The sequence below is a fragment of the Ambystoma mexicanum genome, chromosome 3p (genome assembly GCF_040938575.1).
Source record: "Ambystoma mexicanum isolate Mex_15411 chromosome 3p, UKY_AmexF1_1, whole genome shotgun sequence".
Classification (NCBI taxonomy): domain Eukaryota; kingdom Metazoa; phylum Chordata; class Amphibia; order Caudata; family Ambystomatidae; genus Ambystoma; species Ambystoma mexicanum.
Window position 1 is genome coordinate 1,074,892,309 of NC_090925.1, and position 878,653 is coordinate 1,075,770,961.

The window sequence follows — 878,653 nt, forward strand, 5'->3', positions numbered from 1 at the left end:
AAGCCTCCTCACAGATTCTGTATGGAAAAAATAGCAACTTGTCGTCTATCTGTAAACACAAAGGCGAAAACATGATCGATAGCCAGACCTAATGTAGTTCTGAACAATCACATATCTGAGGTACTAGAGTGACAAAATAAGGTGAGGGCAAATATGTATCACATTTGTCCCTGTGTGATAACATCCCATAACTTACATTCCCGTTGCACGCACGAGCACTTGTTAACCCAAAACTTACCTATTTGGAAACATCGAATGTTTAATAGCCTCTTTTTAAGTCTTAGCCATGTCCCAATGGGACTCGTCCCATGAGATAACACCAACCACGAGAGTTAATTAAATCGTGACCGTAGAAATGCCCAATCCTAAAAAAGGAAATTAAAACCATGACAGGAAACAATCGGCACGCGAAAGCAAAACTACACATTGCTCAATTTGTTAGCCTAAAAGTAAACCCCGTAGTTTCAGCAGACTCCCTAAATGTTGGGGCTGCCATGAATCTATAAGTAGATAATAACTGGCCCAGTCCCGTATTCACACCGAGTGCTGGACAATATTCATAAATGATCTCACAATACAAACAGGAAAAATAAAAGCAGGAAAAACAAAGGTCTCCCGTGCTTCTTTTATGTCCACAGATTTCGTAAAACAGGGGGGAAGCATGGATGGTACATATAGCAACCCCGCCCGAACCTAAAATAACTACGCGGCGAGAAAGAAATACGGACAGGAGCCAAGACAGCGTACCTCCTTACCTACATAGTTCTCCAAGCAGCAGCGTAAATGGCCGTGGGAAACAAGACTGCCGGCATATCCAAAAGTCAGTCTCCGAAGGACTCGTAGATAAAAATACTCACATAATCACGTGACTAGCACGTGATTAACACGTGATTAACACGTAACGTGAATTAGCTTAATGAGACACGCCCCTCGGACTGCGAGCCAGCACAGACGGCCCGTCAGTCAGCTGAACCCTTACAATGTCAGCTGTAAAAGAGAAACGAACCAAGATAATTAACGGCAGGGATTGCTAAAATAGAACACCCGAATATTTGAGCACAATAGGCATCATTGTGCACCAAATACTAACACATGTAAACTCATGCGACAGTAAAAGCGGGTACACCATTACCCATTCCTACAAGTGCTAAAAGTGCTGGAAAGTTGGAATGAACACTAGATCCCACGATCCGTTCACATAAGAGTGGAAGATACAGATCTCAACCCACAATGAGGAGATTCGAAAAAACCGAGGCAATGATCACAGTGAAACTCAATCATAAAAAGAATGAAAGGTTAGAAATTCCAATCAATCGCCGCATTTAAGCCAACCATATGGCTTTTGCTCAAAAAAATAAGTTTGGTCTCCTCCCTCGATAAAGTGTGTTTGTCTGCAGCACTATTATTAGTAATCATAATCTTTTTTAGTACTGTCCATCTCAGATCTTCCCAGTTGTGATTCCGCATTATAAAGTGCCCTACCATAGGAGCTGTTAAATTCCTGAGTCTAATACAGCTTTTATGTTCGCTGATATGATTTTTAATTTTTCGTTCAGTTTTACCGATATAAATCTCATGGCAAGGGCACCAAATGGCATATATGACAAAGCTCGAGTTACAATTTGTGAATGCTCTTTGTTCCCACGGTCTAGAGAGTCCTATATCCACCTCAGTAGTGCGTTTAGTAAGGGGACAGCAAACACACTTGCCACAAGGAGTATGTCCCCTTACTTTCGCTAACCCCCACTGTTGAGTAATGGTGGTTTGTTTGTCAAACTTATTACTGATGTCATTCCTGCACACCATCTCTTTAATATTGCGTCCCCTTTTAAAGGCGCACCGTGGGGTCACCACAGGTATTTTGGCGTGTGCTAAAAGATGCCAATGTTTTTTGACAATCTTAACCACATGATTAGAAAGGTGGTTAAAGGTACTGTTAAAGGTACTCACAAAGACCAGTGGATCAGACTCGGATGAACTGACTTTCGGTCTATATTCAAGTAAAGCTTCCCGGTGATTATTGGAGGCTCTCTTCAAAGACCTCGTCACAATTTTGTAAGGATATCCCCGCTGAACCAGATTATGACTCAAATCAAAGGCTTCCGACTCAAACCTCTTTCTCACTGCTGTTCCTTTTGAGTCGTAAAAGCTGCCCGAAAGGTAAATTGTCCCTTAAGGATTTGGGATGAAAGCTGTCATATCTGAGAAGGGAATTCCTATCCGTAATTTTGTGAAAGGGTTTCAGTCCCAACAAATTACTAGAGGGATTAGAATAGATAGTTGGATCTAAAAAATCTATCTGCTCCCTATTAAAGTTCATAGTGAACTTCAAAAAGGGATTGATCCCGTTTAGCCACTGAAAAAAGGATTGTAACGTGGTTTCATCACCATGCCAGATTAACAGTACATCATCTATGTACCTTCGCCATAGCGAGATACATTCTTTGAAGATATTATGTTCACTATAAACACTCATGTGTTCCACAAAGTCCACATAAAGATTAGCTAAGGAAGGTGCCACGGCCGAACCCATGGCTGTGCCTATACATAGGTTCTATGATTTCTAGTCTAAAACCTAGTATTCAACATTATCATGCAGTGAAGAATTGGGATGAAACCTACCCGCTTGCTAAGCATTTTGCAGATCATCATCAAAGCAATCCAGACTGTTCATCTTTGCTGGGTTTGGATCATGTTCCCGAATATTCCCGCAAAGGGAACCTGACCCTAAAACTACGTCAACTTGAATCCAGATTAATAATTATTTTTCACACCATGTAGCTTAAGGGTCGTAGCGTGGATTTTTCTTTAATTGTTTTTATTTAATGTGTTCAGCTCACAAGGAATGTTTCACATAAAACATATTTATATGTTAATAAATACAATTTTAGTACATATATATCGAACTTTAATTACAATATCCAATAACTCATCTTGTAATAGGAACACCCAATCTCTACAATTCCAGGAACAGTGCATAAGATATATTATCAATCAGACTAATAGTATACACAATCATGATATAATAACATCAGTTTTCCCTGCTAAGGTCAATATCTTTACTACCGTAACCCATATTCGATATAGGGCCACATGCAACAACGTCAAACCAGAATTCAAACAGAAGAGCCAATATACCTAACTCTTGATGTCCTTATAAACTATGACGTGGATAATGAATAACATGTTATTCTTGGATAATTTGCTGATCATATTGTTGACCAGGTTGCATGTCTTCTTGGGGCTACTAGGTGCGTTTTGATGTTTTCATATTTTTGATGTATTTTTAGAGTGTGTTGATGATCTTTGTGATCCATACTGCTCAATGAGAGGTTGCCCACTGGGGCTGCATTTTCTTTCCCACCCATATGGGCCAGAAAATCTGTATCCATATTGTTAATATTGCACAGGGCTGCATCATTCATTCCAGCTTCAGTTTATATGGATTGGCTGGAACATCATTATTTGTAGCATTTGCATTGATGTGTGTCATATTGCCCATTGGGGCTGTAGTGGGCACTTAGGTTGTCATGCTTGTTTGTGTCTTCCTTCAAATATGGTATCTGTTGATGTTGAACCCTAGAGACTTGGCACAGGTGGCCAGTAGGGTTGTGATGCCCTCAAGGTTCATTGCAGAGCACAAGGTCTGGATGTCGGGGTGTTCTGTGGTATTGGTCAGCAATAGAATTTCAGTCTTGCAGGGGTTGAGCTTCAAGTTAGCACTACACATACAGGACTGTATCAGTCTGAGGCAGTCCTTGAGGGCTGTGAATGTCTTACATGGATGATATCTTGAGGAAGATCTGCAGGTCATCTGTGTATTGGTGGATGTTGTTTGGAACAAGGCGGGTGCAGAGTGGTTCCATGTATAGATTGTAGGTCACAGAGGCAGTGTAGAGTGGGTGAGGAGGGGAGTGAGTGGAGAGAGGGGCCGGAGAGTAGCGATGGAGAGAGAGAAATAGTAGTAGATGGAGGGACAGAGAAGAGTAGTGAGGGAGAGAAAGCAGAGTTGGAGGAAGAGTAGGGAGCCGAGTTGGAGAAAGGGAAAGGCATGAGGATTATCAGGGGCAAGGAACACAAGCATGAAGAGAATAATTGAGTGAGATATGGGTGATTGGAAGGCACCATTTATCAATAATATCCCTATTGTGGGATTTCTGGTTAGGATGCACCTAGATTGATCACAGAGGGAGGGAGCGAGAGGTCATGCAGTTGCCTTTAGCTCCCCAGGCTTAAACAGCTAGAACTACAAATGATAGGTATTACCTATCTCTAGTAAACACCTTGGGAATTAGGGACACATTGGCTAGGGAGGTCAAAACCCATGGAAGACGAGCGAGAGAGCGGGATGGCCCTTAGTGAGACCCTATTCAAGAGCCGAAATAAAGCCTTTGAACTATCTTTGAGAGTTATGTTGTTGTCATCTCTCAAACACAAATGTTAAGAAGGAACTTTACAAAATACATTTCAGAACATAGAAAAGATTATTTTTTTTAAATAAAAAGTAAAATTCTAAGATCAAAAATACCAATTGTTTTAGAGCCAGGATGTAGATGATAAAATTCAGCAAAGCCTCTGGACGCATATGCTCTCTTCCCGGTAGTTAAGTCCAAATCTGCCCCACACTAAATCTGCTTACCAGGTACCCGGGAATCTTTATAACCACACAACCAATTTGGTCTACTGTTCAGGGTGTAAACAGGCTGATTTAACTTTATAACAGCAAATCTGTGCCTGCAGTGTCATTGTGTTACTTAATCTCCTCCCGTGCCACCTACTTGGGCTGAAAACTAAATAATGTTTTACCTTTCTGCATGAGCTCTATGAAAACAGTATTTTGTTGACATGAGACTGGGCTTATTGAGGACAGTATCTGTTGGTATTTTGAGCATGCTTTGTTTCATCATTCTTAAATTTGCTGAAGGGTGATAAGGGGGCATATTTTTTGAGTCCAACCGATTACTTCGTTGCAGGCTTAGAGCTTGCAGATTTCTACCCGGAAAGTTAAGGGGGAATGATGGTGATTTGTTGTTTCCTTGCCTTCTACTGGATCCTAAATCTATCTGGGGCACTTGTCATCCACGAGGTGCGATTGCTCCAGGAGCATTAGTGAAGGCGAGCATTCCAGAAAGGAAATCTTAAAAGCTTGACGTGAAACTGAAGACTCAGAAAATGACATCACCCGTATCTTTGGTATCTGAGAGGACCTTGGACTCCCCCACTTCAGATAAGCCCACACCTGTGCGGCATCTATGTTTACTTAAGTTCCCTTTCTTGCACTGTTTGCACTACTGTCATTGAGGTTGTTCCCTCCCTTTTTGTTTTCCAACTACATTCACCTTTCACATTCTATTCTGGACGGCAAGATACCCTGCCACGGTGCTCAGAAGCCTTCACATTAATAATCCAGAGTTGCAATGTGAGACAAATGTAGAGGTAATTCAGGGTTACAAAGCCACCTTGATTTAACTGAATGGTTGGTGCCAATCTTGAGTTCATCACACAGCCAAACACTACATGTTATTAACTACCTTTTGATCTTTGTAACTGCCTCGTACAGGTCCATACTTTTTACAACACATTTCTTTCTACAGTCCTGATCCATGACCCGCCCCCCCCTTAATGGATCTACAGGCATCCTTGTAATCACAAAACATCCATTGTCCCTTTTACATCATCCCTTCCCTATACCTGTGACAATTGCAACCCTGTTCCATCCTCTTATTTTTTTTACCTTCTCTGCAAGCCTAGGTGCTTGTGAGACCACTAGCTTTATGATTTGGCAGAGTATAAAAGCCCTATAACGCAACATCTTATCTGATTTTATTAGTGATTCTTTTAATTTGGATGTACATTGGAGTCATTTAAATATTCAAAGATCTCCCCACTTCCCCACTGTTACAAGTGATCTATTTCTCCATAACATTATGTCAACTAGTGCCATATCTCAGCACACCATTTGGCCTCTTAGTGCTGCTAAGAATTGCTAAATATCATTTAAAAAAATGCGGTCTACTAGCAGTGCCATATTTTGTGTCTCTTTCAGTCTGACTTTATACCTGGTTGATGCACTTATTATTCTGCTTGATATGCAAATTAATCTAAACTTTTTTTTAACATGTTTTTAATGTTTTTCAGTTTACTCAGTGATAACAAAACTGTGTACCAACACCACTTTCCCCTGTCTCCCCCTCCCTCTCACCCGCCCCGAAGGGATTTATCTTTATAATCTAAACAACTTTAAGGTACACATTTAAAATGACTCCTCAAACGGGAAGGTTTGTGGCAAGCAACCTGCAAAATAGCCGCTTGATCCCTTCCCTCCCTCAGAGCAAATTAAAAATGATTGTGGACCCTCTTTCATTAGAAAAAAAACATTTAATAAACTATAGGATGAAAATAAACAATAAAAACACTTTTCTGTGAAGATCATGATCGGCACGTAAGGGCTTCCCTCATATGCTGGAGCTCCCATCATGAATCTGAAAAAAAGTTGACACTTTGCAGTATTAGTGCAGGATCATGATTGAGGGGTAAGTAGGATCATACCCTCCTTCCCCACCTCTAAATCTCATGCAGAGGCTGCGTGTTCACTACCGACGATGAAGCGAGATGTTGGGCGTGATGCGCTACGCAGGACTGGTGCTCTGCCTTCTTTATTGGGCCTGCTCAAGTGTGAGGATATCTAACGCTGATATTAATTGATGCAACCTACATTGAAAGGGTTTAATGTTATTAGCATGCTGCAAGGATTTGAATGGATCCCATTTTACAACCAGTTGTTTTAGAGCGCTTCTTGCCTACATGCACTTCTTCTGAATTCCTTTTTCCTCATTCTGAACATCTCATTATTTCTAACTCTGGGGAATAAGCTAGCAAACTGACTACAACAAATGACTTGCCCTCTGATAAATATTGGCATGGATATTATATGACATTTATAACGTTCCTATACACAAATGTTTCAAGGCGCGACGAGGCAAGGGAGGGGAACAGAGGGAGGACAGACAACGATCCTACTAAGCCAGGTGTCATTCGGATCATGCAAGTGTATGGGAAGGGTAAGTGCAGGGACAGGGGACAGTGCAGTACATGTGATAAAAGAATAACTAAGTCGAGGTACGGCCAGCAGGTGGCAAGTGTAAGGGTAAGTGCAGACATCAGTGTAAGTGCTGGTAGTGGGACTGTAGGGATGCAGAAAAGAGTCCCCAAGAGTGCTAGGGCAGCAGTGTTGGTGTGTGACTCGAGGGGGAGGGGACCTGGGCATGGGATCATAGGATGGCCAGGTAACCAGTCCAGTTTAAGTTTCAGCCAGGAAGTCCACAGCGGGGAACAGGAGAAAAAGCAGAAGCAATGAGAAAGGTTTTGAGGTGTTTCCGGAACCGTAGATGGTTCTCCTCAAGTTTCAGGAGGCTGTTCCAGAGGGAGGCCCCAGCCGATGAGATCTACCACCAACTCGTTGCTTGGAGAAGCGACTGACCTTGAGGGAGTTGAAGATGCATAAGCAAAGAGATGAAACCTTATTGTTACTTAATCAATATCCACTCATCTATCTCCAAACTTGTTATGCGTTCTATATGTATGCAAGAGGACGCTTTAAAAAAAATGTAGTGCAAAATGTTCTGTGGATGGTTGGAAGAAGCAGAAGAATGTATATCCTCGGTTTAAGACAGAATAGAAGGTTTTGAAAATATGCAACAGAAAATCTTACAATTGGAAATGAACATTACTGAGTTGAAGACCGGACTAGAAGCGATAAGGTTTGTTTTTATGGAAAAACAGAAAAGCTAAAAACCATGACGTTGTCAAATTCCCAGAAAATGGGATACCTAAAACTTTAGGTATTACTTTTTCTCCTCCATTAGAGTGGCAGAGAGCTCATAGTGAGGCCACAATGATTTACTTCAAACAACTCATAGCTGAGGCAATTGATAGTGTTCTCTACATCACGAGCAAGCTTGCCAAGTCCTGTCTGGAGACAAATGACAATCTTCAATTATATTTGCTGGTCAAAAAGTCTAATTTCTGCAGATTATTTCAAAGCAACCCAGAAAACCTTTTTTTTTTTTTTAAAGATATGAGAACAACTCTTAACTGGTTACAACCCCTTAGATTCATACTAAATTTCTAACTATTCTACTCACAATGATTTGCAGTCATCCCAAATAATAAGTGCATACGAATAAACCTGGAAAGCTCAACCCATTTTGAAACAGTTCTTATGTACCTGCATCAAATAATATGTTGGAATCTCCAGACACATCCACATCCCCAATCAAAATTGCTGACTCGTACTACTGTCAATGAGCAAGGGAGAATTATTAATTTATTTATATTAGCAATTAATACATAATTCTACATTTTTGTATACCGTCCAAATGTACTTCAATACTTAACTACTGCTCTATTGGTCCTTTTGTATTTAATTAATATTCCTTCTTTCAAGATCAATGGTGAATGGAGTTGTAGTGACCACTCTTTGTTCCTCCTGGCTGTCCAAAGATATGTGAGAGCACTTTTTATTTTATGACTCCTGGTTCTTCTCCTGTTCTGTATGTGCCACAACTTTTTCTCAAGCTGTTCTTTTTTCTTTTCATATTCACTCTTGCCTATACAGTCTCTAGACTTCAATATCCATGATGCATCTAGTATTACTCTCCCTTACGGCCCTCCTTGTGTGGTTCCCTTATTTGTACCAAACTTGTTAAATTTGGAGCTATTGTTTGAGCAGTTAACTTTATATTGATCTGCTTACAGTGGTTGGTACATTAATTATAAATTGCCTATATCGAGCACTACTATTTTTATCACATGTATTCATATTTCTTTACATATTCCTGAAGATATGAATATTAAAATTGTTACATGGAATATTAAAGGTTTCAACCATCCAGTCAAGCATCATAACATTGTACTCTTTGGTCTAGATTCAAAATGGGCACTGCCTTTCTACAAGAAACGCATCCAAACTTAGAAACTGAGAACCTGAAACTTTAAAGTCGTGGGTAGTTTACTTTTCAACTGAACTTCCAACTGATCAGAGAAGAGGGAGACATGGGTAGTCATTGGATTATCATTGAATATCTTAATAATATATCTGTCACCATTGTGAGTTTTTATGGTGAATTTGCTTCTCAACTTGTTTTTGGAGTAACTTCAAACAAACACTAATTGGCAAAAAGTGTGCTTATTGTTTGTGACAATTATAACCAGCTATGTGACTTTGTACTCCATCTTAAATAGAGTGCTACATTTATCAACTCTAAATCTTGCTAAAGCTTTTTAAAAGTATTTAAATGTATTATAAACATGGTGTTTCTGTCATCCTGCTCTAAATCAATACTTTCTTCCACATTTATCTTTCATAAGGGATGGCTGTATTTGTGTTAATGCTCTACTAATATCCGATTTAGAATCCACTGAGATTGGAACTATATCAAACCATACTCCAATGTGCTCAACATTTGAATGGGAACCATCTATTGGCAAACAAATATGATGGATATTTAAATCCTTTTTGCTGAAAGACCCAACATGTTTGCCAAAAGGCAACAACTTTATTTCAGAACACTTTAACATTAATCTTTCTAAGGACACATCAATTCATAATATGTTGATGCTTTTAAAGCTTCATTTAGAGGCTTTGTTATTCAACATGTTGCTTACAGTAAAAAACAAATGGATACATTTTTGAATTACTTAATACTATCAAATCTCTTGAAACATAGTTTCATAGTAAGGACTCTGATGTCAAGAGATCATAGCTAAGCATATTGGATTTAACTACATTTGTACAAACAAAGCTTGGAGCTCCCTACGTTGGATTAAACCTATGTGTTACGGTCGATCAAATCAAGCCTCCTTCCTGAATTACAAGAAAGAAAAATCTACGATTGCCTCCATAACTGATTCAATAGGCAAGACAATTATTAACATGCCTGTGATTATTAAAGCCTTTTCTGTTTCTATTCCAAACTGTACCTCTCTGACTCAGGGATAAGTGATTGGGTACTCCCTAATTTTTTGTTGACGGGTGGTCAAATCTGTTTTAAGGGAGAGTATCAAGGAAATTGGAGTTTGTTACAGATTGACTACCCCTCTCTAGAAGTCCTGTATGTAACACAGGGTAGGGTAAGATGCAGCTACTTTCTTGATAAGTAGGATTGTCACCTCAGTGGGGGGCAGTTATTTAAACTGGACTCATTTATTGCAAAACAAAAATCTATTTAATAATTTTTCATAAATCTTAAAAGAGCACATTACGATTGATCTTGTGATCATCAATCATACCTTTCATACAACAACAAAAACTTCTACAATAACGGGGTTAATCAACTTGAATATTCTTTGAGCATAACAATTATTGATTTTATGCATATATGACATAGGAAAAAATACATTAAGTTTTCCTTTTTCGGTCGACATATGTTTCGGCCCTTAGCGATGTAACAACTTTGTCTGTGGTGGTCACTAATATAAGTATTGGGCCATCTTCAGGACATTGATTATTTCTGGAAGGTCAATTTTGTTCCCCATTGATGTAGATTATTTGATCTGTGTTCCATAAGCTGTAAATTAGGACGTCTGAACATAGGCTACTGGGCATTATTAATACCTATTCCCAAATCTGAGAAGGATCCTGCATTAATTAAAAATTATCAACCTATTTCTGTGATTAATTTAAACTGAACAATGTTTGCAAACCTTTTAGAGAATATATTGTAACATGTTATGTCCATAATAACTCTCGAAGGTCACTCTAGGTTGTTTAAGGGTCGATATGCCACTTCTAATGAAAGTAATCAATGTTTTATATCCCTCCCAAAAATCAAGGATACCCACTGTCCCCAATATTATTTATTTTGGCCTTAAACCCTTTTCTTCAAAATATCAGATTGAATGAAAAGCTATCAGCTATTCATATTGGGAAAACATTAATTAACTCATGGCATATGCTGACGACAGTTTAGTTTAACCCATAATTTTTCCTCTCAAATTATATTGCTTCCATACATTATTTGGTATTACTATCTGGATATAAACTAAGTTATGATGCAATGGACATTCTTGCACTAACCAATGCTTGTTCACTTACAATTATTCTGTTCTATGTGGTGTCCCAAATCTATTAAATATTTAGATATTTCCATATCAATAGACCTAGATACCACCATTGCATTAAATACGTTGTCAGTTCTCGAGAAGGTAAAATACATGATAGCTAGATGGTCCCCTTTGTACCTTTCCTGGTAGGGATGCCTATACTCCAGTAAGGTGACCCTAGCTCCTATTGTTCTGTACACCATTTCAATGAGCCCAGATTCTTTCCTAGGCATCACCAACAGATTTATATTGTTTGATCTGAGATATTTTAGAGTAGGTTTCCAAGCAATGGTTTCTGAAAGATATTGAGGATTAAGTCCATTCAGGCATTTAAAAGTAATTATGAACCGGCAAAATTCTATTCTTGCCTCTATGGGAAGCCATTGGAGCTTTTGTCTTGCCTTTGATATGGCATCAATTTTTTTTTTAATCCTATCACTTACCTAACTGCACTATTTTGGATCATTTGAAGTCTAGCAAAGTCACCCTTAGAAATCACCTGTAGGAGACTGCTGCAAAAATCTATCTTAGAGCCAACAATGGCCCTAGAAACTCTCACAGCATTTGGTTGCGAGAAAGGGGCACCTCTGTGCTAGCAACCGAATGCAATAGGCTTTGGATGATGCAAGCGAAGTTAACTTGTGCTTGAATGCCTACATTTTGGACAAGATAGACTTCTAAAGTTTTCACTTTCTATTTTGTTCCGATTTTACAGCAAGCTATCTACAAATACACATATTCTGATCCCAGTTTTTTACTTGAGACTTGGTACCCACTACCATGATTTCCATCTTTTTCACTATTGAGAGCCAGCCCGCTTTCTAGCATCCACTCCTGAATTCATCCATATGCATCATTAATAATTTCAGTATCTTCTTCATGGGTTCTTGATAGGGGGATGACACATTGTGTGTCATCTGCATAGTTGGTAAAACGTATAGCCCCATCTTGAAGTAGCTGGAATAGTGGGACCGTGAAGATGTTGTACAAGGATGGCGAGAGACATGCCCCCTGAAGGGTATCATATTACACTCGGGCTGGACTAGCTTCTGCTGTAACACTGCAAACCCTAATTAATCTATTCTCTGGGAAAGAGTGTATCCATGCTGCTGCATTATCACTGACTTTAGCCACAAAATTAAGTCTTTTGATAAGAAGTTTGTGTCCCACCAGATAAAATGCAGCAGACATGTCCAACAACACGAGCAGCGCTGTTTGACTTTTATCCATGTACTGCATTATGCTAGACTTGAGATGTAATAAGGCAGTCTGGGTCCCGTATCCTGGTCTAAAGACTGATTGCCATTCATTCAATATGTTCAAATTGATCAAGTGGTTAAGAATCTGTTCATATGCCACTCTGTCCAATATTTTAAGAAGAAACAGTGTTTTTGCAATTAGTCTGTAATTGGTCGGTACATCAGGATCCAATCCAGGTTTTTTGAGCAGCTGCATAATCTAGGCCCCCTTCAATTCCTCTGGTAAACAATTTTCCAAAAATGAAACATTAACCAATTTAGTGAGAACACCTATCCGTGAGGATGAACATGCGTTCACAGTAATGGCCAGGCATATATCCCCATTATCATTAGTAGGTTTATGCTTACTGATGAGTCTTCCAGTTCATCTTCCTAGATGGGACTGATGCTGAAACAGTCATCATACTCTATTAGCTCCTTTTCCCAAGTCTCCAGTATGCTCTTTTCTAGATTAACTACCAGCTTTCTCTTCTCAATTATCTTCCTACTCAAGCACTTCGCTCCTCCAAGTATGGCTCCTTAGAATTCTTGGGACACGGATTTTCCAGTTCCCTAAGAATCTTTGAGTGCTTTCGGATCATGCTGAGCCTCAGCTATCCGTGCTTCGTAGATTAATGTTTTGCCTTTGTAATTGCTAATTTATAGTTTTTGGCCGCAGTACTAAACGCCTCTTTAGCTACACCTGTTTCGGTATTCTTCCAGATATAAAAATGATTCCTTTTATGTGCTTTAAGCTTTTGTAATTCTGTTGCGAATCGGACCTTATTTTTTGTATCAGGCACCTGTCTAGTCTTCAAAGGTGCAATACTGTTGATTGCTTTTGATCGTCTCTTGATCAGATGTATTTAAATTAACATGATTATTGGACCATGCAGCGATCCATGCCTCCATGGTCTCAGGTTGCAATCCTCAGACATTTCTGGATGTAGTCGAGTTATTTTGTATTATCCATTTTTTTTAAACTTCTTAACTAAGTGTTCGGACCAGGGACATAAGGAAACCTTGGGTTTAGCAGTGTCAGTGTTGTACATGACTACCCAATTATTGGCCTTTATATGTGTGGCTTCAGTAATTAATTGGGTGTAACCCAGACTAGTAAATATGTCCTCCAGTTCTTTGGCTGTCTGGTCAGTGCTATTTTCTAGCCATAAGTTAAAATCACCTAACACAAAAAACGTAGTTGTTAATTTCAACAATGGAAGCAAAGTTATTCCCAACTGAGTAATAAAAGTCTGACATTGAAGTGGGCAGGCGATAAACTAGAGCCAAGTTAACTGTTATGGTTGCCTCTGTCTGTATCCTAATGAACAGTGTTTCAAAGCCCAATGGTCCTGCAATATCTATTTCCCAAACCTCTTTACTTGCTCTATGAATAATCGCCACGCCTCCCCAATATGATTTTCTCTGTCCCTCCTGTAAACAAGGCATGGTATCAAACAGTGAAGACAGACGCAAGAAATCACTGTTTAAGGAAGTTTATTGAACTTCAATGGGTTGTTTGAACGCCTATCTAACTCTAAATGTAAAGATGGGAGCAAGCTACGACCATCAAATAATAATAGCACAGTCCTAGTTTAGTCTCTGTCAAAATAAAAAGGGCCTATACAAAAAACCTGTTTGCCAATCCTTACCTCTATAACAAATGGTGTGGGAGAATGTTGTATGCAAAAGAAAAGTGATCAAGAAATAATATATCAGGATAACTGAATACTTGGCTTCTCAGTAGCTGGCCAGAGCCACAAAGTGGATATTTCTTTGTGTGCACCACGGTCATGGTTCGGTAGTGGATGCCATATTTGGTCTTTTGTGCTAAGAGGTCTGCGGCTAAGACATGCTTGTACACCAATACAACCCAAATGTGAGCTGCTTGAAATTGCTGTACCTTTGCCTGACATGTGCTAGATTCCCAACCCCAAAGAACTCCCATCAAATGTATTTGAATAGTTTGCTGGGTGATAAATCTGCATTCTGGCATGAATGGTACTAAAAGATAGCCATTCGAATTAATCTCGGACTAGTATTTAATGTCAAAACATGTATTGTGCCTTTACTTATTCTCATGCATCAGAGCAGGCATCTTACTAAACCACAATTAAATGGAGATGTACCTTGGGGAGAACATATGCTGGGTCACATGTGTCTGTCTGCCCGGGTGCTCCTTAATTTCTTACTAGATGTGTAGGCTAATGAGTTGGATACTAGGTGCCTGCTTTGTGCTAAGCTTAAGGGGGGACTGGCGGGGGAGTTTTTTTTTTGGTTAAGTTGCCAACACTGTAACCCAGGATCCTGCCGGTTAATCTCGACTTCAACATGTGACCTGCATTATTTAATAATGGACAAATAACTCTACCTCCTATTACTTCAATTTTAAATAATAGGTCAAAAATAAGCCCTACCGTGTGCAGTCGGCAATTGTCCCAGTTTCATGTTCCTTTTTCTTCTCCCCCCTCATTCTGTAATCTTGTCTCAATTGGCCAGGCTACAGCAGAACAACCCCTTGGCGAACATCAGAAATAAGTGCAGGAAACACTGGACCTAGCTGGATGGTCTCAAGAATGACCACCCTTAAGCAAGATGGAATTGTTCATTCTTGGTTACTTTGATTGTGCACTGTTTTTACTAACAGTATGGCCTAAAACATTTGACTACTTTATCAAATGAAACCTTTTGAGCCCTAATATCACAGCCTCACTGTGTTTGTTAGAATGCAACAGTGACATTTCCTTATTTCCAATCCTAATCTGATGCAATTTCTTTCTTAGCTGTGTCTCCAGGATGCCCAAGTTGTGATTCAAAAGGCCCAGCTGGGATACAATTATGAGCCTTTTAGTCTTTTCCCATGGATTGTGCATGAGGCATATGTTTTATCTTTGAATATCTGGAGGGTTTACTGCACCTTGAAGTGAAGGATTTATCTCCATCATGAAGCTCCAGCATGATGATGATGATGGAGGTAAATCTGCCACTTCAAGGCCAAATGACGGTGGAATTGTTGCTTGAGGTAATTCCACCAACATTTCCATTGAGTCCTATTGATTCCAGAAAGGGTGATTAACACTGTCCTTCCACCACTTGCAATCCTGTGGTACACCTGCAGGACCAAGTGGCACTAACACTTATCGGGTTTGGGGGATTCGACAGATTTAAGCCGCATTGGCGCCAAACTCGAAATGGTTAGAAGGACAATGGTTTAGAAGGACAATGAAATCCTGAATGAGCCTCAAGACTGTGTATTTAGATGAGCCATGTTCAACTCTACCAGATGTTCCTATTCTCCTGTCCTCTGTCCTCTAACTTTTTCCAGACAATATTGGAGCGTTGAAATTGTGGAAAAGCGGTGTTGGGTAAGATTTTCGTTTTGCAAGTTTCTTTCCATTTGCGTCAATCGAACCCCAGGTATTTGCTATGGCTTGAAACCTGTGCTGACTTTTAGAGGTAAGTAAAGCCTTTTTGCTTCACTTCCCTTGCTCGACTCATTGAAGGGTGTTGTTCAGTCCATAAGGTTGCCAGTGCAGGTGGACTCTGTGCCCTTTCATAGTTGTCCCATTTGTTAAATGTAGCATACATAGCCTTAAAGAGAAATGCTTCAGGAGTCATTTGTATCCCTTTTTCTTTTTGTATAGTAAAATTTTTTGTACCATTAACGTGTTCCTAGGATAGGCTGGTGGCAGTGAACTGAATTATGCTTTTTTTGGGGGGGGGGGGCGTGCTATCGTGAGTATCTTATACTGACAATGGCTGTGCAATGAGGCTCAAGCCCTGCTCTCACAGGTTAGGAGACGCCAGGAAGACCTGCTTGATATCCCGGGCAAAGTGAAGGTGTGTGACCTGGACATAGATGGGGGTTCGATTGTCTAGTCCTAGTCAACATTCCATCCAGGAGATGACTGTTGCTGGGCTGATGTGAGGTTTGAGACTGTCCAAGATTGGACATCCTTTACCTGTTTGAAGAGTGCAGGACCTTGCCATTGGTGGGCTGGGGCAGCCCCCCAGCCTGCATTTGGGATCAGAGGAAGAGTTCTGGAGCTGTTCCACAGATTAACCACTGGAGACAATACCCTAAATAGAAACCTGCACTGAAGACCTCAGAGACTGATGCTGGGGACAGCTACCATTGTCAGATCCAAGTCCAATTGAAGCTCTGTTTCGCTTGCTATGAACCTTGTCAGTAGTTGGACAAGTGTGACCAACCAGTCCTGACTCCTGCCAGTGGTGTAGCACAACCTCTGGGGTGCAGGCTGTGATGCTGGAAATGCATTGGAGGGACAGAGCCTCCAAGTCCTTGTCCTGTAGTCCTTTTATCATGTGTGTTGTGTTATTTTCTGCACAGGAGTCCACGTGGAACTCCTGGCAGTGCAGCTCTTCCTCTTTTTGGTTGTGGTGAACAAACCCCTGGGATACCCTCATGGCACCCATGGGTGGGGGTCCAACCCTGTACCCCCTAGTGTATGTTTCTGGGCACATGTGTGTGGCCCACAGAGCAGGGTATGGGCTTGTGGCAGCTCCATGCTGAATTTTACAGGTACTCTGAGTATCCTCCATTTTGGGATACCCAGGCCCTGCCATGGGTATCAGTTGATTCCTGATAGGAGACAAGATGGCCCCTGTGGCCTCTTGATTCCTATTGCCTGTTACCTTGTTTTCCCAAAGACCTGGGAAGCCCTGACTCTGTACCTTCCCTTGACTGGCTGTTCCATACATGGTATTGTGGGGGAAGTCCAGGCCAGATTGGCTGGAGCCTTCTCAATGACTGTATGTTGCGGGTATGCCTTTGGGGTCGGACCTGGGTGAATGGAGTGTGTGACCAATGCATATTTAATGGAGAAGAATGGCCTGAATGCACTGTGAGCCTGATTGCCTGCCTGCCTGCTGAATGCCCTTCTGAATGATTGGCTGCCTGGGCCTGGCCCAGCAGTGTGAATGAAAGCCAGAACAGTATATCTGGGGACCTCTCGCTGGAATTGTTCAGAAGCTGAAGTCGAAACTTGATGCTTAACCTTGAAGCCCAGCTGGAAGAAGAAGGCATTGCTGCTGCTTTCCTTCGACGTAATCCGATAGCGGTCGTGTCTCAAGAACTGATCCAAGAGAGGACCTGGCTAGGAGACGTCTTCCCAAGCAACGAGGGAACATTGTGCACCAGCTAACATTCACCAAGGCTCCCTGGAAGTCAGTCATCGAAATGCTGCCAAAACCAGAGATGGGGACCACCGAGGAATCTGAAGTGAAGTGCCAGGACGTCAAAGTCATCGACGAACGCCACTGTCGACCCAGGTTCAGAGGACCGCTGTAACCTCATCGACTGGAACCGCAACTCTCCATTGCCTAGGACTCTTTGAAATCAAGGACTCCCTTGCTCATCACTGTCGGCCGCTTTGTCCTGTCCGAGAAAGTCCAGGTCACTGTTGAACTGAGGAGAATCCGCCGGTGTCTTTCCCGCCACCCGAAGTCCAGAAAGACGCTGACAGAGATCTGAAAGACAGCCATGGGTCCTGATCATGGACGCTGACGACCCAACGCCCTTGCTGGGCCTACGTTCTTCATTCAGTACTCTTTGTGGCAATGAACTCATCATCGAGGCGCATTGCATGCCTCATCTTCGCAAGACGTCCACCACCAATCATCGATGAGCACCGTAAGGACCGAAGCTGCCGTTTTGATGACGCTGTTCACTTTTTCTTCATGGAATTGTGACGATCCGTGGCTCATGCCTTAAAGGGAGTTCACTCAAGAAGGATCCGTCGACGACCCGATGTTGATCTCTGCTAAACCAGGTGTATTGGTGTAGTAGAACCTTTTTAGAAGGAACCAAGACTATATTAAACAATAAATGGACTGGGCTTGTTAATACACTTTATTTACAGGTTACCCAGATGGGGACGGATCCTCACATGAGAACTGTCTAGTGGTAGGGACCCAGTATTCTGCCAGTTGTTTAACCCACCTTGTCTTCCCTCTTGTCTTCCCTCTTGTCTATTGTTGATTCACTTTACTATTTGATTTGTATGCCATTGCCCCTGTCAGCAGTTGGTCCTTTTTAATGGAATCAAGAGTTAACTGTGGTAACACAAAGATATTGTGCATATTTACCATCTTAGTATAGCCTGAGCACAAAATGTGTTATTGTGTGTGTATATATTCTGAACCTCATTTATATAAAAAAGTTTGTTATCACTAAGATAGTGTGTGGACATTCCTTTGTGCGGGCTTTTTTTATTTTATTTTTTTTAAATTTATTTTATATTTTTTTATTTGTTTATGACTTGCAAGTCTTTACAAAATTATTGAAACAAGTACAGTTATTAAATCAAAATTTTGCACCAGTACATAAGTCATACAAGAAAAAAAGAAAAAACACAGTAGCTGATTCCTTTTACTTAATAATTGATGTTACTACATTTACCACAATTAGTGATGGATTATCTTCCTTAACTAACATTAAGGCCCTGTAGTCTTCTAAAAAATGTAGTTTTTAGCACAGATCACTGCTGCTGTTAATGCGGCATTGCAGCCCAGGACTATCCTATCCCAGAAAACGTCTGAGACGATATTTTCTTTAATGTGCACAAAACACTTACAGGCCGATTCATGGAATAATTAGAGCGGCGCAAGTGGCCAAAAACGTGCGAATCGCAGTGGAATAGCGAAAATCGCAGTGGAATAGCGAAAATCGCACGAAAAGCAGCGCACATCGATTCATGGAAGGCCGTGCGCGAGAAAACCATCGGACGTGCGATAAGAAAGTGCGCGGCGCACGTTGGCGCACAGGCCATCTAACGGCATGCGCCAGGTCACAGCGAAAATCGCACAGTCCACAGCGAAAATCGCACATAGCGCGGCGCACGCAACAAAAGTAGGCGGAACACGGGGCGTAACACTCGGAATGGGGAACAACTTGCCAAAATGTGGGCGTCACGGGGGAAGCACAGGGTAAAAGTGCGCAGAACGCCCACACGCTCGCCTACAACACGTATTCATGGAATAGAATAGGTCAAAAAAGCGCACGCTCAAATTAGCGCACAGGCACAAACACGACCGCCACAAGGAAGCAGGCGGTAGCGTCTCAGCGGCTGTAAGAAATGTGCGCCAAAAGGTGCGCCAACAAATGGCACCCATATACTGCCATGATGAATGACCTATACTGTGGCCCTCCAGGACAAATGAGGTGCAAAGGGGTACCCACAAATACGGACACGCTGACAAAAAATACGTGTGCGTGGGAAGTCTCACACGCGATTTGGCCGGGTACGTGGATTTCAGGGGTGCGCGGGAAGGTCCACACGCGATTCCATCAGGGTAGGTGTATTTCAGGGGTGCGCGGGAAGTTCCACACGCGATTACAGCAGGGTACGTGTATTTCAGGGGTGCGCGGGAAGTTCCACACGCGAATAGCCTGGGCGCGTGTATTTCAGGGGTGCGCGGGAAGTTCCACACGCGATTCCAGCAGGGTACGTGTATTTCAGGGGTGCGCGGGAAGTTCCACACGCGAATAGCCTGGGCGCGTGTATTTCAGGGGTGCGCGGGAAGTTCCACACGCGATTACAGCAGGGTACGTGTATTTCAGGGGTGCGCGGGAATTTCCACACGCGAATAGCCTGGCCGCGTGTATTTCAGGGGTGCGCGGGAAGTTCCACACGCGATTACAGCAGGGTACGTGTATTTCAGGGGTGCGCGGGAATTTCCACACGCGAATAGCCTGGCCGCGTGTATTTCAGGGGTGCGCGGGAAGTCCCACACGCGATTACAGCAGGGTACGTGTATTTCAGGGGTGCGCGGGAAGTTCCACACGCGAATAGCCTGGCCGCGTGTATTTCAGGGGTGCGCGGGAAGTTCCACACGCGAATAGCCTGGGCGTGTGTATTTCAGGGGTGCGTGGGAATTTCCACACGTGAATAGGCTGGGCGCGTGTATTTCAGGGGTGCGCGGGAAGTCCCACACGCGATTACAGCAGGGTACGTGTATTTCAGGGGTGCGCGGGAAGTTCCACACGCGAATAGCCTGGCCGCGTGTATTTCAGGGGTGCGCGGGAAGTTCCACACGCGAATAGCCTGGGCGCGTGTATTTCAGGGGTGCGCGGGAATTTCCACACGCGAATAGGCTGGACGCGTGTATTACAGGGGTGCGCGGGAAGTCCCACACGCGATTACAGCAGGGTACGTGTATTTCAGGGGTGCGCGGGAATTTCCACACGCGAATAGCCTGGCCGCGTGTATTTCAGGGGTGCGCGGGAATTATCACACGCGATTTGGCTTGGTACGTGTATTACAGGGGTGCGTGCGAAGTTACACACGCGATTAGGCTGGGTGGGTCCTGTCACCCTCGACAGCCCCTGCAGGCAGCCCACAAAACAGGGGACTACCCTGCACACCTGCTCATGTCTCCCACCACCCCCCCAGTCACCAGGGGTACCCTCCACCAGGCCCCCACTCATGTCTCCCACCACCCCCACCCCCCACCATCCAGGGGCACCCTCCACCAGGCCCCACCCATGTCTCCCACCACCCCCACCCCCCAGCAGTGCAGGGGCAGCCTCCACCAGGCCCCCACTCATGTCACCCACCACCCCCACCCCCCCAGTCACCAGGGGCACCCTCCACCAGGCCCCCACTCATGTCACCCACCACCCCCACCCCCCCAGTCACCAGGGGCACCCTCCACCAGGCCCCCACTCATGTCCCCTATCACCCCCACCCCCCCGCCACCAGGGGCACCCTCCACCAGGCCCCCACTCATGTCACCCACCACCCCCACCCCCCAGCAGTGCAGGGGCAGCCTCCACCAGGCCCCCACCCATGTCTCCCACCACCCCCACCCTCCCGCCACCAGGGGCAGCCTCCACCAGGCCCTCACCCATGCCTCCCACCACCCCCACCCCCCGCCACCAGGGGCAGCCTCCACCAGGCCCCCACTCATGTCACCCACCACCCCCACCCTCCCAGTCACCAGGGGCACCCTCCACCAGGCCCCCACTCATGTCACCCACCACCCCCACCCCCCCAGTCACCAGGGGCACCCTCCACCAGGCCCCCACTCATGTCACCCACCACCCCCACCCCCCCCCAGTCACCAGGGGCACCCTCCACCAGGCCCCCACTCATGTCCCCTATCACCCCCACCCCCCCGCCACCAGGGGCACCCTCCACCAGGCCCCCACTCATGTCACCCACCACCCCCACCCCCCAGCAGTGCAGGGGCAGCCTCCACCAGGCCCCCACCCATGTCTCCCACCACCCCCACCCTCCCGCCACCAGGGGCAGCCTCCACCAGGCCCCCACCCATGCCTCCCACCACCCCCACCCTCCCGCCACCAGGGGCAGCCTCCACCAGGCCCCCACCCATGTCTCCCACCACCCCCACCCTCCCGCCACCAGGGGCACCCTCCACCAGGCCCCCACTCATGTCACCCACCACCCCCACCCCCCAGTCACCAGGGACACCCTCCACCAGGCCCCCACTCATGTCCCCTATCACCCCCACCCCCCCGCCACCAGGGGCACCCTCCACCAGGCCCCCACCCATGCCTCCCACCACCCCACCCCCCACCATCCAGGGGCACCCTCCACCAGGCCCCCACTCATGTCACCCACCACCCCCACCCCCCCAGTCACCAGGGGCACCCTCCACCAGGCCCCCACTCATGTCACCCACCACCCCCACCCCCCACCATCCAGGGGCACCCTCCACCAGGCCCCCACCCATGTCTCCCACCACCCCCACCCTCCCACCACCAGGGGCACCCTCCACCAGGCCCCCACTCATGTCTCCCACCACCCCCACCCCCCACCATCCAGGGGCACCCTCCACCAGGCCCCCACCCATGTCTCCCACCACCCCCACCCCCCAGCAGTGCAGGGGCAGCCTCCACCAGGCCCCCACCCATGCCTCCCACCACCCCCACCCCCCAGCAGTGCAGGGGCAGCCTCCACCAGGCCCCCACCCATGTCTCCCACCACCCCCACCCTCCCGCCACCAGGGGCACCCTCCACCAGGCCCCCACTCATGTCTCCCACCACCCCCACCCCCCACCATCCAGGGGCACCCTCCACCAGGCCCCCACCCATGTCTCCCACCACCCCCACCCCCCAGCAGTGCAGGGGCAGCCTCCACCAGGCCCCCACCCATGCCTCCCACCACCCCCACCCCCCAGCAGTGCAGGGGCAGCCTCCACCAGGCCCCCACTCATGTCACCCACCACCCCCACCCTCCGGCCACCAGGGGCAGCCTCCACCAGGCCCCCACCCATGCCTCCCACCACCCCCGCCACCAGTGGCACCCTCCACCAGGCCCCCACTCATGTCACCCACCACCCCCACCCCCCAGTCATCAGGGACACCCTCCACCAGGCCCCCACTCATGTCACCCACCACCCCCACCCCCCCAGTCACCAGGGCACCCTCCACCAAGCCCCCACTCATGTCTCCCACCACCCCCACCATCCAGGGGCACCCTCCACCAGGCCCCCACCCATGTCTCCCACCACCCCCACCCCCCAGCAGTGCAGGGGCAGCCTCCACCAGGCCCCCACTCATGTCACCCACCACCCCCACCCCCCCCAGTCACCAGGGGCACCCTCCACCAGGCCCCCACTCATGTCACCCACCACCCCCACCCCCCCCAGTCACCAGGGGCACCCTCCACCAGGCCCCCACTCATGTCCCCTATCACCCCCACCCCCCCGCCACCAGGGGCACCCTCCACCAGGCCCCCACTCATGTCACCCACCACCCCCACCCCCCAGCAGTGCAGGGGCAGCCTCCACCAGGCCCCCACCCATGTCTCCCACCACCCCCACCCTCCCGCCACCAGGGGCAGCCTCCACCAGGCCCCCACCCATGCCTCCCACCACCCCCACCCCCCAGCAGTGCAGGGGCAGCCTCCACCAGGCCCACACCCATGCCTCCCACCACCCCCACCCCCCAGCAGTGCAGGGGCAGCCTCCACCAGGCCCCCACCCATGTCTCCCACCACCCCCACCCTCCCGCCACCAGGGGCACCCTCCACCAGGCCCCCACTCATGTCTCCCACCACCCCCACCCCCCACCATCCAGGGGCACCCTCCACCAGGCCCCCACCCATGCCTCCCACCACCCCCACCCCCCAGCAGTGCAGGGGCAGCCTCCACCAGGCCCCCACTCATGTCACCCACCACCCCCACCCCCCAGCAGTGCAGGGGCAGCCTCCACCAGGCCCCCACCCATGTCTCCCACCACCCCCACCCTCCCGCCACCAGGGGCAGCCTCCACCAGGCCCCCACCCATGCCTCCCACCACCCCCACCCCCCCGCCACCAGGGGCAGCCTCCACCAGGCCCCCACTCATGTCACCCACCGCCCCCACCCCCCCAGTCACCAGGGGCACCCTCCACCAGGCCCCCACTCATGTCACCCACAACCCCCACCCCCCCAGTCACCAGGGGCACCCTCCACCAGGCCCCCACTCATGTCACCCACCACCCCCACCCCCCCAGTCACCAGGGGCACCCTCCACCAGGCCCCCACTCATGTCCCCTATCACCCCCACCCCCCCGCCACCAGGGGCACCCTCCACCAGGCCCCCACTCATGTCACCCACCACCCCCACCCCCCAGCAGTGCAGGGGCAGCCTCCACCAGGCCCCCACCCATGTCTCCCACCACCCCCACCCTCCCGCCACCAGGGGCAGCCTCCACCAGGCCCCCACCCATGCCTCCCACCACCCCCACCCCCCGCCACCAGGGGCACCCTCCACCAGGCCCCCACTCATGTCACCCACCACCCCCACCCCCCAGTCACCAGGGACACCCTCCACCAGGCCCCCACTCATGTCCCCTATCACCCCCACCCCCCCCGCCACCAGGGGCACCCTCCACCAGGCCCCCACCCATGCCTCCCACCACCCCCACCCCCCACCATCCAGGGGCACCCTCCACCAGGCCCCCACTCATGTCACCCACCACCCCCACCCCCCCAGTCACCAGGGGCACCCTCCACCAGGCCCCCACTCATGTCACCCACCACCCCCACCCCCCACCATCCAGGGGCACCCTCCACCAGGCCCCCACCCATGTCTCCCACCACCCCCACCCTCCCGCCACCAGGGGCACTCTCCACCAGGCCCCCACTCATGTCTCCCACCACCCCCACCCCCCACCATCCAGGGGCACCCTCCACCAGGCCCCCACCCATGTCTCCCACCACCCCCACCCCCCAGCAGTGCAGGGGCAGCCTCCACCAGGCCCCCACCCATGCCTCCCACCACCCCCACCCCCCAGCAGTGCAGGGGCAGCCTCCACCAGGCCCCCACCCATGTCTCCCACCACCCCCACCCTCCCGCCACCAGGGGCACCCTCCACCAGGCCCCCACTCATGTCTCCCACCACCCCCCACCCCCCATCATCCAGGGGCACCCTCCACCAGGCCCCCACCCATGCCTCCCACCACCCCCACCCCCCAGCAGTGCAGGGGCAGCCTCCACCAGGCCCCCACTCATGTCACCCACCACCCCCACCCCCCAGCAGTGCAGGGGCAGCCTCCACCAGGCCCCCACCCATGTCTCCCACCACCCCCACCCTCCCGCCACCAGGGGCAGCCTCCACCAGGCCCCCACCCATGCCTCCCACCACCCCCACCCCCCTGCCACCAGGGGCAGCCTCCACCAGGCCCCCACTCATGTCACCCACCACCCCCACCCCCCCAGTCACCAGGGGCACCCTCCACCAGGCCCCCACTCATGTCACCCACCACCCCCACCCCCCCAGTCACCAGGGGCACCCTCCACCAGGCCCCCACTCATGTCACCCACCACCCCCACCCCCCCCCAGTCACCAGGGGCACCCTCCACCAGGCCCCCACTCATGTCCCCTATCACCCCCGCCCCCCCGCCACCAGGGGCACCCTCCACCAGGCCCCCAATCATGTCACCCACCACCCCCCAGCAGTGCAGGGGCACCCTCCACCAGGCCCCCACTCATGTCCCCTATCACCCCCACCCCCCCAGTCACCAGGGGCACCCTCCACCAGGCCCCCACTCATGTCTCCCACCACCCCCACCCCCCAGCACTGTGGGGAACCTGCCAGCAGGCCCCCACACATGTCCCCCTGGCCCCAGGTCCTGACGATACACAATCATGGCAGTAATGGCCAGCATACCCAGCACAAACACCCAGGCAAGGATTGCATCCACCCACATAGTGAATGCAATCACATGACACAACCCCAATGCCAAGTATGCAAAAGAACACATGTCCGTCACACACACATACACAATGGGTGCAAGTGAATGTCAAAACCCATATCATGACATGTAACAAACCAATGAGAAAATAACACAAGTGTAAGAAAATATAAAAAATGTATTAAATACCAAAAATAAGTGAACTTTTCAAACATACAACGATGTGGCTAAGTAAATAAATGGTCCATATCCGAGAACAAAAGTGATAAACAAAAAAACAAAGGAATAAAAAATAAAAATGAATTTGTCCAAAGCAATATCATGTCATAGGAAATTAATGAAAAACCATTACGTCATGGTGAAAACAATAAGAAATTAAAAAAATGTATCTCCCAAAAAAACAAACTATATACAGGAATGTTCCAGGGTCCATGAGCCCAACACCAAAAATGAAACCTACCACTAACTAATGAAAAATATATGTACAAAAAAGTGGCCATTGTCCGAGCGGTCCAAAATAATAAAAATCAATAAAGGAAACCTAGCACTAACTAACTAAATAACTATATACAAAGGCAGCGGGCAAGTCCTGCGGCTCACTTGGTGATGTTGCTGGCCAGGGCATCATCGAACTCCATGTCGATGTCCTGGAGGCGGGACTCTGTCCTGGCCCCGAGGTCTCGCAGGGACAACCCCATGTCCACCTCAAACTCCCTGCGAGCTTCCTCGAGGCACTCAGCCCGCCTCAATGCCCGACGTATGGAGAACTCCGCCCTGACCATGGCGAGCCGCTCCTCTTCCGCCCGCTGCCGCTCCGCACCTATCCGCTGGCCACACTCCTCCCACACGGAACACACCACCATCCCAGGGTTGCCCTGCCCTCCGGCCGATGCCTGCCCCTCTGATCTTGATGGCCCCGAGCCATGATGCCTCCCACGTCGAGCCCGCTGCTGCCTCCGACGCCACTGCCTCTGCCAGCACGACGGCATCCAGGCTGATGGAAACCACCGACGCCGTCGTGCACGTGCCCTGCCCGATGATGCCGTCACATCTTCCATCTGCTGGGGTCCACTTGCTGTGTTGTCCACCCCTGCTGGTCCGCCGACTCCCAACTGTGGCAGGGATGGGATCCCCACCGAGCTGGCTGCATTGGTCGGGGCAGGTCCACAGGGGGCCCTGGTGGCATCTGGACCGGAAGACGGCAAGGAGAACGACCGGTGGATAGCCTGCACAGAGGAGGAGAGGGCCGTCAGATTGGCCAACACATGCAGGAAACCCCCGAACATGGCCGATCCCAATTGGGCCACGTCGGCACGGTGCACTTCGTGATGGCGTGCGTGCTCCTTCCGGGAAGCACGCACGTCATCACGAATCACAGCCGTGCGCATCGCGACCCCAATCAGGACCTTCTCCACGCGGCCAGGGGTTACCACGTCCGCAGGTGGAGGGGAGTCGGGTGACATGGACATCCCCTCTACCTGCGGACGGGCCTGGGACGGGGCATCCCTGCTGGTGCATGGTGGTGCACTCACAGGGTCAGGGACAGTGACATGCACAGGCCCCTCCACGGTGACCTGTGCTGCCTCCTGCCCCTGGCCCTGGACTGCACCACTTGCACCAGCAGGGATGCTCCCACCAGGCCCCATGTGTGCACCAGTGTCGGCCTCCTCCTCCTCCTCTGTGCAAACCACCAACCTGGATGGCTCCTCACCGTCTCCCGCCGTAGCAGGCCCCTGTGGGGGCTCACCCACCCCTTCCGCTGCAGCCGTGGGGGCATCCCCGCCGCCTTGCTCCACAGCGCCGTCTCCGCCCTCTTCTTCACTAGCCGCTGCGTAGAGGGAGACAAAGGACACAAGCATCAGGCTACTGTACAATGGTCCCCTAGACAGGAAGCAATAGCAGATGAGCACCACTGTCAAAGTACACTTCCATCATGTCCCTCCACAACACATGGGTCAGTCCAGGCAAAACACACACAGTAACAGGCATGGTGCATGCAATGGACATTTCCATGCATGTCCAATGGACTCTTGAAACATTCAATGATATGTAACTCACATGCATCATGGCTCATGCATATCACATGCACACACTTCACCTCAGTCACATCCATCTGGCCCCAAACACACCGAACACAGGCGAAACAAGGGTAAGTTGGGTGCGTCACTGAATCTGTGCATTGTCACACACATGTGTCATCCATCCATGGCATGCACAAGTCACAGACACGCAGGTCAGGCACACAGACATGGCTACCATATATGTACCTGGCATCAGCACCCATCCTTCACCCCCATCCATGTCCAGGTACAGAGACTGGCATGCTCTCATGTCCAAAATCTGTATAGGGCTCCCCATGCCGCATTTCAACACATGCAACAACCATGTGGGTCACACATCACTGGTCGCACATCCATTACCATGATGTCCCTGCACACATACATGCATACATGGCCCATGGCACACATACAGGCAAGTATCATAGAACCAGCACACCGCAACATGCCCTGTCTCACACAGTAATGCTTGGACACATACCGCTCAACTCCAGACGGGCCTCCCTCTCAAGGACCTGGGCGTGGAGCGCTGGGCGTACGCGTTCCAGGACCCTCTTCTGGATGGAACTCATGCGGCCCCGGCCCCCCTCCACGAGGCGCCGGGCCTTCACAAGGGTCCTGGACCTCAAGTCCTCCCAGCGCTTCTTGATCTTCTGGACGTTGCGGGTTGCCACCCCCTCCGCGTTGATGGCAACCACACAGTCGGCCCAGATCCTCTCCCGTCCTTCCTTGCTGGCGCGGGACGATCCAAAGAGGGCATCATACTGCCCCAGGACATGCTCCACCAGGACACCAACTTCGGTGGCAGTGAAGCTGGTGCCCCTCTGCCCCTCTGGCCTGGGGTTGCCACTGGTGCCAGATGTGGAAGTGCCCGACATGGCAACCCCAGAGGCAGGTGTGGGTGGGCAACTGGGTCCTGGGGCTGGGCTGTGGAGCGATGTAATCCCAGTTGGGAGTCTTCAGTTCGAGCAGGGGTGGACACAGCAACTGGACCCCTGCAGATGGCTGATGTGCAGGCACCAAATGGCAGGGCACGGTGGCAGCAGGCAGGCAGGCAGGCAGGCAGGCAGGCAGGCAGCAGCAGATAGCACGTGGGAGGCTGCTCGGGGCACTGGGGGGCAGTAACTCGGCCTTCTGGGCAGGAGCGTGGTGTTCCGTGTGTTTTCGGGTGGCCAGCTTGATACGGAGTGATTTGGCACGTGAAAATCCTGCACGTCAGCGTGAAATCCGAGGAAAGGCCCTTAGCGCGTAAGCGCGTCAGCACGCATACGCGATTCTATTGGACCAGAGTCCCTCAGCGCGTAAGCGCGTCTGACGTGAACCGCACGGGCGTTCCCCACTCAGCACGTGATGACGGAACACACGTGGAAATACTGCACGTCAGAGTGTCATCGCGTGATTGGCCTATGTACGTGTATTTCATTGCGTGTAATTGGACAAAAGTGTGCGTACACGCGATTGGCCTATGTACGTGTATTTCATCGCGTGTAATTGGACAAAAGTGTGCGTACACGCGATTGGCCTATGTACGTGTATTTCAGGGGTGCGCGGGCACTTACACACGCAAGTACGTCAGCGCACCTGTATGCCTGCTGCGTGGGAATTTCCACACGCTATTGGACTGGGAACTAGATTCCAGGGGTGCGCGGGTCACACGCTCGCCTAGAACACGCGCAAAGCATTAATTTGCGCACTTTTCAAATAACAAGCCAGATGCCAGGATGAACATACCGTTCCTAGCAGCAGTGGCAGTGGGCTACCAAAGGAGGAGGAGGAGGAGGAGGAGGAGAGTCGGGGCCAGAATATTCACACCCAGAACCAGCCTTTTCGGGATGCCTGATGACCAGGTGTATGGAAGGTACAGGTTTCCACCACACATAATACTGGACCTGGTGAGTGAGTGGGAGGATGACCTCACATCACCCACCCTGTGCTCTCAAGCACTCAGCCCCCTGGAGAAGGTCCTCAATGTACTGCACTTCTTAGCCACTGGATCATTTCAGCGGACAAGTGCCATAGTGGGTGGGGTGTCACAGGCCACCCAGTCACGCTGCCTACACCAGGTCTTGGACATCATCACTGCACGCCCATCAGTCCGCAGGCACATATACCTGCCCAGAACACCTGCTGAAAGGCATGCTGCCGCCCTGGATTTTTACGGAGTGGCACGATTCCCCAAAGTGCTAGGTGCCATCGACTGCACCCATGTGGCTCTACGTCCCCCCAGGGCATCTGAGCACATCTATAGGAACCGCAAGCACTGGCATTCCATCAACGTGCAGGTAGTATGTAATGCCAAGGGAATCATCACCTCAGTATATGCCAACTATCCCGGGTCCACCCACGACAGCTTCATTTACCGAATGTCCACCCTATGCGGGACATAGATGCTGGGCGGCATGGCGATACATGGCTTCTCGGTGAGTATGCATGCCACTGCACATGCATGCATGTTGGATACTGAGCAAGGTCACAACCCCACCAATGATACCAATCACCACCTCCACAGGGGACAGTGCCTACCCTCTCAGCCCCCACATGATGACGCCAATTCGGAACCCCACCACGCCACCCGAGGTAAGATATAACACAGCCCACATTACAACCCGGGGCATAGTGGAGCGCACATTCGGAGTGCTAAAGTCACGCTTTCGCTCCCTTGACCGTTCTGGCGGGCAGCTGTTATACGCTCCCCCAGTAGTGTGCAGGATCATAGTGGCAGCATGTGTCCTGCACAACGTTGCAACACGCCGGGGCCTGCCCGTGGACATGGTGGTGGCCCCACATCCCCAACCACATGCACAGCCGCTGCGCATGGGAGGGGAAAGGGCACGAGGGGAGGCAGCCCGTACACAGCTAGTGGCTAATTACTTCACATAGTATTCACTCCCCCGTGGAGTGCACACTGGCCTGGCACATTCCATCTGACAATCAATGATGACTCAACCTGACACTGATCCTGAATGTCTGGAGATTCAACCGTGAAAAGCATATCAGCCTGAGATTGTTCACCTGGAAGTGTTACAATGTGTGCATCCCTACCCACACACAACACCAATGCAGTTTTGTGAAGGAACACATTCAAGCAGCCAAAATTAATACCCACTTGCTAAATGCAACAAGAGGACAGTGCCATGTCACCCAACCCATCCCCAGCACCGCCACACAACACACCGTGCCATGTCATGCTATGTGCAGGTAAACAAAGTAATCCCCACAACGTGACAAGTGTTGCGATGTACAGTGTCCCCAATTGAAACTTCCTACACCTGGAATGCTCACTGTAATGCAGGACAAACAACATACTTGAGCACGTACTACCATAAACATGACTTCAGTAATGTAATAAATCAGTTGTCTCACCACCTGGATATGCCTGCACTCCCACCACTTCCAACTGAACAGTGTTGGTGCCATGTAGAGTTGTAGGTGCACTGCTGCCAACAAGGACCCCATCTCCAGACTAGAGGGCCTTGTGTAGACATGAGGAAGGGACCTGCAAATTGGGAGCCAGACACAGATGATGAGTTACACATCAATGCAACATGCAGTGTACAACACAACAGCAATATGCACTAGGAATGTATACACAGTATTGACTAGACTACCCACACATGTAGTGGGAGTCCAATGTCACCATGTACTTCAATGTCACTTGGGCACACCCTTTGCAAGCCCATGGAAACGGGAAGCAGGAGGGGTGTGTGTGACTCAAACCCAGGCATCTGAACCTAATACATGACAAGCCTGCATGTGCCCAGCCACAATGCAGCGTATGCCCACAGGAACCACGGAAGCCAACAATTTGTCCCAAAAAAAATGGGAAAAATATAAAAATAAAAAGAAAAAGAAAATCAAAAATGGCCATTAAAGGGCCCGGGGGGGTTGGGGAGGCCACCCAGGAGGTCCGAGGTCAGGGTGCACACCAGAAACCACCTGTGTGGATCCTGGGAAAAGAAAAACACCTCCATGGGCTCATGGCCCACACGGCTACCCTTTTGTGGGAGTATCACTGCTGTCGCTATTATCACCCTGTGCAGCTGCATCCGGAGGTGGTTGCACTATGGGAGGCAGCCCACGCAAGGCCCTACTCTGTTCCTCCATGGCTGCAAGCATGCGGGTGTGGTAGGTCTCGTTCTGGAGGATGAGGGTGCGGAGGTCCCCATGCAACAACTCACGGGATGCCCGGACCTCCGCCCTCGTTGCTTGCATCTCAGCTGAGAGCGTACGGGTGAGACGCTCCAGCTGCTGTTCTGTCCTTTGGTGTGTTGAAGCCTCTAGCTCAACAAGAGTCGTCCTGAGTTGATGTAGCTCCTGCCTCAGGGCTTCCCTGTGGCCCTGGGACTCTATGGAGATGGCCTCCTGCAGAGTCGCCAGTGCCGCCCGCCTGTCCCTGTTGGACGCCAACATGTCCTCCCTGTGTGACTGGCAGATGGAGTCGGTTGCCTGCTCTAGTCGCTCCATCAGCCTTTCAGGGGGGACAATGGAAGTGGCCACCCTATCCATGGCCTGAGCCATCATCTCGGATGATGCTGCCTGTTGGGTAGCCATACCGTAAATGGATTGCTCCCATACGGTATTGCCAGGTGGCGTACGGCCACCACGTCGGCGGGCACCACACCTGTCTGGGGCAAGGCGGACTGCGCCTTGCTGTGCCGGCACTGCCTGAGGCTGCAGGACTGCATTCCCCCTCTGATCTGCTGGCCCAGGAACAGGATCAGATGTCGCGGAGTGTGACCCTGCATCCGTAACCACCAAAGGCCTAGCTGCCAACACTGACATCCCCATTGAGGGTTCTGACCCTGGTGCAGGTGGGTGGGACAGAACAGATTCCCTCCCTGGAACACTCACCTGCGACGGCACGTAGGTCTCATCATCCGAGTCAACAGCTGAGTACAGCTCGGGGGAGGTGCAGCCAGAGACACCCCTTGAGAGCACGACCTGCAGCACTTGTGGGTTTTCACCCACCAGCACACCACGTCCCTCACTGGTGGTTGGTCGGCCCTCGGACCCCTCCTGGCTCTGCACCATCTCCACAACCCCAGCAGTATCAGGTGCGTCTTCCCCTGCAATGACATAATGACAAAGAAATGGAAACCCGCATTAGCACCATGGCACACAATGAGGGCTGTGAAACAAGAGAACCAGTACTTGATTGACACATGTCCCACATGACTAAGACCCTCCCATGCATGCACCCTCACTGCGTATGAAGGGCAGGCAAATGGCACACACTCATTACACAAAGATGGAAGATGAACACATTTCATGCATGCTGCCTGGCAGTGGCATCACACATTGCCCTGTGGTTGCCAGGTGACACACACATGCCATCACACAGATGGCATGTGCCATTGCTATTGAGTGTAGATGGAGAGGAGGGCAGCACTTATTCATTCTGTCCAGTTCCCACATGCAATAGCTTTTCTAATTCTGACAGGTCTGCTTTGTCACCTGGAGCTGCCAGTCCTATATGGTCCAATTGCACAGGGACATGTGTGAACATATGATATCCAGGTAACAAAGTAACTCCACTTTACCATGGCCATGCCATACATGTGACTAGAGGACTGAGGAATGCCTAGTATAAGTGGTGGAATGCATACAATCTGTCTGATTGAACATAGGAAAATAATCAACAATGTAGTGGCAAGGTGACACTTCAAGGCCAACTTGGGTGCTGTTGGGCTAGATGTCTACTGTTGGCAGAAGGGATACTGCAATGGCGAAATGCAGCTGCGCAGGATGTGTTGCATGAAGCACATGGCTGACCCATTCGACTCAGGCGCACACACTCTCACCTGGCACACAAACAGATGCCCTCACACACACACCATGCACATGGATGACACACACATGCATGTGCACTCACCGGACAATGCCTCGTAATCAGGCAGATCTCCCACGCCTTGGATCTGTTCCTCCGTGACGTAGGTCCCAGCGACTGACTCATGTGGAGTGAGTTCCATGTCTTCTACTGGAGACCCACCTCCAGTCACTAGAGTTGCGGCATGACTTGAGGCCAGCTTCTTCTTTGCCCTGCGCTTTAGGTCATTCCAGCGCTTGTAGCAATCATTGGCTGTGCGCCTCACGATTCCAAGGGCACTTACGATGTCCGCAATGGTCTGCCAGTGTGCCTGGCGTTGTGCAGGTGTGGTCTTGGATCCTGCAACAATGACCATCTCGTTATCATGTCCGGACACATACTCGACAAGTGCATTCAGTTCCACATCCGTGAAGTTGGGCTTCCTCGACGGACCGGACTGTGTAGCCGTGTCGGGGGCATCAGCCTGTGCCGGACGAGCACTCTTCCTCTTCCGCTTGGAAGGTGGTGGTGATCCTGAGTGTCCTGCGCCGCTCTGGACACTAGGGGCAGGAGCCCTGGTGGGCTCTGTATCAGGTGTGTGGGATTGCACACTCAGCATGGGAGTTGGTGCAGGCATTGGCTCAAGTGTAATGGTGTCATGGGGAATGTCAGCAGAATGGACTAGGACGGACACTGTCCTGGCTGGGTGTGTGAGAGCTGGGGTGGATGGAGCTGCAGCTGCCCCTGCAGCCTCTCCGCCCTGCCTACTTGGGGCAGCAGATGACCTTGCTGCCCCAGATCCACGTGGCATGATGGCATCAACGTGCACCAGCGCACGTGTCGTAGCCCTGCTGACCTGGAAGTCAGCCATGGAGTCAGCCAGGTCTGGTGCCACAATGGGCTGGTCCAACAAGGGCTGAGCATGGATGGTGTCAGCCACTTCAGCCTCAACGGGAGGGGGTGAGGGGGAGGGCGGGGGGGGGGATGATGGGTGCCCTTGACTGGTCCTCCACACATGGGGGGACAGGCTCACCCTGCAAGTTACGACCACGTCCCCTACCGGATCCACCACGGCCACCACTTGTGGCTCTTCCACCTTTGCCACCCTTACGGAATCCTCGCCTCCCAGCCATGGCACTGATATTAATGTGCGTATGGGAGTGGCCGTAGACAATTGTCCTGGGCAATTGGGGGTCAAAGGGGTTGGGTACCAGATGGTAATTGTACCCTAGTGCTCTATCACGGCTGATTGTAACCCCTGGGGAAAGATGACGGGTCACGCAACGCACAGGAGGCCCAAAAAAGGGAGATGACGTGCACGCAACCCCTCCTAGACCACGTGTGCAGAAAGAAAAACCTGCACTACGCTGTGGCACCCAGTAACACAAGAATAAACGTATGCGTGTCACACGCAGCCTAGAATGACCTCTGAAGGGGTAGGCTACACACGGGGCAAGCACAGAAGTTGGATACGTGCGTGACTCACCGTCTGCCAGGTAAAAGAGCGTGAAAAATGAGCGCGTTTGGCTGGCAATACCCCCGCCAAAAGAAGATGTGTACGCTGTCTGAGAAGACAGGACAACAGTAGAAGGAACACTGTTTGAGGGAACAGGCCCAGGTAAACCAGTACAAGAGGAAAAAAGAGAAAAAGCTGTCAGAGGTAGCAGGGAGTACAAACTGGAAACGCCGTGAAGTAAATCGCGTGTGAAACGACAAGAAGTACAGAATTCACCCACTCGCTCTCCACGAAAAGCACGTACAAGGAAATGGTGTTCTACATGTACCTTATATACAGGCCCACACGCTTTGTCACTTCTGCGTGTAGATCCATTTTCACCAATCACACGCTTTGACACTGGGACGTGTCACGCAACAATTTCCTGCATGTGCAGGTGACTATAGGCGCGCATATGCTGTTGACGGGTTTACGCGCTAAGGGCCTTTCCTCGATTCACACGCTGACGTGTGGGATTTCACTCCCTATCAGGCTGTCCACGTGTTCACACACGAGAGACCACGCTCCTGGCCAGGAGGCCAAATTACTGCCCCCCAGAGCCCTGAGCACGCTCCCACCTGCCATCTGCTGCTGCCTGACTGCCTGCTGGCCACGTGCCCCACAGTGCTGGTGGGTGGGGGTGTTGGGAGACATGGGTGGGGGCCTGGTGGAGGCTGCCCCTGGTGGCGGGGGGGGTGGGGGTGGGGGTGGTGGGAGACATGGGTGGGGGCCTGGTGGAGGCTGCCCCTGGTGGCGGGGGGGTGGGGGTGGTGGGAGGCATGGGTGGGGGCCTGGTGGAGGCTGCCCCTGGTGGCGGGAGGGTGGGGTGGTGGGAGACATGGGTGGGGGCCTGGTGGAGGCTGCCCCTGGTGGCGGGGGGGTGGGGGTGATAGGGGACATGAGTGGGGGCCTGGTGGAGGCTGCCCCTGGTGGCGGGAGGGTGGGGGTGGTGGGAGACATGGGTGGGGGCCTGGTGGAGGCTGCCCATGGTGGCGGGGGGGTGGGGGTGGTGGGAGACATGGGTGGGGGCCTGGTGGAGGGTGCCCCTGGTGGCGGGAGGGTGGGGGTGGTGGGAGACATGGGTGGGGGCCTGGTGGAGGCTGCCCCTGGTGGCAGGGGGGTGGGGGTGATAGGGGACATGAGTGGGGGCCTGGTGGAGGCTGCCCCTGGTGGCGGGAGGGTGGGGGTGGTGGGAGACATGGGTGGGGGCCTGGTGGAGGCTGCCCCTGGTGGCGGGGGGGGTGGGGGTGGTGGTAGACATGGGTGGGGGCCTGGTGGAGGCTGCCCCTGCACTGCTGGGGGTTGGGGGTGGTGGGAGGCATGGGTGGGGGCCTGGTGGAGGCTGCCCCTGCACTGCTGGGGGTTGGGGGTGGTGGGAGACATGGATGGGGGCCTGGTGGAGGCTGCCCCTGCACTGCTGGGGGGTGGGGGTGATAGGGGACATGAGTGGGGGCCTGGTGGAGGCTGCCCCTGGTGGCGGGAGACATGGGTGGGGGCCTGGTGGAGGCTGCCCCTGGTGGCGGGGGGGGTGGGGGTGGTGGGAGACATGGGTGGGGGCCTGGTGGAGGGTGCCCCTGGTGGCGGGAGGGTGGGGGTGGTGGGAGACATGGGTGGGGGCCTGGTGGAGGCTGCCCCTGGTGGCGGGGGGGTGGGGGTGATAGGGGACATGAGTGGGGGCCTGGTGGAGGCTGCCCCTGGTGGCGGGAGGGTGGGGGTGGTGGGAGACATGGGTGGGGGCCTGGTGGAGGCTGCCCCTGGTGGCGGGGGGGGTGGGGGTGGTGGGAGACATGGGTGGGGGCCTGGTGGAGGCTGCCCCTGCACTGCAGGGGGTTGGGGGTGGTGGGAGGCATGGGTGGGGGCCTGGTGGAGGCTGCCCCTGCACTGCTGGGGGCTGGGGTGGTGGGAGGCATGGGTGGGGGACTGGTGGAGGCTGCCCCTGCACTGCTGGGGGTTGGGGGTGGTGGGAGGCATGGGTGGGGGCCTGGTGGAGGCTGCCCCTGGTGGCGGGGGGGTGGGGGTGGTGGGAGACATGGGTGGGGGCCTGGTGGAGGCTGCCCCTGCACTGCTGGGGGGTGGGGGTGCAGGGGGACATGAGCAGGTGTGCAGGGTAGTCCCCTGTTTTGTAGGCTGTCTGCAGGGGCCGTGGAGGGTGTACAGGGAACACCTGTGAGGACCCACCCAGCCTAATCGCGTGTGACTTCCCACGCACCCCTGTAATACACGTACCCAGCCAAATCGCGTGTGATGATTCCCACGCACCCCTGTAATACACGTACCCAGCCAAATTGCGTGTGATAATTCCTGCGCACCCCTGTAATACACGTACCTGGCCAAATCGCATCCCTGTAATACACGTACACAGCCAAATGGCATGTGATAATTCCCGCGTACCCCTGTGATACACGTGCCCTGGCTAATCGCGTGTAAAACTTCCCGCCTACCCCTGTAATACACGTACCCTGGCCAATCGCGTGTTACACTTCCCGCGTACCCCTGTAATACACGTACCCTGGCTAATCGCATGTAAAAGTTCCTGCATACCCCTGTAATACACGTACCCTGGCCAATCGCGTGTTAAACTTCCCGCGTACCCCTGTAATACACGTACCCTGGCTAATCGCGTGTATAACTTCCCGCCTACCCCTGTAATACACGTACCCTGGCCAATCGCGTGTTACACTTCCCGCGTACCCCTGTAATACACGTACCCTGGCTAATCGCGTGTATAACTTCACGCGTACCCCTGATATGGACGTTACCCGCTTTGCGTTCCTTGTTTGGCAGCCCTGTAAACTGGTCCAGGGTTAGCGCAGCCCTTTGCGATGATTTTGCGATTTTGATGGCTTTTCCTTGCGCGAGGGCGTTCTTGGGGGCGTTACTGGCGCTGCTGCAGGGTCGCTGCGATACGGCTGGTTTGGGAGCCTAAAATCCATGAATACGCTGTGCGCGGAAATCGGTTTTAGCGCACGTGCCTGGCGCAGACAATCGCACGCGGACACTCTGCGCCAGCCACTTGCGACACTTTTCTGCGAAATTCTATGAATTACCCTGTTAATGTGTGCTGGGCCTGGGCTCCATGTCCCTTCACAGTCCATAAGCAGTTGTCTGAGCGTTTGCTTTTCTGAGTTAGTGCAAATTTTGCATAGTTGCTTTGCTCGGTCTCCCTGCTTACGCCTTGCCAGTACTTCCCCATAGTGGACCAGATTTAATCTGATTCTTAGGAAGTTATTGCATAGTGAACTGCCTGGGGACTTCATAAAATATTTTGAAAGGCAACCTAATTTCTTCTCGCCCCGTAAAAAGGGGTTTACCGGTGAGCTAATTTGCAGTTTTTCTATAGTTCTTACCCAATCCATAAATTCTAGTTTTTTTTTTTACTTTTAATGGATTGGAAATAAGTGTGTCTAGATCGAGGTCGACACTAGAGAGGAGCTCTCACCTTGTTTTCCAAACATGCCCGCATTGAGCGCAGGGGCGCGTTGATAACTAGTTGCTTCACTGGCACAAAAGAATTGGTGAGTTCCAGAACAATATTGACTCAGAAAAGTTTGTAGTTCGTAAGAGTTCACATGTCTGACTTTCACTCTTGTCCGATTCCTTGCAGTTTGCAGCTTGACTCCAGCGAAGAGTTCCTCGTGGTAGCTGACGAAGTTCAGGTAAGGATTTGGCTTATCCTACACAGTTCAATAAAATAAGTCCAGAATGTAACCTGTTGCTTACTCCCTTATTCAGGTGTGGAGAGAAAATATGAAGTTCGGGGAATAATGCCTCCGGCGGTAAAATTAGGTAAGTCTATTGTGGTGAGAAGAGTTTCCCTTGTTTGTCCCTTTGTCTCACCTTGTTGTCCTTTTGTTCCCCTTAGGGGCCGGGGTACGGCGAGGATGCAATGGAGACTGCGCCGACCCGTGAAGAGGAATAGTACCCCTGGCGGTAATCTGGTAAGTCTATGGGGGTAGTTACTATTGCCTCTGTTTATTCCCTTGGCTCATCTTTGCTGTTCTTGTGTTCCCCTTAGGTGCCATAGTGCGGCAGGAACGTGCAGAAGGATGCAGTGGATCGTGCGGATGCTGCGAAGGCCAGTGAGTTCAGCGCGGCGCTGCAGCAGGCGAGGCGGCGCGCGTAAAATGCTTCTTTCTTCCAGCTGGAAGGCGCGGTGGATCTGGAATTCAGGTAAGGATCTAAGGTTTTGCTCTTATTCTAACCTCTTCTCCTTCTGTTCCTCCCTTTTTCTAGGAGCTGCAGACTCGAGGCGGGCGTGGTATGAAGACTGGATGCAGGCTTGCAGACACGGTGAGCGTTATGCTGCTGGATGCAGAATAACGCTAAGCGTGTGCTGCTCTTCGGGAGTGGTTTAAATAGCCGCCAAAGTAGTCCCAGGTAAGTATTCCTCCCCAGCCCCACCCGAGTAAAAAAATAGTCCCTAGGTAAAATAGTCCCTTCCAAGCCTCATTTGGCTTGGAGCTCTGCAGCATGATCTGCATCAGGTAAGCTTGCAGCATGGTCTGCATCAGGTAAGTTCTACTCTATGAGCCTGGCGCCTATGGCGCCAGGACTGACTCTCCATATGAGCCTGGCGCCCTAGGCGCCAGGACCGCACCCAACAGCCTCTAGTAGGGGTTTTTGGGCTTGCTCAAAATAACTTGATGCCTGCTTCCGGGGTTGCTGGACCTGGTCTGGTTCCCCGAGGGTAGGCATCATGACAGTGACTTCTGATGTTGCTATAGAGAGGCCTCTTGACCAACAATAATCTCCCGATATAGGGAGATTAGTTTCCAGCTTGCCATGCAACCCAGAGTTTTTAAGCCAAACTCTTATCTGAGACCTAGTACTCTCTCCATAGTCGAACTTGAAATATATCCCAATTGGTAGACCAAAGTCGAGGTTTATCTCCAAACCATAAAGAATTACTGGTACTATTTTTGCCAAGTAGTATCTAACTAATGGTGAGATAGAAAATTTGCAGAGCTTCTGGTTTAATTTCAGCATTTGCGCTGCACACAGCACCACTTTTGCTGTAACTTCGGCTTCGGCTTTGTAGAGGGCTGGTGAGGCATGGATGATGTATCCCAGGTATTTAACCACCTCCACTTTTTGTATCTTTTGTCCATCTAATTCCCAATTTGATTTTTTTTTGTGGATGCTTAAAAACCATAATATTTGACTTGGCAGGCTTTATAGAGAAAGTATTGGTTTCTGTGTAGTTACTCAATGTAGTTATCAGGTGCTGCAGCCCAATTGGCGTCCTGTCCAGCAGCACTATGTCATCTGCATAGGCCAGCCAAAATATCTTTTTCCCATTCCACACAGGGCTGGGCAATGCAGATGGCCGCAGGGAAATACCCATATCTGCCAGGAAGAGATTGAAAAAGAGTGGGGCTCCTAGGCACCCTTCTCTGACCCACCTTTGTACCTCGATGGCTTCTGACAGGTACCCTAACTCGTCCAAGCGGTCTCTAAGATTGGTCTCTCTATGCAGCTCCACCAGCATTGCCAGAATTGTTTCTGGCAGCCCCAACTGTCTGTTTATTCCAAAGTAGGACCCTGTCCACTTGGTAGAAGGCTTTTTATAGATCAACCCACGCACCAAATAGGGGCAATGATCTAGCCTCTTCTGCCTGTGCACTTACCAGGTTTAATATAAGGCCATTTAAAGCTGTCGACATGCCTTTCCGAAAACCTGTTTGGAAGCAAGGCCATGAAGATCTTCCTTTCTATGTCGAGTAGGGCTTTTGGTCTATAATTAGCCACTGTTTGATGCTCACCACATTTGAAGAATGGGATAACCAGTGCAGTTTTCCCGGATGCTGGAAATAGACGCCTCTCAAGGATCTCACTAAACAGTCTGAATAAAAGTTGTGACCACAACACTGGTTCTGTTTTGAGTATTTGATATGTCAGGCAATTGGGGCCTGCTGCTCTTGAAGCAGAGGATTTGATGATTACCTCCTCTATATCCCTCTTCCCTAAACCTCAATTGCCAAGGTGCATGTGGCTTTACTGCAAATTTGGAATCACTGGTATTTCTGAAAACCTCTGTTAGGTGATCTACCCACCCCTTCTCGGAAACCAGGTTAAACAGGGAATTACCAGTTCCACCCTCACAATTATTAAGTTCCCAAAAGATTTTTGTGTTCCCTTCTTTGAGTACTTGTTCTCAGTCGTTCTGTAGTCGTGGGGCTTTCTGAAGAAGTGACCAGGATCTATAATTGGTCTTTTCTCTACCAATTTCTGCTTTCTAGGCCTCTAATGAATGACCTGCCAGCTTAATTTTCGGCACGGTTCTTCTATGTTCTCTTTTTCTTTTCTGTGTTTCTTCGTCAAAACCGTGGGCATGTTTTTGCTTAACCGGATTTACTGGCTCATTGGGAACAGATGTAGCCCAGGGGAATTTGATGAATGTTTGTGGGTGGCATTTTGTTTTCCAAATACTTCTTAATCTTTTTCAGCTGTGAGTTTAGATTTTCACCCTCATGCCTATATATTACAAGTCTGAGTGTCCCTTTTTTTTTTTTTCTCCAGGCAACAGCGGTTTATTTGTGCTTTGGGAGGAGCTGAAGAGGTCAGGAAGGTGAAGCTCTAATCTACTATGGTCACTCCCTCCATCATGCGTCACTAGCAATGTCGAGGGCAGTGTATACAAATACTGAGAAACAAAGATGTAGTCCAAGGTTGAGGAAGAATCTCCTATATGCCATGTTGTGGAGCCGCCCCATTCTCTTCTGAGCTGCCGATCATCATCTTGAGCTCCCAGTGTTTCATAAAGTCCACCCACAGTCTCTCATTTATTTATTTGCTTATGGTGGAATTTTTTTTCTCCATCTTTTGCTTGCAGACAGTCTGCATTTAGGTCACCAGCCAAGATTATGTTACTATTTGCTTGGCCTAGTTTTATTGTTTCTAATAAAGAGCTCAAGAGCTCCCAAAATACATGCAGTTTTGAGCAGGTGGGGTTCCAATATATGTTGATTATCCCCCATACTCTGACCCTGCTATCCTGGATCAGATGGGCTCTACATGCTTGGATACCAAAGGCATTTGCAAAGATAGGGACTATGTTTTTGAAGGTATAGTTTTTTAAGGCTATCGAGAGGCCTCCAGAAGGTCTCCATTTTGGTTTTTGTAGTGCTGGTAAACAAGTTATAGTAAAACCCTCTATATTTTAGGGTGTTCAGCAACCATGTTTCCTGCAATAGAATTATATCTCCTAAATCAAATAAATAGTCCTGCATGCCTCTTGCCTTAATTGTACTGGAGCCCTGCATGTTCCAACTGACAATATTTAAATCTTTCCTTCTAAAGCTGCTGGGTACCTACACCCAGTTTCTGCAGGACCTGGGATAGGATCTCTGGCAAAAGGGATAATGCATTTCCCTGCAAATTCTGCTACGCTTTTCATTGTCTGAGCTCTTCTTTTCCAAGGACATTGACCGCTCTTTCCTTTATTGGACTTTTTATCGTAGATTCTGCAATCTTCTGGGTCCCCTTAGGACTCGCTAATTGAGATTTCCAAACCATAGATCTCCAATTCCCCTGCTTCATTCAGGATAGCATTTCTTGCGCTAGATGACGTAAATGCTACTTCCGCTAAGTAGGGGTCTTGTGCTAAGGGGGATGTTACACTTTCAATATCCTCTGATCAAAACAGATCAATTTTTGACTTACTTAATTATTCCCAAGATCACTGAACGGCTTAATGACTTGTGGTGTTTCACCTTTTTGCAGCGTCTAAGCCATGCCGTTGGGATAGCATAGTCCTTGGAGTTTTCTGGAGTGTTTAGCTTGCTTTCTTGAGCTTCTACATGAAGCACTGACCAGTGTTTTCCATGATTGCATTGAAAAGTAAGTGCCACAGATTTCCCATTCCCATTGTACATAAAATCAGCTATTAAAGATTTTGTCTGGGAAGGATCTTGAGCTACAGCAGCTGGTAAAGGTGTTTGTGCTGCCGGGCATTCCACTGAATTTTTTCTTTTGGCTGGTAAGAAAATTGGAGCCAGCTTAAGGTTTTTTTGAGTTTGGGCTGATAATAGCTCACTGGAAGATGCAGTCTCTTGCTTCGGGAGGGAGCTTTTCTGTCGAAAGATAGGTGCCCATTTGACCTTTTTCACTAGATTGACTTTTTGGAGATCACAGGATCAAAGGAGCAAACATTCTACAACAGTCTCCCGAGTTTTCATTGATACCGCTTTGCAACTCACTGGTGCTAATAGTTTCTGGCGCTTTATTTAAAGACTGGCCTCTTGATTTGCACCCTCTCACACGCCTCCAATTCAACAATGAGAGTTATTGTGCAGTATGTCTCCTCGGTCTTTCCTTCAGCGCCTTAAGAACACCGGTCGACTCTGGCGTGCTCACCGTAAATGGTGCTGATCCGCTACCCTGTAATGGAGTATCCGATGATGGCAACTGGGTGCTCATGTGCCCCTTTTTTTCCAGAGCCAAACAGCAGAGAGTCCAAAAGTGCACTTCCCTTTACTCTGCGGCTGGGCTTCACGCCGTAAGGGCTCGGTGCACTGCTTATCACTGCCTGGTTTCCAGGGGACGTGGCTTCCACCTCTGATGGCCTTAAAGGAAAAGGCACCAGTTCCAAGTTCAAAGATAATGGGCTCAAACTCTCGAACTCACAATGCGTGTTATAGTCCTAACACGTGGTAAAGATGAGCAAAGCAGGCTCCAACTGTTTCTAGACCAGAGCCACAGCAGCAAAACAGCACAGGAGTCCAAAAGTGCACCGCCCTTTACTCCGCGGCCAAGCTTCACTGTACTTGTGAACCAGCCCGCATCACCTCCTGAGAGCTTAAGCCTTGATTGCTTGCCCAACATAACCATATAGAGAATTTTGGCTGGGTTGCTCTGTGCTTCTACTCTGCCATACAGAGGGCAGGAGTATAGATAACCCCCTCCAGTCTTTACACAGGCACCCTACCACCCTGGGTCCTTTTTTCAGGGAGGGGATGGGGTCAAGACTGCAGAAAGAAATGATGAGGCACTCCGTCACTGCCATCTCACGTCGCAAAGGAAATTATTTATTTTGCAGCCTGAAATGGAGGTGCTCTGGAGCACCACCATTACGAAGTGTAATGGAAATAATGATTTCCTTTGTGTCCTGAGATGTGTGCACCCCGGTTCCACTGCACAGGTTAGGAATCGTGAAGCTCTCCCTGCTTGTGGGCTTCCTAGTTCTTGTCTGCGCAGTGGACCATGGAGAAGGAGGCCTGCTGGAGAGGAGTCCTTCGGAAGCCAGGCGACTGGAAAAGGGTAAGAAAGAAACTTAATTGTGAGTGTATTCACGCAAGGTTGTTGCATGTTTATGAAGTATGCCTATAGGTATGCTTGCGTTCATGCAAGTGTGTGTATTATGTATGCAATGTGTGTTTGTTTGAATGAGTGAATGTATGATGGGTGGCTGGGTGCACGTGTAAATGAGCGAGTGTATGGTGTGTGCAAATGAGGGGAATCAATGTTTTGTGAATGTGGGTGCTTTCGTGGTGGGCAAAGGAGCAGATTTTGCTGTGTGGGGGAAATGGGGTAGAGGGTAGGGGATGGGGAGGTGCGGGGATTCACTAGTACTGCATTAATGGGTATCCATGATAAAGCTAGCATTATTTATGTTATTACATGGCTAGACTGGCATTATGGTGCAGCCGGTCTAACAATTTCCTACTATAGCATGACATTTTTTACTGGGCATATATGATGTGCCAATCATGATAAGTGTTCTTATGTGTCTAAACTGGCCTACATTGGAGCCTGATTGGACATCTTTTCTTATTATGGCCCGGTATATTTAATGGCAAAGCCAACAGGAGTATTTTTTATATGCAAGCACTGGCATATATTGGGAGAGCCAGCTTGGGCATGTTTTCTTATAGTACCATTATTGGCATTATGCGCAAAGCAAACATGAGCATGTTCTTATATGGGAATACTGGCATAAATTGGTGCAGCCAGCATGGAAATGTATGAGCAGAGCCAGCGTCAATGTTTTTTTTTGTAATGGCATAGGTTGTTGGGAAAGGCATAACAATGCATTGGGAAATTATGCTGTGCACTGTTGGTACCTTGCAGCTACTGGATTGTTGCATGTGTAATCTAACAAACCCTATTGCAAACTATTTGGCTTTTTACCTATTTTTTAAAAAACCTGTGTGTCGTATAATACACTATTTTAACACATTATGTAAAAAAGATTCTCAGGAGGACACCTCTTTGCATTAGTTTGGGCTTCCTCGCTAGGCTCAGTCGCACTTGCGTACTTGTGGCAAATATATAAACCCCTCTAATTTACAAAATTCACCAGCCCCCACTGATCACAGGTACATGTGGGTGCTAGGGCCCAGGCACCGCCCCCTTATTTCTAATTTACATGGTTACTGATTCAACTGCACGGTTTCTTGATTGGCTACATCGTTTTCTTAGTATCATTGTTTTGAACTGTTATCACTGTTTTAATCTGTAAAGTGTGTGTGATCACACATTGAGATCATCAACTGTGTACATTTAAGTCTGTTATAGTGCTATTTGGGTCTCGGGAGGATAGCTCGGGGGCAACATGCTCGCCTTGGAAGCAAGATGACACAGAGCACCACAGGTTCGATGCCCGGTCCGCGCTTAGAAACCTCTGGGTATTAAGTGCCTTATAAATAACCTATCATATGATATACTTCAGTCAATTTAACCTGCTTAGAGTTAAAGGTCTAATACTTTAGTAAATGTTGCACTTCTATGCTGCCTTTTTTAATTTAATTTCTCTGTGTGTGGCTAACAGTACTATTACACCACGTCTTACATCCAGGTCTGCCTCACTGCTAAGAGTACATCACCTTGATAGAGTTTTGCTCGACCTAGGTACTCATTTCCATGTTTATAACCAGGGTTGCCTCTCGGAACCCTCCCACTGGAGTGGTTCTGAAAATCCATCTGAACAAATGCAAGAATGTGCTTCAAACCCCCCTTTTTTTTTAAGAACTTCCTTATAAAACAATAATTACTGTTGCACACCTACTGGGTATCGGTTGGAGAATTCAGACCAGTGTGTTACATTGTTCAAATGCCTGTCCCGCATGTTCTCAGTCACATGTCAATATTTGGTCAGGTGGACACACTATAAACCATGTGCTCCCTGAGAACCTAGGGAGAAGCTATCTATTGGTCCCGTCTAGCAAGCACCCAATTGGGTTCTAAGAGAGGCCATCCATTTCAGATCATAGCAGCTGCTTTGGGTTCCCAACCAAAAGTGTAATGGATTCAGAAGACAGCACATAGAATCTCTCAAACTGCTTTTAGGCATCTCAGGCTTCCCTCTTTCACAATGTGGAGGTCCAACCCCAAACCTGTCAAAACTGCACCTGTTGTGATTACAGCTCCAGGATGCCAGGGCACTGCACAATAGTGAGTTTTTATGTATCAGCTTCTCTAGGAAATGTCTTCACTGTATGCCGTCTTCCAACTCCCCTAATCCACACAAGGCCATTCAGAACTTGAGGAATGTGCGGTACAATTATAGTAACTACATGAGCCTTGTGCTGGCCAGTGAAGCTGACCCCGTCCCTGCGTAGCATGCCTAGGGAATTTCCTTCATCTGATCTTGACATTGCTGAACTTAACCACTCCTGAAAATATACAATACGGACATTTAAATATTTCTCCAAACATGTAATTCTGATGAGAGTCAGGAGACCCTACTCTTGACGAGGATGTGCTTTTCATTGAATTGAAAAAGATTCTGCACCTTTGGTTTTACGACAGTTCACAACCCCTTGACCGGTAAGAAAAGAGATGAAATAATATTCACTGTATTTGACTCAATGACCCCTTTAGCATGACTGAGAGAAACCGTGCAGCTATTTAAGGTATTTGCCAATGTCATCTTGTTGTTCAAGGTTCTGGTGGTCCATAATTTTGCAGAATGCCATACAGACTATTCTGTCTGATCTATAAGCCGGGTCTAACATAATGATCAATGATGTCCGATTAAGTTAATGGAAAACTTGTTTCGGCTATTGAATTAATGTAAGTTTAAAAAAAGGGTGCTGGAAGGTAATGTCACTGAGGGGGGAGGGAGAAGAAGGCACATTACAGACTAGGGTTGGGCTCGCCACAGACCTCAGAGGGGGAAGGAGTAGACAACCAGAGAATGCTGCGAGTGAACTCCAAAAACAAATGAATGGGAGGAAGCGACGTGGGGACCCCATGGAGGTGGGTGCCAGAGAACTATATGCTAGCCTCATCCAAAGAGCCTATTTGTTTGAGCAGGGGGGGGGGCGAGAGGGGTTTGTAATCGGGGAGGGTGGTTGGGGTGATTACATTTCTCAGAAAAAGTAAAAATTCCCACATGGTGCAAAATATAACAAGTGAATGTCTCGCTGCAACTTGATGTATGTTAACTATGCTGATTTACTAATAAAAACAATTTGAAAAAAAAGGGTGTTGGATGACTAACAGATGTTGAGGTCACTAGAGAACTGTTCAAAGCCATGGCACCTTATATGGAAGCCAGAAAGGGCAATAACCAGTTTCTAAAGTCCCCATTTTAAGGTGGATTGCACGTTATATTGAGATCTGTTACGAAAACACAAATTGCTGATCTCGAGAAGATCCAAGGGGCTCTAGATGAGGAACAAGAAGGCAGCTGCAGCCCTTTAGAGAAACGGCCCTTTCAGGAAAATCTGCAGAGTATTCTTGAGGCATCCAGAAGTGCATCCTTTCAGTGGTCCTCTCATTGCTTGGACAGCATTCTACAGTATATAGATCCTAGGAGGATACCATGCAGCACAAGGAAAGTACTTCCCTGTAACACTGGTCTTAATAGATGCCTTCCTCACCCACATTACACATCATTTGAACTGCGTTCGCAAGTGAAGGCTGGTCCCAACATTTTTTATAGACCCACAGACCTAGCCCTGCAATTAATCGAATCAGTGTTTCTGGCAGCTCTACGTCCTATAAGTGATTCAACACTACATATGAAAAACTTTGCATGCTCTAACACCCATGGTTTGTGTCCTACCAGCTATTCCAACAGTGGCTTGAAGACCTTCTTAATTTAAGGCTTTTCGGACTGGCATGGTCAATATCTTTAAGTGAACAACTCCTTGCTAACTCCACAGTCCATTGCTCCTTGACTAGACAGTGACGGACATGACGAGGATCACTACTGTACTCTTCTGGGTTCATGCAACTTTCAACTGGTCATTGGCCATGTTGGCACCAGTACACGGGTCTGGCCTCCTGGTGCCTGTGTTCTTGATGCCTTCTCCACTGACCTTCTATCATTATACTTGCTAGTACCAAATCACTTGTCATCTTGTTGTAAATTTGGGATCCCTGCTGACAAGGATACCTTTTGTTACCACAATTTGGCTCCATCTTTGCTGAGGAGTTGGAAGATGTGCCATTTGGCTCAGAACATAGAGGTGACCTCAGGGCCTTTGGCCTCTTTGATTTCCCTGTGGATCAGGGCTTGATTGACTTATCTCAAAGCCTTCATGTGACTGGAGGGCTTGTTGCCTCTCTAGGTTCTGAAATCAGGATTTTTGCCTTAGCGTGGAGGTGGAGTCTTGTCCTTCTGTAGTTCAGTCACCAGAGCAGTGGTCGAATGGGATTACTGCTGTGAAAGGTTGAGCAGAAAGTTAATGCTCTCGCCGTTATTTCTGAGGTGGATGATTCCCAAAATAGGCTCCTACCACTTAGTGAAGCTCTTACAGAGGCAATTGCCAGTGTGGCAGAAATACCCACAATCTATGCATGTAGTGCCTGAATAAATTGTAAGAAACAGCCTGTCCCATGGGACCCTTTTTTCCTGTCCGTCCATCTGACATAAAGTGGTCATTCAGGGCTCTACTGAGGCCATGTGCCCCAAGGTGGTGGGCCAACCCTGTAGGTAATGGCCTGCTACCCAAGTTAAGGGGGGAAACCCACACCCAACCGAGGGTGGCGGGCCATTACCTACAGGGTGGCCCTCCACCGCGGGGCAGATCACCATTAGCACCGGTGCAATCATGGGTGCTAATGTTTCTTATTTCTTTGTATAAATAAGAAAGAAATGTACCTTTCCAGTGTGGTCCCGACCAGATCACTCAGTGCTGGCATCAGGGTTGCAATGGAAATAGAAGGCAGGGCTGTGCTCGGAGCCCCTCTTCCATTTCCATGGCTTTCACCAGGAAACCGAGATGACGGTTTAGCCTGGGAGAAGGAGCCCCTTTGAGGTAAGGAGAGGGGTTGGGGGAGGGCTATTCAGGGGCAGCATTTGAGGGTAGGAGGCGGGGGTGGGAAAGAGCAGCGCCAGGTGGAAGGTGGGCACAGATAGCACTTGGAGTGCTCAGAAACCGGGCTTGCATTGGTAGATACAGCCCGGGTTGGGAGAAACCTGTTAGGCTCCTGTACCCGTCTAGGGTGCTAATGAGTGAACCATCCCTACATCCTTTCTTGCAATACCATCTGACAGAGTCAAACAAAATGGAATGCTTTGGATGGAAATTGCTTCTAGGAGCAAGGCCTATAGATGCATGCATCTTGTACTTTATATGCATATTCCCGTTTCTTTTAGGATGTGACTGTGGGGGCCTATTTCTGACAACAAGGAAACTGGCAAGCAGGTTCCTAGCACAGGCCTTTCTGCAGCTGACTGTGTCGGAAAATTCACCACATGGTAGTGCGGAACCATTTGTGGGTGGGAATCTCTGGGTTCTCCCAGAATGCACAGCCAAAATGCTACTCTGCCTTTTATGATGGCAGACTTTTTGAAGAAGGGAGGATGACTTCCCACCAATTTCAAGACCACTGGCAGGATTGCTAAATCATTAGGTTGTCTGCTCACTTTTCCTCCTTTGCTTCACAATCCAGGGGAATGTAGTCCCATTATTTCCTGAGGTCTAATTTGTTTGACAAGACCTGCAGGCGGAGCATGTTTTTGGCTTGTTGGGATGAAATGTCCAACGTCCCAAACCGGAGAGAAAATACAAACGAAGGACCCCCATAAAACATGAGGCTGAAACCACACTGAAGGCCAGAGGCTCAGACAACATACATAACGCACAAGCCTTAGGCGAAGTTGACAAGGGAATAAATTCATTTCCAAGACCCTGCCTAGACATAAGATAGAGACAATAGCTATCAAAGAAAACTCACATGGATTATTCCACACAGTACACATCCAGTTTCAGCTCACATTAGAGAGACACCTACACCCACCCAACCCCCCCCCAACAACAGCCCCCCCCCATCCTCCCCACACACAGGCAGTATATAAGGTTGCACTGCGATTGGTCAAAACAAAGAGACAAAGCTCATCCCCAGGCTCTGGACGAGGAGCAGTTACTTAATTAGGTGTTACCATTTTTCATGTGCTCTTTTCAAAGTTGTAAGAGATTCACAGGGGATGGTCTAGGAGCAGAAGGTAAGCATAGTTCACAGGCCTGGAGTAAATGAAACATGTAACAAGTAATATGTCTTTTCAGTGCTTTAGAAACAAACAAGAGGAAGATCACGGCTGCAGAGAATAAGAAAGGGAGCAGAAGGGTGCATGAGGCAAGTTGATGAGGGAGAAGACACATACTGGCCCTGTCGGAGAACATCCACCTAGGAGTGGAAGTACAGATAGAGAACAACGTGAGCAACTCAACCAAGGAAGAGACGGGTACTCGGTACCAAGAGAAGCCAAGATTTCCTTGTACATAATAGAGAATATATTAAATATTACATATTGAATCCAGACAACCCCGGAATTCTAGGTTTCAGTAATGGGGCCATTCACCTTCATGCATAAATACACTATTTAGACGTGTGCATGGTCCCAGAGCAAGAGGCCAAGAAGCACGCCCCATGAGGTCATGCTTGCACATCATGAGAAAGGAAGGAGAAGGGTAACATGACATGTTTCCAACAAGAGGTTGCAATACTAGCTGTCACTTGAGCAGCCACAATGGTGTAACGGTAAATTGGTCCCATGAGAAAGGATGTTTTTTTTTTTTTGCAACCCTATGTACACTCCACATTAAAACTGGCTAATTATGATGGGAGCGACCCACCCCAGACCGTTCGAAGATGTGAAACATTTTAAACTGAAACCTGTCCAATCAAAACTGTGAAACTAGATGACCCCACCTTGAGATTATTACCATGTGGCAGTCATTAGAATGGTCACGAGGGATAGGATAGGCCAATTGGGATAGGTATTGTATAGAATCACCTATAGCACAGCCACGACTCTCTAATCAGCTAATGTGAATTTACATGCATCTTAAAACACTGTGTAAGAATCAACTTCACTTCTCACTATATAAACCTCCATTTAATGATGTAATGTTGAATGATTCGTGAATTGTTCCCAGCTGCAGTTGCATGTAATAAACCTTTGGTTTTCGTGCTTCCGTGCACTTTACTGGCTCATTGGATTATTTTTCAATACTGATATCTGGGCCATACCCTAGATTTTCTCATGAGGAAAAGAGGCAGGTGAAAACAGTCTGGCTGCTTCTTTGCCCACCACTGCTTCCGCAGCAAAAGTGCTTTGAATTTCCCCTCTTCCAATTTTTCCACTGTGTTGAGCAGGAAGGAACCATCTTTTCCTGTATGAATGAGAGAAGAAAACTTAAGGATACTTCAGATCATCTCCTGTTTTTACTACCTCCTGTTCCTGCCTGAAGAAGCCCCACCAAGAACCTTCCCTGTTTACATATTCCATCTCTTGGCCCCCACATGGGGGATGTATTCATCCAACTTCTGTGGATCCTTCAGAAGTGGGCAAGATTGGTACTTGAGGTACTTTGCAGGGTCTTGCTCAGCAGAAATGTGCCCTTACAAATTGACTAGGGAACCCAGTCCACCGCTTGTTGACCAGGATTCCATGGAACCTGGCAGGAACAGTGATTCCATGTATGTTTTGAAGCTGTGTCAGTTGCTGGCACCTTATTCTCTGTGATTTGGGGATCTTTTATACTGAGCTTTCTTATAAATAAAGACCCTACAAGGAACTCCCCTTTTATTTCTGCTGGAGGTGTTTTTGGAGTATATATGTATTGTCCGCTATAATTAATGCAACTGCCTGTATGCCTTGTATGATGGTAACCCTGTAACTCACTGACCTCTAAGTTGAAAGCCTTCTTGTACCCTTTCCTGTACCTTGCGCCCTGATACCCCCGGGTCTGGCATGCACAATAACTAAATAAACAAAAACCAACAAAAAAAAACACATACTGGCGTTATGGTGCAGCATAGGTGCTTGCCAAGACCCCCAGTGTCTGTTACCTACTGCTTATTGCCTCCTATTAATGCTAACTGCTGATTGATACTGAAGAGTAGCTTAGCAAGAACATTTCTTTACTTCTGCATCTAAAGGCAATTGTTCAGCTCCACATTGATTACTTAATGGTCCGCCACTACTGCCGACGATATACACCAGCGCCCCACACGTTACAACTTTTTTATTTAAAACAATTTTTATTAATTTTATTTCAACAAACACACACCAAACTTGCAGTGCATATAATAACATTCTGAATTTGCAACACTCCATCCGTGTCCACTGCTTCTTCCAATTCCCCCCCCCCCCCATTCGAGCCTACTCTCCTTCATATTCTATTTTTTCGTCTTGCAGTAGGGATTCCTCTCCTGTGGTCTCTGCTGGGTCCCAATCACTCGACCGGTCTTGCGTGGGCCCAAATAGCGTGGCTATCAGATGTTTCCAGGCTATCGAGGTTTCAGCCTTCTCTTCCCCTCCAGAATTACTGGCTTCCTGCCATACTGTGGTTTCAGCTTCTGCCCATTTCTGTAGGTCTTTCCGCAATACTTCTATCCTCGTTCTATGGCATGTCTTCCATCCCATAGCAATTCTACGCTTTGCAAGTATGTATGCCAAGTCTTTTAGTTTACTTACATGCTTGAGTTTACGTGGTTTGGGAAACCCCCCTATCGGGCATGCCCACGCTGTGTCCACCACTATCTTAATCCCTTTTTCTTCCAGCCTATGTGCTACTTCTCCCCAGAATCTCTCAATTACTGGACATGTCCAAAACATGTGCACCCTTCCGGCGTTTTCTTCGTCATTTTTGGGGCATGATTGTGTCCTGTATTTTTAAATGTGGCTATCCTCTGGGGTGTCATATAAGCCCTGAGCGTTATATATATTTGTCTCTGTTGCAACCTCGCATTCCTTGACCCTTTTTTATGGTACCCTTGGGCTCGCTCCCACATACCATCACTCATTGGGGCACCCACTTCCTCTTCCCAGTCCTGTCTCAGTTGTACCACTTCTTTCCCACCTTGGACGTCATCAGCTCATATATTCTAGATATCTCGTGTCCTCCTTCTGCTATGTCATATATTGTATCTATGGTGGCGTCCGGTTGATCTTCTAGTACTATTTCGGACCATGTCTCTTTGATTCGACGCACCACCCTATGGTATGTAATATATTGTCCTGTGTGTAACCCTGTTTCTTCCTCCAATATCTCAGTATTTTATCCTCCCCTCTTGCTATATGTCTCCCATTGTTGCTATCCCTACCGGTTCCCAGTGCTTTCTGATCATCATCCTTAGTTGCTTTTCTTTTCCTGCCAGTGAGAAGAATGGGGCACAGTCCAGTCGAAACAGCCTGGATTCCGAGGTTGGTTTTTCTGAGAGCCGTTTTGCTACATATTGTAGTTGGCTTGCTATATAGTAAATTTTGTAGTTTGGCAATTTTATATCCCCTCTCTTGTGTGAGTTTTGTAGCTTCCAAAGGGCAACTCTGTTCCTCTTCCCATGCCAAAAGAATTCCCTGCATATGGCATGTATCCTAGTGAAGAATCGCCTTGGTATCAAGTATGGGATGTTCCCAAAATGATGCAGTAGTCTTGGCAGGACCACCATTTTTAGCATTGCCCCTCGTCCCATCATCGCCAAGGGGAGCTTTACCCAGAACTTCGTACTATTTTCAATGTTCTTGATCGCTTTCTCAGTGTTGTGTTGGTGCTCTGCTTCCACCGTATGGTAGATGTCTATCCCAAGATATCGGAACGTATTGACCTCCCATGGTATCTGTAAAACAGGTAATTGATCTAACAGGATCTCTTTGTATCTGCCCAGTGGAAATATACAGGATTTTTTAGGATTCACTGCTATGCCAGACAGCCCTGCAAACCGCTCCATCACTTCCAGAACATATTGGCGGTTTTCTTCAGGGTAACAGATACAACAGCATATCGTTGCATATAATGAGAACAGGTGATGCCTATTATGTCATACTGCTGCCTCAGGTATATCGCCAGGGATTCTAGGGCTAAGATATACAGCATAGGGGACCACGGGCATCCCTGCCTAGTGCCTCTGCTGAGTTGCCACCTCTCTGATATTACTGCTCCCGTTTTAACCCTGGCCAGCGGTGCACTGTGTAATAGTTTGACCCATTTGAGATACCCAGGTCCTATTCCATAATTGGTCAGGGCCGCAATCAGCCAGGGCCATTTGACGGAGTCCAAGGCCTTTATTGCGTCTAGTGATATAATTGCCATTTTGCCCGCGTCCCCATTTGCGTGTTCAATATCTTGGTGGAGTCGTCTAAGGTTGTTGGATATATTCCTATTCGGGACATAACCGGTCTGGTTGGGGTGTATTCATTTATTAATGATCCTCCTCATTCTATTTGCCAGGACCGCTGTTAGCATCTTGCTGTCCTGATTCAGCATTGACAGTGGTCTATATGAGCCGCAATCATTGTCAGGCTTATTCGGTTTAGGGAGCGGTATGATAATTGCCTCTCTTAGGGACTCTGGTAGCCTTCCCACTTAGTATGCCTCATTTAACATCACCAAGAGTGGGGGGAGCACCTAATTTCTGTACATTTTTATAAAATTCGCAAGGGAGTCCATCGGCCCCCAGAGTCTTGCTGGTGGGTAGTTGCACCACTACCTCTTCTAGTTCCTCCAGAGTGATCGGAGCATCCAGCTCCTCTCGCTCCTCTCGCTCCTCAGCGCTAATTTGCGGCAACCCAATGTCTTCCAGGGTTTCTCTTATTTTCCTACTATCGCTTCCCTCTTCATCTCCGTACAGGAGTCGGTAATAGTCTACAAATTCCTGATTAACGCCTTCTTGGGTGTCCACTATGCGCCCATCTTCCTTCGTTATTATTCTGATTGTGGGTCTAGGGGCCTTGCTTTTAAATAACCATGCCAGGGCCCTCCCTGGTTTATCCCCTCCTGCGTGCTGTTTCTCGATGTACTTTTTATAGTTAAGATTACACAACCTCTCCCAGTGCCCAGCACATTTCTCTTGCAGCCTGAGTATTGCTTTATCTTCCTTGGTATTACCTCCCCCTCTTAGCGCTGCTTCTAATTCTTCTTCTCATCTTGTAATGCAGCCAATATCCCACCTTGTAGTCCCTTGGACTTAGCTATGGCTATCCCCCTCACTACCACGTTAGCTTCCCAGAGCATACCCGCCGTCTCAACACTGCCAGTATTGATCTCAAAATAGCTTATGATTTCCTCTCTCAAATCCTCCATAAAGATTGTATCTTTCAACGCCTCTGCTCTGAGGCGCCACATTGGTATCCTTGCTCCCGGGGGTAAATATTACCATACAGATTTGCACAGGAGCTCGGTGAGTAGGCAGGCCCCTTCAGGAGTGCCTGTTTTTGAAATTTATTTGAGGCCCCGAGGCCTTTCTGTGCCCCCCTGCAGCCCACTTCCACCCGCTCCCTTTTCCTGTTTTCTCCTTCCCTTCCGCTTCCCGACCCACCCAGGCCCGCTCTCATTGGTCCTTTGGACCGAAGCCACAGAAGCCCAGCAACGCGCTACCTCACCTGCTCCATTTGCACAGGAGCTCGGTGAGTAGGGAGGCCCCTTCAGGAGTGCTTGATTTTGAATTTATTTGAGGCCCCGAGGCCTTTCTGTGCCCCCCTGCAGCCCGCTTCCACCCACTCCCTCTTCCTGTTTTCTCCTTGCCTCCCGACCCGCCCAGGCCCACTCTCATTGGTCCACCCACACTTCATCACTGGTCCTCCCAGGGCAGCCCTCTGCCTGGCAGCCCCCTGCGGCTAAGGGCCCCAAGACCCAGGGCGGCTCCAACAGATGCGGCTCCAGGTGGTGTCAGCAGGTGTCTGCAGGGGAAGCCAGTGGCCAGCCGTCAACCAGCAACTACAAGGACCAGTAAGGTAGGGTGGCTTGGGTTGGGGAGAGGTACAGCTCTACCCTAGATACCTGACCACTAGGCTAAACCAATATTTGCCAAGGTGATCACCCCCCGTTGGACCAAACTGCACTGATAGCAGGGCCTCTGTGCCCAAATTGCATTGTGTGATCACCAACCTGCATTGATTGCATTGTCTGATCCCCAAACTGCATTGATAGGCCTCTCTGCCACTATGCAGGTATCTCAAACTTAGCGGGGCCTCTGTGCCCAAATTGCATTGTCTAATCTCCAAACTGCATTGATTGCATTGTCTGATCCCCAAACTGCATTGATGGGCCTCTCTCCCACTATACAGCGGTCTCAAACTTAGCAGGGCCTCTGTGCCCTAATTGCATTGTCTGATCTCCAACCTGCATACATTGCATTGTCTGATCTCCAACCTGCATAGATTGCATTGTCTGATCTCCAAACTGCATTGATTACATTGTGTGATCCCAAATTGCATTGATAGCAAGGCCTATGTGCCCAAATAACATTATCTGATCTACAACCTGCACTGATAGGCTGTCATGATCTCTGCTTCCAAGAGATCAGGACTTGCCCGACTCCCTTGGAAGCAGACCCATAACCCCGGTTCCGAGTGCCAGCCAGTCCCAATTGGGACCTTTTGGACCCTGTCCTGGCGCAAGTGGCACCAGGCTCATAAAGATGCCCAGTCCCAGCGCTGGAAGCGCCGGGCTCATAATGCTTGGGTGGACTTACCTGCAGCAGACCATGATGCTTACTTACCTGCCAGTTGAGCCCCTGATCCTCTTCTGTTTGGGACTACTTTTCCTGTTGGGTGGGGCAGGAGCCACTCCCTAGGTTCAGAACACTGGAACTCTTCTGGAAAGCAGGAACTCTTTTCTTACCTAGGCGAGGCTGTGGAAGGAGACACCTAAGCACTACAGGAGGCTATTTAAACCACACCCGATGGATGAATCTTGCTTTGCGTTATTCTGCTTTCTCTGCAGCAGAACGCTCATCGTGTCTTCTGCTTCTGATCCTGGGCCTAAGGGAACAAAGGCTTACCATCCTGGAATCCAGTCTTCAGCAGCACCTGTAAAGACAAAGAAAGAACAGGTTAGCACTACGGTCTTCAGTGGCAAGCGCATCTCTTACCTGGTCCATCGGCTGTCACCAACGCCTCGCGCTGCATTCCGGCATCTGAAAGACAAAGGTTTACCTACTCTTCGCATGCTCCGGAGGTCTTCGCACTGCATTCCGGCATCTGAAAGACAAAAGCTTACCAGCTCTTCGCACCCTTCCGGAGGCCTTCGGCGCTGCATCCCGCATCTGAAAGACAAAAGAAGGTGCGTTTAAAGACATTGGGCAACTTTATTACTCACGTGCCATTACTCCTTCCCACGCCGAATCCAGTGGGTATTCCAGCACCCTTCAGCTTCTCTAAAGCTCCGAACTTGTACCTGCAAGATAAAAGGGACAGTTAGTGCGCATCGTGAAGCAGGCTCCAAGCGCTTACTTACGTGCTTCCAGGCGCTTCTATTCCTCACGTGGGTTCGATCCTCAACTCTCATCAGCCCGCCATCCGCCATCGCCGGAACCCTGCAAAACAAGAGATATCATTACAAAAGACTTTTAAGACATTTGAAGTGCCCAGAACTTACCGTTCGTGCAGTTAACGACGGACAGCAGTCCTCTGAGGTCAAGAGGCCTGCACCCTTATCCAGTGAAGAAACTGGTTACGGCACCCTGCCCCGAGGCAGATGGAGAGCTCGGCGTTCACTTACCTAAGGTGAGGGCGTTAACCTTTGGGGTTCTACAGGAGAAGAGAAAGGGAAGAGGAGAGAGGCACCCAATAACCCCAGTTCATTAATCCCATATTTTCTATCTGCAGACATCTTACTCTTCGAGTCAGACATACAGTGCACAGAGGTCCAGCCCAAAGAGCCAACCGTGTGTTACACATCACCTTTGAAGATACGGCATTCACCCAGTCAAGACCGGCGCCTCTGCGGGAATCAGGTGAGCGTTACATAGGCCTCTCTCCCACTATACAGGTGTCTCAAATCAAGATCTCCCGCAAACTGAGGGGGGCCTCTCTGACTAGGGCCTCTCGCACCACAAGGCAAAAGTCCAAGCTGCGCCCGTCTAAGCCACCCTCCAACAAGCAGACACCCTACTCAACCCATACAGCCTGCTCACCACAATGTACCGCACTCAGGGAGACGGACAGTAAAGAGAGCCACTGATAACAGCCAACTTAATAACCCTTACCACCCCCCTTTTGCCACCTAGGACAGCAACTGAACGAGTCCCCAACTCCAGCCGGAATACCACCTACAGACAGAGCCCAAACTAGTAGCGGACACCCCCTCACCCGCCACTATACCACAAGACCTCAAGACAACCAGACCAAAGCAGGATCAACCAGACGTCACCAAACAAAGGCTAAACCACTCTCATTTTCACAATTCCGCGCAAACGACCCATCCCAAGAAAAAGACGAAGAGATGAAAGAACAAACACTCCAGAACAGCAACTTAGAACAACAACCATAGAATGGAACCCCACAGACAAGAACACAAACCGAAGCAACTCTGAGAGAAGAGAAAAATCCCTCTACCTAATTCCATACCTCGCAGACAACTGGCCACCAGGGCAACCCAATCCAACTCTAGAAGCAACAACATCAAACAACCTAACACAAACAAGGAGAAGAAGGATGACCAACACAAACAACAAACAGACGACCGACACAATAACCCCCTACATCACCAAAGCAAGAGGAACGTCCAATCAACAACCACAACTCCCGGAAGACGAACCCGATGAAAACACAAAGAACCCAAGACAAAACCTAGAAGAACTCTTCGAAGACGCTGACACCCCGAATCCCACAGCCCAAAAAGTGAACGACCAGGAAGGAAACCTCCACCGAGCAGAAGAAGACTGCGACAAAGCCCAAACCAAACAACACCTCCAAACTTCATTGCAATCTAATAAACGCAAGATCCATGTCAAAACACTCAACGGAGATCTTCGACCTACTCGACGACAACGGCATTGACATCCTGTTCATCACAGAAACATGGCTGAACGACAACTAAAAAATCACACTGCAAAGCTGCCTTCCGACTGACTTCAAATGCCTACAAATAAACAGAAAAAACAAAAAAGGAGGATGCATCGCCATAGCATTCAAAGAACACCTGAAAATAAAAACTGACAATCCACTCAACATCCTCAACTGCGAAACCATGATCATACACCTAACAGTGAGCCTGAAAACCATCATCAAATTCATCCTGGTATACAGACCGCCAACATATGATGCAACATTCATTGATAACTTCATAGAAGCCATCACCAATTTAGCCATCAATCACGAACACCTATTTATCCTGGGGGACTTCAACATCTGGTTTGAAGACAGCCACGCCAACTCCCAAAACTCACTAATTGAACAACTCAGCACCATGAAACTAAAACAACTAGTCAAAGGAGCAACGCACTCGGCAGGACACACCCTTGACGCAATTTTCACCAAAGAAAAACTCATCACCACAGCACCTCCTATACAAATACAGTGGAGCGACCATCTCATCATCTCATTCATGATCACTCTGCCTACCCAAGCCTACATTCAACATCTGAAACTCACAACCACCACAAAAAGAAACTGGAAACACGTCAAAGAAAGCAACCTATTCGAACAACTGGAATTAACGAAACCCTCAACTACAGAACTGGAACTAGCGGACCTAGACGGGAAAGCAGAGATTCTGCACAAATGGATTGCAGATACAATAGACAAGATCACTCCGGAAAAACTGTTCACCCCATCAAAAAAAAGAGCAATGGCAAAATGGTTCACCCCACTATTAAGCAACATGAAAAAGGAAAACAAAAAGACGAAATTGGAATGGAGGAAACAATACAACCCAGGAAAAATGCACTGTACCAGAAACAAATCCGCACATAAAAAAAGGAAATTCAAAAGGCAAAGAGAAGACATTATGATGACAGAATCAACAATGCCACCAACACTCAAAAAGAAATGTTTAGCATCATTGAAGAAATGAGAAACCCACCGGACTGCGATAACAACCCTCTCAGAAAAACGATGCAATGACCTGGCAGACCACTTCAAAAAATAAATCAATGACATCCGACAAACCATACAAAAGCGACCAACTGACCACAACATACAACCCAATGAACCTAACACAGAACCACAGCACAAACTCCAAAGCTTTCCTGAAATATCATCAGAGGCATTCGCAATGCTGGTAAAACGAAGCAAGAAAGCGGGATCACCGATGGACCCATGTCCCCCAGACCTCTACAAATCAATCCACGCACAAGGATCACCAGCAGAACACTATAGAAACCTTCTAAATCTATCACTATCAACAGGGACTGTACCGAAGATCTTCAAAGCAGCATACATCAAGCCACTCCTGAAAAACACAAACGGTGACGTAGATGACCTCTCCAACTACAGGCCGATCTCTAACATCCCGTACCCAGCAAAACTTCTAGAAACCTACGTATATAAACTAACCCAAGAACACATAGAAAAACACCATCTGCTGGACCAAGCTCAAATCGGTTTCAGACCAGCGAGAGGAACAGAAACAGCACTACTATCCCTCTGGGACGACCTAAAAAAGTATGTAGACTCTAACACTACCTCAGCCCTTATTCTGCTCGACCTCTCGGCAGCGTTTCACAGTTAGCCACGACACCCTGACAAAAAGATTAGAAGACATAGGCATAACAGACAGAGCACTACGCTGGACCAAATCATTCCCAGCAGACAGAACAGAAACCGTATGGATAAAACCTTTCAAATCCACTCCACAAGTTAATGACTGTGAAGTGCCACAAGGATCCTCACTATCTCCACTATATTTCAACATCTATCAGACTCCGGTCATCAGAATCTTCAAAAAATACAACATTACATTTTAGATCTACACAGATGACACTCTGATGGATCATCTACAAAATCAAAGACACCGATGCCGACCAGTCAACCCTAACTGACTGCCTAAAAGAAGTCTTCAGCTGGATGGATGCCAACAACCTGAAAATCAACCCAGGAAAGACAGAAATCATGATCATATCCAAAGATCAAGAGAACAAAACTACCATCCCATGGCCTACAGAAATGGGAAACGTACCAACACCATCGAAGGTAGTAAAAAATCTAATGGACAACACACTAACCCTGGAACCACAAATAAATGCAACAGTGAAGAAATGCTTTTTCCTCCTCCACACGGCAAGAAGAATTCTACCTTTCCTCTCCTTCACGCACAAAACACTCACTATCGTCGCCCTAATCATGTCAAAAATCGACTATGCAAACAGCCTCTACCTTGGAATACCAGAATACCTCATGAAGAAACTGCAACAGATCCAAAATGCAGCAGCAAGACTACTCCTCAAACTATCCAGAAGAGACCACATCACTCCAGCCATAAAACACTACATTGTCTCCCAGTAAAACATCGCATCACCTCCAAAACAATGTGCATAACGCACAGGGCAATCAGCGGATAGGGAGCAGAATTCCTACAAAAAAAAATAAGTCTACAAACCGAGACCCGTCCGATCATGCAACGAAATTCGCCTGGAACTCAAACCATACCTTAAGAAAAAACTTGGAGGCACCTCCTTTTACCACTTAGCCGCAAAAACCTGGAACAACATCCAAAAAGAAATAAGAAACACTGAAGATCACCTAAAATTCAGGAAATCACAAAAAACCTGGCTCTTCAACACCACAGATTATCTGCGAAAAAAAGGATGACTAAACCGGAAAGGACAAGGAGATTCCCGACCCAAGAGGGCACACATGGCACCTGGACGGATGACACCTAATAGACTGGAACACAGGCGACACCCACAGAAACCGAGCCAACTAACACAGACAATCTGACCAACAGTTTCACCCGCCCCTTAGTTACCACCAGGCACCACAGTGGTGTGGAATTGTCGAGATATTACCAATCGCTACACGACCTGAGAGGTTGACATTGGCAGGTGCACTGGCCACAGGAGTATGAAGGGAGGATAAGGGGAGCTATGAGAGAGCATGTTAGAGGTGGGGACCAGAGAAGTAAGGAACCTCATATGCCAGTCGGACCGAGATCAGGACAGAGCCGCATCAGGGGAGACTACACAAGCCGAGCGCTCCAACTCAGGATAGAGGCACAAACTAACCAACCCTACTAACTTTTCCCTCTCTGCATACACCTCTCAAACTCCAAACCAAACACAACCAAAACCTACAGCATAACAAACCGCACAAACTTCACTACATTGCAACAACAAAACACACATAGTCTTGAACAACAGTACACGACGACTCCCGGCTGCAAACACCCCAGGCCCAGCCAACGGACCCAACGGCCTGAGGCTGCCAAAAGCACATCACTGCTCCCTTGCACTTTTCCTGCTTCCTCCCACTAACTCAACCTCCCCTCCTCTTTCAGAGCTGCCAGAGCGCCAGGGGACCACTCTGGTGGTGATAGTGCGCGGTACAAATGTCCTTTAACATTAACATACCAGTACCAGTGGTGAGTGGTCTGATAAGACCCTCACTTTATATTCTGTCTGCGCTATTTCTGCCATTAGCTCTTGCGTGGCAAACATGTAGTCCAACCTGTTGTGTTAATTTTGTGGGGCCGAATAATGCGAATATTGTCTGTCCCGCAGATGTCGCACCCTCCATACATTCTCATACCCGTAATCCGTTAACAGTGACTGCAACGCTCTGGCGGCTGGGGTGGGACTATCTATTTTACCATCTGATCTATCTATTTTCGGGTTTAGTGCACAGTTGAAGTCTCCTCCCCAGATCACCGCCCCCCCCCCTAATCACATGCTAAGTTTGTTGTATAGGGTCCTAAAGTATGCCGCTGTGTCCTGATTCGGGGCATATGTGTTTATAATGCTTATTTTCTTGTTTTCCACCAGCCCTCTTATTATAACCATCCTTCCGTCTGCTTCAACTGTAGATTGCAGTAGCTGGAATGGGACATGCAGCGCTACCCAGGTAATCACCCCTCTAGCATAGGCCGAATATGTTGCGCCTACTACGGTCCCCCTCCACTTCTTCCGGATCACCTCCAACCTTTCCTGTGTGAGGTGAGTCTCCTGTATCAGGGCTATGTCTATTTTCTGTCTACACAGATACATCTTAACTTATTCCTCTTTAGATAGCCATTGAGCCCTCTAACATTCCAAGTAATTACCTTAAGGTCCCCCATAATGTATTAGGATCCCGCTCCTCCCTTCGCAAGTGCAATCCCTATCTAAGTTTCCTCCCCATTTCATGTCGGCTCGTTCCCCAACATAAACTTCCCCTGACTATAAACACATCAACTTCACCAACTTCCCTCCCTCCCTCTTCCCATCCCAACCCCAACACACCTCCCAACGTTTCATCTACCCTGCCCACTCCTCTTCCCCGCTCCCCCTGCCCCGCTGTCCCAACTTGCACTTCAACCCCCTCTTATCTCTACCCCTACCCACCTGTTGCCCAGCTCCATCCCTGGATCTCAGGCACCCCTGCATCTAGCCCTTTTCCAGCAATGGCCGTACTCGCGGCTCAGCAGGGAGATATCGCCCTAGTGGCGGTCCTGCTACTCTAATTCCCGGGGGTAGTCTGTCTCCATCTTGTGACTCCTATTTTGCTCATCAAACTAAGCGCGCTTAACGCTGCCCATTTTGCTTTTCACAATTTATATTTCAGTCCAACATGTTCAAGTGTCGCCTGTCCCAATTTCCCATTACTATCTTTTCGAGCCGTGCCATTGTTATCAGTTCTGCAGTCTCTGCCCCCGGCTCTCCCCTCCCACCTTTTATCATGCATGGCTTTTTATTCACTTATCGTGTTCCTCTCGGCCTTGTTCCTCATCTCGTTCTGGGCAGCCATGTGCGTCCAACCATTTCACCACATCCTCCGGGGTGTCAAAAAAGTGCGCTTTGCCTTTTGTGTAAAATTTTGAGCTTTACGGGATACAAGAGCATGTATTTGAATCCGGCTGTGCGCAGTCTCCTCTTGATCGCCACATAGCTATAGCGCTGTCTTTGCATCAGCATGGTGTAAGCAGGGTATGCAGTGATGGTCGCAGATGCCATATTATCGTCTCTCCTTTCGGAAAGAATTCCAAGATCTTCTCTCTGTCCCTGTAGTTCAGGATCTTTAATATAATTGCTCGAGGGGGGGCTTCGGGTTGCGGTTTCCTCATCAGGGCACTGTGTGCACGTTTGATCGCAAACCCTTGGGAGAGCTTGCTAGCTCCTATTTCCTGTATAATCATGGTATCCACATAGTCTGTGGGGTCTTGGCCTTCCTCCCCCTCCGGCAGGCCGACCACACGTATGTTATTGCGTCTCGCTCTTCCCTCGGCCTTCTCCGCTCGGTTCTCCAGGTTGGCTACCTGTTGTTTCAGTATGTGCACTTCCTTAGCATTGTTTGTGCTGGTATTCGTGTTGGTTTACACCGCGCTCTCTAGGCCACTCATTCTTTCCGCAAGTGCTCTCACATCTTGTCTCAGCAGGTTGACCTCTATCCCCACTGCATCTATTTTGGTTTCCAGTGCGGTTCTCAGGTCTGCCATCGCTATTCCCCACAAGGTTTTCAATTCCGTAATGGCTGTTAAGATCAAGTGGTCCTCTCTCGGCAAAGCCGCGTCTGTGGGTGAGGCAGGCATACCTTGTGCTGGGGTGGTGGGAGGCTGCTGCGACTTAGCAAAGATGTCCATTATGGGCTGCTTGCCCTTGGTTTTACCTCCCTTCACAGACATTGTTCCACCCTGTCTTTACTCCAGGATCCGCACCTATGGTGTGCAGGTCTTTTGCCTCCCTGCAGCTTTTTCTCCGTGGCTGCAAGCCTACTATAGTGCTGCCCGTCTTGCGCTTGCTTGCGTACTATTCCAGTCCGCCTTGCTGGGGATTTGCAGCTCTCACTTCCTGTATGCCTTGTGCAGGCTGGCCAATGCCAGTATTATCTTGGGACACTATTCTCTGGATCACTCCTTCCTTATTCCTAAGGGCAGATATCTGCCTTCATTCGATTGTTGTGGTTATCAGTGCACCTTAGTGATCACTTTTTGTGCAATCCGTTGGTTCTGGTACTCTGCTGGCCTTGTACCCGACCAGGTGTGCCTCTCTGTGCTTTGCAGCCATGACCGGGGTATGGACCTACATATCGCACCCTTCCATGTGGTGTTTTCTACAATGAGGCACTCTGCTTATGATCTGCTAGTATTGCATCTTCGATAGCCATCCCTTATGCTGTCTGACTCACTCTCTGGGCGTCTCCGCTTCATGCACCGGGGTTTGCCCCTTCCTATGTCCATGCGCAACCGTTTCCTCGCTGTTTCACCATCTGCTACTCGCACCCATGTTTTCCATTGAGGTCCATGTGTTGGGTGTGCAGCTTTTATAGGAGGTTGCCAGCCGTTTGCCAGCTGGTTCACTGCTGTCTTTGCTTAACTTATTTCCCTCTGTACGTTGTGAAGTGCTAGCCTGGCACTCAGCGTATCCCCATATAGCGTTAGATCAGGTAGCGGGTGCGCACACTGTCATTTTACAGTCCATCCGAGTGCCGCCGTCTCCTTAGAGTGTGTGACACACTTGCGTTCACACACTGCCGGTCGTGTGTATCTGCGACCTTTGTGGTGCCTCCCCAGTGTCCCGCTGCTTATTTTTGCAGGAGGCCTCCTGTTGCGCCTTGGTTTATTATAGGCTGTGCGCTCCTCCTCCCCCATTGCAGGGGGGAAAAAGGGGGCCCGGGCGCTGCGACACCGGCGTCTCTGCTCCCCCCGGGGTGCGCATCACAGACCGCCGCACCCCTAGGGGGGGCACCGCAACCTCCCTCCCGCACGTGCTCCGGCACCCGATCCTCTGCTCCTCCGCTCTTCCTGCACACACACTGGGTGTGTTGTCTGGCAGCACGCGGTTCCTTCCACGGGGCCGCTGGCTTCACCGGTCACTGCGCCTTGCTCATCTCCTTCAGGTCTACCCTCACAGCCTGGGGCTCCTTTGTCTCAGGGATGCCGCCATCTTGATTTCAGCCCTGCAACGCTCTCCACTCACTTTTGGTGTCCATAACTTCTGGCTCGCGCTGACAATCTTCCCAGTTCTCTGCTCATTGCATACCGCTTACTTTCCTATTGTTGTAATCTTCATTTCTCCCTTATTTTCGTGGTCTAAAGGCATGCGCCTATGCGGATCAGGGAAAGGATCCAGTAGCACACACAAAGTGCAGCCTATTCCATGGCTGCCATGAAACGCCCCCCCCCCCACACGTTACACCTTACTCTCTGCTAATCCCCAGTTTCCTCAAGGGCTTGTCTCTGGTCCCCAGGGCTGCCTTTGCCAGCTTTTCCAGCCTGCTCTTTGCTGTCCTGGAGAGGAGACTAGGGGGTTGAGCTGCATGCAGGTGTTCACCCTGGATTCCTCTTAGCGCAGCTATTACTGAGCAATTCTCCAGCAATTCAAATATTACTGGCTCCATTAGTTGTTGACCAGCGATGTAGAAGTAATGAGATTTGGTCAATGAGCTGGCTATTACCTTGTAGTGGTAACAATTTTTCTATTCTGATGTGCATAGTGGTTCCTCCTTTTCATTAATCACCATTCTATGCTAGACATGGAACAGATGTTGATCAGGCTGCCATGGATCTTGTCTCCTGCCTCTGTCTCCTGCTTTAGTGTCATTGGCTGCCTTGTGCGGTTCCTGTCTGCACTGTGGTTATCTGGTTCGGTTTGTCTTGTGATTGGTTGGTTGTGGGGCTGGCAATGTACACCAAGGCTGTTGCTCCCTTGATAAACGGGTCCAGTAGGTTTTGAGTTGGGCCATTAATTTGTGTCTGTTTCCTGATAGACTGTAGCGGTTGGTTGGTCTTTGGTGATGAAAGGCATTTTTACGTTGCATCCCTCAAAGAAGAACCCTGTTTCTGAGTTGGCTATGGAGGTGTTTCTGGGTTCTGTTTCTTGTCTTCATGTTGTTGCTTAACTGTCTGGTTCATCCTAGTACGACTTGAGAAGTGTCCAGGGCATGTAAGTAGGTGAAGTACATGAGGCATACGTGGTTTTGTGTTTGGCTTGTAGACTTTCTCTGCAGAGGCATGTGGGGCACTGTTGCTGGATGTTGTGTTGGACACTATTTAGTGGATGGTTGGATGTTGTGGTATGAGCGGCCGACCTGTTTGTTTTTTTGTTTGTTTATATTGCGCACCAGACCCCGGGGTATTCGGGAGCGAAGGCAAAAGAGGGATGTTCAGTTTAGGCTACAGGTTACATATTAACATGGTGGTACAGCTACGGTTACAATGCTGTGGGTATGTATTGCTGATATATACAGTAAGTTTACAAGAATGCAGGTAATATTGTAGAATCACAGAAGTATATACGGTAAGTTTATGATAATACAGGTATGACATAAATAAGGCAGAGCAGGTATACAAAATATACATAAGATCCTGGATGTCAGAGGAGTGAGGTTTAGACATCATGATCTTTTAGCAGTTGAATCAGGTTGGATCTGAATTGCCGGTAGGGGAGATCTTCCCTTAGAGCAGGGGGAAGGGAGTTCCAATATTGTGCTGCTTTAACAGCGATGCTACTCCCGCCAGATTTAGTGAGTTTGAATCTGGGTATTAACAAAAGGTTAGAGTTAGCTTTTCTTAGGGGGCGAGAGGCTGTTTGTCTGGTGAATCTGTCTATAAGGTATTGTGGGGCTGTGTGGTTAAGGCAATTGAGTGTGAGGGAAGCTGTTTTGAGGAGGGTTTTGTCATTTGTGGAGATCCAGTTGGTAGATCTCCTGAGGTCTGATATATGGGCGTTTTTTGGGAAGTTTAGGGTGGCTCTCAGGGCATTATTTTGAAGTGTCTGTATTTTGGCGGTGATGTGTTTGTTACTGCCTATGTAGAGGGCATTGCAGTAATCTAGTTTCGATAGGATTAGTGCCTTTGCTAGAATGACGCAGTTATTTGGTAAGAGGAAAGGCTTGGCCTCTCTAATTAACTTGCAGGTCTAGGAGGTAGCTGAGGCCATGGCATTCACTTGTTTACCAAAGGTAAGCGTGGAATCTATGTAGAATCCGAGGGTTTTAACTGCTTTGGCCACATTGATGATGTTGTCAATTATGAAGGCGTCGTAGTTGGGACCTAGTTTTTTTATGTTAGATGGAGTGCCTAGAATGAGGAGTTCAGTTTAGTCATCATTCAGGCATAGACCATGGGAGGCCATCCATGCCTGGATGATGAGGTAGACTCTGTTCACAAAGGCCAAATCCTTGTCGTAATCTCCCGCCAACGGGATGAGGATCTGTGTATCATCTGCATAGTTAGTGTAGGTGATACCTAGACCGTCTAGATCGTCGAAAAGGGGCTTTGTGAAGATATTGTAAAGGGTGGGAGATGTACATGATCCTTGGGGTACGCCGCATGAGATGGGTGCGGGGTCTGCAGCTGCTAGAGGGGAGAAAACTTGCATTGTCCTGTTATCTAAATAGGACTGGATCCATGCGAGAAGCAGGCTGCCGTGACCAGATGGTTGCAGAGAATTGCATGGTCTACCAGGTCAAATGCGGCAGAGAGGCAGAGGAGTAGTAAGAGTGAGGTTGTGCCTTTATCTCTTAGAGTGTCTGTTTGTGCCTTGAGGTCTAGGAGTGTTGTCTCAGTACCATGCTGTGGTCTGAAGCCGGACTCCTATGAGGTGGTTTAGTTCTAGGTGGTGCTGAATTTGTAGGTAAGCTACTTTGTCCAGGATTTTCAATAGGAAAGGCACAGTGGTTATGGGACGGTAATTGGTTGGGATGGAGGGGCCAAAGTTTGCTTTTTGAGGAGGGGGAGGACCCAAGACTGTTTCAGGTTACTAGGTATGGTCCCTGATGTGAAAGAGGCATTTATGAGTTTGGTGATGAAGGATGAAAGTTCACGGGCAGCGTCTTTTATGATTTGGGCTGGACATGGGTCACCCTGGCATTTGGAGGGTTTGAGAGTGAGGATGACTTTCTCGACTTCTTTAGTGGAGACTTTACGAAAGTGAAAGGGGGGGTGTCGGGTGTGGGTAGGGGAGGAGTGGATTTCACAGGTGGTAATGAGTGAGTGGTAGCTTTTGGGGGGTGCCTATGTTGACAGTATTTGAGGGGGTTATGGAGGCTTTTTTGTTGTGGATCTTCGCCTGAAGCATCGTTATCTGTTAAATCCTTTCTGACCTGGCTGTCTGTCCCATTTTGAAAAGTGTGGTTTTACTGATCATGTGTACTCAAGTGAGCTGGTGGGAATTTCTGTCAGTGTTAGAGTTGAATCTGTCTGCCTTGAATTTGTTATTGTGGCGATAAACTATATCAAAGAGGCTATGTTCTTGTGCACAATAGTTGTGTTACAGAGGTCTTCTCGAAAGAGATTCGTCAACTGAAGGGGTTTTGCCATCATATCCTGCATCAAGAGCAATCCCAGTCATTTATAAAGTGAGGCACATTCCTCTGAGTTTATGTGCAGATGTTCTCAGAGGCTGAACGCCTCAAGGAAGAGAGTGTACTAAAGTCGTTGACATTGCAGAATAGGTTTTCCCTATTGTGATTGCCTATAAAGTAAACACCACGATTAAGTTGTTTGTTGACTTTTAGGGTCTTAAACAGGTGATGGAGGGGCAATTCTCCGTGCCCAACACTGGAGGTTCTGTGTATTCGGGGTAGGCCAAAGTATTTTCCATAAGTGACTTAACATCGGCTTATAATCAGGTGAAATAACACCCTGTGCCCGTCGATCTTTTGAGTTTCGTAACACCATTTGGACTATTCCGATATAGGCAGATTTTGTTTGGACTTGTCTCTGCTACAGATGTGTTTCAAAAAGCAGTGTTCCACCTGTTTGTGAAGAAGTGGGTCATCACTTGTTACAAATAGGAACATCTTGTTTTTTGGTACGAGTGTGACACTGTATATTGAGTGGTTGGGACATGTAACTTGAAAGGTGCAAAGTTGACCCTTAGGTTTGAGGAACTGAGATTCAGCAGGATCTGTAGAGTTCTTGGATCCTGTTTTTGGTGGGGAAGGACTTCAGCCCAAAGTTCTCCTACGGGCTAACTCAGAGCTAAAGCATCCTGAATCCCTCCAGAGATATCTGCATTTCGCTTACTACAGTACTGTTCAGGGTTCCTAAAATGCTTTTCTGACAAAACACAACACATGAGGCTTTTACTAAAAAAAGGCCGGTTCGTTCGCCTGTGTTGATGAGTTTATGAAGATTAACATGACATTTTACATTCTATCATTTTGGCAGGATTCACCAATGAGCATCAGAACATTGGAAGTGGGTGGACATGCAAAATATCAAGATTTTGCTTCTGGAGGTTTAAGGACCCTGAGCTGAGGTACTCCATCATGAAAAAAGAAGTCTTTGGTTGCTACCTGGCCACATAAAAGTTTACGATGTACTTGTGGGAAAGGCATTTCACCCTAAGGACAGCTCACATAGCCCTCTCAGGGGTGCGTGAGGGTAGGTGGCTTGACGGGATATGTTGTAGAATTGCAAGATGGGTGACACATATGCAGGGGATCAACATGAATTCAGTTTGTTGTTGGAAGAGAAATTTAGTGATGGACAACCTCTCCAGAAATACATTGACAAAAGCTATCAAATCCCTAAAGTGGGTTGTGAGGAAGCGCAGATATTTTCTGTTACCAGGTGCAAAAGCAGGACATTTGGAAAGAGGTGATGAGATTTACGTCCAACTAGTTGAGTGTGCATGAATGGGGTGGACATCACTGAGGGTGCAAATTATGAGTTTGAAGGAATCTTGATGGGCGTGTGACAAGCTTGGAGTAGAAGGTAACATGGTTTTTCCACAGGAGAGAGCACTTCAGCCCAAGGGTGTCCATGACAGTCTTGTGTAACTGGTTCATGTAGGTGATCTTGACATGTAGAAAACTAAGGGACTCTTGCCTCTGGATTATTTGTGGTCAGGTTTGGACTCTGGAACAAATAGTCAAACATTGAGTGGCTTATCAGAAAAGTGATTGTGTGTTGAAGTTGATGTGGGACCCTAGCTGTCCAGAAGTCCCTGTTAAGAAGTAGCATTTGACTTGGTGGGACCTGTCGATGTGCCTGGTGTAGATAGTAGGTATGTGTGTTGTGCTTGATTGACATGCTCTCCAGTTGGCTGAAATAGGAGGAACCAATGAGATCACGATTTATAACGCGCCTATACACAAGTGTTTCAAGGCGCGATGAGGCAAGGGAGGGGGAACAGATGGAAGACGGACAACGATCCTACTATGCCAGGTGTCCTTCAGATTGCGCAAGTGCATGGGAAGGGAAAGGAGGAAAGTGCGTAGGGGGTGGGGGAAGGGACAGTGCAGTACATGGGATAATAATATAAATAAAGTAAAGTATGACCAGCAGGTGGCAAGTGCAAGGGTAAGTGCAGACATCAGGTGTCAAGTGCTGGTAGTGGGACTGTAGGGATACAGAAAACAGTCCCCAAGTACGGGGGTTGCCAGGAAGGCAGTGCAGGAGTGTGACTGGTGGGGAGAGGGCCTGAGCCTGAGATCAGAGGGTGGCCAGGTAACCAGTGCAGTTTCAGTATCAGCCAGGAAGTCAGCAGAAGAGAGGAGGAGAGAAAGCAGAAGCAAAGAGAAAGGTTCCGGAAGCACCTCAAAACCTGAGATGATTCGCCTCAAGTTTCAGGGTTGCAGGGAGGCTGTTCCAGAGGGAGGCCCCAGCCGAAGAAAAAGATCTACCACCAACTCGTTGCTTGGAGAAGCATCTGACCCTGAGGGAGATGGAGGCGGATGAGCGAAGAGCTCGAGAAGGAAGATATTTAGGAAGAGGGACTTGAAGGTATTGAGGCCCCAGGTCCCCCAATCATCAATTTGTTTTTTTGATTCTTGGGGAGGGGTGATTTGAAGCCAAAGCTGTCCGTTCAAAAAGATCACTGACCATGGCATACTGCTAGTATCAACAAAAATGGAGACTTCTCCAGTTAAGAATTTAATCAAACGTGCCAAGAGTGCTCTTTATCATCACAAGTCCAACAGACTGGATTGAGGTTCTATAGTACCTCAATGAATGGTGTGAGGTTTGCACTTAATTCAGGTTATTTGACATAGAATGGAGACTTATCGGCCCACTCATCGCTGATCGGATGCCATTTGAGGTACTGAGAAGGAAACCAAACACTGTGTTTGCTGTTGTTGGTTTACTCGTGCACACTTATGTGAGTGTGGAGGGAGAGAGTTGGTCAATGTCGGACAGTCATTGTAATGAGATATTTTCCTATAAGAAGAAGGTGATTCAAAGTGAAGATCTGGATAAGGTAAACTTGCCTTGCTGTGTGCAAAGGGGGCAAACACAATGCATTTAACAAAGTTGTGAATTCTTTTCCAAATTCCATCAAGCTGGAAGATGGATGAGTATGGAAAAGGTCACGTTGTTGAAGCTTATAAAGGTCTTGTTTTTTACGTTTTTTGTGGGGTAAGGGAGATGATGTGTTGGGCCTTGCTCCTCCACCCTGTTCCTTTGCTACCAGGCTCGGAACTGAAACAGCAGCTTGGTGACATCTGTCAGACTGGGGTCACCAGCCTTGCATGTAACTTGCAACTGTCTGGGATTCAATTTGCATTTTGAAGATGTGGCCCTTTTCTGGCCTCTGACTGGGGACCCTACTTGTCTGTAATGTGGGTGTCCTTTCATACTACGCTCTCGTATGAAGAGGGACTGACACAGAACCTGCCATTGCTACTGGAGGGCACAACATACTATTGGTCCCTGGGAAGCGTGGCAGCCCCATGCCCATTTTGCACCAGAAGCTACTCAACTAGCTCTTCTGGATGCACAAGTTTGAGATGGTAAGAATGGCACAAAGTCATCAAGCCCTTTAGCTCCAGGATGAGTTGTTGTTAATTTATCTTCGCGTCAATGCGCTGATGAACTGCAGATATTGGAAGTGTTTCCGGTTCGTGGTAGGTCATGCTCATTTTTCACTTACGGCACTATGTTTTTGGTTGACTACCTCCTGCGGGGGTAAGATTAATGCATTCCTGTACCTTGATGATTGCATCGTAATAGTGAGTTCAGGGTATCAAGAACTTTGGGATTCAATTGCGCCCACCCTCTTCAATCTCTGGGTTTCTCTTTGAATCTCAAGATGTCTTATTTAATACCTGCTGTCGGAATGCAGAGTGGATCAACACAAGATAAATGCAGAAGTGAAAGACAAATACATGTTCTTTAATTAGAGTATTACACTGTGGAACAAGTTTAGTTGCACACTTCCCAGTCCCCTTTCCTCCCTCTGTCCTTACCGAAGGGCAGGGCAATTTAGGGAAAAATATAACTTGGCAAATGTCTATTCATGTTTAGGATCTGATAACAAAAAGACCTCACTGTTTAATGCTACTGGCTGTCTTCTCTGTCTTCCTCCTCTATCACTTACACCACACTCTTGCCGCTCCTGGTTTAAATACTGACATGGCCACTCACGTCGACCACACTGGTCTTACTGTATGAAAGTATGGGTTGTAATTGCAATTGGAGGCTGATTGGTTGATATGTTTAGGTATAGGGCTCGATGTAACCACCATGCCCCTGAACCCTCAGCCTAGGTTTTGCTGCCATCTTGGATCTACATTCATTCCCAGTCTGCAGTGACATTGATTCTTTGAAGTAGGTTTGCATCGGGCAGCATTCCACAGTGAACTAGCGTGCAGGTTGCTTAATGTTCATTGACCCGCCCCTGCACCACAGAGCAGGAAGCAGGCGGTTTGATGTGCATCACTTGAATTTCTTACTCTAGCGTTCCTGTCCAATACTTTGTACTGCACCCTCATCTCTTGGTTACGCTGGTACTGCTCATCTATATTTAGCCTCCTCTGCCATCATATCTTACAAGAGGTGTGTTCCCTGTGACAATACCCTGCAGCACACGCTGAGGGCAATGGGCCTATAGAGCCTCAAGTGAATGGGTCTGTTTACTTCGGGTTGGGGTTCTGCAGAAGTGGTTTGGGTTATGTGGTGTCTCAATGTGACAAGTGCAGGGGCAGGCTGGGGGTGGTGGGGTGGGGTGTGGCATGGCAAGGGGTGGGCAAAGGGATCCACCTTACACTGATCCTGGTTCCAACATTGTGCATCAGGTGGTGGTACCCAGAACCCTTAGCCTTGCAGGGCAAGGGTCTTCATGACACTTCCACGAAGCTCGACTTTATTAGGAAGGCTTACATACAGAGGTTAACATGGGTCTCCTGCTGCAAGAAAGGATTCAACAAACAGTACCACAATTCTAACGGCACAAGGAAATCCCAGCTGGGATTGATCTCTGGCTTCTAGGTCTCATACCTTGTAAGTCTTCACTGCCACAGAGGCCAGTCTTGGGATGAGATCTCTCCAGTGGTCTCTGAGGAGTCGGTGATCTCCATCAATCTGTCTTTCATCATCACAAGTCACCTTGATAATGGATGCACCCTTTCTGGGCTGGGTATGCCCCAATCAGTTGTCCCTGTGAGCAGTTTTTGCGTCAGGTAGTGACCAACTTCCTCACATCAATCTGCTCGAATTGAAAGTGGTAAGACTGGGAGGATGGCCTTTTGCTGCTGCTTGGAAACAAGACCTAGTCCTGATGGAACATTTGTGTGTGAACACAAGTATGAACTAAAATGGTGTTTACTCACTAATACTATATTGGAGTGGTCCTCTCTCATACAAGGAGCCACAGGGAAGCTGACATCCATAGTGAATCCTTATCCTAGGATAGGTATTGCTCATACAACAGCAGTCTTAAAATGGTGGCCGCTCCTTTGCATGCAAAATCATGACGGGGACACCATGCCAGAGGAGCCCAGCTACAGCACCATAGGTGAGACCTGTAATGTAATATATGTATATCATAAATTCAATGAAAAAACTTTGTTAAAAGGACGGTTACAAGTAAAACAAAAAAAAACAGAAATTGGCCAGTTATGGTAAGCTAAGCAAGCATAACTTGTGCCACCACTGTGCACTGCTAAGACTAACACCCAGGACATCAAAGATGACATCACATATCTGGGCCACTTGTTTTTGTTCACTGACATATATAGGCTAGGTGATTTTGTTCACTCACAATCTGAATATTAAAATTGAAAAAGGTGCTATATATCTCGACGTTAACCTTGTCATATATTCTTTAAGTACTTTCCTTAGGGTTTGGTCGCAGCTCATGGTGCACATACATGGGGAAATGAGTAGGCCTCAAACACACAATTCATTTGTATACATAAAGCTAAACTTTAATGTCATTAACATTTTCTGATGATGCTGCTTCTTTCTTCCTTACTTTATTTTCCCTGTAAGTGCCTCTGAGTTGTATGCATTGTGGTCTTCATATGTATTCTTTGTACCAGCACAAGTGTTGTAAGTCTTGAATTGTTAGCTAGTTATTACATGTTTAACATTACTCAAAACTCTGATATGGTAGCATTCATTATTGTACTAGCCAAAATTACAAAATTATAAATAGTCTACTACTATGGTGCATGCTGCAGTCATTGCCTATGTTTATATATGATTAGGTTTCTGTATTAACAAAAACACTCCAATACAATGATTTTAGATGAGTACTTTCTTTAATATATTAAGTAGTTCATGATAGGTCTACTGATCACCCCTGACATCCTGTTACCAACAATATAAACACAACTCCTAGTAGGGACTTTTCATCAACATTTATTTCACATGTGATGTCATCAGTGATGTCATTGAGGACATTTGTGATGTCATCTTCGATGTCCTGGGTGTTAGTCTTAGCAGTGCACGGTGGTGGCGCGAGTTATGGTTGCTTAGCTTACCATAACTGGGGAATTTCTGGGGTTTTATGGTTTTACTCTTAACCATAACGTCCTTTTAACAATGTTTTTTTCATTGAATTTCATAGGTTTTTATTAGTGCAACTTAACCATAGCGTCCCTTTTGTCAGTGAAGTTCATGGGTTTTTACCAGTGCATGCTATTTTCCTACAACTTACTAATATCATACGTACCCAATATAGCAATATTTGTGTCCAGTTTACAAAGTGTCACCTTAAAACTCTGTCATTTCCCACCTTCTAAAATCATTTTTAACACGTCTACACACTTTTTACAATTATTTCAATAGGTTTTGCATCCGTAGATGTCTACGAACATCTGACTTCATTGCAGACCTTCCAGACAGTGCTACATGACCATACGCTGGTGCGCGGCATGATGACGTGTCCGAGAATCCGTCCGCACTTCACAATAAGATCTGTGCTCCATGGACAGTTCGGAACTGCATTTTCCACTGATCTAGGAACTTTGAACTTCAAAATTTCCCTTGCACAGCTCCAACACCTATTCCTACTGATTATTCATTGACCCTACCTTATAAATAACACACACGCAACATTTACCCATTTCCACCTACCCCTCCATATTCGTGTTTGGTGCCTCTTCACTCATTTCCCTCCACACCTTTCGTTCCTTTCCTGCAGAAAAAAATAAATAAATACATCCAAAAACAACAAAAGAAATGTTCCTTAACAAACCACCTTTCACAGTTAAAAAACAGAAATTAAAAAAAATATAGACTCCATCTACTTTATATTTCTCAGTAAAGTACATAGACTCAATAAGAGTTTCCAACATTTCCATTTGCATTTTGTGTTATGCTAATGGGAATATTATGGCGTTCATCCTCCGTTCCAGGCACTGGAACAGTGGATACCGGCCCGGCAGCCCAAATTATCAGCCCAAGCGAAGCAAGGGTGGATAACGAGGTCTCTGGACCATTATCCCCCATTCCAGCCCCTGTAATAGGGGATGAAGGCCATTAGCACCCTAGGTTCGCAAATAGGTAACCCGTGGTGCTAAAAAAAAGGGATTTTTCTTCCTACACGCGAAAGAAAATCCTATTCCAAGATGGCCACTATCTAAAAGGAAGGTGGGGTTCCATACAAGGCCCCTCTTCGCTTTCCATGGCAACCTGCAGAAGGCGTAAAGAGAACCTTATGACCATAATACCACAAGCACATTTTTCTTCCCTTTCAAACCTATCCCAATTTCAAATAACTTTACCACAAAGCCAGTCCCAGGTGGACATGGCCACTTTAACCTCATGTTTTGTCCCTCTTGGTCATGGCCAGTAGCCAGATTGTCTGGATCATGACCCCGACAATTTGGCCACTGCCCATGGCCACAGGCTACACCTCAGTCACCAAAGGTATATCACTATTTTGTGTACCTACATTATGACACTCGTCAAAAAATAAAACACGGGCATATTTGCAAAACCATGCTTTCAGGTCCTTGCCAATGCTCCTTACACAAGTTTGCTGGAAATCACCCATGTTTTAGTTTTTCAAAAGTGTCAAATGTATGCACATCCAATCGTCATATAACCTAGCCCCCACTTGACAAAATTTATTCAGACTTTACGAAAACATTTATATCTAGATCTATAACCTTTTTGCAAACCTTTGTGTAGATTTGTCAAATGGCACCACATTTATAAGCCTTTACAATATTTTGGGACCCCCTTCTAATTTTGCCCCCTCTTGACAAAATCCCACCAAACTTTGCAAAATTATTTATATCTAAATCTATTATCAGTTTGCCAAATTAAGTGTAGATTCATCAAATTGCAGCTCATTTATAAGCCTTTACATTATGATGGGACGCCCCCTCTAATTTTGCCCCCTCTTGACAGAATCCCACCAAACTGTGCGAACTCATTCGGAATCCTGTCAGAAATATAATTACAAATTTCCATGCAATTTCATTAAGTGGAGCCAAAGTTATAAGCCATCCAAGAACTGCTTTTCACCAACCCTATAATGCTGAGGTGTCGCAAACTTCTCAGGACTGTTCGCGAACATCCAAACTGTTTGCAGACTTTTGCAGCAAAAAACACCTGTTTTTTTTGCTTCTTGCAGCCATATCCCATCCCATCCTCATCACCCCTTACCTCCCCAGAGATTATTTGATAAGTTTGACAAGTGCAATGTTGTGTTTTTTAATGTGTTTTTACTGTGATGTCCGCAGACACCGGCCGCTGTCCGCGAATACAAGATGGCAGGCATTTCCAAAAATCTGACACGCTTCACTCTTTTCAGCATCCAGTTAGCAGGCGCATCCGATGTCCGTGGACACCACTTTGCCCTCTAAGCCAATCGGAGTCATGTCTGCGGACCGAACAGGGAAGTGTGTCAGGGGAGCGAACATAGATATCACTAATTTTTTTAGACCTACTTTTTGGTCATTTAAAAAAAAAAATACTGGATGGATTTCCACCAAATTTGGTGAAAATCCGTCCAGCGGTTTGTCTGTAGGCGTGAGCAAAGTTTTTTTTCTCCATTCAGTTTATGGGAAAAAAGAGATTTTGGGACCCCCCCTATAACTTACTCCCCCCTTGAACAAACCTCACCTAACTTTGCAAAGAAATTCAGAGTGGGCCATATACTTTTTCTGCAGGGTTTGGTGAGGATTCGTCCACATGGAGCGAAGTTATAAGCCACCCAAAAAGTGCTCTTCCTATGGGTTTAGCAAATTAACCATAACTACATGGCCGCTACCGCAGGCCATGTAATATCAATAACACATTATATACATAATACGAGGAGCTAAGCTAATCTGCGTCTTCCAATTTGTGACTCAGCATAAAACAAGACCAAATAAAGGTTAGAAATCATCTTCCACGTAAACCAAAGAAGAAATCAGAATGAGGTGCAGTTAATACATATCTAATGACATTGACAAATGAAATTCATAGTCCCCAAAAGACATTTCCTATTATTGAACTGCACATAATTCTATTTGTAGACAAGAAGACCACATTAAGCTCCTACCAATATAATACATGAGACAAAGGAAACAATCTAGAAATAGCAAAGTGCTTATGAAACCCTTTATTACTTGGCGTTGCACTCACTTTTTAAGTAAAGTTAAAAGCCTAATTGAACCTTGCTTTATCATTTTTACATTGTGTTTACAAGACAGAAAAATGTATAATGAAAAGATTCTAAACACAATGATCGAGTTATTCAAGGAGTAATTTCAGATAAAAGAAACATTACATCAACATCGGGGACGTCTTGGCAAAGCCCAAAGGGCCGAACACGTGTTGCTCGTTTCCTGAGAGCCTAACACATATCAATGTACATATGTCTGCAAAACAAGATAAAAATCACGGTTGCTACCTCACAGGTGTCCATACAAGGAAGGCATATAGTGGACGGTGTAGTATTCTCCAGACAGATAACCCTAAATGCCTAAAAGGAAGTTAGCAAACTACGAACTCATAAAATTCAGCTGTATCTGTTGTAAATAGGGACAACTAAATAATTAAAGCAGGATTGGCTATTGAAGAATTAACCTGAAGGTTCAGTGTATCAATTCAACAGCAAATCAAGAGTGACAGCGACACGAAGAAAAAGAGAGGGGTAATTATATGAGGAATATATTGAAAACTCAGAAAAATACATTAAAGACACCATAAATACATTTTAAATGCACTCTTACTTTGGCTGCGTGTGTTAAACTCCAGCTGGAGCAGCATAGGCCATAAACTCATGGGCTCCGAGTATGAGAACAGTTTATAAACTGTGATTCAGGAAGGACTGAAGCAACTGTAACACTAATCACTTAGTTTCCCTTGTACGTGTTCTTAGCCATCCTCATTTACCTGGTAATTTGTGCAACATGACTGACACCATGACACCTTGCACTGCAATAAGAAGCTAAGTGTTCCTTGCACGGGACGCAAGTGCAGCACAAAATGGCGGTGCATGCTGCAGGACTTGAAAAGGTGCATCTAAGTTTCTGACACCCCCCACGACACACTGAAAGGAGGCCGGTCCTGCATGACTGGAATCAGCGCCACTCTCACTGAAAGGGACATCGCCACTGGGACACTGATCGGTGCTCCCGCGTTCAAGTCTTGCAGTTACTACACTCTTAACATCAAACGGGCTCCTTCATTGCTCTTCTGCAAGGTGTGACTCTCACTGTAGTACTGAGAAAGGCGAACCGGCCATGACACTACAACTGAAATACTGCAGGAGTGAGACAAGGGCAGGATACCACCACTGAAATGGGACTCCCAATTCTGGATGCAACAAGAACACATCATGGCTGTGTTACAACCACCACCCCTTCTCTCCCCCCATTGACACTCACTTCAGGGCTGGGACTGGGGAAGCGGTGTAGGAAGAAAAATCTTTTTTTTTTTTAGCACCCCGGGTTCCCGATTTGGGAACCAAGGGTGCTAATGGCCTTCATCCCCTATTACAGGGGTTGGAATGGGGGGGATAATGGTCCAGAGACCTCCTTATCCACCCTTGCTTCGCTTGGGCTGATAACTTGGGCTGCCGGGCTGTTAAGCTGGGTATCTCGTGAGTGAAGCGTACCTGAAGACTTGGAAGAAGATCTTGACGTGGCAGCCAGACTGACGATGAGTGTATGACGCGAGGAACCGGCCTCTCCGCCACCCAAGGTTTAAACAGGGTGGAAGATGGACCGACTCCCAACGCCACGGGACGCACTCTCCTGATTTGCGTGGCGTCAGGACAGTGCAAGCACTGACAGGAGAGGCAGATGTAGTAAGTCCAAAGACTGCGAAGTCCGAAGTTGGTGGTAGAGTCGAACTTCCGCAAACACTGGAGGAACAGGGATCGCAGGCAGATGGTAGATCCGACTGAAAGCAGCTGGGAGACTCAATGCTTCAAAGGAAACAGGCGATGACTCAGGCAGAGTGTGGGAACCTGACCCCCAGAACAGGACTGGGAACCCAACCCAGGAACTGAACTGGAAAACCAACCCAGGAACAGGACTGGAAAGCCAACCCAAGAACAGGACTGGAAGACAAACCCAAGAACAGGACTGGAAAGGACTGAGAAGGGGAACCCAGGGAAAACTAAACAGAACCCCAGGGAGAACTCAGAAGCCCAACAGGATCCCCAAGACCCCAAAGGGAGAAGGACCAGAAAAGCTGCAGGGGCAGGAACCCAGGGAAGGATACAGGCTGAAGCTGGAGACTGAGCAGAGCCAGAACAGGTAAGTAGCGTAACGAGCGTAACCTCGATCAGGGCAAACCGCGTTGAGACGCGACTTGCTCCTGATCGAGGCTCGCTTTATAGGATGGCCGGCACCCAAGAGAGGCTTGAAACGCAAGCCGCCTCGTTACTGGGTGCCGGCACATCCAAAGCGAGGCTCGGAACGCGAGCCCTTGCTGAGGAGAGAGCCCAATCAACTGCGCATGCGCGGAATCGAGACCGTGGTCTCCCGCACATGCGCAGAGGACTCCCGACGGGAACCCCAGAAGCTCTCCCCATGGCGGATCCCCGCAAGCGGAAGCGCGGGTAGATCCGCCAAGAGGGAGGAGAGCGAGTCGGAGCAGAGGACTCCGGTCTCCAGGTAAGTGGCGTGACACTATGACCCCTCCCAGGAAGACCTGGGGCCCCAGGCTTCCAAGGGAACTTCTCGTAAAAAGCACGCACTAGACGAGGTGCGTGTACGTGCTGTTGCGGTTCCCAAGTGCGGTCACAAGCTGAGTATTCCTTCCAATCCACTAGAAAGTGCAGTACCCCTCTACGATAGCGGGCATCACAAATCTCCTGAACCTCAAATTCGGGGACACCCTGAACTAAAACTGGGGCCGGACGAAGGGGGGAACGACCAAAGGTGTCATTGACGTGAGGTTTCAGAAGGGAAACATGGAAGACTGGGTGAATATGCCAAGAACGTGGGAGCTCAAGGTGAAAAGCTACGGAGGACAGGCGCTTGGTTATTCTAAACGGGCCGAAATAACGTGGAGCCAGCTTAACCGGCAAATTGGTAAGTGGCAAATTCCTAGATGATAACCAGACCTTATCCCCCACCTGGAGATCTGGTTCCACACATCGCCTTCTGTCAGCCTGAACCTTCATACGACTCCTTGTATACGCCAAAGTCTTACGTGCCACTTCATGTTGTCTCTGAATGGAAGACACCAGGTCATCAGCAGACAGAACCGTACTAGTGGGTACAGGATGGAAGGGCATCAGTGTCGGATGCTGGCCAGAAGAACAGTAGAACGGACTGATTCCAGTAGAGGAATGGATGGAATTATTGTATGAAACTTCGGCAAAATCCAGACACGCCTTCCAGTTGGACTGAGTAGCGTTGGCAAAGCAGCGAAGATACCCCTCTAGGGTCTGATTGGTCCGTTCGGTTAGGCCATTGGTCTGCGGATGATAACCAGAGCTCATGGCCCTGTGAATGCCAAGATGGCCAGACACCCTACTCCAGAAAGACGACACAAACTGCGATCCCCGATCAGAAATAATCTTTTCTGGAAGGCCATGTAAGCGGTATACTTCATGCAGGAAGGCTGATGCCATCTGAGAAGCTGTGGGTATCTTGCTAAAGGGAATGAAATGAGCGTATTTAGTAAAGCAGTCAATTACCACCATTATGCAGGTACATCCGTCGGAGGGAGGTAGGTCTACAATAAAGTCTGTGGCTATGGTGTGCCACGGGTACGGTGACAATTCCGTAGGAAGAAGCAGTCCTAGAGGCTTTCTTGATGGAACTGGCCCAACCCGGCCACCAGAATTGTCGGGACACTAGTTCTTGCGTAGCTTTAATTCCTCGATGTCCCCCAATCAAAGAGTCATGAAAACCATGTAGTATGCCATCACGGATTGGCCCTACCGGAATGTACAACCTCTTCTGGAAAAACAGCAAACCGTCTCGTTCTGACACCAATGATTGCTGCAGTAGGTTCGCTCATTCTGGATCCGCTTGGGTAGCATCAAAAATGGCTTGCAGGTGAGGAGACAATGCCAGCAAGAAATGGTGTGGAGAAATCAATGGGGAACTCCCACCAACCTCTCTCTCCACCCTCTCCAGAGAACGAGATAACGCATCTGCCTTCAGATTGGCGGTACCAGGGATGTAAGTAACATGGAACTGAAACGGAGAAAAAAAGAAAGCCCATCTAGCCTGGCGAGGCGTACGGCACTGTAAGGAACGTAAATACTGCAAGTTCCGGTGATCTGTACGGACCTCTACAGAAAAGCGTGCCCCAAGCAGGAGATGTCTCCATTCTTCAAAAGCCATCTTTATGGCAAGCAATTCCCGCTCAATAACCGCATAGTTCCTTTTGCTGGAATTCAATTTTCGTGAATAATAGGCTACTGGATGTTCAACAGAGGTCTTAGGATCACACTGCAGAAGGACCGCTCCAATGGCGAAATCGGAAGCGTCTGCCTCCACAATATAGGGCAATTCGTCCTGGGGGTGACGCAGAATAGGGGCGGTGGTGAAAGCCGTCTTTAAGGTGGCAAAGGCCTGTGAAGCTAGAGAATCCCACTTGAAAACAGTCTTGTTGCTGGTCAACCTTGTGAGTGGCGCTGTGGTTTGGGAAAAATGAGGAATAAAGCGCCTATAAAAATTGGCAAAACCCCAGAAGCGCTGCAGAGACTTGACATCATGTGGCTGCTTCCAATCTAGGACGGCCTCGACCTTCTTGGGATCCATCTCAATACCGGTATGATTGATCACATATCCCAGGAATTCGATGCTGTGTTGATGAAAAGAACATTTCTCCGCCTTGGCGAACAGCTGGTTAGAGGATAAACGGAGAAGGACTTCACGAAGGTGTCTCACATGTTCCTCAAGAGATCTTGAAAAAATCAAAATATCGTCTAAGTAGATCCAAACCGAAATTCCTATTAAATCACTGAAGATTTTATCCATGAATCTCTGGAAGACAGCTGGAGCATTACTTAGACCGAAAGGCATCACCCTGTGCTCAAAGTGTCCCAAGGGGGTCTTAAATGCGGTTTTCCATTCGTCTCCATCTTTAATGCGAACCAAATGGTAAGCCCCTCGTAAGTCAAGCTTAGTGAAGATCCGAGCTGTGTGGAGGGTTTCCAGGATGTTACGAATCAAGGGTAAGGGATAGCGGTCCTTAATAGTTATATCGTTCAATTGACGATAGTCTATTCAGGGTCGTAAAGTGCCTTCCTTTTTCTTTACGAAAAATAATGGAAAGCCCGCAGGTGACTTTGAAGGGGCAATATATCCCTTACTTAAACATTCCGATAAGTAGTCTTGTAGCACTTGCCTCTCTTCCTGGGTTAACGCATACAGCCGTCCATGAGGAATTTCAACGTCTGGCAACAAATCAATTGAACAATCAAAAGAGCGATGTGGGGGCAATGGTATATTTCCTGGTTCTGAGAACACATGACCAAAATCGGCATATTCCTGAGGAACATGAGATATGAAACAAAGTCTTGGACTTCTGCCAATTGAATCCAAAGGTGTAGAAGAAACAAGAGTCTGGGTTGCCAGGTTGCAGTTCAGGGAACAGAAGGTGGAAGAGAAAGACAAGGTACAGGTTCTCCAGTTAATCACCGGATTGTGGCATTGCAACCATGGTAATCCCAAAACCAACTTGTAGATGGGTGACTTGATCACGTCCAAGGCCAGAGTCTCTAAGTGATCATCAATCTTCAGTACCAGTCCCACAGTATGAAGACGGACGGGTCCAGAGGACAGAGGTGAACCATCGATGACTTCAACCGGTAGGGCTGCCTGTTTGGAGAGCAGGGGTATACTGTTGCTGTTGGCAAATGATTTGTCGATGTAATTACCAGAAGCTCCGCTATCCAGCAGTCCGTGAACTTCCACAGTCTTATCAGGCAAAGATATCCCGATCTTCAGGGTCAATAAAACAGCTGGTTGCATGGGGTGAGAAGAAAAACAAGATGCGGAAAGGCCTGAGAGAGAGGCTGGACCTGTTGCTGCCCTTCCATTACGCAACAGGTCTCCTAGTTTTCCGCCTTCTTCTTCTGGGGTCGTAGAGGGCATGAACCCAGATAATGCCCAGCCGCTCTACAATAGAGACATAAGCGCAAGGTTCTTCTTCTTCTCCTTTCTTCTTCAGATAGAGGTCCTCTGATGGCCCCTAATTGCATAGGTTCAGAACCAGACTCTGGAGAACCAAAAGATCTGACTGGTAAGTTAGGCATCTTGGAATGAAACTTCTCGGACCGACGTCTCTCTGCCCTTCGCTCCGTAAGTCTCTGGTCTATCCGGAGCACTTGTTCAATTAGACGTTGGAGGGTCTTGGGCTCGGGAATATGGAGTAACTCGTCCTTGTATTCATCTCTCAACCCTCGACGAAACAAGGTACTTTGTGTTACTTCTGGCCATTGGGAGTCGGTCACCAGTTGACGGAAGCGGCTTATGTAAGTTATTATGTCAGCACTTCCTTGTCTCATGTCCATCAACTGGTTCTGGGCTACGGAAGCCAGGTTTGGTGATTGAAACACCTCCAAGAAAGCCTTTTCAAAGGCCATGAAGTCATTCAAAATTGGACTATTGGTGGCCACCAATGGAGTGGCCCAAGCAAGAGCGTTTCCAGATAGATTCCCCAGGATATATCCAATCTTGGCCTTGTCGCTGGTAAAATGAGATGGTCTGAAGAGAAAATGGACTCGGCAATGATTGCAGAATTCTGCTGCACGTCGGGGGTCTCCATCGAACTTGATCGGAGTAGTATGTGCCAGTGAACTCTCTCCTTGCGATGCACTCATAGCCCCCTGCGATACCATTTGACGTAAAGTCTGATTTTCCTGACGTAAAGCCGTCATCTCAGCACGAAGAGCTTGAACTTCTTCTCTGATGTCTTGACCGTCTTCCATCTCCAAATCCGAAGGTAGGCGTCTCAATCTGTTAAGCTGGGTATCTCGTGAGTGAAGCGTACCTGAAGACTTGGAAGAAGATCTTGACGTGGCAGCCAGACTGACGATGAGCGTATAACGCGAGGAACCGGCCTCTCCGCCACCCAAGGTTTAAACAGGGTGGAAGATGGACCGACTCCCAACGCCACGGGACGCACTCTCCTGATTTGCGTGGCGTCAGGACAGTGCAAGCACTGACAGGAGAGGCAGATGTAGTAAGTCCAAAGACTGCGAAGTCCGAAGTTGGTGGTAGAGTCGAACTTCCGCAAACACTGGAGGAACAGGGATCGCAGGCAGATGGTAGATCCGACTGAAAGCAGCTGGGAGACTCAATGCTTCAAAGGAAACAGGCGATGACTCGGGCAGAGTGTGGGAACCTGACCCCCAGAACAGGACTGGGAACCCAACCCAGGAACTGAACTGGAAAACCAAACCAGGAACAGGACTGGGAAACCAACCCAGGAACAGGACTGGAAAGCCAACCCAAGAACAGGACTGGAAGACAAACCCAAGAACAGGACTGGAAAGGACTGAGAAGGGGAACCCAGGGAAAACTAAACAGAACCCCAGGGAGAACTCAGAAGCCCAACAGGATCCCCAAGACCCCAAAGGGAGAAGGACCAGAAAAGCTGCAGGGGCAGGAACCCAGGGAAGGATACAGGCTGAAGCTGGAGACTGAGCAGAGCCAGAACAGGTAAGTAGCGTAACGAGCGTAACATCGATCAGGGCAAACCGTGTTGAGACGCGACTTGCTCCTGATCGAGGCTCGCTTTATAGGATGGCCGGCACCCAAGAGAGGCTTGAAACGCAAGCCGCCTCGTTACTGGGTGCCGGCACATCCAAAGCGAGGCTCGGAACGCGAGCCCTTGCTGAGGAGAGAGCCCAATCAACTGCGCATGCGCGGAATCGAGACCGTTGTCTCCCGCGCATGCGCAGAGGACTCCCGACGGGAACCCCAGAAGCTCTCCCCATGGCGGATCCCCGCAAGCGGAAGCACGGGTAGATCCGCCAAGAGGGAGGAGAGCGAGTCGGAGCAGAGGACCCCGGTCTCCAGGTAAGTGGCGTGACACGGGCTGGTATCCACTGTTCCTAATAATTGTGCCATGCAGAGGATTGGTAAATCACTTCTTGCCGGAAATATGGCACTGCAGGCAAGATTTCATCAACTATACCTCACAGAGCATAGGCCACCACCACTGGAACACAGAAGTGGCCCTTGCTGGAGGATGGCTACAAATGCATCTCACGCTGGACGCAACACCAAATGCAATAACAATACCGGGCTCCAATTGCAGGGCTGAAACCCAAGGATAGGACACCACAACTAAAATCTAGAAATATGGGGTTCATTTCAGGACTGAAACAAGGGGCCTAATTCACAGAAGTGTTTCATAATGGCAAAACCCCACTGGAAAACGTTCTGTGAATCAGGGCCAATGTGTCTCACACAGGACACAGCCACTGCAATGCTGAAAGATGCCGCTCGCTGTAAGACTGAATTAAGGGCACCTCTAGCAGGGGAAGATTCTGCCACTGCAATACTGAAATGTGGTTCTCACTGCAGTCTGGTGACGTGTGGAGCTCACGCACGACAGAGTATCGTACTGACTGAAAAGGGACGCAGAATGCCTGCCTGAGGAGAGGTTCTCCACATTCAGGACACCTCACCACCAACCCAAAGATAAAATGTGACCCTCGCTGCACGACTGAGACAAACACATCATCAATGAAATAATAAAAGGTGTTCAGCCACCCCCTCACTTGAATATCGGAACAAATTCACCTCATGCAGGACACTTGTAGGGCAATCTTGAAGCGCTATTGCTCTAATACTCTACCAACATGGCCACCATGGAATAGGAAGGCAAGCAGAGGTGGACTAGGAACAGAAAGAGGCCCTGAAAATAATTTTCCAAGTGGTCCCAAATTACAATTTTTCAACAAGCACAACCCCTTTCCTATGAGAACATTTGGAAATAAAATAGGCTATCACACAAAAGAGGCCCAGGGTGCAGAGGTCTACTAGGAAATCCCCAGAGTTCCCTGTAGGCCAGTCCACCCCTGAAGGCAAGGCTCTGTATGGAGCCCCTCTTCCATTTCTGTGGCGGCTAGAGCGGGGACCGGAGCAGCTGCAGCGGCGGTATTTACTGCATCGGCGAACTGTTAAGTGGGTTTGGGGGGGGGGGTTTAAAATAACAAAACGGGTCAGGTCGGGGGAAGATGGCGGGCTGGGGAGCCGGACATCAGGCGGCATAGAATGCAGGCATTCACTGAAGTGTCAGCCCACGTTCCTAGCCACCTGATTGGCTGGCTCCCGCACCTAGGGTTCTAATTAAAGATGATTCACACTGTAGTGTATCTCACACAGAATACAAACACCCGACTTCTGAAATGCTGGATTTACACGGGAAAGATCACTGCCACTGCGATGCAGAGGTGATCCACACTGTTGTGGGAGGAGAGCCCAGAAAAACGTACATCACTAGTGCAATACCGAAAGATGCAGTCACTGTATGTCTGTAATAAAAACATCTTGTGAAAGACAGCACTGCAGCCGCCACCCATCGCTGGAAGACCGGAAGGCGATGCTCCCTGCACTGCAGATACAAGTGCTCCTCACACAGAATAGGCTACCACCGCTGCAATGACATGTGCAACTAACGGGAGAATTTAAAACACCCACACCTTACAAATTGGCATGGCACCACAATATGGACCTATCACCCTCGTTAAAGGGTGGAAACGAGGCTCCGTTGCCACCATCCATTGCAATACCGAAAAAATACACTCGACGCAAGGCTGAGCCTCACACAGAACATAATACCATCACTGCAATACTGAAAGGTGATCCCCCATAGCAAGAGTGGACACACTGCCCCTCACAAATGAGACAACACTACAGCGAAAATAGTGAAATGAGAACATCTCTGCAAGCATGGGATATGGGCACCTCTCATCACACATGCATCGTGACGCTGATAATCGGCCGTCCCTAACTAGGTTGGACTTTATTTCTTGTGATATTTTGTGTGCTGCTCGCAAACTGGTCGCCACCTGTAGACGGAGAGGCGGAAGTAGTAGAATACATGTGAAGATGGGAGTATAGGACACATCATTTCTCATGTAGCCATATGTCATGTGGGTGTGACAGAAACGTGATTTGTATAACAGTATGGCTGTGTGAGTCTTTCGTCTGTGTCAGCCCTGGGCTGCTAGAAGAGCGGGTGTGTCGACGGCTTTCTCCCTATCCTACTTGGAAACATCATTTAAATCTGCATTCTTCACTGTGTCCTCAGCATACCCTTGTGCTTTTATTTCCGTTGACAGGGTATATTACACAGTGATTCATTGAGTTGGGCATAAGGGGGGGATTTTGGGTGCTGCACAGGTCCCCCTTCCTGGAGGTTTATAAGGGGCACGGAAGGTTTGGGAGCAAGCTATGGTTGGTGGTTTTACAAGCGTCCAATTGCTGCTCCCAATCCTTCCCTGTCGTGCTGGGCCTGGTTGGGGGTCGGGTTGGGCTGCTGGGGCGAGGTTATAGGCAGCTGGGGGTCTACTATGGGCGTGCCGTAAAATATTTATTGTTGGGTGGATTTGTAGATGTGTAAATACATTTCCACCAGTTTATTAAATTGTGGGTGGGCTGGGTTGCCGCTGGGAGCTGTGTCTCCACCTGGCTTCGTGTACCAGGCTGTTGGTGGTGGACCAGGCTGGGTGCCAGGACCTCTGCTCGGGCCTTTGTCCAGGTGGGGCAGCCTTTCATCCTGTTCATGGGCGCGAGGGTAGGGGGCCAGCGTGTGGCGAGCGGAGTGCCTCGACAAAGCGGGTGGGTGACTGGGAGCATGTGCTGTTTTGGAACAGAGGGGAGGTCTTAAAGTGTGGTGCTGAGAGCGGCTACCAGGGGAGAATATAAACGGGGAGAGCTGCTGGGGCCATGGCGGGGTTGAGATATATATATATTTTTCGTTTTTAAGTAGAAAAGGAACAGTATATTAACAGGGAGTGGAGGGGAGGTACATATTGTTGGCAAGCACTGTGTTGAACCGCTTCTGTGGGGGAGATTGGACAAGCTGTGGGTTTGGGGGGAGGTGGTGCTACTGGGGCAGCAAAAGGGGATATAAATAAAAAAATAACAAAGGAGGAAGTAGATAATAACAAAACCTAGTTATAAGAAGATTGACATTACACCCTTCGGCAAAGGATCGGGTGAGTAGTTGTGTGGGTGTGGGGGCTTTGCAGCATTAGGTGAAAACATTGTTTTTCCAGTCTGCGGCAGGAGGACAGGTCAGAGTAGTATGTCAGGGAGTGTGGTGGGCGCTCAGGCCTTACGGGATGCGCTGAGCATTATCAGCAGGGGATCTAAAGCCCAGCTAGAAGGGGCAGTACAAGAAGTTACGGACGCGAAGGGGACAGGTGGGGGGAGGCCACAGGGCAGAGCAGCTTCAGATTGGGCTCTGGCAGCTCGTCGGCAGGGAGGGGAGAGGTATGGGATCAAGCGGCCCAGAGGAGCAGGGGGGATATACCTAGGAGGGCAGCGAGGAGCAAGCGAGCAGATGGTGTTGGGTCAAGGTGTGGGCCTGGAGGCGCAAGTGCGGGTGGGGGTGTGAGTGAAGAGAGGGTTGAGGTTGAATTGGGCACCGCAGTGAGGATAGTAGGGAAGGGGCAGACCAAGGGGAGGTTGCTGTACATAGGGAGCGAGGAGGGAAATGCCTGCAGAAGTGAGCTGGTGGGAGGAGGAAGATACTCACCCTGGTAGATAGCGGTGACAGGGGAAAGTACAGGACGACCTCCCTGCATGATGGTTTTGAATGGGGAGGGTGTGGCATGGAGAAGGAAGGAGAGGGCTTTAAAGCGGTCCCTCTGGTGACAAGAACAGGGCAGCATAGAGGGTGCGGTACAGTCCTTAGCATAAGGGAACGCAGGGCAGAGGAGGGAATGCCTCATCCGAGAAGAGAAGAGGAGCAGGTAGGGGTTGGTGGGACTCCACCGATAAGATGATACAGGAGCATTTAGGTGGATGCACCGTGCTGGCCCGAGGAGGATCTGCCAGGCCCGCGGAGGCGTATGCAACCTGAATGTAGGAGCCAGCTGAGGAAGGAAATTGGGAGTAGTAGCGTGGATGACAGGATGACGCAACTAGCTGACAACAGGGCAGCAAGAGGTGGGCAGGGAATAGTCTGCAGCATGGGTTAGTTTGGGGGCTCAGTGAGGGGCACAAAAAGAGGGGGTTGGGGCACCAGTGACAGGGGGGAAAATGGGTGTGCGTCAGCAGCAGCCTTGGTGAGGTTGGACGGGAGAGGTGTAGCCTCAGTGGAAGTGCATACATATAAAGGACTGGATCATGTGGCCCCCCCCGGGGAGGTGGAGATGTCCACTCTAAGTACAGGGGAGAGCGCAGAGGAGTCTAAGAAGCTACCCTATATGGATATTACAAAGGCTTTGGCCACGCATCTGATGGTGGCTACAAAGGAGACAATTGGTGGCAGAGAGTTTGTGGATATGTCCAAGCTCTTACATAGGGAGGTAAGAGCTAAAGAGGGGTCAAAGGAGGAGTAGCAGCAGTTGGTGGCGAGACCGCGGGTACTGGTTATGATTGAAAATCGGACGTCTGTATTTCTAATCTATTCTGGTATCTACTGTGACCTGAGAGGTGTGTAGCTTTGCTAAAATATATGGATGTGATTAGGAAAGCATTTACAAGTTTCTGGGTTTTGCCTGGGTGAAGTACGAGGAGTTCAAGGCAAGGATGAGAGAGCACAAGCAAGCAGTGTGGGGGGGGAGATTGATATGGACAATGGATGGTGCCCATGCGCCCGGCCCCAACACTTCATACAGCGAGCGGCTTCCCGTGCCATAACGGCCCTTTCATATTTGCCCTGCCCCATGTGGGGCAGTAGGAGGAGGCAGGGGACAGCCATCAGCAGCATGCTCGGCCTTAAATACGTTTGCTCCAGGCCAGTGTGCAAAGTCAGACACGAGTGCAACAGATGCACAGGACGGCATCCCATCACACAATGTTTTTCGTGACAGGAGAGAGGGGGAGGAGGCATGGGGTGTGGGTTAGGGAGGGTTTCTGTGGGCAAAGGCCTATACTCCTGTTAAGGTAGATGTGCTGTAGTAGTGGCTCTGTATTTACCCAGATAGGGAAGGGGACAGGGGTTTGGTTGCAGGTTTCCGGGAAGGTATTAAGTTGAGGTACCAGGGCCTGAGGATGGAGCGGTGGGTGGAAAACCTGAAGTCGGCCTGACAGAATCCAGAGGTGGCTTTGGAAGGAGGTGGCTGAAGGATGAGGGTTGGGCCATTTCCGGATTTGCTGGGTGATTTGGTGATGTCCCACTTAGGGGTTGTTCCTAAAAAAGCAGATGGGGAGTTCAGGTTGATTCACCATTTGTCATAGCCAGAGGGCATGTCCGTGAATGACTTCATTGCTCCGTAAGGATTGCGGGGTGTCCTATGCAAGTGTGGATCAGGGATAGAGTTTAGTGAGGAAGGAAGGAAGGAAGGGTGTGGCGCTTTTATTGCGAAGTGTAACATCAAATCGGCTTTTTGTTTGCTGTCGGTGCATCCGGAAGATTTTTGGTTGCTGGGGATGCAGTTTGAGGGTCAAAGTTACGCGGAAAAAGCATTGCCGATGGGCTGCGCAGTGTCATGGGCATTGTTTGAGCTTTTTAGTTCTTTTCTTGAGTGGGTTTTTACTTACAGTTCTGGTTTTAGGGGAGTTTTGCATTATTTGGAGGATTTCTTGTTCATCTGTGGGGCGGGCAAAGAGCAGGCGTGCCAGCTGATGCTGGAGGTTTTTCAGTTGTTGATCCAGTTGGGAGTGCCATTGGTGGAGGATAAAACTGGCGGTGGTTCTGACATTTCTAGGAATTGAACTGAATTCAGTGGCCATGACCTCACACTTGTCGGACGACAAGGTGAACAAGCAGGTACAGTTGCTGGAGAGGGCGATAGCGGCAGATAAGATGACACTGGTGGACATGCAGATACTGGTAGGGCATCTCAATTTTGTGTGTCAGGTTGTGGCCCCAGGTCGTACTATCTGCAGGCATATGGCACATTCTATGGCTTGGGTGCAGTACCCACATCACAGGCTGTGGGTCTCAAGGGCCGTCAGATAGGATTGTAGGGTATGGCTGAGATTTCTGGAGGAATTTAGTGGTGTATCTGTGTGTCTGCAAGAGGACCCAGTGGCGTGGGAAGTGCAAGTTTACGCTGATGTGACGGGAGCTGGAGGATTTGTCATGTACTGGAGGAGTAGATGATGATCGGAGAGGTGGCCTGAGCAATGGAAGAGATGGGGGAGGTGCATCGCTTTCTTGTAGTTTTTCCCATTGCTAGTGGCGCTGGATTTGTGGGGTAGAGAGTTGCAGAATAATAAGGTGAATTTGAACGTGGACAACAAAGTGGCGGTCAAGATTGAGTACATGCAGTCAGCCAGGGACCAGATGGTGGCCAGGCAAATGAGAGAATTTGTTCTTCAGTGCTTGAAGTGGAATGTGGTGTTTAGGGCAACATATGTGCCATGGAAGAATAACAGCATTGCTGATGCATTATCTCGTTTTCAATGGCAGAGATTCTATGGGCTGGCCCCAGAAGCAGAGGTGGAGGTGCACTGGATCCCAGAGGAGCTGTACTGGATCCCGGAGGAGCTGTACTGGATCCCGGAGGAGCTGTGGTGGCTAGGATATTGAGTCCTGCATTAAGTAGAGGGTTCACTGGTCCCAGCATCACAGGTTGCATACAGGAGAGCATGGATGGAGTTTTTAAAAGGGGAGCGTGCATTTGGAAGGGGATGGAGGATGCAGAAGAGAAAATAAGGGAGGATGTGATCGAATTTATATTGAGCTGAATGTGCAAGGGTTCGTCCAGGGGAATGATAGCGGGGAACCTGTTGGGCATTGCTTTTGATGGGAAGGGGTTTTGAGGGTTTCAGCCCAGCTGGGGGGAAATGGCAAGTAGGATGTTCGAAGAATTGGCAAGAGAAAAAGGGAAGGGGAAGGACAGCAGAAGGCCAGTGTCAGCGGCCCTATTAAGGAAGTTGCCCCAGGTTCTGGAAGGTGTATGCTGGTCACCATGAGAAAGAGACATGTTTTCGCTAAGTTTTATTTGGCTGTTTTTTGGGGCATTCAAGGTGTCAGAACTGGTACTGAAGGGACAGGGGAGGGAGGTCTCCTGTGGAAGGATGTCTTGCTGTCAGCAGACAATGTGATTATAAAAATGTGTAAATCAAAGACGGATCAGTTAAGTAAGAAGTTAAGTTAGAGTTTTTGGGTGTATTTGGATAGAGGTAGTAGGGAGTGCTGTGGAGGGAGAGATGTAGAGGAAGGGAGGGTTTGGTTTTTCAGCACAAAAACGGGGAAAGGGTGACAGCTACTCAATTTTTGGGGTGATGAGGAGGGCCCTTTTTGGAGGTGAGTGAGAAAGCGAAGGATTTTGGGACTAATTCTTTTAGGATGGGGGGCAGCATCTGAAGGGAGCAGGATGGGTCTGTCTGAAGAGAAAGTGAAGAGGCTGGGGTGCTGGAAATCGGCAAAGTACAAAGGGTACATCAGAGATTTGGGAAAAGGGGGCTATTAGGAAACAAAAAGACTAGGGCTTTTGGGGAGAGGGTCAGCAGAAAGGAGGCTTACTGCCTTTTTCAGATGTGATGCAAAGCAGTGGTGAGTTGCCTCAGATCTGGATATGCAGACACGCCATACTGAAATGGGCAGGGAAAGATGCAACAAGAAGGGTTATTGGTACTCAGTTGGAGTGTAGTTATAAAGTGGCATTGTTGAGATGGTCTAGGGTTGGGGGGCTCAGATGGGACCAACTATTGCATATGCTGGTGGGTATGAGAGAACTTGATGGGGTACCAGTGGCTGTGGTTTTACATGCGGGGGAGAATGACCTGGTTAGGGAGGGATACAGGTGTGGCGTTGTTAAAGAAGATGAAGAGGGACCTTAGTTGGTTGAGGTAGACATGGCCTGGGGTTGTGTTGGTTTGGACTGAGTTGATGCCAAGAAGGGTATGGAGGGGAGCTGTGAAGGAGTGGGCACTCGAACGGACAAGGACAAAGATTAACAGGGAGATGTTGAAGTTCTGCAGGTCCTGTAGGGTGCAGACACTAGTACACCCGGAGATCAAATATGAAGCTTTTGATTTGTTTCGGGAGGATGGAGTTCATTTGTCACTTATGAGGAACCAGTACTATTTGATTGATGTTAGGTTGGCAGTGGAGGGTATCGTAAATGGTTGGAGGTAGAAGAAAGTGGGTGGGGATAGGGCGAGGGGGCAGAAAGAACACCTATGGGGAGTGTTTGTCTGGTGCTGGGGGCATGGCCCTTTGGAGGATGGTTGGGGGAAGCAAAGAGTGGTACTAGTGTGGTAAAGGAGGGAGGTGGCATTGTTTGCACGAACAGGCTAGCCCGTGGGTACAAAGAGGAGGAAGAGGTATTGAAGAATGGGGGGCGTGGCTATGGGGAGAAGATGGGGGGGGAGAAACCGGGAATTAAGGTTGAGAGGAATTGAGGGGAGGGAGCAGGTGACCGAAAGTAATTAATTGTTAATTGTTTAATTAATAGTTTTGGCGATTGTTAATTGATCTGTTATTCTGTAAGGGCAGGGAGCCAGGTTAGCGTGCTTTTTGTAAGCTGTGACCTGTCACATTAAAGCAGCCTTTTCAACTTTAAGCGAGTCTGGCATTTTTATGCAGTGAGCTCAAAATCTATTTCCAGCATGTCTCCTCAGAATATGTTCTATTTTGTTATTTAATGGTCTCCAGGTACTCCGGCGGATCGGAAAATAATAAAATAGAGGGTGGGGTTTTTAGTAGGAGGAGAGAGAGGGTGCTGAGTTTGCTTCTAGGCGGTATAGGTGGATGGGCATTCAATGTTTGAGTCTGTATGGGGGGTGTATGTGCCTGTGGCGTGGGATTGTTAGAGTGCTGTGTGACTTATTGGAAGAGGTGCAGATTTTTGCAGTATGGTAATAGAGGGGTGCTGTGGTAGCTGTGTGTTGGTGTCTTATTTGGTCAGTGTGAGGTGTGTTTTCATTAGTAAGTAGAGTTTTAGTATTGTTAGTGGTAGGAAGGGGGTGGTCCTTGTGTTATTGTTGCATAGATTATTTGGTGTCTAGATTGAAGTCCATTGTGCTGTGTTAATGATGCTATGTGTTCACTTGCTAAAGGCAAGTCTTCTTGGTTGATTTGAAACTTTGAGTTCTGAACTGGACTGAATACTTTGTAGTGTACCTATTTGTATTGATGTTGCACATTTCTCTTAGACTACGGATGGGTTTTAGGATGGCAAATCAAAGAGCCAGGTTTTTAGTGATTTCCCGAGAGTCAGGTGTTCCTCTTGTCTGTATTTCCTTTGAGGGGGCGGGGGTGGGGGTGAGGGCTGGAGGGTAGTTCCAGAGGGTTGTTTAGATGTATGAAAAGGCTGATTCACCATATTTCATTTTGGAAATGTATCTGAGTTCCAGACGTATGTCATTGCTAGAGGTCATGGTTATTTTCGGTCCATAGATGGAGAAATTTTCTTGTAGGAATTCTGCTCCTTGGAATTGATCTGCTCTGTGGATGATGTAATATGATCTCTCGTACAGAGTCTGAGGAGTGGACTTGCTGCTGTGGTCTGTACCCATTGCAGTGTTTTTGCAAGTTAGTCTGGCAAGGTATGATAATGTGTTTCAAAGCGCTGTTGGGAGAGGGCGAGAAAAATGATGGCAAGTGTTCTTTGGGTACCTTAGCTACATTCTCAGGTATGAAGAAACTCATCAACCACTGTTATGCTTGCCCCAGTGACTTTAATGTCAGCAGTCTCCTGACCATCTACAAGAACACTGTCCTTATACTACTCTTTGGTGAAATATGGAATGTTGTTATAAATATCCACATTATGTTGTTCCCACAGATCCAGGAACACGAAAGATACACTGGCTTGAACCCCAATGGGTTCTTCAGCCAAGAGGTGAAAGTGTGCACCAGCCATTTGTGCTTCTCTCTCAGGGATGAAGGCTGGGAAGTCAGTGTGACCCCTGAAGGTTTACCCTTACATCTTGGATACCCGTTCACATGATCTATATATTCTCACACAAAACGTTTACCCAATGTTCTTAAGAATAGGGGTTTCTACTGACCTCCCTCTAGTTTGGCACCCAAGGGTTCACTAGACCTACCAGGTGTCCCATAGGATCTACCCTTAGATTTTTTGTGGCCCTCTTTTGGGTGGTTGGAATAAGAATCGTCTTTACCCTCTTTCTTGTGCTGCTTTACTTCCTCCTTCTTGTGAGTAGCCCCAGAATCCTTATGTGTGGCCCTGTTGGCTACCCATAAATCAGCAGCTTGTGCTAGGTTCTTAGGATCAATTTGCTTAGTCGGCAAGTGCTGTCTCAGCTCAGGAGAGCAGGCATCAAAAATAGTCCCAAGTAAAAAAAGGTTTTGCAATCCTTCAAAGTAGGTCACCCTTACACCCCTAACCCAACCATATAGGTTTTTCAAATATTCACATACCCAGGTAGCCCAAGGGGTACCGTCAGTCTTTTTGAGAGTCCTAAACCTCTTAAAGTACTGGGAAAGAGTCTTCCCAAATCCGGCTATTAATGCCAGCTTAACTAACTCATAGTCGTTCCTATCACTGGCACTCCACTCCATAACACCTTCACAACCCTTCTGGGGAAGCCTAGACATGAGCCATGCAATCAAACCATTCCCTTGTATCTCTTGTAAACTATAGGTATATTCAAACGTACTCAACCAATCCAACACATCAAGTTTAGGATCATACATCCTTACAGTTTCTTTAGGCAGGCGAGGCCTCTTGGGACTAGCAGACCTAGAAGACCTTGAAAGGGAAGCAGAATCAAGGGACATCTATTTCATTTCCATTTCATGCTTCATTTCGCTTTCTCTGAGTTTCATCTCCTGATATTTGCTTCAAGAATGTACTTCATGTTTTTTGAATTCACACTCTAATCTTAGCTTTTCAAGTGATATGTATTCTGGGCTTAGATGTGGACCTTGTGGGGTCAAGATAGGGAGTGGCTGTGGCAGAATGGCAGGCTGTGGAAGAGGGTTGCTCACTTCCTGAGATTCCTCTCCCCTTCTTACTCTTCTTGTTGATTGGAGTTCAACTCTAAACTGTCATCCTCATCATTCTCTTCCATATCATTTTGGTTAGTAGGTGATACAGGCCTACTTCCCATACTTTGGTGACTTAACAACCTTGTAATAACTTCACTTTTTCTTCCTGTCAGAGGCAGACCCCTTGTTTTACATAAATCGTTCAATTGATCTAAAGTCAATTTAGTGTAAGGGCTGACTTATTAAAGTTACCCATAGAAGACATTGTAACTGGTTGCTTATCTTTTTGGTGGAACTTAGCAATGTGCCTTGTTTAGTTGGCACAAGTACAACCAATAATCACTGTAACCCACTCTACACAAATCCCACCGCCTGCCACCAGTGTTGGGTAAGAATTGGTGCAGTCACACTGTGTGAGACTACACAAGACTTATCTGCTTGGTGTTAGGTATCCCACCTTTGGTATAGGTCTGCACTATACAAGTTGGTAGTGTGACTGAGCAAGCAGGCCTATCTCAAATGGGGTAAATGTACAGAGCTGTACAGATGTACAGATGACATCAGGCAATACAAGTAACACTTACACTCACAAGGTTTCAGTTATAGATCTATTTATTTATTTAAACATATGTTTCAGTTAAGCATTATTTTAGAAGGCAATTGTTTGTAACAGTCAAGCAGACTTTGAAATCCCTTTCCAAAAGTCAATAAAGTTGGTGAATACTCTTTGGATATGCTAATACATTTCTCCTACACCCTGAAGTGACTTCAATAACAAGGCTGGTATTGCATTTATCATAAACACCAATATACTTATCGTGACTCTTGGTTTCAGGAAGGAAGGGTTAAAGAAATAGAAAGGTTAGAACATACTTTCTTATAACAGGAAAACAGTTTAAATACTCTAATGCAATCTAGGAAAGCCTTTCCCAGCAGTAGAACTGTTCAACAAATTACAACCTATGAAGGGACACGCAATGCCAGAGACAATAGATTAGAAGTGTGCCTTTAAGGAGCCAGGACAGCCAAAGCCAATTGGACAAAGTCTATAGTTCTGATGCACTTCTTGGATAACGTCTTTCACAAAGTCAGATAGTTCAAAATGATCACTAAAGGAACACAAGCTGTTAGGCCTGTGCGGGGGAGATGAAATCCAACTCAGAAAAGCTAAGCCAGTGAACTTGTCAAGTGAGAAAACATGACTTAGGGCAATAAGGTAGGCCCCCCGAACCTCCAAAGTACCTCAGGTTTCAAGAAGGTGGTCCAGCTGGATTCCGTCTTGCTACAGCCAAGCAGACTCTTGTTGCTGGGCCTCAGTCGTGGGGACAAGAGGGAGGACGTCTGGTGGGCTCCTGTGGCAGTACTCAGGAAAGGACTTCACAGCTACGGATCTTCTTCGATTCAGTGGCTCTTTGCGATTTCAGCACCTTGCAAACAGCACTGATGCAGAACGAATATCCATGGTTGGACTTTCCTTGCTCCCTCGGTCCAGGACTCTGGTGAGGGGACTCTGGATTGGGAATTCCTGCTTCTGGAGTGTCCTTAGGAGGCTCCTGGAGCATTCGGCCAGATTTGTTCTGCAGAAGATGTTGCACTTGGTTATGGACACTCAGCCCATAGCATTGGGCTGCTGCAGCACTAGAGAGGCACAGCAAGTCTGGGATTGTGCCACAGTGAGTTCCTCACATGCTAGTTGGTCCCACCAGCCCAAGGGGAGAAGTCATTCTGCCCGGAGCTTCTCTGTCGATTCGAAAAAGGCGGGAAGCACAGCAGCAGGGCTTCGTCGGGCACTTTGAGGTCCAGGAGATTGCAGCAGGCTTCTCTTCATGATATCTTCTTCAGATGTTTCTTCCAGCGGTCGACACTGCCTGTAGTCCCAAGAACCTCACCTTTTAAGCTTATTCTCATTCATTAATAGACAGCCCTATGCTGTCAATCACACAGCAGAGTAATTCCCAGACAGCCAGCCAGCCAATCAGGACTGTTTTCATTCAGACACACTTGGAGACAAAGGACAGGGGAGTGTTGGGACCCTTCCTCACTTTCTGTCCTTCCAGACACACTGGTGCCAGGGGCAGGCTTTAGGCTGAAGCCCACCAAAGGCAAACACACAAAGGTCTCAAGCCTGTCTCAATTTACAGAGTAAAAGCCCAGAAAGACCTCACAAACCGAAAATGGCGAAAACAGAAGACATGGGCCATTTTGACCAAATGGACACCCATGGGTGCTGTACTCCACATTGGTAGTAAAAAGTAAACCACTGCCACCAGCCATTTAAAGTAGTGAGGGTATCAAAAATGGTAACATGAGAAAGTAGGATAAGGGGCTACTAGGTAACCCCTCAGCACTCCACATAAGATGGTGTGTGCTGGACCTACAAAATAAAAAGTTAACTAAGATCAATTTCACCTTACTATTCTTGGGAACAGTAGTTCATTCAGGAAAAGGTATTTAAATCTTAAGTGAAATCCAAGGGACGTCTCAGTGACACTGCACTGAGGGTGCTGTGTGTCACTATACAAAAAGCAGGTGCCTATGGAGTTTGCCAGACATTGAAAACATAAATTCCTGGTCAGGGAAAACACAAGAGGGGGTGAGAAAAAGGTCCCACTCACTCAGGAATTGAAATTAAAAAGTCCTTGTAAATACTGTTTAAACTTCAATTGAAACAAGTAATAAAAAAATAAAAAGGAGCTGGGGGTCCTAAGGTGGGAGGAAATTAGCGCAGAAATGAAATCTCCCTAACATGTTGTGTTTCTTAAAAGGGATAACCCCTTCTATTCCTGGGAGGAATTGGGGCGGAGCTACAGCAACCCTTGTCTTGCTGGGCACTCAGTGGAGGCTCACACCCTAGCCAGCCTTCCTATTAATAGGGTTCCTCAGGGTTCTAGTTGTCCCATTTTTGTAGCGCTGCAGGAGTGTCATGGTCAGCAGTGTAATGCTTCATTCAAGCCTCATATACATAACTAAACACTATCCAAAATAGCATATATGTATTGTGTTTTAAAGGCATTTTTATGTGTGGACGAGTATTGTGAGTTGGTCCAGGGAGCCCAGTTTCCATCACTTGCTCGGAAAGGTTTCATGCTTGAATAACTATCATAGATATATTTAAAATGTTACATTATGTGGTTATTCTAATATTTGAAAAGCACTCTTTGTTTTTATTGAAATCACCAGGACTCAGCCATTTTGCAGCTCCCCAACCCCCTTAGTTACACTTAATTTAATTCCTTGAGGCGATTAGCCACTGTTCAGACTGGGCTGGGGATCTGCCCATCCACGTCACTCTAGCCAATCACTCCACCGGGTCCCAGAGAAAACTTTGTTCATTTTCAGTACTATGTAGAATTGGATACATACTCCGCTTACCATGCAAGTGCACAATTGCTTTGCCTACTTGATTGCTTCAGCTAAAACCACTTTACCTTACCTCAGGGCTTTAAGCAGGCTGGGGCCAGCTGGGGCGCGCCCTGGCAGTCTCTGAAAAGTACGTCTGACCCACTGCCAGGGCTCCCTGAATTATCCTGGTAGCCCTAGCTGATCATGCACTAGATGTCAAGTCTTTTTTTCTAAAGCCTGAAGCTCTCATGCATATGCAAGAGCTTCAGGCTTTAGAAAAAAGGCCTTGGACTCACCTTTTCTTACTTAATCGTGGTGCTGAAACCCACCAGGAATTACTTTAATTAAGGGATGAAGGGCTCATCACCCTCTCCCCCTGGTTGAGAAGGTGATGATTGCTGCAAAGGGATGTCTGGAGGGGGGCGGTGTTATGTTGCCGGGGCGCTGGCAACAGGGATGCCTAAAGCATTATGTGCGAGAACTTCAGAGAAAAAGGCCTACGCTTCTAAGGCCTTGCCTTTTCTTCCTTAATTGTGGTGGCAACCCCCACTTGACATTCTTCTATGAGATGAAGGGGTCATCACAGGGTTGGATTGGGACATAAAGTTGTCTCGGGAACCAGTGAAAAAGTGGCCCATTCAATCCTTTTGTGACAGACTGTTTGAATAGTACCCAACGAGGTGGCTTTTGATAAAATGTGATGCAAATTGGGCATTTTATAGAATATGTATCCAGTAACACTGATCAAAACTACAAGCCGCATGGTGGAGTAACTTATCAAAGTGGCCCACATCGCCCAAAAAAGATGCCTACTTTGACCAAAAACGGTCTCACATTAGTCTTCTGTGTTTTTGGTTCAGACATTGTCCTATTGCCCTATAGGATAGTCCAAACCTGGATCCTCACTCACCCGTGCACCTTGGTTGAGAGGGTGATGGTTTTTGCAACGGGATTTCTGGCTGGGTTGGCATTTATCTAAGCTGCATGCTCCCGCGAGGCCACGCCTCCTTTAGGCCATGCCAACTGTAAAACCCTCCCTACCCGTCGACTCTCCATGCCACTTAAAGCATTCCTTAACCTTAATTCTGTAAGCATGTAACCGCTCCTCGTTGCTAAAAGCACTTTGCAGCCTCACCAGAAAAATCAACTTCTCTTACAAAAAAAGACTGCAGTATATGTTTGGCCACCAGGTGGGGGTGCCATTTAAATAATACACGACTTCACACATTTCCTTAACACCGTTTTTCAAAGTTAAGAAAATGCAGGAATAGGGGACATCAACTGACTTTTTTTTTTTAAACAAGTTTATTCAAATCGGTTGCAGACAAGGAGCAGGCTCTCAACAGAGGGAATCAAATACATCATAGGTTATCGTACAATATCAATTCGCACTCAATCCCTACTCCCTCCCTATATCCATAGCTCTCAACTCACCCGCTTTTGGCGGGTGTCACCCGCCCTAAAGGGCTGACTCACCCGCCAAGCTTCCTGCACGCCCATTCATTCTAATGGGCGTCTCACCCGCCAAAAACAAAATCTGGTGATTTCACCCGCCTTTGCAACACAAATGGTTGAGAGCTATGTATATCTATTTCAGTCCCCCATTAGGTTGTACCACCTTCCACCTTACTTCTAGACCCCGTTGGCCACGGGAAGAGGGACCAAGAGACTTTAGTTATGTAGTAAAAACTATTTCGCTGATTGCGACTTATGTGTTAGTGCTGGAATGTTTTGGTCATACACCAGAATTGGGGCCCAAATGTTTGTGAACCGGTGCAGGAAACCCTCTTTGGCAGCTGTGACCTTTTCGGCTACCAGGATGTCCCAAACTTTAATCCACAACAGGGGAAGCTGGGGGCAATTGGGGGACTTCCAGGCGCAGGCGATCGTAACCCTTGCTACCAAGAGTAGTTGGGTGATTAGTTTTGCCGTCATCCCAGACCTAGGGTAAACCTCTGGGACGAGAACTCCCAGCAAAGTCACTTTGGGTTCCATCGGAAGCCTGATTTCCGTGATATCTTCGATTACGTGAAGAACCTCTTCCCAGAAAGTCCGAGCCAAGGGTCCAGCATGATGGGTCCAGTGAGTTCTTGATGTGGTGCAGGCAGGGGGTAGTACCAGCAGAGGACCAGCCTAAAGGCACATTCTTTGATTGTTACACATGTAGAGGACGAATACATTCTGGTCCAGATATCCACCCAAGTCTGATCATCCATCGGGAGACCTAGTTCAGTTTCCCATTGGGCCATAGAGCGAGGTTGAAGGGCTAGCATATTGTCCTGCTTGAGTTTTTATAGACTTGAAAGCTTTCCCCATGACCTCCCACCCAAATGGTGAGTTCAATGGGGCCTAATTCACGCGTGGCCCTTTGTCGCAGGATTGGGTGCGTAATCCAGTGCCGGAGCTGGATGATTGTGTATCTGTCTGCTTCAAACAGCTGAAGTCTCCCCTTGCAGTCCTCGAAAGTGCAGGGCTCTTTATTCCCAAATAGTTGCGATAGAGATTGCAAACCACCCTGTGGCCACCTCCCAAAATTGGTGTGCCTCAGGACCCGGAGTAAAATTTGAGTTATGAAAAATGGGAGGATGCAGACCGATCCCCTTTGAAATCCCCTTGTTCCCCATCACCCACCCCATAGTTTAACTGTCGTTTTAGAGGAAGAAAGTAATGCAGGCCAGCTTTTGTGCGCTAGAGCTGAAGTGTACGGAAGGAGTTTGAGTGGAAGGTGTATTCTAGACTGTTCAATGTAGACCCACTTCGGGGGGCTAGTCGGTACGCGGCAAGCATAGAAATGAGTCAATAAATCGGGACAACTTCTGTTGCAGCTGATGGAGAGGGGCCCTCTGGATTTCCACTGGGAGCGATTAACAGAAATAGAGGAATCTAGGCTGCAGATTAATTTTACTAGCCATAATGCGGCCCATCAATAATATCTCCTCGGTAGACCATCTTTCTTAGTCCGTCTAATTCTCAGAAGAGGCGAGGGAAATTAGCCATGTATAGCCCTCCCGGGGATGCTGGAATGTGAAACCCCAGGTAGCCTATGGATTTCCTGCTCCATATCACCGGGTAGGCCGGCCAAAGAGCGTCCACCTCTTTCGAAGCTAGTCCCACCACCAGGGGAGCAGATTTGCGATAATTAACTTCAAAGTCGGCCAGACGGCCAAAGGCGTGTAGTTCAGGCACATCATTTAGTGGTCACCAGGGGACACACCTGTGACCCCTGAGGTCTCCCTTGCTACCCCTGTGGTCTTCCTTGCTACCCCTAACAAAATAAAATAAACTTTGAAGGCTCCTGGGCTGTGGCCTGTCGCATGTGGCTCTTTTTTTTCTGGAGTGGCTAGTTTTCTGATACCTATAGCCGGTAAGATAGTTCAGTGGGTTGAGTGCTTGGTGCTGCAATGTGTGAGTGATCTGCAGGTTGCAGGTTCGACTCCCAGCAAGGTCAACTAAGCCTTTCATCCGGCGGAGGTTGATAAATGAGTATCAACATAGGTGATACTGTATGTATCTTTGTTCTCTATGAAATTTTTAAGCGTAAATGCTATATAATAACGCATCATTATCGTTTGGCCTTGGACGTCTGCTTGCATTCACAGTAATTTGGTAATATAGGCCTATACGTGCTGATATTAATGATATATATGGTGATTCATTCTTTTATAAATGTATGCCACTTTATAGTGATATCATACCCATATTTTTCATAGTGTACTTACATGCAATGCTATGTGATGCCACTTCCTGTTTCGTCAAGGGGTGAAAGGTCATGTCCCATCGCTTCCTGTGATGTCACTTCAGGGCAGGGTCAAATGACATCACTTCCTGTGATGTCATCAGAGGTCAACGGGCTGTGTGATGTCACTTCTGCTATCCCAAGTATTTTGGTAAAATGACGCCCCTGGTGTAATTCTAGGAGGGTTTGCTGTAAGGAAGGCTGAATATTCATCAGGGTGAGCATCACATCATCAGCATATAGGGACACCTTGTATTGATTTTGGCTCGCCCATATCACCTTAATAGCGGGGTTATTACATATCTGTTGGGCGAAAGGCTCCATTATCAGAGCAAAGATTAGTGGGGATAGGGGACAAGCCTGTCTTGTCCCACAAGTAAGCAGGATCATATCTGTTTGCCCTAGGTTTACCCACAGGGATCTCTTAGGCAAGGTATAGTTAGCCAGAAGCATCCTACAGAAACTTGCCCCAAAGCGGAATGACTCCAGGGTGAGCCGTATAAAGGCCCAGTTGACTTTTTCAAATGCCTTAGTTGTGTCTAGCACCAACAGTGACAATTTATACTTCCTTGTGGCTGCTAATTCCACTTGATTCAGGGCGAATATTGTCACCAGTAGATCTGCCCGGGACAGACCCAGTTTGGTCTGAGTCTATTATTTTGGGGTGGACTCTGGGCAGCCGGTTAGCTAGAAATTTGGAGTATATGTTGGCATCAATATTAAGCAGAGAGATTGGCCTGTAGGAGGCACAATCTCTAGGGTCTTTCCCCTGTTTCAGGGGTACAGCGCCCTTTCATTGCGGGACGTTTTTTCATGGGTTTTTTTACTGCACGTTTTTTATCAAAAAATACCCATCAAATTTATTTGGGGGGCTTAAAAATTGTATTATATGGGATGTGGGTTTTTGGTAGTAGATATAAAATGAAAGGGAATGTGGGGGTTAGAGGGGACCCCCCAAAAATAAATTGTAAAAAAATGTGATGGGTTTTTTCGATAAAGAATTCACAGTACAAAAACCCTGCGAAAAAACATCCCGCAATGAAATGACATGGAAGCGTTTCAAGAATAGGATGGTCCAGGAAGTTTGCATGGAGGGGGTTATACACCACGACTGATGGAAAGAGTTGAAGAGATCTGAGAGGGGGACTAACAATTGGGCTCTGAAGAGCTTATAGAACCTGGTGGTAAACACATCAGGGCCAGAGGCCCTCGTTTTCAAGGATTTAAACACCCGCTCTACCTCTTCAGTTGTGAGTGGCAGTTCCAAGGCATCCCTATCAGATTCAGTGAAGTGTGGGAGGGCGGCCCTATCCAAGTAATGCCTCTGATGGGCTTGGCTGCGGTGGGCAGCCGACATCATCTGAGCCAAATGGACGCTTAGATTTGATATAATATGGCATTTATAACGCGCCTATACACAAGTATTTCAAGGCGCGATGAGGCAAGGGAGGGGGAACAGAGGGAAGATGGACAACGATCCTACTAGGCCAGGTGTCCTTCAGATCGCGCAAGTGCAAGGGAAGGGGAAGAAGGAGAAGTGTGGGGGGAAGAGGAAGAGACAGTGCAGTACATGGGATAGGGAAATAAATAACAATAAGTAAAGTACGGCCTGCAAGTGCTGGTGGTGGGACTGTAGGGGTACAGGAAACCGTCCCAAGCGCCAGAGTTGTCAAGGGAGTAGTGCAGGTGTACGACTGGTGGGGGAGGGGACCTGGGCCCGAGATCAGAGGGTGGCCAGGTAGCCAGTGCAGTTTCAGTGTCAGCCAGGAAGTCAGAAAGTGAGAGGAGGAGAAAAGCAGAGGCAAAGAGAAAGGTTTTGAGGAGCTTCCGGAACCAAAGATGATTCTCCTCAAGTTTCAGGGAGCCAGGGAGGCTGTTCCAGAGGGAGCCCAGCCGAAGAAAGAGATCTACCACCAACTTGTTGCTTGGAGAAGCGACTGACCATGAGGGAGTTTGAGGCAGATGAGGGAAGAGCTCGAGAAGGAAGGTATTTATGAAGAGAGAGTTGAAGGTATTGAGGCCCCAGGCCCCAGAAGGCCTTGTGAGCGATGCAGAGGGTTTTGAACATAATCCACTCAGCCCAGTGCAGAGATTCCAGTCCTGGAGAGATACGATCCCTGGGCTTGAGGCCAAGGACAAGTCTCGCAGTCCTGTTCTGGATAAGTTGCAGAGGGCGGAGAGTAGAAGCAGGCAGATTTAGAAAGAGGCTGTTGCAATAGTCCAGCCTAGAGAGAACCAGAGCTCTGGAGACAGTGAGCTTCTGGGGGAAGGAGAGGAAAGGAAGAATACCTCTGAGGATATGCAGCTGGTAGTGTGACTTCTTAGAGAAGTCAGAGATGTAAGGAGAGTGTAGAGTTGATAATGACCCCAAGGTTTTTAGCCTTGTAGGTGGGAACAGGAAGAGGGCCAAGAGAGGCCGGCCAGAGAGCTACAGGGAAGGAGAGAGCTGGTGTGCCGATGAGGAGAATCTCAGTCTTTCTGGCCTTAAGTCAGAGGTCATTGGTAGCACACCACTCCTGGATAGCAGACAGACAGTCAGAGATGAGGGAAGTAGAGTCTTTTGCATACTGAATCATCCCCTGGCAGTCCCGCAAGCCCACTGTCATGTTCCTACGTTGGGTAGTTCGCCAATTTCCTAACCCGGAATCTATTAGCTTTGTTACCCTTTGCATAATATCCCTGTTTGTTTTGAGAAGAGAAAGGGCCGTTTCCTCAGCACGATGTGCTTCCAACCTATTCCGATCCATTTGCAAAGCACAATGTGCCTGGGGAGACCAGCCATTTTTATGTTCTCTTCTGCCACCTCCACCTCCCTTTCCAACTGATTACGGACCATTAATCTCTTCCTACGATATGCTGCTGTACCAGCTATGAGTTCTCCCCTGATTACTGCTTTCATAGCCTTCAATGTGGTTTCTACTGATACCTACAGGATTCTCAAGGAAGTAGTTCTGAATAGCTTTTGCATTACCATCCCTGAGTGCTATATCATTTAGAATCAGATCATATAGAGTTCACCAGGGTTGGGAGGGGGTGCTGGATCATGGACGTGAGCTGTAATAAGTACCGTAGCATGGTCAGACAGTACCCTCTTCTCTAAAACCACCGAACCAACATATGACATGAGTTGTGGACTGACCAAGAGGAGGTCTATGCAGGAGGCTTACGGTGCACATCGGAAAATAATGAGAATTTGTTTGCATTAGGATATAACACCCTCCAAGTATCCACCGTCCCCAGGGATTTAAACAAGTGGAGCAGATCCAATGCAATTCGGAAGTCATGTGGCGTAAGTTAGTGTGTTTTATCGAAGCAAGGATCTGGCACCCCATTAAAGTCCCCTCCCACCACCACTAGGCCCTCCAAAAAGGGGAGCAGGTTAGACTCCAAGTCAAGCAGAAACACTTCCTGTCCTTCACTGGGTGCCTAAACCGACACCAGGGAGAAAAACTGGCTAAACAATATACCCTTAACTCCTGTAAAGCGGCCCTCCGGGATGTATAGAGTCTCCAGTTTTACAAAGGGGATCCCCTTGGCTAGAAGGACCACCATGCCTCCTCTCTTTGATCTATTGGAGGCCAAGAGTTGTTTTAGAAAAACTCTGCTGTTTATGCGGGCAAAGTCAGAAGGAAACAAGTGAGTCTCTTGTAGAAATATCACTCGGCTGTGCATGTCACTTTGGCGCTGCAAAATCGATTTCTGCTTAACCAAGTAGTTAAGGCCTTTCACATTAAAGGACACAAAGTTCACTTTTTGGTGGTTGGAGGGATGCTTCCAAAGAGTCAAAATCCTCTGTAGCAAAAGAAGAGTTGGGGTGAGTCTCAGTCGCCATCAGAAGTACTTGTCGCCTTTGATCCACGCTGCAATCAGGTTTTCAACGTTTTTACCCATAACGAACATTGCAACCAAGAAAAAACAAAAACAACAAGGAGCAAATGGCCCCAAAAGCCTACGAGTGACATTCAACTCCTGGCCAGGCATAGGCCGCATGGAGCACAGGGCCCATGGTTTGAATGAGGCACATTAATGTTTCCGTCGTCGTGTAGTGGAATGTTGGGAATTCTGTGCCGGAGGCACCCCTGGAGTCATTCATGTCTTTCACGGAAAAGGCGCAGGCCTCCTCCCCTTGCCCATCTTCATCCAGGTGCCCCATTTCAGCTTAGGGGCATCATCGTGCAGTGGTGTGAGAGGTTTTACCAAGGAGTCACCAGCATTATCCCAAGAGGGCACTCCCCAGAATATCCTCCGCCTCCTCCTGAGAACCGATTGTTTGTGTCGTGCCATTAAGAGAGAATTGCAAGGTGGAAGAAAATAGCCAATGATATTTAATCTTCTGGTCCTGTAGCCACAAGGTCAGTGGCCTGAGCATTCTCCTTCTTTTCATTGTGAACGTTACCAGGTCCTGAAAGATTTGTAGCGGAGCGACAGGAAGTTTAATTCCCTTTGTGCCCAGCTTGCCATCAGGATTTCCTGCTTAGTTGTGAAGAAATTGACTCGTGTAATCATGTCCAGAGGATTGTCTGCGGGCAGACCCTATGGCTCTGCAGTCTATGGGTGCGGTCCAAGAGCAGCATCCCCTTATCCAGATATGGTTAAAGTGTTTGAAAAAGGTCACCCACGTAGCCGCTCAGCGCTTTGTCAGAGATCGAGGAGGGCACCTCCCTGAACCATACATTATTTCTAGGGGCTTTCTTCACCATGTCCTCATCTTTGCTTTCCATGGGCTCACTTCTCCCCTACAGAGCATGGATTCTGTGCAGCAAATTTGCCACCATAGTTGCTTGATCTGTTGAGTGGTCCCCATCCTCTCCAAGTGTTTGTTCCACTTCCAGGACATGGTTGTCTAGGCGATCCACCTTTGTTGAAATTTCCATCATACAATTCCGGTATTCCATTTTGATTTCAGTCATAAGGGACTGGATGTCCTTTATGGGAATGGGCTGCTCTGCCAGCCTTAGTGACGCAACACTGCATGGGTCCGGTGATCCATTCCATTTTTAGCACTGACTGCATTCTCGGCAGAGAGCCTGCTTCTATCGTGCTTTGAAATTTTTAGAACTGCATAGAATTTGACATTTACAAATGTATTCAGCTGATAGTTATTTTCGCCTTATATTTAAATAATAACTGCCTTCTTTTAGTGCCACGCCCATGTCTGTGTGTGTGATTATATTTGCATAAGAGAGATTTCGCAGTGCCCCCTCTTTCTCCTTGAACCCTTGTAGTGACTAGAAGCAGTCAAATGAAGTCTTGCCTAATTCTAAAGCACTTGGGAGCACAGGAAGGCGCTAGCTCCTTCCCAACATTTCCCCCTTTCGTTACTTCTACAATAACAAACTCATCCCCACCCGTCATATCTACTACCCCAGAAGTATTAGTTTCAGTTTCGCTGTTTATTGTATGGCAAGGTGTTTTAGATCCCCCAGTTGATACCATCATCTTTCCACTATTAGGGACTATATTGACACAACATCGGGGACCCAATTGGCATGTGCAGAAGAGGACCAAGAAGAATAGGATAACAGGAACCAGTATTTTTACTGCTGCCCCCAGCCATGGCAGGACCCAATCAAAGGCAAGCAATAGCCAATCCGTGTTCTGAACTCCACCTTCTTTCTTCATTTAAACACCTAGATTGTGCACCGCCTTGAAGACGTGGGAGAGTGACCCATTCTCAGCATCCTCCGGGGGGGTGTAAAAGTGTAACAGCTACTTCCAATTTTTTACACACTCCTCCTTCTATGGCTGTTAGCAAATCCAACATGTAGCGGTTCTGCATCGTCATGAGTCTCAATTCATGGAGCTCTACTTTGATGGCGTTGAACCCATTTTCTGTGTCATTGGCCAGCTGGACTAGCTCCCATCGGATGATCTGAACTCACTTGGCATTAGCAGCTGCTTGTGCCCCAGGAGCCAAAAAAGATGAAAAGAAAATCTCTGCTGAGCTAAAAAGTCGATACTCATCAGGTATTCCTCTGAGCAGTGTGGAAGGGTCCTTTGAGGCATAGTTTGATATCTTCTTTCTTCCCCTCTGTTGAAATTGTCCCTTTTCTGGCAGCATATCAAATTCTTGTTTGATTTGCAAGTTTTACTCTGCTTCTTTAGGTACTGTAGTGGCTGTTGGCACCTCGACAAGCATTTCTTCTCCGTTCAGGTGTTCTTCCGGGATTACTAGTAGCACTGAGTGCAGGGTGGCCAGTGAACACTTGCCCCTCCAGGAGGGTGGGAGGTGCAAGTAGGCTTGTCAGCCACAAACCCAGTAGTAATCCATCACTGCTGGCGTGGTTGCACTGTGTGGTTGCGCCAAAAGGAACTGTTCCTTTGTTGCTAAAACAAGGTTTATAGTCTATGGCTCTATGTATTCGCACTGCCTTCTCCATTGTTCCAATCCATGTCAGCCGGGCTATTGTTCCTTTGCTGTACTCGATCAGTTCATCTTTCGGGCACGTCACTGAGGTGCCCTGCTATTTGTCATTGACATGTGAGTAACCTCCCAAGGAACAATATGGCACTTGCAGACACTTGCAGTATTTCGTATTGCCATTGCATAGCGCTGGGTCTAGATCAATGCTCCTCAACTCCACGCTGTGTGCCTGTAATGTGTCCTTTATTCTACATAGTGCAAGATGTACCAGGCATTGTGCCTCTGTAATTGGGACTGGATGTGGAACTAAAACCTTAGGAGCCCCTGAAGTGTGTGGGATAAGTGCACATACGTAACAGCTTTCATTTATCACATTTCTTCCTGCAGTGTGCATATCGGAGTACCAGCTATTGGAGGATTCTGGGTACTCGATATCCGAAATGGCGTAAAGCCCAACCGCTTAAATAAATCGTACATCATTCACACTTCCCGTTTTATTCGTCTAAGGAAACATGAAGGGGTGGCCGGCAAAAAGTGAGACATTTTGTGATTCTTTTTCATCATTAACATAGTCATACTAGTATTATTTCCCAACTGTCCCCCTCCCCCTTCCCCCTTTATATGGTAACCCCATTGTTAGGCAAGATTTGGAGCAGTACCCTTTGGGTGCATTACAACAACCTTGTCCTCCTGGCAATAGGAACACAACCTTTGGTATAAGTCTGAGCAGCCAGGCTTATCTCAAGAGGAGTCAATGTGAAGAGTAGGGTGGTTACACAGAGATTCACAGTGACAAGTAGCCAAACAAACACACTCAAGGTTTCTTTATTAAACAATTATTAATTTATTTAACAGTCATTTTGAATAAGCCTTCTTCAGAAGGGGCAATATAATAGTAACACACAAATACATTTAAAAATACACACTCTTAATTTCTCTAAATCAGTAGGTACCCATTTGAGAAGGCACACAGACACTTCCTACACCCTCAGGTGACTTCAATAGCTAGGACACTGTGGACATTAATATATCACTGGTACATTTAGAGCAATACTGAAATGAGTGTAAAAGAAAAGAGGTTTCAGAATAAGACAAGAGATCACACAAATATTCTGTAGCAGATAAGTACTTTTGAACCCCCCAATGCAAAGTGAATTAACCCTTTCCTGGAGGAAAGGTAAAACACAAGCAGAGGAGAGAAGAGTTATTCAGGGAGCCAGACCAGCCAATGTCAATTGGGCAAAAGTGTAGTTGAGCTGAAGCACTTCTTGCAGGTAAGTAAAAGTCTTGCACAATGTTTTCGATGTCTTTGTAGAAAAAGTAGAATCAATGTAGGGTCACAAGCTGGGAGGCTTGTGAGAGGTAGAAGATGCAAGCAACTCTACAGAAGCAACCAAGACAAGTCTCAACTGAGATCATGTAAAGCTACAACAACAAGAGGTAAGTCCACTCAAACTTTACAGTACCTTTGATTAGAGGAAATGGTTCCAGCTAGCTTCTGTTCCTGTGCAGCTCTGTAGATCCTGTTGTTCCTGAGCATCAGTCGTGGGGACAAGAGGGAGGACTTCCGGGTACTCCTACAACACAACAGGATGGTCGGCGACAGAAAAGGACAAAAATTACTATTCAGCGGCACTTTGCGGTTTCAGCTCCTCGCGTCTCAGCAAATAACACCACAGCGGTCTCACGGATATCACTCTGGACTTTCCTTGCATCTGGGGTCCAGCACTCTGTTGAGATGGCTCAGGCTTGGTTAGTCCTGCTTACTGGGAGTCTGATGGCTCTTCCAGCAGCTCGGTCTGTCTTAAAAGTGATGCACTCAGTTTGGTGTTCCTCTCCCTGGCACTTCGGTTCCAGCAGCAGCAGCAGTGGGAGTACAGCCAGCTCAGAGAGGATGTCCAAATGAGTTTTCTTTGGAGTTGATTGGTCCCACCGACTCAAGGGGAGAAGTGGTCCTTGCAGGGCTTCTCTAGTCTAAACGAATTTGGAGCTTCAGCACAGCAGCAGGGCTTCACCTGGCAAACCAACGGTCCAGGAGTTGCAGCAGGCGTCTCTTCCAAGTTCTACTTCGGATTCCTTTGTCCAGTGGTCGACTCTGCCTTCCAAGCCAAAAAGGCTGTGTTTTTATGCAGGTTTCTCCCATTCATTCCAGCCTAGCTGTCAATCACACAGCAGGGTGGCTGTGCTTGCCGGAGAGCCAGCCAATCACCTTTGGGTGCATTCCTTTAACCAAGGGGATTAAGCACAGGGAGGTTCGGGCACCTCCCTTACTTCCTACCCCTGCCAGACATACTGGAGCCAGAGGCGGGCTTCACTAATGAATACCGCCAAAGACAAAGCAAACAAAGGGACCAAACCTGGATTGCTGTGCAGAGTAAATCTCAAGAAGGACCTTTCCAGCAAGAAATGGTGGCAAAAGAAGACCGGGCCATTTTGACAAAAAGGGCACCCATGGGTGCTTTATCAAGGCTACAATTGCAGCCTGTGATAAAAACACGCAATGGTAGTAAAAAGTAAACCACTGCCATCAGCCATTAATTGTGCAAAGGGTAACATACAAATGTTGCATGAGAAACTAGACAAAGGGGATACTAAGTAACCCCTCCAGCAGCCTTTGTTTAAGATAGTGTGTGCTGGGACTAGAAAGTTAGAAATCTAAGATATTTCGCTGTGCCACTACACTGAAGGTGCTGTTTGTCACAATGCAAAGATGATGCCTATGGAGTTTTTCAGACTCCACAGTCAAACGAAACACAGAAAACATGTAGAATTAAAAGTAGTAAGTGCCAAAGTTCAGCAAAAGAGCTGGGGGTCTCTAAGGTGGGAGGAATTTAGCACTAAACTGAAAATTCTCCCTAAAACCCATATTAGAGACATACATTCATCCACTCGAACAATCACGACCAGTGTCATACAAATCAATATAATACTTAAAAAGCATAATATAGAATTCCAAGAACAAATGACATTCTTATATTTTTTTTTAAACCTTTATTTATTTGACTTGACAACACACGGAAAAGCAGAGATACTCACAACGTACTCAATAGAATATACCTTAACACAATGTATACCTTACAGTACAGTGCTGGCATTTTGTTTACATAGAGAGGTGAGTGGGGTGTGGGGAATGACCCGGCTACAGGGTCTAAGAGGTACAATTCACAGGAAGGCACTAGCGGGCAGGGGTGGAGGGTTCAGAGTCTGAATTGGAGGTCCCGGCGGACATATAAGTGTGAAATTTCTGCCAGATGTCCCTCGGTTTCGAGTGCGGATGCTGCAGTGTACCCCAGGCCTCCTCTCTATCATGTGCCCATGAAACTGTCGTGAGCCACTGCGCATACGTGGGCGTTCTGAGCTGAAGCCAGCTCATCAAGATGTAGCATACCGCCAGTAGCATACAGAGTCCAGCTAGCTTCCTTGAATCGCGTCCCAGCCGTGGGAAGTCGTGAAAGAGGCATCGTGCTGGAGATGGGTCTATTGTGTGATCCAATATAGCCGATAATAGAGCATATCTCAGTCCAGAACTGGGTCAGCCACAGGCAGGACCAAAGCATATGAATGTAGGAAGCATGGTCAGCCCCACATCTAGGGCAACTGGGAGGGAATTCGGTGAACATATGGTGTAATCTATGTGGGGTGTGATGGTACCTGTGCAGCACTTTAAATTTTATTAGTTTAAAGTGAGAGTTATAGGAAACATTATGAGTATGTGCGCACATTTAGGACCAGCGCTCATCAGTTATCTCGATTTCGAGGTCCTCTTCCCACCTTTGTTTCAGTTTAGTGAACGAGGGGGGTGCTCTGGTCTGCAATAAAGTATAGAGCCTTGATATTTTTCCCCTAAAGGAGTCGAAGGAGCACAGCTGCGCAATTATGAGCTCGTCAGGTGGGATTGCGGGGAAGTTGGGGTATCTAGCTTTAAGATTTTTCCGGAGTGAGGAGTATTGTAGCCATGCTGATGACCCTCTCCTGAGGGGCGGTGGGAGGTCCGCCCACTCTAGAAAGATGCCTTGTTCAAAGGCATCACAGAGTGCCAGAAAGCCTGCATCAGCCCAACGGGATACAATGGATTGTGGAATGTGTGGGACATCAGGTGTGTCTACAAGTTTCCAGATCTTGGTTAGGGCAAGGGATGTGCTAGCAACTGGGTCTGCCGCGTCCGAGTTGGTTGGGACGGGTTTGAGGATAAGGAAGTCAATTACTCGATCGCTGACCGTTAGCTTCTCCAGCCGGACATGTGGGGCGCGGGGGGGGGTCTGCGGTGTTAAACCAGTGGGAAGCGAATTGGGACTGAGATACCAGCCAATACCTGATAATGTCAGGGGCACCAAACCCACCTAACTCCATAGGGGCGGTCAGTGTTGATAATTTGAGTCGGATGGCACCGGAGTGCCATAGGAAGGAGTTGGTTATATGGCATAGCGAACTAAAAAAGTCATCGCCTGGCCTTAGGGGAAGATTAGTGAACCGGTAAAGGAGTTGGGGTAGCACAACCATTTTAAGTATTCCTATCCGACCCGCTAAGGAGAGAGGGAGTCTAGTCCAGCTAACAGTTGCGGTAGCTAGGCGCGTAAGGTATTTCCGGTAGTTGTCCTCACGCAGCTGCTCCGTGTGTCGGGAGACCTGCACCCCTAGGTAAGTGATGCTGGATTGGGACCATGTGAATCCACTTAGGTCGGCGGGGGGTTGTGTGCAGTCTGTAAGTGGGACTAGGACAGATTTAGAGCAATTTACCCTCAATCCGGATATGTGTCTGAAACGCATCACATCCTCCCGGATAGGGGCAAGGTTGGTTTCTGGGGAACGGATATAAAGGAGGGCATCGTCCGCATACAGGGACACTATCAGAATGGCCTGCAGCACGTAAACCTCTATGCGAGTGAGGTTGACGCATCATATCCGCAAAGGGTTCCATGGCTATTGCGAATACTAGCGGGGAAAAAGGGCAGCCCTGCCGTGTTCCTCTGGATATCTGGAAGGGGGCGGAGCACCTATCCTCAGTGCGGACCTTGGCCAATGGGCTGGTGTATAGCAGTTTAACCCAGGCATGAAAGTTAGGGCCAAATTTGCACTTCTCCAGAAGTCGCCTTCGGTATTCCCACGATACTGAGTCAAATGCCTTCTGCATGTCTAAAGTGGCCGCCATTGCCTGCACCTCTGAATCTATTATATTAATCACATTGAAAAGTCTTCTCAAGTTCAGGGACGTGGATCTGCCGGGAACAAATCCCGCTTGATCAGGGTGTATGATGTGAGGCATGAACGAGGTTAATCGGGTAGCTAATACTTTGGCATATATCTTAACATTGCTGTTAATTAGTGAAAGGGGCTGGTATGAACCGCATTGGGTGGGGGGTTTACCAGGTTTGAGGAGAACTGTTATCATTGCCTCACAGAGTGAGGGGGTGGAGTATGCCCCTCTCGCATGCCTCCTCCCATAGGGCCAGTAGGTGTGGAACAAGGAGAGCTTTAAATCTTTTATAAAAGTCAATGGGGAGTCCGTCCGGGCTTGGGGCCTTACCCGATGCCAACAATTCAATAGCTTCTATAAGTTCTTCGGGGGTAAACGGTCTCTCAATGGACATGCTGGCATCCGAGGACAGGACTGAGAGAGGGAGGTTTTCTAGATAGGAGTCAATCTCCGATGCATGGGGTCCATCAACTTTATAGTAGAGGGAGGAATAGAATGCCAGAAATTCTGAGTTTGTCTTGTGGTGAAGTGGCCAACGTACCATCGGGTCTCTCTATCGCCGGTATATTGGGGGCTCCAAATTCTTGGCGTATCAGCCTGGCCAGTACACTGCCTGGCCGCTTTCCCTCGCCATACCTCCTTGCCACCCGAGGGCTGTCTAGGAATTTGACCTCTCACTCAGCTAGGATGCGGAATGCGTCCGGTTCCAACCCCAGGCACGCTAATGTTTCAGAGGATTGATCCAGCGCATATTGCGATTCTAGGGTGGCTAGGGACGACTCCCTGCCAGCAATATCGGAGTGGATTCCCTTCAGGATACCACTACCTTTGGAGATGGTGATACCCCTAATATATGCTTTAAAGGTTTCCCAGAGGGTGGCTTGTGATGACACAGAGTCAGCATTCGCCTCAAAAAATTCCTCTATAGAGGATTCAAGTTCAGAGGCGAAGACCTGATCTACTAGTGCATGGAGGCTCATCCTCCACTGCCTAGTTCTGTTGTAGTCGTGGCCCCAATTCAGCGAGATAATCACTGGCGAGTGATCGGATAAAGTTCTAGGAAGGATCGCTAGGTGGGATAGGCACCTGACCAATATGTCTGATATGATCCACCTATCTATCCTAGAGTGTGAGCCGTGCACTGAGGAGTAGTACGAATAAGAACCGGAGTCAGGGTACATAAGGCACCAGGCGTCCACGACTACCAGTCGCGGCAGCATTGTCAGAATAGTGTGGGCTGCTCTGGAAAGCTGGCAAGGTCTTGAGCCAGATCTGTTCAGATTGACATCTAGGATTGTATTAAAGTCCCTACCCCATAAAATAGGAACCAGGGGATAACTCTCAAGCTCGGAGGCCAGGTGCAGGTAGAAATCTGGGTCATCAATGTTTGGGCCATAGATATTTAAGAGGGCTACCTCTTGATTTTGCAATTTGCCGTAGAGTAATATATATCTCCCCTGCGGATCTATCCGTGAGTGACAGCATGAGAATTTAAGACTTCTGTGTATCAGCGTGAGGACACCTCGACTTTGGGTGGAATAATTGGTATAGTATCTCTGGGATTCCCACTGTTTAGCAAACTTTTCGCATTGTTCGGAGCGTGCATGGGTCTCCTGTAAGCATAGGATTTTAATGCCATGGAGTTCAGCATAGAGTTGTACCTGCCACATCTTTTTATGGTTACCCAGTCCCCTCATATTCTAGCTCATGAATGCTATGCTGCTATCCGGTGTTGATTAAAATGTGGTTCACGGAGTGGCAGTACCCACCGCCAATTCATTGCATCAGCATGTCTGTGATAGAATATTGTAGCTCGTGTGGCATCTCTTGTGGTTGCAAGTCTTTTTTTAACATAACTCCCAATCCCCGCCCCCCCACATCCCTCCCCCAAACTGAGGGATGATAACCCACCATAACCATAACAACCATAAACTCGTCGGCATCAACGCCTGGGGGCCTGTTAGCTGGCCTGGTGGTGACACACCGGACCGGGGAAAGCATCAGGAGATTTTCATGAGCAAGTCAGCAGCTCGAAAGGATAACAAGAACAAGCTATTAGTGGATTTCAGTGGAACGTAGCTTCAACCGTAAACGCGGAGGTGACGGGCCTGCTTTAGTTACGGACTTGGGGTGCAATGAACTGGCCCCGTCAGCACCATTGCTGCGGCGAAGAGTCAGCCGGGAAATGTTCGTCAATGAATTTTGAAGCCTCCTCCGGGATTGTGAAGAATAATGTCTGATTCAAGTGTTCGATTCTTAGTTTGGCAGGAAATAGCATGGAGTATTTAACCCCATGACCTCAGAGCCTTCTTTTTACTGCCACAAAGGTTTTGCGTTCCTGCTGGACCTCCACAGAAAAGTCTGGGTAGAGATGAATCCTTGCAGCCCCCAGACGCAACGCCCCCTTGACTCTAGCCGCTCTCAGGAGAGCATCTCGGTCGTGGAAATTTAAGATTCTGGCTATGATGGGGCGTGGAGGCGCACCAGGCCTTGGTTTAGCAGTTAAGGTGTGGTGGGCTCTCTCCACTGCAAATTGTGGGGACAATTTTGGAGAGTCTAAGAGTGACATCAACATGTGCTCTAAATCATTGTTCTTTTTCTCCACTGCCAGCATCCGAGTGGAGAGTGAGGATACCGTAGCACGCAGGGAACCCAGCTCATCCTCAGCGGCTCCTACCCTGGTCTCTATCTCTGTCACCCGACCGTCATTCTTCTCGATGTGCGCCTTTATGGATGAAATGGTGGCGTTCATATTGTCCAACTTTGAGTGTATAGTGGTGAACCCCTCACGAATATATTCAAGCATCTTCTGCGAGTCATCGGGGGCCAGCGCAGACCATGTTGCCGGTGTCTCGTCCAAAGTTTCAGCTGTTGATTTGGCTGTGGTCTTTGCAAACATGTTGAGGGAGCTCTGTTTCTTTCCCGCCCCCACCCCTTTGGTCATGTTGTCTGTGGGAGGGAGCCGCAGGGACACGGGTCGGAGTAGGCAGGAGATCCAAGACCCCCTGGTAGACCCGCCAGGGAAGCCCCCTTGGGCTCCCTCGAGTGCACTATGTTTTCTGCTCTTCAAGGGAGTTGTAGATGTTTTTCAGCAGATATTGTACCCATAGGCTAACCCTCAAGGGCCCAGTGCCAATTGCAGAAATTGGAGAGTCTTGTTTGACAGTGTGCATGCTAGGTGCCTGATCTGGAAGCAGGCCAGAGTCGCAGGCACAGCAAGAGCAGAGGGGGTCCCCTGTGAAGTGTCGGGTCAGAAGGTCCAATGTAATGTAATTTAAATTGCTAAATCATGGCTCTTACACCCACCGAAGTATTCAATGAAAGTGTCCAAGAGCACTACCAGAGGACAAACAGCTCCCAATGTCAGTGAATGTTTAGTGGTAGGGGGGAGGGCCTCCACCTCCTGGAGCCCCCAGAAGAGATGACAGGACACTCTCAATGGTGTGCACAGGAGCGAAACATAGTCACCAGTATTATCTGCTTTAAGTGTCCAAATAAAATAAAAATAAAAAAAAAACACTCTCAGTGAGGATCAGGTCCAGTAATACCCCAGCCCCCTACCGTGACTTCAGGCGGGCTGTGCTCCGTTCATCAGCAGACAGGGGGCGATGAGAGGGAGGTCGGCGCGGGCCCTGGCGGTGCGTCGTGGGTCCCCCCCCGGCGCCGCAGGCCAGCACAAGCCCGAGAGAGAGAGAGAGAGAGAGAAAGAGAGAGAGAGAGTGAGAGTGAGAGTGAGAGTGAGAGTGAGAGAGAGAGAGATACCTCGAGAGACCTCTTCTTTGACTATGTTATTACTGAGAGATGCACGCAATGGGCCTCATTACGAGGTACGTGGTGAGGGATCACCGGTAAGGACACTGGTGCCGGTAATTCCTGACCACCCTATTCCGAGGTCCCTTAGCGGGTCCCTTCCTTTACCAGGTGTTATGGAACGGACCCGTTAAGGGACTTCAGAGCTAATAACGATACCGCAAATTCGGTACCGTTATTAGCTCCATCCCCATTCCCATTGAGCCCTATAGGGGCTCGAATGGGAATGGGGAATGGTTCCCGGAATGGGGATTTACCAGGTCCTCCAAGGTTGGAATGACCCGGTAAGTCCCTATTTCGGGAACCCGGACCCGGAATACGGTAAGGGGGTAGCCATGGTGCTAATAGCACCATGGCTACCTCCTACCTCGTAATGAGGCCCATTATCTTAACTCCTTCACACGGACGGCGAGAGGCATACAGAACACCACCTTATAAGGGCGTTGAAACCTGGGGCTAATCAGTTCCCCAGGTAATAATGGTCCAGTTGTAATATGGGCAATGCTGTGTATGGAACTGTGGTATTGCTTTCTACAGGGGTAGTCACTATTTCTCCCCCTCTTTAGCGTGCACCACTGCTACTCCTGTGTGCCTCCGTCCCATCTCCTGGTCAATTATTGATGACCCATAAACATATAGTATGTCTCCTTCCGTCAATTCATGAGCCATTCATCAGAGTAGGACAAATAAATAGAACTGTGTATAATCTGGAGTTTCTAAACCAGGGGCTGTGCAAATAGCTACTTTCAAGTACTCAAATTGTCTAGTAATTTCTTCAGTCCATTCCAATTTACTTTCAAGTCCTCTGTCCTTCCCTGAGACTTTGCAACGGCGGCTTTGTGTAGGCTGCGTAGTCTAGGATCCATGCCCTACAATAATTACAAAAGCCCAAAAATGGTTGCATTTCTTTGACAATACTGGGCCTAAGACTGGCACGTACTGCCGCGTCCTATCTGGCAATATTTTTTCACCATTTGCAGAAACGAGGTGTCCCATGTACAGTACCTCCTGTTGGCAGTATTGTAGCTTCTTTTTATCTGCCTTGTACCCTTTGTGAGCCAGCAATTGCAATAATGCAACAGAATCCCTCCTGCACTGTTGTTCATTTTCGCTACATACCAGCAGATCATCCAGATACTGGATGATTGTACTAGGCACCTGAATATTTCCCAGGTCGATATGCAGTACTCTATTGAAAATACTTGGACAATACCCTTGAGGCAATCTCATGTTCTCACAGCACCGTTGCTGCAGTGAAATACCATGAATCAGGGTGAAGTGGGATTGAGAAGAATGCATTCTTCAGATCCACCACTGTGACATATGTCGCTGTGTTGGGAATGCTACATAGGATTGTCACCGGATTTGGAACTACCGGAAACTCCTTCTACACCATGTAATTAAGAGGGCGTAGATCCTGGATCATCCTCCAACTACCCCTGTTGCTTTCCTGACTGGGTAAATGGCCGTATTACACAGGGATGTGGATGGCACAATGATCCCTTGCTCTAATAGAGCCTGAATAGTGCCTTTTATCCCTTCCTCTGCTTCCCTTGACAACGGTTACTGCCGCACCCCCGGGAGTACTGCTCCTGACGTCAATGTAATCTGTACTGGGGTCACATCCCTCAGTAACCCAACATCATTTATATTAATAGTCCATAATTGTGCTTGCACATATCGCATGTCCTCCTCAAAAAATAAAGATGGGGTCACCACTGCCATCAGGGGCCACTGTACCTTCCTTTAATGCACCATGATTCACAGGGGATGCAGATTTCCAAAATGATCTCCCCATTTTGCTCACTGTCCTCAAATAACTACTCATCAGTCATTTCCTTCAATTGTACTGTTGGGTCTACACATAGTACTGTGCGCCACTGGCACCCATCCTGGACTGTTCCAATCAGGACTACTCTTTTATCTGGTACTACTAGTCCTTGCAAATCAAATGATAGTATTGTCCCTGCCACCATCTTGGGTGGCACCATGGGTCAGAAAGTAAAATCTGTGGGCACTCGCCAACATTTTGTTGCAATTTGAGGAACTGCTTTTGCTAATACCTTGAGGATCCCACAGACAATTGACTGCCTTGCCATTGCATTGATTATTACCATTGCTCGAACTACACACATCTCTAGAGTGGAACTCACTACCCCTTGATATGTGAATGATATAGTTACATTTACTTTACTGAGCAGATCCCTACCCAACAAGTTAACAGTGGAACTCTCTGAATATAACAAGGGGGCTCGTACTATCTTCCCTCCCACTTTTATATGCAGCTCCTCAGTGCATGGAACCATACAAATAGCCCCAGATAATCCGTGCGTGTGAAGAGTTTTACCTGATAATGGAAAGTTCACCTTTATAATGCATGTTTAATTGCACCGGAACCTACCATAAATATAAATTGCTTGTTTCCTATTTCTGCCTCCAGCAAGGGCTCCTCTTCAGGGTGTGTGGTTGTCAATAGGATTGGACACGTGAGTGCTCTCTGTAGGCTGTCCTAATCAGAATATGCATTTGTCCCAGGGAATAAAAAAGAGGTGCCCCCGCCATTGTTACTTCTTGGAATGGGGCACCTGTTGCCTCTGTCATTCTGTTGAACTGTGTTCCCTCATACTGCTGCGGTTGTTGCCCACATTGCCCTTGCCTGTCAGCCCCATAAGGGAAATGATTTTGACCCCCTCGCACAAGTTGCTGGTGTCCCATTCCTTGAGGCCTTGGAATCCCTGCCCTATAGGTGATGGCACATAATTAAATCCCATCCCAGGCCTGTTCCTGCATTCCCTTGCAAAATGCCCCCATCTCCTGCAATACGAGCACTGTGATGTTCCCAGTCCTCCTCCCCGGGGCCCTATGCCCCTAAAGCCTCCTGCTCTTGTGCCTCAAAATCCTCCTCTTCCCCTTGGTGCTCCTTCATACTGTCACTGTGGGTTGGGGTACTGTCCCCCCACCAAATAATCCCTGTTCTCCTTCGCCGCATAGTGCCACAATTGTGGCATTCACAATTTGTTGAGTGTCTCCTTTCCTTTCCCCCTGACCCGGTGCCGTCACTGGTGCTTGGATGACAACCTTATTTAGTTTCTTTTCCACTAGTTTTGACTCATCCGTTTGCCACTTCTCGGCTGTCTACCTGTCCCGCTCATTGATTCTCTAACAATGGTGGACTATTATACTTTATATCTCTGCCCACCCCTTGGCTTCAATTGCCACAATTGTATCTAGTGCCTTCTGGACCTCTTTTGGTAATCCCCTCTTTATGATAAAATAGAAAAATGGTACCCAATGATCCCATTGCCCTCCTGTACAATTCTCCACATTTCCTGTAACTTAAGAATAAACCTAACTGGGTCCTGATCATCACCCATTGTACACTGCATTAAAGAATGTAAGTCAGGGGTATCTGGGTACATCCTTCATAGGGCATCCCATACCCTTGCCCGTAACTCATTAAAGGCTGCTCCATCAGGTTCATTATCTGCAAGACTTATCCAAGGGTACCCCGCCCATGCCCATATGTCCCCAGCTTGGTCCCCAACTATGGCGACCAGTAAACTCTTAATGTCTCCTAGTGCTAACTGTACCCCTGCTGTTTGTTTTTCAAATTCATAGATCTATTTATTGACGCTGGCTGTAAGCTGGGGGGAGTGCTTTAATCAAATTATTTGTGTCCATTTGAGGCCATGGCACATACTGTGTTATCCCTACTCCTTTATGTATAAGAGGCTTCTGCATGTCTATTTTGCCTTCTACCGCTTTAGCATTCTGCTCTTGCACTACCACCATTCAATCGAGTCTATTCTTGGTCTATCCCTCCTCACTGCCTCTTGTGCCGGGGACGGGTTTCTCGCCGCCTGCTCTCCTTGATCTTTCATGCCCTGCCTCTTCATTATTTCTGCCACCTTTATCTTCCCATTAATTTTCCCTTGCTTGATCTACTTCCTGATCCAGGACTGTCCATACCCTCTCCCCATCATCTTTTTCAACACAAACATTTCTTATTGCCCCAGGGTTGAATCTAACCAAAAAATCTCCTGACTTCCAATCCCCTATTTTCTGCACCGGTACCCTTATTTCTGGTGATACTTCTTCATGTTCTTATAACCTGACTAACCTTTCCTGCAACTCTCTTAACTCGTTGTTTATGTTTATATCTACTTGTGAACCTTCCGCTGTGTATACTGATGCTATGGTCATTTCAGTGCTTGTGGATAGGTTATGTGGAGGTGCAAAAGCTCTTGAGTCCCCCCCAGTTGCTAATCCTGATAATCCTGTTGTTGACACTCTCTCTACCACTGAAGGCTTATAGACTGGATTTGTATACCCTACTGCAGGTTTAGGTTTTATGGGGTATATCCCCTTACATTGGATCTCTTTTTCAACTTCCGGATCTTCCATATCCTCAAATAATCGCCAGAGTTCTAGAATCTCTTTTCTTTTTTGGAATTTGTTCCCCTTATAAATTTGCTGCTAAAAAGATGGAAATTTTTTCGAGCATGTTTCTGTTGTGGGAGCCCTGCTCTGGCCTGTTACGCTCACCTGGTTTCCAAGAGGGCACCACATGATACTGGATGGAGGTCTTAGCGCTATCCCGGACCCCTCTCTGCTTGGTGATGTGCCAGATATTGGGTAGCGCCTTAGGTTTTTGTGCGTTGAACTCTCCGTCCTGCGTCTCTGTGCAGCGGTGCGTGGTTGGTGCGGGCGTTCCGTGGACCTAGTTGCTTCACTGGTCCGTGTGCCCTTATGTCGGGCCCAGACCCACTGTGGCTCCGACTCTGCTTGCTGTCTTCGAGGTGAGTTATAATGTCTTTTAAATCTTTATTCTGTCTCTTCTTTCCCTCCCTTTTCTCTGTCTTCTCGGCGTCTTGCTCCACTACGCTGTTCCCTCACAATGTCTCTTTTTGGTTTCACAGGGATGGTTGCGATCTTGGAGTTGGCGCACCGATGTCGAAGACCACGGTGAGATATTGATGCGCGGAGTGCTGTGCTGTTTATTGGTGTTAATTGCTAACCCGTGTTCTCTTCTCTTCTCTTTGTACAGGTTGCGGTGATGTTCCGGAGTGATGAGCGATCGAAGCACTGCTTTCCCAGGTAAGTGCTTTGCTAATGCTGACCTTGTTCCTTCTCCCTTGCAGGTTGTGATGAAACCCGGAGATGGGCGAGGTAAGAGAAGCGCAGGGTGCTGCCAGGACTCGCTGCATGCCCAGGTAAGAATTGTTATTAGTGCTGTCCTTGTTTCTTTACCTTTGCAGGTTGCGGTGAACTCCGGAGATGGGCGAGGCAAGCGAAGCGCAGGATGGACTCAAGACCGGTTACTTCACAGGTAAGTGTTCTTGCTCGCAAATGCTGTTCTTGTTCTTCCAGGTGATTAATGGAATCCGGATCTAGGGCTTCAGGATCGGGCCAGCAGAGAACCAGAGCTGGACACAGTGAGCATTATGCTGCAGGAGTGCCGAATAACGCGAAGAGTGTTCTGCTGTTTGGGTGTGGTTTAAATAGCCCAAGTAAAGTAGTTGCAGACCAAGTAGTTCCATGCCCAGCCACACCCAAAACACTAGCATGGCTTGGTTCTAAAGAACTGAGCTGTGTAATTGTCCTCCATGTTGGATTAAGGTCCAAAACTGGTATTGCTTTATTCCTGATAATGAGCCTGGCGCCGAAGGTGCCAGGACTGACTCCATGTATGTTTCTGATGGAGTTTTAAGGCCCTTGCGGCCAGTGTGAAGGGCTTTAGCGCCACTGCTGCTAGAAGGCTGTTATACATGAGGGGGTCAGGGGTGTCACTCACCGGTTGGTAATCCTGGTGATGCAGCGGAACCTTGGCCCAGGACTTATTGTAGAGCCCATAGTTAGATCTAACCAGGGCCTCCTCTCTGTTGAGGGCAAGAAAGCTCTTTTTAGCAATATGTCCCCAGACTGTTCAAGGATACAATCAAGGAGACCGATCACTCAAAAGAGCGGGAACACACACCACTATAGTCACCAGCTGTAAAGGAATGAACAGGTGTTCTTATCAAGAAAGAATTTAGAATTAAACAGTTAGTTTTCAGTATAGTACTAGCAATATCTGTACTGACTACAGCTCATTCTCCCTCTAGGTAACCCAACACTAAAGACAAAGATGAAATTGGATTCAGTGAAAGGCTCGACTAATATGACAGGGCTAACCTGAAGAAGGAGAGGTTATTAATGAGCGGTTAGTCTTACCGTGTTGATTAAAGCTGAATATAGACAAAAAGGAGGAAGTCCACAATGACTGGTGTAAAACAACAAATAGGAAGATTAGTAGGGGAACTACACCCGACGGCACGCGGATCACTCTAGTGTCGGGATGGTGCACGTCCCTGCAGAGCGTTCTCGTGCATGGAGGAGGTAGGTTTAACAGGAAGTATGAGAAAACAGTTTATCTAGTAAGCAGCCACAACACAAATGAAAAGACAAACGAGATTACCCAGGTAAGGACAAAGATACTTGCAGTGCGCTTGTTCGCGCTGTAGAGGGGAGGAGTTCCAATTCCAATCCGTATAACAATCCAGGTTCGGTACACGGGCAGAAGCGGCTCGAAGCAAAATCAGCATCCAGGAGGATGATCCGTAAGCAGGCTTGAGGTTCGGTACACGGGCAGGATTCTCAAAGGTATTAAGCTGAAGGAGAGTGAAGACGGAACTTCAGGAGCAAAAAAACACTGGAGTAACTTCAATAGGAAGCGTACTTCCGTGTTACGTGAAACATAATATGCAATCCAATGCAAGGCTCCCTGATTCCTATTGGAAGAAAGAAGGAGCCAAGGATGATGGGAATTGAAGTCCGTCCACATCACAGACCATTACAGTAACCTCCAGCGTCTATGAAACGGGGCCGAAAAGCGATGTATTCGGTGACAGAGAAACGTGGCACGTCTGGCAGAACGTTGCCGGCCAACATACCGGGTAATTTTAGGAGTATCATGAGCCGCCAGCGTTTTCCCTGGCGTAACAAGGGGTATGGATCGTGACAGGCCAGGAGCAGGACACCCCCTTCCTTTGTTTCCACTATCCATTGTTTGTGATATTTATCTATCCTGTCACCATACAGTGGCAGGACCCTATGCATGTGTTTTACAAAAATACAGATCAACCCACTTTTTCCCCCACCCCTTTTATTTACTGTTCACTTTTCTTACACACACACTCCACCGTCCCCCGTGACACGTCCATCTTCCTTCCTTTTTACTGCAAAACACAGCAAGACAAAATATAAAAAAATAATTGACTAAAATCCAGGCCCATTCCTTATACCGAGCCACTACTTATTTTCCTAATATCCTTGTAATACCACCTTCCCAGCTTTTTTTAATATCCTGAGGATCCCATTGCTTTTATCATCATAAAAGTATAATGCATGGTACTACCTTCTCAACCTATTATGGCTGAGGATCCCTTACTTCCCAGTCCTTATACGCTGAGGCTTCGGTTCCTCTCAGTCTTTTATACAGTGAGGCTCCTTTTTTCCATTATAAAAAGTAGAAAAAACAGAAATGCGCGACAATTTCAATACATAGCCCACCTCCTATCCAGTCTACTCCTTAACACATCACCTGAAATCCTTTCCAATTTATACCATAACACATCACCAAAAAGTCATATTCGATCTATTCCATAACATATCACCAAAAGTCCTATTCAATCTATTCCAATTACCTCATACTTCATCCACATCAACATACTATCATACATACATATCCCCTTGTTGTTATCACTTGCAAGAGTATACTCACATGCGCGTTGATCATCAAGTTGCCTCCGTTATGAAGATTGCCTGTCTTTCTGGAGCCACGCCCGCTTTAGTGAGCAGAGAGCATTTCTATTAAAATGGCTCCTACTAAAACCGCTCAGGATACACATGCTTTTTTATATAACGGACCGGTCGCTATAGATGGGCATGGCTCTTTCCTGGAGACTGGCCTAGGGCTTCGCAAAGTACAGGGGCAAAACTGAGATCACGTCAGGGTCACCACTGTAAGGGGAGCCCAATTTACAGGGGTATCTCTAATTATAAGGGGGGCCCTAAATCACACTCACACCAGAATAAAGTACACCCCTCTAGGGAAGTAAGGCCAAGAGTCTATCTTGCAAGGATAACATATGTATTCTTTAAAGAAATGAGGATAGGAGCAAAGAACTCTGCTGCCTGAATGGCCTCTTCTTTCCCTCAACTGTTCCTTTCTCCTGCAAACTGGTGCTAGGCATGAGCTTTTACTTAGGACTTGCTGTAGTGGCATCGCTGGATATGGACATGACTTTATCCCAACTTGTCCTGCTTCCCTACAAGCGATGTTCCAGTCTTCCTTTCTTCATCATCAGTGATTTCTGTCAGGCCATACTACTTTACACATCGTCACCTTACATAGACACACGCTGCAGCCCTGCAGACTTTTACAAACCTTGAGGCCTAGCCCCAGGAAAACTAAACATTTCTATAACTAGTTTCATTCATACTCCACTCATTCTACTCATATTCTTTCTAGTTTTATCATTTCTTTTAAACCTGGTTTTCATAATTCTCTATGTCATGCATTGAGCATCTTCAAATCCCCTTTTGGCATACATGGGATTTTGAAAGACAGCAGAAAGCTGCTGAGTTACTTTGTGCTGCTCTGCCAGCCTTAGTGATTCCATACTGCCCTGTGATCCTTTTTTAGTACAGGCTGCATTCTTCCCAGCAGAGAGCCTGCTTCTATCGTGCTTTGAGATTTTTAGAACTGCATAGAATTTGACATTTACAAATGTATTCAGCTAATAGTTATTTGCATCTTGTATTTAAATAACTCCCTTGTTTTAGTGCCCTCCCATGTCTGTATGTGTGTGATTTGATTTGCATAAAAGAGCTTTCCCAGTGCCCTCCTCCCCACTGATGCCTTCTAGTGCCTTAAAGCAGTCAAAAGAAGTCCTGCCTAATTCTAAAGTGCTTGGGGGCGCAGGAAGGTGCTAGCTCCTTCCCAACATTGGTACCAGATGCCTCTGTTGCAGGATTTCCCCTCACTTTCTCAAAACTTCCTTTAAGCTTTCCAAAGTTCAAATTATTAGTCTGCTACTTTTCATTCAACACAGCCCGGTTTCTTATCAAATCCCCCTCAACTCACCGCCTGTGATTAACCGTATATTTTTTCTCCTTCGAGTCAAGGTTGGTACCACAGAGACCAGTGTCTCTCCCTGGCTTGGCTATCAGCAGAGGTGGGTCTTTTGTGCCATCGACATCTGCTGCAACACATGCTGGCCTTTCTTCGCTGTTTTATGCTTCCATCTGTGGAGGTTTCATGGGCTTTGATGGGAAAGGGCAAGGTTGCTTCTCCCCTTGTCACTCTCTCTGTATTTGCTGTCTTTTGCCTCCTTTTGTACCGCCATGCTAAGTTAGTTCTCACGTCGTATGGCCTGCCTTGCTCTCGTGCTTCACCATTTATCCATGTGGGGACAGGAAAGGGCCATCAGGTGTGTGTGATTCTGGTCAATTACCTGACTTTGCCTGACCCATGTATAGGGACATGTCAGGTAAACGGCTCTGGTGTTAGTCCATTGTCTTTCTTGTTGTGTGAAAGTGTTCGTATCAGAAAAGGGGGGGCGTGTTTTGCAACATCCTACATGTTAGGATGGGGAAAAGGTGTTGAAAGAAGGGGGATACCGCATCTCGCCCATCCAGGTGATCCTCCCTCACTGGTCCACTCCCAGGAACTGGATCCAATAGCGATGACCGTGTCCTGGCCACCTGGATGACAGATCCCCGGGGACTAGCTAGGAAGACACCTTTAAGTTTCTCACAACACACACTTCACTTCCGCCGCTCACTCTTACCCCTTTTGTTTTTGCTCGCAAGAGGTGTAATTAAGTTTGCATGTTAACACGAGCTCCTCCTTCACGGAGTCCCACCAACAGCTTGCATTCTCCTAGGAGCCACGCCCCACTTCAAAGCACAGACAGGAATTCTGTGAAAACGGTTCCTGTACACCACTGCGGGTTGTGCACTTGGGAGTGGTCACTGTAGGTGGGCATGGCCCCTCCAGAGATGCAGCCTGGAAGCATCTGTCTTTGTGGGGCTTGCTGGGGTCACTTTGGGTTCCCTAAACATGTAGAGAAGCCCCTCAACGCTCACAGCAAAATAAATGCAACCCACTAGGGAAAAAGATCCAACACGCCTCTTGCAAGGAAAACAACGTTTTATTTCCAACAAAATAGAAATGCACCAGCAAAGGACTCTGCTGCCATGGAACGTTCTGGCAAAGACAGTACAAACAACACTTGATGAATGCCTACAGCATCATCAGTGATGGCCATTGGTCCCAGCCCTGTCCGTCCTTCTTCTTCCACGTGAGCTCCTCCTTGCGCGTCATCAGGTAAAGCTGTAGCTAATTGGAAATTATGTGAAGAAACAACAATACTGGCTCTATCTCTAACCTGATGTGCACCTGGTACTGCAGACATGGGCTAAGAGGATACTTTGAGGCCATTACTTCCAACAAACTACAGCTTGATTCCAGACATTTTGGCGCCCAACCATAATTTTAGTTATGATATGATAGTTTATTTATAACGCGCGTAATACCCAGAGGTTTCCAAGTGCGGACATGGGAATCAAAACTGTGTTGCTCCGTGTCGTCTTACTTCCAAGGCGAGCACATTGTCACTGAGCTATCCTCCCGAGACTGGTTATGTTGTTTTATCCATCCCGGCCCCGCACAGCACAAATCATGCAACCGATGATGAAGCCAACTGATCTGTGATTTCAGATCTTTTCTGATCAATTGGGGACTCAACAGTTTTATGGTCTGGGACTGACTGGTATCTTGGAATGCTGGGGGTCTTGGTGCTGGGGAGTTCGGGTGCTAATACTTAGATCTTGGACAGGAAGATTTGGAGGCTCGTTCCCTCCTTCTCGTGGAATCACTTTTTACAGTGAGCTCTCAACCCCCTTTTGGCCTTGCAGGGCGCATTCCTTCTGGGATACGAGATGTTGGGAACATGAGACAATGAAGGGTGTATGAATCTCTGCAGCTCTGGCCTTCCTCACTGGTGCCCAAGCTACAACCTATCCCCGCCTGCATAGACTTTATTTGTATGTGTGTGGTTAGGGCTTGTGGCCCTGGCTTAAGACCAAAACTAGGCCATGATTTTAATATGGCTACTACTATCTAAAATGGCATTTGATTCCCAATGCATATTAGGGCAAAAACATGCACCCCACTCCCACTGTAACCTGCTCCAGCCCCTACTGCACATTCACAGCCCTCTGTTTCATCCAAAAGCGCTGGGGATCCTGGGACGATCATTTACCCTTCCCAACACTTTCTACAGCTGGGCCCGAGCGCAGCAAATAGCTGCAATATGTTTTTCCACAGTTGAGCTCTTGATTACATAGGCCAGGTTTCCCCTTTCAACCAAATCGGCCTGGCCTTATGCAGGAAGATATTGAACTCATTTCTGGAGTTTATTTATCCAAAGGCTCTGCTGGTCTATGTTATTGCTGCCCACTAAAGGTAGAGGCAAGCTTGTATTGATTTGCCCTACTCATGGGTACCATCCAGTAACCATTGGTGAAATCAATGGCTGTGTACACTTTTGACCCCTAGATCTGTGCCAGCCCTTGATCGATGTAGGGAAGTTGCCATCTGGACATGTCGACCCATCTTTTCAACTCCCTTAGGTCTGCACATATTCTTCATTGCCCATTTGGTTTTAGTATCCCCAGTACCAGGTTGTTGAAGACACTGGGATTTCAAATTCTCAATAATCTTAATAATGACTCCATGGAGGCGGGAGGTAACAAGTACTTTTTAACGAATACTGGAGCCATCTGTGGGTCTGTGGGGATGGCAGTTTGTCTGCAGTCATATGAATCTACTGAGAAGATCTCTTGGAAGTCCAGGAACATCTTTTTCAGCTTCTGTCTCTGCTTCTCATCTCGCAGGCATCAGCGAGATTGATCTGTGCCTCGACCATCTGCCTGAAACCTGGAAAGACCTTGGGCTTAGAAATGTCAGCGGTATCCTCCAGTTCTGTGGAGAGATCTCTTTTGATGGTGTTTACCTGGATATGAGGTTCCTTGGATTTGAGGTCGGTGTTATTGACTCTAAATACCACCTTATCCTTCTTGATGTCACAGGTTACCTCTTCCAGCGTATAAGGGCATGAAGAGTACACCAAGAATTCCCCACATCATGGGTAAAGATCTTTCTGGAAGAATACTGTAACTGGTGTCGAAACAGTGGTTTGTGATTGGTCTAATGATTTCATTCCCTAAATCAATAGAATAGTGTTGGGCATCAACTGCCATTCCAATCGAGGAGTCCACGCCCAAAGCGATACTTTGAATCTCGCTGTTATCCAACAATATTAAAGAGGTGTTCTGTTCTAGATCTACTAAAGGTGTTGGATGTAAATATAAATCTTGTTGTTGGCGATAAGAGTTCAAGTTTATATTGGCATCCTTATGTTTGAGGTTCTCTCTTCGTTTAATTTTCAGGGGAATGGTGAATTGTGGCACATGTTCTGGGATGGTAACCTCATCTCCCACTTGAACTTCAACGGCATAAGGCAGCAATTGTGCTGAGCAGAATGCTCTCTCAGCATTGTCAAAACCTATGAGGTGACCCCCCAGTCGTGACCATACTTTCTTGTTGATCAAATATACATTAATTGCGAAGTGATTGAGAATGTCACAACCTAAATAAAAGGCACAAGGGACATCTCTAGTGACCCACCAATTGTGTTGTATAATTTTGCTTCCAATGGACATTTTTTTAGCATACACCTGCTAGGCAGGAAATAGAATTTGGTGTTTCCAACCCAACTTCCCATTTATCAGTCAACTTATATGTGGAAATGGACTGTTCGTTTTGGAGTTTCCTGAATAAACTCTCACTCATTATGCTTTTTCCATTATTCAGGCATACTCTGGTGAGTACTGGCTCCTCCCACTCATTTATATGAATGGGAAAAAATAAGTCTTTGTCCTTTTCCTTGATGTCGGTCAGACTTTGAACTGGTTTTTCAACTTCCGCATACAAGGGATTCAGTGTTTTTTCAGACTTTTGACTGGTATAAAATTTCAGGGTGTTCTCTTCCAGTGTCGACTGCCACTTGCAATTGGGAGAAGGTTGATTTTTAATAGTTGCGAAGAATTTCCATCACCAGTTTGTTTTCCTACAGAGATGATGGTGATTGCTTGTACTTTATTCTGGAAATTCAATTCCAATTGATCAGTACGTCGCTCAATAAGATGGCAGGTGCCATTCAGACTCACATAATTTGTACTTCAGTTTAGTTTGATGGGCCGGTTAGTCTGGCTCCGGAGGACCTGGTCCACACAGTTGATCAGAGGTGATAACCTCTGAAGGAAATAATTCCTCAGTAAACAAGGAGTGCCCTCTGGAGTCATGATTATCACCGGGTGTTTTAAACAATGCCGTCCAATTTTTACTTCTAGATCTACAGTCCCTTCGATGTAAATATTCCCATCAACATTTTGGAGTTGTCGTCCAAAATTCAGTTGGTCGAAAGCCTTTTTGGACAAGAGACTAGCTAAGGATCCAGTATCCACCAGAGCTGATAATTAACACTGACCCTGTACCTTGACCAGGGCATATAATCTACTCTCTTTTTCCTCAAGTTTAAAAAGTGAGTTATTTGCCAGCTCAATGGTCATTTTCTTAATGTTGAACTCACTGTTTGATCTTGGCCGATTTTCCGTTTTAGAGATCGTGACCCTGTAGGAAGGAATTTACATTTTGAGATGTGTGTAGTTGGGGGATCCTCTTTCTCCTCAGATTCTTTGCTGTCCGCTTTTATCTGAAGACAGTTCTCAGAACCTATTTGTTGGGAAGATACCTCTACAGTCTCTGTATGATATGGCTCACATGGTTGGGGTCTAGGAATCTCTCGATCTGGATCTGTCTGCATAGGTACCCTGTCGGACTCATGGTCTCTTCGGACCCATTTATCTTTGGGAGGGATCCACCCATTCCTGAAAGAGAAGATTTCCTTACCTGAATCCTCCGGTGTTCTTCTCTTTCAAAGGGGATGATCTGGTTTTCCTTCTCCACAAAGTGAGTTTTTCAATGACCTCTTCTACTTACCCTTTGTTCTTTGGTTTCTATCTTCCAAGGGGTAGAAGAGCCACTATCAAGCTGCACGTTTTGCAGGGTTTCTGTCCTGGTAAGAAAGTAAGGTTCATCAAGGGCTTGGTATCTCCCTTCACCCGGGTCCCCATCCTCAGGAACATGTCACTTGGTGGGACTTTCCCTCAGTCACCCCCACTTGGCATCATACCCATGTGTTGGGGTATTCTGGGAAGCATGGTTAGGTTGAGGGTTTGACTGAGCCCTCAGCATGCGCCCCAGGTCATCGGTGAATTGTTGGACCAGTCGTTCCAGTTGGGTAATTTTTTTTTTTGGTTTCTTGTTTTTAGGGAGGGCTCTGCTCATACTTCTCCTGCTCCCTGAAAGGTTCACTATCCCTTCTAGCAAAGTAGCTCATGTATTGGAAATGTCCACCTTAATTTTCAGTCCTGATTCTCTCTTCTTCTTGGTTCAGGAATCTATTGTCCTGGAACCGGGGATGAAGGGTGTGGTTTTGGAAGTTCGGATTATCAGAGTACCTGTTTAAAAAATGTAGGTGGGGTGGGGGAATGGTACTTCTCTCCTGTAAGAAATGTGGAGGGAGGTTTCCTGGGAAGTGCAACCTGATTTGACCCCCCCGTCTTGGCGGGGGGAGTGTGCACATACCCTAGAATCAGCTTTGTACCCTTGTATCTAGGACTTATGTAGGTGACAGGGTCAGAGGGATCATTGTTCTGATACCCTGCTTGATTATCATTCGATTTTGCCTGGGCTGAGAGTCTCCTCTGCCTCTCATTCTGCTTCTCAGCTGAGGAGTATGTTTAGGCCTCCATCTCCAGGTCAAAAGGAGGGGTCATTTTCATCTCTGCCACCTTTGCAGCGACAGGTGTGGTAGATGGTTCTGTGGTGTTAAGATTGTTTTTATCATCAGTGGGTTTCTGGACCTAGTAGATCCTCGTGGCTTGCTCTATTACACAATCCAGTGTCCTGAGTTCATGTAAATCACTCATGTAAATCGCAAACTAGTTGGGCAATTATACATTTGGGGAGAGCATGGAAGTATGTGGTCGCAAATTCCCTGCTATTTGTATTCACCTGCCTGAAGTCTGTGCAAATGCACATTTTAATTATTGCTCAAACTCCCTAGGTGCCTGATCTTGTCCCCCTATTGTAAATTATATGCAAGCTTGTTGGCCTCTTGTGGGTTCCTGTGAGTGGACAATTGTTTTAAAATGGCTGCCTTACAGGTTGACCACTTGCAATGATCCTATATTTCAGTCCCACAAAGAAGCTGATGTACTCCGGCGAAAATGTCAATTTCACAAACTCCATGCAATTGACATAGTTTTTTATTTCAAATGATGACATAATTTGTTCATAAAGTTGCAAATGTTCTGGCATTCTTGTGGTATGGGGTCATGAAGCTCTTATGGCCTTAATCTGCCTGATTGGGTCTTTAACAAAACCCTTTCTTTGTTTCGTATTTCTTTTTTTTTCTTCATTCGCCCTTGGATTCAGTGCTGCATTTGGAACTCCCGTCCCTGTTTCCTACATGCTCCCTATCTTTATGAGATTGGGAATACCTCCCAGAATCATGGGATCTGGACTCCTCCTTTCGCCAATGCCACTGTGAGCTCTCAGAGTCACTTTCCTTGTCATCACCTTTTGGCACAGGATAGAACACAGTCTCTTCTTCAGGCTGCTGCCAATGGGTACTATCCCTTCTTCCAGGTAGTCTGACGAAATCCACCCATTCACCTGAATGTGTGGAGGTTTTTAAAATGCCCTTTCTAGGCTGAAGCTTCTGCTTTTCTCTTACAGCGAAGCGGGCTGTGTTGCCTCTTTGCAATATCATTTTCCGTAAATCTAACTCTGATTTTCTCATGATATGGGTCAGAAGTACTCACAGGACTATTTTGGTCTCCTATGACACACTGGTCCAACCATCATCCCTTCTGTTTGTTAGAGTTGAATATTCATCAATGTCAGATAATAACTGGCCTTCCTGATCAGGTTTCTAGGAATCGGTGAGCCACCCCGCATCATGTTTCCTGGATCTCTATGAGTGGTATGTATGAGGTTAGTTCCAGTCTATACCTAGGAGTTTGTAGGTAACTGTCATGAGGTCCTTGATGGGAGGGGCATCTCCCTTTGGTCATAGGGCCCTATTCCATACCCTAGTTGGTCAGGGTCTCTCAATGCATTTTTATATTTTGGGATTTCACTATTTAATTTCTCATAGGTGTTTCTCTCTGCCAGGATTTCCTGCTCTTAATCAGAGAGTTGAGCTTTTAACTCTGACATGGATTCTTGGCCGGCTTCAAGCACACTGCTTTGAGCCGCCAATTGATCCCTGATTTTCTATACTTCATCTTCAAGGATTTCATATTGTTTCTGAGATTCTTGCATTTTACGCTCATGTTCACAGCGTTTTTCTTTTAAAATGACACACTCACTCTCTGAAGCATCTCTACAATGCACTGCCTCCACTAGATCAGCTGCTGCTTGTCTGAAACACTCCTTAGAATCTATATTTTCTCCACTGATTCTAGTCGGCTCCAGAAAACCAGACTGACCCTTTTCTACCTCCATTTTCATCGGATTCACTTTTTGTAACGGGGAACTTTTATCCTGGTGTAAGATTCATTTTTCCTTAATCAGTTGCATTTTCTGTTGTTTAAGAATATTTAAATCCTGGTGCATCTGATCAAAATTATTTTAGGAGTCAATCCCTTTTAAAATTAACTGGCTGTTTTCATGTTTAAGCTCCTTCATGGACTGTTTGGATGACACAATTTCATCCAACAATACTCAATTATGAATAGTCTGGGCATTCAATTGGTATTGAATGTGGCTTTTGGTTTCTGCCCACTCTTTATGTGTGTCCTGGAGTGTAGAAAAGGCAATTTCTTGCTCTGCACTCTCTTGTTGGGGTGTTATTACCTCATTTTTGAGTTGCTCAATGAGGTTTCATATTTGAGCTCTAAAATATCTAGCTTAGTTTTCATTTGTGTTCCAATTGCATGAGTGATTGCTAGGCATTTTCCAGGTCTCCAGTCTGATTCGGCATATGGGCCTCTTTTATTTTTTTTTACAATTGCTCTTCAATTGTTTGCGAATGGAAATATAACTAAGCTGTGAGTTGGTCCATTTTAGTCTGTTCCTCATGCGCATTTTGAGTCATGTAAAACTCTCCCAGAGCTTGATGTCAGTGCCTTCTTGTACCATTCTAGCTTGCCATCACCCAGCTTCCTGCTCATGCCAGTTCCTACAATGAACAGTCTGGCTAGGAGATGTTTTCTGGCATCTTCCATTTCAATGGTACTCATTTTCTTGAAACCTTATAAACTCTCTTTACATAGGAACAAAAATCTTGCACTTTAGTCCTGCTAGATTTCAACAATCAATACCAAATCAGATTTTATTTTTGCATTAACTTTACACAATCTTATTCCTTTGGACACCTCCCTGACTCTCAGGGTTCAAGCTAACAGTGGCACTTTAACAATACATCAACAACCTCCCATGCACCTTAGTGACGTTGCACTAATTGGGAATTTTGTTTTATGCAACCCTCCCTTTTTGGGAATTTTGGGGTTGGCAAAAAGAAATAGGAGTACCCAAATACTTTAACAGACTTTATTTGTATCCACACTGGAAGCAATGTTTGTTATTTCGAATTTCAATACAATCATCCCCTGTCAGTTGGCTATAGGGGAAATAATTAAATGATTATGTTGTAACCATATTAGGGATCTACTTGATCTGCCCACCCAATCAATAAGGTAAGATAATAAATCAAACAGATGTCCACAAGACTCGGTTTGGTTGGGCAGGTTACTTACATAGAATATCTCTGGGTTTTGGGGTCAGGAAAAGACACCAACTCCTGGATCATCTCATGGGCAAAGGACAGGGATCTTGTTAGATGTCCTCTCCTGGTTTAGTGGTGGATGCCTCAAGAATCCATCCCTTTATTTGCCAATACAGGTTCCCTCCAGATGTTAGTCTTCCTCCTGGTCTAATCTACCTCCCATGCAATCTTGGTTGTCCAGCAATTTTTCAAGAAATTCCTACTCGGACGATTTCTGACAGCTCTCAACTTTTCCCATTGCACATCTCCTTATAAATCTTTAATCACTCCGCAAATTATCTAAATTATCTGGTGCCAGTTTATTGGCTTTTAATCTGGATTAGACATCTACTCACCTCCACTCTTCTCTGATTAGTTCCTTTTACTTAGTGGGCTCCATTCTTGGGAGTTTATGACTCCATCTCTTTGAAATTGCATTTTAGACCACTTCAGTTATTACCTTAAAAACTACAAAATGCCAAAAAAAAATGAATTTACAAATATGAGTTACAAACTATATGTTTCTTAAATTGTCCAATCATGCCAGATTTAAGGAAATGTGTCTCGTTTTGGCACGATATTGCAGGTTCGAATGACAGATTTTTGTAATTGATTCAACAAAGATGATAGTTATCAATACAATATTTTCTATGATATCTAATTTAACAAGCTATCATCCCCGAAATCTCTGCTTTGTGACATTTCCTTGGAAGCTATCATCACATTTCAGCTTATAACTTCAGGTCTAATGGTCAACTTTTTATGAGAGTTAAATCAACAGATAGGTATTATCATAAGCATTTCAATGATATTGTAACCCGTATTGTATTCATTATGGTTCCTGAGAAAATTGCAAAAATATAATCCTGCATACAATTCCATGTAACAATAATGACAGGCATATTTTCCCCTTCAATTAACTGGCATATTTGTCTTCCCAAGATGTATGTGTACACCTGGCTTCTGGCCTTTGTTTTACACAAGCCTGCCATAAAAGCACTTAACATGTCTTTCACCTGGGGGTAAATTCCATCTGTGTATTTTTCGGTGCAGAGAAATACAACCCACCCCCTGACTCATGTGACCCTCCTCTGTTGCCTGTCAAATGTCATTAGCTCAGGGAGAGGAACCACATTTTTACTTGAATTTGGGGGAATAATTCAGAGCTTACATCCATCCATGACCATGGGTCATTGTTTTCACAGTGTGGGTTAAACCCCCCCCTCAACCCCCATAAAACCCCTCTTCCTGCTTCTCACACAGCTTCAAAGACATACCCGGAGTCTGATAAGGTGAGGTGGAGCTGAGCAGTTCTTGGCTTCAAACCCCATGAGAAAATGCCTTTTGGGCTGAACACAGCTTTTCTTCATGCACCGAAAACGTGTACTAAATGTTACCATTTCTTTATACATGAGGCCTTTTTTTTAATGTAATTGTACCAGGCCATCAATGTATCAATGTCCAGCTTCACATTTGATTATAGGATACATTTCAATGGTTCAAGCCAAGGAGTTTCCTCTGTAAACTGTTCCTTTCAAAGTTCAGGCATCAGTCATGTATAATGGAAAGTAGTTTCAGGCCCTTGACCTAGTCACGGTTTCGTCGGGTTTTGAAAACGCATCTGTTCAAGCTGACTTTTCCTAGTGACTTACCGGTTTCTCTGTCTATCTGTGCTTTGATGCCATCGGCCTTAGTTTGTTCTTTATAAGTACCATTATCATTACCATTACCACCATTACCATTACCTCTCAAACAAGGCCCATTTAGTGTTTGTACTTCTCTTTCTCTGAAAACAGCATTTTGATGTTTGGCAGTTGCAAGTGAAATGCTGCTTTTTTTGTCTGCCAGCCAACAGTGTGCCTTGGAATACTCTTCTGCATTGCAGTTTCATATTTAAAATGTTCTTTGTTCCAATCTACAGAATGCACACATTTCCATGGTCTCTCTATTTTTAATAAATGAACCAGTGTGTTATGGTTTTGCCATTGAAATAAACTTTTGACCTTTTCTCTGCCATTCCACAGTGTACTTTCCAACTACAAGAAAGTATTTCTGCACTTTTAGGCCCAATGTGGCCAGGGCAGTTTATCATTCTTGGGGCTATATTTACCCCACAAAAACTCTTAATGTTATATTATGTTCATTTATACTGCACACCAATGCCATTTGCATGGTTTCAAGGCGCTCTTAATGCACACAATTTAAAGTAACCATTATTGGCATGGATAGGTTTTGGCAGCAGCTTCATGCATGTGATTTAAAGTGCCTATTGCATGAAGCGCTTCAGCCTTTAAAGTGTCCATTACTGGCATAGATAGGACAGCCGATCTATGCCAGCAATGGTCACTTTAAATCACATGCATGAAGCTGCTGCTACAACTTATCTATGATAGAAATGGTCAATTTAAATCATATGCATGAAGACTGAAGCGCTTCACGCACATGGCTTAAAATGATAATTACTGGCATAGATAGGTTGTGGCAGCAGCTTCATGCATGTGAATTAAAGTGACCATTACTGGCAGAGGATTATCTATGCCAGCAGTCTCTGCAAGGGATGTACAGTGACCAACCATACAAATTGTGTGGTTAGTTACTGTAAGTCCCTTGCAGAGATGATAAACACACACACACACATGCTGATGCTAACATAAGCATGCACACATACATGCACACATGCACAGCTAGACTCACTCTATTAATACTGCACACACACACAGTAGTGCATTTGAACCCATAGATGTATTCAAACACACATATACATACATTTAACACACATTACATACATATACATTCAAACCCACATACATATATATTAAAACACACACATACATACATTCAAACATACATACATTAAAACAAAATAACAGACACACTTACCTTACGTCTTTTGGGGCGGCTGCACATGGCCCAATTTTCTGTGCGTGACATTGGTGCGCCCCAGGAAGAGTTGAATCCCTGGGGTGCCTCAGCTTCATGTGGGCAGCAATGCCAATGTAATTGTCATGGCAACACTTTGAGTGGCATACCGGCGTATGCAGCAAGCGACTCAGTTTAAAAAATATATCAGCAGGGCTAGAGATCAGCCCTGCTGCTATATATGTATATTTTTAAACTGTGACTGGTGTGCCGCATGTGTCTGCGCTCCATTCAGTTTTTTGTTTTCACTATGGGAGCTAACGCTTATTCAGAACACCAGCCATGCCGGAGACTGGGGGGCACACTGGGCACCAGGGAGGAATCAGGAGGGGCATCCGCTCCCCCCCTCCCTGTCCACCCTGGCTCAGCCGCTGAATAAATGCATGCACCACAGAGAAACACTCCTACCACACAAGTTACCACATATACTTCTCCACAAATGCTCCAACAGACACAAACGCCAACCCATGTTTCCAAATTTTCTGGAGTGTATGCAAACTGCCACCAACACTGACACTCAGTCCCTGTGCCATGCGCACATCCACACATGCACGTACATTGGTGCTAATTCAAGAGCACGCTCAAACACACAGCCCTGGTCGCAGATCCACCCCCTTGCATGTGATCAGATTGCTATGAATAAATGATGGGGCCTTGCATGGCTAGAGCAGTTCAAAGCTGAGTGCACAGTACCTGAAGGCCTGAGCCTCCCATTACTTAGAGTCGAGTGTAAACATGGTGCTGTTAGGCTGAGTAGTGTGGGCTCCCTTTGCTCCCCCTCCCAACTCCGAGTGAGCAATGATAGCACAGACTAGTTGTATTTGTGGAAATATCATAGGCCGTAGGCATTTTTCTTTTCTTACAGAAAATAACTTACATAAGAAAACAATACATTGTTATCAGCTTTTGGGCACACTGTGTCCAGTTCCGGATTTGCCCAAGGCTTGTTCCGAGTTCTTGTCCTCTTTGGGCCTCCGTCCCTGGGCACATGCCGCCTACGACTTGCTTTGGACCGTGTACGAAGAAAGTACTCGGCGTTCCGTCTTCTTTTTCTTTCCTTCTTTTCCGTTATTTTTTTGCAGGGTGGGATGGGTGGCAAAACGCTTTCCTCCGTCCAGGTCCTGTAGGAGCTTACCCACAGAGGTAGGCTCCTTACCTGGTTTGTGCCTGGGATATATTTCCTACCCCCTCTTATACCCCATAGCCCCTTTGTCTTTCTCCTGGGGGCCCGGGCTTTCCCTGGCCCCCTGCTGCTAACTTTCGCACCTTTTCCAGGTGCCGTTTCCTCCCTCCCTGGTGCCTTTTGTTTTGGTGGCGCCAACACGCCGCCCCTCCCTATGGCTTTCGCGCCATCTAGCCCCCACCCCGCGCCTAAACTCTCAGGCCCTCCAACGGGCCGCATTTCATGCGCCCCGGGGCCTGGGTCATTCTTGCCATAACAGACTCTGCAATTCATTATTGTATGGCGATTAAAATAACATTATACTGTCACTGGTGTTCGGTCTGAATAACAGACATTGTCATTTTCTAATTTATTGGTATATATTTAATCTGACTCTGAATAATAGAAACCCAGGGTTGACCATTTGGGATTTGAACATTTGACCGCAGAATGCAGCAGAGGGCAGCACGGAGATAGCACAGGGCCAATGTGTTGAGCAATAGAGGTTCGAATCCCGGATCCGCGCTTAGAAGCCAACCTCAGGTATGGTATTAGGCGTGTTTATAAAAAAAACAATTAAATTAAATTAACTGGCAGAGCTAGGCAAGCAGCAGGATGTGGGCTTCTAGACCTTAACCCCCACCCCGCACCTATTTTTTTGTTCCGTTGCTTTGCAAGTTGAGTGTAAACTGAAGTGCTATATGTGTTACCAATTGATCAGCAGGTAAAACACCTCGGTGGATTAATGTGCCCGACAGAGACCAGTGCTGCAGTGCCAACCCACCAGTGATTAAAATTGCTAGTGGATAAATACACCTCCTACAATTATCTCTTTTTAACCCGGGATAACCGAGTCAGCCTTTCACACGTCAGATGCCTTGATTGGCTTTAGTTGTGTCCAATAATGGAGCCTAGACACGTTTACCATGGTCCCTGAGCTGATATTCAGTTTGTGGTGTGTGATAGATAATTAACGAATGCGATAAGACTAGTGTAATATCAGTATTCCATGCAGTGATTGTAAGGAACCCATAGCCTGGTGTACGAGGCCTGGCCTGCAGCGTGTGCTCTCTCCTTGGGAGAAGGAGCTCAGCCCTCCCACCTCTTTCGTTAGCTTCCGCCGCTGTCACATTCTGACTGCCAGAAATATCCGTTCTGCCACCCCCTTCTCTAGCAAATACAGAGGCTCGGGCATTGAGGTGAGAATGGGCGTTGTCATAGCAACCGACCGCTCCAACGCAAGGACGGGGAGAGCGCCTGTCTGTCTTCGTGAGCTCACTGCATCTCTCTGGCAGAGGAGGGGTGAAGGGGGCGGGTACCACTCTCTCTCCATCCTCAGCATCACCAGAGAGCACAGCTGCTGATGTTGGGCTCCGGGAAGCCGCAGCGGCTTCGGCTTCAAAATGGACTCGCATTTCCAGGCTCCGGGCGTTCACCCTTTCCGAGCATCGGCCTGGTAAGCCTTAGAGTGCTTTCGCCCTCTGCTCCCCTCACCCCGGCACCTTTGTTGAGCTTCTTGGCATCTGGATGGGCAGCCGTGTGCTTCAGCGGCAGGGAGTGCCCGCGAATGGGGAATGTTGCCCAGCGATGGCAACGGGCCACATCTGCACAGATTAATCCGTGAATTCACCTTGTCTCTCATTGCGGCTTGGCCATGGGCGAGAGGGATTAATTTGGCTCTGGCGTCGTCTTTTTTGTCGGTGTGGATGTTTTACCTTCAAGGAGCCACTGCCCTAGGCCGGGTTTACGACGCCTTCCCGGAAGCCTAGCTGCAAAACCAGGTGCACGCGCCGCCCTTTAGACCTCTGCCATATTCAATGTGTACCCTTTATGTCTGACGTGCTATACTTGCAGTGCGGTGCTCCCATACTGTCCCAGCAAGCGGTGCACGTGATGCTTTTCAATAGATGTACATTATTAATGCATTCCCTAGCTACCTCCTTCCGGGTCTGCATTGGACTGTGTTTTGATCTGGAAGGTGACATATGGCCCAGTGGGTTGAGCGCCTGCAGCAGGTCCCTGTGTGTTTTTCTCTGGGAGCGAGGTTCACATCCTAGTGATGTTAATGTATTGTGGGGACCTGCCGTGGATATGTGTGTGTGTGATCTGCAAGTCACCGGTTTGAATCCCGGCATGGCTGATGCACGTTATTTTCGTTCGAGCTTTAGAAAATGGTACCTACAAGATGGACGTGATGACACCTATTATTGCCTACCTATTTTCGTGTCTAAGCTGTATATAATGCCAATACAGACGTAATGTTTTAGCAGGAAAACTAACACATAGAGGAAGTGCAGAGAAAATGCTTTCGTCCATTGGCCCATCGTCGTGGATGCATCATTCATGTGCTATCTTTATTAATATTGTGGGCGCCCCTTTGTATGGTTTTACTTGTGCGATTGGGTCCTTAGCTTGAATATAGAAGTGGCGCCACAGTATGGCAATTGGGCACCCGTGTTTCGATTGCAGTTTTGAGACGGGAAGTTGCCACAATGCTTCCTTTTTTTTATCAGTGTGCCATGGCCCTCCATTTTTCTTTGCTAGGGCGACAGTGCTGTGTACTGCTCCACTGCAGAGGTTTCAAGAAGGCTTGGGTTTGTTTGGTTACAGGACTTTCCACTGTTTCACAACATGTCAAATCTCATGTCTTTTTAAACATGTAAAATCTGAAACAAAGTGGTGCATTTAAAGGGATAACTGCCCGGCGAAATTAGCAAAACTTAGTGCCAAGGTGCAGAGACGACTCCGTGCTCCAGTCCTAAAATGATATGTCTGTGTTGTATTAGGGTGAAACATATATATGCCTCAGAGTGTTTTCCCTCTAATTGTATTTCCTCAGTGTGCAATTACTGAAGGTTTAAGAACATACCTTTTTGGGTGTCAGTGAAACTGAGGCATGATGTTAGCCACCATTTGAGTGAGCAAAGCGAGCAAACTTCTAGAAATCTGGGTGTATTTAACAATTACGACATTTCAAAACACATGTTTCTAACTGCAAGGGCTACACGGCTATGCACTAGAGCTACTTCTGTAATAGAGCTCACACAACCATCCAGTGAAATTTGGCACACTAGCCAAAAGAAGTATTATTGCACTGCAGAAAAAAAGTTCAATTGATGTCCCGTCAGAAAATGGTCGTGCTTAGAATAAACAGCCTCAGTTAGTTATTTGCAGAACACTCCATATGGCCGAGAGATAGTGATATGTATTTTTGCACTAATGACGAAATGATGCCAATCTGGAAAAATGATGCCACAGGTCAGACCTTGCCAAGGTCAAAACTCACAGACTTTTAATGCCCACTAGCCATGTCTGCGATCTTTGGAGTTAGGACCATGGATTAGACTATTCTCTCCCTGCATCATTCCCAACCTTAGCACGTATCTGCATGTTTACTATTCACCCAGTGAGAAGATTGTTGGGTTGTATTATACTTCAGCAAACAGGGCCAGATACCATAATGCCCCAGCTAAAATGTATAGCCATTGTTCATAGTACCCCAACTAATGGTCCTATCAGATGCAATTATGAGCAAACCTACAGTTTCACGTATGCACAATATGCTTGCACAGTGCTTTTCATAATGAAGCACATGTCACTAATATACCTTTCCATTCTGCTCAAGTTGCACCTTTTGACTGATTGCCTACATTGTGTTAATGTTAATGTTAAAGGACATTTGTACTGCGCACTATCACCACTGGAGTGGTCCCCTGGCGCTCTGGCGGTTCTGAAAGAGCAGGGGAGGTTGAGTTAGTGGGAGGAAGCAGGAAAAGTGCAAGAGAGCAGTGATGTGCTGTTGGCGGCCTCAGCCCGGTGGGTCCGTTGGCTGGGCCTGGGGTGTTTGTGGCCGGTAGTCGTCGTGTACTGTTGTGCAAGGCTATGTGTGTTTTTGTTTTGTTGTTGCGATGTATTGAAGTTTGTGCGGTTTGTTGTGCTGTAGGTTATGGTTGTGTTTGGTTTGTAGTTTGAGAGGTGTATGCAGAAAGGGAAATTGTTAGTAGGGTTGGTTAGTTTGCGTCTCTATCCTGAATTGATGCGCTCGGCTTGCGTAGTCTCCCCTGATGCGGTTCTGCCCTGATCTCGGTCCGACTGGCATACAGGTTCCTTACTCCTCTGGTCCCTGCCTCTAACATGCTCTCTCATAGCTCCCCTTATCCTCCCTTCATACTCCTGTGGCCAGTGCGCCTGCCAATGACAACCTCTCAGGTAGTGGGGTGATTGCCAATATCTCAATAATTCCACACCACTGTGGTACCTGGCGGTAGTTAAGGGGCGGGTGAAAATGTTGGTGGGATTGTCTGGGGTAGTTGACTCAGTCTCCGTGCGTGCTGCCTGTGTTCCAGTCTATTGTTCAACTCACATGTTACAATACAAGGTCAGACACAGTGCCAGCATTTCCCAATTGTTGGAATGCAGTTCATTAGTGCTAATGGCTACCGAAACAGAGAGCGTGTAAAGGAAAGTGACCCAATTGGGAGTAACAATATTCACAAGGATATATTGTCATCATTCAAACTAAGTTCTGGATTACAACACCTGTAGAACACCATTGAGCTAAAACGTGTATATAGGCCCTCCTGATTGGGGTGCCCCCTGAGTAACTAAAGGTCATCCAAACGTGGACCCCTTTCTCATTGTGCCTTATAGAGATTTAGCTTCCCCTCACTAATGAGGCACAACAAGGCCGAAACACGTGTCTGGGGTTGCTGATGGTACTCTTGTTCAGGGGAGAACTGCCTAGCCTGTCGGTGCTTGTCTTGCCTTTTGGGTGGGGTCAGACTGATATGCAAATGAATATTTCTCCTCCGTAAAGGGTGCAGTGAGCTTAAGCATGCTTGTAGACCCTCCTGTAGATCCTCCTAGTGTACACCTCATAGAACAGGTCATTTGAACCATGTTCGTCCTCGGTTGAGGGTCTCCCACACCTTAGCGAATTGTGTAGAACACCAGCATTGGCCTGGTGGAGGTTTTGCAGCAGGGTCCTTTGAGCTCAAACTTTGCAATCTGGCAGCACCCTTCACCCATTCTTGTTTTCCCTTTTTCCTCACCTCCTCAATGTGAGTAGCTCTTGCCTGATGGACATACTGCTGGAGACCATACAGTAATCTCAGCGCGGACTGTAGACTCAAGATCAAGACATACATTTTCATGATGGTCGATATATATATATATATATATATATATATATATATTACATGGCCACAGTAGTGGCCATGTAGTTATGGTTAAGTTGGTGTTTCCATAGGAAGAGCACTTTTTGAGCGGCTTATAACTTCGCTCCCCCTGGACGAATCCTCACCAAACTTTGCAAAAAAAGTATATGGCACACTCTGAATTTTTATGCAAAGTTTGGTGGTGAGGATTCGCATCGAGGGGGGGCGAGAGTTATAGGGGGGGTCCCAAAATTTCTTTTTTTCCCATAGACTGAATGGGAAAAAAATGTTGCTCGCGCCTACAGCCCAAACCGCTGGACGAATTTTCACCATATTTGGACCAGGAGCAGCGGCTTGGTCCCAAAAGCGTGCTTTTGCAAATTTGGTGAAAATCCGTCCTGTAGTTTTTTTTTAAATGACCAAAAAGTAGGTAAAAAAAATAGTGATATCTGTGTTCGGTCCGCAGACACACTTCCCTGTTCGCTCCGCGGACAGTGTCCTGATTGGCCGAGTGGCTTACGTCATGTCCGCGGACATATGGCGTGTTCGCTGATTGGACGGTGTTAAGCATGAAGCGCGTCAGATTTTCGGTGTCCTGAAGACGCTGTCCGTATTGTTCTGTGGCAAGCTGAATGTGTACTAAGAACTCTTGCGGTGTCCTGAAATATTCGCAAATGAACAAAATGGGTGTGTGTTCTAAGAACTCACGCGGTGTCCTGAAGACGCTGTCCGTATTGTTCTGTGGCAAGCTGAATGTGTTCTAAGAACTCTCGCGTTGTCCTGAAATGTTCCCAAATAAACAAAATGGGGGTGTTCTGAGGACGCTGTCCGTATTGTTCGTTGTCAAGTTGAAAGTGTTATAAGAACTCTCGCGGTGTCCTGAAATGTTCGTAGGGGGTGTCCTGAAGACGCTGTCCGTATTGTTCTGTGGCTAGCTGAATGTGTTCTAAGAACTCTCGCGGTGTCCTGAAATGTTCACAGATAAACAAAATGGGGGTGTGTTCTAAGAACTCATGCAGTGTCCTCAAATGTTTGTAGGGGGTGTCCTGAAGACGCTGTCCATATTGTTCTGTGGCAAGCTGAATGTGTTCTAAGAATCTCTCACGGTGTCCTGAAATGTTCGCAAATGAAGAAAATGGGGGTGTGTTCTAAGAATTCTCGCGGTGTCCTGAAATGTTCGCAAATAAACAAAATGGGGGTGTTCTGAGGACGCTGTCCGTATTGTTTGTTGTCAAGTTGAAAGTGTTCTAAGAACTCTCCAGTGTCCTGAAATGTTCGTAGGGGGTGTCCTGAAGACGCTGTCCGTATTGTTCTGTGCCAAGCTGAATGTGTTCTTAGAACTCTCGCGGTGTCCTGAAATGTTTGCAGATAAACAAAATGGGGGTGTGTTCTAAGAACTCACGCGGTGTCCTGAAATGTTCGTAGGGGGTGTCCTGAAGACGCTGTCCGTATTGTTCTGTGCCAAGCTGAATGTGTTCTTAGAACTCTCGCGGTGTCCTGAAATGTTTGCAGATAAACAAAATGGGGGTGTGTTCTAAGAACTCACGCGGTGTCCTTAAATGTTCTTAGGGGGTGTCCTGAAGACGCTGTCTGTATTTTTCTGTGGCAAGCTGAATGTGTTCTAAGAACTCTCGAGGTGTCCTGAAATGTTTGCAAATGAACAAAATGGGTGTGTGTTCTAAGAACTCACGCGGTGTCCTGAAATGTTCGTAGGGGGTGTCCTGAAGACGCTGTCCGTATTGTTCTTTGGCAAGCTGAATGTGTTCTAAGAATTCTTGCGGTATCCTGAAATGGTCACAAATAAAAAAAATGGGGGTCTGTTCTAAGAACTCACAAGGTGTCCTGAAATGTTCGTATTTTTCTATGGCAAGCAGAAAGTGTTCTAAGAACTCTTGCGGTGTCCTGAAATGTTCGCAAATATACAAAATTGGGGTGTTTTGAGGACGCTGTCTGTATTGCTCGTTGTCAAATTTAAAGTGTTCTAAGCACTATCGCGGTGTCCTGAAGACGCTGTTTGTATTGTTCGCTGGTAAATTGAAAGTGTTCTAAGAACACTGGTAATGTCCGCGGACATTAAAAGTTTCCATAGGCCATAGTTGAAATGTTTGAGTGTATGGGTGTGATATGCTGCGGTGGTTGTGGCCAGGGCATAGAGTCCCTGGCCACAACCACCGCAGCATATCACAGTTATAGTTGCTTATAACTTTGGGTCAAAAACAAATTTATAAGGAACAAAGTTATAAGATATTATGGGTGTGATATGTTGCAATGGTTGTGGCTATGGCATAGAGTGTATAATATACTTACTGTTTGGTTTAGTAACTGGAGTACATGTATTACTTGTTGATTTCTGTGATAAAAGAAAATAGCATGTTAGTATTAGTATTTTGTAATGACTTATTACATTGTATAATCAACATATTTTTTTTTTGACCCTCATATTTAGTAGATTACAAACCAGAGTACTCTGCAATTTGCTCAGTTTCTGTGTTCGTTGCTAAAATCATTGGGTCTGTGGGAGAAAAAAAATCCATGTTGGATTAAAAATAAAAACCTTTTTCTCTTATGCTACATTTTATTTGTTTGTTTGTTTTCAGTGTTCACTTATTGCTTCTGGCTAATGGTTTATACATTGGGTTGTTGCATTTTTTTGGAGCAGTAACATATTATTTATTTGTTTGGATATTATAAAATTTTGGAGCAGTTAGATACCAGTAGGTGTATTCCAACTGTCTATTTATTGATATATTTCAGTGGTATTGATTTATTTGTGTGGATATTTTTTAATTTTGGGACAGTTAGATACCAATTGGCGTATTCTAACTGTTATTTTTTGCTCTAATTTAGTGGTATTCATTTATCTGATTAGTTGTTGTAGAATCTTTGGGCAGTTATATAGCTTTTGGAATATTCTAACAGTTTATATTTTTTTACTACAAGTTTAGTTAAGGTTTAAGAACAATTTATTTATCAAATTTTGGTTTTAAGAACATTAAATAAGCGTTTGTAAGATTTGCTGGTAATCTCTGCTTGTGAGTAATGGTACTATCATTACATTCAAACCATCCACATTTCTTTTTTATATATGCAGTGTAGTGACCTGCATTGGTTGTGGCTCCTGCGTGGTAGATTATACCTATTGTTGTGAAGGTTTTCTTGCCAAGTGATATTTGACAATATGTGAATCCAGTCAGCTTGCAGTTGTTTTTGGTACCATCTGCATTGTAACATAGAAACATTAGTATTACGTATTTACTATGTGTTTGTGTTACTAATGTGGAGCGATTATCTGAATTGCAGGTAGAACATAATCTAGCATGGTTTGCATTTTGTACAAGTTGCTGAAATGGAATGGATTCACAATTAGGTATTGATATATATACGAAGCAAAGCGTTCATTGGGGATTTCTTCTTGTGTCACATTGTTGCAGAGAGTGCATGTATGTTTCCACATGTATGAAATTTGGAAGATTTCATTTATAGGTATGTTTTTGTTTTCTAGTACTTGTAGTAAGTACATTAGAAATTCTTGTGGATCTCCCTGTGAGTTTATAGTGAATTTAACCATTCCAGCACAGTAGTCCAATTCTTGTCTTATTCCATAAACACTTTATGTGTTATCAGGATTGCTGCATTTCTGTGAAGTACTAACATTTGCAAACACAATTGGTCTGTACTGTGTAAGTAAATGTTGTCAATAATTGGTGGTAATTGAAATAGAATATTCTTTGTTACATTTGCGTAGCAACTTACACTAACTATATTTGAGAGTTTAAATGGACCAGGTAGTTCTGTATCTGACTGCTTTTTTTGGAGTTTGTCTTCCTTCTTTGAAGAAGTACCTGGTTTATTTTCCCTAATTGATTCTTTTTTGCTTGTGGTATTTGATGAAGTATTAGTTTCTTTTATTCTCTTTGGAGGATTTGCATTGACATCCTGTTGCATTTCTGTTTGATTTATTTTTCTTTTATAATGTTTTACTTTTTGTGGAACAGAATATGTGTTTAGATGGGGGGTGTATAGTGAGCGAAGTCTATTGTATTATAAAATGGAAGGAATATCAGCGTTTACTTTACTTGCATCAAAGTTGATTAGAATTAGTCTGTCAAGTGTATGTAAGCGTGATAGTGCTACGTAGCTCATGCCTTCTTTAATTACTGTTACCAATATCTATCATTGCTTTGTCTAGGGTAAGACCTTGTGATTTATGAATTGTGACTGCGTATGCAGGAGTTAGAGAAAATTGTTCTCTGCGTACATACATGTCTTTGAAGAGAAAGAATCGAGCTGTTGAGCGTTGTGCCTGGAGAGAGTTTCTCAGATATTCTTTTTGTTGAGAGAACAACAGATAGCTATGGCTGTGTGTTCCAGAAAACAGATTGTTTGGATTTTGGGAGATTCATGGATACATTGGTTGAAGGTGCATGCAGAAAGCTGTGGAGTAGCTGTAGATCTTGGATTTCCACATGTGGAAGTACACTGGCATGGAGAACGTGGAATGAAGTGGTTGGACTTGCTACCTCTTTGTGCTACTTTGGAGACAGAGCAACATCCAGACATAATTGTTATTCATTGTGGAGGGAATAGTTTAGGACATGTGTCTGGAATTTCTTTGCAATTTTCTATGAAGGAAGGACTTGGGAAGGTCATGGACATGTTTCCTAATTCTCAAGTAATATTTTACGGATTGCACAGAGACAAATGTGGCTTCATCCTTCTTCATTTGGTCCACGAATGGAAAAAGCAAGGAGCAATGTTAATAAGGCTATTTGTGCCTTTCTAAGAGATTTTGGCATGTCCTATTCTCATAATGAAAATATTATGTTTCGTAGTACATACAGATTCTTTTGACAAATATACAAAATGCATTACGACCTATTTTAGATTTACAGCATCTATTTTGAAGTAGGTGTTAAGTATTTATAATTTTTGACATACAAACACCTCCCAAAGGCTCTTTTAAGAGCCACCACTTCCTACGAGAGAAAATTGCAATGGTTATGATAGCGTACCAAGCCAATTTTTTTGATGTCCGCGAACTGTCCGCGGACTTCTCAAAAATACAAAGGGCCCTGCTTCATTTATTTTCACTTCTAGTTTTTAACTGTAAAAGGCGGCTCTGAAAAGAGCCTTATTTTTTTTGATTTTTGTAATTTTGTATTTTTTTGTGGTTTTTTAGACACTACACACTAGAGGAGGGTAAAGGGGGGACACCAACAACAGGGATAAGAAAGGGCGAGCTGAGAGAGGAAGATGTAGAGTGGGTTTTATTTGGGTAGTGAGCAGGTCTTCTCGTGCTCTGAGACGATAGTCTCAAAAGCACTCCGAAGTCGCTCCCCCCTGCAGAGTACTGTGTCACAGTACATACATACAACTGTGACCCTCGAAAGGTAAGGGTCATCAGAATTCTGTATGGCCTGTGAGGCAGCTTGAGGAAGGCGCTGTCCCACAGAGGTGGTCCTTGCGGTGACAGGATCAGAAACAGAGGATGAAGTAGAGGAAATCAACCTACTACGTTCTTCACAAGGTACAACCTTGCGAATAGCCCCAGAGTGAAATGACCTCAGGTGTCGCTTCATGGTCGTGGTCCCAAAGCTGTAAGAACCGTGCTTCCCGCGACTGTGTATCATTTTGCACTCATTGCAGATAACACGGTTCGCACGAGCCTTAGGACCATTCCCATAAATGGAAAATAACCGCCACACCCAAGACTCACGTCTAGTGCGGGTAGTAGGGATTTCTTCTACCTCATTCTCGTCATCCTCTTCTTCCTCCTCTGCATCCTCACTCCTGTTCCCCTCTTCAGGCCCTTGGGAAGGTGGTGGTGGTGGAGGGGGTGGTGCTGAAGCAGGTGCAGCACCAGGAGGCAGTTCTGCAGCCAGGGATGCCATCTCGATGCTGTAATCAGCAAGTTGCACAAGAAATAGCTGTGCTCTGAAGAATAGCCAGAAACACAATGAGAATAAGCTCTAGGGTGTGTTCTTTTATAGGGGCGTGGTCTTTTGTACGCGGTTCATGGACATGCGCGCTGTTTGCAGACAGATCGAACACAAAAAAGGGTTCAAAAAGCTTCAAAAGATATGTAGAAACTCAGGATTACTATGTGGGACTTGTGCCATGATGAGTTTTTATGGAAAAATATTGTAGATTACTCGAAAATGTACTTTTAATTTGTTCGGGGACAGGACACGAACAGTGTCCGCATTCAGAACACGCGATTAGCGTTGGTGCGGTTACATGATCCCTTCGCGAACATGTCCGCGAAGGAAGCTCCTGTCCGCAGGACACCAAATGCACGGACATTGGTTTGCGCATGCGCCTTGATGTTCTACGGACAGTGTTCAGGTCCTGAATTAATTACAAGTGCGTCACACATCAAACACACATTTCTGGACATCGCGTGTGTTCTAGAACAGTTTAACGTGCTAGCGAACATTACGGACAGGTATAGTGTTCTTTAGGACACCTCCATTTTCGTTTAATTACGAACATTTCTAATTCTGCCCCCTCTTCATAAAATCCCACCAAACTTCGGAAAAACATTCACATCTAAATGTATTATCAGTTTCCCAAATTAAGTGTAGGTTCGTCAAATGGTACCTCATTTATAAGCCTTAACATTATTTTGGGACCCACCTCTAATTTTGCCCCATCATGACAGAATCCCACCAAACTTTGCATACTCACTCCGAATCAGCTCAGAAATATGCATGCAAAATTTCATGCAGTTCCATTAAGTGGCGCCAAAGTTATAAGCCATCCAAGAACTGCATTTCACCAACCCTGTAATGCTGAGGTGTCCGCAAACTTTTCAGGACTGTTCGCGAACATCCGAACTGTTCGCGGACATTCACAGCAAAAAACACCCGTTTTTTTTTTTTTCTTCTTGAAGCCATATCCCATCCACATCACCCCTCACCTCCCCAGAGATTATTTGATAAGTTTGACAAGTGCAATGTTGTGTTTTTTAATATGTTTTTACTGCAATGTCCGTGGACAGCGGTGAAGTCTGTGAATCCAAGATGGCGGCCATTTCTAAAAATCGGACGCACTTCACGCTCTTCACCATCTAATCAGCGAACACGTCGCATGTCTGCGGACATGACGCAAGCCAATTAACCAATCAGTGTCCTGTCCGCGGAGCGAACAGGGAAGTGTGTCCGCGGAGCGGACATAGATATCACTATTTTTTTGTGACCTACTTTTTGGCCATTTTAAAAAAAACTACTGGTCGGATTTTCACCAAATTTACAAAAGCACGCTTTTGGGACCAACCCGCTGCTCCTGCCGCAAATTTGGTGAAAATCCATACAGCGATTTGGGCTGTAGGCGTGAGCACATTTTTTTCCTCATTCAGTCTTTGGGAAAAAAAGACATTTTGGAACCCCCCCTATAACTTTGCCCCCCCCGGACCAAACCTCCCCAAACTTTGCAACAACAAAAAGAGTGGGCCATATACGTTTCTTGCAAAGTTTGGTGCGGATTGGTCCAGGGGGAGCGAAGTTATAAGCCTCCCAAAAAGTCCTCTTCCGATGGGATTAGCAACATAACCATAACTACACGGCCACTACCGTGGGCCGTGTAATTATATATATATATATATATATATATATATATATATATATATATATATATATATATATATATATATATATATATATTCAGTGGAAAAAACGTTGTTAAAGGGACGTTATGGTTAAGTTGCGCTACAAAAAACCAATGAAATTCAAAGAAAAACTTTGTTCAAGGGACGTTATGGTTTCAAGTAAAATCGAAAAACCCCAGAAATTCGTCAGTTATGGTAAGCTAAACAACATAACTCGCGCCACCACCGTGCACTGCTAAGACTAACACCCAGGACATCAAAAATGAAATCACAAATGTCACTACTGGTTAAGCCTTGCCTGTAAGGCAACCATCTACTGTCTGAGGTGAGTATGTGAACCAACACCCGATGGAATAATAGAGTGCCAAGAAAATGCAGTCCTCCATATGTTGACAAAAGGTTTACATCCAACCTAATGCCAAGATACATAATGCAAGTTTTAAAGACCGTTTTCAATAAAGTGCATAGATCAAGCCTTTCATTCGGACACATGTCTAAAGCTTTACAATAAAGTGCATAGTGCTTCACTTTTTGTAAACACATCCTAAAGTGCAAAGTGCATAAGGTTTCATTTTCAGTGAATTCCTAAGGTGCATAGTGCTGGTATGAAATTCCTTGTATGTATATATATATATATGTGATGGATGTCTGCTATCTTCTGTTTGCACTGGATATCCAACTTTGCTTTGTTACTCAATCTTCATCACCCCTCACACAACAGCCCCCCTTCACACTGTGTTGTCCTATGTTTGGTAATTAGAGCAATTGCTAACTCTGCAAACTAACTGATGCTATAGGTTTGAATGTGCATACACTTGCATTTACAGACACACATATGTTGACATCTAGGTATGTATGTAATGAGACCATAAACCGGGTGGATAACAGCATGGCGCTGAATGAGGTGTTGATATGATTCAAGTTTGCATATATAATTAAGGTGGTTAGCACTGTCCTCCATCCACTTCAGATTCTATGTAATAAAATCCATGTTGCGTACCAGTCACTTTTAATTCATTAGCAATGGTCTATGTCTGTATAGCAAGGGGCGATACACGGATCCCTGCAGTGTGAGGCGGTGGGGATGACTGAGGTGGCAGCACTGATGAAGGCCTTGAGCGGCCAAAGAGGATTCCTCTTTGTACAGTGAATGGTCTCCACAAATGTTGCGAACATTCCTCATAAGTACATTCCTATGTATTTGATGCATGCATTTTTTCTATAGCACATCTCTTCTGCAACAGAATATATGGGTGGTGTCACTGTGCCTATGTTTACAAACAGGGTAGCAACCATTTGGCAACTGATGGCAGAGTAGATGTGTCAAATGAAACCATAGGGGAATTGTGGAGGTAGTGTTTGGCTCTCGAACGGTGTCAAGAGGCTTGGTGTGTAGGTGGGATATGTGGTTGGGGGAATTTCTAAGTGTTCATAGGGCGGCTAGGGGTGATTGGATGTTATGTCGTTACAGAGAGCCTGGAGTTAGGTTGCGGTGTGGTCCTGATATTTATTTGGAGTGAGTGCCAGAGGTAAAGGCCCAGACTATGAAGTATTAACTGCCAAGGTGGGCCTCTTACTGTTTTGAGATGAATCAGAGAATTTTTCTGTCTAGTAGTGCTCCATTTTCGGATTATAGTCGGTGCGTTTACGATGTAGGTAGGTTTATTTTGTGTGTATGCCTTTTTATTAGGATGATCATGTGATAGAATGCCATCTGATGATATAAAATGATGCAGGTAATTCTGCTGCTGAAAGGGAGTTCTGCTAAACAGACATGGGGGCCTCATTACAAGTGAGCCTACCCGCACTGTTGTTACCGGAATGGCACGCTACTGCCGGACTTGTAATGAGGCTCATAGACTGAACCAACACACAGATGCATTCAGCTCCCAGCTCTGCATTGGCGTAAATGAGGGTCAGAGGGCACATGTGCATCCCTGACAGCTGCTGGAACACAAACGTTCCTGTAGTGGAGAGCTCTGTTCCATAACCAGCCCCTGGGAACAATGAGGCTGGGGGACGGGACTGCTGTTTGAACAATGCCTCGCTGATGGCTTTACTGGAACCAGAACCATGCTCACTAGTGATGTATACCTATAGGAGGTAGCCAAGATACCTTGAGTGGGTTACAGAAAAGAAGGGCCCACCTTATCCCTGACTATCCTTGATTGGGACTCCCATCAACCCAGAAGTCAAGGAACAGCTATGAGCCCTAATTCCCATATTTAACCACTTGTGAGCTGCAGCTACCCGGACATAACCCGTCTGCCAAAAGCTTCTTCGTGCCATGTGCCGGTGTTGCTTGGTCGAACAGTGTATTGGACCAAGACGAACAGTTTACCAACCCGAAGCCAAATCATCGCATCAGCCACGCTCAACAGTATCCTGCCCCCAAACTCAATAATAAGCTACTGTGAAAAGACCCTGCACCCCTGGTCCACTTTTAGGAACACAGTGACTTCTATGCCCCTCTGGGCCCCTCTTCTCAACCTGGTTCTTTTAAGACACTCTTGAACATTGACATCTACCTAGAGTGCCATTCTACAACAGCTTTCTGTGTTTTCTTTAAAGGAGTGTGTTTTTGCTAGTGATTTTGGTTTTTTTTTTTGAGTAAATCATTTCCTCACCATTCATTCCAGTACTCTGGCAGAGCAGTAGCCATTTTGTCATAGTTTATGTGTGTGCATTTTATTTGAGCTTTAAGGGGGAGTTCACGGTGAGAGCTGTCTTGGTGGCATGATGTGTTTCCAATGTGTCAATTTATCTTCAGCATTTGGAGAAGCTGGAATCTAGGTCAGATTCACATTGGACTAGAAGACGGAGGTTACAAAAGGCAAGACGGGGGAGAAAAGAGGGCTGAGGGACTGATTTGAAGAGGTTGGACGGGAGACTTTTAAGGTGCCATAGCGGGGAGATGTTGTTTCGTTTATATTCAAGTGAAATATAATTAGAGGTCATAAAGAAGACAAATGGTTTTAGGTGTGATGCTAATATCTGGGGTACAGCAAAATTGGGGAACACTGACGAAAAATCTCACAGTGGTGTTTGATGTCTTTTTTTGGGCCAATGGGAGAACATTATATTCAGTGTCATTTAGATCAAATCAGTTGACCAACATGCCTTTGGTTGCGCAGTCAAAGGCAGTTTGCTAGTCAAAGCACATCATGCGAGACCTTGATCAGTGGCAATAACTGTGGTCGTAATGGCCAGCAAGCCAGCAATAAAAAAAATAAAAAAAACAGAAGCTCTAATCAGGGCACTTAATTGGGCGGATCAGACAGCAAAAAGGATAAACTGAGTGGCAGATACTTGAGGCACTCTGCAGGTTAGCGAGATAACACTCAATGTATGCTAACCTAAGAGATCAAGGAAGATCCTGTTGACCTGCATGGACATGAAGGGTCTCCCATGACCTGCATGAGTACATGAATACATGCATCTGGACTTATTGCCACTTTCTGACACCAACCCCTTCACTGCTAAGACCCACCATACTCACAAGTGAAAATGGATATGTTTTATAACTTGTATACTTTGGGCCTGACACAAACCCTGATTCATGGAGCTGTGCAAAGTGTATTTTTGCCCTGCAAAGTCTGGGCAAAGTCAGCGTATAGTCATTTTTGCAGTTCAAAATGACTTTGCACGGCAAAAATACACTTTTCGCGGCTCCATGAATCAGGGTTTATGCCGACAGTGCAAAGTCACTTTTCAGAAGTGCAAATTCACTTTGAACCAGGCAAATATTCCATGAATCAGGCCCTTTGTGATTCATAAAAGTGAAATGCGCAATCAGAACATGACCTGGGATTACCTTGTGACCTTTCACATTTCACAATGACTCTTTAAGGGAATTCGATGAAGCAGTAAGTAAATTGTGAAAAGGTTACTTGGTGGTGATATGCTTTCAAGGTCGTTTTTTAAACAAAACAGGCCCTTAATTGAAATGTAATGGGAAGGATGTGTCCTTAGGACAAATATGTCTGTATAGACCACCTCCTTCTATTCACACTTTGTCACTGTTCATGCACGTGGCTACATGAGGATGGCATGTATTGTTCGCATATATAATTTTCTTTTCTGCATACGACCTGACGAGTTCCTCCTCCTTATCTCTGAATGTATGTCTGTTCGCCAGCCAGCCTGATATAACATCCATATCAATTATGTCAAAAACACATAGCTCCTTCACCTTTTGTGTATAACGTGGGCTGAGGGAGGCTATAATCTCAGAAGGGGAGTGAATGCCAGACAGTAGCTAACCAAATAGCAATAGCACAACAGGTCCAAAATAAAAGAATGCCCGATCAAGGTTCTATAATCTACCTCAATTAAACAAATCATTCGAACAACTAACTATTAACACTAAAACTACCACCCCTGTCAACGAAGGCAGATAATGCTGAAGAAATATGTACAGGGACTCTGGATACTTTAGCAGGGAGGAAAAAGTCAAGCATCGCAAACATGCCACTGTAAGGATATGTACTTGAAGAAAAAAGGTGAAAGAAGGGCCAGTCTCTCGGACCCCAAAAATGTACCAAGTGCACAGGGGTTCTTAGGCGATTCAGCAGGGTCGAACTAGGCTTCAAAATGCAATGACTGTGGGCCGGACAGGTTTCAAAGGCAGTGATTTGCATTGATCCCAAGTGACAAATCAGCATTGAGTTGGGTTTGAGCAGTGCTCTGTGATGTTCAAAGGCGTCATTGAGCGATGCAGGTTGCTTGGTCACCAGGAGTGGTTCGACAATCAACTCTGATTTGAAACAGTGAGCGCCGCTAGTTTGGGTCGATGAGCGACGCCATCATCCAGTGGTTTGAGTCGTGCTGCGATGCAAAGTCCTGCCGGTTCGATGCTGAAGCATGCAGTGGTTACAAGTTATCTTCACGGTGCACTGAAGCTCGAGCCGGACAGTTGATGACACTCTGCTGGGATGATGCAGCATCAAACCGGTTTGATGATCAAGCAGCAGAAGTTTGAAGTTCGAAGGTGAGTGCTAAATGTAGCACTGCAGATCCTGGTGGTCTGAAAACAGCAAATACAGTTCGATTGTGGTTTGAAGTTGTTTTAGTGATGGAAACAGGAGTCCTTACTGCTTTCGTTCTCTGGATGCTGTGAGTTTTACTCCAGGCGCCTATAAGGCAAAGTGAGTCCTTTTCAGTCTGTTTTCCAAGCATAGAGAGTTTTGCTAACATAGTGATAGGCAATGGTCTTCTGCAAAGTCAACCCCAATGTGCCATGCGGATGGATAGGGAGTAGAGCTTTCCTCTGTCTTAGATCGACTGTCTTTATCACTGGTAAAGGACTTTGCAAAGGACTGCTTTGCCAACAGGTTCCAGATTAATTCGTCTTAATGTCTGTGGAGGTCCAAAAGTGTTTCAAAGAAGGAGTGGGAGACTCCCTGTTTTATAGGTCTGAGGCCACAGGGGATTGGATCAATGTAAGTATGCTTTAAGGGGTACATTGGTACAAATTACCCTGGCCTCTTGATGTCATACGCAGAGTGGCTTTTTCCAGGGGGAGTGGAGGGGACAGGAAAGAATGAAAAGCCCACAGTAAAGCAAGATGGAGGAATCCTTCATCAAGCCCACTTGCCACTCTAACAGACGTAATTCCACCCCTCTCTCTGTTTGCAACTTCAAAGGCTGGCTCCCTTTGGTGCCCTCCCCTATAGTGAGGCAGGCTTTTCATATGAAAGTGCCTTTTTGAATCCGGATTCTCAGAAGATCCCCTGGTGGGAGCTTCTGGGCCTGGCAGAAAGGAGTCAACAGAGAGTGGCATCCTGTCTTTGCCCCATTGACTGGAATGCAGTCAGGCTGCCTGGAATCCACATTTCCTCTCATAGCTTGTCTGTGCTCACAGGGTTGACACTGGTATGAATCCAATTTGGCGTGGCTTTAATAATCATGTAAACTACCAGCTAGCATACCCACACATAGGCATGGTTTATATTTCAAGACTATACTGCCACCGGGTGGTAGTTTATCATAATTATTATGGTTTTGTAACCAAGGTGCCGACCTATATGCGGCCTCTGCCCTGCAGTGGCTTTGTTGCCACAGCAGCTGTGAAACAAGACGTCTCAACCTGCTCTCTGCCAGTGGAGAGCAGGAGCTGCAGTTAAGGGAGACTGATGCAGTGTGATTAGGTGTATAGTATGCTTTTGGCATGGAGTTTTCTGAAATAGAGATCTGATCAGCAGACCACTCTTTCTGAGATGGAATTACCGGCATCATTTTATTATTTAATACAAATCAAAAAAGCCAGGGCTTTTACACACTTTATTTGTGTCCAGAATGTGCAGAGGCTGTGTACTTCTACTATTAGACAGCCCTGCACAGTGTGGGTCTGAATTGCTAGCATTTGCAAGATTACAGGTACCTGCATCAGTCACAAGATTGCTGTAAAAAATTGAGGAATGTTTTATTTTGTTCTTTAAAACTCCATTGCAGATGTTGTACCCGAAATGTGTTTTAGTTTAAAAGATGTATGATTTCATTTCTATTTTGCTATGGACCTGTCACACTTTTAGGATATGGACTGGCAATAGTGGGACCTGCATGCTAGTGATAAATATTTAGAAGTTATGGATGCATATGATTTTTCACTCTGATAGAGCATGCACGCTAACGCACTGGGCTTAAAAGCGTGTTTTGCGCTGAAACCGCCTTTGGTAATTCTCAGATGTCTGTGAATTTGTTTACCGGAAGTAAACGGCCAAGCACTGCTGTGAAGGGGACAACGGGTCAGTGGAGTCTTTCACAAGAGGCTTGTGGCCAGGAGATGGGTTATCAAGTCACTGCCATGAGGCAGAACTCTATGGTGGGAATGTAATCAAGGATACCCTTTCATGCTTAACCTCCTCCAATCATACACAGGCCCTTAGCAAGCCAGTCTGTCCCGAAGTTCGTCCTACCAGTGATGTCATCAATGACATTTGTGATGTCATCTTTCTTGTCCTGGGTGTTAGTGTTATAAGTGCACAGTGGTGCGGGCAGTTATGGTTGCTTAGTTTACCATAATTGGGGACTGTGCAGTGTTTTTTGGTTTCACTGTGAAGTATAACATCCCTTTAACAAAGTTTTTTTTTTTACTGAATGTACATATATATATATGGTGGGCAACGAAAACAAATAAGCTAAACATGTGATGTCGTCAGTGATATCATCAGGGACATTTCAGAGGACAGCTTTCATGTTCTGGGTGTTAGTGTTAGCAGTGCACAGTGGCGATGTCAATTAAGGGGGCTCAGTTTGCCATAACTGGCGAATTTCAGGGGTTTTTCGTTTTTATTTTGAACCACAATGGGGAGGGCAAATATTTATTTTTTTAGTGAAGTGCACAGGTTTTTCGTAGGGCAACCTAACCATAATGTCCCCTCAACAAAGTTTTTTTTGTAGTGAATTTTACAGGTTTTTGGCAGGGCAACGTAACCATAACGTCCTTGTAACAAAGTTTTTTTTAACTGAATGCCATAGGTTTTTAGTATTATAAATGCATCATAACATTACTTAAACAAAACTTTTTGACTACATTTATAAGGGTTCTAATAGTAACACATAAGCATAGGACTGTAAAGGAACATTTGAAGTAACTTCCCACCTTTCGAAGAATTCCACTTTATCATATGCTGATGTACAGCATACAGCATGGGGGCGTGTTCGAACAGTCATACACACTTCACAATGACACGTGTAACTGGTTGATAGTGCGAAAGTACATTGGGTTTTCTTATAAGAACTTATAACTGCAAAATTTCTGGCGCAGAACTCCACAATGCAAGTGTGCATCAATATAAGCAAGAGTGCATACCGACGTTTCTGGATCATTCACCCCCATTGCTCCCCAAAGAGTGGGGGATGAATGCCATTGGCAATTGAGATTTTATACAGCAGTAATTCGTGGTACCAAGAAAGAGGATTTTTTTGTCTTCAAACGCCTGCAGCGTTCCCGGATGAAGAAAACAAATCTTTTTTCAAGATGGCCAACATACAAAGGGAAGACGGACATTGGATAGAAAGCCTTCTTCGCTTTCCATTGCAGGCTGCAGAAAGCAAAAAGGAAACTGTGTTACCATTATGACAGCACCACATTTCTGTTCCTTGATAAATGTGTGGTTATGAGCAAGACGTTTACCAGAAAGGCAGTCCGTGGTGGACATGGCGACCTCAATGCAATGTTTTCTCCCTTGCAGTAAAGGCCAGTAGCCATATCCCCGACATTGTGGGCACTACCCATACATAGAGGCTACCCCTCAGAGACGGAAGCTGTACCGTTAAATATGAAAAAACTATCACATGCACAACACAAAGCTTTTCAGTCATTGTCAATGACCTTTACATACATGTGTTGTACATGTGCTAATTTTTTTTCTGCAAAAATGTGAGTAAAAACAGCAAAGGAGTAGTGTACTTACATTGACATAAAATGCCAAACAAACACTGTGATGCGAAGCGCAATGACGTCAGAAATACTGGATGCAACACCATTACCACTCACCTTTTGACACATAATTTTGTAAGTGACACAGGTTGAAAGGTGTGAAGATATGTGTATTGGGAGGGTCTAACCATATATTATTGTACAAACATTTCTGTGCATAGGGCATCTGGGTGACAGAAATTGGCCTGACGGCACTAATGCATATGAGATGGGCCTGACCCCCCCCCGTAGCCAATGCAAGTGGTATGGAGTACCTTTCTCCATAATGTTCCTTGACAGCTTAAACAAATGCGTCCATACGGACGGACGTGCCGTGATGTAGCACCTACAAAAGAACACATTACGACCTGCAACGTAGCATGCCACATTGTGAAAACAGAGAGTACATTTGTAAAAAAAACACTAACGTTTAAAAATGTGTCCAGTAGTTTTATTTCACAATAAAGTGAGCGAAGTCATCACCCTATGCAAGTAGTAAGGTAGTTTTGTTTCACAATGAACTGTGTGAAAAGATGGCACTATTCACTTTTCCATAGAAGTATTAAGTTTGTCTCTTTGGTCGACAATGACAATGTTAAAGGTCACATTGTTTTTCACACAGAAAGTAAGCGTTGCCGCCACAATAGTCATTTTCCTCCCACATTGATGTGCGAGACGACGTCAACTGCTGTGATCTACACCACCAGAAAGGATGGAATGTTACTTCTTATAGCGACAGCAGCGTAGGGACACAGAGGTCCCACATGATCATCCCAGTGAATTATGATGCTCAGACAGCCGGTTATGAACAGTTGCAATTGACGGTTAAAGAACCCGTCACTTGGCATCTGTAATCTGTGACAATCACAATAGGGAAGGAAGTATCTGAGGAGGAAATGGGAATTAAAAGATGTATGAATACGCAACCTTTGGATAAACCACAGTTGTACTTTTCAGTAAAAAATGAATTCAATAGGAGGAAATGCAGTGGGACCCTAGGGATGGCGACAATGTGCAATGTCCATAATTGGAAAAATAAATCGAACGGCACAGAAAGCTGGAACGTCATTATTAATAATACAATTTTGTTTGGAAGTAGCTGCGCGGTGGAAGAGGAAATAAAACGTGTATCATTGCACAACCTGTGCACAAAAAAACATTCTAACACATACCTTTTTTTATTAAATATTATTTTAATTTGGGGAAATGTAGTGGCACCCTACAAACGGCGACAATGTGCAGTGTCCATAATTGGAAAAAAATTGCAACGGCACATAAAACTTAGGAAAATAATAATTTTTTTTACAAAATAAAACATAACGTCAATTCGGTATATAAGCAGCAAAAATACACTTACATGATGTGGAGCGCCTCCATTGTGTTCGCTGTAGTCGGACACTAGTGTATGTTGAAGACTGCCTGTTCGGGAACTAATTTCTCAAATGTTTTTGAAGCATAACCTTATCAAACGATATCTTTTTCAAACTGTTACTCCCTACATTCTTTCTACTCTTTCCCTGTACCTCAAGGTTAAAAAACAAGGGACCCTTATGGGTGTCGACAAATATGCGGCCGTACTGAGCTCATGTTGAAAAGAGAAAATGCAGTGGCCTTCACTCCGAATACAAATACATTCTCATTTTGCAACAACATATCAGCATCTATTATGAGTACCGCTACTGGCGTGCACGTGCAGAAGAGCTGTGTGTACGAAATAGAGCAGGTGGCTGCCTGAGATTCCCGACAGTCTGACTGCAGTAATGTTGTTTATGTATTGTAAAATGGACGCAGTAAGTTCATTTCGTACAATGAGTAGCAAGTCCCACTGTACCGTATGACAGTGCTAACAAGAATACTTCAATGTTTGACTTTCCACTACCACGTCTCATTAACGCTCACCTTTCGAAACAGTGTTCCATAAGTGTTATAAGTGCATTGGTGCCTTCTTCGTTTAGGTATGTTAGTGCCAATGTTCGCGTTCAACAGAAAACGAAGTAAACATGGCGGACGTATTGAAAGATTAAGACGCACTTCACTCTGTGCCACAACGCAATCAGTGAAAGCGCAACATGGTCGCGGCCAGCACGTCACGGAATAGCCAATTGCAATGTTCTCCACAGAGCGAACAGGGAAGTGTGACCACGGAGCGGACATAGATATCACACATTTTTAGAGATATACTTTTTGATCGTTTGTAAGGGAACTACTGGATGGATTGTCACAAAATATGCAAAAGCACGCTTTCATGCCCAAGCCCCTGCCACTGCCTCAAATTTGGTGCAAATCCGTCCAGCGGTTTGCCCTGTAGCCGTGCGCAAAGTTTTCCCCCATTCAGTCTATGGGAAAAAAAAACTTTTGGGACCCCCAGTATAACTTTGCCCCCCCCCTGGACCAAACTTCATCAAACTTTGCTAAATGATTCAGAGTGGGCCATATACTTTTTTTTGCAAAGTTTGGTGAGGATTCGTCCAGGGGGAGCGAAGTTATAACCCGCCCAAAAAGTGCTCTTCCTATGGAAACAGCAACTTAACCATAACTACACAGCCACTACCGTGGCTGTGTGATAGATAGATATATATAAAATAAAAAAATCAGTGATTTACGGTATTTAAGTTTCGTTAAAAATGGTATTCGTTATTTTTTTTTCGTTAACATCACTGGATACTGTTGCCATTAACCTTTTTGGATAGTACTATAGTTGGTTTTGTGAAGAATGCCTTTAACCTCTAACCCCTGATTGTGCCTGTTATGTGAAACATTTCTGTGGCTGTTTGTGCATGGGTGAGAAGTACCAAAACCTCTTAACGGGTAAGAATCAAGCTTGAAGGAACCGCTCGACACCAGAGTGACTTCTGATGAGGAACACACAGGTTAAAGGCAACAGGGCCCAAATGAATCACAGAATCACCTCTCCTTCAGCTTTCCCATTGATAACTAACTAACCGATTGAATTTAGACATGAAACTAAAGATTTGTCTTTTTTTAAAATAAAACTCATTAGCAGCTGGGGCAGGTGTTACCGCCAAACAGGTTCCTCTAAAGGTGGGCTGAACCACTCGTCCCCTCCTCCTCTTTTAGTCTGCAACTCTGCCTCCTTCGTTATGCCATACCCGCGCCTCAATCTCCCCTATGGCTCCCACTGCTACACAGCCTCATGCACACAGACCCACTTACCGGCACCTTCTTGTTCTGTTTTGGCTCCCAGCGCCTCCTTATTCGTAGCCAGAGAAATGAATAGGGAACTCTGTATGGCCGGAATCTTAGGTGTATTTTTTTGTCAAGCAGTGGTCATATGCTCACTGGAGCGTGTAATTTGAAACAAACTAATTGTTCTTAGCATGGGAGGGTTGGCCCTTGGTTGCTAATATCAATACATTTAATTCTGCGGGCTTCACTGACCATTCACAGCATTATAACTTGGGTCCTGGTTTGTTTCTGGTTCGGCAAGCCCATGGGAAAGGGTATTATTATTATTGCTTGATTAATACCATTGTAATCAGTTCCTGCCCCAGGTCTCACTGCGTCCCATGCAAGATTTGTGGGCGTGCCCCCCCACACCGTTCTAGCCTGTGCGCATAGTAGGCCTAGAATAAAATACCAAGCCACAATAAACAGCTGGACTACCTGCATTAAAATGTCATCCTAGCCACCTAATAACACAAAAACTGCTTGATTTATCATAGATGCCCAGAAAAGAAGTCATGCCAAAGTATGAACGAGCTAGACTGGCTACTCCAAAATGCATGTCTAACCAGGTATAACTCATACCATGCTTGATTTATCACAGATGCCCAGAAAACAAGTCATGCCACAGTAAGAAAGGGCTAAAGCTGCTACTCCAAAATGCCAGTCTAGCCAAGTAATAACACATAGCATGCTTGATTTATCACAGATGCCCAGAAGACAAGTCATGCCACAGTAAGAAATGGTTAGACTGGCTACCCCAAATGGCCAGTATAGCCAAGTATTACACAACCATGCTTGATTGTTCACAGATGCCCAGAAAACAAGTCATGCCACAGTAAGAAAGGGCTAGATTGACTACTCCAAAATGCCACAGCTAAACCAAACAATCATTCACCCAGCTGCACATACATCACTCACTCACACACACACACATTACAATACACACATCATAAACACACAGCAGAGCCCAAATGCATAGACAAAAAACATTTTTGTTTGTTCTGTTGATCCTTCTTCAACAGATAAGGCCTCCGCTACAGCAGACTCCTAGCTCCAAGCTCAACTACGCAGACAGGAACCCAGGTTTCCGGTTTTCCTGTCTCATGCAGTAGGGCTTAACAGAAAGTAACCTTCTAGTTGCAGCATGGCACTCCTGACCACTGTGCCATAACTAGAACATTCCTTTAAAATTGGAGCACATGCACTTTGACTTCGGAAAGGAGTCAGATCATTTATTTTTTTTATCTCACCTTTTTAATGTTTTTCTCATTACACAATATAATTAAAACATTAACTCCGGAGGAGTCCACCAACCTTAACATTCAAACAACTCTTGGGTCCAAGATTCGGCAACACACAGTGATAACAGTATTTCATGCCCACGACTTTGAAGCAGTTTAGATAAAGTATATAGTATACAGTTTTCAGCAGATTATTGAGCATTCGCCCACTTTCCCCAGACCTCATTGGCTTCCTCAGGGCAACCTCTAGCCGTATATACTCGCTGTTCCATCGCTATGCATAAATCCACATCATTAAGCCATTGTGCATGTTCCGGAGTTATGTTAGACTCCCACAGTTTAGCAATGTTACATTTAATCAGTGCTGTGGAGGTTGAAAACCGCAGTTTATCATAGTGCGACATTGATCCCTCATCTTCCACACCCAAAAGCATTAGTTTAGGATCTCTAGACACAGTACAACCCAGGACCCGCGATAGTATATTACAGCATTGTTGACAATATCGTTTTATGTGAGAACAGTCCCACACTATGTGGACGAAGGTGCCCTCCTCCTGTTGACAGCGTAGGCAGTTAGTCTTCCTTGGGTACATCAGTATTGCTATCCAGTCTTCCGGCAGGATCGCTCCCACATCTCTTTCCCACTTGGACTTCAAAGTCACTAATCCAGGTGTAGCGAAGGAGGTAATGACATTGTACATCACAGAGGTACTCCTGTCCTCTGTTCGGTCTAAGAGTAGGTTTCTCTCTATGGGAGTGCATTCTGCCATATTACTCAGATCAGGGAGGTGACACTGTAGTGCATGACTTAACTGAGTATGTCAGTACCGCTCCGTATCAGGGAGGTTAAATTTGGCAGCCAGATCATCGAAGCGTACAAACTTCCCTTCTGTGATCCCATCACCCACTTTTGTTATCCCCGCTGCTATCCACCTCTGCCATTCGGGAGCTTATCCAGCTGAGATAGATTCTTGTTTTCCCATAGTGGTTGCGCTGGGGTGATTTTCCCTTCCCAATTAATGTATTTGTCTGTTTCTGCCCAGATTATCGTCAGGTGGGACGACATAGTTCTGGGGGGTATTAGTGTTAGTTTTCTGATACAGGGATTCCAGTGGGGCTGTTTTTGCCCCCCTTGTGGTATCGGGTCTAATGTGAGATAGTGTTGTATCTCCGTGTAGCAGGTAATTTATTACTGCCATTTGGCTTGCCCAATAATATGTCTGCAGGCATGGTAGCCCAATACCCCCTCCCAAATGGACCGCTGCAGGGTATGAAGTGCTAGCCTCGGGCGTCCATTGCTCCACAGGAGCTTCCTAAGGATCCTGTCAATCCTTTGAAATTCACGTGTGGGGACGTGTAGTGGGGCATTTTGAAGGATGTACAAGAATCATGGCAAGGTCATCATCTTGAATAGCGCTGCTCTCCCTAGTAGGGTCAACGGTAGGGCGATCCAATGTTTAACATCTTCTGTAAATCGGTCTATGATTGGATGGAGATTTCTAGCCCCATATTCATTCAAGTCTGTTGTGATCTGCACCCCCAGATATCGAAAGTGGCTTCTTTCAATACGAAAACATGCCGTCCATGCTGAGTCTGGGATCCTCGGATCATCACCAGGGGCACCCCCCTGTCGGCCCCATGTCACTTCCTTAACGGTGCATGTAGAGGAGGTGTTGCAATGCTCTGTGGTGTGTTTTAGCTGACACGGAAGTTACATTTCTGTGGTAGTTCGGTCCGCAGGTCTCAACCTCTGACTCCGACGCCTTCACTTGCACAGCCCAAATAGACTCTTTTCCACCTTGCAGACAGTGGTGTTCTCCGAGAGAATCCCCGAGTTACTGTACTCAGCCAAACGGTGGTCCTTGCGACCACAACCCATATGTTGTGTGTTTTGCTGAAAAAAGTTTGTCTCGTTGGGCTAAAATGTCCTGTATGATTCTGCCGGGTTGGTATGTGCGTGGCTCAAATCGTTTGTGGTACTTTAGGGATGTGTGTCAGGTACCCTTGTAGTTGTTCTTCAATGCCACAAGTTCAACCATGCGCAGTCAGGTGGGGCTGCTATGTTTACTCTCCCCTCCGGGGTCCAAATATTTGCTGGCTGCCAGGCATAATACTAAGTTGCACTTTATCACACTTACTCCCGCTCCATTTCTCCTCACATGAGATATCTGCGCGCCACACCATGTCTACTTTGCACAGACCCAGCCGATAGTATTTCTTGTCAGTTTATCCCACTGCCAATCTTGCACGGCAATGGTCTCTTTCCCCAGCCGGCTCCTTGGGTGCCTCAGTGCTTGGCCGCTATGTTCTTACTGTGAACTATGGAGAGTTTGTTCCTAGGCAGCTCAGGGTTCCTTTAAGTTTTAGCAGTATATTGTGGATAGTGCCAGGTTAACCAGTCAATCACAAATGAGAGGTTGCTATCATTAGGGTCCTATTACTATCTGCCTGGCTCTCCACACAGCGAGGACCGTATGTTTGGGTCCGTGTGCTAGCGTTGGTTGCTGTCGCCCAGATAGCTAGCAGGGTATGGGGGTTGTTATCTCCTGCGCGCACCGCTGCACAGTATCTGGGCTATGGTCTTATGTCTATCAGAGGACTCCGGGAGGCAGATGTACGCCGATTGTATGTCGAGCAGTCACAGGCTGTCACTGTGGGTATTTCACCGTGCCCCTTCCTGTGGTCATAGCTGCATCTCCAAGGTTGCAGTCCCCTATCCCTCCCACCACCTGGGACTGACCAACAGCGCACTGTACCTTGCACCAGCGGGTCCGATGGCAATTGGCCGGGCCGCTGCGTCTCTTCCAGCTCCAGGTCGTTGCAATCCTGTGCCATATTAGGGCGGCTCACATGCCCCCTATTTGTTGGGTGAGTCGAACTGCCTGTACTCCTCCTGGGCTGCGGTTGCCATGGTGCGGCTCCTCCACCGCTAGGTCTCCCCCATAGTCTTAATGGCACCTTGCCCAACGATAAACACCCCCGCTCTGCGCTGTGTTGTTCCGGCAGTCGGGGGCACAGGAGGCCACAGTCCAAAGTATTCCGACAAGCCCGCTGCGCTTTGGGGTTTTACGGCTGAGTGGGAGTCACTGGCCCCCCCCACCTAAACAGGGACACGGGCTGGTCCCCGGGGTATCAGAGCATGTTATAGGGTCGTTGATCAGTGGATAGGGCTTCTTCTCATGCGCTACACGAGGAGTGGTTGGCAGCGCTTTGTGACTTCAGTGCGCAGCCTCACCTACGTGCCAACAGCGCGTGTAAATGTTATTGCGCCGCTCAACCATCCCGGCCATTCAATCCGTTCACAAGGCTGTACGGCAGCGGGGTCCTGCGTTGGTTTCTTATTTTGCTTCATTCACCTGGTTGCAGTGTGCCGAATCGTAGTGCCCGAAGAAATGTATTCGGGACTCATTCGGGTCTTATGGCTCGTCAGCCGTCAGAGCCTTGCAGCCATTGGGTCACTGTTTTCCCCCTGCTCCCTCTGGGTGTCTTGGGTTACGAGTGCGCAGAGCACTCCACGGCCATCTTGGTTGGACCTCGCAATCACGCCTTCACTTTTCAGATCGCCAGATCTCAGCTCAGCAGGCTCCCACAGCTTACACACTTCCCATAAACGTGTCACAATTGTTCCGCTTTCGGCAGTATGTCTTATCTTCCAGATACCATACGGATGTCAGGCTGGATGATTCAGGATGTTGTGGCAGCCATCGGAGCACAGTGGACTCACGTCCGCATTGCCTCGTAGTTGGCCACGCCCCCCTGTCAGATCATTTCTTGATCTGACTTCTTTCCGAAGTCATGGTGCATGCGCTCTGACTTCAGAAAGTGGAGGGCCGGCTTGAGAGGCGATGGTGTCGGTGCGCCCTTTATGTCTTGCACCCCTGTGCTGCAGAACTAGTCGATCGCCCCCTAAACTAGCCCTACTTGGGATGTTTATTTGACAATGGACTATCTGTGGGATCTAAGAAATGGCAGGGCCTACAGCTTGTTCATAATTCCACATTCCAAGGATACCGGAGGTGCATAGCGCACCAACTGCACCCTCTGTGGCCTCTCCAGTGGATCTTTGTACTGGTAACACGCCCTGCTGACATGCCGAGCCAGTTCCCAAATATTGCCCAGGAAGATTACAAATGTAACAAAAGGATGTTGCCTGCCCATGTTAATGTTAGTACCAAAAGTGGAGTTGGCATTAACCACATGTAGTAGAGAATGTTAATGTGTCTGTTATCTAGGGCTATAAAGGCATTACTTGAATCTGACATGTATGCCCTTTTGACTTTTTTTTCTTTCACCTGAAAGAGTGCCACGGTTGTAATAGCTCTACAGACCCAGCCCATTAGGCCCTAACAGTCATTATGGGCCCTTAAAAATCATTGAATGCTCCACTGGATTTGTTCCTTTGACTTGGTTTTCTGGACCTATTACGCCGTTGGGCGGGGTCTATAAAGCTTAATTCGCACTTAATTCTAATAAAGACCTCCTCTCAGCTAAACAGAATGCTTAGAATGCAGTCTCTAATCTTTGGTTTGGATTTCTTCATTCCAAATATTCAGATATGAGCATCACTCTGACAAGCAGCACAGAAACCATTGTATAAATCTGTGTAAAGGCAGAGAGGAGCATGTGAGCGCAATCTCCCAAATTAGCAAACTGAAACGTAAAAAGTTTATTTTTAATAGTTCCATGTTAGTTAAAGTAACATTACAAGTTACTTGCGTGTGCAATTTGTTCTCCTAACAATAAAGTTAATTCCATTTTAGATGCAAAACTCCATCTGGTAATAGCCTTATAGACATCAGGCCGTAGGTGACATTATCTAACGGGATAATTATCCTTGCCTAATTTATATCCCTCAGCTTCGCCTCAGGGAATGACTTCAAGGTGGAATATTATCAAGCGATAATGACCCACCCCTTTGTCTATAAGAATAGTTTAGTTCACCAAATCCCTTATATACCGCCTCTCACCAAGCAGAATGCTCGGAATGTAGTCTATATTCTCGGGTATAGACCTCATTTCTGAGCAGCAGACTCAAATTATAATCTTTCCTTTTAGAAACCCAACCTTGCAGCCTTACAGACTTCAAGAAGGCTCATGATCCCTTGTGATGGTGACCCTTTTGCAACCTATAGTAATTGGCTTTGCCTCAACTTGGGGCGGGGGGGGCTCTGTGGGGGGTGTCCTCAACAGCAATCATAACCCTCCCTCAGTCTACAAGTCTTAATGAATGACTGCTCATTTGAATGCCATCGCACCATGTCTGCCTCTGTTTCACTCTCCTGAAAAGCATCTGTTTTCTGGTGATGGAGACACACAACATAGCTCAGTATAACACCAACATGACAGGACCATGACAGGGGCCATGTCTGCACATGATGTATATCACCATGCTGACTTTTCCTACTTGCCACTGGAAGTATCCGAGTCGGCGGTGCTCCTCGCGGATTAACTAAAAGGAATGTTGAGCACATCCATTCTGTCGGCTGGGCACAGACAATCTAGAAAGTTTATGAGTGGCTGGTGGGGCCACCAGCTGCCTGCCTGTACAAGCCAAGAACTCTGGTCATCACCCATAAGTGCCTGTCACGCTCCGCCCCTCGCTACCTCTCAGACAAATTCGCTAGACATTGCTCCACTAGACCCACCAGAACCCCTTACCTGCACCAACTAAAGATCCCCAACTATAACCTAAAAACAGCAGGAGTCTCAAGCTTCCCAGTGCTCGCAGCACAATGCTGGAATACCCTCCCCTCTTGCAATTAGATCGGAAGTCGCATCCTGGCCTTTCAGAGCCATGGTGAAATCATGGTTTTTAAACTAAAACTTCCAATCTCTCAATGACACTTCTGGCCAGCCGCCGTGCGCCACCATGTAGTAATGTTCACCTTAGCTTTATACGACTTAGGACCACCTTGTAACCCGGTCCTCACTCTCAACTGTAACTATCTTGTACCTGTTCGCTTTATACTCTATTCTTGTAACCCGGTCCTCACTGTCTACTGTAACTTTCTTTTACCCTGCTCACGGTATACTCTATTCTTGTGTGAAACTACTCAGAGCCTGGACTATTGTATGCTCTGACTGGTGTATTATGATGTTTGTGTAACAATATGTAACTCTGCTGTGCAGATGATTACGCGCCCAGCTACCTGAGGGTTCGGATGCGCTTTATAAATAAACAAACTAAACTAAACTAAACTATGACACCAGGAAAGCCATGTCTCTAGCCCTGGGCTTTTCATTAAAAAGCAGTTGCATTCTAGAAGTTGAAGTCTTTGTTCACTTCAACCAAATAGACGAAGATACCATTTGTAAATGCTTTGGGAAGTTCACAATGATCCATGTTTGTAATCACCCCAATGAATCAGCCTGGAAGCACATACCTGAATACATGCTTACTCAAGTGATCAGGTGTGTAAAGGGGTAGTATGACATGTTAGTGCGTGGGGTTTTTGACTGCCCTGACGATCCACTTGGCCCTAATATTTGGGCGTTGATTATGTATTTTTGTGCAGAACTATGAATTCCCCAACACTCCCCTGTTGGTTTCCTACACTCAGTATTTTCTACTATGTGCTGTACACACAGTTTTTACAGTGCTGTTTGGAAATCAAAATAACATTTCATGAAAACAATATTGACTTCTTCAAGCCATTTTCCCAGAGACTGGTAGAGAAAACCAAACAGTAAATGAATGAACACAAAATGGAGCTGACACAGAGGAGCTCACAGTAGTAAACCTAAAGGCCATGTCAAGTGTTGTGTAAGCCCCTAATGCAAGAACAATCCCTAATTTACAAAAAAAACTAGACATTTTACAATATGTTTAAGAATGTCTGTGTATTGAGGACTTAGCATGATACACAGATATGCCTACCCTGGGATCTATCTTTCCTACTCAGCCCCTTCTCTTTCAACATCCCGCAGGTCTCCCTATTTTGCCAAAAGAAAACAGTCCTGGAAACGACCCTCAAAACGCATGGAATGTCATATGTCACAGTCATTTTATCGTCACTAACACTCTACGGCTGTCTAATTGAGTATATATGGTTCATTGGTACAAGCACTGTAATGTTAGGGTGTTTGGAAAATGATACGAGCCCCAAGCAGAGTGTGCAGTATGTGCTAAATGATTCAAACAAAGAACCTCCATTATAACAGAGTGATCTCTGATATTCTTACTTTTCGAAAATGCTTTTTGATATTACACAGAACAACCAAGAACCCTCTTTGGTGTTATTTGTCCCCTTCCCGTGGTGCTATTTCCAAATGGTCAAAGGGTAGAACAGTAAATAAATTATATGGCTAGTCTAGATTTTGATAATATGCTTTTCTCAGTAAGACCACTTGTAACATTCTTATTATAACTACAATGTATGCTAGAAGTGATATTTAGAAATGAACAGTGTTACATTATAATAAGATTCAGTTTTCAAAGTTAGTACAATTAAATACTTTTCTTTTTTATAACGTCTTCTTATGCCAAGAAAACACTCAATTTTGTTTTTCAAAATGACCTTTATTCTTGTATAGAGCCATGTTCAGAATTAAACAAATGACCTGTTTCTTCTATGAGCACCAACACAATGCATAATTGTGTATGCTGGCCAAGGGAAGGTCACTAGTGCTGACGATCCCACTTACGGTATATATTTATATATATGTATATATATAAATATATATATATATATACATATATATATATATATATATATATATAAAAACAAAAAAAGAAGGAAAAAAGAAAGCGGAATATCGCTTCCAGGACGGCACTCTTCCTCAATCATAGAAATCATCCAGACACGTCAAAAAAGGATCTCCATCAAACGTCCTTTATTTATAAAGTATGGTGGACAAGTTGTTCAGGAGAGAACAAAAACAACTACGCGTTTCACCCGAAAGGGCTTCGTCTGGTTGGGCCTTCATCAGGACGAAGGGAAATCTGTGTGGTCAGGATGTTCAGGGAATGCTATGGGGACAGACGTCTCACCACAGGTGAAGGTGACGTAGATAACCTATTAATGGTGGCTGTGCGTCCAAGAGTCAGCGCGCTATGGCATCTACCTCTTCACATATAGTACCAGTTCAGAGGGGGGATTTCTCACACACGCAACTGCTAAGCCTCGGAAAAAGAAACCATCTAAAGGAGTCCCCGGGCATGGATTCTGTGTCCGTGCTCCACAATAGGGAGCCACGGGAAGCCGGCTGATGCGCGATCAAGGTTTACGCGCTATTGCCGACGGGAGAGCTCTCACAGATGTGCTCTCTGCGGATACACAGAATCCGCGCCCGGGACTCCATTAGATGTTTTTTTTTCCGAGACTTAGCAGTTGCGTGTGTGAGAAATCCCCCCTCTGAACTGGTACTATATATGAAGAGATAGATGCCATAGCGCGCTGACTCTTGGACGCACAGCCACCATTAATAGGTTATCTACGTCACCTTCACCTGTGGTGAGACGTCTGTCCCCATAGCATTCCCTGAACATCCTGACCACACAGTTTTCCCTTCGTCCTGATGAAGGCCCTAGGAAGAAATGGCTCACCTTGCCCCGTTATAGGGCTGAAACACCTGGTGTAGACGCTTTTTAGTACCAAAAACACGAACACTATCAATGTCAATTGTTTGTGTTCTTTAGAAAGTTGTACGATTTATTTGTTTTAGTTTATTTGTTCACTTTGTGTTTGACGTCTGTCGTATACTTGCAGTAGCGACAGTAGTGATTGCATTAATGTTTGTCTAACTATATTACCCTGTGAATACAGGTTTCTGTTTTGTTCTGACCATGCAAATTGTGTTTGCTCACGTGTTTTGTCTTTGATGCGATGTTCATTACGTAAAAATAGAAATTCAAAAAATCTATTCAAATATAAAACTTTTTGGAATTCTCTTGAGTGTGATTATATACACTTATATTTGCTGTCTTGGGAATGAAATTAGAAGGGAGGGGGATACATAGTACGATTGTTTTCCAACCCATTCATTTTTGTTCTAGCAATTAAAAGCTCTGACAGAAACTCAATGCTTCTGTGCAGAGCCTCTCCGGATCCTCTTCACCTACCTCCATTTGGACTATGGTCCCTCAATCTGATGGCAACATGTCTGCAGGACAGGTGATAACGATGTAGGTCCCCAAGTACATCACCGTTCCCTAGCTCAGGGGATGCCTCTGTCGCTGTTGCTCTAATTCTAGTATTAGGCTTAAAAGGCACAGCAGCCCTCCCTCCCTTCCATATTCCTTCTTTTCCTCTGCTTGTGCTGCTGTCAGCAAATCCTGGGAGGGTTCCAGCAAACAGGGAACAGGCTGTGTGTTGGGCACGGAGGAATATGGAGAGGAATGGGTACAGGGAGTCTGTATAAACCACCCCTCTTTCACGTTGAACCTGATAAGAACGTTCACCGTCAGAATGCTGCTCTAAGTGTTTCTCTTCCTGCACATCTCTCCCAATAAAAGGGTGAATGGGATAGTGCACCAGCACATGTTAAATTAGGTTCACTTCAGTAACACTTTAATAGTTCTTTTAAGTTAGATGATCTTGATTGGCATTCTAAGTTATGCAATAACTGGCAAAACGATCTAGAGAACATCGAATATGTAACCCTGCCCGCTGCCCTCGCCCTTTGGTAGTGTAGACCTTCTTTCCTTCTTTTGCGTTTTAGATGTGAATGTCAAATTGTAGTCCTACTTTTATGTTAGTGCCCTGTCTGGTTTTTGATTGAAAATCCAGTGAACCTACCTATAGACCATACCACTAATGGGAAACTCCGGGATACAGCTGTATAATAATGCGTGTAGACCTGACCCTTGCCCGGGCTCAACATATAGCCACACAAAGAATGGGTCGCATAGGTTGAGGTAAATTGCAGTATTGGGAACACACACACTCCTGCTAGACGCACAGTAACCTGCTAAGTGGCAGCGCATTCTAAAATTAATAAAATATCTTTATTGAGTTATCAAAAATAGCAGATTAGCTTGCATGAGTCTTCTAGGAACCTTTCTCTTTTCGTTGCCACATTGGACGCACGCATACATTGCTGCATGCCTTTCTGTCTGGTCTCTGCAGCTCGGGTTGTTCAGAGGCTAGTGCATACACTGTTCAGTGGTGTGCCAGTGGTTTACCATCATGGTCATTGGGGACTCAAGATAAGAATCTGCTGCCAGGTTGCATGGAGTGTTTAAGGTAAACAAGAGTAGAGAGTTGTAGCCCCTACAGCTAGATAACATTCAATCAAGACCGACAACATACATAACTGCATGATAAGCGAGGAAGGGGTTAAGATCAAGGAGGAGTTAGTAGAGATTGTGCTCAAAGTTCCTGTGCCCAAGAGAACAGATCCATTATGACCTTTCCTTGGACTCGTTGGGTATCATGTTAGGTTAAATTCATAGTTTGCACTGGTCACAGAAAATCAGAATGTTGTAGAAGAAGGGGGTAAACTATGAGTTGGACATTAGGTGCCAGAGGGAGTTTGGAGACCTATGGTCGTCAGAAATATTTCCTACCCACCTTCAAATATGTTATTCTAATTACTGCAGATGCGTGTGACCAAAGACTGGTGGCAGTACTAACTCGGGCTGTAGGGCAAGTCCGCATAGAGTTTGTTTCCAGAGCTCTGAGAGGGTCAGAGAAGAAGCATTCCTCTATCAAAAAAAAGGAAGCATTCATGGTTTATTTAGCCTTGAAGCATTTCAATATGTTAATCTACAGTATATCCTTAGTCATTCGTAAGTATCACAAGCCATTAAAATACGTTTTCATTGAAGAACATGAACACCTCCTCACCCAGGGTAAGGTAGATGGATGTTTGAGTGATGGAGTACAACAGTGGTGGCGGATATCCCATGGCAGCTCATCGCCAATGAGCAATGTGACACTGACCCACCACCCATTAAGCCAAGTCAGCAAGTGCAGTCAAAACCATGAGAGCATCCTTAGCAGCAGCAAGCAGCTGAGGACACATCTTTGGGCTGTCTACATGTATTTATTTATTTATTTAAACATGGTTTTCCTTTGCTTAGAGTACCCTAGATAGCGCTTTCCCAATTGACATTTCAAAGCCTGTGGCATAGGTATTCAGCAGTCTTAGATGGCCCTTTGGGCATGCAGGTTTGGGAACTGCAGGCACAGATGTTTGAAGGTGTACTACTGTGCATCCCAGAAGGTCTGGAAGGCCTGTAATGGATAGTTGTGGCCCTCTGGTTTTGACACACATGTAAGGAATCAGGAAGGGAGAGGTGTTTGATTGACACCACTTTTATGTTCGTTCATGCCTGCGGGGTGCATGGGAGCCACAGGGCCATTTGGAGCCCAGTGTAAGGCGGCAGCAGGAGTCCTGAGCTTTGGAGGAGCTGATCGTTGTGCAGGTAAGAAAAAAGCGAACATTGTATATATATGTATGTTTGTATATATGCGTTAATACGAGGGGTTGTGTTTGTGTAAGTGCTCTTGTGAATGTGCACGTATGTGAATGTTAGCGCAGTGCACCTGTTTCTGCATACAGCTGTGTGTGTGATTGGCATGTGAATGTGTATGAATGTGTTTGCGTGTGGAATGGATGGGTGGTGGCGGCTGATTGCAGGTAAGTGTTGGGGTGTGGGCGTTCACTATGTTCCAGGCATTATACTAATGCCTGAATATGTATACTGACATTATGGGCAAAGACGACATGAGTGTTCTTACATGGGAATACAATCCGATATTGCAGGAGCCAATATGGACAGGCTTTCTTACAGTGACATGGCATAACTGCTGAACTCATATGCATGCATAATTATGTGCCGACCCCATACTCACCCGGAATAATTTGGCTCACACATTGTTGTCAAGTGTTGGCAATAAAAGGCCGTAGGTTTTTATTGTACAGATAGGGTTATGGAGATAAAAATAATCACATATCATTTTAGTAACATACTTTTGGGCACCAGGTCTTGGGGTTACCCCCTCTGGCCCGTGCCCGCCTTCTCATGTCCCACGACTTGTTGTGGGCACCGTACAGTGGCTTGTACTTCTTTTCCTTTGTTCTTCTCCCTTATTTGTAGGGTGGGAGGGTTTTGTGGTAAAGAAGCAAAGGTTTGGAAGGCACTGAGTAAACAGTGCACCTCCTGTGTGTTTGGGTCCCCGCTCAGGGTCCACAAACTGTTTGTGTTTTCTCAGAGTATGCCGCTCTGTATTTATAAGACCCAGGGGAGCCCTGGGTCTTTGATAAGTATAGTAGTGGGGGATGTTGTGTTCCAGCTCCTGGCCGGATAGCCGACTGTCTGGCCTCCTGGGGGGGGGAACAGGTCTTTGAACCTGATCCCTGCCTGATTGTTGGTTTCTTTAGGTGCTTAGCACCTTGCTGTATGGAGGAAGGGTGAGGTGATTGTTCACACCTCACCCTTCCTCAGCTTTGTGTTGCACAGACTGCGTGTCTCGCTGGCTTGGGGGAAGGAGAGGAGCGGAGAGGGGGAGAGGTTGGACTGCCCCTCTCCCGGCCTGCTGATGGTAACAGCAGTTACCCGGCCTCGCTTTGGGCGGCCCTGCAGCATTGCCCATTTTTACTGGCATGAAGGTGAAAGCCAACGTGATGAATGTTCTTACGTCAGGATATTGGCCTTCATTGGTTTAGCCAGTATGGAGATGTTTTCTTACAGTGGCATGCCATATTTAATGCCATTATGGGCAAAGCCAACATGAGTGTTCTTAGATTGAGAAATTGGTCTACATTGGTGCAGTCAGCATGGACATGCTTTCGTACAGTGGAATGCCATTTTTATGGGCATTATGGGTAAAGCCAACATGATTGGTGTTCATATGTGGAGACTTAGGTTTATTTCGTGACACCGAGATGAAGGTCTGAATTTAGTGAGCTTGTTTTATGAAGGTTATGCTTTCCAGTTAGGGCTAGTAGTGTCTCAACTCGGTGTGCCTTGGATCATGCCACTTGGGAACAGGTGTTGCCTCCGCTCCCCGTGTTCTACAAAGTACTGGTGAAGTTGAGACTGGCGTACATCCAGTGTTGCAAAAAGACAACACAAGATACTGATGTTCTAATGTAAATGAATAATCTCATGTGAAATAGAACAGGCAGGTTTTACCACAAACCACAAGATTTCACTAATTTTAACAGTGGTGGTCACAGCTACAGGCAACAAATACATTAATGCAGATTGGAAGCACCCGAGGGGGTTGGCAAACCACAGGCGTTCTCAAAGGTGTTCCAAAGTTGATTGCAAATAAACTGAAAAAATCTTGTCGTTTAGCCTTGGCGTCTGGAGTTTCTCACAATGACATTGAGTCGCAACACTCTGAAACAACTTTCGGGAAGTATTTGGCACTAGGAAAAATAGTATAATTAACACATAATCAAATGTGCACAACTTCTCTGTGAATGAAGGTAGTGGGCATCTTCTAAGCATCAACACACAAAGATACCCAGTCACTTCATATCCAATGTGAGTAGCAGTCATTGCATTCTTCTTTGCATTCTGGTGCTTTCACTGCAGGATTTATGATGGTGTCGGCAGCTCTTCAAAGGGTTCACTAGGATTGGAAGAGCTACTCACACTTGACATCGGACAACTTGAGATCTCTGAGGCCTCAGATTACCGCCATCTCCCTCGCCCCAGAAACTATCTCCTCACATCATTCAGAACCCCATTCATTGAGCAAAGGTAGTTTTAGCTTCTGGGGGCATGCAGCTGCTAAATAGTGTACACAAGATCTCAACCAGCGTCTGTAGCAGAACAATATCCCAGGGTTACTGCAGATGGAAAGTGTGTCCACCCACCTTCTCATCTCCCGCCCACACAAATAACTTTGTAGATTGTCCATAAGTGTCAGGTGACAAAGAACTGTCCCTCCCCTAAAAAGCTAAGAATGCAGTGTAACTAAAGGGCACCCTGGAAGCATGATTGAATGTCAGGAAAGACACAGCTTGCTCTTGGCGCCGCCCCCTTCATGCCCTCCAGCGTCACCTTCGCGTACTCAGTACTGTCCAGTAAGCAAAGGTACTGTTTCTGCCTCAGACGCTTTAGAATAAATGCATCACTTCCGCCCGGCCTCTCCCGCTTCGAGGCTATTCCAGGCACGCACTCCTCTTTCCGGAAAAGCGATTTTCAGTTTGCCGGCCTCTGATTGAATGGCGCCGTCCTCGCAATAAGTGCCCTGTGATATTTGCATTCAAACTGCAATTTGCTTCAGCATTTCAATTTGGGCGACCTCCTAGCCCGGGTTTTCCCATGCGCAGGTCGCTGGCTTTAATTACAACAGTGTTTAGCACCCCCTGTCTGTTCCTCCCTTTCTTCTGCGATCACCGCCACCCCCCCCCCCCTTTTTTTAACTCTTTACTGCCCCTTTTGCCTCTGCATTGATTGTTGCAAATGATTCCTGGTCATTCATGGGTGTACGCATGTTCAGGGAAGGTGCCTAAATATAGCCTAAATTAGCCCGAGCAACTATGTGGCTCTAGCGAGGGAGCCCCCCACATAATATACGGAGTTTGATGATGTCGTCCACCGAGAACATTTTTGAAAGGATGTGTTGAAATGGTTTAGTAAACGCAGTTTATGAAAGTGTGCTCCACAGTGAAAAAGAAAGAGTGCACGAGGGCATCATGAAAATATCCACATCAATGTATTATTACCACGAATTGATGAAGCTGCGCATATACACATGCATGTGCTCCACACACATACATATGCCTGTTGCAATACATCAAACAATCCTTTACAATATCCGATTTGATTTTTTTTTTTTTACTTCAGCGCAAACAGGTTCTAAAATATGACTGATCAGAATGACATACAATACAAAGTGCGATAATCGGCGCAAAGAAGTGCTGAGATATAACACATCAAAGTGACATACATTACAAAGGGCTGTGTGCATATACACAATCTAACATGTATCACAATTATATAAAAAACAATGCTCTATAATTCATAGCTGCGTGTCTGGAATGGTCCCTGCTTATTTTCAAAGGTACCACAAATACTAGTTGAGACAATTTCTCATCATCCTGCCTTCAAAACAGAGCTTTTGAAAGTGGACTTTGTCTCGGGAGGATAGCTTAGGGGCCACATGCTCGCCTTGGATACAAGCCAACACGGAGCAACTCAGGTTCGATCCCCGGTATTAAGCGTGTTGTAAATAACCTATCATATCATATCACTTTACGAGGTACCCCTTCCCTAGTTACAAGACCTGAAAGATCCCCGAAGGGGAATTGTTTTCATCGGGACGGGTTGACTGCATCTATAAAGAAAGATAGCATAACAATACTCAAAAATTCTAGAACTAAATGTCTAGACTACTAACCCTGTCCATAAGAATTTAGAACAAAGTATAAACCTACACGCATATACTCAGGAACACTCTCTGCCTCTACGGCTCAGACGAAACCCGAAAGGGTATATGAAGGGAACCTTATACAAAGCTATACCATTCCTTACATTCTGTACTCACTCTAATCACACAGCTTAATTCACTTACCATAATGGAACCCTTTTGATCTCCTCAGCGGTAGTTGGAGTCCCCCGCCTTATGGAAGCATGGGAAAATGTTCTGAGCGGAAATGAGTTTAAATTAACCAGGCAATCGGTGAAAAACCCTATCACACTTCAACCGCAATAGTAATCCAAGTTATACAAACCACTGAAGGCCAATCATTAATGCGGACGCTCGTACCTGCTTACACCTCTTGGGCACGCAACTTCATAGTCTCCGGTGTATCCCTTTTCTATCCAAAATAGTCCGACCTCGCCGGTCTGTCTCGACCCTGGTGGCTGTGAGCAAACGCTTGGAAAGCTCGAAGAAGCGCAATGTTTGAAAGTGGGGCCAGTGACCAGAACGGAACGTCAAAAGCATGAAAAGGATCTCCGTTGTGGAAAACTAGAGTGCTGAGAACTTCACTCATTGTTGCTTCGTAAAAGAAACCACTCCCGCGAAGGGATGGAGGTTTGGGGCCGCACCTACCCTTTTTATTTTGATAGTGATTTACCGTGACCATTACTGGTCTAGAGTAATTGTCTCAAAGTCGTCTCATAACTGCCCCTGCTCTTCCTTACTTTACTTTGTGCTTTCTTTGGTTGTATTTTTCATACTATGGGTCCTCTTTGATCAATCTCCTGTTTTATTTAATCAATCCCTGAGCATGATGTACTGTATGTTAGATTTAAGAATGTACACAGTGTGAGGAATTGCCATCTGGCAAGTGTGAAAAGTCCTGGCTTTTTTATTTTTATTAATACATAAAATGATGCGGGTAATTCCATCTCCAAAAAGGTAATCTGCAACCAGATTTCCCTTTTCGTTAACTCCATACCAAAAGCATAGTGTACTTGTGTCCTGATGCATCACTAGCCTGATACGCAGCGCCTGCTCTGTTAGTGCCAACGTATATTAACATTCAGGGGCACTCGAAAATATAGATCACATATTTGCTTTCACAGTTGGTGCGCGTTCTCAACTCCCATTTTGTCCTGCCATGTTCAAAAGGTAATTTTGTTTTGGTGAAGTTACAAGCTATGCACACACCACACCTATGGTGACCCACCACTGGAGGGAGCCCCCATAGTGGTAGAACCTGGACATTTCAGTAGGTACTTTATAGGTTTGAACCAATTTCTGCCTTAGATTATCCTATGCAAATAGGTTTTTTTTATTCAGTGTTCGAGGTTGTTTTACCAAATGCCATTTTTTTTGTACAATTGTTTTTATTTGATTGCTGACAGGACTGAAAATAGTGACACACACCATTCTTTCTTATGTTCCAGCAATCCTTTTCCAAGTGAACAGTTTTTAATTACGAACTGGAGCTCCCACACGCCGAGGAGAACTAATTGTTTTGTCTGAATGTGGCTAGGTTCTGATTGGGATTCAAGTAATGCAGGTGGCAACAAACTAAGCCTGCAAGTGAAGTTTCATAAGAATGTTGGTTTCATGGACAAAGTCTGTCACAGACTGATTCACTTGCAATCTATCTGCCTAAAGAAAATGTTTTATGACAAGAAAAGCACAGTGCTCATGCTTTAGTCTGTGCAAGCGCTGGACTCCTGCGGCAAGTAAAACATTGGCAGAACCAACAGTTTTGGATTTTCTACAGGCAGATAGTTCCCTTTTAAAATATGTGTAGGAATACAAAGGGTATATATTACGATTTTCAGCAAATCGGTTACTAGTAGTGTTTATCTTTAGTAGGCAAAAGAAGAATGAAATAGGCAACGGCCCTCAAACTCTTGCCTAGATTATTGTAATAGTCTCCTGAGCAGATGCTCTCAGACCATTCTATCCTCTCTCCAGGTTACCCAGAATGGCGTTGTTCATGCTATTACGGGTCTCTCTAAACGTCCTCATGTTACAGCCGTAAGACGAGACTTACATTGGCTTCTAGTTAAGCATAGAGTGACGGATAAGCTCCTCACCTTGGCTCATACATGTATTCTAAACACGGCGCCCAAATACCTCTCTGCTCGCCTCCAACGCTATACCCCTTTGTGCACTCTACAAGAACCAACTGAGACTCGTACAGCCCCAGTTAAGATTGGGAAAGGAAGCTGGCCGTAGCTTTAATGTACTAAGTAAGCCCTACCGCGCGTAATGTACTCCGCATTACTCTTAGAACCATTAACACGACCACTGCTTTTAAAAAGGGCTGAAGACATTGCTCTTTAACTGTTCGCCTGATTAAGCGTTGGGTTAAATGATATCTCCTTCTACTCAGTCTGGACTTGAACTTCTGAGTCTCTGTCTTGTGTTTTGTTTTTGTGTGTGTGCCTTGAGGCCTGCGGGCATGTGGCACATTATATAAGAATTCAAATAAATAAATACATCAATTACCAATTTAGGGCATGTGCTGTGGTGGTGGTTTGCTCAGAAATCAAGTGGGTGAAGCCACAGTTGGTTAAGATGTTTTTGTTACAGAAGAAGCATATTAATAGTTGGCATTACCCCAATACCTTTGAGAGTGATGCTTTTGTATGCGTAGACAGCTTTTCTAAATCACTGCAACATTTTAAGGTTATAGATAATGATCAGTTTAATGGCTTCAGGTAATCATGGCTCGTCCAACTCCATGCATACAATAATTCTGGTATCTGGTCAATCCATTGACAACCAAAGCATCGACACCCATACCATCGAATTATATGCAATGAAATTCCATTCCATTGAATAGCCATTTCGTTGTATATAATTCGATGGATCCATCGAAATTAGTGGGGTTTGGGTTGGGGCTAGGGTTAGATCAGGGGCTAGATTAGGATTAGGGGTTAGGGTTGGGTTAGGGTAAAGGTTGGGACTAGGGTGTTTTACATTAAGGGTTACATTAGGGTTATGGTTGGGGGTTAAGGTTGGGGCTAGGGTTAGATTAAGGGTTACATTAGGGTTAGGGTTGGGGCAAGGGCTAGGGTTAGGGCTAGGGCTAGGGTTACATAAAGGGTTACATTACGGTTAGGGCTAGGGCTAGGGTTAGGGCTAGGGTTAGATTAAGGGTTATGTTAGGGTTGGGGTTGGGGGGTGGGAGTGGGGCTTGGGGGGTTTGGGGGACAAACCCCCCCCCAATATACAAATATTTTTTCAAACATTACAAGGAGCTGGCCAGTGCCAACATTTCAGCACTGGACAGCTCCATGTAGCGTTTTAAAGTTACAAAAAAGGATTGAAATGCTATATTTTACATGTAAAAGTGCATTTCCATTGAAACCAGTCCATTAATATTTTCGATGGACTGGTTTAAATGGAAAGGCACTTTTACATGTAAAAGATAGCCTGTCGATGCTTTGGCATTTGATCCTTTTTATTAGATGCTTTGGTTTGTCATTGTTTTTTTCTCGATGTAATCACTATAAACCATCATTCTGAATATATGCACATATTTTCTCATGAATATTATTGAGGGGTACCCTGAAAAACCCGATCAGGATTCCACCCTGCAGGCCTGGAGTTGGACAACCCTCAGGTAATCCATTAACTTTTATACAGCTGCTTTTTGCACGCAGGACTGGGTGTTTTAAATCACTAATGTGATACAGGTTGTGACAGCACAGAGAATGTGGCACTGGACGTGTTACTGGTGTATACGTATCCCTCCACATTTGCCAGACAAAAGAGTCATGCCTACATATACTTTTATATCAATAGTTCTTTTTGCATATCGGCAGTTAGTGCCACCTCACTGAGCCAAGTTTTGAAATTACCCTGAGATCCCTGACACTTAGTATACATGTAAGTCCTTGACAATATATGATATTATATGAAAGTTTATTTATAAAGCATTATAAAATGAAATGGGGAAAGCAAGAAAGGAGTGAGTGGGCCTAAAATAAATGCGAGTATGAAACTCTGGATCATATCTTGCTTTCATGCAAATGGTATAAATCCCCAAGACAGAAAACGCTTGCAAAATGCCCAGACCTCTTAGAAAGCCTGAATTCGAAAGACATCAGTCATCTGGGAGGCAATTTCTTGGAAATCGCTAAGAAAGTTGCAAGCTTCCGGTGGTCGCCTTGCTTGCCACTTTGAGTGCCCTCAAAAATGAGGACGACAATAAAAAGAAAAACAAAATCCTCCTTAATGACCGTTCCCTTCATTCTTAATATGATTATTTATTTATTTAACATGTTATAGTTTAAACATAAACTTTACACATATAAAATAATATAATACAAAAGATAAAAGTATGATAAAAGCAAAATAACCATTCACTCTATTGACCAATACAGGAGAATGAGCACAAATTAATAATAATAAAAGTAGAATTTGAACATAGTCAAATAATCAAATTAATCAATCAACATATTGTTTGCCATCTTCAGAATTTTCAAACAAATGGGATAGGAGAGTAAACATAGAGCAGGGATAATACATCATTCTTAATATCACAAGACTCTTTTTTTAACTCCTCCTATGTCTTCCCTGCATCATGCATTTCCTCCTAATTTTATTCCTATATTTCTTTACTAAATGGGCCTTAGGATTTAACCGAGGCATTGTCCTCTTCATCCAGACAAATATTCAAGCTGTACCCTAAATATAAACCTTGATTACCAGTTTGTTTGTTAGATGCCCTTTGACTCCAAACTTTGTGAGGGACCTGCACACTTGGGAGGGGTGTTTCGCTGTTTATGTACCGGTGTTGTTATGCTTAACTTGTGCGCCATTGCAGAGCGGCTGATGGTGTAAGTAAGATCGGCAAGTCTCTTGAGATCCCAGAGAGAGAAGGAGGATTCAGGGTGGATTTAAGAATACTTGACAATATATGCAGAGAAAGAGGGAAGTAATTACTGGAAAGGGCAAAGGTGTGCATTTGTACTCGGGGAACTGGGGAGTCGAGCAAGATCTGGGATATGGTGTTAGGGTTAAAAGTCAGAGGAGTGAACCATGGTGCTATTCTATGAAATCCTTTCAAAATATTCAATGGTTGGCACAAGGCTGCAGTGACAGCCAGTAGGATCCTGGGATGTACAGGGAGAGGATTACCCCACATGGACACTGGCTATGTTGCCCCTGTGTGTGTGCCATTGGGGACACCATTGGGTGTATTGTTTGCTTTCTCTAGCCAACCTTCCCAAAAAGATCAACAAACAAACTGATGAGATGCTTCAGAGGCAACTTCCCATGATAATTATGATTTGCTTTATTTATTTTACTTATTTATTTAAATTTGTATAGAGCGCCACACGCCCATGGGCCTCCGAGCGCACAGATAATTAGATCACTTGTAATGCAGGGATGCAAAGCACTACACAAAGTTAATTGCCTCTGGGCGCTTCAATAAGTGCTAAGAAAGCAGAAATCCGCAATTGCCTTATTGAAAAAGAAAGGATTTAGCAGTTATCCTAAAAGCAAAAAACTAGGCAGAAAATGCATAACTGTTGGACCCATATGCATGCAAGTTCCAAGGCCGACCCACCCTCCCCTGAAGTAAAGTGGGACCACACTGATTCAAGTGTTGGCAATAAAAGGCCATAGGATTTTATTGTTACAGATATGGTTATGGAAACAATGACAATAATCACATATCATATGTAATATCATACTTTTGGGCACCGTGTCCTGAGGTAACCCCCTCCGGCCCGTGGCACCTTTTTGTCCCATGACTTGTTGTGGACACCGTACAGTGTCCTGATTTTCTCTTTCTTTGTCCTTCTCCTTTCTTTTTTCGGGTGGGTGGGTTCTGGGAAAAGAAGAAAGAGGTGGAAGACACTGAGTGAACAGTGAACTTCCAGGCTGTTTGGGTCCCCGTTCAGGGTTGACAAACAACTTGTATTTTGTGAGAGCTGTATCACTCTTTTTATAAGACCCAGGGCTTGAAGTGTGTCAGTAGGGGCTGAAGTTCAACCCCTGGCTGGCTGCACACGACTGACTGCCGCTCCATCCCCACGGGGAGGAGCAGTGCTTTCTGTTTCCCCTGCCTGATTGTTGTTGTTTCCTCTGGGTGCTACTTTGTAGGGGGGTGGGGTGATTGCTCACACCTCACCCTACCCTTCCTTTGTGAGGACCGAGACTGCATGTCTCTGTGCGTGATGAGGAGAGGGCCAGGCTGAGGGAAGGAGCTGCCCCTCTCCTGGGCCTGCCGGATGGTACCAACAGTTACCCTGCCTCTCTTTGGGAGGCCCTACGGCATTGCCCAACCTTCTAGGAGCCCGAGAATGGGAGCTTCAGACGGTTCTTGCCTTGCCCTTATTTTCTGGGACCTTCAGGAGACAGGTGGCGGAAGGCTGAAGAGTTCTGGCGGAAAGGTACGGGTGAAGCTTGGCTGGAAGATGAGGACAGGCAAGGTCATGCAGACATGTGTAGTCTAAGCAGCACATTTTGAAAGTATTCACCCATGAACAGGCAGCCTGTGATTGAAGCTGTCACAGTTCAGGAGAAAAGGAGTTCATTAACTCGAAACTAAATATCAGAGCATTCTGCACCACCATGGATCTAACCCAATCCAACCAACAATTAAATGGGCCGCCCCCCCTTTCCCTCCCCTCTCGGTGCATTGTTAACAAGCCGGTTTCGGTAAAAGCGTTATTCGAGCATGCTATCTCATCGAGCATTCGTCTCAGATGAGATTGGAAGTTGCCATGGACTGCATTTTTGGAAGCCTCTCTTTTAAGAACCGGTTCACCATCAAAACAAGCCTCGAAGTAAGGGATAGATCACACATTCAGTGAGCAATGGTGCAGTGCTGAGTGCTCTCTGACACCAACTGCAGATACAGCATCAGCAGGGCTAGGGGTGGCACTAAGGGAAGTGAAGATGGAGTCTGGCTGGCACTGCTTCCGCGCATGCCAGTGGAAGGTGGGAAGTGATCATAGCTTGGCTGGCAGGCAGAATTCAAAAGCCTGAGCTCCCGTGTGCATGGATGCATTCGGCTTGGTTTAGCAAAAAGGGGTTCAGGGCCTCACTGCTGTGCCGGGAAACTGGGGAGATGGTTTAAGCCTGCATCAGAAACTTCATGAAGAAAGTTCCGAGGACTTATATCTCGGCGGGCGTGACACGAGTAGGACTGATAGATGGGCGTTTGCAGTGATCCGAAGAGACATTATGTTTGATTGGAGTGGTCAGTCACAATGTTAATACCAATGTCTTGTGGTTTCACCTAAATAATTAAGGGTTGTCCCGAAAAACGGAGTAGAACCTCGGGCTCATCATGTCGTGGGGAAATCACTTAGTTCGATATTCATGGTGCTAGATTTTCATGCATGTTGCTATTGTTGTTTTGTTTTTGGGATGCACATAACAGACAAGTTCACGTCTTAAGTTGCTCCAGGGAGAGCCCGGCGAGAGACCTTCGATCATCAGATCTGAACCTGTTGCAAGGAATAAGATCCAAAAGAACCAAAGGTCTAGGAAGATCATTGCGGACCAAGGCTCCATCATTCTGGAACTCTCAATCTCCATCCATCAGCGGGATCTCTGATTGCAATTGTTTCAAGAAAACATTAAACACATACACTAGCTCCCTGATTCTTAATTTAACAATTGAGACTGGATGCCTTTGTCCAGTCATTATGTCTGTATCTATGTGTCTATGTGAGTGCCCTGATGCCCACGGGCTTCGGGGCTATAGAAGTAAATAAATAAATAAATGAAAGGGAGGAGTACATGTTGTAGTAGCGTGATGAATCCATTTTATTTCCGGATCTGCTTTCGTACAGCAGGTAGCTGTGCATTGAAGCATGCACGCTGAAGAGTGTGTGCTCACCAGTGCATCCGTACCTGACAAAATCAGCTCCAGCCATAACATTGGTAATCAGATGATTACTTGCTGGGGGGAACAAGGGCGCACGTGCTTCCGTTTGGTGTTCTGTCCCATTCGGCGCACGCTTCCTGCCCGACCGCAGTCGGTCCTCAAACCTCTTTAGGGATGGCGGCATTAGTCTACCCAGGGCAGTCTTTAGCAGCGAAAGGAAAAGGTTACAAGATTGTTCTGGGCCATGATTCATCCGGACCGCCAGGCACTGATGATGTCTCGTTCTATGGAGGTCTGGCTCCGGGAAGATGTGTAATTGTTGCCATGGCAATTGCATTCATAAAGGGAGCAGAGGCATCCCGGGGGACACGCCAAGGATCACCGCTTCTGCCGAGTGCTTCATGAGCAAAGGGCGTCGATAAATGGTACCCACACGAGTGTTATTTAGGCTAGCTATTGCCATAACACACAGTCTGGAAGAAATAATAGGAAGATATGTACCCTTACGGGTTTCTGCATTTACGGTTATAATGTATTGTTATACTTCAATTCCCTTTGTTTATTACTTGTTTTATTTTTGCCCGTAAAGCTTTTAGCATACTTCAGTGGGTTAATGCATCTGCTTCGAAACTCAGCCTGCATTCTCTGACTGATAGGGTTTTATAATTTATTTATTTTTATTTGGTTGCATTTTTAAAGTGCTTACACAGCCCAGGGGCATCAAGGCGCTGTTACAGAATTTGTTTTTGTTGTTGTTGCTGCTTAAATACCCGGAGGTTTCTAAGCGCGGACTCGGGAATCAAACCTGTGTTGCTTCATGTCGCCATGCTTCCAAGGTGAGCACATTGCCACTGAGCTATCCTCCCGGGCAGTAATCGGTGCTACAGCTCTGCCTTTTATTCTTCTGAGCTCAGAAGAATAAGTACCACTGAGTTACTACTAGTACCTGTAATGAAAACGCCAACACCACGGGTCTCCTCTGTTACCAGACTGTGCCTCATGATAGAGTGTGCCTCGAAGCCCTGCTTCCCCACTCCCCACCTAGTTGGACCATTGCTTTCACCTACTACGAAACAAAACATGTGTTTTTAAGTGGGGCCGGACAAAAGGATGACATGGGGGAGGTTGCACCATGTGGAATTCTGGCAGGGGCGACTCCGCCTTTCAACTTTTCAAGAATGCTGAACTGATTACCTTTCAGTTGGAAAACGGCAACTCTTGTTATCTGCACCGCTTCAGCAAGCAGTAACCGTGGCATTGAGGTCTAAATAGCACAATACAAACCAGTATAAAACAGAAGTCTGTTAAGAACCCGAGCCAGTGAGCAAACCAATTAAACAAGTCAGCATGCCTTCTTTGGGTGGGTTTGAAACAAGATTGCTATCTCATAATAATGTTTTTAAACGTGGCTAAATGACACTGTTTTACATCCGATTTTCCCCAAATATTGAGCTGAAACCTGGGTTCCAGGGACAGCCCTGCATCTCAAAGAGAGAGAGCGGAGCTACTTGGCTGACTTGTGTCCCTGATATAAAACAGCTTAAGTTGTTGAAACATCCCTCGCCCTCATTCCTCAGCACCAGCTGAATATAATTCATAGATATCCATGCCCTTTTTTGGTGGGCTGTTGAGAGGTGCTGCGATGCGCCATGATTGGCTGGAAGGCCCCACATTAAAGTCAATCAGTGGCCAAAGTGATCTGGAAAACTGATTGGCTGAAACAGCGCTGTCCAGCCAAAGAGGGTGCTTGGAAGAATGTAATCTGAATCCTCTATGGACCTGATTGGCTGGACTCACTAGCCTCTTTGCCATGCAGAATTTTGGTGGGGTCGCTAGGGCCCCCATTCCGCTTGTTGGTATGGTGCCCATGTTTTTTGCCCAGCCCTTTCAGTGATGTGATGTCATTAATTAATGCTACAAGAAGTGCAAAAACTGGTGATTGTGGCTTACTGTGCTTATCCCTATAATTGTGTCCTCCAGCTTTTGGATCCTATCCAGGTAGGATGCAGCGCTCCACATCCTTACAAACTCTGGGGAAAAACAGAAATCCCTAGATCTTACTGACCCGCGCACTTTATATAATTAATGTGTGTTATATGTTAATATAATTTTAATCAAAATGGAAACATAGAACAAATACTTGCTTACGGCTTTCCAATAGGAGCCTTTTACTCCAGTGCTGTTTCAAACATGTGGTTTTATTTCACCTCATATCAAATACTACGTGTCTTTCAAACCAATGTTTCGATCTAACAAATAAGACAAACGTCTATCTTTTAAACAATTCCTTACTTTAACAAAGACAATAAATGTGAGATGCCTTCAAACAAGTGCTTCTTTCAAGGAAACAATTCAAGACCAGAGTGCCAAGTGCCTAAATGTGCACACGTTTCATGCTGCTGTGCTTCTTCAGGGCATACATTCATCAATGAAACCATTAATGAAATTGATTTACTTTTTTTCTGGGTCGCTCCACTTGTAATTGCTGAATGCCCTAGTCCTTTATCCCCTTCTTTAATAGTTGTTTTTGCATCTACTCTTTCCTCGGTGCAAGAAGAATAATTTCCCCACCTGCCTGTAAGTTGGTTATATGCAGACTGGGTAACTTGAATCAATGTAATGAGCTACAAACGATGGTATATTATGTGTTTAGGGATTTAACCTCACAATCCTTTTTGTCACAAAATATTTGTCAAATATAAATATTTCTGTTTATTCTAATGTCCCTAAAATTATCTTTTTGTGCAAATCAGTCAGATACTCCCATTATTGTTATTAGAAATAATGTGGATTGTTATTCTAGATTTTGGTACTGCTTTACTTGTTAAGACAGGTGTATCTTGGAAATATATATTTTGTGCAGTAACTTTTTTTCTGAAAATAGACACCATTTTGTCTCTCAAAATATCCTCCCCCCCTTGGAAAAGATTACACTCAGATTAAAACCCTTGTTCGTCCTCTTCTGTGAGAACCAAGACAAAGTTTAATTTTGCATGCTGTCCACTGCTCGGTTTGTAGTGCTGCTAAACCTATAGCTTTGTTAAAGTATTTACAAATACTAATAAATAACAAAATATAGAAAATAACAAATAAATAGCCCCTAAAGCCTGGTCTTCTGGTTCCTTACATTGTCCGTCGGAGTCCAGCGCCATCCTCTGAGCCTATGTTTTTCCTCTGCAACCTCTCTATGCAGACAGTGAAACGTGTGCCCCTCACTCTGATCGCGGCCTTTCTATACGACATAGGTGATAACAGTGTATTGGCCCGATTCATGGAATTTATTGCACGGAAAATAGGGTATTTGAGCGACAAACTGAGCGCAAATCTGCATTTGTCGATTAATGGAGTCGAACGTGCTGTACTTTTCCAGGACTTGCATGGAGTTTGGGCAGGCTCAGCACGTCTGTGTGAGCCGTCGAGCGCCTTGCGTGAGACACCCTGCAGAGTGTGGGTGAGGCCTGCGCAGAGGCAAAGTAGGGGGCGGAACATGGAAAATGGAGAAGAACATGCAAATAGGCGGGTGTTACAAGGGACTGCGCGCAGGCAGTCCATCACAAGCCCACAATTGCACGGCACGAGATATATTCATGGACTCAAGCGCGCAACCTCTCAGCAGGGAATTGGCCATGCAATTCCTTCATACTATCCACAACCCGAAGGCATGCGTACAGGCACTTGCGCATGGAATCGCTACGCAATGGTAATTTTGCAAGTCAGAAAAGGGGGTGCGTGCACGCAGTCAGGGTTCCGATCAGACTTAGGGGTGCGTATACGTAGTTAAGTGGGGTGCAGGAAGGCTTTACGGGGGTTCGGATGCAGATTGCTCAAGTAATTACCGAGTTACGATTTTTCATATGCATGTTGTCGGGGTGCCAGCAACAGTTATGGGGGAGCATGTGCAGGGTCCCCAAGATGCATGCTTGCTTGTGAGGGGATGCCACACACTGTTTGAGGGTCTATGTAATCCAGCCAGGGGAGCATGGAAAGGTATCTATTCTGGCTGTTTTTGGTTTGCGTGGGGGCGTTCCGGGTGCGACTTGCGAATACGGTGACTTTGCCCCATGCATTCCATGAATACACGGAGCCCACATTTTTTATTTTGCACGCAGGCTCGGGCAGTGTCCTTCTCAGCACCTGGTCCTTGCAGGATTTCTGCATACATATCCCTGAATGGGGCCCTATGTCTTCAAATACCAGGCAAGTCCCCACCTCATGAAATACCTCTGTCACTGGTGCTCTTATCTGCTTTTAACCATAAAAAGCAAAGCACCTTACTTCTCCTTCAAATGTTTTTTCTCTGAACTGATGTCAGAACTCCCTGGGGTGGCTTTACCAAACGGGAGGCAAGTAATGTGTTAGGAGAAACAGGGCATACAGTGGATAGGAGTGGCTTGTCTGCAGAAGCCACCATGCCCCCACATGGATCCCTGATAAGAACTGACACTTCGGATTGCTGTTCCAAGTGGCTATGTGCCGGCACATTGCCTTGAATAACAGCATACTTGCTGACATGACCCATTCCAATCTGTAGGTGGTCATCCACACCTGTTTTCTTTCTTTGCATTCTGGGACTTGTAGTTCCACTTTTCCGATTATAAAACTCGGACTACAAGTCCCAGAGTGCAAAGAAAATACCAGGACTGGATAAGCACCTACAGATTGGAAAAAGATTGGAAAAGATTGGAAAAAGTCACGTTGGCAATTATATAAATACGGAAATAATTGTGCACTAGCACTTTTTATTTTCAGTTCAAAGTTAAAACGAAATAATGGCTTGACTAGCAGTAGGACAGATCGTTTTGCAAACACAGATGACCGTGCTTATCACTTCAAGTTAGGCAATCACTGCCAAAGTTGTAGGGTTCTCTGCTCCCAAACAGAAAACCAACCAGTAGGTGAATGCCAAAATGAGCGGAACGTGAAAAATGCTGGTTTCCAGTAGTGAAGGGCAGCAAGCCATGGGAACGAACCCTCACTGGAGCAAACCCTGCAACACAGCAGGTACGCGGTTGACCAGATCGGAGGGAGGAGAGGAACAGACAAGAGGGGGAGAGGGAAGGATTCCCCTAACCCTAACAGCAAACAATAAGAAAAAGGGTTTTGTGCGCCTGTGTAATCTGATCTGTACAAACCTGCAGAAGGTTCACAGGGACCCAGGAGAGCTAAGAGAGCCAAACGGATGGAGGGGTCATCAAATCCCCCAAGAGTTAAGTGAGACTTTGGGACAGAGGGACCCAAAGGAGCCAAAGGGGCGCAATAAGCAACGTGATTAACAGATACAAGGGGTGCACAGAGACACCCAACAGTAAACCATAATGAAGAAAGACCACCCAAAGTGGTGGAGAGAGATCAGGAAAATAGCCCTAGACCTAAATAAATGTGTACATTTTGTGTTTTCAGAGATTTGAGACTTTTTTGTTGGAACTTTGGAGAAATGTTTCAGGAACCTTTATGAGACTGCCGAGAACTGTTTCTGTGACCAAACCTGATATTAACCAATGACTATTGGTCCAAGGCCAAGGAGGGATTCCTGGGACACCCAAGAGAGACTGTGGCACTCCAATATTTTTCTTTTACATGTTTCTAAGTGGTAGGGCCAGTTTAGTCAATAGGTTTGGACCAAGGACTACTTTATTTTGGACTATCGACCAGCACCCTATTTTATAATTTTTAAGAAAGGAACTCCCTTTTACTATAGGGTTGGAGAGGCATTTTCTCTTTCTTTTAATAATGTTACGCATACACTATGTCCTCTGGGCCGAGTTCTTCATCGGGCTTGCAACACCCAGTAAAGCAGATATTGACAGTTTCTTCATTGCCCAATAATTCACCTGTGGGCATGCTAGTTTTCACATTACCCGGGTAAAGCATGCACTTCTATGCCAGATTCCACAATGGGCCATTAAACCAATTGTTTAAGAATAAAGCACAGTGGCTAATTTTTCCAATCGAAAGTCCATGTAGCACAGAACAGTTTAATAATAGCATATAGCATTGAAGCCTCCAGTCAAATAGCTTTCATGTGTAGTAGGGACATTTCCATTTTTGTTCTTTACCCTGAACGTTGTCATTTTTGGAAGTTGTTAAATTTCAATTTTTCACTTTAGCTGATGTCAGTGTTAATCAGCATAAATAGGTATATTTAAAAAGACCTATACTTATTAGGAACACCTTTGATGTCTATTGTAGCCCTTTTTAGTACTGTTCAAAGACCAAAAGGCAGACACCTAAATCCTTCATTTTGTTGTGTAGTAAAACAATATTGGTAGTGAAAGGATGTGATGTATTGTGACTTTATTTGGTAGCATTTGAACATGGTTACTTACACAGAGTTTGAAATTAAGATTCAATGAGCAGGAGTTAAAAGCAGCTCCTACGTGTCAGGGATCACCCAGTAAGTAGGAGCTACATGCCATCACCCATCTTACTTCCACAGGAGAGGCTTTTTGCCCATAATGTGTGATCCATTAAGTTTATATTTGCCCTAATTCTTCTTTATTAGCGTTTTCAGATACTCAAAGTTAATGTCACATATGTATGTTTGCAAGGCATTAGCTTGCCTTGGTAGCAAAAGGTAGCTCCTGGTAGGTGTTGGTTTCAAGCTAACCAGGCTCCCCAAGGCTAGAAACAGGGCTAAAAATTGCCCTCAGCTCCTGGCAATTTTGAACCCGGCTTACATGACAGTAGCATGAACAGGTGGAACATTATCTGAATCCATGTCACTGTAAGGTGTTTTAAAACATCCAGTTCTGCCCCAAAAAAGAGCTTTGCAAAAGGTGATGGGTTAATTGCAGCTATTAAGCTGATCGTTATCTAACTCCTCATGAAAATACAGTTATACAGAACAGCCACTTCAGCCTGAAAAAGCATCTGCTTGAAAGGCGGTGGGTTATTAATTGTATTGGATGATTTGTTTAAAACTGTGTTATCTACAAGTTGCAGGGTTAAAATTGATGAATTAGGGCATGTCTGCCTCTATAAAACCCCTCATTCAAGATTTGCCAAGGCTCATGTACATTGTGCTGCTCTCTACATATCATTTCTGAGCATATTCAGCATAAAATATACTTGAAGCAAAGAAAGAGATACATGATGTGTAAGAAAGGAAACAAGACAAGAGCTAGCATTGGATGAATGTTCACGACAGCATATGTTTACTTTGTACTAATGAGCTGCTTCTATTACATTTTTGAAAGAATTTCAGCATTGTATTTCAGAATTGAGAGACCATCATTCAGTAGAAGCAGCCTAACTTATGAAATAAGCACATGCTTTCCTATTTCTCATGTTAAAATAGACTCCTTTTCCTTACGTACGGAATGTGATTTTGCCTTACGATAGTGGCAGACTGCCAGGCCGGGAGCTGTTCTGTTCAAGGGCAAAGGGCTGCTTCAGCTGCTGGGAGAACGCACTTTTGATTCTCCCAGGTGAGGAACGTGGGACGTCTTCGCATGTAACTTTAATCTTCATTTGGCTCATGACCATGTCAGACCCAGCTGAGTTAAAGGGGTGAATTGAGGCGATATAAACCGAGGTGGCAGGCTCACCATGTGGGTAACCGCCTGCCGCCCAAGTCTAGGGGCCAAGGAAAGTAAGGGTCCCTTAACGAGGGTGGTGGGCAATTACCAGAGTGAAAATACTACACAAACATGGCTGCCATGGAATTGGAAGGCGGAGCACTGTATGGACCCTCTCTTCCATTTCCATGGTGGCCACACTGGTCTGTAAGTGATTTCAATCCAGCATTTCAACTAAGTCAATGCATAGTTTGCGATGCCCAATGGAAACCCTTATTTACATATTTTTATTTCAAAAGTTCTTTAAATCTGGATGATGAACCCTTATATAACGCCCCTCTCTTTGAATCTCGCCGACCGCACTGAGCCAAGAAGTAGGTTTGTTTTGCAAATTAAAAGGTTTATTTGAAGAATTGAACAATATATATATATCACACTTTTTTTAATAGAATAATATCTGAATAGCACACTTATGAATATGAACGGTGATCAGTAAGGGTAATATTACAATATCAACAATTTCTTTAATCAGTTAGGAGTAGGAATAGGAAGGATACTGTAGCAGAGAATACTTTATATGGATTCAAGAAAATGCAAGCTAGGAAAAAATGCAACACAGAAATAAACTTGATATAATTTCAATCAAAAGACAATATAATCACTTTCCCCCCCCCTGTTACTACTCACTCCCTTCACTATTATGCAATATGAAGAGGTGGAAATGAGGGCCCACAGGTTTCAGGAATATTAATCAACAATGTAGTTCAATTCCAGTTCCCCCAGCAAGCTTAGAGAGAATGATTTTAAAACAGGTGAAAATGCTTTTGAATGTGATTGCAATGAATGGGAAAATATGCTAAAATGACTTTTCTGCGTGCGGGAAACGCGATTACAGCAAAACTATAAATGACAGTTAAATTTCGGTTCTAGGACGTATGGTTCAAAAGTTACAGAGGTTTTTGTGAAGGTAGATTTTTCAGAAATAAAGTCAAGATTTCAAAATGACAGATTGCGCTTTAAATATTAGGAATCAATATGGATTTATACTAAGCGGCTATGAAGAAGCAAGACACTCAACGGGCAGCCACCAGAACAGCTGCGCCTCCGCTCTGACTTCTGTCCGTCAAAACACTTGTCCCTCTTCAGAAAAATATCAGCGCAAAGATGATTATTGCTACAATTATCACAGACAATATAATGAGAAGAATTCAGAATGGACAAAAGATTCTATAATGCAGTTCTGGATAAGTTGAAATGGAGGGAATAGGATTACTTTAAACTAAGAGATTGGTTATGTACAGTTCTAGACTGGATACTCACTCCTATGGCTTTGGAATAGAGTTGGCCCCGTCAAAGATCTGGTCAAAAGTTTTGCTGGGATTCTCTCACCACCGGACAGGTCTCAGGCACTGGTCTCAGGCACTGGTTTCTGCTCTCCGCACGGCACTCTGGTCTGGATCTGATGGGTTCTGGATACAGCTCTGCTCTCTGGGTCTGGATCTGGGTTCTAGCACAGGGTTCTTAGCTATAATAGCAAAACAGCACAGCCCGGCTGTTGAATGTGAGATGCCCCTTGGAAGTGTAGGGGTTAGAATCAGGTTGCAAAAGATTCTGAAGGCCTGCTGAGAAGGGTTCAGCTTTTGGGTTAGGCCTCTCTGCTTCAAGGTTCAAGATTTTGGTTCTAGAGGTTGATTCTAGAGTCTGGTTTCTGGATCCATGTCTGGATCTCCCTGGAGTCTGGAGTCTTCCTGCAGGGTGCTTCACCAAGAAATCAGTTTGAAGAGTGGAAAGGGTGTGTGTCCTGCCTGTCCTCAGTAGTCCCTATTTATGTATTTCCAAAGTGGGTAGGGAGGCTGATTCTCTATGCCCAACCCTCTAAGAATCTGATAGGTCATAGGATTCCCTATCCCCTGATTGGAGAGAGGAGCAATGTGTCATCCTGTGTCATCATGTGTAATGTTTATGGCTTAGGGGAAAAACCCTCCCCTTTGTCTCTGTACAGTATATCTTATTTTTCATAAAAACATCTTTACAATATGCACAACTTGTTAATATTACATATACACATCACCGATTAATTAAGGCATGTCTCTGTTCAAGTCCCATGTTCCTATGAGCTTTGGTTTGTAAATGACAACTTTGCCGCACTTTTGGTGGGTTTCTCAATGTTAGTTCTGCACCAATGTTTATACATGCATGCATATCCTATCTGGGCACCTTCCTGTAATTTTTCATACAATGGCTACAATATTAAAAACTTTCGGGTTCAGTCTCAGAACATCACACAGATTCCAGCTTAGTCTTAAACTGTGAGCGGATTTTTCATTTTAACAATCTCAAAGTTTCACATTTTTGTCAGTTCGGTACAATATTTTAGAAGTGCTTCCTTAAACATATATTTAATCCAATGTTAAATCCACATTTTCAGTCGGTCTGCCTCCAGAGCTGGGCTGACTCAGAGGGTCACATGTCCTTCTTCCTGCCAGCAGTTTGTTGTCAGTCACACCCGAATTAACATTCCGATTCAGCCCAAGGACTCCATTGTCTTTACTCAGAGCAACAGACCAGGGTGCCCCTCCTAGTTCCTTTTCACAACAGCCTGTCAATTTCTTAGCCAAGGGCAGGGGGGAGTTTCCTTTGTTAAGGGAGAGGTGTGGAATTTGTTTGAAGCACAATGTGGGAAACTTTAACTCCTAAACCCAATGTCTAAAAATTGTCTTGCCTTAAAATATAACTCACATTTTTCACAAATACATCAAACAATTTCTTACTTCAAGCCTTTTCAGAATATAGTTTTGAATTGTATCCACCTCTTAGGCTTCTGATAGCAAGTCTTTCTTTGGCATAGTTTGGGTTCAATGTTCAACTTTACACAAAATGGTTTTAAATCGCCGGCTTCTGATAGAGGTGAGTAACGGTATTACACCCCTTTTTGACAGATTTCTTCCAGCAAGCAATCCTCAAAAGTGGACTTTGTTCAGATAACACATACTTCTGTGGACCTTATATTTATGTTGATTCTTGCAGTAGAATGATGTTGACCACCCAACAAGGCGGTTAGATCTTTTTGTGTGGTTTGTGAGCCATGATTTTTGCAAATTTGACACCAAATAAAACAGATTTTTAAAACAGCTGTGTTTCTTTTGCAATGATTTTGCTCTGTGGGCAGCCAAATGATGGGTTTTGGCAGTGGTCCCCTGTGTTAACACTGACATAGGCAAAAGTGGATGGCGGCCTATTTTTCAGATTTTCACTTTGCACTTTTTGGTGATTTCTAGCGAGCAGCCTGCTTTCCAGTGGCCATTTCTGAGGTTTCTGCTGCCAGCAATGCACAGTAATGTTGCAGGGCCGGTGGGTTAAGACATCCCACAGGTCTGGGAGCTTACAGGAGCTGTGGCGGCGTGTCCCTGCCGCTGTAATCAGATAGATGTCCGATGGGTTAGGAGAGAGAAAAAACAGGGTCGGCAGGGGGAAGATGGCGGGTGGGGGAACCAGCCATCAGGCGGCTTGAAGCACGGGCTGACACTAGTAGTGTCAGTCTGCATTCCAAGCTCCCGGATTGGCTGGCGCCCCCGATCGTGGTGCTGATAATCAATATATTTCCATCCCTGTAGGTCTTCCTTTGTAAAAGCAAACTCTTCGACCTTCCACTTCTTCTCCACACTTGGGAAATTAGCCTTTTTAAACCTTTTCCAAATTGTACTCTCTCAGGACCCACCTGCCTGTTTTATCGTGTTTCGTCATGAAGATGACTTTTTAATGGAGGATATGAAAAAAATACCACTTTCGCAAAAAGGAAAACAGGCTTATTGATGAAAATACAATTTGACGCTGTTCTAACGAGGAAGGAAATCTAAGTTGTTTAAAAGGAAGAATTAGGAATTATGGTTAAATGTTAGTGAGAGGGTCAGGTGATCGAGAACGTGCCTGCTGGAACGATGGAATGTAAAAAGTCAAGGGATCAGGTGGGACTATTGGGGTTATAGTTGTGTTAGAGAACAGCGAAGGGACAGAGGGAAAAAAAAGAAGAAAGGAGCCGAGAAGAGAAGAAGTAGCAGTGGGACATTTGAACCCATATTGGACAAAAAGAGAATAAGAAGCCCTTTTTAATAAAAATAAAATTGTCATTAAATTACGTTTCTTTTTTTTGGTTTTGTTTAATCGTCATATGTTTAAATAAACCTTTTAACACTTGGTTTCAAAATAAGTATAGAATCATACATTATTATACATTTGAATCCAAAATGTCATTAAAAATGAACACACAATTCTCTAATTCACCTACTTCTAACATTACTATTCCTAAAATGCTAATAAATTACATAATCGATATGTATATACAGCACCAGAAAAATATGTTTCCAAATATTTGACAAAATAGCTCAGTCAGCAAAACAACATATAACAATCTACTGCTGCACCTCGGATCACGAGCATGCAACTATTTTGATCCAATACAGAGGTCTTCAAATTGGAGCATGCCCCCCACGGGGGCACAGCCACATCCCAGGTGGGCGCGAGAGCCCAGCATGAAATGTACATTTTAAAAAAAAAGTTTTTTTTTTTTTTTTTTTTTTTTTTTTTAGATGGGAGGATATGGGCAGGGGTGGCTCACATGGCCGGACTGGACCATAAAACTATCTCAGGCACCAATGAAAAAGTGGCCCGCAGTTGCAAATGGATATTAATTCCTTTAATCACAGACTGTTTGGATAGTACCTAAGGGGGTGTTTTTTGTTAAAATGTAAGCAAATTGTGATATTTAAAGACTATTTATTCAGCAACATTGGCCAAAAAAAGTGGGCCATTCTGACTGGCCTAGACTTGCATTTTGTGTTTTTGTTGTGGCATTGCCCTATTGCCCCTTAGGCCAGTCGGAGCCTGGCGACTATTCCATAATGAGCGAGGTGCCGTCCACCCAGTTGCCCCCTCACCCATTATGGAGGAGCTGATGAGCCAACCCAGTGAAACACTGAACACTCCCTCAGCTGCTTTTTCCAGCTGAGGGAGTGCTCCTGGGCTGGCTGAACTGACAAAGGGAAACATTGTTTCCCTTTGACGGTTCAGTTCCCCATCTGTACATGCTCACTGATTCATGCAAGGCTGGGGGCGTTTTGCTTCGTAAGTCTTGCATAGCTCATTGGAAATGCTGGCTGGGGCACTGAATGTCTGTATGTGCAAGGGGGAGCTCCTGTGCCTCCCTGCACATACAGACAGAGCAACCTGGAGTGGGGGATTTCAGCACCCATGCATAGGTCACTGCAGAAGGTACATTTATGTGCATTTATTTTTTATTTAGTGAGGTGTATATGGATGTGTGTATGCTTGTGTTATGAGTGAGTGTATGGTGATGGGTGCTCGTATGAATGATAGAGTGATTGCTGTGTGAAGGTGTGTGTGCTTGTTTTGGCCTGTTGAGCTGATTTTGGTGAGTGGTGGGTAGAGGAGGGCAAGAGGGTTGTACAACAACAATGGCATTCTGAGGCGCTGTGGATCCCAGGGGACAGGAATGGTATTTTTTTTAAAATCTATCATAGATGTCCAGTCAAAAATACCATGTTTTCCCTGTTGGCCCCCCAGCGCCAATTGCAAACTGTTTGGCTTTTTAACCAAGTATGCTCTAAAATGCAACATTTTAACCCATTATTTTAAAAAAATTAAAGGGGGAAAACCACCCAAATCCCCTTTGATTGGTTCGGGCTACCTCGCTGCGCTCGGTCGCTATGGCATTTTTGTGGGAAATATTCATGCCCCTCCACTTAAAAAATTCACCAGCTCTCACTGGCCCTCGGACTGTGTTGGGAACGGGGTGGAGGAAGCCCAGGGACTATGGTGGGAGCACTGTGTTAGTGGTTAGAGCAATGTGGGGAGAGGCCAGGGTCTGTGATGGGGTGGGGAGAGGCCAGGGACTGGGTAGGAGTGGGATGAGTTAGCCCAGTGACTGTGATGGGAGCAGGTGGGGGAGCCCAGGGACTATACTGGGAGTAGGGTGCAGTGATGGCGCACAATAGTTCATAGCCATTTGTACATACTGTCCATTTGGCATTTTTGAGGGGCCCAGCCTGCCCAAATTTAGCTTACGGGGGCCCAGGCCAAAAAGATTTGCAGACCACTGAATCTTATCAGTTCTCTTACATATTTCTTCCTTTAAATGTCCTATTCTTTAACCTCTTCTAAATTGACTTCTTTTTATTTCTTACATTGGTCTATCCATGCAAAAAGGAAAGCCCTTGAAATGGGGTCTTAATGCCAGAGTTTTACATATGATCTGATTAATGGCCTTGGACTATTGAGCACAGTGTTCTAGAAGTAAACGCTAAATCACAGGTAGCCTAGAAGGGAATGGTCACAGATTAAAGCAGCAGTGTGCTAATCTACTGAGAAATTTAGGTGCATGACAAAAGGGTGTAGGACTGTGGCTGTCAGTCGCATCCCGGGATATTATTTTGGAGGCTATCATTTCAGAAGAACACAAAGTGCCTAAAAATGTGACCAGGCCATGGAAAGAGAAAGGGGTTGATAGAGGCGCGTACTGAAGAAAGGACATTCTTATTACATACCTTTGCATGCATACCTAGTGCAGGCCCATCTGTATTCTGGATCTTACCAGGGTCCCACTGGAATATTGTGTCCACCACTGAGGCCTAATCTCTGATATCCGGTCCTGTTATAGCGGCAGGAGCTGGAGATTTGAGGTGGGCTCTGTGAGCCATGTCTGGTCTATTTTATGCAATTCTGCGGGTCTCATCTGGAATCATTTGTTGTGTTCTGGAGCCAGAACATTAAACCTTAATTTCAGAGAGACAGGTGCCCAAAATGGCACATGGCTTAACACTATAGGTTCCTCCCATGCAAAGCTCTATGCCTCCATACACCTGTATTGGACTGCCATTATTTGCTTGACTCCCAGTGCTCCAATGGGGTTGGAGGAGATGGGTTCCTTTTCACAGAAACCTTCTTCAGTTCACTCCAACTTTTCGCTGAAGTACCACTTCATGTATAAGATCTACCCCAAACGTTTCTTGAAAATGTACATCAACAGTTAAGCTCATTTGAACCTTTGCTATAGACCTGTTTCCTTCAAGCATGCGAATGGAGAGATTTGAAGCCACGATGGCCAAGTTGCAAAATTACAAAAATCCAAGTTTGGATTTTCTAGCACACGACACAATTTTCTTAAACACAAGCAGACATTTTGGGATCCTGAACTCTCTACGAGTGTAGAAACATTACAGATGAGGGCTGTATCAGCCAATTTTACTCCCTAAAAATAAGCAAATACTCCCCAAAACGCACAGTAGGCAGTGAAAATACTACCACCAAAAAATGGCAAACAGACACGCCGTCTGCCATCCACACATCTCCAGGGACATGTCTGGACCAGTAGTAGATGTAGTACCACCGGAATAAACATCTGTTATTACTGCCTGAACCAAAGAGGTAACATGTATCTTTAAATGTGCATGAATAATTAGGTGCAAAGAAATATGTATTACAAAAATATTTCTATTTTCCACTTAAAACATATTTTTATTCGCCTATAAAATACTCCCAATAGATTGGGGCTTCATTTTTTACTCCTAACTTTGAATATTAGGGAGTAAATACTTCTACTTCAAAATCTTATCTTATCTGGAGCAATAAGCGTAGCCATGCTTCGCTTTACAATATGACAAGGCCTTTGGGAGAAGATAATGTCCCCATCCTCCCAGCCTGTTCATGCAACATATGAATAAATCACAAAAACATACATTATGAATCCCTACCTTTTGACTTCCATTTAGCTATCTCTAAGTGAGACTCTTAGCATGACCCTAGCACGGAGATACATGTCGATACAGAGTATTTAGCCCTCAGGCTGTATTGATTGCTAGTTCTTGAAGACCTGGAGTTGGCACTTTAGATGCAAAGAGACTGGCACCAGGTAAAGGCTGCCAGGCTGACCTATTCTGCCAATACGCCTGCCTGCCGCATCACGTTACACTACCTATCCTCCCACTTTGTGTTTGCTTTACATTATAATAATGTTTGTATTTATTGGCATCACATCTATTGCAAAGAAAGAGTTCCCACTATGTTAGTCCAGTTTTAAGATTAAATACAATGCAAGGTTTGACATCTTTTACTGGAACGTGAATAAGAACCCACAGTGGACATTTCTTTCTCTCCTAGAAATAGAAGACAATGTTCTGTTTAAACTTCATTAGGTAACAAAAGAGTATGTATGAAATGCAAGAATGGGACTACCATCTCATCCACACAGGCATATATCTGGCACCAGGGAAGACACATAACAACTTCACATGCTAGCAGTACTGTGAAATATATTTTAGAAAGCACACATTATTCATACCTAAGTGTTGTACCTGATATGTTCTCAGAATTAGGTACAACCAACCATACATTGAGACCCAATACTCTCCAAAATGTAGTCATGTCATTTTAGAAACATATTGAAATGAAAGATTTAAAAACACATCATTAGAAAGCATGAGCATTGAATGACCTGTATGTTCAAATCTTTCTGGGGGTGCTCCACGTCCCTGAATACACTCCTACTGCCCCGCACGAAGAGAGGGCTCAAGCTGAAATTAGGAGAACGTGTTTGTATGTGTGCATATCCGAATTTAATTATTGTGCATGTGCTTGCATGCAAGAGTTTGAATGAGCGTGTGCTTGTGAGCGAGGGAGTCTTATATTGGTGCGTTTATATGTACCTGTATGTTTGGGCCAGTGTATGTGTGTGACTGACTCCATGTGTGTCTGTATATATGCAATCATACATTACAAGAATGAAGAGATAACGTTCAGATTAATACATTAACCTTCTTAAAACTGTTTAAAAAATACATCCACGGGGGGCGCTGTTGCGCCGAAGTAAGATGGCCGCCTAGCTGCAGAGCTCCGAGCTGGGAGAGCGTACGATCCCTTGAAAAGCACTCTTCTGCTCTGGTTATCCTCCCGTGTGCGGGCGGTGCTTCATCTTCAACGCATCCGCTGCACTACTGCGGATTTCTGGCCCCCGCGGCCCCTCCTGTGGACCGTACTGCTGCCCTCTACTCTGCCGGGGTCTTATTGCGCCTGGCTGCCTGCCCGCGGCTCCACCGGCTGCGGCTCTCCCATCCACTTCAGGACGCGGCGCTGCGGGCCGCTGTGGGGGAGGGGCGCCAGAGCCCTCCTCGCCGGCCGGGGCTGGCCGGCTCCCGTGCTCCATCCTCGGCCTCATCGCTCCTCCTGTGGATCACACGCACCCTGCCTGGACCTGTGGCAGCCTGTATGGTCCGGCTCCCGCGGCGCCCGTGACACCGTATGGCCTGGCTCCCTGTCGCGGGCCGCGAGGAGCGGACCCCTCACCGCGGACACCCGCTTCTCCGCTCCGCTTACCTGCGGCGCCCCCCTCTACCTGCGGCGCCCGTGACGCCGTTCTGCCTGGCTCCCTCTCTCGAACCACGGGGAGCGGACCCCCCACCGCGGACACCTGCTTCTCCGATACCTGCTTACCTGCGGCGCCCCCCCCTCCGGCGGGGCGCGCCCTCTCTTATCCGCGACAAGGTAGGGGGGTTCGGGGGGGGGCCGCTTGGTGTTGCTCCCGTCTGCTGCGGGCCTGAGCTGCGACCGAGCCTACGGGCCACGCTTACCACGGTGCTGCCCCCTGCCCGCTCCTGTGTTCTCGGCCTGCACCGACCTTGGTCCCTGAGCCCCAGCGGACACTTATTTTGGGACACCACAGCTCTCTCCGGCCTCCATCTCACCTGCTCCCCCCTCCCCCCCCCAACTCTGGATCTGATCCCCTTGCTGGGCGGCCCTCGTGTAATACCCCTCTCAGCGCTACTTTTGGCCCACAAACAATTGGCTCTCCTCACCAGCCGACCCACTACTAACCAACTCCGTGGGCTCTCCAGCACTCCCAGGCTTCTGCTGGCGGCTGCCAATAACCCCGGAGCACTCCTGGAGCAGGGGTCCTAACCCCCTACAAGTACTGAGCTCCCCCTACACACCACTGGCAGCCTCACTTCTGATCTACCCCACTGGTCCTGGACCCGGCGGTCTCACCCGCTGTTCTCTGTTGGAGACCCCTGGTTCTCCCCCAAACTCGTCAGCTGCTCTCCATACCTTCCCTCCTCCCCACCTGGCCGCCCTACGGGTCGCCTATTGGAAGGCCTCCTGCCACACCTGCACCTGATCCTGGACACCAGACGCGTCCTATCGCCATGACCAAAGGAGCCGGTTCTAACAAGAGGCAGGCCTCGCTAAATATGTTTGCTAAAACTCCCTCCAAGCCGCTAGCCGAAGAGGCACCAGTCATTGCAACGCCCTCTACCTCAGACGACTCGCAGAAAATGATGGAATACATGCGAGAGGGTTTAACCGCGCTCCACACTAAGCTGGACGATATGAACGGGACCATCTCTTCCATAAAGGCCCATATTGAAAAAACAGACAGCAGGGTCGCTGAGATCGAGACTAGGGTCAGCACCGCAGAGGACGACCTGGTCTCCCTTCGCACAGCTGTGACCACCCTGACCAACCGGGTCTCTATGGTCGAAAAGAAAAACGACACCTTGAATCCCGCTCCAGGCGGAATAACCTACGCATTGTTGGCATTCCCGAGGACGATATCGGGGAGCCCATGGAGGACTACGTGGAACGCACCCTTTTGACCCTCCTGGATAGCCCCAACCTCTCGGCACAATTCGCAGTGGAGCGAGCTCACCGCTCTTTGGCCCCTAGACCCAGGCCTGGTGCCCCACCCCGCCCTATCATTGCCAGAATCCTCAATTTCCGTGACCGCGATGCCCTGCTCCGGGCGGCCAGGGCCAAGGGCGAGCTTCATCTTGGGGCTGCAAGGATACACTTGTACCCGGATTACTCTGTGGCTGTGCAGCAGGAACGTAAGACCTTCCTTGCGGTGAAAAAGAGACTCCGGGACCTAGGGGTCAAGTACTCCATGCTCTTTCCCGCCAAACTGAGGATTGTACACTCTAATCAAACACACTTTTTCACTATCCCCGAAGAAGCCTCGAAATTTATTGATGAACACTTTCCGTGTTGATGTAGACAATGTTGATATGGGTTGTATGGTTTCTCAATGATTCTGTTGTAATTGGCCCGCAGGGTGGGGCCGCCACGGCGCTCCCCCCCGCGATGGCCCCTATTCATCGTACTTTATAGTAGTTCATGTTGCTGATGTCGTTTCATCTCCTTTCTGTCTCGGTGTATTTCGCACCCTGCTACTGTCCCGCTCACTGTAATTACCATCTCTCAGGGGTCCCTTCCCGGAGTCACCCGACATTTCACTCCATTCACTTTGCTCGCTGTGACCGCGGGACTCATGTCCCTTCTAGCTAAATACACACCCAACTATGTGGTTACCGCGTCCTATCACACGGCGACATCCCAACCTCTGCTGGGCCCACTTTTTTCACAGATCTGGACCCGAGGTAACCCGCATACACTCTAAATGCCCTGCCTAATCCTACTACGTAGCATAACTCTCCTTACGCTCTCCCGGTCCGGCGCGCCATTGGCCGGCCGCAAGCAGACCCCCTGGCGTTGATGCCTAAAAGTTTACGTTTGTTGTGGTTGTGTTTGGGTCTCGTCCTTCCGATTGGGGGAGGGATGTGGGTGGGAGGTAATTTGGGAATGTTATGGTTTGTAAAACTCTTGACAGCCTTCAGAGGCACCACGGGCACCACGTGCAATCAATTCACACATATGGTCGGAGGACCGCATACTCCATGGGTACACACCGTTCACCTTACTGGAATCCACTCTTATCTATTCCACCATCACCCCTTCAAGTATGGCTGATACAACTCTTATGAGTTGGAACGTCAGGGGTCTGGGCAACCATAAAAAGATGCAACAGATTCAGCTTCACGCCGAGCGCCACGGAGTGAAGATCCTGTGCCTGCAGGAAACTCACGCTCGCTCCGAACACTGTGAGCGGTTTGCCAAGCAATGGGGCCCCCAGAGGTATTATACTAATTACTCCACCCAAAGCCGGGGCACCCTCACCCTAATACATAAAAGCCTGAGGTTTTACATGTCAGCACTCTCACATAGACCCACTCGGTAGGTTTGTGCTCATCACCGGTATATTGCAGCAACAGGAAATTGCCATTCTGAACATATATGGTCCCAACATCGACGACCCGGACTTCTACCTCCACCTGGCCACTCTGCTCGAGAGCTACCCTCTAATTCCCATTCTATGGGGCGGTGACTTCAACACGATATTAGATGTCAACCTGGATAGATCGGGTTCTCGCCCCCGCCAACTCTCTAGGGCAGCATATTCCATCCTTACCTCGCTCCCCCGCTTGACGTTGGTAGACGCCTGGCGCCTGATGTACCCCGATGACCGTACATACTCCTTCTACTCCTCAGTGCATGACTCCCACTCCAGGATAGATAGGTGGCTCGTCACAGATATACTCGTTAGATGCATCACCCACTTAGCCATACTTCCCAGGACGCTATCGGACCATTCACCTGTACTAATCTCTTTGAACTGGGGATTAGATCCCAATAAAACTAGACAGTGGAGGCTGAGCCCCCACTCGCTTCTTGACCAAGTTTTCGTGTCTGAGCTTGAGACCTCTATCGAGGAATATTTCGAGTTTAACTTACACTCTGTCCCAACACACGCGGTGCTATCGGAGGCCTTTAAAGCACACACTAGAGGGGTTGCCATCTCCAAGTGCAGTGGCATACTTAGGGACATTCGGGCCGATATCGCTGTTTGCGAATCGGCCCTCTCCGTCTATGAATCCCAATACGCTGATGACCACTCCCCGGCCACACTTGCGCTCCTGGGCTCTGAGTTGGACAGGTTTCGTGGCCTTGCTGAGCGCGAGGTCAGGTTCCTAGATTCCCCCCAATCAGCGAGAAAATATGGCGAGGGTGAACGACCCGGCAGAATGCTGGCTAGACTATTGCGCCGCGAGTTCGGGTCCCCCATATCCCGGCCATTTCCAGACCAGATGGCACACTTGCCACCTCCCCTCAGGACATCAATTCCGAGTTCCTCGCATTCTACACTTCCCTGTACTCGGAGGTAGACAGTTCCCAGGTCTCCGACATTAACTCCTTTTTAGAGAGTCTTCCTCTGTCAGTTTTGTCGGACAACACTAGCGCCTCCCTCGAGAGGCCTTTCACCTTAGAGGAAATTGTGGAGGCCATTGAGTCACTGGCATCCGGTAAAGCCCCCGGCCCCGATGGGATCCCGATGGACTTCTATAAGCTATTCAAGACCCAATTGGCGCCGCACCTACTAATGCTCTGGGAAGAATCGTGCGACAGGGGCATTCTCCCACCGTCCCTCCGGGAGGCATTGATTACAGTGCTCCTTAAACCAGGAAAAGACCCTACGCAGTGCGGCTCGTACCGTCCCCTCTCTCTGATTAATAGTGACATTAAGATATTTGCCAAGCTACTTGCTAACCGCTTAGCCCCATACATGTCCCACATTATCCATCCAGATCAGGTCGGCTTCGTCCCCGGCAGATCCACCTCCCTAAATCTGAGGAGACTTTTCAATGTGATCACTAGGATCGACCCTGCCACCCAGGCTGTGGCGGCTGCATTGGACATGCAAAAAGCTTTTGATTCAGTCTCATGGAGATACCTATGGTGTGTTCTAGAGAAATGTAACTTCGGTCCTAACTTTTGCACCTGGATAAAGCTCCTTTACACCGCCCCGTCCGCCAAAGTCCGCACAGAAGATAGGTGCTCCTCCCCCCTCCAGATTTTTAGAGGAACACGCCAGGGATGCCCCTTCTCCCCGCTTATCTTTGCAATTGCCATGGAGCCCTTTGCTGACATGATTAGACAGTTGCACTCGCACAGAGGGTTGGGCACATCTGGCCAGACCGACATAATCTCCCTCTACGCAGACGATACCCTCCTGTATGTCCGATCCCCTGTAGCCAACCTTCTGCCCATACTGAGGGATGTGGCCCGTTTCGGTGACATATCCGGTCTGAGGATTAACTGTTCTAAATCTGTATTGTTTCCGCTCACAGACTTCACACAGGCTCCCCCCGAGCTTCATGGGTTCAACTGGTGTCCCAATAGCTTCACCTACCTAGGTGTGGTGGTCTCCCGGCACACACTCCAGCTGCGCGATGACAACTTCCACACCTATCTAACTACCCTTCAGGCTAAGGCCACCAGCTGGACTAAACTCCCCCTCTCGCTTGCGGGCAGGATTGGTATACTCAAAATGGTTGTATTACCCCAATTACTGTACCGATTTACTAATCTACCTCTTTGGCCAGGGGATAGCTTTTTTTGAATGCTTCGCAGCATATGTAACACCTTCCTGTGGCACTCTGGAGCTGTCCGCCTCAAATTCTCCACGCTATCCGCCCCTAAGGCGTTAGGTGGTTTCGGCGCTCCCGATTTTGTCAGATACTGGGTGGTGGCCCAGTCACAGTTTGCGGCATTTTGGTTCAACACTATCGACCCCCCCCCCCACATGTTCGCCTTGAGAAGCTGTCTGTCTGTGACCGGGCGATAGGTTCCCTGATCCTCCAACCGATCCTTCCTGATCCGAACTCTGCGAATCCAGTGACCAGCACATCCCTGGCCCTTTCCAAATTCTGGACCATGGTTGACACTCCCAACCCGTTCCACGGGGACCTCCCACTGTGGAACTTCTTGCCCGGTGTCCCGCACGTTCCACTCTCAGTGGTCAACCGCTGGGCTACTGCAGGCTTCCTGACTCTGCGCGATGCCTTTGAGCAGGGGAATTTTATAGAATGGTCTGACCTTCCCCCCTCACTCAGGCGCCGACCCTCGGTGTGGCTACAGTACTCGTCACTCCGTGGACACCTTAAAGCCAGATATTCAGACTTCCCCGCCTTGCCTCCCGATGAACCGATAGTAGAGGAGCTCTGCTCCAATCTTTCCTTCAAGGGCAAAGTGTCGAGGCTCTACACCTTACTTCAGTCCAGAGCGGCCCCCCACTTCACCGAGCTTCGTCGCAAATGGGAGAGGGATCTCGGCTCGGAGATCACTGATGAGAGGTGGGCTCGTATGTGCGCCCGCTCTCACGAGGTTTCCTACAACACTAAATTTAAACTCATCCAATTCAAAATCCTGCACAGGTATCATTATACACCTATGAGACTTCATCGTATCTCCGATGCTAACCCTCCCTCCTGTCCCAGGTGTGGCGCAGACCAAGCGTCTTACATGCACATGCTGTGGCTCTGCCCCCGGTTAGCCCAATTTTGGCTAGATATTTGCTCTACATTATCCGACATTCTGGAACACCCGATAACCCCTACCCCACTGCATTGTTTTTTCCATGATTTCCCTCAGTTGTCTCGTGACTCTAGGAAACTGGCAGGTCTCTGTATGCTGCTGGCAGTTCGCTGTATATTATTATGTTGGCTCCGCCCTAGAGCGCCTACCTATACACAATGGCTTGGTTCGGTCACATGGGCTCACGACACCGAGCAGTCCTGGAGTGCGATGCAGCGCTCCCGCTCCAGGCCGAGGGATGTCTGGCCGAAATTTCGAGACTATATTGCTGCCCTGGCCTCACCATCAACTTCCGCCACTGCCTCCCCAGGCTGTCCCCCATAGTGGATGTCATGTTAAAATGTATGTGTTAATAACCTGTATTCTCTGTTTTCCTAAAAGGTCACGTCTTTGATACGAATTGTATTGCCTAAAGAATTTTCATTGCGCGCTTTCTGCACTGGTGCCATGTGGCTCCCTCTGTTTTCTCTTTGTTGTGCTGTCAAGTCAATAAAAAGAAGTTAAAAAAAAAAAATAATACATCCACATGTATATTTGTCAAAAGCATTATAGCACACATTTATTAGAAATGCATATACAAATCAATCAAATCAATCAAAAACAGAAGATGACAAAAACAAATTCTCTAATGCCCCATGTATACAATAAGTGATACTAATATTGCACATATATTACAAGCTGATATTTACAGTTGATTGAAATATAGATTATGAAATGTAATCTGTACAGTTTAACCACATTCTAAGTCCTATAATAGCACCGTTTAACCAATTTCAAGCTCAATAGTACACACATGTAACCATTTAGATGCAATTCATGTTTGTGTGGTGGGGTAGAGGGGGCACTCCAGGAATGCTATTTGAAATTGCAATGTTTTTCAGGCATATCATATGTACATGAATTCATCAAAGTGATACACAGTGCAATGTTGGCATATATTGTGGCCACAGAATTATGAACCTGATATTCAATGACAATACTAGCATATAATGTGAGTGTTACTTAATGAAAGTGATTTTGGCAATGCTGGCAGATCATGTGCGGAAAATCATCAAAGTGATTTACTGTAGGAATCCTGGCATATATTGGTGCAGCTTCATAAATTAAATTACAGTTGCAATGTTGGCATATATTATGGCACTGCATCATGAAAGAGATATACATGGCAATGCTGGCATATATTAATTCATTAATCATTTATAACACAATACTGGACACCAGTCTCTAAGCGCAGGACTAGTATTCAAACCTGTGTTGATCTGTGCTGTCTTGCTTCCAAGACAAACACGTTGCCCCTGAGCTATCCTCCTGACCCAATTATTGTGTATCTTAATAATGTGCAGTTGCAATGTATATGTTGTGGGCACTGCTACATGCACTGCTAAATGAAAGTGATGCACAGTGCAATACTAACATGTATATTGGTTGTCACAATGATGTACAGTTTAACAAATTAATGTATTGTGGGTGCAGCAACATGGAAGTAATTTACAGTGGCAATACTGGCATATATTATGGGTGCTGCTTAAAGGATGTGATTTTCAGATGCAATGCTGGCATATATTGGCTCAACCCATGGAGGATAGCACAGGGGCAACATGCTGGTCTTGGTCTTGGAAGAAAGACCACGCAGAGCAAAAGAGGTTTGAATCCCTGATCCGCGCGTAGAAACCGAACTCAGGTATGGTATTAGGCATGTTATTAAAAAACAATTAAATAAATAAACCTCATGAAAGTGGTTTACAATGGAAATGCTGACATATATTGTGGACAAAAGCACCATGAAGTATTGTAAAATGTCGTTGTGTCCTTCTGGTGACCTGCTATCTATTGGGTTATTCTGTCGTTCCCTACAGAACCAATTATAAATTGCATGGGTTTGAAGTAAAATGCACCACCCCGACCCAATATTTTGAAAATATTATCAGGGAGAAACCCTGCTACGCCTGAAACCACTTACATTCCTTTGGCCTTCGTTCTTGTCCACTCATGCTATTTTGTGAGAGATGTTAATGCCCCTTCACTAAAAATATTCACCAGCTGCCACTGACGTCGAATTGTTTAGAACCTCGGTTCCTCCTTAGGCACCTCTCACCCCTACGATATCAAAATATGTCACTGTGCCACATCTTTGTTTTCTACGGAACAAGGAGGAGTGTTCTGTAATCAAGAAAAGCTGCTATATGTAATTTACAAACCTTTCCTGATTTTGGATCAAATGCATAATAATAAAGAGGCTAGTGGCACAGCTATGGTTATACCTCATAGCAGATTCAAGCCACAAGAAGGATACAAAACGGTCAGCTACTATATTTGTAAAGTATTTTTGCCACTCCATCTTTCATTGGGATTCAATTAACATCATGTTGTTCATAGTTCCTCTTCCAAAGAGAAACATGTTTTAGATATGGAGGCCTCGAATTAGAACTACAGCGGCAAAAGCAGAAATATGTCGATTCATTGTCCAATTAAACTGGCCTGCATAATTTATTTGGTAGCCTGCATTCCAAGCTGATGCTGATTCAATTCTGCATGAGCAGTCTAGTCAAGGAGCTACTCAGATTGATTTTCCTTACACAGACTGTAGCTGTGATAGGAGAGACATTACAGCAAAGTTCCTTCTATCCTCTTTTCAGTTGAACTGTTAAATACAACAAAATGAAAAATTAAGTTTCAAAGACACAGTTCTATGAGAAAAGGGATTAGAAGTAAGGCAGACAATGTTACTGAGTATCATTCTTTACTATCTGTTGTCTCTCAATGTCTTACAATGATGAGACAGAGTCATCTACATACAACAATCGTATCAGTGTGAGATTACCCTCAACAATGTTCTGTACGTAAACTGTAGCTGTATGGAGGCAAGAACCTTAATATAGCATTTTCTAGAAAGCAACCTCGATTGTGTTCTTTAGTACAGAAATAATCCAACAAAAGGATGGAAAGCATGGTCAGAGCACATAGGACTAGCACCCAGAGGGTGCTCCCGGTATAGGCAAGCCGGAGCATTTCCTTTAAGACACAAAGACCAGAGAATTTCAGAAGGCTGCAGGAGACTGGGGAGACATTGAAGACAATGGGCAAAACATAAGACTGCAACATAACCAGATGTCAAGAGAAGGTTTAATTTCTTTAATTTGCAATCAAAAGTAGCAGAAGGTAGATGTTATGAAACGTGTGTCAAAAACAGCAGAAGAAGAATCACTCCAACACTCTCAGGCATTTCAAGGGTTTTTATGAGGTTTTCAGGTTCCTGAGGACCTTCCCTGTCTCCCTCTCACATCTTGAAATAAACCTCATTGCTACCCCAGGTGTCCTTAACCACATGTTAGTGCTACTCAATGTTGACCTCCTACAGTCTAAATAGTTGTCTTGCACTAAAGATAGTAATCTAAAAGGAGGCTAACTAAACTTCCTCAGGCACTTCCTAACTGTCCCTACTCTATCCAGTCATTAGTGATGTACTGGGATGTGGGATTGTGACTTATTTATTTATTTATTTATTTATTTATTTAAATTCTTATAAAGTGCAACACGCCCATAGGCCTCACAGAGCACACAAAAGACAGACAAGCTAGAGAATCAGCAGGATTAGGTCAGAAAGGAGAAGAGGGTAAAAAACGAGTCAGCTGAATTAAAAAGAAGAGTTTTTATGGTCTTCTTAAAAATTGGAAGGGAGGATGGGGATTTGCAGGCAGCAGGAAGTGCGTTCCACTTTTGGGGTGCTCAGACCTCAAAGCTTGTGCTTTCAACACTTTTAAGGCGAAAACAGGGTTGATGCAGCAAATTGGAGTTATTAGAGTGCAAAGCTCTGGTGGGCATTGTGGGAGAAGTCCTTCTTTCCAGGTAGAGTGGGGCTGCAGAGTTCCTGCATTTGTGGGTCAAGGATAGAAACGTGTACCTGATTATGTGTTTAACTGGGAGCCAGTGAAGTTTTTACTGAATTCAGAAACATGGTTGCATCTAGCTAGACCATAAATTGCCCTAACAACACCATTCTGTGTGGTCTGTAGTCGAGCAAGATTAGATTGAGAGGTGCCGATGAGCAGGCTACTACAATATTCCAACCACGAGTTGACTAATGCCATGGTCAGAAAGTATTTGTTTTTTTGGCAAAGATATGGCCTGATCTGGTGGAGCTAATTAACAATGCATCTGCAGGAGGAGCGGATGCTTGAGACTTTTTGTATCGTAGACAACTCGGCATCTAATATGATGCCTAAGGTTTTCACTGATTTACTTACATAGATCTGATTACCCATGATGGAGATATGGGAATACCTTGAGTCAGTTCTCTATTCGGCACAAGTGAATTATAGGCCACCCAGTTCTGAATTTCGACCATATATGAGGTTCACTTTTTTTATGTCAGTGGAGTGAGTATCAGTGAGTTCGAAAAGAACCTGGTTGTTATATGCATAGTTACCATATTGGACACCCAGCTCATCAGGAAGGTCAAGAAGAGTTCTTGTGTAAATGTTGAATAAGGTTGGGGACATAGAAGTTCCCTGCGGTACACCACATGTTGAAACAATAGGTGTGGCTTCAGCTTTCTCGAAAGCCACTCTAGTAGTTCTAGGACCCAGGAAAGATGAGATCCAATGGGCTGCTCTCCCTGAGCAGTTGACAATATGGATTAGTCTTTTGTGGACTAGATCATTATTGATAAGGTCAAATGCCGCAGAGAAGTCCAGTAACATTAATAATGCTGGATGGCCTTTTTCAACGATACTCGAGATGTTGGATTTAAGGTCTCATAAAGCTGTTTCAGTGCCGTGTTGTGCTCTGATACCAGACTGGTGAAGACCCAGGAGTCCATTCTCTTACCCAAAACTTTGTAGTTCCAAATTTGAAACTTGGTCGGGAATTTTCAGTAGATATGGAAAACTGGTTATTGGTCGATAGTTTTTTGTTATGGCTGGGTCCAATGAGCTCTTTTTCAATACGGGAGTTATCCAGAGATCCTTATGGGAGGCTGGTACAACACCATCTGAGAAGGAGATATTGATCATCCTAGAAATCAAGGAGACAAGGGCATCCAGTGCATCCTTCAGTATGTTTAGTGGGAAAAGGGTCTCCTATACATGTGGTGGATTTAAGGCTCATGATGAAATCACAAACCTCGTTCTCGGTGCAGTGTCAGAATTCAAAATTGGGGACAAATGATCAAGAGGCCCCAGGCATGTTGATGTTGAGGGAGGTCTGGTTTTTGGTGCAGGTTAATCAACTTAGTTGCTTGGCAATTTTCAGTTGATGACCAGAGGTTTTTGTTATGAATTAATCTTGAATTGTCTGCCACTATGCTGACTCTTTGGTGATAGGTGGGAATGGTGAGGTGTGATTTTCCAATTCCTGAAGAATCTTGGATACTTCTTTGGTGAGGATTTAGTTTTGTCAATGCGATAATTGTAGCTTTGAGATTTAGCTTCAATCGTGGAATTCTTGTAGGTCTCAGCAGTGCCTTTATATTTTCCGAGTGTTAGAGGAGCTGTGTTTTTTTGCCATTCATGCTCCGAAGCTCTCTTTATTTTCCTGGACTCAATAATGTTATCATTAAACCACGATTTTTTAGAAGTTTCAGTTTTTACTTTCTTTGTTTTCACAGGGTGAAGAATGTTAATAATGGTCATAATGGCTTTGGAGAGATGATATTTATTTCATTTCTAGTTGAAAAGTAAGGAGAGTGAGAGTGTAGAACTAGAAGAATGAGATGTTTTAAGATTCCTATATTTAATCTCTGTCCATTGGTTGCAGTTAAGTTGAAAAGGAGCTGCAGGTAACAGAGCATTTAGGTAGACAAAGAAGTGATCAGATCAAGGGCATGCCTGGGTATCTATATGAGTATTAGAAAGGTTACGGTTCAGGACCCAGTTCAGGGTATGACCACCTTGGTGAGTCTGGGTTTTGACCAATTAGGAAAAGCCAATGGCTTCAAGAGCCGATAGGAGGGATAAGGCCTTGATGTCATTGGAATCATTTGGTAGCACAAAAACAACGGTTTTATAGGAAAGAAGGTATTCAAGGTGCATCTGAGGTATGCAAAACAAATAAGTAAGTTAAAGTGCTCACACTCAAATACATGAAGAAGGAGGGCCACCTGGCTCGGCGTACCTTACCCTAAGGAAGAACACCCTGACCCTGGCGGGGGTGCCTATCCCTGGGTTACGCGTGATGTATCGCCTACTAAAAAGATATAGAGGAGAGTGCTGTCCCTCAACCTTCTATACTGGTGGCGGTGTCTGAAGACAGACACGAGTAGTCCAACAGGGACATCTAAAAGGTGGTAGACTCCAGCAGGTTGGGCAGCGTGCAACAAAACTGTAGATTAGATCTTGAGGCTGCTAAGTCTAATGCATGGATACAACCTGCGAAACAGGTCAACTGCTTATATTCCATCCAGAATGTACAACTTTAATGATTCCCGTAGGTCACTGTGGTTGGAGTGTAAAACAGTACTGCTGGAGAAACCACTGGAGGGTGCAGTAAAACAAACACAGCCAAAGGGCTGTAGGGCTAAAAGGTGGCTCTTATAAAAAGGTGTAGCTCACTCTGTGAAGTTGAGTGTGCTACAGTAAGCAATTTTTAGAAAATACAGTCTCTTTAGTTGGTGTATTCAAGCCATCTTCTTCAGGACCATGACTTGAAATGCAAACGAGTTTGCCAAATGTTCAGATAGATGCTGAACAAAGGGAGAGATGCTGGTGTCTCCTCTTAGCCAAAGCCTCTGGGCCAATGTCCTTTCTGGGAGGCGCCTCCCTCTATCTGAACATTTGGCAAACTCGTTTGCATTTCAAGTCACGGTCCTGAAGAAGATGGCTTGAATCTCCCACGCCATCGAAACCGGTCGACCCCTTTCGGTCATGAGCGCTCTCATGACCTACCTGTGATCTCTCTTACACCAACTAAAGAGACTGTATTTTCTAAAAATTGCTTACTGTAGCACACTCAACTTCACAGAGTGAGCTACACCTTTTTATAAGAGCCACCTTTTAGCCCTACAGCCCTTTGGCTGTGTTTGTTTTACTGCACCCTCCAGTGGTTTCTCCAGCAGTACTGTTTTACACTCCAACCACAGTGACCTACGGGAATCATTAAAGTTGTACATTCTGGATGGAATATAAGCAGTTGACCTGTTTCGCAGGTTGTATCCATGCATTAGACTTAGCAGCCTCAAGATCTAATCTACAGTTTTGTTGCACGCTGCCCAACCTGCTGGAGTCTACCACCTTTTAGATGTCCCTGTTGGACTACTCGTGTCTGTCTTCAGACACCGCCACCAGTATAGAAGGTTGAGGGACAGCACTCTCCTCTATATCTCTTTAGTAGGCGATACATCACGCGTAACCCAGGGATAGGCACCCCCGCCAGGGTCAGGGTGTTCTTCCTTAGGGTAAGGTACGCCGAGCCAGGTGGCCCTCCTTCTTCATGTATTTGAGTGTGAGCACTTTAACTTACTTATTTGTTTTGCATACCTCAGATGCACCTTCAATACCTTCTTTCCTATAAAACCGTTGTTTTTGTGCTACCATATGTTATTTTGTTAACGGTTAAAAGGACGAACACGGTTGTACCGTGCACTCTAGCTTCATAAGCTCTCCCTGTTGTTTCTGGAATTGGAATCATTTGCCCAGAGATTAAAATCTCCCAAAGTGATTACAAGTTCATTGGCTTTTATGGTGGTGTTAAGAAGGGCCAAAAGTTACTCCTCAAACAGAGGTAGAGTCTGTGGTGGTCTGTACAGGAGACGTATGGTCATGGAGACGTTTTGGTTCACTTTCATCTTAAAGATGAGGTTTTCACATCGTTCCAGTTATGGAATGTAAGTGGGATGACCAACACACTATATGTTTCAGCCTTCTTCTAACACACACCCTCTCTCCTCTCCCTCCTCTAGTCTTTCCTTTTCTGATCTCTGTTTCACTCCTACCAACACTCTTCTGTCCCTTAAATGTTCTCACTCATCATAGTATCATCTCCACTGTTTGATGTTATTCCTCATTCCACTACTCATTCCCCCTCTTTTATGACTATTCCCTCCACAACTTCACTTTTTCCTCCTCCACATCAGTATTCCCTCCTCCATGCTACTACTCTCTCCTCGACACTCCCACTCCCTCCACCTGACTACTACATGCACTACCACGCCACTATCACCTCCCAACTTACTACCCCCAACTCCACACTACTAATCCCACTGGCAACCTACCACTCCCTCCCCCACACTAATATTCCCACCTCCATACTACATACACCAAAGGTATAGAGTAGTTTTCCTTGCTCAAGTGGACACCAGAGTCGATTAATTTCTTCTTTGCTAGGTAATCAATCTAGTGGCGTACTCTGCTACTTTCAACCATTTTATTCATTGTTTGTTCCACAAATCTCCAAAACGGTAGTGAATTATTAAAAACAACATTTGGCATTCCATTATTGCTTATACACATCATTATTCACATATCTCAACAATACATATTTAGAAACATTGTATCCATGCAAAATACAATAAAGTGCAAAACAGTACATCAAAACACAATAAAGTGCAAGTGCATCAAAGTGCTGTCACAGATACAACTTTCTCAAATTGACTGTGTATGGGTAGCACAGGAAGGTGCCTGGCTACTGTATTTAATATCCAGGCAGTTGTTGCATGGTCAAACAATGATCACATGAAAAACCAGTACCTTTGGTCATGCTCAACCCTACGCACAACAACACATTAAATATACTTCTGCTGAAGCAAATATCCACCCTTGGGCAATTGGAAGGCAGGGCGACCTACTCTATAACTTTGTTGTATCTATTGTTTTCCCCATTCTTAGAGTATGGGTCCCCTTGATGGATAAAATATAGAGGTTACCCATTAGAAATAGTGCACCTCCACACTACTACCTCCCAACCTCTACTGCTTCTCCTTTCAAACCAGTACCCAATCATCTTCCTTTCACTTGTGCACAGTCACTTTACAGTCACTCCTTACACTACCTTTTCTATGCACGTGCCACATAAAAATCCACACTCAAACTGTAGAACCACTTTCACTCCTAAACCAGTACCTCACCTGCTCACCCAATTTGAGGATTGGATGACTGTCCCCAGCCTATCTGGCCCTGGCATTTCCACTTTCTCTGCGTGGGTTGGGCGTGTTTACAAGATGGTGGCCCTGGCAGGGCAATGTTTAGTTTCGAATTTTGGCACATATTGCAGTGCAGTTTCAAGGTAAGTCTGCCTAGAGATAATGGGTATGGCTTGCTTCATTGTCCCTGGTGTTCAAGGGAGTCCTTTAAGGCTGTGCACAACCGCTGCGATGTTTGTAGTCTCTGCAGCTTCCTCTCTTCTGGGGTTTCCCGCTGCTGGCAATGTAGGGGTTGTGAATGTCACGGCTTCACTTTCAGGCTATTTCTCTTGTCTTTGCTGATCCTTGAATTTGGCTGAACTGTTTATAGAAGTCTCTCTGAAAGAAAAAGGGAGACATTGGTGAGTACTTTGGGAAGTAAAGCAGGAGTTTACTGAGCAAACTGTTTAACTAGAAAGCAGTGACTTTGACAGAGCCAATCTCAAAAGCACACTTTGTCTACAGAAATCTATTCGTTTTTTTAAAACTAATAGGACATCAACAAACACATGTTTGAACACAATGCAAGAAAGGATTTTCATGGGGAACATCTTTGGTCCCCAAACTCTCATTCGTTAAAGAAGAAAACTGGAAATAGGACCAAACCATCTGAGACCAAGGGCCAGGCTAGTCCAACTGTTCCATCAAACTGTAGGACCTTCTCCACCCTAAATCTCCTTCAAGCCCCGTGGACTTCTCAAATTATTTTCCAAAGTCAGTCTTCCATCCCTCACTAATGAATGCGAAATTTGGGAAGCCTACCTAAAAATCAGCTTTGGTAAAAAATGGTTGCAGATCGCGTTGACTCCTTCTAGTATATCACCAATCAAGAGTAAAGGCAAGAGATGTTTAACATGTATACCAGTCAGACAGGACACTGAATAAATACGCGACCTGAGGCAATCCAAATGAACCTGTGTCATAATGCATACTGCATTGCTCCTTTAGCAGTTTGTTACTAATCAGCAAACAAACTGATAACCACAATCACAGTGTTTAGCCCCATTCTTACTGCACAACAGCAACACTGAACACTCCCCCCCCCCCCCCCAACACCCTTGGCCAACACTGTTAAAGCAAAAATCCAGGTTTCAAAAGTATGTTTTTTCATCAGATGCTGCTTTGGCTCCAGCCAGCACTAGAGCCCAGCCTCGCCCTCAACACCTGAAGCATGCATCCATAGACGAGAAATTCCTTTAACGTTGCTGGAAAAGTATAAAAGGTGCTTACCTTTTAAATCCAAGGATCTACAATAAAATATTCCCTGCAGTGCATTACTTAAAATGTGACATTTCACAGGTGTTTTAAATACGCTTTCATGTAATGTTATTTTATCTTGCATTTGTATAGTGACTACTGCCTTAGCTCATGGCGTCGAAGCACATTTGCCTGCCAGAGAAGCAAAGAAGGAGTATGACAGAAAATTCATTAGTGTTAGGGAGGTGGAATTTCAAAGTAGAAATTTAGGATGAGGGCGAGGGATAGATAAGGTGCTCAGGAAAGCATGAGAAAGAAACATTAGAAGAGCAATGTGTATATTGGACCAAATTTGTCATGGGACTCAACTTTAGTCTATTTAGTGCAGCGCCGGAAAGAGAGATAGCTTGAGAAGAGGTGTTTGCTGCACCAAGGGGTATGTCTGGAATATACTGCCTACATGTTGAGCTGGGCCATGCCACACAGGCTGCAAGGCCCTTCTACTTTCTTCACTAGAGCACCCAAAATCATGTGGCTGGGGTTGTAAGGCAGACATCAGAATTTGCCAATTTTGCAACAGCTCCCCGAAGATCAAGCCAAAAAAACTCCCATTGTTTGTTTGGTTTTCGCATTTGTCATGGTTACCAAAATCCTAGGCTTGCGCGCAAAGTGCTTAAGAACACCATGCTTGTCTATAGCTTAGTCGTGGTCAGGTTTCTGAGCCTTCCACAGTGTCACGTGGAGCCAAGGCACATAGAAACTATATCCAAGAAAACACAGCATGCAAAGCCCCTCTATTCACTCCCATAAGCTCTGAAACGGCCACAAACACCCAGGTTCTATATATGGGAATGTTGGAAGAAAATATGGGCACATTTAACTGAGGGTGGGTTTTCAACCACAGCTTCTTGGGAGCAGAAGCCCAAGTTGGCCTTCCTGGAGGATCCTGAGTGCTGCTAGGCTTTTGAGGTAATGGTTATATTGGTGTGTGAGTCAGAAGTCCTCTTAGGCTACGGCTTGGCTTTTATGGGAGTTAATTTACATAATCCTGCCTTTGACTAGCCTTCTCATTCGTGACCCTGGGCTCATGTGGTGCAGTGGATACATTTTTGGCATAAAAGCTTGCCCACTTGGTTTCCAATACCTGCTTTGGGATTCGCTAAACCCTTAATTGAAGATTCCAAAACACTGCAGGGCTGCAGTGTCCTCCACCCACGTGTAACTGCAACTGCCCTAACACAGAAAAACCATCTACCGCATTTCAAAATGATACCACACTGTGGGCCTCATTAGGACCTTGCCGGTATCGTGGCAGTTAACCCACCAGGAGACCGGCAAACGCTGTTACCGGCTCCGGCACTCGGTCCGGCGGCATTACCACTGGATTATGAGTACCAGACGGACTGTGTACATCCCCATTCATGGAGCCCCATGTGTGGAGATTTGCCATCATAACCCGGCACAGTGCTGGTAATTAGAGAGTGTTTTGCCGGCATGGCGCCTACCTTACCTTCAGCTTTTAGCTGGAGCTAACTCAGGTGCCTCATCTGCAAATCTGTAGGCGGGTCTGGTAAAGTGCTGCCATACATGAATACCGGCACTTAAATACCGGACCAGCCGAATCGGAATGAGGCCCTGTGTGTGGCTTGTAAGAAAAATCACAAGAATGTGATCCATTTCATGCAGAACATTTCCCACACATTGTTCTTTGCAGCTATTCCTAGTCAAGAAATACTCCTAGAATACATAATTTCTAAAGGATGTAGAGGTAGTACGCTTGGGATGGGGGATAACTGATTTAAGGGTTATTATTGGGGCAAATGGAGGGTTGCAGCAGAGTTTCTCCCAAAATGTGTCCTGCTGCTCTAAATTTGCACTGAAACTCTAGTACTTTGTCTGCATTCGCCAGCCTCGAGATCAAGGATGTGTCACGAGCCGAGAAACACTTGTTTTTATGTCTCAGTAAATCAAGTTATTTCTACAATAATTCCCTGCGCGCAAAGCATTTGCTGTCCAAAAGAGAGCTTGTCTGGATGAGTTGACAGCCTCAAGCAAAACTATGCTTCTCGATGCAAGACAAGGCCATCACTGCTCTGTGCAGGACCCATCCCCAGCGGATAACTGCTGCTGGCATCCATTTTGTACCATTTTTCAATGCAAACAATTCCGAAAGGCAGCTGTGTGATTGGTGCCTGCGTCCTACAGGTGCCTTCGTGTCTGTGCAGCGAGTTTGCCAGGAACTCATTATGAGCTGGGCATATTTTTGTCCTTACTGCACTACCTGCAGTATTTACCAGGCCGGTATTTTTCTTAACTCTGGTGGTCTTTGCAGTATTGGGAGTTTACTTCCCTAATGAACGTGTGAAATGCAGGATTTCGAAAATGTGCGTGAAGTCTTTCAAATAATCTGCATGTCATCTCTTATTAGTGTGGAAAACGTGCATTTCTATCCTTTCTTAGGGGATGTACATGATATGGTGCAATAGGGTCGGACTGGGACAAGAAATAGGCCCGGTCACCCAAAAAAAAGTGGCCCACCCCTCGCCTCAAAAAAGTGAGCCACCCATCGCCTTATGACCCTTGACCTCTGATGACATCACCAGAAGGGTTGTCATTTGACCCCACCTCAAGTGACATCCTGGGAAGTGATGAAACACAACCTTTCACCCCTTGACAAAACAGGTAGTGGCATCAAATAGCATGGTTCCTGAGTACACTAAATTACTCTCAATCCAAGCAGACGTCCAAGGCCAAATGAAAATATGTTATTGTATAGCACTTACGTTTAAGCTCTTTTTTATAGAACAAATATGAATACAATATCAAAAAAAAATAATTTCCAATTTTATTTTATTTTCTTCCAAACAGGCCCAGGCATGACCAGAAACCGGTCCCCAGTTCCCAGGGATGATTTCGGCCCGGCCACGGGCCGAAAGGCCGAGGGGCCAATCCGACCCTGGTTCAGGATTACCGTCCTCCCCATCCCCATTGCGCCCTATGGGGGCTTAAATGGGAATGGGGACGTACCGGCTCCGGGTCCCGCAAAAGGGAATTACGGAGCTCTCTAAGGTCGGAATGGCCCATAAGTCCCCTTTTGCGGGACCCAGACTCGGACCCGGACCTGATTTTGGAGATAGCCATGCCCTTATTAAGGGCATGGCTACCCCCAAACTCGTAATGAGGCCCGATGTACTGACTCTTCTGCACATTCGATAGCAAAGGGCGTGAGAGTGGGGGCGGCTGAGATATCAGCGTTTGCACTCATTTTAGGGTTCCCTCATACGCCTGTGCCTTACCCTCAAGAAACTAAAGGTTTTTAATATTCAGGGGTGGGGGGTCCAACGGGGGAATTTAAACGTTTACCTCCACCCTTTGAGTAGTCGTACAGATGTACATGAATCCTACGTGGACTTCCAACTAATAATTCAACGGTCAGGAATTCACCCCAGAAATGGAATTCTGTAATGCTCTCGCTGTCCTGCCTTTATTTAAAGAGGGCCGATTGTAGAAAGGGCCTTCACTACAAGTCATTTAGCATGCAACGGGTAATAACTGATCAGAGAAAACTTGCTGTGCACATTCCATGCCTTATCCCGGTCTGTGGTGGTGCTGGTGGCTTGGCTGCACTTGTGGTGAGCTAATTGAGAATATGTGTGCTTCTTTAATCAACTGAGGAACATGCAATCAGCCTAATGGTGCACAATATGAATCAAGGGTGTACATATGTGTTACAGAGTATGCACAGGATGTAAAGGGGAACTGCACAGAAGGATACCCCCTGTGTCCATACTCCAAGTATTAGATATTTTTTGAATGCCATGTGTGGTGTGAATGCATGGAAAAAGGAGGGCTTCGGCAGAATATTGACTCTCCACATGGTGCATTACAGGAGGGACTGGAGTTTTCTGGATGGATAATGTACCAACTTGATTGCACCTTCTACATACAATACGGGTTGTCTAAGAGCTGTGCGACTCCTACCCCTAAAAAATGAAAGTGTAGTTAGGCATGCTGTGCTCAAGCCATTGTAGCAAGTGTGTGCAGGGGCGTCTCTTCCATGGCTCCTGACCTTACAGATGGATGCTTAGACTATGTGCAAGGACGCAGTGATAGTGGTATGCTGCTCTGTGGCAGCACTTAGCAGAAAGAGGGGAAGAAGAAAAGCTGGAGGCTATTTCAGGCTCCCAATCTCAGAACTGACATGACTTAGGTGTAGGAGAGAGTGGCCTGCATTGCAATCCTAGCCAAAAGCATGCAGTTCTATGCCCAGAATCAAGGGCAATGTCCCTGTGTTCATAGTGTTGCCTAGGTCCAATGACAATGCATTGATGGGCCATTCATAGCCTTGAACCTCCATTTCAGACTCCACCGAGCAAGGAATATGAATCCCAGGGAGCATTGATATGATATGTGATATGATAAGTCATTTATAACGTGCCTGTACACAAGTGTTTCTAGGCGCGACAAGACAAGGGAGGGAAGACAGGGGGAGGATAAGACAAACGATCTTACCAGTCCTTGTGTCGTTAAGATCATGCAAGTGCGAGAACATGAAGAGCAAGGGGAAAGGAAGGGGGGGAGTGCAAGGGAGACGGGAGGGGAAAACAGGACAGCAATGCTCCGAGTAAGTGCAGCCAGGGCAGCGCGCCTCTGGCTAGTGCAAGGAGAACAAGGGACTGTAGGGTTACAGTTACAGCCCCTAAGTGTGTGGTAGGCCCGGAAGCAATGCAAGGGTGACTAATCAAGAAAGAGCCGGGTACCCAGTGAGACTCTGAGGGTAGCCAAGCAATCAGTCGGTACAGCCGCTGAAAGTGAAATCCCAGTGATAGAACCAAGGCTACTAGGGACAATGGACTAAAATCTAGAGAGGGACACAATTCATGCACGGACTGAGAATCTAAGATAAAGTTGGAACAAACATGTCTGCCTGGTTTCGATGTGGGCAAATGCCCTGAGGCCAATGGTCCACCATAGTTTCCCTAATGTATTGTGTATTGTTAGGAAAGGTTGAAGTGTTTTACAGAACCTCGGAAGAATTGTGAGATTTGTCTTGTGCGTGTTAGGTTTATGGTAGAAGCCGAATACCAACAAGTGTGACTAAAGTGCCGAACTTCTGTAATGTATTTTATTCCCCTGCTGCTGCTACCACTACCTCTCCTCTCTGCCATACAAATGAATGAAAATGGGACATAAACCGTAAGAAACATGCACACAAGCCTTACACCAGGCTTCTATGCATTTTTCTTACGTTACACCACATGAACATGACCCCCATAACGTTTCTTCCAACTTAGCTACTGCCCCCTCCTCTCTGCTATTTTTCCTTAGTTTGCAAAGCTTTCTTGGGGCGGAATGAACAGTTTACAAGCAAAAAACTTGACAGAACGTTTCCAAGGAAAACCGCCTGCGGAAAAGGCCACCTGACAACAAGGTGCAGTACCACTGGAAGACACCACCCATTTAAGCTGCACCGAGAAGGTGGAGGTAATTATTGTAGGAGGCCCCTTGAAGAGGTTTACATTTTTTGTGTAAAGCACAAAGGCTTCCCTTGACTGCAGTAGAAACATGTCTGCATGAGAACCCCCAAAGAGAATGCAAAAGTAGGAATCTCTGTTGCCCACCTTCTCACCCCCTCTAATGCAGAGAATGGGGAATGCCGCAGGGCACCCAGGCAAGACGGGGTAACAGCTGTACCATGACAACAGGCCCAAGGTGGGGGGCGCAGGCCCGCTCGGGCCAACGCCCCCCACGCAGTGCAAAACTTTCCCAGAGACACGCTGTCTCGGGGACAGAAAGAACTTTTCCCAAACTACCTCCCACCCCAGAAATAAGGAGAAGAAAAGAAGGGAAGAGAGATCAGGTCACTGCACGGTGACCAGAAACACAAGTCGTGGGACAACAAAGGCAGCACGGGTCGGAGGGGAGAACCTCAGGACCCGGCACCCAAAAGGGTATATGATATGATATGCAAGTATTGTTACTGTTACCAATAACCATATCTGTACCAATAAAAAACCACAGCCTTTTTATTGCCAACAACAGCTGCACACACAGGGGGGGGGCAATCAGGTACAACAAGGCTAAGCTGCCTGCATATGGGTACAGCAGTTAAGGTCTATAACGACTGTGCATTAGAAAAATAAGTGTACACTCGTGGTAAGATACCATACTACATATCATCTGTTTCCATCCTTAAAATGAGGGTCAAAATGGGGAAAAAACTTGATTAAAATAATGCATACATATTTACTGAAATATTGCTGCGGTATTGAAGGAACTCTACATCTTTTGCTGTCATGCCAGTGTCATTCTTGTAATGAGGCGTAGCCCTTCTGCCTGCCACCAGCAGTACTATCAGCAGTATTTCTGCTAGGAATGATGCCAAATCAGTGACGAGGGGGTGGGAGTGGTAGCGGTGCGAGTACGTGCAGTGGGGAGGTGGGTGCGATGGGGGACCCCCACTAAAAATGACAAGGAAGAAAAAAGAACAATAATGTCAGGGGCAGCCTGTACTGGGTGGCCTTCTGTAGCATTAATCTTTTGCATGTGGGCTTTGGACCTGGAACCATATGGAAACTTATTTCCTGCAGCTCTTCAGTGTTTAGGCCTAATGTAAGCAGTGGCGCGCCCAGACATAGTGGTGGGCTGATGACGTCACTGCCATGCCCCCTCCACCCCCTTGGTGGCGCCTCTGAATGTAAGGAATGATAAAAACGTAGGTCCTTGTTATGAGTTTGAAGGTAACAATAAAAGCATGCACTGTTTGTAAACACTTTCTGATTTGTACCCCTTACCGGATTATGGCATGTGGGAATTCACTGATTGTGGTGTTCCCTAGGAATACATTATGCAGTAAATATCACCATGTTATTTAATGGAGTACATCAAATATTTGAATACAATTCTGACCTCCATCCAAGAGGTCGAGATCAAAACTTAAAAATGGCTCTGGAAGTGTTTTTTTCTTCCATGATTTGAAGGGAAGCACACACAAGCTGTTTCCATCATGGCAGAAGAAAATGATCGAATGTAGGTAGAAAGTGTGGCCCCATCTATGGCCAGCCATTCCCACCCTCTTTTCAATGTTATGAAGAAACGAGGTCAACATTTCCAATTGACCCCAAAATTGACCCTTTTCTGCACGTCAACAAATTGTCCACTAGCAGCAGGGATCACCACTGTACACAAATCAATTCCATCCTCAAAACTAGGGTGGGAATGGATAAAAACAATATACAAAATAATCAAAGCAGATTTTGAGATTCTGTACAGTAGGTGGGAGATCTGGAAATATGCATCATTTACCACCATCCCGCTGAATTTATTTTAATCAGGTGGATTTCCAAAATGACGTGTCCGCTGTTTGATACTTGGGGCAATTTGTGCTCTAGAATTTTCTAGAAGGTACTGGGTTGCCTCAAGGCATGTCCTGCACTGCGCCTGATCTCATGATTGCAGGCTTCAAGTTCGCTGGGAGATTTCCCTGAACTCATGGTCTGAAGAGAGTTCTTAATCTAACGGACCAAAGACCCTGGCCCAAAAGAAACAAGCAAAGAGGGACACTCTTAACCCCATCCTCCTTCCGAGTCATTACAACTGTAGTATTTTCTTTCATACTAATCCAAAAGTTATTTAATGCTGTTTGGAAGGGATGTTCGTTTTATTCTTATAGTTGATATTTGTGTTCCGTTTTACTACTTCATACTTGGAAGGCAATTGACGGTCATACTTCTACATACTACATATACATGTGGTGCGTTTGCTTCAGGTGATGTCAACCTATCAGTTTCTTTGTCATCAAATCTTTTCAAACACAACATCCTTTTCATTTCAACAGGACAAAGTCTACTGAAGAGGCAAAATAAACAAATAACGTGCAGTCAATAGACAAGCAGGTCAACAGCAATTCACCATGTCATTTATCATGTTATTAATGCAGAACAATGTATAAACATGTCTCTTTCCAATGCTGATAAGGAAGTTCATCAGCCAGGATGCTTGCCATGCATGCAATTCAGCAGATAGAAGAATAATCATGCTTGTCTGAGTTAGATCAGAGAATTGGTACTCTGCATATCTATTATTTTAATGAAATCTCTCACCACTCAGGCCTCATCACGAGTTGGGCGGTAACCCCAGCGGTATTACCGCTGGGGCTATTAACATTACCGCCAAACCCCCAAGTACTATTAGCGCCGGAGCATGGGTTTGGCGGAACAGTAAGTTCCTATTTCCCATTGGGCCCATTCAGGAATTTCTCATTCCCCATTGGGCCCAATGGGAATGTTCGGTGCTGAAAATCAGCAAGATTGCAGCGTATTTGCCCCCAGATCAGAGCTGGGGGTAAATCCGCCATGTCCATGATTTGGCAGACCCTCAAATGCATCAGCAATAGCGTTACTGCCGCATTTAAGGGTTACCGCTAAACTAGTGATGAGGCAGATGATGTTTTCCTGGGACTGTGGTACACTGCTTGAATTATATAGTAAGTCTTCAATGGAGTCCCAATTCTTGTAAGTCAGGGTAAGCATTAGTAGTGAAGAGAAAGTTCAAATAGTGGGTAGAGGGGAGAGGAATGTTCGCTACTTAACGCTAAGGATCCTTGAAGGTATACCCTCATATTGGAAATACTGGTGTCCTGGTACTGTCATCTAGTTCCTGTAATGCTTAGAATTGCTATGACCCGTCTTGAACCCAATTGCGGATGTCACAGAGGAGAACTGATGTGTAAAACGGAAGCTACAGAGGCAGAGGATTCAGGAAAATACTGCAGGTCTCCCGTTCTAGTGACATGGGGAACGTCTGCACCAGTAATGATTGAATTGCTTCCCACTGCTCATTGTAAATTCTAAATTTAATTGGTTATTTATAACGCACTAAATACCCAGAGGTTTATAAGCGCAGACCAGGGGATTGAACCTGTGTTGCTCTGCATCGTCTTGTTTCCAAGGCAAGCAAGTTGATTTGTGGCATGAATGGGATGTTTTTACTCTTGTGATTGCTTGCTGGCTTATGGGGTCTTTGTCCCCTTTACTTATCTATGGAGAAACTTTGAGTCCTACTTTAGTGTTGATGATTCGTCCCAAATTGCAGTATGACTACAGTTCAGTATCCCTACTTATTAGCAGTCTTTTTATGACCTAAATTGTAGTTTGTTCTTTGACAACGCCCACATTTGCAACTTATTCCGAGTTGTAGGGGATGAATTGGTGATGATTTCATAGATAAATACCATGTCTCTCTGAAATAAATAAAAAACGTGCAGAGCCAAGTAGTTGCCGAGTATCAATTGGTAAATGCTCCACCAACCGACACTTGGTCACTTGTGCATGACAGTTCTCTGAGAAATATAGGCTCTCCGTCTCAGACCTAAAGTTTCAAAATTGAACCTTTTTCTCTGGCAGTGAATAGGCCCCCTCTATTAGGAATTGCCACGAGCCCAGAGACATAATTTCACCAAAATGCCAGGGGTAGCATAAGTGACATCACACAACCCAGGAAGTGATGTCATTTGACCACACCAAAGTGATATCACGGGAAGCTATGTAACACAGACTCTCACCCCTTGAAAAAACAGGAAGTGGGATCACATAGCATTGTTCCTAAGTACACTATGAAAAATATGGTCATAATAGCACTATAATATGATATACATTTCATACAAGAATGGATCATATGTATTGTTAAGATCAGGATATAGGCCCATTTTACCAAATTACTGTGAATGCAAGCAGACAGCCAGGGCCAAATGATAATGATGTGTTATTATATAGCACTTACACTTCAGTGCTTTATATAGAGCAAATATACATACAATATCACCCAACCTGTGTAGGTACCCATTTATCAACCTCAGAAGGATGAAAGGCTGAGTTTAGGTGTTTAGGACCAGACTAAATCAGTCACTCACCCGTGAAGTGTGCCTGAAATAAACTTTTAATGAGTCTAACAATTATTGTATAGAATTCCAAAAAGACACATTGGTATTCCTATTCTTTCTTATTTAGGGTCACTGCTGAAAGTGTTAAACCTGTGGAACCCCTGTTCTTTTTTTCTTTTTCTTTCAAGAGGCCTGAACAAGAAAGCCAGCCACTCCAGAAGCAAAGAGCCACATGGTGCTCGCAACAGCCCAGGACCTTGCATTAAAATTAAAAAAAAAACAAGGAACAAAAATACTTATTTTTAGGGGTAGCAAGGGAGACCACATGGGTAGTAAGGCAGACCTCAGGGGTCGCATTTTTGCGACCCCTGGGGACCCCATAAATGACGCCCCTGCACGAGCCCCAGCTTACAGAGGAAGGAACTCTGTTTCTGTTTAAGTCCCTCCCAGTGAAGTCTGTTGCGAATGTACAGGCCACTCCTAAATCATAAACACAGGAGACAGACAGTGGGTACTAGCCATACCAATCTTTTCTGCGGACATAAAAAAACATGAATAAATATAGGCACTTTGCAAAGAGGTTCTTTGCGCCTTTTGCTGGTCTTCTTTGTTCTGAGCAGAGGGCCCTGTGCACCAGTCAGTTGGGAATATGTGCTGTAAGTGATCATTTTGAAGGGCGATTTGAGTGAGAAAAGAACATACATGAAGAGCGTGATGAGTCTATTTGTAGACATTCAGATGGATTTCATCAAGAAATTGAGGCGAGAATGTAATATGTTTTACACTGGCAAACACGAAACGAACCACGGTCGAAGAGTTACATGCACTCAGTCACATTGGCTATTGGTTTTGAAGACAATTATTAGCATTTTGATGTGTCCATCATCTGTTTTGTTTCGAAAACTGGCATTCATTTGATACCTTGTGTGGGTATCTTGATTGATTTATTACAGCGGATGTGTGGTGCCCAGTGATAAATAGTGTGTACGCCCTGTCCTGGCTTCAATGAAGCAAGCTTGTAGTGGTTAAAGCATAATGTGGGATGACTTTGCGTTTCCACCCAATCAATTTGAACTTTCAAAGTACCCTAGTTTGTTGGAAAGGTGAGTTGTGTGAAGGCTCGCATTTCTGGCTCATTTGCATATTTTAACAATGATACTGCATGCAACCCATGTGTGGTTTTGTACAAAGTCGCCCAAGCACAGACCGTTCATCAGTTTAGGAATTATTCACATCCCCTTGAAGGACCGGCCCGCCCCACTGTGAAGGTCTATATGTAAAGGCGATATTATAATTCTTCTTGTCATCGCCGTTTCATCATAGAGTACCCGTCTTCGCTGAATTAAAGGTTCCTAATTTGCAGATCTAGGAATTTTCTTGTCTGGTTAGTGCAAGTTTTGTGTTCCCTCCACGCCGGTCGTTCTTCGAGTTGAGTGCCTTGGCATTGCCAGCTGTAAATGGGGTTCTTGAATACTGTGAAATGTTGCACCACGGTTGACAGCCATTCCACCTTCCTAATTTGACTCTTACCTTCCATGATGCAAGTTTTTAATGTCCTCTTTTAAGGATATTTGTTAGACGCCGGGTCTTTGTTATGAATAAATGAAACACATAATTTGATGAGGCAACTTTAGTGTCCGGGGATCTTTCGATATAAAGGCCTGTGGTTATTTAACCGGCCACTGGTTTTCCTTTTGCTTCAAAAACCAGTAACTATCTCTCGACGAATACCTATTTTTAATAACTCATTTTAATTGCTGCATTACTGCATATTTTCAATTTTCTTCGGATGATTAAAGTTTAAGAGACAGTATAGAGGGGGAGTTTGGGTTTCATTAACATGGACCATTAATGCCAGTAATGGTTTCTTCCCTTGATTGGATTAATCAAGCTTTGCAATAGAAGTGTCACCATTATCTCGGAAAATGACTGGTGGGTAATAACATGATCACGATGCTCAGGGTGGCTTAGTAAGGATCAGTTAGATCTTCTCACTATTTAAATAAAAGGCATATTTTAAATTTTACATTGGATTCTGACCCAATAAATTCCAAATGTGCACTGCACAAAATATTTCATTGCACATGACATTAAATTGAACTGAACTTGTATTGTATTTGAGCCCATTAGAAGCAAGAAATTCTCATAAACAAGCTATTGTTAATATATTGTACACATTAAAATCATGTCATCATTTATTTTGATTTATTTTGATTTATAACGCACGATATGGAAGCACAATTCTCTTCAGGCCTTATGAGAATATTTCTGTCTAATTGAATATGAATTAAATTACAAATGTCTGCCATTTGCATAGCATCCTAGTTAAAATAAGTGATAGAGTGTGACGTGTTTTTTAGAGTGAGCCTCTACCCAGACGACACCATTGTGTTGTTTTTATTTATAGCCTCATTATTTCCATGTTCCTTTCCCTAAGCATAAACTTAGAGCAATAATAGCACACGGGCCTCATTATGAGTATGGCTGCCTAGTAAAAATGGTGTAAACGGGGGGTAACAGGCTTACTGCCCTTTCACCACCACTTTACAACACCACCAAACTCTGAGGGTGCAAAGCTGGAGATTTGTCACCCACTTTATCATTCAGGAAATAGAGGGTTCACCCTGGGTGGTGTTACCATCTGTGATTTAATGCTCCTGTAGCTCTTCCCATAAACCTGTGGGCCTTGCGCTCTCTTTAACGCCTGCCTTGTGACAATTTGACTTGAAATCGTTTTTTACACTCTGGTCTTTACTTGTATGTCTCTTATATCCTTGAGGGTTCACAGACCCTGGGTTTTGTATGACAGTATACAAAAGATTTTGAGTCCCCATCTTCCGGGTTCTTGGTATTGGATTCTCTCTTTTATTATTCTGTTCTCGTGACAGTCGTATTTCACATCACAATACGTGTTACACTTCTTTGTGGTGGGCTCTCTCCTGTCTTCAAGCTTCAGTTACTGTTTTTTTCCCCTTCCTCCTAGGCTATTTGCTTCCACTTCTTATCTATTTCCTAAACAGTATTTTTCGTCACACCCGGTAATGATTTCAGACATCTCCAATTCTGCTATTTTAATGTTTATCTTCATACTTGTAAAATTGAGATTGTTCTCTCCTCCCAAATACATTGACCCAGCAGCCTCCCGCCTCTTCTGTTCTCTGCGTAACCTTTTCTTGAAGCGGGGAAACTTCACAGGGCTTGGCACACACTCGAGTGTTTGGCTTCTCAGTTTCTCGTCTCTGTACCTAGCTTCACAAGCGTAGTGTTCTGGGCTTCTCTGACATTGGGTGCCATCTACAGATGTGTGCTGCAGGTAGCTGGCAGTGCTCTCTTCTCTGGTGGTTTTGGCATCATTCGTAGGGGTTTTTCGCCCACCACAAAGCAGCTCTGGTTGCTCCACCACCTTGCACCGGTCTTAGGTCCCTGTTCGGGCAGCGGTTCTCTCATTGCAGTATTTGTCGGCTATCTGGCGTCTCACTATGGCATTCCTCGCCTTTCCAAAAGTCACAGGCTCTGCGAATATATTCTGCTACGCCTCACCAACGTGTAATAACATCAGGGGACTTTGCAGTTTACAATGCTCTCTCTCCTCACAGTCATATTCACGTCTCCTTTTAAAGAGACATCTTCTTTTCCTTGGTATGGCTGTTTTGCTCCCATATTGCCTGAAGCCAAACATAAGTATGATAGATTAGTCTTCATAGCAGGTAGTCCCATATATGCAGATATGATATTGTGTTTAGGGAATTGCTCATCAGAATGGGAGCACTTGTCCCCTAAGGGGGAGTCACTCCCATTGAGGTCCCACTTGCCCATACCCCTAGGGAGGGTCCTGCAGAGTGTGCTCACCTCCCTAGCCTCAAAGGGGGTTGCTCTCCCCTGGGGAAACGTGACAGATACCCTTGATTTATCACAGTTAGCATATGTTCGATTTTACACACAATGCTTTTGCAACCTACTTTGAATTATACACCATGTGTTATGAATTTGTTCATATATCCACTAATTATCCCTATTCATTTGGGCCCCTCCACGTTTTCTTCTTCTGGATGACAAGATGACATGGTCAAGCTGAGGGTAGCTAATTACACAATGCTGTTAAGGATGGTATGGATCATCACTATACCAATTGAGCATGGACCTAGATGTGCTCCATATGGCCCACTCTGCACCCTCACAGATGGCCTTCTGATGCCTGATGTGGAGAATACATCTTTAGGATAGGAGCTGATTTGAAATGATCAAAAGAAACTCTGGTCGATGACCGGATCTGCTTGAGATTGGGAGAGATTGTGTGAAGGTTGCCGTCCCTGCATTTGTACGAGTTGCTTCCTAATGTTGCTGTGATGTCTGTGTGCAGTGGTTATTGATATAACAATGTTAGCAGTGCAATACAGGATGCATATTTATCATGTGGAAAATACAGGTTCCTCTCAGCCAAGGTTGTCGGACGGGTTGGTGTACGGAGCAGGAGTGATCAACCAGGGAGATTTCTCTACATAGGAACGTTCCTGGATCCGCATTGAGTATTGAATGTCCTGACTGCCATCATCTCCGCTTTCTGAGGAGTTTTGAGGCACCTTTAGCAATGTGAACATTTACATACATGGAGAAGATGGTGAGACATTGAGATCTGCAAGGCCCTATTCTTTCTTATTACTGATGCGGATTTACATGGGCCATCAGGTAATGCGTGCTACTGCCGTGCCCTCGGGCTTTCATCATTTCACCATTGTAATCCTCATGAAAATGTGAAAGAGCGACAAGACAATCTTCAGTCCTCATTTTGTTAGTTTTGATAGCTGTTTTTCATCCCTTTATGCCTGAGTCTTGATGTTCTACTTCCTGGAGATCACACAGGCAGCACTTTTACCTGGCTTGATCATTTCTACTCTTTATATTCAATTCTATATTAAGGTATCTTATTTTTTTCTTGGACCTTTCTAGTATAGGACATACGTGTGCTAAAAGAGTATTAGAGTTAAGAATAGATTAAAAGCGGAATATACCTAATAAATCTAGGATTGAAAATTAGCAAACACATATAGGTTGTTTTTGTTTGTCAAGCACAGACCTATTGAGTGCAAGGCGGCAACATTCTTTTTCTGATATAAAACAATCACTTACAGTGTATTTTCATACATTTCTTCATATGCACTTCCCACTTTGGAAATGTGCCCAAGCACCCTCTGCCCTTCAGACGTTAACAAGTGCATCAAAAAGGCATTTATTCTGCCTGTTGATAAATGTAATTTCCCAATTTCAGATAGTTTACACAATATGTTTTCATTCGCAGCGTGATACTATTGTGTCTAGTAATTCATCCAGTGCAGCTGCCTGCTACAGGCCTGGATCTAATTGTGACATCTAAATTCCAGCTGGTTAGCTAATTACAACTGAATAATTGTAAGAGCATTTCAGAACCCAAGACTGGGTGCTTAAGGAGGAACAAATGCCTTTTCAGTTCTTAAATATGACAATCATCCTGACTTGGCTTCATAGTGATTCATCTTTCAATTAGAACGTCCTGGTAAATATTTTCGACACTCACTCTTTCAGCAGCTGGAAGACTGCTTCCTGATAAGGAATCATATCTGGTTTGCGATGGAGAATTCCTAGTGGGAATCATCTACAGCTCGTGAATCTGTTTCTTTTTCCACCAGGTTCAGAGGTTCGCTCAGCAGCAGGAGAAAATATGTGTTCATTATGTGGAACTCTAGATTGATTTTGATGGTGTCTAAACAAAAAGTTCTATAGAAATATATGATAGTGGTTGGCAATGACACATGGATAGCAATCCATTTGCTTGGGGCTGGTCGGCATCCCCTCAGGATTCCCATGTTTAGTAGCTGTGGAGTGCTCTTTCCCCTCGCACCTATTGCAAGAGAGGGCCGGGTGCAGAGTGGGGAAATTGATGAACAATGGTGGGGGGCAGGAGGTTCAGAGATGATGCCCAGCTTGTTAAAGTTATGCTTCTAGCTGCCAGAGTCAGCTTGGGTATGCCCACTTCCCCGGCATGTGTATTGGATGGAGGGTGAGACAGAGTTTCCATGCCATGCTTGAATAAACAGTAGGGGTTAAGGCCTTTTTGAATTTCACTGGTCTTCCTGTTTTCTCACCTCGGCTGGGAGGATATTCCACATTTCTGGGCCTATTAGATACAACATTTTGCCAATGATATTTATTTATTTATTTATTTATTGGGACATTTGCATGGCGCCTATACACAAGTGTTTCCAGGCACCACAAGGCAACACGTTAGGAAAAAAAGAACAGTAAACAGTCGTACTTAAGCATTATGACCCGAGCGGCGGGGGCATTACCGACTCAGGTAATGCCCCGGGGCCCATAGTTATAGGCCTGAGCGAAGCTACCCCATTGTACGATGAAGAATAACTCTTACACCAAATAATAAGACTAACACAGGAAGTTGGCAAAAAGACTCTGTTTTATTCTTAGTTGTCTAAAACAGGGAGTTACAACGGACATCAACGGATGTTGCACAGCATAGTCTCGAAGCATTTCATAAAAAATCATACTTTTATAACAATAATGTGTCGTTCTTGATGTCATACTATGTGGCAAACTAAGAAAACCTACTTGGGATTGTGATTAGACTAAGGGGAACATCTAAGTAAACTTTCTATAAGAGATTGGATTGTGACTGGATCTCTATTGTCAGATGGACAACTTATGCCCACCCCTAATGCAAGTCATCTTCAATAATTATTAAGTATAGAGCATTTTATTGGCTCTCAAATTAATTGGCTATTCGTTATATAGCCCTCTATAATTGGTTTGCATGCTTCTACCCTTCTGGAACATTCGACTCGCTAGCAGCACATAAACTGGTACCCCAGGTGTCAGTGGGTGGACTTGACCATGCCTCCCCACCCAATAAACCCAACATCTATCATCACTCATGCCTTCTGCCATTTAAATTGTCTTTGAACTTGGCCCTGTAAAGTATCACTGCTCCTGAGAATAGAAGGGAGTGAAAGCACATTTTTATCATCAGGTCTGGTCCTGTATGCCCAGTTTCTATTTTCATCTAACTCTTGTGACAGGAGACCGTGCTTTAGCTCCTTTCTCGTATTTAATAGTATTAAATGAATGAAACTTGGCACTCATGGTGTCTTTTCTTCACATCTTAACAGGGGCTCGTCCTACTTCTTACGCTGTCTGTATCTTCAAGGATAGATAACCAGTTCTTGGCTGCCCTAACCCTTGACACACGCCAGACAGCCTTCTCGATTCTTCCTCGATCTTCAACTGTTTTCCTCGCTGCGCCACACTTTCAGCCATCAATTCTTCTTTCTCCATAAATCTGAGCTTAATAAAGTTGTGACATCGAATATCCAGATTCTATATATATAATGGTGGCACCGCCTGCAGTCTATTAATTGCGTAAAGCCAGCCTTTACAATTACTCAGTCTACTTGCATTACAGCATCTGTACAGTTATAAAACAGCTTGCATTTTCTGGCGTGATCGCTGTACGTGCAATCTTTTTTCCGCATATGAAAGTCTTCTCAATTCTTTACTTCGTCATCAGATTCTATAAGGACTGTACATCCTTTCCTTCCTTTATTCTTCTCAGTGTGCCACCTTTACTTCGTACGACGCCACCAATCTCCTTTTTCACTCATCTTCATATTCCTTCAGGGATTTCCTCCAGGAGACTGTCAGTTCTCCGAGGATACATCAGATAGGGCTTTCTCAATGGATACCTTGTCTCAAAGGCTTTTTGTTGTATAGGCATCATTACTGGCGTTGCGCATGTCACAATGTCTGGCTTCCAACATATAGGCAAAATGGGGGCGGGACTTCCGGTAGAGGCATTTGCCTGCTCCTCTACAGAAGTGCTGAAGTGGGTGGAAGTAGGGGTAGTGGCTGGGATGGGGGTGGGTAGGAGGAGGTGAAGTCCAGGAGTGGGGGCCCAGGTGGATGAGCAAGTGCTGAGGGGAGGCACGAAGGGCAAGTGCTAGCAGAAAGGTGGGGGGAGGGAGGACAAGTGCGTTGGACAGGGTGGACCAGATTCAGGCTAGTCCGGAAAGGGTGCCTAAAAGGCAAGTGCTGGTAGGGATGCTGGAGGATACTGGTCAAAAGAGTGCCAGGCCCCTGTAAGACTCATAAGGGACCAGGCACCACCCTCATTGGAAGAGGGAGATTAGCACGGAAGGGGTAGAGGGGAGGAGGAGGAGAAGAGGACAGTCTTGAGAAGTTTCTGGAACTTACAAAGATCCCACTCAAATTTGAGAGGGGCAGGGAGGACATTCCAGAGGGAGGCTCCTGCTAAGGAAAGGTAGCTACCTCTCACTCTGCTTGGCGAAGCGTCTGACCTGCAGAGAGTTGGAGATAGAGGACCGAAGAACACTAGCAGGGAGGTATTTAGGTAGAGAACGCTGTATGTAGAGAGGTTCCAGGCCCCAGATAGCCTTGAGGATGATGAAAAGGGTCTTGAACTTGATCATTGTGGTCACCGGTAGCCAGTGGAGAGATTTTAGGTCTGAAGAGATGAGGTCCCTGGGCTTGAGGCCAAGGATTCGTCTGGCACCCATATTCTGGATTAGTTGAAGAGGGCGAAGGGAACAGAAAGGCAGATTGAAGAAGAGGCAATTGCAGTAGTCCAGCCTAGAGAGAACAAGAGCTCTGAAGACATTGAGTTTCTGGGGGAAGGTGAGGAAAGGGCGAATGCCTCTGAGGAGGTGAAGGTGAAAGTTGGTCTTCTTGCCAAGGTCCAAGATGTGTGGGGAGAAGTAGAGAGAGAAGTCAAAGATTACCCCAATGTTTTTTGCCTCAAAAGAAGGTGAGGGGATGGGGCACACGGAGGGTGGCTAGAAAGTGGGGTTTGGGGGGGAACAGGGAGCCGGAAAATATGAAAGATAATCATCTTTCATATTTCTCCTCCACAGGTTAATGTGTTGTTTGATGAACGTATGTGTCTGGTTGGGTTTAATATTTTAATCATTTTCACTACCGACTTGGGCCCAGCTGACCATATGGCCCAATTGTTGGTGCACTAGATTTTAGGCTTCATCACAAGTTGGGCGGTAGCCCTTAAATGCGGCTGTAACGGTATTACCGCCTAATTGAAGGGCTGGCCCTATAACAAGTTGGGCGCTAAATGGGCTGTTTTACCTCCAGCTTTTTTCTGGAGTTGAAAATCCCATTTAACACCCCATTTTTGGCATATTTACCACCAAATGTATTAGCGTGAGCTATTTGGGATCCAATGGGGAATGGGGATATACCGTTAACGCCCAACCTGTGATACAGCGGTAATGCCACCAGACCGTAGATGCTAACGCGTTTACATTTGGGCAGTTTTACAGCCAGGATACTGCTCAACTCGTGTTGAGGCCCTTTCTGTGATATTGTTTGTTTGATTCGAACAGAGTGTATATTTCTTTAAGGCCTTTGTGATATGCTCTTGTTTTTTATGTTTAAGAACATATATGCCACATGATTTTATGTTTACTGTTTTTTAATCCGTTTTTATGGTGCCACTGCATAGATTCTGTTGCAGTAGCCCAGAGACCCAAGCTACTCCTCACTGATGATGCCCAACAGGCTGAAACATGTCCGAGGATGCTTGTGGTCTTGTGCAGAAGGGATGTGACTTAGTAGTTTGGGCTGGGCTACCCCTTTGCGGATGGGACCAAGCCTGATTTGCATATGGTCTTTCCCCTTTTCTTATGGCTTCGCAGGCTTAGAACGATGGTCTGGAGGGTTGCCCAGAGCAATGCCAGAGGTTAATATTTATTCTAAACCCTCCAACCATCACTTATTTTGTTTTGCTATTGTCACCCCGAGTGGGATGGATATGCCCAGACGTGGGTCCTGTGCCTTCTGGGCCTAGAGACCCAAGCTACTCCTCACTGATGATGCCCAACAAGGCTGAAACATGTCTGGGGATGCTTGTTGTCTCGTGCAGAAGGGATGTGACGTAGCAGTTCGTGCTGGACTACCCCTTTGGGGGTGAGACCAAGCCTGATTTGTATATGGTCTTTCCCCTATTGTAATGGCTTGTCAGGTGAGGAACAGTGGTCCCGAGGGTTGCCCATAGCAATGCAAGGGGTTAAGATTTATTCTAAACCTTCCAACCATAACCTCTTTTGTTTTGCAGTAGTCCAGGCTTGACAACGCAGGGCGTTTAATAAGGTTTTAATATGTGGCGGAGGTTGGTGTGCCACAATTTTCGTCAGCACATTGGCTTCAAAGAGGGCACATTTAGCAAAGTTGTTTGCTTACTGGATGTAGGACATATCTAAGTCAAAATGACACCGGTCACACTGTTCCTACATGATCAAATTGAAAAAACATTGATATTTTGTTTTTTACAAATAAAACAAGCTTTGAAGAGGAAATACTCCACATGCAAATTCTAGTTGTCAAATAAATAAGACAGCAATTAGAGAATGAATTGCAATAACCATCAAAAAATAAATAAGTTCATATAATGAGTTTTTATAAGGTACACATCATTTGGTAACCAAATAAAAAAAAAAGAAAATATATTCAATGAATTCGTACCACATACATACCAAGATATCACATCCACACAGAGAAAAATGCATTCAATAACAGTTCTAAAAAAGAATATTTAGCCAAACATTAAGATCCATTATATACAGACTGAGTAAACAAAACTCCACCTGCAATTTACCAACACATTTATAATGAAACGAAGTATATCTTAATAAACCACCATGTTTCGGCTTAATGTGCCCATAATATTCGTTCAGCACTGTCTTGACTTCCTCAGGGTCCAGTTTTGCATTTTCTCATGGGGTTATCCACAATGGTGTAAAGAAAAACGAGTTACCTTGGTCTAAAATTCTATTAGTCGAACAGATATGCCTAACATTATACAACAGAATTCAGGTCTAAGAGTGCACACAGTCTTCATCTGTGCACCGACCGTGGATGAAAATGAGCAATATTTTACTCGCCAAAACCTGTGGGGATTGGTTATTATTTATTACAAAGAAATACAAGTAATATTTAACATAAAGGGATTTAGATTATACTGATGTAAATTTTGCAGAGCTCATTGTGTCCGAAATTTTGCATTTTTGACCAGGATATTTTTCCTTAGGTTTGTTGGTTGAAAAAAATATCTGAAATAAGGAACTGTTGGCGAAGTTCCAAAACATACATCTTAATAAGTCTTCTGGATCACAGTAATGTACTGGCATGATCAGTAATAACACTCAAACAATCAACAGTTAAAAAGAAAGGTGCACACCAAGGTCTCAGAGCTATCATGCAAAGAGAACTCCTCAAAACCTTTGGAGAGGTTGGCCAGTGAGTGTGAGTGGGATTGAGCATTTTGAAATGAGGCAGAACTATTGCATACACCCCTGCTTTCACTGCTAATGTAGGCAACATCTGCCAGCATCTAACTTGCTGAACCTGTGAAGAAGCACGGATGGAGTGTAACTAGGGAGGAGAAGGATGATCTCAACATTCAAAATGTCAGCACGTGGCAGTGGCGCCACGACCACCTTTACATTCAGCTGAGTGAAGAACACAAATTAGCTCTCCATGAAAATGCAAAGTGAGGAGCTTCTTCATACTGACAAAGAGCAAAAACATCTCGCCACCTGCACTATGGGCAAGAAAAGATTGCTGGGATAACTGGAAAATGGTACAACGTCATTTCATCGCGGGATGTTTGTTCACGGACGGGGGGGGGTTTACTGTGATTTTTTTAACGAAAAAAACTCATTGATTATTTAGGAGACAAATATGTTTGCGGTGTGGGTGTTTGAGAATAGCAAAACAATTAAAGGCAATGGTGGTCTGGGGGGAACCCCCCAAAAATAAAACAAATAAAATTCAATGAGGTTTTTTCATTAAAGAAAACAGCGGTAAAAACCCAGCGAAAAACAAAACCTGCAATGAAATGACATGGAACCCTGAAAACCTCATCTGCTCTCCTCCCAATTCCAGCAACCGTTCACTACACAGCTCCCATCTTAGAAAAACATTGCTCTTGTGCCACCCAAAGGTCTAGCCCACTTTCCCAGCTGGGTTTAGTACACAAAGATTCAGCAGTGATGCCCCATTTGCATCAGGCAAGTGCGATGTGGGATTATTGAGTATGGAAAAAAATACCATAGGCAGAATAACAGATCGTGCGACTCGATGTTAAGCAAGCAGTAATCTATCTAGTTGCCTGTGGACCTCTTGATGTATTTGTTTATCAAATGATCTGGTCCTTAAGAGCTTCTGGGAATAGCCGGTCACCCCTGAGAGACTTCTAGTTACAGCTACTTGCTTCTGTCTAATCAAGGCTATGCTGGAGTTGATGATGCGGTTAATTTCATTGCAGGGCAGTCACTAGGTCAGGGACCAGAATATCCTTTTAACCATGCACATGTGGACCAGTAGCTGGAACATAGTCTGCAAGCTGTCATTGCAAAAGTGGTCCCCTTCTCTTCTCATATTAGTCAAGAGGTGCCACCCAGGGTGTGAAAAGGCACATTCAGCTTAGCATCGGCCACATTGTTCATGAAAGGTTTGGATGGCAGATGCCTGTTGGGGAGTTTACATCTGGGAGAAGATGGAGGATGTTTTGGCACAGTGGCTAAGACACCCACACCTACATCTCTGCTTTGTTGCTGATGACAATGGGTGAGCCAAATATCCTTTATGCTCTACTAATTAGCGAGGACATGCATGTCCACGTGTTTGTGGATGCCCTTCTCTTTATGGCGACACATTTTTATCAACAGTAACTAGTCTGTGAAGGAAATGAGTGACACAGTCCAGAAGAGCAGTTCACAATTCAAATGTCCTATAGTGTAAGAAATGCCCTGTGCCAGCTGCTGCTGCTCAACAAGCCACTCAAATTCTGCTTTACACATACTGGACCGCTAAGTGGGCAATTCAGTGCATCATCCATTATTGCCACAATAGAGCAATAAAAGGGGCAATCTTTACTTCCAAGAGATTGGCAGATTCTCTCTTTTCTGTACTAAAACCTTTTGAGAACTCCACAAAGCCTGTCAGCTGGTACACTGCATCACTCACTGAAGGCTGGGCACTGGTGTGTGTGCTAGAATTGAACCTATCAAAACTTATGTGGTCATGATTTGGGTGATGAAGTGGATGCATATTGGTTGGTGAGGGATGTGCCCTTAAGCTTGCATTGCTTTGGGATGCATGCATGCATAGCCACAATAAAAGGTAACCCCTTGGATCATGTCTCGGCTCACCTATAAAGGTTCACGTTTTGGCTGATGAGAACACAATTATAACGTGGAAATATCCGCTGATGTAGCACGTGGAAAGCAAATTGAGTGAATCACAGAGAAAGGAAGTATATGCAATAACCCCTGGGCTCAACATTCCCCTAGAGGTTTCAAGAACATTGTCTACTTCATCATCTGGAAGTACGTTCCTCTAGTCGGCTACCTACACTGCTGGAGCTATATTCGGTGAATACTGCTGATAGGATGGGGGCCTGTTGGACATAGTTCACACTCAGCCAGTAATCATGGTTGTGAATAGGTCAAGAACTTTAAGCAGACCTTTACAAGCTCAGGAGATGGATACTTCTCTTTTTGACACATCTCACATGGGTAAGAATGATGATCTGCTGGAGTATAATAAACAATTCATCTGGCCAGCAGCACTTGTGAGAGAAGCCATAGAATCCCTAAGTTGCCCAGTGTGCAGTGGGAACAATTCTTTGGTGCTGTGCGTCTTTTATGTCTGACCATAGGAAAATCCTTGCAGTGTCTCATGCTGAATAATTGATATACACGAAGACAAACAAGCACGACTTTGAGGCAGAGTAGTGTAAAACACAGAGCCATAGTAAAAAAAACCCAGCTCCCATGATTGTCTGCTTTAAATTGCACACATACAATTGGCACAGGGTTGTGCAGTGGTGCTTGTGTTTATTTAATGAATAGTTCTAGCGACGGCCTCGTAATGGCTGTAACACAGAGATGCCATTAGCATTCATGCTACTACTTTTTGGTACTTCAGTTCAGCTCCCTCTATTTTAGAAGTGAATGTATGCACAGAGGAGTGCCACCTTTCCCCATGGTACCCTTAAACACGTTTGATGTTCTCCCTGCTACACATGAGCTGCAAACACGCCCATCCTTATAGTTTTCCATGCCAAATGAGAGCTTGAATATGAGACTATTTCTGCTGCACCCTTCTCCACGAGAACCACAACATGCAAATACCTCTACGCTTCAGGTATCACTGATTAGAACATTTGCAACCACATATATTTCTCTAGGTGTTCCTGCTAGGCAATAGTTGCAACCAAAAATATTTCTCTGGGTATGACTGCTTGTGATATCTGCACCCGGAAGTACTTCAGTCTTCATGCTGCACAATGCTGCCCACTGCTGCAAGAAACATATTCTTGCTCACTGCAACTATTAATATTCATCTCAATCTCCCTTCCAAGCAGTGGCTGCAAATGCAAATGTTTGTTTTTGCCTGTTTCTCAAAAGAACAGTCTTTTCTTTCATGGACGGTGTTTAAACTTACTCTCTAAAACCCTACCATGCATGGCTTTAACACTTTGTCACGATTTGCCTCAAGCAGGACACAAGGACATCCAAAATAGCAAGGAATTGATTTGTAGAAGCTTTTGGTGTCCCTCTTGGCACTCTGATTCACAACGATATGTGACCTCTGAATGACATGTGCACAAAATAAGACACCGGCCCTCATTCCGAGGTTGGTGGTAGTCATGGCGCTATTTGCGCCATGACTGCCACCAATAATGGGTCCGGCACCGGTATAGTTCAATGGGGACTTACCGGTGTAGTCCGACCTTTGCGGGACCGGTAAGTCCCCATTGAAAATGCCATTCCCCATTCCCATTAGGGTGCAAATAACAGGCTGAATGTCAACCCCGTTATTTGCTCCCTGGTCCCTTAATGGGTCCCGTCCAGAAAGGCTGGTCTGACCAGCCGTTACTTGCGGGACCCGCTAAGGGACCTTGTAATAGGGCGGTAAGGGATTACCAGCACCGGTCTCCTTACCGGTGCCCGGTATCCCTTACCACCCACTTTGGAATGACCCCCACCATGTTGTCTACTGATTTTATGGTGGACCTTCCCCCGTCAAACAGAAACACTATCATCATGGTGACTGTGGATCATTACACCCAGTTTTCAAATGTTTTCAACATTTCACAAGATCCCTACGACAGAAGCTATGACCAATGTTCCCTCTAATTATTTTTCTCTATGTTTGGAACTGGTTTGCTGTTGTGCTCACATTATTTTCCATGTGCGCAACTGACTAATGAGGTAAGCCACTTTGTGAGCATGTGTATTTAGTGAACTACCATAGCAGAAGAGAGTTTGGAAAGGAGTTTGCTCTTCCCAGCCACTGCAATTTTTGACAAATCTTACAGCACTTTTTCCAAACACATAGGCTAAAATAGAACATGTCATATGTGATTGAACAGAAAACTCATCAACCAGTCCAAGACTTCAACATCTGCCACAGTACCTTGTAAACGTTTTATGCCAATGGAAAATCACTGATGTGTGCTACAAAACACAAATATCTCTAGTCATAAACGGATGTGGCTGTCAAGAAATTCAGACAGAATACAACATTTGCTGGTGGTTTAATGGCAATTAAAAGCAATGTGTCACAGAACATGCTGATAGGAGTTCAAGTGCCACTGTAAGGAAGTAATTGTAAGGGCCACTGTAAGGGCCAGGAGAACATGCTTCTAATGATTTGTATAAGGATTATAATTGCATCAGAATAACTGCACCTCAGAATATGATGAGTATTCATGTGCCTCTGCTTACTATCAACATTACCTTGTCCAATGGGTAGTGATAACACCAACCTAACAGCTAAGAGGCATATACACCATCCATTTTTACTCCCTGAAAATGTGCCCAACAAAAACGAGAAACAATTAACATTTTGTTGCTTTAACCCACAAAGCGCCACTGATAATTTTTCGAATTAGTGACCAGCAGAGCAGTGGCATAGGAAGGAACTGTAATAATAATAATGCCTGATCTCAACAGGAATTCTAAGGGGAAGAACATCTTTTAATAAGCAGAAAGTATCCCTAGTGACAAAGCTAATTACTTTTTTACTCCCCGAAAAATCATTTGACTCCAAGTAGGGGGCAAAATCTGATTAGAGCCATGCTTGCAACCCTGACATAGAAAGTGAAATGACAGGGACATAATATAGTCTTGCCCACCCTTCTGCACCAGAGACTAGACAAATTAAACAAGAGGTTTATTATGGATCCCTGTGTAAGAAAATCACATATGTATGCCTTTTAAGTTAATGGCATCAAATCTCAAGAGATACAACAGATTGAGTCCCTTCTTCTGTAACTATGGATCCCTCTTCTGCAATTCTTTGTTATGAGTTAAATAAGGTGCGAGGAGATGCTAGAGACGATACATAGCACATTGTTATATTGAAAAGCTCTCTGCAGCTGAGCATAGAAAGAAAAAGAAAGTGCTGTTTTCTACACAGGTACTAGAATGTCCTATCCTTTAGCAAACAAGCAACACATTTCCGTCAGTGTACTGCTGAAACGTCTGACTTGTTTTTTTTTTTATTTGCTGCTTTGTTCATCACCCGCAAGGAGTGAAGACCTGTGCTCTTTCTCCCATACTCTTTCCCGGCCCCTGTGGAAGCCTCCAATGCTAGTTGATAGAGCACTGTAAGTGAGGGATTTAGCAGTAAACACTCATTGGGATATTTGCAGACCCACAATACTTTACAAGCAAGGCATATTTAATGCTCAACATATTATGTGCATTTTAAGAATGTCATGACTCTGTATGTACGCAATTCTTTTGCAGTGCATACAAGATTGTTTTCAACAACCCCACCCGTATATCTTTGTGTAGGATTGCACAGTGTGCATAGCAGCGAGTTACCATATAATGTGTGACGGTCTATGCCCAAAGGAACTCTGAGCATTTGGAAACAAAGCAAATTGTGTGAAAAGCATTCTCCTGTCTGAATATCAGGTGCCCTGGTACTATGGACGTGTAATCCTAGGCATAGCCCATACCCATTATCCTTTGTAGACAAAGTAAATGATATTGCAATGTTGCTCTCCACTTATAGGGTAATGTTAGTAATGCTAAAGTTGGAGATACTGACCATCACATTTGTCTTCTCAAAATCCTTACAGGGCAAATTAATATTTGAGTTTTATAATGCATTAACTTGCAGGGGAGGTGCTTCAAAGCACTTATGTGATGTGACGTATGTACTAAGAAGAGGAAGTATGGGTTAAGGGTACACATCCAGGTAGCCTGATTACTTAGTCAGTATCTGATATTTTAGCTGGTAGTTCAATTGTATTGTGTGGGCGACACTTTGGTAAGGCACAATGAGTAACAGAAATTCTGGCATGTGAACATTATTCATATTATTCATATTACAACAAACATAAAACAAGCGGATGTAGGTACACGTCTGCTAACCTTTCGCAGAGCCAAGAGAGGAGTAGTCAAGGTTGTCCGGCACTATCTTAATGTGTTCTGGGTCAGAAGTTAGAGTCATAAGGTCAAAGTGCTGTAGAATCAAGCTTAGGAGTCATGGGCGGGGAGGGAACATTATTTGGTTAATGTATGCAGCCAGGTCTTGGTTAGATTCTTCTGTTCATGGAGCTAGTTTTTAATATTCATTTTTTACCTCCTATGTGTGTATTTTGCCATTAGGGATTTTAGGTGTTTAAGGTCACCCTTGCATAGTAGTGTAATGCAAATTAGCACAATATCAAGACTAGTTGCTTATTTTAAGAGAAAGCACATTTAAATTAAGTGCAGTGGCTTGTGCCTTATTAAATATTTTTGAATAGGTGAGAATTGTCTGGTTGCGCTGCTAGAAATCTTCTGAATGGCAGCCAGAAGGAAGCGGGGCAAGCGCACATGCGCACAGCTTAGAGGGAACACTGGCTATGACCTGTGTTTTGTCATAGGGATATATACTGTCTTCATAGTATACCAGATATTATCATTTGAGACAGAGGTTTGCAATATACATCGTGTTTTTGGCAGACCCTACGCAAGCAACTTGGGGTTCACAGACTTCTTTCTTCAGGCTATCATCCGCAAACAAACAGTTCTACTGAATGTTTACAACAAACCCTTAGGCAGTGATTGTGTTCCTTTGCCTATTCTACGTAAGATAACTGGTACAAACTCTTACCCGTAGCAGAATATACTTACAACAACCGTTACCCACTTCCATCCAAATGAGTCCCTTCCAATTGAACCTATGGGTATAGCCCTCAGTCATTCCCTATGTCTCTTCTGGTCATGGATCATGTTCCTGCGGTTACACAAGATATACAAAACCTCTGTGATGGCCATCAAACTGAAACAATGTTTACCTAATGCTTCGAGAGGATGAAAGGATCCGCTGATGCTCGTAGGATGCAAGAGCCCACATACAACGTAGGTGATAGAGTGTGGTTATCAGCTAATTGCTTACCTAAACTCCTGACTCCCACCCAACTGGCTCCTAAATACTTCAGTTCCTCTGGATTGTCCATAAGATCAATGCTGTTATCTATCATCTACTATTACTGGCTTCATGGCACAGAATACACCCTGTATTTCAAGTCTCTTTGTTGCAATCCTTAGTTTCCAGTTGTTTCCAGTTATTTCCCAGCTCAACATCGTGCCCAACCTCCTCCAGTCGGCAACCACGTAGTGCATGAGGTATGTGCCATTTGCGACTCATGGATGTACAAATGCTGTTTGCAATATCTGATTGATTGGCTCAGTTACATTCCTTGTGCTTGTTCCTGGGAGCATGCTTCTCAGGTGCCAGCACCTTGTTTAATTCACCAATTCCATCTTCACTACTCTTGGAAGCCTGCTCCTTTGTCCTTTGCAGGGAGCAATACTGTTGCAGTCATTGTACCTCATCACTCTGGGCAGCAGTTTCGACTATTGAGCCTATGACGGCCCATCCCAGGATGGCGCACACGTCCTGATACCTCTGACTCTCATGCACATCATGTTTCCATTCCAAGATGGCGCATGTGCACCGACACATTCCCGTCACAAGCACGTTGTGCAGACAGGAAATAAAATCCCAGATGGTACGCAATACTTCGTGTCTCAACTCCCCACATCTCAAGCAGACGTATTACTCTCAGGATTCCCTGTGAGTACTCCTTCCTTTCCTTTGGGTTTCTGCATGGCTGTTCTCTCCTTTGTGACCCTCCTGATTTCCTGCTCTGTTTGCCGCCTGGATTCCTGATCTTCCAAGCCTTCTTCTTGCTGCTCTCTGTGGTGCTCTTGACGTTCCTATTTTCCTCTTTCAGAGTTCTGCATATCCACAGCTCGACTCCAACAACTTTACTTCCAATGGAATTTTATGAATTGCTGACCTTCTTCTGCTGAGGAGGTTTTTCTCCCCTGGAAGTTTTTTTTTACCTTGTCTTCCTCCTGGAGGGTCACTATTCTTTGAGTGTTCTTATGGCACTCTTCCCAGAGGGGTTTCTGGGGAGGACAGGCCTTACCTCACATCCTGTGGTCGCCAGCATCCAGAAAAGGTAAGGCCTGTCACTGATAACACCTCCTAGAGAAGTACTTTGTTGACACCCATTCCTTTGGACCGCCTTGTCCCCTCCACAGGAAGGAACTCATTAGCACAGTCAGTCAACCTCCTCCATGTCCTCCTAGGATTCCTCCTTTCTTCCTCTCAACTCATACCTGTGTACTAATATACCTCCTTCTCCTGCCCTGCGTCTGCCTCCTTGTGTTGAACTTCCTGCCTTCATATTCTACCACCTGCTGCCCTTACACCTTCGCTGTCAGAGAAAAAGACAATTGGCTGGCTTTATTCGGCCACCAAAAGAGCTACTAGGGCTGTGACTGGCTGCCAAAGCTCCCTGAGAGTTTCAGTGCAGTGGTTCTGAAGACCAGACCCGACCCACAATGTACGGGCAAACCTCCCAGTAACTTATGAGTCAGTCCATTGAATTGTGAGTTTGGCAAAGCAGATATTCAACCAGGATCAGCCTTAGTGGCGGCTGGGGCAGAAAAAGAACAATTTGGCGCCCCATCTCCGCTCCCCGCTTCCCTGGTCAATTGGGGGGACGGGGGTGGGTTGGAGGTGCCAAATGTTTCTTTTCGGTTTTGGGAGAAGGCGTGCTTTTGAAATTAAATGTGCTGGCGGGAGAGGGCGCATTTAAAAAAAATAGGGTGCTGCGGCGCCCTATAAAAATGATTATCTCCCCACTCTCACGCCGGGGTGGACAGGTGATTATCTCAATAGGGTTTCTGTACCCTATTGTTGTTAAATGTGCCTGCAAGCGCATTTTATTTCAAAAGGCCACTTCTCTCACCATGCCAGCTCGGGTAGCCCTTTAAAGGCTCCCCAAGCTGGTGCCATGGGGGGCTATGGCGCCCCAGGCATTAGCCCGGCCCGCCCTGCCCTAAGGCCGGCCCTGGCCATGACGTTTCCTGACCCCAGCTCGGGCAGGGTCAGCATCAAAAACGGAAGAGTCAAGCTTTTGGAAAATCTTTCAATAGATTGGCTGACTAAGGCACAGGCAAGTTTGCTTCTTTCAAACAAGTGAGGCCTCAGACATGGCCGGTTTGGGGCTAATGAACATTACTTAGAAGTAATCAAGCTAATAGTGCCCACTTCGCCACAAATTCTGTTACCAATCATTGCACACTACCTTTTAAATTCCACAAAATTGAGTGCCTTGTCGAGGTTCAAGAAGGCTTATTAATTAACTCTCTTTTTGCAATTGAACAAGCAAGAATGAGGGATAAAGTATATTTTTAAAGTTTTATCCATGACAGATATGATGGTTTTTATCAGGGACGTCATTTCACAAAAATGCCAGGAGTAGCGGAAGTGACATCACATGAACTTTGACCACTGATTACATCAAAGGAAGTGATAACATTTGACACCTCCTCCCATACCACCCCTACCTCGAAGTGTGATCACAGGAAGCGATGGAACACGACATTTCACCCCTTGACAAAACAGGAAGTGACATCACATGTTGTTCCTAAGTACACTACGAAAAATATGGTTGCGATATCACTATAATGTTTCAATACATTTCATACAATGGATCACCATATGTATCGCTAATATCAGTGTCTATATGCCCATATTACCAAATTACTGTGAATGCAAGCAGACGTCCAAGGCCAAATGATAATGACATGTTATTATTAACACTTACGCTTAAGTGCTTTATATAGAACAAATATACATACAATATCACCCAACTTGTGTTGGTACTCATTTATCAACCTCAGAAGAGTGAAAGGCTGGGTTGAGGTGTTTAAGAACAGGCTAAATCAGTGACTCACCCCCTGAAATGTGCCCAGAAATAAACCTTAATGAGGGTAGACATTATTAGATAGAATTCCAGAAAGACAAATTATTTGTTATTCCTATTCTTTCTTATTTAGGGTCACTGCTCAAAGTGATACACTTGTGGAAGCCCCTGTTTTTTTGTAAGAGGCATGAACAAGAAAGTCAGCCACTCCAAAAATAAATAGCCACATGACACTGGCCACATGGGTAGCAAGGGAGACCACATGAGTAGCAAGGGAGACCACAGGGGTCGCAACTGCAACCCCTGGCAACCCCCAAATGACGTCCCTGGGTTTTATGTTTTAAAAAAAAATTGATGTTCAGTTTGTTAACAATGCATCAATGTATTCCTCATACTTTTCCAATCTATTATTTCACATTGGGCTGGAGAAAAGAAGTGCATACCTGTGAATGCTATATGTTTTTATACATAAAGGGATATGGTACATTTGTCAATAACATCAAGAACGGTTTAGGAGACCAATTTTGGTCGAGTATATATGGGGGAACATCTTTAGTAGTATAATCCACTGCTCTAGACATTTGGAGGGTTTTTCTTCAGTACACAGATTGTAATCATGTAGAATTTATAAATGATAGATGAAAGTATTTGGAAGTATGTAATATGTTGTTTATTTTTAATACTTTTTTTGAACAACATTGAACACTTAAGAAGCGTGGTGAACGGATTTGGGTTTTTCTCTTTCTCTATACTGTCATAAGAACGTTCCTTTTAAGTGCCTATTTTTTCACGTATGTTGTTTCTATCTGTAATGTATTTATTTTTGATAATGATCCTTTGTATAAATGTGCTTAAAGTTGTTTTCATTTATGAAACTAAACGCACAATAAAAAAAATGTTTTCATTTTTAGGTAAGTGTGATATTCACAGAAAAGCAATTTGGTTACCCATTCATAAACACCAGCATGCCTTTTCTTTCACCCCACCTTTTTCTCAATTGTCTTGCCATCTCAGATATCCCAGACCCCTGCGGTACATCAGGGTTCCACACATATAATGCAGCTTTACAGATCTGCAGCAAGGGCCCACCTTTGGGCCTTTAACGAGGTGTGAGGCACTATAACACTTGGTATGGCATGAGATACAGGTCTATAAGGCTATTACTACCTGCCTTTGTTATGAAACAGTAAATTGGCATGCATTGACCCATGGAAAACAAAAGGATCCGTTACTGTGTGGTTTTTGTGTGTCGCGCTGTGCGTATACCTTGCATAACTGCCCAGAACATGCTGGGCGATCCGCGGGAGCACCAGGAGACATAGGGCCTCATTACAAATCGCCTGGTATGGAAACAACGGTTGCCGTAAACCTGCCGCCACCGTTGTTTCCATGCTGGACGATCACAACTCTGGCAGGCGGGAAGTGATGTTCCCGCCAGGTCTGACCTGGCGGGTTTAACACTGCCCGCCTGCAGGCGGACGAGGAAACACCAGCAGCATTACGAGATGCTGCCGGTGTTTACATGATCCCCATTCCCATTGAGTCCCAGAGGACTCAATGGGAATGGGGAGTAACACCATTCCACCTCCGTGATTCCCGGGAAACCGGAGTTGAAATGCCCCGGTAATTCCAGGAATCACGGAGGCGGAATGGTAATACGAGTCAGGCGGTAACCAGGCGGTTTTACCACTGCGGTTACCGCCGACTCGTAATGAGGCCCATAGACACGAATTAATGGGCAACGACATCTGCAGGGCAAATGAAGATATAATATGCCTCCAAGAGACGTGGCTAGGATTCCCACTTTACTTAGATAGCTACACCTCCCATCTAAATCCGGCCTATGGTGAAGAGGAGGGTAGATCCTCAGCTTGCCTACTATCTTTATTAAAGAATGGCACGGGCATGAAAGTATTCAAGGTTTCTAACCCAAACCCCTTCCTGCAGATAATACGTGTGACAATAGAAGAGGATGCGAGCGAACTACCCACTTTGGGTCTAGTGATAAATGTCTATTGGAAACCCCTGATGATAAACACAACCACCTTGACACACGAGATAACGGAAGCTATCAACCTTTTCACCAGAACACATGAGGACAGATTCATTATACTAGGTGGGGACCTGAATATTCCATGCATTGATGAAAAGGGGAGTATAATCGATGAAGATGAGGTGCACATGACTGCACGTGTGTACTGTGCTGCCACATGGCTCAGGATAATGCACTCCAAAGACCTCTACATCCTAAATGGCAAAACAAAGGGAGATCAACCACCAAAGGCGACTTGGTCAAATGGAAACCATTCCTCAATCCTAGACTATATGTTTGTTTCATCAAATATACTGGGAGATAAACACTTAATGGATATCACAGCAAAACAAACTAGTGACATGCTCTTCTGAAGATGACTGGGGGGGGGGATAAATAGCAAAAATGAGTTGAAATGGCACCCGTGGGTGGAAGTTACCAACACACAAAAACGCCTAGGACTGCTTTCCCCGAAAATCCCTACTTTGCTGCAAGGTTAGAGAGACAATGGGAACAAAGAGTTGATATCAATTATGGTCCATTGCTGTTAGAATTCTCATGAACAGTTAAAGTAGGAGGAAGCTCCATTCACCCTCATACCATGTTTGTGATGAAAAATCTGACAGCGGAAAGAAGTGCTAAACACAGACCGGAAAATGATCAACTGGAAACAAAAGATTGCTTTACGCTAATGAAAAAAAGAACATCAAGATACAGAAACTGGCTGCGTGGGTATAAAGCTATGCTAATAGCGAAGAAAGATACTAGGCAGATCTGGAAATGGCTAAACTATTTAACTACCTCTGACCGATCTGCATTAATTAACGTGGTGACTGAGCAGACCTAGAGCAACTTCTATGAAGATCTTTATGGGAGGGAAGTCTGCCCCCTCCTGGAACCCATGAATGATGTGTACTTTACTTGGACTATCCTCATGGATATCCCTGATTTAGAGATCCTGATAAAGAAAGCAAATGCATCAAATGCACCTGGCCCAGATGCATTAACCAATTCCATGATAAAGAACCACAGGGAGGTTTGGATCCCATTGATAATGATAGGGTATGATATTGTGTGGCATTTATAACGCGCCTGTTCGTAAGTGTTTCTAGGCGCGACAAGTCAAGGAGAGGGAAACAAAGAGAGGACAAAATAACGATCTTACTAGACCTTGCGTCATTCAGATCGTGCAAGTGTGGGGAAGAGGAAAGGGGAGAAGTGCCAGGGGGAGGGGAAGGGGGAAGTGCAGTTGACTCACAAGTGCAGCCAGCGGGTGGCTCATAAGTGCAGAGAGAAGGGACTGTAGGGTTTCATATACAGACCCTTAAGTGCTGGGGAGCCCAGAGGCAGTACGAGGGCAACTGGACATGCAGGAGCCTGGGACCAAGTTTAGAAGGTGACCAGGTAACTAGTGCGTGGATCAGTTAGGTGCATCAGCAGGGTAGAGGAAGAGAGAAATAGAGAAAGCGGAAGCGAAAAGGAAGGTCTTGAGTTGCTTCTGGAACCAGAGGTGGTTCTGATCAGGTTTTAGAGAGGCAGGGAGACTGTTCCAGAGGGAGACCCTAGCTGAGGAGATAGATCTGCCCCAAACTCTCTGTTTGGAGAAATGTCTGACCCTCAGAGAGTTGGAGGTGGATGAGTGGAGAGCTCGAGAAGGAAGATGTTTTCGAAGAGAAGGTTGCAGGCAGAGCACTCCCACACCTCAGAAAGCCTTGTGGGTGATGCAGAGGGTCCTGAAGTTGATCCTTGCAGCCAGGGGGAGCCAGTGAAGAGATTTCAGAGCTGGAGAGATAGAAATCCAGGGCTTGGGTCCAAGGACAAGTCTTGCAGTCTTGTTCTGGATAAGTTGTAAAGGTCGAAGAGTAGAGGCAGGAAGATTTAGAAAGTGGCTGTTGCAATAGTCCAGCCTAGAGAGCACGAGAGCTCAGGAGACAGTGAACTTCTGGGGGAAATTGAGAAAAGGAAGAATACCTCTGAAGAGGTGCAGCTGATAGTTTGACTTCTTAGAGACGCCAGGGATGTGAGGAGAGAAGGAGAGGATGGAGTCGAAGATGACACCAAGGTTTTTAGCCTCACAGGAAGGACCAGGAAGAGGGCCCAGAGTGGGCTGCCACAGATAGAGAGGAAAGGAGGGAGCAAGTGTCCCAATGAGGAGGATCTCAGTCTTACTGACATTAAGGCAGAGATGATTCCTGAATTGGAGCCAGACAGTCTGGTATGAGAGAAGAAGCAGAGGTGGCTAAGGGGAGCCTGAAAGAGAGCTGAGTGTCATCCGCATAACATTGGAAATTGGAGCAGAAAGTAACGATGTGGTGGGAAGGAGGTGCCAGGTAGTGGTTGAAGAGCCAGGGAGAGATGTTAGACTCCTGGGGAACACTACAAGTAGAGAGAGAGATTGAAGAGAGGAAAGACCACAGTTGGAGCTTAGACGGTCGGTCGGTGAGAAAGGAGGTAAACCAGGCCAGGGCCTGATCAGTAAAACTTAGGTTGTTGCAGAGATGATTGAGCAGGATGGCATGGTAAACCATGTAAAAAGCATAGGGTAGATCCAGGAGAATGAGGACAGAAGGGGGAATAGAGTCAAAATTCAAGAGCAGTTTACGTGCTTGTGGCAGCTCTGAACCCAGACTAGTGGTCATGGAGGAAACCAACAGATTCAGTATGTAGATTAAGCTGGGAGATGGCCAGCCTTTCAAAGAGATTGCCCAGGAAAGGATTGATGACACCGGGCGATAGTTAGCCGAAGAGGAAGGATCATCCGAGAGCTTCTTTAGAAGGGGGTGCACAAGTGAGCGCTGAAGAGGAAGGGGAAGTTCCAGGGGCAAAGGAGTGATTGCAGAAATCAGCCGAGGCTGGAGCAAGGTTGTCGATGTGGTCCTTGGTTGTTCTGGGTGAGCAGGGAGAACCTGCTTTGATGAGACTTTCATTGTTAGGGTTGAACAGGGGAAAAGGGGAAAGGGGGAAGAAGTAGGAGGAGCAACGGCCTCAGATGGGCCATTAGTGGTAGAGGAGGTAGAGGCAGACAGGATGGACAGGATGTCCTGGTTTTAGTAGTGAAATGAGAGGCCAGGACCGTGCAGAGGGCCTGGGAGGGAAAAGGAGAGGTAGAGACTGCAGCAGGATTCGCTAGCTCCTTGCAGATTTTGAAAAGTTCGACCGAGTTGTTAGATGCCGCAGAGATGCGAGTTTGGATGTAGGCTCTATTCTTAGAGAGGACAAAGAGTCTATACTGCCTTTGGGACAAGCGGCAGGCCAGTTTGTCAGGGGGTGCACCCAATTCCTTCCACTTCTTGTCCGCCACCCTACACTTGCGTTTAAGGGCGGCAAGGTCAGAATTGTACCAAGAGTTGCACTTGGATTTAGGCTTCAAGCAAATCCTCATGACAGGGGCAAGGACATCCAGATTGTTAGAGATAGAGAAAGAAGGTTAGAGATGGCTGTGTCGGGGAGTGAGTCAGCCAAAGGTGCAGTAGAAGGAGAGAAAGTAGCAGCAAAAGCTTCAACTGACACACGTTTCATGGGTCAGAAGACCAAAAAGGTAGTTGGCAGTGCTGGAGTCGGCCTGACCTGCGCGAAAGAGAGAGAGAGCGGTAGGAAGAAAGGAAAAAGTGATCACTTCAAGAGAGAGAAGGGGAGGTCTGAGGAGATCAAAACATCCAGGGTGTGCCCTGCAGGATGAGTCGGGCCAGAGTGAAGAATAGAGAGAGAAAATCCCAGAGGTTGCAAAAGAGCCCCGAAGAAGGGCTGGTAGCATCCAGGTGGATTTTCAAGTCTCTGAGGAGGAAAAGTTGACAAGTAGAGGCAAGGAGCGAGGAGGAGAGGTCAGCCCACTCAGAGAGGAAGAGGGTGACCTGGCAGCCTGTAGATAGTTGCCACAGTGAGAGAGAGAGGCCATGAGAGATAGAGAACCTGCAGACCAGGCATTCAAAGGAGGAGTAGTGCTGCATTGGAATGATAGAAGCGATGATCCACTCGAGGAAAATCAAGGCTACACCCCCACCAGGACGGTTGGTTCTGGGATCAGAGAGGATCTTGTAGCCATCGGGAAGGAAAGTGTCGAAACTTGTGACAGAGCTGACCCTGAAACTAGTCTCGGTGGGACCGAGTACATCCACATCAAGCTCTTTCTTGAGAAGGCAGATGTCAGAGGAGTGTTTGACAGCTGAACGAGAGTTGAGAGTATTGATGTGGAGCAGGTTGCCACATTTGAAGGACTTCCGGGAGGGTGACAGGCCAGAGGTACACCCTGCAGAAGTGTTGGAGGTGCCCGAAGATGGGCAGAGGAGGAAGGAAGAGAAGGCAGGGTAGTCGGAGAGGGAGAAGAGAGTGCCTGAGGGGTGGCAGTGGAGGTTGGCAACAGGGTGGCCAGAGAAGAGTAAGAAGGTATAGCAAAAGAGGAAAGGAAGTTGGTAAGGTGTGGGAAGTGTCTATCAAAGAGGAGGAGATTGGCCTGAGGGCCCTGGACCAAGACAGTGCCATTTAAGTAGACATTAATAATGGTTTTAGAGGAGTGGAAGGGGGCCAGGAGGGCCTCTCACCAGGTGCCATCATTAATGGGGAAGACGAAAAAGGAGAGATAACACAGACCATATGTGGGGTCCATAGGCCTTCTTACTGATTCTGGCCTTTTATAGAACAACGGTAGTGGCGTGTTTGACCTATGGTGCAGAATCCTTTAAGTTTACACCATGGAAAATTTGGAGTAGCCTGGAAGCGTTCTTTTGGAGGAAGATCCTGACATTGCGTTCCGATAGCGGTTATCAGATATCAACTGGGGCTGAAATCCAGATATACCACCATGCTCTGGAAATCATTATCCTTATTCAGGAAAGCACACTGGACTTAAAATCCTAACCCCTATTTAAGGTTAACACAGGATAATAGCCGGAAAGAGAACAAGCTCCTTGATCAATGGGGGAATGCTGACTTAGTTCTGATAGACGCTTTCGGTACCGCCCTATAAACCCTTCAATCCAATACAGTGAAATTCAAAATATGTTTGAAAGAAGATGCCTGGAGTGAGACTCAGAAGGTTAGGGGGGTCATACCTTCGTGAAACCCACATGAAAAATGAAACGAAGGCTTACGACTCTATCCCTAAATACCTAAAGCATTCCCCATCTGACTGGTACAGATCACAGTTTATGAGATTTCACTTTAACATAATGCCGACAAGACAAATCTTGAAATTACATGGACAAGTCTCCGACTCTACATGTAGATTATGCAACTGGCAGGAAAATACAGAAACATTGAATCACGTTGTGCCTCATTACGGGTCCGGCGGTAACCCTTCCGGTAAAAAGATTACTGGCGCCTGACCTCCTGGTGCCACCAGGCTATTCTGAGTCTGGTGGCTGTAAAGTCGGGCACCAGTAATTTTGTTAGTCCCCATTCTTATGGAGTCCCATCATGGAAATGGGGATGAACGGAGCCAGAGCTTCTGTGAGAACTCTGAGGCCCATTGTCTTGTTTTGCTCAGGATTAACAGAGATCTGTATCAGATACCTTGGTAAATTGATTGAAGGACGATGCATGGGAGATGCTGGAGCTCTCTGGACTTGGATCACAGCAGGTGAATCTTACCCACTGCCAATTGCGACCCTCCAATTTTTAAAGGAAATCTTGGTGGGAGACAATAGGGGATAACCTTGTTGACAGGAAATGGGAAGAAAGGGGAGGGTGAATGCTTTGTTGAACTCTTTTGAGGATAACTCATGGAATGCTGATTTATATGATGAAAAGCTGAACTCTAATGGACTTAATGGATGTATTTTGCTGTGTCTTCTAATTTGAGTATGTTTTAGTTTGGATGGAAAGATAAAGGTTTAAATATTTGAACCATAAACCTTAATATAACTTTTTGTTAAAAAATCTGCAGACTATACTGTCTTGTATAGTCTGTGGACTGCCCAATCAGTGTGCACAATGGTCCTTCCAATGGTCCTAATGCAGAAGAAACGCAGGAACATACCTCATGGAGATGCTAAGAATAGCGAAACGAAGAATCCGTTCAGAGATTGTTACTCAGGTGGAGTTCTTTTCTTCAGGACACCTATTTCTGTAACAGACTAGCATTTACAAAGCTATTCGGCCCGACCATTCAGGGATTGTAAACGTTGCTTTTCGTAGTTGTTCTTAAAGGGTGACATTCGTTTGTTTGGCGGTGAGGCGTTGTTCTGTAGATTGTGGTATGGCAGGAGGCTGCATGCCCTAGTTTGCTCTCTGATAAGGTGATGAAGTCTTCACTCAGCACGAGTCCTGCACCTATAAAACAACAGAAGGAAAGGCCGTGTCTGCAGCTTGCTCACTGCAGGTACTGGTCATATGACCGTGTCCCAGAGCGAGATGATTGGAAGAGTGAGAAAATAAACAGCACCACAGGCTCCACTCGCACTAAAAGGTGCCATTTTAGTTGTGTCCGTATACTGTATGAAGAGGACGGCTTATGAATACAGGCCTCATTCCGAGTAGGGCGGTAAGGGATACCGGGCACCGGTAAGGAGACCGGTGCCAGTAATCCTTTACCGCCCTACTACGAGTTCCCTTAGCGGGTCCCTCCTTTACGGCCTGGTCTGGCCAGGCGTTATGGACGGGACCCGTTAAGGGACTTCAGAGCTAATAACAGTACCGCAATTTTCGGTACTGTTATTAGCGCCATTCCCATTGAGCCCTATAGGGGCTCAAATGGGAATGGGGAATGGCTTTTTCAATAGGGACTTACCGATCCTGCAAAGGTCGGACTACATCGGTAAGTCCCCATTGAACCATACCTGTGCCTGACCCATTATTGGAGGCAGTCATGGTGCAAATAGCGCCATGACTACCTCCAATCTTGGAATGAGGCCCACTGACATGTAAGCAGTCCTTTCTGTGCACTGTTGATGTACTTTGTGCTAATTCTTCATAGAAGACCAATTGGACATGATTTTCCATGCGCTTTTACACTTATTCGCAAAAACAATTGCAAGTGCTCCCTGACCTGTCTGTGGATAGTACAAGGCCTTCACAAGAGTTTGCATTGTTTTTGCAGGTACAAAAGCCAGGTGGAATTGCATTCAGAGGCTTGCCCCTACACCTACATTAAAATCAGTGTGCATTTTCAGCATGGAGTGACAGAGGGAAGTGAATAAGGATTCTACGTAATGCCCCTTACATGTGTGCAAAAGCTGAAATAAAATTGCATGCATTTTAATCTATCGACATGGTCTTTATCTCTGCCAGTAACTTACGATGCGCAAGAGGATCTAAATTTGTTTTTATTTAATTTTTTTATTTGATTTAATTGTCTAAACAAAAAGACACTTTTTACAAAGTTCAACAATCCCTATGTGAAAAAAAAAAATCTGTTTTCTCCAGTTCTCAACAGAGCTTTGTCTAGGGCAAAAGTTCCTGTATTTTATTATCTATCAGGCCTATCTGTCTCAAGAAGCCAATGACGGCTATCACCCATTTAGTTTTTGCCAATCAGGCGAGACCTCCGTTCTTGTTTCTCGTAAGTATAGGCGTCTTCCATAAGGTGGCTTAACCAAAGGTGTCGTTCTCTTTTTACGCCCGGGCACGATAACAAGAGATGTTTAATGATTTCCACCAGGGTAGTGTTCTCGCAGAAACTGCAAAGATTTGACTTTGTGAGCCCTCTTATAGCTCGAATCTCGTTGGTGTTCATCAAGTTCAATCTGATCCTCAAGAAATTTGCAGGAGACGTTGATTTGGGCATTTCAATAAATAAGATGGAATTTCATTAAGTTTTTTGGGTCTTGAAGGAATGTCTTTAGTGATCTTGTAGCCTGCAGCCTTGTCCAAAGTTTCTATCCAATCCATTTCAAGTAATTTTTTGTTAACCTTTTGAGGATTCTGGATTAACTCTTCTTCCGAACTGCTTATCCGCTGAAGAATGGTCCTATTATTTTGTTTCCATTCAATGAGCATTTTATTGTTTTTTTCCTCCTCGATGTTAATGATGTTGAACAGAAATGTACGGGGTTCTTCTAAGATTTTCCTGTAAAGCATAAGTCCATTCCTTTCTACAATTGCTTTAATGGATGATGTGCCCAGTTCTCTACGGATTAATGCCATTGGTGTTGATTGGGGCAGGTTCAAGACACACTTCGAAAACCGACCTTCTAATTTCTTCAAAATTGTATCGGGCAGAAGTGGCATAGCTTCAACTCCATATGTTATTGTGGGAACTATTTTAACTTTGAAGAAATCAATTATCGGTTTTAGAGAAAAGCGGCCAAACTTCCGGTTGATGACTTTGGATTGTGCAACCAAGGAAGGAATTTTTCACTCTAGAAATTCCTGCATTGGATATTTCCTCTTGCTGTTATTTAGCATAATTCCCAAATACTAGAAACTTTTAACCGCCTCTAGCTTACATCCCTCAGCGAAAAGTTTTAGGGGCTTTTGGGCAGATGCACATTTGCTAAGTGTCAAGCTTTTTGTTTTATCTTTGTTTAGTTCCAGGTTATTATCTTTTAGGTACAAAATGAGGTTGGAAAGTAATCTTTGGAGACCCACCACAGTCTGATCAATAAGGATTATGTCATCCGCGTAGAGAATTCTCGATATTGCTGAATTGCCTATTGTGGGGGGAAATGTTCGGAGCCCATTCTGTGAGTCCTTGTAATCCGATGTATAAGCATTATACAATGCCGGGGCTTGCGGACATCCATGTTTGACTCCTCGGGCCGTTGGTATCTCTTTGGACAGGAGGCTTGCTTTGTTCTATCTCACTCTCATAGATGTTGAAGTATAGAGTGATTTGATGGGTCCAAGGATTGATTTGGGGCAACTTTGATGGTTCGGTTTGTCCCAGAGCTTTTCTCTATTAACCCGGTCAAAGGCCTGAACCAGGTCTTCAAATACCAAGTGTACCACTGGCTTTCCTTCCAAGACCTTGGACTTCAGGGTACTCAGCAAGAGAATATTACCTGTCATGCCCATGCCCTTCACAAAACCAGCCTGTAGGGGGTCTGAGCAGTTGGATTCCTTCGTCTGTTTTTGAAGGTTTTCCAAGGCGAAGGAGCCAAAGATTTTTCCTAGTGTATCCAAAAGCGCTATAGGCCTATAATATCCTGGGACCTCTCTAGCCTCTTTCTTGTAGATGGGAACCACATATGCTTTTGTCCAAGATGTTGGGACCTCACTTGTTTCTATGCATTTCTTCAATACCCTGCTTGCAAAAGATGCCCAAGCTTCCAGGTGTTTTTTGAGTTCCAGATTCGTAATACCATTTGGGGCGACCAGCCTAGACTTATTTAGATTCTTGATCTTATGGGCGATGGTTGCAGTATCTGTTGGAATCTCCCATCTGCTTTCCCTTTTGGTACAGGTCATGGGATAAGTGCCTGGTGGTTATTTGTATAAATCTGTAAAGTGATCAGCCCAAGCATGCTCCGCTACGTTGTTCTCCAAATTTGAGCTGACTTTGTTGGTACAAGTTCTAATCAAATCCCAGAAGTCCCTTGACCTCTTCCCACTCAGCGTTTGCAGCATCTCCTCGGCATCCGCTTGATATATACTGGCTCATTGGAGACAAAGCCAATTTTTGTATAGTATCTCCTGCTCCTTCGCCTCTTTTATCAACATTGCGTCAAGTGACTTCTTTGCCCGCCTTTTGGCCTTTCTTACTTCTTTTCTTCTGTCTACTATGGTCTTATTAAATGCATGGAGGTTGTGCTTGGGGGGGGCTGTATGCCATAGATTTACTGGCATGTTCATGGTTAGTAGAGGGATGTAATCTATGTCTTCACGCCTCCCCTGTGCCTCTAAATCAGAGGCCACTAGATATTTCTCTATAGGAGCCTTGATTGGTTTCTCGTTAAGTTTCACCCTGGTGTTATTGTTGCAAGCTTCAAGGTCAGGAAGCATGAAGTCTTCTATTAATCTGGGTGATTTCCAGGTGACGAGCTGGATGGTATGGTCACTGTTCCTTGTTTTGATGATTGTAACAATTTGTATTTGAGGAAGAAATTCACAGGAAACAAATGTATGGTCCAAGGTTAGACCAAGACCGTTTCTTTCCCATGTCGGGCATAGGGGTTTAGTGGAGTCTCTTAAACGGTGTAGATTGTGCAAGTCGTTTGATTCCATTAGGAGATTCCATTTGAAGCCTCTAGCTCGTGCACTTGACATTGATATACTTTGGACAAGGGACGATTTTTCTTCCAGGCAAAGGGCGTTGAGATCACCTGTGATAATTACATGATCAATGCTATTCGCCTCTTGTGCTTCTACTAAGAGGGTCTCCATCATTTTGAGATAGACTGAAGTTGTTATAGTGACAGAATTCCAATATTTATTGACCAGGAGGATTAGTTCCTGTTGAGTTTTATTATTCAAGCCGTCTGCCCTCTCTTTTGACATTAGGATGGCTTGGATCCACTCTGAGCATAATATAGACTTCCTCCGCTGGAGGCCTCTGCCCGCGCGGATGTCTATGAAGAGGCCCGATGAGGGTCTTCCTTTCTTGCCTTTCTTAGCCGGTTAATAGGCAATAACGTACCCATCAAGGCACGGTTCATGTTGCAACCATGTCTCTTGGAGGCATAATACATCAAAGTTTCCCAAATTCACATCCGATGAAGTAGTTAGGTGGGAAAAGCCATGCGTATTCCAGGAGCCAAATACTAGTGGCTCTGTGGTGATGATAATCTCCGCGTGGGATCACAAATGCCCTTTCACTCCATTCACACTGTTCTGAGGATCTAAATGACTCCCAAAAATTGTACTTTCATTTTTTGCTCTCATCACTTGTTTTTTACTATGCACTTCCTCAGATCATTTTCACTGGAAAGCACTATGCACTGGCCTAGAGTAAGGATGAAGGGCCAAAATGCACTGCTGGCATGGTAGTAGTCTTGGAATGTTCCACAGGTCATACATGTGATGTCTTGTTGAGGGGAGAGGAAAATACCCAGCAAGCAGCTGGGTATTTTCACACATTTGGAGGATGGTGGTGAGGATTAAGCCCTTAATAGTGCTGCATACATTGCTGCAGTGCTTATCTTTTCATCTCTTTACAATGTTATTAAACACCGGTCACATATTATGGATGGATTCAAACTGAGGAGCAGGAGTGAGGTGCAGGGAAGAGGCAGTGTTCACTTGTACCTTGATAGGATGGACAGACAGACGGGCCAAGACAGTGGTGGTGGTTCTTTTTAGGTGGAGAAGCAGGAGAGTGAGGTGAGCATCCAGGCAGAGTTTGTTTACACTTGAGAGGTAGCGCTGGTTGAGAGCGTGATCCCATACTGTAGCAATGTTTCGTGGTTGGCCAGAAGTGTTGCATAGGCAGGAGGACAGGCCTACCAACTCAGGCATTGGCAATGTTTATTTGTACTTTCAACAGTTGGGCTCAGGCCCAAGGCTGCAGGGCTGTTTTTGTGATTACCTGTACGTGAAGCCTTGTGTTGAGTACGCACGGAAATGATGCAGCTTGTAATCCACCTACGTAAAGAGTAATGTGCGTAAGACAACACACCTGACCATTTACAATGGCTAAATCCTTTGCACTGCTAGCCTCACTTGGATGAATTTGTCCTTTTGAAAGGATGAGAAAGAGAAGCCGGCAGCAGCCGCTTCTCTCTCATTAGCCAGAGCTAGAGCAATATGCATTGAAGGTCATAACAAGGGCAGTAACTGCCCAGAAAGAATGAGAAAGAAAAAAAACATAATTGACTTGCTGATACAAAACTGTGATCTGTTGGAGATGAAGAAAAGAGATAAGGTTGACAATTGGATGTGAAGGATGATTCCGTCTGAATTTTAAGGTCTATTTAATGATTTTGTTTCCTTGTTCATTATCTAGATATTGATAAGTATATGTTTCCAAACAAATATCGTTAAATTATAAAAACCTAAAAATAAATGTGCTTTCGAACAAGCAAGTCAGTGCCAGCCTATCGTCCCTTGCTTATATGCTCTCTATTCACTCAACTAAGGCAATGGTTTGTGCATAGTGTGTGTAGGGTGGTCAGGAATGGTCTCTGATTATTGATTATTAGGGGTTCATGTTGCGCGCACCATATTGCTAACTGGGGATGGCGGCGAGCTGGGGGCCACATTGTAATTTCATAGGTATCAAAGTTTAGTTAATTATGGATGGGATATGTTGCTTCCGTGTTCCTGCTGGTCTAGAAAATGATACATATTAGCTTGCATGTGCGCAGAAAGATAACATGTTAGACCCGTTATTTTTTGACAGGAATTCTGCTGATTGTTCTTTACTTTGCCTGAATTCTGCAGATAAAAACTCACCAAGTTCTACCTGTATTTTATTTTGGGGTTACCCCCCAAAAAAAACTTTACCTGCACTAATCCCCCTATCGCAGGCCCCAGCACAGTCACTTGGACCCCTTACGCCCTCCCCCATATCATTCAATGAGTTTTATCAGAAGAATTCTGTTGAAAAAATAACTGGATACCGTTAAACCCACCAAATGAAAAAACATACATATACAATAATACAAATACATAGGGGTTTCATGAATCTCACAAATGAATCAGAAACATGGTAGTTGGGACGAAGGACAGAAGGCAGAAGGCAGGTGAATGAGTAACTTCAACCTTCGCGGTCAGTACATTTGTAGAAAATAGGCATTCATTTTAATGGTCTGATCGGTATTGTAGATAGTAGATGTAATCTCCTGATGCCTGATAGCATGACAGAAGGAGTTTTTCTAAATGTATTTTGGTCAGTAGTAAAACGTGGGGTAAGCCAGTGCCTAAGGCGATTCAGGAGTTTCAATTGTGCAATGAAGTGGGAGTTTTGTAGATTGGAAAGTTTCAATGGAACGGTGGCCTGAGGAATGAGACAACATCACAAACTCAAAGAGAAATCATTCACCCAGCCTTCCTCATATCGAGCCATGTCTCAAGAGGATAGCTCAGGGGCAATGTGCTCACCTTGGAAACAAGACTACGCAGAGCAGCACAGGTGTTATCCCCGGGTCCGCACTTAGAAATCTCTGGGTATTAAGCTCATTATAAGTAACCAATTACGATTACAATGACCATGTGCAAATCAAGAGTTAGGGTTTAAATGGCTTAGGCTGGTTATTGCTAGTAATGAATTATGTTTCAATAGCAATATTTAATCACATGCTTACGTCATGACCTACTATGGACGAATCCTAAGAAGAGGTGTGTTATGAATATGATCTGAAGATGACTATTAAGGTAAAACTGACCAATGAAACATAGGAATTGGGAAAAGATGGGATTTCTTTGAAGAGGGTTTTATCCAATCATGTTGGGGGGGGTGGATTGCAACAAAGTATTTGGGAGTGTTTTGACTGTTGTAAAAGATGTGAACTGATGTGGTTTGTTGAGACTTGCGTTACCTTGGTCCTGCAATGCCATTTAACTGTTCCCCCGGAGAATTGGACCTTAAAATTGCTTTATGTACAACCAAGCACTCACTTCTTATGTGGTGGGCCAGTTTGACTTAAGGTGATTAAAGGCCCATCCGCATATGTGGGAGGGCAGGACCGGAAAAGCCCTGTCCATTCCCGGAAAAGGAAGTCTAATTTATACATTCTAGGCTCTGGTGAAGGTTTGGTTTTGGGCCATCGAATCCTATCATGAAGTATCACCAAACAGCTGTATGTGCCCCTTCTGTGGGCACATCGCTCTTAGGAAGGATCATCTTGCCACTAGCATAAATAAAACTAAGATGCTTGTGTTTGGAAATAGGGGGTTGTTGGGTCCCCAGTGGTGTCCTTGAAATTGGTGTCCCTTCATGCACCTGAGCCATATCACTGGCAAGCCGCCTTCTGCCATCATGCAACGCATCCGATCCCTTTCCACTTTCATTGCTTCTTTCGGGTTCTTGTAAGCCAACAGAGCCTTAGAATCAGAGGATGTGTCTGCGACTCAAAGAGTCAGCCAGTATAACAGGCCCTGTCTTCTCTCTCTTTCTCTCATCATGATACTACTTGAATTTACTCTGTTTTAGAGCAAATCATTTTAAGACCACCTCCCCCTCATCTAGATTCACCAATCCTGAATGGTCAGTCCATGACAGTAGTAATATGGACCCTGGAATCTAATTGCTCCCCATGACAAACAAAACACTAGCATTTTTCATGAGCCTTTAGGCCCACTTTCACTTTTTCATAACCTTCTTTCGGTCCAACCCCTTAATTTATTTATTAATTAGTGTCACTTGGTTAGCAGAAATCTTTAACGCAGCTTAAATGTATCCATCAAAAATCAACTGTAATTGTTCAATGTCTTGTCAGACATTAATTACTAACATATAAAATCAGCCAACATACAGAAATACATTCCTATAAAAGTATATATAAGTCAAACAATTCTCCATAAGTTAAATACAGTTATGGATTGTGAGGGGTCAGTAATGGGAGGCAGACAACTTTGTAATTGCCATTTTATTAATTAAACAGGTTGAATAAATGCCTCAATAGCCTTACCCTAGCACGGATTTCCCTGCCTAGAGTACACTAAAGGGAACACTCTAACAAAGGGGTATCTAACTCTCACACTTATACAACAATCAAAGCAAAAAGGTATAATATGGCAACTCAATTCACCAAATATGCACAACATAGAAAACAGGTTCACAGGATGATAAATGTCTCTTGTTGTGGACTGGACTAACTCCCCTTCCCCAGATCAGAACAGGGTTTTTTTTCACAGTTGAAAGGAAAAAACAAGGTAATCCAATTTAACACAACGTTCTGTTGCTTCAATGAAATAGTGTTGAGACTTGAGTGTCGTGTAGGCAGTAGAGGCCTCCGTCCCCAAATGCCGCACAGGGAGAACTTAACGCAACTCTCTGTGCAGCCGTTGAGGTCACAGGCGAAGATGTTCGAATGTCCAAGTCCGGGAACGCGAACCTCTGGGACCCCACACTGCTGCAAGAAAATGCGGATTAAGTACCAAGCAAGAAACAGTACCTACAGTATTAGAATAACTGGAAAGGTCTTACCAGTCAGGGTCAAGGAGGGGATGAGGAACCTAGTGGAGAGGTCCGGGACCCACGTGGACGGCAGTACCCCAAGAGGAGTAGGCTCAGTTGTTCGCCTGTCAGCAGGAGCTGTGGAGCTGTGGAACTGTGAGGCAAGGAGTTCAAAGAACCAGGGTGATAAAGGGTGATCCAGGAGGCAGTCCAATAACAGTCCGTGGTCGAGAGCCGTGTATCACTGTGCAAAGAAATCCGAAGGGGTAAATCCAAGAGGAGTCCAGTAAAGCAGGCCAGGTCGATTCCGTGAGTGATCCAAAGATGATTCAAAGTCCGTAGCGCCAAACAGAATGCAGAGCACAGCTGAGAAGCAACGAATACCCAGGTTTCCGGGTTTATGTACTCGCGCTTCTGGTCACGTGATGCGTGGCATGGTCACGTGATCGGGCAAGAGCATCACGTGACCTCACAGTCCCGCGATGCGGAAGCTCAGGGTTAGCCCTTCGCGATCCTATGCGCCAAGGCAATTGCCAATGTAGGAACGGCCGTAGTCTGACAGCCGTCCTATTACGGACCAGGCGTGGGTGTGCCCGCAAGACGTGTGTGAGTCCACGTGAGTCCCGGGGAAGGTGGGAAGTGAGAGAAGGGCGGGACTGGGGATGAGGGAGTGCCCTGGGGACCGCATGATGAGGGATCGTGACAGAACCCCCTCCCAAAGGCCCACGACCCCGTGGGCAGGAAGGGTGATCCCGGTGGAAGCGAGCCACCAACCGGGGAGCGTGGACATCAATAGCAGGAACCCAAGAGCGCTCCTCCGGACCATAACCGACCCAATCAACCAGGTATTGCAAGCGCCCCCTGCAGACCCGGGAGCCCAGAATGGAGGAAACCTCATACTCGTCTGGGGAAGCCAAGGACACCGGGGCAGCAGAGGCGCGCAAGCGGGACGGGGCCGGACACGGTTTGAGAAGGGAGACATGAAATACAGGGTGTACCCTCCAAGAACCCGGGAGAACCAGTCGGTATGTGACAGGGTTGATAACCCGGGAAACCACATAGGGACCCACAAAACGGGGCAACAACTTCCTACAACCCACTAGCCTTAAGTGACGAGTGGAAAGCCAAACCCGGGAACCCACCGAGAAAGACGGAGCCAACAGCCGTTTCTTATCTGCCTGGACCTTCATGGAAGACTGAGCCTCACGGAGATGTAAAGCAGTCTGGTCGTGGATAGAGGACAAATCCCTAAGACAGGCGCTGGCGGCCGGATTGGTGGAGGCCGCAAGGTCAGGGATCGGTAATGTGCGGGGATGTTGGCCGTAGAGAACATAGAAGGGGGAGAACCCAGTGGATGCATGAACTGCATTGTTATAAGCGAATTCAGCGTGTCGGAGGGCACGCAACCAAGAGCACTGTTGTTGCAGGATCAGACAGCGGAGATATTGTTCCATTGTTTGATTAGTCCTTTCGGTCTGACCATCCGTCTCCGGGTGGTAGGCCGAAGAGAACCGGACATCGATACCCAACAACCTAGTTAGAGCGCGCCAGAAGCGAGAAGTGAATTGCGATCCCCGGTCTGATATAAGGACAGAGGGTAACCCAAAAAGACAAAAGACGGTATCAAAGAACAGGGTGGCCAGGATGGAAGCAGAGGGGATACCCTTGCAGGGGATGAAGCGTGCCATCTTTGAGAAGGAATCCACCACCACCCAAATAGTGTCGTAACCCTGTACCCGAGGGAGTTCCGTGACAAAGTCCATGGTTACCGTATGCCATGGTTTCGGGGGCACTGGTAAAGGGAGAAGCAGGCCTAACGGGCGACCCCTACGGGTTTTGCATTGTGTACAAATGGTGCATGTATTGACGTAACAATCCACGTCCCTCTTCATGCCCGGCCACCAACACCAACGCTTCAGGAGGGATAACGTACGGCGTTGGCCAGGATGACCATTCACAGGGGCATCGTGCGACCATTCCATTGCCATGTTGCGTGTGTCGGCAGTGGGCAAGAATAGGCGGTTCAGCACAAACGGGAGGCCATCCTGGAACACCGGATCCCACTCAGATAGCTGGTCGGGATGTAAGGACACCCACTTGCGTACTGCGTCCACTAAGGGCATCGAGGGAGTACATAGACAAACGACCTTAGTGTCGTCCAACATTGTGTTAGGGTATACGGGAAGAGAGATCCCCCCGGGAGAGCGGGACAGCGCATCGGCCTTGCCGTGCGCGGAACCAGCCCGATGCCGAATTTGGAAATCGAATGCTGCGAAGAAAAGGTGCCACCTCACCTGACGGCTGTTAAGGCACTTCAGGGAAGCCAAGTCCTGCAGGTTCTGGTGATCAGTAAACACCGTGACTCGATACTTGGCGCCCAAGAGATGGTGTCGCCACACGCGGAAAGCGTCCATAACCGCCAACAACTCCTTCTCGGTCACGGTGTAGTGTGACTCGGGGGTGGTAAACTTGCGGGAATGAAATGCAACAGGGTGCAGACGACCCGTGGCCTGACATGCTTGGGATAAGACAGCACCAAGAGCGAAGGAGGAGGCGTCAGCTTCCACGACAAAAGGGAGTTCAGAGTCGGGATGCTGAAGAACAGGGGCTGTGGTGAAAGCAGTCTTCAGTGAATCAAAGGCCTTCTGTTGTGTATCAGACCAAAGGAAGGGAACTCTAGGACTGGTTAATGCAGTGAGGGGAGACACGATAGAAGAAAACCCAGAGATGAATCTCCTGTAGAAATTCGCAAAACCCAAAAAGGACTGAAGGGCTTTCAGGTTCGCAGGAATAGGCCAGTCCAAAACCGCTTTAACCTTGGAGTGGTTCATGGACAACCCCCCGGGAGTGATACAGAACCCGAGGAAATCAACATTACCAACGTGGAACAGGCACTTTTCCGGTTTGGCATATAGTGAGTGTTTCTGTAAGCGTGTTAATACCTCACGAACGTGTCGCACATGCTCTTCCAGGGATTGAGAAAAAATTAAGATGTCATCGAGGTAAACCACGACGTAAACGTCTAAGATATCGCTCAGGATATCATTCATAAACCTCTGGAAGGTCGCCGGGGCATTACACAGCCCAAAGGGCATGACTGTATATTCGTATAGGCCGTACCGGGTACAGAAAGCGGTTTTCCATTCGTCCCCGGAACGGACGCGGACCAGGTTGTAGGCTCCGCGGAGGTCCAGTTTTGTAAAAATGGTAGCGTGTGTGAGTCGGTCCAGCAAGGGCGTGATGAGGGGAATAGGGTACCGATCTTTCCTCGTGATAGCATTCAGGCGTCTATAATCAACACATGGGCGTAGATCGCCTTCCTTTTTCGGCACAAAAAAGATAGGGCTGGCTGCAGGCGAGGTGGATGGACGTATGTGCCCTAAGCTCAAGGACTTCCTAATGTACTCCTTGAGAGTCATTTCCTCGGATGGCGAGAGGGAATAGATCCGCCCCGTGGGAACCACTGTATCAGGGAGTAGATCGATAGGGCAATCGTACGGGCGATGTGGAGGCAGTGTTTCAGAGGAGCCACGATCAAAGACAGCTGCGAAATCTTGATAGACCTGGGGAACGTCTAGTGCCACTAACCCAACTACGTGTTCTGATGGTGTATCTTGCGGATCCTGTACTGTAAGATGAGCTATAGCCTGGGCGGGATTGTCGCTGTGTGCGTCTGTGGGAAGACAGAAATGCTGGCAGACAGCCGACTCAAAATGAACCAAACCCAATTTCCAATCAATGAGGGGATTATGTTCCTGAAGCCAAGGGATTCCCAGGATGAGCCCAAACTGTGGCGTGGTGATAAGGTCAAAACTAATGGTCTCCCTATGTCTGGATTGTATTGTTAATAGCAAAGGGGCTGTTTGTTGTTTGACTGGGCCCGAAATCAAGGACGAGCCATCTACAGCCTGTACCGGTTCAGGCCTGGTCTTGGTCAAAAGGGGCAGGTTTAACAAACGGGCCAAGGAAATGTCGATAAAGTTTCCCGTGGCCCCAGAGTCAATTATCAGAGTAACAGGATGTGAAACGGACGCTGTGGGCTGTAGAGTGGCTTGTACATGAATGGGCCGGATACGCCCGAAAGAGGGTGTAGGGTTCGGGGTGTCTGTGGTATAGCTCGATCCCGTCCCCGGTACTATGATCGAGCTATCCGAAAACCCTGTGGCTTGTTTTTGGGACGACGTGGGCATTCCTTAACAAAATGACCTAGGGTGCCGCAGTAGTAGCAAGCGTTATCCGCCCTCCTGCGTTCCCTTTCCAAAGGAGATATCGGACTCCTGACCCCCCTGATCTGCATGGGTTCTTGGGAGGAGTCAGAAGAAGGAACTGTCATGGGAGAAGGGGAGGAGTGAGTGAAACCTGCTTCTGCTCTTCTTTCGGACCTACGTGCGTCCACCTGGAGTGACAAGTCAACCAGATCTTGGAACGCAGTGGGTAATGAGGGTACTACTGATAAGGCGTCCTTCATAGGGTTGCTGAGGCCCCTATAGAAGACGACTGCTTTCTTGCCCTCTGGCCAAGAGGTTTCAGCGGATAGCTGGTTAAAACGGGTTATGTATTCAATGAGAGAACCCCTACCCTGGCACAAATCCAGAAGTTCCAGATCTCGAGATTGGGCCTTGTGTCTAGTATCAAAAACCCTGGACATCTCGGTGACGAGGAGATCGAAATCATATAAGGCCGGGTTATCGTTCTCCAATAAGGGTTTGGCCCATGCAGCGGCAATCCCAGCCAAATGGGAAAGGGTAAATGCCGCTTTCGTGGTGGAATCTGGAAAAGCCTGAGGCCGGCACAGGAAATGCAACTTGCATTGGTTTAGGAAGATCCTAAATTTCTTGGGATCCCCGTGGTATCTCTCAGGGGCCGCCAATGGGAATGGAGTAGGTAGCATCATGGGAACGGGATTCTGGGGAACAATCGGAGGTGGAACAGGTCGAGAAACAGAGGGTGTGTCTCCGAATTCTACATCTGGGGGTAAAGGGTGTCTGGTACTTTGTATGTGGTCGAGACGTTGATGGATAGCCGTGTTGGCTGCCGCCATATCGGCTCGTAGCACTGTAATGGCTTGGACTATAGCAGACATGGGGTCTTCAGCGTTCCCCTCCATTGCCTACACGACTATAGGCTTCTCAGTCTGTTGAGACTTGAGTGTCGTGTAGGCAGTAGAGGCCTCCGTCCCCAAATGCCGCACAGGGAGAACTTAACGCAACTCTCTGTGCAGCCGTTGAGGTCACAGGCGAAGATGTTCGAATGTCCAAGTCCGGGAACGTGAACCTCTGGGACCCCACACTGCTGCAAGAAAATGCGGATTAAGTACCAAGCAAGAAACAGTACCTACAGTATTAGAATAACTGGAAAGGTCTTACCAGTCAGGGTCAAGGAGGGGATGAGGAACCTAGTGGAGAGGTCCGGGACCCACGTGGACGGCAGTACCCCAAGAGGAGTAGGCTCAGTTGTTCGCCTGTCAGCAGGAGCTGTGGAGCTGTGGAACTGTGAGGCAAGGAGTTCAAAGAACCAGGGTGCAAAAGGGTGATCCAGGAGGCAGTCCAATAACAGTCCGTGGTCGAGAGCCGTGTATCACTGTGCAAAGAAATCCGAAGGGGTAAATCCAAGAGGAGTCCAGTAAAGCAGGCCAGGTCGATTCCGTGAGTGATCCAAAGATGATTCAAAGTCCGTAGCGCCAAACAGAATGCAGAGCACAGCTGAGAAGCAACGAATACCCAGGTTTCCGGGTTTATGTACTCGCGCTTCTGGTCACGTGATGCGTGGCATGGTCACGTGATCGGGCAAGAGCATCACGTGACCTCACAGTCCCGCGATGCGGAAGCTCAGGGTTAGCCCTTCGCGATCCTATGCGCCAAGGCAATTGCCAATGTAGGAACGGCCGTAGTCTGACAGCCGTCCTATTACGGACCAGGCGCGGGTGTGCCCGCAAGACGTGTGTGAGTCCACGTGAGTCCCGGGGAAGGTGGGAAGTGAGAGAAGGGCGGGACTGGGGATGAGGGAGTGCCCTGGGGACCGCATGATGAGGGATCGTGACAAATAGCTAGACAAAGTCACAAGCTCTAACTCCCCCTGGAAGAACTCTTCCAAAGTATCATGAAAAGGTCATAAGCTCTCACTCCTGGAATAAGGTCTCTCCCAAAGTATCTGGAAAGAGTCATACACTCTCCTCCTGGAATAAGAGTGCTTCTACGTTTTTTGGCAACAAAAAATAACTTAGTCAAGATGGTCTGCTTCAATTATAACAGTAGGAAGAATTGTAACTTTTCTTAAATCAGCTTTCACAATTCTTCCCCAAATCTCACAACTCAACATGTTGTTTTTTAATAGTACCACCCTTCAGCACTTGCACCTTCTAGCACCTGGTTTACTCTTTCACCAGATTTCTTCTAGGCAATCGCTTCTTGCCCTACAGGTACACTTGCCAGCACGTCTACTTCTTCTGAACCAAAACAGATAAGTGTTTCAATTATGACTTTCACAATAGAATAGCAACAACTTCAATAGTCTCCTTTGGTATTGAAATGCTAGCAGCTTTTAGGGAATAGGACAGTCACAATGATCCTTATTAGGACTTGTCTACAAACAAACGATGCTCATCTTTCTATGGATAGCTTCTCCCAGAAGGGCAGCATGTCTGTCACCTTTCTTTTCCTTCTGCATCAACGAGATAATAGTCAGGATAAAGTATTTTCCTTCTCTGCCTTGGCTGTAGCACTGTGAGTTTGTATCAACTACAATGATTGGTGTCCCAGAACATGAGTTACAACCTTTCCAACATTCCCCTCTTGAGTTTGGCAACCTTTGTTAGACTGATATTGCCTGTACTTTAAGTTCTCTTGGTTTGGATATTGGTGGTATGCCTGAGAATCTGATAAGTCCTCCCAGCCTGGTTGTTGCTGTTTGCCGAAATTCACATACTCAGTTCTAGGCTCCATTTGATTTGACATCAGCTACTTTTGTAAGTTTTTAGTAGTTCGGTATTCGTAGTGCTTCTTAGCTTGCTTTTGTACATTTAAAGCAATTTGATATTCATAATGCTTATTAGCTTCTTTTTTGTAGGTTTACAGCAGTATCTCAGTATTCATAATGCTTATTAGCTTGGGTAAGTCGCTTCCAGGTGCTCCTCTCTGTGTTGGCAGGACTGCTGGATCCATGGCTTCTCCCGACCAGGCGTACCCTTGTTCTTTGGTTACCGCAGCTTCCACCTTCACTTCTTTGGAGTCGTCATGACTCTCGAGATTTTCCAGAGCAACCCTGCCAGCTGCGACCTCTCAACTACTCTGACTATGCCTGCTGCGCAATCGCTGCACAGCACAATCTTCTGGGGTAAGTGTTTCTTCTCCACGCTTTCCTCTCTGCCGACGATCTGGCTTTCCATGGCGACATGAGGAAGGTCCCAGGCGGAGGTTTCAGTGGGAATCACTACCGATTCATCACAGGATACAACAATTGATCTACCTGACATAATGTAAAACCAGAATTCATCAGTAGCAATGAATACCACAGTTATGTACAACCCATGACATCCCTCTTGGCCCTTTCCACCAAGTTATCATCTTTAGCATACACATTATGGATGCACATTGATGCTTTTGGAATACTAATAAAGAAAGTATTTTATTCTTTGAGAATGATCTGCACCCCATTCGCTAAAACAATAAGCAACTAATTCCCCAAAATACATGTACACTTTGCTTGAAATGCTTAATGGACCCATAATGCCCTTTGGCAACTTTTGCCTCTCAATACTGAAGACCTACACTACGATAAAAGTCTTCAAGCTTCCCTTGTGACTCTTATCACCATGTTTACTGACAAGCACTTTAGCAGTGCATGCTACTTAATTTGAGTCCAAATCTTTCCTGGTCAGTCTTTTGAATTAATTTCACTACACTGAATATTGGACACAGGATCTCCTCTGGAAATGTTCAAATTCTAGAAAACTGTGAACTTCTTTGGGACACTTTGGTGCTAGGCAATCCATGGTGGAATTATCCATTGTTGTCTTGATTCATGCAGTGCCAGGAACTACAGTACACCTTATCAAATTCACCCTCTGAGCTGGAAACTCACAGAGCTCCTCTTTTTCATTTAATGGGGAATCCTCAATTGAATCAGTGAATCAGCACTTTTCTAAACACTTTCTAAAAATATTGCTTGTGTTCTTCAGTACATTAGGAGAATATCAATGAATCCTGGTAAAATATGAAAAGATTATGAGTACAAGATAAACTGTGCTGTCACACAACACATTTAATGGCTACAGGGTCATTGCACATAGTAGGCGGTGCATTGCACATAGTAGGCGGTGGACCAAGGTGCTATTAGCACCTTGGTCCATGCCGGTAAAATACTGGCACTGCCTTGGAGGAAAGGGGAATTACCGCCCTATTCCAAGATTGGCGGGGCGGTAATTCCCCCTTCTCCCATTGCCCTTATCCATTCCCATTTTTGCCCCATAGGGCAAAATGGGAATGGGGAAGGTGCTAATTACACCCTGGTCCCTGCTAAAAAGCAGGTGTTGAAGTACCAACCCTCAAAGGGACCTCGTTATCAGGCGGTAAGGGTTAACGGTCACCGGTACCATTACCGGTGACCGTTAACCCTTACCGCCTTCAGTGTAATGAGGCCCGTTGTCTCCAGTTTTGGGAGGCATACTTGATTTGACTAATCCAGCATCTATTGGTTTAAAGATCTACCTCGGCTATTCTGTCACCCGGCAAATTAAGGTGACACCCTGAGGAAGGCTGGGCCAAGGAATGATTAGGCCATTGCAGCCAAAATTTAAGGTCACTGTTTTTTGATAAATGAAATTAGGCAGGACTTTTTTGGGCACCCTGGAACTTGTGTGAAATGTAGACACGTGTATAACGGCCTAGTGTCTGGTTTACAATTAGGGGTAAACCACTGCATTCATGAATATTCTGTTATATATGCAATTATATGCAGGTGGTGTATGCATATGTTTATGTCTGCACAAATACACTTTTGTTTAGAACACAGGGTAATTTAGGAGATCTGCAATTGGGTTACCTGTGTAAATCTCTCATTCAACTTTTACCATGTTTGTACGCATGTTTTACATATTTGATACATATTTCTTTCACATAATTTAATGACATTTGTGTCCCTTTTTTTATTACTTGGCAGCCTGTGAAGTTTAATATTGTCAGTTTATAATTTAGGAATCATGTCTGAGGAATATCCTGTTTAGGTTGTTGTGTTTGGTTCCCTTAAAGGCTCAGATTTAAATAATGTGTGCTGGCTGTCCCTACATTCTTTTGTTGTGACCTCCACAGTTGACTTCTAAGGTCAGGTTGGGTTATGGTTTAAGTTTTGTTTTGGTCGAACAGATGCTGCTCTGCAAAGATTCTAGTCCTTGGGTATTCAGCCCGCAGCCATTAAGTGAAGACATACAACTAACATCTAATTGCACCTGGAGCCTATACTCATCCCACAGAACAGCCTAATCTTCACCCATAAACCCTGCATAGTCACAGGCTTTATTGCTAAGCTGTGGAGAAATGCTACTTGTGAGGTTGCTAGAACTATGCACAATATAACAAATAAGGGATCCAGAACCGGAAAGACGCCTGCAAATGGGATCTTCCAAGCTGGACACATACCCTCTGTGAATCCTCTACAGCTGACCATGGTATTCTGATTCATAATACTCCAGATGAATCTCACAGAACAGGGGTCTGCAACCTTTAGCTCCCAGTAGGAGGTGTGCAACTACAATTCCCATCAGTTATATATAGGATAGTCAATGTAAAGAGATCATAGGAGTCATAATCAAAAACATCTATACAGCCACAGGTTGCCGACTCTTGCTGTAGAACTTGACCCAATGCCCAAGATGAGACATCTGGAATGTAATTATGAATGCTGCATTTGCTCCTCTTCTAAATGTCTGTCCATCTCATGCTAAAGAAAAATGACACATGCAGTTTTTTCATTGATGATTACATTTGTGTGATCCCAATATTCCCCTTCACTGAATATGAAATACAATCCTCCACAGAATATTATAATTATAATGTTTTTTTTTTATAACGCACTTAATACCGAAGAGGTTTCTAAGCGTGTACCTGGGATTCGGCCCTGTGTTTCTCTACATTGTTTTGCTTCTAAGACAGTGCGTTGCAACTGAGCTATACTACCTGTGCCCGAACAGTTCATGCCAGAATAGAGAACAGTTGTTTATCTATTTACACATTCTTGTAAACGCATCCTGATGACTCGAGTGATGTAATCCAATTTAGTTCACTTTAAATATCTCTCATCTCTCTGACAACAAACCTTTTTTTTACACGTTCTCCACACAGGCCCAAGAAACATGTTTGCTGTTTGTTTTCCTTTGAGCAGGGGAAGGGCTTGCAACATCTCGAGTATGAGGTGCTGAGTGGAGAGAGAGAGAGAGTTTGAGGGGACCAAATCTGTAATTCACCCATTATTAATCTGCACAAATGATGATGTTGATGCATGCAGACTGGAAGTGCCCTAAGCTCTGCATGCTGGTCTGTTCCTAGGTGTAATGTGTCGAGAGCATAGAGGCATTTGTGTCCTGAGTGGACCCTTTCCTGCCGGTGGTTCTACGGTGGACTGACAGGAACTGTGCTATGTGAGTTGATTGCAGAGGTGTAGTGTTTGCTTCTTTAATGCCTCTTGGGAGGGTTTTACATGTGCTCTGGTGCGAGTGGCTTAGTTGGTATGAGTGTTGCATGTTTAATCATAGAGGTGGAGAATATTAGTGAAGGGAAGCTTGTTGAGGGCCAAGTGGTCAACCTGATACATCCAGTCGGTTTGACCGTGGTGACGTATAGGCAGGGGTGCCCCTTCAACAGCTTCTCGCTAGTGGTGTCCTTCAGGTAAGGTACTTGGTAGGAGATATCCTGAGGAACCCTGGAGTTGGCTGGTTTATCAGGCAGCAGACAGTGTGCAGCAACTGGTCTTTTTTAGAAGGAGTTCAAGACAAAAGGGACATGCCGCCGTGGGTAGCAAGTACACAGATGGTTCAAGAGGAGAGTCCAAAATAGGGATTCCACAGAGTGCAGTCATGGTAGCATCCTTAGGAAAACTCGGACATGCTACATGGTCAGGGTGCCATATCTAGGAGCTTCATGGGAGATGATTGTACCTGCAATACCTTCAGACCGTCTCTCTTTTTAGTCTGCTATATGTTGTCAAGCACCTGGATATGGCCTGGTTATAGCTCAACACCAATCTTCCAAATGAATCTTTACTGGCATCAGCAGCCACTGAGAACTAAGAGTTGGCACTATATAAACTTGGCATATCAGAACAATGTTCTCCCACCTGTATATTTAGGTGTCTCTCGTGCTGTTATTCATCTTACACTAAAATCAAAAAGTTAATTATCTTCTTTTGTTTTCTTAAATCCCCTCTATGAATGCGTTATTGGTATTTCACTATAAATGGGATAATAAAAACAGGCCATCTAGCCAGAATATATGAGAAACCGGCCCGGTTTAACATTTCTAGTGTGCAGAGGACAGCCGTCTGTGGTGTCATTCTACTTTGCACAGGTTCTAAGTGAGAACTCCTAGGTCTTTGCTTTCAGGGCACAACCCGCAGTGGCAAAGAGCGATATTTGTTTGGCATTCATCAGGTGAACCAGGATAGGGGCTAGTCCTAGGGCATTTGTACATGAAATCTGTCTCTGTGATTGCCGAAAGCGGAGTGACACAGCAGAGTGTGAAGGGTTTAGGCCTGCCACCTGGAATTACAAAGAATTGGAGAGTTAAGCTTAATGCTCATATAATGTCCTCCATTTACAAAATAAGTGCCTCTCACACAACTCAAAGATACCCCCAAACAGAAGCCCAAGCAGCCATTGGCCAAATGATGACTCTTCCCTTTCCGTGGTACCCCAACTCACTTTGTGTTCATGTGTTTACTTGGTGGTCAAATTGCATCTGCTGGTCTTTCAATTTTCAGTAAGATGGCAGAAGGCTGAATGGACACATAACACAGAGCGAAGTAGAGATAGGACTGTGTGTATGTGCTGGAAACAAAGCAGTATAAAGCAGGGGGACACAGTAATGGAGCATGCTAATTTGGATAGAATTAGGTCAGAATATTAAAGGTACAATTAGAAGAAAATTGACAAAGGTGATTTTGGACCGTTATATGCAGGAGGTTCATGGTACATCTTAAAAAAGACCTAGGAACACAAAATAACACTAATTTGTCTGTACTAGGTGTCACTTAAGTTTCAGCTATAAGCCAAAACAAATAACCATGTGTATGGTAAGTGATGTTAAGTCACAGGGTCTCGTATAACAAGAATTCTGCAATTTTCATGACCTCATGGCAATTTGGGACCTGGAAGAGACAAGTTGTGATTGGTTGTAGTTGGGTGGGTTGTGAAGTTGGTAGCTGTAGTGAGACGATTCTATGTCCTTACATCGACAGTTCATTTTTCAATTCATTTTTTGCTGACAGTTTTTTGCTGGAAAAACTCATAGAAAATGTATTTTTCTATTTTAGTGGGGTCTCCCCAAGCTCCTTCTCCCCTATTAAATAGTCCCTATTCCCCACCACCCAAACCTTGTATCCCCTTACCCAGCCCACGCATATTGTTTGAGGAATTTTTCAGCAAAACACTGTAGGCAAAAATCTCATAGAAAAATGAACTGTCGGTGTAACAATGTCATACCAGAGAGAAGTCTGAGAAACCAGAAGGTGTCTCACCCACTAGTCCCTGGGATCTGTCATGCAGGTGGCAGGACACGGCCATCGCTTTTGGATCCAGTTCCTGGGGGTGGACCAGTGCGGGCGGATCACCTGGGTGAGGTGTCTTCGGGGAGTGGGACACCGGATGGTGAGACACCCCATCCTACCAGGTGGGATATTTAGAAACTCTACCCTGCACCCCCTTTACAACACAAACACTTTCTCACAGACAGCCCGCTATGAGAGAAAAAAGACTAACACCCAAGCAGTAAACCTGACTTGTCCCAATACAATGGTCAGGCGAGGTCAGGCTATTACTGACCATCACACACTCCTGACTTACATCACACTTCACCACATGGATAAAAGGCAGAGCACGAGCGCACTCTCTGAGCGAGGCAAAGCATGCAAGGAAACAGCAGTTTCAAGACGGCAGCTGAGCTAGAGAGAAAAGACGGCAAAGCCATAGGGGATTGCAAGGAGGGAAATTCCCTTGACCTTTCCACAAGGAACCATTACTTTCCAGAGACCTTGATAATATAAAGTGTAAGACCAGGAAGCCAGGCTGAAGAATCCTGCCTTGTGTGTCGGAGATACCCTGGGCCCACCCGCGTCAATAATCAATGCAGGGATAGTCACCAGCTGCCATGGCACCGACTTTGGCTCCAAGAACAAAGCTGCTCCAGTGAAGTCAACACAACCGTTGAGTTGGCGAGACCGATACAAGACCAGTCTTTGTTGAATCCAAGGTTTCAAGCAGCAACATTTTATGCCGAGCGCTGGAACAAACATTGTTAAAACGCGTGTGATAAGAGATGCAAGTAAAGTTGAACTGCCGATGAGTGAATGAACTTCAAAGCAAGCTACAATACCTTTGACAGAGTGGTCCGGCACTGCATGGGTGCTCAATCGAAGGGTGACTGTAAGGTATCCAGCTGAGGAAGTGACGAAAGTAGATGAATTTGGTCCGAGCCTGCAGTGGGAGACCAATTGAAGGTTTTGTGTTAAAGTGGGTCCGAGCCTGGTGGAGGGGGGTCCGGGTGAACTGTAAATCACCCGAGAAGTTGCATAAGTGAAAATCCTGAGAGGAAAGGAACTTGAATGTTTTGTCTTGTTGCATGAGATCCTCAGAAATAAAAGACTTTGAATGGCAAAGAGACTTTGGCAGAGAATGCCCTGATTTTGAAGTCTTGAACTGCATCCTCGTGATAGAGAAGCCAGAGTGTGCTAAGCTCGAGTGTGTCAACTTGTCCCGTGCTGAAAACGTGGGGAAGCGAAGCCAATGGCTCAAATATCCTGACATATCATTTTGTGAACACTTTTCTTTTGCACAATATTGTTTCCACACTATTTGTATTTAGAAGTAAGGATTGGCAATAGGTTTATTAGTATAGGCCCTCTTAATTTAACAGACTCGACTAGGACTGATTATTATTATTTGATGGTCATAGCTTGCTCCCATCTTTAGATTTAGGATTAAATAGGTGTTTTTAAAACCCAATTGAAGTTCAATAAACACCCTTGAACTGTGATCAGGCATGTCTATCTTACTGTTTGATAGCATGCCTTCCTTACGGAGCAGTGCTGTGTTGATGTTGCTATGGTGATGATGCCTGCAGTTTGGAAGAAACCGAGCTCTATGAGCATGTACGCATTGAGGTGATTCAGACATAATGTCCAATTACTTTGTTATACACTATGGTAAGTATCCCTGAATCTGTTGCAAGGTTTTGCGGTGCCTTAGTCAGTCAATGAATGCCTGTCATATCCTCTGAGGTAGTGGTCAACATTGCTTGGCATGAAGAGTTTGTGTTATGTTGGGCCAGATGGATGTAGGGTTGGTGAGACTGAGGGGCTGGAACCTTAGTTGGTAAATATTAACCAATAGTTTTGGGTAATAATAATAATAATAATAATAATAATAATAATAATAATAATAATAATTGTGGTAAGGGTATGTTATGGAGTGCCTTCCATCTAGCTGGTCAATTGATGGATGTGCAGGTGCTTTGAAACCCCCTGGGTAGACATGTTGTATCTGTGGTGCAGATCATCGGTTAGCTCTATGGTTGGTTGTGTGGCCTCAAACCTGTTGGTTTCAGACTCCTTCTGCTCTGGGTGGTGTGCGCCTAAGTGCGCGTTCAACTGCCCAAGATTTACAGTACTTCCTGAGTGTTTTAGAAAGGGTTCATAAGACTCCATTGGGGATTGCCGGTATTACCGGCACTGATAATACCAGTGTTACCTGTTTCTTGCCAGTGGGGTGCATGAGTTACCTCCATCTCTTGGCTCGAGATAAATCAGGCCACGCCATCAGCAAGCTTCCAGAAATGTGCCAGTAAACACAGTAAACGGAATTACCGGCACGTTATTCCAGACCGGCATACTCCCAATGAGGCCCTATATCTCCTTTCATCGCACAGAATTTTACCCTGGTCCTAATGCAAGGATGGCCGTGGACATGCACAGTCCCGAATGCACAGACATCCTAGGGGAATTACTCAACACGAGAACATACTTGTTAATCCGCAGTACACTATATACTACAATACTGGACATTATTTCCATAGGTTTATAAAATTTAGTAGTTTATTTCATTTTGTTTTACTATTGGTAATGCAACGTCACTATTGGGTAGATTTTTATGTTTCATGGGTATGGACGGACTACTTGTGGATTCACAAGACATTATTGCGCACCAGCAATGATTGATGTGCAGACATTCCATGCGCGCAAGCATTCTTAGAATTAAATATGCAAATAATCAGATTGCAAATGTTCTGAACAATAGGATACATGTGCACGTTTCCCTGCGCTGTACACCTTAAACCCCAACTGTTCTCGATTCCCTCTGGCATAAGTGGAATGTGCACAGTGCACAGATGGAACCTTATGCTGCTTACTCACTGTGCAAAGGTTCCAGAAGCTGCCTTCATTCCGGCCTGAAACTACAAGGAATGAAGCCTCTTATATTTTGTTTATCCCCATGAAACCAGACGAAATAATGTTATGTTATGTTATTTTGCATTTATATAGCGCCTTATATACCATTGGTATGGTCTGAAGGCGCTGGTAGGTTGAACGCCCTTGGGAACCGAAGTTCAGGTCAGTAGAGAGCGAAGAGAGAGTCAAAGGTGCATGTGCGATACTTTAACGATACTTTAACGATAATTAAATACACTGCAATCCCTTCCGATGCCAAGGATAGTCATTGTAAGAGTGTGTCCTTGGTACCCAAAGGAAGGGAAGGCTTGGCTCTCCAGCTGGCATTGCACGAACCCCTCCGCCTCATCCCCCGCAACAGTAGGAGTGTGGTTAAGAAAAGACCTGGAACTGGATGCATGCCTGGGTTCTGCACATTTATTAAAGATAATCAGAGGAACAGTATGCTGCAAAGATGGCTCCCTCGAAATTAGCAAATGCTGGTTGAAAATAGCGAATCTGGGTACTTTCTGCCATTGTGTGTTTTGTAGTTTCCTAGTAAACTGTTAGTCTGTTTATATGTTTTCTTGTTGAGAAATAATGTAACTGGTTTACTCCTCGTGGACAGAAATGAACGTGCGTCTCCTGTGTTCACCTTGATCAAAACTGAGCTGGTTATGGAAACATTATCAATGACTGTGCCGGTGGCGACTAAAGCCGATTTTAATTGGTCCTATTTTTAAAGGTCGAATTTGATATTTTGAAATTGGAAACTGCTTCGTCATGACTGTTCTTAGTCACCGTCGTACGTGAGGCAAAAGCTCCCAAGGCAGATTTGACCTACTCCCCTTTCGAATCATAGATAGAAGAAAGACTACTGGGATTTACCCAAAGATCTTCTTTCTATTTTTATAGTCCAGCAACTTCTGGCCTCTCCCATCTGTGCTTGAAAACCTCTGACACTCATTACCAAACTCCTGAACTTAACAAACTATATGTCGGAGCTGGGCGGGAGGGACTGTAGGACTGGGGTGAGGAAGATCTGGACTCAGAAAATGAAGATTACTGCTAAGTAATCAGGTCATTGCCTCCTCATTCACCTTCCTCGTCACAGTCTTTACTTGTGGGATGATGTACCAAGTATTATCCAACATAAGATGAAGTGAGCCCCCTTGTATGGCTACCACCGTGGGTCATAATCTCATTTAAGCATAAGGAATGTACAGTGACCCAATTGTAGCAACAGCCACCCAATCTGCCCTCCTGCATCTGGTATAGAACAGATGGAGGTGCCAGGTTGTGCCCAAGGAGCAGTGACCTGCATCGAGGCATCGCATAATACAGATCCATAACATTGCACTCTTTGAATTGAGCTTTTTATAAACCAGGGAATGCCAGGATTATCCACAGGGCTGTATCTTTCTGAAATGTTCAACCAATTCACACTAATGGTCAGAGGGAGACGTTCCTCCACCTAGTAGAGATGGCAACAATGTAAATATGATAGTGGGATTTCAACCGACCGCAGAGTGCTGTGAAAAGAACAAAAAACAGTCAGTTATATGCTGTTTCAAGTCCTATCTTGCCAACCACCAGCCGTTTGTTCAGATGGACGCCTCTAGATTGCCAATGCTACCCATCACTTGTGGAGTCCTGCATGGTTCCATCGTCTCCCCATTGATCTTCAATATATACAGCGGGCCGCTGGTAGACCTCCGAGCCACAAAAAACATCTACATCCACCAATACACCGACTACACACAGCTATACCTCAAGATCGACTGCATCAAGGACATCCATAGGCTCAAAACATGCCTCTCGCTGATCCAATCTTGGATTGCCAGTGCATAGCTAAAGCTCAACCCCTCCAAGACCGAATTCCTCACCAATAACACCAAACACCCAAACATACAGAACTGGCTATCAAACATAAACTCTGAGGACTTCACACCAAGCTGACATCCTGCTGCAAGTCCCTTGGGTTCCACATCGACAAACCCATCTTCTTCAAGACACACATAGCTAAGAAATCTCGGACAGCTTGGTATCAGCTCTCCCTCCTCGGGAAAAGACAAGCTCATCCTCCCTCCAGACAGCTTTAGATCCACCATTCAAGCAGTGGTCCTATCCTACCTGCACGGGGGCAATGTGTTCCTCGAAGATATCCTGTCGTCCTTCCTTGTGCCCCTAAGAAGTGTCCTACACGCGGCTGCACGAATCACCTCCAAGTCTTGCTGCATCATCTATAAGGCAGTCGCCCTCAAGTTACCCAGCTACCGCACAGAGAAACTCAGCATCTTTGGCGAACGGTGCACCAACAGAAGCCAGGATATAAGCAGACTTAAAATCCCCCACTGCAAAATGAAAGGACCGGAAAACAAGCCTTTTCTGACTATGCCCCAAGACTATGGAACCCCCTCCAGGTCAGCATCAGGCTCGCTCCCACGCTCCTGCAATTCAGAAAAGAACTCAAGATCCACCTATTCAAAGAGTCTCTCCTACTCAACATCTACTCCATCACGTCACCCCTCATGCCACCTGACTTGACAGACGCTGCCCGCCCCTAACCTCCCCACCACCCGGTACAGCTGTACCCCTTCTCTGTGCCCCTCTGTATCCTACCCCTGCTGTATATCTGTCCTGTTGTTACCTCTGAAAAGCACTCCGTTATGCATCTGTACTGTTGTATACCTCTGTAAAGTGCTGCGTTATGTATCTGTGTTGTTGCATACCACTGTAAAACATTCCATTACTTCTCAAAGCTAGGTCAGTGCTCAATAAATACCATAATAATAAATAATAATATATCAAGTGGATCATGCGAAACGTTATCTTTCATATCACCTTTCCAAGTGAGGATATTGTTACAATAAGAGTAAATTGAGTTTTATTGCACATTGCGGGTGATTTAATCCCTGAAGAACTAGTCAGCACCACATATGAATGGGGTGGACCCACTAGACCTTTCTTAGAAATAAGGAATGAGATAGTTGATCATATCTCCAAGCTGCCAATGGACAGATTGCAATAAACATCAAAAGACCCACACTCCAAACCTGGTACTGAGGCATATGGTTAACTTTCCTTCCCCTTACCCCCCTCGAGTAGGTGCAGAAATCACACATAAAGCTACAGGGAGACAATAACCAAATAGAACTAGAGTAAGAAATAGAAGAGGGGGTCATCCAGGGATTTCACAAGGTCTCCACTGTCATACAAGTATGGTCAGATCAGCTAAGAGTGTCCACTTCAAGGGAAGAGCCAGGGCGTGGCAACCAGAGAGAGGGCTGCCCGAGGGGAGGGATTAGCCAAACCCAAGTCCCTCATCAGAGCTGCAAACCAGACACGTGGGCTGGGGCCATGAACTAATCCTTATACTACCTAAGAAGAGACTTCTGCGTAGTCTTGTGACCCATTAGGAGGTATTCCCACCATCCCTGAGCTACACTAGGCCACCACCAAGGAAGCTTCGAGTTCTAAAGACTGGGAATTTCCTGTGGCCGACAGGGAGACTCTGAGAAGTTGTGAGAGGAATTGTGAGTGAGCGTTTCCATGGGATGTTTTGTTTTGCTTTAACCAACCTTCACATACCCTTGCTCACCAAATTTGTGTCATTGTATTAAGGCATTGGAAGAAACCAGAACTTTGGCTTAATGAGAACCGAGATACCTTTTGCCTAGGACCCCTTTTAAACATTCATGCAAAACACTGAGGTTAATTTCGAGCCTGCCCGTCCGGAAACAACGGTGCCAGTAAGCTTAGCCACACTGTTGGTTCCTGACCGGCATACTACAGGTCTGCCTGGCGGAACCGCTGTGCCTGAAAGGTCTGACCCTGCCGGGCACAGCGGCCATGATAGGCAGAACGCCACGGAAGCACCGGCACCATTAGCATGGGGCTCTATGAGAATGGGCACTTACAATTTACCGACGCCTGACTTTCCTGGCCGCTGGGGTTGTAATCCCCCAGTGGGACTGGGAAGTCAGGCACCAGTAAATATTTACGGGTCAAGCGGCAATCCGCTGGTATCACCAGCACGGTTACCGCCGGACCCGTAATGAGCCCCACTGACTTTTGAGTTGACCCAAGATTTGAACATCCTGATGAATGACCATCCTGGCAACAATGTTGTTATGCTGTTGCATAGTCCTGACCAGTGGGAATTAGCCCATCAGTGAGCGCCATATTCTCACAGGCGTGCGCTTATTCTCTCTGTCCCTCGTGACAACTGGTTTCATGTCCTGCTTCTCAAATCTTTCATCAGAACTTTCAATCTCTTCAGAAGCAGCTCCATACTAGCATCCCGACATGAGAGCAAGATTGGTTAGACAATGGGATTGCATATCTTTAAGGCTCATTCCTTCCACCCCATAGAAGCTGAGACCGAGCGAGCTTCAGGGCCGATGGAACCGCTGCCTGGGGTATATGCAACCTTTAACCAAGCAGGGTCTCTCTTTTTCATGATTACTTGCTTTGATAAGGTGTAAGTGCAGGAGCTGGTAGGAAACATTAGATGCATTAATAAAATCAATCCATGAAAACGGAATGTGTTCATACAATGAATATGACAATTTGCTTCAACAGGCAACAGAATTACACATCCTAACTCCTCCACTGACAAAGTGACAATTAACTGCAACACAAGATGAACAACCGCTGAATGCTGGTAGAATTTTCCGATGCTCCCTCCTGTCTCCAGCCCCGTCCCTTGCCACGTTTCTACCCTCATTCTATTGTCCAGCTTTCTATTGTTTTACAACTGTATTTGAGCCTTTGAAACCTAATAAATATATACGTACCCTCTATATATATAATAAACAAAACAAAACACACCAGGAATTATATGTACACATACAAGAAAAAAAATCAATGTCAAAAGAGACAACTTTTATTTGTGATTTATTAAATTCGAGCAATGAAGTTGTATGTATATCACTCTAGATTCAAATTTCAACTGGTGTGCACATCTCAAACTAAATCTTCAATAGAAAGTGTGATTGTAATAGTGACATTCTTCAGTAGTTCATGTTAGTAAGGAACGATGACTGCCAAGGAACTAGGCTAGCAAACTAAAAATGCCTCAAAATGATTCAATGGTGTGGCGAACTCCAAAGCCACAGTCAACCGTTCAGCTTCTTCCAACCAGATAGTCTAAATCTTTGGTCAAACTTGGGCCCAGGAAAGCCTAATTGTTACTTGCTGCTTGGTGGCGCTAAGATCTAAGTCAGTTCTACTGCTGGTGGCCTACCTGCATGAGTCGTGACAAAACCAACTCAGTTTCCCTGCCTTTCTTAGCTTCTGTCGATCATCTGTTGGCGGCACAGAAAACACTCTGAATCTCAAGGTCAGTTTAAGGGTTTTTATTATTTTCTTTGTGGGTCCTATGACCATGCCTTTTCCTCTCTGCCTTCACATGAACCTCCTCCCTAACCCAGGTTCCTGTATTCCCTGGTTAGTTCTACAGATTGTGATCCATTGTGTCTCCAAGCTGCCTTATACTGAAGGTGTTCTCCCTGAATGCACCCCCACTTTCTCCTGCAGGTACTTCCCAAAAGGCATTACTCTCACCCCTGGTAAGTGTATTAATGAGGAAAGTTAAGATGCTTTGCACTGCAGCTCCTCAGTAATACGTACTTTGTCCCACTCATTCCCACCTGCACCTTTCCCTTCTACTGTTCCTACTCCTGCCTGTCTGTCAACATCCTGTCCCTCTGATGTTTCACTCCTCCTCTCTCCTGCTTGCACTCTTTGATGTTAACTGTCTATCTACTCCTCCCAATCTACTACTCTTCCCACATTACTTCTACTCCTCACACTTTTACTCCTCGTCTCACTACTACTCATCCTCCCACTTTTACCACTCTGCCTCTTAAACTACTGATGTACCTCCTCCCACTACGGCCACCTTTCCTCCCACACTACCACTCCACCCACATTACCACCCCTGCCACAGTACTTCTCAGTCACACTCCTTACATTCAGTACCAGTATTCTCACATTCACACCTTACACTTTCCTTTCCATGCACCCATCTCACAAAATCACACACTCGCACTGCAGAGTGACTATCATCGCCTCATCTTCTCCAAAACTGTTCTCCAAAATCTGCCACTTCCTCCTTCCTCCTGCTGGTCTCTTGGGTGCCGTCCACCTCCTCCTTTGACTTCACCAGATTAACCCACACTTCCTGTTTTCTGCCCCAGGGATATATATATCTCTCCCCAGGTGGGGGTAGGTTTGCAGTCCCTAACCTATCTCCTTGCTTCCTCCATCTCATTGAGCGCATATGAGTAAAGAAACGCTTAAACGCGAGTCTTAGCCTCACCCTATTCCTCAACACAGGCTTTCCGCTAGGAGATGTGGCAGTGGCGGAAAGTCCATGGTGAAGTACTTCTACTGGGCCACATTAGAGAGAACCCCTAGGGTGAGTCCACCAAACATTATCCTAGCAAATCCATGGTTGTCAAGTGGTGCTTGACAACCTACAGTTATGGGCCCGCCAGGTGCGTTGACTAGTCCCATTGGTTGGACAGCTGCTCTGGGTGGTGACATGGCTGCTCCGTGATGCTGTGTGGCTGGAGTTGGCATCTCTCTTGGTAACCGCTCTGTCACTGTCACCAAGTCTCTGCGGCACTGGAATTATTTAGAATTACGGAGTAGTACAATTGCTTGTTGAGTAGTTCTAATAGCTCTCACCCAAAACAGCGGCCTGAAATACCGTTTCCTTATTTCTAAGTAGCCAGGACATAAGAGCAGAAAATGAACCACATTCTCAATCCCTTCCTCACCCATTGGACATTTGTTGGAGACATCACTATTGCATTTATGGAACAGTTCCGCAAGTGGTAATATACCTATGCATACCTTTAGGTACAACGGTCTGGCAAACTTAGGGGGCACTGTATCCAGGAACTTTCCATAACACATGGATTGTTTAACCTGTCAGTATCTTATAGAGCCTTCTGTGCTTGTGATAGTTTCCAACAACTGGCGTTCCTCTTTTTCAGACAAGGCAAACAGACACTGCCTGGAATGTGCACAGAGAGGCCAAGCTGGAGGTAAGATTCTCTACAGAAAAAGATTGGCACTTGGGAGTGGGGGGCAGGACTCAGGGCCCTCTCTGCTGCTGCCACCGTCCACCTAGGCGGTAAGATTGGCTCTGGAATTAACCCACCTGAGAGGGGTTCCTGTCCCCCTTTCGACAACGCCCATTTACTGCTACACCACAATGACAAGGCTTTACATTATTTTCCCGAGCGACACTCTTCAGATGTCATATGTGTATTGTCCCATTTATGTTTTCAGCAACATACAAAAAGGACTATTCAGTCAAAAGTACGAGAAATAGTACACTTCATAGCAAGTGTCAGATAACCAATATCATTGTTAAACCAACAATAACATAGCAATCTGTGTCTGTGGCATTGTGGTTGGGGAGGTGGAGTAGGACCCTATCTGATTTGAATTGGAATGGATTGATCATGAGTTGTAAGAGTCTACGACAAGGAGGCGCATGTGCTTTCACCAGCCCCAAGTGAGTTCACTGCTTATAGAGTGCACTCATGATGTGAAAACATTATTTAGTAATGGATTCCTTGTTCTCTAACCTGGGGTTTTTGATGCAGTGTTCAATTTCTGTTTATGTATTTGTGTTTTTGGGTGTCTGGTGTGTGAGCTGGACTTGAAGTTCATACACTTGTGAAACACTTGTGTACAGGCGCGTTATAAATGACTTATCATATCATACCGTTTTTTGTGTGATTATTGGTGTGTAGCAGAGGGATTTAAATGCAGTGCACGTGAGGATGCAGTTCCTTATCGCAAAGGAGCAGCGTGAATGAATAGGACTTCCTAAAAGATCCATCAGCAGTTGTATTCCATCATGAATGGATTCCACCTACCTACAGTTGAGCGACTGCACCCACTGGATCAAAGAAGACAGTCAAATGTGTTTCCACCCATTATGAACTTCTTTGGGAGCTATCATGTTCGTGTGACATAAGCAATGCCATAAGATAGCAGGCTCTCCTTTCCATTGCCCCCGCAGTGAAAGAACTGTCTTCAGGGAGGTTTTGGGTCATCCAAAGGGACCTAGTTGGACTAAGGAAGTGGAGCCCAATGATTGAATTGAATTTATGAATCAATTGAAACAACCATTGGCAACGCCAACAGTTATGGTTTTCTTGAAAGGAACTGCTGTGGTTAGGCAGACCTACTTCAAAGTCGCATTAAGAGATAATGGTGAGGAGAGCTGCACGGCAATTGTTAGTGATAGCCAACTATGGTTGTCGATGATGGACTGTGGCTGGCGATGGTTGAAAATGGTTGCCATTGTTCGGGGATGGGCAACTGTGGTTTGCAATGGCTGTCAGTGATTGGTAATGGTTGAGCATGGTTGGTGATAACCTTGCTTGGTAATGGTCTGTCCTGCCATTCCCGTCGATGCTTGGCAATGATTGGGAATTGCCAACTGTAGATGGCAATGGAATGGCAATGGATGACTATGGTTGGTGAGGGTCGTTTGCAGTTGGCAACAGAACCATCTAGAGTGCATGCCCACTGCCAGACCCTACAAAATTTACACTGACGCAAATTTTATCAAAGACCTGACCATAAATGGCTCCTAACAAGACACAAGATTGTGTAACCAAACAACCCCCACAATCTAAATCTGCCTCTGATATGGCATAGGCAACCCTCAGCTCTACACATCTATGTCATTCATTTTACCTCACAAACCTAAATGACCCAAAACTAAAAACAGCAGAGTGCTTCAAATGCTACTTGGACCTGGTATTTTCCCTACATCATTTCTGGACTTAGTGTAAGATCAAGCCCTGGTGGAATGTTAAGAAAACACAACAAGAAAAAGAAATGTTGATCTCACATACAAACACACAATATAACTTTGAGCTATTTTTTAAACACACACACACATCCTTGCATCACTCAAGTAATAAGTAATCCTCCATCCTGAAGAGAATCAGAGGAAAATCTCTTGCTACTCTCCTCCAAACTATTAAGGTCTCCCTTAAGACCACACATGACATGGATGAATTACACCACATCATCCATCTAACGTCCATTAGCAAGATCATCGAGAATACTGTTACGCTTCAATTGCATGGAAAAATTACCCTACACACTCTACTTCAAAAATACCAGCCCAGCTTCAGACTAAGACACAGCAATGAGACCCCTACCATCCAAGACATCGACAAGTCACTCCTGATCATGAGCAAAGGCAACCCTTGACTCCTGATCCGGCTCGATTTCTCGACTGCATTCAACACAGTCATCCACAAAGCACTACTCACCACACTGTCCTCCTGCAAGGGTTTCAATGTTACAGTCCTTCAATGGTTTGACTCCTACCTCTCTAACAAACACCAGCTCTCCAGATGGGCACCTGTAGATGCCAACACTGCCTGTAGCCTGTGTAGTCCCACAAGGCTCCACCCTCTTCCCTGTTATCCTCTACCTCTACATTGAGGCACTGGGGGTTCAAAATCCATGAATATGTGGGTGGCACACAGCTATACCTCAAGATTATCTTCCTCAATGGCATTGATCAATTGAAAAACTGCCTTTCCACCATTCACACATGGATGTCAAACTACACATAAAACACACCAACACACACCCAACATACAACAAACAACCCAGTCATTGGCCCTCACCCTTACTGATACAACTAGCTAGTGCATGCAATCAACCAATCTGCAAGCCAACACACACATGCATGCCAGTTTCTCCTGGGTCTGGACCTACCCTATCATTCTACATTCACTAACCCACCCCGTCCTCTTTCTTGTAGAGCCACGTGAGTGCCTGGAGACTTCCCCAGTGGTGATGACGGTGTGCGGTATAAATCAACATGACATAACAACCTTCCTGAAGTCCTACCTAAACACAGTACATCCTCCTCAGGCGCACCACCAAATGCACTCAAGTTCAAAACTGGCTTACACAGATATATTTAGACGGCCTACTCCCCTAGTTCACCCCAAGTACAAAGTCCCTTGGCTTCACCATCGATTGAGACCTTCCAAGCATCCCTTGCAAACAAGACACAAACAGCATGATACCAGCTCTCCCTCCGGAGCCAAACTGACCCCTTTATCCCTGCCTCAAACCTCAGATCTGTCATTTTGACCCCAGTGCTGTGCCACCCTCCTGGCAGGTGCCCCAACCGCTGCTCTTGTCCCCATGAAAGCTGTCCAGCATGCCTCATTGCAGGACCCTAGAAATGTGATATTTCCCCCACTCTCAAAGAACTGCACTGGTTACTCTTTCAAGCTTGCATCACAGCAACACAGCCTGCATCTCCTACAAAGATCTAATGCCCCAATTGCCATAATACTTAGCTGAAAAGATCACCATCTCAGTAGGTCAACACAACAGTGGAAACCAAGATATCCCCAGATTGGAATCCAGGAAGTGCAAGGAGAAGAGCAGAAAACAAGCATTCTCCTGCTATCCTTCCACGGACGGAACAACCTTCGTGCTAACTTCAGGCAGGCTCCCTTCTGCAATTCAAGAAACGATTCAAGAAACCCTACTCTTCAAAGAACAATTACCAGGTCATGAGGTGACCATAGACCAACAAAACAATCTCCCTGCCAGCACTATGTCCCACTCCTTTTATTGTACATCACTCCTTTGCTTTCTAGCTAGGCTTGCACGATATAAACCACCTGCATACCTACATGCACATGCAGCTTCATGAAAGACCATGATACTGTAAAAAGACCCAACTCTTAAAGTTTCAGATTCGAAAGTAATAACGAGTACATTTAAATGAGGCAATTGTAAGGCCAATCAGCAGGCTTCCTGGGATTTTGGGCAATTGTAACATATTTATTGTGAGGCCAAGTGCTTCTGAAAGGCTGTTGGAGCCCATGCAGAGTTCATCAGATGAGACTTTCACCAAATTCATCGAATATTAAGGCCACATTTTACAAATTCCCTATTGAATTCCTTCGGTAGAAATGACTGCACGGACCACATGCCTTTAAAGGAGCATCCTATGAAATGTACATGTTTTAAATGTTACCCCTAATAACGCAAAATCATAGAGCAATGTTCCTGCTGTAAATCAGGTATGAGCCCATGCATGGGCAAGACACCTCCCAAGTCACTACCATGTGTGCCAGTGTAATTCCTGCCAATGGAGCTTCTTCATGGATAAGGCATGCTCATTTTGTATTTTATATTTTGCTTATGTGTGCACACGCTGCATCCCAGATGGCTTAGCATGTTGTGGGCACCACAGGACTGGGTGGTAGTTTGTATGGATGCTTTAGTCCCTTCCTGCAGAATAGCCAGCCATAGAATACGAGAGCAGTGTCCCTGCATTCTACTTACCCCGCCCACCTTCCTGGTCTCTCTGACTTTACACCGCTACAGGGAGGTGAGTGAGGCTCGGGATTGCAGGCATCTGGCACTGCGCTTTCCTGCATTCTCCAGGACCCCACTCCCTTCCATGATATTGCGGCCTGAGACAGAGGGATCAGGGAAGGAATTGAGTGGGCCAGAGGGATCATGGAGGCAACAGGATATGTGTATGATGTATGCACTGACCCACGCCTGACTACACTGTCCCCCAGACTATGGCTGTGTGACTGGGAGGTGGGTGGTTCCATGGGATAACAGGATCACTGCCTGTTTTTGCCTGTGTGGGGCCTCCAAACATTGTGGGTTGCCAGAAAAAGAGGCTATGTAACCCAAGCTTCTATCATCCTTGATTTCCTGTAAGCATCTGATCTTGTATTTTCTTCCTTTTCGCCCCGCTCAAGTCCTCTTGTGATTTGGGGCATCATGTAAAAGCGATTAGTGGAGGCAGATGAGATAAGACAACTAGGGGAAAGGCACACAAAATAACTGTGCTAGTGCAGTCCATTGCATGCACGTGACGCACTTTGTTTGATCCATGCCGGAATTGAAGATACGCTTTGGTGCTTCCGGCTGAAACATCGGACTGAAATTGACACAGGATCGAGGTGGTTAGTTTGCCTCCAGCCATTGCATTAAAAGGCAGATGTGGTTATTGGGAAGGTGAAGGGTGATTTTGTTTAGAGCGTGAAGAGCCATTTAAAGAGCCAGGGATAAGCAGGAAGAGCCAGCAGCTGAAGGAGAAAAGGCAAGACGTGCTTCTGCCCGACAGTCTTTTTAACTGTCTGACACGTCCAGCAATCACTTGGGGTCAGCCATGGCAAAAAGTAATCTCAAGAATCAATTACTACAAGAGGAGGGGGTCCCATTGCACTTCCGTTACTCCAGCCCTGTGGTGCGGTGGGATTCCTGTCTGCCAGAGTTATCATTGCTAACAAGAATGTTTGGATCACTTTGGCAGCAAGGCCATGAACCCAGCTACTTGCACACTTCCAGTAAGTGGAAAGTGGCCCCACAGAAAATGTTGAGAAAAGAATGCTTGATTTGTAGTCATTTCCGTTTTCCATATACATTTTGTTTTTTGATGATCCTGTCATTTCTGATGGAGGGTATACTGTAGCATTGCAAGAATCCTGCTGAAACTTTCATTATCGTTAACCATGTTCCAATGTGAACCCTGTCTTCCTTTATAATGAAGGTTCCTTGTTTTATAGGATTTATTTTTTTCACCATTTCCTTCTGGATTCATTCATATGCATTTGTGTTCATTTTATCTGTATCCATCCACATGTCTTTTTTGCTATGCAAATAAATTGTTGCAGCTATTATTTTAACACTGTTTTACGCTAAATAATTTCAAGGGATTTGTTATGATATACATGTGCTAGGACCCTTTGTCCTTGTAGCACCAATTAATATACAAGACCAAGGGCCACAGACCATGGCCTTCGGTCCCCATTCCCCAGCCTAATGAGTATCCAGATCCCAATGGCTAAATCATTTGGCGTGTCCACCATTCACGTGGCATCAATAAGGCAAGAAGACCATGGCCCATGGCCAACAACCATGCCCCATATCAAGGCCGACTGGCCAAGCCAGTGTCCTTGCAGAACCAATGATTATAAAGGTATGAGGCCCACATCCCCCAACCCAGTAAGAAAGCAGATCTACTCTGCCCACTCAGGGTCCTCTTCCTTCTCCTACCTGTGAGGCTAAGAACCTTAGGGTCATCTTCAACTCCACCCTCTCCTTTTCACCTCACATTTCTGACGTCTCTAAGAAGTCAAACTATCAGCTGCATGTCCTCAGAGGTATTCGTCCCTTCCTCACTTTCACCCAGAAGCTCTCTGTCTCCAGAGCTCTGGCTCTTTCTAGGCTGGACTACTGCAACAGCTTCTTTCTAAATCTTCCTGCCTCTACTCTCCATCCTCTACAACCCATCCAGAACAGGACTGCGGGGCGTGTCCTTGACCTCAAGCTCAGGGATCATATCTTTCCAGCTCTGAAAACTCTTCATTGGCTCCCAGTGGCGGCAAGGATCAAGTTCAAGACCCTCTGCATTGTCCACAAGGCTTTCTGGGACTTGGGTCTGCACTAACTCCAACTCTCTCTTCCTACGTATCTCCCTTCTCAAGTTCTCGGCTCATCCACCTCCAACTCTCTGAGGGTCTGTTGCTTTTCCAAGCAGAGAGTTGGGGGCAGGTCTCTTTCTTTGGATGGGGCCTCCCTCTGGAACAGCCTCCCTGCCTCTCTCAAGCTTCAGCAGAACCATCTTCAGTTCCGGAAGCAATTCAAGACGTTCCTCTTCGCTTCCGCTTTCTCTCTTCCACTCTGCTGATGACCCATCTGTTCCACGCACCTGGTCTCCCGGCGACCCTCTGAAATTGGGACCATGTCCCTGCTTGTCCAGCTGCACCTCACACTGACTCTTGGCCCCCCTAGCACTTGTGGTGTGTATATGTAACCCTTCAGTCCACCCATTCCCTGCACTTATTAGCCACCCCCACTGGCTGCACCCTCTGATTACCAGCACTTAGCCACATGTTGGCTGCACTCTGCACTTCTCCCTTTCCCCTCACTTTTGCACTTGTCCAGCCCCCACCCCTATTGAACTTCTCCCCTCCCTGCGCTTGCGCGATCTAAGTGACACAAGGTCTAGTAAGATCGTTGTTTTGTCCTCCCTTTGTTTCCCCCTCATTGTCTTGTTATGCCTAGAAACACTTGTGTACAGGCGCATTATAAATGCCATATCAAATAATATCATATCATACTGGCCATGGCAATTGGCCAAGCCTTTGGCTGTAGTCACTTTCTTTGTAGCAACCATAATTATAAAAGACAGAGTCCCACTGGACATGGTCTTTGTACGTAACCATATCCCAATGATCACAGCCTTTGGCCATGGCCATAACACATCCTTTATCTGTTTCTACTGTCCACATTGACACAATGCAAAATGTTTGAGGCCCGTGGCCTACAGCCACGGCCCATATCAGGGCCGGCCATGGCCTTCGGTACTGAGGCCCATATCTAGTAAATGATCCGATCCCACCACCCATGGCCACTGTCCCATGCCCTCTTTTTCCCCCCCTTTCATTTCCAAAGAAATTCCCACCTTAACAAATCATGCCTAAAGCACTCTTAGTGCGCTGTTTATTCCCAGTAATAATTTCCTTGATAACACATTGCTTGCCTTTTAGCGCACTCATGGGAAAACACTCAACAATTCAACACTCTTCTTCATCCCTACTATTACTTTCCATTGGCACCCTGCCTCCTTTCTAGGTCCGCCACTCCCCTCCTTGTGTTAGTCTTCCATAGCCTTCAATCATAAACCCATTTCGCTCGTCGGTATGTGTGACAGTTTCTTTTTCCTGCAATTATGTCTTGCAACCTTGCCACAGGTATCCGGCAGGAATCCTACAGGATTCCCACTCCTTAGCTCACCCCAAACTCTCCAACTGCACATGTTGTCCATCCCAACCTATGCCCTAATGAGAATCTACCCCTTTCCCCCCTGCAAATATTTTTTTGAGTGCTTTTCTTTTTTTGGCTTCCCTCGAAATGACCCTGGGAATCGTTCATGCTGAGGCAGAAAACATTCAGCTTTTCAGTTCTGAAAGGCTCACTGCTGCAATGAGCCATGGGAGATGTTTAAATGTTTTTTTGGGACTCGAGGCACCACCTTCTCTGACACATTAATTCAAAACTACTGTACGGTTTTACCCAAACTAACAAAAGGCACATCTACCGTCATTTGTGCCCAAATTGTTCCTTATTTGATCGAAAACCATCCAGTGTTTTTGTGCTACCTGTGTATAATGGACACAACTTTTTCCCTAAGAGAAAATTAATGGGAAAAGGCTGAAAACGAAAATGGAGCACTAGCTCAAGGGACCGATATAATTAAAGAACCAACAATGTGGTCATCTCAATCTGATGATAGAGACTCGAAGGGATTGAAATGAGAATTTGAAAGTAAATTCAACTGCAAATTGACAGATCTTGCTTACAATGGAAGGAAAGTGCTGAGACAATTTGAGGGGTTTCGACCGATACCCGAACAAAGTCTTGGGCTCTGAACTAAAAACAAACCATTTTCATCATTTATGTAATGTTTGGATTAAGAGATTATATTCATGAAAATGGGAGGTCTGCAATATGGACACTTAAATAAGGTAGTTACACTCAACATTGTCCCCTCTTTTGCAACGACAAAATACACATTTCAGTAGGGTTTAGTTGATAGACTTATTTTTAGATGGCTCTTCCTGTATCATGAGGCTGTCCACTAGTAGAATGAGGGGGAGAACATGCAGGGAGACAAGCAGTCAATTAATTAGGATCAGTGCCTGCCCAGAGACTTACATCCCCCAGTTATAGATACAATGAATTAAGTCTCCAGAGGATAGCTCAGGGGCAACATGCTCGCCTTGGAAGCAAGATCGCACTTAGAAACCTCTGGGTATTAAGCGTGTTATAAATAACCAATCATAATGAAAAAGGCACGCCTTTTCATCATCCCATGTTCAATAAAATGAGTGTCACCGAGTTGGTAATAATGTTCTCATGTTTTTCTAGGGCCATTTGTCAATATGTGTGTGGTACTATGCGAAGAGTTATTTTTGTTTAGTCATCTTACAAATTACAAAAAAACACAGTGAGAGTTTAGAAATAAGGCTGTCATCAGGGTGGAAAGATGCAGGCACTGAGAATTAAGACCTGTTAAACTGGGCTCGAGCAAACTCCATTGTCGCAGTGCAGGGGGTTGTGGTTTTATTAGGATGGGAAGTGCTCTCTCCCAGGTACCTTGGCACGTGGCACAACAATGTATCAATGTGAATTATTGCGAATCATCGAGGCCATGTAAAGCAACACAGGCAGCAGAGTGTAGCCTAGCTAATCATCCACAGCAAATATCCACAGGCCAATATTTCACATGCGATGCCAGCAATAATGCCCTGCTTTTGATTGATTGGTTTTTCAAATGGGGGAGGGCAGTGCCAAAGTCACAGAAGCATTAAGAGGCCCTCTTCAAAGAATACTGTTCAGCAGCAAAAAGGCACATCTCGCAGCCTCGGTGCACTCTGTACAAATGCAGTGTGCAGGGGTGGGCTGGGAACCAAAAGTGGCACCTGGAAATGTTTTTCAAAGTGGACCCATATTACACTATGCAAGAAAATGTAGCAACGCCTCTAAGTAGGGCTTGGGGTTCTCCCCTCATAATATTGGAAAAACATGTCAAATACCATTTGTCCCTATACCGGGATTAAAAGGTAGCTAAACATGGCACAACTGGCATATATCATTTGGTAAGAGTGAGGAATTGCATACTTGTAGCTTTATAACAAATTCCTTATTTTACTCTTTTTTTCAAGGAGTTGTGGGGAAGGACAGAGATACAGGGTAGGGGTGGGGTGGCTGGAAGAGAGAGTCACAAGAGTAGGAAACCAGTGTCCCCACTGTGATGGCATCACGAAGTATGACACAGACAACAGATTCAAGATTCAAAACAAAGTAATTTATTAACTCAAATGTCAGGATGCAAGAAGGCCTAACTTGCCCTATACTAAGGTGGGATTTCCCTACATGAACAAAACTGAGGGAAGTCTTAGTCAAAGAGTTCAACTTAAAAGTCTGCCTGTGTTCAAAACCTATGCTTGCCCACACAACTAAAGGTAAACAATGTGTAGGGATGTCAATAATCAAAGATATAGTGATCAACATAAAGTTCTGAGCTTCTTCCAGATTTTAGCTTCTGTTTCAGCTCCCCTTCCCCAAGCTCAAGAATGTTCCACAAAAGTCTTAGAATTACCTCTCTCCCACTCAAGGTAATACAGTTCCACACAGTACTGGGGGTTCCCATCCCCAGGTTCTAAGCAGCACAGTTCAACGAAAAAGTGTCCTTGAGTGTTCTTCTCGAGACAACAATTATAACTCCTCATGTCTCAGGCCTCCCTGCCCCAAGACCTCAGCTCTGCCAATTCTGCTTATTTCAGTCTTTCAAACAAAATAATTTACCACAACATAAGGTCAGCTTGACCATGTTCCTGGATTGCCTCATCCATTCACTGGCAGTGCCCCTTCTTGGTTTATTCCACAATGTCTCTTGGTTCTCATAGTTCAGGGCAGGGCTCACTGGTCTAGGTGAAGTTGTCAGACCACACAGTCCGCCCATCACAGGTCACGCAACAAGGATCCCTCTCTTTGTTGGCTTCTTGGCTTTGTGGACAATATTTACTCTTCTCTGGCTTCTCCTTGGAAGCCTCCTGGCTCTACCAGAGTATGTCACACACCTTCTACTAGTCTTTGGTCTTGCCGCACTGCATTTATCTGTAAACTTCACTTTGTGCTGGTCTTACTCCTGTGCCACCTTTATCTAGCACTATATAAGAGCCCTTTTCTTATGTGCGCTTTCCCCTTAGCTGTCTTTGATTACTTGCTTTTCCCAAAAGGCTGCGCTTAATTGTATATTCAGGAAGCTTAATTGCGAGATATGTTGAGTTCAACATTCACCAAATATTCAATGTGTTCAATTTCAAATTTCCTTAAGTTCAGTGTTTAATAAATGCTCAATGTGCTCAATTTCAAGTTCTCATTTGGTTCAGTATTCAATATGTATTTAGTGTGTTTATTTTAAGATTGTTCCTTCAGTTCCGTAAAGTATTACCTCTCCGCCACCAACTAGGAATGCCCCCAGCTGCCAAGTGCCTCTCTCGACACTCACCTGTCTTCGGCGTGGTACAGAAGTGGTATCTACTGCTTCCCGCAGCCTGGCCAGGTGGCGGGCCAACTGCTGTGAGCCCTGCTCGTACTTCAGGGCATGTTTTCACCTTGCTGGTTGCTCCGCTGCCAACTTCTGGACATGGACAGTGTTCCGCTCTCTCGCAGAGTTTCTGCAGCTCCAGCTGCCTGGTTTCTTCACCGCAGAGGCTCCTGTCCCTGCAATAGCCTAAAGGCCCAACTCGCCTTGGGCTGGGCAGGCTTTCTGGGCCCACTAAGGCTGCCTCCTCTGGACATGGGCCTCCTGCTGGTCTCCTTTCTACAGGCATCCCTGTTTCTCCTCTTGCTGCCAATATTGTCTCCCTTTACACACCTTTCGCACCTTGAAACACTTGCATCTAGGTGCGTTAAGAATGCCATGTCATATCATACCTTTTGACAGGTTGCAGGTGTGTACTTCTAATTGGATTTGCCTGACCATGATTAAGAGGACATGCCTGACTTTCACTACACTTTGCAGGCATCTTTCTCGTCCCAGTGTTAAAGTGGTGACATGGCCTAGTGTGCATTACTCTCAGTCTCAGTACTATGAAGTGTGACATGTGGTGAAATGAGGGGAGCTGGATTATAATAGATCATAAAGGTTGGGGAGTGTTAGGTTGGTCGTCAATGGGAAAAGAGGGATAGCATGTCTCACCCATCTTACCCTTTAATCCTTTTCACCCTCTTTCATCATTTTCCTGGTCAATGGGAAATGAGTAACACTATCCCATAACTGCCTCTGGAATAGAGGGCTCTTTCCAATCCTCAAGGACACTCCATCCAGGTGATCCTCCCTCGGTTCTCCACCCCCAGGGTCAGGATCCAAAAGCGATGACCTACCCCTGGCCATCTGTGCAGAGGATCCAAGGGCAGTAGATGTGAGAACGCCCTCAGGTTTCTCACACCACACAAAAGAGGCCTGTGGTGTGGAGGCCTACTGGGAAATCTACAGCATTTTCTATTCTATTCTATTTTATTTAATTCTTACTGCACGCCACATGCCGTGGGCCTCAGGGCGCACATAAAACAGGCCTGTTGGCTAGTCCACCACAGGCACAGTGTAGCATTGGCAGGTTGTGTATTGGAAGTACAGAATATCATTTACACATGATGTATAAACCTCTGTGCTTTATGCGTCTCCTAGTTGTGTGGGAAAGACTGTATTGGGGATACTCTTCTGAGACTCTGCAATATTGACTGGTCGTGTATCATCAGCTACGACAGTACCACATTATAAGTTTGGCTGTGTGGGAAAAGTTCTGGCAATTTCATGACTGCTACTTTTCCTGCATCGCCAAACTTCAAGTTTGCCGGGGGTGTGGGTGGGTGGTCACTGATTTACCTCGGCCTAGAGCTGGAGGTAAACTCAGGCCCCCACTGGCAAGAAACAGCTGATAGTACCAGTGCCAGTAATCCTGAAAGTGCCCCCATGGAGTCCTTTTGGACTCCATGGAATGGGGATTCACTGCCCTTTCTGCCTCCTGTAATATCCCGCTAATATGGTAGGTCATTTTGCCGGTATCCTGGCAGAATTACCAGCAGGATTCCAGCAAACGGATCATGATGCCAACTGATTCTTGAATTTGGAATGTGCAACTTTATTGACTAGTTGTCCATCTGCTGCAGTTCTCAAGGCTTTTACCAGGAGTAAGTGCGACTAATTTACAAATAGAAGTAATTTGCACAAAAAACATACACAGGTGCAGCAGGTGTACTTTTGGCATAAGGTTACACACAAGTGCATAACCTTATGCAAACATTAAGCAGTATAACGCCAAAAGAGGGTGTTCCCAGAGGCGTTTCTGCACATTGTGAGCCTATCAAGGTGGGATGTCACAACCACGAAAATGTAAATTAGAGCCAAAAATGAATATTCTCCGAAACCTTTGTCAACACACTGAAGTTACGTCCAAACGTTCTAGGTGTGAATTTCGCCTCTGAGGTGTGAATGCGAATTTAAATAATATGTCATTCATGACGTGCAGTAAGCTTTTTCGGATGGAGGGCGTGTCATGTCAGAACAGCAATAAAGGGTGGCAGTTGGCCATTTTTGAGAACGGTGGGGTAATTAGGTGTCTTTTTTTACAATGGTGGGTTACATTTTATTTTTGGGGGAATCCCGTTTCAGATCGGAAATTTGTGAAGTTTACACCAACACCCCCACAGCCCCAATCCTTCCCAGACAACTCTCCCCCCGCCGCCCCACTCCCCCGCCGGACAGCTGGAGAAAGTCCATACCAAAGATACAAGAGAAACCAAGAGGCAGACGGTCTGAACTGCCACTCTTCGGAAGAGAGTCTTGCAGATCAATAAGATGGAGGCTGTGGAAGAAGGGGGATGGAGAGCACGAGACACTCATCCTGGCAACAGTAATGAAGGCATCAGTAAAGGTGTTATCAAAGGCTACCGTTGGCCTCAGAAGCATACTCCTCAAACTAGAGCTCCCAAAACCGATCCTGGTGGCATTTTCTGTTTTTAGTGGCGAGGATTTTAAAATGGTAACGATAGAAAATATGGTTTTACAGAAAGTATAGTGAACACCAATGGTAAATCATTACCTCCAGTTGGCTCCGTTACGTCCAGGGTTAGCCCGCCATGGTGGATATTAACCCCAATGACACCAAGACCTGGGTGCTAAAGGCACTATTCAAATTGAAAACAATCTTCACTGGGGTATCTGTGATGCTGCTCTATTCTGCTAATGAGTACGCACATGGAACCCAGACTTCAGCAGAGCGGATCAGCTTTTCAGATGAGTCAGCTACGTTTTACTTTCCTTAATTTAACTGGATAAGAAGTTGTGCACTTGGGTGTTTGGGTCACAGGTGCTAATGTGGCTGCTTGAGGTTCTATAGTCGCCCCATCACAGTATTGCATCAATGAATACAGCTGGTGTTCGGAGCAGCCTGGCTGGCTCTGTGCCCTTCCCAGGTTTCTAATGCTTGCTAGGTTTGTGTATCGCCATTGTCTTTTTCCTAGGAACCATCCTTCCTGTGGAGTGTCAGTTGTTATCTGCTACAGGGCAAGTACATCGCCTCACCTCCGCCCCCCTCGATCTGTTGGTCACACGGGCTGTGTGTATTTGGCCTAACACCCAGTGTCCACACACTGTCTCCACTTGGTCCTTGGAAGCACAGTGAATGTTTGGGTCACATTTGTGCTCTTTTGCTGCCCATCCGGGCCTGCTTGCAGGTGATTATGTTGGCCCTGAGCCCTTTCTTGCCCCGGTTGCCTCTCCGCTCTCTCCACGCACCCTCTTCTGCATTGCCTCCCTCCCACCCCCATCCCACCCCCTCGCTCTGATTGGTCACACGGGCCGTGTGTATTTGGCCTAGCACCCAGTGTCCACACACCGGCTCCACTTGGTCCTTGGAAGCACGGTGAGTGTTTGGGTCATATTTGTGCTCTTTTGCTGCCCATCCGGGCCTGCCTACATGTGATTGTGTTGGCCCCAAGCCCTTTCCTGACCCAATTGCCTCTCCGCTCCCTGCTGACACCCTCTTCAGCATCACCTCCCTCCTGCCTCCCATCCCGCCCACCTGCCCCATGATTGGCTGTTTCTACTGGTCTTAACAGACCTTCCCAGGCAGCCCTCTGCCCGTGCAGCCCAGCGGCTAAGGACCTCAAGGCAAAGGACAGCTCCAAAGAGACGGCTCCAGATCATATCTGCAGGTATCCGCAGGAGAAGCAGGAAGCTAGCACCCAACAAAAAGTAAGTGTGGCAAGAGTGGGGACTGAAGCAATTACTTCATGTCAGACAACCCTTCAACTCAAACCGACAAGCCCTACTGTCGTAAATTCTTGTAGCTAGACTGTACTCCCAACAACATTGATCACGCGTGATTTGTCGAATTGAGCTGAATCCCACATCTAGATTGTCTGCATAAACCTCACAAACACAGAAAATGTACCTAATACCCTAATGACCTCATTGCGCCAACGTTGACCTTAGAAAGTGTGCCTAATAGCGTAACCGTGGTTAGTTCATTTTAGAAAGTGTGCCTAATAGCGTAACTGTAGTATAGTTCATTTTAGAAAGTGTGCCTAATAGCATAACTGTTATCTAGTTCATTTTTAGAAAGTGTGCCTAATAGCCTAACTGTGGTCTTGTTCATTTTAGAAAGTGTGCCTCATTGTGCCAAAGTTGAACTTAGAAAGTATGCCTAAAAGCGTAACTGTGGTCTAGTTCATTTTAGAAAGTGTGCCTAATAGCGTGACTGTGGTCTAGTTCATTTTAGAAAGTGTGCATAATAGCGTAACTATGGTCGAGTTCATTTTAGAAAGTATGCCTAATAGCATGATTGTGGTCTAGTTCATTTTAGAAAGTGTGCCTAATACCGTAACTGTGGTCTAGTTCATTTTTAGAAAGTGTGCCTAATAGCCTAACTTTGGTCTAGTTCATTTTAGAAAGCGTGCCTCATTGTGCCAAAGTTGAACTTAGAAAGTGTGTCTACTAGCATAACTGTGGTCTAGTTCATTTTAGAAAGTGTGCCTAATAGCGTAAATGAGGTCTAGTTCATTTTAGAAAGTGTATCTAATAGTGTAACTGTGGTCTAGTTCATTTTAGTAAGTGTGCCTAATAGCGTAACTGTGGTCTATTTCATTTTTAGAAAGTGTTCCTAATAGCCTAACTGTGGTCTAGTTCATTTTAGAAAGTGTGCCTCATTGTGCCAAAGTTGAACTTAGAAAGAATGCCTACTAGCATAACTGTGGTCTAGTTCATTTTAGAAAGTGTGCTTAATAGCGTAACTGAGGTCTAGTTCATTTTAGAAAGTGTATCTAATAGCGTAACTGTGGTCCAGTTCATTTTAGATAGTGTGTCTGATAGCGTAACTGTGGTCTTGTTCATTTATAAAGTGTGCTCCATAGCGTAACTGTGATCTAGTTCATTTAAGAAAGTGTGCCTCATTGTGCCAAAGCTGAACTTATAAAGTGTTCCTAATAGTGTACCTGTGGTCAAATTCATTTTAAAAAGTGTGCCTAATAGCGTAACTGTGGTCTAGTTCATTTTAGAAAGTGTGCCTAATAACGTAACTGTGGTCGAGTTCATTTTAGAAAGTGTGCCTAATAGCGTAACTGTGGTCTAGTTCATTTTAGAAAGTGTGCCTAATAGCGTAACATTGGTCTAGTTCATTTTAGAAAGCGTGCCTCATTGTGCCAAAGTTGAACTTAGAAAGTGTGCCTAATAGCGTAACTGTGGTCTAATTCATTTTAGAAAGTGTGCCTAATAGCGTAACTGAGGTCTAGTTTATTTTTTGAAAGTGTGCCTAATAGCGTAACTGTGGTCTTGTTCATTTTAGATAGTGTGCCTGATAGCGTAACTGTGGTTTAGTTCATTTAGAACGTGTGCCCAATAGTGTAAGTGTGATCTAGTTCATTTAAGAAAGTGTACCTCATTGTGCCAAAGTTGAACTTATAGCTTATATTGAACTAATAGCCACGCCATGAGTCCAAACCATCCCCCATTCTCAAACCATCCCGCCTTCACCATATTCTCAGCCCATTCCCTATCCAACTCCCAAGACAGAGGAACCATCCCATCCCAATCCAGCCCACCCTCCATCTCGCCCCCTCCCCATCCCCTATCCAAACACCCAGCCAGAGAAGCCCAATGGCGAGCCAACCATCCTAAGACCTCCCGGTCCTCCCATCCCCTCCACCCACCCACCTACTATCATCATGTCCGCCCCGCAGCACCCACAACTAACGGCCCACACAGCTTCCAAGGCACACCCACCCCCGCAACCAACCCTTCCCCCTTCCTCTCATCAACTCCCCCAAACATCCTCGTCCGATCCCACTCCTTCCCATCCCTAAAAACTGCACGTCTCGCCCTGGCAAGAACAGTAGCTGCATCCCTTTCACCCTCCGACCCCACTACCCTACCTCACACACCAACCGCAACAAAATCCCTGAAAAGGAAACGTTTCTGGTCTCCCTCAATCTCTCATTACTCCTCGCCAATCCTGTCTCGACCCACCTCCTTAATCACCCAATCTCGATCATCAACACCCTCCCCCCCTCCCTCACCCTGCCTGAAACCCCTCTCCCTTGAATTCTCACCAACCACAACAGGAACCCCTAACCCCCTACACCCCACCTTCGAATCCCTTGACCCAAATCAATCCAACCTCACACACCCATCCAACCCCACCTCCCCAACACCTCCGCCGCCCGCCTACTCTTCCCGTCATCCATCGACATCCCCCCTCTCTCACACTGCAGTTTCCACTCTCTCCCCTCACCCCCTCAGCTCCCTCCACCCACCCATCCCACCCACTCCCATTATCCTCCCATCCCCCACCTCTGCAACCTCCACATCATCCTCCAGTAACGAAATAAGATGCATCCTTTTTAATGCCTGATCTGTAGCAAGAAACAAACACAGCATCTTTGACCTCCACGCCTGTGACAAACCAGACCTAGGGCCTCATTACAACCCTGCCGCTAATGGATTAACAGCGCTTTAAAAGGCTGCAGTGCCGTTAACCCATTAGCGCCTTACTACGAGATCCCTTTAAAGTAGGGACCCGCAAAGGGACCTTGGTGCTAAGTACGATACCGCAATTTGCGGTACCGTACTTAGCGCCCTCCCCAGTCCCATTGAGCCCTATGGGGCAAAAATGGGAATGGGGAAGGGCCAATGTTCAATGGGGAATTACTGCCCCGCCAACCTTGGAATGCGGTGGTAATTCCCGATTGAACATTGGCGGACCCGTTACGATACCGGCACCAACCATGGTGATAATAGCACCATGGTTTAGCGCCAGTATCGTAATGAGGGCCCTAGTCTTTATCACGGAAACCTGGTTCTCTGACGACTTTGCACCTATCGCCAATGAAGCCTTCCCCTCAGACTACTCCCTGATCCCACTCAACTGACCCTCTAGAGGAGAAGGAGTAGCAATCGCCTTCAAGTCACACTTCTCCGCCTCAGTCATCGACATCCAGTCATCCATCACTTCCTGCAAAATTACTTCTCGTCAAACTATCCCTCCTCCCAACGTTCTCCCACAGCTTCCTACTAGTCTACAGACCCTCTGGCTACTACAGACAATTCTCAAGCAACCTCTGTGATTCGATAGCCACCATCCAATGAAACCATCCCACCCTCACTGTTCTAGGAGATTTCAATATCTGGCTTGACATCCCCACCAACCCTATGACCCACTCTCTGGTCGACTGCCTAGACACGAATAACCTCCATACTCACATAAACGGCTCAACTCACTATAAAGGACACACCCTTGATGCCATCTTCAGCTCCCACGACCAGATCAACCTAAACCCCACCACCCCAATCATCTGGTCCCATATCTTCATTGTCCCTTTCAGCATCCGCTCACCCGCCCCCCTCCCCTCATCCAAACCAGAACCCCCAACTTTACGCAAATGCTGGAAGAAACTAAAAATCCTTCCCGACCTAGTCAAGACGCTTCTTCAGTCTCCTCCACCTACCTCCCCTTGAAATGAACTCCTATCCACCGATGCCTTTGACTCATGGCTCAATACCTCCTTAATCCCACTCACCCCCACTTGCCAATCATCCACTCGCCATGGCCCTTTTCCAAGATGGTTTACACCAGGACTGAAGACCGCAAAACAACTATATAAATCCCTCGAATGAAAATGGCGGAAAGACAAACCACCCTGAACAGATCCACCTTGGCCCGGCACTATCGCCACTACAAAGCCGAAATCCAGAATGCAAAAAAAAAACATTACAACTCTCGAATCCTGAACTGTGAAAACCCCAGCAAGGAACTCCACAAAATCATCTCTGAATTCACCAAACCATCATGTACCACCACCCAATCGACCCGTTCTCAATCTCTCTGCGACTCTCTCTCTCTCCACCTCTACACCACCACTCTCGAGAGAACAAATTCTCTAACCAACAAACCGGCCCTCTTGCACCCATCACACAATCCACCCACCCCACCTGCCAACTCACCGCTTGCAACTCCAACCCACCCGACTTTCGAATCTTTCACACCAATATCAACAGACCAATTTCTCAAACTTCTCTCTGCCCAGAAACCATCCAGCTCCCCGCTATACCACTACCCAGCCTCAACCCTCAAGGAAATTTTCGCATCCACCTGCGCAGCAGAATATGCGAGAACCACCATAAACGACTCCCTCACCTCAGGAATTTTTCCCGAGACGTTCAAAACTGCTCATGTCAAACCCCTTCTAAAAAAAACTTCCCTCGACCCTCTCGACCCCAAAAACTACCGCCCCACCTCAAACACCAGCATCTTTGCCAAACTCATCCACAGAACTGCCTGCTTCCAACTAAATGCTTTTGTGGAAGCCAACAATCTCCTAGACCCCGCTCAATCAGGTTTCAGACCCCGACACGGAACCGAAACTACCCTGACAGCAATCTGGGATGACCTTAAAAACACTCCAGACTCTGAGGGATGCCCTGCACTAATCCTTCTTGACGTATCCACCGTCTTCGACACAATCAACCACTCAATCCTCCTTGACCGCCTCCACTCCATAGGAATCCGTGGAAACTCTCTCATGGATAGCATCCTTCCTCAACAATAGGAACCAAATAACTCTACTCTCCTCCTTCACTTCTGCCCCCCGACCAGTCAATACTGGAGTTCCACAAGGAGCATGCCTATCAGCCCCCCTGTTCAACCTCTATATGTCCAATCTCCCACGAATAATCCGCTTGCACAATATCCTGTGCTACAACTACGTCGACGACACCCAACTAATCCTAAAACTCCATAACTCAATACCCAGCTGCTAGCCCAACCTTGCTGCCTGCCTATTGCACATTGTTCACTGGATGACCACAAACCACTTCCTTTTAAACCCCACCAAAACCGAAATCATGGTGTGTGGCAACACCAAACTTCTCCCGCACCCTCTATCCTGGCCGTTATCCATGGGCAACTCCCCAACAACCTCATCCTCAGTAAAAAAAAACTTGGATGCACTCTCAACTCTGACCTTACCCTCTCGCACCAAGTCAACAACGTCTAAGTCCTGCCACTACCACCTCAAAATTCTTAGGCACATCTTTGCATACCTCTCCTTTCCCAACAGACTTGCTGCGGTCCAATCAATTGTAATGTCATGATTGGACTATGCTAACCTCCTCTACATCGGAGTCCAAGCATACCACCTGACTAAACTACAAAGAGCACAAAATGCTGCAGCCAAACTGCTACTAGCACTTGGTGCAAGGGATCAGACTCCCCAGCTCTCAAAACTCTCCACTGGCTCCTGGTTGCTCGAAGGGTGACCTTCAAAATCCTATGCATCTCTCACCGAGCAATGCATAAAACCGGACCTCAATACCTTCAAGACAAACTAAAACCTTACCATCCACCGCGCACTCTAAGATCAAGCTCTGCCCGTCTCCTAGTGATACCAAAAACCAACACAGTCAGGTTAGGTGGATCATCATTCTCAGCCTTGGCCCCCACTCTGTGGAACTCACTTCCACACCACATCCGACTCACCGAAGACCTCATGTCTTTCCACAAATTACTGAAAATGTGGCTCTTCCCTTAGAAATTGACTCTTAGGACAAACAGTATAAACAGCCACAATAAGCAGAAACCCTAGGTTGCTGAATCAAAAAATAACAATTCAGCATAGAGACCCGATCAAGGAAATGAAAAACTAAAACTGCCAGTGTAAATAAAACAGATAAACTGAGTAGATCGAATGAAGTGGATGCAAGGGATTAAATTAATGAAAGGGATGCAGTGGATGAAAGGGATGCAGGGGATGAAACAAATGAAGTGGATGAAACGGATGAAGTGGATGGAACAGATGAAGTGGATGGAACGGATAAAGTGGACGGAACGGATGAAGTGGACGGAACGGATGGAACGGGTGAAGTGGATGGAGCGGATGAAGTGGATGGAGCGGATGAAGTGGATGGAACAAATGAAGTGGATGGAACAAATGAAGTGGATGGAACGGATGAAGAGGATGATGCTCCTTGCACTGTCCTTTTCCATGAAGTCACTTCTGTTGGTGCAATCCATGTGCAAACTAGGAGGTGTTCGTGTATTTTGCCCCAGAGCGCGTGGGCAGAGCTCTACTAGATGAGTTTCCTGCATCTGTAGTTTTATTTATTTTCAGTTTTAGTTTTTTGTAATGTGCATGTGTTAAAATGCCACCTGCCACTAATCTTACCAACAAAGTTGACTGGGGTCTGGGGTGGGATTTGGCACACAAATGAGACTTTATGGAATCGCACGCACTGCATTTGGGTGGGAAAGTAACAGGATTTTTTCCGTGGTTCCCCCCCTCTGCCCACCCCCACCCTTTTGCAGTGCTGGATACAGAGTGCACTTGTTTTGTTAAAATGAATGTTGTATGATATAGTCACCTGCACACGAACAAAAAAAGGAACAGGTTTGATTTGAACTGAATATGCCTGCACCACACCTCCCCTCCCCTCTACCACGCATGTGCATCTCCATGGTGATGCCTGCAGAGCATAGAGAGGGGATGCACGCGCCTAGGAAAGGTCAGGATGTAAAGGCTAGGGTTGCGAATGGGAACATAGCAGAAACACTGCCATGAGATTCGCTGCCGAGGGAACTCTGAATTCACTGTCCACACCCTTACTATTATCCAATGCAAAGACACTGATTGTATTCACCCCAGGAGGATGGCAGGACCATGGCCTGCAAATATGCTTGCAGAGTTCAGAGCCCTGCGTATCTCCACAGATATCTGCATGTCTACACGTTTTTTAAATTTATTTAGTAAAGTGTTATTTAGTTACAGAAAACCTTTAACACTGTAAAATTACTCAATCACAATATCAAATTAATTCATCATCATCGTACAATCTATCTGATCTCACTAGATGAATTTAAATGTCACGTTTTCTCTATCGCAATTGCGATCTCCATGCAGCGTCATTTCTTGAGGCCATGGCATGTAGTAATGCTGAACATTCACCTGCTATCTTTCCTCGCCTTGTGCACACTTCTTAGGTCGCACACATCCCTCAAAGGTGCAGGCAGAAGCAGGGTTCGCAGTGCTGGTCGGCAAGTCCACCCGTGTACCTCGTGCCATTTACGCAGCCCTCTAATGCGCAATCGCTGATTTCTCATCAGAAATGCAGGGCAGGACGTCCCAGGATGCAGAGCGAAAGGAGCCACAAAGCCTGGGCTGAAAAGGGACCTCATGGCTGACACACGGCCAGACATCTGGAAAAGCTTACACTCGATACAAAGACACACAACAAAGGGAGCGGAGACGTCACCTTCATCCAGTGTTATCTGACATGCCGTTGCGCGCGCAGTTAACTGGCGGTTTGGCTTTGAATACAAATGCGCCACACCTGCTGCTTATGACTGAAACGATGACAGTTACTATCGTGTAAGTGCTAATGTCAGAGGCTACGCTCATGACAACCCTTCAACACTCGCTGATGTTATGGCAGTCCTTGAGTGCCCATTACTGAAATCAAAGAAGTGGGCCAAAGAAGTAGCAGTCCTCTGGACCCGCTCGCCAGCAGGCCGTCGTCCACCCTGAACCAATCTTCCACCCACGCCCCACTGCAGTAGCAAAGACACATCCCTGTGCTTTTTGGTTTTCACTGACGCTATAACAATACATTTTTGCATGTTCGGTGTTTATATGTCAGTGTTAATCGCTTTCATCTAAACACTGAAAGGCACAATAGTGCCTCTGGAGCTTGGGACATGCGCCCCAGTTGTGTGTGCAACAGTGGCGCCATGGGCGGATGTCATGGCTGAGGTCAGAATTACATTCTGTGCCTTCGACATTGACGTGTACCTGTTCTGAATAAGGGAAAAGCAAATGAAAGCACATTTGCTTGTATGTTGTCCAAACCCACTTGGTAAAAAAGCACAGGTTTTGCAGAAAGAATGTGAAAGCACACACATCCCTTCCAATGACAAATTGTATCTAGTTGTGTAACTCCTTGATGCACTCAGTCAGAATGCACTGGATACTTTTCACCCAGGTGATAGGAGCTATACACCCATAGCCATCGTTGATTGAGTGAAGAAAACACTTTGGGCCCGATTCTTGGAATTTTTTTGCAAGGTTCAAAGTGACTGCACTGCTGAAAATTGACTTTGCACGGACCTTGCAGGGCAAAAATACACTTTGTACAGTTCCATGAATCAGGGTTTGTGTCTGCAGCTCAAAGTCAGTTTTCAGCAGTGCAAACTCAATTTAACCTGTGCAATAAATCCCATGATTTAGTCCCTTTGTGACTGATTGGCCAGATTCAATCACTGCTTCTGCTTTTGCTTTCAATCCCTGGCGGTGCTGCCTCTCTAGAGAGCACGTGTAGGCTTCGTGGTGGGCAGAGTTTCATGGGCAATGCACTCTGTATACAGGCAGTGTATATTTAATGTTGCATGCCGTGGTATGTGGAAATAGTTTGTACGTTCAACAAATAATTAAAAATGATAAATTGAAGTTCGAATTCTAAAGAGCAACATCACTAGACACACACAGGAAAAAGTCGCCTTGGACTTAGTGGAGGGCTTTGCACCTCAGTAAAACGGCTTCAAACAGTTTTGTGGGAGCTACATACTCGCATTTGCCATATATTGTAAAAGTCACCGGGCCTCATTATGAGTTTGATGATATCTGAGCGGTAAATCAGCCCAAATATCACCAGACTGTATTACCTTTACCGCCACTTGGTACGGCATATTTTGCAGTGCTTTGTACTATTATTTATACGATGAAGCCTGAACAGTTTTCGACCAGAATAATCCTTTCAATGGCCCTCGTTCCGAGTTAGGACTACACCATGGAGTAAATAGCTCCATGGTTGGCAACCATGGAGCTATTTACTCCATGGAATACCGGCATGGTTAATGGAGTAATTTCCGGTCCATTCCAAGGTTGGATGGACCGGTAATTCCCCATTCACCATAGCCCTTCCCCATCCCCATTTCTGCCCCCATAGGGCTCAATGGGAATGGGGAAGGAGGTAATTACGGCACCGTAATTTACGGTGCCGTAATTTACTCCAAGGTCACTTTGCGGGTCCCGTAATTTACTCCTGCTAAAAGCAGGAGGTAAAGAGGGACCCGCAAAGGGAACTCGGAATACGGAGGTAAGGGATTACCGCCATCGGTGCCCTTACAGGCGCCGGTAATCCCTTACCTCCAACCTCGGAATGACCCCCAATATCTTTTAAGTTAATGCAGGTATGGTAATAAGCCAAGAAAATATGAATACATTCTTAGGTATACTAAAATGCAATACACCCTGCAAATGCAGGTCAAATGAAACCTGGCCTGGCCTGCCCAGAGAGTTCAGCAAAGATTGTATTATTTGTGAAACAGCACAAAGTATGAAAGGGCAATGTTGAATGATGGGGAAAGATACGTTCGGGTAGTATAGCTCAGTGGCAAAGTGCTCGTCTAGACTCAGAGCAGCACAGGTTTGAAGCTAGAAGATCCAGAGCAGCACAGGTTCGGATCCCGGGTCTGCACTTAGAAACCTCTTCAGTATTAAGCACATTATAAATAACCAATTATAACAGGTCATGACTCTGAATGTTTGGCAAGGCTCTGGTTTGAATCACTTGTCACACATGGCATAGAGCTAAGCCATAGCCAGACAATCTGGTCCATCCAGACCCAAGTCTTTGTTGCCTTGCCCCCTCTATATTCAACTAAAAGCTTCTGATCTTTGTCTGGCTGGTGTTAGGGGGCCCACCATCCTTCTGCTAGTCCTTCCCGCCTTTGTTGGTGTTTGGCTGCCCCAGTGCTCAAGATCTGTAATTTTTTATGTTGCCCTGTTTCTTGCTCCACACACACTGGCAAAGGAATATGCATAACCACCATCCATATCTTGACCTACGTGAGGGTCAGATATGGTTCTCGAGGACAAGCTTTTTAGTCTATTCATGCCATTCTTGATCACCTTGGGCTCAAAGTTGCCTCTGCAGGGGTAAACATTGTGCTCTTTACAAATACACTCAGTCAGCCCCTGGTTCTAGAGCTGAGGTGTACTTGTGAGTTGTACAGCTGAATCCGTGCTTTTTAGATGTGTGCCGGGTTCTTGTCACAATGAGCTGTTCATTGATTTTAACTGTTTGATTGGGCTTCATGTGCAGACAGGTGCAAATGAGGATGTTTTGGAGTAAAATTGTGGTGAAGGCCTTTGGCTATCATTGACTACTGTCCTTATTTGCTGTTTTCGGTATTTTTTGTAAGTAGGGGGCATGACCCCTACGAGAGAAGGCCTTTATAGAAAAGGTTGAGTTGTTGTGATACGTTCCAAATCCTAGGGTCTGAACCAAATCAAATTGATGTATGGTGCAACGAAACGCATCAGTCGGCAAAATTGTTCAGCAGGAAACCAACCACCGTCTCTGAAGTGATGCTGAATGCAATTGACGGTTGCCTGATCAGTTTTCTCCTGGAAACTAATATTCCCTCCAGTAACAGCTGATGCAGCATTCCCACAGCTGGAGGCTTCACACTTTGTGGTCTGAGTGCCATAGTGACAATCTTTCTTCTTTGTGGGAAACCTCAGACAAAACTGACTTGAAAGACATTGTCCCGAGAAAACACAATGTTACATGGCAAACCGGAGTGACGTTGTGTAAACTGCAAGACCTTTAAAACAATGGTCTAAGCGGCTGCCCAAAATCTTGAAAGCTCTTGGAGCTGAATTGCTACGTGTTTAGACTGAATGCAAATCGAGTTATTGCCTACGTGGCACAGGCAGCGTGGGTAGAGTTGACTAATGTACATTTGGTCAGTTTAAGTAAATGAATAAATGAAATAATGTGATAGGTTATTTATAACACGCTTAATACCCAGAGGTTCCTAAACGAGGACGGGGGATCGAACCTGTGGTGCTCCACGTCATTTTGCTTCCAAGGCGAGCATGTTGTCCCTGAGCTATCCTCCCGAGACTAAATGAAACGTTTCAATATAGCCAAAGTTCCCCTGTCTTCTCCTTTTCTCAACTTTGGGAGGATGGAACCATGTCGCCCCTGAGCTATCCTCCTGAGACTAAATGAAACGTTTCAATATAGCCAAAGTTCCCCTGTCTTCTCCCTTTCCCAACTTTGGGAAGATGGAACCCTGTGTTGACGTGTATCCTGAAAGCTACATGCAGACATTTGCATTTGAGGTCTCTGCTCCCCTCCCCTGGGAAGATGGCTGCCACAGTAGTGCAACTATCACCACTTGCTGTCTCTCGTTTTAAAATCTCATCATAGAGGCGAGGGATTGAAGAGGCTCTTAACCCGAATGCCCCTCACCGTCGCCAGCAGCATCTTGCTGACCGCCTGTGCATTTCTAGCCTTTGGCTGCCCCAAGAACTTTCCAAGCTGATAAAATAGCTTGACAGATTAATGCACCTGCTCCAGAGACCAGTGGTCGAAGTGTACGTGAAGAAATAGTGGAACTATGTTACCTACTGGCCTGTACCGCTCCACACAGACCCCATCTCTGCGCCCCCTCCCATGCACAATAAAAACCCCAAAAAACATGTGCCTGCTCTTTAAGGAGACGTCCGGTGCAGTGCACTGAAAGTGCAAGTTTCAACTTCTTCCTACACTTTTATTTTAAAACGAAACCGTTCCGGAACGTTTTCTTTTTAAAATAAAAGTATAGGAACGGTAAAACTTAATTGAAATAAGTGTAGGAGCACCGCTCCCGACCGCTCCCGCCCACTTCGACCACTGCCAGAGACCTTTGTTCAAATATGCATTTCCTGTCATTAATCCTCGTCAGCAATGTCAGATTCAAGGCAAAAAAGACCCATATGGCCGGGTGTTGGGTAGAATTTGGGGTTGGGGCAGGTGATGAGGTTGGGCACACAAATGGTGTAGTTTTGGTGTAAATGTTTCAATGTGGCTGAAAAATGAGTTTCACTATTACATTTTGTCTCTGACAGTGGTGCTTTAGCACCACCCATGACACCAAAACGAACGCCATGTGTCTGGCCAGAGGATGTTTGCATGTGTGGCGAAAACTGTTCTCCACACTTGGTGAGTCACTTCGCAGCTGGATATGGCAGCATTACCCATTGCTTCTTAGGTCCAGAATTCAACATTTTAAGAGTCAACTTCTGAACGCATCAGTGTGTCATTGGGTTGCCTTTTCTTATGTGGCTATTATTCTTGCATACTCTTGCCAACTTCAAAGCACCCAGCCACTTGCCAGCTCGATATGGGTAGCTAGTAGAGACCTGGCCACCCCTACCCAACTTCGCTTTCGCCAAAAAGCACATACGCAGTCTAAACACCTCTGATCAGTTTTCCCAAACCTTGGAGTGCGGTCACCCGAGGGCGGTCACCCACAGCGCTTTGAGGCCATACAAATGGGATAAAGGCACTGTATAAATGACAAATTACATCACTTTGCAGTTGTTACATTAGGTTGATTTGATTCAAGCTAATTGCTTACTGAAGTAGGACAGGACAATGGGGTTTTTAAGGTTGATTTTACTTGGTCATGTAACAGCTGTGAGACGCAATGAATGTGTGTTGTATTGCTTTTCTAAAGTTTTAAATCCCAATGAGAAGACACCATATATGTAAGTCCCTATACCACCTTGTTGTGCTAGTTGCAATTCTCAATGTTCACACTATGCCATGCAATTTACTGCTTGTTACTGGTTTCTCTAAAGCACAGATATATTTTTAAAAGAAACACTCCCTTTCTAATTCTGGCTGTTATGGTCCTGAATAGCCAGTCTGGCTGTTTGATTTTGTCCAAAATTCTATTCTCAAATGTACTTAATTATTTCCGGAAGCTTACAAGCCCCAGGTCTCATACAAACAGAATGGAGGAATTGCTCAACAAAAGTGGAATTGAAAACAGGCATTGGAAAAGTTAACAGTTTTGGCTTAGTGTTGGATGTGAAAAGATTTGAAAGAAAAGTGTGATGTTTGTGTTCTGTGAATAGTATGTGATGGTGAATTATGAAGGTTTTTGCTTTATTCCAATGTGTTATATATAACATTGTATTCAATAGATGTGATGGAAACAGTTCTTGAACCAACGTTTACATATGGTGTACAAATACCCCAAATTCCCCCCATTTCGGTGTTCCATGGGGATCCTCGCCCACCTGTTTAATAAATAGGCGCACCCTCAAGCAAAGCTCATGTGATCCTTTGGTTCCATTTTCTAGTCATATAGACACATACTTGGGAGCCTGGCAAATAGCAAGACAATACTGCTGACAACCTTCAAACTTCTGTATACACGCCAGCAGGCTGACACTCAAAAGAAACAGAACTGAAATCCACCATTTCTCCTAACTTGGACCTTCCTCTGTCTGGTACCATCCCTCAGCCCCTGACCTCAGCAGTTGCCAACAGTCAAAATCCTAAGCTACTGTTTAGACACGCTTTCCGCTTTCCAACAGAGAATTTTCACACTCACAAGAGTTCTCTGCCTTTCCTCAGGTTTCACGTAGTCATAGTGACCAAAACACGCATTTACTCTATACAGGACTACGGTAACCATGCACATGTGGGACTCCATGCAGTCTTCCACCGACACTCCAAAGATTGCAGAACACAGCTGTCATCTTTTTCCTTCACCTAAGAAGAGATGATGCTATCTCCCAGGGACCATCTGTCTGTTGGTGCTTGTAGTGTCAAAACTGAACAATTTCAAGGCCCTGTGGATTAAGCAGTAAGGTAGAATGCCTTTCTCTCTTTCATACCTGCCAACACAACACCCCATCCAGGAGTTTCTTCTCTTAATCCAGAATACTGTTCTCTATCCCCTCCTTCAACCGGTCTCTAACTGAAGGTTGGGGATTTGTGGAACTGGCCTCAAGAGTCAGGAAATGGCTTCCTCTTCGGATGAGAACCATGATCAACCATTTGCCTTTGTGACATGGCTCCATCGAACAAATTTGACATACATGTTGGAACCAGCACCAAGAGGTCACAGAGGTGGTGAACATCGGGTTTAAACCTTTTAACAATGAATAAACAACTTTGAAATAAATAAAAATCATCAATATGTTAATGTTGAGATGTTCTAGGGGTATAGTGGTAGTAAGCCATCATTTACCACCCGCACCCTGCTATAGAAAACATTTGTTGTAAATCATGAAGTGTAATGATAATAACATTAGAAACCTGAATGTTCCTATGCTTCTCTCCCCTTTATGGAAACCATAATAATATGTGTGACTATTACAAAATGTAATATAATGGCACCGAGTGATGTGATCTCATGAAGATGAAGGGCCGAGTCATCCCCAAAAAAATCTGTATGTCTAAAGTACAGCACACTCGCATATTTCTTAGAAGACATTCAATACAGCAAGTTATCTTAAGGGAAAACAAAATGTCAAAGCACCCTTGTTAACAGAAACCTCTAATGAAGTCCTAAACTGTGGTGCTATTACCTTACTCTGGAATGCGCGGTAAGGTGCCAGCAATGCCATTACTCCCAACCGAAAAACAAAATGACACCCTCTCACGAAATTGCATTTTCTTGTATAGCCTGTCCGTATTGGCCTGGAAAATGAACTAACGCAAGGGTGCTAGAACAAATTGAATACATGAAACTGTGTATGGGCACAGAAGAACAATAACATTGATAAAGTAAGTTGAAAACTGTTTTCCAGGTATGGTCTGTGGCAGGCATTGTCAAGGAAATGTGCTATCACATCACTCTTCCTTAGTGCCTCCGCTGCAAGGAGAGCCTCAGCATTCTGAAATAGTCAGACCTGGATTTCCAGTTAGGGAGCCCTTCGCATTTTACGGTAATGCCTTTGGCATCCCACAACCAACAGTCTGCTTTGAAACGTCACCCTGTTTCTATCTGAGAATTTATTTGATACTGTCTTCTCTAAAGTGATATGGTGGGCATATTAAAATCATAGAACAGCAGTTCCACAAATACGCTCTGTGCTGTACACTGGGTATAATGATAAAGACAAATACAGTATTCAATATGAAACACATATAATGTGTACCATTTATTTATACCAATGCAAAGTCAGACATTTGAGATTCTCATGAAACTAAAAATGCTGCTGACATGCGTTTCGACATTCTAGGGCTTTCTCAGGGCAGAGTATCTTAGACAAATTACATTCACAGATAAATCCAAAATGACATTTCATAAACCTAGACAATAAAAATGACAAGGGGGGAGAGGGGAGAAAAAAAGGAAGCTAATAACGAACAATAATGAACATAATTTGTCATTTATTACATCCACAAACCTTATCTCAAATCATAATCATCAGATCACCCATCTGACCTCAAACTTATCAGAGAGCTCATTCTACTTTAGTACATTAATTCCGATCTACTTCCTGAAGAGAATCAAACACATTTAAACTCAATAATTGATAATGCTCTTTCTTAGCATACAAAAGCTCTAACTATACACAGAGTCTGCCATATTGAAGAGTGCAGGACATTGTATAAAACCACATGATCATGTAGGGCCACTCAAGTAAAGGAGGATACAGTACCCCTGGCTGGAAAGTAGTGCCCACAGTACTGTTGCAAATGTATCCTTTTAAGTCCATATTCTAATACTGGCAGTTAATTGGCAAGACAATCAGGTCGACCTCATTGACTATTCCATGATACAGCTCATGGTTCTAATAAGATCAACACAGACATGATGATAGGAACTTATTTCAATTACCTGATTCCTATCCTGAGTTGGAAGTAGTCTGTATTACTAGAGGTAGGAATATACCCAAGAACAACTTCAATGTATATCTTTGTTCCACACCCTGGCCTTGTTACCAGACCAGAGTGTGAGCCTCATCTCATGATGGAAATTATCGTATAACTTCTGCAGTAAAATAAAGTAAAACAACCAAGGTGTGCGTTTATGAATGTGCCCTTAATTAATAGTTTATGTTCCACATTGTATGTCTCCACTGCGTAAAATATTCTTACCAATAGTTAATTTTAAAGATGCATAACAGCTCCGCCTTACTTAAAGCTTGCAACACTTTCGCAAAATGAAGCTCCTGTTTGTTTCTTTAGTAACTACTTTTGCACTGTTGTCTGATCATATTATCACTATAAGAAACATGGTAGCTCCATGCACCAGTGTTTACACTTCATAGACAGTTTTGCAACCTGCAGATTGCATCCTTGAAATCTGACGAGTGGTTGCCCAAGTCTGCTGGGTCCCCTAATTTGTTTTTTCAAATGTAGTGGGTAGATGGTAGTGCACCTTCCCTGTATTCGTTAAAAAGTAGTATTTACTTAGCTGTGTTACCTGCAGTGGAATTTAGTGTTGACTGATCGATACCCATTAGTCAGTCGGTTTGTGAAAATTCAAAAATTTGGTGTGCTAAGTTCAGATGCACCTGGGCTTTTGTTGAGTAAACAACCGAAGTCAGACTAATGGCCTCATTCTAAGTTTGCTGGTCCAGAAACAATGGTGCCGGTAAGCTTACCAGCACCACTGTTTCCAGACCGGCAAACTATGGGTTTGCCTCCCGGAGCCGCTGAGCCCAAAAGGTCTGACCCTGCCGGGCACAGCGGCCATAGTAGGCAGACCCATCATGGAGGCATGCTTCCGTGGTCCCCATTCCATAGGACTCTGTGGGAATGGGGACTTACAATTTGCCAGCACCTGACTTTTCGGTCCGCCGGGGTTGTAATCCCCCGGTGTTACTGGGAAGTCAGGTGCCGGTAAATATTTACGGTCTGGCGGCAACCCACCAGTATCACCGGCACGGTTACCGCCAGACCTATAATGAGGCCCTAAGTCTTGTGTTTTATATATTTAGAGATGTATTTGACTTCTTAAAGTATTTTATACATGGTGCGCATATTCAGGAGACTAATCTCTTCCTCTTTCGCAATTCTCCACTGTGTTGCCGACACGTTCCATTAATTGTGCATTTTCTAGACTAATGTCAGTCAGTTTCTGAGAACATGAATCTCGTTTCTCTGCATCCATTCTTAACTGATGCACCTCCTGAAACAGGGCACCATTCTCTTGGTTGAATGTGTCCTTTTCTTCCCTCAACTGCTTTCTCTGTTGTTTCAAGGTGTTCAGATCTTGGTGCATCTGATCAAACTCACCTTGAGAGACAATCCCTTTGATAATTAATTGGGCGTTTTGAGCTTTCAATTGTTTTATTTGTGATTGGGATATGAAAATGTCCTCTAAACAGACTCTAATATGAACAACCTGATCATTTAATTTGTGTTGCAGTGTGCCCATATTTTGCATACACTCTTTATGCTCCTCTTGCAGTGCAGAAACTGCATTTCATGTTCTGCATTTTCTTGTTGCTGCGTTTTTAACTAATATTTTAGCTGTTCAATGAGACTTTTCTGCTTTGACTCCTAATGTGACTCTGTTGCACTTTAGCTTCTAATTGTTTCAGCTCTTGCTGGACTTCATTCAAAAGCTCAGCCTGGTATTGCACAGAAGCCACACTATCCTGATGCTGTTCTTCCACTATAAGCAAATGGAGGTACATATATGCTGTGAGCTGAGCCATTTTAGTCTGTTCATCTTTAGTAGTTTTTATCATATACACGTCTGTTAGAGCTTGATACAACAGACCATTATCCTGTCACATGTCAACATTTGCAGAGGTAACCTCCTGCATCATTCTGGTTTGCCACATTTCATATTCTTCCTCTACCTAATCAGCTTTGATGAGAAATGTGGGTAGGAGGTGCTTCCTGGCCATATTGAGTTCTACTGTGCTGATTCTTAAATGTGTTCTGTAACCATACATACTCTATATGCAGGGGTAAAATATCAACCCTGTTTATGCTTAGTCTCTACTCACAATGTCATGTCAACTCAAGATGCTTCTATTCAAATCTATTTTCTCTAAACACCTCCCTGGAACCCAGGATACACGTCTGAGTGGCACTAAACAATGCAAACACAACTTTCTATCCACTGCAATGCAATTATACACAAATGAATAGTTTGCTGCTGCAAATGTCACAAGTGAACACTCTCAACCACATCCCAAATACACACATTGTTACTTAATTATATTCATTTTTGCTCACCCAGTCTCATTTTGTACAGTCATTTGTATTAGTTGCAGATCCCATTCCTTTGTCCAAAGGTCTGACCTACCAACTTGCTGATTTATTTCTGATTCAAATTGTCTTGCATACACAGACACACATGACACAGTCATTCCTATGTGCTGCTGTCTCAGGTTTAGTTGCCACTTGCCCAGCTTTTCATGACTACCTATTTTTGTTGCCAATCCCAATTTACTGCTGTATAGCCTGACCTATTTGTTGCTTACCACACCCATGACTAGATAGCAGATGTATTTACGGCTGAGTGATTAAATGTTCCATATCCTGACTCACTGACTTTTGAACAGCCAACTTTATTTGTTGCGGACTCCGATCAGTTGTTACGTTGTCAGACTCACTTCCCTTGTCTAGATCATTTTGCTGCTTAATCATATATATTGTTGCGTAGCCAGAGTTATTATTAATTATGCCATAGCCAGATACATTGCTGTCTCGCCTAATCTATTCTTGCATAGCCAGGTTTATTAACTGCTGTTACAAGTTAATTGTTGCAAAACGAGGCTCATTTGCTTTGCCAATTTAATGTGTAGCCAGTCCCAATTTATTGTTGCACAACCAGCCTGATCTTCTGTTTAATTATATCTTTTGTCTCTTTGCCAGACTCGTCTTTTATGTCCAGATTTATCGGTTACAGATCCCAATTTACTGTTGCATAGCTTGACTAATCTGTTCTTGAGTTAGAGCTGATTGGACGCTTTGTTGCATACTCAGGCTCACTCTGCAAAGCCAATTTTATTTGTGTCAGATGCAATATTTGCTGCATTGCCCATATTCATTCTACACAGACAGATATTATAGACAGATAGATATCATAGAAATAATATTAACATAATTGTTCTATAGCCATATTCACTCCCCCTGCCCAGACACATGTGCTTCATATGCATATGTATTGTCGCATAGCTATTTTCGGATTCATCTAATTGATTGTTGCACAGAATTACCTTTTATTCAGCCAGACATAATTTCCTTCATCAACTTGTTTTACCAATCCATATTATTTGTTTGCATACCCAGACCCACTGTGCAGAGCCAAATCTATATGTTGCTGCTTCAGGATTATTGCTGCATAGCCGGTTTTTCACTCCTCTTGCCTAGACAGTTTTCTGGTTATACAGATTGATTGTTGCATAGCCATATATATTTTATTTGTTTAATGTAATCAATTGTTCCATAACCAGACGTAATTATTGTTTTACATCCATACATTTGCTTTGTGAAATTAATTGCTGGATAGCCGGGTGCATTTTACATAGTCTGATGTATTTACTGCTTCTCAAACTCATACTTGCATAACCAGACGTATCTGTTTCATAATGAATCTGTTGTTACATTACAACTACTAGTGTTCTCGCCACCAAAGTAATTATTTCATTTCCAGACTCATTCGTATAGCAAAACGTATCAGTTGTTTGTTCAGATTATTGTTACCCAGCCAAACCGTCTTGCACAATGGAGCATATCAAAGGGGCAACACGCTGGTCTTGAAAACAAGACCGCGCAGAACAACAGAGGTTTGAATCCCAGATCTGTGCTTAGAATACAAACACAGGTATGGTATTAGGCGTGTTATAAAAAAAGTAATGAAATAAAAATAAATATATTTTCATCAGCAGCGCAATCGATTTGCTACTGCATTGCTAGGATCTGATCATACAGCTAGACTCGCTTGCGGTATGGTCATTTTAATAGCAGCTAAACTAGACTCACTTTCATTGCCATATTTTCCTTTCTTTAGCTCCACACTAGGAACCAATAGTTGCCAACTGAACTCTCTCTCTGAGGTAATGACACGAAGTACGGAGGATACTTAGCAGTAGATTGCCTTACAGAGCTGCCCTGTCTACTGGTACACCTCGCACAGCTAGACCATATCATGCTTAGAACACGGATAGCAGGACAACGCTGAAAAACGAAGGAGGAAATCTCGGTAGCACACTTTCACAATACCTACAAATCATTCAGTGGGGGGCATTGGCGGTCCCCTTATACACCCCCCAAACCAAAGATTTCTGTCGGTCTTTATCTCCAGATTCTGCCACAAACAGCTTCCTACGACAGCAACAAATGTATTTATTTATTTGATTTATTTAAATCTTTCTAATGCGCCTCTCACCCGGAGGTCTCAGGGCACACATAAAACACAAAATACAAAGAACAGAGAAAATCACATAAAAGACAAACTGAGAAGAAGCAATGGATTGTCAAGGTAGTTGTATTATTTATTTATTATAATGTTTCTAACGCACCACTCACCTGGAGGTCTCAGGGTGACCAACTCTCACCTCATGCCAGTATCAGACAAGCAACTAACAGAAAACAAGAGACTCCACACCTACCATCAAGCAAACATCCTGTTCACTGCTAGAGGTATGCCACCGACAGGACTAACATCCAGAAACACATCTCTTCAGGCGTTACCATTGATCACGTCTTGTATCGACACTGGTCAGCCACTCTTCACTGAAACCAGGACAATGAAAGAGACCACATGAAGAATGTACTCAGCTTCTTTGTTGAAGAATGCAACAACTCCGGGCTACTGGAAGGAACAACAAAAGAACAGTTGTTACTAAATGCATCCTCGCCATGCCTAGAGCTACATGCTCCATTTCACTGATGATGCTCAATGAGGCTAAACCGTGCCTGGGTTTGCTTGTGGTCTCAGGCAGAAGGGATATGACCTAGCAGGTTGCGCTTGATGTACCTTTGGATTGAGTCGAAGCCTGATATGCATATTGTCTTTCCCCTTCTGTAATGTCTTGGCAGGCTGAAAACCCATCGTCTCTAGGGTTTTCTGAGAAATGTCAGAGCTTCGGAATGCATTCCAAATCTTTCATCTATAATTCTTTGTTTTTCAAAAATCACTCTTGTGGGTTGGTTGGTTAAGCCTCAAAGTGGCTCCCAATCTTGCCGTGCCTGGAGACCCAAGCTACACCCCATTGATGATGCTTTATAAGGCTGCAGTATGTGTGAACCTTTTTGTGGTCTTGTGCAGAAGGAAGGGATGTGATCAAGCAGTTCTGGCAGTACTTGCTGTTTTCGGGCCATACCAGATCAGTTTTGCATATGGTCTTTCCCCTTCTGTAACAGCATGGCAGGCTGGGAATGATGGTCTGGAATGTTGTCCAGAGCAATGCCAGTGGTTATGATTTATTGAAAACCATCCAGCCATCACATTTATGTTATGAAGTCTCCTCATCAGCTCCATCAGCAAACAGTCCTCTGACATCTATGATCTTATATGCAATGGCAAAACAGATACACTCTTCATTTCAGGAACCGGTATCTCAAAGGGTTACTTAGCATTCATACATAAATCATTGATGGATGCTACAGTATGACAGTCGCCAACAGGGCAGGCATGCGAGGCAGAGTAATTGCACTTATTCACAGAGGGTCCATCAATATTACATTTTCAATCTTTGATAATTGTCTGGTCTGAGAATCTCTCTTCTTAATTGGCTCACTATCAAACACATTAGCCCTAACATCCTTCTCGTACACAGACGAGCAACCCTTCCGTCACAGACAACCTGGATGGCATGGAAGCTAATCTCCCTAAAGACCAACAGGACCTCACCATTCTGAGAGACTTCAACACCTGGCTTGAGAAGGAGGATAATGCTTCTACAAAGATTCTCTCTACAAATCGTGTCATGCACCACATCAAACAACTGGTTAAACGACTTACTGACAAAGCTGGACACACTCTTGATTCTGTTTTCTGCAATGAGAATGTCACCATTGTATCCTCCCAGTTCACTCACTTTGGGAGCGCCGCACTCTCTATCAACTTCTCCGAAGCACTATCTCCCGCTAAGTCCTCCAAGGACTCCCAACGCTAACTAGACCATGGTAAAAGATTCAAACGTATGCCCTGTTGGAAAGATTCGAGGCATCAAAACCGCATATCATACCTGAAGCACAGAACACCAGATGACCAACACAATGCCATCCAGCAATGTTTTCCAAGCACCCAGGATAACACAGCACCAAAAAAGCCTTCCAAAACCGCACAAAAGAAAATTCTCCAAATGCATTACCCCCATTCTGACTCACATCAACAAAGAAAAATGGAATCTGAAGAAGAAACAACCCGGCTGCATGCAAAGTGGCTCAACATTGCTAATTGTGCCTATCATCATAACCTAGGCCCTACCATGAAGTCGTTTCGGCTTTATTGGATTTGGAGATGCATTTCATAGCTGACCAATTACAGTATATGACTAAATGACTTAATATGCCTGATGGTAGTGGGGCACATTATTCATGAGAATCCCATCAAATACTCAAGGTATGGAATTATTATGGGATTCCATCGGACAGACAGGTGACACCAATATAGTCCACGCAGTACAATAAACCTGGAGGGGGGCAGTGGTGAAATTGCTCTTAATGTCTGGAAATGCCTCTCAGAGCAGACAAAATGATATTAACAAACACCTTTTAAAGCGGGACGAGGGATGTAGAAAAATGGGAGCTCTATTCGAAAATTGTACATTATTGACGTTATATCAATGGGCAAATCATTGTAACATGACAGCGGACTCATTCTGGAATTCTTCCAGGACAGGGAAAAGGCTAGCTACTAAGTGGAGGAATATCCTGGAAGAACCTGAGATGACCCCCAACTTTGCAAATGATAGAATCTATAGGGACAGGAAAGGGGATCATTTCTAACATATACAAAGAATTTATAAAATTGAAGAAACTCCCCGGATTGAAGGTTAAATAGAAATGGGAAAAAGATCTCGGTTCTCCATTGGAAGATGAGGAATGGATGAACATATGCTCTGTGACGCAGGAAGCACCTAGAAATGCATGCTTTAAATTAATTAAATTTAATATCATACATAGAGTATACCTCACACTGGTGAAATTACACATTTGATCCCGCCTTACAACACGCATGCCCCAGGTGCCAAAAGGACAATCTAGTGTTTGGTCTTGAAATTCAATCCATAGAAATGTGTACTGGGAATCCAACTGGTGGTAAGAAGAAAACACATACAAATGAAATTGCTAGCTTTATAATCATACTCGCCAAAAGGAGAATAGTGATCTCCTGGGAATAACCTAAAGGTCCTCTCTTAAGTCAATGGTTAAAAGTCATCCAGATATGGGTACTAGCATAGGAAGAAATACTACAATGTGATAGGAAACAACATTTGCAATTGTGGTTCTACAGAGCAGAAAATACCAACACAATCAGTGCAACACGGTCAGAAAAAATTCAAGAACCCAATAGCCTATAACATGACTCCAGCACCTACACAAAAGTTTTATGATTCCACTCTTGAGACACTTCAGAAACGAAAATCAAACAAATCCAAGTCCATCTTCAAAGGAAAGGACCAACTGGGCCCTACCAAACCAGAGGAAGCGATACCTACTGATTCCTCCATGTCACCACTGACTGCTTCCTGCCTTTCTACTACCCTGGACTTGCTTTCTATGATCAACTGGAGTAACTCAGCAGGCTCTCTGAATAGCCCGTTCATCCCAACATTTCCTAAAAATAACCAAGCAGCCATGATGAGCACCTTCCTTCCTTTTCTTTATCAACACCTATATCAATCAGGGAACCATTCCTCTAGTCTTCAAAACCTATCCCAACCTCTCAGCAAAAACCCAAAGCCACCCTAAATGACCCAACCAACTATGTGCCAATCACAAAAGTACCTTTCATTAGAAAAATCCTTAAGAAATACATTTACTATTTGCTTTGGAATAGTTCAAGGTTCAAACCCTTCAAAATGAATCACGGCACTTGGTCGGGCCAATAACAAGAACAGGATGCACACTGTGTTCAATTTGGAACATGCTGAACAACAATATTGACAACAACTCAACCAGTTCACTCATCCTGCAAAGAAGTATAGAGGATATTTGAGTAAGGGTAGTCACCCTACAATGTATTACAACCTGCTAGACTGAGACAACACAAAAACACTCATGCGACCTTTCAGATAATCTCATTGCAACTCCAAATGCAGAGTAGTCCAAGGTTCCATCTTCTCCCCGCTTCTCTGCATGCCTACCCTCCTAAATATCATCAGCAAGACAGGCCTCACATTATTCAGCTCCTCATATGACCAGCAAATTGTTTACAAACTCACCAACGTGGATATGCCTGACCTCAACACATGCCTTGCACATCTGGACTCTTGGATGACCTCTCGCAGACTTAAGCTCAATCTTTCCGAAACAGAGCTCATGTTTTGCAGTGCAATACTGCCTAACTCTGCACACAATTTCCAGGCTACACATAATGGCCCTTTGCTCACTACCTACTTCTAATGTGAGGAACCTTAGAATCACATGGGACAGCAACCTTACACTTGTGCCACATGTTGAAGCCATTACAAGTAGCTGCTTCTTCCAACTCTGAAACTTATGACCCACCATGTCCCACCTGACCTTCATGTACAGGACCGTGATAGTTTTCTCACAAATACATAAAGACTCAACTACCCCAAGAGTCTTTACTTTAGACTCAGTGAATACTCAATAGACTACAAGGAGTGCAACACGCAGCTGCCAGATTTCTCTTGAGACTGCAAAGATATGAACACATAATGCCAGAACTGCACACTGTACAGTTCCCAATAATACACTTCAAACCTCTACTCATCACTCAACACACCTGCCATGGCAGGGGTATGGACTCCATCACAATCAAATATGCATAAAACACACCATCAAGAATATTCTGATCGAGCAACATTGCATGAGTACCGGTTTCAAACCTCAACCAGAAATGGCATGGAGGGTTCTCTTTCTCCTTGCTAGCATCCAAACTATGGAAATCCCTACCCAAAAACCTATGTGAAAAATAAGACCAACTAACCTTCAGAAAACAGGTATAAAGCTGGCTTTCAAACTAATTTCACCCTGGGACAAGGGCGCACCCAATAATACATATACTCTCCTCAACCTCCACACAGGGAATATGCCCTATGTAACTATAGAAATGACCAGACCCCCACATGCACCCCCTCAACAAACCTATTGGAAGCAGGGTCACTCAGGTTGAACTCTGCACAACTAAAACAGAAGTAAACAACCACCACAGTTTATTCACATTACCAAAAGGGGCATGCTACCTCTCTCAAAGATAACACCCAGTCCTCATTCACTTTTCCTCTTGTCAGTTGGGTAACAGGGATCAATGACCAGACAAACTTAGAAAACTTACCTTTAACGTGGTTTATAAGGGACATTTAATAGTGTTGGGGCAAATTAATGAATGGTGTTGATACTAAGCACAACATTAAATGGGTCATGGTAGGTCCAGGGATTTCTAACTAAAATGGCAGGGCAATTAAAGGTTCAAACATGGTATTCTGTCCAGAGGTGTAAGCCAGCAAAACTGTAGCTCTCCCCATCTCAGCGTTGCTTTCGTTGCTATCCTCTTGACTGAAGAATCAATCCTCTTAAATGGAAAACCCACTGGTTCACGACTGAAAGACGGGCCCTGAAAGAGGGTTGGTGTTATCCCCAGGTCTCTGTTGTCTACCCCTCGATTACCAGCATGAGTTACTAGTAAATCCCATAACCAGGACTTGAAAGTAAGGTTTCTGTAATGTACTACTTGGTTCCTTATTCAGATCTCTGAGTAGGAGGTTGTATCCCCTGTAGTATGGATTGGATCCTATTGTGGGAAGATCTATGATGTCTTGGCTGCTCATCCTACTACTGACACCATCTGTCACATGGGTTATGGCCTACGGATCAATGACAAGTCAAACACAACTTAATTCGAAAGTGGTTTGTTAGGGAGATACAACCGTGAGGACACACTACATTGGGATGGCCTAAAGTGCAACTGAAATGTGTCAGAGTAGGTCAGGTGATTTCTAGATAAAATTGCAGGGAAAGTAAAAGTTCAAAATGTGCTTTTCTGCATCCTTAGAATGTGTTGGTTATTGATTACTAGGTCAACTGTTCATCATGTCCAAAATGTGCCTTTAATCCAAGTCTCTGGTTTCTCAGTGTCTGGGACTTCTCTTCTCCAGGGGTTGGCGGATAGTCCTCACAATACTGTTTTTCATGGGGCAATCTGCCATTTATTTCTCCTCTACTTTCTTGTCCTGTCTATTCCCGCTACTGGTCTGTCATTCTCCTCTGGATTCTCACGCGTCTGCACCTCGAGGCATTATACCTGTGCAGGAGTCTCCAATCTTGGGAGCAGTGAATGAGGGGCTAGACGAGCAAGCAAGGTATGTCACAAGGTCCTGCATTTGGACCCAGACAGTTTGTAGGACACTAAAAGGGCTAACTCACCCTGATACCGTTCCTTCCCACTTGGCCTCCTCCTCCCCAGCTCGTACACCACTCTTCCGATCCTCAGGTTCTCTCAATCAGAATTGGCCTACTTCCACTTGCAACTGTATCTCAGCTTTCCAATCCTCTGTTTCTTGTCTTACTTTTTACACCAAATCCCCCTCCTATTTCCCAGATCAGCCTCCTGAATGATCAGAGGGTAAAGTGGTCAGGAGACATCATCAAGAGCCACCAGTATGGAGGCCCCATTAGCTTTCTCTGCCTCTGTTCACCTGAGGCTTGGTTACCGGCACGCTGCGTGGAGGCTTGTGCTTGCACCACAGCAGGGATGTGCCTCTCATGTTTTATAACAGTTTATCTTCGAAAGTGTGCTGCTGTGCTTGGAAACACCGGACCACATTGTGGCAGTGCATCAATTCACCCACCGCTGTATCGCTGTAACCCACCTTCACAGATGCACACAGCATGGCTCTTGCTGTTCTCTCCATGTTAGAGTTGGGGCATTCCGCTATCCTTTGGGAAAGTACCTAGGCCCGCAACAACAGAGCCTAGACCCAACAGTATCCCTTTGAGGGGGTGCCTGCGGATGGTTTATTCGACTCTCCTTTCCCAAACCCTGATGGTCCACTCTATGTGCGCCAACTGCCCAGTAGCACACTGCACTGATTTAATCTGCGTGTGCTTTGTGTATATGAATGAAGCATTCAGTTGATAGAGATGCGCTCATTTGAATGGAGCAAACCTCCATGCCATTACAAGTGTGACCAGCTATGAATGTGTTCGTAGCAGCAGGCTCGCATTCCAGAAAAGGCCTAAAGTGCTGCCCTTTCAAGGCAAAAAAGGTCGAGTCTGTATAGCGTCCCAAGTATTCTGTAATGCGTCCCCAAGTTGTTACATTAGAATGCCAAGTTTGTTATGAAAAGAAAATAATTCTATTACTAATTTCCCAGGGCTTGTGCACCCACGGCTACTGCGGCTGCCAGTATGCCAAGCAAGAAAACCTGCACACACCGGGTTCCGATTTTTGAAGCTCATTTTCTGCACATGCTGTCTCCGCCCTCCCTCGACTCCCTTCTCGGGCATCAGTTGACAAAGCACATCGAAGCGGAACAGCTTGACGTGTTCTCGCAGGACTGCTTCAGAAGTGTCTGTGGCTGGATTTATGGAGCTCTTTGGGACGCAACCAGGCAACGATCGGAGTCTAGGCCGGCCCATACCGCTGCATCGGGGCTAAGATCCCGGGCCTGTGCCAGGCGCCCTGTAATAAGATGGCAGCCGCTCAACGGAACCATTTTGCGGCAAAACAGTGGGTAACATTTGTGTGCCAAGGCAGGCGGCTATGTTAAGAAATCTCTTTTTTGACAGGTTTTTTTTTTCTCTGATGGGCGAGTTGTGCTGGGGCAGTGCCAGTCACATACGAGCTCTGTGAAGAAATCTGTCGATCTCCTAAGAGGCCAGTCTACCTCTTTATTACAGGCCCTCAATGTAATGCCAGTTATCTCTGCCACTCCTTACCATAACAAGCATTGGCCGGGTCAATAGGTTTGGTGTGCACTGCAGTTCTTTGCATTTTGCATTTATAGGCACCAGGGTGCAAGGAGGAGAGTGCAAAGTTGCAATCGAGGATGTGATAGAGGGTGCAGGTTTGTGTAGCATGGTGCTTGCATTGCCCATAGCAATGCAATGATATAGAATGTAGAGTGGTGATGGAACCCTGGGCTCCTTCAGGGTTCCATAAGGGTCAGTTGGTCATTCAGGAGGATAGCTCAGGTGCACCGTGCTCGCTTTGGAAGCAAGCCAACACAGAGCAACCCATGTTCGATCCTTGGGTCCGTGCTTAGAAACCTCTGGGTATTAAGTGCGTTGTAAATAACCTATCATATCATTCCAGGTGGGAGCCCTACCAAGAAGGATGATGTTACCTGCTCTCCCACTTATCGACTAACCCTATGAAGTACTTCATCTTTTAAACTCTCCAGTGTCCTTCTTGCCTCTCACCTGTGTCTCCTGCTGACACCAGACACCACAATTTGGCGACGAGTTGGCGAAGGTATGAGCCTGTGATGAAATTTGGAGCAATGCTGGAAGGTGGCGAGGAAGAATGGCTGAGGATGCTGATGGCCCCTGGTGAGGTGAGGCTCCTGCTTTGTTTTAAGGTAGGGCTCAGTCCATACATACACAGACCAGCTGTGGAGCCAGGCCGGTTAGTCCAGGAAGCGTTATTGTACATATATACACTATGTATAGGTTCCAGTTACTCGTAGTATGTACATCACAGGTTACAGTAGACAGAAATGGACATTACAGGAATAGACCCACCGGCCTCCTTCCACTCCCAGCTCAGACCCCCAACTGACATTCATAGAACACTCAGACACACACACCCACTCAACATTCTCCTGAGCTGTCTATCATGCATACATCAACATTCCATCAGCATGCACTCCTGGACAGTGATACATAACAGGACGGACTATCTTACATTACAACAGCTCCGCGCTGGATTTCAGGAGTGCCTATTAAATCCAGGGTCACTAACTGGATGTGTTTAGATTTCAAGGGACAGCATGTCACGAAGAGGAGCCGGTACTGCGTTCTCTGTACACTAATCGTTGCACGGATTACATCCCCTGGTTCCTGTTCCCAGCACTCTGGGACATGTAGTTCCCATTATTTCGGCCATGCCGGAATGCGCATACTGCACGTTGTCTTATAAGTTTCCCATGTGCAGAGAGAAATGGTCATCATCTTACGTGTTTGCATTTGGGGCAAGATTAATGTTTTGCCCAGCGTTTACTTCAAGGGAGTTCGTTTGAACCGTTGCTGGGCAGGAGCTTTTGATGATCTGGCTTTTGATGATGTCATCATTGCTGCAGCAGGTGATGGTGAATTTCCGATGCTACCAGCGTAGCATCACAACAATGCACTTTACTTTAAAGGAAAGGACATGTGCAAGTGTGGTGCTTATTGTGCAAAGAATGTTGTACGGGTTACTGTATTACTGGTGCGGCTGCGCCAGCCTTGCGGTTCCCTGCGCTGCTGTCTCCCGCGCAGTGGGTCATGCAGGAGCATCCTCTGAAATGCTTCTGTGTGACGTGCTATGTGGGGACAGCAGAGGACGGCAGCTCAGGATCTCGGTAAGCCAATGGTGCGGCTCCTATGTTGGGAGAACGACGCTGTCAAATAAAGCACTTACCTTGACCTCTGCCTCCAGTCTCCTTCCTGCCGTGGTCATCTGGTCTCTCCTGCGAGCGGCCCCACCCGCAACATATTAGCGACGAGTTGGTTCCCCCCGCGCTGCAGTCGGAAGGATTGAGAAGCAGACAGCAGATTGAACAAATACTTAGCTTCTGGCGGCACCTCAACTTGGTTGGTGGTATTACCCTGCAAGCTTCTGTAACATTGGAAAGTGCTTTGTGAAAGGGTTTTCACTTCATCCCTGGGTGCGGGGTGTTGGATTGGACTGTCACATTGGGAGCCGCACTGTAACCATACAGGCCTCACCTGTATTACAAGCAACACCAGTTGAACCCGCCATCGCTTGGGTTCAATGGAAGATGTTTGACACATATATTATTGCCATTGGGGTAAGGAGTTCGACCCTGAGAGGAAACAGGCAATCCTTCTAAATTGTCTGTGTGTGGAAGGTCAGAGGATTTATGAGACCTTACCCATGGTGTCCTTTGGAGGTGAGCAAGGAGACGCCGGGAATGTCTACCAGGCTGCGGAGAGGGCGCTTTTGTCCCAATTTGGTCACTGCATGAATGTCGTGGTGGAGCGACATTTGTTTTTTTTTCCCATTCCCAACGGTCAGGAGAGAAAGCGGGCATATGTGTAGCGTCTCTTCGTGGATTCCTAAAAAAAATTGAATTTGGCCTCCTGGCTGACTGTCTGCTACGCGACCAGATTTTCAGGTGCACTGTGGATGAGCAACTACAAGAACGGCTTCTGATGATAAAGGATCTTTCTCTCGAACAGGCTATTTCCATGGCCAAACTAGCAGAACACCTTTGGTCTACTCAGCAACCATGAACACTTCCAAGGGTGAGGTGAATGCTTTGGGCAACAGACCTCCAAAGACTTTCAGGATGCAGGCTCCTTTCCCCGCTGTAAGGGGCCAGGGCAGATCTGGCCTCTCCCAAGGAGCTTGTGCACAAGCTACAAGGATATACTTTGCTTGCTATGCGTCTGGAGAGGCAGACCACCTATCTACCAGTCCTCCATTTCCGGCTAGAAATACTGTCCGTAGAACTTGTAAGAAGAAAGAGCCCTTGGCCAAGATGTCTAAGTGTGGAAGTGATGTGAGATATGCAGAGGAGGAAAGTTTGTATTTTCAAGAACGAGTCCGTCAATTGCTCATTGCAAGTATTGATGGAGGAGAAGTATATGCTCCATGGTGTGAAGTACGAATTGATGGCCGTGTGTTAAGGATGATGGTGGATTCAGGCTCCAAATACACTGTGGTGGGCATGGATGCTTTGGAGATGTTGGGGCTCAGCGTGAATAATTTGGATGCTCCTGATATTTGTCCTAAGGGATATGGGTTTGCCCCGATCAACATCCTGGAGTCAAAACCTGTAGCAATCGCATTCAAAGATAGAATGATCAAGGGTGGTGTTGTATGTAGCAGACAAGGGGGTGTCACTACGTAGTTGGGACATCAGAAGGAGCTGCAAATTATCCTAAACCCAAACGCCCCAGAACCCATGATGTTTGTGGGGCAAGAAGGCTGTTCTAATTAATTCCAATATATTCCCTATATGGTTATTCTCAATAGTCTTCAAACCTAAGATTGCTATCCCAGTCAACCTGGATAACTTCCCAATGTAAATAATGAATCCTAATTTATATTGGAATTGGGAAGGTGCACACGATCTGTGCTACACTAACAAAATTCAAGCTGCTAATAGTACTAAGATTGTGGATGAGTTTTGAAGCCACAGGCTTGATTAGCTTAACATTTGTGAATACGTTGTAGCCTTGAGAAAGACCACTGTCGAAACATTTGTTGGCTTTTTTTCTTGTTGTTAATAAATGTGCTTGCCAAAAAGATTATGAAATATGGGAATCTAGTACAATTAAAGTTTAATATGTATGCTTGTGAAAACACAGTCAGGCGCAGTTTTACAGGGTCTTTCTTATAAATTATGAATACAGTTTAAGGTCTCGGGTATGGCCCTTTGACTCTGAAACTGCAGCCAACCTTACTTGCATGACAAGCGATTGAATTATTGAACTTAAACCACCCAAGCACGCTTGAGACACAGATACCCCAATGCACAAGATAAACATATATTCATATATACATACTTCTGTTCTTCCTTCAGCTTTGGTCTGGATTCTGCTCCTATACCCCTTCACCCCTCATTGAAAAGCTCTCGAGCTCTCACATGCAACAACAGGAGCCAGGAAGCACAGAGCGCTTCCTGGATCCTGCCCGTGTATGGAAGAGCTGGAGTGCTCGGTCGGTAATGTCCTATGCTTTCTAAATGTGCTGGGATGTTCAGGAGCGTCCCCTTCACACATTCAGATGTTCTGTTCTCCAGGCTGCTTCCCCAATGGGCCATGCAAGGCTGGAGAAACAAAATGTCCCCAGTCTTGCATGGTCCATTGGACATTCGTGCTGGGGAACAGAAACTGCCAGAGGGAAATGTTGCTGCCCTTTGGCAGTTAAAGCCAGTCCAGGAGTGCTCACTCAGCTACAGCAAGCAGCTGAGGGAATGCTCAGGGTTTTCACTGGGCTGGCTGTGGAAGGCTAGTCCAGAATCGGTGGTAACACTTTTGGATCGGAGCCCCATCGCTCATTATAGCCGAGAGCCCTGGCTAGCAGTGACGAAGCCATCACTCTCAGGAGAGGTATACCGGCAGTTGACGATATACATTGCGATTTCAGCACCGTCGACAGCTCCGGTGCTGCACTTTGAGCAGCACGGCTCTCGTATGTCCGTTAGGACCAATAGAGCAGATACATGGTAGTGTTTGTGTCACTTGAAGGCCACGTCAGAAAGGCTGCACGGGCAAGGCTGGGAGCAATGCCTTGCACAGTGCTTTGCCGATATCAGTTATTTCCTGGCGCAAGGGGCAAGGGCGAACAAGAGCAGGCATTAAGGTCGGAGCAAGGAGATGGTGAAGGTTGCGGCGCTCCATAGCAATGGCGTAACATAGTTAATTGAATCTTATCCGAGGTAACGTCTTTGTGTCACATTAGACAGAGTATAAGCCTCATCACACACATTCTCCATCTGCCTCCACCGGGGTTTCAGTTTCTATTGGTTTCAAATCTGTTTGCGTAAGAGACCGGTAGGTATAATCCCCCTGAAACTCTTTTTGGATTTGGGATGAGGGGATTATGATGATCAACTATGTTGAGGTCATTGAGCGTGTCTGCGGTAGATCTACAATGAGTCCCAAACCAGGCACCAAAGCCAAACATTCGAAGCACACCGACCTTACATCAACAGTCCATTGGTCTTTTGCGGTCACATATTTAGAATCACAAAAATAGTAACGCCCAATGTTTCCGCATTCTCCCTTACTTTGGCAATGGAAGTTGGAAATAGCGCTCCATCCAGTGGCATTGTCTGACGTTCAAAGAGGTGTTGGAAAAGACATTGGGGTAATAATGTAACATAATGTAAGTGGGTGTGTATAGCGCCTGTCTGCCACTATTGCCTCGCTGCACCTATTATTGCCAGGAGTGGAACCTTCCCTGGAGTGCTCCATTCATCCAGAGGAAGGAATAGCCAAGCAACGCTCTTTGTGCTCCCTAAGCTTGCTAGAAAGACCTGCTTACATGTCTCTAGAAATGGGGGCCCGCAGTCCACCGGCCTCTGGGAGTTTTCCATGGATCTGAGCCCAGTACCTGTGCTTGCGTTAAGGCAGATCACCTGTAGGGCATTTTCCCCATCGCCCCTGTTCTTCACAGCCAAACGCAGCGGCCTGGCAACACACATGCAAGGTTCTCATCGGCCACGGTCACGGATGTTGGGGAAAAGCTTGGCTTCAATACAGGACACAGGGGGCCACTTTACACAAGGGTGCACTTGTCTTCCTTCACTTCCAACAGCTTCGTGTGTGGCCTTGCAATGAGGGCAAGATTCTGGCAAAGCGTGAAGCTGCCTGGGCATCAAATGCCAAAAGAACTGCGTTGGGCAAAGGGTAATCCTTTTTAGAATTGACAAAATTAACAGATTGGTGCAGTGGCCAACAGAGGTAAGGGCGACGTCCAGTTCATAATTCCGAAATGCTGGTGGGCATGGATTCAAGACGTTGCTGTGGTCTTTCCTCTCTACCCCATTGTTATCTCACCACCTTGCCGCACGTCATTTACTATATTATCTGGGCAATGCCACCCCAGGAGCCAGGGTCAGGCCATTGAGGCTCCTCACTAGTTCCAGGCTCAGCTGGCTGGGCTCAGCTCCCTACAACGCTCTTCTGATATAAAGCATTGCAAAGCAGCAACCATGCTAGCCCTCATTTTTTTTAAAGCACCCCTTTCCGCGCGTCTCACCCTTGCCCTTAAACCCAAAACCAATGAGACTGTAAACTCCCTTACGTGTCCCTTGTTCTTGAAAATGAGTGTTGCCATCACTTTGTTGCCACAATCGTCCAATCCCGTGGTCTGACCCTCTTTCCTTTGTGATCGCCCTAACCCCGCCCCCCCACCCCTCCTGCAAAGACCCTCTCTGCTGCAGTGGTTGCCATATTTACCCTGCTGTCTATACTTTCCCTGAAACTTCTCTATACATAACTTTTGCAGAATGGCAACTTTTCTGAATGCCTTTTTGCTGCATTTCTTTGCAGTTTTTGACCATGAAACGGTAGATCGGGGTACGGTCTATAGTGTGTGTTGGGGTCTCCCCCCTGCGGTGTGTGGTCCAAATGAATGGCAAATTCCGTGAAAGAAAATCTGCAAAGAAGGCATTCGGCAATCATATAAAATGAGGCAAACCATCTGTACTTCCACTGCATCATATTGGCCCAGAAGAGAATCTGCATCCGCTGTCTAGCTTTCTACACGAGTTGCATTTTTGCTGCAGTTTCCTTCTCCTGCAGCATTTCTGCACCCACTCTGCAGTCTGGCCCTTTCATCTGCAACCTCTTTCCCTAGAAGGAACTCCCCCTCTCTTCGGCCCCTTCGATCTCTCTTTTTCACGTGAAGGGTTTCTACTTGTGAAGTGCACTTTCCCCATACTGGCTATGTGCCCCATGGTGCGATCTGAACTACCATCTCTGTTTCCTGCTGCTTTTTCTCACTTTTGCTCAGCAGTGTGTTCCCCAGGCTGTCTACCATCTTCAGACTCACTAGAAACGTGACACTGCAGTGTGGCAAGACTCCACTCTTCGCCTTTGGTGCGATCTGTCTCTTGCTCCTGATGTCTGACTATGCTAGTACACTCCCTCGTTCTCCCCAGCAGTCTCTCTTTACACTGCAGTCTATGTTCGTCTGTTTTCCCACTTTCCACTGAAGCGTCTCTTCCTCCCCACGCCCCCCTTCGCATTCCTCTTCCAACTCCAGTGTACATCTGTGCATGTAGTCACTTTGTCTCCTGGCCAGAGAATGTCTCTCTGGTATGGGAGCTGTCAGTCCCAAGAATCCACATGGCCTGGAGGAAGGGCTTTAAGGAGCACTACACTGAAGTGATATCTAATCAATCAATTTGCTTTATTTCTGATAATTAGCCATAAAAGCAAATACAGAATACAATATACAATGAAACAGTGTTCATTATAAAAACAAGAGATCGTAAAAAATCTGAAATATATAGGTTAAAACACTTAAATTTACCATACGCTAATGTATATTATATAAGAGGGAACAAACAATTACATATGCCATATTTGCATACAATCGAATCCATTGACTCATGTAGTAAAACCCAACTATGGACCACAAAAAGAAAATAGGGAGAATCGCGTGTAGTTTAATATAGCAGCAATGTACATACTCTCCTTGAAGAGCTCGGTGTCTATTTGCAACTGCTCTACTTAAAAGGACTTAGCAGCAGAGGCAACGCGTGTTTAATTTGCTCTCAATAAATAGATGTATTTCTGGTGACATTGTCTCAGGATGTTACCTGTCGGGTTTTACATTGTATGCACGTTCTGCTGTATGGCACATGGAATTCTGTAATATTTGGTTTTGTTTTACTATATACATGCAAGCCTAGAAGTACCAGCATGCAAATTAATAGGAGCCTGGAGGTCAAGGGAGGCTGACTACCTTAGACCTGATATGGAACAGCTTGGTGTATCTGTGAGCGTCTTCTGGCTTGTGTCATTGGCATAGAGTCCCCTACTTTTAGCCACTGTTTGATAGTTGCATATATGCATGATATCAATACAATGTGCCGAACCCCAATAAATCCCAACATCACATGAACGGATTACAGGGCTTTGAAGAGTTTAAGAAAATTAATTGACTATGTCATTCTTCTCACTTCTAGTCAGCCAAGCATTCACTCTTCAAACCTCCATAGTCCTGATTACGGACAGTCACACCCACCAGCTCCTCTGCACACAAGTTTCTCCCCGCTGCCACCTGGATCCGGCAAAGCTCATTTATAAAGGATCGTCAAGAGGCGTCCATGGTGCAAACTTAATTGAGTCCTTTCATTGGCTGTAAACCTTGAAGTGTTCGGCAGCAGTCTCCCCCACCCCCCCGCTCCTCCCCCTTTTCATATGGCCTGCAGGGCAGGGAACACAAAGGAGTAATTAGATGAAGTAATGAACTAATGTGTGGTGTCAGTCTTTTTATACTTTATTCCTCAGGAGAGATTGTGTTTCATGGCTTTGAGTGATGAGTCACTGCGCAGAAATTAGGCCTTATCGGAAGGCTTTGATGAGAGTACAAGGCCCGACATTTCATCAAAATAAAAGAGATAAAGGAGAGAGCAAAATAATATGGCAAATATCTCTGTATGCATGTCTGTTCCTTGTAAGCAAAGCAAAGCAAAAGATAACAACATGCAGAAATCCAGCTCATCTGGTAATAAGCAGATTATCTAAATACTTCAAATCTTTATTTGTATATGGTTTTCTGGACTGGGAGCCTCGTCCCAGTACGCGTGCCAATTGCTAATGAAGTACTGGTGTGTTTCATCGAACAATGCGGTTCAGCAATCAATACACACTTTATTCCCATTTCAAAGTATCTTTTTACACCATCATTCACAAATGCCAAAATGCATAGAATGTATATCACACACCAACCTGTACAATGGTAACATTCAATATTCTATAATATTCAAATAAAGGTAATTTCTTTCATTCAAATTCGAATCAAAAAATGACTCAATTTAAAATAAATCATAATTATGTGATTTTAAATAAATCTTACAAAGCATCTCAATACTGTTAGCATTACGATACCTTGAAACTTTATAGATACTGTTAACAAATTAGGCGCTGTCTTGCCTTTCATCAATACTTTTTTTATGTAGACCCCATCTTGGTCTCCCCCTTATTAGCAGAATTAGATTATTTGTAAGAAGCCATTTAAGTACAAAGGGAATATGGAGCATGTTAACTGGATGTAAAAGAAAATCATGAGCGGATAGCCATGTATTCATCTCAATATTATGTAAGGTGTGGTATTGCCGCCTCAAATTCGATGATACAATGTAAAAACGACGAGGCTGCATTCAGCAAGAATAAGATAAATAGATAGATAGCTCATTAAAATTTTTGACAGACATCGCCACTAATCATCTTCCCACTCATTAGGTCTTGGGTTTGGAGAGGCAAAAATCACCATCTAAGTGTTTCCTTAGACCTATTTCTAAGTATCACGGCGAGGGAGAAGCTACACTAAGGTGTGGACCAAGGAAGCCTCATTGACTCCCCTTTGACAGCCCGAAAAAACTGCCTTTGCATGTTTCCTTGGCATAAAACACATGTTAATTTGTTGTCTCTCTCTCTCTCTCTCTCTCTCTCTCTCTCACGCTCTCTGTCTCTCACTCTCTCCCTCTTTCTCTATCCTCTCTCTCTTTATCTATCCTCTCTCTCTCTCTCTCTCTTCTAGCTTTCAGTAAGGGCTCTAATAACAGCTGCTCTATGCAGCAGTGTCTTTAACCTGGTGAAGTCGTACCCAGAGTGCCTTGTCTACAGGAAGTGGGGAGAGGGTCCAGGAAATGTAGTGGACTGGGAACTACCAAGATGCTGGAGCCCTTCTCTTTCTTGTCAATTCTCTCCTCAGTCACTCAAAGTCTGCCCTTCCTCTGTCTGTCTGAATCAATGGGACTGGAGTCTCTCCTGACTTGGTGAGATCTCCCTTTGCCCTTATCTGGATGTCCTTTGAAGCAGCTGTCGCACCCCCAACCCCCAGGGTATTTCCTGCTTCCTATTGAAGGTGCCAAACCTTTTCTGTAAGGACGCAAGAGACTTCTTGTCTACAAACAAATAACTCTTTTTGGGGCAAAACTCAGACCTAGAGAGTGAATAGACAAAATGGCTCTAGCAGTGAGGGGTCACTAGGGCCAATCTTCCAGGGAAATTAAATCAAATGACCTTTGACATTATAGTTGTATAAGCCCAACAGCCAACATGTCAAACCAGACACGGCTTACCATTTTTATTATCTTCTGCTACCAGATACTGGCTCCATGCAATCATGTAATTTTAAAACTGCGTGTCCACTTTTGAAAGTATTTCGGTTTTAATGGCAAAAAAGCCACTGTGAAAATTAGAATAACTTGAGTTTTATACATGCTGGCTAGAAATCCTTTGGTGGGAATCTTCATGGGGTAATCTTGAAATTTCCTTACAAATCGACCCTTGCCACTTTCGTAGTAGATTCCAACTACACGTGCTGCCAGCATGCCAATTACTCATGCCCCCCAGCAGTCAGTACAGGGGGTCTTACACATGAAGATGCACCCTATGGCTAACATTAATTTTATGGCAGAAACACCTAAAATGTAACAAAATCTGGGAGATTTGCATTAGCAGAAGGAAATCCGTCTCAGTACATTACTAGTTAAGTGAATATAGATACATTAACAAGCAAAGATAAATTCACAATTAATAAACGATTGTTCTATGTAGAGTTCCTTTCTTAAAGAGCATTGGTTGGTATTACTGTGTCACAGATGTTCCCCGTGTCTAATTACAAACAAACATTATGGAGGAACCTCAGAATTCTAACCTCAGTACAAGGTTGATATTCCTAATTCAGAATATGGGATTCAGTTCAAGATACCTCCTTTAGGACAAGATATCACTTTTAGTTATCTCTCCAAGGTGTGGGAAGCCGTTCACTCATGCAAGGAATAATGGAGATGTCGAATCTTACATCAAATATATCAATCATTGGAATTAATAACAAATATGTTGTAAGAGAGCAGCATTGAGTGTATACTTACAACACAGACAGGCTCATCTGAGACTCCTTCTCAGTAAGATGAGGCACTTCAGGATCGGATGAGTTCTATAAGTGGTTTATCAGATTGTCAGAGATCTGAAAATAGAGTCATCATAAAATGGAACTGGAATTATCTAAGTAGAGAGTATTAGCTCAAGTCAATGTGTGCTCCATTTACTTAACTCAAATGTAGGATGAAGCCTTGGCAAACAGTTGGCTTACAGGGTTCACAGAACTATGTTACATTAATGTGTGAGTACGTTGAATCTCTAACTACAGTCAAGATTCAACTGCTTGACACATGGGACGTGCTTAGGACACGACTGACTCCCCCACTCCCCGTTATAGTGAGGGTACAAATCTAGGATATTAGGATAGAAGCTTTTCTGATGATGCTGCCGGACCCTGAACAGAATGAAGATAATTGCCCAGCAGAGAGATTACCAAAACCCAAGAAAGGAATTCTTTGGAACTAGACTACATGGCCATTTTGTAATAGAATATTAAATGGGACACGCAGCATAACAAAATGAATAAATAAATAAATAAATAGATGTTCCCATTAGGAATCATTGTAAGGAATTAACGATGCCTCTTCCTGGATGAAGCAGAGTACGCACATTGCTTTGATCATGTAGCTGCATAATGCAGACATGTTGTTATGTTCCTCACTATCCCGAAAAAACATATTTTAGAGAGTTTAACTTTGAGCAATGCTAATAAGCAGCTAACAATGATTACCTAAGAGATAGATTATTTTCACACCTTCACCCGAAATAAAAAATGTACACGCTACTTAAGGATATACATTAACTCAAAAAGAGACAAATATGTCCCTACTTAGCAGAAGGATATTAACGGAAACCCAGTGGTATCCTGTGTGTTTCCGTTAAGGAGTGCGGGCCAATCTCAGTGCCTACTCATGAATGGTGCCGAATAAAAGGGCAGATATTGTCCTGGTTTGAAATGTTACCTTCTGACTTAGTTCTTTTAACAGGAAAAATATCTTACACGGCTTCAGGTTGGGTACTCAGGCTTCCCATGGTCAACCACAAACAAGTAAGAAAAGGACAAAGGTCCAATGCTGATAAGGCAGTGGGGCCTCTTAAGAGAATGTACCAGACTCCATGGTGTTCAATACACTTTCAGGTACCTCACAGACAAGCAAGTCTATAAGCTGGCAACAACCTAAGCTCAGTCCAACCATAATGATTGTCCATGTTGGTTTCTCCAGCTCTGGTTACCAGTGCAGTTGGAAAGTAGGGAGACAGTCCTTTTAGGATGAAAAAGCTCCAGGCAATACTCCTCCTACCCAAGCAGTCAAACAGTCCTTTTGGGTTAATCACAGTCTTGCTCGCAGTCCATAATCTTGCAATGTTATAAATGGATATTTTGTTCCGACACCTAAACCAAAATGGTTGAGGTCTTCCGACAGTGGTTGCCATGACACTTTGCCTGTAAGCCCCAGTATGCGCCAGACCTAAAGATGCTTTTTTACATAAATTAGGCTTCAGCTACACATTATATAGGTTCTTTGGAGTTGGGCCACTAGAGTATGGGGTAAGGTGTCAATGAAGTAGAGATTACCATTGCACATAAACAAGGTTTCTGTGATTCAGAATCCCAGTGTTCTCTAAAATTGATGCAGGATCCATCTAAAACTAGTGTGAAAACTGAGGAAGATGCACTCTCTCACAGTTATATTTCAGCCCCTAAGTGTGATTATAATCAAAATATTATTGAAGCATTAGAGCTTGCAACAAAGGACTCTTTTGTGGTCGGTGAGTGCAGTCCAATTTACAGGTTCCAAGCAAAAGACGAGGGCCACTACCGAGGACGAAGGTCACCTAACCAAACATAGAGCCCGCTGATAAGGTTTCTAACCCTGTTAGAGCATCTGCACAGGAAAACAGGGCAACCTCATCTGGGGCTGCCTGTGACACAGCTTTTTAATATCTCTTTGCCTAGTGCCCAGTTTGTATACATCACAAAGAGAATCTTGGAATGCAGCCTTTTACATACTGTTGTAGCATCCATTCCAAGCCTACCGATTGATAGCTGGAACAATGAGAAGGATAAAGGAAAATAATTAAATGAAGCCTTCTATTGGTGATTAGAGCCTGCATCCTATGTTCACCAATCAAATTGCTCCAAACCCAGGGTGAATCTCACGAGCCAAGCCTGGGTGTAGAGAAGACCGAGCAGTGAAGGCACCTGTCAGACACCTTCCCTCCCTGCCACTTCCCTGCTTTTCCGTCACTCCTCTCCCTGCCAGCCCCCTCACCTGGATCTGTGCCAGAGCACCTCGCTGGAGCGCCTCACCACCCAGCCATGGACACTATGGCAATGGCGTCCATATTCGGTGAGACTTGACTTGTTGTTTCACACAAATACATAGCACCCTGTAAATTAGCCATGTGGTGCTAGTCGGAATAAGCACCTGTTCTGGGGGCTTCACTTAGTGTTCTGAGCAAACTCTGTGCTGATGTATTCTGCCCTCCATCTTTTCAGGCTTGTTGTTCAACCTCCACCCGCACTTCCCTCCCCATCCAACCGCCTGCTACAGACCCATCACCCCGCCCCCCACAGCACTTACCTGCCTCCACACCAATCGCTGCTCTCCCTTCTCACTCCTTTTGGAAGATGGCGACCAGGGAAATGGAGAAGGGACTGCATGTAGTTCCCTTTCCCTTTATTCCCCGTGGCTATTTCCTTTCTAAATCTGTGGAATGGCCTCTCTGCTATTTCACTACAAAAGCTATCAACATGCCAGGGTCCATCCCCGGGCTACTAATAGAAATAATATCCGGTTCCAACGGCTGCACTGGATGGGACTTGTTAAAGGCCCTAACTGAGGACCTGGGGATTTACCATCCTGCTCAGCCCTTGGCATGGGGTGTTATTGCATTAATTATTACCATCTACTAATGCCAGAATAGATCTGCCGGGCAACAATGCCGAGCCAAGCACTTTTAGAAATGAACTGCAGACTACAATAATCCATTACAGATCGTTTGATTTACTCTGCATATTAATTGTGAATTAATTTGTCCTTGTGAATTATTTCTCTACATGTACTTAACTGATTGGAATGCTGAGCGGTTGAGGAATGCATGAATGCACGACTATGGGACTGATCTTTGAATTTCTTGTTTTCACAGTTTCAACAATATCCACGTTACATTGGTTTCAGTTTGTTATGTTTTTTTTGCATATACAATGTTCAATGTTGTCTTCACGCATTCGGTTTAAATGGACTATTACACCAGGAATATCAACCATGCCCCTAGTGGTATACTCTTAACACAATACAGTCGGATCTTTCAAACCTTAGTTGGCCTAATTCTGCCATTTCGAGCTGCACAGCGAATAACCTTAAGGGAATGCTGTCTTTTGTAACCATGGGCCTCATTACAAGTTTGCCGGTCTGGTAACTACAGTACCAGCAAGCTTGCCGATACCGTAGTTACTGGACCGGCAAACTACAAGTTCTGCTCGCCGGTGCCGGTGCCGGTCAGCCCGCCAGGTCGCACCTGGCGGGCCGACCGGCACCTACGAGCCGAACATGCCGGATGCAACAGCACCATTCTGAATGGTGGGGAGCATTTTATACCGGCGCCGGGAATGGGCAATTACCGGGTCTGGCAAGGCCGTAATGACCCGGTAATTGCCCATTCCCTTTTGCCAGTAAACTTTGCAAGTTCAGCGGCAGGCTGCCGGTTTTACCGGCAAGACTACCGCCGAACTTGTGTTTTTTACCAAGGCACTGGCCCCGCAGATGGGTTTTATTTTTGTGAGGATGCCATGTGAAGTATACATTTAGAGGAACATGCGTACAGAGAAAGTGGCTTCGAATAGAAGGGGTTGTCCCGTCTCTGAGTCAACGTATTCCCTCGCTCACGGCGGCGCCCTTGGAAGAGGAGAGAGAAGGACGAACTTGGAGTGCATGCGCACAAACCCTCCTTTTTTTTTTTTAGAGCTGTCGCCTTACGTTCACGCAATCCATTGGTGCCAGACTGGAGGGAGGCCATTGTGGGTTAGACGCTTGATGTCTTGCTCGGGTGATTAGCATTGCAGCTGACCCTGGCTGGGCACAGGTCCTCGCTGGCTGCTGCAGCGGGAGGGTGTAGCTGCCGGGCCGGCACTCCATCTCCCTCTCTCGGCTCTCGCGAGTGAGATCCTGCTGAGCCAGCAGCCCTCGTCAGCCTTCGGTTTTCTGCTGCGCTGTTCCAAGTCTGTCAACAACACACTGGGGCAGCGACTGCAGTTTTATGTGCGTTCTTCTCTGCATATCACAAGCTCATTTGGAATCCCGCCAGTGGAAAGGGATTTTCATTAGATTATGTCTGCTTGTGAATCTAGTGCTTGCAGAAGGGGTCAGCGGAAGAGTATCGGAATGTCCAGTGTTGGAAAAGGAAACAATGTATTGAAGAAACTGACACCTCTTTGGAGGGGCGGGGCTGTGAGAAAGAAGGCGTGGGGCCAAGGGGCGGGGCCCCAGCCAGGTTGCGCAACACATTGGGCCTCATTATGACCCTGGCGGTAGACGTGCTGGGAAAAACGGCATGACTGCCGCAGGAGTCATTTTTTTTCCGGCGCCGGCAATGGGGACTTACCGGGGCATTACTGCCCCGGCGGTCCCGGAAATTCCCCATTGCCGGTCGCTGGAAAAAATGACTCCCCTTTCCCATTTGAGTCCCATTGGACCCAATGGGAATGGCAAAGACGACCTGGTGGGCGGGAAGGCACCTCCACGTTGAACTCGGAGTATGCCGGTCCGGTAACCACGATGCTGGTAGCTTACCGGCACCATTGTTACTGGACCGGCATACTCGTAATGAGGCCCAGTATCTCTTCATAGAACCCAATTCTAGCGATTTGCATAAAAGTAAAGAGCAGTATGGGAGCATCATAATGGCCACAATTTTAAATGTTAAACATGTCTTATAGTGATTCAGTGTGAAGCCCTCTTAAGTGAATAATGTACTCTTCTGTTTTGATTAGTCACAATATTCACCCTAATAAAGAAATTTCTGTAAATTGCAGGACATATATACTAGTTTGGACAGTGAGAACACTGTATGTGAGGCTTTGACAGCTCCTGCCTGCAATGATCAGCCATTCTTGGTCACCTTAGGCCTGCTCTTTGATCTCAGGCACAGGGTGCGCATAGCCTGCACGGTGCTCTGTGGGCCTCCGTTTAAAGGCCTTATGCTTAGTCTGTGCAACCCTGCATGGCCAAGAACTAGTGGCAAGCTAAATTCTCTGCTCCCAGCGATTAGCTAAGGGAGCAGCAAAGCTGTGTTCACCAAAACATTGGGGTGGTGACATTCCCGGAACTCAAGTGTTGGTGGTGGACGCCTCCACATAAAGAGGGTAGTCTTTGTCTGCACCAAAGAATCGGGGTTGTCATAAAAGCCCCAAGTCAAATGGGTCATGCAGACCCTTTTGCTGGCATTTGTCTTGTTTGGTCTCGTTAGAAAGAGCAGCACCCACCGATGCTGTCCAGAGAGGGCTGGCAGCAGCTCCCGGCACTCAGCCATGTGCAGAAAGTAATCGCAAGCCTTGAAAACACACGCTAGCCTGAACATCCAAGCAGATGATCACAGCCCTACATAGCATTATATACTGAACACTCAGGGGCATCCCATTTCGCCTCTCATTGCCCTTCACAAGGTAATGTTTTACTGCAGTAAACCCTGACTCATTGGAATATATATTGACAAGTCAAAGCTATTTGTCTAGGGTCTCCCAGCAGCTACCCATGGCTATGAGTTCAATCACTGGACCCGATTTAAACGTGGGATGTGCAAGTCCAGTCATTCAGCCACAGGTGAGAAAACGTGTCTGCAATTGGCCACACAGGATATTGCTCTGTTTCTCTCTTCCTCTCTCAGTCTCTTTCACTTTCTCCTTGCATGCATCTCCAGTTGGGGTGTGGCCTTGCTCCACAAGGTTCCATTTCGCCCCTCTCCTGGAGAAGGATCTTCTCCCTTTGATCTAGTGTTTAGCAAGGCACACAAGGAGGAATGGAATGACTTGATGCACCCAGAACCAGAAGAAGCCAGTCTAGAACAAATATTAGTTAAAGAAAATGGTGTCTCGCAAACATTTCACATCTGGCAAAAGAGCCATATCCTGTAGCATAACAGCAAGTGATACTAATAATGTGGGCTCAGGAATGGTTGATTTTGGGGGGGCATCTGTGGCATCAGCCCATGAATACGTGGGCTGGCTCTTTTTAAGACCCGTGCCATGATGCAAACAACATAATCGTGTAACGTACGTCCTCAACATATTGTACCCTCTCCACTAAGGGCAAAACATCAATAATGCTCAAAGGCACACTTTTTTGGTAAACATTATTTTCAAATAGAACACATGGAGATGCTGTACGGGTCAGCTTACGTATACATTACACCGTCTAGACAACGAGGAGTCAGAGCTCTCCTAGATTTCTGCAGTTATCTGGAGGCTTTCGGAGATGAGGATCGATGACCACTTGAGGAACACTCTTGTTCTTCTTGGTCCCTGACTGGAGCAGTTGGGAACCCTTCCATGTTGCTATCCTCCATGTAACACTCTTATGGAGTGTCAGGATAACCTATTTCTTCTATGTCACTCTTGTAACTGTTACTGGCCTGTTCTGGTTGTGCAATCTGTTCCGTCTCATCATCCTCAGTTACATTGTTTTTGAAAATGCAGTCCCTCGTCACTGTCTGTGATCCTTTGATGTAAAATCCAAGCACGGTCGTGTTGGGCTTCATTCCACCAAAACCAGTGATCTTGAGCAGGTGCTGCGTTCCCTGCCGCACCTGACTGTCCTTTCCTGACTGTAGCCATTAAACCTTTATCAAAGTCTTTGTCCAGGGTTTTTTTTTCAAATGGTAGCCTTTTTGTGTGCTTGCAGACCTGGTCTTGATGAGGATTGCATCCGCCTACTTGTAGTTTTGCTCTCATTGTGTAACCTCGTTGGCTTTCGTTTGTTTTTGTGGACACTTGCTTGGTGCGCGCTTGCTTATTTTCAACATGTGGCAGTTTTCCAAGATGGGTGACGTGGTGGAGTCTCCTATCTGTCCCCCACATCAAAGCTTCGGCTAGGGCAACCTTGTCGATTAATGTGGCATGATCCAGTATTTGCGCTGTAATTCTCATAGTGCTTTCTTCATGCTATTGTTTTGGCATTGTGCAACATTAAACCTCTTGTTTAAGGTTCACATAAACATTTCTACATGTCTGTTGGACCTGGGCCACCCCAGTGTGACGTGCTTATGCTTAAAAGCTAGAACATTCAGGAATGCCTTCAAATCCTCTCCCTGGAAGAGCGGCCTATTTTTAATGCGGACTGACTCAGAAAGTTGTGAATATGTTCTTAAGAGTTGGGATGACTTTTGCTTCTGCTGATGATACTAACTCCACTTTTGAACAACTGGACCAACTGTCCAGCACTACTATGAAATGCCTGCATGTATGGTTCCAAGATTCATGCTCACACTTTCCATGGTGTTGGGCTACTTGCTGCCTCTAAGTGGGAGGTAGGCAATGTAGTGGTGCCATTGCTTGGCACTACGAGCATCCCAGAATTGCGTCAACACCTTCAACGTCAAAGTCACACCTTATCTTTTGCCAATACCTGATGTACTACATGTGCAAGACCTATCACGTTTTCCACCAGTGCTGATGGTATTACTATTATTATGGATTCTTGAAACAATAGTCCTTCAGATGAACGGGTCGTGTCTTGACATTTTCTCATTAGACTTTGCAGAGTTGTTTTGGCTTCTGCCATTTTGTGCTGCTGTAATTGGAGTAGGCTTTACCATTGTCCAGGCTATGGCACTTCGGCCACTGAATAGAAACATTAATCTGTGACTTTCATTATTTCTATCATAGATGTGAATAGTGCTTTTGCTGGATGGTCACCATCCTCTCGTGTTCTTCAGCCATATCATCATCTACTCCTTGTGTATCTGGGGACTTTCCTGGATGGCATGAAAAATAGTCTGCTATGTTTTATGTGCCCTGGGGATAGATCAATGTAATGTCATACTTCTGCAGTTGGAGGAGCCGTCGTTTGCTCCTTTCCGGATGCGAAAGCACTGTGCCAGACATAATAGGAAGTATTGGTCTATGGTCAGTCGCCACAAATGTAGACTGTCTGTAAATGTATACTTGACATTGTCAACATCCCCAGAACATGGCTAGAGGTTCCATTTAGATTTGGGAATATCTCTGTCCATTAGTTGTCAAGGCATGATTTGCATGAGTGATTGGGTGCTTTGCACCTGTTTGATCTGTCTGTTCCAGACCAGCACCCAAAATCAAAATTTCTTGTGTTGACTTTGATTTCTGTGGGGCATAATGGGTTGAAGAAGGTCATGGCAGTTTCTGTAGTCAGTGTTGTCTTGATTGGCTAGAATGCACATTCCTATAGCACCATCTACCTTAATGGAAAATATTTTTTCATGGTGTGATAGAGTGGTAAACAAAACAGTCATAGTACCTTACTATTGACCCCATTCATTGGTGCTGCCACTGTCTGTACATCATTGACTTTCTTTGGGTCAGGAGGGGGGCCTGCTGATTGGAAATTCTAGCTGTAAAATTATTGTTTTTGGTTTCATGATGTCACATTTGGTCCTATTAGGGGAACCATAGTCTCACAAGGAATCTTAATAGCTGTTTAATGTATACTACCTCTGATAAAGCATTAACCGGTTTTTCATTGCTAATGTTCAACACACCGAAAATCCATACAAGATACTTCTGATGGTGTAGTGAGAGACTCTGCTGCCAACCTACACATCAAAGCTGAAACACTTTTACTAGTAGAGGCGTTTATGTGTAGAGAATGACATAGCATGACATAGCATGACACTGGGTATCGCGTGATCTGTTGACACCAAGTTTTTAAGTCTAGCTTTAAAAATAGATTGAAACCCACTAGATCCGCTACATTACCATCTATGATGGCACTCCCTTTTGATTACCTTATTAGGCAGGTGCATGTCCACACATATCCTTACTCAGTCAGGCTGCTTTGGTTTAACCACAATAGGTGACACCCATTGAGTGGGGCCAGATACTTTTTCAATGATATCCTCTCACTCTGATTTGTCGCACTACAGGTATACTTTTTTCTGAGATAAAATCATTGTCTATTCAGAAGCCCTTACCCCTGGAACATTGTCTTGTGCTTGAGTAGAAGGCATGACATGTCATCTACGTACACCCTAAATGCAGAATTAATTACCACGAAAGCTTCTGCCCTACTACACTGTCTTATATTATCTTGGGGACATAGAAACTTGATTTCACCTTTTTCTTCTGTAGTAAAAATCTCCCTACTAAAATTAGCATTGGTCCACCAAATGTAAACATCTGTATTTGTATGGGTGTTAGCGTTTGATGCCAGTTAATGGCTTGGAAATGAGTACTGGCCATTACATTGTTATGCGCCTCTGTGTCTGCAAGGACTGGGCTATCTTTGCCGGGTGCCCTAATGTTATGTCTTGTTTGGCTGTACCTCTTAAACACTGCTTATAGTTCAGCCAATGTAAACAAGGGTCAAGTCAGAGGGCCGACGGCGTGCTCCCGTTTATTTTAGAGGCAGTGTGTAAAATGAAAAACATTGGCTGAATTTATGCCAACCTCGGCACATGAACCACAGTCGCGAGGTTTGCAGGAAAGACACATCACCACTGCACCATATATGTAACCTGATGAACAATTGCAGACAACTACAGTTGAAGTGTCATATTTCAGGACTACGGGTTCCAGGGAAAACATTGTTATTGATTCTTGGAGTTCAAACATGCACACCTTTTATTGTTTTCAAAACACTATTGGAAGAAAATATCCTCTCTTGGTTTTTTGTGTGTCTTGATTTTATGAAAGGCAAAGGCAATTCGTCCAGTGCAATTTGTATGGTTATGCAAAGCCAATTGAATGACATTTGAATATTTCACCTTGATATGCTAATTACTGGTGACGTCAATTTCCATTTCTTATGCTAATGAGTGCCTCCACTTTCTTTTTTTAGATCTTGACCCCCTGAATATAAAGAATATCTGGGCAGCGTCTACATGTGTGACTCTTGGTTTTGGTGAAGGAGGCCCTTGCTGAGTATGAGAATGTGGGGCCAGAGTTGTGATTATGACCTGTAGGTTTTCTGCATCTCCTACATGTTTGCCCTTTCCCAGGGCATGAGGTGTAGTGTTCCTACAGGATTCACAGTGGCCTGAGGACTGTTTTTGTAGGGGTAGCAGGGTTGGTCACTGCATGGCCTAGGTCACTGTATGGCGTACACACAACAACACTGAATTCTTCCCCATGAAGAGACTTAAATCGTTTTCCATGTCTGGTGAGCTCACATTTGCCAGCTCATGTGACATCCCTACAATTCTTTGAAGGGGGATACCAGGTTCTCGCAATATTTTCCCCTGTAATTCCACGTAGAAGCACCCCTGAATTAGTTGGGCTTTAACCGTCTTAATCGTAGTTGATGCAGCAATGTATGGAATGCATCCAGTGAGTCATCCCCCCTTTTCGAGCCTCCCTCATGTGGAATCGCTTGTAGTCCACATGCACAAACACATTGAAGTAACCAGACAGTGCATCCTTTGTTGGCAGCATTTGAGACTTTGGTTGAATATTTTGTGTTCAGCTTTTTCTGTACTTTAGAGGAGTATTGGTTTCTTTGCTGTGTCATTCTCTTCCTTGACTGCTACAAAGTACATTTCCAACGTCTCAACCGAGAGAGCCCAGCGTGGGCCTTGACTTGACTTGGCCCTGTAATATTAACTTCCTCCTTGTGGGAAATGTGCAAGTTGGACTTATGTGCGCCATTTTGTCTGGATAGGTTCTCATGATCACTCCTGATTGTTGTATCATCTGATTATCTGAACCAGAGGTAATGCAACCCCAAACAGTTCCGCCAGCACGCAACACATGGACTGTGGAGCTATCAAGGTTAATGGTGCTGGTCCGTCGAACATAGGGCAAGAACAAATGTTATGGGTGGAGTGGGATAGCGTGGGGCCGCATAGGCACTCCAAGTGGGAACCGCTACCCTTTGCTTCTCTCTATAGAAGAACACTGTGGTGGCCTTTGCCCTGTGGGTGGAGCACTGGCCTCGTCCACCAAACCGCTGAGCGTACCTACGCACCTGTTTGTAGCACACACACGGTTCCTGTTCAGAACTGCCATATTGGTCCAGCTATCAGTTATTGGGGCGTGCCCTTGGTGCAGAGCAGCACCCCCGAAGGGACTATGCTGCCAACGTGTTGCGTATGCCCAAAACAATCCTGGAAAATGCTGTAAGCAGGTCTTGCCGGTTCATGCATGGGCCAGGCATTTTTATTAACAACTGCGCGATGATGCAAACTACATCTACACACTGCTCTCAAGATGCCGCTGATATGGGTGGGAAGCGTTGCTGACGTTTCAGGAAAGGTCCTCACAAGGGAAGGCTTTTTCAGAAAGACTAGTGCGGGGTAGTCTACCCTACACGGACCTGTCAGGAAATCTCCTGACCTCGTGACCAAACTCCACCTGTCGTTGCTGCATGCAATGAGAATGTATTCGCTTTGACCCTCGGGATGGGAGGGAGAGGAGATAAAAATACACGTTCCCTGCCTGTTTATATCACACTGCCGAGCAGATATTGATTGAGGCAAAGCAAGCATCGCGACTGCCTCCTTTATTTCAAAGGCAATGCTAATTAACTTTAAGTGCAGCCTTGCTCCTTCGTCAATACATCTCATCTTCCGTAGTGCTGCTTTGCGAATATTTTACAGGACTGTGCAGCACAGAATGCTATTGCTGTTGGCCCGCCTCAGCACAAACCTCTGATGCCATTGTGTCTCCCCTGCCACGATTCGAATTTACACCCTGGGAACTATATAGGGCATGATTTGATCAGATCCTATGCAGAAAAGGCGCATGGAAGTCGGCTGTCTCTGGGGGCTTTACTTTACATAATAAGTGCTAGTGCTGCCCCACCTTATGACACGCCCAGTGCTTTAAGTGGGAGGCAGAATCAAGAGGGCGCTAGTTAGGGGGCATGGCATAAGTACTGGTGGGTGGGATGGTGGGAGAGACCAAGCCACCCACCTTTACTTAGGCCGTGCCCCTAAGTAGAGCCCCCCCTCTACCGCCATGAGGGTGGGGGACTAGCAATTATTTGGCACCCAGACAGTGGCAGCCATTCAGGAGAGTTATGGTGCACTGCTATCATACCTTTGGTGCGCCCAGCCTCTCCTTTTTGTCCTCAAATCACAGGCTCTGAACCAAGCTGGCAGGGTATCCATGGGATATCAGAGCCTTTGATTAAGAAACAAGAGGAGAAGAAGATGGGCGCACCAAGGGTATGATAGCAGTGCACCCCAGCTCCCACATGCAGCCCTTTAACCATGCAACTCTTTGAGTGAAAGGGCTGCCTGCTGATGGTCAGCTCCTCTCACCAAGAGACAGAAGGAGAGCTGGAGTGCCCTGCCTCTTCTTTTGTTTCTTTGAGTGAGGGGCCAATCTCCAGCAGGCAGCCCTTTCAGTAGAGGAGCTGCATGGTTAAAGGGCTGCCTGCAGGTGTCGCTGACACCTGCAGGCAGCCCTTTAACAATTGAGCTCTTTGGCTAAATGGGCTGCCTGAGGTGGTTGACATATATGGGACTAGTCAGGGGGGAGCCCCCGGCTCTGAGAGACCTTTTTTGAGACTGCCAGGGCTCTAAGCCTAAACCTTGAAGCAATGAATCGCCTTATGGCTTATTTCAAACATGTCGGAATGGCCACAGAAAAGCCCCTGATCCCGGCCTATGGGTTCTAATCCATCTTTGCACATGGGTGGAGATCTCTCAGGGAGTCGGGAGTGTGTTGTAAATACAGCGTGATTGTGGGATCTGCCAAGATTTCCTGGTGTTTAAACTTATTCGTTTTGTGATTCCAGTGTGAAATCAGCCAGGTGCCGAGAACCGCAATGACACAGTGCAACAAGTGACAACCAGAACTAGCCTTTTCATTTCCATGAATTGCTCCTGTTTTTTTCTGGTACATGAAATTTAGGCATAGACCCAGTGATTCATCAAATTCTGAGACACAGTGTGCCCATTCCTTGCAGCATGGATTGTTTCCACACTGAGGACTGCGCTTTGCATGTGGTGTTGGTCCTTGCACCTGTGTGGAAAAACTACATGGCGTACGGCAATGGAATGTGTTGTCACAGACTTTCCCACAGACATGGCCCCCAAATTGACAATATGAACAAATTGGTCTCAGTGCACTACTGTGTACAATCATTCATTAATTAAACTAATGCTGTAGTGATATGTCAGCTTTTTCAGGTGCTCCAGGTTCAGCTCTTGCTACTCATAAAAAGAGCTAGTAACCCACCTTATGAATTTGTGAATATCATACATTGTGAATGACACAATTCACTGTATATGAACCCTTTTCATTTAAACAGTAATGTGAATGTAATCAATATATACTTTATTTTGAAGCACTGGAAAATACTGATGATTAACTTGAACAGTAAAATTATAAATCTGTTGCTTGAATGCATAGATGTTTATTTGAACACTACTAAAGAGGGTTATTCCTCAAAAAAGTGTGACCAGGTTTTTGCCTCAGTGGATTCTGGGGTATATGATCCCCAAATTGACAATGTCAGGATTATAGTATGCACCAGTAATATATGTTACCTTGAAAGAACAAGGAAATGTCAAGGCTGAGTACCACAAAGGAAATACACCAATCAAGGGCTAAAAAGATTCACAGATCTTTTATTACTGTACAGTTTACAAAGCAACACAGATAGCTATCTGGCTTCCAACAACCTGCAGTGCATACCAGCCCGACAGAGAGAGGTGAGAGAGTGCTGGATGTCTAAAAGTTTGTGCTTTTATACAATTTTGAGTAATATTGTCCAGCCTCTCTTCACGTTAATAATTTGTGGTCTAGAGTTTGTGCCTAGTTCACATATGGATCATACAATATTATACAAAGGATTACATAGGTTTGCATTTCCATAGAGGAACAATGGCGATGTATGTTCTCAAATCCTGCAGTAAGCATCATTCACTATCCCTTTACAATTGTGTTCAGCCTGTGTCCACACTCGAGGTTTGTTCTACATTGTCCCCAATGTGTATTCAAGGATGAGTCTTGTGAGCGCAGACAACACTTAAACAACAGTTCATATATAGTGCAAGGCCTTATTGCCTAGTCTAAACAGTCGGCTCTTGGACAGTCTAAACATTAACAGAACTCAAAGGTCGAGAAGCCAGGTTGCAAGTTGAAAACATAGTCCACCTTTTTAAAGCGAAGAACACACAAGTGGAAATCAAAATGGCGGATGAATCTTAAAATGGCAGCGAAGTCGACCCAGAATCAGAACTTTGCAACACAGTTTTTCATGTAGCGCGACTGGGCTTAGGCCAATATAAATAAAAAGGAGGCACTATACAATTACCGTTTAACAACCTGATGTGAGTCCTTTCCAGAATCCCTTCGTGTAAACATACAACGTTTAAGAATTCTTAATTACAGATATTCATGTGTACAGTGTCAAAAGCAGATGCCATTTCATGCAGATTCGAATTTCCCTAAGTGTCTCTCGCCAAGCATCTGCCCCAGATATTAGCAGATGTTGTAGAGGCCTGATTGGAATCTATTTATCTATGCAAGTGATTACGCTGGGGCTAAATACACATTTAAGCTGTGTACTTACTTAGCAATATGCATTACTGTATTTCATGGGTGTTTTGCCTCTTATAGCAAATCAATTACAAATAAAAACGGTGCCACAAAGGCCCAAATTAAATAACATTTAAAGACATCACACAATACAATTTACAAGTCATATGCTATTTATTTTATTAATTTATTTATTGTATTTGTAAATAGCGCCCAGACCCAGAGGTATCATGGCGCTATAGTGCGTTATGTTGTTGGGCCTTGTCATAGGGCAGCATTTTCCTTTTAATAGCCCTTTGGTGCTTTTGATACATAGCCTCTTTGTGCTGAGACTATGGCGTGAACAGGCTAATCAGACTGTGCGTTATCAGACTCTGATCACAAGCAACCCAACAATGTCTACCCAACAATGACCTCCCCAGCTCTGCCAGCCCTGTTTGTGGACATCCGTCTGATGAAACGAGTGTGAGTTGCTGCATTCGCTTCCACCTTCATGCCCCCCTCGTCCCCCGCATTCTGACTCACCCCTGACTTTGCTCGAAACAATCTCCATCTCGCTATCACTAACATTCTTGACATTCTTGGCCCTGTCATGAGTATCCACGTGAAACCTGTCACCAAGCGTAGCAATTGGTAGGATTCTGATCTAGCAGCTCTGACATGCAAGTGCAGAGCAGTGGAGCGGAAGTGGCATACCTCGAGCTCATCCTCTGATAAACTGGCCTGTTGCCTGCTTCAAAGGCAATATTGTCTCTCAATTCGCTTGAAGAAGAGGGCTCACATCCAGGCCCTAATTTCTGGAGCTATTACCAACATGGCTGTACTCTTCAAAATCTGCAACGAACTAGCCAGTCCATCTGCAGTCTTTACTTCGCTTCTTCCTTCCCAGGCCCTCTGGATTGTACTGGCCACCCAATTCACTGTTAAAACTCAGGATATCCTGACTTCTCACTCTTCCATCCTTTCGCCCACCCATCCTACCACCCCCTGCCACCCTTGGCTTCTCCTCCTCCTCCCCCATCCACAAGGTCACTAAAGTTGTCTGCTCTATGACGGTCTCTTCCAAATAGGTCTCCCCCTGTTCTTCCAGAACTATTAAGGACAACAGCTGTGCCCCAGAACTTGCTGATTTCTGCAACCACTCTCTTGCATCTGGGTCCTTCCTCTCTTCTCTTAAGCACTCCCTTGTGCACCTCCTCCTGAAAAAGCCTTCTGTCAACCACTGGTGTCTGGCAAATTAGCACCCAACCTCTATCGGTCCCTTCGTTGGGAAACTCCTGGAGAAGTTTGTCTCCCCCCCCAACTGACCCACACTGAGCTCATTGGTTGCGTGCATGAACAACAATCTGTATTCCGAGCATCCAGAGGCACAGAAACTGCTCTCCTGAACACCTGTGAAGAATTGCTTGCAACTCTTGATTCTAACTCGCCCTGTTGTTCTCATTCTACTCGATCTCTCCTCTGCCTTTGACAAGGTCAACCACTCCATCCTCATAAAGCAGCTCCATGTTACCCTTGGTATCTCGGGCCGGGCACTGGACTCGTTGACCGATTTCCTCACTGACCATCCCTCCCAAATGATCCTGAGTTCCTTCTCCTCCCCCGTCTCTGTAGCCTCCTGTGGCGTTCCCAGGGCTCTATCCTCTCACTTTGGCACTTTAACATCTATATCGCCCTTCTCGCTCTCCTGATCTACACCCTTTCCCCACATTTCCAGTGTTATGCAGATGACACCCAACTCTTTTTCAAACTCCCTACTGCCTCTCTTTCTAATTCCTCTGTCATTCCTGATTGCCTTTCACGTATCCAGTCTTGCTGCACCTCTAATGATCTCTGTCTCAATGTCAGCAAGACTGAGATCCTTCCTATCGGGACTCCTGTTCACTCTTTCCTCCTTTCACTCTGGCCACCCTCTACGGGCTCTCCCTCCTCTCATTCCTCTGAAGCCAGAAACCTTAGAGTCATCTTCGACTCCTCTCTCTCTTTCATTACTCACATCATGGACCTTGCCAAGAAGGCCCATTTCCATCTTCACCTCCTCAGAGGCATTCTCCCTTCCCTCACCTTTCACCAGAAGCTCAATGTCTCCTGAGCTTTGGTACTCAACAGGCTGGACTATTGCAACAACCTCTTCCATAATCTACCTTCCTCTTCTCTCTGTCCTCTCCAACTAATCCAGAATAGGGCTGCGAGATTTATCCTTGACCTCAAGCCCAGGGACCATATCTCTCCAGCCTTAAAATCTCTCCACTGGCTCCCAGTTGCTGCAAGGATCAAATTTAAATCCCTCTGCATCATCCATAATGCTGTCTGGGGCTGGGGACCACACTATCTGCAACTCGCTCTCACCAAATACTCTCCTTCTAGATCCCTCCAATCTCTGGATCCAACTCTCTGCTTGTCAAGCGCTTCTCTAAGCAGAGAGCGGGTGGCCGTTCCCTCCTTCTCTATGTTTTGTGCCGGATCTCCTCACTTTCTGCAAGCATCCCTATACTTTGCTTTTATCCTCCTCCTTCTCTCTTTCCCTCTCATGATAAAACCCACAGTCGCAGAGATTGATGTCCTGGCCGTTATGAGTCCTACTGGGTGCTGGCCTTCTGTCCAAGCATCTATCCTCCCCCTGCACTTGCCTTCTGGCCCACACTGGCCTGTGGTGTTTCTCAGGTCTGTACTTATTGTATTGGCGGGTGAACCCACTCTTGCCAGCTGGTCCCTGCCTTGCACTTACCTGTTGCCTTGCAACTAGCTCTATGGCACTTCCCTCCCTCTGCAGGACCCTCCAGCACTTACCCCATCCCCTGTATCCTCTCTCTCTCTCTGCACTTGCATGCTCCAAATGTCACCAGGTCTAGTAAGACCACTGTTGTCATTTGCTCTTCATTGTCTTTTTTTATTCCATTGTTTTGTATTGTTCCCTTACCTTTTGCCTTCTGTGCACGTTGAAACACAATTCTTGCTGTATAAGCACTTTACAAAGGCCCAATAAAATAAATTAAAAGAAAATAATAACATTAATGAAAGATACCATTGTATCTATCCTCCTCTATTCAACTCTACAAGCCTTCTCCTAATCTCTGCCCTGCCTCCTCGACTACCCTTGTGGCTCCCTGTGCTTCCTCTTGCTTCCGCTCCTTCTCTCCTCTCGCTCAACTTGCATGGAACTCTCTTCCCCCAGACATCCGAGAAACATTCCACATGGGTTTGTTCACAACCAAACTAAAAGCCTACCTCCTTGTGTGTGAGTTACCATCGTAACATACCTCTCAACTACCTACTAGCTAACACTTTCCTTGCCTCTAACCTGGCTTTGTTCCTCAGTTCCTCTGCCAGCACTTGAGCACTTCACCAATGCTGGTCACATGCCAAGCACAACTGGCCATAACACTTCCTGCACTTCAAAATGTCCAATGGTCATTGGGCCTCATTACGAGAAGAAAATCTGTGACCCCCGAATGGGCAATTATCGGGGTATTCCGGCCGGGTGCTAGAGGCATCCCCACTGAGCCCTTTGGGGCTCAAATAGGAATGGGGATCTACCGGCAAAGTTCATTACCATACTGGTGCTACAGGCTTGCTGTGCTCGTGGGTGCCTTTCATTCCGCCAGGTCAGACCTGGCAGAATGAAAGGCACCAGCGAGCACAACTGGGAGTTTGCCGGTCCGGTAAAAACGGCACCAGCAAGCATACCGTTTCCGTTGTATCAGGACCGGCAACCTCATAATGAGGACCATTGTCCATAATCTGTGTATGTCCACGTGTGTATTGTCACCAGTGACTGTTCCATTTACTCCCCTCCACAACCTGCTCATAATGTCCGTCAAACTCAGCCCATTGTAAGCAGCTCACTGCTTCCTGTCAAACATGCTTTCTTATCTATTGTACGTTCTTTTGTGATCAAAAGAGCACAGTTCCTCCTGTATATAAATAAATATAAACAAATGATAATGCCTGCCTTAAGTAGTATGAAACACCACCTTGCTTAAGTATAATTTCATAAGCATAGACGTAACACCTGGTAGTGGCTTTAGTGTGACCCCCTTGGTCCCATGACAACACTCACAAATATGCAAATGATCGCATTTCGAAACAGCATCAGTCATGTCAATGAACAGCAAGGCATTATATCAGACTGCCTAGGGAGTTCAATCTTAATACCAGTTAATGGATATATTTCTGAGGTATGTATCTATTTACATAACTATCTATCTCTCCGCCTACACATATATGTATCTATCTATCTATCTTTGCATCTATGCATCTAAATATCTATCTCTGTCTCTACATACAAGAAATCACTATACAAAAAATCTCCATCTCTTTACATGTACAAAAAATATCTGTTACTTAATCTACGGAAACCCTAAATGTATTTATTGAAGAAACATCTATTTATCGATGAAACCAACATCAGTATATCCATCCATTTATACAAAGAATATATGGAAAATGTGGGAGCTCCTGTGCTCAGAACGAACAAGGCCAAATAATCTATTTTGTGGGATGGTTCCTACAGCCTACAACCACTTTATACACACTGAACTTTCCATAGAGGAAACATAACCAGTTGCATTTCAGTCTCATCTCACCTACATGGGCAGTACAATAAGAAAATACTATGCAATTCACCTTTAAACAAGTGTCATCAGCAACCCCAGACACATGTTTCTAGCATGTTGGGCATCACCAGTGAAGCGAAGCTGAACCTCTCTAAGCTCAGTGATCAATGGGTATTTGTCCGGATCACCTTTAGTAAATTATGGTCCAGACACACGTTTTTCAAAATGTGCATAAATGTTCGAGCTAAGCAATTCTCCTCTGAACAAGAGTACCATAAGCAACCCCCAGCCATGCGCGTTTCTGCTTTGCTGGGCATAATCAGTGAGCTGAAGCTGTTCATTCTCATCTCATTGGTTACCCTGTGTCTTTCTGAGCCATCATCACAGGCTTCATCCATCACTGGCCACCAAGTTAGGATACAAATGTGCAGTTGGTGCACCAACACCCAACTTCTTAAAGAACAACTTCACATTTGAGGCTATTGTTAAACAGATACTGATGTCGAGCAGAAGCATCACACACTTGAATTCCCAAAAGGAATTCCTCTTTCTGTTTTCTGACCAAGAAGAACCCTACTTATTGCACTCTTAATTTATTTGATGATTACTGAGTGCACCTGGATTTCCTTTAAATATAAATAAAACACCAACATTAGCAGACCCAGTCTGTCTTCCTTGTGTTCATGGACCTTCACACAATCTGCGACAGGAATCCCTCATTTGAGAGCATCACTCGCCATAATCAACACAATTCAGTTTACCTAGCACTGTACTTCACAATCCCATCGAGCCTGGTTCCTGGGTTACCATTGACATAGCAACTGATTGAGCAAATACTCCGAAAAGCTGTTATTGTGAGTACGTTCGTCCATATTGAGTTTGAAGCATTTGTGGAGATGCGTGAAGCACTAGCCATATGTACGAGCAGTATGCTGACCTTTGACTTTGAGGTATTTAGAGTCTTGCTGAATGTTGTCCTGTCCTGCTCGCCATCTATGAATATTCATAGAGAGTTAATGAATGTGTGTGACTGACAGCTCAGGAGAATGTGGATGAGTGCTTGAGTGTGAATGTTCTGAATGTGTCAGTCGGGGGCCTGAGCTGGAGTGGGGTGGATGGGCCGTGGGTGTCCTCGACGATATATAGCTTAAGAGTAACTGGGACCTATTGACTAATGTACATATGTATAAGAGAGTTTATTTATTTATTTATCTGAATTCTTATATGTCGTGCCACAGATTTCAGGGTACACAAAAAATGATAAAACAAACAGAAAAGGAGAGAACAGGTAAGAAATCAAGGTCAAATGGATCAATGAGATCAGGCACTTTCTGACCAAGAGGCTCACAGAAAAAAAACAGAATAGAAGCTTGCGTTAAATTAAGTTTGTTTCTGAAATGCTGATGAATTTTAGTTCAGAAATAAACATTTTAGAAACTGGACCCAAACTTTTGGTTGTGGAGGCCAGCTGTTTTCTAGTTATTTTTATTTGCACAAGGTGTAGTGTTGAAAATTAGAGAACGTGTATATGGGACACACATTTTCGAATTTTATTCATTGATTTTTATAAAATGTGATTTGTAGGTTAGAACATTAAGATTTGTCTCTGAGTTGGACTTTGGGTGAATACTTTTGCCGCTATTCTATACTTGGTGTAGACTATCATAATGTGCTATTCCTTAGACCTTCTGATCACCAGGTGTATGTTTGCACGATATCACCCGTCTCGGAGGGCTGCAACATGCGCCGCACATCACAAACTCTGAAAATACCCATTAGTACTACAAGCAACTGCATGGGGGAGATGTGATGTAATTAGAACACATGTTAAACTATATTTAGTTCCCAGAAAATCTATGGGGATCTCTCTGCTGATGCAGGGGTTCGGGGGGTAGGGCTGGTGTGCGGTGGGGATGGGGGAGGGGGTCGGAGACTTCTGCATCGCGAGATCCCCAGGTCCTTCAACATTCTGTGCAGGGGTCACATAACCGCTTTCTGATCCACGTGTCCGTCCGTTTCAGAGATTCTCGTGATACAATGGCCCTGATTCACAGAAGCATTTTATAATGGAACAATCCCATAGGGAAACGCTCTGTGAATCAGGGCTGATATATAACTGGTGTCAGTCACGGGAACCTGGGTGGATAGCGTGCAAGTCACTGGGTCTCATCAGACAGTTGGTGCTAAAAATCTGGCCGAACCGGCATGGCGGTAATAACATGTCCGGCTTGGCTCCAACCCGCAAATAGCGGACGATCAAGAGTGCGCGGATGCGCACATCCCTGCATGCCGGTTACGGCCATAACGGCATGCCGGTAACGACCCCCAAACCCCCACACAGCGGCATCGACCAATACGCACAGAACGGCTCCGCCCTCGGCAACCCCTAAATACCGTTACCGTTATTAACATAGTGCATATAACAGGTGCGTTAATACTGGACCCGGAAGTAACGTCATCGCGCCGGAACGGGAAATGCCATGGCGGCCATCTATTGCCATCCTCCACCTACAGGACCCTCTACACCCCCACTCCCAGGCCACCACCTACAACATGTCAAATACCACCTGGAGAGGCACGGCCCGCCTGCGCAAACCACGTTTTACAGACGATGAGCTGTACATGTTGGCTGACACCCTTGTGGCAAATGCAGAAGTGGTGTTCTGCAATGACCTCAGGCGTCCAGCCCAGCTCAGGAAAAAGGCCATCTGGGAAGAAGTTGCCCAGAAAGTAAGTGCAGTCGGCACCGCCGCACGCACAGTGCGTGATTGCAAAAAAAGTTGGGACGACCTCAGGCTGAGAGTTCGGCACATATTGTCAGCTAATCGAAGCCAGGGGCTGGCAACAGGAGGAGGACCACACTCCCCACTGAAATTGGCCAGATGGGAGGAGACCTGCAGCTCCAACATAGATGTGGAGTCCATCGAATTAGTCGGTGAAGCAGAGTTTGGCGTGCCAACTTCGGCAGATGAAGGTGAGTGTCCCTACTGAAACAGTAAAAATAATCATAATCATCCTCCCCCAAATGTGGCTGCTACACCAGCCAACAAATGGGCCATCATGCACACCTACACATATCCATGTACACATTCTGGGTCTACCACCATCCCATCCCAATGCATGTTGCGGTCATACACGAATACACCCACAAGACACATTTCATGGGCATGTGCCACCCAGGATGACCCTCCCAAAACACATCAATGGCCTACTGCACCCAACAATGCGTACATGTGGACACGACTACGCTATCAAAATCCACTCTTCAACATTGCATGTACACAGTCCCCTACAAAGCCACGAATGCAACTGATCAGATGGCGCCACATGTCCAATGACTAATGCATGCACAATGCAAGCGGAACAATCACTGATATCCTGCCACTCTCTGTCCCCACAGGTACGGATGCTGACAGTGATGAAGCGCAAGGGAGTGCACAATGCACAACACCAGCCAAAAGGCCTAGGAGGCAATCTGATGGCACAGGTCCATCAACCTCAAGTGGACCAAGGATGGGCCATGCGGGAAGCGGGCCAAGAACCGGTGCAAAAACAGCACCACAGACAAGTACACAGGACGAGCTGACACCTGCACCTGCATCCGTGGTCACACCATCCACACTGGCTGAGGACACAGCAGGCATGGAGGATGGCACACATTCTGCTGCTGCCAGCACAATTGGGGAGATGGCTGTATCAGCAGATCATAGTGTTGATGAGGTAGCTGGGCCGGACAATGAGGGCGATGCAGGACTTGTCCACTCAGAGCCTGTAATGCACACACCAAGCCCGCAGGCCACCTCACAGGACACACCTCAGCGGGACTCATCCGACCAGGGCAGCCATGGACAGTGGTCTCCGGCCATGCACAGCCCCATGATCCATGCTGTACCACCACATCACCCACCGACCACAACCCACACTGCCATACGGGACCTTGAGGGACATCTCTCCAGGATGGAGGCCCGGCAGGAGGTGATGCAAGGCTATGTGCAGCAGTACCTTGCTGAAGGGGAGACAACACGCCGTATTATCCAGGACAGCACCGCGTCCGTTATCCAGGCCATTAACTCAAGTGCACAGCAAGTGCTTGATGGCTTCAATGCCTTGGGTCAGATCCTCACTAGGATTGCTGACCGCATGGACCAACGGCAAACCCTGCCCCTTGGATCACAACCATCTGGGTCATCAGCATCATCCACGCCATCGGGCTCGAGGCAGACCAGCCCCGTGTGCATGTCCCTGCGGAGTTCGCGCCGCTCAGAGATCTAACCCCCACCTCCTAGTGGGGCTCAACAGTAGCAGGGCCACCCTGCATAATCCCTTTGGGCATACATCCGGACACATGTCGTGCCATAGTTGACTTTGGGTGTTAGGGGGTGGGTGGAGGGTGGTGGTGCGTAGTGTGTAGTACTGGGGTGTTTGGGGGCATGGGAGTAGGTTGGGGGAGGTGGAGGGTGGTGGTGGGTGTAGTGTGTAGTACTGGGGTGTTTGGGGGCATGGGAGTAGGCTGGGGGAGGTGGAGGGTGGTGGGTGTAGTGTGTAGTACTGCGGTGTTTGGGGGCATTGGAGTAGGTTGGGGGAGGTGGTGGGTGTAGTGTGTAGTACTGGGGTGTTTGGGGGCATGGGAGTAGGTTGGGGGAGATGGAGGGGTGGTGGTGGGTGTAGTGTGTAGTACTGGGGTGTTTGGGGGCATGGGAGTAGGTTGGGGGAGGTGGAGGGGTGGTGGGGGCGTGGATTGTTGAATCATGTTGTACTTAATTTCTCACGAATACACCAGTTGTGTAACAAACATCACATGAGTGGACATTGCTGATTTTTTGTATGTCAATTTATTGCTTCATGGTGATTTGTGCACATGTGCCCACACAACCAGTGCCCACAGTACACAACACATGGCACGCTCTGCATTAAAGTACATCAGAATGATTGGTCTATGACCATTTTGCGCACTGTGCGACCCTCACGAGTTTTGCGTCCTGGCCTATGTCCTACTTCTACTCCTTCATCTCATTCTACTTCACCAGGTGGTGGCAGCTCCACGTCAGGTGGCAGGGGTATGTTCCGCCGGATGCACATGTTATGTAGTATTACACATGCCGTGATGATCTTGCCCACCTTCTCAGGCCCGTATATCAGTGCCCCTCCCGACCTGCTGATGCAGCAAAACCGTGCCTTCAAAAGGCCAAACGTCTGCTCAATGACCACACGTGTACGTGTATGTGCACGATTGAAGTCCTCCTCGTGCCTGTTCTGCGGGTTCCTGACAGGGGTGAGTATCCACGGCTTCAGGGGATATCCAGCATCACCTACATGGGAGCAGAAGGAGGTATGTATGAGGATGAGGCTCAGTTGACAGGTGTGCTCAGCCTGTACATCATTCAAATTCATATGCAGCCACATCCACATGACTGTCAGCCCTGTACAGTGCATGCCAATCCATAGAGGGAGCGTTGTGTGACATACACGACCTAGGGTCCAAGGATTTTAAAGCTCCAGGCAATGTATGTCTTGGCTAGGGGCATTTTGCATACAAATGTGAGGTCTGTGTGTCGGCGGATGACTTAAGAAACTGCCATTCCCCCCAATCCATCTGCCCCTATGGCCCAGAGGGCATTCCCCTAGTATATGCATGTACCTCCCCCCCAATCCATCTGCCCCCATGGCCCAGAGGGCATTCCCCTAGCATATGCATGTACCTCCCCCCCAATCCATCTGCCCCCATGTCCCAGAGGGCATTCCCCTAGTATATGCATGTACCTCACCCCCAATCCATCTGCCCCATGGCTCAGAGGGCATTCCCCTAGCATATGCATGTACCTCCCGCCCAATCCATCTGCCCCCATGGCCCAGAGAGCAGACTCACCCAACAGCCAGCCACTTCGTACAACGTCTCCTTCCATGTAGCGGGTTAGTGAGGAGTTCCGCAGCACCATGGCATCATGCGTGGATCCTGGATATCTGGCACAGCAGTGTGTTATTATCTGGCTGGCATCACACACCATCAGCACATTGATGGAATGGTATAGCTTCCGATTGCGGTACACCGCCTCCACGGCATGTGGGACTACCAACTCTACATGGGTACAGTCGATGGCACCAATTACATTGGGCATGCCTGCCAGTGCATGGAATGCTATTTTGGTGGCATTTGCCTCCTGTGGTGTCCTTGGTAAGGATATGTAGGCATTTGCGTGCTTCAGTAGTGCATCCAGCACTTGGTTTAACACAACAGAGAAGCATGATTGGGACATGCCATGCATTTGGCCCACTGACTGTGTGTTGATAAGTGCCTGTGGCCAGGAAGTGGAGCACCGATGCCACCTTCAGCAAAGGGGGGATGGCTGTGCGGATGTAGATCAGGCTGACCAAGTCATCCTGTATTAATTCCACTATGTTGGTGATGGTGTCTCTGTCCAGGTTGTACAGGGTGTGGATCTGTGCTGGGGTTAAGTCAAATGGATTGGCCCTTATACGTTGGATTGTTGGCTGTCTGCGGGGAGCGACTGCCTGCACTGGTGGGATTTGCTGGGCATGCCTCACCTTCTTCTCCTCCGGCGTCTCCTCTGTGTTTCCTGTTGTACTGCCTGCTCCAGGAGTAGCAGTGCAGGCATGTCCTCCAGGCCCAGTATGGCAAGTACAAGTGGTAGCATTTTGCCTTGGAGGGGGGTGTGGTGTGTGGGTGTGCTCCTTTTGTGCTGACCCTGACTCCATTGCCTCCACCTGTGCTGAATGAGTGCACCTGTGGCACTTGGTTACACAGCAGTTTGCTGTTTATGGGTGGTCCGCGATGCCGGTATTGCCGACATCATGGTGGCCCTTCTTACTGGCATCTCGATGCCGTATGTACTTGTACGTGTGACTCGTGGTGTCCCCTTCTTTGCGGCATGCCGGTATTAAGGCCTCCCCATATGTGCGTGTGCCCGCATTCCGGTACGGTGGTGCACGGCCACAGCGGGTCCTTGACGATGCCGGAAGCAACGGCATCTAGGGTCATGATACACCGGCCCGGTAATGGATGCCGGTATTGCCTTACCGGTACCGTTTTTACCGGAGCGCCAACCTTGTGATGAGGCCCACTGAGTGCTACCATATGGACAGGCTCCTGGGGCAGCAATGTGATTGCATTTTAATCTTTTTTGTATTCCTTTATTTTAATTTGACTCTGTTTTCCTTGCACTAGTGGGAGAGTGCCTGTACTCCCCAGAGTAAAGCTAGCGCTCTTTACTCTTCCTCTCCGTGTAGTGCATACTGCACCAGAGGGTGCTTTGCACATAAGGACTGCGTTTGAAGTCAGCACTTCATATCAAGCCACCTTTAAAGTCTTTTTTCCAACACATGTTTGGGCTCTGCCACTATCCTTTCAGAGACTGACTGGCTGCTGGAGATAGCTTACACGGGCCACTATATCCCTGCATTTTTGTCCCTTCTAAATTTTCATATTTTGCTTGAATTTGACTTTGCGCTGTAACAATGAGAGGGAGGAAAGGACAGCCAAGGGCACAGCTCACCTGATGTGCTTGTCATGACCCGGCGGAATTGCCCCTTCTGGACCTCATGGTCATTGTCACGAAGGGCTTGTACTCCTTGTTCCTCCCAACATGGCCGTACCAAGTTCCGTGCTACGCACTAGCTTTCACGTCGTAGCACGTACTATAAATTGGTCACGCCCTTGCGGGTCCACGCGTCTCAACGCTATCTTCGATAGTGACCCGACGTGTGTTTGCTCTCTACATTTGCTTCCTTGATCCTCATACTTCCTTCCTTGCCTTTTTTCCTGTTCCTGGACTTCCCCCCTATATTGCTTGTTTATCGCTAATCCTGGACACCCTGGAACCACGACCTTCCCGGAACTCTGAACGCGCTCTGCAACCTGACGAGGCTCGGGCGAGCCTATTCAAGACCCGAACCACCCACAGGAAGAGTCCTGCGGCCGAACAAGGGAGATCCCGATCACAGGTGAGACGGGGGGAGATTTACGACAGTTTGAGACGCCAAACGATCAATACGGATTCTACCACGGAGAATGCTATTCAGGACCTAATGCGCGGAATGCAAGAACTTTCTACAGAGATGCAGAATATAAAAGCCGAGAATGCGGCGCTAAGACAGCTCGTCTTGTCACGCGACTCCGCGAACAAGGACAGCGTATTATTGGGAGGAGTGGTTGATAAATACGACGGTTCAACAAAGACCTTACGTGGATTCCTGGATTCTTGTTTGGTACATTTTACCTTCAAGCCCTACTATTTCACAACTCCTAGGGCTAAGGTTGGCGTCATGATATCGCATCTTTCCGGTAATGCCCTTACATGGGCCACTCCATTAGTCAATTCAGGGGATGCTCTCCTGGATGATTATGAAGGGTTCATCGCGGAACTCAAGAACATGTTCGAACGACCAGAGCTGGTTCACAGTGCTCAAGAAAAGCTACTTGACTTCCAACAAGGATCCCAAGACATGTTGACCTATGTTACCAGATTCAAACAGCTAGCCAAAGATGCGAACTGGCCCCTGGAAGCCAGTTTTACTTTGTTTCGCAGATGTCTAAATGAAGAGATTAAGGACGAGCTAGCCAGGGTGGCACGTCCTAGTTCATTCCAGGCCCTCCTGGAATTGTCTATGCAAATAGACTTTAGAATCCAAGAAAGAAAGGCCGAAAAGAAAAAGAATAAAGTATCAATTCAAATATACTCCCTAGAGAATACTACAAGGACAGAATCTGCCAAGAGTCCGAGCACTGATTCTGAACCCATGCAACTTGGAGCCTTTCGTGGACCAATTTACCCACAGGAAAAGTTAAGAAGAATACACACTGGCTTATGCATGTATTGTGCCTTGGATAAACCTCTAGTTAAAGTATGTCCTCTGGCTCCTCCCCGACGCTCGGGAAACGCCAGCTCCCGATCCTAAATGGAGCAAGGTTTCGGGAGAGCGATGTTTGCTCCACATCAATTCCATCCTTGAACTCTCCTGGACAAAAGAAATTGGTGATATTACAGGCCTTTTTATCACCATCCAAGGACAAGGTCTACCCCATTCTGGCCTTGGTGGATTGCGGAGCAATGGGAGTCTTCATTGATCAAGATTGGGTCAGAAGTCATAACATTCCGTATGAAGCAAGAAGTTTTTCACAGCCAGTGGAAGCGATTGATAGAAGACCTCTTTCCTCAGGACCCATAAGTCTGCAAACAAGGGAGATCCATCTTTCCATAAATCATCATCAAGAAAGAATTGTGTTTGACATTATAAAATCAGCCCATTACCCCTTGGTTTTGGGCATGCCCTGGTTACAAAGGCACAATCCATATATCAACTGAATGGCCGGATCCTTATTCCTGGACTCGGAGTTCTGTATGAACCATTGTTTAAACCTGGATACCTCATTCACAGCCCCTAAAGGTCCACCAAGGTGTCCAGAGACACCACTCATGGTTTCCAATATTGTACAAGTTCCAGAGATCTATCAAGGGTATGCTGATGTATTCTCTACTGCCATCGTTCAAGCCTTACCTCCACATAGACCCGAAGACTGTGCCATAGATACTGAACCCTCAGCAGTGATTCCCTTTGGCAGGATGTTTATCCGTTCAGAACCAGAAAAGAGAGCCCTCCGGGAATACCTAGACACTAATCTTGAGAATGGCACCATAAGACCTTCAAAATCACCAGCTGGTGCTTCATTGTTCTTCGTTCCTAAAAAGGATACCAAAGAGCTCAGACCTTGCCTGGACTATCGGGGCCTAAATCAACACACCCTGAAAGACAGATACCCACTACCCCTGATCTCGGATACCCTTGAAGCTGTGAGAGGTGCAGTGATATTCACGAAACTGGATCTCTGAGGTGCTTACCATTTGATCCGTATCCGGGAAGGAGACGAATGGAAAACAGCCTTTAGAACACCCTTTGGTCACTATGAATACCTAGTCATGCCCTTTGGTCTGACTAATGCTCCCGCAGTCTTCCAGCGTTTTATGTATAGGGTGTTCTCTGACATGTTATTTCTCAATGTTATCGTCTACCTGGATGACATATTGATCTTCTCAAAGGATTCCTTAAAACATGAAGAACATGTAAAGGCAGTACTTCAACGTCTCCGTGAAAATCAACTCTTAGCCAAACCAGAAAAATGTTTGTTTCATGCTACATCAGTTCACTATCTGGGGTTTGTCCTTAGTTCAGAAGGAATTAGTATGGATCCTTCAAAGGTGAAGGCCATACTGGCTTGGCCCGCCCCAACATCTATAAAGCAAATACAGTCCTTCCTGGGGCTTGCCAACTTCTACCGGAAATTCATTCCCACCTTTTCCGAGATTGTGCAACCCATTGTTAATCTCCTGAAGAAAGACGTTCCATTCAACTGGTCTATACCACAAGACAAGGCATTCCAACGCTTGAAAAAAGAATTCACTCAGGCCCCCATCCTGGCCCAACCTGGCATGAATCGTCCTTTTCTAGTGGAAACAGATGCCTCCAATTACGCCATAGGAGCAGTTTTAAAACATGAATCCGATGATAAGTTGGAACATCCCATTGCTTACCTTTCATGGACCCTGACTACCAGTGAGACTCACTACTCAGTTTTGGAGAAGGAGTTATTGGCCATTCGTCATGCCTTCACTGAATGGAGACATCTACTCCTAGGTGCTAAATATCCAGTTCAAGTCCGTACTGATCATCGAAATCTTCAGGTCCTACAATCCATGGAGTGCAGGAACAGTAGACAAGCTTGATGGGCCTACTTCTTTGCTCAATATCAATTTCAAATCTCACATGTTCCTGGACCGCAAAACATGATTGCCGATGCTCTTTCACGGCGTCCCGACTACGTTCCCTTGGAGGATAAGATCGATCCTAAAATGTTTCCACCTACAATCTTTGTAGCTCAAGCGATCAATCTCCTGGAAGAAATCAGAGTACAGACTCAATCATCTGAACTCTGGAAGGACTTATCCGAGAAAAATCCCTGGCGTTTGACAATCAACAAAGGATATTTATTCAAGAACAATTCAGTGGTCATTCCGACAAAAGAACTTCAACAGAAGGTAATGAATCTATGCCATGATACTCTTCACTCCGGCCATCGATGGGTAACCAACACCTTCCGTCTTATACAAAGACAGTTCTGGTGGCCAGGGATGAAGTCCAGTGTAGTTCAATACATCAAGACCTGTGCAATTTGTAGTCAGAACAAATACGATAATCAGAGGCCGGCGGGTCTGCTTCTACAACCTACGTTGCCAACCAGACCCTGGGAAGTTATTGCCACTGACTTCATTGTTGAATTACCACCTTCCCGAGGATATACAACCATCATGGTAACCATTGACTTGTTCAATCATCTAGCTCATTTTACACCATTGTATAAACTACCATCTTCCTCAGAACTTGCTGGAATTTTCCTGGAACATATTTTTCGTCTTCATAGCCTCCCTTCCAAGATTATTTCTGATCGGGGACCTCAATATATTTCACAATTCTGGAAACATCTCTGTCGTGTTCTAGGAATCCAGCGTGCCCTTTCTTCAGGCTATCATCCACAAACCAATGGGGCAACGGAACGAGTAAATCAAACCCTGGAACAATATCTTCGTTGTTTTGCCACCAAGGTTCAAGACGATTGGTCTAACTCAGATCATTCAGCTCTCAAGATCAGCCCTTTCTATTGCAGTCAAGGTTATCATCCATCTGTTTTACCATCAGCTCTTCCAGAATCTACTCCGGTACCTACCCTTGACTCTTGGATTCAGACGCTGATCGACTTACAAAGAGAGGCCAAGGATCAGTTAGAACAGGCCCAGACTCGAACCAAAAGATATGCGGACTCTAAGAGAAGACCATCACCTTCCTATTCAGATGGCGATCAAGTCTGGCTAGCCTCGAAACTGTTACCTCGACATCTACGACCAAACAAATTGGCTCCTCGCTATTATGGTCCATTTTCTATAAAGGAGCTCATCAGTCCTGTCTCCTTCCGACTTAAGCTCCCGGATTCCTGGAAGAAGATACATCCAGTCTTCCATACTTCCCTGTTGAAACCCTACGTTAGTTCTACTCGAAAACCCTTCAAACCCACACCTGTTGTTGTGGACGACCAGTTGGAATATGAGGTGTCCAGGATATGTGATTCCAGGTATAGAAGGGGTCGATTACAATATCTGGTCGAGTGGAAAGGCTACCCCCCTAGCGAGAGAACATGGGAACCAGTTTCTAATTTAAAGACCCCTCGTTTGCTCAGAAGATTCCATCTTATTCACCCAGGCAAGCCTGGAGGAACCAGTCTTCGGAGGGGGCATGCTGTCATGACCCGGCGGAATTGCCCCTTCTGGACCTCATGGTCATTGTCACGAAGGGCTTGTGCTCCTTGTTCCTCCCAACATGGCCGTACCAAGCTCCGTGCTACGCACTAGCTTTCACGTCGTAGCACGTACTATAAATTGGTCACGCCCTTGCGGGTCCGCGCGTCTCAATGCTATCTTCGATAGTGAACTGACGTGTATTTGCTCTCTACATTTGCTTCCTTGATCCTCATACTTCCTTCCTTGCCTTTTTTCCTGTTCCTGGACTTCCCCCCTACATTGCTTGTTTATCGCTAATCCTGGACACCCTGGAACCACGAACTTCCTGGAACTCTGAACGCGCTCTGCAACCTGACGAGGCTCGGGCGAGCCTATTCAAGACCCGAACCACCCACAGGAAGAGTCCTGCGGCCGAACAAGGGAGATCCCGATCACAGGTGAGACGGGGGGAGATTTACGACAGTGCTCTTCCTTTCCCTGTAGTACACTAAAGGCCGCATTTCATATCAATCAACATTGGAAGTCTCTTTTCCATCTCTATTTCAGGCTCCAACCCTTAAAGGGGAGTAACCAATCAGCCTCAGAGAGGCTGGCTGATTGCTGCCACTTGTGAAGGCACCGTGACTTCATTGTAATGCTCTTTTTTTAATGTATTATTTTAATTTGATTTTGTGTACCCGTAACCACGTGAGGATGACTGGAGTGTCAAAGGTACTAGCAAGCCTCTTCACTCTTCCGTTCCTTGAAGAACATGCAGTGCCAAATTGTGCAAGATTGTGAACTCCCTGGATGCCTGCATTTCGCAGTAATCCCAGGCATTATATTACATTTAAAGAACGTTGACAAACTATCCGACAGAGTGAGCACAGAGACTGACATTTGGATATATTCTCTGTATTGAGTTAAACAAAAATCAATATCATTATAACAACAAAAAATACCTCCAAACAGGCTTTCTAAGAGTTCCCAGGTTGACTCTGAGGAGAAGAAAATCCCCTAAACGTGTTGAGGTTCCTGCACAAATCACAATCCCCTCCACACACCATAGCTTCCAAATCCCCTTTGAATGAACTGTGTTCATCCTTAACAGCATTTTTCCATGCACAAAACTATATTATCAAGCATATCCTTCTTCCCAATGCAGGTGCTGTAAGATATATTTTGGGCAATATAGGATTCCTACACTAGGAGACAGATAGGTCTAATACCCTTCTTATTATACAGTCCCACCCCACATTTCTGGGCAAGAAACCTGGTGGCTTGCTCACGAACTTGATTGTATTTAAATAAATAAATTAGAGGTTAAACCAAGACGGAAGTGGTCTTCAGCTTTATGCAGGGGAAGTGACCATAATGCTACACAATCACAGATATCTGATATACAAAAACGGATTTGATATTTCTGCATTAATCTCAGCATTTCGCACACACATGCACTCATTTCCATAATCGATTCTATACATTATAGTAGACCTTCTACTGATTGTCAGTCAAAATATCAAAATCCTTGACTTCACTTTAAAACCTTTCCAAATTACACTTGGAACTGCATTTGCAAATGATGCAAAAACATTGATTACCCCAATGACACCAGCAATTTATGAAATCGGGTGACTGTTGCATGTGTTAAATTTCCTACTTCTCATATAAATGTGGTGCCGTGGGCTACCAACATATGTTTGATTTTTGATTTTGATGTATTCATATCGCCTGCTCAATGGACCAATCCGCTTCTAGGTTTTAACATTGTCAGTCAGCTGACTGAGGCTAATGTTCCATAAGTAACTAACCCTTATCCAGGGGCGTTGCTAGGGGTGGGCTAAGGGGGCTATAGCCCCTGATCTTTTGGTTGAAGCCCCGGATATAATCTCAGGAGCTACAGCCAAAAGACTAGCTAGCCCCCTGTCCCAGCAGTTCCGACATCAGCATAGCCCCGGGTCTTTTCCAGACCTAGCAACTCCCCTGCCCTTATCGCTGGAAAATAAAAGTTTTCAGTGCTTTCCTAATGAAAATGACGGAGGAGAGTTTCCACAAAGAAAGCAGTAATGCATTGGGGCCCAGAGACGCAGTGAGATGATGGAATCATTAGCAAAGGCAAATTAGCTGATTGTAGGGCACGGGCCAGCTGATTATTGAGCAATTTTGTTAGCCAAATAGAGAGGGGCCGATCCATTTTTAGACTTGAATACCAGGCACACGATCGTAAACCCTATCCTCTGCCTGACAGGCAGCCAATGCAGGGATATCCGGGTTGCAGAGACTGATGCTACTTTGGGTAGCTTAAACATAAGCCTGGTATGCCTAATAAGCCGTTCACATGACCCAACCTGGAATTAACCAGGGAGCCCACCCCCATGGCATGATCTGTTAATAGGATATATGGGAGGGTGTGACAAAGCAACCTTAAATTATAAAATATGGCTTGTACTGTTGGTCCAACCTATAGATCACACCTTAAATTTGCCTGCCAGATATATCCTAGGTTATTGACCCTAGATGTGAATGTCATAGGGATACCAAATAAACATGGAGGAGTAATTGGTGTGGGTGCCCCTGTAATATGTTTGGGCCCGAATAAGACTAACTGTTTTTGTTTTGGTTCAACTAAAGTTTATTGATCGTCATCCACTGGCCAACTTCTGTCTTCCATTGTATTATATTAAGTAGTAACTCAGCAGATTTGCTAACCTTCATATAAATCTGGGTGTCCTATGTGTGGAATGATAGCACAGATCGTGCGTAGTAAAAACAATCATGAGCGGTCGCACACAAATGTTAAACAATAATGGGTCTAGATTACACTATGCATATTGAGCGCCTGATTCATGGAAGTGTTTTATAATGGCGCAATCCCATAGGAAATCATTCCATGAATCAGGCCCTTAGAGTTCAGCAGGTGTTTGGGTTAGGGAAGTAAAGTTTCAATTTAAAACACACACAGCTTCAGTTCCCTCACCCAACCTGGAGGAATGGTTTATATGGTATTGAACAGATATTAGCATCCCTACCCTCTCAAATGAGTCTCTCTGGAAAGTTACAGAATAAGCAGTTGCCTGGGATTTACATTCAAAATTCTGTCTGGGAATAGAAAGATTCCGCTTAACTTGCTCTCCATTTCGAATTTAGTTTAAATAACTATGGCTTTTGGAGTACATATATTACGAAAACGGAACCAAATGAGGCCATGTTAAAGGCGCGCCTCAAACCAAGGTCTAATGTTTACAATATCTGTAATACGTGGGGTAAATATCACTTATTTATGATACATTGTTGACGCAGGGAAATGAACCCTGTGCTACAGAGCACTCACAATAGAGAATGTAACTTACCCCAGCAAACCACAATATCCTATTCTATTTACATTAATAATATTTTGTCAACCCCTTTCCCTCTGTGCCGGAAGAAATGTCTTCTATACACAATCAAGTCTTGCCAAACTTTAAATATTATGGAAAGTACTGTTGCATTTCACATAAAATATTAGGATTTTTTTATTTGGAAGATGTGTGCCCTAGTGACAATCACCAACCCATATTGCATTGCACCCCATGTCCTAATCAGGGAAATAATTCCAGGGTATGTATCTAATTATATTTGGGGAGTTGCCATGCTCCCCCTCAATTAATCTTTCATTGTATGGAGCCAGGATAAACCCTCTTGCGCTCACAGGGAGTCTCCTTCAACAGATCACTCTTGGTCCTTTCCATGAAGTCATGAATATCATACTAAATTGGTTATAGTCCATCATCAACAAGGCCTGAGAACCCACAATGTTATCCAGGTTCTGCATTTGTCTAATGGCAACATGCGTTTCTCTTCTCTGAAGCTCTTCCTAGTGTCTGAATCCCTTGTTCTGTGTTCAAACCATTCTTGAAGTCTCTCAGAATTCTTAGTCTACGTCATAATTATGTCACACTATGTGATTGGCCTAACCCTTTGCATGGCTTACCACCAGTCATACACTCTTGTTGAATGCACACACCCTATCTTCAATGGATGATTTTAATATTCATACTTGTGGTTTGGAAGGTTGTCTGGCCAAAACCACTCCTCTTGCTTTTGTCAGAAAATTAGATTGTGCCTTATCATTTCCAACAGCAATATGGTAAATTAATAAAACTCAGATCATTGGTATCAATGCTTGGAGACACACACTTCAACATGTGGCACAACTCTGGCATATGTATTCCTTAATTTAGTAATTTTCATAATTTCAATTAATTTTCATAATTGTGGAAAATGTAAGTTTGGTGTCAAATTAAAGTGAAGTTTTTAATCCACAGAACACAATTAGTTTCATGTTGATTATCAATGAAAAGTTATCAATACTTTTCTGTTTTTACATTTTGTGTCAATATTGCCATATACGCTCAGTTAATTTACCATGTAAATGCAAATAACAGAGATGTCATGTTCCTTGAATTGGGGGGCCTGCAGCACAGTTAAACACGTTTTCATATGTGAATTATGACAAGGATAAACAGAAACCTTACAATAGGCCTTATTGACTTTTTTTACACAACTCTGACCATCTGGCAAGATGTTTGATGGTCAAAAGGCGACCACTAATGCAGAGATTCCTCGTTGCATTCTGATGTTGGGTGTTTAGCAAAACATCTTTTTAGTTCAGATAATAATCTCTTACTCCACTACAAGAGCCTTATTTCCTTATCATTTGTTTTTCAAAGAATGCTTTGAGAGCATCCCTCAAAGGGCGAGGGACTTTGCTTCAAGTTGAAATGCAGGTCAACTTTGAAAAGCTGCATCATTACAGGTTGCATTGCTATCACCATTGTTATTCAATCCTAATACAAACATGCTGCCTTGTACATAACAATGTATATGTAACTTGGAAATTCTAAGAAAGGCATGGTATCAACAGTAAGACAGACACAAGTGACCACAGTTCAAGGGTGTTTATTGAACGTAAAGGGTTTGAAAAACACCTATCTAATCTTAAATCTACAGATGGGAGCAAGCTACGACCATCAAATAATAATAGCACAGTCCTAGTAGTGTCTTGTCAAAATAAAAGAACCAACACTAATAAACCTATTGCCAATCCTTACCTCTAAATACAAATAGTGTGGGAAACAATGCTACGAAAAAGAAAGAAGTGTTCACAAAATGATATGTCAGGATGATCAGGCTGATGGCCTCCCTTTCCACATTTTCAGCACAGGACAAGGCTCTACACTCGAGCTCAGCACAGTCTCTGGCTTCTCTAGCACGAGGAAACAGTTCAATCATTAGCATCAGGGCCTTCCATGCCCAATTCTCTTTGCCTTTCAAAGCCTCTTCATTCAGATGGCCTGATGCAACAAACACATGATAAGTTATTTTCCTCTTTCAGAATTTCACAAGTACTCAATTTCTTAGGTGATTCATTATTCACCTTGGATCCCCCTCAGCCGGGCTCGAATTGTCTCAACACAATGTTCATAAATTATTTATGCATCCAATTTCTCGTAGGATATTCTTTCTTGGATGACTCATGGTTGACCCTGGATCCCCCTCAACTGGGCTCAGATGTCGGATCCCCTCAGTTGGGCTCGGATCTCAGATCCCCCTTATTAGGGCTCAGACCACCCTCAGTCAGGCTCAAATCTCTTTTAACACTATGTTTAATTAGTCTCTGCTGCCAGGCTCTGACTAATTCCAATGTCTTAGATAACGTTACACAAACTTGTTTTAACCAAAAGCTTTCAGCTGATCTCCCTCTGCCGGCTCGGACCAACTTCTTTTTTTCATCAGCTAACAAAGACTTTCAAATGTGCACTGAAGCTTGCTTGACCCATTGCAGGACAACTTCAATTTCACAGTTCTTTATCACTCTTAAAATTTGACACCTTCCAGCTGGATACCTAACAGAGTCTTTCAAATGAGCACCCACATGGTGATGGACCACTCTGTCTATGATATTGTATCTTGGCTTCAAAGTTCAATCATTCATCTGCTGTTTAATTGTGTTTGCGTCGATTGCCACATACACTTCATACACTGTACTCTTCAGTTTTCACTATACAATGTTGCTGCTTGCAACCTTGGCTTCAACAGAGACTGGTCTGGTATCAGTCTCCCACCTCACAGCACAGGCTGTGCTGACATCACTGTTGCTGCTTTGTTGTAGGAGCCAAGGACAGTACTCACTTAAACATGAATATCTCTCTGTAAGTTCCTATTCTCCCAGCACTGAGCCATCTGCCTCGCACTTGAAAAAAAAAATTGGGGTTTCAGTTTGCTTCAGAGAAACAGTTTTGTGTTGCATTTACTACTATTTAGTAAAATCAGATATGTTGTCTGCCTTCTGAGGCACAGCTTGCATTTTGGAGAGCAAATTCCTCAGTTCAGCAGAAGCAATAACTATTTTCAACAAGAATAGATCATCTGGCTTCTCAAAAATCGTCTGATCAGGAAAGCTAGTGAAAGCAGCAGGATTATTCTCAGCTGATGGTCATTTAAATATCATTAATTTACCTCACCATAGACCAGTACGATATTCCAAATCCTAATACTTACTATGGTGTGACTTGTTTAGAACAACTCGAGAGTACTTTGTCCAATACCCCTTCATATCTGATCTAGGTTTCCTATGAAAACGCATTGAACGTGAGGTACATAAACTGCACAGGCCAGTAACGGAACTCTTAGATCTTCAAGAATCAATGAGAGCATTTTCAGGCCAGGACTGGGCACTGAATCAGTACTGATGGCAGTAATGGATGACTTAAGAACGGTAGCAAAGCCAGCAGTGTCGTAGCACTTATTTTCTTGATTAACCATCTACTTTTGGCACCACCTACCATTCCAGACTCCTTGAATATCTACCCATATAGGGATCCAACACCTGGCACAGGATTGGACACAGTCCTGCAGAGGAAACCAACCCCAGCCAGTATCCCATCTCCTCCTTAAATCCAGGACAAAATCCTTTCTTGCAACATTTCACAGGGGTCCTTTTTCTTGTCACTACTTTTCAATCTTTATCTCTAACCCTTTGCCTCTCTCATCTGCTCGTAGGGTTTATCCTTCTATGTGAAGGTAGGTGACACCTAAGTCATTCTCAAACAAGAGGAGGATCTGTGAGTAGGCACCAAAGCTTTTCATCTCTGCCTGCTAAAAACAGCAGAGATGAGAAACAGCTTAAGGTGTGCTTAAAGGAATAACAGCACTGTGAAAAAGTCACATCTATGACAGCCATGGAAAAGGACAGGGGGGATCCAGGGGCCAAGAGAAGCATTCCAATGTGTGGTGCAACCCCAAAGGGGAATCTATGAGAGTCTATCCAGCTGTTCCCATACGAACCAGCAGGGATCCCCGAAAAACCTCCCTAAGGGAAATACTTCTATATGGGATACCATTGTAGGTGTTATAAGAGTGACAATTTGGGGGCACCTGCCCTGGAGTCCCACCTAGGGGGGTGTGGCAGCGATCATAAACACATACACCCCCCACATGAAGATGATAACTCTAGGAGTACATTATTTCCACTGGGTACATCATTTCCCCAAGACAAAGTCAGCAAACATGTTAATGTAGAGGGGAGAGGCTGAGAGAGAGGGAAATGCATGTTCAGGGAGTTAGGACAGCGCTCCAGCTAGTTGGCGTGTTACCAGAGACAGTGAAAGAAGAGTGGGAAACTGAGCCACTTAGCACAGTCCTTAAGAGACATCAGGCAGCAGAGAGCTTGGTGTAAGAAGCCGCTGGGGGTTATAATCCAGAAGGTGGCAAGGTTCAGTATCCACTAAGAAGAAGTAGTGTGAGTAGACTGCTAATGGCTATCACCTATATCCTGGTGGGGTCTTGTAATCACCAAAGCTTGAGAAGCAGCATCACTAACCTGCTGAATTTGAGCCTATATGGTGCTGGAAAATGAGATAAACAAATCTGAGCCAGAGTGGGTTCAATCCTAGGAGGGCAACCATTGGCTTGTAAGTGAGAATCCCTTCAGCCTGAACAGCAACTAAGCAAAGGCGGGTGGGGGGGTTACTGCTGGTGATATCTTTGGCTTTCTCCAAGGCCAAGGCGAGTCCTAGGTTTTTGCTGATATGTGTGTCGTATGTCTAAACCTACAGAGCCCAGGAGAGAGACTCAAGATCAGAGGACACATATAGCTACACTTGGAACAACCATCAAGGGCAATAAAGAAAGTGGTGGGGTACTTTAAACACCCATAAACTGTGAGTCAACTAAATGATGCCCACAGGGTGTGGCAAGCCTACCCTCCTATTATTTGGAGTACAACATTGAACTAGGAGTGCAAAACTCGCTCTTATTAGTGTAGACTCCTGCACCTAGTTTTGATAATCCTCCATTCTGACATTATTGGCCATAGGTTCCCTGTTGTGATTTAGGTACCATCTTAGTCTCATGTCTTCTGTTTCTCCCACATGTTAGCAGCACGCTTAGGGCCTTATTATGAGTATGTTGTGGAACAGTGGTATTAAAGGAATAATCACCATGTTTACTGCACCACCATACTATGGATATGAAGATAAAGTGGAGGAAATACTTCCAGCAGTTGGCTACAGGTTTTTCTTCTACTTGAATTCTACAAATGGAGGTTTTCTGGCTACTTGAATTGCCACTGGTATTAATTCCTTCAAGCCATATTGGAGTCTTGAGGGACTTCACAATGGAGATCTAGCTCAGCTCACATTGGAATCTGGAGGAGTACCCTCCAGTTCTGAGGGAATAATCTGGTGGTAACAGTGATTTAGGGTGGTATTTTCTTTGTAAACAACTCCCTACTCCTAATGAGGTCAACGGTATGTTATTTTTCAACATTTCTTTATTAGACATGATCTGCTTAACAAAGATAGCGACATTTGTTTTGTGCTATGCAGCTATTCATTGCAACAAAGACAGAGGTTATAATCTGCAGACCCAAACCCGATATCTGGAACAATTTGTTTTGGTCTGGCATGCATGGTAATTACCCAACTCCAGTTAAACAGGACCATACCATTTGTGTCATTCAGGATACAGAAGGATCCATTGGCCCGGGATAAACAATCTAACCAAAACATGTTTTATCATCTCACCACATTAGAAGGACTGATAACATGTTTCTCAACAGAACAAAGAGCTGTGGTGCGGAATGCCGTTGCCTGCTCCATGTTGCAGGCCTGCCACATGATCAGAATGTCTTAGCCCCCTTTATCTTTTTCATGAAGAAAAGAGATCACAGATCAGATTCTCTGCTGTAGAGCAGTCCACCAGGAGGATATTCAGGAATTTAGCTGTGAAGCAGGCAGTGAAACATTGCAACCCACCAGCGACTGGAATCAAATCTCATATATTTCCATAACATCTGTTTTTTTAAATATATATACACACCACACCTCCTTGCCATACAATTCATAATATTAACAATGCCTACCACCACCTGCTGGAAGCCCCCCCCCATGCAGCTTTGGTAGCATAGCCACCCTCTCCTTGCACCATTTTTATCCATTGCTCAACCTCACAATGTTGCCCAAATCCTCCTCAATCCTCATGGGCCTTGAGTATTTAGATGCAGCTTTATCCCCACACCTTCATAACTTCACTTTTACTGTGGTTCCTTTTCACATGTATACATCTCCCACCCAATTCTTTCTATCATACCTCTCTTTCTCAATACGCTGACTGTCTTCTATTCTCGTCTTTACTTCTTCCTCAAACGCCACCTCTACATTCGCTTTGTACCTAGTCAACCATCCCAGACTTTGTGTTGGGCTTCCCTCTCCTCAGGACCTCAAAAGCAGATACACCTGTTGTCTGATGGGGGGCTAACCAATATTGGAAAACTCTCTCCATTACAGCACATACCAAATCCCCACCTGTTGCTACCGCTATCCTGACAGCGTCTGGCAAAGTCCTGTTGAATCTGTTCACAGTTGCATTCCCTTTGAGATTTTATAACTCTGTGGTGAGAAGCTGCACTCCATTCTTTCGCAAAAACTCCTACATTTTTCTTACCACAAACTGGGGACCATTATCCAACACAATCGTCCTTGGAAAACCTGCTCTCCAAAATATCAATTCCAAAAAATGCACTACTCTTCACACACTGACCTCTTTCACAATAGACACCTCACGCCACTTGTACAACATGTCCACCACCACAATTATATAGGTCCCTTGACCTCCTTTCAGTGCCAACGGATCACAAATGTCTAAAGCCACCACATCCCATATGGAGCCAGGACCCTCCACCACTTTCAATGGTGGAATGCTTGGGCACAGCGCCTTATCACTATCCCAGAACCCTTCACATCCTTTCAGCAACTTCTTCACATCCATGTCCATACCTGGCCACCAGTAATCCTGTCTAATCATCCCCTTGTTCTTGCAGATTCCCAAATGCCCTTCACGCGCAACCCCCATGATGGTTGTCTTTAATCCTTCTGGCACCACTACACAGTGTCTTCTGACCAACATCCCATTCTCCACACTCAGTTCATTCTTTATCTTCCTGTACTGCTTGTACTCTTCCCCATGTTCTTCAGTGGCCCAGCCCTTGTGCACAAAATGCACAACGTTCGTATAGGCTCCTTCCCTATCACAAAGAGCATTCCAATTCTTCTCATCATCTGCCTGCGAACACGTATGAATGTCACCTTCAATCGCACCCATCTCCTGCCCTTGTCCTGCCTCAACAACTTTTTCATCCTCATCGGCATTCTGCGACAAGGCATCTGCCACCATATTTTGATCTCCTTTAATATATCGAACCACAAAATTCAAACCTTTCAACCCTCTTATCAATCAAATTCTTCTTATTTATACTCCTTTCAAACCCTTCCTGTTGAAAAACGCTACCAACAGGTTGCGGTCTGTCAATATAAAAACCATACTTCCCCATACATATCTTTTGAACTTCTCTACACCCCAAACACAGGCCACTGCCTCCCTTTCCACAACCAAATACCTCCTCTATGCAACTTTTAGCATACGCGAATAAAATGCCACCGTCTGCCTTTCTTGCCTATTTTGTTTCATGAGCACACACTTAAGCCTGCTTTCCCATTGCATCCATATACAGGTGAACCTCTCAATCCTCCTTGAAACCTTTTAGTGTGGGGGTATCCATTGAACTCATTCTTATATCTTTCGACTCCTTACCACATTTCTTATCCGAAACAAATCTCACATTCTTGTTTGTAAGCTCCCTGATGCGCCTGGTTCGCGCTGCCAAATTATTCACTAACTTCCCATAGTATTCTATCAAACTCAAATATAAGGACAATTCAGATTTGCTTCCAGGAGCTTTCATTTTCATCACAGCTTCAACTGCATCCAGTATCAGCCTGATCCGTTGAGCCGACAGTTCTTCACCCAGATACTGCACTTTTGACATCCGGAATTTACATTTCTCTAATGAAATTGTCAGGCCAGCTTCACATAACTTCCCCAACACACCCTTCAACCTCATGTCATGCTCGTTCTGGTCCTTTCCCGATACTAGAATGTCATCTTGGTACCAGCACACACCCTTCATCGCATTAAATAACTTGTTCATAACTCTTTGAAAGACACTTAAAGCAGAAATCAAGCCAAAAGGCATTCTTTTATACCTATGCAATCCAAAAGGCATTATGAATGTTATCAAGTCTACCGACGATGGGTGCAATCGAACCTGATGGTAGACTGCTCTCAAATCTATAGTAGAGAACATCCCTGCCCCAGATATCTCCAATGATAGCTTGTTTATCTTTGGCAAAGGAAACCTGTCAGGAACTTCGCTTTGTTAAGAGCCCCCAAATCGATACAAAGCCTCACACTACCATTAGGCTTGTGCAACAACAGAACAGGGCTAATCCATTCTGCTGCCTCTGCTTCCTCTATGATGCCTTCACCCATCATACGCCTGAGTTCTCCCTCTATTTCAGATCCTAAAGCCACTGGAATTGTCCTTGCCTTGGCCCTAACAGTTACTGCGCCTACCCTCAGCTTATGCAATGTACAAATCACTTGAGACATACAGCCATCTTTTTAACACACTTGGATACCAAGTAAAGTGTGCCTTGAACTCTTCCAGCATGCTGATGGGGACTTTACCATATGCATGTGCTGCTACTGTCACCTCAGGCGGATCACATTACTCAACCTATTTTTCCACATATTCACATATTCACATTCATAAGGGTATAGTCTATCCCGCTATCAATCAACAAATGTAAACCCACACCGTTTATCCCAACCACTGCATGCTGCTTATCTCTCTTTGGCCAAGCATCAACCGCATTAACAATGCACACTTCATTGTCAGGATAATTCAACCACTCAACGAAGGAAGAAACATCCTGTTTGTGCCTATAATGGGCCACACATGTCTACAGAGCGCAGAATGTTCGCTGGCAGCAGAGTTCTTTGCTGATGCATTTCTAATTTGTAGAAATAAACAATTGTTATCCTTGGAGCCTTTTTCCCTAGCTGGCTGTATTGTTTCTGGTGAGAGCGTGCAGGGGCGTGCCTTCATATGTTTTAATATGTAGGCTAGTTCTCACAAGCGTTAAGGAGCTGGGGCCCAGTATGCCCAGAGGAAGACGCAAAGAATGTTAAAACACTCTTTGCTCAATTGGGCACTGCCTGGACCATGTAGGTAAACATCGATCACCACATTGCAAAGTGAAAAGAGATCCATTTAGTTGAAAACCAATTGCCAGAATGGCTACACGTGTTTTTACTATGCTTTCCCGTAAAATGGGAACGGTGAATCTGCTGGAATAATCCAATTTTCAATTTGCAGGCTGTGCTGCATTGTGTCAGCATCCTGGGAGAAGCACATAGTTCAATTAATTAAGCATGCAGCTGGGCCTGTGCGGCCAGGCTGCATGAGCGCCATGTCTTGCACATTGATTCCGCATTGGGTTAGCACAGTCGATGCCGGGCTCTGCTTGCCGAGGACTGTGTTGCATGTCTGAGGTTTCCAGAGAGAGTCGTCCTGGAGCCAATCGCTGTGTGTATTATAAATCCCCAGTCGTTGCTGATCAATGGAATCATCTCCAATGGGAGCAGCGTACATTGCACTGCATCCGAACATCTCTGCCAGTATCTCTCAATGTTGCATCAAGCTGCATGTGGCGCATCAAAATGTAATGCTGCACGACGTTCCCAACCCCGAGATCGGTGTAACATAGTCACATAGGGCCTCATTACGAGTTTGGAGGCAGCCATGCCCTTTATAAGGGCATGGCTGCCTCCAAACTCGGGTCCGGGTTCTTGAATGAGGAATTACCGGGCCATTCCAACCTTGGAAGACCCGGTAATTCCTCACTCAAAAAACCCATCGCCATTCCCAATGGAATGGGGAGGGATCGTTAATCTCCATGGTTCCCTTGTGGGACCCGCAAAGGATGTCTGGTCTGACCAGATATTCAGAGCAGGTCCCGCAAAGGAACCCCGTAATAGGGCGGAATGGGTTTACCGGCACCATTACCGGCGCTGTTAAACCCATTTCTCCCACCTCGTAATGAGGCCCATAGTCTTAAAGGAGTGTCGGTCGGAGAACATCTCTTCCTATGCAAAGTTTAAGGGGCCTTCATTACATATGTTGCATTCCACACTAGAACAGTGCCTAAGTAATTAGAGCTCCCCCATGCACTATTCTTAGGAGTCTGTGGGCCTCATCACAGGCTTGGTGGTATGCCAGTGGTAAATATGCCTGGGATACCGCCAGCACAAATAACGTTACCGCAAATTGGTCCAGTGCTATTAGCGCAGGATCCCGAGTTGTGGTAGGCTGTTACTCCCCATTTCTTGTAGAGTCCATTGGACTCTATGGGACAGAACGGCGCTATTACCGCCGGCGGCATTAGCGCCATGGCAATAGTGCTGCAAATGGGAGAATTTGACCTCCAATAAAAAGCTGGACGTAAACCTCATACTTCCTGCCCAAACTGGGGATTGGGTGTAGTGGTAATGTGGCAGTAATAGAATTACGGCCACATTTTTGCCGCTCTGCCCAACCCCTGATGAGGCCCTGTATGTATCATTACTTTACCGCCACTACAAGACAAGACATGTTTCTTCATAAGAGTGAAAAGGCATTTGCAAATGGTAGATCATTGGCTCAAACTGCTGCTGCCTATGGAGAAAAGAAGTGTATTAGAGCCATTAACATGCCTTTTAAGCATGGTGTATCTGTATGCACAGGGGGAGGCGCAGTGGTGGCTGGTGAACTCTTTCATTGGGGATGCGTAAATATTTCCACACATATGTCTGAGGTATCGAGCATAGCAAGGGAGTCCAAACCAGTTGGTTTGGGGAGTACCCTCCTCAACATCTTTTGAATAAAAACCCAGATAGTTTGCAATCAGTTTTGTAGGGTAACACATGAATAACGTGATGCATGCAACCCGCTAACAATGTACAGGAGCATTTCCCAATGCATGTTCATGATGCCTTTTCTCACAATATATGCCTGTATAGTAAATATTTTCACGCTGGGTGTGCTCCTGCATTCCCATGCTGGCTGCATCTTTGCATGCCTGTACTCCCATATAAGAACAGTCTCATGTTTGCTTTGTGAATAATGCCAGTAATAATACTGTAAGAAAACATGTCCCTGTTGGCTCTGCCAATATATGCCACTACCTGCACATAAGAACATACTCATTTTGGCTTAGCCATTAAAAATGCCATGCTACAATAAGAAAATAAGTCTGACATACAATAACGCTTATGTTTGCATTATCATAGATGGCCAGTAAAAATGTCATGCCACCATAAGAGATGGCTAGACTGGCTGCAACAAATGCCTGTCGAGTCACGTAATGAAATGTATCATGCTTGCTTTATAAGGATGCCCAGTACAATATGGCATCCAACAGTAAGAAATGGATAGACTGGCTACAAAAAAATGTCAGTCTCACTTATCATTCTTGCTTTATCACAGATCATCTGTGTTAATGCAAACATTGTGATAAATGTTATTATGTGGCTAAATTGGCATTTTGGTGCAGCCAGTTTAGCCATTTATTTCTGTGGCATGACATTTTTCACTCGGGAACCCTTAGAAATCAAGCATGATATGATATATGATATAAGTCATGTATAACGCGCCTGTAGACAAGTGTTTATAGGCGCGACATGAGAAGGGAAGGAAGACAGAGGGAGGACAAGACAAATAATCTTACTAGGCCTTGTGTCATTCAGATCGTGTACGTGCGAGAATGAAAAGTGCAAGGGGCAAGGGAGGGGGAGAGCAAGGGAGAGTGGAGGGGAAAACAGGGAAGCAATGCTCTGAGTAAGTGCAGCCAGGGCAGCATGGCTATGGGTAGTTCAAGGAGAACAAGGGACTGTAGAGTTGCAGTTACAGCCCCTAAGTATGTGGTAGGCCCAGAGGCAGTGCAAGGGTGACTGATCAAGAAAGAGCCTGGTACCCAGTGAAACTCTGAGGGTAGCCAAGCAAACAGTCGGTACAGCAGACTGGTACATCAGGTAGGTCAGCAGGACAGGGAGAGAGAGAACGTAGAGGAGAAGCTGAAAGTGTTGATCTGCTTCCAGACCTTCAGGTGGTCCAGCTGAAGTTTGAGAGGGGCAATGTGGCAATTCTAGAGGGATGCACCTGCAGAGGAGAGGGATCAACCCCCACTCTCTGCCTGGAGAAGTGTCTAATCCTTAAAGAGTTGGAGGTAGCTGAGCGAAGGGCTTGAGAAGGAAGATATTTTGGAAGAGAGCGTTGGATGTAGTGCGGGCCCCGGCCCCAGAAAGTCTTGTGGACAATGTAAAGGGTCTTGAACTTGATCCTTGCAGCCACCGGGAGCCAGTGGAGAGATTTCAGGGTTGGAGAGATATTGGGCCTCATTACGACCCAGGCGGTAAGTTACCGCCTGGGTCGTACCCTTACCACCATGGTGTAAACTATGTTTACACCATGGTGGATGGCGGATTTACCGCCCCATTCCAAGGTGAGTGGGGCGGTAAATCCCCATTTCCCATTTTACCCTTCCCCATTCCCATTTTTGCCCCATAGGGCATAATGGGAGTGGGGAAGGCGCTAATTACGAAACCGTAAATTACAGTGGCGTAATGAGCACCATGGTCCCTTAGCGCCATGGTTTTTAATGCCTGCAAAAAGCAGGCGTTAAAATCACCATGACGCTAAGGGACCTTGTAATCAGGCGTTAAGGGTCGGCGCCGTTTACGGCGCCGTTAACCCCTTAACGCCTGACTCATAATGAGGCCCACTGTCCCTGGGCTTGAGGCCAAGGATAAGTCTTGCAGTCCTGTTCTCACAGCATGAGAAATGTTATTACATGGCTACATTGACATTTTGATGCAGCCAATTCTTACTGTGTCATGACATTTTTTACTAGGCATCTGTCACAAAACATATCATGTCACAGTGAGAAATGGCTAGACTGGATGCACCAAAATGCCAGTCTAGCCATGTAATAACACTTCACATGCATAATAAGAATTATTCGAGGCTTGACTGGACTGCATTGCTGCATCCAGTCCAGTTACATTTTCTCACTGCCAGTACATTTTTAACTGGGCATCAAGGTTAAAGCAAACTAGTTGATGCCCAGTAAAAAATATTCCATGCCAGAGTAAGAAAACATAAGCAGACATAAGCCCCTATAGGGCTGAATGGGAATGGGAGAGGGAGTAAACAACGGGCCATTACGAGATGGCCCGTTGTTTGCTCCCTCTTCCCCTCGCGGGACCCGGTATGCACGCCTGGTTTTCCCAGGCGTGCTTAACGTGTCCCGCAAGGGGACCTCGTAATGTGGCGGAACGGGTTGAACGGCGCCGCAGCCTTTTACGGTGCCGTTTAACCCGTTCCGCTAGGGTCGTAATGAGGCCCAATGTGTTTTAATCAGCAATGTCATCAATGATGTCATTTGTGATGTCACTTGTGATGCAAGTAACTTTTTAGTGGCTCCTTATTTTCTAAATTCCTAGAGCTTTTTTAGAAAAGGAATTAGACTGTGCTCTGAGCCAGTGAACTACACAGCGATGCTTGGATTTCTACAGGAGGTTACTCCTTCATTGGTGGGGGCTGTGGTGTCAATAACAAATGTATGTTGCAAAAATGCCAGAGAAGAAGGTTTTTGTAGTATCTGAAAGAACCACCTCTACGTACTTCCAGGGAGAACAGAATTTCCCCCCAGTCTTGCTTTTGAAATATATTAGGTCTACAAGGCTTATTTGGGCCTACGCGCCACACTGTTGCAAATGCAATGCTACAGAGAGGTGAGAAAGGGGGTGATGCAAAGCAGAGTATTTCATTGGCATGTCAACTTGCTATGCTGTTGGCATGGAATGATTGCATCACAGATGGGTATTTATTGTGTCCTGCCACTCACCTTGCTTTCTTCCATCAGCACGTGTGAACATTGGCAAAAGTAAACAAAATAAAATCCTATCATTTATGCCATTTGAGTAAAAGTCACAGTCCAATCCAAGTGGTAGCTTTCATTTTAGTCCTCTTCAACATCCTAGGCATAGTCCCCGTCAAATCCTAGTCACAGTACTAGTTCTTGTCAAAGTCCTAGACAAATCGTGACAACATCGGAAGGTCTACGTCTTCCGATGGTGTCACTATTCGAGCTTTGATATGCCCGTCTGTCGTAAAATATATGCTTTACCCTCCAGGCTTGGCAGATACGTGAGAGGATAATGTCACATCATATATTACGAATAATTCAGTGCTAAGAATCATTAGAGATGCGTGTGCACATCTAGATTGTCTTGCACTACAGATGTCACTCGGCACATGAATCTAAGAGGCAACCAACATTTGTTCTCCAGAAAGGGAGCCATCCTGCATCCTCCCGGTATTCTATATCCTGGTGAAACATGAACTCTTAATTAAGACTCATGTAACACAATCCCCAAGGTGGATACCAGTGAATCAGGAGAAGGTAGTCATTCTCCATGTGTTCTTTATGTTGTTAGTGTATATGGTGGTATGGCTAGAGTTAGGTCGTTTTGGGCAGAGGACAGAACTTTTTTGATTTGGACAACCACTCTGATGATGAGCACCCACATTTTCCCTAGTTAGGTAGGGAATACCCTTTAAAATAGGGAGACTTAGGCCTTTTTGCTTATTGTTTATTAAAGACGCATTTATAACATGCCACGCCTTTGTTCGATGCCTTCCAGCGCGCCACAGGCCCCCCTCGGGTTCCTGGAATTTTTCAACATGCCTTGGATTTTTAGTGACACGATTTACTAGTTATGTTTTTAAAGCTGTGTATAGGATATACAATGTATCACCGAGTGTTTGCACTGTTATCCTCCTTGTAGTGCAGTATGCCCTGCTGCACCTAAGGATTATTTCACTAAATTGTATTCTGGATTTTGGTAGCCCCCCCCATTGGCTGTGTTGGATATCGTGCCCCCTGCTTATGATTTCTAAGTGCTATAACTGTACTGTGTGCACATGCATTATGTAACATACTTGCATTGAAGTATAGTGAGAAACCTGTACTTAAGTTGTGTGTAACACCCGAGGATCCAGACACAATGCTAATTACTGGGTATCTTATTGTCTGGGGGGTGAGTGGGGGTGCTACTGTTAACTTACCTCTGGAAAGCCTATATGTATTGAGTCTAAGGGCCTCATTACGATCCAGGCGGTAAGGGGTTTACGGCAGCGTTAACAGCGCCGACCCTTACCGCCTGAGTACGAGGTCCCTTAGCGCCATGGCGCTTTTAACACCTGCTTTTAGCAGGTGTTAAAATCCATGGCGCTAAGGGACCATGGAGTTAATTACGCCACCGTAATTTACGGTGGCGTAATTAACGCCTTCCCCACTCCCATTATGCCCTATGGGGCAAAAATGGGAATGGGGAAGGGTAAATGGGGATTGGGGACTTACCGCCCCGCCAAGGTCGGAATGGGGCTGTAAGTCCGCCAACCACCATGGCGTAAACATAGTTTACGCCATGGTGGTAAAGTCACGGCCCAGGCGGTAACTTACCACCTGGGTCGTAATGAGGCCCTAAGACTAAGTTTGGGGCTTGTATTTTGGGTGAAAGGGTGAGTTGCCAATGTGCTGTTTTTTTTATCTGTGCTATGCTCTGCTATGTGTTATGTTCCACCTGAGTACTTAGTTACCCTGTCATAAATAATCTATATGTGACCTTGCAATAAGAGTGTATGTTTTTTCTATATACCCGTGTGAGGCTTTTTTGTGGTAACTATTAGGATGAACTGCTTCTCCCTGCGACCCTTCCTGCCTCCTGAAGTGGAGCCTGGCTGCTCTGCCATGCTTCCCATTGTAGATTCTGGACTTTCCTCGTGGGTGGCACACTGTTCTACCATTAGGCTCTATGGTTTCACAGTCCTCACCGGAGGGTTGTGCAAGAATCTCCCAAACACAAGGGAAGAGGCTTCATGCCCCTTCTAGCTTGCTCAGGTGGCAAGCAGAGTTTCCATAGTATTGGGCTTGGACAAGGTGTGGAGTTTCTTTGCTTGATTGATCCAGACGACAGCAAGACGTAGGACACCCATTGAGGTAGAGGCATCACAGAGATCATACAGTGAAGACGGCAAAGGGCCCCGGCATGGCATGCACATTTCTTTCTGAATGGCACGTAGTGCAGTCCTCCCTTACTCCCAGTAGGCCCACGCTCGGGATAGTGCATCATGTTCTTCTGGCTACCGTGCTCTTTCCCACTAATTTCATCAGGACGTGTTGACATATCCTGGTCCCTAAGATCTCACACAGCCTATCAACTCACACAAGCCTTTTTTTTACAACCAATGCTAGCATGACTGCAGAAGATGCGCAGTTATTGCCCTTTGTGGCTCTTTTAACTTCAGCTATTCAGCTTCCTCTATGGCCCATTTATGCTTAACCGGTGAATCCACCTTTTACAGGATCCCTAATACTTCTCTGGATCTTACCATTCCCTCAAAAGCCTGCAAGGTTCATGCTACTAACAGACCCAACCTTTGATGTTCTAAGTCTCTGAAATCTGCTCTAAGTCCAAAAAACACAAATTGCAACCAGTGGCAGCATTTCGCCACATTTACACGGGGAGGAGAAGAAACATCACACAACCTTTGACCCCATTGACATCACAGGAAATGGCGTCATCTAATCTTTGAAGCAAACATAGTTTAGTTCCATAACACTTTACTAAAACTAGCAGGCATGGAAGACATTCTTGCATTTTATATGTAACCGGTTAGAACCACTAGATTGATGAAATCACACGGTTGCAAGCAGCCTATAGAGGTTGCAAGCAACAACATAGGGTTATCTATCCCCAAATGATGTCCATGGCCTGAACAGAAGTTGCTTGGGAACAATGAAGCCTTTAGGACCCATAGCAAGAAATATAATGCACTAACGTGTACTGTAAACATAGTTCCTATCACATTGGTAGAATAGTTCAAGTACATGTCACGTAAAAGGAGCTTTTCACATCCTGGCCGAATTCTGTTCTGCAGTAGCGTTCAGAAATTACCATCCAGAACCCAGATCGCTGCAGCATTTTCATCAAAAATATAGAATATTTACATTGAAATCATAGCCAATTATTCTGGTCCGTAACTGACTAGGTAAACCCCATACAGGCAGGAACTAGCTGTAGCTAAACTGCTTTCATTCACACCTCTAACCTTGTTGAGATCCATTTGGCATCTTGTAGTAAGAACTTGGGTTCCCGGACGAGATGTGCTTCCTGCAAAGTCCTTTAAGGACTTTCTTTCTTATGGATTCCCAGAGACGCTGTGCAAGGGATCATCAATAGCTCACTCAGTTGGGGTCAGTCCTCGATCAATTGAAGGTCTCCATAGTACATGGGTATGTCTGTGTTCTGGACAGTATTGAAGTGAAGTATTTGGAACTTTCACGGAGGGAGTTCATGCAGGCATGCTTAGAGTCAGTAGTCCATTTGAGTACTTATTTGTTGATCTTTTTAGGGCAGGGTTCTGCAACCTTTGGCTCTCCAGGTGTTTTGGACTATAACTCCCTTCAGTCCGAGCCAGCATAGTCCATGGTGAGGAATCATGGGGGTCATAGTCCAAAACATCAGGAGCGCCAAAGGTTGCAGTCGCCTGTTCGAGGGTGTCAACCGGATCTTATTTTGGAGCACAGTAAGCAAGCAGTATAAGACGCTGGCCACTTATCGGGTGTTTTGATGCACACTTGCATATTGCCACTGTGGTTTGACACGGTGTGATGTGAAGACTTCTCATAGAATGTGGGGTGTACCAGCGGTGCTGAGTAGGCTCAGGTTTGAGGTTGAACAACAGCAGAATCTTTTTAGGAGCTTCTAAGTTTGAGGAAGTCCAGAGCCGTCGTCGATTAAGGGCAGTGTCCTGGAGCTTGGAACTTATCATGTCTGCTGCTGAAAAAGCGCTAAAGCAGTGTTTTATCCCCAGACGAGTGGTGTTGGAGAATGTGGTTGATGAATATGCAGAGCGGTGGGCAGAGCTGAATGTTGCAATGGACCGTGCAGATTATTGAGCATATAGACACACGAAAGTGGCAATGCTTCAGAAGCAGTGGAACGCTGCCCAACATCTTGCCAGCCCTTCTGTTCATGCTTAGTGACTTCCACTCCATATGTGCAGTAACCTCTGATGAGCCGCTGGAGACCGATGTGATGTCCAGCTTCCACAGCTTTGCGCCGGCGTGCCAACACACCAGAGCAGACAATGCTGGACTCCCGCATCAAAAGCACAGGTTCCTTGGTAAATGATCGCCTTGTTTCAGGATGATGCTTTGCCTCTCTGTGTCTGACACAATAGTGCCAGTGGAGACCATATTAATAAGCAGGTCAGTCCTCCAAATGGCGCGTCTGTAGAGAACTGAGGCGTGAGGGGCCACCTCTGAAATTTACACATATTGGGTCTGATTTACAAACATGTATTACAATGGTGCATGCTTGTCTACTCTGCCCATGCCCGTACCAAATGCAGCACAGGCTTTAGCTATTACCCACACCTTACGACTATACCCACCCGACCAAAGGTGGTAGCCATTCCACCCTTCAGCAATTCCATTCTGTGGCATCTCTCTATCCTCAACTGACCTCAATGTACCAGGCATTCCACACTTCAGAAATTCCATTCTGTGGCATCTGTCTAGCCCCGCCTGACCTCAATGTACCAGACATTCCACACTTAAGAAATTCCATTCCATAGCACCTGTCTATCCCCACCTGACCTCAATGTAGCAGGCATTCCACACTTCAGAAGTTCTGTTCCATAGGACCTGTCAATCCCCGCCTGACCTCAATGTAGCAGGCATTCCACACTTTAGCAACTCCGCTCCATAGCACCTATCAATCCCTGCCTTACCTCAAAGTAGCAGCCATTCCACACTTTTGCAACTCTGTTCCATAGCACCTGTCTATCCCCACCTGACCTCAATGTACCAGGCATTCCACACTTCAGAAATTCCATTACATAGCACATGTCTATCCCCACCTGACCTCAATGTACCAGGCATTCCACACTTCAGAATTTCTATTCCAAAGCACCTGTCTAGCCCCACCTGACCTCAATGTACCAGGCATTCCACACTTTAGCAACTGCGTTCCATAGGACCTTGGAGATGATGAAAGTGATGAGGGGTAGTTTCAGAACAGATCTAGGGTTTTTGTGAACCTTTGTCTTGGAGAGCATTGGATCTGTTGCAAAAGACCAGGCTTTGCAACCAGGGAACCAAGGAATTTGCAGACAGAATCCACGATGCTGCGCTAGTGTAATACAAGGGCACCAGGCTCAGAGGGGCTCTTCCACCGCTGCAATGTTGCAGTGTTGAAGCAGGCAGGGCAATGGGCAGATTACACCGGGTTGGGGCCATCATGTGAATAAAACGCATGTCATGTAGATTCTCCTAGTGTGAGGAGAACATGTAAAGAGAACAGGTTTATCTGCTGTTTACTGAAATAAAAAGTCTGCGCAAGGACACTATCCATACAAAATTATGGAATGGAATTCTAGCTCTAACAATTCCCTTTCACCAAAAGAGGGATCATGATTTATTGACAGCTGGTGTACTGTGAACCAACACACATTTAACACATTTTGTCAAAGCGTGCCAAACAATTTTCAAAATAAGACCAACAACACGATTGGCTCTCCATGTCAAGCCTCACACTTGCACGAGTCCTTTAATTATGCAAAGGATCATTGTTCATCCTAATACTTATCATTAATCCCTATCAGCCTGCTGCCACAAAACCATTCTGCCTACCTGCAGCAGATGTTATTTTATCAGAAAACAATAACTTCAAATCTGCAACACATGAGAGCCACAACAGCTCTGTTTATCACACATATTCACAGCATCAATCACAAGAACAATAATAATGCAATCCATTTAAACATTGTCCCTATACTGCATGTGACACTAGATGGGCCCTTAATACTGCGCGTGAACCATTAGGGGGACAGTATTGGTTTTCCATTTTGGGATAAATGCCTTTGTGGATGATGCTTGTGTTTGTCGACTGCGTTGCAGAACAGACAGGGAGCTGGTACCATCACTGCTGTCAAGTGGTTGTGGCCCTCATTAGGACTCCGGCGGAAAACCATGGTGCAATTAGCACCATGGTCGATGCCGGAGTCCGCCATGGCGGAATGGGGAATTACCACCCCATTCCAAGGTTGGCGGGGCGGTAATTCCCCATGCCGCCATGGCCCTTCCCCATTCCCATTTTTGCCCCATAGGGCATAATGGGAATGGGGAAGGCGGTAAGTACGGTACCGCAAATTGCGGTACCATACTTACCTCGAGAGTCCCTTTGCGGGCCCCTACTTTAACGGCTGGTCTAGACCAGCCGTTAAGGTCGGGTCCTGCAAAGGGACCTCGTTGTAAGGGGTTAAGGGTTTAACGGCGCCGACACCTTTTACGGCGGCGTTAACCCCTTAACGCCTGGGTCCTAATGAGGCCCTGTGTCTTGCATAACGCTGGCGTTTTTTTCTGATTGTTCACATTGCATGCTGGTAATTTGCAATCGAATTTCCTCATTGTAAAATGTAGACCTACAAGTCCCAGCATGCAATGCGCAAAGCCACGATTGCCTGCATTTGTCAAGCACGACATAGTGGCCCTTGGCAGCATGTAGAAAGCAGCAGGCCAGCATCTCAGGCAAGCCACTGCTCGGACAACAGCATTTTGGGCTGGCTCTGGGGTATGAGCACTACATCATCTAAGGCCTACTGTTGTGACCAGAGGTCGAAGTGGGCGGGAGCGGTCGGGAGGGGTGATCCTCTACTTCTTTTAAATAAGTTTTACCGTTCTTATACTTTTATTTTAAAAAGAAACCGTTCCGGAACGGTTTCGTTTTAAAATAAAAGTGGTGGAAGAAGTTGAAGCTTGCACTTTCAGTGCACTGCACTGGACGTGCCCTTAAACAGCAGGTGCATGTGTTTTGGGGGTTGTATTTTGCATGGGAGGGGGCGCAGTGATGGGCTTTGTTGGGAGTGGTGCAGCCCAGTAGGGAACATAGTTCCACTACTTCTTTTCGTACACTTCGACCACTGGTTGTGGCATGAGATGCAGCCAGCCCACCTTAAGGAGAGAACCACCTTAAGGGACGAGGAGGGAGGCAAGTACAAGGGGAGGAGGGGAGGAAGAGGAGGGGCTAGTAGATCCCAGGAAGACACACTTTTGTAGAGGGAAATAAAGAAGGTTGTAGATTCCCTTGTCTCTGTGTGTTCATGTGATCGGTGTGCAGAGCCTTGAGATGTGGGGGACTTCAGTAAAGGGAGGCCAACTCAAACGCAACACCTACGAGCAGTAGATTTCATTAAGTGAGCTGGGATAGAAAAAGGGCATGGATTAAGGTCTGAAGAAGTGCAGATTCCAATTTCATCAGTAATTTCAAGGGCATAAAGCACAGTCAATGATAGCTTTTATAAGGGAGAGGTGCAACGGTCGCCACTGTAAGAAAACGTCTAGAGGTTTCACTTGTGAACTCGTTTCTAGTGTTGAAGGATGTCCCGAAGCCTGGTTTTGATCTTTGGATATTTGGTTCTGCGACCTCGTGGAAACTGTGGTAGTGCGCGTGGGCAGATATCCTTCTCCAGAGGAAGTGGACACACTTGGCTCGCCGTTGTGCAGGTTCCATCCACCCGTGGTTTATGTAGCGGGCAAGTGAAATACTGTATTCCAGAGAGAACTCGCCTGATCATGACAAAGACGTCTCCCTCAGGAGAGCATCTGAGCGCGGGGGATCCCGCCTCCCTGTGAATGGGGCGCGCCATCTGCATGTTCAATGGGAACCATCTTGGGAGACATTATTCGATTACCCAGCGCTGCGGCTCAGTGTACGCAATTTATTCAGAGGGTGATTAATATAAATGTGAGCCGACGTACATTAATCAACTATTCATGTGAAAAGTGCCACAAAATCAATCTTATTTGCCTTAGTTACCAGCCCCTCACCCATCTATCCACCCAGCGACTCTCCGCTTGAGGTGGCGGGGTTTCCTGCATCAGCGATGATAGGTATTAAGCTCGCTGTTCAGACTCTTTTACCCAAATCTCTGGTTCCCCAAATCATTCCTGCTTGAGAAATTGATTGTGGAGCGATCAGAACATTCATGCATATTGCATTCACCATGTAATCCCTGAAAGTTCTTTCAGTTTCAGCAGAGGAAGAATAGGCTGTTTGTATGTTTAGGGCTGAGGTCTGCAACATACTGCTCTGCAGATGTTTCGGACTGCGATTCCCATGATCCCTCACTATTGGCAATGTTGATCAGGGCTGATGGGAATTGCTGTCCGCGACATGCCGAGAGGCAAAGTTTGCAGATCACTAGTTTGGGCGGTTTCCTGACATTCCTATAACACTTTCGCTGTTACCAAAAAGATCGAGCACTATAATTCGTCATGCAAGGGCCGTATGTTGTGCTCAATTCACCACGAATGCAAACTAACTGCACACCTTAGGTTCAAAAGAAACTGCAACTGGCTCTTTGTCCAGTGTAGATATATATCACCTTGATGACCGGTCCAGGAGCAATCATTGCCTGCTTTTTGTGATCACACTGTGCATCAGAGACACACTGGCCTTTGATGTGTGATACCATCGGTAGAAAGGGAGGGCCATGTTTTCCCACCTCCAACTTTCGGTTGGAGAAAGCATCGTGTGAGGGTACATTCACTCAGCGAGACCAGGTGCATTCTGGGATACGTCTTACTCTTTGGCCATCTGCACTAAACAAGGAAGAGCACATTCTGCAATATGCAATACTGAGGCAGCGCCTTCTCTTTGTTAGGCTCATTGCATTGTGGGGCTGTAATCCTGGGAGAGATCTTACTGAGTACATTTGCATGTATTCTGGTGTATTGATGGTGACATGATGGGAGAACATGCCCATCTACTCCTGCACATAAAGCCTGAGACTCTATCTGGCATATGAGCTGTACCCGGGCCAAGGAAAGCAATACCTGCCTATGGTGAGGGTGAGCACCCATGCCCCAACAAGCATGCGTGTGTGTTTGCTTTTTGAGTGGGCATGTACGCCTCTATGCATTGTCTATGTGTGCAAGGGTGCATGTGTTGTGTTGTGCATGTGTGTCTGCATCTATTGGCACTCTGTGATTGTGTGTGCGTCTATGTATGTTGTCTGTGTAGGCCTTTGCACCTTTATGTATATTTGGCCTCATTACAACTTGGCCGGTGTGGCATTAGCACGCCGGTATTACCGTATATGGGCACATTTCCACCACACCGGCCAAGCACATGTTTGCCAGTGAGGTGGCCGGAATGACCTCCAGCTAAAACCTAATGCTGGAGGTCATTTCGCCACCTTACTGGCAAAAAATGCTAGTATTACAGGCGCCGGTAAAACCGGCACCTGTAATAACGGAAAACTCCCTGATGGAGGCATATGGGACTCCATGGAATGTGGAGTTACCACCGGCACTCGGAATCTGGTGGACATTCCACCGGACCGAGTGCCAGTAACAGTATTACCTTTTGCCGGTATCCTGACGGAATTACTGCCAGGATACCGCAAACGTATCATGAGGACCAATGTCTTTGTGTGCATACGTCTGTGCGGTCAAGCATTTTTGTTAAGTTACATGGCATTTGAAAGTGCACATCTCGCATGGATATAGAATTGTAATGCTTTGGGGTGCCTTGTCTTGCAGCACTGCAAGGCTTTGAGTTTCTGGAAACAATACTCTGTTAATTGCAAAGCAAATAACAGTGGAAAACACGGTGTAGATAGCATTGTATTGAATTATGTTATATAATGTTATGTTATACTACTGGGATGTATGATGTACACCCTTCAAGGGTTATCACTTACCTGTACCTGACATAAGGTAATGCTGCAGATTACAGTCTATAGAATTACAGAGTCGTTCCGGTTAGACTATGGGTCTCATTACGAGCATGGAGGTAGCCATGCCGCTTTTAGTGGCATGGCTACCCCCATACCGGGTACCGGGTCCGGGTCCGGGTTCCAAGAATAGGGAATTACCGGGCCATTCCGACCTTGGAGGCCCATAGGGCTCAATGTGAATGGGGAGGATCCTAACAACGGGCCCATTACGAGGTCTGCTAGCGGGTCCCGCTAAGGACGCCTGGTTTTACCAGACATCCTTAGCGGGACCCGCAAGCAGACCTCGTAATGAGGCGGTAGAGGGATAACGGCGCCGGCAGCTCTACCGGCGCTGTTAAGCCTCTACCGCCTGGGTCGTAATGAGGCCCTATGTCTAGTGCTATTTGCTAGTGCTGGCTGCATGACTGGGTGCATTGTTTTGTACCCAGGCATGAGGTAACTGGGTCTGTGGCTGAGCGGACTAATGAATCCCCTACAAGGGCCTATGTTTCACCTCATTGTCACAGGTTCGAATCCTAGCAACTCAGCCCTTCATCCTTCTGAGGTCAATAAAATGAATACCATTAAGTTGGTTAACAATAAACATAATTTATCTGTCAATAGCGCTGAGATGCCCCTCTGGGGGTGAATGTGCACTCGGAAAATACACCTGTCCTGTTAGGTTGGACACAGACATTTGTAAACTTGACCTACATGCAATGTGCTGCTTGTTGCAGCGAGATACACTGAATCTTGCTGAGCCACCTCCCTCACATTTTTTTCTTTTTGCCACATCATTGAGATAGCCAATAGAAACGTACTGCATATGGTATGGAACCATACACAGACTACAATCCATCTGCAAGATTTAGCTGTAACTAGCATACCATATTAACTATTATCCTGCAATTTAGTCACTGCCATGCAAACAGTGATGTGTGTTTAAGCTTATCTATATATGCGGTTCATAACTGAGCATTGGTAGTGTAGTGGGTTGGACATTTGACTTTGAAAAAATAGGAAGCCTTGTGTGCTGCGTCTACACCTCTCTGCCACTGCTCTGTTTTTTCTTTACATGTTTTTCACACACTCATTTTCCTTTCCCTATGTCACTTAAGAGCTTTACTCTCCTCCTGCTACGCTTGTCCCTTCAATTCCAACCAACTTTTCACTCTCCTCTTACGTCTTCCTCCTCTGTGCCTTCAATGTCTCTCTAGCTCTCTGTATACAACCTACATCCACCCTCCTATGTGACACCCTCCTACGTTTTCTCTCAAGCTCCTCCCTCCTCCCCATACGACTACTACTCTCCTGTCTCCACTCGCTGTCCAGTCATTTGGTCGAAAATAAAAAATCGAATGACCATTTGGTCGAATACCAATTGGTTGGAAAAAAAAAGGTCACATTTTTTTATTTATTTATTTATTTATATATATTTTTTTCATTTCGGTTGGTAAAAAAAAATAATAAAGAAAAGGGTGGGTTGGGAGGGGAACCCCCCCATAAAAAAAAAAAATCGACCATTTTTTCGACCATTTGGCATTTGACCAAATGGCATTCGATCATTTGGTTTTCGACCAAATGACTGGTAACCCTCCACACCACTGCAACTCTCCCCTATCCACTGCACTAAAACGTGTTTCTCTCCTCTCCTCTAGTACTCTCCACTTCCAACTCTGCTGCTACTCTCTCCTCTCCAATCCACTATTACTCTCACAGTCACACTACCGCTGCTCGACCCCACCTTCCACTCAGTCGCTCTACTTTCACTCCCTCAGTCACCTTCCATTCACCCTCTACTCTTTCAGTAAGACTCTCACTCATCCACATTACAGGCACACTCACAACACAGTACCACTTGCTTTCACCCACCAATACCTCACCTTCTCTGTAAATCGCCTCCAGACTCCTGTCCACTGTCCTTCCTCCTTCTGGTCTCTTGGTTTGCCACATCCTCCTCTTAGCTCACCCAAACAGCGTACACCTTCCTGCCTCTATCGTTATAATCCCACTCCATTGCTCACTCTAACCGGGCCAATGTCGCCCTGACTTCCCCACCCAGGCGGTGTCACAGATAATAAAATGCATAAAACGGAGACACACTTTGCTCCTTTTCATTGCATGGGTCCGCCATGCCAGGGCAATGCCGCCCTAAGCTGGAGAATGTCTTCGCACTTACTAGGGAGCAGTGCTGCTGCTGAGTCCCACCTGAGTTTCTGTATGGGGTTTGCAGTTCAATTTAGAGAGCTGCTCCGTGGCATGGTTTAAATTGTCAGAGGTGGTACGTTTGGCTGTAGCTTCTGCCTTGCGGTGCTCTCTGGTAACAGCGGGCAGCACACTGCATTCCATGTGGCCGCATAAGGTCTTGGCTGTTCCATAAAGCAGTTTGCTTACTTCACCCTGTTGCTTAGATCGGGTGATTTGCTAGAGGTGTGAAGGGCAGTCGTGCTGTGGGTGAGCTGCCAGACCATGGCTGGATGGTTTTGTATGTTGGGAAAATAATCTTGTCAGAATCTGTAAGTAGAGGCATAGGTTGTTCAATAGTGGTACTGTCAAGATACATACAGGCACGTGGGGAGAGGACAGGAACGGGTGCCCTCTCAACTTCCACCTGCCACTGCCCCTCCTCTCTGTGGTAGGACTGGCTCTGGCTTCTACTCTGGTAGGTCTCTGACCACAGGCTGAGAGGGGTACCCTCCCCCTTCCTGACAATGTCAGATTACTGACCTTGGCCCTCATTACAACACCGGCGCTAAACCATGGCGCTATTAGCACCATGGTTGGTGCCGGTGTTGTAACGGGTCCGCCATGGTTCAATGGGGAATTACCACCTCATTCCAAGGTTGGCGGGGCGGTAATTCCCCATTGAACCATGGCCCTTCCCCATTCAGATTTTCGCCCCATAGGGCTCAATGGGACTGGGGAAGGCGCTAAGTACGGTACCGCAAATTGCGGTACCGTCCTTAGCACCAAGGTCCCTTTGCGGGTCCCTACTTTAACAGCTGGTGTAGACCAGCCGTTAAGGTCGAGTCCCGCAAAGGGACCTCGTAGTAAGGCGCTAAGTGGTTAACGGCGCTGCAGCCTTTTACGGGTCCGTTAACCACTTAGCGCCACAGTCGTAAGTTTATAAACTCATTCTCTGCTTGCAGTCTTAGTAAGTCTGTATGTCACTTGCCACAGTGGTTGTAAAATAAATGGAAAAGAGCAAAGGTTGATCCCAGGGCGGGGATGATATGGGGCAGATGGAGGGATTACAGCACCCAAGATGAAAGTAATGGAAGGGACACCCAGTTTGTCTCTGTCTTGTGTATATAAAGAGAGATTTACGAGTGTTCTGCTAAGAAATATGATATGATAGGTTACTTATAACGCACTTAATACTCTTAGATATCTAAGCGCCGACCAGGGGATTGAACCCATGTTGCTCTGTGTCAACTTGCTTCCAGGCGAGCACGTTGCCCCTGAGCTATCCTCCTGAGACAACCTTTTTTCACGCATACATATGAACTCTGCCTTCTTTCAGAACAACAATCAAGTCTGTGAATGCACGACTCTTATTAATTCATTAGAGGTAAAATAATCTTAACATTTTTTCTAAAATTCTAACCCATTTCTTACAAATCAATACGAAAACTAAATCATATTAGTACACCACAATATCAAAGTACCATAGATTGTGTATTGACAGATGAACTCACCAATACTTTGCCTGTATTTATTTTCTAGCCTTTCCACGTCATTTCATATCTGACAGGAAACTTGTTGTCACACCATAGCTTTGAAAGATGCAATCCCACGTTTCACATTGTATAATGCAGTCCATTAGGTGAGCATGCAAACCAATGACTGTGAAAACACATCCATTACAGCACCTTCGCCAGTTCCCCTACACGTATTGCTCACCTAGGAGGGATGCAACTGGGTACATGTATTTATTTATGTTAAGGTTGATATTCTACAGCCTCGACCAGTTAACCTAGACTATGAAAGCACTACCCACATCTGTGATTCAGTTTGTAAATAATTTCTGCATAGTACTTATACCGTAACTATTGCATTTAACATATAACTCTTATTTTATATCTCATTAAATGGCGGAACTGGAACACATCTTTGATGCACATTCTTTTCTTTTTTCAGTGAGGTCATGCTATGGGTGTTTTTCTGTTCAGCTTGAAGCTGTGGATGAACACGTTAGAGGGAAGCCATTCCTGTCTACTTGTGATGCAACGGAAGTGACAAGTGCCCTTGGTGGCTAGTGTGGGGGCAGATGAGGGGCAGAAGAGCAACCTAAGGACTCTCTACAGCTGGGCCACATTGGAGAGTTGGTGGGGTAAAGAAACAAACACAATCGAGAGATTGGTGGAGTTACTGTACTGGAGCCAGCTGAAATGGCCTCCTGTCACCTTTCAGATCACAGCTCACAGTCAGATAAAGGGCAACAGAATGAAAAGAAAAGTAATGGTCAATCATCTCCTGAAAATATATTTCAGGTGTAGCGAGAAAAAGCCAAGGGCAGCTACACGACCGAAGTACAGATATTGTTCCCAGAATACGAGATGGCTATTGGTGGGTAGTCAACAGCTACTGAACTGTACACTAAGCACTTTATTCTAAAGATATCTGAAGATCTTAGTTGTATCAGAGTTCAGAGTTGAACAAAATCAAAGGAAAAGTGAATTATTTCTCTGGGGAGGACTACACTTAGAAAGGTGACATGACACAGTTGGGAAAGGAGGCATTGCCTAACTTCCCACATTCCCATAAACGCATTGGTTGCGTAGAAGGCATGAAACGGGGTACATTTAAGGATTTAGGTTTCTGGTGATATCTTATAGCCTCAACCAGTTCCCTTAGAATGCTGCCAGCCTGCCCCAACTAGTTCCCCTAGACTACCAAGTGCTGCCAAGTCTGTGTGACACATGTAAGGGTTAGCGCTTCTCTGAAACAGAGACCATTTTTTATGTTACATAAAATGGATGAACTAGAACTAAAGAGAAGAAGAAGTTAGGGATAGCATTGATTATGAGGCCGGAATCCCAGCACTTATGCATGCTCACTTTCCAGGGCACGTGTGCAAACCTCTCGTCCACCAGTACTTAGCTATGATGTTTGCCTTAGAGGTTCTGTGCCTGGGAAGGACGTGGCCATTGTGCATTGTGGTTAGGACATGCTGATGCTGACATAATGAACGTGTTTGAATGACAAAGAAACACTGATTGGTGAAACATAAAATGAGCACCTGAATTATCAGAAATGCCTCCTTCAGATGCCAGGCCTGTCCGGCAAAGGAGCTCAAATACCTCTACACCCGCTGTCCAAGGCATAACACATTGTTCCTTGGCTGAGCAAGAACCCGCCTTCTCCTTGGTACCAGGGGAGGAAAGGGGTCAGACTGAACAAGAGGTGCCAGGTAGCATATTAGGACCTAAGGGCATGCAATCATCTGTTTAAGGTTAATTGTAGCTTCTGCTGGGTGGTTGCCAGATCCCGTCTTGTCTGATATGTCGTTCCCCATCTCAGACCTGTACCTACCCTCTGGAGAATCCAAACTTATTTTATATTGAAAACTGAATGCCACTGAATACCAGACTGTTCTTTTTAAACTGCTAACCATTTACCATATTTTAAAAGTTAAAATGCTGCTAGTTCAGTTTAGGCCTTGTTTTTAGTCCTATTTATTTTATGACCTTCACTTGAGTGTGTTGCTCTCTTACTTTTAGACAGCTAACTTTCTACTCTACGCTCTCAGCGCGATACGAGGTAGAATTGTTTTCTACTGTATCAAGACAACGGCATTAGATTGAACTACAGTCCCCACTAGCGTTGTAGTTCTTTGGGCAGTACTTATTTGTATATCAGGACGCGCGCGAGAGGGACCAGCCGGCCTGTGGTGCCCGTGGTGCTAGCTGTGAATGTATCCATCTTCTATAACTGTCGTATGTTCTAATTTCTTTCCATTATGCATGCGTTAGCACTGATTAATGTCACAAAAGCTAATGTTAGGTGCACGAGACCTGCAGGGGAACACAAACTGCATAATGCGCAAACCTCAGCTGTTGTAAAGCGATGCCTTGACGAGGCGGTACTTAGCGTAACGCATCCAGTTGATACTGTGGGACCCCTAAACACGGCAGCATCAGCTAATGGGGGCATATCAGCCGTAGTAATGACTGATGTTCAACCTCTAATAACAGTACCTTTAAAGAAAGAGGGCCTCATTACACGGTAGGTGCTAAACCATGGTGCTATTAGCACCATGGTTCATGCTGGTAATTTACTGATTCCGCCATGGCGGAATGCGGAATTACCACCCCATTCCGAGGTTGGCGGGGCGGTAATTCCCCATACCGCCATGGCCCTTCCCCATTCCCATTTTTGCCCCATAGAGCATAATGGGAATGGGGAAGGCGCTAATTATGGTACCGCAAATTGCGGTACCGTAATTAGCACCAAGGTCCCTTTGCGTGTCCCTACTTTAACGGCTGGTCTACACCAGCCGTTAAGTTCGGGTCCCGCAAAGGGACCTCATAGTAAGACGGTAAGGGTTAACGGTCACCGGTAGCATTACCGGTGACCGTTAACCCTTACCGCCTTCCGTGTAATGAGGCCCAGAGACCATTACTCAGCAAGAAAATTATGTAATTGACGCTGAGTAGCCAATCATATAAACTACACAGGATAACACAACGGTGCTGATTGTGGATGATTGCGATATTACTAATATGTCTCAGGCTACTCTACCAGTGAGCAAAGATTTACATATAAAAATGATCTGTAGTGCTGGTCTAAAAATACTACTACTTAACACTTGGTCTCTCCTGAAACATGCCTTAGACGTAGCTACTCAGAATATTGATGTCTGTGCTCTCCCAGAGAGATGGCGTCACTCCGCAGCGGGCCCCACGTTAGCGCTTGATATCCCTCCAGGCTATGATTTTCTTCGTCAGGATAGACTAGATGGAAAAGGAGGTGGTGTTGCTTTTATTTTTTAAAGCACTTTTGATGTATGGAGGACTGAGATTCTGGATATTGATGGCAGTGAACTGATTCACGTAAAAATAAGAACTAATGCTGAAACAACAGATAACCTGACTCTGGTTTCCAGACCACCATCTTCTATGCCGGAATTTGCGACACAAATGTGAAATTCCCTACTCCCTATCCTTCTATCTAACACCAAGGCACTGGTTTTGGGAGATTTTAATTTTTGGTTGGGTAATAAGAATGATTCACATGCCAGACCTCTTGGAGATGCTCTAGAGAATCTGGACTTTAAACAACCTATTAAAGTGCCTATGTGTACCAAAGGCAATTCCTTGGATTGGATGGCCACGCACAATATTGACACTACTGATCTGGTGATCTCTCTGTGTCCCTGGTCAGATCACTTTTTTATATATTTTACAATTTTATGTGAAAAGATTCTCAAGAAAAGCGACGTGCAAACAACTATAATTAAATCATGGAACCTCAGGAAACTTATTGTAGAGGCATTGGGACCCTGGCTAAAACCTTTAGCTGATAAGGTCAATGATTTGGTTTTAGCTGCCGACGTTGCTGATGCCTACCAGCAATCTATGCAAGTGGCTACTAATACCCTAGCACCAGTGAAAAATAAGCAGGTGGTTGAGAGACAGGCGAACGACTGGTTTACCCCAGACTTACAAATTCTCAAGAGCTCTAAAAATAGGTGTCTCCATACATGGAAGTCCACATAAGATGACTATGATAAGTGGGCATACAGGATGGCAGCCAAAACATGTAAAGAAGCAGTTATAGCAGCACAAAAAACACCTTTGGTGATAGGTTTGATAAAGCCCAGTCTGAGTCCAAAGAACTCTTCAAAAATTCTGAAAAAGTTAGAACACCATGTCGGAGTAATCCAGATACTATTACTAAAGACGCTGCCTGGTGTACCTGTATTCAGGAAGCAATGTTTGAAAAGTTCGACCGGATCAAACTTAATATTGAAATCACTAAGAAAACTTTTGATCCCGTTATAGATAGACCAGTTGCTGTAGGATGCATTCCTATGGCATCGGAAATTCAGTTTCATTTTAAACACACTCTGGAATCTGAACTGGCACTGAATATAAAAACCCTTAAACCAACAAGCAATGGTGATAAAAACATGCTCTCCCCTATTGATAGGCACTCTGTGTAAATGTGTTAATGCTTCTTTTATTGAAAACCATGTTCCAACGTGAATTGAGAATGCCTGGATTACTCCTTTGCTTAAAATGCCTGGCCTATTCCCAATGACACCCACAAATTATCGGCCTGTTACCAACACGCCGTTTCTACTGAAAATCCTGGATCATGCAGCATATATGCAATTTGTGACACACCTGAAGATTAATGGGATCTTAATTAAGTGGCAATCAGCTGGTGGGGGGGCGAAGGTGGTGCAGCTACGGGGGGGGAGTATAGAGGAGGGAGTAATAGAGACAGAACAGTCCCAGTAGGTGGAAGGGAGAATAAAGAAGGTAGCACACCTGCAGAGTGGAGCTTAGAGAGTAGAGGTGGTGTGACTAAGTAACGAGACCCTGAGACGGGTGCCGAAAGTAATGAAGAGAGCAGAAGAAAGAAATACCTGGCAGCTTTTGGTGCTGGGGGGTGGATAATAGGGTGCCAGCGAGTGGCTGGGGAGCACAGGGCACAAGGAAGGTGCAGGGGGGGGGCGGCTGCCTCCCCTTCCCACTACCCCCCGGCTGTGTCGCTGCTGACAATAAGGAAAGATCTAAGCAAAGAAGAGATAGAGGGAATCAATAGTGGTGAAACGTCAAAATCACCCAGAGGGGAAGAGAAGCTACTAGGGGTGGTGAAGTGGACCCGGGCATTGCTTGGCATCAAAGAGAATGAGAAGCAAGGCGATCCAACAGTCAGGGAATACGTTCAAGAAGTTGAGTCGAGGAGTGTAGAGTTTCTGCCAAGGGACTGCTTGCCCATCATGGGTTGGGAACGGCTGTGGCAGAGTCACCCGGCAGTATTTTGAAACACATTCCTAAAGTTCCCTGGGTCTCGTTAGATCTGAAGGAACATGAGCCAAGCATGACAAGCTTGAGGCAAATAGGAGTCCCGTGAGTCTGTCAGGTGGGTAGGATCACCTAGCGAGAGCCCCGCATCTCGACTGCAGTGACAGCAGCAGAAAGTACCAACCATGTCAAGAAAGACGTGCCAGGGGCACTTAACACACCATTGATGGGTGACTTTTGAATGACCACTGGGAAGCACAGTCCCAGGGAAGGGAGTAACGGACTGATGGACTCCTTCGTCAAGCAATATGGAATTTCTCCTTTTTCGGTTATTTTGGACTACCCCTTAGTCTTTTACCCATTCTTCCCTAAGCACTGTGCCCATTTGTGTTGTTAAAGAAACTTTTTTCGACCAATCATTGAATCCTGAGAAATCTCTTGGCCGCGACAGTACCCTTAGCTACTTAAATTTTGGGTCCTTATGCACAAGCAGTGCACCAGTATTATGGGGGATGTGAAAACACACACATTGACACTGAAGTAGACTACGGAAATTGACCGTGATCTCTTCAGTTAAAAAAACGTAAATAAAGGAAATTGCAGTGGTGAACCCGGGCTGTAGGCCTTCAAGAAAGCCTTTAAGAAATCACCTGATAAGGAAACTTTGCACGATCTTCCAGCAATTCGTGGAACAACCCATTTGACCGTTTCCCTCTGCACAGTTACTGGCGGATCCAACCTTCTTTTCAGAAGCCACAAAACCACCTCACCTGAAGCTGGACGTGACAGCTCCAAACATCCAAACACTCTTGACATAGTCAACTGGACTCTGCTGGATCGCATCCTTATCCAAAATTGACTATATTTTTAAGGTGGACGACAAAGTTCCCGCGGAAAGCACGCACCCATACACTTTTGCTGATGAAGTCTTTTGTGGCCTATATGTTCTGCAAACGTGATTGACGCAGTAGTTGAAGTATTCCGCCCACTGCATTTAAATGATTTGAAATTACTTTCCTAAATTTCGTGTATTCGATGGAATCTGTCAAAAGGCGCGACAGGCAAACCTGCAGAAAGCGGCTGGACGCCATATTTTCTGCTAATTAATGCTATTATGCAGAAAAGGTGAGCTTAGATGCTGAGCTTCACTTTTACAGGCCAGGGGTTTGCAATCACTTTTTATTGGAAAATAGGCAATGTTACAATATTAGCCCAGCTGGCAGAAATCTGAGTGAAGGTTCCCTTTGTACGCTTCTGTAATTGACAAATTGGTGCCATCACTTTACAAGATCGGGGCATCACTTTACAAGATTGGGCTTTCATCTTACATATCAGAGATCTTAGTTGTCTAGGTTCACTTCATTCACGTGACTTTAACCGGCACCCCCTAGCACTACCTCTTCTCCTAATCTGCCATTCGGTTTTCCTTGTTGCACTCTATTTTTGATGAATTTATGAGTCAGAGAGAGAGAGAGAGAGAGAGAGAGAGTGAGAGAGAGAGAGAGAGAGAGAGAGAGAGAATATTTGACAGTGAGAGAGAGCAAATGCAAATTATCTGCAGTGTTATCAGTGTGGAGAAGAGACATCATGGGCCAGATAACAGAAAAGTGCATAGTTTGCACGGTATAAGCACTAGGGCAAAGTGTGCCCTATTTTTTAAAACACTAGGACATATTAGAAAACTATTGCACCATGATAAGCACAGTTTGGTACCTAAATAACAAATAATCGATTTAGTTTTTTTAATTTGGGGGTCCCCTCAATCCATCTGTTTCTACTGTCTTTTTACCCTCACCCCTAATACCCCCACCCCTTTTGATCCCTTAACCCACCCCAAATATATACTTTTACTTAAAAAAAAAATCGTTATAAACACTGGGCCTCATTACGACCATGCCGGTCTGGTAACAGCGGTGCCGATAAGCCTACCGCCACCGTTGTTACCGGATCAGCATAGTATGACTCTGAGGGCAGGTGCCGTCTGCCCGCCAGGGTCAGACCTGATGGGCTGAATGGCACCTGCCTGCAGAGTTTCACGGAAGCACTGGCACCATTATTAACGGTGCCAGTGCCTCCGTGGTCCCCATTCCCATTGAGTCCTATGGGACTCAAATGGGAATGGGGATTAACATTTTCTGGCGCCTGTCTTCTGGGATCACCAGGCTTGTAATCCTCCGGTGTTTCCGGCAAGCCAGCCGTCAGTAAATATTGCAAGTCTGGCAGCAACCCGCCAGTAGCACTGGCAGGGTTACCACCGGACTTTGTAATGAGGCCCCACTGGATAACCACACAAATGACTTATAATGTTTATAAAATGAACATGACAATAAGAATAAACCTTTGACAATGTGTGTGTTTTCTGCTGCTTTTGAGTTTGGGGAACTGAACTGCACATGTTCTTCTTCTCTGTTTTCACACAGCTGACATGCTGTCTGTCCGTCCTCTGCTCAAAGCCACATAGTTCGGTTTGAGGTCTACATCATATCAGAGAAAATACCCGGCATTCCTAGCGTTGTGAATGAGTGAGAGGAGGTCTATAGTGGAATCCGTGTGCTTAATGTACAATGTTTGGCTGCATTGTACTATGCCACGCCATGCTATCCCAGGATGCAAAGCCGAACCCACATAATGGAGTCATTTGGCCAAGGCCTCCCTTCAGCTGCCTGCTGGCACCGCAACAACATTCCAACTGCAGTGCTACTCTGCCTTGCATGGGGTAATAATACCACGTGGCTGGACGGGCACCCGGCACTGGAAATTGATATAGATTAACCACGTACAACATTGCAAGTGTAGCATTACCATGCTGGCAGGCACCAGTGAGGGACAGCCAACTATATTCTACTGATATGTTACGCTCTTATGCATGCAATGTTAAGTTGATGCCCATTTTCAAACAATATATATGTGGTAATTGGCTACCATTCACAATTGCTTAGTCAATGCCACTTAAAATGCAGCAAACTAGCACCAAAGGATTCCTGACCTTCTCCAATGCACCACCAGTCGCAGCAAGACCTTACTCTGACACAACTGGTGCACCACCACACACTTAATAGGAGCTGGGGGAGCCTATGGGCTTCATATCTAACACCATTACACAGGAACACACACACTTCCTCATCAACCAACGCTGGAAGGTGATTAGAAGGGCAGTTAGGTCTCTGACCCCATATCAGGACTGTCATCTTACAATCTTCTACCAAATGTCAAACTGCCCGAAAATATCATGCAGGGGCTTTAAATAGTTGCTTACATGCAATGTATTTGCTGGTATGCAGCTATCCGAGTCATGTTTTATTGCTACAATCCCCAGAGAAGTCGACCTCACTTTTTTCTGATCCCTGTCAACAAATATTGGAGGCCATGACAGGAGGCTGGTGGCAGGGCCAGGGCATGTCGAGGTAGGTGGAGAGGGTTGGGGTGCACAGGAGCACTCGCCTTGGAGGTGAAGGACAAATGAGCCACTTTCAAACTTCTAGTCGGACTTTGACAGTGCAGTGAAGGAAACCTGCTCTTGGTTAAAGTACAAGGGCCTACAGGCCCAGTCTAGGGTACTGCCTCTTTTCTGTGCTCAGCTGCTGAGACATTTGAATGCATTCAGGTATTCTGTCTACAAAACCACTGGGTCCTCCTCCATCTTGTTTAACTGTTAACAATAAATTGCAGGAAAAGGACCTCTTGTTGCAGGAGAAGGTACTGCACCCATAAAAACTGAGCAGTGTGGCTATCAACTTATAATACAAGCAGGTCTGATTTTCTTTAAGGGACACCCCACTCAGTGAGGCTCTAATTTGCTTGGCTTTGGTGAGAAAGGGTGGGAAAAATAACTCTATGCAATAATCTATGTCTAGTCATTTTACTTCCTATGAGAGACTTAAAACATGAGTGTATGTTGTCAGGGCCCTTTTTTCGGGGAAATGTAATGTTAATGATGAGCAGTGGCACAGGAATTCGGAATACCACACTCTGCAGTGAAGCAATTCTCATGCACATATTATCCTGACACAAATGATGAGAGGCTTGTTCCTCCAGCCCCGGGAGGTCTTCATTTTAGTGCCACATAAACTCTGATTGACATGTTTTCTGGCACTCTCCTTTTGGTTGCCAATGTTTAATCTGGCAAATAATGTATGCATTTTTGCCTTCCGCGCCAGGTATGACAAGCAATATTTGTTCTTTTTAATGCACGTCAGATGAGTGCTTTCCCCCAGTAGTATAGTGCATTTTTTTTAAGTCTTGATTTGGTTCATGAGCTCTCTTAGAACCACCTATAAAACATATGTTGTTTAGCAAGTATATTGGAAAAAGCGCCTGAAAATGCACCTTTTACACTGATTCATAAAGCACTGCAGTGGTTGAGAAAAGGGAAATTTACTTCAGCGCTGAAGATAGCTCACTAACTGCACATGCTCACATGCGTATTGGTCAGTCACGCACGTGGTAAATAATGTGCACATGAAAGCAAACAATTTCCGCACTTGGACAAAAATAATTAGAGGGATCATTGGACAGTACCATTCTGTAGGACAGGTGTGGTAAGCGCTACATTAGCACTTCAAGCAGACACCACCATTTCCAGTGCACACCTGCGGGGTGCTCATGATATGGTGCTAGACTAGCACTTCGAGCAGGTACCCCCACTTCCATTGAGTGCCTGTGGAGCACTCAATATATGGTGTTACACTACCACTTAAAGCAGACCGTGCCATTTCCAGTGAGCACCAGTGGAGCACTCATGATGATATGCTGCTACACTAGTAATTCGAGCTGGCACCACCATTTCCGGTGAGCACATGTGGGGCACTCACAAAGCACTACACTAGCACCTCAAACAGACACCACCATTTCTCGTGGGCACGGGTGTGGCATATGTTATGTCGTTACACGAGCACTTAAGGAAGGCACCAACAATTTTCAGTAAACAGCACTGGGGCATGCGTGGTAAGGTGCTACACTAGCCCTTCAAGCAGACATCATATTTCCAGTAAGCAGTTTCAGGGCATGCATGATAAAGCACTACACAAGAACTTCAAGAAGACACCACAATTTCCAATTAGCTCCTTTGGGACACTCTTAAGGCACTATACTCAAGCTTTAAGCAGACACCACTATTTATAATGAGTACCTAGGTTCTAAGTGATTTCATAGAGGCCAAATCATCAAATTATGGACATAGTTCATGAGAAATCTTCACTGGCTACCAGTTCAGCAAAGAGTTCTGTTTAAGGTTCTCTGCCTGGTCTTTAAATGCCTTGGAGGAACTGCTCCTATATATCTTTCCTCAAAGATTGTCCCATACCACCTAGATCATCATTTACGATCTTCAGGACAACACCTCCTGGCGATCCCACCATCAAGGTCGGTTTCCTGGGGCAATAGACGTTTTTCTTACGCAGGTCCCTGTGCCGGGAATTCCTTGCCACTTGATCGACGGACAATTGAAACTGCGCGAATTTGGGAAAAACTTGAAGACTTTTCTTTTTTAATAACTGTCCACAATGATTCTGGCTCCCTGCTTTGTACTACCAGATCATCTGCGCCCAGATGCAATTCTATTGCTTGGCTCCCTTGGTTATGTGCAATATAAATACAAAAATCAAAATCAATCAATCAATCAATTCGAGTTCATAGAAAGTATTTGTTTATTCAATTTGGCCGCAAATGTATGTGGGGGGAGATCCCCACAGGCCCAATCCTCCCCCATATATATTTTTGGCCACATTTTTAAAAATAATTTGACAAATTCTCCTGCAACAAAACTTCCCTATTCCAGCAGCTATGGGGCGCTCATAAGGCACTACACTCAAACTTCAAGCAGACACCACAATTTCTAGTGAGCACCTATGGGGGACTCATTTTATTGGGCACTCATGTATGGGCACCAGACTAACATCTAAGGAATCACTGCCTCCATCGTATGTAATGGGTTCCCATGGAGCCGCTCCCTGAATTATACTCAACATTTGGGAGCTTCTGGACAAAACATCAGCCCTTCAACTGAACTGATTCACTGCAGTATGTCTGAAGTGCAAGGAAGGTAGGGCCTGGAAGGTCTTACTAGTGCACAAGCTGTGTGAAGATTACACTGGGGAGAGAGAATGCAGATGCAAGGGGTCCCCCCATGTCACTCACTGTTCCCTTTTCCTACAAGCTACTGTTTTCCTAGTCATCTGTCCATGGCTCGTGACTGTCACACCCACTGACAAAAAGGTACCACTGCTAGCCAGGTGTTGTACACAGGATATTTCTGAGGTGTTCTCCCGCTTTAAAGGGCTTCCAGTCATTTCAATAAGACACACTATACAGATTTAAGAAATAATCTACAACGGTATTGAGAAGGGTCTCTTCTGAACCCCAGGAGTTTAGGGCAAAACTCTTAGTCCTATGGCATTGACTATTCTCTCCTTGCCAAAGGCTCTCTTCCCTCCAGACTCCTGCCACCAACTCCCTGTGAGAATTCTTCCTCAGATCCAAAAGGCAACCTTCAAAACTCAAAAGTTAATCGCCCTCCGCTATTGGTCGGCAATGATGTCACTCTATTACGGGTCAGCCCTCCATGACATGACTATGCAGGACAACATTACCGCCTGCTACGAGGAAGGGCCCACTACCGTCCTTTCAGGCTTCCCAATGAAAGAGCACTGATGTCACAAATCAAACCAAGGAAGGAGACGAAATTAACACTTTGCTTGCCAGAAGCAGCTACCTGGGACAAACACATACACTTCCGGGAAAAACCGCAGGTCAAATGTAACGGGGAGGAAGGGGTTTGGGGCGGCTAAAGTTACAAGGAACGAAATTTAAAAAAAATCTATATCCTGCGAGAAACAATCTTCAGGAATGGAATCCAACCACCCTTGGATTCTGCGGCTTGTAGTTCTGTAGAATTTTTGGCCTGGAATTGCCAGTGCACACAGTTGTTCTCTAACCAGTTAAAGGGTGGCCCGAGGCGGCCCTCATGAAACTGGGGCTGTTGGCAGCTATGAATAAAATAGGCGTGTTTTATACAGCGACAAATGTGTCACTTACACTCACTTGCTGAGGTCGGCCCAGACTACAGAAGCAATGCACTGTTGTGAGTACAATATTGCACGATATTAGCACTAGGGCAAAGTTTGCCCTTGGGCAAAATCTATTCTTTTGATGCATTTTTGCACTATGGCAAAGTGTACCCCAGTGCTTATTCGGAATGGTATTAGCATTTGAGCAAGCACTGTCTTGGTGCAAAAAAGTATTGAAAGTAGGTTTTTTGCACTAGAGTAATTTTTGCCCTGATGTTAATACCATTCATAATTGCACTCTAATATGACCCGAATGGTTTTGCACTACGGCAAACTTGGACAAAATGCTTATATCGTACAGAATTGCACTTGCGCCAGTGTTAAATCACTGTGATCTGGCCCATGAGCTTAATGCAATCCAATGAGAGTGTGGTCTGAGGTGACCCTCATCATGAAACTGCAGCCGATGGCAGCTATGAATGAAATAGGCGTGTTTTATTTATTTTCACGTATTATACAGCACCAAACGTGTCACTTACAGTTACTTGCTGGGCCAGTTTACAGAAACATGACACTGTTGCAAGTGCCATTCTGCCCGGTAGCATCGCGTTATCCTCGTTCAAAAAACATATGAAACCAGATTACAGAAACTTTGCACTGGTGCAAGTGCACATTTGCAGGTTATTAGAATAAGGGCAACATTATCCCTCGTGCAAAAAACATTGGGGTCATATTAGTAAACCTTTACACCATGACAAGGGCAATTTTGCATTGTATTAGTACCAGAGCAAAGTTTGCCCTTGTGCAAAAACCTATTATTTTAATGCATTTTTGCACTATGGTAAAGTTTACCGCAGTTGTAATAATAAATGGTATTGGCACTAGGGTAAACTTAGTCATGGTGCACAAATGAATTGGAAGTATATGTTTTTTTGCACTAGAGCAAATTTTGCCCTACTGTTAATACCCTTCATGATTGTACTTGCCATGGTGCAAAGGTTTTCTAATAGGACCCCGCTGGTTTTTGCACCAGGGAAAAGTGTGCCTAGTGTTAATACAATGCATATCATTACTAGGACAAACTTTTTTCCCTGGTGCAAAAATGCTATGAAAAAACAGGGTTTTTGCCCTAGGGCAAACTTTGCTCTAGCACTGATGCTGTGCAAAATTGCACTTGCACTGGTGAAAGGTTTCTGTAATTTGGCCCCTGCTCCGTTCCTCATTAATACACATACAAAATGTTTGGGCTACATACTGTAGAGTTAGTTGAGGGTTAGGAAGTGGGTGGGAGGGCTGAGGGAGGTTGAGTTACGATTGTCAGTCAGTGATAAAAGCTTTCTTGATGGAGGGTTTATGGGAAGGCTGGGAATCTGTTAGAAAGCACATCTGGGGCTGGTTCGATGTAAACAGACTAGAAGCAAGGGGACAGTCTCTTGCCAACATTCCGTGTTCGATGCAGAATAATGCAGAATAATGTCCATGACGCCATGAAAGTTTCACTGAACAACGTAACACATTGCTAAGACCTGGATATTCGCTTTCTTTTGAGTTTTTAGAGAGTAGTGTGGGTTATATTCGAATCTGGACTAGCAGCACCACATGGAGCGTTGTAAAATGGCGCTGTGACGCAGTTCACACTTCCATGTATTTCCCATAGAAATAAATTCCAGCGGCTTATGGAGGAATGGCATGCACATGGCTGGTGCTGGCAATGGGCAGATCCCCTCTCTGTGGCATCCAGAAACCCCATAAAAAATGCCAAGACTTTAGCAGCCATTCCTGGCAAGATGTGGGTGCGACACGGAAGGCAGGCCCTGCTACACAAAGTTCCTCTCTGCTGCACACTCACGCATGGTTCTCGAATGTTCCCGGGCGATGTACTTTGGGTAATGCTGTCTTCTTTCTGCATGTTCTCTCCTTGGATTCTGACGCCATGTACCCCTCTGACGCTGGATATTCATCCCCCTGTTTGCAGAGTTTTACGAAAGTTATAGTATCTCAACCTGCAGCCGTTTTTATTGCTCATTTTAGTTTTCACATTTGCTTCCAAAGCAGCATTAATTTCTCTCAATGACAGTATTTAAAAAAATCTGACGATAACCATCGAAACACATGTTTAAAACGTCAACTGCTTTATTGTTTCTTTTCTTTCCTTCCGCAGATCTGGACTGTTTCAGAGAGGATGGATGTTGACGGTTGAACACCCAGGTGCGGTAACAAGAGTTCACCCATTTCCCATGCGTTTTTACTTCTACTCAAACATTTTGTTTCCTCCATAACTGCTGAGCTTCCATCAAGTCTATGCAAAAAAGACGAGCATACTCATCCTTAGCACGTAAGGGGTTAAGCCAACTGACAGGTAGGCGTAGCCAGAATTGTCTAACAAGTAGGTCTGGGAGCTAGTGTCAATGAGCCCACCCGAAGGGGAGTCCGCAGAGTGAAGGGGGTTTATTCTGCCCCAAGCCGAATGCACAGAAGCAACCAAGCATAGCGGGGGTCAGTGGATATCTCTTGGGGGCACGGCAAAAGTAAGGGGGCCACCTATGAAAGAGCTATTAGTTTGCTTTCCCAAATTGACGTGGACCCCATACCTGGCACCCTTCCCCCACCACCAAGAACCCAGACCCTATGCTTGACAACCTGCCTCCTCATCACTAGAACCCAGGCCCCACGCCTGGCATCTTCCTCCCAACACCACCCTGGGCCCAGACCCCATACCTGGCACTGTTAGGGAGAATTCTCATACCTGGTGGATTTCCCTTACCTAATGAGTCCCTCAACAGCTTTGCTGAATTTCTAGGGTTATTTTTTTTCACCTGGTAAGAGTGTGAGCCTTTTTTTCCCACTCTTACATGTGTTTTGCTGTGTGTGTTTTCACTTTTTGTGTGATCTTGGACAGTGGAGCCTCACCTACTCCATGGCCTCATATATTCATGTGTGTTACACAGCACCTTCAGTGCAGTGACACAGGGTTATCTTTGAGACTTCCCACTGACTCCATTTTCTGGGGCTGACTACTGTCGCCCAGAAAAGGTAAAGTTGCCATTAACTTTATTGTAGTCACTTTAAACCACAGACCCAGTATACCACATCTTACATGGAGTATTGGAAAGGGGTAACTCTTATCCCTTTTTGTCTGTGTCTCTTGGAGCCTTGTTTCGCTCCCTTTACATCAAGACTTGGCTGGTGGCAGTGGTAACTACCCTAACTTTTCTACCATGGTTATCTTATATAACCATGGTATTGTTTCAGGCTATTATATTAGCCTCGAACATAAACCATCTTGAACAAATACATTTTAATTTTGGCTCCGGCTGGGTTTATTTGCCATTTCTTTTTGTTAAAGTCTTTGTCGTGTTCTCTATGCGCCAAACGGGGGATGATTCCTTTGTTCGCTGTCTTTTTGCTGGCTTCTGCACAGAAGCCCTCCTTAAGGTGCCTGAAAGCAGGGTCGGATTGGCCCCATGGCCTTTCGGCCCGTGGTGGGGCGAAATCGTCCCTCGGGCCTGGGGGCCGGTTTCTGGCCATGACTGGGCCGGTTTTGAAAAAAAAAATGAAAAAAATATATATTTTGTTTTCACATTTTCTTTTCTTTCAAAAAGCCTTTCATCCTTCTTAGGTCGATAAATGAGTACCAACACAGGTTGAGCGATATTGTATGCATATTTGTTCCATAAAAAAGTGCTTAAGCGTAAGTGCTATACAATAACATATCATTTGACCTTGGACGCCTGCTTGGATTCAAGGTAATTTAGTGTACTTAGGAACAATGCTATTTGATGACACGTCCCATTTTGTCAAGGGGTTAAAGGTCATGTTTCATGGCTTCCTGGGATGTCACTTTGGGGTGGGGTCAAATGATATCACTTCTGGTGATTTCATCAAAGGTCGAGGGTCATGAGGCAAGGGGTGGGCCACTTTTTTGCGGCGAGGGGTGGGCTACTTTATTTTGGGTGACCAGGCATATTTCTTGTCCCAGTCTGACACTGCCTGAAAGTCTAGGTAGGCAGGATCTGTGGGAGGGATCTTTGGACCCCTGCCATGGGTTCCCTTGGTAACCCAAGTCGCACTCCTGTTTGATTGGCTGAGGGGACTGTCCTTGCCAGGACAGCCACCCTGCTGTGTGATTGACAGCCAGGCTGTATGAATGGGGGAAAACTGCATAAAAAGCAGGTCTCTGGGACTGGAAAGGCAGAGTCGTCACAGGAACGAAAGAACCAATAAGGAGTTGATGGAAGAGGACCCCTACAATGACTGAACCGCCCGGTGAAGCCCGGCTGCAGGTCCAAATCTTCAGAATATGACGACAGAGAAGATCCTCCAGGAAACTTCTTCCCTTGAGCTGGTGGGACAAACCACTTTGCCCAAACTGCAAGCCAGGACCCCTCCTCTGGTCAAATTTGCTGTACAGAGCTATAGTGGGCCGGATAGCCTTGAAGGTCGGACCCTGCCTGGGTTTTAAGGAGTGCACCTTTTATTCGTTGCTTTGCTCTGCTGCTGGTTTCTTCCCTCGGTAGTGCTTGACCCTCCAGTCTTTCTACTTCTTGTCAGTCCAACAGTCACTTCAGGAACCGTGAGTCTGCAGGAACTACCAGGAACGTCCACCTCAGCTACAGCTTCTCCGTTTTAAGGTACTGTGCAAATCCGGTTGATCGGTTTGTTCAACCGCGGTGAACGTGTTTGAAATCTTTCTCCAATCCGAGGGCTTGTCCTTCTCTTCTCTTTGAACTAACTTTTCTATCAACCAACCTCATCCGGAAACCGTGCCATGAACTTTACCGCAAACTACCCTGAACTGTGTGATCTTGAGCAAAAGACTTTTGACCCATTGACTTTGGCCTTAAGCCTTTTCTACCTGATTCTATCACTGTAGTTCCTCTTGTTCAATTGCCCTGAGTACTTACCTGTTGGTTTTATTTAATTTCTAATAACTTTGTCTTTCCCTCCCTTTTTAAATTGCTGGAGTGCCATTTTGCTCCCACTTTATTTGTCAGCTTAACTTGTCTGGAATTTAAGGGACGTGGTGTGGTGTATTAAGAGTGTGATTTTTAGACTGCTTATAATAGTGTAATGTTATACAACTGAAGAGTGAAATAAATGTATATTCTTTTACTTGAACACCTCGAGTCAGTGTTTGCCTGAATCATAGTAATTGCTGTCCTTTGTGTAACTATCTGATACTGCTCACTTACTCTTGAGATAAGTCTGCCTGCTCAGCCATCGCTACCACTTTAACTGTGTAGTACAGGCTTTTACCAAAGGTGAATTTGTACTGTCACTTGTAGTCTTAATTGTGTGTGGTGTTCCCAAAGGGTAGTGCATATAATTATGCCTAACAGGCATCACGCCTCCCCAGCAACATAGCCCAGGCCTCATACCTAGCATCCCGCCTCCTCAACAGCCCGAGGCTAGAAAGGAAGCCCCATACCAGGCATCCTATCTCCCTCCACTATAGTCCAATTAACATACCTGGCATCCTGCCTCCCCAGACCCCATACTTGTTATCTTTTCACCCACCACCCAGAGCCCAGGCACCACATCTGGTATCCTGCCTCACCAACCACTAGAGCCCAGTCCCCATACCTGACAGCCCCGCCCCACAACACCCAGGGCCTAGGCCCCATAGCTGACATTATGCCTCCCCACCACCAAAGCCCAGGCCTCACACCTAGCATCCTGCCTCCTCAACAGCCAGAGGCCAGAAGCAAGCCCAATACCTGGCATCCTGTCTCCCGCACTATAGCCCAATTCCCATACCTGGCACCCTGTCTCCCAAGAGCCCAGGCCCCATACCTGTCATCCTTTCACCCCTATTGAATACATCAAAGAATATGAAACAGCCAGATTCTTCTGTGGCTTAAGGATCTGAGTGTGAATTGTTGACACTGTTATTGACCTTGGGAAAAATCGTACCATTAGGACCCACTTATCCAGATATACTTGTGTTGCTTTTTTACTTTTGTAATTGTTTTATGTGATATGATCCTTTTTTATGATTGTTTTTATTGAGAATTTTCACTACATGTGAGTAAGTATAAGATAATGAAATAATATGGGATGTTATTGTTTGCTAGTTAGGATATCCTTTCAGATAGGCACTTTCGAATTGTTAAACTTCTTTTTGTATAATATAAGTACTTCTCCATGGACTAAGAAGTTGTGAACCCCCCAGTGTGGATCAAACCGTTTTGAGAATAGAGTATCCTTTCACCCACACCATCCGCGCCAAGGCCCCATGCCTCCCATCCTGTCTCTCTTCACTATAGCCCAGGCCGCACAATTGGCTTCCTGCCTCCCCACCACCAGAGCCCTGGCCCCTAACTGGCATCCTTTCCCTCAATACCCAGAACCCAAGCCCATACCAGGCATCCTACCTCCCCAACACCAGAACCTAAGCCCTATACCTGGCATCCTGCCTCCCCACCACCCGAACCTAAGCCCTATACCTGGCATCCTGCCTCCCCACCACTATAGCCCAGGCATCATACCTGGCATCCTGTCTCCCTATCATCATAGCCAAGGCCCCATACCCGGCATCCTGCCTCCCCACCACCAGAGCCTAGGCCTCATAGCTGGCATCCTGCCTCCCCACCACCAGAGCCCAGGCCCATACCTGGTATCCTGTCTCCCCACCACCAGAGCCCAAGCCCCATACATGGCATCCTGCCTCTCCACCAGCGTAGCCCAGGATGAATACCTGGCATCCTGCTCACCCACCACCATAGCCCATGCCTCATACCTGGCATCCTGTCTCCCCACCACCATAGTCCAGGCATCATACCTGGCATCCTGTCTCCCCACCATCATAGCCCTGGCCTCATACCTGGCATCCTGCCTCCCTACCACCAGAGCCCAGGCCCATTCCTGGTAACCTGCCTTCACAACAGGAGAGACCAAGCCCCATAATAATTGTTTTCCATTGATATAAATATGACCAGCTGTGATTTTTCCAAATTGAAATCATTGCTCCCAGTTTTTATGGTATCCGGTAATATTATCCCCATATATATGGTCACCATACATAATGTTGCCAGGAAAAGATTATGGTGACATTATATATGGTGACCATATATATGAGGTTAAAGGGAGCACGGGTTGTAGGGGTGTCACCCAATCCCCTTGAAAAAATAAAAAAAGGTTTCGGTGGGGTGGTTGCGGGGGTGTCCCCTGCATGTTCAATGTGATAGTGTCCCTGCAAAAAAGAGCCATTTCTGGCGACTTTTTTGCCTGGCAACATTTTTGCAGGGACATTATCACATGGAACCATTTTTATCAGGTGCTCTGTTGAGCAATGTATGGTAACAGTAACTACCTAAACCTCATTCTACACCCCTCTACCAAACACACCCTCTTCACATACAACTCCCCACTGAATAAATATGGCTTACACAATAAAACGCACGCCACCAGAGAAATTCCCTAAATCACACACTAATCTTCCACAAATACACTGATACAACTCCCCACACTCCTTAAACACAACAACGACAGACACCATACTCACATAAACAATGTACATTACCAACCTGGAGTGCACATTAACCACTGCTCCAGACAACTCACAAAATATATAAAAAGTGCACACCACAGAGAACCCTACCTTTTCAGATCATGCACACTCCAACACTGTAAAAAGGCATCCTTGCCCTGCTTCTGCATTAGTGTCCCTACCCCACCTCTTGAAGATCCTGAAAACCTAAAAAAACATGAAAATGGTAGACTGTGTGCTATATAAGTCTCGATAACATAGGATAACAGGGCATAGCAAAAAGGTTTTACTCATTCTCCTGTGGGACCATCATATGGATGGACCATGACATTTTGGTGACTGGCAGCAATAGAGGAGGACATTATTGTTGGCTCTGCTGAGGTCTCTCCTCTATACATGAAGAGATTACATTATTTGCCCAGTATCACAACCTTTGGTTGAGCTGTGAAACTGGGATTTTAGCCCATTCTACAGTTTAGGCATTGAACACATAACTTTCAAGCACAACTTGGTACAAATATGTACGTTTTGGATTTCGAAGCCTATAATAATAATGCCAATTAGAGCGATCACGTTTCCCATGGCCAGGCGTGAGAAGGCTATCCAGTCCTGTTTATGCTTGTAATTCTGAGACCTGTAGATTTCCTAAATTTCGAATGGGAAAGATAAAAATACAAGTCCCAGAGTCCAAAGTGCTAAAAACAAGGACTGGATGTTCTTCTCAAGCTTGGCCAGTGGAAATTGAGAGTTCTGAAAGTTTACTTGCAAAATAAGCATATATCACATTAAAGTAACCTTGCAATATGTACATTCTCAGTGAGACATGTTCATCCAAAAGAATATTTTTGAAATTCTATTTTCCACATCCTGAAAAGTAGAAGCTGCAGAATGCAAAATATTGTAAGCATGAAACATGTCTTCCTTTTACACAACTGTACTTTTCTCACTTTAAGAATCACAAAAAAGTATTTTTTAGTGAAGTCACTAGGATAAAGATTACATCTGTCACAAACCTCTAGCTTGTTGTTGTGCAACTTTTTACTATCCCGATAAAGCAATCTGATTTTTCCATGTTAAAGTAGTAGAGTTAGTTTCTAACTTCGAAAAAGGAAGCTTTCTTGTGTGAATATCTTGCAAGTGGATACCCACATACTAGATAAGCCAGCTGTGAGGAGTCTTTCAGAATACAGAACTCATCAGTGCCAAATGCTTAAACATTTGCAAGAAGAAGGGCACGCTGGTAAGACAAAGGAGTAGTTGCAGGTCATTAAGGCCACAAATGCAGGTTGTTATAGGGCTGCCTGCTGGCAAGTCAAGGTGCTCTGATCAGCCGTGAGGTGTAATGGGCTTTGCTACAAATTCCACTAGCCCACTTTAAGCAGACTTGGCAACACTCCCAGGGCAGGTCTTCACCTGCCGCCCGTGGATGGGTGGGGCACAAGGGGGAGGCACAACCATTTGAATCAGAGACTAGTGCCCCCCCTTTCTGGCCCTACCACAACGACCCCACTGGCGAGACAGACCAATCCAACAAAGGGTGGTTTGGTGGGTTTATCGTGCCAGAGGTTTATTTTAAAATCTCTGTTAAACAGTGGATTTTACAGTGTAATTTCTATAACAAATTAGGTACAAAACCACAGTTTACAAGCGGTTTTATAGGTAAGACATTACAAAATCCATTTGATGCCAAGTTACCAACAATGCACAGGAGCATTTTCTAGCACATGTTCATAATGCCTTTGCCCAATATATGCCAGTTCTATGTCAGTGTAAAAAACATGGTTATGCCCATATACGTTTGCTTTGCCCATAATGCAAGTAATGATACTATAACAAAATATGTTCATGCTGGCACTGCCAGTATTTGTCAGAATCTCCAAACAATATACTCCTGTTATCTTTGCCTTAATGCCAGTATACAAAAAGCTGTGCCACAGTAAGAAAACATGTCCTTGCTGGCTACACAATGCACCCAGTCCATTTATGAAAACTCATCATGTTGTATTTGCCGCTAACGCCAGTAAAAAATGCAAAGCCACTGTAAGTAAACATTGCCTTGCGGGCTCACAAATGTCAGCAAGTCACCTTGACATCAGTAGAAATGCCATACCAGAGTAAGAAAACATACATACAACATGCATTTTATGTAGACACCCCTTCACAGGCATGCATACATTCAAACATGCTATCCTCGCACACACACATACACACAGACAAAAAATGTGTTCCTTTCCTGTTTCCCGCCAGACTTAACAAGACACACTCCACGCATACAGGAACCAGGAAGCAGGGAGAGCTCTGTGGTTCCTGACATGCGCAGACGAGCGGGAGAGCAAACCCTGCTAGTTTCTACTTAAATCCTCTTTCTTTTATGGACTGTGCTTTAAAATAAACCATCTGCCTATGAGGCTTGCAAATATTCTTAGGTGAAAAGCATTATCAATAGTCAAAGGAAATCAACACATGTATTGGGTGTTTTATCTCACTATAATGCACAGTATTTAACAGCAATCTCATCTTATATCTTAAATTCTTTTATTCTCATTTTACCAGGGATCATGACTTACAAAAATACATTTCTGGAAATGGGTCTGACTTTAAACCTATGAAGCTAAATTCATATACTAAATAACATCTTGATGCGAGTTTGAAATGTATGCAGTTGAATGGAAACCCTGCTCACATATTTCCAACTCCATTACTTTTGTGCACATGCACACCATTTATTCCTGCAATAATGTATAGACAGCTTCCTGCCTTCAATGATTTGAAGATAATAAAAACGAGGTGCTAGCAGACCGGCGACATTGACATCTGTAAATGCCCACTGAGCTTGCGCAGTGGGTATTTACAGATTTTGAGTGGGTCTTGCCCACTCAGGCCCTACCCTGTCTACGCCCCTGGCCCCTGTATCGAGTCCTCAACGGGTTTGAGAGTGCTGTTTAATTTCTGCTCACCTTCACTTCTTGGATCTATCGCAACTCACAGTGTAGGACATATTACAGCAGTGTGTTTATGGGGGACTAGCCGCCAAAATTCCTGTCTTATCACCCCTCCTCCTTGCTACCATCTATGTTGGCCCTATTTTGCACTCTACTTGCTCTTAATCTGCCATAGGAATATCTAGTGAATGTGCTGGATCCAAATGAGGTAAAATGGCTGCCTGGAAATGGGGAGATGCTGAGAGAGAAAGCCAGCAATTCTGATGCCTTTTTTGTTGGTGCTACCTGCATGTGTACACTAACCCACAGCAACTGCAGACTTGTGAAAACAAGTCCCTGCTTGGCCGACAAGCAAAGTAAAACGGAGTCCTTGTAGTGCCTAATACCCTACTTCTTCTACACGTCACTAATTGAGCATAAAAAAATGTTTTCTACTACTTTGATTCCAGTGGCTATTTCGGTTTTTCAGAAATATCTTGTTTTATTTTGTTTGTAGACAATCCTGTACTCCACCAACAGGAGTTCTGCATCCACCGGCTAGGCAAAGCATGCAACTTAAACCCCCAGATCTGTATGTGCTCAATTGCACCTATTTTCTGTATCACCAATTTTGAGTTAAGGAAGTGCTAATGCTGTAGCAATTGCAGTTTTACATTTCTGTCCAACTGCAGACCTAGAATTGGTGAATTCTGTACAGAATTAATTTGGAAAGTTTCCAAATATCTTTGCTTCTATTGTTCTCTGCAGCCATCCAAACAACTCTTAGTAAGAATCCTGCCACAAAGTTTAAATATAAAGAAAAGTGAAGATTCTCTAAAATGCGAGGAGGCTTGTGTAAGGACCTGAAATGCATTGCAAAACGGTGAACACATGAAGCAACTGTACTTCTCTTTGTTTATCCCTGCCAAAATAGGAGATCTCGTTTAAGGATGATCTGTCCTGAAGAAGGCCAGTCTAAAGGAATCTCCCCATACTGGCCAAAACCTTGATCAGGAGACATGTATAGATTCTGGAGGCTGTTACCAATTTGGCTGAGGCAGTCTCTTTGAAACACTCCCCTGAAAGTTACATGATAGACCTGAGCCTCCCCTTTGTTTCCACAGACTCCTTTTATCTAAATACCCTGTGTTGTCATTGTCACAACTAACTTTCACTCACTTATTTTTCCTCCACTTACCCGCTTTTATTATTGTAAACTTAACTTTTAGAATTATGTTTGTGTACAAATTCTATTTTGGGGCCATTATAAATTAAACCATGAGAAGAATATATTTGCTCTGTAATGATCAGACATGCCTGAATGTTGTGATTTAATTTGTTTGAATTAATCTGATTATTTTATTATACTTATATATTTTGGCAGTGAATAAATCATACCTATAAATGCTCTCTTTTAGAACTTGTGTACTTAAGATATGCTTAATACTTAAAGTCTGCAAACTTCAGCACCAGATTCTTCAGTTAAATAAATCCATCCTAGTTGTTCCTTTGTTATTCCACTTATAATAGTAATAATGATTATTATAAAGCGTATTCATATTTACAATAATCTTATGCTAAGAATGCAATGGCAATACTAACAAATATTAGTCATAATAACATGTGTCATACATAATCAACACTATTATTATTTGCAATATTTGCAACATCAGAAATAATAATAGTATTAGCTACACTACTACTACTAATGATAAATAACATTAATAACAAAAATGATAATTAGTAATGTAACAATCTAAAGAACAGTACACAAATATAAATATCAATGCCACTGGTATGGCTAATAATAATAAGAATAGTAGGAATAATGAAAATACTGGTAATTGTCTTTTTCTGTGTATGGTGCTTCTTGTCAATCGTAACCGTCCTATTACTGTAAAAAAACAGATATTGCCAATGTCCATTTCTATGCTCTTATGTGTTTGTCTTATTTCAGCGTGCCGAAAGCAGCCGCTGCGGCGACCTGTGCACCCTGCATCCCGGGATGTGAAACAACATTGTCTCCTTCACGGAAGCATGGGCCTCGTCCATTGAAACACTGCTAACAAAAGACTGGACGAGTTGACATTCGTAATCAAACATGTCGAAGAAATGGAGGAGCGGCAAGGGCGAGAAGCCCGAAGCCCTTGTCGCCTCCCTCCAAGCAGCCAATGAAGAACTCAGGACTAAGCTGACTGACATCCAGATCGAGCTGCACCAAGAGAAGTCCAAGGTGAGTGTGATCCTTTGCCTGGACGAGGAGCTTCGGTGGCTCTATGAGGTGAAGCGATTCTACTGAGGTGTCGTCAGGGAGTGAGTAGGCATGTGACCCGTTTTCATTTGAGTTGGCAACAAGTCAAATATTGCCTTTGTAGCCCTTTTATGACAATACACATTTAGTGAAAGGGAGCCTAGAGTGGCATTTATCTGTATGGGATAAAGTGCAAAAACAGTGCAGACAAAGTGCAGATTGATCATGTAAAACCAAATGGTGAAACCAACCGTATGGTGAAATAAGCAAGTCCCAAGGGAGATCGGCCACACTTAGATGCATGGAAACTGCTATAGACTTATTATTCTAGAGAATCCAGGGCATTCAATGTACACTTTCTTGAATGCAGGTCTTTAAACTCGCATTCAGCCTATATTTGGTAGAGTAAGATGAAAAAAAAATGAAGCAAAGAAGAGTGTGTTACTCGGCCCTGGACCACAATAGCAATTCAAGAAAGAAACTCAAATTAGAATTCAAGTCGCTTGGCTCCACACCCAACAATGTAGTCTCTAGACTGGATGTTCACTAATTAAAAGGGACACATTATCACCAATTGGAATCCCACGTTTCTCTGATGTCCTTTTCGAATGAGGTCAGGATTCTGATTGATTTATACTGCACATGTCAGATACTTTGTCCTCTTCTTATCTACTGCAGAAAGAGTTTGACACTTAAATATAGGACACAGTGAGAATACCTTTGCTCCTCTGTTCTTCTTAATATAACAGTTGAAACACGAGCCGGACATCAAAAATGCCCATACATCAAACAAGGATCGGTACATGCGTTCAAACCTTACCTACGAAACCTGTTTCATATCATCTGATTGGTAGTCCAGGGGGCTGCCGTTATTCTTTGAGAGTGTTCCTTCTTACACAAAGAATCTAAGCTCCAGCTATTGTGGTAACAGTAAAAACAACTATTTAATCTAGTAGCAAGTGAGTTAAGCTTATTACAAGTAAGATTGGGATACCACAACACTTATGCTCTAGATACTTCTAGACACAAGCAGTATATGATGTAGAAGATGGCATGACACTCCAATTTGACAGACGAACAGAGATGTATTACATAGTTATCACACCATCCTTTTTAGCTATTAAGGTTTACACAAGCCTGCCCACCATGCACTTGTTTTAGTTATTCAGTTAATGTGTACACTGATGCATGTGCTACACACATTAGATATTCAATAGGTGCTGATCTGCGGCCAAATGCAGAAAGTGTCCAGCAGTTCCTTGAGGCTGAAAGGAAACATGAATTGGAGGGTCTTCAGGGTTCAAGTGAAGTGCTCTAATGTGGGTGTACAGTTGAATTCGGAGTTTGAGGGCCTGCATTGCGAGGGGCTATCTGCACGGGCCACTCACGCATTTGGGAGCAGGGTTTCCGAGCCAGTACTAGTTGGCCTATTGGAGGTGTCTGCTTGGGATGTAAAGCAGGGATTTCTTTTCACAGAAAGAAGAGATCAGTCTATGAGCATGTGTGCTTTGTTGGGATAACTTTAGATGGGCATCTTTCTCTAAGCAGGAGCCAGTGGTGATGATGAACCAGTTTTCTGAATTGAATTCTGCACGAACCAGAGGCAGTAGAGTTTTTGTTATGCCCTTACTACCTCATGGAGGGACTCAGAGAATGTCAGGAGTTTTCTAGAGTTGAAATGACATGGCTCTCTCTGGTTCATGAAAGTGGCAATGATCTCACAGCCAGGCTTCCACTGCCAGACAATACCCTAGATAGCTTACACTCTGACTCATAACATTTAGGACTCTGATAATCATTTATTGCTAAGACAAAACTGTCTTGAGGTAATACCAAAACATATCCCTTGCAAGTCAAATAGGCAACCACCTATTTGACTTGCAACGGATATGTTTTGGTATTACCTCAATTCTGGCCAGAATCATGGAGCACAAGTGACATGTCATCTGCGTGAAAAATGTGTTGCTCTTCAATCTCGTCTGACTGCTCACAGCGAAAAAGAGGTGGACGTGGTAGTGGTGTAAATGCATTGGGCCTCATTACGAGGCGGGCGGAATGGGTTTAACGGCACCTCTAAAGGTGCCAGCGCCGTTAAAACCCATTCCGCACAATTACGAGGTTCCCTTGTGGGACCCGCTCTGGACGTCTGGTTTCACCAGACGTCCAGAGCGGGTCCCGCGAGGGGACCAGGGAGCTAACAACGGGTCCGTTATTAACGGGCCCGTTGTTAGCTCCCTCCCCATTCCCATTGAATCCTACGGGGGCTTGAATGGGAATGGGGAAGGTCCGGGTCCAGGTTCCCTGAAAGGGGAAATACCGGGCCCTCCAAGGTCGGAATAGCCCGGTATTTCCCCATTCAGGGAACCCAAACTCGTAATGAGGCCCATTGTCCTTGTCTGTAGGTGATGCTGCACATATGACTCTGACATAACATACAGCACATATTGTGAGCTGCATCGCTTCTCTGTTTGCAAAGGCTGAGGGATGTATGGTGCTAGAGGCTGACATGCTTTGTGGCTGTTCACACTCATCACACCCCCCATATTTTACAAGTTTGCCATGCTTTTTGCTAATTGGCCATTGCTTCATCTGCACACTGTCCATTTGCCCCAAGCATGTCACATGGTCGATGCACAGCAAGGTCATTGTGCTGTCCAAATAACGGTCTCCAAGCTGAACTAACTGCCTACGCTTCTGGCCCAAGCTCTTCACGCTGCCTGTACATGTGACCCAGGTTACCCAAACAGAGTACCCATTGACCCAACCTTCTCCAGTTTCCATGGACTTCAGGTTGGAACACATTGTCTGGCCATATGTCGCAATCCACCTGGCCTTTCCTCTCCATGTGGTCCAAACACCTGAAATTGTCTGTTACAATGCCCTGAACTGCTCTGGCCGTCTGCCATGCACCCCAGGTTCCTCACAGTGGATTCACTTGCCCGAAGTTACCTCACTTTTGAAGCGTCTGATGATATTTTCACGTGCCCTACTGCCCTCACATTGTCTATATGCCCATACTCTTCACACTGCACCCATGCACACAAAGTACCCACACTGCTTTGTTGTTGTGCCCCAAGATGGCTCAGGTCAGGGAAACTGCAGAAACACTAGTTTGCAATATTAGGCCTGGTCATATATTTCCACTAGGGAATTCATGGTTGCACCAAAGGGAGCGGGGGGACATCGCAGCAGACCACAGCTGTGGGGCATTCACTGCTTAGAGTGACTTGACTTTGTCCGCCTGCCACACTGATAATGCACTAAAGCTATGGACTACATGAATTATGAGAAAAGACTTAGCTAGTTGAAATGGTGCCCATTGAAGAGAAGGAGACCAAGAGGAGATATGATTACCAGATTAACATTTTTTTTTTTAAATTATTAAAATTAAATGTATATATATATATATGAGACTTGTCAGACCTGGACAATAACAGAAAATGGCAACTCTATCCTTCAGGCCACCATAAGGGATGGAAATCGGGAGGTTTCATAAATGTCATAGTAAATGAACGTCCAGACTGTTGTGCTGTGAAGCAGTCCCCATTGATGTGGTTTGGTCCGTGCAGCGCACATTAGTGTTTGAAAAGCCATTTTATGGGGCGGGAGGCTCTGCAGATGCACAACACAACAATTTCAAAGACTCCTACTACATAGACTGGACAAAGCAAAAAAAAACATTTTGCAGCGGTCGATCGGCACAAATATGTGCACAAGATTCCTTGAAATGGTGCAAAATGGCTCATCATTGGTGAAAGATTATCTGGTGCAAGATTATCAGGTGCCGTGGAATTTATCTCTCTAACCATTGCTTATGTTCTCTGGTGGAGACCAAGAAAAATACTTTTTTTTTTCATTCTGATATAAATCTTGCTGACTGATTATTTTGTCACGAGTACTGTTGTCTTCTAATGCCAACAGTCCTAAATCCTTAAGTGCTAAGGGCGAGTATATTCGTCCTGAATGCTCATAAGAAATCATTGTAGCCTCCGTCTACTCCTGCACTTAAGTTTAATGAAGACCTGAAAAAAGTGCTATGCATTTTTTTCTGTAAAACAGGTTTTCCAAAGGTTTCTTTGCAGCAGAACATCTGCATACATATAAGTATGTGTGCCATCCCGAAAAGCACATTCCATCATGAATTTATAAATTGCTCACGTCTCTTCCGCTCAGGAACATAAGACACGTCAAGGTCCCAGTGGCTGTAATCAGAGCGTTTCATCCCAGGACCTTGCATACAGCCGGCTCAGGTCTGACGTCTGGGCCTACCTATAACACTTAGATACCTGTGGGGTGACATTGTAACAGCGAAACAGTGACAGGCGGAAAGGTAGGAGTCCATCTCCACCACTCGCAATGGCTCCAGGCAGCATCCCATTCCTTTATTATTTAGCCAGCAGAAAAAAAATATGCTAAAATATGCAAATCAGTATTGGTCCCTTCCCACACAAGAGCAGTGCTTCCTGAACTGCTAGATCACGTGTCCTACGCACAGAACCAGAAGCAACACCAGTCCGTCATCAGTCTCATTGGCCTCAGAGAGGGGTAGCCCGGGACCCTTTCACCTGTTTCTCCATAGAAAGTCAGACAGTGCCCCTCCCTCTGCACTCGGCCTCTGAGAGCATTGGGAATCTAGAGGACGTGTGGCTTTTGCAGAATTATTTATACCTTTTCAAATATTAAATAGGCTGTAAATGTCACATTATAAGTATGTTTGATCCTTCGCATTCTCATGTAAAGCACGCGCACCGGACTTGTAAAGCACGCGCACCGGACTTTTTTTTTTATAGATAAATGTCACATTTTCGTTCACACCAAAAATGTGTTGACAATGCTTCAAAATTCACGTTGAGGGGAGAAGAATTGTTCTGAAAAATCAAGGTCGTTTCATTTCATCAGCATCCCAAAATCGGCCTAGTGCACCGTTATATCATTACGTATTACTGCTTGATAAATTCGAAATTTTAAAATGAACACGTTCAATTTGAACGTTATAGTTTCACATGTCTTTACTTGTAATAGTAATAATGTATTTCTTATATAGCGCTACATACTCATTCAGAGCACTGAAATAACAGAGAGAGTGGCTGTAACAATGTAGAGAGCAGTTGGGTGGGGGGTGCATTTAAATGTGGAGGGAGCAGCTACTCTGGATAAGGTACATGCATCGAACGTTTCCCTCTGGTTATCATTATCAATTATTCATATTCCCATTACTGATAATCTGCGTCGCGCCCCAGTAAGGCGCATGCACCTTACTGGGGCTCAGTGTAGGGTATTCAAGTCTATCTTTAGGTGTGCCTGTGATAGGATAGTGCGCACCCCAATACCCGTCGGTTGGTTGACCTGTAAGCCTTCTGCCTGGATTCTTTGGGCTCAGGGGTGTTGCTAGGTCTGGAATATGTCTGGGGCTACGCTAATGTTGAGACTGTCGGGACTCGGGGCTAGCTAGCCTTTTGGTTGTAGCTCCTGGGCTTCTATCCGGGGCTACAACCAAAAGACCCCTGACCCTCCCACCCCCTAGCAACGCCTCTGTTTGAGCTTTCACAGCACAGGTCCCTGTCTATGTCCACAAAAGAAGGTCAGGTCCCATCTCAAGGGCTGGGCTGCTCAGCCAATCGTTCACACTGTAAATCAAGGTGCCCCTCACGGTCCTCCAATCAATGGACACTCGGGCTCAGCTCGATAGGCTGGATCTCAGAGCATGGCTATTGTCCACCTGGAAGATTTGTAGCCATTATTTTCCAGCCCGTTACGAAGAAGCGGGGCCCAGGGGACGGCCATTTCAAATGGCAATGTGTCCCATTTATCTTGCATTCTCCTGTCTTTGAAAGCGAGATGATCTTGGGACTTGTAAAGCCTGATGAGAAGATGAGGTTGCGGCTGTAGCGTGTTTGCATACAACGATTGCAGACCACTGATCCATGAGGGGATGGTGCTGTGTCTCCGATGGTGTGAGATCTGCCTGCAAGTTAAAGTCATGTACTTTCAATACACGTACATTATTGTGATTTGAAGAAATAATAGTAAAGCAAAAAGTACATCATTGTGATTTGAAGAAATAATAGTAAAGCAAAATGTATTTTGGTATAAGAGGCCAAAGTCTGGTTGGAGTGCAAGCACACATTGGACGAATTTGACAATAGAAAAAAGCACTGTTTCTTGCTATGCTGCTGCGTTCATGGAATTGCTGATTTTGCCGTTTCCTTTTCCTAATACAATTTAGAGGCAGTTAATAACACATAGGGCTGATTCAGAAACTTATTCCCTACTTGCGTGCACCAACTGTGTCGGTAACTAGGAGAAAAAACACGTGCCCCATGGTACGCACCTCAATTGAAAATCATGAAAAGCAAACTTAATAGAGAGGGTAGGAGCTGCAGAAGAACTAAGACAAAGGCAAATCTAACGACCTTCAAGAACTTACAGACGAATTACAAAAAGGCCATTGTTGATGCAAAGAAATAGCATATTCAGAAAGAGATTAGTAAAGTGAAAAACAATCATAGCAAAACCTTCCAATTCATTCAGGATTATTTGAGAACTTCTCATGAATTGCCGTCCGCGTGGATCTCGGGGGACTTGGGCCAATCTTTGAACGCATGCTTTATTAAAAAGGGGGTTGATATACAATGTGATTTTGTGAACCGAAAAGCTGCATAAGGAGATGGATTTCTCGCTTCTGTGTTGCCTAGCGTTCATGCAGCCACATCTTCTGTAGGGGCATTGCTTGACTTTCATAGGGACGGAATATCATACATGCAGTGGTCGCAGTGTACGAAACGAAGTAGTGGAATTATGTTCCCAGCTGGCCTGCACCGCTCCCCACAAACCTCATTGCCACACCCCCTCCCATGCACAATACAAACCCCAAAACACATGTGCCTGCTGTTTAAAGGAACGTCCTGTGCAGTGCACTGAAAATGCAAGTTTCAACTTCTTCCTACACTTTTATTTTAAAACGAAACCATTCCGGAACGGTTTCTTTTTAAAATAAAAGTACAGCACAGCAACACTTAATTAAAAGAAGTAGAGGAGCACCGCTCCCGACCGTTGCCACCCACTTCAACCACTGCATACATGTCCACCATAGTTGAAAAAACTACATCCCACACGCTGTTCAAACAATTCCTTACCAGCCCTGCTACCCAAAACGGAAGCTAAATCCATTGCAGATTTGATAGCAACTTTACAAACAAATCTCTCCATGAGGGATTTGTTCCTGATCCACTGAAATAATCCATAATCTATCTCTTGAAGAGACCGTCTCTAGACCCTGTAGTATTTAGAAATACTACTGTGCACCTCAAACATCCTGCAACAGGTTCTTACTTTACAATTGCATGCATTTATTGAAGCCATGCTCAGGTTCTAGCCCCAATCACAGTACTGAGTTGGTCCTTTTGACTGTATGGGGTAGCATTTAGTTATCTGCTGATCAAGGGGCAGCTATCATGTTAGGATTGTTAGACCTTTGATAGCATTGGACACATTGGAACACAACATTCTTCTTGTCCGATTATACAATATGGTAGGCATATCGGATCATGCCTTAAAATGGTTTCAATCATTTTCAGGTGGTGAACCTCAATGGGTAAGACTGGGTCCATTTGTGTCTACTTAGTTACATGTCATCTGCAGGGTCCACAAGCCACGCCTCCCCCAACGCCCCTTACTCTTTAATATCTATTTGTGACAATTGCTGATGATTTTTAGGAGGTATGGTCTGATGTTTCAATCCTATACTGAAAACACCCAGGTCTATTTCAGAGTTCAGAATTGGAGAAACCTATGTCATTACTATAACCACCTTTTTTGCGAAGGTTGAGATCTTTGATCCCAGGGAAAACGGAGGTCATTCTGTTCCAATAATCCTATAACAATCACTGGGTTCCTTTGAAATCTAATCTTAATATGAACTTCCAGTTTGGAGCGGTCACAAAAACCTCTTTTTTGATTTGAACTTTCACTGTTTAAATGTATTCTCCTATTTCTGAATACTGAGCACTCTCAAACTTATTCTTGCACTAATCAATTCTAGATGAGATGACTGTAGCACCTTATATCTAGGGATTCCTGAGTATCAGTTGTCAGTATGATTGGCCATGGGCCTTTGTCCCTATTTGCTCCCTTTGCTCCAGTTCCCGCCACTTGGGGGCCTGATTTGGGGTTTATTCCCTACTGAACTTTCCTTCTACACCTCATGCAACAGTGCTGTGGTGAATTGGGAGCGCTAAATTCCTATTTTCCATGTTACTTCCTTTCTGTATCCATTACAGGTTTTTGGCAGCCAGTCTGCTTCTTTAATCAAAAGACTATGCTTCCCAGAATGCCTGGCCCACTGCTTCATCTCCACCCTTTTAGGACATGGTTGGGTGGAGGATAAGCAGCACCTGTGGCTGGCAGGTGCAGCAAGCAGCACACCTGAGGCGTGTGCTCAGCAGCCGTAAAAGCCTCAGTTTGTTTTTGTCCAGCGCTGGTCATTGATGCAGTGTACCTGTTTGTGACTGGTCTCTTCTTCCTGGTTCTTAACTTAGTGTCTAGTTCCTACTTTCTAATTTCTTGTTCCCTTTTTCCTGGATATTGAATTTAGTGTGCTTATTAGTAATGTCTGCTTCCTGGATCCCCTTTCTGTCCTCCTCTGTTTTGCAGTCAGCACGTCCAGTGCTTTCCTTTTTCTGTTCAGCCCAGTTTGTCTGTGTTCTTTATTCCTTTGTCTTTGCCCTATTCAACAGCTAAATCTTGATCATTTAGTCACTCCTCATTTATAGATTTAGTATTTTGTCCAAGTTTGCCTTTCCTTCCCTGGGTGGGGAGGGGGAGGTTTTGCCCTTATAATTTCGTTTTCCCTGCTCCTGTTCATTTACTTTCTCTTGGAGTCTGTTACAGGTTTTCCCTTGCACGTCTCCCTTTGTTCCCTATTGATTGTTAGGTGTGATGTGCTGTTGTAGTTGGCTCCTGTGTGAATGCCTATATTTTCCTCACTATTCTTTAATCACTATTCCTATACTCACTTTGCTGTTGTAGCCTTTATGGGTCCCTGTTTGATCAACAGGGATCGTGGGCTTTGTTGACATTTCAGGTGGTATTTCTCATCCTGGTGAGTACTGTCTTTAAGTTAATACAATACCATCAAGGTTGTTAGCTCACAGATCCTGTAGTTGCTTGCCCTGTATCTGGTTTCAGCACTGACAGATCCTGTAACAGTAGTGGGTAAGGACCTTGACGACTTTCTTCGTAATCATAAAGAGCTTCTTAGCGCTTACCCCACATCCTTCTTCATATATTTGTTTTCTTATCACATTCTACTTGCACATCCTGGGTTTTAATGTACATGTGTCTTGGTTCCTGGGTGCATGTTGTTTGACTAAAACCTATTCACTTTGTTATCTTGTGCACATTTCTCTTGCCATATTCACTGCCTTTGCCCTCTCATGACAGCCTTTCTAACATTTGTCTGTGTCATCTGCTCAATTCTCTCAGCATTGGCTTCCGATTAAAAGCAAAATTACAGTTAAGATCTTGTGGCACTTTCTCTTTGGCCTGGTCTGCTGCGCGGTGAACTCGGGGGAATGTGCAAAGCACATAGGGATGGAAGGTGTAAGGAAGGTTTCTTCCTTACCTAGAAACACACATGCACGTTTGCATTCCTTATATAGGGGTTGTAATGTAAAAATATGCACTACAAGTGATGGGAAATTGCCTGCCATCTGCTTTGCCCACACACTGCACCCACCTGGATGCAGTCGGCCAATGCACTTTACCCGACACATAGATATGCAAAGGGACATGGGCCGCAAGGTGCTGCCTATCACAGCTCAGCCCTCTTTCTGCCTTACATGTTCCATTAGTGAAAATGGAGACCTGCATGGGGCCTACTCCTGCTCGGGGGATAACCTGATTATTTTGGATTGTTTGCCTTCTGCTCCCCGTCGGTTTTGTAAATTGCGTCCACAGTCTGCACAGAGACATTTTGATTGTAGAATGTGTTGCTGTCCCTCTGTATTGTCAGGGCTAATGATACATTGATACAGTTAGGACCTTAAGAAGCTTTCATTTAGGACTATTCTGGACAACAGCAGACTATTGAGATAGATGTTAGTGTAAGTCACAAATGCGCGCTGATCATGCTATAAGGTATCAGACCAACACATATCCGTTATACTGCTGGTAAAGAGCCCGTATTGAAGCACTGTCACAGTAAGGGCAGAATGTCTTCTCCAGTTATCAGTAAGTTACATCTTTTTTGAATTAGACTGACAAATTTCAAATTTATAGTTTATAGTGCTCGTTATTCTTCTTTTGTTTTTCTGCAGTCTGATAACTTTGGAGAAGAGCCTTGCATTTGCATATTTCTCGAGGCTTCTGTGGAGCTTGCTAAGCTAGTCCTTCTTCTAGTCCAATGATCCAGGCTCCTATATGCCACTGACTTTGTGAGGCCATGATTATCTAAGTCTTTCTTTCATTTCCATGCTGAATCTTTATCTGAAGATTTCCTTAATTTAGTTATCCAGGGCATCTTGCCACCCTAGACAGTCCTCCATTTTTCATAATACTGAGGTATGTCCGCACATTCATTGTATGCGTAATATTTTAATTTCTACAGGTGGGTAATCTGAGACAGCTCCAGTCGATATATTATTTGCATTAAATACTTTCTTTCTTTCTAACCTTTAGGTGACTAAACTGGAAAGGGAGAAAAATCAGGAAACCAAGCGGATTAAGGAACAGGAGCAACACAAACAAACTGTCATGGTTACCGAACTAAGGGCCAAACTGCATGAGGAGAAGATGAAGGAGTTGCAGGCAGTGAGGGAGAACCTTATCAAGCAACACGAGCAGGAGATGGCACGGACAGGCAAGATCAAAGAGGTGGAAATCCAGCGCCTTAAATCGGCGGTTAATGCCTTGCGGGATGGCAGTAGTGACAAAGTAAGGACTGCCCTGAGCACTGAGGCCCGTGAGGAGGCCAGGAAGCTCTTTGACTCCGAGCGCCTTAAACTCTTGCAGGAGATCACAGAACTGAAACTGGCCAAGAAGCAGGTTGATGAGTCCCTCAGCCACATCACGCACGCGGACAAGCTGAAGGCTGGTGACCTGCGCAGCGAACACCAGTCTCACCAGGAGGCCATCGGCAAAATTAAATGGGAGTGTGAGAGGGACATCAGGAGACTGGTAAGCGATTCATGGTTCCAACTGGTACCGCAATGTATTTGTATTTTTAATTTGGTATTTCTTTTGCTAGACATCTCAAAAATAAATATTGTACAGAGGATATATTCCATTGTACCTAAGTCATCAACTAGAATTTGGAACATAGGATTACAGGGGTTTCCTTGGACATTATGATACATTACAGCTGTGGTGTGATCATGGTATATACTCTGTTCACATAAATAGTGCACTAATGGATAAAAGCCTAAACCGTGAAGCTCTGCTGGAGGTTTAGAGGTTGTGAGGTGGCTTGGGGTTTGGTATCATTACTCAGGACTGTTTTGAAGCAGTCGAAAGGATAATGTTGGATTCAGATCTTGATTGCTGCCACGTTCTTATATCAAGAAGAAGATACCATATTAGAGCAGGGATAAGGACATTGTGCCGGGGGAGGGGGGATTGTTCAGATGGGTGGTTCAAACTATCCTGTAGTGACTTTGATTGACTAAACCATATGACTGATTATGTAACCAATTATAGGCAAGTGACTGAAGTTCTTAGCGCACAGGCGCACACTGATCTTAGAAAATCAGCAGCTGTTAATGAAGTTATATTAAACAAACAGCGCACCATCAAGGCAAATATGTGGGAGACAATGCTGGATGCATTTAGAAGAATAGGGTGCTATCCCCTGAGGGGGCAGGCCAACCCCGGCAGTAACGGCCTGCTACCCAAGTTAAGGGCCCGAGTGAAGTGAGGGTCCCAAGGCGGCTGGCTGTTAACGGCAGTTGTCGCCCCGGCCAGAGGTTTATATCACCATTAGCACCTGTGTAGATCCTACACGGGTACAAATAATGGTGTTTATTTGAAAAGAAAACGTACCTTGTTGTGTGGTGTGGCGCTGAAACGGTCAATAGTACCCAAGCTCTGTTTTCTACGTTAATGACCATGACATCATCAACTAGGAAAAGGACCTTGGGAATTATGGAACGTCCCTGTGCTGCACCACAAGGTACTTTTTATATTTTTATTTTTCCAAAACACTCTAAGCACCAGCGTAGGATCTACACTGATGCTAAGATGTGAGGGTGGGAGGTGGGAAGGGAAGTAGAAGCGGGAAAGAGAAGCGGGCAGAGAACGGGTGCTGGCTAGTGGCACCCAGGCTGCTCAGACCGTGGGCTTGTACCATGCAATACAGCATGCGTTGCGAGCATCCTGATTGGCAACAGCCCCTGTCCTGGGTTCTAATTGCTATTAAAGCTAGTTTAACTCGAGTTTGAGGAGCTAATGAACAAGTTATTATTAACATTGTTTTAAAGATGATTTGACACAATAGTTTGGGTCGATTTGTAACTCTAATTTGGGAACAGCAGAGTTGTTGAGAATGAACAGTTGCCATGCTGTAGAGTAAAAGATAACTTCTGGTGGTGGACTGTTTCTCTGAAACCTCTGTTTGAGGAAGCGGTAACCCCAATAAGTATATATAACAGGGACCGTGGTAGTGTCAGGAGCAGTAACAATTTTGAGTCGGGACCCAGAAGTGACCAGGTTCAGACATTTGTGTGGCCAGTAATGGGTCATCTGAAATACTGGAACGCCGGGAGGTTGACCCAACATCATTCTAATGCCCTGACCTTCAAGTCCAAAGCTTGATTCCCTCTCAATCTCTTTATCTCAATCCGTCTGCAATGGGAATGATTGTTTCACCTACTCCCACTCCATTTTAACCCTCATCCCCAGTTTCTGTTTTCTTTTCGATTCTCCACTCATATTTTCCTCCTTTGCTCACCATTTTGTTGTCACTTTTGATTCTCCCCTTTCTTTTTCTCTGCATATCTCTGCTTGGCTCCCCTTGTCATCTGCTACTCCCATGCCCTACGCGTAACTCCATTGGTGCATCCCCTATGTACACCACATCAGTGCTTTTCAGTTGGGTTTGCATTTTATAACTATCATACATACGCACATACATGCCAACATATATACTACATACTCATCACACCTTTCCTAATCAACTCTTCACAGTGAATAAGATTTATCATTTCTTTATTTTACAGGCTACCATGTCTCCCATTGACACTATTATCATATCTGATAATTGCCTGACCCTAACATGGCAGACCTGGACAGGGACTGATCCAAAGGATCAGAGAACACACTGCACCACACCTGGGAGTAAGAAAAAGGGAGGCTAATTCACATGGAATGGAAGTCGATTCAGGGTCAAGGGCCAATTGCAACTCAGGGAATCAGGAAAGAAACAGACCCATGAATTAAAGCCCTTATTACCCCGATTAACTAACGAGCACTTTTATAATAGGAGACATAAAACACCTTGTTTGGAAGGCATTAGGTGGGTGCTACGAAGGCTTTCTAGGAAGAAAGAAATGGTGGAGCCAGAAGTTTGGGAGTCAAAAGTGCAGAAGCTGCATTGGCCAAGCCAAGAGGTTCAAACTCTAACATAATATCAGAGAGAAGTGGTGGTTCATCAAAACCGGATATGGATAAGCTAAAAGGGCCAGATAGTGAGAGAAAGACAAGCAGGAAAGGCAAAAAAAGCTTAACCTTGAGTTTTCAAAGCCAAAAAGGCCCACTAGAGAAAGACACACATGAGAAGAAGCACACAGACCCTGAGACCCTGAGTTGTCCAATACAAAATGGTCAGATAGTGGGAGAAAAATAATCGAGGAGTGAAGTGTGAAGGTGCACTCTCTTTTATTCCAGTTTGCTAGTTTAAATATTTCCTCCTCAGTGAAGTGAGTAAATTTAAGAGTTTTAGGTGCTCCTTGCTAAAGTCTGTGCTACCAGACTGAACTAAATGTAGAGTGATGGTTTCCGTGATGCACGGGATGCGGAGACAAGGGCACACTTTTGTCTGATATAATCGGAAACAATTTAGAATACAGTAAAGGCTTACGTGTTTTTCTTTTATTTTTAAACTTTTCTTTATTGGCATAGCGAGAGAACAGACAATAAACAGAATGTACAAGATCTATATGGTTGCAGGTACATGAGCGACTACACAATGCATGGTTAATACAAGCGGGGGTAGACGCACAATTCAACAGATACGCGGGGCTCGGTGATGGACTAGTTCACTTCACCAGGAGGGGGGGAAGACAGTAGTTCCACATCATCTTTGCTGTTCAGATAGGTACAAAATTCTGGCCACACATTCTTGGGACGAGGGGGCTGTGGCAGGGTGTTAATGTTGTCCTCCTCGCACGTTTGAGTCGAGGTGAGGGCCCTCAGCCACATTTCAAATGAAGGGGAGGGGAGGGGAGCGGCGCTTCCAACATTGTAATATGCATTTTTTGGCCACTATGGTGGCGACATTCAGAAACCTGGACATTTTTTTAAATTCGGGGCTATCCCAGAGGCCGAACAGTACAGCTAATGGTTCTGGAGAGATGTGTGACGCTGTAATTTCAGAAAGGGCGTCTATTATAGCTTTCCAGTATGAGCCCAGTGCGTCACAGGACCAAAACATGTGCATATGATCCGCATCTGAAGATTTACATCTAGGGCAGGAGTGAGGCTGAGTGTGCGCAAACCTGTCCAATCTGTGCGGCGTGCGGTATAGTCGATTTAGGAGTTTATATACACCTATATCTGGCATTGAAAGAGGTGGCACGGGTGTGTTTGCGCATTTTCTTCCATATTGCGTCAGTGTTGGGGAGTCCCAGCTCATCGCTCCATATATCACGTGCCGTATGTGGCACCTCTGTAGGGTTGGTCATCAGCATTTTGTATAGCGAGGACACGATCCCTCTAGCCCCGGCCAAATTAGTTATATAGTGTATCTCCGGCGAGTCTGGGGGCTCATCAGGGTATGAGGGCCACCAGGCTCGAAACGCTGCTTTCAACCTGAAGTATTGCAGTAGCTCTAGCGCAGTGCCGGTATGGCCCGGACGCCATGTGTGCGGAGTGATAAACTTCCCTTCTGGGTACAGGTCGGTCAAGGCCATATATCTCAAGTCATATCAGTGCTTCATCAGGAGTTTATCGTGTGTGGGGTTGAGGCCTGGGAATTGCCAAATGTGCAGCCATTTGTAGTATGGGTGATGGCCGGGTTGTGAATGTAGTATTCGTTTCCAAGCCATGGTTGTAGCCGCTACGGGGTCGGCCTGGGCATCGGTATGAAATGTGTGGTGGAGTATGAGAGAGAGGGTGTTAACTCGCTCACTTGCTAGCTTCTCGAGCTTCTCCTGTGGGGGAGGATCGGTGAACGTGTACCAGTACGTGGCGTGTTGGGCCTGCGCGGCTGTCCAGTATTTAGCGAAGACAGGGGCGGTGAAGCCCCCCTCCTCATACGGAAGGGTCATATGCTGCCACTTCTTACAGCAGGTTTTTAAGTAGTTTTTTCACTGCGTCTTCCATCCACCCCTTAAGGGCATTCTCTGGGACTCCGAGAATGCGCAGATTGTTTCTGAGGGAGCGAGACTCCAAATCGTCTCATTTCGCCTTGATGCTTTTCATGTCACGCGATAGGGAGGCCACCGTGTCTTGGAGCGCGTGAATTCCATCCTCATTGAGCGAGATTATATTTTCAGCCTCTGTGATTCTAGATCCCGCCTGCTCCACTCGAGTCTTTAGCGAGGCAATATTTGCATTGATGTCATCTAGTTTTTCGTGAAAAGAGGCGAAGTTTTTGGCCATGGATTTCATTAGAGTGGTGAGATCTGGCGTTGTGACACCATGGTGAGGGTCAGGGTCAGGTACGTCTTGTGAGGATGATGCCTGGTCTGACTCAGCTCGGGGGACCGTTTTGGTGAACTTGTCCATGGTGCCCCCTTGGGTAGCGCTCTTAGATCTGCTGGGCATTGTGGCCAGCGTGGGCCTGGAAGTGGCGAGGGCACGCTGGCGGGGGAGCATAATGATATGAGGAGGTGTAGGTCTCAGCGGGGTCGAAGGCCTCCACCCGATGTCACCGCCCCAGCTGTGTGTGGAGGCCGCAGCAGAGGTGGTCAATCACAGCAGCAAAATGGTTGCGCGTGGGTGTCGCCCCTGGGTGGTTGTATATTGTGAGATGGCGCCGTCAGAGAGGCAGGGCTGTGATGGCAGGAGCAATGTCTTTGTGTGCTCCTGCTGCCCGTGACTGGTCCGGCAGGGTCTGCAGCCAGCCGCCTTGGAAGTGTCTGGGGCAGAGAGAATGGGGAGGGGGGCCACCCACCTCCAGTGCGTGGTGGACAGGCAGTGGAAAAGTATGGTGAGGTGGGGACCCCCAGACCCCAGAAGGCACACAAGTAGTATGATAGGCCCCGGCCAGGCGAGTTTGGGTGAATTTGCGGCCTGGTCTCAGTCAGCTCGCATGGGAGAGCCCCAAAATTGGCAGGTTAGTCTGCAGGAGGGCCCGCGTATAGCAGGGAAGGTGCCGCCGGGTCAACAATGCAGGCAGTGCACACAGGCACATGCGGAATGGGCGGCAGTAGGGAGGAGGGGGGAACGCTGCACTCACTACCACCCGCTCCTCACCTGAATCTCCGTGCGGGCGGCGCGGGCCTCCGGGCCTCTCGAGCTGGGTGGGAGCAGTCTGTGGCCGTGAGTTTGGGGCCACGGGCAGCCAGATCAGGGATTCTACGGGCCGGGTGGGAGGGTGGAGGGCGCGCTCAGCGCAGGCCCAAAACGCGGCTACGTCAAGCTGTAGCTCACCCCCTAGGGAGCCCCCACGGCCAGCTGTATCAGGCCCCCACAGTGTGCTCCGGGTCTCTCAGCGATGTACGGAGGGAGGGGCCCGGGGCCGCCTCCTCGGCCGTCACAGCGCGGTCCCAGTAAGGTGATCCCAGCAGGGGAAGCCGGATGCTACAGCGGACACAGGGCTCCTCTTCGATGTATGGAGGGAGGGAACGGGGGCCGCCTCCACAGCTATCACAGTGTGGCCTCAGGAAGGGAATCCTGGCGAGGGAGGCTGGTCAACGGGCGAGTGCCGGCGAGGCCCGCAGCCGATCAGCAGCTCACAGGGGTCGCAGCTGGGTTCCCGAAGGGCGAAACGGCCCCATATTCGCACAGCACATGGCCACAGCTGTGCTCAATGCCTCAGCGAAGTGATGGTGCCGTGCAACAAAGAAGACCGCAGATGTTTTAGGATTGATGCCTACACCGCACAGAGCTGAAAGGCTAGGAAGCCATCTTGGCTGCTCCACAGCGCCACCGGCTTACGTGTTTTTTATATGGATTCACAGCAAGCAATCTCTTACACATTAAATAAAATTTAATTACAGAACTGTCTCTTCTCTTTGGTCTTCAAACATAAACAATAAAGCATTACCATTGTAATTTACAGTCATTACATTGTATACGGTTCTCATTTTTTTAAACACATTATTATATCAAAAAAACTCAGTTGAAAATTCATCAATTTGCAAAAATATATATATAGGTTATATAAAAAATCATACACTTGAGTGACTCCTAATATTGTCTGATATCCTGATTTTAAGTGCAATGTCCTGTTTGTTGTTGATTCTTCTTAACAGAGACAACTCCTATCTTTACATTACGCGTTTCGGGCTGTCTTCTAACCCTTCTTCAGATGTGGATAACAAATCTATACATTGATTCATCAAAGAGTAATAGAGAATATTTTTGTTACTTTTTGTGATTATTTCTTAGTTAAGCATTATTGTTTCACGATTCTCTCAGCGTTCATTATTAATCAACCTTTAAAAAATGCGCCTAGCAAATGACACAAAGTCTTGTGGGATCCCGTCTCGTGTGTTCAGTTTGTTTGCTCTTTAGCTGCTACAGTTCGTGTCCGTTCTGTAAAGCGAAGGACACTTTATTTAGTGCGGAGAAGTCTGTATTTACACTGCTTCCTGGTACTGTGTCTTGATGTGACATATTGTGGGACCAGTCGCTGTATAAGCACTGGGTCCCACTCCTATGTCACATTTTGTTTTGGGATCAAGGGCACTTTCTGTTCTATTCAAAGAAAGGGGTGGAAAAACTCACCACTTTGGCATTTCGTTGTATGAACTGCATGCGTAATGGATTGTGAGCTGCTAGTCAATTCGGAACACTAGATTATAGTTTTCATCTGTATCTTTGTCAACACGCGGTTGTTCCGGGTTTGTAGCCTGCCTGTGAAGACATATGTTAGCTGGATTTTAGTCTGACGTCCGAGAGGATCCTGAATCTGATAGTTGTTTGTTATTCACGCTCTTAGCGGCGAGTCCTGCGTCATCCTCTGCTGCTCGGTTCTGTCTCCCTTTGCGTTTGCTTCCTTCTCCCGCGATTGTATTCCAGGTCGCTAAGCAACCGAGTGACTAGTCCTTCTTCTATCGCTGTTCTGTGTTTGCTATAGGTCCCAATGATGCCGCCATCTTGGGTGTTTTGTTAACAGACTATAATTGACTAGAAAGGTTTTTTGCGGATCTTGTTTAAACAAAAATGATTTATCAAAATTCACTATTTATGGCCATTTAGGTATACTTTTGTATGTTTTCAATGTGGCAATCCATTACTTTCCATTATCTATGTAACAATGTAAATGCGTTTTCTTCATAAAAAACAAGTTAGATCCCATTCATGGTTCATACCATGAGGGTGCATGCTGTCTAATTTCTCAATCCAGTAGATTTCTTGCTGCTGCAGGCGTTTTATTATATTACCTCCTCTTCTGGGTAGAGTTACATGTTCAAGGATGATAAATTGGATTTGGGCAATTGAATGTTTCAGTTCTTTGAAATGTTGTGACACAGGTGATTTAACGGATTGTTGCCTGATGTTTGATTTATGTTCCGCCCATCTTGTTGAGTTTGGAAGATCCACCAGGACGATCAATTATTGCAGCAAACAATAGCCTCCTGGAACCTCTTGCTCAGTATATTGACAAGATAATTCAACCATTAACACAAAAAACTACAACATACATCAAGGACACTAATCACTTTCTACAAAAACTTGTATCAATAAAATTTGAAGGAACAAAAGACATTGGGCCTCATTACGACCGGGCGGTAAGGGATTACCGGTACCGGTAAGGGCACTGGTGCCGGTAATCCCATACCGCCCTATTCCGAGGTCCCTTTGTGGGTCCTCCCTTAACGCTATACCAATTTGCGGTACCGTTATTACCTCCTTCCCCATTGCCATTGAGCCCTATGGGGGCAAAAATGGGAATGGGGAAGGGCCATGGTGAATGGGGAATTACCGCCTCCGTCAACCTTGGAACGGGGCGGTAATTGCTCCATTCACCATGGTGGAATCGGTAAGGTTCTGGTGGCAACCATGGCGCTAAAAGCGCCATGGTTACCTCCTGGGTCGCAATGAGGCCCATTATGTTTACTATGGACGTCACAAGTCTCTACACCAACATAACCCATCTCGCAGGATTAGAAGTGATGGAATGGTTACTGCTAAACACAGAAGAAACAGTGAGGGGAGAGCCATTGTTTATACTGAAACTCTTGGATATTGTATTGAAAAATAATGACTTCATGTTTGAAGATCGTTACTTCATACAAATAGCCGGAACATCCATGGGGGCTGCCAAGGCACCAAGTTATGCCAACACGTACATGTCATACTTGGAGGAAACCCAAATTCTAACGAATACCAAATGGAGGAACAACTTAAAATTCCTACTGCGTTTTATAGATGACTTATTTGGAATTTGGAGTGGCACAGAAGAAGAGCTTGATGAATGTTTTAACTTCATGAATTCTCTAGCACCAAGGATTAAATTTACACATAAAACAAGCAGAACCACATTAGAATTTCTAGATGTTTTGATATATTTAGAAGACAAACTTGAGACGACAGTGTTCACTAAACCAACTGACAGGAACAGTTTATTATGTGCATCCAGCTTTCATCCAAAGAACACCATAGAAAGCATCCCATTAAGTCAGTTCCTACGTTTTAGGAGGATCATCTCCAATGAGGAAGAATATGATAAAAAAGCAATTGATCTAACTAAGAAATTCCTGTTGAGAGGATACATGGAAGAAACAGTGAAAAAACATGCGACAAAGGTCAAGAATATTCCCAGACCAGAAGCCCTAAAACCCAAAATCAAAAATGAAGAGACAGAATTGGTTTATGTTACGACTTACTCTCAACAAAGCAATAGCATCAAAAGAATTATCAAGAAACATTGGAAACTATTAAACATGGATCCAACATTGTCAGCATTATTCCCCAACCCACCACTATTTGCCTACAGTAACAGTAGATCCATACGGGATCACCTAATCAAATCAGACTTTGGTTATGAAAAAATCACTCGAAAAACTTTCAAGGGAAAAATTCCATGTAATAATTGTAACTTCTGTAAGAACGTGATCAAAGGAAACTTCATCAATCATCCACGTCAATGAAATAAGATCGCACTTACCCATACATCTACATGTGACACGATGAATGTAATATATGGGATCAAATGCCCATGCGGAATGTATTATGTCGGATTTACCAGCAGAAAAGCGGAAACAAGATGGGGGGAACATAAATCAAGCATTAGGCAACAATCAGTTAAATCACCTGTGTCACAAGATTTCAAAGAACTGAAACATTCAATTGCCCAGATCCAAATTATCATCCTTGAACATGTAACTCTACCCAGAAGAGGAGGTAATATAATAAAACTCCTGCAGAAGTGAGAAATCTACTGGATTGAGAAGTTAGACAGCATACACCCTCATGGTATGAACCATGAATGGGATCTAACTTGTTTTTTATGAAGAAAACACATTTACATTGTTACATAGCTAATGGAAAGTAATGGATTGCCACATTGAAAACATACGAAAGTATACCTAAATGGCCATAAATAGTGAATTTTGATAAATCTTTTTTGTTTAAACAAGAGCCGCAAAAGACCTTTCTAGTCAATTATAGTCTGTTAACAACACACCCAAGATGGCGGCATCATTGGGACCTGTAGCAAACACAGAACAGCGACAGAAGACGGACTAGTCACTCGGTTGCTTAGCGACCTGGAATTCAATTGCGGGAGAAGGAAGCAAACGCGAAGGGAGACAGAACCGAGCAGCAGAGGATGACACAGGGCTCGCCGATAAGAGCGCGAATAACAAACAACTATCAGATTCAGTATCCTCTCGGACGTCAGACTAAAATCCAGCTAAGATATGTCTTCACAGGCAGGCTACAAACCCGGAACAACTGCGTGTTGACAAAGATACAGATGACAACTATAATCGAGTGTTCCGAATTGACTAGCAGCTCACAATCCATTACGCATCCAGTTCATACAACGAAATGCCAAAGTGGTGAGTTTTTCCACTTCTTTCTTTGAATAGAACAGAAAGTACCCTTGATCCCAAAACGAAATGTGACATAGGAGTGGGACCCAGCGCTTATACAGCGACTGATCCCACAATATGTCACATCAAGACACAGTAGCAGGAACCAGTGTAAATACAGACTTCTCCTCACTAAATAAAGTGTCCTTCGCTTTACAGAACGGACACGAACTGTAACAGCTAAAGAGCAAACAAACTCAACACACGAGAAGGGATCCTACAAGACTTTGTGTCATTTGCTAGACGCATATTTTAAAGGTTGGTTTATAATGAACGCTGAGGGAATCGTGAAACAATAATGCTTAACTAAGAAATAATCACAAAAAGTAACAAAAATATTCTCTATTACTCTTAGATGAATCAATGAATAGATCTGTTATCCACATCTGAAGAAGGGTTAAAAGACAGCCCGAAACACGTAATGTAAAGATGGGAGTTGTCTCTGTTAAAGAGAATCAACAACAAACTGGACATTACACTTAAAATCCTATCAGGATATCAGACAATATTAAGAGTCACTCAAGTGTATGATTTTGTATATAACCTATATATATATTTTTGCAAATTGATGAATTTTCAACTGAGTTTTTTTGATATAATGTGTTTAAAAAAATGCGAACCGTATACAATGTAATGGCTATAAATTACAATCGTGATGCTTTATTGTTTATGTTTGAAGATCAAAGAGAACAGACAGTTCTATAATTAAATTGTATTTAATGTGTAATAGATTGCTTGCTGTGAATCCATATAGAAAAACACGTAAGCTTTTACTGTATTCTAAATTTTTTCTGATTATATCGGATAAAAGTGTGCCCTTGTCTCTGCATCCCGTGCATCACGGGAAGCCATCACTCCACAGTGGGAGAAAAATAACCAGGAGGAAATACTGGCCAAGAGGTTCACACAGGAAACCAGAGTTGGAACAGGCCAAGAGGGCCACACAGCAAACCAGAGTTGGAACAGGCCAAGAGGGCCACTCAGGCCTGAGAAGTTCCCTCCAAGATAGGAGAAGCAAGCAGGCAGTTATAACTCCAACTAGAGAGAAACAAGCATGACTCTATTACCCAAGAAGTGTGGAGCGAGCAGGGAGCTATATGCTTAGGACAAAGTAAGAGTGAAGTTAGCTGGGAGCTCTAGCTCAGATCCTGGTTGGAGAAGCAAGGCCACCTGTCCCAATAAAGAAGCATTGTTATGGTAGGGGGGAGAATACTACCCACAAATGCCCTTATTGAAACTGATACCTGCATACAAAAGCCAAGAAGGAACCACGTACCCAAGCAGGGAAGTTACAGTTCTTTCCCTGGTAAAGCAGTGGAGGTATCCCTAGATAAAGAGGGGCACAATGAGGCTCTTGCTTCATCCAAGAAGTGACGTGTAGCCAAGAAAAAATTCCCGAAGGTGACCTAGAGCACGGCAACAGAGAAAGCAGGAAAGTGTGCTGGGTCACTATACACTTCCCTGATACGGTGAGAGGCTTGATGGACACTGTCCTGGGTGAAGACACCCCACAAGGTTGGGATTTAAAGTAGGGAAGTGGACGTTGGACTCATGATGCTAGAACCTTTAGAATTGGCTAGGCTAGATTTAGTTTCATCCCATTTTGACACATATTGTTTTAGAAAATCTCTCTATTTTTGTAGTTAGTCTAACTCCTAGATCTTGTTGCTGTTTACCTCACCACTTCCTGACCCAGAGGCACGTGTAAGGGCACTATGCGTTTTAGGATCTTTCAATCAGGAAGCCTTAGAAAGGCCTAAGAAAGAGGGAGGGATGCGTGCTACTGACAGGAAGGTTTACTCAAGCATGGGAGACCACAGAGTACACATCAAGGATTTACACGATACGGTTCTGTGTGACTACGACAATATTGCAAGGATAACATTTGATTTTGTTCATCCGTCATTTTGTGGTTCAAAAATAAACTTGTGTCCACTTTATCCTTCCGAGAGTTCTATTCTTCCCTCCTCTTGACATCATTTACTCTTTTCTTCTTCTGCTCATCTCTATTGTTCTTTGGTTTTTCTTTTCTCTGTGCCTCTCCCTCCATGAGCACTGCCCTGTTTCTGCTCCTGTTCTCTCTTAGCCCCTGAGATGTGGAACTCCCAGTCCCTCACGCTTTGCGTAGCATCTTCCTTGCAGTATCTCACTCCATTCTTAAATCTCTCCTGCAATCTTTTTTCCTTTCCCTCCCAAAAATAATTCCCCTTACCGTACCATAGAGACTAGAACATAATTTGCGTTTGTACTGCTAAAATTTGTACTGCTCACTCCTATGTACAACACTTTGGTGACAGAGCTTTCCAAAACAAATAAAAAGGCTGCAGATCTTGAACCGCTGCTTTGTAGATTTCATATCACCATTTTATTTTATAATTTTTTACATTTTTTATAATTGATATTTTATTTAGTTTATTTTATGTAGGTATCTTTGATGATTTATTATGTTTTTATGTTATTTGATTTGGTTGATAGACTGATGCCTCAGCGGAAGCTGAAGAGCTCTCATAGGGCCTCATTACGACCCAGGCGGTAAGTTACCGCCTGGGCCGTGACTTTACCACCATGGCGTAAACTATGTTTACGCCATGGTGGTAGGCGGACTTACCGCCCCATTCCAACCTTGGCGGGGCGGTAAATCCCCATTAACCCATTTACCCTTCCCCATTCCCATTTTTGCCCCATAGGGCATAATGGGAGTGGGGAAGGCGTTAATTACGCCACCGTAAATTACGGTGGCGTAATTAACTCCATGGTCCCTTAGCGCCATGGATTTTAACACCTGCTAAAAGCAGGTGTTAAATTCGCCATGGCGCTAAGGGACCTCGTACTCAGGCGGTAAGGGTCGGCGCTGTTTACGCCGCCGTAAAACCCTTACCGCCTGAGTCGTAATGAGGCCCATACACTTAATAAGCAATCCCGGAACAGCGTTTAGCTCAGGATAAGAGGCCGGAAAGTAGGACAGTTAAAATAAATAATAGGGATTTGTGCTGGTGCATGTTATTCAGTGCATGCCTGTAGATCCAGTCAGATGTTCCACTCAACTCCCATGTGCATTGTTTTTATCTGAAGGTTCAGCATGGGCATGCTAACTGTCTCCTTTGAGCAGACGGATGATATCATCATTTTAGATAATATTGGGGAGGTCTCCCATGACAGCTGAACAAGGTGGAGGTCTTCTGCCAGGATAATTCTTTAGTGGTGAATACATGAACAACAAAGATTCCTTCCTTAGGCAAATAAGGAAAGTGGGGCAAAGGCCCCATTATTATCACGTTTAGTAGGAAATAATTCAGGGAGGAACTACCGCTGATAAAATGCTCCTCAGAAAGGGTTTTCAACCACACACATTTTTGGAATTTTTCCTGAATTTCAATTGGGAATCCTCAGATGACTGGAACTTTCCAGCGAAGAGGCCTCCGACTTGGATCACGGAACAGAGCACATTGAGAAACATTCAGCCACAGCAAAACAGGCAGACAAAGTATGAGGATGATGTAGATACACTAACAAAAATCTTAAAGGGCCTCATTATGAGGTTGCCGGTCCAGTAATAACGGTACCAGTAAGGTTGCTGATACCGTTGTTATCGGACCGGCAAACTATGAGTTATGCTCGCGGGTGCCTTTTCGCCCTCCAGGTGTGACCGGCACCTGTGATGCACCAGCACCATTCCTGAATGGTGCCGGTGCATCCGGGCTCCCCATTCCCATTGAGTCCAATGGGCTCAAATGTGAATGGAGACTAATATTTTCCGGCGCCCGGGAATCGGCAATTACCGTGTCTGCCGGGGCTGTAATGCCCCGGTAATTGGCCCTTCCCGGACACCGGAAAAAAAATGACCATTGCAGCAATTAGTGCTTAAAAAGAGACAGAAGCAATCCAGGAAGTTGTGCATTAGCATGGCGTTCCCCAGGGTAGCTACTACAGAAGTGACAGGTGGAGAGGTAGAGAAAGTGACGAGGTACCTGAGGCGGCCAAACCACAATTGCCACATTATCGGAAGATTGCAGAGCAGGTTGTAAATAAGCCAAGCGATCCACCGTACACAGTAGGGATTGCAGGAGAAGTCAGCGTAAGGGCCCTGCTCTAGGCCTTATTCCAAAAGACTGGCAAGAGCTGCGTCTTAATGGAGAAGGAGCAACAGTGTGCCTTAAGTCCACAGAGCATAGGGCCTATAGGCCTTTTAAGTTAAACCTGGCAATATTCCTTGAGATATCCCTGCATATTTTTTCATGAGCTATTTCGGTAGGTCATGTATGGGTTTGTCTCATCAGCCTCTGACCCTAAACTTGTAGCTAAGAAATACACGCTTGGGTGATCCTAAACAATGGACATCATACTATCCAAGAACAGAAACTGGGACGAGGGGAGAAATGGCCCTACAAGCAGGGGGACGAGCCATACACTCCACTGAACATGGGGTCCTGCCAGTTAGACCAAGAGGTGATTACGACAGACCCCTTTTCGATGGTGCAGACTCAACCGTTTTGAAATGGAACTCATTTTGTTAGTGTTACAACGCTTTCCTTAAGTACTCCACTTTTGCTTTGATCCGAGTAAAAACTTGCATATTTCGATCTTAGTGTGAATTCATGTTTTGTTCTTCACTTCTCGCAATTTCCAAACTTTCTTGAGTCTGGTTCTGTCGGATGGTTCAGGACAGGGAGTGCAAAGCTTCTAGGTGTAACAGGGAACCCTGTACCCTAGGCTAGTTGAAGTAAAGTTAACAGGACCAGATGACACGTCAGAGTAGAATGGACCACCCTGCTGCGCTGTTTTTTTATGATCAAATGACCGAGATAATGGTCTATTTCCTTATAGACATATTAATGTGCCAAGTCATTTGAACTCGTACTCTCCTGAAGTGGGAACCCTTATGAGGCAAACAACCTGTTGTAACTGATTCTGGGCATCCGTGGTGCCTTGTGTGTTTGTTTCAGTTGTCCTAATGTTTCTGCCAAACTAGAAACCTCGAATTCTTGCATATGTGTGGTAAGAACATAAACACTTTTGCACATCTCAGAACATTAAAGTGTTGTAATACACTGACACTGTACAGTTTAGCGATACACACTGGGTTGGCGGGCCATACCGGCAGGCAACCGATGGACAACCCAAGTTAATAGGCCAAAGCAAAACCAGGACCTTTAACCAGGGTGGTGGCTCTAATACTGGCCAGTTCAGTCCCTCCGGACAGGCGCTTATGGTACATAACGCCGCGGCCCGAATGTGCAGGTGCTGAAGGTGAGGCAGAGGCACATTTTGGGAAAACCCGGCTGCGATTCAACGAAAACGCACCACATGCTTTACAAAAGCAAAGATAATGCAGTCATACTATTTACTGTGGTGTGTGACCCTCCCAAGTGTGTTGCCCCTTTAAGAGAATGTGTCCCTCCCATTTGTGTTGCCCTTTTAACTAATAAAGCTAATAAAAGGAGCCCTGTAGACACATGCACCAGAACGGCTGCTGACTCCCAAAGAGGAATGACTGGTCTGTCTCTCATTTAAGCCTGCAGGCCCACACCGTGTGAGCACGGTCCTGCAGGCCATGATGCCATGGGACCCTTGTGCCAGCAAGGTGGCAGAGGTCTGCATGGTCATGGGTATGGCTCGTCCTGCCCCCACTCAAGACCGGGTGTCCCCCGGCAACCTTCTACAGTGCCGATGCCCCATAGCACCCTGGGGCCTGCTGGATGCCCATAGCAAGCCCCCCACTACACAAGAATGGCAACGAGGAGGAAGCCCCGCGGGCGGGGGGAGGGGGTTCCTGACCCTGCGGTTTCTGATCTTTTTTTTTTCTTTTCTTCCTTTCTTTTCTTTTTGATATGGAGGCAGGAGAGGAACTGTCCACCTCCGGTGGAGAGAATGCAGCATGCGGCATCCATCGCTGCGAGAGCAGGTGGAGAATGCCAAGCACCTAGCCCAGCAGACCCCTCTCGGTTGTGGCCCTCTGGGAAGAGGGTGCTCATGCGGCCGGAGAGAGGTGCAGCCCGTAACCCTGTGACATTGCCCAAAAGCAGCACTGGATCGCTTCTGCTGCCAAAAGAAAGAAGCTGGCGCAGCATAGTTGGTCTGGCCTCCCGCGTTGCAAACTGCAGTACTCTGCTGCGAGGGAGACCTGATACTTCCTGGAGGGAGTGAGGAACTGTGGCGGCCGTTGCTGTCTACCTCGGGGTAGGTGTAACACCGGTCCCCCCCAAGTGCATGGCTGTCTGTGCATCAACAGGGGGGCCCGAGCCGCTGGGCAGTGATCAATATGCGCTGCGGTGCGGAGGGAAAGCAGTTGAGCACCCGCCCCCACCCCACCAGAAGCAGCATTGCCTGCATGGTTTTCCGTGCCCAGTTATGTGGCATCCGCCACAAAGGAGATGGAGGGAAGTGCCCATTTTTCCCCCCGGCGAGAAGCAGAGGCTTGCTGGCAGGAGAGAGGCGAGGGCCCAATCGCCCCTCCTGCAACAAAGGAATGAAGAAGGGATCAGCCGCAGCCGCAAGAACAAAAGGGACCTCCCGCCTCAGGACATAGTTTGTGCTGCCCCGGGGGAAGAAAGGAGGTGAGTGCCTGCACGCCCACCCCAAAGGCATCCCTGTCACATACCCGGGCCACCTGCGGTCGGTGGATGCTGCTGCAGCAGCAGCTCCAATGTTGGAGCTGAAGTATGGCCCCAGGATAATCCCTGGACCCGTCGGCAGTGAATAGAAGAATGCGCTGCACGTCGGAGCATGGAAGAGGCAGCATCCAATTATACATTAAGGGCTATCAGGCGGTGAGGAAATAGTAACACTGCGTGGCAGCGCATGGACAGGTGGCCGCCTGCTATGATATGATATGATATTTTATTTGTATCGCGCTCATACACAAGTGTTTCAGAGCGCAACAACACAATGGAGGGGAGCAGGGGAGAACATAACCGCGATCTTACTAGGCCCAGTGACATTGAGAACACGCAAGTGCATGGGAAGGGGAAAGGGGAAAAGTGCATGGAAGGGGGAGAGTGGAAAGTGTGGAGCAGCGGAGAACAGAAAAATAATAATAAATAAAATAAATAGATAATGGAGGCAATAAACAATAATAGTGCAGCCTGCAAGTGCAATGTGCTGTGTTTATGGCAGCAGAACTGGGAAAGTCTGATAGGTGCAGAAAAAGAAGAAAATGGGGGTGTGTGGGGGACTGTATGGGTACAGATACAGTCACCAGTGCAAGGGGTAGACAGGAGGCAGTGCAGGAGGGTGGCAGAGTGAGCAGGTACCTGGGCCCAGGGGACAGATGGTGGCCAGGTGCACAGTGCCAAGAGAGAGCCGATCAGCAGGGGAGAGAGGGAGCGAAGGCAGAAGGAAGAGGAAGGTCTGAAGGTGCTTCCAGAACCAGAGATGGTTCTCCTCAAGTCCTAGAGTGGCAGGGAGGCTGTTCCAGAGGGAGGCCCCAGCCAAAGACAAAGATCTACCCCAGCTCGTTTCTTTGAAAAATGACTAACCCTGAGGGAGTTAGAGGTGGAGGAGCGAAGAGCTCGAGAGGGGAGGTATATGCGGAGGGATAGAAGAAGGTATTTTGGACATAGGCCCCAGAAAGCCTTGTGGACAATGCAGAGTGTTTTGAATTTAATCCTTGCATCCACTGGGAGTCAATGGAGAGATTTCAGAACTGGAGAGATACGATCCGAGGGCTTGAGGCCAAGGACAAGTCTCGAAGTCCTGTTCTGGATTAGTTGCAGAGGGCGGAGAGTAGAGGTAGGCAGATTGGGAAAGAGGCTGTTACAATAGTCCAACCTAGAGAGAACCAGAGCTTGGGAGACAGTGAGCTTCTGGGGGAAGGAGAGGAAAGGAAGAGTACCTCTGAGGAGGTGCAGTAGGAAGTTTGACTTTTTAGAGACCTCAGAGATGTGGGCAGAGAAGGAAAGTGTGGAGTCAAAGATGATCCCGAGGTTCTTCGCGTCCCAGGTGGGCCAAGAGAGTCTGGCCAGAGAGTGAGTGGAAAGGATGGCGAAGGTGTGCTGATGAGGAGGATCTCCGTCTTGCTGGCATTCATACAGAGATCATTGGTGGCACACCAATCTTGAATGGAAGTTAGGCAATCAGAGATGAGAGACGGAGAGGAGGTGGCCGAGGGAAGCCTGAAAATGAGTTGAGTGTCGTCAGCGTAGCACTGGAAATTGAGCAGAAAATGACAATGCAGTGGGCGAGAGTTGCCAGGTATTGGTTGAAAAGCCAGGGCGACAGGTCCCCTGGGGAACACCACATGTATAGAGGAAGATAGATGAGAGGAAGGACCCCAGTAGGACCTGCGACGGTCGATCAGAGAGGAAAGAGGTCAGACAGGCCAGAGCCTGATCAGTGATACCCAGGTTATCACGGAGACGATTGAGCAGGATGGTATGGTTGACCGTGTCGAAGGCAGAAGAGAGATCGAGTAGGATGAGGAAAGAGGAAATGTTTGAGTCAAGGTTGGAGAGCAGATCTTCAAGGATGTTCACGAGAGCAGTTTCCGTGCTTCTGGCCACTCTGGAGCCAGACTGGTGGTCATGGAGACAGCCAACCAAATCGGAATAAAGGTTAAAATGAGAGATGGCCAGCTTTTCCAGGAGTTTGCCCAGAAAGGGAGTAATGGAAATTGGGCGTTAGATAGCCGGACAGAAAGGATCAGCTGTGGGTTTCTTAAGAAGAGGATGAACCAGGGAGTGCTTCAGAAGGGAGGGGAAGGACCCTGAGGCAAAGGAATGGTTGGAAAAATCGTCAAGGGCCGGAGCGAGGGTGTCAATGTGATCATTGATGGTTTTAGAGGAACAGAGATGAACCTGTGTTGACGAGGCTTTCATAGATCAGACTTGTCTAGCAACCTCATCAGGGGAGAAAAGAGGAATGGAAGAGAAGGAATGTGGGGGGGGGGTTAATGGGTGATCAGCAAGTAGAAACTGAGAGGGAATCAGAGGGCGAGGGGAGGAGAGGTTGGACACAATGTCCTGGGTTTTTGAGATAAAGTGAGAGGCAAGGGCATTGCAGAGAGCCTGGGAGGCAAGAGGAGGGGTAGAGACTGCAGCAGGGTTGGCAAGCTCCTTGCTGATTTTAAAGAGTTTGGCCAAGTTGTTAGATGCCGCAGAGACCCGGACTTGAATGTGGCCTTTCTTCTTCGTGCACCCGCCCCCACCCTGTGTGCTGTGGAAGATAGCAGCAGGTGGCCCTCTGCGGATCACAGGGCCTCAGGCGGTGAAAGGAATAAGATGCGCTCTGAGGCAGAGCAAGAAAAAAATCCAAAGAGTTATCCCGGGCCTCCGGGGGTGAAAATGGAGGAGCGCTCCATGTTGGAGCTATTAACAACAGGTAGGCAGGGCCCTGCAGTATTGTGCCAGCAGCCCCCATCTGCAGTTAAATCCCAGGCTGCTGGAGGTGAAAAGGTGAAAAGGTGAAGCGAATCCGACGTGTGAGGATGTGTGATGAGAAGCCCCAATAGAATACCAGGCCCAGTTGGCGGTGAGTGAAGGGAGCTAGGGAAACAAAAAGACTCTGCGCCTGCATGGAAAGCAAACATGTGGCATCAAAGCAGGGTTCTGCAGCACCTACAGTGGCAGCACTGTTCCTAAAGTGGACCTGCCAACCTTGTGCTTATCAGCATTGTGGGACATGATCACATGAGCCTCCTGCACCCTGCACACTGTACCTGCAGTTGAAATGGACTGGAAAAGAAAACAATGGTAATCACCTCCCTGCACAGCTTCATCAAGAAATTCAGAAGCTTGAGAGGGTGCAGCTACACAGGTGGGTCTATGTGCCCCGATGCTGGCTGTGCCCTGCCAGCGGCCTCTACCTGGGGGGAGAAAACGAAGTGGCCCTAACAGCCTGCCACCAGTGACATCCTGTCCCCAGTGTTACCCTCCAACAGGAGGAGGCCCTCTGCTCATGGCAGCATTCCTTCCCACACGCCTGTTTGGGGAGGGAACTATGCAAGTGGCCTCATCGCCCTGCCACTGGTGTGTGCCCCGCCGGGCACGCCATCCATGGACAAAGCCGATGTGGCCCTGGATGTGATTCCTGCCAGCCCCGAACTGAGACACCATCTGCCCAATTGTCCTGTCAGGAGGAAGGATAGGCAAGGGCTGCTGCCCCATCCACACTGGTGACTCCTGCCAGGGGGAGAAGAAGTGGCCCAGACATCCTGTCATCTGTGTCTGGCAAACCAATGTCTTGCAGCCCTCAAACCCACCACCCAGAAGAAGTGCTATGAAGCAATCGAGGGTTGCAGCTCTGCAAGTGTGCAAAGCAGGAAAAGGGCCTCCATCTACCATCCCTATGGCCTCTGATAGAATCCCCAAACTGTAACCCCTAACTCCTATTCATTGATGGCACACAGATATCACAAATATAACCAAACGACCATTTCTGTGTTTCAGAAACTTTACTAAATCATGTAATGATACACATGAAGGCTTTACATTAATTCAGTGAACCTATTGTACATAGACATATATACTAGCATCTGCTATGTTCCGTAAACCACCAAATGATTCACTAGTTTAACCACAGCAATGTATGGAGCTGAATAGCTACGTCTCGGCGGCCTTCAGGCCATTAGTGATTACTCAGGCACCTGCAGCACTCCAAAACTCCACGCACCAGATGACCTCCATAAGCACTTGGAGTCTGCAGGCGGGTGTTACTCAAAAGGTACAAGGAATTTTGGCACCCTAGGCAAAGTGTCACATTGGCGCCCCCTCACTGCGGGTCCTAACCCTTCTCAACCAACCGTCCCCATCCCATTTTGTTACCGATTTCTGCAACCGCCTGGCCCCAGTTATAGGGTTGTTGTGAACAGATGCACAGAAGAAGTGAGTATTTAGGATCAGTTATAGACACTGACAAACATAAGGACAGTCTGAAAATACAGTGACCCAGAAAATTGACACTCATTAGAAGGGAGAAGTTGCTTTCGCTCATTTCATTATCATTCCTGCCATAAAGCTTGAAAAAGGGTTTTATATTATGTAATAAAATACAAGTCTTCAAGCACTTGAGTAGCGGTATAGAAAGGAATTACTTCTGTAGACACGATAACCTGGAAGTTTGAGGCAGGATGCTCCTCTGCACCTCTGCCTGCTTTAAACCGCCCTCCCATTAGTTGAATTTGATATGAAATGGCATTTATAACGCGCCTATACACAAGTATTTCACAAGCCTATACACCCTGGCAAGGCCTCGCTCATAGTTTCGTTTCCACAGTGTGACTTACAGTATTCCCACCTAAGCCCACTCTCTGTACCTTTAAATCCTAGTTTTGGGCAGAGCAACAAACCACATAGTAACTCCTTTAATTTATTAGGTCTCCATGATGAAAGGCCCCAGCAGAGGACAACTGGTACGAGACCACAAAACTAAGGACTAAGGTAGAAGGGGGTGGAAAGCCCCATTTCCACTCCTCAGGTACAGTAAATAATTAAATAACATCTGTGTACAGTACAGCCATTCTCTACGAGGCATGATTTCAACTGCAGTGTCACCTCAAATATTTGGTAAACTGCAATAAACTTAGGACTAAATGAAAGCATATGAGAGCGGCAGCTTTGTGAGCTGCACATAACAGGCCCGAGTTAACTTGAGCATTGCTTCTGTCTTCCATGCTTAGCCTTGGAAGGCACAGTGCAGCAGGTCAGTTGTCAGGACCTGTGCTGTGGTCAAAGGAAAAAAGTGGTGACAGCCGGCAGAGCCGCTTCCGAAGGACAGATTGACACACACCTACCTCAGTGCCAAAAACAACCATACTCATGTATGTATATTAAGTTTTGTTTATTTAACATTTGTATTGCGCCTATTCACGAAAAAGTGTTTCCAGGCTCCACAAGACAAAAAAGGGGGTGGGGTGACCAGAGGAGAAAATAAGAATAACGGTCCTACTAGACCTTGTGAAATTCAGATTGTACAAGTGCAGTAACAGGAATTGCAGGGGAGGGGGCAGATCACGGCAAATGGATTGCTAGGGAGTGGGGAAGAGGGAGATGTGCTGGAGGGAGGGGGCTCCAGGTGCTGGGCAAGAGTTAAGGAGAGCCCAGGAGGGTAAGTGTTTGGGGAGAGAATAGGGTTGGGGGTCAGCTACTGTGAAGGGAGAGGGTGGACCAGACTCAGTAGGCTAGTCAGGGAAGAGTGCCTGAGGGTAAGTGCTGGTAAGGGGAGAGGGGAAGACTGGTTGAAGGAGGGCCTGGCCCCAGTAAAGGCTCATAAGGAAACAGGCATCCAGACGTAGCGGCAGGTGGAAACTAGCAGAAGGAGGAGGAGAAAAGGAAGGTCATGAGAAGCTTCCGAAACTTAAGGAGATCCGGCTCAAGATAGAGATAGGCAGGGAGGCCATTCCACAGGGAGGTTCCTGCCAGGCCCCAGAATGCCTTGTGGATGATGCAGAGGGTCTTGAATTTGATCCTAGCAACCACAGGGATCCAGTGGAGGGATTTTAGGGCTGGAGAGATATTGTCCCTGTGCTTGAGGGCAGGGATTGGTGCCTAGAGCCACAGATTGGAGGTTCTGAAGCACAGTCAAATGAAAGACATGGAGCCTTTGAGGGGCAATGAATGTATTTCAATAGAAAAATCAATTGAATTGTTACAGTCACAGTGTCTGTGTCGCTCAGTTTCTCCTTTCCTAGGCTATTATTGAACCGGAAAGCAGTATTGGCAGCTATATGCAATGCAAGCAGTTCTAACATCGGCCCTACCCCCGGCCCCTGCCCTGGGCCCTGCCCCTCTCCCTGCTGACCTGTGACCTGGGAAATGGTCCAGCCGACCCCAGTTAATTTACTGTCCATGGCCACAGTGGTCACAATGACACTCACAAACCTATATATACTCATTTTCTCTTCCACTTCCATACATCTACTCTCTATCACACTCAGTTCGGCTATTGACACCCCTGAGGCCGAGAGACAGGACAATTACAATAGGGCACCCCTCACCTGCCTGTGCTGTGCATGTGTCTGAGTCTCTCTCAGCAGGCAGGGCTGCCACCCACGGTGGCAGGCTGCATCTAGTGTGCAGGGTGGGCCACGGACGGTTCAGAGCAGACGACCATTCAGAAGAGAAGAACATTTGCATGCGCCTCAGTCACAAGGACACACACCTGTGTATTAGCACCGCACAGGCACAGCGCACCACACCCACGCCTGAGTCCTGACCCAAACCGAACCTCTCAGTGCCTGCTACTGCAGACAGTGTTGAGTGTGCCACCTGTTAAAATGGGTTTCTGAACTCTGACCTGATGGGCAGAGGTTCAGAAGGCCAGCATAGTTTCTTGGAATAGGGTAACCTTCTAGACAAGCCAGACCAATCAAGATATCATTGGCAGCGTTCAAGACTAGGTCTCAGGAGGGGTGAGAGTGTTCGAAGGCCCACAATGAGCACACACAGTAAACGACACCACAAATTACTCTCAGTCAGATGTATATATCAAAAATACATATACATTTATTAAAGGCCTTTTAAATCAAACACAAGTTGAAACATCAGTAATATTAATAATTCCAACACAACTTTATACTACATTAACTATTATCCTAAAGCAATATTAAGCAAGTATGGATGCGCAACCTGTAGAGAAGAGGGTCAGACAGTGCAAATATACTGTAGGCAATTCTTCAGGAATAACAACCCTAACTAGAAGGCAGTCCAAACCCTACGAAGTGTGGAGCTTTGTGCTCAAAAGTACATTTAGCGCAGCAGCGCTCGATCGTGCGTTAAAGTACAAAATGGGTCTTCTTCAAGGTGATGTATTGTCTCAGGAAGAGGGGTGAGGCGATGAAGAATAGAGTTCCACTATTCGAGGAGGGTCTCCACAAGAGGGCAGAATTGTTTCCAGGAATCGGGAATAGGATGGTAGCTAATGCTACCCTAAGTAAGGTGAGTGGGCCTTGGGGGACACTCATGCGTAAAAGTCTATGGATGCGCCTAGGGGCCACAAGTTACTCTTGCAAGTACTCACCGACCCCAGTTTTGAGTCTAGCAGTTGTGCGTCTCTCTGGCTTTCAGGGGCTGCGTTCCAGGACTTCAGTCCGTGGCGGGACAGTGGTCTTCTCTCCATATCTGGGGAAGGGATCAGGTTGGTTACCCTGCAGCTCATCTTAAGGCACAGATGGGCACAGCAGCAAGGCACCCACAAAGCTTGTCACCACAGCAGGGGAATATGGGTACTGCATAGGCTCAGGTTCGGGCAGACTCTCGTAGTTCATGATCTAGGAATGCTAGGTGTACGAAAGTCGGCGGCAGATTGCCCTCTACCAAGAGTTTACTGTTCCCGAAGACTCAAGTCAAAACTTGAGATGGCGGCGATTCCAGAGCAAAGGTCCTGCCCAAGCTGGTCAGTTCACTGGGCGGTCCACGAAAAGTTCCGAAGGTGCTCGTTTGCAGGTTAAGCAGGAGGTGCCGAGAGTAGTTGCTCCCACTACTCCAAAGGGTCGAAGCACCCTTGCCGGCCTTCTGTGATCGATGAGAAACAGGGACTCCAACGGGACAATAGCCGGGTTAGGGTGCCAAACCTTCCAGCGGGTCTACAGCGGTTCCACATAGCAGTTTCTTCAGTTCAGGATACTTGGCTGCTTTACTAAATTTGGTTAGACCGCAGAAGATCGACCTGGAATGGGTGTCGAGTGCCTTCTCTTATCCAAAGTTTGCTTTGCGGCAAAATGAAGGGCAACCAATGGAAGATCTGCTCACATTCAACCATCCCAGGCGTAGACCAATCATGGATCACAGTGGTCCCAGTCAACCCAGCACACCAGACATCCTGGCACCCAGAATGTGTTTTGGAACTAGACAGGTCCAGCCCACATGCTAGGCGCACACACACAAGGCATGCAGAAGCCCGCGAAAGCCTCGGTTTGCACGGGGGTCTGCATGACCAAATAAGGAATTTCCTAGGTCAGCTGACCTGGGGAAGGCAAAGGGACAAAATGGCCAAAAGACAAAACAATGGACTTTGTGGCATGGCCATTTTAGGCACTGGCCACCATCCTGGGCCAAACGTGGTAAACGCGGTTTGGACCGTTGAAAAGAGTCGAATTGCTTTAAAAAGTAACTGCTGCCACCAGCAGCATCCTGGGCACACTTGTACATTCACCAAAAATCCTTTGCGGGTGTCTAGGGCCTTAAAAATGAAAAAGAGACCACAGCGCACTGTACCAGAATCTACATTGTGCACTGATAAAAAGTTACCAAGAAATGGCAACAAAGTGAAAGACTAAGGGAAACAAAGACTCCTGGTACTGACAGTCTGAAGGGCATGTCAGTTTCCCCTTAACAAGATGAGCTAAAGCCCAGTGGAGTACAGCAGAAGCCTGGGCTCCACTAGTTAAAGTCAGGCTAGGATGGTCAGTCAAAAGTAAAAAGTTGAGGGTTCACAACTGGAGGGAAAATTACGCATAAATGGAAATCTTTCCTAACACCGCCCGCCTCATGAACTGAGAGAGAGAATAATAAATATATGCATACAAAAAAAGGTGTAAGTGGTTATAGCCTTCGGCAGCATATGTCCCTCTAAAATGTTCACTTTATAGGCAAGCGCCTAACCTTGCCTAGTGGTAGCACCGGCCCTGGCTACTCAGTTGAAGGCCACAGCAGTGATACCTCCCTTGCTACCTCATGTACCTCTTCTCCTGACCAGACCCCCGGCTCTTTTACTGCTGTTTAACCTCAGGATAACTGAGGCTGTCACACACGTGCATCACATGAACAGGACGCAAGACAATTATAATTTTCTGTGGATAATCTGGGATTTGTATTTGTTTTTGACAACATCACTCTATTCTGCAGTCGGGCTACAATATAAAATCGGTCCAGGCGCCAATGAAACAGTGGAAACAGCGGCCCACCACCACACATTACAATTAATTGATACCCAGATGAGGCTAATTGAGTACTACCCAAAGGGGCGTTTATGGTCAAATGTGTTTTTAAGAAAATGCATTTTAAAGCATATTTGCATTGTTACATTGGTTAAACCGAGTGTACTAAGTTATGAATGTGGCCCACGCTAAACTCATGGGTGACACTTCGGGCATTGCCTTGTTGCCCAATAGGGCAGTCCAAGCATGGTTCCGCATCTAAAGGTGACTCTGTACTAAGTCTGGTACAGAGTATGCAGGTGTGGTAGGTAAGACAATGGACCTCATTACAAGTTTGCAAGTATCCCGCCTTTGTTACCGGCGGGATGCCAGAAAACTGTAATACTGTTCCCACCACTTGGTCTGCCGGAATTGCCAGCAGATTCCAAGTGGCGGGAATGCTGGTAAATCCCTATTCCATGATTTGTTGGTTTTACTGGCACCGGTATTACCAACAGTTGTTTGTCGGTAGGGTGCCGGACATACTTTCAGCTCCTACCTGGAGGTAAATCCACCACCCGAACAGCACACTTGGAGTGTGCCGGTGCAGCAATGTGCCGGTATGCGGTAACACCAGCATGTTATTACGGCACTGGCACACCCGTAATGAGGATCAATGTTTATGTATTCATGTAAGAGATTAGAAATATTTATGTTCTCAATACATGTTTTTTAGGGGATCATTCAAGTCTTTTGCTCGAATCTTCCTTCATTTTATTTAGGTAACATCTCATTCCTTTTCTGTTGCTTCAACCTCTCTTGCCAATGCAGGTTGCATTGCATCCAGACACAAGACAAATTAGTTACCTCTGGCACTTCGAGCAATTTAAGTATGCCAAAGCTTAGTGTTATTTACTATGTAATTCAGGATGTAAATATATGCCCCAGTCCTTAATGTGGTAAAAATCACTTTACCAGCATGCAGTATATTAGACAAGCTACAGTTCAATCCTATTCAGGGTTTTAAGCCTCTAACGCCCAGCAGACAGGGGTTTCAATTAGAAGGAAGACATTTCTACGCTTTAACACTCTTTCCCAGCCGGCAGCGTTGCTGTGCTAAAGTCAATTCTGGACTTAAAGACTCCATTGCCCAGCATGCACCATTAACAGACAGGTGGGCTTAAAGATTCCTTCCCAGCATGCAGCAGTTTTAAACAAATTACAGTTCTGACATTAAGACAACTTTTCGCAGCATGTCGCAGTTTAAAAAAAAAGATATCTACGGGCTTAAATTAAGACTCTATTTCCCAGTGTGTAGCGTTGACAGACAGCAAGTGGAACACACTCTGAGCTTAAGACTTTCTTTTTCAGTACGTTATTTCTTTGGTACACTGCTACTTTATTTCGCTACGGGCTTTTAAGCCTGCCCTTCCCAGCACGTACCATTGTTAGAGAAAAAATGTACCTTTGATGCAAAGGCTCAATTTCCCAGCATGAGGTCTACTTTGGTAAAACAGTAGTTCAATCACTCTGAGCTTTAAAAATGTCTCTCTTAGTATGCAGTGTTTTGAACCACTGGCACGTCACCACACTTACTTGCTGTCCTTCCAAGCATATGCATCTTTAGACGCAACAGCTCTGGGTTCTAAGGCTCTATTGATCAGCATGCAGCATTACCAACCAAACAGTAGTCTAGGCTACACTGGTCCACAAGACCTTCTCTTATAGTAAGCGTTTGTTTCGTGTGACCACCATCTAAACGGTCAAAGCTTATAGTCCGGTTTTTGTTGATTGTTTCTTTTTTTGGTTTAATTGGATGCTGTACTAATATTCTAGCACTGCTTACTCTTTCACCTTTTCAAGATCTGCGCCTAGGTGTAGTCCGATCTTCTTGGTTCACTTGCTTTAAATCAATCAAGTCAAATCAAAAGCTAGATATTGCTAGCCATTGGGGAGACCGTAGGATAGTGAGTCACCCGTGGACCCTGCCAAGCTCTACGTGGCCACATGCTGGAGTTTGAAAGTTGCCATACCCAACATCCAGGTCTGCTCCTCTTAGACCTGGGACCGCTACATGCCTGTTCCGGCAGATCACCTCAAGAGTTTCAGCAGGAAACCCAGGCAAGGACAAGAAGCCACGACCAACAAGAACAGGCCACAGAGAAGATGGAAGAATGGCGAGACTTCTCCATGAACCCAAAGATGACTGTATATTGCCACATAGCACTGGGAAGCTAAAGACTTTTTTATTTTTTAACTTTGGTTTTATTGGTAATTTTTCAGAAAAAGAAACAATGACAACACCGGGAGCAGTATGAATATCACATTTAACATCATCATCAAACCCCCGTGGTCCCCTTCCCCTCCTCCCCCCTCTCCCCTTTCCCCAACTCCACCCCTCCCCCCAGATCAGTGCCCCATCGAAAAACCAATCGCAGGAGTCGTCATCAGTACTGGTAGTTCGGTGCCTTGGAGCTGTGCTATGCGTTCCCGTAAATGCTGGCCTAGACGGATCCGCTGTCTCCCGGGCTGTGGGTTACACCCTTGTCCTTGAGTGGTACTCGCTGGGCTCCATCGCCCTCACGTCCGTGTTGTCCACATAATGTCAGTGAGCATCCCACCCCCATGCCTGGTAAAGCCCATACCAATTTGCCTGGAAGGTGCTCGATTCATTATTTACCATGGCCGTCAGTTTGTCCATGAGGAACATGTTCTTAAGTTTTTTTAGCCAGTCTTCCTTAGAGGGGGTCTTCAGGCTTTTCCACCTTTGTGCTAGGGCCACTCTTCCTGCTCGCAACATGGTCTCCCACATTCTTGGGTACCTATATATTTCCGCCTCCTCCGGTGGGAGGCCCAACAACATCGTCAAGGGATTGAGTGGGATTAGTTCCTCGGTGACCTCCGCCATCCATCCCCGTACCTTCTCCCAGAACCCCTGTACCCTGGGGCAGAACCACCACATGTGACCCCTCGTCCCCACTTGGCCACATCCTCTTGGGCATCAGGGGGACACCCCCGAGAACATCTTGGATAACTTCAATGGGTCTCTATGCCATCCCTGTAAGATCTTAAAGTTGTGCTCCATGTCCGACGTGAACAGGTTCCCATGGAAAGCTATTTTAAACACCCTGGACCATGCGTCCTCCGAGAGAGCCTCTCCCGCCAAGTCATTCCAGAACCCACGAAACCCTCTCCTCCCTTCCAAGTTAACAGTGTTCAATATTTGGTACATTTTGAATACTAGCCCCTTCCTTGTTGCGGCCGTGTCTAGTAACTTTTCAAAGGGGGTCAACTGTCTCCGCAGATTCAGGCCCCAAGTCTGGTCACAGAGGATGCCCTTCAGGTGCAAATATTCAAAGACTGAAAGAGACCCCTGCCCAAGCGCATCTCGCAGCTCCTCGTATTCGAGGAACTCACCCTCCTTGAACAGTTGCCCCACCCATTCCAGCCCCCCATCCGACCAGGACTGGGCATTCCTAAATCCCCTGCTACCTAGTTTGAGCGGGTGGCCCCAGAGCGAAGACATCGGGGAGGGCCATGAAGTGAGGTGCGCAGTTGTGGGTCCTTCTTTCCAGATTGACCAAAGTATTCCCAGGGTTTTGTGGGTCTGCAGTCTATTTGGGATGTGTTTACGCGGCAACCACAAAAGGCCGTGTACTTTCAGAGGGTGGGCATCCATGTCCTCCAGATAAGACCAGTAGGTGCCCATCCCCTCCCTCAAATGCTCCAACAGGACCCTTAGCTGGGCGGCCCGGTGGTAGAGAAGGAAGTCCGGCAGCCCGAAACCACCCTCCTCCTCCCTTGGTAACGTTAGAATGGCCTTCCCTATCCTCGGGTTCCGCCCTTGCCAAACAAACTCTCGGACTGCCCTCTGTAGGTCTCAAAACATCTGGTCGGGGACCCCCGTTGGGAGTGCCATGAAAAGATACAGCAGTCTTGGGAGGATGTTCATCTTCACTGCTGTCATGCGCCCGTACCAGGATAGGATCATACCTCCCCACCTCCTCAGGTCTGATTTAATCTCCGCCATAATGGACCCATAATTCGCCGAAGCCAGTTTTGAGAGATCTCTCAATGAGGAGCACACCCAAGTACCTAATGGAGTCCCCCCTCACCACAATCCCCGCACACCTATCCCGGTGGTCCAGTCCCGGGTCCCCAGCCCTCATAGGGAGTAACACTGATTTTGATGCATTTATTTTTAGCCCCGAGAATTGCCCAAAGGTCGTCATCAGGGACAAGAGGGGGGGAAGCGAGGGGCTGGGCTCCACCATGTAAGCTAGAATATCGTCAGCAAACAGGGAGAGCTTGAACTCCACTTCTCCTCTTTTAATCCCTTTAATGTTGGGGTTAGCTCGGACCGCTATGGCCAGGGGCTCCATCGTCAGGACATATATTAAAGGGGAGAGTGGGCATCCCTGCCGCGTCCCCCGCGTGAGAGGGAATGAGTCAGAAAGTTCTCCATTTACCTGTACTCTCGCCGTTGGGGCCCCGTATAGGGCGGAAACCCAGTTCCTGATGTGAGCCCCGAAGCCCATTCGACAGAGGAGGAGTTGCATGTACCTCCACTCTACCCTGTCAAAAGCTTTCTCGGAGTCCAGGGAAAGCATACTTGCTTCGAGGTCTGATTCTTGGGCATGGTGGATTAGGTCTATCGTCTTCCTGATGTTATCAGAGCCTTGCCTGCCCCCTATGAACCCCACTTGATCCCCGTGAACCAGCTTGGGCATTATCCCCTCCATCCGTTTGCCTATCACCTTGGCCAGGATCTTAACATCTATATTGAGGAGGGAGATCGGGCGATATGAGGAGCATTCAGTGGGGTCTTTGCCCTCTTTGGGCAGAACCACGATTATGGCCCTCATCATGGTATCCGGCAGAGAGCCCCCCTCTAACACCCCTTTAAACACCATCACCAGGTGTGGGGCTAGGATAGCCCGAAAACTCTTGTAGAAGTACACGGAGAAGCCGTCTTCTCCCGGGGATGTTCCCACCTTTATCCCACTGATCGCGTTCTCCACCTTCTCTTCCATCACCCGGCCCTCTAGGCCCTCCGCCATTTCACCTGTCAAGGACGGGATCTGGATGGAGTCCAGGAAACCCTCAATCTGAGTGTCATCCCCGTCATATTCTGACGAGTATAACTTTTCATAATAACGGCGAAAGGCTGCTCCAATGTTTGAGGTGTCGTGATCTAATGATCCCGATCGTTCTTCACTGCCTTCACTGTTCTGTTCCTTTGAATCTCTGAGTTTCCAGGCCAGGATTTTGTCAGCTCTGTCCCCCTTCTCATAATATTTCTGTTTCACTAGCTGGAGGCTCCGCTCGGTCTTATGTAACAGGAGGTCTTTCAACTGGAGTTTGTAGTTTTCTATGGAGGCAATCTGATCCCTTTCCAGGGGAGCCTCCGGGAGGTCACCCGGCTGGAGTTGGGCTATCTTTTCCCTCAGGGACTTTTCCTGGGCCTCCCTCTCCCTCTTTTTCTGGGCTCCCATTCTAATGAGGACACCACGTAAGGTCGCCTTAAAGGCATCCCACAGCACGTGTGTGCCCACCTCACCATTGTCGTTCAACTCGAAGTACTCCGAGATGGCGTCCTGCACTTCCTATGCTAGAACTTCCTCCTTCAGCAGGGAGTCATTACATTTCCATCGCCCTCTACTGCCACTCCGCCATCCCCCTACTATGGTGGTACGGACCAAGTCGTGGTCGGACCAAGGAACCGGGTCAACCCTGTGGCCAGAGACATGTGGAAGAAGGGGTTCGTCTACCAGGATGTAGTCTATACGGGAGTATGATGTGTGGATTGCTGAGTAGTATGTGAAGGAGGTGAGGCCTGTGCTGGGAGTCGGAATGGTGTCCACCAGGCCCAGCTCCGCGTTGACCCTCTGGAATGTACGGGCTGTGGTTTCATCTGCGGCCCTAGTGAGCTGAGGCCCCAAGCGTTTTCTATCCGCGGTTGGGTCTAGGACCATATTGAAATCCCCCCCCACCACCAACATCCCGTGAACAAACAATTTCAATCTGTCCTTCACTCCCTCCCAGAATTGCGCCTGGCCTTCATTAGGGCCGTACACAACTGCCAGAGTCAGAGGGCAACCCCGCAAAGAGCCCTTTGCCAGCAGATATCGGCCCTCTGGGTCCTTCACCGTGGCTTCCACTTCAAAGCCAACATCCCTTGCTAGCAGTATGGCTACCCCCCTTTTCTTGGTTCTGTGGGATGCGCTGAGGACCTCCCCGAACCCGTCCCTCGCAATTTTGGTTCCTTCCCCCGAGCCCAGTGTGTTTCCTGAAGAAAGAGCAGGTCAAGCTTTGCCCTTCTAAATTCCCTGCAGACCAAGGATCTCTTGGTTGGGGTGTTCAACCCCCGCACATTAAGGGAACCCACGCCCAGGGCAGGCAGATCGTCAGCCATTGTCTAGGATCGACATCTTACTGGATAGCTGACTCATGGCACTTTTCATTTCCAGCTCCTTTTAATGTTATAACCTGATCTCCCTTGCCCCCTCCCCCCGCCTCCCAGGTGGGCCTTAAACCTGTCCCCAAATGCCCCCTGGTCCCCCCTCTGAACTGAACAACCCCAACTATTCCTTCAACCCCCACCCCGGCGTCCAGCCAAATAGTTCCACCATTGCTGGTAATTGGCCTGACCACCAGTTTACCTCCTCCAGCTGGGCTAATGTCAGAAATCACTCCTCCTTGAGCCCCCCCTTCCCCCCCGCCCACCCACCATGCCCCCTCCCCCAGGTAACCGACATACTTGCTGTTCTGGGAGGCCCCTTACGTCCTTGGACCCCGTGGTCCTGGAAGTCAACTCGTCCTTGAGCCAGGCCGGACGTTGTGATCGTGAATTAAGTTCTTTGCCCGGTTTCCCTGTACCCTTTTTCACTTCCAGATTGGTTTTCCATCTACCAGGCTACCCCGGGCCCGACCGGCCTGCTCCTCCGTGACCGGGGTCGGCGTCTTCCCTGTCCGTCGTCGGGGACGGCGGGTTCAGTTTCTTAAATTTCCGTGGACCCGTCTTCTTTCCCCTCTCTTCTTGTGGCCTGCGTTCCCTGGCTCCTTCCGCTGCGTATCCCGTGGGTTCTCTCCGAGGGGCCGGGTCCGACACATACTCTTGGATGGCTCCCCTTATGTCCTCCTCTGTAATCAGGGTCGACCGTTGACCCTCGTACTCGAACGAGAGGGAGAAGGGGTACCCCCATCTATAGCGCCCCCCCTTCTCTTTTAGCATTTGTGTTAGAGGGCGGCACATCCTGCGTTTGGCCAGCGTATATGAAGAGAGGTCCTGGAAAATGGACACTTGTGCATTGTTATAGGTTATCTCCCGTGTCTTTCTGGCCTCCTCCAGAATCTTTGCTTTCTCGGTGTAGTAATGAAAACGGACCAGGATTGACCGGGGGCCCCAGCTCTGCCCCCCGCTCTGTGGACCCGATCGAACGTTGGTTCGGTCGTCATCTCGTCCGAGAAAAGGAAGGTGATGATGTCCCTCACCACCGGTTCAATTCTCTTTCCGTTTCTCCCTCTGACTCCGGGACCCCAAAAATTCGGAGGTTGTTCCTCCGTTCCCTATTTTCGAAGTCGTCCATTTGCCTGACCCTCTCCTCATCTCTTTTTTCTAGAGCAGCTATTCTCATGGACATGTCCATCTCTTGGGTCGTTGCTGAGGACTGGTTGGTCTCCAGCTGCAACAGTCTGTCCTCGACCTTGCCCACCCTACGGTCCATGTTCTCCATTTTCTGGGCAATGTTCGCCCGCATGTCTCTGATCTCCTGCAGGACTGAAGCAAAGCCATTTTCCATTGTAAGGGTGGGCGGGGGAGAGGTCTCGGGCTCGGACATTCTAGTCGTCCGATCCAGGCCACTAATCACCCTTCTGGCGTCCTGGTTGCGGTACTCCTGGAGGGTTTGGCGCCAGCTCATCCGATCTCCCTTTCTCTCCCTCCGGCTGGTGGCCCTCGGGGGCCAAGAGCGATGACCCTGCTGGGAGACCGCCCTCTCTCCTTCGGGCAAACCCGCTCCATGTGGAGCTATCTTTGAGCGGGCACACGCCCCACCGGCCTCCGGCGGGGGTCTCACACTCTCTACACGCCCTTTTCCCGCTGCTTGTGGTCGTCTGTCCCTGTGGTGGGGAGGTGGCGACGATGTGTATCAAATTGTGATCGGATGAGGGTCCAGGCTAGGCCCCCGGGGAAGGGGGGCGCAGCGCCCACGGCGTGCTGGTTAGGTACTATCGGCCATGTTTTCTTCTGAGTTTGTCTTCAGGCGGGCACTCGCCCTGGGAAGGAGCCCAGGGGCCACCACCTGTATAAGTCTCTCACCTTCCTCATCAACCGTGCCCTGCTGTTGTTCGCTGTACACCGCTCTGATGGCCCTTGCCAGGGTCAGTTGGACGGGGTCTCGGCGCCCCTGTTGTTCGACTCCGTGTTCAGGAGCTCGGGTCAAGCGGGCTGCCTCTCATCTGGCGGGTCTGGGTCCGTGGCTCGAGTCGCCACCACCAGGGGCTTCCGCTCTGTGCTGGTACCGTCCTCCTGTGCCGCGGGGCCCCGACGGTGGAGTCCCCGCCGAAGCACCGGCATGCTCTGTGACCAGGGTAGGGTGGAGAGGTCAGGCGCGCTTGCAGGCCTCACCGGCTACTGCGTACCACGACTCCCCGCGCAGCTCCGGAGGCGGGCGGGGCCTCTCGCGGATTCTCTCGTTGGGCCACGAGGCCTCGTGCTGGGCATCCGAGGGTCTTTCGGCATGCTCTTTCGCCCGGGGGGGTCCGCCGGAGTTCACCGCCACTGAGAACCGCAGATATTTCGTGGGGGGGTTGCGGGGGTGGCTCAATCCCTCAACACGGCCCAGTTTCGGAGGGAGCGGCGTCTTCAGGCAGCCATCGCCTGTGCGCCCCCTGGTGGCCTCCAGCTAAAGACTTTTATCAGAGAATTTGATTGGTACAGATCGCATCGTACACCTGGGAAGGGAACCCCAGAGCTATGGGAGGCTGGAGAGAAGCCCCTTTTGAGTTTTCCTTTAGTTTTCCTGCACCAAACCTGGGATAAACAACCACATTTATATTGATGCTCGTGTTGTTTGTCGTTTAGTTTTTTTGCCCACTCACTATACAAGTTTTCAAAAACACTCAAAGCTTAGGTTTGTGTTTATCTGGCCAGATGTGACAGTACATATTACTAGGTTCTACTAGCCTACCTACTATATTTCGATCATTAGATCTGATTCGTTATCAAGCTGAAAGCAGATATGGATTTAAATGACTCATATTGTGCATTCGTCCCCAACCCTCTTCTCCAATTGTGTTCCCCGCATGCACCTTTGCACAACCAACTCTTGGCACTGAGTTGATGCTCCTCAATAATGTTCTATTACAGCCTTCATTTCCAAAGTGGTGAATTCGGGAGCAATGGGTGAAGTTACAGCTTTGTGGTGCAACCTGACCTGTACTTAGGGCACTAAGTGGAGTGGGAATGGCAAGGGAAATGTGGGGTGAAGGATGTGCCATCTTACAGTGCAGAGAGGAGAGGGAGGGTAGCCCAGCATTCATACAGCACATAAGCGTGTAAAGATCAAGCTCATATTAGTCTCACACATTGGATACTCATGAAGCGTATCCTCTGGTGCGCTCTGTATGTCTAGGCAGCTGTCAGGGATGGCACTCTTTTAAGAGTGGCACAGGACACCCAGAAAGGGTTTGGGTGGTTGTGCCAAATAAAGTGGACAGACAAGAACACACACAGCGGAAAGGAAAGAGAACGAAGAGTAGGCAAGAGTAGCAAGGGAAAAGATACAGAATGAATACCCTCTTGGGGTGTATGCAGATATAGGAAAAGAGTATTCCACGAACCTTGGAAATACTCTAGCCTTCTGCACAGTTTGCTATAACAGAGGCCCACGCTGTTTGCTCATGACTTGGAACAGCAGCTATGGGTGTCTGTAATGTAGAAACGAGAAAAGGGAAGGGGCAGAGGTTGACTGATGGGAACCAACCGTCAAGCTCTGTACAAAAGGGTCTACAAACAGTACAAGAGAAGATACTACAGACAAATCCAGGGAAGGAGGTGATAGCAAACTAGCAGAAGGAAATGAAGGGAAAGTAGTGTAACAGGATAGGATAGCAGAGAACAGCAAGGAACAAGGTTGAGAGCTCAGAGGAGCAGGAAAGCAATGAGTAAGCCCACAGGAGTGGGACTGTAAGGTAGAAAGCCCAGAGGAAAAGGGCTTAGGGCAGCAGAGTAAAGCAGGCTGCACGGCAAGGAACCTAGAAGGGCCGGGCAGCAAGGAGTGGGCCCTGAGGGGCAGGGCCGCTGACCGTAGAAGGTTGCAGAGGACTGTAGAGGGCTGCTAGGCCGAGAACCCAGCGGAAAAAGGTAGGTAGTAGGCAGCGGAGCGTGATAAGATGCAAAGTAGGAAGCCCAGAGGACAAGGGCTGTAGGCAGCCGGAGTGAGGCAGGCTGCAGAGCAGGAAGCCCAGAGGACAAGGGCTGTAGGCAGCCGGAGTGAGGCAGGCTGCAGAGCAGGGAGCCCAGAGGACAAGGGCTGAAGGCAGCCGGAGTGAGGCAGGCTGCAGAGCAGGGAGCCCAGAAGACAAGGGCTGAGGCTGGAAAGCAGCAGAGCATGATCAGCTGCAATGTAGGGAGCCCGGCAGGGCAAGGGCGGAGGCTGGAATGCAGCAGAGCGTGATCGGCTGCAATGTGGAGAGCCCGGCAGGGCAAGGGCGGAGGCTGGAAGGCAGCAGAGCGTGATCAGCTGCAGTGTGGAGAGCCCAGAGGAGCAGGGCTGTGAGGCAGGGAGCCTGGAAGGCTATGGCTGGAGGCAGCAGGGTGGAGCAAGCAACAAGGCAGGGTCCCAGCAGGATTGAAGGCAAACAGCATACAAGATCCAAAGGAAGACGCAAAAGGTGGAGGAAGGACTCTCAGATGCAAGAGGCTGAGCCACTGCAGGCAGCAGCCTTTATACTGCCTAGCCCAGCACAGGGGCAGGCTAATTGGTTGCACCTGGCGAAGCACACCTGCAGGCAATCGGCCACCTCCCTTTCTGTTCCTGGGCTGGTGGAAGCAGGGCAAGTCCCTAGGGCTTCTGGGGGGTGTAGTTCCTTTGATAACCAATAGGAACAGCCAGGAATCGATGCTTGTAGCCAGGTGCATTATGGTATGCGTAGTTTGTTGGAAATAATAATAAAGCACCAAAGTCTCGCAAATGGAAAATAAAGTTCCCAAAGTAAATATAGATGGATCCAAGAGTCTGTTGTAACTAAATGATAAACATATAGTCCAAATTGAGCGTAAATGGATGCGCCCATGGCGCAGGCATGACAGCAGCTGCTCTGCAGTTGGCACCTATGTCTAGGCAGCTGCATTGAAGTTTGCACCACCCTTTAATGCTACTTTTTAAACGCGAGACAGCTGCTTAAACAAAGTTATTTTGAGTGTGACTGTTAAGGTCATCATCATTGTTGTTAAGTTATAAGGAAATTGCTTCACAGACCATAAATTAGCACCAAGGGCCTGCAGCCAGAGAAGCTTGCAACCCTTATCCTCATTGAGGACAATGTGTGACCCTTGACAGCTCCCTCCTACTGAATCCACTGCTTAATTTGTGGGGGTGATAGGAGCGTTAACATTTGGCATCCTTTCAAGAAATAATGTGGTTGTTGTCATACTCCCCTGGCTTCAGGTAGTCATTGTTGAGTCGGATGGGTTGAAAAGGTTTGCCGAAAACATTTATCATAGAAGAATGGCATCTTCCAACTAGGGATAAGTATAGTCTGGAAGATTTGCCTTCAGACCAATGAGATGAGGATTTGATGCAGTGGTCAAGGGTATCATGCTATGAAGTGTGGAAGCAAGATATTGTAGGTGTAACTAATGCGCTAATGCTAATTCACTGCTAAATTATTGTTGATACTACTTTATGGGTGATGTATTAATGTACTTATAATGCAATTGTTTATACTTCATTTACAGTTCTCGTTGAATGAAGGTGATGTCCCAAATGAATTGAAGAGCTTTTAATTAGCAAATGTTTTTTCATGTATTGACGTACTTATGCATGCTTATGATGCCTTTACAGTTCACTTTGATTGCAGGTGATATAGCAAATTAACTAAATATTTGAATTAGGAAATGTATTTAATTGTGCCAAATAATCATGGCCAAATTTTACAATTCTCAGACTTGCTAAGACCATTGCTTGAGGAAAAGTAATCAGCTGAAGCATTCGCTTTCAAAAGTAAATTGTTAATGTCATCAAGGCACCCCTGTTATGGCATTTTACCCATTGTTTTGTGGTTTTATGAAGTCCAGGATTCACTGTTATGGCACTGAACCAAAAACCTGCTCTGTGCATACCAGTGAAGTTGTGTCATTTCCTGTTGCCTTAAGATGGACGAGATCAAAGCAAAGGACAGGATCATCTTCTCTCTGGAGAAAGAACTGGAAACCCAGACAGGCTTCCTGCAAAAGCTGCAGCTGCAGAAGGAGGCGCTGGACGAGCAGTTGTTCCTGGTGAAAGAAGCTGAGTGCAACCTTGGTACGAGTAGCCCCAAGCGAGAGATCCCTGGCCGGGCCGGTGATGGGTCGGAGCACTGTGGTAGTCCGGTAAGCATGATTTTGCTGGGTTACTTGGTGGCAACGGTGGGATCCCTACCATGTCTCATTCTTTGGTGAAGGCAGACAGTGTGCTGGATGTTGATGTTTTCACTGAAAAGAGCCTAAAGGATGAAAATAAAATGTTCCGAAAGGATAAAACACTAATATTAAACATAAGGGGCGATTGCCCACAGATGATGTGACCCATGTCCTTAGACTTCAAATATCTGGGGTTCTATTGAGGTGACCTTTATTTACTCTTTAGGTGTTTAAAAATAGTAGGCACACCGACTCCTACATGGTAGTATATTGCTAACAGAGAGAAAAAGATCTCAGCTTAGTTTTGGCTGCAAGGAAAAGAACCCAGCCATCAATAACTGTGTTTTACATTTACCGCAGACAACAAAGGTGTGAATGTAGACAGTTTTGTTGGCTATTCAAAAACAAATGTGTATGAAATACACAGCTTCTGTTTAGATTGTCTCTTTGGAAACACATGTTTGTGATGTTAGATCACATTGCCGGCACTCACTCAATAGAGATCACCTCTCGTCTTGTGTAGTCTGGTAAAGAGTGGAACAATCTACATGTTGGTTAACTAAAAACGTAATGATTTACCTTTTTTTTCCTCATTTGTCAGCAACGTTGTTTGGTTCTCCCAAGGCTCAATAAATAACAGATGTATATTGTTGTACTCAATCGACAGGACCTGCGGAGGAACCAGAGGAGGATGGCAGAGCTTAATGCTACCATACGGAAATTGGAGGACAGGAATACGCTGCTGGTTGATGAAAGGAATGAACTGGTAGGTATTACTCAACGCTCACCAGTAAAACCCCATCCCACCACTAGCCCTAGCATTATCATGACCCCTACATTTCTTCAGTTGGGTCTGCATTGTCATTAAAAAAAAGCATGATCCGTCCCTGCTACTCTTAGTAATTCATATTTCTAGAAAGTTTGATTGACAACAACTGCAGGGGCAAATACAGGTGCAGGCTTCTGATATATTTCACTATTGCACACAGAACCTTGCCCCCGAAGAAGTTCTGCTGAACAACCGGGGACCGGATATATCACAACATTTCTTCACCACAGAAAAATCTATCCCGCTTCATATGCCTCTTTCTCCCATCCCAGTACCATTTGCCTATAATAGGACATCACAATTTGTTTGAAACCAATCACAAGTTCTCAACACTCTTCAAGGCATGCCCCAGTGACACACACACAATTGTTCATTTTCGGAATTATATTTCAGTGGGAACTATTCGTGCTTGGTTCGGAGCTTGCTATCACGAAATCAAGAGTACAGTGAGGAGAAGCCGAGCTTTCGCTTTGTACAAGGACAAGGTACACTAAGTCGCAGATAGCCTCAAGGACACACCAACTCTCAAAGACAGTTCAAAGGTTTTTATTAAGTATTTTCACAGGGCCAATCTAAGGGTTGCCCCGTTCTCTCTCGTTTTCCCCCATCTCCCTCCACCCTAGCCAAGACTTTCCTAAAACCCAAGGTGGTCACTAGAGATTGGTAACCCTTATTGTCTAAAATATTTCTGGCTAGGAGTGGGGGCCTAAAGGTAACCACCTTATCTGTTGTCCTCCCTCTGGAATTATGTAGATGATAATAACCTGGTGACCAGCATTAAGAATGATATCAGGAGGTGGTGCCTTCCAACCACCCAGGCCTCACTCAATCTGTACCCCTCACACTCTTGTATTCCTCACCTAGTTATTTCCTTCATTTACCATCCTTCTACTCCTCCCATCCCTTATTCCCACTCTCCTCATTCTCTCCCTATCGCATTTCCTCTTTCTGTCCCTTTTGATGTTTTTGCATCTACTGCTACTCTCCCTTGCCCTCTACCACTCTACTCTTCCTGTTTTACTACTTTCACCACCTTCTACTCTTTAACACTCTACACTCTGTGACTCTCCACTGCACTCTCCTGCCAGTATTCTCTGTTAAACATTCCTCCCACTGCACACTCCACCCCACCCCACCTTCTCCTACAGTCACACTTCTTTTACTCTAATTCACCTTCCTTACTCACTCACGCTATCTACCCTGTATCCCCACACTTTAGCTCAAACAGTCTTTTCACTGTCCAGATATGCCCACTCACATTCAAGTACTACTTTCTCTCACCGGCCAACACCTTACCTTGCACATGCTCTCTGTAATCTTATTCTATGCTCTGCTCTATCAACCATCCCTTGCTTGGTCTCGTGGTCCGTTTTACCCTAACTTATCCCACCCAAATAACCCACACTGACTCATTTGGCTCTCCGCCTCAACTGGTTCCATGGGCAAATCTCTGCTTTTCTCTCCCCAGGGGTCATGTTTCAGATATCAGAAACCAATCTTTGGTTTTCAGATGGCTCTGATCCGGTTGGATTGCCAATGTACTTTCCATTTAGAGAGTTGGGCTTCTCTCAGCAGGTGTCCGAGCCTAACCATATTAAGGGGAATGTTTTGGACTGGCTCCTTACTCTGAATAGTCAGATTGGTGAGTTTAAAGTTCTACCTTGTCTGTGGTCAGATAAGTGTTATCTCCTTCATCCTGGTAATACCATAACGCATTATGAGGAGTAAACCAGCTCGGGTCACTCTGACATCTAGGAACATGCACAAATTGTCATTGGAAGCCATGGGTTCTTTTATCTCTTCCTTTGATCAGACATTGTGCAATATTGATTCTGCAGATGATGTTGCCTTTGTGATGCTGTTGATCATCTTGCACTTTTAAAGACTCATTCTCTGCCACCTAAAAGTGGAATAAATGGTACACTCCTGAGATACATGACCTGAAGAACATTAAGAGGACATGTTTCAATAACTGGCTTAAATCTAGATTAGATAAAGATAAAGTCCTATATAGTATAGTGGCTAAGAATCATAAAGTGGCAATTATTGATGCTAAAAGAGCTCACTACAATATGAGAATTCTGAATTCTGGTTCTAACACTAGGGAGCCTTTTAGAGTTATAAGAGAACTTGTGAATGCTTGTCCCAGTGAGTCAAGCAAAATTGTCAAGGACAGTATATGATGTACTTCTATACAGGAAGCCATGTTTGGGAAACTACGTTGTATCCGGGAGAGTATTGATGCAAAAAGGACACTGTTGGGGGCTGAATTTATCACGTAATGATATGCAAACACCTACATTCAGACCAACTACAGACACCGAAATGCTTCAAATCATCAGGCAGCTCAAGCTGACTAGTTGCAAGGTAGATGTTTGTCCCAGAGTAGTTGTGAAGGACTGCATGTCGTTGTCAATACAATCAATAACAACATTTGTGAATCAGTCATTTGTGGAGTGTCATGTCCCTGACTGCATCAAGCAGTCCTGAATATCTCCATTGATAAAAGAAAAGTAAGCTGGATCCTCTGTTTCTGCTAACTATAGGCTGATTACGAATGTCCCTGTTCACCTTAAAATCTTGAACAGTGTCGCCTATCTGCAGGTGCAGGATTACCTTTTTGCCAATAACATCTTCAGAAAAAGGCAGTCTGGGTTTTGTGCAGCACATGGCACTTAATCAGCCTTATTAGACTTACAATCTAACATTCCGCACTATATGGAAAAAGGGCAGGCTGTTCTGTTGAGGTTACCGGATCTTTCTGCAGCATTTGACCTCGTTGACCATGCTTTGCTTGTAGATAGACTCTCGGAGGTAGGAGGCTTTTCACCATCTGCTTTAGCCTGGGTTAATTCCTTTCTTGGTAATAGATCTGCTAGAGTCTACAGCAGGGATGTGGCTGCGGCTGCGGATCCGGTAAAGATCCAGTACAGTTTCTCTAAAGGGTCATGCCTATCACCAACTCTATACAAAGTGTTCACATTGCCTTTGTTCCAGATAGTAGATGACAGAGGGATTAGTTATACCAACTACACTAACAATACGCAGTGCCTAATCCCTCTGTCCGGTGTTTATGAAAAAAGCTCTTGTGATACATTCAGCACACTCCTTGATACAGCAATAGACGATGTCTGCTAGTCTGGCATTGAACAATGCTAAAACAGAGCTTATGGTCATATGTTCATCAGGTAAGCTCAAGAAGCTGGGATCTGAGTACCGAACATTTGATATTGCAAGATGCAAATGGAACACCTTATCTCTTTTGTGGCATCTGCAAGAGCGATATGAATAGGCTCCAGGTACTTCAGAACAGTGCGGTTCGGGTGGTAGCAGGGCTAAGGATGCAGATCATGTCTCGCAGGCCCGAAGAGACGTACACTGTCTACCAGTAGCTAAGACAATGGGCCTCATTACAACCTTGGCGGAGGACCATGGTGCTATAAGCACCATGGTCCATGCCGCTAAGGTTGCAATTCCGCCATGGTGTATGGCGGAATTACCGCCCCATTCCAAGGTGAGTGGGGCGGTAATTCCCCATTCACCAGTGGCCCCTTCACCATTCCCATTTTTGCCCCATAGGGCATAATGGGAATGGGGAAAGGCGATAATTACGGCACCGTAAATTACGGTGCCGTAATTATCGCCAAGGTCCCTTTGCGGCATGGCTTTTAACGCCTGCAAAAAGCAGGCGTTAAACAGCCATCCCGCAAAGGGAACCTTGTAATCAGACGTTAAGGGTCGGCGCCGTTTACGGCACCGTAAACCCCTTAACGTCTGAGTCGGAATGAGGCCCAATCTCTTTTTGGCTCCTGACAAAATAACACATTAGTGCTTGTTTGGCATTACTCCTGCATCTTTAACCGAATGCCTGAATTGGCTCCCGAATCGTAGAACATTGCGTTCTAATAACAGCAACCTTTCAGCGGTTCCGAGAACCAAGCTGACTTTGGTTACTAAAAGGGCCTTCTTTGCTGCTCCCAATGCTTGGAATGCACTGCCCCCTTATTTAAGAGGTATCTCTTCGGTCTATGAAAACTCACGTCTTTGTGTGAGATGCCTACTTCTCTTTGCTTGTCCTTGATCTGTATTGCTTTACTTGACCTGTATATTGTGTCTATGCACCTTTGCCTACAGGCCTTTTTTTGGCACTATGCAAATAAAGAAAGATTTTAAAAAACATAGGGGGTCATTACAACCCGGGCGCTAAGGGATTACCGGTACCGGAAAGGGTACTGGTACCGGTAAACCCTTAGCACCCAATTCCCATAACGGCGGCTGGAACCAGCCGTTATTGCAGGGACCCGCAAAGGGACCCTGGCGATAATTACGGTACCGCAGTTTGCGGTACCGTAATTACCGCCTTTCTCCATTCCCATTATGCCCTATGGGGCAAAAATGGGAATGGGGAAGGGCCATGGTGAAATGGGGAAGTACCGCCCCGCCAACCCTGGAATGGGGTGGTACTTCCCCATTTCACCATGGGGGACTCGTTACAATACCGGCAGCAACCATGGTGCTAATAGCGCCATGGTTTAGCGCCGATGTTGTAATGAGGGCCATAGAGTGCTAATTAAACCCTGCCCCCTTTTTGAACATGGGTCTGCCGATAACCTGCAAGTTAGAAGGTCCAAGTATGACGAATACCATGGACTTGGTTTAGATGCAATAAAAGATGGGCACCATCCAGACTTTCAAATAGTTGGTACGCAGACATGAGCTCAGTGGGGAGAAGGAGGGTGAATGGTAGTTCTGTGTTTTCATTGATGCCACACGCGACAGAGACTGGGTACCTCCCAACTCCCACACTCCATCTCTGGTGCAGGATTGGCTATGGCAAACACCCTGGTAGGTCCCCTGTCCCAGGTTGAGAGGGGTCCTCACCCCGCTTGACAGGGCCTGTCCCCTGACCCTGCCGTAACTATGAGGCATGGGCCACATCACACACCAGGGAATCAGAGTGTCCTGTGCCTGCTGTATTGACAATAAGGCTATCTGATAAAAGGTCGGTTGAGCGAAGGCAAAACCTGCCCATTCTCCTGCTCTACATGCAAGATTGTACAGCTTGTTAATGTACATGATGCAGGGATATGTATCACTTTTAAGAATACAGAAATATGGTAATAGGCATTTATATCCTATTGCAGAGCCTTTCTCTTTCATCCAAAGTTTGGTTTTATATTTACATCTGTAATCCTTATCTTCTCCAGCCGAGTGTTGGAGCAAGGAGTTTCTTTCACGTTTTTAAAGATAATTCATAATGCCCTATTGCTGCTGTTAGACACAATGGGCCTCATTACGAGGTTGGAGGTGTCAAGGCTCGCTCCCTTCGCTCCCGTTCCCGCCACTTGGGGGCATGTTTTGGGGTTTCTTCCCTACTGGACATTTCCTCCAAACCTTATGCTACGGTGTCCTGATGAATTGGGAGCGCTAAAACCTTATTTCCCAAATTACTTCCCTTCCGGATCCATTCGAGGTTTTTGGCAGCCAGCATGCTACTGCTGCTTTAATCTAATGACTATGCTTCCCAGAATGCCTGGCTCACCTCACCTCCTCCCTTGCAGGACAAGGCTGGGTGGAGGATAGGCAACACCTGTGGCTGCAGGTGCAGCAGGCGACACGCCTGAGGGGTGTGCTCGTTAAGCAGCTTTAAAAGCCTCAGTCTGCTTCAGTCCAGCGCTGGTCATTGTTGCAGCGTTCCTGTCTTGACTGGTCCCTTGTTCCTGGTTCCTAGTTTTTGTGCCCAGTTTCTAGTTAGTGTTTCTTGTTCCTTGTCCTGGAATTCGTATTTGTATGCCTAATTGATTTCTGCCTTTTGGAAATCCCTTTCTCCCTTTCTCTGTCTGCAGGCAGCCTTTCTCTGAGCTTTCCTTTTGCTGTAGCCCAATTGCCTGTGTTCACTGTTTCCTAGAAATTGTCCTTTGCTACTGAAAGACTTGTTGCATTAATCTTTCCTTTACAGGTTTAGTTTCCTGCCTTTTCACCTTGGATGGGTGGGAAAGTTTCCCTTTTGATATCGTTTTCACTGCTCCTGATCCTTGCCTTCTATTGGGATCCATGCCATGTTTTCCTTTACACTTTTACATTTATTTCCTATTTTATTATTAGGTGTGGGAAGCTGTTGTAACTAGCTCCTGTGTGATTATCTTTTGTTTTCCACACTGTACTATTCCTTCTTGCCTCTTGACTTGGGCTTAGGTATTTAGTCATCCTCACTCTTTGCCTTTACTGCCTTCTGGGTTCTTGTTTGATTTACAGGGTTGTGGGTTAGTACTGACTTTTGAGTGGTCTTTCCGGTCCTCGTGAATACGGACATCCAAGTGGTCTTTCCGGTCTTCGTGAGTACTGGCATTCATGTGGTCAATCCGGTCCTTGTGAGTACTGTTTCCAAATTCTTTATTCAGTACCGTCTAGAGTGTCAGCTTACAGATTCTGTCCCTGCTTGCCCTCTACGTGGGTTTAGCGCTGTCAGTATCTGTAAGAGCATAGTGGGTAAGGAGTTTGCCGACTTTCCTTTCAGTCATAAGGAGGTTCTAAGTGCTTACCCTACATTCCTTTTCATATAGTGGTATACACGAGTCTTGGGTATTGAATGCACGTTGTTATATTCAAGGTTGTTTACTGTGTATTTTGTGCACATTTCCCCTGCCATATCCATCGCCTTCTTCCTTTCCTGACAGGAGGTAGCATTGGCCTTAATAAGGGCATGGCTACCCCCAAACTCAGGTATGGCTCTGGGTCCCATGAAAGGGGAATTACTGGGCCATTCCGACCTTGGAGGGCCAGGTAATTTCCCTTTTGCGCGACCCGGAACGTCCCCATTCTCATTTGAGCCCCGATAGGGCTCAATGGGAATGGGGAGGATGGTAGCAGCGGTACCATTCAGAACGGTAACGTTGCTACCATCCTGTTCTGCTCATGGGTGCCGCTCTGCACGCCTGGTCTGAGCAGGTGTGCAGAGCGGCACCGCAAGCAGAACTCGTAATGTGGCGGCATGGTAACAATGGCGCCGGTAGCATTGCCGGCGCCATTGTTGCCTTACCTCCACAGACGTAATGAGGCCCAATATGCCGCCCTATGTTGATGAAACTAGTATCTGTTGAATATTTCTCATCCTAGATGGAACTTGACACATTTGCCCCTCCCATGTACCCATTTATTTACTGTCTTTCATAGGGACCAGCTTGGATAACGAAAATCGGGATTTTCAGATCATGTCTAGAAAGTGCTGCATACATTAACAGGCAGTATCCTATGGTCAATATCCCTCTTTTGTGGCCTGGGCCATTACTGTGATACCTGGAAAGTTGCAGAAGATTGGTAGTTTTACTTTTATCGTGAACACATTACTTCCCATAAGCATAGCTGAGCTGCCTTACAAGCCACATCCCGGGATGAGCAGTGAACCCTTAGCGTTACTGACAGACCACTCTTAGCAGTACCAGTCGTACAGGCCAAGGTGATGTCTACCTCCGGCACAACGCTCCTCTTGAGATCTTAATATTTCAAATTGTTATATTATCACCATCCACACCACCATTAGCACCAAAAATGGGATGAACAGATAAACTAAATTAAAAAAACTGTACTACCATTCGGAATTATATCTATTTAAATGGTCAGCTCAGATTGGGAACCACCATCCTTTATCTCAATTATTATAGCGTTAATCCCCCATTCCAAGGACTGGAACAAGGGGTAACGGCTTGGCAGCCAAAGTTATCGGCCCGAGCGAAGCAAGAGAGGAGGCTGTTAGAAAACATGTGGAGGAGGTTGCAGAACATCTAAGAGAGACAAGAAAGGATGGAGAGATACACCAGAATGGGGGTTGGAAGGAGATATACGGAGGAGGGTAAATGAGATACTGGAGAAAGGAGAAAAAGTTGGAGAACCTCTAAAGGAGCATTGGAACACGCTGAGGAACAAGCCCTCCCAAACCGTAAAAAATGGTCAGTCTGAAAGGAACAGAGGGACCAGAGTGGTTGAAGGTCAAGGAAGTAGAAGAGAAAGTGGAACGAGGGATCAAAAAGGACAGGTGGTCCAGGAGACAGTTGCAATGCATGAGGGCATGGTGACTTGTCGAGGAAAGTGAGGTCTGGCATTGAGGCACAGCGCCTGGACTCTGAGATAGCAAGGTTGTAAGAGACTATCAACAATGTCTGTAGACCTACCCAGATTGCTTTGCTCTTGGGGGAAGTTTTGGGGATTTGGTCACTACTACCATAACCCAGCTTTGCCCATGACTAGGCCTAACGTACAGGCCCACGTAGGTTCTGAGACCCAGAAGCAAGGACTCACAGAGCTGATCATGAGAAGCAGAGTGACAGGCATGGTGTATCAAAAAGACAGGAAAGATGTGCAAGGGGCACGTACATCCCTCAGGACTGTGAGTGACTGTAAATTGATCATCTATAGTGAGATGAGAACCAAGACTGAGATTTGCAACCTGAAAGCATCGAGAAGCTATGCTGTGATTGTGACTAAACTTTACTTTGCATTTTTCTTGTTTTGGCACAGCCTTGTCACTAGCCCTAATAAACCTTTGTTGATCTACAATATCTTGTGTATGCACTGTTTTGGACCTACCTCACTTTGTGACAACATACAATGGATGATAAAAGAGCTACATGTTGACCTATTGTGCATTTCCAATACCTGCCTCTCAGAAGGTTTCATCACCAGTCTTAACACTCTTTTTCCTGACAACCATTGACTTCTTACAAATAAGAAAAACAATAGAATAGGCCTGGGAGTAGCACTCATTTATTATGATAAAATGACAGTCCCCACATTTTCCTCCCCTAAAATTCCTCCATGGAATTACTGTCTTAAAAATGTATAATAGACCATAACATCCACCTTTCAGATTTTGTCTGACCTCATCAGCAGTACCTTTGGTTATTAAACAAGAATCGCTACTATGGTAGCCTGTCTCTCCCACCTTGAAGATATTCTAGGACAGCCAATCTATTACACTTGGTAGACTTAAGGGTAGCCTGTCCATAGTGCCTAGAAAAGTCTCAAAGATAGCATGCTTTTTCTTCCCCACAGAAGATCGGATGACACAGCGTCATCAAAGTTAAGCTCCATCTGAGCTTACGGCATGTATAAACGCACCAATTCGTTGCACATCTGCCGCAGGCACGGCTATCCATCCATGCACTCTAGAATGCAGTTACGATTATGACAAATTCCGTCTAGCTGATCACATAGCCTCTTCACACTGAAACAACAGACTTGCCTCAACACCACTGCCATTAGCATACAGTGACAACCTATGAGAAATTTGGCCTAGCTGGGTACATAGCAAGTCTCCTGCACTAGCGCTCTGCCGTGACCTCCATCAGCACCCGCCCATGGGCCTGACCTCTTGGGTTGCCTACTGGAGACTAGCCAGCCCTCCTAATCTTGGCCAAATGCACACATGCACTTTAAGCCTCCTCTTAGAAACTTTACCATACTTGGACTTCTGTGACCGAGGGCGTTCCTACCACAAAGAGCTTTGAGCCATACAAATGGGAAAAAGACGCTATATAAATCAATACTACAATACAATACGATTGTGAACATTAATATTTGGGTAGACCCATCCACCATCAACATTGCTAGCTAATTTAAGACTACCATGTCCATCCTGGGCTTCTCATCCATGTTCAATGGACCTGGGGGCATTACTGCTTCAGGTAATTCTCTGGGGCCGAGCGAAGAGAGGGCCTTAACACAGGCCCCAGGGCATTACCTGAGGTGGTAATACCTCCAGCCTGTTAGACTGGGGTACTAATAATGTCTTTTTTGTTGATGTGAAACAGCTTTGACGTTTAGAAACTGAAATAAAGAAGAAGAAAAATAGATGGCCGCCACGGAACAGGGTGAAGGGACTATAAGTAGTCCCTCCTCACTTTCCATGGCAGCCATTCAAAAAGGTAATTCAAAGGTAAACAAAGAAGATGGCCGCCATGGAACGGCGAGAAGGGACTACAAGTGTACACCACCGCACATGTACAGACAGGATCAACTCCTCCCTTTCTGACCACAGAGTCCTAGTTTCTAGCCCCTCTGATACACTGCCAGGGATGTGTAATCAAATGAGCACTGAAGAGCCTTCACCCTATGAGCAAAGCCTAGACCATATGTTTTAGTACTTTCTCTCACCCAATCTATGTTAAGCTCTCATTCTCTATCAATGGTGTTCAGAATGGGAAGGTACCTACTTGTTTTGCACTCGATACTGCTACATCCCCTTTCTTATTCTAGTATAGGACTTCCTTTGCTGCCCTGTGTGGAGGTTCAGAAGGAGATGACAAACCAAGATGTGTCATTTTGATATAGCTTTTATTTAAATAATAAAGAAAAAACCTCATTATCCCTATCCTATGGATTTCCCTACCTTACACAACTAACTACAGTGCTAGCCGTCTTTAGTGAAGTCCAAAGTAAGTCTGTCCTCCGTCTGAATTCTAAACTATTTTGACCCTAACACTAACTTTCAAAACAACTTAAGTCCAGGAAAATGACTGCCCTGTCCTGGCATAGCTTTTTCAACTTTAGATACGATTTTCCGGTAACCCTTGGTTATCTTTTGTGTCAGTTCATTCAGTTTGTTTAGGGAGTTCTTTAAGCCTCTTGGCCTCCCCTTCTCGAGGCGTTGGAGACTGTGTGTTTTGTACTCATTGAGACTCCTTTGGGCCACTTCTACTGGGTTACTCATTCTTTCTCTTTGTTATTTCTTCTCTTTTTTGTTTACTGTTTTTTCTGCAGTTCCAAATATGATAACACTATTGTCGTCGTTTATTCTCTTACTTATTTCTTTGGTTGGTCCAAATAATGTTTTACAATACTTGGTTCAGTCTCTTACTAGGGCGAGTATGTTGAAAGGAACTACTATTTACAGTCTCTTGATATTTCACTCTCTCACTGGGGCAAGTATGATTTCCTCAGTAACGGTTCTTGCTTGCTTGATTACTTGTGTTCTTACTGGGACAAGTATTATAAGTACCTTAGTAGTTCTTTCTCTTAATATTACTTTGTTCCCCACTTTGCAGAGGAAGATCACTCCAATCATTATGTTCGGCTTTCCAACTGTAACAATTATTTATCTGGCTTTCCAACTGTAACAATTATTTATCGGTCAATTATTATCGCTGTCTCTCTCCCTGGGTCTCCTGCTCTCCCCATTACATCTCTTGTTGTGGGGCTGCATCACCGGGTCTGTGTTCTCTTTCACGGTTACTCTCCTTCTTGTCAGGATGCCTTTTGCACTCCCTTCCCTTTCTTCCTGAAGCACCTTTCAACATGCTTCTGGATGAGAGATCTCGGCTTCTGTTCGGGTTTCTGGTTTTCCATGATTACCCCAGTAGTGATGCACAGTTTCATGACTTTCCACTATTTCACTGGGATGAGTGTAATTACCCCGGTAAAGATCTACAGCCTTTTGAATCTCCACTCTCTCACTGGGATGAGTATGCTATGTAGCTGGATCATTATATTCTTTTCTCCAATCTCTGTGAGTGTTGGTATATCCTTCATTATATTTCTCTCCTCCACTGAGATGAAGGGGCTTACCCCAATCATTATATTCATTTATTATATATGCAGCAATCTTAGTTTGATTTGCCCGAGGAGTTCCTTTATCCCTGGGTCTACTGCTCTCCCCCTCATCTGCTTGGCAATGGGGTTGCATCACAGGATCATCTTCCTCCTTCTTTGCCGAGCCTGTTTCTTCCCAGATGGGTTGGATTCTTCTTTTCTGGTCAGCTCTACTCTGTCGTGCTGACTCTTTAATGCATCGGTAAAGATTAGGTTTCCCTTTCTTCTTCCCAGCTTACTTCCATTTTCTTCTAGTGTGGCCCTCTCCCCTTGGTTACCAGCGTCTTTGCTCCAGCTGGTTCAAAACTCCCAGGTTTCCTCTCTCGTGACATCTTTGTTTCCTACCATTTTTATGATGCTGCTATGTGACTTTCACAGCATCAATTGGAAGTCCCTTTTCTCTTTCTCTTGAGTACTCTCTAGTACCCCATTGCTCCTCTTCTTCACAGTACTTTGTGGTGGAGAGATCGATATGCATCTGTCACTCTTCTTGTGTCCAGTATTTGGTAGATGGTTCTCTTCAGAGAGAACATTTACAATAACAATTGAATAAGGACTCTTCCTGTCTTTTCTCAATGAGGTTACCATCATTGGTTTGTTGAGAGTGTTGTAAAGGGAGTTCCTTGTCAAAACAGGAGTCCTTATCCCCATGGGAGGAGTCTTTCCTGGTGAGGTCCCACTTGCCTCTACTGTTATGGAGGGTATGCATTAGCGGGCTCACCTCACTAGCCTCGCGAGAAAAGGGTCCCCCCTGGGGAGAATTGACTGAATTTGCTTGATTCATCACACCTGTGAAACAATATATGTTGTGAGTTCACATTAGAAACCTCATTACAATAAAATGTAAATGGATACATTGGGAACAAGCTCAAACAAAGCACAAACCCACATGTAGCAAGTTGTATATACAATTTCTAGGTTATTCAAAACCCATTGCTGCTATTTGTGTCATTGAGTGTAGATGTAAGGCCTCTTGATAATCTGAGCTGAATTCATGGTCTGCAGAGCCATGCAGATGATACTGTAAGGGATCAAGTGTAGGACTCGAACACAGTGGCATGTTAAGTGTTGATATAAACTTTTATTTATCACCAAATAATAAAGGGGTTGAGAGAAATCCTATCTATCCCTAATCCTAAAAGGGGTTTCCCTGACTCAACAAAACTTAGGAACCTCAGTGTCAGTATTTTAGGCAAAAAAAGAGCACGCTCCATCCTGTGTCCAAAACTCTATATTGACCCTTACACAGTAAACTCAATATATAGTGTAAAAGGGGGCTTTCTGTAAGATAGGTATTTATAGCGTTCTTTCAAAGTTCAAAGCATAAAGTTCTAAGGAGTCGAAAACAAAGGAATAAAGTACAACCAGGAAACAGGTCTTCCCTGCCCCTAGATTGCTTCTGTTAGTTTGAATGTTGCTATTTGTCTGCTACTCCTGGAAAAAAAGGTCAAATAATGTTGCACTGTTTAAGGGGCTCTCCCCTGATATCTCTTTATTTATAGACTATTTCACTTCACAATTTCAAGGGGAACAAATTCTCCCTTGAGTTTCTCCACGTATGCTTTCACAATTTTAAGGAAAATAACTCTTTCCCTTTGTGACTTCTGTTTCTTCACCATCCAATATATAAATACAGTACAAGGTTCAGAGGGGATAAGACTTCCCTTCGATCTCATTAAACACAGAGTTCTCTTTAATCTTCAGTTTACCTCACTCTGTATCTCAATTAACCTTAAAGAGGTATGATTCTTCCCTTTTCCTTTGACTGTTCCTCTTTTTAACCCCAGTGTATTGTGACTTTATGACTGATCCTTAAAAAGGGTAATGGATCTTCCTTTCTGTATTTGTCCTCACTGTTCGATGGTTTCAGGTTTACTTCTCTTCTCACTCCTGGTTTACTCTCTTGCCAGGATATCCCAGTTCTGGTTCTTGGGTGCGGGTCCCAGACTCGCACAGTTCCTGGTTTACTCTCCTGCCAGGGATTTACTTCCTTTCATGGGTGTGAGTCCCAGACTCACTGTTTGCAGGTTCACTATCCTGCCAGTGCTTTTCCGTTCTCTATTCACTCTTTCTCTCATCCAAGAAATAATGCTTTTCCATTATTGGGTCACCGACCCCTTTTCAGGAAAGTTCTTATTGCTATCAACTCCTCTTTTAAAATATTGGGTCCCCAACCATTTCTTAACACTGCTCTTATTGGTATCAATGTCCTTTTATAAGCATTGGGTCATCAACCGTTTCTTCACAATGTTTGTATTTGTATCAACCTCTCTCTCCAAGTATTGGGTCGCCAACCCTTTCTTAACTCTGTTTGTATTTGCATCAATCGCTCTTTCCAAGCATCGGGCCACTGACACTTTCTTAACACTGTTCGTATTTGTATTAGTTCCTCAAATTACTTTAATTGGGCTTTCTCTCATTGTTAATGATATGTGACATTTGCTCTCAAGTGATTCCGGTAACCCACTCACTTTCTCGGGGCTTACCCAGTAGCTCTGACAATCCTCGCGTCCTTCCATCATCTTCTCCTTTGGTGCGCTGACTGGGGATCTGTCCCGTTAGACGTTTGGCCCCCGCTTTATCTTCCTTTGCTTCTGGCGACTCCAGCTGCCTATAGTAATAAAGCGATGAGCTTCTATTGGTCCGGTCTTTCTGCACACCGTTGTCATCAGCCTCTGTGCTGTCTTCCACAGAGTCCTCACCTACGGCTTTCCAACCAGCGTCAGCACAAGTTGCGTTCCGCTGCAGTCTCTACCTCTCAATCGTATTCTCTTCAACATGGGTGTCATTGAGAATAAGATCTGAAGGTTTGTTTTGATTCAGTGTTTTTTTCTGTTTCTCTGGAGTTTACGTGGTCCTCCCGCAGATAGCCACTCCAAGGGTCAGAGTCATGTAGCTTCTGCCTTTGCCTGGCCATGTAAGAGAAGCTTCTCTCCAGGGAATCAGTGACGATGTTGCTAGATTTGTCACAGCATACAGATGTGTTTATCGTTCCCTCAAGAGATTGTTGAACAATCTGGGTTCCCACTGAGGCCACTGATTTTACACAGCAGCATTATTTGGAGTTGTAGCCAGAGAGGGCTGAAACAACCATTGTTTGATCTAAATGTAGCAGAAATCAAAGCGGGAAAATGTTGTTTCCCTTCATCAAAATTGTTATGGCCATTGCTGGTGTCTAGGGTGGCAAAGGGATGTAGTGTTATCAGACTAGAGCCACCTATGGCTTATAACTAGCAACACAATGGGTATGTAATAGGTTTGTTTTATGATCCAGATCATGTGGTGGCCTGTGGCATTATAGGGGCCATTGGCCTATGTAAAGTAACTCTACTTAATATGCTCTACGGAATGCTGTAAATATCAAACATGATCCCAATTCCAAACGGGGTGATATGTTAAAAACGTGAATTATTTCAAATGCTAAATTTCTTACTGGTAACACCATAATCATAAAGATTCCCTAATTGTGGGGGACTATATGCACAAAGCATGTAGAATATTTACACACAGAATATAGAATATTTGCACACAGGATATGGATGACAATCATGCAATTGTTCACATTAATTCATTACCTTCCACTTTAATTTCAAATGGTAAACCCCATACATTTATTTTGGGATAAAATCACCATGCAACCATCTAAACCTTGTATAACCCTTTTGATTTTGTTACCCTGCGATGGAGATTTTAAAATGTGAAAGTGTTATGATCACAGTGGTAAATGTCACCATCTTCTGTTCCACTGAAAGACATGCCACCAACAGAATCCTTGGGCCTCAACATGGTTCGATGAGAATTCCACTGGATCATTAGATGTGTTGCAATTGGCAAACTGTGGTCGGTTGGTGATGCTTTTTTTTGGAGCAGTCCTGTTCTGACAGGGTGCAAGAAAAAGGCTGAAGCTTCCCTAGCTATCAAAAATGGTATAAGGGTCTCATGTTTGGGATTCCGCAGGGAAAGAATGTCCGTTAATGGTGAAACTGGTAGAGAGGCTCCACCTCCCCCACAAAAGAAAGAACATCCACATTAAGTAAAGCAGACACCAAGCAGAAAACCTTTCCCAAACTTTTCTTTTAAAAAATGTCCTTTGATGCTCTTACCTGACCCGGTGTCTTTTATTTATTTATTTTTTACATTTATAGCAGTGCACAAAGCCCTCAGGCATCTAGACACTAGTTACATTTGGTGCAGGTCAAAACTGGTTGGTTACAAACAATTTGAGTAAATCAGCAGCACAAGGCTATCAGTCAAATCGGGTAGTTGCGGGCACATTAGGTTAAATATACACATTAGGTTACAGGACAAGCATAAGGAATACAATCTTGTACTGCAGTGACAATACAAGTGACAGTACAAGTTCTTGAAACTGACATGCAAACTTTTTCCCTTCCAGCTAAGGCGGGTCCGAGAAGCAGAAAAGCAGTGCAAACCTCTCCTGGACAAGAACAAGTGCCTCACCAAGCGTAATGATGAACTGATGCATTCCTTGCAGCGCATGGAGGATAAGCTGAAGACCATCACAAAGGAGAATGCTGAAATGGTGGGTGCTAAAGGAGGCATCACAAAACATGTCCCTGCTCATGTATTGGGACATCAGAATGTGATTGTTAATTCATGTGTTATACTGCATGCCGCATTGGGTGTTACACTGTCAGTCAGTTCGGCATGCTCTCTACACACAAGTAGGAGTCCTCGCTTGCAGTGAGAGGTGTTGGAAACAAAGAAGTAATACTAATAATAATAACCTTATAATAATATTTATTGTGATTTAGTTTACATTGAAACTTTACACAAACATTTATAAAAGAAAAATTATTAGCATATAAAAACATAGTATGGTGGCAAATGAGGGTGGGAAGTAACACAGATGAGGTACAGAGGGCATTGGGAAAACATATAGAGCTCTGGGACTGGCTGGAGAACTACGATCATCTCCGAGAGCTAAAGAGCTACCAATTTGTCCAGCATAGATTACACAACTTTAAAAAAAGGGTTATCTGAACCTGTGCCCAGCAGTAAGACTCAGACGCTTTATACTATTACGCAGATTAGAACAACTACCTTCATTAATGGTTACTGGGAGAAGGGATAAGTTTGCAACGGAACTACAGCTATGTCGCTTATGTAAAGAACAAGATCAGCTGGAGACAGCTAAACATTTGCTGACAGAATGCCATGAAATGACGAGTGCAATTAACCTCCTTTTGGGTAAACATGTACATGATTATGAATATGTTAAGGAGGATCTATTCTGGCTACATTGTATCAATTATAATAGCATGAGTCTACTGATGGCATTGTATAATATCTGGTTGAAGGTTGAAACCAGCCTGGGCATAAAAATATAAGGAGTTGATAAAGACAATGGGCCTCATTATAAGTATTGCGGAATGGGTTAACGGGTGCCGCTAATGGTGGCGGAACCTTTAAACCCATTCCGCAATATTACGAGGTTCCCTCGCGGGACCCGATGTGGACGTCTGGTTTTACCAGACGTCCTTCCCGGATCCCGCAAGGGGACCAGGGAGCTAACAACGGGACGGTCGTAATCGGCCCGTTGTTAGCTCCCGCGCCCATTCCCATTGAGCCCTATGGTTCCCTGAGGGAGGAATTACTGAGCCCTCCAAACTCGGAATGGCCCGGTAATTCCCCATTCAGGGAACCCAGACACGGTTTTGGAAAGTCGTTATGAGGCCCCATAAATTGAACCTAACCTGTTGGAATTAAAGTAAACATTATATGTGATCCAGCAATACTCCCATATATGGTAAATGATACACCCTTGTAAACTATCAATGCTCCTTCGTTTAAAGGACTAGATGTGTACTCCGAGTTATATACCACATACGGATAAAATATATAGGTGTTAGTCCTATGTCCTTAGTCTCTATTTGGTAGGCTATATAGCCCTGAACGAGAGAGCACTGAAATGCTTAAATGCAAGCTGATAGTATGATTGTTTTTATTGCAGATTTTGATTTAAATATGTATAAAGAAGTAAGCTCTGTTGTGGTGATACTGGCGTCTAGTGGAAGTTGGTGAAAATGATGGAATGAAAATTAGCATCCTTGGAACGTTCAGCATCCAATCAGGATGAGGGCAATTCAGGCTGTATCTTCCAGAGGCAGCCCATGTCACCAGCATTCTAATTGGTGTCAATTTCCCCTCTCTCTCTCTGACCCTACCTGTCACTTGCCATCTGTGCCCCATTGATGCTTCTCCTCCTTCCATTGATGCTTCTCCTCCTTGCCTCGCCTGTCCCGGTCTTCATGATCCGAGGGTCGATTCTTCCCTGTTATTCAACACTCTTTTGGCAACCTTTCCTGCCCCATCTGTTTGTTGGCCTTTGTTTCTCTCTGCATCTAAAGCTGCCTTCAATTGTGTGCTGCCAACATTTCCACCCTTTTCTGGATGTCTCCCAGGCCATTAGATATCCTCTCCACAGGTGCTCATGGCAAAAATGGCCTTGTAGACGGGTTGCACTGTTCAGTAACGGGCCGTCGTGCACAGTAATGCCTCCTCTTTGCAATGACCATTACCTTAGGATGGCAGGCTGTTGCACCTGGAACTGCCATTCCCTTCACTGATGCCATTATCCTTTAATATAGTCAAGTTAATAATGTATACAATTTTCCAAATAGAAATAGACAGTAACTGCCCATATTTTAGGTTACTTTTTTTAATCATATTTCACATTTTCAACAAAGTCTGGTATCAGGCTACCGTGATCACTATAGGTTTTTGAAAATAGCTAGGTTTTAATATAGGGGTTATAGTTTTGGGCTCATGGGGTCATAGGAGACATATTTTTAATTACAATAGATGAAAACAATATTATTGTGTGTACAAGTGGTTTATTCCAACTTGTTATTTTGGAGTATGCTAATTGTGTAAAAATATTGTAGGATTTTGACTTTTAATTTTGTGATTTTTCTAATGTAGAATTTTAGCATGTATTTATACATTCTATGTTCAAGAGTTTCCATTGAAGATATCTACTATTCTATGTAGTTTATTCAACCCTTTCACATAGATCCTTATCTAGCAGCATGGAGACTTGGTTCGTTGAGTACAGAGTAGCGGTGGGTTGTTAGGAGGGATGTGGTCTAGCTAGGAGAAAGCATAACGTTGAAGAATGGAGATGTTGTCTAATAATAATAAAGGTAAAGCCTAAAGGAAGGGTCTGGCGAATAGGTTAAGTATTTTCCAGTAGCAGGAGTGGACTGGCCTATGGACAAACTCTGGAGATTTTGCGGTAGGCCTCTGCACCCTGGGCTTCTTTTGGGTGGTAACCTACTTTATTTCCAAATATTATCACAGGAAAAGGGTTGTGCTAACTGAAAATGTGTAATATGTGGCTACTGTGAAAAGTATTTCCAGGGCCTCTTTTGTTTCCGATAGGAAGCATTGTGATGTACTGGGCAGTGGAAGTGCTTTTGAAACAGAGAGGAATGGTCCAGGTAGTTTAGTTCATTGGAGAGAACGTGTGGACTGAATGGGTGATAAATGAAGCGATAGGAACAGATTGTGGCATGTAAGGAAGGATTTATTTTTGCAGGGGGCGAGATGTGACCTCATAGAGATCAGTGGATCCTAGACTGGGGCAATTATCCATAATCTTGCCTTATACACGTGGTGGGTTTGAGTGTCTAGGGGTAACATAAGTTTATTTCTCATTATGTACTGAACATTTGCAATTGCCAGTTAAAAATGTTCGGATTGATGTAATGTGGGTCAGACACAAGTCTGTATGTTGTATAAACCTACCTGCAGATGGTCAGCAAAAAACATCGCAAACACAGAAAAGGCACTACACGTCAATTTTACAAATGGCTGACTTCAGAATACATTTTTGTATGTATTTATTCGTGTTTTATATTGCGCCACATACATCTGACTGAATATTCCCGTGGGTGGTTAATATATGTATATACACTGCAGAGAGAAAAGATCACGACTCACGCCCCCTTGAAGAAGTTACGCTCCCTGAATGACCTGGATCAAGCCAACGATGAGCAGGAGATTGAGTTCCTCAAGCTGCAGGTGGTGGAACAGCAGAACGTGATTGACGAGTTGACGAGGGTAAGTCACCCCAGGCAGGAATCTATGAGATGTTGACCGTGGGTGGGTGCAATGTGGGCCCAAGATGGTCCTTGGGCTGTTTGTCAATGAAGGTGTTACACAAACAGACTGGCTTTCACAGACTTTGCTGCTTTAATGCAATAGGAATGTTCAGTTGGATAATGTTCTTAGAAACTTTATATCTGCTTCTCCTAATATGTTCTTTGCTTTCCATCCAAGAAATAGTTACGTATAGTTAACTTACGCCAATTCTTGCATTATCCCATGTTTTCCTGGATCCCCCAGACTGTCATGTTCTATTGCCAGAATATTTAATTCATGAGAATGATTAGAGTGATTGTCTAGTGATACACCTGGAAAACCAGTTTCTGGATCCATTTGCCCATTGCATGTGTTCCCTTTCTCATAAGACATAGTTTGGGATCATGGGAAACTTGAGAAATTGCTTGTTTTGCTTTGGGGAATCAGAAAACGAATTTAAATGCCAGCCGTAGGATATGGCGTGAGCCCTCCCAGTTCTCTGTGAACATATCACGTACATCACATCCCCAATAATAATGTTGCCATCATAATAAAACTAGAAGTAGTATGATAGTTGCAGCAGTATGGCCAGTGAAAAATATCTCCAGTCAAATATGTTTTTAATCACTCATTAAAAGCACTCCCAACACATACCACAAATCAGTTAATTTACTACTAAAACACTGTCCTGCCATATTTGGATAGAAAATCTGGTTGCTAGTCTTTCCCAAAAAATTCCATTTGGATATTGTGCTCTGGGATATTAATATGTTCATATTGTTGCTGGCTATCTTATTTGGGAGATAATGCTTGTATAGACGTTTTTCTCGGAAAAGTCCCACAGAACAACATTCTACCATTTTACATTAGCAAAGGAATTTCTTTGACTGATCGGACCATGCTGTGCCCCTTTTTGCGCTGATCAACATTTTTTAGTCCTAGCCACATCTCACGCTGTTTATTTTGTTGGCAGAGGTGAATAGCTTACACATACATCAGAGCAGCCAAAAGTGACAAAATACATATTTAACTGAATACAGTGGTGCATATGAACGGTGGCATAAAGACAGACAGGAATGCAGCATCGCAAAGCGATCAAAGCTGTGGCACTTTATAGAGATGATTGCGATGAGTTGTCCCCAGAAGAGGGTGCGTCTAGGCTGTTAAGATAGCTGTAAAAGGCAGTCCAGATGTTTTTAGGCCGGGAGTGGTCCAGGAGGATACTAAGGTACTCCTCCTCGCAGTTCCGAGACCATGTTAATAAGTTGAACCATTTCTGAAATGTGGGAGGGAGGAGGACTTCCAGCTCTGCAACACACACTTCTTAGCAATTATAGAACTCACATTTAAAAATTTAGCAGCACTTCTAGCTCCCTCGGCCCCCCATGCCCTAAACAGTACCCCCAGTGGGTCAGGCTCAATAACAGTGTCACAGATTTCTAAGGATCTCTTCCCAAAATGCAGCTAGCCTCGGGCAGTCCCAGAACATATGCAGATGGCCGGCACCCTCTGCTCCGCAGCGAGGGCAGAGCCTTGGGTCGGAGCGAGCAAACCGGGAGATCGTGCGTGGGGTGTAGTATAACCTGTTCAACAGTTTGTACTGGATGGTGCGGTAACGGAAGTTCAAGGAGACTCTTAGAGTGGGAGAACATTTTTGTCCACAGTTGGTTTGGATGCCCAGTTGTCCCGGGCCCTAGAAGGCTGTGATGGGGCAGTAGTTAGGAGGAGTTTGTATAGTGAGGATACCACCCCGCGGGCCCCACCCACGTTGACGATGTAGGAAATCCCAGCGGAGTCGGAGGGATCATTGGGAAACCCAGATCATGCACCACGGAAGGCAGCTCGGAGCCTATAAAATTGTAACAGCTCCAACGGTGACCCCGAGTGGCCCGGCTTCCAGGTCTGCGGTGCCCGTCCGGGTAGAAGTCAGTCAGGGCTAGGTATTCCAGAGTCTGCCAGTGTTGTGGTCGTTTGTGGGTTCCAGCCGGGGGAAACGCCAGGCGGGGAGCCACTTGTAATATGGGTGTACCTCAGCCCCCGTAGCGAATATCCGTCCCCAAGCATGCAGAATAGTTCGAACCGGGTCAATGGCTGAGTCCGGCTCGTATCGGCTATGTAATAATAAGGACATTATGTTGGTGTCAGATGCTGCAAGGGTTTCCAGCTTGACATGAGAGGGTGTGGGGGGGGGGTTCCAGGATACCAGTAGGAGGCGAACTGTGCCTGTGCCGCGATCCAGTAACGCAGCATGTCAGGGGCAGTAAAACCCCCTTTTTCATAGGGAATAGTCATAGCAAGCCATTTTTTACGCACTACCCCTGAGTGCCACAGAAACTGAGCGCACATCTTGTGTAGGTCTGCAAAGTATTTCTTACCGGGTCAGGTGGGTACATTAGTGAATATATACAGCAGCTTAGGGAGTAGTATCATTTTTACCAGTGAAAGTCTCTTCGCTCGAGAAAGCGGGACAGGGCGCCAGCGCGCTCTCTTGGCTTCCGCCTGTTCCGCCACAGCCAAGTAGTTGTCAGCCAGGAGGATGTCTTTGGTCAGGGACACCTGGATTCCCAGGTATTTAATCCCGTCAGGGGACCAACGGAGTGGGTACTCAGTGGCAGGGTGCGCTGTGGAGCTTGTGAGAGGGAAGAGTTCAGATTTGGTGTAATTGATTGTAAAACCAGAATATGTGCCGATAAGGGTGATGTCACGCAGGATTGGGTCGAGGTGGTCATTGGGGTCTCTGACGAACAGAAGCACGTCATCCGCGTAAAGTGAGATCATTTCGGGGGTATCTAGTAGCCGTATCCCTTTGTGTGAGTGACGCTCACTGACAGGGCAAATAGGATCTGAGAGAAAGGGCATCCCTGACGGGTGCCTCTGAAGAGAGAGACCAGTGCGTAAGTTTGGGAGTTGACATGGACCTTGGCAACCGGGTAGGTGTATAGTAACTTAATGTATGCGATCATCCTGGGTCCTATGCCCATGGTCTCAAGGATGAGCCACATGTACTTCCAGGTCACCATGTCGAAGGCCATCTGAGCATCCAAGGTGACCGCAACCGCACTCACAACCTGATCGATTTGTGCCATGACTTTTAGAAGCCTTCTGATATTGTGGGACGTAGATCTCCCGGGCACAAAGCCTGACTGGTCCTCATGCACCATATAGGACATGACAGGCATGAAGCGGTTAGCGATCACCTTAGCAAAAATATTAGTATCCAAATTCATCAATGAAAGGGGCCGGTAGGATCCGCATTCATTGCTAGGCTTACCAGGCTTGAGCAGGACCGTAATAACGGCCTTACGTAGTGTCGGGGAAGGGATCCTACCCTGAGTGACTCATTCCACACCCCGAGCAGTTCGGGAGCCAATATTGCCACATGATCCTGATAAAATTCAGCCGTTAGCCCGTCGGGGCCCGGTGCCTTTCCTTTAGGGAGACTAGATATAGCCTCCACTATTTCATTCACTGTAATAGGGGAATCTAGTTGGTCTCTCGTGGCGGGGGAGACGCAGGTGGTGGGTATCTGTTCCAGGTGCTCCCGCATCTGGGAGTCACTATGTTCAGGGGGCTGGGAGTATAATTCCGAGTAGAAGCCTGTGAAGACTTCAACGATTTGCTGGTCGGACCACTGTATAACCCCCTGATTGTCCTTGATACAGGTTATTTGGGATTGGCCCCACTTCCCCCTTGTCAACGCGGCCAGCGTTTTTCCGGGTCTGTCACCATCGCCGTACCTCTGTGCTGCCTGTCGGCGGCTGAAGTACTGGACTTCCCTAGTGGCTTGTTCATTGAAGATTTTGAGCTCTTCACTGATCTGGGAGAGGACACTTGGGTCGATCGAGGCCGGGTGGGCTCGTTCCAGGTCCCGTAATTTAATTTTGGTGCAAGACAGGGCAGCTCTTATAGTTTTGAGGACTCCCGACTCTCTAGAAATGGACGCACCCCTGATGAAGGCTTTGAAAGCGTCCCAGCGGACCCCTAAGGTGGTGGACTGGGGCATATTGTTTTCAAAATAGGTCTGAATGTCGGTGAGGATGTCCGCCTTGAATACAATGTCCTGCAGAGCGGACGATTTGAATCGCCATGTGTTGATAGTAGGGGCAGGTATTCCCAGTTACAGGGTTATCGAGATCGGTGAATGATCAGACAGTGTGCGCGTGAGTATCTGTGTTTCCACTACCATACCCAGCATAGGGCCGGACAACAGAAACATGTCGATCCTGGAGGAGCTATTGTGAACTGAATAGTAATAAGTAAACTCATTCGTTTGCGGATGTAGGGCCCTCTATGTGTCGTGGATGTCAAGTGTCGCACTGTGGGTCAGCAATCTGTGCGCTGTGCTAGACAGGGGCCTAGGGGCTGTGCCCCGCACATTCCAGGATATCACCATTACAGGCATGTCAATGATTTAAGTAACATCCCACCACTGTTGTCGTAAAGTGAATCCAGGGCGGGAACCGTCCCCACAGAGGCTCCCCAATGCACTGTGGTCTGCCAATCCGCCTGTGCCTTTTTTCATAATAAACAACAAACCCACTCCACTCCCCTCCCGCACCACCCCATCCAAGCAGGCAGTGTTACCCTCCTCCCCCCACCCGTTATTACCAGCACGTCCCACGAAAAAGGGGACAACAAGCGGTGCCCAACATGGGTCCGCAATCCCATCGGCCCAACCGGGGCCAATACCCAACTTCAAATCAACAAGATTAAACATTGCCATCGCAGTGGGGTGCGCCGTTGCCGTGTGGTGGACACTTAGAAGAATAGGAATAACTAGGTTACCAGCCGTGTCTTGAACGATTCAGATGCATGCATAGTATACCCGGCACTCATGGGCCGGGTCCAGATGAGTAACAACAAGGGGTTAAGGATACCGGGGGGTAGAGGCCCTGTAGGTACAAATGGATGAGCAATCAACAAGTAGAGTGCGCAACAGTAGCCGGCCGGTATGCACAGCAGGGAGCCGCCCCTGGACCCAGGCGGTGAACCATGCATAAATGATCAACACCGGTATTCGATGCGTGATTACAGGTGAGCCAAAAAGGCTGCATTACTATCAGCACATAAGGAGACAAGCAATGATAAACAAATAACAGCGATATGGAGTGATCAGTGTTCAGTCATCAACCATGGGCTTGCCGTTGGGATTAGGCAGCGGTATCTGTGACTCTATAAATTTGACAGCCTCCTCGGGCACCGTAAAAAAAACAGCTTCTCTTTGAAGGTAATTTTGATCCTGGCTGGAAAGAGGATGGCATATGGGACATTGCGCTCACGTAACAGTTTCTTGACTCCCAGGAATTGACGTCTCTCCTGTTGCACCCCGACGGAGAAGTCAGGGAATATCCAAATGGTGTTAGAGTCAAGGCGTAGGTCACCCTTCTCGCGTGACAGGCGTAAGATGAAATCCCGGTCTCTATAATTAAGAATCCTGGCGGTGATGGGTCTGGGGAAGTCTCCTGGCTTGGGACGCGGGGACAGGGCCTGATGGGCTCGCTCGACTGTAAAGAAAGGGGATAGAGCTGGGTTCCCCAATAGGTCTTTAAGCAGATTTTCGACTGCCAACTTCATGCAACCATTCAGGGCATTTCAAGAAACCCCAATTATGCGCAGGTTTTTTTTTCAACGCGAGCGGGACTCAAGGTCATCGCACTTTGATTTCACCACCTTCATGTCGTGGCTCAGGGTGGCCACAGCATCCTGTAAGGTGTGAAGTTGATCTTCGTTAGCCCCAATTCTGTTTTCCGCCTCGGTAATCCGCGTTCCTGCTTGATCGACCCGGGATTTAAGAGAGGCAACGTTGGCATTAATAATGTCCAATTTTTCGTGGAACGAGGCAAAGTTTTTGGCCATCGACTCCATCATGGTAGTGAGATCTGAGGCCGTTGCTCCAGGGGGGAGCACAGAGTCAGGGTCTTCATGGGCGGGTGCTGCGGCGCCCTGGTCTGCACGTGGGGTCACCTTTGCGAATGTGTCCATGGCGCCCACCTTGTTCGTGCCCCTAGACTTGTTGGGCATCGCACGTCTGATGAGGGGTGACCCAACTGGTCAGGCCCGGTGTACTGTGAGGTGCCAGGATGCAGTGGCGAGACTTACTCTTCAGGTGCTGCAGGTCGCTAAGTTCAGGAGAGGGTAGAGATGGGCTGTGACGCCGCTAGTGTGATCACAGTCCAGATAGCCACTGAGCCGATGAATGAGCCAGATGAGAACTGTAGCCAGCACAGACGCCCAACATGGGAGGTGCAGGGGCTAGCGGGAGGCACTGCGGGACGCTGCCGGCGTGGAATTCGACCAACTGGGGTAGGCAGGGTGGCCGCCGTGAAGTAGCACGTTGTCGGTGCATGGCTGGGGCCGATGCCGGTTAGGCCAGAGAGTTTGTGGCCCCCCGCGTGCGCCAGGCACGCACAGTGCCTGGGTTCAGGCGTCTGGTATCCAGCGTGAGACAGTGCCCTATCGGGCAGCTTGCATTATGTGTAGGGAAACGTGGCAGCAGGAGCCCCAAGTCTGGTGCAGGACAGCCGGAGGGAGCCAGCGGCTCAGTACGCCCACAAGTGTCTTAGGCCACAGTGGCCAATTGGGCCCAGGGAGCGGGCCGCAGGGCAGGCTGCGCAGGTGGCGCAGGGAGGCTGTATGGTGAGGCGCCCGCAACTATGAGAAATGCACCGGGCGGGGATGCAGCATGTACCAAGGGGGGGCGAGCCTCCACCCAGCCCAGCTGCTCACCTGAGCCGTGGAAGCAGGCCGCCACCCGCGAGAACTTGCCCTGGATCTCCCAGGCCTCAGCATACAGTTCGCCAGATCCAGTGGCCCGCTCGGGAGCTGGAGCGAGGCCGCGATGCTGTGATGTCGAGGTGGGGTAGTGGTCCTCCGGGATGGCGCGACCGGGGGCAGGGAAAGCGCGGCGCACAGTTATGGCCCGGAGGTGCACTCGTCACCACCCACCGGCATTGGTGACTGCGGGCGTCGTCCCCATGCGCCGCAGCCAAGTGGCAGGGATGTCCCCCGGAGGAGGGCCCGCGCCGGATCTCAGGCAGTGCCGGGGCGCACACAGGAATACGGCCCGAGATCTCAGATATGGCCCAGCGGGGCTCCCAGTGCCCGATTTCGGCCAGGAAAGCAGCAGGGTGTGCAGCGCGATGTCGGCTGCAATCAGGGAAGGTGCAGTGTTGGGGAAGTGTAGCTTTTCGCTGATGATGGCGGATTTCGCGTCCCAGCCACACGGAGCTCCACGGCTAGGCGGCCATTTTCGGGCTGCTCAACAGCGACCCCTCCACATCTCACGCTTTTAACCTTTTTGGTGGAGACATATTTTTTGCAAGTTGCATAGTTTTCTCTGACACATTTCCCTAGGAGAGCATATCTCCCTGTCAGTGTTTATTTGTCTTTGTAACCACTTTTTGTCTGTCAATGTTCTGTCAAAACACATTGAAGTTTAATCTGGGACCCTCACCTGACCAATCAGCTCCTTTAAATCTGCCTGGAATAATCTGGCAGAGATGGCTCGGACCACATCTGCTTATATCTACAGGATCTGTGCCACCATATTCTTATAGTTATCCTTAAGGAGCAGATTTGGCACAGGGATTCGGGTGGTTCTCATGCCTCTACCCAGTCCTTGCAGATAACTGAACAAGGTAATGGAAGCTGCCATCTAAAAACATGGCGGCTGCCATTACTATGAATCTGTGCCTGGATAAAATTGTGAACTCGAAGGAGATACACACACATTCCCTGCATGGAGCAGATTCCCCACTGTTTATCCAGTTCTGTGCAGAGAATCCTCTCCAAAATTGAGTGGTTGAGGCAGAACACACAGAGATTTTGTGTCTGCATGATTTGCCTCATCCATGTATTTTTGTCCAGGCATGAAAATAAGCCTTAAAATATTGTCCATATATCCTGTGTGAAGCAGATCTGAAGGACCTTCAAACAGTTTAATTGGAGCCTGTAACTCTGTTATGACTATGTTGATGAGGGTGCCCGAGCACTGAGGTCCTCCTCTGGTCAGTGACCAACACAGGAACAAGGTTGGATTTGGACTGCATGATGATAGATCCAATATCATCTGACCAGATCGGTATTCTGAGGCAAGCACACGCAACGCTTTCCTAGTGCTGACTCCTTATCCTGAGGAAGATTCCAAATCCACAAGCTCTGCCATTACTCCTAGGCCACTTAGTCCCTCCTGGTTGGTCGGAGGGGGCATGTCTTGTCACAGGAAAGCTCCGTAGAGGGGCACACAAATCCAGGCAGGCAGCAATGTCATCCAGTCATGACTCCACCCAAGATGATTCCCCTTCACTCACACCGTACTCCTCTACAGTAGCTGTGGGTTCTGATGGCAAAATGGTTAATTTCTAGCCCTGGCAACCATTGTCATGACGAGAGGTGATATTAGGACTGGCATTATACAGACCCGTTTCACTATTCCTTACATTTAAAACAATGTAAATGGTGGCACCTAATGTTATTAACTGGGAGAGTCTATACAATGCTTCCTTCTCCTTTTCATGCCTGATTCAGAACACTTTGAGGCACTTCAAACAGCTGAGGTGCATATAACCTAACAATGATGATTTCCTTTTTGCTTTTCAGGACAGGGAAAAACTCATCCGCCGCAGAAAGCACAAAAGGAGCTCCAAACCCATCAAGGTATCAAATAAACTAGGGCAGATTTTTCAGACGAGCATGTGTGGGTGTATGTGTGTGGGGTGGGAGTAATGCAGTGCAGTGTTCTACATGATAGGACTGTATCGTAGTGGCAAAAACAGGGGCACTTGAGTGCCAGCCAAGTTTGCAGAAAAATAGAACATTGAACACAGAGTGCTGCATCTTATTTCTTCAGCACTCATGCTTCCCAACTGCCGTCCAGACCTCCACTTGAAACTTTATTAAAGTGTTAAAATGCCTGCACTTAAGAGGATGTCCAATGTTATAGTTTTTGTCCTAATATTTACACAATCCTAAGCATGCCTGAATACATTCCTAAAATATTGTCCTTTTATGATTGCAATTATATCGCTATTATTTTCATCTGCTACTATGTTTACTTAACCGTAATGGCTAACATGTATGGTTTTTGCATCAAGAGATTGTGGTGAAGAGTGTGTTGGTAAGAGTGTGTGGCATAAGAGTGTGTTGAACAGGATGCTGTTATGTAAGAGTGTGCGGTGTATAATTGTGTTGCGTCAGGGTGTGGCATAAGTATGTGTGTCACAAGAGTGCATGCTGTAAGACTATGAGATGCAAGAGTGTGTGTTTTAGGTTGTGCGTTTTATAGAGTGTGTGCCATAAAAGTGTATTGTGTCAGGGTGTGTTATGTACGTATGTGTGGTGTATGAGCATATGGCACAAGTGAGTGCCATATGAGTATGTGCTGTACGAGTGTGCGGCATAAGAGTATGCAGCATAAGATTGTGTGGCATATAAATGTGTGGTGTAATAGTGTATGGCGTAGCAGTGTGTGCTGTGCTGTGCTGTAAGAGTGTGTGCCCTAAGTGTGTGTGGTGCAGTGTGTGTGGTGCAAGTGCGGGTGGCATGTGTGTGTTTTGTGTAAGAGCCTGTTGCTCACAAGTATATAGTGTGAGTGTGTGTGGCACAAGAGCGTGTGTAGTAAGATCTTGTGGATTAAGTGCATGTAGTGTAGGTGTGTGTGGCATAAGAGTGTGTGGTGCAAGGCATATGAATGTTTGGCGTGTAAATGTTTGGCATGTGTGTGTATAGCATGTAAGTAGCATGTAATGGCGCACATGTCCAATGTGTCTCCTATAAACATGAAAAATCGGATTAAAGTGAGGTGTGATTTTGAAGTGCATTTTTTAATATATATACGAGGCATCCAGGAGTTTCACATTTCGTACATCTACACAATTTACATCTTCTATATGTGCCATATATGAAAACTCACATCAAACTCAGTCCTGGCTTTGATGTTACTTTTTATACATATAGTAGCGTACATGTGTGAAATGTACTTCTCCTATACATTTCTTATATATAGAAATAACCACCAATACTATGAAGATGTGCCAAATAATTAATCTGTCCTCCCACATACTTACGAAGCCCCAAACCTCGGTTCTCTCTCTTGGGCTTAATTTCTGCCCCACCAAGGCTTTTGACTACATCCAAGCACGTTTAGATCTTGACAAATTCTTTCGGAAGATCAAGCTCAGGAAATGTTTCATTCTAAACCCCACTGTCATGAAGCCTTCTGTACCTCGGACTGGCCGTACCAACCTCCTCATTTCTGATATTCCATCGCTTTTGGATCTTGCCAGTCTTGAAGACACCCAGTTCGATCCTGTCAATGTTGATTTTACTGATTTTGACATTGACCCTTGCTGGGATGTACATACAAAGCTCAAGAACAAATCCAGATTCAATCCGCAGTTCCCTGTGGGTGGTTGTTTGGAAGCTTTTTATGAATTGTGTGTCAGTGATTTGAGAAAACTACGGACAAGCACTGACAGAGTTAAATATAATCTCACTGCATCACAATTAAAGGCCATAGGTGAATTACAAAACCTGCCCAATATTGTCATTAAGAAGGCTGACAAGGGGTCTAATATCGTGATCCAAGATAGAGTCCATTATGTTTCTGAAGCCAACCGCCAACTTAGGGACCGACTGTGTTATGCCAAATTACTAAAAAATCCTTTTAATGATATACAGTCGGAATTAAATAATCTCTGCACCAAGTGGGCTGATAATGGACTTCTTGAGGAGGATCTAGTTAAATTTCTTGTTCCCTCTTGTCACATTGTCCCTACCATCTATTTTCTACCTAAGACACACAAATCTCTTACCCACCCACCCGGGAGACCTTTTGTTACGTTATGTGGTTCCCTTCTTGAACACTTGGCCCAATTCATTGATGAGACTTTGTTTCCTTTTGTTTCCGTTTTGCCATCTTATTTGCAGGACATCAGGGATTTTTTATAACATATCAATGATACTCCCTGGGAAGAGGGTTTTCTTTAAGCCACCCTTGATGTTGTATCATTGTATACCTCTATTGATCATCAAGTTGGAATGCGAGCCTGTCAATTTTCCTTGGAAACACGGTCATTGAATTTGCATGGTCACAGTTCCATGATTTTGGAGATGTTGCTTTTTTGCCTCACGAATAATGTCTTTTTGTTTGATGGCACTTTTTACCGGCAAGTCAGGGGTACTGCTATGGGCAGTACCTTTGCCCCATCGTATGCGAACCTGACGATGGGTTGGTGGGTGGCTACATTCTTACACAATCTACTTGCATTCAGCTTTTCCACCCCAATTGTTGCCTGGTGGCGCTACATCGATGATGTGTTTGTAATATGGAAGGGGACCGTCAGTGATTGGCAACTTTTTGTGAGAACCATCAATACCAACACGGTGAATTTATGTTTTACTGAACGCCATAGCACCACAGAGGTAATCTATCTCGATGTGGTGGTATCCCTGGACACATCTGGTTTCCACACAGTTCTCCACAAGAAACCCTCCAACACTGGCCTACCCTTGCATGCTACCAGTTGTCATCCGGGGCCATGTAAACGCAGTATTTATTCGCTACCGTAGGAATTGCACCGATTTGGTTGCCTTTGACCAGCACTGTGATTGAGCTGCCACCGACTTTTTGCAACAAGGGTATACCAAAAAGAACATTGAAATGGCCTATAATAAGTCCAGAGGCCTTTGCAGGGACAAATTATTGTATGGCATTCCATCGTGCAAGACTGCTACAGATGATGAACCTAGACTCATTCTCTCCTTCGATAATGCTTCCAAGAATGTACGTAGGATCATTGAGCGACATTGGCGTGTCTTAACTTTGGATCAAGATTGATGCTCTGTACTTTCCAAACGCCCTACCATAACTACAAAAGAGTACCATCGCTTAGAGAGAAGTTAGTCTCCAGCTTTCTGTCATCTATCGATAAAAGTCCCCCCTCTTCCAATTGGCTGGCGGTCTCCCCCATTGACTTTACCAAATGTACTAAATGTAAAGCGTGTGCCCACGCGTCTCCCTGCAAATTTTACTTGCATCCAGTAACAAAGAGTAAGCAAATCATAAATTATTCCATCAATTGTGACACTACTTACGTTGTCTATGTTCTCACATGCCCCTGCAGGAAGTGGTACGTCGGGAGTACCACCTGTAAGCTTAAACTCAGGATTCTCCAGCATCCCAGGGCTATTAAAAACTCTGATCCCGCGTACCCTATGGCTAAACAATTCGTGCAGGAACATGCGAATGACTCAAGTTTGCTTAATTTTTTTGCAGTGGCACACGTCCCTATTCTTCCCATGGGTGGAGACCGTGTTTTAAAGTTAAGACAATTAGAGACACGATTCATTTTGGACCTCGATACCAAGTTCCATAATGGACACAATCTTGATGAGGAGCTTTAGACGTTCCTCGGGACTTGAGGCTGGCTGACATTCTTACTTTCATTTTTTGTCACTCCCTCCCTCTTGCTGACTTATCTCGATTATTCTTTTGGTTTTGGTGGCTTCAGCTTCTGTTTTTCTCCATATTTTGCATCCTTGGTGTTTTTACATTTATTTTCTCTGTATTAGATTTATGTATGTTTATTTGTCTATCTGCTGCAGCACAATTTGATTGGACATAGCTCTTTATTGTTCTTTTATTATTATTCTCAGTTGTCCCCTTTTTTTTCCATTCTTGTGGTCCCACCTTCAGCTTCACAGTCATCCCCCTCTTTTCATTTGTACTTTTGCACCAACATATTTTTGTTAATATTAGCTATTCCGTCTTTCCATTACCCTTGTAGGTTCTATGACTCTGGGCATCTTTGACATTAATATCTTCTTTTTTGGCCAGCCATGTACTGTGTGATTTTATATGTGTTCCTTGTTATCATTCCGGCTCGTGTATATTACATCTTTCGAGGTTGCGATTGTTTCTTTTTAACGATGCCGCCACTTTGCAATTGTTGCAATTTTTGACTCTGCAATAATGGCCCAGCATATTTGCACATTAGTATGCTGCTTGCACTTGCACTTTATTACTATTTTAACAGGGTCATCATGGTGTCCTTTGCATTGTTTTAGATTTGTATACTGCTACCACGTTGTAGCGCACTTGCGCTACACAACTATGCTGCTAAATTACATGCACTTGCACTTTATTCCATTTGCCTGAATGCTGCTACTTGCCTTGTTTACACATATTGTTATTGTCACTTTTATCTTGCATTTTTGCACACTCATTGACTGCTAGAATTTTTTTTAACATCCTATCATGCTTCATTCATCGGCATTAGTCCTGTATATCTATGTTCTATGATGCTCCAGATTGATGTCATTTATCCTTTAGTGTTGTTGCTAGACGGTGTGTCTATTTCCATTTTTATTCAATGGTTTTATTCATTAGGGGCGGATATGTAAATTAATTTTTTTCGACTGTGTGACTACATCATTGATTTCAATTTTGTACTACTACTGTTGTTTATATTTGGTGGTACCCCGGAACCATGGCCCTGTCCCACATGGAAGGCGTGCTCCCGATTATATTTCATGGTCATTTTGCCATGTTTTCCATTTTTTTAATGCATTTACTGCATTCTTTATTGTGGCACCACTTGGCCTTTAATCCAGTTCATTTTTACGATTCCATTCCAATATGGCCGCGGCCTTCTCCATTTGTCCAGGTACCCATGTAGTTGCAGGGAAATAGTAAAAGCACTTCTTTTGTCAAATTATAAAAGTGCTCTAGTCCTTCCTCTCTTCACGTGAACAAGCACTCAGTTGAGTGTGAAATGCGTTGTGTGCGGGTCGTGCATCCTGGCATCCTGCCTCTGTTTTTGCCGCTGCTCCCCAGCCGTATTTTGTGTATTTTTTGTTTATTTTTTGGTCACATTAAATACTCTAAGACCTTTACTTTCTTCGTGAGCTGTGCTATGTGTGTTTACTCACGGATTTTGGTCCTTTTTGACCGTGGAGAGTGCGGTTCACTCTCTCCTCTTTTTTTTACTATATATATATATATATATATATAACTCACATCAAACTTAGTCATGGGATAAACATGTCCGAAACGTACATGTACAGTTTGTAAAAAAGAGGTACATTCAACCTGCGTATGTGTCAAATATAGATAGAGCCTAAACCTTGAACATCTCAAAATTGGGACAATTACAATATATTTCATTTGAAAAAATTTGTTTTTTTGCTATATAAAAGCACAATGTTAAAAAAGTGTTTAAAAGTTTGTCAACTCCACTGGAACCAAGAGAATCCCAAAGAGCCTGAAGGCTGGCCCAATAAAACCTTCCTGAAACAATCCAATTCTGAGTCTTCTGAACATAATATCCTGTGTAAAGCTATAGGAAATCTGTCACCACACAATTAATGAGCACATTTACAAAGCAAAACAAACTTGCTAACGAACACACTATCAGGTTTGAGAAATGGCTGCAGCACTAACACAACCACTTTGCAAGTTGTAGAGTACTCACTAGGCCACCTTGATGGAAGTTGAAGACTCCTTTCCTATGTTACCTAATCTGCCTGCAGAGCTTTATGTTGGGGGCCATGAGTAGCACAGCACCAGCCTTGTCTCCCAAATGCGCATTTAAAGCCAAATCCTCAAACAGGTTGCTCATGTCTGCAAGAGTGCTACAAGATAGAAAAAAGTGAAGACTGCACATCTCAGCCTGTGCCCTTGGCATATGGAGTCCCCCATGGTCCAATTCTCCCCCGCCCCCTTTTCTGTTTAACATTCACATGGTATCCCTCATGAACCTCATTGGGAATAGGAAATCCATCATAGCAGTGTCGGGAGTACAAGTTATGACCGACGAGGAAAATTGCCTTGAACAAACCCTGACATGGAATCTCTCCACCACTTGAAGCTTAACCTACACACACAAACAGAAGTATGCTTCACTCCTTGGTCAATACACATCTTTGGGTTTCATCCTAGACAGTAAGCTACACCTAGACATGCATGCCAAAACCATGGCAAAAGGATCTCAACCCCAATTCTGTATTCATGCGTAGTTCAAAGAGATGCATTTCTAAACAGGACTGTGATCGAGGCCCTACTGCGTTCAAGGGATTGGGGTCATAATACTATGGTCCTTTTATGTGGCATTTTCTGCATTGCTCAGCATCACCGACCTCTTGTGTGCATCTGTGGGTATTTCCTACTTCTGGTCATGTGTCCATGGGGCGTCCTTCCAATCATTCTTCTCTCTGCGATCTACTGAGTGCTGCTCCTCTGCTAACAGGAGGGATATCTCTATGACCCCGCTTTCGGCGTCAATCCTCTATTGGGCATTGCTGTTCGTGGTCTTCATCTTTCTGCCAAGTTGCCATGGCTGCCTAGTACTGCAGCCCCCATCCGTATCACAGTGGCTCTGTGAAATCTCTGTAGCAGTAGAATGACGCGCTACCCTCTGAAGCGTCTCGATGCCTTTTGAGTTTTTGTGTGCTGCATAAATGAATAAATAAATAAAGGCTAAACACGAGAAACGTTCTACTAACGTGCTTCACACATATCACTTCAGTCTTATTCGGTCAACGTGAGTATTCAATAGCCAGGAGGTTGTGTTCAGGATCAAATGCCTTCCCTAGAATGCTATTTATTTCAACACTACCAGATACGAAGCAGATAAACTCTTGCTCTCGGGCGGGTCATAGGATTTCCGTAGCGACCTAGAATATTTTTTGTAAAACCCCCTCTTCAAAAAACTTCAACTTTCTCACAAGCCTTCTCAGGAAATACCACTAACATTTGCAACTCTTCATCCAGAGCTGCTCTATATAGCCCATCCCTTTTTTCCTTACAAAAAGACCAACAAGTATTTTTTAAACAAATATCTCACAGGCACTATCCAACTGTACCATGATCCCAGATGCCTGACGGTGAGATTGCAAACTATTTCTTGGCCTATGAAGAAATCTCCACCCTGTTTCCTCTAGAGCGCCGCTAAGCTCCCACCCATCACCATAAACCTACTTCCTCTCCTCGCTAAACTCCTCCCACCCCCGCTATGAACTTGCCGAAACCATTGATGGGAACGCCTCTCATTTTACCATCCTCTTTCTTTGCCACAGTATCATGCTTGCCTAACCACCCTCTTTTCCAGCTTGGTCTAAAGACCTATGCTGGGAACAGTCACGCATACCTTTCAGCTTCTTCAGTACCTTGGCCCATTCCCTCATAGGCTTGACGCCAGGCCATACACCTGGGTGTAATTCCCACACAGACAGACTCTGTACATGACACGCAGTGCCTCACCTTTCTCGCAGCAGTCACTGCTCACTTACCTGTAGGAAGGGTCTTCACCACACCACCCATCACTAACCTCATCTTCTGCCATCACCACCAACCCAGTTGTGTGCAATCCATGATATAGATGAAAGGCGAGCACTGAATATAGCATGTCTGAAGTTAGGTGATGGTGTTAAGGGTACGTCTTCACCCTTTCTTATAGTTATTCCAAGGCGGTGTAGTTTCTAATCCTCTCACGCCTACTTGCAAATGAACTACAGTGAAAGTTGCGTTATCTGGCACTTCACTAACAAGAACATTCTAGTGAACCGCATCTCCCCTTGCCAGTAGCAGTGGCATTTGCTACCCAGGAACGCCAAGCCAGTTAACCAAGCAAAAGGGCTTTTTTGCCCCTTTTTTGGGCTCTCTGCCACCCACATAACCGGAATTCGGCTATCCAACATATTTGGTTATGTGGCATTATAAAGCTTTTACTGTATTTATTTATTTATTTATTTATTTGTTTATTTATATAGCACACCTAACCCTCAGGTATCTGGGCGCATTACGTATGGTTACACATTGTTCATTAACGACAAACAGGTAAGAGAGCAGTGCATGAGCTTGTTACAGTTGCATCACAGGTATAATTAGGTTGTCATACAAATACAGGGTAACAGGATAATCAAGTTGACAGACAAATACAGGGTAACATGATTCAGAATCCATTATGACACCTCCTGTGTAAGGAGACAGTTTTTTCAATCTTTCCTAAAGCAAAAGAAGGATGGTTCTGCTCTAAGGGCTACTGGAAGAGAGTTCGATAATGTTGCCGCTATTTACACAATCCATGTATTGCTCTACATTAGGTTCAGACAAAATGTACTCTTTAAAGTGTGTCTGGGAGTATGCTTTTTGTAATCCTTCTAGAGCATCATTGTAATTGTGGCTATATTGTGTTTGACCAAACTTTTCTTAACAGTGTCTGCTTTTTCTCTGCTCACTCTTGAACATTGTGCAGTGCTATGAAGCTCTCTGGGGTCTGGTTCGCGATCTAACAAACCTTAGCAATGAATATAAAATAAAATACTCCACTTAGCTAAACGATAGATTCTTAGCGTTTTTAAGGGTAACCATTTTAAGTCTGCATCCTCTTATTTCAACTCACACTCGGTGTTGAGCACTTTCCCATATGCCAAGTGTGCCAAATATAGAATGAATTAGCACCCAGGGGAAAAGGGGATGGCCAACCATAAAGCTGGGATTGTGGGCAGACTCCACCAGCAATTGCCCGCATTCTCTCCTGGCCTCCTGTATCTCTCAACCAAGTCTGCTATTTATTTGTTCTCTTGTACTCTGCCTGAGGATCCTTCTATCGCCAGACCCATAAATGCATGCCCTCTGCCCCAGTCGTACTCCTTCCCCACCAGCCCTACTTACTTGCTCACATCCATTGAGGGCCATCGATTCCTCATTAGGGCTTCTAGGGCAGTGGAAATAGTTTAGGGATATAGTCCCTTTACTGTTTCATTTCTGTCCATCTTTGTTTGGATGTTCTTTCTACGGAGATTGGGCACATGCTAAATGAGACGGACTGATCTCCCTAACAAAACAAAAAAACGAAAGACCAGCTCTGAGCACTCAAGGGACTCGGGCTTGTGGGTGTTATCAGGCCTGCCCATACCCTAATGTAGTGTTTATCGCTATATTATGTGCTGTAGTTCAAGCAACTTAGCAATTTTGCTTTTGACAAAGACTCAGTAGCTAATATCCCTATAGTATGAAATAGTGAACAATATTTCACTGAACAGTCTTCTGTTTTAAATATAAAAAAGGAAGCTGTGTCTAGGTAGGTGGTGGTAGATTCTGAAGTAACCGACAAAGGAGGCGGAACAGAGGTAAGTCCTTTATTGACTTATATACCCCACAACTGATGGATGGCACACAGAGCATCCACTGCTCGGGCCGTCTCCCTCACCAACTGCCGAACACCAACCAACCCCACATTCCACATTCCTATTCCAAACCACGAACAGACACAGCTACCACAGATTCCTTACGCTAATTGACGTGTTTCTCAGTTTTTGTTCCCTCTCCTGTGAAGTCAAACAATATCCATCTGTAGACTCACGCAATGGAAGGAACCCATTGCAGTCGTAGAGCGAAATGTGCACTCACTGATAGGTTCTAATTACTTATTGAGCCACCTGATTCAGTGAAGTTGCTACGCTTTGACATGTTAATTGAAACTTCACTCAGCACAAGGGGATCGAAGTCTCCCGATGCTGCATCTGTTCCACTTATAGGACGCACTCTTGTTTCATGCAGTGTAGTGGTAGATTGTGCAGGTTTTGCACAGCCCTCTTTGCAACGCAAGTCCTAAAATAGTGGGGGGAATTCATTAATATCAATGGACAGCAAAGTCACTGGAAATGTCCACATCTTATAGTGAAATTTGCACATTTCCTTCAGTCGTCCTTGCCCAATGGAAGAAAGTGCACAGCAAGAACGAGCACTGCCCTTTTAGAAAATCATCCTCACATGAAAAAAAGCCAGAGAGTGGATATTTCCTTATATTGTTGCTGGCAAAGTATGACAGATGAGCTCCTTTTAACCCCAAGAATGTTTACCAAAATAGGCAAAATTTCAATGTTAGACATTTTACTTTTTTTTCTGTGGTTTTATGTGGAATTGCAGTGCGTAGGAATCTGGTGACTGCGGTTTGGATTCCAGCATCGTCAGTTTTCACAAACACAAACAAAACCGTTAATTCAACTAAATGAACCCGACTAAATGATTCATTTTTACTATAGGCCTCAAAAGCACCCGGTGATCAGCATCCACCCTCAGAAAAAAGTGGGCAGACTCCATCCAACCACGTGTATCCTCCAATTGAGCCCTGCCCACTGAATGACGAGCCTCAGCTCCCATCACACTCTCTCTTTCTCTCTTCTCTTTCAGAGGCATCTCGTGGACACGGTTTTTGGGTATGATGATGACTCCATGGATTCGGAAACTTCCTCTGTGGCATCATATCGTACTGACCGGACGCCGGCCACTCCAGATGATGACTTGGATGAGGTAAGGTTGGAGCACAGATGCACGAGTGCACATTATTTACCCAATGGCTCCACCACATTGTAAGTTGAGACTTCATGCTTGTGTAGATGTTCAGCCTCTTAGTGCCTGTGGCCCCTGACCACAAGAGCCTACCCGGGAGTCATGCATGCATGTCCTTGTGTTTACTGGGTAGAGAGGTGAGTACTGATAATCTGCTTCAAAAGCCCGTAATCAAGTTAGATCTTCAGGGACCGAACACTTTCATTGTATAGGCCTTAACCTCAACACTTTCGTTCTTTTCCACCAAAGGAAAGTATACCCTACATTGCTCTAAATCATGTGCCCGCTGCTCACCTGAAAATCCTCCCCCATTCTTGACCTGAGAGCTGCAACCTGCACTGAGCTCCACCATTTCCCATCTCTGCCCCACATAGGAGTCCATCCATACTCCACAGCACCCAAGGCTCAACCTTTCCACCCGTCAACACCCATCCCTAACTCCTCACAGATTGGCTCATTCTGAAACTCACCAGAGAAACACCTTTGCTTCTCACTCACTGTGAATATGAAATCGTGACATTCCATGGACAATATATAGAAAGCCTACCAATACATGGAGGCACATGGAAATCAGGTCCAATATTCCACATTTCTATCGCATACAAATGTGTCTGTTGAAATAAAGAGAACAATTACATACTCCCGAAAACCACATATGGAACAATGGCGTAACACAAAATGTGGGGGCCCCCCTGCGAGCCATGCTGAGGGGGGCCCCCCAACTCAGCAACATATCAAGGGTCGCGCTACACTCTGTGCCAGCCTAGATTATCACACTTGCGCAATACGGACAAACGTGCTACTGAAGGGATATGCCGCACACTGCACTAGGAGAAAGATATAAATATGTGTTTTAATATAATATACAGCACACTTTCGGAGAAAATTTTGCTAAAAAGCCAGAGTGTTTGCAATTGTTTTGTAGGGTAACACCAATCCAATAGATGCAAGTCACCAACAGTGCTCAGGAACATGAATGCGTTGCTATTAAAAATGCCATGCCACAATGAAAACATGTCCAATTGGCTCCACAATGTAGAGCAGTGTAGACACGTAATAACAATATAGTAAAGCTTGCCAGGCCACATTCAGACATATCTAGACTGGTTGCACCAAAATGCCAATCGAAGCAATAACACTCATCAAGAAGAGAGCACACATTCAAGCCCGTGTCTCTGTGGCCTCTAACAACACAGGCAAACTCTTTGACATCTGAAAGGAACTATTCAATCCTGTTGCAGTCTTTACCTATCCTGTTCCCTCCCAGGCCCTCTGTATGGCTCTGTCATCTCACTTCTCCATTAAAACTCATGACATCCTGTCCTCCATCTCCTCATCCTCTCCCTCTTTCTCTCTCGGACCCCCTTTGGCCATCTCTACATCTCTTCCTCCTTTCTCCTCTTTCTCTCTAACAACATCTGACGAGGTTTCTAGACAAGTCCGATCTAAGAAAGTGTCTTCCAAACAGGTGCTCTCCTGCTCCACCAGAACCGTCAAGAACCATATTCACACCCTCGCTCCAGCCTTGACCGATTTCTGTAATCACTCTTTCGCCACTGGATTGTTCCCCCTCTTCCGTTAAGCACTCCCTTATGCACCCACTCCTCAAGGAGCCGTCTGCCGATCCTGCCTGCCCGGCAAACTATCGCTCAATCTCCATCACCCCTTTCCTAGGCAAACTGTCAGAAAAACTGGCCATCTCCCAGCTTACTCTCCACACAAAATCTGTTGGTTGTCTCCATGACCATCAGTCTGGCTTCAGAGCTGCCAGAGGCACGGAAACTGCTGGCCTGAACACCTGTGAAGATTTGCTCTCTAACGTTGGTTCCAGCATTCCTTCTGTCCTCATCCTCCTTGATCTTTAGGCTGCTTTCGACACGGTCAACCATGACATCCTGATCAATCCTGAACCTAGCTATCACGGATGAGGCCCTTGAGTGGCTGACCTCCTTCCTCTTGGACTGCCCCTCCCATGTCCAACTTGGTCCCATTCTCTCCGTTCTATCCTCTCGCTGTAGGTTTTTTAACCTCTATGTGGCCTTTTTGACCCACCAGATCTCTACATTCTCCTCTAACTTTCAGTGTTATGAGGATGACACTCCGCTTTCCTTCAGGCTCCCCTCAGACTCCTTTCCTCTCTTGCTCATTCCCGACTGTCAATCTGCGATTCAGGATTGGTGTGCCTCCAACAATCTCTGCCTTAATGTCAGAAAATGGAGATCCTTCTCATTTGGACTCCTGAACCTGCTTTCCGTCTCTCACTCTGGCTGCACGCCTTGGGCCCTCTTCCTTCGCCTTCCTTTGAGGCAAACAGCCCTGGTGTCATCTTTGACTCCACTCGCTCTTTCTCTCCTCACATCTTGGACATCGCCAAGAAGTCCCACTACCAGCTGCTCTTCCTCAAAGGGACTCTTCCCTTTCTCACTTTCCCCCAGAAGATCACTGTCTCCAGAGCCCTGGTTCTATCTAGGCTGATCTACTGCTACAGCCTCTTTCTCAATCTGCCTTCCTCTACTCTCCAGCCACTGCAACTAATCCAGAACAGGACTGCAAGACTTATCCTTGGACTCAAGCCCAGGGATCATATCTCTCGAGCCCTGAAATCTCTCCACTGGCTCCCAGTTGCTGCAAGTATCAAGTTCAAGATCCTTTGCACTGTCCACAGGCTTTGCAGGCCCGGGACCCGCACTACATCCAACACTCTCTTCCAAAATAGCTTCCTTCTTGAGCCCTTTGCTCACCTACCTACAACTCACTAAGGATTAGACACTTCTCCAGGTAGAGTGTGGGGGGTAGATCTCTCTCCTCTGCATGTGCCTCGCTCTGGAATAGCCTCCCAGCCCCTCTCAAACTTGAGACGGACCACCTGAAGTTCCAGAAGCAGCTCAAAACCTTCCTCTTCTCCTCTCTCACTGAGTCCAGACTCTTTCTTGATCAGTCACCCTTGCACTGCCTCTGTCCCTACCATGCACTTAGGGGCTGTAACTGTAACCTCCTTGCACTACCAAGAGCCACGCTGCCATGGCTGCACTTACTCAGAGAATTGCTGCCCTGTTTTTCCCTCCCCTGTCCTTTGCACTCCCCCTCCCTTTTCCCTTGCACTTCTTGTTCTCGCACTTGCACGATCTGAATGACACAAGGCCTAGTAAGATCGTTTGTCTTGTCCGCCCTCTATCTTCCCTCCTTTGTCTTGTCGCGCCTAGAAACACTTGTGTGCAGGCGCATTAAAAATGACTTATATCATATAATTTGATCACATATGCCAAGAAAAATATACAATGCCGCAGTAAGAAACGGCTAGACTGGCAGCACCCAAACGGCTGTCTAGCCAGGCAATTCACTTAGCAGGACTGCTTTATCAGGAATGCCCAGTTAAAAAAAGTCATACCAAACTGAGGAATGACTAGACTGGCTGCACCAAATTGCCTCTCTAGCCACTAATATCACCTATCATGCCTGCTTAGCCTGGACATGGACAGCCATTATGACTTGACGCACAATCCTGCCCCCACACATATTCCCTCTACCTCCAACCCAAACCTCCAGAAATTAGCTCCGTGGCCCAGAATTACCTCCTCTTCCTTGCCCCAGAGCTTACGGTTGAAGCTCCTTGCCTCATTGGTAAGTACTGGGATGAGGAAGAGTGGGATTAGGAGTAATGCAGAGTACAGGTAGCTAAGTCAGGCATTACCTCCATGTACCTCTACCTATACACAAGTACTGTCTCATACACACTGGGACGAGGAAGAATAGGGGTAGGGGTAATGAAGATTACCAATAAGTAATACAGGCATTAAACACAAGTATTGGTGCAAAATCATTGAGTTGACTGGGATTCAGCACTCCCCCCCGGAAATGTTGGGCTATGTTGACTCGACCTGGCTGACCTTCAGAGTAGTTGGTAGACAGAACAGGACACAGATGTTAAACGGCACCTGGGTTTCGCTGTTAACAAGAACCCAGCAATTACTAACATAAAGCATTTCACTGTTAGTACCTGCATTCAAATGCCAAATTTTTTAGGCAATTGAAATCGTGATGTGGGTTTAATATTTGAATGCCAGGGCAGTGATTGGAAGGGTAGAGAGGGAACAGAAGACCACTCATTCTCACAGCAGTCCATAAGTGGGTGTTTTCAAACTTAAAGGAGAGAGTTAACTGCTTGTAATATTGAAGCTGCACTAGAATAGTCTCATTAAAATGCGTAAATAAATTAGATGCCCCAAACAAATAAGTGTGCCCCTCCCCCACCGCCCATGAAGTTAGCCCCTCTCCCAACATTTGAAGGGTTAGCCCCCGAAAATGGAGGTTTTGTTGCGCCCCTGAACGCAAGCACACACCATTCACCATATACACACACGCACACCCAGCCATCCATACATTTAACTGTGCATTCTTTCAACATATTGGCACACTCAGGCAGTCACCCGTACATTTACATGTGCACCCTTTCACCATACAGGCACACACACCCAGGCACCCACCCATACATTTAAGTGTGCGCCCTTTCAACATATACTCACATACGCACATGTCATGGGGTTGAGGGGACCCTAACACTTCAAAAAGAAATTGGACCTCATTACAACTATGCCAGACTGGAAACAACGGTGCCGGTAAGCTTACCAGCACCATTGTTTCCAGGGCGGCATATTACAGCTCTGCGGGCAGTTGCCGTCCTTCCCGGCAGGTCAGACCTGCTGGGCAGAAAGGCACCCACCTGCATAGTTTTCACTGAAGCACTGGCATCGTTATTAACGGTGCTGGTGCTTCTGTGGTCCCCATTCCCATAGAGTCCAATAGGACTTTATGGAAATGGGGATTTACCATTTGCCGGCACCTGACTTCCCAGGCCGCCGGGGTTGTAATCCCCCGGTGTAACCGGGAAGTCGGGTGCCGGTAAATCATTACGGGTCCGGCGGCAACCTGCTGTTAGCACCGGCACGGTAAAACAATTACAGGATATGAAAATATGATGATCTGATTATCTCATCCTATTGAGCTATGAAGACCCATACCTCTGACACTGGATCTACTACGAGGGATGTTCTGATTGTAGTGGATGCTTCAGCATCTCCCTGAAACACAGTACTTGCATTAGTAAGGTTGAAAAGATTGGAAACGGGACACACAATTTGGAAAGACGACAAAGGTACATATCAACAGTAAAGTAGGAAAGAAACATTGTGTAATGCAATGATACATTGCGCAAAATATGATCACATTATCTAGAATTCCGTGCATAAAACCAATCTGGAACAGAATAGGTAGGTAAGATTACCTGATACATGCTCAAAGTGGTTGATGACTCCAGGCAAGACATGGATATTGAATCTTGTTCCTTCATATTCGGTGGATAGTCATGGAGTGGTAAAGGGAAAGTATTATTCGATTTAGAAATTCCAACATTACAAAATGGCATGTAAGGAGACCGAATACGAGAAAATTACACTTATTGAAATGCATAATATAGCATAGTTATCCGTCCCCATAAATTATTTTTCTATGTGGGTTCTACAAAACAAGGACTGATGTTTAGCAAAAAAGTCATTTCAACAGCCATTCAATCACATAAATATGGAAAGTACTATAAGTGGCATTTACACCGAAAATACAGACGTAAAGCTAAATTCGGAAGCGTGACTCACCTGTGGCGGCATTTTCACGAATAAAGTCGGAATAGCGTTTGGGAGCAATTTCCGAGTTGTTCTCAGTTGATTCCTCTTTGTGTACAAGGATGTGTCGTACATATCCGGGGAGAAGTGCAGGCTGCAGATGCGGTATCGATGACCCCTCTTGTCCTCCAAGACTTGTTTGACTCTACTTTCAAGCTCTTCCAGTGGATATCCACAACGTCTGACCCATTCACTTATTCGATCAACAGTCTTAGGGAATACATGCATTGAAATGCCTTCGGATTTGTCATGGGTCTTCGAAGGGCAACCGAAAATAGAAGATGAAGGCATTGTTGTAAATTCTGCAAAATAAAGGTCAACATTATCAGAAAATTATTTTGCATAAACATGTGAGAAAGAATTCAATGGACCATACATCGTTCATTGCACGCTTTCTTTTGGGCACCACAGCAAAACCAGTGCAGCGTGTGCGGCTGTATTATGGGATAAATTGCAGAAACGATTCATTGTTGTGTTGAAAATCAGAACATGTAACTTGTCCCTTGAACGACTATCGTGCATGAAAAGGAAACATGCTTATATTATAGACACGGTCCGCGAAGGATGTAATACGATGCCAATTGACACTGATAAAAATTGATATATCGATAACATAACAAAAGAAACTCAAGTCAATAGCAATGATACAAATTAACATAGCACTACGGAATTCGATACTTTGGAATAGATATAAATTTACAAATGAAGGAGATACGATTAGGATACATGCCCTTACCTTGACCAACGAACAGTTGGATTCAGCAAGCAGAGTAATTAGTGGCAGGAGAACAGGGAGATGTTCACAGGTAGCACACTGACAAGTTCACTCGAAGCGGTCACAGAGTAGCACGTTCACAAGTTGACTTGCAGTGCTCAAAGATGTTCTCATGGTCAATATCCAGTGGTTTATAAAGAATAACAAAAAGGGGTGTGTTTGTGAATGAATGATGTGTATATGTCATGGTATTATGTACATTGCAGGGGAGCGGCCTGCTTCAGGGGAGGCCTGCCTGGAGGCACAGGGTCTGAGAAGGCCATGTGAGCAATGGCCCCTGGGCGTGGGATACCTTTTGAAGTGTACATGTTGTTTGGCACCTTGGCCGTTCACGCCCCTGACAGCACCTCATGGCAGCACACATCTACTGGTGCGAACTGCCTTTGATAGTGGGGGGTGGGATGGATGGGCTGGGAGGCGTGCAGACAAGGCACCGGAACACTGCTGAATGGAGACACACTTATGTGGATTGCAGGGACACGGTCTGCTTCAGGGGAGGCCTGACTGGAGACGCGAGGTCTGAGGAGGCCATGTGAGCAATGTCCCCTGGGCATGGGATACCTTTTGAAGTGTACACGTTGTTTGGCACCTTGGCCGTTCGCGCCCCTAACAGCACCCCATGGCAGCGCACATCTACTGGTGCGAACTGCCTTTGATAGTGGGGGGTGGGAAGGATGGGCCGGGAGGCGTGCAGACAAGGCACCGGAACACTGCTGAATGGAGACACACTTATGTGGATTGCAGGGACACGGTCTGCTTCAGGGGAGGCCTGCCTCGAGACACGGGGTCTGAGGAGGCCATGTGAGCAATGGCCCCTGGGCGTGGGATACCTTTTGAAGTGTACACGTTGTTTGGCACCTTGGCCGTTCGCGCCCCTGACAGCACACCATGGCAGCGCACATCTGCTGGTGCGAACTGCCTTTGATAGTGGGGGGTGGGATGGATGGGCCCGGAGGCGTGCAGAATGCTGAATGGAGACACACTTGATTCACTTAAAAACTGAAACAACCATTGATAAAAAATATGTTGTGTTTTATGTGGTTTCTTATTTTGATGGCATAAAAATACTAGACATTGTAAAGGTCTGGTTGCAGCTCAGCGAGGGAAAATCCTCTGTACTGACCACTGTCGCTGGGGAAAGTTTGTCTAATGGTGCCAACAACACAGGCGCGTATTACTCGTCGAACGCGGTGTCCAAGCCTCCCATGAAGCCACCATGTGTATGAACGATAGGCCACCAGCCGGTACCACCTATGAAAGAGAAAGATACAATCTGTTTTTAAGTGACCAAGATAAGTGTATTAAACCTTAGTTGTCAATGACAATTCTTGTATGTAATGGCATTTTTGCCAGGACAAATGCTAACTAACACTGCACAATATTGAAGGACTTTTATGCGACTATTACTAGAGAATTGCAAGACTAAACGGATATGACAATGATATCTTGAAGTTACGAGACTATAGGGGACAACCGTGAAATAGTAGTGGCCTAACTGACATCACAACCAGACTACACTTACTCGTTACTCGGATTACGAGGGCAAACTGTTGCGCGAAGTTTGTGCATAAGCACCATCAAAATCCTCAACACGGACCGTGTGAGAGAGACTGACGTGAAGTCTGGCAGCTCGGTAACGCATTGCGGCTGTGGATCGCCTTGAAATGTGTAGGACAAGCATCCAGAGTTTTCTCGGCAGCAGCAGTTCTCCACCTCGGTTGGCATTAGTGCACACCGATTGCAGGTACACCAGGTGGAAACACTGTCCATGCGACTAGGCCCAGGCTCTTCATCTGTTGAAACGTCGGCCCAACTGTTGTCCAAATCCCCATCGTTTACAGAGCTTGCTCTTTCCAGTAATTCCTCCTTGGAATACTCGGGCTCGTACAGGTAGGGCATTATTGTTGCCATTGTGTGGTAAAGAAATGAAAATAATTTATAGCGGTCGTACGGGTATCTGTTTACACGGGCTACAAGCAACGAAGGTAGCTGACCAGAGCACAGAAACGAGTCACAGAATACTCCAAGAAATACAGCGAGAGGAATGGAAAAGAAAATCTGCTGTTGTGTGTTGTGAAATGCTCTGTTTATACTTGTCGAGGAAAGAGGCTTCCTGCCGTTTCCATGGCGGCACGTCATTAGCTGAGGCACAGAGAATGTTGACACGAAACACGCTTTGGCATTGTGAAATGGGCAGTACGCGTCTAGTGATGTCAGGCTCAGGGGCGGGGGATATGATTTAGTGCCGCAAACGCTGGTCACCGAGGGCAATGCGGAAAGTGATAAGATTATCACAAGATGGCCGCGCCCTGCTGCCTGATTTTGCTTGTGTTCAAGAGACGAAAACTTGGGTAAGGTGCATAGGAAATGTTTGTACGATCAATCGAATTATGGTTAAAAGCACATGGCCGAACCATAGGGACAATAATATTTTCTGACCGAACCATTCCTTTAAACGACAAGATCCCCTCTACCTGTTACAAGGCCCCTGCACCATTTTTTGGGGCTCGGTAGAGTGCGAGTGAGATACATTGATTTACAGGATCATAGCAACTTGAGAGCAGTGGAGGACTAAGCAGGGAATGGGTAGCCAGCATTTTGGCTGGCATCTTTTAACCCTGAGTACTTTAAGTTGCTGTCCATGCATTATCGAGGGTCTGTTGGGATTAGTCCTTGGTCAGGTATTGTTAAAAAGACACATTTTGAGAGCTATGAATAGGAGATTATGGGACCATTCCAATTCGATACCAGGATAAATTTCCAGAGGGCTAGGGCACGTAGCCAGAAAGGGATGGTTTGCGGTTCCTCTTAAGGAGTGAGTTAAAATTCGAGCCAATTAGTCGATTTGCTGTGTGAGAAATGTGTGCTTAACTGCCAGGTACGCTATTGTGCTACTTGTGACTGCTTTGTACATAATATATGCAGTATTGAACACTATCCTGGCTTGGAATAGAAGCTTGTCTGGTTCGCGTAGAATGGGATGATTTGGTCAAATTTCCATGCACCATCATAAGGTGTCCCCCGATGTGGTGGACTGCTTTAAGGGGTGCCCCGTGAGTGGCTTGAGGCATCATCAGTATGGCATTCCCCCCATCAATGTGCAAGGTCACAAGAGCCTGCATCACAGTCTGGAAGTCCTGCGGTGGGATGAGGGGTTTGGTTTTGAGAAAGGTGGTTGTTTGGAGCCAGGCTGTTTGGGTTGATTTGGCTATGTCTTTCTGAAAGGACAGGCTGCTTTCGATGGAGAAGCCTAAGTACTGTGCTGAATGGGAGATGTTGCAAGTCAAATCCTTCTATGAGCATATTGTTGAGCCATTGTTGGACGAGTTCTTGTTTAATAAGGCTGATGATGAATTTGGTCTTCTAGGGGTTATGTTTGACGTAGGCAGTCGACATCCAGGACCTGATGATTGGTATGTTATCACAGAGATAACTGATGTCCTTTGGACATTTTACTCTCATGTATTACCATCCATGTATTGTTGGATGGCTATATCGGGATGTTTGAAGAGCATGCCCAGGGGCTTTTTGTAATGATTGAATGGTATAGGTGCGAGGATTGAGCCTTGGGTGACTCTGCAGGATACTTGTCAATTAGAACACAAAGTATTCATTAGGACGGCCTGGTGTCTGTCCGAGAGTTAGGAGGTAAACCAATTCAGGACAGTGCCATTGAAACCCATCCTTTTAGTGAGCAAGGAAATAAGAGAATGTGGAGGTTGACGATATCAAATTCAGCCTATAGGTCAATTAGGACGAGGAGGCATGAGTCACCCTTATCAATGATTTAAAGGCCACTGTCCATCACCAGAAAGTGGCTGTCTTTATGCTTCTTTTGGGGTGGAACCCCGACTGATAGTTGTGTAGGGGTTGGAGTTCGATTCTGGCAAGTAGTAGTGTAGCGACTACTTTTTCCAAGATCTTGCTGATAAATTAGATGTTTGTAACTTGGCCGGCAGTTGGCCATGTTGAGGTCGTGTGAGCGATTGAATGTCTTATTATTTTATAATGCATAAACAGATTATATATAATTTTTTTATCTGATGACTGGTTATTGAACAGTTTTCATTTATTAGATTGATTCCTAATGCAGTGAAAGGTAAATTGGTGCTTCAACTAATTTGTAATTATATTTTTCTTGATTATGTCTTCTTATATGTGTTACATAAAAATATATGTGAAAGTGACAATAGGGATATTTGCAACTGCTCCTAAAAACAAATACATGCCATGGAGTTACGTTTCTGTGCTTGAAACTCTAATGTCCCAATTCTCATGTAGGCGCAGTAAGCATGCTAAACAGCATGCTACACTGTGACTTTTCTTGACCACCAGTTATTCTCAAGTGGGCCTGGGGGTTATTGCAGTGCACAACAGTGCACTGCCTTCAATCCACCTGTTTCTGTGTAGAACGGGCAAATTGAAAAATCTCAGCAGCATTTTTCGTAAAATAACGAGGGCCTTTTAATTTTACGCAAGTGCTGCCGAGATCACAAGTAATGATCATTTGTGGAGGACTATTTCCTGCCTCGTGTGTCTGGATTAAGTCATACCTCATGAGATAAGTCATATAAGGTATATATCAACATGAGATTTCTCAACATGAGAAATCTTTTGAAATAAGGAACACTGTTTCATGTTGCATTCCTAGTCAGCAGCCACACCAAAGTGGTGCTGTACTTGTGCGCCACTTTGTGCCATGTGTAAAACTGGAGGAGTGCCACGGGAATCGGCATGCAAAATGCTGCATACCGAAAGTGCTGGTTGCCAGGTTGGTTATCGGCCATCCAAGCAACCGGCAGATACATTTCGAAAATGGTGCATTCGTTCCGACTTCAGAACAATGCGCCACCTTCAAAATAGGTGTTAAGTACCAAAAAGGTTGCTAACGCTTTCTGTGACCTTTTCGGTACTTAACTCCATGTTCAGAATTGAGCCCTATGAGCACATTGAGATTGGGTTAGGGTGGTGCCCTTGCCCATTCAAATTATTTAGATGTAGATATGTCTATAGCAGCACGTTATTGTGGGTTTAAAAATGCTTGAAAAAAACACTTTCACCTGAAATGTTTAATTAGAATAATCGATTTCAGCCAAGTCACACATGCCACAGTGCCATCTAGTAACCATTCGCTGAAAGTTCCCCTCTGGTACACACCCACATCAGACAGGAATTGTGGCTATGCAAATTAGCCCAAATTCAAGTCTTTTGCTGCAGGAAATTGGTTTTGTCTTGTAGGACAGTGATACTTTATACATAGCTTTATAGACCTTGGAAAGACAATTCTCAAAGTGCAGACTTCCACATACACTTATTATGAATCATCACTGTAGTAATGTCTTAACAGGCTTTTGATTGGAGCATTTGTGCATGCTGAGCAGACACCAGCAAAGTTATGGTGGGTTTAGAAAGGCTTCACAAAGCCTTTAATCTGAAATGTGAAAGAAGAATCAATTTTAGCCAAGGCACACACACCTCGTAATCATTGCTGGAGGTTCACCTCATGTATAGGGCCATATCAGAAAGGCATTGTGGGTATGCAAATTAGCCCAAATGTAAGCGTTTTACACCAGAAAAGTATCTTTATTTTACAAGGCAATACTACATTACGTTGTTATTTGTGATATTTTCTACACAAATGTCAATATTTGACAACATTTGTGTGAAAAGTGGCAAGTCACTACAACTGCAATTTCTTATAGGATGGAATGAATCCAATGTTTGTATGTCTTCCTGATAAGTCTCTCACCCTACACAATGTGCAGTGTATAGGTGCCAGCCGGCTTGCAATTTACTTTACTTTCTTGGAAGTCAGGCTGCTTCTGGTGGTTGAAGCTGGTGTGGTGGATGTTCTTTGCATTGCCATTTGACTATTTTGCTGTGATAGCTCCTGACCCTATGTTTGCTCTATTTCCACCATTGTGAAGAGTTTGGCAGTGGAGGAGTCAGAACTTCGGTTTCGGCAGTTCACGAAGGAGTACCAGGCACTGCAGAGGGCGTACGCACTTCTGCAGGAGCAAACAGGGGGCATCTTGGACGCAGAGAGAGAAGCAAAGGTCAGCATTTATGTACAGAATGCTGTTATTGTTTGAAACGTGTACTGTCTGTATCTAATGTATAGCAATAATTATGAAAACACTCCTTTTTCAAAAAGGTGGTTTTTTTTCAATTAAAAGGAGCATTTCCAACATATGACACCTGTGCCTTGATTATGTGATTTAAACTCCCTGCTAATCAAGCATTGGCAAAACTAACAGTTTTGGCCTTTGTGTAGTCTTGGGATTAGCATTTTCCAAACCCTGCCTTAATGAGACTACCTGGCCCTAAATTGGCAAAAGCTGGCAAATGGTGTCAGTACCTGGACATATTATGCCAGTGCCTGGGAAATACCTGTCTAATGCATATGCGTGCTGAAAAAGCACAATTAGCAAATCCAATGTGGTTTTTCTCAACTAATCATCCTTCCCAACATATTTTAGGACCAGAATAAATATATAAACTCCTGTCCTAGAATATTAGGGAAACGTGCAGGACGGTGGAAGAAAAATAATCCTTGTTTCCCCAACAATGTGTCTTACTGTCAATGTAATCACTTGATATGGCCAACACAAGAGGCAAAGCTCTTGGCTTTGCCAATGCTTGCTTTAACAAGTCTTCAGTGCAATGGTAGAAACAGGGACAACCCATACTTGTTGTAAATCAAGTGGCTAAAGGCACACTCATTTAAGACATGTTTATTGCACCAGGAGCTGATTTACAACTGCAATTAAGCAATTCCTTTTTAGAAGGCTGACCAGGAAGCGCAGAGCCAGCTCAAACAGTTCCCGGGGAGGCATGTGTTTTGGGTGGGGAGGGGCAACTTGTTGGTGGGAATGGCCATAGATTCTAGCATGGACATGGGATGTCAGTGGGTGGGTAAAAAGCCAAACAACACCTAAAGGCTGTGTCACTCCTCAGATCCCATCTCTCATATTTTCACTTATCGTGCCACAGGTTTTGGCTTCTTAGAGCACCACCTAATAGTCAAAACTAAAAAGGACGGCTGCAGGTAGGTGTGTGTCAACCATCATGTCTGAAGTTTTTCCCTTCTGTATGCTACAATGTTCTTTTCTCATCTGTTTTCTTGAACCATGTCATGAAAACATGTTTCTTGTTAGTGTATTCGGGGTCCTCGAAAAGATTGTAATAAATAGTTACCACAAGTAGTCCAAAAAGGAGCGAACACCAGGCAAGAAGTAACTATTATTACAGATGGATGAGCACTAATCAAATAGAACAGTGGAACATTACTGGTTGATGAGAGCTGACAAACTGACACACAACAAACACCACTTTTGTACTGCTAATACAATGTTCACGGAGTTAGAAATAGTTGCACTTCAAACTTCATGTCTTTGCGGTTCTCACATTGCTTACTGGTTAAAATATGTCATACACCTATAACTAGACATACATTAGTCAAGCATGATTGGAGCAAACAGATCTGCCCTCTCCCGGCTCATCTGCTCGCCATGTGGCACCACTTTGCTTCCCACTCCTCCTGCAAACAGTTTGCAATTAGTACAACATATTTGTGCTGATGTCCAGTCCTTTATTCATCTGCCATTGGTCAGCACCACAGCAGAAGGAACATGAGCCACACTGATATAGTGTGAAGGAGACATTCACATGGCACCTGCAAGATAGCTACCTTCACAAATACTGTAGTGGACACTCAGAGGGCAGGTTACGTCCGAGCGACATCGGAACTTGCCGTCTGATTGGGTCTTCAAGGAACGCTGCTCCATTCCACCTCCCTTTCCTATACCTGCTGATCTAAGTGCAATTAAGACTGTGTGAATGTTCCTCTGGATCAGTTCAACTTTCCCAGCTCCCACAAGCAGCTGTGGGACTGACTTTCTGACCTTGATTACATCACCCAGTGCTGTCTCAGCAACTATGGTCTGCTGGAGATGTGCAGCTTGAGTTCAGCTTCCCCCCTCCCTAAACCGTGGTGCACAGGTCATGTGTTTGAAGCGGGTCTTCAGGGTGAAGCCGGACCTGTGCCATCCCCTTTCAGTGCATTTACCTGGGGGTTTCCTCTTTTCCATACTTGTGCATACATCTTACTTGTGCCGATGTCATAAACAAGGTATCACCATCCCTATGTTGCCTTGCAGGCCTGATTCGAAGGCTGCCTACAGCTCCCAGAGTCCCCTTGTTTCCCACCTAGGAGGTGTCCCAGCCCATCCCACTTATTCCCTCAATTGGTAGGTGCTCCCCCCTGTCTGGCACTGAATCAGCACCTTCATTACATTCCCCCCTTCGATCGATCTTTCTATCAATATCTTCTTTCCCATCATCTCCCTACATAGTTCCTTGATATGATATGATGTGATATTTTATTAATATCGCACTCATGCACAAGTGTTTCAGAGTGCAACCAAGCAAAGGGAGGGGAACAAGCGATAATAAAAACAAACGATCATACTAGGCCCATTGGCATTAAGAATGCACAACTGCATGGAAAAGGGAAAGGAGGGAAAGCGCGAGGAAGTGGGAGAAGTGGAACGTGTGGCACAAAGGAGAGAGCAGAATAAATAATAAGTGCAAATAAAATTAATAAATGCAATAAATAAATAATAAATGCAGGCAAAGGCAAGTGTGTGATTTGTCAGATAGGGTATATCTGATAGGAGCAAGAGAAGAATGGGGGACTGTATGGGTACAGATACAAATCCTAGTGCAAGGGGTGGTTCGGAGGCAGTGTAGGAGGGTGAGCAGGTACCTGGGCCCGAAGGACAAAGGCTGGCCAGGAGCATGATGCTGTGAGATAGAACAGATCAGTAGGGGAGAAGAGAGGCAAAGGCAGAAGCAAAAAGGAAGGTCTCGAGGTGCTTCTGGATCCAAAGATGGTTCTCCTCAAGTTTCAAGGAGGCCGGGAGGCTGTTCCAAAGGGAGGCCCCCGCTGAAGACAACAATCTGCCCCCAGCTCGTTTCTCTCAGAAACGACTGACCCTGAGGGAGTTAGAAGTAGAGGAGTGAAGGGCTTGAGAGGGGAGGGATTTACGGATGAATAGTTGAAGGTATTTTGGACCCAGGCCCCAGAAAGCCTTGTGGACTCTGCAGAGGGTTTTAAATTTAATCCTTGCATCCACTGGGAGCCAATGAAGGGACTTCAGAGCTGGAGAGATACAATCCCAGGGCTTAAGGCCAAGGACAAGACTTGCAGTCCTAGTCTGGATTAGTTGTAAAGGGCGGAGAGTTGAGGCAGGAAGATTTAGAAAGAGGCTGTTACAGCAGTCCAACCTAAAGAGAACCAGAGCTTGGAAGACAGTGGGCTTCTGGAGGAAGGAGAGGAAAGTAGAGTGCCTCTAAGGAGGTGCAGTAGGAAGTTTGACTTTTTTGAGACATCAGCAATATGTGGAGAGAAAGAAAGAGTGGTGTCAAAGATGACCCTGAGATTCTTAGCCACGCAGGTAGGGGTAGCAGGAGGGGCAAGGGCCAGCCAAAGGGTGAGTTAAAGGATGGTGAAGGAGTACCGATGAAGAGGATCTCAGTCTTGTTGGCATTTAGACAAAGATCATTGGCGGCACACCAATTATGAATGGCGGTTAAGCAATGGGAGATGAGGGAAGGAGAGAAGGTGTCTGAGGGAAGCCTGAAAATGTGTTGGGTGTCCTCAGCATAGCACTCGAAGTTTGAGCAGAAAATGGAAATGCAGCAAGTGAGAGTAGCTAGTTATTGGTTGAAAAGCCAGGGTGAGAGGTTAGACACTTGGGGAACACTGCTTGTAGACGGAGAGATGGAGGAAAGGAAGTACCCAAGTTGTACCTGGGAAGGTCGATCAGAAATGAAGGAGGTCAGCCTTGGGCATCCATAGCCCAGTTACCCAGCTCATGTCCCCTCCTTCTGCTTCATACCCCTCGAGTGTGTCCAGAATTATTATACAATCCCATCCTTCTGGGGATCATGCGACCCAGAAAGCATCCCATCACATTTGGTGGGGGTGCTGCAAAAGCTACATGCACTCCATCCTCTCCCTTATTCATCCTTGAAGGCTTCTCTTCTAGTTAATTTCCATCCTCATCAATTTTATTAGCAGTTATTATATACCATGCTTTCCTCTTGCGATAATCACACGAGCCGATGATCCACTGACCGATGCAGAAGGCAACGAGCACCACGACAAGCACTGGGACAGTTATTTTTAACATAGCCACTAGCCACTTTGGCACCCAAGCAAATAGTGAATCAAGCCAATTGTCCAGCGTGGTATTATGCATTTCTTTGACCATTTTTCTCATGTAAGGTATGTATCTCCTCGACGGCATCCGTAAGTGTCCCATTGGCGGAGTCGTTGGCAGGTAGTGCAGTGCAGCAGCTGCTTCCTATCTTGTGGCAGATGACACCCTCCATTGTAGTCATCAAATTGAGGATTCATTTGTTTTGCAGGTCCATCAAGCGCAGGCCACTGAGCTCTTCTCGTACTGCGTTCAGTCGATTGTTGGTTGCATTAGCCAACTGGAGTACCTCATACCGAGTTATCGGCAGCCATTTAGCATAGGTGGCTGCTTGTATCCAGGGACGCAGGAGAGATGTAAAGAACACAGATGCTTTGCTGAAAAGTTTTAAATGCTGTGGGATGGCGTCCAATATCTGCATTGATTCAGCAAATATGTAGTTGCTGTAGCTTTTCTTCCTTGTCATTAGTTTTGGCTCATCTCTCTCCTCCTTCAGCTCTTTTTCCTTATTCCTTTCCCTTAGTGTAGAAAGTTCATTGAACAGTTACAGGGCATGACCAATGAAGGGCTGTGGAAGGTCACAAGTGCACATATCCCTCCCCAGTCTGGAGGCAGCTGGGCATAGGCTCTGGATCTGCACGCCCATCAGTAGTCCATGGCCTCAGCCATCCCTTTTTGCATCGCTGCAATGCTCATCATCCTCTCACATCCAGTGTTCGCCCCCAGCATGATTGTCCCATTTGCTCTGTAACACAAAGAATGGTGTGTGAGTGGTCTTATGTATACTGGGTGGTGTTTTCAATTATCCATGTCAGCGCATGTACATTGACATCCCATATTCCTTGGCATTCGCTATTTATTTTCGTCACTACCCTTTTTTGGTTATCTTCTGCATGTACCATCCCTCTTTGCCACTTCCCGCTGTGAAACACCAAACCCCTTATTCTCATCAGGGGGCTAGTGTAGCACCATGGTATACAACATGTCCTGTCGATTCTTGCAAAATATTCTCCTGCTGTTAGTAGCCCCATGTATCCGCCTCTATGCCCATTCAGTGTTATAGACTAGTATGATATGCTTTGAAGCTTCTTCCCAGGCCATGCTTTTAAGTTGGATATAATTATCTGCATACACCTCCTCAAGTTTCATCTATCCATTGCACTTCTACTGTGTGCCCCTGAAACAGCCCTCTGTACTGCATAGAGATAGATGGATCAGGCATCTACCCTACTCGGCTGATACTTCCTGTGGTAAGAATTATTTTAGGGTCCCTGCGATATGCGGGATTAACGAGCACACATAGCAACTGCCATTGGTGCTGCCTCGCCCCACCCTGTTCATCTCATTGTACCACACATTTCCGTATGCTGTGTCTCCTCCCTCCCTAATGGGATCGTAGAACCTTTGAATATTAGATATACTTATTTTGGAGCGTGTCTCCCTTACACTATTGTTTGTGTCCTCCCTGTCTTTGACGTGCAAAAGAATAAAACAACACACCCCTGACGGGGAATAAGGCAAAGAGAGCAGGCTGCGAGAGTTCAATAAAAGGTTTTATCTCTGGTGAATAGTATTCAAGAGATATCTGAGATCACTCTGCACAAGTTATCATTACATTACGTTTTATAGGGTAAATGACGCAACTAACATAGGATACTACGTTGGCCCCGGATTTGTCCGTTCACTCGATGTCTCAGGTGGGGTGGCATCTCTTCATCCGGGTTGGTCGCTTGGTTGGCGGGAGGATTGACGTCAGTCATATGTGCTCCGCATGGGTGAAGGTCAGGTCACTGGGAGGTAGGATGGTCACTATCTAAGCTAACATAATATATTCTCAAAATATGCATGCACTAAATAATAATTGTTCAAAAGACCTTCAGTAGTTTATCAGCCAGGCCGGGCTGCTGCGAGAAAAGGGAAGAGAAGCATTTTTGTACTATCGCAGTGAAGCCTATTCACCAAGATGGAGTCAGAAGGGGGTACAAAAATGGATGTTCCGTGTCCTACTCAGTGGTCCCATCTACGCGAAAGTAAACCAAGGTTAACATCGCATAAGGGCAGGGGGCGAATCCACTACTGGAGGCACTTGGTCCCAGTTTTGTACTGTGAAGTAGAGGACGCGAGGGGCCTGATGGCCTATCGCTCCCACACACTATCAGCTGATGTACTTTCATTACCTTTATTCAATAAAAACCTGAAGCCTACCCCTATCCTTTTCATAGCAAGCTTACTTTTATTTATTGTATTTATTTATTAAAAATTCTTATAAACTGCACCACATGCTCAGAGGCCTCAGAGTGTGCACACACAACAAACAGACAAAAACAGAGGCAATACAAGTTTAGCAAGAGATCCAGAAGCCGATGAATAAAGAAGGGGAGCAGGACCAATTAATCAGGAGGTAGGTTGAAGAGATATGCCTTCAACATTTTTTAAACTCCACCATTGTCGGGATAGCTCTAAGGCTCTATTTTCTCATTCCCCGCATTGCTTGCTTTTTCATTATCTTCTTCATCTGTGGGCTTTCTATAAAGTCTTACAACTGAAAAGAAAGTAATTTATAACTGAGAAATACTCCCCATCAAGTGGCGTTTCTCTCTTCTCCTCCCCCGGTACTGCTGCTGACCTTGTGGACATCAGTGATCTGCGTCCATGCCCTCCTTTCTTTAACCTTCACTGATGTGGAGATTACGTATACGATCTCGTAGGTGGCAGTAAACCGGAGTTCCTGCCACTTCCTTACAATGTTACGGATGAATATTTTATCACCTGGATAGAGGAGCGGGGTTAGTTGAAATTCCTCCTCCCTGTGGTCACTAATCGGTGCTTCAATGTTGGTCAGCTGACACATTGAACGTTGGACCTGGCAGGAGATGAATTTGAGGACATTGGTTATTTGAGTCAGGTGCTTTTTCATCTCTTCTCCTAGAACCACAGCTGTGGTATCAGCATCCAAATTGAACATACAGGAGAGACAGGCACATGCATCCTCCTACCAGTTACAACTTCAATTGTTGACCCGCACTGGGTGAGTTGCAAAGAGCAAAAAATACCAATTGGAGGCAATAGAGCCAATTGCGACAAAATGCGGCACAATGAGGATGTTAGCTTTGGAAAGCGTTCTTTAAGCACGCCGTTTAGTCTCTCAACCACCTGTTTGGCTGCAGCCGGTACACTGTGCATTGCCTGTGTTTTATTCCCATGAGGGGTGTTATTTCCTTAAAGAGGTAATTGGCAAAATGTTGGCATTGTCTGACCTTATCTCATCATAAAACCCCCACCTTGGAAACACCTCCCTTACTAGGAATGTAGCGGCTGACATTGTGTCATTTCTAGCACAGGACCCGCCTCAAACCCACATGAAAAAGGACAGACAACAACAAGCATGTACCTGTAAGAGGCTTCAGGTTGTGGTAATGTTCCCTTCACAGTTCTCAAAGTATGACCAGACGAAAATTGCTGACACACCACCCAATTTCCCATAGACGCTGCCACTCACTCATGTAAATTTGGTACATACCACGCTTCATTTATTTCTGCTGCTATATTCTCTTACGATACGTGGACAGGAAAGTGTAGCTGTTCTAGTGCTATACCCAGCAGTTTTCTGGGCATCACAGGCTTTCCCGTGCTATTCTGCCTCCAGATCAAGTCAGTTGGGGAAAGGTAACACCCTCTTTGTATCCATACGTCATTTTCCTCGTTCGGGGCCTATCCTTGCAGCTCTATAATCTGAACACTTGGTATTGTATTGCAACTTTCCCCCTTCTCTCCCTCCTAACCCATCCTCTTTTCTGCCGCCATCATTTGCGTTTTCCCTTTTGCTACTGGCTACAGTCTCATGCTTCCCTCCAGTAAGTAGGCTGCTTCTTTGGCTGCTCTGTTGGTCATTTTATTCCCTAAAGATATTTGGTTCTGCTCTCCTGCATGGGTGGCAAATTGTATTATGGCCACCTCCAATGAATATGAAAATATGTTAGCTGCATGCCCTTCCGACATGTTTAACGCACTGATCATTGCTACTAACTCAGCTGCCTGTGCTGAATAACGGGATGGTAATCTCTGATGGGATGCTAATACATATTCCCCATCCTTGTAGCACACTAGTGCTGCTCCAGTATTTCTCCATCCAGTATCGCGGTCTATACTTGACGATCCATCAATAAAAACCATGTCTGCCCCTTCTGTTTATTCTACTTTGACTTGTATGTTCCCTTCCATTCTGTCCATATGTGTTGCACATTCATGCATATAGTCCCCTTCTTCTGCCGGTTCTGCTATGAATGGTACCGGGCTTACCACACGAAACCTCACTACCTCAATGGCTGGTTTTGTTGGTATCACCTCATAACTCAATGCCCTCTGTGTCGTCTGTGTGCTTTTGGATTTTTCCAAGACAGCAGCTAATGAGTGCTCCACGTACAGTACTGCGGGACACCCCATGGTGATTGTCGCTGTTTTCCCTTTTGCAAACAGCACAGCTGCGTATGCTTGTTCACAGGGGAAGTGTCCCTGTATTACTGGATATAGAATACCACTATAGTAAGCCAAAGACTTTTGTCCCTGTGGCTTATTTTGTGTGAAGATAGCTGTCATCACTGAGCCATATGAGTGGGTGAACAAGTAAAATGTATCTTTATAGTTAGGGTTGGACAGCACTGGCACATGGGCCAATGCTTCTTTTAGTTCTGTGAAGCTTTCTTTCATTTCTGCTGTCCATTTGAACTCCCTCTTCCCCTTCTTTGCTTCCGTAAGGGCCTGCAATAAGGGTTAAATATATGTTGAGTAGTTAAAAAACCACACCCTGCAGTAATTGCATAACACCAGAAACATCTGCATTTCCTTCACTGTGCATGGATGTGCTATTAAGTGAATTGCCTCTACCCTCTCTTACTCTCTTATGTTTTCCTGTGCCCCTCCTGTGTTAAGAAGTGTACTGAATCAGCCCTACACTTTTCCTCAGTCTCAATGCTTATCAACAAATCGTTAACATTCTGGATCACCGTGCTTGGCATTTGTAAATTGCTCAAGTCCATTTGGAAGATTGTGTTGAAAATTCTAGGTGAGTTGGGGGAGCCTATTGTGTTTGAATCTAGTTCACCAAGACGTAATCGCTGTCAGGTACCTTAAGTCAGGGTGCAAGGGAATGGAGAAGAAGGCATTCTTCAGGTCAATGACTGTGAAGTACTTTGGCCTTGTTGGGATGTTGCACAGACTTGTAGCAGGGTTCGGTACAGAGGGAAATTCTGCTTCAACCACATTGTTTAGAGAGCATAAATCCTGTACAAATCTCCATCAACCCACCCTTTGATTTCTTTATTGGGTATATATCTGTGTTGCATGGTGACGAGGATGTCTGCATGATGCACTGCTGCCATAGTGCATGTAGGGTCGAGTATATTCCCTCATCTGCTTCTCTGGACAATGGGTATTGTTTTGCATGGGATAACCGTGGCCCTTACTTCAATTTTATCTTCACTGCCCCCACTCCTTTCAGTACCCCTACATCATGGGGCCCTTTAGTCTATAATGTGACCAGGAGGATGCTTTTGAGATCTTTATCTGTGTGTTTGCTCTCCCTTTTCACCAGTTGTGTCACTATTGGCACCAGCTTTTCTACCACTTTGACTGGGCATGGAATCTGTAGCTCGAATACCATCTCCCCCTCTTCCTCCTCATCAGAGAACAGCTGTTCATCTGTTAATCCTGTTACTGTCAGTGTTGGGTCGAAGCATAGCACTGTATGCCATTCCATGTTGTCATTGTCTGGCCCGCATAGGATCACCATGTCTTTGCGTATCACTACCTCCTCTAGCTGTAGTACAAGTGTGGTACTTTTTATGTCATCCTTCTGGCACTGGGGTCCAAACAGGAATTCTGATGCAGATCAGAACACCTTCCCTCGTATTCCCGGGACCCATCCCATTAATATCTCGACCCGTACAAAAACATGCATGGGTTAGCCTTGTAGTGTGCTCTGAGTGTGTGCTGCTAATAGGAGTGCGGCCACTCATGTGTAGTAAATGCCTGTCATTGTGCACACCATGTCTTTCTCCGTGAATGATATTGTGGTGTTTAGCTTGCTGAGCAAGTCTCTCCCTAGTATATTTATAGGAGTGTCTTTGGAATGCAGTAGTGGTGCTATGGTGTGCTTCATCACTGTTGTTAGTGGGAAATCTTTTGTTACTTGAACCATCACCACCACCCCAGAAAAGCCCTGCATAACCATCACCTTGTCTGATAGCGGGAATCCCCCTTCCCATATACAGGATTTGGTGCTCCTCTATCTATGAGAAATGAGAATTCTCTTGGTGATATTTTCACTGCTAGCTGGGGTTCCTCTTTGGGGTCGTCAGTTCCTACTAGAACTGGACCAGATCGAGCTTTCTGGGGCCCCCCCTATTGTTGTGGGTTGCCCTGTGGGAAGAGAAAAGGATTTCCTCCAACAACACTGACCCCGGTATAGTGGGGTACCACGTTCTGTCCTAAAACCATTGTACTTCTTGCAGCCAGGGCTGGTGTCTGGGTCACAGTTGTTGATACTATTCTACCATCCGTTGGTCCCCCATGCACTTGAAGTGGTCCCCGCTGCAGAAGCGTATGTCCCTACTATAGCTGGGCTGCGAGATGCTGCATCAGCTGCCACTACGGCTCTGCTGAGACAAACCCTTGTTGCTGTGCCACTTGTATTGCTTGTGCCTGAGCTTGCTGAACAAAAGGACAGGTGTGCGCAAAGGGCCCCATGTTCTGGCATATAAAGCACTGCCTGAAGACTCTGTATCCCAACCCTCTATATCCTCCTTCTCCCCATTGTGGGTATCCTATCCCCATCGATAAGAATCCCCTGTGCATAATATTCCCCTGCTGTGCTGCTCCCCAGTGTTGCATATACTGTGGCTGCATATAACCCCCCTGCTGTGGTGTGTACCCCATCGGAAACCCACCCTGTTGGGGAGGTACTACTGCGGCAGCTTCAGGCACAAGGATGGCCCCATCCATGGTATATCTTCCCAGTTTCTTCTGAACCAGTTTGTTTTCTGCTTTTGCAGAATTCTCGGCCGCCTGCCTCTCGCTCTCCTGTTCTTTTTTTACAATAGTGTAATATTGTTGCCTGTATCTCAGGCTATCCTGTCGCTTCTATTACCACAACCTTATCTAATGATGCCTGGATATCAGTTTGCAATCCATTGACCAATATGTGGTAAAACCAGGGTATTCACTTGTCCCAACACCTTTGTGTTTCCTGCGTCCATAGATACTCCAACTCTTTTATATAATATGCAGGGTTATCATCTGACTTCCCCTTATGAGCCATTACTATACCCAGGTCATAGCTATCGGGATACATACTTCTCAGGACCTCCCATACATGTGCTTGACAGTTGTTGAATGGAGCCCCATCACGTGCTTTAGTGCTTAATTTAACAGATTTTTACCCTGCCTGTTCCCCTATTATGGTTGCAAATAAACTTTTCATATCCCCTATTGCCAGTGTCACCCCAGCTGTCTTTTTTCCCCGAGTGCCTACATCCATTTGCTGGCCCATGCACGCGGGAGGGCAGGCTACATATTAGATTGCCTCGCTCCATGGTCTGCCACGGTACAAAATGTTTGTCCCCTTTACCCTTCTGTAGTAGTGGCATTTGTCTGTCCTAGTTCGTGTGCCACCCCGCACCTCTTGGTGGCCTGGTCCAGATCTAATTTTATCTTCCCCTTTCTACTGTGGGGGGAAGTTGACCAGTCCCTTCCATTCTCTTTGATGTCCTGTCTTCATCTTTGTTTTCTCCCCTTCTCCTGTTTCTGTTGGGTGTCCACTCATCGCCCCCTCCGGGGCTCCATTCTTCTCCTGTTGCTTCCTCATCCGAGGCCGCACTACACTCATGCCCTCCTTCTACCTTCTTCTCTTTGCATTCTTCCTCCTCTTTGTCTAGTCTGAACTTTATCCTCCCTGACAACCATCCTCCCTCTCCCCATTATATTTCCTCTGCACCGCCTCTTCTATTACCCTCTCTGCTTCATTGAATAATGCATCCACCTGTTGTGTGTTCTTTGCAATGTGCGCTAAGTATTTCCTCTCCCCCTTTTGTATACCTCCTCCCACCAGGCGTCTCTGTCCCTCTTTTTCAGTGTTTTCTCTTTGTCCCCTTCTGGGCTTTCCCACTGTGGGATTGTATACCCAGCTGTGAGCCATAATGTCGCATGTACACCGTTGGGTGGGGCGGAGAGCTTGGTCCGTCTCTTTCCTTTGTTCCCTGCCCTTTTTTCCCCATTTGTTTCTTTGTACAATGTCTAGAGCCCTGATACATTCTGTCTACTTTTCAAGTTGGAGCCCTTGTATTTTGTTAACAAATATGAGAACAGAGTTTCTATTATTTTGCTATTGAATGTAAGTGTCCCCAGAAACGCACCCCCCTTAGTGAGAGGCAATAATGGACACACCCCAGAAGGGGAATGAGGTCAAGACCAAGTGCGGGTAAGATCAAAAGAGCTTTATATAATTCAATATAGGGCATGCAAAGGACTCTGCAAACTCCGAGAGCGCTCTGTCTGACAATAGCAAAGACAGTTATATTACAAATGCACGTCATGCATGAGGTAAGCTATAGGGGCCACAGAGTCTCAGGGATTGGGTGGTGATGGCTAGGTGGTATACAGTGTATACAGTTGCTTCTCGAGGATTGGCAGGCGTTGGTGCTGCGCCACGTGGGGTGGGAGGTCAGCTGGGCTCATTGGGGTGTAGCGCTGGGCCGGACATGCCTTGTAACAACGATTGATAGCTAAACTAACATTTGCCCCTTTGGCCACACATTCCCACCCGTTCATCACACTTCATGTGTCCTGTTGAGTTGCAACTCTTGTAAGCACTGACCTTAGATCAATACATGGCTAGCAACATTGATATGCGATCTGGAGTGTCTCAATACATCAGTTTGGGAGGTACCTTAGGTTGTCTCATGGTCGTAGTTAGGGGCATGGCCGGGAATGCTTGACTAACCATCCTTGGCAATTTTGGTGAGGGGTGGTATTATGATCTGTTGGTACACGTGTGGGCGCCCCCCTTTCTAGGGTCATTAACTCGGGGTCGATGGAGGTACTACTGACCCGTGGGGGGCATGTGACTGGTGCCTGAAAGGCGGTGGGATTTAGGACCAGGTAGCTCGTAAGTCACGGAGTCTGGCTATGGCGGCCTCTGGCACAGGGGAGGGTGGCGGATGCTTGAAACGGGTCCAGCAGGGTCGGGAGGGAAGGCAGGGCTTTGCTGTTTGAACACCGTCTATCTCGAGAGAGCCTGGGCAGGAGGAGGGGGAAATGGCCTTGCAGCCCCGTGCGTGACATCCTGCATGAGCCGATTTACTGGTGTGTGGGTGAGGGGCGACTAACAGCACATGGGGGTTTCTAGAAGCACTCATATGTATTTGCATTAACATGGGGTATTAGCTGGAGATCATCTTTTGTTTACATAGCATTTCACATCTACAGTTCACATACGAACATGAGGTAGCGTCAGGCAGGTGTGTGTAAAGAGTATATTAAGAGAGCAACACAGGTTAGTGTTTACTGTTATCAGCTGTCCAGTCTTTATACATTTTGCCATTACATACAATATCAGTTGCACCTTTTTCTCTTTACCCATTCTCCTTTACATTAGCAGCGAACGTTAGTCAACAAGGCACATATTACATAAATCATTTCTACAAGTTGCAAGGGTTTTCGGAGTGGGTATGGGTGCGAGGCGTCACGCCGTCTATAGTTGGGGGGCTTGGTACAGGGGTCAGAGCCTGCAGGGTTTGGGCTGATCTCAGTTACATCCTGATGTTCCCGTTCATAGCTGGGGCAATGATGTACTGCGGAAGGTTAACAGGTACAGTGTTTTATTTTGTTGTTTGTTCGCGTCTGGAGACTCGTGAGAATGAGTCATCAGCGGATCTGCCATGTAGCGGGAGGTGGGGGAAGTGTGGGCCGCTATGAGCGCGGTCAAGTGGGGGGTCACTCTGCAGCATTCAGTGGCTTTGCCTTGGGTTCAATATGCACATTTCTACAAGATGGGGATGCTAAATACAAGATGGCGTCTATGCTCTGCCATAGAACATGGTGGTTCAGCCCCACGTGTCGGCCTGCAGCCGCCCTGCCGCCTGTGCCCTGGGCCCGGGAGGCCGGGGGGCTGCCGACGAGTCATGGGTCTTAACCGGGGTCCTATTGACCTACCCTTCCCTACATTTCCCCCCTTTCGTTACTTAAGTAACAAATACTTTAGCTCTCCCAGTCGTATGCTCTCTTTCTCAGCCAACACTGCTTCTTCCCAGGCTGGCGTTCCTTTTATTGGCATCCAGGCTCTGCACACCCCTCAGAGGCTTTCCCCCTTCTGGCATACTCATCTGGGGTGCAAGTCATATATATACATCCCAAATCTCCCTCCAGGTCCATCCATACCTCCGTGTACCACTCTAGCTCCCGGGGCTCCTTTATTGTGGTATGATATAGCCTGTCCACTATGTCCCCGTCATAATATTTGGGCACCATTCTATACTTGGATTCTGAAACCTCTCCAGTTTGTACGTGTGCTTCCTGTTGCCCCCATGCCCTTCCTCCTGTGTTGCCCATCGTCACCATCATCATTGCTCCATTAGGGACTGCATTTGCGCAGCATCTAAGACCCAAATGGCACACACAAAAAATCAACAGTAAAAACACGATGAGGGGCATTAGTAATTTCACAGCGAGCACCATCCAGGAAGGTACCCAGGAAAAAAGGTTGTCGAACCACATGCTTGGATCAGTGCCACCTTCTGTCTTCATTCGTTCATTCCAGGTTGTGGACTGCGGCGATGACGTGTGATAGCGTCCCGTTATCAGCATCTTCAGAAGGTACAAAAGTGCAACAGGCACTTCCGATTTTTCGGCAAACACCTCCGTCCATCGCTGTCAACAGGTCTAAGACATACCTGTTTTGCATTGTCATTAGTCTCAGTGCCCTTAGTTCCACCTTGATCACGTTAAACCCTTCTTCGGTGTCGTTGGCCAGTTGAATCAGCTCCCACCGCGTGATTTGCAGCCATTTTGCATTTGCTCGGGCCTGAATGCTTGGAATGAGGGAGGCAAAGAAGCTTTCTGCTGAGTTGAATTATCTGTACCTGTCTGGGATCTGTGCCAAGAGTTCTGAGGAGGCCTTTGAGATATAGTTTGATGACCTCCGTTTTCTGGACATGATCTCGTCGGCGGTTCCTTCTGATAGGGCATAAAGTGGTGGCTCTTCAGTGGGTGAGATGTTGGTTGTAACTTGAGTCGCTTTCCGGCCCCCCTGGCTGAGGTGGCTCTTCGGTATTACCATTAAGGCTGAGTGCAGTGTCGCCAGGGAACACTTGCCCCTCCATGATGGTGGGAGGTGCATGTACGCCCGCTTGCCACAGACCCAGTAAGTGTCCATCAGGGCTGCTGTTCCTTTCTTCATGTCTGGGATCATTAGGCTTTTGCTGCAGTTTGTGTTTCTTCCCATGTCGATTTTCCCTTCTCCTAGGAAGCAAAGTTCACTTGAGATTTCTTTCTGTAGTTTCAATGCTTTTTCTATAGCGCTCAACCAGGTCAATTTTGCCACATGTTCTAACCACAAAGCGGAAAGAGGTTGGGTAGGGAGGCACACCAATTGGTCCGAAGTACTCAAATAAGAAATAAATAACCCATAGGGGGTCGACAATATTAGTGTAGGGTATTAATTCCTTTTTCTTCAGGTGCAGGAGGGAGAAACTCGAGGCCACTCGAGTTTCAGCACAGCTCAAGCAGAAAACACACACCGACTGTTGCTAGTCGGTAACCCTCTGCTGCACTCCTAGCGGGAGCTAGTCCCAAATGGTGATCATGCCTTGTAAATACTAAAGACTCCAAGTCAGGAGTGTTTAGGGTACAAGGGTGGGTGTCAGAAATGTGTAACAAGGAAATAATTAATATTCTCTAATGTTCAAAGGGCAAATAATATATCAAGGGCTCCATTAATCTGTGAATCTACAAACATGAAAGCATCAGGCTGAGAATAAACAGATAAAACAATAGGCCCATAAGGTGATAAATCCAAACATAATCAGTTTTAATTTATAACAAAATACTCCATGGGAGTGCGTTAGTAGTAGTCGTCTTAACCAAGCAATTTGTACAGGTCAATTGGTAATTCAACAACAAAAGGCAAAATTAGATTTGAGCTGAACCCAGTACTCAAACTTAACCTGTTTAGTTAAGAAAAAAATGGTAAGGTCATTCGTATGCAGGCTCTACACCACCTAGGTGTTGCTGTGCTACTGAGCAGTTACATTCACTCTGCTCACAGTTCCTAAAGACACTCCTATTGGGAAATCAGTGCCTACGCGTTTCGGATTAGGAAATCCATCTTCAGGGTAGGATGTGTTTTTAGTTTCATCAATGTTCAGTTGCAATTCCTACAAAGTATAAGGATACACTAATTAGACCTGGGGCGTATTAAGAGGACTCTATCATTTAACTCACTAAAAAATGGAAGTGCACTGACCTGCTCTTCTTGTAAAGCAGAATCGAGTCATGATCACCTGTGTGGTAAAGAAATTATCAGCCGCCACTTGTAAAAGTTTGACCTTATGTACGAGAACATATAAAATGATCCTCTATGGTAGAATGTGAGTACTCACCCAGTCACAAGACAGCTGTGTCTCGCCGGGTGCAGGGGTGTTGTCAGGCGGGATTGCCGAAATTGGGTAGCTAGAAGCATGGAGAAGAATCAAAGTTACTGGCGACTAAGGCATATAACTATATACGTTCTATAGGCATAGTACAAAGACACACCGTGAATTTCTAGGTAATATAGAAGCTATGTTTCCCCGATCATAGGGTAAACCCATAAAAATGAGTCAATAACACCCGAAAAGGGTGTTAGTTGAGATTGATGCACCAAGTATATGTAAAGATGGAAGATATTTACTAAGATCACGTGGTAAGTGTGATCAAGAAGTGAGCACTCATAAGAGTAATGTCTACTTACATGGCAAGTATCGCCCACAACACTCCAAAGTAGAGAAGCAGCATTGGCAAGCTGCACGGTGAAGGGAGGAAGCCGCCGCTAGGAAGGGCTCGCTGCAAGGCACTCCCAAGCCAATTGCGTTGCCATGGGAGCGCCGCGCAGTCGCATCCCCGCGGTGGCCGCCATCTTGGTGTGGGACTGTCAGTCCCAAGCACGATCTGACAAACTGTCAGTAACAAATTTCTAAAAGTACCGCCCAACAGGCGGTGAGCCGTACTCGGGTACATGGTACGATCAGGGTGTAGAAGTAATGTTGAAGTGAATACAACCACTTATAGGTTGTATCAGCTAAGCATGTCGTGTTGCGCATGCGCGTTACGTGCTGGGTTGCTAGGGACGCTTGTCCGCCTGCGTCGTTCTCCGAGTGTGGTTGCTTTCCCTGCAGATCTTTGCTGAAATCGGACGAGGGAAATCCTCGGTCCCAAAAAGAACGGGCAAATTAAAGGTGGCCATTAGGACTGCATCGTACTTGGAAACCATTCCTTCCGATCAGAATGGAGGAAAGAGTTCAAATAAAAGGTGGATATGGGGGCGGATGTGGGGGCGAGCCTCCTTGTATGTCAGGACGGCGGGGGGAGGGGCGTGTCGGCAGCGGGAGGCTGCCTAGCGCCCCTCAACCCCGCACAGTTACTGAAGAATAGCAGTAATCATAAGCAGGGTAGCAGAGGCAAGCTGCCAAGCCCTATCCTGCGTGATTGCTATTCAGATCTTTAATTAGTAGCTGGTTGGAACTCAGTTATGTTCTGTACTCTGATTAATGAGCCTAACATGGGACAATGTCCTTCACTCATGTCATATTGAAAATTAAAGTTAAAATCTCCCAGCTGAGTCGCCGTGCACAGTCTCTTTTTGTCCAATAGAATTGAATCGGGTAACAAGATTCACAATCACCATGCTCAACTAGTTCCATCTCAGAAAGATTACAGTCTCGTATACATAGTGCTGCCGTCTCAACGGCAAGGTCAATACAGATTATATCATGTGACAGCTATGTTATGGAAATCAAACATATGACACATTTCTCATTCACCACAATGTGACGTCGAGATTGGACATGACAGTGTAATCATATTTTTGAGTTAGCATAATGCTATTAAAACACTGTTAAAATCACTTGTACAAACACATGCAATGGATCACATGAGGATCAGAGAAAACACATTAAGTCAAATTCACAGTTAATGCCTCTTGGGCTGAGGCAATCCAATAGGTCTATCCAAAAGATTTCACGCTGGAGTAGTCTCTTTTGTACATCTCCCCCTCGGCGACTCACTTTCACTTGTTCTAAAATCATGCATTTAAGTTGTGCAATCGAATGTCTGGCCTCCTGAAAATGCATTGCCACAGGTGACCTGAGACTTTTCATTCGGATATTGGACTTATGTTCCGTCCACCGTAGCTTTGCCTTCCTTATAGTGATCCCCACATAGTAGTAACCACAGGGACACTTAAGAGCATATACTACATTAGTTGAGTCACAAGTACAGGAATGCTTGAGTGAGATGGGTTTGCCAGTGTGTGGATGGGAAATTATATTGCCTGGTATAATGTTACTGCAATGCTGGCAGTTGTGGCATGGTTGGGTTCCCTTGTATTTGGTTAGTGTCTCCTGAGTCATGGGCAAATCAGCTCTGACTAAGCTATTCCTCAGAGCGTTGCTGTTTCTGTAGGCAAAATTAGGTGGATTTTGAAAAAGTGACTGTGTCTGTGGGTCCATTTGTAGCATGGGCCAGTTTCTTTGGATTATGTTCCTGATTTTCTGACTTAGTGCTGAGTATGTGGTGACGTATATCATGGCCTCGTCCTTCTGGGTATTCTTGGGTGTTAATAAGGTATCCCTTTCAATAGTGGCCACTTTCTCCTCGATTCGAGATAGTGTGGCGGATTTGTATCCACGTTCCTGAAATTTGTTGCGTAAGGATGCTGACTGTCTCTGGTATTCCGTGTTTTCAGAAATATTCCTCCGATATCTCAGAAACTGACTCAGCGGGACGCTGTCAATCGTCCGTCGTGGGTGAAAACTCGTTGCCAATAATAGGCTATTTCGATCTGTAGTTTTTGTGTAAATTCTTGTCTCCAGCACGTTTTCTTTTACATAGATCTCAACATCTACAAAGTTGATCAATGATTTGCTCGTCTGGGTTGTGAATTTGATTCTCGGATGCATGGCATTCATCATGGTGAAGAATTCATTAAGTTCATCATCTGGGCCTGTCCAGATGCCAAAGACATCATCAATGTATCTTACAAAGATGGATAGATGGCGTAGCCACCTTGCAGATGTGAGGATGTTTTCTTCTTCCAGATGATACATAAATGTATTCGCGTATGCTGGGGCCATAGCGGCCCCAATGCTGGTCCCTGAGACTTGAAGATAAAATGTATCCCCAAATCGAAAAAAGTTATTCATTAAAACCACCTTGAGTAGTGTCAGTACAAATAGCTTATCACCTTGACAATTTTCACTCCGTAGGAGTTGCCATTCCACTGCTTCCAGTCCAGCCTTGTGTACGATGTTGGTGTAGAGGGAGGTCACATCCATTGTAAAGAGGGTATCTCTAGTGTTGACAAATTCGACTTCCTTAAGTTTTTTTAGAAAGTGAGTGGTGTCTTTGATGTAGGTCAGGGTTTCTTGTATCAACGGTTGTAAAACTTGATCCAAGTATTTAACAAGTGGTTCCAATAGGCTATCAGTAGCCGCTATGATAGGTCTGCCAAGGGGTTCCAAAAGTCTTTTGTAAATCTTCGGGAGGATGTATATCACCTGGATGATTGGATGTGTCTTCTCCAAAAATCTTCGTGTCTTCTCTGAGATCACCTCTCTTGCTTCAGCCTCATCCAACACCTCTCTGATCAATTCCCTGACCTGTTCAGTAGGGTCGTGGTTAATTTCTTGATAAGTTTCCCGATCAGCAAGTTGTCGTTCGATCTCAGCGGGGGCGCTTTAGTCCTGATGGATAAGATGAAATACATCTCAGAGATCGAACAACAACTTGCTGATCGGGAAACTTATCAAGAAATTAACCACTACCCTACTGAACAGGTCAGGGAATTGATCAGAGAGGTGTTGGATGAGGCTGAAGCAAGAGAGGTGATCTCAGAGAAGACACGAAGATTTTTAGAGAAGACACATCCAATCATCCCGGTGATTTACATCCTCCCGAAGATTCACAAAAGACTTTTGGACCCCCTTGGCAGACCTATCATAGCGGCTACTGATAGCCTATTGGAACCACTTGTTAAATACTTGGATCAAGTTTTACAACCTTGATACAAGAAACCCCGACCTACATCAAAGACACCACTCACTTTCTAAAAAAACTTAAGGATGTCGAATTTGTCAACACTAGATATACCCTCTTTACAATGGATGTGACCTCGCTCTACACCAACATCGTACATGAGGCTGGACTGGAAGCAGTGGAATGGCTACTCCTACGGAGTGAAAATTGTCAAGGTGGTAAGCTATTTGTACTGACACTACTCAAGGTGGTTTTAATGAATAACTTTTTTCGATTTGGGGATACATTTTATCTTCAAGTCTCAGGAACCAGCATGGGGGCCGCTATGGCCCCAGCATACGCGAATACATTTATGTATCATCTGGAAGAAGAAAACATCCTCACATCTGCAAGGTGGCTACGCCATCTTTCCATCTTTGTAAGATACATTGATGATGTCTTTGGCATCTGGACAGGCCCAGATGATGAACTTAATGAATTCTTCACCATGATGAATGCCATGCATCCGAGAATCAAATTCACAACCCAGACGAGCAAATCATTGATCAACTTTCTAGATGTTGAGATCTATGTAAAAGAAAACGTGCTGGAGACAAGAATTTACACAAAAACTACAGATCGAAATAGCCTATTATTGGCAACGAGTTTTCACCCACGACGGACGATTGACAGCGTCCCGCTGAGTCAGTTTCTGAGATATCGGAGGAATATTTCTGAAACCACAGAATACCAGAGACAGTCAGCATCCTTACGCAACAAATTTCAGGAACGTGGATACAAATCCGCCACACTATCTCGAATCGAGGAGAAAGTGGCCACTATTGAAAGGGATACCTTATTAACACCCAAGAATACCCAGAAGGACGAGGCCATGATATACGTCACCACATACTCAGCACAAAGTCAGAAAATCAGGAACATAATCCAAAGAAACTGGCCCATGCTACAAATGGACCCACAGACACAGTCACTTTTTCAAAATCCACCTATTTTTGCCTACAGAAACAGCAACGCTCTGAGGAATAGCTTAGTCAGAGCTGATTTGCCCATGACTCAGGAGACACTAACCAAATACAAGGGAACCCAACCATGCCACAACTGCCAGCATTGCAGTAACATTATACCAGGCAATATAATTTCCCATCCACACACTGGCAAACCCATCTCACTCAAGCATTCCTGTACTTGTGACTCAACTAATGTATTATATGCTCTTAAGTGTCCCTGTGGTTACTACTATGTGGGGATCACTATAAGGAAGGCAAAGCTACGGTGGACGGAACATAAGTCCAATATCCGAACGAAAAGTCTCAGGTCACCTGTGGCAATGCATTTTCAGGAGGCCAGACATTCGATTGCACAACTTAAATGCATGATTTTAGAACAAGTGAAAGTGGGTCCCGAGGGGGAGATGTACAAAAGAGACTACTCCAGCGTGAAATCTTTTGGATAGACCTATTGGATTGCCTCAGCCCAAGAGGCATGAACTGTGAATTTGACTTAATGTGTTTTCTCTGATCCTCATGTGATCCATTGCATGTGTTTGTACAAGTGATTTTAACAGTGTTTTAATAGCATTATGCTAACTCAAAAATATGATTACAACTGTCACGTCCAATCTCGACGTCACATTGTGGCGAATGAGAAATGTGTCATATGTTTGATTTATATAACACAGCTGTCACATGATATAATCTGTATTGACCTTGCCGTTGAGACGGTAGCACTATGTATACGAGACTGTAATCTTTCTGAGATGGAACTAGTTGAGCATGGTGATTGTGAATCTTGTTACATGATTCATTCTATTGGACAAAAAGAGACTGTGCACGGCGACTCAGCAGAGAGAGTTTAACTTTAATTCTCAATATGACATGAGTGAAGGACAGTGTCCCATGTTAGGCTAATTAATCAGAGTACAGAACATAACTGAGTTCCAACCAGCTACTAATTAAAGATCTGAATAGCAATCACGCAGGATAGGGCTTGGCAGCTTGCCTCTGCTACCCTGCTTATGATTACTGCTATTCTTCAGTAACTGTGCGGGGTTGAGGGGCGCTAGGCAGCCTCATGCTGCCGACACGCTCCTCCCCCCGCCGTCCTGACATACAAGGAGGCTCGCCCCCACATCCGCCCCCATATCCACCTTTTATTTGAACTCTTTCCTCCATTCTGATCGGAAGGAATGGTTTCCAAGTACGATGCTGTCCTAATGCCCACCTTTAATTCGCCCGTTCTTTTTGGGACCGAGGATTTCCCTCGTCCGATTTCAGCAAAGATCTGCAGGGAAAGCAACACACACTCGGAGAACGACGCAGGCGGACAAGCGTCCCTAGCAACCCAGCACGTAAGGCGCATGCGCAACACAACGTGCTTAGCTGATATAACCTATAAGTGGTTGTATTCACTTCAACATTGCTTCTACACCCTGATTGTACCATGTACCCGAGTACGGCTCACCGCCTGTTGGGTGGTACTTTTAGAAATGTGTTAATGACAGTTTGTCAGATCGTACTTGGGAATGACAGTCCCACACCAAGATGGCGGCCGCCGCGGGGACGTGACTACGCGGCGCTCCCATGGCAACACAATTGGCTTGGGAGTGCCTTGCAGAGCGCCCTTGCTAGCAGCGGCTTCCTCACTTCACCGTGCAGCTCGCCCGTGCGAGCGGCTGCTTCTCTACTTTGGAGTGTTGTGGGCGATACTCGCCATGTAAGTAGACATTACTCCTATGAGTGCTCACTTCTTGATCACACTTACCACGTGATCTTAGTAAATATCTTCCATCTTTACATATACTTGGTGCATCAATCTCAACTAACACCCTTTTCGGGTGTTATTGACTCATTTTTATGGGTTTACCCAATGAATGGGGAAACGTAGCTTCTATATTACCTAGAAATTCACGGTGTGTCTTTGTACTATGCCTATAGAACGCATATAGTTATATGCCTTAGTCGCCAGTAACTTTGATTCTTCTCCATGCTTCTAGCTACCCAATTTCGGCAATCCTGCCTGACAACACCCCTGCACCCGGCGAGACACAGCTGTCTTGTGACTGGGTGAGTACTCGAATTTCTACCATAGAGGATCATTTTATATGTTCTCGTACATAAGGTCAAACTTTTACAAGTGGCGGCTGATAATTTCTTTACCACACAGGTGATTATGACTCGATTCTGCTTTACAAGAAGAGCAGGTCAGTGCACTTCCATTTTTTAGTGAGTTAAATGATAGAGTCCTCTTAATACGCCCCAGGTCTAATTAGTGTATCCTTATACTTTGTAGGAATTGCAACTGAACATTGATGAAACTAAAAACACATCCTACCCTGAAGATGGATTTCCTAATCCGAAACGCGTAGGCACTGATTACCCAATAGGAGTGTCTTTAGGAACTCTGAGCAGAGTGAATGTAACTGCTCAGTAGCAGAGCAACACCTAGGTGGTGTAGAGCCTGCATACGAATGACCTTACCATTTTTTTCTTAACTAAACAGGTTATGTTTGAGTACTGGGTTCAGCTCAAATCTAGTTTTGCCTTTTGTTGTTGAATTACCAATTGACCTGAACAAATTGCTTGGTTAAGACGACTACTGCTAACGCACTCCCATGGAGTATTTTGTTATGAATTAGAACTGATTATGTTTGGATTTATCACCTTATGGGCCTATTGTTTTATCTGTTTATTCTCAGCCTGATGCTTTCATGTTTGTAGATTCACAGATTAATGGAGCCCTTTATATATTATTTGCCCTTTGAACATTAGAAAATATTCATTATTTCCTTGTTAAACATTTCTGACACCCACCCTTGTACCCTAAACACTCCTGACTTGGAGTCTTTAGTATTTACAAGGCATGATCACCATTTGGGACTAGCTCCCGCTAGGAGTGCAGCAGAGGGTTACCGACTAGCAACAGTCGGTGTGTGTTTTCTGCCTGACCACAAAGCGGCACACGTCTTTGCAATCCATTGTAGTTTTTCGGTTGGCAGCCGTTGCAGTGTTTCAGCTTTGCACGTTAGCACATCATCTTTCCATTTGTTTTCTGAAAATAGTGTTCCTTTTATTACTAAAAATGGTTCTTTTAAGCATAGCACTGCCTTTGGTCTTGAGTAGCACATTTTTTCATTTTGCAGCATTTCAAAAGATACCGTGTGTGCCTGGAAGGTGTTCTTAATTCTGTACAGAGTGAGCTGGAGGAGACACTGGGCGTCTGCAAGAGGCAATTCTTGCGGCATTAAGACTTTAGGTGTGCCTGAGGCATGGGGGATCAGGGAGCACACGTAGCAACTTTCATTAGTAGTTTGTTTGGCTGTTGAGCTCATGTCTGCATACCATTTATTCGACTGTGTGGGTGCCTGGGATCCTCTATCGTGTCAAGCCCCAGGCCATAGTATTCGTCATATCTCTTCCTACTTGTTTCCCTCTTCTTCCTGTTGACAAGGAATGTTTTAGCATGTCTGGCTGCGTGCAACAGGGACTCCCTCTCCCCGACTCCCTCCTTTTCCCATTCCTCATACAGAGTAATGAACTTGTTAGCCATTTCAATATTTTCCTTCATTCTCTCTGTGGTTTAGTCTTTTTCTCGGGGAGGACTGATTGTCATTGTGGGCGGGGTAGCAGTGGTGCCATATAACCATGATATAACAGATGGGTGTCGATCATTTAGTTCATGTACACTAAAATTTGTGGTGTGGCTTTGGGGCTTCAAATGGATGGTCGGCTTGTTGTCAGTATCGTTCTGATGTCTGGCCTCGTCTGGATGTGGGCCATACCCCCATACCAGCTGAAAGCCATCCCATATTAAATAGTTACCCTCCTTGAACGGTTTGCTTACATTTTCCATATTACTTGCATTACCTCCCCCCGCATTTATCTCAACGCAGATAAATGCTATTATGTAATATGTTGATACGCCTAACATGAGTGTAAAAAATATAATAGCACAGACAGTCAACCCACATTCGTATGAATACGTTTGTAAGTCAAAAACAATTCTACTCCTAATGTCCCTAGTGCTACTCGTTGCAGGCTGCCTGTTCGTTGCCATGGTTACTCCTATGTGTTGAAACATAGAAAAGGGTGCATTAAGCATACAGTGTAATTAATTTTTGCATTTTCCACTCTTCAGTAACCTTTTAGAGAGTGAGAGAGAGAGAGAGAGAGAGAGAGAGAGAGAGAGAGAGAGAGAGAGATCGTTTTATGCTTATTCACACGCTGTCATAAACATTATTATAATACAGTTGTCAGTTCAATTCATTTTGCATGCTCTTGTTTTCACATTTCTTTTATTCATGCACATTTTCCCTGTATAGGCCCTCTGCACCTTCTGCTGACCCCACACTGCCATATGCTTTTCGGACGTCTGTTAAATGTATCCAATATCTGAGGCCCTTCACTTTCACCGCTGTGGGTAGGCAAAACACCACCTCGTATGGGCCATGAAATCTTGGAGCATTCCACCTGCGCACAAATCTCCTGATGTATATCATTTCCCCTGGTACCAGCTGACCTGTTGGGCTTTCTTTCTCTGGAGTGTGCGTTTCATTCTCCTCATCACTTATCAATGGTGGTGCAAGTTGTCTTGCTATCATTCGTGCTGCCTTAGTAAGTTTGGTCAGGTAATCATTAAATTCTTCTCCTAGTACAGTTGCACTTCTGTGTGCATCTGAATGTCTACGGAGGGGTGAGTGTGCTGTGTGCATTCGTCTTCCTGTCACAATCTCGTGGGGTGACAAATGGTGGTCCTTGCTTGGCTGATTCCTCAGCTCAAAAAGGGCCAAGGGGAGGCAGTGCACCCAATTTTTCTTAAGCGTGAAACATAGTTTTGAGAGTCTGCCTTTTAGTAATCCGTTGATCTTTTCTACCTTCCCGTTACTTTGCGGGTGATAAATCGAGCACAATTTATGCTTTATCCCTAGCAATGATGTCACTTCTTTAAAGAGATCGTTCAAAAAATGTGTGCCGTTTGTCAGAGCGGATTACGTCGCAAATTCCCCAGTGGGAGAATACTTCCCGCACGAGAAACTTTGCAGCGCACTTCGCATCTGGGCGGGCGCAGGGACCTGCCTCTACCCATCGTGAAAAGGTACAAACTACCACTATCATGCACCTCGCTCCGTTACATCTCTCACCCATATCCGCATAATCGATATGCAGTTCTCTGAAAGGTCCTATTGGCTTTGGTATCGTTCCCCTTAGAGTCCTCAAAGTCATGCCGGCGTTGTATATTTGACACATTGTGCATTCCATTGTTAGCTTGGAGAGTTGTTCCTGTGATCATGGAATAAACCAGTTTTCTTGTATCTCTGCTGCGATATGCTGCCTTGCGTTGTGTGCTGGGAAGTGTAGCTGCTGGAATGCTACTTCTAATAGCTTAGTTGGCATCGCTACTTTACCTGTGTTGTTTTGCCGCCATAATAAATCAGTTGCCGACTGGCTGCATCCTCTTTTAGTCCATAACTCTTTTTCGTCCTCAGGTGCCTCCTCTTGTAACTCCAGTATTTGAGACACTGGCATGGCATTGTACCCGTCCGGGACACTTTCCTCCACTTCGCTTTGCATTAAATACTCACCTGTGTTTTCTTTTTTTCAAGTATGATGCCTCTTTGGCAGCTGCGTCTGCTGCCGCGTTTCCCAAAGAGACAAAGTCAGTCTTATTCGTATGGGCCTGGCATTTCACTATTGCTACCATTGTGGGTTCTTCTAATGCTTCTATGAGTTCCCTTAACAAGTCCGCATGTTGTACGGGTGAGCCATCTGCCCTGTTGAACCCCCTTCTTCCCCACCTGGCGAGCCCTCCGTGTACTGTTGTGGCCATATATGCTGAATCCGTATAAATCGTTACCACACATCCTTTTGCTGCTCGTAATGCTTCAATTAATGCTACCAATTCTGGTATTTGTGCTGAGAAATGTGCCGGCAGTCGCCGTTGTAACATGACCTCGTACTCACCTTCTTCCATTTGCACGACTGCCACCCCATGTGTTTTTCTCCTGTTTCTGAATTTATGGAAGCTGACCCATCTATGAAAAAAACTTCTCCTTCCGTCAGTGCGTTCTCGCTTACCACAGTTGTGCGATTGTCCTCACCCTGATATGTTGCAAAATCATGTGCCTGGATATACTCTACTGTGCATGGCTCTGAGATGAATCTTGCGGGGTTAACCACCTTGCATCTTACCACGTGTATATTAGCACTTGACAGTATAACCTCATATGCGGTGGCTCTCTGTGTGGTTAATGTGCTTTTTGATCGCTCGAGTATGGCAAACAACGAATGTTCTACATACAGTGTCAGTGAGCATCCCATTACTATAGAGGCACTTTTCTCAATTGCGAATGCGGCGGCTGCGAGAGCCTGTTCGCATGTGAAATGTCCTTGCATTACAGCGTCCAGTGTCCCACTGTAGTATGCCAGAGGCTTGTGACCTATTGACGTTTTCTGTGTTAGGACTGCGGTCATGGGTGCCCTCTTGCAGTGCGAGAATAAGTAGAACTCGCATTCGTAATCTGGGGTTGCGAGTACTGGTGCGCTTGAAATGAGCTCTTTGAGTGATGTGAATGCATCGCATGTCTCTGAGTCCCACTGTATTTCTGTTTTTTCCTTTTGTGCCTCTTTGCGGCATAGTCTAATATCCAGGCCCGACAATAGTTGCACATCCCTAGGAATTTTTGCATGTCTTTCACTGTCTTTGGTCTTCCTACGGCCGAGATAGCCGCTACTGTCTGGGATTATTCTTTTGCCATCTTTTGATATCAATTGCCCTAGGTACAGCACTTCACGTTGACAGTATTGTAACTTTTCTTTGTCCACTTTGTACCCCTTTTGCGATAGCAATGTTAAAAGGGCTATGGAGTCTTTTCGAGACTCCTTCTCGTTTTTGCTGCAGATTAATAAATCATCCACATACTGTATTATTGTGCTGTCTGCAGTCATGTTTCCAAGATCTTCATGCAATATTCTAGTGAATATGCTGGGGCTTTCGCAATAACCCTGGGGCAATCTGCAGTGTTCGTACCCCCTCCCCCCTAGAGTGAATGCTGTCAGGTATCTGCACTCTTCTGCATGTGGTATTGAGAAAAATGCGTTTTTTAAATCCACTACAGTGAAGTGAGATGCGTCTTTTGGTATGCTGCATAGAATCGATGCTGGATTTGGGACCAAAGGGAACTCTTTCTGGATGACGTCATTTAGGGGGCGTAAGCCCTAGATCATCCTCCAGGCCACTCCTTTTGCTTTTTTGATTGGGTAAATACATGTTTGCACGGGGAGTTCGAGGGTACTATTATCCCCTGTGCGAGCAGAGCATTTACTGTTTCTTTTATACCTTCCTCTGCTTCCCGGGACAGGGGGTATTGTTTGACCCGGGGCAGAATTGATCCAGGCTTGAGGTTGATTTTTACTGGTGTGACCCCGTGTAGTAGCCCTACGTTATGGGGACCCGTCGTCCACAACTGCCAGGGCACTGACTGCATGTCATCATTAAAGAATGAAGGGGGGGCCTACCACTGCCATCAGCTGTATTGGCACCTGTCTTTGCTGTATCATTATTTCACAAGGGATGGCTATTTCCATGATTATTTCTCTGTCACTCTCTTAATCTGTGAAAAGCTCCTCATCTGACAGATCTTGGAGTGCAATGTCAGCGTTTATGCATAATACTGTGCGCCACTCGCAGCCGTGCATATCCATTGCAATCACAACTATTCTTTTGGTTGTGATTTGTACGCCATGTATGTCAACTGACATTACTGTTCCAGGCACTATCTCGGGGCTGGCGATTGGGCGAAAGACAAATTCTGTGGGTATTCTCCATTCTAGCTTTTTCAACTCCGGGACCACCCTAACTAATGTTTTAAGCCCATGAATAAACATATCTGGGTCCACGGGTATGCCGCGCACCTCTGGGCACGTTTCTCTTAAATATATCACTAGCATGGCGTGCATAGAACACATCCCTGGGGTTGAGCACACAATCCCTCCCCTTTTTGTGAACGAAATAGTCATGTTCAACTTACTGAGGAGGTCCCTTCCCAGCAGGTTCACGGGTGATTGTTCATAATACAATAGGGGTGCCCTCACTGTTTTTCCCCCCACTGTAACGTCCAAATCTTCTGTGTAAGGAACTTCGACCACTGCCCCAGAGAACCCCTGTGTCTCCATTTTACGATTAGATAGCGGAAACCGGACCTCGCGTATACACGATTTTTCGGCTCCAGAATCTACCATAAAGATGAATTGTCTGTTTCCTATCTCTGTTCCTATCAATGGTTCCTCGCTTGCATTGAAGGTTGTCGACAGGATTGGACACGCAAGTGCTCTCTGTGGGCTGTCCTTTGCTGGATGCCTAGTTGTTCCCCCTTGGCTGAAAACATTACCTGAAACTACCGCTACTCCTCCATAGGGGGCAGGCGCGCCGTTAGATGTCATAGTAAATGGGTTGTTTTGTGTGTATGGTATATGTTCACTGCTTTGTGGGTGTTGGTGAGTGTGGCGTGGTCTTCCCCTGTATTGCTCTTACCCTCTGTTATCTTGCTGTTCTCTTCCTCCATCCCGGGGCAACCCGTATGGGCTTCCCGGATGGGGGTGCCCATAATACTGATCATCTTGGTAACTCGGGTTAGGCCTGTTCCTGCATTTGCGTGAGAAATGTCCCCACCTCCCACAATTCCAGCAATTTCCTTGCCCACCTCTGGGTCCTGGTCCCCCATTTCCGCCATTACCTCCATATCCCTGTCCACCCTCTCTTCGCCCTCCGTACCCACCTCTTCTGTTGCTGGGATGCCACGCTTGCCACTGCAGCCCTCCGTACTCCTTCTGTCCATTCCACTGTCTTTGTTCGTTGTCTGCCCAGTTTGCAGCCATCCTCCCCTTTATTGCTACTAATCCCCCCTCCTCCTCCTCTGTGTCTCTGTCGTGTGGGAGTGTGGCTACAGCTGATGCGACCTTCACTTGTTTCGTTTATACTAACTTTGCTTTGTCTGCCAACCTCTTTTGCGCCACCTCCTTCTCTCGTTCCTTAATCTTTTTGCAATGGTGCACTATTATGCTCTGTATCTCTGGCCATCCTTTCGCTTCGATCCCTGCTATTTTGTCAAGCGCTTTTTGCACTTCTTTCGGGAGCCCTCTCTTTATTACGAAGTAAGATAACGAGGTTGATTGGTCATAAGGTGTACCCATTTCAGCTCTCCACATCTCCTGTACCCGACAAATGTAATCCGTAACTTCTTCCCCATCATTCATAGTGCACTGCATTACTGACTGTAAATCTGGCGTGTCTGGGAATGTTTCTCTCAATGCGTCCCAAACACGCGCGCGCACAGTATTGATGGCAACGCCATCATCTCTGTCACTATCCAGCGTTATTCCCAGGAAACCTGCTTTTGTCCACACCCTGTCTGATTGGTCCCCCACTGCTGACACAAGTAAACTCTTTACATCTCCAATGGGTAGGGGCACCCCTGCAGTGTGTTTCTCAAAGGCGTATATCCATTTGCTAGCTCCACCTGATAGCGGGGGCAGCAATTTCAATAAGTTTGCTTTATCCATCTATGCCCAAGGTATCTAATTCGGTCTCCCCGCCCCCCGATGTATTAGGGGGAGTTGTAGTCGTCCCTTACATCCTCTCCCAATACTCACCTTTGTTCCCTTTTTCCCTACCATAGCTACCTTTCCCGTCCTGTTTCTTAACCTCCCTGTCCATTCTTGCTCTAGTGTCCTCCCCGGTGGTGTTTCCTCTAATTCCACTAAACTTCCACCTGCCGCTATTCCCAATCTCCCAGCTTCCTGTTCATCTTCATCTAGGTCACACCACAGCTCTTCTCTCCCATCACCTTCCACTCCTTCCCCCCCTACACTTCCTCCTATATTGTCCGCTCCTAGTTCTACTATCTGTGTGGGCTCCTCTTGTATTCTGAATAGTATCTCCCCTTTCTTCCATCCTTCCTCATTTGACTTATCTAAGGGGTATGACCAGGACAATCGTTCTGACCTTGTTGTACTTGGCTGACCTTGTTCGCATAGGCTTTGTATCCTTGACAACTCTTCCCTTGCTATTGAGAGACTGGCGTCTAAATCTTCTGTCAATTTACATATGTTTACCGAGGGGGTACTCACCTGCCCATTTGATCGGGGCACTCGTATGGCGGTGGCGCCGTTGGTCTTGCTGTGGGTGTGCCTGTGGGCACGTATGTGGGATCATTGTATCCTTCGGCGGGTGGGGGTTTATTTAGAAGTGGGTACAATCGAGTCACCTCTATAACTCTCTATTTTCCCCCGCCCTCCTTGCTATCCTCTGCTCGCGCTGATGGGGTAGTCGTGAGGGTGGGTTGATCCATTGTGGTGCCTATTTTCTTTGGTGTAGGTATTTCCTCGAATAATCGCCATTGATCTAGTATCTCTCTCCTATTATGGAATTGTTTCCCCTTGCATTTTCAGAATATACAGGTGGCTACCATATCCAGAACGCTTTTATCAAAGGACCCTCCTTGTGGCCAGACCTGGGGGAGACCCTCCCCCTTCAGTTCCGTTACCCATTGGTCATGATACTTAGTTATTCTTTCTGCATGGCCTGGTAAATTCTTACAGATGTGCGCTAGGGGTGTCTCCGCTCCCATGCCTAAGTCGGTGCTACTCTGTTCTCCTATACTAGTCTGTTCTGTCACTATGTGTGTGTTACTGTGTACATGTAACTTCAACCCCTTTCACATTATAATAAACAACTCACTTTGCTCAATGAAAAAGGTGCTGGTTTGTCAAATCTTACCAGGCTATACTTACAATGACCGTACCCCCTAGAAAAGTGCTTAAAAACAGTGCAATTATATAGTGTCACGTAATTACAGAAGATCACAATCGCACAATGTGCACAACACACCACCGACATTCATCATACCTCAGCATCCACATATAGCATTTACCCACCCTGTCTTGCCCTTCGCCTTTTACGGCGACCCCCTCTATCCCTCACACAACTTCTTTTGTATATATATATATATATATATATATATATATATATATATATATATATATATATATATAAATATATTTTTGTGTTTTTTTTTAAGACCTTATTTCTACCCCGAATTGAGAGGAATTTAGAGAAGAGTAAGAAGAAAAGCTAGTTCTAACGTATTTTCCGTTTCGCTTCACTTAGACACCCTTAATTCACCTTTTCACAGTTTTACTTATTCCCAGCACTAGTCTAGATAGCACTACGTGGTGCCGCCTTCTACTCCCTTACAGAGTTAGGTTCCCGTCCTCTTTTCCCTTTTCACTTTAGTGTCCTAATGGCCATATGCAAAGAAAGAGAAAGTATTAGAAGTAAGAAAAGTTTCCCTTATATTCCCCACTCCCTTTTTCTCATTTCCCCTTGTCCTTTAAAATGAAAAATGTTCCCATTTTAATATCACTCGCACTTAATACTCACGTGCCCGTCTTGATCCGAGACTCTCCGGATTTGGTCCGTCCAAGCAGCGCGGCCTCGCACTCAATGGCCCCACCCGGCTCCGGCGAGCGGTACTAAGGGTTTTTTGGAACGGGACCCGTACCCTCTCACCCTAACTGCGTGCGCACGTCTCTGCGTACCAGTTGCCGTAGGTGGGCGGCTCTGTTGAGCAGGTGCGCCGTGCATCTCCACTGCAGCTGGGGTCGTCTCGTACCAAGGGGACAGTTTAAAGTTAACAAAACAAATCACGTCTATGGGGTCACCACTGAATGTAAGTGTCCCCAGAAATGCACCCCCCTTAGTGAGAGGCAATAATGGACACACCCCAGAAGGGGAATGAGGCCAAGACCAACTGCGGGTAAGATCAAAAGAGCTTTATATAATTCAATATAGGGCATGCAAAGGACTCTGCAAACTCCGAGAGCGCTCTGTCTGACAATAGCAAAGACAGTCAGTTATATTACAAATGCACGTCATGCATGAGGTAAGCTATAGGGGCCACAGAGTCTCAGGGATTGGGTGGTGATGGCTAGGTGGTATACAATGTATACAGTTGCTTCTCCAGGATTGGCAAGCGTTGGTGCTGCGCCACGTGGGGTGGGAGGTCAGCTGGGCTCATCGGGGTGTAGCGCTGGGCCAGACATGCCATGTAACAACGTTTGATAGCTAAACTAACATTTGCCCTTTTGGCCACACATTCCCACCCATTCATCACACTTCATGTGTCCTGTTGAGTTGCAACTCTTGTAAGCACTGACCTTAGATCAATACATGGCTAGGAACATTGATATGCGATCTGGAGTGTCTCAATACATCAGTTTGGGAGGTACCTTAGGTTGTCTCATGGGTGTAGTTAGGGGCATGGCCGGGAGTGCTTGACTAACCATCCTTGGCAATTTCGGTGAGGGGTGGTATTATGATCTGTTGGTACACGTGTGGGCGCCCCCCTTTCTAGGTTCATTAACTCGGGGTCAATGGAGGTACTACTGACCCGTGGGGGCATGTGACTGGTGCCTGAAAGGCAGTGGGATTTAGGACCAGATAGCTCGTAAGTCACAGAGTCTGGCTATGGTGGCCTCTGGCACGGGGGAGGGTGGTGGATGCTTGAAACGGGTCCAGCAGGGTCGGGAGGGAAGGCAGGGCTTTGCTGTTTGAACACCGTCTATCTCGAGAGAGAGAGAGCCTGGGCAGGAGGAGGGGGAAATGGCCTTGCAGCCCATGCGTGACATCCTGCATGAGCCGGTTTACTGTTGTGTGGGTGAGGGGCGACTAACAACACATGGGGGTTTCTAGAAGCACTCATGTATTTGCATTAACATGGGGTATTAGCTGGAGATCATCTTTTGTTTACATAGCATTTCACATCTACAGTTGACATACGAACATGAGGTAGTGTCAGACAGGTGTGTGTAAAGAGTATGTAAAGAGAGCAACACAGGTTAGTGTTTACTGTTATCAGCTTTCCAGTCTTTATACATTTTGCCATTACATACAATATCAGTTGCACCTTTTTCTCTTTACCCATTCTCCTTTACATTAGCAGTGAACGTTCGTCAACAAGGCACATATTACATAAATCATTTCTACAAGTTGCAAGGGTTTTCGGAGTGGGTATGGGTGCGAGGCGTCACGCCGTCTATAGTTGGGGGGCTTCGTACAGGGGTCAGAGCCTGCAGGGTTTGGGCTGATCTCAGTTACATCCTGATGTTCCCGTTCATAGCTGGGGCAATGATGTACTGCGGAAGGTTAACAGGTACAGTGTTTTATTTTGTTGTTTGTTCGTGTCTGGAGACTCGTGAGAATGAGTCTTCAGCGGATCTGCCATGTAGTGGGAGGTGGGGGAAGTGTGGGCCGCTGTGAGCGCGGTCAAGTGGGGGGGTCACTCTGCAGCATTCAGTGGCTTTGCCTTGGGTTCAATATGCACATTTCTAACAAGATGGGGATGGCTAAATACAAGATGGCTTCTATGCTCTGCCATAGAACATGGTGGTGCAGCCCCACGTGTCGGCCTGCAGCCGCCCTGCCGCCTGGGCCTGGGAGGCCGGGGGGCTGCCGACGAGTCATGGGTCTTAACCGGGATGGGACATGTAGGGGGTGGGGGGTCCTATTGACCTACCCTTCCCTACACTATCAAACCTAGCTTTTCCAGGCCATGCAGGGAAACACTGACCTGCAGTCTCCTGGACCCACTGAAAATTATACCTTACTAATTTATCGTAATACTGGTGCAATTTCTAGCACATTTGGTCAAGGGGGCTATCTAGATCGGCCATTATTTCCCAACATATGGGCTGCCCCTCCTCTATGTCCCAATTACCCTAGGCAGCCCTTCCCACTCATCTATATATAAATCCTTTTACCCCCAACATCCGCACTCAGCCATGATCATTCGTCGCCCCCTCCTTTCTCCACAAGCCCTCCCACGCACACGTCACACTGGCCTTCTCAGGCCCGTCCACTCACTCTGTGTTAGTACACATTGGCCCTCTGCAAAGGCTCACCTTTATCTATGTTAGTGAAGATAAAGGTCGAGCCACGTCCATTCCTTTGGCACACGCCTATCGCTAAAAGGCCAAGGCTCAAATCTTGACTGGACTGTCCACATCTTTCTGGACTGTATCAGAGGCACATTGTTTTCAATCCATTGCACATGAGACTGGGCCAGGGAGCTCTGGAAACATCACAGTTTCTGAATGTGGTTTGCTTTTGGAATAGCTGCAGTCTGTATTTGTCATCAGTAGGCTCATATGGCACAGTTGGGGCACAACATGGTGAAATAGACGGTGGCCTTCCAGTGCAGTGACTTGTGAAATATTGTTACCAAACTTTTTCCTGGCATGCGGTTGATGAGGAGAGCGATGCCACACATCATTAGACAAGCCAACATTCCTTTATAACAGTTGCATATCAGAGGCCTCTTGAATGCAACCCGGACAATTGCTTGTGAGCATGACCATAAGCAGAGCGCGTGGTCATATTTCTTACACACTTGGGCAAAATCAACTCATCTTGTAGAGCGCAGCGTCTTAAAATATCACTGGAGACCATTCGACTTGTGCATAAAGACTACGGCATGTCTACTAGCAACGATGTCCCTTTGCCAAAAAAGCACTTATGAGGAAATGAACTGTCAGGAATGTTCGCTGTCACTAGGAGGTGCCAGCATTTAATGCCAGGGAGGAAAACTGCTGCAGAGCTTCTGGTGAGGCTACTGTGCTGAACATGACGTGGTTTTCATGGCAGCCCTCCTGCCATCCTACTTTCACAGGAGGCCATCTTAGGACGTTCAAAACTTGCAATTGCAAATACTCTGGCTGCATTTGCTCAGAGTTGGCGATGATAACGTCGTATTACACCACTAATTCCCTGAGGGAAGTGAGGACCTGATAAGTCGGGATAAAAGGCAGAATTGATTAGTCATCACTAAAATGACGCAAGGTTACAAAAATAAAACCGAGAGAAATACCAGAGTAGATGGGCATTCTGGCGGTAGTTTTTAACTGCTGCCGGAGAAGTAAGAGGACTTTGCTGTTTGTGGTAGCAATCTTCTTGTCTTCTTCACTTAAGAATAGCTTACAGTTTCAACGTTGTGTCCAGTAATTGAAATCTTATGAATATCCTTTTTTACTGTGCAGTAGAAATAGTTGTGATCATGTACATGTCACAATCCCTCTTCTCCTTGCAGTCGCAGGTTTTCAAGTTCTCGTCATGCACAAGCAGTAGGTGTTGCGTACTGGCTTTCACTCAGATGCAACTACTTTTGCTCAGTCCCGCAAAGTGAAAGACTGCACAGAAGGTCAGTAACTTTGGTTATTGGCCCTCAACCGAGCTCTGAGCTGCAAGGATGCCTAACGCTCTGAAACCAAACACCCCCACTCTCCTCCTTACTGTTGGAGGTTCCTCCTTTGACACTTACCAGATGTTAAATGCGCAGTGTCTGAGAGACTTTCCAGAAGAGACGATTACTAGTCATGATGGACTGCTCTGTGAACAACCCACATACTGCATTTATTTGATGTAAAGTCTTCACTGTTGTGTCATACTCAAAATTGTCCAGATAATCGCCTACTTTTAAGGTAATGCACCGGGACCAGCAACATCTAATGGCACATGTGGTAAAAAATAAATAAAAAATGTTTCCCCCTAAAGCAAAAATGACCTTTAATACTTTGTTTTCTATCTAAATAAAATGTAAAATCGAAGACAAACATTTTTACACATAATTGCAACAATTCAGATGTCAGATTCTATTCATCACAATGTTCCATTTGATTTCTTACATTTTCGCAAAGGTCTGAAACTCATGTTTCACGACGAGGTTTTCTTTTTTTTCAAACTGTTTTTGGTATCTTATTTCTTCATGGCTGTCACTGCTAGGGGAAATCAGACACAAGTTACATGGTCTTCTAGCATCTTTCTATCGCATGTGTTTTAAATCTTCCAGAGGACTTGTTGGCCAAGCAAGCCGGGACACAATACTCCCGAGTCACCCATAGCAACCTAAAGGCAGCTACACCTCAGCTAAACCAGGAGCAGCAGGGCGGTCACAATTGCTCCTGAGGCGCTTGGAGAATCATAAAAACACGCTGACATCACCCAGCCCAGGTGCTGGCAGCAGAGGGCAGAGCGAGGAGGCAGGCATGGAAAAGGGAAGGAAAGACTCTGACCCCCAACTCGACCCAAGCAGGGAGGCAGAAGGAACCACAACCGATGTGTGGTCTATGAGGGCCAAGGACCTGGACCACTGTAGGATGATGATCAGTCCTTTCCCCCACTCCAGGACACTGAGAATTACTTCCAGCCCACAGAGGCGCAAGAGCGGCACCCAAAACCCCGAGAGTGTGGGTCATCTCAAATGGCAAGTGCCCAAAAGCCAGGATGGATCATGAACTTTTTCACAATCTTATGAGATGGCCGTTGCCTTGGTAAACCTTGCGTCAGCATTTTCCGGGGGCTTACATTAAACCACCAGCCCCCACGCAACTTCAGAGGTTTCTGGAAAAAGAAGAGGCTGCATTCTACTTTGCAAATTATGGGAGAGTGGCCAGACATGCCAGGTGGCAAACAAGAATTGAGTCCACCGTATACAACACCTCCTGTTGGAAAAATGACAAACAGTCTACCTAGCAGAAGAGAAGTCGTGCTGGCGGAAGACCCTTAGTTCGAATTGAAACAGACCCTCTTGGAGAGACTGGAATTAGCTGCAAATCAGAGTCAGAGAGAAACACGTAAAGGTGACAATGAATCCCCCTCTACTTGGTGCCATTCCCGTAGACCCTCCCCGCCAAGATACAGTCATGGATCTGGCAACATTTGGTATTGCCATTATAAGATGCATTGGCGATCACAAATGCCTTTCAACTAGTCCTTGAGTGAACCATTACCCTCTTTTGTAGACAAAACACATTGGTTGTACCCCCTCCTCCTTCGGTTTCAGTTAAGGATGAGCTCAACCAGAGAAAGATCTTCTTTTATCCTCCTGTAGAAAGATGAGGACATAGAATGCAAGAAGGGCCTTTGTAGTGTACTGCAGTATTTTGAATCTGGTGTAAGGGGACATCTGGCATCTTTTAATTAGCACCTAAAATCATCTAAAAAGAGATCAGGAACTTCTTGGGTCTTGTTGGATGTTGCCGTTCCTACTATTTCCAATTTGGTAGAGCGGCAGAACTCATATCCTTATTGAGAACATTGCTCCGAACAAAATACAATGGACATCCCATTCCCACTCTTGATTTCATAGACCTCAAGTTATTTTTGCTCTCCAGCGCCATACCATGTCCCCCTAATCTTCCTCCCCTCTTGTCCTAAAGAACAATGCTTTAAATAAGGAGGAGGAGGGGAGGTCCTGTTCAAGATACTAGACTAGAGTACGAGACCCATTGTACATATTCACACAAATTCCTGCTGTGTGAACAGGCCTATGGGAATTTGAAAAGGGAATGATTGGCATGTAAGCGGCCTATCTAGTCCATGCATTATTATCTATTGAATCAGAGGTTTCAATTAATGATGGATCGTGCTCTTCCTTTCTGAATGGCTTCACCTAAGGAGGTAACCACAGGCCTTCCATTTGTTTTGAGCCCTCCAGCTCTTCTCATCTTCCATGTCCCACAGGAAAAATAGCACAGAGGTCCATGCAGAATTTTTTCGAAGAACATGGGGTGCCCTGAACTCTTTCCGTGACCTGGAAAAGCCAAGGGGGAAGGTGTGGGGTAGGTTGCTAACTATGACATCCTGGAACAAACAAAGGTTCTGAAAGACATAGCATGTCATAAAGACAGCCTCACATCATCCAGGTCAGAAGCAGGCAGCAGAGGGCGTCACAATGCCCCTGAAGCTTCCAGAGGATTTTCAGGACACAGCACGTCAACCTGGCCAGGTGCAGGCCAGCAGAGGGCAGACCAAGGTGATGAACAAGATGGAGTGGACATGGACAAGAGATGGAAGGGCCCTAACAACATACCCGACCTTAGGCTGGGAAAGAGGCAACAGGACCGGGAGGTGCCAAAGAGGGAGAAAAATGTGACCTCTCCTGGCCCTGTCTGTTGCCTCCTGACTGAAAACTTTGGTGGCTGAAAGCTGACAATGCCCATGCCAACATCATCACCCAAAGGGATACCAGATGTATATTAATCAGTCTTTGCCTCTTCTAACAGTCAAGAGGTAAGTCATCTTAATATTTGAGTAGCACATTTTAGATAACACTCACTTTCCTGCTGCTTCTTGGCACTTCAGAGGGTTCAAGAGAGAGTGGTGGAGGCAGTTCTTGAATGCAGCCCAGCGACCTGAGATGAGCAGTGTGTGTATCCATTGTGGTTGCTCTGGCAACGACTGGCATCTTCAGCCGAAGTTGCTTGGGAATGAGTTAAATGCTGATTGGGTTATACTTTTGGTCATGGTTCGTCTATTGTCTAATTTCCTGGAGTGCCCTAGCCAAAGCTGCCAAGAAGCAGATGTGTCTGTGGGTCCCTGGAATCTGAGGGGAACGAGGGGAGAATTCCAAAGGGTGGAGTCATGTGTATTGACGGATCTTCCATCAAAGCATGCGTGCTTCCTGGATTGAGAGGCAAGTAGGGCGAGTAGGACCAGAGAGGCGGGCCGCAGGCTTCTGGTTGCTAGGCAAGGTCTGAGGACATTGGGATGCTATTCAGGCATCCAAACAGGATGTATCGTGGAGAATAGTTGCACAGTTTTGAAACTAGATATTTGTCCCAGTGCAAGGATTTCATGGTTCTGAGCATCACCTATACTGCCTTCAGTGCATAATACGTGTCCAATGTGGTGTTTTACACAGTGGTGTGGCATTATGAGAGCCAGGCTCCAGGCCCAAGAAACCCTTTTATTAATGAATTAATAAAGATATTAGTGAATTGAAATATATGGATGTCAGAGTCTGCTCCTAAAACCTGAAAATACAAACTTCTGTTAAGAGAGTACAGGCCCACTTGGGAGATGTGGGCTGACTGACAAGTTTGTAAAACTAAAGAAAATGTGCATTTTACGTTTTTTAATACAACTGAAAGTTGCTTTGCACCGCAAAGTTCTCTATTGAAACTGGACATAGGGAAATTAGTAGGTATTTTTTATTTGCAGTGAATAGTCGGACACAGACACTTTTCATTTCCAAAGTCCTTTTCATAGCATTTTGCACATACACGAGGCGACTCTATCAGATGTTTCTTCTTTTCACTCTCACCACGCCCATTTCTCTACTAACTTCGATCAGTCCTCTTGACCCTCCTTCCCTCTCTTTTTACTCCTTCCTTTTCTCGTGAAGCGGCCTGAATGTCAGCATTGTCTAAGAGATGTACATGCAAACATACAGCAGGGGCAAAAGCCATTCGTCAGATTTGACCCCTTGCCTCTGCAGTACAGGCTCCATCCACCCTTTTACCTAAATGTATTGCAAATGAAGGGCTTGCATGATCAAATGAAATGGAATGACATCATAGCAAAAGGCCAATGTCAAGGTATTAAAATGTGTGATGTTCCCATAATAAGCATGATTTATTGCATCGTCATCTCCTTTCTTATATGAGCTGTAACAGCTCTGCAACCTGTCCCCATTCCCTTGCTCTCCCAATTTCTGACACACACTGGCTGCCCATTCCTGTCCAGCTGTTGAACTCGTGTACCTACCTCCTAATATGCGATTGCCTGTAGGGAAGCACCGGCATACATACACTTGTGTGACATACTGCCTTCCAATTTGGATTGCTTTTTGTGTGACCTGATACTAACATGGGTAATGATGTGGTGAAGTCGCATTGCTTTGCACTAGCCTTTGGAAACAGAACCCTGGCTGTCTTTCCACTCCGTGGTCAGCCATCTTTGTTATTAAAACGGATGTGGGCCAGGACCATATCCGGGGCAATAACTGTATATATTGTTTGCCCTAGTACTTGCCTAACAATTCTGCTCCCCAGTTGTATGCCTTTTAAAGTGAGCCTGCTGTATGTGTCTGGTTGCCACTGTAGTCTGATTGCACCCTTGTTAATGAGGTGATTCCCTGCATCTGCTCCTTTTCTCTTACAGTTGCAGGAACAGCTCCAAACGGAAGTTAAGCGCTACAAGGCGAAGATCGAGGACCTGGAGAAAGCTCTGTCCCAGAAAGGGCAGGTTGGTACATGGTGCATTGAGTCTGAGGGGCCCTGCCCATTTCTGTCGGGGTGTCGTTAAGGTCGAAGTCAGTGGAGTTGGGAAGCAAGCGCATTACACCCACACTGGATCCAGAAGTACGCATCAACGAGAGTAATACAACATATAACTGAAAAGCCTGACCGAAACAATCCTGAAATTAACCCCTGACTACCCATAGCAACTAAGATCAACTTTTAAAATCCTCCCCTCCGCCGTATACAGCGAAAGTGCAGCAAGAGCCTGCCACGTTCATTAACCTCAACATTCATGGAATCCCTCAAGGGTCACAATTAGGGCTTCCTATAAGATTTTGAAGTGTTTCATTTTCAACTTTTTTAGGTTTTGGGTACAGCAAGATGGTAAAACTACAAGTTCTCATACTCAAGGGGAATATTTTAATACTAGTATTAATCTGGGGGCACCATAATATCAATCAGGTGGGCAAACTGGAGGAAGGTGTCACATTTGCATAGAACATGCTCCAAACTCTGCCCGTGTTTATATAAGGGTGGTTCAGACCTATCCATGCACTGAAGGTAACCCTGCCCCCCACCAGTTTGATGAGGGATTTCCCAGGGATTATTTGTGAAACTAGTAAGTCATTTGCAAAAGAGGAATAGTAAAATAGATACTTTAGCTACTGTTGTGAAATTGTAAATGCCGGCTTGGTGGTCATAAAATAGGAAGCAAGCCCCAGCATTTTTTGATCAGAGAAGAGAGTTGCAATGTGAAAAAAACGTAAACAAATCGAACAATTGTAGCTGTTATTTACCAGACCAAAAGCAAAACTGAAAAATGTGACCTTAGAAGTCAATATGTTTCATGCATTGACCAAATCCCAAAAAGTCTACCGGTGTAATTTCCAAGTTCTTAGGATATTCGAAACTATTACGCACTTTCTGTGAATTGCTGCTGTTTGCCCGACTCTCTTAGCACATGGGTTTTTTTAAAATGCCTCAATATCCTTAAAGGAGGCAACTGCCTCATGCAGCATCCATGTTGCATACAATATGGAAAGGTAGAATCCTTCCCCTTAACCAGACTTGCTTGGTGAGCCGCAGTGACTATCATTTGGTCCACGTCTTGGCTAATGAGTCCCTTTATTTGGAATCTTGAATCCACTGGCAATCAAGATTTCATGAATCGATGATCTAGAAGACTAGCCATGTCTAAATTAATATTGACACTTTTCTCTTTATCAGTTCACGGTATCTGACACAAGAGCCTTGAAGTGATTAGGGTGCCCTCCAACACTATGCTCAATACAACTGAACCTGCAGTGCATCACTGCAAGCTTATCACATGTGTGTGAGGGGTTGAATAGAGTGTGTGGCAAGAGGTGCACATTTTCCTTTTTTCCTAAGTCTTCACTCACATTTACCCAAATATTTGCTTACTGCACCGTCTCCTGGGAAGGGAATGTGATTTTTTTGGAGAGCCAGATGTGGTGGATACTTTGAGCTATTTGCCACTCCATCAGTATGAATTAAGCAGCAAAGTTGAGGCCCTCCTCCTTGGTCCACTTGACATGAAAGAAGATGCAGATAGCAAATGTGGGTGCTGTAGCAAACTCTTGAGTTCCACTCCCTGGGTGGATCAAATTAAGGTGAAATATGCACATTTCATTAAATTGGCTTTGCATAACCACCCATATTGCACAGGACGAATGGCATTTGCCTTTCATAACATCAACACAAACAAAACCAAGAGAGGATATTTTCTTCCAATAGTGTTTTTGAAAACGTTAAAAGGTGTCCATGTTTTAAACTCCAAGAACCAATACAAATGTTTTCCCTGGGACTTGCAGTACCAAAATGGGACATTTCACCTTTAGTTGTTTGCTATTCTTCATCAGGTTACATAGTGCAGTGGTGAAGTGTCCGGCCTCCAATCCCGATGGTGCGGTTTGATCCCCGAGGTCAGCTTTAATTCATAAATTCAAAGAGGACATTCAATTTTTCTTATTTTAGCTGGGGGGGGGGACTGAGTCCACCCTCTGAATAAAGTGGGTGGACTCCGTCTCCCCACCTGTAGCCTCGACTTGAGCCCTGTCTACAAACATGTACCGTTTCCACACTCATCTTTTACCTCATTTCTCCATATCCTTAATTTCCACAGGACTCTCATTGGGTGGAGGAGAAGCAGCTTTTTATTCGGCGGAACCAAGAATTTATTGACAAGGTATTTAAAAGAAAAAAAACATCTCAGCTAAAACGTACAAACAATGTATTGATGACTGTGATAGCAATGTTGGGTCTCATCAGGGAAAAGCAGGAAACCACCTGCTAGAGCAAAGTCATTGACATGTGTTATGACAAAGCTCTCAAACACTCTGGTCATGTGACCCTGCAGAGAAATACCATTGGTTCATCCTTGTCAGAGCTCAAAGAGTCTTCTGAGGAAGATTACATGGTGTGCAAGCAAGGAACCACCACCACGAAAAGGAATATAGTTAAATATTTTCCAACCATTCATTTTAAACATTTACAAATGTATTAACCAAGTACCATTGACACATTAGATGGAAAAAAACACAAATAAAAATGGAGACAAAAAAAATCGCCCATTGTCGATAAAGATTTAGTTTATTTGAGCATACAATATCTCCAAAGTTGTTTCTTTCTGAAATGATGACAAAAAAGCAACACAATAAAGGTTCACAAAAACAAAAATCGAGGTGTGAACATTTCTGATTGTCCACTGTAGAGCCCTGGGCGCCTTGTTTTTCCATAAAGGCCATTTGTCTAGACAGAGAAGTCAACATAGGCTTAACCGCAACACAATTTACCTTCTGGCTCTCAGATAAGATTCTTGGGGATCATCTCTCAGAGTGAACGATCAGCACCCCCCGCCCCCTGTATATCTGTGGTGCCAACTGGAAATTGAGTTCAAGCGCTTGTCTCACATCTCTAAGCTAGTGTGACTCCCCATTGCTCAATGGATCGCTTTGGTGTGTTCTCCTATTTTACTGGCAGGTGCACACTCATTGCCCACAGATCACTTGGGATTGCTTCAAGGTTTTATGGCTCATGCTTGGCTTCAGACTGGCACCTAAATTACTATCAATGTTTAAGGTAGGTGCCAAACATACAAGGTAGAACACATGTTCCCTGGGTCCTTGAAGTGAAACATAGCTAGCGCAAAGCTCCAATTAAGGGTTTCTAGTCGCAGTTTAGCAAATTATAGCAAATAAATATGTCTTCTGGTGCAATTTCAAGCCAAAACTAGACCAATACTAACCTTTCACTAAGCTGACCATACTCCTGTTTACTGGAATGGGGCATCCCTATATTTTCAGAGATTTTGTTTGGGGCAGCTCACATGATATTCTCTATTGCCTTCTAATTTGAACATGGCACACGTTTTGTAATCCTGTGTTTCCCACCCCTTTCTCAAGGACAAGGCTGAAATCAGCCTGTGCCAGCGGAGGGCCCCACCGCTGGACTGCCTTGGTGCCCAAAACTTTGGGCAGCCTGACATCCAGGAAATGGAGCAGGTGGGTCATTCCTCTGTTGGGGCCCATATAGCAGTAAACGCTGGGCTTCCCAGGCATAATTGTTTCATAAATGCTCAGTCCAAGACCGTATTCTGTTATGCCAGTAATGTGTTGTGTTTATTTAGAAATTAATCAATTTTCTTCACTCCATACATCACACTATACCGTCTAAACAATAATATTGACAAGTTCATAATTTGGAAATGATAATTAAACGGTGTATCAAGGTCACAGGTAGCTCATCTCTGAGAAGAGACTGGGGACCTTTGATCAAGCGGAGCCACCTTCCCCGTGATGAGACCATTGGAGGTGGAAAAGGGAAGATCCCCAAAAAGACCCATCCCCAGACCCTCCAGAATTATAGGGCCAGTACCAAATTCTAGAATGGGCCCACATGGGCTCCAATGGAAACATGCTCATCCTTCCCTTCCCCTAGTCTCTCCATGGAAAATATTTCAGGCCTCCCATAAAGCCTAGGGACTTCACCTCCCTCTCTTTTTCACTTGCTTCTATCCTTGAAAACTCCTAGAGGTACCTTTGTGTCAACCAAGGCACTTGGACCAAGTACAGAGTTCCTCAGATATGAGCAATCTGACATTGGAATTTATGAGGGGACGACACTGAAATAGATGAGCAGCACAGAAGCGCTGTACAGCATTTGCTAGATTAGAAAGAGCCCACTAGGCAAGGTGGCCATCCTAAAACAGATTTCTAGACAAATTCTGGTGTCCTCCCAGGCACTGGTGGTCTGGCGGGCTATTAGATATCAAGGGGGAACTCAGAAGGATAGCACAAGTGGGGCATTTAAAAGTACTAAAATAGCGCCTGACCTCAAAATGGTGACTACCCTACAAGGACAGCTATCCCTTATGAAGCTTCTGCCAGTCATAGTGTCTGCCTTCAGCCCATGAACCCTGTTAGTCAGCATCCAGGAAGGGCCCTGCAGTCCCTGAACATTGCGATAGGGAAAAGCCACAACACATAGGGCTGAAGGTTGATAGAGTTGAAGCACAAAGCGAGGCAGTGGAACTCTTAGAGATGGGTCATTCACAAGAGAAGGATGTGATGCGAAAGCAGACCCACCATTCAGGAGCATCATTGCTTAAATCCCTCTGGCCACATAAGTATAAATGAGGCTGAGGTCTCTTAACAACCTTGTTCTAGTGGCTGTCAAGGCCAACGTTGTGAAGCAAATTCAGGGGAAGCCAGCTGGGGGCTCTATCCAAGACTTGCAAGAACTGCATGTGCACCATTCCAAGCTTAATAATCGTGCACAGCAATAATCACCTGGGTAAGGCGGCAGAGCAACCTGTTACGATTCAGTCACAATCTTTGCAGTATAACAACAAACAAAGAAAGACTCACCAGAGACACGGAATGAACCCACAGAATGGCAGAAGTACAGTAGGAATGATTATGTCAGTAGCTGCCTCAGAACCTATACTTTACTAGTTGATGACGAGGCCTTCTCAGTGATGTACCTCACTAGCCGTTGCAATTGCGGGCTACAGAAATCAATCACTTGAAAGGGCAAGGAAATCCACAAAGCAAGGAAAACACCAGACTGAAACATGAGAACAGTATTCAATACTCAGCCATCAGATATGTTTCTATCCTGTCTAAGGGGTTTCTAAACTAACCTGGATGAATGACGAGCCAGACATTTGTTGGACCATTGGAGGAACCATTTCCGGAATTCTCCTAGGAATGTAAGTGAAAAGGAATTCAGTTATGTTCACCTACCTATTCCCCCGTCCAGCCTGTGTACTCCCCCAAGTGTTTTTCTTACCACAAAAGAGACAGCAATCCATCCAGTATGTTTGTCCAGAGTGCAGATGTTCATTGAAAACGATGCAATAAGGAAAGGAATGTTAGTAGGGGAACTAACCCGTACGGCAGAAGGGATGCACTAGAGCCGGGTTGGTGCACTGGATGAAGAAAATAGCACAGCGTCCATAGTTTGGTGCACTATAGTCCGTGGAATGAGCCCTAGTTGAAGATCCTCGTGATCAACAGGACATGGTGTTCTTGAATGATCTGAAGAATGGTGTTTTAGTAGGAGCAATGTGGATAGTTAACCTCCAAGAGGAAGCAAGGCTAACGGGCAAATTAGAAGTAAAACAGAAATGCCAATTAACGTTCTGTGTGCAACATTGTAAGCAGCTTGGAAAAGAGAGCCTTGGTACAGGTAGTGTCAGGCTTTCTCAAATCTGATGTTGTCCCCGGAAGCTGCTGAACCCCCGCAGTCCCCTTTGGATGCTAACCTCTTAACTGGTAACAAACAGTTCAGTTGAGAGCACCCCCAAGGGAAAGGGGGAAAATGGGACAAAATAATAAACTTCAGGTTTTGCTCAGCTTCTTTATCTGCCAACCTGTTGGTGAAAATAACAACAATTCACTTTAGTCACTAACCTTTGAATTCCTTGGCTCTGACTTCTCTTTATAAATTTAAGTAAATAAACACGCCACCATACCTGATTATCCTCTGTGAATAACGTAGAGGACGTGTATGAATTCTACTGAAGAAAACATAAAAATAGAGTCTTAGATGCTCTTACTAATTTCTTCAATTTGGTTTTGCAGAAAACTGCTATCTCTCTCAGTTTAAGGAGTTTGTCTTCAAGCAGTTCAACTGTCTTTTGCCTAAAACAACCCGCTGGAAATATTATACATGTAGTTTGTATTGGTGTCTATCTTAAACACAAATTCCAAGAATGACACTCTAACTATTCAATTTAAAATTGTTTGTTTTCTGAATGTGTAAAAGTGTTCATTAATTGGATCTTTTGCTTGCAAAGAAAATCGCTCGTTAAAGAAGCTTTCCTTTTACCAGAATATGAGCATGCGTGAAAATATTGTTTACTCCTTCTAAAATGGAAGCGCACATGAACAAGGAATTGAGTTCAAAAATGAGACTGGCTTGGGCGCATGCGTAAAGGAACAGTCTTCCACTCTTCTTAATATGAATTGCTCCAACAGGAAAGGAGTAATTCCTCAGTTCCAGAGACTAATCCTTGAAGAGACAGCCCAGTGAAGATCACGCGCCAGGTTAGTTAGAATGTTAGTAAATTAAACATAAAGTCTTGGAGTCGCGTGACTAACACACTGTCACTTGCGCAGACAGTGTAAGATTTCTAACGCTAGTCCGACGCTATGAAAAAGCACTGCTACCGAACAAAAGGTACAGTACTCAATAAACTTCTATACGGCCGAAAAAACACACGACGCTAAAATGAATAGCAGACCTCCACACTCCAATTTGCCAGGTGCAAAAAATGTGACGCAGTTCAATTAATTTAAATACAGTTCTAGAAGTTCAAAAATAAATACTTGAAAGAACCAAAAGAATTACTATATAAACAAAAACTAAGAAAAAACAGGAACAAGTTAATTAATAGTTTTGATATTTAACTCCTGCTTGAATATCATAAAATTCCATAAAAGATAATGAAATCACTTAGCTTGCTTCTTTCTTTCACCGGAACGTTTTCTAAGTTTCTTTTTAAAATCTCCAACACTTTCCTGGTCCAAATAACTAATAATAGGCACAAAGGCCTAACTAAAGTTTTCTAAAACTTAAGAGCTTCAAACATAAGACCTTCCAGCTGGGCTTCTGACAATGAAAGGCGGTTTAGAATGTTCCGACAATGCCTTTCTTTTACTTCTGGCCAATCACTGATCCTTTTGGAATTCTCCATTTTGACTTGGGAAGCTCTCCACACTCTGCACAGAAAGTTAAGGCCCAAACCATACTATGTTAATCATATCCTCATTCATCCAAATCCCACGAAACCTGACAGTATCCCCCCCTTAATGCCCTGTCCCAGGGCCAACTTTAGAAGGATACTTTCTATGAAATTTTGCGACTAATTGTGGTGCATGCACATTCACCTCATCCTCCCATGTACGTTCCTCAGGTCCGAAACCTTCCCAGTCTATTAAATATTGTAATTTCCCTCTTAACCTCCTGGAATCTACAATTCTTTTCACTACAAACTCTTCAGATGAATCCTCTAACTGAACTGGTGAAGGTGGATGTACAACTCTAGTCCCCTGAATAACAGGTTTTAACAGACTAATGTGAAAGGTGGGATGAATTTTCAATGAAGTAGGTAATTTTAACCGTACTGACACTGGATTGATCACCTTTTCTACTTTAAATGGACCTACAAAACGTGGAGTAAATTTGTTTTTGCCCTTAATTCTCAAATGTCTAGTCGAAAGCCAAACCAAGTCACCAACCTCATATTTAGGACCCAACCTCCTTTTTTGATCTGCAAATCTTTTGTACTTCTGTTTACTATCGAAAAGTACCCTTTTTGCTCTTTCCAAATTCTTTCTCATAGTTTTTAATCGAACCTCAACTCCAGGATTCTCTGACTCTTCAGTAATTTCAAAACTTAAAAACCGTGGGTGAAAACCTCTTCCAAGGTAAAACGGAGACATGTTAGTTGAATCTTTAGCACAATTATTATAAGCAAATTCGGCAAGCCAAATCAAATCCACCCATTCTTCCCCTGCCTGTAGATAACACCTCAGATATTTCTCCAGTTCTTGATTTACCCTTTCTACTTGTCCATTGGTCTCGGGATGATAACCTGATGATAAACTGACTTCCACACCCAAATCCTTACAAAAAACCCTCCAAAATCTAGAAATGAATTGAGGACCTCTATCTGAGATAATTTGATTAGGAAGACCATGCAGTCTAACTATTTCTCGCAAAAAGACTTTGGCCAAAACGTCTGCAGTAACCTCTCCCTCCATTGGAACAAAGTGAGCCTCTTTTGACAAGAGGTCCACCACAACTAGAATAGATGTACAACCCTTGTCACAAGGAAGATCTGTAATGAAGTCCAGGGAGATTGTATGCCAAGGACGAGGTGGAATAGGCAACGGCTCCAACAACCCGACTGGTTTTCCGGTTTGATTCTTCATTTGAGCGCAAATAGCACAGGTTTTTACAAAATTTAAGATGTCCTGACGCATTTTTTCCCACCAGAAGCTTCTCCTGACCAATTCCAGCGTCTTTCTAAAACCTGGGTGTCCGGACAGCATAGATTCATGACAGTCTCTTATTACTCTCTCTCGCAATTCCAAAATAGGTAAGTAAAGTTTATTTTCAAAAAACGGCAATCCTTTTTCAATTTTTCGAACCGGATCCTTTCGAACCCATTCCTCCATTTGTACAATTGACATGGACTTTCGAACTTCTTCCTTAACATCCTCAATTTTCTGTATTCCGGCAGAAATAAAACAACATGGATCGATAATGGATATCATCTCCTTTTCTGATTCCATCTCACTTCCAGGAAATTGACGTGATAAAGCATCAGCCTTTCCATTAAGCCTACCTGGCTTAAATGTCACTACAAAATCATAATCAGCAAAGAACAATGACCATCTTAACTGCCTTGGTGTGAGAGTCTTAGCTGATTTCAAAAAAAGCAGATTTCTATGGTCTGTTAACACAGTCACAGTATGTCTTGCTCCCTTTAAAAAATGTCTCCACTCTTCAAAAGCGAACTTCATTGCCAATAATTCTCGATCTGAGATGGTATAATTTTGTTCTGCCATAGAAAATTTTTTAGAATAGTAAGCCACTGGATGAAGTTGTCCTGTCTCTCAATGTCTCTGAGAAAGAACAGCCCCCATGGCAAGATTCGATGCATCCGCTTCTACATAAAAAGGCTGAGATGGATCTGGATGAATTAAAATAGGGGCCGAACTGAACCTTTTCTTCAATTCTTGAAATGCCTCCTCTGCCTCTGTCGACCACACAAATTTGGCACCTTTCTTTAAGAGTTTTGTTATGGGAGTAATCAACCGAGAAAATCCTTCAATAAATCTTCTGTAAAAATTTGCAAAACCTAAAAAGCTTTGAATTTCTTTTACTTTCGTTGGTGCTGGCCAATCCGTGATGGCTTGAACTTTGTTCGGATTCATCTCCAATCCCTTGGGAGAAACAATGTATCCTAAAAATTCCACAGAATTAGTATGAAACTGGGATTTTTCTAATTTAGCAAACAAATGATTCTCTCTGAGTCTTTGTAGAACCTTTCCCACATGAATTTTATGAGACTCTAAATCCTGAGAATAAATCAAAATATCATCAATATATACTACTACGAATATGTCTAAAAAATCTCTTAAAATTTCATCCATAAAGAATTGAAAGGCAGCTGGTGCATTACATAAACCGAAAGGCATTACCAAGTACTCATAAAGCCCAAATCGCGTTTTGAATGCCGTTTTCCACTCGTCACCCTCCTGGACTCTCACCAGATGATAGGCACCACGTAAATCTAGTTTGGAAAAAATTGTGGCTCCCTGGACCTGATTCAAGATTTCCGAAATTAGAGGGAGAGGATACTTGTTTTTGATCGTAATCCTATTCACAGCTCTATAATCAATGCATGTTCTGAGAGACCCATCTGGTTTTGGTACAAAAAATAATGGAGATGCGGCTGGAGATTGAGAATGACGAATAAAACCCTTAGCCAAATTTTCTGCAAGGTACTCTTTAAGATAATCATTCTCCTTTTCAGTTAATGCATACACTCGACTACTTGGTAAAACCGCCCCGGGCTCCAAATCAATTTTACAGTCAAAACTCCTATGTGGAGGTAATTCTCCTGCCTCCTTTTCATCAAAAACCTCCTTGTACCCTTGATAACACTCCGGAAGATGTCCTAACACCGCTCCTATATTATGTCCTGTAATACCTGCATCAGTTAGAAAAAAGGAAACCAAACCTTGTGTTTCTTCCCTCCCAGGATTACCTTTCAAAAGGCAATTTTCTAAACAGAAACTAGACTGTAATTCTACCACTCGCCTACTCCAATCAATTTGAGGATTATGCAAGGTTAGCCATGGCATGCCTAAAATTATTTTCAAAATTGGTGTATCAATTAAATCAAATGAAATTTCTTCTCTATGACCTCCAAGTAATTCCATAACCAAAACACCAGTTTCATGAGTTATAGGACCTGATGATAGAGAAGTTCCATCTACAGCCCGAACCTGTTCCACAACTTCCTTCCTCACAAGTGGTAGTCCCAATGCCTTAGCTATTCCCCAATCCATAAAGTTCCCGGTGGCTCCTGAATCAATCACTACCGGTCCATACCCTTTCCTTTCCTCCTTCAAATACAAGGATACATTTACAGTTATGTGTGGAACCGCTGACTGAACTGTATTTGCAACTTGCTGTCCTTTTCCTCCGGCTGATGAAAATTTTTTGGGTGTAAAGGGACAATTTCCTAAAAAATGACCGCCCCTACCACAATATAAACACAAATTATTCTCACGCCTCCTAGTCTTTTCCTCCTTTGATAAAGGACCTTTTATTCTACTTTGTTGATCATTTAACCTTGGTTTCACTTCTTTACTACCCACCTCAAGCCTTGAACGATCTCCTCTAGTGACTGACCTCACCTCCCCCTGAGTACAACGACGCCTTTCTGCTTTTCTTTCACTTATACGGTAGTCCAACTGAACTACTAAATCAATCAATTCCTCACAAGAAGAAGGGCGTTGGGCTACACTGGACAAGGCATCCTTCAATTCCTCCTTGAGACCTCTATAAAAAAGAGAAGACCTCTTCTCTGCTGGCCACTGGGATTCTAAAACCAGAGACCTAAACTGTGTGATATATGTGACCAAGTCTCTGTTTCCTTGACGCAAATCTAATAATTCCCCATCAACTTCTAAGGACATTTGTCTTTTATCAAACATTTTCTTAAATTCTTCCATAAAAAGAGGAACATTTTTTAAAGATGAACTCTTTTGCCTGACCAATAAACCTGCCCAAGTAGAAGCCTCTCCAGATAAATAAGACATCATAAAAGTAACTCTGGAAGCATCAGAAGGAAATAGTTCGGGCCTACTAAGAAAGTGCAACTCACATTGGGTTACAAATGTCTGATATTTACTTGAATCTCCATAGTAACGCTCTGGAGCTGCCAAAGGTACTGGCATAACTAATGCCCTAAAACCTCCCTCTGCCCCATCACCTCTACCCACACCTCTCTCCTCACCAGCCCTTATCAATTCAGGGGGAAATTCTTCTCTCACAATTCCCTGCGTCTGTGCCATCTTTTCACTTAACTCATCTACTCGTTGTCCTAATTTTTTATTCTCTTGATATGCCACCTTTAATTCCTCCTGTAATTCCCTCACTAAAACACTTAACGCTTCCATTGAGAACTCGGGGTTCATGACAGCTTAGGAGGACTATTTTTTCTGGCCTTTCATACTGTCAGGCTTTCTCAAATCTGATGTTGTCCCCGGAAGCTGCTGAACCCCCGCAGTCCCCTTTGGATGCTAACCTCTTAACTGGTAACAAACAGTTCAGTTGAGAGCACCCCCAAGGGAAAGGGGGAAAATGGGACAAAATAATAAACTTCAGGTTTTGCTCAGCTTCTTTATCTGCCAACCTGTTGGTGAAAATAACAACAATTCACTTTAGTCACTAACCTTTGAATTCCTTGGCTCTGACTTCTCTTTATAAATTTAAGTAAATAAACACGCCACCATACCTGATTATCCTCTGTGAATAACGTAGAGGACGTGTATGAATTCTACTGAAGAAAACATAAAAATAGAGTCTTAGATGCTCTTACTGATTTCTTCAATTTGGTTTTGCAGAAAACTGCTATCTCTCTCAGTTTAAGGAGTTTGTCTTCAAGCAGTTCAACTGTCTTTTGCCTAAAACAACCCGCTAGAAATATTATACATGTAGTTTGTATTGGTGTCTATCTTAAACACAAATTCCAAGAATGACACTCTAACTATTCAATTTAAAATTGTTTGTTTTCTGAATGTGTAAAAGTGTTCATTGGATCTTTTGCTTGCAAAGAAAATCGCTCGTTAAAGAAGCTTTCCTTTTACCAGAATATGCGCATGCGTGAAAATATTGTTTACTCCTTCTAAAATGGAAGCGCACATGAACAAGGAATTGAGTTCAAAAATGAGACTGGCTTGGGCGCATGCGTAAAGGAACAGTCTTCCACTCTTCTTAATATGAATTGCTCCAACAGGAAAGGAGTAATTCCTCAGTTCCAGAGACTAATCCTTGAAGAGACAGCCCAGTGAAGATCACGCGCCAGGTTAGTTAGAATGTTAGTAAATTAAACATAAAGTCTTGGAGTCGCGTGGCTAACACACTGTCACTTGCGCAGACAGTGTAAGATTTCTAACGCTAGTCCGACGCTAAGAAAAAGCACTGCTACCGAACAAAAGGTACAGTACTCAATAAACTTCTATACGGCCGAAAAAACACACAACGCTAAAATGAATAGCAGACCTCCACACTCCAATTTGCCAGGTGCAAAAAATGTGACGCAGTTCAATTAATTTAAATACAGTTCTAGAAGTTCAAAAATAAATACTTGAAAGAACCAAAAGAATTACTATATAAACAAAAACTAAGAAAAAACAGGAACAAGTTAATTAATAGTTTTGATATTTAACTCCTGCTTGAATATCATAAAATTCCATAAAAGATAATGAAATCACTTAGCTTGCTTCTTTCTTTCACCGGAACGTTTTCTAAGTTTCTTTTTAAAATCTCCAACACTTTCCTGGTCCAAATAACTAATAATAGGCACAAAGGCCTAACTAAAGTTTTCTAAAACTTAAGAGCTTCAAACATAAGACCTTCCAGCTGGGCTTCTGACAATGAAAGGCGGTTTAGAATGTTCCGACAATGCCTTTCTTTTACTTCTGGCCAATCACTGATCCTTTTGGAATTCTCCATTTTGACTTGGGAAGCTCTCCACACTCTGCACAGAAAGTTAAGGCCCAAACCATACTTGTTAATCATATCCTCATTCATCCAAATCCCACGAAACCTGACAGGTAGCGAGACTGGGTATTGACAGCAAGTCTTGGAGCACACTTACTTGAAAAGGAATGGGCTGTGTGCCGGAGGAACCCCTGTTAGAGTGTGAGGCTAAGGAAACGCTGTCCTCTGAGTTCTGTGTGCGAGGAGAGGAGCGTTATCGAGAGGTCCGGAAACTGTGGGTGGAGCCCGAACTGTTCCGTAGGAAATCGAGTTGAGAAAGAGCGTTCACAGGATGCTGAAAAACAGCTATGTGAACGGAGCTTCAAGATAGCATGAACAATAATGAGAAGCACCTGTTAGTTCTGCGCTGTTTGTTTAAATAGAACATGGAGCTCGGAAGCAGAGCCGGCATGTGAAGCGACGTCAACTGACATGTGACGCCGGGTATGCGAGGACCTCGCGTTGGCCATTTAATGTCTCATGACCATACGTTGTTGCCATGGCAACCGTGCTGGCAACTTCCATTGAGTAAAGAACGGCCTGGCAGCTGTTCTGAAAGCCCAAGCTGTGTGACCGTTACGGGAGCTGGAAAAATGCTGTGCACGACGGAATAAACTACCAGCAGGCATGACACAATCCTACCTGTAATTACTGTGGAAGAGAGGGTGTACCTGGCTGAGTAGCTGAGAGAACCACTTGGGAAAGAGGGGTACCTGACAGGAGTAGTTGTCAGGTAAAAAGATGAGCGAACCTTTCGGGGGAAAAAAGGTGTATGTCATAGCAAGTCTTGCCCAAGGTAATAAGCTGATAGAACCACCAAGGCAAGTCGGGTCTGTGTTCGGTATTGTGTGAGGTTTCCTAGCTTGCCACTAAACACGTGGCTAGACTCACATAGGGGATCAATTGCTGAAGCAAAAGCAGGACTTAGTGCACACTAGGGGAACACTTTCTCGACCTTATTTGTATTGCATTTGTGGTTTAGTGTAATTACTCAGAATAGACTTTATTAGGTCACCTGAGGTCACCTGAAAAATTATGTTTTTATAATATGAGGAAACAGTTTATAATTACCTTTGCATAAATAATGCGGCACGCAGGAAATAGCCATGCACAGCCTTTATTATTTTATAGGATACTTTATATATTGTCTGCAGATCAGAATAAAAACACACACAAGAATGCACAATATGCAATTATTGTACATTGAAATCGACCGAGAACAAAGAAATGTAATCTCATCTTTCAGCACATGCTGGTTTCACAATTTGTCAAAAATGATGCCATACACTTATGCCAGTTTTAGAATATTTTCTGCTTCTTTCACACGAGGCAAAATTTCTCTCCACTGCCCAGAGAATTATTGTAGCTCCCTCCTACTGCTCTGAACTAGCTCTGAGAGCGGAAATTTCTTTCTTTTAATTATTATTTGTTGGCAACTAATCTTACATGGAGAAATGCACTTCACTTCAGCAAATGGGGAACACATGGACTTCTGTGATGCCTGATATGATTTTTTTTTCACACACACAAACCTCACTTCAGCTATATTCTGTCGCAGACAAACACAATGAAATGTCCTCACTTGGTATGGGTATGCTTACCCAAATATGTCCAAAAGGGCCTTGCTTGCACCGGCAGCAAGAGATGCCTCTCCGTGCTCTGGGCTGCTTGGCTGTCTCTCTGCGAACACACCCTCCTTTTCTGTTCTACAGGAAAGGCCTCTTTACCATGGTCAGCCCTGGTCTGTCTGCCTCCTCTTTCTACAGCCCAAAAGCAAAACACCCTTTTTCTCTCAGTGTCTTCTTTTTAAAGCCTCCTCTTTCACCTGCCCACTTAATGTATATTCTCCTACACAAATTGTAAAATCTGCCTGCCCCTGAACGTGATGTCATCTGCCAATCAGCCACCTCCCTCCTGCATGATTAAATCTGCTGGAAAGTTCAAGAATGCTATCATGTGTTTCAATCCTGTTCTATTCTACTGTCACCTTTGAGCAGAGTTTTAGCTTGTGATCGCCAGAATGAAAGAACTACATCATTCTAGCTTCCTTTGCTAGATAATGGCCCTACTTTGAACAAGATGACTTTTCACATTCCTCAGCTCACGTCTCCATCGTAAAAGCAGCTGTATTTCTTGCATTTGCTCTCTAAGCAGCCTTTCAGAGTCGGTGTCTGCAGGCCCAATTCTACACCCCGGTTTGCACCCTTGCTTTGGACTGAGCTGTCCCATTCTAAACACTAATTAAATTAGTAGGTTACATGTTACAATTAGTAATTAATAGGGATTAGGGGATTAGGGGTTAAGGAGCTGTTAGTTCCTACACTACCTACAAATTTGCACTACCATTGCGGGGCAATCCCTAACTACCCCTCCTTTGTGCACACCATTAGGCTACATCAGCACTCAAGCACACCTGCGCTGCACACCATTCTGAACATGTTCTTGTGTATGCCAAAAGTCTGAGCTGCGTCAAGCTTTCTGCATGGTTGGAATGCAGAGCACTCCCACAGGTCTTGCCCAGGTGGCAGATTCAAGGCCATGTCATTTTACCAAAAGCGAGGTATGACGAGGACCAGGAAGCAGAAAGACCTCAATAGAGGCTTTGATCAAGACTGTGACGTGAAGAAAGTTGTGTACTCTGGCACTAGAAACCACCCTGTGATTGGGAGTGATGAAAATGACATTGTTCTGGGTGTGGGCTTCACAGGGTCTTTTGGCTCTGACTAGGGAATTGGACTTTCAGACTCATTACTCTACGTCTTTCAGAGTAGGTTTTTTCTTGGTAGTGCTACTTCCCCTCCTGGGATCTTTTGCTGTAGAATTGAGTTGATGGTTTCCCTATTGTCATTCCTCCAGCCCATCCCCTTAGAAGCTACTACATTTCCCCTGAGACATGTGAGCAGGTACCATGGAGGATAACCTCTGGGAACTTGGGAAGGTAAGGCCTGTTGCCACCTCTTCTGGAGGACACATTGGGTAGTCCTGGACACATGTTTATTTATCGCTCGATTGGTCATTTAGAAGGCACCAGGTACGAGCTTGGTCGCTGTGTTGTGTCACAAGGGGAAACAAGTTGGCATAAGGTGTAGAGATGTGGAGGGAGGGAGCAAAGAGGGGTGGATGGTGAGAAACGGATGCAGCATCTGACCCATGCGAAGGAACCATCAATTCTGTCATCATAGCTCAGATAATTAAAGATCCTTTTATTTTATGTTTACGTATATTTCATCACACACCAAGGAAATACCTTGGTATGCCCCTTTATGTTGTTTACACTTCTAAGTTTTCCTCTCCCCATTGAACTTTGAGAACTTATCATCTCCTTGGGCGAGTGTTCTCTTTTCTCTACTTTTAACACCAGCATAAAAGTCAGAGTGATAAAGAAAGACAAACGGCCATTTGTAGACAAAGTGCATCAAACTGTTACCTCATTTACAACCCTTGCTTTCCAAACATATCAAATGTACTTGGCTATTGCAGTTTGGCACAGCTTGTACATGATCGCAAGATGGCCCTTTTATCTCGGCCCCGAGATCCAATAAGGCACAACTTCAGCCCTGATAAACAGAACGTGCTTGACAGCCTTGCTCACATCAACATATGTTGTCAGTTATATAACAAAACCTCTGCAAAAGTATCATTCAAGTTTGATGGCAGTGTTACTGAAACTATGCTGTGGTGCAGGTGTAATTGGCACATGGGCAAGAATTCCATTACTGGGACTACTTACAGGGTAAGGAGTGTGGTCCATATAGGCATATGGTCGGGCGAAGATACAGGTCACAAAACGAAGTGAGGGAGGTGAAATGCTATATAAAAAAGAAACATGTACAGGGGTTTGAACATGAGTTGATGGAATTCCTACATTGAAACATTGGCACAACGTTCCTACTGCTCTCAGATTTAAAGGACGTGGCACATGACACTAACAATGATTTGACCTGCACTATGCTGTTACTATTCACGTGCCTGGTGTTGCAGGAGCAGGATGTGTACTTCATTGGAAACCGGAAGAGTAGCAGAACGTTGAAACTGAGGCAGGCTCAAGTGTGATCGTGATATCAGGGGTCTGGGTTTGGAGTGAAGGAATCATTAGATCAATTGCCTACAATACTGTGTGATCTTGCACAACTCACTCAATACACTTGTTTTCCTTGTTCCCAGCTGTCAATTGCTTTTAACTGTTTTCCTAGAAGTCATGGTGGGAATTCTTTTTACACACGCGTTTCTCTCTGTCCTTTTTGATGCTGTAAAATTGAGCTATGGTGTCTGTTATATCTTTCTAAGAGTGGTGTGAGTCTTGCCACTGTAGCTTACCCTGACTCTCCACTTTTCCCTGACAGATAGAGAAGCTGGATGCCGAAAACAACCGACTGCAGCAGGATCTGCAGGATGCACGGGACCAGAATGAGCTGCTGGAGTTCCGGAACCTAGAGCTAGAGGTGGGAAACCGGGGCACGCAGGGCGCACATATGTTTCATCTGTGGAGGCTGAGGTGCTTTACATCATCACTAGCCCAACATGTCTATGTGGCTCATTCCTCTGAAGACAAGTAGCACTGAAGCAGAGTATATGTTTTACACAGAGATTGGGTATTTGGTAAAATAATCAGGTTTCATAGTATGATGGTGGAATATTCTGCCATAAAGATGTGATATTCTGTCCCAGCGATTGGATATTATGGTGTGATTGTATGACACACTGATATAATATTCTGGGCATATGATGGGATACTGGATGTATGTCTTTACTTCTTCTGCATTCACTTTCATTCAATTCAATTCAATTCAATTTCACATTCATTTATATCTTCATACCTTTACCTCTTCTGTCTTTCACTTCTTCTAACATTCTCTTCAACTTTGCAGGCGGAGACCCCATATAAACCCCCTTATTTTCCTACCCACATTCTTCCCCTTGACTCCTTCTTGACCCCGACCCTAACCTTACGGCTACCCTTAATCATATCTATTGCCACCTTGGTGATGTGAACATGAAGGCAAAGTAAATGAATGAAGTAGTAGCCTAATGAAGGAAATGTTGAAGTCGATTTGTAGGCAAAGTATATGGGGAACATTATGGTACAGTAATGCGCCATGCTGGAAAAGTGATACAGTATTCTGTCACATTGATTATTTTCTGGCACATTAGTGGGATATTCAGGCACATTAATATAACATTGGTGTGGCTGGCCTTTTTCCCACTATGCCATTGCCCACACCTTCCAGTTGAACTCATTCCAACAAGAGCATACCCAAAGGGTTTCTCCAATTACTTTTATTTTACTTGCATCTCTTGAGCACCAACGACAGCCATTTCTTGACACTCATCATTCCACAAACCTCTCATACAACTTCCACAGCCTCACAAAGAATCCTGTTTTTTTCTCCATATCTTCACTTCAAAAGACAAATTCAGCATTTCAAATAGAACGCCACATTTCCTCTGTCGAATTCACCATTAAAAATAGAATGCCACAGTCTCACTGTAGGCCCACTACTATCCTTATATTATTGGAGGATACCCCCTTGAACTTGAATTCATTTTTGCTGCCGACATCAATACATCAATCCTAATCCCTGATAAAGGTAAGAAAACTGGATCATACCTTTGATAAATTCTCTTTTGATTCCCATGTCCATGCTAACTATTGCCTCATTTACAAATCATCCTGCATGCTAAACATTGTGCAAAAGTCAAAAAGACTCAACCTTGGTTGAGTGCATCTCTGTGATGGGTGATCTGGTTTTACAGGAACCTAGTCATGGAAAAGGCACTCCTTGACATTGGAACTAATCTTATGTTAGGAGTGGGGCATATAAATTCCTCTTGCCAATTGTGCCCCTTGCAGCATTTCACACACTGGATACCTTGGTTCTTCTGGAATGACTGAGACAGGTGGTCCTTGTGCTTATTTGCCTGACAATTCTGTTGCTTTTTTATTTAATAAATAGGCCTATTTCATCAAAAGTTTTATTTTCTCTGTGCCGTCTGTTAGTGCTCTTCGAAAGTTGATGTTCTTTCCACTCATTTTTAACAACGAACTCCTACTTCACTAATTTCTTGCCTTTCTTTTCAACCTCAATGATGCCCAACTTTATTATTTACCAGACAACTCACCTTTGATTCTGCCCATCTCATTCACATCACCACCATCAACAGCTTGGGAGGTTAGCTGGTATGTGTTGAGTTTGAAGTACTCAAAAAATCAGAACCGGATATTAGCCCTGAAACACAACCTCATAAAATGATCTGCTCGATGTAAATTTTGGTCCCTTTCCTTGAATTCAACTGATCACCCTAGAAAGTATGGGAATATTTGGTGTCCTTTAGATCATTCTGTACCTAAGGATGCCTCGCTGAAAAATGTCCTCCACACCATCAAACATAACCTGAAAGTATTGCTGTAACACATACACCTCAGTATTATTAGAAATTGTACCTGTTGTGATTCCCCAAAAATATCAATTACTACACTGTAAGTGTTACAAATCTCCAACTACAGGATTCCAGTGGAATGGCCGCAATACACACAACTTAATGCCTTATGGGGAGGATAGCTCAGCTGCAACATGCTCGGCTTGGAAGCAAGACGACATGGAGTGACACAGGTTCGATCCCTGGGTCCGCGCTTAGAAACCTCTGGGTATTAAGCGCGTTATAAGTAACCTATCATATCATATCATATCATATCCTGACACACCTCCACTGGTTCGATTTCATACTGGGTTTGAATTTCAGTTCCCTAACATTGACAAGCTATGTCATCAATGACAATCCGACCAAATGCCTAAGCAGCAAAACCTCCAATTACCTCCCTACCAGGTATTTCCACTCTGGGAACACCAAACAAGAAGAAATCGCCTCATCCCAGCAACACCAGGGACAAAATCAGAGAGACCAACCACCGATTGACTAGGCGATCAGGTGTTGAGAGTGTGTGATGTCACTTCAAGAGTGTGGCTTCATTTCCTGTTTGTGGCATCACTTCCAGTTTGTGGCTTCACTTCCTGTTGGTGACATCATGTCCTGTCAGTGACATCACTTCTTGCAGCATATTCTTCATTCACCCAAATCTCCAGGTAAAGGCCACAGGAGACTCCCCTGGGAACGTGAAACAAGACGAAATCACCTTGTCACAGCAAAATTAGGGAAAAATCAGAGAGACCAATTATTGATTGAATAGATGATCAGGTGACGAGAGCTTGTGAAGTTACTTCTAGTCTACAGCTTTACTTCCTGTCAGTGACATCACTTCTGGTCAGCAACATCAATTCTTGTCTGTGATACCACTTCCTGTCCGTGACATCACTTGCTGCAGCCATCTTAATTCGGCCAAATCTACAGCTAAAGGCCACAAGTGACTCCTCTAGGAACACCAAACAAGAAGAAATAGCATCATCCCAGCAACACCATAGACAAAACCAGAGAGACTGGTTGACTAGGCGATTAGGTGACAAGAGCATCTGATGTCTTATCCGAACTTTCTAGGGGGCACCTAGCCATGGGTGTACCAGTTAAGGATGAAACAGTAAAGGGCAGAGACCAGCCATTTACCAGCCTCTTCGCCTCTTCACCTATGAGCCTTTGCTTTTTCCTACCTGCTGCACCTGTGAGTACCCCTAGCTTGCTAATTACTGTGCTGTTTCTTCACACTTTGGTACTCACCTGTAATGCATTCACTCCTGCTGCTCCTTCTGCTCCTTCTAGTCACATCTCCCTATTCTTTCTCCAATCATGCTACAACTTCTTCCTTACCTATTCCTATCATAAAACTCACATCTCGAAACTCCCTCTAGTCCATCTCTCTTGCACCTCTAACTTCTAACCAACAAAGCCAATGAGCACACCACACCTCCCCTAACACCTAGCCACCTTGCCTCTCTTCTGCTGAGAATCAACACCTCTATTCTTCCTTACCACATCAACTGAACATTGCACTCTGGAATGCTCAGTCTGTATGCAAAAACTTCCTTTATCACTGACTACTTTCATGACAGTTCTCCTGCCCTGTATCTCCTTGCTATCATTGAAACATGAATGTCTCCATCTGCTACTGCCACCTTGGCAATGCTTATTTACAGAAGTTTATTTTTATTTTGTTTAAATCACTGGCCTAGCTCGAGAGCTGTGGAGCACAGTACAGAAGGTGGGTAGCTAGCATTTGGGCTGGGATCTTTTAACAGTAGTGTGGTACTGAGTTGAGGTCTGTGTATCCACTGGAATGAGTCCTTGGTCGTGTGTTGTTGAAAAAGCCATGTTTTGAGAGATTTGCAAAAATTGAGAATTGTGGGGGCATTCCAAGCAGACACTGGGATCGAGTTCTAGAGGGTGGGATTGTGAGAAGAGAAGGCGTGTTTGCGGGTCCCCTATTTGCAGACGAGTTGTTATTCAAACCATTGGTCAACTTGCTGCATGAGGAGCGTGTGCCACCAGATATGTCGAGCTTCTGCTGAAACTCAACTTCTTTACTCTTCCTTACCACATCAACTGAACATTGCACTCTGGAATGCTCACTCTGCATCAAAAAATCTTCCTTTATCAGAGACTACTTTCATGACAGCTCTCCTGTTCTAGTTCTCCCTGCTGTCACTAAAACCTACATTTCTCCATCTGAAACTACCACCCTGGTGGCCCTAAATGACTCCAAACTATCCGTCATTCAGTCTCATCGTCTGAATGGCAGAGGTGGAGTCGTCGGTCACTCACTCTCTTCCAGCCTCCTCACCTCACAACTTTCTCAATGTCACACACTAGCCTTCCTATATTGAACTCACCATCTCTACTATTGCTCCGCTTCACTCAGTTCACATCCTTTCCATCTATTGCCCTCCTGGTCCCAGTGGATAATTCTTTGGCGAACTTGGGCAGTTCAGTGTTTCCACTAAATACCACCTCATTCTCTTTAACCTTCCCTCAATAACCACCTCTGAGAAATCTGAACATCAGTCTTTTCTTAGTGACCACACTCTCCACTCTATCCATAACATACTAACCACAGGGCACCCTAAACTCACTCCTCCTAAACCTATGACTATCAACTCCACTCTAACAGCTAATGACCTAGCTGAATAATTTGCTGTAATCATTTCCAAAATTAGAGACTCTCTCCTGACCTTCCTCTCACGTACTCCTACATTTTACCCTCTGCCTACTCTACCATCATCCTCGGCCTGTACCCCCCAAATACGGAAGAAGTCCTATCTTTACTGATGAAGGCTAACCCCTCTTGAGCCCATCGGACCCACCTGCTCCACAGCTAGTCAAGCCTATTGCCCCTTTGTGGCATCTAAACTCACTGTACTCTACAACCTGTTCTTTGACTGCTTGCTTTCCCTCTATTTTCAAAATGTCCAAGGTCATTCTCTCCTAAAAAAAAGCAAGGGGCTGACCTGAACTTGCCGGCAACCTTTCTTCCTGTGTCTCTCCTTCCACACTACTCTAAAGTGCTGAAAAGGGTGGTGTTCCACCTCTTACTAGTTTCGTAGACATCCACAACCTTTGACACTCTCTAAAAGCACATTTCTGCACCTGTCACTCCACAGAAACAGCTCTCATGAATGTCTCCAACTTCATCCCTTCTGCTAAGCACCCCCAACTATCCGCTATCCTAATTCTCCTTGAACTGTCCACTGCCTTTGATACTGTCAATCACTCTGACCTCTGTAAAACTCTCTTTGGATTCTCGATGAAGCCCTTTCTCGGATTGAATCCTACCTAGCACCTTGGCAATTTTCTTTCTCCTGAAACAAGAACACTTCTCAACTCACTCCTCTAACTGTTGGTGTTGCACAAGGCTCTGCCTTGGGTCCTCTCCTCTTTACACTCTACACCCCTGCTCTTGGGGCCCTTATCTACTCCTTTAGGTTCCTGTAATAACTCTTCATGGTTTACACCCATATTTTCTTCACTTTTTCTAGGTCGAATTTGTTCATTTTTATAAAAAATAAATGGGGGTGGGGTAAGGGGTAAGGCGATAGGTTAAGGTAGGGGGGTGTGGGGAGCGGTGCAGGGCTCCATTCAAATAAATGTGCTCATTTCTCAGTATGTCATTTTTTACAATCATTTCACGGCAATCCTTTCCTGCATTCACCTTCACCTAGAGAGTTTATCCTCACTCACTAAAATAATGATAAAATACACTGTAATGTTCCTAGCTACACATCCCCACCCCATATAGCAGTGCTTCTATATCTTTCAGTCTGAGCAGTACACAAATGTCATTAATAATTTAGATAAAATGCTTGCAATACAATGACATTCTGGGACAATTTTGGACATTCGTGACCCGTGTCTGTATATTCTGTCACAAAAAAGTGCCATTCATGCACATTGATGGGTCTTTTAGTAAAAAATAGGCTACAGTATTTGAGAGTGACTTTTGTACATCGTGGTCTTTTTTGTATCACCCAAAATGGCCATTGCACACACATTTTGCCACTATTTTGGCCTTCTATTTATCTCTGATACATGCTGGACACAGTCTTTGAGATGTTCTTTATCATTGTGCCACTATTGGCTATTTGCTATTTGCGGGGTGTAAAAGTTCCTAAATGCCCTGCCCACAATGCACATGGGCACTCAGTGAAAAGCAGGCAGTCGGCGGAGTGAGGTATAGAGTCCGGTGTGCTGCAGCATACGGCTCAGATAGCTCCTCATTGCCAAATGATTTTGCTTTTCCAGCGCATGGACATTGTGAGCTTGGATTGATTGCTTTTCCCTCCCTGCCTCTCTGGCTCACTGGCTCTGTGCTCCGCTGCTCTTACCTACAATTCACACCGCCAGCTTCTCAAAAGCAAGAACAGCGTGGCAGCACACGTGGCAGTCGGCGGAGTGAGGTAGAGTGTCTGGTGTGCTCCAGGATGCGGCCCAGGTAGAAGATAGCACCTCATTGCCAAATAATTTTGCTTATCCAGTGCATGGACATTGGGAGCTGGGATTGATTGCTTTTACCTCCCTGCCTTGCTGGTTCACTGGCTCTGTTCTCCGCTGCTCTTACCTACAACTCACTGAGCCACATACTCCATCTCTGTTAACACTGAGTTAATTATAAACAAATGGGACGCAGTGCTGGCACATATCGCTGCTATTGCAAGGGACCAATTTGGAATTAGGACCAGGTTGGTGAAAATGATGGAGTCGATGTTGTCCATCCCTCCTAAAGCAACGGAAGTGGACGCTCCCTGTAGGCCAAACTTAAAGCTCAACAAAAATATAGGCCAGAGCCTGGTCCCTCGAGGCAGCAGTTCTCGAGGGATGACCCCGAATGGGACTTTGAAGGGATTCACATTCAACCTCACTCATCAACAGGACAAGTCCCGCTTGCAATCCGCCTCAAAATTCGAATGCCCTTCCAGCTGCTATTAATGAGTCAAAAAAGTCCTACGAAAGCAGGGCAAAGGCAAAGGACCCCCAGCCTCAACCAAGGCCTAGCCTTGCCATGCACACTGGCCCTCCCTTCTGAGTCAAGGACACTCATCACTAACACTTTACCCGATGGAACTATTCACCATACTTACTTGCAGGGCCCCATTGATCGATGGTTCCAACCTGTCAAGACTGCTATGTTGCCTCAGCAAAAATACCCATCTTTGGGATAGGCGTCAGGTGTCTAGTGCACATTATCTGGAACCTATGTTCATTCTGATCAGGTGTCAAAAGACATCGCTGGACAAGCCCTACAAATTGATCCCTGCACTATACATCATTCTTCTGGCAGGTTTCCTTCAGACATTCCCCACTCAACTAAGAGCGATAAATGAACCAAACCCATCAACTGTGATTTTTCACTGCCAAATATTCATGGTCCTGGCAAATGGGTCATATTGGAAGAAAAAGAACTGACTGAGATCAGCGCATTCTTGAACCATACTCATTTGCTGAAACTATTCAATAGAATCGAAGCCCTTGGTGTCATTATCTATGCAGATATGTTAAAAACTGAGTTCCCCTGCATGGGCAGCCCCAGGAACTGGGCCCTTATTGAGTTCAGCTCCCCTTTGATGGTGGCCCTATTGAAAATGAATGCCTTTTACTTTGATCACATAGGATTCACTATCACAATCTGCCACAAAGCAAAGAACTTAAGAAATCCTGTGGGTGCTTGGGGTGTGACTTACCAGACATTGGATACTCCCGTACCAAGTGAATCGCAGTCTAGAAATGTCTATGCCATCACGGCTGAGCAGGATAAGTTATATTGGGCACCAGACTACACTGGGGCTGCTACTATTTGGCAGACTGCACATCCAGACTGTCTTAATTGGATATAATGGAATATGCGAGGTTACAGGTAATTTCTCCAGCATCCTTTGGGTGTGGTGGCTGTTGTAGCAGCTGACGTATTCATATTGCAGGAGACATGACTTTGTAATATTTTCAAAGTTGATGGGTTCCAGGTATTAGTCCAGCAAGCGACTCCCTCTAAGAAGGGAGACCCTAGTGGCGGACTCGCAATAGTACCTAGAATGAGATACTGCTTGGAATTGTATGTGGGCTCTTTATGCTCCCCCTATGTGTTATTGGCAATGTTCCATGTCTCCTGTAACACTGCACTCAGGGTCCTAATACTCAATGTCTATGATCCTCCCCGGGTCTTCACTCCAGGGACATACAAAAGGTTGTAGGCAATATTATTGCCGCCTGGCACAATGACTTTACTAATGCCTACATTGTTTTTGCGGGGGTCCTTAATGTTAGGGACTTACACCTATATTCTGGTTTCAAGGGAAATGGGGATCGAAATTGGAATCAATTTATGTTTAAGAACAAACTGAAGTATTTGCTGTTTTCCAAAAAATTGGATCATCACACTCTGACGTACACATAGTCAAAAGGCCTGCATTCCTCCCATTTCAATTACGTTTGTTCAGATGCAGCCCTGCTTGAAGACTTCAGTCCAGTGACAATAAATCACAAGGAAGCCAGTGATCACAGTGTGCTTAGTTGGTCAGTTACAAATGTGACCTTGAGAAAGGTGACTCGGTGCAGCCTTGCGATTAATGTCATCCAAGTGGGTACACCAATAATATGGCCAGGTCTTGGAGTTAGCTCTGTTACAAATGCTTTATTTACAAATAAATGTCAAATCGAAACTAAGATGATCGATGAAGATTGGTCTTTTGAAACGTTGTTTGCCAACATCGCCCCACTGGTCTCGGGGGACGGGAGGGGGTAGAACCAATACTCATGTAAAATCAGAACATGCTCATGCTCCCCTGTTCGATGTTGTTATTCCTCGTGGAAAGCAGGAGCATCAGAGATTAAGAGCAGAGATCAGAGACAACTATCTACTATGTAAGTCAGAGAAGGAGAGTCAAACCCTGATTTTGGAGACGAGGTACAGAAACTGGCTTTGTTAACGTAAGCGCTCGTCAAATAATGAAATTTGGCTTGATTTAGCTGGCCTCCTTAAATCTAATGATAGCCATACACTTTGGGCCCGCTACAATGAATTTTTATCTCCTCTAACCACAAAGGAGTAAAATCCTATCTCTGAGGCTTCCTGGTTATACTTTGACGCTGATGAAACCTTTTCAAGACCTGCATGAAACATGTGAACAAATCTTCCCTGTGCTTTGATTGTGAGGATTTGGTGCTAATAATTAACAAACTGAAACCCTCCCGAGTCCATGGGCTGGATGGAGTCCCCAATATCCTCTTTAAATCAAAGCCGCAATGTGGCGGGAACATCCTACACAACGTGTTTAGAAAATTTGAAAGAACTGGTGTACTTACGGAGAGTTGGTCAAAGTCGATACGGATACCGTTCTTAAAAGATGTGACAGGCTTGATCCATCTAATTATAGATTACTGGCAATGATGGATACCACTTCTTGGGCTAGGGAAAAGAAGCTTCTACATCCATGTCAGATGGGGTTTAGAAAAGAACACTCCAATTTGACTACTATCTGTGCTTTATAGTACCTCTGGGCAGACACACTTTGTGTGCACAAACTCTACTGCTGTTTCATAGATTCCAGCAAAGCCTTTGATCTCGTCTCCTGGAACCCACCTGGGAGTAATTTGAGAAATGGGCAATAGACCCACAGTTGCTATTTTTTAGTCTATCTCTCTACACAAATACGTTGGTAACTGTTCGATTAAGTGCTATTGGTGAACTTGCTGGGTACAGGCAAATAAACCGCAGCCTCAAACAGGGCTGCATTCTAGGACCCATGCTTTACAATCTTTACGCAGCTGATCTGGAGAAATATATCAATGCTGCCAGTAATGTTCCACCTAAAATTAATGACAGGCCAGTCTCTTGGCTGTCCTATGCAGATGACCTCATAATAATAGACAGAACTCCTATAGGTCTTCAACTGTCTATCCCTCTCAGGTCCAACTGGGGTCTTTCCTCTCTTCTGTCTTGCTCTCTACTTGTGCTGTTCCCCAGGGGTCTAACTTCTCTCAATGGCTCGTCAACCACTACCTGGCATCTCTTGCCCACTAAATCGCTACTTTCTGCTCCAATTTACAATGTTATGCAAATAATACTCAGCTCTCTTTCAGGTTCCACTCAGCCTCCTCTGCTTCTTTTTTCATACCAGACTCTCCGGCCGCAATTCAGGAATGGTGTGCCACCAATGATCTCTGCCTTAAGGCCAATAAGACTGAAATCCTCCTCATTGGGAAACCCACTCCCTCCTTTCCTCTCTCTCTCTCTGGTTGCTCACTCTGGGCCCTCTTCCTGCTCCTTCCTGTGATGCTAAGAACCTTGGTGTGGTCTTTGACTCCACCCTCTCCTTCTCTCTTCACATATCTGACGTCTCTAAGAAGTCAAACTATCAGCTACACCTCCTCAGAGGTATTCTTCCTTTTCTCACTTTCCCCCAGAAGCTCACTGCCTCCAGAGCTCTGGTCCTCTCTATGCTGGACTATTGCAACAGCCTCTTTTTAAATCTTCCTGCCTCTACTCTTTGACCTTCACAACTTATCCAGAACAGGACTGCGAGCCTCAAGCCCAGGGATTGTATCTCTCCAGCTCTGAAATCTCTTCACTGGCTCCCCGTGGCTGCAAGGATCAACTTCAAGACGGTGTGCATCATGCACACGGCTTTCTGGGGCCTGGGACCACTATACCTCTAACCTTCTCTTCCAAAACATCTTATTTCTCGAGCTCTCTGCTCAGCCACCTCCAACTCTCTGAGGTTAAGACGCTTCTCCAAGCAGAGAGTTGGGGGCAGATCTATCTCCTCGGCTGGGGCCTCCCTCTCGAACAGCCTCCCTGCCTCTCTCAAAATTGAGCAGAACCACCTCTGGTTCCGGAAGCAACTCAAGGCCTTCCTTTTTGCTTCTGCTTTCTATTGTCCTCTCCCCTGCTGATGCACCTGACTGCTCTGCGCACTCCTCTGCCTCCGGGCTCCCCAGCACTTAAGGGTCTGTATCTGCAACCATGCAGTCGCTTCTCTCTGCACTTATGAGCCAACCGCTGTCTGCACTTGTGAGTTAACTGCACTTTCCCCTTCACCTCCCTCCTGGCACTTCTCCCCTTCCCTCTTCCCCACACTTCTACAATCTGAATGACACAAGGCCTACTAAGATCATTATTTTGTCCTCCCTTTGTTTCCCCCTCCTTGTCTTGTCGCGCCTAGAATCAATTGTGTACAGGCACGTTATAAATGCCACTTCATATCATATCATATCATATCATATCATACCATTTCACAGTGCTCCTTAGCTATGGAAAAAACAATTTTATCAGAACAAACATTTCAAAGACCAAAGTAATCTCGTTTGGTCATACAAATTTGTGTAAAGGGCAACTACGATTCATTTGGGCATTGAACGGTACTCGCCTTCAATCGACTAAGGAATATGTATATCTGGGCTTTCCAATTTGTCCCATACCGACTATCCCCTACTTTGGGGAGGCCATTGTCCCAAACCTTTGGAGGAAATGGACAGTTATTAAACATTATATAGCCAAGAAAGGGGGGGGCACAATATTGAGGCCATGTTGGAGATCTATAGAGTGAGTATTGCTCAAGCATACTATACAGGCTATCTGTGCTCGACCATAAATATGTTCAATGGTTGAGGAACATCGAGGGAAAAATACTGCACTTGATTGTAAATTTGCCAAATTCTGTTCCGGTAGAAGTGTTGAGACTGGAATACGGCCTAGTCTCACTGGACACACTGGACTAGTCCAAAGAACTTTGCTCTACCGGAAGATACTCTTAGCTGCAGAAACTCAAAATTAATGATTGTCTCTGATCTGTAAGGGCTTTTCTTTGAGCACAAAAAATGCATTCTTATTAGGTCTGCACTCCTCTGCGGTGTCCAGTCATTTGGTCGACTGAAAACTGGTCGACTGCAATTTGGTCGACGCAATTTGGTCGAAAACCAAATGGTCGAATTTTTTTTTTTATTTATATATTTATTTTTCGGGTTTTCGTTTTGTAAAAAAAGGGTTTTTTTAGAGAAAAAAAGGGGGTTGGGGGGGGACCCCCCCAAAAAAATTAAAAAAAAGGGTTAAAATAAAAAAAAAAAAAAATTCGACCATTTGGTTTTCGACCAAATTGGTTCGACCATTTGTCTGGTCGACCAATTTTTTTCGACCAAATGTCTGGTAACCCTCCTCTGCTCTTAAATTTCTTGTGGATTTGGATCTATCTAATGAGTCCACATTAAATGCTCCAGATTTTGAAATCATGGTCAAGAGGAAAACACAGGATTGAGATAGGGCACTAAATATCGAGCACTTATCAAACAGGAAAAGATAACGGGAATATGACACTCAAGGATTTATTCCCAATGTACCTCGTTCCTATTTGATGAAATTTGGTCATTGAAACTGAAACGCTTCATCTCATATCTAAGATTAAATATCCTGCCAACACAAGAATATAAGGGTTCCATAGATGATATTCTGATAGAAAACCGCCTCTGTCGCTTCTGTAGCAAAGACGTTGAGACTAGCCGTCGTGTTCTAACTCTTTGTCCTTCCCTTCTATCTTACCACGTGAAAGGTTATGGCTCCCTGGTATATCACATGGAACACATTTGCTTAGATCAATTTTGCAGCACATTGTTTTTGGCGCTGAATCGGTGGCTATGAGCTGAGCAGCTCACTCAATTTGGAAACAAAATTCATTCTATTTGAGTGATGGGCATAAAACATTCAGTATACCAACATCTGTGAGTGACTGCTAGAGACTGTTAGTGTACTGCAAGGATGAAATCCGCTATGTATTGCTGGCTCATAACTGGTTATCGGAAATGCAGGATACACTTGATTGATATCAATTCTCGTGAGTGATTGCGAAGGAGCTTTCCAGCGTCCAGTGTGGATGAAATGTGACATTTATTACTGGTTTTCAACTGAATATTGGTCGTGTTTTATGTATTTTACTGTGTGAAATGTGACATGGGTTACCTGGTTTTGACTGAATATTGGAAATGTTTCATGTATTTCACTGAAATCCATTAATTGTTCATTATTGTTTTTCTTTTTTCGTTTCCTTTTGTATTTTGTATTGCTCAAGGCTTGTATAATAGCTAAATGAAAAGAAAAAAAAGAAATAAATGAGGAGCATGAAGGGGGTGGGGGGAGTGTGTGACATAGATGTACCTTTCAGACACATAGGCATTCGGGCACCTATCAATTTCGGTACTTGAATTGAAACCCTCATTTGGGAACCAGGTTTATTTTGCCATACAGTGGGCACTTCTGGGCTTACTCTGTGTTTTTTTTAGGTCACAGTCCTGCATAATAAAAGTCAATCAAGTTTTCCACATTTTGTCATTTTATTGAAATCTAATTTTTTGGCAAGTCCAATTCCTGCTAACTAATACAATACATGTTTGGGACTTCTGTGAAAGTATTCAGTATTTGTTTTTTTTTATTATTTATTGTTTTGATTTATTCCCCGCTTTATTTCCCTTGTAAATGTTTGGACATACAGCATATTAGGGTGCAGATACTATGACATGATATCATTTATGTGGAATCTGGCCACATATATGAATGATATCATGTCAAAGTGTCTGCACCCTAATATGAAATACGATTAGCACAGGACTCCAGTGAGTGCGCTCAGTGCACACTACATTAACACCTGAGCTGTGAAGCATGTAACATAGGCGCACTTTCAAGCAATAGGCATGCAGGTGCCTCTGAATCCTATATCACTGACCCAAAAGAAGCGGCTGCTTTTCCTGATTGTCTGCCAGATGTAGAGAGAGGTGCATGCAGGCCACTCACCCGAAAAGGAATCCAACAAAGAATGAGATCATGCGTTTTTGTGAAAAAAAGAATGAATAGACATGCCGTCTGAAGCTTCCCCAACTAGACACATTCCCCCTCCCGTCCTCCATAGTTAAGTATCACTTATGGATGAAAAATCCACAGTGAAACCATAGATAGGGAAGAAAAGTGTATTTACCTTAAATACCCCAAAAAGAATCTTCCTTATCCTTATTTTCCAAAACTAATACAAATGATGATGCCTGTGGTCATGTCCTTTCCAGATTATTGAAACTGTGTTTATCTTGAACTGGCTGACCACCTTATCAACCATAGGCTGAGGGTGCACAATGCAGCAGCAGCAGCATTAGTGGTTAGTAATGACCAGGAGGCCCCTTCATTGCGTGCCCGTAGAATGCATGGAGACATTTAAGACTTAATACATGATCCACGAGCAGGGGCGTTGCTAGGGGGGGGCTAAGGGGGCTATAGCCCCTGATCTTTTGTTTGTAGCCCCGGATAGAATCTCAGGAGCTACAGCCAAAAGACTAGCTAGCCCCCAGTCCCAACAGTTCTGACATCAGCGTAGCCCCGCGTCTTTTCCAGAGCTAGCAACTCCCCTGTCCACGAGCATGGCATGGGGTGAGACCTTGGCTCTTACGGGACAAAATCCGGAAGTACTCTCCTTGCACGTTGCGATCAGGATCGTCCTTTCTCCTTATTATTCAGCAAACCAGGAGAACTGGCGATCGATCCCTCTCTATAAATGCCGCTCTGCTCTCAAACTCTACTGCACAGCGGGCTATTGAGAGTCCCCTACAGCAGGGGTCTGCAAACTTTTGCTCGTCAGAGGTTTTTGACTACTACTCCCAGTGGTCCTAGCCAGCTTAGTCAATGGTGAGAGATAATGGGAGTTGCAGTCCCAAACATCTGGAGAGCCGCAGGCTGAAGACCCCTGGCCTATAGTTTAGGAGGGCCCTTAAGATACGTGTTCGTTTTAGATGATCAGTTCCTGTATGTACCTGTTAGTTATGTAACTGTCAGAGCATGCCTTCTGGTAACAATAAGTCACACATTTGGGAAACCATCCACATCTGGGGCCAGGCGAACACAGTTAAGTTCCCATGGCAAGCAATGACTCTATTGTCATTTTTTTCTGATGTTTCTGGAGGCCACCTATATTCCATGACATCAAATGCAGCGTTTCATGTTGAGCAAACAGGGGGATTGAAGGTGCTGTCACAATATTGGAATCATAAGTGACTTAATTGGATGTTACTGGGGGGGAGGGGGGCAGGAATGCTAGGACAACCTATGGTGCCCCGCACCTTAGCACTAAAAGACTTATTGACGTGCCAAGTTTCCTGGGGTACAGAACCCCTATTTCGATGTTTATATAAAATGGGAACAGTGTGTTCTAAGAAGAAGTTGTAGTCGAGTGATTGTCCATGATGCAGACTGTTGTCATTGCATATTCATGTAGTGGGATTCAGGGGCCCACCTACTGGTCTCTCGCGTACAATGGACGACACCCCTTCTACCGACAGGCAAACTAGGCCTTTCAGAAGAGCAATCAGTGATGCTATTGTAATGTAAAGAAATGGGCGCAGGGCCCCTCACAGGGCCCCTGGCTTTAACATAAACATATTTCTCAGATTGTTTACTGTTAGCCGAAATCCCACGTTTTGTAATACATTAGAATACAAGTATAGCAAAGTTGTTACTGCTGATGATGCAAGCTCAATTGAGACCCGGTTTGTGACACTAGACCAGTTGGGGAGTTCAACATGTAAAATGTCAGCACTTGTAATAGACGAGAGTCCTGAAAGATATTTCCACAAAGCTAACACAAATGATCTATTTAAGAACTCACTCTCGGCTTTAGGGTTAATTTCCTCAATCTGTATTAGTCTTTCCAAACTTGGGTACATTATCAAAGTCATTTTGAAAGTATTTCCATGATGGAGATAAAAGGTTCGATTTGGCACAAGAAGTCGTAGGACAGGAAGTGACTTTTTGTCACACTGGTCAAATTGCCTTGGTGATAGATTCTGTGATGGCACTCGACAGGGAGTTCAAATTTGATCCCGACTTCTCATCATTAGAGATCGTTTGTGCTGGTGCTGGCAGATCTAGAGTAACAGTGGTACTAGAGGAGGGCGGGGGGCACAACCATCTGTCTATTGGCCCATGTAGGACAACCTGCCTGGTTGTGCCATCACCCTGGTCTCTGGTGACCAAAGTGAACCCAGCTGGGTCAGTCTGTAGCTGAGACTCAGTTGCTCAAAGTGGAACAGCGCAACCAACTGACAAGCGTTTATTCCTCGCTTGGTTCTTCAATCGTTGTTTTCTGCTTTTGTGCGCCCGAGGTGGACTATGGATAGTTCATTGGGAAGGGTGTCTATGACATGCTACTCAGTTTCTGCAGTTACTGTTATGGGGACCTGCAACATGATGGCCGTGGCTCCAGCAGCGGGTGATTTCGATGCCTGCCGCGGAATAACAAATGGGCGTTGCCGCGGCACAATCGAAGAAGATTGATGTGGACCAAATGATAAGGCGTTTTACATGCGGTTATCTCCCAAAGGAGCTGTTGCCACTGAAATCTCCAATAATGAGTCGGACGCACTACAGCCCCCAAAATCCTCCATTTGAGGTTGAACTAGGTCAACGTTGCAACCCAATATAACATCAACCACCCTTACCAGAGTGTTTTCATCTCGTATTTGGTCCTGCGCAAAAATGATACATAACAATCGAAGGGCACCCAATTTGGACATAAGAACATCCAGCGTCATACTTCTGGGAATGTCTTCATCAGGAGAATGCACTATTAAGCTCGGGTGAGTTAAATTCGCAACATCATTCACAACATCAATTTCACCCGCAGCCTCAGTCTCACTATAATACTCTTCCCGAGTAGAAGGCTGGTTTGCAAAGTCGGGGCTGGCCGATAGATTAGAGCCAGTGATGATTTCATGATCCATGGCTATCCCTGGGGAGTTTCTCTGGATTGTGCGGCATAAGGTTAAGAGAGATTCGTTATTATCGATGAATGGAGAGATAGTAGGAGCAATGGTTGGCGCGCTTATGCCAGCACTGGGAGTGTCTGCCAGCAAAAGAGGGTCAGGATTTGGTCCATCATTAACAGCCGTGGGCCCAAAGAAATCGCTAATTTTAGGGTACCCCGCCTCTTGCGGTATTTTGACTTTCTTGGCATGTCGAGACCTTTTGCTGTTAATATTGTTAGTTACAGCCGAGGGGCTGCAGGGTTGTTTCCCACTATGGGATGCCCCGCTCCTTATGCCATACTGATGTTTGAGAAGCTTCATAACATTGGGGGTAGTTGCACAATTAATACATGTTTGTCAAATAGCTATAAGTGACTATGAGGTGATAAGGAGGAAAGGAAGAGAGAAGATATCAATGCCGTGCAAAAAGGGTCACAAGCGGGGGCCTTGGAGGTCTTAAAGGCAGAGTCTGTCAGAACAGGCCCACACGTTTGGGCTTTAGCAGGCTAACACTCACCTAAACACAGGTGGAATCCATCTCTTCTATCACTTACATCTCATCATTGCTATGGTGCGGCAAACAGCAAGTGCACACCAAAGGCACACCAACCTTCAAAGGTCGGGTCAGGAGTTGGAAACAGGACACCAGGGGTGCGTTTTTCTGAACCTCCCAACTTACCCACACCCCTTTACACCTTTCCCCCTTTCCCCTTACCCCTTTCCCTCCTTTGCGAGGTGCAGACTGCACTCACTGTGCAGAGAGAGGGATAGTGTGGGGTATATATGTTGGGAGGGGAGGCCTAAGTACAAATCTGAGGTAGCCCATTCATTGCACTCATTAATAGACTGAGACCAAGATGAGACAAGGCTTATCGCTGCGGCCACCCACAGCCACAGACAACTCACCCTGGGCTTGGTCTGTGCTGCGCTGCTGCTGATCTCAGCTGAGGGGGTGCGGGTGAAGGCTATGCCCGTAACAGACGAGAACCCCCCAAACAGCAATCTTGGTCACAGACCTGGTCGGCCTCTCCTCGTGACACCTTCCTTTGGTACCCCACATACGGCTCTCTTGCAGCTTCTGGTTAGAGGCTTCGGAGTAGACCATGTGGCTCCCTCGCTTGCTGCATCACTGTGAACACGAACAGGCTGGGGCACTGTTAGACTAAAGGACCCCGTAGCATCAAGCCGCACCGTTCTGACTGCTTGTCCGGTCCTCTAGGCTCTTGTCCGCGGAAGCTGCTGAACCCCACCGTCATCCAGAATAGTGTGGTCAACAACTGAGTTGAGAACCAGCTGAAATCCCCACTTCTCCAAGGGAAAGGGGAAGCAGAGAAAATAAAAAAAGAACACAGATTCAGGTCTTCTGTACAAGGCATCAATCTGCAGGAAGTGACAAAACAAGAAAACAGGTTACAATCATTCTACATTCCTGCATCCCTGTTATCCTCAGCGATCAGCTGAGAGGATTTTAAAATTGTTCAATTACTTTTCCAGAATCCTTTACTGAACAGATATGTCTTATCCTTCCAAATGCTTTTTTCACACAGGTCTTTCCACAATCTTAACAATAGAAGCACTGAACTTGAATTGTTTTGCCAAGGAAGAAATATGAAAATGATCTCACCTCAGTTTGACCACAAAAGCTGGAAACCAACCTTAGAGCTTACTTTTAGATTGAGGTTACTGGAAAATGTCTAAACAAGATCTGAAGTGAGAGTACTTGAACTGTATTGGAAAAGTATAAACTAAACAGAAAGAAGTTACACCCCCCCCTGTTAGCTATGCACACTTGCGCTCAGATTATTGTCCATTTTGCATTGAAAAAACTAAATAAGCGCTTCTGGCTTCTGTTTCTCGTTTGCTCCAGAACGCTGACTTTTGACAGCTCTGTGAATTAATCCAAGAAGGAAAACACTAGTTCACAGAAGCGTTTTATAATGGCAAAACCCCATTGGAAAACGTTCTGTGAATTAGGACCATGTTGTGTCTTCCCCACATACGTGCTAACTTTAAACAGCTCCGTGACTAAATTTGAAAGTGAGACACTCTCTTTCATCTTCTGCGCGTGCGTGATAACTATTAACTGCTCCGTGACTTCATTTAAAGAAGAAAACTCTTTTGTCTTTTGCGGATGCATGGTCGATTAATGTCTGGGAGCCAAGGTCCGGAAGAACTGCGAGGTGAAACGTAGCGGTTCCGTTCTCGCACATGCGCGCTGGCAATAAATTCATGCAAAAACAAATTTCAACAAATGGAACACTTGGGCAGTTGAACAAGAGTCTTATTTCAAAGGACTTGGTCTTTGATTACAGGTTGAAACGATCTGAATCAATATTTTCCAGTCAAGACACGCGCACTGAGTTTCTGAGAAGTGCGTGTGTTAAACCCTTCTCTCTCTTCACTCCACAAGATTAAACTAGACAGTTTCCTCAAACTATGCTTCTGATCTTTGAAGGTTTATGGAAATCCTTAACTAAATACCTAAACTATGTATATATTTTAAGAGTTACTGAAACTTCACATCTTTTCATTAGGAAAGTTTTCCTTTCTGCTGTATATAGAAACGCTGCACTCCCACCAACTTAAACAGCTTGTCTTGTCCCACGCAGGATCCAATCATGAGAATCTTCTTTCTTAGGATCCAAAATCGGTTACTTTGTCACTAGGCCCTAAAAACACAGGAGCTAACATAAAACAGGACCTTCCTGATCTTCATTGGACAATGAAAGGCACTTTAGAATGTTAACCAGGACAACAGGAGGATCTCTGCGCCAGTCAGCGTCCTGCTCCTTCTCCACCACGATGGATTGGAAAACCTTCATTCTGAAGTACACTTGTTAAGGCCCGAACCAACTTGTTCCCACTTTTACCAAAATTACAATTGTGTAACTTGCAATAATTCAAAGAATTGACTATTGACCGGACCCAGACCTGACAGTGCTGAGTTCCAGGCGGAGAGAACTCAATGAACGGCCGCTTCTGACACAGTTCAGTTGTCTGGTTTTTTTGCACATTTGTCACAGCCACATTCCTTCAGATGATGACTGCCAGGACCTTTTTGTCGAATCAGCAGTTTTCCCGCAACAAATCTCTTGTGAAAATAACTTGAACCTAAATGTATTGATGCCATTGATTAACTTAGCCTTGTTCATTGATTCATGAATTCACTTCAAATATCCCCCAGGTGTCTCCAAATATTTTGAGCAGTCCCTGCCTCAATAAATCGTACGTCCATTAAATGTTTTTGGATTGTTGTCTTGTATTATTCTTGTTTGATGGATGTCCCTGTGACAACTACTTTGAACATGTGTGACCGGCCCCATGCAGGCAATGTGCTCCTCGGAGAAGGTTGTGCTTGTACCTCTGTAAACACAACTACAGGGCCTGCGTCATTCTTGTAGATTCTGCCCTGGACATGGAGATTCGCTGGATGCTTTGGTTTCATTTTACTTGACAGGTGACCTCTTTTCTGAAACGCCATCCTGTTGACCCTCTCAAGCATGACAGATATCTTGTCTATGAATGGTATGACTTTCAGGTCCTCGGCTGTGTCTCCATCCACTGTTTTAGTGCAAAACCTGTGTGTCATTATTCATATCGCAGATCCTAGGGCACTGCCTAAAATTTCACAGGAACTTACCACAGAACATATCAGAATAGTCAATGAAGGGTATGGAAGGCTACTTCTTACCTCCTCAGGTTACAGTTTTTTGGTGGTTGATAGCATTGATGTTAGGTCCTTGTTAGGACTTGTAATTCAGATTTTTCTGTTAAAAAAACAGGACTACAAGTCCCATAATGCAAAGCAAAAGTCAGATTGGACTGGTTCATGTGGAAAGTATGTGAACTCTAGAAACACTTGACATAAATACAGCACACACTTGCCTTCCCAACCACTCTCAGCCCAGACAATTGTAAAGTCTGTCTCACATCACGTTTTGCCTTTACTAGCCCAGAGCAAGGCAAGCACGGAAGATGACTCAGTTAATAACTTTAATCTGCTGATGGCTGAGCAGCAGAAATTTGATCTGGGTCACAGCTCTTTCATCACCTTTCTTAATCAGACAGGGAATGGTCTCAAAAAGGTTTCCTAAAAGTAGAGCCAAAAAGTAATGTATGGGAATGCTCGTACTGAGAGACATGCACACATATGTGTTGACATTTTGAAAAGGAAAATGGCGGGACTGAATGTGCCCACTGACTTGTATTGGGATGGATGATTTATTAGGCTGGAGAAAGGTGGGCGAAAGAAAAAGCCTATGAAAAATTGTTAATTTTGATCTAAAGCATTGGGGGATACCCTTCTTAAGAAGGCATGGATTAGATGTATGGACACCTGCCCCTCCTTCAGTATACAATACAAAGTATGAACTGAACAGCACAAGAGCACACAGGGTCCCAAGCAGAAGCACATAGGAGCAGAGGCATGTACAGGACCACTGTGCAATACAGGACATGGGAGAGGTGTATCTGAGCTTGTAATGCGGGTAACTCTCAATGTGATATGGGAGAACGGAACTTTTCACTAATGGCCGAAAGTTATGGTAATTTACCAGTTAAATAACAAATGCTTTAAACGATAATCCTTGTAAAAGCAATTGTATGAACTCTAGAAGATGTAATTAACCACCATCAAAATATGACATACAAGCCTAGGGTGACCAGACGTCCCGGTTTTTATGGGACTGTCGGGGTATTTGCACCTCCGTCCATGTTGCAGTGCCCGTGTTCCCGAGGCTATTTAAAGTTTAAAAAACCCATCCGGGATTTGGGGTTCCGGTGGATACCATCCCGGTTTTTGGTCGGATATCATGTTTTTTTCACCAGTTTGCTAAAAACCGGGATAATATCCATCCGATCCTCAAATCCCGGATGGGTATCGGGACCCCCGGGCTTTGCTAAATGACATGGGACAGGCCACCCACACAGAAGTAAGACTGCAGTTTCACCGCTGAAGCTGTCATCCTACTTCTATGTCAGTGGCCTGTCCCGGTTTTTTATTTTCGAAATCTGGTCACCCTATACAAACCTAGCATGTACTACACTTGTGTATAGGCGCGTTATAAATGCCATATCATATCATAAGGAGTGATACATGTGTGGGTAATATTTACGGGCGTGAGAGCATATCATGTGTATGCTGGTTTACCAATGGAAAGTCACTTTGAACTGCTGCATCACGCAGCATCACGCAGCATCACGCAAGTGTGTAGAAAGATCAACTCTCTAAGGAAAATCCTTCTATTTAGGTTTGTTTGACAAGTCACACTGGGATCAATGCCTGTGGTAAATGAAGACTTTCTTTTACAGAGTCCAGCTCTGTCTTCAGGCAAAGTTAACAGTTGACTCCATGCCACCCGGGACACCCTATTCCAGTCCTGAGCTTTGCTTGTACTTTGGGCCAATGTATTTCATTGAAGTAACTCAAGATTACAACTCACAGAATGCAATTACACAAGCAATGGAAGATCAGGACATGGAGTCACCAGATAACCTTATCTTCGGGTTCAAAGACCCTCACCCTAACGCACAAGTGCTTAACACTCACAGCTCCGCCCCACCTATAAGAGACTATCGTCACAGATACATCCTCACGTCCTAAAAGAACCTGCCACGCCAACCAACTATGCATCCCTCCCTTCAAAAGGGCCAAAGAGGGTGGGAGTGGCTTCCCACATATAGCACCTAAACTATGGAATGCCCTACCCAAAACACTCAGAGCTGATATTTCCCTCCCAGCCTTCAGGAAAGTGCTAAAAACTACACTTTTCAACTAACACTGCCTTCCTTCCCTTTCACGTGCCCCCTTCCTCTTACTCCCCATCCCTCCTGTATTCTTCATGTAACTAAGAATGTATTATGTAACTAAGCACGGTGTCTTGTAACAGCGCCACAATGCATTCCGGCTGTTGCGCGCTTTATAAATGTTAATGAATAAATAAATAAATAAATTGGACCCAGTTCCCTCTGAGGGTTCAGAGCGGAGCCTGCGATGCAGTTGCTTGCATGGACTGTCGGCACAGTCATTCAAGGCCTCCCCGCATCAGTGGAGTTTAAGGCCTAAGTGCCATCAGGAGAGCAGTTGCCATCTGCAAGGCCTGATAAGGAAGGTATAGTGCCTAGAACTGTCGGGGATTGCTTCATTAGTCCCATGTTTCAATGGAGATGGGCACTCTAGATATTTCCCCCAAACTCAGAAAGTTGGCATTCTGGAACTCAGCCGATGGCATCCAGTGGTGATGGCCCTTCTTCAGGAAAGAATACAAATTGCACTTGGACTACGAGTCCTCCCAAGTCAGTATGATTCAAGCAACATGTCGAATTTTGGTGACATCAGCAGCGCCAACATACCAGCCCAGAAAATCATGGAGGTGAGAAGAAAGGTCAGCAGCCATTGTAGCTGGTTCTACTCAAATATATCGCTATTATAATGCTGCTAATAAAATGCCGGTATGGCAATCCGACTTTTATTTTGTTTTGATATATATTGTGCCACCTCTATACACTTACCTCTCCTTGATCCCATGTCTATACCTTTTTCCTGTAGCCCGCAATATAGGAGGAAACAGAATGCCACCACCAGCATTTTTACAATTGCATTGTACTGCGGCATAGTAACCTTGTACCTCGATGTCTACTAGAGGCCAGAACCCAAGTACTGCCTATTAGAAACAGGGGAAACACCAGGAGATAGCCTGCAAGGCTACACGTTGGTAGAGACCTCATGCAGACCAACTACGTCTCAAGAGGAGATTATAGCTTCTCAGTTGCCCGACCAAGACTGTGGAATAGTCTTCCATTGAATCTAAGAAAGGCAAATTCCCTATTGATTTTCAGAGCAGGTCTAAAGACTAACCTGCTTAGGTAGTGTTGGTACCCTTATGTTCCTGCTGTGATTATCAGTGGTATCAATATTGACTAGGCTGGTTTTTGCTCCCTCAGCCTATGATTCCATCTGCGCCAGGATTGGATTCAATTAAGTTTGTTGTGAGTGCTATATAAATAATTTCAAATTCAAATACAGAGGGACATGGGTACCCACAGCAGAGGGGCGGGTAGCCTGGCTAGCTATTTAGTGGCACAGAGACCCTACTCTCAAAATGATCCCCTTCTTAAAAGATGTGGGTACAATAATACCTGCCCCTCTCTCTCTCTATCCATGCTGAACAGGATTGTGGGCTCTTCATGGGCCGAAAGAGTTAGTAGTCCCAGTTTATTGATCGTGCAGGAGTTGCTGAACCCCCACAACCCCCTCCTAAATCCCCGCCTGGAACCTCTGGATTCTCATCTCACGCCAAACCTCCCAGGAAGAGACAGAGGAAATGGACAAAATAATGAACACCAGCTCAGATGTATTTCTCGCCACACATTCAGCTTGCTTGACTGCCCATCTGCAAGAGATGCAGAAATCGGGTTATTTACACCCCAGCCCCAGTTCCTAGCCACCTTTAAGCACTTCCCAATATAAATCATTACACCTGCATCCCTCTGCAATGAGCTATGAGGCCATCACTTTTCTCTTCCTGAGAGACTAACTAGATGTTTTTGCCATTGCTTTTAGCTCTTGGTTGCAGATATTGTACGTCTTTCCTCTAACTAAAGAATTCACTATAAATACCTTCCGAAATGGGAGGGGACAATGGAGTTTTGTCTCCTCGGTGCCGATGATAGCCGCAGTCTTGTTGGGGCTTAGTACTTCTGCGCCTTTGTTACGCCATTACAAAATGGCTCAGATGAAAGCTCTGTGGTCCTGATTACGCTCACAGAAATGCTCTCGCGTCCGTTTCCTGCATGGCCTACATCCAAATGAGCTAACGAATTGTGTGTCCTTTATGTTGATAGGTTCTTTCCTCTAGCGTGCAATTACCACTCACAATAATGTATCTAGAATCCCGACGCCGGGTAAGACTTCATGAATGGGGACTAGTACCATTTTACCACCACCCGTAATCAGTAATTCCTGTGTACTTAGAGCGAAACTTGTAATCAGGCACTATGTCAATTGTCTTCAAATATGAGATGTTTTGAGTTATTAAATTAAACCTAATTTTGGATGAAAAGCAACTGGGAAACGTAGAATTTCAAGTGGAAATAGTTCTGAAGCTCTTGCTCGCCACATGCAGACAGGACTTCACCTAGCAGAAAATATAAGTTTGCAACAATCAGATCACAGGCATGCGCGAGGCGCAGTGTGCACTCACACTCGTTCCCAGCACACTGTCAATCTAAAATGTATATGCAGCAGGGCACTGTGGCAGCAGATGTGCACAGCGATGGTATATATATTTTCTAGTTCTTAACAAATAAAACAAATACATGAATATTTATATATTGGTCTGGAGGTTTACATCCTTAGGGTCACACTATGCAAGCTATGCAAGCCCATTCCTTCTTTCATTCATTTATCCTAAATTATGCCCGGTGTCATCACCACTATGAAAAACACGTTTGCTGTTCCTCCTTGTTGAAATGATAATGGATATCCTCACTGCTGAAAACATTATTTTCAACTCTTCTGGCTCACCCCCAACATCCTCGGGCATAGCTTATCCTTGTGCGCCCTGAGGCCTGCGGGCATGTGGCGCAGTATATGAGAATTCAAATAAAGAAATAAAGAAAAGATTTAAAAGAATGTCCGTCCAATCTGTTTGTCTTTTGATTAAATCAACAGTAATTTGCCTGCACTTAGAAGCTGGTTCTGCTGACAAGACCTCCTGCACTGATGATGTCATTGAGGATCTGATTGATTTACTCTTTAATGTTCTAATTTGCAATGTGCACCGTTGGTGTTTTTGTAGGAGAGGGAGAGGAGGTCCCCGCCATTCAACCTGCAGATCCACCCCTTCGCGGACGGTGTCAGTGCCCTGCAGATCTACTGCATGAAGGAAGGGGTCAAGGTAAGTGGCACAAGAAATGAAGGTGGCCATAATGGGTCACAAGAGCCCGGGAAGTGTCTGACATGGCCTTACTTAGGAAGCCTTAAAAGATGTCTGTCCTCTGTCAATAAAGCAATGACCTAACACAGGGCCCAGAGACCTGCGACTCTTTGAATGTTTTGGACTACGACTCACATGATCCCTCATTATTGACTGCATTGGCTGGGCTGATGGGAGTTGAAGTCCAGCTCGAGGTTTCATACCCCTGATGAACAAATGTGGTCATGCTCTCTCTATCGGTTACAATATATAGCTGTACCAAATAGAACATCTTTTCAAAACGTGTTTAAAATTTAACCAAGCAATAGTTTAAAAAAAGAAAATAAGTCCCTGCATGTTCCAATCCCGGCGAGATAGCTATGGATGTTAAAAGTAGCAATGTTCTTGTAGTTTGCAGATCACAATTTCCCATCCCAGTTAGATAGCTCAAGGGGAAACTCTGCCCACTGCTACCATCTGTGAAGGGCACCGTGCTCTATGCCAAAGGAGCTGAAGAGCTGCCATCCCACTCTCTCATCCAGTCCTCCCACAGAAACATTGACAAATATATCCTTTGAATTACTGTTCATAAAAAATAAACAGATTAAACCAATGGTGTCTTAGAAAGGTGGAATGCGTTCAACAAAGCACGGGGTTCCTTTTAGCATAGTCCGATTGCAGAGTGCAGTAGTCAGTCAAGGGTTGTTGCATTGCATTGAGGCCTTATGTGTTTGCATGCCTCTGGCATTGAATGCTGAGCCCTGACTGGCGGGGGCAGAATTTAGAGCGAGGAGGGTGGAGTCTTCCCATGGTCTAGGGCCCAGGCAGGGCACCAACGCCTAGCTGCATGAACATTTCTGCCCGTCCAATAAGAAAGCTCATTGCATGAAAGTGCCAGATGCAGACAGCCGAGCACAACCAGGATCTCAAAAGGCCTGTGCCCTCATTGCCTGCTTAGTGAAAGAGCCAGCACCATTGAGTTGGGTACAAGTAACATCTGCCATATTCATCACTTGGCTCATTTGGCGCTGTCTTCTACTAGATAACTGTTTGTAATGAAGAAGCCCTTTCTAGAGGGGTGTTTGAAGCCTTTATGTATCCTTTATACATTTTATGTATAAAGCCGAGAGCATTAGTGCAGTATGTTTTTACCCAATCAGATACATTGGTCCTCATTACGACATTCGAGATAGCCATGCTGTTATTTGCGACATAGCTACCGCCATTCCAGGTACCGGGTCCGGGTTCCTGGAATGGGGAAATACCAGGTCATTCTGACCTTGGAGGGCCCGGTATTTCCCCATTCAGGGAACCCCAACCCGGTACAACCCCATTCCCATTGAGCCCCCATAGGGCTCAATGGGAATGGGGAGGATGCAAACAACGGGCCCGTTAATAACGGGCCCGTTGTTTGCATCCTGGTCTGCTCGCGGGACCCGTAAAACCAGGCGTCCTTACCGGGTCCCGCAAGCAAACCTCGTAATGAGGCAGTAGGGGGTTAATGGGGCCGGCAGATCTACCGGCCCCGTTAACCCCCTACCGCCAGGGTCGTAATGAGGCCCATTGACTTATTATTCATAGTTGCTTTGCAGGGTTATTCTTCATAGCTGCATTGATGCATTTTCCATGTTCACAAATTCTTGTGATGTTTTATTATAGCCTCATCTGCCCAGGTGCAGCTAGCCTGTACCCCTGGGGCTGACTTGCGGTCATAAAGACCATCTAATGTTAGTCACAGCCTCATGTGGCGTGGTTCTACCATCATATGAAGCATGCAGCTTGGTTTGCCCACAGGCATTCAAACAAAACCTTGCCTAACCTTAGGCCTGTTTTCTTAGTTCTAAGAAATGTCCTTTCAGGTCTGGTTTACAGAAATCCTCTCCATTAGTCTTCCGGTGATGGAGGGAGGATTATTTTGCAGGACCTGATTTAGATATGATTTCTTTCTTGTATTTCCTATTCCTAACATAATCCCTAAAGTATGCTAACTAAAAAAACTTTAATAGATATATCTAATATTGTACATGTCAAATACAGGCATCCTTTTTTTTCTTTGAAGGTATCTTGTATTTATTCTCCACTGAGATGATTGAGCCTTTGATACTCAAAACTAAATGAGGGATTACAGATTATCCAGACTGGAAGAGTACAGGGAGTCTTGATTCTATTTAAGACACAGAGATGATATGATATGATTGGTTATTTGTAACATGCTTAATACCCAGAGGTTTTTAAGCGCGGACCCAGGGATCGAACCTGTGTCGCTCCGTGTTGTCTTGCTTCCAAGGCGAGCACATTGCCTTTGAGCTATCCTCCCGAGACAGGTCAGCATTATGCTTTCTTTCTTCACTAAACTCTTTAGCAGCATACAATAAGTTTCAATAAACAACTTCAACTTGAACTACATATCCAGAGGAAACCTGAAAATGTAGTTCCAAAACGAAAAGACCCTTCTGAGCCACCATGAAGCCCCTCCTCTCCTGAAACTCTATAGGTCCCTGCTCTCTCATAGGCTTTTCTCATTTTCTCCCTCCTCCTTGACCTCGAACAGACCCAACCTATTTGTCTGAACTTTTATCAACTGCAAACCAAACGTGCATGTTGAACTGTGTTGACATACGCTTCCTGTGTCCTGCCGTCCTGCCCGTCAGGTGTTTTGCTTCTGTTCTGCCCCTGAAATCAATCAGAAGGAAACGTTATGGGTGGGTTCCAATTTACGAAGTGGTCAAACATATCAATCCTTTGTACAATTTCGAACAATGGGAGGGAAAATGCTCCCCACTGTGCCTTTAATAGAATCAAGTCTCCCAGTACTATTCTCGCCTGGGTAACCTTTATTCTATGGCAAGACCGCAAGTGAGCATTATGCTTGTTCAAGGCTTCTCTATCACCTTTGTTGCCATTCCCATGATTGGTTTAAAGTAAACTCACTCGACCAGTCTGCTGCCTTTAGAATCTCTTCCAAGATTACTCCTATTGCAAAAGCATTAGAAGCCATAATACCCCTGGCAGAATGTGCACCAAACCTTGATATATCTATCCCTGATTCAGCCATGACCCCTCTGACCCATCTGGAAATCGCGAAAGAAGAAGCTTGCCCGAAGGGCACGTGATGAGAAATGAGCAGCTGTTTCACATTCACAGGCCTACGCGCTTCAGCTTCTCATAGCTTCTTAGACAGTTCACCACACAATTTAGGCCTATCAGTAAAATATGGATAAGATATTGTTTGGATGTGCATTTTGTACGTCGTGTCACCGTGAAGGTCACTCATTCAGGCGAGAACATTTTTCGTGATAGATCTTACACTTGCACGTCTGACACTCTCATATAGGATACTATAAGAGCAGGGCTAGTTTGGTCAAAAAATCACATCCCACTGGGCTGAATATCTCAGCTCTGGAGGCTTGGTAAACCTTATCCCTTTTAATAAACTACAGACCGCTGTATGTTCCCCTACTGGGATTCCTTAACAGAGCTCACGTCCTGCGGAAATCACAGACCTATAGACACCGATCATTCTTTTCCCTTACCTGCTTGTAAAAGCTCCACTAGAAAATTCAGCACCTCTACCGGAGGTGCCGAAAGGTGACACAGATTTAGTGCCATGCACCATCTGTTCCATACTCCCTAGCCACCCAGTAGTATCTTGCCTTACTTGGTGCACAAGATTCTGTGATGAGTGCCAAAGCCACCTCTGAAACTCCAGACAGTCTCCATCTAGCCCTGAAACACTGCAGGCTAGAAGTTCCAGTGACCTGAGGCCACCAATGGATGGACCTCCCCTGTTGTCCTCATCAGAGACTGTAGAGAATTGGGTAACAATAGTAGTCCACCAATAACTCCATCAGGACCGGGAACAAAGCTTGTGACATCCACCATGGAACCACTACAAGAGAGGTGTTCTCTCTCCTTACCTTGCTCAGCGTCCTCACTATCATCAAGATGGGCGTAAAAGTATAGCACCCTGGTGTCTGCCGGGATTGTAGGAACGCATCTGTTGCCTCTGATTCTGGATCCGGTCCCCAGCTGAAGAACTGCGTTAACTGAGTGTTGGTCCTTGAAGTGAAGAAATCTATTTGAGAGTGCCCCTATCTCTTCTCTATTTCAAGGAGGATATCTATGTACAGCCTCCAATCACTGGAATATGTCAACTCGGCCACTACGTTGTCTGTTCCCATCAGGTACTCTGCTGTCACTGAGATTCCTCCAAGATGGTTTATGTATCTGTCTGTCAAGATGTTGTCCTTCCTGAGCACCACTCGGAAACATACCTGGTCCCTTCACAGGGAAAGTATATCGAAGGATCTGGCTAGAAGCTCAAGGCAATTTATATTAAGGCCCAACTCGAGTTCTATCCAACAGCTCACTGTCACCCTGCCGTACCTGGCTCCCCAGCCTGATCTGCTGGCGTCCAAATTCAGGATGACATCTGCTGCTTGTCTGAAAATGGTCCTGCCATTCCATGTCTCCATGTGCTCCAGTCACCAGTTTAGCTCCATCCTTGCTTCTGTGTCTATTTTTAGTAGCTGGTTGTATGCCAGTCCTTTTTGTAGATACCTGTTCTTCAATCTCTACAGTGCCCTGTAATGCAAGGGCCCAGGGAAGATAGCTCAAATGGAGGCTGCGAGTAGTCCTACGATCCGTGCCTGCTTGCTCAGGGATATGTGTATCTTGCTTACCGTGCTCCTGATCTCTTTCCTTATTGCTTTTACCTTGAGGATGGGAAGTTCCAGTGTAGCCCTAAATGTGTCCACTACGAATCCCAGGAACTCCAATCTCTATGCTGGCTTCAGTTTGGTCCGAGTTGGTCAGAAATCACAAACTCTGCAGCAACCGGATTGCTCTATCTGCCTGTTCCAGAGGTTTCTCTACCTCCTGTGCCATGATAGTCATGTCATCTAGGTAAATGATCAATCTCATTCCTGACTCTTGCAGTGCTGCTACGACTGGTTTCATCAACTTGGTGAGGCACCAGGGCACTGACGATAGTCCAAATGGAATACATGAGAATTCTTAGGTGTTCCCTTGCCAGATAAATTGCAGGTACTTCCTGTAGCTTCGCTCCACGCGTATCATTAGGTAAGTGCCCTTCAGGTCTAGTCTGACAAGCCAGTCCCTCTCAGTATGTCTCTCAACAAGTGGATCCCCTCCATCTTTAAATGACTGTAGGTGTTCCATTTGTTGAGTTCCCTGTGGTTTATTACTGGCCTTACCTTCCCCTTCCGGTGTGCCCGGAAAAGGTTGCTTACAACACTGCTTCTGTCTATGACCACTGGTACTATCATTACCTTGGTTTGGAGATCAAGCTCCTCCTGGTCTTGCAAGTTGAGTTTTGTCTCCAAAATTACTATTGGAGTCGGCCTCCTCCGCTGTAGTGGTTCTGCCCAGAATTCCAGTTAGAAGCCCTGCATTGTCTCTATTACCCAGGCACTGCTTTATAAGCCGCTCCAATTCTCTAAGCATACTGCCATTCTGCCCTCTACTGGAGGATAGGCCTCTTGCTTTCTCACATGAGGTGATGGACTATAGATGGCTTGCCGATCTCCATCTCCTTCCTCTGCTGCCTCTTCCACGGGATGGGAAGAAGGCGTCTGTCTGAACATAATCCCAGTACTGGGGTGCTCGTTTTCCTCCTAAGGTCCTTCTACTGAAGGTGACATGATTGGCTGAACAGCCCCTCCCACGACCGTTGTCCCCAAAAACCTTGATTGGACAGATATTTCCAAAGTCCCCTAAAGACAGTTCCGACACTTTGCCCCCTTCTTCCTGGAACCGAATAACCTTGAGCTGTAAGACTGATTACTTCACCAACTACCCTCCTGTCAGTATCCAGAGTGCATCCCTTTCCTTCGTGAAACAGGCTGTCTTCTGTGTTCCTTAACATGGTGGGTTGTATTTTGTAGTGTGCTAGAACTGTCTGTTGTAATAATAATAAAGTCGATATGTGTATACAACCTTGATGGGACAGTCCCTTTAATCATTGGGAAATACTTGTATATTCGCTGTGTTGCAACTAACCAATGATCCACGACCTTGCAGGGATAAGCCTGCCATCCCGTCCATGTTAAAAAAAATTGGACAAGGTCTTATAATTCACTTGTATTCCAATCTGCTCGAATCTCTTCTGGTGTACTGGAGGTGTGGGGTTGATTGATGGTTTAGAAACCCATATTCATCCCTGGACCACTGGTGCCCTGGAAGTTGATTCGTCACACTATGCCTCTCCTATACTTTCTTTACTTCAATTGCAATCTGGACCGCAGCACCCCACCAGTCTAAACTGGAACATGTTCCACATCGTTCTTCACAATATATGTTCAGTAAAATTGCTTCTTACTTCTTGTTTAACTAAATGAATCGTGAGCTCACCAAAACATGATCGTTTTCCAAGACAACTATAATGAAAGGCAGTTTAAAATGTCCCGACAGTTCCAAGTTCCCTCCAGGAACCTGAACCAATCGCCTTCTTTAAATTCCGCCTCCATCGTGGCTTGGAGAGGCCCTGTGTTTTGCAACCATTTCAGTTAAGGAAAAACCTCTAAAGACACGTATGCACTCTGTTTAACAACACTCACACAACGTCATGCACATTACATTATGCAGACTTGACAGAGAAGAAAATTCACATTCTGGTATGAACTATGTAAATATTCATTATCACTCATGTATTACCGTTGTCTGCATGATATGCATGATATGCGTGTCAGTGTGACAGAGTGCTCAGGATCGGTCACTCTGAATGGACCAGAAATCTGTTTTTCTGTGTGTCACAGACCACATGATACCCTTGAGGTTCCTTTTTTCCTATTCTTCTAAATAAGAACACTAGCAAAGCATGACTGCCCATGACTGCTCAAGGTAATATCTCTCCAGGACCCAGCCCTTCCTCCACTTACCCCTGTTAGGGTGCCCACCGAAACAAGCAAGCACTTCTGGTAGGTGACCTAGTGAAAGAAGACCTATGCCCCATCGACATATTTAATTTTGTTTTTTTTATTTTAATTGTTAATTTATAACGCGCTTAAAACCAGCTAGGGGTTCCTAAGCGCAAAATTGGGATTCAAACCTGTGTTCTGCCAGGTTGTCGTGCTTCCAAGTCAAACACGTTGCCCCTGAGCTATCCTTCCTCCCCATAAACGTTTCTCCAGTTCCTACAATATGGGGATTTTTCTGATGATGGTTCAAATGTAGGCAAAAAAACCTGTAATGCTTTCTTGTCTTTTTTATTTTTAACTAAAAGACAGAAACATAACTCCTGCGTGTACAGCCATACATTGAAATCATAAAGACATGGCCAACCAATACCCTTGTCCTTCATGACTCCATTCAAGCACACCCTAAAATCTTTGATGGTGGCTGGGCTACCTCTGAAGGAGCCTATTCCTCAGCAGTGTGATCTCCTGTCCTAAGACTTTGTTCAAACCCACTGTTACTTAATCCTTCTAATTTCATGAGCTAAACTACATCGAACCATGGTGCTATAGTATAAAGTCACTTATTGGGTGCTCTCTAGTCAGGCACCTTCTCTGATGGCTCTCAAGCTTGGGCTTGGGGTCTTTGCATCTTATACGCCATGTGTTCAGACACAGACACACATGAACTTGCTTGCTTGCCTCAGTGTCAATACTACTCATGTATTTTCATTTCTTTTTTCAGGATGTGAGCATCCCGGGCCTCATCAAGCAGTTGGATATTCTGGGTGACAACGGGGTGAGTACTAAATGATGTCCGCAAAGTGTATGATGTGGATCTTGAATGGCTTTTCAGTGACTATAGGTCTGTTGACACAGAAGGCTTTCTTTCTTTCCTGTAGACCAACTAATGCAGACTTCCGCTATTAATGGTGAATACCAGGCTAGCTAAGACATCGCTCAGGCCCCATTGAGCGGGAATTAAAAGTGATTAGCGCCCCTCTTGCATGGCTTTGCTTTCAAGTCAGTGGCAGCAGTTTATTTTCAGAGGATGCAGTGTGGGGTAGGGTGCTCCAAAGAAAGCAGTGTTCCTTTTAGGCTTATGCTGGCAGCTTATTCCCATAGCTAACATGTATGTTCACTTCATCTTTTCCACGCTTGCCTTTCAGAAGCCAAAGCTCGTCTGTTTGTTCTCCAATCGTATCATCTGGGAGATGGTTAATGGCCTGTGTTGTTGTTGTTGTTATTATTATTATTATTATTATTATTATTATTATTATTATTATTATTGTTATTATTATTAATATTTGTATTATTACTAGGATTATTATTATACATTTGTATAGCGTGAGCCTAGCTCGAGAGCAGTGGAGCGCTGTACTAGTCATAGAGCAGATCATTGGTAGAGAGAATTGAATAAGTCATCATGTCACCCAATGTGAATATGTTGGGTTACGTGTCTTTATTACGACACATTTTATGTAGAATGCACATATACTGAAAACTTTATGATGAAAAAAAATAAATAATTATTATACGTTTTTTTTGGGGGGGTCCCCCCTAAACCCCTGTTTCCCACCCCTAAAACCCAGCCCAACCGTTTCCCACAAGATGTAACTCTTTACCCCACCCCACATACATTTTCATTATGTTTTTCGTTATAAAATGTTCATTATATGTGCCTTTCTACTGCACTTAAGAACAAGCTCTACCTCTAGTATAGACGTATAGCTCGAACGGGGGGGGGCTATAGTGCCTGTTAAAGTCTTGGTGCCTGAGTTAAAGGCTTGAGCGAAGTGAGGGCAGTTAAGGAGTGCTGAGTGCCTTTATTATGCTGGCTAAAAATAAATTAGCAGCGGGGCTGATTGCCCGGGTGCTTTGGTTTCAATGAGGGAAAGATATTCCGAGTGCTGTTCTTTTTTTTATTGTGAGAAACATGCTCATGCTATGTGCGTGAACATGTTTACCATGACGAACAGACTAGCAAGACAAAGTGGTGATTGCAAAAGAAACGGTACTCCATCAGAGATGAAGGAAGCCCCTTTCTATTCCCATTACAGGCAATGCCCCAGCCCAAGAGCGAAGAATCAAGTGTCAGTGTCTCCTCCAGCATAAGCTATCATCACCTGCCCCCTATGCGACTGCAATCTCCGGAAGCATGATTAACCGCGACACACAAACACTCTCTTTGGCCGCGAAGTATCAGGTCCTCTGATGGACATTTTAGAGTGCACTTGATAGCTTTTATGGAGTTGATTTGCTCTACTATGGACGTTATTTTCAAGCTGATGGTAGCGATTTACGTTGTTTGTAGTGAACGTGCACCACCACACTGTTGTGTAGTTCTTTCGATTGATCTAATCTCAATGAGATTCAGAGAGGGGTGCAAACCCGCTGGAGAGGTGCCTCCGTGAAATGGCACACTAAGTAGAACAGGGGTAAAGACCAGGGCCGTAAAGCCAGCGGCATGGGCTGCACTCCCAAACACCACGTGGTGGTGTGGCTATGTAATGTATAGGCTAACCACATCAATCGTGAATAGTATATCTTCTGTAGTGAGAGAGATGGTGTCCAATATTTGGAGAGAATGGGTGGTATCTTTGACGTACGTGCTTGTGGCTTGAATGATGGGTTGAAGGAAGAAGTATATGTATGTCCCAAGTGGTTGTAAGAGGCTTTTTGATGAATATTGTATTCACACCCTTTGCACATAACCTCTGCTGTCAATATACAACTAATATATTGTGAATTGTGGGTCATAGATCCGTTTATCTATTTATTTATTTATTTATTTATTCGGATCACATGAGCACACTAAAAGAGTTGGCCCTGACGAAGGACTTTTGATTCCGAAATGCATAGGCCATTATGAGCTCACCCAATGCATCTGCTCTGATAAAGATGTATAGCTGCCAAGTATTAAAAAATATGAATAAACAGCAACACTTTTTTCAATAAGCATAAACTGAGTATTTGAAGCTTTATCACTCTTGATTAACCAACATTAAATAGCCACACCACCACGTGGTGTTTGGGAGTGCAGCCCGCTGGCTTTACGGCCTTGGTCTTTACCCCTGAGCGATTTACATTTTCTCTTGCAGCTGATGGGTGTTGTGCTTCTGCATTTAAATACTAGTTGTACATTCTTAAGGCAGAAGTCTATTAATTGGTCGATTAATACTTTGTGAAGTGATTTTTGTATTTGTTGTTCATTATAATTGTTATTTTATAACACGCTTAATACCAGAGACCAGTTTCTAAGCGTGAGACTGGGATTCAAACCTGTGTTGCTATGCGTTGTCTTGCTTCCATGACAAATACGTTGCCACTGAGCTATCCTCCTGGCCTGGCTAGTATTCTCAGCTATGATCTGTGGTAAGGTTGTGAGCACTATAGTACTTTTGACTTTTGCTGGGTGTTTGTGTGTGTGACCTGAGCCTGTGTTTCTTTTGCCTGCAAAATATATAACATTAGGTTTCTGCTGTTGGAAGTGGTGTCCTGTGTGCATCAATGGATCCCTGTATATGAATGAGTATGGGGTTTGCTGTTGACTTCATTGTATTGTGGGGATGTGGTTTATAGTGTTTTCTTGGGCTTTGTGGTGGTTGTGTTCAGTTTGATGTTTCATGTGGTTTGTGCTGCACCCTTAGTGTATACTGCGTTGTGGAGTATGTGGGAGTGTTTGTGGACTAAATGTCTGTGTATATTTGTGTGTGTGCGAGCGTGTGTGTGTGTGTGTATGAAAGAGATAGAATCAAAGAGGTGAGGTTTTTGTGTTGTTTGGGACAATGGTTTGTGTTGTGTGTGTGTGTGTGTGCATTTGGAGTGGTGTGTACCAGTAGTAAAGACTCTTATTTATTTGTATGTTCTTTGAAATATGGAATATGTCTCATGTGAAATTGTCCCTTACTGTTTGGAATGCTATATTCAAATTAGGCCATAACTGTGGGTAATTTGTTTTTTGGTTCTATTTTGAATTAAGTCCTCCACCAGGGTTTTAGGGTTAACTCTGTGCAGGTCAGACGCTTCTCCAAGCAGAGAGTGGGAGATAGATCCTTTTCTTCAGCAGGAGCCTCTCTCTGGAATGGCCTCCCTGCCCCCCTCAGACTTGAGCCGGAACTTCTTAAGTTCTGTAAACTTCTCAAGACTTTCTTTTTCTCCTCCTCCCCCCACCCTCCTCCTGTACTAATGCTCCCTTGCAGCTGCGACTGGTGCCTGGTTCCTTATGTGTCTCATAGAGGCCAGGCCCTTCATGGCCAGTCCCCCCTCAACATCCCTACCAGAACTTGCCCTCGAGCACCCTTCCCAGACTAGCCTGATTCTGGTCCACTCCATCCATCACACTTTTCCCTCTCCCACGCCCCTTGCCCTTGGCCTCCCGCAGCACTTGCTCAGACCCCTGGGACCACTACGCCTGCACTTCACCCCCTACCCCTCCGTCCCTCCCCAGCCCTGCCCTCCTACTCCACCTCCCCCCCTTGCACTTTTGTTCTCTGCACATGAACGGTCACAAGACCTAGTACGACCGTTACTGTTATTGTTTTTCCATAAGTAACCCACATGTTTATTCCTTTTGGTGCCTGCAAACACTTGTGTATAGGCGCCATACAAATGATCAATAATTAAGCAATGTACCGCTCACGGCGGGGTCATTAACGACTCAGGTAATGCCCTGGGGCCCATAGTTAACAGAGGCCCTGGGGCATTACCAGAGTCAGTAATGCCCCCGCAGTGAGGGGCATATAGCTATTAGTACTCCAGCCTGCAAGATCTCTGTGACTGGGGCACTAAAAGCATATTTTTCTGTCCCGAAATGCTGTGGCGTTTTGGGATAGAAAAAAAGAACGACCAAGAAAATGACCACCGGGAAAGTGAAAATGGAGTCCGTTTTCCCTTTCCATGGCAGCCATCAGGAGCGGACGCACTGGGAACAGAATTGTTCCCAGCGTGTCCGTTCCCGAAAGACGACAGAGAAGAAGGTAAGTCGGGTTTGATAGGGAGGGGGAACAAAGCAGGCAGAAGGTAAGTGGGGATAACATGGGGGTGGGGGTCAGACAAAAAAATAAATAAACATACCTGAAGCCCTGGCGGGGGACGAAGGTGGCCTCCAGCCGTGTGGAGGGTCGGAGCAGGGATGGCCCTGCTTCGATCCTCTTCATTGGCTGAGGGGTAGCCAAGCCCCCGACGGGGACAAAGGTATGGAACCCGAGGAATTCCCGGCCGGGTAATGCCCCGGCGAGACCCAGTCAGAATGGTCCTTTCATTCTGATTGCGCCCTTACCGGGTACTAATAAATAAAATCCTTAAGGTTCAGTGATCTGAAACTATGTATATTTTGCGCATACATGAAGGACCTTGTTCATATTTTTAAAGCAGACTACTGAAGAAAAGGGGATTGTAGACACATTTTTTATCAAGCTAGAATATTTTACCGATAAATAAAAGGCAAGATGGACTAGTCGGTAGAGTTCTTTTGCAAGTTTCTTACACTGTGCCCGAACATTCTACCTAATTTGCATAGGATCGCTGGGTGTGTAAGGGGCGTGATGCAATTCAAACTGGAGAGAATATGTTCAAGTATGGTTCATTAGCCGAAAGAAACATCAGAATTGACACACGTTCTTATCAAGAGAAAATCAAATAAATGGAGGCTTGCGAACATGAGTACACTAGTGGGAAGGAATGCATTTAGGAAGACGGTCCCTCAGACCAACATACTAGACAATGTTATTGAGCTGTTTACCAGCCCTGAGTATTGGTGACATACTCCCAGATGGAGTTAAAACCCAACTCTCACTACATGACTTTGTTTGTGAATCTTCTTTGGAACTTCGGCTTCAGATGTCTGTTGCTTGCTAGCTTATATTTTGGGACCTTGGGAGCATGATGAAGGGTGATCAAATTCTAACACCAATGTGTCTGACCGTGAAGGTAATTAGACAGTAATGAAACGAGAGGTATTTAGATATTGGTGCTTTTGTATGGGCAACGTAGAAAGTAGTGACAGGGTGGATCAGTGAACTTCCTGTTCTATGTATTACCCACTTGACTTTCCACTCTGCCCCCAATGCATCTGTTTAAGGAGAATGGTCTGGATTGCCCATCATTTGCTAACTAGAGCCACCTGTGCCCGGGAGCGAAGTATGGTGGGAGGAAACTAGAGGATTCTCTGCATGGATGAATGTGGCATAACAGAAAATGTGAGGGACTTTGCAAAATGTGGTGAGGTCCCTGACAGTCCCATCACCCAGTCAGTGGTGCACGTGGCAAGTGGGGGCTCCCCTGAACCACAAGGGCTGCAGAGAGTTATGTTATGCCTTTAAGGGAGAGATGCCTTTGGTTAAACTAAACCAAATCCTATCTGGTACTGTTTGGCCCCCAGGAGGTTAGAGAGGGTGTCAAGACCAACCCAGAATTCGCCTTGGTCCTCAGACAAACCCTCTTACTGTGTAATATTATCAAGCTTGGGTGTCTGCTGTTGAGAGAACTTGGCTCTGTTTCTCCCCACTTGAGAGGTGAAGGAAACTTCTCCCTTTCATCCTATTGGACAGATAAGCTATTGAGGTAGAAGCTAGCTTTAGGTCTTGGCTAGACTACTGGAATGCTTTTCATTCTAGCATCCATTAAAAGGAGATCAGCATGATGCAGATGGTCCAAAATGTGGGTATTTGCCTCGCCACAGGCTTTAGACAATTTGTAAATGTACCCTCTGGAAGTAAACGACTACCCTGGCTAACAGTTTTAGATTAAACCAATTTTAAGGGACTTACTCAGTGACAAAGAGACGGTAACCCGCTTCACCTTGTAGCTCAAGATATTTGCTCACGTCTGCCTGACAAGGGTTGGAGACTCAGGTCTGAACATCTTCTTGGTTTTTTAAAGCTAACTTGGTTATGGATACTTGGTTGGACTCAGTTGGCAAGATTATTATACTGATATAACTGCTGACTCCACTCAAGCACGCACTCAATGACTCCATCTAAACCGCACACTTAATATAACAGTACGTAATGATGAAAATGGAGTCATAGAGGCAGCGTTATAATAGGAAGATAGGAACTAACAAGATGATGATTTAGTGAGAGAGTAGAAAGTTGGCAAAGTGTCCATTTATTTTTTTCAGGTACCAGCATCAGGACTTTTCAAGTGTTTCAACCGAAAGGGGACACCACTCATTGAGCTTCATTATAAGTTTGTCAGTCTTGTAACAACGGTACCGGAAGCTTGCCGGTACCATTGTTACTGGACCGGCAAACTACGAGGTCTACTCGCAGGTGTCTTTTCGCCCGCCAGGCCTGACCTGGCAGGCAGAACGGCACCCGCGAGCAGACCATGTTGGATGCACCGGCACCGACCTCCCCATTCCCATTGAGCCCTATTAGGGAGTAATGCATTCCGGTGCAGGAAATACAGAGTCCGCCAGGGTTGTAGTAGCCCTGTATTTCCCCATTGCCAGGTGCCAGACGGATTCATAAGTTCGGCACAGCCTCCGGTTTTAATAGCTTTTCTTTCATGGTGATTGAGGGTTCCGGCTCCCCGCTGGCTGCCTTTCTTTGCACAGTGGTGAATAGGGCAATACACATTTCCTTTGATAATCTGTGCCCCACAAGCCCCGGCCATGTATTGCTATACCTTTGATTTCTCCCCAAAATCAAAACACGGGTTGCTCATGCACATATTCACTAAGCAAGCCACATTCTTAGCGATGATCCAGGAGGTGTCTAATCCAAAAAGGAAGATTTAAAAATGTGATGAATTATGAAAATAAAAGATAATCTTTCAAGAATTCTTCACATTCCTTATAAGACATTGATTTGGTGATCAAATAAGTTCACTGGGTTGTAGGGACGTGGTTCAATTTTGCATCAATTGAAGCTGATTGGGCCCAACAAAAATTGATATCAAATTTATACACCGCCGTTTTGGTTTGGAAAACCTTACACACACACACATCAAGACATTTGTGTAACTGACATGTGTTGTAACTTGAGCCCTGCGCAATGTCTATAGCTGTGTCACATGGTGCATGACCATGTGACACCTTGAATAAATACTGGCATAATGCTTCCCGCCCGCCGGTTGCCTCCCAACTCCATGACTCGGATCATCACTGCTGCAGACAGTGCGCACACTGAACCAGCCATGCCGCTCGAAATCCCCGAACAGCCTTACAACATGGGGGCTGGAAAGGCCAGCCCCCTAACAGCTCGTGATGAAGGCGGGATCCGGACCCCCCCACCGGTCCCACATCAGGGGCACAGCCTGCTCCTACCGCACTGCATGGGTGGGGCAAAGCTTGCTCCCATGTGGGGGAGTGGAATTACAGCACCGGGGTAGTGATGCCCCCTCTGCTGTGCTGGTCTTTCCCGGTCAGCCATGGTCTGCGCCACATCGGCAAGCCTTGTAGTTGCGCTGCGCAGCCCGCTGCAACATGGAATATTAAAAGTAACCTTCCACCTGGGGGAGAAGGACAAGAGGCTACATGACCTTTGCCACCACTGCATTGAGGTATATGCTGGTCCCACCTGGGTGGAGAGGAGCAGCGTATAGCGGACCGCTGCTGCACCATGTAAATCTCCCTCATTGGGCAGCATGGTGCCCTGTGCAGCTGCTGCTGCACTGATGGAGGCAGCGATTTGCTGCTCTGAGAAAAATCAGTCTTCTGCGTGGGCGAAGGAATGAGCGGCGCCCCCTCCGTCCCCACTGCTGCTGCCGCATTAATGGAAGAATGGGAGAAGCACGGTGCTGGATAGACATAAAAACGTCGCCCAACTGGAGGAGACTGCGGGCGGCACATCCCTGACATGCTGCCCTCAGTGTGTCCTCTCCTGTACCTACAAGGGTAACATTTCCCCCAAGCACCCTTTGGCAAAGCACTCCTACCAGCAGGAGCACATGCATGGTGCAGCTCATACACACTGCCGGCAGTGACTCCTGCCAAGGGAGCACTGTCAGGCTGAGTCTTTTCTGAAGATCTGTGGAAGCTGCTAAACCCTGACAGACCCTCAAAGGTGTGAGACACTCAACTACAAATAATAACAGCTAAATATTTCACACCTCAGGGGTAAGGGAATGTGGAGAAAATAACAAAGTAACAAACACCTTCCGGACCTCTGGACCCTCAGGGTGATCTGCAGTCATGGAAGGAAGCAGAGGTTATGGCAGTCAATAAACGTTAGATATACTTAGTTTTCATAGAAAATTAAACTGATCGATCAATCTTGTACATATTAATCCTCTGCTACTAGCCCAGAGGATGGAGTTATTGTATGGTATCCACAATTCAGGAAAAAACATAGCTTATTTTGCTTCTCCTTGAATGGGTGGAATATTACTGAGTTCCCAAAGACTCAAGTCTGTTTTTACTCAAGAACACAAAAGTTATATTCCTACTCCAGTAGATTCACACACTGCAAACAGATTCCTCATAAGACTCAACTCTGCAACCTAGACTCTTTATACTTTTTGCCAGGGACTTCCAGTTTCATAGATCCTGATGCAAACAGGTTATGAATTCTCCGATGCTCCTGTCTCCCCCAATTGAGTTGTAGTCCCTGCACTCAAACAAAGCCATGGAACTATCTCATATAACCACAGTTTAGTCAAAATACTGCTTTTACCTATATTAGACTTCACTAGAGTTTATACCTTTACCTTAAAGCCTTTAAACTTTACCTCCTGAAACCCAGATTAACGTTTACCTTTTCTTAGATAAAAACTGGTGCGGGCGGATACTGCGACCTATTTATTAAACTGGGCTCAAAACCTGCTTTCCTTAGCCTACTCTTAGGTATTCGTAAATGGGGCCGGTGTCCAAAACCAAACATTTTAAACTTGAAACTCAACGCTTCTGAAAACTCTGTTGTTCGTTGCGCATTAAAATCATGCGGCTGGCAACCGCAACCTAAGCAATTAAAACTTGTAGTTTGTTGCTTCTGAAGACCGCGCTCGCGAGCGAATAGCTGACTGCTGTCGCTTGTGGCGCACTAAGGTTTCCTCCCTCTGCGGGCCGTTGGGGCTGTACTTATAAACCAACCTAAAATTAAACTCTATATATGCTGAATATAATGGATCACTTCTCGGAGAGTTGAGTTCTCCGGGCTTGCGCATATATCAAAACATTACGCGCAGAAGCCGGAATGAATAAACGTGTCTTTCACTCTCATGTACTAGCGTTACAATTATCTTAACACTTTCTAAGCATTTCCAGATTGGCTTTATGGTTCACTACTGAGGCTAACAAGTAGTTTAAGTGGGAAATTCGGAAAGACACTTATCTCATTGAATTGAAATGCCCACTGCTCACAGTTCATGTAGCCTCTCCTGAATTCACCAAAAAATCTTGTTCTTGGCACTCAGAAACAGTTCAGGCCCTAAAGAGTAGCCCTCAAAACTGGATTTCCGAAACACTTGACTTACTCAGCTGAAGATAGACAATGAAAGGCACTTGAGAACTCCTTCCAACAGATCAAGTCACTGCTGTGATTTTCCATCTTGCCTTGGGATACTGTCAACACTCTGAATGATTGAGTTAAGGCCCAACCGGCACTAAATTATGAGATGCACAGATTAACTTTACTAATTCCACACTCAACCAGCCATTATCATAAAATAAGACCAAGTGACCCAGCTAAGCATCCCTGACAGTACCCCCTCCTTAAAGCCCTGTCTCAGGGCCTGGCTTACAAGGACATTGGGCCTCATTACACGGTAGGAGGTAACCATGGCGCTATTAGCGCCATGGCTACCCCTTACCGCATTCCATCTCCGTGTTCCCTGAATAGGGACTTACCAGGTCATTCCGACCTTTGCGGGACCGGTAAGTCCCCATTCCGGGAACCATTCCCCATTCTCATTGAGCCCCCATAGGGCTCAATGGGAATGGGGAAGGAGCTAATAACGGTACTGCAATTTGCGGTACCGTTATTAGCTCTGACGTCCCTCAGCGGGTCCCGTCCTTAATGCCTCGTCAGGCCAGGTGTTAAGGACGGGACCCGCTGAGGGACCTCGTAGTAGGGCGCTAAGGAATTACCGCACCGGTGACCTTACCAGTGCCGGTAATCCCTTAGTGCCTACGGTGTTATGAGGCCCATTTTCTATGAAACTTGCTAATCAATAATGGAGAATGCATGTCATTAGCCTCCTCCCAAGAACACTCTTCTGGACCAAACCCTGCCCAATCAATAAGATATTGCAAGGACCCTATAACCCTTCTAGAGTCCAAAATAGATTTTACCTTGAACTCCTCTGCACTTCCCTCAACCTGAATAGAACTCCCAGGAACTCTCAGTCTAGTACCCTTGTGAACAGGCTTCAGAAGACTAACATGAAATGTGGGATGAACCCTTAGACCTGCAGGCAAATTCAACCTTACGGCAACCAGATTTATTTATTACCCTCTCTACATCAAACGGACCAACAAATCTAGGACTGAACTTGTTTTTCCCTTTTAGTCTCAAATATTTAGTTGATAACCACACCAACTCCCCAAGATTATACTGAGAACTCAGTCTTCGTTTTGCATCCGCATACTTCTTATACTTAATTTTGTTCCTCAATAAAGCTTCCTTTGCTCTCTCAAAATTCAACTCCATAGACTGGAGTTGCACCTCCACTGCCGGTTAATCTCCTCTTTCTCTAAAGAATCAGACAGAAAACGAGGATGAAACCCCCTGGCCAAAAAGAAAGGAGGCATCATTGTGGAATCCTTCTTGCAAATATTGTAGGCAAACTCCGCCAACCAAATTAAATCTACCCACTCTGAACTCTCAATCAAATAGCACCTCAGATATTTTTCCAACTCCTGATTGACTCTCTCTCAACCTGCCCATTAGTTTCAGGATGGTAACCGGAAGTTAAACTGACCTCCATTCCCAACTGCTTACAAAAGGCTCTCCAGAACCTGGAAATAAACTGGGCACCTCTATCGGAAATAATTTTACTAGGCAACCCATGCAATCTGACCACCCCTTGAAGAAGATTACGAGCCAGACTCTCCACGGTAACCTCTCCCTTTACAGGTAAAAATGTCCTTCTTTGGTCAGAAGATCAATCACCACAAGAATGGAAGAACAACCCTGATCTTTAGGCAAGTCTGAAATGAAATCCAAAGCTACAGTATGCCAGGGTCGAGGAGGAATCGGAAGAGGCTCCAACAAACCCATTGGTTTTCCAGTTTGACTTTTCGTCTGTGCACACTTAGCGCGTGTTTTCACATAGTTCAATGTATCCTGCCTAATTCTCTTCCACCGGAACTCTCGTCTGACTGATTCAAGAGTCTTTCGGAAACCTGGATGAACTGACAACTGAGATTTGTGGCTTTCTTTTAATACATGCTTCCTCAACTCCAAAGAAGGCAAAAATAAACAATGATCAAAATAAGGCAGGCCATTTCAAATACAGCGAGCTGGATCTTGCCACTCCCACTCTTCCATCTGCTTTTCCAACATTATCTTCCTTATCTTATCCGCCCAATTTTTCTTGGCTTGAGTGCCAGCCACCACGAACCGGAGCTATCAATGGCACAGGATCGCTTACTACTCTTAAAGATTCACTTCCCAGAAACTGACGAGTTAAGTTTCCCGGGCTTGAAAGTAACAATAAAATCATAATCTGCAAAAAACAGAGACCACCTCAACTGTCTTGGAGTCACGTTTTTTGCATACTTCAAAAATAGCAGATTACAATGATATGTCAAAACCGTCACTGTGTGTTTCGCTCCCAACAAATGATGTTGTAATTCTTCAAAAGCAGATTTGATGGCCAAGAGTTCCCGATCAGAAATAGTATAATTTACTTCTGCTGGTAAAAATCTTTTAGAGAAGAAAGCCACAGGATGTAACAGTCCTAGACAAGACTGCCCCCATAGCCATATTTGAAGCATCAGCCTCAACAAAAAAGGCTTTGCAGGATCAGGATGAAGCAAAATTGGACTGTAAACAAAACGAGTCTTAAGCAATTGAAAATACTTCTCAGCCTCCTTATTCCAGACTAACTTCATCCCTTTCTTGAGCAATCTGGTAATAGGAGAGACAATTTGTGAAAATCCATCTATAAACATTCGATAAAAGTTGGCAAACCCCACAAAACTTTGAACCTCTTTCACCTTGGCGGGCGAATGCCAATCTAAAATTTCCTGAACCTTCCGAGGATTCATTTCCAAACACTTTGGGGAAATAATAAATCCCAAAAACTCAATGGACTCAGTATGGAATTGGCCATTTTCAATTTTAGCAAACAGATGATTTTCTCTCAATTTCTGGAGCACCTTTTTCACATGAATTTGATGTTGGTTAATATCTGAAGAAAACATCAACATATCATCAATGTACACCACCATGAAAACATAAAAAGAATTCTCGAAGAACCTCATCAATGAAAAACTGAAAAACCGCCGGAGCGTTGCACAGGCCAAGAGGCATCACAAGATACTCAAAATGCCCAAACCTGGTCTTAAAAGCCGTCTTCCACTCATCCCCCTCCTGGACCCTGACCAAATGATATGCTCCCCACAAATCAAGTTTCGAAAAAATTGTAGCTCCCTGAATCGTGTTAAGCATCTCAGATATTAAAGGAAGAGAATACCTGTTCTTTATGTTCACCTTGTTCACTGCACGATAGTCTATGCAAGTTCTTAAAGAACCATCTGGCTTCGGAACAAAAAACAATGGGGAAGCCGCAGGGGTATGAGAGTGCCGAATAAACCCCTTTTCTAAATTCTCTGCCAAGTACTCCTTCAAATATTTGTTTTCCTTCTCAGTAAGCGAATACACTCTACTACTGGGCAATACTGTTCCTTGCTCCAAATCTATCCTACAATCGAAAGGTCTATCTGGAGGCAATTCCCATGCAATCTTTTTATCAAGTACGTCCCAACACTCTTGATAACAACTTGGTAGTTCCCTCACTACTGCTCCAATTGTGTGATGGACTACTGAAGCACCTTCCTCTGCTAAAACCTTAGACACCGATACCTTTTCCTTCTGATAAAAAGCCTCAATAGATTGCTCATCCAAAAGCATTGTTCCAAGTAAAATTCGGATTGCATTTCTACCGTTCTTTGACCCCATCAATCTGAGGGTTATGGAAAGTAAGCCATGTCATACCTAAAATAATCTTTAACTGTGATGCATCAATCAATTCGAAATAAATGACCCCCAACCAGAACCATATTCAACACTTCTGTTACATGAGTGATGGGGCCAGACGAGAGTGAGGTACCATCAACTGCCAGCTCCTGCTCCACCACCTCCTTCTGGATACATTGAGTTCCAAAGCCCTGGCCATTCCCCAATCCATAAAATTACCTGTAGCTCCAGAATCAATAACTACAGGCCCAGACCCCTTTAGTGTTGTTACTTTATCGAACAAGGATACATTCACCGTTATATGTGGAGCAGCCGCTTGTATGGTATTCGCCACCTGCTGATCCTTCATCACTGAGGTGATTGGTCTCTTGGGAGTATAAGGGCAATTCCCCAGAAAATGGCCACAGTACAAACATAACTTATTGGCACGCCTTCTCTCCTTTTCCTCCTTAGTTAAGGGGCCTCTCACCCTTGGACCCTGATCAGATCCCTTGGCCTCCAAACCTCGACCTCTTCTTTATTTGTAAATTCCACCTTAAGAGGTCGCTCCACTCTACCCAAACACCTACCATCTCCAAAAGCTTGCCTTTACTCAATCCTCCTCTCATTGAGAAGAAAGTCTAATTTAATAACTAAATCCATTAGTTCCTCACAAGAAGTAGGCCTATTCACTACATTGGATAGAGCATCCTTCAATTCCTCTCTTAAGCCTCTATAGAAAAGAGAAGACCTCTTTTCTTCCGGCCACTTACTCTCCAAAACTAGTGACTTAAATTGGGTAATATAGGACACTAAATCACATCCTCCCTGCCGGAGTTCCAAAGGTTCCCCATTCACTTCAACAGAAAACTGGCGCCTATCACAAATCTTGCGAAACTCTTCTTTAAAAAGAGCAAGGTTTCCCAGGGTTGAATGTTTCTGATTTACTAATAACCCAGCCCAGGCTGCTGCTGCCCCTGTTAAATAAGACACAACAAATGTGACTTTAGCCATTTCTGAGGCAAACGCAAGCCAGATTGGCTTTATGATTCTCTACTGCGGCTAACTAGTAGTTTAAGTGGGAAAGTCAGAAAGACACTTATCTCATTACATTGAAATGCCCACTGCTCACAGTTCATGTAGCTTCTCCCGAATTCACCAAACATCTTCTTCTTGGCTCTCAGAAACAGTTCAGCACCTGAAGAGTAGGCCTCAAAACTGGATCTCCAAAACACTGACTTACTCAGCTGAAGATAGACAATGAAAGGCACTTGAGAACTCCTTCCAACAGATCAAGTCACTGCTGTGATTTTCCATCTTGCCTTGGGATACTGTCAACACTCTGAATGATTGAGTTAAGGCCCAACCGGCACTAAATTATGAGATGCACAGATTAACTTTACTAATCCCACACCCAGCCAAACATTATCATAAAATAAGACCAAGTGACCCAGCTAAGCATCCCTGACAAGCTCTCAGTGCCTGCAAGGACTACCAAGAAACAGCGGCGCGGGTGTAAAGCTGTTTTCCTGCATGTTAGTGAAGCCGACCTGCACAGGTTTCTGGGAATCCAGATGTTGGATGAACATCTAGCAAAGCTGAGCAGGAATTTCTGTCAAGGACCGAATCAGAATGCAAACCTTCTGATCAAGAAACTTTCTACGACCATCAGAGCACCGACCCTGTGAAACCATCTGTACTGTGAGAAGAACACAGATCAAGAAGCATTTCAAACCATGACTATTCATTCAAACAGAGTAATTGGAGTAATGAGGCACATCCTCGGTATCCAGCATCTCCCACTCGCTGATCAAAACTGTCAGCAAGATAAAGTTCTCTTGCCCACCCGCCAGTTGCCTCCCAACTCCATGACTCAGACCATTATTGCAACCCTGCTGCCGGCAGCACGCACCATGAACCAGCCATGCTGCTCGGCCTCCCGAAAACCCTGGGGGCCAGACAGGTGGAGGAGGGTTTTCCGAGGAGGCGCCCAGACATTATTTTGAAATGGGCACGGTACATCTTTAGCCTGCGCTGTGTGTTTACTTCTAGAGATATTGTTTTCACTGATGTCTCCATTAGGATTTCGAGTTGTGTGTCTAGGGTGGGACGTGACTGCTCTATCGGGACGCAGGCGGTTTCTCGGTTGACGACCCTAAACTGACTGAGCCTGGAAGTGACGCTGCCTCTCGAGAATTGATGGCACGCTTAAACAGTGTCCACAAACTGAGCCAAAGGAGGCGTACAAAAGGGTGTTAGTGCGAGAGGCATTTTCGAAATCACCCATGGAATTATGTGGAGTTCAAATTATTACTGTTTTACATTGTTTTTCCCATTGTAAGGGAGTCAGGGGTGCTGTCCTGTGTGAGGCAGTGTCAGTGCATTGATAATGTGGATGATCAGGCATGGAAGTTGAATACATGTAGGAGGATGCAGCGTGCGCAGTGTATACTTCAGAATTATCTCAGCATACGCCGAGGGGCGTCACCAAGGGGTGGCCTAGGGAAGCCACGGCCACCCCTATAAAAATGCTGGCCGCCCCCCTACAGGCCCATTCAATTATGTGTGTTTGTTTTGGTGTGCCGCCCCACGATTTCCAGTGTGGTCACCCATATGAAAAATGTCTCTGGGCGCCACTGGATACCCCTGTTTAGAATTTTCCCTGAATGGGATCCCACAGCAGTTTCTAAAGGTAACATTTCTCTCCTTGAAGTGTGTCCTTTATTTTCCTGCTGGTGTTTGCAAGTAAATAAGGTGACATAATCATGACTTCATGTCTTCAGGAAGGGAGTTTACTAGGGGTAGTCCAGTTTTCTTTTCAACGATTGCAAATGCCCTGTATGATTGTGTTGGCCTCAGGCATGGTCATCTTTTTCTCCCTCTGCTAGGCTGCGATAATGCAAGCACCCCATGTCTGCTCCAGTTCTCAATGCAATGTCGGACGATTATCTCTTTACAGAATTTAAGAAACGAAGAGCAAGTGGCCATCATCCAGGCGAGCACGGTGCTGTCGCTGGCGGAGAAGGTACGGTCGCTTCCTTACAGGGTCCCTGTGCACGCGCAGGGCGCAGCATGCAGTCACTGCCACCTCACATAGGTCCTGTATGCATGTGCGTGTTACTCTGCTGTCACTGGCGGAACAGGTGTGACCGCAGTCTTGCACAGCCACTGCTTGTGCTAATCACTAATGTATCTGGCTGAAAAAGCGACCTCACCTCATCACCTTCGCTGAATAACATGGAGGCTGTAGTTATGTTACATGGTCACTATATGTAATAAGCACTGCATTGTCATCGGGGGAGAATGGAAAGCCACATTTTTCCTTAGTCACCTCTACATTCTCAGAGAAGATTGCAATAGTTCCATTGACGTGTGTACATTATTGCTGGCGAACAGCTCCTGCATCCTTTCTTTGCACTATGGCTGTCAGCTCCATATGGTCAGCTGAATACGTCACTCTTTGGGAGGGTCCAACAGAAGCTATAGATCTACTGGCTCTGCCCCTGTGTGATCTTGCACTCTGTTATGTGATATCCAGTTGTTGCCACTAATTTCCTTAGGTTGTTTTACTGTGGGCCGGGTGGCGCTTATGCTACCGTGGATGTCAGTCCTCATGTCGCCCTCATTGCGTTCCCTGAAGAAGGACATGTGCACCAGAGAGGGACAGCAGTCATATTTTGAGGACATACCCCTTGCTTCCATTACACTGTGTCTCAATTCTGCCCTTGTTCCTTGTTTTCCTCCAGTGGATCCAGCAGATCGAAGGTGCTGAGGCCGCCCTTCACCAGAAGATGATGGAGCTGGAGAGTGACATGGTAAGGGGCATTCTTGGTACCTTTGCTTTCAGACACCAGTATGGCTTGGCTTTGCAGGCAACCGAGGAGAGGCTGCAGATTTTTTAAAACAACACATGATAAAGAGGAGTGCATGAAGTCAGGCACCGCAAGTCTAAGTCCATGTTAAGCCACCCGCATTTTGCACTTTTCTCACTGCACATCCTTTCCCTTTGCCTGTTCTCTTACCTCTAACTTTGCTCACACACACTCCCATATCCTATTCTTCTAGACTCTATGGGCCTTTTTACGAGCTTGAAGGCAAAACTAAAACAGGCAGTATTTCCCGAACACTGGTTGTTTTAGTTCCCTCCTCATTACACGTATGGTGGTATTTACCCCCAGTATTGTTCCAAAGAAATACCACTGATGGTATTCCACCTTACAAATGGCCTCACATTTATAGGAGGCGGCATAAAGTCCTCCGGAAACAGGAGGGAAGTGGAAGCATTTGGGCACGTTTGTAGAGGGTGATACTACAGCGAGACGGCCTGTAAGGAATCGGCAACAACCCCAGCCGTAGGAATATAGGTCTAACGGAACAAGAAGTATCAGAACCAGGTACAGACCCCACTAACCTAACTTTCTAATCTCTGCATACTTAACCCACCTAAAACTCACACAACCACCTCTCTCTCAGCAAACCGCACGCACTTTACCACACTGCATCGACAACACATAAACAGCACCCACAGCACACAAGGTCTCGCCCGATCCGATACTTGCACCGCTCAGCACACGGTGTATACCGAGCTGAAGCGCCAACAGCACACCACTTCTACTCCCCCTCCACCCGACTACCCTACCTGCCATCCTTGTTTACAGATCCGCCAGAGCTCCTGGGGACCAATTCCGTTGGTGACGGTGCACTATATAAATACCTTTAACGTAACATAAAGAGGGCCGTTCTGATCCCTTTTTCCACCTTTCCCATGTTGTTCACAAAAGGGACCATAACCGACCTTTCTGTGCATGGCAAACATGTTCAGCTGTGGTATGCACCACTGCTATATCCTATCCATTTCCACCATCAAAATGAGGTTGTAAAGGATTACAAAAATATAAAGAAAATAGTATTTCTGGAATACCTCTTGAAATATTCTAGCAATACCACTGGGCAGTGCTAAAGGGGTGGATTTTCAGGAATACCTCCAGTGATAGTGACAATTACCTCGGGTGCTATTTCTGCAATTAAATCCACTCAATTTGTAGTAAGGCACTGAGTCTGGACTACGCCTCAGATTGCTCTCCTAGATTGTTTACATGTGTTACTATCGTTTTGACCAAAAGTGGGCCTTGCTGAACACACTGAATTATCTTTGTGATTCAGCTTGCCATCAGTGCTGCACGTGTCCAGTTAGGTTGGGCACTTCAAAGATGTCAAATATCCCTTGTTCTGAGAGTGTAATCACATTGATGACAAGCACCCTTTGCTCCAAAGAAACATGTAAAGTATACACGTGAATCAAAACGTGCACTATGCAGATGCCAAATGGGTAGCCAATGGAGTTGGAAGTGTTAAGATGGACAGTTCACCAGCCGCTATCAAGAGGAAATCTACACTTACTAATGAATCTTTTTGGTCTGTAATTGTAGTAAGCAGAAATGTTTACTGTCTGTCAATAACGTGGGACATGTTTGCAGAGGTATTTCATCATCTGCAGGAAATATTGTAACACCTCTTAGTAGCTCACATTCTTTCTAAGCTCTCAGGAGGACACAGGCCAAATGGCAGTTCACCGTGGTTGGAAATTGACCCTTGGGGATTCCCTGCATGAATGAGATGTTTCCTGCCAGGGGGATTCTGAACCTAACAGATGCATGCTCTGTGTGATATGCCCATCTGCCCTACATATGAGACGGACAATTGACTGGTAATTGTTGAATCAACGCTGAAGTAGCTTAGAACGTCTCACGCTGCTTTGTTAGAAGTTGTGAGACTCTTCTTTCAGAATTGGACTGCCAGCTCTAGGATTCAGATGCAGAAATAGCCTTCTGCTGGCGGCTGTAAGACTCGGAGGAGAATGATGCCCGTCCACGGTTCAACATTGTATGGCATTTAGCTTCCAAAATTTGCTAGAAAAAGAAATAGGGCAATTGCTAATAACATGACAATGTTACCGCTCTCAAAGACAAGCTGGCTTTCTGGTGCCAGGCATGACGGGGAAAGTGATGGGAAGGAAACCGACACAGGTAGCTAATTCCGAGTCAGTCATCGGTCCTCAGCTGTGCTCTTGAAAGAGTTTCAGCATTGCATTGAATGTTGTCCGCAGGCTTTTCCTCAATCCTTGTGTTTCCTTTCCTGTACCTATTTTGGGTTATTTTCAATACCACAGAAAATTGCCTGTCAATCAAAGTGGGATCTGTCAATGGAAACAGAAATCTTCATCAGTTGGGGTCATTTTCCCAAACTGGACAAATCATGTGGGAGAAGAGGACAGCAGACAAAGGCCAGTGTAAAAATACGAATCTGAGTGATTTGCTCGCGGCTTAAATTACCGCGGGCAAATCGTTTGCATGAGAAAGGTGCGAACTACCAAAAGTTTGCACCTTTCTCATGCGAACACACTTACATGCTACGGAGGCTGAGGAGATTAGAGAGGGAGGCTGAGGAGGAGACATACACACTAGTTTGCTGAGCACCAGAGTAGGGACTAGTGTTTCAGCTGAGTGTTAAGTGAGGTGGGGGCACATTTGTCTAATGTTGAGGAGCTTGACTCGCACAGTTGTACAACTGACCACATCATGAATGATTAGAGTCGAAGGGCCCTATCAAAGTTGAGCCCAAGGTCCTGAGCTGTGGGTGAGGGAGTGGATTTTGGAGGGAAGGTGATGGAATAGTGGGATTGGCTTTGAGGTGGGGGCAGGTATAATCTTTTAGTTTTGGATGAGTTCATTATTTGGCAGGGTAGTGCCGTTCAGTGTGACGCAGCTTGTGGTGTTCTGCGAGCTTGAAGAGATGAAGGATGGAGAAAGGAGAAACATTCTGGGTGTTATCGGCAAAGAGGTGGTAGTGAAAGTCAGAGGAGGAATAAGCTTACACAAATGGTGTAGAGCATGAACATGAAGAGGAGTTGACGCAGGGGTCCGGGTTGGGTGCTTGGGGGACACCCAGAGGTCTGGGGAGGAGGTATGAGAGTTCAAGGAAGTAATCAATGAACAATGAGTGAGGTGGGAGGTGATATAACTAAATATAGTGCCGTGAAGCCAAGGAAGAAGGGGGCTTGTAGAAGGAAGGGATGGTCCACAGTGTCAAAGGCTGTGAAGAGATCAAGCAGGTTAAGAATGGAGGAGAAGGGTGAGGGGTGAGCTGTGGATAGAAAGTTGTAGACATGACTGAATGCATTTTTGGTGTCTTTACTTTTGAATCTAGATTGCAATCATTCATAAAGTGAGAGGTTTTCAAGGTGATTGACAATGTGGCTGAAGACAACTTGCTCGAATAATTTGGGGTGGCGGGGTAAGAAGACAGGTAGTTCTGTATAAGGAAGGGTTGTTGGGGTGTGCATGGGATTTTAAGAATGGGGATGACAGTGACTGTTTTAAAACAGTCTTGGAAAATGCCAGCATATAAAGAGGATGAAGAGGGAGGAGGGGTGCTTGGAGGGGATAGGTGCACATTTTCTGATAGTTTGAGGTGCAAAGTTTAACAGATGTGTCGGTGCCAAAGAAATGGCGTCAGAACCCAGATTTAGAGCCTAGCATGTCACTTATGTGGTCATACAAGCCATCATGGGTTATTTCCCCCATACTCTTGTTAGACCTGGTTTAGGGGGTCCTTCTCATTGACTGGGTGGGATGCAAGCAAATCTGAAGGACAGAATTGGGTGCTTCATAGGCCTGTTGGACACCAATAAAGGGACAGTAGGTTTCATGACGTATCTTGATAGGGACTAAAAATGAGATTGGTTAAGCAGGAGCTAAAAACAGCACCTAGGTATCCGTGATTAATCAGTGACCCAGAGCTACCACTGCGGAACCAGGAGCTAGTGCATAGCTTGCCACAAATCTAACTTTCACATAATTTGCAAAGTTATAATGTTGTCCTTTATGGCCCCCGATGCTTTAAATGCCATATAAATGTGCCCTAATGTGTATTTATAGTTTGCCAGAAATAAACAGTTACATTCATATAGGTGTGTTTGTTCAGCATCAGTTGGCATGGAGAATGAAAAGTGCCTCGTGGTAGCTATTGGTGACAAACTAACCAGGCTCTTCCAGCTACAAGCAGGAGCTAATTAGCTCCCCTTAATTTCGAACCCTGCTTGGTATGTAACTTGGCAAGCTTTTTACAGTCCAGGGAGAGACTGGTAGTTGGCAGCACTGATCTGGGGGTTAGGTAGCTTTGAGGAGAGAGTGGGGCACTACCCCTCCAACATATCTCAGAGTGCCACGTGCAGGAGTCCCCAACTCTGCTAACTATCTCTGCTACGAGGCTGGGCCACGACTCTCAACATCCTCATTCGCGGGAACACAGATTGTGGAATCGAGTGCAGCCCTCCATCAGGGCCAGCAATCCTAGTGTAGTCCCCAGCATGTCTCCCGTGGAGATCGTGGTGGGAAACCCAGAGCGCACCACTCTCTTATCAACATCATAAAATGTCCCTTTCCCTCTCCTATCGATCTACTGTCAAGCTTGTCTGCGGTTCACTTGGTACTTCAGCGCCTGAGTCTCTGCTGTGGGGCTTCCACGGCCACTTCATTGTACGGAGGCAGCACAAGCTGCATGTCCTCATGACACTCACTTCCATTCCACCTCGCCTCACCGGCCCCTTAGTTTTTAGAGTCGTGTCTAGTCCCTTCTATCCATGGATGCCTCCTTGCCTACGAAACGCACTGATTGTGAAACCTATGTGAAGCGCTTATTACCTGTAGTTTTGCCCATGTACATTTGTTTGATTCTATATGTTAATAAAATGGTTATAACTGTAGAATGAAATGCTAGCACCCTGTTTTTAATGACGTTGGCTCTATATGCTATCCTGTAACATGCCTTCAGACTTTCTTCTGCCGAGTTCAGCCTTAGTATTCGGACTTGGTACCAAAAAGGGAACATGGTGTTCATGTAACCCTATTCGGAGGGTGGCATTTGGAACTCCCCAAAGCTACCCAGGTTGCACAACTGTCTAGTTTCATAAGAGCACACTCAACTACGTCCTCATAAACAAGAACACATGGATCCTGTAAGCCAAACAAGGGGCACATACTTTGTTTTAAGGTAGACTGCCAACCGCGTGCTTCTCCGCTTGTATTGCCGGGCTTTCCCAGAGGGTACCGGCCTTTTTGTTCATGTAGTGGTCTGAGTAAAGGAACTGTACAAATCAAATGCATGAATAAAGTCATAAACAATACACACGCAATATTGGCCTGAGTCCAACTGCATCTGCTTTTTATTCATTGATTAGGAACAGTTCTGCAAACTGAAGGGATATCTCGAGGAAGAGCTGGACTACAGGAAGCAAGCGCTTGACCAAGCCTACATGGTGAGTGACTTTCGAAATCCACCCTCTGCTGGGTCTTCTGTGTTCCTTGAGAATGGTCGCGGTAAAGGACATTGCACATTTCACGACACACGACTTAATACATGTTTCTGTTTAGTTTCAGACAAGTCAATGGTAAACCTGTCAGTTAAGCATATTGCAAGAGCAGTCATGATATAATATAACACAAAAGGAACCGATCGCACCATGTGTTCCTATTCATGTGCCTAAAAACACGCACAGGCCTACATCATTCACAGTTTTCGTTAGATGGCTCTGCCAATAATAGTCAACCTTGTATTTATAAAACCAGATCTGTGACAGTTAACTCTAAATACTGCCATATAGCTTTTCTCTAAGAGCTCCTGATTTTGGTGCAAGTAAAGGGAATTGCGGCATACCCAGATGTATTAATGGACCTAAAATCACACAATTTAGAAATGACAGTGGGTTATGCAGCCTGAGGATTCCACGCTCACCATTTTGAGCCCTTTCCACCATCTTGGCTTGGGATGTGCCAAGCCACATATGAAAATATTGTTATGGTGCGTGTCTGTTAAATTCATAGTCGTGATGCATTCAATGCCCAAAGCAACTACACCTACATCTGCCCATCTTTGCATACTTACTTAAAACTCATGTGCACCATAAAAGAAAAAGGTTTTACCCAATCTGATTGTTTCGAACTGATCGTATGTTACATCTGGGCGAAATCGACCAGTACCATTCGATCGATTCGAAACCATCAAATTGTGTACTGACTACCAAACATGGGGAGTGGGGGATGTGGGGATGTCCCCTGATCCCCATGTTTGGTAGTGATGGCCTTTGAGGGTAGCAGGGGTGTCCCTTGCTTCTGGAGATTGGAGGCGGGAGACGGGTCAGAAGAAAAGCTACCTTCAAAAAGGTAAGTAGGGGGTTTGTAGGGGGATGTATTGAGGGCCATTAGATAAAGTTTTGCTGAATTTGGCTGTGGCAAAATTGTCTTTGCAGCAAAATTGACCACGGTCTATTCGGCCACAAAGAATTCTGCCACTGCAAAGTCATATACATCCAAGAAAAACACACCCCTATTGAGCCCATAGAAGGCTAACTTAATAGGAGCCTTTGCGACCTGAAACTAACGTAGCTTAACGTAACTGGGTCATCTACAATCAGCAGCAAGCAACCAACACAGGATAGCATAACGTACCTGAGTCATCTACAAAGAGCACCAGGCAATCACAGTAATATAGCATAACATATTAGGGTCATCTACAAACACAATAGGCATATAACATGGCATAATATACCTGAGTAATCTACAAACAACACAGGCAAACAATATGACATAGCATATCATAACAGAGTAATCTGAAGTTAACGACAAGCAACCAACATAACATAGCATAACTTGTCATCTACAATGTGCAGTAAGCAACCAACACAACATCACATAATTGATCTATCTGAAATGCACAACAAGGAGTCCAGAATGGGCCTTTCTTTAATGATGTTTTTGGGGTATTATGATCTTCTCTAGATTGTCCCCCTTAATTTGGTTTCAACATGAGCTTGTGCGCAGTTCCAGATGACCAAATAGGCAAAGTAGTTATCGGCCACACTACTTTCAGGGCCCTCGCAATGACGGATCAAAATAATATTGATTTGATCTTGAAAGAAAATTAAAATCAAGCTTTCTTAAACTGTTTCCAAAAGATAGAAAAAAAATGAATCAACTCAAAGAAACAAAAACTTTACATTAAAGACTATACAGAGAAAATACTGTTTTCATGTAATGGACCCAAAACACCTCAAAGTACATAAACCAGAGACCTCAGATTCACATACGTTTGTCTCTTAAAAACTCATTTTATGGCAGCTGTCATTTTGTAAATAAATCTGGTGCAACTTACGTATGTGACGTGTAATTTACGGTAGTTATGGTCATCTACATCTAGCGGCCCACATGCACACTACTTAGGTAAGTGTTATTCCACTAGTGCACACGCACGAGAAATGTCTGAAAAAAAGCTTTCTGTGAGTTAGTGTGTCGTGAGAGTTCCCGCCGACTCAAGAACCTAGTCGAATAGTCACAAGTAGAAGCTTCGATAACATCGACGAGTATATTTACCCGACATCTGCGTTACTGCAAATTAGCTTTTCTGACTTGTAATGAAGTTTGATTAACTTCACCGTCTAATTTAACCGAACAAATCTATCTTGTTCAGGCACTTTTACTCATTTTAGGCTGAGATTTAAGAATTCTTTCATTTTCTTGAACAAAGTGTAAATTTTGTTTGTTGTCACTCTTTTGTACACCAATAATATCAGTGCCAGAGTTAAAGTAATTTGCGAGAGGGGCCCCAAAATTGTGACTGCCTAGGGGCCTCCAGAGGGTTTAATCCGGCGCTGCTTGTGCTCAAGGCAACATGGGCCATATCATGCGGTCTTAATTATGAGACAATCTGTAACGCTGGCAGGAGCATTTCCAGCATTGGGCAGTGACGCTTACTAACACTCCTTCAATTCCAGATGGTCGAAGCTGGCAAGTCAGAATAACAGCTAAATATTTACAGTGATTTAGGAAATACGACCCGGAATAGCAATACAGAACTGTCTCACAACCTGGCACAGTTGCTGTTCCACCACTCAGTTTAACTAAATACGTAGAGACCAAACATTCAATCACAAAATGTGTCACCCATGGAAGCCCGGCAAGTGGACACTACAACCTTTGACGCCCTCACCTTCCTATGCAGTCGGAGGAGTTTGCAGCCAATCACGGATCACTTCTACACAAACTATCTTCCATTATATTGGTCAGTTGTCCACAGTAGAATTGTTTTCTCGTCGGGTTGTCTTTTTTACTATAGAAAAAAATCCTGTTGAATGTTATCATTTTTTTTTTACATAACTACCAGTGATAGTGTTAGGTCTGTAAAAAGCATATATTTAAAAATATGTTGTAGTTTTAGGAAATTATCTCCTGTGTTGTTACTACCTGATCTGTCCCTCTGCTGCACAGAGCGTTTCACAACTTATAAGTGAAAGGGGACTGGACGCGGAGGCACAGTGTGAATGATGGACATGCAACAGGGGTGGCTCGCCCATAATGGGGGTGACAGGGCAGTGTCCAGCTACCATATATGGGGTAGCTAGAGGCTGGGGCCAGTGAAACCTGAGCACTGCAGCTGAGCAGCGCACCAGGGCATGGCCAATGTTCCATGCTGGGCATGGGGGTTTTGCTTACCAGTCTTGCATGTCCTGCTGGGCCTCCTTACTGGATGGAGCACTGCAGGTTTCCACACATAAACTGTACAGGTGGAGATTAGTAATTCATGTTTGATCATCTGAACCTATTCAACCTACATAGCCCTCCAACCATACCAACTGTACCCTACTGGTGATCTTCTGACCCTAGTTGCTGGTGGTGAGCCACCTATCTAGGGTGAGGGGACAGAAAGAGGCTAGCCCTATTGCCCAAGCTTCCAACTCACATTCGGGCATTTCGCACTGTGCCCAAAGTGCTGAGCTCTGGGGCCCATTATGGTCTGGGAGGCGCTTCTGCGCATTCCAGCATTGGAGGTCTTTGGTGGGTGCTGATGTCCTGAACCTAGTGCATAGGCAGGAACCAGGATTTAGGGGTAAGTGTACTCTTACATCCCATCCCCTTTCCTCCATACTCGTGGTGCGACCCACAAAACGGGGACGGGGCATCTGATGAGTATGGACTAAGAGTACAAGTGTAACTACACTGAGTAACTTTTCTGAAATGCATGTGCGTGTGTATGCATGTATGCACGTATTATCTCTATGTGTTCTAACATGTCTATGTGTGGCATATGAATGAGTGTGTATGCAGGTGGAGTGTTACTGAGTATATGTTTGTATGTAGGCCAAAGGAAGGGGGCCGGTGACTATGGGAGCAGATTAGAGGTGAAGGGGAGTCAGGTTTGGGCCGACATAGTTTGGGCACCTGCTGGATCAGGGCAATCCTGGCATTATTTCAAAATGGTATTACCCACCTTTGCCGAGTGTTTTATTTTGGCTACACTTTTTACCACCGTTTTTACCATAAAAATATTGATGGGTTTAGTGCAGGCGTTTAGAAGGAGGGTTTTGGGGAGAGGGGCACAAGAGTTTGTGAGGTTTGTTCCCCCCCCCCTGCTTTTTGCACTAAAAAAAGTGTTTTATCTGCAAAAGAAAATTCGTTGAAATGTAATTAGGAGAAAGGAAATCATCATAGATCGGTCAAAATGGCTGAAGGAAGCTTCTGGCAACCCATTCCTTGGTCACCCGTGGACATTCAGCAGTCTATATTTCTATTCTATGCCCAGACGGTCTCAAGGGGAAGGGGAGTGGATAAAACATCAAACACCAGACACTTGCACCAGGTTTTAGGAGAGTCCTGCACATGAGAGAAAGAAAGGAACCAACACTCTCCTTGCTCTCTTCCCAAACCCCCACACCTGAATGATCTTCACTTAATTCCACTGTCACCTGGTATACCCCGGCCAATGGGAGTGATTGCATTTTGGGTTAGGTGACAATGTTTTTTTTTATTTATTTGACAAGGGAGTGATGCTTGATCTGAGGTGAAAAGAGTTTAGGGCCGTTGACACCCTAAGAAGTGGGAGGCATTTAGAGGTGCGATCAGAGGCGTGCAGATTGCCGGGAGAGTGGTTAAGATTTTGCTCTGCATCACAACCTCTAAATAACAGCAAGGGTGGGAGCTGTGGCCCCGCTAAGTCTCAGTGGTGTGGGGCAGGAGCCGGTGGTAGGCCCCACTTTCTTTGGCATGCTCTTACACATGCCAACCGTACAATTTAAGAGGGATATTCACAATTGTTTCTCCCAAAATAGTGCAGCTTCTCCCCCATATGCTTACTATCGTTCTCCTTGATCCGGCCGCCCCCCATCTGAACTCATGTCAGTGGACACTTTCAATTCTCCTGTCTGGAAATGTCTCTTTGGGGTGACCTGTAGTTTTGGTATACCTACCAAAATATGATCGCCCGATTCTGGCCTTTTTCTTTGTGTTCTGGGAAGTCATGGAGTTATAATGGGAGGAAAAATCAAAACGAAAACTTCCAAAATGCAAAGAAAACCCTAGGACTGGTTGACCGTTTCTCAAATGTCATGGCGCATGTGGGCATGTATTGAAGCCCAGTCTTGGAAGACACTTCCGGGTGAACATTGCAAGGTTTCTGGACAATTGCGGGCCGTATGCCCAACGAGGTCACAGGACGCACGAAGTAGTGGAAGTTTGAGGGCTATGCTTTGCAAAGCATCCCTGAAGATACCCTGTTTTCTAATCTTAAAATGTTAAGAAGCATGACGCTACAAAGAGCATAGGCCGAGATTACAGGAGTGGACACGAGGCTATTGCACTGCTGCAAGAATTCTTACATTATTTTTGCTTTCCTTAATTATTTTTTTTTAACTTTCTTTATTGTTTTACCGTTAACAAGTGGTTGACAACCAATACTACCCAAACTTGATCCCCTCACCCCCTCCCTACCTTTTCGACTCTCACATGGTTACAGCAATAAGATAATAAAACGTATATAATTCTTTTTGAGTTCGTAGATATCACTTAGGAAACATATAGGGGTGTCTACTATGAGGCCACACTGTGTCTGACACCATGAGCTCAGATCGCCGCATTTTGTCTGCGACCTGGGGTGAATTCCGGGGACTGTGCTTCTTGAGCAATGTCCAATTGATATTATCTGAAGGGAGGCCAATAATCGAATGGGTGGCTGGAGGCGGGACGTATTGCTGCGTACCTGGTTTCTCTCTGTTCACATACGCACATGCTTTCCAACCACTTCTGGAATGCAGGAGGGTTAGGATTATCCCATGTTCTTGCCACCAGATATCTTGCAACTGCAGGGACCATGCCCAGCAGTCTTTTCTCAGTGCGGGACCCTCCTTCGATCAAAGCCGGTAGCCAAGCTCCGGCGAGTAGTCCCTCGTGGAGGGCAGCATTTCAGTCATTGGCTCTTCCAATGCGACCCAGAAGGGTCTAATGCGGGGACAGCTCCAAGCAACATGGTAAAGGTCTGCTGGTTCTATGCCGCATCTCTTACAAGCGGGAGATCGCTCCGGAAAGAATTTACTCAGGGTGAACGGGGAGTAATATACCTGATGAACAATTCTGTAATGGATCAGTCTGTATCGACAATTCAAGGATATATAGCGGGTTTGCACACAGATGAGTTTCCATTGGTCCTCGCTCAGTGGTTTACCTAGAGATGTCTCCCATATGGTTTTATATGTGTGATACTTCACCCCTTTCCCAGCCCAGACCAGTCTGTAGATGGTGGATACCATTTTCCAAGTGAATGCAGGTTTGGTCACATAGCATTGTGCTGGCTGGGGGTGACGGCTTGTGGAAAGTTGGGCCATTTGTTCCTTAAAATACCTTGTAGTCTTATAGTAATGGAGCAATGTCACAGCATTGTGGGCACCCCTAGCTTGAAGCTCCCCCCAGAGTATATATCGCCCATCTATAATGAGGTCCCCTAGGGTCTGTACTCCCAGTGCTTGAACATGTTCTCTAAATGATTTTTCATGAGTGAGTGAGATGCCGGATATGTGGTATACTGGAAGTTCGGGTAAATAGGAGGTGGTAGTTCCCAACAGCTGATTCATCCGTTCCCAGGCTTTACAAGTAACTGCTATGGGCTGAACCTCCCCTCTCGGTACTGCATCTCTGTTGCCCCAAAGCAGGCCCATAAGTGCATTGGGAGTGGTGACCGCTCTCGCCAACTGTGAGTGTGGGGAGTCAGGGCCAGGACGGTTCCAATTGGCTATATAATGTACCTGAGCTGCCAGGTAGTATAAATACATATTCCAGACCGCCGAGCTCATATGGCTGGGCTAGAGTGTCATAAGCTATCCTTGGCTGTTTCCCTGCCCATATTAGTCTGGTCATCAGCCTTTGTATCCGGTTCCAGTAGGCAAGGGGAGGCCATATCGGTACGTTATTAAAGATGTATAGCAGTTTAGAAGTATTACCATCTTGGCTCGGGCAATGCAGGCTGCCTGGGTGATGGGGAGTAGTATCCAGGTTTCAACTTTTTGTTCTAAAATCTCCAATGATGTGACATAATTATCTCTCTCTATAAGCTGTCCTGTGTGGTGGAGACCGTAATGACCAAATATCGTATCACCTGGGGACTGCTTTCCTTAATTTTATGAAGCAGTCATACACTTGAAAAAAAAACTCCACCTAGGTTCTCATTTATTAAATAGCAGGTTTTATTTACGCTGTTGTGAGGATCTGTAAACTCAGCAGTTTGCACATATTCCACAACTTGCATATTGGGAAATGCTAATGAATGTACAGCACCTATGGCTGCCTCCTTTTGTGCCTCCATCTGGTATATAACGATGGCCCTCTGTCCGGTCCTGACTTTTCTTGCCGCGGGAGCTGCTGAACCCCACAGATCCCTCAAGACTGTTTGATCAACAACTGTGTAAATTACCAGCAGAAGAACTAACACTCCCAAGGAAAAGGGGAATGTGGAGAAAATAAAAAACAACAGACTCCAACTTCTGAATGGCTGCGAATCTGCAGAAGGGAAGGAAAAAGGTTAATCAGAAAACACCATAACCTTCAAAGTCTATTATCCAAAACTACTTCATAGGATCAGTACCTGTACCCTCCATTAACAACTTGGAGGATGTTATTTTCATATAAGTAACTTTGGTTATTCTGATGAGTTCTTAGGGTAACCTGCAATTAGACTTGGATTCTTTTGAAGGGAAGTTAATTTCCAAATTTCAGAAAAACACCTTATCCTCTTCAAAGGTGACTACATGACATTCCAACTCCATCATGTTCCTGTCTTACGTGTAAATGAAAGCACAGCCAGCAAATCCCAGATCTCAACTCATGAATAAACAGATCAACACCTGGAATCAACCCTGGACATAGCGTCTTTCACTTCCCTTTGAAAGTACTGCAGCAGAGTTCTTAAAGTATCAATTAACCCTGTTGCTCTTGCATGGTCTTTCTTTATTTTAAAAACATGCAGGTACGAATGTCTTCTTTCATTCACAGTTTTTTAACCACACATTTCCACACTGTTGTAAACCAGCATGACTTCTACTTGCAAGGATTCTTTGCATGCAGCTCACATGTCAGGTTCAGTATTCATTCAACATGTATTTTACAGAATGTCTTTCTTAGTAAGTAGAGTTGATTTCCAGCAAACTAACACTTGACAATGGGTCTCATTACGAGATTGGAGGTACTATTAGCGCCATGGCTGCCTCCAAACTCGTTCCGACTCCGCCCTGGTGAATGGAGCAATTACCGGTCCATTCCAAGGTTGGCGGGACCGGTAATTCCCCATTCACCAGGGCCATTCCCCATTCCCATTTGAGCCCCCATAGGGCTCAATGGGAATGGGAAATTTTAGTGTGGGCTTAATTATGTTATATATATATATATATATTATATATATATATATATAATAGATAATGCTCTTGTACATAGAAAAACACTGTGGTACACAGAGGGAACAGCAAGAAGCAGAGCAGACAATTTACATACAACATACAAAGCTGAATGGCATGCTTGGAAACCCATTATATAACCATTGCTCAAGTACAATTTCATTTACACACATTGCCTCTTGATAAACTTAATTCTTGACAGCCTTGGATCTCTGACTATATGTGTTGAGTTACATATTCACAAAAACACAGAAAACTCATGGTCTGTGTTAAGACCACAATGGACTGTCCTATATTTGCAGATGAGGCGAGATTCAAACTCCCTCAACATAAGTTCTCGGTTCCCACCCATGGGCGGTGTGGATACTTGTATCATTCCTACAAACCGCAAATCCTTAGTGTTGTCCATTTGATGGTACTGTTGCCAATGCATGGCCAATGGGTATTTGGCTTCTTGACTGGAAATCATACTGATATGTTTACGGATCTTAACTTTTAAAGCGCGGATTGTGTTACCCAAATAATGTGAACCACAGATACAAATAATGCAGTAAATTACACATTTAGAATTGCAATTAATAAATGTGGCCACTTTCTGAGGGCCTGTGTTTCCAAAATGAATCTCATTTGTTTCAAAGGCAAATGGGCACATTGAGCAACCCCCACATTTATGGAAGCCACCATTGCGCATTGTATGCAACCAATCTCCAGTCTGGGGTGTGTCTCTCATGCATCAAGTACACAATAAATTCCTCAATGTAGGAGCCTGGCTGTATGTAATATGTGGTTTAGTATCAAGGTATTCCAACAAGTCTTTAGCCAGTTTTAAGAGATGCCAATTTTTTGGGAGAATTTGAAGAGAGGTTGGGAGAGGTTGTGGTAGTCTGAAAACCTTCACCCCCCTGTAGTCTGTGCCACTGTTCCACATTGTCTTTCTTCCTGTCCTTTATTTTCACTGAGTGTGTAGGTAGAATTAAAAGATGTGTTTGCTTAGACTGTCACAGAAATGCTTCAGACACCATTGCCTTACACAAACACACACACCTAGAGGAGTTCTTTGATAAGGAGCATTTTTGGTACAGGAGGACATGCGTGAAAAACCAGAACCCCACCCCCTCCGAAACTAGGATGTCTGTTCACCTGATTTTATCCATTTTTTCAGATATCTTCTTGAGCACAAACAAGTCAGTGCAGCGTGCCTAAGAACTGTGATGGTAACAACAGTGTTGAACAATATTCTGCAGATGTAGCCGATGGGGCATTAACCACCCCTGCCAAGTTCTCCTAAATTGTCTCCACAACCAGGCGTTCATAGATCTCTGAATCATGAGGGGCTGTGGCAATGTTCTTGCAGCTGGTGGTCAGCAGTTCTCGATATTAACAGCACTGCCAGTAAAAGGATGTTATCAAGTGGCAGACTTATATAATCCGGGTGCCTCTAATGGGTTTGTATACACAACCCTGACCCTCTCAAGATCTTGATTTATCCAGCTACATTGATGTGTGTCCCCAAGTGAATGGACTCGAAAGTCAAACAGACTCTCATCTACTGAATTCTACACTTTTGATGTAGCCAAAAAATGTTTTGAAATTGGTTTAATATGAGCCAACTCTTGGTCCCGGCCGCCAACTTGGTAGCAGAACCAAGGACAGCCCTTGGTGGAACACGACCGTGGCAGCAACATCTATTTCTGAGGCAATCACACCATAGCAACTAGGCAAAATTCCCAGGGCCTAATTGTGTCATGGCACACCAAGTTCCGCAGGAGCTGCTAAACCCCAAAGAGCCACCTGAAACATTTAATCTCCAGGCCTTCAAACGCTGGGCTCATTCACCCCTCCAGCTTGAACTGAGATATGAGAAGGTGGTTAGTCAAACTAATTGCCTAACCACCCACTCCTTACAAATCTCCTTACTCTTCCTCTCTGCCTCCTGGTTTACCTGTGTCTCACTCTGCTCTAACTAGAAGGGAATATATTTCCAGATGATGCATGTGTGTCAGCTCAGCTCAAACAATAAGCCGCTGATACCGAAATGGGCGATTACTCTCCCTTAATTTTTTAAAGACTAATCTGCCATTATTCTGATTATGCACCTGATTCGATAAGAAATGTAATATATCATCTATACCATCTATATATAATGTATATGTAATTTATATAAACAATCACAAAAGCATCCAGGAATTTCCTAAGGGCTTAATGGAATGCGCCGGGGCAATACTCAAACCAAAAAGGATGACCAACTACTAATTGAGGACAAACTTGGGCGTCACCCTCTGGACACCTATTAGATTATAGGCCCCATGTAAATCTAGTTTGGTAAAGATGGTGGGCCCTTCAATTTGATCCAGTGTTACTGCGATCAAAGGAAGTGGATATCAGTTGTTGATTTTTTTCAAGGCTCTGTAGTCAATACATTATAAGTGACAAACCATACTAAGGGGCACACACAATAGTGAGGAAGCAGCAGGTGATTGGAAATAGTGAATAACACCATTGACCTGGCTCTAATCCAAATATTCCTTGAGAGGCTCATTCTCCTTTACCGTAAGAGCATAGATCCTTCTGCACAGAATAGGGCTCCTGCTTCGAGCTCAATCTTGCAGTCATATGACCAACGTCAAGGACGTGCTCCCACCTCTGGCTTTTTGAAAACATTCTAAAAAATCAAATTAGCAATCTGGGAACGTACCCACTGCTGCTTCCATGTTATGAGAAAGAGGCCACCTCTTCAGCCAAACAGGTTCCTAATACAGACCCTACTACCTCTAATATCTGCTGGAATCTCCCTCCAGACAATTTGCTACCCAGAAGGTGAACCTGACCAATGCCATTCTTCTCTCCCAGTCAATGTGAGGCTTGCGAAACATTAGCCAAGATATTCCCAGGATCAAAACTAATTGAGGGGCAACTCAAAAGGCAGCTCTTCCCTGTGGGCATAATTTATTTCTAAGTGTAGGAACACTGCCTTATGGGTAATCGGGCTCAAAGAAAGTGCAGAACCCTCTACCACCCTCACCTATTCTACCCTTATCTTCTGCAAAAAAAGGGATTCTAAGAGTCTTTGCTAAACCTCAGTCCATGAAATTGCCAGTGGCCCCATTATCAATTAGCACTGGATCACTTCCTTCAAAGCTCCCTTCTACAACAAAGATACATTGCCTGTGATGTGAGGCACTGCTGACTGAAGTGTGTTTGCCACATGCTAAGTGCTAGGGAGTTTAATTTCTGAGTCCTTCTGGGACAATTACCTAGGAAATCACCTCCCTTGCCACTGTACATACACAAATAATTCTTGCGACACTGCTCCCATTCCTCCTTAGTCAAATGAACCCTAACTCTTCTCTGTGACTCTTTAGGGCCTAGCTCCTTAACTACCAACTCCCCTTTGGACCTCTTCTGCTCAGGAACAACCCTCAACTTACGCTTAGAAACTGGTCCCCAGTATTAAGCGCGTTTTAGAAGAACAATTATAAATTATTGACCCTTCACTGTTCTGCCCTTTGTTCATTTAAACAATAGTCCACCTGCATGGCCATGTTAATTAATGTTTTGCTGAAGGACGGCGTGTTGGCTATATAACGACCAGGGAATCTTTCAACTCCTCCCTCAAACCTCTATAAAATTAGGAGCCTCTTTCCATTTCCAGCTCCACATTTTCCAAATCCAAGGCGTTAAAGTGTGTAATATCACTAACTAAATCTCTATTGCACTGTTTAAGATCCAGGAACTCTCCATCTTCGTCAGACACTTTATTTGTTACTTAATGACAGACTTTTTCCTATATGATATTTGGTGCGGTCAGCACACACATTTGAGTACACATGTGTTAAATGCCAGACATTGTAGCAGCACAAGGTTGGATTATTTTCTGATATCTCAGACCATAAAACTTCATTACAAGTTTGGGCGTACAGAACAAAATGGTGGTAAATTGGTGCCAGAGAAATCACTGCCACTGCACAGGTTTCCTGCACAGTTGAATCAATTTGTGGGAGAAAAGTAGCAGATTTACCGGCCGCGTCTAGTTGGAGGTAAGTACTCCACTATATATATCCAAAAATCATCTGATTACCACCTTGAAATTCTCCCTCATGGTGAATCTGGTAATTTCTCTATGGAGTCCTGTTGAGTCCGAAATGGTGAATTTCACCCCGATTTAACACATTCATAATTGTTGGGGGGAATTTGAGTGGCAGTAACGGTAAATAGGTTTGGCAGTACTTCTGTCAGAATTACCCTCAAACTCAACCTCAAACGTGATGAGACCCAATATCATGAGTCTGAAATAGAGACTCCTTTCAGATCATACCTTCGTTACTATTAAAATATACCTAGATGCCATTAGAGACTTGGCGGAAGTGGATGGGGGTTTGATCCTGTTCTAGTTGAAGATAGGCAGGCTACTGCAGACATCCAGAGATTAGTGAACACGTTTTTAAAGCTATGATGGCACGTTTGATATAAGATTTATTTAGAATGCCTTCAATGCCACCGCTTGGGGGCATCTAATAATAACGCGGTTCATGAATAGACAGGTGAAATTTAAAGAACAGCGGGATTCCGACTACTATGCTAACACTCAACAAAAGTTGGCAGACGAGTGTCATATGTTATATCATGTTAAGTTTTGTTAAGTTATGTTACAAGGATTTTATACTGTGCCAGATCACCACTGTATTGGTCTCAGAGGGCCTAGATTGGCAGAACCTTGGGGTATTGTGCTCCTGCCCATGGTTTCCGTACCTTGGTATGCAGAGGAAAAGGAGCAGGGAGAAGAGAAGAGGATGGGAAAGTGTGTGAACTTAGACAGATGTATGGATGGTGTGATGTGGAAAGGGAATGCTTTGCAATACTTTTAATGCGTGATTATCTTTTATGGGGGCAAAGATTGGGTTTGCCGCTTGAAATGTATCTTCTAAATGTATCTGGCATCAAAAGGATTGACTATGTGAAACAGCTTAAAGGGAAACGAGGTAAAGTTACGAGCAACGTTTGACGGCTTTTTTACCAGGGACAGTCTTTTAAATTGTTCTCTGGGACAACATCCTGAGTAGTAAATCTTGACTGCTAAGCTGGGAGGCCAAATGTGTGCCTTTAAACTTTGCAAAACGTGCAGGGATAATGGTTAGGGTCACAACTAAGCTATCCTACTAATGTAGAAGGTGATTCTGAATCCATGCAAAGGCATGCAGGGAGTATAGGATACACGCCTCACTGACACCTGGCATGGAAGACTAAGACCCGATTGGTGGCAGGGGACATGTGAGCGGTTATAAACCAAGAGATGGGGCATCACATAATCAATAATAGCACAATCTTAAGGGTGCTTCTGAGATTTTAGTAAGCGCTTTACAAAGAAGATCCTAGGGCTCGAGTAGAAGAAAAAAAAAGAGTGTTGCCTGAATTAGCAATAGCTTGTCAGAGCAGAATGTGAGGAAAGGGCTGTTCGAATCACTGTGCCCAGGAAAAGGTAAGAATAGCAGTGGTAGGAGGTGACACTTATCTGTAAAAACATGGGTTAGTAGTGTTTTTCGCCAATCATAGTCAATATATAGACACAAAAGTTGCACACATAAATTGCACACTGTTGCAGTGATTTATTTGTGAAAACAAATTAATGTAAAATAAACCATCAGTGAATTCATTTAACACCGAAAGAGCTGGTACATAGACAATGTTGCATACAAATAGGAAGGACATGCCAGTGACAATAACTAAATCATACGAATGGTATACTACAGACAACTGGAAGCATTGATAACATCATGGAAAGAAACAACTCCAAACTGTCTCATGCATGTATCAGGATTCTTTCCCTGCAACTAATGTTGTGTTCAGAAGGGCAACTACTCCTCTAACTCTAATCGGGACCTCTGGAAGAGGTATTTCAATTGTGCTGCCCTTTAATTAGTGTTCTGCCTGACATGACGTGTCAACCTTTCAGTGCAAATGATTTGCTTGCATGTGGCCTTCTTCAGGGACTATAGTATGTGGCCAGTACCATTGTATCACTATTTGGAGAACACATGTGGAAATCATTTGAGCAATGAAATAAATGGAATATTTAATAAAGTAGGACTTTAGAGCTGAAACGTAGCTATGTGTATTCATGTTCTGTTTTCTTGGTTGAAATGCTGTTTTTAATCCGCTTCCTGTTTACTTAGTTCAAAACCTAATACCAATGAAACCTTTTTTTTTGATTACTAGGGATTGATTTAAAAAGAAATGGTGTGTGACCGACCGAAACCAATACAATTAGAGGTATACCCGTGTGAATCTAGCATATCATTGGCTCAGGATGTGTTAATTCTCATATTCCACCGTAGATTCCTTCAAACTGAATTATTGTGCTGACCATGTTCACAGCATAAACCTAAAGGATAATATGCACTAATGGCTAAATATGGTCAAAAAGCTCTTACATGTTCACAGCAAATACTTACAACATGTCAGGCTGAGATCCTGGTGTCTGCGGAAGCTGCTGACCCCCGACAATCCACCCAAAATGTGGGACTCTGAGCTGATAATATATATAACCGCTCAGTTTACCTCACTTCCAGGGGAAAGGGGGAAGGGACAAATAAACAAACACCAGGCTGGAAGCTATAAACTTGCTGGTTCTTCACCTGTAGTTAAAACATAAACATGTAATACACCTCATTACTCAATGGGTTACTATACTAACCTTAAACTCTATATCCTTAACCAAAATAGTCAAAAACCATACCTGCTACTTCTCTTCAGTATGCCCAGAGAAGTGATAAGCAGAACAGACTTCCTTACTCGTTGACCAGAATCTTAAAGATCATTCAGCCTTCTCAGCAGGTCCATGAATGTAATATTTAACTTTGTAGTTCGTCTTCTCAAGATTCTTGAACAAGGTCTAAAGTTCTTCAAATAAGTTTAAGGAAGTTCTTTAAAGTTTTTGTATTTGTTTTTATATTTTCTTTTTAGAGTGTCTTTTACTCAGGAACGAATTTTAAACTTGCAATGAAATCTTCACGTGGAAAATCCAGCACACGCGCTAAATCCAAACCGCGGGTAAAACGCATACGCGCTGAAAATCCAAACCGCGGGATAAAACACACGCGCTTTAATCCAAGTCACGGGAAATACGCACACGCGCTGAAAATCCAAACCGCGGGAAAAAACACACGCACTTTACTCCAAGTCACAGGAAATACGCACACGCGCTGAAAATCCAAACCGCGGGAAAAAACACACGCGCTTTACTCCAAGTCGCGGGAAATACGCACATGCGCTGAAAATCCAATTCGCGGTTAAGACGCACACGCGCTAAAGTCCAAGACGCGAGTAAAACTCACTCGCGCTAAAGTCCAACTCACAAAAAATACGCACACGTGCAAAAACCAAATCGCGGGAAAAAGCACACGCGCTTTTATTTTATCACGTGACACTTCTGAGAGCTCGCGCGAAAGCTCCACATAGATTTGTTCTTGCGCACGCGCAGATACGAAACGCGTAATATAACACACATGCGAACTCACATACAAAAAACCCTCGCGTATATGAACAGTAAACACGAGTCCAAAGTTCACGCTCGCGCTTCACTCGCACGCGCAGAATCACACGCGCAGGCTCAAAGTAATGGGAAAAAAAATCACGCGCTAGTTTGAAATGATACGTAGGAAAGAAAACAAACGTACGCGCTTCAGTTTTAGATACAGATTTGCGATTTCAATCCTTTTAAATTAAAATAACCTTTTTACAAAGTTCATCAAAACATGGAAAGTCACTTATCTTGTGATTGAGACTTGAAAACTTCTTTTCTCAGAAAATTGGAAATTTCTCACTCCTGTCCTGTGTCTCCACCAAACTCCATACACGACTCCTGTTATATTTTCAAAGATGCCGCTCGACCGCTTGAAACTTGACACCCTTGAACAAGTTAAGCAGGAGCAGCAAAGCACACGACCTCTCAGCTGGGCAAAGACGATGAAAGGCAGTTTAGAATGTTCACTGTCCTCCCTATAAACAATCTCCAGCCAATTAGAATTTAGACTGAGAACCTCCATCTTGGCTTGGGGCATTTTCCATACACTGCAATGAAGGTTAAGGGCAAAATTGGCTGTTTAAAAATATAACCCATAATAACTTCCCAAAACCTTTCTATACTAAATATGTGTCTCCCCTGACCCAATGTAAATGAGTATATGATACTGTATGTAAAAGAATATGTTGCTCCAACCTGACAGTACCTGACACAACAATAGTAAGCATGTCTCCTACATTTGACCTCTGTTGTTAAAAGTGACATTAAACGTACTCATTGGAAGGTCTTGTGTGTCTACATCTTAGCCTCATTGCGGTAAATGGCGTAACACCATTACTGCAGGTATTTTAAGACAGGAGCACAACATATCTCACTGATCTCGCAGACCTCATCCTAACCCAATGATCACCCACATCCAAACTGATGAGAAGCCCCTAGCCCCCGCCCCACACACACACACACACACATCATACGGGGAAGCCCCCCAACGAGCCGATGCCCCACCTGTGCACACACCCTATTGATCAGTACCATGTTACAATGGAGTTGGGTTTGGATAAAGGAGCCCCCCTAGAAGAAAGAAACAAACACACACGTGGACACAAAGGTACAATTGCAAGGATGCTTGTTAAGGAATAGATGTGGAAGACAGGACATTGACATGAACTGGGACTGTCAGTTCTATTATTATTGCCGAATTGCATGCCTTTGTCATGGTTGGTGTTAGGAAAGATTTCTAAATTGTAGGTAATTTTCCTTCCATGTGGCAACCCCTAAACTTTTTGCTGTAGACTTTGCCAGAGAAGCGCAGCCTTCTGCCGCACTCCTCTGGGCTTTCGCTCCATTCTTACTGGAAAACTGACATGCCCTTAAGACAGTCAATACCGGGAAACGTTGTTTTCCGTAGTTCTTTTATCATGTTGCAGCTTTTGCGCAACATGACACAAGAGGGCACTGTAAGCTAAGTTACCGCTCTCTTGGGTCTCTAGTCACTCTACAGGCCCTAGACACTCTCTTTGGATTGTTAACAAACGGTGCAAGTGAATCACGGACGGGACTGGCGGCAGCGATCGTTTCTTTGTGTTTTGAGCTCCTTTTGGCGGTTTAAGCGCGTTTCTCGCGCTTAGCCCAAAATGGTGGCCTGGCTCCCAAAATGGCCAGACCACGAGGCTCTTTGTCCTGCCCGCTGACCGTCTTGCCCCCTTCACCTTCCCCAGGTCGAGCCCACCCGGGGCCTTCCTTATTTGAGCATGTACTTTCCTACGAAACACAGATTCTTGCGCGGGCTTCTACAGGCCTTGTGTGCGCCTCCAGGATGTGGGCTGGGATGTCTGGTCCCAATACACATCCTGGGTGCCAGAGAGTCTAGTGTGTCGTGAATGCCTGGGACCACTGTGGTCCGTGATAGGTCCACGTATGGTGTGAGTGTTTTGTGAGCAGATCTCCCATTGAGTCCCCTCCGTTTTGGCGCGAAGGGAACTCTGGATAAGAGGAGGCTGGAAACACCACTACCATGTCGATCTCCTGAGTTCTCATGAACAAGGGATACAGGTGCCAAGTATCCTGCAACTACGAGGCTGAACCGAGGAATCGCTGGTGACCCGCTGAAGGACTGCTCCTCTGCACTGCTGTCGCTCTGTGAAACCATTCTGCCTCTGATCGAACGAGACGGCCTGTACTGGTACTTTGACCCTTTGGAATAGTGGGAACAACTATTCTCGGCATCTTCATCATCTCCTGCACGTAAGCCTTCGGAAGTGTCTCTGGGCCATCAAGTGGACTGACCAGCCTACACAGGAGTCTTGCTCTGTTACCGCCGTCAGGTTGTGTTGTATTCCGCGTCCTTAGCACTCTCACACGATTAATACACTTGGCATTCCGAGGTCTGAAGTGAGAAGTCTACATTGGGCTGAAATACACATGGCCGCTCCGTTGCCCTGCTGTGGTAACAAACTGTGCGGGTTCACTGCGTTTAGGACATCCTCAACTCTAACTTCTGCTGCCGCGGAATCTACACGACGCCGAGACGTCCCCTGCTCGTATCTGAACCTGCCAGAACTGAAACTGACACGGAGAAGCCTGGGTCTGCCTGCATCGTGGACCGGTGAGTAGCAACGCTAGGAACTGGTCGCCCTTCTGCAGTAGCCCGTAGCTTTTCCTCGCTGTGTTAAACAGCACACCTTTTTCGCACTCGCGCTCTGCTTCTGCCCTCAAGTGGAGGCCGCGCTTGAGTAGCGGAGATCTGTTCGCCCTCCTTTGTTCACCGCTCTGAACTGCCTGACTTCCTTGAAGAGACTCCCCTTGGCCCACTGGCACCAGCGTGTGCAGGTACTTTTGAGCACAAGGCTCCACTCTTGGTAGGGTTCGGACTTTCTTCTAGTTAGATGGCCTCTGAAGGCGAACTGGGTCTAAACGATTACTTGCACTGCCTGTTTTCATCCCCATCTAGGTGGTCTGCATATTTCGTGCTTCTAACTCTTTAGACCCTTCGGTAATTGTATATATAGTGTATTTGATTGTGATGTGTTGGTTTACTTGAGTTTTATCGTGATTCTTTGCTATGGTCAATATTACAAAGGCCTTGTAATAAATGTGTCTATATTTTTAATATAACACCTGCTTGGAGTAATTTGTAAGTGTCCTTGCATTGTGTGCCCATGGCAGGCTTTCAGTCACCCTCACCCCTCTTGAGACCTAGTCTTGACCGCCGTGATCGCTACCTTGATTGGTCTGGCTTGTCCAGAGGTTATCTTGTTCCAAGAAACTAGGCTGGCCTTCTGAACCTCTGCCCCTCCAGGACAAAGTTCAGAAATCCATCTTAACAGTTGATACCCAGGATAAGATATAAGCAGGCGCCCAACTTACATCCTACTCGACAGGGGGAGGAGCTGTGGCTTACCGGGGGGGGGAGGGTGGAGGGTAGAGATGCATATGATAGCTGACCATTGTGAAGCTGTTTGTGGGGCTGTTGTCTGCCCATCCTTGACACGTGCCATGCAGATTTGAAGCCGGCGATTCTAGTTGTGGGCGATCGGATTATGTTTGAGCAGATGCCCTTAGCTGTTCCTTGAGAACTACTTTTCATTTAAAAAGCCTTACTTAACTAGCATTGAGCGCTAAAACACTGAATTCCAATGCTATACTTAAGTACTGACATTAAATGTACATTTTGATTGTACCCCTTCTCTCTTGTGATATTTACTCAGATGCATGGTAGATGTTTCTATTAACACCTCATGGAAACCTATGGGAATTAATGGCATATAGTATTGCATCCTAGCAGTGCTGCATCGTTAGAGCACTTATGGAGACACCACAATTGAAACCCCCTGAAAAACGACCACTGGGGTGCCATTCTTCTTGTATCTTATGCTAATGTTTCTTTATATCCCAGACACCACAAACCGAATGGCCTCTTGGCACTGTCAAGAGTTGGGCAGGGAGACAGGACTCTTAAAAGGGGGGAGGGGTCAGGTTGACAGAGCTCTTAAAGGGGGGTGTAAAGCAGGAAACTACAGATGCATCAGGGATAAGAAGAGCAAGATGACGCAGGAGAAATAACAGTAAATGGGAGAATATGACCGTGCCTGTTATGAGAGGAAGGATGTCACTGTTCCCTGAAATGCATGGGGGGGGAGCATGGCAATGAAATGAGGGGACAGGGATTTCCATAAGCACAGGGCTGAAACCTGAGAAGCTCTTGTCTCCTTTCCTCCTGCAAAGGGTTGAAGGAACGGTGTGCAGACTCACTCGAAGGCAGTGGTTTAAGTGTACGAAAAGAATTAGTGGAACTATGTTCCCTACTGGCCTGTCCCCTCTCCACACAAACCCCATCGCCACACACTATCCCACATGCAATACAAACCCCCAAACAAACAGACCTGCTGTTTAAGGGAGCTTTCATTGCATTCGACTGAAGTGCAAGGTTCAACGTCTTCATACACTTTTATTTTAAAATGCTGCCACCCACTTCGACAACTGCGCGGAGGTCTCTTGGTTGTCGACAGTGGCGGATTTTGTTTTACAGGTTGTGGGGACAGGTGCAGCCCCTGTAAGTAAACACTGGTATATTGCTTTATTTCAGACACATTAGCAGGAAGGAGGTTTGTTTTCGGGGAGGAAATGAGTTTCACCAGTGTGTTTATGAGACATTTTATCTAACGCCGTGCTTGTGCATTGTATCACAGAGAATCCAGGAGCTGGAGGCCACACTGTACAACGCCCTTCAGCAGGAAACTGTCATCAAATTTGGGGAGATGTTGAGTGAAAAGCAGCAGGAAGAGCTCCGGACAGCGGTGGAAAAACTGAGGCGGCAGATGCTGAGAAAAAGCCGAGAGTACGACTGCCAGATACTGCAAGAGCGAATGGAGCTGCTCCAGCAAGCCCACCAGGTACAGCCGGGCCCTGGCCATGATCCAGGTTCAGGCATAATATCTGCACCAAAATATTGAAAACAAAAATGAGGACTCTTCTGTGTTTTTCTGGGACAAACACATGACTTTTGGATCCAAGAATGTGATATGGTATTTCTGGATCCGAAATGCACATGGTGAGAAGTGTGTATAAGAGAAAAAACATCAGTGGCACAAAAAGCAGGTGTGTGAGAGAGAGTAAAAACAAACAAATAAAAAGCCTGGTGGGTGGGGGACGAAGAAGAGCAGAAGGAAATGGATAGAAGTGCCAACTCATTTAAGAAATAGGAGGCAGTCAAAAAATGAATCAAAGTTTAATGTAAAATCACCTTACTTTTTAATGTGCTAACTTCACACCAATCTCTAAATAAGCTTTAAATCATGCACCCAAAAGATAGACGTGCACCTGTACCGTCCAATCAGTGGCTCTGAACATTGTTGAACTTGGTGACACAGGTCAGCTTTTGCAGGCTTATGGCTGTTTAGGGTTTTGTGGTGCCCAAAATTCTCCAAAGAAAGTAAGTCAAAGTGGCAAGAAACTGAATAACCTGAAGAGATGCCCCTTTCAAGTGATGATCAGCCCACATTACCATAGAGATGATTAATGTTCATACAATATTATAAAAGGCCAGATGTATGTTTGTCTGATGCGCAGTAGAGACTGCCTGCTTCACCGTGTTGTCACCACTAGAGGGAGCTGTTGCATAAGGAAATATATAAGGCCAGCTAAACGGTTGTCCAACGAATTCACACTGCAAATTTCACTCCTCACCACTTTGGCCCATTTACAAAGGCTTTCACACTAGTCTCTGCTGTGTATTTTGAACCTACTGGATTATGTCACCTATGGCAGATTGAGTTCTCAGGGTTGCAGTCATGCCAAGCACGCATGATTTGGTTTTCATGATTTTGAGATTAGGCATTATGATGTGAGAAGTGTAATGCGTGGAGCAGGGACGTCATTTGGGGGTTGCCAGGGGTCGCAGTTGTGACCCCTGTGATCTCCCTTGCTACCCCTGTGGTCTCCCCTGTGATCTCCCTTGCTACCCCTAGAAGAAAAAAAATAATATTTTTCTTTACTTTTTATTTTTTTTACTTCTTTTTTTAAAAAATGTAAGCTCCTGGGCTGTGGCCAGTGTCATGTGGCTCTTTATTTTTTGAGTGGTGGGCTTTCTTATACATGCCTCTTAAAAAACGGGTTTCCACAGGTGTATCACTTTGAGCAGTGACACTAAATAAGAAAGAATAGGAATAACACATAATTTGTCTTTATGGAATTCTATCCAATAATTTCTAGACTCCTTAAAGGTTTATTTCAGGCACACTTCAGGGGGTGAGTCACTGATTTAGCCTGTTCTGTAGGGTATTTTGTGGAGATTTGGGGCCTGACGGTATTTTCTTACCGCCGAAATATAACTTAGCAACAATCACTCCTTGTATTCAGATTGGGCCATGTACAACAATAATACATTGAACATGCATTATTTCAGCACCCAGGCATGCATATTTGGTATGCGTGGGTGGTAGGCGCGGTTGGTGGTATTTTGGTGAGCATAATTCCCTTGTTTTATTTGTGGCCCCAATGTCCAAAATCCCTTATCTTTGCTTAGATTTTTCGTGTAATCACTAGAGAGACCTCAGACCTACATTTTAGGAAAACCACATTTTTCAGTGATAGTGTGCCACCATGGGCGATCTCACTGACTTATTTACGACAGAGAGCTATATATGGTAATCTTGTGGTAATTTCCACTACCTTATATACGGTAGGGAGCTATGTTCAGAGAGTCTCTCTTCCCGTTGGCTCATGTACCTCCAACGAGCTATGCTACAATCACTCACAACTGTTCATACTGAATCTGACATGCACACATCTGTCTTAAAATGACCATTGCACTGTTTAAAAATCTCCCCACTTCATCGGCATTGTAATGGTAAATATTAAATACACCACCCGTCTGTTTTCAAATATTTTTCTGTATTATAAAAGTTGCATTTAAACACGATCTCACTCTTTACAGAAATAAATAAAATGGTACAGTAAAAGCATTGTCTATGACACACTGCAAAGAGCGTGGCGGAGAACAGAACTCAAATTGCAACATTAGCATTTGATTAAGGCATGCACAGGAATCCTACACTGACTGCATATTACCGTACACACTCAGCTCCCACACTTCTCATTACCTTATCTTTTTAGTTGTTCTCTTTGGCTGTTCTCTTTGTGAATGTGGCTCCCTTGGATTAACTCCAGCAAAAAGGAACGCTTGCCTTCTCAAACCGGGTTCATTGCCTGGAATTCTCAGCTTTTTGAGATAGGAACGCCTCAGCCAGTGGAAAGGTCCTTCTTTCAGCTCTCCCCAATCTCGACTGCCAAATCTTGACTGTAGCAGGACGCAGGGATCTGCATTCAGTCAGGAGTCCCACAGCCAGGTCTTCTCCCCAGTAGTGCAGAAAAATGTCTGCCTGTCTTTTTCCCCGATACTGCCCACTAAAACTTTCATCTCAGCCCTCTGTATGACGTGTCCCAATGAAATCCATCATCTCTCATCCTCCTACTCTTCAACAATAGCTTCGCTTATACATTTGCAATTGTTGCAAATCTGACTTCCTTCTTCCTGCAGTTACTGTGCACAAAAACACGGAGAAGCAGGCAGAGAAAAAAAAATCTGCACACACATTTAAATGGCTTTCAGAGTATGCCTAATTCTGCAGTGGAGAACACATTTTATTAGTGGGCTATGTTAAATAAGGTTTTATTAGTCAGGTTAATGGTTAATAGGTTAGCTGTTAATTTTCAAATGTGTCTCTCGCACCATAGGCATTTCAGGTGAAAAATAGTGTGCATTTTTAAATGAGCACGTGTGCTTTTAACTGTAAAAATAGATTTGCATCTTATATGTTAAAATCGTTTTTGACTGAATAGCCTGTCTTTCCTTGTTAATCTGGTAACCCATATAGCAATGCACCGCACCCTTGTGGTGGTAATGCAAAAAAAAAAATGTGCTACTTGTGCAGTAGTGCTGTACTCTATGCTGTTTGCTACCTGTGTAGTAGTGTTGTACTCTGTGCTGTAACACGCCAAATATCCTTACATACACCCTCCTTTTTTTTTTAGAACTTGGCTATAATCCAAGCCAATTCCTAAAAACAACTTGTTCTTTTTTTTTTTACAATATAGCAATCCAACAAAATGAATATTCATGTGCATCAATGAAAATTTGCAATCAACATTTCATCTGAGTCCATCAGTTCATAAAATGTTCCACATTTGCCTTCTCAGTGGAAGTGGCATTACTTTAAGTTTAAATTTTCCAAGTCAATTAAAAACAACGAAATAAAACAACTAACTAAAACAAATAATTAATATAACAAATTAAAATAAATAATTAAAATAATAAATACGTGGAACTTCATATGCCGGAACTTTTGTTTTGTCTCTTTTGGTATGTCCCGACCAGCGATGTTATTCGGTTCATTCGAGTACTCTTTCATCTTGGCAATCTTGAATCCACAGTAGTCATCTCTTTTGGCATTCCGGTTATTTTGTCTTCACCTCCACCTGGAGGCAGGCATCTTTTGGTCTTCATCCAGGGGACTCCAGGACTCCATCGTCTCTCCCATGGGCTCTGATCTCGGAACCTCCGATCAAATAATGTTAATTGTCTAAATCAAAATAGAAAATAAACAAATTAAGTACATAGCATAATACTAACTTCATCCTTTTGCCAAAAATAAAACATGCTTGGTAAAAATATTTCTTTTTTTTTTTTTTCTGAAATTAAACACAAGTTAAAAGAAAACAAGCAGATATTCAATACTTAACACACTTTCTCTCTGCACACCAACCATGAGCTTCCATTATACGTGCATTTATTTATTTATTTATTTATATTTATTTTATATCATATTTTACATATACTACAGTGTTTATGTGCCATCATAACAATCAACTTTTTAACTTCTTTGTCACTGCCTCCTGATTGTACCCATTTATTTTCTCTTTTTGTGTTCAAGGGATTTTATCTGTTTCTACATGCTCAAGCCGCCTGATCTCATGTCTGGGATGGCATGGTTTGATTTGATTTACATGGACAAACTGCTCTATTGCAGTTTCACCTTCATTTTTCAAAACTTTATACACTACAGGAGAGACCTTATCTATAATCCGAAATGGCCCCTGCCAGGCTGCTAGAAATTTAGAATTTTTCTGTTTACTTTTTCCAAAATGAAACTTGTACACCTGATCCCCTACACTGTATTCCTTTGCTGATGTCTTTTTATCATAATATGACTTTGCACTGTCAGCAGCTCTTTCCAGATTTCTCTGCACAAAAGCAAATGCATGTTGCAAATGCCTCCTCAGTTCATCAATATATTCATGAACTGTGGATGCACTCACTAGAGTTTGCTCATGTGTTCTGTATAGTAGGTGTTGTGGTAACACCATTTTCCTACCTGTCAAGACCTCATGGGGGCTAACACCTGTTGCTTTGGCAGGAGTCGACCTGATTGCCATCAGAACCAACGGTAAACGTAAATCCCAGCTGGAACCTGCTTCTGCCACAAATTTCTTTAAAATATCCACAACAGACCTATTGCTTCTTTCAACTGTACCTGAAGACGCCGCCCGATATGCGATATGTAGTTTCCTTTTCACACCTAGTATTTGCCATACTTTACTCATTAGAGTACTTGTGAAATGACTTCCTCTGTCTGACTCAATTCTTTGTGGCAACCCAAACCTTGAGAACACATGGTTCACCAGCAATGCGGCTGCTGTTTGCGCACTACAATCTGGTGCAGGAATGCATTCAATCCACTTTGACATCAAACATACCACACTCAAAATATAACGGTGTCCCCTGCTCGACCTTTTTAAAGGACCTACATAGTCTATTTGCAAATCTGACCATGGGAGAGTTAGACCTCTTTTCATCAATGGTGCTCTATGCATTGGTGAAGCAGGTTTAAATTGGGCGCATACTAGACATCCTCTAGTATATAATTCCACATCTTGGGACATATGTGGCCAGTAAGCATAATCTTTTAGTATTTCTAATGTTTTTTGTGAACCTCTATGGCCTGCAGTTATGGCATCATGTGCATGGTGTAGCATTAGTCCTCTGAATGAAAGGGGTACTACCCACTGTATTTGCCCTGTTATGGACTCTCTAATCATGAGCCCATCCTGTAATCTAATTCGTGTTTTGTTCTTTAATAACACCCTCAACTCTTCTTTTCCCATACAATCTTTTTCTGTTAAAGGATTTTGTTCAGGATCTATCAAATGATTATAATAGATTCCCAAAATTTGATCATTCTTTTGTGCCTCAATCAAATCTTGGTCTGGCGTGTCATGACTCCACTGCACCACCGGTTGATCTATCTCCTTTGGTGCTTTAGAACGTGTCACTGCATCAATTTGTATTTCACCCATTAAATAATCAATATGTAGCAATTCTCCCATCACAGCCCCAATCTTAGCCAGATGGTCTGCCTTATCATTTCCCTCCTTATCCTCTCCTGGTGTTTTTAAATGCCCACGAATTTTTCTCCAGTATATTGTTAAATTATTTTCTGACACCAATTTGTCTATGGCTTGTATCATTTTTCCATGTTTAAGTGGCTTTTTGTTGTATGTAACCATGCCTCTTGCTTTCCAACCAGGCAAATACTCCACAAAGCTATTCCGTGCATAGTCAGAATCAGTCACCAGGACAATTTCACTGAACTTTTTATCAACTGCAGTAGCAATTGCTTTATAAATGGCTGCCAATTCCGCCACCTGACTGCTCCTATCTCCAATCCTCATCCCTATACTGGGAACGCCTTCACATTTCAACCAGACATTTCCTATTCCTGCCACTAATTGTTTATTACTGTCATTTTCAATGTGAAAAGCACAACCATCCACATATACAGTTGGCAAATCCCTGCATGTTTTTTCATCAAAAGCTTTGTGTGATGATTGTTCAAATTCCTGCAAACTAGTTTCCACTTCCATTTCATTTGGTATTTGTTCAGCTGCACAGTCATGTAAGCCAGCTAATCCTTGAGCAATTGGGCTCTTTTTATTTTGTCCATATCTCACTTCTACGGGAAAACCTTGTAATGCCAGCGTCCATGAAGTGATTCTGGATTGCGCCAGATTGCCTGATCTAATTCTTTTACTCTCTAAAAATTGCAAAGGTTGATGATTTGTTTTAATAATCACCTTTTCTCCCTGAACAATGGGGCGGAAATGTTGTAGCGCCCACACAGTGGTTAATAGGGCCTTTTCACATTCATTAAATTTCATTTCAACTTGGGAAAATGCCTTACTTGCATATGCAATGGTTTTGTGATTCAAATCGTGTTTTTGTGATAATACTGCTGACATACAATGTTCAGAAAAACCTATTTCTATAAAGAAATCCCTGTCCTTTATGGGGTATGCTAAACATGGTGCCTTTACAAGACATTCCTTCAATCTAGCCACTGCATCAGACTGCTCCCTTTCCCATCTCCAGGGAGTATTTAGTTTAAGCAGTTTATTCAATGGTTGAGTGATTTCTGCATAATTCTCAATGAACTTTCTGTTATAGCCTGTCATCCCTAATAAACTTTTTACTCCTTCCACATTTTTAGGATCTTTTAATCTTTGTATGGCCTCTATTTTCTTCCTTTGTGGATTTAGCCCATGTTCAGTCACTTCATGCCCTAGAAAGTTCACTTTTTTCTTGCACCATTGTGCTTTTTGCAAAGATACTTTGGCGCCTGCTTTCTGCAATTGGCCAAGTACATGTCTTATTTCATCAAAATGGCTTTTCAGGCTTTCATTTTTTATCAGGACATCATCCACATAAACTATTGTTCCTCTTTCCGCTGCATCCGGCATGGCCTTTCTCAAAAATATGCCAAATTCACTCCCACTATTGATGTACCCGAATGGAGCTCTAAGCCAGGCATATTGAGTCCTGTCAAATGTAAAGGAAAATAAGTGTTGTATCTCCTCTGCCAATGGCACACACCAATATCCAGATGTGAGATCTAACGTGGTAAATACATTTGAACCATGTATCTGAGCTAGGCCCTGATCAATGAATGGTAGTGGCCATCTAGATACTGGTACTCTTTTATTTAACTCTCTTAAGTCTGCACACAGCCGCCATTGACCATTTGGCTTTAACACACCTAAAATAGGCGTATTGGATGTGCTATGAATGGGCCTGATTATTCCCCGTGATTCCAAATTTTTAATAATCTCTGCCAATGATTCTAAACATGCCAGCGGTAGTCTATACTGGCGTACAAACACTGGATTTCTGCTACAACCTTCTGGTAGTGTGGCCACATGTAAATCAGTTAAACCACAATCATAAGCATCTTTTGCAAATACATCCTTAAACTCCATAAATATTTCCCTCAGGTCGTCTCTATCCTTATCGCTGTCACATGCATCCGCTAAGGAGATCTGCTCTTCTACCATTCTGGAAAATTCTGGAAACTCTTCTGGTAAAGGAATCTCAGCGCTTTCCTCTAACTGTGTGGCTGTGTCTTTTTGTAAAGCTGCCACTTTTAAATATTTTGGCATATCAGCTTCCACTTCAATGGGCTGATTTCCTGTTTCATTTTCATTTAAATTAAATATTATGCAATCCTCTTGATGGCAGCACACTGTCTCATTTGAATCATAAGGATACACAGAATGAATTTTAAATATTCCTTTGGGCTGAGAGTCCAGGTGTTCTGGCAACTCGCCCTTGGCATCTACATATTTTTCAGGAATATTCCCAATCACCATGTTATTTAAATCTGCCGTATAATGTGATTTTTGTATGGCCATTCCTAATGGGGAGTTTTCCTCTAAATGAATATCCTGACAACCTTTATTATTTACCATGATTTTTACAGATCCCTCACCAATGTCTACCAATGGAATGTATTCATAATCCAGGCCTTGCTGTTTTATGGATTCATTCAGGCATACAAATGCATCAGAGCCTTTCATCTGCTGTCCATTTTTGCATTTCAGTGTTATTGCAAACTGTTTTGTAAATGCAGGAATAATAGTATTTTTCCTCATTTGTAATTCGACTGCATAAGGAACCAGTTGTGCACAATGATAAGCCCTTCTTTTGTCTTCAAATTCAGGTGCCGGACCACCTAGGCGTGACCATATTTTTTGATTAAGGAAATCTAACACCATACACATTCTGTGCATGATGTCATTGCCCATGTAAAATTCATTTTGTGCTCCACTCACTATCCATATATTATGGTAAATTGTTTTCTGACCAATGCTAATTTTAAGCATGCATCTGCCTGCAATTCGGTTTTCAAAGTCTGGACTGTCCAACCCAGAAACATATTGGTTTTTAATCCTAAATTTCAGGATTTCTTCCCTCTCCATAATTTTTTGCAACAATTTCTCATTAATGAAACTCCTTTCATGTTCAAGTGCTAAAGTGGCTTTTATTGTTTTAAGATAATCATTTATACCAACATGAACCCATGGTTTCTCATCTTCCATGTGTATTTCTGCCAGAGTGGTAATGTGTTTTTCTGAATCTGTTTTAGGAGCAATATTCTGTTTGCATGTTTTCTCTTTTAAATAGAAACGTAATGTGTGCTCATCTATGGCAGTCTGCCAATCTTTCCTTGGGTCCAAGTATATTTGTACAGGTAGTTTTTCATTGTCGCTCTGCATTTTGTCTTGACACATTAATATAACAGTGACACTAGGTATGCAGCTATTCTGGAGATATACCTCCACAGCATCATTTGTTTTGACAACGGTGTGACATTCATTTATATTGCTGTTTTGTGATTTTAGTTTCTTAGGCCTCAACGGTTTTTTGGTTAAGGACCACAGCACTCCATTCACCCCATCTATGAGAGGAGACAATCTTTTCAGGCAATCTGTCCCCATCAGAAGTGGAATTTCACAAATAGATGTGATCAATATCTCTTGTTTCATTCTGTGCTTTCCTATTTTTATGTCAACCTCAGTTACACCTATGATGGGCACCTCCTCCCCATTAAAGTTATGCACTGGGCCTTGATTTGCCTTCACTGTGATCTGACTCTGTGGAGGCCTCCCTTCATTGATACTCTTTACCAGCTCCTTGGACATAATTGTGGCCTGTGCGCCAGTGTCAATCATAGCAAAGGTGTGGCATTTTTCTTCTACAGTGATGGGTGCATAATATCTGTCCTCAACTTCCTCTAATACACATAAGAAATGTGAATTCTTACTGATTTCAGGGCTCACCTTTCTCAGGTCTTTTTCACTTTTGGCTAAGCACATTGGTAAATGAAAAGACATTTTTCCCTCCTTTTTACCCATTTCTGTGCGAGATATTTTATTCATTTCTCCATGTTCAGAGGTTTTTTGGAGTGTGGCCACTGTTCGCCCATCCATCTGGGTAACATCAGAGACCACATTACAACCTTCCAACTGAACATGTGTAACAACATCATTCAGCAATTTGTCATTTTTTAATTCTGTGCATTTGTGATCATTTAGTGTAATACCAGCCCTTTCAACCTCTTCAAAAATATGTGGCTCAAAGAATTCTTCAGGTGATTGACTTGTACCCTCCTTGTGAGTATTTCCTTTTTCTGTCTGTGTTTGGTCATTGTTTTGCTTGCCCAGGGAAGGAGCTATGGCATCCCCACTTACTCCCTGTTTACTGGTATTCCCCATGCATGAGTCATTTTTCTTAAATCTGTTCCTTTGTTCTTTTGGAATTCCTAATGTTTCTTTTTCATTTGTGCAAATCTTTACTGTTTTATTTAGCTCTAAGTTAAACCGTACCTCTTTTTTAGAAGTATTTGCACTTTCTATCACAATTTCATTTACTGGTACTTTCATTTTTAATCCATTAGGCATCTCAGAGTCGTTATGCAAAATTATATCAGAGCAATCTGTCATTTTGGCACTGCGATTATCATGAGTACTTAGTCACTTTTCGGAAGCCCCCCGGTCATTGCTATGGCCATCAGCCCCCTCTTTGGAAGGTTGTTTTTGCGCTGTATAGAGCTTTCCTATTTGCTCAGCTAACATTTTCACTTGGGCCTCAAGGCACTGGAACCTTTCCATCTCTCTAGGATCCTCTTTCTGTGGCCTAGGTCGATATTGGTTGTTTTCCCCCTGATTGGATCTATTCTGATACCTCTCAGGTGATTGATGTCGGTTGGGATGGTTTCTGAACTCTTGATTCATTTGTGGAGGGGAGCGGGTTGCACCCATCCTTTGATTATAGTCCCTTGGTGGGGAATCATTATACTGGCGTGGATTGTAGTTCACGTTTTGCCTCATGTCCTGTCTCTCAGATTGTGGGTACTGGCCCCTATGTTGATTTCCATTATCAGTAAATCGATCCACATATCGGGGCCTATCCTGATTACCATATATCATGGTGCTGGGATCAAATCTGCTCTGTGTCCCCAATGACTGGTAGGGACCATCATTTCTTTGATCTTGATTTTGTCTCTGGTTATTGTTCATACCTGCCATATCAGGCCGATATCCTACCCGGGGTCTATCCCCTAAATATCTAGGGCTGATGTAGCTCTCTCTATTACTAGGATCATGTGTTTGGAACATTGGTACAGGAAATGGCGATCTTTGTTGATTACCCCTTTGTTCAGGTGTCACATTATTTTTACCTTGGCTTTGAGCAGACTCAAGGGACATTTTGGCTGACCTGATTTCCATTACTGTGGCTGAGGGTTCTTTAGATTTAGGCCTGGTATCTTTCATTTTATCACTTTCTCTACCCTGACAATAGAGTACCTCATATAGCTTTGTGCTTTGATGTACAATCCATTCAAGGGACTTGTCACGGTCAAATTCACGGACCAATTGGGATATGATGTCTTTCTGTAGCCCATAGAAGTATGCAGTTTTAAACTCATTGGAATTTGAGTCAAAAGATACATCAAAGCGAGAGAATGCTCTTTTTAAGTCTTGTAAAAATTGGCGAGGGGATGCATTAGGTCCAGCAGTAATTGTGTACGCGACTTTCTTTGCCTCCTGCAATGACTGAAAAGGAGAAAAATGACGCCTAATTTCTTTTTCAAACTCCAGCCATGTCATATTCTGCTGTTCATTTAATCCCCTTATATGATGCTGGCTGTCGGGGCATCTAAAGTTAAATGAAAATATTGTCTGTACTGTTCCCTAGGTATCTGGAGTGCTTTAAAAATGTCATGCACCGCTTCTAAGTGATCCTCAATGCAGCATTCACCTCCCTTTTTAAATGGTTTGATCAGGGCTTTAATGGATTTCATTATTTTTATGGGGCTACTTGTTGCAATACATGGAATTGCACTATTTTGTGAGTCAATCCTGTTTTCAGGTGTATGAGATTGGTGACTGCCCCCAATGGGAGTATCAAATCCCCCAAGGGCGCTGCAACCAAGTTCAGTCACCGGCCCAGTTACTGGGGCACTAGCTCTTTGGGCAGAGCTAGAATTCACCTCCACTCCATTGAATGTGGTACCCTGCCGCCTCTCCTGGGACCTGGGAATGCACATTTGCTGTTCTAAGTCCTTACACTTTTTAAGGAGTCTGTTGGCTTCATCATGCAAATAATTATTTTCATCACTCATTTTATTAATCACCTCCTGCATTTCGCACATTTGCATTTGGCATTCATTGAACTCTTTATTTCTCTTGTCTCTTTCTTGGATCATTTTAATCATTTCTTGTTCTGCACTCTGGAGATCACCTTCTTTTTCACAATGTTCTTTTTGTAAAATCTGCATTTCTGAAACAACCTCATCTTTATCCTGCCTAATGTGATCCACTAAGGCTTTTAAGTGTGCCAATTCTTGCTCACTATCTTCAAATTGTTTCTTGCTTTTGGATAACTGAGTATCAAAGTCTCTGCATTTTAATTGCATGTCTTTTTGGCATACATCCAATTCTGCTCTCAACATTTCCTGATTTTTACTTGCCCCCTCTAATTCAGTCTTTAACCTGTTAATTAGCTGAGTATCATTCTCTTGCATTCGCAGGGATTTGTTTAAAATAAACCATATTTTGCCGCATAGCCGTATTAAACAGTCTTTCTCTGCACTTTTATCGGCTGCATTCAATAATCTTGTAAGGCAGACCTGAATTATGCTGCCTTCTGCAAAAATATTGTCTAGTTTTTCTTTCTGCACCTCACCCTGAATGCGGTTACTCCATTCTAACGTGCTATTCGAAGACCAATTCCCATGTGCAAATAACTTTGCCTCTAAATATTGCACTAGATCTGAGAATGTGGTTTCCCTTTGTGACATTCTGAAATTCGTTTTTAGTGGCACAATGCTATTATAAAATGGGTTCCCTTTAATGTGCAAATGGCAGTGTGAGACACACTTGCCACGCCCAGTAGGTACTCTATGATCACTTTCCCGGCCTGCAACGCACCATAAATATGTAGGGTATTTTGTGGAGATTTGGGGCCTGACGGTATTTTCTTACCGCCGAAATATAACTTAGCAACAATCACTCCTTGTATTCAGATTGGGCCATGTACAACAATAATACATTGAACATGCATTATTTCAGCACCCAGGCATGCATATTTGGTATGCGTGGGTGGTAGGCGCGGTTGGTGGTATTTTGGTGAGCATAATTCCCTTGTTTTATTTGTGGCCCCAATGTCCAAAATCCCTTATCTTTGCTTAGATTTTTCGTGTAATCACTAGAGAGACCTCAGACCTACATTTTAGGAAAACCACATTTTTCAGTGATAGTGTGCCACCATGGGCGATCTCACTGACTTATTTACGACAGAGAGCTATATATGGTAATCTTGTGGTAATTTCCACTACCTTATATACGGTAGGGAGCTATGTTCAGAGAGTCTCTCTTCCCGTTGGCTCATGTACCTCCAACGAGCTATGCTACAATCACTCACAACTGTTCATACTGAATCTGACATGCACACATCTGTCTTAAAATGACCATTGCACTGTTTAAAAATCTCCCCACTTCATCGGCATTGTAATGGTAAATATTAAATACACCACCCGTCTGTTTTCAAATATTTTTCTGTATTATAAAAGTTGCATTTAAACACGATCTCACTCTTTACAGAAATAAATAAAATGGTACAGTAAAAGCATTGCCTATGACACACTGCAAAGAGCGTGGCGGAGAACAGAACTCAAATTGCAACATTAGCATTTGATTAAGGCATGCACAGGAATCCTACACTGACTGCATATTACCGTACACACTCAGCTCCCACACTTCTCATTACCTTATCTTTTTAGTTGTTCTCTTTGGCTGTTCTCTTTGTGAATGTGGCTCCCTTGGATTAACTCCAGCAAAAAGGAACGCTTGCCTTCTCAAACCGGGTTCATTGCCTGGAATTCTCAGCTTTTTCAGATAGGAACGCCTCAGCCAGTGGAAAGGTCCTTCTTTCAGCTCTCCCCAATCTCGACTGCCAAATCTTGACTGTAGCAGGACGCAGGGATCTGCATTCAGTCAGGAGTCCCACAGCCAGGTCTTCTCCCCAGTAGTGCAGAAAAATGTCTGCCTGTCTTTTTCCCCGATACTGCCCACTAAAACTTTCATCTCAGCCCTCTGTATGACGTGTCCCAATGAAATCCATCATCTCTCATCCTCCTACTCTTCAACAATAGCTTCGCTTATACATTTGCAATTGTTGCAAATCTGACTTCCTTCTTCCTGCAGTTACTGTGCACAAAAACACGGAGAAGCAGGCAGAGAAAAAAAATCTGCACACACATTTAAATGGCTTTCAGAGTATGCCTAATTCTGCAGTGGATAACACATTTTATTAGTGGGCTATGTTAAATAAGGTTTTATTAGTCAGGTTAATGGTTAATAGGTTAGCTGTTAATTTTCAAATGTGTCTCTCGCACCATAGGCATTTCAGGTGAAAAATAGTGTGCATTTTTAAATGAGCACGTGTGCTTTTAACTGTAAAAATAGATTTGCATCTTATATGTTAAAATCGTTTTTGACTGAATAGCCTGTCTTTCCTTGTTAATCTGGTAACCCATATAGCAATGCACCGCACCCTTGTGGTGGTAATGCAAAAAAAAAATGTGCTACTTGTGCAGTAGTGCTGTACTCTATGCTGTTTGCTACCTGTGTAGTAGTGTTGTACTCTGTGCTGTAACACGCCAAATATCCTTACAGTTCCTAAACACCTCAACTCAGCCTTTCACCCTTCTGAGGTCGATAAATGAGTACCAACACAGGTTGGGTGATATTGTATGTATATTTGATCTATATGAAGTGCTTAAGCGTAAGTGCTATATAATAACATATCATTATCATTTGGTCTTGGACGTCTGCTTACATTCACAGTAATTTGGTAATATGTGCCTATACACACTGATATTAACGATACATATGGTGATCCATTTTTGTATGAAATGTATATAACATTATAGTGATATTGCAACCATATTTGTTGTAGTGTACTTAGGAACAATATGTGATATCCCTTCCTGTCTTGTCAAGGGGTGAAAGGTTGTGTTCCATCGCTTCCCATGATGTCACTTTGCGGTGAGGGAGGGAGATTGTCAAATGACATCACTTCCTGTGATGTCATCAGAGGGCAAAGGTCATGTGATGTCACGTCCGCTACCCCTGGCATTTTGGTGAAATGACGTCCCTGGCGTGGAGTCAACTTCGATTCCAGCAAAGCCTTTAATGTGCCGTTATATATTTTTTTTAAACATATTTTTATTGAGAGAGTAGGTCAGCAGCAAGATACAATATAAACATATCAGAACATAGCTTCATTATTTTACAGCTTTCAATTTAAGGGAGGAGGGGAAGAGGAAGACATCAAAGATCACAGACATGAGAGCAACCAGTACAAGAGTAGTAGACATTGCAAGTCAAGACGAGGATCCGGGTGTTACATCAGGGTCTGAGTCCAGGCCGCACAGGTAGAAGCGTAGCAATGGCCAAATATCTTTGGGGCGACATGGTGCCGGAACCGACAATACAAATAATTCCTCGTCATCATTTACCATACAAATGTCTTTTAAGAAAGTGGCTCTGGTTGGGGCGGTGGAGGACTTCCAACATTTAAGAATACAGCGTTTGGCAATAATACAAGAAATGTTAAATAGTCGCCTCGTGGTTTCCTTCACTTTGCCTATATCGCCCAACAGGTATTTCAAGGGGGAGAGAGTCGCCGGGATGGCTGTGATATCTTCAAGGAGCTTTGCAACTTCCTTCCAGAACTCCACAATTAGCGGAAATGACCAGTACATATGATAAGGCCCCGCATTGGGGGTGTCACATTTGGGGCAGGCACCTGTGCAATTTTCCACAAATTTAGCTAATCTGGCCGGGGAATAGTGTAGTTGGTTTAAAACTTTGAACTGAATCAGCCGGAGCCCAGCATTCATGGACACTGATCGAGTAAGCTGACAGTACCGGGCCCAGCGGACCTCATCTATTTGAGTGCCCACGTCTCGCTCCCAGATTTCTCTCATCGTGTTGCGCGATGGGGAGTGGGTCTGCACCAATGAATATAGCATAGAGACCCCCTTGCCTTGACCGTCCATTGACACTATTGACCTAATGCATGCATGGGACTGGGGTTCTTGTGGAAATGTCGGCCACTTTGCCGAGAAAGCGTCCCTCATCCTGTAATATTGAAGGCGTTTAAGTTGGCCCCTCCCCACCGCTTCAGTAAAGCTCGTTAGGTCACAGAACTCGCCATCCGGGAACAAGTCGTGTAATGTGAAAAGCTTGTTAGGGTCCCAGGATTGCTGGAGGGCTCGGTCAAATGTGGGGGAAATGCTGGAGAAGTCCCACAGGGGGACTTCCGGGTCGTAGGGGGATTCCAGTCCTAGCCTCTTGTAAAGTCTGGCCCAAGCATGAGTGGTCGTGTATACCGGATCGAACGGGCATATGTCCCCATAGGTTGGGTTAAGAAGGACTGAGCGTATGTTGTTTGGGTGAACAGAGTGCTTTTCAATCAATATGTGGGGGGCAGTGTCCTCTGGGTCGAACCAATGTTTTGCAAATTGTGCTTGCGCGCATAAATAATAAAGCTCGAAGTCAGGTGCCGCAATGCCTCCCTGTACGAAAGGCTCAACCATTTTATCCCAACCCATCCTGGCGGTTTTCCCATTCCAAATAAACTAGGAGGCGAGTGATTTTAGTTTCGAGAAGAAGGGTTTACCTGGCCAAAGTGGGATGTTATTGAAGTAATATAGGAGCTTGGGGAGAACCACCATTTTAAGTAGCGCAACTCTGCCATACAGGGATAGTGGAAGGCCAGCCCACATCTGAAATTTGGTCGAAAGGGTTGACAACAGTTCCCCATGGTTATGCGTGTATAACAGGGTTTTATCTCTGGCGACCATTATCCCTAAGTAGCGTACCTTGGTGGGGGCAGGTCTAAATCCCTCTATTTCAGCTAGGTCTCCCGTGCCGTCAGTAAGGGGAAATATTTCTGACTTCGGTATATTAATTCTATAACCCAAGTGTTCTGAGAATTCATGTATGTCGGACATGATGTGTTGCACGTTTTCTTTGGGGTCACGGACATATAGTAAAGTGTCGTCAGCGTAAAGTGATATTATCTGAGGGGGGCCGGTCATCCTAAGACCTCTGTGTGAGTGGTTTTGACGTATGAATTCCGCCATTGGTTCAATGGTCAGAGCGAAAAGTATGGGTGAGAAGGGACATCCCTGCCTGGTCCCCCTATGTAGGTGGAATGACGGGGAGAGAGTGGTGTTAGTCAGGACCTTGGCTGTCGGTTGTGTATATAATAATCGGACACAGTTGATATAGTACTGGCCGAGCCCAAACCGCTCCAGCACCAGGAAGAGGTATGCCCAGGAAACGGGGTCAAAGGCCTTCTCGGCGTCTAATGTGACCACGGCCGCCTTGGCATCTGGGTCTATCTGTGCCATAACATTGAATAGGCGTCTTAGGTTGAGAGCCGTGGATCTGGCTGGTATAAAGCCGGCCTGGTCGGGATGAACCAGGATCGGCATGTATGGCAGGAGTCTGGTGGCCAGCACTTTTGCAAAGATTTTTGCGTCAGTGTTAATTAAAGACAGGGGTCGATAGGACACCATGTCTTGTGGCGGTCTACGGGGTTTCAAAAGGACAGTGATGATTGCTTCTCGCATCGATTCCGGGAGAACCCGCAGGCTCATTGCCTCCTCCCACACTTTCAGCAGTATCAGGGCCAATTCACTAGAGAATTCTTTGTATAGTTTCGCGGGAAGGCCGTCCGAGCCGGGGGAACGGCCACTCGATAGAGTTTTTATGGCCTCTGCAATCTCCTCTGATGTGCTTGGCCTGTCTAGTATATTACGGGTTTCGGCCGTTAATGTGGGAAGGTCGAGATTATCCAGATATTGAAACGTATCCTCTTTGGTTTTTTTATCGTGGTTGGAATAGAGGGAGGAGTAGAACTCAGTAAAAGCAGAATTAATGTCTCGGTCTTTGTTCACCGTCCCCCCAGTCGGTGTCTGTATGCTCGGGATTGGGTTGTGGTGCCTATCAGTTCTAAGCATGTTGGCCAGGAATCTCCCAGCCTTATTGCTTTCCCACGTATCGTCGGGCTTTGGCTGGAGCAGCCATATAAAGAACTTCTCTATGGGCCAACTCGTGGAATTCTTTTAACATGGTATGTATTTGCGCCAGGGTTCCCTTATCCTGTGTGATGCTGTACTCGGTCTGTAACAGGTCAATTTTTGTCTCGGCCACTCCCAATTCCTCACGTACCGACTTCAACATACCAGTCGACTTGCCTAGGAGGGCTCCCCGGACCCAGGCCTTGAATGCATCCCACAGTGTGGCATAGGTGGCAACCGAACCCTCGTTTAGTTCTAAGAACTCCACAATCTCTACATGCAATGATTCACATATGTTGGGGTCTCTTAGGATTGCAGGGGGCATCCTCCATCTTCTCGCCGGGGGGGAGATGTCGCTAAAGTTAATGTCAAGCGATACCAGCGAGTGATCCGAAAGGGTACGGGGATGTATATCACATTGGGAGATCGCCCCAGATAGGGACTGACTGACGATCCAATAGTCAATGCGCGAGTGAGAGTCGTGCACCGACGAGTAAAAGGTGTATTTCTTCTCGCTTGGGTGTAATGCACGCAATACGACTACCATACCCATCTGTTCCATCAACTGTGTTACTACCAGTGCAGCCTTGGAGGGGGTCCTGGGGACAGTCGATGAACGATCGAGGGATTGGTCCAGTATCATATTGAAATCGCCACCCCAGAGTATTTGTGTCTCCCCAGATGATGATAGCATATCCAGTATTGTACAATAAAACTGTGGGTCATCTAAATTGGGACCATAGGTATTAATCAGAAGCACTTGGTGCCCCACCAATTCACCCCATACCAGTACGTATCTACCCTGTGGGTCTATTTTGCTGGACTGATATTTGAAACACAATTTGGGGTGTCTGAGAGTCAACACTCCTCTGGATTGTGCTGAGTATTCTGTATAGTATCTGTGTGACCCCCACCTCGGTAAAAGTTTAGTATTGACCTGCCCAAGCGCGTGTGTCTCCTGCATAAAAAGAATGTGAGGGTTGTGACGTGTGATGTATGCCGTGATCTTCCTTGCCTTAATCGGGTTATTTAACCCCCGGATGTTCCAGGAAAGGAGCTTAACATTCAAGCCCTTATTGACCTGTGTCATGGTCGTACCTGAGACTAGGCATACGTCCATGCTCCCGCCCCTGTCGCAGGGAGAATGGGTATCCCGCTGCAAAACCGCTCTCTATTTTAACCGCTATAACAACCCTAAACATGGGTTCCCCCAACAAGCCCGGTATTTCGGACGGCAACACCCTATTCCACTCCCAACCCCCTCCCGCATCATCAACCCCAACTGGACGATGTACCCCTAAAACCATAACCTAGGAACACTCCTGGGGGTGTGTGCTGCACTCGTACGACCGCCGACCCAGGAAGTCTGCACGGCTCCATTCCAACAAACATTTACCTTCAGGGCAACCCTGCGGGCTTCAATTTAAAACTTTATAGCAGTGTGGCATCAAAAAAAGGTATCAAACCGCGGGGTCGTCGGGTTCCACCGCGCCCCGGGGTGGCAGGTTCTGGTTCCCGGCCCGATCCCGGGTCGGTAGAGGGATGGAGGCTTCCACATAGAGCATGGCTTCGGTTGGATTTTCAAAAAAATGAGCCCTGCCTCCATGCTGAATCCTCATTTTCGCCGGGTAGACAAGGGAGTACGGGACCTGGCGGAGTCTCAGCTGTCTCTTGACGAGCTCCTAGGATCTCCTAAGTGATTGCACATTGGTAGAAAAGTCTGGATATACGCGGATTCTGTTGTTTTCATGGAATAGGGAGCCCTTCTCCCTGGATATCCGCAGGATAGCGTCTCTGTCCCTATAATTGAGAAGGCAGGCAATTATTGTACGAGGTGGGGGTCCAGGCCTGGGCGGAGGCACCGATGTACGGTGTGCTCGCTCCACAAGGAAATGGTCCGAAAAGGAGTCGGAACCCAGGAGTTCCTTCAGAAGGGCCTCTACCTGACGTTCCATAGACCCTTTGCCAAAGGTTTCAGCCACCCCAACCAGACGGATATTGTTCCTCCTAGAACGGGATTCCAAATCCTCGCATTTGTCAAGGGTTTTCCGGAGGTCCCCCTTCAGCTGGGCAATATCGCGGCCATGTTGTTGTATCGAGTCTTCATTGATAGCGATCCTGCCTTCGGCCTCAGTAATCCGTGTGCTTTGCTTGTCCACCCTCGCCTTCAAGGAGCTAATTGTTGCCCCTATGTCATCCAATTTAGTGTTCACGGCCAGGAAGCTGTTCTGAACCATGGCCATCAATCGGTCCACCCTCTCCTCCATTGGCAACTCAGGGTGACTGTCCTCTTGCTGCGACGGGGGTGCCGCGGACCCGCTGGGCTGGGAATTGGCAAAGGAGTCCATTGGGCCTGTTTTCTTGGGGCGTGCTCCCTTCTGCTCGTATCGGCCCATGTGTAGACTCAAGTAGAAGCGTCTTCCAGCGCCCTCTGCCCCGTCCGCCCCAACATATGGCACAGACTCTATACAGGGTTGGTAGTGAGCTTAGACCCACTTATCGTGCAGGAGAGGCGTTTAAGGGAGGGCTGTAGCCGGATAAAATGTCTCCTCCTCAGCAGATCCTCCCTCCTCATGCGTTGCCCCACTTGTTCTTACTTGTTCTTAACGTCCGTCCACACGTGGAGGGGCACTCCACCAGCAGGAGATATCAGGGGGGCCAAGGGCGGCTCCTCAGGCACGGGGGTCGGAGCAACAGTGGCCCGCGTAGCACGACGGCTGCACGCCACGCGGCCGTTGGCGGGGGGACCACCGCGTTCGCCGTGCCCAGCACGCGGCAGCGATATATACCGACGTGGCACCCTCACATCAGCCGGCAGCGATGGTCAAATCACATCAAGGAGTTTGGTCGAAGCGCGGCCTCTCTGACTCGATCCGGCCCCTCCCCCCGCGGCTCCCGGGGAAGATCGCCTGGAACTCGCAGGCGGCCAATGTCCCAGCCTCCGTCCGCAGGATCTTCAGGACGCTCTATCTTCAACGCGGTCCGGCCCAAATTTTTCTCAGTGTGTGCCCCCAGTCTTACGCCACAGAATGGCGCGCTTCGTTTGTTCCACGGGCGGCCCTGAGAGAGGATGCGTATCTTGAAGGATTTATAGAAGCCGGAGCTCTGGAACTAGGCGGCCATCTTAGATGTGCGCAACAGCGCCCCCCCCCCAAATGTGCCGTTATATTGATAGTTCATCAATAAGCCAAGCAAACTGCCCTAGATTTCTATGCTTGTGTTACACAATACAGGACATGTGTGTGTCCCAGTGAGAATGGAACTACCGGTTGTTGCTTAAGAGGGGTGCCACACATATTGGCCTGTGGTCTGCTGCTCCGCAGTGATTTCAGACGTGATATTTCGGGGTCCCTGGATGGATGTCGGATAATTTTGTAGAATACACACCTCTCAATCTGCTGATTCCTAACAGGGAGAAAAGGGATGAGAAGAGGTTTAAGGAAGCTGCCAGAATGGCTGGTCGTGGTCAATGCAAAAGCATGCAATTTGTGAGCAGTTCAAACTGTGCAATTAGGTCATATAGTCCACAAAACTGAAGATTGATCACGGTTTTTTTTCTTCATTCGACAAGATCAAAAGTATTTACAGTGTTTAAAAAGGCAGCGGGGAGGGCCAGGGGAGCAGGCGGGCACAACAAGAGGAATATACAACCGAAAAGCTGAATTACTGATGTCTCCATCTTTACCAAACCCTATCTGTAGGAGTTGGCACATGTATGCACATTAGCAGTGCTTCAAGTGGAATTCAAAATCGAGGGCAGGCCCCGGGAAAGGGGACTTAGCCAAATTGTGCTTCTCTTAGCCTAAAAGGGGGCAGTTGGATTAGGCAAGGGTTGCTTTCTCCAAACAATACATCACGAGGCTCTGCAAACATGTAGTCTGGGTTAGAAGGTGGCCTTGTCTGCATAGTGGATATAAAGCTGCCTGTGGCCCAGTTTCACTGCCTGTGAACCAGTTTCACTGTGGCCCAATAAATCACTCCCTGTAAGTAAATCCTTTCCTCACTATATACGTCAGTGAGTAGCTCAACTTCAAAATGTAAATAGATGACGTAGGCCCAGTGTACTTAATAGTTTTTTCTTAAGGGATCATTTAGGGTTTCAGCTCCCCTGCTGTCTGCCTGTCCTGTGATATTCTATAACTAATAACACTCAGCCTCCGCTGTATTATTTAGGAGTTTGCCGAAGTATGAATCAGGAAAGTAGAGCTGATAGCATGCACACATTTCCAAACTAAAGACTGTACCATATTAAATGTGCTTTGGCTGGCCAAAGCAGACCTCGTTCAAAAGGTGTTCACTTAGCACTGACATGCTTCACCCTGCTTTCAGCTCTTTGGGGTGGGGCAGGCAGGATGCTTGGGGAATAATGAAGTTCAAGGTGGGGCTCACGTTATACTCCCTGAATGATAACCCCAAACCCAAGGAAATGAACCTTTGAAGTTTGAATTAAGAATCGTCTCCGCTATAATCTAAGCACCACAGAGGTTCATGGGTTGATGGGCTGGGTTTGGCCATGTCCAGCACAATCCCCCATGCATTTTAGCTCGCCCTGATATATATCTCCCATGAGAAACCCCTGTTAGAAAGCACCAATGTAAGCTACTTGCTGCTTTGCATAAAATCAGATGCATTTTGGGAACATAAGAATGAACACACATTATTAAATATGACATATCCATGGAAATTATTGAAGCCTACAGCCCATCTGAGCACATGATGCACCGTGGCCTTCCTGCTTATCTCATTTACAATAATGCTGTACCAGTAAATGACTGCAAGCCAGGAGTTATATCTACTTATTTTGACACACTCTGCCTTTGGGAGTCCTGCCGTCCTGCTTTAGCAGGCCAGGGGTGTTGCTAGGTCTGGAAAAGATCAGGGGCTATGCTAATGTCGGAACTGGCGGGATTCGGGGCTAGCTAGCATTTTGGTTGTGTAGCACCTGAGCTTCTATCCAGGGCTGCAACCCAAAGACCCGGGGCTATAGCCCCTCGCCCCCCCAGCCCCTAGCAATGCCTCTGAGAAGGCCCATGCTTGTTTCGCATCATATTAATCAATTGGTCTGACCCTGCTCTTGGTCACCCATGCACCTGCCAGGTGCTTCCTCAGTGGGGGGCTTAGAGAACCGCAGACAGTGCCCTTGCTCACAGGCAGTTTTTGTGGACTACTGGGGCTCCACCTACTTAAATCCCTGCACATAAGGATAAGAGCAGATGATCGGGTGACAGCACGCTGGCCTTTAAGTCATTTGGGCTTGTACTGCAATCCTAACAGCAATGAAATACTCACCAGACCATATTTTGGGTGGAAAGTAGGTGCATAGTCTGTTTTTATTTCTTGAGCTAATGTGTTTAGGTTTTTGTTAGTAAAGGGAGCTCTACGAGATAAGAACCCTTGTCGAGACCTAGGAGATGGGGACTACGGTGCCGTATCCAGGTGGCATTTGGATGTTTTCAAGAAGTCATCCCTATGCATCGGGTGTGAAAAAGTGAAACCTTTTTTTAGCCAAAATTGCCTACTCTGGCCCTCTTTGTGCAGGCCTGCAAATAAATCCTGTGAGAAGGGTGTAAGCGATTCTCTGAAATATATGCAGTGTGGCCCACTGAGGAAACTTGCACTGGCGTTTCACATGTTTAATAGCACTGCATGCAAACTATTAAATAATTGTACTCGAGTGTGGGAGCCTCTCTTCTGAGGACGAACATGGGTCAAATAACCTGTTCTATGGAATGTCTTCCACTCAGGAGGGTCTCCAACCACGGTTTAGCTCACTGCACCTTCGCAGTGACTGTGCTTAGAGAGGCGCAGATTCGCCTCACTGATGAGGCCTGACTAGGCCGAAACACGTGTCTGTCTGGGGTTGCTGTTGGTACTCTTGTTCAGAGGAGAATTGCTTAGCATTTTGATGCCGGACTGCCCAATAGGTGGGGCCAGACTGATTTGTAAATGGTTATTTCTCCTCTGTGAAATGTACAGTGAGCTAAAACGTGGTTGCAGCCCCTCTCGATTTGGGACCTACCCAGAGAACAGGTTATTTGACTGTGTTCATTCTCGGTAGAGGGACCCCCAGAAAATAATTGTGGCCAAAATGGCAGAGGAGTGCTGCTATGCTCTCTTCGTTTCAATATCAGAGGCAGCATATCCCAAGGGCGTGGCAGCTGTCTGCAGAGGTTTCCATGTCCATATTGGCATGTTGCAGGTTGCCTTTCTCTGCTCGTGTCTATGTCTGAAATGAGACGTCTTTCTTTTCTAGAGAATACGAGACCTCGAAGATAAAACAGATATCCAGAAGAGACAAATCAAGGACTTGGAGGAAAAGGTGAGTGGCTTTCTAGGTTGGCTTGATTCAACTCTGTAAAGTGCATGCCTGCCCTAATGGATGGAGGGTGTGCCATTCTCAAGTTGAAGCAGGTGCTGCACCAAGGTTTGTGTTGCTTTGTATACCATGGAGAGAGAACAAAAAAGCCTATTTTATTGAATGCTGATAAATAACTTTATATGGCAACACGATGTAAGATTTTATTTCAAATGTTTGATACTGGGGTTCTGCTTTGAATGTGCTGTCCTTCCCTTTCTTTTACTTTTCTTTATATATCTGTTGCTTGTCAATGAAGGTATGTGTTTAGAGCATGAACGGCCAGTTGTTTAAGTGGCTTGCCATACTGCGTATCTTCCTGTCGGTGGCTGCGCGTGTAGACCTGACACGCAATGGTTTGGAAAGCCCAATGGATCTGGCCGCTTGAACTCTAAGCTAAAATGACTTTGGTTTGGCCACTTAGTGTTCCCATGAGCAGAATAGAGCTGTCCAATGGGAAAAGAGCAAGAGTTTAAAAAATGTGGGTCATTCTGAAAGAGGTATGATTTGGGCACAAGCCTGGCATGGCACAAGCCTGGCACGCTGGCCTTTTTCTTGGCAGCATTTCAGACTCGCCAACCTGACAAGCCAGCTGCTGGTTTCCCCAAAGGCCCATGTGGCATCATGCTTTGAGACGGTCCTTAGATGGAGAGAGCGCGAGAGTGAGGAGACAGATGCAGAGACAGAGAACTAGGGACGGAGAGAGAGATGGGGACCGCCTAGTAATTGGTTTCTTTTTTTAACCCACTAAAAATATGTAGGTTCCTTTAAGGGAACACTGTGAGGAATTTCCATATGCCACCACTCCTTTGTAGAGCTTACACTGGCTTTGGTAAATCATGTGGGTGGGTAGAGATTGTGGGGGAGGGAATCAGTCAACAATGGCCTGACCTGAGGTGGCAAAATTGTATGCTAGAAGTTAAGGACTAAGAGAGAGCATCTTCGCCAATAATTGGGTAACTAGGAATTCCCTGGCCAATCTCCTTAGCACGTTCAGCACCGCCTCTTTGATCCACAGATGGTCAGTTGACCACTGGTTTCTGCCCCCATTTGTGATCCGAGTGTGGTCATGCACTCAAGCAAGTGTGGCTTGCTCGTTTGCGGGGAGGAGGGTCCACATGGAATGATTTTTCATAGGATGGCATGCATATGTAAAGGTGGGTATGCAGGGTATACTCTGGAATGCATGAGTACAGGACAGGCAGACGTGGCATTTTTATTATAACCTGAGTTGTACACATGGTCAATGGCTGCCAAACATGATCTTATTCTCTTTTCCTGCAGTTCCTCTTTCTCTTCTTGTTCTTCTCCCTTGCCTTTATTCTTTGGCCTTGATGTCACATTGCCTCTTAAGAAGGTAAGCAACACCACTCTTAATTGTCTTTCTCATTTAAAGAAAAGTACCCATATGTTTGTGCGCCTTCACCAGTGTGCCTCACACGCTCTACTCTAGAACGTGGCCCTAATCCAGGTTCTGTCAGGTCCTGGAACAGGGGACTGCAACCAGCAGCTCCCTGGGCGTTTGGATAATGACTCCTGTGATCCCTAATCATTCAGTAGGATGGCAGGGGCTGATGGTAGTTGTAGTGCAAAACATCTGGTGATCCAAAGGATGCAGACCCCTGTCCTAGAAGAAAGCCTGAAATCCTTCGCAGATGGCTCCAGGGTAGAGATGCGATGTGATCAGGCCTCACCCCCCTCAACTTCCCAGAGTTGAGAAAAAAAATGTGTTTACTGGTGTAAGGTGGGTTTTATCATGGGGAAGAGATCCTGAATTGTATTACTTATACAACAGTTTGAATAACAATTCAATTTTATTCACACTCTACAAAATCATATAGCTTCTAAATGACAAAATTCCAACCTTTCCTCGATTGCTGACCAGCACTTTAATTACTAAAGAAAGTAGTGTTTTGTTAATTTCTATTGATGAAGCACCACTGTTAATTTAAATAAATGTTAATTGCAGAAACAACATCAGCACGTTACAAGTTTGCAGGAGTTTGTGTAATAATGTTTGATAAAATTAGAACAATTTGCCAAGAGATAACAGAGGACATTTTTTAAACCTCCACAAACTCACATAATTCCAATATTTAATTGCACAGAATCCTGCTGAAAAGGAACATTTCACATCTACATTCACATCTACTGCAGGGTCATTGAATCTTCACCTCCGAAATGTGCAAATAATTAAAGTGTACCTAATTTTCAGTTGCTACGTATTGTTCCATGATAGATGTGCTGCCCACTGGGAACATATACTCTGCATCGGTGCCATGCACTTGTGTTCTGTGGATGTGTCCTGTATGTATAAGGGACGTTTCCTCGAACCAGGTGACTTTGGAAGGCCAATAGGGATGCACAGTCTCAGGGACAATCCTGGCCTAGGGAACCTGCTCCAGATATCCATATTTGCCTGTCCACTTTTGCAAGCGAACACAAAAAGTCTGCTCATGTGAGTTACTGTATGCTCCTTCAGCATCCCACTCACAGCTGCTTGGATTTTCAGTTGTGGACACCAGCTGTGGGCACCTGCATCCCTTGTGATGCTGCCCTGAACCATCCGTAACCTCTTCTCCAGATCCAGCACCTAGCACGCTCCAGAGGAGCAGGAACTTGCATCCTCTCCTTACTGATACTGACTTGCCTTCAATAACGCAAAACAGCAAGACAAATGATAACTCATTAGAGGGCAGTAGGCGACCTCTTACCAAATGGTACAGCCCTTTGAATGGAATATTATTGCTTAATGAACAAATTATTAAAAAAGAATATTCCCTTATCTACAATGACAATGTTTTCCATTGTATGCTGTATTGTTTAAAGCACAGACCTAGCTCTAGAACAGCAGAGCGCTGTACAGGGTGTGAGTAGCCAACATTTCCCCTGACATCTTTTAACAGTAGCGCAGTACTGTGAGGTCTGTGCATTAGTATGTGCACCCAATGGAATGAGTTCTTGGTCAGGTGTTGCTGGAAGAGCCATGTTTTGAGAGATTTGCAAAATTGGAGAATTGTGGGGGCATCCCGAGCCGACATGGAATAGAGTTCCATAGAGTGGTTGAATGACAAGGGAAGGATTGTTTGCGGGTCCTCTCTTTGTGGACAGGTACGCTGGTGTCCTACTTGTGACTGCTTTGAAGATGATATATGCAATCTTCAACAGTACCCTGGCTTGGAATGGAAGCCAATGTAGTTTGCGTAGGATGGGGATGATTTGGTCAAATTTCCATGCTGCAATAGTAAAATGTGCTGCAGCATGGTGGACTGCTTTTAGGGGAGCCAAGTGAGCAGTTGGGAACCCTGTCTGGAGAGCATTTCCTGCATTGGTGTGTGAGACCAAAAGGGGCCTGCACTACAGTCCAGAAGTCCTGTGGCGAGATGAAGGCTTTCATTTTCAAGTGTAGACAGTCTGAGCCAGAATGTGGGCCTTCTTGGCTATGCGTTTCTGGAAGGACAGGCTGCTGTCAATGGTGGAGCCTAAGGATTTTGTTGTGTCTGAGAGTTGAGGATAAAATACCTCTTTGTTCTACAAGTTATTTTTTAGTGGGCAAACCGATGAGATGAGGACAAATTCAGTCTTGGATAGTTTTAATTTGGGGTAAGCAGGCGACATCCAGAACTGGCTGGCGGCAAAGTAATCTCTGAGACGAATGATGTCCGGGATGTTATTTACTCTCATGTACAACTGAGTATCGTCTGCGTATTGGTGGGTGGTTATATTGGGAAATTTGAGGAGAGTGCCCAGAGGCTCCATGTAAAGATTAAAAAGGATTGGTGAGAGGATGGATCCTTGGGGGACTCCGCAGGACACCTGGAGTTGATTAGGACAAAACAAATTCATCTGGACAGCCTGGTGTCTGCCTGAGAGGTAGGAGTTAAACCAATTCAGGATAGTGCCAGAGAATCCCATCCTGTCAGCAAGGAGGGAGAAAATGATGCGGTGGTCGATGGAGTCGAATGCAGCCGAGAGGTCAAGGAGGATGAGAATATATGAGTCACCCTTATCCATGATTGAGAGGGCATCATCCACCACCTGGATGGTGGCTGTCTCAATGCTTCACTTTGGTTGGAACCCTGTCTGATTGTCATTTAGCAGGTGGCATTGTTTGGGTCTGGCACATAGTTGTGTAGCAACTACTTTTTCCAAGATTTTACCAAGAAACTGGAGGTTCATAATGGCCATAGTTGGCCAGGTCACCTGGATCTAGGATTGGCGTTTTCAAAAGAGGTTGTATGAAACCAGTCTTGAGGGTGCTCGGGAATGATCCTTCTGCGAGGGAGGCATTGATGATGCTCTGGAGTGCATTGAGCACCAAAAGAGTAAGAAGTAGGTTTGAGGAAGGAAATAATTTTTAGGAGATCATTGGGAAAGAGAGGAGAGAATTTGGTCCTGAGCTGCAGTGTGCATGCTGGGGTGCAGAGGATGCTATTGCTGTGGAGGTTGATTTGATGGTCTTGTGGATTTCCTCAAATGTTTCAATAAAAAATGTGTTGATTCCACCGTATTTTCCCTGAGCTGCTGGTACCTCGGGTGAGGGTGAGGGTGAGGGTTTGGAACAATGCTTTACAACTTCAAAGAGGGCAGTGCTTCTGTCAGGCTGCTGCAATGATGGTAAGCAGCTTTGGCCTCTGTGATCAGAATCCTATGGTTTGCGCAGAGAGATTGGAGCTTCGTAAGGTCTCCAGAGTTATGGTTTTTGCACCACCATTTTTCTACGGCTCTGATTGAGCATTTGTTGTAGGCTAGCTTGGGTGTGTACCATAGGGCAGATGAGTGTCCACCAGTTTTCATAGCAGAGTTACTGAATAATTCCAGGAGACCCAAGGCATTCCATGTGGTGGGGAAGTCTACAAAGTTGTCTTCCAGCTCATTGACCGGGCAGGTTTTAAATGAGCAGTGGTGAGTGAGGGGGGATTTAGCCTGACCTTTGCATGCCATAGTCGAGTGTGTGACTGATAGCCACGTGGTCAGACCAGTCAGGTGGGATAGGGTCTGCAGAGGATACGCAGGGGAATGATGTGAAAACTAAGTCTAGGGTGTTGCCTTTGTTCTGCGTGGGGGAGAGCACAATTTGCTTAAGGTCCATGTAAGCGGTCAGTGTAAAAAGCGTGATTCAAGTGTGTTTGTCAGCCTGTGACTCAGGCACATTAAAATCACAGAGAAATACCTTATAAGAATGTGCTAATTAGGCACAGTAGAGTATGTTGGAGATGTCTGCAATGAAAGAGTCACTCCTGTGAGGTGGTCTCTACATGAGGTGGAAGTTGATGGATTCCTTGTGTGATAGAGGGAACCATCAGGCCAGTGATTCAATTGAGCTTGTTCTGTGAGAGGGGATGATGTAGCATGGCCAATCGCTCCCGTGGATGATTACCACTCCACCTCCTGCCCTTCCTGGCCAGACGGCATGTTGGATGCAGTAGCCTTGGGGTAGGAGGACATTGAAACTATGTGGGGAAGATAGGTTAAACCATGATTCAGTGATGAACAGGGCATAAGGGCTGTTGTATGAGAAGAGGTCAGCAATTTCTGCCATGTGAGTAACTGCTGAGCGAGCATTGATCAATATGAGAAGGCGTGTGCATGTGGTCCGTGGGTGTTAGATGGGGCAAGGGCAATATTGATGAGGTAACTTGCAGGGGCTGCCCAGGACACTTGGCCATTCAAGCCTTAGTGAGAGTAGGGATGGGCTGTGGAGGGAGGAGACACATGGTGATGTATTTTGGTGAGTAGCAGTATTAGCGGTTAGTTTGTAGGTGAAATGCAGGAGAGTGAGTTAGGCCCTTGGCTCTAGCAGGCTCCAACAGGCACAAACAGGTGAGGACCTTGTCTTCACCCATCCTTTGCTGAGGACACCGGCGATGAGAACGCCTAAGGAGGACTGATTAAATAGCGGGTGAGCAGGGCCTGGTCATGTGACCAGAAGCCTAGTCAATGTTGTCTTCCTGGTTCTGGCCTATAGTCCTAAGTGGAGACCTGGAAGGTCTGAAACCTGGAGGTTGGCGGAGCAACTGAGTGGCAGGGTCTTGTCATGTGACCAGCAGACTACTCTATGCTATCTGCCTAGAGCTGGCTTAGAGTCCTTAAATAGAGTATTGGAAGGCTCGATAACTGGTGGTGGGTGGAGCACCTGCCAAGGTGTACAACTAATGTAGACAGTCAACCATTGGCCCAGAGCTTGTCTAACATCATCTGGCTGGGACCAGATTGTGTAGCACTGGGGCCCTACTTTGGGTGACTCTTTTGTCAAAGGAATAGTAACAATTTCATGAATATATATGATGTCTGTCTGGAAATGAACTTTAGATCAAAATAAAGCAAGAAAAATTATGAGTACTCTCTTAGTAAGTAATTGAACAGTTTGTGGCTAATAAAATATTAACTCTATTCCAATTTTAACCTTTTGACTAGCACAACAGGCTCTTGCTGCTGCATTGCCACAATATCTTTATGTGTGAAATGTGTCATTTAATTTTTTTATATGTTTTTTTTTTATAACATGCTTAATACCGATGCGATTTCTAAGCACGGACACAGGATTTGAACCTGTGTTGCTCTGCGTCGTCTTCCTTCCAAGACAAACAGGTTGACACTGAGCTATACTACCCGTGCTCATGATTGACAAATGACTTCTATTGGTGGATAATGCACAGTGAACAAACTCAAATTCCATGTTATTGAAGAAAAATGTAATCTCGTTACAAAAGATGTATGGTTTTGTGAATAACAGAACAATATAATCCATTTAAGTTTTCTCAGGTACCAAAACATATGACAATAATCTCTTTTGAAGCACATTGCATGTCACTTTTTTCTGATGAACTTTCATGTTGTCCCCCTTAAAACTTGCATAGATAATGCTACTTAGTGGATGGACAAAACTAACTTTATTACCATGACTAACAATCTGAGGTTCCAAACAAGCTCTTTGTGGACTCAAAGGGGGCGACCATCTTGAAGTGTGTTATTTCCTAGCTAGAGCTCCCCCATCCCTTACTTTGGACCTCCTTTTCAAAGTGCCTGGGACAAGAAACTTCTATTACAAAAGTAGAGGAATCTGCTGCCGTGTTACTTTATTTTAAAGTTGGGATTTCTTGCAGGGCGTTTCAGTATGTGGAATTAGTATTTTTCGTTCCTCCCACTTGAAAATGGGTCTGAAATATTGAAACGTCCAAAAGGAAGACTGCCTTCATCCCTTCACTGACCTTAGCTTAGATATACACGTCCTAAGAAAGCATCATGCTTACTTGAAAAGGGCCCTTAGAAACTCGCACTGCTAGAGTCATTTCAGTAATAAAAAAACATATCTGCCATTCCTTTTTATGGAAATTGCTGGTCCGTTTGTTTTGTCTGATGCATCTTTTTGTTTTTGCAGCGTTCCAGACTCCACGGATAACTCCTTAGAAGGGCAAATGCTTCCAAATCTGCAATGAAGGAAACCTTGTTTACACCGGTTAAAAACTCTGTAGCCAGGACTACTCCCTTCCGCTGTGCATTTTAAAGCCATTCCTCTGGGTTTGCTACTTGACACAACCTGTCTAAAGCTACACTATATGCTGCAGTTAATTACAAGTGCATACGTCGATGTAAGAAGGACTAAAAAAGCTGTGAACCTATATATCCTTTAATTTAAAGAAAAAAGGATTGAACAAGTAGCAGCATGAGAGCAAGTCAAGCAACATATGTGTCTTGGATATGGAACCAAAGTTACTAAGGAACCATCTATTATATCCCTGCTGTGCAGGGGGGTGATTTTAATGTAACACCATGAAATTGCAGAAAGGTTTATGTACACATTAACACACACACACACACACCAGGAAAAAAGTGGGATGAACTCTCAAAATCCATCGGAGGATATTTCCAATAAATTATTACATTCTCAGTGTTTGGCTTGCTTTCTACGGGGTCTCTTAGCTTAAAATCTCAGGAACAGTGAAGCTGCAACACTCAGGCTCTAAACAAAGGACATATAGCACTTCACCAGTTCATTCAAATGCCTGCATTTCTGAGTTCCTGGTGAATGGCAGGAAGTGCTCAACAGAGGAGCCTAATTCACAAATTGAGTCGGGGCCCAACCTAACGTTTGCTCATCTAGTGAATAATTCTGCCTTGAAACAGAGGACGTTTTCAGAATACATATTCCTTTACTCCATAAATGTCGATGTTGATGAAGGCCAAGCCACAAAATGGCTGCATGACCTCCTAACATCTTCCCAAAAGACTCTTTGAAAGTTCATGCTAATGTTACAATTTGTTTGCCGTTGAGGAATTTGATTTGGTTCCGTGTTGAGCTCCGTGGTCCAATCATTGGAAAATGTATGGTGTTTATCAAGATAAGAATCCCTGTGCATGTCGTAATGCACCTTGAAAACAACAAGGTAGCAGCATTCTCAGACATGAGTGAATGGCTGAAATAATTCTACCAGAAAGTCTTGGTTTCTGTGCCGTGGTACAATGACAGACATGTTATAAAACAAACTATTTCGATATTGTATATATCTCCATACCCTGACCTGAGTAGCTGGATATGGCAAGGTACTCCTGGTTGTTATCCAATAGGCTTCGCTCACAGGAAGGAGTTGAGCCATCTCCTAGCATGTGCGTGTGGCACATTAAAATCAAAAACCGGCATGCTGAGTTACATGATGGACGGATGACGAATGATACGTCGTGAGCTTCTAGTCATGCACATTGACGGAGTACGCTGCTATACCTCTTTGTGGTGGTTCCACGGCTTTTACTCTGTTATGTTTATGGTGGTAACTCGAGGTCATCATTGCGGACCACCACGATTCCAAGATGATGTGTGTGAGCGAGAGGGCTTCTGTTATGCATCATGCAGCTGGTTCAAGGCACGTGTCAAGATGTTAGAAAGGGCACCCTACTTCTGCAAAGAGAATGGCATGAGACCTGCCTGGCCTGAAGGGCTATTACCAGGCTATTACCGGAGAAATGAGCTTCGTCTGTAGCTTGATGAAGTATTTGTGGTCTGGTATGTGAGCGGGACACTGGGACATTGGGCATTGCTATTCTGCCAGGTGGTTGGCACGGAAGATTTGAATTATTATCAGATGTCTTTTGCTCTAGGGTTTGGTTGAGAATGAATGGTGTGATGATTACATAAACATATTTGGAAGAGGCATGGAGGTCCCCTGTAGTGGTTACTTTGTGTGCCAGCAAAGAGCTTTACCACTGGCAGGGGACTGGTGAGATGCCGGTTGCCATTCTTCAAGCTTGTGAGCCTACTGGCTGTCGGCAGCAACCTTTATGTTCTTTATTTAGATTTGATGTGTGCCGTGTGTGGGTATTGGGCGTTCCTGTGGGCAAGCTCAGTGTTTGGACCACAATGGCAAGGCCATTCTCTGATGTGAAATCAAAATATTACATCGTGTCTGCAAACTCCACCTCTCCAGATGCTTTGGACTAGTCCACCCATGATCTTTCATTGGACTGTGCTGAGTAGGGCTGATGGGAGCTGTAGTCCAAAACATCTGGAAAGCTAAAGGATGAAAACCCCTGCTATATACACCTTGGTGCGGGCGTTGACAAAAGTCGACTTTAGCACTGCACTCATCACTGCACTAGGACTACACAGTCTAGTGTATTTACTTTTTTAGTGGGTATGCCACATTATGCGATTTCAAATTTTTAGATTTGGTTCTGGGTTTTTGGTTGTTGAACCACAGACGGACAAGGTCGGTTTTCTCTTCTCTTTGTTCACCAAGAAGACAGGTGGACAGAATGCCAGTGGCTTTGAAGGCCAGCAGGACAGTCCGTCAGATGTGGAGCTCACGTGATGTGTGACTGACTGCCTGAGTCCTATTGACATTTTAGAGTGGCTGACATGTTGAGATCTCTCCCCGGTTGCCCCGGGCCCTTCCCACTGAGTAGCAGAAGTGTCAGTGCATTTGCCACTTGTTCTTTTCCTGGCACGCCTTGGAGTGTTTGCAAGAATGACACATTTGTTTTGGAACAGCATCTCTCTCTCTGTCTCTCTCTCCCTCTTTCTCTCAGACTGTTGTGGGTGTCATGTGTGCAGGCTCAGACTGGCCTATAGGGCAATAGGCCCATGGTGGAACCAAAAACGCAAAATGCTGGTGTGGGGCAGTTTTTCTGGTCAAAGTGGGCTGCTTTTTTGACCAATGTGGGCCAGTTTAATGAGTTACTTCACCTTGCAGCTAGTAGTTTTGACCAGTGGTGCTGAATAAATGTTCTTTAAAATTCACATTTCATCAAAAAAACTCCCCCTTGGGTACTATTCAAAGAGTTCCACAAAAGGAATGAATTGCCATTTGCAACTGTGGGCCACTTTTTCATTGGTGCCCTGGACAATTGTATGGCCCAATCTGACCATGCATGTGTACAGAGAATAACAGTACATGATTTAACAGAGGGCTGCTCCCTCAGGTGTCATAGATCTAATGTAATTGTATATACTTCTAAAAGCTGGTCTGTATGTACTTAAAGTGGGTCTCCAGTCAAATGAAACGAAGTCGGAATGTGGTATCCTTCCTGTGCATGGACTGGATCTCGGTCAGTGTGTGCTTTCAATGTAGTGTCCAGCAAGGAGCGAGCCAGTCTCCCATCACACCCCTTCCCACTCTAGGGAGGGTCTGGAGGCAACTAAGAATCAATGGCCCTCATTACAAGGTGGGCGCAAAGGGATACCGGGCACCTGTAACGACACCGGTGCCGGTAATCCCTTTGCGCCCTATTCCGAGGTCCCTTTGCGGGTCCTTCCCTTAATGCCTGGTTTTACCAGGAGTTAAGGACGGGACCTGCAAAGGGATACCGGGGTCAATAGCGGTACCGCAATTTGCCGTACCGTTATTGACGCCTTCCCCCTTCCCATTGAGCCCTATGGGAGCTCAAATGGGAATGGGGAATGGCTTTACAAATGGGGACTTACTGGTCCCGCCAAGGTCGGACTGGACCGGTAAGTCCCCATACCACCAAGTCGGTACCGGTATTGGTGCTAGTCATGGCGCCATGACTAGCACCAACCTCGGAATGAGGGCCAATGTCTTTGTTGAAGGCCACACATTTCCCTGTTGGGTGCTGGTGTTTGTTGTAGTGCACATCCCCATCCATAATGGGCACGGGATAGCTGCTTGGTTTGTTCCTGTTAGAGTCCCACCCCCCTCGGCCATGTGCATGGTCTTGGTGGTAGCACATCAGGGCGTTCTGTGCCTCCCACAATTTACTGCCTGCACTGATGTTGTCTACGCGCCGTCCTGGTCTTGACTGACCACAATCCCTTATCCACACATCAAAATGCTTACAGTTAAACATTTTAAAGTATCACTATTTAGCCTTTCTGAATTCAACGTTGGCAATTCATGGTCTTCCCTGGCCCAGACCTGACACCCCTTTGCAAGACTCAAAACCGCCTTCCTTCTGATCAGTGTCACAGCCACACTATTCTATAGCCTCGACCAGCAAACCCTCTCAAAAGTCTGATCACAGTGCACACGAAACTCATGCCTTATAACGTCGCTGCGACGTGGCGACCTTGTTGCCTGCGAGTACACCTTCCGCTCATAGATCAGCGAATGCTAAAGTGCCAGTATAGGCCGGTGCCCCCTCAAACAAAGGGAATTCTGTAAAAGAAACTCTGGGCCTGTCCTATGCAGCGGCGGGCAATGTCTCTTTCTGCAGACAAAGGTGTAGCTTTACAGTCCGGTTTACCAGACAACTCCATGCCACCAGCGACACCAAACCTTAGATTCCAACTTGTCCTATTCCAGACTATGGTAGTTTGGTAATTTACTCCAAATGGTCCATTTGGAAAAGACCAAGAATACAGTGAATATATTAGGTCATGAAATAAAAGCATGGGACTGGAAACATGGAGACTGGATGACAAATCTTCATTTAGACACGTCATGGATAAGATGTCATGTCATGGGAAATGGACTTCTCCAGGTTTCCGGAGATTTGGAGTCCTTGGCCCCTCCTCTGCCCCCACCCGTATCCCCCCACTGTATATCTGTTCTTTTGTTACCTCTGAAAAGCGCTCCGTTATGTATCCGCGCTCAACAAATACCATATTAATAATCATAATAATTGGCTACCAGCAATCATAATCTCTTTAGTTACATACTTTGCATTTGTTTACCTCCAAAGCCATTGGCTGACCTCCCCCTCACCTTCTAATTGGATCTTCCTTTGTATTGAGGCCTATGCAGGATGGGAAGAGCAAGCACTTAAATGGTTCTAGTTAGAGCTGAGAATGCTTTCATTTGCGTTCACTGGAATAATTTGATTAAATTAAGGTCAAATATCTATACATTTTCCGCACTGCACATCTTGAGTTAAAAGTGCATTTGAAACTAATGTGTGACTACTGTTGCAGCAGTACCATCAGAAATCACAATGGGTCAAATTTTAAATGAGCTGGTAATTGGCAGCAGAGTGCTCTAGCCACTGACCTTTACGTGCCTGCGGCTCTCGCTATGTGATTTTGATAGTTTCGCCATCTTTTTAAAACATGCACACACATCCAGGTGGTTTCAGGTTTCTCTGCCTTTTTACTCCCTTTACAATTGTTAATGTGCCCACAAAGAATAGCTACGGCAGACTACATTAACATGAAGATCCAATGTATTCTGCCTCTTTTTTAAAACAGGCATGATCCAGAGTGATTCCAGCATCTACACATGCAGGAAAATGTGATAAGTGCATAGACGCAGGCATGATTTCAGTATGGAGCTGGTTGAGGCCGCAGGAGCAGGCTTTCCGCTCATTGCCCCGTCCCTGCTGTAAATGCATCAAAATGGCACAGATCGTAATATACTCTCTGCCAGTAGTACAATATGATCTGTGTCCGCCTCTGCCTGCATCACAATGACCAAGACTGGTTTTGCATGAAATCATTCATTATTTATAGAATGTACAGACCAAACACGTTTTGGGGAAATAGAGGGTGTTGGGTGGATGAGGTGACACATGCATCTTGGATAACATCCTTATAATTTGATTTATATATGAGATTTTGATTCTGGATGAGAACATACATAGCACACATTTTGTTTAAGGGTCCCTCGCCTGAAAATAAGATTAGGACATTGCACTGTAAAGTGTGCCCTATAGTTAATGGAGTGAGTAATACTCACAACATTGTCAATAAGTCCTCGTTGCATTTGTGGACATGTTACACATTACTACAATAGTCAATATTTAAGTGGGTTGTTGGAACTTTTTTAGTGATTGTGGGAGTGCAGACAACAGATTATATTTTTGGCATATCTACACTTTCTAGCGGGGGAGGTATAGTAAGAGATCTGTCTTCCTTGGAGTGTGAGGCTGGGTTAAGCCTCATCCCTAGGAACAGCAGCGTGCTAGCATCTGTTTTACTTATTCACTAAAAGGTTATCAGGAGTAACTCCTTACTTTGATTAATAAGTCAGGAGCAAGTCAGTGTTACTGATGACTGCTTTGTGACTCCTCAGGACTAAACTGGAGTTCCTTATGGTTACGTCTGAGAGTTGACCCCAATGTATTATCTGTGTGTTGGTTATGCTTTGTGCACAGTCCTCCCTTTGAGGAACAAACTGTTATGCACATTTCCATGAAATGCTTTAATGCGGAATATACTGAACAGGCTCTTTCTGTATTTAAAGTAGCGCTGCCACCCACGTTTCCCAGACTGTACACTTTGGTCTTCAAGCTTTGGGGCAGGCCTCCGTAGAACCCATGGGGTGGCATGAGGTTCTCAAAAAAGGGATTGGGGTGACTGCTTTTAATAGAAAATATAAGCAGTTCTAGCTTGTGGGGGAGGCCTGGATATAATAATTGTATTCAAAGGGGAGATAAAGTAGAAACATTTTTGAATATCGCTGCTGTACTGGAGTCAATAGGGACTTGGTGCTTGGACAGGGTGGCAAAGTGCGGCCTTTTTTTGGAGGCCCCACTCGCATGGCGTGGAATGACTGCAAGGCGCTCGCTCATTTCATATGATTGTTCTTTGAACTTGAAAGGCATGAGCAGGCCGAATTCTCATCTTTTTTGGCATTTTGGTCGCCTGTTTCTCTACAGTAGTTTGTGGGAATTGCCAGTTCTATCGAAGTCTGGTGGCAAAGCAAGGGGGAATCACGTGCATATATTGAGCCTGCGTGTGACGTCAGATGTAGGCTTCGATAAGGCGCTACTCTAGTCACAGACTGAGGTTCAGGCTGATGAAGGATTATGCCATGGCTCTCTTAGAGTCCCAGTGGCAAAACCAGGCATGAAACCTGCAACCTCCGGGCTCTGCATCGTTTTTCTTTGCATAGTGGGACAACCACACCGCCTCCTTGTATTTATGACGGGATACATTTCACAAGTTCTGTAATTGTCATGAGCTGTTCATTGTTCTAGGTAACTCATGATTGCCCTTACCACTCCACCCATTGCAAACAGTGTCAGATTTTAAAAATGTCCTTGTTGAAAATCCAATAATTATTGTATCATGTGTTTTAATATAGCTCTTCATGCTGGGTACCTCTTGCTTCTAAGCACATTAATAAGCTCTGTTAACATTAATAAGCTCTGTTATTATTACCCAATATGTATTTATTTATTTATTTTTACATTCATAGAGCGCACAAAGCCCGCGGGCATCCAGTGACTTACATTTTAGTACAAGCATTTAATAGCACTCGGAAGGAAGAAGGCAGAATGAGCCCGGCCGGCAGATGAACTCACAGATGTTCCCCCATGTGAGAAATGAGCGCTGAACTCTATAGGACTGCCCGTGTGTCGTCTTTAGCACAGTGTTCATGTCTACAGTCACGCCTGTCTTCTCAATTATAGTAACATGTTTAAAACCTTTATTTATTCGAATTTGTTTCAAAATGTCTATCTCAAATTTCGATTTGCAAGACCAGAATTCTAAAGAGGCCTACGAGGTGTATTTTGATAACCTCGGTTTATAAAAGCATATAACAATGAGTCCCGAAAGCTTAGTGGCCTCAATCTTATGCATGAGGAGGCCGGGCCTCCCACTAACACCAACGAGGTGCTCTTTCTGAACACTGCCACGTCCAAACAGAATGCTTCTTTTCCTACTTTTGCTCAAGGCATGTGGCAAAACAAAACAACACGTGCATAGAGGTGCCTTATTTTTCACTTGAAATTGGTTACATGACAGTGCCCTTTTAATGGTAGCAACGGCGCCATTTTATTCTTCGGTTATATCTAGCTACACTTGATATTTAAGTCAACCTTAATAGAACACAAGAGGGCAGTATTGCCCACAACATGAAAATCCAACTCCATTGATGCGGATGCCTTAGCCACCGTTGTAAAAAATCGCGTTGGGCATAACCTAGTAAGGAGATGCCCATGGAATGGGCACATGGTATTCATGTTTTGTTTCTTTTAGGTATTTTGCACAGATGCCAACTCTTGGAAATATCTATCGGTTCGTTTTTGAGAAAGAAGTAACGTTGTATTTGACCGTTTACTTTCATTGAAACAAGGGATAATTTAGGGAGAAATAAATCATTTTTTTTTTTTAAATGGCAATATTCCTCATCCACAAATCAGAAATGCCCCTTCTAGACTAAGCGAGTAGACAACATGCCTGCTTTTTAATATCATCAAAGCGCTGTAAGTTTGCCTTCTATACAGGGGGAGTTGGCATGTGCCTGTTATCCTCAAGGTGCTGCCTTAGGTCCTCTTCACAGCGTCAACAAACCTAGGCACTAGAAAACACCCTCCCCAGGATCAACTGTAAAAACGCCCGCTTACCAATTTCTTTGGAAATGTTTTCTCCCTTCAGAGAAGCCAGGCGCGCATCGTCATCTTTCCACGTAACACACCCACTTTAGCTTCGAGAATTCCCAGAAAAGGGTCCTGTGAGTGCCACAATGTAAAGTCAATTCCCGAGCCTTCCACCACTGAGTCTGCATGCAGTGAGTCTGCAATGATCTCCGCTGCGCGCGCAACAGCAGCACATGCCATGACAAACATGGCGGCCATCACTGGCAATGCGCAGAAGCCTTTCTCTCGATGAGACCTACACGTCGTACGGCCCATCCCCAGGTCGCCCCATCCCCAACACGTGTGTTGATGGATATCAACGCAGGGCAAAGGCCGCAGGGTAATCCATGAACTGGTACATTTTCATGGGAAACAACCATCTTTTGGCTTCAGTTATTCAAAGCAGACATCAGAATGCCATCAAATTCCAGAATTCACACGATTTAAACACATATTTTTCCCAGAAGGCAGCCATTTCAAAATGATGTTTGTTAAAAATGATATGCAGCATTGGTTCAGATTGAATAGCATACTCTTCCAAAAAATGACCCAATGGGAACGTGCAAAGTATTACAGGAATCCTTCATTCAAAGGGATCCTTGAGTAAAGGTTAATAGCCCTCACTGCTTTGCATACTCCTGGACCAAATAACGTAGGGGCTGATTCACAATCCAGTTACTTTGAGTAACTGGCTTAATCCTGACTTACTTCTAGTAAGTCAGGAGTAAGAATTTCCCATAGTAACTTTTGTGTGAATGAAATAGTTCTTTCTAGGTTTAAACCAAGGGTATTTCTCTGTTACTTAAGGCTGACTTGTTAGTGAATTGTCCACAGAATCCTCGCTTGATTAGTATGAGTAGATATTACAAGGTTTGCCAACTTTGACATAATTGGATGATTGTTATTGCCATGGTTTGATCTCAGGGGGGCTGTGGTCCAGGGGTGCGGTTTTCCAATGTGGCAACTGTAGGCCTGGTTCCTATTCAAGGCTTTCACACGTGCAGTGAGCATGCCTGATTTGTGGCAAAAATCGCTGTATTACCTGAGGTGGCATAATTTGGAAAAACTATTAATATGTTCAACTCAAGACTGCATTCTTTAGATGTACACTGCAGAGCTGATATTTCTGAACTCACTAGGTTCCAAAAAAATGACAAGAATTCATGGCACTTCCTAATCTCTTTTAGTTGGACTCACCCACTCAAGACTGCATTGCACACTTAAAGAGCATTTTTTCAGCATGAATGCCTGCCTGAGATACTAGATAAAGTGTTAGGCTCTTGTGCAAGTGTCTAGTGCTATGCACTAACCACCACAAATAAGGATCTAATCTAAAAGTGTGCAGAAGGGTACACAACTGGGATCATCAGGTGCCATCATAAAGTGAGCCATGTCATCTCAGCTTATATCCTCATCATGCCCCTCTTTCCACAGCACCACCATTTTGTTCTTCTCAGCTTATATCCTCATCATGCCCCTCTTTCCACAGCAGTATCATTTTGTTCTTCTCAGCTTATATCCTCATCATGCCCCTCTTTCCACAGCACCACCATTTTGTTCTTCTCAGCTTATATCCTCATCATGCCCCTCTTTCCACAGCAGTATCATTTTGTTCTTCTCAGCTTATATCCTCATCATGCCCCTCTTTCCACAGCAGCATCATTTTGTTCTTCTCAGCTTATATCCTCATCATGCCCCTCTTTCCACAGCAGCATCATTTTGTTCTTCTCACCTTACATCCTCATCATGCCCTTCTTTCCACAGCAGTATCATTTTGTTCTTCTCACCTTACATCCTCATCATGCCCTTCTTTCCACAGCAGTATCATTTTGTTCTTCTCACCTTACATCCTCATCATGCCCTTCTTTCCACAGTAGCATCATTTTGTTCTTCTCACCTTACATCCTCATCATGCCCTTCTTTCCACAGCACCGCCACTGTGTTCCCTTCTCTGGCTCAGCTCCCATGCCAGCAAGGGTAGGATCACCTGACCCATGAGTGGGAGATGGGTTATCATTTGCAATAGTTTGTCCATACCAATTAGCCTTTAATTACAATACATACAGTTAAACACGTACACATGTATCCGTACACACGGTTATTTAACAATAAAGCAAACAAACCTCCTCCAAAAACATATATGGGCTGGATTTTCAAAGCCCTTTTTCAATGGGATGAAAAGCACTTTGTGAATCCGGCACATCCATATTAAATTAATCAAACACATAAAGCCTGACAGGGAAGCTGAAAGCCTCTCTTTTGAGCACATGCACTCTCCATACGAGGAGACCAAAACAAATGCCAAGAACTGAAACTGGGATTGCACCATTATAAAAGGCTTCTGTGAATCAGGGCCTTAGGTTCTCAGTTAAAACCAGCTACACAGCATCACTTTAAGTTGGACCAATTCTATTGTACTCTGGTAATTGATTACAATGGTAAGATTTTCAGACCATTGCATGGATTTCGCGTGGTTCAAATCTGAAAAGGACTGTTTTAAAGACCTATTTGTTATTTGTAATTAAAAACTATACATTTTTTTGCATAACAGCAAAAACAGTATGGTTATTTTAGCTTAAACAACCTTAGTTAAACAATTGAAATTTAATACACATTTTCGTATTTGACGTCAAGTCAAATTCGTCCAAAAGAGACCTTTGAATAAAAATGTTTTCACTAAATGTTTTTGAGGAACAACATGTTTCCGTTCACATATTTCAATCATTTCAGCAGTGGAGAAACTTTGCTGAAAATGTTGGGGGGGACATGACGTCTGAAGAAAAGGTGCCCCATTCAAATGAATGGGGACAAAATAGTGTGCCATGAAAGTTGGGGGGACAAACACCCCCGTGCCCCCCTAAAATTACGCCCATGCATTTCAGCCAATAAGTTAATATGATGTAAGACAAACACAGATGACTATAGCATTCACCACCTCACAGGCAAGTGCCCCTGAGAGTTTTGATTGGGCATCTGAAGCAAATGGCGGGTGTTACTTACATCCTATGGCCCTAATTCTGGCCGCAAATCCCCATTCGTCAAACAGGGATTTGCGGGCAGAATGGCACGCAAATCCCTGTTTTACACGCAAATAATGTGATGAATCAGGTGCCCATGTCTGCTGCTGTACTTGCTGCATTTTGGGGACAAACCAATAAGGAAGGGATGCAAAGTGGGTGTTTAAATCGCAGTGTGGATTGTCTGAGAGGCATGTTTCTCCCAGCAAGGTATCGGCTGTTCCTCACTCTGCCTTTAGATCAGCAGTGTCAGCAGCCAGCCACCCAACGCGATGGGACACATTCATTTGATCCCTTTTCCTTCAAAAACCATTTGAAGTGTCATCAGTTGGGAAACTATCCCTGCTCTGAGCTTCTACTCGAAGTGCAAAGCAAAAGGAGGACCTTGGTGAGTACACAGTGAAGCCTCCTGCCTGAGTTAGGAATGTGCAAGCGGAACATTGTGCTGTGTTCATGTGTCTCTGTTTTTTTATTTTTATTGAAGTGGTTACAGATAGTGGGAACGCCAGTATTAAGAGTTATGTAAAACCCAAAAATGTACAAAGAGATGCACAACGAATCAAGAAAAAGGCCAGATCCAGAAACCAAAGCATGGCTGGTCCCTGGTTGTATCCATATTGTCCACGATTGTTGATCAGTCTTTGCGCACTGTTGGATCATGACACGTTCAGACAAGAGCTGGAAATGATGATGTTTATGTGCAACGTAAGAGCGGTTTTTGGTCTACTTGATAGGAGTAATCCAGATTCCATTGGGCCCAATCTTTGTCCACTGTCTTGCAAGCACCTCAGCAACATTGAACAAGTGATGCTCTGTCAATTCTCCTCGTTGGTTGTGTTTAGGCGCAGGCAGGGTTTGCAGATTGTTCCATGCAATCATACTGTGCCAAAGTATTGGACAGTATCGAGAGTGGTTATTATTAGGGACACCTGTTGACTGGAAACATGTTTTCATTGCCTGACCTGTTCTATCTAGTCATCACAGATGGGCAGAATGAAGGCCAAATGTCGAGATAGATATTCAAGGATGCTGGAGCAGCTGAAGGTCCAGTAGGGCTAGCGCAGAGTCTGTCACATGTCAGATTCCATATCAGGTCGGTGCATGTGCAAGGAACTCACATGCGCATTCAGTCACATGACCTTTCCCTGGACGGAGTCTGCCTCTGAAAGGCCACCGTGAGGATTCACTTTAACACAGAAACACTGAGAAAGAAGGTGGCAAATATTCCTCAAAAGCAACATTTAGAATTCAGAGATTTTGAGTCCTCCTCCATTTGCCACTCAAAAATTAGAACAAAATAATAAAATATCAGTCGGTCAAACAATTATTGACTGCCACTAATCAATGTACTTTGGGGGAAATCAAATCTGTGACGAAAAATAAGTTTCATAAAGAAAGAGAATCTATTTGTGGTCACTGATTTCTGGCTGTATGAGTTTCCAATCAACAGTGAAGCTGATTTGCAAAGCTTTTGAACAACAGAAAAGTCACATTGACAAGGTGTGGGCTGAAAATGTGGTATTTTGTGTAGCATAGCTGAGAATGTGCGCACGTTTGCATGTGCAAAGGCCTCCGGAGTACCTCATCTCGCTGACTTGCCCTCAGAGAAGTAGTTATTGACCGGGAGGGAGAAGGAAATCACAGCCACCTGCGGTCAGAACTAAACCGCTTCCTCATTAGACCAAAAGTACGCGCGGCCTAACCTGCGGAGCAAATACTCCCTACTTTCTCTATAGTGCTGCAACTTATATGTATAAACACACACACTGTGCCTATTATCCACTTTCTTACAGCAACACACAGTATCTGCCAACCACAAATTCACGACAATTGCTCTCTGTACATACATACATACTCTGTACATAGGCATACTCCGAATGTAAAAAGGTGTGTAATGTTATTACTGCAGTTGTATTCCTAAGAATAGGGAAGTGGCCCTGCCATGCTGGGTATTGTTTTTAATGTACATGTATTTATTTTGTATATAACTTATGTATCAAGCTGTACATATAAAACATGTATATATCTATATATTGTACACCTGGATTTTTTCTGCTCGTTACTAACGGTATGCAATGTGTGAATGTGTCTCACTGTGCTGTCATTTGCTGTGGCAGACTTTTGTGCACGACGGGATACATCATTTTGTTTCAGGAGACAGCAATTGCGTTTCCAAATGTATAATTGACTCACAGCATCTTAGTGGGGGTAATTTTGCAAAAAGTGCAGACTGCATACAGGGGACCACCAACATTAGCACTGATGTGAGGCTGCTGCCCTGTTCAACTTTTACAAACGGAGAGCAAAAATAAGGCGTAAAAGCAGGCCAAATCAACTTTACTCTTTGCATTTACTCCCAGTTTTGTTAAAACAAACAAAATGTAAATGCTGGCTGCAAATTACGTTTTACAGACAGGATTTACAAAAGTTTAGTTTGAAATCCGTCTGCTTTTAACAGGTTCCTAAACAGGCAGATTCCGTGGGAATCCATTCGTTTCACGCCTGCACGAAAACCTCTCTCCGGCGTGAAAGCATGCGCCCTTAGAGGTCAAAGGAGGAATGCATGGCGGACATGTTCATTCTGTTTCATGCTCCTCTGCCAGCAAATGACTGTAGAATGCCATGGAGTGTAAACAAAGACATCCATGGCCAATGCCTTGCTTTTATACCATACGTCTACACTACAGGGCTTAGACAATGAGCCCAATATGCTTTCTTCCAGGGAAGAAAGAGGTAGTGCAAATACCTGACGCAGAAGATCTAGTTGTGTTGGTAAATGACCAGGTTGCGCCAGTATCAGTTTTGGTCCAAACCGAAGGGCATAGGATTTTTGTTAGATTGCAAAAACATTCCTTTCCCTTTAAAAATGGGTAATTTGCATGGCCGTCAACAGAGGTCGCAGCTGCGACCCCGATGTCTCCCTTGCTACCCCTGTATTCCCCCTATGCTATCCCAAAAAAAAAGATTTTTTTTTAAACAAAACCTGTTTTTAAAGCTTGGGCTGTGGTCAGCACCATGTGGCTTTTTGTTTTTGGAGTGGCTAGCTTTCTTGTCCAGGCCTCTTAAAAAAAAGAGGGGGTTCCACTAGTTTAGCACTTTGAGTAGTGACCCTGAATTAGAAAGAATAGGAATGACAAATTATTTGTCTTTCTGGAATTCTATACAATAATTGTTAGACGTGTTCAAGGTTTATTGTAGGCACACTTCAGGGGGTGAGTCACTGATTTAGTCTGTTCTTAAACACCTCAACTCAGCCTTTCTTCCTGCTGATGTTGAGAAATGAGTACCAACACAGGTTAGGTGATATTGTATGTACATGTGTTCTATATAAAGCTTTTAAGCATAAGTGCTATATAATAACACATCATTATCACTTGGCCTTGGACGTCTGCTTGCATTCATAGTAATGTGGTAATATGGGCTTATATACACTGATATTAATGATACATATGGTGATCCATTCTTGTATGAAATGTATATCAAATTATAGTGATACCGTAACCATATTTTTCATAGTGTGCTTAGGAACAATGCTATGTCTGCCATCTGCCCCGAAACCTTCGCTCCTCCACCTCCGCCTCCCTGAGGGTCACACACTTTTCCAAGCAAAGAGTTGGCGGCAGATGCCTCTGTTCGGCAGGCAACTCCCTCTGGAACAGCCTCCCTGTCTCTCTGAAAGTTGAGCAGATCCCTCTCCGGTTCCAGAAGCAGCTGAAGACTTTCCTCTTTGCTTCTGCCTTCTCTCTTCTACTTCCCTGCTGACCTCCTGTCTGATAATGCACTGGTTACCTGGCTACCCCCTGAACCACGGGCCTAGGTCCATGATCTCGCAGCTGCACACCTGCACTGCCACCTGGCAACCCTGCACTTGGGGCTGTATCTGTAACCCTACAGTCCCCCCTACCTGCACTTTCTAGCACTTGCTGTTCTGCACTTAAACTTGCATTGCCACCTGCTGGTCGCCCTTTTTGCTCCTCCCCTTCCCACGGCACTTTCTCCCTTTCCTCTCCCCTGCATTTGCGCAATCTCAATGTGACTGGGCCTAGTAAGATCGCTGTCTTGTTCCCCGATCCCCTCCCATGCCTCATCGCGCTTTGAAACACTTGTTTATGGGCGCACTATCAATAAAATATCATATCATATCATATAATGTAATGTCACTTGCTGTTTTGTCAAGGTGAGAAAGGTTGTGTTCCATCGCTTCCCTTGATGTCAGTTCACGATGGGGTCAAATGACATCATCAGAGGCCATGCGTCGTGTGACGTCTCTTCCGCTACCCCAGGCATTTTGGTGAAATGACGTCATTGGGATGTGCACCTGTGGTGTCCCAACTGGCTCTGTCCTCTGTGGTCTATTGCAATTCTTTATTTCTTGCACAGGCAGCTTATCTTATCCGGCGCCTTTAAGTCCTGCAGAATTCTGCAGCCAGAGTGGCCACATCTACACCTCGTAGTGTCCATATCTCTCCAATTTTGCGTGACCTGCATTGCTTACTGTGTGTAAAACATATTCAGTTCGAGACCCTTTGTTTAGTGCATTGGGCTCTTCGTGGCATAGGATCCATTGATTTACAGGCTAAGTTCTGTTCTTATGTTCCTCGCCGGGCTCTGCAGTTGGCGGAGGCCTGTTTGGTTGAGGTTCCACGATTTAAATCAGCTGGTAGTGGTTGCAAGTCTTTTTTAGTGTCCATTGCCTTATTGTGGAACTTGCTCCCCTGTGCTCTTCGGGCTGTGGTAGGCTATCTCTCGCTTAGGCGTTCTTTGAAAGCTTACTTATGTTAGCCTCTTTTTTATGCCGTGCTGTCTAAGTTAGTGCCAAGATGCCCTTTGGGTGAAGGATGCTCTTTATAAATGCCGGTAAGATAAGATAAGCCATATCTGTTTGCCAAAGATTTACATCCTCATCAAATTAGGCGCTCGACTCGTAGATCCCAGTGCACCATTCTGTGTTTTGAGGTAGCCCTGATGTATTGAGTCTTGTATCACTAACAGCACAGCCAGACCTCTTCCACCGTTTAGGCATCTGACATCAGAGTCACATTCCTACATCCCTTCCCGACCCATATCCCCAACCACCAGTCATAGGGCCTCATTCCGAGCTGGGCGGTAAGGGGTTAACAGCACTGGTAATGGTGCCGGTGCCGATAACCCCTTACCGCCCTATTACGAGCCTGCTCGCAGGACCCTCAAAGGGCGCCTGGTAAAACCAGGTGCCCTTAGTGGGTCGCGCTAGCAGACCAGGGAGCTTACAACAGGCCTGTTGTTAGCTCCCTCCCCATTCCCATTGAGCCCTATGGGGGCTCGAATGGGAATGGGGATGGTTCCCTGAATGGGGAAATACCGGGTCCTCCAAAGTTGGAATGGCCCGGTATTTCCCCATTCAGGGAACCCGGACCCGGTATGCGGTATGGGGGTAGCCATTGCGCTAATAGAACCATGGCTACCTCCAACCTCGGAATGACCCCCATAGACTTTTTCCATCTTGAGCAGGGTCCCTGAAGGGTCCAGTTACATCATAATTCCAGTCATATGTCAAATCTAGAAGGTTGCCATAAGTACTGTTTCAAATATATTATGTTCTGCTTCACCACTTATTCGCCACACTTTGTCTTCTGGGAGCATTTGGTTGCAGGAGTATCAGGCACAGAGGTACTCACTGTGCCATTTTGTACCATGAGAATAGACTAACAATTCAAGGTCTCTACGTATAGAATCATCAGAAGGCCACTTATTGATGGAATGCCATGGTGCCTGCATTATAATGTATAGACACTGCGGCTCAGACCAACCACTCATTCCCTTTAGAAGGGGAGGAGGGAGTAGAAGGAACAGCACTGCAAAATAAGTTCCCAAAACTGACTGCATGCGCTGACCCACACAATAGGGGATTCTTACAAAACCAGCCTGAGCACAGAGGCAAGTTTGGAGAGAGGCAACTCACCAACCTGTTGACATCTCAGTCGTAGGGCAATGATGGAGGGGTTTTTACAGGGAACAACTCCACATGTATGAACACTTTGGATAATTATTGACACAGAGGGCTAGTGAGGGCATTCATGTTCCCCTGGGAACATATGCTTTCTGTTGGGTGAGATGATTCTGCAGGGATGTGCATTAGCATTTGTGGTATGTAAGAAGGTTACAGCCGCCATTTTGTTTATAATTGAACCACACAGGGTCAAGCCAGAAGCCATTCATCCGAGAGAGATGAGGATGGACTAGAAACATTGCAGTGGGGTGCCAAGCCGGTCACGATGGATGAGCAATAGTAAGGCAGAGAAGAGCACATTACACAGAGGGAGACTGCTGTCAGTGCCTGTGGGACACAACACTGGCCAGGAATGCTAGTTCAGGGAATGCAAGCAGTGCACAGATGGGTGTTGGGCAGTTTAGTAGAAGAGCAGCGGCATCGTGCCGCTGAAGAGCGCAGGACACGTTTTGTGCTTGTTTGTGTTTATTGAATAGAATGTTTGCAGGTTCTAAGAATATGGTCTAGTTTTCTGGAGTGAGTCAAAGGGGTGAATGGAGTACGAATGGAACCGAGGTTAGATGCATTTGTAGCCCTACCCCTAGAGGAGAAGGCAATGGGAAATAAATAGAAAAGTTGAGAAAAGTCTGGTCACTTTTTAGAGGAAAGAGGAGTGAACAACTTAGGTTGTCAATGAACTTCATGCTAAGATGAAAACATTTTTTATTTAATAGTACTATTCTCTGCAGATGTGGAGCAGTGCATGCACAGTCCGAACAGACTTATCCGTACTATGTACACACATGTGCAGATGTGCTATATGATACCAAAGGTGTGCACGATTGTAAGCTTGTGAGAGCTTGTGAGAAATGTGACGATTCCCATGGTGTGTGTGGCCTCTGAAATGCTTAAATAAATGCAATGATGGTAGACTGGCCTCAGGAAAATGTGTGGGGTTAAGCCACCTACATTTTCCTATGCTCACACCACAACAAAAGCATAGCGCTGTGTACTCTGGCATGGACACAGTCTACAAGCACAGTCTGCCCTGTCCTTTTTAGTTGGAATGCAACATTTAGTTGGAATGCAACAGCAGAGGAGGGCACAATGTCATCACTAAAAGGAGGAGGACAAAATGTCCCCCTACCATGTACATCCTGATTAACTGACACAGGCTCCATGGAACTGCCCTGTTCTTTTGTTAGGCCCTGCAGCTGGCAGCAGCGATTGACATACCAACACAGGGCACTTCAAACAGTCCCCCAGGGTTCCTGGCTGCTGGATAACAAAGGAGACATCAAACCCATCAACCTTTCATGTGTAACTGTGTCAATCTGAAGCCAGTTCCCGCTCGCACTCGATATTAATGACAAGTGAACTGCCACGTCTGGGTCTTTACTTGCAGTAGGCCACCCCATTCATAAGATACCAGAATGTGGTTTGCGGAAGCCAAAGAGACCTGTCTCTCAGCATCATCAAGGGAGACCTGGCACTTTAATAAGAGACCACACAGGGAGATCCATTAACCAGAGAGACTCTTTGATCACAGCAGGCAGGCAGATTGGTGGGACTTAGTAGAACATTGGAGTGAGCCAAGAGCTCTTTCGGTTGAGAGGAGGTGTCTTCCATCTTGGTTCTGGGACACCCCCTGGTTCCTGTTTCACGCCTTTGCCTTTTCCTGTCGCAAAGCACTCTGGTTATGACCTCACACACAGTTGTTGGTAGGGACCCCAGGATCTGTTAATTAAGTTAGGCTTAGCCTATACCAAATAGGCAGATCATCTGAAGACTTCACAGGAAGCCACTAGAAAAGCTCATCCTTGGACCCTAGCTGAAGGTACAGTCTGCCTTACAGCTTCCACTAATGAAGGAAGGCCAGGAGCTTACAGAGGCAGGAAACATCTCTCTCCTTAACATCTCCCAGGGAACAGAGGGAGACAAGAACTCAGAGGACCCTCCATCCACTTCAAAACAGGTACCCAGCCAGCACACTGCGTGCCCTGATAGGATCTGCAGCAAGCTCTGTGTACAGGGAGTGCTAGAAGGCCTCTGAACCCGAAAGCAAGGACCACTTTGAAGGACAATGCAAGCCCATTGAAGAAGCTGGGAGAAGTGCAATGACAAGCACTTACCGCCTCTGCCTTAAAGGACATTCTCGAGCCAGTCAAATTCCTTGATCCGCAACCACCTGTAACACTGACTGCCGTCAAGCTGCAGTCCCTGAAATAACCTGAGATGTCTCGACCAGTTCTTCAGAACCGCAGATCAGCACTGAGACGATTCCTCACCCTGAGTTGCTGTGAAGGCCAGCCTGCAGCTGCTCGTCAAGCTTTGCTCACCAAACTGTCTTGCAGCCTGTTACCTGCCACTGACTCCTCTCTCAAATTCTGTCGCTGAAGCCTGCAAAGCACCCTGAAGTTGATCCAACTCTGTCGATCACCAATAACAACTACAGCCAAAGGCACATTGTGGTTCTGTACCCACTGGTCCTTCCCAGAAAGCCCCTAGAGACATTTTAAGAACCGTAATTCCCTTTGTGCTGAACCCAAAAAACCTTAACAAACTATTGTGGTTATTTACCATAACAACTATGCTTTTGTCAGTATCCAGAGTGCATCCCATTTTCTTCTGAGAAACCGTCTGTCCTCTGCGTTCCTTTACAGGTTGGGTTGCATTTAGTAGTGTGACTAGACTGTCTGTTGTGATAACAATAATGTAGATATTTTTATACAACCTTGACTGGACACTCCTTTTATCATTGGGTAATAATTGCATTTTTGATGTGTTGCAATTAACCAAAGATCCATGACCTTTAGAGGAGATAAGCCTGCTGTTCCATACATGTTACCACCATTGGATAAGGAGGTTCATAATTTGAATTGTGTGCTTGTTTAATCCAATATGTCTGATCCATTCTGGTTTTAGAGTGTGGGGCTGATTGATGGTTTAGAAACCGATATTCACCCCTAGACGACTGGTACCTCCGAATTTGAATTGTCACATTGGCAGCAGGGGTGTGATCTAGTTGGAGCCTTGCACACAGCTTAGTCATCCAACGATAAAAGTACGGTTGCAGTTAACTTTTAGAACACTACCAGGTATTTTTTAATAATCATAGATCTTGACATAGAGACCATGAAAGGCATGAGCAAAGATGTCCTGTGCATCTTATGTCAAGAGGGAGAATTTCTCCACAGGACCAGGATTAATAAACCTGATCCTCCAAGCTTGGGTAGAAGCTAGCATGGCTGGGGAAGAGACCCCAGGGGGCAGGCTTTACCCTCTGTACCCAAATGAAGAAGAACTTCCAGAGGAGGTGGTGGAAGATGGCGAGGAAGTCAGCATGAGCAGTGTTTCTCACCAACTAACCCACAGCGAGGCGAGTTTGGTTTCTCAACACTCCAGAGTGTTAGGGAGGTCAGGGTCTAGTGCGGCATACCACAGGTCCCAGGCCAAGGAACAGCCTCACAGTGGACCAGTAATTGTTCTGGCTGCAAGCAATGTAGCAGCTAGAAAGTTCCTGTTGGAGGAGAGGAGACTAGCGCCGGAGGAACTCAAACAGTGGGACAACCTCTCCATAGAGTTGGACAAGGCCACAATAGAACTGTGCAAGCTGGCACTCAAAGAGCAGAAGGAGGCCAACAGATCCTCCTCTAGTGAGGGCAGCAGTAATGGCTCAAACCAAAGGTGCCCGGGTGCCTGGGATACACCCATCCCCAAAGAATTAGTGAAGGCCTAGGAATTGGGCAAGGATATATTTGACTGGTTTGAAGCACTCAAGCTTTCTTTACAGCTACAGGAGGTGGAGGAGGTACTGTGTGGTGCATCCCTGATGAGCCGCTTACCAATGCAGGGGACTGATGCAATTCTTCATTTAATTCTTGAAGAAAGGCCCATTTATGAGAGCATAAATCTGGCCCTTCTCAAGAAGCTCTGTAAATCCCCAAAACCCCATAACAGTATTACAAGAGCTTCAGAGAGCTCGGAAAGAAACGTGGGCAGACATTTGAAGCATTCACACAATTGTCTTTGAAATATCTGAGTTGGTGGGTGTCTGGTATCAAAGTTGACCCATCTAAAGGGATGTACAATTGGATTGCATGTGAGAATGTCTTGAAGAATTGTGAGGTTGACTCACACCAGCATCTTGTGGACAAGACTATTACAGACCCTAGTGAGCTTGAAAAGGCTACCAACAGGTTTGTCAGTACCCAAGTCCAGAAAAAGGCTCAGTCGAGCGCACCCAAATCCTGCCCCTTGTTGGAATCTTTATTTTGACTTGATCACCATCAAGCATCCTTCCAGGCTTGCATCCATGTTTGACATCATACCAACATTTGGATGACTCACCGCACTACCTCATTTTCTCCCGAACCCTTCTGACATCCGTGCTAACCATCCTGGAGCAAGATAACCAACCAGCCGACAGCAAGGTGTTGGGTTTGCAACCTCTGATGAGTTTGAAAGGAGACACCCCACTAGATGGATGAGACTCTATATTGAAACACTCTATCATCTCCCTCTGCCAATCTCCATTACTTTGCACCGACAACCGAATACATCCATGATTGTCCTATCAAATTGTTCCACACACCCCTTACGTTTGTGATTATACGGTGCAGTCCTCTTGTGTACAACTCTATTCTCCTTCATCCACCTCTGAAATTCATTGGAAATAGATTGAGGCCCATTGTCACTGGTAATGTTTGATGGCCACCATTCCCTTCAAAACACATTTTCAAGGAATTTAATCATATTCCTGAATATTATATCCTTAATCCGTCCCTTTAGAGAATAAATCCACAACCACTATGACATAGCTTTCTCTGGTTCCACGAAAGTTCAATGGGCCAAGTAAGTCACGGCAATGGACTCCCAGGGGATCTTAGGTACTTGTGGGCCAAGCATGGGTGGAACTCTAGTTTCTAAGACTTTGTCACTGTCGCTACATCATCCACATCCTTTGACATATGCTTCAATGAACTCATCCATTCATGGCCACCAAAACTTCAGCCTGATAAGTGACTGTCCTACAAATACCCATGTGAGACCTATGGTCAAGCTCTACTGATCTCTCTCTCATGCATATCACTTGGAAAGAATAGTCTCCAACCACGACAAACAAACTCCCCCTCCAAACTGAGTTCCTCTTTAACTCTTTTGTACTCTCCCAAACTTTCATCCAGAACTTGATTCCTACCACTTACTTTATCCTGTATCCAACATTTGACTCTTTGATAGACCTCATCATCCTGATGCTCCTCCAATCACTAATTTTCTTGAAGACTCTCTTTCACCACAAGTATGTCTTTGAAATCTTGATTCTAACGTTCCTTCTGTCCTCATTCTCCTCAATCTTTTTTCTGCTTTCGACACGGTTAAACATGCCATCCTGCTCAAGTGCCTCCGTGATAACCTGTGTTTCACTGGTCAGGCCCTGGCCTGGTTGACCTCTTTTCTCACTGACCGACCCTCTCAGGTGCAACTGGGGTCATTCTTGTCTTCTATCTCTCTCTCTCTCTATCTGTGATGTTCCCCAGGAGTCTAACACTCTCCTTGGCTGTTCAACCACTACCTGGCACCTCTGCCCACCGCATTGCTGCTCTTGTCTCCGACTTTCAGTGTTATGCTGTTGACACCAAGCTCTCTTTCAGGCTCCCCTTGCTGCCTCTACTTCTTCTCTCCTTCCTGACTGTCTGTCTGCAATCCAGAAGTGGTGTGCAGCCAATGATCTCTACCTTAATGCCAGTAAAACGGACATCCCCCTCATCTGAACACCAGCTCCCTCCTTTCCTCTGTCTATCTGGCCACCCACTCTCGATCCTCTTCCTGTGAGGCTAAGAACCTTGGGGTCATCTTTGGCTCCACCCTCTCCTTCCCTCCTCACATATCTGATGTCTCTAAGAAGTCAACCTATCGGCTGCACCTCCTCAGAGCTATTCTTCTTTTCTGCACTTTCCTCCAGAAGCTCACTGTCTCCAGAGCTCGGGTCCTCTCAAGGATGGACTACTGCAACAGCCTCTTTCTAAATCTTCCTGCCTCTACTCTCCGTCCTCTACAACTTATCCAGAACATGACTGTTAGACTTGTCCTTGGCCTCAAGCCCAGGGATTGCATCTTTCCAGCCACGAAACCTCTTCATTGGCTTCCAGTGGAGGCAAGAATCAAGTTCAAGATCCTCTGCATTGTCCCTTTGCCTGGGACCGCACTACCTCCAACTCTCTCTTCCTAAGTATCTCCCTTCTCCAGCATGGGGTCTGGCATGGATTCACATGCTCATGAATATTCCCCGTCGTCAGGCCGGGAATCCTCGGTATAGAAAAAATCAGTATCAGTTTCGTTTCTGATCTGTCTTTCTCAGTAGTAACCAATCACCGGTCTCTGGGCCATACTGCCCCCAGCCAATGACTGCCCTCTCCCTAAGCCCCTCCCCTGGCAGCCATCCTCAGATTTTTACTGCACGTTCAAGTGTTGGGAGTCCTCGTGCTTAGCTCTCCAGCTTTTGCTGCGTTTTTGCGCTTTTTTTTCAGGAGATTTTCTCATTTTTTCGGTTCCACCATTTCTACTTCCAATCAACGGGGATCCGTTTCGGAGTTTTCTACGCCCCTCAAGGGTGAAGATTTCGTCGAGTTGCGCTTTTGGAGGATTCCAGAAATTCCGAGGCCTACCCCGGACATGGCCCAGGAGAAAGGGAGCTCGACGCCCGGGAAGCTATTCAGGACGTACCCTGGATGCCAGCTTCAAAACGTTTTCAAGGAGGACGAGCATTTGTTATGCCTCTACTGTGTCCATTAGGACAAGACGCACAAGGAAAAGGACTGCGCGTTTTGTGGAAACATGTCAGAGCGGACCATGAAGGCTCGCCACCTCCGTCTCGCCAACTGGCTGGAAGGTAAGAGCCCGCCAGGTGAGAAGAAGAAGAAGAAGTCCGAGCGGTATTCTAAGTCCTGTGAGGGTGCTCCGGCAACGGGGGCCCAACAAAAGGCTAAGCACCGCGAGTCCGCGGGCACCAGGAGCGCCGAACGGTCGGGCTCCTTGGCTGCCAGGCAGGGCGCACCCTCCCCGGCGCCATCGACCATGAGCCAACGCTCTGGCTCGGGTAAGAGGAAGGCCGAGAACCCGGCGAAGCTTCTGGAGAGGCCCCGGTCGATCTAGAAGACTCTGGCATAGGGGGAGCGAGACTCAGACCCTCCCCGAAGGTGAAGGCCCCAGGCGTACAGAAGGTGACGTTGGCCGTGATTCACCCTGCTAGGACCTCGATTGAGGATGTCGCCGCGGCCCTGGCTCAGCCTGTGGAAGCTACACCAGTGGAGGCGCCCTCAGGTACCAGAGTCTCCCTGCCACCGCGGAGGGAGTCGTCTTTCAGGCCCATCGAGAAGACCCCCACGAAGTCCTCGTTGGAAAAGGGGGGGGGTGGTGGCCGTCGTGGATATGGACAAGACCTCTGAAGATGAGCTCATCCAAGTCGTGGAGGAGACCCAGCCCATCGGGAGGGATCCCGACGAGGGCGACGACGAGGGCAACAGTGACGCAGACGAGGCTCCTCAAGAGCCCTCACGCCCGTCATTTCCGGCGCCCCAGGACACCTCGGCGGCCATTTTGTCAGCCATCCAGTCCTTATGCTCGGAGATAAGGACTAGGTTGCCCCTTCTCCCGACGGAGAAGCCTGAGCCAGACCCGATGGAGGATCTGGAGCCAGGACCTTCAAGGAACCCACCGCCTAAGAGGAGGAGGACGCATCCTAGGCCTCCTCTCCCGCCTCTGCGGCCTTCTCTGCCTTCCCCCGGTCCACTACCCACGGGGATGATACAGGCATGGACACGACTACGACGGGTACGGATGACGACAGAGGCGACGACGGGATGTGCCCCCCGTCACCCCCTGCCCGGGCGTCCCCGCTCGACAAGATTGTATCCTTCCATGAAATGATCGCCAGGGCATCCAAGCTCTTCCAGCTCTGCCCCGAGGAAAAGAAGAAGGAGGGGTTCCTTTACCAGCGGCGCGAGGCTAAAAGGAAGACGGTCCTCGCCGTACCGCTTCTTGATGACATCTGGGATGATGGGCTCGCCCTCCTCAAGAACCCTGCCACGGCTCCTGCGAAGAGGGACCGGTACGAGAAGAAGTACCGGGTCCCCGATGCTGCCCCCTTGTGCCTTAGGGCGCAACCTACCCCGGACTCGGTCGTTTCGGCGGCGGCCAAGAAGGAAGCGGGGGGGGGCATCGGCCTCGACTTCAACCTCCCCTCCGGACGGTGAGGGTAGGAAACTGGATGCGATGGGACGACGGGTCATCTCATCTGCAGCGATGACCATCAAGGCGGCCAACGCCCTGGTCATCGTAGCCCGCTACGACAGGGAGTTGTGGTTCAAGATCGCCCCTCTGTTGGACTTCCTTACGGATGCCAAGAGGGCAGAGCCCCTGGAAATCTTGCAGGAAGGTGAGATTGCCTCAGACCACGCCATTACGGTGGCTACGGACATCGCCGACACTGGTTTCCGTCAGTTGGGCAATGGCATTTGCCTGAGACGACGAGGATGGCTCAGGGTGACGGATTTCCGCCAGGACGTTCAGACCAAGGTTTTGGACATGCCCTTCGATGGGAACAACCTTTTTGGCAAGGCGGTTGATGACTCCCTTCAGGCGATCAAGACGGACACGGAGACGGCCCGTGCACTGGGTGTGCTCCAACAACGACGACCGCCCTTTCGGAGTTCCGGAGGTAGAGAGGGTGCCTCCAAGGGAACTGGCAGCAGCTCCTCTACTTACTGTGAAGCGGCAAGGTCTTCATTGCAGGAGGCCTACAGGGGACTCGGCAAGTCAGGTGGATCCCGCCGTTGTCGCCAAGGTGGTCAAGGAGGCAAAGTGGCCTCCAAACAAGATTGAACCGTCCATCGGGTCGGGCCCCCGCCGAAGCACCCCGGTGGGAGGCCGGCTGACGAAGTTCGTCGGCGTGTGGGAGTCCATCTCCACCGACCGTTGGGTGCTGGACGCCCTGGCCCTGGGGCACGCCCTCGAGTTCCAGAAGAGGTGCCCCCGCATTCCTCCCGAGGCCAGGAAGGAAAATCACGTCCCTCAACTGCTGTTGGAAGTACAGGCGATGCTCAGGAAAGGTGCCATCGAGCTCGTCCCGAAGAGGCTTCGGGGCTCCGGAGTTTACTCAAGATACTTCCTCGTGAGGAAGAAGACAGGAGGATGGCGTCCCATCCTGGACCTGCGACGACTAAACAAATACATCAAGGCACAGAAGTTCTGGATGGTCACCCTCCAGCACGTGCTGGGACAGCTGGAGGAGGGCGATTTCCTGTCGTCGTTGGACTTGGAGGATGCTTACTTCCACATCCCTATTCTAAAGAGGCACTGAAAGTTCCTCAGGTTTGTGGTCAAAGGGCGGCACTACCAGTTCAAGGCCCTCCCGTTTGGATTAAAATCGGTGCCCAGGGTGTTCACCAAGTGCCTAGCACCGGTGGCGGCGCGGCTGCGCCTGCAGGGGATCCACGTCGACCCCTACCTGGACGACTGGCTCATACGGGCAAGGACAAGCGAGCTCGCCGTGGAAACACACTGCGAAGTCCGTCCAGCTGCTCACGGACCTGGGGTTCTCCATCAACTTTCCAAAATCCCACCTGGTCCCGTCGCAAGTCACAGTGGCGCGGCGGGCCTCACCGTCGGAGGAAAGGATAAGGACATCCAAGGAAAGGTGCAACGTCTACTGGCCATGGACGTGGCCAGAGTGAGGTCTATCAAGTCTCTCCTCGGAATGATGTCCTCCTGCATTTATCTGGTGCCCCATTGCAGACTTCGGATGCAGCCCCTGCAAGAATTCCTCGACGCCCACTGGATCCAGACGACGGGCAGCTTCGAGGACAGGATCTTGCTCGAAGAAACGTTCCGTCAGGCGATACGATGGTGGGGTGTCCGCGGGCATCTGACAGCGGGAACAGGCTTCCTAGCCCCGGCCCACCAGGTGACGGTGACGACGGATGCCTCCCTGGAAGGTTGGGGAGCGCACACCGGGGGCCTCCACGCGAGAGGCCTTTGGTGCTCGGAGGAGAAGACTCTCCACATCTTGGAGCTCCGCGCAGTGTTCTGGGCCCTCAGGTCCTTCCTTCCGTCTCTCAAGGGCAAGGTGGTGAGGATCTTCACCAACAACACCACCACGATGTTTTACATTCGGAAGCAGGGCGGAACCAGATCCCCTGCCCTGTCCAAGGAAGCCCAGGATCTGTGGCATCGCACAAGGGATGTTTCTGGTACCCTTTCATCTGGCAGGGATAAAAAACACCATCGCCGACTCACTCAGCAGGGAGCTGCGCTCGTGCCACAAGTTGGAACTGCGCCAGGATCAAGTGGACCGACTTTTCCGACGAGGGGGCGAACCCCAGATCGATCTCTTCGCGACGGCGGCGAACTCCAAGTGCCGGAGGTTCGCCAGCAGGTTTCCCCAACCGAGGAGCATGGGCGATGCTTTCTCGTTCCCGTGGGATGGCCTGTTCCTTTATGCATTCCCGCCGTTGCCGTTGCTACTCCGGCTCGTCAACCAGCTCCAGAGGTCCTGGTGCAGGATGATCCTTGTCGCACCGGCGTGGCCGAGGCAGATCTGGTTCCCGGACCTTCTGGACTTGTCAGCGTCCACACCAGTCAAGGTACCGACGGACGCGGATCTTCTCTCCAGAGAAGGAGGCACTATTCTTCATCACGAACCAGAGTCGCTGAACTTGCAGGCCTGGCTCCTGCAGCACTAGAGTTTGGAGGATACGACATCCCGGCCGACTGCAGAGAGGTTCTTGCAAAGGCCAGGGCATCCTCAACTCTCAAGTGGTACGGACACAAATGGAAGAGGTTCTCTGTCTGGTGCCGGGCACAGAAGATTAACCCTCTGCGGATTACGGCCCCTCAAGAATTGCCGTACCTACTGTCTTTGGCCCAGGCTGGCCTAACTCACGCTTCCATCAAGGTACATCTGGCTGCCGTCTCACGTTACACCAGAACTACAGGAAGGGCGTCCTTGTGGTCTCATCGTCTGGTGAAGGAATTTATGAAAGGACTGTTCCGATCATTCCCGCCGGTGAAGGCCCCTGCCCCGGTGTGGGAGCTCAACGTGGTACTAACTAGGCTCATGGGGGCCCCATTCGAGCCTATGCATTCAGTGCCGTTGAAGTTTCTGTCGTGGAAGACAGCATTCCTCGTGGCCATCACCTCTGCACGACGAGTGGGAGAGATCCAGGCCCTGTCTTGCAAGCCTCCATACTTGACTTTTCACGACACAAGGGTGGTGCTGAGGACGCACCCCTCCTTCATGCCCAAGGTGCCGTCGGACTTCCACCTCAACGAGCCCTTGGTGTTGCCAGTTTTCTTCCCGTCGCCTTCGTCGCCGGCTGAGAGGACTCTGCACTCGCTAGATGTAGCTAGAGCGCTGAAGTTCTACGTGGACCGCACGAAGAGTTTCCGGAAGACATCACAGCTGTTTGTGAACTTTGGACCTGTGAATCAAGGGAAGGCTCTCTCGAAGACTTCCATTTCCAGATGGCTCTCCGGCTGCATCATGCACTGTCACCGGTTGGCAAACCGACCGCTGCCCGGCCGTCCGAGAGCCCATTCGACCAGAGCGATCGCTGCTACTACGGCGTTCCTGTCTGGTGTGCCCCTGCTCGACATCTGCAGGGCTGCTACGTGGAGGTCGACGCACACCTTCACGAGATTCTACTGCGTCGACCGGGATTCCAGGGAGGAGTCCAGAGTCGGCCAGGCAGTGCTGCGCAACCTGTTCGCCTAAGGTGAGCCTGGTGAGGAGGTAAGAGTTGCTTAATGTTGAGTTGTTGTATTGCTTGATATTGAGCCTTGTGCCATCTCCCGTGGTTGTGCATGTGTATACTGCTATGTATTCTTGTATTCAGGAGCATGTGAATCCATGCCAGACCCCATGCTGGAGAAGGAGCAAGTTACTTACCTGTAACTGTTGTTCTCCAGCATGGGTCTGGCATGGATTCCCAATACAACCCTCCCGCCTACCCCTCTGCGGCTCTTCACTTGGTCATACTGCCACTTCACGTGCTACCAAATCTGAGGATGGCTGCGAGGGGAGGGGCTTAGGGAGAGGGCAGTCATTGGCTGGGGGCAGTATGACCCAGAGACCAGTGATTGGTTACTACTGAGAAAGACAGATCAGAAACGAAACTGATACTGATTTTTTCTATACCGAGGATTCCCGGCCTGACGACGGGGAATATTCATGAGCATGTGAATCCATGCCAGACCCATGCTGGAGAACAACAGTTACAGGTAAGTAACTTGTTCCTTCTCGAGCTCTGCACTCATCCACCTCCAACTCTCTGAGGGCCAGTCGCTTTTCCAAGCACGGAATTGGGGGCAGATCTCCTTCTCCGACTGGGGCCTCCCTTTGGAACAAGCTCCCAGTCTCTCTCAAACTTGAGCAGAACCATCTCCAGTTCCGGAAGCCACTGAAGAACTTCCTCTTCACTTACGCTTTCTCTCTGCCTCTACCCTGCTGATGACCCTTCTGCTCCACGCACTGGTCACCTGGCCACCCTCTGAACTTCAGCCCAGGTCCCTGCCTTTCCAGTTGCACCTTGCACTGCTTCTTGGCTCCCCCAGAACTTGTGGTCTGTATCTGTAACCCCATAGTCCCCTCTCCCTGCACATATGAGCCACCTGCTGGCTGCACCTTTTGATTACTTGCACTTCTCCATTACTGCCCTTTTTGCACTTCTCCCCTTTCCCTTCCATGTGCTTGGAGGATCTGAATGACACAAGGCCTAGTAAGATCATTGTTTAATTCTCTCTCTGTTTCCCCCTCCTTGTCTTGTCGCGCCTAGAAATACTTGTGTACAGGCGCGTTATAAATGCCATATCATATCATATCATAACTGGTTCTCCACCACCCTGAAGTAGGAACAATGCAGGGCCTGGAATGTTAGCCATTGTTTGTCCCATACGCTTTCTACAACATTACCTCTTTGTTTACTCCTCTTCTTTTTAAAACAAATTATTTTTAAAGATGGCTAGACGCTATTCAATTCAAAACACTCTAATAAAATACACGTGGTTTCTACAACCCTGATCATTTCATTCTTTTTATTGTCAGGCCCTGAGCTGCAGCAAATTGGTAATCATTCTGCGTGGTTGCTGGAGAAAATCTTTTGGAACGCCTTCAGCTCATTCCTTTTTTTAAAAAAAATATGTTTATTTTAAACCAGCACACAGATGACAGCGATACAAGTAAATAGAAAACATGCCGCAAACCCCCATCCAGTTATCAACAAGGGGTAGGCAAAAGTCCCACCTGCCTCTGCCCCCACCTCGCCCCCTCCATCACTCCTCCACTCCGCCCTCCCCTGAACTCCACCCAGGGGACCCCACCACTTGACCCCCTTCTTTCAAGCCAAGACCCTCCTGGCCTGCCGAGGTTTGTGGGTTAGCGCCAGAAAGTTTTGATCATAGTCTAGGAATGGTGCCCATGTGTTCGAGTAGCAGTGTAGGAGGCCTGCTTTGGCTGCTGACACTTTTTCTGCAATCAATATGTCCCACATTTTTATCCACCAGAGAGACATCAACGGCCCCTCAGCGGTCTTCCAGGTGAGGGCAACTGTGATTTTCCCAGCCAAAAGAAATTGGGTCAGTAGCTTGGCTCGCTTTCCGGATCTTGGGTAAACCCCTGGGGTCGGGACTCGCAATAGGATAGGTTCCGGCTCTAGTGGAATCGCCACCTGGGTGATGTCTTTTATATTGGTGATGCATCGTGTCCATAAGGCATTCACAATTGGGCATGACCACCACATGTGGAAATATGATCCCGGCTGTCCACATAGGCGCCAGCAGCCGGGGTCTAAGGCCCGGTTGATACGGTGAAGCCGGAGGGGAGAATACTACCAGCATAGGAGCAACTTGTGGGCGCATACTCTATTGGTGATACAAAAGGATGAAGAGTGTGTTCGTGTCCAAATGTCTACCCAAGTCTGGTCTTCCAGGGGGTGTCCCAGGTCCGTCTTCCATTGCAACATATATGGGCCCTTGTAGAGAGAATGTCTTCCTGCAAAAGTTTATAAAGGGTGGACATTTTCACATGTGGGGGGAGATCTTTTAGAGTGAGCTCGATGGAGTTGGGGGTACGTGTCACAGCTTGACGGGTTAAGGATGGGAGAACCAATGCCGCAATTGAATATAGGGGAAACTATCCACTTTGGTTAGTTGGAAAGCCACTTTGCATTGCTCAAGTGAGGCTGGTCCGCCTCGAAGAGTTGACCAAGTGTTTCCGGGCAGCCCACAATCCAATTCTTAAAGTTCTGTGGATGGAATCCCGGGGAGAAAGCCGTGTGATGGAATATTGGGGAGGAGGGACCCAGCCCCCTCGGAATGCCCCTACACCTTAAGGCCCAGTCCCATGTTTTGAGGGTATGTGTGGTAGAGGACAGCATCTTCCTCCATTGCTGGCGCAGTGGGGGCAGAATGTGCGGGAGATAGCGCAAGGGAAGCGACAGGCGGGATTGTTCCACCTCCACCCACCTCAGGCGCTCAGAGGACACGAGCCATTCCTTTGTGTGTGCCAGTTCTGCCGTCACCTGGTATTTCTGCAGGTCAGGGACACCCAGCCTGCCCATTTTGGCGCTACCCATCATTTTTTGGGGGAAATCCTTGCCCTTCTACCCTTCCAGATGAACCAGAGCATTTTCCTCTGCCGGCGGCAGAGAGGGGGCAACGAGATCGTGGTGGGTAGGGAGGATCAGGCATACAGGAACCTCGGAAGGAGGTTCATTTTACAGGCAGTAATGCACCCGATAAGTGAGATTTCTTGTGACGCCATCTATCCAGGTCCCTCTCAAGCTCTTTAAAGAGTGGGGGAAGTACACCCGATATACCTCACCCGGACTAGCGGGAATCTGAACGACCAGATAGTGAATGACTCTTTCGCTCCATTGGACTGGACAAAGGGTTTCAAGAGATTCCCGCTCTCCCGGCTCTAAGCCTATACCCAGGGTAACGGACTTGCTAAAATGAATGGTGAAGCCCGCTATTTCCCCAAATATATCGATCTCAGTGAGAGCGGGCCTTAACGAGGAGCTAAAATGTGTGATGGTTAGTAGCACATCATCGGCGTAAAGAGCTATTTTGTGCTAGTAGGTGCCGACATGAAGGCCCCTGATCTTCCGGTCTAGCCGAATTCTTTGGGCAAAGGGCTCCATAACCAAAGCAAATAAGAGTGGGGATAGGGGGCATCCTTGTCTGGTTCCACAGGTTAAGGAGATTGGGTTTGAGAGGGAGCCATTGACCATAAGAAGGGTCTTTGCGGAGTGGTAGTTGGCCAAAACAAGTGTTTGGAAGGTCGGCCTGAAGTGAAACGCTTCCAGGGTAAGAAGCATAAAGGCCCAGTTAACTTTATCAAGCGCTTTGGTTGCGTCAAGGGCCAAGAATGCTAGCTTTCGCAAATCTTGTGTCTCGATATCGATTAGGTTTAGGGCTCGGTGGATGTTATACCCTGTTGACCTATTTTTAATTAAGCCTGTCTGGTCCGGGTTAATTAAGTCAGGCAAGACATCTGCTAGGCGGTTCGCCAGAATTTTTGAGTAGATGTTAGTGTCTATGTTAAGGAGGGATATGGGTCTGTAGGAGCTATTGTCCTTGGGGTCTTTGCCTGGTTTGAGTAGGAGGATAGTGATAGATTCCTGCATAGAAGGGGCAACAGCTTCCTCCTCGACAGACGAGTTAAAGAGGGTGACCAGAGGGGGGGTCAATTGGAGGCGGAAGGTTTTATAGAATTTAGTTGAGTAGCCATCAGGGCTTGGAGCTCTAGGCTTGAGAGACTTAATAGCAGCGTCAACCTCCTCACCTGAAATCGGGGCATCAAGGCTCTCCCGGACAGAGTCTTTAAGCTGTGGAAGTGCTGCCTTTAGCAGGTACTCCAACTGCTCCTCCTGATCTCGTGGTGACGCAGTCATTACCTCAGACAGATGGGCAACCGCAAGCTGAAGTTTATCCTATTTTGCATATTGGACTTTGCCTTGTTGGTCGCAAAGCCCTATGATCGTGTTTTTCCTCTAGTCTTGGCCAACTTCTCCACCAGCCTTTTATTCGCCTTGTTGTTTCTGGCGTAGTAGCTTTGCTTGAATTTGGCTAGCAGATGCGCTGTGTTCTCTGCATAATGGGCTTCCAGCCTTTTCCAGGCCGCTTGTGTGGCCTGTTGGGTTTTTGGGGACCAGGCTTTAAGTTTATGGTTTGTTTTTGCTTTTTGGACCTCCTCCTCGAGGATCAGTCTGGCCTGTCGTTTGCGTTTGTGGAACGCCGCCCCATGCGTGATCAATTCCCCTCGCACCACCACCTTCATGACATCCCAAGTGTTGGCTGGGGAGGTATCCTCATTTGGGTTCTCCTTAAAGAAGTTTTTAATCGTTTTGGCCACCGCATCTCTCAGTGCATATCATTGAGAATGGGGTCATACAGATTTCATCATTGTTTAGGGATCGGAACTGGGTCATGAACCTAGAGGGCCAGGGTAATTGGAGCTTGGTCAGATAGTATCCTGTATCCTTCGATGGTTACCTTCTCGACATAGTCCAGGATCCGCAGGGAAGCCAACAAGAGGTCGATCCGGGAGAATGTCCTATGGACATGTGAGTAAAAAGAGAAGTCTTTTTCGGCGGGATCAGCACTCTCCAGGGGTCCACTATATCCAGAGTCCGGAAGAAGTGAAGGAGGCTGATGGCCATTTGAAATCTTTAGGGGACTTGGGGTGTGACCTGTCTTTTGTGGCGTAAAGTCTCCAACAATGATGATTTGGCCCTCTGTTAATGGAAGGATGGCCTTGCCCAATGCTTCGTAGTAGGCGCCCTGTCTGTAGTTCGGGGCATACACCGAGATAAGAGAATACAGCTGCCCGAGTATGATGCATTTAACTGCCACATAGCGGCCGTCCGGGCATTACCAGGCCTCCAGAATTTGTGGGTTCAGTCCTTTTGCGAAAAGGATCGCTGTGCCCCCCTTTTTAGTGCTGCTGGAGCCCAGGAATTGGAGTGGAAACTGTTTATTGCAGAGACATACAAAATCTGCTGGCAGAAGTTGTGTCTCTTGTAGAAAGGCCACTACTTTTCCCCATAATGCAGTCTCTGCAGAGCGGATTTGACTTGGTGTGGGAATTCAAGCCCCTAATGTTGAGCGAAACAAACTTCAGTGTCAGATGAGGAGGGGGAGAGGTTGCGGCATCTGGGGGTCTCAGGCGCGGCGACTGGGGCGAGCGCAGGTCAGTCATCTCTGGGGAGTTTTGATAGCACGCCGCCACCTCGTGGCTGGGGTTTTAACATTAACCTCCAACGGGAGGCCGAACCTATAATAGTTTGGGAAGCCGATTCTTCTGGTCCGGCACGTCTCGTAGCCAACAGGGTCAAACCTGTCCATCCAGCCAACAGGGCTAAGACAGTCAACAAAATCAGAATTCCATTGACATGCACCTTGGAAGTGGGCATGGGCCGTGTGAAGCCTGCAGCGTTGTTATTGTAGCTTTGTCTTCCAGAGCCTTCTATTCGTTGCCAGGGCCGTAAATGATCATTTCACATTTCGGTTCCTCTGCACTCTTGTCCAAGATGAGCGGCTCGGTTTAGCTTTGCCAGTGCAATCTGTCGAGGGATCCTTCACTCCTCCAGGTGAGTCAGGGCGTAGGATCGCTGCAGCGTTGTCAAGGTGGCTGATCCTCCGAAGGGTTCCATTATATGAACATTGTAGAGCTGTTGGGAACAGTCACCGGTAGCGGACCTGCTGATCCTGGTAAAAGAGCGTAAGGGGCCGGTGGGCCCTTCTCTTTTGCATCATCAAGGGGGAGAGATCCTGAAAATTTGGAGAGGGGAACCTTGGAATGAAAGTTCGCCTCTGGATCACCCTATTGCTGATATGGCTTCTTTCGTAGAGTAGAAGTGCACCCTAGTTATCACATCCGGGGGGAAATCCGAATCCACACCCCTACGAGGGCGCAGCCTCTGGGTGCGGTCCAACATGAGTTGCGATTTGTCCAGATTTGGGAGCAGTGACTCAGTCGGGGAATCCCCCGTATCCACAGGTTGTTGCATCGGGCCCTGTTTTCGCGGTCCTCCTGTTTGAATTCAAGAATCTTGCTTCTGTTAAGCAGCTCCTGGATTGATCTTTGTACTTCTGCGAGAGTAGTAGTGTGCTCTTGAGTCAAATCCTTAACCTCCCCAAATCTCTGCTCTGCATCTGTGACCCTTTGATCTGTCCGCTCCAACTTGGTATAGAGCTCCGACATGCATGATCTAAATTATGCCTTGATGTCCGCCATGAAGGGTTGGATGACCTCTTTGGTTGCCAGCAGTCCGCTGCCCTCTGGGTTTTTTTGAGGTGTGAGTTTTGGGGGCTCAGATTTTTTTCCCCCTGTCTGCTGAGAGCAGCATGGCGGTGATGTCAGAGTTTTTGGCGGGCTTCAGATGCTTGGCCATTACCCTGGGACCACATCAGGACCTCCCCTTGTGTTTCCAGGATTGGAGAGGTGAGGCCGCGGGGCTCCCTCAGCGTCTGCTGCTCTGGCCAATCGGGTGAGGGCTGCCGGATCTTATTCAACTCTATCCATAGCGTGGATCTGACCAAAGCTGTGGGGGAAGAGTATGAGGGAACGTTCAGTTCCTGGACAGGCAGCTGGGCCACCTGGTGGGAACCTCACCAAGCTGAGCTTCAAGCGGGTGGTGGACTGTTCTGCTGTTGGACGATTGTAGCTCCCAGGGTCTCTCTCTGGAATGGAGAGCCTGGATGATGTTAAGTGTGAATTGCGGCACAGGTTTACCTCTGCCAGTCGATCTCTGTGGTTAGTGAGGTTGTATCTTGGGAGATCGCATCCAGGGGAAGTCGGCCAGCCCCCCTGGATAAGCAACACTGGGATCCATAGGGTCTGTAGTATTGGGAGGGTGAAGAGCCGTGGGCTGGGGCACCCCAGGAGGTAGCTGTAGGTCAGAGTTGGTCACGATCACTATGCAGGCTTGGGGCGAAAGGTCGAGGCGGCACCCGCTGGTGACCCGGCAAGGCGTGGGGGTAGCCTCCCGAAGGATTGCAGCATCTTGAGGGCTCCCCCTCCTGGTCCAGTGCCCAAGCAGGGGAATCTGGCCTTATCACAGATGCCAGGTGTGATCAGGTGCAGGGGCTGCATATGGGGGAAGCAGTGACCAGACCATGTGTATATTCGGGGCCCAAATAGGCTGGTAAGTCCAAGAGGCTACGAGAAGGTTGGGCCAAAATGCCTCTTTATGGTTTAGGATCGGGTAAATCTTCACTGCGAGGTGGATGGTAGGGCCAGTCCCCGTTAGCCTTGGCGTTGCTGCAGAGGTCAGCTTGCGAGGGGGAGCTTTACCGTAGCTCGGCTCCTTGTAGGTGTTGTGGAGGCTCTCTGCAGGGTGCTTGCTTCCACCTCTAGCGCCGCTAGCCAGAGCCTCCTAACAGGCAAAGCGAGGCAGGGGGGAGAGGAGCGCGGGCCCCCGACATGCGGTCACGATGTGCGCCCCAGCCCCGAGTTGTCAGAGCAAGCTGGCGCTGCTGTGCACCCCCCCCCTGCCACCCGCCGTCCCGCAGAGCCTCCTCCTTCAGAGAGGCACCGGAGACAAAGCAGGACAGCAGGGCTGGGCCGGCGCGGGTGGCTGAGTGCCTCCACCAAGCACTGCACAGCCGAAGCATCTTCATCTTCACCAGGGTGGCTCCTTCTCCACAGCACACCCCCGGAAGGGGGGGGCCAGGCGCAGACCAGAAGTATGATGTTTCGGGGATCGCGGTCTCCTGCAGACCGCCCGGGTGCAGTCAGCTGGATCACAAGCGGGAGCGGCCTCGTCCCACTGGACTGCCCGCCATCTTCGTTCGCCTCGGTGACGGGAGCCATGGCAATCCGCTCTGATCTCGAGCTGGGCCAACATCAGAGACTCCCCTCGCAGCCAGCCACAGCCCCAATATTCCCGCCCCAGCAAATGTCATTCTTCCTTCCAAGTTGGTGCAGGAACTGCATATTATGTGTTTATGCTGCAGGCTTCACATGTAGGCCATCTTGGGAGCAGCCACATCGATGGCGTTCCAAGCCACGCCCCCTTCAGTTCATTCCTGCAGAGCATTTTCCCCTTGCTACGGCAACCTCCAGCAGAAACACAGAGAACGTGTGCTCTTGCACATGGATGGGTCCTTTCCTCTGGAGTCTTACAGTCTCTATGCTGGTAAAGGTTGTGCGCGCGGGCGTGCGCGTATATTGGCTCACGTGTACTATTTCAATTAAAAATGCAGCTGTGCCTAGCTGCACGCAACCCTGCCACCAAGTGTCTAACTAAGCAATTCTTGCCCCCCACTCATCTAGTGTGCTGAAATGCCAGCTAGGTCTGCACTCATGGACACTCTTTGTACGTGCCCTGGGACACCTCCTGTGCCCCTTTTCCACCTCTTTCACCCCACTCACCGTATCATGGGAGCGTGGGGTTGCCACGGACTCCTGGTTCCTCTGGGCCATTCCCGGCCTGCAGCTCTCAGTGCCACGGATCCAAACAAATCTGCAGTGGCACTCAAACTCTCCCAACACCGACCTGTGCAGTTTAGGGTATTTTGTGGAGATTTGGGGCCGGACGGTATTTTATTACCGCCGAAAAATAACTTAGCAATAATCACTCTTTGTATTCAGATTTGGCCATGTGCAACAATAATACAATGGACATGCATTATTTCAGCACCCAGACCTGCATATTTGGTATACGTGGTTGGTGGTATTTTGGTGAGCATAATTCCCTTGTTTTATTTGTGGCCCCAATGTCCAGAATCCCTTATCTTTGCTTAGATTTTTCGTGTGATCACTAGAGAGACCTCAGACCTGCATTCTAGGAATACCACATTTTCCAGTGATAGTGTTGGTGTGCCACCATGGGCGAACTCACTGACTTATTTACGACAGAGAGCTATATGTGGTAGTCTTGTGGTAATTTCCACTACCTTATATACGGTAGGGAGCTATGTTCAGAGAGTCTTTCTTCCCGTTGGCTCATGTACCTCCAACAAGCTATGCTACAGTCACTCACAATTATTCATACTGATTTTGACATGCACACATCTGTCTTAAAATGACCATTGCACTGTTTAAAAATCTCCCCACATCATCAGCATTGTAATGGTAAACAATAAACATCACCCGTCTGTTTTCAAATATTTTTCTGTATTATAAAAGTTGTATTTAAACACGATCTCATTCTTTACAGAAATAAAATGGTACAGTCAAAGCATTGTCTGTGACACACTGCAAAGAGAGTGGCGGAGAACAGAACTCAAATTGCAACATTAGCACTTGATTAAGACACGCACAGGAATCCTACACTGACTGCATATTACCGTACACACTCAGCTCCCACACTTCTCATTACCTTATCTTTTTAGTTGTTCTCTTTGTGAATGTGGCTCTCTTGGATTAACTCCAGCAAAAAGGAACGCTTGCCTTCTCAAACCGGGGTCATTGCCTGGAATTCTCAGCTTTTGCAGATAGGAATGTCTCAGCCAGTGGAAAGGTCCTTCTTTCAGCTCTCCCCAATCTCGACTGCAGCAGGACATAGGAATCTGCATTCAGTCAGGAGCCCCACAGCCAGGTCTTCTCCCCAATAGTGCAGAAAAATGTCTGCCTGTCTTTTTCCCTGATACTGCCCACTAAAACTCTCCTCTCAGCCCTCTGTATGACGTGTCCCAATGAAATCCATCATCTCTCATCCTCCTACTCTTCAACAATAGCTTCGCTTATACATTTGCAATTGTTGCAAATCTGACTTCCTTCTTCCTGCAGTTACTGTGCACAAAAACACGGAGAATCAGGCAGAGAAGAGAAGAAAAAAAAAATCTGCACACGCATTTAAATGGTTTTCAGAGTATGCCTAATTCTGCAGTGGAGAACACATTTTATTAGTGGGTTATGTTAAATAAGGTTTTATTAGTCAGGTTAATTGTTAATAGGTTAGCTGTTAATTTTCAAATGTGTCTCTAGCAATATAGGCATTTCAGGTGAAAAATAGTGTGCATTTTTAAATGAGCACGTGTGCTTTTAACTGTAAAAATAGATTTGCATCTTATATGTTAAAATCGTTTTTGACTGAATAGCCTGTCTTTCCTTGTTAATCTGGTAACCCATATAGCAATGCACCGCACCCTTGTGGTGGTGCTGCAAAAAAAAAAATGTGCTACTTGTGCAGTATTACTGTACTCTGTACTGTAACACGCCAAATATCCTTACATATACCCTCCTTTTGTTTTTAGAACTTGGCTATAATCCAAGCCAATTCCTAAAAACAACTTGTTCTATTTTTTTTTTACAATATAGCAATCCAACAAAATGAATATTCATGTGCATCAATCAACATTTCATCTGAGTCCATCAGTTCATAAAATGTTCCACATTTGCCTTCTCAGTGGAAGTGGCATTACTTTAAGTTTAAATTTTCCAAGTCAATTAAAAACAATGAAATAAAACAACTAACTAAAACAAATAAGTAATATAACAAGTTAAAATAAATAATTAAAATAATAAATACGTGGAACTTCATATGCCGGAACTTTTGTTTTGTCTCTTTTGGTATGTCCCGACCAGCGATGTTATTCGGTTCATTCGAGTACTCTTTCATCTTGGCAATCTTGAATCCACAGTAGTCATCTCTTTTGGCATTCCGGTTATTTTGTCTTCACCTCCACCTGGAGGCAGGCATCTTTTGGTCTTCATCCAGGGGACTCCAGGACTCCATCGTCTCCCGTGGCCTCTGATCCCGGAACCTCCGACCAAATAATGTTAATTGTCTAAATCAAAATAGAAAGTAAACAGATTAAGTACATAGCACAATACTAACTTCATCCTTTTGCCAAAAATAAAACATGCTTGGTAAAAATATTTCGTTTTTTTTTTCTTTTCTTCTGAAATTAAACACAAGTTAAAAGAAAACAAACACATATAAAATAGCATTCAATATTTAATACACTTTCTCTCTGCACACCAACCATGAGCTTCCATTATATGTGCATTTATTTATTTATTTATTTATTTATTTTATATTATATATTTTACATATACTACAGTGTTTATGTGCCATCATAACAATCAACTTTTTAACTTCTTTGTCACTGCCTCCTGATTGTACTCATTTATTTTCTCTTTTTGTGTTCAAGTGATTTTATCTGTTTCTACATGCTCAAGCCGCCTGATCTCATGTCTGGGATGGCATGGTTTGATTTGATTTACATGGACAAACTGCTCTATTGCTGTTTCACCTTCATTTTTCAAAATTTTATACACTACAGGAGAGACCTTATCTATAATTCGAAATGGCCCCTGCCAGGCTGCTAGAAATTTAGAATTTTTCTGTTTACTTTTTCCAAAATGAAACTTGTACACCTGATCCCCTACATTGTATTCCTTTACTGATGTCTTTTTGTCATAATATGACTTAGCACTGTCAGCAGCCCTTTCCAGATTTCTCTGCACAAAAGCAAATGCATGTTGCAAATGCCTCCTCAGTTCATCAATATATTCATGAACCGTGGATGCACTCACTAGAGTTTGCTCATGTGTTCTGTATAGTAGGTGTTGTGGTAACACCATTTTCCTACCTGTCAAGACCTCATGGGGGCTAACACCTGTTGCTTTGGCAGGAGTCGACCTGATTGCCATCAGAACCAACGGTAAACGTAAATCCCAGCTGGAACCTGCTTCTGCCACAAATTTCTTTAAAATATCCACAACAGACCTATTGCTTCTTTCAACTGTGCCTGAAGACGCCGCCCGATATGCGATATGTAGTTTCCTTTTCACACCTAGTATTTGCCATACCTTACTCATTAGAGTACTTGTGAAATGACTTCCTCTGTCTGACTCAATTCTTTGTGGCAACCCAAACCTTGAGAACACATGGTTCACCAGCAATGTGGCTGCTGTTTGCGCACTACAATCTGGTGCAGGAATGCATTCAATCCACTTTGACATCAAACATACCACACTCAAAATATAACGGTGTCCCCTGCTCGACCTTTTTAAAGGACCTACATAGTCTATTTGCAAATCTGACCATGGGAGAGTTAGGCCTCTTTTCATCAATGGTGCTCTATGCATTGGTGAAGCAGATTTAAATTGGGCGCATACTAGACATCCTCTAGTATATAATTCCACATCTTGGGACATATGAGGCCAGTAAGCATAATCTTTTAGTATTTCTAATGTTTTTTGTGAACCTCTATGGCCTGCAGTTATGGCATCATGTGCATGGTGTAGCATTAGTCCTCTGAATGAAAGGGGTACTACCCACTGTATTTGTCCTGTTATGGACTCTCTAATCATGAGTCCATCCTGTAATCTGATTCGTGTTTTGTTCTTTAATAACACCCTCAACTCTTCTTTTCCCATGCAATCTTTTTCTGTTAAAGGATTTTGTTCAGGATCTATCAAATGATTATAATAGATTCCCAAAATTTGATCATTCTTTTGTGCCTCAATCAAATCTTGGTCTGGCGTGTCATGACTCCACTGCACCACCGGTTGATCTATCTCCTTTGGTGCTTTAGAACGTGTCACTGCATCAATTTGTATTTCACCCATTAAATAATCAATATGTAGCAATTCTCCCATCACAGCCCCAATCTTAGCCAGATGGTCTGCCTTATCATTTCCCTCCTTATCCTCTCCTGGTGTTTTTAAATGCCCACAAATTTTTCTCCAGTATATTGTTAAATTATTTTCTGACACCAATTTGTCTATGGCTTGTATCATTTTTCCATGTTTAAGTGGCTTTTTGTTGTATGTAACCATGCCTCTTGCTTTCCAACCAGGCAAATACTCCACAAAGCTATTCCGTGCATAGTCAGAATCAGTCACCAGGACAATTTCACTGAACTTTTTATCAACTGCAGTAGCAATTGCTTTATAGATGGCTGCCAATTCCGCCACCTGACTGCTCCTATCTCCAATCCTCATCCCTATACTAGGAACGCCTTCACATTTCAACCAGACATTTCCTATTCCTGCCACTAATTGTTTATTACTGTCATTTTCAATGTGAAAAGCACAACCATCCACATATACAGTTGGCAAATCCTTGCATGTTTTTTCATCAAAAGCTTTGTGTGGTGATTGTTCAAATTCCTGTAAACTAGCTTCCACTTCCATTTCATTTGGTATTTGTTCAGCTGCACAGTCATGTAAGTCAGCTAACCCTTGAGCAATTGGGCTCTTTTTATTTTGTCCATATCTTACTTCTACGGGAAAACCTTGTAATGCCAGCGTCCATGAAGTGATTCTGGATTGCGCTAGATTGCCTGATCTAATTCTTTTACTCTCTAAAAATTGCAAAGGTTGATGATTTGTTTCAATAATCACCTTTTCTCCCTGAACAATGGGGCGAAAATGTTGTAGCGCCCACTCAGTGGTTAATAGGGCCTTCTCACATTCATTAAATTTCATTTCAACTTGGGAAAATGCCTTACTTGCATATGCAATGGTTTTGTGATTCAAATCGTGTTTTTGTGATAACACTGCTGACATACAATGTTCAGAAAAGCCTATTTCTATAAAGAAATCCCTGTCCTTTATGGGGTATGCTAAACATGGTGCCTTTACAAGACATTCCTTCAATCTAGCCACTGCATCAGACTGCTCTCTTTCCCATCTCCAGGGAGTATTTAGTTTAAGCAGTTTAGTCAATGGTTGAGTGATTTCTGCATAATTCTCAATGAACTTTCTGTTATAGCCTGTCATCCCTAATAAACTTTTTACTCCTTTCACATTTTTAGGATCTTTTAATCTTTGTATGGCCTCTATTTTCTTCCTTTGTGGATTTAGCCCATGTTCAGTCACTTCATGCCCTAGAAAGTTCACTTTTTTCTTGCACCATTGTGCTTTTTGCAAAGATACTTTGGCGCCTGCTTTCTGCAATTGGCCAAGCACATGTCTTATTTCATCAAAATGGCTTTTAAGGTTTTCATTTTTTATCAGGACATCATCCACATAAACTATTGTTCCTCTTTCCGCTGCATCCGGCATGGCCTTTCTCAAAAATATGCCAAATTCACTCCCACTATTGATGTACCCGAACGGAGCTCTAAGCCAGGCATATTGAGTCCTGTCAAATGTAAAGGAAAATAAGTGTTGTATCTCCTCTGCCAATGGCACACACCAATATCCAGAGGTGAGATCTAACGTGGTAAATACATTTGAACCATGTATCTGAGCTAGGCCCTGATCAATGAATGGTAGTGGCTATCTAGATACTGGTACTCTTTTATTTAACTCTCTTAAGTCTGCACACAGCCGCCATTGACCATTTGGCTTTAACACACCTAAAATAGGCGTATTGGATGTGCTATGAATGGGCCTAATTATTCCCCGTGATTCCAAATTTTTAATAATCTCTGCCAATGATTCTAAACATGCCAGCGGTAGTCTATACTGGCGTACAAACACTGGATTTCTACTACAACCTTCTGGTAGTGTGGCCACATGTAAATCAGTTAAACCACAATCATAAGCATCTTTTGCAAATACATCCTTAAACTCCATAAATATTTCCCTCAGATTGCGTCGATCCTCATCGCTGTCACATGCATCCGCTAAGGAGATCTGCTCTTCTACCATTCTGGAAAATTCTGGAAACTCTTCTGGTAAAGGAATCTCAGCGCTTTCCTCTAACTGTGTGGCTGTGTCTTTTTGTAGAGCTGCCACTTTTAAATATTTTGGCATATCAGCTTCCACTTCAATGGGCTGATTTCCTGTTTCATTTTCATTTAAATTAAATATTATGCAATCCTCTTGATGGCAGCACACTGTCTCATTTGAATCATAAGGATACACAGAATGAATTTTAAATATTTCTTTGGGCTGAGAGTCCAGGTGTTCTGGCAACTCGCCCTTGGCATCTACATATTTTTCAGGAATATTCCCAATCACCATGTTATTTAAATCTGCCGTATAATGTGATTTTTGTATGGCCATTCCTAATGGGGAGTTTTCCTCTAAATGAATATCCTGACAACCTTTATTATTTACCATGATTTTTACAGATCCCTCACCAATGTCTACCAATGGAATGTATTCATAATCCAGGCCTTGCTGTTTTATGGATTCATTCAGGCACACAAATGCATCGGAGCCTTTCATCTGCTGTCCATTTTTGCATTTCAGTGTTATTGCAAACTGTTTTGTAAATGCAGGAATAATAGTATTTTTCCTCATTTGTAATTCGACTGCATAAGGAACCAGTTGTGCACAATGATAAGCCCTTCTTTTGTCTTCAAATTCAGGTGCCGGCCCACCTAGGCGTGACCATATTTTTTGATTAAGGAAATCTAACACCATACACATTCTGTGCATGATGTCATTGCCCATGTAAAATTCATTTTGTGCCCCACTCACTATCCATACATTATGGTAAATTGTTTTCTGCCCAATGCTAATTTTAAGCATGCATCTGCCTGTAATTCGGTTTTCAAAGTCTGGACTGTCCAACCCAGAAACATATTGGTTTTTAATCCTAAATTTCGGGATTTCTTCCCTCTCCATAATTTTTTGCAACAATTTCTCATTAATGAAACTCCTTTCATGTTCAAGCGCTAAAGTGGCTTTTATTGTTTTAAGATAATCATTTATACCAACGTGAACCCATGGTTGCTTATCTTCCATGTGTATTTCTGCCAGAGTGGTAATGTGTTTTTCTGAATCTGTTTTAGGAATAATATTCTGTTTGCATGTTTTCTCTTTTAAATAGAAACGTAATGTGTGCTCATCTATGGCAGTCTGCCAATCTTTCCTTGGGTCCAAGTATATTTGTACAGGTAGTTTTTCATTGTCGCTCTGATCTTTGTCTTGACACATTAATATAACAGTGACACTAGGTATGCAGCTATTCTGGAGATATACCTCCACAGCATCATTTGTTTTGGCAACGGTGTGACATTCATTTATATTGCTGTTTTGTGATTTTAGTTTCTTAGGCCTCAATGGTTTTTTGGTTAAGGACCACAGCACTCCATTCACCCCATCTATGAGAGGAGACAATCTTTTCAGGCAATCTGTCCCCATCAGAAATGGAATTTCACAAATAGATGTGATCAATACCTCTTGTTTCATTCTGTGCTTTCCTATTTTTATGTCAACCTCAGTTACACCTATGATGGGCACCTCCTCCCCATTAAAGTTATGCACTGGGCCTTGATTTGCCTTCACTGTGATCTGACTCTGTGGAGGCCTCCCTTCATTGATACTCTTTACCAGCTCCTTGGACATAATTGTGGCCTGTGCGCCAGTGTCAATCATAGCGAAGGTGTGGCATTTTTCTTCTACAGTGATGGGTGCATAATATCTGTCCTCAACTTCCTCTAATACACATAAGAAATGTGAATTCTTACTGATTTCAGGGCTCACCTTTCTCAGGTCTTTTTCACTTTTGGCTAAGCACATTGGTAAATGAAAAGACATTTTTCCCTCCTTTTTACCCATTTCTGTGCGAGATATTTTATTCATTTCTCCATGATCAGAAGTTTTTTGGAGTGTGGCCACTGTTCGCCCATCCATCTGGGTAACATCAGAGACCACATTACAACCTTCCAACTGAACATGTGTAACAACATCATTCAGCAATTTGTCATTTTTTAATTCTGTGCATTTGTGATCATTTAGTGTAATACCAGCCCTTGCAGCCTCGTCAAGAATATGTGGCTCAAAGAATTCTTCAGGTGATTGACTTGTACCCTCCTTGTGAGTATTTCCTTTTTCTGTCTGTGTTTGGTCATTGTTTTGCTTGCCCAGGGAAGGAGCTATGGCATCCCCACTTACTCCCTGTTCACTGGTATTCCCCATGCATGAGTCATTTTTCTTAAATCTGTTACTTTGTTCTTTTGGAATTCCTAATGTTTCTTTTTCATTTGTGCAAATCTTTACTGTTTTATTTAGCTCTAAGTTAAACCGTACCTCTTTTTTAGAAGTATTTGCACTTTCTGTCACAATTTCATTTACTGGTACTTTCATTTTTAATCCATTAGGCATCTCAGAGTCGTTATGCAAAATTATATCAGAGCAATCTGTCATTTTGGCACTGCAGTTATCATGAGTACTTAGTCACTTTTCGGAAGCCCCCCGGTCATTGCTATGGCCATCAGCCCCCTCTTTGGAAGGTTGTTTTTGCGCTGTATAGAGCTTTCCTATTTGCTCAGCTAACATTTTCACTTGGGCCTCAAGGCACTGGAACCTTTCCATCTCTCTAGGATCCTCTTTCTGTGGCCTAGGTCGATATTGGTTGTTTTCCCCCTGATTGGATCTATTCTGATACCTCTCAGGTGATTGATACCGGTTGGAATGGTTTCTGAACTCTTGATTCATTTGTGGAGGGGAGCGGGTTGCACCCATCCTTTGATTATAGTCCCCTGGTGGGGAATCATTGTACTGGCGTGGACTGTAGTTCACGTTTTGCCTCATGTCCTGTCTCTCAGATTGTGGGTACTGGCCCCTATATTGATTTCCATTATCAGTAAATCGATCCACATATCGGGGCCTATCCTGATTACCATATATCATGGTGTTGGGATCAAACCTACTCTGTGTCCCCAATGACTGGTAGGGACCATCATTTCTTTGATCTTGATTTTGTCTCTGGTTATTGTTCATACCTGCCATATCAAGCCGATATCCTACCCGGGGTCTGTCCCCTTGATACCTAGGGCTGATGTAGCTCTCTCTATTACTAGGATCATGTGATTGGAACATTGGTACAGGAAATGGCGATCTTTGTTGATTACCCCTTTGTTCAGGTGTCACATTATTTTTACCTTGACTTTGAGCAGACTCAAGGGACATTTTGGCTGACCTGATTTCCATTACTGTGGCTGAGGGTTCTTTAGATTTAGGCCTGGTATCTTTCATTTTATCACTTTCTCTACCCTGACAATAGAGTACCTCATATAGCTTTGTGCTTTGATGTACAATCCATTCAAGGGACTTGTCACGGTCAAATTCACGGACCAATTGGGATATGATGTCTTTCTGTAGCCCATAGAAGTATGCAGTTTTAAACTCATTGGAATTTGAGTCAAAAGATACATCAAAGCGAGAGAATGCTCTTTTTAAGTCTTGTAAAAATTGGCGAGGGGATGTATTAGGTCCAGCAGTAATTGTGTATGCGACTTTCTTTGCCTCCTGCAATGACTGAAAAGGAGAAAAATGACGCCTAATTTCTTTTTCAAACTCCAGCCATGTCATATTCTGCTGTTCATTTAATCCCCTTATGATGCTGGCCGTCGGGGCATCTAAAGTTAAATGAAAATATTGTCTGTACTGTTCCTTAGGTATCTGGAGTGCTTTAAAAATGTCATGCACCGCTTCTAAGTGATCCTCAATGCAGCATTCACCTCCCTTTTTAAATGGTTTGATCAGGGCTTTAATGGATTTCATTATTTTTATGGGGCTACTTGTTGCAATACATGGAATTGCACTATTTTGTGAGTCAATCCTGTTTTCAGGTGTATGAGATTGGTGACTGCCCCCAATGGGAGTATCAAATCCCCCAAGGGCGCTGCAACCAAGTTCAGTCACCGGCCCAGTCACTGGGGCACTAGCTCTTTGGGCAGAGCTAGAATTCACCTCCACTCCATTGAATGTGGTACCCTGCCGCCTCTCTTGGGACCTGGGAATGCACATTTGCTGTTCTAAGTCCTTACACTTTTTAAGGAGTCTGGTTGCTTCATTCTGCAAATAATTATTTTCATCGCTCATTTTATTAATCGCCTCCTGCATGTCGCACATTTGCATTTGGCATTCATTGAACTCTTTATTTCTTTTGTCTCTTTCTTGAATCATTTTAATCATTTCTTGTTCTGCACTCTGGAGATCACCTTCTTTTTCACAATGTTCTTTTTGTAAAATCTGCATTTCTGAAACAACCTCATCTTTATCCTGCCTAATGTGATCCACTAAGGCTTTTAAGTGTGTCAATTCTTGCTCACTATCTTCAAATTGTTTCTTGCTTTTGGATAACTGAGTATCAAAGTCTCTGCATTTTAATTGCATGTCTTTTTGGCATACATCCAATTCTGCTCTCAACATTTCCTGATTTTTACTTGCCCCCTCTAATTCAGTCTTTAACCTGTTAATTAGCTGAGTATCATTCTCTTGCATTCGCAGGGACTTGTTTAAAATAAACCATATTTTGCCGCATAGCCGTATTAAACAGTCTTTCTCTGCACTTTTATCGGCTGCATTCAATAATCTTGTAAGGCAGACCTGAATTATGCTGCCTTCTGCAAAAATATTGTCTAGTTTTTCTTTCTACACCTCACCCTGGATGCGGTTACTCCATTCTAACGTGCTCTTCGAAGACCAATTCCCATGTGCAAATAACTTTGCCTCTAAATATTGCACTAGATCTGAGAATGTGGTTTCCCTTTGTGACATTCTGAAATTCGTTTTTAGTGGCACTCTGCTATTATAAAATGGGTTCCCTTTAATGTGCAAATGGCAGTGTGAGACACGCTTGCCACGCCCAGTAGGTACTCTATGATCACTTTCCCGGCCTGCAACGCACCATAAATATGTAGGGTATTTTGTGGAGATTTGGGGCCTGACGGTATTTTATTACCGCCGAAAAATAACTTAGCAATAATCACTCTTTGTATTCAGATTTGGCCATGTGCAACAATAATACAATGGACATGCATTATTTCAGCACCCAGACCTGCATATTTGGTATACGTGGTTGGTGGTATTTTGGTGAGCATAATTCCCTTGTTTTATTTGTGGCCCCAATGTCCAGAATCCCTTATCTTTGCTTAGATTTTTCGTGTGATCACTAGAGAGACCTCAGACCTGCATTCTAGGAATACCACATTTTCCAGTGATAGTGTTGGTGTGCCACCATGGGCGAACTCACTGACTTATTTACGACAGAGAGCTATATGTGGTAGTCTTGTGGTAATTTCCACTACCTTATATACGGTAGGGAGCTATGTTCAGAGAGTCTCTCTTCCCGTTGGCTCATGTACCTCCAACAAGCTATGCTACAGTCACTCACAATTATTCATACTGATTTTGACATGCACACATCTGTCTTAAAATGACCATTGCACTGTTTAAAAATCTCCCCACATCATCAGCATTGTAATGGTAAACAATAAACATCACCCGTCTGTTTTCAAATATTTTTCTGTATTATAAAAGTTGTATTTAAACACGATCTCATTCTTTACAGAAATAAAATGGTACAGTCAAAGCATTGTCTGTGACACACTGCAAAGAGAGTGGCGGAGAACAGAACTCAAATTGCAACATTAACACTTGATTAAGACACGCACAGGAATCCTACACTGACTGCATATTACCGTACACACTCAGCTCCCACACTTCTCATTACCTTATCTTTTTAGTTGTTCTCTTTGTGAATGTGGCTCTCTTGGATTAACTCCAGCAAAAAGGAACGCTTGCCTTCTCAAACCGGGGTCATTGCCTGGAATTCTCAGCTTTTGCAGATAGGAATGTCTCAGCCAGTGGAAAGGTCCTTCTTTCAGCTCGCCCCAATCTCGACTGCAGCAGGACATAGGAATCTGCATTCAGTCAGGAGCCCCACAGCCAGGTCTTCTCCCCAATAGTGCAGAAAAATGTCTGCCTGTCTTTTTCCCTGATACTGCCCACTAAAACTCTCCTCTCAGCCCTCTGTATGACGTGTCCCAATAAAATCCATCATCTCTCATCCTCCTACTCTTCAACAATAGCTTCGCTTATACATTTGCAATTGTTGCAAATCTGACTTCCTTCTTCCTGCAGTTACTGTGCACAAAAACACGGAGAATCAGGCAGAGAAGAGAAGAAAAAAAAAAATCTGCACACGCATTTAAATGGTTTTCAGAGTATGCCTAATTCTGCAGTGGAGAACACATTTTATTAGTGGGTTATGTTAAATAAGGTTTTATTAGTCAGGTTAATTGTTAATAGGTTAGCTGTTAATTTTCAAATGTGTCTCTAGCAATATAGGCATTTCAGGTGAAAAATAGTGTGCATTTTTAAATGAGCACGTGTGCTTTTAACTGTAAAAATAGATTTGCATCTTATATGTTAAAATCGTTTTTGACTGAATAGCCTGTCTTTCCTTGTTAATCTGGTAACCCATATAGCAATGCACCGCACCCTTGTGGTGGTGCTGCAAAAAAAAAAATGTGCTACTTGTGCAGTATTACTGTACTCTGTACTGTAACACGCCAAATATCCTTACAGCAGCCGGTTCATCCTGCCGTTGTCATCACTGCAGCCACTCACAACAGCAGCTTGTCGCCAGTGTAATGAAGTGGATGACTCCATTGTAATGCATTGAAATCTTTATTTCATATTAGGTTCAGCATAACGTGGCTCCAGTCTTCCCTCAAGGCTCAACTGCCTTTTCCACCCCCCACATTCTTAGAACCTGTTTACATCATCCTGCAAGGTTTTGACAGCAATCCACCTGTCAATATGCTGTCAGAGTGACACATTAACATAAAACACCATAGAACAGGGGCCTTGTGAGGAATTCGACCATTCGGATGGTGGGTGAGGGCTCGCCTGGGCATTTTTTGAAATGTTTAAATAAATGGAATGATGGTAGATCGACCTCAGCAAAATGTGTGGGGCTAAGCCACAGACATGTTCTATGCTCACACCACAGCAAAATCATAGACCTGTGTACTCTGACATTGACATAGCCTACAGGCACAGCCCGCTTTGTCATATTTAGTTGGAATCTGACAGCAGAGGAGGGCACAATGTCATTCCTAGAAGGTGGAGCACACAACTTCCCCCTGCCATGGACAGCCTAATTAACTGGCAAAGGCTCCATGAAACCACCCTGCCATTTTGTTAGGCCCTGCATCTGGTGGCAGTGCTTAACATACCAACAGAGGGTACTTCAAACAGGCCCACAGTGGGCTTGGCTGGAGAGGATATCAAAGGATACAGGAAACCCAACAATCTTTCTTATTTAAATATGTCAACCTCAAGCCAGGTCCCGCCCTCAGTATCAATGACAAGTGAACTGATATGTCTAGGTCTTTTGTTGCAGTTGGCTCGCCCTGTCTGAAATGGAGGGGCCGAGGGTCTAAATTCAGAAAATGGTACAAGGTGGCGCATGAGAAGTCCCTCCCAAGACAGAGAGCCGGGGGCCCTACTGGTTATGTAGGTTGAATTTCAGCTGTCCAGGACCGTGGCGGATATCGGCTCACCTGGGGGCCAGACTAGATAGGCATCGCAGGCACCAGGGCTCAGGCAGTGTGCCAAGTGCTGCCTAATCCACAAATCCAACAGCTGCCCGGCCATACCCCTTGACGGCTTGTAATCATAGCCAACGAGGCAGGCCCTTCGTGAAAGTTCTCTCGGGCTAAGTGGGCTAGGTGCAGCCCGGGAGATGACGAGTGGAGAAACCCACTTCACGCAGAAGGGTGAGGAAAGAAGAATAAGTCCTGGGTTGACCTTGTGCGGAGAGGAGAAAGTGGAAGTCCCAGAATGCTCCTTTGAGTGGCACGGGTGAATGAAATCCCTGGGCTGCCCAGCGTGGCAGCCATGGTGGAGACATCAGCCCGCCCCCTTCGTCTCTGGACGCATTTCAGATGGATTACCATCATTTTTGTTTTCTGATGATTTATAATCAGACTATTTCTCCTTGAGTACTTGCTTAATGCATCCATACTTCGCTGTAAGCCTATTCGTGTCTTGTCTATAAGTAAAGTATCATCAGTATAGCCCATCCAGGCAATTTTTTGCTCATTTATTTTGTGGGAGAAGTTATGGCAGAGATCCAAATGAGGACCCATAGCAGAGACATACAAATTATTTAAGGTTGGTGCTAGCAGGCAGCTCTGCTTTTGGCTGAAGTTGGAATCTATTTCCTCACTCAAAAGACCCTCTTGGTCCAGCCTAATTTGAACTTTAGTGTTTGTATAAAATTTTGTAATAAAATAGAGGATTATCGGGTCCATGCTTAGTTTTTGTAGCTTCAAACACAACAAGTTGCGATCAACTATATCGAGGGCTCCTCTGAAATCTATGAAACATATAAACAGTACACCATTTTTTTTTACTTAGACAGTCCTGCATCAAGTAAGTCAGGGACTACAAATTAGATAACACCCCCAGTTTTTCCTAAATCCACTCTGTTGATTTGTGAGGAGATTGTTACTTTTTGTCCACTTTTGCATTTCTGATAACAATAATTACGCAAATATTTTTGCATAGACATCTGTCATCGCAAACAGTTTCTAATTTTCTGGGTTGTCTCTCACCCTCTATTTGAATATAGGGATTATTATCAAACCTTTCCAGCTAACTGTTATTGTTCCATTTATGACAATATTTGTGTAAATATGTCCCAGAGTAAATGCTCAATATTGTACAGTGGAAAGTGGGATTGTACAAAAAACACGTTTTGTTGTGACACTTAAGACCTACACCTCTCCATACATTAATAACACCTCACAATATTACAAGAGGATATTTTCTTAAATTGTTGCTGGAAAGAATAAATGCCACACATCTTCCAAATACAGAGCCTGCACTGAAATATTCACGCAGAGCAAAACCCTAAAAGGGATATTTTATCAAGCTGTACTGATCCTACAGGTGCTATAGCTGCCTATTTCTAGCCACCGACACTAATGATCTCTGTGCAGCTTGCACCCTCAATTTGTGTGCCCATATGCAGAGACGTTTCACAGAGTCTTTGCAGTCACTCCAATGAGGGGCGCCGATAAAGAGAAGAGCTGGAACCTAGCAACATTTCTACAGAGCCAGAAAGAGTCTTTTGGGAAGTGCCTTAAGTGGAACTGGAAAATGAGACAGGGCTCATCAAGGGGGTGTGGTCTAATGGCAGGGGGCGACCTGCCGTTTGTTAAGCCGTGCTCCCTTGACAGGCCGAGGCTTAATGGGCTACAGGCACCCCCGCCACATAGCCCTTTACAAAGATCAGCACCCTTTCCCCCCAGGGGAGTGGACACTGATCTCTGCATTTATTACCTAAAGAGATGGCTGGCGGGGGACAGTGCCACATGTTTTCAGCCTTAATGGTGGCGCTGGACCTCGCCAGGCATTCCTTTAGCTAAGAGATGCAACGATCATCCTCTGGTGATCTCTGCATCTCTCAGCTAATGGGATCCCTGACGAGGGGCAGCAGCACCATTAAGGCTGAAAAGGTGAGGCCGCTGGAAGCCGAGGCATTTTTTGCTAAAGCCTGAAGCTCCCGTGAATGAGCGGGAGCTTTAGGTTTTAGAAAAAAAGGCACAGGCCTCACATTTTCTTCTATACTTGTGGCACCGGCTGTCATGCGTCCGACCTCCTTGAGTGTGTGGAAGCGGTGGAGAATGGGGAGCCATGGGTTGCTCCGTCATGTTCTTGCACATGGTATGGTGATGGTCTAGTGTTTTTTCTCACTTGGTGGTTTGTTGGTACTTATTCACTCCGTTCCCAGAATTCTTTGCGTTGCGACCTCGCAGTTAGTTTTCACTCTGCCGGTTTATGCGCTATTGTGCTCTCAGCAGCTACACTTCATCCTCACGTCTCTCGATTTCTGTTTTCCGAGTGCGCGGCCTCGGCCATGCGTTCTGTACTGTGCTAGTCTTGTTTTTGTTCCTTTCTGTGCTTCCTCAGAGTCTTCTGTTCCCCTTCTTTAGCTTTGCTATGGTGGATCTCAGCTACTAGAGCTCCTCCTCCTTTTCCCGGCAGACATACCCTTGACTCAGAACTTCCCAGATCTCTTTCTGGGACACCGGCGTGTCTGGCAAACTGATTGACGACAAGCTGGATTACAACCACTTCCGGCAAAACATTACCACTCTACAACTACTCCGGTCATCCGAATGACTTTTGGATCCTTCCATCATCCTCTGTAACGGCTTCCGTGATCCTCATTGTTTTTTTTAGCTTCTGCTTTTCCCCCACACCTGCCGGCTCTGGAGAGGGGGCCCCAGAGTGTAGCTTTTAGGCTGTCACTGTGGCTTCCGTCCGAGGCCGGTCAACCACACGAAAAGAGGAAAAAGACTGTGCCTATAGACAAAGCCTACAACTCGGAGTCAAGCCATTCAGGTGAGGAGGAAACGGCTAGTAGTGGGTCAGAGAGTAGTGATCTGAACATTGACACCGGCCCATGAGCATCTCTTGATTAAAGGGATGCATTGCTGGCGCCACCATTATGGAGAAAAGTCATTTTTTCTTAAGTATGAAGCTCTCGCACGTGAGCTAGAGCTTCAAGCTTTAGGAAAAAAGCCTTATCCTCTAGCAGCCGGGGCAGTCAGTGGATATTAGTGAGCTATGGCCTGCCCCACCTCAGAACCATATATCTGAGCCTGCCAGGGCTGGGCCCCGGCTAGCCCTGGATCACATAAAGCCCAGCTTGTGGGGAAATGTGTGGCATTAAAACAAGATGATCTGGGGTTGCATCGTTGCTCTAATTCAGCAACAAATTAACTTTGCTATCACATGAAATGAAAGCACACCGCAATATTTTTACTGGCCTGTGTACGCCATGTAATTTGGACTGATTCCAAAAAATACTTGACCTACACGTGGCAATGCAGAAAATTGGCCCTGCAAGTCACAAGTTAATAAAATCCCCATCTTGCACATGCTCCCATTTTTTTCCCCCACAATGGTATTTTTTAAAGCCCACTTGTGCTGGGAAAAACACAGGCAGTGGCTTTCTAGGGCATTGGAAGGTGGCCCCCTCCTTAAGTGACCTACCTTAGCTTCTCCTTCTTGGTGGATGGTGGTACAAAGCAGAGACTCTAGCACAGGGCCATATTGCATACAGGGAGGGACTCCCGTGTATAATGGTTGCCACTCGTGGTAATGTTCTCTGCCGGTGCTGCCGGCAGGGATAGGGGTGTATACAGGCTCGGGATATTAGGCCTCAGGTCGCGCTGCGAAGCTCATAGAATGCAAGTCACACCCATTAGCTGGTAAAACCTGAACTCCCATCTTCCGGCAAATGGGTTCTTTATTACGCCTCACATCACCGCGCGTTAGGGATGTGAGGCAGATGTAAGATTTCTCCTTTATCCCACTTGACAAACATTTATCAAACATTACTGCTCCCTCACAGGTGTGTACATCAACATGAAAAACAACCCAAAATTTAAATCCCTTGGAAACTCACCACTCATAGTCCCTCAGTTTCCCTGGGGCCCACGGGACTGCCCTCAGGTTGTACCCATTGGACCGCTGCTAAAGGCATTGTCTCTGTTTCTCTTCCCCCTTCCGATTCACCTTCAAAACAGGGAGGTGCTTCAACACTCCGACAGTCATTTAGGCTATTACCTTGCACACAGTCCACTTCGGGCCCTTGTCTCAGGGTGTGTGGTCACCTTCCTCTTGCGGCTGTCTGTCTCCTTTAGTCCACATTCCTTCCAACACCCTTTTGAACCATGAAGTGTTTCTTACAATGGTCTCTTGCCCTCGGCTCGCTGTTAACATCGTCCCTTCTCTCTTGATTACCCCCCAGGGTGTGAAGTCATAACGAGTCTCTAATTTTGACTTGGTGGGGTTTCTTAACAACAACACTTGGCCACCCACCTTGTGCTTGGATTCTCTTGCATTTCATCAATGTCTCATGTGTTTGTTTGCTGAGACTCGCTCAGCCTGTATGCTTTCTCTGTCAATGTTGTCCGTCTTCCTGCTGGGGTGATGTGGTATGGATGTGCAGGTCGTCCATGTATTTTCTAAGCTCTCTTCCTTGGAGCGGTGGCCCGTTGTGACTTTTGACATACTTTGGCAGTCCATGTGTGGCAAACATTTTTTCTAATGCCGGGATACTGTGTCCGCTGCTGTTGATGATAGTATTTCTACCTCCAGGTACCGCAAATAGACATCGATAGCCACCAGCAGGCATGCGCCATCCTGTACAGTGCAGAAGTCAAAGCTGATGGCTTCCTACCATAATGTCTCTCGCTCTGCTGACTGGATTGGTTCTGGACTCATTGGTGCACCTGTCACTTGGCATGGGTGGCATGAGGCAAAGGTTTCTTCCACTTTTGCATTGATGTGGGGAAACCACACGCGATAATGTATCCTGCCTTTGGTTCTGACCATGCCTTGGTATCCTTCGAAGGGCCAGTACGACAATTATGTCTTGTAGAATGATAGAGATTATTATGCATGTGTCTCTCAGGATTAGTCCTTCACTGGTGACTGACAGTTCTTGCCATACTGGGAACATCCCTGAGAAGAAATCCTTGGCGGCTGGCATGCAATTGTGCAGGAGACAGAGAAATGACTTCCATTCTCCTGTTATTATTGTGTTATTTATAATGTCAAAACACGGGTCAGCTTGTTCGGCCTCCAGACTGTTTTGAGCTTAATTGTGTTGAGGATCCAGCTAATGTGTTCTTCAGTCTCTTTCAACTCGTCCACCTCGCATGGTGTCGCGGCTCTTGGGTGCTTGGATAGGAAATCTGCCGGATTGTCAGTTCCTGCTTGGTATGCTTGTTCAATCTCATACTGTTGGAGGTTTAGCAACCATTTCCGGATTCTGGCTGGTGGGTGTGATGAGGAACCTGTGAATATGGGAATCAAGGGCTTATGGTCGGTGTAGGCCTTGAACTTACGCCCATATAGATAGATGTGAAAATGTCTACAGCCCAATAGAACTGCAATTACCTCTTTTTCTATATGCGAGAACAGTTCGGTGGGTATCGGAGCACTGGAGGCGTATGCAATGGGTTTGGTCTCACCTGTGCGTGATTGTTGGACCAAAATCGCTCCTATTCCGATGGGACTTGCATCCACATACAGTTCAGTTGGTAGAGTTGCTTCATAGTATGCCATGATTGTGTCCGATGACACAATGGGCCTCATTACGAATTTGGAGGTAGCCTGGTGCTATTAGCGGCATGGCTACCTCCAAACTTGGGTCCGGGTTCCTTGAATGAGGAATTACCGGGTCATTCCAACCTTGGAGGACCCGGTAATTCCTCATTCAAAAAACCCATCCCCATTCCTATTTGAGCCCCCATAGGGCTGAATGAGAATGGGGATGGAGCTAATAAAGGGCCCGTTATTAGCTCCCTGGTCCCCTTGCGGGACCCGCAAAGGATGTCTGGTCTGACCTGACGTTCTAAGCGGGTCCCGCAAGGGAACCTCGTAATAGTTCGGAATGGGTTTACTGGCACCATTACCGGTGCCGGTAAACCCATTCCGCCCACCTCGTAATGAGGCCCAATGTTTTGATTCGTTCAAATGCCTCCTGACATTTGGGGCTCCAGTCCCATTTAACATCTGATTTGGTCAGTTCTCTCAATAGTTCTGACATGGTTTCAAGGTTGGGTATAAACCTGCTGCAGTATGTGGCCATGCCTAGAAAACTGTGCACTTCTGTTGGCGTGGTGGGCGGAGAAGCTCCTTTTATGTCTGCCACCTTGAGGGCGTCGGCGGACACGTCATTGTTGTTGAAAACATACCCGAAGAATGTTATTACCTCCTTTAGGAATTCACATTTGTCACAGTTGTAAAGGTACAGTCAGACATCCTCGCTCCAAGCTCCGCCCCTATGTTGCCTGTAAGTTGGGAACCAGAGATGATGACATGTGCAGTCCCAGTCAGTGTACCAATACCGTAGAGAACCTTCGAGACAAGATACCCATTAAGGAAACCCCATCTAAATGGACAGAGACATAGCACTCTTTTGGATGAGGTACCAGAAGAAATGTGCATTTGAACACAGAAAGGAGTCTGATGACATCACATGAAAGGGAGTTGGCATATCTGGAAGCTGGATGGAGAGAAGAAACATAACAAGTATTCTCTAAAGACTTAAAGAATAGACGGTAAAGATGAACAACATTTCGGGCTCGAGATGAAGATGCTCAATCTACAAAAACACTGAACAATATGTAAATCAGATTACACGTGTACAGTTGCTGGAAAGACAAGTAGGGAAAAGTATTCATAAGACTGGCTATGTAGTGTATTAGATGGCGGCGATGCTCCAATGTATATTCATAGGAATGTATATAACCTTGACGTTCCATAACGCACTTTAGCAGGCCTGAAAGTTCATAAACAAGAAAAAGACTTTCAAAATGTGTGCTGCAGTCGGAAATTACTGATGGCATGGCAGGTTTCGGGAACGATGGGGCTGGCTCAGAACCAAGGGAAAAGACCACAGTGTAACTGATGCCTGTCAAGAAAGCTACAACAAATGTGAGAAAGGAACATACTCTTGTTTGAAGCAGTATGAAAAAACAGGAAAGGTTTCTACAGGTCATCTTTTAACGGATTAAATACTGCAAAAGGCTCAAAAAGAGTGGTCTTCAAGTCACATGAGTAAAGTTAGAACAGCTTGGGTCAGGCTTTACCGAAACTAAAAAGACACAGTGAAGCCATACTCCCTTTATTTCCCAGACGAAATTCACAGCTACAAGGCCAAGTACAACAGCTAATTGTCTGACAAATTGAAGGAGTGTTGACAGATAGTGGGTTAATTGGAGAGGAGGCATGATCACGCCGCGCTTCCATGCATCTGTAGTGGTAGCCTGTGTGCTGCTAGCGTGAAGAATGTTCCAGAAGGGTATGAGGGTGCCAAAGCAATCATAGTGGGCCGTATAATGAAAAAGCTTTATAGTATGAAGATGCAATGAATTGTTCTGTATTTAGTGACGACAATAGTGACCAGTTATTGGGGTGGGTTGTGATGTCCACCTGACTTAAGTACCCAATCATAACCAGTGGCCATATAGAATGTATACTAAGATGTTCACGGAGAGCCAACCATGGGTACCCATACGTTTTGTAGTTTGCCACCTAATATGACATCAGCAGTGATGAATTTGTGTTATAAAAGGATAGTTTTTTATGAAATGTTTTGAGACTAAGCTGTGCGGCGTCGTATGATGCCTGTTGTACTCCCTGTGTTAGATAATTGATATTAAAACAGAAAAGCACTTTGCCAACTTCCTGAGTCTTTTTTATATTGAAGTCTGAGTAACCTCCGCATCCCCATCCACATCTGAGCATTGCTACCTCGTCTTAAAGGGCTCTTGGGAATAAGAGTTCACTTGGTAGCAGAGGGGATGGTTAAAGGTCCATTGATCTAAGTAAAACTTTGGGGTCCCGGTTATATCGGATGTCCTCTGCCATTTAGCTGAAAGGACATGAAGCTCCCTGTAGATAGAGGTTAGATTAAAGTACAAACCCTTGCAAGGTTAGGTACGATGGGTCCCTCGCCTTTCCCCACAGAAACCCCTCCGACTTCTACAGGAAGCTGAATGGACAGAAGGCTGAATCGGCTGATTAAGGAGGAGGCGATCCCGAGACTCGGAAGTTGAAAGACAAATGGCGAGTAGATTGGGAAACGTTAAAAACTGTATGCATGGGAAAACTAACCATGGGGAAAAGGTAACGGAGGGTTGGTTGAGTATTATGAATAATGATAAGAGGTTTTGAATAAGAGATATATAGAAGATGAGCGTTCCATAGGTTAGCCCAGAGGCCTGCGTTCAGGAACGTCAGAAAAAAATATCTTAAAATCTAGAAATAGATCTATAGGAGACAGACAGGTCTGTTAAGGAAAATATTTTACACCCCCATCAGGGGTAAAAATTAAGGGCAATAAGAGCCGCGAGGAGTGTCGGCTAAGAAGATACATGTGGGCCGGCAAAGTGTGTTTATATGTTTTGTATGTTATATGCATGTAAGTGTAACGCTCACCTGGTATCCACGGGAACATCACTCAGCCTGTTTTGACCTCTTACGACCTTGAGCACTTCCCTGGAGGCTATTCAACTGGAGACTGGGCCTGAAACACAGGATTGGTAGAGTTTAACTCCCTATTGTCTCTGTGTGCTTGAACCCCTTCTTCCCCTGGGTCCAACCCTTCCCTTTGATCCACAGCTCACCTTGTTTTCTTGGATAGTGTGCTCTCCGTCCTGCTTTCAGCGCAGGGGTGCGTTGATTGATGCAGGCTCATTGTTGCCTAGTTACTTCACTGGCAAGAGTCCGACAGGTAAGTATAATGAGTCTTTTGAACAGTTCTCTAACTTCGTTACTTTCCTTCCTTAGATGATGGCCGGCGTCTGGGGATGGCGGCGTGCTGCTGAGATGAGTAGCTCTGAAGGTGAGTGAGAGCGCGAAGCGCGATGCACCCCTTTCGTATTTGCATTGAACTGAGTTATTTTTCTGTGTCTTTTAGGTGCAACAATGTTTTCAGCGTGGATGCTGGTTATGAAGAACAAATGCGGTGGGTAAGCGCGGTATGCAGCTCCTCTAGATGTTTCCACGCTAACCTGGAGTGTCTTTTCCCTCTTGCAGATGGATGAGAAGTTCCGGAGACAGAGTTCCCCCAGAGCGGCTGGGATTCAGGTAAGCGTTTGAAGCTCGTACAGTATTTAATAATAAGCGAAGATTTGCAGAATGCTTATTAATGCCTTTTTTCTGTTCTTTTCCCTTTTCCTTAGGAAGCGGCGTGCCGGGATGGGAATGACACCGCCGAAGATGTCCGCAGAACAGAGGGAGCAATGAATGATGGGCAGAAGCGCTGCAATGTAAGGCTGTTCCTAACGGTGTTCTTGTTCTTGCAGGAGCTGAGCGCAGAAGAAAGATGCAGGCCTACTGGAGACCGATCTGAATACGGTGAGTGTCACGCTGCAGGTGCAGAAAATGCAAAGCATGTTTCTCAGCCTGGGTGTGGCTTAAATAGTCTCTGGGTATCCCAGGTGTCTCTGGGCTGAACCACACCCAAAAAACTAGACCGCACATTCAGTTCTGGGAACCGAAATATGTGGGTGCATCCATCTTGTCCTCATCAATGCACTACAAGTCCAATCCCCAATGTTATCCTATGGGAGTAAGTGAGTCTGGTGCCACAAGCGCCAAGTCTGACTCCAAGTGGGTCTTTGGAGGGATGGAGAGGCCCTTGAGGTCCATGTAGGTGATCGTGTCCTGGCTCCAGCCTGACATCTTGGAGGGCTGGTGACATGAGGGGCAGGAATCATGACAGCGCCCCCCCCCCCCAAGGCCCCTCTCAAGGTGGCTCTTCTTTCTGGTCCTGGTTTGGTTGGATGGTTTTGATGAAATCATCTAAGCAAGCGAGGTGCATGGATGTACTCACAAGGCTCCCATGTCCTGTCTTGTGGACCATACCCCTTCCAGTCTACTAAGTAGTATAATTTGGATCTGACGTACTTTGAATCTAGGATGTCCTTGACTTCGAATTCTGGCTCCTCTGCAACTACTACTGGCTGTGGTGGTGTTGCTAGCCAGGTCCCAGGTTGAACAGGTTTAAGGAGAGACACGTGGAACACAGGATGAATCTGCATGTTTGACGGCAAAGCTAGTCTGACCGCCACAGGATTTATCACAGAGGTGATGGTGAATGGACCCAGGTATCTTGGACGGAAAGTTCGGGCTCCTTTAATGGACATATGTTTGGAAGCCAGTCAGACTTTGTCTCCCATTTGGTAGTAGGGGGCCTTTGCTCGGTGTTGATAAGCAAACTTCTTTTGGCGATTCTTAGCTTGAAGTAGGTGTTCAGATGCCCTTTTAAAGGTTTGAGAAATGGTTGTGTGCAAGGTTTTGACTGCTGGCATTTCCAGGGTTGTAGAAACGTCCAACTCAGAAGTACGTGGGTGCCTGCCATACATGGTATAAAAGGGTGTCTGCCCAGTGCTGGTGTGTAGGGAATTATTATAAGCATATTCAGCTATCCATAATAGGTCGAACCAGCTTCCTTCAGCTTGGTGTAGCATGCAACGCAGATACTGCTCAAGCGTCTGATTTGTCCTCCCAGTTTGACCATACATTTGGGGATGCTGACTGGTGAATAGCCGAATGTCGATTTGGGCCATAGAGCAGAATTTTCTCTAGAAGTTAGATACAAATTGAGTACCTCGGTCTGAGACCAAAACTGAAGGAAACCCATGGAGCCGTACAAGGCCTTCAAGAAATACCTTTGCCAGAGTGGAAGCATTTGGGAGCCCCTTAAGAGGAATGAAATGTGCCATTTTTAAAAATAGGTCCACAACCACAAGAATAGTGTTAAAACCTTGACTGGGTGGTAAGTCAGTAATAAAATCGAGGGACAACGTGTGCCAGGGTGCTGGTGGGATTTCCAATTGTTGTAATAGCCCAGCCGATTTCTGCTTGGATGACTTGCTTTGAGCACACACTCCACAAGATAGGATGAATTGGAGAATGTCTTTAGCCCACGTGGGCCACCAATAATTTCGTTTTACCTTGGCTAGGGTTTTAGCGATTCCGGGGTGGCCCTCGATCAAGGAATCGTGATAACCGGACATGACTTAATAATAATAAATAATAATAATAACTTGTTCTCGTAGTTCTTGGTTTGGTAAGAATAAACGATTCCTGAAGTAGGGCAACTGATTTTTTATCATGAAATGTTCTCCTTGTGCACTCCACACTTGTAATTTCTCGGCACTCATCAGGTTTTGGATTTCTTCATGTAATTCTTTCTGAGTTATGGTTGTTGTGATTCCTAGGAGCTTGAAACTCGGGATGATTGCTATTGGGTCAGGGGTCTGATACCCTTGCTCTTCCTCCCCCATACGGGAAAGGGCATTGGCCTTCCCGTTTTTCACCCCTGGTCGAAATGCAATCACGTAGTCATATTCAGCAAAACAAATAGCCCAACGTAGTTGTAGAGAGGATTGGGCCTTTGCCGTTTTTATGTACTGGAGGTTCCGGTGGTCAGTTATTACGGTGATTGTGTGTCTGGCGCCCAAGAGGCAGTTCCGCCATGCCTTAAAGGCTGACTTAATGGCCAGGAGTTCTTTGTCTGTGATAGCGTAATTGAGTTCAGGCGGTGTGAATTTACGCGACCAGAAGGCAACAGGGTGTAACTGGCCCGTTTTGGGGTCCTTTTGTGAGAGGACGGCTCCCATAGCCATGCTTGAGGCATCCGTTTCCACCAGGTATTGGAGATCAGGGCGAGGGTGGCGTAAGATTGGGGCAGATGTGACTCTTGCTTTGAGTTCCTGGAAAGCCTCCTCGGCTTCTGTTGTCCACTGGAAATTTTTGTTGCTTTTCCTTAGTAATGACGTGATGGGATGCATGATTTGCAAAAATCCTGGGATGAACCGGCGGTAGAAGTTTGCAAAACCCAGCATACTTTGAACCCCCTTGAATAAATTTGGGGATGGCCAGTTCAGGATAGCATCTACCTTGTGTACATCCATTCGGATTCCATTCGGGCTGAGAATAAAGCCCAGGAATTCCACCTCGGAGATGTGGAATGAGCACTTTTCGAGCTTGGCGTAGAGCAGGTGTTGACAGAGTTTCTCCAATAAGGATCGGACGTGTTTAACGTGGTCCTGCTTTGATGCGGAATATACTAGGATATCGTCGATGTACACTAGAGCACTGACATCCCATAGGACATCGTTCATGAACTATTGAAATGCAGCAGGCGCGTTGCAAAGGCCAAAGGGCATTACTTGATATTCGTACAAGCCGTATTTGGTGCGAAAAGCGGTTTTCCATTCTTCCCCCTGTTTTACGCGAACAAGGTGATATGCTCCCCTCAGGTCTAGTTTTGGGTAGATTTGGGCATCTTTGACTTGATCAAGCAATTCAGGGATCAGTGGCAGGGGGTAGTGATTTTTTACGGTAATCTGGTTCAGTGAGCGATAGTCGATGCACGTTCTCAAGGCCCCCTCCTTTTTCGGTACGAAGAATAGAGGACTGGCTGCTGGAAACTTCGAGGGACGGATGAACCCATTGGCCAGGTATTGGTCAAGATAGGCCTGCAGGTGCTGTTTTTCTGGTTCTGTGAGTGCGTAAATTCACTCACAAGGGATTTGTGCGCCGGGTATCAGGTCGGTTTGGCACTCGTATGGTCTATGCGGTGGCAGGGTATTAGCCTGTTCTTTCTGAAAGACATCTTGAAAGTCCTGGTATTCACTTGGTAGGGTGCCGATTGCCACAGTCGCAAGCGTGGAGGTACTGGTGTCTATTGGTTGTTTCTCTTGGCGATAACATGTGTGGGCGCAAGTCTCGGGAAAGGCCAATTCTTTTGCTCACCAATCGATTCGAGGATTGTGAGCTACCAACCATGGCATTCCCAAAATCAACCGGAACTGTGGTGCCTTAATGAGGTCGAAAACCATTGATTCTTGGTGTCCATCCTGGCACAAAAGGGTTAAAGCTGCAGTGCATTGGGATACTGGACCAGAAGCTGTTTCCGTGCCGTCGACAGTGGTAACAGTGTCAGTGGTTGATTTAGGGCGTAACGGAAGCCCCATCTTTGCCGCAAGATCCTGGTCGATGTAATTCCCAACGGCTCCACTGTCTATGTACGCTTTACTGCGTGCATCTGAGATGGTTGTTGATCAAGACCACAGATAGTGCAAAATGGGATGTTTGTAGTTCACTTTCTTGGCTCGACAAGTGGACCCCTACACTTGCCGGGCTGGGGAGTTTTCCGATTACTTGATGGTATCTTCCTTGACCGTGGCCCCTAGCGTCCTCCTCGGTGGCTTCACAGGGCACTCTTTAAGGAAATGACCTGACCTTCCACAGTACAGACATAACTGCTGCTGTCTCCTTTTATCCCTTTCCGCATTAGTCAAGGGGGATCTGACCCCCCCGATTTGCATTGGTTCTCCTAAACCTTCCGTTGTTCGGGCAGTATTGTCCTTTGAACGCACATACATAGGGCGAGGGTCCGGTCTGGTTCGATCTGCTCTTCGGTCTTGCAACCTATGATCCATTTGAACAACAAGGTCAATGAATTCTGAGCAGTCTTTTGGGGGGTTCACTACTTGTGCGAGAACATCCTTGAGCTCCCCCGGCAACCCCTGATAAAATCACGTGGTTCTCTTCTCCACTGGCCATTCGGCTTCAACTACGAGTCTATTGAACGTGGCTATGTATGTTAATAGGTCTTGATTCCCTTGGCGTAGGGACAGAAGTTCATTGTCTAATGTCTGCCCATGAGTACAACGGGCGAACAGCTTTTCCATCTCCTGCTGAAAGCCCCTGAAGTCATGCAGCAAAGGATCGTCTTGGGCCACAAAGGGAACAGACCAGTCCACGGTGCTACCACTCAGGTAGGATAGCACAAAAGCGACCCGTGATTCATCATTCGGAAAGGCCCCTGGCCTACAAAGGAAGTGCAGGCGGCACTGGTTCATGAACGTTGCAAACTTCTTGGGATCCCCCGTAAATCGTTCAGGCGGGGCCAAGGAAACTGCCCCAGGAAGGGTTATCTGAACGGGATTGGCTGATGGTGCTGGCATTGAGGGCACGCTTCCCGGCAATGGTTCATGCCCTGCTTGTGACTGGAGAAGTTGCCGGCTTAAATCATCAGTCGTTGTTTGGCTACTATCAGCTCTCTCCTCAGGGTGTTGGTCTCCTGCCTGGCTGCATGTACTTCGGAACGTAGCTGCCCCAACATGTGGGCTAACTGGTCGGTTTCTGACGTTTCCATGACGCCCAGGTGGATTTTGATGTGAGGCTTTGCGTTCTGTAACGCTCACCTGGTATCCACGGGGACGTCACTCAGCCTGTTCTCAAACCCTTCCCTGGAGGCTATTCGACTGGAGACTGGGCCTGAAACACAGGATTGGTAGAGTTTAACTCCCTATTATCTCTGTGTGCTTGAACCACTTCTTCCCCGGGGTCCAACACTTCCCTTTGATCCAAAGCTCACCTTGTTTTGTTGGATAGTGTGCTCTCCGTCCTGCTTTCAGCGCAGGGGCACATTGATTGATGCGGGCTCGTTGCTGCCTAGTTACTTCACTGGCAAGAGTCCGACAGGTAAGTATAATGAGTCTTTTGAACAGTTCTCTAACTTTGTTCCTTTCCTTCCTTAGATGATGGATGGCGTCCGGGGATGGTGGCGTGCTGCTGAGATGAGTAGTGCTGAAGGTGAGTGAGAGCATGATGCGCGATGCACCCCTTTCGTATTTGCATTGAACTGAATTCTTTTCCTGTGTCTTTTAGGTGCTGCGACGTTTTCAGCGTGGATGCTGGTTAAGAAAGAACAGATGCGGTGGGGAAGCGCGGTATGCAGCGCCTCTAGATGTTTCCACGCTAACCTGGAGTGTCTTTTCCCTCTTGCAGATGGATGAGAAGTTCCGGAGACAGAGTTCTTCCAGAGCGGCTGGGATTCAGGTAAGCGTTTGAAGCTCGTACAGCATTTAAAAATAAGTGAAGATTTGCGGAATGCTTACTAATGCCTTTTTCTGTTCTTTTCCCTTTTCCTTAGGAAGCGGCGTGCCGGGATGGGAATGACACCGCCGAAGATGCCCGCAGAACAGAAGGAGCGATGAATGATGGGCAGAAGCGCCGCAAGGTAAGGCTGTTCCTAACAGTGTTCTTGTTCTTGCAGGAGCTGAGAAGAAGAAAGATGCAGGCCTACTGGAGGCCGATCCAAACACGTGAGTGTCACGCTGCAGGTGCAGAAAACGCAAAGCATGTTTCTCAGCCTGGGTGTGGCTTAAATAGTCTCTGGGTATCCAGGTGTCTCTGGGAACCGAAATATGTGGGGGCATCCATCTTGTCCTCATCAATGCACTACAAGTCCAATCCCCAATGTTATCCTATGGGAGTGAGTGAGTCTGGTGCCACAAGTGCCAAGTCTGACTCCAAGTGGGTCTTTGGAGGGATGGAGAGGCCCTTGAGGGCCATGTAGGTGATCGTGGCCTGGCTCCAGCCTGACATCTTGGAGGGCTGGGGACATGAGGGGCAGGAATCATGACAGTAAGTCAGAAGAAAAGTGAAGTGTCAAAGAGCAACAAGAGATTTTTTGATTTTTAAAAAGGAGAAATTGTTAATTTTTGCTATTTAGAGTATTGACTGAGTAAAAAAGATAAAGTGAAATGAAGTATAGAGGTTTTGAGCTGCGACGATTGGTGCACACTCATGTTGGGAGTGATTGGTTGTATAAAGTGTTATTTGTGTGAAGCACAGTGAGTATCGACAGGCGAGTGAGCCTTGTCACAATGGAGGATAACACTCCGCTCACGCATATGTGCCACCAGTTACCTAAACACGTACCCAAACTTAAACAGTATAGCACAGAATGGGTTAAGGGAAGAGCAAATAAAATGTTCATGCCATGGCCACAAGGGGGATTGCTGTCAAAACCAGTTTTATAACACATGACTACATATTTGCATGCAGCATACACAGGAAAAAATCTGGAGAAAAGGCTAGCTAGTTTAGAGCTTTGGAAGATATATCAGGAGGAACTGGAAGATCCACCTCCTGAAGACTGAATATTGAGCCAGAGTATAGAGGGGGATAAGGAGCCTTCTGCTCCCCCCACCGTGATTGTAGCAAATGATGGTAATCCAAAAGATGATGGAGTGTATCCAATAAGGGAACTTAAAGCAGCAACAGGGTATAGTAACCCCACGTATGAACCTCCTGCTTATAGCAGTGATGAAGGTTCGGAGAAATCTCCAGAGAAAGACGTGGTCTCTGTAGTCCTACAGGACAAAGAGAGAAGTTAACAACCAGGTATGACCCTTGATATAGAAAGGGAAATTAAGATATAGAAGGGAGAAATGGACAAGACTGTTGAGATAGCGCTCATACAAAATGAGTGGATGGGAGGTCAGATATTGCTTAAACTTGATGGGACGAGCATTGGGGAGGTATGGCAAAAGGAAGACCAGGACGAGCAAGATAAAGAAGACAGGGACAGAGAGAAGCGATTGAAAGAGGACGAGCTTAAATGAAAGAACAGGAAAAGCCGAGAACAACTGTATCAAGAAGAACAGCTGAGGAAGGAAGAAAGAGCAGAACAGTAAAGGAAGTATGATAATAGGCAGCAAGCAATCAAAAAATGGGATAAGTTAGACAGGAAAAGAGAAGAAGAGAAAGAGAAGTTAAGAGAGAAGAGCATACAAAGGCAAACAAATTATGAAATGTGCAGGGCAAATGAGAGAAGAGAGATGAAAAGACAGGAGGAAGAAAGAATTAGGGAAGAAGCAAAGAATCGAAGAGCATTAGTTGATGTACTGGAACGAAAAAGGAAGCAGAGAGCACGCGACATTCATCGCATTGAGAAAGAGTTAAGAAACCCAAATACAGTTGTAGCATGGGAGGACATAGAAGCATTTTTCCCATCACAGGAGCCGATGGCAGCGCCTTCTAGGGTAAATCTAGAGGAGGATTTTGAAGAAGAAACTATTGGAGACAGATTTGCGAAAGCATATCATGAAATGAAGACGAAAAATTAATTAAAAAGCAAAGGAAAAGATGATCAATTTGAGATTTACCAAGCACGAGGAAAGGAAGGAAGTCCGTTTAGTTCTAAACACCGAGCTCTGTTTCTGGATAGGCTAATTCTGAATAGAGATGAGATGAGAAAGAGGGTAGTCACATAAGTTGGGGACAGGAAATGTCAGACGAAGAAGGGGAAACGTGAGGGAGAAGGGACAGATGCATGCGGGTTTGGAGAATGTTATTAACAGATAAATCGGTTAGATGGTGAAGAGGTAAAATGGGACGTCCCCTTCCCCCGATTCTCTGCCAGACCATGGCCTAGATCGTCACGGCCTAAGCACCCACCACGAGAGGAATTTGACCCGCTCACAGATGCCTCAGACATTAACATCTACCGTGGCCACTCCCCACGTGGCCAGGGAAACTGCCCGTCAGTCAAGCCACATGCTGAGACCTCTGGCGAAGCTGACATAGACCATATGGATCAACTCGACTATCGCAGCAGCAATGAAAGTCACCATCGTTAGAGATGCCATGACGACATAGCCCTCGGACGGTAACACATCTGCCACCATGCACACTGGTCAAACCCACACCAATCTTACACGAAGAACATACTCACTACCATGACGTAACAGACCATTTACAGACACTGATGCATCGTTGTTATTTTTCACATAAGCTAAGCTACAGCACCGCAGAGACGCAAGAAGAGCTTGTGTACATGCTTGCAAATGCTTCATCGCTACTATAACCACGTCAACATAAGGCACTCATGTGTAAGGACCCCTGCCGCTCACCGCGACCCCCATGTTGTGAACCATATGCCGCCTCTAATGGATCAGGCCAACATAGGCCTCAGCCACAGAGTAGGCCGCAAACTCAAAAGCCACAGGCCCAGAGCAGCTCGGACGGAGCTGCAAAGCGCTGATCATGAAGAACAAACCCTGACGAGTGCCTCACAGCCAAGGCCACGAAGTTGCAACTTACACGCCGTGCGCCCCGAGCCTGCTGCGACTAACCGCCCCTCAAAGCCGAAATACAAATCAAATGCTCAGATTCTGCTCCAGCCACGGTCTCACCACACGTGACCAAGCTGACATGATGCGGTGCCAAGTACCAAGTCCCAGGGACACTCTGGGGTCTCACGTTTGGGACACAGACTGCAACAATGAAGTGACAAATTGGTCAGTGACGGCAGCGAGAAGTAGCGATCCTGCAGCTAATGGCAGACCTGTCCATTGTCCTCCGCTGACACATAGTCACACATTGTTTCAAACATCAGGTATACTGCGAGCTGGGAACAACGATGGTCCCAGGCTTGGGGGCTTGCGGATGAACCAATCAGGGCACGGGGGCTAACCACTGATGGCACTGCAACCTAGCCAATCACTAACCTGTTCCATGTAGCATTTTTGGTGTAACCATTTCTAGGGACGACCCAAGCCTACCACCTGACCTCTTCTCCACCAACCAATAACTTACCTAAATGTTCCTATACAAACACTATTACTCTGTTAGCCAACCCAAGGTGGCGTTAGGTTTTGGGGCAAGTTTCCCAGGTGATGCACAATGAAGCGTCACCCATGCTGAAAAGGGGCCTGCAAGCCCACTCTTTGGAGATGTGTTCCTGGATGACCTAGGATCCCAGAACCTGTCCCTGCCATTTTCTAATAAACAGCAGTAACGCCTTGCTCTTGCGTGTGTCTCATGCTCATTGGGGACTGCGGGAGGAGTTGGGGTCTCCCTACCCCCGGAGGTCCGCAGACGGCCCTGCCGACCTCCAGGAGATCACCCCAACAAGTCGGAGGCACTGCTGAGATACTGAGGGTGAGGCAAGAGGGACGTGCAGCCTGCGCCAAGTTGGCCCGGCACAGCGGCCCCCTCTGCCGTTGCCCCCTTTGGAGGACTACAGTTCGATTGCGGAACTGCGAGAGGACCGGACAGCGCAATCCGGAGAGTGGCTGTTCGGAGCCGACTTGAGAAGTATCCCGCCCGCGGTTGGCGAGTGTCAGACGTGGTCCAGACGTGGGAAGGTGACGATCAGATTGAGAGGGGTACCTGCAGCCGAGCAGCACCAGCAGGCGAGAGCCAATGTGAGTATGGCACACGCAACCAGCAATGCAAAATTGTGCGGGTGGCGGGAGGAACTGTAACGAGGTGTCGGGTGGATTTAAAGGGTGCTCAGAAAGATTTTAATAATTGAGCGGCGGTTGATGTGAAAAGTATTGCCGGACAGGCACGAGGGCCGCCTCGTATAGCATTGCAGAGTGCGTAGGGTGGGGCTTAAGGCCCCCACATATGACTGGTGAATCACGCTGATTGGTTTTGATCGTGGGCACCTGTACAGAAGGGGGTGTGGCATTTCTACGAGTTGACGTTTTTGATCGATGAGTAGATGAGGATTCCTGTTGGTCGAGTGTTTTCGCTCAGTGAATAGATGACATATTCCTGGCTGAGATAGCTAGATTGTTTCTCGGTGCAGAAGATAGTGTGCTGGTTAAGCTCCCCGGTGCGGGAGCGTATCATACGTGAGGCGATGCAGCATGTGCAGTTTACTATAATAACGAAGTGATTAATGAATACTCCACTCCAGGAGTCGTGGGAGGACAGATGTGGGGAATGACATTGCAAAACAGCGCGCATGTTATTTTCGTGTGTATTCATACATACCTGTATCCAACTGTCCTAGGGCTGGTGACGTCACCCATAGGATGCATAGGATTACTCAGAGATTTTGAATCACGGTGAAAGGTGGGGTGAAAGAGGGAGGCGGCAGCACACGGAGAACGGCGGCTTGCCTTGTACCAGGCGCGGCTACGGGAGGTGGTAGAAAAGAAACGGCGGGAGGGAAGACGGGAGAACAGGGAAACTCTTGGTGGTGGAACGAGAAGAGAAAAGGGGGAGGAGCTGAGGTAACGACTGAAGGCACGCCGGTAGCAGCGGTGCAAGGAAGGCGGGGTGGATTAAAAAAGCATGCCGCGCGGGACGTGAAGCTGCAGGTGGCTTTGCATGCCACAGGTTGAAGGTGACCCTAACACTAAGGAAAGGAGCATAAGGAGGGCAAAACTGTCGCAAAAGAAAAGAGGGTGGTGGCGCCCAGCGCAAAAGTATTTTAACACCATTGTTTTCTTTGCAGCGGAAAAGTCGGAAGACCCCAGCTTACGGGGCCAGGTAACGGTGGTACTGAGGAAGTAAGGGTTTTAAGAATGTCTGTGTACAATGGAATGGGGGCAGGGTACAGGAACCTGCTAACAACGCCACTCCAACACATATGCTCTACGCTACCTCCACATAGAGACAAAATAGTAAAGTATAGTATTGAATGGACACAAGGAACAGATAATAAGATACGGATACCATGGCCGCCCAATGGCAGCTTTGATATGTACACTCAACACTCTCTCCTAGCATATATACATAACACATATAAAGGAAAGAAGCTAGCGAACCACCTAGAAGTTTTCGATCTCTGGAAGCTGTTCCAGGAATGCATCCCTGGGGTAACGGGGATGTTGATAGTGCAGGGAGTGAAAGGGGAGAAGGTGAAAGAAGAGGGGAGGTGTAGCGCACCCCTGGAACCTCCCAATGTGGAGGAAAATGAGAAAGAATCAGAAGGGTCATACTCAGTAACAGAGGTTAAAAAGGAAGGGGAAGGTGAGACGCCCATAACTAAGGAGGTTAAGAAGAAAACGGGAGGGTTGTACCCAGTAACAGAATTTAGAGAGACGGCGTGGTCACAGTTGACAGCTGCAGAAGGGTATTTAAACCCTACGTTTAGCCCGTCGCCGTACTCGCCAACAGGTAGCTACCCAAAGGGGAGGGGCGTGGGGAGCGCAGCAGCAGCGCACGCACAAGTAAACGCGAGAAGTACACAGTAGACGCATGTAAACATTGCTGATGTAGGTCCAGACGAATGGACAGCTGCCCAAGTGTTGCTGAAACTACGGGGGAAACTAACAGAAGAGGAGGAAGAGGTAATTATAAGGGTAGAACAGGAGGAGGATGGAGGAGCACACGGGAGGTGTGAGGTAGGTAACACAGAAGAGAGGAAGATGACAAGAGCAGAGGAGGCGATGCTGGAGGAACAGTTACCAGGATTGAGGGAGGCACGGATTGTACTGACCAAGCAACTAGAGCAGGAGGAACGTGAGAAACAGAAGAAGAGGACGGGAGGAAGGAGTGGTAGAGCGACGTAAAACAAGCAGGAGATAGAAAAGAAGAAGAAGGAGGAGGACCGCTTAAGGGGAATTGCGGAAAGGGCAGCATGCATGGAGCAGCGGGAACTTAGGAGAAAAGAAGAGGAATGAGAAGAGAACGACAGGGAGATGACGCTGTGGAAGAGAAAGATTATAGCAGAAAGCACACGTAAGTATGAGGAAGGGAGGATATTAGAGAGTTTACTGGAAAAAGAGGGCGGGTGTGGTATGAAAAGGATAGAGATTTCAAGGCACTCAAGCAGGTAAGTAACGCAATAATGAACAAATTTAGCAGGGCAAGAGTGGAGGCAAAGGACGAGGGAAGCAAACAAGGAAACACGGAAATAGGAGGATCAAACAAGGCACACAGGAATAAGATGCAGGCAAATAACACAGAGGAAGCGCCAATGGCACAAACACAAGGGGACGCGGAAAAGACAGGTGAGTACGCTGACATAGATCTAGACACGGTAACAGTAGGAGGGAAAAACATAACTTCACAGTTGGCATTCTCAGATGGGTTCTGCAGTAGGAAGAAGAAGGATCTTGCAAAGGACAAACCGAGGGAAGCGTAGAAGGGCTGAGTAAACTATACATAGCACGCACAGACTGTGGGTTGTCATGGGAATGCAGGACACAGGAAGGCGGAGAGGGAGAAAGGATGAGCAAGAGACAACAAGGAGGAAGGGCACAGCGACCACTCACACCACCAGCACAACACACGCCATATGTTAATAAGCTTAGGGACCTCCCAGGACAAAGAATGGAGGAGTTGACAACACAATATAACAAGGACAAGGTAGGTAAGCGGAAGGGGCTTGTGGCAGGAGGAGAGAGTAGGCTTACACAACACCTTACTGACTTTATCGAGGAACTTTCCGACATGGAGGAGGATAACGAATGCGCATATATAACACCACGCAGACGCACACCAGTGGAGGTAAGGGAGTACACGCAAATGCCATTACTAGAGAGAGGGGGGAAAGGCTGCAATACGTTCCATGGAAGCACGCAGATAAAGAGAACATTAAATGTAGGTTGCCATCATTTTTGTTGGAAGGGCTGGGAAATGGATATACGAAATGGAGAAACAAACTGCCGGACTAAAGTTAGCATTGGGCGATGTAAAGGGTTTGTTAATTTCTATATTGGGTGACGCAGCAGATGACATCTGGAAAAGGGCGGGATTTCCAGGGGTGTCCATTAACGACACATCACATGACGGGGCACGAGTTGCAAACTGCAGACACACATTATGGCAAGCGCTGAGGGTGCAATACCCAGACACGTCAGAACATAGGAGCAATAACTTCACGTAAGATGCGTGAGAATGAGGACCCTGTCAATTACATCCAAGAAATTCAAGAGAAGTGGCGCTTGGAAATGCGGGAACCGTGGGACAAAACACTAGCAATTTTTTACCACATACTGATACAGGGCCTCCCAGAGCCGGTACAAAGACAATTAAAGAAATTAGTGGGAATGGAAGCAAAGGCATGGCCGGAAATTCAGCTAACAATAGTGCACCACTGTAGGTTGTGGCAGGAGAAGATGAAGCAAAAAGAAGAAGATAGGAAATCAGAGGAGGCGAAATTGGTACAAAAGAAACTGTCCAAATATGCGATGGAGGGTGCACTAATAACAAGCCCCATACAAGCAGTACAAGCACCAGACGCGACACAACAGCACTCAGTAGCAAAACAAATACAACCAGCACAAGTAACTACAGAAAAAATGCCACCGCCACCACCATATACAGCACAACACCCCACAACACTCCTATGCTCCTCAGGTGGGGAGTAGATCCACACAAATGGGAAACGGGCAAATGAACAACTATAAAGGAAGAGGTGGGGCAATAAGAGGGTGGGGATTTGGGCCAACAGCACAACAACCAGGGGGAGGGTTCCGAGGGTACAACAAATGTGGACATCAAGGGTACTCAGACAGCACTGGGGGGTACCCATGGCAAGCACAAGAGCCTGCAACATGCTAAACGTGCGGAGTGGTAGGGCACATATCACGCACATGCAGGGCAAGACCGGCACAAGCCGGATGGGGAGAGCATGGGCAACAAGGATACAATGGGGGACAACAGTATTACCAACAGACACCACAACAACAGATGGCACAAAATCAAATACAACAACAACCAATGACACCACAACTTCAATACACACAGCATCATCCGCCGGCACAGCAGCACGCACAACAACAGATGACGATGACACAACAACAACACGTCCAGACTGCACAACAACTAACACAGATACAGGACAGTACCCCACAACCCGCAGAAGAACCAATACAACAAACACATCTGGGGAGTGTAACAATACTGGGCCACAACCCATACACAGGGAATGGACAATCACTGTACCCCCAATAGACCAGCCCACAGACGTCCTTGCTGTGTCCCATCCTGTCGGTAACACCTAACCCTGCGGAAGAACCACATATAAAGGTGGCGATGGGTGACAAAACATTTTCCTTTCTAGTAGACACAGGTGCAACTAGGTCTTGCATAAGGGAAGGGAAGTTCAATTTGTCAGGCGATGCCATGCACGCTCAAGGATTCTCTGGGGCTAAAGGGCTGGTTCCTTTTACTGATAACATCTACTTATCTGTTGGGGAGCACGACTTATCTCTAGCGATATTATATTCAAAACAATCACCAGTAAATATTCTTGGAAGAGACATCATGAGCAGGTTGAACATGACTATCTCTTTTACTGACAAGGGAATAGTGTGCTCCACACCAGGCATAAATATGCTCACAGCCCGACACATACTACAGGCTTATTGTGAAAAGAAGGTGATAAGGGCCGAGCCAGTGGACAGGGACCTCTTCCAATATGGGACATACATGGGAATAGTGTGGCTACCGGGAATAGAGGGCAAAGTATGGAGGAGACCTGCGGCATACCTCTTCAGGCCAGAGACACCCACTGATGAAAAGGAAGGGGAAATAATATCAGTGGACGTGGAGGGTACTGTTGCGAAGCAAGACTACATTGCAGTACATGCCCAGGATGGGGAAGGGAAGGCATGGTGAGCAGTGATAGCATTGGCAGAAGGATACAGGCTTACACAGGTATCAGATGAGGAACTGTTTTCTGATGACAAAGGAGATGGGGAAATGGTGTTTGATATGAGTGTGTATATTTGGCTGATGGTAAGACTCAAAGACGTAGCTCAAAAAATGGCAATGGCACTGGAGGTGTCCTGCCCTACTAAGGTACCATTTTGCGAGGAAGACTTAGCTGCAGTACCCACATCGTTATGGACAACTAGTCCCTATGACGTGGGTTGCATAAAGAGCATTGGAGGTGTGCAAATAAAGCTAAAGAAAGGGGCAATGCTGCCTAGGATGAAACAGTACCCACTATCAAAAGAAGCTGATGAGGGGATATATGAGACTATATCAGCCCTAATAAAAAGAGGAATACTAGTACCAACAGAGTCACCATGCAACACGTCAGTGTACCCAGTGCGTAAGGCAAAAGAGGGGTCCTGGCGTTTGATCAAAGATTTAAGGCCTCTCAACCACATTGTGGAAGCAGAGTACCCTATTGCAGCCAACTAAGCAATGATACTGTGTGGAATTCCAGCAGAGGCATCACGGTTCACTGTGATCGACCTCAAAAATGCCTTCTTCTCCATTCCATTGCACCCTGATTAGCAAGACTTAACAAGCTTCACATACCGCACCACAAAGTGGAAACACACTAGGTTGCCACAGGGGTACTGTGAGTCGCCATCAATCTTTAACAGGGTAATACAAATGGATCTGGCCAACATAGAGATGGAAAGCACAGTGCTGCAATATGTTGATGATATTATAATATGCAGCACAACTGAGAAAAAGTGTAGGAGAGACTCAGTCAAAATGCTCACAGTCTTAGCTGAGAAAGTATACAAGGTAGACAAGGAGAAACTGCCGTACTGCCAAGAGCAAATACTTTACATTGGACAGATCATTTCACAAAAAGGAAGGAACATTGCACCACAAAGAGAACTAGCAATTCAAAACACACCACAGCCACAAACAGTGAGAGAACTACAGCAGTTCCTTGGTCTGTGCAACTACTGCAAGGCATGGGTCTTTGATTACAGCTCATACATAGGACCACTACTCAAGGCACTCAGAGAGGCACAGAGGGGCAAAGGAAATTGGAATGGACACGGGAAATGAAAAATGCATTCAATGAATTGAAAAATGCTATTTCAACTGCACCAGTACTGGCCACCCCCAATTAGCAAAAAGAATTTTACATCTTTTCAGATTGTGACTGAACAGTAATGAAAGCAGTACTGACTCAAACGACTAGCATTGGGCACAAGCCAGTGACCTTTTACAATGGCCATTTAGACCCTGTAATGATGGGACATTTCCTGTGAGAACAAAGCCTAGCAGCCGCAGCATTTGGGATGGAAAAATCATCTTCGATTACAATGGGATGCCAAACTACTTTGTATGTAGAACATGCCCTCTTTGCAATATTGACAAAACCAAAATCCACACTGACAACACAAAGAGCATCAGGGTATGAGATTATTCTATCTAGGCCAGAACTGACAGTAGTAAGATGCACTAATGTAAACCCAGCACAATTTATAGCAGAGGAAGCAGTAAATGGAGAATACTCACATGATTGCTCGGAAGCTATAGAAAATTACTCAGGAGCAAGGACAGTGGAGGGAAATGTATTAGAGGTGGGTGAGGTTATGTATATAGATGGGTCATCAACTATTGACCAGAGAGATGGAATAAGAAGAACAGGTGCAGCCGTAGTACGGCTCGGGGAAGATTGGACATTTGTTCCTGTCAAATGTGTTAAACTGCCCCAACACTACTCAGCCCAAGCAGCAGAGCTGTTAGCCATTATCATGGCCCTAGAAGAAGGTAATGACAATAGAATAACAATTAACTCGGATAGTGATTATGTTACATCAACAGTACACTCAGGATTAATAAAATTGGAAAAGAGAGGATTTCGGAGAGCTGATGGTACACCAGTACAACATGCTCTTCTTTTGGCCAAATTAATTGAAGTAATTAATCACCCAGAAGAGGTAGCGACTTGTGAAGTGTCAGGCTCACACCAATGGTGATGACCCAATATCAAGGGGCAACGAAGCAGCTGATGCACATGCTAAACATGCTGCATACTTTGGTGAAATATGGACACTCCCAGAAAAACAAAAACAAAAGGGGGGGTAAGACAAATGCTGATGAAGGATGGGTATACGCACATCCCAGAAACAGAGGTCATGGAACTGCAGGCAGCAGCACCAATGGCAGAAACAGAACTGTGCGTGAAAAGAGGGTGTACCATGTCTCCTACAGATCCACTATGGCGCCAGAACAACACTTGGGAAAGTAGTGATGCCCCTAGCACTGTTAAAAATAGCTCTGACACAATTTCACCATCCCACGCACACAGGGAAAGAGGTAATTGCAGCACGAATAAAGGAAAACTAGTTCTGTCCTGAGTTAAACTCACATGTCACTAATTTCATCAGTAATTGCCTTACATGCCAGCAATTCACAGCCGGTCGTACGCTGCAAGTGATCAAAGGTACCATACCCCAGCCTGAAGGACCCTTCCTGCACCTCCACATTGACTACGTTGACATGATCAATGTATGTCAAGGCTACAGATACATGATTGTAATGGTGTGCCCATTTTCACGATGGATCAAGGCCGGTCCAGTCTCTCATGTTGATGCATTTAGAGCAGCAAAATTCCTGGTGAGGGAGGTTTTCCCAAGGTGGGGGGTGTGCAAAGTATTATGGTCAGACAATGGCCCTCATTTCACTAACAAACTGTTCCAACATGTAACCACTCTCTGCGGGATCAAGCATAAGTTTGCATGTGCGTACCACCCAAATGGCGTATGGAAACGCCTCAACAGCCTTCTAAAGGAAGAAATAGCAAAAATTAAACAAACAACTAAGAAGAGTTGGCTGTACTGCCTCCCCTTGGCCTTGTTTGAACTGAGGAATAGACCAGGATCAGATCACCACCTCACACCCCATGAGGTGGTGACTGGGCACCAAATGCACCTCCCACTCACACCCACTCACACCACCATCAAGGGCCACAATTTATCGCCAATCAACTAGTAATGGTTTTGGTAATGAAATGCACGAATATGTCTCTTCTTTGGTAGAGCTGCTTTTATCTCTCAACAGCTTAAATGGACACAGGCAGGGTCGAAGAATGATCAACAAGGAGAAGCCACCAACGAGGAACAAGAAGAGACAACACAGTGGACAGTAAAAGAAGGAGATACAGGGCCTCATTACAACCCAGACGCTAAGGGGTTAACGGCGCTGTAAAAGGTGTCGGTGCCGTTAAACCCTTAACGCCTGATTACGAGGTCCCTTTGCGGGTTGCACTTTAATGCCTGCTTTTAGCAGGCGTTAAAAAACCAACCCGCAAAGGGACCTAGGAGCTAATTACGGCACCGTAATTTACGGTGCAGTAATTATCGCCTTCCCCATTCCCATTGAGCCCTATGGGCCAAAAATAGGAATGGGGAAGGGGCCATGGTGAATGGGGAATTACCGCCCTGCCAACCTTGGAATGGGGCGGTAATTCCGGCATTCACCATGGCGGATACCGGCATGGACCATGGTGCTTATAGCACCATGGTCCACCGCCTGGGTTGTAATGAGGCCCACAGTTTTATTAAAGAACTTTCAGCGAATGTGGAGCAGTCCACGTTTTACAGGCCCCTACCTGGTTGAAAAAGTAGCCTCCAGTGCATTGAAGCTCAGGGGCAAAGAGGCCTGGACTCACTTGCATGACATCAAGCCCTGCAAAGCACTGACCCCCCCTCTCCTCAGCGAAAGGGCCAACGCTTCAGCAACGACACCAGGAATAGCCGCCAGCCAAGATCAAAACGCCCCAAAAGACACTAACAATCAACACCCTATAGGCCACCCCATGATTACAAGGTCCCAACAAAACAAAATGACTTAGCATTAAGTAAACACTCTCTTGCCACCAGCCATTAAAGGACATTGGCCCTCATTACGACCCTGGCGTTAACCAATGGCGCTATTAGTACCATGGTTAATGCCGGTAATTTACCGGATCCGCCATGGTGACATGGGGAATTACCGCCCCATTCCAAGGTTGGCGGGGCGGTAATTCCCCATTTACCATTGGCCCTTCCCCATTCCCATTTTCGCCCCATAGGGCTCAATGGGAATGGGGAAGGCAGTAATTACGGTACAGCAAAATGCGGTACCGTAATCAACTTCAAGGTCCCTTTGCGGGTCCTTACCTTAACAGCTGGTACAGACCAGCCATTAAGGTCGGGTCCTGCAAAGGGACCTCGTAATCAGGCGTTAAGGGATTACCGGTACCGGTACCATTACCGGTACCGGTAATCCCTTAACGCCAGGGTCGTAATGAGGGCCATTGACAAAGGTATCTGTAATATACACCACACTGTGTAAACACGTGCATGCTCTCTTCTTTTTGTCTCGCACATGCAGGAATTGTGTATTGTTATTGTGGTTGCAGTAAAAGCAAAACATATATATAAAACAGAAACAGAGTCACTGCCCAGGGGTAAATGCTGCCCGCAGACAACAGCACCCCAGAAGCACTATCACATCAGTTTGTATATGTTATAAAAAGACCAAAATACTTAAAAAGAAGAAGGATTCATGTATACTATAACACATTTCTTATAATTATTACTCAATCATTTCCACACCTCCACGAAGCACTACCAGCCCTATGGATGGTGAGGAAAGCGTGGGAAGAGCTTTTCGCCTGGGCATTGAACGATTACCTAATACGCAGGGCTTAACTAAACAATACTAACACAATAACGCATGCCTTCAGAAATGTTCAGGTGGGCACCTATATCATCTACAGTAGCTGCAGGACCGCAGCAAAGGTAAGAGTGGAAATGCCAGTGGTATTAGCAACTGTAATTAAAATGATAACAATATTTTTCACCACTGGCCTGATTTCTGCCGCTGTTGGGCAGGCATACTATGCTTTCTATGTGGCTTTCTATGTTCCCACTACTAATATTTCCCCCCAAATACCCACAAGGAGCACTGTGTCAGGTGGTACAACTAGTACGGGGCAAAACATTAAGAGGAACAAACGAAGCATATCCAGTGATGTAAACGGGGTTGACACATATCTCACAGAATCTGCACACATCTCCAACAACATGTGGTATAAACACATGTCGAAAATTGCTAAGGATACGACAAAAGACAACTGCTATGTGTGTTCATTGATCCCTTACGCCATGAGCGCTTCCAGAACATTTGTTGCCTCAGAAGTGCCTGCAACAACTGCTGAATGCTTGCTATGCTTAGCATTATTCCAAATGAGAGGAAGGTTCCAAGGGCAAAGGGCGACACTCCGATGGAAATCAAGATCGACATACCCATATGAGAACAACTTCATTAAAACACTCCCCATGTATGATGATTCCTGGCAACAGATGAAAGGACTCAAGTATATAGCAGAAGGACCACAAAAAGGAGAAATGCAAGAAGTAACACTGGATTACCTAAAATGTGAGTGGTATGCAAAAGAGGTTGCCGGTGAACCAGGATGCTGGGAAAGATCAGTGATACTGATATATGGGAAGGTGCTCACAAAGGATGGATGGGTGGACGGAGTTGCGGGAAGCAAGATACTGACATTGGCAAAGTCACCCGTGGTGAAAGTGCAAGAAGAAAATGACAAGGGCTATAAAGAATGGACGAAGAGTGCTGCACTGGTGATGTGGTTAGATAAAGAAGAGGAACCAATAACAATACTCCCACTGACAGCATCGACACTGTGTTACCAGCATGACGGAGAGATAGATGTTGGAACAAATGAAGGATGCAAGAGAATAGTGAAGATTCCTGAGGGGGGTGCAGGAACCGCTCTACTAATGGATCACTACTGGGCCTGTGGAGCAAGAGCATACCACAGCATGCCGCCAATGTGAGATGGAGTATACACTATGGTACACATCAACATACCATCACTGGTGGTAACACAGAAGCACGTTAACTTGGAAAATTTCCCAAAAATGGACGAAGGAAATCAAAGAAGGAGAAATTCACCGAGGATGGTAGGAGAGAAACAAGGGAACAACACAGTAGGCCTTTCCAGAGTGAAGAGACAAGGAGAACCACTAACAGGAAACTACTTGTGGGAAAAATCAGAGACAGCCCTGAGTGACATTCCACCAGCACACAGGTTATTCGGCAGAGCAGCAATGTTCTTCTCCTCCATCATACATCCCAGAGTACAAGCATACGCCAATGCCAAATGGTTGCAGACAACCAGGTGGGAGCTCATGCTGACAATCAACACCACAGTGAACAGATTCAATGCAATAAAAGAAGAACTAAGAGCAATACGAATGGTGGCTCTACAAAATAGATATGTACTGGACCTCCTAACAGCAATGGAAGGAGGTGTTTGAGCAAAAATAGGAAGTTAATGTTGCACATTTACCACTACCAATGATGAAGATAACGGTACATTATCGGAGGCAGTATCACAGCTTGCCCAGATGCACACCAAGATGGAAGATGAAGCAAAAGGAGTGAAGAAGGACGGTAGCTGGTTTTCATACATCTTTCCTGGGTGCCATCTTGGTTATCAGATGGCCTCAAAATAGTAGCAGGATGTGTGATTTTAGGAATGGCTGCTAGAATGGGGATGAAGGTATGGAAGACAAGATCTAAACACACTGCTGAGGAAATGATAGGTATGCATGTCCTAATGCCAGCTGAAGATGACAAGAATGCAGACATTATCATCAAGGAACGTGAACGACTGCATTAACAAATAGTGGAAGCAGACTTGTACCCCCCATCAATTAAAGTAAAAAATCCAAGAAACCCGAAGAACTATGTTGGGAAGTGGGTTTACTGCGAACCCGGTGGTGGATGTGTTTATATGTATTGGTCTTTTGAAGACCATGTAGACAGATACGGACACTTGGTGGGAATAACGAAGGTATGGCGAATAAGAGGAGACAAGAGAGTGGATAATTTTGTGGTCGACAAGTCAACCAGAGGGGGGACTGAAGAGGTAAAATGGGATGCCCCCTTCCCCGATTCTCAGCCAGACCATGGCCTAGATAGTCAAGGCCTAAGCACCCACCACGAGAGGAATTCAACCTGCTCACAGATGCCCCAGACGTCAACATCTACCGTGGCCACGCCCCACTCACTACCATGACGTAACAGACCGTTTACGCATACTGATGCATCGTTATTATTTTTCACATAGGCTAAGCTACAGCACCGGAGAAACGCAAGATGCAAGAAGAGCTTGTGTACATGCTTGCAAATGCTTCATCGCTACTATAACCACCACAACATAAGACACTCATGTATAAGGACCCCTTCTGCTCACCGTGACGCCCATGTTGTGAACCATATGCCACCTCTCATGGATCAGGCCAACATAGGCCTCAGCCCCAGAGTAGGCCACAAGCTCAAAAGCCACAGGCCCAGAGATGCTCGGATTGAGCTGCAAAGCGCTGATCATGCAGAACAAACCCTGACGAGGGCCTCACAGCCAAGGCCATGAAGTTGCAACCAACACTCTGCGTGGCCCGAGCCAAGCTTACTCCTGCTGCGGCTAACCACCCCTCAGAGCCGAAATACAAATCAAATCTCATAATTCTGTTCCAGCCACGGTCTCACCACACGTGACCAAGCCGACCTGATGCGGTGCCAAGTTACTACTGACTTCTGCAATTGTATTCATGCTCCCCTCTTGCTTCTCCACACTTTTTGACTGCTATCTCTCTATTCTCTCCTCCTTTCCCTTTTCCCTTTTCCTATCTCCTCCCCTTAATTTCTTCTATGCACCTACTCTATCAGAATTGTCCCTGGACTTAGTATGATAGCAACCTCGTCTGTCTCTTCCTCCCTCCCCTTACTGGTTTTTTCCTCCACACAGCCCCTCCAGCACTATCTGAAATGTCGTCAGGCCTAGTATGATAGTCCCTTGTTTTGTTCCTCCCTACCTTTCTGCACCCCTCTCCCTCACCTCTTGTTTTTCTCCGGCTCTACCATAAATGTTGTCAGGCCTAATACGGTACGATAGTTAATTTCACATCCTTACTGTTCATGGCCTGTAAGAATGTAATTGTATTTTCCCTTGTCCCCTCCCTTGCCATGAAGCGCTTTGAAACACATTGTGTATAGGCGCTATATAAATAAACTATCATATCAAGGACCAGGGACTGCACGAACGTGCTTCACATGGTCTGATTCTGAAGAGGAGTACACTAGAATATCGTCTATGTATACAACAACACAGACGTCAATGAGTTCACGAAGGACATCGTTCATAAAATACTGGAAGGCTGCTGGTGCATTGCACAACCCGAAGGGCATCACATGGTATTCGAATAACCCGTACTTAGTGCGAAAAGCAGTCTTCCATTCGTCGCCTTTCTTTACACGTACCAGATGATATGCCCCTCGGAGATCTAATTTAGTGTAGATGCAAGCGTCCTTTACTTGGTCTAGTAATTCGGGGATCAGAGGCAATGGGTGTCGGTTCTTAACCGTGATCTGATTTAATGCGCGGTAGTCTCTGCACGTTCGAGGTCACCTTCCTTTTTAGGCACGAAGAACAAAGCTGAAGATGCAGGGGACTTGGATGGACGAATGAAGCCATTAGCAAGGTATTGATTTAAGTATTGTCGTAGGTGAAGGTTTTCGGGTTCGGTAAGGGCGTAGATCCTACTACATTGAGGTTGTGCACCGGGTATGAGATTGATTTGACAATCGTATGATCTGTGAGGTGGTAGTGTGTTTGCCTGTTCCTTTTGGAAAACATCCTGGAATTCTTGATATTCCTGAGGTAACTGCATGACTGGAGTAGCGACTGTGGCCAGGCCTTGGTTCAAGGTTTTTTTTGGGTAACAAGTATGTGCACAATCCGGGAAGGTTATTCTCTTCTCTCGCCAAACAATACAAGGATTATGTGTTTCCAACCAAGGTATCCCCAGTATTATTTGGAACTGCGGGGCTTTGATTAAATCAAACACAATAGTCTCTCGATGCCCATCCTGACCCAATAGTGTCATCTCTGCGGTGGAATGAGTTACAGGCCCAGAGGCAATTTCAGTTCTATCGACTGTGGTGATGACATCCAAAGTGGTCTTTTTGCAGAGAGATAGATTCATCCTAGAAGCCAACTCCTGGTCCACATAGTTTCCTATGGCCCCGCTATCAATGTATTCCCTCACTGCGTGCATATGTGATGGCTGCCTTGGATCTATAAGGACCATTGGTATGATGAAGTGCGAGGTCTGAGTATCCTTCTTCAAGCTCGGCAAGCAGACCTCTACGCTTGTTGGGCGTGGTCGTTTCCTGAATCAGGCTCTGTTTGATTTTTATCAGCAACTCCGACTACTTTTTTAGATGTTTTTATAGGGCAATCCCGTAGAAAATGTCCTGAGGCCCCACAGTACAGACACAATTGCATCTGCCGTCTTCTTTCTCTTTCCTTTTGAGTTAAGGGTCCCTTGACCCCCCCCAATCTGCATCCGTTCTGATACATCTGTTCCTTTGAGGGTAACATTGGGTTTAACCAATACCCGATTCTCGAACTTAGCTCGATCAGCCTTTCTATTCTGAAGTCGGTGGTCTAACTGGACCACTAAGTCTATATATTCTGCACAATCCTGAGGTGGGTTCACAATTTGGGCCAAAACGTCTTTGAGTTCACCCCGAAGTCCACGATGAAATAATGTAATTCATTTTACCTCTGGCCATCCGGTTTCCACCACTAACCTATTGAAAGTGGTGATATAGGTTAGTAGATCCTGGTTACCTTGTCGTAATGATAAAAGTTTGTTATCCAGGGCCTGTTCCTGTGAATGTCTGGAAAATAGTCTTTCCATGCTCAATTGAAAACCTTGAAAATCCCGAAGAAGAGGGTCATCCTGGTTAACTAACGGAATTGACCAATCCGCTGCGCTGCCACTAAGATATGATAGTACAAAGGCTACTTTGGTTTGGTCGTTCGGAAAATCTCCAGGTCTGCATAAAAAGTGCAAGCGGCATTGGTTCATAAACACGGCAAACTTTTTTGGGTCCCCAGCAAAACGTTCGGGTGGAGCTAAAGGGCTGCTCCCTGGTAGAACCACTTGCACAGGATTGCTCGATGAAACAGAAGTTGGATTCCCCCGAGTCCAGGCATTGGGGTTTGCCCAGCTTGGTTTTGCAGTAATTGTCCAGCAAGATCATCAGTGCGCTCCTTTGACACAATCAGTTCTCTCCTGAGGGCATTAGTCTCTTGGCGCGCAGAGTGCACTTCTGCCCTAAGTTCCCCTAACAATAGTGCTACTTTGTTGGTTTCTGAGGTTTCCATAACGCCCAGGTGGGGATTTGTAGATAGGCTTTGCGTTCTGTTACGCTCAACTGGCTCCCACAGGGGCGTCGGTCGGACCCGGACAGCTGCGGTCTCCACCCACGTGATGCGTAGTGCAGCGATGACTGACTGGATCTGCCCTCCTTATCTTGTCTGCTTAACCCGTAGAAATATTCTCCTGCAAGTGGAGAGATGGATTTAGCCATTTGTGGATTCAAGTGATGGCACCCCCACAGTCCTCCCCAACTAATCACCTCCGAAATGCCCTCACAGCAATCTCACCTTATATTCTTGAAAGATGAGCTCTCCATCCTGCGTGGATTTGCAGGGGCGCGTCGATTCCAGTTACTTCACTGGTTTGAAGGCTCAGGAGAGTTCCGGAGAGTATTGATTCTGAGGTTCCTGGTGAGGTCCAGTAAGTATTAAGTTCATATAGTTCAATATGTCCGATGTTCACTCTTGTTCCCCCCTTCCTTTCTTGTCTTGCAGCTGGCTCGTGAAAAGATGCTCTTTTGGCAGCTGGTGGCGCTCAGGTAAGAGTCTGTGTCACCCGTGCTGTCCGGTAAATGTTGCACGAGGAAAACGTGTTGTTTTGTCTCTCTTTACAGATGCGGCACGTGAAAATATGGAGAGTCACAAAAGGATGCCTCCGGTGGTAAATCAGGTAAGTCTATGGTGGTAAGAATTATATTATTTGGTTCCATTGGCTCACCTTGTGGTTTTCTTTTGTCTCCTAGGTGCTGAAGTTCGGCGAAGAAATGATGGAGGCAGCGCCGACCCGAAGGATGCTGTGAAGACTGGTGAGTATGGCGCGGCGCTGCAGCTGGAGGTGCGGCGCGTGCAGAAATGATGTTCTTTACAGGTCCGGAGACCAGATGGATCCAGAATCAGGTGTGGAATAGAAATAAGTTTGTTTTCTAACCTTGTCCCTTTCTTTCCTCTTTGTTTTAGGAGCTCCGGATTCGAGGCTGGCGTGGCAGAAGACTGGATGCAGGCTGCAGGCACGGTGAGTGTTGCGCTACCGGATGCAGAATAACGCGAAGCGTGTGTAGCTGGTCGGGTGTGGTTTAAATAGCCTCAAAAGTAGTCCCAGGTAAGAAGTCCCTAGAACCACACCCGAGTAAAAAAATAGTCCCTGTAGAAAAATAGCCCCTTTCAGGCTTCATGTTGGATTGGAGTCATTTGCAGCATGGTCTGCCTGAGGTAAGTAATGACTATGAGCCTGGCGCCTTAGGCGCCAGGACTGATTCCTACTATGAGCCTGGCGCCTAAGGCACCAGGACTGAACCCAGATAGCCCCTAGCCGGGGCTGCTGAGGTTTTACTAAATGTCTAGATGCCTGCTCCCGGGGCTAATTGGCTTGGTCCGGATGCCTGGGGGTAGGCATCATGAAAGGTAATGAGAGTACCTGATGAGTTTCTATTCAGACCCCAGATACCTATGAATGAGGAAGGGGGCAGATATTCCCCCTAGAATTACAAGCAGCCGTACTACGAGGAGAATTGGCCATGCTCAAAGGATTTGATGATGAGGGAAGGCCATGGAGAACAGTGATTGCTATTGAAGAAGGGTTCAGATTAACTGACTTCACTGACAAGGATATGTTTAAAGACGACCCTTCAGATGATGAAGTGGTGTTTGAAATAAGCATCACATATTGGATTAGAACAGAAAGAAGAGAGATTCCACAGCGAATGGCAATCATGAGACAAAGTCCCATATATTTTGATGAAAATATGGAAAAGGTGCCCATTTCTTTATAGACAACAGGCCCTTATGACGTAGGACTACTGAAAGAAGTAGGAGAGGTTAAGGTTAAGCTGAAACCTGGAGCAATGTTACCTCGTGTAAGGCAGTATTCTATGTCAAGAGAAGCAGATGATGGGATTTTTAAGAGCTTATCAGCCATGATGGATCAAGGCATTCTAGTGACCTCAGAGTCACCATGTAATACTGCAGCGTACCCTATCAAAAAAGGTAAAGGGGGTCATGTTGTTTAATTTAGGACATGAGGTTGATTAACCAAATTGTAGCGGCAGACTTTCCTTTAGTTCCTAACTCTGCAACAATCTTATGTAATATCCCGGTTGAAGCACAATATTTTACTGTGATTGACTTGAGAAATGCGTTTTTCTCAGTCCCAAGGGTATTGTGTGTCTCCATCGATTTTTAACAGAGTCCTGCAGATGGACTTAAGTAATATAGATTAGCCAAGTGTTGTTTTGCAGTACGTAGATGACATACTAGTTTGCAGCATGTCGGAAGAAGTGTGTAGACGTGACTCGATTCAATTGATGATTATTCTCGCAAAGAAAGGATATAAAGTGGATAAAGAGAAATTGCAGTACTGGTAAACGGAAGTGTTGTATAAAGGACAGTTAATCCCACACAAAGGAAAGAAAGTTATACCAGAAAGGGCTGAGACGATTTGGAAAACAGCAAAACCGCACACGATAAAACAAATGCAGCACTTTTTAGGACTTTGTAACTATGTTAGAGCATGGGTATTTGATTACAGTACGTATACAAAGCCATTGTTGCAAGCCTTGAAAAAAGCACAACAGAACTTGAAAAAGATTGATTGGACTGAGGAGATGGAGAAAGGCTTTGATGAATTGAAAAAAGCATTTTGTACGACTCCTGTTTTAGGAATTCCCAATTATGCAGAGGAATTCATTTTATTTTCACACGCAAATGGAACAGTTATGTCAGCAGTGCTTATGCAAATAACTACGTTAGGGTATAAGCCCCTGGCATATTACAGTGGGATTTTAGACCCAGTCATGAGGGGTCACTTACTGTGTGAATCATCGCTGGCAGCTGCTGCATTCGCTATTGAGAAGACCGCTCGTATTGTAATGGGATGATCCATGACGTTATTTGTTGAGCATGCTCTGTTTGCAGTCGTAGAAAAACCTAAAGCTACCTTGACATCTCAAAGGGTTTCTGCTTATGAAGTAGTAATATCGAATTAATCTGATGATTAAAATAGTCCGATGTAAAACAGTGAACCCTGCCATGTTTGTTGCTGAGTCATTGGAAGAAGGCGAGCAAGGGCATGACTGCTCAAATTGTGAAGAGTTATATGATGATATCCCGAGAGTAAAAGAAAATGCTCTCACCACAGGAGAAATTGTTTTTATTGACGGTTCCTCGAGAATCGATCAAACTGATCGACAACGGTATACAGGTGCTTCTGTGGTAAAGCATAAGGCTAATGGAGAGTTTGAAGTAATGACAAGTGCAAGACTACCATCTCATTTCTCAGCACAGGCTGCAGAATTGGTGGTGCTTATTGTCGGGCTCGAAAAACACGTAGACCAGGAAGTGACAGTCTATAGTGACTCTGCCTATGTTACGCCGACCGTGCATGCAGGATTGGCACTCTGGAAAAGGAGTGCCTACCTCCGAGCAGACGGCACTCTGGTTCAACACACTGCTATATTGGATAGGCTCATTAAAGCACTACAGCTCCCAGTAGCCATTACAATAGTTAAGTGAGCAGCACACACTAAGAGAACATATTTTATTTCATCTGGAAATCAAACTGCAGACAAAGAGGCAGGAAAATTTGCATATTCACTGGACATGATGACCTTTGATACGCAAGATGTGAAAGAGAAAATTGTGGCGATGAAGCGTGTGAATGAAGGTTTTAATAATTTGGCAAAAAACACAGATTATGGAAATACAGGGTAGCACTTCACAGGCAGAAACAGATCTGTGGATACGGAGGGGATGTTCATTATCTCCCACCGAAGTACTTTGGCAACAGTGCAGCACTGTTAAACCAGTAATTCCTGTAGCCTTGTTAAGGGTGGCGTTGGAACAGCTACACTACCCGGCGCATGTTACTAGGGAGAGCCTCGCAGAAGCTATTTCAGAGGATTGGTTCGTAAGGAACCTGTTAGAACACGTTGCATTTTATGTAGTAAACTGCATTGTATGTCAAATGTTTACTGCTGTGCACACACTGCAAACAGTCAGAGGAGTTATTCCTTTACCAAATGGTCCTTTTCAGTACCTACACATTGATTATGTGGATATGCTGCAAGTCTGTAATGGTTATAGGTATATGATAGTGGTAGTGTGCCCGTTCTCGAGATAGATTGAATCTGGTCCATAAACACATCCTGATGCCACTTGCACAGTGAGATTCCTAGTTTGATAAGTATTTCCTAGATGGGGAGTATGTGAGGTGCTGGGATCAGATAATGTCCCCATTTTGTAAATGAAGTATTTGAACAAATCAGCTTATTGCGTGGCATAAAACATACGTTTTCTTCGGCTTATCATCCACAAGGAAATGGGATTTGTGAGAGTCTCAGCGGCCTATTAAAAGAAATAATTGCCAAGCTAAAATTGACTCTAAAAAAGGGGTGGCTGTATTGCCTGCCTCTTGCGCTATACTCTCTTAGAAATCAACCTGGCTCGAACCACCACCTCATACCCGGTGAACCTGTTACTGGAAGACGAATATGAACACCTTTAACTACTCCATTGAGGATTAGGAGTGATGCCCAAACAACTGCAGAATTGTTAGGAACTGAATTGCAAGAATATTTAACATGCATGTCCACAAGTATTTCTGTCATTTCAGACCAAGTCGAGTGGAAGGGTGTCGGGCTAAGAAAACAGATGGAGACCATTCAGCAACTCGAGTGCAAGAATAATCTGTACCAAAGGTCTTTCCAGGAGACCATGTGCTTATCCGAAATTTCACCAGGAAGTGGCACGAGCCCAGATATGGTGGCCTGTTTATTGTAGAGACGACTACACAATCAGCTATTAAAGTTATAGGAAGAAGAGCATGGATTCATCAAAGAGACTTGAAAATCTACACTCCTCCTGGATCCCCACCCCATTCGGAAATCAAGTCAAGAAAAAGCAGTTCAGCATGTGCAGTCAAGATCTATGACGAGGAAGAAGGACACAGAGACTATCTAAGGATAGACAAAGAAAACTTTGGACTGTGGCTTTCCTGGAAAGCATTATTTGTGTTTGCTACAGCAGAGAGTGGAAAAATCATTGTTCTGAAGCCACAGGGGTGTATTGACTTTTGACTTTGAATTACAAACGTAGGAGCAGAGCAATGCTAGACTTGGTTTTCGTGTTTGATGACTGGAAAAGGGAGCAGTTCCCGGACTCTTTCCAAACAGAGTTTCTTTTCAGAGGATTTTATGGTCCTCACTGATGTGGATGTGCACAGACTACTTCTTGCTGTCTTCATTTTCATACTCAGAGCTTACCCTGTTCTTCTTGGCCTTTGTGTTGACATTCAGACTTTTCTCCAGGATCCTAAGAATGCTCCAGCAATTAGACAACTTTTTCCAGCAATTCTAAACCAGTTCAGACTATTGTCTGAACATTTATTTGAGCACACAGATGGTTCTGCATGATGAAGATTTTCACAGGCTACTTGGATTGATTCTTTATCCTTTGGTTTGCAATCATGCCATGCTTGTTGGATGACGCACAAGCACCTCTGCATTCCTGAGGTAGCCCAGAAATCGACCTGCAATAAATTGGCTGATACATGAACTCTGCAAGCAAGGTCATTCATCACGTGGTGCATCTTTGTGAACAGATAAAATGATCCTGTCAAATGATGATGCTCATAAACTATGCGGTATGGGCTTCCATTTCTTGATTGAACAGTGCCCACATCTTGTTGGTAGGCAAATGATGTGCATACATTTCTGAGAGATCCAAAGAATCAGCTTGCCCTTAATCAATTTCTAACAGACATTATGAAATAGATTCATTGTTTGTACAATGTTTCTTGTCACAGGATGATGTCCATCATTTAGTGGCATTAATCTTCTACTACCTACTCTAAGCACATCCCTACCTTGTTTGGCGAAAGGACTATACATTTCTCTTCACCAAGAACCCGATTAATTGTCAAGCAATTAGCCAGTTGCTTGTGGAACTCATGGAAAAGATACAGCAGCTGTCTGAGTGGTTATACGATTGCCTGAATAAAGCATTTATTCTTTCCTTAAAGTTAAGTACAGGCAAATCATGTGGTCCTTAAACCACTTAGCTATTCCAGAAAGAGAGACACAACGACTATCAGTATCTTCACATTGTTGAGGCATCTTGTATTGGTGCATAATTTATGACTGCCTTATGTTTTTTGTCATTCTGATCCTGGTAATACATGCTGCATGTTAAGGATCCAAAAAAAAGGGAGAGTTCCTTTTCTTTACCCTACTCCTAAAAAAAGGGAGGAGTCCAAATTGCAAGAGATCCTAGGCCTTATGTGATTGTTCCTTCTTCAGTAGCTTATGTGAAAGAACCTGGTCCTGTGGCAAATGTCACTGTTCTTATTTAATAAGACGTCCTTATTGAGGAAAAGGCATCTGAGACGTTATTATTGAGCATCAGATACAGAATATTAGAGAGAGACAAATTAAGTCTCCTGTAATCACTCCTACACCAGTAGTACATGTAAAAGCACCAGTTGTACTAACTAATGTTCCTAGGATCTCCCCAGTAAGCAAATGTTTTACTGATATAATGCATGATATATTCATTGAGCCACATGTGGCAAGGAGGAGACCTAAGAGATATGCACCAGAGGATGATTATGAATTGAATAACTATCTAGAGAGCACAGCACACTTAGGAAACAATGTTTGGTATCAGCACATGAAAGAGGCGGGTTAGAGAACGTCTAAGGAGGACTGCTATGTATGTGCACTGCTGCCTTAAAGTATGGGAAAATCTAAGGTTTTCAAGAGGCCAGTTTATGGGTCGAACAGCGTACCTAAAATGGGCAACTGAATGGACAGATCCATATTAAGATGACTATGTGCAGGACACAAAGACATGAGCAAGAACCCAGACTAAGAATCACGTGATCAGGTATGAACAGCCCGTAGTTAAAGGAGCTGGAATCAGATGGAAAGTAACCAGAAGATTGAAGAGCTCAGAAAAAACTAACCAAGAGATTCGAAGATGGAAGGAAAGAGGCCAAATGCAGATCTGGGGTTCAGAGCTCTCTCCAGACAGTTGGGAAGAATGTGTGGTAATCTGCAGAGATTGGGTAATAGTTGGTCATTAACGGCCAACTGTTGAAAATGCGGAAAAACTGTGCAAACCATTATGGTCAAAACTTGCTAAACTACTGACATGGGTTGAAGATAAAGGAGGACCTTTGCAGATAGTGCCACTGGAAAGTGCAAAGCTGTGATTCATAAATAATGGCACAAGAGAAATAGGAAAAAATCAGAACTGTGGACGAATTTTTGATGCACAAGGAATGAGTGTTGGAACAGCAGTGATAATGGATCATTATTGGGCTTGTGGATCCAGATCTTATATGAAGCTGCCCATGGATTGGGAATGACTTTGTTCCATTGTGAATGTTCATGTTCCAGTACTGGTGATTCTAAAAAGTGATCTGAACATTGGTGAATTCCCGAAAGCAGATGCACATCTAAGGAAGAAGAGGTCTGCAGAACATTTGGGCTAACTGAAGAGGGAGAACTATTTTTCTGCTAAATCAATAGGGGTTTTTGATTCAATCCCATATGAACACAAACTGTTCAGCAAGACCTTGTTGATATTTACGATAATCTTCTTGCCCAGGATCCAGACAGAAGCAAATACTAAATGGCTGCAGATAACCAGATGGGAGCTCCTGCAGCTGGTCAACACTAACATTAAAGGATTCAATGCAATTAAGGAAGAACTGAAAGCCATAAGACAGATGACTCTTCCGAATAGATATATCTTGGATATGATTACAGCTATGGATGGAGGTGTTTGTGCCAAAATCGGAGAATCATGTTGCACATTTATACCTTCTCATGACGATGAGAATGACACCTTGACAGAGGTCATATCCATGTTGACAGACCTACATGTCCAGATGATTGATGAAGTAGAAGACATTTCTGATGAGAGTTGGTTTGGAGCAGTTTTCTCATGGGTTCCACAATGGATGGCAGATATGTTCAAGTTTCTTGGAGCCCTGTTAGTGAAGATCATGCTTGGATTTTGTGTGATTAGGATAATAATCTCACAATGCAAGAAGGCTGCGAAGAAAGCTGTAGGAATGAAGATCATGATTGATGTTGAATCAGGATGGATGACTAAAGAAATGACAGATGAAGAGATCAGAGACTATGTGAAAACCAGCATACACACACCGGAAGGTACAAAGTTCCTGTTTCCCACACATTGGAAGAAGTACGTGGGAAGATGGATTTACTGTAGCCCTACTGGACACAGCATCCTTATGACATGGAGCATTGATGAGCATGTGAAATCAGCAGGAGTCCTGAAAGGAGTTGTGAAGATTTGGGTCCCAAAGAACCAGTTTTTCAAACAAGGATGTCTTGATGTAAAGATTGATAAAGAAGTGGTTGATGAATTGCCCAGATTGGGGAGTGTAGAGGTACAGTCAGACATCCTCACTCCAAGCTTCACCCCATGTTGCCTATATGTTGGAACCAGAGATGACGATATGTGCCGTTCCAGTCAGTGTACCAATACTGCAGAGAACCTTCGAGACAAGGTACCCATTAAGGAAACCCTATCTAAATGGACGGAGACAGCACTCTTTTGGATGAGGTGCCAGAAGAAATATGCATTTGAACACAGAGAGGAGCCTGATGATGTCACATGAAAGGGAGTTGGCGTATCTGGAAGCTGGATGGAGAGAAGAAAGATAACAAGTATTCTCTAAAGACTTAAAGAATAGACGGTACAGATGAGCAACATTTCGGGCTCGAGATGAAGATGCTCAGTCTACAAAAACACTGTAAATCAGTTTACATGTGTACATAGCAATGTACATAACGTGGATGTTCCATAACGCACTTTAGCAGGCCTGAACGTTCATAAAAAAGGAAAAGACTTTCAAAATGTGTGGCGCAGTCGGAAATTGCTGATGGCATGTCAAGATTCAGAGACTATAGGGCTGACTTAGAACCAAGGGAAAAGACCACAGTACAACTGAGGCCTGTCAAGAAAGCTACAACGAATGTGAGAAAGGAACAAGCTCTTGTTTGAAGCAGTATGAAAAACACAGTAAAGGTTTGTACAGGTCATTGTTTAAAGGATTAAATACTGAAAAAGGCTTGAAAAGAGTGGTCTTCAAGTCACATGAGTAAAACCAGAACAGCTTGGGACAGGCAGTACCGAAACTAAAAAGACACAGTGAAGCTATACTCCCTTGATATCCCAGACGAAGTCCAGAGCTACAAAGCCAAGTTCAAAAGCTAATTATCTGACAAACTGAAGGAGTGTTGACAGATAGTGGGTTAATTAGAGGGAGGCATGATCACGCTGAGCTTCCATGCACCTGTAGTGATAGCCTGCGTGCTGCTAGCATGAGGAATGTTCTAGAAGGGTACAAGGGTGCCAAACCAATCATAGTGGGCCGTATAATGAAGAAGCCCTATAGTATGAAGACCCAATGGATCGTTGTGTATTTAGTGACGACAATAGTGACCAGTTATTGGGGGTGGGTTCTGATGCCCACCCGGCTTAAGTACCCAATCATAACCAGTGGCTATATAGAATGTATACTTAGATGTTCACGGAGAGCCAACCACAGGTGCCCATACATTTTGTAGTATGCCACGTAATATGATGTCAACAGTGACAAATTTGTGTTATAAAAGGACTGTTTTTTAATTAAATGTTTTGAGGCTAAGCTGTGTGGCATCGGATGATGGCTGTTGTACGCCCTGTTTTAGATAATTGATATTAAAACAGTAAAGCACTTTGCCAACTTCCTGAGTCGTTTTTTTTATTGATGCCTGAGTAACTTCTGCATCCCCATCCACCTCTGAGTATTGCTACCTCGTCTTAAAGGGCTCTTGGGAATAAGAGTTCACAGTGAATTGTGAGTCTGGCCATCTATAGTCTGTTGAGTACCATTTGTAACCTGCAAATGTGTTCCTCTCTGTCACTGGCGTGGACGAGGATGTCATCGCTGACGTTCAGTACTCCAGGAATTCCTTGGATTACTTCTTGGATGGCTTGTTGGAACACCTCTGCAGCAGATGATATTCCGAAACTCAGCCTCTTATATCGGCTCATGCCCAAATGTGTGGAGAAGGTTGTGATGTATCATGAATCACTGTGTAGTTTCAGCTGGTGTAGACTGCATTGAGGTCCAGTTTTGAGAACACTCAAGAGCCTGTGAGGTCCATTATTGTTTCATCCAGCATCGGGGTGATATGTCTGCACATTTTATGGCTTCGTCTATGCAGATTTGCACTTTTCCCAGGTGTTTACGTTTCTTATTGACAACCATTGGGGACACCCATGGTGTTGGGCCGGGCGCTGGTTCGATGATGTCAGCCTTCTCTAGATATTGTAGTTCTTTTGTCACTGGTTCTCACATGAGAAGTTATCCTGTGCCGTACCACTCGGAGATGAACTGTACGGTCAACATGTAGTTTAATCAGCTTTCCTTTCAAACATCCTATGCATTGGAGAATGCCAGGGTGTTTTGCAAGCAGGTTGGTGATGTCCGTAGAGTCAGTAATGTCGCAGATGAACTTTATGAGTCCTAATTCCTCTGCTGACTCTCAAGTAAGCAGACATTAAATGCCTGCGTCTACTACATGCATTGTTGATTGGATTCCCTTTTCTCCTCTGCTTATCGCAGTCCGGAAAACTCCCGCCACCGGCAAAGGCATTTTGCTTGCATATGCAAATAGCAGGGTCTCTGTACATTTGATTTCTGGCTGGGGATGTAGTCGGAACATTTCAGCCAGCATGACGTTCCCTGATGCTCCAGTGTCGATCGTCATCATCGTTTCCTGGCCTTTTATGTTAAAGATACACTTGGGTCTTCTATTCTTCCTTGTCAATGTGTTTCCCTCTTGTTCTAGTGCTGAGATGAGGTGAATCTTGCCTTTTCTTTTGTCCATCCCGCTTTAAATGAATGTTGCTGCTTTTTCATGCTCGTCTCCAGAATCATCCATTGAGGAATTGTCACCAGTCACCACCAATCATGTGTCTGCTTGCTTCTTTTTCTTGGAAACAGTTTGCGGCGGTAGTGGTTGCGTGGGTTGGGAGGGGGCATGATGATCGACACACACGTGTGTAATCATCCCTTCTGCTGCATGCTCCACACGTGGTGCCTGTGCTGGGCAATTCCTTTTACCATGTTGCGCCCATCTACACCATCTGTATTCAGTCAGCCCTGGAATTTCTTGGTTGCCACCATTATGTGGTATGCGTGTCACAGTTCTCGTCCTTGGGTGCTTGGCGGTTTGTGACTTGTGCTACTGTTACCGTTGATGGCGCCATTTGTAACTTTTGCAAAGTTGTGGCCATTTGCACTACTAGTGCGGGCGATAGCTCTCTCAGGCATCCGTATTCTAGTATCCTCTCCAAGGTGATTCATTTCTTAATGAGCACCATTCTTCACAGCATTTCTGAGCTCATCCCATTAATAATTTGGCGCCTTATCTCCTTTTCAAAGTCATCAAATTCACAGGACAATGCTAGCCGCTGGAGCCTTGTGTGGCCGGCATCAAGTGTTTCATCTTTCGTCTCTACTGTGGTACAGAAGTTGCATGTCTCATAGTCAGGGTTCAGTTGCGGCATGAAGTGTGCTGTCAGTGCATCTTTTGCCAACTGGTATACATCTGCTCCATCTCCAACTGCTAAAGAGTGGAAAATGTGTAAGATGTCATCACCTACGTTGAGCAGAAGGTGTGATCTCATTTTCCTTTGGTGTTGTTACGTCCTTACAGTCCATTGCCATCTAAAATGTTTGAATACAGATCATCCAGCGGGGCCCCACTGATGATTGGTCTGTGTAAGGGTCAAAAGGACCTAGCACTGCGTGGTACCCCCATGGTTTTGGTGTGTTGGTGCCAGTGGCGTCAGTGATGCTGCTAGTCTCACTGGTGTGATGGGCCTCGGTGTTGACAGCTCCGTAGCCATATTGTATTGTCTTCGTTCTGCTGATTACCAGTGCAGTCCATGTTGTGAATGAGTGGTTGGGGACACTCTTTCTCCGTGATGAATTGTGCTGGGTTGCGCTTTTTGTGGTTTCACTAGTCCCACTATGTCTTGAGTGGGGCGCAGGTTTGCTGGCTGGCAGTTCCTGTCTTGTGCGTCCAAAAATTGCTTTTCTTTTTTTTTTAAAGTTCTTTCAGCCGAGAGAAAGATGTGTTGTTTGTGGTGCGCATGAGTTAATTTTGCAAACTCGTTGCCAGTGTAAAGTTCCCTGCCTGTGCTGCCGGCAGGGATCAATGTGCTTTAAGGCCTAGCATTATAGGGCCTCAGGTCACGCTGCGCAGCTCACAGAAAGCATGTCACACCCATTAGCTGGTAACTCCCGCACTGCTGTCTTCTGACAAACCGGTTCTTTATTACGCCTCACATCACCGCGCATGCAGGACGTGAGGCGGATGTAACACGTGCCTCACATGCTTTTATCAGGTGTTGCTCTCGCTGTCCCTAGCCACACGAGGGATCATGATGAGAGCAAGTGCATCCACAAGACAATACCCTGCTATGGTGGCATTGTGCACACTGGTGTGGTGGAACAGGGGAGCCCTGGCAGGCACGGCTGAGAACCTATTTTTGAAGACTGCCAGGGCTCAGCCCACTTAAAGCCCTCTGGTACTGTAGTATCTGAAGAGCAGGGGTATCCGTTGCTCAAAGTGCAGAAGGTGAAGTTCATAAGCTTGGTGTGTGGCGAAATTAGGGCAAAATAATGGACCAAGGACTTTGGTGTATGGGGTGCAGTTAAATCCAGTGTATTGTCATGCACCAGTGCTTGTATAGGGAGTTGGATACAAGGGCATTCAAAAGTGAAGTGAGGAGCAGGAAACCCAGGAGCTGACTTTTGCACTGTGACTGGAGAAGCGTCCTGTCCTAGACAACACTGCACTTGAATGTGGCAGTGAGTGAGGGACTTCAGTGAACAATGCATTTCTCAATTCCTTCACTCACTTTCACGCTTCACCCCCATGATGACTAGGATGTGGCTTCACACACTGTACATAGAACCACGATTTATATTTCTTCCTGCATTCACTGGAGGGACTTTCTTTGACGCAAGGGCAATCGAAAAATGTTTCAAAATGATGCTTTGGGAAATTACAGACATGAGAACATAATCAATTTTAGAATGCCTCAGTGCACAAGGCCAAAGTGTGCATGGACAAGTGCATTAACTAGAACTAGAGGGCACAGATGAAGACTGCTTTAAAGTCCCCATGATCTACCCTTCATCCAATTCTCAACATAATGGAGACTCGCCATGTTGGTTTGAAGGAATTGGCAGGAAGAATGTGGCTATAGATTGCATCACTCTGCACGTGGATTAGGCCAGTATTGAGACACAATCAGGGACTAACACATTCTGAGGTATAGCGACAGTAGAATGCATGAGGAGTTCTGATTCAAGTTGAATTTATAGTTTGAAGAGTCTGATGGGGGCAAAAAGGATGTGATCTACCATGCTAATTGCGAAGGAATCACGAAAACAAGGTTGTGGAAGAAAATACATGTAGATAATGTAGATAGGGCTCCATGTGATAATATCCCCACAAAAATGTCGCCATACAAGAATGGTGCCTTTTTTTGCAGCAATATTACCCCATGGAACTTGCAGGGGACACCCCCGCAAACTCCATATCTCTTTTAAAGGGAGCGGGGGACACCCCCACTCCCATTTACTCCATAAATGATCCCCATAAATAATGTTTCTTATGCCGTTTCCCGGCGACTATATGTATGGCGACTTTATTTATGGGGATAATATTACCCGATACCGTAGACAGTAGGTAATAACAGTCAACTGGGGAAGTGGAAGAGAGCGTGGCAGTAAGGAAAAAGCAATGCAAAGGAGCAGAATCGTGTGCTTGAGGTATTGAAGCCCCCAACACCTTGATCATTAGAGAGATATTCCTGTCAGCGCTATGGAAACTTCTAAGGAGGACTCCCATCAAGGTGAAGTTCATGATATGGGCACTCTGCAGGATAATGATATGGGCACTCTGCAAGATAATGATATGGACACTCTGCAGGATAATGATATGGGCACTCTGCAAGATAATGATATGGACACTCTACAAGATAATGATATGGGCACTCTGCAAGATAATGATATGGACACTGCAAGATAATGATATGGGCACTCTGCAAGATAATGATATGGACACGCTGCAGGATAATGATATGGGCACTCTACAAGATAATGATATGGACACTCTGCAGGATAATGATATGGGCACTCTGCAAGATAATGATATGGACACTCTGCAAGATAATGATATGAGCACTCTGCAAGATAATGATATGGACACTTTGTTGCATATTGTCTGCCTAAAAGCTCAATAATTTTGGGAACTGGAATTGAGACACAGTCCCTAAACCTGCTAATCAACTAGACCTAGTCACACCAAACATACATTGAGAAACATTGATAAGGGCATGGGTGGAGGGCAACCTTCATTCCAGTGTTTAAATCCTGGTGGATCTATCAAGTCCAGCAGTACTACAATGCTTATTAATGTAGGATCTATGCATGACCTGGGAATTTCATTATTTTATCCAACAGGCACTCCAACCCAAGAAGCTGTATACTCAAGATCTCAAGGATAATACCCCCACTTTATAAATATGCTATTCATATTTGAATTTGTAAATTGAGTGATATTCTCATAAATTCTTAATTCTGACAGACGTTTATGTATTGAATTAAAATTCATTGAGTTTTGAGGTGATATTGAGCATCAATTTTAGATGCATGATGTTCATTGTGACAGTTTTTATTGTTTTTTCTTGATTTGTATACATGAGTTTTATAATTGTTTATACAATCAGAATAGACACATTCCGACTCTGATCTGTCTCGACTAACAGTGCACAGATGCAGTCTTGTGGTGCAAGTTCGTGCTGTACAAATACTTTTGACCTGATTTACAAAGCGTTATTCAAGGGCACTTCGTTTTCTCAAAAGTGATCTTGAGGAGCATGTGTAATTGTGTAATATCTTTGATATGTTAGCAATACTTGAAAAATAGTCAAAACAATGGTATACACTTAGACTTTCATTTATAATTGCCTTTGGATAACGTTGTTGGGACATGGTCAATTATTTCTCTCACGTTCAGCAAAACCTTTAAAACCGACATTGAGCCCCGTTCTTGGAAATAACGCATAGAGGATACAGTCAATTACAATTCTGCTTCCATTAGCAGACGGTTCACATTGAGATCAATATTGCACTTTCTAAGCATTTATTTATTAGTGCATGTATTTATTAATTTATTTGTGCCTGTAAGGTGCTGTGATGTTTTTGTGACTTTGCATAAACTAACGTTGCGTTGAGTGTTAAATGGAAGCAAATCTCCCACTCTGCACTGCGGTTAAGGGGATGCTTGTTGCTTAGCAACAGTTTAATAGTAAAGAGTTTATGTAAAAGATTAAATAGGTCAGGCCTTAAGCACTCTATCACTGTCCTCTAAGAAATAACATCTATCACAGTACTGGAAGGCAGCACATACCACGGATTTCCTGCTATAGGGGAGTTCAGGCACCAACAGTGAAATGACTAATGGCAGGGTCTCTTCCCCAGAATGACGTAAATTAGTCTTACTCTCCAGAACAAAATAAAACATAAATCCTTCCTAGACCTTGGGGATACTGAGGGGCATGGGAGGAACTAGAGTTATGTTATCTTATGTTATTGTGATTTATAGAACACACCACTGCCATTTTCATGACCTCCAGGCACCCAGGTGGATCTGAAAATGAATGTGGTTGGGATAGCTTAGTTAGTTGGATTTAGAGGGGAAAGCGCAAGAGAGCTTTGATGTGCTGTTGGTGGTTTCAGTTCAGAAAAACAGGTCACTGTGTGCTGGTATGTTTTTAGTTTATCAACATTTGAGTGGTGTTTGGTGGGTGGGTGTATGCAGGTGTTTTATGAGCATCCTGGGTGTTGTGGAGAGTTGGCTAAGTGCCCTTAGTTTGGGGTGATTTTGTTTCTGTGGCAAAGATGTGTGTCTTGTTTCTTTAGTGTTGGGTAGTGGGTATGCAGAGTCTTTAGTAGGGTTAGTCGGGGAGTCTGGGTCTTTTTCTGTGCGTTGGGTTGATCCTGTGGGTCATTCATATTCTATCGCGTTTGAGATTGAGTTTTCATTTGGTAATCCGGTTTCGTAGATTCTTATTGTGGTGCATTGGTGGTTTTTTCTCTCTCTGGTGTTCTTTCTTTAGCTTGATTCATTAAAGAGCCCAGTTTTTACCAGTTTCCTGAATTGTAGATGATCTTCTGTTATTCGTATTTCCTTTGGGAGTGAGTTCCAAGTCAGACCGCTTTGCAGGAGAATGCTGATCCCTCAAATGTGTATTTTGTGCATTGTTCTGGTTCAAGTTGAATTTTGTTGCTGGACCTTAGTGTTTGTCTTGGTTTTTAGATGGACATTTATTCCTGTATGAATTCTGCTCCTTATCCATGGATTGCTGTGCGTTATGCAGAGTGTTTTGAAAACGATTCATTTTTTGACTCATAACCAATGTAGTGTTCTCATCGCTGGGGTGATATGTTCTCCCTTAGTGAGTCTGAGGAGGAGTCTTGCAGCTGCATTCTCTATTCAATGTAGTTTACTCATAAGGAATTCTGCCATTCGGATATATATGCTATTGGCTTAGTGTATTCTTGACATGACAAGAGAGATGACGGCAAGTGTTATGTGTGTGAAGGTAAAGAAGGGAAGTATCTTCTTGATTTTGTGGAGGTCGGAAGAAGCATTTCTTAACTATTGCAATTACTTCTGGCTCTAGTGTTAGGTTGTTGTCCATTTGTCTCGGAAGGTTAGCTCAGGGGCAACGCACTCGCCTTGGAAGCACGGCAATGCAGAGGAACACAGGTTCGATCCCCGGGTCGGCGCTTAGAAACCTCTGGGTATTAAGTGCATTATGAATAACCAATTAGAATTGCCCATTAGAATTGTGAGGTTCATGAACCACTTTGGATGGTTCTGATGGGTTTCCCAGCTCGATGGGCCATGGGATGTGGTGCTTTTTCAACAGCTCGTTGATTGCGATCATGATTTCGGTTTTGTCTGGGTAGAGTTTAAGGTTGTTGGTGCTCATCCACTGGTTTGGTTCAGTGAGGCAGTTAGTGAGTGTTGGGTTTTATTCTTCACTGGTATTGATTTTGAAGATGATTTGAGTGTCATCTGCGTAATTTTAGCATGTGAGGCCATGTTTTTTTTAATGAGGATAAACATGGGCGACATGTAGATGTTGAAGAGTAGTGGTATAGCCAGGTGAGTGAATCTGCCCATTGGAGCGTTGCAGCACTCTATTTTGTTAAAAAACAACTCATCCAAGGCCTGACCCAGCCCCCTAGAGGCCCCAAACTCCCTCGACCCCCTCGTCTGCCCGTGTGCATTTCTCCCACCTCTCGACCATCCCACCTCCCCATATTGGATGATTTCCCTTCCTGGTTAGTCCTAGTCCCACGCCACTGCCTGCATGCCTTCTTTTTACTCAGGTGAGTGAATCTGCCCATTGGAGAGTTGCTGCTCACTCTATTTTGTTAAAAAAAAAACATACAAGGCCCCGACCCAGCCCGCTCACGGCTCCTGACTCCCCTGACCCACTCGCCTGTCTGTGTGCATTTCTCCTGCCTCCCGTCCCTCCCACCTCCCCTGATTGGTTGATTTCCCTTCCTGGTTAGTCCTAGTTCCATGCCACTGCCTGCACACGTTCTTCTCACCCAGGCACCTAGCTGAGTGAATCTGCACATTGGAGCGTTGCTGCCCACTCTATTTTGTTAAAAAACCAGATGCAAGGCCCTGACAGAGCTCGCTCGCAGCACCTCGCTTCCCCGACCCCCTCGTCTGCCTGTGTGCATTTCTCCCACCTCTTGACCCTCCCACATCCCCTGATTGGTTGAGTTCCCTTTCTGGTTAGTCCTAGTCCCACGCCACTGCTTGCATGCCTTCTTTTCACCCAGGTGAGTGAATCTGTCCATTGGAGCGTTGCTGCTATTATGTTAAAAAACCCCATCCAAGGTCCGAACCCAGCCTGCTCGCGGCCCCTCACTCCCCCGACCCTCTCGTCTGCCCGTGTGCATTTTGTAATGACGCGAGCACAAACCGGCAAAGCCATTACAACACATTTCTCCCACCTCTTGACCCTCCCACATCCCCTGATTGGTTGATTTCCCTTCCTGGTTAGTCCTAGTCCCACGCCACTGCTTGCACGCCTTCTTTTCACCCTGGTGAGTGAATCTGTCCATTGGAGCTTTGCTGCCCACTCTATTTTGTTAGAAAATCTCCATCAAGGCCCCAACACAGCCTGCTCACGGCCCCTCGCTTCCCCGACCCCCTCGTCTGCCTGTGTGCATTTCTCCCGCCTCCCGTCCCTCCCACCTCACCTGATTGGTTGATTTCCCTTCCTGGTTTGTCTTAGTTCCACGCCACTGCCTGCACACCTTCTTTTCACCCAGGCACCCAGGTGAGTGAATCTGCCCGTTGGAGCATTGCTGCCCACTCTATTTTGTTTTAAAAATAACAACCAAGGCCTGGACCCAGCCTGCTCGCGGCCCCTCACTACCCCCACCCCCTCATCTGCCTGTGTGCATTTCTACCGCCTCCTGTGCCTCCAACCTCCCCCGATTGGTGGATTTACCTTCCTGGTTAGTCCTAGTCCCACGCCACTGCCTGCGCGCCTTCTTTTCACCCAGGTGAGTGAATCTGCCCATTAGAGCGCTGCTGCCCACTCTATTTTGTTATAAAAAAACCCATCCAAGGCCCCAACCCAGCCTGCTCACAGCCCCACGCTCCCCCCACCCGTAACCTGTCCGTGTGCATTTCTCCCACCTCCCATCCTTCCCACCTCCCCTGATTGGTTGATTTCCCTTCCTGGTTAGTCCTAGTCCCATGCCACTGCCTGCACGCCTTCTTTTAACCCAGGCACCCAGGTGAGTGAATCTGCCCGTTGGAGCGTTGCTGGCAACTCTATTTTGTTAAAAAAATCCATCCAAGACCGTGAACCAGCACGCTCGCGGCTCCTCGCTCCCCCGACCCCCTCGTCTGCTCATGTGCATTCCTCCCGTCTCCCATCCCTCCCACCTCCCCTGATTCATAGATTTCCCTTCCTGGTTAGTCCTAGTCCCACAGGACTGCCTGTGTGCCTTCTTTTCACCCAGGTGAGTGAATCTGCCCGTTGGAGCGTTGATGTCCACTCTATTTTGTTAAATAGAAAACATCCAAGGCTCCGACCCAGCCCGCTCGCTGCCCCTCGCTCCTCCAACCCCCTACTCTGCCTGTGCCCATTTCTCCTGCCTCCCGTCCCTTCCACCTCCCCTGATTGGTTGACTTGATTTCCCCTCCTGGTTAGTCCTAATCCCACACCACAGCCTGTGCACCTTCTTTCCACAAAGGTGAGTGAATCTGCCCGTTGGAGCGATGCTGCCCACTCTATTTTGTTAAAAACAAAAACATCCAAAGCCCTGACCCAGCCTGCTTGTGGCTCCTCGCTCCCCCGAACCCCTTGTCTGCCCGTGTGCATTTCTCCTGCCTCCCGTCCCTCCCACCTCCCCTGATTGGTTGATTTCCCTTCCTGGTTAGTCCTAGTCCCACACCACTGCCTGTGCACCTTCTTTTCACTCAGGTGAGTGAATCTGCCCATTGGAGCATTGCTGCCTGCTCTATTTTGTTAAAAAAACATCCAAGACCCTGACCCAGCCAGCTCATGGCTCCTCGCTCCCCCGAACCCCTTGTCTGCCCGTGTGCATTGTGTAATGACGCGAAGGAGCCAGGTAAGTTGGAACAACTTTAATCATCAACCTGAACAGCCGTGTCTTTGCCGCTCTCCACATGTCTTCTCGGCACGAGCATAGAATCCTAAGGAGAATTCCACGCTCGTGAAGAGAGCACAAACCGGCAAAGCCATTACAACACATTGCTCCTGCCTCCCGTCCCTCCCACCTCCCCTGATTGGTTGATTTCCCTTCCTGGTTAGTGCTAGTCCGACGCCACTGCCTGCGTGCCTTCTTTCACCCAGGTGAGTGAATATGCCTGTTGGAGCGTTGCTGCCCACTCTATTTTGTTAAAAAACCTCCATCAAGGCCCCGACACAGCCTACTCATGGCCCCTCCCTTCCCCGACCCCTTTGTCTGCCTATGTGCATTTCTCCTGCCTCCCGTCCCTCCCATCTCCCCTGATTGGCTGATTTCCCTTCCTGGTTAGTCCTAGTCCCACGCCACTGCCTGCGCGCCTTCTTTTCACCCAGGTGAGCGAATCTGCCCGTTGGAGCAATGCTGTCCACTCTATTTTGTTAAAAAAAAAAATCCAAGGCCCAACACAGCCCGCTCGTGGCCCGTCGCTCCCCCGACTCACTCATCTGCTTGTGTGCATTTCTCCCACCCCCGTCCCTCCCACTTCCATGTTTGGTTTATTTACCTTCCTGGTTAGTACTAGTCCCACGCCACTGCCTGTGCGCCTTCTTTTCACTCAGGTGAGCGAATCTACCCGTTGGAGCATTGCTGCCTGCTTTATTTTGTAAAAAAATAAATATCTAAGGCACCGACCCAGCCCGCACGCAGCCCCTCGAACCTGTGTCCCCCTTGTCTGCCTGTGAGCATTTCTCCCGCCTCCCGTCCCTCCCACCTCCCCTGATTGGTTGTTTTCCCTTCCTGGTTAGTCCTAGTCCCACGCCACTGCCTGCGCACCTTCTTTTCACCCACGTGAGTGAATCGGCCAGTTGGAGCATTGCTGCCCAATATATTTTGTTAAAAAAAACCCATCCAAGGCCCCGACCCAGCCAGCCTGCGGCCCATTGCTCCCCTGACCCCCTCATCTGCCAGTGTGCATTTATCATGCCTCCTGTCCCTCCCACCTCACCTGATTGGTTGATTTCCCTTCCTGGTTAGCCCTAGTCCCATGCTACTCCCTGTGTGCCTTCTTTTCACCCAGGTGAATGAATCTGCCCGTTGGAGCGTTGCTGCCCACTCTATTTTGTTAAAAAAAAACATCCAAGGCCCCAACCCAGCCCTCTTGCGGCCCCTCGCTCTCCAGACCCCCTCGTCTGCCCGTGTGCATTTCTCCCACCTCCCGTCCCTCCCACCTCCCCAGATTGGTTGATTTCCCTTCCTGGTTAGTCCTAGTCCCACGCCACTGCCTGCACGCCTTCTTTTCACCCAGGTGAGTGAATCTGCCCGTTGGAGCATTGCTGCCCAATCTATTTTGTTAAAACACCCCCATCCAAGGCCCGGACCCAGGCCTCTTGCGGCCCCTCGCTGTCCTGACCCCCTCATCTGCCCGTGTGCATTTCTCCCACCTCCCGTCCCTCCCACCTCCCCTGATTGGTTGAGTTCACTTCCTGGTTAGTCCTAGTCCATGCTACTGCCTGCGTGCCTTCTTTTCACCCAGGTGAGTGAATCTGCCCCTTGGACCATTGCTTCCCACTCTATTTTGTTACAAAAACACCAGCCAAGGCCCGATCCAGCAAACTTGTGGCCCCTCGCTCCCCCTACCCCCTCGTCTGCCCATGTGCATTTCTTCCGCCTCTCATCCCTCCCACCTCCCCTGATTTGCCTATGCACCTGTTCAATGCTCCCAGGGCAGCCCTCTGCCCATGCAGCCCTGTGGCTAAGGGCCCCAAGGCAAAGGGAAGCTCCAACACAGGCGGCTCCAGAGAGTGTCTGCAGGTGTCCGCAGGGGAAGCCAATGAAGCCAGCAGTCAACAGACACCAACAAAAACTGTAAGTGTGGCATGGGTGGGGCATAGAGCAATTACTTTACTCCAAAAAGCCATGACACTCTACCTTACCTTTCTAGTATGCTGACTGCTATAGACTAATCCCATGCATACTTAGAGAGATTTGAAACCACCAGCCTATATCTATTTATTGATGGACTACAAAACTTGCCATGCATCACATATTAACATAGTTGCCAAAGCTAACTAGAGAGAACTGTGAAGTTTGGCCTCTGTCGCATCTAGATCGAATAGTAAATATTAGCCACACTTAGACAGAATTCCTAACTTTGTCTGCACCGAATGTTGACAGAATTGTGAATGATAGCATGTGCCACACTTGGATGAAATTGTGAACTTGGCCTGCGTTGCATCTAGACTGACTTGTGCCACGCTACGATGGAATCGTGAAGTGTAGCCTGCTCCACAGTTAAATGAAATTATGAACTCTAGCCTGCATCACATCTAGATAGAAATGTGAATGATAGCATGTGCCACACTTAGATGAAATTGTGGACTCCGGCCTGCATCATCTAGATATAAATATGAATGATAGCATGTGCCACACTTAGATGAAATTGTGGACTTTGGCCTGCGTCGCATCTAGACTGACTTGTGCCACACTACGATGGAATCGTGAAGAGTAGCCTGCTCCACAGTTAAATTAAATTATGAACTCTAGCCTGCGTCGCATCTAGATAGAACTGTGAATGATAGCATGTGCCACACTCAGATGAATTGTGATCTCTAGCCTGAGTCTTATCTAGATAGAATTGTGAATGATAGCATGTGCCACACTCAGATGAATTGTGAACTGTAGCCTGAATCTCATCCAGATAGAAATGTGAATGGCAGCATGTGCCACACTTAGTTGAAACTGTGAACTCTACCTTGCGTCGCATCCAAATAGAAATGTGAATGATAGCATGTGCCACACTAAGATGAATTGTGAACTCTAGCCTGCGTCACATCTAGATAGAATTGAGAATGATTGCATGTACCACTCCCAGATGAATTGTGAACTCTAGCCTGCGTCACATCCAGATAAAAATATGAATGATAGCATGTGCCACACTTGGTTGAAACTGTGAACTCTAGCCTGGGTCGCATCTAGATGGAAATGGAAATAATAGCACGTACCACACGTAGATGGAACTGAACCGTGAACTTTAGCCTGCACCACAGTTGGATAAAATTGTGAACTTTAGCCTGCATTGCATCTGTATCCTCATGTATATCTGTATCCCACTTATACCTGTGTCGTCCCCTGTCCCTATGTATCTGTATGTCCCTATGTATGTCCCCACCGTCCTGTTCACATGCAAGGTCTCAGGCGCATACAGATAACCACCATATCCCATCACTACGCTTACTCTCTACTATACACCATCACTCAACTAGAACACAGCTATAACCCTGATAATTCGGCCTAGATGTTCACATACGAATATGACCCCATGAACACCCATCACCCAATAAAACACAGCTAGCTGAGCACATTCCGACTAGCTGCTCACATAGGTGTTCCTCAGGCCTAACGCAGCCAGAACCCAGTCTGGCTGTCCACCCACCATACTGCACACATCAAACTGATATCTCCAGCACCACACCTATCGCTAGAAAGCAGCTATCATCTGACAACTACACCAACTGCACACATATCAGGTGCACCCACGTACCATATGACACTACTTCACTCTACTGACCTGAACTGCGGTTCCTGAGGGTGTTCAACCTACCAGTGCTTGAGGTCATACCAATTATATATAAGGCACTATATAAATGGCAAGTAACATAACATAACATTATAGTGATGAGCCCTGTGGGACTCCACATGTTTTTCTAGGTGCTGACTTGAATTGTGCTGTTCAAGTTTTTTCCATTCTTTCTGTCAAAGTAGATTTTGACAGAGCTGTGTTGTGTTGCTGATTCCAATACCTTCTAGTCTTTTGATGAATGTATCGTTGTTGACTGTGTTGAAGGCTGTTGTCAGTTTGACTAGTATTAGTGCTGAGTTGACGTTGGAGTCTGCGTTGGTCTTTAGGTCATCCTATATAGATACTAATGCAGTTTCCATTTCGCTCATTGGTCTGAAGCCTATGTGTGCCTGATCTAGTATCCAATTGTTTCCTACATGTTCCAGCATTTGTTCATAGACACAGCTTTATAGCAGTTTCTCCGGGGATGGGATATTTGAGATTGGTCAGTAGTTGGTTAGGTATTCCGTGTTTCCTGATGGATCTTTAAGGAGTAATTTGATGAACGCTGATTTGAAGGCTCATGGCATGGTTCCTGTTGCTAATGTGTGTTTGAAGAGGTTGAGGTAATATTCTGCAGGTGTTCTTTGGGCAAGGATGTTCTTGTAGACGTCTGGTGGGCAGGGGTCTTGTGGAGAGCAGGCTCTTGCTCACCAGGCTGTTCAATTGATATTTCGAGATCAGTGGGAGGCGGTTTAGTCTAGTAGGTGCTTCCAGTGTTGGCTGGTAGAGGTGTTCGATGGAGCATTTTGCTTGCTCTCTATGATTTGCTGGATGTTTATGATTTTGTGCTTGAAGTAGTCAGCACGGACATTGCATATTTTTTGTGAAAGTGTTGGTGTTTTGTTGCACACTGAAGGGTTTCTTAGTTATTTTAAGACATTGATCATCTCTTTCTGGGTGTTGCTTGAGCATGTAATCTGTTCGTTGTAGAATGTATTTTCTGCTTAGAGTATTTAAACTTTGTATAGTCTAATCTGTCTTTGGTATGCGTTTTCTAGTGTTGGTCACAATTTTTCCTCCATTCTTGCTCCAGTTTTCTGTTAGTTTTTTTCACTGGGGTGTGAACCATGTTGCCATTGATTTATTTAGTGATGGGGTGGATGGTTTTTCTGGTGCAGTGCCATCCAGTGTTTTCGCAATCCATGTTTGGATTGTGTCTGTTCTTTCTTCTGTGTTGGTTGAGTTTAGAACAGTGATTGATGATTTTGTAGCTTCCAGTCTCGCGTTTAGGTCGACACCGTTAATGGAGTTCCAGTTTCTTTTCAGAAATGGAGGCTTTTTTGGGAGGTTATCAGGTATCAGTGTTGGCGGTTGGATCACAAAGGGTACAATGAGGTGGTTGCTCCAGGTGCAGTTGTGACCAGGTTTTAGTTGCAGAAAATTGTTCCTAGTGTGGGGCCTCTGTGTATGTCAATCCTTTCACCAGTTGTTGTAGATGCATTATTGCTAGTTGATTAGTTAAAGTTTTGTGTGAGTTGAAGTTCTCGTCTTTGAACCAGATGTTGAAGTCTCCAAGTATGGTCAGGTGACCATGTTTAATGGCGATATTGGTGATGGCATTTACAAAACTGTCTATGACAGTAGGGTTGTAAGTCGGTGGCCTGTAGATAACGTTAGGTTGGTTTGTGGATCTAAACTAGGTGCAGAAGGAGTGATTCACAATTTGGGATGTTTAGCGGTGGTACTGAAGAGAGACAGATGAATGTGTCCCTCATTGTTCCGGTCGCTCCCTCATCTCAACATTACAGAAATGAAAGGTGCACATCGTTCCTGACCCTCTCCTCCCCATCACCACTGTACAGCAGATGCGAGAAATGCTATTCACTCAGACAACTATACAAACCCTCCCCTGAAGACGTTGTAGAGGATATAAATGTGCAAACAACTGAGCAAGTAGACTGACTTTGACTGTACAGAGCACCAAATGACGTCACGACCAAGACTAAGACATAGATGCATTAGACATGAAGCACATATGCATCCCTGCACAAGGCTACACAGACACTAGGTTAAACTGCTCTTTGACATTAAGAACATGCTTTTGAACCATTTAGATACAGGTCATTTTGTTATGCTGAAATGCAAGAGGCTGAACACAACTAACTTATGCAGCCATATAAATCAAAATGGAAGATGCAGCCACACTGAAGTGCATAGAAAGCACTGAGAAGGTTTGAGAATGCAGGGAAAGGCCTGACTTGCTGATTTAGCAGGAAAACGCAGACCAGACTGTTCATGCAGCCGGTGTACATATTGTAGCCAAAGCCATCAAGAGATGGATAGTTTCACATGAGCATTCGCAGGTGCAGACAAAGGCAGACACAAGAAGCAGTCTACTTAGATTAGAGGGAACACAAATGTTGCTGGAAGGACAGTGACACACCACATCAGACTAAATGTGAGTGAAAGGTAGCTTGAACATGGCCCTAGAGGGTAGAGAAGGTATAACACCCGCATGTATAAATTCTAAAAATTCCTGTAAATGTTGAGCAGGAAAATCAAGCCATTGGTCTCTACACAAGTGATCTGAGACTAGAGGACAAAGCCTATTCATTCGAGCCAGACAGAGACCTTTGTTCCCATCCAGCTTAGGACAGGTGATACAAAATAATGTTAGGATGAAACCTAAATGTACTAAGCTCATGGCCTAGAGGATCAGAGACGGTAACCTTATTGGATTAGACACCACCTTTGGGGCGGTTCTCATCACCTTCAATCGTTGCTCATGGACTGGTGACTGTGCAAGGTTCCAAGGCTGAGGAATCCTTCACTGACCTATCCCTACTCAACTCCTGTGCCAGTTTAAACTTTGTTGGACGAAGCAATTATAATGCACTAACCTGACATGCCTTTACTGCCTGACTTAGGTTTTTGTAGAATAGCGCGCCACTTCTGAAGTCACAACCTGTTAAAACATAATGACAAGCCTCTAGCGAGTTGAGAGAGCATTGGAAATCCTTTGATGTCCCTTTTTGTGAGATCTCATAATAAACAGTGGTTTTGTCACATTTTTTAACTTTTCTGTTTCTTGGGCATGGGGATTTCTCCTGAACCAGACCTCTTGCTGTTAGATTGGGGGCTTTCTCTGTCCCTCCACTTCAAGTGGTAGCAGAGGATAATTTGCCAAGACCCCCCACTGACATACTGTTTTTTCCTGCTGCAAGCCTGAAGGGATTTGTCCCTACCCGTGAGGACCAGATTGTTAAACACGCATGAACTACTAAGACAGTTGTCAGGAGCCCCTTGGTGAAATTCCAGTCCACTCCTCGTGAGACACACAGCAGACCAGGAGGCAGAGTGGCAGATTGTGGCAGTGACAGTGTCCAAGAGCTTCGGCTGAACCACAGAGTGTAAGTATGAGACCCGTTATCTAACAAATGCAGGTGGGAGGGAATTGTTATATCGTGACTTGTCATTTATGTTATTTATGAAGAATCCCTGTTTCCCGGCTTTAGCTGATGTTATGGATGAAGAAAGAATCCATGTTTCCAGTTGTTGGCTTACGTTACGGATGAAGGTATTTATCCTATGTGTCCAGGCGTGAACTTAGGTTACAGATTAAGAAATGTATCACTGTATCTAGGCGTTAGCTTACGTTACGGAAGGTGGCACCTTGTTGAATACTACAGAAAAAAGAAAAAGAATACAAAATCTAAGATAAGATTAAATGGTTATCCTATGCTATAGTATAGAAGAAGGGCTACAGCCCTGAGTGGTCACTTTAAGAGATTAATTCCCTATGAGGAAAGGCAGGAAGATGGCCATGGGGTATTTGTGTTGGGGTATTTTCGAGTATTACTCCTATGTTTTGCACGCAAAGTACTTGATGACGTCAGAAGAAAGTTGTGAATAGGACATAGCACAATGACTGGAGGTTTTCAGCCCATGTCGGGGCACGGAGATGCTGGCAGAGAAAAGGGGGAAAGGTTGCGTTTTGTAGTGCGGTAAGGTGATGGTTAAGAGTAAAGGCACAGAGAGCTTAAGAGGTTGTGAAAACGAAAAGATTTCAGTACCATTGAGTAGGGCTCTGGGAGTAATCAGAGGTTTGAATTGACCTTTAACGCCAGAATTTATAGAGTGTGGGCGACTTATGGTTTGAACCCTTATTGATGTTGGTGAAGCTGGAGAGGTTGGTGGAGAAGATCGGCCATTGGGCCTCATCAGGAGGTTAGCAGTATCCCAGCGGTAATTAAGCTGGGATACCGCCAATGCAGTTAGCGTTACCGCTGCTCAGTCTGGCGCAATTAGTGCAGGATCACGAGAAGCTGCATAGCTGCAATTCCCCATTGGGTTGATTGGACCCAATGGGGCTGGGGGCACTATTAGTGCCGGCACAGCTAATAGGGCAAAAAATTCCCTCTCCATCAGCGCATTCACCTCCAGCTCAGAGCTGGAGGTGAATGCATCCTGACAGGGCCAAACTCCTGATTGGGTCAGCCCTTAAATGCAGCTGTAATAGCTCTACCGCCGCATTTAAGGGCTAAGACCCAACTGGTGATAGAGCCCATTGTATTTTGGAAGAGTTGATTTATTGTTGACAAGAACTGTAAAAATCGGATTGGCATTTTTTGAAACATACAAAAATCCCACTTTGAAGCTAAGTAAGTACTGTCAGTCAGAAAGTGACGTGCCATCATGGGGGACACTCGCCTCATACATTTGTCCCTTGTGCGATATCATGATAAAATAGGCAAGTATAGCGTGGAATGAACTCACCATACATAGGGCAAAATGGCAAGGCAATGGCCGCAGGAAGGAAGTCTTTCGAAATCTGTGCTGCAACAAATGACCACATATTTGCATGCCACATACAAAGGAAAGAAATTGAGCAACAGATTAGCGGTATTGGAGGAACTATGAAAGATGTTTGAGGACAAAGAGGTGGACCCACCCAAAAGAGAGTAGATGGCCAAAAGTTTGATGTGGTGGCCATGCGCCCACGGCTCCTCCTCCTCAGACAACTCACCCACTGACAGGAGGGCAGGGATTTTTTCCTTTGAAAGAATTAAAAGCAGCCGGTTACAGTAATCCTGTGTATGCACCTCTTGTGTAAGTAGTGAAGACACACTTAGAGAAGATAAACTAACTAATCAGAAAGTAGGGACCATGACTGATGAATGTAAAGAGTGCAGCGAGCTGCAGGCAAAGTTGATGTGGGGTGAGGAGATGGCCCAGAGACATAAGGGGGATGACAAGATGGCAGTCCCACGAATGAGTGGGTAGGAGGTCAAATATTGCTTAAACTACATGGACGGTATCTAGCAGAGCCTGGAGACCCAGAGGGGGAAGCTAGGAAGCAAAGGGAAAAGGAGGAAAAGGATGAACAAAAGAGAATAGAAACAGGGGAAAGAGAATGGGTAGAAATAATGGAGGAAGGGGGGAGGTTGAAAGAGAGGAGAAGAACGGACAGGCACAGAGGTGGAGGGAATTAAAGAAAGCAGAGAAGGAGAAAGAAAGAGAAGAGAAGGAAAGGAACATAAAGCTGAAGGAAGCAGAGGAGAGGGTGACAAGAAAGGCTGAAGCAGAGAAAGAGAGGCAGGTGCAATTGGGAAGAGAGAAGAGGAAAATGGAGATTGAGGGAATTATCACAGAATGATAGTGCAGAGAGAAGGAGCAAAGGGATCAAAAGCAAGAACGGGATAGAGAGGAAAGTAGGGAGAGACACCTTAAGGAAGATAAAGATATAATGAAGGTCCCAGACTTTTGGACGAAAACAGGGAAGCAGGAATACAAAGCAGGATTGGGGCATTATACCAAAGCAGCAGGGATGATGTTGTGGCCCTTTAGGCATGCACAAGCACAGTGGGTTCCCCGTCGAGAGAGGGAAGTGATACACTGGGTAGAGTGAAAAGGGGACTTGAAAGAGAAAATATACTGAAACGACTGAGTTTCAGAGATGAGGGGGACGGAGAGAGTGATGACAGATTAGGGACAATGGGGTCAGATGATGAACAAGGGGAAAGCGAGGACAAAGAAGGGAGAAGGAGATCGCTCTCCCCCTCTGAGGGAAGCAGCCCAGAATGAGAGACATTGTGAGATGATGCACAGGATATAGAAAGAGTGAGCTAGAACCTGAAGGGCATAATAAGCACTGAGAAGGCTGATTGCATAGCGCTAACAAGGTTACCCCATATGCTCAGAGGTTGAGAGCAGTACCGGGTGAAAGAGAGCCAGCAAGATGGGAGTATTTACAATAACAAAAGACATAAGGAAGCCTGAGGAAAGTGTAGGACTGACACAATTTCTGCTGTTGGAAAAGGGTGGACGATGACCACAATATATACCATGGAAACAAATGGACAAGGATAACCTAAGATGTAAATTGCCATTGTTGACTGCTGGAGCGGGAAAATTGATCTATTAGTTAGAAAGGTTGACGGCAGGGACATCATTAGCAGTTGCCAACATGAAAAGCTTGCTTTCTGCCATTCTTGGAGAGAGAGCTGAGGATGTTTGGAAATTATCCGGGTATCCGGGTGTGATGGCACAAAATATAGCGCACTACAGAGCGCCTTTCAACAACTTTAAGGCAGCCATATGGAAAGCCCTGAGAGTGCAATAGCCAGACACATCCAACAGAAGCGCGATTACGCAACGCAAAATGCATGAGGATGAAGACCCAATTCAATATATTCAAGAGATCCAAGAACACTGACGTCTTGAGACTCATAAACCATGGGACAAAACCATGGGTTTGTTTCAACACATACTAAGTTGAGGATTATCAGAGCAAGTACAGAAACAATTGAAGAAATTAGTGGTGATGGAGGCTGAGCCGTGGTTCAGAAATTCAATCGAGTATAGTACATTATTGTAGGTTAAAGAACATGAGAAAGAAATGTGAGGAATGGAAACAAGAAAAAGCAAAGTTAGTTCAGAAAAAAATATTGAAGTATTTAAAGGAACGTGCAATGTTGAGAAGTGGAGAGGGAGTGGTCAAACATAATTCACAGTAAAAGCAGCAAATGTAAACCTCCCAGCCTTGGCTAACTCGGTATCTCTGCCCCGTGCATGGGGCTCGTCATCGCCTGGAGCGTTGTTGCATAAATATTGATATATGCCTGACATTGTGTCTTTTTCTTCCTATGATACTTTGTATGGTGAGGCACTTCTTTCTTCTAAATGTCTTAATTATTCTAATCTCTTGCACTCTCAATCATCCCACCATTACTTTGTTTTTGAATCCCTCTCTCGCCTATTGTCTCCCCCTTTGCCTGATCACTCCCTGCACTCCACACTTACTGCATCTGATTTTGCTAATTTCTTCACTTCTAAAGTGAATTCTCTCCATTCTGCCATTGCCCTTGTTTCCCCACATTCATCTTATTCTGTTTCTCCTGCTCCCCTGTTGCAGCCCTTTCTTCTTTTTCATCAATCTCTTATTCTGACACTTCTTTACTCATCTCTTGGGCCCAACCTAATGCTTCTCCTAATGATCCCGTTCCATCTGCTCTTATTTCTAAAATCTAGCCTTCTCTAAATTCTTTCATTACCAGCCTTCTTAACATCTCTCTTACCACTTCTATTTTTCCTCTCTTATTCAAACATGCTATTATTCTTCCTGTTTTGAAAAAATCTTCCTTGGATCCTGCCATTCCTTTGAATTTCTGTCCTATTTCTCTTCTTCCTTATCTTTCTAAATTACTGGAACATCTTGTCTACTCTCAGGTTTCTTCCTTTGTCACTCTTAATTCTATTCTACCTCTCTTTCTGGTGTTCAACCTCTTCACTCTACAGAAACTGCTCTTTTATCTGTCTCTGACTCTCTCATTTCTGCCCGCTATGCAAAACACTCTTTTAATCTTATACTTTTGGACTTATCATTGCTTATGGTACAGTGGATCATACACTATTTCTTCTCTCTCCCCCTCTCTCTCTCTCTCTCTCTCTCTCTCTCTCTCTATCTCTCTCTCTCTCTCTCTCTCTTCGTTTGGATTTTCTAGTTCTGCAATCACATGGTTCGAATCCTATCTCTCTAATCGTGCATACTCGGTATATTGGGCTGGCGTTAATTCTGCCCCCTTCCTCTTCTACACAGTGTTCCTCAAAGGTCTGTTCTTGGTCCATTTCTTTTGTCTCTGTATACTTATCCTTTAGCCAAGATTATCTCTTCTTTCGGATTATCTCATCACTTGTATGCCAATGACACCCAACTATTCCTATCCTTTTCTTCTGTCATGCCTGATATACACTCAAACTTCTCTACCTGTGTTTCTGTGGTCAAAACTTGGATGTCAGACCATTTTCTTGTCCTTTATCGATCTAAGACTGAATTTCTCTTTTTCCCGCTAATACTAACCCTCTTCCTGTACCTCCTCTGTTTGTTCTCCCTTCTCCTTCGCATCTACCCTTTTCTTCGACTGCCTGCAACCTTGCTCTACATCTTGATACTAATCTTTCCTTTGCTCATCATATCACACTCACTTCTCGTTCTTGTTGCTTTCATCATTTCAACATTCAAAAAGGTAGACGTTTTCTTACCTCCAGTGCCACAAAGCTTTTAATCTTGTCTTTAATTTTCTCTTGATTACTCTACTGTTCTGTTCTTCTCTTTGGTTTTCCTGTCTGCCCTTAAATCTATTTTCAATTCATATATCCGTCTTCTGTATTCCCTAACCATTTGTGACTCTATTATTCCTTCCTTGGCTTCTCTTCAATGGCTACCTTTTCACTCTCAACTTAAATTCAATTTTCTCTGCGTAGTATTTAAATCTCTTTATGGACTTGCTCATATTTACCTTGCCTCTCTTCTTTCTTTTCATGTCCCTTCTCATACTCTTCATTCCCAAACCCACTTTCTTTTAACTGTCCATTGCCCCCCATGCGCTTCCTCTCATTTCCGTTCTTTTTCCCTTCTGGCTCCTCTTCACTGGAATGCTCTCCCTCTATCCCTGGGGTCTATTCACTCTTACTCTTCCTTATGTGCTGTTCTAAAACGTTTTTACTTCAGCCTTAATTGTATTGTGGGTTCTATTGTAAGTTCTATTATTTTATTGTATCCACTTTCTCATTTCATTGTACTGTAAACTAGTTGTGTACAGTGCCTTGGTGTAAGCGGCTATATAAATAACAAATGCAAATAAAAATGGCAGGTGGAAGTTTTGCAGGAAGAGGGGATGGTAGCTATTAGCCACAGGGAAGAGGAGGTGTGCCCAAGGGGAGAGGAGCAGTATATCACGCCAAGCAAGGAGGGGAAGGATTTAATGGGGGATAGCTCAGGCCCATGGCACCCCCCTCCACAGTGTTGCACATGTGGGAAGATTAGTCAGAAGTGTAGAAATAGGAGGAATACAACAGAATTTGCAAGACCCAAGAGGGGGATGACACATCCACCACCATACAACACAGAGCAACCTCACTATTATGCCAAAGACCACATACAACCACTGCGTTACATGCCAGAAATTGCAACAGCACAACATACACCAGCACAGTCGTAACAACCCATGACGCAGACACTGCAAGCACCAGTATATGTACAGCAACCGCAGGCAGCACACCAAGAACCGGCACAGCACAACACTGTAGTCACTAGAAATGATGATACGACAGCACAGACTCCCACACCAAGACAAGGCAATGGGCCTCATTACAGGTCTGGCAGTAGCCGTGCCTGTAACAAAGGCATGGCTGCCGCCGGTCCTTTGATTTTACTGCCACCCGTGAATGGACAATTACTGGGTCATGCCGAGGTCGGCAGACCCGGTAATTGCCCATTCACGGGTGCCGGCAATAAGGGACTTCCCATCCCAATTCGGCCCCATAGGGCTGAATGGGAATGGGGAAGGTGGTAGCACTGGTACCACTAATAACGGTACCGGTGCTACAGTCCTGATCTGCTCATGGGTGCCGGTACGGCCACCAGGTCAGACCTGGTGGCTGTGAAGGCACCCGCAAGCAGAACACGTAGTATGGCAGTACGGTAGCAACAGCGCCCTTACCGCCATACTTGTAATGAGGTGTCACGACTCGCTTCCTTCGCTCCCGTTCCCATCACTTGGGGGCATGATTTGGGGTTTATCCCCTACAGGACTTTCCCTCCGAACCGTATGCTACAGTGCTGTGATGAATTGGGAGAACTAAATCCCTATTTTCCAAGCTACTTCCCTTCCGGATCCATTCCAGGTTTTCGGCAGCCAGCATGCTTCTTTAACCAAATGACTATGCTTCCCAGAATGCCTGGCCCACTGCTTCACTTCCACCCTTGTAGGACAAGGTTGGGTGGAGGATAGGCAACACCTGTGGCTGCAGGTGCAGCAATCAGCACACCTGAGGTGTGTGCTCGTTAAGCAGTTTTAAAAGCCTCAGTTTGCTTCAGTCCAGCGCTGGTCATTGATGCAGTGTTTGCGTTTGTGACTGGTCCCTTGTTCTTGGTTCTTAGCTTTGTGCTTAGTTCGTAGTTTCTGTTGTTTGTTCTTTACGCTGGATTTCGAATCTATGAGCTTTATTGATTTCTGCTTTCCAGATTTCCCTTTCTGTCTTCCTCTGTTTACAGGCAGCTTTTCTCAGTGTGTTTCCCTTTGGTGCAGCTCAGTTTGCCTGTGTTCTTTATTTCTTTGACTTTGTCCTTTGCTGCTGTAAACCTGGAAGCTTTATTTTTTCCTCTTAATAGATTAGCTTCCTGCCTTTTTCCTTGGATGGGTGGGGGAAGTTTGCCTTTGTAATTTCGTTTCCCTGCTCCTGCTCCTTTACTTTCTCTTGGAATCCATTCCATGTTTTCCCTTGCACTTCTGCATTTATTTCCCATTGATTATTAGGTGTTGTTTGCTGTTGTAGCTAGCTCCTGTGTGAATGCCTATGTTTTCCTCACTATTCTATAATCACTATTCTTACTTGCCCCTTGTCTTGACTCTTATGTATTTAGTTACCTCCCATTGCTGTTATAGCCTTTCTGGGTCCCTGTTTGATCAATAGGGTTCGTGGGCTTACTGACATTCAAGTGGTATTTCTAGTCCTTGTGAGTACTGATTTAAGTTCTCTTATTCAATACCATCAAGAGTGTTAGCTCACAGATCCTGTCCTTGCTTACCCTCTACGTGGGCTTAGCGCTGTCAGTATCTGTAATAGCATAGGGGTTAAGGAGCTTGCCGACTTTCCTTGCAGTCATATGGAGTGCCTAAGTGCTTACCCCACATCCCTTTTCATATATTTGTATTGTTGTCACACACTGTTTGCACTCCTGGGTTTTGGTATACTTGAGTCTTGGTTCCTATGTGCAGGTTCTTTGACTCAAGGCTATTCATTGTGTGATTTTGTGCACATTTCCCTTGCCATATTCGCTGCCTTAGTCCTCACATGACAGAATGACCAGCCCACTATTCCCATTGAATATGGCAAGTTTAAGAAAGAAAGGCAGCAAGGCCTCTAACAAGTTTGTACAGAAAGCTTCCCTACATTTACCTGTGACAATCAAATCACTAGTCCTGACTGAAATTACCTCCTTGTCACGAATGGGCATTTACGTGCAGAGTTTTTTCCCACAGGATGGCCCATCTTACATTGCCTGATCCTAGTTCTGTCTTTTATTCTGATCCATATTCTATGTCAGCACAAGCCTTAGCAGCAGAAAACAACACATTGTTAGACTTATTACACAAGAGTACCACTGTTGTTGAACCCCATGATTCCAGTTGTGCATCACCTCAGATTGAACAGTTTCATGATACAAAAATAAAGAATGGAGGGGTTCCTTGCATAACTTCTGTTTTCTACCCTCAGTCTAAAGTATACTCCTTTGCACAAGTACATGCTGTAGTCCCTAATACCAAGAGGTCTGAGGTCAATAGTTTGCTTAAGGGAAACACAGACCAAGTTGGTAAGAGAAAGTATAAATCACAGAACCTGCAAGCAGTAGATGACAATGTACAATCGGTGCACATCCAGATTGCCAGTGCAGGATCCATCCCTGAAGCCACCATGCCTCCCCCTGTGTCTACTGATAGTGATATACAGTTAATGCAGGGCATGCTAAAAGCTAAGCTAGAGGAGTTAAGACAAGAATTCATTTCTTTACAAGAGGAGAATAAAACCTTGCAGTCTTTACTGAATACACCTTAGATTTTATCCGTTGATGTTGATGTTGATGAAGTGAACAATGTTCAGGCCCCGAGTGCAGAGACTTTGGTAAACCCTGATATTTGTCAATATGTAAGATCTATTGGGAGTGAAAGTCTTTCTTCTAGCACAGCGCTTAATCTGGGCACAGTTTCTGACAATTGTCCTGCTGTTTGTCAGGGATTGCAGTTAGCTGAAGATTTACTAGGCACTCCTTTACCTAAGGTTTCCAGCGTAGCAGCTCGTCATAACCCTGAGCTAGCACACATGCAAGCTTCTGATTTCCAAACACAATCCACAATGGTGGCATACACAGATTCAGTCACTACAGTAGGCTTAGGCCCTGCTCTTGATCCAGCTGCTGAGACTGAAGTAGATGTTCAAGCTGATGTGGAAGACGATGTTACCTCTGGGTTCACTCTTCCTTCTGCCAATTCTGATCACAAACTGTCAGAGACAGTACAGATTTCATGTTCTGATGGACTCATTCTGCAGTATACAGAACCAAAAACCCGGCAGGCGATTCCTGAACTGTTGATTGTTAATCTGCCACTTTCAGAAGCTAAGACAGAGGAATGGACAATTGACAAAATCCTGATTAACAGAGACTTTACTATGGTGATTCCACTGGTTGATTTTGACTTCTACAAAGAAAGAGACTCTGTGTCACCCACTAAGGAAAGTGACTGCAAGGGTACAGCTCAATCTTTGGTTACTGGTGCCAACAGTCTACTGCCCTAAAGGTGCCCTCCATTCGTGATCCACAAATGTGTCTGTCAACTTCTGAGATTTCTGTCTGTCCTCCTACAACCATTGACTCTTCTATGATCCAATCCACAGCCCTGCAGTCATCTTTGGCACACGTGTCTTCAATCAATGAACCACTGCCATGTCTGCCATCTACTCAAGAGGCTCCAACATGCATGTGGTCAGTCCCAAAGACCTTGACATGTTTGTATTCAACTACCGAGATTGCTCCAGCTTGCATGCCTTCAGCCTCAAAGTTTCCTCTGGCCTGCCTGTCTACAGCTACAGTGACTCATCCAGCAGATCATCCTTCAGCCATAGAGCCTCTGATAGTCCATCATAAGTGCATGTCTTCAGTCCCAGAGACTACTGCTGGTTTGCCTTCAGTTCATGAAACACCGGTATCCTGCTTAGCCTCGCTACCAATATCAGAGGTATACCTGTCTACACCATCAGATCCTGCTGTATTTTCTACTGCTCCAGAGATTCCTCCTGAATCTCAACCATTTACTGCCAATGAACGTCCAGCCTGCCTTTCTTATGCTTCAGTGGGATCACCAGAATGCCTGCCTTTTACACAAGACAATTCTCCTAACTGCTCCACTTTAGCATCAGAGCCTCCTGAATATGCAGCATCAGAGTTTGAGACTTTTGCCAGCTCCCGCTTCAGAGTCATCCAGTTGGACCAAGTGACGAGTCAGAACCACTCACCTGGGTAGGCACAGGGAGTGGTGCAGACCGGCGTATTACCTGCAGGACTTGTGCAACAGAATTCCGCCAAGAAGCACCAGTCGGGTGCTAGTAGCCAAAGGAAGGGAATGACTGCTGCAGTTCAAAATGTGCCTGTTATTGCTCCTGCTGCGAGTGTGCCTGATGTACCAAGTACTGCGTCTATCATTTCTATCAATATGCCAAATGTCCCTGCTGTTGTATCCCATGCGCAACAAAGTGGCTACACGACTGTCACCAGGAGTACCAGCCTTGTACAACACATTGGACTTCCAGGCCTCCAAGGCGTAGAACATGTGCAGTCAAACCTTAGTCAGTTTCAACCACAAGCCTTTTCCCAGATGGATGACAGAAGAAAAAATCCGAACCTCTACCTCTGCCGCCACCTTCTTTAATTGCTGAACATAAACATTTCCTAAAACCTCCCGCATGTCCGCTCTCGGCAAAAAGGCTAACAGAGTTTCTACCATTGTCTAATGCATGTTGCACTAGCCTGCCTCCCTCCTCAAAGACTTATAAGTGTCCGCTCCCAGTGACTGTGTTTCCTGGGCCTTCCAACTCGGCTTCAGATACTGCAAGTCCTTCATGCCTTTCTTCGACCCATGAGTATCTTCCTCACCAGACGCCTGCCTATGACTTTTCTAGACTGCAGCCTGATTCTATGCATTCCAGTCCATCTGCCTTTGCCCACAGGCCACCATTTCCATCAGTACCACCTCCAAAGAAAAAGCACTCCCATCATGGAAAGAAGATGCTCGTGCGGGTGGAGGGCACCAGAAGATGGCTTTGGGAGGGGTATACTGTCACGACTCGCTCCCTTCGCTCTCGTTCCCACCACTTGGGGGCATGATTTGGGGTTTATCCCCTACTGGAATTTCCCTCCGAACCTTATGCTACAGTGCTGTGATGAATTGGGAGCGCTAAATCCCTATTTTCCAAGCTACTTCCCTTCTGGATCCATTCCAGGTTTTCGGCAGCCAGCATGCTTTTTTAATCAAATGACTACGCTTCCCAGAATGCCTGGCCCACTGCTTCACCTCCACCCTTGCGGGACAAGGTTGGGTGGAGGATAGGCAACACCTGTGGCTGCAGGTACAGCAATCAGCACACCTGAGGCGTGTGCTCGTTAAGCAGTTTTAAAAGACTCAGTTTGCTTCAGTCCAGCACTGGTCATTGATGCAGTGTTCCCGTTTGTGACTGGTCCCTTGTTCTTGGTTCTTAGCTTTGTGCTTAGTTCATAGTTTCTATTGTTTGTTCCTTACCCTGGATTTCGAATCTATGAGCTTTATTGATTTCTGCTTTCCAGATTTCCCTTTCTGTCTTCCTCTGTTTACAGGCAGCTTTTCTCAGTGCTTTTCCCTTTGGTGCAGCCCAGTTTGCCTGTGTTCTTTATTTCTTTGACTTTGTCCTTTGATGCTGTAAACCTTGAAGCTTTAGTCTTTCCTCTTAATAGATTAGCTTCTTGCCTTTTTCCTTGGATGTGTGGGGGAAGTTTGCCTTTGTCATTTCGTTTTCCCTGCTCCTGCTCCTTTACTTTCTCTTGGAATCCATTCCATGTTTTCCCTTGCACTTCTGCATTTATTTCCCATTGATTATTAGGTGTGGTGTGCTGTTGTAGCTAGCTCCTGTGTGAATGCCTATGTTTTCCTCACTGTTCTATAATCACTATTCCTACTTGCCTCTTGTCTTGAGTCTCATGTATTTAGTTATCCTCCCATTGCTGTTATAGCCTTTCTGGGTCCCTGTTTGATCAACAGGGTTTGTGGGCTTACTGACATTCAAGTGGTATTTCTCGTCCTCATGAGTTCTCTTATTCAATACCATCAAGAGTGTTAGCTCACAGATCCTGTCCTTGCTTACCCTCTACGTGGGCTTAGCACTGTAAGTATCTGTAATAGCATAGTGGGTAAGGAACTTGCCGACATTCCTTGCAGTCATAAGGAGTGTCTAAGTTCTTACCCCACATCCCTTTTCATATATTTGTAGTGTTGTCACACTATGTTTGCACTCCTGGGTTTTGGTATACATGAGTCTTGGTTCCTATGTGCAGGTTGTTTGACTCAAGGCTATTCATTGTGTGATTTTGTGCACATTTCCCTTGCCATATTCGCTGCCTTAGTCCTCACATGACATGAAGCCTAATGTGTCTATAGTGGGAGGGAATCTGTTCATGGGGACAGTGATGAGCCTACACCAACAAAAGGACAGCCCACAGACTAACTTGATGTGTTCAATCCTATCTGTTACACCCGACCCGCATGGGGAACCACGAGTGTGGGTCATCATAAGTGACAAGTCTTTCTCCTTTCTCATAGATACGGGGCCACCAGGTCCTGTGTTAGAGAGGATAGATACCCTGTGTCAGGCATTGCCATGAATACTCAGGGTTTTTCTGGGGCCACAGATTTGGTTTTGTTCACTGACAAATTACCAATCTGGGTTGGAGAGCATGATCTTACCATGCCACTGTTATATTCCTGCTGCCACCACTTAAAATAATGGGAAGGGACATGATGAGTAAGTTCAACATTACCATCACATTCACTGATCAGAGGATAGTATGCTCCATTCCAGGGATCCACTATGTGAATGCATGAGAATGCATTCAAGCATTCCGCAGCCAGACCATACAGAGGGGGGTACCACTAGATCCCGAGGTATTCCAGTATGGGATGAATATATTGGTCGATATATTGCTAGCATGGCTCCCAGGTATAGAGGGTAAACTACATTGTTTACCAGATGAGATTTTCTTCAGGCCAGAAATGTTCCTAGACGAGGAGGAAGGACATAGTGAGGCAGGAGAGAGTACTGATTCATGGGACACATGATACAGGTAGTGCTTGGAGAGCGGTATTCACAGTAGGAGAAGGACACAGACTGACTGACTTGATGGACGAAGAACTGTTTAGGGATGACTATTCCGATGTTGAGACGTTTTTCATTTACTGGATGAGAATCAATTACTGGGAAGTCCCACAGAGGATGGCCCTGATGAAAAAGACACCACCATTTCTTGAGGACGATCAAGCAGGGGTGCCAAGCATATTATGGACCAAAAGCCTGTGTGACATTGGCCTGTAGAAAGGGGTAGGAGCTGTCAAAATCAAACTGTAGCCAGGGGTGATACTACCATGGGCAAAAGAAGACCCCCTATCTAAGGAGGCAGACAAGGGTATTTTCGAGACAATTTGCACAATAGTGCAACAGGGAATCTTAGTGCTATCAGAGTCTCAATGTAACATGCTGTGTACCCAGTGAAGATGGTGACAGGCGGGTTGTGGCATTTTATTCAGGATTTGCACCCTCTGAATAATATTGTTGAAGCAGAGTTTCCCTTACTCCCCAATCCTGTGACAATATTATGTAGCATCCCATCAGAAGTCACACATTTCACAGTGATGGACTTGAATAATGTGTTATTCTCAATCCCTCTTCATGAGGAATCACAAGATTTGACCTTATTTCTATATAGAAATAAAAAGTGGAAACATACAAGGTTACCACAAGGGTACTGTGAATCACCTTTAATATTCAATAGGGTCCTTCAAATGGACCTGCGGAAAGTATGTTTAGACAACACAGTGATTCAATACGTGGACAACATTCTGGTATGCAGCAGGACAGATGAGCAGTGTCAAAAAGACTCAATACATTTGATGACAGTCTCGGCAGAGAAGGGCTAAAAGATGGACAAGACAAAACGACATTACTGCCAGGAAGAGGTTCTATTCATTGGACAGTTAATCTCACATGAAGCTAACACCTAAAAGGGCAAAGGTGATCATGAAAACACTGGAGCCAAAGACTGTGAGGGAGATGCAGCAATTATTAGGTCTTTGCAATCATTGCAGGTCATTGGCTTTCGTCTAAAGCACATATGCTAGACCTCTTTTAAACAGACTTAAGGAAGATTGGAGGGGCAATGGCAAACTAATATGGACAGGTGAAATGTCAGAAGCAGTTTATGAATTGAAAAGGGCAATATGCACTGCCCCTGTTTTGGGAATTGCTGATTAGTTCAGAATTGTATTTATTCTCACACTGAAATGGGGTAATGATGACAGCAGTACTCACACAGATATCTACTTTGGGGCACAAACTGGATCCAGTGACGACAGGCCACTATCCTTGTGAACAAGCATTGGCTGCAGCTACATTTGCAATTGAGAGATCATCAAGTATCACCATGGTACCACGCTCTACGTGAAGCATGCCTTTTTTGCCATTCTTAAGAAACCCAAAAGCACACTGACCACACAGAGAGCAAATGCATATGAGGTGACTATCTCAAACTCAGCCATAAAAGTAGTGAGATGCAGATTTGTGAACCCAGCGACAATCATAGCAGAGCCAGTAGAGGAGGGAGAGTATGTACATGACTGCACTAAATACACAGAACACTATGATGGCATCCCCAGAGTCAGTGAAAAAGCCCTCGGGGAAGGGGAAGTGATCCTATTGACAGGTCCTCAAAGATTAACCAGACATCAGGGGAACAACATACTGGGACGGCAGTGGCAAAGTTGATGTAGTGACAAGCATGACATTGCCTGCACATTTCTCAGCACAGGCGGCTGAAAAGGTTGCACTCATAATAGCACTAGAAACACACGAGATTGAGGAGATTACAGTGTATTGCGACTCTGCATATGTGACATCAACAGCACATGCAGGACTGTTACAATGGAAGAGGAGGGGCTTTCGACACGCTGAAGGCATGCCAAGCACCCCTATTGGACAGACTCATAGGTGCATTACAACTCCCATCTACCATCAATGTGGAGAAGTTCCAATCGCACACGAGGGGGGAGGATGTAGTTTCCTGCTGCAATGAAGCTGCAGATGCCGAAGCCAATAAACAGCATGCTTCCCAGAGATTCATTAATTCAATAGGCCTCCCAAGTAGCACATGTATGCGCAACATGGCAATGCAAGAAGGGTTTCATTGATTGCCCATTACCCAAATAATAGAATTACAGGTATGAGCACCAGTAGAAGAAAAAGAATTGAAGATACAAGGGGGGAGTTCAGTATCCCCAACGGATGCGATGTGGCAAAAAAAGCACCGGAAAGCCGGTCATGCCCCTCACATTACTGCAGACAGCCTTAACGCAGCTTCATTACCCAACCCACACAAGTACAGAGAGTCTTGTGGTGGAGATAACAGAAGACTGGTTCTGTCCCAACTTGGCAGAGCATGTTACTGCCTTCATGTATCATTGCATTGTTTGCCAATGTTTGAAAGCCAGAAACACATTGTGAGTAGTGAGAGGAGCAATGCATCTGCCAAATGGGCCTTTCCAACATCTACATATAGATTACATGGACATGATTGAGAATTGTAATGGCTATAGTTATATGCTAGTGGTCATATGCTAATTTTCTCGATGGATCTAAGCCAGTCCATGCACCCACCCTGATGCCACTTGTTCAGGAAGATTCATCGTTAGAGAGGTATTCTCGCGATGGGGGGTGTGCAAAGTGTTCCCGTCCAATAATGGACCGCACATCATAAACAAAGTGTTTGAGCACATCACAATCCGATTGTGGATTAAGCACAGGTTTTCCTGCATGTATGACCCACAGCACGGTCTGTGAACGCATCACCGGCCTGCTCAAAGAGAAAATTGCAAAAGTGAAAATGACTCTTGAAAAATGGATGGCTTCACTACCTGCCCATAGCCCTGTTCGCATTGGGCAATCAGCCTGACTTCAACCACCATTTAACTCCCCATGAGGTGGTGACAGGATGACGCATGCACCTTCCACTTGCTCCCCCCACTAGAGCACTGACGGATGCCCAGAATACTGCCACTGTTTTGGGTAATGAAATGTATATGAGTATCTCTCTTCGATGATGGCTACTGCTTCTTTTATTTCTCAACAGCTAAATGCATGCCAGGGGAGGTGAACATAGAATGGTGAAGACAGTACATCAGTAGAACCACAAGAACTTCTGAAAGCCCCACTCCTGTTCCCAGGGGATCTGGTTCTATTAAGGAACTTTAAAGAAGCTGCCACAAGCCCCAATTTGATGGCCCATTTACTGTAGAGCAAGCCACTGATAAAGCTATAAAATTGGTAGGGAAGAAGGCTTGGAATTACTTGGGTGCCATCAAGCCCGGCAGAGGTGAAACCCCTCTTGTCCACGATGCAGATTGTGCATCACAAGAAGAAGAAGATGAAGAAGAGCAACAAATTGAGACGAGTTCCAGAACCAGATCCCAACAGGAGCATACAGAAATCTAGTTTAGGCACACTGTTCATTTTACATCCAGCAACCAGCATACCTATATGAACTGACTTTCTGTGAGTATTTTTGTACCTGCAAAATACAACCAAAGAACACTTTTTGAATTTACAGGGATATGGATCCAATGGTGCCAGCATAAATCTTTGTCTATGCTTTCCTTATCTACTTTGTAAACAGATATACGATATTACCCTTGAAGGGTAGTAACTCACAATTGCAACACAACCTGCAAAGACCCCCTACCCCTGGCATGGACCGATCACCACATGATCCCACTTGAGGTCAACACCAATCAGGCATTGCCCAATAAGCATCCCATGGCACCAGCATGTCCCACCAGGAATAAACGCAACATCACTGCTGAAGCCCTACTACAATTGGTCTTACCTACCCTCAATGCTCTCCCAGCCAACACTGACTTAAACCTGCTGATCGACACCTTCAATGATTCCATGGCTAGAGCAATGGACACCGTTGCCCCCTTAAAAATACGCAAAGTTAAACCCAAAGCTCATCTGAACTCGTGGTACACCCCTGAGCTCAAATTACTCAGGAAAGAGAAAGCTAAGGCTCATCTCACCTGGAAGAAAAACCCCACTGCGGAAAACAAATCCAACCTCACTAACTTATCCTCACTTTACAAAAGCGATATAATCCTGACCAAAAAAGATTCATATAACACCAGGATCACTCAGGCAGGATCCTCCACTAAAGAATTATTTAAAATTCTGAAGGAACTAGAAAACCCTACTTCACCTCCAGAAACCTGCCTGAAAGACAAATCCTGGTGCACCAACATCGAGAACGCCCTCGACAATAAAATTCTAGGACTCCAAACTAAAATTGAAGACAAACGGCAACAACTCTTCATTAATAAGGCCACCAACCTTAGCCTACCCACACCTAACAACACTAGCACAGGCTTCTCATTTAAGAAAGTCACCATCCGGGAAGTTAAAAAAATCATCACCTCCCTGAAACCCTCTAACTGCAAAGGACACAGCTGCCCGGCACAGATCATAAAAGATGCAGCCAGAGAGCTCTCCCCCTTCATTACCAAACTCATCAGCCTATCCTTCACCAATAACTCTATCCCCAGCAACTTAAAACAATCATGGGGTCTCCCACTCCTGAAAAAACAATCCCTCGACCCGGCCATACCCACCAACTACAGGTCCATCACCACAGTCCCCTTCCTACTGAAAATCCTGGACAGAGTTGCCTACATCCAAATTCAGGAATACCTGGAATCCAACCAACTGCTAGGAATACGTCAATCTGGCTTCAGACCTCAACACGGAACTGAAACCGCCCTTGTTGATCTCAAAAGCCAGATTGATGAAATTAAAGACAAAGGCAATGCAGCACTCCTACTCCTACTAGACCTCTCAGCGGCCTTTGACCTGGTCAGCCATGAAGTCCTCTGTAATCACCTTGCCACTGCAGCCCACTTCGCCTCCTCTGCCATCGCATGGATACAATCCTTCCTGGCAAACAGAACCATGCGAGTCTTTTCCTCTACAGCCGCAGCAGAACCCATCCCTATCACATGCGGGGTCCCACAAGGATCCTGTGTATCCCCCACTTTGTACAACATATTTACAAAGCCTCTATTTGACCAACTGGACCGTCTGGGTGTCACCTACACAATCTACGCAGATGACACCCAGATACTCCTCACCATCTCTGGTAACTACCAAGAAGACTCCGCCCGGATCAACAAAATATTCTCCATCATTCAGGCATGGATGGCCTCCCATGGTCTCTGCCTGAATGATGAGAAGACAGAGCTCCTAATCGTCGGCTCCCCCAACACTCTAACTAAACTTGACCCTAGCTATAACAACATCACCATCGATGGCTATGCCATCCCCATAGCGTAAAAACCCTTGGTTTCTATCTAGATGCCAACACCAACCTCAGGAAACACACCAATATGACCGCCTCTGCCGCTGCCTATACCGGCAAGCTCATCAGGGCCAGCAGACCGTTCCTATCACCCAACAGCTGCCTCACCCTTGCCAGGGCCCTAATACAATCCAAACTGGATTACTATAACAGCCTGTACCTAGGTGCTAATCAATCCGTACTCAACAAGCTGCAGGTAATACAAAATAATGCCCTGCGCACAGCCCTCAACATTCCCAGACTAGAGCATATCTCCGCTACTAGGAAAGCCTGCAAATGGCTATCCATACGCCAAAAAATTGATCTAAAAGCCATATGCCTCACGTACAAATCCCTCAATCACCTAGCACCACCATATTTAGCTAATAAATTCACCCTGAAACCTGCCACCAGATCCACCAGATCCTCCAACACTCTTTGCTTATCAGTGCCCAGGTTCCACCTAAAAAGAGCTGGAGGGGTAAGCTTCACAGTGCTTGCACCCCAACTCTGGAACTCCCTACCGCTTAACATCAAAACTACCGAATCCTTCCAGATCTTTAGGAAGCAGGTCATCAGCTGGCTTCTAAACAAAGAATAACGCCATTAACACCAGACCCATGCGGTAACTGGCTTAGACACTGTATTTATATTGAAAATTGTATATTGTACGTGCTGCATATGCTCTGTTTATTGATCACTGTATATATATGTATATATTATAAACTTGTACGAAGTATGCAACACAAAGATACTTCTCAACGCTGTAACCAAATTCTTAAGCGCCCTTCTACCTCTGGGTTTGGAGCGCCATATAAATAAATAAAACAAACAAACAAACAAACAAACAAACAAACAAACAAACAAAAAGGAGTGAAGTGCCTATTATTGCGTTGCTTAGTAACCCTAAAGTTCAATTCCTTTTTGAAAGAGTCTTTGCTTCCATATTAGTACAATTCTTCCACAGGAGAGGTTGACTGCTTACAATAATAATGATACCAAGTGTTGTGAATTGTGGTGAGTATCAGTTGCAAGCTCATGGACAACACCAAGGGCGTGCATACATGCAATACATGAACACTGCTGCGACAGCTATTGTATGGATATTTTTTGCATTCTGATGTCTCTATCTCTTTACACTCTTGGCGCTGCAGAGAGCTGCACTGTATTAAATACACAATCAAGGATATGCCAACACAAAACCTGTTCCATTGACGACCGCAGCTGTAACCGAGCTGGTCACCAGCACTGCCCAAGAAGTAAAAAGGCTTAAGCGAAGTGTGAACTTCAATTTCGAACATGTAACTGCTTACTTGTCCAATTCGGCCACATCACCAAAAACATGTGGGACCAAGATGGGGAGAGAAACCTCAAGTGAGAGCTTCTACGTGTGCTCTCTCATCCCCTATTCCATGAGCACCTCCGGGACATTTGTAGAGCACAATGCCTCATAGATTTAGCGCTCTGACCTTCAAGGGGCCAGTTTCAAGCGAAGTGGGCAACACTGCATGTATGGATGTAACAAAAGATGTTTCCCTATGGGGACAGCTTTATAAATACTCAAGCAATGATAGAAGACTATTGGAGCTCAGATAAAATGATACAATACATACTGGATGGTCCAACTCGAGGGAAAGCAAGGATAGTGAAACAAACTGAGCTGCAGTGCCAGGAAAAAGGGAAGAAGGAAGTAGGGGGAATGCCAGGAAGCTGGGAAGGACCTTAACTGCTGGTGTATGGACAAGTGTTCACAGGAGATGAATGGCTAGAAGGAATGATGGTGTGGCAAGCACACGCACTCCTGATGGTTCCAGTGGATGTGGTACAGAAGGGGAACAATGACTGTCTCAAGGAATGGGGCGGCAAATTCTAGATTGCTCACATGGGTCGAAAACGAAGCAGGCCCTCTGCCAATAATACCAGTTGGGAATGCCTCACTGTGTTTCCAGAATGATGGTCCAGTAAAGGTTGGAGTGAACAAAGATGCAAATGAACATCGAAAATGCCCGTATGAAGGTTGGCACAGCAGTACTAATGGAACACTAATCAGCGTGCGGTCCCAAGGCATACATGCAACTACCACCAAACTGGGGAGGGATTTGTTCTTTAGTGTAGCTGCATACACCAGCCTTCGTAGTGCCTTAGAAATAAATCAAAATAGATGGATTGCCCAAGATTATGCACACCAGAGGAAAAGAAGATCAGTGGAGTTGCCCAGAGTGAAGAAAGGAAATTATATTTCGAGCAGGATGGAAAAAGCCCTCAATGCAATGCCACATGAGCATAGACTGTTCAGCAGGACTGAGATGTTCTTTGCTTCAATTGTTCCGGGGATCTAGGCCAATGCAAACATCAAATGGCTCCAGATAACCAGATGGGAGCTGTTGCAGACAATCAATTCAACGGTTAAAGGGTTCAACGCTATAAGGGAAGAACTCAGAGCTGTCAGACTCTTGACCCTTCAACATAGATACATCTTAGATCTCCTCACAGCTATGGAGAGTAGTGTTTGCACAAAGATTGGCCCATCCTTTTGCACATTCGTACCTGCTCACAATTAAGATAATGGGACCCTTACAGAGACCATAATGCAGCTGTCAGAAGATGTAAGAAATGGCAAACTCAGTAGGGGAAGATGATGATTGGCTGGCGTATATCTTTTCCTGGATTCTGTCATGGATGGCCAACGGACTGAAAGTACTAATAGCAGCCCTAGTACTAGTACTATTCACATTCTGTGTCATTAGAATATCTAATGCACAGTGCAAGAAGACTACCAAGAAGACGATATTGATGAACCTTTTACTAGCTATGGAAACAAAAATGGATGAACAGACACACACTCTTGCAGTGCTGCAGTTACACCTGAAGCAGAATTCCCTTTTTTCTCCAGGCACAAAATTCTTTTATCCCCCAGATCCCTGTAACTATGTTGGATGATGGGAGTGGTGCAACCCAGATGGAGAATTTTGCTATATGACCTGTATTTTGGATGAACGTATGAAATATCATGGTGGCCTGAGGGAGTTTGCAAATGTTTGGACTCTGAAGCTATGCGTCAGTAGAGAGCACCTTCATGGAAGTGTGGCTGATATCTCGACCAGAGGGGGGGTTTTAAGAGGGACAGATGAATGTGGCCCTCGTCGCTCCGGTTCCTCCCTCATCTCAACATTACATGAATGAAAAGTGCACATTGTTCCTGGCCCTCTCTTCCCCATCACCAGTGTACCACAGATGCGAGAAACACTATTCACTCAGACAACCATACAAACCCTACCCTGATTTTGTCACAGGGGAGATAAACGTGCAGTCAATGGAGCAAGTAGACCTACTGTGACTGTGCAGAGAGCCAATGATGCTGCGACCAAGACTAAGACACAGATGCGTTAGACATGGAGCACATATGCATCCCTACATCAAGCTACGCAGACACCTAGGTTAAACTGCTCTTAGAAACAAAGAACATGCTTTTGACCCATTTAGATGGAGGACATATACTCTTTTGTTATGCTGAAATGCAAGATGCATGAAAATAAGACATGAAGCTTGCTTGACGCTGAACACATCTAACATAAGTAGGCATATAATTCAAAATGGAAGATGCAGCTCCACTGAAGTGAAAAGAAAGCACTGAGAAGGTTTGAGAATGCAGGGAGAGGCCTGACTCACTGAATTAGCAGAAAAACACAGACCAGACTGTTCATGCAGCTGGTGTACATATTTTAGCTAAGGCATCAAGAAAGAGGGAGTTTCACATCAGCACTCGCAGGTGCAGACAAAGGCCGACACAACAAGCAGTCTTCTTAGATTAGGGGACACACAAATGTTGCTGAAAAGACAGCGACACACCACATCAGAGTAAACCTGAAAGGTAGCTTGAATGAGCCCCTATCGGGCAGAGAAGGCATGACACCTGCATGTATAAATGATAAAGATCCTCACAAATTTGAGCAGGAAAATCAAGCCAATGGTCTGAGAGTAGAGGACAAAGCCTATTCATTTGAGCCAGTCAGAGACCTTTGATCCCATCCAGCTCAGGACAGACAATACCAAATAATATTCGGTAGAAAGCTAAATGTACTAAGCTCAAGGCCTAGAGGATCAGAGATGGTAACCTTATTGCTACAGACAGTACCTTTGGGAGTGTTCTGATCACCTTGAATTGTTGCTCATGGGCTGTAACCGTCCAAGGTACCACTGTTCAGGAGACTGTCACTGACCGATCCATACTCACTTCCTGCGCCATTCACCCTTTGCTGCATCAACCAATTATAATGTACTAACCTGACAAGCCTTTACTTGCAACATTTAGGAGATGGTCACAGGTGGAGCTACCAGATAATGTATAATCAATCACAACACTAACCCCATATAGATTCTATATGGAGTCTGCCTCACTAACCAACAACAGCCTGGCTTAGGTTTTTGCAGAATAACGTGTCAAGTCTGACGTCACGACCTGTTAAAACCTGATGACAAGCCTTTAATGAGCTGAGAGAGTACTGGAAATCCTATGATGTCCATGTCTGTCCCTGTTTGTGAGATCTCGTAGTAAACAGTGGTTTTGTCACATCTTGGATTTGTTTTTTCTCGTTTCCTGTGTGTGGGGATATCTCCTGAACCAGACCTCTTGCTTTTAGATTGGGGGCTTTCCTGCCACTCCACTTCAGTGATGTTGTTCTGTTTAGCTAGTCCTTTTATGCTACATTGAGCCCTCCTCCTCTTTTTCCTTCTCCATTGGCTTGAAATTGTTGGGTACAATCCTGCTCCTCAACAAAACCTGTCTAATTCAAAACTACAAGATAATACTGCACAGATTGCCGTGTGATCTAATGAGATCATGTCATCCGCATACCGCTGTCCGGATATTTTTGTTTGTCCCATTTTTGGTGGAAAAGACCTCACGCTTTTTTCTGATTCCTTGAGGTCTCCGAGGTATGCTATAAAGAGGGCTGGGGCCAGTGGACAGCCTTGTTTCATCCCTTGTGCAGTGGGTATTTCCTCCGATAGTACACCTTGTTGGCTCAATAGCACTCTCAATGTTGTTTCTGAGTAAAGGCCTTTGATCGCGTTTAGGGTGTCCGCTGGGCAGTTCCAAGATGATAGTTTGTCCGATAGCTTGTTTCGGTCGACCTGGTCAAACGCTTGAGCAAGGTCGATAAATGCCAGAAATACCCTTGGGCTCCCATTCATGATCTTACTTTTTAGGCAGCTGAGGAGCAAAATGTTGGCCGAGGTTCCAATGTTTTTCATAAAACCGGTCTGGAAAGGATCTGCGCACTCAGCGGTCTTGACCCAAGATTGCAACCGTGTTGGTAGGAGAGAGCCTAAGACCTTCCCGATTACATCCAGTAATGCTATCGGTCGATAGTTACGCGGATTTTCTTTGCTATAACTTTGACCGCCATGTCATAGTGCAGAAAGCAACCCTTCATGGCAAGAGTCCCAGTGCCTGAGAAATTAGAGCATGCAGGCTCTAACTGTATACATTTGCATTATTATGTAGTGAGTTAAAAACCGCTCACTCCTTAATTCAAATTAATTTATTTTTAAGGCATATTCTCTGGGTTTCTTTGAGAGGAGACCTGGAGGCTGCCGAAAATTAAAGGCTGGGGGTTGTGCCACCCCATCAACCTATGGGTGAGCCTCCACTGGGGGTAAGAAGATCATTGAGGTCTCACACTAAATAACACACTTAGAGAAGGTCAAAAGGAGAGTGACTGAGAGTGATGGGGCGGGAGATTGCTAGATCGGCACATGATATGCCAGGTACAGTTAGTAAATGTTATTTTCCAAACAAACCTAGGTGGACATAGGTAGCCATATTTGGCTTCTCAGACATATAACCAATGTGTTAAATATTCAGGCATCATGTCTGGAAGGTCAATACCAACACCTCCCAACTGGTTTCCTCAACATTTATCTCAATTAATAATGGACAATAGCCCTCATCGGGCCCTTAAAACATAACAAAATGACTTACATTGGACATTGAAATCCCTTCTCTCTATGAGTAAGCAGTAATCAATTAAGCAATAATCCTGCCTTGTGTGGGCTTCACTGGCTGGTGACAGCCCGGCACCCAAGTTACAGGCCTGATCAAAGCAATGGCCTTAATGCCAGGTTCCGGTGCCGTTACTGGGCCGGTAAAGCCCGCAGAATGTGGGATTATTGCTATTAGCACCTAGAGGCAAACCCTTGTGGTGCTAATAAAAATAGAAAAAATTAGAAACAGCTGTGCTGCTTCATTCGCAGCAGCGTCTGTGGAAGGTCAGGGTTGTTATGGAAATGGAAGGCGGGGCTCTGCTTGGAGCCCTCTTCCATTTTCGTGGCTTGAATAGGAAGCCATGCGGCTGGGTGGGGGAGCCCTTAAGAGGTAAGGATATTTGGATGGCAGGGATGGATTGAGGGGAGTGTGCAGGAGCTGGATTTGGTGGCAGTAGGCAGGGCAGGAGTGAAAACAGCAGTGCCGGCTGCAGCGACCAGTCGGGTAGCTCCAAAACTGGGCTTGCATCAATAGATTCAGTACAAGTTTGGAGCTACCTGAATGGGTGCCTCACTCGCCGAGGGTGCTAATTAATTTGTGTGCTGGCCACTGATTGCTCCGTAGTGCTACTGAACTCATACATTTGTTACAGTATGCACACACACTAGTGATTGACAAAAAATAAAAATAAAATCACAATTGTAGACCATGAAGCCTGGCCCACTGGTCACCTGCATGGCATGTCAGAGACCCACAAACTCCCCACTGATCTTACCCACACCCCACTCACTTGATCCAGTGCAGCCAATGAGCCCTTATTGTGATGGTATCATTCCAGCAGGGCACATACAATGACAATGTAGGTCTCCAAATTTCAGGCTGATCTACACCTCTGGAATGCTTCTTTTGTTGCTACTAGAGAAGAAAGAGGATTGGGGCGGGCACCGCTAAGTTCGTCTAAAGTGCTTATAATTATTTGTAGTTCAAAGTATGCAGTTCATGGCGTCACCAAGTAAACAAGTATACACTATACTGGGAAAACACGAAATTGGGTAATGTCTGATGAGAAAGAAAACGTCATCAGACCTTGGGTCGCCAATTGTAGTGAAAACTACTGATGGGTATTATATCAATTTATGTCTAGAGGATGAATCTATTGTAAGCTTAGTTTTACCTGATCATCAGTTATTCCAGTTTTTGGTGAAAATAGCATATCACCATCAAATATTTTTGTGATAGAAGATTATTTTAATTCATCAATTTGAAAGAAGCAAAAATGGTAGGCCAATGCATTTCGGACCTACAAATGGTCCTTCATCAGGGCAAATTTCTAAAGTACAGAGAAAAAGGAAAAAAACAATAACCAAAAAATCATGAAATCAGAATAACATCATATGGAGTTCTTATGAAAGTAAATCACCACAAATCTCGTAAATTGTTCTACTCAAAAACAAAAACAAAAACAAGAAATGCCTGCATATATATGTCGTAATTAGATGTTCATCACAATGACGTATCAATTTCCATCACATCAAAGATAATCCCTTTTATCTCCTGGGATAAAATGTATCAACAGTTGACCACTGGTTTCCACATCTGATTCCTTTTGAAATACTTGTACTCAGTTAAGTATCTATAAAACATCAAAGTTGTAACCATCTAGGTAAAACTATCTAGTTCAAATATATGTGAATAGCGATGAAAAATCACACGTTCTATTAAATGCAAAAATGCACATACCTCGGTGTGTAAGTAGATGTAAAAAGGACATTCATGTGTAAAGTACACGTGGTCTAGGCATACGTGTTGTCTTTTTCTAAAAGATATCCCTCCATGTGTGGCCGCTTTAATGGTTCCCTCTGAAAAACAGATTAAATATTTGCGGTCCTTAAATGATTTGAAAGCCCTAATGTTATTGAGCGATGTAAACATAGTTGTGAAACCGCTTACCTTGAGTGTTACAGTTATCTTTCTTTTCGTATTGAGAGATGCAGAAAGCTATTTGAAAAAGGCGTGCTGATTCAAATGCCTTAATTACGTGTGTATCAATCTGATGTGGGAATAGTACACGATCGTAGATAGAGCCACCTGTTAGGTACATAAATGTGGCTGTTATGAATATATATACTTCCTAGCTGACCGATTATAGCTCAGTGAGCGTGATCTTGTTTGCAGTGTAAGCTTACCTAATGGCGCTTGGAGATAGCGAGGACGCCACTGTCTTGCTCCGGCCGCGGACAGCTCTGGAACAGCCCGAGCGTAGTCATGGAAACGTTATTGAAGAGGACGCTACGTGATTACGTTGCTGCTCGTTTGTGGTGATGGTTACCATGGCAGCTGGGCTCAGATGCCTGTTGCTATTACGGCGTTACTAAATGTGGCGGCAAAGTACTTCTTATGCTTGATTATGGATTGTAAGTGCTGGGAAACAAAAAATATAAGCAGTGTTCGTGTTATACGCATAGGCAGGCAGGTTTATACACTTCAGACATAGGAAAGGCTCAGCCATGCCTTACAGGAAATGTGCTATTCAAATCTTGCATAGGCACACATATCTCTGCAATGAGTGCTTAACACACTGAGCTAACTTCTGAACTATTGTGGCACTCAATTTACCAAAATGCATTCCAAATTTGGCTATTGGACATGATCAACATAATTCCCACAGGAAGGAAAGAATGCTACAGGAGTTGTGCCACAAGGCACAAACACACAAACTATATATATACCACAGTGAACACAGAAAGCATTACATGATGAATTGATCAAGGCAGAATGTACTTGCCAAAACAGGCAGTAGGTTCAGAGCCTCAGCACCATGCCATAAAATATCCTGATGTGTGATATTTAATTCTGGTGAACAAAGGAATCTTACTTCTTTAGGTCAGGCAGCATTGTGGGGCCCCCTCCATAGTGGGGGCCCTGGGCAAGTGCCCCTTTTGCCCTCCCATAAAAATGTCTCTGTCTACATATGTTGTTGTGTACATCATTCTATCACTGCAGGTAAAAAGATTGAGTGTTTACATTGAATTATTTTAAAGACACACTACGAAATCATGAAATCTCGTTTGTACAACTGGCACATAGCTTGTTGCTGTAAATAGCGAAAACATTACCATAAAAATAGCAGTGCGTGCTAGTATCGAAGAACAATGTTAAAATGCATGAGATATGCAATTAATTCGACTTTCATATTTAGCTTAAACACAGATAGTCAAATATGATACTAATTATCTTGATACTGTATCACTGGGTGCAGTTAGAACATTTGGTTAAATGTTTAAAAGAAAAAGAGAAAAGAAAAAATTACTAACATGAAAAGAAATGGTAATATACACCTTACCAGTCTTGTCTTAATAAGTATTATCGTCTTGATAACTCTTCTCCTGAGTGACATAATTCTCATGCCTATACTACATACATGGCATGCCAACAAACATGGCTTAAAATACAACCAGTTCAGTTACCTTGTGAATTTTGAAGTCGAAAAAAAGAAGAAAATAAAAATAAATATATACTCAAATTGAATTTAAGAAATGTTAACTTTGATAGTGTCTTTTTCATATGAAGCAATGCAGATTCAACTCTTCATTGAGCCCGCAGGGCGATACAGTGTCCAATCTCTCAATCCAATGTGCCTCAAGTTGCTCTAGTCTTTTGGTAGCACTTATTCTAATGTTCGTCATTTGTACTACTTCAAGGATTTGAAATCTCATTTCTGATATCTGATGTTTTGCTTGATTAAAATGTCTGGCAACTGAGAATGGAGATGATTGGTTCTGACATTTGATTTATGTTCATTCCATCTTATCCGTGCTTTTCTGCCAGTCTGACCAATATATAATAATCCGCAAGGGCACTTAATGCAATATATGACACCTTCTGACATGCAAGTAGAATAATCCTTGATTTTTATCTTCTCTCCTGTTCTGGGATGTATAACTGTGTCACCTTTTATAATGTTATTACAGTTACTGCATGACATACATGGAAATGTCCCTTGTTTTTTTGTCAGAGTTTTTTTTAGTAATTTTGGGTTTGGTGTTGACCAGCAGGTCCCTCAAGTTGCTGCTTCGTTGATTCGCAAAAACCGGTCTTTCTTGAAACAGATTCTGAAATTTGTCGTTACAAGTTAACATCGGCCAATGCTTGAGAATTATTTTCTTGATTTTGAATGACTGTACACTGTATTTGCTGACAAAGACCAATGGATTCTCTTTGTTTTTTGGTCCTTTTGTTTGCAATAAATGGGTTCTTTCTTGTGTCTCAGCTTTTTCTCCAGCACGGTTGAGTTCTTCTTCTCTGAAGCCTCTTGCTTTACATTTTTGAAACAATTCCTCCTTTTCTTGTGAATATTGAGATTCTATGTTAGTGATTCTTTTTATGCGTAGTAGTTGGCTGTATGGTAGGCTGCGTATTGTACCTGCCGGATGGAAACTCATCCTGTGGAGAAGGTTATTTCTATCGGTCGGTTTATGGTACACTTCTGTGTTGAATGATGCTACATTTGGAGTTACTAGAACATCTAGAAAATGTACACTAGGATGGCCTTTTTTGTGCGTAAATTGAATTCTTTTATCAATCATGTTGATGTATCCCAAGAATGAGTCTAAATTTCTTTTGTTGCTGCTGTCATTTTATTTTTATCCTAAAAAAGCACTACAACCCACTCTGCTAAATGATGCATGATATCTTTATTTGTTTACTGTTCTGGGATGCTGTCAGCAATGGAAGTTGTGGCTCTGCCAAATGTTGAGCAAGCAACGTGTCTCTAGAAGAGGCGGATGGAGAGGGCACTGTTCAGTTGAAGTGAAGAAACCAACCCTTCCCCAAATGGAACCCTGATAAGAACTGCCACTTTTGTTTCATGGTCAAATAGTTATCTGTCTACACATCTCCTAGAACAACACACTGAAAATATCACACAATGGCATATTTTAAATTCATTTCAATGATATAATGCTTTGGGGTCACAACCTGAAGTTAAAAATCATTTTCCATTGTCAGGTGACCTTGGTTAGCATTCTATATTATGCAATCACTGTCAAAGATATGACATTACAAACCAGAGAATGTCTTAGGTCTGACTGTGACCTCTCCCATGCTTTTGAGTTGTAGTTCTACTTTTGTGTTGCCAGCCATTGGCAAATTGTAGTTCTTCATTTATGTTGGTGACATGTCTCGATTCTTTTAATTTTGACCATCTAGTCACCCTACCGTCTTCTCAGGCCCTACTTTCCATAATCCAGCAAGGCTTCTTACATCGCACCCAACATCACCACCAACCACAAATATACTGTGAGGTTGTTTGGATAGCAATTGTCACATTGCTCTGTTCAGCTTGGAGGAGTTGGGGAATGTGGAACTAAGCAATACTCTCATGCCAAGTGGAGATGCTGAGTTAAGGAGAGTGAGCAGGAGAGAGAAAGAGAAAGAGAGAGAGAGAGAGAGAGAGAGATGGAGATAGGGAGAGAGAAAGAGAGAGAGAGAGAAATCAGATAAGTCTAATAATCTTTTTATATTTCTGTATGTGAAGAAGGAGGGAAGTGGAAAGGAATGTGCACAAATCAGTCAAATTTGATTCTGTCATTCCTAGAGCATGTAATTAATAGTGCACTACTTTTAATCAAATCACTTTTAGGCAATGAATAGGCAAAGCCAAATATCTGACAACACAGATGAGCCAATCAAAACAACAAAAGTTCAGGGTTACTGGTAGCCCTTAACTTTAATTAAAGTGGTTAAAACCTAGTAGTGATGTTTGAATAATAACATCAAGCATATGAAGCATACATAGTATGCATCTCAAACCTATGAACAAACCTTACTATAAACAGTAAGTGTAAGTTGCTCTTAAATGTAAGGCTGCTTTAAGAAAGTGCTATACAGAAAATGACCAATTCGAGAGAAAATCTGTCAATTCAAGTTGTTCATTGAAGCCAGGCTTGTGTGATTTTGTTCTGAGGATCCAAAGTATTTTACACTCTCCATGCTCATCCTGTTTAAGTGTGTCTAAAACTACCAATTTAAGATCATGCTCTAGATTAACTCATTATAAAATGTGTTTTGCAAGAAGTACATGCATAGATACAATATTTGGTTTTACAAGTGGCATGCATAAGTAATTTCCAAGTAAAATTCAGAAAGGGAAATGGTGTACTTTCTTTTACAATATGGCATGCTGCTCAAACCCACAATGGAAAAGTCCAATCATGGTCCAGTCTGCAAACTGATGTCAATAATATGTTGAGTGTGTCTTTTTTTGTAGGGAGTACACTACTTTATCCTTAATATTCCATCCTCTATTGAAAACAAATAAGAGTGTCTGAGTGGTGCGTTCTCCAAGGGTGACAGATTTTTCCAGTGATGTACAATCATTTGTTTTTAATGCAGAACTCTGTTGTGAAAAGCAAGTTATGGATAAAAGACATTTTTCAAACTCTGGTTTAATGGGGAGGGTTTCGATATGGTATTCCCTAATGGACCACTATGGTCATTTTGCAGCAGGCATAATGAGGGCTATCCGGTTATGGTACCAAAAAGATTTTAATGAACACTTGTTTTAACAAACACCTTTTAACCAAAAATGTTTTTCTGTATTTTTAAAAAATAGATAGGGGTGTGGTAAAGGGGTAAAACTGGCAGAGAGGTGGTTGGGGTGGGGTTAGAAACAGAAAAAAATGCGGGGCTTGGAGGTGGGACCTCCAAGAAAACAAAAAACAAAAAATATCGAATTTTATTTTCATTAAAATAAGCTTGGTAAAAAAGTGCTTGGTAAAAAAGAATTCTGTAACATCACATAGAACCTAATGAGGTGGTGAGGATATCCCCTTACCTCCTGCCGATTCGTCAGGATGTCTAATTCCTTAAACATTTCCTCATTATAGTAGTTTTGACCATCCTAAGGAATTTCCATGATTTAATGCAAAAAGCCATACTTTCCGACAGGCAGACGCAGCGGCTCAGAGTTTCAAGCATGGGTTCACCAAAGGCCAGATTGCAAGTTTAAATCCTTTCATTGGCTTGGCAATACTTCAACTGGTAGTTTGAGCTCTGTGTTGGGGGGAAATAGGTAGCATTTGTGTATTTAATGTTTTTGATCTGTTATAAAAAAAAAAAGCTTGGGATGCTGGCTTTTGTAGCATAAATGGTGTTTTTTTACGATCAGTCTTCTTTCTATACAAATTGCTGAGACGAACCCTCCCAGTGACAACATGTAGTTAGGCCACACAATGTTTATGTACAGAAAGTTTGGGATGGAAGAACATGACTCATGTGTACTGCTTCATGAGAATATTGCTCCACTGCTCTACCCATCGCCAGTTAACATGCCTCCCAGGCAGCTAATTAAAGACTCCAGACCAGCTTCAGAAAGAAAGCGGTCTGGAGGCTGCTGGTCACATGACCATGCTCTGCTCCTCAATTGCTCTGCCCACCACCAACTTTCCTTCCTTCCTTCCATTCAGCTAATTAAAGACTCCAGACCAGCTTCAGAAAGAAAGCGGTCTGGAGGCTGCTGGTCACATGACCATGCTCTGCTCCTCAATTGCTCTGCCCACCACCAACTTTCCTTCCTTCCTTCCATTCAGCTACTTAAAGACTTCAGGCCAGCTGCAGGAAAACAGCATTGAGGTGGCTTCTGCTCACATGACCATGCCTGGCCACTCAGCTGCTCCGCCCACCACCTATTTCACCAATCCTCCTTCTGAGTCTTCATCACCAGCATCCCAAGCAGAGCACAGAGGAAGACTCTGCTTGCGTCTTTTTGGGCATGATAGGGCATGATAGGGCCAAGCGCCAAACCCGCCAAACCCGCCAAACTCGCCATCCTGCACAGTGCTAAAGAAGTCTATCATATCTTCTGCTTGCTCATTATCCGGATCGTCCTGTTCCATATCTGTCTCCCCCTTCATGATCTGGAGGCAGAGGTGCACTGATTTTTCTGACAACCCCCTGGCTCTTACAAAGTTAATCTGCCCCAGAAATCTGTTGTTGACCTCTCTCAGTCCTCTAAGCTTACTGTCACTACATCTAGCTGTTGCTTCCTCTAACCAGGTTGCAACATCCCCCCCCCCACTGTCGAGGGTTTATTTTGCTCTTCTGTTCCTATAACATTCTCCTGAGTGCTCTTAATTTGTCCAGATTAAATGCTACTTCTATGGGGAACTGAGTGTGCTTCTTCAGTAGAGTCAGATAATGCCAGGAGCCTAAGAAGTCGCAAGTAGGACTGCTAAAGTTAGTGAACATAAAATGTGCTGTCAAGCCCTTAGGAGGATAATGCACTTTAATCCCGTTCAGAGCACATGGCCACTGAACTTTTCCAGAAGTACTTGCCAAGGCTCCCAGCATGCTATTCCTGCCGTCTTGCTAAAGTGATAAGGTCCTTTTCTTTTAGAGTAGAGTCGCCCATTAGTGTTCATGCTGAACGACAACGTGTGATTAACAGGTTTCGGGTAAACATGGCCGCTCATATCCACTACTGGTCCCTTCCAACTCAAGCGAGTGGCCTAGTGCCTCCACCCCTCAGAGCACTTCTGCTGTTGGTGAGAGGTCTATTGTCTCTGCCGGTCTGAGCTGGCATGCTCATTGCCCTTAATTCAATGGCCTTTCCTTAGTGCACCCGGGCAGACCAAAAGTTCCTAGTCTGCGGTTTAGGCGCACGTGCACATTAGGCATTCATGTTAGGCAAGCATTGCCTAAGGCAAATAGGGTCGAAGGGGTGCCCTGTCCATAGTCTACAAGGAGTTTTAAAAAAGCACACTAGGGAGGTGATGCAGGATGACATCATGATAGGGTTACACTTTTCTTTCTTCTTTCATTGTTTATTCCCATGCCCCCATCAGTAGTTTTATTTATTTATTTACTGGCATGGGTCTGTGCTCTTTTTTGCTTTGTCCAGACTTTGCTCCTCCTCATCTCTCCCACCCTCTAACTCCTCAGTGACACCACCAGCCCACTCACCATACCCGCTGGTCCTGCGTACCTGCTGCTACTGCTGCCATCCACGGCCCATATCCTGCTGTGCTTTGGCCTTTGTACTCAGACATTCCCCACTTCATTGTTCAGTCTTTTCTGGGGGATTCTCCTATACCCGCCATTACTCGCCTTTCACCAACATACCTACACTACACTTCCACTGCTCCAGCCTCTCTTCCGCTTTCTCCAACATTCTATGTCACGTGGTGCATGCGTGAACAATTCCGAAGACGCATCTTTATCCACACAGTGTAAGGTTTGTGCAAATTCGAAGTTAAAGGTAATTGTATTAATAATTCAGATTGGTCACTTAAAATGCTACCTTCCACAAACTCTCACTTAAATGGGACCCTATACACTTCTCCTTCAACTGGCCCGATGTGGCCTGAGTTTCCTCTCTTAAAGCAGTGCTCAAGTGCACCCTCATCTTCTAGTCTGCCTGCCGCAAGTAGCAACACTTCCGTTTTTGCCGACATAAAACCTGTGGTCATGATTATGTCGTATAGCTCAGAAGCACGAGTTCTATTGCGTACATCTTACCAACTCAGCATTCTACATTTTTTCGTTATTTTTCGTTCATTATAAAAGTTATTCATTGTTCTTAATTCGTTAATCCAACTGTATACCGTTAGCAATGTGGAAAGAGACGCGCAGAAACCCAAAAGAAGCCCGCCCTGCTCTGCGCCGGCTCTCTGGAAAAGTGTTTGACCAAGAAGCTCAGTCCCTTGAGAGCGGTTAACCAATGAATGAAGGCGCCAGAGAAGAGGGAAGAAACTGGAAGCGTGAGTGCTTTGTTTTATTTTTTTTACATAAGTGGAACATACTTTATTTTCAGAGACACGCGCCAAAGAGGCAGGCCACGCTCTCTTGGCGACCGCGTAAATACAGCGACTGCCTCAAGCAGCTGCAGAGTTTCAGTGCAGGTACAGAATGTACCACGAGTGCCTTCCTTATGTATAAAACCCGATCTAAAATCCAACTTCTCAAAGCACGAAAGGGAATTCTTTTTAGGGCGTGTCTGGGTTAAGTTGGAACAGAATCCTCGCTTGGAGGAAAAGCCTCCTATCATCTATGCATGTCTTATATCATTATTGTAAGCGCTGCTTCTATATGGAATGCATGACTCCCTATTACTTTTCTTTTCTGTCCGTTGTTTTTAAATCTTGGGACTTTATAAATCATGATTTTTGGGATCAGTGTTCGTGGATCTACCCAGAAAACATTCTTAGTAATCCAGCTGGAAGTCTAAATTGCACATATTTTGGGATCCCTTCGCACAATGCATTGTGCCAAGTAAACCTTGGGTTTATATAGACTGTACTTTGCATGAAACTGATGTGAATAATTCATTATTTAACATAAGTATAGAATTATAGATGGGTAGCTAAAAACTACAAGGTTAAGAGAGCGAATGTTAGGTCATGTAATGTATGGCAGCCATGTCCCTTTTTCCATCCACTGCACTGTTTCTTATTGACCAGCATAGCAGAGAGTGCAGAGTGGACGCATGGTTGACTATATACACATGATAAATGAGAAGGCCTTCATTACGAGTTTGGTGATGCAGGAAAAAATGGTTGTAAAGTTAAAAAGGTGTCGCCGGGAAGCCCCAATGCAAGCGGAACAGACACGCCGGGAAATCCTGCACCAAATAACATAAATAGTCAAAGCAAATGGCAAAGCCCACTTTATTAATAATCCATGTAAAGACAGCAATAGGCGCACAAGTATCAAGAGCTCTCAAACGCTGCAATACAGAACATCAGGTTATAACTGAGAAACACGTCATAATCGACGTAATACCACAATCTTAGTTGCAAAAACCCACAGCGTCAAAGGATTGGTTAAGGTTATTGTGTACATGTACATTGTATATGGGTTAATCTTTTCATTGGACATAACTACCTGATGGCTCCCTCCTTGGATCACACCTAAATTGATAAAGGTAAGAAAGACATCATCTTAGCAATACGTAATTGGCTAATGCAACTGTTACAGGGCGGCATCATTTTGAGAGATTTGATTGTTTGGAATTGGTGTTACCAACCTTGAACACATGGCAGGTCATCAGCACACGAGCACACATTGTGGTATGGGGAGCCAGACCCAGGAACTCTGCCTTCATGTCAAATAAGACACCATCCCTCATTTCCTAGGCCAGGAGCCAGGACAACTAGCTTTGAACTTGACCTTGTCAGGCGCCTCTGTTCTGGGAATGTGTGGGGAGTCAAGGCAGGTGCATATCTGTGCCTGGAGCTAATGAATGGACAGTGTCTCCCAATTATGGTTCACATGTGAGAAGATACAAAACACACCCTGGACGTTGCCGACCAGTAACCCAAAGCTGCACTCCGAGTAGGATAGAATCCCAGGTATGATGTCTCAACTAAAGAGGGTTGGTCAGCTCCGCCATGGAGTCAGCCATCCCTGATAGTTGAGGAGGTAAATTTGTAATCTTGTAGCAAGCACTGTACATATGTACTTGCAGAATATTCACAGTATCATAGCTATTAGAAGATAACCAACTTTCAATATTACTATTTGCCTGCCGGAGTGTCGAGAGGAAAGAACCAGACTGACTCGAAACAGATTAAAAGGGTAAAACACAATTGTTTATATATCCTATTCACTAGAAATCGTACTGTTAACTACACAGTGCGATGTGTAAACTCTAAGAGTTGTCACAAGTATTTCAAAACAGCAGTAATACAATTGAGCTGCAAAAATGCTCTGATGAACCAAAAGAAGTCAATCAAAGAATATACAAAGTTATGTCACAATTACATCATTGATTATACTTTTCTAAATGTAATCATAGGAAAACACTCCTAGGTGATGTTTGATGCCAACGCGTTTCGGATTAAACTAATCCATCTTCAGGGCAGGATGTGTTTATCGTTCACACTGTGATCTTAATAAATTCTCTTGGTGAGCCCAAAGGGTAATTAGAATAAACTAATTATTATGTGTAACAGAGAGTATTTTAAATCCAACGATTAAATAGCAAAAACACTAACCTATGTGGTCCAAAATGCAGGACTCTTGAGTATGGGCAGGTCTTCAGAATTTCTCCTAGCGACCAGACCGCAATGGGGTAGTGGCGGGATGCTATCCCCTTAAAGGCATCTGCAAAAGGAGGGAAATCGTCTGTCAGGGCAGATTAAATAAACCTGTTAAATGCTGATTGGGGGTCAAAATGTAGTATTTAAAAATCGGCAGATGTGAGATGGTACAGCAAATTTACCTACAGTAAAATGTTGTAATCTTGATGGGAGCACATATAACAAGTATGAGGATTAGTGATAAGAGAAAGTGATTACGCTTGATGCGACTTAAATAGAAAGCGGGGTATATTTCCATTGTCCACACGTCATGCCATTAAGGTGTTGGCATTGGTGGCGAGATATCAAACTGTTGTAGTTTTAATAGGAGCACATTTAACGAGTATGAGGATTAGTGATAAGAGGAGGCGTTCGAGGTGGCTAAAAAAGGAAAACGGGGCATAACTCCATTGTCCACACATGATGCCATAAAGGTGTCAGCATTGGTGGTGAGATAGCATGTACAAAAAATGCACTTATCATCCGTATGGAAAGTATTTAGTTGAGCAGCCCGTCGCCAAGACGGGTCGCTCTCGTCTGTTCGATAATAAAGGCTTAAACCAAGGACACCACGCATGCGCGTGGACACCATGGAAGCCATCTTGGTATGGGCATTCGCCAGTTCTATGAACAGTGTAATGATAGTCGCCGCATCGGAGCGGCAGGCAATGTAAATGCGATGCTGCATTGGGGTGGAAATACGGCTCATGAAGCTAACCATAATGTTGATAAGAATCATTCCAGTGTAATGTATTGGCGATTCACCATATTCAAAGCATAGGGGTAGGTATTTCCAATATAGCAAGTGGAACTCTTTAAAGAATGAAGCAAGTCTTTGGGTTTCCTAAAAGAGAGACGAGAGTCATGTTCCTTGTTCTTGAAGAAGGATAGTGTCCACTATAAAGGAAAACATCATAAACAGTAGAGTCTGTAAGGGCAGCATTTAGTGTCAGTATTTCTCTGCTTGAAAAAGTACTATATTTTATTTGTGTGCAGGTAAGATCCTTAGGAGAAATGTTCACTCAATTATATTTCTGTGCTTATTAGGAATGATCAATGTATTGTCTGTCTCTCTCTGCTGGTTGCTATCTGCTCCTTGTAGTGTATCTCATCTGCATTCACCTCACCTCTTCTTCACCTCCAACTTGAGGTAGTTGCTGCAGGGCGATCTCTCCTTTGTAGGGTTTGATGTAACTGAGGTGCAGCCAGGCTCTCCTTCCTTGGACTCGTACTGCAGTGGGAGAGACCTCCTCGATGAGGTATGGCCCTACGAAACGTGACTTCAGATCATCAGGGTACAATGCTGGTAGCTTTGCCGGAATTGAAACAATATTATGCCTCCTATCGCAGCAATTGTATGTGTATTGGCCTACGCGAAGTTGTCCAAACATCATATGCGAACAAACTCCGCGGCAAGGTCTTGACCTTAGAGAAAGTAATGAAAGTCACCATCTTGGATTAAGCCGCCATTTTAGGTTCTCTTGTAATGTGGCAGTCACCCTGAACATCAAAATGGAGCCGAATGACATTCTGAGTAAGATTCTGGCCGTAGTGACCTCCGTATGCACGAATAATTAATATGCCTACAGGCCACTTGTCGGGGTCGCGAACTGAGACCTTGTCCTATTGCTGACCTATGTGTAAATGTACAACTATATCAGCGAAACTAATCAAAATGCATATATTATAGGATTGACCTGGCTAGGAACCCATAGGCCCGATTCCTAGAATGGTTAACCCGCGAGGGGGTTGGCCAAGGGCTGGATAAAGAGTATAAAAAGCCCAAGTATTCCAATGTACGGTCTCTCTCACTAATGCATCGAACCTTCGTTGAAGTTCGTTACGTTACTCTGAGAGGCGAATAGCTCTCCGTTTGTCAATTGACTTTGGTAACTGTTGTAGCTTTTAAATAAAGCACTTGTATGTTCTTTGTAACCTGTGTTGGTGTGTTTCTTTTTGGGCTTCCCGGCCTCATATTATTTTTCTGTTTCCACAGTTGGCGCCCGAATAGGGACCCTCAAGATTGATGCCGGATCATTGAAGGTTGAAGCAGACTATCGAACCGGGATCGGACGGTGTGATACTGCCGGCCCGACCGAACGAGACGCGATACCTCGGCAGCGCTGAACGATCCTTGGACGATAGTCGTGTGGTCTGACACGGCATCTTGACGACGGTCCATTTTTGAGGCAGGCAGATTTGTCGAAACCACCAAACACAAGGTAAAATTCGTTAGGTAAGTTCTTTGGTAAACCGTACGGTCCTCCTTAGGTTTGGTCAGGTGCAGTCGTGACCCGGCTCTTAATTTAACCCTGAAAATTTTAATTTGGCATATTGTATCTGCAGACAAAATTATTGACCAGGTAACACCAATTTTTTGTGAAATGCCTGGGAAATTGTCTAGCTGCTTTAGGGTTCTGTTCCGCAGCGATCGACAATCTTTGGAATTTAGCCGCCCGGCACCACAGGAGGGGTTGCCGGCATGTACTATGTACTGTAAGTATGGCATTGGAAGTATAGTATTTAATGATATTTGGCACAGACAAACCAGACATGCCTCCGAATTTCAGTGGCCAATCAATGGTAGTTTCGAGATCCCCCGTATTGAATACCTAGAATCGGTCTTGCGAAAAAAGAAGGCCAGGCCTGCATCATTTGATGTTTTGCAGAATTGGAAAAAAGAAGCATTGCAGCAGCTTAAAAGTAGGGATAAACATGCACGCCGTCACAAGACTAATGCCGAAAAGGCGGTGTTATATGATAAAGAAAAACGTTCGGAGTCAGTTAGAAATATGGATCGGGCTTTCTCACTAGGTATCCAGAAAATGTATCCCTCTAAAGATTTCCATGTTTCTGAAGAATTTATTGAGAAATTATTAAACGAACGCAAGCCTGGTGCCTCTGCGCCACCTCCGTATGATCCTCTCCCGGGTGCTCTGCCCATTCCTGCTGTTATTCCTGCTGTTATTCCTGTTCGCCCTGTGCAACCTATTGTTCCCATTCCTCTAGTTGTTGTTCCTCCACCTATCGCACCACCCCTTTCTCCTACGCCGATCGTTGCACCCCCATTGAATTTGCCCGTACCTTTGCTCCCGAGTGGTTCTGTATTGACTGAAGTTGATCGGGGTGCGGGGTCGAAGATTGTCACTCGAAATACTGTTTCTACAGGCAAGAAACAGGAATTATTTGCATGGGCTAAGCACTGTATGGAGAAAGGTGATCAAGTTAACGGTTTTTCCACATTATCAAATATGGACAATTTTCCCGAGAAAAATGTTTTTATCGAAGGTCTGGGGACCCATTTATGTGTAATGTGGGGTAGATTACAAAATTCGGATCTCCCACAAGGGGTGAGGGATCTAAATACTTTAGCGCTTTCGAGGGACACAGAGGAGAAAGTACAAGGTCATGTTGAGAGATTGTTTGAGTATAGGAGGGACTTTGAGAAATCACGCGATGAGGATGATGAAGACGACAGTATGTATGTGCAGAAACGGTTCCTCCCGTGTCGTAGATCGGCACCTGAGGAAGTACGAATTTGTACCAAAGATGCAATCGGATGGATCTCGGATTCATCGATACCGCCAGATGAAGTACATGACACGTATAGTCAGTATACAGTAGAAATGCAGAAGAAGGTGATTCAGGTAATGGTACAATACCTGCAAGATGAATGTGTAAGGAAGAAGGTTAGTTGTCCTATAGAATTATTGCACACTATGTATCGCAATTTGTTCACGTCCTGTTTTCACGACAGGAAGTGAACATTATTAGACAATCAATTCCCGATATCAGGAAAAACCCAACAGGGTTTTACAAAGAGATAGAGTCCGTTTTGCAGTCCTCTGTGTTCAACTTAAGTGATATTGACTTGCTATTCCCTGTACTCCTACCCGTAGATTTATGGAAGCAGGTTCGAACAATAGACGATGTGCCAGGGTTAGGAGATACGTGGGCTAACATGACTAGGTTAGATGGGGAAAGACCAGCAGTGAAAAACCACCTCAGGTAATACTTACTTTGCCTGATAGAATTGTCGCAAAATTGAAAACCATAATTCCTGAGAAAATAATTATTTGGGACAAGCTTACGGCCTGTGTTCAAGGGAAAACTGAAGGTGCCACCAAGTTCTTTAATAGATTCGAACAGGAATTCTCCGATTTCAGTGGACAGGACCTGGGCACAGAGTCCGGGAAAAGGTTGTTTGTGGACAAATTTGTACGTGGGTTGTTGCCCGACATCCAGTCACAGATTATGTCCTCTGAGAGCGCTTGGCAGGCGAAATCCCAATCTGAAGTTTTGCACATGGCTCAGTATTATGAGAACCGTGTGAATAATGAAAAAGAGAAAATAGAGAAGAGGAAAGGAGATTTGAAGACTAACGTATTGTTACAACAAATTGTTAGAAATCCCAGAGGAGGTATGTCACAGACCAGAGGTCAGTATGTCCCAAAAGGAAACTCTCCTTTGGGTTCTGTGAAAATTAATCAATGTGCCTATTGCCGCCAGGTAGGTCATTGGCGAGCACAGTGCCCCGTCCTTCGCCAAAGGTCAAACAATGCATTTGGGAGTATGGGTAGACGACCTAGAGGTCGCCCCAGAGCGGGGGGCCCTGATATAGGTCAGTTTTCGCAAGATCCTCAGCAACCTTTTCCACGGGAAAATCAGACTTCGAGTGTGGACACGAGAAACATATTTGATCACCCTTCTGCTGCCTACCTTTCTGAAGAGCTTCCTTCCGATGACATTTTGTTTCGTTAGGACTGCCCGAAGCAGGGTTTGGAATCTTCACCTATTCCCGTTAATCAGAAAGGTCCCTACGTTGAATTGTTAGTGGGGAATAGGAAACATCAGTTTTTGATAGACACTGGAGCACAGAAGTGCTCCATCGATCATTCCCGGGTTCCAGACAATCCACTGTCAGGGCAAACAAATGTTTCTGTAGGGTTTTCTGGTATACCAATTGTCTGTCCGGTTTCTTCGCCGGTGTTTGTTTCTTTGGGTCCCTTTACGGACCATTGCCCGTTCCTTCTGACTTCGAACTGTGGAGAGAATTTGCTGGGGTTAAATTTGTTGAAGAAACTGAATGCAGTAATTGATTGTTCTTATGATGGAGTACGACTGACGGTTTCACCACAGCAACTTCCCAGTTTCCAGTTTCTGACTCGACCATTGCCTCCTGAGTTTAGTGTTGTCCCGGAATGTTTATGGGCGGTTGGCGACAATGATGTCGGGGTACTACAGATTGAGCCCGTTAGGATAGTTTTGAAGCATGGAGTTAAATTACCACGCATTCCGCAATATAAAATATCAGTTGAGGGCGAGCGTGCTTTGAAGTGCATTGTCTCCAATTTTGTGCATCGAGGGGTGATTGAAGAGATTGCAGGTAGTTTATGTAACAGCCCGATTTTGCCTGTATACAAGAAAGGCGACAATGCAATCCCATACCGTTTTATAATTGATCTTCGTGCTATTAACAAAGTTGTCGACCCACAATTTCCAATTGTGCCTGATGTAACAACGATACTAACAATGATCCCTGCTACAGCTACGTATTTTAGTGTTGTGGACCTAAAGAATGCCTTCTTTAGTATTCCTATACACAAGGAGAGTAGATATTTGTTCGCGTTCACCTTGGGTGGACGTTCATTCACATTTACTCGGGCACCTCAAGGGTATACTGAAAGTCCAAGCATTTATAGTAGAGCTTTGAAAGAGCAGCTTGACACCCTTGAATTGCCACCTACTTGTACACTGCTTCAGTATGTCGATGATTTGCTTTTGGCTGCAGATTCTGAAAGTGCTTGTAAAGAAGGCACTGTACTGTTGCTTGTTCATCTAGCTAAAAATGGTCATAAAGCTTCGCTCAAGAAATTTCAATATTGTTGTCAGGAGATCGCCTATTTAGGTTACCTCCTGTCAAAGGAGGGGAGAAGATTGACACCTGAAAGAATAAAACACATTTCTGGCATGTCTGTTCCAAATACACAGAAGGAAGTCAGGGCCTTAATAGGTATGGCTTCTTACTGTAGGTTGTGGATCCCGAACTTTTCACTAGTGATAAAACCGATGTTGGCTTTGACGAAGAAGGGCATTTCTCTGCCACTGCCATGGAAATCGGAACATCAACGATCATTTGAGCTTCTCAAAACCGCGTTATGCTCTGCACCGGTTATGGGTACTCCAAATTATGACAAGGCCTTTGTGTTGTTTGTGCATGAATATGATGGATGTGCTTTGGCTGTGTTAACGCAGGAACATGGAGGGAAGAATAGGCCGTGCAGCTACTACTCCTCCGCCCTTGACCCTGTCGCATGCGCTTTGCCGAGATGTTTGCGAGCTGTCGCTGCTGCTGCCGCGTCCCTAATACAGAGTGAGGGTATGTCCTAGGCCATGATTTAATTTTGATGGTACCTCACTCTGTAGATGTCCTATTGAATAAGACTCAAACGCAACACCTCACCTCTGCACGGCTGACAAGGTATGAATTAATTCTCTTTGCCCCTCACATTCAAATTAAGAGGTGTTGTGTTCTTAATCCGGCTGAACTTCTACCTTTCCTGCAAAATACTGTTTGCGGTGACGAAGAATTACATGACTGCCTGTATACCACTGAACAGGAAACGAAGGGCAGGATAGATCTCATAGATATTCCTTTGGGCAATGCAGGTTTTGTGATGGCTCCTGCTTCAAACTTCCAGATGGTACATCTACAGCTGCTTACGCAGTTACTACGTTGAGTACGGTTGTTGAAACTAAGAGAATTCCGCATAACTCTGCGCAGGCCGCAGAGATTATAGCGTTGACCCGAGCTTGTGAACTCTCCAAAGGGCGTATAGTAAACATATATACTGATAGTCAGTACGCCTTTGGGGTGGCTCACAACTTCGGGAGGCTCTGGTCGGAAAGAGGGTTCCTAACCTCACATGGAACCAAGATTCAGCACGGTCCCCTGATAGTGCAATTGCTCTCGGCACTCTCACTTCCTAGGCAGTTAGCGATCATGAAATGTGCAGCACATCGTAAGGTCATAGATGATGTGGGAAAAGGGAACGCTTTTGCTGACCAGATAGCCAGGCAAACGGCCACAGACCTTGGCGCAGACATGTATGCTCTAAGGGAAACAAAAGATGCCTATGTAATGGATAAGGGTATCGTGTCTGTGCGAGATATCCAAACTCATGCCACAATAGAAGAATCTAAAAAGTGGGCTGAAGGAATGGGGAAACTGGATGACGATGGGTGTTGGGTGGATACATCTGAAGGAAAAGGGTTGCTCCCTGATTCATATGTGCTGGCAATGGTTACGATGGCACACAGTCCTACGCATGTGTGTGCCCAGCAGATCACGAAAATGCTAGAGTAAGTATGGGTGAATGATAAAATTTCGAAGACTGCACAGCGCCATGTTTAGAATTGTATGATTTGCTTACAGCACAATGTGGGGAAGGGGACAGTAACTCCAAGGGGAAGCTTTGGGTCCCCTTCTGTTCCCTTCGAGGTCATTCACTTTGATTTTATTGAGATGGAACGGTGTAACAATCTACAATATGTTCTTGTGATTATTTGTGCTTTTAGTAAATGGGTCGAGGCTTTCCCCGTTAAAGATGCTACTGCCATGACCACTGCAAAGACTATGGTAAAAGAATTATTTCCACGATTTGGGCTTCCGAGGGTAATTTGGTCGGACAATGGTCCCCATTTTGTTGCAGCAGTAATTTTGCAGATATGCACAGTGTTACACATTGAGAAATGATTTCACTCAGCTAGGCATCCTCAAAGTGCTGTGTTGGTAGAGAGACATAACGGCATCTTAAAGAATAAGCTTGCAAAAACATGTGCCGACACCAAACTGAAATGACCAGATGCCTTACCTATTGTATTGTTAGCCATGCGTACCACACCTCAAACTAAGACTGGGCTCTCTCCCTTTGAGGTAGTGATGGGGAGACCTGCTAATATTTGGGGTCTTCCGAGGCCTAAAACATTGAGGGAGGTTGACAATGTATTGCTTGTAGACTACTGCAACCAGTTGACTAAAAATCTGTATTTCATTTATCATCAGGTCCAATCAGCTTTACCTGTACGGTTTACGGGCCCAGGACATGATATTCAGCCTGGAAGTTGGGTCCTAGTGAAGGCCTACGAAAGGTCTTCCTGTCTCGCTCCTCGATGGAGGGGACCCTACCAGGTGCTGTTGGTCACCCAGACAGTAGTGCGGGTGGCTGGGAAAAAGCATTGGATCCACGCGACGCATGTCAAGAAACTTCCTCACCCGACGCCACACGTTACAGAAGAAGCAGAAACCCTCGCTGATGCTACAATCTCTGATCCTGGAGTAGCAAACAGAACTGTGAGTGCGTCGGAGAATTTCCCTGAGCCCGTGGAGCTTGGGGAACAGTCTATTTCGTCTCCGCACTCTTTGAAAAAGTCACTTCCGGAAAACATTGTTCCAAGTCCTGCGACTTCCGTCGCCTCCGATATGTCGCTTCCCTCAGGAAGTGACGTTACCTTATTTCCGGATCAAATAGTTTTGGGTACCACCAGGTACGACCTTCGACGAAGAAAATAGAACTACGGCATGGGTCTTTCCGTGCATTTGGAAATAAGAAGTGATTGAAAGTTTTCTCTTGTAAAAGAAAGTTCCTTTCGAACAAAAGGAAAAAAAGGGACTCTGCTGGCTAGGGTTGGGAAGGACTAAGAAGTCGCGCAACCGTAGTGTCGCCAGCAACGAACATTGGGGTCGTCGATTGAGAAACTACGATGCTTGCCACCTCCACCGCTGCTCCCCGCACTGGACTTGTAAATAAGGGGGTGACCAGCTCGGACAACTAACAATGTGCCTGGGCCCCGAAAACGTATTGCTTTGTTGTGTTAATAATAATTGGAATTTGTGTAATTACTGCTGTGGGACTTTGGTACTTCAAAGAAATTTACCCTCTAAAACCTCTACTGTCAATTGAGATTGTACCTACTGCTTTGACTCCCTCTGTACACCTTCACACCTTGTCACCTAGAGACTCCCAGCATAGACGAATGTATCATAATAACACTTTAATGATAGTAATGAATGCAACGCATGCCATTTTTAATAAGAGTAATTGCTGGATTTGCACCCATTTACCGCAACATGGGAAGAAGGGGCTAGGATGGTATATTAAACCTTTACCTTTAACAACTGCTTGCTATGCTTCTCTTAGAGCACTATTCTTTGGCCGTTGGAATGATAGCCTCTCAGGGAACTTCGATGGAACTAATTTAAATGATTTTGAGAAACGTGAATTGACTCCCCTGGGATGCTCGCTTTTTGCAAATAGAAGTAGACCTAATGTTGCTTCTATTAGGCCATCTGATAAACTATCTCTTCCTTTTCAAACTCTAATTTCCTTTAAAATGTCTCCGATAGGCAATAAGGACGCTGTGCCCCCTTCCTACTCTATTAATCATAGCCCCGATTCAGTCCCCTTTTGTGTACAAAGAAATGGCTCTCGGCCAATGGGAGATTTTGAAGGTTGTGTAAACATTGTAAATTTGACTGGGGAGAACAGGCCTCTGTATGTAGGGGGGGGCCTGTTTATTTCGTTTGTGGTAGTTCAGCATTTCCCTGGTTGCCCAAGGATTGGCAGGGAACCTGTTATTTAGGAATCCTATTACCTGGGGTATTTGTAGCTAGTAGATTGGAAGTTTCTAAGGCTCGCCCACGACGGGACGAGAATGGAGATACCCCTGGGCAAGTATTGGGAGATATAGCGAAATCAGTAGTGGCCTTTTGGGGACAGATAGCAAACTCTGAAAACATTAGGGGGCTAGCAAGAGTACTGGAGAGAACCATCAACGGGACCACGGATATACTCTACAATATGACACTAGAACAAAAGGCAATAAGGTTGGTAGCACTCCAAAATCGGATGGCATTAGATGTCATTCTGGCAGAACGTGGTGGAGTATGCAAATTAGTGGGGTCCGCTTGCTGTGTTTTCGTACCAGATTCCTCACCGACAATTTTCAAAGCAATGCAGAACTTGCACATCCTTAGTTCTGAGGTGCATGTTCCTGTGGGAGATTGGAATATTAGCGCCTGGTTCTGGGATTCTCTACGATCCTGGGGTTGGAAGGTGCTTTCTGTTATCCTGGTTATTTTGGGAATCCTGCTATTCCTTTGTTGCTGTTTCCAATGTCTACCTAGTATATGTGCAATGCATGGGGGGGTGTTGTGCTCAAGCGGTGAGCACAGTAGGGCACAAAATGTACGCCCCAGATACAGCATCTAAAGAATTTGTGTTACAAGAGGTTCTGATGAATGACCTAATGGCTATAGACATTACAGATAATGATTCAGGATGTATAGACGACAATGCATGGAGTTATTTACAGAAGTATTAGAAATGATATTAGCACTTGGCATAGGCCAAAAGGAGGGTTTGTCGGAATTGAAACAATATTATGCCTCCTATCGCAGCAATTGTATATGTATTGGCCTACGCCAAGTTGTCTAAACATCATATGCGAACAAACTCCGCGGCAAGGTCTTGACCTTAGAGAAAGTAATGAAAGTCGCCATCTTGGATTTAGCCGCCATTTTAGGTTCTCTTGTAATGTGGCAATCACCCTGAACATCAAAATGGAGGCCGAATGACATTCTGAGTAAGATTCTGGCCGTAGTGACCTCCGTATGCACGAATAATTAATATGCCTGCAGGCCACTTGTCGGGGTCGCGAACTGAGACCTTGTCCTATTGCTGACCTATGTGTAAATGTACAACTATATCAGTGAAACTAATCAAAATGCATATATTATAGGATTGACCTGGCTAGGAACCCATAGGCCCGATTCCTAGAAAGGTTAACCCGCAAGGGGGTTGGCCAAGGGCTGGATAAAGAGTATAAAAAGCCCAAGTATTGCAATGTACGCTCTCTCTCACTAATGCATCGAACCTTCGTTGAAGTTCGTTACGTTACTCTGAGAGCCGAATAGCTATCCGTTTGTCAATTGACTTTGGTAACTGTTGTAGCTTTTAAATAAAGCACTTGTATGTTCTTTGTAACCTGTGTTGGTGTGTTTCTTTTTGGGCTTCCCGGCCTCATATTATATTTCTGTTTCCACAGCTTTAGTAATGTTCCAAGATAATTTGTTTGCTGTCTTCATCAGTCCTCTTTAGCCTCCCCTGCCTGGCTCGAATCTGAGACATAAAAGGCAACACTTGTCATAGCAGTATTCATGCATTTCAGTACCAAGCACATTGAAAAACATTATGGGCATCAGTTTGCACTTAAATGGGAGGAGCAAGAAGTGCATGCATATACCGTCCCGTCACCAGCTCGTGAGGAGTCAGGTGATGGTCTGTGTATTGCAAATAGGGATAAGGGAAGGCAATGAGGTAATCCTTTTTTCAGGGTCACTTTTAGATTAGCAATTAGTTCTTTAAGGAGGCAATTGAGGCACTGTGAGGAATTCAACCATCACACAGGGAGTGTGCAATCAGCTGGGCATTTTGGAAATTTTGTAATGAAATGGAATGTTGGGAGATCAACCTCAGGAAAATGTGTGGGGCTAATGTGCACACATTTTCCTATGCTTGCTGCACAAAAAACACATAGTCAAGTATACTCTGGGGGGGCAGAACCTACAGGCGCAGTCCTGTCATGTTCAATGGGAATGTGACAGCCATGAGTACATCAAAGAATCTGTCAAGGATGGCACTCTGTCAAGAGTGGCACAGGGCCCCCAGGTAGGGTTTGGGTGGCAGTGCTGATGTAAGGGGACAGATAAGTACACACACAGCGGGAAACTCAACAAGAAAGAAAAGTAGGCAACTGTAGTTGTGAACAGAAAGGGGCAGGAAATACAAAGATAGAAACAAACTGGATTCCCTCTTGGGGTGTATGCAGAAATGGAAAAGAGTGTTCCACAGACCTTTGGAAACTCCAGCCTTCTGCACAGATTACTATTACAGGGGCCCACTCTGCTCATGGCTGGGAACAACAGCTGTGGGTGTCTGTAACACTGAAAACGCGACAAGGGAAAGGGCAGAGGTTGCCTGCCGGAAACCAACAGTCAAGCTCTGTACAAAGGATCAACATAAGACACAAGAGAGACAAGAACAGAAATAACCAGGGAAAAGGAAGTCTAAGAGAAATCTAGCAGAAGGGAATGAAGGAAAAAACAGTACAATAGAAATGGGTAAACTAAAGGGGAGGACAGAGGACTCAAGGAAGAGAAAGACAGGGATCAAGAACAAGGGGTTGCAAACAAGGAAGAGAGCAAGGGAGCAGCAGCCAAGAAATAGGGAGACTGCAAACAAGGAAGCAGGGCTGTAGTAACGGATGGCACAAGGTGCATAAAAACTGTAGTGGATTGCAGAGGACTGTAGTAGGCTGCAAGGCAGAGAGTCCAGAGGAGCAGGACTGAGAGCTGTAGTAGGCGGCAGACAGAGAGCCCAGAGGAGTAGGGCAGCAATGAGCGAACCCAAAGGAACAGGGCTTCGAGGCAGGGAGACCAGAGGGTCAGGGCTGAAAGCAGAAGAGAGTAGCAGGCTGCAAGGCAGGGAGCCCAGAAGGCTATGGCTGTAGGCAGCGGAGTGTAACAGGCTGCAAGGCAGGGAGCCCAGAGGACCTGGGCTGTGAGGCAGGGACCCCAGAAGGTTAGGGCTGAAGGCAGCAGAGTGTAACAGGCTGCAAGGCAGGGAGCCCAGAGGACCAGGACTGTAGGCAGCGGAGGGTTGCAGGCTGCAAGGCAGGGAGCCCAGAGGAGCAGGGCTGTAGGCAGCGGAGGGTTGCAGGCTGCAAGGCGGGGAGCCCAGAGGAGCAGGGCTGTGAGGCAGGGAGCCCAGAAGGCTAGGGCTGGAGGCAGCAGAGTGTAGCAGGCTGCAAGGCAGACAGCCCCTAAAGAGGACTGGATCAAAGCAGGAAAATGCAGCAACAGGAACAGCATACAAATTCGAGCCACAAAGCAAAAAGGGGCTGGGAGGACGCTTGATGCAAGAGACTGAGCTCCTGCAGGCAGCTGTTAAATTCAGCCCTGCCCTGTACTGAGGCAAGTTAATTGGCAGCACCTGGAGCAGCACACCTGACAATAATCTGTCTCCTCCCTCTCTGGTCCTGAGATGGTGGAAGCAGCACTGATCGCTACGGCTTCTGGGGATTGTGGTTCCAATACTGACAAATGGGAATGGGCAGGAATTGATAGCTGTAGCAGGGTGCATTATGGTACATGTAGTTAGCTGAATAAAATAGGAAAGTACCAATGTCGTACAAATGGAAATTAAGGACCAAAATGTGAATAGGGGATATCATCCATGATGGTTGCCAATGTGTGTGCCAGTGGCACAGGCGTGACAGAATCCCAGGAAGGGGAAAGGCACACCTTCCTCCTGCAATGGCCAACCTAATTAAAATTTCAAAGGCTCCATGGATCTGCCATATTCATTGTCAAAGTTCTGCTGGTGGCAGCATATACTGATGAGCGTTAATTAGAACAGGACTGCGAGAGACCTGATCGCAGAACTGACAAAAGGGGACACGAAACCAACACCTCTTTGATATGCAATGTGTCAACTGGACGTTAGCACCCACCCCTCTGTATGTAGCTCGGTGAACGTCATGTCTGGGACAACCTTTTACAGTAGGCAGCCCCAGCAGCGGGACCCCCTTTCAGAGGGAAGAAGTATGTGATGTGATGGAGACAGAAAGTCTGTTCTCACCACAAACTTCAACAGAGATCTGTGCTTTGCTCAGGAGTTTAAGGGACACTTTGACCCACAACAGACAGGAGGATGGGTGGGACTTAACAGTACATGTTGTCACGTCTTATCTTTCCTGTTGCAGAGCACTCTGCTTATCACCTCATGCATAACAGAAGATAGTTGGTCGGCTCCCAGGATTGGTTCATTATGGTAGGCTTAACCTGCACCAATCACTGTGGCCCATTTGGCTTTAAAAGAGGGCTGAGCCCCTCTTTTGGCAAATCATCATACGACTTTGAAAGGAGTAAGAAGAAGGACTCATTTGGACCCTGGCTGAAGGTACAGTCTGCCTTACAGCTTCCGCCAGTGAAAGAAGGGAAGGATTTCCACGAGGGAAGTAAGATCCTTCCCCTAAACATCTCCCTGGGAAAAGAGAGAGATACCAACCTCAGAGGATCAATCCTGCAGCTCCAGGCTCGTACCCAGCCAACACACAGCGTGCCTTGCTAGGTTCTGCCAGCAAGCATCCTAGATGGGAAGTGCTAGAGAGTCTCTGACCAAATGAAAAGTCTGTTACCTGCAAACACTCTCCTCAGCTTTGGGCCATCTGCTTTAAAAGATGACACAGCCCTGCAAAGAAGCTAGGAGAAGTGCCACGACAAGCATCAACCAGCATCCATCTTTTAAGGATGTTTTCAAGGCTGCCGAACCCTTCAAGATGAAACTGGCTGCACCACTGACAGTTGTCACGCCACAGTCACTAAAGCCATTTACCAGCTTTCCAAATCTGCCAAACAGCACGGAGACAACGATTCTTGACCGTGAGCTGCCGTGTAGGGCAGCCTGCAGCCGTCCGTTCAACCTCACTTGCCGAGCTTCCTTACTCCTGATAATCACAGCTGTCTTCCATCTTGAACTCTGTCGCAGGAGCTACAAAGCATCATGGAACTGACTCAATGCTTTTGAGCACCAAGAACTTCTACACGCACAAGATACATTGTGGTTCCGTCCTCCTGGTACTTCTCGGAAGGCCCCTAGTGACATTTTATGACCCATTGCTCTCTTTGTGCTGAAACCAAGTATCCTTGGACATTTCGAATGATTACTTTAGCGACAACACTCCTGTCAGTATCCAGTGTACATCCCTTTCCTTTGTGAAACTGTCTGTCCTCTGTGTTCCTTTACACAATGGGTTGTATTTTGTAGTGTGCTATATGTCTGTTGTAATAATAATAAATGTGCTATTTTCATACAATCTTGACTGGACAGCCCCTTTCATCATTGGGCAATAATTGTATATTTTCTGTGTTGCAAATAACTAATGATCCACGACGTTGTGGAGATAAGCCTGCCGTTCTGTCTATGTTACCAAAACGAGGTTTATAATTGACTTGTGTTTCCAATCTGTTCAGATCCCTTTCATGCGTACTAAAGGTGTGGGGCTGATTGATTAAACCAATATTCATCCCTGCACCATTGGTGCCCCAGTAGTTGATTGATCACAGCCACTCACAAATTCTGTTTGCCTGCGGGTGATAAGCAGAAGAAGATGTATGCTTAATAACCAATAGGCTTGTGATGTGCTCAAAGACTTTGTTTACAAAATTCAGTCGATTGTCAGACTGAAGGACTGATCACACTCCCCACCTCGGTGTGACCACATGCACAAGACCCTTCACAGCACATGTGGCATCAGGGTGTGTGCATGGACCAGCTTCGACCCATCAAGAAAATTGACATAAGACCATTAGCATATATCTGTAGCGGTTACAAATTGGAACATATCTGCATAATCAATAAGCAAACACTGAAAGGGTCCTGTGGGAGGGGAGATTGCTCCTCTTACTGTTCACAGCATGTGCACTGCAGTAAACATCTGGCAAATTGGACAATTTGTGACGAAAGCAGCAACATGCTTCATCAGGTTGGGCAAAAACCACTCTTCTGAATTCAGAGTTGCTAGCCTCTCTCGTGTTGTATGTGCTGTGTAATGCAGCTTATCTAATGCTACATTAAGTAATCCAAGGGTCATAACTGGTTTTCCAGTGCTGTCAAGCCACCACAATGCATCTGTGGGGTGCAATGAGCATTCCATGTGCTTCCATAAATCCTGCTCTTCTGGTGGGGCCCATCCCTGTAATTCAGTTATTTGTGCTTTGAGAAATGTATTAAAGCCTTCCGTCATTACCATACTTCGTGCACATGTGTATTTGTTAGATGATGTGTCAAATTCAGATATTTCAGGAAAATACACTGCTTTTCGGCTTCTAAGTCAGTGGCTTCATTGCCGCTTGAAATTAAATCTGTGCCCTTAGTGTTGTGGGCTGTGCACTTTACCACGGTGATGGCCGATCGTAGTTGTAGTGCGTTTATAAGTCTGTCCAATAATGGCGTGCCTTCTGCACGTAAGAAGCCCTGCCTCTTCCAAATTGATAGTGCTGCATGCACTGTCAACGTCACATAGGCGGAGTCAGAATACACTGTTACTACCTCATCCATATACATTTCAAGTGCCAAACTAAGCACTACCAATTCTGCTGCTGAAAAATGCAAAGGCAATCTTGCAATCACCACTGTCTGAATGTTGCTATTCAGTTTTCAATTTACCACTGTGGTCCCCATGTGTCTTTCACCCTTGCTCTGGTGATTGTCGAGGAACCATCAATGAAGAGAACTCCCCACCAACCCAGGGCATTTTCTTTAACATGGTGTTTATCGTCATGGACCTCTGTGTATTAGGTGCAATTGTGTACGTAGTCCCCGTCTACTGGCTCTGCTATGAATGTTGCTGAATTCACTACTGTGCACCTGAACATTTTGATTGCTGAGTTTGAAATGATCAACTCATATCCAGATGCTCTGTGTGGTCAGTGTCCTTTTTAGGTTTCTCAAGAAAGGCGAACAGCACAAGCTCCACATATAATGTTACTGTACAGCCCATCGTAATACGAGCAGATTTCTCAATTGCAAAGGCTGTTCCTGCCAATGATTGCTCACAGGGATAATGGTCTCTCATCACTGGATCTAGAATCCCAATGTAATATGCTAGTGGTTTATGTCCTAGGGTAGTCTTTTGCGTGAGAACTGCTGCCATTACCAATCCATTTGAATGAGGAAAGAAGAACAATTCTGCACTTTAATCAGCGATTCATAGAACAGGTGCTGGGCATATTGCCATTTTTAACTCATCAAATGCTTCTGTCATTTCATCTGTCCGGGCTATGTCACTGCCATCCTTCTGAGATTCATTGAGTCCTTTTAAGAGGGGGTGATGTAAGTACTGTAATCAAAGACCTCTGTCCTGCAATAACTAGTCCCAGAAGTTGTTGCATCTCCCTCAGTGTCTTTGACTTTGACTTAGCTATTTTCATGATTGCTTCTGCTCTCTCATGGGTCACTTTTCTCCCTCCTATGTATAAGACTTCTTCCTGGCAATATTGTAATTTCTCCTTGTCTACTTTGTACCCCTTCTCTGCCAAGACTGTCATCAACTATTTTGAGTCTTTTCAGCATTGTTCTTCTGTCTCGCTGCACACAAGCATTTCATCTACATACTGTATCACTACACTATCAAGGTGTACGTCCCCTAGGTCCATTTGTAGGACCTGATTGAATATTGTAGGAGACTCACAGTACCCTTGAGGTAATCTTGGATGTTTCCACTTATTGTTTCTATACAAAATCTAAGTCAAGTCTTGTAACTCTTAATGACGGGGAATTTAAAAGAAGGCATTCTTTACATCAATCAATGTAAAATATTGGGCTTTGGACTTAATATTACCCAATATTGTGGCTGGATTTGAGACCAATGGAAATTCTGCTTCAACAATATTTTTAGGGAGAAAAGGTCCCAAATAAATCTCCACAACACCCCATTGATTTTTTCACTGGGTACACCACTGTGTTACATGGGGATCCTGATGGCACTAGTATTCCCTGTTGCACTAGAGCGGAAATGATGTAATCAATGCCTTCCTTTTCTTCTCTTGACATTGAGTATTGTCTTCCTGGTGTCAAGATTGCTCCTGGCTTCAGTTTGATTTTCACTGCACCCACTCCCTTCAATAGACCAACGTCATATGGACTGCTGGTCCACAATATGCTCAGTACTTGTGCCACATCTTCTTGAAAAAATGATTGTATCTTTTTTTACCAATGACATTCTCTTTGGTACTTCTCTGTTCTCAATTTTCATCCAATAAGTGAGGCTTATGAAACACACTACCTCATCATCTGAATCATCATCTCTAAACAGTTTCTCCTCTGTCAGATCAGTCAGTCTCTATCCTTCATCGAGAGCTATCACTGCTCTCCATGCTTTATCCTCATCATCAGGCCTTTGAATAGTCACCCTGTCTACTCTCACTATGACAGCTTCTAGCTCTATTGGAATCACTTGTCCTTCCTCCTCATCCATAGGTACTTTTGGTCTAAACAGAAATTGTGCATGTAGTCAGTATGTTTTGCCCCTTATTCTGGGAATCCATGCCACCAGTAGGTGTACTTCATACAGGAATACTTCTGGATCTAATGGCATGCTGGCTGTGCTTTCTGACCATAAAAGGCTGATATATTAATTCTGGTGCATGTAGTGAATCCCTTGAGAAGAACATACTATTCCCTTGTCAGTGAAGGATATAGTCATGTTAGGTTTTCTCATTAAGTCTCTCCCTAATATGTTAAATGGTCTCTTGCAGGAGTAGAATAGTGGCATGGAAAGTTCATGTTCTCCTATAGTGATAGGTAAGTCGCCAGTAAAATGACCCATAAATGTAGCCACAGAAAAGCCTTGTTCATCCATGGCAATGCCTGACATTTGGTACATCCCCTCCCTAAGACAGGATGTAGTCGCTTCTGTATCTACAAGGACGGAACACGTCTTGTTACCTATAGTCACCTCAACCCGTGGTTCCCCTTGTGGGTCTCATGTAACTGATAGGATTGAACACATCAAGTCACTCTGTGGGCTGTCCTATTGTGGGTTTAGGTTCATACCTGTACCAGTAAAAGGGTTACCTCCAACCACGGTCACACTCGGTACCGGAGGGAGAGGATTTGGATTTCAGGCTCCACAGGGAGGAGGGTTTAAAAGGGGACAGCCTAGGTTTGGAGGACAGCCTCAACATTTCTGGGTGTGTGGAAAAATGGGTGGAGGTGTAGGCGTCTATGTAACGCTCACCTGATTCCTGCAGAGGCGCCGGTCTTGACTGGGTGAATGCCGTATCTTCAAAGGTGATGTGTAACACACGGTTGGCTCTTTGGGCTGGACCTCTGTGCACTGTATGTCTGACTCGAAGAGTAAGATGTCTGCAGATAGAAAATATGGGATTAATGAACTGGGGTTATTGGGTGCCTCTCTCCTCTTCCCTTTCTCTTCTCCTGTAGAACCCCAAAGGTTAACGCCCTCACCTTAGGTAAGTGAACGCCGAGCTCTCCATCTGCCTCGGGGCAGGGTGCCGTAACCAGTTTCTTCACTGGATAAGGGTGCAGGCCTCTTGACCTCAGAGGACTGCTGTCCGCCGTTAACTGCACGAACGGTAAGTTCTGGGCACTTCAAATGTCTTAAAAGTCTTTTGTAATGATATCTCTTGTTTTGCAGGGTTCCGGCGATGGCGGATGGCGGGCTGATGAGAGTTAAGGATCGAACCCGCGTGAGGAATAGAAGCGCCTGGAAGCACATAAGTAAGCGCTTGTAGCCTGCTTCACGATGCGCACTAACTGTCCCTTTTATCTTGCAGGTACAAGTTCGGAGCTTTAGAGAAGCTGAAGGGTGCTGGTATACCCACTGGATTCGGCGTGGGAAGGAGTAATGGCACGTGAGTAATAAAGTTGCCCAATGTCTTTAAACGCACCTTCTTTTGTCTTTTAGATGCGGGATGCAGCGCCGAAGGCCTCCGGAGCGTGCAAAGAGCTGGTAAGCTTTTGTCTTTCAGATGCCGGAATGCAGTGCGAAGACCTCCGGAGCATGCGAAGAGTAGGTAAGCCTTTGTCTTTCAGATGCCGGAATGCAGCGCGAGGGGTTGGTGACAGCCGATGGACCAGGTAAGAGATGCGCTGCCACTGAAGACCGTAGTGCTAACCTGTTCTTTCTTTGTCTTTACAGATGCTGCTGAAGACTGGATTCCAGGATGGTAAGCCTTTGTTCCCTTAGGCCCAGGATCAGAAGCAGAAGACACGATGAGCGTTCTGCTGCAGAGAATGCAGAATAACGCAAAGCAAGATTCATCCATCGGGTGTGGTTTAAATAGCCTCCTGTAGTGCTTAGGTATCTCCTTCCACAGCCACGCCTAGGTAAGAAAAGAGTTCCTGCTTTCCAGAAGAGTTCCAGTGTTCTGAACCTAGGGAGTGGCTGCTGCCCCACCCAACAGGAAAAGTAGTCCCAAACAGAAGAGGATCAGGGGTTCAACTGGCAGGTAAGTAAGCAGCATGGTCTGCTGCAGGTAAGTCCACCCAAGCATTATGAGCCCGGCGCTTCCAGCGCTGGGACTGGGCATCTTTATGAGCCTGGTGCCACTGGCGCCAGGACAGGGTCCAAAAGGTCCCAATTGGGACTGGCTGGCACTCGGAACCGGGGTTATGGGTCTGCTTCCAAGGGAGTCGGGCAAGTCCTGATCTTTTGGAAGCAGAGATCATGACAGTCTGCGATCCTGCACTTGCATTCCATGCTGTCACTTACTGATTTACGGGCAGTTGTATTTGCAACTTTGTTTGCTGTGGCTGCACTGGGGCTTGCTGTGCATGCATTGGTGCATGCTTTATAGGCTGTATTTGTGGCCCTTATGTCTGATACTGTGTCCTGGGCATAATACTTAGGTGGCTCTGCACTGTATGGTGGCGGCTATGCTGTCCCCACCCTTGGATGCTGCTAATTCTGCTGCTTTCCTCCCCTGCTTCTACATGCTTGGGAAATGTGGTCCATGTTTTCCACACATCCAGAACTGTTGAGTCTGTCCTCCCAACTTAGGCTGTTCCCCTTTAAACCCTCCTCCCTGTGGAGCCTGAAATCCAAATCCTCTCCCCCTAGGTACATCTCCTCTTCCTCGTGGCCAATAATTGCATACTCCTCTTCCTGCAAAATTCCCTCCAGCCATTGGACCTTCCACTGAAAACTTTGATTGTTTTTTTTCTAAACTAACTTTGCTTTCTCCAGCTTTATTTCTTCCAATTTCTTTCTGGCTTTCTCTTGCCTTAATCAACAATGATGAACTATAGTTAATTGAATCTCTGGCAATGGTTTCGCTTCCATGCCCACTAATTTATTCAATTGTCTCTGCACTGGCTCGGGACTAGCTGACACAATATGTCTCATGACACCATCTCGCTTGAATCTCTTGAATGTAAGCAACTGGGTCTTTGTCATCAGGCATTTTGTGCATCATGATTGGACTCATGTTCGACATATCAGGATATTGCACTCTAAGTGCTCTCCATACATCTGCCCTACAATTGTTATATGATGCTCCATCGTGAGTTGTATTCTGAGCTGTCTCCCAGGATACCCTGCTCGCTTCCAAATGTCATCAGATCTCTCCATGATGGTGGCAGCAAGCAAGCTTTTTATGTCACCCAGCGCTCGCTTCATCCTTGCTGTCATCCTTTCTAATTCCTATATCCACTTGCCAGCTTTTGATGTCAAAGTTGGTAACTTACACCTTAAATTATCCTTGTCTATTTGTGGCCTTGGTATATATTGTGGCCGTCCTCCCTCCTTTTCTAACAATGGGAACTGCGTGACCCCCATGGCTCGTCCAATCGCAGTTGCTCCCCACTGCTTGGGTATACCACCTGTGACATCAGCATCTTCCTTCCCAGTAAATTTCTCAACCTATTCACATAAAGTGTTACATTTTCTATGCTTCTTGATCGCATTTTCAGAGCCCCGGATCTTTTAGCAAGTTCCGGCAATCTGTGTGCTCCTTCCGACCCCAACCACATTCTCTCTTCCCCTGTTTTAAGTCTGTCGAAGGGGTTTGAGCGCCCTCTTCCTCATTTTCACCTTAATTTCTTTCCTCATCTGAAAACATTGGGCCTCATTCTGAGGTTGGCGGTAAGGGGTTAATGGTGCAGGTAAGGGTGCTGGTGCCGTAAATCCCTTACTGCCGTATTACGAGGTCCTTTAGCGGGTCCCACTAAGGGCGGCTGGTTTTACCAGGCGCCCTTAGTGGGAGCCGCTAAAGGACCAGGGAGCTAATAACGGGCCCGTTATTAACAGGCACAAAGTTAGTTCCCTCCCCATTCCCATTGAGCCCTATGGCGGCTCGAATGGGAATGGGGAGGGGTTTCCTGAATGGGGAAATACTGGGTCCTCCAAGGTTGGAATGGCCCGGCATTTCCCCATTTAGGGAACCGAGGCCCGGTATGGGGGTAGCCATTGGGCTAATAGCACCATGGCTATCTCCATACTCGTAATGACCCCCATTGTGTCCCAACTTCCATTACTCCATTCCTCTTCCCTCTCTTCAAAATCTAACTTCCTCAGGGGGAGCGTCCTATCCAGTCCTCCCATTCCTTCCTCCAATACATTCCCTTTCACCCCACTGTCAGCACTACTGTCTCTCCTGCTCCTGTACAAATTACCAATCCTCCTGAACATACCCTCTCCCTCATCTTCATCTGAAAGAGTACCGGTTTGGGTATCTCCTCAACTTCCTTATTACGTCTCTCTAAGTTCCTCTCTCTTTGTCTCCACTCCTCTTCCTGATCTCTCTTTCCTGCTTGGTCCATGCACCCTCTAAGGATCCTCATCAATTCCTTTCTGGTGCCTTTCCCTGCTTAGGGAACCAAGAGTGTCCTAGTCTCTGTGATGGATGACATGGCCAGGCTGGTTGATGGCAGGGGTGAAGGGGCCCTGATTCTGCTCGATCTGTCAACAGCCTTTGACACCATGGACCACCCCTGGCTTCTCGCCCGCTTGGCCTCCATCGGCCTCCCGAGACCGGTCTTGGCATGGTTTACCTCTTTTTTTACTGGCAGGGGCCAATCAGTCTGTCTCTCTCTATTCCTTTCCTCTCTGTACTCTCTTTCTTGTGGAGTCCCCCAGGGCTCTGCAGTGTCCCCGATGTTATTTGACAATTATATTCAGCAACTGATTTGGCCTCATCTGCTCCCTCGGTTTAAGGTGTTACTCGTATCCTGTCTGTGAGATTGCCTGTTGGCCATGGGGGACTGGATGAGTGCCAACTGGCTTAAGCTCAACAGGGACAAGGTGGAGGTTCTTGTGGTTGCCACCTCCTCTAACTTTTGTTCTTGGTCTTCTGATTTCTGGCCTTCTTCACTGGGTGAGTTTCCTGTTCCAGTGACGGTGGTGAAGAACTTGGGGGTCTATCTCTCTGCATCTTTGTCTATGGCCTGCAAGTCAGTGTGGTGTGCCAAAGAGGGCACTTTTTAATTGAGGGTCCTTCAGAATGGCCTGCCCTTTCATCCTCCTCTTCTTCATCCTGTTGTTGCCTCTCTTGTCTCTAGTAGGCTAGATTATTGTAATGCTCTGTTTCTGGCCCAACCAGCAGGCCTATTCCATCGGTTTCAGCTGCTTCAAAATCTGGCTGTCAGGGTAGCCACAGGCCTACTTTACAGCTCTCACATCAGCCAGGTATTATATCGTCTGAATTGGCTCCGGGTGAAAGCCCTCTGCCTCGTCCATCGGGCCTACAATCAGGTACGGGCTGATTTTCTCTGTGACAAATTTGAACCCTATATTTCCGGTCGCCGTTGTGGTCTGGCAATGATCTCTTGGTTCAGGTCCCCAATTTTCGCCTTCAGCGAATGGGTGGTCGGGCCTTCTCTGTGGCTTCAAGTAAACTATGGAATAGCCCTCCCCCCT

General features: G+C 45.5%; 1 protein-coding gene across 2 annotated transcripts; it reads left to right on the forward strand.

Annotated features, from left to right (window-relative positions):
* The first annotated feature begins 143,605 nt into the window (after nt 1–143,605).
* JAKMIP2 (janus kinase and microtubule interacting protein 2) lies at nt 143,606–706,353 on the forward strand. 2 transcript variants are annotated; one of them, XM_069652427.1, is made up of 23 exons: nt 143,606–143,726; nt 425,709–425,755; nt 435,915–436,190; nt 446,886–447,383; nt 485,794–486,009; nt 486,707–486,805; nt 502,848–502,994; nt 506,396–506,536; nt 515,156–515,212; nt 525,750–525,869; nt 538,286–538,414; nt 579,851–579,934; nt 582,074–582,136; nt 597,582–597,680; nt 623,241–623,339; nt 631,017–631,070; nt 647,297–647,362; nt 648,084–648,152; nt 653,576–653,653; nt 674,309–674,512; nt 698,361–698,426; nt 699,747–699,819; nt 705,844–706,353. In XM_069652427.1, exons 3-22 carry the CDS (start codon nt 436,059–436,061, stop codon nt 699,795–699,797), a joined length of 2,472 nt encoding a protein of 823 aa, XP_069508528.1. In that variant the 5' UTR covers nt 143,606–143,726; nt 425,709–425,755; nt 435,915–436,058; the 3' UTR covers nt 699,798–699,819; nt 705,844–706,353. The 2 variants fall into 2 exon arrangements, with proteins under 2 accessions (XP_069508528.1, XP_069508529.1); XM_069652428.1 differs by having other exon boundaries at nt 143,617–144,051.
* Nucleotides 706,354–878,653: the final 172,300 nt, after the last annotated feature.

Bases quoted from the DNA above. Each gene is read 5' to 3' on its own strand.
- JAKMIP2 (XM_069652427.1), top strand. From the start codon at position 436,059: ATGTCGAAGAAATGGAGGAGCGGCAAGGGCGAGAAGCCCGAAGCCCTT. The intron at 447,384-485,793 runs GTAAGCGATTCA...TGTTGCCTTAAG, and splicing joins AGAGGGACATCAGGAGACTG to ATGGACGAGATCAAAGCAAA. The intron at 579,935-582,073 runs GTTGGTACATGG...TAATTTCCACAG, and splicing joins CTCTGTCCCAGAAAGGGCAG to GACTCTCATTGGGTGGAGGA.